We start from the raw sequence: 1,153,433 nt of genomic DNA, 5'->3' as shown, positions 1-1,153,433 counted from the left end.
GCTATTGGCTCTTCTGCCTGGATTTCTCTGCTGTTCCTTTTATGGGTGACAGAGTTCTGCATGGCTCACGGCTTATTTTGCCCTTAATTTAATTTGGTATATCAGGTCTAGTAGAAGACGTCATCCTATTGCAAGCACTGAGTGAGATTCCAGCTCATCTACAATACAAGACAGGATGGACATCAAACTGTTTCCTGTTTTAATCTTGGAGAAAACTGAGTCAGATGAAAGTTAACTAGTAGATTATATAAAGAAGGATATTATGATGTAACCTTAGAAAGAGGATAAAGTATAAATGTACTTATAACTGCTGTTCAGAAGATTTGAATCTTACTGCTTTTTTCTTTTCTCCCCTTTGTCTTTCTTTTCTCTTTATTTTGCTGTACATTATTTCCTTTTCACTTTCTTACTGCTTTTCCCTATTTATTTCTTTTAAATTTAGTGTCATTTAATAGTTCCAAAAACATGGTGCAAACTCTTCTTTTTAAAAAAAAAGTTTTATTGATTTTAACAACAAACGAAAACACATAAAGCATAAAACATAAAAACATCATCCTCCTTCATAGATTTACAAACAGTGTATCGGTTGGTTTACCACTTTTTTGTGCATCCATTTCCTAGTCGCCATTATAGTTATATTACATAATAACTCATATTATCAATCAACAATTGTATAACCTAGTATCATTACTGAACAATCATTTGACTATAATTTTGTTAATTCATACTTTAATGAGATAACTATAATTTACTTAATTTATTTTACAACAAATCATAAAATCATACCAAATCTATCTTAATAAAGTTTTATAAAAATAGTATCAAAGAAAAAAGAAAAAGAAAGTATACATTCATTATATCCTAAGTTTCTAAATATTCTATTATTATGTTTTATTATCTAACCATTGATAAAAAAGATCCCAAACTTCATAAAATTGTTTATCTTCTTGTTCTCTAATTTCAAATGTCAATCTACTCATTTCAGCACAATCCAATATTTTCTTAATAGTTTCTTCCTCTGATGGAGTTTTCTCACTCTTCCAGTTCTTAGCAAATACAATCCTAGCCGCTGTTAATACATTTACAATCAAATACTTCAAATTTTTATTATATGTATCAGGTAAAATTCCCAATAAAAAAAACTCTGGTTTCAAGTCTATATGTTTCTTTGTCATTTTTTCCAACCATATGCGAATTTTAGTCCAATATTTTCTAGCGTCCTCACAAGCCCACCACATATGGTAATATGAGCCAGGTATCTGATGACATTTCCAGCACTTTTCAGATTTATTCTTGAACATTCTTGCTATTCTTGTCGGGGGAAATGCCACCTGTAAAACATCTTATACAAATTTTCTTTATATGCTGTTGACATTGTCATTTTATAATTTTGAGACCACAATTTTTGCCATTTCTCTAAATCAATCCCATATCCAAAATTCTTCCCCCAAACAATCATCGTTTCTTTAACTTGTTCCCCCTCTAATTTAATTTCCAGCAAATAACTATATAATTTTTTAATCACTTTTTCATCAGTACCTGTCAAAATCCTATCTAAATCAGTCAATTTATCATAAAATCCCTCCGTTTTAGAATCTTTAAGATACCTTGAGTGTATTTGTGCATATGAAAACCAATTCATCCTTATACCTTGTTCTTCTAGCTTTTGCATCGTTTTAAGTCCACTCTTTTCATCCAATATTTCCCCATATCTAACTGTTTGTTCCTTCTTATATATTATAGGATAAGAAAAGGCTTCAATAGTTGATAACCAGGTGCAAACTCTTCTTATAGTAGGTGACCTTGTAGACAGCAATATGTTGAACCCTTGGCATGCTATTCCCAAGACAATATCCTCTTCTTCAAGACAATCCAGGGAGGCATTCCCAAACCCACACGAGGCATTCTGAACCTTTAACAAAAGCAGCACTTTAAAAAGTTTATTGGATAAGGTAGATGAATATTATTCTTTATGAGATGGGAAGGTATTAATTTATACACATAATAAAGATCTATCTTGGGCGCTTAGCATTAGTAGACTAATATGATTTAATAAGTATAGTGGAGTCCTGGTTTGATAGCACCTAGAACAGCTGTCAAAAGATACACTTTTTTCAGATGAAGAGAAAATGAGGAGGAATTACATTGTAGGCTAAAGCTATTGCTAATCAGAAATAATGGATGGAAACTGAACAAGGAGAGATTCCACCTGAAAATAAGGAGGAACTTTCTGTCAGTGAGAACAATCAACCAATGCAACAGCTTCCTCTCGGAAGTTGTGGGAGCGTCATCCCTTGAGACTTTCAAGAAGAGGTTGGACTGCCATTTGTCAGAAATGGTGTGGGGTCTCCTACTTACGTGGTTTGTTGGACTAGATGACCTACAAGGTCCTTTCCAACTCTGATTATCTGTATATCCAAATAAATGAACTTGGTGGCATCATAGAGGGCCTATTTTGTCTTCCAGTAATGAGCTGAAGATCATTCAAAGAGGAATTAAATTGAGTGATAGGAGATTTTAATTTGTTTCATTATTCTGAGGATTTTTTGGAAAACCAACTCTGCTAAGTAAGGCCTTCCCAGGAATTTCTTTACAGGTAGTCCTCATTTAGCAACTGCCTTGTTTGGCAAACATTTGAAGTCAGGACAGTGATTTAAGAGTAACTTTACAACCAATTCTCACATTTATGACCTTCACGGGTTGGTCAAGCAAAGGAAAGATGAAGTAAGATTGCAAGCAGTCATGTGTCAATTTGCAACCCCTTGAGTTGCAGGCAGTGGTGGGTTTGAGCCGATTCCTACCGGTTCACCCCAAACCGTTAGTTAATTGCTTGTGCAGTTCAGAGAACAGGTTGAAAATAAAGTGTAAGAGAGAGGTTTTATTTTATTTCTCTCTCCCTTCAGTTAATAGCTCTGGGAAGACAGCCAAGAATCACTTAACAATTGCAACTGGAATGCAGCTGACACAGGCCTTGAATAAAGCCAATACACAACAGAAACTGAGAGGATTAGGGCAGGGAAACACCCAGGAAACCCATCAATCAACCATCTAGGGATGGGATTAACCTCTTCCCTTCAGGAAGAAGGACAAGAGTACAAACATTTTTATTATAAAGAGTATTAAGTAACATTTCTGTGATCAGCTGATACTCCCTGGAGTTCCCCAACTCCTTTTATAGCTGCTGCAGTGTTGGCTACTTCTTGTTTCTTCCTGGGGGAAAAGATACAGGAGTGGACAATGATGCAGCTTGATCATACAGGCTGTGAATTTAATGCATGTGTGGTCCAGCAAGCTGTATTGCTTCTGCTGTGAAACACCTAATTTAGAACATACAGAACATAGAATAATAGAGTTGGAAGGGTTAATGGCTTTTTGGCAGCAGACCCAGGCTTTCAATTAGCATGAGTAGCTGCTTTTACTTTCCCTCTCAGCTGCTGCATTTGCTTTGGGGTTAACTTTTTTAAAAAGGGGGGAATGGCCGTTTTAGGTTTTCTGTAATTGGTTAGTTGTTCTTGGCACTGTCCTTTTGGGGTGTACTTCCCTCGCTCTTTTTGAAAGTCTCTAGTGATGGAGTACCCACAACTTCTGAATGCAAGCTGTTCCATTGGTTGCAGTGATGGTATTCTATCAGTTCAGCCCAGTTCTGCCGAGCCGGTAGTGCTGATGAGCAGTGGAGACCGAACCAATTCTCTCCACCACTCTGCTTTTGGGCCCACCCACCCGCCCGCCCAGGCTCCCATACTCACCTTTATTCCCTGTTTTTGAAGTGCAGCTGCTTTGTGTGGCACAGCAAAGTGCTGCGTGGCAGCTGCTGAAGCAACAGGGAGAGTGCAGGCTTGCAGGAGGTGAGTTGGAATGCCTCTGCGCCTGTGCAAACGCCCCTGGGCCTGTGCAAAGTTTGCATGCAAAGTGTGTGCATGCATACAAAGTGTGCCCACCAAGCCACGCCCAGCAAACCGGTGGTGAAAATCTTTGAATCCCACCACTGATTGGTTGATTGGTCTCACCCTTAGGAAATTCCTCCTTAGTCTTATGTTGCTTCTCTCTTTGCTTAGTTTCCCTCCATTGTTTCTTGTTGTGCCTTTTGGTGCTTTGGAAAATAGATTGACTCATTTTTGTAGGAGCCCCTCAAATTTCCTGACAGTTAGAACATTTAATCAGCGGAATTATTTGAATCCCATCACTGGTTCCAATTGTGATTGCTAAACAAGGCCTACCTATTTTGAATCTTGCTACAAATATCTCATTTAGAAAGTACGCAAAGGGGAGAGAGAATAAGCTATACTTGACATGATAGGGAAGTAACTAATAAAGAAATTAGAAATAGGAACATAATTCTTGATTTTCAGGGAAATTAAAGGCAATGTAGGGAAATGAACAATAAACCCACAGCAAGATTAAAGGAAATCCCATGGAAGATGAAGTTCGTTGGGAAAAGAGGTCTAAATTGGTGAGTGTTCCCAGGTGCATTTGCTGCTGGGCAAAATGCTGAGATGGTGGTTGACCAAGAAACTGAAACCCCACTGCTTTCTATGTGTAGATGTACAGAGAAGTGGGCTTGATCACACCCACCACCTTACCTTAGGCCTTTCCCTGTGGATGGCACCAGGAGCTCCTTGTAAACAACAATTCCAAGGAGATTAAAAATTTAAGGCAACAAAAAAACCAACAAACATGAAAGCAGTTGAGCTTTGCATAAGAGTATCTGCCATTCAAGCTAGAAGCTGACTCTTTCAGAGGGCTGAATTTAAGATAGATATGGGCCACCTGCACCAGCAAAGAGGAACTATGCCAGCAAACACATTAAAACAGGTGGGATCAACTTCTATGAAATCAGTCATTGTCTGTTCTTCCACAACAGCCTGAATGGATTAAGGAGGATATTTTATTATTTGCCAGTGATGAGCCAGCTAAAAGCCTTGCATGTAACCAGTTGCCTTCCTAGCTACTATCTGATTCTCTGAGAAGGCTGCAATTAAGGATTGTGGGACTGTGTACAGTAGTACCCCTGAAAGATATCATGTGAGAGCATGAGGGGTTTAACTTCATGCTTTGTCTTTTGGGACTGAGTGATGGGAATTCCAAACTCAGCATTTCCCAAGAAGGACATTTGTCTATGCATCGTTGCTTTGGTGAGAACTGAGTGAAATAATGGTTTAGATCAGTGGTTCCCAAACTTTTTCGGTCCACCTTCGGTCCACTTGGTGCTACAAACTCATCCTCGGTACCGCCCACCAGGGGTGGGATTCAGATTTAGGGCGTGGCCTAATCTGAGGGTGTGGCTTGCTGGTCACATGACTGGGTGGTTGTGGCTTGCTGGTCATGTGACTGGGTGGGCGTGGCCAGGTGACTGGCAAATGAAATACAAGTGGTCCTCACTTAATGGCCAGTTATTTAGCAAGTGTTCTAATTTATGACTGGCCTCCCCAGAGATACTTGTCCTGTTTTTGGAGTTTTGACAGCTTTAGATCAGGGGTCTAAATCCCACCCCTGCCTGTGTGTGTGAGAGAGAGGGAGAGAGAGAGGTTGGATCAGATCTCTCTCTCTCTCTCCCCCCCACCAACGCCAGAAAGCCACCGTCAGTCAAAATTCATATTAGTGGTCTCCGGGATTTAAAATTATGAGTTTGGTGGTCCCTGAGGTCCAAAAGTTTGGCAACCCCTGATCTAAAGGGGTGAGCCTGAGAGAGGGAAAGAGAGAGAGAAAAGAAAGAGAGAGAGGAAGAGAGGAAGAAAAGACAGAGAAAAGGGAAAGAAAGAAAAAGGGACAGACAAAGAAGGAGGGATGGAAGGAAGGGACAGAAAGAAAAAGAAATAAAGAAGGAGGGAGAGAGGGAGGAGAAAGATAATGAGATATCTATTCTAGTCCAATCACCTGCTCCAGCAGGGTTAGAAGGGTGTGTGTGTGTGTGTGTGTGTGTGTGTTCTTGTAATTTACCAGCACATTTTGGTTTTGCCTTCTTCAGAATTGGCAATGTAATACATTGGGGAAAAGTAATTTTTAGGGTGGACATCTGGTCCAATGGATCCTGTTTAAAACCTCAACAAACTGTGAGAGCTTCCTGATAGTCTTGACCATGTTTCGTCCACAAAACCTTTAATAGAAACCAGAGGTTTCAATGTGCTGGCAAAGATGTTTCAATGTGGAAAAGGGCCTCAGTCTAAACTAGGTATCATTCAATCTGATACATCAGGTCTCTCTCTCTTTCTTTCTCTCTCTCCCTCCCTCTCTCCTTCCCTCCCTCCCTCTCAGACCGGCTTTGCTCTACTTTCCCAAAGTGCCTGTGGGGCCGGCATTTCAAACATGGATGGATGGATGGATGGATGGATGGATGGATGGATGGAGAGAGAGAGGCAGGAAGGCAGACAGGCAAACAGACAGAACTTTTGGATGGATGGATGGATGGATGGACGGACAGACACGGACAGACACGGACAGACACAGATGGACAGACAGACAGACAGAATGCGACAGCGGTGGCACGTTGGGAAAGCGGTGGCAGCAGCTTTTCCCAATGTGCTGCCGCATTGGAGGCACCGGCTCTGGAGTGGTGCTAGTCAATGGGTGAAACTGCAGGGCCAGCCAGAACCTCGAATGCCCCCTGCCTCCTCTTAGCATCCCCAAGGGGGCTGGCAGAGGGGTGCTAAGAGGTGACGGGGGATGTTTGAGGCGCTGGCTGGCCCTGCAGGTTCACCCATTGACTAGCACCGCTCTGGAGCCGGTGCCTCAATGGATGAAACTACAGGGCTGGCTGGCACCTCGAACACCCCCCTGCCACCTCTTAGCACCCCTCTGACGGCCCCCTTGGGTACGCTAAGAGGTGGCAAGGGGGCGGCGCATTGAACGCAGCCGCAGCAGCACGTAACGTGCCACCACTTCTACACTGGAGGCTCCGGAGCAGTGCTACAGTCAATGAGTGAACCTGCAGGGTCGGTGCCTCGAAAGCCCCCTGCTACCTCTTAGCATCCTGCCAGCCCCCTTGCCTCTTAGTGCCCCCCTAAGGCATCCCCCCCAGTGGGCGGTACCTCCCACTTTAGGAACCATTAGTTTAGATGGCCTGGTTGCTGAGTGTGTATGGCATGTGTGGTGTTCCCTTTGATGAAGCTACTGCACCTATTCTTGATTGGCTACCAAACCAGGATCAGAGGTTTACCTATGACACTCAATGACCTGGGACTGGGACAGCCAGTAGATAATGAGAATTCTATGTGTGCCATTAACTTGGAATATTGACTTGTTATTTACTGTATGAGAAGGCCTTCTCGGGAATGGTGTTTTTGCTCTAGAATGCAATAGGTGAGTTTATTGGATTTTGTTTCCCCTAGATTTATTTTTCATTTTCTCTTAAATATTTTTTTATAGTTTTGAATTTATGTGTGCCTATTCAATCAACTAATTATCCCTTGAAAGAAAACACTGTACAAGGGTTATTGGTTAACGTTGCCAAGATGCACGGTTGCCAGGATCAAAGATCCCTGAAAATCTGCCTCAGAATGAAGGCCATATTTAGACACTTGTTTGGCAGCAGATGTGGGAGCATCTATTTATGCATCTACTCCACTAATATCTAAAAAAGGGAAGGAGTACAGTTTAGAATAAAATGTGTTCAAGGGAACATTCTGCCTTTCTGCTTACTTCCATCTGTTCTGTCACTTTTCTCCTGAGCCCAGATGACCTTTTGCCCTGGAGTTAGGATTGAACGAAAGAGTGCCAAGCAAGAGAATGAAGAACAGGAAGGATGCCTCTTGTGGAAGCCACAGTGGCATCAGATGGCCGTGATACCACTTTTCCTCCCTCTGCCACATATCCATGCCTCAAATGTAAATGGAGGCAAAAAGAGGAATCCTGAGAACAAGAGGCAAGATGGGAAAGTGTGGCATATAACTTTGTGGGAGATTATGACTGCCCTGTGGAATTTCTGTCTGAATTTTGGGGAAGCCTTATCTCATGGAGAGATGCATCAGGCATATACTCCTCAGCTGTATCAATTGAGTAAAGAACCTGCATCTATTGAATGTCTGCCTGGGCGTGTGCATCCTCAGCCCAAAGGCTGACATAAAAGAATATATACTTAGACTTCTAAGGCCATTATGGTATACGAAGTTGAGTGTGCGTGGAAGGGATATTAATCAATGGTGGGATTTGTTAAGTATGGCTGGTGGGTCCCAATGAGACACGAGGCTCGAGTAGTGAACAACAGCTCTTTATTACAGAGGCAAATTCTGAGACCGCAAACCCAGCCGTGGCAGCCCTTTATATAGAGCTGGCTGCGGCTAGGCAGCCTATGACAGTCTTTCAAGCTTGCCGCGCTTGGTTTCACCCAATCGCGGCAAGCCCTGTACGAGCCAATCAAAGATGTTCATATCGTCCAATCACGGCCCGGGTTTCCTGGACCAATCGGATTGCAGGTCTACAAGCCTGCTTAGTATGGAACAGGATTCAAAGAGTTTTACCACTGGTTCGGTGGATGTGGCTTGGTGGGAGTGCTTTGCACCCATGCACACACTTTGTGTGTATGCACCAAATATGCACTTTGCACAGGCGCAGAGGCATTTGCACAGGCGCAGAGGAGTTTCAACTCACCTCCTGCAAGCCTGCACTCTCCCGGTCACTTTAGCAGCTGCCGCGCGGCACTCTTCTGTGCTGTGCAAACCACCTGCACTTCAAAAGCAGGGGATAAAGGTGAGTATGGGAGCCCATGTGGGTGGGTGGGCCCAACAGCAGAGTGGCAGAGAGAACTGGTTCAGTCTCTGCTGCTTATCGGCACTACCGGCTCGGCAGAACCAGGCTGAACTGGTAAAATACCACCACTGATAATAATGAACATACTGGAAGTGAGAAGCATAATTTGAACATAAGCCATCTTATTTTATTTTTCATTAAAGAAGCAATAAAATAAGATAGAAAGTAAAAGAACTATTAAATTAATAGTTAAAATAAATAAGGAACCAAAGAAAAGAAGCAGGGAGAAGAAATGGAAATAATTGGAGCCTTGGAAGAAGTGACCCAAGTAGTAAAGAGATTCTTCATTTTAAGCAGAGGTGGTATTCAGCAGGTTCTGACCAGTTCTGGAGAACCGGTAGCAGAAATTTTGAGTAGCTCAGAGAAGCGGGCAAATCCCACCTCTGACTGGCCCCGCCCTCATCTATTCTCTGCCTCCCGAGTCCCAAATGATCTTCTTTTGTTGCCCTGCGCAGAACAGAAAGCAGGTTAATGGGGTGGGGAGGGAATGGGATTTTGAAGTAACCTTCCCCCAGGAGTGGAAAGGGAATGGAGATTTTGCAGTATCCTTCTCCTGCCACACCACCAAGCCATGTCACACCCACCAAGCCATGCCCACAGAACCAGTAGTAAATTTTTTTTGAATCCCACCACTGATTTTAAGGGAAACTAAAACTTAATAAAATGAAACAGGTATCTTAGACTTTAAAACAGAACATGCTAATAAAATCAGAGCAATGATCAGAAGAGATCCAGGAGGCAGAAGTAACTAAAAGAACCCCAGATAAATGAAGTTCCTGGGAGAATCTTTTCTTGGAATTTGAAGGGCTTTTTTGCCATTTCAAGTGAAGTTTTTTTTATACATACTCATTGCCCGCAGAACTTTTCCCTCCATAACATACAAATGAAATGCCATATTTAAATTTTATGTCAGAAGGAAATAAGCAATTTGTTCAATTTGTTGAAATGAAGAAAGGTGTCCTTTCATTGCATATCAACATGTTTGTTATTTCACTAAAGTTTCATCATCGTGAAAAATATAGGCACCATTTTTGTAAATCCGTAACTGTAATCTATAAGCATTTCAGAAATATACTTAAGAATAGATATTATCAGACAATAATTATAAAGCATGGGAAAGATGTTATATCTTTTAACAGTATTGTTTGGACCAGGAACATTTTTAGCTTGTGAGACACCTGAGTTACTAGAATAACTTGTTAAATCCTTTAAAACTAAAAAATAACTCCTACTGTTATTTTCTATAAATATTTGTTATCAATAAATAAGTTTAATACGGAGGTGTTAAGAAATGCATCAAAATAAAAAATTAAGATAAATCTAGACAATGACAGAGTGTTTTAACTTCTATAGCAAGAGTATCAGTGGGCCTCAAATTACACCTTATACAATAAAAATAGCCATGGCTTCTTGGCACGATGTGGCTCCCATTCAGACCCCAAGACAAGTGATTCTTCATGGCTTCTCTTGGGATGAGGCCTCTTTCCCTCATTTCTGGCCTTCCTGAAGCTTCTCTATCACATTTGGGGATTTTAATTGGTGGATTAACTTATTTTTTCCTTATATATAGGCCTTTTAGGCTTCCATTCTGCTTTTAATCCTGATGTCTCTTTTATACTTAACAAAGGCAATTTAGTCACTTTGGAATCTTTAAGGAAAATATGGACATACATATTTCAAATAAATAGAAGTCATTCTGCTAGTTCATTATTTACCCCATTTTATAAAACTTTATCTTGTTTTGTTAGTTGCACATAAGGATTGTCTAGCAAGTTTCACTGTAATCATCAATACTGAACATGCTCATGGCTATTAAACTGGAGAAAGAAGGAAACAGAGCTCTATTCAACCTAAAAAAGAAGCAGTGGTATCAACCCCTCCAGATATTTTCTATTAATCATACTGAAAATATGATGAAGTGTTCATGATTTGAAAGGAATACCTGGAATGGAAATGCCTGTGGGTTGGTATTTGGATCAGAAAAGAAGGTATTTGTTACTTGCAGGACTTTCCCATCCTTTCCCACCTGCTTAGTTTAGTAAAGAGCCACTCCTATCAATGAAGCTGAGTTATTTAAGGGGTCTTGGGTGGGGTTGTTGGTAAGGAATACAACTTTCAATTGTTGGTTGTTTCCCACTTTTAACAGCTTTTCCCTTAACTGCAGATCAAAGCTTGTAAAATTTCCAGAAAGCAAACAGACCAGTTAAGCTCGTTCAGTTAAACATATTTCAAGTAGATATGATTATAGGACATGTCAGATCAGTGTAGCAGTCCTGACTGAAAGACTCACTAAATTAAATTGGTCTGATTGTGAATTGTATGTGTTAGGGATCAGAAAACAAGTGAAAAGAACGATGTTTTTCTCATGGACAGAATGATGTTCTTCTTCTCATGGAAGAAAGGTTCAGTTTTAGGCTCAGTACCCTTCAATATCTCCATAAATTATTTAGATGAGGGAATAGAAGGAGGACTCATCAAATTTGCAGACAACACTAAATTGGCAGGAATAGTCAACAACCCAGAAGATAGGTTCAAGATCCAGATGGACCTTATCTAACAAAATGAAATTCAGTGGTGAGAAAAGTAAGTTTTTTACACTTAGGCAAAAAAAAAAATTCAAATGTCCAGGTACAGATTAGGTGAGACCTGGCTCAATAGCAGTAACTATGAGAGGTGAGCAGTGTTTGGCAGCAATCGAAACAGCCAGCATAATCCCAGGTTACATTAACAGAGGGATAAAATCAAGATGACATGAAGTATCAGTACCACTTTTTAAAGCCTTAGTAAGACCATACTTAGAATACTATGTCCAATTTTAGTCATCGTATTATAAAAAAGATGTAGCAACTCTGGAAAGAGCATAAAAGAGCAACAAAGATGAGTAGAAGATTGGAAGCTAACACATAAAAAGAACAGTTGCAGGAATTTGGTATGTCTAGTGAAAAGGAAGAGTTAAGGGTGACATGATAGCAGTGTTACAATATTTGAGAGGCTGCCACAAAGAAGAGGGCAGTCAATCTATTTGCCAAAGGACCATGTGGCAAGACAAGGAACAATGAATGGAAACTAATCAAGGAAAGAAGCAATCTAGAACTAAGAAGAAATTTCCAATTAACTAGTGCAATGGCTAGAGTCACTTTGTTTCAATTGGTGGTCCAATAGACCAATGAAATATATGAACAAATAAAAAAGATAAATATATTATATTACATATATTAACTGCTGCTAGGATCTCATATACACAGTCTTGGAAACAGGGAAATATACCATCAGAGGGAGCAGTCATAAAGAAAATATTAGACTGTGCAGAGATGGACAGGCTGACTCTAAAACTAAAAGATAAAGAGGAATCAACATACAATATAGTCTGGGACGCCTGGTATGCATGGCTTAAGAATAAAAAGAAATCAATGTAGTGATTAAGTAAAGAATAGGAAATTATATATATATATACTATATATATGTATGGTATTCAGCTTTGTTCGGGTATTGTCCCACATCATTATAGATGTGCTTTTAAAGTTGTAGCAATGTTTTGGCAGAATTTCATCTGCCATCATCAGGCTTCTGTATAGTGTTCGTCTGATGAACAGACGAAAATACCCGAACAAAGCTGAATAACTAACATACATACATACATACATACATACATACATACATACATTAGAGAAAATAGAAATTCATAATGAAAATATGTGATATAAATTTGTAATAAGAATAAGGAAAAGAACATGTAATTGTAATGTAATAAGAAAGTATGTATAGAAATAAGACAAGGAAATGTAAACAATGTCTTGACATTGACACAATTATGTATATCATTTTATTTTGTTTTTAAAACCTTTGAAAATTGAATAAAGTTTATATTTTTGATAAATTTGGGAAAAAAAGAAATAAATGAACAAATAAAATCTTATTTATAACATTGATGTCCATGTATCTCAAGAAGTCCTATGAAGTTCTGTGAAATCCACTGGAACTGTCCACAGTTCTGAATCTCATTATATTTTTCAAATTAAATTACAAATTTCTTTCTAGGCATCTTTGGAAATGGAAAAGGAAATTGGAGCTTATTACCTCATATTCCTTCCCTTTTTTTTTTTTTTTTTTGCATGTTTGGATGTTCAACCATATATGATGGACAGCAGTTAACAAACAAGGTCTGCTATTGGGGTCATGGGCCATGTCTGTAGGCATCAATTATGACATTATTAGTTGAATAAAACTATGTATTGAAACCTTTATTAACAACCATAGGTTTTAGCAAAATTCCTATATTCCTATCCATATCTCATATATATTATGTGGTAAGATGGGTGGTCAATAAATTTAAATAGTAGTAGTAGCAATAATAATAATAATAATAATAATAATAATAATAATAATAATAATAATAACAACAACAACAACAACAACAACAACAACAACAACAACAATAGTGAAGATCTTGTGGGACTTTTGAATACAGAGAGATCACTATTTGGAACACACACTAGATATTATGGTTGCCGAAGCATACAATTTATTGATATCGCTGTACCAGGAGACACCAGAGTCAAAGAAAAAGAACTGGAAAAAATCATGAAATATTGTGACCTGGCCATCAAAATTGCACAGTTATGGATGAAACATGTAACAGTGATACCCATTGTCATCAGGGCACTTGATACCATATCCAAGAATTTTGCAAAGCACATCAAGAAATTGCAGCTTCCTGCAATAATACCAGTGAAACTGCAAAAAATTGCACTGTTTAGAACATTGTATATTTTAAGAAGCTACTTGGTTGATGCCTAGGATGCTGGCAGCAACCTGTTAGCACTAGTTAGCACTAGTCACTGGTATTTGTGATACATTTTTAAATGTTCAGTTGACTGAGTTTCATGTTTAATGAATGAAAGAGTTAATAATAATAATAATAATAATAATAATAATAATAATAATAATAATAATAATACCAGCACCATTTGTCATGGTGTGCTTTAGTATCTTCCTTGCAGCCATTGCTTGTTTTGTTACATGTTCACCTTCATCAAACCATAGAAAATAGATTTTTCTTCTTCTAAACTATATTGATTCAACTAGATTAACAAGAGCATAATGAGTCTAGTTCTAAATTCCTGATAAAATTTACAATGTAATAAGTAATGGGTCAAATGTTCCAGCAATAAGTTATTATAAATTGATTTCAATAAAGCCTGTCGGTGTGGTATCTAACTTCTCTAGATTACATACTTCCCAAACATCAAAGAAGATATAAACATCCATGGGTGCATGAGCACTAAAATGACTTCCCAAGATGACATCAATGGCAGGGCTTGAATAGATCCAACTATTGAAATTAACCAAAACTAAAAGGAAAGAAAACCTGAATTAAAATTCAAGTCCATTCAGTATATTCCATCTTATTTCTGATATCTACCCACCTGTTTCCTGTGATGGTATTTGGATTAATTGCAAATGTGTGCGACTGTTATGCCCTATAAAAAGCTTGGGCCAGGTATCCTTCCAGCAAAAAAGGTACACATAGATTTTTGGCATATAAGATAGCAATGGGTATTATTGAATCAGGCAGTACATATTTACTGTATATAATCTACATATAAGCAACATTCAATATTCTTCAGTTGAAGAATATTGTTAATAAATAGCATAGCTAGAATTCACAAACAGCAGTCCAGATCATTTAACTTCCAATTTAGCTATTTGTATTCTAAGCACAAATTATTCTTTTCTACAAACAGTAGCCCAAATTAATTATATAATTAACTTTTGGTGAGTACTTAATTCCCTTTGATTTACCAAGCAATGTCTTAAATTTCTGCTTGTGCCAGGTGACTTAAGTGACAGCTCCCACTGCGAGGGCCCCTTCAAGACCTGGCTGCTCACCCAAGCATTAGTCTGGGGTGCTCTTATTGTTAGAGTTGATTGATACCTTTTGGGTTGATATTGTGCTCCGGATTTCTGTCTTATATTTGTGTTACTGTATCTCTATTCTATTTTACAGCCTGAGCTTCCCAGATTCAATCTGGAGTCCAAACAAACAAACAAACATTTATTACTAAATGGATGGCAGTAGATAAAGTGACCAAATTCATTGGGAAATAATGAGCACTGAATTATTTCAGATTATTATAAGGTACTTTGCACTTTCTAAAAATGCTAGTAAATAAACTCTTACCAGTGTTTCCCATCTTAACAATATGAGAATAATAACAGTGAAGCCAAGTCTACAAGATGTCTCAGCATATATTGCCAAAGTGTGACCAAACAATAACAAAACCAACATTCTGTAGCTTTTCTTAAGCTACCAGATCAGCCTCATAAAACTCTAGACAATTGCTAAATGCTGCCATTTTGTAATTATATGGATTTTTGCAACCCAGCTCTTGTTTTTCCTTTAATTGATTTTTAAGAAGATAAAAGCAATACAAATACTGGGGGGGGGACCCCAAGATGATGAAGAATGGTGAATAAGTAAGAAAGTAAGTAGAAAAAGATGATAAAAATGAAGTGCTTCCTATATTTTTGATACATAAAGCATTTATATTTTACCCCCTATACGGCTACATTGTAATTACCTTTTTCCATTAGCAACCTTTTCTAATCATTGCAATAAATCACACAAATCACAAGTTCATTTTTTCTTCTTCAAATTCAATCTTTTGTTGTTCAGTTTCAAATATCCTATTATCTAGCTTGACTTTCTCTTAGCTGCGTGTACAACCATTGAAAACAAATTCTTCTGAAGCCAATTATTCTTCCATTCCATCTTTTATTCTCCATATTCTTATTCTAACAATTCTTGGTAGGTTAACCATTCTCATTATCTGCTGTTTCTTTCAGGGGTGAGATTCAAAATTTTTAACAACCAGTTCTGTGGGCGTGGCTTAGGTGGTGGGCATGGCTTGGTGGTCATGTGACTGGCTGGGCATGGCCAACTCAATATCACTCACATCGAGGCATGCATCTCCTCGCCTGGCCTCTCATGACTGTGGGGATGCTGCAACAGTTGTAAGTGTGAAAAATGGTCATGTCACTTTTTTCAGTGCCATTGTAACTTTAAATGATCACTCCACACAAGCAAAGTACCACCAAAGGAGGGGAAAATAACTCCAGAGAAATTCCTGAGACAGGAAGTCTAGTCCTGCTAAGAATGTAATAAGGGTTAATGGAGAAGCAGTTTCTGTAAGCAACACCAGAATGTTTCCTTCCTGCCTTCCTTACAGGATTAGGTCAGTATTTCTTCTAACAACCGGTTCTCCAAACTGCTTAGAATGTTAACAGCTGGTTCCAGTGAATAGGTGTGAACTGGTAGAATCCCAGCCTTGGTTTCTTTCCTACAAAATCTGCTTGTGTTGAATTCTTTTAATTCTCAAGCAGCATCATTCTTTCATCCAACCCAAACAGCTGGCTTCAGTTTTAAATCATGCAATTGCAATTCTTCTCATTCCTTTCCATTTTGGAAGACTTTATATTTAACCCTTGGCTTTTTCCCTTGCTGTATAAGGCTAAGTATATCTTTGTGTCATTGTTTAAGGGTCCATCAATTGTCAAAATAGGTATTATTTAAAACAAAAGCATCATCCTTGGAAAAGCATTCATTTTATCACAGGAATTCTCCCCAACAATGAGAATTGTAATTTCACCCATCTTAACATGCCTTTAATTACATTCCGTGTCTTAACATAATTATTCTGATATAATATATAATTCTTATTAATCATAATGATACCCAGGTATTTCACTTTTTTCAGTCCTTAAACCAATTTTCTCTAACAGTTTCTTTTGCTTTTCCATTTTCATATTTTTGTTAACATCTTTCTTTAGCATCTCTAGATTTCTTGTTAGCACCTTTCTTCCAGAAATCTGTTCATCCATTAATATTTCTATTACTTCCAAATGGCCCTCCAAAATTATCACCAAACCTTCAGCAAATGCCCATAATTTATATATTTTCCTCCAACGCTCATTCCAGCAATTCTCTCATCTTGTCTTATGTCAATGCTTCCAAAGCTATTATGAATAATAGTGGTGATAAGGGACATCCTTTTCTTGTTACTTTCTATCTCACAATATTTTTTAATTCTCCATTTACAATTATCTATAACTTTTGTGAAGTATACATTGATTTTATTCATTTAAATTCTCACCAAAGTTCATATTATCCCAAAAAATTAAACAAGAAAGTCTAGTTCATATTGTCAAGAGACATTTTTTAATCTAGAAAGATCAATCCAACCTGTTTGTCATTCCAATCTTTGTTTTCTATAGAAAAAGCAGTCAAGATGATAGATCAGCAAAGATGTAACTCAGCCCACTGTCAGGTGCCAATCTTCGTTTTCTTTAAAGCTTGCTAGCAACTGCCATAACTGGGGGGAGGCGGGTATTTGAGAAGAGAAAAATGCTGGAGGCTGCTGACACTAACAGGAACCAGAGGTGCCAAACAGAGCATCTTCCTTCCTTCAAGGACACTGGCCCTGGGAAAGGAATTTACAGTGGCTGTCAGCTTTGGAATCCTTATTCATCACTGCCACATAGCTTGAGAAAGTGGGAGGGCCGTGATTTTTATTGAGTAGTTTTAAGTAGACAAAATAAAATTCTTTTGTTAGTTCAAGGTCATAGAGTGTGGCATAGGAAAAAAAAGGAAGTTACCTGGGATTTGTTCATGTAATGTGATGATGAGGAAAAAGGGGATGGTTTGCAGTTTGGGACATTGTGAGAAGTCCAGGAAACTTTTAGTTTCAAAATTCCACAGATGTGTCAGGTGCTATTCTAATAAAGGTACTTTTGAGATTATGCTTGTCTTGGAGTTACTGATTGGAATGGAGGTTCCCTGGAATGCTGACAGCAGCACCTGAGGCACCAGGTTCCCAAAATATCAGAACAGAACCTGATTGGACTACTCTCACAGGGGGGAGGATTTGGGCCTTTTTGATTGCTTTCAATATATGATTTTCACATGGTGTTTCTCCAGAGCTTGCCTCATTACCCTGCACTCGGCATCTCTACTAAAAAATATCTTTTCTCTATCACCTATGGAGTCAAGAGTCATTCTTTCCTACCATAGAGAGTAAGCTGTGGCCAGTCTGGTACCCACTGAATGAATTGTCAGATTCCTAGATATATATTACACCAATCTGAAGGCAAGGAAAGCAAATCAATATGAAATAAGAAGTCCATGGAGACAGCATGAATATTATATATCCAAAGAGGAGCATTGCTGCAAGAACATTTTAGGAAATGAAATGACTACCAAAACTTTAGCTTCTGGAGCAAACAGAGAAAAGACTTGTCTCCACTTTGTGACAGAAAGGCTCAAAAAATAGAGTGGGACTACCATCACTTGAGACCTTCAAGAAGAGATTGGTCTGCCATTTGTCAGAAATGGTGTAGGGTCTCCTGCTTGGGTGGGGGGCTTGGACTAGATGAACTATAAGGTCCCTTTCAACTCTGATTATTTGTCTGTTTGTTAGAAGGAGGGTTTTACAGGGTGTGAGATGAGTACATAAATACAGGAACAAATAGATCAGATCATGTGACCAAGATCAAATGTCTACAAATGCAAGGAAAGGCAGAAATGTTACTGCAGGAAGATGAACATGAGTTTGTAGACATTAGTCAAACCTGATGGGATGAAAGTCTTGACCAGAATACAAAGACTGAAGGGAAAAGACCAGACAAAAGGGCCCTATTTATTTAAAGGGAATGTACAGAGTTCCAAGAATTTGACATTTGGAAAATAATACAAGGAAGAGAAACAACAAAATTTCTCCTGAGTTATAGTCAAAGTTCTTCCTGGATCAGGTTAAAGAACTTCCAGGGGGGAGACCCATAAGAAGAATAGGAAACTTAAACTATCGGGTTATGTATTCAATAACCCTTATTCTTAGGATGAAATATGCTTGACCAACACTGAATTAAAATAATAAGGTGTTATTTTATTGCATTGAAGTTTGACTTTAACCTTTCATTCTATCTTGGTTCATTGGGAGCAAAATAAAGGCACAGGAGGAGATATTCTATGAGGCCAACAATTGTGGAATGGGATGCTTCTTATCTGCATGTAGCTCAGCAGAGAAAGAAGGAAAGAAAATGAGTCAACAAGAAGAAATATGCTCAACTGGCTTGTATAAATACATTTATGGTTGGTTATACAGTTATAGCCAGGGATGGGATTCAAAAATTTTAACAACCGGTTCTGTGGGCATGGCTTAGTTGGTGGGTGTGGCTTGGTGGTCATGTGACTGGGTGGACATGGCTTGGTGGTTATGTTTTTGGCTGGGTATGGCCAACTCATTATCACTCACATCAAGGCATGCATCTCCTCACTTGGCCTCTCATGACTGTGGGGATGCTACAACAGTTGTAAGTGTGAAAAATGGTCATAAGTCACTTTTTTCAGTGCCATTGTAACTTTAAATGGTCACTCCACACGAGCAAAGTACCAGCAAAGGAGGAGAAAATAACTCCAGAGAAGTTCCTGAGAAAGGAAGTCTAGTCCTGCCAGGAATGTAATAAGGGTTAATGGAGAGGCAGTTTCTGTAAGCAACCCCAGAATGTTTCCTTCCTGCCTTCCTTACAGGATTAGGCCAGTAATTTCTTCTAACAATCGGTTCTCCAAACTTCTTAGAATGTTAACAGCTGGTTCTAGCAAATAGGTGTGAACTGGTAGAATCCCACCCCTGGTTATAGCACAAATACAGTGCCACCTGCTGACCATAGAGGTAAATTATTCCTGTATAACTTACACTCACACTTGCAACTTACACTTGATTGGTCTCGCACCTAGGAAATTTCTCCTTAGTCCAACTCACAATAAAATAGCACTGTTCCAATATTTAGAATAGAATAACAGAGTTGGAAAGGACCTTGAATATCTTCTAGTCCAACCCCTTGCTTAGACAGGAAACCCTATACCACTTCAGACAAATGGTTATCCAATTTCTTCCTAAAAACTTCCAGAGCTGGAGCATTTACAGCTTCTGGAGGCAAATCAATCCACTAATTAAATGTTCTAACTGTTAAGAAATTTGAGGGGCTCCTACAAAAATGAGGGAATCAATCTATTTTCCAAAGCACCAAAAGGCACAACAAGGAACAATGGATGGAAACTAACCAAAGAGAGAAGCAACATAGGACTAAGGAGAAATTTCTTAAGGGTGAGACCAATCAACCAATGGAATAGCTTCTCTTCAGAAGTTGTGGGTCCTCCATCACCAAAGGCTTTCAAAAAAAGTGAGGGAAGTACACCCCAAAAGGACAGTGCCAGGAACCACTAAATCAATACAGAAAACCTAAAACAGCCATTCCCCCTTTAAAAAAAAGTCAACCCCAAAACAAATGTTTCAACTCTTAAGTGGTTCTTGGTGTCTGCCCAGAGCTATTAACTAAAGGGAGAGAGAAATAAAATAAAACCTCTCTCTTGCACTTTATTTTTAACCTGTTCTCCAAACTGCATAAGCAATTAACTAATAGTTTGGATGAACTGGTGAGAACCATCTGAATTCCACCACTGTTTCTGGTGCTGTGAGGTTTCTGGCACTGTCCTTTTGGGGTATACTTCTCACAATATGTTTGTGGATATATTGTATTATATGACTAGATGTAACACAAGACTATTTCTATCTTACAGACTGGATGAATCAACTGAATTATTCTCATTACATCCCTGTACTAAGGGAGAAAATGATAAACCAACAGAAAGTAAGTTAGTTCTCTGAAAGAATTCTGTTATCATTACAGACCAATAGATAAAATTACAAATAAAATGGACACAATTCAGTTAATTTTATTGTTTTCAACAGGTAGCTTTAATTTTTGCATTTCCAACAATAGGCCTTCATAATGTGAACTTTGGCTGGATGGCCTTAAAACTAGAAAAACACCATTCATCAGTATCCAAAGTGGAGATAAGATGAGCCTGGCTGTTACTGTATGTGGTCCCAGGCACAACAAAACAAGTTGACAAATAGAATTCATTGCCCCCAAAATGTGAGGCTGTTCTAGAGAATCCTTAATTATTGGGGGGAACCTTGGGGTAGGAACAAATTTTTTTGAAGGTAAGATTCTTCATATTGTAAGGCTATCAAACATTACATTTTAAAAATCCTGAATTTTTGGTCAACTTTACAACTGTATAATTATTTTTCATTATAATTTCATTTCTATCTTCAGCTGTTGATTAAACAAAATTAACTAAAGGAAACATATACTCACTAATGGCAATATAAATTTTAAAACATTTCTGAATTGCGAAAAAGCCTGAAACAATGCTATTAACATACTGACATCAGCTCAGATATAAAAGAATACTTTGGAGAATTCAGATCAACACATTTCTATTTCTGATTGTTGCAGGTTACCTGGACAAGAATGTACATGTCATAGATTCATTCCACATCTTTCTGCTTCACCAATTTACACATTTCTGAAACCAAGACTCTTAAAATGTTGGTCAAGAAGTTTGTAGAGTTTATCAAATGGATGTTGAGGTGAAAATGCATTTTCAACTCAATCAACTGAATGTACACAAATAAGATTATTTGCAAAATTGTTTTTAGCTAACTTGCAGCTATGATCACAGTCATAAAATTTAAACTGAATAATAGTTGTCAATAGAAATATTACTATTATCAGTGAATGGATTAAAAATTTTATTTGTTAAAGAAGAAAATTCAATTAAAACACTATGAAGTAAAAACCTGATTATTTCCACACTCCTACAAGAATATTTCACAGAAACAAGGTGGGTGAGTGGATGGAATCAGATTTCTGTAGCTGCCAGCAGAGCCACCAAAGACCAAATTGTGCTTTCTCCTTCTCTATTAGCTGGCTATCAGGCTATGAAAGTTGAGTTGGAAAATCAAGATAAATTTCTATACTAAATACAGTCCCATCATTTCTGTATTAATTTCTGTGACATACTATCTGAATTAAGACATTTAAGAAATCACAGCAAATGACAGCCCTTAGCTGACTTTGGCTGGTTTCAGAAAAGTTTAGCTTAGTTGGATCTGATTATTACTTGAAGAGAAAACAACCAGAACATCCAGAACTACAGGCTAAATTGGGAATCTGTAGGACTCTAAATTAGGAATCAGGAGCCTACTCCATGTAGCCACCAGGTATAGAACACAATTCAAGGTAACCTTATCTTTTATACTGCATCTACTTTGATATTAACCAAAAAAGGACAATTGTCTACTCTTGTTTTTCTGATAGTTAATGAAATGATGGTCCATTTATAAAGAAAAGCTTTCACAAGAAAGCATCATCAAGACCTGAGGTGGCATATTGGTTAGAATGCAGTACTGTAGGCTACTTCTGCTGATCACTGGCTGCCAGCAGTTAGGCAGTTCGGGCAGTGGTGGGATTCAACCGGTGTAACAACCGGTTTGGTAGGCACCTGCTTTGCAGTGCTTTTGAAAACAGAAGGAAAACTGACCTTTTACTGCAGCCCAGGTGACTAAAATATATTGGCAAAAAAACCCAGAAAATAAAATACAGGCTGAATAGTCAAGACCTTGTTGATGATCCAAACTCTGTCAAGGATCTTGGAGTACTCATCTCTAATGATCTAAGTACTAGAGCCCACTGTAACTACATAGCCAAAAAGGCATTGTTAATCTAATCTTACGTAGCTTTTTCTCTGGTAATATTACACTACTAACTGGAGCATACAAAACATTTGCTAGACTAATACTTGAATACAGCTCATCAGTCTGGAACCCACATTACGTATCTGATATTAACAAAGTTGAGAAAGTCCAGAAATATTTCACAAGAAGAGTTCTCTGCTCCTCTACTCGTTGCAGAATACCTTATGCCACCAGACTTGAAATTCTAGACCTAGAAAATCTAGAACTACGCCACCTTCGATCCAATCTAAGTATAGTATATAAACTCATACATTGCAATGTCCTACCTGTCAATGAATACTTCAGCTTCAACCATAACAATACAAGAGCAAACAATAGATACAAACTCAAGGTTAATCGCACCAAACTTGATTGCAGGAAATACGACTTCAGCAATAGAGTGGTCAATGTCTGGAATACTCTACCTGACTCTGTGATTTCTTCCCCAAACCCCAAAACCTTTAACCTTAGACTGTCTACTATTGACCTCACCCCTTTCCTAAGAGGTCTGTAAGGGGTGTGCATAAGCGCACCAACATGCCTACCGTCCATGTCCTATTCATTCTTTTATTTTTCTTATATGTATCCATGTATTCATAACTATGTTTTTACTTATACCTATTATCTTGTAAACAATTGGCAAGCCAAATAAAATAAAATAAAAACAATTAAAAAAAACAGTTGAGGCACGGCAATCCGGACTGCCGCGCCGATCAGCTGGGCTTCAAACAAAGGAAATATAGCACAGAATAGAGCAGGGATATGTGGGCGGGGCCAAATGATCGCCAGAACTACCAGTTCACCCAAATCGGTCCACACCAGCTGAATCCCACCCCTGAGCTTGGGTCTCACCAGCTCAAGATTGACTCAGCTTTCCATCCTTCCAAAGTCAGTAAAAGATTGTTGGAGGCAATTTGCTGACTGTAAATTATTTAGAAAGTGCTGTAAAGCACTATGAAGTAGCACATAAGTCTAAGTGCTAGTGCTATTACTATTTCCCAATTCCACAGATTTTATTCATTTGGGAAATTCCAAAAATGCTTAGTCACTTCTTCCTTTCATGAGATCTTGCCAGAACAAGTTTGCAAAATACTTGTTTGTCAACTATCTGGAGAAATCAAAGTTGGACAGAAAGCAGACTTCCAGCTCCCTATAATATTTTTTAGGAACTGCATTAATTCTTGACCTATATTAATTCTTTCTATCCAAAAACTAGTTAATTTTCACCCATCAATTATTCTTTTTAATTGTGGTTTTGAATAGTATTTTGGTATGTTAAAATACTATTCAAAATCACAACTAAGAAGAACAATCAATAATGTAAAAATTAACTAAATGTTGAGTGGAAAGCAATACATTTTGGAATGTTAAAATTTTGACAGAAATTGCAACAAAAGATATTGCAGAAAGTTTGGGTAAGAGCAAGGTAAAAAAGAGCATGAAGGCTTTTAGACCTGAATTAAAATAAATTCTAGTTTACCATTTCTGCTTGCAGAGAAACTATTAAGTGTCTTACATAGTTACCATGTTTTGGTATTATAATAAAGGTATTTTTTGTTTGTCATGTTCAGTCTCATCTCTTTGAGAAGCCAACCATCTGCCCCGGACATTAAATTCCATCATCAATATTTGAGCTGAGCCTAGAAACAGGGTGACAGGTAATATAGAAATAGTGTCATCATCACATTATTTTATTGGCTAATTCGATAGTAATTTGCAGCTATATTTGGAAGTTGGGTACCTCACCATATCTGGACCATCATAAACTATTTCTCATTGTGGAAGCTTTACTGCTAGAAAACTACAGAACTGTTCCCTATAATTTCTGAATTAATTTCTGAATTAATGTAGTCCAGAAGAAAAATGTATTATTACCATGTTTCCGGGAATATTTTATATGGATGTGCAACAATTGTCAGTTTTGCACAATCCTATCACAATGTCTTAAGGCCCTAGACACATTCTCAGAAAACAAAGTGATAAGCAACGGTCATCACTTCAAGGAAGGCCACATCAAGAGAGAAATACTACAAGTACTACTAGAACTCTGTGGTTGTAGGGTACAGTATTAGAATCTGAAACCCTGACAAAATTCCCTTCTGTCCCTCATACTAAAGAGAATCATACCTTCCCGTGACTGAATGGAAATTTACCTAGTGTTCTTGCATTCCTTTTTTCAAGGGTAGCTTCATTCTCCTTTATGCTGATTGCAGTTCAATGCTTTGTTTGATTTCTGCTACATTTCTGTTTTGACTATTGCTTTTCCTTCTGGTATATTGGTCACTCCCTCCTGGAAATCATTTTATGAAAGTGCTCATAACATGCTTTCAAAATGCTAATTGTGCTGACTGATCCAAAAAGGTTCAGGACCCCTTTTTTGTCTAACACATGGACAAAAAAAAAGATAACTGTGTTTGATATATTCAAATGAGAGGTTACCAGAGTGTATATAGAAAATTTATAGCTGGTCTTTTAGCCTAAGTTAATATGTTTTAACTAATCCAATGACAGTAATGCATCCAGGAACCAAATTAGCAACTTGATCTTTCAAAGCCAGAGAAACACCTTCCAGAATAACAGCACTCACTTGGGCAGCCACCATCTTGTCCCTATCAAGTTCCAATACAGGGCTTCATCCAATTAAATAACCAAACATTAGTTCAAAATATCTAATATTTTACCTAGATTAGAAGAAAAAGTAGAAGAAAAATTGACATAAACTGCATATTGATGACAACATGTCAGTTAACATTCCCAAATGATCTGCTTCATAGTTGTGTAAATATAAAGGATAAAATTGAGCTCTGAGCTAAGATATGCCTTTGTCAATTCACATTTTTGGTACAGAAAAACGTTTTATTTGGAATATTAAACAATTCAAAGTCTAAGAGAAGCAATAGAATTGTACTCAACAATCTTGGGGCAAAAATCACTGGGGTAACTAAATTTCTACCACAAACATAAAATTAAAACAGGATTGAAATGGGTCTGGAAGATTAACTTTATCTCAAATTGTTTGGTGCTGACCAAGAAGAAAGCATTAGTAACTGGCTTGGATCACCATAGCTGGATTCTGAATAGGATAACAGCATGGCTGGTAGATGCCCTCTGTTGACTAAATCTAACAAGCCAAAATAGGTAAAAACTGAGGATACACATGATTGATTGAACTTATCCAGTGACCTTATTTACCTCATTGGGCCTCAATAATTGAAATTTCTGCAAAACAATTAAAGATTGTCCTCAACCTATGACTGGAATGAATTCTTAAATTTTGGTTGTAAGTTGTGATGGTTCGTAAAGACCATGTGGTTACACCCAATTTTACAACCTTTTTGGGCAGAATTTATTAAATGAACACTGCAATCATAAAGCAAACCTATGGAGCTCTTTTTGCTGGAAACTGTAAGTAGTCCATGGGGCACTGCAAACAGCCATAAACATGGGCTGACTTGATCTTGATCTTGACATCAGAACCTCAAATCTGGGTTGTAAAATCTTTTTTCAGGGTCCATCATAACTTTGAACACTTGTTAAGCAACCAAGTTTATAAGTAAAGGACTACCGGTATACAGACAAGATTAGGACACCACTGCTAATACCGTGTTTCCCCCAAAATAAGACTGAGTCTTATATTTTTGAGCCACCAAAAAAGGCATCAGGTCTTATTTTTGGGGAGACCTTATCCCCACCCCATTTTCTCCCTGTATAGAGGGGAGCAAGCTTCCCCTCCTGCCTCTTGCCTCCTTGCCTAATGTGAAATAGCTATCTGAAGCCACTTTACAAGCTGTCTTGTCTAACATGAAATAGCTGGTCTGCGCCCGCTTTAGGAGCTGCCTTGCCTAACACAAAACAGCTGATTTGTAGGGGCGCTCCTGCCGCCAACTCCAAGAAGCATGGCTGCATTAGGCAAGGTGACTCCTAAAGCAGGCACGGACCAGCTGTTTCACATAAGGCAAGGAGGCTCCTAAAGCAGGTGCAGATCAGCTGTTTCACAGAGGCCTGTTAGGCAGTTCTTCATTCCTCCCCATTCCTGGGGAAAGGTTACTGCAAAATCCCATTTCCTTCCCACCCCACTAACCTGTTTTCCATCCCCGTTCTCTTGTGCAGAGCAACAAAAGAAGACCCAGACGATCAGCTGGGACTCGGGAGGCAGAGAATAGATGGGGCAGGGCCAGTCAGAGGTGGTATTTGCCGGTTCTCAGAACTTCTCAAAATTTCCGCTACCGGTTCTCCAGAACTGGTCAGAACCTGCTGAGTACCACCTCTGGATCATACCATCTGCAAATCCTCATTAAAAGCTATTAGATAGATGAAGATCATCCTTGTAATTACCTTTGCAGAAGGAATAAACTACAGAAAGTACAAATCTCAGTAAATAGATGTTATGCTGTGATAACCAAATACATCATTCCTAATCTTCTTTTGGATCCCCATTTCATCTATCAACTATTCTTAACCCAAATTTTGATAGTCATTGTCCCAGGCTACTTAAGGAAAGTGCATTGATCCATTCTGTCACCATCTTGAAGACACTAAACATTTGCAGATGTTCAGTCACAATAGTGGCCAATTGGATCAGAACTAATGTGTGTAAGTTTAATGTGTCAGTCAGACAACAGAGGCTCTTGCACTCTTACAGGGAGGAAATAGAAAATAGACGCAAACAGTACCATTTGCAATATGGAAGAAAACTGAAGCATAGCTTTGATGTTCTATAGACTTTTTTTTCTCTTAAGAATTTCCTGTTTTGTTACTAGGAATCCCATTAACTCATAAACCTCTTATAAACATTTAAAAGGTTACTATTAATATTACATTAATTATAGAATTAACTTAATGTTGGGAGATAGACAGCTTAAGGACATAAATTACAGCACTGTCAAGGCTGTCAAGTAATTAAGGTAAAACAATTCACACCCTGGTAATTACCAATTGGTTCACTTTTTATATGAATTCAGGGGATATGACTCATCCTTTAGTTTTTCAAGAAGATCTGCTTTCCACATTTAATGGCCCTATTCTATCTTTCAGGTATTGGCCTTAAGCAAGAGGAACGGCTCCATCAGTCAAGAGCTTCTCGGCTCCAGAAGAAACACTTTATGGAGTTTTCAGCAAAAGGCACTTTCTTCACACACATCCTACTAACCTTTCAATATTTCAGCTTTCCCACTAAGGCATTCTATTACAGTATATAAATATTGTGTATATTTGTAGTTATTACATTTCAGACTGGATAAAAAGTTAGGGGTTGTGCTATACAAACAGAAACGGTACATGGATGGATAGAAATTCACAAATCAGAGCATGGAAATTCTGTTAAGAGTGTTTAGGTAAGGATAGGAAAAACAAAACCAATTATCATTCCAGGAATTTATTATTGGAAAAAATGGATAGAGCCATTTCAACTGACCACATTATGCAAAGAAACTGGCCATAATGACAATGGGAGATTTCAACTAACTCTATAAAGTGTCAGAGGTAATAAATTCCTGTTGTCTCTTGCTGACAACTTCATTGGTCAAAAGATAGAAGAAGGAGCCAGGGAACCAATTATCAGAGATTGGTTGAGAAAATGAAGGTGACAGCACCTTAAAAAAAACCAAGCACCCTATTCTTGAGGAGGAATAAAGAAGAGTCAGATGTACCTCCTGGGTTTCACAAGAGCAGATTCCATAGAATTCAGTAGAAGATAAGTCAGTTACAAAGGCTTGAAATTCTGAAGGAGAAAAGTATCTGGGAAAGATGAGAGATCCTGAGAAATGAGGTGCTGAAAGTGTTATTCCTAACGATTTCTATTGAAAGGAAAAATGGAGGAAATCAAAAGAAACCAACATGGATATATGCAGAGATCTCTAAATTGTGGAAACAGATCATATATCAAAGGAAATACAGCTAATGAAGAATGCAAGGCAGTCACCAGAAGTACTTGGAACTCAATCAGAAAGGTTACGTTCAGAATGAGCTGAGTCTAAGGGAATGCCTAAAACACCAACAAACCAAAACGTTTTTCTTTTATATGTCAGAAACAGAAGGAAGGGCAAAATGGTTGTAAACACATTGCAAGAAGAAAAAAAGAAATTGGCAATGGATGATTTTGAGAAGGCAGAACATGTTAACTCAATTTTTACATCTTTTCTCAAAATGAAAAAGACTCTACTGTTTTGCCATTGGTGAAGGGAATTAGAGCTCAAGATAGACAAGGAAAGAGCAAAAGAAATGTAAATGAATTCAGGACTGTAGAGCCAGATGAATTACATCCTAAGATATAGAAGAAATTACAAGTAATCCTCAATGTCAATCATTATGTAGCCTGTCCTAAACAGTTTAAATCACACTGCAGTTGTTAAGGGAGGCGCACATGTGATTGCCTCACTCAACATCTTTTATCCTGGCCCTCACGGGTGCAGTTGGAAAGTGACTGTGCAGGTTATTAAATGGGCAGAGTGAAAAAGCTCCCTGGTGAAAGAATTCCTGTAGGTCTGAAAGGGACCCAGCATGCTGGTCCAGAGAAAGGAAGCTTGGATTCTGATGATCTGAGCTTCCCTTCTCCAACACAGTGCACAGGCTCCCTTCCCCGCCATGCACTAGAAAGTCTAACAAAAGATGGAGACTAGCATGCTGAGTTGGAGAAATGCTAGTATGCCCGATCCCCTCCCTGCCATGTGGTAAAAAGTTAGAAAGACTTTCTAACACACAGAGGAGAGTGAACTGGGCATTTTACTTTGAGAGCTTCCTTTCTTCAGCACAGCATGCCAGTTCCCTTCCTCTCCGTGCACTAGATAAGCGGTTGTCAACAGGTGGGCCGTGGCCCACTGGTGGCACGTGAGAAAATTTTGGTGGGCTGCAGAGAAATCTCACCCCCAGAGCACCTCCCCAAAGCAATTAATCCAGGCTGCGCAGAAACACAAGGCTGTGCCACCCACATGGCCCGTGGGAACCCATCCACTCACTCCTTACCCAGCAAACTTGCCTGCTAAATTGCTATTTTTTTCTTTTTCCCGACCATCAGGTGTTCTGCTGTGCTGGAAGATTTAGATTAGCTAGGAAGCAGGAAATGGTTGGATTTTTTTGCTTTCTACTAGTCTTTAGATCATCAGCTCTGCTTTTAAGCACAGCTGAACTTCCCTTAGGACTGAAGGTTGTATTATTCAGTGCAGACTCACAGCAAGCAAATTTGAGAGACTGAGCTAGCCGATGGCAGATAGATAGATCACTGAAGGATTCTGTGAGCAACTTAATCTGCCTGCCTGCTTTGCCTGATTTTGGGTAAAAGTTGCTCTTTTTAATAAAAAATTCAATATTTACATACATGGTGTGTTGTGAGTTAATTTTGTGAGTTTGCTTGCTAGCAAATTTTATGAATTTGCTTGCAAGCAAATTTTATATGACAGACTGAGCTAGCCAATGGCAGATAGATAGATTTCTGAATGAATCTGTGATTTTGTGAGCATCTCAATCTGCCTGCCTGCTTTGCCTGATTTCGGGTAAAAGTTGTTCTTTTTTATAAAAAGATCAATATTCATATAAATATTTATAATATTTACATACAAGCCATGCCCAGCCAGTCACATGACCATCAAGCCACACCCACAAATTAGGCCACACCCACAGAACCAGTTAGTGGTCCCTGGGATTTAAAATTATGAGTTTGGTGGTTCCTGAGGTCCAAAAGGTTGGCGACTCCTGCACTAGATGGTCTATTTATTTAGCGTATATTATGGAAAAGATCAGAATATTTCAGTATTCAGTATTTTCTTGAGCAGAAAACTGAACAAGCCATGAATATACATTGGGATCTGGAAAGAAAGAAAAAAAAATCCATATTTCTGCATATACATATATGTATGTTTGATTCCCTCAAATCATGACAAATATTGTAGAAAATGTATTTCGCCCTCTAAACTTCCACTCGCCTTTCCTTCTGCAAAAATAGCAGGACTATATTTCCCCCATTATATATACTACCCCCCCAAATTGGTATACAGTTACATGGATGCAGCTCATAGTTGTAGACATCAATAGAGATCAACAGTTTGGAAGACACGAACAAAAGAGCCACTCTTCCTAGATCCGTGATCAAATCTGATAAAGTGAGACAAGTGGGGAGATGCTCACTGTGCCCCATTCTAAGATGAATTGATAGTCTGATTAAAGAATAATCCATCTCCTGGCTGGCTAAGAAAGTACTGTAATCTCTACCTTGCAGGGAATCCAGCTCTTCCCTGTAAATTTTTGAGCACCCACAAGGAACACATACAGACTGGCATAGGAAAGAAAGCCCTAGTTTCTGCCCTGTTATTCTAAAATCAACACAACAGTTAATTACGAAAGCAAAGTAAGACTGTGGTACAGTTCCCACCCTACCCCCTACATACACACACCTTATTCAGCTTTCAACCAGGAAATAGGGCACAAATAAAATGGATACTGAAAATCCATTATATGCCTGAAGACAAGAGCTTGGAATAGAACAGGCTTTTCCTTTGCTTCCGCCCCAAGAAAAATCCAACCCAATGCTAGTAAATATTTACCTAAGGAAGATTGCATTTGATAACAGAGTTGGAAGCTTTTTCAGGTTGACCACAAAGGTAGGATTAAGGTTGTCTGGGTGGGATTGGCTAAACATGCGACTGTTACCATGGAAAGCTGGAATCCTGTTCTACTGGTGTGTTGGGCTGCCACACTGGAATCTTCTAATTGCAACAAAGGCCCATATCTTTGTAAATGTAATGAAACTAAATGTGAAAAGGAGGAGGGAAAAGACAGAAGGAACTATCTCTACCCCATCGCTCTGTGACAGAGAGCAAGCCCTGGAAGAAATACATTTTGGATTTAACCCTTTGGGTTTCACACATTATTGAGACTCCATGAAATGTAATAACAGCAGCTAATAAGACCAGATTGTAAAAAGCTTTCTTCAGGCTTAGATATTTTTTCCAGTTAAAATAAAAGGTCTGCTATTTGTTCAGTAGGTGGATTTAATCAAAACGACAGATTTCCATAACTTGGTTTAGATAGAAAGTTAAGAATTATTGAGCTAAATACTGCAGGAAATTATAATTACAAGTATATATTCTATCAAAATGTTTTATTAGATTTATTTTACACTGACACTGAGCCTGTAAACCAGGTGCATTACTTTAATAAGCCATCCTTCTCGCTAACAAAATATTTTTATTCATTAAAAAAAATAGTTTGGCGCTATCTTATTTGTCTTATATTATTAATATGTATCTTCTTGTTGTTCAACTGAGGAACTTTAATGAGTTTTAAGCTGCATTTCATCTACTGAGCTATTCTGTCCTTCTAATTGAAAATTTCATATCAAGATCTATGGATATGGAACAGGACTTTCTAAGCTCAGTTTTTGTATTGCTAAAATGGGTTCTGGCTTTTTTGTGTATCAAAGGTTGATAAAAATATTTGGAAGCGAAGATGTAATGGCTGTCCATAAAGACGCCTTCCTGGACCTGATACTGGCGGTTGGACTCCTCCTCCTTACACATGCTTCCCAAACATTATTTAGGAATTCTTAGAGTTCTGGGATTTTCCTGATTCTGCAAAAATTCAAATTCTGGTTAGGGAATAAAAATGCAGATTTGCATGATATCAGTTATACATTTACATGATCCCAACCAAATTTCAACATGGGAAATTGGAAACATGCAGAAATTTTAAAGTATGCAGAGGTACTCCAAGGGAAGTAGAGTTATGAGCCAGAGATCCTCCTGCTCTGAAGCAGAGGTGCAAACTATCACCATTCCTGGAGCTTCCTTCCTAGGGCTACCTTCCTCTCCTGCCTTCTATGAGGAAATTGTTTGACAATGCTTGCTGCTGTAAATTATGAAAAATAAAATTCTATAGAAGGAATGATGTAAAAAGTAACCTGTTCTGGCCTCCCTCTGTGATATAAGCCATAGGCAGACAATGTCCACTTTTGCAGCCCCATGCAGCTTTCAGCCTAATTTAAAAACTCTTTGCTAGCAATCCAGTCAGACTTCTGGCAAAACCAACATGCCATCCTCAGCCTGAAAGGGAAGTAGGAGGGGAGGGCACCTATATTTGGCTTTTCTATCACTCATTACTTGTGTCTAACTTGAATGTCTGATGCAGTTCCCCAAAGGTTATTCCTGAGAGTGTGGCCTTCAAGAGGAAACAAATTTTGCCCTCCTACTTCAGGCTTTCAGTGGGATGGGCATAATAATTTCCAAGTTGACATCTGCCTATACAAGTGACCAGAATTCAAAATCAACCAGTAAAGGTCCAGTTACAATCACAATTCAATAGAATCATTTCACTGCTAGAAATGGGAAGAAATTCATGTTGTCATTATTTGCAGTAAGGAAAAAACACTAGCATGAAGACCAGTTGCTCTACTTCAGAGGGATTTGGTTGTTTTGCATTTAAGCATGCTGAGTGACATATTCATATGCGGAAATGAACACTCCACGTTTTCTCAGCTCCACCTTGGTTAGAGAAGAAAATTTTGACAGAGAGCACTTCTAGTACTTAGTTTCTGAAAGAAAATATCAGTCAAAACACCAAGCTCCAGTTCCTTTGTACCCTACCTGAAACTACAGAACAAACAAATAGCAGAGCAGCAGGCTGACATTCATGGACTCAGGTACCATCTTGTTTCAACTTGTGTTTTGTCTTCTCATTTTTGGAAAAACAACAAAAGTCAAAGTCTATGCATATACACAACCAACTTGTTTTAGAATTTATAACTTCTTCATTCAGGAGGAATAGCAACTGACAGATTTAGGATAATACTAGGAACTTCATCACCCCACAAACAATCTTAGAAATAGTTGGGGTTGTCTACAGCCCAAAACTTTGTTTGAAAATATGTGCACAAGTTTAATGGGGGTGAAAACCCTGCTAAAGCTGAGCATTGGAATGTTTTAGAAAAGTTAGAAGATATTGTGGGTTGGCATCAACCCTAGAAAGAGGACATTAGCATCTGGATGGTAGTAATTTGGAAGCCAAAAATCTAAAGTGCTCTCTAATTCTTTCCAGATTTCTAACACACATCTTTCCTGTAAAGATGCATTTATCATATCCAGTAGAGATGCATTTACCGTACCCTGCACTTACTCTGTCAATCTTCTCTAACTAGACTGGAACAGCCAAGAAGAACTTAAGAATGCAGAGCTATAACCATTTTATCAATGCAGAGCTATAACCAACACCTTCAAGCTTCAAGAGATAATTTGATATCTCAGACTGGAACAAGTTTTTAATTTGGATTTACACCACATGTGGCATCATGGAGACAATAGACGTTATCCTTAAAATGTCTCTCAGATAGACTCTAATAAATTTTAAATGATTTCAAGCATACAAGTAAAATAAAACAGGGATGGCATTCAAAGTTATCTTTATTGTCATGTGCTCAGCCATGTGCTCTGGTATGTAGTTTCTCCTGGTCCATTCAATTGCCTACTGGTATTCCAAATATGAAAGGATATTCCAAGCTCTACAGTGAAGAAGATGGTACTGAGGGGCAATGATGCTAATGAATGTAGTCTCATTAGGGCCTTGGCAGAATCACAGGTTCTATCATATGGGGTGGTGGTGGTGGAATCCAGGATACTGTTTTAGGAATCCTTCAGTCTCTGGGGCCATCCTAAGAGACTTTCATTTCTACATGAAAGATATGTAACTATCAATCTAAATGTATTTTGGACATAATAGTGGCCTGAGAACAAATACCTCCATTTTATTTAAATCTTTGCACAAAGGACATTTATTCTGTGGTATCACATGTTCTAGTGTTTAAGATAGCTCAAGTTTCTTAGTTTATCTTTGTGATATAAGACACAATCTTCTTTTTTTTAGAAAAACAAGATTCACCCATTTTGTTTGCAAATATGCTTTAAAACCCATGAACAGTGTTCAAGAATTCCTGTGAAAAAAAATTAATGTCAAAAAATTTAAATTCAGTGCGTTTTGGGATATTCCATTCTCAAGAAATGCTTTTTAGACCTGTGGTATAGATCCAAAAAGCAATCCCATATATTGTTCTAAGCATTTTGAAGAAAAAAAAAGTCAACTCATAAAAATCATTGTAAAATATGCAGTTATACATATTACACCAAACAGTTGAATAGCTTAGTTAGATATTCATCTAAGAGAGGGTTGGCGGGGGGAGAAAGAGAGAAAATGTTATTTGGTCAACTTTGTTTCATGGAAATCGAATAAATATTATAAATATTCCAGCTTTGTGAGCAACTCAAATAATTGTGAAGTGTTGGAAAGAAAATCCATCTGGTTCAGTTCTAAGCTGGGGGAAAAATGCTGGAAACAACATGGAGGCTGATTGGAAAGAAAGTTTAATGATGAAGCAGAACCAACAGGGTTTGTGGTTCTGGTGTAGCTTATTAAAATGGTGAAATGAGTGGCTGGATCTTTATAGGTTTCTGTGACTTTGAATTTTAGACTGTTCTGGGGATGGTGCAATGAAGGGGTTTGTGTTCTGAAAGCGTTTTGGGGAATTCCTATTGTGGCTAATGGCTTTTGTCCTATGTTGGATCTTAGGTGAAGGGCTACTTTCTAATCCTACCATTCTGCCAAGGAGTTTTGAAATATCCTGTTTTGAATGGATTACCAAATCCACATTTCTAAAAGCTGGCCTCCTCAGTTTCTGCTTGGGGGCAGGGAGACTGGTGCTGGTTTCTGCCTTCCTTAAGATTTTTTTCCATCTCTCCTTTAGGGGAAATATTCTATTCTGCCTTTTTTAATATTTCCCAAAATATTTCATTCTTCTGGGGTGGCATAGGAGCTTACCATGGAAGCTTGATGAAGCTCAATTATGGCTAAAAAAATCTGGACAATCACTAGAAAGTATCAAAGATGCATAGATAAACACAAAAACTCTGTTGCCATCTAGTGGTTTCCAGATTTTTGCTGCCAGATATGTTGCTCCTAATATACCACACAGTGTACCTATAATATACAAAATATGCAATCCTGGAAGAAATCAATGGCAAATTACTTTGAAACAGTTACCAAGAAAGCTCCTATGGGCTGTCTGTGAAATCATCAGGAGTCAAGTTGCATTTGAAAAGACATTTTTTAAATGTGTTGGATTGCTCAATGTACCTTTTCCTTGTTTTTTTATTTTTGTTTTAAACCAAATTTAACCTGTTAAATACACATCCATTAATTAAAGTAATAAATTAATAGAGATCTTTTAAGGACTTAAAGGGCTTTACGTTTTTCCTGTTTCTTTGGCTTTATAAATGTTCTTTTTATGTCTATTGTACTTTATAATGGGATTCTAATAAATCAGAGTATGCTTTGTGTATGTTGAGTGGCAATGTGTGTGTTCAATAAAATAGTCCAAATACCATTCTGTTTCTTTTTATTTTGTTTCTCAATTACCTATGGAATCTTTTCAAGAGTAGGAGTTATATTTATAATGCTGAAGTTTCAGTGGTTTTCTTTTGAGACCTATTGCTTGAATGCAGGAGTCCCCAGCCCTGGGGCCATGGACCAGTATTAGTCCATGGCCTATTAGGAACTGGGCTGCAGAGCTAGAGGTGAGTGGTGGCAAGCAAATGAAACTAAAACCATTCCCATCCTGACTGGTCTGTGGAAAAAATTGTGTTCCACACAAGCCAAAAAGGTTGGAGGCCAAGTCAACTTCACATTGCATAAGCAATCCATTGATACATAATTATATCTCTAAATTATTTCTGGGAAAGCTAATAGGATGGAGGGATTCACTCCCTTAGGAAAATAGCCCTCCACAAACTACAGGGTCAGGTAATCTAAACATTTATAAATTCATTTATAATTTCTTCCCAGACCCAGTGATGGAATGGCATAAAAGAGTCAAATAAGTAAACTGCTACTGAATGCTTTGGTGATGGCAAATATCAGAGAGGGAGGGAAAAAAAGAGTGTGAAAACAATAAGGTCTATTGCTTGTTTAAGGCAGGAACTCTTAAGTAGGAGAGGCCCAGCAGTCATCGCAGGAGAATGGGACACATGACTGCCTTAATAAAATAGAAGGCAGGAAGGAAAAAAAGACAGTCAGAGAAGTGGATAAGGAAGAGAATAGGAGACATTAATTCACTCTGAGACTACCAGAGACCCACCCATGAAGTATCAGGTTGGTATTTTTTCTGAAAGGATTAACTGGACCTCACCCTTTTGGGAATTCTCAGCTCTGTTTTTGTTATCGTCACCCAACTAAGGTGTGGTGATAGAGGGTCACATGAAAGGTGAACAAGATGTTAACTGCTCCTGCTTGCCCCTATCAAGGAGAAAGGGAACAGTCAAATGAGGTGAAGTAAAAACAGGACTGGAGAGATTCATCAGCAGAAATCACTAATCCATAATAGGCCTTCCCTTGGCAGATTTCTCTTGCTTAGTCACCTCCATTGTTCAGTTGATACCTTGCTCCTAGGTCTTCACCCCTCCCCCACCTCATTTTGGGTTCTTTCATTTCCCTCTATTCTCCTAGGGTGTGAGCTTCACGGTCTTAATTTCAGGGATAAGAACCTTTAAACAGGCTGTGTGAAAAGCAAATTGGGGTTTGAATTAACTGAAAGGCTACACGTATCAGTTTCAAGAGTGCCTTTCATCACCAAGGAAGATATTAGGTGAGCTATAGAAGAAATGCTGTCCCCAGCAGTAGCAATCATAGGTGGTCCTCAAGAAGGAGAAGTATTGGAGAAACTAAGGCAATACCCTTAGCTTCTCTAATACCAGGGTACGACCTGGGATATGGGAAACCAAAACCTGTAGTTCCTGACTGAGCCAGCAGAGCTGCCAATAAAACTCCAGCAACCCTTCTCAGCCCCTGGAGGAGCAGGAGGAGGAAGAGGAGAAGGGAGTGGCTGAACTCAATCAACTCCAGAGCCTTTTGCTTTCTGTAAAGAGCTTTACTGACAGGCAGGCAAAGCACCTCAGGCCCCTTTTCTTTAGCCGAGAGAAAACAAAACAAACTGGAAAATGGGGCCTCCAAGAAAGGGGTGGAGTAAGAACAGGACATCAAGCAGATTTTATACCATTCTGCAGACTGGCTTACTATTATTTTAAGCATTCCTTTGGTTTTACAAACTGCAGACATTTTCTTTGTTGGTTTATTTTCTGCTGGAGGTTAGTTTCACCAACTGGACTGATATAAGAAGAATTGGAGAGTTTTAATTGCACAATTGAAAATCTGGAATTGTGTTTCTTGTATTTATCAGCTACAGTGTTACAAAGTGAGCTGAGCTGAAGAATTTTAAAGCAATGTTATAGCTCTTGATATTCACATCATACACATATATGTGAACCTTTGTTTCAAGGACTCTAGTGCCCAGCAGGCTTGAAAGAAAGGCTAAAGAATTCTAAATACTGTTTCACATTTCATCAAATGAACTTTTCTTGATGTTTATTTTTATTTCTTACTTAAACTCGAGAATTTCTTCTTTGGAGAGCACAGCAAAATTTAATTTTCTGACTATAGCTATATTTTAGAATATTTGTATTTAAAACTTTCTCTTTCTTCAGGATTTATAGAGCTAGGTTAATACTAATATTAATACTGGGAATTATTTTATGATACATGATTTCAGATTACAACAAAAAGTTCACATAATAGAGAGTCTCTTATACAAAAAAGAGGTCACATCCTTCACAGTTATTTTCTTGTCCTTGGCTGGCATTTTGGAGGCCTAAGTTAAATGAGAAGATGTAAGACCTGTTAGAAGACAGGAGCCTATTTTGGAAGCTGCTAGTGTGTCTCCATCTTGGTTCCTCTGTTTATTTATATACATTTTATTTTTTATTTTTTATTTTAATTTTATATATATTTTTGAGCTATTAAAATTATTGTTCGTATTCAACCTTTCTTATATGTCATAAATGTTTGATTTGAGATTTATTTTGCCATTCTTTCTTATGCCCATCTATTGCTCCCACCCCTCCATTTAGATTTTTTTTCCTTAGATTTCTTAGCTTTTGATATGTAATTTTTATTCTGATTTATCTTTTTTAAAGCTTTTTACCCCCTACACTTCATACTGGCCTTTAACTGTAATGAAGGTTTGATTTGATTCGGTCAACTTGCATGATGATTGCTTCAGAGCATGGATGGGATTCAAATTTTTTAACAGCTGGTTCTGTGGGCATGGCTAGATGGGCGTGGCCATGTGACTGGGTGGGCGTGGCTTCTTTTTAAGCCCCCCCCCCCAATTTTTTGCCTTCTGGGCCTCAGGGAAGCCTCCTGGCATTTTTGCTCCCAGAAGGCTTCCCTGGGGCCCAGAAAGGCAAAAAATGGAGCCGGGGGGGTGCACAGGCCCCCCCACTCCATTTTTGGGCCTTCTGGGGCTCAGGGAAGCCTCCTGGGCGAAGCAGTAAGACAGTGATGGGGATCCTGGCACAGTTGATCATCAGAACAGCTAATCATTGGGGGGGCAATAACTTAAGGAGTTACTGGGCGGGGGAGAATGCAGTCAGCGATGACAGGCTTTCACACAATGTCATGCATGCATGATAAAGACTGACTGGGTGGGGAGCGGGGAGGGGCAAAGCCAGCCAGTGCATGATTTGCCAGTTCTCTGAATTGCACAGAATCATAACAACCGGTTCTATAGAACCAGTCCAAACCAGTAGAATCCCACCCCTGCTTCAGAGACCTCAAAATGACTGAAGGAAATTACATCAATAACAGCACAGGAAGCAATAGGACTTGTTGCACAGCATAAACAAAATATGGGATTCCAAAGAAAAAATGTCATTCTCTTTAATGCCAATACACGTGCTAATTTGATTCTACCTCTCCGTTCTCAGGTTAAGATGCCACTATTGGAGGATCTCCACTTCAGTTCATCCCAGTGCTATTATTTTGCTTACAAGCTTTTTGTTCTGCCACAACAACTTTGTGAGGCATGTAGGACTGTGTGGGACTGTGCCCAGGTTTTCCTGGGAAAGTCATGACTGAAAGATGATTTGAGCCAGGTCTCTTCAGTCCCAATCCAACCCATCATGAGCAACAACCTCAAATGTAATTGTTGCTTTGTATTTGCTGCTTTCAAAGGAAAGTGTGCTAATTTTCTATGACACAAAAGCATCAAATAGAAGTACAATTTAAATGGAGCAAATGTCCATTTAGCTGGTGCTTGAGCAAGGATAATTTGAACTGCTTCCTGGCCGAATGCCCTTTTGAGTGAATAGCTGTTTTCTAACTATTTTCTGAGTCTGAAGTGTAATTTAGGTAGACCAAACCTGTCCCAGTATCTAGTTTGGGGGGGATTAAATGTTGGTCAGTCTCTGCCTTTTCCTTTTCGTGCCTTATTATTCCTCAAAGGGAGAAAAATGTGGATGATTAAAAGAAATGATTGTCTGTTAACAACGTACAAATTGATGAATGGATTTTCAAATTAGATAGATTGTTAATCTGTTTTCCCCTAAGCTTCCCATTTTTAAAATGGCCACTGGTGCACTGTTTTGTTACTTTCCAGTCCACATTTCTCCCTCAGATCCAGAATCACTCCAATGTAATCTTAAAAACCACAACAGTTCTCCAGGATTTTGGCAAAATAATTATTCATTTATAATGCAACTGTCAGGGAGTGGGAGTGTGGCTCTGGTGGCTGTGGAAGAAACTGGGGAAGGGCAAAGTCCAGGGGAGAGGTAGAGCAAGGCAGAGGGAATTCAGAGAAAGGTCCAGGCCCACCCCCTCTTCATCCTAGGACATGCAGGGAGGAACAGAGAAGGGAGCAACATGAATTGCATGGCTTATGGGGGAGGAAAGGGCCCTGATTCCCTTCATTAGCTGCAGCTGGGAATACAGTATTTAAAAAGGGAGGTTGCATACAGTAACTTGTGGGAAGCTAGTCATGAATTATCTTTTATGGTCGAGGCTTATCTAGGTTCCTGGAGTCTTCCCAACTGTGTGTGTTTGTTGGCCTTTGAAGTCTGCAATTCCTTATCCTGCCCTGTCCAGTTAATTGCTGCAGCGTGGTTTGTGTGGATTTTTTACTTACAGTTTATATGTAATTTGTTTTCGGACTGAATTTCTTTCATTTAAAGATTGTTCTTGGGAGAGAGTTTTTTCTCCAGCCAAAAGTAACTGGACATTGGTGGCAAAGTTGGAGGTATTAAAGGGACTTTTCTTACTTATGTGACTGTGTTGCCTTTGTGCCATGCCCCGGGTCATCACAGCAACATGCCTTTATAGTAAAGGTCATTCTAAAAGGAAGCTGTGGTGAGCCTTGACTCAGTGAATGGGATGTATTTGCCTCTGCAAATAAATCAAGGGGCCAACTTGCAACAACCTAAAGTGGACATTCCAAAATCTCACGAGCTTTGAAGCAACATAACACGGACAAGTGTTCTTCAGTAATGGAGCACAAAAATGCACCCCAAGGTTATTTTCTCATAGAAGTGGTGGATTAATAGAGGGAAATGTTATTTTGCAAGATCCAATCTGGATCAGTCACTGGAAGCAGAGGTTTAATCTTCTGAGCTTTCGGACTCATACTGGAGCCCAAATGTTATTCTGCCCACCTATTCATTACTGCAAGACAACTGATGATGTGGATAAGACTCCAGTCAATCTCTGAACTTCCTCAGTTCACTCCAAATTTATTATCAACTAGAGCTCAGCCCTAATAAGCTCAGTTGTGACGGGCATTAACATCCTGTTAAGATATTTAAAATTTAATAGCTGGAGCAGTGAAGGTTTGTACAATGAATAAGAACACAGAGTTATAGCTAATTATTTTTATTTTTTGTTTTAAATATGGTTTTACATTGTGTAAGTCACCTTGAGTCTCCATGGGTGAATAGGTGGCAATATTAAATAAATAAATGAATGAATGAATGAATGAATGAATAAATAAATAAATAAATGAACGAATAAATAAATAAATAATTGGTTGAAGAGAGCTGGCCACTACCTGAGCAATCTGAGCTGTGATTAGTTGCTGTAAGTAAAAAGGGGAGTTTCCGTGTTTCTCATCTTTTTTTCTCTGTGCTGTGTGTGCTTTCTAATTTACCTGATAATGTTCTGCTATGTTGATTTACTTGACGATGCTCCTGTTTGCCTATATCATTTACTTAGATATATTTATTTATATAAAACTGGTTCGTGTCAGCATCTCAAAATAAACTCTGGATAATGGCTGCACAATTCCCTGACAAATTTTCTCCCGGCTTTTAGAAAATCCATTATAACATGGCAATTTCACGTGTGGCTGGAATGTGATGAGGGTGTCAATGGTTTGACTAGCAAACCCAAGAAAAGTAGAAATTCTCAGCAACTTTGAAATCCCAAAAGCAAAATTTTATTGGAGACACCATTTCTGTACTGAAGAATCAAAACCGACTGGTTTTTGCCACGCAATGATTGTATAGTTAAACAATAGTTTTCCTTTCTCCCCATCCTTGGTTGGTCACATTGTCCAATTATGAATTGTCTTTTTGTTTTGAGAACAGTTCACTTTTCATTTGAACCCAGGGGGCGACTGAAGGCTGTTTTCCACTCATCTCCCTTCTTGATTCTTACTCAGTAATATGCTTCCCTCAAGTCCAGCTGAGGGAATCTGTCTCCTGCATTTGGGGGAAACAGTAATGAGGATGTAGAAGAAATATTGCTTCATGATTATCCAGGAGAGCAACTACATGAATGATGGAGAACTTCAGACAAAGTGACTTGGCAGAGATGTGATTACAAGACAAAATATCCAACAAAAAATAACACAAAAGAGCTCTGGGTAAAAAAGGAAGATATTGCACTGTGTATGTCCCACTTGCCTTTTCACGATATCTTTCTCTCAACACCTAGTGCACTAAATAGTAAGACAGTATTGTGAAATATGAAACAAGTCTTAATTCAGTTCTTCCAGTGCAACTTATTATGCCCAGTGGTGTCTACAGCAAATCAAGACAATGGCCAATGCAGTGACATCATTATGAATTTGCACCCTGTCATCAGTATCTAAATCATAGCATTTGCACATTGATATTGTCATGCACATTTCAATAATAATAATAACAATAACAATAACAATAACAATAATAATAATAATAATAATGTGTTAAACTTGAATGCCATCTGACTCTCAACAAAGAAGTTATAATAAAATAAAAATGAAAGATAAAGATAAAAGATGGCAAGTGTGATGAAGAAAGGGGTCTCCCCCTCCCTCATCAAAAGCCTGGCTCTACTAAACAATACCAGACTGGAGGGGCTATCTGGGGCAACCTTATTTCAGAGGGCAGTTTGTACATACTGTGACTTTTATATAAAAATATAAACACGAATTTGTGTCAAAGAAAATATATTAAATATGTTAATTATTGTTTTTTTAAAATTGTACTGCAAAAGTTGGGGATGCAAATGTTAAATAATAGTGTTTTGTATGTTAGTCTGAAAAATGTACAGATAAATCTGCATATGAATTAAATGAATTTCTTCACATTCCTAATTAAGATAGTTGAACAAAAAGGTAACTATCATCTCCTTGTGCTGCTTCCTCGAGACGCCTAGGTTCTTTCCTGCAACTTTTTCAAACTCAGCCACAAGGTCAACAGAAATAATTATATAGTATGTCCCAATATATCCTTAGTCACTACAGAATTGGAGCAGCATTTAAACCCCAGCATTTATACAGTACATGCATGCATACTGTCTAATGCTAGCGTGTTTGTGTTAATCAGCTTGTGCTTCCTAGCATTGCTTTGACCTTGATATAAATGCACCGGTCCTTGTGTTCAGAGCATCTTGAATTTTGGCTAAAAAAAGCAGGTCAAGTTGTACATTTCCTCCTTTTTGATCTGGATTAGTTATCAGTCTGAAAATGTACTATTTCAATTGGCACTTGTACTATCAAAACCACATATACAATCAAACTAGAATTTTTAAAAAAATACTAACTCTCTTCATCGAGAAAATCCTAATGAAATCTGAGTTCATTTATCAGAGCATATTGGTGACCTGGTGATGATGCAAACGAATGAGCCATCAGAAGTGTGCTGCTGAGATGGAATTTTCATCTGTGGTGTTTTAGTGGAGGTGGTTTATTTTGGCCTCGTTTTAAATAGAAGCAGGTGAATCACTTGATAGGATGGAATCTAAAGGAGATGGAAAAAACTAGACTTTCAGTTTGAAGTAAGGAGCAGTCCCTTACAACTGTTTGTTTAGTGACCGTCTAAAGTTACAACAGTAACTGAAATACTGAAAAAAGTGACATGACCATTTTTCATACTTATGACCCTTGCAGCATCCTTATAGTCATGTGATTTACATTTGGATACTTGACAACTGGTTCATATTTATAATATTTAAAGTATACTGGGGTCACATGATCCCTTTTTGTAACCTTCTGACAACCAATGTCAATGGGGAAGCCAGATTGACTTAACTATGTGGCTAACGTAACAACTGCAGTGATTCACTTAACAAATGTGGCACATACATAACTTTTGGGCACAATTTTGGTTGTAAGTCAAGGATAACTTGTAACTGATTTCTGTTGGGATTATTGAAAATGTCATATATAATTAGAATTCAGGAATGCACATCTGATTTAAAAGAAAAAATGTAGAGAAATGTTATTTATACTGAAGCTGAAAAATGGACACAGAATGCACATTTAAAAAAACTGATTTATATAATATGATTAAGGTGAACTTCCCACATTTATTGATTGCATGTTCTTAAAAAGACAAGCAGTAAGTTATACACCTGTCTTTCACTTTTTTATACACAGTTATATTACAGGTAGTCCTCAACTTATGACTGTTCATTTAACAATAGTCTGGAATTACTTCCATCCATTGCAAAATATTGCACCACTTCTCCTGTGCTCATGTCATCAAGATCTGAGCACTTAGCAACCAATTTGCCAAGCACCCCACAATCATGTGATTTCCACTTACAACCTTCTCGGCCTGCTTCTCCAGAAACTCAATGGGGAAGCCAGCAGGGAAGGTTGCAAGCTGCTGCCAATTGCCACGAGGATCCCTTTTTGACTATGTGGGCTGGCTGAAAGAGCTGCCTGCCAAGGGAAACTGAACTCCTTTGAAAGGGTGCAGAAACGGAATTGAAATCTTGATTTCAACTCTGTTCTTGCATCTCGCCAAAGGAGCTCCTCTCTGTGCATAAAAGGAGGAGGTTTTTCAGTCAGCCCCAGAGATGAGAGGGAGCCGAAATCCAAGCAGAAAGCAGAGAGATAGCACCATAAAGCAAGGAGTGCAGGGGTGACGCAGTTGGTTTGACGGGAGGCTCTGGAAGGCTCAATGCAGACTATGTGCCAATGTTTCTTTGCTCAGGGTCTAAAAATCCCGCTTGCATATCGGCAGGGAGGATTTCATTTCCTGAGAAGAGCCTAATGAGGTCTATTCCACTCCCTTGAGGCAACCTACACTCCTTACATGGGACTCGTTTAAAATCCATGAGATTGCCTAACAATCACAACCAGGAGTGCTAGGATTGCTTCTAGCTGCCATCCAAGCTCACTTAAGATTCTGTGTAAGTCAAACAACGTAGGAAACTGGCAGGGTGGGTTACATACCATCAAGTATTAGAGGTAGCTGGATGTCATTCAGGGGTGGTATTCAGCAGATTCTGGTCAGTTCTGGAGAACTGGTAGTGGAAATTTTGAGTAGTTCGGAGAACCAGTAGCGGAAATTTTGAGTAGTTCAGAGAACCAGCAAATACCACCTCGGACTGGCCCCGCCCCCATCTATTCTCTGCCTCCCGAGTCCCAGCTGATTGGCTGGGCCTTCTTTTGTTGCCCTGCACATGAGAACGGAGCTGGAAATCAGGTTAGTAGGCTAAGGAGGGAATGGGATTTTTCAGTAACCTTCCCCCAGGAGTGGGGAGGGAATGGAGATTTTACAGTATCCTTCCCCTGCCACAACCACCAAGCCATGCCCAAAGAGTAAAAGTAAAAATCGTTGAATCCCACCACTGGTGTCATTCGTGATGTATTGTACAAAAGGCTGGTTCAAAGTTACTGAGAATGATTCAGCCGGACCACATGGATGGGATCCTTGTTTGGCTGTAGTATGCCAAGAGGAGAGAGCTCAGATTTAGTTCATTCAATGTTGTCTTATTTTTCTCTGGTATAAGCTGACCCTCCTTACACAGAGATATAAATCAGCAGACATTCCCAGCTACAGATCAGCTTTCAGGCAATTTCCATGTGTTTTACCCTTCCCACTGAAGTCTTGAACTTTCCAACCTTGCACTGTTAAGTAAGTGGGTGCCACACCTGTCTGGACCATATTTCTTTTACACGTTTACTGTGCTGAATGCCAAAACAATAAATTACCAAATGTTTCATTCTTTCCTCTGGGGTTATAAAAAGTGAACAGGCAGGTTTTCCTCCTCTTTTAAATTAATGGCATAAGTTTGGAAGGTAAAAACAAAATACAAATGGTTCACATTCCTTCCTTACAGATATGAATAGATAGGAGCAGTATATGTTGCAAGGAATCTTGCATAATCTTCAAATTATATGATTATATTTTTGGCCTCTTGTATTTGTATGCATACATGTTTGTGTATATACACTGTGTGTTTATATGTACAAACATATGTAGTGTATTATATTGCTATTAGAAACCAAAGATTAATTAGTATGATAACAGAAGAGAAATTTACTCACAAACTTCCAATAGCAATTCTAGCACTTGGAGTGCTATTTCTGCTGTATTTTAATTATTTAGAAAAGAAGATTGAAAAAAATATGCTTTCATGAATAGCAATAGCAATAGTACTTAGACTTATATACAGGGGTGGGCTTCAAAGATTTTTAGCAACAGATTCTCTGCTCGGTTGCTGGGTGGGCGTGGCCATGTTGGCCTCCTGCACCTTGGCGGGAGGGGTTGCCCTCTCCAGGCTCCAGAGTCTTTCCTTGAGCTTCTGGGAGGGTGAAAATGGTCTCCCCGGGCTCTGGGGACTCTCTGGAAGCTGGAAACAGGTCACTTCCCAAATTTCTGGGAGGCCCATTTTTCACCCTCCCTGAACCTCTGCACGTGCCCTGCACTTAGCTGCATCCAAAACGGACTGTGTGGGGACTCCTGGGAGGGGTGGGTGGGCGGGGCCAGCCAGGAGTGGGATTTGGGGGGGCTCTCTGAATTGCACAGCTTCTTAGCTAGGGGCTCTTCTGAACCTCTGTGAACCCTCAGCAGCCTATCCCTGCTTATATACTGAATTCACAGTGCTTTACAGCCCTCTCTAAGCAGTGTACAGAGTCAGCATATTGCCCCCAACAATCTGGATCCTCATTTTACCCACCCAGGAAGGCTGAGTCAACCTTGAGCCTCATGGGATTCGAACTGCCAAATTGCAGTTTGCTATTTTAGTATAAATATTATTATATATAATTCAGTGAATGTAATTATTTTGGAATAATTTTATTTTTATTATGTTTTTGATTTGGTCAAGAACAGAAGGCTTAAAATAAAAACAATATAAAGCTTTAAAATGGCATATGTTTAAATCAATGAGAGCCTCAAGTCCATAGCTGTTGTAATACACAAGAAAGCAGACCCAGAATGCTACTTGGGTCTCTGGGAAGTGTATTCAGCAGGGCTGAGGAGCTCCTGTTTCTCAAAGTCTGAAATTCTTGGAAAAAAAATACTAACCTCCATGGACCAACAAGTCTAACCAGTTTAAAGTAGATTCTTAGCTTCAAGGGATGAAAGGGATACAACCCTGAAATGGACGGTTAACATAGCAAAGATTGTGGGGGAAAAACTGGGATTATACAGGTGTACTGGCATATAATGATTGTTCACAGTTACACTAGTGATGAAAAAATAACTTTGCAACCAGTCCTTGTATTTACAACCCTGGCAAGCCTATAAAACAAAGGAAAGCTGAAGTAAGACTGCAAGCAAAATTGCAATTTCACTTTTGCTCTTGCTTAATGACCACATTACTTGTCCACATTGTAGTCACTAAACAACTAAACTATGTGTATACACAACTTCAGTTCATCCTCTTCCTGATCCAACTTGTTTGTTTTGTTCTTCCAAACCCAAATCCTGCAACTGTTCTTCATATGGTTTAAACTCCAGGCTTTCAGGCCTCTATTTACTCTTTTCTGCACTTTTCCCAAAATCTTTTTTGTTATGTGGTGACAAAAACTGGATCTAGCATTCCACTTATGGTCTTACTAAGGTTTTATAAAGTGGTTGTCAGAAGTTGCCTGAACCTTGCTATCACTTGATGAGAGTCTGCCATGATCTCTGGGGTGAGTGAGTGAGTTGAGAGGAGGGAAGATACACTGTTCACCCTACCATTTGGAGAAACAACTACAAGGTCAGATGGTAGGGAATGGCATGCAGCTGCATACCAGCCAGCCCACTACTCAAGAGACTATTCCCAAAACATTGTATCTGAATATGATTGGACAATGGGACACCAGTGGTGAGAGGTGCTTCTGTGGGGAAAGTTATACTTGGGCAATTTGGTGCACAAATTTTAGTTCCGGCTTTGCTCTATTGCTTTCTGCTTGATCTTAGTAAACTATACCTTTCTCACTAAATGGAGTCAAGGATTGTTTTTACTTAAAAGTTCTCGCAAGGCAGGACTGACAACAGCACTAGTGATTTTGATTGTATGCTTCTGTTTTCTTTCTTTGCTTTTGCATATTTAGTTCTTTTTAATTTCTTTTTTCTTTTTACTCAATATTAGTTTCTATTAGATTTCATCTTAATTTTTCAATAAAAGTATACATACAGCTTAATGGAGATACTTTTCTTCTACAACAGTACAAAATTTGAGATTAGTTTAGTAGTGAAGGTACTGGCCTAGAAACCACCTGATGAGTTCCAATCCAGGTATGAAAGCTGATTGGATGCCTTTGAGCCAATCACTCTCTCTCAGCCCACTTACCTCACAGGACTGTTGTGGGGAAAATAGGAGGAGCAAGGAGTATTATGTTTATCACCTTGAGTCACTTATAAAACAATAAAAGCGAGATGAAAATCAAATATATAAACATCGTTTGTCAATTGCAGAAGGCAGCTTTACTTGGAACATCTTACTTCCTGTGACAATACCTTTAAATACCATGAAACAACATCTGCCTATCTCAGAAGGACTTGATAGGTGGACAAAATTGCCAATCTAAACTTTTGGCTGACTGTATAACTAACCATATAATAAATAATACCCTTCGTGATAGCTGGTCAGGCTGTTTACCACAAGGCTCTTAGCATAAATAGCACTTAATTGGAGCATTCAAAAATAGTAAGGAAAAAGGCGGGGAGGGTAAGTGGACTAAGGAGACCAGCCAGGACTGAATAAATGTAAAGCTGCTGATTGGATAGCTATTCAGACTTCTGAGAGGCTATCTAGCCTACTTTTTTGCCTCATGGCCCTTTCTTCTGTTTCAAGTGCTCCTGTGACAACATATTGCAAAGAAAGGCAATAAATAGTTGATAACTCCTTTACTTTCAGATATGTTTGTCTCATTGTGTCACTGAGGACCACCTAATACTCCTTAAACAGAATCCCATAATTCCCTGAAATACAATCTATGTAACATTAACAATAAATTAGAAGAAACTCCCAAATGTGCATGGAATCATTTGATCTGCTTGAATAAAAATAACATTATGAAACTGCAATATTAATGGCAGGACTTTTCCAATGTGGCAGGACATGAACATGGAGTGGTGGGGGGGATGCAATGTAATCCAATATAATAAACAAACATTACATTTCTTCAATGTCCATGGCCTGCCATTAGTGGGAAATTTGGAAGGTGTACTGGACAATAGTCATCTCTTGATTGTTCCATCAGGATGCCTTGCAAATGTGGGCTTAAACTATCCAGCTCCCAAACCCTTGAAGTCCAAGCTTGTTAAAAGTACGAGGGCCCCCTGATTTTTACATCTTGTAAAATGGCAAAAGTGGAAGATGTCTAGAGCAAACCGGACCCTTCTTTTCCAAAAATTGCTATAAAGTCCCCAGGCAACTGTGGCTTGATTGGAGAAAGACATGAAGTTGTCATGTTGGCATTTCTTTGGAAATTGGAGGCCAGAAAGAGAAGACTTTATCTAATTTTGTTTCGCCTTGGAAACAGTTTCAGAACGTTATGCTTGAAACTGAAAAAAACTGAAGCTTTGATTATAAGTTTTGAAAACTAGAATAATGTCGTTACAGAAATGACTTGAAATATTTAGGATAAGGGTGTCAAATTCACAGCCTGCAGGCTGGATGTATCACATGCTGGTCCTGCCCCTGCCCGGTTTAGTGAAGGGGAAAAAACTCCTGATATGTCACATGACGCTGCTGTGATGACACGAGTTTGACACCCCTGATTTAGAAAATGTAAAAGCTTGAGGTTGTAACTTGTTAGTATTCCATTGCACTGAAAAAAGTTGAGGTTGTAAAAAAAAGGAATTTGGAGGCCAGTATGGATCAGAGGTGGTATTCAGCAGGTTCTGACCAGTTCTGGAGAACCAGTAGCGGAAATTTTGAGTAGTTCAGAGAACCAGCAAATACCACCTCTGACTAGCCCCACCCCTATCTATTCTCCGCCTCCCGAGTCCCAGCTGAGCGGCTGGGTCTTCTTTTGTTGCCCTGCACAGGAGAACACAGATGGAAAGCAGGTTAGTAGACTGAGGAGGTAATGGGATTTTGCAGTATCCTTCCCCAAGGAGTGGAGTGGGAATGTATCTTTCCCTTGCCACACCCACCCAGCCATGCCATGCCCACAAGCCACGCCCAAACAACCGGTAGTAAAAAAAAATTGAATCCCACCACTGGTATGGATGGTCTAAGGAAGAGCAAAGGGTACTTGAGGGGACTGCAAAAGATCTCAGTGCAGGACAAATTGTCTTGTGGAAATGCTGTAGTTATCAACAAGTTGCAATGAATACAACTCTAATGATTTTGTTTTTAATGGTTGAAAAGAAAGTGTACAGAGATGCCACATGGCAGGTTCTGGGTGTCTTTTGCTGAGCTGTTGTATTAACCTGCCCTGCATTTGGCTTAGCACAGCTTTGCTGCAGGCAATGCTATTAGTTCTTCTCTATAATGAGCCAGATCCTTCCGCCAAGAATTAAACAGCATTTATACATGCAAAATATGAATCACAAACAAATGGAAAGCAATAAATAAAGATAGACATCTTGTGCTTTACATAACCAGGCAATGTTCTTATGCCCTGGGACCATGGGGATTATTAGTGTCTTGCTATCATGTGTGTTGTGGGAGAAAATTGCAGGTGCATTTCTCATGGCTAAAAACAATACAGTAACTACAATTAGCATAAGTTTCTAAGTAGGCCAATCATATATCCTGAGGGCAAGGAATATCCTTCTAAACTAATGACAAGTGAACATCAATAGCTCGATATGTGGGAGGAAGAGACCAAACAAAAAATAAATTAAAACAAAACAAAACAGAAAACATATATTCTTATTCTTCTAAATAAGTTTATTCTACCAGGATAATTCACCCCAGTTTAATTGGGAATTCCAACTAGATGATAGCACACCTATGATTAGGATTTATCAGATTGGTTTGGCTGAGTTCTTTCAATTATCAGCTCAAAGACAGCAGTTCTGGAGAAACTTGTGTATGTATCTTTAAGTCAGAGAAATGACACAACAGGAATACAGGAAACAGCATGAATCAGACTACTGGTTATCTAGTATAGTGGTGAGTGTGTGTATATATATATATATATATATATATATATATATATATATATATATATATATATATATATATATATATATATATATATAATGTATGTTATGACTCCCCTTCAGAATTCAAACGAACAAAACAGAAAGCAGCCGTTTCACAATTAAATCAAACAGAAAGAAGTCTTACAAGATAACGGCTGGCAGAAATCTCAACCACAGCATAAATCTTTACTCTGTCCGGCAAACCAGTCCTGGCAATAAATCTCCAGTCTCAGAGCTTCTTGATGTAACGTCCTCACTCAATAAGTCACTTCGTTCCTGGCAAATTGTACCAGCCCAGCTGTGTCCTTTTATACTCATTGAGGCAACGTGCTAATTTACTGACTCGCTCTCCTCCTTCGCTCCAGCTGATTTTGCCTTCTCAACTGTCTTCTGTTCCTTACATTTAACCACAAATTTTCCAAGTTCTCATCTCCACTAGAAGACTCTCTCAAAACTTCCCTGTCAGCCATTCCCAGCTGTTGATCAGATAAGGAACCAGAGGAGGTCAAAGGTCCTGACAATTCTAATACATCAGGTCTGTCTTCCTTGTCACATCCATCTCCTCATCCTGGTTACCAGTCCAATCACTGAGCCATGCCGGCTCATATTTTTCTGCCATGTCCTCCTCACTTGAACTCATATCAGTCACAGGAGCTGAATCCAAGCTCGGAGCCACAACATATATATATATATATATACTCACCACTATATATATATATATATATATATATATATATATATATATATATATATATATATATATATATATACATATATATATATATATATATATATATATATATATATTTGTTTTCTGAGGTTCTCGAGGTATTTGTATGTGGATCTTTGGTTGTTCGGGTTTTCTCCCACATAAGATTCAAAGTATCTAGGCAACGTTTCGATGAAGTCTCATTCATCATCTTCAGGCTTCTGTCTCCGGCTCTGTGCTTCTCAGAGTGATGTGAGATTGCAGCTGCTTCTTCCTTTTAACTGCTAGTGGGTGTGGGACTTGATTGGGTGGGGGCTTGGCTGTGTTCTGATTGGGTGGGGGTGTGTTCTCATTGGTAGGGGGTTTAGCTGTGTTCTGATTGGTTGGGGGATTGGCCGTGTTCTGATTGGTTGGAGGCGTGTTCTGTACAGGTGGGGGCTTGGTTGTGCTCAGGTTAGTCTTGGTTGCTGGGGGATTTGAGTTGGTGAGCTGTGATCTTGCTGTTTGGCTTCGAGTTCGTGGTCATGCTGCATCTTCATAGTGGGTGTCGGTTTGCTTCATGTATGGCTCGGAGGGGTTTGAAGTGGGTAGTGATGCAGCTGCAGTGCGGCTTCTGGTCCATGGTCGTGTCTCATCTTCTGAGTGGGTGTGAGTCTGTTTTCTACATGGAAGTGTGGTGGTGGCATCTTGTGTGGCTCTCATGGGTGTGGGTCTGGTGTCATTCTTCATGTTAGGTACTCGTCTGTTCATGAGGGCGGGTTTCCAAATGGCTGGAAGGCGGGAGGTGTCATCTCGTTTGTTCATGCTGTGTGGGCGTTTTTCTATCTCTATGGCTTCTCTGATTATTCTGCTGTTGAAGTGTTCGGTTTTGGCGATAGTTCTGGTATTTTTAAAGTCAATCTCATGTCCTGTGGCTTTGAGGTGTTGGACCGGGGAAGAGGTCGTTTCTTCTTTTTTGATTGAGTTCTTATGTTCTTTGATGCGTGCACTTATTCTTCTGTTAGTTTGTCCAATGTATGTGGTGGGGCAGGCAGTGCAGGGGATTTTGTATACTCCTTGGTTTTCTAATTCAAATTTGTCTTTGGGGTTTCTTAGGATGGTGGATATTTTTCTGTTTGTGCAGAATGCTGTTTTAATGTTGTGTTTTTGGAGGATCTTGCTGATTTTGTCTGTAGTGCCTTTTATATATGGGAGGAAGGCTTTGCCGTTTTCTTGTTCTCTGTCTTGGATTTTGGTTGGGGTTTCTTTTTGGATTAGGTGGGTAATCTTCTTTCTTTGGAATCCATTGGCTGCCAAAGAATTGACAGTATAGTGGTGTATAGTATAGTATAGTGGTAAGTGTATATATATATTCATATATATGTATCGCATTCAGCTTTGTTCAGGTATTTTCCCACGTCATTGTAGTTGTGCTTTTAAAGTTGTAGCAATGTTTCGGCAGAATCTCATCTGCCATCATCAGGCTTCTGTACAGTGTATATATATACAGTGTATATATATACACTCACCACTATACTAGATAACCAGTCGTCTGATTCCCACTCGCCATCTTCAGGCTGGTCCTTTCAGCTTCGTGCTTGTGCAAAAGAATAGAAATGAGGTGAAAGACTTGTACTATATATAGTAGTATAGGTGTCAAACAGGAATCTTTCTAGTTCTACCTGAAATTACTTTGACATGGAAAGTATAAGCTATGCAGAAGAGATAGATATGATTTGTATTTTGGATCAACTTTTAATATGAACTTATTTAACTACTATCTTCCAAACCAACATAGAAACTGGAATATGACTACTATATTCTCTAGTTTTTGAACTTATCAAACTCATTATATCACTATTATATCAATATTTGCTAATCAGTAATTTAAATTTGTGTACATAGGGAAATGACGTGTACATAAGATCACATCATTTATGGAAAACATGTATATTATGTAAATAGATATTTTATGGGCATAAAAGTGCATGTGAATTTTTATACAGATTTCCAAAATTAATTCGTAAATTTACATGGAGATGTTAACTTTTCCAGGTAGACAAGACAGGAAACAAGACCAGGTGAGCTAGTTCTAATTTATTATGTCTATATTAACAGAATCTTGCAAGTCTGAAATTTCCCGTTCTCTCTTTTTATATTCTGATGAGTTCAAAAGAATCTTTCCAGTTTTCTTTCTCTGCTTCCTATGGAGCGGTGGGCTCCCCCAACTTAACTGATTGTTCCATAACAAGCATCTCCTCCCCACATCTCCCAAGGTCTTGCCCATATACCATTACAGGGAATTATCCGAAACAAACCTACAAATGAAAAAAATATAGGAAAGCACTTGTTCCTTGTAAAAATTATGTCACATCCTTAAATATGTTAAGCATTAAATATTTTAACCCAGTTTTGAAATGCTCTTTCTTTAATTTTAAAAGCAATCATAAGCCTCCCAGATGGGTAATTGTTATTTAAAATGAACAATGTAGGAGATTCCTAATGACTTAATTCTCTTGCATGCAGCTTTGCCATCCAATATGCCAGCCAAATGGCTATTGCTAATCTAGTTTGTAACTGAACCAACATTGTGTTTTGAATCTACAGCACTATCATAATTTAAAGGTAATGAACTGATTTCATTTGATATCTAGTTCACTGGAGATAAAAAGCTTTTTTTTAAAAAAAAAGTTACATATGCTGTTGAAAACATAAATGAAATAATACAATTGAATGCTAGTATCAAATGTATAATATCAAAGCAAAATTATAAAGAGCCACTACCAGAGAAAAGTAATAAAACTAATTTCACACTCCACGCTACAATAAATTACCCATCAGCCATGGAGTGTCTAGATTTTAAAACCATGTTTTAAAAGACCAGAGTGAATGTAAGCATTTTCAGATTGTGCTTCAAAAACAATATTGGAAATGTAAACCATGGAATAGGCACTTTCTTAAGGAGCTGTCCACAGTTTTCTAGTAATTTGAGGAAAAGCATTTTGATGCAGATAAGTCTATCACATAACATCATGACCCACACTTCACCATTCCCCCAACCCTGTCCACTTAGTGGTATCTGTTTGAGCAAATGATTCTCACTGGTACATGAAAAGAGTAGAAATGATTGGAAGACTAGTGCTATCACTGTCCTCGGGATGGTGGGGAGACATCTTTCCCCAATGATCAACTTTCAGATTGCTAGTTGGGCAACATCCACACACTCCTTTGAAAGAGCAGTTGATTTGTCTTTCTATTGAGCACCAATCCCCAAGGCTGCAGATGGCAGCAGGAATGCAACTTTGCAATCTGATTTTGAAGTATACCTATCAGCAGCATTCTGCTGGTGCTTCAGGCTTTCTTTTTCTAATTTATTTCTATCTGTACATTCTAATACACAGCTATTTGGATCAACAACCAAGTAAGGCAATGGACATTAATGTCAAGTTCCTTGCAATGTGGTGCTACTCCCCTAATGCAAATATTGGCAATTTGGGACTGCTGTGTTTTCTTTCCTTAATCTTAATTAATTCCTTAAACGGGTTAGACTTTATCACCACCAAATGGATTCATAACTAGCTGACCAACCACACTCAATGTGTAGTCCTCTATGGAACTGTATCTACATGGAGGGACATATGCAGTGGGGTACTCCAAGGTTCTGTTTTAGGCCCAGTACTCTTCAACATCTTCATCAATGACTTGGACAAGGGGATAGACGGGGAACTCATCAAATTTTCAGATACCAAGCTGGCAGGAATAGCCAACACTCTAGAAGATAGGCTTAAGATACAGAAGGATCTTGACAGACTTGAACACTGGGCACTATCTAACAAAATGAAATTCAAGGGTGAAAAAAGTAAGGTTCTATATTTAGGCAAGAAAAATCAGATGCACAGGTACAATATATGTGGTACCTTGCTCAATAGTAGTACCTATGAGAGGGATCACAGAGTCCTAGTGGACAACCATTTAAATACGAGCCAGCAGTGTGCAGCAGCTGCCAAAAAAACCCAACACAGTTCTAGGCTGCATAAACAGGGGGTTAGAATCAAGATCACATGAAGTGTTAATAATGCTTTATAATGCCTTGGTAATGCCACACTGGGAATACTGCATCCAGTTTTAGTCACCATGATGTAAAAAAGATGTTGAGTGTCTAGAAAGAATGCAAAGAAGAACGACAAAGATGATTAGGGGACTGGAGACTAAACATAAAGAACTGTTGCTGGAACTGGTTATGTCTAGTCTGATGAAAAGTAAGATTGGGGTAACATCATAGCAGTGTTCCAATATTTCAGGAGTTGCCACAAAGAAGAGAGAGTCAAGCTATTCTCCAAAGCACCTGAGGGTAGGACAAGAAGCAATGAGTGGGAACTATTCAAGGAGAGAAGCAACTTAGAACTAAGGAGAAATTTCCTGACAGAACAATTAATCAGTGGAACAACTTGCCTCCAGAAGTTGTAAATGCTCCAACACTGGAAGTTTTAAAGAAGAGATTGGATAACCATTTGTCTGAAGTGGTGTAGGGTTTCCTGCCTAAGCAGGGGCTTAGACTAGAAGACCTCCAGGTCCCTTCCAGAAGCCCTTTCTATTCTAATCTAACACATTCCCTAAACTCAATCAGGTTGGCAACTTATTCTCTCAGGCTTCAGAATGTGGAATTTTGTGTTGAAGTTGCTTCACGAAGCAATGTGACCTTCATGCTTTTCCTGTTGGCAAGCCTCCCTTCTCCCTTCTCCAGCATTTGGAAAAACTGAAAGGGCTTCTTCACATATGCCAGCTTTCAAGAATGCTGGAGGATATGATGGGACAATGCTTTTCCCCTCACCCAAGGCCTGTGAAAAGGCAAATGATGGGGAAAGCACCCATGGGAAGGTTTCAGGGCAACCTGGGGTCCTTTAGCAAAATCAATCACATGGTCTTGATGAAAAGAATGGTGTTGCCTCTGTAGTGCAAAACATTTTATCAAGATGAACTTTTTATAGGTTATTCTTAACTGTGACCTTACAAAATTTTGCATTATTCAGAAGGAAATGAGACAAGGATGCCGGTTATCCCTATTTTTATTTATATTAGCACTAGAAGTTCTGAATAAGGATAGAAGAAAACAGGAAGGCAGTGATGGGATTCAAAATATTTTACTACCGGTTCTATGGGCGTGGCTTGGTGAGCGTGGCAGGGGAAGGATACTGTAAAATCTCCATTCCCTCCCCAATAACTTGATTTCCAGTTCCCTTCTCCTGGGCAGAGCAACAAAAGAAAATCCAGCCAATCAGCTGGGACTCAGGAGGCAGAGAATCGATGGGGGCAGGGCCAGTCAGAGCTGGTAATTGCCGGTTCTCTGAACTACTCAAAATTTCCACTACCAGTTCTCCAGAACTGGACAGAACCTGCTGAATACCACCTCTGCAGGAAGGGATAAGGATTTTAAACATTAAAAAGGAGGTATATCAATTAAGTGCATTTACCAACAGTGTCATATTAATACTGGAGGATCCATTGAAAGGGGTAGAATTACTAATGAAAAAAATCAAATAATTTGGTGCCATAGCTGGATTTAAGATTAAGAAATAAAAGACAAAGTTTTTAATAAAAAAAACAAAGGGCAAAATGACCAACTGGAATTGATAAATAAAACAGGCTTTAAGGTTGAGAAAAGGGTAACATATTTAGGAATTATCCTGAAGAATATGGAGTGTATGTTTTACCATATTACAGAAAGGAAATGAGGGTTGTACAAAAATGGTTAAAGTATGCAGATTTATTGGATTACTCCAGAGATTATATTAAATTAAAATCCAGAGAACACCTGGCATTAGGAGGTTTCAATTGTCAATGTTTTTTTTTAATTTGCAATTGACAGAAAGATTTAAAGCTAAGAAACTGTACAATTTTGAACATGATAAACTATGTTTGAAATGGAACTGGATACTGGGTACTGAGATTTTGATGCTCTCTTTGGGAGTAAGGGCCCTCATGGCCTTGTTGGACTCAGGGTGCACTCGATGCCTAATTACTCTTCAAACAGTGGAGAAACTAGCATTGAGGATGAGGACTTTAAGGCAGCCCATGGGGTTCTCCCAGTTACATGGTTTACTTACAGGAGGACTACCAGCAACTTGCCTAATGAAACCAGTGAGCCTCGGGGCTGGGGCTCATGTAGAGATTATTAACTTTATTGTGGCTCATGGAATGACTAAGACCATGGTCCTAGGACTAGCCTGGTTGAAGAAATGGAACTCCTCCGTAAAGTGGCGAATGAAGAAGAAAGCGGCTAGCCAGCAGGAGCTAGCAAAAATGTTGAATGCCAGGCATGGCACTTAAGAAAGTGAAAGTGGAGTCAGCGAATACACTGAAAGGAAGCAAGGAGTTAAAGTTGCTCATTTCCTTTGACTACCACAACCTAGCAGAGGCTTTCAGTGAAAGGGAATTGGATGTGCTCCCACCCCATCACCCCACAGACTGTGCTATTGAAATCTTGCCAGGGGCTAAATTACCCAAGCCAAAGATGTATTTTATGGTCCCAAGGGAGATGGAGGAACTTCAGAGGTTTATAGACAAGAACTTAGCCAAGAGATTTATCTAGTCAGCGAAGTCAAGGATGGCTGCCCGTGTACTTTTCAAAGGGAAGAAAGATTACAGGAATTTAAATTGCATCTGCGTGGAGAATATGTATCTTCGTTCCTTCATAAGGGACATGCTGGGCTACCTAGCCAAGGAGAAGATCTTTACTAAGCTGGACTTGAGGGAAGCCAATTATGAAGTGAGGATTAAAAAGGGGGATGAGCAATCCTGGAATGGGAGGCCGCTTGAACTAGGAAGCAGTTATAGAGCTTCCTTGGATTTGCAAACTTTTCACAGTAGTTCATCCCCACATTTGCCCAGATAGCCCTGCCCGTCACCAACTTTCTCAAGAGAGAAGGGGGAGGGAAGACTAAACTGAGTCAGCCACTAAATTGGTCCATTGAAAGCTAAATGTCCTTTGAAAAGCTCTTTGCTGCTGAAACAGTCTTGAAACACCCAAACCCAATGAGCCTTTCATGATCCAGGTGGATGCCAATCATGTGGCAGTAGGGGCGGTTTTACTCCAGAGGAACGAAAAGGGAAAGTTGCAACCACGTGTCTACACATCTCACAAGCTGTCTGATACTGAGAGGTGGGCCATCTGGGAGAAAGTGGCTTATGCAGTCCGATGGGCTTTTCTCACCTGAAGGCAGTTCTTAGAGGGCAGTAATATTCCATTCACAGTGTGATCAAACCACAAGAACCTGGAGGCATTAAAGGCCCTGAGGAAACTATCCTCTAAGCAGGTCTGATGGGCTCAGTATTTTAACCACTTCAGCTTCACCCTTCGCTACTTGCCAGGAGAAGAATTTCTTAGGGGATGCCCTCTCTCACATGCCCCAGGCCAGAAGTACTTGAGAGGAGGTAGTTAACTCTACTTATCCCATCCAGGCAGGAAGGGTATTTGAATAATTTCTTGCATGCACAACTCTTTTCAAATGACCCTTTTATATCAAGAGGGGATTTAGATCTGGACTTTGACTTGGCCTTCTCCATTTCTTTCTTTTTTCAGCCATTCTTTCATCAATGTACTGAATGTTTATGGTCATTGTCATTTCTGTATGTTGAAAAAAGTAAAAAAAAAACATCAATAGGGTGTACTTTTTTACATGATAGTATGTTTTGAAGGCAAGATACTTCAATATACAATACTGTATGCCATTTTTCACTATCAGTAGAGCTTCATAGCTCTTCTGAGTTCAAACAATATTGTGATCCTAAGATTCAACACTATGTGCTCTGGTGGCAGCTAAAAGTCACCTGGACTATCAGTATCGCCAAATCTGCAGAACTGAGTGTTTGAACGCTCCCTCGTCACTCCATTTTATAAATGCCTTCTTTGCACTCACAGACATTACCTTAAACACATGTCTGCTGAGACAATAACCTGAGGCATAAGATAGATTTGGGGTTGTGTTCTGTGCTTAAACAGGACTGGGATCCAAACAGCTTCTGACTGTGTCTGAGGCCTCAGGTATGCACAGTGATAGATCTTCCTTTTCTCTTTCAACAGAAGACTTGAGTGCCATGTGATGACTTCCATTTTTTTCTGAAGCAGTTTACAATGCAATATAATGAGAGGGAAGGAGCTGTAATTAAAGGCAAAGAGGGAGCTAATACAAATGAACAGATGACTTCGGTGAAGATAGAAATGGAAAAAAATGATTTTCTACAAGTAGTGGGTGTGGTGTCACACTACCATCTCATCATTTCATAGAGAAAGAGATACAAAAAAGATCTTAGGTTTTGGGAAGGCAGACTCCTGACATAAGGAAAATTTCCTAGGGGTAGAAAGGTGAGCTCTCCTTTGCTGAAGTCATTCAAGAAGCTGGATAGAAATTAATTAAGGATTCTTTAATTTGGATTTCTGCACCAAACAGTGAATTATAAGCAATGTTCTAAACTAGGTTTTTTTTTCTAATTATTTGTTGGTGATGATACAAAACTTCAAATTTATCACATAAGGTTATAACATAGGTGTTTGGTGTTTAATTTCACAATTAACAGAAGAAAACAGAAGATACATCCTAAGCAAAGAGCATGATGCAATATACATCTTTTGTGACTAAAATTCTATTAATCATAATTTGGAAATAAGCCCACAATGGTTAGACATGTGTATGGCTGTATGTGCATATATAATATTAGCTGTAGTTGTATATTGCAGACTTAACAAAAGTAATTTAGAGGAAGTAATACAAAAATCATTAGATCTAATCTAGTTTTTTCATTATTTTATCACCAGCCAAACTGGGATTGCATTTCTTACCAAACTCCTGTAAGCAGGAGAGCTGCTCTTTAGGGCTGTAAAAATATTATCGGCTACTAGATGACAGCAAAGAAAGATGCAGTCTAGTGATCATCTGGAGTTTTGTAGCCCAGATCTCGTAGTCTTATCCTCACACTTAAGGAGTAATGGTGAAGTTTTTGGTGTGCTGGGTGGATTTTAATACAATGTTTTGTACTGTATTGTAAAATTGGTTTCGTCCCCTCTTATTTTATTTACCTTATTTGGGAGATTTCTGCTCTGTTTTTCCTTGCAGAAAAAGATGGTGATCTATTGGTAAATGGTAATGAATCAAAAACATTCAAAAGCCAACCATCATTAAACAGAATTAAATTATTTCCAATACAAAATGCTTGTTTAAAAAGAAATACTGGTGAAATGCAAGACGATAATGACCTCTCTCTTGCTGCAGAGTTTTTGACATCACTGTGCTAGGGAGAAGAGGTCTTCCAACAGGTACATATCATACAACAATCTCTCTTTCTCTCTAAACCCATAGAGAGCAAAGCAACCAATTTGCCCCTTCCTCTACGTCGCCCTGCAACTGACAGAGCAGACACACATTTCTGGTCTGTATATGTCAGTTGTGTATATATATATACATCTATGCAGAAGCCTGATGATGGCAGATGAGATTCTCCCGAAACGTTGCTACAACTTTAAAAGCACAACTACAATGACGTGGGAAAATACCTGAACAAAGCTGAATGCCATACATGTAAGTACCCGCGAAAACTTAAGATAGATATATATATATATTTGTTTTCTGAGGTTCTCGCGGGTATTTGTATGTGGATCTTTGGTTGTTCGGGTTTTCTCCCGCGTAAGATTCAAAGTATCTAGGCAAACCCGAACAACCAAAGATATATATATATATATATATATATATATATATATATATATATATAATACATATATATATATATGTTTCTTCCAACCTAACAGTTCAAAAGCATGTAAAAATGCAAGTAGAAAAATAGGGACCACTTCAATGGGAAGGTAACAGCGTTCGGTGCGCCTTCAGCATTTAGTCATGCTGGCCACATGACCACAGAGATGTCTTCGGCCAGCGCTGGCTCTTCGGCTTTGTAACGGAGATGGGCACTGCCCCCTAGAGCTGGAAACAACTAGCACATATGTGCGAAGGGAACCTTTACCTGTATATGTATATGGAGATTCTCAATCATCCAGTTCTGGTTGTCCTTTAAGGCAGAAAAAGCACCTTTGGGATATCTTATATATATTTAACTATAGGTGCACCATATTTCTTAAAGAGTAGTTCACCTTCCAAACCATTCACCAAAGAAATATGAGATCCATTATTGACATGAGAAATTTCATAAAATGAACTCTTTCATTTGAGAAGTTTATTTTTATTGGTAAAATATTAAATAGTATACAGAATTAAAAACTGCACATACACATTTGAGAAATAGGTCTTGGACAAATTTTATGCTTGTTCCTGAGATTCCCTACATTTAATTCCAGTAGCTGTGCACAGTACAAACATCCATAATATAATTATTTTCACAAAGTATTACAAAGTTTCTGTAGCTCTGTCTTATATATAAGATGTGTGTGTGTGTGTGTGTGTGTGTGTATACACACAGACATACATACACACACACACACTCAAAACACTCTCTCATGCATTTGCATCACTCATATCCATGTACCTTGCACACATACATATGATATTCATTTGTATGTAAGAAAGGGGGAAAAGTCTAGTTCCAGCAAATAGCTAATGAGCAATTGAAGACTTTGATAGCAAACCAGGAGTCATTTGCTTTTGAATTTTCCCATTCAGCTTTAAGTATAGCACACCATTTCAAATGCCCCTAGAATTAGTTTCAGGTTATAAACTTCTGCAGTTGTGTATAAAAGCATAAGCCAGATCAATACCTCTCATCCATAAACACATCACTTCCATTCTTGAGAGTAAGATCATCTAGTTTGCCCATTTTCTACTTTGAATAAGAAATCCTTTTGGCTAAATCAATAGCAGACACTCCTTTCCCAGCAAGAGTGAGCAGAAAAGATTTCTCCCAACAATATGACAACAGGGGAGTACTTGCCCTATCTACCCAACAAGGCAGACAACATGGAATGTTCCAGAGTTTACCACAGAGACCATTCCAAGAGATTCTGATATAGATCTGATCCAAAGCTCTTTAAATCTGGTAGGAGTCACTCTAATATATTTTTTGACCTGGTCTCTAACATTTGGGTTCTAAATCATAGTCTCATTAGCTGAAAGTTAGGATGAGTGACCATAGATAGGAAGGGATGTACTTTATTATAATCATTACTAAATTATGTCTATTACATCAAATTCAATCATAATACAGCCAGACTGGAAATCTATAGAGTACCATTTTCTATTATTTGTAAACATTGGCTTGTTCATATTTTCCTCACCCCGCCTGCCAAGTCACTTCAAACACCTTTAAATAAAGCAAAGAATATTTGGGATGAAAATAAATAGAAATAATATGACTATTTTGTAAAGCATGATTTATACCCAATCTCAAAATTTAAGTTGGAGGAAAAACACTATTAGAGTTTGAAACTGATCAGCAAATGGCAAAAGTGGGGAAGATACTGAGAGATCGAAAACCGCCATACTCCTTGAAGGAGTATAATGGACACATTATGTCACTTAATCATGTTTTCTGCTCTATATAAGACAGAAATTTGGAAAGCCTAAGAATTGATGGCAAGTTGACACGTGTTCCTTAAAAGGAATCCAATTCCACACCATGACCTAAATATCAGAGAGATTGTTCTCATACAGCATAGCAGCACCCATCCCCTAGCAAGGTACCCACAAATCCTTTACCAAAAACAAGTGCTTCTGGGAAACAAAACACCAGGGGTCCATGGATTCCTTTTCCAGATCTCTCATTTGCAATAGATTCTGGAGAAGGAAGAAGCAGCAGGGGTATGTTCCAATTGATTCCAAGGATTCTGTTTCTCAGTCTCTCGATACAGAGGGGAAAAAAATCTCAAGCATGTCTACTCATAAGTAAGTATTTGCTCCCTATTTACTTGGTAAATTGTTTGTGGTTCTGTCTTAAATCCCACTGGGTGTGCCAGAAAACTGAAGGGAATGAACTGGAAGAAGAGATGGTGACCACAAATGTTGGCTTAGCTGGTGAGCTAGGCAATACTTGTGGACCTGCCTCCAGAAACAGTGTAACTCAATGCAAATCTTGATGAAGTGCTTCACTTCTTTAAATAAAAATATTTATTAAACTCTTGTTTTCTTTTGGCAAGTGCTTAAAATCTAAGGTTATTTTCCCCTATCTTGCACATACACATTCCCCAACCCCCAACCAGCAACCACTCAAAAGTGGCCTCGGTGTTCAGTAACAGCTTTCCCTACCAAATATTCACAAGGATTTTTATTCTGTATCTAAATACATATTTACAACATAGCAGTCTTCACCTATTTGAGTAATAGGTATTAAAATATTCTAGATATATAAATAAAGCATGACATATAAAATAAGCCCTACCATAATAGATAAGGCAAGAAGAATTAAAAATAAGCTTTCCTGGTGAAAAAATTGCCTCCATGCAGACAAAAATCCCACAGACATAAATGCCTAAAGTGAGAATTTGGAGTCTGACCCAAGGGTCTTCAATGCCAAGGACAGTTCCAGTGAGGATCAGCCCATTTGTGTTAAGTGCTTTACCCAATGAGATATATATATATATTCTATATATATATATATATATATATAGATATATAGATATATATATAGATATATATATATTCTGAAACAAAAGAGAAAACGAAAATGCTTAGCTTTAACAAGCAAACCACTAAGACCGCACCGATCAAAGGCACGTTATGGATAATAGCATTAAGAAGAAAGGGATCATCTATACCTATCAGTTACATCCCCACAGCTAAACTGCTACATTTAATTTTGCTACTTGTCTGTCAGCACAATCAAACAGGTAGTCCAGGGCAAGAGCAGCTTCAAACTATTTGTTCCATCCCTCTGAGCTGTTATTCTAGATCAGGGGTGTCCAAAGCTGGCTGAGGAATTCTGGGAGTTGAAGTCCACAAGTCTTAAAGTTGCCAAGTTTGGACACCCCTGTTCTAGATAAAGCAAAAGCAACAGCTAAAGCAGGGTGTTTGAGAGAATGAAACCCCAGTGTTTCTGAAAGGCAGCTTTCCTTTTCCTGCCATGGGCTGCTCCCTTGGTCCTGCTTCCAGCTCCAGTGAGTCAGTGATGAACAGAGCTGTACCCCATAAAAATTTACATGAGTACCATCAGGGCATGCCCAGGATTCACTGCAATGGGCCAGCAGTAAAAGTAACAAAGTGGATGGGGTTCCCTGAAGATTCGACTGTTAAAAAACAATGTAATAAAACACTGAACTTTTTCTGGGCAGCGGTTTGCTTCAAAATGTAATATCATTATTCAAACAATGTTCAATGCACTATAAAACTTTCAGAGAGATTATTGCACATAAATGGAACAATCGATCTTTCCTCTCTTAAACTAAACAATCTGGATAGTGGCTCCAAACTCGTTAAAAGCATGTTCTAATATTAAGATGCAAAAATACAACATTTTGGGTACAGAAATTTTTGCCTAGGAATAGAATAATCCCAAAACTTTTAAAGCATAGTCTTCCACTGGAAAAAAATAATGACACATTTTTACAGTTTAAATTTTGCTAAACAATTATGCATTAAACATTTCCAATCTGTCAAAAAGTCGTACATCTTAAGAAAAAAAAAGTACAACCAGAAAATAACATCAACATAAAGAAAGGCAACTTAGTATTACAGCTCCACAGCTCTGTCATCTCTAATGATCCTAAATTTAAAAGTGTTGGAAAGATTATTTAGCTATATTTACCAGATTGTTTTTTTTTTAATATAAAACTACACTCAAGTACAAAAATATGTAAACACACTGTACAACCGATGAACAGATAACAAATTAAATTTAGAAACAAGATCAAATTGTAGGCAACATGAGCTATGATAGAGTAAAACTGAAAATAAGAAAAATGGGCAGGAAAAGACCAAAACAAAGCAAAATAAAATTCCTACAAGTAACATAAAAAGTAAATATGATCAAGATTTGAGAGTGCTTGATAACAGGACAAATCTCTGATCACAGTTTCAAATTTTAATTATTACAAAATAACTAAACCTATTCTCTGTTAAACATGCGTATCTACTGATACAGTATAAAGTTGAAACAAATCTGAAAATCAAAGAACAGGATCCAGTGTTTGAATCTCATGGGAGAATTAAAAGATTATCTTCCAGTGAAATTTAATAGGAATTTAAACAATTGTAAATTTTGAGTGGGACATGTCCCTATTTTTTTTAACCTCAAATATCTGAATTTGGCAGACAAGAATCCAGAATAAAAACTTTGGTTTGAAAGATTTTTCAGAGCTCTGCAGCCAAGCATTTCCCACAGAAGCCCACACAAATCCATATCTCGCAGTCTCATGCAATTCCCTTCTGGAGTTCCAGCTCCTGATATAGAAATGGAACCTGTTCTGGAAGCCTGGGGGAGGGGGTAGGAAAGGAAACCCTCCAAAGCCCTCTGCAGGGGCTTCAGGCCCAAATCCTTCCAGAATGTCTTGAGAAATTAAGGGTGTAGATATTGAAAAATATCTTGAAAAATACAGTATATTGAAAAATACAAGATATTTTCCAATATCTTGAAAAATACAGCAGAGCTTTTGGCACCAAAATTTCACTTCCACTTTTTTGTTTGATACTATCAATTATAAATTGGTGGACTTATAAATCAAAACTTTATATAAATATATCACCATATAAAGCAAATAATCAGCACCCTTGCAGACTACTCATATGGATTCCTGTCTGTTTATATTTTTTGTAATAGTCCTCAAGGGTCGTATCTCAATCTAAGCAACAATCTCTTCTCAGAGTATTTTGGGTCAACAGCAACTTTTTAAGAGGTGCTTTGAAATCGTTCCACAGAAAAAACTGCAGAGTTTGATAAAGGCCATCTTTAATCAATTGAAGATCAGTAACCACAAACTCCCTCAAAAAATAGGGTGGCTCTTACTCTGAGCTATAGTATATTGGATGCATTCCAATTCCAAAAGGGCTCCTGGAGGCTCCTTAGTCTTGGTCTGGGCACACCATAAACTGTGTGAGCTCAGACTGTGCTCCAGGGAGATTTCTCTTTGCAGAGCATCCACACAGAAAAGATTCTCTGAAGCACAGAAGTCCCTACTTTGGGATCTACTATTAATTCCTACTCCTAAGCCCCAGGATTAGTAACTAGCCTAAAAGTTATTATAGCAAAACATATTTGACTCTCCTGACATCTGTGTAAATCCTTTAAGAAATCCATACTCAGATTTGCACTTATTAGAAGCTGGCATTTGACTTCCTTGTTCATAAGGAAAGAACAAGTCAAAGTCAACCTTTGGCGTTTTCCTAGGCATAGCCAGTAGTTTTCTGGGGGAGAATTTGGGAGCAGCTTTCTCTTCCCTTCTTCTAGGCTGTTTTTAGAATCTTTTAATTCCCAAATGGTCTCCTGTGAAAGTCTGGATGAGGCCTGGCAAGATTTGCAAGTGGAGCCCTGGCTCTTCTTGAATTGAGAACAGCCACATTAAATTTTAATCAAACCAAATCAAATTTACTTTCCTTATTTTAAATTGTTCTTTTTGTTTTTACTGTTGGAACAAAAGTGTATCCTATAAAAAAAACTAACAGGATTATTTTATAATGACAATCTTGGCAAACTACTTTGAAATATTTTCCTTTGTACAAGTAATCAAATTGTAAGTTGGGAAATTCCAATTTCTGAAAACCTTTAGAGGTTTTTAAGCTGAAAAGAAACTCCATAACATAAAATTGTTAATGATAAATCAAATTAAGAGTTCCTTTCCTGGTACCTCAACATTGATTATCTTTCATTTGGATTCCAATTAATTTCTGGATTCCAATTAATTTCTTTCAGCAAATTCATGTCCTCTCTTTAAAATCCAATATTAGATTTCATATGCAGCAAAATTTTAAATGTTAATCATGTCAAATATACACAGTATTTCAAACTTCAAACTGATGATCTTATATATCTCATCCTATTCATTTTGATCACAGTTCTTATGATAATACTTCACACTCTTCTAATAAACATACCACACAGTTTTATAAGAAACATTAAATATCATGACAGCCCTTACTGTAGACAGTATAGCATAAAATACTTTTGGGAGAGATTGTGTCTTTTCTTTTTTGTGATGAATGCAAAATGAATAAGAAATTCCTGAACCTGAAACAGAGAAGGTAACATATATAACTCCATTAACATTCTGCACACAGGCTAAATTTTATATTTTTCCATAGGAAATAATAAAGGAAAGGATTATTATTTTACTGAAGATGGGCGTCCCAAATACCATCTTTTTTGTGATGAGGCTGCAAGAGACCACATTCTTTTACTAACTGTCTAGGTATATATAATTTTAAACATGTAATAGATCACAGTGGCTTGTTTAACCTGTGTGTGAATTCATTTTCATGGTAATAACTTTTGAATAGCTTTTTGTTGACTCCTGCCAGGCATAAAATATTTCAGTTTTTACCATTTTAAATACCAGCTTTTTCTTAAAATTCCTCTTCCTTTATGATTGAGGCAGGAGCATAGAGGCACAGTGAAAATAATTTTGAAAAGTATTGTATAGGATCAGAGTGAAATATACTTATCTGTGGGTTCATGAACCTTTTAAACTTGTTTTAAAGACAAGTAATCAGTAGTGGGATTCAAATAATTTAACCAATTCACCAAGGGTCAGGTTGGCTGTCTTGAGAGACATAGCCCATCCCCCAGCTCCACCGCACATGCAAGATGGCCAACCTGACCCTGGGTGAACCAGTTGTTAAATTACCCTCCCCCCACTATCAAAGAGGATCCTGGGTGCTCTGCTGCAATGGAGAAATGGGCAATGGAGCGGCCGGCACAAGGGAAGGAGGAGTAGGGAGAAGAAAGAGGGAAAGCGGCCTTTTTCCCTTGCACCGGCTGCTCCATTGCCCGTTTCTCCATTGCAGCGCAGAGCAGCACCCAGGATCCATTTTGATAGCAGGGGTTGGGTAATTTAATAACCGGTTAACCTGAATTGGTGTGAACCAGCTGAATCCCACCATTGCAAGTGACCTTTCTAAACAGCTTTTAAGATAGAAAAGTAGGTCAGCAACTGGGTGCAAGAGATGTTCAGAAATGAGATAGGAGAAGCAAGAAATGCCTACAATCTACTTCTAATTCAAGATTCTCAAGTTCAATCTGGACTAGTTCAAGTGCTCAGAAAAACAACAGAATATTCATTTGAAATGTATTCATTCATAATCTTCAAATGGTAACCACTTTAATCTCCACCAAAAATAGGTGCAGGTCATTAATCAGATTGACTGACTGAGCCTCTGGATAAGATAGGGTTCCTGATTTAGCTTTGTTTCACATTGTACAAGTGACCATGCAAATCATAAAATGTCAATGGGTACCATCCAACATCCAGAAGGTCCTCAAACTTCCAGATAAACTTTTTGGGATTCATGGGGAATGGCAGAGGGAAGGGGAAACACTTCTGTTGGAGGGTAAAACATAACCCACAATTTCTGGCAAGCAACTGCGAATAGAACTGTTTGCTCTGGCACTTCCTGCCATGAAATTCTTATCTGATATTAATACTAGGTATGTAGTTTATAATTTTTGGCTTGTATTTATTTTGGAGAAATTTGTTACTTAAATCTTTATTGCTATTGCAAGAAGCAACAGTCTGGCTTCAGGAACCCTGTTTTGGACACCGAATGTACAAGCGAAACATGCTTTCTGAAGGAAATGTTAAAGCAAAATTACTTTAATTTCTATCATGTACTGGACTGCATAGGATGTTTGGCTGCCATTCCCATTTTGTAATGAAAAAGAATAACATACCTTTTAGTTTTTCAATTCCATTTTAGAAACCAATTCACTAACCCTCTTTATGCTTGAATGTGCTGAATGAAATACGTAAAATTAAAGACAGCAAATGGTTTGTTTCGAGAGGCAACCTGAGGCAGTAGCCTAGGGTGCTGAAGATATTTTTAACTGCAACTCCTAGCAACCCCTTCCCTTTGCTGTGCTGTAATTCAGCAATATCTGCAGGGTCACAAGATCCTTTACCAAAAAGTTCTAATCAGAAAAGGTATGGTTTTTAATCTATCCTCTTTGTAATTTTACAGCCAGATGTGCAAATATCTAAAAATGTAGAAAAATGTGAGGTAGTCACTGATTTTATTAAAAAAACCCAACTAGCCCAACTAACCAATATAGTTGAGGGGGAAAAGATTGATAAAATTGAATATTATAAATCCAGATCATATATTATATTCAGAGCTATATAATCAAGCCTTAATATTTCTAACCTAGTAATTCACTGTAGTCTTTATTTGTTAATATGATCAAGGGAGTAACTAAAACCTGAAATTATTTTTCAGGCAAGTAATCAGCCTGTGCATAATCTAAGGCTCCTGGTTCAATTCAGCTTCATTTGAAAAAAAAAGTTCTCCTATTTAGTAAGAAATCATTATTTATGACTATGATTACTTTGTGTGAGTATGTGTGTGTGTTTCTGCTTGCTGCAGTTTTAAAAATGTGCTGAGAGATATTTTTGCACAAAATATATATTTCTTTCCCTATGTGTGCGTAGAAAAGATGGCAATAATAAAGTAGCTCTAACAGTGTTTCCATATCCTTATATAATTAAATTAGGTATCAATTTGTAGGCTGCCTCAGTCATTAGGGCAGTCTAACTAGCTGTTTCAGGATACAGATCTCCTGACTGAAGAACTTACTTGGTTTCTTAATGCTTCATACCACAAAAAGTAAAAAGAAAAGAAAATATAAGTATTTCATAGTTCAAATGCATTTGTAATGAGCATATTTGAGATTCTAAAGCAGCAAAACCTGCTAGATAAATATTCATATCTGTATTTCTAAACTAAGAATATTTACTAGGAAATAAACTCCTTCTGAACCAGGTGAAGCTTATTTTTGAGTAAACATACCCAGACTCCAATTGTTAATCACCTAACAATTTTAAAAAAATACACAGACCTATAGGAAGCTGGGAAATGAGTGGCATAAAAGGATCCTAGCAATTTTCTTTCTTTTTTAAAAGTGCATATTGGGATAAGTAAAATAACATTTTATGTTTTCAGATTTCCTGGAGGATGTCACATCCCATGAAAAAATCAAATATCAGTTATGTAATTTAGTATTTAGATATAAATTCATTTACATTCAAGACAACCAATACCTTATAAGAACCTCACCTCAGGAAATAACATTCAAGCAAACCTTGTTATTTATTGGTGCTCCTAAATCTGTAGAACATATTTAGTCTTAAGTGAAACCTCTCCCTGCCCCTAAGCACACCCCTTTTGCTAGGATTTTTGCAAAATAAGAATTTCATCTCCCATCCTGAACAAAATTTTAGCTACATATTTAAAAGGGCTTTATTTTTTTGAAATTATTATTCTCTCCCCAAATGGCAATTTGCTAAGATGTCAGAGCACCTTGCTGAGTTCAGCATGTAAAAAACTATATGAAAATTGTGACAGAAATGAACTCCCTTTCACTTTCCACCATGAAAGGGCAACATCCATTTTCATAGCAAAAACAATAAGCCAAACTACTCTCTGGTCCCTCCTTTTCTTCCTTCTCACCTCACCACTGGTGGTAAGGTGAGACTGGATCGCCAAAACAGCAACAACAAAAACAACATTAATTAAAAATAGCTGCAAGGAAGAGAACCAATGAGAAGAGCTGTGTCAACATCTGAGGAAAAGTGGGCTTGCAAGTGCAGTATTTCTTCATGTGCAGTGTTTGTTTTTCTACTTCAGTGTCTCCTTTGGAAAAGAAGGCTTAGTGGAATGTATGTTCTCCTCGGACAATGTGGGAAGAGAACTCATATCGGTCCTGACTCCGGTATCCACAAATGTTGCATTCTAGGGGGTCCCGGTAGCCATGACACCCCATATGAATGGTGTACATGACATGGTCCAGGAAAAGAATTCGACAGTGTTCACACTTAAATGCCCTTATCTGCTCTCCTTCTCCATTGAAGACCTTATAGATATCCTTTAAAGAGCCCTTTGATGCTTTACTGACCTCCAAAGCCTTGGAATCATCCTTCATGTAAGCTGGACTTTGCTTTCGTTTGGGATTTAAGGCAAGGTTTCCTTGAAAGGACTGGTGGTCTTCGTGGCTGCTCTCTGAGTCAGAGGAATCGAGGCAGCTATTGCTAGGTGAAGCCTCTCTTTCTTGGGGATGACTCTTTGGTCTGATGAGGGAGAGTGGGCCATCCATGTTATTTTCATTGCTATCAGTGGTTCCTCTGCTTACTGGTCTTTCTATCCTGCTTGGATTATAGACCTGAGCATAAGATGAACTTATGACAGGTGCCACATCAGCAATTGTGCTTGGAGTGTGCTGCATCAATGGGTGAAGTCCCTCTGCCCCAAGGTAAGAGATCGCATTGTTGATTGCTTGATCCATCATGTGGGTTTGCATCAGCTCAGCATCTCTCTCATATGGTAAGCTTGGATCAAAATGAATATCTGGATAACCATATCTCATGAGCTTTTCACCTACATGAAAACAACAGTAAAGAAGAAGAAAAAAAACACTAATAAGATAAAAAATGATAGATCAACAATGCAAATTCATTGGCAGAAACTGACACATTAAAAAAAAATCCCAGGAACGTTTACTTAAAAAGAAATTATATTTCATGGGATTTACCAACCAGTAATTGTGCAAGGGACTTTTGGCAGAATTTGAAATATTTGCTAAATTAGCAGCAATGGAATATAAATATAAAAAAAACATTGTCTTCAGATTTTCATTTTTAAATTCCGTGATTTATTTAACTTTCATATTTTACAATTCTTAGGAGCTCCACAAAATGGAAAATTCCAATAATTTGTGTCAATTCAATTCAATTCATTGTGATGTGTTCTCACTTCAGATATATTAGAATAAAATACATGCTACTTTCCAAATGTCAAAAATATGATATTTTATTATTAGTTTCCATAATGCAGGGAACACAAAGTTCACATATGGAAAGAGATAAAATTAATGTATCTTTCTTTTAAAATATGTCAGGTGAAAATCTATGCAAGATATGGAATCCTCAAGCACTGAAGCAACTAAAATGAAGAAAAATGAGACATTCTACTATAATTTATAAAATCTGGGTTCAAATGTTGATCATTTGAGAACTAAACAACCATATAGAACAACATGGACATTATATGGGCACAGATGACAAAATTTATTAGAATCACCTATTTTTTCAAGAATATTATATATCAGAAATGAAAAATGTGTGGCACACAAATCATGCTTCTTCCCATGTTCAGTGCAGATTGTTAACATCCTTACATTGCCAATTTCAGAACTGAGCTCAGTCATTTTGGATCATTTGAATATGTCTGTATATGCCCAAATATCCTGGCTACTTGAGCAAATCAAGGAAGAACGGGAGGGGTGGAATTTGAAGTTTAGGACTAAAGAAGTCTTAAAGAAGGAGGTTAGAAAAGGGGAAAGAATGAGATAGTAAAAGGATTGCAACAACAGAGGAACTGGATGGTTATAACTTTTCCCTTTGTCCTATAAGTGACTTTTGGAGGGCATACTGACCTTCACTCTCATAATAATAGAATAACATTCAACCCTGATATGATATTGAATGAAGAAAACTTAATCAGGTATGTATGACTGAAGGAGGAGCAAAGTCTGATTCTGTACTATTCTGAAGAAATACTGAATGTAACAGCAGCATAAGTCTGAGAAGCAGGAGGACTTCAATCATTAAAAAAACACATTTAAAAGAATCCAAAACATGCATCACATGCATAAATACGCACATTTTTTCCTGGTAATTACTACAAGTTGTATATGGAATATAGAGGTTTATTGCTTACTCTCTACTTGTATCCTCATTTGTGATTGCAGAATCAATCTAGGATCGAAGATGGTAAGGGATTAAACATAGGGGATTTCAGTAACCTATGCTAACTAACTCTTTCAAGTCCAATTCAGGATATTATAATTATATTGATAACTGGGGACCATCTATATCAATTATAGAGCTAACATATATTACAGCAATTTGGATTTGGGGTTATTATGGACCGATGGAGAGAAGACCACTTATTTGTTACTGAGGGTTACGATCTAATAATATATGAGCTGGCAATGATTGGCACCTATTACAATTGTCTGCTTCCAGAGATTTATAAAATCCAAGGATTCTTGCTGGCCCTGGGTGATTTTCCAAGCAACTTAGCTGACAATTCCCTTAAGACTATGGTTACGTAACTGAGTGGTGAGAGAAGAGGGGCTACTGACTAAAATTACTACTTCAGAGCACTACTTCTGATTCTAAATTCCACTCTGAATACTCCTTAGTTTTTCATGCGTGCTGAACAATGAAACAAGACTGTATTCAGCTAAAATGGAGTCAAAGCAAATCTTATACTTCTGATTACAAATTACCTTCCTGTGTTGGTAGTGCTGTGAAAAGGGTATACATCTTGTTCAGCACTATATTTAAGTGATTATCCATTGGTTAATAAAACACCATGCTATAGTTGGAGAGTTAAAATGTTCATCACCCACGCCAGTTTAGATGCCATAGTTACTTCAGGAACTATAGAGATTATATTTGTCAGAATTTGTAACTGTCACCTACTGTAATTACTTATTTACATATCTTTGTATACCAGTCAGTTGTCAAGACTCTTGGTGAAATCTGTGAATCAGTTAAGTTGCTTGTAAGGGTTAGGGTGATTACTTGTTCTATAAATCTTTGCTTATTGTGACTGAAAGTACCTAGTGGGAAGTCTCATACTGTAATTAATTGGCCAGCTACAATAGAGGAAGTTTATTATTTAGACAAATTTCATTGATCAGTGCATCACTGATAAAAGCTTTAGTTGCCCTCATATTCTTTGCTAAGTGAAAGATGGGAGGAATATTACTGAAAATCCAGTATCTTGCTGGGCCAGCCCCATGATTAACAAACTGGAAGTGTGGTATTTCAGTAATTCAATTTCTATTTAAAGGATTGCTACCAGAAGTGGTATTAGGAAACTTTTACTCCAGATTCTCTCCTTCCTGTTGTTTAGATTCTACACAAGAAGATAGAGATTGCTTTTAACAAATAAAAAAGGAATGCTTTTCATGACAAACAAAATGATAAAAAAAACCTAATAAGATAAAAGAAGTTACTGTAGGCTATCAGCTGAAGATCTGAAGCTCACTGTTATTGATTGATTGATTCAATTTGTAAGGTTGCCTAATTGTACAAGTAATTAAAAAATAAAGTAAGAACAATGAAAAACAACAAAAATTGCATTGTGGAAATTTAAAAGATTTAAAACATTATGGTATTTAATATAACATACAAGTTGCTCTTGTTCAAGGCTGCTAGAAAATCCACATTTTAAAATCTTTTCTAAAGGGTTGGTCCCATTGGTGGATTGCTATTCCAGAGGGCAGGAGTCACCGTTCAGAATCAGAAAGAAGGCATGGGTCTCATATGATGACACTATTTTTAAGAGACTCAGAGCATATGAACAATGCAAATATTATAGAATGGTAAGAAATAGTTAGAAACATGCAGCCCTATAAAATCAAGCCCCTAAACCATAAATAGCTTTATAGATGACAATGAACACCTTGAATTGCACCTGGAGGCCAGCCTGTAATCAATGCAGGTTGTGAACGGATGTTTGCTATTTTGTTTTATGGTTTTACTCTGTAATATTACATAGTTCTGTTTTCATATGATTTCATAATCATACTCTGGAATTCTTTAATGTTGGGGGGAAAGGACATAAAACTTTTAAAATATTTATACAATAACATTTGCAGTCAATCACATAACAAATTACACAAGAACATTATCTTGCATATTTTCATATAAACTTGATTAAAGAGCATTTGGAATGGATTTGCCTGCTGACTTTTTCCAATGGTATACAATTCTACAAAGAATTATGGTGGTTTCATTAATTAGCAATTGCAACCTATTCAATAAATGAATGGTTTATAGTTTTAGATTATAGATGACTGCTCATTTCATCATTATGAACTGACATTCCATTGATGTAATGGAAAAACTGATTAATATTATTTTGAATGGTCAAGATTTAATTACATTTTCAAAAAAATCAATATATGCTGTGTGATTACATATGTATGATATGCCTTACCTGCCATATATTTTGTTTTGTTGTATGTATAAAAAGAAAAAAATATTTTAGAATATGTACACAGTATTCCCCTATTGATTTTGTATGATCTTATTTATTTATGACTACAAATTATATGCCCCTCCATTTGCAAAGACTTTCAGAAGTTTACAGTTTTTAGTTGGGCTAGCTTGATCTTACATATCTCAAAATACCTTTCTAAGGAGCTATGTTTCTACAGCTCTATGGAAGTACAATAAGGATCGTGTGGTCTGGATATCTGGGGACAAGATATTCCAAAGAGGTGTTATCACTAAGAAAGGTTGAATCTGAGATCCATGAAACCTTAACAAGCCCACTCTCCCAGATCTTATTGGAGAGGCTGATTCAACATAGAGAAAATGATCATGGTGACACCCAAAGCCTAAGCCATGCAGGGGTTGAATTGTATCCTGAGGCTAATTGGCAGCCACTGCAATTAAAGAGGTGAAGCTCAGGACACCTACCCATAACTCCCTGAACTACTGTGTAGTGCATTAATGAAGCTTTTGAACAATCTTCAGTGCCGCCCCATGTAGATTGTACTGCTGTGAAATGCCAAGGCCTTGAGTAATTTTAAGTAAAAGTCCCTGATTCAGGAAAGTCCACAACCACCTCACATGATATATAACTGTCAAAGGTTCTGATGGCCAAAATCTCCATTTGCTATTCAAACAGGATCCAGAAGTGCGGAACTCCCAAGCTGTGGGTCAAATATATGCCATCATTGGGCACAATCCACAGCCTTGGCAGGATTTAGTCTAACTCTATTTCTCTCTATCAACAGCTAAGGCACCAGGTCAGAAGCTCCATCATACATGCTATCCCAGACTGGAGACAGATAATTTAAAATGAATTTATAATTAAAACCTGATATATTACCAATATCTTACTGGTATTTTGGTAAGAAATATGCTTACATAGCTAATTCTTCATCTGCCTCTAAATGTTTAACTACAAAATATAAATATGGATAAAGCTATAGTTAATTTTAATACATGATCTGAAGAATTGTAAACAGTATTTATTCATTGGATGTGGTTACAGTAGTTATTATGACATTGAATAAAGAGTTATTTTATTTTCTCAGATTCTAGAGGATTATATTTTGAATCTAAGGATTTATTTTTATTTTTTTCAGCTTTTCTCTGAAGCAGGACATTTTTACTCCCTTCCCTGAAATTTCAACTGTAAGAATACAATACTGTTTTAGTTTAATTTGAGAGTAAAGTTCAGTCTCTAGATTAGGAAGACATAGCTTTTCAGTTTTCTCTATACTAGAGTATAATCCTTTTTTTATGAAAAGGTAAAATTATTGTCTTTTGTTGGGATCTTTGCTCAAATTATCATCCTATCCACACAGAATAGAATTAGCTTCCTTTACAAATGTTACACAATTTAATATGTGATTATGCATATATCAAAAAGATAAATATATTCTTGCATAATTTCTGAAAAAGGAAACACATATTTTCATAATTATTGTATTGTGCAAATATTTTAACTATTGCATATAAAACATCTTTGTTCTGTTATTTATTTTTTAAATATAAATTTCCATACTTCTCTAAGAAATAAGGATGGATTTTATCCTCATTTTTTGTGTTTCTGATCTTTCTGCTGGCACAGATGGGAATAGCTGAAGCTTCTACCAAGACAACTGAATCCAGAAAATACAACTCTAAACCATCATAATAGGTCAATTTATTTTTCAAAGTAAAGCTTTCATAAACAAGGAAGAATGAAGATTCATTAATTATGGGGATTACTGCCAATGTATTGATTTATTACATGTCATTCAGTGTTAGAATCAGATTCCAATATCATTTTAAAAAGAGGATCAGGCTGAATATGTTTAGATTTCTTATGAAATATAACTCTTTCTGCAAGGTAACCTTTTTTGTGAAAAGCAGCTAAATGGAACTGCCCTGCTTTTATTTATTTTACTGGTCACCCAGGAGCTCTTTTTGATCCAATATAAAGCCTTCTAGTGAATGCTAGGATTGCTTACAAGCTTCTATAACTCCTTAATTACCTTAGCTATGTCCAGGGTCTCAGGTGAGTTACTCAGGTGAGTAAACCCAGGGTCCAAGTGGAGAAACTCCAAGCTCTAAGCCTGCTGGGCCCTTCACAGCTGCAGCAACCTCGCCCAGGACTCTTCATCTGAGCTTTAGAGGGTTTTTGCTTGTTTTATTTTTTATTTATTTTTTGTCCTCTGAGAATTTAAAAATTCAGCTATCCTGTCAGTTTTCCATTTATTTATTTTTATTTATTTTCCAACATGCATGCAATTCATTCAGATGAATGTCCTTCTTGTTCCCTGACTGCTTGAAAACTCTCATAGGGCATACAAAATTATGAGCTGTACCTCATGTCTTGTCCATGTATTCACTTTCCACACTCTGATTTTGTAATGAGAGACCAATATTAACAAGGCAAGCTCAATAATACTTAGATTAGAATACTTCTATTGTGGTTTAGGTAGAATAAAGAAAAATATTCTTTCAACAGTATGTTTGTTTTAAATAGCATTGTATAACATAGCAGAGGGTAGAGTAAGAGTGTTAAATATTAATGCTAATTTAAAGAAATCTCTTCTAATATAATGTGAACAAATGTTCTACTCAGAACAATCTGTTATACTTTTTTTTACCACCAGATTTTCAAGCTTGCACCTATTCCTAGGATCTAAAACCATGCTTTTTTATTATTATTAAAAAGTGAATGATTGATATTCACCAGTTCCTGAGGGCTACAAATTATATCCCACAGTATTGGTGCTATGGCCATTTTAGGTTTCTAGACCTTCTTGGTTTACCTCATCTCCCCCTCCCCTAGCTGATTTATGCCCATACTGAAATTGCTAATGGGAGCATCCGAAAGTTTAGGATTTAATCATAGGCTGTCCTTTTTGCTACAAACAACAAAAGTGCTCATCTGAAGCTTACCCACAAACTTCTGTGGGGTGGAGCTTTTACGCTTTCCCATGTTGCTTGTCAGCTTCTCTATAACAGCAGGTCTTTCAAAAGGCACCAGAGTAACATTGTTGTCCATCCCAGCTTCTTGCTCCTTATAATCTTCCATAGTAGAGACTACATAAAACCAAAAAGCCAAATCAGAAAGATCTAACTACACTTCCAAGAAATGTTTAATTGATAAATAGATTGATCAACATGGTAAACTTTGCAAACTATAATTTATCAGCATGTGCCATAAAAAGCACGAGGGAGATTTAAGAGTCATTCAGTAATGATCTCTTTTGGTTGGGGACCCTCTGGGCTATGACTTTCCTTCCAGGGTCTGAAGGAAAAAATGTCAGGGTGGTGGGGAAAACACTGATTTCTCCTGGCAAAAAGACAGGGAAGAGGAAGATTTAGGAATGTTATTATCAGACGGTGATCACAGATACGAAGGTATGCTTCTCTAAGTAATTGCATAAGCCAAGAATCTGCAAGATCTTCAGATAAAAACATACATTATTCTCCAACATATTAACTCTCATGAATCAATAAAAAGTTAAGTAGCCCGATATGAAACACATTATAATGGCAATATTTCAAAATACTACTACCTTTATTACCAAAGAGAAACTTTAAAAAAAACTTAGCCTTCTTTGTTAGGGAATATGCTGATTTCCATGTTTTACTTCTAAACTGGCTCTGCTTTTCTCCTAATCAAGTGTGATGCCAAAGCATACACAATGTTGTTCTCTCCAACTAAGGAAAGCTGAGAGTCCTAAGGAATCCTATTCTTGAAGATTAATCAATGAAGGTTTACATCAAGACATGAAGGGAAGGGAGGTTATTGAAGGAGAAAAAAGAAAGACTGCGAGTATATCATTTTTTCTTCCCAGGGTAAAATGAAAATGTTTTCATCCCCATTCTCAAGACAGATCCAGAAGGAGTGAAAGGGGTGGATGTGGGGAGTTGATAATGGAAGCTTCTGCTCATCATACCATCCCTATATTTTCTGTTGAATACCTGCGTACAACATTTATTTTCTGCAAACACTATTTTTACAAACACTTTGCTCCTTCAGATAACACCTAAGAGATTTGGAAATTAACTGGATTGATGCTTAAATCTTACCAGGACAACAGCAGCAGGACAGACTGTCCATTCCACCTGAGGAAAGCAAGTGAGTTGTGGCTATCCTCCAGGAGCATAATGAAATGCTCAAGAGAATACTTGTGGGATCTGTCCCATAGCCTATCTTGAACTGTGTGGGGGGAACTCAGTTCTCAGATTGTCATTAAAATGTTTATTATCTCATTAAAACAATTCCACAGATTTGCAATGGGAAATGCTTTTTCTTTTTGGTGCCTGGCATTCCTACACTGCCCTGTCCTCTTCATTTATGAGAAAAGTTTTCTTTCCTGTTTTATTGTGTCATTGGCTTAGCCCCCCTGTTTTGGCTTCCAGAGGAAAATAGGCACAGGAAATAACTTGAACTCCATTACCTATATTAACTTGAGATCTTTTATTTATGAATATCTACGCTTGCATCGTCTATTGCTTATGCATTGTCTCTCCCACATTTATGAATGTATAAATATGAGAGCATCCCTTTGTTGGGTGGAATCTCTCTCGTTATTCTGTCGAGGAAGTCTCACCAGCACATGCTGTTTTATAAATACTGCAGTAAGCCTTGATTATTTGCTTTGGGTCCTGCATTTGATTCCACAACTGTTTCCTGAATAGTGTAGATTAAATCTGGATCTGATCATTCAACCATGGACCAATGTGATATGTTATATCATCTCACTGAGAAACATTATAACTTGCTTAAATGTATATTTTATGTTATTATGCATATTTGCCCCAGTGTTCACTTTTATATTAAGGAAATCACTGAGGTTTAACCCAGTCAGTATACTATCCTCCATTGGTTTATCCATTGTCCATTGGCTTATTTCTATTATTCAAAAAGGGAAACAGTAAGAAAAAGAAACTTCATGAATAAAGGCAAAAAGTAACTTCCCCCTTCATCCTCAGCATGTATACTCAACATTTTATCCCTGACTCTTAAAATACAATCAAGTACAACTTCATTCCATACTTCGCACCATTTCTACAAACTTATCTCTAAATCTTTAGCTCTCCTTATTAATTGGCAAAAAGGCAATAAAATAAACAAAAATACCTAATAATGTGTATATAAACTCCCTGTTCATTTAATCTAAATGCCCCTCATTTTAATTATCAAAATCTAATTCCACTAATTAAGCATTACTGTATAAAAAAATTAAAAACTATTAAACATTACCTGAAAAAACTCAGTGAAGGAAAGCCACACTTGCCCACATTCAAAGGCTGAACTTGCATGAAATGGACTATGAACATGCCCATTATATATCTGACGGGGATCAAATCTCCAAGCTCCAACTCTTAGTAGTTTAATTGTACTTGTGATTATCAAATTACTGATCTTCTATGAGATTAATTCTCCCAAACGTCTAAGAAGGTTGTAAAATTTATTAATAGCCAAGGGTTATTTCATGTAATTTTCTATAATTTTCTTTCTTTTTATTCACCATATATGTTGTATTTTACCTTTATGATTGGCTTTGGGCAATAAATAAACAAACAATCATAAGCCCAAAACATTAAAAGCAATATTATCTAATGATAATCAAGGTGGAAGTTATATGAATTTCTACTCCAGAAGATAGGAACCATAACAAGAAGCCAGTTGAAAAGTGCCCATAGTTATAAAATCATACAACATGGACAGAAACTAATTTTTTCTAACTCATCAACATCATTTTGATTTATTTATTTATTTATTTATTTTTGTCTTCTAGAATATTAGCTGTCCTAGACAAAATTTGGGTCATGTGCAAACTTGATATAGATTCCTTTCATTCTATCATCCAAGTCATTATTAAAAATGTTGAAGACTATCGGGCCACAGTATTTCCTTGAGTTTGATAACCACTGTCTGAGTACATGTATGAGGGTTTGGACAGATGAAAACCACATTCCTTCAGTTCTATAGATTATAATTTATTTGTTCTTGAAGACACAAACTTTTTCAAGGTAACTATGAAGACAACTTCATAGTTAAAAAAATTAATTTACAATCCTGCCTAGTCCAGTATTACTAAATGTAAAACATTATAAAAAGCATGGAGTAAATATCCAAGTTTAACTTAAAAGGTAAACAAATAATTAGAATGGCTGAATAGTATTCTAGTTTATTTTATGTTTTTGTTTTGAAAAGAAAAGCAACTAAGGAAGGCTTCAAATAGATATGGAAAATAGAAAGATTTAAATGTTAGATGCAGTTTTAACTTTGCCTTTCCTGTTTGCCTGACCTAGCCACTGTTCCATGAGAGAGAGAGAAAAAGGAACCATGATGCTTTCTGTATGACCTGATCCAATCAGGCTTAATTATATTTATGTAAGAAAAGTGGAATATATCATTGCACTTTAACAAAGGCAAAAAGTAGTTAGGATTGCTCAATTCTGAGTAGAAAAATAGTGATAAAGCAAAATTGGTTAACATACAGTATCTATCCCTACTCCCATCACTGTTCTGATTGAACAAACAACAACACAGTTGCTTTTTTGATTTTATACAATCTATTCATGAATAATAACTATTTTAATCTGACAATGGAATATTGTACTTCTTGGGGAGGAGGGTGCCTTCAAATCACTTCTTGTCTCATGGTGATTGCCTGAACTAGTCCCCGCAGCATTCTTGGGAAACAGTGGTTTGCCCTTGTCTCCTTCTTAGGGATGAATGTGAATGACTGGCCTGAGGTCACCCAGCTGGCTTCTCCCTACTGGGAGAACTCAGTCTCTACCACTTTAACAAAGTGGCTTTCCTAAATCAGACAGTTACTCATATTGAATTTAAGGGGCTAGAATTGTTAATTGTAAGCTTTGGGATGGATTAGTTAGGGAACTGAATTTGTTAGTATCCCAAATTCTTGGGCTAAGCCAGGAGTCTTCAAACTTGACAGCTTTAAGACTTGTGGACTTCAACTCTCAGAATTCCTCCTCCAGTCATGTTAGCTCAGGAATTCTGGGAGTTGAAGTCCACAAGTCTTAAACTTGCCAAGTTTGAAGACCCTTGGGCTAAGCCAATAGCAGCAGAAGCATGATTTGCACATAAAGTAATAGTATGGAAAATCATTTTAATTTATATTTAATTTTATGCACTCAAACAAATATATGTATGGATGGATGGATGGATAGATGGATGCATGGATGGATGGATGGTATTTGGCTTTGTTCGGGTATTTTCCCAAACTTTTATTTTTTTTTATTAAAAACTTTTTTTTATTATAGTTGTGCTTTTAAAGTTGTAGCAACGTTTCGGCAGAATCTCATCTGCCATCATCAGGCTTCTGTAGAAGCACAGAGAAGCACAGAGTCGAAGACACAAGCCTGAAGATGATGAATGAGACTTTATCGAAACGTTGCCTAGATACTTCTAATATTACATGGGAGAAAACCCGAATAACCATGATCCACATACAAATACCCGCGAGAACCTCAGATATATATATATATATATATATATATATATATATATATATATATATATATATATATTATAATTCTAAATGGAATTGGCTGAGTAAGAAATTAATCTTAAATCCCCACAACTCTTCTGCGTTTTCTCTTTCCCACCATGGCTCATAGATATGTAGTCATTAAGAGAAGTACTAGCAAGTCTCTGGCCAGTCTTCAATTCCTGTTGAAATACCTAGTATTTCAAGAATAATCAAGAATTCTAAACATTTTGGAAATTCTTTTTTAAAGAATGCCAACTGGACAGGACAAAAAGAGTGCAACTAACCAAGTTAATATGACTGTGGATCAGTCTGTATTCCACTGATTTTACTTTAGAGTGCCCAAATCTGGTTTTTTTTTAGCTCTAATCTGACAGCCCAGTCTAGTTTATTTCACAAACAGTAACCATTTCATAAGAGTAGAAAATTGCTGACTTCATTTTTATGATTTCAGCTATTCCACTATTAATAATCCAAATATCCAATAATACACAAATACTTGCACACGAGTGTAGGATTTGAAGCAAAGCCCCATTCCAAATATAAAAAATTAAAAATTAAATTATAGTCCCATCAATTTAAACCTAACCACTTTAACCGCTGTATCTTACCAACTAACTCAGCTTCACAACCAATTTCAGCCTAGAAAAGTCTAGATTGTACAATGCATGTTTCCTGAGTGGACTTGCCTTAAAAGAGACAAAAGGGTTCTGAAAGCAGACATAAGAGCAAAAAAAAGAGGGATGTCTCTAAAATACAATCTGCCTTCTGCAGGAACAACTCATCTTCCTGAGTTTCAATCATACATTTTCTATCCACATTTGCAAAGAGAAGGTGCTACATTCTTGCTATTTTCTTTTTAATGGAGTTTCTGCAATACTAAAGCAGATAGAAGATAGATAGGAAAATGGGGCAGAATACATCAGTCAATGCAATTTGGTACCTCCAACATATACAGGCAATGTTGACTTTATACTAAAATCATCATCCTGAGCACTGTAAGGTTAAGTGTACACTTTTTCTTCTGCTTCAACTATAAACTTCCAAGCTATTATCATACTCATTGGTGCTATCACATGTTTTCTCCGAAGAAGCATGAAAATGAATTAAACAGATGACCTGTCCCTGAGATGCTGCTGCCCATGTCAGCTCATTTTCTGCAGATATTTGCATATGATGGGGCATTCCATTATATGAATTGGATTATGGCCATATACTCTGTGTGGGGATGCCCTTGATTTTCAAATACCTGGAAACAGCTGCTGCTCTCAAATGTGACAGGACTGTCAGGAAGAATGAATAACGGTAAGCCTATTTTTCATAAGCCCAAGGAATGCCCATGTAACATCACTGCTTCATGAGCTGCACTGGTTACTAGTTAGCTATGCAGTGGTGGGATTCAAAAATGTTTATTACTGGTTCTGTGGGCGTGGCTTGGTGGGCATGGTATGGCTTGGTATGGCTTGGTGGGAGTGGCAGGGGAAGGATATTGTAAAATCTCCATTCCCTCCCCACTCCTGGGGGAGGGTTACCACCAGTTCCCTGAACTGCTCAAAATTTCCACTATTAGTTCTCTAGAACTGGTCAGAACCTGCTAAATGCCACCTCTGAACATATGCTATACAACCTACAACTTTCACGACAGGCAGCCTCATTATTTGAGGGACTGCCTATCTCCTACAATTTTTCTTCTCCCATAAAACCTGACAGAGAGCATAGTAGAACTCCTAATTCTCACCCCTCACAGACCCATTTTGCTTCCACCCTGATGATGGTCCAGAAGGTGCTGAAAAAAATTGGTTATTTTCCCAGGCCTGGGAGTACAGTGGCTGGTGAGCCCTGTAACATTTTGTTCTGTTTCTATGGTTTTTCTTTTTTCTGAAGGCATATCTCATTGAGCTCTCATTTTTTTTAAATCAAAATTTTATGAATGTCCTGCAATATATGTGACTGAAATATGCTGATTTAAGATAAACCTACAATATGTGTCTTGTAGCATGATGGTGATGGTGGCGGTGGTGTCCTCTTTAATAGTAAAACATTCTAGTAAAAACCTCCAGTTCATAGAAATGACACAACTGATAATTAATTTATATCTATTTTATAAATAAGCTACCAAGAAAGAAGATTTGCTATGTCAATTATTTCCTTGTTACCATTTGTTCAGGAATCTTTTTCTGAGACACACACAATAAATTTTCATTTTCTATGGGAATCCAACTGCTGGTAAATAGAAGCACAAACAAGAATTCATGTTTACTTTCAAAAGGACTGAAAAATGGGTGATAAAATATTGATTATAAATATTTGTCCTTGTAATCAAGAACTTTATGTCAAAACTATTGAGAAATCAACTACTATTTGATGTTTGTATAATTTTTTGTCTTCAAAATAATGACTTGAAAACAGGTACCCTATATTCAACAGGGCTTATGCTTGATAAAGAAAGTATCCATGGGACCTCCCTTTTAGCTTTTTAATTTTGCACCTATTCTTTGCAGATAACTTCCCACAATTCATATGCTATTTGTTGAGAAAGTTCTCTTAAAGAATAATTAAATAAAACAGTAAGACACAGAGAAAATAACATTATCACCCTAGCATGTAAGTATTTCAATAGTTTTTCACAATATGGGATCTACAGGTTATTTTAATCATAGGCTTTTCATCTGTTACAAAGACATACCATAGCTATGTTTGTCCAGAAAGAATTTTGAAATATTTGTCACACTTCACTCACTTACCCTGATCTCAGTATTTAAATTATCTCACTCAATAATTTCTTGGAATGGAGAGGACTGAATACTGCTCCAGTATCATAGTCCAAATCAAATTTGGGTCAGCCAACAGAGTAACTCAGGCAAGTATAACTGGAACAGAAATTTGAAGTGATGGGACACTGTTCCTGAGGATTATGTTGTTTTGTATTGTTTAAATATTTATTCAAATAAGCCTTGTTCTTTCATGCACCAAGCCTCCCCTCCAATGTTTAAAAATAACATAGAATAACCTTAAATAACTTTAAATAAGCAATTGAAGAAACATGTTACTTGTAATTGACATAAGAAATAGCCTAGAAAAAAATAGAAAACACATCCAGACCCAAGCCTTTTCAGAGAAGTAGTTATCTGAATAACTAAAAGCCACCATGAAAAGGGTTCGACTAGAAATCTTGGCAAGAGAGAAGCCAATAACTTGTCAGGCATTATACATCTAATGCCTCTGAGTTTGCCATAACCACCACAAAAATGGAACTATTTCTCATACATCAAAAACAAAAGAATAAAACTTTAAAAAATATGACTTCCAAATATATTTAATTTCTTGTTTTATAAATTAACTCTAGATGCAGGCACGTATTCTAGAAGCATAGAAGCCATACTCACAGGACTCTGAAACCCAGAAAATACAATACAGGAAGCAGAGTCAAATGCTAGGCAAAAAATATGTCTCCTGCTCATTCATCAAAATCAAAGTAGCATTATGATAAGCCCAGATGATCTAACTTGGTCAGTCATTGTATATCGGTCATTGACCAGCCCTGACCTAAGTCACTCATATTCCTGACTACATGTTCCTGGTCACAAATGGTTCCTATTCTTTTAGATAATCATGCAAAAAAAAAGAGGTGTGTGTGTGTGTGTGTGTGTGTGTGTGTGTGTGTGTGTGAGAGAGAGAGAGAGAGAGAGAGAGAGAGAGAGAGAGAGAGAGATTTTCTAACAATGCAGCGAACCAGTCACCTGCTTCCAAGTCTGCTGCATGACTGAAGAAGATCAAAAGGCAGAGAGAGTGGATTGATATGCTAAAACATTTACTGCAATGGCTCAGGTCAAAAATGAGGCTATAGTCTGGAAAAGCAACTGCAATCTTCATTCCCTCTTGCATGCAGATTTCGTCTTCCTTTCTTGCTTTTTGTTAACTGTACAGTTTTGTCGGGATGTCCAAATCGGCAAAGTACTGCCTTTCTCTTTTTCCTTATAATTTACAAAGACATTGACAAAGTTTGCCAAACTATATATCACAAAAAAGGTCTGAAATGATTCAGCGTTATGTTCAAATAGAGGCCATGAATGGTTCCTTCTAGTTTTCTCCCATACTAGGAAAAGGTCTTTCACCTTTTTAAAGCTTGTATGAATCAAGGAGAGAAGGTCTCTTTTTCCCTGGAGAGCCCTATAGCTCCAAAGAAAGGAAATACCTGTTTGAATAAAGTGTCAAGCAACAAGCAATATTTGAGACTTGAAAATGGCATTGATGAACTCATTGCTTCCTCTTATACAAGAGGAATATAGATTATACATCACTCTGAGCTTTACGGTAGTGTACTGGATATATAGATGGGAAAAAAATCTGCTGGGTAAGATACTTGTTCTTCAGATGGACTGCGTGGAACATGCAGCTAATAGCTGTATTTGGTCTCTATTTGCAACTCCCAAAACTGCATTTCCAAAGAAAATGGCTGGTTTTCTTCTATGGATTTTCTGTTTGGTGTTGTTGTTTTTCAGAATTAAGGATAAGAATAGGAGCAATGTGCCCTCTAAAAACCTCCTTTGCATTCTACGCCCTTATAAATGTGAAAGAAAAAGCCCCAAAATTGTAATTCTATGTCATACAATGACCTTCTGGAAAGTGAATTACCTATTCCTCTTTTAACGGATTACATATAGATAGACTAATGAGAATGTCCACAGAAGGCTTACTAAATTACATTATACTAAGCCAGCGGGGGTGAACCTTTTCGTGATGAAACGGGAGTGTGCATGCATGTGTGCGCATGCACCGGAAACTGGAAGAGCAGCTCCCTAGCATGCGCACTTGGGAGTGCTGGAAACTGGAAGGTTACCTTCTTGGCATGTGCATGCATGCTGGCCATCTGGTCTTCCAGTTTCTAACATGCATGTGCACGTGAAGACCAGCTGGCCAGCACACGCACCTGGAAGAGCAATGGGTAATGGCTGGCGTGCCCGGAGAGATGGCTCTGCATGCCACTACTGGCACACATGCCATAGGTTCGTCATCACGGTACAAGGCAGTGAAAATACATAGTTGTGAGTATCTCTTGTTTAAAATTTTACATTGAATGATATTTGTAATGATATTTTTAATTTGCTTTTAAAAATTGACCTGCATATGCTTCACTGCAGAATATTTTTCAATAACTGCCAACATCATTAATCTGATGCACTTTATAATGCTCCATCTGAATAGCATAGTGTCCCCACCATATCTGCTATAGCAATATCTTATTAAGAACTTGAAAAAACTGTATTTGTGGGAATTGATGGGAAAAAGCATACTATTGTAACAAATATCTGTTGTCATGTTTAACAATTGATGATACATAAATATTATGTGTACAAGATGATCCATTAATTAAAATAAAATCATATGCTAATATTCATTAATGCCATTTTACAGTCTTTCAAGTTAAGAAAATTAACAAAGTCATCCTTTTAACTAGCAGAAACTTTCCCATCTTGGAGATCAATCACTTGTGGCCAAATTCTTTGTATTCTCTTTTTTTTTCCTTAACGGAGTGGGTGTAGGGGGTAGGGAGAAAGCATGGGAGACCCCTGCCTGCTCCAAGTTAACAACAGAACTGGTGGCCAGTTTGTTTGCATATGGCTCAAAATTAAAAATCACCATTTGCTTCCTCCACCAAAACATTCTGAGGATGTTAGGCTATTCCTCTGTAAAAGTTGAGGGTTTATACAATTATATAAATTTAGGAAACTATAACTATAATTTTATAATGCAACATTATACATATTTGTTCCTTTCTTGTTATATTGCAAGTAGGAGCAAGAGCAACATCTGCAACATTTCCACTCACCATGATGACTTATCACTTGCCCCGTGGCCTCTATGGTGACATTTTGAAGGTAGTTGTGACAGCGTTCCTTGTGTTCCTCCAAAGAACTGCGCTGTTTGTAGCTTCGTCCACAGTAGTTACATTTATGAGGTTTACCTACTGTGGGTGGGGGGAAAAGTTTTTTGTTATTATGTTAAATCAGTACTGCTGACACCATTACCAATGGTCACTTAATATTATAACTAAAAGCAAACATATAAACCTATTCTCTTCTTTATCCATTTACCTTTTTTCTACTTCACTGCATTACTTCTTCAAAACATATGCATATGGATCCTGAAAATACTGTGTTCACATTATTTCTAAAATGGATTGCATTTATGAGGTAGACCCAGTGCTGTTGTGCAGCTTAAACACTTTTGGGGGGCAATAAAATAGAGAAGAGTTTGAGATTTCAACATACTGTAATCCAGAAAGATCTCCTGAGTGGATAATATTTTCTAAATATAAATGAATATTCCAAGCAAAAAATATTCATCTAACAATCCCTGTCATACAAAATACTCTACAATACTTGAGTAGATAAGGAATTTAAAAATCATAATCTCTGAAACTGTTTATATATTTTCCGCATCTGGAAAATCAGCAATTTCCCTTCTTAAGTCACCTAAGGTTGCATATTAGGACAAGACAACCTAGTTCTTTTGCATGCTTTTTGGTAATTTTTGGAGGAGAAGAGATATATCATATTTAAAGCAAAAAAGTGCACAGCCATTAGGTCCATAAAACTAAAGTTTTTTAGAGGACTTCCGGTTGACATCATGGTGCTATCAGATGTGAGGAGCAGATCTTGGAACTACCATGCCAAGTTCTCCCTATTAGTGGGCTCTGAAATGAACGAAAACCATCCTGTAGGGGTGGTGAAAAAAAAAAGGGGTGCCCTGCAGATCGCAGAGAGCAGCAACTCTCCTGCTGGACTCAGGGCTTCTTCCCTCTCATCCACAACAAGGAGAAGAGGCAGCCATCATCGAAATGTACAGGAGCGGTGTAAATGAACAGTGATTGGAGCTGGGTCAGAAGATTCCTTTTTATTTAGACCCTAACTTAAAGAAAGAAAGAAAGAAAGAAAGAAAGAAAGAAAGAAAGAAAGAAAGAAAGAAAGAAAGAAAGAGGGGAAAAGGGGACTCTTAGAACTATTTCTCAAAGTGGTCAACAACCATAGAGAGAACAATCCTAGACCCGAAAGAAAAGACCTAAGGGGAGAAAAACTAAAGACCTTTTAAAACATAGAAAATTGGGACTTTTAAATTGGGCAGGTGTTGTTTTGGAAAGGCATTATAAAATGCTGAAACTATCTACTTGAATCTACTTGAATAGCCTCCTTTGCCCCCATAAATTGAAATAAATTTGGATTAATCAAATCTATAAGACTTGAAACAACTGAAACCTAAGCTGAGGGTGCCCTCTAATGTTGAATGGAATATACCAGACCAAGTTTAGAAAAAATTTGGATAATAGAAATAAACAACATTCATCTGACGGACTGTGGTGACACTTACTGTTCTATAACTATTTACTTTATGATTGCTGGAGACTCTATTGTGAGAATAAGGAAAACTCTTAAGTAAAGTAAAGTGACTTTTGATTTGTGGAAGCTGACTGGACTACTTAAATGAAATTGATTAATAATCCTGAGATGTAAAGAACTATGATTATTGAACTTTCTGAGGAGTAACATTGGACTGGAATATATTGTTTTTGGATTTGAGTAAGAGCAGGACTTATTAAATTAAGACAAGATTTCATTTTGTCAGGGGGAAATGAGTGAGATTTCAAGAGAAATGGCATTGATGTTTCAAAACATTAGGGGTACTATGGAAAAGAATCACAGAGAGATAAAGAACCTAATGCAAGGCGTATATGGGAAAACAGTAAATATGTTATAACTGATAATGAATGAAGATCAAATAGTCCAGGAAAGAGAGGAGATAACAGAAAGATAGAACACACAAACCAGCAAACAAAGCAAGAAGATGAGAAGAAGACGATGAAGACAATAATGACTGATTAAATAAGCTAAAAGTACTTTAAGAGATTTTAAAATGGAATCAGATAACCTTGAAAATATTTTTTGAAAGAGAGATTGGGGTTTGGGTGGATACTCTGGAGACCTGGCAGCTTAGGAGGAGAGATGGGAGAAATATTCAATGTGAATGGTGAAGATACACATGTTGATAGAGACAAAGATCCAAGAGAGGAGTATGGGAGGAAAGCCAAAAAATGAATAAGAATTGAAGTATTAAAATAAACAAGAGATGATGGATAGAAAGTGTGTGTGTGTGTGTGTGTGTGTGTGTGTGTGTGTGTGTGTATGATATTCAGCTTTGTTTGGGTATTTTCCCACGTCATTATAGTTGTGTTTTTAAAGTTGTTAGCAACGTTTCAGCAGAATCTCATCTGCCATCATCAGGCTTCTGTGTTGTGTTCGTCTGTGGGTCAGACTTTCACAGCCGTTTCAGGCTAGCGCCAAATTTAAAACTGAAATGGCTGTGAAAGTCTGACTCACAGACGAACACAACACAGAAGCCTGATGATGGCAGATGAGATTCTGCCGAAACGTTGCTACGACTTTAAAAGCACAACTATAATGACGTGGGAAAATACCCGAACAAAGCTGAATACCATACATACATACTTCTTGAGTTCTTGTGGTGTTATTTCCTGAGTTTTCTGATGTGATATCCTGAGTGGGTGGCTGTGATGTAGCATTCTGGGTTTTAGTCTGGCTTCGAGTTTGAGGCCTGGATATGTGTTCATGGTGTGTGTCAAGTTTGCTTGGTTTGGGGGTCAGGGTGTGTGGCAGCTGGTGATGAAGCCATGGTCTGGTTTCTGGACGGTGGTTGTCTTTCATCTATGGGATGGGTTTGGGTCTGAGTCTGGTGAGGGAGAATGGTGGTGGTGTCATGTGTTGTTTTGGGTCTGGTGTTGGTTTTTGTGGCTAGGACTTGTTTGTTGATCAGGACTAGTTTCCAGATGTCTGGTAGGCGGGAGGCATTGTCCAGTTTATTCATGTTATGGGGGTGTTTCTCTATTTCGATAGCTTCCCTGATTATTCTCTTGTGGAAGTGTTCAGGAGGTTAATTTGGTTCCCTCAAAATGAATTTCATGTCCTGTGGTTTTAAGGTGCTAGAAAAGGGAGGAAGTATTTTCTTCTTTTCTGACTGCATTCTTGTGTTCTGCGATGCATGCATTTATTCTCTTGTTGGTTTGTCCAAGGTATGTGGCTGGGCAATTGTTGCATTGTATTTCATAAACTCCTTGGTTTTCTAGCTGGATCTTGTCTTTGGGGTTTCTTAGGATGTTGGCTATTTTTTGGTCAGTACCGAAGGCTGTCCTGATATTGTGTTTGTGGAGAAATTTGCTGATTTTATCTGTGGTGCCTTTGATGTAGGGGAGGAGGGCAATACCGTTGTCCTGTTCTGTGTCTCAGTTTCTGGGAGGTGTCTCCCTTAGGATTAGGTTGGTAATTGTGCTTCTTTGGAATCTGTTGGAAATTAATACGTTAGTGAGGGTGTGTAATTCTGTTCTCAGGTGGTCTTCATCGGCTAGGCATTTGGTTCTGGAGATGAGGGTCTTGGCTACAGAGTTGATCTGTGCAGGGTGGTGATGGGATTGTGTGTTTAAGTAGTGGTTGGTGTGTGTTTTCTTCCAGTGGATGGTGTGTCCTAGGGAGCCATTGTTTTTTTTGTAAATTAGGACATCCAGGAAGGGAAGTTGGTTGTTGGCTTCTTTTTCCAAGGTGAATTGTATTTTGGGGTGTAGGCTGTTGAGGTGTGTGAGGAAGTTGTCCAGTTTTTCTTTCCCATGTGGCCAAATTACAAAAGTGTCATCTATATATCTAAGCCAGAGTTTGGGTTTGTGTTCGGATTTGTCTAGAACATTGGTTTCAAAGTGTTCCATGTATAGGTTAGCGATGACTGGTGGGAGGGGTGATCCCATAGGTGCTCCTTCTATCTGTTTGTATCTTTGTCCATTGTAGATGAAGTATGTGTTGGTTAGGCAGTGGTTGATCAGATCTAGGATGTGCTTAGGGGGTTGTATTTGTTTTGGATGGCTGTCAAGGCTTCTTTAATAGGTACTTGGGTGAAGAGGGATATGACATCAAAGCTCATGAGTAGATTGCTGGGTTGTAGGTTTTGTTTCTTTATTGCTTCTATGAAGTGGAAAGTGTTTTGTACATGTGAGGTGATGGATTCTGTGTAGGGCTGGAGTTGTTTGGCGAGAAATTTGGCAAGATTCTGTAGAGGTGAGCCTATGGAGCTGACTATGGGTCTGAGTGGTGTTCCTTCTTTGTGTATGTTGGGGAGGCCATAGTGTTTAGGGCATCTGGATGATTTTTCTCTGGGGATGATTCTTTGCTGGATCTCTTCACTGATGGGAGACACTTTAATTTTGGATTTGGTGTTTTTTTCCAGGTAGGTGGTGGGGTCAGTATTTAGAGGTTTGTAAGCGGGGTCTTTGAGTAGGTTGGATAATTTGGATTGGTAGTCCAATGTGTTCATCACGACCGTGGCATTGCCTTTGTCTGCTGGGAGAATGATTATGTTGTTGTCTTTCCTGAAGTTGGTGAGTGCTTTTTGTTCTTCTCTGTGTAAGTTGCTTCTGGGTGGACTGCTGGAGCAGAGGACGTTGGTGACTTCAAGTCTAATTTTATTGGCTACATCTGGGTTGATTTTGGTTAGGCTAGCTTCAACTCCACATATAACGTTTTCGGTATGGATGCGTTTGGGGGCGACTGCAAAGTTGAATCCCTTGGAAAGAACATTGGTTTCTGCTCTGGTGAGGGTTCTGTCTGATATGTTGTGTACTATTTGTTTCATGCATTGTTGTGGGAGGGGGTGGGCGTCTGGTGTTTCTCTAGTCTGTGGAGTTTCTTGGTGTGTGTCTGTCTTGTGGGAGGTTTCTGTTTCAGTTCTCCAGAGGACTAGTTGTTTGGATTTGTCCCAGAGTGCTGGGTGGATTTTGTGCTGAGTTTGGGGTGGAGAATAAGTAGGTCCCTGTTGGTTTGGTCTAGTAGGAATCTTTTCCTGTGGAGTTCGTTTCTGATTAGGGCTAATTCTGTTCTTTTCAGGATCCTTTCAGTGGCTGAGGTTTTGGAATGGAATTTGAGTTGAAAGCATGTGGGGATCACTTTTTTGTCTTGGCAATTGCGTAGGAATGTGAGGTCACATTTGGACTTTGGACTTCGAGTTTCTCATAGGTCCTGGTCAGCTGGAAGGTTTCCTCCCCATGAGGTACAATATTTGTTTTCGTAGATTTTCACGGGTACAAGTATGCGGGTTTTGGCGTGTTTGGGTCTTTTTCCATGTAAGATTGAGAGTATCTTGGCAACATTTCAACAAGGTCCCACTTGCCATCTTCAGGCTGGTGCTTTCAGCTTTGTGCTTGTGCGAGCAAAGCGTGATCAGGGCTGCTGTCTCTCTATAAATACTGGCGGGGAGGTGTGGGTGTGCTGGCTCTGTTGTAAGCGGGCTGGTTGGCTGTGTTGTTATTTCTTGATTGGTTGATGGAGTTGATGTTTGCAGATTGGCTGGCTTTTTCATAAGAACATGTGTGGCTGAGGTATTGGCTGTATGTCTATCAGCCTCCTGTGTTGTAACAACCTGGGTAATGGGCTGTGTGATGACAGAACAACACAGGAGGCTGATAGATAGCGTTTTTTAAAAAGAGGATGTGAATTTGGAATTCAGCGGGTAAATTCTGAAAATAAAGAATCTCAGAAAGTCCATGAAAATTCATGAGTGGTACTAAAGAGATAAGTGAAAAAAGAAGCATCATAGATGGAACTTCATGCATCTTTTGATGTGTCTTTTTCACTTTGGAAATCAGAATGTAACACAATCATAAAAGGGCCATTTACGCTTTTGAGTGCCACCATTTGCTGGAATCCAAAGCAAAGTGCAGAAATCCGAAGCAAAGTGCAGGAATCCAAATCATTTTTGAGACTCTCGGTTGCTTAGCCTCAGCTTAGAACGTCCATCAAAGTCGAGTCTCCACCCTCCATAGTTCCACTATCAAACTGATCTTATTGTTAAGAAGTGTTATGTTACAGTCAGTTGGAATTAATCTTTCTGGAAGTGATCTTTTTTCATTTTCTGCAATCCTGTGCTTAAGATTGCACCTTGACCTTTATCTACGTATATCCTTTCAGTCAATTATTTCAAGATCTTTTCATAAACAAATCCTCATTTTAATTTGTTATCTGTCAGGATAGAACAGGGGTGTCAAACTCGCAGGTCATGGGCCAGATGCGGCACGTGCTGGCCCTGCCTCCACCTAGTTTAGCGAAGGGGAAAAACATCCTGATACGTCATATGATGGCATGGTGACGATGCGAGTTTGACACCCCTGGGATAGAACATCAATGTGCTTTTTATCTGCTATACATAAAAGAAAAGCATTAAAACAAATAATGTAAAAACATTTTATATTAAATATATCAAAAATGCTTTTAGTTAAAAGTACATCTATTTTACATACTATAAGTTGTTTTATAAGTGCAAAGAACTGAAATATAGAGTTGAAGTTATATGCAAATGAATAGAAACTAAATTAGTCATAATTAGGTTAAATACTTTCCCAATACATCTACTCTATATTTAATTAAGATTAGACCCAATCTGAACAACTTATTGTTTTTTCTTCATTTGTCAATGGAAATAGAGCAATTCCTGTTTCATATTCTTTTAGAGAGTTTTCTTCAAATACTGTAGTTTAAAAGATTGAAATGCATTTATTTGTTGCTTCCTAATAGAATTGACTGTGAAATCAAAGTACTGAGGGAATTCAGAGATTAAAGCTATACAAAAGAAAACAGTATGCAAATGTGATAAAACAAGTTTAAGGATCAAAGAAAATTTAAGATAAAAACTTTAAAAGCAAACATTCATAAATCTCATAATTTCCTATTATAATAAAATGGCCTCTTCATAGCTTCACTGTATCCCCAACTAGTTACATCATGAGAGATTTATGAAATATTCATATTATATAAAATAATAAGTTTAGAAATCTTCTAGTCCAACCCCCTTCTCAAGCAAGAGACAAATGGTCTAGTCTCTTTTTGAAAACCTCCAGTGATGGAGTACCCATAATTTTGGGAGGTAGGCCATTCCAATAATTAATTGTTCTGTCAGGAATTTTTTCCTTAATTCAAGGTCAGATCTCTCTTTAATAATGTTCCACCTGTTACTTCTTGTCCAGACCTCAGATGCTTTGAAGAATAGGCCAACCACCTCTCCTCTATGACAGACCCTCAGGTATTGGAAGACTCCTATTATGGCACTCTTAATCCTTCTCTTTGTTAGATTAGACATATCTAATTCCTCCAAACATTCATAATATGGTTTAACCTCCTCACTTCTTAACACCTTTGTTGCTCCTCTCTTCACTCTTTCTATGGTCCCAAGATCTTTCTTGTATCATGGTGACCAGAATTGGATGCAGTATTCCAAGTGTGATCTCACCAATGCAATATAAATTGGTACTATCACTTCATGTAATTTTGATGCTATCCCTTTGTAGATGCATCCTAGGACTGCATTGTATTTTTTGGCAATGCTAAATGCTGAATCTTACTTAAGTGATATTCTATTCAGTCTTCAACATTTCAAACAAACATTGACAATGATCACTAATTGTTCAATATAATACATATAAGGTTACCTTAGTCATATCAGTACCACAAGCACAAGCCACAAGCACATTGTTTGCTAACGGTAAAGATACAATATCAGTCATGTTTTCACCAGTATGCCAACATGCACCATTAAGCCCCAGTTTACCCCTCTCATATGCTCATGCTATTCTATGCAAGCTAGGAACTCTAATCAGGACAGTACATTACAAACCAAGGTACTCTGAACTGTATCTCACCAACCCAATGGTCCATGCACTGTGTGATGCACTGATAATACTTTAAAAACTTCGTAACAAAAACAGGAACTATGTGTTTTCAATTCTGAAACACTGAGAAGATATTGCAGGTCAGTTACCTTTTTAATCTTCAGAAAGACTTGAATATGAAGTATCTTTAAAACAAGGAAAATCAAGTAGAATTTGAGCAGAAATGGCATTTATATTAGCATCTTTGGATTGATAATACAATTGCAGTTCCCACCATGATTCATCTTCACCTTGCTTGTCTTAAGCAAACTAAATATGCCCAACTCTTTTAATTGTTCCTCAAAGGAGCAACTTCCATCTCTCTTATCACCTTGATATCTATTTATTACGTTTGAATCCAATGGAACGGTGCTAAATGTTTAAGAACCAGCGCCGCATTACTAATTCAATATCTCACCTACTACATTTCTCTGGATTACTCTTCTCTAAACCTATTTCAGCCTCTGCATGTTTATTTTAAGTATGGCACATAGAACTGGACATACATTTTTCAAAGGTGGATTAATGAGACTATGTGGAAGTATCATGATCTTCATGCTATGTTTCTGTCAATACAATCCAAGACTTCTCATTGTTTTTTTCGAGTGGCTGGGTTATATTACTTGGAGGAAAACCTGATCCTTCTCTGAAGCCATGCTTCCTTAAATCTATATTGTTCTTTAGAGTTTCCTACCTAGATGCAGGAGTTAACACTTTTCACAAATGGATATTATCCTGCTGAATTTGGTTCAGTGTTCCAGTCTGTCAAAATAATTTGGAATTATTATTTGATCTCAGTTATGAAATAGATTTCAATTCCAAATCTTGCACCATACAAAAATCTGTAAAACATTCATGTATTCCAGTCAGAAAAGACAACTGAGAGACTATGACAGAAAGTACTTCAAGTATTGGGAAGGGTGTCACTCAAAATCCATTTTCCCTGGTCCCCAGAGCAGGTCACACATCAGTGGATTTCAGTTTCAAGAAGGGAGATTCTCACAAAAAGTTTCTTAAGATCCCCAGTGGGAAAGATAGTCACCTTCCTTGGACTGGATGCTTTCAAGGAAAGGTTAGCCAGTTGTCTGTGCAGAGGTTCTAATTTGTATTCTTGCATTGAGCAAGAAATTGGATTCAGTGGCCTAAATAATTTCCTTCCACTCCAGGATGAAGTCCTTTCTCTTCCTTCTCCTTGTTGCCTGATCTTTTATTTGACATTTATTTATTCACTGAGATCAGCAGAGATGGATTAGAGGAATGATGGAACAACACTGCATGTCAGGACAAAAGGAGCCTCCCAAAACCTGGAGCTGGTGTAGAATGAGGTTTTCAAATCCATATAGCCATAATTCTATAGATCTTTGTTTACTGAAGAGCAAAAACTGAATAGACCTGTCTTTGTATACAAGTGATTTTGATTACATCATCATTTTCCTTGTGTTAAAAAGTAAGTTCTTTGCTTAACATCAAGGAATAGATGGGCAATTTGCCAAGGGCTCAAGGGCCACAATTTGAGTATAAATCTTAATTTGTTTGAATAATCCCTGCCAAGATGTTTGTTTGAACTTGTATTTTCCTTGAAAGTATTAAATTGCCTTCATCTTTCTAGCTATATGCAATAAGACTACATTATAGGTGACAAATGAAGTTGAGAAGTGAGACCATTAATAACCTAGACTAAGAAAGCTGTTGCCATCATAAAATATGGGGCCATAACTTTATCTGTTGTATAAAAAGCAATGGAAGCACCTGGACAAAGATTGTAATATGCCTTCAGGGGTGTTTTGTTTGTCATTTTAAATGAGAAATAGAATGGAGAATTTAAGAGTCTCCTTCCTACAAACCTTCAAGAATGTATTTGTGAAACAGGATATGTGACCGTTGCAAGATACAACTAATTTTGCAATACAAATGTAAATAACTACCTATATACAAACATTCAACATACAATTTAATGTACACATAGAGACAAGACAGTCATACCAACAAACAAATAAATAAAATTGTATGAAATATTGTTATGAGTATTTGTGAAACCCCTAGAATTTGTCAAAATAAATCAACTGACATTTGAAGATCTCTTTTCTTTTTTTTAACATATGTCATCATTTTGAAAAATAAGACTGAAATTTAGTTAATCTGTATTTTTCTCACTGCATCCATCCAATCACCTATAAAAAAAACTTGATCACTGTAACCATATTATGTAGATCTAATGGATCACAGCATCATCTATATAAGCAGAGTGTTTATTCCATGCTGGTAACATCTCTCTTTTTTAAAAAAAATTACAACCAAATCAATTTATTTAGCAATGCCTATCAATTAACCTTGCAGAAGACCTTCAATGTAATTAAGATGAATTTTGAAGGATAAAAACATTGATGGCTTTCTTCTTCACAGGTAATTGCATGCAGTATAGAATACAAACTAATTTCTGTCATGCAAATTCTCACAGAAAGACTCAATTCAGTGTTCCTTCTACCAATGGAAATGAGGAATTTGGCAAAAGGCAATTTCTGTTATAGATCCCAGAATACTGACATGTTTTCCTTAAGTCGGCTTATTGGATATAGCATTGATATTTTGTTCTCAACAGGTAGCACTTTTTAGGCATATATAAGATAAGTTACTATCACCGTTCCGAGTAACTAATTCCATAAAGTCAGGAGCCTGACATTTTGTTCAGGTTCAAGAGATCCTTTATTGAGTACATTATATCTGCACTTAAAAGGTGAAGCTAACTCTAAATTATTCCCACTCTTAGGGATAGTTAAAAGAATTAGACCTTCCCACCCCTCTTTGTCTCTCAGGTCACATGGGCCAATCAGTCCAGGTATAGGTTACCACTCAACTTCAACAGGTGTCCGTTGGCAGGATGTTATGCAGCTAGTTGATGATCTGCTAGCCAGCTGAGGCACCAAATTCCTGAGTCCCCCCCCCCACAATGCCCCTCCCCCTTGAATGGTAACCAAGAAACGAAGCAGAGGTTAGCATTGCTTCAACTGAAGTCATTTTTCAGGTTGACAGTTACATTTACTTCAATGGAAGCTATGTCAAATGTCAAAGTGAGACAATGAGGTCTGTCTCCACAACATGCTCTTTGAGTGAGGAGCCATTTGGGTGAGGAGAAGGCTTTCCTTGACTTTCTCCCCAGCACTGGTCAAAGTATATCCAGGCTTGGCAACAGTGATGCATACTATGGGATTTCCAGGCTGGTCAGCTATGAAGACTTCTGTAAAAGTGTGTTGTATTGAAACTCAAAAGTTTAAATGTTTTGTACTTTAAACAGATATATAGGAATATTCATATATCTGTTTTTCAACCCTTGAGTCCAATTTGAACTAATCAATTTCTGCAGACTCAGCTCTTTACAAAAGCTCTTTATTGACTTTAGGGATCCTCAGAAAATAGAGGAACAAATTCCTCTTGGCCCACCCATTAACTTTAGTATGTTCCATATTTTCCCATGATGTACACAAAAGCCTTGTTGTATAGACAATGAAACAAAAGTAAAAGTCTTCCTTATATCATCATGTTAACTGTTTCAAGTTATCTTAATTTAGTTCTCTGCTCTCATGTCCTTCAGTGTTTTCTGAAACCTACCTGTTCATTTGTCACTTCTTTATTCATGTATGGCTGAATTCTGCTTTGAAAGATTTTAATCAAGACTTTATTTGCATGAAAAATTAATGCAATGGCTCAACCATTTGCAGCAAATTTTAGATATTGCTTCTTTCATATAGATATGGACACTAATATTTTCAAAGGCCACCCAGTTTTGTTCCATATTTATTAATACAGTTAACTTTCTCTTCTGCAGGGGGTTTTTCATTTGTACCTTTTCATTTTTCTACTTAACAGCTGCTCAACTGCTGTTCATATTGCATTGTCTAATGGAGATAGTTCATAAACAGTTCTCTCTCTGCAAATCTTTCATCACTCTACAAGACTTTATACTGTATGAAAAAGGGTTAGGTGTAGTGTGCCTTCCTCCATTTTTATTTTTTGTTGACTTTCCTATGATTATCCTTCAATATTTCCATGTTATATCTTTTTCAGTGATTTTTGTCTTATTTAAAAAAACTCTCAGTCATCTTACACCTTTCTTGCTACTACAGTAGCTGATTCAGAAGGCTACCTCAATCTTATTTTTTTAAAAAAACAACCCCCCTTCAGTTATTACAAAGTCTCTTGCCTTTTTTTCATTGCTCCTCACAATCACTTTCACATTAAGTGTAATAAGCCTGTTTCTTTCACGGATGCTATATCCTGATCGTATATTCTACAGGTCAAAACTTGCTTTACAATGACACTTTTCAATTTCTAACTTCAACCTATATATTTGACACCAATTCAGGTAGAAATATCTAAGTATATCTCCATTCATATGCTTGAAGAGGTTGGCAAAAAGTTAATTGCTTTCATATAGAAACATGAATCATAGGGCTGGAGGGGACCCTGCAGGTCTTCTAATCCAACCCCATGCCCAAGGTGAGAGACCTTATACAATCCCAGACAAGTGAATGTCCGATTTTTTCTTGAAAACCTTCAACAATGGAGTACCCACAACTCTGGGAGGCAAACTGATTATTTTTCATTTTTATTTATTACATTTGTTTGGCACCCATCTTGCCACATGGTGATTCTTTTTCAATTGTGGTTAGGAAATTTTTTCCTTCGTTCCAGGTTGGATCTCTCTTTAACACACTTCTACTCATTGCTTCTCGTCTTGTACTCAGGAGCTTTGGGAGAATAAGCCAATCCCCTCTTCTTTGTGAAAGCCCCTTAAGTATTAGAAGAAAGCTATAATGTCACTTCTAATCCTTGTCTTCATTAGGCCAGACATAACCTTAACAGCAGAGGTGGGCTGCACTTTCCTTGACAAGGGGTTCACTGAACGTGAGCAGGTGCTTGTGATCTCAATGCTATCCTTCGCTTGATGTGGCATAGCATTGATTTTTTGGGCAATTGCATCACAATGCTGGCTCACACATAATTGGTGGTTCACTAGGATTCCTATGTCCCTTTCACAATTATTGAGCAAGTACTCTGTACCTATGCATTTGATTTTTCCTGCCTAAGTGCCAGATCTTACAGTTCTCACCACTGAGCTGAATCTTGTTAGATAGGGTCTTGAATCTTCCTTCCAAAGTGGTGGCCATTCCTCCCCACCCAGCTTTATGTCATCTGCAAATTTTAATGAGTTTTGATGAGTTACATCTATTCATTTAGATCATTTATGAACAGTATTGGGCTTAAGACAGAATGGCAAATGGCAATCTGGGTTCTTGGAAACCTGTTCATACTGACAATGGGTTGCTAAGTGCTCTGCAACCCATGATTACGTAATTGCCATTTTTAATCTTCACTGCTGGCTTCCCCAGAAAGTCGACAGCGAAGTCAGCAAAGAAAGTTGCAAGCCGCTGCCAGCTTGGCTTGTCCTTGGGGACTAGCTGAAAAAGGTCTGCCCCAAAATCTAAGCTTACATTTCTATTTAGATTTCAGGACCTTTTTCAGCCAGCCTAAAAGTGAAACAGCTGTTTGGCAGAGGGACTCCACCCCACACAGGACCAAATCTATCTGGCAGGCAGCTCTTTTGCTTTCTATTCTTTTTTTTTTTTCACTGACAATTTCAACTTTGCCTTGGTTCATGATTCTCCCATTCCAAGTTTCAGCTTTATGTGGTCTGGTAAAAGGGGCAACTCCTCTTTCAATATTGGCACTGACTTCCCTGTGGTTTTGGTCTGGGAGTGTCCAGTTCCATCTGTCAAATGTTAGTGTTGTTCTTCAGTATTTGGATAAGTGCCTTCCAACTTGGATGCCTCATCACGTGCCACCCATATTTTTCCAAAGTCACAATTTTTGTGGCAACAATATAGATACATACATTTATTACATTGTCTTCTTTTGGTTTTGATTGTAGAATTTCTCCATAAGATACTTGCAAAGCCCTATCTTATTTTCAGCTAAGCTACTGATCCCTCCCATCATATCAAGCAATAATCTCCTGAAAGGGAAACCAGAAGTACACTCATACATGCAAGCAGAATATTGTATTAGGAATCAGATAATAATCTCTTCCAAAATTAGTTATTGTTTATTTAATGACAACTTTATAAACCAGTTCTCTCGACCAAAGTATGACTCACTCAACTGGTATTAAATAATTAATATAGAAATAGCCTTTGCCTGACATACAAGGAAGTGTAAGAAAGTTCATGGAGAACAATATGGATATACCTTCAACCTTTAATCCCATTGGAAAATTGCACAACGCAGTTCAACAAGCACTCATAGCTCCTTAAAATATATGGTTGCCTTCCTGCTTTTATTGGGCAACTATTTCCACAATATTATCACTTTAAACTTTGATAGCAATGCAGTGCCAAGAATGATAGCATTACTAAAGAAAAACATGTATATCTAAAAGTTGGTGGCAGCTACAGACATTGTAAATGTAATTATCTGATCCCAGTGTGTAAGTACAGAGCAGCTTTCAGGTGAGAAAATTCTTCAGTTCTGATCCACAATAAGTGGAAAGTAGGAATGGTTTAGAGAAATCATTTGGAGGTCTCTGAATTTGTTTTACAGAAGTGAAAATTAAAAATGAAGCTGTCTGTAACAGTAGCTCTGGAAATTGTTGCACAATGTCACACTGGACTTACCACAAAGACTCATTTCCTACAGCAGAGAAAGTACACTCTGAGGTAGGAATCTCCTTCCTCCCAGTTGCTTCAGATGCACAGCAAAAAAAGGCTTCTGACATTCTGATATCTATAGGGGTAGATAGCTCCTTGTTTTGTCTTGGAAGGCCAAATCAGAAAGATTACTCAGGGAACTAGAACTTGAGAAAGAAGGAATACAAATGAGATGCATAAAACTCCATACAAGATGACAATACTGAAAGAGTCCCAGAGAATAATGGATCTCAGAATGTTTCTTGATTATTCTTTGATGGGTGATGACCTGAATCTATGGTAGAAAAATAATCTTCATAATAAGTCTTGTATATTCTTTTTCTACAGCTAAATCAGGATGCCAACTGGAAGATATTAGAGCTATTCCTGGGAGTAAATTGTATCTCTATCCCTTTCTATGAACTATGTTCTGTAGTATCTTCATGCTGAAAGATGCTTCAGATGAGGCATACGAGTTAATCTGATATTGCTTTATGAAAGAAAATATGAAAGATACATGGCAACTGTTGGCCATGCCCAGGATGGTATTAGTGTTAAGAAAGACCAGGATGGTTGTAGTTCTCATGGAATGAGTGACAATCCCCTGGGAAACAGGGTTATTCTGAGTCTTGCAGATTAATTTGATGCAGGTCAAAATTTGGAGATTATGATCTTAGTGACAGTGGGGTTCCTGAAAGGAAACTAGCAGATTTTCTGATACTCTGAATTCCTCTATTGTGTTCAGGAGGCCCTCCAGAGTTTTTGGTATTTTAGCCAAAAATGTTGAGATGATCCTGCTCAAAGTCCAGATACATAGTTGTAACCAGCTAACTGAATTCCCAAACCAGCAGGTTTAATGTTGCTGGAACACTTTATGGTGGGGATTTTGGCAGATGAACCATGTTCAGGTAATAGGACATCCTGGGCCAACTGCAGTCTATCCAGAAAATGGATCACATTCTTCTAGGGAAAGTTGTGGCCAGCAGAAGTGCATTGTCACATAACTGGAATCTGAATCTATTCTTCACTCCTGTTACTGGAAATGATTCTTAGAGGTATCCCTAGGTTGCTGCCCATTAGTTTGCAAGTCATTGGTTCTGCTGAAAAGTCAAAACAGGAAGGCTAAAGCCAGACAAAAAAGAAACAAATGCAAGGAAATAAATGCAGAACTCTTGACCATCAGAATGACAGGAAGAACTCACACCTGTACAGCTCATACTGAAACATGGCAGGGTTGGGACTATGAAAAGGAGACTCTCTTCCCAATATAAACTCATCAAAATCCTCTCTAGCCTCTTCCTCCACTCCAGAGTGAGGGAAAGAATGTAGGACTCAGCTATAGGAAAATTAAGAGCCATTTACAACTTGTTTACTGTAAATAAAATAAATAAAATAAAATACTGTAATATTTTATTACTTTATCTGTAAATAAAATACATATGATTGCCTTAACTATAGAAAATGGAACTCCTAATACTATAACTTATTAGGTCTTAAAGTAGGGAATATGTAAGAGTTATATGTGCATACAGAAGTAAGGATGACATGTTCAACAAGATTATAAAACAGAATGCGAAGAAAATTTGTATGAGTTATCCTTGAATTCTTAAATAGAAGATTTTAAAAGACAGTTAAAAGAATTCTTTCTATAGATGTCCCATACATTAACTAGTACCCTCAGAATTTATGAATTTCTAGACCATACTGGAAACAGTGTACTTAGTACAAATAAGGTTTCATGTCCATAGACTGTTATGTGAGTTTCTTATTGTGCTGTAGGGTAACATACTTCCCATTAATTACTCTCATAGAGTTCCTGAAGTTCATCTTTGTCTCTTTTGTAGCTCACATTTTCTGTAGAAAAAAAACTGCCTCAAGCTTGTCAAATTTCCACTTTGAAGAACCTGTCCTTCTTGCATCTGGCCTCATATGTAGAAATAGGAGCAGCAAAACTATATTCCTGGCAGAATTTCTTTATTTTAGAATACTTTAATTTCCATTAGGTACTTGAGAGAACCCCAATAATCTATAAATAGCTGATCAGAAATTTCATGATTTTTATCTCCTGGATAATATCAAGTTTATTTGATAGTTGCTTTATATTTCTGAGTTCTGCTACTTTAGTAATACATGTAATGTTTTTCTTATTCTACTTTCACATTACAAAGATTTTTTAAAAAAATGGTGGGTTAACAGCTGAGAAGTTTCTTCTAAAAAGTCAGTATATTAAGAGAGCTTGAAAGTACCTTGGGCTTTGGCATACTCATTTTCAAATCACTTCAGAGAATAGGTCTACCATGTAGCTACACTAAACAAGTATTCTAAAACTATGTTTCTTTGGAACTTTCAATGATGTTTGTTTTTCTTCAGTCAAAAACTCATGGATACATTTAGTTAATGTTTACATCCCAAAGTCCTTGAGAATTCTTTCCTTGCAATTTATATGTTTCCCACAGTATAGTTGTATTTTATTCTATTCCTTAAGTATGTCACTTCTTTTCATAAATAACTGCCTCTATTTATCTATAGACATATAGAAACCATACTACTTATAATATATCTTTTTTTCTTTTCAATCTAGGATAAAAAGCTTTTCTATTAATAACAATTTGAATGAGCTGCCATCATAAAGAAAGAAGGGACAAGGCCAGGGGTGGGATTCAATTTTTTTAACAACCAGTTCTGTGGGCGTGGCTTAGTTGGGTGTGGCTTGGTGGTCTTGTTATTGGCTGGGCATGGCCAACTCAATATCACTCACAGCGAGTCATGCATCTCCTCACCTGGCCTTTCATGACTGTGGGGATGCTGCAACAGTCATAAGTGCCATTGTATTTTTTCAGTGCCATTGTAACTTTGAATGGTCACTCCACACAAGCAAAGTACCAGCAAAGGAGGGGAAAAAAAACTCCAGAGACATTCCTGAGACAGGAAGTCCAGTCCTGCCAAGAATGTAATAAGGGTTAACAGAGAGACAGTTTCTGTAAGCAACACCAGAATGTTTCCTTCTTGCCTTCCTTACAGGATTAGGCCAGTAATTAATTGTCCGAACTGCTTCGAATGTTAAAACGGATTCTAGCGAATAGGTGTGAACTGGTAGAATCCCACCCCTGCTTAAGGCCCTGCATTAGAGGTGTCAAATGTTAGAAATCAAAAAGAAAGCACTCTTTGAAAGTAAGAAATCCACATGACAAAACATTGTTTTTTGTGCACAATAAAACCCGTGTTAATTATTTCTATACCAACCTTTATTATTTTTGTAAACAATTCAAGGTAGTGAACATATCTAACACTCTTCGCCTCCCCTTATCTTCCCCACAATAACAATCCTGTGAGGTGAGTTAGTCTGAGTTACAGAGACTTGTCCAAAATTACCTAGCAGGATTTCATGCCCAAGGCAGGACTAGAATTTAACCACTAGTCCAAACTGGCTATATGGTGCCAAAATCATATGACTCCTGGTAGCTTTAAGAGCATTATTAGGACAGATTCAGGATTGGTATTTTTCTTTTTTTAAATTTGATTACATTTAAGAACTTTAACTTACCAACGTTAAGCCTAGGGAACTTCGAAAAACTATGCTACCCCACCATACTTCTGTAGCATGGTATAACAAGAAACTGATTTTTTGAGATACATGTCAGGTACTGACAGGGCTGGGGCATGGCAAAATGTTTCTGATAAATAGACTTTACTGAAATTGGTGAAACCGAGATATATGCTTATAACAGAAAGAAGCAGAAACAGAATGCATTTTATACTTTTATGGATTGTAAACAGTTTGAGAGGTTATGTTTTGCTTTTTATTTTGTCTTTATTTCCCTTAACTATCTTGTATTTTAAGTTATTCTGGATCCATTTATTTTGTTCTAAACAATCAAGAGTGATTTACTTCAATTTGGTAACTTCAGTATGCAAATTTCATACCTGTTGCCCTAGTTCTCTTTTACTTGTTGAAAATAACATCAGTCAGAACTCTCTTAGAGCTTCCCAAATTTACTTGAAGTGTGCTAGTTTGGAAGCAAACGATGAACAAAATATTAACTTGAAATGGGTCTGTTGATGTAAGAACTTCTGAATGTTTAATCTATCAAAAAATAAACAATGAAAGCAATAGTATGAATCAACTCACTATGCCACTGAAGTGGCAAAAGGCAGCTTGCTTAGATTTACAGAATTCTGTTCAGATGGAGTAAAATTAATTGAGAGTATCTTGAAGATAGAGTAAATTCAAAATTCAAAGGCAGAGTCTCATCAGAACAGGATAGAATTTTCCTCAGACAGAGAAAGCAGAATTTATTCCAACTCCATTGCAAAGTATTGGAAGTACTTTCAGAGACGCAATTATCATGCAACCACTTTAATTCATTCACTGAATGTTACAAATGCTCCAGATAGTGTCATCAATTTGTAACCCTTCCATCTTTCTCAGAGCTATATCTTCTTTTTCCTTTTAAGGAGAAAAAAACTTTAAACATTGATAGACTGATAATTGCCCAACATTTTTGTTCCATATGCCAGCATGGAATATTTTGCAAAAAATAAAAGCAGAATTGTGGATCAGTTTCCAGCTCAAATGCTTTTTCAAAAATTGGCTAGTAATCATGGTTTACAAAGTTACATTATACAGAATTTTGGGAAAATTGAAATTAAAAAACAGCTTAATCTTTTATGATGTTTTATATTATCTTGGCCTAGAAAGTTGTTGTCATAACTGATTTATTTCTTATAATTAAAATATAATTCAATTATGAAAGTGCAAATATAAAAAGAGTAAAAGAAAGATATATCCTCATTGACAGCGCACTCATTGATAGTTCTTAGAATTTAGGGAAATCTATCATGGTTTTCCAGGTAATATTCTGAATTTTGAAGAATATTTAATTCCCAATTCAATTTTGATCCAATTTCATTTATAGTACCAGGGTACTGTAATTAGAAAATTAACCCTTTCTTTTCAGGTAGTAGTCAGCTTTAATGGAGCTCTGAGAGACACCAAGCTCAATGTTAGAGCACAAGGGTTGACAAGATTCAGTCTCTGACATTTGTGCCTAGAAACAAGTTCAGAGCATTGAGCTACAAATCACACTGCCCCAGAGTCTGCACATTCAATCCATGGAGACTTTATAGATCCAGATGGACTGACACATGGACTGGCTGATTGAAAGAACACTGCTATACAGAGTTGGCTCCAGTCTAGCATTAGTGCTGAAACCAAAAGTGCAAGAAACTCACCAGAGTGTGTCCTGAGGTGTCCTGTGAGAGCATCCCTTCTTCGGCAGGCATAACTACAAAAGGGACATTTGAATGGTTTTTCTCCGGAGTGTAATTTGATGTGCCTCAGTAGGTTCCCCTTCTGGGTGAAGGAAGCTCCACACTGGTTACAGTGAAAGGGACGCTCACCTATAGCAGATGAAAGAAGAGAAACAACACCTAAGAAACAGTGATTGAAAGATCATTAAAATCTAGACTGGATAAAAATCTTCCTCAACATATATTAAAACCATCTGAAAAATAAGAGACCAAGTCATAGCAGCTAGATTGGCCTTAGTTAAAGGCTCTTTCGTTCTTTTGTTTTCAAACCACATTATCTGATAATCAAATCCCATGACTTCATTATTCAGCTATTGCAGGCATCTAAAATTAAATGGGACAATTGCAATATTTGAAGCAGACAGGACCTATGCTAAGGAAAGACAAGTTATCAGCTGTAGAAAAGGAAAGCTCAGAAACAGCTAGGTGGACTAATGATCAAATTAAGTATGCTATGTTCATACAACCCTGCAGAATCCAAGAAAAGGCTACAAAATCATATTTTAATGAAGCATTAAATTATCTCCACAAAATTAAAACTGCAAATGTAAAAATTGTATACAGACATTTTAAGCTTCACCGATAATAACTTCTCTTTCATATTTCAAGCAGGCATTAGCATGGTCAAATACATTTCTCTACCTGCAGGTAAAGAACCACCTAAAACACAGCAGAGGGAATCCTCCATTTATAACTGTCAAAACATTATTCTGCAATGTGGTAACGTGATTGATAAAGTAATAAGTCAATTAACACTGCAACAAAGAAAGAACATTGTTTTTTATATTATTGTTCTTTTTAAATATTTTAGGTATATTGATGAGGGAGCCGTGAAGTAACTTCTAAGCAATCTGCAATCTGACATTGTACATTTTATAGGTTAGCAGACTAAATATAATTAATATTAATTAATACTAATCTAAAATAAAATAGTTTGTAGTTTCAGTTCTTGTGAATTCAAACTAGATTGTAAACTTAGATTTTAGAAAACAAATTACATTTCTAATTCAACCACCTGCTAAGCTTTTCATATGACTATTAACAGTCTTAATATGTCTACTTGCCATTCCTGAGATTCAAGCCTTTTCTGTTTTGACAGTTCAGACCCAGAGATTTATAGGAAGGTACCCATTTTTTGCACAAAGGGCTGTATGGTCAGAGGAAAAAAACATGTCATGCTGTTCTTTGACAAGATACAAAGCAGTTTCCCTAATTTATTTTAATTGTGAAACCCTTGATTAATTTAGCTTTGGAGGCTATATATATAAGATCTTATATATTTCAACCCCTCCCCCCAAAAGGGACTTGTAAGATACTAAAAGGTCACATTATGAAGAAAGAGTACAAGAAGTAGTCCAGGACTATACAGTCAGTCACAGGGAAGCAAAAATTAAAAAAAAAACAAATTAAAAGTTAGTGAAGGATGGTTAACAAAATCCACAGGAGCTTCTTTGAATGTGTTCAAAATAAAAGAAAAATGAAAGAATCAGAAGAATCAGCTGCTCATTGGAGACAGGTTAATGCTAATAGGTAACAAAGAAAAGCTGGAACTACTCAATTCAATCTATTGCATCAAAACAAGATACATTCTTTAAGATATTATAAAATAAGGCAAAGGGGCAACATTAAATTTGAAATAGAATCATAATCAAGGACTGTCTCTTTATTGAATGAATCTCACATACCAGAGGAACTGCATCCTAGCATATTGGCTGATACTAATGTACTAATGTACTTGGATATGAGATAGTACCATGGATGTTATGTAAGGAAAACAAATGCACTTTTAAGTTGCATCCACAGAAGTATAAATTCCAAATCCCAAGAAGTAATAAATCTATTTTTTTCTGAATTGGTTAAGTTCAAACTTGAATAACCAGGTCTCAATACATTTTTAAGAAGGATGAAAAAAAAATGGTAAATTTCATGAAAGGGCATCAAGTACAATCAGGGACAGGTTAGGTTGATAAAGAGAGATGGAACTAATTGGGTGTGTTTTCTCAAATACTTGAAAGAAAAAGGATATTCTGATTCAGCATGCAGGTCATAGAATAATAATAGGCAGACTGCATTCTAATTGATTATTACAAAAAACTTTCTAAGTGTAACAAGAGTTTGGCTGTGGAACCAACTGCTGAGAGAAAGAAGGGGTTCCTCTTCAATAGATCTGAATCAGGCAGGAAGGATATACGTTGCATGGCCAGAGGCCTTCTGTGGTTTTCTGCAACAGAAGCAGAAAAGATCCAAACACAGCCTGTTTTTTTGTCTCCTGAGCTGATTAATTCTTTGTCTCCACACCACACCCCCCCCCACCAAACTAGAGTTTATTTCAGATTTTTAAGGTATGATCATTTAATATCCTTAACTTAGGAAGAACTTCAAAATATTGAATATTTCTGGAAGATGACTCAAAATTACAGTTTGGCCATTCTGTTACTGAGAACGGTTTTAAGTAATTGACATAATATCCATGGCTATGCCCAAATCAATACCTATATATCAAATTTTATTTTTAGAATTTTGTATAAGTTTTAGAGTTTCACAAAAGACTAAAAATATTTCATGATGCATATTAATATCATGCCAGAGGACAGCAGCTCAGCAGCTAATTATATTTCATAACCACAATTACTGCCTACTTCTGTTTACACTGGAGGTGTTACATCACCACAAATTTAAAAAGAAAAGCTTCCAGGAGACCAGGCAAGGGATGTGTAATAAACTTATTTTATTTCTTCCAGGTTGATTCATATGCAAGCAACTATGACTAAAAAGAAAACTAGATATGTGTAGGCATGAAAGGTAATTAATATTTCTCCATATAGTTACACAATATTTTCATGTAGCATGTATGGGTGTTTGTATAAGTCTTTCTCTCTCTCTCTCTCTCTCTCTCTCTCTCTCTCTCTCTCTGTGTGTGTGTGTGTGTAATGTCAATTCTGAAATCCTTCAATCATATTTCAAAACAGCTCTCATGTGCTTATCTCAGAAGTAATTTACACTTGCAGCTTGATAGGGTAATAAGAGTTCCAAGACTCTGCCAGGCAGCAGTTAGAAGATAATCTAATTTGGCTAAAGTAAACAAGTTGGCAGATAAGATAGAATCTTAGCTATGGAATGAGTGAGGAAGAAGGTTCAATAGAGGAAAATAATTTGATCTAGCGGTTATCGCCCCAGGCTAGGAAATAGGAGACTGTGAGTTCTAGTCCTACCTTTGGCATGAAAGTCACCTGGGTAACTTTGGGCCAGTCACCCTCTCTCAGCCCAACCCATTTCACAAGATTGTTATTGTATAAAACATAGGAGGAGTTAGGAGAATTAGGTATGGTCACCACATTGAGTCATTGATAAAAAATAATAAAGATGAGATTTTTAAAAGTCTGCAACAATCCTGCCAGCCATCAGTTTGCTTGGCATTACCATACTATTAATAAAGTTTTACCTTTTCCTAGGAATAACTACTATTTTCTTTTTGAAATTAAACTAAAAGACTTAAACATGTAAACTACTTTTCCACAAAGGGAAAGTTTCATTTGATAAAACATCTAAGCAATGCCTGGGGTTAGCAAACAGAGAACAAAATTACATCAAAACAGAAATAATTTCTGTATGGTTGAGAACATCTGAATAGTCAATGCACTACTGCTTTATTCTGAAAAAGAACAAAAAAGTATTCCTCAATAGAGGAAATGTAATGGCTCTGAGAAGAGCACTGCTTATATAATCTTCATTTTTCTTTTTTTAAGATCATAATGTTACTTTAGAAAAATGCTGAAGTGCCTCAAGTATAAAATGTCCAAATTATGTCTGCCAGTAGAACACAACCTAACATTTGAAACAGCTTTAAAGTGAATTTCTATGTTTCATATCCAGGGTACATTAGTGACAATTACTTTATAACACTGCTCTCCACATGAAAACATCCAAACAATTAAATGTTTTCTTTAATGTATGAAACATTATTGTGAGATGAGGCATTAGAGCTGAGTATTAAGTTGAGCATTATGTGTTATAAATGGCACCAACTTTACAAACCCTCAGGAAGTGAGTTTTCTCTCACCATCTGGGATCCTTTTAAACAGAGATACCATAGATTGATTCCACAGTCTTCTATATACAGTACAAAGCATTTGATTTATATCTGAGCCATTCTTAACCTTTTCAAGAAAATATGCAGTCGTATTTTGCTCTAGACTGGATATTCCTCACTTCTCAGTTTTTCTCTCCTCTTTTTGCTTGTTAATCTTTACAGGCTTTGGGAATTTCTCTCCCCTTCCCCAGTTTATTTTTTATTTTTTAATCTGAATTTAACATCAGAAGATTAGAGAGTATTAGAGAAGATTAAAGAATAATAGAGGCCTAATATTAGAGGCAATAAGCAAATATCCCTTGCTTATCCTAATGATGACCCAATCACTTTTACTGATCTTTCCTCTGGAACTTGCCAGTCATAGAAAACTCAAGTTGATTCATGTATCTACCAAATGAAATTATTTATATTCTGACATATTGCGTATAACTGACCGGTGCATTTTGTAAACTTAGGTTTATGGTTTGATATGCTGTGTGAATCCAGCCAATAATGGGTTGTTCAGTAAATTGTGATTTGGTATGTTGCATGGAAACAGGCTTAATGTTGCATCTGCACAGTGTCTGCTACCATGATTTTTTCTTACAAACTTGATCTTCAAACTGTAATAGTCAGATCTAGGCTTCTTAATGTTGGATATAACACTGATCTTTTTGTGTGTTGTAGTTTCCTAGTAATTCAGTCCCTCACACAGGCAGGGGAAGCACTCCAGATTTTTATTTTCTGTGAACAGAATCAGTCATAACTAATATTTACAATACATAGAATAATTTTTCAGATGATTGCTGCCAATTAATGCTAAAAACAAGCCACTAATATGCTACTCCAGATCAGTACTGTCCTATATAACTGGAAAGATACTGAGAGTCAAGGAAAGAACCTTTCTCATTACAGCTGATAAAGGTGGGCAGGAAAATGTAGCCAGATGGGTGAGAAACAGTTAATGCCACTTTATGCAAGGAGCTGATATCCTAAAAGAGGCTGTGCTGCTAGAGCTGGATCCTATGATTTTTCTACAGCCCACTGAAATATGCCCACTTTTAGGGTAAGGTGACAGGCAAGGTGTTACTGGTCTGAAAGAAGCCAATTATTCTTGCTCAAAGACAATGACCTCTGAAAGTATTGAAAGACAGGGCATACCAACCATTAATACACTTTCTAGACTTCTCAGCAGCGTTTGATATTATTGAATGAGAAATATTGATAGATGTCTCAGTAATTTGGGGGCTGGGAGAAATCACAGGTTCCATTCCTATTTGCTAGACCAACACTAAAGAGTAACTTAAGAATTGATTATTGTTTATACGTAGGATGCCATCCTTTTGATTCTTGCTATTGAAGCACTGGAGGAAGAAATCTGGAATTTTAGTATGATTTCATCCATGCCATACAAAAATGATATACAACTTTATCTTCACCTGATTCAAGAAAGGTGCAGATGCTTGCAGTTTCTTAGAGGCTATGATTGATTATATACACCCTAACAAACAGAAGATGAATCTAAATAAGATGAAGGAGCAGTGGATAGTTGAGTCTCAGACTCGGGAATTAAGAAGATATTCTATTCTGGCTGAAAAAATAGGTCTATCACTTGGCTTTTATATAGCTGTGGAAGTTCCTTGATAAAAACTTCCTTGATTTAAACAGAAACATCCTTGATACAAACAGGGAACGTAATTACTCAGTGAAAAGAGATCATTATCTGGAAGATATTTTGTTATTGTAGAAATTTTCTGCTATTGAGCAATCCCAGTAAAAATTCATTTGAGTTTCCTATTGCAAGTATGCAGTCTTCTGTATTATTAAAATATTGAAAGAGGCTGATAGATCATTGAACATACATCTCATTTCCAAGGCAAGGCCATGTCACATGAGCTGCACACATATAAAAATACATCGATAATGAAATGTGTGGACTGAAGTGACCAGATGGATCCTGTTCCCTGCCAGACCAATCATCACATCCATAAAGTCAAATCTCCTACAGGTCTCTCACCCCCACAGCAGGTCTAAGAAACAGGTTTCAAAATAGAATTGAAAAGGCTATGGATTCTTTCAAACAGGGCACAGTTGCAAAAAAAGCAAATTGTCCCTCCAGTGATGGATGGGTCTTACGGTTCCACTTTACCCAAGCTTCTTCCTGTTGCAATCATAGGGTATGGTGCAAACAGGAAAGTTTCATTTTTAGCTGGGTTACACAGGAGTAAACTCATGGAGCAGTCTTGCCCATCATTTGAAGGGAGACTGGGCAAAACTGCCACAACAGACAGAATTTAGGTTAACACATAGCCATTCTAATCAGTAGCAATGCCAACTAAAACTGGTTTTAATACCCCAAATGTTTTATTTATTTTACAGATGAAGAAGGCTTTTTCAAGGCTGGGGAGAGGAGAGAGATAAGGCACTCTCTACTGGTCAAATGATTTCAAAGAGAAAATATTGGTTACTTGCTCTCTGCAAGTCTTAGGTGCCCACAAAAAAGCAAATCTGTCCATTCCAGTAGTGTCTATCTGTCCTTGAGTAGACAGAGCAACCCGCTCATGCTCTGCTTAACTTTCATTTTTCTTGGCTAAGACAAAGCCTGGCCATCTGCAAAGGCCTCAGGAAAACTTCCATCCTTCCCCTACAAAAAATCTTACTCTGGTTTCTTCTTCTTTCCTTGCAACATTTTCCTTTGACAACACAGACCTTTTGTTGTTGTTTTGTATCTCACCTTAATCAGCCTCCAGGGAACAAAACAAAGGGAGTTAGTCTTGTTCCCTTCTTTCTTGTGAGGGAAGGAAAAAAGAGACAGAAGGAGAAGCCAACTGTACTTGGAAGTGGGGAACGGAGAAAAGTTGAGAGAAAGATCATTCTCTCCTGTACAAGCAATTAATCAATGTATGAAGCAAATCTTCCTTGCTCTTCACACAACAGCTTGCTAAACAGAAATTATTTGGGAGAAATATATTTAAAGTGTGAAAGATAGAAGCTGTTCCTGCATTTCTGGAGGAAAGTGCTGGAGGAAGAGAGCAAAAGACATTGTCTGGGGAAAGCAGCTTACACTGGAAACGAAGGAAAAGCAGAATACAAGAAGTAAAGTAAACACGGTCCCTGCCAAATGGGTCTGGAAATATTTCTGTGAAAGGCAAGGAAAGAATGAAATCCTTGTAAATGCTATTCAGACAACACTGAGGAGATCAGTACTTTCAGGATCGGGTGATCAGATAAGTTATGGAGTTATTACTGGGCAACATGCATTATGAAATAAGTATATGTCAAACACATCTACATATAGAAAATTCCATAAACTTCCCTATGGTGTGCATTTATCAGTGTTTCCTCAGAGTAAAATACAGTCCTCTCACTCCACGGGCATATTAAACACTGAAATTGAAAAAATAAGTCCTGGTTTCTTGGTAGTAGAGTGACTATCTTAGTTAATCCAGGAACTACCAAGGAAGATACACTAGCAGCATCAGATGAAGATCGTATCTAGTTAAGCAGTGACAGGTTAGATCCTTCCTATAATATCTAACAAAACAAGGAGAAAAATCCAAGCAAGCTGATCTCAGAGTCTTTGGATAGGGATGTATTAGTCAGTCTGAGGCATGGCAGCTATTGGTATTTTTAAGGATGGAGGTTTTTTGTTTTGTTCTTTTGTAGACATGAATATAGTTTTCATTGTGGATATGCATCATACCAAAATTTTATTTCTGAGTCCAGCCTAACCATATGCCATTCTTTACAGTTCCCCAATAAATTCAGATTTCTCTAAAAATGGAGAGTGCTTTGCATATAGAGACTGATAGCTGGTAGGATTGTTTTCATGCTGAATCTGTCATTGGTCTCTGTGTCTTTCTTGTGAAGGTTGTTCTAATGTTAGTAAATATTTCAAATCACCAAGTGTCCTCTAGAAATAGTAGAAGGGGAGGATTTTGTAAAACCAATAAAAAGAGAGGTTCATATTAACAGACAGCCAATTTAGTATGTACGTCATAGTGAAGGAGACTTAATATGGAAATTATCATTCCTCAAACATTATTGCAAAAGAGATAAGAACATAAATGCATGTTTTTTAATATTTATTTCCTAGTAAGCAAAGTTTGAAAGGAAAATATTTCCCATTACTGCACATGATTATCAATGATGAATTGAGAAATGCTAGAGAATAGACGTAGGCAATATCAACATCAGATGCCAAAGGCAGTCATCACATTTTTTTTTCTTTTGGCTGCTTACCAGTGTGACTCCTTTTATGTACCATAAGCACATTGGGCCCAATGCAAACCATGCCACAGACGTCACATTTCAGTTTACCATTCGGAAGCCGGATTCCTCCCTCGCCTGACAGCTCCTGCATTTTTCTGTTCTCCCCAATCTCCTGGTTTTCAATCAGGGGCTCTTCCAAACTGCTCCCTTCATCCTGCCCAATGATCCCATCTTCCCGCTTTAGACGCTTTCTGTTAGAATCCTCATCATCGCTTTGCATTTCCCGCTTTATGGAATTTGCTGCAAAAGAAGAAGAAAAAGGAGGAGGAAGAGGAGAAGACAAATAATTCTGTTTCCCTTACATTCATTTGTTAAAATAATACACGAGTAAAATATTGCATTAATCTTAATCTCACTTTCAAACTATGGTTTATAAAGGATTGTCTTGTTTCTTTCAAACATGTAACTTTTTATGTAACTTACAAACTTGCTCTGCAGAGTACAGTACATTATGGGCTTATGGATAGGATCAAGCCAGGACATAACTACAGAATCAGGGAGCAGAACATAAATACTGGACCAGGAGCTGTTGCTATTTTTTATTACTTGTAAATATCATTTGTATCTTCAAAATAAAATATTGAAGTCAAAGAAGATCTGGTCTGCTCTAAGGGGATAAATTTAAACTGTTTCCCCATTCCTGGTTGCCATCTAGAGACTTTGGTATTCCAATTCAATTTGAAAGATACATTAATTTCCTGTAATTCTTTCTTTATTCCCTTAGACAGTCTTTCTCAAACTGGCACTGCCATGTGAGCGTACTGTAGCCAATGTTCTATATTATCACAGCTAGCAATTCTAAGAACATAACCAACGTATCTGATAAATCAAGCTGAGATAGTGGGCTTAGGACACTAGTCAAGTCTTTAGGAGCAAACTATATTGAGCCCAAGACAAATTACACCCTTATGACCAACCATGACACCAGTCCTTGCTCAACGTTAATTAAATAATATTTCTTTCAGCTAGAATATCATCCAATAGGAAAAGTTTAAAATAGAAGAGAGTATGTTCTTTTAAATTAGGAGAAAAAGGCTGTGGATATTACATATCTTTTGAAATAGGTATTATATTTGTCTTTGTATTTAAATAATAAGTCTGTGGCCATGCTTTAATGCTTAACACTTCACCCTAAGTGAAGGTTTTATTGTTATTAATAATACATGTTTAAGAACATGAAAAACAATTTTTGTGGCCATTTGCAAAAATATTTAATTTTGGAACTGGATTCAAATTTTGCCTTAGCTATACAATAATTAAAATATCGTGACTGCATTTCCTTTATCTTTAATATTTGATTCCATAGCAATCCACTTAAGAGTAATATGCTAATGAGCAGCAGTTTACAAGTTAAGAGGGTTGGGTGAATCATCCCAAATTCAGATCAGCTCTGCTAATTCGTGAACAGGTTTTGATGTATAGAAACATACAAGTTTCTTTATACTGAATCATGTTATATTTTGACCAACAACCCTACAGGCAAAGCAGACTCTTTCTATTCTAATATACCAAAAATCACTTTAATTGGGGGATTCAAAGGATTGATCTTGAGCCATTTCCCTTGCAACATGGGTGTTTACCCCTGCCAATAGAAATCTTAACAAAAATAACTAAACATTTTTCCAAAATCAATCCAAAATGTTGAAACACTTCATTGGTACACACTTTTCTCTATAGATAAAATATTTTTTTTGAACGCATGCAAAAAAATTAAATTGAGAAAATGCCTCTACTTAAAAATAAAGGAAATGAATATTTTACTAGCCAAGAAATAGACATTTATTTTCTTATTTTGTTTCTTAAGAACAAAGAGCTTGGGACATCAGAAACTTTCTTATATCTGTCCTTTGGAAAGGCCATAGTTGGTGGGGCCAACAAGATGTTGATTGTATACCTAAAATATTTATGAACACTATCTTCCTTAACCCATAATACTGATTTTTTTCTAGAAAAATGGCTAGAATACAGTAAGAAAAATCAATAAAACAAAAGAATTTCAGCTTTGAATTACACAGATGTTTAGGTCCAGTTCTTTCTCACATGCTACTTTATTTGTAGAAATTATTAAGTTCCATACTCCACAGAAAATAACTTCGGTCCCTAATCAAAGCTGTTTTCAGTATTAAAAAGATCCACTTGTCCTTTTCTTCTGTCCTTATATCACCAGAAACCTGCCATTAGCATTTGTTGCTGTGTGAACGTTTCCTCTGCTTCTGGGACTAAGAGAAAAAATTGCAGCTCTCCAAGGAGGGGAATGCTGCTACAGAAGGGATCACCCTGACTCTTTACAAATACTTATATAATTTTTTTCTGTGTAGTATAACTTGATAGGGTGCAGTTACAAGTTTAGTGGAGTTTTAACTAGGCCAATCTTTAAAAACAATGAAGAACTGGGAAATAAATCAGATTTCAATTTACTTGAAAATGTATCCATTTCTAAATTTGTTTTCTTAAATTTACTTATCTCATTTTTACACTCCCTGTATCACTGCTATCTCTAAATCTGTCCTATTTATTCCTGCATTAGAAAATGTTTATGCTGGTCCAAAATGTACTGTAAATTTCCTATGTTTAAAACATTGATATTTGTAAGGCATTTTTCCAAAAGTAATACAGTCAAATAAATAAACGTTCACATTTTTTGTCAAAACTAAACAACATTTTAAAATCAATTTTACTCAAGAGACTAAAAACTATTCAAGTCTTATCACTGCAATCCCTTAAGAATTCTTCAGGAGCGGATGGTTGTCCTGCACACAGATAAAATTACACAAGATCTCCGGGGATAAGGATAGAGTTCTTAACCTTACTCTGCCCAGAAAGCAAATGTAATAGAGAAGGAACAGTCTTGACCAAAATCTCTGGGAGCAAAAGAGGCCTGGAGTCTCTTCTCCCTCTCCCTCTAAAAAACTATGAGGTATTTTTTTAACCTAGATCTCCCAGACACCTTTTGATCAGTGGTCTCCAAACTTGGCAACTTCAAGACTTGTGGATTTCAACTTTCACAATTCCCTAGGCAGCACGGTTGGCTGTGGAATTTGTGAGTAGAAGTCTACAAGTCTTAAAGTTGCCAAGTTTGGAGACCCCACCTCTACTTTAGATGGTCACCAACTCACTCATAATAGCAGCAAATAAGCAGTCATCCTGTTCAAGACTGGAAAATATATAAAATATTTTCCCAACAGCATGAATAATGATGATGACGTTTGTGCTGAGGAAAAGGCACAGTAATTATGCTCATTGTGTGATCGCTTCCCCATCATGAACTGGTTTTAAAAATCTCAAAACAGGACTTTGACAAACTGCTGGGAGCAGGCATATACTGGGGGATAAAAGAGCCTGTGGATCCTATTTTGAAGCAGAATTGAAGACACAGATGCATTAGAGAAATTTTGTATAAACAGCTTGCTGCCTGGGGAATTCTGGGGTTGAAGTCCAAATATTTAAAGTTGCCAAGTTTTAGAAACACTGCATTAGAGGATGGACAGCTCACAAACCAGAGGCTACCCATATATTTATTTATTTTTATTTATTAATCAAATATATATACCACCCATCTCACTATTTAAATGACTCTGAACTGCATATTTATATATTCCACCTGTTATCTCACCTTTCATAAACATGTCTCATAGAGGGTCAAATAAAAAGCAAACAGTGGAATAAATCTGTTATGTCCTGAGGACTCAAGGAGTTCTCACTCAGGTCCACTCACTTGTGTGGGCGTTATTTCCCCCATTCCCATTGGTCAGTTCTCCCCAGCAGCCAGCTATAAAAGCAGGCTGCGGGGTCCAACTGGCCGCTGATTGCTGCGAGCCAGTTCCAGGCTTGGCAAGCACGGTCAGCCCTTTATTTGTAAATAAAGTACTGTTGCACTCATGCTCTGGTTCAGCCTCTCATTGCTCAAACTTAACACTGGCGACGAGGATGGGATGGCTACCAGAAGCACCTTGCAACCGCTGAGTCACTAGCCACCGATCTACAGCCCAGAGAGAGCGATCGGTTGGCAACAGGGGAAACGCTGATCCGCAGCCAGAGAGAGCGGTCAGCTAGCGAAACGAGCGATCAAAAAGAGCAAACGCAGATCCGCAGCCAGAGAAAGCGGTCTGAGTCAAATAGTTAGAAGCGTCTGTAGCCGCTTGTTAGCCTCGCTACGGGGAAAGTGAAGCGCTGCGAGCCGCAGCGCTCTGCATTTGGCGCGAAATTCAAACGGGTGTCATTTGAATTTCGGGCCAGTAGGAATCACAGCACAGCGCTGTAGAGAGTCACTAACGCCCACTTTTTTGGCGCGAATCAAGACACCTCCAACGGCTAGCAGCCAACGTGGTAACCCAGAGAGAGAGAAAGAGAGGGTAGCAAAAAACCTCTCCAGAGCTGATATCACTTGTAACTCACGAGCGTTCGTAGTCCCAGAGAGATTTCTCCCGCAGGTAGCCCAGCCGTTCCAGCACCATGAGTTCCAATCCAGTATTCCCGGCGTTTAAACCAGACGAAGAGAAGTGGGAATCGTATAAGAACCGTTTCAATCATTACATCGATGCGGTCGGCCTGTCGGATGCGGGAGAGCATCGGAAAAAATCCTATTTCCTAATCTACTGCGGAGCCACCGTTTACGATACCGCTGCAGCACTCGTGGCGCCGAGAGAATTAAAAAAACGTTCCGTGGTCCGAGTTGCTTGAGATCCTCACAAACCACTACGCTCCCAGACCTTCACAAATCGCCAGAAGGTTCACGTTCCGAATGAGGAAGCAATCAAGTAAGGAGACCATCAACCAATATATGGCCGCCCTCAGAACAGCAGCCCTGCACTGCGGGTTTGGAACATACCTAGAGGACATGCTCCTCGATCAATTGGTTTGTGGGGTCAAGGATCTCAACCTACAGAGGCGACTGCTAGCTAAGAAAGACCTCAACCTCGCGCAAGCGGTAGAGGAGGCCCTAGCAGCCGAGCTAGCTACGAACTCAATCACCGAAATTCAGGGCCCAAGCGCCAAGCTAGCAGCGTTCCCAGTCCATTCCGAAGAGGTGGAAGCGGAGGAAGGCCACAACGATGAGAACGATGTCCATCGCCTCACCAATGACAGACGGTCGCAGGTAGGGGCCAAACAAGAATACACCGGTCCACCCAAGCACATCACCCTGTGCCTAGCCTGTGGGGATCACATCAAAGGGCCACCTGCAAGTTTAAAGGAGCCGTTTGCAACAACTGCCATAAGAGGGGGCACATTGCGAGAGTCTGCCAAGCCCCCAAAGCGCTGCACAAAGACCCCGTCCTCGCACTCGGGACCACAGAGGCAAGTATTAAACTGTCGCACGCACCGCCTTGCCAGGCGTACTTGCCACTCTGTTAGTAAAATTTCTCTCTCCGTTTCCCTAGAAGGTAAACCGTGCCACATGGAGGTTGACACAGGGTCAGCGCTCTCAATAATCTCGTGGAACACCCTCAAGAGACTCCACCCCAGCCTATCTACTACCCGGCTTCAGAGATGCCAGTTCGGTCTGAAGGACTACCAGGGAAGGCCATTCCCGTGATCGGCAGAGGCAAGTTCTTTGTCAGTTTTAGAGCTTTTAAAGGCCACCTACCTCTAGTGGTAGTTAACGGCAACCTACCCACCTTATTGGGGCTCGATTGGTTTCCCCACCTCGGCCTAGGGTTAACAGGAGTCCATGCTGTCTCAACCTCAGACACTGACTCCTTATTCGCTGACTACGCGGATGTGTTCAGCGAGGAGCTGGGGTGTTATAATGGAACCCCCATCTCGTTCACTGTTGACCCCCAGGCAGCCCCAATCAGATTAAAACCACGTAGAGTTCCATTTGCTATTCGACCAAAACTAGACGCTGAATTGGATAAACTACTAAAACAAGGGGTCATTGAGCCAACAGATTTCGCCAAGTGGGAGACGCCCATTGTCACACCCCTAAAAAAGATGGTAGCCTGAGAATTTGCTCGGACTACAAGACAACAATCAATAAATATTTACAAGTTAGCGCCTATCCCGTGCCCGTCATTCAGCATTTATTGCATACATTCGAACCGGGCAGTATTTTTGCTAAATTGGACATGTCTCAAGCATATCAACAGTTCCCTGTTGATAACCAAACAGCGGAACTTCAGACCATCGTCACTCACAGGGTGCCTTCCGATGCAAGCGTCTCCAATTTGGCGTAAGTGTTGCCCGGGCATTTTCAATCCCTCATGGAGCGGATTTTACAGGGCCTCCCTGGTGTAGTACCCTACTTGACGACATCTTGGTCTCGGCCAGGGACAGACCCCAACTCTTCCAGAGAGTGCGAGCAGTGTTAGAGAGGTTCAGACAGCATGGCCTCAAGTTAAAAAAAGAAAAATGCGCCATTGCCACTAGACAGGTGGACTTTCTGGGTTATAAAATTGACGCCTCTGGCATTCACCCCCTGGAGTCCAAGGTCAGGGCGATCCACGAAGCTCCCACACCGACCTCCAAAACGGAGCTACAAGCTTTCTTGGGACTCCTAAACTTTTATGCATCCTTCTTGCCCCATAAAGCCTCAGTAGCCGAACCCCTACACAGATTACTAGACAAAAAGTCACCGTGGCACTGGGGGCACAAAGAAGACCAGGCGTTTAACGCCGTCAAATCACTACTTACGTCAGAGGCAGTGCTCATCCAATTCGACCCCAACCTTCCTTTAGTACTGGCAGCAGATGCATCCCCTTTTGGAATTGGGGCGGTCCTTAGTCACCGACTCGCCAATGGCGCCGAGGCCCCCATCGCCTTTTTCTCCAGGACGCTCTCGGCCACGGAGCGAAATTACAGCCAAATAGACAAGGAAGCCCTAGCAGCTGTTGCAGCCGTGAAAAAGTTTCACAAATTCCTTTTGGCCACTTCTTGAACTGGTCACCGACCATAAACCCCTCCTGGGCCTACTGGCCGGCGACAAACAGACACCTCAAGTCCTCTCCCCCCGGATGACACGGTGGACGCTTTTTCTAGCGGCCTACTCATACAAACTTATCCACCGCCCGGGCAAAACTCTATCCCACGCTGACGCACTCAGTCGCTGCCCCTTACCCGCTCCGGCTGAAGACCCAGCTCCTGTCAATGCCATTTTTGAAATCACCCAGTTGGACCTGCCCATCACCGCCCTTGACATCGCCGCCAAAACCAAGGCAGACCAAACGCTCGCCCAGGTGCTCGACTGGGTGAGGAGGGGTGGCCGGGAGGCAATGTTGATAACAAATTCGCACCCTTTAAGACTCGCATGCAGGAGCTGTCCAGTTTGCAGGGTTGTCTACTGTGGGGCACTCGAGTGATCATTCCGACCTCGCTGCGTACCCGAGTCCTGGAGGCGTTGCACGAGGGACACCCGGCATTGTGAGAATGAAGGCGTTGGCACGCAGCTACGTATGGTGGCCGGGTCTAGAGCGAGGACATTGTCAATTGGGTAAGTTCCTGCAGCATTTGCCAGGAATCCCGTCCTGCTCCCCCATCGCCACCCCTACCAGATGGGAGAGCGCCAGCGCCCTTGGTCTAGAATCCATATCGATCTGGCCGGCCCGTGCATGGAAAGATGTTCCTAGTGGTCGTGGACGCTTATTCCAAGTGGATAGACGTGGCGCAGCTATCCACGACAACCACACTAGCAATCACCAACGTGTTAACGCGCCTGTTCATTACCCATGGACTACCCGACTCCTTGGTCTCCGATAATGGCCCACAGTTCGCATCAGTAGAATTCAGCCGTTTTGCAGCCAACCTAGGCATTCGCCACATTTTAACAGCCCCATTCCACCCTGCGAGTAATGGGTTGGCCGAAAGGGCCGTCAGGACCACCAAAGAGGCCCTCGCTAGGTTTGGCAGAGATGACTGGCACCACAAACTCTCACGGTTCCTGATGAGCCAGCACTCAACCCCCTGTGCAGTCACCAATAAGTCCCCAGCGGAACTTCTGATGGGCCGACGCCTGAGGACTGTATTGGATAGACTGCACCCACAATACTGCCCTGACTCTCCCCTCGCTTCCACTTCGGGGGTTAGACATTTTATGTTACAGGAGCCGATATTCGCCAGGAATTTCGCTGGGGACCCACTTTGGATTCCGGGCGAAGTCATCGCCGTCACCGGGCCGAGATCATATAGAGTCAGGCTGGAGGACGGTCGCGTCTGGAGGAGACACATAGACCAACTCAGAAGGTGCCTCAGCAACCTCGCAAACAAGGATCCAGAGGCTCCAGTCGAAGGGGAACCGTCCCATCCGCCACCCAGCCACATCGCACCCAGTGACCAGTCTGCGCCAGCGGTCGTTCCGGTCAGCCCAAACCCGGACAACAGCGCCCAGAGAGTTGATCAACTGGATCCAACCCACGAGAGTTTGACTCCTGAAACCAACCCGGTGGTTTCCGAGGATGCCCAGTCCAGAGAGAGTGTTGGCGACACTATGCCAGCTCAACCGTCACAGACTGATGCCGAACAGTCAGACAATGTTCCCGAGTTGCGCCGCTCCGGGCGCCAACACAAACCCCCCATCTACCTCAAGGACTATGCGTGTTCGCATCTGGGGGGAAGGGGTGTTATGTCCTGAGGACTCAAGGAGTTCTCACTCAGGTCCACTCACTTGTGTGGGCGTTATTTCCCCCATTCCCATTGGTCAGTTCTCCCCAGCAGCCAGCTATAAAAGCAGGCTGCGGGGTCCAACTGGCCGCTGATTGCTGCGAGCCAGTTCCAGGCTTGGCAAGCACGGTCAGCCCTTTATTTGTAAATAAAGTACTGTTGCACTCATGCTCTGGTTCAGCCTCTCATTGCTCAAACTTAACAAAATCCTTTTTTCATTTGATCCAATTTGACTTTTATATTCTGAAAACAATATTAAATGTAAAGGCATTGTAGTGTAGATGCACATTTTAAGAGCTTTTTAAAAAAATCCATTGAACATCATGTATGCATATGGCCTGCCGGTATGTCATAGTGGGGTTTATTCTGTGCAGGTAGCTCTTGACCTATTCATTTAGTGACTGTTTGAAGTTAACAGCAGCACTAAAAAAAGTGTTCGTACATGCCGATCCACATGCCATGTGACCTGTCTGTTGCCTTAGCAATAAAAGCATTCAAAAAGTTTTACGCCTCATCCTCTTTTTATTTTATTGTGGCTGTGCAAATGATTGGAATCAAGTTTTCTTGATACTTTTATCGTAATTGAAGATTTTCCTTGAAATATGTACACAGCTCTATATTTCATCACTGAAACATTTGGTGAAATTAAAGCAATTTGGATTTGTATTCATATAAATATAATACTTATATAAGTAAAAGGAACACAGGGGTTCTGAAGTGTGAAGAAACAGCAAAAAAAAACCCTCCAGTTGCTGAAAAACCGAAGTATTGAGCAGTAGAACAAAATACAATATCTGTCTCATGTTTCTGCAGAGGATTCTAATCTATTCTATGCCCTAGAATTATTATTCAGTTTTGAAAATCTGCAAATAAATAATTGTCACCGGGGGGGGGGGCAGGGGTTTTGGCCCATCCAGGCTTACATTTATATTGTTCTGTCTGCAGCGACAGATGGCATTTCAAAATATATATAAACTAGTTCCGATTGTGAACTTTTCTTGTTTTTATCATTGCTCTTGGAATAAATAAATAGCCTTGTGGTATCTCATTAAATCCATACATCTGTGTATCAACTTGTTGTTTTTGCAGTGTTCATCCAACACCTTTGGCTTATGTTTATTTTCTCACAGAAGAGTTTTTAAATCACAAGAAAGACAAAAGGAAAAAGCACACAAAGTATTTTTGAATTGCTCATATGAAGTATTTGCCATTCATCTCCTCTGTTCATCAGCAATTATTCCTTCACTACTTTGAATGTTTACTTGAAAAAAAAAATTGAGAAATTCTAAGTACTTATAGTACATTGTCTGGATTTCTCTATCTGCCAACAGTTCAAAGTACTGATTATTGGACAAGCTGCATGGAGGAATTTCCAAAGTATACTTCCAGGCTGCTGAATACAGCAAGAAGCATGTTCTGTTGCTGGGTGCTAGGGAGCTTCCTGGCATAGTAAAGGCACTAAGGTGAGTGTTTGTTTGTTTGCTTGCTTGCTTGCTTACTTGCTTTCATTTCTGTTTTCTTTGCTGGTCAGGGAAAATTGAGGGACTACTTATTTAAATGTGTTAAACACATTTAAATCTAGAAGCCTTCTAGTCTGTAGCTACAGCAGTTCACTGTGTAGGATAATACTGCCAAAGTCAAACGATTCCCAGTCTAATTGTAAGTTCCCAAAAGCATATATAATTCCACCACTGAAACAGATACGTTAAATGTGTCTATGATTCTTGACAAATGTGCCCCTGATTCCATAAAGACTGAACCTTGACACACTAACACCGAGTAATAAAAATAAATAAATAAAGTATAACATTCCCTGGTTGTTTATGCCCCAGGTTCATAGTGAGGATATCATGAAGGTTAAATTTTTCCCACAAGATGGGTAGCTTTGATTCTGAACATCTAGCATAACTTTCACTCATTCTCAACAGCACATATGAACTATGAACTATGCCTGATAAAAACAAGATTGAAGGAATCATTTTAGCTATTCCCAAGGATATGTGAGGCCTCATATAATGCTTTTATATTATTGTTACAACACCATTGTTTTTGTTTAGTGCAATACGTAAAGTGCTCTGCTATGGTTTGTAAAACTGTTTCTGTTTTAGGATGGTGTCAGATATGTACCATCACAATTGTATCACATTAATACTGTATTTTGGATAAAGCATAATCCTAGACCAGTGTACCAAATTATAAATTCCTCCTAAGACACCTAATTTTCAAATGTAGCTTGTTATGCAGCAGGAGAGGCTATAATAAAAGAAATAATCCAAATCCCATTTGGATTTCTGAAAAGAGATATTAAGTTTTGATCGTAGTCATGAAAAGCAAGTTACTGACTTTTGCACAACATATTCAGCAATATAAATTCAGCAATATAATCTATTAATCCTGTAAAATAACTTGTTATTATCCAAAGATTCAGAATAGTTACTTGAATAGTTACTTCACAATACAGTGAACTCCAAATATGGATACAGAGGTAAGGCTTGCATTAAATTATATTTTAGTATTATTTCCTTTAGAGAACTGGGACCTCTTAATTAACTCAACTAATATAGGATATAAATAGTGCCATTTAAAACACAGTATTAGAAAATCCCATGAAAACCCCAAAAAGAAATAGATATAAATCCTGAGAAGTTCAACATTGCACAATGAGTTCTGCCATGCAGAAGGCATAAGATTTTTGCCTTTTTGTTAATTCCAAATGAATGCCAAATCTTCTATATATAAAAAAGTGAAATACCACTCACTCAGCATCACAAAATCTCCAGAACCATAAAGTCTACAAACTTGAAATTTGGCACCTATGTTCCTCTTGGTTTCTAGGTGCTCACTAAGAAAGGGTTTTTCGAAATGACCATCAGATCATTAGTATTTCTTAATACAGTAATTAACATACTCTGATGCTAAGGAGTTATACTCCCACTCCCCACCTGAAAAGAACTCTGTTGCAACTGCCAGTTGCCTCACATTCCATTACCTTAGTAACTCCACAGCCATTTGCACCACTCAGGTGACTCGAGAATACAGACAAATCTCCAAGTTCCCCCAAACTATACTTCCAAACAGAGAGCTACTTTGGCATCAAAGGTTGAAGTATTTTTATTACCCACCATCCAGTCAGAGCTGAAGAAACTCCTTGGATGAGAAGCAAAACATTTTCAAAGAAAATCCAGAAAATCCAGTTGTCTCCTGAAAAAAAAGCACCTTTGGGACAATTGTTGGAGGATTGTATTTTACAACACTTTTGCTGAACAGACAAGATAGATGATGGATAGATGGAAAGGAAAGGAAAGGAAAGGAAAGGAAAGGAAAGGAAAGGAGGAAGGGAAGGAAAAAGAAGGAAAGGAAGGAAGGAAAAGGAGGAAAGAAGGAAAGGAATGGAAAGGAGAAAAGAAAGGAAAGGAGGAAAGAAGGAAAGGAGGAAGGGAAAGGAATGGAAAGGGGAGAGGAAAGGGAAAGGGAACTTTTATCTTTACCTATATTTTGATTTTTTCTTAGTTTCTTGGTTTTTCTTAATTTCTGCAAACCCTAGAATATTTCAATCACCAACCACCACTGAACTAATGGATTGTGAACCGAATTTCTCTGCATAGCCCAATCACAAAGTTTTGTAACGAAGCATGGGTATCCAACGAGTGAATATATAATTAAAGACTGATATATTTTATCATATAAAATATAAAATATATTTACATAAATAAAATATAAATGTAATATAACATAAAGCTCAATGGCTAAATGTCGATTAGAAAGGTCGGCAGTTCAAATCCCTAGTACCATGTACCAGTGAGCTCCCATTACTTGTCCCAGCTTCTGCCAACCTAGCAGTTCAAAAGCATGTAAAAATGCAAGTAGAAAAATAGGACCACTTTGGTGGGAAGGTAACAGCCTTTGGCATTTAGTCATGTCAGCCACATGACCACAAAGATGTCTTCGGACAGTGCTGGCTCTTTGGCTTTGTAATGGAGATGAGCACCACCCACTAGAGCCGGAAATGACTAACACGTATGTGCAAGGAGAACCTTTACCTTTACCTATATTTTGATTTTTTCTTAGTTTCTTGGTTTTTCTTAATTTCTGCAAACTCAAGAATTACAAAGATTGTTTATTTATTTATTTGTCAATTGCTTACAAGATAATAGGTACAAATAAAAACATAGTTATGAATATATGGATACATATAAGAAAAATAAAAAAAATATAAAAGAAACAATAGGACAGGGACGGTAGGCACGTTGGTGCACTTATGCACACCCCCTACAGACCTCTTAGGAAAGGGGTGAGGTCAAAAGTAGACAGTCTAAGGTTAAAGTTTTTGGGGTTTGGGGAAGAAACCACAGAGCCAGGTAGAGTATTCCAGACAATCACCACTCTATTGCTGAAGTCGTATTTCCTGCAGTCAAGTTTGGTGCAATTAACCTTGAGTTTGTATCTATTGTTTGCTCTAGTGTTGCTATGGTTGAAGCTGAAGTATTCATTGACAGGTAGGACATTCATTGACAGGTAGGCCAAAGGCGGCATATTTCTAGGTTTTCTAGATCTAGAATTTTGGGTCTGGTGGCATATTCTGCAACGAGTAGAAGAGTGGCGAACTCTTCTTATGAAATATTTCTGGACTTTCTCAACTGTGTTAATATCAGATACATAATGTGGGTTCCAGACTGATGAGCTGTATTCGGGTATTGGTCTAGCAAATGTTTTGTATGCTCTAGCGATTCGTGTAATATTACCAGAGAAAAAGCTACGTAAGATTAGGTTAACAACTCTTAACGCCTTTTTCGCTATGTAGTTACAGTGGGCTCTAGCACTTAGGTCATTTGAGATGAGTACTCCAAGTTCCTTGACAGAGTTTGGATCATCAACAAGGTCTTGACTATTCAGCCTGTATTTTATTTTCTGATTTTTTTTGCCAATATGTAGGACAGAGCATTTATTTGTTGAGATTTGAAGTTGCCATTTGTTTGACCATTCTGATACATAGCCAAAGTCTTTTTGAAGGGTAGCAGTATTGTCTGTGGTGTTGAATAGCTTTACATCATCAGCGAAGAGAACACAGTTGCCCTTGATATGATCACAGAGGTCATTTATGTAGAGTATGAAAAGAGTTGGTCCTGGAACACTGCCTTGGGGGACACCGCTGTTGACAGGTACAGAATTTGATAGGACGGTCCCAATTTTGACCATTTGTTGTCTATTTGATAGGAATGCTTCTATCCAGTAATGCAGGTGTCCAGAGATACCATAAGATTTTAGTTTTAGGAGTAGTTTGTCATGTACCACTGAATCAAAGGCTTTACAGAAGTCTATGTAGATTGCGTCTATTGTTTTGCCCTGATCGAGTTGTGTAATCCATATATTTTTTCAGTGTAAGAGTTGCAGATTACATGATAGTTTTTTCCTAAAACCAAATTGTTTATTAGAGAATAGGTTGTTTGTTTCTAAGTGGAGGATCATGGATTGGTTAATAATTGATTCCATGACTTTACAGGTGAAGCAGCATAAGGAGATTGGTCTGTAATTTTCAACTAGGCTGGGCTCTCCCTTTTTGAAGATGGGGATGACCGTGGCTTGTGACCACAGTTTTGGCAAGGAGCTGGTCCCGAAAGATTTTTCAAAGATTATGCTTCGAGGTTCGGCTATGGCAATGGGTAGCTTTTTTAAGAAGTAGGCACATATTCCATCCGGTCCAATAGATAGGGATGGTTTCAGATTGTGCAGTGCTTTTTCAACAATGTCTTCTGTAAAATCGATATATATTAGATCATTGTATTTGTCTTTGGTTCGACTAGGAAATACTGGGCATGATCCATTGCTGTTTACAAATACTGAGCCAAAGAATGTGACCATATTATATTATATTATATAAAATAAAATATATATTATATAAAATATTATATTATATAAAAGAATTGTGACCATATTATGAATGAGAAGTTTCATTTCTCAATAGAAGACAATCCACAGCAGCCAAGATAAAGCAGATTATTTTCAATCTTCAGAATAGCATCTATCACTTTTTCAAGATTTATCAGCTTCAAAGGATTACCCAAGCAGGTCGGTTATAACAAAGTCAACCAAAGGAAGAATAGGAAGTGGTAGAAATTAGATATTTTATTTGACACTCAAACATTGCCTTATTGTTCTTTTCATGAAGATGCAAAAGTACATAGAAATCATACCATTTCATTTAGCTAATCCTGATATTCTATACTTATGACAAATATGAATATCTGATTACATATTTCAACATTAAAATTTTTGCCAATGTCCAGAGTTTGAGATTTTTTGCCCCAGCCCTGCTACCTGAGTTCCATTTATAAACTATAGATATCTTGAGACTAAACCTGGAACTTTCTCTATGCACCATGTTATCCACTTAAAAAGACACAGAAAAGAAATTGTATACTATTTATATTACATTCTTTTCTAATCTCTTTGAGAAAAAGGGAAGTCCCTCTAACAGAGAAAGGGTTATTTTTCAGGAATGTAGCTGTTTAGGAGTTGAGACTAGGAAAAATGTCATAGGAAACAAATATTCTACTGCCTGAAGTGTTGTGCAAAACATTTCTTAGAATTTCTTCAGCATTTTCCTGGTTAAAACCAGTTTGTCTGGGGATGATCCAGTTGAACTGCTGCTCGCTCTGAGACTTTTCCATTTTTCCAAATATCTTTAACTCCAAGCTGCAACTAGCAAGGTCCAACTAATACAAATAATCTTTGCACGTTCACAATTCTTGATATTCATTGGGAGAAGCAGAACATTATTTCTGAAATATATCTATGAATCTGTTTTAAAACTAAAAGTTCTTAGACACTAAAGTTATTCTAAATTTTATTTGTTAAACCAGGCAATATTTATTTATTTCCAATTAAAAACTTCTAGGACTATAAATCTCCCCAAAACTTAATTATGCAAAGTGTAAAAGAAAGACTTGTTAAGAAGATAAAATACATTAGAGGCAGTATGTATTTAGTGCCACAGTTGTGACCAGTCATTAAACAAAGCAGTTACAAAATGAAAAACCTCATGACCACAACTGTGCTCACAAATTTCCTTGCTTTACAAACTAAGAATATGACTGAAAACAGCTGATGAGTACAAACAGCAGAAGTTTCTGAGAAGGAGCCGAATAAACGGACAAATGTTATAGCCCTTCGTAATGATTGTCCAGATACTAGGATAATTAGCAAGAAAGAACTTAATGTCTGGATTTATATTCATTAGAGAGGAAGGGATTATAAGAGAGTAAGCAAGCACACAATGGGGCATACATATTGAAAGGAGTGCACTAACTCCAACTGATTGCCTGGTGCGCTCACCTCCAGCTGCTTAGGAAGCAAACCAAACTCTTCAGTGTGAAATTGGTTAGAGTCTTGTCAGTGTTGGGCAGACAGAGGGTTCTAAAGAACTAATTAAAGTAGCAGAGCTGAGCTTGCTAACTTCTAGTTAGCACTTTTTACAGACATACTATGGAGAAAAGCAGCTCAAAAGAGATAACCTTATTTAAGCAAACTCTCTGCTCTAAGAGGGAAAAAAGAAAAGGGTCTAAGTAAGGACTACTATAACTAACAACTACGCAAATTTCTTGAATATCTTCATAAATGACTTAGATGAGGGAATAGAAGAGGAATTAATTAAATTTGCAAATGACACTAAACTGGCAGGAATAGCCAACACTCCAGAAGACAAGCTCAAGATCCAAAAAGACCTTGACAAACCTGAACAATGGACTCTATCCAACAAAATGAATTTTAATGTGGATAAAAGGAAAGCTTTACATTTAGGTGGGAAAAATCAAAGGTATAAGTACAGATTAGGTGAGACGTGGATCAAAAACAGAAACTGTGAGAGGGACCTTGGAGTCCTAGTGGATGATCACTTGAATATGAGACAGCTGTGTGAGGCAGCAGCCAAAAAAGCTAATACAATCCAAGGTTGTATAAACAGAGGCATAGAATCAAGATCACCTGAAGTATTAGTGCCACTTTATAAAACCCTAGTAAAACCACACCTGGAATACAGCAACCAATTTTAGTCACTGCACTACAAAAAGTATGTTGAGACTTTGGGAAAAGTTCACAGAAGAGCAACTAAGATGATCAAAGGCCTGGAGACTAAAATATATGAAGAATGGCTACACAATTTGGGTTTGGCTAGTCTAAAGAAAAGAAGAATTAGAGATGACATGATAACAGCATTCCAATATTAGAGGAACTGCCACAAAGAAGAGAGGATCAAATTATTATCCAAAGCACCAGAAGGCAGGACAAGAAACAATGGTTGGAAACTAATCAAAGAGAGAAGCAACTTGGAATTAAGGACAAAACTTCCTAAGAGTGAGGACAATTAACCAGTGGAACAGCTTGCCTCCAGAAATCGTGAGTGCTCCATCACTGAAGGTTTTTAAGAAGAGACTAGACAGACACTTATCTGAATAGTATAGGTTTCTCCTGCTTGAGCAGGGGATCCCTTCCAGCTCTATTCTATTCTATTCTATTCTATTCTATTCTATTCTATTCTATTCTATTCTATTCTTCTTTAACATTGAATATCCTCGACTTATAACCATTTATTTAGTAGCCATTTGAAGATATTATGGAACTGAACAAATGGCTTATAACTAATCCTCACATATGCAGCTGTTCCAGCAATCCCCATAGTCACATGACCAAACTTGGGTACTTGGCAACTGGCATATATTTGCAAAGGTTGCAGTATCCCAGGTCATGGCATTGCAATTTGCAACCTTCCCAACTCACTTCTGACAAGCAAAATCAATAGGGGAAGCTGGATTCATTTTATGACTATATGATTCACTTAAGAACTACAGTGATTTGCTTAACAATTTACTTAAAAATCACCTTGCTTAGAAATGGAAATTCTGGTCCCAACTGAGATCATAACTCAAAGACTATTTGTATCTTCTCGTATACTGGTTATTAAATATATATACTGGTTATTAAATATTATATATATACTGGTTATCAAAATGTTAATAGTGACAAGGCTAGAAAATAAAATACTGCCTTGTGCCATTGGTCTATGTTAAAGCTCTGGGATTTGTTTGGTTGATCGATTTGTTATTAGATATAGTCTCAATGCTGCATTCTGGTGCATCACGAATTACGTTCCTTTTGATAGCTTCTCATTTTTTCCTCATTTATGGAAATAAAAAAGTCCTTTTTGAATCTTTAAAGCACATATTCAGAGTTTAGTTTGCAGATCAGGGCCTGATATTTTGTGATCAACAAGCATCATACAAACTCTGCATTCATGACTGACAATGATTGTGGTATATTTGTTCAATTGCTTTAAAAAAAAGTTGGCATATTCTAACAAACAATAAAAACCTACAGTAGTATTTTATGAAAAAAAAACACAATGCAAAGAATTGCAGCCATGAATGGTTACAATTCAGTGCTTGGGGGAGGATGAAGATTTATCAAATCACACACAGAGATACCACAACAGGAACTGAAAAAGGAAACAACTCTCCATAAAGAACAGAATCTAAAAAATGAGCTAGCCTGTGGACTAGAATAACAACCAGAAGCGAGAAGTGTAAAAGACATTTCATACTTCTGAGAACATAGAAACAGCTTTTGGACCTGGTCACCTTGCTGATGAAATAGGCATTGAGCCCTAAGAGAAAGAGAAATAGTGGAACAGGCAATAAAACACTGGATCCCAAAAGAGCAGAGTGGATCCTGCAATGCTCTGCAGGAATACAAGGGGAAGAATCAAGTTGCTGATGGCTACTGTTGTGGAAGAAGTTCTTTATTCGTTTATTACATGTATACGGCCACATAGCTTGCTGCTGTGATTCTGGGCACTTACAAATTAAAAAATTATACATACACACACAACCAAAAAATAATTGCAGAAGTCATTATAACCATGACAATTAAAATGGTTTAAAATAACTAAGATGTGAGTAAATTGGTGTGTGATTATAATAAAAATTATGAATTAATCTGTGGGTAAGGACTATTTATTTAGTATCTTGCTCAAAAACCTTGGTCGACATTGAACCATTAAATGTGCATTTTGTTTATTTCACACATATTTTATTTCCAGTATATACTGCTCTTATTCCCATCTGCAACAATCTTCAACATTATATCCACCAAAACATTTCATAATCAAAATTCATTAAATTTGTCACATGCTGTTCTAAATCAACAAACACAGTCATCTTCCTCTCTCAAACTCATATATTTCTCAATGATCTGCTGAAGAGCAAAGTTTTTAGCCTGCATACTCTTTCCCAACATGAAACAATTTTTCACTTTTCAAATTTTGCTCATTGTCACAATTCTAAACTTAATTGTTTATATATATTATTACAAGTAGGATTTGTTTAACAACCAGTATTTGGACTGGAAACTCAATTACTAAGTGACACGTCCGTAAGACATCACATGACAATGGACTTATAACCTTATTTCTGCCATATTATATTAATATTCATATTATTAATTTTAATGTTAATATAATATTAATATAATATTAATTAATATTAATATTATCATCACTAGTTTTTAAGCAAGGCATCACAAGACTGAGATCTGTGGTTTTACTGCAGGCTTTCCCATTGATTTTCTTTGTTGGAAGCCAGTTGTGAAGTGTGGCAATCACATGACTGCTGTTTTATATATCTTCAAAATATATTTCCTCTACTTCTTTTAATCTTAACTGTCCCTTTCTCCATTTGATTAGTTAGATTATTCACACTTTCTCTTCTTGTTGTGCTCATTATAAAATACATTTTTCCTATACTTTTCTTATATTCATATTTTTCATCAATCGCACATAGTATCATATGCAGTAAATCTATGTTAATAAATCCTATTATATTGACTTCCTGACATAATGGACAAAATTACTACCTCTTCTACTACTTAATGTGACTGGTTTGAACCTATTAGATAACTAACTATGATATTACATCTTCTGTTTCTAGTAGTGCTATAGAGCCCCACAGAAATTTAAACAGACATTCATTAATTGATTGTGCCAGAGAAGCATTTGACTTCAACAAACACCAATTTTTCCTATCAGTCCATTAAGTTGAGGATTTAGTGTGTGATTTCTTTTCTCATCCTCAGCCTCTTTCACCATCATTTCATCAAGCATATTTTTTCATACTTCCTACCAGCATAACTCCACACACTTCTGTAGTATTTTATAAAAGAACTCTTTTCACTCTGTTTTAAACAATTATTACACAATTTTCCTTCTGACCACATTGAAATCATTCTTTAGAAGCCTACTTTAGCTGATAACACCTTTTTTTATAGGACTCACACTTTTTTGTCCTACATTTATTCGATTTTCACTCTTGATTCTTTTCATTCATATCCATTTTGCCGAGATTCAGCTTGACACTAAAAAATAATGTTCTGAACTCAGAATTTCTTACTATATCCTTCATTAACTCTTCCCATTTTTCACTGTAAAGTCAAATTAACAATAGTAGATTCATTATCAAGTATATATTCATATATGTTTATATTTAAATCACCTACTTTAAAGAAGTGATTTCCTAAACAGATATGCCCCAAATAATCACCACTCATTAATTCTTGCATCTGAGTGGCAGGATTACTTTTTATGGACTCTCTCATTTCAGTTCCATCCATCCATTCATTTCTGTCACCTTACAAGATAATTCTGCAATCCCACCTAAATCACATTTGTGATATTGTACTATTTTTGCCAAAAACCATTCCTATTTTTTATTATAATTGTTGTTGTTGTTGTTGTTGTTGTTGTTGTTGTTGTTGTTATTATTATTATTATTATTATTATTATTATTATTATTATTACCTTCTGGGGTACAACAATCTGTGAATTTCTTCTTTTACAGCATCCTCGGTAAACTGCATTACATCAATTAAAGCTTTCTGAGATACATGTTAGTTTTTATTTAAATTTTATTTTATTTTGTTCCATATATGTACTTACCCACTCCACAAAATCAGACCATATTCATTCAGATGTATTACAACCTTAACTTTAGTTTCACAAACATGCAACATAATTATTTTCCTTTCTTTTATTTAATTAATTCATGAATTATTTTTGGATCTTGCCCACATTCCACAACTAGTAGAATAGGTTACAGACTTTACTGTCTATATACTAATGTTCAGAATAAAATAAATATTAATTCAATTTTTACAACAAAATAAATATGATTTAACAGTAAAATAGCAGTTGAAATATAAATTCAAGAGAAACAGAAGCAAGAGGAAAGAAGTAATGTTACCCCTATCTGCTCAGGAATCCAAATGACTTAATTTGGTGATGCAGTAGAGGTCATCTGGATTAAAACCAGAACTGGGGTAAATAAAAGCAATACTGTTATTGGTATCTAGTTTGATAGATGTGGAGAAGATGTCTTCCAAAAGCAAATTCCAGATTGTTCAAAGAAGCAGGAAATAAGAGTGATAAAGAACTTTATTTATCCAGAAAAGCTACATCAACCATGGTTTTCCTGGAAATTGGTAATTGTCAACTTATTTCTTCAGATAATGGATGAAGGAAGAATCAGTTGCTATGTGGAAAATAAGAGGAGGAAGAAGTGTTAGATACGTTTGCTACCTTAAGTTGCTTATAAAAATAATAAAGACAATAAATAAAATCCCCTGAGTATGTGCATTTAGCAAGTTGAAACAAAATCCCAAACCTTTTAAAAACTCTTCATATGTAAGGGTAGAAATTCAGCAGATATTTGTACGCATTGTTATTGATCATCATGATATCTGAGTAAATTTAAAGTAAAGATTTCCTTTCAGATGTCAATATAATGAAAATCAACTAGTTTCCTTAATTTTCCAAAATTGAAAAAGATGAGCTAAGAGTGGGTTAATTGGATACTCTGCAAAGCATAGGGGTTGGACAGCTTTAGCCAACAAATCCGATCCGTTCCACTTGTCATTAAAATATTAAATTTTAACTGTTTCAATAAGAAACTTTGGCTGCAAGATTGGTCACTTTTATTCACAAGAGATGGTGAATTAATGTTTTACCAGATCTCCCTCTGGAGCTCTTGGCTTTCTTTTGGCAATGGCTGTGATTATTAATCTAATCCCTCTAACTGTCATGGTTCCGACCTCCGGGTGCCTCCTTCCCACCAAATCGTCGGGCCCCATTTGACTAGCTAAAAGAAAGCCAAGAGCCCAGTATGACCGTGTCTGTCATTTTGGGGGCTATAATGAATCGAATTGCTTCCCATTGGTCCACTAGCTCTAGCCTCACTGGTTCAGTCAGATGGCTGGCATAGGCTCCCCACAATAGGGACCCACTGACCTGTTCAAATCTGATCGGATGGGCCAGTCTCTTCGCTCTAATCCCCAGTTTCAGGACCGTGGTTAGGTTAATCAAGCATCTAGCGCAGCCTGAGTCTCTTAGGACTTGAAAAGTGCCCTGGGTTTGGGGGGCTGTGAAGTATATAGGGAGGACGAAGGGGTGGATCGGTTCACTCACCATTGGGTCATTTTTACCATCATCCTCAATGTCATAGGGGTCTGGTGATTGATCGTCATAGGTTGGAGTTCCCCCCTCTTCTAGTGGGTTGGGCGGGATCTCTATGGCCTGGAGGGTTTTCAGGATGTGTTGGTGGCACGCCTGGGGCCTTGTTCCAGTCATGCCCTGGTTGGTGGCTCTGGCTTGGGTTTCAGAGCTGGGGTCACACATGCCGATGCAATATGGCCCATCCCTCCGTATCTGTAGCATTTTAACTGGCTTTGTAAGAAGATTAGTTTTGGGGCCAGCTATGCCTCCCTTTGGCTGAATGGTCTCTTTCCTTGCTATCTGGTTACTTCTGCATATTGTTGGCACACAATCCACAGTCAACCTTTATGGCCACTCAGAACCACTCAGAGAGTCAGTTTGGAATGTCCCAATAGGTGGTTACTTGGGCAATTTGCTTGTCCAGGCTTGTTCTGAAAAAGTGAACTAATAGCTGCTCCGGCAAAGGGGGTAGCTTCCCCATGACTCTCCTGAATTCACAGATGTGTCCCTTAATGGGTCGTTTCGGAGCTCATCTTCCATGTATGGATCCTCCTCCGCCTCCTCAAATTTGGCTTCTAGCTCTTGCAGGAAGTCATCAATGTCTTGCAGCTGGGAGTCTACTAGCCATTCCTTTGCTTCTCCCTCCAGCCCCCCAATGATGGTATTCACTATGGCTCTGTGTGATGGGTAGAGGTAGTCATAGCGCTCTAGGTGGACTCTAGCAGAGTCAAGGAATAGAGCAGTTGATCTGAGTCCCCATCGAATTTCCCCCTGACTTGGGGTGGTTCGTTCAGACCTGCTCCTCTCTCATCATGTTGGCCCCTGTATGCATGCACTTGGTGTATTTGGTGGTCTCTCTCAGTTCTAGTTCAAAGAGAGGGGGGATGGCCGCCTTGGGAGGCTTGCCTGTTGTGTGGAGGATCCACCAGCAGCAGCCTCGGGCTCATTCTCCCTCAGGTGGGTGGAGAAGGGTGGCTGCATTCCTTCTTGCCTCTCCTCACTTCAAACGGCTCAGTTGCAACCCCCATCACTTTGGGTGACATGACGGCCCCTCATCACGAAGGGTGGTTCAGTCAAATTTCTCCCTCAGCTGTTCTAAGGATCCCCCCCCCCAAGGGTTCCATCAGAGCTTTGGGGAATCTGGCCTGTTCCCAGTCCATCATCCATTCCAATTTTCCTAGCTTGCTCAGGGATTTCCGCCAGCCCTAAACTCTAGATAGGGGAGCTCAACCACAGCCATTTTAGGGATTTTTTTTTCCACCAATACTCATCCCTTCTCATTTTGGTCACTGAGACAGGCATCTCGGCTTTGATGTCAGGGAGGGCTGCAATTTGGTTCTGGTTGAGCTGCTAGTTCCGGGAGTTACCTGGGTGAGGGCAAGTTCTACCTTGCTCTCAGTTACCTGGAGCAGGCTATCTTCAGATAGTTCACCCTTTGCCATGGTAGCTTGAGTTTCTCTTCACTCACCCCAGGTGTCAGGGAGTGGATGGAGAGTCTGGGGCTCAGGATTCCCAGTTGTTTTTTCTATTAGTTTTGAGAGAGTTGGCTTGCTGTCAGGGTTCCGACCGATGCCCTAATTAAATCATTAGCCTCAGGCCAAGCTTCAAAAGAAATCCAGTTATTTATTAGGAGCTTCATGTTGGCATGGACCAAGTGAAGCCAACTCTGACCTTACTTAATTCGTGCTTTGGCTCTGGCCCTGTTTCCCCCTCCCCCCAAGATGTGTCAACAGTCATATTCCCCAACGAAGCAACTTTGTGGGTTGTAGAAGTCACTCCCTCTGGCAATTGTGGGTCTCCATGGAGATGACCTTGACGTTGCCAGCTGAAATGTGTTTTGTTTTGACTGAAATGCAAGTTCCTCGATGCAGCTGCGAAGCTCGATTTCCCCATCCCCCTTGCCTATGGCAACTCGAGAGCAGGTCAGAAATGCTTCATGAGTTGACGCTAACATTTATTTGAGATCCTAATAAGCTATAATGGGAATCACCATTCCAACTGAGCACAAATTCCTTTTTCTCCTGGCTACATTGAAAAACAAATTTCTATATTAATTAAGAAACCATGGTTAACAAAATTCAGAATTGCAAACTGTTAAACCAATGTCAAATAGCACAGTTTGTTCTGAAGTAGTTAACTGCTGATTTCCAGCTCAGAATAAATAGGAAACTATTGGTAATTGAAGATAATTGATTTGCTTGCTTTTTCACATGAAGGGAAGAATAAAAATTGTATAGGTACAGTCAAAATATTTTCTAGACATTTAAACTACTAAAGCAAAACAAGATTGAATGCAGCTGTAAAGACATAGCTGCATCAAAAACGTATTTCTTCTATAAAACCCAGTGTACACATATTATTAGAAAAAAAAGCTTATTTACATGTAAAATTAGTTGAGATACTAAGCCCATGAATTCATACAAAACATGTTCATTTTTGTAAAAGCAAACAATTATGCTTTTGATACTTAATCACTTTTAATTTTGAAGAGGAAACTTTATAAAATGTTGCATCTTTGGTCATCTTCTAATACTTGTTATGATCAAAACATAAAAACAGGAACGAAGGGCTAATATCCCAGATAAAAAGGGATTCTTCTCCCATTCTATGGAGAAGTTACCACATTCAGTAATATTCTTATGTCGCTTAGGATTCACAAATCCATGGGCTCCTCTCTAGTGCATAAATACGATTCATATTCAAACAGGGCCCAATTGCCTACATACACATGTTTAGCGCTCTCTCTCTCTCTCTCTCTCTCCTCCCCCACTCTTATACTAAAGGGAATCAAGACAGGACAATCTTCAGATTTTACCTCACTCCTTCCTGACTATGCAGACTAAGCTGATATTTGCATAGCAGTCTTGGAATTCGTTCTTCAAGGTGATCTCACTGTTCTTCTAAAGGCAGACTCGTTAAATCTCTTTCTTGCCATCTCAGGTCTCTGGCATTTCATAAGAAAAAGAACCAAATCTATAAATTTGCTCCTATTATGAAGTGGGTGGAACATTTTTCTCATCCACCTCCCCATGTTTCATCCACCTCTTTGCACAATTTTCCTGTTTTTCCACATTTTCTAGCCATCTAAAACAAAGAGCATACCTGCACGGACATCACAAGATATCATGAACTGTTGATTTCTCAGTTTATGTTTTATACAACGATGCATTTACTGAAATGGAAATTTCAATTAAATGTTAGGTAAAGTTTTTCCTTCCAAAATATTCTTTAGATATCATCCCTTGCTCCTAAATGAATGTGAATATCAAACATGTAGAAAAGATATTCTGAATACAGGATATTTTTTTAGGTTTCACACAGTTGATTATATACTGAAATGAAGAAACCCAAGTATGAAGCTAATAAAATCAATATGACACAGCTAAATAGGATTGAAACAAGCATCATATCATAGCAACATGAAGCCTTTATAAGCTTGTTCAGTTAATGAATGATAATTACAATTTTAGTAAACCTATTTTACAGCTTATGATAGACCATTCAGGCATTTTCTGGATCAAAATAGTGAGCAACTGTGATACTGAGATTTGCAACCAAGCTGCAAATATTGAACAATACAATCAGAGGAGGCACTGAAGGCATCCAAATAAATTATTAAATAGGCAAACAAACATATAAATAAACAGGGCTGCACTAGGCCAAGGGGCACTGGCCATTTTCTGCATGAAACTTGTAGCCAGGTTACATTATGGAGAAGAAGGGAGAAGCAAGTATAATAAGCAATCTAGACAAGGTAGTCTCTAATCCATTCAAGGATCTTTGCACCCAGTCTGGAACCATACAAGAGGATTCATGGGGCACAATGGAAAGTTTTTCTGAGGAAAGTTAGAGAGCAAGCTTAAATCTGACAACCATGGCATTTCCCCAGGTGCTGCCTCATTATTCTACCAGAACAGTCCAGATCCTTCCAGCTCTTAACTTCAGGTGCTCATTCTGCTTCTGCACCAGCAATTGTCTCTTGCTTTTTTGGACCCAGGGGAGACATGGATTTCAGCAGCTCCTCCTTTCCAGCTGTGTCCTGTTTAAGAGAAAAGTTTCCCTCAGGCTACTCCTGAACAGCTGGCAACAGCACCATCTCCCACAAGTCCCTATACAGATACCAAATCCTCCTCCCTAGCATGGATATGAAAAACACCAAAACCGATGGCTTGTCCAAATGCAACCTGGACACAACAGGGAAGCACCTTACCATCTTGAATGGTGGTTACATATCTGAACTATTCCTGCTGATTGGAAGATTTTTCTAACACTTTGGTTTTCTATAATTTAAGATGGTTATTCCATCACTGCCTTTCTTGAATAACATAACATAAAGTAGTCTTGTCTTCTGGTTGACATCATTTCAATTATTTGAAAGGTGCTATCATGCTCCCCCAGTCTCCTTTGCTCAAGGCTAAACAAGTCTAATTGTTTAATCTCTCCTTTCATCAGAGTTAATTACAAGTCCCCTTAACATTCTCACTGCCCATTCTAAACCTCTTCCAGTTTATCCCAAACTATGTTGAAGTTTGCTCCCTGAACTGGGTATAGTACCCAGTGTGGTCTGAGCAAACAGAATAAAAAAGAATAATTGCTTCCCATGATTTAAACTATGTTTCTATTGTTGCAGCCATGACATGCTCAGACTTCAGTCAACTATTATTCAAAGATCTTTTTTAGTAGTATTGTACAGTAACCATTTCTATATCTGTGTATTTGACTTTGGTTTCTTAAGAAAATGACCCACATTGATAACTAATTTATATTTTGGTCATAGATTAGCACGACAACCTTAAGTGTTAAAATTTACAATAATGTCATTATGACAGTCAGGCATATATAACCAAAACTTAGAATGTTATTATATACACACAAATGATAGGTAGGTAGGTAGATAGGTAGATAGGTAGGTAGGTAGGTAGATGATAGATAGATAGATAGATAGATAGATAGATAGATAGACAGACAGACAGACAGACAGACAGACAGACAGACAGATGAATACATTATCTTTTCTCATATAAAGAGTCAGTTTGGTCTAGTTGTGAAGGCAACCCTGAATTCTAGCCCTGCTTTAACCATGAAAGGGCAACCTTTCACCAGTCACCCTCTTTCATCCCAACCTGCTTCACCAGGATGTTATTGTGGGGAAAATAGGAGGAGAAAAGAGAATTAGGTATGTTCATCACCTTGTTATTTATAAATAAAGACAGGATAAAAATAAATAAAATTTTAATATATACTATGAACTAATGAACTATGAACTAGTAGATAAAAATGAAAACAGCTAACCTTCTTCACAACACTTATAAGTACAGTGTAGAAGATCAGAAGACTTCTTTTTCTATTTTCTATTTTCATCTTTTTCTATTTTCACCATTTTCTTTTTTTCTTTCATGGTTTTTACCATGGTTTTAAAATTCTCCAATAAAAATTTTAAAAATCACTATCACTAAAATCTACAAGAAAAATTATGATTAATATAAATTATGAAACTATTGACTCAGAAATACACTCACACAAACAATAGCAGTAAAACCCAAAAGTTAAATAGCTAGAAATAATCCAATCAAATACATATTCATGGGAACAGTCTTTACCAGTATGACAGTTCTAAATGCTGTGAATGAATTACTTTAGCATTGTCATGGTCTGCGAAATAACAAAATAAGCACCTAAACTTCATCATTGACTATTACCACCCATTTGTGGGCCAAATTTATTCATGAAGTAACAGAATTACTGTTAGTACTAAATAGTATAAGCAAAGTTTACTCCAGAAATTTGGATAAGAGAAGAATGTTAATCTGAAGATGGATGTCCCTAATAGCATGGGCAATAAAATAGGTGATTGGCCATGGTTTCTATGGCATCCCTGAGACAAGGACAAAACGAATGTGCTGCAATTATATATATATATATTTCCCTTCCAAAACTGCCATGGGGAACACATTAACATGGGCTAGAGCTCTTCTACATTTAGGGACTGAGATTTGATATAAATAGAAGGTTGGCTGTAATCTGTTTATAAATAAATCTCAGAGATGAACAGCAAATTATAATTGAGTTTCCATGTCTAAAATCCTTTGTTTTAAGGTTATGTTGACTTGATTTGGCCCAGGGGCAAAATATCATTATAGGAAAAACCATAAATATTCAGTTTTCTTGGGGTAGTTTTTTCCCATGACAACCTGAAATTATCTGCCAAAGTTACATCGGTCAGCCCAAGTGGCTTATGCAATATTGTTTGCTAATATATTAAAATATTCATTCAAAATCTATATTTAACCTTATTAATGCCACTTTCCACAAAAAGACTATGTCTGAAACACAAGTAATATGGGAAATCTTTCTTAGAAATTTGGTTTTGATTTGGTTTGTTCTCTTAATATAGCCATACTGAGCTCCTTACTGCAGCTATGCTTGAGTTGTAGTTTCAAGTAACTTAATTGCAGCAAGTATATAAACTGTGCAGTTCATGAAAAATATAAATTTGGGTAGCTAAGACTAATCTCTGTGTATTTTGAGAGACATAATCCAGATGAGCATTTTGGTTTCCAAGGGCTTGGAACACCCTTAAATATTTGCAGGTTTTAACCTGGTCAATTGTGCACTTACTTAACACTGGTTTCATTGATCCGGCCCTTTAGAAAAATGAAGATCTTGATTTTGTCAATATTATTATATTATTATTAATATTATTATAATATTCTTATTTTTTTCCTTGCAAAACTAAATAAGGGGTGGTTGCAAATTCTTTTAAGGCAATTAGAATTGCTACACTGTCTTTGGGCTAGTTAGGCCCAGTACTCTTCAACAACTTCATAAACGACTTAGAAGAGGGAATAGAAGGGTAATTTACCAAATTTGCAGATGATACTAAGCTGGTATAATAGCTAACACCCTAGATGTTAGGCTCAAGATCCAGATGGATCCTATCAACAAAATGAAATTCAACGTAGAAAAAAGTAAAGTCTTACACTTAGGCAAGAAAAACAAAAAGTACACATATAGACTGGGTGAAACCAGGCTTACTAGCAGTAACTATGAGAGGGATCTTGGAGTCTTAGTGGACAACCAGCTAAACAGGAACCAGCTGTGTGCAGCAGCAATCAAGAAAACAGTCGGTCCACTAAAGAGAGAGGATGGCAAGGAAGTAAAAGGCAACAGAGAGAAAGCATTCTTCAACATAGTGACTAAATTAATAGACCAGTGAAATACTGTGGACATAACATTCTTAGACTTCAGCAAGGCATTCAACAAAGTAGACCACAACCTACTTCTTGGTAAGTGAGATAAAAGTGGGATAGATAGCATCACCTTCAGATGGATTCACAAATGGCTGACAAACCATACTCAACAAGTAGTCCTGAATGGGTCTAAGTCTACATGGAGGGAAGTTAGTAGTAGGGTCCACAAGATTCCATATTAGGCCCAGTATTCTTCAATATCTTCATAAATGACTTTGATGAGGGAATAGAAGGAGAACTTATCAAATTTGCAGATGATACTAAGCTGGCACCCTAGAAGACACCCTAGAAGATAGGCTCAAGATCCAGATGGATCTTGACAGACTTGAATACTGGGCCCTATCGAACAAAAGGAAATTCAATGTAGAGAACAGTAAAGTCTTACATTTAGACAAGAAAAACCAAACGTACACATATAGATTGGGTGAAATCAGACTTAATAGCAGTAACTGTAAGAGGGATCTTGGAGGCTTAGTGGACAACCTGTTAAATATGAAACAGCAGTGTGCAGTGGCAGCCAAAAAAGCCAGTGCAATCCTAAATTGCATTAACAGAGGGATACAAGCAAGATCAAGTGAGGTACTAATACCACTCTATAAAGCCTTAGTAAGACTAGAGTACTGCATCCAGTTTTGGTCACCACATTATAAAAAAGATGTAGAGACTCTAGAAAAAGTGCAGAGAGGAGCAACCAGGATGATTAGGTGACTGAGACTAAAACTTATGAAGAACAGTTACAGGAATTGGGCTTGTCTAGTCTAGTGAAGAGAAGGACCAGGGGAAACATGACAGCAGTCTTCCAATATTTGAGGGGCTGCCACAGGGAGGAAGGGGTCAAGCTATTTTCCAAAGCACCTGTAGGCCAGACAAGGAATAATGGATGGAAACAGATCAAGAAGAGATTTAACCTGGGAATAAGGAGAAATTTTCTGACAGTGAGAACAATCAACCAATGGAACAGCTTGCCTTCAGAAGTTGTGGTAGTTTTATCACTTGAGACTTTCAAGAAGAGATTGAACTGCCATTTGTCTCCTGCTTGGGCAGGGGGTTGGATTAGATGACTTACAAGATCCCTTTCAACTCTGTTAATCTGTATCTGTATCTAGTTGAGGTGGATAGACAGCAAGACCACTTAGAGGGGGCATCAATGAATTTGTATAACATTTAAACCAAAGCCAATACATATGCTTGTTTAACTCCTCTCCTTATCATAATTTCTTTAATAATTTTCAATCTTGAATCATCATGAATATTTAATATTGAAAGCACCAATCTATTTATTGAAGAGTCTAAATTTTTGCCACAATTTAGTTTTGAATACTGTGTCAAATGTAAAATCAATGAAAGTTGTTTGGAAGCATGAGGCAGGTCTATAGGTATACTTTTCTGTCAGGTGCTGTAATGCCATAACATAACCTAATGTAGATTGACTTCCTTTAAAACAGGGCTGTCAAACTCCTGGCCCATGGTCCAAATGTGTCACATACTGGTCACGCCCACGCCTGGTTTAGCGAAGGAGGAAAAAAGTCCCGATACATCATGTGACTCTGGGGTTCAATCCTCACCGGCTCAAGGTTGACTCAGCCTTTCATCCTTACGAGGTCAGTAAAATGAGGACCCAGTTTGTTGGGGGCAATATACTGACTTTGTAAACCACTTAGAGAGGGCTGTAAAGCACGGTGAAGCAGTATATAAGTCTATGTGCTACTGCTATTCATATTAAGCAGAAAAACTATTTTCCCAGATAACAGTAGACATGTAAAAGAATAAATGGACTACCAACTTACAAAAGTTGCAGGGTTCTTTCATGGGTGCTCTCTCAGATACTGCCAGTATTCCCTAATTGCTTTTCTTTTTCCCTTACAAATCAACTGCTTATATTTTTCTTCAGCTTCAATAATTTAGAGATTGAACACAAAACAGGATTTTCTTTACATAGTTTGAAATATCAATTCAGCAGCTTCCTCTCATAATGGCATTCAAGATTTAACCACCCACAGGGCATATTGGTATGCTTCCTAGTAGTAGAGCCTTGTGAGGTGGTTAACATTGCTTGAAATAACTTAATTGTAGTTACCCAATGTGCCATCACATGATTTACCATACACACTATTTCTGACTCTGATATAGCCAATTTGCCAACTACAGCTTCTTGCTGAGGTGACAATTTAGCATGAGCAGAGCCAAAATAATCAGTCACAGTTGTACTATGACAAGACAGTAAGTGCAACCCATCAAATGTCCTCAGAAATAAAGCACTTGTGTTACATATGTCTCTGTTAAATTTCATTTTGCTACATCCAGCCCATTTTCATTTGACTTCTATAGCATTAGCTAACTCATCCAATTTTGTGTCATCTGTAAATTTGCTAAGCATCATTATGATTTGCTTTTCCCATCCAAGTCTTTAACTAAAGTGGCAAAGAATACAGATCTCTGAATTAAATAATGTAGCAACTCTTTCTTCCTCTATTTGTTGAAGAGCCATTAATAAGTACTTCAAGGCAAGGACATTGTACTTATCTATTTAATACAATGGTACAATATAAGTGATTGGTACAATGATCAACGAGCTTATTAATCTGGATGTTCTGAGTACTTTGTTAATATTTTTAATGAAATCATGTCATACTACTTCTACAGTATTCCGGCAAACTACTAATGATTAAAAATGAAATAAAATTAGCATGAATAACTTCTGATAATTACTGTATTATTTTCAACATATTTACAGCTTTGTGGTCTACTCTAGAATCTTCCCAGGTTTTGGTGTCAGACTGACTTGACTTCAATTCTTGATTCCCCTCCCCCCCGGCCTTTTATCCCACTTTCTTTCTTTCTTTTAAGATATGCAAAACATTTTCTTTCCTCTGATCATCTGGCACTTTATTCGGCGAGCTTCACCAAAATACTCAGTGAGATCATTCAACATGATCATCAGCAAGTTGCTTCAGTACCCCAGGATACAATTTACCTAATCCTGGAAATATAGACACAGCATATTCCTTGACTTTATTTTTTGTCAATCTCGGTCTTCAATATTGCTCCTTCAGAGGCACCTCATGGAAAATATAGACTCTTCACACAAAGGCTAAGCTAAGGTTAGAGCTGAATACTTGTATGCTTTCTGTGTTACTTATCAGCATTATCCATATTCATTGAGTACTTATTATACTCTCTGTTCTTCCTTTTATTATGGGCATATTTGAATAAGCTCTTTTCCTTATTCTTAGAATCATTAATTGTCCTCATTTTGAGTCTTTAGCATTATCTCTATAATTATAGGCAACCATTATGAATGTTCATAGGTCCCTCTTTCTACCTTCTTTCTCCTTCTCTTTTTTTAGAATTTTACTAATATGTGTCTGTGTGTGTGTGTGTGTGTGAGAGAGAGAGAGAGAGAGTCTGTGTGAACACATTGGACTTTTAGTTTGTTTGTTTCCTTCATTGAAACAATTTGTATTGTGGTTTTAGTAGCTTTTACTTACCAATTTCTGCCATCTTCAGCTATTTTTTACATTAATTATTCTTGCCATGAATTTACATATTAATTGTTTTGGGCTTTTAAAATCAACTTTCTCTGAATTTTAGATATATTGTTCAATTACGTGCACTTTTGGTTTCCCTTAAAATCAACAACAACAAAAATCATGGGGTCACTTTTTCCCAGGGACCCTACTACTTCCACTTCCTCAACTAAAATCTTAGTGCCAATTTGATTCATTCAATTTATATAGCTGCCAACATCAAATATGAGACTTTGGGAGGTTGACACCAGTAGTAATAAAAAAAACACCAAAATAATAAAAACTTTCACACACATTAAAACTATTAAAAACCATAAAAACATAAATCTACAGAAAAAATGTGATCCATCTTACAGCATTCTGCAGGCCCCACACTGCTACTGCCAGATTCCCCGGCACAGTGGCAAAGCATGACTTCAGGCCCTTCTAGAAAGCCAATAAGGCCAGGGCCCATTGAACCTCAGGGATGAGGATGTTCCAAAGAGCAGTATCCATAACAGAAAAAGCTCTCCTCCTGAGTTCTGTTAGTGGCCGGAACCTGTAACATCTCAAGGAACAAAGAAACCTGATGCGTTTCTGTCTTCCTCCAACTTTTGAAGGAGAAATATTCAAGCAAGATAACTCAGGATGTTACTGTACAGTTTGTTTCCCAACATGTGTCAAGCTAATTAAGGCTCCCCACTGACATCACAGTATGGCTGAATTCATTCACTTGAAATTCTGAACAGATGAAGATCGTTTTAACACAGAGTACCATCCCCTCTACTATTACTTCTGTTCCTTCTAACAAATCATATATTTCAATTGCTTGTACTGTAATTATGAGAGCAAATCCACCACCAGATCACCTGTTAAATCATGTCTGCTTTCCTGCATCAACAATTCAAGCCCCTTATTTATCTTCCAAATTCTGAGCATTACTTCATAAGAAAAGAAAGCTGTGACTTTTATGAGCCAACATTCTCCCCAAATTTATTTATTATATTTCTATACCAGCAAACTTAAAATTATTTCCAGCATTTTACATCATAAATCCAAGGGCCAATTAAAATATCATTGCTAGCTGTTTCTACTATACACAAGTTGTTACCAGAGATCTTTACTTCAAGGTTTTCTTCTATAATCTTTTGAAGATTAAATTTAAATCCCTCCTAAAGAAATTTCTTATGTTTTCAGTGAAACATATTTCATTTCTTATATAGAATAGAATAGAGCTGGAAGGGACCTTGGAGCTCTTCTAGTCCAGCCTCCTGCTCAAGCAGGAGAACCTAGACCATTTCAGACAAGTGACTGTCCAGTCTCTTCTTAAAAACCGCCAGTGATGGAGCGCCCATGATTTCTGAAGGCATTGTCCTGTTACGAAGTTTCTCCTTAATTCCAGGGTGCTTCTCTCTTTGCTTAGTTTCCAACCATTGTTTGATGTCCTGACCTAAACTCTGGTGCTTTGGAGAATAATTTGACCCCCCCCCCTTCTTTGTGGCAGTCCCTAAAATAGAATAGGAATTCTGCTATCATGTTCCCCCTAATTCTTCTTCTCTTTAGACTAGCCAAACCCAAATCTTGCAGCCATTCTTCATATGGTTTAGTCTCCAGGCCTTTGATCATTTTAGTTACTCTTCTCTGAACTTTTCCCAAGGTCTCAACATCTTTTTTGTGGTACAGTGACCAAAATCGGTTGCAGAATTCCAGGTGTGGTCTTACTAGGGTTTTATAAAGTGGCACTAATACTTCATGTGACCTTGATTCTATGCCTCTGTTTATACAACCCAGGATTGTATTAGCTTTTTTGACTGCTGCTGCACACTGCTGGCTTTGATTTTGATCATCCACTAGGACTCCAAGGTTACTGTATTTGAGCCAGGTCTCACCTAATTTATACTTTGATTTTTCTTGCTTAAATGTAAAACTTTGCTTTTCGCCACATTAAAATTCATTTTGTTGGATAGTTCCAAGTTTGTCAAGGTCTTTTTGGATCCTGAGCTTGTCTTCTGGGATGTTGGCTATTCCTGCCATTTAGGTATCATCTGCAAATTTGAAAAGTTCCCCTTCAATTCCTTCATCTAAGTCATTTATGAAAATACTGAAGTGTACTGGGCCTAAGATGGAGCCTTGTGTACCACCACTGCTTGCTTCTCTCCATGTGGATGTTGTATCATTAAGGACTACTTGTTGAATATGTTTTGTCAGCCAGCTACATATCAATCTGGTGGTGATGTTGTCTAATCCACATTTTTCTAGTTTACCAAGAAGTAAGCTGTGATCTACTTTGTCAAATGCCTTACTGAAATCTAAATATACTATGTCCACAGCATTTCTCTGGTCTACTAATTTAGTTGCCTTATCAAAGAATGAAATAAGATTGTTTGGCATGATATGTTTTTAACAAACCTGTGCTGGCTAGTATTTGCTTCTAGTTGTTCACAGATCTGTTTTTTTATTATCTTTTCCAGGATCTTCCCAGGTATTGATGTTAGACTGATTGGTCTATAGTTTCCTGGGTCTGTTTCCCTCCCGCCCATTTTTCCAAGATGGGAACCACATCAGCTCTTTTCCAGTCCTCAGGTACTTCCCCGGTGCTCCAGGATTTTTGAAAGTTAGGGTACAATGCAGCAGTGGGATCCTACCTGTTCCACTACTGGTTCGGTGATTGCATGTGCATGCGTGCACCAGTGGTGGGATTCAAAATGTTTACTACGGTTCTGTGGGCATGGCTTATTTGGTGGGCATGGCTTGGTGGTCATATGATTGGGTGGGCATGGCTTGGTGGTCATGTGACTGGGTGGACATGGCTTGGTGGTCATGTGACTGGGTAGGCGTGGCCAACTTGACATCACTCACGTCAAGGGGTGCCTTGCCTGGCCTCAAAGAGATACAATTTCTCTATTTATTTACTACTACTGAACATCCAAAATACACTATTTAATCCTATGTATATATGCCATATGTGCACATACATATTACATAGTATAGTGTGTGTATAGGCACACTATGATACATTATCGACTGTATATACTGTATGTGTATGTGTACACACACACACACACACACACACACAGAGCTCTTCTAAAACTATACACATTCAACCTCACTGTGTTTGGAAAAACACACCCATAGTCCATTTTCAGCCACACATTTAACTATAACGTCTGTACATTAGAACATTGCACATGCCTTCAGATTTACTTCCCTAGCCTGCACATGACCGTTAGACCCAGGAGATGTCATGGATTGAGTAAAATGTGGTGAAACTCACTTAACAATGCTCTTGCTTAGCAACCAAAATTTTGGGCACAATTGTGGTTGTAAGTGAAGGACTATCTCTGCCTTCCTCTGCATGGCAGCCTTGTTCTAGTAAACACTGCCAATTTTCCTCTCTGTTAGAGCCACCAAAATAATCCCGATTCCAGATGATATAAGGTCTCCTGCTAGAGCAGGGTGTTGGACTAGATGGCCTCCAAGGTTCCTTGTAACTGTTCTATTCTATTCTGTAAGGATCTCCTGCTGGAGCAGGGGGTTGGACTAGAACAGGGATCTTCAAACTTGACAGCTTTAAGACTTGTGGACTTCAAGTCCAAAATTCCTCCTCCAGTCATGTTAGCTAAGGAATTCTGGGAGTTGAAGTCCACAAGTCTTAAACTTGCCAAGTTTGAAGACCCTTGGACTAGAAGATGACCTCCAAGATCCCTTCCAGCCCTAGATTGTTGTGCTGTTTCAAAGAGTCTTCTGAAGCCAGGGTTTGTGTCCTTTCTTCCTCTCCTTTTTATCTCTCCCCCTCCCTCCCTCCCTCCTTCCATGTATCTATCCATCCATTCATCCATATATCTCATTCACTTTCTCCTCTCTCCCCCTTTTTTTTCTCTCCCTTCCTTCCATCCTGTCTTTGTCTATCCCTTTTCTTCCTTTCTCTCTCTTTTTCTTTCTTTCCCTTTTCTCTTTCTTTCTTCTTTCTTCTCTCTCTTCTCTTTCTCCCTCTTTCTCTATCTTTCTCTTTGTTTCCCTCTCTCTCTCTCTTTCCCTCTCTCTTTCCCTCTCTCTCTCTCTCTCTTTCCCTCTCTTTCTCTTTCTCTCCTTCCTCCTTCCCTCTCTCCTTCTAAAGCTAGGAAAGGAGACCCACCTGAAACAAACACACACACACACACACACATACACACACTTCCAAACACTCACCTACACACACACAGGCTTCCAAGCACCCATCTGAAACAAACACAGACACACTTCCAAGTACCCGGCAGCATCACTCATTACGGGGGTTCTTCCTGGCCAGTCTCCAGTCCTACATTGCCCGAAAAAGCCAGCAGGCAAGGGTTCCGGATCCAACAAAGGGGCCACAGGCAGGAGTTCCTCCCCTCCCACTTTTGGGGCTGCGAAATTCAAGCGAGGTGTGTGCTGCAGCCTCGCCCCCCCCACCTCTTTCGCAGCGCAAGAACCCTCCCCCTACTAGCCAGCTGCTCTCCTCCTCCTCAGCTATACAGAACAAACAGGCAGAGAAGGAGGAGAGCAACCAGCCAGTTGGGGGAGGCTTCTTGTGCTGAAAAAGGGGCAGCTGGACATGTGGCCACCTGCTGGCTGGCCAGGCCGGGCTGGAAGAGGTGCGTCCGCTGGGAGAAGGAAGAAAGCATGCTCCAGGAGGGTAGGCAGGCAGGCGGATGTCTCGGGACTGCTGCACACACACATTGCATGTGTAGCGGCTGCACATGCAGTGTGCATGTGCAGCAGCCACAGGAGATCTGCCCAGCTGCGCTGCAGCCACCATGTGGTAGGGAAAGCTAGGAGAGCGACTGGGGCAAGTGAGCAACCAGGCGACCAGGTCAGGGGTGTGGCCAGCCAGGGGTCGTCACCGGTTTGGCAACCCACGCCAAATCACCACTACCGGTTTGCCCAAACTGGTGCAAACTGGTTGAATACCATCTCTGGCATGCACCTAACAAGTGCACAAGCGCAGCTTTCTCCACACCAGCTGTGGCATGCAGTGCCAATCAGCTGAGAGGAGAAAGAAGAGAAAAGCACAGGGGCACGTGGGAGGGCCAATCCTGCACTTTTCTCTTCTTTCTCCTCTCAGCTGATCATCAGAGGCTTTTTTTACTACCTGTTTGGGCGAACCGGTCTGAACTGGTTGCATGCCACCACTGGTACAATGGTTCTGAGATAATATCTGCCAGCTCCTTCAGAACTTTCGGATGTAATCTGTCAGTTTCTTGTGATTTATATTTATCAAGGTCAGTAAGGTGTTCTCTTACCATTTTCTTGCTTATTTTATTTTATTTCTAGTTTGTCTTTTTGGGGAGGTGTGTACGTAGGGCTATAATTTCTTTTTGCATGAAGACTGAACAAAGAATGAGTTAAGCAGCTCTGCTTTCTTCCTGCTGCCAGTTACTTCCTTGCCAACTTATCTCTTTAGTGGACCTACTGATTCCCTGACTTTTTTCTTGTTATTAATACCTTTGACTTTTGTAGCAAGCCTTAATTCATTCTGAGCCTTTATTTTCCTGACTTCATCTTTCCATGTTCTGGCTATCTGCTGGTAATCTGCCTTAGTTACAAGTCCCTCTTTCCATTTTTTTGTGCTTGTCCTTTTTGTCTTTCAGTTTGTCAGAGATCTTTGTGCAGCCGTGCTGGTTTCTTCTTGAATTACTTGTTTTTCTTTTTCAGTGGTATTGTGCTGGACTGGGCTATTTTTCAGAGTTTCCCATTCTTCTTGAGTTATCATAGCCCACAGGCCAGATTTTTGCTTTTGGTAGATGGTATAGTGAGCCAAGAGCCCCACTTGGCACTCATTTGGGATCTACATATTGGTGAACTATCAAAATGTTTCTTCTCTTTCTCGTCTTCAAGAGTGATGCTGCAATCAATTTGCTCTTCAAATCTATCATCCTTTTTTGTTCTTTCACTCAGGAGTCAGAGCCTGAAGGCTATTTTGGATTCCCAGTAGTGCATAACACTTTTGTATCTCTTCTCTTTTCAACTTTCTCCTTTAACTATCTTACTTTATAATCATATTGTAGCTTTGGTTTAGTCTGATAAGCATACTTTGTCAGTGGAAGTGTGCATCCCTTCAAGCATGCTTCCAATTCCAGGGTATTTTCCAGCTGGGAGACAAACATCTCACAAGCATTGCAAGTTCTGAGTGAATAGTCTTGCAACATGCCTCATCATGTTTATATCATGTGGAAGGCTTTTTTTCTCTCATTCCCTTTTCTGGTTCTCAAGTTAGCCAAAACATACTATTATTTAGGGGCTGACCTCAATTATCCTTTAACTTCCTCTGTAAACTCCTAATAGCTTTCCCTGATCATTCCTTCAGTGAGCCTTCTCCATGAAAATTGATTACCTTATATTCTTTCTATAATGTTTACTTAGTAGAAAATAGTTAATTCATTCACACCCAATGAATGGTACTCAGGATATACCTCTTGTAATTGGTCACTATTCAGGAGATTATCTTTTCACTCCTGAACTAACTGAACTAAGGTTCCTGCCAAAACATTGGGGTTTTTTGTCACTCTTCTTTCTTCCTTTTGCTATAACATATGCAAATTAGAAACAGATATTTGTGTATATATCTTGAATCAAGAAACATAATTATTTGGTTGTATCATAGCATGCCTAGTTATAGAATGTGATATTATAGAAAATAATTTCCCGAACTATAGGCTTTTTAAAATCTATCAAACTGTCACTTTATTTTCTAAAACCTGCTAAAAATAACCAAAAGAAATGTCAATCAAGTTTTGTGCATATTTTTACAGTTGTTGCACCATGTACTCATTGGCTGTGCTGGTTTAGTGCTGCCTGGAGCTGCATAATGATTAGCAAAAACAAAATTGTCCTAGATTTTCTATTTTAATTGACTTATGAGGTAAGACAGAAAATAACTGACTACAATTCTAATCTAAACACTGTGATATGTACTGTATAATCTAAGTTTCCTGTTAAAATTCCATAGCTGTTAGTTAACTTTCAGGACAGCGGTAAAGTACTTTAGGAGAATCAATTTTGCCATACTTTACATTAAACCTGTACCTATTTCTTTTTCTGTGTCTTGACAACATCAACTAAATAAACAGTGGGCACAGGACATACTAGTCCAATGGATTATCCAGTGTTGTGGTATGAATGGGTCACACTATTCACAGTATCAAATTTAATTTGATTTTTCACTGCCTCACACAATTTCCAATATGACCTCTCACATGAAAAAGCTGCTGATACACATTCTCTCAATTGTTAACATCGAGTTAATCTCAATTATTTGTACTTTTCAAAAACAAAATGCAAAGGAAGATGATTCGTCCTAACAATCCAAAGGATGAATCCAATTCCATTATAAGGAAGAATCTACATAATTATTAAATTATGCTTATTTATTTCTCTTATTATTTTTATTTATATTGAAGACAGTTATATTTTCTTCATAGAATTTTAACCTTGATTCTTCACAGCACCATATCAGTATCTCCAGGTTGGGAATAACTAATAACAAACATGGTAGCAATTCCCACTACCACCCTGACATCCAATTCATGTTGACTAAATTAAGGTGAAGCAAATAGAATGTCCAGGATTTTCTTTTGTTCTTTTCTCCCTCATTTTTTTGGGAAAAAAATAGCAATATAAATTTGACTCGCTGAAACAGCACAGTGAGTGTTGTTTTATATAATAGTATGAAGATAAACCGAAAATACTTTGCTTTCTTCATTTCTTGGTTTACATGCAGAAAACTCTTCGCTATTTCAGCTTTTAGATTTATAGTATCCAGAATCCTTATGATTGCTAATGCAGTATTAAGAGAAAGTTATATTGAATGAAATAGACATTTTAAAAAATACACATTTAAAAAATAACCAGCAAAGCAAGATCTCTCTCATTCTTTACTTAGACCAGCAATGCAAGTCAGGGAAAGGAAGAAACTTCTACATTTCTTCTGTTCTGAGCAAATTCACATGGATTTTGTGCCAAATTCAGTCCAGCAAAAAACATGAATGCCCAACTTTAAACATTAGATAAATATTGAAACAATTAAATATTTATTGCTCTTACCAATCACCTGGTTTCTGTATTTGAAAAATGAGAAAAGAACATATATCCTAATCTTTACAACCTGTTCATTATGACATACTTGCATTCTGCTACACAACATTTTTTTTTTATTAAAGAATAAAGTAAGAAGAAACCCATGGTGTACTTTTAATATTTTATTTTATCCAAGTATGTTACAATTGCATTGTAGACTGTTTCTCAATATTTTATTGTCTCCCTCATATAAAGAATGTGTGTCTATGAATCTGTGCATTCATGTAAGTATGTGCTCACAAACAAACATACATACACAATATGAGACCAGAAGAAAAAGCATAATTAGCAACATAGTACCAGAAAACACATTAACAGCACCTTAAAAGCATTAGCCTCTATGGTTTTCTACTTCAAAGAAAACAATAGTCTGTAGACAGATCCATCAACTGCCCTACTTGCCATTCCTCTTTTTTACTGACAGGGAAAATGAAAAAAACAATGGCCCATGGCTGCATAGCAAAGGCAAATTTCTTTTGAGTATCAAGTCAGACTCATCCTCATCCTCACTCTCGCTCTCTTTCTCCTCAATGATCTCTGGATAAACGGTATCACTGTTTTGCAGAGAGATAGATCTCAACTTTCTTTTTCCATACAGATCCTCCCTTCTTGCCCAGTTGTATGAGGTAAACCTGAGTATACTCAGCATAAGATCATGCTGCATAAGAAACAAACTAGATAAAAGTGTGTTACATTCTTCGCTGAGCAGATTATAATATTACAGCATGGGGTAAAGACAGACCAGACCTGGGCATTCTGCAACCTGCGGGCCACATCTGGCCCTTTGGCTGTTCTTTCCAGCCTGTAGCAGTGGTTCTCCACCAGTTCAGCCCTCCACCACGGTCCCAGTTTCACATGTGGTCTTTTGGGGAAAATAATTGCCCACTCCTGAGACAGATTCTTATTTATAGATGGCCACTGGCCAATTTCAAATTGATTACCTACATTTTTTTAAATCTGCCCACCTGTATTAAAATCTAATCAATAATCTAGTATCTTTTAGTATCTTCAATATTCAGTTGGAAGAAACCAGCTTAATTCATGATATTCAGTAGGTTTCTCAGAGAATTCTATTCAAGGGAGATCTTGATTCTTGCACAGCATTTATTGTATCCTTAAATCACAACACATAATATACACTGAATTAATTAATATAAAACAATAATGGTTTTATCATTAGTAATGTTATTGTTTTTAGTTCTGTTATATGTTGCCCAGAGTTGCTTGTTTGTGAGATGGGTAGCTAAATAAATTAGTTTAATAAACAAAACATAAAATTTAGGGGTCATGAAGATGTTCTCTTGCTTTGCAAGCCTGACATATAAATAAATATATTATGCATAACAATTGCTAGGGGGCAGGGAAAGTGTGGATACAACACATCAATGAAGCCACTATTATTGTTAACAGTTATTATTTATAACAATAATACCAATGCCTTCAGATAGCATTTTTTAAAAAACCATCCTTATTAATATATCCTTTGCACAGGTTTTATATAGAAATTAAGCAAGAACATTTTTCCTATTAAGTTTCATATAGACGAAATTTAAGTGAATGTTTCATGAGGAGTGGGTGAGCGTCTTCTTGTCTCTGTATTTACTTCTCACAACCACTGTTTTAAAACTTAGAATAACAGACTTGGAAGGGACATTGTAGGTCATTTAGTCCAATCCTCTGCTGAAGCAGGAGACTCTATATCATTTCTGACAAGTGGCTGTCCAGACTTTTCTTGAAGAGTGATGAAGCATCCACAGCTTCTGAAGACAAGCTGTTCCTTTGGTTGATTGTTCTCACTGTCAGAAAATTTCTCCTTATTTCTAAATCTCTCTTTGATCAGTTTCCATCCATTGTTCCTTGTCTGGCCTTCAGGTGCTTTGGAAAATAGGTTGTCCCCCTCTTCTCTATTACAGCCCCTCAAACTTTGAAACACTGCTATCATGTCCAATGGATCATCTCTGGACTTTCTCTTCACTAGACTAGCCATGCCTAGTTCGTGTAAACGTTCTTCATAAGTTTTAGCCTCCAGTCCCCTAATCATCTTTGTTGATCTTTTCTGTACTTTTTCTAGAGCCTCAACATCTTTTTTATAGTGTGGTAACCAAAACTAGATGCAGTATTCTAGGTGTGGTCTTACTAAGGCTTTATAGAGTGGTACTAGTACCACATGTTTCACTTCGCTTTGTTAATATTTGTGGGAAAAAGATGTGACTGAATATACGTCAGTTAGCCTTTTATGTGAATTGGTAAATGGAATAAAATCTGAAGGTACTTAGCCTTCATTCTGTCATATTACTTAAGGCTAAAAAATAATAACTTGACTGATTCTTACAGTCTATCTTTGGAACATTTGTGATTGGCTATGCTCACTAAGGTAGTTGTTTTGTGAATGAGTAAACTGCACTTCCTATGTTTCTTATGGGTAATTGTTTTATAGCAACATATATAACATGTTATCTGAATTCCAAAGGTGTCAAAAAACTGGAAACAGTAAATTGCCTTTTCTTTATTCTTGTTTCTACATGAAAAGCTACTGTAATATTATGTCAGAGTTAAAAGGTAGCAATCCTAACATTGTTTTGTAAGACAATTTCACATATTACAACTGCAAAGTTTTTTTTTAAAAGAACTTTCTTAACAATATACAGGTTGTCCTCAACTTACAACCACAGTTTGGACCAGAATTACAGCTGCTGTAAACTGAGGGTCCTGCCAGTTTTTGGCACCTCCAGATAAAATTTAAAAACTGCTGCTTTGAAACTGTGAAAAGCAACTCCCAGTCTGTATATACAAAACTAGTTAGATGGACCAAAGGTTTGACTTTGCATCAGGAATCTCTTGAAGTTCCTTTGAATCTGAAAACCCTACCCGTGGTGAGACAGCTGAATAGTACTGATCATCCATCTTCTATCAAAGAACACTCCCCACTCTACTGTAAGACAAAAAATCAGCAACTATATATCATTTAAGAACTGAGTAAAAACAGCCTTCAAAAACTTTCCATTTATTTAGAGTTGATGTTCAACAACTAGTGGCTTCTACAGTGAGGTGATGTCAATACTCATTCTCCATCACAGTGCATAAGCATATTATCTCTCCACCCTGCCATGGACTCGGCCTAGAATTTACATTAAGAAAAATGTTTTTCAAAACTGAATTTGTGTTTCTAAGTTTAAAAATGCACTCCAGTCCCTCAAGCTAATGCTGTCTAATAGTAGCTCAAAATGCCAGGAAAAATTAAAGCACCGGAATATGAACAAGGGAAAGACAAAATATTGCCACTTACAGATTGAAAATTAACTTTTTTATAATTTAAAACATATATTTTCAAAAAACAATTTTGCTCTAGATTCACATGCACAAAATATTCAGAGTTTTACAGCACTGTGCTAACTTCCCTTATTTTTAGGATACATTTGGATTCCAACATAGAGATTTAATTTGTCAAACATACAGTATACAACAACATCCAGCTAGATATTTTCATTTCCTTTTTCACTTCATTTAACTCATTTAACTGCAAAGTTGATCTAACTGCTAAATACCTGTCATGCCCCTGTCGGAATCTGATTCCGAGAGAGAGGCCAAGTAGCTGACAGAGAGTGGGAGTGTGGCTCTGTTGGCTATGGAAGAAACTGGGGAAGGGCAAAGTCCGGCTGGGCAGAGCAGGGGAGAGGTAGAGCAAGGCAGAGGGAATTCAGAGGAAGATCCAGGCCACCTTCATCTTCATCCTAGAGCACGCAGGGAGGAACGGAGAAAGGAGCAATGTGAGTTGCATGGCTTATGTGGGGGGAAAGGGCCCTGATTTCCTTCATTAGCAAGCTGGGAACACAGTGTTTAAAAAGGGAGAATCGGCAAATCATGAGTTATCTGTTATTGTCGAGGCTTATCTGGGTTCCTGGTGTCTTGCCAACTGTGTGTGTTTTGCTGGCCTGTCAAGTCTGGAATTCCTTATCCTGCTCTATCAAGTTAATTACTGCAGTGTGGTTTGTGTGGATTTTTATTTACAGTTTACATGTACTTTATTTTTGGACTGAATTTCCTCCACTTAATGACTGTTCTTGAGAGTTTTCTCCAGATGAAGGTAACCTGGACATTGGAGGCAAAGTTGGAGGGATTAAAGGGACTCTTCTTACTTATGTGACTGTGTAGCCTTTGTGCCATGCCCTAGGTTATCACAATATCATTCCATAAATTCTCAAAAGGAACATAAATAAATAAAACATGTTACGGGAGTCTCTGTGGTTAAATTGGGAGAAGATCAAAAGACAATGTTATCTGAAAATTCCAGTTTGGTTATCAACTATTGAAGCATTGTCTTATCCTATAATATATAAGAAGGAACAAACAGTTAGATATGGGGAAATACTGGATGAAAAGGGTGAACTTAAATCGATGCAAAGCTTAGAGGAACAAGGTATAAAGATGAATTGGTTTTCATATGCGCAAATACACTCAAGGTATGATGAAGATTTTAAAACAGAGGGATTTTATGATAAATTGACTGATTTAGATAAGATTTTGACAGGTACTGATGAAAAGTTGATTAAAAAATTATACGGTTATTTACTGGAAATTAAACTAGAGGAAGAACAAGTTAAAGAAACTATGATTGCTTGGGGGAAGAATTTTGGATATGGGATCAATTTAGAGAAATGGCAAAAATTGTGGTCTCAAAATTATAAAATGACTATGTCAACAGCTTATAAAGAAAATTTGTATAAGATGTTTTACAGGTGGCACTTTTCCCGGACAAGAATAGCAAGAATGTTCAAGAATAAATCTGAAAAATGCTAGAAATGTCATCAGATACCTGGCTCATATTAGCATATGTGGTGGACTTGTGAGGACGCTAGAAAATACTGGACTAAAATTCGCATATGGTTGGAAAAAATGACAAGAAACACATAGACTTGAAACCAGAGATCTTTTTATTGGGAATCTTACCTGATACATATAGTAAAGATTTGAAATACCTGATTGTAAATGTATTAACAGTGGCTAGGATTGTATTTGCTAAAAACTGGAAAAATGAGAAAATACCACTGCAGGAAGAAATTATTAAGAAAATATTGGAATGTGCTGAAATGAGTAGATTGACATTTGAAATTAGAGAACAAGAGGATAAACAATTTTATAAACTTTGGGACCTTTTCTACCAATGATTAGATAATAAAATACAATAATAGAATATTTAGAATTTTAGAAAATAATGAATATATAAAGATTTATTTCTTTTCTTTTTTGATATTATATTTATAAAATGTTATCAAGATAGTTTTGGTATGATTATATGATTTGCTATTAAATAAACTAAGTAAATTATAGTTATCTCATAAAGAATGAATGAACAAAATCAGGGTCAAATGATTGTTTAATAGTGATACTAGGGCATATAATTTCTGATTGACAATATGAGATATTAATAGTAATTGTAATTGAACCCACGAAATGGATGCACAAAAAATTGGTAAACCAACCGATACACTGTTTGTATATTTATGAAAGTAAGTTGGATGTTTTTATGTTTTGTCTGTTTTGTTTGTTTTTAAAAATCAATAAAATTGTTTTCAACAAAAAAATAAATAAATAAATAAAACATGTAATTAATGAAACCTTCATCCTTACCAGATCAGCCTCTGGACTGAGATAGCCAAGAGGGGGTCTTGACAGCCATTTATGGCAGATGAAGGAAAAACGTAACAAGAGTGGAAGAAATCCTGCCACCCAAAAAGCTACAATCAAATGGGCCTGTAAAATGGGCAAAACAGGTCCAATATTTCCCCTTGGATAAATTCCAGATTTTTTAAAAAAATTAAAAAAACTGCTCTAGGCTTTCTAGAACCGATAATATGAAGCAATTAATTATTCAATGTCAAATATTGTTTTGACTATATTGTAAGAAAATATTTTCCTTCTTTTTCAGAACTCAAGACAATGAATAGTCCTAACAATGATTGACATGCACAATGACTGAGAATGGAAGGCAACAGATCATTTTCACAGAACAAAACTTTTTTTTCCTGATGGAAAGCAATTATTGTTTTTTCTTAAAATTAAGAAGTCTGGTACTTGGCTATCATGTAGGTGAAAGAGAAAAATGCAAACCAGAAAGCAGTTCTCATAATGCCAAACTATAATTTGGCAGAAAATTTAATCAACCCCATTGCCAACGGTTGAGCCTTTTTCAAGTATTTTCAAAACTTTTTAAAATGAAAAACTAATTGGTTTCTGTATTCATACTCACCAAAACTAGAATAGCATACACATACACATGTGTGTGTGTGTGTGTGTGTATGTATGTATGTATATATATATATATATATATATATATATATATTTGTTTTCTTAAGTTTTCGTGGGTTCTTACATGTATGGTATTCAGCTTTGTTCGGGTATTTTCCCACGTGATTATAGTTTTGCTTTTAAAGTTGTAGCAATGTCCAGAGGAGCACCATTACAAAACCTAGCTAAACACTTAGCAAAGCAGCTACAGCCCCATGCTGAAGCAGCAGCTTCACATGTTCAAAACTCATACCACCTCTTGGAAATGATCAAAGATCTACACGTGGAACAAGAAGATCTGCTTGTAAGTTTCAACCTGGTTTCACTATTCACTCGAGTCCCGATAAAAGAAACTCTTGAAATCATCAAAAATAAATACCAACCAGCTAAACACCTCGTGGAACTAGCAGAACACTGCTTAGCCAACACATATTTCATATACAAAGGACAAAGATACAAGCAAATTGAAGGAGCCCCTATGGGATCACCACTGTCACCCATCATTGCAAACCTGTTCATGGAAGAATTCGAATCCAGAGCCCTAGCTAATGCCACTCACAAACCCAAACTATGGTTAAGATACATCGATGACACATTTGTGATTTGGCCCCATGGAAAAGAAAACCTAAACAATTTCCTAACACTCCTAAACAGCATACACCCCAAAATCAAGTTCACCATGGAAACAGAAACAAACAAACAAACAACTACCATTCCTAGATGTACTAATCTACAAAAGAACAGATGGCACACTAGGACACACCATATACCAAAAGAAAACACACACCAACTGCTACCTCAATGCCCAATCCCACCACCACCCAGCACAGATAAACTCTGTGGCCAAAACAATAATCACCAGAACCAAATGCTTGGCAGACAAGACACACATAAAGACTGAACTATGCACCCTGACTAAAGTACTGACTGCTAACGGCTTCCACAAAAGCAAAATCACCGGCTTGATCCACAAAAACACACTGAGATATAATGGAGACCTAGAAGATGAACAGACCTATGGAACAGCTGTCCTGCCCTACATAAGAGGTACTACAGACAAAATCAGTAAGATACTATACAGGCATCACATCAAGACTGCCTTCAAAACAGACAGAAAAATAGCAGCCATCCTAAGAAACTCAAAAGGTAAAATTGACCTGGAAAACCAAGGCATATATGAAATCCCCTGTGCATCATGCCCTGCCACATACATTGGATAGACCAATAGAAGAATAAGTACCTGCTTGGATGAACACAAAAATGCAGTAAAAAAGCTGGAACACACTTCCTCACTAGTCCAACACATGGAAGCCACAGGTCATAGCATCGACTTCAATGGCACCAAAACCCTAGCCACTATAGAAAACCCCAGCTACAGAATTATCAGAGAAGCCATAGAGATTGAAAAAAGACCAGAAAGCATGAATAGAAGAGATGATTCCACCAGACTGTCAATCATTTGGAAGCCTGCACTCACAAACAAAAAAATCTCCACACCTCAAGCCAGGCAAACATCTGGGCACAAACAGATCCCCCCTGATACCTCCAGCTCAAACACACCCCAACCAGGCACCCAGATGAAACCTAGCTTCCTAACTAATGATAGCCGTCCATTTACCCGGAGCCAAGCTGCACTAAAGGCCTCCAATAAAGTAACAATGTTGCCAGCCAATCAAGATACAAAAAGAGCCAAAAAACAGACAGAAGATATTAGAAACACCAATCAAGCAGAACATAGCAAACTCCAAGACCAATAAACACAGACCAAGACTCCCAACCAATCAGGATGAAGAAAAAACCATTCTGGCACAGCAGTAGGCTAGCCTCAAATTTAAAACAGAAATGGCTGTGCAAGTCTGACTCACAGACGAACACAATACAGAAGCCCGATGATGGCAGATGAGATTCTGCCGAAACGTTGCTACAACTTTAAAAGCACAACTATAATGACGTGGGAAAATACCCAAACAAAGCTGAATACTATATATATATACTATATACTATAAATACTGTATGTATGTATGTATGTATGTATGTATGTATGTATGTATGTATGTACGTATGGCATTCAGCTTTGTTCGGGTATTTTCCCATGTCATTGTAGTTGTGCTTTTAAAGTTGTAGCAACATTTCAGCAGAATCTCATCTGCCATCATCGGGCTTCTGTATAATGTTCATCTGTGAGTGGGAAAATACCCGAACAAAGCTGAATGCCATACATGTAAGTACCCGCGAAAACTTAAGAAAACAAATATATATATATATATATATTTGTTTTCGTAGATTTTCACGGATACATGTATGTAGGTCTAGTGTGTTCGGGTCTTTTCCCATATAAGATTAAGAGTATCTTGGTGACGGCAGCTCCAATCACACACTGCTTGCACTGGCACGAAGCCGAAAGCACCAGCCTGAGGATGGTGAGTGGGACCTCGCCGAAACATCGCCAAGATACTCTTAATCTTACATGGGAAAAGACCCGAATACACCTGGACCTGTATGTATGTATGTATGTATGTATGTATGTATGTATGTATGTATGTATATATGTATGGTATTCAGCTTTGTTCGGGTCTTTTCCCACATCATTGTAGTTGTGCTTTTAAAGTTGTAGCAACGTTTCAGCAGCAGAAAATTTAAAAAAGAAACAGCTGTGAAAGTCTGACTCACAGATGAACACAATACAGAAGCCTGATGATGGCAGATGAGATTCTGCTGAAACATCGCTACAACTTTAAAAGCACAACTACTATGATGTGGGAAAATACCCGAGCAAAGCCGAATGCCATACATACATACATACATACATACATACATATATATTTTCTTAAGTTTTCGCGGGTACTTACATGTATGGCATTCGGCTTTGCTCGGGTATTTTCTCACGTCATGGTAGTTGTGCTTTTAAAGTTGTAGCGACGTTTCAGCAGAATCTCATCTGCCATCATCAGGCTTCTGTATAGTGTTCATCTGTGAGTCAGGCTTTTATAGTGGTTTCAGATTTAAATTTGGGGCAGCCTATTGCTGTGCCAGAATGGTTTTTTCTTCACCCTGATTGGTTGGGAGTCTTGGTCTGTGTTTATTGGTCTTGGAGTTCGCTGTGTTCTGCTTGATTAGTGTTTCTAATATCTCCTGTCTGTTTTTTTGGCTCTTTTTGTCTCTTGATTGGCTGGCAACATTGTGTTACTTTATTGGAGGCCTTTAGTGCAGCTTGGCTCCAGGTAAATGGACGGCTATCATTAGTTAGGAAGCTAGGTTTCATCTGGGTGCCTGGTTGGGGTGTGTTTGAGCTGGAGGTATCAGGGGGGATCTGTCTGTGCCCAGGTGTTTGCCTGGCTTGTGATGTGGAGATTTTTTTGTTTGTGAGTGCAGGCTTCCAAATGATTGATTCCACCAGACTGTGGATATATGGATCTTTGGTTATTCGGGTTTTCTCCTGCGTAAAATTGGAAGTATCTAGGCGACGTTTCGATGAAGTCTCATTCATCATCTTCAGGCTTGTGTCTTCGGCTTTGTGCTTCTCGGAGTAATGTGAGCTTGCAGCTGCTTCTTCCTTTTAACTGCTAGTGGGGGTGGGACTTGATTGGGTGGGGGCTTGGCTGTGTTCTGATTGGGTGGGGGTGTATTCTCATTGGTTGGGGGTTTGGCTGTGTTCTGATTGGTTGGGGGGTTGGCTGTGTTCTGATTGGCTGGGGGTGTGTTCTGTTCAGGTGGGGGCTTGGTTGTGCTCAGGTTAGTCTTAGTTGCTGGGGGATTTGAGCTGGTGAGCTGTGATCCTGCTGTTTGGCTTCATGTTCGTGGTCATGGCACATCTTCATGGTGGGCGTCAGTTCGCTTCATGTATGGGTCGGAGGGGTTTGAAGCGGGTAGTGATGCAGCTGCAGTACGGCTTCTGGTCCATGGTCGTGTCTCATCTTCTGTGTGGGTGTGAGTCTGCTTTCTACATGGAAGTGTGGTGGTAGCATCTTGTGTGGCCCTCATGCGTGTGGGTCTGGTGTCATTCTTCATGTTAGGTACTCGTTTGTTCATGAGGGCAGGTTTCCAAATGGCTGGTAGGCGGATGAACACAAAAATGCAGTCAAAAAGCTGGAACGCACTTCCTCACTAGTCCAACACATGGAAGCCACAGGTCATAGCATCAACTTCAATGGCACCAAAACCCTAGCCACCATAGAAAACCCCAGCCACAGAATCATCAGAGAAGCCATAGAGATTGAAAAAAGACCAGAAAGCATGAATAGAAGAGATGATTCCACCAGACTGTCAATCATTTGGAAGCCTGCACTCACAAACAAAAAAATCTCCACACCACTAGCCAGACAAGCACCTGGGCACAAACAGATCCCCCCGGATACCTCCAGCTCAAACACACCCCAACCAGGCACCCAGATGAAACCTAGCTTCCTAATAAATGATAGCCGTCCATTTACCTGGAGCCAAGCTGCACCAAAGGCCTCCAATAAAGTAACACAATGTTGCCAGCCAATCAAGATACAAAAAAGACCCACAAAACAGACAGAAGATATTAGAAACACCAATCAAGCAGAACACAGCAAACTCCAAGACCAATAAACACAGACCAAGACTCCCAACCAATCAGGATGAAGAAAAAACCATTCTGGCACAGCAATAGGCTGCCCCAAATTTAAATCTGAAACCACTGTAAAAGTCTGACTCACAGATGAACACTATACAGAAACCTGATGATGGCAGATGAGATTCTGCCGAAACGACGTTGCTACAACTTTAAAAGCACAACTACAATGACGTGGGAAAATAGCCGAACAAAGCTGAATTTTATATATATATATATATATATATATACACATACATACATACATACATACATACATACATATACACACACACACACACACACACACACACACACACACACGCAGACATATGCCACAGAATGAATTTTAGATTAACAATGATACAACAATGATACAATGATAGGTTGTTCAGCATAAACATTTCACCAAACAAAAGAATCAAACACTGGCACTAATGAAACATTCATCATTGTATCAAGTGTACTGTTGTTCATTTCATACTTAAGCTGGAACGCATATAGATGTAAGTTCATCCCCATGCGAAAGCAAATGGACCTGAACATTCATTTATGTATTGTTGATATGCAAAACATGTATAGTTGACAGATAGAACTGAAATGGCCTCTACCTAAATACAGAAATATTAAAAAGTATATGTAGTGTATGTAAGATATTGTTTTTAGTTGTTTAATAAAACAGCTGTGTCCTGCAAACTATCGGTATAGCATTTGGATGAAAATTGGTCTCATTTTCCCAAAGAAAAAGGCTGGTTGGGGTTCATACCACTGCAGTTATTGTGGATGCAGTGACAGTAGTGGCTAGAAGCAGGCTAAAGTCTAGTGGCAAAATAAAGAGAAGAAGCAACAGCATAAAGGTGCATGTACCTGCTTATTTTATTCAAAATTACTCCAATAAAATTACATAACTCCAGATTTCCCAGGGCTGAATCTAAGCACAGATCAGCTGCTTTAATGAGAAACCAATGCAAGCAGTAGGAATAAGTGAGCAGGAGTAGCATTTAAATTGTTTTTCTTTCTCAAGTAAAGTAACCTGAGTTCTCTGCCCACAACTTAGAGTTTTGCTTGTGAACTAGATCTCACTAAGAGTCTGACAATGAAATGTTCTAAATTAATAGATAATAATTACAGTTCTAGCCCCATGCATATGAAAATTTACTCCAGAAATCTGTAATATGTTATTAATATTAGTTCATTTAATCATTTGTAAAACGTTTTTATTTTAAGCTATATTTTATTAATTCAATATCAAGAAGTATTTTCAACAGGCATTGTTAACCCAATATAACGAGGCAGAAAATCTGAAGTTATATTTATTTTCCTAAGCTCAAAGGTTTACAGGAATGGTGACTGTAGTCATGAAAGAAACAGACACCTGCTACTTGGGAAGAAGATCATGGCAAATCATCAGATTGAAAAAAGGTACATATTATCAAGGCCATGATTTTCCCATTTGTAATTTATGATTATGAAAGCTGGACTAGTAGAAAGACTGAATGAAATGAAAATAATGTCTCTGAATTGTTGTACTAGAGAACATGGCTGAGATCCATAATTGCAAGAAGAAAATACTGAATACCCCCCCCAAAACCCTGCTGACTAGAAGTTTTAAAAATAGAGCTGAATGTCTGTTTAACCAATGTAAAACCAAGAATAAACCGAGAAGACCCTGATGCTTGGAAAATCAAAGGCAATCAAAACAGACCAAAAGAAGGCATGATATCAGCACTGATGGCACAAACATAATCTTACAAAAATTCAAAGAACAGTTATTGTTCTGAGCCAGTTTGGTCTAGCAGTTAAGGCACTAGGCTAGAAAGCAGACCATGAGTTCAAATCCCATCATAGCCATGAAAACCAGTGACTTTAGGAAAATCACTGTCTCTCAGACCAACCCCTCCCCCCAACCCATGTGGTGGTTATGGTGGAGAAAAGGAGAACAGTGTATTGGATATGTTCATGACCTTGTTATTTTTAAAAATCATAAAGGCGAGATAAAAATAAGATAAGATGAGATGAGTGATAGTAATTATGCCCTGAAAGAAAATATTTAATTAATAAATAAACACATTACTGGATTCACCAATCCTCCAAAACCAGTCATTATCCTAGGAATTCAGAAGACAAATAAAATATAAATTTAAAAAAACCTAAATGTAACTGGAAAACAAACTGTATTTCAGTATGAGATGATTATTGATTTTTTAATGGATTACGACTGTACAAAATTTACATTCTTGCCAAAAGCATCAATCTTGGGGTTATAATTATAACCCTCTCTGAACATGTTAAGCATCCGTGAGTGAAATAATAATAATAATAAAAAAACCCAAAACAGATTGTTATCTGTCGGGAAATGGCTCAATATTCTATTTCTTTGGCCTCAACCACATTACAGCAACACTTTAAAACATATGCTATTATAGATAAAAGCTGAAACATATAGCTTGAAAACAGTTACATTAAGATAATGGCCAAAGATTTTAGAAAGACAGCAAGGGTTAGGGAAGAACAGCACATCAAAAGGATTGTTCCTACTCTAACGTACTTTGTCTTACAAATGAACAATTTTCATCCTATAGTACTGGCTCTGAGTGCCACAGAGATGCCAAGTGCAAAGTTTTCCATTAATTTCAACTGGAATTGGCACCATTGTTCAGACAATACAACCAGCCAATCTAAATAATTCAGAACAGATCTTTATCAGTGTTATCACAGCACTCTATCGTTAATTATGTTTTATCACATGAAACCATTATTTGTATCTGAAACTGAATTATAAATATAAAGAGCAATTCAAATGACTTTTTATTTTTTTGAAAAGGGAAAATACTGATTTTGCAAACATATAGATATTTTATTCCAATTGGTTTATCACGAGTTAGAGAGATGTACTCTTGGAATTCCAATATCTAGGAGTGAGAAAATACATATACATCCAATATCTCTATCTCTTTTTATCAGACTGTCTGTCTGTCTGTCTGTCTGTCTGTCTGTCTGTCTATCCATCTATAACATTCCTCTGCTCTGCTGATTTCAGCCTCTGGACTGCTTGCTACAATGCTGCTAAGTTGATTTGGAAGCATATTTTCCAAATCATGGGAACATCCATTCATGATTTCTCAATGACTTATTAAAACAACCATATTTGTTTCCAAGATTTGTGGCTGGAAAACAGCTGATGTGTTCCTATGTACACTGATTAATAGCACTTTGCTCATTTTAAATGTAGCCTGCATTTTGAAACCTATAGCAAAATAGCTGACAAAAAGATATCAAGAGAATGTGGGATAGAAAGACATGAATTGAACCTATGCCCATAGACATTTTACTACAGCAGTTCCTTTATAACTGATGGTAGAGCATATGATCCTATCTTTACATATTCAGTAAAAATCAAACATGCTGTCAAAGATGCCATTTGATACAGTTACTGGAAAGAGATTCACTTAAGCTGTAAAATTTATTTGACCTATTTTACCTGCAAAGAAATATTCCCACACGAATTCCATACAATAGACTTTCATCCATTTAAACATTTATATATCAGCTAAACATTCTCTGTGGCACAATGTATACAGGTAATTCTTGACTTACAATCTTCCATTTAGTGACCTTACAAAGTTACAGCTGCATTGAAAAAAGTGGCTTATGACTGTTTTTCATACTTAAGCCTGTTGTAGCATCCCCATGGTCATGTGATCAAAATTTAGATGCTTGGTAGCTGATTCATATTTATGATGGTTGCAGTGTCCCAGGTCACGTAATCACCTTTTGAGACCTTTTAACAAGAAAAGTCAATGGGGAAGCCAGATTCACTTAACTAGGTTACTAACTTAACAATTGCAATTATTCACTTAACAACTGTAACAAGAAAGGTTGTAAAATAGGGCAAAACTCACTTAACAACCATCTCACTTAGCAACAAAAATTTTGTGACACAATTGTGGTCATAGGTTAAGTAGCACCTGTATGGAGGAGATGCATGCTTTAAAGCAGCATTGTATCTAGATCAATTTACAAACAATACATCTTGATGATCATTTACCTTATTAAGGTTCAGTATTATACTGCCAGCAGAGTTGGAAGTAAAATTTTGTAACATCCTATACGCCCGTGTAAAGAGAATAATATTGAAATACAAACTCATATTCAGTTGTATTCAAATTTCTATTAAAAAGTACAGTACATAAAGAGGTGCTAACAGCTCCTGTAACCTAATTTCTGGGACAGACTGAAAAAATGTTCAATTTTTACTGGCAGATATGGATGCCAAGGTACTTCTCGCATTGCAAAGTTTGTTTTCTTAGCTTGTGAAACTCATAGTAATAATTTGATGGCAGAAGAATCAGAATCAGGCCATATTCATCTCACAGCTCTAATTCTATACCATTATAGAGAAAATGGGCAGTTAAATAAATAAATAAATAAAAATCTAAGTAAAATTTACTTAAAATATGATTGGTTTCATTCTAATGATGATAATGTTACAATTTCATTGTAAATAATTTCATTACAATTTTCAAGATTACTTTTATTTTTGTTTAGTTACTCAGTCTTATTCCTCCCTTACCCAAATTCATATTTAGTTCCAGCCAGTTGAGCTATAAACTTCTGGATTTTGAAAATTTTATTGAATTATAAAACCTTATTGATCATGGCAATTCACAAAAATTGGGTGACAATTCCATAAGCTTCCATGTGAACAATTGTATTTGGAAATAATCAACAGAAAATATAGAAATAATTTGTAAAACAGAAAAAACGGAAAATTAACAGAAAATGTTTGGGCAGATTAAATACATTAGATTACAAAATCCATGCCTGATATTTTTGGCCTTTTGCTTTGGCAAAGAACAATGCACAGATTTACAAATTAAACTTACAGCCTCTTTACAATGATAGATTTACAGTGTTAGGAAACATGACAAAAGTTGTGACCACTGAAGGTACTTTAAGAAGGCAGCTTTGAAACCACCTAAATGTGAGGGTGACAGGCTTGGCTGATAAAATCCAATCACCTGTAAATAATGTATTCAACAGGGTGGCAATGGTAGGTGGTATGTTGGCAGGTTGATGATTACTGTTCTTAACAAGATGACAGTGTTTTGAAAAACTCAACATTCAGAGAAAAAAGCTCTTCATAAGATCACTTTCCTCACAATGGGTAATCCCTGAGTTTACTCAGCAACCATTCAAAGTAATGCTCAAACCCTTTTTGCCAGAATGAACACCTGATGGAGACTGGAAACTTCATCTGCAGGCAAATGGGGCACCTGAAAGCAGAGTGATTCAATATGTTTTCAAGCCCCACATAGGCACTCAACTGCTGGGACAGAGACTGAATGGAGACTGGAAGCTTCTGGGGGGCATGGCGTCACCCAACTTTTACAGTGAATTGATGCCTGAACTCCCACAAGATCAGGACAACCAAAAGGTTTGGGGGGAAAGTGTTTGCACACCAACAAGAGGCTTGAAGCAATACAAGTTTGCTGTCCCAAAGCTCCACTTCGCCATGTAAACACACTTCCCTGCCAAGCCTGGAAGCCTTTGGAGGAGACTCACCGAGGCTGCCTGCCACTCCAGAAGTGGCAGGCAGCCTTGGTGAATCAGAGAAGTCTAGCAGGGTGCACTTATCCTCCTCTCCCTCTGCTCTTATTGGGAGCAGGTGAAGAAACAGAGAAGCTGGAGAGGAGACAGCTCACTAGATCTTCAAAAGGTAAGTAAGTAAGGTAAGTGTGGTATGATGGGGGGGAAAGCAATTGCATGAGGTATCTGTGGATTGGGGGAGGCCATGAGTGCTCCGATGCAAGTAGCCTCTTCCATCACTAAGCCTTCCTCACACTGAGACCTCATGTGCAGTTAACAACCCATGCATTCAATTAGTGAATGTGTGGATGAAAGGAGGGAGTGATCACAGTCAAGTGATGTGATTCACTCCTATGAATCCCCGGATTACGAATATAGTTGGCAGTAGTGGTGGGATTCAAAAAGTTTGGTGGGCGTGATTTGGTGGACATGCTATGTGCACGTGCACACATTTTGCATGCGTGCGTGTGCCAAACATGCACTTTGTGCAGACGCAGAGGTGTTCCGACTCACCTCCTGCAAGCCTGCACTCTCCTGGTTGCTTCAGCAGCTGCCGTGCAGCACTCTGCTGTGCCGCACAAAGCAGCTGTGCTTCAAAAGCAGAAGATAAAGGTGAGTATGGGAGCCCAGGTGGGTGGGTGGGTGGGTGGGCCCAAAAGCAGAACGGCTGCTCATCGCCACTACCGGCTTGGCAGAATTGGGCTGAACCAGTAGAATACCGCCACTGGTTGGCAGACTCCATTACATTCATAACTTGAGAACTATCTGTATTAGCAGCTTTAACAGAGTTTTCAAATTGTAGTTATCTTAATATTTATTTGTGTTATATTCCTAGTTATTTAAGAAGACAAAACAACAGTAGCAGTTCATATAACAGACCAATTTTCAAAACAATGTTTGGCCACCCTATTCATGAGGACATATCTTACTCACCTTGTCATAGTAGTTAACTTAGATCTTAGTTTGACATTATTTAAGTTAACTTAAATAATGGACAACAGATTGTTTTTGGCTTATTGTGTTGGGAAATCCCAGCCTAGTAATTTATTTGAGTATAGCTAACATTCTTCATGAATAAAAATAAAAAGGAAAGTAATCACACAATTCTATGTATGCTTACTGCAAAGTAAGTCCGATGGTGTTTGCTTAATTCTTATTAAGAGATTACAATAGCTGCCTAAAAATCACAATAAACAGAACAAAATGTATGACAGCACTAAACTGTACAATAAAGCTTTTCCTTCAAGTGCAATTATGAAACAAGCAGCTCAAGCTTCACCACTTTTCAGAATAATTTGCTGAATGGTTTGTCTGACTCAAAATTTGTACGTTTACTCACAAAATGAATGAAGATCATGTAGACTGCATTCAGTGAACTTGAATATTTGCATTATGTCAGATTTCCCTCAAAAAACAAATGTACCATCAGAAGCTGTAAGATTTTTTGTTTGTTTTCTAAACATAAAAAATTGACTAATGTACTCAAACAACAAAAACTACATGCCAGTAAAATATCATAAAGACCAGACCAAAAAATTAAAGCCATATATAATATTTCTGCCGCAGAACATAGTTGTACAAATGTTATTTATTAGCAATTAGTTTGTTAATATATTTTAAGAATGGAGGGAAATTTGAATAAGCTAATTTTTAAATGCAAGATTTTTCAAGATTCTTTCCAATGCACTTTTAAATACTATTAATCCAAAGAATCATGTACTATAGTTACTTGGTGCTTTGCTGCAGTAAACCTGACAACTAACAAGAAAAAAAATGTATCCATTTCTTATATTACTTCAGTTTATAAATCTTGGAGAAATGGACAATGAAGCTACTCTAGAATCTTGCTGAGGTTTTTTTCTAATTTCCTCAAAAATAGTAAATCAAAATGAGTAATTAAATGCCTCTTGCCACCAGAGAGAGTAATATGTGTGAATTCTACTACAACCCTTTCTAAAATTCATGTAATGCAATTTTAAGGAGGTATAGTATCATCTGTGAATTATGTTTATAGTCAATACTTGAAGATACAACAAGATGGGTTTGAAAGGAATTTTACATCATAAAGAGTCCCAAGCTAACTCACTGAGTTCCAATCTGAAATTCTCTTTATATTTTTGTAAAGCTTCCAAAGCGGCCAAGAGTATTTGACAATAATTTAATGTTAAATTATGCTGGTGTTCTATCCCTATTAAAATGTTAATATTTCTCAGCTGGAAAGACCTCCTGAGTTTAAAAAGTTTTAAAATTATAAATAAATGATAATGTCAACAGATTCCTTTTACCAAGGTCCTGTCATTTGCAGCCTAGTCCTTGTTTTGTAGAGTAAATGCCATTTTAATGGCTCAGGACCTTATACTACACCACAATGCCACAAATGCCATAGCATTTCTCTGCTGGTTCACAACCAAAACAAAAAAAGGAAGTCCCCATGCTATAGCCAGAGGTGGTATTCAGCAGGTTCTGACCAATTTGGAGAACCGGTAGCAGAAATTTTGAGTAGTTCAGAGAACCAGCAAATACCACCTCTGACTGGTCCCGCCCCCATCTATTCTATGTCTCCCGAGTCCCAGCTGATCAACTGAGTTTTCTTTTGTTGCCCTGCACAGGAGAACAGAGCTGGAAAGCAGGTTAGTGGGGTGGGGAGCAGAGGTGGTATTCAACAGGTTTTGACCAGTTCTGGAGAACCAGTAGTGGAAATTTTGAGTGGTTCAGAGAACTGGCAAATACCACCTCTAACTGGAGATTTTACAGTATCCTTCCCCTGCCACGCCCACCAAGCCATACCCACAGAACCAGTAGTAAAAAATTTGAATCGCACCACTGGTGGTGACGGAATGGAGATTTTGCATTATCCTTCCCCTGCCACGTCCACCAAGCCATGCCTAGCAAGCCATGCCATGCCCACCAAGCCATGCCCACAGAACTAGTAGTAAAAATTGTTTAATCCCACCACTGGCTAAAGCTGATATAGCAAGTACATATTCCTCAATGTTTGTGCTTAATTTATGATTTGAAAGATACAGTATCACACAACAGAGGTAATGTAAGTATTCACTCTGTAAGCATCCATGAATTATATTTTTAAAGTATAGAGTATCATTTTTTAAAAAATCCTATAGAGTGGTAAGCATATTGTGTGTGTGGATATCTTCTCAGACTCACAATTCCTGCCCAATGAGGGGTTGCAGCAATGGTCAGGAAGGCCTTTGCACAACGTTATCTGCTCTTTCCTAGTCTGAGAGGCCCTTCAACAGACACTTATTCCCTGGTCTTTCACAACTAGAGTACTACACTGTGGGCTATATGGGGTTGTCCTTGAAGACCATTTGGAATCCACCACTAGTCCAGAATGTGATGGCACAGGCACTCATCCCATGTAACACTTCTTTTCTGCAAGCTGCACTAGTTGACAGTGCCAACTAGTGCAGCTTGCTTCTGGGTGCAATTCAATGTGTTGATCATTACCTACAAACTCCGTATACAATAAGGCTGGCTAGTTGAGGGACCGCCTATCTCTCTTCCTGGAATTTGGGAAGTATACAAATTGAATATAATTAAACAAACAAACAAAAAAATAAAAGCTAAATCTTCCTATTTTAGGTGTTGTGTGTCACTCATAATGTTTATTTTAATTAATCTATGGAATTTCTTACTCACACTCCATCATCAAAAATCTGCATGTTTTAAGACTGTAAAACACTGTATTATTTTATTGGGACATATCAGAGCATTGCTTTTTTATTTGTATATTCATTTTGCTAATATAGTTTGCTATTTTTTATATTAAGTTTATTAATTAATTATGCTTTGCTTTGTACAAAATAGCAACATTTAATACATTAATGAATAATCAAGCAATACAACCAATGTAGTGCTAACAAACTTTTGTTCTTTGCAGTCTTTATTCGTAATAATGAAAACTAACACAGTGATAAGGCTTAGCATTATAATAAAATAGCACAATATGAATATCAGTATAATAAAATATTTTGCAGAACATCGAAAAGCATGTCAAATTATATATTAGTATGGACAGGCATATGTTTTTGGCAGAGGCCCACTAAATGGTATGTGCCACAAACTTGTGATTTTTAGTAGTAAAACTCAGGTGATTCCAATGTTGCAAAAGGACATAATGGGAACTATTTGCAGCCTGCTAGTTGCCTATCTTAATATTAAAAAAGCAGTAAGCATATTTATGTACGTGTATAAGTTTGTGTACATATACAACACACTGTATAATTTCACATCTATTACTAGTAAGCTGTATTTAACAAGCATTACACCCAGTAATGAAATTTGACAAACTTATGGTGTGAGGGAAGAAATAGTCTCAAACAAGTTTTGCTGCATTGCTATACAATTACAGTATGCAAATTAAGAGGAATCATATCATATGCCAACAGATGAGTCATGTCTGGTATATTAATACTCCAAGGAAAGTAACTGCATATAACTGGATTTATCATGGAGAAGCTTTTCTTGTGGACCCCAATTTAAAGGGCTGAGGAGTAGGGACGAGAATTAAGTCCAATAAATTTACTTTCACTATCAGCATCTTAATCACTATTATCTGATAAATTGGCAAACATAGATAAATGTTGGAAATCTCGCTCATTTTTTGCACCAAGAAAAACATTACATGCCACTAAAGAACATACTACACTATATGTGCTCTCAAAATACACAAGCAAGAACCATACAGAGCAGTTCAGATTTTTGAATATTTCAGTAAAATGCCACCAAAAGGTTGGGGCAGAACAAAGAGAGAAGGAAGAAAAATCATCTCCCTTATGGGGATTGGAGTGTCACTGTTACCAATTCCAACTTTCCATTGTCTAACTTGAGGAATTTAGATTACCTAGACAAATCTAACAACAATCGTAGATGCTTACATTTATGATGAGTCTAAGTCAGCATTTCTAAAGACTACTAATTTGGGGAAAGACTGGGTTTGTCGTGAAATCCTTATTTATTTTTGCCAGAACAAATTTTCGGTCACCATTTGAAAAGCAAATGGTGGCTTGGAAGTTACAGCAATGCAGAATACATCAGAAAAAGAATTGAATAACATGTTGATTTATCAAGCAGTGATGTCTAACTTTTCAATTGTTGGATTCTCTTTCTTTCTTTCATGTGGGTACAGCACAGTATTTTCCCCCCTACAAAACTCTTGGGGCAGAACAGACAGCTGCTACTACTGAATATCCCAGATCAAAGCAAGGAACATTTTTTGAGCTCTGTCAAAACTGAGTCAAAAAGCACCCCTGTCCAGAGGAGAATAGATCAGAGCTCCTCCTGGCCAATCCATGCTACCCTGCACATCTAGTTATCCCTGGGGCAGAGATAAACCCCCCAGCTTTTATCCAAAACTGGATAGAATGCAATTCCAGCAACTGTGGTCTTTTTTTTATTTTATTTTGTGGGCTAAGAAAGGAAGCAAGCTTTGCAGAAATATACGTATGTACAGTGTGTGATAAAGTAAGACACATAATATGAATAGGTGTGCATAAGTTGTATGTCTCTATGTGTGTGTACTCTCCATCCCAACCATATCAATAGTATTTTTTTCCAAAACAAAAGGCAACATAATCCTTGTATCTTTCCTTTTTATATATTTTTGTCTTTTTTAAAAAAAATGGGGCTGCATTTGTTATCCTTTCCTAATAAGTTTCCAGAGTCACAAGGAGCCTCATAAAACTTTTTCAGACTAACAAAATGTATTGTTGCCGTCCTCACTCTCCCCCCGTCCCCACACCTGATCCCAGTTCAAATCCTACATCAGTCTAGTCATGCCATTGCATTGATGAAATTAGCTATGGCTACGAAAGCATAAGCCTTTTAATACAATTTGTTAGTTTGAAAAGGGAGGCATGGCATGCAAGGGCGATTTTATGACAACTGACAAGCAATGACCAGACCCAGCCACTAGACTGAAACAATTTCAAATTGCAGTGTGTCAGCCATTACGGAGAGTCCTAGACCTACAACACTTCATTTACAGACTATTCCAAGTTACAAAGGCACTTTACAAATGGTCACATTTTTCACAGTAATGACTTTTGCAGCATCCCCATGATCATTTGATCAAAATTCAGATACTTGGCAACTGGCTCATATTTATGACGTGTGATCCCAATGTCGTGGGATCACCTTTTGCAACCTTCTGACAAGCAAAGTCAATGGGAAAGCAAGATTCACTTAACAACCATGTTACTTATCAAATGCAGTGACTCAGTTAAAAACTGTGGCAAGAAAGATCATAAAATGGGGCAAAATTTACTTAACGAATGTCTGACTTAACAACAAAAATGTTGGGCTCAATTGTGGTCTTAAGTCAAGGACTACCTGTTCCAGCGGTCAAAGTATTCACATTTATGATGCAGGTACATTCATTAGCTCTATATCAAATTCAAATTCAATAAAGTGAGCCAGAGAATTAAGGTTACAACTAGGGTTGAGGAGACCCAGATTCAAATCATTCTGCCACATGGCAAATCTCTAGGTGACTTTGGATCAAGATGGGATATAAATCTAAACAAATAAATGAGAGTCTAGTGCTATTACAAAACAAAGAATGAATGGGGTTATTTTGATACCTTGATGCTTTTAATGTAAATGCAATGTAAGTAAGTAAAGATGGTTTAATTCATATTTTTTTCTTTATGCCGATTTAAAAAAAACATGTTGTATCTTGCAGTGAAAGCATCTAAACCATTCAGCAAGTTCTGACCAGTTCTGGAGAACCAGTAGCGGACATTTTGAGTAGTTCAGAGAACCAGCAAATACCACTTCTGACTGGAGATTTTACAGTATCCTTCCCCTGCCACGCCCACCAAGCCATGCCCAGAAAACTGGAAGTAAAAAAAATTGAATCCCATCACTGATCTAAACTGATATTAAGCTAGAATCATTCTTCCTTGCTTCTAATATTCCTATGATTTAGAACCACCCTTGTTTATTCAATGGAAATCTCTGCACAATTCTGATAAAGCTGTTTCCTGAATGGGAACTAAAACACACAACTCTTCTATTACAATCTTTTTTTTCCTGGACAGATCACCTCCTTGAGAAGCCATGTTGTATGTGCATGGCTGAATTAAAGCAAAGTTTGCTAATGAAGTACATTATCCAAAATGGAGAATCACATTGCTGATACTTTGTCTGTCATACTACTTTCATTGAAAAGTGAGTTATTTTTGTTTAGATTTCTACCCCATTTTCTTCAAGTTACTTGAGACAACATACTTTAAATTCTCTTTAGTTTTTGCAAACAACCCTGTAAGATAGGTCGCAAGTTCATTCCTCACCCCAAGTCACCTAGTAAACTTACTTGGTTAAGGATAGACTTTACCAGCGGTCTCCACAATCCTAATACAGGCCCTAAGCATTTAAATCACAAGAGCTATAGACATAAATAAATAAATGGGCCCTGTAATAAATAGTTGTAGTGCATTCTCTTTTTCACAGTAAAAAAGATTTCCTACTAAGTTGACTGAGCTAGCGAGCTTACAATAAAAGAATGGTCATGGATGAAGCTTCATTTTTGCCCCACCCCTCTCCTGGTACACCATAGTGCTAACCTGAAGAAAGCAGCAGCAGCAGCAGCAGCAGATGAAGGATATCAGGCCTAAAGGCCATCATTTTCTTTGGATCTTCAGGGCTGCCATGTTTAGTGCCTAGGCCCCTGCTGTGAGAAACTGGGAGGGGGGGTTGCACAAAGTGGGTAGAGATAGATAGTCACAACATTCCTTTCTCCGAGAGTCAAGGACATTCAGCCTGCACCTGGAGAGCCATGACTGGGAGGCATCTCCAGCTGGGACTGTGGACAGATTGGACCATGTGATGGACATGTGGGTGCAGGGGAAGGGACTTTGACTTTCCTTTGGGTAGGGAAAACCTGGGGGACTTTCAGATTAGGGTTTATCTTGGGAAAGACACAACACCCTCAGAACACCCAGGTGTTTACTTGTTCAATTTTTTATGTCTTTTATTGAAGGTAAGGATAGTAATATCTTGGTAGTGGGGGGTAGGTATGGCTTTTATCAGATCCATTTTTCAGGATTAAACATGGTCTTCCTTCCTGAATGATGGAATCTCTTAACCAGTTGAACATCTTCAGTTCTAAGCCTGTTTTGGGGATGGAAGACTTTTGCCATGCATGGCACAGGAGATTGGTGCCAGTTCCCAGTTTCAGCTTGTTAGATTAATTCCAAAGATACCTTAAAGTTGCAAGCACTCTTATTATACTTTAAAGTAAATCCAAAGTTTTTCTTCATCACTTTCTGGAAAAAGTGGAAAAATAACAACACACTTGTTCAATACTTTGTATGCCATAAGTTAATGAACCAGAGTGCAACACTTACAAAGAAATCACAAATAAAACCTTTGTATACAGGTAGTCCACAACTTATAACCCACACTTGAGCCCCAAATTTCTGTTGCTAAGTGAGACACTTGTTAAGTAAATTTTGCCCCATTTTACTATTTTTCTTGGAACTGTTGTTAACTGAGTCACTGCATTTGATAAGTAACACTGTTGTTAAGTGAAGCTGGCTTTCCCATTGACTCTGCCTTTGGGAAGGTCACAAAAGGTGATTGCATGACTCTGGGACACTGCAATCTTTATAAATACATGTCAAGTGTCAAACATCCAAATGTTGATTATATGATCATGGAGATACTGCAAGAACCGTAAGTGTGAAAAACGGTCATAAATCACTTTTTTCAGTGCTTTTATAACTTTGAATGGTCACTAAGTGAACTGTTGTACATTGAGGACTACCTGTATATAATGGATCTTTCAATAGCAGAAAGAGCACCATAATATTGTTGTTCAGTTGCTAAGTCTCTGTGACCCTACGGAGCACATCATGCCAGGATAGCCTGCCCTCCACCATCTCCGCGAGTTTGCCCAAATTCATGTTCACTGTGTCAATGACACTATCTAGCCACTTCACGGTCTTCTCCTTCTCTTTTTGCGTTCAGTCTTTCCCAACATCAGGATCATTTTTCAATGAGAGCACCAGAATAGGGACCAATTAAGCAGCAATTAAAGTTAAAAAGCCCTTATTGTACATTTTAGGAAAAATGTTCCTCAGTTAAAATAATCCAAACTGTTACTATAATTTACATTCGCAAAAGAAATGTGAACGTGAAAGAAGCTTATAAGTAAACCCTGTTAACAGCAGATAATAATTAATATAAGTTGTCGAAACTTCATTTCATTAGTTGGACATTTTTTAGATGCACGAATCAGAAAGCCAGACAATTGATTGGAAAAATGCTTTATTAAATCAAAGCAGACCTAGAGCAATAATCTCTTACATTTTCATGCAGTTAACCCAGTGTAACCCAATCTAATGCTTTTCAGATATGTTGGACACCAACTTCCCTAATTCCCAGCATTACTGAAACATTATGGGATTTGAAGATCTATACAGATAAGAATCACCAAATTTTAGAAGGCTGAGTTAACCAAATGAATCAGGCATCAGTTTAGACTTGAACTGAGCCATAGACTACTGACAGCACAGCAAAACCTTTCCAACATATTACAAATGATTGATGATATTAATACAAATCCCCATAAAGAGTATTCATACTTGAAGAACACCACTCCAAGTCCACACGTTCTTCTATGTAAAAATACATAGAAAGCAGACATAGAAGGACTGGTGTTCCAAATCCATTTTTTTTCTTTATGTGTAAGAATATAAGCCAATCATTGCTACGAAAGCGAAGACGCATATAGCAAAAACCAAAGGAACTGATACCTCCAAGAACAGAACTGGTGGGCCACAGCTAAGAACATAATTGGAAACATTTGTGCAAATCTAGACTGGTATTTACCACATGGCACTCCACCATGAGGAAGAACAAGAGGCAGATCCAAAAGAAGATAGAGACAACATCAAAGACACAATACAACATCAATTAACAATGGTTTAGGTTGCCAGAACAGCAAGAGCCAAAACTCTGCATCTTGCTCAACACCAGAAGTGGTAAAAGAGGAAGTGAAGAAGGCTCTACCACTGTTTAAGATATATAGTATCTATGTTGTCTGTAAAACAATACAAAGATTTTCAACACATACTAGAAAATCAGAGGGTGTTAAATTTTATCCGCTGCTGTATTTTTCTCTGTGCTGAAATGACTGAGATCACTAAATTACAGGGGTGTGCAAAACATTTTGTTTTGAACCATTTCAAGTGCAAACCTTCCCAAACCCCTTGCCTCTCCAACAGTTTGTTTTCAGCTTTTTAGAAATGTTTTGAGCATGAAACAGAGTGTAGATGTGTAAATGCCAAGAGCTACACATATCAGTGTGTTATGAACATCTCTTACAAACCTTTAACTACAGTTACTTCCTCCGACTGAGCAAGGGACTTATCACTTACAGGTGAAAACTCTCAGTAATCTTTTCTGCTTGATCAGACCAGGGCAAAGCCAACTCAGCTTTACAGGTAGACAGTGCAGCTACTTGGGACAGCAACAAGCAAGGTCAGAATAAAAATATCAAAAATAAGAAGTGTCCCCAATCCTTTGTATCATCAGTATCTTTTATTTTATTGATCAATTTATTGATCTGTTGGTTGATCATAATTGTTCAACCAATTATGGTCCAGAGTTTTCCTATCTGCTATAGCAAATGCTCATACAACTCATGCATTACAATTTCATTATACAATATGTATATAATGAATGTAATTTTTGTTCCATGACAGGCTATATCATCATTTGATACTGAAACAAAATTAGAGAGAAGTCCTGTTTCTTATTTATATTTCCCATCAATGTTCAATTACAAACCTGTCAATAAGGTACTCAAATTAATAATTCAAAGCACAGCATTTTTTCACTAAAGTATATGTAATACATTACAAGAACCAATCTAATGTAGAAGGTAGCATCCTCATTAAAAAGAGGAAAACTTGGCTTCATCTATAATCTATGTAAGTGTAATAATAGATGCAGTAATGAAAAGATGAAGCTGACATCTGTGAAATATGTGCCAAAAATTTTTGACCTGCAACCTTTTGGAAGGAAACATAAAAACATGCATAGTATAGCCAAGTCTTACTCACTTGGAATTGCCACAGGCTAATAAATATGAGGAAAAAACACTTCTCTCCAAAGCATGTAATTTTAATACAGTTGGGTGAGAATGGTTTGTTTCAAAAGCAGCTTTTTTTTCTTTCTTCTGTCTGGTACACACAATATTTACAGTATATAAAAAGCCAAGTCAGTTGCCTATTATGGGCTTCCTTCTTGTTTTAACGGGATACAAATAACTAAGATCATGTTAAGGGATGTAGTTCTCAATTGATCTTTTCAAAGGAGCCTCATGGTAAATTGTTCTATTATTTATTTGAAAGAATTAACTCCTGGAGGTGCAACAAGTTAAGACTAAATGACCAAAGTTTTCATTATTCAGATCTCAATTTTGGCCACCAAAAAATACACACTGTAGTAGATTAACTAGAATATATACATCAAATCTCCTGTCTCTTACATCAACTTATTTCTACATTTTATTATATTTTAGGAATATTTAACCAGATTAAACCCACTGAGAAAATATTGGTCCCTTATACACTCCACTCTTCCTAGTTTCATAAGAAACATAAATAATATCTAAACTTCTACTCCTCAGTTTAAATGTTATTTATGCTCCTCATGAGACTAATCCATAAAATTTAATCCAGGACACTAATAACATATCATTAGCAACAAGTAAATAACTGAGCGCTTTTTAATAATCTTGCAATTCACACACTCATAAAAACTATTTTTTTTCACTCATAATTTGCTAAAGGACAGAAAAAAATGACCGAGTGCTATAGCTCCCTCTCAGAAAGAGATGATAGAAAGATCATATTTAATTACTGCACATTTCTATTTGAAGCAGAATTTAATCTGGAATAATATATAACTATTTATTTACAGTCCCAAGTAAAAAAAAGATATAAAAAAGAATTTTAAAAGTACCTGTGAAATAACAAAAAATGGAGGAAATCACATAAAATATGTTGCTAAGAAAATTAGGCAGATGGAAGAGTTATAAAATAAAAATTTTCAGTTGTATAAACCAGAACAGATGAATATCTAACATTTCAAACAACAATGAAGCTATCTGGTAAATAAATGTCAATAGCCAAGGAAAATGTATATTTTATTTTTTAAGCATTTAAAGTGTTGCAAGCATCCAAAAACATAAAACTCATTTTGAAAAGTAAAGTAAAAAAGTAAAGTAAAAAGTAAAGGCAAGGGAGGTGGAATAAAGAACATTTTATGTGTGTTTTTTCAATCATTCAGTCCACCAAATATATTTTTGGAATACTTGAATACCTTGAAATATCTTTTGCTTGGAACTAATCTGTAGCCATGTATGCATTACAAAAGAACTTCTCACCCAACTTCCAACAAGTTTAAGTTTTCCTATCACGTTCAACTAAACATGATTAAACTCATTAGCAATTTAGGTGTCAGATATGGAATCCTAATTCATTGCTGCCATATAGCTTGAGAAAGTGGGAGGGGGGTGATATTAATCGGAATGGATATTCCCTGGAACGCTGATATTAGGAGTAATTCAGACTAACAATCACATTCAGGTATATATTAATATGAAGAACCAATCTGCCCTCTGTTCTTTGTATACAAACCAACCTCATAGACTGAACAAGATTAATTAATCTATTATGCAAAACACTTTAAAATATAACTTACTGCTTGTCAGGTGACTTGGTGAGGTATGTTGCCCATTGGGTGTGCTTGAAGTAAGGTCAATCGCCACATTGGAGTGTTCCCTTTCAGGTGAAAGGTCATGGTCACCTATTATATTTTTAAAAAGTGTCAGTTTTTATTTAGAAAAACTGTTATTTGCACCCAGGAGAAAACTGTTTCTGGTAATTTTGCTCCCAAGTTATTAGATTTTTCCATTCATTAAAGGCTAGGGTGTAGGTTACAACTGCTTACAAGGTATGGCAAAAAGGTCTGTTTATTGGCTTGCTCAACATTAACAACACTGGTTTAATATTATGGTCTTGGGACAAGGCCAAAGAAATGTCCACACCCCTTCAATTTCACACTCAGTTCCTTTGCATACAGTGTATGGTTTATTTAAAAAAGAAAAAAGAAACACAAAGAGGGAAAGATTATGTTCCATATAGGCTGCCTACCAACTGCCTTTCAAGACATCTATACAGTGTCACTGAAATGACCAAATTAACAAAAAATAAAATATGATAATAAAAAAATTATCTTCATCGCCCAATAAGGCAAAAGCCCAAACAACGACAGGAAAATTAAACTGATACTTACAGGGCAGGTATCCATCAGTAGCCTCCACTTCCATAATCAAAGTGCAGTGCTATAAAATAAAAAATAGACGGTCAAAGATGCCCTCACTCTGCCAACTCTTGAAAGATCTAGGTTTCTTAGTGAACTCTCCTTTTTGTCATAGCAGAAGGCTTTCTGCCTGGAATCTTTCTGAAAGTACCCAGTGATCAGAATAGGTTAATTTACTTTTTTCCCAAAATGAACCTTGTGGAGGTGGTGAGGGGGGAATCACACACTAAAATAATTACTAACCAGATTCTAAATAAATCTTATTTAGGTCAGGAATGTGTTAACTGACTTAACAATCAACAGCTACTTCTACACAAAGGCAGGAGCATATTTGTTAATAAATCCAACAGGGAATCTGAGTATCTCAAGTAGGAATTTTTGGACTGGTTTTTAAGTACTGTCAAATGTCAGTGCTACAAAGTTTCTTACCATTATGGTGTGAACAAAAAAATGCTGAACAAAAAATGGGAAATGTATGCTTCCATGACACTGATATAACATTTTTGCACAGGAACCAGTTTATTCTAGCTTAAGTTTTTAACCCTGGAGCAATTTTTAAAGTAGTTCCAGATTGCATGCATTACTGCAGTCTCAAAAGTTTTTTTGAAGCACTTTGCTAGCAAGGAGCACGCTATTACTTTCTAGAAATCAAATAACCATATTAGATGACACTCCGTCATCTACTGTATGTATAAAAATGAAATAAAATAAGGTAAATAATCAACATATTAAAGTGAAATTTAAAAGGAAAAAACCATGGCCGGCAAAAAAATTGCATTTTCCCTCCTAGTTTCCCGGCTCCCTTTTGCCTTTAGTTTCAAAACTCTTATTACATCAAGCAGTTAAATTATTCACAATGAACCATTTCTGTATTGATTGCTAAGTATATTTAGCTCCAGCTCCTGGAATTTCTCCATTACTTACTGGAAAACAGGCAGCTCCATTTCTTGTCTCCTAAACCACTTCCCTTTACCTCATCCCCCTCCTTAAGAAAGACTTCTCTGCTGCGTTCCTTTCTCTTTGGCATACAACATATCAAATTCCCAAGATACTCAGTATAATGCTTGGATTTCATCGGGCAACGCTGCCATCGTGTTGATGTTTACATGGCTTTAAGAATAATACTTGAGATCTAAATGTTTTAGCATAAGAGCAATCCCCTCATGCCTTTCCAAAATTACCTTATCTTCCACCTTCAGCAGGTAACATACACGGTAACAAGGGGGAAAAGTTCCTAAAGCCCACGGGGGGGAGAGAAATACTATCCCAGCCAATGAGGTGGATAGAAAGGTAAAAGGGGGGGGGGAGAGAGAAAGAAAAGTTCTGTGGTTTAAAAAAAAGTTTGTTCACCATTTCCAAATTCTGATGGCAGCTTCTACCCCTCCTCCCAACCAAAAACGAAGAGAAAGACGGAATTACAATACTCTGGAACTACAGCGAGATGGGGGCGCCTTTTGAAATAAGTCAGATCCCTTTTTTTTTTTCCCTCATTTCCCCCCTCCCTCCTCCAGGGTTCAAGGGAAGATGGAGAAAACTTACAGGTAGATCATTCAGAGCAAGCGGATCGGAAGGGAAACAAAGCAAAAATGAAGAAGGAAGCTTCTTCTCTCTCCTCCCACCCCCCTTCAGGATGGGCTTGTTGGGAATGGCACGTACTTTCAGGAAAGATGAAGAACAAAAAAAGGGAGAGAGAGGTCAGCCAAAGCTACAGCAGTGCGATTAACCAGATGAGAGAAAACTTGATCCACCGGTTCCTTAAGAACCGAGAGGGAAGGGGGGAAAATCTTGGAGGAAAGAAGAAAAAGAAAGGGGGGGAGTTGAAAGGAGTAGTAGATCGCGGACTTGAAGTAGAAGAAGAAGAAGAAGAAAAAAGAATCCAGAAACCTAGGCCACTATTTTTGGCCCTAGCCAAAATAAAACGAGCTCCTAATTTTACCGGCGTCTGTTTCTTTCCGCGCGCTGTCAATTAATTGAAACACTGCATTTTTGAAACAGAACGCGTGGCGTGGCGTGCCACGAAATATTGTGTTATCATTCGAGGAGATTTCGTCGGGGGGATCCTCGTGCATCGTGGACTGAAGACTCTTAACTGCAACTGACAAGCCCAGTTCAGTTAAGAAAACAAAAGCCCACCGTATTAAAAAAAAAAAAAAGTGGGGACGAATTAATCGATTAGCCTCCTAGAAATCAAAATTCTGTTGTTGTTCTTTTCGGCATTCTTTAATCCGCATTCACCGAAATGGCTCGGCCAACATGAAATGGTCGTTTTCCGAACAGAAATGCAAATCTAGCCCTTTCGCCTCCTTATGTTATTCTAAAGCTTTATTTGGGGATTAAAAAGCAACAAGTCCTGTTGACCCCGAGGTTAGAGATGCTCCATAATTGCGTGGTACTCAGTGACAGACCTTGTCCGCCTCCCTGCCCTTCTCAGCCACACACACACCCCTATTCAGCAACGCATCCCGACGACACTGAAGACAGAGCCCGGCAGGCAGCCTTTCCAGAGAGAAATCTTCTCCTTTCCATCCGCCACCAGCCGAGCCGAAGAAATAGCCCAACAAAGATTTACCTTAGCAATGCGCGTAGGGAAACAATTCCACCATCCTCCCGGTTTGTTTGTTTTGTTAATGAGTCTTTTCCTTTCTCGGTTTCTTTCCTAGGCTTAGCGATCGTGTGTTTGCGCCCCGCAGTTGGTTATGGAAACTAAGGCAGTGGATCTGTAGCTAAGGGTAATCCTGTTTTTTACTTCCTCCATCTTCAGAGAGCAGGGTTAGCCTGGGACAACTGGTCAAACCCCGAGAAACCGATCCGGCAACTCACACGCTCGCTCGCTCGCTCGCGCGCTCACTCACTCACTCACACACACACACACACACAGAGGCATCACAGTTGTCTCACCCAGACACTCTGAGCTGGAGAGAGCGATCTGGGAAGCGCGTTGCCTGGCTTGGCAGCGCTGCTCAGCTGACTCGGCAATCGATTACAGGACAAGTCCCCGAACACGCCCGCAGCCTCTTTGCTCCCGAGCTCAGGCGGCTCTTCCCAGGCGGAGGCGCTGGGTGCCTGGGTAGACCCCGCTCCGCCACGGGAGCAGGGGGAACGAGTCCCATCGCGACCCCGGGACAGCTGCCGGCACGGCATAAACTTTCGGGAGAGGGAGGGGGCCTTTTTACCGCTCCTTGCTGTAAAACTCTGCTGGTTGAGCACTGTAGTTCCAATGTTGCCTGTCTCAACATAATTGTAACACGGAAGCGAAATAGAATAAAAAGTGTGTGTGAGAGAGGGGGGGGGGAGAGATCGCACTGCAAAATAGTTTTAATATGGGCTTCAAACACACTAGGCTAACGCGATTGTGGTTCAGTACGTTGTGCCATCCTTGGCTGATCTCAAACATCTTAGCGTGATTGGATGCACCAAATACAGAGATGGGAGACCCCAGGAATTCGCAAAGCTGTACGCTAAAAATTGGGAAGGGTTTTTTTTTTGGTTTTTTTTTGCATATCTATAATGTATATCCCAGAAGGTGCCAAATTATTCCCATATAGATGCCAAGAAAAATAGATGGATGTGCCATAGTAGCCCTCAGCTTGGAAGGAGATTTTATCTTTATGTTATGTGAAACCCTGTAGCTACCCTCAGTTTATATTTTAGTGTTGCCAAATGCAAATATTGGGTTAATTTAGTAAAATATTAGTTAATACCTTCACCAGGGGAGGCTCATTCCAATTTCATTGTACACATGTTGTGCATTGACAATAAACATTTGATTTGATTTGATTTAATCCAAGGTTAAGCATATGGTCTTAAATCAGTTTTAGCCTTCAAACTTGAAATAAACCAAGATCTCTAATCCAAGTATAGTACAGTATTATAAGATGTCTCAGAGCCAGAGCTCTTCAGAAACATGTGATCTTGTTCTGTCCCAAGTTTCAAGTTTCCCCCATTTGGGAGTGAAGACTTCTGTGGCCAACTCAAGGAAGGGCATTTTCGATATATTCAGAAGGACCTTCCTGTTCACTGTTTCTTGTGCTTGGTTGCTGAGAACTTGAGATTATAACACAAATTCAAAGGCCTTTTTGTAATCTTACCCATGCTTGAATTAATGTCTTCCTTGAAATTTTCTTAACAAGAGGTTTGCCATTATCTCCTTATAGAATGGATTTTCAACTTCCCAGTTTAATTTATACCTGGTGATTTCCAGGTGGTTTCCCACCCAAGGGCTAACAAGGTTTATTTCTGCTTAAATTGTTCAAGATTAGTAAAGTGCTGCCACCTGCTGTGTGCAGTGCATGTCTACTCAAAAGTAAATTTCACTGACTGTTAAATTGATTTATAGGCTAAAATAGATTATAAGTATATTAATAATAAATATTGATGCTTATGCCAAACATTTTAAAAGATAAGCAGATTGCTTCTCATATCACTAGCCCAATTTTTTTCAGGAAATGGCCAGTGGATTCCTCCTCACCACCACAGCCCACCCCACCCCACCCCATTGATTTGTGTATAGTAGGGTTTAATTTTCTTTATTGTCATTGCACCCCGTACAACGAAATCAAACACCATCTTCAGTGTACATCATGACCATGAAAATAAACACAAACACACATCCTTCACACTCCACACGTTGAACTGAAAACCTCCAACACTGCACTATACAGTAGAATTCAAGAGAGCTACTGCCCTGGGGTAGAAGCTGTTTTTCAGCCTATATGTGCTTCTTTTTATTATTCTGTACCATCTGCCAGATAGTAATAGTTCAAAAAAAAGGATGCCCAGCATGAGATGGATCTTTGAGAATGTTTCGAACTTTCTTAAGGCAGCGGAGCTATAAAGCTCTTCCAAAGCGGGGAGAGGGCAGCCAATGATCTTCTGGGCAATGACGTTAACCCTCTGGAGTGCTTTCCTATCTGCCACTGTGCAATTGGCAAACCACACAGAGGTGCAGTATGGTGCAGCAGTAGAAGGTCACCAGCAGTTTCTCATTCAGTTTTTGTTCCTTGAGAAGTCTCAGGTGGTATAATCTCTGCTGGGCCCTTTTGACCAGGGCTGCAACGTGAGCACCCCAGGTCAGGTCCTCTTTTATGGTAACATCCAGAAACTTAAAACTAGAGGGTAAAGGGATTTTGTGAGTTTAAGACATTGTAGTTAGCTGAAAAGGCCCATCTGCAATTATTTTGTTTGCACAGAAGCTGGGCTTGACTTCCTTTCTCTTCCTAGCATATTATGGGCAATAGAAGAGAGTAAAGATGAATGCGCTGCCCAATTGTCTAAATGCTTGGAAGTGGAAGCTGCGCTGCATGGAGGGGCTTGTGGTGAATAAGGTTAAGGCAAAAATTGCACATCTTAAATACTTTCACAGGGATACATTAATATTCCATAACTGACCATTCATGAATAGATCTCCTTTAAATAATAAAATTGAATTCCAAACAACTCAGCCTCCTTTAATACCTATTACCTTTTTCTTATTTGCAGCAGAATAGAACTTAATTTTGGGATTCAACTGGTCACCATATTGGTTTCTGCCAATAATAAAGATAAACAGAACTTTTTGGAGGCAAGAAAAATTGATCACTCTTGTTTAATATCTCTCTTATTTCAATCCATCCCTGTCCCGTTCCACTGATGCATTTATATGACATATAGTTATTTAAAGACCAGTCTTTGAAGCTTGAGATGAAAATGTGTCAGGCAGAATGCCTCACATTACTTGAACCTTGGCTCTCTATATAATTTGGCCTTAGAAAAGAGAGTTGCTTTGATTTATCAATATAATGAAAAGTGAAGCATGCAGTATTAATCATTAGCATCAGATTTAATTAATACAGAAGGAATAACTCTTAAATCTGGAGTTTTCCCAAGATTTAGTTGTACTTTAACTCTGGTAAATATTGGTTTTTATTCTTAATAACCTTTTATTGACAATTGAAATAAAAGGAGTCAACAGCAAATGTATAATAACTGTCAAAATAATGTGCAATTGTAAATCAAATCTCAAAATCTCCACCTATTTCTTTCTACTTGTTTATTAATATCTCTTTTTCAGTTGCACATGGATATAGGATACTTACTTAGCACCAGGAGTTCTATATTTCTCATATTTCTATCCTTTAAATAAGTCATTATCAAAATAAAGGTTTACAGAGGTACCTTGACACTCAAGTGTTTTGAAACTCATTGAATTTGATACTCAATAAATTTTGCCATTAAAATTTTGTCCTGGTACTCATTGTTTGCTTGGTACTCAATGCACAAGCTAGACTTGTCAGTGTTGGTTGCCTTGTGACTCACCGTATTACTCCTTATCATGCCTCCCTGAACCAACTGATGATGAGTACTGAAGTATTTATATGGGATAGTGGATACAGTGTCATGATCAAAGCTCGCTCTCTTTTATATATGCACGTCAAATTACTGTACATGTAAAGTGAGCAAGTCCTTGATCACCATGCAAGACCTACCATTTTGCTGTTTGGAATACACACATACACACAAACAAACACACAAATGCACAAACAGAGACACACACAAAGAGCCTTCTTTAAGTGTGAAGAAAGTTAGCACCCACCCCTTTTAGAAGAATGAAATATTTTAGGAAATATTAAAAAGGCAGAATATTATATTTCCCTGGATGAGAAAATGAGAAACAGTTTTTTTAAAGACAAAGAGTAGCTTCCTGCAGCTTCCTGTCCCCAACAGATACTTGATGCACATTAAGACTAGGCCAGCCTATCTACAAAACAAAAGTCCTCAGCTCCAGGGTGATGGGATTAAGACATGACCCTCCAGGACGTAACAGGTTTATCTATCAGCAGAGCTCACAACATATCATAACCAAGCCCCTTCATTACATCACCCAGCAAGGTTCCACCAAACTTGATTCAGACAAACATGATTCCACATGGGAGTCTGACTGCAACTAATAAAATACATTCCTTGCCACAAGAATAGGAAATTCAAGTTCAAAGCCCAAGAGAGGGTATAAATAACACCCACACTCCACTTCATGGGTTCAGCTTCCCCAGAACATCAAACCCATGTGGTCCTGTTCATCAATAAGCCATCTTTCCAATCAGCCTCCATTTTTCCAGTGTCTTTCTCTCCACTTGGAACTGAACCTAGATGGATATTTCTTTCAACAGTTTGGCACCCCAGATGGGACTCCAAGCTAACCTGACCAACGGACCTGGCTTGGGTAACCCTCCCTTGCCAGCAGGGACCCATTGAGTCTGTCGGTGGGGTTTTCCCAGGCTTTGGCCATTTGGAACAAGGGTTTTAAAGGGGTTTTGAGTTTTGAGCTCAAAGGCTGCTTGGAAAGAAGGTGACTACCTCTAAATTTTAATTAATTGTATAGCCCAGAAAAGCATGAGAAATATGTGTATGCCTCTGTGTGTGAGTGAGAGGACCCTTTTCTTCAACAGCTGGATCTCTCTCTGCAATCTTTTCAGCTGCAAACAGGCTCACTGCTAGTCCGTCCATCCGTCCCCCCCAGGTCATGACTGGTGAGTTCTGGAAAGCAAGGGGATTGATTCGGAGCACAGGACCTTCTGTTAAAAAATGGAGAGAGTGCATGGGAAGGTGTTGAAAGGCAAGTGAGAGGAGAACTCTTGGAGAGTCACTGAGCAAAGCCCTGTGTTTGGAGGGATCTGTCCCTCTGGAAGCAAGCAGAGGTTCTCCTGGACTCTAGTGAGCCCAAAAACTGATGGCAGAGTAAAGCCAGTGGAAGGAGGTGCCCGTACTCACTGTTGGGAGCAGGGGAGTCCTTCTGGACCCCTTTTTGTCTGAAAACTGCCAGGCAGGGTGAGAGTTTCATAAAGAGACTCATTTTTCTCTGGGATTCAGTGGAGCTGAATTGAATCCCTGCATCAGAAAGGGAAACATGGGGTGCTCTAGTTCGAGGGTCAGGATAGGCTCCCCCATGGAAGACTTGCTTGATTCCTGGGACAAAAACAGGCAGTTGCCTGTCCAGGTGGGCATGAAAAAAGAAAAAAAATGTTGTGTAAGAAGTGGGCTTTGCTCAGGAATGAAACTGGAAAACAAATTTGGCTAAATAAAGGTACTTAAAAGAAAGGAGATATAAATAGGAATGTTGGGGTTTTTGTTTGTTTGTTTGTTTGTTTCTCTCTCTTCCTGTCTTCCATGCGACCATGTGATATATTTGTTAAGATTTGTGCCTTCCGTAATTTAACTGAGATTTATGGTGGGAATGACCAGTGTGTGTAAACCCGAGAGTTCTATTTTCCTCTTTTTCTCCTTATTTGTGTGTGTGTGCGTGTCAGTCTCTGTGTGCCCTTGAGGTAATTGTAATTGTAAAATGTCTCCAATCCAAAAGTCAAAAAATTTAAATTGCTACAAAAAAGTTAAAGCACTGAAAAGAAAAAGCCTTCATTGTGTTTTTCTGGCCCACAAAACAGGGGGAAGAGAAAAGTGTTCACTTTTTCATCCTTCCCTCTCTGTACCCTTAAGAACAGCCCAAGGTTATGAGGGAATGTTTAAATTCATTTGCAAAAAAAGTTTCATTCTTGCATTTACTGTATGTGTTTAAGTGATTTTATCTGTCCATTTTTTTTTCCTGAAGCATGTGAATCCAGCTCCTTTTTTCATCTGTGGTGTCCCCATTTTGTTTTAACTGGGTTATCTGTTTAATAACTGTAGTACTGATGCTTTTTTCCCCCTCGAATAAGCTATCTACCAACCCACTCCCAACTTACCTCCCCATGTCTTATCCTTCAACAATTTCCTGGAAGGATTACCCACAAAGGCGGCGGGGGGGGGGGAAGGTTCTTGCTCTCATGTCTTTCAGCCCTGCACAGATGACTCTGCAACATGTGGAAACAGAGCACACTGATCCAGATGCTGCCTCCAGAGGAGACCTTCCATTCATTGAGCCAGGAATTGGGTTTGGATCCAGCCCTCCATTAAAAAGTCATTACAGCAACCAGAGTGGAGCAGACCTTCCCAAGCCTGACTGACCTCCTGTCAGCCCCACATCCATCTTGGTTCAGATTTGGGGATGCCGCAAGGGAGGATGGGTAATTGTGGGAATGAGAGAGAAGTGAGAACGGAGGATAGCCACAACAACGTTCTTCTGCTAGAGCTCAAGATCGAATCGCTGGAATTTGGAGGGCAATGACTGAACTTGGCGGGAGTTCAGAATGGAGGTGGATTGGAGAGTGTGACTTGAAGGTCATCAGTAAGGGTTGGATGTGAGTTTAATTTAACAGGGAAAAACACGGGATTTCAGATTTGGGGTTTCCCAGATGTGCCAATATGACTTCTCTAATAAATTCTTACATGGATGGACTTGGTTTCTGAGTGCTGATTTGAGATGGAGAGTTTAGTTGCAATGCTGACATTTAATATATATTGCAAGTCCATGTATAATATGCTAAATAAATAAATAAATAAATAAATAAATAAACCATGCTCATCACACAATTGAGCTTCTTTATCATTTTTGGTGTTCTTCACTGTACACTTTCCAGGACTTCAACATTTTATTGTATTCTGGTGACAACTGGATACCGTATTCTGGATGTGGTCTCACCAGGACAGTGTAAAGCAATATCACTTCATGTTGTCTTGACACTATCACTCTGTTGATACAGGCTAGTTGTATTGGTATTTTGGCAATTGCAGCACATTGCTGGTCCATATCTAGATCCTTGTTTTTACCACATTTGGATCCAATACTCCATATGTTCCAATATGTTCCAGACTGTGGATCCATTGCAGCAATTATCTTGATTCTGTATTGTTTTAAAGTAGCATCCATCTGAAACCATTTGATAAGCCATCATAATTACGGATCCAGCAGTATTTGATGTGGACTGGTGAGAATTATTTTTCAAACTGATAATAAGGCTGATAGTTGTTAAAAGTAGTGAAGATAAGCAAACTGCTTTTCTTCACAAAACAGATAGGCTTCCAGGTCTCTGCAGATGTAACAGTAAAAAGTAAACAAGAATATTGTTGTCCTAGAGTTAGTTTATATGTACAGGTAGTCCTCAGCTTACAACCATTCATTTAGTGACTTTTCAAAGTTATAACAAAAGTGAAAAAAGTGACTATGACTGTTTTCCACACGTACAACCATTACAGCATCCCAGCATCCCCACACTTACAACCATTGCAGCATTGCAGTAGTCACATGATCAAAATTCAGAAGGTTGGCAACTGGCATGTATTTATGATGGTTGCAATCTCCCAAGGTCATGTGATCACCTTTTGCAATCTTCTGTCAAGCAAAGTCAATGAGAAAGCCAGATACATTTAACAACTGTATTATTACTCAGTAACTGATGTGATTCATAACAACTGTGGCAAGAAATGTCATAAAATGGGACAAAATCCACTTAATTGCTGTCTTGGTTAGCATCAGAAATTTTGGGCTCAATTGCAGTCATAAGTTAAGGATTACCTATATAGTATATAGGTGTCTCCTTTGAAAACAGAGCACTCATTGGAACTATTGCGTTATAACATTTACCTTTCTTCTCATAGACATTATTTAGCAAAAAAAAATATTCTTGTTCTTTGAATTTAGCTGCTTCCAATACAGTTTTCAAGGAAGAAAGTCTGATACCAACATGCTGCAAAAACTTAGAATTAAGACATGGATCCATGATAAAATCACCAACATGTTACAGATTTCACACTGTGTGTGTAATGTTATAGCAATTTAGCCATCCAGCATTTTTTCACATCAATAAAATACAAAAATGATCTTTATTATCCAAGAAATTTCTACACGGAATCCTCATGAAAGCATGATCAAATCAGAGATCATACTGATCTGCATGTAATAATTCATCATAATTTTGGCTCCCTTGTGATGCAATGTTTCTTGATTTTAATGATTCTTATGTGTGCACCAATTAAAATTGCCATAGTAGTTCATGTCTATTTACAAGAGTACAGTTGAAAAATCATACTCATTTCTGTGAATATTTGCAACATGGTAGAAAATTTATGTAAAGCACACATAGACACTCACAAATACAGTGAACATAAGAACGAATGGCAAGCCTTTCCCCTACTTGTATTATTATCTTAAATTTTCTTCCTGCTTTCTCAGTTAATAGGTTTCTACAGGTTTGCTTGGTAGTCTTGGATGGCTACAATTGTCAGGGCTGCCATTATGCTATGCTGCATCTTGCTTGCTGTTGGCAGCCTACCATAGAAATGGGGTAGGTGGGAACCGGGATGGAATGAAAGGGAGAGTTGCCAAGGGATACCATGAGGAAATGAAACCAAGTCTTGGACCGTCCCATGAGAAACACCAGCTGCTTCAAGGACAAGAAAGGAATGCCAGCTGCAGATACAGGGACTGTTTCCAAAACAATTTGTTAGTGCCTAATTGGATACTTCTTGAAAACCAGGGGGGTGGAGGGGGATACGGAAAGGTTTACCATATACTTTGGGCAGGAAACCCTCAAATCCAGCTTTGCTTCTGTAACCACTTGGCTTTCATAAAGTATACTTTTGGCCTAGGAGTCTTGCTTTCTAATTGGCCAAGTTGGGGCAGATGACATTAAGCTGGATCTACAATAGCAATCTACCTGAAGAGACCCATCTACTGTAGAGATTGTGTAGGAGAGAAGAAGATCAGCCTAAATGAAGAACCAGAAGCCTCAGGAACCCAGTACGGGGCCTAAGCCAACCCAATGGAGCTTGGCAACCGTACAAAGGGGGCAGGGTGAAATCCAGCGCTTTCCTCCGCAGCACCAGAGGAGCTGGGGAAGGATTCCCCCTGAGGAGCCAGGGGGCCATGGTTTTGGGGAGTTGGAAAGTCACCTGAGCTGGAAGAGCCTCCCTCCAGGTGTCAATGTCTTCCGAGGAAGCTGAGCTTGATGAGCTACAGAGTGGGACAACCCCAGACTGAGGCCAACTGGCTGCAGCACCTGAGCCGGGGATCAATCACCTGAAAGTGAGATTCCAGGAGTTGGGAGTGCATGACTGGCCAGCCCAGGATGAACCAGCCTCTGCACCTGGGATACCCACAGCAATGGTGGTAGCACTCATTGCCTCTGTGCCAGCATTGTCTGCCCAGCTTGCACCTGCAGCAGCACCAGTACCAGTGGCCCCACCAGTGCCAGCAACTCCCTCAATTTGGGGGGAGCACCAGCCTCCTCCCTGGCAGTGCAGTAAGATGGAAGCCCGAAATGATTGGACTACATCCTTCCCAGCGATAGTGAAGGAACTCTGACCAATAGTTTTAAGCCCCTCTTGGAGAGTGACAGTGGACGTGCAAATGATCCCATGGTAAATGGGACCATCATCCCTGTAACTGTGAGAACCAAAATTATGTTTCCATCCTATTAAGGGGCTATTAACTTCCCTGTTATACATGGGGTGCAGTGGTGCTTAATTAGCTTGGTTGTAATGCTTTGTTAGCTTGGCCTGGGGATATGTCTCCAGTGCCTAACATATCTGAAGCTTTCTCCCAAAAGGATGGGACCGTGGCACAGGGAGATCCCTGCCACACTGCTCACCAAGTCATTGATATTGAAACTGGGGCCCCACAAAGAGACTCTTAGCTTTATTGTGGGGGCATGCATGATCAAACCCAGGGTGTTATGACTGGCATGGTTTGAAAAGTGGGTCCTGAGGATTCACACCAGACACCCACAAGAGGAGGTCATGAGAAGCCTGCTGCCAATCAGCCATGCACCACCCACTAAGACACTGGAAAGTGAAAAGGTGGCAGTGCCCAGCCAAAGGAATGGGCCCAACCTGGCCATACCCAAGGAGTAATTGGAACCTCAATGAGGTCTTCAGTGAGTGCAAATCTGATGTCCTACACCCCATCAAGCCACAGACTGTGCTACTGAAATAGCGCCTGGGGTGAAACTACCCAAACCCAAATTTTACTTGATGATTTGACAGGAGCATTCTGGTGATTTAAGATGGTGAGGCTCCATTCAAAATCCTAGAAAGAAATCAGTAGACTCCACTGTTATAGAAAAAAGGACTTTTACTGGAAATCAGGTGGTAGCATCAAAAGAATCCAAGACCTGAGGCATTAGGCACAAAAATCACATATACAAAGTTATGGCAACGTTCCCACCCACAATAGTTCAAACTGGCCATCCAATCTGAGATGTGTATAATGTCATGTGGGGCATCTTCAGGTGGTGATTCAGACATCTGACCATTGACCTTGGCCTGGATAGATAAGATGCTGCAGCTATGCAGTAAGCAGGTAAGCATAAACAAGAAAGTTTTCCCAAGTTTTATATTTCAGAAACTCAAGCCTCCAGCATCTTCCTCCCCTGCAAAGCCCAATTTGTCCTCCCTCCTCCCAATACCATGGCAGCCAGAAAGACAAGCAGAAGAAAGATTCTTGAAGGCTGACACACATTTTCATCCATTGGGATCTCTTCACTTTTCCATTGTTGCACAAATACAATTCTAACTACAGTCAATACATGTAAAATCAAATATGCATTCCCTTTATTATATTTATCTGGTAATATCCCCAATAAAAATATCTCTGGTTTCAAATCAATATGCTGTGTTATCATTTTCTCCAGCCATGTATGTTGAGGTAATTCCCCGTTAGGAGAATGAGAGCATACAGGAAGACATATTTGAGAGTAGTGTTTGAATAATACACACACAGCACACAGATACACTGTACAGTAAATGTAAGTTTTTTACTTCCAGAAACGTTTAAGCAAAGTTCAAAATAGGCAGTCCAAAGTCATTCACAGGTAAGATCAGTCAGTTTTTAGTCCGGGGATAATCCAATAACAAAGTCCAGTGTCAAAAATAGTTCAGTATCAGACTTACATCAAATCCATGAATAACAGTCATTAGAAGTAACAGCAAAACTCTCCAATAGAAGGAAAAAGAGAGACTCACTCAGACACACTCTCTTCTGAGACTAAGACTAAACAACCCAGGTTTCTGGCTCCATCTTATGGCTGTTTGAGAAACCACACCCAATTACTCTTTTAGATTTTCTTAAAGAGACAGTATTAAAATGTCTATCCTGGTTTATATATTGTCAACCCAAATAGCTGTTAGGTGACTTACATTCCTAACAACGTATAGATTTTTGTCCAATATTTTTTCACTTTTTGACATGTTCACCACATATGATAGTACAAACCAGGTGTCTTGTGGCATTTCCAATATTTTGCAGACTTATCCTTAAACTTCTTGCTAACCTTGACGGCAGAAAATGCCATCTATAAAACGTTTTATAAATATTTTCTTTGTACACAGTAGGCATTGTTAATTTATAGTTTCTATCCCATAGTTTCTGACATTTATCTAACTCAATCGGATAACCGATTTTTTTAGCCCATGCTATTATTGTCTCTTTTACTTGTTCATCTTCCATCTTAACACTTATTAAATAGCCATATATTTTCTTTATTAATTTTTCATCTGTCCCTGTTAACAACTGATCTATTTTTGTTAGTTCTTTATACAAACCTTACATTTTAACATCCTTCTCATATCTAGATTGTATCTGCAGATATGACCACCATGTTATTTCAAAACCTTGATCACTTAGTTACTGTTTGGTTTTGAGTTCCCCCTTTTCATTCAAAATATCTTGATAATTGGCAATATTTTCTATATCAATAACATGGATAATCAATGCCTCCACTGTGGAGAGCCAACATTATTTTCAAATAATGTTGTTCTTTAATTTTCTCTCATATTAATAATAGTGCATTCCTAATATAATGTCTTTGGAAAAAGCTATGTATTTTATTTTTTCCATGCCATAAAAAAGCATACCAACTCAGTTGGAGATCATGTCAATAGTCTTTTATTCCTCAAGCCAATCCATTCTTTCACTCGAGTTAGTATTGAAGCCCAAGTACAATTCCCAATCTCATAGCCCAAGACGCCCTCTATTTTTAGAATCTTGCAACATTTTCAAATTTATCCTTGCTTTTTTCCCTTGCCAAATAAATTTTAATATTGTTTTGTTTAGTACTTCAGAGTATTTTTTCCCAACTTTATTGGTATTGTTTGAAATAGATATAGTAATTTTGGCAAGATATTCATTTTTATGGTGGCTATTCTTCCCATCAATTATAACTGCAGATTTTTTTTTCACTTTTCCAAATCTGTTTTAATTTGTTGTGCCAATTTATAATAATTATCTTCTTTAATCATTACAAACCTTGCCATTGAGTTCCTAAATATTTAACTTTCTTAACTATCTCATTAATTCTTTTTTCTATGTAACTGTAATATTTTAACTAATATCTTAGTTTTATTATTTATTTTCAAACCTGTAACTTCCCCATATTCTTCTATTTTTTTAAATTAATTTAAGTCCAGTTTCTAGATCCTCCAGAATAAAAACCAAATCATCTGCAAATGCCTGTAATTTATACTCCTTCCTTATCTCCATACCTTTGATTTCTTTATCTTGTCTAATATTTCTATTTAACATTTCCCTTCTAATGTTAATATAAACAGTAAAGGGGATAATGGACATCCTTGTCTTGTGCCTTTTTTATATTAAAATTCTCTGTCATATTTCCATTTGCCATCACCTTTGCCATTTGGTTATGATATATTGCCTTGAGTTTTTCATGGGCTGGGACAACAGTGCAGGACTTCTTTCATAATTTCGTAGTAATGCTACTATTACGGGCATGTTCAAAGTCTAGCCTGGGGGCCAATTCTGGTCCATTTTCAAATTTCGAGCGTCCCGCAGCCTCTTTTCCCCACTGCCTCAGCTTGTCACTCATCCCCGCCAGCTGGCATTTTTCCCTTCACCGCACAGCAGTTCCCCTGAATGGTCAGCCCCCACACATTTTCACCTCACCAAATCTGGCCCTCCTTGCAAAAAGTGTGGACATCCCTGTACTATTACTGCTAGAAAGAATACTTTCCTTTCTGAATACATTTGGAAAAATTCACCATCATCCCAATTTTTCTACCCTCAAATTTGGTGGAGAATAATAAAACATTTGCACCCATTTCAACTTGTGATAAGACAAAAATATCTAGTATTGGATTGAATGGAAATTAAGACATGTGAATATTTTATGGGTATTAGCTTCTCCTATACTCAGTGAAACCTAATCCAAATTAACTAAGATAATACAGGTAGTCCTCAACTTACAGCAGTTCATTTAGTGACTGTTTGAAGTTAGAATGGGACTGCAAAAAGGGACTTAGGACCGGTTTGCACACTTACAACTGTTGTAGCATCTCCTGATCAAAATTCAGATGCTTGGGAACTGACTCTCATTTATGACCATTGTAGTGTCCCAGGGTCATATGATCACCTTTTGTAATCTTCTGACAAGCAAAGATTACAAATGGGCAAACCAGATTAACAACCATGTTACTAATTTAACAATTGCAATGATTCACTTAACAACTGTGTCAAGAAAGGTTATAAAATGGATGAAAATTCACTTAACAAATGTCTCACTGAGCAACAAACATTTTGGGCTCAAGTGTGGTTGGTTAAGTCAAGATCTACCTCTAACAAACTTTGTAAGTCAAGGACTACCTGTACATTACAGCAGTGGCCCCCAACCTTTTTTGTGCTGTGGCCCGGTACCGGCATCACAAAATCATCCGCAGCCAGGTACCGGCATCAGCACGCATGGCAAGGCGAGCTGAGCAACCAGCCAGCCAGCAGTCCCCTGCTTCTCCCCGCCACCTTCAACTCCTCCTTTGTACCTGTGTCGATGGGCTTCGGGACGGCTTCGGGACAGTCGCTCGGCTCACCTTGCCATGCGTGCTGAAAGAATCCTCGCACCTTAGTTTTGTTCGAAGCCCCCTCGATGAAATTAAGGCATGAGGATTCTTTCAGCACCCAAATGCTGCTTTCTACCCAGAAAAGCTCACCGGAAGCACTTTTTCATCAAAACAAGATGGCGGCGCCCAGCAAACCGGCAGCCCAGTAGAAATTGTTCCACGGACCGGTACTGGTCCAGGGACTGGTGGTTGGGGACCCCTACATTACAGTACCTACAGCTGCTAGAAGTTCTGCAAATACAACCAGTCACAATAATTCAAGGTAAATTTGATTTGAAAGTTTTAATTCTACTTCTTTTTCTTGCAACAATATCACAGTATACAAGTGCCCCTGAAATGCAACCGCATTTTATGCCAGTACAGAAGTTCTAATTCTTTATTATAATGCCCCAGTCAAAAGAATAGAAAATCCTTTTAACATTTTCAAAAAAGATCATATGAAATAATGGAATATGAAGATAAGGAAGACAACTATAGATGTGCATCTTTCTAAAAACCATTGCTTTGCAACAGATCTGAGGATGGCATCATTTTAATTCTTGGTAAATTGCAGACACCTTTAATGAACAGTGGTACTGAACAAGAAGTAGAAATCATTATGTTTCTAACTTCATGCTGATTGCAGAACACAAACACCTCCAATTTTAAAGAGTGACGCATCGGGTCAAATATCATTTCTAGTTTACCCATCTTCAGGAGATCATAATAAATTTTCAAAAGTTGTCCATTCTGTTCACAGTAACCAATCCCTGTTGCAGTGATTCTCCCTTTTCTTTTAAACCAAGTAACATTAAGATTTTCTTAACTATTGAATATCAGTGAAGCAGTTTTATCAAATGCATTGCATAGTTAGGTATCCCTGAGAATATGCCTCCAGAACACTGAGAGAGGCAGACTGATACATCATCTGAATTCTCTAGCCTTCATTATTCAAAGATAAGAAAATCTTCATCAAAAAGTAATAGGAAGATTTCGGAATCCCTTTATTCATGTGATCTTCCAAGGTGATATAAAGAGCAAAGGGACAGGCGAAAAATGTGGGAAGGGCCGGTGGTATTACACTGAGGCAGATTTATCCGACGTTTCACCATTGGACTTGTGGCCCTTCATGCCCATGCTTTGCTTCTGCTCAATGGCGGTTGCATAAACTTTTAAAGCCCCTCTCCCTGTCAACCGGCAAAGTGACTTCAACTGAAGCCATGCTTACTTCTGCTTCGTTTCTTGGTTGCCATTCAAGGGGGAGGGGGGAAGAGCATGGGGCAGACTCAGGAATGTGGTGCCTCAGTTGGCTAGCCATAACATCCACCATCCGGTATGAGAATCAAGGTCATGTCAATGGACACCTGTTTAAGTTGAGTGGGAACTTACATCTGGACTGATTGTTCCATGTGACCTGAGAGACAAAGGTGGGGTGGGGAGGCCTCATTCTTTTTTTCTTTTTTTAAAAAAGTTTTTTATTTTAACAATAAAACAAAACCACATAAAACATACAACATAAAACATAAAAACATCATCCTTCTTCATAAATTTACAAACAGTGTATCAGTTGGTTTACCACTTTTTTTGTGCATCCGTTTCCTAAACGCTAATATAGTTATATCACATAATAACTCAGATTATCAATGAACAATTGTATAACCTAGTATCATTACTGAGAAATCATTTAACTATAATTTTGTTAATTCATACTTTAATGAGATAACTATAATTTACTTAATTTATTTTGCAATGAATCATAAGATCATACCAAATCTATCTTAATAAGATTTTATAAAAATAATATCAAAGAAAATTATATACTAAATCTAAATATTCTATTATTGTGTTTTATTATCTAACCATTGATAAAAAAGATCCCAAACTTCATAAAATTGTTTATCTTCTTTTTTTTTATAAAAAATTTTTTTATTTTAACAAGACAAACATAAACATACCACAAAAAACATAAAAATATCCTCCTTCTTCATAAATTTACATACAGTGCATCGATTGGTTTACCACTTTTTTTTGTGCATCCATTTCCTAGTCACTAATATAATTATATTACATAATAGCTCATATTATCAATCAATAATTGTATAACCTAATATCATCACAAAAAAAAATCATTTATCTATAATTTTGTTAATTCATATTTTAACGAGATAACTATAGTTTACTTAATTTATTTTGCAATAAATCATAAGATCATACCAAATCTATCTTGATAATGTTTTATAAAGATAGTATCAAGAAAAAAATTTTTTTATGCTAAATCTGAATATTCTATTCTTATGTTTTATTATCTAACCATTGATAAAAAAGATCCCAAACTTCATAAAATTGTTTATCTTCTTGTTCTCTGATTTCGAATGTCAATTTACTCATTTCAGCACAATCCAATATTTTCTTAATACTTCCTCTGATGGAGTTTTCTCACTCTTCCAGTTCTTAGCAAATACAATCCTAGCCGCTGTTAATATATTTACAATCAAATACTTCAAATTTTTATTATATATATCAGGTAAGATTCCCAATAAAAAAATCTCTGGTTTCAAGTCTATATGTGTCTTTGTCATTTTTTCCAACCATATGCGAATTTTAGTCCAATATTTTCTAGCGTCCTCACAAGTCCACCACATATGGTAGTATGAGCCAGGTATCTGATGATATTTCCAGCACTTTTCAGATTTGTTCTTAAACATTCTTGCAATTCTTGTCGGGGGAAAATGCCACCTGTAAAACATCTTATACAAGTTTTCTTTATAAGCTGTTGACATTGTCATTTTATAATTTTGAGACCACAATTTTTCCCATTTCTCCAAATCAATCCCATATCCAAAATTCTTCCCCCAAACAATCATCGTTTCTTTAACTTGTTCCTCCTCTAATAAAATTTCCAACAAATAAGTGTATAATTTTTTAATCACTTTTTCATCAGTACCTGTCAAGATCCTGTCTAAATCAGTCAATTTATCATAAAATCCCTCTGCTTTAGAATCTATAAGATACCTTGAATGCATTTGCGCATATGAAAACCAATTCATCTTTATGCCTTGTTCTTCTAGTTTTTGCATTGTTTTAAGTTCACTCTTTTCATCCAATATTTCCCCATATCTAACTGTTTGTTCCTTCTCATATATTATAGGATAAGAAAAAGCTTCAATAGTTGATAACCAGACTGGGATTTTCAAATAACATTTTCTCTTAATTTTCTCCCAATTCAACCATAAAGACTCTCTTATATAATGCCTTCTAAAATAGCCCTGCGATTTAGTTCCCTTATACCACAGAAAAGCATGCCATCCCAGTAATAAATCATGTCCTTCTAATGTCAACAACCTAGTCTTTCTTAATGTTATCCATTCTTTAACCCACATTAAATTTGCAGCTTGGTAGTACAACTCCCAGTTCGGAAGGCCAAATCCTCCTCTAATTCTAGCATCTTGTAGAAGTTTTAATTTTATTCAGAAGTTTTAATTTTATTCTCGCTTTCTTACCTTGCCATATAAACTTCAACACAATTTTATTTAATTCTTCAAAGTAGTCTTTACCAAGCCTAATTGGATGGTTTGAAACAAATATAAAATTCTGGGTAAAATATTCATCTTGAGTGTTGAAATTCTACCTATCAATGACAATTGTAAGTTTTCCCATTTCTTCAAATCAGATGCTATCTGTTGTTTAAGTTTAATATAGTTATTCTCTTTCAATGTGGTACATCTTGACGTCAAATGTATCCCCAAATATTTAACCTTATTCGTAACTTGAATTTTCAATAAGTCTGCCAATTCATCTCTTCGTTTTAATAGCATATTCTTTGTCAAAATCTTTGTTTTATCTTTATTTATTTTCAAACCCACCATCTCACCGTACATCTCTATCTTTTCCAATAGTTTTAAAGCTGTTTCTAGAGGATCTTCCAGAATAAAAACCAAATCATCTGCAAAGGCTTGCAATTTAAATTCCTCCTTCTTAACTTTCATTCCTTTTATATTTGGATCCTCTCTAATATTTCTATTCAGCACTTCCAAAGTCAACACAAATAACAAAGGTGATAATGGGCATCCTTGTCTTGTGCCTTTTCTTATATTAATAGAGTCTGTAAATTCTCCCTCTATCATTACTTTTGCCGTTTGCTTATCATATATGGCTTCTATTGCTTGAATAAATTTTCTAGCAAAGCCCATCTCTTCCAATAACAAAAACATGAATCTCCAATTCACATTATCAAATGCCTTTTGGGCATCTAAAAATATCAAAGCCATTTGTTTTTCAGGATGCGCCTCATAATATTCCAAAGTGTCCAGAATACCCTCATATTATCTTTAATTTGTCTCTTTGGCAGGAATCCATTCTGATCAGGATGAATAAAGTTATTTAAGTATCTTTTGAGCCTTTCTGCCAAGATTGAAGCAAAGATTTTATAGTCTGCATTCAGTAAAGAAATAGGTCTATAGTTCTTAATTTTTAATGGATCGGACCCTTCTTTTGGAATAAGTGTAATATAAGCTTCTGACCATGTTTTAGGTATTTTCTTATTTAACATAACTTCATTCATGACTTCTAACAGTGGAGTGCTCAACGATTCTTGTAGTGTTTTATAAAATTCTGCCGGGAGCCCATCTGAGCCTGGTGCTTTTCCATTATTCTGCCTATTGAATGCTTCAGTTAGTTCCATCATTGTTATAGTGCTTTCTAACATTTTTTCAGTCTCTTCAGATATCTTAGGTAGGTTAGCATTTTGTAAATAAAATTTAATTCTTTCCTCATCAAAATCCTCCTGTTTATATAATTGTCCATAAAAGTCTTGAATAATTACCTTTTTCTCCTTATTACCATAACACATTTGACCTTGATCATCTATTAGCTGTAATATTTTCCTAGGTTCTTTCTCCTTTCTCAATTTGTATGCTAGCCATCTACCTGGCTTATTTGCATCTTCAAAATAGTTCTGTTTAACACTTCTAATTTTTTGTGCCAGTTCTTCTTTCTCTGCCTGACCCATCTTATGTTTAATTATGTCCATTTTGAATTTAATATCTTTTTTCTGTGGCATATTCTGCAATTCTGTTTCCAGTTTTTTGTAATCATCTTCTAAAGCTTTAATAATTTGCCTCTTCCTAATATTCTTTTTCTTTGTATAGTCCATTATTAGTCCTCTCGCATATGCCTTCACTGTATCCCAAACATTCTGCATTAAAGTATCTTCTTTTTTATTTTCACTGAAAAAGAAAGCCAATTCTTTGCCCATCCATTGTGTAAAATCTTTTTCCTTTAAAATAGTATTGTTTAATGTCCATCTAGATCTTCTTTTTTGTCCTTTCCATTTAATTGTCTGCCCATATACTTGTTTCAATATTTATTTCTTGAATATTAGATATTAATTCTGATGAAGTCCAAATCATATCTATTCTGGACCATGATAAATGTCTATTTGAATAAAAAGTATATTGTTGAGTTTTGCCATTTCTTTCTCTCCATATATCTTTTAGATTTAATTCATCTATCATTTTGAAAAAGGATTTAGGGAGAGTCTTTCTGTTTTGTCTTGATGCTGTCGCTGTATAGTCCAGTTTATTATCTACAATTCCATTGAAATCTCCCATCATAACTATATTGATATAGTCCAGTCCAATTGTTTTCATATGTAACTTTTTATAAAATTCTTCTTGCTTATCGTTCGGAGCATAAATTGCAACCAGGAGTGTTTTTGTATTGTTATCCACTATTTCAACCATTAATACTCTTCCGTCTTCATCAGCATAAATCAATTTTGCTGCAATAGTTTCTTTAATGTACAAGACCACTCCTCTTTTCTTACAGTTAGTCAAGGAAGTAAAAATTTTCCCCAATTTTGGTCGTACCAATAATCGTTGATGTTGTTTTTTAATATGTACTTCTTGTAGGCAAATTATATCAAATTTTAACTTCTCTAATTTATGAAAGGTTTTTCTTCTTTTGATAGCTGAGTTCAATCCATTTATATTCATAGAAATCAATTTTTTTTCCTCCATGATTATGTTTTGTATTTAGGTCTAACAGCTCTCATAGATCTTACTTCACGTTGTTCTTTGGTCTCTATTTGTCCACCTGCCCCACCTTCTTCTTTTCCCATTCCCATTTGGTCTTCTTGGGGTTCAGTCGAGATAATCTCTTTTTCTGTCTCTATTTCTCTTCTTCCAAAAAATTCATTGTAGAATGTTTCTGCTTTCTCAATTGAGTCGATTCTGTGTCTCTGTTCTTGCCATATGAACATTAATCCTTCTGGGATCAACCATCTATAATTCACCTCTTTTTCCAATAACTTTTTGGTCAAGAATCGATATTCTCTTCTCATCTCTCTCACTCTTCTGGGCACTTGTTTTAAAACCACAATCTCTTTGTCTTTATATTTCAACGCCTTATCTCTTGCCACTTGTAGTATTTGTGTTTTAATAGTCTTTTTAGTAAATCTGACATGGACCTCTCTTGGTAGCTTATTCCTCATCGCATATCTTGTGAAGACACGGTATATCTCATCTACTCCATCCATCATCTTTTCCTCTGTTATCCCCAAAGCTCCAGCCAAGATTTCTATCATTACAGCCACCAAATCTTGTCCTTTTTCTTCCTCTATATTTTGAAATCTGAGATAAAATTCTGACCTATCCATCTCCCACTTCAACATCCCAGTTTTGTCTTGTTCAACCATTGTTAATTTGCTAACGATATTTCCAATTGTCTCATCTCTTTGTCTTTCTCTTCAATTTTTTGGAGTCTCTCCTCATATTTCGCCATCATTTGTTGAAAATTTTCAATTTTTTCATCAGTCTTCACAATTCTTTGTTCAATACTCTCTGTTCTTTGGTCAATACTCGTTTTAAGTTCTTGTATTCCTTGTATAATCGTTGCTAGGTCCATTTGTACTTTATCTTGCTTCGCCATTATTGATAGTCGTCCTCCAGTTGATGGAGAAGCAGGAGCAGAAGTTGAACTGCCGGAAGGTAAAGTTTTCTTACTCATTTGGATAACTCAGGATCTTTAAGCTCCTTTAATCCAATTGATAAGATAGCCAATTATAATCCAATTGGGAAGAAGAAAAACATAAAAAAGCCAATAAAAATAAAGAGTCCAGAATTAAAAAGAGAAGGAGAAAAAGAAGATTAAAAAGAAAAAGGAGGAAATTCTTCAGGTTCTTCTAAACCTTAATCCTACTGTGGGATAGTCAATTATAATTCAAAAATAAAAATTAAGAATAATAAAAAAAGAAAAAGAGAGTAAAACCCAATAATATTAAAAAGCAATAACAGAAAAAGAAGAAGAAGAAGAAAAGAATTCTTCAGGTTCTTCACACCTTAATCCAATTAAGAGGTCTCAAAAAATAAGAAAAATAACCATAGAAGTAAATAAAAAATGAAAATAGAAAAGGCAAAAATCCCAGTAAGCAAAAAGAAAAAAGAAAAGTATTCTGAGGCTTTCCCTTTAAGAGGAAAAATAAAAATAAAAATAAAGTCAAACAATAAAAAAAATAGATATACAAATATTACAAGGTACTGTGGGATTGAAGAGGAGGGATGGAACAGCTAAAAGAAGGTAAAAAAGAAAGCACACTGCATCTTATTTAGTTATCCAAGGGTCTTATTATGGCTTCTCCACAAATTCCAAAGCCAAGCTTCAAGTACTCAATTAATAATAGAAGTTCCAAAGAACACCCGTTAAAACATTCTCCAGTGTTCTTCCCTCTATCTTATCAAGTTCCAGTGTCCTTGAGAAAGGATTTTTTCACAGTCCTCTCAACTTCCAATAAAGTATTTTCAAGCCTCTAGTTGGCAGTGTTACAAAGTTTCTTTAATCCACTCCCCCTTCTTTCCCGGAAAAAGCCTAATAAAAAAAGGAAATACACGTGTGTGTGTGTGTGTGTGTGTGTATGTATGTGTGTATATATATATATATATATTTATTTATTTATTTAAGGGGAAAAAAATTACTAAAGGGAGCCTCTGTTCTAAAAAAAATTATTAACAGTCAAAAGGGAGAAAAAAAGAAAAAAAATTAGATAAATATAAGAGAAAAAACCAGTCTAGTTACAGTTACTAGATTGCAATAGAAGTTCAGTGAAAACAAAAGTAAAAATAAAAAGCCAAGCCTCGGTTTGACATTCTCTTTAAAAAATCACCGCTAAGTCAATTTTATCAGTTTTTGTCCAAAGTCTTACAGGGTTCTTCTCATTTTAGAGTGTCCTTAAGTCCCGAATAAAATTTAAAAAAAAGAAAGAAAACTCTCACCAGCCGATACACTTTCTCTTTCTGTCTCTTCCTTCCGGAGCCATCACAGCTTCAGCAGCTTAAAGGCTGCCTCTCCGCCGATGGTAAAAGGGCTTCTTCTGGATCAACCAGGGACTTTGCGATGTCCCTGGGATCAGCAGAATGCACCCCTTACTATCACCGTCTCTACGGTTCGGTTTAGGTCCGTTAGGACCGACCAGGGGCAAAGATATCAGCTGCAATCTCGGAGCCCTGAGATTGCAGCTGTATCACAGCGACGTGGCTCCGCCTTCTCCCTGGGAGGTCTCATTCTTTTAACTATCCCTAAGTGTGGGAATAATTTAGAGCTAGCTTCATCTTTCTAAGTGCCAATAAGATATACTCAATAAAGAGGCTTCCAGTTTGAACTTCTTCAGCGACGGACCAAAATCCGTGATTGTGCGTGGTTTTAATCCATGCTTGCCACCGGAGCGCCCCGAGCCAGCTGGATTCGGGGCTAAGCCATTACGTAGAGGTGGTGAAGAGGGGGAGACCACCAGCAGGGTCGAGGAGAGCTGCATTTCTCCTCCTCAGCTGGCCATTACTCCCTTTCCCCAAGGCAGTTGCAGCGGTGGTCAGAAATGGCCACCTCAAAGAAGAACTTGACTGGAAAAGAATGTCCAGGAGGAAGATAAGAAGAAAAAGTTTTGGTCGACCGGGTTAAACTGAAAAAGCAACAATGTAAGGTACCCTGGAATTTGAACTATAAAAAATAACATTGTTCACAAAGAAGACTTTGAAGCAGCGAAGGAGAGGGGGAAGGGAAAGGATTTGGCTTTTTTTTTCTTCCCTTCCTTATACTGACAGTTAAGAGATTTCCGTAAGAAATTGACAAAAATCCACTTTGACATCAATAGGCATTTAAGCTGAAAATAAAATGTCAAAGGGATAATAAAGACTTTTGGATACTCAAAAACCTTTAAAAGCAGGAAAGGAGAGAAAAGGAAAGAATAAAAGGGTGGGATCTGAAAAAATGGAGGAGACTGCCTGGAACTAAAAGGAACTTACAGTGAAACTTTAACAAGATTCCTAAAAGATACATTCTAACTTTGTAACAAAATAATAGAACCCCAGGAAGAGAAAGTGGAAAAAAGAAGCAAGAAGAAACAGCTTTGGATTATTTGGATTACATGGTGATTTTTGGATTTTTGGCTATTGGATTTAAATAACTAAAATCAATCAGGTGGTTGTTTAAAAATGTTTAAAATGGCATCACTTTTAGAAGAACTGAAAATGGAACTTAAAAAACAGAAAGAAGATGCACAAGAAGGAAAAGGTTCTTTTGGCTTCATATTTCAATTTTTAGAAATGATCTGGAACTATGAGAAACAACAAGAAACGCTTGTAGAACAAGAAGGTTGGGACAAAGAAGAAGCCATCTTTAATGATCAAGTAATTTTATGTGGGGAAAAAAAGGAAAAGGGGGAAAGAGAGTGAAAAGTTTAAGATTTTTTTAAAAAAAGAGAATAGTTTGAAAAATAATTACAATATTAGGAAGCAACAGAAGAGAGGATCACAGAAGATAGAATTAGAAGTAGAGAGAGACAAGGGGCAAAAAGGGGAGGGAGAAGAGGAGGAAGAAGGAAAGGAAAAGAAGTTATAAAAGACAGAAACAAGATATAGAGAAAGTGGGAAAATGTATAAGGATTGAAAGTATAAGCCTATTTAGAGATAATGGGTGAAAATTTAATTGAAAAACGGATTTTGCAAAGGTACATAAGATAGTATTGTTATATTAGAAATAGAAATAATTTTAGAAAATATGAAACAATGTATAATTAAAATGATGGATAAAATACTTATTGTAATGCAGTGGAATGTTTGTTAATAAGTAGATGAAATAAAGTGAATGAGAGAATGAAATTAGGAAAGGATGGGAACATTTTAATAATTATTAATGATTTATAAAAATATAAATGAAGAGAAATATGGGAAAAAAGGAATTAATTATGGAAAGTTTATAAGTGTTCACAAGGAAGTATGATATTCAATTGAAAAAAAATGTTAAAGATGTTAAGATTCATATATGTATGTATGTATGTATGTATGTATGTATGTATGTATGTATGTATGTATGGTATTCAGTTTTGTTCGGGTATTTTCCCACATCATTATAGTTGTGCTTTTAAAGTTATAGCAATGTTTCGGGAGAATCTCATCTGCCATCATCAGGCATCATCAGCACAACTATAATGACGTGGGAAAATACCCGAAGAAAGCTGAATACCATATATATAAATACCCGTGAAAACTTAAGAAAACAAGTATGTATGTATGTATGTATGTATGTATGTATGTATGGTATTTGTTTGGGTATTTTCCCACGTCATTGTAGTTGTGCTTTTAAAGTTGTGTGTGTGTGTGTGTGTGTGTGTGTGTGTGTGTGTATATATATATATATATTTAAAAACATAGTGTGTATTTTAAGAATGTACCAAGCAGAATTTAATTGGAAGTTATGTACTATTTTGAATGTTATAATTTTAAAGGCATAAATTGAAGTTTAAATAAGAGTTGAATGGATAAAATAAGAGTTGAATGGATAAAATAAGAGTTGAATGGATAAAATTAAAAGATACAAAGGTGTCATATTCCAATTAGTAACTACAGGGGAAAATTTGTTTAATGAGAAAAGATAATATGAAATTGAAACAGGACAGACAAAAGTATAAATATAATGATTGGAAAGACATTGCAACTTAGAAAAGTTTAAATTAGAGGAAGAACAAGTAAAAGAAACAATGATTGCGTGGGGGGGAAATTTTGGATATGGGATTGACCTAGATAATGGCAAAAATTGTGGTCTCAAAATTATAAAATGACAATGTCAACTGCATATAAAGAAAATTTGTATAAGATGTTTTCCAGGTGGCACTTACGAGAATTGCGAGAATGTTCAAGAATAAATCAGATAAATGTTGGAAATATCATCAGATACCTGGTTCATATTACCACATGTGGTGGACATGCTCGGATGCAAAAAGATATTGGACTATAATCCACTCATGGTTGGAAAAAATGATAAAACAACACATAGACTTTAAACCTGAGGTATTCTTATTGGGAATTATACTGGAAATATACAGTAAATAATTGAAATATTTGATTGAAAATGTTTTAACAGCAGCTAGAATTGTATTTGCTAAGAATTGGAAAAATGAAAAAATATCTATGCAGGAGGAAATTATTAAGAAAATCATGGATTGTGCCAAAATGAGTAAATTGACATTTGAAATTAGAGAACAAGACGATAAACAATTTTATATGATAAGGGATTTATTTTATCAATGGTTAGATAAAAAGACATGTTAAAGAAATAGATAGCAAGCTTTACAATAAACCTTAATAGATTGATATAGAATACAATATAAAATATATAACTACTGGATGAATGTATAAGATTAAATCATAATGAAATTTAGAATATCTTGTATAGAATGATGGAAAAATAGTTTAGTCAAACGAATGATTAATAATTGATATTACATAAGATTGATAAGGTTAATTACGATAAGATTGATTACGTTAGATTGATAAGGTGAGAATTTAAACAACTTGTGAGTAATGGTAAAAAAAAGGATAGCACAAAGATTGTAACTTACAAAGATTGTAACACACTGTATGTATATAATTTGAAAGATGGTTTTATGTTTTTATGTTTTGTCTGTATGTTGTAAAAAATAAAAACTTTACAAAAAAAAGAAAGAAACTTCGAAAAAGATATATAATTGGATTTAGATAGATAATTAAAAATGAAGTTGAGAAAACCAAGGGAGGGGAAAAATTATGGAAATGTTAAAAATGTTAAAATAGTAATAAGATATGTTAAAATAGTAATAAGATATGGAATAGAACACAAAGATCAATGTGAAATGGAGTTTGTGTCTGTATGAAGAAGTGATAACCGGGGATCATACTATTCTCAAAAAAAGATGTTTTATTTGTATTATGTTTTTGTGAAAACCCAAATAAAATTTATATTAAAAAAAAAAAAGATATACTCCATAAGAATCTCTTGAACCTGAACAAAGTGTCAGAATCCTGACTTCCTGGAGTTCATTACTTGGAATGGTGACACTTCCTGCCTTTCCTTTATTTTTTGTTGTGGCTTTGCAAAAGCTGGTTGAGCCACTCCAGGCAAAAAGCTTTCAGAGGTGGGGATAAATCTGGTTGACATAGTGACTCCATTCGTTTTTCTCTCTTGCTCGATGGTTATTTGGAGGCTCGGCATGATGGTGATGGCAGAGAAGCCACCTGCTTGGACTGGGGGCTGAGGTGGGGGCTCGAAGTGACCCCAGTGAGGAAGAGATCCATGAAGCATTGCCTTTTGGTCTTCCCCATGCAGAAACAACCTTCTCCAGCCTTCCAATGAACTGCAGCTACTGCCAGGCACTGCCAACCCCTGAATGCTTGCCACCTCCTGTGTGTACACCATGGGAGAGTGTCAGCCGGGCTGGAGTGGGCCAGGGCCGAGGTGGCAGAGGCTAGCCCCTCACCGTTTCCAGGGTAGCCCTGCAGGCCCCGTCTAACTACATTGTGGGCCAGATTTGGCTCACAGGCCTTGAGTTTACATGTCTGAGCTAAAGCATTGACCATGAGCAGTCCTTGACTGACGCTTTCAGAATAGCTGCATTTTACTTTCTGTGCTATACTAAATACTCTAAAACTAAATGAGTGTTAAACTTCACATTAATGTTTTTTTATTCTCTACAGTATCTTTTATAAACTATCCCTTTTCATGACTATATATAACAGTATCAATAAAAAAAAACTATAAAGAAAATAATGAGCTTCTTCAATAGCTGCAGGACCTGCTATATTAACAGGATGCTTTACATATCAGTTTTGTGCTATTTTTGTTTTGCATTAGCAGCCACTATTTTTGTTAAAATATAAATAGTTTCAAAAGTCATACTTATTAATGCAGAGATGTGAAGAGACCTTTATATTACTTTTTTTCAAATCAATTGATTTATGCCATGCATATTTATATATTTCTATCATGTTACTTTTAACTATATTTTTTCTAGAATACAAAGTCTCAAATATTGCAATTTTCCTTATAAGAAGCTTGCTTCAGATCCTCCTTTTTTCGTTTTTTTCTTTTTAATTTCTGTGTCTTTGACCTTTGAGAAACATTTTAGAACTCCTTACTGCTTTCCTCTTTTTAAAACTGCCATAAATAATTTGATTTTGCAACAGCAATTTTTACCACCTCATTATTCGCCTTACTCCATATCACTGCATATGTTATCCATAGTCAAATGCAGATATATGTTATGTAAGCTAATTGTAGCTCATTTATTCCTATTTATGTTCCTCAATGAGTTATCGATCCATACAAGAATATTTTCTATCCAGGAAGAAAACATTGGTAAGAGATCCTCTTCTCAAAGTTCAAATTTAAAAATTCTTGATCACATTCTTCTTATATACAATATGTTTATCAGAACATTTTAATACAAATGAAACAAGGCTTCTCTTTGATATAGAGCTATGAGATGTCGGTTGCAAAAATTTAGAAGATCTCTAGATGGTAGCAAAGTTTCTGCATATGGTTGTACAGTCATGAAGGAAAGCCAGAAGTGACTAGAGAGAAAAAAAAGTCATGTTCATAGCAGCAAAAAGCAGTCAATAAATTGAAAGATCCCAAACCTTAATCAATACCAGGCTCACTGCCAAAGTACCATACATCAAGCAGACAGAAAGATGCAAAACACTACTTCTATAAGGGGTTGGATAAACCCAATGTTAGTTGTCCTTGGGTCTGCACAGGGGACAAGAGAAAAGTTGCAGTGACCTAGTTAGCAAAGCATCCTGGAGCTGAAGTTCAGATTAAAGTTTGATTCTGTAAAAATAAAAATCCTTTTGTTACACACTTTTACCAAATTCAATTCATTTTGAATTTTCATTCTGCCTCAGCTTTTAGTTCAGTCTGCTCAGAGTTCTGTCTCTGACCTAAATGAAAGTACGCTGTGAACTGCTAGTTGTAGAGAGTCTTAAAAAGATCGTGGAATGGTTTTTATTGGAAACAGAGCATGTAGTGTCATGTGACAACAAAGAAGGGAAGTGTGATTTTAAGTTGTATCACCCGTTTAATTTCCCAATACTGGGAAGTATTTGTTCCATGCAATTCTCATTGAAGAGATCTCACCACAAGTACAATGTCTAGTTTTGAACAGCAACATTTAAGAAAAATTCAGAAAAACTTAACAGGTTCTGAGACTGCAAGATGATCATGAGTTAAGCCCACTGAAGTGAGACTGAAGGAGCAGTATAGCAACAATTTGGAGGAAAGTGATCATGGACTTAAATTGATTTTAATAAACTCAGGATGGATCCCATGGCAGGAGAAAGTAATAGGAGAAAGAACTCAAAATGGGTGGGATGTTTTAAGCAAACAATTCAAGTTTTTTTAAAAAATGGTTGGATAGCCAGCAATGCCAATGCAGCCAGCAAAAAGCTTATACATATAGGTTTATATTTGGAAGAGATCTTGGTTATTGTTTTGCTAAGTATCATGACTCTTTTTTCTCCTACATCTTGTCTGCCCTGAGTCTAATGCATGAGGCATGATTTCCTAAAAATGAATCTTCCTTGATTGCTGTATCAAATATTGATCTAGTGCTCCCTTGCTAGCTGACTGGTGGGCTGACAGGTAATTTGTTTGCCCTGACATGGAACTGTTTGCAAAAATACCATTGTCCACCATTCAGTTAACCCACATCAGAGCAACTGTGATCTGCTAACTACCTCAAAACCATTCCTGTTGCAACAGCTTTGTCTAATTTCCCCTTTCCTAAGAGGTCTGTAGGGGGCATGCATAAGCACACTAAAGTGCCTACCATCCCTGTCCTATTGCTTCTTTTATTTTTCTTATATGTACTCATTTCTTGTATTCATAACTATGTTTATCCTGATACCTATTATCTTGTAAGCGATTGACAAATCAAATAAATAAATAATCTACTGGTTTGCCAGTAACAAAAGGCTAAAAAGAAGCAACTTTCCCCTTCCCCCCATTCTCTTTTTTGAGCCAGTGAACTATGTATTTTATTATAGTATTCTTTTTATTTTGACTTTGTACAAATAAGTATTAGCTATTGTAGTTATATTATCATTACCGGTCTCATTTCACCATGAAATTCAAAATGCCTTGACTTGGAATTCTTAATATGTACCTGAAAGATGACTGCACTTTCAAAATGTGAATTGCTTTCATATTTAATCTGACACACAATCTTCTTTCATTGCACAAGAGCAATATTCCTGGAATAACTTTAGGCCAATGGCTACACACCATGTATTGATTTTGACACTTCAATGTTTAGTGTTTAGTGATGAGCTTATAAAAATATGTTACAGTATTTTGCAGGGTGTCTGCTATAATTATTTTAATGCTAAAAACAATTTTAATTATTATTAAGATTTTTTAATTTTTAATTAAGATATTAATTTTAATATGTCGGTATTTCCAAGATTTATCTTACAGTCATGAACTGTTTGTTAGAATACAAATAACTTCCAAACATCAAAATAGTACCTACTGTTTTTCTGTTTGTTTATTTTTGCTTAAGTGCAGAAGAGAAATTAAAATAGGATGTCCATTCTTACTTCTTTTGTTGATGTATGATTTCCATATTGCTGCAGTTTGAACTATTTTTTTAGAGAGATGCAGTAGCCACTGGCTGTTCCTTTTTCAATGTTTTGAAGACCAGCTAACATGTGATATTCTTGTAATTATATATATCAAGGAGTAAATGTATATAAAAACCTGGATTTCTCATGTATTCATTATCCAAGTTCTTTTCCTAAACATCTAAGATAAGATATTTTGGTTAACATTTATTTACTCTATTAATACCATGATTTCAGCAGAAATGTACTTAAACATGCTCATGCTAGAAATCAAAATATTAAGGAAAAAGTCTTCTCTTACAGGCAGAAATTGATTATTTCAATCAGAGGTATCAAACTTGCATTAGTTTTTATAAAGTTCCTCCTCCAGAAACTATAGAATTGGACAGAGCCCATAAGATGATTATGTTTGTGATTTTTTGTGGTTTTATCTTGGCTGCATATTACATATTATATTATACTAGCTGATAACCTGCGGTTGCCTGGGTATTTATTTATCCCAATCCTGCATTAGACAAGAAAATCCTGTAGTGGGGATTCACGCTGTTGTACTCTCTCTTGCGCAGCATCACAAGTCTTCTATTCCTCTCAGGAGTTTGTCTACTCTGGTGTTTCATTTTTTTGATTGCATTTGGCCAATCGCCTGGCGTTTCCTTGGAGAGCTGAGAGGGAGTCCCCTTGTGGAGTACTGTGAAGCTGTTACCATGGCAAGTCCACTGTGCTGTACAGTAGAAACCATTTTAAGGCACAAACCCCAAGGGGCGTTAGGGTTGTCTTACCTCCACAGTATTTGTTTCCAGAGGGTAAGTCATCTGTGTACCAAGTTTAGTTGAAATATATATATATATTTGTTTTCTGAGGTTTTCGTGGGTATTTGTATGTGGATCTTTGGTTATTCAGGTTTTCTCCCGCATAAAATTGGAAGTATTTTGGCAATGTTTCAATGAAGTCTCATTCATCATCTTCAGGCTTGTGTCTTCGGCTTTGTGCTTCTTGGGGTAATGTGAGCTTGCAGCTGCTTCTTCCTTTTAACTGCTAGTGGGGGTGTGACTTGATTGGGTGGGGCCTTGGCTCTGTTCTGATTGGGTTGGGGTGTAGGCGGGTGTTTGTCTGTAGTGCCTTTTATATATATTATATTTTACAGACAAAATCAGAAGATCCTCCAAAAACACAACATTATAACAACATTCTGGACAAACAGAAAAATATCCACCATCCTAAGAAACCCTAAAGACAAAATCAAGTTAGAAAACCAAGGAGTATACAAAATCCCTTGCACCGCCTGTCCCACCACATACATCGGACAAACTAACAGAAGAATAAGTGCACGCATTGGAGAACACAAGAACTCAGTCAAAAAAGAAGAACCGACCTCTTCCCTGGTCCAACACCTCAAAGCGACAGGACATGAGATTGACTTTAAAAATACCAGAACTATCGCCAAAACTGAACACTTCAACAACAGAATAATCAGAGAAGCCATAGAGATAGAAAAACGCCCATACAGCATGAATAAACGAGATGAAACCTCCCGCCTACCAGCCATTTGGAAACCCACCCTCATGAACAAACGAGTACCTAACATGAAGAATGACACCAGACCCACACCCACGAGGGCCACACAAGATGCTACCACCACACTTCCATGTAGAAAGCAGACTCACGCCACACAGAAGATGAGACACGACAACAGACCAGAAGCTGTACCGCAGCTGCATCACTACCTGCTTCAAACCCCTCCAACCCATACATGAAGGGAACTGACGCCCACCATGAAGATGTGGCATGACCACGAACGTGAAGCCAAACAACAGGATCACAGCTCACCAGCTCAAATCCCACAGCAACTAAGACTAACCTGAGCACAACCAAGCCCCCACCTGAACAGAACACACCCCCAGCCAATCAGAACACAGCCAACCCCCCCCACCAATCAGAACACAGCCAAACCCCCAACCAATGAGAACACCCCCCCACCCAATCAGAACACAGCCAAGCCCCCACCCAGTCAAGTCGCACTCCCACTGGCAGTTAAAAGGAAGAAGCAGCTGCAAGCTCACATTACTACAAGAAGCACAAAGCCGAAGACAGAAGCCTGAAGATGATGAATGAGACTTCATCAAAACATCATCTAGATACTTCCAATTTTACGCAGGAGAAAACCCGAATAACCAAAGATCCACATACAAATACCCGCGAAAACCTCAGAAAACAAATTATACACACACACACACACACACACACACACACACACACACACATATATATATATATACATACACATACACATACACATACATATACATATATGATTAGATTAGATTCATTCATTCATTTACAACATTTGTATAGCCGCTTATAACAAACTTTGGGCAGTTCCCAATCAAAAATTTAAATAACATAAAATCATATTAAAAACACATAAAAACAAAAGACTGGTGCCAAGTCTAGCTTCTGATGGCAGTCACGTCACCCTAAGCTAGTGCTTGGAGGGAAAGTGCTTTGTGGAAGGCTAGCAAGGAAAAGGCCTGCTGAACTTCAGGGGGGAAGGGCCTTCCATAGGGCATGGTTTGCTACAGAAAAGGCACACTTCCTAGCTGCCATCAGGTGACAATGTTTAAGGGAAGGGACTAGGATCATGCCTACCCTACCTAACCTGCTAGAATGGGTTGAGATCCTTTGACTGGCATTGTTTGCAATTTGTAACTATTGTTACCTTCCCAGAATCATGATAATAAGATGGTGATGATGTGAATTCAGACAAACAAAAAAGAAAATTCTGTCTTAACAGAGAAACAGACTGATTTGCAAGTCAATAATTGTTATATCTTATCCATTTAATAACAAAATATACGGCTAATGATGGGTGTCTTTACATTTCCTTTATTGATTAAAGCACTATATTAGATTCTACTACAAATATAAATATTTTGTGGAAGAAATTGCTAAAAACTAGTGTTTATTGAATATTCCTCTGTCTTATAAAGGCCCTTTAATACTGTACAAGTTTAATGGTGCAAACAAGTGTATATCATACTTTGAGAAATCCCTAGTGTTAAAGCAATATATTAGGGTTGCATATTAACTCCATTTATTTTCTAGGTTAATGATGTTGTGCATCCAGGATTTTCATTTACTAATGGTTTGGATATACAAGTAAGTATTTTTTTATAGGCCAATAGCATGGTTTTGTTATCCAGGACTCTGGTGGCGTTATAAAAATCATTAGGAATGTTTGATATGTTTTATTGGTGGGATGATTTTGTAATAATATGAAATAAAAATGATGTTTTGGGCAGGAAAAGGAAGTAGTATAAGAGATTTTATATAACAGTCTGGATTTTTTCCTTATTTTGCTATCGTTCTGCCTACATGGGGAAATCACTTTCCTTTTACAGTCTCAATCCCAGGTTGTGTTTTCTCCACAAAGTAATCATTCTCTCCACAGCAATGAAATCTCACTTCTCCATCTATCCATCTATCTCCATCTATCTCTCCTTACCTTTGTCCATGCAGAAAAATGCCACTGACATTTTCAGTTGTGGATGGGGTGTCCTGGATGGGGATGGGGTGTCCTTTTCCTTACTGGAGTGGGATGGTTTTTTTTCCCCTAATTCCTTCATCCAAACAAATTGTGGACTGGGATAGTGACTTCTCCACCCAGTGAAAGAAGAACTAATTATTTGGATAAAGGAATAAGCAGAAAAGCTACTTTTTTCCAGGAAAAAAAACTGCAAAAAATTGTATTATTCTGCATATGTACTGAATTTGCTGTAGAAGTTACTGTAATAGAATCTATCATCAAACCAAGTATTCGGGTATATTGGAATATTTTCATTATCCATCAAAACTTGGTCTATTAACTTAATTTTCATTAGGAAAAAAATACCTTGCTTTCAAATAAGCCAACATTTGGCTTCAGAGATTAAGCTACATACTTACTTAATGATTATACTGTGCTATAATGTCAACAGTTTAAGAGCATATGACAGCAACAGAAGTCTCTACCATCTGTGCTTCTCCAACTAGAAATGCAAATAAATATGCCTTTTACAGTATCATTAGTTACATTAACATTCACATGATGTATGCTTTTCTCATTTGAGAAATCTACCTGGATATGGATGGGATGGATGGATGGATGGATGGATGGATGGATATAAAAGTCTAAACAAATCTATTGGAAAAAATGCAGGGAAGATTTGGAAAAGATAATTAAGCAATGGATCTGTGAACCCCTAGAAACAAGCAAAGCTATTACCAGAAGCCAATATGGGTTTCTCAAAAACAGATCATGCCAGACAAGCGTTATTGCCTTCTTTAACTAAATTAGTGAAACAGGGAAATACTGTGGACATAGTTTACTTAGAGACACTTGACAAAGTAAAACAGAAAATAAAATAGATAATATAGTAAAATAGAAAAATGTGGGATAGATAACACAACCACCAGATGGAATCATAACTCTATGATCAATATGCAGCCCTCAATGGAACTACATATGCACAGAGGAAAGCATGCAGTGAAGTACCTCAAGGTTCTGTCTTCGGAACAGTACTCTTCAATAACTTCATAAATGATTTAGATGAGAGGATAAAAGTAGAATTCATCAAATTTGCAGACCATACTAAGCTGGCAGGAATAGCAAACACCTTAGAAGATTCAGAAGAATCTTGACAGACTTGAACATAGGTTCCTATCTACAAAATGCAATTAAATGGTAAGAAATGTAAGGTTGAAGGGAAGGGAAGGCAGGGAAGGCAGGCAAGCAGGCTGGGCTGCCGGGACTTGCATGGGAGGCTGCAGAGAAGGCACAGGCAAGTAGGCTGGGCTGCCAGGATCACATGGGAAGGTAGGCAAGCAGGCTGGGTCACGGGGACTGCATTGGAGGCAGCTGGGCGAGAAGCGAAGGAAGACGCACCAGGCAGAGATCAGGGCTGTGTGGTTGTGTGGTTGAGGTGAGCGAGGGAACCAGAGAATAGCAGCAACTATGCCTCAGGCATGACTCTAGGCATTGGCCAAGGCAGGCAAGGTGAGATAAGGAGTAAAAAGGAGGGGTGGGGTGAGCAGGGTCAGCCAATGTTGGCATTTACCGGTTCACCAAACTGCGCAGAATCTTAACAACCAGTACGCCCAAACCGGTGCAAACCGGCAGCAGCACCTTTGCACAACAGGATGTGCTAATCCATAGCAATCTGAAGGAGAAGAAGTTGAAGTAGTAATGATGAGTATTTGGGAGGAGAAGAGTGCTGGAGGCATGAAAAAATGTTGTGGGAAAGTGGGGAGTATGGACACTAACAGAAACCAGAGGTGCCAAACCAAGGTACCTTCCTGCCTTCAAGGACACTGGCCCTGGGAAAGGAATTTACCAAAACATCAGAACAGGACCTGATTGGACTATTCTCCCAAGGGGGAGGGGTTTTGGACATTGGGGATTGCTTTCAATATATGATTTTTGCACGGTTTTACCTCAGAGCTTGCCTCATCCACACTGCACTCAGCATTCTAGTAAAAGTATCTTTTCTCTAACACCTATGGAATCAAGGGTCACTAGAGAGCAGGCTGTGGCCAGCCTGACGGAGAATGTATATGACAAATCTTGCAAACTGTAGAGACAGTTCCACTGATAACAAGGCACATATTATTAAGGACATGTTTTTCTTAATTGCAACATATACATTACCTTTGATATTTCTTAGTAATTTTGTGATATATAAGAAAATATATGAACATTATGAACATTGCATTATTTTTAATGAATTTGTAAGTCCTCCATTGATCAAACACATCTTCCTTCCTTCTTTCCTTCCTTCCTTCCTCCCTGCCTGCCTGCCTGCCTGGTAGTGAAGTCAACAAACAGATAGCTATTGGAAATTGCAAACCAAACAGATGAATCTAAGCTGTGGCTTACAGTTCTGTGTAGGAGAGGTCTTCAGTATTGTATAATGGAACTTGCTGGAACTACTGTATATCAGTTTTCAACAAGCCGGAAAAGAGGAGTGAGATAGAGTAAACCAAATCTATCTCTCTTACTCATGGAGTAAACCAACACAAGCTTGCTTTGAAGTCCCTTTTGGGATGAAGAACTCAATGGAATTTCTTCTAGTGCAGTTTAAACTTACTTCATTGCACCTTTCATTTCAAAAATAGAACTAGAATCAAGTTTCCATATATAAAATGTCTTGTATCTTAGAATTTAAATATTAGTAAGAAGCATAATATACAAAATCATTCGTGTAATATATGAAGCCAAAAGCAAACCAACCATATTATAATTCAGTTTCTTATGTGGGAATTAGATTATTAAGCTAATTATTAAATAACTTCAGATATTTTTGTTTCTTTTCTCTCTATTTTTCTGTCTGTTGGGTTCTTGTAATTATAGTTTAACCCTGTTTATTTGGTACCTGTTCATTATTCACTAATTTTTACTAATCCTTCAAAACTTTGCATCCTTAGTACAAATTATTACAAAGGAGTTCAGATTTCCAGTTTTATGTTTGCATATAAGTATGGTATTTTTTATTTACTTCACTCTAATATAGTTCAAGAATCCATTTTATATTAGAAATCCATAAATGTGAGATGCTGCTTCTAAGCTAAAATCTGACTCCATAAAGCAAGTTACAACTGGTAAAACTCCTATTTCCTTTTCTGATGTCCTACAATTACTTCCGTACAAATGGACAATGCTTGACTTACAACTATATTAAGACTGAAAAATTCATTGTTTGATATGATTCTTAAGGAAGGACTACTTGCATATTTGAAGTGACTGTTTGTGAGACTAATGCATCACAAAATTGATAGAATAAAGACCACAAGAAGTGTTATGGAGATTCTCAGTCATCCAGGTCATGTTGTCCCAAAGGTGCTTTTTCAAGAAGCAACTGGACTTTCTGGACTACCAGGCTAATAGAAAGAAAAACCAGAAAGTCCAGTTGCCTCTTGAAAAAGCACCTTTGGGACAAGAAGTGTTAATACAGCTTCATATTGCACTGATGAGGTCACTCTTGAAATACTGCATCGAATTCTGGTCAACACAATAAAAAAATGCTGAGACTCTAGAAAGTGTGCAGAGAAGAGCAACTAAGATGACAAGGGATCTGTAAGCTAAACCATATGATAAATGATTTGAGAAAATGGGCGTTGGTAGAAGTTACCGTGAACGCTCTTCTTATCTATGCTGCAAGAGAGCCCAGGATGGGTTGACTCCTTCCTATGATGTCATAGCTGAGTCTGTACTAAGATATAAAAGCCAGCCCCCGGGAGAGACCCCAGCTTTGACGAAGATACTTGACAGACTGAAAGGTGTCTCTGAAAGCCCAAAATAAATACAGAAATATGTCTTACCCTCTCCGGACGAATCAAGGGAGGGGCTGGGCTCTCTCGCAGCATAGATAGAAAGGGCATTCAGGGTAACCTCTACCAATGCCCATTCTCCTCCATGCTGCATCAAGAGCCCAGGATGGGACATACCAAAGCTTGCATGTCCACGGGCGGGTCCTTGTCTGGCTCATCGCACCAACTATGGAACCACTCGTTGAAGCACCTGTCTGCCGAAGGCTGCAGTCGCCAAGGCAACAGCATCCAGACGGTAGTGTCTGATGAAAGGAGACGGGGATGTCCACATGGCCGCACGACAAATCTCCTCCAAGGATTCTTGGGTCGCCCAGGCAGCAGAAGTGGCTGCACTTCTGGTAGAGTGCGCCTTCAGACCTCGGGGAACTGGAAGGGCCGCAACTTTGCAGGCCTGCTCACCTACCTGCTAATAGTAGTAGAAGAGGCCTTGTGCCCCAGGTGAGAAGGGAAAAAGGAAACAAACATGGCTTCCGACTTCCTGAAGGAGGAAGTGCGCTTAATGTATATTCTAAGAGCCCTTCTTACGTCTAGCATCTGCCACTGCCACTCTAAGTCATGGTGCGGGAGAGGACAGAAGTCAGGCAAAACAATGTCCTGGGACCTTGGAAACCAGGTGTTAACCTTCAGAATAAATGAGGAGTCCAGACGAAGAACAACCCTATCATCATGAAAGGAACAAAGGTCCTGTCTGATGGAAAGAGCAGCAAGCTCAGAAACCCTCCTGGCAGAAGTGATGGCAACAAGGAACACTACCTTCAGAGTCAGGAAATGGAGAGACACTGTTCTAAGGGCTTCAAAGGGGGGCTTTGTAAGGGCACTAAGGACCAAATGAAGGTCCCAGGAAGGATACCTGTGAACCACTGGAGGGTGCAGGTTGGAAGCCCCTTTCAAAAACTTCCTGACTGAAGTGTGATGGGATAAGGAAGGAAGCGAACCCCGTGAAAGGACTGAGGAGAGGGCCGTAACCTGCCTGCGTAAGGTGTTGGGGGCCAAGCCTTTCTCCAGCCCATGCTGAAGGAAGCTAAGAACTTCTACCAGCTGGGCTGAAGCAGGAGAAAGACCCTCCCTGAGGCACCATTGGGAAAAAGCCTTCCAGGTGGCATCATATATGCACCTTGTAGAAGGTTTGCGAGATGCCAGGATAGTGAGGATGACCCTTTGTGGAAGATCAGCCTCCTCTAGCTGCTGCCGCTCAAGTGCCACACGGTCAGCTTGAACTACTGGGGCTCTGGGTGGAGCAGGGCCCCCTGGTGAAGGGAGATTAGATGGGCAGGGATCCTCCAAGGAGAAGCCACCGATAGGTTGACCAGGTCTGCAAACCAGGGCCTCCTTGGCCAATAGGGTGCCAGGAGGAGGAGCTCTGCATGTTCCTCCAACATCCTCTGAATTATTGCCCGAATGATGAGAAGCGGGAGAAAGGCGTAGAGGAGACCCTTGGGCCATCTGCACCAAAGAGCATTGGTCCCCTCCGCTCCCTGGCAAGGAAACCTGGTGAAGAATCTGGTGACTTGGGCATTTTGAGGAGTGGAGAAAAGATCCATCTCCAGTGTTCCGAATCTGAGGGAAAGATCCCTGAATAGAGATGGAGGAATGGACCATTCTGCCTGGTTGACTAGGCTCCTGCTGAGCCAGTTGGCCTGGGAGTTGTCGACCCCAGAGATGTGGTCCGTGGAGATCGATAACAAGTGTTTCTCTACCCATAACCCCAACCATAGAGCCTCTCTCATGAGGGCTTTGGACCTCGTCCCCCCTTGCCGGTTGACATGAGCCTCTGCAGCCATGTTGTCCGTAAGGACTAGAACATGAGAGCCAGTCACTGATTGCCTGAAATGCTTGAGAGCCAGAAAAATTACTCTGAGCTCTAGCCAATTTAAGGGAAGGGTCTGTTCCGATCTGGACCAAACGCCCTGAGCTATCTGGCCCTGCATATGGGAACCCCAACCCAGGAGGCTGGCATTGGTGGTTATCACTAGCCTGTCTGGGTCCCTGAACAGGAGTCCCCTCCAGATAGATGGGGAATGCCACCAATTGAGAGATCTCTGGATTTGTGACGGGAGTGGGACCTTGATGGATGAGTGGCTGGTTCCTGCTCATTGGTAGGGAAGCAGGAACCATTGGAGGGCTCGGGAGTGGAGCCGAGCCCATGGGACGATGCCAATACAGGAAACCATCTTCCCCAGAAGTTTGGACAGCAGTGACAGGGGGACAATTTGATGTTGCTGGATCTGGCTGATGATCTCTGCAAGGCTCTTTCCACGAGCTGGGGACAGGAAAACCTGGCACGACATGGTATCGATGACTGCTCCCAAGTGTTGCAATTTGGCTGTGGGAGAGAGATGGCTCTTTTTGGTGTTGATGGAAAATCCATGGCTCTGGAGACATGACAGGGTAATTTGCAGATCCTGATGGGCCTCAAGGATGGAAGAGGATAGAATCAAAATGTCATCCAAGTAGCATTGGATCCTCACTGGAATAGAATGCAGAGATACCATCAATGCTGCCAGAACCTTTGTGAAGACCCTTGGAGCTGATGAGAGGCCGAAGGGAAGTGCTTGATACTGGTAATGGGTATTCTGATAACAGAAACGGAGAAACTGGTGATGATGAGGCCAAATTGGGATGTGGAAGTAAGCCTTAGTGAGATCAATGGAAGAGAGGAGGTCACCCTCCTGAATTTTCTCTAAAATAGAATGCAGAGTCTGCATTTTAAATCGCCTGTATTTTACAAATTGGTTGAGAAATTTTAGATCAAGGATGGCTCGTCACCCCCCTGAGGCTTTGGGAACAATGAAAAGGCGAGAGTAAAGCCCACGTCCCCATTGAGAGGGGGGAACAGGTTGAATAGCCCTGATTTCAAGAAGGTGCTGAATGGCCTGATTCATGAGGGCTTGCCTGGAAATGTCCCGAGACACAGGACAGATCAAAAAAAAATTGGGGCCAGGGGGTTAGGAAGTCCAATTGTAACCCTGACCTAATAGTGCTGAGCACCCAGGCATCCGTCATTGACTCCTCCCATTTGGAGGCAAAGAAGGCTAGGCAACCTCAGATGGGTGGGGAGAATGAGGGATTACTTAGAGCGACGGAAGGAATGACCCCCTTCCCCCAAAAGGGCCGTTTACCAGTAGAAGGTTGTTGCCTGCCAGATGTTTCCACCCGTTGGTCTTGGCGTTGGGAGTATGGCCTGTGAGAGCAGGGGAAGCGAGATGAGGTCTCCGCTCGGAAGGCAGGAGAGCGATAAGGAGCAGGGTGATAGTCGGCTTTCTTCCCAGAGGAAGAAATTATTTTACATTTATCTCTGGTTTCGATAAGGTTCCAGAACATCGCCCAAAAGCTTATCGCCTATGAATGGAACTGAAGCCAGCTTCCATTTTCGGCGTGACTCCACCTGCCAATTTCAGAGCCATAAAAGTCTTCTTGCTGCTACAGAAGATGCCATGGCCTTGGATGCAAAATTTGGCATTTAAGAGTGTCATCTGCAGTGAATTCCACCGCTGCAATAACCTTATTAAGGTCTTGGTGAGACCAAAGGTCAGAAGCAGGCAATCTATTCTGGAGTTGGCGCAGCCACCGTATGGATGCCCTGGTGAAGAAGGATGCTGCTGTTGAAGCCCGAACAACCCAAGCAGGAGCCTGGTGGTTGCACTTGAAGGTCTGTTCGGAACGTTTATCATCCGGTTTCAGGATATCTTCTGGCTCCGTGGGAGTGCCAGAAGATGAGAACGAGGCCAGAACCGGAATGTCAACAGAAGGCACTGCCAGGCCATTGTCCAGAGCTGAGCTGACATTGTAGAAATGCTTATCCAGAGAAGATGGGAGAGGACCTGCCGAAGGAGAAGCGCACTGTTCCTTGACCATGTCCAGGAACAAAATGGAAGAAGGCAAAATCTCTGCATGCACTACAGGCTTGGAGAAGAGCGAATCCCCTTGGCTAGAGGGATTTCCTTGTGGCTTGGGAGCCACTTCCTCTGGCGACAGCTTGGCAGTGACCAAGGCCTTGCTGAGTAATGGTCTGAAGAGAGTAGGTTTGAAGACCAATGCAGAGGATGGGTGGATTCTCTGGGTGAGAATCCTCTTCCTCTGAAAGATTTTGATCAAAAATCTCACCCTCTTCACACTCTGAATGAGAAGAGTAACTGTGTTCAGATGGTGAAGGTCTTCCTTCCTCATCAACCTCCTCCCATTCTAGTAGAGAAGAATGGACCCTGAGGTCCTGAGGCCTGTGTAAATCAGGATAATAAGGCAAGGAACTTAGAGACTGAGAAGGGAGAAGGGCCTGAACCCTTTCCAGAGGTTGAAGAATTTGCTTGAAGCCTTCAGCCAATCTCTGCCTAATGGCTGATGAGACTACATCTTGGATATCCCTTGGTCTATGCTCAAAGGTAGAGGCAGAAGGCCGAAGGCCTGCTGCTGTGGTAGTGAAGGTGGCTTCAGGCCTAGATTGAGGAGTGGTTCGAGGCCTGGAGGGAGGGGGAGGAGCATAGGGCACAGAAGCCTGTTGGAAATAAGGCCCAGATCTGCTTAAATCCTGAGGATCTGACTGTACATCAAGAGCCTCAGGAGACCAGGATGGAGGATGGAAAGGCTCATAGATAACTTATCCTCCCCTGGGAGGGCTTGGTTGGGGCCCACGAGTATCACCTGAAACATGCTGTAGTTGCACTCCCTTCTGTTGAATAGTTCTGTTGAACTGCCTCTCTAGAGCTGCATGTCTGCGCTTCTCTGCCCTCAACTCAGCCTGAGTTGCCTTCTTAGGGGCTAGAGCCTTAGCTTTGATTTTAGCAGCCACCTCCCTCTGGACTGATTGGGTGCGTTGCCTACGTCTTTTTCTCCTATTGGGCTTAAGAGACTGTTCCACTGGGGGGGAAAGCTCTGCCTGAGCCTTATCTTGCTACATTTGTAAAATATAGGCTCTTGCATTGGAAAGAAGCTGTTTAGAAATTTTTCTATTAAGCCCCTTAGGGTATAAATGGCCCCCGGGCTTACAAAATGGCCGCTCACCTCGTGGTGGAAGGCTTGAATCCAGGATGGCCACTGACTACAGGAAAACAGGCTCCAAGATTGAAGAATCGCTCCTTAGGTTATACAGAGCCCCAAGCGAAGTCAGCAAGGGAAAAACACAGCAATCAGCTACACGATCAGCTGGCTGGAGCTCTTATCAGTTTGCCGATCGTGTTTATGATCGCTCCAAACTGTAGGCGTGGGGGAGGTCTGCAGATGCTGCCCGGCTTGCCTGCACAGAGCTCTGTGACGCTGCTCCCAACGCTGCAGGGCTCTCCTGAAAGAGCAGCTGCCCAGATCCCTGGGAGCTGCTTGAAGAGAGGAAAAAAGTACTGAAGATCGCTGGTGATTGCTATCTAACAGAACGCTTTCAGAGACACAGCTCCTGACTGAAAGGAGCTGAGTCAAAAGCTGGGGTCTCTCCCGGGAGCTGGTTTTTATATCTTAGTACAGACTCAGCTATGACATCATAGGAAGGAGTCAACCCATCCTGGGCTCTCGATGCAGCATGGAGGAGAACTACATATGTCTAGCAGTGGTGGTATTCAAATTTTTTTACTACCGGTTCTGTAGGTGTGGTTTGATGGGCGTGGCGGGGGAAGGATATGGTAAAATCCCCATTTCCACCCCATTCCAGGGGAAGGATACGGTAAAATATCCATTTCCACTCCACTCCAGGGGAAGGATATACTGCAAAATCTCCACTGCACCCCACTGCAGGGGAAGGTTACTATAAAATCCCCATTCCCTCCCCACCCCACTAACCTGCTTTCCAGCTCTGTTCTCCTGTGCAGGGCAACAAAAGAAGACACAGCCAATCAGCTGGAACTTGGGAGGAGCGAATAGATGGGGGCAGGGCCAATCAAAGCTGGTATTCACTGGTTCTCTGAACTACTCAAAATTTCTGCTACTGGTTCTCCAGAACTGGTCAGAACCGGCTGAATACCACTTCTGATGTCTAGTCTAATGAAGAGGAGGACTAGGAGTGATATGATAGCAGTCTTCCAATATCTGAGGGACTAACACAGAAAAAGAGGGGAGTCAATCTTATTCTGCACCTGAGGAGAGAATAAGAAGTAATGGGTGGAAGATGGGCAATCTATCAATTTTAATAAATAAACAAATAAACAAACAATATTATTAAAGAGCGCTTCAACCTAGAGTTAAGAAGAAATTTCCTGTCAGTGAGAATAATTCATCAATGGAAACGTTTACCTCCAGAAGTTGTGGATGCTCCATCATTGGAGATTTTCATGAAGGGGTTGAATAACCGTCTATCTGGAATGGTACGGTATTTTCTGCTTGATTAAGGGATTGGACCAAAAGGATCCTTCCAATCTGTTATTGTATGTTGTATGTGATAATCAGATTGTCAATTAAGAGCATCTGGGAAATTGGTAACGAGGAATAGTAGGGGCAGGGAACATCCGAGGTTTGGAGTTTTTTGGCTCAAATAATAATTGTTGTAACTTATATTTTCAATAATTTTTCTCTCTTGAACGTCTCAATTTGCCAACTCCACAATCCAATGTTTTAAATAGCTTGAGCTTTTCTTTATAGATAATTGTTTCATTCTTTCTCTTTCTTTTAGAAACTGTATTTAATCTTAACTTCAGAGGTCTTTCTAAACTGAAAAAGCTGTCTTTTTTTCAGTCAACAATAAAATAAACAATCCTGATATTCTGTTTTGTCGAAGAAATATTTATCTTTTACAATATAGATGCCCTTTGCTCTGTGAATCAGACAGTTGTTGTAGTGATAGGTTAAAAAGTATCAGACACCCCAATCTATATTCTTACATACTAAGATTAAGGGAAGATGCCAAGTGAGGAAAACAGGTCCTGGCAGCAGCAATTACCAAGCTGTTGACCAAAAGGAGAAGACATGTCTTTAGGGTGATGACCTGGAGGACTTCTGACAAAGGAGGATTGAGGCCTTCGGCCTGCTACCCTAAGGATCAGCCATTTTGCTATGTAAGGACTGGAGCAATTGAATCATAAACAGGGAAAAACAGTCGAGTTTGAGTACGCCTAGTCAGGGGTGGACAAGATTAGCCAGCATGTCACCTATAGCTCCAGTCTCTTTTTTGCAGTCTCTAGGAACACCAGGATTGTTCTGTTAAAAGAAGTGCTTTAAATAAGGTGGTGGTTTAAATAGGGTGACTTTAAATAAGACTCTGGTGGTTTGATTAAAGATTGTTGTAAAACTTTATAAATATTATTTATAAAGAAATATGTTCAACATACATTTTAACTCCCTAAACTTTAATTATTAGAAAAGGAGTGTCTTGTTGGACTAGCTAATTCTAATATGGTGGTCCTTTGATTAATATAATTTAAATGTTAATTATGCATTCTGTGGGATAGTATTTGCTCAGAACCAGACTGACTCATAGCTTGCTGGATTTTAGGAAGCCATTAAAAATTGCCTACATCAGCAGCAGTTGGTGATGGGAGATTGTAATATTGCTCCCTCTGGCATTGGAATGTTTGGATATATAACTAATGGTCTTGGATTTTGATGTCCAGCTATGTTTGTTTTTATTATTGTAATTTTGGTTTTAACCTGCTTTATGAATATCGGATTTTGTACACCACTTTAACCGAATCAGTTAAAATGACAACAGTATGTAAGCCGAGGAAATAAAGAAACATGCAAGCACATTTGTCATTGAAATGATAACTCATTCCTTTCCTCAAATTATTAACACTGCAGAAAGAGGACAAGTAACCCACGAGAGATATCTGTGCAGAACCAAACAGATCTTTTATATAATACTGTTCCCACAATCCGCTTAGTTTCTTATGACTAACATCTATTTGGATCCTTATAACTAGAGATATCCTGGTATATTTCTGGCTCATTCACCTATATATGGATGGACTGTATTTTTGCCTTCCTTGCTCTGAGTCATGCGTCACATCTTCACTCATACCAGGAAACAAAATACTAAAGTTATTTTGCTTTAGAAAAGTTTGTTTACTTAGTTTTTGTTTAGTTACAGCTTACACAGAAAAGACTAGAACCAAATTTTATAATTCTGAATTTCCTACATAATTGCTCCTATTCAAGAAAATTTAAAATAGCAGTCTTTATGGGAATTTACTCCAACATGCAAGCATAAAGAGACTTGATGGTCTACCATTCATTAAGATGAGGGCAGATGGAAAAATATATGAGCTAGGGTTTTTCATTGAAAAGAAAATTAAATGAGAAGTTGAATCAATTCCTGCTTCTTCCTATCATCCTTTTATTTATCAGAACCTTATATGCTCTTCCAAGTCCTCAATGGAACTACATCTACACAGAGGGAAACATGCAGTGGAGTACCTTAGGGTTCTGCCTTGGGGCCAGTATTCTTCAACATCTTCATAAATGGTTTAGATGAGGGAAACTCATGAAATTTCCAGATGACACCAAACTGGGTGGAATTACTCACTCTTTGGAAGATAAGTTCAAAATTCAGAAGGATTCTGCCTCAGCTTTCATATAAACTTCTGAAACATTTTGACTGATCTATTCATGCAGAAAATGATATTGTTTCCATTCCTATCCAGACATCTATGAGCAATTTGAATATACTTGAAATTAAAACTGAGTTGACTTTTTTTTTTTGAAAAATGAGTTCTAAATCAGCATTCTAATGGAACTATTGAATGACTAGGTCAAATAGTTGTTTCAATTATACACATTAAATTTGCGGCTAGTAGATACATTCTTCTGTCTCATGAAAATTCTTACCTGTTTCAATTTTCTGCACTTGATCAAAACTGATACTATATTCCCCCCCCCCCCCCCAAAAAAATGCTGCCTTTTGTTTCACCCAACCTGTTCCTCTTGTCAGCATATTTTTACTCACATGCATTCCATTCTATGCCCAACCCGTCCCTCTCTCTTTCTCACTCACTAACTTCAAACATTTTACACACACTCCCCCCAAGTGTCTTTAAACTTAATTTATGGACATTGTTTGAATATGAAGTCCATATTAGATTCACAATGTTATATACAAAACTAATTCACAAATGAAACCGTGTTATTATGGAAACCACTATCCATATATTAATTTGGGGATAGTTTTTAGATACATAGTGATTTTTAGTCCTTTTAGGAATTGGGAATGAACCACAATTGGCTTCTTTCATGTTGGTGAAATCCATTGCCCTGTTCCCTAAAACAGGTAATTCCTTGTTCATCTCACAAGCCTTAAAATTTGCTCTAGGAAGTGAACAGAAGGAGGACATCCCCTTATTGCATGAAGTTTGATTTCTTTGCTATCTTTCTACACCAGAGGTGTCAAACTCAATTTCATTGAGGGCTTCATCCTCATTATGGTTGCCTTCAAAGGGCCAGTTGCATGTAAGATTATGATGACTCACAGCAACCACGTGGGCTTGGCTGGGTAAGTTTGGTTGAATGGTCACTACCCACTCACCGTGACTAGTTGGGTGTGGCTGGGTGGGCGTGGTCATCTCAACACCGTTCACTGGGCATGGCTGACTTGGAACAGCGGGGTCAGGATGGAACAAGTTGCACCAGCTGACTCAACATGGGGACAATTTGGAGCCCCACAAGCACCTCGCCTCCCCAAATTTATGGCAGCTAAGTGCGTGCATGCACATTCTAAGTTTGGGGACTTTTATCCATAGAGGAAAGAGAGAGCCTTTTCCCCAAGCCCAGACATGATTGACAGTTTGCAAGCTTAGAATGGTGTGCTTGTTTGTGCATGAGTTTCTCTTCTCCCAATCCCAGACGTCCCTGACATTTCCTTGTCCAGTGCCCTCTCCAAGCAAAGCAGGAGGCAGAGGAAGATGCTGAATATAGAAGAGTGGAGCAGAAAGTTTGCAGGAAGCAGTTTCCTCCTGAGTCCAACTTCTGCCTTGACAGTTCTCTGGAGAGCAAGAGGAGGCGGCAGGATAGCAGGATGGCGAATGGGCAGCAGAGCTGATGATGACCAACTGCTAAGGCTGGACTTCCCTCAGACCCCTTTCTCTGTCTCATTTCAATCTCCCTCCTCCCTTCCTCCCTCCCCCCTTCCTTCCCTGCCTCCTTCTTTTCCTACCTCCCACCTTCTCCTTCCCATCACCTTCCTTCCTCCTTCACTCCCCCCTCCCTCCACAAGCAGACCGCATTCTGACCTGTGTGGCTGCCAAAAAGTTGTAGATCAGCATGTAGTAGATCTCTAGCAGCTGTGTCACGGCCACCACTAGGGACTTTGCCATCTCCATGGCCCACTTGTTGGCCCGGCTTCGCCCATTAGCCTAGCAGGCTGCAAACACTTCCCTTTTATCAGGGATGCCAGCCCGTACATGTCTGCCACTTGCGTGCATGCCCAAGAGAAGTGCCCAGCCAGGCTGAGGCGAGCTAGGGATGAGGCAGTGGGGGCCGACTTCTCACTGTCTCCAGGGTGGCCATGATCATGGTCAGATCATGGGCAATTGTGTAAAGGGATGTGAACTTGTTTGATATTTGATATCTTGTTATATCTGATATCTTGTTAGATACTACTTGTTGAGCCAAGGAAGATTTGTAAGTTATATACAATCTACAATCAGATCTGGGAGTGACCTTTGAGGTCTTCTAGTCAACCTCCTGCTTAAGCAGGAGATTTTATACCATTTCAGACAAGTGACTGTCCAGTCTCTTCTTAAAAACCTCCAATGATGAAGCACCTACAACTTCATTTTGGCAAGCTGTTCCACTGGTTAATTGTTTCCCACTATTAGGAAGTTTCTCTTTGATTCCAGGTTGTTTCTCTCCTTGATTAATTTCCATTGCCTGCTCTCTAGTGTTTTGAAAAATAAGTTGACCCCTTCCTCTTTGTAGCAAATACTGGAATATCCCCAGTCCTTCTTTTCTCTAGATTAGCCAAACCCAAATCCTGAAACCATTTTTCATATGCTTTTGTCTTCAGGCCTTTAATCCTCTTAGTTGCTTTTCTTTGTACTTTTTCCAAAGTCTCAACATCTTTGTGGTAATGTGGTACCACAAAACTGGTTGCAGTATTCCAGGCGTGGCCTTACTAAAGCTTTATAAAGCAGTACTAATACTTCACGTGATATTGATTCTATGCCTCTGTTTATACAACCAAGGGTTGTGTTAGACTTTTAGTCTGCTGCTGCACACTGCTGACTCATGCTTAAGTGATCATCCACTAGGACTCCAAGGTCCCTCTCACAGTTCTTGTTTTTGAGCCAGGTTTTGCCTAATCTGTACTTCTACCTTTGGTTTTCCTGCCCAGATGTAAAACTTTGCTTTTCTCCACATTAAATTTCATTTTGTTGGATAGGGCCCAGTGTTCAAGTCTCTCAAGATCTTTTTGGATCCTGAGCTTGTCTTCTGGGGTGTTGGCTATTCCTGCCAGCTTAGTGTCATCTGCAAATTTGATGAGTTCCCCTTCTATTACTCATCTAAGTCATTTATAAAGATACTGAAGAGTACTGAGCCTAGGATAGAACCTTGTAGTACGCCACTGCTTACTTCCCCCCATGTAGATGTAAAGACTCATTGAGTGTGGTTTGTCAGTCAGATAAAATTTTTGTCTATCCCACATTTTGGTAGGTTGGACCATAGTTTCTTTTTGCGTGAAGACTGATGCAAAGAATGAATTAAGCAGTTCTGCTTTCTCTTTGCTGCTTGTTATTTCCTTGCCATCTTCTCTCTTAAGTGGATCTACTATTTCCTTGACTGTTTTCTTGTTATGTTGAAAGAAACTTTTTTGGGGTTATCTTTGAATTTTGTTCAAAACAATATCCAGTTTTTGGTTTGGTTTCTTTATGTGCATTTTCATGTGAAATAAACTTTTGCTTTTTTATATTATGAATTCTTCTTACAAGAATTAATAAAAGCTATTTTTTCAGAAAACAAAGGGGTTTTATCTATACATAATGATATACTTTTCTATAATTACACTTATAGAGATGCAGAAGAGGAGGAGGAGGAAGAAGAGGAGGGACAGGAATAGGAAAGGGGTCTACAACAATTCACCATGGCCAATTCACTGCAGTCAAGTTGCTGTAGCCAACTTTCCACAGCCAACTCACTGTGGGACAACTTGCTGTGGGACAAGAGTTATAGTAATATCAAAGAAATAGTGGAATAGAATCATTAAAGAAACTATGCTAAGGAAGGGAACAAAATGAAATGTGAATGATTGAAATTTATTTGCAAGGAAAGAAGACAAGAATTAAGATAAAATGGTTGCAGGATACAAGAACAAGAGGAGGCTTTGGATTACCCAATTGGGAATTATATTAACATTATATTATCAATATTATTAAATTGATGTGGATAAAAGAATGGATTGTACTGAAAAATGTTAGACTGTTAACATTGGAAGGTCATGATTTGCAACTGGGGTGGCAGGCATTTTTATAGTATAGTAAAAGTAAGGCACATGGATATTTTCTGAGACATTATAACTGGGACGCTTTATTAACATATGGGAGAAAATGAGGGAGTATCATTATATGAAAATACCATAATGCAAATGCCTCTATTGTTATCAACAATAGAGGCATTTGCATATCGAAATGTTTTTAAAATGGAACATATTATTAGATATGAGGAAATTTTAAATGAAAAGGGTGAATTAGATGAACAAGGAATAAATATAGATTGGTATTCATATTTGCAAATACATTCAAGATATGAAAAAGATAGTAAGATGGAAGGGTTTTATGAAGAATTGACTGAATTAGATAAGATCTTAACAGGCACTGAAGAGAAGATGATAAAAAATTATATGGTTATTTACTGGGAGTGAAATTAGAAGAAGAGCAAGTTAAAGAAACAATGATTGCATGGGGGAAAATTTTTGGATATGGGATAGATATGGATAAATGGCAGAAACTGTGGACAAGAAATTATAAATTAACAATGTCAGCGGCTTATAAAGAGAATTAGTATAAGATGTTTTACAGGTGGCACCTACCCCCAGCAAGACTAGCAAAGATGTTCAAGGATAAATCAGCAAAACGTTGGAAATGTCATCAGATACTTGGATGTGGTGGACATGCATTGAAGCTAAAAGATACTGGACTAGAATACACACATGGTTGGGAAAAATGATAAAACAACACATAGATTTAAAACCAGAGATATTTTTACTGGGAATTATGCCTGAAGGTTCTAATAGAGAGATAACATATTTAATTATTGTTAATAATCTATCTATCTATATATAATAATCAGCTAGAATCGTATTTGCACAAAATTGGAAAACTGAAAAAATTCTGATGGAGGAGGAAATAATTAAGAAAATAATGGAATGTGCAGAAATGAGTAGATTAAGAACAGGAGGAAAAAGAGTATTATAAAATTTGGGGTTTATTTTATGAATGGTTAGACAGAAAAATAAGAAAGTGAAATATGTGGTAATAGTTATAACGTATTATAATTGACTAACCTTGAACGAGGTAGAGAATGAATATAACTTAGTAAGAATGAGATATGTTTTTTAAAAGCTAACAATTATAATGTCAATAATAATATAACATTTGTACAATATGATTGCTGATTAGAATGGTTTATAAAGTATAACAAGAAATGTATAACATTATTATGCGCACAAGATATATGCATCCAACCGACACACTGTAAAATTGAAAGATGGTTTTATTTGTTGTCTGTTGTTAAAATAAAAAAAAACTTTTTAAAAAATGAAATGTGAATGACAAAAATTAAAATATTTTTAAAATATTTTTAAATAGTTAAATTGAATTGTTGAATTGCCCTGCAGTGAGTTGTTCTGTGGCCAATTGGACATGGCAAGTTGACCATGGTAAGTTGGCCATAGTAGTGTTGTGGTTAGCCGGCAGCAGGTGCGGATGGTGGAGGAGAGCAAGGACTCGCATTAGGGGCCGGGATCACCAGGGAGTGGACTGCTGCCTTCAGGGATTGTGCGGGCTGGCAGCAGTGATGAGGAGGTTCCCGAGGAACCGTTAAATGCACGTGAGCACAGGATGATTCATAGAAGAGAACAGCTGAAGCAGCACAGGCGACTCGGGAGTAAAGATGCAATGTAATGGCCCCTCCCTCCAGAGAATATAAGCCTGGTTTCAAAAGGTTTTTGCCTCTGCAGAAGGCAAAAAATGCTCTAAGGACCCAGCATTGTGTGTAGAGACTCCAGCTTATCTGAAGAATTCTGTCAAGGCTTTTCTGGTTGGACTAATTGGCTGCAAGCCATCTTTTTCTTACAAAGAAATTTATTTGTAGATTAAAGCTGTGAAGATTTGAGTTGCTGCGTTTGTTTGAGATTTTCTTGCTGGTAACCGAGTTGGGTCAGAACAGGTAGGTTGGCTGTGGCGAGTTGGGAGAAAAGAGGTAGGGGTTCTTGGGTTTGTAAGGAGAGGAAAACAGGTTTCATAAGGTGGAAAAAGAAATAAAGAATGTTTTACAATCTTTAAAAAGTTAAAGAATAAATAGAAATTATTATTAAACATTAAGTAAAATATTTGAAAAATATTAGGAAAAAAATATGGGAAAAAATGTTAAAGAAATGGACAGACCAAAGATTGGACCCAGTATTTGAGAAGTGGTCTGATTAAATAAGAATAAAGTAGAATATTTTCTTTCCATGCTTTGAAAATCACACTTCTATTATACAACTTAAAGATACATTTGCATATTTGTAGCTTTTGATATTTAATATTTTAATCTTTCATGTGCAATCAACCATTATGGTAAAATCTGCTTCATGAATTCAATTATCAAGACTTAATCCTAAGTAAAAGGATGAAATGTTTGAGGGAATAGAATCTGGAGGAACTTTGGGGAAGAGTGACCATGTCATGCTAGAATTTGCCATAATTAAGCAAATGAATAACTGAGTAAAGTGAGACCATTATTTTAGACTTTAAGAGAAATGAGTTCAACAAACTATTAGAGAGACTAGGAAGGATTCTGTTGATGGAATTCCTAAAAGGAAAAATAGCTCAGACTGCATGGGAAGCTCTGAAGAATGAATTACTAAAGGCCCAAGCAAGAAAAACAAAAGACACTAGACAAGACTGACATGGTTGCACAAAGAATTCTCTGACAAACTGAGGGACAAGAAGGACAAGTAAAAAAAATAGAAATAATGGGAAAAGATAACAAGATGGTGACAGGCAGCAAGGAGAAAGTGGAGCTGACTAATTTCTTATTTGCATCGGTTTTCACGCAAAAAGAAAAAATAGCCCAATTCACCACAAGTAGCACAGTGGGTGACAGAACAGGAATACAGATCAAAATAGGTAAGAAATTGGTTAAAACACTAGCCATTCTAGGTAAGTTCAAATCATCAAGACCAGGTGGTTTATATCCCAAGGTTCTGAACAAAATATTTCAGAGCTCCTGGACTACCAGAGGATTGAAAAAAGACAATATAATACCAATCTTCTAGAAGGGAGAAAAATTGGATCCAGGACATTGTGGACCAGCAACTTGGCATCAATATCTGGGAAAATTCTAGAAAAGAATCAAGCAGCAGATTTCTGAGTACTTAGAAATGAACAAACCTTCCATTAAAATTCTAAAATCAACAACAATAATAACAGCTCTAAGATAATAGATCTTAACTAAATTTCCTTATGAGCAGCTGTATTTTCATTTTCCCCCCTAACAGTCCAGCATAGTGGAACCATCTGGAATTTGGAAGGAAGGTGGAGAAACATCATGAACTTGCTTTCTTCCTTGTACAGAGAAAGTGCCCTTATTAGTCCTACCTGAAGTTGTCACCTGGATTTGTAGGTGATGCCTATGGTGGATTCTGAAGCAACTAGTAGTTTCATAGACTTTGCAATTGCTGATGGTTATATTATCATTTTGTACCCTGGCAAACCTGTGGTGGTCAGACAAACCATCAGGTGGAGATGTTTCATTTCAGGACAAAGAAATAGTTGGGTTTCTATTCTCTTTTTTATAGGGAATAATAGCTATCATTCTTCAGTTTTGTCTGTTATCAAACTGAGGGTCTCAGGAATCATTTGATATAATCCAAATCCTTTGAACATGTGTTTTATAAACCAATTTAAGAATCACAGACCAATTAAAAAAAAACCTTATGCCAATGTATTTATTTTGCTTCCCTTCTAACAATGTTGTTAAATACTAGGTTTTGTTAAATGTAATTACAATGTTTTCCAATATTTGCCTCCTGATATATTTCTACAATTCATCATCAAAATGTTGACAGCTGTTAATAGATTTGAGGATAGAACTAAAATTATGCAATACAGAATCTAGAGTCTATTTTTCTTTTGGATGCTTACTCTCATGTTCTTTATTTTTAAGTGGTGATATAATTCAAGCATCTTAATAAAACAATAAAAGAAAAGAAAATGCTGTAGAAAATATCATCAAAATATGCACAATTGCAGATAATACTAAATTTTGAAGATAAAGCTACTGAAACCTCTTCATTATTGGATTGAGAATCAAATATTATTTTTATTATGTACTATATGAAGAGTGTTTTGTATATGGTAACTCCTGAATGCGGTAACCTCCAGTCATATTAATATAAGTGTCCGGGCATCTTATCATTCCTTTCCCTTTTTCAATGCTTTAAAAATGCTCTTATACTGAAAAAAATACAATAGGACTTATTATTATTTTTTCTAATTGAGATTAGTAGGTCCACAGCAATTTCAAATGAATATTAAAAGATAATTAACCCACATAGGATTATTAGCCTTGCTGAAGCTGAGATAATACGTATGGAAGCCTGCCAAAAATCTATTACGGACTGCATTAACAGACAGATAGCATCAAGAACATGAGAAGTGCTAATACCACTTAATATTGAACAATGAGGCCACACTTGGAATACTACATCCAGTTATGGTGACTATGATTAAAAAGAGGTGCTGAGACCCTAGAAAAAGTTCAGAGGAGAGCAACTAAGAAGATAAGAGATCTGCAGATAAATCATATGAAGAACATTTAAGGGAACTAAATATGTCTAGCCTAAACAAAAAAAAAAAGGATTGGGGTGACATAATAGCTGTTTTCTAGTACTTCAGGAGACTGTCACAGAGAAGAGGGGAGCGATTTATTTTCCAAAGCACCAGAGGGCAGGACAAGAAGCAATGGGTAGAAGCTTGTTAAAGAGAGATCTAACCTGGAACTAAGGAGAAACTTCCTGAGAAGAATTAATCAGTGGAACAGCTTGCCTCCTGAGTTTTGGATACAGAATCACTGGAAGTTTTCAAGAAAATTTTGGAGAGACATTTGTCCAGGATGTTATAAGATCTCCGGAATTGGGCAACATCTCCAATGTCACTTCTTGTCCAATTTTATGATTCTTCGAACATATCTATTTTGTTCTATATCAATTGCTTTGAAAACCTTTGTTGAAAAGTAAATGGCAATAATAATTATTAGTAAATGGCAATTATAATATGCCTTTTCCTGGATACAGCAGAATAGAAAAGAAAGAACTGGAGAAAATCACAAAATACAAGCAAAGATAATTCCAATAATTATAGGAAGTAGATAAAATGCCAAACCCAGTCAAAGCATCTGACTGACTATGCAATCAATGATAGTAATCTCCTCTGGGTGAGGGGCTTGCAATGCTCTGATGAGGTTGAGATTTATGTTGACAGAAGGGGCACCCATGTTAAGACACATTTAGTAAAAGAGCTAAATAAGTGGAAGTGTATCCTTCAAGCCAATGTGGCAAGAAAACAGAAAAAGAATCCTATGCTGGATTGGTTGTCACCAAGGTCAGCAAGGACCACGTCAGATGTTAAGAGTTTCTGGGCATCTGTCAACAAGTGGGCAATAGGACTTGGGAGCTATGACTGGGCAACCAGTGCTTAGCCCTCTAAGATTAGGGGAAAAACTACAGACAAAATATACTGCATTTGAAAATCATGCCATTATGGACTGCTACTATATATGAAGATCAAAAAAGCGAAGATACTTTAAGCAAATATTTGAATAGTACAGAAAATTATGGCACATACTAGTAGAAAGATAAAAACTGACAGCATTGAAAGTACTGTCCTCAAGACCTGGTACCTAGAATGAAGGATGTGAATAAGGTACTTGGAAGGATGAAAGTAACATTTATCAAACAGACCAATCAGCCTGCTTACAGTACAGCAAGGTTGGTTATAGAAAAACTGGGTATCAAAGTTAGAAAACCAAAAGTAAAATCATATTCAGTTCCCAAGATCAGACTGGAGGCCAAAATAAAGAAATCAAGATCAGATGCAAGTAATCTAAAGAACATGAAAGAGCAAAAATGGAAGAAAGTAAGGATCAAGACAAGGTGAAAGAAAAAATATTGGCTTAGTACTAGAAAAATTGAAGCAGCTTTGGAAATCATAAAGCAACAAATAACAGCAATACCAGGGAAAATTGAATGCTATGAGGTAGAAATCATCCAATTTAAGTAAAATCAGCTGTTTCAATCAAACTAGAGGCAATTCTACCAAAGTATATATGGTAATAGAAATTGTGAAAATGGAAAACCAAACAAAAAAGGCAACAATTCAGTTTTGGAACAATCTATGGGAAACTCAACAAGTGTAATAAAAATGCTGGATGTAAAAGAATTTGGAGATGAATTTAGTAAAACTCAAGTGTAAAGGTTAAAAATGGGACATCTAAAAATGTGCAATTGCATGGCTTTCAGCTCAAATATATGACTAGTTTACATCCAATTACAGTTAAACAGCATAATGAAGTATTGCATAAAGAAGATATCAGCAACTGGTTAATAACTGGTACAATGTATCTGATTCAAAAAGACTTTAGAATTTTTATGTGCTTATGATCCTTAGATATTTCAGCTATTTTGTCCACACTAAAAATGTGGCCTATTGAAATGCTAATTGAAAAAACCGAGTGATCAGCATACTGTATATGAAGTAAGAATATTTTTAAAATGTGCAACTTCTCATAACAAGTTATGAAGTTCTATCAAGTTGAGAGGGATCTTAGAGTCCTAGTAGACAATCACTTAAATATAGCAGTGTGCTGTGGCTGCCAAAAAGCTAGGCTGCATTAACAGAGGGATAGAATCAAGATCCCTTGAAGTGTTAGTATCACTTATAATGCCGTGGTAAGCTCTCACTTGCAATATTGCATTCAGTTTTAGTTGCCACAACATAAAAAAGATACTGAGACTCTAGCAAGAGTACAAAGAAGAGCAACAAAGATTAGGGGACTGGAGGCTGAAGCATATGAAGAACGGTTGCAAGAACTGGATATGTCTAGTTTAATGAAAAAAAGGTCTATGGGCGACATGGCAGCAGTGTTCCAATATCTGAGGTGCTTCCTCAAAGAGCGGGTCAATCTTTTCTTCAAAGCTCCAGAAGGGAGGACAAGAAACAATGAATGGAAATTAATCAAGGAGAGAAGCAATCTAGAACTAAGGAGAAATTTCCTGACAGTGGAATAAACCAGTGGAAGGCTTGCCTTCAGAAGTTGTGGGTGCTCCATCATTGGAGATTGGACAGCTATTTGTCTGAGATGGTATAGGGTCTCCTGCTTGATCAAGGGGTTAGACTAGAAGACCTCCAAGAGTCCTTCCCAGTCTCCTATTCTGTTATTCTGTAAGTCGGAATTGCTCTTAGTAAGCACACAGATAGATTTTCTCCCAATCTCTGTCCCAGCCTGGCTCTACAAACCTTCCAAGAAGGCAACCAATGGCTGCTGTAATTGAGTCCATTCACATTTGTTGATTGCTTCTTCTCTTTCCTTTTATGAAGATGCTGTCTCAAATATGCAAGCATGATTTTAATTTTATGTGTTCTTCATACATGCATGTCTTCACTGTACTGGTGTTTTATTTAAATTCACCTGTTTTTGCATTTTATGAGGGTGAGAATGAGGCCAATGGGGAAATACAGGAAAATATTTTTTCCTGATTTTTCCCCTTGAATGTATTCATTAATTTTGCAGATTCTTTTCAAAATACTAATTTGGTAATATTTCACAATCAAAATGAAAAGGGACAGAGCAGCTTTTTGAGATTTTAGAAGGAAAATAAGGGACTGAAGTTGAAATAGTGTAATTATTTTGAATCAATTTATGTCTGTTGCCACCTAGTGGCCAAAGGCTTTAACATTTTGAATAACAGGAATACAGTACTGTTAAATATGCCACTTGACGGCAAGTTAGCCCACTCCTATTTTAAACTTGATAGATTTATGTCTTTGTTAAGTGTAAATAAACTGTTGTTAGCTGACCTATTTTTTGATACAGCTTTCAAAATATTTCCAAGAGCGTACTGCATTAGTACTACGCAATGGCCCTCCTTTGCAGCACAGGGCCAATCTCTTCTCAATTCCAGTGTTTTAAAAATCAGAATATTTAAATATTAGACAATTAGAATATAGAATTTGCAAAATGCTTTCTTTTAGTTGTTGTTTGTTACATCAATGGGTACTGAGCATGATTCTTTTCATAGTGCATAAAGCCTTTTACAAAAATTGACTTTTTCACAATTCAAGTCAACTGTTACTGTAAGTAATGTTGTCTTTTAAATATTTTATGTTTATTTACATGTGTGTGTGTGTGTGTGTTGTAATCAAAAGACAGATGTAAAATTAATTAACTACAGTGGATTAATATATGACATACTGTACTGAAACCACAGGAAAATATTATCAAATCTGTGAAATACATTAACCTTTTTCAGAATAGTTTCCTTTCTTAAACAGGAGGTGTCACCATTTTCATTCCATCTGAAAATAAGGTTAGAAACATGTACAAAATATGAAATTTTATTAGAAAATGGCAGTGAGATCAGATGCCAATATTGGAAACACCTTAATAACTTCTAATGCATAAGTCATAGTCCATGCTAACTAAAGAATGATAGAATGTTTGTTTTATTTATACGTCACATATGAAAATATTTTTGTCTTTTTTGAAAGACAAAACAAAAAATAGATCACCCCGAACTTGTAACAATACAAAGTTAAAACGAAAAGCAACAGAAAACAAATGTAATATTTAAGAATACTAATTTACAGTAAATTTATGTATTTATGCATTTAATCTACCTTTCTAACTTTCTATCAATCTTGGGAAAATACAGAAGTACATTAAACATATCTACACTATCTCTGCTCAGAATAAGAAAGGCAATCTATGTTATTGACTTTTTAAACTTAACTAGCTAAAACAATATCACCAGGTTCAAGTGAGTCTGTTTTCATAGAATAGCAAATATGAACAGGCCACTTTGGCCATTGAGTACATCTGTTTCTTTTTTTAAATATAATTTAATTAAGGAGTACATTAACAAGTAAAATTAATGCAACATAGTACAAAAATATAAAAATATGTGTACTGGTGGGAATATGGGAATATAAAAGAAAAAACTGGGAATATGGGAAATTAAAAGAAAAATAAATATGGGAAATTAAAAGAAAAAACTACAGAAGAAAAAAACAAAAAGGAAAAAAGCAAAGAATAGAAGAGTAAATTTCTCTAAACACTCCAAGTTTAGGGAACAAACAGGATGAACTTGAAATACTATTATAAGAGGGCAAGTATGATATAGTTGCCATTACAGAAACTTGGATAGAAGGATGCAAACTATTCAAAATATGACCAGAATTCAATATAAAACAAACACAAACAACAGAACATAACGAAACCAGTGTCTTAGACTTTAAAAGTCTAGGCAAACCTTACTCAACGAGTAGTCCTTAATGGGTCTAAGTCTACATGGAGGGAAGTAAGCAGTGGAGTGCCACAAGGTTCTGTCTTAGACCCAGTACTCTTCATTATTCTTCATTAACAACTTAGATGAGAGAATAGAAGGGGAACTTACCAAATTTGCAGATCATACTAAGCTGGCAGGAATAACTAACACCCAAGAAGATAGGCTCAAGATCCAGATGGATCTTGACAGACTAGAACACTGGGCCATATCTAACAAAATGAAATTCAATGTAGAGAAAAGTAAAGACCTACACTTAGGCAAGAAAATCCCAGAGTACAAATATAGACTGGGTGAAACCAGGCTCAATAGCAGTAACTGTGAGAGGGATCTTGGAGTCTTAGTGGACAACCAGCTAAATATGAGCCAGAAGTGTGCAGCAGCAGCCAAAAAAGCTAATGCAATCCTAAATTGTATTAACAGAAGGATACAATCAAGGTCAAGGGAAGTATTAATACCACACTGTAAAGCCTTAGTAAGACCACACCTAGAGTACTGCATCCAGTTTTGTTCACCACATTATGAAAAAGATGTTGAGACTCTAGAAAAAGTACAGAGAAGAGCAACCAGGATGATTAGGGGACTCGAGGCTAAAACATACAATGAACGTTTGCAGAACCTAGGCTTGGCTAGTCTAGTGAAGAGAAGGACCAGGGGAGACATGATAGCAGTCTTCCAATATTTGAGGGGCTGCCACAGGGAGGAAGGGGTCAAGCTATTTTCTAAAGTGCCTGTAGGCCAGACAAGGAATAATGGATGGAAACTGAACAAGGAGAGATTTAACCTGGGAATAAGATGAAACTTTCTGACAATGAGAACAATCAACTAATGGAACAGCTTGCCCTTGGAAGTTGTAGGAGCACCATCACTTGAGACTTTCAAGAAGAGATTGGACTGCCATTTGTCAAAAATGGTGTAGGGTCTCCCGCTTGAGCGGGGGGTTGGACTAGATGACCTAAAAGGTCCCTTCCAACTCTGATGATCTGAATCTGAATCTGAATCTGAAAAAGAGCTGATTTTAACAAACTCAGAGTGAGCTTGGGAAGGATTTCATGGATGAAAACTTAAAGGGGAAATCAATTCGAGAAGCTTGGGAAACTTTGAAATACACAGTTAAAAAAGCCCGGTCAAGTTCAATACCACTGAAAAAAAGAAAAAACAGCATCGTTACACAAAGAACTCACAGACCAATCAAGAGAAAAAAGGATTAGTCCAAAAAAATGGAAAGAGGAACACAGAACTAAGGCAGGATACCAACAAAGAGCCTGAACCTGCAAAGATGAAGTTAGGAAAGTTAAGGCTTTGAACAAAGTAAGACTTCCAACAAATGTCAAAAACAATAAAAGAAGTTTCTTTCAACCCATAAAAAACATGAAAAGGGTTAAAGAAATTATCTGTCCACTAACAGGAGAAGATGGCAAAGAAGTAACAGGCAATAGAAAGAGCGCAGAACTATTTAATTTTTACTTTGCATCTGTCTTCACACAAAAAGAAAACACAACTCAATTTACCAAAAACAGAACTGTATATGACAGATTAGGAATGCAAATTTAAATATGCAATAATAAGGTAAAAGAACACCTGTCAGTTCTAGATGGATTCAAATAGTCAAATTCATGTAGTAGTCTAGTCTAGTCTAGTCTAATGTGGCAAGTTGTCCCATCCCAGTTTTGGTTGGATGGAGTCGATGAGATCATGAAAAAGAGAGACATGAGTATTTTATTTGACATACTGTTTCATGTTCCTTTTCTGTGCCCTGCATAATGGTGATTATTCTCAAAAGGAGCAAAATGATGCAGTATAAAGTGAAGTCATTTCCAACTATTATTTAAACATGAGGTTGATTTGATGTTTTCAAATAGACTGGGCAAACATTTGATTGGATCAGTTTAAGACTCCTGCCTTGAGTAGGGTGGTTGGACTAGAACAGTCATCAGCTCTATGATTCTATGAAGAAGTATAGATACTGTAACTAAAAAAAGCTCATCAAAGAAATTAATTCAGTGCTGGGATGCTATTAGAAAAAGTTTTTCTTACATTTCACCATTAAGTCTCTCCAGATTATTTTATGTACAGAACAAATTTTTCATAGTTCTAAAAGTTATTAGTATTTTGAATTGCCCTGCACTCGTGCAGTTTTCTCGGCAGCCATATAGAAGTAGATTTAGCTACTTTATTCAGGGAAGGTTTTTTTTTTTTGAAACCTTCACATGCTGTAACTAAATCATCACTTACAGAGCTAGTACTAGAAAAAAATAACCTTACATCTGAATGAACAAAAATATGAAAATAACCAAATGACAGCAACGATTGCATTCCAACAACTGGATATTTAGATTTATGGATTTTAGAAACAAGCTTTCCTAATTTTAAAAATAATAATTTTTATTTAGATATACTGTTTATGATGTAACAATATCCGGGTCGCAACCTTTCAATGCAAAGGAAAATGAACGTAGCTGAACAAGCTGCTGAAGTATTCCCCTACGCTACGGCAAAAAAACCACAAAAAAACAACTAATGAATTCAGGGTGAACACTTACGTATTGTATTTGGATGAGCATTAAAAACCTATTTGTTTTTTGATGGGGGGGCTTCAAACAGAGGAGCAACAGATAAGTGGTCTAGAGCCTCCTTGATAACTGATGGAGAGGTGACCGTATCAAACCGATCAAACCCACGTTTAACCTTTAAAATTGCACCCCAATGAAGTCTCCTGCAGGGTACTGACTACAGAGGTAGCGAGGATAGAGCGGCGCCGACTCAATCATCCCGTTAACGGAAGTTCTTGCTAGCCTGACAGCGCGAATGCCCGCAAAGGATGGCCGGGCGGTTCCCAGGGGCAACCCAAGAACGCGTCGGGGCGGAGCTGCTGTCGGGAACAACATGGAGGAAGCGACGACCATAGAAGGCACCTTCTGCTTACAGCGTATCCTTGGTTTTTTTCCTTCGCCCGTCCTGGAGGGGTCGGGGATGGTGGGGTGTTTCAGGAGGCTTGGAGAAGAGTTGGGTTCCCAAATCGCGCTCTTTGCCTGTAAATCTAACAAGACTCGAGACGTGATTTCCAATTAGAAGGATAACGCCTTGGGCTCCGTGATTACGCTTTGTACGCCAGCTTCTTGGGAGCGTATGCTCGTCCCGCTGCAGACAGGGAGATTCTGAGTAGAAACCTACTTGGATTGGGCTGTTTGTATCTTGAAACAATGTACGTCTTCTCTAAAGTGGTAAAAGAAGGGTAATATCCAAATACCTTACATATTAAAGATGATTTTTACAAAAAGGAAAATATGATCTTGCCTACATTAAATGAACAGATTTTAAAAGTAAACAATATAAATACTTCAGTATATGAATCTGGCACATTTTTTAAAATTACTCTTTTTGAAATGAACATCCAAGGTAGTTTATATAGTTACAGAGCTATATAAATCTGACAAACTTTTTTTTTCAACTTTCAAACTTCAACCAAACCTGTAAAACTATATGCTTTCCCTGTAGATTGTAGACCCTGTTGAAAGTGAATAGACAGAATGCACTATTTAGGATTTTTTTTAAAAAAAAAATCTCCATTTTCCAGATTGCTTTTTTATACAAAAGCTGAGAGAGGGCAGTAGTTTCTATGACAACTGTTAAAAGCATTTTATAGAATTGTGCAGTGCACTATGATGCAGGTTTACTTTTTTCCTTCTGCTGCTTTGGTGAAGTAATGGAGGAATAAAAGGATTCCACTGAAGCTTCAGGCATTTCCTTTGGGAAAAGTTGCCATGTATGATGAATACATGCTTTAGTTTTTCTGCATTAGTTTGTTATTCAAATTGCAAAGTCTGTTTTTCAGAAAATAACCCAGAATATTCACCAGATCTTTTGATTCTTTAAGAGGTGGGTAGGCTACATTAATGAACTTTATATCAGTTCAGATGAGCCAATATTTATCCAGTTTACCAGCCTTCTGATTCTGACAGAGAGATAGTAATGTTTCATCATAATATCCTCTTTATATTACAGGATCAAACCATGCACACATCTTCTGCAGTATATGTTGTGCAAGTGGTATGTGAAAATACCTAGATGTTGTCACGGTTGTCCAGGAGCGCACTCATAATATTGAAATCCTCAAGGAATATTTTTCTTACCTCCAGCAGTTCAAACAGAGGCTGAATGGCAAATAGGTAGATGGTAAATCAACTGAATCCTCGAACAGCTTGGTGGTCTTCTAGTCCAACCCCTCCCCATGGCACGGGTATATCCTATATCCATGATGGCAAACCTATGGCACGGGTGCCAGAGCCCTCTCTGTGGGCACGTGAGCTGTCTCCCCAGCTCAGCTCCGCCACACATGTACTTGCACCTACCACTGGCCAGCTGGTCTTTGGATCTCTGCTGTGCATGCGGGGCGCATGCACTGGGGGATGTGCATGTATTGCATTTTGGGGATGCGCGCGCGTTTTGGATATTCGGTGCTGAAAAGGTTAGCCTGCGCTGTTGTATACCATTCTGGATGTTCTTTGGACTTGATGGGGAGGGGGGGGGGATACATGTGATCATAGAAAGAATAACAGAAAAACATAACAGATTATTGATTATGGGGGAGGGGATGCTGGAGGTCTTCTAATCCAATTCCCCACGCAAGCAGGAGATCCTAAACCATTTCCAGACAACTGGCTGTCCAATCTCTTCTTAAAAACCTCCAGTGATTGAGCACCCACAAAAATCTGAAAATGGAAGTACAAAAATGTATATAGAAAAAGAAAAAAGGGAAACAAAAATGGAAAATGAAGTGGCTGCAAAAAAAAAGCCCAGTATGACCTATATGAAAAAAAATGAAGATAGATTAATTTAAAAAGATAATCAGTTGAAAGAAGATATAAGGAAGATAATGCAAATGGGCATTTTTTTTGTAAAAACCTGAAAAAAACCACAGAAACATATGAGGTACAATAACAGAAATCATGGCAACAGATGCTTGATAGAGTGATTAAATGAAAAGTTAACAGATAACAGATTGAGTTGGAAGAGACCTTGTAGGTCATCTAGTCCAATCCCCACCTAAGCAGGAGACCCTACACTATTTTTGATAGATGGCACTCTAGTCTCTGCTAGAAAGCTTCCAGTGATGAAGCTCCCACAACTTCAGAAGGCAAGCTGTTCCATTGGTTGATTGCTCTCGCTGTCATAAAATTCCTCCTTATTTCTAGGTTGAATCTCTTCTTGATCACTTTCCATCCATTATTCCTTGTCTGGCCTTCAGGTGCTCTGGAAAATAGCTTGACCCCGTCCTCTCTGTGGCAGCCCCTCAAATATTGGAAGACTGCTATCATGTCTCCCCTGGTCCTTCTCTTCACTAGACTAGCCATGCCCAGTTCCTGTAACTGTTCATCATGTTTTAGCCTCCAGGCCCCTAATCATCTTGGTTGCTCTTCTCTGCACTTTTTCTAGTGTCTCAACATCTTTTTTATGGTATGGTGACCGAAACTGGATGCAGTATTCTAGGCGTGGTCTTACTAAGGCTTCACTTGATCTTGATTGTATCTCTCTGTTAATACAATTTAGGATTACATTGGCTTTTTTGGCTGCTGCCATACACAGTTGGTTCATATTTCATTCGTTGTCCACTAAGACTCCAAGATCCCTCTCACAGTTACTGCTGTTGAGCCTGGTTTCACCCATTCTATATGTGTACTTTTGGGTTTTTTTGCCTAAGTGCAAGACTTTACTTTTCTCTACATTGAATTTCCTTTTGTTCGATAGGGCCCAGAGATTAAGTCTGTCAAGATCCATCTGGATCTTGAGCCTATCATCTAGAGTGTTGGCTATTCCAGCTTAGTATCATCTGCAAATTTGGTAACTTCCCCTTCTGCTCCCTCATCGTAAATCGTTTATGAAGATACTGAAGAGTACTGGGCCTAAGTTGGAACCTTGTGATACCTCACTGTTTACTTCCCATCACGTAGACTAGTACCATGAAGGACTACTCATTGATTACAGTTTGTCAGCCAGTTACAAAACCATCTTGTGGTGATGCTATCTATCCCATTTTTTTCTAGCTTACTAAGAAGTAGGCTGTGGTCTACTTTGTTGAATGCCTTGCTGAAGTCTAAGTATATTATGTCCACAGTATTTCACTGGTCCACTAATTTGTAAAAAAAACCAAATGTACATGATTGCTGCAATAATAAGGATGAAAGAAAGTTATTGCTTTATGGATACAATGAGAAAAAGATACTTTCAAATTATGAAATCAAATATATAAATAAATAGGATTCAAAGAGGCTGAGAAAATAAGAGATTTGGTTTACAGTATGGGAAACTATTACTTTTTTTTTACAGTGTAAGCTCTATTGCAAAATATAAATATGTGCAATGATACCCTAATAACAATCAAATTGATTTTGGGGACCAAACTGAAATTTACTTCAAACATTAAAATCATAATGTCTCCTTGAAAATCAGCAAAAATCTTGATATGTATTGTAACTGTAGAGTTATTTGGAGTGAACGAAGCAAAAAATAAAAAGGCTTCAACATCCAAATTTACCCACTGATAGCAGTGCCTTCTACTGATTTTGAACAAATGCTTATCATATCTCTAAGAAAGAAAGCTAGCGAATATCAGTGAAATTTCTGAAATTCTGCAATGTATTACTTCAAAATCTTTCTGCCAGAATATTGTGATTTAAGTACCTATTTCTATTTCCTCTTTAATCCTTTCTATCATGGCATTTTCCTACTTGAAATGTTTGGATAAAAATGTAATTATTCCTTCATTCCCGTATATCCATAAATGAATACTAGTGTTTTATATATATTTACATTTGGGCTTGGTCTGCTTTAAAAGAAAATACTTTTAAGATATTATTTGAATTGAACCCTAATTAGCCTAATTCAGTTCTGTTCAGGTTTTGAGCAAACCATATCTTTAAAGTTATGTAGAATTTCATTGGTACTATTTGTGCAGTTACTATCCATGTCCGTGGCTTGTGCAAAATAACTAATTAATGTGGTCATAGTGGTTGCTTTTGTTAACTTTACACGGTCAGGTATCATTATTTTCTGATCTGAATACATTTTTTTCCATTTATTCTGTTCCCAGCACTCTGAAAACTATTTGGAAATAAAAAGAAATATATCAAGTGTCTACTATTCAGGGAGAGGCATAGTGGGAGTCATGAATATACTACTAAAACTCTTGTCATGATCTTTAACTGAGAGAAATGGTCTATCACACGGCAACAGTTTTTGAACCCATATACCTCAAATGGCCTAAGATACAGAATGTGCTCAAAATCTGAGACTCATGGCTTCCAAATGAAATTTGGAAAAATTGTGATGCTTCCGTCCTACTGGCAGCTGCTCTGTTGCTGGACTGCTCCTTCAGTCACATGATCTTCATTTTCAATGTTCTGTGAAAGTTTTCCAGCCGTCTCACACTCACCTGTTCTCTCTCCCCCACCCAACAGCAGATACCTGTCTGCTGGGAAGGGAAGGGAAGGGGAAAAAGGAAGGAAAAGAGGGAAGAATAGTGAGGAAAAAACCCTTGTATAACCTTCCCAGCACATGCCACTCCCCTGTGCACTCCAATGATGTGTGATGTTCCCCGCTCCATGCAGCACCTCTTGCATGCCCCTATGCACTCTTCCCAGTCTGTGCTGCTCCACGTACACTATCCCTGACTCACATAACACCTCTTGTATACCCTCATGATCTTCATCAACATGCACTCCTCCAGTGTTCCTTTCCTGACCCATGTAAAACCTCTTGGGAACCCACACATACTCTTCTCAACCTATGCTAACCCTTTCACGCTGTCTATGACCTGCACAGTACCTCTCATACTGTCAGCTCTGCCTGGCTGATCTTGGGGGCGGGGGGGCTCACAGGCATCCTGCCATCAAAAGAAGAAGTGGGGGGAGAATAAAAGGAGGAAAAAGGGGAGGAAGGATGAAAGGGCAATAAAGCTTTGTGATAAGAAATCGGGAGGGGAGAATGACAAGTGATAAGGACCAGAGCAGCCAGATCCTGTTTAAACCAGCATCCCATGGTCGGGCACTCTGAGAAATATGCGGATGACTTCCAAACATCTCAGTTTTCAAAACATCTTGGCGAGCTCCAGTTGGCTGGAAATGGACTGGTCATGGGGGGAGGGATGGGCTAGGGGCAAACCTACACCTTATTTTTGTATCCAGCAAGCATGGTAATTTCAGAGCTGGCTTTACTTTATTGCAATCAACACTCTTAGCAAAAGAACAGGATCACATTGCTGCTGCTCTGACATGTGACCAATGTGACCTTGTAAATTTTTCTTGATTCATGTCACCCTCAGCACTCTTCTTGACCCAAGCTGACTCATTCCACACAGCACCTCTTGTACATCTCAGGAAGCCTTCCTGACCTATGCCGCCCTGTCTCCACAACACTCCCTGACTTACTTGAAATCTGGCACACACCCACAAACTTTTTCCAACTCATATGGCACTGCTTGTGCATCCCCATGTTGTAACATCCAGCCCCCTGCATCCTTACCCTTTCCTCCACCCAGCAGCAACCACTTACCTGCCTGTTGTCTTTGGATTTGCAATTTCCTGCTGGCTTCCCCATTGCCTTTCTCTTTACAAGTTTCCCACAAACGAAGCTACAGGAATTCTAAGGAGAGAGGGAGGAGGATGAATTGAGAATGGGAGGAAGGGAAGGAAGGGAGAGAGGGAATGTGACTGGAAGGGAAGGGAAGGAAGGGAGAAGGAGGCAGGAAAGGAAGGAAGGGCGAGGGAGAAAGGGAAGGCAGGAAAGAAGGAAGGAATTATGAAGAAAATCTTAACAAATACTAAAATTAACAATGGAAATATTTCATTAATTTTAAAAGTATGTTTTTTTAAAATCATGAAAAATAATTGCAGGAGCATGTAGTTGTTGAATAATTACAGATAAACCATGAGAGCTTAAAGCATAGTGGAGATGAGAATAGAATCTAATTTAGCATTTCTGGAGAAGATTTTAAATTTAAATGTTTGAAAAAATGAAGTTAGAACTGATTAGATTATGTTCATAAATTAGGGTTAGGATTTATTTTATTTTATTTATTTATTAAATTTCTTTGCCACCCATCTCACCAGAATGAGTGGCTAAATTAATTTTAGTATTAGTAGTCAAATATTTATACAAAATGAATACATTGCCTTAAAATAGCATTCTGAACACATATCAGATATAATATTAAATCATGTTGTAACCAATACAATTTCATATTGTAGACTTAACTAAACATGCAGAGGTTACAATAACTGAAAGTTCTGAAGATGACTATCAATATGAAGAGGTAAGAACATAAAGTAGCACTTTATGCATATGAAGCTTCAATCCACTCTCTGATCTTGCTAAATTAATCCTATCTTGATAAATTAATAGTAAATAGATCTCCCTCTCCATATAAAATTAGTGTTATGAAGTTGACATGTATTTCCTGTTCTAATTGGAAATGGCTTTTTAAGACTTTTTTATCAATGTGAACATTTTAGTAATCTTCAACCTTATACAGAAGGATAAGAAAGGGAAAAACATATCAGCAGTTGTTATGTGTATCTAAAGATGACCGCTGAGCATTTAATGTTTACATATGGAAAGGTAGTATCAGTGGGGAAATGGAATTTAATTGCTATTAAAATGTCATTATTGTCAATACTTTTGTTAATGTATTTGTTAATAAAATATAATAGTAAATTATTGAGAAATTTTAATTTGTGGCAAAAGATTAATTTGCTTATATGTGAAGATAAGCTGATGAGGATTCAACGATGCTAAATGCAAGCTGGGAAACAAATAGGTGGCTTGTCAATTCACCACCTTGAATCCTATTACCAAGCCACATTATCAAAATGAATATTTTAGTATCACTATCTAAATTAGAATTATTCAACTCTGAAACTGGAGGAGTTTAATATGAATGGGCAAGGAAAATAGACCATTTCACTAATGGAAAAACTAATTTATTTATTTATTTATTTTTATTTGTTAATTGCTTACAAGATAATAGGTATAAGTAAAAACATAGTTATGAATACATGGATACATATAAGAAAAATAAAAAAAATATATAAAAGAAACAATAGGACAGGGATGGTAGGCACATTGGTGTGCTTATGCATGCCCCCTTCTGGAATAATTCTGGAATAAAATTAGGGAGAGCATGAACCCTGAGGTTTTCCTGTTAGAATAGTAATTAAGCATGAGAATTTTGATTAGACTCATCAGATTTCAGAGCCCAGGACCAATATAAATTGGACAGGATTATTTCTTTTTACAGAATTCTATTTTTTTTTCACAGCAATTTGGCCTTCATAATGGAAGTCAAGCACTCACTTTGGTTTTGGTGTCTACAAATTAAAGAGTTCCAAAATTGGAATAAATAAGAATTTTTCAGTGTTTGCTCAACGGAAAGCTATTATTAATATGCCAATAATAAAAATATTGATTGATTAAATTATATGACAAGAAAGATGTTCAAGGGTAAATCTAATTTTATCAAATTAATGGGAAAACACGGTAGGAAGAAATTTCTCAATCTGTTAAAAATCAGTAAAAAATTTACTCGATGAAGAAAATAATGATAAGTAAGCAGAAAAATACAATTCTTCATGGTATTTTATGTTTGAATCATATCTACTCAACTGCAAAATTCAAATGCTGAGTATGTCAAGCTTGCAGAGCTCAGATTCTTCATATATTACAGATTTGTAATATACATTATTACAAATATATATTATTTGTAATGTCCAAATTTTTGTTGCATATACAAACAATTGTTGCATAGCTATTATGAATGCAGTTTGTAATATAGCATGGAAAAATCCAATTTCAACCTGTATGATCATTAATTTTAATAGATTCTAAAAGAACTCAAACCTCAAAATAATGTTGATCATGATTTTTTAGAAAAATCAAGGTTGACAGATCAAAAGGGGAGATTTATTTGTTTTGAGCTTTGAATCAAAAAGGCTTCCATCAGAATCCTTAATTAGAATATTCTACATTAGCCATGTTTCATACAAAACTGGAAAAAAATTCAAGTGGTTCTTTCCCCCCCATATGGAATAGTGTTTTTTATGTTCAAATTCAAGGAGTTTTAGATGTATTGGGAACATTAGGAACTCAAAACATTGGGAATTCCTACTTTCTTATTTTTCATCCTTAGGCTACAAATGGTGGGAAGCTATTGCATAGTCATTATTGCTTACCATCCAAACAGCAGACAACTTGGTCAGGACTTTTTCTTTTTAAAACAGCATGCAACCTGAAATCTGTCAGAAACAACATATCCAAAAAGAAAAGCAACATAGGATTTAACAAGCAGCTTAAATCCTCAACATCAGTAAAAGCATTCACAAATGGCAGACTCCAAAACTCATTCAATAAATAAAAATATATACATTCCACATGTTTTAGGTAACAGGCAGGTGGTAGCAAAGATGGTTTAGTTTTTTAATATCAAAATTAAAAAAACACTGAAACAAACTTAATGATCTTATGGAAAAAGAAGAAATGTTTACAAGAGTAAAATTACGTTTGATATGTTTGGTGGCATCACTTTTTTTAACTTATTAAAATTCTAGGCTACCCATCTTCCTTTCAAGGTGATTCTCTTTTCCTTCTTTGCTGTTTACATTATTTTTAAAACTTAAAACAAACTTCTCTCTTATTGATGGTGCAGTTCCAGGATTGGCATAATTTTGGAAATTTATTTTAGAGGTCTGAAGTTTCACTGGATTTCTTTTCTGGCAGGTTTTGGCTATTCATTATTTTTTCAGTGACAAAAACAGGCTGCACAAGTTGCCAAATGCAAACATCTTCTCTTTTACATAAATAAACTCTAAATATAATCTTCCCTGTTTAGAAATTGCTTTCCTGGATTCCAGACAAAGAATCTTTCCTAGATCAGACATTTATATCTTATTTGAGCAACATATTAGAGCAGGGGCATCAAACTCATGTCGTCATGGCAGCATCACGTGATGTAGCATAACTTTTCCCCCCTTTGTTAAGCTGGCCGTGGATGTGGCCAGTGCGTGATGCCTTTGGCCCGCGGGCCATGAGATTGACAGCCCTGTGCTAGAGCCTGAAGCTGAATTCTAACATTCACAGAATGATACCTTCTCTATGTGAGCCCTGTTATAGCTCTGTCTAAAAGAGTTTGTGATGCTGAAATATTTTCCCTCTTCTCAGTGAGCCTATTAATTTTGGATCTATTTATAATTTGACTTAGATTCCCACAGATGAAGATTTTAGTCTTCCGGAAGGCGATGAAGATCTGGCAAAAGCTTTACACACAATGCATGAACAGACTATTGATGCCCAAATTATGGTAAATATCTTATATATCATGATATATGCTATGCTAATTTGCATGAGTTCAAAATAAATAAAGTAATAAAATAATATGAAATATTTTTTTATAATTGACTTGAGAAAATAATCAGTTTGTATGAGTTCAACTATTAGACTGGGTCAGATTGCCTAAGACATTGGCATATGGATATTTGATATTGCCCCCTTTTTTCTTCAGATGTCTGAATTGAAGTCTCATTCATCATCTTCAGGCTTCTGTCTCCGGCTCTGTGCTTCTCAGAGTGATGTGAGATTGCAGCTGCTTCTTCCTTTTAACTGCTAGTGGGGTGGGACTTGATTGGGTGGGGGCTTGGCTGTGTTCTGATTGGGTGGGGTGTGTTCTCATTGGTAGGGGTTTGGCTGTGTTCTGATTGGTTGGGGGGTATCTAGGCAACGTTTCGATGAAGTCTCATTCATCATCTTCAGGCTTCTGTCTCCGGCTCTGTGCTTCTCAGAGTGATGTGTTCCCCCCCAACCAATCAGAACACAGCCAAACCCCCTACCAATGAGAACACACCCCCACCCAATCAGAACACAGCCAAGCCCCCACCCAATCAAGTCCCACCCCCACTAGCAGTTAAAAGGAAGAAGCAGCTGCAATCTCACATCACTCTGAGAAGCACAGAGCCGGAGACAGAAGCCTGAAGATGATGAATGAGACTTCATCGAAACGTTGCCTAGATACTTCGAATCTTACGCGGGAGAAAACCCGAACAACCAAAGATCCATATATATATATATATATATATACACACATACACACACACACATACATACATACATACATACACACATACATATTACAATGAAGTATGGTATTAGATTTGTATTCATCAAACCAACACAGACACTTCCTCCATACTCTTAAATAAGATCTACTCTGTCCCTTACAAGGCAATCAAAAAAGTAGGACTACTACATTTGGTCTGTTAACATTGTGATGGTAGGGAAAAAAAGCTATCTAATCTAATTCTTTGCTGCCATCTAGCTGTTCCCAGACTTGTAGGACAGCGTCATATAGGAGAGGAGTCAAAGGAATAAAAGGTGATCCTATTAGAAGGTGAACAAGGATGGAGAACAATATTTAAAATATTCATATCATAGTATCCAACATCATTCCTGATGTTTGGCTACTCTTTGACAAAGTTAATTTCCAGACTATTGCACATAGTTGTTAATCACAGTTCATTGAGATAGATTCATGACTACTGTATCTTTATGAAAGATGGTATGGTAAGAAATAAACTATCATTAGCCTATATATCTTTCTGTAATGTACAAAAAAGTAGTCTCTGATTTAAAAAAATATTTTTCTAAAACAAGGAAATGTCTGATGAGGCAGATAGTGTTTCTAAAATGTCTCCTGAATTTTTCTTTCTAGGCTCAACGGCCAGGCCAGATCACTAAACAATCTTTGTCTGAAACACCTGAAATTGTAGATGACTTTCTTTGCAATTTTTTAATCAGAATGGGAATGAACAGGACATTAGACTGCTTTCAGACTGAATGGTAAAACTTTCTTAATTAAATAGGAGATCTTGTATTTCAAATTACTGTTCTGTTTTGAAACTTGGAATGTTACTTTTTGTTTTTGTTTCTATAATTTCATATTGGGGATATTTTTCTCCTTGTAAGTTTTAAGTAGCCCATTAATTAGAAATCAATATTTTAAAATGTCAAGTCAATAAAAATATTTTTAAAGGTCAAACCATCATCCCTCCTGCTTAAAATTTAGTTCCATTCTTCCATATCCTAAGATGGATGGTTAATCTGGACTGTAAAGTCTAAAACAGTCCTAAGATAACCCTGTTCATCCATAAGTTTATGCAATGCAAAATAAAAAACTGGAACTAATAAAAGTGCTGCTTAGACTGGAGATTTTCTAAATTGCAGCACCAGTCTAATCCGTTTTAGCAGGAAAAATGGCCAGCTGTAATTGAGGGGATGTGAGATGTATGTACACTGTGCCTGTACATTGTGCCTGCCAAAGGGGAAGAAGGGTGGGTAGATTTGGAAATTAGGAGTTTCAAAAGAGCTTGATGCTAGCAGAAAAAGGATAGCAAAAAGAGGATTGGGAAGATTAAGAACAAAATATGAGTGGCTATAATGTTTGAAGACTTCAGAGAACTCTGTGGGAGAAAATTGTGTTTTCCTGCTAGAAAACAGGAGACCATGAGTTCTAGTCCTGCTTTAGCCATGAAATCCAGCTTGGTGATGTTGGGCCAGTCACTGTCTCTTAGCCCACCCCACCCTACAGGTTTGTTGTTCTGGAGAAAATAGGAAGGCGGAGGAATATTGATAATGTTCAGCACCTGGAATTATTTGTAAAAATAAAGATGGGATACTAAGAAGCGATACAACTATCTTGACAATTTTCTGTGCAACGGGAAGCCATGGATCAATAAATATGTATTATTCCAAAATATGTATTGGTCTTTATTTCCAATACATTGGAAATAAGATTAAACTGTAATCTTCCAATAAGATTACAGTATGTCTATTTTCTTCTTTTATAATCTGATAGATTACTGCATTCTGTAGATATTTGACTGGTACGTCCTATCCATGTTCTTTCTCTTGACCTCTCAAAAAATAATGAGAAGTAACAGTTGTTTCATTGTACTTAGGGTATTAAGTTAAGGCATGGAGTTCTGTTTTGGGGGGTAATTTCACTTACCATGAGAAATGTAGTTCTGAACTATAGGAGCTCCTATTTAAAGTAACCACAATCAAGAAAAAGAGTTTGTGCTGTTCTATGGATTCCTGCTTATGGTATATGTACTCCTTATAACCAAGAGGAGTGAAAAAAAAACTAAAGTTCAATTGTTTAATTTTAGGTATGAATTGATGCAGAGAGGTGTGCTTGAACCTAAAGATGTTGGATTTGTTCCAGATGCCTATACTTGCAATCAGCATTTGGAGAGGGAAAATATAAGTTTGAAGAAAGAAATGGAGAACTATAAATTTGCAGCTAAGTATGTTCTTGTCATTATTGGGTTACATTTCCTTAGGAATTTGAATGAAAAAAAATACTGATATCAGATTGTAGAAGGTATCAGTTTTGAATGGCAGTATTGTTGTTTGCAAGTCTGGTAAAGAATGGGTTAAATAGCTATTAATCCATCAATACCCAAGTTAATTTATTTCTGCAATGCTGCTCAGTTAAAAAGGCTCTGAGTAGCTTACAATAATGTAAAAGTGAACTACTGTAGATAGAATTAAAAGAAAAAACAAACATCAATCCCCAAAACAATAATTGCCTACTTCAGGGGGCGGGGGATACTATACAATGACCTCTCCAAGGACTTCTGGAACAACCAGGTCTCTTAGCTGTTGCTAGCGTGACCCCAGGTAGAGTGCTATTCTAAAGCAGAGAAGGTATGTGCCCTTTTTTTTCCTTCACAATAGCAGCCCTCAAGGATGAACCTCTAAGAGTATCTTCCCTACTCCTTTTTATTGGTTGACCAGAAGCTACTGGGAGATCAAGTGCTTGTAATATTTATTACATTATATACCCTTTATCTATCAACATTTTTGAAATGAAGATAAAATATCTGTATGCTGAAATGTGTTGAAAAAGTCAAACATTTCAAAGTGTTGTTTTTTCACCTGACTCTATGGTCTTTAATGTTCCCTTATCCTGCATTGTTTAGGATTCTATTGAACTTAAAAGTAGTGATAGGATACAGATACATTGCATTACTGGATATAAAAAGACATTGGTGTACTTTATTTTATACTGCATTGGTTTTAATGGAAATGTTTAGAATGTTCAGATTTTTTCCCCCTGAATTTTAAATTCTGTTAGTATTTGAAATGAAAATGTACATCTTCTATTTATATATTACTGTATGATTACAAAAACCTGATATAATTATTAAGTCAACACAGAGTAAAATAACCCTCTATAAAATATTAAACATTCATTTTATATCAGAGGCAAAATCCACAATGGCACTAAAGACAGTAGGAAGTAGAGATGCAATTATTTTGCATCTCTTGTTTTTATTCTTGAGGGTGGGGAACTTGCCTAGGGATATGGCAGCAGCAGCAATAATTTTCTGAAACTGATGGATACTGAAAGCCCAATAAATAATCTGCAAGAAGTTACTTAACTGAGGATACTAATTTTAGGTGCTGTGGTGGTGCAGTGGTTAGAATGCAGTATTTCAGGCTAACTCTGCTCACTGCCAGGAGTTTGATCCTGACCAGCTCAAGGTTGACTCAGCCTTCCATCATTCTGAGTTTTGTAAAATGAGGACCCAGATTGTTGGGAGCAATATGCTGACATTTGTAAACTGCTTAGAGAATGCTGTAAAGCACTATGGAGCAATATACAAGTTTAAGTGCTATTATTATTTCATTCATAATAAAAAGAATTACTTTAAACCAGTTTTTACATTTAATTCAAGCATGGAAAATTAGAATAGAATCTCGGCATAGAAAATTATTTCCTCTGAAGAATATTGTTAGGAGAGCCAGTTTAGTAGTTAGACTAGAAACTAGCAGACTGTGAGTTCTGGTTTCGCCTAAGACACAAAGCCAGGTGGTGATCTTGGGCCAGTCACTTTCTTTCAGTCCTTGGAAGGAAGCAATGGCAAATAATTTCTGAAAAACCTTGCCAAGAAAACTGCAGGGACTTGTCCAGTCAGTCTCCAAGAATCGGATGCAACTGAATGGAAGTAAACTTCTTTTTCTAGTACTCTATTAAGAACCTATGCATTGGGTTCTTGTTAAATTTCCCTGAATTTAATTCCAGATATGTGTAGGACTAACTCCCAAAGGAGCCACTGATGACTTTCTATCAAGTCTGCCCATCCCTGATTTTCAGTGAATTGTAGGGTGCACAGAGTTCACATGAATAGGAAAAGAACAAAGTTGTTAGGCAAAGGCAAGTTCACTCAGTCAAAGTTCAATCATGTCACAAATTTTTTGATAGTAAGAAAAGAAGGAAAATGCAGAGGCTAGCAACAAAATCCATGCAAAAATAACAGAGAACACGCCATATATCTACTGTAGAATATACCATTATATTGTTCTGACCCAACCGGGTTCCCAAAGAGCAAACACAGACAAAGGCAGCAGCCCCCATCTTTTAAGGTTTAATAGCGAATTCTGTTCTAAAGGCTGCTTTCCATTATTTAGCTCTGACAAGAAAGAGCCTTGCCAAGTTGTTTGTCAAGGCTGTCAAAAACCCAGAGATAAGAACTAATTTACAAAATACTCCAAACACGAACTAAGATGTCCACCAGTTGAGTTTAAGAGCTTCTTTGCTCACACTTCCGGGTTGTAAGGCTTCGTCGACGGCAGGAATCCGCTTCTCTGCGGGTCCCTGCTGTGCTCGCCGTCAAGGTACCCCCGATCCAACTGGATTTGGGGGTTGTCGCTACCCTGAAGGGGCAGCGGAAGACAGAGGAGATCCGAGCAGGGGTCTGGGGACATCGCACCCCCCCTCCCCAGCCGGCTAGACTCCTTTTTCCCGAGACGGATGAGCGGCTGTCTCGGCAGCCATGAAGGATTCTTCAACCGGACAAGTTTGTGCAGGAGGAAGACTTAGAAGGAGAAGTTTTCTTGGCTAAACCAGGACATGATGTTACTTTTAAAACACCCTGGAAACCTGACTTTGGATTGATACATTTGTTTCCAAAAGAATTTGTAACATCGGCAAAAGTGCTGAAGGAAAGCTCACTACCCCTCCCTACGGAGAAAGCAAAGGAGCACAGAAAAACCTGCTCTCTAAAGGTAAAAATAAGCTCTTTGTTATAAGTGGGAAGGGGAGGACTAAAAAAAAAAAAAAAAACTTTTTTTTCTAAACTTTGCTGGAGGAGACGCCTTGAAGATTTCAAGACCATTAATTAATGGAAATACGGCTTTTAAAATATATCTGGGATTTTGCCTCTGGAGAAAAAACTGTAAAGAGAAGAAGAGGAAAAAAGTTTTGCTTGTTTGGATTGTTTGATAACTCTGACATTTGGAAATTACTTCAAGATTGAAAGCATCTGGGTTGTTGTTGTTGTTTTTTTTTAAAAAAAGAACTTATAATGGTACCACCGGTTGATGAACTGAAAATGGAATATGAAAAATTAAAAGAAAGACAACAAAGTGGCAAGGATTCTTTGGGAGCTGCCTTCCACTTTTTAGAAATGGCGGTTTCTACGTACCAGCAAACACTGGAGGAAGGAGAAGGAGAAGAAGAAGAAGAAAAGGAAGAAGCCATCTTTAATGGACTAAAAGTTTGATTAAGAAAGAAAATGGGAAGGAAGGAAGGGAAAAGGAGAATTTAAGATTTAATAAAACAACCAAGAAAAAGAAAAATAGGATGAAAAGAAGGTACAATGTTAGAAAGCAACTGAAAATAGAATTACAACAGAGAGGAAACTTAAAAGGGGAGAGGAGAGGAGGGGCAAAAGACCAGATTGGAGAAGAAAGGGAGGGAAAAAGAAAAAAAAAGCCACGGGTTAGGACAAGATTTTTTTAAAAAAGTTTTTCTTTAGAGATGAAGGATGATAGATAGCTTATAATTAAAGAAGATTCTGCAAGAGTGCATAAGATAGTATTGTAGTATTTGTATTTGGAACAGTTTATTGGAATATTTAATGAAATATTAATGTTTAATAATGAGAACTAGAATTAGAATAGAAATTATATATTTAATTATACTATAAGTTTGTTATTCTTTCATTTTAAGATTTAATATGTAGAAGGTACTAAGCAGAATCAGAATGGAAATTATGTATTATTTTAAGTTTTATTTTAGGAGAAGGCGTCATACTTCAAAAGCGATTACAGGGAAATTTTTGGTTAAAGGGGAGAGATACATAGATGTTTACTAAAGAACGGACAAAAGACATAAGTATAATGACTTTGAAATAAGATGAAATAAATAAAATATAATTAAGAGAGTGAAAAGATGGGAGAAGTTATATAGAAAATACAAAATGGTTAATAAGATATGAAGGGTATATAAGATGGGCATGAATTTGATTTAGGTCTGTCAAAAAAGATGTAACCTGGGGCCAAGTCACTTTTCAAAGAAGTTTTATGTTTTACGTTTAGTGTGTGGATTATGTTTGATTCTAAATTAATAAAATCTTGGAGAAATGAAATTAAAGGGAGAGAAATTGGGAAAAGATATGTATAAATGATAACTAAGGAGGTTTTTTTTTTTTTCTCCAATGTTTTGCTTCAAGTGTGATAATGTGGAACCATGTTTTAAAGAATAATGCTTTGTTTGTCTTGTTGAAGTTTATGGGTAGTTCTTGGAAAGGAGGTTATATATGTTTTGTTTGTCTTGAAAAATCAATAAAACTTGTTTAAAAAAAAAAAAAAGAGCTTTGCTGTTTGCAAAGAACGCTTTTTCAAACCTGGCTTTTATCCTTTTGAGGGAGGGGCCATCACCTTGCAGCCTTACTCCCGAGTCGCCTGTGCTGCTGTAACTGTTCTTTTCTCCGAGCAATCCTTCGTGCACATGCACTTGGCACAGGCTCCTTGGGAATCTCCTCGTCACTGCTGCCAGCCCTCACAATCTCTGAAGGCAGCAGCCCACTCCCTGATAGTCCTGGCCCCTCATCAGAGTCATCGCTCTCCTCAGCCATCTGCACCTCCTGCCGGCTAACCACAACATATATGTACTGTTGACAGAAACAAATGAGGAATGCAAATAACAGGTTAAATGAAACCAGGACAAGCAATAGAGCCAGATCAAGTGCTAATGTGCTTCTTTTATTGGAGATTTTAAGAATATCTTTCTGATACAGGATGGCTAGTCCTCATGATAGATGCTTTACTTCCCTAAATCATAGATATATATTTAGAAATCATTTTTTTTTTGTTTCCATGCAGTAAAGCTAAAGATGCACTGCTAAAAATGCAAAGAGAGCGTGACTTCCATAGAATGCATCATAAAAGAGTAGTCCAGGAAAAGAACAGACTTATTAATGACATTAAAAGGTACATAAATACAAATCTATTTGATACTTGTTGCAACTGCTGCTTTTTGTATAGTTTCCTGATTTGATACAATTTATATAATAGATCTATATGGAATACTCCTAAACGTCTTGCTAAGGCATATGTTTTATCTACACTGATCAATAAATGGATGACGAAAGCTTCTTTCCATGATGTAGGGAATTCTTGATGCTTGGAATCTCGTTCAATACCTGAGTTAACAATTTAATTAAAATTTCTGGAAAAGTTATGCAATATATTCAGTAGATACTATAATGCCCTGGAACTTTGTTCTGTTTCTATTTTTTTAATGATATCTTTATTACAATTTTTTTAATCTATAAGCTTTATGAGTAGTATTGTATTCAAATGCTCTTTAATCTTTTCTGCACCAAATATTGTTCACTATGATCTTTAATAGTATATAACAAATTGCTGAATCATGTACATTGGTCTGCTCCATCCAAATAGAGGTAACAGTTATTTTGTCCTGCTCCTTTTGCGTTGGAAAGGCAACGATTTATCTGACCTTTTTCAAAATATTTCTGTTTAAAAAAATTCAACTTCTTATGGTTCTCATTTACTTCCATTAAATTGAGTTGATTATAAATTTCTTTCATTTTTTGTTTTAAAAATAGATGATTGTTTCATAATTCTAATTGCTTTAGTTTAATTGCTGTTTTTACATAGATTTCTTTCTGTTTTAAGGCAGAAAGATACACATCCTTTCATAAGTGCTTTGCTGGAGTGCTATACTGTAGATAAAAACACATTAGATTAAATTGGTTTGGAAGCTTTTTAATTCTTGTCATTTCAATTTCATATCCACTTGTACTAACACAAATTTGTTAAATTCCCACCTCTTCAATCTGGAGGTTTCTTTGTGTAATAATTGTGTAACAATTATTAAGATAATATTAGGTGTATGTAGCACTGCTACTATCACATGCATGCAGAGGTGGTATTCAGCAGGTTCTGACCAGTTCTGGAGAACTGGTAGCAGAAGTTTTGAAGAGTTCTGAGATCCAGCATATATCACCTCTGACTGGCCCCACCCCCATCTATTCTCTGCTTCCTGAGTCCCAGCTGATCGGCTGGGTGTTCTTTTGTTGCCCTGCACAGGAGAACGAAGCTGGAAAGCAGGTTAGTGGGGAGGGGAGGGAATGGGGATTTTGCAGTGTCCTTCCCCTGCCTGTGATGACCCATAGTCTCTCAAAATAACCCAAAACATACATTAAAGTCTGGTAATGCCTTCAACTTAATTTCACTGTTTTATTAGGCACAGTTTAAAGTCACAAAAGTAAATAATGAGGCAAAAAGAAAACCAAAACAAACCGCATTGACGAGAGTTCCGAAGCAAGCCAAGATAGTTAATCATACATTCCAGGAAGATAACTGAGGAGAGTCCATGGGAAGAACTCCAGCAAAGATAAACCTCTTTCAAAGTAAACACTAAACTTTGACTCCAGCAATTCTGACTATATAGTTACAAAATTATATACTTAGCTCCCAGCATAAATTGTATCAATTGGTTTTTTCTCAAATTCAGCCTTAAAATATATAAATTTCCCTGGTTCATCTTGATTTTGTTTTTCAAATTCCAAATTTAAATATTCAAATATATAGCTTATCCATTTCTTCTTATCTGCTTAAGACCACAAATATAAAAGTATTTTTATTCTGACAGCTTTATGGGAATCTTGAAGATCTATAATATATGCATTTTCCTTTTAGACTTTCAAAAAGTTATTTTTCTTTTTAAATTAGCTATTCATACTATTAATATTAGTTGAAAAATAATTTAACAAGAAATAACAGCTACTTTGTACAGCTTCGTTTTCTGTCTCTTCTCTGCCTTTACTACCTTACTCTCTCACAGCCAATGACTGGAGTATTCCATTGGCATCATTGGTGGAATATACAAAAGCTTTGCCATCAAACATAAAGACCTATACTGTAGATGAAAGACAATGGACCTCCATATCAGATTTTTTTTTTTGAGCCATTGTCAAAAAGCTGTCATTTTCCTTCTTTCTAAGAATATCTGGAGGTACTTTTGACAGAATCTCAATTATTCTGTTTCTGAATTCTAAGGGAGTATTTTTCCTTTTTATTCTAATACTGCTTCTTTTGTCTTGAAATATGTGAATTTAAGAAGGATGTAGCATTTTATTTTTTTGTTCTGTCTATGAATTTATTCTGAAAATCTCTTGTATTTCTAAAATTTGATCAATATTCACATCGGGTTTTGAGAAAATTTCCCACTTCTCTTTCAAAATAATATTTCCCATAATTCTTAAATATACCTCTGGATATGTTTAACTTTTTATGGGGTTGGGGGTTCTCTGAACTGAAAAGAACTTTTGGTGTCCATTAATTTCTTGTATTCATCATTAAAGTCACCCTTAAAACCACAAATGTATGATCAAATTTTTCTAAATCTTTTTTTGTTTTTTGTTTTAATTTATTGATAATATTATATTCCAGTATAATGCAATTAATCTGTGAGAATATATTTCACAATAAAGTAAAGCAGGTTGATTGTAATGAATGTGGGATCTCTTCTGTTTTTTAAAATTTTATTTCCTATAATGTCATCTCCTATTTAGAGTTGATAGCTAAAAAGCAATTTTACACCCAGAAACAAAAAATCAATAGACTCAATATTGTATATATAATATACAGTATTATATTGTATATAAGTGGCAGATAATACAAGAAAAAAAATATTGCAATGCAAAAGGTTAGCCTTAAACTCTTAAAAGAAAACATTCAACTATTCTTGAACTTTATACTAAACATCTAAGCAATTCCCCAGTCTAAATGTCTTAATCTATGTTTTGTTTCAAAGTTGAAAACCTTGAGTAGATATTCCTTATGTTGGACTTCCCTCTTGTGGATAGAAAAATCCAATAAAGGTCATTAAAAAGAGGAATGCGTTAAAGTCCCTGTAAACATATAAAATAAAGCTGTTTATAGAAATATAAATCCAGAATAATACAGATAGGATAATAGAATCAGAATCAATTATTTCAAGACATTGAATAATTATACTAAATAATGCAGTTTTTAAAACAAATCTTTTTGGGTTTTACACTAAGAGCTAAAATAATAGGTCACTACTTGCTGTAAAATCATAAATAATTATCAGAGAAACATGTAAATCTCCTACAAGATGTTGTAATTTTGTGGATTTGCCTATTTGGACTACCTCTCAGAAGAAAATTACTCTTCTCCCAGGTTCTTTACAATTAACAAACATTATGAATGTTTTTTTCTATAGTACAGAAAGGGGAAGCTTAAAATCCACCACTGCCTTCCTAATGAACTGCCATCTTGTTTCCACAACAACAAATTTGTGGTCATAGATAAAGATAAGATATTACATTCTATAAAGATAAAAGAATGACAACCAATAGTACTATTATTACTACTACTACTACTACTACTACTACTATTATTATTATTATTATTATTATTATTATTATTATTATTATTATTATTATAAATTCTGTGAGTAAAATCATAAAGGTGATACTAAATTCTAAGTCAAAAAGTATCGGGTGCAAGATACAGTAATATAAATGTTGATAATAATAATCAATTACATGTCCAAAGCCTAACAGAGATTCGCTTTAGCTCAATTTTTGAAAAGTGAACCTCAGTGAATTCTGAGTAATATCTCAGAATTTTCAGTTTTCGAATTCCTCCTCTTAATTTCAGTCATACCTTCCAAAAGCTGGATAAAGGCTTTCAAACCACCAGTAGGGTAAGCACATTTGAATCTCTGGGAGAACCTCATTCCTTTATCCCAGGGGTGTCAAGCTCGCATTGTCATGTTGTCATGTGATGTATCGTGACTCTTTCCCCCTTTGCTAAATTGGGGGTGGGCATGGCCAATGTGTGATGCATCCATGCCGCAGGCTGTGAATTTGAGTTTTACCCTATTCCAGAGGATAGCTGTTGCTACAGAGAAGGCATATTTCCAGGGTTCTGACAGATGACATTGTTTAATTGAAAGAACTTGGAGCATGCCAGCCTTGCCAGGTGCAGTCAGCAGGACAGATACTATGGAAGACAGGTGGTTCCTCAAGTAACCAGGTCTTGTGCCATGTAGGGCTTTAATAATGACCGGCATCTTGAATTGCACCAAGAAGCAAAATGACAACCAATGTAGCTTACAAAGCAGAGTGTTACATGGGCATACCAGTGGATATCCATCACTGTTGCATTCTGGACCAGTTGAAACTGCTGGGTAGTATTCCAGGATAGCCCCATGTAGAGAGCTTTGCATTACAGGTAGTCCTTGATTTATGATCACAATTAATACCAGAATTTTGGTTGACAAACAGTATGGTTGTTAAGTGAGTCATACCAATTTGGTTAATGTATAAATAAATTAATGTATCAAAGACCAGGTTATAGATATAGAAAATAAAGCAGAATATAGTGTACCGTATATTTTAAATCTATCATCATTGGTAGTATAATATAGAAATAAGAAGACCAGATAAATAGAATAAATATGTCAAAGTAGGTAGACTATTATGATATACGGGAAATAAAAACATATAAAATCTTATATCAGTGTGTTTTAATATTACATGTGTCATTATGAATTTATTTTACAGCTTCTCTCAGATTTTAATGTACAGTACAACTCTTACTCCATTAATTTTAATAAGTGTTGCTCTGATTGATATTTTTGTTGTATATCACTGAAGATGAATTATAAATGCAACATATGATTTCTTTTCATTTTTGTATCAGCTCACAAAATTACCAACAACATGTCCCTTTTGTAAATCCCATATAAAAAGGTTCTACAATCTACTCTTCTGGTCTATTATTCACATGTCCTTTTTAATTATTTAAACATCAGCCAGCTTCATTTGTCAGTTCAGTTTACTTTGTTCCATAACCTTCTTACAGCCTGTGATTTTTTAAATCCACATTTAAGCCAATTTCATTCTTGTCAATTGAAACTTGTTTCTTTTCCATAGTAACATCTAGTCTTTTAATAATGTCAGAAATCTTTAAAAGTATTTTCTGAATCATTTTTTCACATATGTCCTTGTGTAAAAAATATAAATATTCAGTTTCTCATTAGAAGAGATTTATAATTAATTTCAAATATTTATTCAAAATGTATCTGAACCCTTAATCCATGTTTAACTTTCTAAAAGCAATATTCTAAACACCATTTTTACTGTATTCCAAAAATATTGTTCCAAGTCCTTAAAATCATATTTAAAACTTTAATTGAGGCGATTCAGCCACTGATAACTGTAGAAACTTGCCAATCTGAAGGGTAAGAAACAAGGAATAAAGTTTTTGTTCTTAAAAGGCTGCAGTACGATTGAACTTAGATGGTATCCTGCAACTTTTAGTCATTCAATTCCTCAGCTGATTGTAAAACAGTTACTGCAGCCTACTCATGAGGAGCAGCTGTCTGGGAGTACATAAGGGTTGTCTCACAATCTCTCCTTTTTCTGGAGAGATTTCACTGTTAGGATCCAGGATCCAGGATCTCCATCATAAAGCCCATGCTGCCCATCCCTTATTGGCAGAACATCTACTGTAGCTTGCTATGATGCTCATTGATCACACCATTGACTAAAAAAATAAATAAATTAACCTCTTGCATTGGAATTGAATACTTTTTTTTAATTTTCTCATATTTGGTAACTATAAACAGTTTCTTGTCTATAGGCTAAAGACACACTATGCATTGTATGAGCCTATGTTAAGACAACTGAATGAAAAGTATGAGGTTCTCCTAAGAGAGAAAATGCTTACAAGTTTGGAACGAGACAGAGTTGTTGGGCAGGTAAAGCTTACAGCAATTTTAACTTACATTTTTATGGAAACCATTTAAAATATTATATTATTTAATTTAATGTTTTAGGTAAAGTTTTATTCTGTGCCATTCCTCATAATTCAAGGTGGGTCAAAGAAACAAACCAAAGTTAAACAAATGCACATCAAAGAGTTTGTTTGTTGAATGTGGCATTAAGTACACCAAGAAATATACATCTTTTTTCTAAAATAGTGAGGCTTTTTCTTTGTCTAAAAACAGTATGATTTGGGGAAGGAGAAGAAAACCAGTTGAAATACACTAATGGCCTTTTGTTTACAATTGTAGCCTCCCAGGCTTTTATTTCTGTGTGTGAAGTGAAATTTTATAATTTGACATTTTAAAGCAGAATTCTTATTAACGGTAATAATAATAAGAAATTATATTGCTTTCTTGGGTAGAACATACACATTTCTTTTCATCTTAGTTCTTAGCATCACAACTAGCTATCAACCTGTATTATTAGAATGTGCTTATGTGTGTATATATGTTTATGAAAACACATGAAAGTCATGGGTTGTTCATAGGGCAAATATTGTTTCCTATTACCACAGTTATGTTGAATGCAAAATCCATAAATCCAAATCCATAAATCCAGAGAAAAGCTGCTTCTAATTATCATTCTTTTCACTAAGCCTCTTCTATCATTCTTTTCCATTCCTTCCACTGAGGCTTCAGGAAGTTTTGATGAAGTGAATGAAGAATTCTATTCTTGAAGGAAAGTATTTTGAAACAAATTATGCTCTATTGTAAGCAGAGTATTATTTTAAACATTGAAGTAGAATTCACTGTTCTCTATTATGGTTTGATTGAGGTATAAACTAATTGAAATAACTTGAAATATATTAGGTATAAGTGGCATCATTTTGAGATATGATGTGAAGGAAGGGGTGAGGACATTAATATAATAGTACAGAATCATCAAGTTGGAAATGACTGTTTAGTCCATCAAGGCCAAAGCCTTTATTCAGTGCAGGAATCCAATTAAAACATCCTAGACAAGTGGTTAATTAGATTCTGCTTCAGTGTATTCAACGAATGGGAGCCTCTCACCACACTGATTAACTGTGATTACTGTTTCTAATTTTCAGTCAGAAATGGCTATCTTATAATGTAAACTGACTATTCCATGTTCTGCTTTCTGGAATTAGAACAAACAGGTATTTCTGATATTTGAAGAGCTGTTGAACATTTGCATCATCTTTTGCATCTTTGCATCTATAAGCCTATTTGACTGCTAAGACAAACTACCATGTTAATTTCTGGTAATTGCATATTTTTCATGGTGTAGATTCAGGCATATGGATTGCTTTATGATCTGGTCTAAAATGTTCTTAATATATCAATACCTTCTCAATATCAGAGAGGATTTTAGAATAGATCATAACCCAAATTACTGACTGATCTGTTTTTTGTTTGCTGCATCTTTTTCTTTTCCCATGTTGAAGGCAGAGACATTATTTGCTTCCACTCAGAAGTTCTTCAGTGTTCTTCAACATCTTCATAAATGATCTAGAGCAACCCAGACTGTTCCTGACTGGGCTGCGCAAGAGGTGAGCACCCTGTGCATTCAGTTCCACTTGCACGAGCAGCGGTTGATTGCCCTTGCATCACTCGCACAAATGGAGCTCTGCACATGTGTGTGGATGGGCCTGCCACTCACATAGAACCATCCCCTCTCCCCGCTGGAATGCCAAGCTGGAAAGGTTGGGGACCACTGACCTAGAGGAGGGGATTTACTGGACAATCATTTGTCTGGGATGGAATCAGGACTCCTGCCTTGGGCAGGCAGGTTTGACTAGAAGCTCCCAAGGGACCTTCCAGCCTGATGATTCTATTTCTATTCAGTCATGTGCACAATTCTCCAGTTTTCATAAGAGTTCGGTCACTATCACCTAGTTCCCTCAGTATCTTAAGATGCAGTTCAACTGGTTCAGTGAGTTAACATTTTAACTCTTTTCAAGGATGTCCTTAGACTCTTTAAGGGATGTCACATAGAAGATGCTCTTTATCATCTGAAAATTATGATATAGAATAATATATAGAATAAATCAACACAGATGTTTTGACTAAGTATTAGAAGAAGCTTCTAACAGAATCATTTGACAGTGAAGCCAATTACAGATGGAAGAGATGATCTCCTATTTGCTGAATATCCAACAAAGGTTGGACAACCATCTATTGTTAATTCTTTAAACTGGATTCCTGCAGTGGTCAAATGATTATACTTAATGACTAAACAGCCCCTTCGAACTCAACAATTTTGTAATTGTTTTTCCTAAACAGAATATGATCAGGCATAGTTCCAATGCAGTTGACATTGGGCAGGCAGAAATAATTTCTGCTCAACAAAGACAGGTCTCCAAGCTGCTCAGATGCATAAGCAAGGCAAAGTGGAAAGAATTATAGGTTCCAATGGCTTTTTGATTCCAGGAACTTTATCATATTTGATCACTGTGCATCTAAGGGTTCTGTTCAAGATGCAGGTTTGAGTGACAAATTCTTTTTGCATGAAAGGTGATGAGGAGAGGCAGAAATTGTTACCATGTCTTTCTTTCTATGCTACAGGACAATTTTTAATCTAGATGGATTTCCTGAAGTATTAAGATATTATATGCAATCTAATTAGTATTCTGAGATTCTCAACTATATTGAAATATTTTATACTTAATGTCATATATTATTTCTGATTTTCTAAAGGTTCTTGATAGCTTTTTCTTTCATTGTTCAGATGACTGGCTTGCAAGCGACTTTACAAAGCTTGGAATCTGGAAACAACATTCACATTCCAATGATGAAAGGTAAATATTTAGCTATGAACCAAAAGTAAAAGCTTAAGAGATAATGTTTGCTTCTCATGGTATTATGCACATTTCTAGAAATTTAATATTTCTCTACATATTAAATTTATACACTATTTAAATAATCTACAATGTACACAGACTTAAATGGTCTAAAACTAATGCTGTTTTATACTACATTATGCAGAAAATCTCAATGAATAACTAGGGCATTGGGATCCCCAGCATCTTTGTCTACATTTTTAGTAAAAGAAAAAAGAATTAATTAAATTGTTGAGAGCTGTGCCTGATTAGAGACCTGAACTCTATATCCATTAGACTATCACACAATATCTCTTATTTCAAATCTGCTGAGTTACCTTCAAAAGATATTGTTTTTGCTATATTGGTCTTAAGAAGAATGCATCTGAATTGTAGACATCCATCAATATTTAATAGCTTTTGACATCCACAGTAATGCCCTATGGATTGGTTAATTATTCTTGATTTTTTTCCAGATTTCCAACAATTTAGATAAATGTATAGCTATAGTAGGATGACATCCTGATTTTTTTTTACAGTAGTTCCATCCTTACAAGAAATTCACATCAGAAATGTATTTTTCCCCTCATACCCAGTTTTTTTTTTACTAAGTTGGAAAACTGCCTGTTGTAACCCAATAATCCAAATAATCCATGTAACCATTTGGGTTATTGGATCTCTGCAGAATAAGTATAGATGAATCCCATTAAGGTGCAGTATGTTTTCATGTGGTAAACAACTAAAATGTGAAAAATATACATTGTTCGGTGATTTACATTTTTTAATAAAAGACTCATCCATAATTTTGCAAAATGCACAAGACAGCTCAGTAAACTTCTGAAAAAGGGAACCAATTTAACTGATACCCTAAAGAGCAAGCCATCCTCCAGGATTTGAAGGATTTCTTTTAATCTCAGCTGTTACTTAGACATCTGGATTCTAGTTGCTCCTTTGTTGTGCAAATTGATGCCTTGACCTTTATTTGGAACTGTTTTCCCTCAGGCTTTGGCAAAGAGAGGAAGGACCTCTTGTCTTCTGCATTTTATTCTAATCTTTTCCCAACTGAAAGTAACAATAATTTCAACAGAGAATTGCTAGCTATAAAAGCAACACTGAATGATAGAGGCATTTCTCGGAGGGGCCAATGAATAAATACACAAACTTTATTGGGAGTTTGGGAGCATTGCAGAAGTGTGAACCCTAACTTCACATCAGATCAGTTTCCTGATTTTCTTTTTATATCTATACTTCCTAGTTCTCCCCAAATTTGTCAGATGCACTCTCATACAATCTTGAATACAATATTTTAAGACAACCCTCTTTCTTGAAAGAAACGAGAAGGTGTACCCCAGAAAGGACACTCCTGAGAAGACAGGGATGGGAAGACAGGCAATAGATCTTTTAAACTGGATTTGTTTGTAATAACAGTTGGATCTATGTGTCAGGGCTCAGAAGAATGATCTCCATTGAACCCAAAACTAGTTCCTTCAATACAGCAAAAGTTCTGCAAGTAGCTTCAGAAATGCACTTTGAAGCAGCTTGTGCAGCAAAAGCTGGGTGGTGGGGTTGAACTTAGGCAGAAAAAAATACAAATGCATAGGTGCAGAATAGGTGGTACCTGGCTCAACAGTAGTAACTGTGAGAGGGATCTAGGTGTACTAGAGCAGTGGTTCCCAATGTTTTTTTTGCCCCTAAAGAAATTTCACTTGAACCTCGCACCCCCTGAAATTTATATTTTGCTCAAGGATAAATTATGCGAATTCCAAATAATATTTTATCAAAAAAGATTGTTACTTTATTCTTTAATGTAATTACCTGGACTTTTCTTGCACCCCCTGGAATATCGTCTCGCACCCCCAGGGGATGCGAGCACCCCAGCTTGGGAACCCCTGCACTAGAGGGTGGGGCTGTAATCAGTTTCTGGTTGAAGAAGTAGCCATTCTGGAGTTTCTTTTTCAAATGGACAATAAGTTGTGCCTTTCATTTCTTAATTATTTTTAAGGACTACATGTTTCCCTGACAATGAGACCTGGTCCTGTATTTTTGGGTTTCCAGAATAAGCACAAGGGGGAATTTTGTGGGTAGGTTTTATTTTTGTTCATAGCTGCAATGGAGCAGGAGGCAAGGCGTGGAGGATAAAACGAGGCAGTGGAGGGTAGAGGATGAAGCTTTTTCTTCTTATTTACCACCTCAACGAAGCAGGAGGCTGTGCGATGCGTTGAGGCCAAAGCCGCAAAGTGAAGCGGAGATGTGCAGAGAAATGAGGCAGTAGGGGTAGAGGGTGAAGCTTCTTTTGCTCGCTGCCACAACAGAGTAGAATGCTGAGTGCTGTATACAAGAAGAAAAAAATATTCTATGAGGTTAATTTGGAGGGAGTTATCTAAGTTAATTGGAATTAGTTGGTATTTTATTGATCTGAAAGTGAATTTTAAAGTATGTATGCTAAGAGGAAGTTAAAAAAATAGAATATTTTAATTTTAGAAATTTTTTAAAGAAAGCTTAGTGTTTTAAAATGGACGAGAAAATTTTTTTTCCTTTAAGGTTAAAAAATCTGAAAGAATACAGTAAAGTTTGTTAATATAAATGGTGATAGTTTATAAAGATTATTAAGTGCAAATAGAAGTACATTATTTCAACAGCAAGGAAGATAAAACAATAATGGTTAAATTGATTGTTCTATTCAAAGAGAAAAATATATTTATGTTTTTTATTTGGATATCACTTCTGGATTTTGTGCTTTTGAGGAAAAATAATGAAACTTTGGCTGATTAAATGGGTATGTTGTAACAGAAATGGCTAGTTATATACTAATGTGTAAAAGTAAACAGTTGAGGTTGTAATGTTGCTATCTTGTGCCAAAAAGAGTTAGAAGTCAACGCCTTTTCCTTTCTTTCCTTGTACTCTTATCTTCCCCCTTTCTTTTTTTCTTCCCTTAATTTCCCATTTTTATTCGTATTTTATACATTGATAAAGCAATAAAAGTTATAAATAAAAAAAATTATAGCCCAACCTACCAAAAACATAACTGTAAAAGACAGACTAGAAATAAAAATAAGCAAAAACATGGTAAGAGAATACCTGTCTGATGTTGATGAATATAAATCACTGGGACCTGATGGATTACATCCCAGAATTTTGAAGGAGCTGGCAATGTTATCTCAGAACCATTGTACCATATCTTTAAAAATCCTGGAGTACTGGTGAAGTACTTGAGGATTGGAAAAGAACTGATGTGATTCCCATCTTCAAAAAAGGAAGGGGGGATAAAAACAGACACAGGAAACTATAGACCAATCAGCCTAACTTCAATAGCTGGGAAGATACTGGAAAAAAAATAATAAAAACCAATCTGTGAACATTTAGAAACAAATAAGTTAATAACTACTAGTCAGCACAGGTTTGTTAAAAATAAATCATGCCAAACCAGTCTTATTTCATTACTTGACAAAATGACTACATTAGTAGATCAACAAAATGCTGTAGACATAGTATATTTAGACTTCAACAAGGCATTTGACAAAGTAGACTACAGCCTACTTCTTGGTAAGCTAGAAAAATGTGGGATAGATGGCAATACCACCAGCAGATTTGTAACTGGCTGACAAACTGTACTCAATGAGTTGTCCTTAACGGTACTACATCTACACGGAGGGAAGTAAGCAGTGGGGTTCCACAAAGTTCTGACCTAGGGGCAGTACTCTTCAATATCTTCATAAATGACTTAGATAAAGGAATAGAAGGGGAAATCATATTTGCAGATGACACTAAGCTGGTGGGAACAATGGGCCCTATCCAACAACATGAAATTTAATGTGGAGAAAAGCAAGGTTTTACACTTAGGCAGGAAAAAGCAAAGGCATGACTACTGAGTCGGCGAAACCTGGCTCAAAAACAGTGGAAGGGATCTTGGAGTCCTAGTTAACGATCACTTAAACATGAGCCAGCAGTGTTGTGGCAGCAGGCAAAAACCTAATACAATGTTTTTGAGAAAACACTGGGTAGCCACTTATCTGAAATGGTATAAGGTCTCCTGCTTGAAAACGGGGTTGGACTAGAAGACCTCCAATGACCTTTCCAGCTCTATTCTGATTGATTGATTGATGACTTATATTCTATAATACATCTGGTGTAGAGTAAATATTGCCATGTTGTATGTACCTACCCATAATATATTTTGAGGTGGTTCCACTATTATTAATACCCCCTTGCCTAATATTTCTTCTTTTTAAGCTTTCCTTTTATAGCTTTTAATAATGAGTATTGCTTTATTATTTATTAATTATCTGTTCTTTAGCTTTATTGTATGACACCCAGAGTAACTTGATTGTGAGATGGAGAGCTACATAAAACTGACAAACAAACAAACAACAAACAAACAAATGAATGAATAAATAACCAATCTCCTTTTTCCTAGTTTGGTACTGAAATCAAGGTTAGATTATGTTCTGAATAATTGGATTTATAGTACCTATTTAGATCTCAATACAACTTGGATTTTTTTATAATTTGATAGAAAAGAAATTACAATTTCTATTGTGGTTTACCATTCTGGAAATAAAAAAAACAACGTTCTGTCTAAATGGGCAGTAGAAAAACAAGTTCTTAAATAATTGAAATAATGTTCTTTCTGTTAAATTTCTCTACTTCTCTGTAATAAATTGTTTGTGCCTTATAGTGGGTCATTGGTGTGATAGAGAGGCTGGATTAGAGGGACCTTCCCAAAGAGCACTTAGAGAAGCCAAGGAACAGAAAGGGCATTCTGCTGTTAATCCACATGATTCAGCCAAAGATCCAGCAAAACAGATGAGCAAGAAATATCCAAAGGTATGGATGTTCTTATTTATAAAATATAAATAAGTAAAATGTAAATAAATAAATATAAATTTATTTTACAAGTTTATAAAGCCACCGAATGAGTCCGGACAGGACATAATAAATACAATCCAATACAATTAAAGTAAAGAAAAAACCACCAAACACCATAAAAAGGTAACCATTAAAACGCACAGGATCCACCCATCCACTATAGCCCAAAGCCTAGGAAAAGAGGTGGTTTTCAGAGCTCTTTTAAACAATTGGAGCCAGATATATCAGGAGTGGTGGTGGTAGTGGTATTCCAGTAATAGATTTAGAATTTGAGCTATATTATTTACGATAGTAGAATCACAATCTTGGAATTGGAATAAGCCATTTAGACTACTACATGATTACTGGCTGCAACTGCTCACACAAATAGGTGTAGAATTACTAAATAAGTAGTATAGATATCTACAAATATTATACCAATAGGATTAACTATCTTTGAAGGTATAACACAGGGGTGTCATCATGGCAGTATCATGTGATGTATTGGGACTTTTCCCCCTTCGCTAAACTGGATGGGGGAGGGGCCAGCAGGTGACACATCCGGCCTGCGGGCCACGAGTTTCACATCCCTGGTCTAACAGGACCAAGAGGAATGCACTCCATCCATCTGAGATCAGATATATTCAATCCAGGCAATATTTATAAAAAAAGCCTATTGGACCAAAGGAGAGCTTCTTCTACATCTTTTAAAATAAACAGCGTAAAGCTTAAAGAAACACCAATAATTTCCCTGATCAAGCTACTCATATACCACCTAGTACCCTAAGAAACCAGGAAGGACATGGATCAAACCTATATGGAGGATCCTATTTTGCTCATTACAATGAATTGTATCCAACAGGAAAATATCTTTATTATTGGATGTGATTCAGTCCAACATTAGGCACACTAGTTTGTAACACAATTTCAGATAGCCTGCATATTTTAATAATTCCCTGTTAAAAGGTTTATGGGATGCTCAGATCCCACTGAATGGACTCAAGAACAGTCATACCATTAAATGAAATGAAGCAACCATTTCCTTAATGAGTACCTTAATGAGAGGGGTGATGAACTGGAAATGATGATGATGATGAATGGTGATGGTGATGATGATGATGATGATGGTGATCAACCCCTAACTGCTTATCCATCTTCACCACCCAATCTCTGAGATTCCTTTCAATTTTATGTGAATTACAGTGATTAAGGTATTTAATTAGGAATAGAGAGGCCCCAGTTCTAACCTTTCCTCAGCCTTGGAAGCTCACTGGATGACTTTGGGCTCATCATTTGCTGTCAGCCCAGCCTGCCTCCCAGGATTGTTCTTGTGAGGTATACACTATGTATTCCTGAGTTTCTTACAGATATTACCTTGCTTCCCAGGATGTAAGAAATATTTCAGTCCTCTTTGTTTACACAATAGATAGAAACAATTTTCATTATCACACTCAATGGAAAATTGAATATTAATATAATTCACAAAACGTATGTCATGCCATTCTAAGACTCCGTTGAGTAGAGACAATCAACAAACCAAACAACAGTAGAAAGCACTTTTTATAAACCTATGAATAAATATGTCTTAAAATCTGAATGAATACCATTAATTAATTTTAATTTTTCTTACTCTATTTGATTTAAGGATTCAGAATTTCCTGAAGGTGTCCAAGTAAATCCATACCTTGCTTGTGCAAAAAAATGTGTGCGGCCATTGAAGTCTGGAATATATAAATTGAGCAACACATTGAAAGTACATGATTTGGCAGTGACCTGGTAGGAGTTCTTAAACATTTCTTAATGATTTCATTTTATTTAGCATTATAAATATATATTTGCTTATTATTGGTTCTCTTAACAGTCAATACAATGATTTATATACATGATTTTTATAACAACGTTACATTAAGCAAAGTAACCTTGAAAAAATTATCAATTTATCAATCAATTTAAACAATAAAGCGGTATTCTTCCTTGCAGTTGAGAATATAGCAGGGGTGGGATTCTACTGGTTTGAGCCAGTTCGGGCAAACCGGATGTTAATTATACATCCGGTTTGGTGAACCGGTAGTTCCGAAGACCAGCTGGAGGTGACATTGAGTTGGTCACACTCACCCAGTCATGTGACCACCATGCCATGCCCACAAATTAAGCCATGCCCACAGAACGGGTTGTTAAGAAATATGAATCCCACCCCTGGAATATAGAGGATGAATGTTGGAACATAGGTCTTGGAAATAGGAGCCCTTTTGCTTCTTTTGCCAAAGATTCTATATTCTTTAAAATGTAAAGCAGCTGTCTATCAGTTATGACAATATTTGACATTTAATCACTCCTTATAAATTACAATTACTTTGTAATTTATCACAGCAGCTTTCTACAATTCAGATTAAGAGCAAGTTTAATAGAATTTTCTGCTTTTCTTTGCCTATTGACTCGCGGTTTGTTTCTTAATGCCATCAAAACCATTTGTACTTGAAGGAAAGAATAAAAAAATTAAGTGCTTGGAGAGAGTACTGTGCATGTTGCTGGAATTTCTGAATGAAAGACAGGATGAAAATCTTGTAAACAATATAAATGTGAATTTAAAAGAAAAGGCCTACGTAATATTATCATTTAATTATGTCAGCTTTTCACAACTATTTCATTTGGTCGCAGAACAACAATATGAAAGCAATGGCTGTCTTACCTGCCATTAAGGAATCCTAGGGAGAAAGGACAATTGACTATATTAGCTATCAAAACTAGGCTAAACAGATAGTAACTAGATCCTGTGGCAGTTGTTCTGATCAATCTGGTTGGTCTCAGTAATTTAGTAGTTTTTGTTATTTTTGTTCTTATGTTACTTTTGCTCTCTTCAGTATTCTATATATTTATTGTATTTTATTTTCTTGTTCCTTACTTTATATTCCTACAAAATGTAAGTCTCCCACATTCTCTTTGTGTGAAGTGGATGAATAAACCTGATAAACAAACCAATTCATTCATTGTTCACTCTTTTCTATCTCAGGACATATAATTTCATCTAAAGCTGTTTCTTCTGAATTTTTGTTTAATGTCCTTTTTATCAATTTTATCATAGCTGGACCAAAAACATGTTACCAAATTTGCATAATGCGTTCATTCTGAAGCTTACTTTTTTTTTCTAGGAAATGGTGATTATTGATCCATAAACCAAATTATTCAAATTAACATTCAAATGCATTTTTGGTGTGTGTGTGTGTGTGTGTGTATCTTTTGTGTTGTTAACATCCCCAATATCCTATTTTAAAAAAAACCTTTGGCTCTCTTGTGAGATATAGTAAAATTACCACTACAGTTCAGCTACCATTTTCAAGCAGGAAAACAATAATGCTACATCCATTGCAATCAAAATGACCAATCTGGGACATCTTGAAAACAATGAAATTATTGAAAGTCACTACAGATTTGTCAGGAGTTAACCATTCCAGATTAACATCATCTCATTTTCTAATTTAGTAATTTCTTCAACAGATTATGAGGAAGTTACAGACACAATGTAGCATATAATAACGGCACTGGTGATATTACCTAGTTGGGTAATGAAACTTCTGCAAGCATAGAACATAGAATAATAGAGTTGGAAGAGGACTTGGAGGTCTTCTAGTTCAATCTCGTCCTCAAGCTAGAGACCCTATACCATTTCAGACAAATGGCTGTCCAGTCTGTTCTTAAAAGCTTCTAGTGATGGGATACCCATAACTTCTGAAGGCAAACCATTTCACTAATTAATGGTTCTCACTGTTTGGAAATTTCTCCTTAGTTCTAGGTTGCTTTTCTCCTCAATTAGTTTTACTTTGAAAAATAGGTTGACCTACTCATCTTTGTGGCAGCCCCTCAAACATTGGAACACTGCTATCATGTCTCTCCTGGTCCTTCTTTCCACTAGACTAGATTCCTGCAACAATTCTTCATATCTTTTAGCTTCCAGTCACCTAATCATCCTTGTTGTTCTTCTCTGCACTCTTCCCAGAGTCTCATTTTTTTTAATGTTCTGATGACCAAAATTGAATGCAGTATTCCAAATGTGGTGTTACTAAGTCTTTATAAAGCTATCGTCAGCTCTGCTATTTTCAGCTTGGTGCCCCTTTCACAGTTAGTGCTACTGAGCTACTTTCACCTAGTCTGTATCTGTACAATTGGTTTTTCTTGCCTAAGTATAAAACTTTGATTTTATCTACATTAAATTTCATTTTATTAAATAGGGCCCAGTGTTCAAGTTTGTCAAGATCCGCCTGGATCTTGAGCTTATCTTCTGGGGTGTTAGCTATTCCTACCAGCTTAGTGTGGTCTCCAAATTCGATGAGTTTCTGTTTCTATTCCCTCCTTTAGATCATTTATAAAGCTATTGAGGAGAACTGGGTCTAGAATGGAACCTTGGGGTACCCCCACTGCTTTCTTCCCTCCATTTGGATGTGGTTTTGTTAAGGATGACACATTGAAAATGGTTTGTCAGCTAGTTACAAATCCATCTGGTGATGATGTTGTCTATCCCACATTTTCTAGCTTACCAAGAAGTAGGTTTTGGTTTATTTTTTAAAATGCCTTATTGAAATCTAAGTACGCTATATCTACAACATTTTTCTGATCTACTAATTTAGCCACTTTATTAAATAATGAAATTTATTTGACATGATCTGTTTTTGATGAACCTATCTTGGCTTCTGGTAATAACTTTATGAGCTGCAGTGGCACAGTGCAGTACTGCAGGCTACTTCTGCTGATTGTGTGAAGACAGATGCAAAGAATGAATTAAGCAGTTCTATTTTCTCTCTACTGCTTTTCCTCGAACTTCCAGAAGGGCAAAAATGGCTTCCCCGGGCTCCAGAGGGCAGAATCTAGCGCGTTTCTGGCTTTCCGGAACTTCCGGGAGGCCTGTTTTTTGCCCTCCTTGGCCTCTGGAGGCTTTCTTCCTTGAGCCCCCAGGAAGGTGAATGCAGCCTCTCCAGGCTCCAGAGGCCCTCTGCAGTACGGAAATGGGCCCGTTTCCAACCTTGCAAAGCCTCCGGGAGGCCATTTTTTTTGTCCTCCCCGAACCTCTGCGCGGGCCTTATACTTACCTGGGATCCAAAATGGGCCATGTGGGGACTCCTGGGAGGGGTGGGGTGGGCGGGGCGGGGCCAGCCAGGGCTGGGATTTGCTGGTTTGCTGAACTGGCCATAAAAAGGCCATAAAATTAGCTACAGGTTTACCCGAACTGGGGCGAACCAGTAGCAGCCCACCCCTGGATGGTTCTGATTTTTCATTTGGTTGTTGAAATGAACAAATTGGCTATTGGCTGTGGAAAATATGCCAGTTCTGAAGGTGGAAAATATATCTCTTGCTAACAGGGAGTCATTCTCAAAATTAGTTGAAAAAAGTGAAAAAGAGTTAAAATTACATTCTCAAGGACATGGTTCTTGGAGTAGCTTGTATAAATCAGTACAAATGTGTAGTGATCACTTAATATGCAAAGAGTTTTTTAACATTTTATGAATACCACAAAAATATGTTTTATAATTCTAATTGTTTTATTAAGTTTCCAATAGTCTTCTTGTTTTGCTAACTTATTTATATTTGCTTCTTGTTACTTTTTAAATGTGTTGAACTGAGCAGATATATAAATTAAACAAATATAAACAAACAAATATCTTTAAAGAGATAAAAGACAATTCTGCAGTGTAATCCATAAACTTTACGGCCATCAAAATATATTATTAGTTATTTTAGATGCAAACATTTCCTGGAAAAGGCGAGTGGAGTCTAGAATTCATTAGGGATTTTAGTTACATTATTAATTAAAAATTTTATGCTTCTCCTGAGTCCTCTTTTTGTGTTCCAGAAGAGAAAGCAAAGAAAAAGCTCATAAGAACAGTAGAGATATGAAGCATTGCTCCTCCCTTCATCTTTCCTCTGTTGATTCAAGGGGAAAAGGAGATTGTATTTCTGTTGGGAACTGAAATCTCTTTTAACCAAATGTATGCCCTTTCTTGGAGGAGAACCTAATTAGAGCTTAAATCTTGTGAAGGGTATGGATATGGTTGGGAATGACTGGGATGATATAGCACTTGTCAAATATCTGAAAGGATGTCACATAAAAGAAGACCAAAACTTGTTTCTCATTCTAAATAAGAGGACAGGGCATAATGAATTTAATTTTTTCTAGTACTCAAATTCTAGTTGAAACTTACTAGCAGTAAGAACAGTTTGGCAATGAAACCAGTTAGGCAGAAAAATGGTGAGTTCTGTTTCATTAAACACACTCAAGTGGAACTTTGAAAGCCATCTGTCTGGATTGTGTTCATAAGGTGTCCCTGCCTTGCAGAGACTATTGGATTGGATGGCTAAGTACCCCTGCCTAGAGTATGATTCTCATACTAAAAGCACAGTTTTAACAAAGTTTGCTGTTTGTTGATGTGCTGCAGAGAAGCCCAGATAAATGGCTCAGATAACTTCATGTTAAAAGGTATCCATAATAGGCTTTTTTATTTATTAATTATTTGTTTATTCCACCTTTATTACTTTATAAATAACCTAAGGAAAGAAATGTACATATTACTCCTTCCTCTTCTTATTTTCTCCTCAACAGCCCTGTGAGTTAAGTTAAGGTGTGAGAGAACGGAAAAAAGGAAAAAAAGTTTCTTTTTAACACATGGATGGAAACTAATCAAGAAGAGAAGCAACCTAGAATTAAGGAGAAACTTGCCTTCAGAAGTTGTAGGTGCTCACTGGAGGTTTTTAAGAAAAAACTGGACAGTCACCTGTCTAAAATGGTAAAAAGTCTCCTACTTGAACAGCAGGTTGGACTAGAAGACCTCCAAGATCTCTTCTAGCTCTGATTGATTGACAGAAAAAAACCAAGAAAAAAGTCAAGGTAACAATCGGTCCATTAATGAGAAAAGATGCCAAGAAAGTAATGGACAATAGAGAACTACATAATTCACTCTTTGCATCTGTCTTCATTCAAAAGGATAATACAGCTCAACCTTCCAAAAACATAACTATAAAATACAGATTAGGAATACAAATTAAAGTAAAGAAAAAATGGAAAGAGAATACCTGTCCACTCTAGATGAGTTCAAATCCTAGAGTTCCGAACAAACTGGCAGATGTTATCTCAGAACCATTGAACCATATTGTTTAAAAACCCTGAAGCACCAGGGAATTACCAGAGGACTGGAAAGAGCAGATGTTTTCCCATTAAAAAAATAGACCCAGGAAACTACAAACTAATCAGTCTGTAGTTATCAATACCTGGGAAGATCTTGGAAAAGATAGTCAAGCAACAGATCTGTGAACACCTAGAAGCAAGCAAAGTTATAACCAGAAGCCAACATGAGTTTATCAAAAAAAAAAAAAAAAAAAAAGCCAAATAAATCATATTTCATTATTTGACAAATTGACTAAATTAGTGGGATGCAATGAACATAGTATACTTTGGATTGGACAAATAGACCATAATCTACGTTTTGATAAGCTAGAAAAATGTGGAATGGAAGCATCATCACCAGATGTATTTGTAATTGGCTGTCAAATAGCATTAACATGTAGTCATCAATGGAACTACATCTACATGGAAGGAAGGAAGGAAGCCGTGGGGTACCGTAAGGTTCCATTTTCGACCCAGTTCTCTTTAATATCTTCAAAAACAATTTAGATGAAGGAACAGCAATAACAATAGCACTTAGACTTATATACCACTTCACAGTGCTTTACAGACCTCTTTAAATGGTTTACAGAGTCAGCATATTGGCCCCAACAATCTAGGTCCTCATTTTACCAATTTCGGAAGGATGGAACACTGAGTTAACTTTGAGCTGGTGAGAATTAAACTGTCAAAAAGCAGGCAGCTGTCAGACAACAGAAGTAGCCTGCAGTACTGCTTTCTAACCACTGCGCCCCACAGCTCAAAATAGAAGGGGAACTCATCAAATTTGTAGACAATGCTAAACTGACAGGAATAGCTGACACCCCGGATCTACCTCAACAGACTGGGCCCTATGTAACAAAATGAAATTCAAGAAAAGTAACGTTTTACACTTAGGCAAGAAAAATCAAATGTACAGGAACAGATTAGGTGAAAACTGGCTCAGGAGCAATAACTGTGAAAGGGATCTTGGAATCCTAGTGGACAATCACTTAAACATGAGCCAGTAGTGTGTGGCAGCAGCCAAAAAAGCCAATGCAATCCTAGGTTGGGATAGAATCAAGATCACGTGAAGTATTAGTACCGCTTTATAAAGTATTGGTAAGACCATACTTAGAATACTACATCTAGTTTTGGTCAGTTGTAAAGACTCTGGAAATAAAGCAGAAAAGAGCTAAAACATAAATGCTAAACCTTTTGAAGAACAGGTTAAAACACATGAAGAATAGTTGAAGGAATTGGGTTTGTCTAATCTAGTGAAAAGAGGGACCAGGGGTGACATGATAGCAGTGTTCCAATATTTGAGAGGCTGCTACTGAGAGGAAGGGGTCAAGCTATTTTCTAAAGCATCAGAAGGCAAGAAGCAAACAATGGAAACTAATCAAGGAGAGAAGCAACCTAGAATTAAGGAGAAATTTCCTAACAGTGAGAACAATTAACTAGGGGAATGGTTTACCTTCAGAAGTTGTGGGTGCTCTATCACTAGAGGCTTTTAAGGACTGGACAGCCACTTGTCTAGAATGGTATAGAGTCTCTTACTAGAGCAGATTTGGACTAGAAAGATTGGCTTAAAGACACCCAGCTGGCTTTCATATTTCAATTTTCAACGCCATTATGAATGCCTCAGGATCTCCAGCAAGTTTTATAGCTGAACAGTTTTAACTTGGCCATCTGGTATCCATGCTTTCTACAGAAAGTGGCTACCCTGAGCTATTAATATATTTCTCAAAATCTAGTTTTTGAATTTAAAAGAATATTTGTTTTTTTGAAACATATGATGCTAGCACAGTACTAGTAGAGGATATCTATCACATATGTTTAACTTTAAATCTAATTATATATATTTTATTGATTATTTATTTCACAATATTTATAGCCTATTCCATTTGTATTTTCACTTTATTATGCATATCCTTATCCTTGTACATGAGTTTAAAGAAGGAAAGTTCATTTTTAAAGACTTTACAAGATTATGAGCACTTGCTTTGGTTTGAATCTTCTTGATCACACAAGTTAATGGACTGCATCAAAGAAACCAGTTTCTTTATCTCTCCAGGCTGTTTGCAAGTAGGATTGCTATAATGCGGAAATAAAACCAGAATTGAAATGCATACTACTATGTGTTTTATCACTGTAAATTAGTTTATTGTACTCTAGCTTTAAAAGGCAGTTTAACTTAATTCTTTTCCAAGTCCCCCCCGCCCCTTGACTTATCAATTGCTGACTTTTCCACAGATTAAAGCAGTCCATATTGGGTGTTAGGTATGGGTTATATCTTGTTGGCTTTATATGAGTTGAAAGCCAGATTTGCAGTAAAAATGAAATAATGTTTGGAAGCATTATTTGAAAGACTGAATTAAAATTAAGATAAAATGAAAGGTAGATTGCTTGATGAGCTTTTTGCATTGGTGAGTGGAATTTCTAATAATTATTCTCCAGATATAAGAAATAGGCAACCTGGGGATGCCTCTGCACCACTTCGTATTCCAGGAAATTGTCAACATCCCAAGAATCCAAATAAATCGCCAGGTTCATTCTGTTTCTGAAAATCTTACTGTTTATTGAGTACACTGCATGGTAATGTCAAAGCAAAACTATGTCTGAGATTCCCAGACACTAGTTCATAGAATTAAACAATACCAAACCCCCAACATCTCACATAATCCATGTAAACAAGTTCACTTTATTATGGGAACTGTCTGCTCCAACTCCACACCTGCTACAATGTCCTTGAAAAGGTTTCAGGCTCTCATATTCTTCAGTGGAATCGTTGAGGTTTCATTTCTCCATAACCCATTCTAAAACAACACTTCCCCCTCCTTACTGTAATGGAAATTTGAAAAGAAGAGGCATGTAGCTGCCAAAATTTTCATACTTCCCAGAAACATCCTAGAAGTTACTAATCAATTAATTTAAAAATGGTATATTTTCCTGATGTAACTAATGAAAAATGTATGTCTTATAACCCCTTGAATTATGCTTCAAACTTTGGGTAAAAGGCAACTTTTTATCAAAGTGGTGTAGTGGTTCTCAATTTATGTTTGGTCACTTGGTGGCTGTTCAAAGTTATGATGGATCTACCTTGGGATTACTTATGACTTGCATTTAAGGTTCTAATGAATGCTCCCTGACAATGTGACCAAACTTTAGGCGCTTGACAACATAGCTGCATTTATGATCATTTGCAGTCATGCAACCATAGAGTAGAGTGGAGTGGAGTGGAATGGAATGGAATGGAAGACTGTGAATTTCATACTTGAGATCAGATTTTGAATATCAGATAGTGGATTTTAAATAACAAGCAGCTTTCTGGGTTTATTCATCCCTTCTTTTCAAATGCTGAGGAAATTCTGACTGAGGGAATGGCAGTTATCTGTCTTGGCACGACAGTTAGAAAGAGGCAGAGGAGAAACAAGAGAAGGAGAAGGAGGGGCAAGCGAGGAGGCATTTTACAAAAACTCAGAAAGCATGGAATAAGAAAATCTCCCCTCCCATCACCGTATTTAACTAATCTTTGCTCACTTGTAAATAAGATAAATGAACTCCTCCTTTTAAATAGGAATAACAGATGATACAGCAGTCATTGGTCAAATCCATTACCCAATGAAACCACAAGTCCAGTTTCTACCCATATTGCCGTAGGTTGAACAACTAAGAAAAGAAAGTATCAATTAAATATTTAGAGACTGAGAACCATTTTGGACACAAGTTGCAGATTTTTCATTTTAATAGAAATTAAATGTAAGTATAGTTGCACAGTTCACTTTATAAAAGTTAATGAAAAAAAAAATACAAAGCAAGAAGTTGGATTTCTTGACAGAAAAAAAAAAACAGTTGGAAAAAGCTCAAGACAGGAAGAAGTTCCTTTAAAAAGGCATCAACAATTCCAGTGCAGAAAAAAATTGAGAAAAGCTGAAGAAGCCACTGTGGTCACTGGGAAGATAAAGGTTGGATGGGTAGCTGGAGTATGCCAATCATCAGAGTGACTATAGGAAGGGAGGGAGGGAGGGAAAAAGAAAATGCTGAGATACACCAGTGTGGGTATCAGATCCCTAAAAGTGATACTGCCATTCAGTTGGAGGAAGGGGGGGGGGGCTTGGATGTGATTCATTAGTATTGCCTGTGACAACTGGTATTTTATAACTTGTATTTATAAAATACACGCCCTGAGATTTTCTCACCTCTTGGGGAGAGGAGGGCCATGTGGGATGTTTCACTTTAATAACCAGTGGAAGATGGCCATGGGAATGTATGCTTCTCTGTTTCTCAGAGCTACCGGTACAATAACATCTTCACACCTGGGGATTGGCTGAATCCACATCTGGCTAAAGGGACAGGTGTCTCCTTCTTTAATTCTACTTGTCTTGCCTGTGGGCATTGCTTTGAATGGCATGCTTTCACTTTTGCTTAGTAAAAGCTTTCTTTTGAAATACTTTGTTTCAAGAGTCTTCATTTTCTTAAGTTAGAAGGAGAGGCAATCCTTACAGTGTGTTGGCTAGCATGCAAGCCTTGCAGAGGACAGGAGAGAGGGATGAGACACAGCAGTCTTATCCTACTGCTGCCATAGGATCTCTCTAGAATGACCTCAACCAAAATCTGGAATAACCAAACAGTTTGAAACAGCCAAATGTGCTATCCACCTCCCTGAAATAGTTCCATTAAGTGTCCAGCCCACATTTGTTCAATGGATGGGTCAAAACACATTTTCTGTGTATACCTCAGTGTGTTACACTGTGTCTTCAAATGCTTTTCTATAGGCAAACTAAAATTCCAGGACTGGAATGTACAACAGGATTGTTGTCCCTGTATATTCATTGTTTAACTTTCTACTTTGGACAGTAGTAATTCCATTGAAACATGGATAGGAGGAAAGACACAAAATGGTATCTCATACATTCATCTCAGATATCAGCCATGTCAGTTACATTATAGTAAACTAATGTCATCCATGACAATAAAAAATATCAACTAGCAGGATTGAAGGAGACTATTTTTCTATCATCTTGTAGATATTTAAGTAGCACTTCACAAAATAGTTTTGCTCTGTGTGATTTGTTTATTGAAAGCTGCAAGTGAAATTACTGGTATAGAGAATATAGTTCCTTATCTGTTGTTTAGAAGCACCCAAGCTCTTAAACTCTAACATTCACAGAAGACAAGAAAATCACATTACCTTAGTAATTAGTGTGATCTGTCAGGTGCTTTGTTTGGTGAAACTCAGGAAGGTAGCCTTTTCTGTGGTATACCCAGCTTTTGGGGCATCCATAATTCCCTGATTGGCCCCCAATTCTGTCAACCTTCTGAAAGGATGTTTTGTTGAGCTTGGGGAAGCATGGAACCCATTAAATGGTTGCATTATAAGTTTAGATTGCATTCTCCCATTTTTTGTTACTATAGTTTTTAACAGTTTTAATTGCTTTTATAGCTATTAATTTGCATTTTATTTGTGTATGCCACCCAAAGACACATGCACTTCAGATGGGCAACTCAATAATTTAATAAATAAATAATGTTGGTAAAAACATAGTGGGTAGCATACGGTCTACTCTATTGCAAGGAATGAAAGTTAGAAGTGAAAATAGCTACATATGTATGCATAATTATATAGAAGTTAGGAATAGCTATGTCAAACCAAACATTTTAAAGTGCAATGGAAATGGGATATTTAAGTGTATGTGTGAGGACACAGAGTTAGGACTGAATGGATATTTAACAAATATGGACTTGAATGCCAGTGTGATTGATCAGTATGAAAAAATTTTTGACATATAAACATAACATATGAAATAAATATAAATCATCCTATAAAATTTAGACATTTGAATTATTACTTATAGTTAACTGAGAATAATTATTAAAATATAAACAGAAGAATAATTATTCAGATAAACCTGAGATCAGTTGTTTATGTGCATTCACTGTTGTACAAAATGTGCTACATTGTAAATCTTAGAATTTTTCTTACTTGAAAGAAAAAAGTCAACATAAAATAACTCAGACTAACCTGGAACATACCACAACAGTGGAAAGGTAAACCTTTCTTATATAGTGTATCAACATATAAAGGGTTCATATTCATTTTCACATAAAATGAATTCATTTGAATGGTTACCATAAATGGAGGTTTCACTAGGAAACCTCTTAAACTTCCCAGACAGGAATGCTGAGGACATGCAGTTAAATCTGGCCCCCCAAAGGAAACTTAATTGTGAAGAAGACATTAATTAATATAATTAACTGAGTTCCACCTGGATGGTTAAACCCAGGGGTGGGATACGACAGGGTTAACTACCGGTTTGGGATTTACGAGCTTCCCTGCCTGCTGTGAGCCACGTGCCTGTTAATTGTCATTAGCTCCGAGAAGCAGCCTTTGAAACAGCCCTCTTTTCTTGTTTTTTTAACTGCAGCTGTGCCTCATTTGGCAACTGAAGTTGAAAAATCAGGAAATAAAGATCAGGTACGAGCCCGGGCGGGCAAAAACATCAGCGGACATAGAACCGGTTCTATGTCTGCTGCTCTTCAGTGCTACCGGTTCTACAGAGGTGGACAGAACCGGTAGAACCCCACCCCTGGTTAAACCATGCAAAGATATATTTGGGGGATAAGATCTGATAACCAATGACATGATAGATTCAATAACTTGTAAAGATAAAAAAGGGAGGCCACAGGAAGAAAGATTTTAGAATTACTTCTGGTCATAACATTTGAAATTTAGCAGATAGAATGGATAGAATCAGTCTAACCTGGCAATAATAGCACTTAAATCAGTAATCTATATTTAGTTGCCAAGTTCTTAACCCTTGTTTGGCCAGTCTCAAGTATCAAAATTACCCTGGACACCCATCTTGGTACATGGAGCAGTGCTTGATAAACTTGGTTTGAACCTCTTCCATTGATCTAAATTTGGGCAGGGTCCTAGCTGGAAATCATAAAGCAACTGAACTAGAGATTTAGTTGTGAATAGTTTTAAAGCTGTAGGGATGAATTCTCTGCCTTTAGTGTGAGAAAACATTAAAATGGCTGAAGCATTTTGAGCCTACAATATCAAGTCAGTATGTGTACTCTGTGACCACCTTTTTTGAAAAAAATCATATTCAAGAATTTAAAAGCCCTTAGGTGTATCAATCTTTTGCCCTTCTATTACCTATCTGAGCTTCTTGAATGATTTAGCAAAGACCATTGCTTTGATGTTCTGATAGTTTATCAGAAGCTGGTGATTCTTACAGTAGAATGCAAGGTGTTAAAAGTGTACCTAAGACCAATTAGAGTTCTAGAAGTAACAGCTGCATCTTCTGCATAAAATAGTGAACCTTCATAATGGCAATTCTAGGAAATGATATTTTGGACCTGAAATTTCCTTAGCCAATGAGTTTATATATAAAATAATTAGGGAAAGAGCAAAAATATTGCTCTACCTAGCTAGCGCTTCCCAGTATGCTATTCTATGGGTCCTATGTATTGTCATGTATTCTAATCTGGAATAGAAACAATAATCAGGATTTTTAGACCAAAATTATACAGTTTGAAAAGATCATGGATAAAAGTTACTTGAAAATTTTGATTCTTCATTTTTATTTATCCCCCCCAAGGCAACATTTGATAAATCCTTTATCTACAATAAAGTTGTAGACTTTTAATTCCAATTTGGTGGTTAACAGCAATACTGTCTATGTACTCATGAGAAAATTATTGCATAGAATAACTCTTTCTTAATTTAAAAATAATTTAGTGAAGAAGCATCACTATAGTAATTATAGTCATCAAAGGCAAGAATTAGTCTATAATCATTGGATCAAGCTTTAGCAGAAGGGAGTTGAAAGGTGTTCAGTTATATGCTAATAAATGTGGAGGAGTTATAAATATCTGTCGGAATGCACCACGGAATTATTTAGGAACTAAACTAAGCACTATAGGATCTTAAAATGACTTCTAAATTATTTAGAAATTATAAACTAAATTAGAATTAGTTCTCTTTAGACTTGGGGGTGGGATTCTGTCCAGCCTATACCTGGTGTTATCTAATGGCCTTCCGTTTAAATTAGGTCTAATCATAGCATTTGAGCGTAATCATGGCCAACGAGATGTTGTCACCTTCTGAGGCAGTTTTTCATATAAATGATTATATTGCAACAAGAAGATCAAGTCCTGCCATTTTTTCAGTCTTATGTGTGGAAAATACACTCCTGTCTGCTTCTAAGGAAGGAACTTCTAAGGAAGGAACAGACCTTGGAGGTCAGTCTAGACCAACACCCTGCCCAAGGCAGGAGAACTTATCCCATCCTGGACCAGGGCTGTGCGATATTTTCTTGGAAACCTCCAACAATTGAGCACCCACAACTCTGGGAGGCACCTTTCCCATTGATTCATTCTAGGTTGGATCTCTTTTTGACAGGTTTTCACCCATTGCTTCTTATCCTGCCTACAGGTACTCTGGAGAATAAGTTCACACACTTTTCTCTGTAATTGGCCCTCAAGTACCAGAAGACAGCTATCATGTCACCCCAATCCTTCTGTTCATTGGACTAGACACATCTAGTTCTCCTAAATGTTCATTGTATGGTATTGTCTCCATATCCTTTATCATCTTTGTTGCTCTTCTCTGCATTCTTTCTAGGGCAGTGATGGCTAACCTTTTCGTCGTCGCATGCCGAAAATGTGTGTGTGTGCATGCGCACATGTGCCTGCACCCATAAAACAATGCATGTGCGATCCTCCTGTGCCCCTGCACATGCACGTGTGACCCACACACACTCCTCACACCCCCTGCGCATGCATGCATGATCCTCTCCACCTGTGCCCTGTGCCAGAGGTGTATTCAGCAGTTCTGACCAGTTCTGGAGAACCAGTAGTGGAAATTTTGAGTAGTTCAGAGAACCGGCAAACACCACCTCTGACTGGAGATTTTACAGTATCCTTCCCCTGCCACGCCCACCAAGCCATGCCCACAGAACCGGTAGTAAAAAAATGTGAATCCCACCACTGCCCTGCGCATTTACGCACGCCTCCTGCCCGCCCCCTGCCCCCCACCCCCGCGCATGAGCAGCAGATACCCGACAATCAGTTGGCTGGTGGCACACGCATGCACAGTGGACATGATCTGGGATGATGGCCATCACGGTTCTAGGGTCTCAGCAGCATTTTTTATCATAGTAACCAGACCTTGACACAGTATTCCAAGTGTGGCCTCACTAGTACAGTGTAAAGCAGTACCATAATGTCTCATAATCCTCTGTTGATGCAGTCTAGGACTCTATTGTTTTTTTCACAGCTGCAACACATTACTGATTCATACTTAAATGGTGGTCCACCAGGACACCAAGTTCCATCTCACAGTTACTACTGCGAGCCAGGTACTACCTATTCTATACCCATGCATTTGGTTTTTCCTGTCTAAGTGCAGATCTTTACTTTTTTCACCACTGAACTTAATCTTGTTGGATAAGGCCCAGTGCTCAACATTTATCAAAATACTTCTGAATCTTGAGTCCATCTTCCAAAGTGTTGGCCATTTGTGATTACTTCATCCCAAAGCTTCATACCTTTAAAGTGCACTGAAGCTCTGTGAGTAAGGTCAGTTATCAACTTATTTTGCTAATATTCATTAATGAGAGGACTAGTTGTATCTAATGGTTAATGGACTAGATTATGAATAAGAAACTGTTGCCTTAGCTGGGCAATTTTGACCAGACATTTTTCAACACTGAGAAGGCCAGAACAAACTGCTACTGAAAATGCCTAGATAATTTGTTGATATGGTTGCCTGGAATTGCTTCATAAAACAAAAAGCTGAAAAACAATTTCCAAGGAAGGTGTCACTAATTTGGTTGAGAGATGTGGAGGGGCTAGTGTTGTGACAAGAATACTAGTTGGTCCCTTCCTTGAAACAGTATCATCTAATGGAATGCAGAACACCCCACCCCACCTCCACCCCGAGATTAAAATGTTTTTGGTGTTTCAAAGAGATTTAAAAATGTAGTTCTTTTCCCAGGCATTGAGCTGAGTAAGCCTGGTTGTACAGTTGAAGGGTGTATGATTATTAGGCTCTTAGCTGCATTATATTAATAACATTACAATTACTTTTATTTGAAGAGGCATTGATTATTATGATTTTAATTGCTTTTAGATATCCAGCATTGTAGAAACAAGATGGGCAGCCATATAAATAATTTAAAGGAAACAAATACATTTATTTGGCAGCTACTCATATTATATTTCAGAAACAAAAGCTCTATTCTTTAGATTCTGTGAGCAATCTCTTTTACAAAGCGCAAACAGAATGGTAGACAAAGATGGAATACAAAGTAAACCTTTATCTCTCTTATGATCAGAAAGTTATGTCATGCTTAATTCATTGGATACTTACCTTCAACTTTGTGTATGATGCACTCTGTATGTGATACTATTGTCTTCAAGAAGCTGCCGTCCTGTTTTACAAAGCAATATGGATGTCAGACTACTATGGATAAAAAATAATAGCCATATTGCTTTATCTCATTTTTGATTCTTTTTCTGCAGTATCAACCTGTACTTTCAAGAGCTTTGAAGCAATTTCTTCTCTCCAAACCAGTTTCAGAAGCAGCCATACAAAAAACAAACCAGATTACAAGAGATTAGTTTGATTTGTTGACTAGAAACTACTTAGGGCTTAGCAAGTGCCCAGTTTTCTTAGTTTTCAAGATATTTTCTTTAGCTGGTTACCCTGGTGCAATTAGGATGAATATTCTTTATAATTAATTATAAAATATTGACACACGCCTCTATACATTGGTCATTTTTAAATTGTTCTCATCAGCTTTAATATCACATATTTAAAATGCTTGAAATTTTAATTTTTCAGATTCCTTTGTCAAGTCTGTATATACCAACTTGCATATAATTTTTTTCTAAGGATTTCTTTAATGTCAAAATAAGGTTTGTTTGATTGTAAATAGAAAGTGGAGTCTGCTTCTATCCTAAACTTAGTCTGCCAATATCTTTTACAATTGCCTAATGCTGTTCAGAAGTCTAAATTAATCCCAATCTCAATTGTTATCTAGTATTAAATTAATATTATTTTCCTGTAACTTCTCACATAAACACTCATCTAAACTCGTATCTTGTAAAGCTTTGGCTTGGTGATCCCTTAGAGCAGGGGTCTCCAACCACTGGTCCCCGGACCGGTACCGGTCCGTGGAACAATTTCTACCGGGCCACCGGTTTGCTGGGCGCTGCCATGTTGTTTTGATGAAAAAGTCTTCCGGTGAGCTTTTCCGGGTAGAAAGCGGCGTTTGGGTGCTGAAAGAATCCTCGCGCCTTAGTTTCATCGAGGGGGGGGGGCGGCTTCGAACAAAACTAAGGCACGAGGATTCTTTCAGCACGCATGGCAAGGCGAGCCGAGCAACCGTCCCAAAGCTGTCCCGAAGCCCATTGACACAGGTACAAAGGAGGAGATGAAGGTGGCGGAGAGAAGCAGGTGACGGCTGGCTGGCCGGTCGCTCAGCTCGCCTTGCCATGCGTGCTGATGCCGGTACCGGGCCACGGATCATTTTGTGATGCCAGTACCAGGCCGCGGCACAAAAAAAGGTTGGGGGCCACTGCTTTAGAGCAGGGGTGGGAAAACTACGGCCCGGGGACCACATCCGGCCCGTTGGTCTTTTTAATCCGGCCCGCCGAAGATTGGTACAGAATTAAGGTTTGATGTGAATGATTGCATTCATTTTATTTTGACTTGTAATGACAGGCATTTTGACACCAGGTGGCGGCCCGTCTGTCAAATTTTAAAAGTCAATGAGGCCCCCGAGCCAAAAAGTTTGCCCACCCCTGCCTTAGAGATATGCTAGGGAGGATGTGCTCTGCATTGTTTTTGCTTTTGTTGATGGTATGGCTTTTAAATAGTATGCAGTTAGGATTTATCTCTATATGTCTGTTATTGGTTGATTTGTTAGAATGCTAGACTCCCATAGATTCTCTAGTAATATTTTGGGATTTGGCTTGATCTAAAAATGTCAACAGTTTTCCAGTTGAAATTGGGGTTGAATTTGTCTCTATATTGAGAGATGAATTTTCTGACTGTCACTTTGTGAGTGTGTGCTGGCAATCTTCTACCTATCTGTCCTATAAAATGACAGAATAAAGATCCTTTACTTATTGAATCACAGGCAGTTACTTGGAGATTAGGAAAAATTCCATGGATGGAAATACTGGAGTTTCAGTTCAGTTCAGTTCAGTTCAACAATTCAAGATGCTTGATAAACTGCAAAATGAGTTCATAAAATCCCAATAAGACACAATACCATAGAGAAACAAAAAAGAGAGACCCCAGACAAAAGCAGCATTGCTGCCTAAAGAGCTCTCTGATAAACTAAGGGAGAAAGACCAAGTATAAAAAGGAAGGAAGGAAGGAGGGACACATAACTAGTACAGAGTATCAGCAAATACAGTAGCTTGAAATCTGCAAGGTTGGAGTCAGAAAAGCTAAGGCTCAGAGAGAAATAAGACAAATGCCAAAAATAAAAAAAAGCTTCTTTCATAAAGAGCAAGAAGAAAGTCAAAGAAATGGTCCACTAATGGGAAACAATGGCAAGATGGTGATAGAGAAATCAAAACTGCTTAATTCCTTCTTTGCATCTGTCACAAAAGGAAAAAAAATAGTCCAATCTTTCAAAAGGAGTATTGTGAGAGGCAGAACAGGAAAGCAGTTCAAAATAGGCAAGAAACTGGTAAGAGATCACTGATTCCCTTTAGAAGGTGTTTATAATTGATCTAGATGAAGGTACAGAAGGGGAACTCATCAAATTTGCAGCTGACACCAAGCTGGGTTACTAATACTTTGGAAGATAGATTCAAGATGATCTTGACAGATTTCAGCATTGGGTCCTTACCAACAAGATGCAGTTTAGTGGTGAGAAAAGTAAGGAAGGAAAAAAACAAACGCACAGCTATAGAATAAGCAGTACCTGGTTTAAAAGTAGCAACTGTGAGAAGAACGTTGGAATCCTGTTGATCCATCATTTAAGTATGAGGCAAAAGTGTGCTGCCAAAAAAGTCAAGGCAGTCCTGGGCTGCATCAACAGTATTAAGATCACGAGAAGTGATACTACAGCTTTATACTGCACTAGTGAGACCATACTTGGAATACTGTGTCCAGTTCTGGTCATTATGATACAGAAAAGATTCTGAGGCCCTAGAAAGAATGCAAAGAAAAGCAAGAAAGATGATAAATATAGGCTAAACCATATGATGAATATTAAGGGAACTAGGTATGTCAAGCCTAACAAAGAGAAGGCTTATGAGAAACATGATAGCTGTCTTCTAGTACTTGAGGGGCTCTCACAGAGAACAGGGTTTGAGTCTCCAAAGCAACTGAGGACAGGACAAGAAGCAAGAGATGGAAGCAATAGATCCTGTCTGGAACTAAGCAGAAATTTCCAGACAATGAGAACAATTAAACATTGGAACAGCTTATCTCCTGGAATCATGGGTGCTCCATCATTGGGGGTCTTTAAGACAAGATTGGACAACAATTTGTCTGGAATGCAATAAGGGGAAGGGCTTTGACTAGAAGATATCCGAGGTTCATTGCAGCTTTATGATTCTGTGATTAAGCTTGGCAAATGTTATGATAACCATTCACCCTGGACCAGGAACTGTTGCTTTGTGCTTTCTTAGCTTGATTTCTTACACCAAATATGCTTCAGAAATGAATACTCCTTTGATGGCCCCAGAACACTCTGATGGCCCTTACAGCTTGCCATGGCAATTGCATGTGGCAAGGTCACCATTGTTCTAATTACTATTACAATACTAATGATTAAAAAATCTATACTATATTTACTATTCAGATCTTTTATGATTCATGAACCATAGCTTATCTTTTTTTAAAGTACACATACATTTTTTGCTCCTCCTCTTATCCATTGAAGGAAAATTATTGATTCGTAATGCATTCTCCTGGGCAGGGAATCATGTCTATTTCATTTTGCTTTTCTGTATAGACCATTGTATTCTCTTATCTAGCTTGGCTAGTCCTGTAACCACTGGCAACAGCACATTCTACTAGTCTCTTGGAATGGTAGAGTTTTTAAAAATGTCTTCCATGCTAGTAGGCAGAGAAAACTACTTTTGACAAGATGCTCTTCATTTCATCATAATTATGATTAGTCATGGTGACCTAGCCAGAGCTAAACTTACTTCCTGAATAAAAGGTTTTGGATAGCTTGCAGCCTCACTTTGTTTAGGAATGCTTCCTGGCAGAAGAAGCTTACTTTCATGGCATGCTGATATTCCATTTTTTTTTGAGTGGGGGGGAGTTTTGTGCATTATCCTATATACAAGATTTCTCTATCTATACTAGGGAACATGGGATATTAATAATTTAAACCCTAATGTCAAATACGTCTTTGATTATGCCCTTACAACTATTTAAACTCTCCTCTATGTTTCGAGGTGCGGGTCACTTTTGTGAATGTATATCAGAAGCTATTGCAAGGAAGACAGTGGTTTTAATACGTACAACAGTTCTTTTAAATACAAAGTTGGAATGATGTTTGTGGTTCCTTTAAATATGAGCTAGCATTTATTATTAAGGAAATTAAACTTTCTCTATTTGGAGACTCCAGTGCATAATTAGCAGACTTGCTGATGGTTCACAAAATGCTTGTGCAAGCACCTACAGGAATTTCATCCTTCTTGGAGGTTAATTCTGCAGCATGACTGTGAATTTTAAAAGAAGCACTTAGGTAACTAAATATGGCTACTTAAACACTCTTCATTGAAATCTAAATGAAATCTAAATCTAATATGTTTCAGCTCAGTAATCCTGCATGGTAAAGGAAATCTAAATCCAATATGTTTCAGCTCAGTAATCCTGCGTGGTTAAAGCCACAGGAACAAGTTTGACTGGTGCAAAGAAGGCTGCCACATAGATCATGGGTCCAGGCTTCTGCAATATCAATTACAGATTAACAGAGTTGGAAGGAACCTTTTAGGTCATCTAGTCCAAACCCTCCCCGCCCATGCAGGCCAGGTATTTAGACCCAGGTTCACTGTTTGGAGGCCTTAGATCCTATTTCCCAGATATCTAGAATAAATATTAAAGTACTGTAACACTCATGTGCAAGATGTACAAGAAACTAATCAAGGAAAGAAGCAACCTAGAATTAAGGAAAAATTACCTAATAGTGAGAACAATTAACCAGTGGAACAGCTTGCCTTCAGAAGTTATGAGTGCTCCATCACTGGAGGCTTTCAAGAAGAGACTGGACAGTCACTTGTCTGGAATGGTGTAGGATCTCTTGCTTGAGAAGGGGGTTGGACTAGAAGACTTCAACTCTGTTCCTTCAACTCAGTTATTCTGTTTTTCATCATTTATTAGCTTAGAATAAATACAATGGGCGAGGAGTGCAAGTGGCTGCTGTTGTAAAGGATTGAGATTGGTATTAATTTGGAAGAGGCTACTGGTTTGGTTAATATTAACTGTTTTGTAACAATAAGCAGGCCTTTCTCTTTGTATTTTCCTTTTATGTTTATTTATCTCTTCCCCTGAAGAGATAAATCTTCTTTTACACAGTTTTAATCTGTATTTTGTCTTTTGCCTCATAATTGTTGATTTTAACAATTTTGTGATTTGTAATAATGAGATGTGGGGAATAGGTATTATGCCTGTGCAAAACCTCAAATGAATGCTCAAGTGAAATTTGTGCAGAGAATTTTTGTGAAACTATTTCAGAAAAGCAATGCATAGTTTCTCCACCCCAGCAACAGTGTGACTATAGTGCTTCACTTCTCCTTGCTTCTGAAAGTTCCAAAAGCCAGAGGAAATTTCTGTGCACATGCTGAACATGCATAGAAACCTTTTGCAACACTTCTGGTCAACTACTGGAAGTCCTGACAGAGGTTTCTACACATGTGCAATGCAGGCTTAAAACTAAACAACAATAACAACAACAAAAATCAAAGTTGCAAAGCTAAGTGTATTGTAACACATTACTCTGTATTGTACTGTATGGTACTGTACTATATGTGCTGCCCGCACATCAGGGTTTGTATAGAGGGCTTTACTCAGTCTGTTCCCTCAACTGTTCAATTTCAGGCTTTCAGCTAACCCCCAACTGCAAGCTTAGCACAGTAATTGACTTGCAACCAAGTAGATGATCAAAATCAAAACAAACTTACAACCAAACCAAAAACAATCTTGGAAATAAAGGTTTTGCCTGGGTAAGTTCCAAAAACAAACACCCCCAAATCCCCTCTAAGGTCAGGGGCCTCCACTGAGGTTTGTCAACAAATCAGGTAGTTTGAGTTTCAGGGCTTGCAAGGAGAAGTCACAGGAATAGTCCAAGCCAGGAGTTCAGGGGGTCATTTTCAGCGAAGCCAGCCATGAACCAGCTCCAAACTAACCTTCTAGGCAATGGCCAATTAGTCCACACAACAGATAACCAGCTGCTCCAAACAGAAACATAAACTCTCTCCACAACTGAATTAAATCCATAAGCTTCAGAGTTCCAGAAACACAAAAAGTCATCTGGCCACGATCCATTCACGTTGCTTCCAGCAGTGGCTCCCTCTGCCTTGTTGTGGGCCACCAGCTGCCAGCAGAGCTGGTGGCAGAATCGGACAATGAGGAGATTAGGGAGGAACTTGGGCCAGTTCTGGAGTCTGGGGAAGGCTCTGATGGATGCTTTGTGTCGGACACAGATAGAGCCAGGGCCGTCTGACATTTCCCAGCCACCAGAGAGGCAACTGCCTTTAGAGACTGATATGAGTTAGGAGGAAGAACAGCTGGGGCCTGTGACAGACACATGTATGTACAGAGCTGCTAGGAGAGGGGAACAACAGAGGTCAGGGAGTCGACTCAGGAAGCAAAGCACACGTGGACACTGGCTGGGAAAATAAATAGAAGGAAAGGGGAGTGGTTGTCGGAGGAGACAACAGTTCATTTTTATGAAGACTTTGCTCATTCTGTTTCGTGCCACAGAGACTGCTTGCCAGAACTTAATTTGCAGCCTTTTAGCTGGGAACTCATGGCCTTGTAATTATCTCAAGGAAATGATAAGGTCTGTTGCTGCTGTTAACTCTTTGAACGACTATTGCCTGGACTTTTCAGAGGGTGAATGCAATTATTTCACAAGAGGTAAAGAGGGGTTTTTCATGACAAGGAGTCTGTTTCTTGCTTCTGCTAAAGCTGGATCAGAACATGCTTGCCGTGCTAAATAGCCCCTCCCGATGCAGCCCATTAAGAGAGGCAGGGCCTTTTCTCCATCAATCTGGCAGATCTCCACCTCTCTGCTCTGTGCTCTCTAGCAACTACCAAGGCCAGTAGCTCCTCCGCTCTTCCTCATTGGCCTGCGAGCTCTCCCCAGCTGAGGCATGTTCTGCCGCAGTTCAGAGTCAGTACTATCAGACATGCCAGGAATGCTCTCATACTCCCATGAGGCCTTTGAGGAAGTTGTGGAGGAGCCATCGTCCACAGGCGACATCACACTATATTATACTGTACTATCTTATTGCCTAAATAAGACAAAGTGCATCAGTGTGAATTGTCTTACTAAGCAGACTCACAGCCACATCACCCATCCTTAATAAATGTATTTAATAATAATGTCAGGAGAATTTGGCTAACCTGTGTATTTTGATATTAAATATCAATTTAATATTTTTTGCTAATTGCTTTTTTAAAGTCATGCTTGAAGAGAATTAAATTTTTCATTTCATTATAAATGCACAGGTAAATGTAAAAGTGACCTCTGAATAGTTGCTTCATGATAAGAATCAGTTTTATGCTCAAGAAAGGTAGAAAGTACCTGGCTTGGTTGGCGTGGCAGGGGAAGGATACTGCTTATATAACCTGAAATACACCATGTCAAAGTACTTTCATTTGAGCCTACAAAACCATGTATTTTGAATCATTAGTAGAGTTGTGCTTATTTTGAAAACTATTCATTAAAAAAACTATCTTTTGGTGTACATTAAAGAAGACCTTGTTTCAGGCTTCTCTGCTGACTAAAAAAAAACCTGTTGCTGGTTTAAGAAGTCCATTTATTAAAGTTAATGCGGTTTTTAAAGAAAAAGCACCAGCAAAGTGTTTTCATGATCAAGTGAAAATTTGAAAAAAATACTTATTTAATGAATTACAGAGAGTTGCTGCACTTAAGTGATGCCTGAAGTATTTCATGCAAAGCTTGCAAAGCCGTAAGAAAACTCTGTCTAAAGATGAAATTAAGCTTTTTAACAATGTTAAATAAAACATCAAATTAATGTTACATGCTTAGTACTTCTTGGGGAATTAATGTGATCCAGAGGTGGTATTCAGCAGGTTCTGACCAGTTCTGGAGAACCGGTAGCAGAAATTTTGAGTAGTTCGGAGAACCAGCAAATGCCACCTCCGACTGGAGATTTTACAGTATCCTTCCCCTGCCACGCCAACCAAGCCAGGCCCACAGAACCGGTAATAAAAATTTTTAAATCCAACCACAGATGTAATCTCTTATTTCAAGAGGCAACTTTAGCATACTTATGTCACTTCCTCACCCCCCAGCTACTAATTAAGTAGTATTTGCTTCTAGTTGTACAATTTTTGAGCAACTTTAACATTCCTAATGAATAAGGAATAACTTTAGCATTCCTAAGGAATAAAGAATAAGGGCGTGCATAAGCTCACCAACGTGCCTACCGTCCCTGTCCTATTGTTTCTTTTATTTTGTTTTTATTTTTCTTATATGTATCCATGTATTCATAACTATGTTTTTATTTATACCTATTATCTTGCAAGCAATTGACAAACCAAATAAATAAAATAAATAAATAAATAACTTTTATTAGACTAAAGAGAAGAGAGGAGCAATAAGGGGACTGGATTAGGGGGCTGGAGACTAAAACATATGAAGAACGGTTACAGGAACCGGGCTTGGCTAGTCTAGTGAAGAGAAGGACCAGGGGAGACAGGGGAGCAGTCTTCCAATATTTGAGGGGCTGCCACAGAGAGGAAAGAGTCAAGCTATTTTCTAAAATGCCTGAAGGCTAGATAAGGAATAATGGATTGAAACTGAACAAGGAGAGATTTAACCTGGAAATAAGGAGAAATTTTCTGACAGTCCGAACAATCAACCAGTGGAACAGCTTGCCCTCAGAAGTTGTGGGAGCTTCATCATTGGAGGCTTTCAAGAAGAGATTAAACTGCCATTTGTCAGAAATGGTATAGGGTCTCCTGCTTGGGTGGGGGTTGGACTAGATGACCTACAAGATCCCTTCCAACTCTGTGAATCTGTAATCTCTAAGAATTGCACATCCTACATTATATTCTAATAGCAAGTGATTATTTTGTCTGATATATTTTACTTGCAATTTTCAACCATCCAACTTGGTAAACATTATAAGCTTTTAAGGAAGAAATTCTACTTTTTTAATGAAAAAATAAGGTTTTTAAGTATAAAGAATGACAGCATTCATTGTTTGGGAAGTGAAGTATATTTGGGGTATTGTTTTAAATACTGTATACAATGTATTCTAAACATTTTAAATATGATATGGTTAAATCTTAAACTTGTATATAATTATATGTTTCACATTAAGAATTTGAGCATTAGAAAAAAGCGAAACATGAGAGAAAATATTTTAATTCATTTATTAAAATTCTAGAGACAACTTAGGCAGCTTACAAACAAAATACCATGTGATGTTAAAATTCTTGTTTTTAATGAAAACTAAATCTAAGTGTAATAAAATAACCTGGAACAAGCAGGTATCTGGAGTTATAGATATAATGTCAGAAAAAGTAAAGCTCAGATTGAACAGAGGTTGGCAAAGAATAACAAGAAAGTGCAGATTATGTTTAAAAATTTAAGAAAGAAACAAGAATTCATGTAGCAACTGCTCAGAGAAGATGAGAAAATAGGTAAAAAAAATAAGAAAGATCTTATACAGTTGCTGGTTGCAAATTTGTGGGAGATCAGGCAACCAATATCCTCTCTCTCTCTTTTCTTGTGCTGCACTAACTGCAACTACAATTATTCAGTTACGTCTGCCACTTAAAGCCAATGATAACTTCTGTGGGCACCACTGTAGAGAGCTAGACAATTTTTATTTTTCCTCAGTCTTCTCCATGAAAAGAGAATCCTTTACCAGGCAATCTTGAAGATTAGGTTTGAAGTTTGAGATTGAAAGAAATATACTCATGGAATAGATAGATAGACATATATACATACGTGTGTGTGTGTGTGTTTGTGTGTGTGTGTATTTGAATGAGCTTTGTTTGTTTTACTCTGAAAGAGTATAAATCTTCAGGTGGATCCTGAAGGATGGTTTTTGAGAAATATATAATCTTTTAAAAATTATGCAAAACTGGTGATTACAGATTAACAGAGTTGGAAAGGACCTTGTAGGTCACATAGTCCAATCCTCCACCCAAGCAGGAAACCCTACACCATTTCTGACAAATGGCAGTCCAATCTCTTCTTGAAAGTCTCAAGTGATGAAGTTCCCTCAATTTCCAAGGGCAAGCTATTCCATTGGTTGATTGTTCTCACTTTCAGAAAATTTCTCCTTATTTCCAGGTTAAATCTCTCCTTGTTCAGTTTCCATCCATTATTCCTTGTCTGGCCTACAGGGGCTTTAGAAAATAGCTCTTAGCTATTCAGCCGAATTCCAGAAAGAAAAGGAAACAAAGCTCTCATAGCAACTATAAAATGAGTCTTTGTTCGTCCATATACTGCTCCGGATTCGGGTAACAACCAGCATCTAGATGATAGTAAAGTCAGCTCTGGCGCACCTCGCAGCCAGAGCTGTATTTATACACCAGATAATAATGTAATGAATTTATCCACTGTCTGGTGAACAGTACTGCTTAATTTCTGGTCACTATGTAACCCCCAGATACTGTGCATTCGTCCGTTAATTATCCACCCTCCTTTACCATACCCTCGCCACGTTATACTCTCCATAGCCCATCAATCCCCCTGTGCCCGCCCAGTGAATATCCATCCACTGATGTCATTATTTTAATGGTCAGCATGTTCATTGTTCTCCTATAGTCGCCCACGACTTGTAATAGTTCAGTGTCTGACATCATCAGGGCTCGTTGTCAATCTCCATTGGCAATTCCGAACCCCGTGTCGGTTGGCTAGCAGGTACTTCCTAACACGATAGAATATTCAGACGCAGTGGAACGCTCGGTGTCACGGCTCCAGCATGCCGTGGGGACATGACAATAGCAGGACCCCTTCCTCTCTGTGGCAGCCCCTCAAATATTGGAACACTGCTATTATGTCTCCCCTGGTCCTTCTCTTCTCTAGACTAGCCAGACCCAGTTCCTGTAACCGTTTTTCATATGTTTTAGTCTCCAGTCCCCTAATCATCCTGGTTGCCCTTCTCTGCACTTTTTCAAGAGCCTCAACATCTTTTTTTATTGTGTGGTGACCAAAACTGGATGCAGTATTCTAGGTGTGGTCTTACCAAGGCTTTATAAAGTGGTATTAGTACCTCACTTGATCTTGATTGTATCCCTCTGTTAATGCAATTTAGGATTGCATTGGCTTTTTGGCTGCTGCTGCACACTGCTGGTTCATATTTAACAGGTTGTCCACTGAGCCTCCAAGATCCCTCTTACTGTTACTGCTATTAAGTCTGATTTCATCCAATCTATATGTGTATTTTGGTTTTTCTTGTCTAAGTGTAAGACTTTACTGTTCTCTACATTGAATTTCCTTTTGTTGGATAGGGCCCAGTATTCAAGTCTGTCAAGATCCATCTGGATCTTGAGCCTATCTTCTAGGGTGTTAGTTATTCCTGCCAGCTTAGTATCATCTGCAAATTTGGTAAGTTCTCCTTCTATTCCCTCATCAAAGTCATTTATGAAGATATTGAAGAATACTGGGCCTAAGATGGAACCTTGTGGCACCCTACTACTTACATCCCTCCATGTAGATTTAGACCCATTAAGGACTACTTGTTGAGTATGGTTTGTCAGCCATTTGCGAATCCATCTGAAGGTGATGCTATCTATCTCACTTTTTTGTAGCTTACCAAGAAGTAGGTTGTGGTCTACTTTGTCAAATGCCTTGCTGAAGTCTAAGTATATTATGCCCACAGTATTTCGCTGGTCTACTAATTTAGTCACTATGTTGAAGAATGCTTTCTCTCTGTTGCCTGTTACTTCCTTGCCCTCTTCTCTCTTTAGTGGACTGACCGTTTTCTTGATTTTTTTCTTGTTACTTATATATTGGAAGAAACTTTTTAAAATTATCTTTGACTTTTGTTGTAAGTCTTTGTTCGTTCTGAGCCTTTGCTTTTCTGACTTCGTCTTTGCAGATTCTGGCTGTCTGCTGATATTCTGCCTTAGTTTTGTGTCCCTCTTTCCATTTTTTGTACTTGTCCTTTTTGTCTTTCAATTTGTCAGAGAGATCTTTGTCCAGTCATGCTGGTTCCATATTGGATTTCTTGTTTTTCTTTTTCAGTGGTATTGTGCTGATCTGGGCTTTTATGATTGTACTTTTCAGAGTTTCCCAAGCTTCTTGAGTCATTTTCATCTTTAGGATTTTAATCCAAGCAATCTTTCCCAAGTTCTCTCTGAGTTTATTAAAATCAGCTCTTTTAAAATCTAAGACTCTGGTGTCATTATGTTCTATTGCTTGTGTTTGTGTTATGTTGAATTCTAGTATGACATGCTCACTCTCACCCAAGGTTCCTGCAGGTTCAACTCCCTCTATCACTTCTTCTCTGTTTGTAAGAATTAAGTCTAGTATGGGTATCCCTCTAGTTCCCTCCTCTATCTTTTGGATAACAAAGTTGTCAACTAGCTTGCTTAGGAATCTACTTGATTTCTCACTTGGTGCAGAATTAGTTTTCCAATTAATTGTAGTGTGTTTCCTGCATGTTGTATAGTAATCCAAATGCCTTTATTGATCATTTCATGTTATCTCCTGAAGCACATATGTTATTACATTAAGAGCAACAGTTTTCTGTTTACTGTTCTGACAAAATTGTGATAATTTTCCCCTTTTGCTATTTTTGTTACAGGGAAGTTACATGTATATTTCTATGTGTAACAGTGCGTGAAAAGAAAATATTAATTTTATAAAAGGGCTACTTTTATAATGTATGTCTGTGCATATATCTGCCAAAAACAGATTCCAATAAACAGTAGGACCAAGAAAAAAAAGGAACTGGTATTAGTTTTTGTTCTCTGAATAAAAAATGATAATAGTTAAAAAACTGGAGTGAAAGAGCTCAGAAACTAACATTACTTAGGTTCTGTTTCCGATTCTTTGCTGAGTTAACTTCTGCTCTCAAAAAGGCTTTTTCTAGCATGACATATCATAATATGGGAACAAAGCTAGAAATAAGATCAACACAGAAGATCTTTAGATGTAAAAAGCCCAACCCCATCTTCACTTTCTCAAATTAGCAACCTTTGGAGCAAACTATTGTATTTACCAGAAAGAAACATGACCCTGAATTCCAAACTACACCCAAATCAATATGCTCCTTTTTGTTCAGTTTTAATCTTCACTTTCTCTCTTTACTCCTTACAGCTTGGCTTTGCATCCAAGAAAAGATATTGTTGTCACTGGAAGTGATGATCGCTTATGGAAAATGTGGGCCTTTCCTAATGGGAACATTATCCTGAAGGGTGAAGGTCACACAGATTGGCTTTCTGGATGCTGCTTTCATCCAAGGTAAGTAAAAATAGTGCTGGAAACCAGCATTGATTCTTTTGGGTCTTAACCTGTTAAAAGTGATTACTTTCAGTACATTGTAAATTTTAGTCCACATGCTTCTATATCAGATTTCCAGGTCTCATCTAATTTAATCTTTTAGTTTTTAGATACATGTGGATGTCCATTTTATTTTAATGTCAATTTTATTTTTGTCATTGGTATTTTCTCTAGATTCTTAAATAAGCACAGACACCAGAACAAATTTACACAATTTAGATTTCAGTCCATAAATAAAATATTCTCTGTACTGCAGCAAATCTCTCTGATCCTAGCTTGCTGTCCAAATTCACTAAACGTCTGTCTGGTTGCTATCAGCTGGAACTTTCCTATTATCTAGCCTTCAAGGAGGAAAACATAAATGCACTGTGATAAATATAAAATTAAGACTGTTTCCCCCTTTTATAAAGACCTCCTGAGAGGGGAAAATCTACTTTCCTGGTTGTCCTCTTAGCATTTTATTTTCCTGGGCTTCAGATTTTCTATTCCTCATTATAGGCCAGCTACTTTCCATTAATGTTTTCAATGCCTGAATTGCCTGAAATGGAAATTTCTCTACTTTTTCCTTTAACTTAAAAAAAGTATAGTTCTCCAACTTAGCATGTTGTTGGCATCATGTTGTGGAAGTCATTTGTGTACTTCTAGAAAGTTTTTCAACTTTCCACAGGGCTATGGTCCTAAAACTCTCTAGTAGGCTTTAATGCAATTGTGGACTTAGTGTGGATACCAGTGTGGATACCAACCAGGTTGCATACGAAAATAATAGAATTGAAGTACCAAAGTATATGTATTATAGGAGACTTTAATGCAGTTGTAGACTCAAAACTGGATTATAAAACTAGAAAAACAAATAAGAATGCTAGGAAAATACTTCCAAAAGCCCTCTTTAAAATGGTGGAAGAACTAAATATTCAAGATGTTTGGAGAGAGACTTATCCCAAGAAAGAATAATATTCATTTTATTCAAATAGAAGTTCATGGAGATAACAGATTAAGTGATGACGATCCCACAACTTCCAAGGGCAAGCTTTTCCATTGGTTGATTGTCAAGTTTCTCCTTATTTCCAGGTTAAATCTCTCCTTGTTCAGTTTCCATCCGTTATTCCTTGTCTGGCCTACAGGTGCCTTGGAAAATAGCTTGACCTATTCCTCTCTGTGGCTGCCCCTCAAATATTGAAACACTGCTATCATGTCTCCCCTAGTCCTTCTCTTCACTAAACTAGCCATGCCCAGTTCCTGTAACCGTTCTTCATATGTTTTAGTCTCCAGTCCCCAAATCATCCTGGTTGCTCTTCTCTGTACTTTTTCTAGAGTCTCAACATCTTTTTTATAATGTGGTGACCAAAACTGGATGCAGTACTCTAGGTGTGGTCTTACTAAGGCTTTATAGAGTAGTATTAGGACCTCACTTGATCTCAATTGTGGCAGGATTGAAAATAAACAGAGAAAAAAACCAAAATTTTAGTAAAGAATATCACAGATAAGCAGAAAAAAGAGTTAATGAAGAGATTAGATATTCAGATTACCAAGAAGGTAAAATACATAGGGATCCAATTGACAGCTAAATGTGTAACAATTAAAGAAGATAATTATTATAAATTGATACAAAAAATTAAGGTGGATTTGGAAAAATGGAAAGGTCTGCAACTATCGCTAATGGGAAGGATAGCTACAATTAAAATGAATATATTACAGAGATTATTGTATTTGTTGCAAACAGTCCCAATAAAGCTGGAAAATATATTTTGAGGATCTTAACAAAATAATATTAAAATATATATGGCAAAGGAAAAAAGCAGGAATTAATTTAAAAATATTACAGGATACAAGAACAAGTGGAGGTTTTAGACTGCCAAACTGGGAATTATACTACCAGGCCACGGTGTTAACATGGATGAAAGAATTGATTGCACTGAGGAATACAAGATTATTGACTCTGAAGGGACATGATTTGCAATTGGGTTGGCATGCCTTCCCATGGTATGGAAAAAACAAGATACATGGTTAGTTTCAAAGACGTATAAGAAATGCTTTATTGTTAGTATGGGAGAAAATCAGAGAACAGCACTATTTGAAAATACCAGTTTGGCTTTTGACAATGGAAGAGCACTTATTATTCCAAACATTTTCAATATGGGAAATATCATTAGATATAAAGATATTTTGAATGAAAAGGGTGAGCTTAAAACTAAATAAGAATTGGGTGAGCAAGGGATCGATGTGGTTTGGTATTCACACATGCAAATACAATCTAGATATGAAAAAGATGCTAAATTATATGGTTTCTATAGAGAACTGACAGAATTGAATAAGATACTAACAGGACAGAAGAAGATTGATAAAAATATATTTGTTTGTATATTTATTTGTTGGGTATTAAATTAAAAGAGGAACAAGTGAAGGAGAAAATGAAAGCATGGGCAAAAAACTTTGGCTATACAATAGAACTAGATAAATGGCAGAAATTATGGGATAGAAATTATAAGTTAACAATGTCAACTGCATATAAAGAAAACTTGTATAAAGTGTTTTATAGATGGCATTTAGCCCGGCGAGGTTGGCAAGGATGTTTAAAGATAAATCAGCCAAATGTTGGAAATGCCACCAGACACCTGGGTCATATTATCATATGTCGTGGACATGTGTAGGATATTGGACAAAAATACGAAGAAAGATTACAAGAATTGGGTATGTCTAGTATAATGTAAAGAAGGTCTAGATAGCACTGTTCCAATATTGAAAGGCTTCTAAAAATAGCAACCGTTCATTGTATATTTTAGCCTCCACTCATCTAATCATTTTTGTCGCTCTTCTCTGCAATCTTTCCAAAGCTTCAACATCTTTTTTTATATTGTAGTGACCAGAATTCGATGTAGTATTGCAAGGTTGATCTTATTAAGGCTTTGTAAAGGGGTACTAGAAGTTCATATCATTTTGGTTCTATTCCTTTATGCCAGTAACTGTCAATAACTGCGAGAGGGAACTTGGAGTGCTAGTGGACAATCACTTAAATATGAGTCAACAATGTGAGGCAGCAGCCAAAAAATCTAATGCAATACTGGGCTGCATCAATAGAGAGATAGAATCAGCAACAAAAATGATGAAGTATAAAGAACGGTTGCAGAATTTGGGTATGTCTAGTAATGAAAAGAAGGACTAGGGACAACATGATAGTACTGTTCCAATATTTAAGCGGGTCAAACTATTTTCCAAAGCACCAAAAGGCAACACAAGAAACAATGGTTGGAAATTAATCAAGGAGAGAAGCAACCTAGAACTAAGGAGAAATTTCCTAATGGTGAGAGCAATTAACCAATGGAATAACTTGCCTTCAGAAGTTGTGGGTGCTCCATCACTGAAGGCTTTCAAAAAGAGACTGGAAAACCATTTGTCTGAAATGATATAGGATCTCCTGCTCAAGCAGGGGGTTGGGCTAGAAGACCACTAAGATCCCTTCCAACTCTATTATTCTATGTTCTATCTTCTATAAATGGTTAAAACAACAACCAAAACTTCACATGATCTTGATACTATTTCTCTCTTGATGCAACCAAGGATGGTATTGACATTTTTGGCAGCTGCAGCATACTGCTGGTTCTCATACTTAAAAATTATTGTTAACATTTGTTGCAGCTCTTAGTTCATTTTGAGCCTTAGCTTTCCTGATTTCATCATTGCAGATTCAGGCTATGTACTGGGATTCTGCTTTAGTTATGTGTCCCTCTTTCCATTTTTATACTAATCCTTTTTTTTTCTTTTAATTTATCGGAGAAATCTTTATGCAACCATGGTGGGTTCTTCTTGGATCTCTTGTCTTTCTCTTTTAATATAATCATCCATCCAAATCAATCCCCTACAAGATAAAGGACTCTTTATTGAAGATCGTGGACTGTACTCTACCATTCTGTCCAATAGGATGAAAGGATGAACTACATACCTAGATTAGGTCTGAGAAAGAATAATTGGCCCAATCTCATCCAGCTGTCATTTTTGCCTATGAGAAGACCAAAACCTGATCTCTCTCTACTTCCTGTCCGGTACTTTTAACCATTGTATCACATTGGATTTCATATCTATCGATAACACTACATATCTATTTATGATATTTGTCCATTTCCGTCATTTTTAAGAACACGCACATAATTCTTATAATGCCTTGAGAGTAACACTTTAAGAATAATAGTTAATAAATGGAATAAAGGGAAAATAGTTACCTAAGAGATAGAGCTGTAGAGTATGGTGATACAGGAGTAGTTTGAAGTAGTTGCAGGAACAAGTGAGTTCTTGTATATCGTTTGAGGCAGAGCATGTTGACCCACTTGGTGACTGGTATTAACTTGTTTATCAAAATAGCCTCTGTTATGTGGGAATTGCACTGATTGCCAGTAAGCCTTGAGGACCAATTTAAAAGGTCAGAATTATTTTCTCAATGCTTACTTACATGATATCATAGGAAGATCATAAAAGAAAGCAGGGCGATTGAGACCTAAATATCTGAACAATTTCTCTTCCATCCTGACCAACATTTAGGTATGCCCCTATGTGGCAATGTTTCAGATGATGATTAAAACAGTCCTCTTTCAGAGAGCATATTGATTGATTGATTGATTGATTGAATTGTCATTAGAATGCTTAATTACATTTAAGTCAACAATGGACTTATTTGTTGTTTTTAATGTTTACTTATTATTTGTTCTATGAATGGATTTTATTATTTTTATTATTTATTTATTATTTTATTGGCATTTTATATATATTGTAAACTACCTGGAGTCAGGTGGCATGTAAAGAGAATAAATGCATTCTTTTTAAATCAGACATTTGATTAAACTTCTTTTTAAATCAGATTTTTATTAAACTCCTATATGAATTATCTTATGTAACAATAGTAATTCATGCAGATTTTCATTTTTTCTTTATTTTTCCAATTTGTTAAACAAATAATTTTCAGAAAAGTGCTGATGTTTTAAGAATGTAATACTATAATGGAAATAATTTTTAAACATTAAAAGTTATGCGTATATGTGCTTGGTTTAAACTATTACACATTTTCAGTAGAAAAAAAACTCTCCTTCTTGAAAGCCTATCTTTTAAAAATGGAAACAGTCTTCTATTTATTACTGGGATATGTAAGCTGAATTCCTCTTCCATCCTCTTCCGTTTGCCCCTTACTCTGCTTTGTCTTTAATGTAGTACTTAAACAAGATTAGGCAACCTTTCCCACAGCTTCCAATCAACAGTATACTCCATTACAGAAATATAATACTTTATATTTCTACTTTATAGTAGAAATATAAAGTATTACATTTCTTCGAGCATTTGAAAATAATAGTAGTAATAGTAGTAGTAGTAGTAGTAGTAGTAGTAGTAGTATGAAAAATGGAGATTTTCATCATATTGACTTGGGAAATTTAATTAAGCAGCTGTGTAAGAACTTTCTTAAAGTTCTAAATCAGATTTATGTTTTTTAATTACAGTGGATCCAAACTTGTTACTTCAAGTGGAGACAAAACAGTTCGTTTATGGGACTTCACGAAGGGTGGGTGCATTCTGAAACTAGAAGGTCATAGCTATGCAGTGTTGGATTGTTCTTGGCATTCATGTGGTGATTTTGTTGCATCTGCCTCTATGGATGAAACAAGTAAAGTCTGGGACCTGAACAGGTACGTGGCTGTTTATAATCTGTTTATTTTTTTATATGTGTAAATTTAAATGGGGAGAAAAGGTATTTTTAGACAAAATAAACAATAATGTAGAGAACAGCTTTACTGTAATGGTTAAGGCATTAGGTTAGAAATCAGAAAAACATGACTTCTAGTCAGTGGTGGGATTCAAATTTTTTTACTACTGGTTCTGTGGCTTGGTGGGCGTGGCAGGGGAAGGATACTGTAAAATCTCCAGTCAGAGGTAGTATTTGCCGGTTTTCCGAACTACTCATAATTTCTGCCACCGATTCTCCAGAACTGGTCAGAACCTGCTGAATACCACCTCTGCTTCTAGTCCTGCCTTAGGCATAAATTCAGCTGGCTGATCTTAGGCCAATCATTTATAGGCAGTGGCAAATCACTTCTGAAGTAAATGCAGAACAGAGCAAGAATGGATCAGAATTCAGACTCTTTATCCAATACCCCTGTCTGGCCTTGATTCCCCAATTACATAGCAGGCAGAGATTAGTTTGAGAGAAGTCAGAACTACTTGATTGTGAAAGGAATTAGAACTCAAGAGTGTAGGTTGCTGTACATCACCCATCCACAATTTATTGTATCATATTGCTTTATAAAAACCATTACTTTGCAAAGGGCATTTTGATTGTCATGAAAGATTACTGCCCATTTAATGAACTCAGTATTCTATGCAGAACAATACTGTGTAAGGTACCTTAATTCCTCCTGATTTTCTCTAGTGTAAATTGCTTTTGATATATTTGAGAAATAGAGCCTTTTGTAAGTATCTCATGTCCTTTTACACCTTGTGTTTCACTTTAGTAATATACTTTAAAATACCATAATTTTCCATGTTTTTTGTTGTTTTAGTTTGAACTACCATATGTAAATAATGGCACTCATTTGGTTGTGCAGATATGAAACTTTAGGTTGGCTTATAATGATGGTTTACAGCCCTAGATGGTGAAGCTAAGAATAATTGTAGTGATCTATCCTGCTTCTTTATTTGCCCCGAAATAACTTATATGACTGACTCTTAAAAACATGTTTCATTTTTTAAGCAGATTGATCCCTTGCATACTTTTCCTATGATCAGAAGGAAGGCTTCTTAATTTTCATAGAATGTAATTGGTTTGATCTCTGACTGTAAATTAATGATGAATAATAGTATTAATAACACATGGTTAATAATAAGTAATTAAGTAAGTTGTGTACTTTGACCTGGAATACAGGACAAAGAATTTAAGATTGTTTTGTTTATTCATACTTTTGATGAAATATTCCAAGAGGTGATATAAGATGGGACTTTGTTTAACTAATTTTATGTAACTGAATGCATTTATCTAAAAGAAAGAATGTGGTTTCCCCCCTAAAATGTTATTTTTTAAAAAAAAATCTGTTGAGACTATAGTAATAGAGGCAAATATTGTAATTTCAGTCTAATCTTTTTTTGAGAGACATTGTTTTATATTCCAGGATATTTACTTTTTAAAAGCTTTATTGCTTCAATAATGTTTTTGAACATTAGTGGAATTAGAGAAACGTATCTAAATCCCACCCTCATGGGTACAGTGCGTTCAGGTATAATGTGACCCTATGTTTTGCAATTAGAAGTTTGGGAGTCTACAGTATGTACCATGAATAGGGGCTCTTATCCTTCTCCTCTGCAACGTTTCCTGGTTCCTAGTTCCTAGGATTGTCACTTGCAAAGTATCTTGCCCATATCCAGACAACTACCTGTTTTAGATACCCCCTTTGAATGCACACCTCCTGTACTTTATTGTAAAGTAACTTACCCTTCCCATATTAGAATCCAAAAGTGGGCTTCCTTTCTTTCTTTTTTTAATACTAAGGCTATGTCCATTTCCAAAGAGGCACTTTGTTTAGTTGGATATTCAAACAAATTTCCTGTTCAGAACTTTGCCACAAAACATGACAATGTCCCATTTCAACAAGATGAATAGCTTGCCATTTGGCTTCACTCATTTATCAATAGCAGGATAGCCACAGTTAGCAAGATTGATTTTATCAAAAAGCAATGTGCCCCCACAAGGTATTTCCCTGTTGAAAGTCTGCCACATTTAAGCAGATTACCTATGAACTATGAACTATAGTCAAACATATGTGTTGTGACTCGGAGGTCTGAGCCTGCCTTGTTAGAAGATACAGACTTAAGCAATGAGGAAGAGAGGGATTTGGCCTCGAGGTTTGAGCCTGCTTTGCTGGAGGACACAGACTTGAGCCAGGAGGAAGAGGAGGATTTGCCTCTGAGGTTTGAGCCTGCTTTGCTGGAGGATTCGGAATCATCTTCCTCCCCAGGACCTTCCTCCCTAGTTGTGCCTCAGGTGTCGGCAGATAATCAGGAGAGCGTAGCGGAGCCTCTGGCTGAGGATCAAACTGAGGAATGTTGGTTTGATGCAAGGCAAAGACGTAGACATAGACGTGAAATGCAACGTAAAAGGAAATGTCAAATCGGGGACTGAGATGAGAAACTGACACGCCCCTCGGGAAGAAAAAGGGGGCGTGTTAGCTCTGAATCCTCATTCGGGACAACTTGTTTATTTGGGATAGAAGCTTTGACAAATTCTCTGTGCGGTGTTTGCCTTTGATTTATGGTCTTGTTTTGTTATCGGACTTGGCAGGCAGCTTTTGGAAGACTGCCAAGGACTTCTCCAGCCAAAGGAATTTAACTCTGTCATTCCTCGTCCTGTCTGTTTATTTATATTCCTTTGGAAATTTGGACTCTCACCTCGTGGTCACCGGTGAGACAGAACACATATGTATAAGCCTTGCACATAGCCCACTTGCTCTACTACATCAGCTAGAACTGTCAATTGAAACTGTAGCTACAGGTATTCCTGAATATTTTTTTTATCTCAGCAGATGTATGGATGTGACACACTTCTACATGTGGATGTATACATGCAGAGACTACACTCACCCACCAACACACAAAAGAAGCAGAACAAAAATTATAGAAACGTTAATTGAATTAAAGAGTACTGATTGAAATTACTTGCCTTGCTGGTAAAATAAGGCATATCATTTGTAAAACACATTGGTCCTCTATTTGAATGCAGAGGAGCTTCCATCATGACAACAGTGTGACACGACTCTTATCATTTTGATGAAATCAGTAGCTCCTGTGTATCCCCTGGTTCATATGATTGGGAGCAGTGGTGGGATTCAAAATCTTTTACTACCGGTTCTGATGGGCATGGCTTGGTGGGTGTGACCATGTGACTGGGTGGGCGTGGCTTTTTTTTGCAGCCCCCACCCATTTTGGGGAGCTTCTTAGCCACAGAGGAGCCTCGGAGGGGGGTGTTTTTGCTCCCCTAAGGCTCCTCTGGGTCTCAGGAAGAAAAGGAACAGAGCATGGGAGAGGCACACAGCACCCCTCCAAGCTCCACTTTGGGAGCTTCCTAGCCTCAGAGAAGCCTCTGGGGGGACGTTTTTGCTCCCCTAAGGCTCCTCTGGGGCTCTGGAAGGCAAAAAATGGAGGGGGGGGGCTGAGCTCCTCACTCCATTTTTTGCCTTCCTGGGCCTCAGCAAGGGAAATCCTGGCACAGCTGATCTTATCTACAGCTGATTATCGGGAGGGAAAAAAAGAAAGAAATACCTTAGGCGATGTCAGCCAGGCGGGCGGGGTGAGCGAGCATTGGGTGGGAGAGCGGCCAGCCAGAACGTACTACCGGTTCGGTGACCCATGCCAAATTCTTGCTACTGGTTCGCCCGATTCGGTGCGAACCGGCTGAATACCACCACTGAAACAGCCTTATTCTGGTGTTTTTGTGCTGTTCTAAATGCTCAGTTATTTTTTTCTTTCAATTCTTTTACTTCTTTAGTTAGAACTTTGTTCTTCATGAGGCAGAGGAGTGGGTTCCTGGTTTCCAAATGAAAACAATTGTATATCTCTGCTGGACTCCTCTACTACCAACTCCTCCTGATTTGCTTCTCTATTCTGAGTTACTTCTGACAAGTTTTTGATTTTTTTTTGCCCTGGATGAACCTTTGCAGTTGTTCTAATTCTGCATCTGTGAATACTTTATTTTGTATTATAAATTGATGTTGATCTGCTAACCTCTGTTCTTTTATTTCTGATTCTGATGTTGTTCTTTCCAGAACTGGTGCATTCATTTCAAATATCCTCTTCTTGCTTTGTATTAGCAGATCATTATTTCTTTGATTTCAATCTGCTAAAGACCTTTTCTTCCAGTAATTCTGTAGCTGCTGGCCCTGGTTGCTCAGTTGAGACATGTAGCCCATTTTTTTACCAGATATCCAGGAACTCCAACATCTAGTGTGGACCTTGGTTGACATCTGAGCCAATATGGCTTTCTGAAATTTATATCTCACCATATTTTTCATGGGAGTGACACTCTGAATCTGACTTCTCTGATGAGACCTGTCTAGTATGGTTGAACCTCTGGCATGGCTCTCATCTTCCTCAGAGCACACAAGCCCCACAACCACTTCAAGGTAGTGCCTCACTGGGAGATTATTATTGTTGTTGTTATTTGCAGTCAGCCATATGTTCAGACTGGGTTTGGCATTTTTGGCTGTTTATCGAGTCCTTTCAATATTTATTTTAACATTATATAACATTACACATTAAAGTATATCAAGAAAAAACAGGAAGTACCTGTTGTAATTAAGATAGATTGTTTATTAGAGCAAAAGATAGGTGTGCAGGAGAAGATCACCAGGCCTGAGCCTCAGCCAAGTTCCTAGGATGAGAGTAGGAGTTGAGTGTCCTGGGCAAAAGTTGCCTTCTTGGTGGCAGACTAGTGCCACCCAATTACTGCCATATTCTTTGGCCTGCAAACCTGCCAATTGTGCTTGCAGAAACCGAGGAGGGCCATGCTCTATCCCTTTAAAGAGTTTGCTGACCCCTAATAATAGAATCCAACCATAAACCTCAGTCCAATAATTAGGGCAGAAATTTTTATTTGTTCCAGAGATGGCAGTGGCAGAGTGTGGCATAGTGGATATAAAAGGAAACAAAGCCCTTCATTTCCATTTTTAAAGATTTCAGGATTGTTTTCAGAATAGGTTTCAGGTTTCAGGATTCTTAGCTATATATTGTATGATTTTAAAAATAAATTAAAAATACTTGGGGAGAATTGAATCCCTGCAATAATGTTCAGAAATGATTGGCTATCTTTCTGTATTGGAGGTGTAATATGTCAGTCCTATATTCTAGACTGCAGTAGTCACAGGACTGGCCCTTTGGTCATCCCAAAGTAGCTGCTTCTCCACCCTGGTGCACTGGCCTGCCATGGACTGGAGGAGCTGCTCTGGGATGACCAAAGGATCAATCTGGTGACTATTGCAGCTCTGGAATATGAGACTGACTTTACCACCAACGTCAGCAAGACACTCCGGGGCAGATTTCCCTACCCCACCATTGGTCTTACCTTCCAGTTCCAGCTTGCATGGCTCTACTCAAGGTAAGATTTACGCTCAGTCGAAGGGTGAGGCCAGTGGATGGTCGGGCCATGTGGGCGGTGCAGACTTGCATTCCTCTGCAGCCTGGATTAATTGCTTTGGGGGAGTGTTTGGGGGGGCATTTCTCTGCGGACCACCAACATTTTCTCGAGACCACCAGTGGTCTCCAGCCCACTGGTTGGTGACCACTGATATGGACGGAACTTTAGTGCATTAAGCATTTCCTTATTAGTTAGATATCTTGGATTGCAATTGTGCATTCCTGGAAGGATGTAGCAAAATTAATTAAACTAAGCCTTTAAATGCTTGCTGTCTACTCAAGAAGAGAAAAAAATCAAATAATATGATTCCTAATTTAAAAGTGTAGAATGGCAGCAGAACTTTGAATATAGTACCTTCATTGTTTTTTCCTGTATTTCCTTTTTGTCTTTGTTTTAGTTTTTGTCTGCTTATTCACCTTTCTCTTGGTTTGTTTCCATGCCATGCTAATTTGCTTTGAATTTTCTTATTTTACATTTGTTCTTTTTAAGAACATAGTTTATATCAATTTATCATATATATTAGCTCAGTGGTAGGATCCATCTAATTTAACAACCGGTTCTAATGACTGGGTGGGCATGGCTGGGAGGAGGGCATGTGACTGAGTGGGCATGACCAATTTGATGTCACTCATGGCAAGGTGGGGCGGCGCAGGCAGACCAAAGTAGCAGTGGCTGGAGCATTGGACTTAGCTTTGTGCAGCAACAGCAACAGTGATTCTCTGACACCTCATCTCTTGCTGAGTCTCACTGCCTGACAGGGGTTTAAAAAATATTTTTGCAGCAGGAAACGGTGGGCGGCTACTTCCGGCCTTCGTTGGTGCAGCTGGGCACAACTCCACCCTGAGACACTGGCCTGCTTCCGCTACCTCTTTTCCAGCGCGAGGGGCCTCCAGCCACTGCTCTTTTCCAGCGCCTAAGTTCAGGCCAGCAAAGAGATAGTGGCTGGAGGCTCCACACACTAGCTAAGAAGCAGCAGCTGCTGCCTTGGTTCAGGCCAGCAAAGAAATGGAGGCTGGCAGCTGCTTACACCAGCAAAGTCTCACTGCTGGAGGCTGCTTGTACTGGCAAAGAGATGGTGGCTGGAGACCCCTTGTGCTGGCAAAGAGGTGGCGGCTAGAGACACTTTCCAATGGCAAAGAGGCAATGGTTGCCACCTTGGTTCAGGCCAGCAAAGAGGCAGTGGCTTCTGCCTCGGTTCAGGCTGGCAAAGAGGCCGGGCAAAGGCAGGCAAGTGGGCTGGGCCGCAGGGACCATATGGCCAAGGCAAGTGAACTAGCGAGCAAGGGTGCCAGAGAGCAGCAGCTGCTATGATGCCAAGGCAGGCGAGGCAAGTTAAGGGGTGACTGGGAGGGTCGGGGGGGGGGCAGCCAATGGTGCAATTAGCCGATTCTCTGAACTGTGCAAAATCTTAACCAGTTTGCCTGAACCAGTCCGAACCAGCTGAATCCCACTTCTGTATTAGCTGCTACATTATTAATATGTAATGTCTTTCAAGAACTTTTAACCATGATGTTTCTAACATTTAATAAATAATTGAATATAAATATTGGGGAGAAATTTATTGTCCATTTGAGCTTTGTTGATGCCAACTCACATTGTCCTTTGATTTTGTTAATTCATTTCACAATTGCTCAAGATATTTAAATGCATTACTTTACAGTGAACGATGCAGGTATACCTTGCGTGGCCACAAGGATTCAGTAAACAGCATCGAGTTCTTTCCTTTCTCCAATATTATTCTCACCAGCTCTGCAGACAAGACTTTATCTCTGTGGGATGCCAGAACGGTAAGTAGGCTTTGGGATGTATTACTAATTCATGTAAACTGGACAAGTTCAATGGTTGCTTAATGGGCAAAAATTAAATCTGTTTCTATAACAAATCAGGTTCTGGACAGAAATTGTGTGATTACAGAGATGTATTTGGGTTCTACTGAGTGTTACATGGATCATAATTTTATAGGATATATTATTTCCAAACATTTAGTTTGAATTGTTGTAATTTATGGTAAGCTAGTCCAGGGGTCTCCAACCTTGGCAACTTTAAGCCTGGAGGACTTCAACTCCCATGAAGTCCTTCAGGCTTAAAGTTGCCAAGGTTGGAGACCCCTGGGCTAGATCATATATTTTTGTGATGTCTTGAAATGCTCATTTCTGTTAGTCTTTAACATCTTTGCAAGGTAAATAGTGAATGGTGACATCCAATTTGAAAAAAGCTAATTATCTAAATCTAAAATGGCCTAACATCAATACCCAGGAAGATACTGGAAAAGATAACAATAAAAAAAACAGATCGCCAACATCTAGAAACGAGTAAAGTCATAACTAGAAGTCAGCGTGGGTTTGTTAAAAACAGATCATGTCAAACCAAACTTATTTCATTCTTCAACATAATGACTAAATTAGTAGACCAGCAAAATACTGTGGGCATAATATTACTTAGACAGCAGGCATTCAACAAAGTATACCACAACCTACTTCTTGGTAAGCTAGCTAAAAGTGAGATAGCTAGCATCTCCACCAGATGGATTCGTAACTGGCTGACAAACCATACTCAACGAGTAGTCCTTAATGGAGGAAAGTAAGCAGTGGGATACCACAAGGTTCTGTCTTAGGCCCAGTATTCTTCAATATCTTCATAAACGACTTAGATGAGGGAAGAGATGGAGAACTTAACAAATTTGCAAATGATACTAACCTGGTAGGAATACCCAACACCCTAGATGATAGGCTCAAGATCCAGATGGATCTTGACAGATATGAACACTGAGCCCTATCTAACAAAATTAAATTCAATGTAGAGAAAAGTAAAGTCTTAACACGTAGGCAAGAAAAGCTACAAGTACACATATAGACTTGGTGAAACCAGACTTAATAGTAGTAACTTTGAGAGGTATCTTGGAGTCTTAGTAGACAACCAGCTAAATATGAGCTAGCAGTGTGCAGTGGCAGCCAAAAAAGCCAATGCAATTGGCTAAGCTGCATTAACAGAGGGATACAATCAAGATCAAGTGAGATACTAATACCATTCTATAAAACTTTGATAAGAGCATGCTTGGAATACTGCATCCAGTTTTGGTCACCACACTATAAAAAAGATGTTAATACTCTAGAAAAAGTACAGAGAAGATCAAACAGGATGATTAGGGGACTAAAGACTAAAACATATGAAAAACGGTTTCAGGAAGTGGGCATAGCTAGTCTAGTGAAGAAAAGGACCAGGGAGGCATAATAGCAGTGTTCCGTTATCTGAGGAGCTGCCACAGAGAGAGGAGGAGGTCAAGCTATTTTCAAGGCACCTGAAGGCCAAACAAGGAATAATGGATGGAAACTAATTACGGAGAGAGTCAACTTAGAAATAAGGAGAAATTTTCTGAAAGTGAGAACAATCAACCAATGGAACAAATTGCCTTTGGAAGTTGTGGAAGTTTCATCACTGAAGGCTTTCAAGCAGAGATTGGACTGCCATTTGTTAGAAATGGTGTAGGATCTCCTGCTTGGGTGGTGCGGGGGTTGGATAAGATGACGTACAAGGTTCCTTCCAACTCTGTTAATGTGTAAATGTGTTTCAGTTTGGCTTGAGTATTAAAGACATCTTGGTTGCGCTGATGGTTGAACTTTACTATGAGACAAGGTGAGTTCTACATTGTGATTCTGCTGGAACTTTCCAAGAACTTTGACATTATTGGTCATGATGTAATATTACTGCAACAATTTGATGATTCAGGTGTGTTTTTGTTGTTCCATTACAACCTGTAGGATCACCACCAGAGAGTGATTTTGAGAGCTTTCTGTTCAATCGCATGGCACAGTCTAAAAGGGCTCAGATCTTTCTCCCTTATTTTTCAATATCTGAATTGAGCTCTTGGAGCAGTTGTCAAGAAATTTGGAATTGAATGAGAGTATTTCCTTTTTTCCATCTTTATCAAGAGGGGCTGGGCAGGTAGTTGGCAGTTCTTTGAAGGAAATTATGAAAGGCAATAGAGTGAAACTGAATAAAATTATGATTCCATGCACAGCTGGTTATTTAAGTTAGCAGAGGTCTCCCTTTGATTTCAGTCTATTATTAAAAGAACAGTTTGGAAGAAACATCTGTGGGTAAGTTCCAGCTGGTGCATCAGCTATTATTCTACTGGAACTGGAATAACCACGCCTAAGTGAATTCTAATAACGCTCATGTCTGGATGATTGTCATATTGTCAACAGAATAGGGGAAAGTCTTGAAAGAAAGGAGGAAGAGTCACTAGCAAGCAATAGTAAATAAAGAGGGACTTGAGTCCAATCCAGAAAATTGGTTTGAGTAAATATCTCATAGAAGCCTCTTCCTAATTCACATGAAGATAAAGTGAGGGGGAAACATATTCAAACACATTCAAACTTGCAAAATTCTGTTAGTATAACCATTACAATAAAAGCAATCCTGACCTTGATTTCTTAATCTCATTTACCTTGTTGGGCTGACATATGTGCTACTACAGTACATTCTTTGTGAATTACACCTGAAGATAATGTGGAAAGTGCAAAATCTAATTGTTAAGTGGTCACAAGGCCTTTGTTGTCCATGAGCTACGTGGCCCTATCTACAGTAATAGTATTAGTCTATAAAGCTATAGACAACATATATCCTGATTTTAGCATATACTTTAACAAAGTATCAGCTAACTTTCTGGTTAGCAAGTGACTTGACAATCACATTCAAAGAGAGTTCATTATTTCTAAAGTACCTGAAAAAGATGACTAGTAAACTTCCTCCAGCCAAGACCTGCTTCGTATCATTCTATAGTTATGCACACAATACTATATTTTTATGCATATAATACTGTATTTAAATTACAAGAAAAGTTAGATGTCTACAGAAATTCTCAGTCATCCAGGTCATGATTTTCCCAAAGGTGCTTTTGCAAGACGCAACTGGACTTTCTTTCTTTTTTCTTTGAAGACATTTTGCTTCTCATCCAAGAGGCTTCTTTAGACATACAAAAACACAACTGTGCCATAGGTTTACCTATGTTCCCCAGATGGTGTCAGGACAGCCTATTTGTAGGTGTGGGGAAGTTTGACTGAACAGGTTCTTTGCTTAATTACTGTTGCTGAGGTTCTTGGTTTGGTACTCGGTTTTGCTATTATCAGTTGATAGCTTAGCAGAGGTACAGTTTCACAATCTATAGTTATAATGTATTTCCCATAGATTTCAGTCTCAGTAAATCATGGATTTGTATCAATGGATAAGGGATAGCTGAGATAGAGAAATAGTTGTTTGGAATAAAGAATCTCCTATTATAATTATGAAAATAAAATATGTTCCACACTTGTTACATTCCAGAGTTTCGAAACAAATAGAACATAGTTAATAACTTTCTTAATATTGCCTGTCTGCTTAATTATGTTTATATGATAATATGTAGTTTTAGTACAAAACACTTGTCTATAAAAATTTAGCAAACCATACCAGAAGAGACTTATTCTTTCTCAGAATAAGTTGACTATTCAAAGCTCAGAGTTGACATATCTATGATGCTCTGAATAACTGGGTTCTAACTGAAATTTTTTATTTATTCACTCCTTAAGGCTCAATATAAAATCAAAAATAAAAATGGAGCAATTGTAAGTAATTTCCACTTTTGAAACAAAAATATGTATTAATACTTCTGCATTTGCAAAGAAACATAAATGACAATAATAAAGCATTACACTTGGAGGACAGTAAAGAACTTTGAAGTGGTATATAAGTCTAAGTGCTATTGCTATTACTAAATAGATTATTAGTTGTTCAAAATATAGAGTTTTCTCTACATACTTTATGAAACCAAGCACAGAAATCCCTGCTGATGAATCCTAACCTTATACAATATATCTGACTTTATAGATCCACTAAACTAAACTCTCATTTTCTAAATTGTTCCTGCTCTAAGTTCTCCATCACATTGCATTGTATGCAGCATTAATAGTTCCTCACTTTTAAGAACATAAGCATAGAAGGTAATATATTTAGTACAGAACAGTTTTAAAGAAAAATGGGGAAGAGCATACTATTTATTTGGCCAAAGCTGTTAAAATGGAAACCTATCTGCAGCCTTTATATTAGTGATGGATTTATGATCTGTGGTATACTGCCCTTATCTACCATCTATTCAGACTTCCAGCTGGGGCTTCTCTAGAGAAACCCCTGAGGCTATTTGAATTGTGCAGAAATGTTCTTCCTAGTTGAAAAGGGAATTTGTAATCAATTTTCTCTATACTAGGCAAAATGCTTTTTCCTGTCCACATTTACTCTTTAGTTTTCTTCTGCACAAAGTCTCTGGAAGCACCAGGGGGACAGAACACAATGATAATAGGGTTTATAAATCAATCTTTTTGTTGTTGTTAGAGCTGGGAGCTGAATGTCAATGATAGCCCGAAAAAGACTTTGTAGAAGATGAAAGCCTTACTTAAAAACTAGAAGGGAAAAAAATTCTCAAGATTTTTTTTCCAAAGTGCATTGATGTTTCAGTGCTGTTGGGCTTTCAGTCCTGAAGGACTCTTTCAGGGCTTACAAGTTATAACTGAGTTCTGTGCAGAAAGTTGGTCAATCGGGAAAGTAAGATCAATGTGACATTTTATAGGAACAAACTAATTGGAAACTATACTACTGCATGTAGAACAGTTTCCTTCTCATGTATAAGTGTGACATAAGACATTATGTCTGCATAAGATATGGATGCATAAGACAATTTCAGAACAAATTTTAAGTTAGTGTGAAACTGTGCACCAGAGAAACACAAAGCAACTAGGAGAAGAGTATTATTGTAAGGTTATATTTGCACAATACGTTTAACCAGAATGTGGGGCTGGTGTCTCATGCACATTTTCAAAACCAATCTAATTGATTCCAACCAAAGGAACCCAGAGAAAGTTAACTAATTCAATCAGTCATTCAGATTTCTTGTGTCATGCAGATTATTTACCTATCTACCAAAAATAATGTGTCAGGTAAGTAAATTATCTATCAAAAATATACCTAACCATAGAAGACAGACTAGGAATGTAAATTAAAATAAATAAGAAAATAGTAAGAGAACAGCTGTCCACTCTAGATGAGTTCAAATCACCAGGACTAGATGGATTATATCACAGAGTTCTGAAGGAGCTGGCAGATTTGATCTTGGAACCATTGAACCATAGCTTTCATAGATCCTGGAGTACTGGAGAACTACAAAAGACTGGAAAAGAGCTGATGTGGCTCCCATTTTCAAAGAAGTGGGCGGGAACAGATCCAGGAAATTACAGACCAATCGGACCAATATTGTCTGACAACAATAACCGGAAAGATCCTGGAAAAGATAATCAAGTAACAGATCTGCAAGCACCTAGAAGCAAGCAAAGTTATAACCAGAAGCCAACATGGTGGGTTTGTCGAAAGCAGATCATGCCGAACAAGCCTAATTTCATTCTTTGACAAAGTGACTTAATTAGTGGATCAGTAAAATGCTGTGGACATAATATACTCGGATTTCAGTAAAGTAAACCACAACCTGCTTCTTGGTAAGCTAAAAAAAGTGGGATAAACAGCATCACCACCAGATGGATTTGTAACTAGCTGACAAACCACACTAAATGTGTACTCCTTAATGGAACTACATTTACATGAAGAGGAGTAAGTAGTGGGATACTCCAATGTTCTGTTTTAGGCCCAGTACTCTTCAACATCTTCATGAGTGATAGAATAGAATAGAGTAGAGTAGAGTAGAGTAGAGTAGAGTAGAATAGAATAGAATAGAATAGAATAGAATAGAATAGAATAGAATAGAATAGAATAGAATAGAATAGAATTTAATCAAATTTGCAGATATACATTAAACTGGCAGGAATAGCCAACATTCCAGAAGATAGGCTCAAGATCCCGAAGGATGTTGACAAACTTGGGCTCTATCTACAAAATGAAATTAAATGAAGAGAAAAGTAAGATTTTACACTTAAGCAAGAAAAATAAAATGTACAAGTAAAGATTAGGTGAAACCAAGCTCAAAAGTAGTAATTGTGAAAAGGATCTTGGCGTTCTAGTAGACAATTGTTTAAATATGATCCAGAAGTGTGTGGCAGCAGCCAAAATAGTCAACAGAATCCTAGACTCAAGATCATGGGAAGTATTAGTACTGCTTTATACAGGTGAAACTCAAAAAAATAGAATATCATGCAAAAGTTCATTTATTTCAGTAATGCAATTTAAAAGGTGAAACTAATATATGAGATAGACTCATTACATGCAAAGCAAGATAGTTCAAGTCGGGATTTGCCATAATTGTGATGATGATGGCTTACAACTCATGAAAACCCCAAATCCACAATCTCAGAAAATTAGAATATTGTGAAAAGAGTCAATATTCTAGGCTCAAAGTGTCCCACTCTAATCAGCTAATTAAGCCATAACACCTGCAAAGGGTTCCTGAGCCTTTACATGGTCTCTCAGTCTGGTTCAGTAGGAATCACAATCATGGGAAAGACTGCTGACCTGACAGTTGTGCAGAAAACCATAATTGACACCCTCCATAAGGAGGGAAAGCCTCAAAAGGTAATTGCAAAAGAAGTTGGATGTTCCCAAAGTGCTGTATCAAAGCACATTAATAGAAAGTTATGTGGAAGGGGAAAGTGTGGAAGAAAAAGGTGCACAAGCAGCAGGGATGACCCCAGCCTGGAGAGGATTGTCAGGAAAAGGTCACTCAAAAGTGTTGGGGACCTTCACAAGGAGTGGACTGAGGTTGGAGTCACTGCATCAAGAGCCACCACACACAGACGGATCCTGAACATGGGCTTCAAATGTTGTATTCCTCTTGTCAAGCCACTCCTGAACAACAAACAATGTCAGAAGCGTCTTACCTGGACTAAAGAAAAACAGACCTGGTCTGTTGCTCAGTGGTCCAAAGTCCTCTTTTCTGATGAAAGCAACTTTTGCATCTCATTTGGAAACCAAGGACCCAGAGTCTGGAGGAAGAATGGAGAGGCACACACTGCAAGATGCTTGAAGTCCAGTGTGAAGTTTCCAGTCTGTAATGATTTGGGGAGCCATGTCATCTGCTGGTGTTGGTTCACTGTGCTTCATTAAGTCCAGGGTTAACGCAGCCATCTACCAGGAGATTTTGGAGCACTTCATGTTTCCTTCGGCAGACAACTTTTATTGGGATGCTGATATCATTTTCCAGCAGGATCAATGGTTCAATGACCGTGGGATTACTGTGCTTGATTGGCCAGCAAACTCGCCTGATCTGAACCCCATAGGGAATCTATGGGGCATTGCCAAGAGAAAGATGAGAGACATGAGACTGAACAATGCAGAAGAGCTGAAGGCCGCTATTGAAGCATCGTGGTCTTCCATAACACCTCAGCAGTGCCACAGGCTAATAGTTTCCATGCCACACCATGTTGAGGCAGTAATTGCTGCAAAAGAGACCCAAACCAAGTACTGAGTACATATGCGTGCTTATACTTTTCAGAGGTCTGATATTGTTCTATGTACAATCCTTGTTTTATTGATTGCATGTAATATTTTAATTTTCTGAGATTGTGGATTTGGGGTTTTCATGAAGTGTAAGCCATAATCATCACAATTATGACAAATCATGGCTTGAACTATCTTGCTTTGCATGTAATTAGTCTATCTCATATATTAGGTTTACCTTTTGAGTTGCATTACTGAAATAAATGAACTTTTGCACGATATTCTAATTTTTCAAGTTTCATCTATAAGACCACACTTAGAATACTGCATCCAGTTTGGTCACCATATTATAAAAAGTGCAGAAAAAGAGTGCAGAAAACAGCAAGCAAAGATAATTAGAGGGCTGGAGGCTAAAACATATGAAGAATGGTTGCAGGAATTGGGTATGTCTAATGAAAAGAAGGTTGAGGGGTGACACAGTAGTGGTGTTCCAATATTTGAGAGGCTGCCATAAAGAAGAGGGAAGGCATCCTATTTTCCAAAGCACCAGAAGGCCAGACAAAAAGAATGGATGGAAAATATACAAGAGAGAAGCATCAAGAACTAAGGAGAAATTGGATTAGAAGACCTCCAAGATTTCTTCCAACTCTGCTATTCTGTTACTTACTGATAATTAACTGAACATTTTGATGTCCATTTCTGAGATAATCCCAGGGAGGTCTCACATGTCATGTTTTCAACCATCCTTCCAATCCAGTGAAGATGTGAAAGAGAAAGAATATCTGAAGTAAATGATTGCCTATTGAATATTTATGATAAAGCTGCTTTTTTTCAAATTATGGCCTGAATTATTTATAGTGCTGGCCCAAGATGGATGACACCTCAAAGAAACATATAGAAATGGATTTGCTAAAGGACAATAAGTGTCAGATCCAGCAGCTTTGGCTTGGCACCTTGCCAGCCTTCTGCAATCAATTGTGGAAGACAGGTAGGAACAAATGGGCAATAAAGCTGTATATTTTTATTTTGGGAAATTTGTGTGTGTGTAATTGACAGTTGAGGAAGACCAGAGCGTTTTGGAATCTGGTTTGTGCTGGTGTGCTGGCATCTTCAAGGATGTTTGACCTGAGAATGGAACTTCACCAACCCAAACATCTCAGTGTTTTCCAAAACATCTTGGCAGTGCTAGATTGGCTCCACAAAGACAGACCATTGGGAGAGGAGAAATCAGGTTTAATTCTGTATTGGAGCGCAGGTATTTTAGATTCTGCTTGACTTTACTGCAATCAGCATCTCTTGACTTTATTGCAATCAGCATGCCTTTTCACTTCAGCAAAATGGAGTCGAGAGTTTTATTTCCCTAAGGGATCAAACTGGGGCAGATCTGACAATAAGCTTGCTCTAGGATGCATTAAACTGAATTCTTGTAAAGATAAAAAGCAAAAATCCTGAATGAAGGAACTCAGATGATGAGGTAAGCACTGCAGAAGGCAAACTTTAAAGGGAGGTATTAAACCACTTTGTTTGTTTGTTTGTTTCCCACCTTTATACGCAAAGCAGTAAGCATATCCAGCACACCTTCGTCCTCCTGTTTTTCCCACAACAATGATGTGAGGTGGATTGGGCTGGAAAAAGTGACTGGCCCAAGGTCACCCCGCTAGTGTCACTGACTAAAGCAGGACTTGAACTCACAGTCTCCTCCTTGAAGGATACAATTTGATCAGAAGGAATAGGACATAGAGAACAAGGACAAGTTGCAGTCTATGTTAAAAATAACTAATTTTGCTTAGAAATCCAAATGAATAAATTTAGCAATGTTGAAGGGAGCATCTGAGTTAATATAAGTGGAATCATATGTAGCTGATGTCTGTTATTGTCTTCTCTTGCCTGGATAAGTTTTGGATGATGTCTTCCAAAAACAAATTGCAGATATTTTAATAAAGACACAAAATAGAAGTGGTGGGAGGCTTTGAAGACACCAAATTTTGCCTAGAAAAAGCCTGACTCTCTTTCATCTAAGGTGTATAAACAAAATATGGTTGGCCATCTGTTAGAATTTGTACTTGTAGAGTCTTACAGTTGGACCAGATGAACTGCAAGATTTCTTCCAAGCCTTATGTTCTATAATTCTATTCTAATTCTGTGAGTAGAAGCTTCTAAAAGAGAGCTAATTGGTTATTGTTAATGCAGCCCAAGATTGCCCAGGCATTCGTGAATTTGATTTTTTTTTTCCAGCCCAAATACAAGACATTATACTTGACCCCACTGAATACTCAAATCCATCTGGATTTGACCCAGTGTTCAAATATGTCAGAGTCACTTGAATTATACTTTTGCCCTGTAAGGCACTAATCAATTTTCCTAGCTGGGTTAGGAAATTTGAGGCTAGAAGGCTAACTGATCATAACATTTTTAATTTGTATTTGTGAGCTAAGCTGGGGTTGACTCCATGGCCTTAACAGCTCCTTCCATCTCAATGGTTTTATGATCCTATCTAATGTTGTGACAAAGAGGGAAAAAATAAGGTAGAAAAATAGTACTGGTATTTCAATGGGATACAATAGCATGCTAAAGTAGCTATATTATTAAACACATTTAAGAAGAACTGGTGAAAAGAACAGAAGGAGGCAGGCCTTAGTAGAGTAAATTGTTAATTGCCATAGATAAGATGAAAAAAGTTTGAATAAAATCTGTTGATCCTCAGTTAGAATGCCTGTACAAATGAAGTAAATACTTAAAAATTTAAGGTGATATATAGTAATGTAGAGTTCATTCAAGTATTTGTCAAAGGATATTTATATGAGGAGCTTTTGAAAGCAAGAAAAGACTATAAAGTTTTCTTATCAGGGTCCTTATATAATTTATTCATTAGCACTATGTTATATGATCACTTAAATGGTAATATGGAGATTGTCCATATATTCTAAAGAAAGAACTTTCAGATTGGGCCCTGACATTAAGTGTATACAGGGGTAGGATTCTACTGGTTGGACCGGTTTTATAGAACTGGTTCTTATGGTTCTGCGCAGTTCAGAGAACTGGCAAATTGTGCCCCTGGCTGGCCCCGCCCCTTTTCACCCACCCACCCCTCCCCTCCCAGTCAGTCCTTATCATGCATGTGCAACATTGCATGCATGCCCAACATCGCTGACTGCATTCTTCCCTGCCCAGTCACTCCTTAAGGTATTTCTTTTTTCCCCCTCCTAACGACCAGCTGTTCCTGTGATCAGCTGTGCCAGGATTCCCTCGCTTACTTATTGCTTTGCCCAGTCTTCTCTGAGGCCCAGGAAGGGAAAAAATGGAGGGGAGGGCATAGCACACACACCTGCCCCCCCTTCATTTTTTTCCCTTCCTGAGCTCCGGGGAAGCCTTCTGGGGTCAAAAATGCCACCCCAGGAGGCTTCCCTGAGACCCAGAAGGCCCCCAAAAGGGGGGGTTGCTGCCAAAAAAGGCCATGCCCACCTAGTCACATGGCCATGCCTACCTGGCCATGCCCACAGAACTGTCTGTTACAAAATTTGAATCTCACCCCTGAGTGTATATCCACTACTCCTAAAGCATTGGGGTTCAAGAGTCTCAATTTTGAAAAACTCGCCAAGATTGCAGCTTCTGTGGTTGTTACCAAGCTAACAGGTGGATTCCTCTCTCTCCCCACTTCTCTCCCTCCCTCTCCCCTCTCATTTACTCTCTATTTTTTAATTAATTATTAAAAACCAATGGAAATATAGCGAGATAAAAAATAATCAAAATGAAAAATTAACCTATTAGGAGACAGAAATTGTAGCAAATAGCAACCTTCTATTACTAACATAGGTAACTGCCAGTCAAACTACCTGATTCAAACTCAGCATCTTCTGATAACCAACTTAATATAATTTTGCAACTTTCATTGAAATTCAGAAGAGTGATCTGCTAGTAGAAGGCACAAGACTTTACTTCAAGCCAACCTGTACATTTAATAATAAGAGCCAATATTAACTGAGAGAACTAAAGTTAATGTGTGTGATTGTCTCAATGACATCTTCTAAGTCTCTAAGCATAGATAGAGTCTTATTGAATATGGAATGTTCTCCTTCAACTCTTTGAGAGGAAGGCCTTACATTTCAAGTTGTAAATGCCCTTTTATTCAAGATGGAGAATATCTTTTAAAAATAGTTGCTAATGCAGAAAATCCATTACTGAAGCCCAGTAACAATTCTTTTTTGGCCAAGATCTTTATTGACTTTATTATAGCTCTTTTTCTAAGAAAATAAATAAATTTGTCAGCAAGAATTCATTCCAACCAGATTTTTAGCCCTTCTAAATTTTGTTCAATAATATAAGAACTATTTCTTCTTGGTGCGAGCTGTTTCAATTTCCAAATACCCCAAATTGTTGTGGAAACAATTCCACAATGGTGGAATGACTCACTAGGTCTTTCAATAGTTTTAGAATCTTAATTAATTAATTAATCTTAATTAATTTTTTACTTTAGCTAAATTTAAAATATCAGCTATACCACCTTGATGTTTAAAATGTGGAAATTTCTGGTGCCTTTCCAAATTTACCCTAATCATGATCTATGCTACTTAACAAAAAGCACAGGTATAGTTTCAAATTACAATTCCCAACCTACTGGATAAAGCAATCTTGAAGAGATAGAAAAGTATTACACTGCTCAAAAAAATAAACGGAACACTTAAACAACACAATGTAACTCCAAGTCAATCACACTTCTGTGAAATCAAACTGTCCACTTAGTAGCAACACTGATTGACAATCAGTTTCACATGCTGTTGTGCAAATGGAATAGACAACAGGTGGAAAACATAGGCAGTAAGCAAGACATCCCCAATAAAGGAGTGGTTCTGCAGGTGGTGACCACAGACCACTTCTCAGTTCCTATGCTTTCTGGCTGATGGTTTGTCACTTTTGAATGCTGGCGGTGCTTTCACTTTAGTGGTAGCATGAGACGGAGTCTACAACCCACACAAGTGGCTCAGGTAGTGCAGCTCATCCAGGATGGAGCTGTGGCAAGAAGGTTTGCTGTGTCTGTCAGTGTAGTGTCTAGAGCATGGTAGCGCTACCAGGAGACAGACCAGTACATCAGGAGACGTGGAGGGGGCCATAGAAGGGCAACAACCCAATATCAGGACCGCTACCTCCACCTTTGTGCAAGGAGGGACAGGAGGAGCACTGCCAGAGCCCTGCAAAATGACCTCCAAGTGGGCCACAAATGTGCATGTGGCTGCTCAAACGGTCAGAAACACACTCCATGAGGGTGGTATGAGAGCCCGACGTCCACAGGTGGGGGTTGTACTTACAACCCAACACCGTGCAGGATGTTTGGCATTTGCCGGAGAACACCAAGATTGTCAAATTCGCCACTGGTGCCCTGCTCTTCACAGATGAAAGCAGGTTCACACTGAACACATGTGACAGACATGACAGGGTCTGGAGACGCCCTGGAGAACGTTCTGCTGCCTGCAACATCCTCCAGCATGACTGGTTTGGCAGTGGGTCAGTAATGGTGGGGGGTGGCATTTCTTTAGGGGACCACACAGCCCTCCATGTGCTTGCCAGAGGTAGCCTGACTGCCATTAGGTACCGAGATGAGATCCTCAGATCCCTTGTGAGACCATATGCTGGTGCGGTTGGCCCTGGGTTCCTAGTAATGCATGACAGTGCTAGACCTCATGTGACTGGAGTGTGTCAGCAGTTCCTGCAAGATGAAGGCATTGATGCTATGGACTGGCCCTCCCGTTCCCCAGACCTGAATCCATTTGAGCACATCTGGGACATCATGTCTCGCTCCATCCACCAACGCCACGTTGCACCACAGACTATCCAGGAGTTGGGGGATGCTTTAGTACAGGTGTGGGAGGAGATCCCTCAGGAGACCATCCGCCACCTCATCAGGAGCATGCCCACGCATTGTAGGGAGGTCATACAGGCAGGTGGAGGCCACACACACTACTGAGCCTCATTTTGACTAGTTTTAAGGACATTACATCAAAGTTGGATCAGCCTGTAGTGTTTTTTTCCATTTTAATTTTGAGTGTAACTCCAAATCCAGACCTCAATGGGTTGCTAAATTTGATTTCCATTGATAATTTTTGTGTGATTTTGTTGTCAGCACATTCAACTATGTAATGAACAAAGTATTTAATAAGAATATTTCATTCATTCAGATCTAGGATGTCTTATTTTTGTGTTCCCCCCCTTTTTTTTTTGAGCAGTGTATTTGGGGAACATTTAACTATCATCCCCAGATGTTCTCCTAGTGAAAATTTTAATAAATAATACTTTCACTAAGTTGCCAAAGGACTAAACTAGCATGGTCCAGAGATTACATTATGTACATTACATACATCACATGTAGTCCTCTTGAAATCAGTTTCAACATCAGTTCACAAAACTCTAATTCTGAAAAGTGAATTCAACATCCTAGCCTATCAAAATCAGATCCTATAAATTTCTGTAATGTGAAGACAATTCTACCTTATCTTTTTTCTATTCAGGTCCTTAACTACTATCATCTATTATTCAACTATTTCAGAGATTTAACTGAAAGATTTTTTTATAAAGTTAAAAGATGTACAGAAATGTACAGCAATGAAAATAATTGTGATTTCATGTCACTGATCTACTATACAATCCAAGTGCAGTTTAATCCCTGGAGAATATTTTATTCATCAGAGGTCTCAACCAAAAGCATCTAATTGGAGTACTAAATCATATGAGAATACTGTAATAATGATCAGTAGGTGATCAGCCTATATGCCTCAAATTACATCAAATCATTTTTTATTACAGTCAAAGACTAACAAAAGGAGAGCAAGTAGAAGGATTTTTTTTTTAAAAAAATACAAAATACAAAAATAAAATTACAAAAAAACCTCGTAAAATATAAAAACGATAAATAGACATAAAAACTTGGTAAACCATATATAATACAAATAATATAGATATTGTACAAAACACTATAATCATGATAATTGATGTGTGGCACAGGTGATCTTCTGACATTTGAAGTGCTGCAGGGCAGAACCAGGCACATTGCATATTGTAGCATGGTTAGTATCTGAAAACAGTAGGGAAGTATAGAATTGTCCTGTGGCCTCTAGGTATTGATGCAATATTGTTGAAAAGAGGCTAATAAAAATGTTTCTGCAGTATAGGCACTAAAGAAATACATGTGTGAAGCACCAGAAAAATCAGGCGATCCAGGAAGTTCAAATGAGTATAAAGATTTATTGCAAACCAATAAAAATCTAATAAAACTTGGGGGAAAAAGATTTATTGCAAGTTTAAGCTCTCTACAAGAATCTGATCAACTGGCATTCAAATGAAATGCTCAGGAGATAAGACAGACATTCAAGGTGGATTGGGCTTAGATCTCTTGCAGGCACACAGAGTCTCATAATTTATGAAGATTTGACCCCTCCCTCAGCCTGCTCATCTCCAACAACACGTTCTGTTATTTCCAGGGCATTGTCTCTCTCTGAATAGGGAATCCTCCATTATCAGCCTTCAAAGGCAGTGAGAGGAGGGTATGACACTGTGCCATAATAACTGCCCTACAGTGGTTAGGTACTTTAAGATTTGTTAAGTATGTCATAGGAGAGGTAGAGTACCTGCTGGTAATAAAGGTTGGACCTACCTGGCTAGGTCCAATTAGCACTCAGTTTAATGAGAACTTTCACCTGAATATATCCTATGCTGACCTGGAGAGAATTTCATTAACACAGTCCTTGTCAAACTATGGCATGGAGTGGTGCTGTTGTTGCTTCAGGGGTGCACTATTGCAACAAGGTAGATGTTGGTGGAGCTCTTGGTTGAGAGAGTTACAATAGTCTGAAGTTAACCTTGGAGTTAATCTGTGCTGATTTGAGTGCTGATTACTGGTGGAGAGGTGTTGGAGTCTTTGTTTTTTTTCTTTGAGGCTGGTTGCAGCACTCAGATCAGCATAGATTAAGGTTAATATTGGACCAACAATCAAGTAAGCAATATCCCTATCAAGAAACTTCCAAAGAGCCATTAGTAAACAGCCCAATCAAAGAATCTCTAAGACAGCCCCACTCACAGACAGGCAAGACACAAGTATGTAAACTGATGGCAAACTGCCCACCTTAGTAGCACTGATGATGTTATCTAGTTAGGGTAATGAAATATTTGCAAGAAAACAAGCTCACAGAGCACCAAAGATCCCTCATTTCAACCCTAGGTTACAAATATTCCTCTTTATTTAATTTAAAGACTGTTTGAGCCTGGCAAAGGCCTGTAAAGTTTGATTTTGGAACCTTTGAGAAGAAATCTGTTGTCTTCACAGCTGGGAGCAAGGCATTTGTGCTTTGCATAAAGGTTGTCATTGGGGCCCAATCAACCCTAACCCCAGCAGCATAGGTTTTTATTTCAGTTCTCAAGACTGAGCTGAGGTTTCTGTCTCACTAGAGGTATTATAAGCATTCATTATAAACAGGTCACCATGACTGAATTGGATTAACTAATACAGAACCTTGGGGCACCCCACTATTTACTTCCCTCCATGTAGATGTAGTTCCATTAAAAACTATATGTTGAAGAATAAATCAATCCTCTCTTCTCTGTGACTCTGTTCTCTGCACATTTTCCATGGTTTCAACATCTTTTTTGTGTCACGGTGACCAGAACTGGCTGCAGTATTCCAAGGGTAGTCTCATCAATGTGGTATAAAGTAGTACTATCTTGTGTTCTTGATGCTATCCCTCTATTGATGCAGCCATGACTTCATTGGCTTTTTTGGCAGATGCATCACATTACTGGCTCATATTTAAGTGGTGGTTAATTAGGACACCTTGATCTCTCACAATTACGCTCACATAGTTACAGATTCATACTGTTATAAACAATATTATTAAAAATATATTTAGATGAATGAAAGAATATCTATATGCCTATCTTCCACCTAATCTTTACACCTTAAAAATTCCAAAAAAGGAATCAAAACATTTAAAATTCTATGCTGGGTGCATTAATCTTGATTTATGTAGTAATTTTTTTGTCTGGGTCCTGTGGCAACTTCCTCTGAAAGAAAACACGTTGGATTAAATGTGGTAAATTGTCCTGCCAAAAACTTCTAAACCTGCTCATACAGATTGAGCAACATTGGCTAACAGAGCTAGATTAAAGGGAGGGTGTCATCCTCTTATTATTACTTTCTGCAATATAATTAGCTGCATCTCCAGGAATAGTGTCTGTTCAGGAATTAATGGATTAATGAGTAAGATTCTTATTTTCTAAAAGTTCACAGCCCTGAGGCGGTACATGATGAAGCAACACAAATAAACCTAGAGCTCTTTTATTTTGTATTGTTTTAGCTATGATGTTACCAAGTAGAATGTTGGTTGGAATAAAAACAGTTTTAAAGAGAAAAAAATATAATTCTCTTAAATAGCCTGGAGCTAGCCTTAAAAGTAGTAGCCAGTCCTTTATATTTTGCCAGTGGAATACCTTACACATGGATGCCAGCTGGGTTCTTTGCATTTTTCCAAAATCCAACCTGGCTGCTGGATTTTGTACCAGCTGAAATTTCTGGGTCAGATGTACAGACAACTACACATAAATAACATCACTGTAATAAAGCCTAAAGGTCAGCAGTCTTTAAAGCATGCTTTTAAGAGACTTTATACAAGAATGGGGTTGTTTAAGGATGTCAAATGAGCTGATAAAAATTTAAAAAATTAGATTTGGATCCCAAAGTATCCTGTGGAGATGAGCAATGGCACCTACTGTCTTCTCCTGTCCTAGTCTGGAGTTTATGGTATTTTTTATTAACTTCCAGGCATCTGTCATGAGTTAAGCTAAGAAAGCACAGCCAGGAGACTTTTGGTTTGCCCCAGTCCCTTTTTCCACCATCTAACACCTGTACAGCTGTTGTTTCTCAAAGCTTACTTTGACACTGCCAACTCCTCTCCTGCTTTTTTCTTCTTCTCTATTTTCTTTGGCAGGATAATTTAAAACAGGAGATCCAAGCCCCGAGCCATCCTCCGTTACCAGGTCAAGGCCTTTTTGGAACCAGGCTATGTGTGTGGCAGGCTGGTGCACATGCACATGTGTGCAGCTCAACTTACATGAGTGATGTGCTGGCATGCACGTGCATGTATGCATCCCAACTCACACAAGTGGGACTGGCTTCCCTCTCGCCAGGCCACCAAACCGCAAAGGTTGGAGACCACTGATTTAAAACATCCCTGAAAGAATTAATCATTGGATTACTGTTGCTGTGTACTGGATTTTACAATAGGAATCACTTTCCTATACTGAATTTTACAAACACAACTATTTTGACTCCTTTTCCCAATGGTTCGATGCCTGAGTACAGGGATAATAGATAGAGAAAGGAATTGGTCTCATGTAAAGAGTAAGGAAGATAATGGTAGGACTGATCTATTACCAAATGACAAGGGGGAAAGCATAGTTTAAGTCCAAAACAAGAAGAAGATATACACAAGTAATTCAGGCAGGCACCTTCCTAATTCACATGATGTTTGTGGTTGGGGGAGAAGTAACTCATAGTTAGACTTACATGATTGGTGTTAGTCTCACTTATGTAGATCAAATCAAGAAATCAACTCCACAAGAAGACTAAAACTATCAGTAATTTTGGCTATAGTACCAGAACCCTGCAAGTTTGACTTTGCTTTATTCCCCCTTCCCTCTGCTCCTTATGCTCATACTCACTGCTCAGGATAAGGAGCTTTCTGGTTAAAAAAAAAAGGTATTGGAAATAAAGACAATGGGAAACTAAGTATGGCTGCAGCTTTAAATTAATACCAAATCACAATTAAAATGGAAAAAAACCCAACATTAATCATATCTAATGTAACTTGATTTACCAAGCAAAAGTACAATTTTAGCAAATTGTTTGTTTACAGGAGATATACATAAAATGAGATCATGTCAATCTGTTATAAAAAGAATAAGTTAAATCAAGCTATTATGCATAGAAGCTATACAATGTATAGCATATGGAAAAAGAAAAAACTGGAATAGCAATTTATCTTAAATCACCTTCCTGGGAATTATTAGAACAGCTTAAGACCACTTTAACAACTTGACCAGAACTTCTACAGAACTAAAACTACTAAGCCAACCTTAATATAATGGCAAACCATCTGGTGCATCTCCCGTCATAGAAAATAACAAACATTAAATATACATTATTGAGAAATAGAATTATTCTTATTTTTATTTGAAATAAGTAAATATTTATTTTACCTTATTTTAGCATGCATAACTTTTGTCTCCTGTTAACACTTCTGTATAAATATATACTTGTAATAGTACATGTTATATAAGTATAGACTTCACTGAAACTTATTTTTGAATAAGTACAATATATATAGTATCCTAAGTTTTCTTATAAGTATGTATGTATCTCTATAAATATGGGAACTACTATATTAAAAGGTGTACCATTTCATTTTAAAAAAAGATCATATTTCACTGAGGTGCTTTTTTCTTCAGGATAGTATCTAATTGTTCTCTTTCCCAGTCACTTGGTTTCCCAGACAGAACTATTGTATTCATATGATGTTTTGCAGCTTGTTCAATTTCTGATTTTATGATCTTTCTTGCTTTTTCCCACTAGGGACTTTGTGCTCAAACATTCTATGGTCACTTACATTCCTGCAACCATGCCACGTTCAACATGAAGGTAAGCTAAAAACAGTAAATAATTATGGTTTAAATAGAATATACATACATATATACACACGTATACATATACACATACAGACAGTGTCTGTATATATATGTGTGTGTGTGTGCATATGTATATATATATGTATGTATATATGTTTGTGTATATATGTATATATACACATATATATTACAGTGGCTTAGCACATTAAAGACGTTGAACTTGTTAACTGGAAAGCTGGTAACTTGGGTACAAGACCCGATGCTGCATTACAGGGTGAGCTCCTGTTAACTTGCCCCCGTTTCTGCCTGCCTAGGAGCTCGAAAGCATACAAATTCAAGTAGATAAATAGGTATCACTTTGTTGGAAAGCTAACAGTGTTCCATGCACCTCGGTGTATGGTCATGTTCACCATATGACCATGGAAAAGTCTTGGGACAATTCTGGCTCCGTCAGCTAAGAAACAGAGATGAGCACTGCCTCCTAGAGTCAGATATGACTGAACATGGGAAACCTTTACCTTTACTTTACATACATGCAGACACTCATTTATTCATACATACATATAAAATCTGTATGTCAAGTAATTTTGCTGCTGGATATATAATCTGCTGGAGTTTTTAGCTTCCTGAAATCATTATTTTCCAACAATAATTCCAGAAAACACTATTCTCCCTATTGAATGGAAAAAAAAATCTATTCATTTTCTGTTTGGTTATTGTGTCATTAATCATGTTCATGTATATACTTTATATACATGAACATACTGTCTGTATATATATACATACATAAATACATACATACATACATACACACACACACACACACACACACACACACACAATAAAATAGTTTAGAGTTCTTTAGAGGACTTATGTTTCTCATAGGTTCAATTTTAACCAATTACAATGGTGCAATTTGTTGCTGAATTGTCTTATCCCTACTATTTTGATGGAATTGAATTTAGATACCTGGATGATTATCAGGGCAATATTTTTGTTAAACTTTGGGAGAATTTCAGATTGTACTCAACAACTCATTAAATATTTAAAGAAACCCTCCAAAGATGGAATAAGAAAACAAAACATTTCTATGTTTTTTAACAAGAGGGTTATACTGGCAGCATGACTTATTTCTGGAAAGGATGCTTTATGCTGACATCAGGATATGTCAGTTACTGCAAACAATTTTGGTCATCATACTACAAAAAAGATGTTAAGACTGGGAAAAATTCAGAGAAGAACAACTAAGATGATCAAAGGCCTGGAGACTAAAGCATATGAAAAATGGCTGCAGGATTTCGGGATGGCTCATCTAAAGAAAAGAAGAATTAGGTATGACATGATAACACTATTCCAATATTTGAAGGGCTGCCACAAAGAAGAGAGGGTCAAATTATTCTCCAAAGTACCAAAGGGCAGAACAAGAAACAATGGATGGAAACTAATCAAAGAGAGAAGCAACCTGGAATTCAGGAGAAACTTCCTAACAGTGAGGACAATTAACCAGTGGAACAACTTGCCTCCAGAAATTGTGGACAATCCATCACAGGAAGTTTTTAAAAAGAAACTGGACAGCCACTTATCTGAAATAGTATAGGTTCTCCTGCTTGAGCAGGGGGCTGGACTAGAAGACCTCGAAAGTTCCTTCCAGCTCTATTCTGTTTTAACAGTCTAGCATTGTATTCTCCTGCAGTGTCCTTCATAATGTTAAACAATTAAGCACAAACATTTTTACATTGATAATTTTATAGATTAACATTTATTTTGATTAGGAGTGTTACATCTGGCACAAAACACTATGCTAGAATTGCTGATTGACATCATTTGTAACTTAATTAGAAAAGTTAAAAACTGTCAGTAGAAGGCTGATTAAACAGAACAAGGGGTGCAATTTTAGAAGCTATAATTACAGACCCAGAAATTAATTGTAGTTCTGTAGAACTCAAGCAGCTGAACTGTAGGTGTTCATGCTGAATATGTAACTATCAAACTATTCGAATTGCTTTTCATTCTGAAAACTAGAGTGCTCAAGTGTGTTCTCATACAAAAATATTCATAGCTATCGGAAAGTAAGTATTTTTTTAAAAGAATTTTTATTTTAGACAAACATACAGGGACAAAACATAAAACATAAAACCATCTTCCAGTTACGTACATACAGTGTGTCGGTTGGTTACAAATCTTTTGTGCATCCTCTCCATAGTCCTCACTTAACAGTTTTTATAAATTCTCATATTATCAATCTAGTATATATGTATACATTATTATCATTGTTAATCATTTATTTGACTATAACTCTTTTTCCATCATTTTATACAAGATATTCAAAATTTTAAATTAATTTATATTATAACATTCATTACATCATCTTAAATCCATCCAATAGTAGTATATCTTTATGTTATATTCTGTATATTCTATTATCCTTATATTGTAAAATTCTCTAACATATTTCATTTCCATATTTTTTGTCTAACCATTGATAAAATAAATTCCCATATCTTATAATATTGTTTATCTTCTTGTTCTCTAATTTCAAATGTCAATTTGCTCATTTCGGCATATTCCATTATTTTCTTAATAACTTCCTCCTGCATTGATATTTTCTCATTTTTCCAATTTTTAGCAAATACAATTCTAGCCTCTGTTAATACATTTACAATCAAGTATTTCAATTCTCTTCTGTATATTTCTGGTAAAATCCCCAGTAAAAATATCTCTACTTTAAAGTCTATATGTTTTTCTGTCATTTTTTCCAACCATGTGTGGATTTTAGTCCACTATCTTTTAGCTTCTGCACACGTTCACCACATATGGTAATATGAACCTGATATCTGATGACATTTCCAACATATTTTGAATTTATTTATAAACATTCTTGCTATTCTCATCGGGGTAAGTACCTCCTGTAAAACATCTTATACAAATTTTCTTTATATGCTGTTGACATTGTCATTTTGTACTTTTGAGACCATAATTTTTGCCATTTCTCTAAATCAGGGGTCACCAACCTTTTGGACCTCAGGAACCACCAAACTCATAGATCCCAAGGACCACTAACCAGTTCTGTGGGCGTGGCTTAATTTGTGGGCGTGGCTTAATTTGTGGGTGTGGCTTGGTGGTCATGTGACTGGCTGGGCATGGCTTGTATGTAAATATAAATATTTATATAAATATTGATTTTTTTATTAAAAAAGAGCAACTTTTACCCAAAATCAGGCAAAGCAGGCAGATTGAGTTGCTCACATTCATTCAGAGATCTATCTATCTGCCATTGGCTAGCTCAGCCTGTCACATAAAATTTGCTAGCAAGCAAACTCACAAAATTAACTCACAATATACCATGCATGTAAATATTGATTTTTTATTAAAAAATAGCAACTTTTACCCAAAATCAGGCAAAGCAGGCAGATTGAGTTGCTCACAGAATCATTCAGTGATCTATCTATCTGCCATTGGCTAGCTCAGTCTCTCAAATTTTCTTGCCGTGAGTCTGCACTGAATTTACTTGCAAGCAAACCTTCAGTCCTAAGGGAGGTTTGGCTGTGCTGAGCTGAAGATCTAAAGACTAGCTAGAAAGCAAGAAATCCAACATTTCCTGCTTCCTAGCTAATCTAAATCTTCTGGCACAGCAGAACAGATGATAGTCAGAAAAAGGAAAAATAGCAATTTAGCAGGCAAGTTTGCCGGGTAAGGAGTGAGTGGGTGGGGAGGGTTCCCACAGGCCATGTGGGCAGCGCAGCCTAGTGTTTCTGCGCAGCCTGGATTAATTGCTTTGTGGGGGTGCTCTGGGGGTGAGATTTCTCTGCGGCCCACCAAAATTTTCTCACGGCCCACCGGTTGGCAACCGCTGCTCTAAATCAATCCCATATCCAAAAGTTTTCCCCCAAGCAATAATCAGTTCTTTAACTTGCTCTTCTTCTAGTTTAACCTCTAATAAATATCTGCTTCAGGCCAGTAATGTGGAATGGGATTTTAAAAGCCAGCTGAAGTGCTTTCAATTGGCTGCTTTTAGGATTGCCCACAGGGTATGTCAGAATCATTCAGTCTGGAAAGCAGTTTGGCAAGCACTGTGTCATTTGTTGCTGCTTGGCATTCACCACATCTTAGAATAACACTGTCAACGCACTGTCTGCCCCATCCAAACTGCTTGGTAGCAGTACTTCTTCCACAGCATTGGAGAAAGGGTTTGGGAGGAGGCATCTGGTCTGGATGAAGCTTCAGGTTGAGTGATTTTAGCATACAGTGTAGGGTTTTGTAGAATGTTCAACAAAGCTGCAGAGCCTGGAAAACCTTCATGACTCATTGGACAATTTAGCATATGTCGCACGTGTACGTAGTCCTTCTGCCTAGAAATGCTTCAGCCAACAACAGGGAGAAGCTTCTTCTCAGCTTTTACCTATAGCATGAGTTCTGTAGGAAAAGGCTGAGAGGTGCTTCACTGAGGTAGAATAAGGCAAAATGATAGGATTGTTTTACTTCACTTTTCACTCTTAAAGGGCAGGGGACTACTTTGCTTCCTGAAGCAACTTCAAAGGAATGCTTCCTAGTAGGCTTTGCTGAAACCCCTGTGAATAATCACACAGCTGTACTACACAACTGAAATCCTGCTTGGCTTTTCAAGATCAGCTCAGTACTGTCACCTACTGAAATTATTTTGCTATAATTTAGCATCTGGTCAGATTGCTGTAGAGGCACACATTTTATTCTGAATGTGCTGATATGTTACTAACAATAATAGTGGACATACTTGACCCTGAAGACCATTTATGACATGCTTCAAAGATTTAGCATATATTTGTTGACAGATGTCAAATAATAAGACTCAAGAGAAGCAGTATGTACAGGCAAGCTCTGATCCTTTTGGAATGCCACCAAATTGTTTTTGCCTCCCATTTTGGACACCCACTGTAACGTATACATTTTGTTGCCAGTTATGAATTGTGATGAATTTAATAAAATAAGAATAAAATAAGTCTTCTCATTGAGCAGAATTAGTGATAAGCATTTTTAAATTAAATTTGCCACCCAACTCATTTCTAATGATATTAGACGTTATTAAGGTCTGGTTTGGTAGAATACAATCGATGCATTTCTTTGGATTTGGAGCTAAAATGATGAAGAACCAAATAAGAGAAAAACCATCAAATATTATTGAAATCTATTTTTAATACCTCACCTTTTTAAAACTTAATTATCTTTCTGTCCAGTTATGCTACTTTCCAATAAACCAATTATCTTCTGATGTAGTTCTTTTAGCAGACTATGAACAATTCATATGTAGATTCTAAATGCTGTGTCCCCATCTCCACAAATTAATTTATGAAAAAAGTCCCCATTCTGTCTGTCCTTTAACTTACTTCTGCTTGAACTGCTTGGGCTCCATCATTGTTTGTCCTCCTGTGAATTCATGTAATAAATGTGATTTTTAAGAAGGAGAAAGATAAAATGTAACTTACAACTCAGAAGAAATTTATTAAGCATAATCTCCCTAAAAGATAATATAGTAGACTAGCTGGATACCCATGGTTCACTATGAAACTATGTGGTTGGGCTTAGTTTTGGGGGAGGAAAATAAGGAGGAGAAAAAAAATTTTTGCCTCTGCCTACCAGCATCCATCGGTATTAGAGACCTCTTAGGAATGGAGTGAGGTCCATGGTAGACAGTTTAAGGTTAAAGTTTTGGGGGTTTGAGGATGTAATAATAGAGTCAGGTAGTGAGTCCACTCTGTTGCTGAAGTCATATTTTCTTCAATCAAGTTTGGAGCAGTTTACTTTGAATTTGTATCTATTGTTTGCCCATGTGTTATTGTGGTTGAAGCTGAAGTCATTGACAGGTAGGACTTTGTAGCAGACAATTTTGTGTACTAAGTTTAGGTCAGACCATAGGTGGTGTAGTTATAAGTTGTCTAGATCCAATATTTCAAGCCTGGTGGCATAAGGTATTCTATTGTGAGCGAAGGAGTGGAGTACTCTTCTTGTGAAATACCTCTAGACTCGCTCAATTGTATTAATGTCATTATACAGGGCAGATTCCAGGCAGATGAGCTGTATTCAAGAATTGGTCTGGCGGAGGTTTTGTATGCCTGGTTTGGAGTTCAATGTTACCAGAGAAGAAGTTACGCAAAATTAGATTAACAACTCTTAATGCCTTTTTGGCAATGCTGTTACAGTGAGCTCTAGGGCTTAGATATTTTGAAATGAGTATTCCTAGGTCCTTGATCTGCCCAGTTTGTATTTAGTGTTCTGATTTTTGTTGCCAGTTTGTAAGACAGAGCATTTGTTGGTTGAGATTTGAAGTTGCCAGTTGTTTGACCATTCTGACACATAATCGCTTTGTAGGGCAGCAGTATTGTCAGTGGTGTTAAATAGTTTTGTTCTGGCCAAGGCTTCCAAGACTGTAATTACGCACACTTATTTTTTAAAAAAAGTCTTGTTTTATTGCAACGCTGGGAATTATTTTCATTCCCAGCTGGTAATGAATCTCAAACAGTCAATCAAGATAAGCACCCACCTTTCATTCCTGTGAAGTGCTGCCAATAACAAGTGTCAAATGAACTAGAAAAGAAACCAACTGAAGTACAAAGAGCTTCAAGAATGAATCTAAACCGAACGAACGACTTTGCTTCCTGCAAAGGTTTTGTCATCTTTGCCTGTCCTTTATACCTTATGGGAGGGGCAATCACCTCCCAGCCTTACTTCCGAGTCGCTCCTTTTGTTTCAGCTGCCCTCGCCTTCTAGCAGCTCTGCGCACACAGGCACTGGGAACAGTTTCCCCTGGGTCTTCTGCCTCGCTGCTGCCAGACTCCGAAGGCTATGGAGGCAGCACCTCACTCCCAGTTGGTCCTGGCCCCATCTCTGCATCGAACGCAGGACCCTCGTCCGAGTCCTCTCCAGACTTCTGGATTGATCCCCTTTCTTCCCCACTGTCTGATTCCGCTGCTGTCTGTACAGGCTGCTGGCAAACCACAACAAGTTTTACGTCATCAGCAAAGAGGACTCAGTTGCTTCTCATAAGATTGCAAAGGTCATTTATGTAAATTAGAAAGAAAGTGGGTCCTAGAACGCTGCCTTGGACGACACCGCTTTTAATTGGTGCAGGGTTTAATAGGGCAATACTTTTTTATAGGACAAGGTTTTTTTTACCAAGAGTATAAAGTTGCCTGCACAACTGAAATCCTTCCCTTTTTTTTTTACATGCATCATGAGTATGAAACTTACTTCAAAAGAGACCATGTTTTGATTACACTGTGTCACTATTATCATGATTCCAGCTGGTGAGATCTCTTTGTGAATGAAAGAAGCACTAGACTATATTTCAAAATTAATATGGAGTATGCAGTTGGAGAAGTTAAGATGACAAAGCACGATAAGGCTTTGTAGTTCTTCCCAATTTAAAATACATACCCCTAAAACTAGAAAATAGATTTTTTCTTTTTCTTTGGAAGCAGAATTGAAACTTATATATGAATATACTCTATCTATCTATCTATCTATCTATCTATCTATCTATCTATCTATCTATCTATCATCTATCATCTATTTGGAAACTGGATTGGAAGATGATTTTAAACCAGGAGGAAGAAACATCAATAACCTTTGTAATGGCTTCCGGTTTGGGCTTCTTTGGCAACGGACCGAAATCCACGATCGTGTGTGGTTTCGATTCATGCTCACCGCCGGAGCACCCTGATCTTCTGGATTTGGGGCTGAAGCCACCCTGTAGAGGCGGCGAAGAGGGGGGAGACCGCCAGCTGAGTTGAGGGGAGTTGCATCTCTCCTCCTCAGCCTGGCATTACTCCCTTTTCTGAAGGTGGATGCAGCAGTGGTCAGAAATGGCTACCTCAAAGAGGAACCCGACCAGACAAGATGGTGAAGGAGTGAAGACAAAGGAAAGAGCTTGACAGACTGGGCTAAACAGAGGTAACATCTATGAAAGGTACCCTGAACTAAAATTATTAAGAATGTTATTCCTAAAAGAAGAGTTTTAAAGCAGCAGAGAAGGGAGGGGAAAAGGGAAAAAAAAAATTTTTCTTTCCCATATTGACAGTTGCAATCGACTTTGAATGCTAAAAAGAAGAGATTCAAGTAAGAAATTTGTGCTAATTTACTTTGACACTAATAGACAAATTTTAAGCTGAAAGTAAAGTGTCAACGGGAAAATAAAGATTGGACACTTTAAAGCCCTCAAAAGGAGGAAAGTGGAAGGAAAAAAAGAAGGGATGGAACCTGGAAATAAAAATAATTAATTGTGAAACTTTAAAAAGATTTCCGAAGGATATACTGTAACTGAAATTTTGCTATAATATAACAGTGCCTCCAGAAAGGAAAAGTGGAAGAAGCAAGAAGAAACAATTTTGGATTACTTGGTGATCTTTGGAATTTTGGTGTTGGATTTTTTGTGCTTTGAATTAAAATCAATTGGGTGATTGTTTAAAAGTGTTTAAAATGTCAGTACTACTTGTGGAATTAAAAATGGAACTTTAAAAAAATGAAAGAAGAGTTGCAAGAGAGAAGAGAATCCTTTGGCTTTGCACTTCAATTCCTAGAAATGGAGATTTTAAACTATGAAAAACAACAAGAAATGCTTGAAGAACAAGAAGGGCTGGACAAAGAAGAAGCCATCTTTAATTATCAAACAATGCAATGTGGGGTAAAATGGAAAAAGGGAGAAAAAGGAGTTAATAACACAAGATTTGAGGCAACAACTAAAAAAAGAATAGTTTGAAAAGTAAACATAACATTAAGAAGAAACAGAAGAGAGGATTACAGAAGGGAGAATTAGAGAGAGGGGGAAAAATGGTGGTAAAGAAAAGAGGGGAAAGATAAAAAGGAAAAGAAGTTATAAGGGACAGAAACAGAAAATAAAGAAATGGGAAACGTACAAGGATTAAAGGTATTAACCTATTTAAAAGACAATTAAAAGAGGGGATTCTGCAAGGGTACAAGAGATAGTGTTGTTATATTAGAAATAGTAACGAGGTGGAAAATAGGAAATACAGGTGATTAAAATGAAAGATAAAACTGTTATTGTTACATAATGAAATGCTTGCTAACAATTTAATGAAATAAAGAGAGAAAGGGCATAAAAGTGAAAGAAGAGGAATGAATGAAAATACTTTAATTGTTTTTAATTATTTATAAAATACAATTGAAAAGAGATGTGACAGATTTATAATGAAATTAATATCAGTTGTTAGGATGAATTTGAAAAGAATAACCATTTTACTCATCATTTTTATATACTTTTTCTTTTCTTAGAATTTGGTGTATATTTTAAGGGAAAGTACCAAGTGGAATTCGGTTGATAAAAGTTATATGATATAAAATAGATATTAGAAGCTGAATGTTATAATTGTATAATGTATAAATTAAATGTTTTATGAGATTTGAAAGGATAACAATTATAAGATATAATGGTGACACACTCCACTTGGTAATCACAGGGGACATTTTTAATGCCTGGAAGGGGAGGGAATTTTCTTTTTTCTTTTCCCTTTTGGAATGATGATGGAAAAAGAATGTATGAAATTGAAACAGGACAGACAAAAGTACAAGTATAATGACTAGAAAGCAGTGGTGGGATTCAAATTTTTTTACTACTGGTTCTGTGGGCATGGCTTGGTGGGCGTGGCAGGGGAAAGATACTGTAAAATCTCCAGTCAGAAATGGTATTTGCTGTTCTCCAAACTACTCAAAATTTCTGCTACCGGTTCTCCAGAACTGGTTAGAACCTGCTGAATACCACCTCTGCTAGAAAGATAAAGAAATTTAGAAAAAGATCTGTAATTGAATTAGAAGGGAATGAGAAAATTATAAAATAAGGTTGAGGAAAGTTAGGGAAGGGAAAAAATATTGTGAAATTGATAAAATTGTGACAAGATATGAAATTGAATACAAAGTTGAATATGTAACTGAGATTATATCTGTTTGGAAATGTGATAACCTGGAATCATGCTGTTCTCTAAAAAAGATGTCTATTTTTGTTATGTTTCATGAAAACCCAAATAAAACTTTTACAAAAAAAACCCCTTTGTAACAACAATTACAAAGTAATAATAAACCTAAAGGAATACTAACAAGTAAAAGATAATTAATAGAATATCTAACAATATCTAATCAAATAGCGGTGTGAATTCCAGGTTAATTATTCCAACAGTAGATCCACTGGTTGCGGTGGCCTCCTATAGCCCTCTGCCAATGAAAATGGGTTTTGCTGGCAGAGAGCTGCAGGCGGCCGTCATGGCTGCAAATGGAGCCTCCTGAGCTCTGTTTTTGTTGGCAGAGGCACCGTGGTCCGGTCCTTCATTGTTTTCAGGTTGGCCCTGTGAACCTGACCTAAGAACGTCAAGGGCCGAATTCAGTCTGCAGGCTTTGAGTTTGACAGTAAAGCCTGAAGTAGAGCAATGTACTTCAACAAAATAGTACAAAATAATAATTGTGTCTATATTACTTGCTTTAGATGTTTAAAAACAATCAGGAAATTTTATTTATTTATTTGTATCTCACTATTATTTTTACAAATAACTCAAGGCAGTAAACATATCCAGCACACCTTCCTCCTCTTATTTTTTCACAACAGCCCTATTAGGTGGGATGGGCTCAGAGGGCTCAGAGAGAGTGACTGTCCCAAAGCCACTTCTCTGGCTTTCATGGCCAAGATGGGAGAAAAATCATAATTTCTTGTTTTCTAAAATGGATTGTTCTTTGCAATAAATAAGATTCACAGTACCCTCCTTGAGCATACTGGTAAGTGAGAAAGAATTATTGTATCCTCAGGGTATAGAAGTTATTCTACTTCCCTTTGTTTATTTTTTAAGCAAAAGACAGTCAATTTTAATTAAATACACTATCATCTAATTGATGTTAAAGTTAAATAATGGATGTGGCTCCTGAGTAACTGTTTTGTGTTCTCATACATCAAAATAACTCAAAAAATAACTGATCTTCTCACAAAGACCTGCTAGCTATAAACATAGATAGCAAATTGATGAGAATGTTAACTCCTGGGCTATCTCCTAGGGAAGGCCAGTTGAACTTCCCCACCAACCTTGAGAAATTCTACTATTGGTCCAGCTACAGGGAGCAGCATAAGCAAGGGAAGCTGCCACCCAACAATGAGGCTGTTAAAGCAATAGCAATCCCAGTTGATGTCTATGGCTCAGTCTCACAAATAGAGTATCACACCTGGCTATCTGAGACATACTGCTTCGAACACCTTCAAGTTCTTCTGAATGACCATAGTCATTCCTCCTCCCATGGCCTGGGCATACTCAGAATCCAGCTGGGCATATGTTTTTGAGAGGGGACCTTTTCCACCTTCCTATCCATCTAGGTCTTCGTGATTCATGCCAGAGCCGCCATCTTATCCAAGACTTATCCAAGGCTGTTGTGGAAAAATAGGAAGAGGAAGGTGTATCAGATACGTTCGCTGCCTTGAGTTATTCATAAAAATAATAAAGGTTGGATACTAATTAATTAATTAAGTAAATACATAAAATAAATGGAAGAACAAATAAAAACAGTACAATTGTGGGTATCTACTATTATCATCCAATCTAGAAAATGTGACTTTAATGAAGATCTTTAAAAAAAATTGAAATGGTGATGTGGGACTGTAATTACCTAGACTTCTATATATGTACATAGCCATCATGTTACTTCCTTTCAAAGTAGCAGTAGTTTGCAAAGTGCAGAAAAGGAGTTAAAAACAGTAATTCAAAGAAATTAAAAGCACAAGAAAAACAAACAAATACAACTAGTGTGCACCAACACCATTTGGCATAGCTTTCTATTACCTTCCCATCTCCCCTTACACTGTATCCATACACCACTTCATACATTGCCTTTTGTTCTTTACACTTTCACCTCTCTCTTTCAGAATTTCATCATTTCCAGTCACACTTTGGCAATCTTCCTCTATTGCTTGACTTATTCTATCTTAATGGATTGTTCTTAAAGTTTGATCTTCATTCATTCTCTCTCCATGACTAAGTCATCTCAAAGTACTTTTTCAAAAAGTCTGAAGTTTACATCCTGTTTGCTGTCCAGCCAGTGTATGGGAATTGGATAGTTAGGTAGCAATTGTGAGCTGTTCCCTTAAGGGAATGCATCATGGTAAATGTAGTTAAGGTATCCTGGGAAATGTAGTCCATGCCGTGTGACCACATCTGTAATCCTAATTGGTCACTAAATTGACCCTCGATGGGTTGGGGGAGTTTTCCTCACTCTTGGCTGAACTCATGGACTCGTGGTAACTGTTTTACTTCTATCATTACAATATGGGAGAAAAAGGATAGGAGATAAACCATCTTTTTACCTCCAAGACAGATATACAAAGAATTGGTCATTAAAGAAGAACTTCATCACAAATGTGAGTTATGAGAATACCTGATTGTTGTGGCCCTGATTCCCGAGACTATGCTGTCAGAGGAAGAGGACCTGGAAGATGAGGAGGAGGAACTGGGAATGCCTTCCTCCCCAGGACTTTCCTCTCTGGCAATGCCTTCCTCCCCAGGACCTTCCTCTCTGGCAATGCCTTCCTCCCCAGGATCTTCCTCCCTGATAATACCTCAGGTTCCATCAGACAACTGAGAGGAACAGCCTGAGATTAATCAGGAGGAAGGCATCGAAGCAGCCCCTGACAGGGAGTAAAGAGGAAGAGTGTTGGCTCGATCCTAAGCAGCGTCGTAAGGAGAAATGTGAGCAGCAACGTAGGAGGCATGGGAGGATCAGAGAGTGAGCTGAGTCATTGAGCCACACCCCACAGGGGATAAAAGTGGGTGTGTTTTCTCCTGAAACTTTGTACGGGACAAAGTTTAACCTTACTTCAGATTTTTTTTGTGGACTGCCTTGTGATTTTCTGTAAGTAAAATTTTATTTACTATCAGTTCGGACTTGGCAGGCAGGACGTGTTGGAATGCCAAGAATATTATCAGTTCCAAAGAATTAACTCTGTGAAGTCTGAGCCAGCTTGCCTGCCAGTGTTTGTGTGAGTTTGTACTCTTTCATCTTTTGAGAAAGAGGAAAGGTGAGACAGAACACCTGATGAATCAATAAATGTACTTTGTTATGGACGTCTTGTTGAGTTTATCTATCTGCTTCTGTACAGAAGACAAATCCACCACTGTACAGAATACAGAACAGTAAAAAGATGATTTAATTTGAAGTCCTGAAGCCCAACAGTATAAAGACAGTTAATTTGGATTTGTGATAAAGCAAAGTAATATTGAAGCCAGGAGTGAATATGCAATGTTAATCTAAGCCTGCATTTCTCATCATCATCATCATCTCTCTCTCTCTCTCTCTCTCTCTCTGAGCATCGGAACTCTTTACATGCTGTCTGGATGGTGGGAGGGGCTGGAATTCCCCCACATGCTAGAAACAAAGAAAACTTTCTAACTGCAGAGTTGAAAAACAGTAACCTACCCACCCACCCCTCATCTCTGCTCAGTTTATCTTCCTGCTATCTCAAAGATTCAATTTGCATAACAAGAGAGTCAGATAATTCCCAGCTCTCAAAGGAAAATCAAACCTCTGTCTTGAAACCTTCTACAAATGCAGTGAGAGACTCTGAGAAATCATGCCTGTATGTTTGTCGGCAAAACAAAAGCTGATCTTCCTCTGCTCATCTGGAAGGCAGGCAAAGCAATAAAATATTTTATTTTATTTATTTTTATTTGTCAATTGCTTACAAGATAATAGGTATAAGTAAAAACATAGTTATGAATATATGGATACATATAAGAAAAATAAAAAAATATAAAATGCTCTAGTTTTTTTCAATGTATGTTTATCTTGCTATTTTCTCTTCATTTTCCCTGTTAAACACCACTTCTGTCTTTGATGCATTAATTTTCAGATTCATAGATCTCTTTTCCACATTGAGTATCTAACATCACTACAAATCATTCAGCTCTTCAGCCAACATGTGGCATAATCTAAATACAGAAGTACAGAGTAGTAACACTCCCAACATTTAATGTTATCACAAGTTAACACATAACAATCCAAAAGGATATCACCCATCCTTGTCTTATTCCAGGCTCAATGCTGAACAATTTGCTAAGAATTCTGTCTACTGTATTTGCATGAATATTTTATGTACATTGTGTTTTACATTCAGCAGTCAACTTTCAATTCATATTTGCACAAAAAATATGTAATTCAGTCCTTTTCACTTTATTATACAGGCTATATAAATTATTATGCAATAAATCTACCTTCTCACAGACATTTCTTCCTTTTTTAAAGTTGTATTTGTTTTATTAATATAATATATAAAAATTCCAATTGTTTTTAGGCAATCATAATCAAAGTGTTTACAATAACGTTAATACTGTAGTATTTTGTTTGACCATTTAAATATTTATCCTTTTTATGTCCCTTTTTTCCTAACTCCTTTTTTATTGTCTAGCCATCAGTAAAATTAGTCCCATGTAAAAAAGTATTTAGTTTCTTCTTTGTCCTTAACAGTAAACGTTAATCTATCCATCTCTGCACATTCTAGTATTTTCTTAATTACATTCTCATCTGTCGGGATCTCATCACACTTCCATTGTTGGCATATACAGTTCTAGCTGCAGTTAGTACATGTAAAATCATATTTTTTCAATAATTCATTTTGTATTTTATTAAGTCCATTTGATTTTTTAGTTTCTTTTTTTGTGGTTCTTTCTGTAATTCTGTTTCTAATCTTTTGTATTCTTCCTCTAGCATTTTCTTATTTTGTTTTTTCTTGTTTTTCTTCCCCATATAAGTTATAACTAATCCCTGAATGTACGCTTTAATAGTATCCCATACAATTTGCAGTGAAATCTCTCCTTTCCTGTTCTCTTTGATGAAAAAGTCCAATTCTTTTTCCATATTTTGTATAAATTCTTTATCTTGCAATATCATTTGATTCAACTCAATTTTCAGTTTTTTCCCCTTTCCGTATAACTTTTATCGGACTGTGATCTGCCCATATATTAGTTTCTATTTCTATCTCTTGTACACATGTTTTTAATTCTGAGGATATCCATGCCATATCTATTCTAGACTAGGAACAGAATAGAATAGAATAGAATTCTTTATTGGCCAAGTGTAATTGGACACACAAGGAATTTGTCTTGGTGCAAATTCTCTCAGTGTACATAAAAGAAAATATACATTCATCAAGAGTCAAGAATTATAAGGTACAACACTTAATAATAGTCATAGGGTACAAATAAGCAATCAAATCAGACTAGGAAACAGTCAATATAAATCGTAAGGATACAAGCGACAAAGTTACAGGCATACAGTCACAAGTGGGAGGGGATGGGTGATAAGGAGTGATGAGAAGATTAACAGTAATTAGCAGTGCAGACTTTATAAATAGTTGGACAGTGTTGAGGGAATTATTTGTTTAGCAGAGAGATGGCGTTCGGGAAAAAACTGTCCTTGTGTCTAGTTGTTCTGGTGTGCAGTGCTCTATAGCGTCGTTTTGAGGGTAGGAGTTGAAACAGTTTATGTCCGGGATGTGAGGGGTGTGTAAATATTTTCACAGCCCTCTTTTTGACTCGTGCATTATACAGGTCCTCGATTGAAAGCAGGTTGGTGGTTGTTTTTTCTGCAGTCCTAGTTATCCTCTGAAGTCTGTGTCTGTCCTCTTGGGTTGCAGAACCAAACCAGACAGTTATAGAAGTGTGGATGACAGACTCAATAATTCCTCTTTAGGATTTATGCCTATTTGAATAGAATGAATACTGATTTTTCTTTGGATGCACTTCTCTCCATACATCTTGAATTCCTATTTCTTCTGTCATTTTAAAGAAGGATTTAGGGAGTGTTTTCCTAACCGTTTTACCTGTTTTACTACTCTTATAATCAAGTTCTGTATCTACATTTGCATTAAAATCCCCTACCATACAAATATTTTCATATTCCAGTTCTATAATTTTCTTATGAAGTTTCCCATAAAACTCATCTTGTTTGTTATTAGATGCATATATTGCTATTAACAATATCTGTTTTTGGTTCATTATTACCCCCACTATCAATATTCTGCCATCTTCATCTGCAAAGATTTGACTAGCCTTTATTGTTTCTTTAATGTATAAGACCACCCACTCCCCACTTTTCTTTTGCCACGCTAATAAAAATATAGTTTCCCAATTCTGGGGCACTCTAATAGTTTTCTATATTGTTTTTTAATATGATCCTATTGGAGACAAATTAGACCTAATTTCAATTTTTCTAATTTATTAAAAATCATTTTCCTTTAAGTTAATTGATAATAGTTTTGTTTCTTCTTCCATTATTTACTTGTAGATAGGTTTTGTGGTTCTAATTGATCTTATTTCTCTCTGTTCTTTCTGTCTTGCTCCTTCTTGTTCCCTTCTGTCTTTTGGCTCTGCTTCACTTTCTTCTTGTTGTGTGCTTCCCTCTGCTCTCACTTCCTCTTGTTTTTGCCATCTATTTTTTCTCTTCTTCCTCATATACTGCAAAGTACCAATAATAAAATTGTTCTGCTTTGTCTATTTTGTTTAATCTATATCTTTTTTCCATCGGTCATCAATATTCCCTCTGGTATTAGCCATCTGAAGTTTATATGGTTTTTTATTAGTTGTCTTGTCAAAAATTGATACTGTTTCCTTGTATCTCTTATTCTTCTTGGTATTTGTTTCAGAACTGCTATTTGTCTCCCTTTGTATTTCAGTGGTGCATCTCTTGCTCTTTGAAGTATTTTCACTCTTATTGCCTTCTTTGTAAATCTCACATATACCTGTCTAGGAAGTTTATTCCTTCTCACATAACTTGTATATATTCTAAACATTTCATCAATTCCAGAGAGGACTTCCTGCTTGCTCTTTTCCAACACATCTGCCAACAATTCTGCCATTTTTTTCAGTGAGATCTTCCCCCTTTTCCTCTTCAATATTCTGAAATCTCAGGAAGTATTCAGCTTTATCCATTTCCAGCATAATTATAGACTACTCAAGCTCCTTATCTACCTTGGTCAATCTGTAATCCATGTCTTCTACTTTCTTATCTGTTTGCTCTGTCTTCTCTTCCATTTTCTGAATCTGTTGTTCATTTTTAATAATTATTTTGCTGGATGTTGTCTTTTTTATCCTCCATCCTTCATTCTATCTTTTGCAGCCTATCTGCCAGATCATCATGGTTCTTAGCCATGGCTTTTTGTAACAGTGGAAACATGGTTTTCATCTCTGATTGAAAATTATTGAATTTTTTTGTTCTGCAACATAACATCAATAGAGTGTTGACTTGCAGGGTTCGATGCTGCTGCTGCTTATTGGTGCAGATGAAGTATTTTTTTCCTCTGTTTTACTTAAATTTATATTGTTTGTCATTTTAATAAATTTAGGTAATTGAATATTTTAAGTAATTATTTGACAAAGGCAGCCAATCAATATTCAAGCAATCAGTAATAACTCAAACAACACAATACTCCATAATGCCCAACTTAAAGAATACATCTGAAGCAGTCCAACAATTTCCTTTCTTATTCCCAGTTCTTCTTTTCAGACCTCGAATCACTTCACTCTTTTAGCTGTTGTATTTCACAAGGCCAAAATATCTATATTGAAAATCTTCAAAAAGATTTTCTTTTTTAATATATTATAATCCACAAAGGGCCACCAAACCCCAGTTTGTATCAAACAAATTATAAATCACCAAAAAGGAGAGAAGGATAAAAGTCTTCACTTGCGTTATAAACAATTTCTGTTATGTTCCAGTTACTCAGTTTATAAAATCCATATCCAAATAGAGAGTTACAATGCTTAAAATTTAAACTGTTTCCACTCTCTTTCTTTGCAATTTTCTCTATAAACAGTCTCAGGTGCAGGCAATTTATCTATGTCTTATAACACTGCCCAAGGTCAAATGTTACTCTCACTTTCTTTTCTTCACTTTCACTATATTGGTTTTTTCCTGGCCAGCAGGTGTCACTGTTGCACTATTTCTCTTCTGCTCCTCTCCTTTAACTTCCTTTAACTTAAGCTGAATCTTTTCCTTTTTAGGGGTTCCAGAGCCCAAATTTATATTCCAAAAGAAAGTTTTCATTCTGTAATAGTCCAAGTAATGATTTCCTTAAAATAACCAGTCCAATTTTCCTCTTTTAACACTTATTTCTCTCAAGTATCTCAAATAGTTCAAATTTCTTGTCTGGATCTATTTCAGCTTTGTGCTTGTTTGTTGCTATTCTTGGGGGATGGCAAATAAACAAATCTACTCCTTCTTTTACAGTCCCACTGTCACTTAGGCCAGTTTTAAAAGGGGCAAATTCCTCAACAGAAGTTAGAAAATTCTCACCCAGTCACCACACTGTTCCTCCTCAATCTTCACTCATTCTTCTTCAGTCGGACTGTCACAGCTTCAGTTGGTCACGCAATGGCTGTCTTTTCTTCCTGTCAGATTTGAGCTTTCCTCCACATCAAACAAGGAGTTCGCAATCTCCTTGTGATCTATGGAGTGTCCTCTCTTCTTCACCACCCCTTCAGGGTGGCTTAGGTCCATCGGGACCCTCTGGCAGAAGGAACTCAACAAACCTCCATAGAGCCTTATGGAGAGTATACCATATGGACGCGACATCAGCCCTCACAGACATGACTTGCTACAAATTTGATCTACAGATTCCTGCCTGGCATAAAGGTACATTGACCTTCCCAAATTTGCCCACTGTCAATAATGGAAGGGCCACCTTCAGGAAGTATTCAAGTCACCTTTTCAGGAAAATTTCAGTCCTTTAGTTGTTTTGCAAAAACAGGACAAAATAGCAATAAGATAGAAGGGCATATATAATCTTATTTATTTTCTTAACTTATTTTCCTAGGGAACACTTCACTGAAGGCACATGCTTTTCAAAAAGTTTTGAGTGGTGACTGGAATAGAAGGTTGAAAAGATACCTCTTACTATTTTTATATTGTTTCTATGTTGTGAGCTGCCCAGTCATATATTAAATAACATTAGCAATAGCATTTATATACCACTTCACAGTGCTTTACAGTCCTCTCTAAGCAGTCTATACAGAATTAGCATCATTAACATATTGCCCCAACAGTCTGGCTTCTCATTTTACCAACCTCGGAAGGATGGAAGGCTGAGTCAGCCTTGAGCTGGTCAGGATCTAACTCCGGGCAGAGTCAGTCCGCAATATTGCATTCTAACCACTGTACCGCCATGGCTATTTAAATTTGATTGATAAATAAACAAATATTTAATACCCAACTTTGTTAGATTGCTGTGGGTAGGAGTAAGCCCTACATATATTCCTTAACAGATTGTTTGCAGCTTTCTGCCTAAGCTTATCATACCCACGAACGAGCAACATTTATTTACATTTATGATATGTGAATTTAAATACACTTCTTTTATCAACTGTTGCCTGTATGCTAAAAAAGGTTGAAACATAAACTTATTGAGATATTTTTCATGTATTAAAGTGAGAGGTTTTTCAGTGATCCCTCTTTTATTTCAAGCATTGTAGTAAGAAGCGGAAGCAAAATGTCCTCCATTCATAAGTGCATCTCTAGATTACAGCTGCATACCTTATGGGAAAAAAAGGTTTCTCTTGCTTGTTTTTTAAAGTTAGGTGGGAGAAAAACTGCATCCAGTACCTTAGCATCGATTAGCAGTAGGGCTGAATATATTTTAAATTAGCCCAAGATCAGAAACCTTCTCAAATCATTTCATTTAATCAGAACATGAGGAGAATGTCCAAAAAGAAGAGGTCTCAGAGTAAGGAAAGGGAGAACTAGCTGCAGCTGAACGTGAGAGGCTCAAATGTTGATAGCTAGGCAGCCATCAGGGCCCCATTATATATTTTTTAATTTATTGAACCAATATCTGTGCCACATTTCTTCTAAAACAAAAAATAAAGCCAGCAGCAGATTCAAATATGTCCTCTATCCTAAATCAAATAGAATAATCCATATGCAAATAAAAATCAGAATGAAAATGCATAAATTTCAGCTGCAGATGGTTTATGCATATACAATAGAATCAAATAATTTTTTTTCTTTAACGTCTTCCATTAGGGGATGCAATGGCTCAGCAGTTAAAGACATTGAACTTGTCAGCTGGAAAGCTGACAGCCCGGATTTAAGACCCGAGAGCTGTGCAACAGGGTGAGCCACAGCTCTTGCCCACCCAGCAGTTCAAAAGGTGCAACTACAAGTAGATTAATTCCACTTCAATGGGAAGGAAGCAACATTCTGTACACCTTTGGTGTATAGCCATGCTGGCCATATGACCATGGAAAATGTCTTCAGACAACGCTGGTCCTTGAGATGAGCGCTGCACCTTAGAGTCGGACATGACTGGACAGGGAAATGTTTACTTTTTAGTCTTCCATTAATAGATAATGATTTTGAATTTATAGTTTTCTTAAGCTATGGGGATATTTTTCTATTAAAACTATTTTTTAACATCATAACCTCTCCTCTTTCTTGGACCCCTTGCTCAAACCAGCAACAATACATTTCAAGTCAGTCAAAGAACAAAATAATGCCAGACACATCTTATACCAATTTTGTTTGTCTCTTCAATAGTCTAAATTGATGTTGGTTACCTGCTGAAAGTATTTGGGTCCTCATTTAACTGACTTCAGAAGGATGGAAGGCTGAGTCAACCTTGAGCCAGTGAGAATTGAACTGCTGGCAATGGGCAGAATTAGCCCACTAACTCTGTATAAAGATAGCAGTCAATTCAGAACATTCTTTTAAAAACTATAGGAATTTATCCTTCCTCTGATTTGACTGCCCAATCCTTGATAATGCATGGCATTCCTTTGATGATAAAAAGAATAATATGTTGATCAGCCTATATCCTTTTTTGAAAAGGGTAGACCTGATGAAACTGCTATATGAAATGCTTTGTCAGCTTTATACACCAAGAATCCTACAGGGTATGCAGTAATCTTGAGCTTGCTATATAAAATAATGGAAAATATTTGCAAGCCCAGCATGTATTTTTTCATCTCAAACACTGAGAATTATACAACAGAAAATTGTTCAAAACTGGAAAGTGGGAATGAAGAAAACATAAAGTGGTTTAAAATAAACTAGAGTAATTCAATAGGAAAATATCCTTCAAGTCAAACACAACTTCATGGTGACTACCCAGACGCATAACAATAATACAGAATGCTTTGCCACTGCTTTCTTCTAGAATGTGTTAAACTTCACATTCTAGCCTATTGTTCTTGGTTTCCCTGGTGGTCTTCCACCCAAATGCTAATGAGATCTTTTTCTAGATCAGCTAAATCAGTTAGATACTGATCCAACATCACACAATAGCTTGAAAAGAACCAGGGGACAGGCCAGAGACTTGGTCAGAAGCACATCAAAAGGAAGTAGCAGTCAAGACCAAGAATATACAAAGCCAGATACTCAAATTGTTTTCAGCAATGGAAGACAGACTCTGAGTTTTTTATATCCTCTCCCCCCACTTAATGTGCAGACTAGAGATATTGAGCTTGCTTGTATAGGCAGCATCTTGACACTTGCCCATGAGGTGGGTACTTTGCCAGGCTATAAGCTCCTCAGCAGTGGTGGGATTCAAAATTTTTTACTACCGGTTCTGTGGGCGTGGCTTGGGCATGGCATAGCTTGGTGAGCATGGCAGGGGAAGGATACTGTAAAATCCCCATTCCCTCCCCACCCCATTAACCTTCTTTCCAGCTCTGTTCTCCTGTGCAGGGCAACAAAAGAAGACCCAGCCAATCAGTGGAGACTCAGGAGGCAGAGAATAGATGGGGGGCGAGGCCAGTCAGAGGTGGTATTTGTTGGTTCTCCGAACCACTCAAAATTTCTGCTACCGGTTCTCCAGAACTGGTCAGAACCTTCTGAATGCCACCTCTGCTCCTCAGGCTGAGGGGCTTTGTCCTGCTACCTGGAACCTGGCTCTGAGGCCAAACTATTAAACAGTTACAGTTTCTGCAGTGAATGAAATATTTGGTGCCTCAAGGAGTGGTGCTCACCTCCTCTAGAGTAGCCACCACATACTTTTTACAACTGATGCTGGCTAATCTGTCACTTAGTACATGGGCTAGATCTGCCCATTGGCTATCAGCATATGATTTTCCATGCTCAACTCTCCTTCACAGCAGAAGAGGTAATAAAGAAATCTGTTTACGATTGTGCAATTCAATTAGCTATTAGTGCCCTGGTGAGTAATAAGGTGCTTCCCCTTAATTAAAAGTTCTCATTGCTGTGACAAATATCAATTTTCCAGTGAGAACAGCTTTAACTCAATAGCGAATACAGCTGATACCACCTGTTATTCTGAGAAAACAAAGCCCCCACCCACCCACCCCCATTCATGCCTTTATCCATATGTAACAAATATGACTGAATATCAATTCTGGTCTATTTCTGTGTGATTCTGGGTAACAGAATCACATCTTTCTTTCACCTGTCTTGCAGAACAAAATGTATTGGCCAAATCATTTATAAACTCATTTTTCTTCCGTATTCTACTAATGTTTAGCAAATATGCAAGATTTGCAGCTTTTCGTAGGAAGAAATTTATTTGCTCTGGTGCTTGCAAATACAGTTTCAAGTTTGCTTATATTTCAATACTGTCTTGTCTGGTTTTGTCCTCTTTGTTTTCCTTGTTTTTTTTTACTTTTGTTAACTGACTGGCTTGCACAACTAAAATGAAAACTCATATTTTTCATTTATAGCAAATGGCTTAAATGGAAGCAATCCAGCTCCATCAGATTCTGAGTATTCTTTCTTTTGGTTTGCCAGAGTTCTTTCCCACTGATTTTCCCAGGTAGTTTATTCATTTTTTCCTGCCCTGGTCAAGGAACATTCAAAGCCCTCATTTATCTTGTCTGAAGCTAATAAGACTCACTAGTAGTGCAAGTGAGCAGTAATTGGTCTGCAGCTAAATTTATGTGGGAGGGAGGGAGCTCAAAAAAGAAGCCAGGCAATTTACAAACAGCCCTACTTATTGCACCCTAATTACAGAACTGCATATCAATCAATCATGTCAACATCTATTATGCACAGAATATAAAGCACATAGTTCAGGGCATATTTTTAAAATTTTTCTACTGTTTCTTTTTATAAGGAACATTCCTACGGGAAAAGTCTTTGAATTAAAATGAGGATAAATGTGAGGTAACCATATCTTTCTCATAAGAAAATATAGTAAAGCTTCTCTCAGATGTCGGCTGGTTCCTGTTCAGTGTGGGGACATGAAAGGGTACAGTGGCTTTAAAAATGTTCCTTATCTAAATTTCTGTCTGATTACAGCAGGCTCTGAATTCCTTGCTGTTGGTTGAAATCTGATGTTATCATAGAGCACAGGACATAGAATCATTGAAGGGATCTTGGAGATCTTCGAATCTAATGACCTGTTCAGGGCAGGAGACCTTATACCAACCACACAGTTAACATACAATACACCAGTTGATCAGTGTATTGAAAACTTTTAGCAATGGAACATCCACAGCCCCAGGAAGCAAACTATTCTACTCATTAATTATTCTCACTGTCAGGAAATTTCTCCTTAGTTTCAGGCTGGATCTCTCTAATGAATTTCTACTCATTGGTTCTTGTCCTACCCACTGCTGCAGTGGAAAATAAGTGGACCTCTTTGACAGCCTCTTAAACACTGGAAGATAGCTATCGTCATCCTAATCCTTCTCTTTGATAAGCTAAATATATCTATCTCCCTAAACCATTCATCATACGATTTAGTCTCCAGGTTCCTTATTGCTCTTTCTTGCTCTTTTCTGCACTCTTTCTAGGGTTTCAACATGTTGTTTGCATCATGCTGATCAGAATTGAACACAATATTCCAAATGTGGCCTCACTATGGTGGTATAAAGTATCATAATTTTTCATGATCTTTTTTTTAAAAAATACAGTATCAGAATATAAGTTACAGAAGTACAAAGAAAAGTGAAAATAAAGGAGGAAAATAGAGAGAAAAGTGTAAGGGAAAAGAAAAAGAAAAGGACTGACTTCTGACTCATTTTGGTGTAGTAGAATAAGATATTCAGTATCTAATCAGCAAAACCCAAAATCAAGGTTTCATTTTTTTCTGCCTCAAGCATAAAGTCCAAAAGTGGTTTCTAACTAGAAGCAAAACTAATTGTATTCTTTTCTTTAACCAAAGTGATAAATTTAGCCATCTCTGCTCACTCCATCAACTTTTGCAGCCGTTCATCCATTGTGGGAATCAAAGTATCCTTCTATTTTTGTATTCTTGCTGCTGTCAACAATGTATGACATCAAAGATCCATTTTTTTCAAGCTTTTTAGCTATTAAACCTAAAAGAAAAGTCTCTAGCTTTATCTTTATATTTACTTTAAGAATTTCTGTATTAAGATGTGTATCCTACTCCAGTATTTCTTTGCTTTGTCATTTGTCTACCATAAATGATAAAAAACTTCCTTCTTTACATTTACATTTCCAATATTCATTTGAAATGCCTTTATATATTCTTGACAATTTGTCCAGTGTTTGATACCAATAGTACATCATCTTATAAATGATAATTTAATATGAATTTTAGACCTTTTGTCCACATATTTTCCCATTACTCACGCATATTATAACCAAAGTTCTTTGCCCACTGAATCATATGCTTTACATACTTATTCCCCAAGTTCAATTTCAATAACAATTTATAAACCTTAGCAATAATATGTTCATCATTATTCTAATTCATTTTTTACCAAATCAATTTCATAACTCTGTCTAGTTTAAATCTTTCAAATGTAAATAAGTAAACCAATGGCAAACATGGACTTCTGGTGAAAGTGTCAACTTGACAGTAACACCCCACCCCCACCCCCATTTTCGGTTTGATATCGATTCTCTACAATTTTATACTTAGAGCTGATTTCTAAGTCTCAAGAAAGTTCCTGAGGGAAGGGAAAGCTCTGGAAATCAACGCTTTTGATCCCCCAGATAGCTGGGTGCTCTCAGGGAGCTTCTTGAAAGAGTAATTGGGTGAGTCTCTGACTGGGAGGCAGGACAACCAAGAAGCAAGTTCACTGTGGAAGAATCAGCCTCTGTTCCTTAGAAGGTTATTTTTATATATTTACCTTCTGCTTTAACAGAGGCTCCTCTTGGCTGCAATTTGCTTTTTCCTTTTTGTTGAAACATCATCGTTTGTGAAGCTGTGTGATTTTAAGATGATGAGGAGAGGAGAGGGGATGGTTCTGAGCCACATAAGTGGTGGGCACACTCACACAAACGGAGCTTTGTGCACAAGTGCAAGCATCTTCCACTTGTGGAAGTAGAGCTGCACACATGATTACGCTCAGCTGCTGCTTGTGCAGCCCGGATGCAAATAGCCCAAGGCCCCGGCGGTTGGGGACCCCTGTTCTAGAAGGTTTTATTGCTTCTATGCTGATTCTGCTGAACTTTTTTGGTTTTAGATCAAAGACTGCTTAAATGATGCTTTGAGTCTGTTGTGACCATCTGATTAGCGAAGCTATCTGACTGTAATGAGACACTTGATTACATGAAGAGGCACAAAATCTGAACTTTATTTGCAGCCTATATTGTAGTGATGCTCTTTTCACTACATGAGAGAGTCAAAGACCATAGTATCATTAACATCATCACATTAAACAGAGTTAATGTTATTTATCTTAATTATATCTTGGGATAATGGCTACACAGAAAAGGATGGAGAGAACATCAGGAAAACTTGAACCCCCTAGGAGCTATTTTGGAAGAATATACAACTAAAACACATGAAACAATCCAAGCAATAGGAGCAAATTAAATTAAAATTAATTTAATAGAATCCATTTTCAAAGGAACTCCGCAAGGAGATATATCACTTACACTTATCCTCAAATCTAAGGAGGAGTTGGAATCACTTCTCATCACCTTAATGCTATCCCTTTGTTAATGGAACTAGCTCTGCATTGGCTTTTTTGGCAGCTTCAGCACACTACTGGTTCATACTTACAGTAAATGGTGGTCCACTCGGATATGTCCACTAGGACATATAAATCCCCCTCTTAGTAACTGCTGTTGAACCAAGTATCACCTATTCTATACCTCTGTGTTTGATTTTTCCTGCCTAAGTGAGGACCTTACTTTTCTCACCACTAAATTGCAGCGTTTTTTGGCTAGGGACCAAATGCTTAAGTCTGTCAAAATCCTTCTGAATCTTGAGTCTATCTTGTGTTAGCAATTCCCCCTACTTTGATGTCATCTACAAATTTGATGCAAATTCCTCTTCTATCACCTCATTATCAGTTTACCATCCTTCTGTAAACACTTCAGCAAAGTTTCCAGGCATTTTTATTTTTATTTTAAACAGTATCCATTTGTGACATGCTATCTTGAAATCATTACAAAACTATACTGATATTAATCATGCTTAAGTTATGTATTATTTATGCTAAACAATAGCTTAGGAAAGAAGGCTTTTCCTTGTAGAAGCTGGAATGGTATTATCAAAAATATTTCATACGATATTAACCTTCTTTTAAAGTACATAAAGTAATTGTGACAATTGATCATGGGAAAGTGGTGTGCATAATGCATTTTAACTTCAACAAAGCATTTGATAAAGACTCTCATGAGAGCCTAATAGAAGAATAAGCCTAGACAATGGTATCAGGTTAGGATTAAGATAAGATGATCCTCCTAATTCAACACATAACCCCTAGAGCCACCACAAATTGAAGCCAGCAGAATTGCTAATGGGCCACTAACTCAGGTCACAAGTAGACAGGCTACATCCAAATTACAATGCAGAGGGACCCACTGATTCGACTAGTCAGCACTGGTCATTTTACATAGGGGACTTAGTGTATGCCCACAACTATACCGGGAGGACTGCCTGGGTCCCTGCCAAAATAATCACAATTACAGGCCCTCGTTCTTACTAGGAGGAATTAGAAGACAGTAAGATATGGAAGAGGCATATTGACCAACTCCAGGGCCAAGTAGGACACTCTGTCCTAAGACAACCAGAAGGGGAGCTGGCCCTAACAACTAAGATCCCTATACACTCCGAACAACAAACTGAAACTCCATCTACAATTAGCTCAAATCCGAATCAGCAATGCATACACATACCTGAAGAACCAAGAATCCAGTGAAGAGTTCTCAGGGAACCGATTCCGGCAGAGCCAGTCATGCCCCAAGAAAACTTCCAGGCATTTCCATTGGCTGACTCCAGAGCAGCAGCAGAACTGACTGTTCAGGCTGCCGCCGCTGCTCCAATTGAATTGCGCAGATCAAGTAGAGCCTACCATCACCCCACCTACCTGTATGACTATGTCAGTTAAACATTGCTGATTGGATAATGCTCTTTCCTAAAGGGGAGGGATGTTGAATGTGCTAATGAGGGAAACCAAGGGATGAAGATTTCTCTCCAGTCCACCTTTCCAGTGGGAAAATAATGGTTTAAAATCATTGTTCTGCCATGCTGGCAGGAAATTGGATGAACCTCATTGGTTGGGCTGCCTGAAAGCTCCCTTTAAAAGAGGGAGCTGCCAGACAGCCACTTTGCTTCATTGTACTGGTCACCTAATAAAGAGTTGTAGTCACTACCCTGAGCGTCCTGCCTCTTCAATCAGCCCCAACTTAACATAAGCAGTGTGGACAAAAGCCAGGAAAAGCTTCCTCAGGGAAAGGTAAAAAAGAACCAAGTTGTTAAGGAAACAATGGAAAAAATGTCATCTGAAACAGACAAAAGAAGTTGGGCCAGAACAAACGGGGAGCCCCTCCCCAAGTCTCACCAGAACAAAGCAAGGACTTTGTGGGATAAAAGAGGTCCTGGAACCCACCCACTCTTTGAGTTGTCTTTGGACCCAGACTTGGCAGCTTCTGTCCTTCTGACTAGTGCCTGCCAGCCTAGTTGAGTATGTGGGTAAGTGTGGATGTGGATGTGTTTGTGTTTGTGTGAAAGAACAAATAGATTGTAACTAGTAAAGTTTGCCATGACTTTAAATTCGTGTATTCTGAAAAACTGTGCCTCAGTGTTCAGTTGAAAGTGATTTGAGTGTGGCAATTTTCCAGGGCTGTGATTGTGTGAGTGAGTGACCATAAATTGAATCTGGGAGCACATGTGTAACAACTGCCTGGGCTAGTCCTTGCAGTATTCTTGGCAAGATTCTTCAGAAGTATCTTGCCATTGCTTGCTTACTTGGGCTGAGAGAGAATAACTGGCCCAAGGTTATCCGGCTTTGTGCTCAAGGTGGGACTAAAATTCCCACTGTCCAGCCTGATACCTAAATCACCACACCAAACTGGGTTGCATCATTTGCATAAGGAATTTGTATGAGAATCAGGCGGTGCAACATATTGTGCAGGCAAAAAAGAACTAGATGAACAGTGTGATGCAGCAGGGGGAAAAAGAAAATGTAACGTCAGGGTGCATCAATAAAGTATAGTGTCAAGATCAAAAGAAGTCTGCATTTCTGTTCCTCTCTATCTTCTCTATTGTTCAGTTTGCATTTGAAGTCAACTTGAAGAGATAGATTTCAGATGTACATCAGGAAAAGCTGTATAAAAGTAAAAATCTTTCTCTGGCTTTAGAGATAGTGAGTTCTCTTTGGCTGGACCTCATTAACTGTATAGCTGTGTTTGAGGGGATACAGTAGATTTCCAGCTATGAATAAACAAGTTGATGAAGAAATTTACTGAATTCCAATATTGGTTAAGCTTAGCAATATACATAGTCAGTCTAAATCAAAATGTATCTACACATCCATGCTCAAACTTTTTAGATAGTTTAGAAAGTTACAGTCATACAGTCACAAGTGGGACTGTAAAGGTTCTCACAGCCCTCCTTTTGACTCATGCAGTATACAGGTCCTCGATTGAAGGCAGGTTGGTAGTAATTGTTTTTTCAATTTGTCCTTATAGGAGTCAATCACTTATTGCCTGCATACCAATACCAAATAAACTTTGACCTTCCTCACCAGCATTGGTCAATTTTGAACAGGATCCGTGCCCAATATGATGTCTGCCAGGAGTCCTTTTTTAAGTGGGGTCATATCTCTACCCCTCAATGTGACTGTGGTGCTCCTTGACAAAATAACCATCACATTGTGTCCGAATGTCCATCAAGAGTTTACACTGGCCCAATGTCTGATTTTTTTCAACATAGACCACCCTGTCCTTGAATGGCTGGGTGGACTGGATGTTTGAAGCACTATAAGTCCATGTATTTGCCATACACCATATATGTATATGTATATCTACAAAGCTGAATACCATGTGTGTGTGTGTGTGTGTGTGTGTGTGTGTGTGTGTGTGTGTTTTCTCAAGTTTTCGTGGGTACTTACATCTATGGCATTCAGCTTTGTTCAGGTATTTTCCCACGTCATTGTAGTTGTGCTTTTAAAGTTGTAGCAACGTTTCGGCAGAATCTCATCTGCCATCATCAGGCTTCTGTATTGTGTTCTTCTGTGAGTCAGACTTTCACAGCCGTTTCTATTTTAAATTTGGGGCTAGCCTACTGCTGTGCCAGAATGGTTTTTTTCTTCATCCTTTGTCAAAGTACTGACAGCTAACGGCTTCCACAAAAGCAAAATCACCGGCTTGATCCACAAAAACACACTGAGACATAATGGAGACATAGAAGATCAACAGACCTATGGAACAGCTGTCCTGCCCTACATAAGAGGTACTACAGACAAAATCAATAAGATACTACACAGGCATCACATCAAGACTGCCTTCAAAACAGACAGAAAAATAGCAGCCATCCTTAGAAACCCCAAAGATAAAATTGACCTGGAAAACCAAGGCATATATGAAGTCCCCTGGCTAATGTCACCCACAAACCCAAACTATGGTTAAGATACATCGATGACACATTTGTGATTTGGCCCCATGGAAAAGAAAACCTAACAATTTCCTAACATACCTAAACAGCATACACCCCAAAATCAAGTTCACCATGGAAATGGAAACCAACAAACAACTACCATTCCTAGATGTACTAATCTACAAAAAAACAGATGGCACCCTAGGACACATCATATACCAGAAGAAAACACACACCAACCGCTACCTCAACGCCCAATACCACCATGGCCCAAACACTAATTGTTAGAACCAAACGCCTGGCAGACAAGACATACATAAAGACTGAACTATGCACCCTGATTAAAGTACTGACAGCCAACAGCTTCCACAAAAGCAAAATCACCAGTTTGATCCACAAAAACACACTGAGATATAATGGAGACCTAGAAGATGAACAGACCTATGGAACAGCTGTCCTGCCCTACATGAGGTACTACAGGCAAAATCAGTAAGATACTACACAGGCATCACATCAAGACTGCCTTCAAAACAGACCAAAAAATAGCAGCCATCCTTAGAAACCCCAAAGATAAAATTGACCTGGAAAACCAAGGCATATATGAAGTGCCCTGTGCATCATGCCCGGCCACATACATTGGACAGACCAATACAAGAATAAGTACCCGCCCAGATGAACACAAAAATGCAGTCAAAAAGCTGGAACAGAATTATCAGAGAAGCCATAGAGATTGAAAGACCTGAAAGCATGAATAGAAGAAATGATTCCACCAGACTGTCAATTATTTGGAAGCCTGCACTCACAAACAAAAAAATTTCCACACCACAAGCCAGGCAAACACCTGGGCACAAACAGATCCCCCCTGATACCTCCAGCTCAAACACACCCCAACCAGGCACCCAGATGAAACCTAGCTTCCTAACAAATGATAGCCGTCCATTTACTCAGAGCCAAGCTGCACTAAAAGCCTCCAGTACAGGAACACAATGTTGCCAGCCAATCAAGACACACAAAAAAGCCACAAAACAGACAGAAGATATTAGAAACACCAATCAAGCAGAACACAGCAAACTCCAAGACCAATAAACACAGACTAAGTCTCCCAACCAATCAGGATGAAGAAAAAACCATTCTGGCACAGCAGTAGGCTAGCCCCAAATTTAAAACTGAAACAACTGTAAAAGTCTGACTCACAGACAAACACAACACAGAAGCCTGATGATGGCAGATGAGATTCTGCCGAAACGTTGCTACAACTTTAAAAGCACAACTATAATGACGTGGGAAAATACCCGAACAAAGCTAAATACCATACATGTAAGAAGTACCCGTGAAAACTTAAGAAATATACACACACACACACAAACACACACACCAAATAAATTAAACACACACACACACACACACACACACACACCAAATAAATTAAACACATACACACACACACACACCACCCAAATAAATTAATTGTGCTCTGCAGCTGGAAGGAATTTTTGTATTATTGGTTACAGTTCAGTTGCTCATAATTTCAATAGTGCATGAAAGGAAAAGATCATGGAAGTATAGGTTTCCTTAGATTAGTTATTGAATTTATGAGAAATGGCAATTTTTTGCAGTTGACATTTCTCTGTTTCAATATAACCCATAAGAGCAATAATTCAGAACAAGTCTTATGTTATTTGAATCTGAGCTGAATAACATTTTACATTCATTCTTTTACAGCTAAGAAAATCACAGAGTTCTTTCTTAGCAATAAGTTATATCCCTGCATGGAACTGATTTTGCTATATGGCAAGTAACAATTGAACATAGTAAAGAGAAGGGCAGGGTGCCTTGCAAAATAATAACAATTATAGAAGGATTGAAAACTTCCTTATGCTTCCCTCTAATTTCCCTAGAATTAATTTAAACATTCGGGGGAGGCATAGTCAAAAATCCCATGTATTATCAGTGCCTTAAAACATCAATCCTGAAAACAAAATATACTGTTAAGAAGTCTTATTTTCTCAGTGATATTTCAGTTTATTTCAAGATCAAATTTATAGATTTTAAGGATATTGTATAAGAGACAGAATGGCTAGGATCCAAAGAACTTCCCAACTGATTTAATCTAAAACTATTTTGATCTTTTCTTTATATATACATTTCCCCGTTTCCTGCATCTCAATAGAATTGTTAACAACTGTTCAAAGGAGTTCTCCAAAAGGAGATGTTGATATGGTTGTTTTATTAGTAAACTCTCAAACAAACAAAAAACAGAATAATGATGATGTCAACATGTAAAGGAGCAATAAATGCAACTTTATTTCATTACTATTCAAATATTGCCAAACCATGTATTGTGAAAGCAGAGCAAATACCTCAATAATTCAAAAATAAAAGAATGAATAAAATCTAAGCCTGTTTATGTAGATTAGTAGCAAAACATAGGAAATTCAAACCCTGAACAAGGGATACCCATTTTGGTATAATGGTTAAGTACTGTCTGACCATCCATTCTGCTCTTCCCTTACACATGAAAGATGGGTGACTTTGATCCAGTTTTGGTACCTAAAATTCTTAGCTTATCTGCAAGTATATATAGTATATGCAAATTAGGATCTTGGTTTTGATTATACTATGGCATGATCACCATCGTTTCTTTGTATTGTTAGTCTTACAAATAGAAAAGAATATTTGTAGCTCAGAGTTGAACTGTGAGTTCATTGATGCTCTCTGAGCTTGGCTCTTTTCTTGCAGACATTTCATTACCCAACTCAGTAACATCATCTGTGCTAGAAAGGAGCAGGACCCCTTCTTTTGTTTCTGGTAATGTATCTGTATCTGGATATGTATTTCTGCCTGGAAGTTTAGTGGTGAATTAAGCCTGCAGTATTTGCCTTTCTCCATTGTCTCAATTAGCTTCTTAACCCTGATTTACATAATCAGATACTTGCACTTTCATCTGACATCAAGAATCCCATTCTGACAGAGAATTTAGACTACCAGCTTTTCATCCATTCTACTAACAGCAGAAAAACTAAGAAAACCACAAATGTTCTCTTGCTCTTGAGCAGAGAGAAATTTGTTCTGAATGAATAGATAGTGACAAGGAAAGAAATTAGATGAACTTGTACAAAACTACTCTTGCTTGCTATTGTGTAAAAAACAAAGATTGAATTTTCACAGAGAACATTACAGTATAGTTTAATATTCCACAAGTACAGGTTAATTTGTTCAGTAATTATGGGATACATATTGTTATTGTATTAGTCTTATTAGATTATAAAACAATCTATCAATTTACCCAAAAAAAGGATATTCAAGCTCAATATTTCAAAGGTTAGTGCTGTCAATGTTGAAAATTCCAATAAAGAAACAAAGGATAGCAACAAAAAGAATAATTCTTACTTTAAGATTCAGAGGTTTATTTCCTGAGCAATTTGGAACATAAACAACCATCATAACAACACAATATCACAACATTACTTACATTAATAACCCATTGTAATGACGTCCAGTGACATAACTGAGCCCAGCAAGGAGTAGCTATGGCCAGTAGCACCGAACTCATCCCAAGACTTTCTTTTTATACTTTTCTGCACACATTTCACACTTTCTTACTGACAGTCTCCACATATACCCCTGTATATCTCAAATCTCTATCCTTGTTTTTCATCCTCAGCAGGTTTACAAATAGTTCTGATCCACTTTGAAATCTTTCTATCTAAAACTTTGGTTCATGTAGCTTTTCAGGACCTTCTTTTTCCACTTAGGCCTTATCGATTCTAATAGATCAATAGGCTATGTTTTCATTTCCCACAATGCTCATATCAGGTACACATTATTAGGTTGATTTTCTAATAAAGAGTCATGGAGAAAATCTATCTATGTGGTTGCTAAGTGTCAATGACAACTTTATGACATAATCTAACACAGAGAGAGAAGAGAAGAGAGCTGGAAGAGACCTTGGAGATCTTCTAATCCAGTTCCCTGCGCAAGCAGGAGACTCTATACCATTTCAGTCCAGTCTCTTCTTAAAAGCCTTCAGTGATGAAGCTCCCACAAAGTCTGAAGGCAAGCTGTTCCAGTAGTTAACTGTCCCCACTGTTAGGAAGTTTCTCCTTATTTCCAGGTTGCTTCTCTCCTTGATTAGTTTCCATCCATTGTTTCTTGTCCTTCCCTCCAGTGCTTTGGAAAATAAATTGACCCCCTCCTCTTTGTGGCAGCCCCTCAAATACTGGAATAATACTATCATATCACCCCTTATTCTTCTTTTCTTTAGATTAGCCAGACCCAAAATCTGCAGCCATTCTTCATATGGTTTAGCCTCCAAACCTCTTAGTTGTTCTTCTCTGAACTTTTTCCAAACTCTCAATCTCTAAGGTACTTAACAGATCAGGTATTAGTTTAGGAATACTAGATAATAAATTTCCATGCCTTAACAAATAAGGAATTTTAGATGCGTCAATAGGATTAACATAAAACAAACCAGATAGCCAATGCTTAGCTTGAATAAAGTGTCAATTAGGGAAAAGTTCCATTTTCCCACTCAAAGTACAGTTTTTCAGAGAACATGCAGGTTAAGGGATTATAATTATGAACCACTATTTTCTATATGAATGTTACATGGCAAAGAATACAAAATTGATCCTCAAAGAAGCAAGGGTTGCAATTCTTACCAGTGTTACAGAGGATTGAAATGACTCTCAAGTTGAACCAAGAGACGGCTCACTTCTGCATTTTCTGAGTTTTATTATTCCAATCCATAGTAAAAATTAACATGAACTATAGGTGGACAATGTGGAAAATTGTTTCAAGAAAATAATTGAAGAATAGGTTATTTACAAATAATCAATAGTTTATTTGTATTTATTTATATGCATCTATAGATGTATAAGATGATTTACTAGTGAACTCATGAAGCTATTTTGAAATAAATAATATGAAGCAATGCAAGTAGAAATATCTCTTAAATTATATAAACCAATTTCTGAGATAAATTCATTTCAGCACATTTGTCAAAATACTAAAACTTGGTTCCTGTTTTGAGCTTCCCCAAAGATGGACCACTGACCGCGATCGTGCACAGCTTTGGTTTGTGCTTTGGTGTCAGAGAGCCCCAATCCTTTGGATTTGGGGCAGAAGCTACCTCGTAGGGGTGGCGGAGGAAGAGGAGACTGTCAGCTGGGTAGAGGGGAGTCAGAAATCCCCTCCCCAGCTTGGCAATTGCTCCCTCCTGAAGACGCGGTGGACTAAAATGGCCACCCTGAAGGGGAAGATTAGACTGGAATAAGATTGTGCAGGAGAGAGAGAAAGAAGCGAACAGCAGGAGGAATGGGATGATATAATCAAATGGAAGATACCCCCAAGATTAACATTTCAAAGAATCTTTAAGAAAGGATCTAAGTGGCGAAGAGAAAGAGAAAAAAAAAGATGTGAATTGCTTTTGATAGCATCGGGGCTTCGAAACCGCAAAAAGTAGAAGCTGGAGAAGGAACTATAGAGAAGAAAAAAGAAAAGAGGGGGTGAAGATTTAGCATAATAAAGAGTACCATCTCAGTTAAACTCAACTTGTTTTTCTTTTAAAAAACTCTTGTTTCTTGAAATTGCATGGAAATTGATACAATAAAGGAAGAACTTTGAAAAATTGAAACATTGTAAAAAAGAAAGAATTAGGAAGATTCTGCCTTTGGATTAGTTGCTGATTCTGACATGAATTTGGCACTGGATTAGCGGAGACTTAAAAACTTGAGAGGAAGAAAAGTTGACTGTTGGAAATAAACTTTAAAGATACTATTTGGATTAAATTGCAAATCAGAAAGTTGTAAAATGGCAATTTCTCTTCTGGCATTAAAAATGGAACTCAGAAAAATGAAAGAAACACTACAAGAACGAGGTGAATTGCTGGGTTTTGCTTTAAAATTTATTGAAAATGCGACAGCAGAATATGAACAACAAAGACAAAAATCAGAATAGGAGGTGGAGCAAATCATAGAAGAGACTATCTTTAGTGATCATCGAGAACCAAGAACTCTTGAAAGAAAGAAGAAAAGAGTTGGAAATAAATACAGGAGATTTAAGAAATTAAATAAAAAGGGGAATATCCAAAAAATTAAAAAAGGGAAAAAGAGTCAGCAGAAATTCAAAGGGCGAAAGGAAGCTATAAATAGAGAGAGGGATAAAAACTGGAGTGAAAGAACAAAGGAGAAAAGACGGGGAAAGAAGGACAAGAAACAGGTTTTGGAAACAAAGAAATATGGGAATTGTAAAAAAAATGGGGAAATCCTTAATTGGACAAGGAGATAATGGGTGATTATTATATAGAAAGGGGATTCTGCAAGGTACTGAGGGGTAATATAAATAAATTTATAGTTATGAAATAGGGACATATAGACTGACAAGATGGAAAAACAGAATTGTTATTTTTTGGATAATGGAATCTAATGCTCTTCCTCTTTATGTAGAGAGATAATTGTAACAAATAATGAAATAAGTATATTAGATATAGTGATATATTTTTAAGATTGGAATGTTGGCTTTTTTGGTTTAAATATGAATGGAATAATTAATGGAATATGTGTATTAAATATGTGGAAATAAAGGAAATGATATAGGAGGAGAGCTGAAATGGAATTAACTTTAGGGTTTAGGATTGTTTTACTGTTTGAATGAGTAGATTAATAAGTCCTTTTGGGGGGGGGGGGAATTTAATGAAATTTAAAAGGAGAAAAATCATGCAGAATCTGATTTATATATGCTATGTAGTTTTAAAGGGATTATTAAGTTTAATGTTTTAGGTAATGTTAAATGTTTTAACAAGATTTAAAAGGGGTGAAAATGAATTTATAACTTAGAGGTGGCACACTTATATTGAGATTTCAGGGGCAAACCAATTTATAGAAGAAGTGTCTTTTTTAAATTAGAATTTAAGATGAAATATACAAATGTGACAGTTAAAAGTACTAAAGTATAATGATTATGAAGTTATCATAAGTGAATTAAATAATGAGATAAATATTTGGAATAATACAATAAAATAGAAAATGTATTAAAAGCACTGTTAAGGAATTGGATATAAAAATTGAATATTTAACCATGGTCATATTTGTATGTATAAGTGAAACCTGTAATCATGCTGTTCACTAAAAAAGAGATGTTAAAATATGGAAAACTGAATAAAACTTGTTTAAAAAAAATACTAAAACTTACTGGTGTGGTGCCAAAATAGAAGATAAGTTTACAAGATAAATTAAAATATCTGGGTACAGTCTAAGGCTCCAAATTATAAACATAGTAGGTTTATTACTGAATGAGATCTACATTAGATCGGATTTATTCTAATTTATAGAGAAATCAAATATGATACCAAAATCTTCTATCAAAGAAATGTTGTAATGGAAAATGTTTCTTACATAACTACAAAACATGCATGGGTACCAATATGTCAGCTACTATAAAAGAAAAGACAGAATTTTCAGAATTTTTAATAGCAAGAGTAAGGTTTATAATTACATTAAAAAGAAAAAGTGCTGAAGAATGTTCTTTGCTCTTGACACATGTGATCTCAGCTCCTTTGAGTCTAGGTACTCTCCATGGTTAACATTGGTTTCATTTCAAAATTCAAAGTTGGGTTGTGCATGCTTAATACTTGGATGGAAGACTATCAAGAAATCCTAGAACAGTTGGGTATCCTAGGAATTCAAGAAAACAGTGGAAGAAATAAAATTAATTTGCTTTGTGGTATATGTGCATGAAATCACCAACAGTTTGTCTCAAAAAGATTTTATTTTTGACTGAAGGGATTAAGTCATAAACTGTTACAATTATTGAAAATAGCAACAGCACTTAGACATATATGCTGCTTGATAGTGTTTTACAGCCCTCTCTAAGCAGTTTTACAGAGTCAGCATATTGCCAACAATCTGGGCCCTTGTTTTACTGACCTTGGAAGGATGGAAGGCTGAGTCAACCCTAAGCCTGGTGATATTCGAACTGCCAAATTGCAGGCAGCTGGCAGGTAGCAGAAATAGCCTGCAGTACTGCATTCTAACCACTGTGCCATTGTGGCTCCATGTAGAGGAGAATAAAAAATTGGGGCAAAAAAAAAAACCCTCTTCCAAATTTATAGTAAACTAAAAGTGAGTTGTAAACCAAAGACAGAAAAACAAATTTTGTGAGATGTCTAACTATTGTCTTGCTTTTACTATAACCTTCTACCAATCTATTTGTTTATTGGACATATGCTCCCTATTTCAAATATATAACTCTGGGCAATATTACAGAATTAATATTTTAATACATTAAAAGGATAATATATATAAAAAGATGAAACCCATCCAGCAAACACAGCAATCAATAGTCAACATAACCATTCACTCACACACAGGGGGCAGGATGTGGGTGCTATCTCCTTTTAGATAAGAAGCAAAATAAAATGGTTGTATATGAACCTATATGTGGAGATAGCCAGAAGAAGTTTATGAAGCAACCATGTAAGCCTGGCAGAAAAGGCAGATTTACTGATTAATAGACAAGTACTTTGAACAGTTTCTTGTGTGTTGCAAGTATTTCTTTCAAAAGATTTACATAGCCATACAGTGACATTCAGAATGAAATATTTAGGGAAATGATTCCTATATTTTCTCTTAGAGACATTTGAAGTTTTAACATGTCCACCTTTATATTATAATCAAGTTTTTTCCCTCTTCTCCCCTCCCCTCCCTGTGCTTTACAGGGAGATACAATTGTTTCCTGTGATTCTTATGGTGTATTGAAACTGTGGGATGTTCGGAGGGGAGTTCCAATGCTCTCCATTGATGCTGGTCCACACCCTGGCAATCAGGTGGCTTTTGATCCTTCCGGTAAGATCCTTCTTGACACAGGAGATATAAGGGACAAAGATTTTACCAAGGCCGTTTGTCTGCAGTGCTGGATTTATTAAGAGTTTTAGAAACCTAATTAGATGTAATTCAACCATTGTCTTGTACATACGTAGAACAGACTTCAGAGGTGAAAAAGAAACAAACATAAAATGTTGCTTTCATTGAAATTAATGAAATCAACAGAAACAAACCCATAGAAGAAATATGAAGGCTGCATAATATTTTTTTCTGTGAATCCAAAACTTATACAAGTATTCCTAATAAACAGTAGACTTTATTCATGCCATAACAAATAGCCTTAGATTTATAAGGAAATTAAATATATATGAACCCATGTAAATGGGTTAGTTTCACAATGCTTCCCAGGGCAGAAAGTGCATCTGTCATCAAGTTGTGCTTTTTGTCCCTTAATATTAAAATAAGCACTCGCTAAAAACATCCAAGGTTTTTTTTATTATTTAAAATTTCCTAGCTGGAATAATTGCATTTTTGTACTGTCACAGTTAGATTCCTTTCACAAATACCCAAAACTATTTCAAAAGAAAGTTTCCCATAAACTTGCATAGACTCACTTACACACCTAAGCCTAATTCAGAAGACTCAGACAGTTGTCTTCTAGCTATTCAAATCAATTAATCTAGAGGTAAATAGAAGAGAATGAATATATGTAGCTCATGCTTGAATTGTGGAGTTAGTGGTGTTCTTTGAACTTGGTTCAAGTAGATAGCACCTGGTTAGATAATAAACCGTAAAGAATTCCACAATTTAAATATCTTATTGTTTCAGGTATTGACCCATTCATAATGAAATTCTTAGCCATCCCCACTAAAAATTATACATAGATACTATTCCTGAAGTATCAGACAGCCATTAGAACTGATAACCTGATGTCCCATAAATTTAGTCAGTCCATTTTTAAAACCATAAATACTGTATATGCATTATCACATTTGATAGCTGCAAATTCTGTGGCTGAATTGTGCCTTATGAAAAAAAAAGGCTTTCTTTTATTGATCCTGAATCTTCTCATTTAATTTGAATGAATTATTCTAACATTGTGAGAACTAATAGTAATTGCTGTATTTATTTTGAATTTATAACTAACTGCATAACTGCAGTAGACTAAAACAATTGAAAGAATAATTTAATAAAATGCCCAGGACATATAATAATCTCCACAGATTCAAAATGGTTGGTAAAAGTTATTTCTTTATGATTTGTGGGTGAGCATTTTAAGCAAATAACATTTTTAATGCTTTTAGAACAGGGGGGGGATGGCATTTTTCATCTCATGCAGCCTCTCTTTGAAGCAAGCAAAAATAATTGGTCTTCTTCCTAAAGAGCTGTTTTATTTCCCTTTTTTTAAATTGAATGAATCTTATCCTTAAAAATAAGATTATTTTCTTCCTTCCTTTCTTCAAGCAAATATTCCCTTTACAAACGAAGTACTGTACTTCCTTCTTATAATAATTGCATTCAGCTTAGTTTCATAAAAGGATTACCCTGATTTATACAGGCCCTTGGCTTTTCTGCTTATTAGCTGTCCCTGAGCCAGCTGCTCTGTTGTGAACTCACTCTGATAGACTACTACATGCAGAGTGGCTGCCAGCAAGAATGCAATGTATGAAAATTCTCCTATTGTTCAAGCAACCCATAATACCCTCCATGCTTTTCAGAATGAAGCCCTTTCTGAGCACCTTCTCAATATTTCCAATAAGGGTTTTTTGTTCAGAAAAAGTGTACCCACTCCTGAAATAGCATCACCAAATGGGAACTGTTGCTTTAAATCTAGGCTGCAACAGCTCTCACATTGCTAAACCTGAGGCTGTTGCAAGTGAACTGACCCTGAGAAGGCAAAGAAGCAATATACAAACTGTGTTACCCACAGCTGTAGGAACTGCTGAGGATGTGCCAGAGGAAACATTGATTGACTTATTCAGTGCATTGTCAGAACCTGAGCAAGTTAACATCATTCAAAGATTGGATGACCTAAAAGAGGCATTGACAACACTACAGCAAAGCCTCTATTTAATTTGGCTCCACTAACCACGCAATCTTGTGACAATGTATTTAATCAACAAACTGCCTCTACTTTAACAGTAAAAGAAGGTACTGTCATACAGGCTGACTGTGGGGTAACTTCACTGACTGACCCAACCTCTGAGAAACAACTGAAAGACAAAGGGCTTCATCACACAGTGTCCCCTAAACTGACAAACACTAAGGAGATAATCTAGCTTCCATCTTCAATTGATTTAGAAGCTCCCATAACAGCTTTTCACAAGATGAATCAGCTATGCCACTCCAAAAATGGACATAAATCTACATTTATAGATTTAAACCAGAGTACCTGCCCATTGGGAAAAAATCATTCTTGGAGCAAGAGCAAAGGCAACCGAGATATAGAGGAGCAACAACAAGTTCTGCAACCCATGAAGAGAAATATCGAACCTCACAACAATTGTGTTTATATGGGAAGCTTAGATGATATTGATCTGGCTCCATGTCAAGTTGACATCTGACATCTTTACCATCCAGCCAATTAACCAAGCCAGATCATCTTGCTTCTGAGAACCCCATACAGTTGGTGACCTGGAACATAGTGGTCTGGAAAGGGATAGTTGATAGTGGACTAATGAGCTTTTTCTCTAGATTTGACGTAATAGCCCTTCAAGAAACTTGGCGAACCGAAGTGGACGAACCAGTACAACTGCCAGGCTTTCAGGGATGGGCCTCCCCAGCCCAAAAAACAAAGAACAAAAGGGAGACTCTCTGGTGGACTATGCATTCTTATAAAGCAAGAATTGCAATGGCAGGGAGAGAAATTATATAATGAAGATAAGTATCTGTACTTTCTAGCTGTCAAATTTGAATATGACCAGTTTGAGTTAATATTGGTAAATGTGTATATTCCCCCAAGCACATCCCAGCACTATAATTCTGAATAATGGATGTGCCTGGAAGTTATCCTAGAAGATATAGCAATACTGTATCCTCAGTCCATAGTGGTTTTATTAGGAGATCTGAACACTAGACTGGGTCCCTCTTTGTATGAGCTTGCCTAGAAGAAGGGAATCAAAGAGTTCTTTGAAAACCATCCTCAGTGGCTCTCGAGAGATTGTAAAAGTAATGCCGCTGGTTTGCTTCTAGTCTCCTTAATTTTTAAGGGTAATCTCCAAATTTTGGGAGGTAAGGATAAGAATTACACATACCCTTATACATACCACTCAACTAATTCAAGCAGTGTACTGGATCTCTTTTGTGTGTCTAGAGATAAGGCTGACCTCTTCTTGGAGGTCATAGTACACCTTAGCGACAATAGCGATCATCAGCCTATAAGTGTGACATTGCGAGGCCATTCAGTTTTAAGACCATATAACATGGCTGACAGATGGCTTATTAGAATAAGGCTAGAAAGTAGAATTTGTATTTCATCAATCGGCCTTCAGCCATCAAATCATCAGCTGGAGCTGATGTTGAATAATAATGCAATGCTTGGTTTCAAATACTCCAAAATACACACTATTTCATGCAGCTCAGAGAAGCAAAATCACAAAAATCATTAAAAACTATGCATTTTATTCATCATGTCATTGGGGGTAATCATTCTGTTTTCCAAAGTCCTAGGGTTTGCAGGAGTTACATCGGCCTACTGAGCAATATTTTACTAGCCCTGTCTTGAGCCAACAATGTGCAGTAGCAGCCCAAAAAGCTAATATAATCCTGGGTTGTATAAACAAAGGCATAGAATCAAGATCACATGAAGTACCACTGTATAAAACCACAGTAAGATTCTGAAACCAATTTTAGTCATCATACTACAAAAAAAGATGTTGAGACTTTGGAAAAAGTTCAGAGAAGAGTAACTAAGATGATCAATGGCCTGGAGACTAAAACATATGAAGAACGGCTGCAGGATTTGGATTTGGTTAGTCTAAAGAAAAGAAGAATTAGAGGTGACGTGATAGTAGTATTCCAGTATTTGAGGGGCTATATTTGAGTATTTGAATATTTGAGGGTCTAGTATTGTAAGAGGTGGTAGCATGGGAAGGTTTCTTTTAAACTCAACCACCATTTCTACAGTTTTGAGTGTGTTCAGTTCCAGATTGTTCCGGTTATACCACGAGGCAAGTTATACAACTTCCTGTCTGTATAATGATTCAGATGAGACCAATCACTGTTGTATCATCTGCAAACTTCAGTATTTTAACAGATGGATCATTTGAGATGCAGTCATTGGTATATAAGAAGAGAAGAGGAGAAAGCACACAGCTGGGGGGGGTGGGTGGGGGCTTGTACAGGTATCAGATGTGATTCTGCTTAGCTTCACTTGCTGCTTCCTGTTTGTTAGGAAGCTTATGATTATGAAATATAGATGAAAAAGCATTTTCCATCTGTACTTTTACTCTTAGAGCTTATGTGAACGTATACTTGATAATTAATTTAAATCCTTACTTCTAAATATCAAACTCATTTGAAACGTAACTGTTTTTCAGATAATATAGATTATATTTATTTTTGCCAAATGTTTACCTAATTTTTCTTATCTATGGATTCTCAATTTATTTGATTTTATCAATTTATCAATAGGAATTATAAAATGCTCTATTCAAACAGAAAAAAAATAAGAGAAACCGGATTTGAGGAGATACTGTTTTTATTGCTTATTACTACTGCCTACCTTCTAAAAGCTAGATATTGCTAGCCAGATTAAAGCTAGATAACTGCAAGTATCTTTTCATAGTCTGAGATCTTTTCAAAGCCTGAGATGCTTTGAATTGCAATTATCAGCATGACAATGATAGGTAATGGGCTCTCTAGTTATACAGGCAGTAGAAGTCTCCAGGTTGGAAAGGCTACTATAAAAATTCTATCTAGAATAGAACAAAGCAAACAAATGTATCAACTTCAGTATGTTGCTGTTTAGAGGACTGGATTTATCTATTGTAATGACATCTGGAACAAAGGCTAGTACAATGGATACAAGATCTTCCTGTGCATACAAGGCATTCAGATTTGGAAAGGCTATTCATATGATAAATTAGTAGATTTAAATCCATCTGACAAACTGCCTGTCCTGATATTTGTTTCCTGTATTTTATCCTGCAATTTCAATACTTTGCATTAATGTTGCCACTATTTTTCTACAGTCTTTTGCTGCTAATTCCCAAACCCAATTAAAATGCAAACAGAAGAATATAAAAGGCAGCAAAATAAGCTTTGATAAAAGGTTTGATAAAAGCTTTGATAAAAGGTAGAAAAATAAGTAAACCATTGGAGAGGATTGATACATGATTATAATGTGCACATATTACCCGAAATATTTAGATTATTAAAAATCTGACTCAGAATCTATAAGGTTCACCTCTCTTGAGCCATTAAATCAATAAATGTTGTGTCTTGCAATTTCATAAGAACTTTTCCGTAATGAGTGTTGAGTTTCAGATTAAAATAGGTTATTGTAATTTTAGTTCAAAGCTATTACAATTCCTCTATTAATAGCTGATAAAAGGAAGGTTAGTGCAGTAACAAAATGATTTACATAGAATCAAAATTAGTATGATCTGAAATATTGCACATATTTGATAGATTTGTCTTATGGAAGGTTCACAAGTAGAGGTAGATTTCATGCAGAATATTTCTTAAGATGATCCAATCTACAATGAATGTTGCATGTCTCAGTGGCAAAGGCTTTTTAGAAAGACATCAAAAGGGAACGAAAGGGGGAAATGTAGATAGTGTGAGGTGTTTAATCATAACAACATTATTTTCCCTGGGAGCCAAGGATATCCAGCTTGCACCTGGGAAGGCATGATAGAAGATAGCTGAATTTGGGGTATTTATTTGATTGGACCATGTGATGCAGAGATGGATGCAAGAAGACAAACTCAAACACCAAATAGAAGACATAAGAAACATACCCAGAGTCAGACTTAAAGATCTCAAATATACAAATTGACAAAGTTTGGGGAACAAATAGGGTGAACTTGAATTATTAATGTATGAAGGTAGATGTCAGGCTACTGAACTTTTCCCATTTTAATCAACAAGAATGAACTTCTGAAATCTAGGTGTTTCAAAAGAAATCCTTTATTGAGATGAGACAATTCAAGTAGGGATTCAAAAGCAGCATCTAACGTCTCCTAGGCATGCAGTGATAGATAAGGGAGTTTAGGACCCCTCCCCTTATCTTGATGTGTATTTCGTAAAACAAAGAATCAACCGTGTTAATTCCCCCTCCCCTCTTCTGAGAATGATCTTCTGGAGGGCTTCTCAGGAAACATCTCCTGGCTGGAATTTTTATGGTCCCTTCTCTTTTGCTGTCTCTTCCAGAGGTGGCAGGTTTCTGGGGCATCTGGTTTCAGTCTCTCAGTTGTATATCAAGTGTAGGTTATACAAATTCAGTGTAAGATTTAATATATTCAAGTTACATCAAAAAAGGATTTGTTTTACCAACTTCCCTCCCCGCTTCTTCTTCCATTGAAGAATGGCAGATACACGGATCTGACAGTAGACATGGTATAGTTTGAATCATTGAAACTTGGCGGGGAGAAACCCATGACTGAAACATACTGATAGAAGAATACAAACTGTTCAAAAAAAACAGACCCCATAAAAGAAGAGGTGGAGTTGCACTGTATGTAAAGGACCAATATATTGCTATAGAAATGCACAAAACCAAAGACAAAAAACTTCTAGAATGTATATGGGTAAAGAAAAAAAGAATGACATGGGCATAGGTGTATACTACAGATCACCCAACCAAGCAGAAAAAAATAGGTGTACTTTTTGCTAACCAATTAACAAATATGTTTAAGAAACATAGTACAGTAGTAATGGGGGGACTTCAATTACCCTGACATCAACTGGAAGACTTATTCTGCACCAAATAAGAAATCAAATAGGTTCCTGACTTACCTAGCTGACAACTTTGTTGTCCAAAAGATAGAGGAGAGAACTAGAGGGACAGCCATACCGGACTGAATTCTTATGAACAGAGAAGAAGTGATAGAGGGAGTTGAAACTGCAGGAGCCTTGGATGAGAGTGACAATGTCATACTGGAATTCAACATAATGGAAACACAAGCAATAGAACACAATCATATCAGACTCTTAGATTTTAAAAGAGCTAATTTTAACAAACATAGAAAGAACTTGGGAAAGATTCCTTCAGTGAAAATCCTAAAGGGGAAAACAACACAAGAAGCTTGGGAAACTGAAAAAATATGATCATAAAAGCCCAGCCCAGTATAATTCCACTGAAAAAGAAAAACAAAGAACCAACACAAAGATTTCTCTGATAAACTAAAGGACAAAACTGCTGTGGTTAGCCGGCAGCAGGTGCAGATGGCTGAGGAGAGCGAGGACTCTGATGAAGGGCCAGGACCATAAGAGAGTGGACTGCTGCCTTCAGAGATTGTGGGGGCTGGCAGCAGTGATGAGGAGGTTCCCCAGGCGCCTGTGCCAAGTGCACGTGCACGAAAGATTGCTCGGAGAAAAGAACAATTACAGTAGCACAGGCGACTTGGGAGTAAGGCTGCAAGGTAATGGCCCCTCCCTCAAGAGGATAAAAGCCAGATTTGGAAAAGTGTTCTTTGTAGACAGCAAAGAAGCTCTTAAACTCAACTGGTGGACATCTTAGTTCGTGTTTGGAGAAATTTGTAAATTAGTTCTTATCTCTGGGTTTTTGACAGCCTTGACAAACAACTTGGCAAGGCTCTTTCTTGTCAGAGCTAAATAATGGAAAGCAGCCTTCAGAACAGAATTCATTATTAAACCTTAAAAGGTGGGGGCTGCTGCCTTTGTCTGTGTTTGTTCTTTGGGACAAAAAAGGATAAGTACAAAAAATGGAAAGAGGCAGTATATCAGCAGATAGCCAGAATCTGCAAAGACGAAGTCAGGAAAGCAAAAGCTCAGAATGAACAAAGACTTGCAACGAAAATCAAAGATAACAAAAAAAGTTTAAACAAATAAAATACAAGAAAAAAATCAAGGAAAGAGTCAGTCTACTAAGAGAGAAAACAGCAAGGAAATAACAGGCAGCAGAGAGAAAGCAGAGCTGCTTAATTCATTTTTTCATCAACCTTCACACAAAAAGAAACTATAACCCAACCAGTGGTGGGATTCAATTTTTTTTACTACTGATTCTGTGGGCATGGTTTGGTGGGCATGGCAGGAGAAGAATACTGTAAAATCTCCAGTCAGAGGTAGTATTTGCTGATTCTCCAAACTACTCAAAATTTCCACTACCGGTTCTCCAGAACTGATCAGAACCTGCTGAATACCACCTCTGAACCCAACATATCAAAAACACAACTGAAAAGACAGACTAGAAATAAAAATTAAAATAAGCAAAAAAAAAATTGGTAAGAGAACACCTGTCTGATCTTGATGAATATAAATCACCGGGACCTGACAGATTATATCCCAGAGCTCTAAAGGAGTTGGCAGATGTAATCTCAGAATCACTGTACCATATCTTTCAAAAATCCTGGAGCCTCGGGGAACTACCCAAGGACTGGAAAAGACCTGTTGTAGTTCTCATCTTCAAAAAAAGGAGGGGAAAAATAGATCCAGGAAACTACAGACCAAACAGCCTAACATCAATACCAGGAAAGATACTGGAAAAAATAATAAAAAACAGATCTGTGAACATCTATAAACGAGTAAAGTAATATATAGAAGTCAGCACGGGCTTGTTAAAAACAGATCATGCCAAACTAATCTTATTTCATTCTTTGACATAAAGTCTATATTACTAGACCAGTGAAATACTGTGAACATAGTATACTTAGACCTCAGCAAGGCATTTAACAGGGTAGACCACAACCTACTTCTTGGTAGTTCCTTCAGAACTCTGGAATATATAAATAGAATTAGAAATAGACCTTGCAGTTATTCTAGTCAAACCCCCTGCTTAGGCAGGAAACCCTATACCATTTCAGACAAATGTCTTCTTAAAAACGTCCAGTGTTGGATCATTTACAACTTCTGGAGGCAATTTGTTCCACTGTTCCATTGTTCTGTCAGGAAATTTCTTCTTAGAACTAGGTTGCTTCTCTTCTATAATAGTTTTTATCCATTGCTTCTTGTCCTGCCCCCAGGTGCTTTGGAGAATAGCTCGACTCTCTTCTTCTTTGTGGCAACCCCCATGACTGCTATTATGTCACCCTAGATGCTGTTTCATTAATGGGATCCTTCCCAAGCTCTTTCTGAGTTTGTTAAAATAAGCTCTTTTAAAGTCTAAAACATTGGTTCGATTATGTTCTGTGCCCGTGTCTGTTTTATATTGAATTCTAATATGACATGGTCACTCTCCCCTAAAGTTCCTGCAACCTCAATCCTTTCTATCACTTCTTCTCTGTTGATAAGAATACAGTCCAAAATAGTTGTCTCTCTAGTTGCCACCTCTACCTTTTGGGAAATGAAGTTGTCAGCTAGGTTGGTCAGGAATCTGTTTGATCTCGCACTTGTGCAGAGTTTATCTCCCAGATGATGTCAGGGGATTTAAAGTCCCCCATTATTGCTATGGTGTGTTTCCTACATACATTGGTTAGTTGATTAGCAAAAATTTCATTTATTTCTTCTGCTACTACTTAAATGGAACTGGTTGATTAATTATGGATCACAAAAAATTATGATCAGTGTATTTTTTGAAGAACAATTTTAGGCCTGAATATACAGTTCTTGGACTATTGGATAAAAGTGGGACTTATTAAAACAAGACAAGATGCTCCATCAGGGGGAAATAAGTAGAACTTTGGAAGAGATGGCATTGATGTTTCAAAGCATAAAAGACATTATGGAAAAAAATATAAGGAGATTATGAAACTAATGCATGGCATAGAGGGAAAACTGGAAAATATAGAAGGAACAATGAGCAAAGATCAAAACACCCAGGAAAGGGAGAAGCTAACATTCATTCACTCATTCATTCATAACTTCATTCACTCTCTTAATTCTATTTTATTCATTTCATCTCAGTTTAAATAATTATACTTGCATCTTTTGTCCATTCTCTTTCAATTATCTATTTTTCTTTTCTTTCTAGTACAATATTTCTCCTGTAATCACTGGTTGAAGTATGACAACTTTTTATCTTTCCCCTAAATTTAACACTTAAAATACATACTTTCCATGCTGATTCTGCTTAGTACATTCTAAGTATCACATTTTAGAATAATGAAAAAAGAAAAAAAGAGAATTAAGTTTATAAAATAGTAAAGACAATATTCCATAGAAAGTTAAACTCTATTGTTAAATCTTAAACATTTTTATACGTTCCCTTTAATGCATTATTAACTCATATAATATTTCAGTTTTCTAACTCAATTTCAAATACTAATATCTACAATACAATCTTACGTACTTTTGCAGAATCATTTTTTAAATTATTGTTTACCCTTTATCTCTGAAAAAAAACTGTTTTATAACATCTTGTTTTAAACCTTTATGACTTCTCTTTCCTTTTTCCCTTCCTTTCTTATCAATTCTAGCCTTTTTACCACCCCCATCTCTCAAACTCCATCCTCTTAATCTCCCCTCTCTGTTGTATTTCTCTTTTCTGTTGCTTTCTGACATTGTATCGATTTTTCATCTTATTTTTCCCTTTCTTGGTTGCTTTTTTAAGTTCTGAGTTCTCCGTTTTCTTTCCCCCTTTCTCTTTTCTTCTTCAAGTGAGATTGTCTGTCCATTAAAGATGGCTTCTTCTCCTTCATCCCAGCCTTCTTGTTGTTGTATTTCTTGATAGGTAGAAATCGCCATTTCTAAAAAGTGAAAAATAGATCCAGAAGAGCCCTTGCCTTCTTGTTCCTCTTCTTTTAGCTTTTGAAATTCCATTTGCAATTCTTCAACCAATAGCGCCATTTTTTTCCCCTTAAGCACAACCCAAATGTTTTTAATCCCTCAAGAAATAGTCCCCCAAAATCCAAAAGTCACAAAGTAATCCAAATCAGAACAAATTGTTTCATTTAGCACTTTCTTTTTATATTTTCTCTTCCTGGGGTAGAGTCCCAAAGTAATTTTTAGAAGTCTTATTGTCATTTATTTCTAATCTTGTAAACTGCAAGCAGTCTCCTTCAATACAATCTTAAAATAAATTATTTACCTCTTCCCTCCCACTTATAACAAAAAAAGGTTTTAGTTTTTGATTCCATTGTTCAGAAATCTTTTATCCTCTTGGCTTTAAGTTTGAAATTTAATTACCTTCTATGCCCAAGCAGGTTTTTCCAATTTCCACCAGCTATTTCCATGGGGAGGGAGAGTGAGAAAAAAATAACTTTCCCTTTCACTTTTCTTCCGCCGCTTTCCAATCTTCTTAGGAAACAATGTATCATTCAAGCAATTAAGATTCCAGGGTATTTAAAAGTTCCTTGTTATCCTGGTTCAGCCAAAAAAACTTTCACTTTCTCTAACTTCCTCCTGCACAATCTTACCCGGCTTCAGGCTTCTTTGTGGTGGCCATTGCTGACCGCCGCTCCACCACCTTGGGAAAAAGGAGTTTAGCTGACTGAGGAGGGGGTTTGCGATACTCTTAAGCCTCTACCCGGATCTCCTCTCTCTTCGGTTGCCTCTACAGGGCAACCATATCCTCTAGATCCAGCTGGATCGGAGGCACTTTGGCAGCGAGCGCAGCAGGAACCGTGCACGATCGCGGATTCCTGCTGCCGCCAAAGCCTTGCAAATCGGAAGCCACATCATCAGCATATTAATGATACCCTGGCCCATGGTGATGGATGATCTCACCCAATGGCTTCATATAAATGTTGAACAGGAGTGAAAAGAGTACCTGTGGAACCCCACAAAGTAGTGAGCAAGGGCTGGATCTCTCCCCTCCTATCAATACTGAGAGTGGCTACAGAGGAAGGAAATGAACCAAAGCCTCCAACTCCCCCGAAGCTGGGTTATGGGAGATTCAATTCTAGGGAAACAGAACCAATCATCTGTAGATGGAATACCCAATCTAGAGAGGAATGTTGTCTCCCCGGAGCAAAAATCAAAGATGTGGCTGAGAACCTTACTAAAATAATCAATCCCACAGATGACCTGGAATTACTAGACCATTGTCTGCATTACCTATATTTATACCTAAAATGAGTGAGGAGGGTAACCAATCTATAGGATCTTTAGGGCTTGGGGCTTGATTCCAAGCATAAAACCCCAAGACACGCAAAACGTAAATCACCGATCCAGGGGTGGGATTCAAATTTTTTAACAACTGGTTCTGTGGGCATGGCTTAGTTGGTGGACCTGGTTTGGTGGTCATATTATTGGCTGGGCGTGGCCAACACAATATCATCGAGGTATGCATCTCTTCACTTGGTCTCTCTCTTATGACTGTGGGGATACTGCAACAGTCATAAGTGTGAAAAATGGTCATAAGTCACTTTTTTCAGTGCCATTGTAACTTTGAATGGTCACTCCACACAAGCAAAGTACCAGCAAAGGCTGGAAAAAAAAACCCTCCAGAGAAGTTCCTGAGACAGGAAGTCTAGTGCTGCCAAGAATGTAATAAGGGTTAACGGAGAAGCAGTTTCTGTAAGCAACAATAGAATGTTTCCTTCCTGCCTTCCTTACAGGATTAGGCCAGTAATTTCTTCTAACAAACAGTTCTCTGAACTGCTTAGAATGTTAACAACTGGTTCTAGCAAATATGTGTGAACTGGTAGAATCCCATCCCTGCACCGAACTGATAATTATATACCGGTCGGATCCCACCCCTGGAGACAAACTCTGCATCAAGTGAAGATGGAACAGTTCCTGATCAACCTAGCTGATAACTTTGTTATACAAAAGGTAGAGGAGGGAACTGGATCTAATTTTTACTAACAGAGAAGAAATGATATAAGGGGTTAAAGTTGCAGGAACCTTGGGAGAGAGTGACCAAGTCATATTAGAATTCAATATAATACAGACATAGCAATAGAACATAATCAAAGCAGATTTTAAAAGAGCTGATTTCAACAAACTTAGAGAGAGCTTTGGAAGGACATCATGGACCAGAATCTTAAAAGGGAAAACAACTCAAGAAGCTTGGGAAACTCTAAAGAATATTATTATAAAAGCCAGTCCACCACAATACCACTGAAGAAGAAAAATAAGAAATCCAAGAAAAAACCAGCATGGCTAGACAAAGAACTTTCTGACAAACTGAAAGACAAAAAAAAAAAATTAAGTACAAAAAAATGGAAAGAGGGACACATAACTAATGCAGAATACAACAAATAGCCCGAATTTGCAAAGATGAAGTCAGGAAAGCTAATGCTTGGAATGAATTAAAATTTGCAACAAATATCAAAAACAATTTTACAAAGTTTCTTTCAACATATTAAAAAAAATTCAAGGAAACAATTGGTCCACGAATGGAAAATGATGGCAAAGAAGTAATGGGCAAGTAGAGAAAAGCAGAGCTGCTTAATTCATTCTTTGCGTCAATCTTCATGCAAAAAGAAAATATAGCCTAACCTACCAAATTGAAAATAATAAAAGGCAGTCTAGAAATAAAAAACTAAAATAACCAAGAAAAAGATGAGAGAACACCCTTCTAATCTAGATGAATTCAAATCACTGAGACCTGATGGATTACATCCTAGAGTTCTAAAGGAGCTGGCAGATTTATCTCAGAACCATTGTATCATAATCTTTCAAAGATCTTGGAGAACCAGGGAACTACCAGAGGACTGGAAAAGAGCTGAAGTGGTCCCCTTTTTAAAAAAGGGAGAAAAATAATTCAGGAAACTACAGACCAATTAACCCGACATCAATACCTGGAAAGATTCTGGAAAAAATAATCAACAGATTTGCAAGCAACTAGAAACAAAGTTATAATGAGAAGCCAACATGAGTTTGTCAAAAACAGATCATGCCAAAAAAATCTTATTTCATCCTTTGACAAGGTGACTAAACTAGTGGATGAGTGAAATGCTGTGGACATAGATTTCAGTAAGGCATTTGACAAAGTAGATCACAGTCTATTTCTTAGTAAATTTGAAACATGTGAGATAGACAGCATCACCACCAGATGGATTTGTAAATGGTTGGCAAACATTTAGTCCTTAATGGGCTACATCTACATGGAAGGAGGGGAGCACTGAGGTGCACATGGTTCTGTTTTATGCTCAGTATTCTTTAATATCTGCATAAATGATTTAGATAAAGGAATAGGAGGAAAACTCATGACATTTGCAGATGACACCAAACTAGCAAGAATAGCCAAGACCCCAGAATATAGGTTTAAGATTCAGATGGACCTCAATAGACTTGAACACTAGACCCTAACAAACAAAATGAAATTTAATGTAGAAAAAGTAAGGTTTTACACTTAAGAAAGAAAGAAGAAAAGAAAAGGAAGAAAAACCAAATATACAGGTTCAGACTAGGGGAAAGTTGGCTCAACAGCAGTAACTATGAGAAGAATCTTGGAATCCTAGTCAACAACCTCTTAAAAATGAGCCAGCAATGTGCTGTAGCTCTGAAAAAAGCCAATGCAATCATAGGCAGCATTAACACAGGGATAGAATCAAGATTGTCAGAAGAGGTACTGTTGCTTTATGGTAAGATCTTGGTAAGATCACACTTGGAATACCACCTCCAGTTTTGGTCACCACAAATGGAAAGATGCAGAGAAGAAGTACAAAAATGATTGGGGGATTAAAGGTTAAAACATGAAGAACAGTTGCAGGAACTGGGTATGGCTAGTCTAGTGAAAGGAAGAACTAGGGATGATATGATAGCAGTCTTTTATTATTTGAGGAGCTGCCACAAAGAAGAGGGGTCAACCTATTTTTCAAAGCACCAGAAGCCAAGACAAGAAGCAATGGATGGAAATTAATCAAGAAGAGAAGCAACTTAGGGGAAGAAGGTGGAGCCTCCTCGCTGACGGACCCTAGATCATGACTCTCTGTGGCTATGGTCCGTGCTCTTTTGTTCGATTATTACAATTAGGGGCTGAAGCTGCCTTGGAGAGGCGGTGGAGTAAGAGAAGCCACAAGCCAGGTTGAGGGGAGCCACATCTCCCCTCCTGGGCTTGGTCTTTTTTCCCCCGAAGATGACTGCAACGGTGGTTTAAAATGGCCACCCCGAAGAAGAGGACTCAGCTGGATTAAGATTTGTGCAGGAGGGAAGAAAGAGATGGATAACATCTGAACCGGTACAACTGGGCAATACAATTATACAAAAGTGCCCCGGGATTAAGATAACATGAAATTTTTAAGAAAAGAAAAGTGAGCAAAATTACAAAAAAGACAGGAAAAAAAATAAGAAAATATTTTTGACAGCTAAGCGGGGCTTTGAACCAGGAAAGGAAGAAGTCGGAACTAAAGATTTAACTAAATTGGACTAAAATATTTTGGTAATAAACAGGCATAAAATAAAGCTGGACTTAAGATTGTCAAAAAATAATAATAATAAAGTTTACAAATTGGAGACTGGACTGTCCTGGAATATTGAGGTTCGAAAAACCCTAAACAAAAAAGTAGGGGAAAAAGGTGAAGACTTTGTATAATGGAGAGTGCCACCTTTTGACAAGGTGACCATTTTTTCTAACATAGAGCAAAGTGATTCGCCTCTTTCCTGTAGTAATTCTCTCATATTTTTAAGTTCCATTTTTAATTTCTGAAGAGATATCATCATTACACACTCTTATATTTTATGATCGTTAAAGTCCACAAAAAAAAAAAAAACACTTTCCTTCTTTCTTCTTTCAATTTTCTAAAGTTCTCAATTTTTCCAGCCCAGGGTCTATATCAAAAACATCAATCAATCCCACAGTCAGTCTTTCCTTGCTTTTTTCTTTATTCTGGTTCTGCTTTCACTTTCTAAGATTCTTACTTTGTTTCAATATTTCTTTAATGTTATATCCACACAAGTTCATTCAGAAAGAGGATGCTTTCCCTTTTGTTTGTTTTTAATGTAAAAAACTGAATAAAATTTGTTTTTAAAAAAAGAAGAGAAGCAACTTAGAACTAAGGGAGAAATTTCCTGATACTAAGAACAATCAACCAGTGGAACAACTTGCCTTCAGAAGTTGTGGGTGCTCCAACACTGGAGGCTTTTAAGAAGAGACTGGACAGCCATTTGTCAGAAATGGTTTCGGGTCTCTTGCTTGAACAGGGTGTTGAACCTCCAAGGTCCCTTCAAACTCCGTTATTCTGTTCCATTCTGCTCATTCTGTAGCTTTGCTAAGATAATTCACTTTAATTCTGACAAGGAATGAATCTTTTTAAAACATTGTGCAACTCCTCCCTTTCTTTCTTTCTTTCTTTCTTTCTTTCTTTCTTTCTTTCTTTCTTTCTTTCTTTCTTTCTTTCTTTCTTTCTTTCTTTCTTTCTTTCTTTCTTTATAGGACTGAATGTATTTGAAACTCTTATCTTTCAACTGAATATAAATGTAAACCATGCCATTAGTTTCACCAAATTTTAGAAGGGACTGACTGTAAACTACATGAATTCAGTGATGTGTTGTTTTGCCCTTTAATAAAAGCTATAACTATGATCATGATTATAGTGATAATGTCAGTATCTTATTTATAGGATTTAAATTGTGTGAACCAAGGGAAGCTAAATTGCATAGGCTAAGTACAATAATATATAAATGCACAGAGCATGCCAGAAATGAAGGCGTTACTGCTATAGGTCGTCATACTAATTTTTTATCATTTCTGAACAAGAAACAGTAAATGCAAAAATGATGTTAAGTTCATCCTTCTTGATGTTTTCATGAGACAGTGCAGAACAAGAGTGGAATCGGTATATAGAGTTCAGTGAATAACAAGTGAGAACTCTTAAGAAAAGATCATTTTAGAAGGTATCTGCTCAGGATTCCAGCAACTTCATTCCATTTCCACTCACTCTCTTGCTTGGTTTTCTCTGTCTTTCCTCCCTCCCCACCCCCACCCCAAATCAGCCACTTACCTTTATCATCATTAAGAGGTTTAAATAATTTTGAAAGTAATGTTCACCAGAGCAAAATCAACATGTTAACAGAAGCTGAAGAATTTAATTATACAAATTTCAGGCTTCAGAAGTGAGGGAAATTAGCCAGAAATAGCCAGGGAGGCACTGAGTTAAGCAGGGGAGGGAGAAAGCAGGAAAGTCTTTTCACTGATCCTACATGGGATACCCAGGATCAGTCACTCCAAATGAACTGCCTTGGCCTGTGCCTGGGCTTCTGTTTCAAAGCCACTAGAAGAAAAGATTCATAGCCTGACTTCTAAAGCACAAGAAATTCTATCTGGATAAGTATATAAAAGAGACTTTTGCTAAACTAAGAATGTTTTAAGACCTCTCTATTTGCACTTGGAAGCATTTAAAGACTGTGATCAATCATTGAGCATCCATTTATGCAGTTATCCACAAACTAAAATAGGAAAGTAACACGCCCCCCCCCCTTTACTAATTGATTTCATATATTGAGTGTGGACTTTGAAGTTAAAGCAGAAGATTTCTAAACAAGAATTCACTGAGCAATTGGCATATCGTCAAAATGATGACTCTCACTTTGAGAGAGAAAAAAAAACCACGAATGAAGGCAAATATATGTTTCCCAGAATAATATTGCAGGATCCAATCTGGGACCAGAGATTTAATTTTCTGAGCTTTCAGACTTGTGCTGGAGCCCATCCTCAGGGAAGCACAGACTCTGTGGAAGACTGGAAATATTATTATAAAGAGATATTAAGTACTTAATAATTACAATTTGCCAAATCCTACTCCTTACATTTTTTATAATCCTATATATATAATTTTATCATATAAGTTTTTCCCCATTTTATTACATATTTTGCTTTTACATTTTGTTTTTTCCTATTTTGCTACTTGTAAATAATTGTATGTACAATTTCAGAAATTATATAAGATAAAAATATTTGAAGTAAATACAATAAGCATGTGTGATGATTATCATAGAAATCTGTCATTTAACTTTAATGTCTACAAACACAGTTAAGCAAGTATGGGTGATTATTTATTTTAAATTAGGAAAAACCAATATCTGTATCCATAGATTAAATAAGAGTAAAATTTTACTGAAAAATTCCTGAATCAGAAGCCAATTCTTAAATACAGATTGTTCCCATTTTAGAGAATTGTAATATCACAAAATTATGTTGATGCAGGGGAGAACTTATCTCAAATGTAGATACTATAGCTTTTATTTTGAGGTCAATTTATACTCTTCTTGATAGATACATGTTTTTTATAATGAATTAATTATTTTCTTGGGGCATCAGCGTCCTGGAAATTCATAATAAATGTTTTTTTAAGAGCTGTGAAAAGCTTCAAAGAATGCTTCAGTTTGATGAACCTTCAGTTATCATTCATGACTTTTATCAAAGGAGAGTTATGAATCTGACCTGCTTTGAAGAAATGAATTGAATCAGGTAGTTCCCAAATGCTTTGTAGTCTTTTGAAGGGCTCTGCAATTTTGATGGCTTATATATATATATATATATATTTATGAAGTTATTACCAATAATATACCATGTTTAATATAAAGAAAATGAGTAGGAGTAGTTGGACAATATAAAAAATGAACAGAAACTAACAAAAACTTTCAGCATTGACATTAAAAATGTGTCAATGAGTTTTATTATCTTATTAAAGTCTCCACTTTAATTCTTTTGGAGCAGTGAGGCAAATATTGCTTTGAATCGCATACACTTCGTCATCTCTCAGATGAGCATTGTACTAATGGTTGTTACCATTTGGAACTGTTCTCTGTTATTCTTCCAACCTTACTGTGTGTTCAAAGCAACTTTCATTATTCTGCAAATGAACTTAAGGCTGATGAGTCTAAAATGCAGTCTAGAGTCAAACCTTGCTTTTAAATTCTGTATGACTGGACAGATTTGTGTCTTTTACCCATGAGTAAGTGAAGGGCAAGTAAAACCTACAAGCTGTAATCTAAATATTAATTTCTTGCCAGCATAGAAAACCCAGTGATCAAGGGCAGCAACATACACCTTTATTCAAGTTAAATAAGTGGTATTCTTCCAAGAACTTCCCAGAAAAGGCCAAGCTTTACTAACATACATTGACCAAATGGCACCTACTGCTTTTGTGGTAATGGAGTTAGCTGTGGTCATTCTCCAGTGCCATGCCAATCCTGGCATCTCAGAACAGCAAGCAAAAAAGAGAGCCTTTCATTTTAAAGAAGCTTTGCTCTGTTTTATTTTGAACCTGAATAAATTAATATCTATATTGAATCAATCCAGTATAGGCCTTTTGCTGAACAATTTGAAAGTTGCTTTGCAATCCTTTCATCATTTCAGCTATCTCTACCTTAAAAGAATATTTCATGGTGAATGTTTCATTAATTATTAGAAGATTCTTAAATGATTCTAGCTTAAATTTGGCAATGTTAAGATTATTTAAAGGATTACTATCCCAGCTATTTTCATTTTATCTTTCCAAAAAACCAAACAGCTGCAAGCATTTGGATGATTTCTTATTATAGTCTATGAGAAATTTAGTATTTTTTTTAGTATTTGATTTGTCAATCACTTACAAGATACAGGTATAAGAATAAATATAGTTGTGAATACATGAGATAGATACTTATAAGAAAAGAAAAAAAACAATAGGACAGGGACGGTAGGCACAATTGGTGCGCTTATGTTTTAATTTATTTAAAGTTGCTTTAATCAGATAAATTTGCCTCCAGATTGCAAACTCAGATTGGAGACATTCTCCCTTTGAATTTTGAATCTCTAATAAAATGTAATACAATCTCTCAAACCTAGTAAATATATCATCATTCCTAGTTAAAGCAAACAGCATGTTTAAACCCTACATTGATCTCAATACATGAGAAGACTTGAAATGTATTTTATGCATCAAAAGTAGCAGGTAAACATCAGAAGAATTTATGTAACACTATTTCCCTTGCCAAGTAGCAATCACTCCTTGAACACAGTTCTTGTCTTTAACTTGTTCATTTCAGTGATTCAACCTGATGGAAATAAAACTTCAAGTGACAAAGCATTCCACACAGCAAGGGAAATAAGAGGAAGGAAAAAGACAGTTCAGTTTTTCATATTGTAATACAATCCTGTTCCTCTATGTGCAGAGATAAATATGCAGCTCTAGAGTTTGTTCCCATACAGAAGGGAAATTTAAGTTTTAGCATGTTTGAAGCAATTAAAAAACTTACAAGTGGCTGTGAATTTATAAGAAAACTAATTTGCTTGAAGAAAAAAAATATTAAAGAAGAAATTAAAGACAACTTTACTGCTCAAAATTAGTTTCAATGAGTGAGGGAGAATTATTTACCTCTGATATCTGTGAGAATAATCTGTTTTAATTTTTTTGCCTATGAATCCAGAAGTCTTAATAAATGGTTCTATAAAGGGTACTATGAATTCTCTAATTGTACACGTATCAATATGTTTCTTTGCTAACCTAGTTGCTCCACTCTGTTCAAATGAAAATTCCTTCTGACTTACCCTTTTCTCCCAGGATTTCTCTCAGAGTCATACCCAAATATACTAGCCAGATGTGATAGAAGGAATTTTGAACTTTTCAAGAGAAAATTTAATGCTTGCTGTACTATGCTCAGTGTGGATATTTTTCCTTTTTTTCCCTATCCTGTTTTTAAAAGTAGTCTAAGGTCTACTGATATCAACATACATTTCAAAGAATATATTTATCTCTTCTAGTCTTCATTTATTTTGTATAACTAAATCTGGAGGAGAAATTTGACCCCCCACAAATGTCTTTTTTTCATATTTATTCCTTCCATTTAAATTTACATTTTAATCACTGCTGCTGCGGGGAAAAGGGAATATTTTAGCTTTTTCCTCCCCAAGAATGAGCCTACTTGAAAATATGTTCTAATCCTCATGGGTATTTACCGAAACTTTATCCCAAAGTGCATAGCTGCCAAATGAATTGCAATTCTATATTTAGCATGATAAATCAACATTATTTCAAACACCCCTTGAAATTATATTATAAACAGAATATTTCCCCCAATGTGACTAAATTGCTCAGCAAGCTACTTTCTTGTGAAATACGTTAATTCACATATATTACTATACATATTAAAAACCTGTTCATCTAATCGGGTATAGATTTTTCTTCCCAATGTAATTCTTTAAAGCATTAGAAGGTAGATGAGTTTCCCAACAGAATTAGTGGGAAGTGAACTTAGGAAAGAGAATGTAGAAGCTGCTTGGAACAAAGTGAAAAGACTTTGGGTCTTTGGGTCACCATGTGTGAGTAGGCAGCAATATAATTTTTTTAAATAAAATCAATAAAATAGGTATTGCCTGAAACAATACACCATCTTTTAAAATAATTATGTATTTTGTGATTATGATATGTGGGATAAGTAATTGATTCCACTGTGCATTAGGTCAATGCAAGTAACATTTCTCTGCCTAAAAATATATTGTCTAAGTCAAATTTTTCTGCTGGGACATCACTATAACAATCTCCCAAAAGGGAGCCCCTGACTTCTTCTGTGGGTCCATCAGACTGTTCTCAAAAGCTGGTGGCACCAAGTGCTGGAGCAAACTAATTGCCCTGCTAAAACATTGAAAGAACAGTATTGGAGCTGTCAAAGCAGCGAATATTACACTTCTCTGAGTAGTGACAGTAATAAGCATGTTTTTTCCAAGAACATGCCTAATAGAGAGACCATTGTTAACAACTCCAGGCACGTTAGCGTCACCCTCTTCTGTTCAGAAATGAAAAGATTAGTAAATCTGAAATTTTCACTGCTGTACCAAGCACCTTTTCAGGGCTGTTGTTGTTGTTGTTGTTTTGGAGCAGAAGATGTAACTTAGTAGTTTGTTTCTCCTAGCTTCTGAAGCCTAATATTATTTATTATTGCAATCTACAGCACTGTTGCATTGGATGACCCGATCTGAAATCAGGGCTCAGTTGTATACAGTATTTTATGAGTACAGAGTTGACAATTTAAATAGAGGAGACATGGAAAAATTATTAAGGACACTTTCAAGCCAAGGATTGAATCAAGGCCAAAGAGCAGAGTCTTAGAAGGGTGTGTTAAAAGAATGCCTGTGCTCAGTTGCACATTATTTGGAGGAAGCAGAGAAGTGGAGAAAGTTGTCTTGGGTCACAGGTAGAATATAAAGAGGGGACCTATGCAGTAGTGTTTATAACAAATTATTGAATTGAAATAAGTAGTATCTAGTCTGGCTACAATTTACAAGCTTGCCAAAGAGCTAGGCATTCTTACAAAATCTTCACATAATCACTTTTAGGTATGGCTTGCCTTCAGAAATTGTGGTGCTCCATCACGGGAGGCTTTCCAAAAAAGACTGGGCAGCCATTTGTTTGAAATGGTACAGATTGTCCTCGATTTACGAACACAATGGAACCCAACATTTCTGTTGTTAAGTGAGTTTTGCCTCACCTTATTACATTCCTTGCCACAGTTAAGTAAATCACTGCAGTTGATTAGTAACCTGGTTGTTACGTGAATCTGGTTACCCCGGTGATTTTGCTTATCAGAGGATCACAAAAGATGATCATGTGTCCTTAGGACAGAACAACCATCATAAATACGAACCTGTTGCCAAGCATCCAAATTTTAATCACATGATCACGGCAATGCTGCAAAAGTCATAATTGTGAAAAAAATGGTCACAAGTCACTTTTTTCAGAGTCATTGTAACTTTGAACGGTCACTAAACAAACTGTTGTAAGTTGAGGACTACCTGTATAAGGTTTCCTGGTTGAGCAGGGGGGTGGACTAGAAGACTTCCAAGGTCCCTTCCAACTCTGTTGTTCTGTGTTCTATTTACTATTTTTTCACATCTATACAAAAGTTACATTGCACCCACTTTTCATTTAAACCAGAGCTCCCTGGTTGGTAGGATTTTTGATGTGCATAATATTTATTAATTTTCCTATAGCAACAGCACTCAGAGTGACCTATAAAAATCCTTGCTACTGTCAACTCATAAAGCATTCCTATGCCTGTTTTAGAGTTGCCATAAACAACGAGGGGGAGGAAGTCTGAAGGAGCAGTGCAGCAGTTTAAAACCAGAACTATATTCCAACATTTATCTTACAAATATTGTAGCTAAGCTACCAGATCTTCTGCCTGTGAAAATCCTTAACTGGAGAACGTGATTGATGACACCCAGCCTGTGAATGTGCTTCATTGGAGAATCTGATTTATGACACACTGAGGGGGGAGGGGGGATACAGGGTCACAGGTGACTGTAAATTACATATGCCAGAGTTGTCTTCATTTAGGTTAATGCCAGCATGCTGCTCCTAATATATCTTTTGAATTTTTTTGAAGCTTGGCTCAAGGCTCATGATTTAATTAGGGCAATTGCCAGAACCTTGATACCTACTATATAACAATATACAATAAGCAGCCTAATAAATGAAATAAGTTTGTTTTGTCTGTTTATTAAAAGTGTCAGATCATCACTATTAAAATAAGGCATATTATGTGACAAAAAATTTAAAATATAAATACAAGATTAAAATATGTACAAATTAAGCAGATCTTGCCCAGAAACTAGCAATATTAATTGCATTCTGTTGCGCTACATGAGGTCCTCAAAGGGTATGTATATGCAGTATATCTGCCGCTGTCTGCGTGTCACCACAATCTGTAAGGACTTGCCTCTCCTCTCTGCTCAAGAAAGTAGAACTCTTGAAACACTTAGCATTTCAAAAGGAAGCTTTTATTGAAAGGAAAGTGATAGCAAGACAAAGAAAGCAGCATCTGAGAATTCCCATGCAATTCCGTTAGATTAAAAGAGTTGAGAGTCTCAGTTGAACCTCAGTCCAACATTGAATAAGATAATCCACAGGTGCAAAGATGTTCACAGAATCACAGGCTGAGAAGTTGATAAGTGGTTCTCAGGCATCACTTGCTGGTGGGGGCTCCAGAGCTGAGACCAAACATTCCCATGAAGGTAAATCAAAGCACAGGGTGGAAAGGCATCAGGAAAAAAAGTCATAAACTGAAGGATGCCTCCAGGTCCCTTCCCCACCAGAATGGCAGTGTCCCGATAGGGATCTATGGGACCTGACACAATTGCAAAAAACAGAAATCACTGCCTCCATTTGTTCAGCATGTCTCTGGATCTTCTTGTATCCATGTGCAGTTTATTCAGTGATTTCCATACTTCCCAGCTTTTTCAGACACGGGTGCCAGCTTTCTCCATTGGTTCTATCCAGTGTTGGTTTTTTGTAGCTTTCCATAGATCCACTCTGCTTGCAAATTCTTCAAAGTCTTCCGTTGACCTTTTCCTGGATTTTAGTCTCTGTTGAGGTAGTTGTAGGCTGCGGCACACACAGACCTCTCTGTGGACATGTGAGCCTTTGCCCCAGTTCAGCTCCACCATGCATTAAAATTGCTACAACCTTTTGCCAGATATATTGTTTAACACATTCATTAAAATTTCTAGTAGCTATTGCCTTGCTTTTTCTCTAAATTGCTTTATCTGTTTAATAAGGATTTCATCTAAACCAGCAGCTTTGCATGGTTACTCTTCTATGCTTCTCTCAGTTCTTCCATAATGAAGGGGACGATAAATTAGTCATTTCATCCTCCTTATTTCTGTTGATCATAATCTTGTGTTTTGGTGGCCTTTGATCTGGGCTGCCATTTTTAAGAAACTGACTATTTGGTCTGCAGTCATGCTGGCATGATTTTTAGGATGAGTTGTATCATTATTCAGATGCCTCAACAATTTCCACATTTTGTGGCCACTTGTGCTCATGTCCAGTTCCTCTATTGTTTTAATCCAGCTTTCTCTCTTAGCTTCAGCCTTATAAGTGTTTAACTGCTGTCCTGCATTCACAGCATCTTTTGTCATAGGATAAGCCTCAAAAAGACTCAAATACTTCCGCAATGTGTCCTTTGTTTCTGTTGTAAGGCCTTGGATATAGTTGGTTTTGCAACCCCATGGGATTGACAATCAAAAACATTTTTTTAACAGCTTCCACAAATTTGTTGTAATAACTTGGTTTAGGTATTAATTGAGTAATAGCACTGTCTAATAGTCTCTGAAACTTAGGACAATCAGCTTTTTAAAAGTTATATCTACATTTTTAATTTGTCAGGACAGTTTGCGCTGGCTACATTTTTGTGTCCACTCCTCTGACCCACTTTTATTGAAAGGAAAGTGATAGCAAGACAAAGAAAGCAGGATCTGAGAATTCCCATGCAATTCCGTTAGATTAAAAGAGTTGAGACCCTGGCCCCCACCCAGCTCACCCACCACTGGCATTTATACCTCCCTCCCCTATACCAGCATTCCCTCCCCAGCAACGGTCCACCGGTGCTTCTGCCGCATCCCCTTCTCCCAGCTAATTCAACGAGAGAAGCTTGTCATGGGTGTTTTACTGCATGCTTAAATATACAAGGTTTGCTTGCACATTTAACCATGAAGGTTACTTAACATTTTTATTTTATTTTTATTTTTTTCCATACCTAGTCATTTTATCTTCTCACACCATATAGTCTCATTTTATTTATTCTTTTTAGCAAGTCCTTCCTCTCCAGGGACTAATGAGGTATGTGCGGGGTCTCCTGGCAGGGGAGGGGCTGCCTGCATGCACTCTCCCTGCAGGGCTGCTGAGGCTCTGATTTTGGCTGGGACTCACGCTCCCCTTTCAGCCCCTGCTGAGCAGGACACAGGCCAGTAGATGCCAGTGAGGCTGGAGCCCCTTTTCAGCTGGGACACAGCTATAAATGTAACCTGGCTATGTCAGGAGCAACCATTGTCAGGCTGCTGCTGCTGCTGCCACCACTGTTGCTTAGCAGGGGGCGTGCCAGGAGCCCATCCCATCCGGTCACCAGGAGGTGCATTTTAAGTGTCCCATGCAGTTCAAGACCCAGGGACAAGAGTCCATTGGTGAATCGGACAGGAGAAGGGGGTGGGAAAGGACCATGGGCAAATCCTTGTTGGGGAAAGAGTGCTGGTGGAGGGCCTGCCAAGCCCTCCACTGTGGGTCGACTGCGGCCTACGGAGAAGTGGGCATAAAAACATGGCCGGTGCAAATTGTCCCATTCTGAAAGGAAATATTGTGAGGTACTATGGTAACCTGACACATAACTGCCTGGACTGGGAATTTGGGATAGATGGGCGGATTTCTTTGATACATTGCTGGAACATATGGTCGCTTACAAAAGTCAAGTCTGGTTTATATCCCCTTCCACTGTTAAATGAAATTGGTATTTCATTGTCATGTAAAAGAGCCTGGTATTCAAATCTAACAGCCTCCCCATTTAAAATAATAAAAGGAGTTTAAACATTACATTGCAATGAACATGCATGAAATTAAAAAGTAAAAAGCCTTTGGCAAATACACAGGTCTGGGCCTGGTGCTGAAAAGACAGTAAATGATATGTAAGAAATTGATGAGCCTCTATGGAAGTCAGCTGGGAAAGTGAAATTACTTGGAGCAGAGCTTCTAAAGTGCTCAGATGGGATTGTAAAGCAGAAGCATTCCTTTTTGTTCTGTAGTTCCAATTAAAGCAATGCTTACAACCTAGAACAAGCACTTTGAATTTGGCCTTTGAAACATATCCACTTTATGATTATGTTGAGTTAGACCTTTCTTATGAAATGCACACAGAAAGAACTGGGAATGGCAACTTAGTTGTTAAAAAGAACAGTCCCTAGGTACTGTGTTTACAATCGTGCTTTAGTTTTCCTTTGCTTTACAGGTCTGTGAAAGCAGTACATGTGAGATTTGGTCACAAAGTTACTTTTCATACCGATTTAGCTGCAACAGTCACAAGAAGTTGCTATATAAGGTTTACCTGTATCTTCAAAATTCAAAATTCAAACCCAGGCTTAAAGAAATTCAGGAAGCAAAACTGGCATGTATCTTCTCAAGGAAACGATCACTTCATCAGTTCATCATTTTGTAGCCTGAATTGCCCAAAGAACTGATTCTACACACACACAAACACCCTTTCCTTTATTATGGTTACAAAACTAAATTAAGTAGCCCAACACATCATTTCTACTACTTTCTTTAAAAGTTAAAGAAAGAAATAAGAATTGTTCTTAGTCTCCCACTCAGAGATTATCCTTGTGCCAACTAATTCTTCAATTCTAAATTGATAAATTAGAAGGTATTTGTGGTTAAAACCAAAAGGCCAGTGCATTTCTAAGCTACATCAACAGAGGGATAGCATCAAGATCATGATCTATAGTGCACTAGTGAGGCCACCTTTGGAATACTGCATCCAATTCTGGCCACCACAATACAAAAAGGATGCCGAGACCCTAGAAAGAGTGCAGAGAAAAGCAACAAAGAAGACAAGCAGTATAATGAATGATTAAAAAAACTAGCTGTGCTTAACCTAATGAAGAGAAGGTTTAGGGATGACATGATAGCTGTCTTCCAGTACTTGAGGAGCAATAATAAAGAAAAGGGGGTCAACTTATTCTCCAAAGTACCTTAGGGCACAACAAGAAACGGGTAGAAACTCATTAAGGAAAGATCCAACTTGGAACGAAGGAAAAACTTCCTTGCAGTATTTAATCAGCTCTAGTGAAACCAAGAATATTAATCGCATAAACATGAAAGTTTAACACCTGAAAAAACTTTAGTAAACAATCTATAGGCAGAAACATTTTCTCATTATCTTTTATCATGCATCATTCCTGTCATTTTTCCTTCAGCTGAGGCTTTTTTTAAAAAAATTAATATATTTTGATTTCTTAAGTGCAAGCATTTGTTAAAACCTTTCAGTTTTGTAATTTTCTGGACAAATAATAGAAATCTTTCCACACGTGTTTCAGAAATCAATTGATGTGTTCAATACCTCCATCCACAGTTAATAAAAATGCCAAGCAGTATTTCTGTTTGTATTGATCCTACAGAATCACTTTAGTTCTGATGGGCATAAAAATGACTTTCTGATCAAAAATTTTTAATCTTCCCCAGAATATGTTGTTATATATCTTCTGACACATAATTGAAAATAGCTTCATTAAAGTTGGTAACAAAAAATATGTAACAGAATAGGAATTTGTAAAAACGACTTCTAATTCCTCCAGTTCTAGAATGTTTTACTTTCACATTTAAAAAAACCCTGAAAAATATTTTTGATTTATTTTCATTGGGAATGTAATAGTTTCTTTAGTAGTTATTTGATGTTGCTGGAAAAAAGCTTCCACTCTGGCAACTAACATTCACAATTAGCGTACATCTTTGTTTGAAGTTTGAGGTACAAACTTCAAACAAAGCAGTCCAGAAATCTACAGTGTTATGTTTGGTATTGAAGTTAAAAAAGCTACTCTTCCATCATTGACAGTATGTGTTAATGTAATTAAATACAGAAAATGAGACTAATTATATCTTTATTATTTGTACTAATATCTCAATCATTTTGACAGGTGACAGCCTCTAGCCAAAGTTGACTGGTTTTGGAAACTAAACAGAATCTGACTTGGTTACTGCTAGAATGAGGTCTTACCAGGGTTGCTGAGTAGGCTGAGAAGTTAAAAAAACATAATTCCTGAAAAAGCCACTGACAAACCACTTCTCTAACGCTGCCATGGATGAAGTCATCATGTCATGAGTTTAACTCAAGGGCATCTTTACCTTTACCTTTCATCTCAATCAAATGTTATATTGTGTGTGTGTGTGGTGTATCTCTTTCAAATGTACTTTGACCGCAAATGAATGATATACATTTGAACCATAATTCCTTAAAATGAAACATAACAGAACAGAGTTGGAAGGACCATGGTGAACTTCTAGTCAAACCTCCTACCCAAGCAGGAGACCCTATACCATTTCAAATAAATGGCTGTCCAGTCTCTTTTTAAAAGCCTCCAGTGATGGAGCACTCACAACTTCTGAAAGCAAGCCATTTTCACTGTCAGGAAATTTCTCCTTAGTCCTAGATTGAATCTTTCCTTCATAAGTTTCCATCCATTTCTTGCCTTCTGGTGCTTTGAAAAATTGTTGACTCCCTCTTCTTTGTTGTGCGCTTCAAATATTGGAACACTGCTATCATGTCTTTCTTTTCACTAGACTAGTGGCATACCCAATTGCAGAAACTGTTCTTTATATGTTTTAGCTCTTACCTCCCTAATCATCTTTGTCGCTTTTCTCTGCACTCTTTCCAGAATCTCAACATCTTTTTCATATTGTGGCGACCAAAACTGGATGCAGTATTTCAAGTGTGGTCTTACCAAGGTTTATAGAGCAGTACTAACACTTCACATGATTTTGATTCTATCCCTCTGTTAATGCAGCCTAGCTTTTTGGTTGCTGTAGCAAACTGCTGGCTCATATTTAAATGTTTATTCATTAGGACTTCAAGATTTGTCACATAGTTATTACTATTGAAACAAGTTTCATCTAATTTGTTATCTTTGATAGTCATTAATTATTTTGTATAGGCAATATACAGTACCTGTATATGTTATTCCTGGGAAAATAAATTTCTGATTCATATGTTTGAAACAAAGAGAATAATAAACGTAGAAGAGAACAAAAGAGTGCAAAACTAAATCCCACCCCAGCCACTTGAGATAATTATTAGAATTTGCCTCAGCAACCTTTTAAAATCAAGGATTTAGCTATTGGAGCTAATACTTTTCACTTGAAATTTCAGCTGTGTTCTGGGTATGCAGGGGAATAGAGTGACTATATGGATGCAGTGAGCATTAGTTTATGGAGACTCAGGCAGACAATGGAGGATGGGGGGGGGGCTGTCATGTTATAGTCCATGGAGTCATGAAGAGTCGGACATGACCTAGCAACTGAACAACAACATATCACATAACAATGTCATAGGCAAACCAATAGGTTATTTCAGTTGAAAATCTTCCAAGAAACATTCAGTCATAAAGTGTTAATTAGAGAGACTTTTAAATGAGTATTTAAAAGTAACACTGGGGAAAATGTTAATTTGTGTCAAGATGTATTCCTTCTATTATAGGCAATTTGGATTCATAAATGCCACACATTAGATTAGGTGGGTCCTTTTAAGGAATCATTCATATAGAAGGTTTTAATTACATTGTTTCAAAATGAGAAAATTACCTTGAGTAGTCTACCTCAGATTGTAAGTGAAAACTGTAATATATTTGTCCTTATCTTTCAGAAATTATTCATATTTTAGGCACTTTTTTTACAAAACATTAGATTGATCTGTTTCCTAACGTTTGAAGGATTTTTATTTTTACTGCATTTTACAGTCTAGCAACAGTAACAAACTATTATGGGTTGTTTAGTTTTCACTTAATAAATTGTATGAACCCAGCCAACTGTGACACATGATTTAGACAAAAGTTGAAGACTAAAAAGTGTCTTTATAGCTGAGAAAAATAGATAGACAACACTGGATTAAAAATTTAGAGAGAAGAATATGAACAGTTGGTCTTCCGTCATCATGGATGATTTTCCCTTAAAGGGTAGCCTGTAATATAGAAGGCCTTTGTCCTGTCCTTGCTGCAGGTTTCTTGTGGGTTGCCCTCTGCATAGTCTGTAGACTATGAAAGAGTTGAAATGTATTCCTTACAAGACAATTCAGGCCCAAAGTGAACACTTATTCAGGTAACACATTTCATAAAGGTATTATTTTTAGGAACATTGAAATGGACTTTCAGTAAATATACTTTATATTATTTTGAAAGTTGGGGAAGGAGTGATAATTTTGAAAAGATTTTAAGACAACAATACTGTCCCATTTTGTTCCCCCTCCCTTCAACACAAAAATCTTCAAGAGGAAAGAAAAGATGGAATTTACATTATAAAAAACAAATTATAAAGAGCAGTTGACCCCCATTGACATAAAAATAATGGGAAAGAGAAATTTCCATTCTGAGGCTTTCCATTTTCCTGTTCTTCCTTCCCTATTGACATTTCTGTTGCTGTTCAAAGAACTATTTATGTTTTTCAATTCATGGACGGAAAACATTGTGGCTTAGCAAACAAATTACAGTAAGAATATGGTTCCCTCTCTGGGTGGACATACAACCTCCTGCCTTCTGCAGGGGTTTGGACTAGAAAACCTCCAAGATCCCTTCCCACCTTATAATTCTCTAGAGAGGCAGCAAACTCTTGGCTCATTCCCAAAACTTCTAAATTCTAATTTAAATTCTAATTTAACCATATCTTTGTACATAGCTGCTATATTTTGATTTAACTTACAAATATTACATGTATTCTGCAGAAAAAGACTTATAACTTATTGGATCTCAAGTTTCTCTTAATGACTAAAATTAACCTCAGATATTAATTAAACTTTTGGTAGGTATTTTTACAAGAAGCTTTCTTCCGTACTTTTTATTTTATTTCTTTCTTTAATTTTTATTTTGCCTTTCATTACTTTGTAAGTATCTCAAGGTGATGAGCCCAATTCCTATTACTCCTTCCTCCCCCTATTTTCCCCACAGCAACAATCCTGTGAGGTGGGTTGAACTGAGAGTGTTCATTTAAGCTTTCAGGCAGAGACATCTTTGCAGAAAAAATTGCTTTAATTTTAAATTGAATACAGCATGTTCAGATGTATGCAGACAAATGAATGGATGTAATGGTAATTGCACATTTATTTGACAGAATTTCTATCATTTTACCCAGTTAAATGCATTTGTCCAAAAATCTATGAAATATACAATTAACTGTATAATTAATTTCTTGTGATGGCTTCAGTTGCTTAGAAGGTAGATAGAAGTGAAATCTTAGTTGTTTCAGTGTATAGGGTCCAAAGACCAAAATATGCCATGACACACATGGTTTGTGAATATAGCAACATCTGCCTGCAAAACAGCTGTCTTTTCCTTTTGCTGCAGAATCCTGGGAGGAAATCTTCATAGTCTACATCAGGGGTATCAAACTCACGGCATTAGGAGGGCATCACGTGATGTATCAGGACTTTTTTCCCCTTCACTAAACCATGCGGGGGTGAGGCCAGCACATGAAGCATCTGGCCCGTGGGCCGTGAGTTTGACACCCCCTGGTCTACATAGACCAAAACACCGTTTTGCCTTTGAATACAAAGCACCATCCAGCCCTAACAAATAATATTTCTGTTAACAAAGAGAAGCTAATATTCACAGTTAATTGAACATCTTGATCATCACAGAGTGTCCCCAAATCAGTCATTCTAGGTGAAGTGACCTATGTACTATAAAAAAGTTCTCAAGGAAGCAATATTTATCAGGCTCCTCTAACTTTTACAAATATCCCTATTCTTCATTCTAAGATTTGCAGATTTTGTAACTACTTCTGAAAGTATTTAAGCTCCTGCAAAATTAAATTCTAAATTAAATGTCCTTGCCCCTTTCTTATTCTGTAGGCATTGTCATCGTTATTCAGTTTACTTGATTATTTTTCCAACTGCAAAAATATATAATTGAATGTTAACATTGTATTATTTAAGAATATAATGATTCTACCTCCTTTTTCAGTTTTTATAGTACTAATCAGGAGAAAATAAAATAAATCCTTTGGATAAAAATGTTAAAATAGGGAAGACCCTAAACAGAATATCAGTGTCATTATTGAAGTCAATATACAAAATAAATATAATAAAAGTTTATTGATTTCACTTGGAACAAAACATACATTACACTGAAGTTAATTGCAACCCACAATCTGTTTAGTATGTTTAATCAGGTGACAGATTCTCCAGCAATAATCCTAATGGCTCATCCAATGATAATCTTGTAATCTCTTTCATTATTTTGATCCTTTGCTCTCTCTGATACATTCCCCTTTTACTTCCTTTAAGCTTGATAATCACTTTGCTAGTCCAATATTCACTCAAATTTTAGACCTAAGTGTGTGAATTTATGTTTGCTGATCAGTGCTCCAAAGGAGCAGACAGGACTGATGGATTTATTTTTCTTGCTATTGTTACTATTTGCCTTCAAATTTATAATTCAAAGGCATTAACCTTTTCTTGTTCTATCTCAGAATCCTGCTTTCATAGCCATATGAAAGACCATTGCTTAAACTATTCTAATATTTATTGCCATTGAAAAAGCCTTATTCGTATGGTGCTGCCTAAGTTTTTAATTCCCTTTCACTCTAGATAATTAATCTCCCTTTTATTTCTCATATACATTGCCTATCTTTATTAGTTCTTTATTTGCCATTAGTTGTAAACATATAGGTTAGTATTACCTTTTACTCTCTAACATTAAATCCAAAGTTTCTATTTTTACTTTGACAAAGAGTGTTCTTTGTTATTGGCTAAGAAAAGTCATGCCATCGGTGTATCTCAAATTGTCAGTGTTTTGACTTCTGATTTTGACTCCAGCTTTGACATTGTAATATTCACTGTATAATTTAAACAACTTGAGGAACGGTATGCATCCTTGTTTCACAGCATTCCAAGTGATGAACCACTTTGAACTGTGTCCAAATTCAGTTTTTATATTAGCTTCTTGTTCATTGTCATGATTCCTGAAAAAAATAATGTCATTAACCTATTTCTTTCCACTCCTTGCAAATAGCTACAAATATCTATTCATGTTAGGTATTAATTTTATGAATATATAGTTGTTGTTTTTTTAAATGCCAAGAGACAATATCAACAAGAAAACTAAACCAGAAAGGCCTTTTTATTAAAAAAAAAAAAACTAATATTGATTTAAAATGAATTTTACTCCAGGCATTAACATTTTATAAAGTATTTAAACAAATGGGGCCATTTTAATTTGGCACTGAAGAGAGTATGGAATTGACATCACCTATCAGCACATCATTTCAAAGTTACAATTCTATCACAAAATGGGTTTCATAACATTCTGATTAGCAAGCAAACTGTATGAATGGGCTGAACAGCAAAACAATTAAGTGGATATATGTCTGACTGAAAAAACACTGCTGAATAGAGTATCACAATCTTGAGTATCCATGTTCACTTGAATGAAAAGTTAGAGGAAATGATTATGAAGTTTGCACAAAAATGGATACCTAATTCCCCAGAAGATAGAAATAATATTTAAATTTGCATTGTAGATTTCAACAGTTGGAAAGAGAATAGTGGGATAGATTCAATAAATGAGTGCAAAAATTGTGCAAAACAGAATCACACCCCTGATTATTGGAATATAAATCATGTGTAGAATATGATATACCTGGCTTGGCAAAATACTTGTGAAGCAGACTATGGAAGTCATTGCTTGAAAATAGGATTATGGATAGGCATCAGTGTGGTATGTCTATAAATAAGATGAATACAGCTGGAGGCTGCATCACCAGAGTGTAAGTTGTAATCCATAGGCGTGTGATTCTGCTTTATTCCATTTTGCCCAGGCTTCAGTTCAAGAATTGTGTTAAATTCTGAGCATCATATTGGAAGAGGAGGTTCTTTTTCAAACCTTTTTCAAGGTTTTTCACATCAGAAAAGGTTTAAAGAAGGCAGAAAGAATAATCAGGAGATTAAAAACTAAGTTATATGAAAAGAGATGGAAGAACTGGGAATATTTAATATTAAGGAAAGTGAGGGCAAAACAAGGAGCCAACAGAAGGACTGATACCTCAAAATTCCTCTCCAGACAAAGAGATGGGCCTGTTGTCACCCACAAGCATTCCATACATCCATTCCAGACTGTATCCAGCAGCTTTAGAGCTTTGGGAGCCAAGGAAAAACATGCTTTGCCCAAGTCATGATTTGGATCCTTCTAATAGTCATTGTGTCTGCCCATTTCCTTTCTTAATCACTTCAGAAAATTGCTTATTAAAGGCTTTTGGGGTATTAAGAAACTAAAGAACAAGAAGTTTCATCATACTGGTTGATTTTCCTTCAATCCTTAGCAAAAGAAGTTTCAGCAAGTTTAAGAACTTTTTTTTTAAGCCGACATAAACAATAAATGATTGATTAAAATGTTGATTTTGAAAAGTTATAAATGGACCAGAGAGTTTGGGGTGGGGGAATGAAATTTATTATAAGAATCCTCCCTGTAGGTTATTTAAAATCCTGTTAAAATATATGAAGATTTTGAATTTAAGAAATTTTCCCATTAGAAAATATTGTGGACTAAAGAAAAACATAAGAAGAATTTTTGAAGACTGAATACTGGGAGCAATCAGAAAGAACTAAATATTATAATTAAAGGGATGAGAAATGGGGGATGAATGGAGGATGGACAAAAGTATTTTAACTTTCCAATTCAAATTTGAAGGATATTTGGGAACAATGCAATAAGAAATTTCTATCAAGATTGTTTGCTACCATAAAAGAGGAGATAGAAGAGGACACAACTGAGAATACGTGTTTTGGATTTGGATTTAAAAATGACAAGCTACAAAAATCATATGGGAAAAGATTCTACATTGGATTTAGAAATGAAATTGGCTAATTTCTTATGAAACAAACAAAATGTAAAAAAGTTATGATATTTATGTAGTGTACTTACCAAGCACATCTAAATTATAACCAAAATATCTTTATAATACACAAGACATATCATGCCTTTTGAGCACCCCTAATATTTGGAAATTGAAAATTGTAAATTTTGACATGCCCTAGTACACATGAAAAATGTTAGGGTTATTTTATCAAAGCTAGATTTGATGAATCTCACTTGAACATTTTTGTAACTCAGAGAATTGCTTTCTGATGATAGTTTATGATTGCATGGATTATTTTTTGCTTAGCTAGCTAAGATTTACGTGGAAAAAAAACTTTAATTTTTGTAGCACAAGGTGTAATTTTGAGAACATAAAGTTAACAGTATTTGAGTTACAAGAGACTTTTGTGGGGCATATGGTCAGATGTGGATTAATCATACCAAGTTAAATGTTGTGCAGTTGGAAAAATAACAGCAGTTTTGAATTCTTGGTGTAAAAACACATATTTTAGAACCCGTCACTGAAAAAAAGCAAAATTAAGTTTCACCCCATTAAATGACATGCCCTAATTGTCTTAATAACTAAAAGAGATGCATACTTAATAAATTAGGGGAATGGATTTTTAAAAACAAAAAGAAGGAATATAAAGTTGGCTTATTTGATCAAGGTTAAAATATATATGATGTTTTTAATGGGTTTCTAAGAACAACCAGGACTAGACTTTAAAGATTTATTGTAGATATGACATGACTTTTTTGTTGTATTTTTAGAGAAAGTGGTTAGCTGTGGTGTTAGAAATAAAAGGAATGGTTACAAAATTAGTTTATTTGATTAAGGTTAAAATATGTTATTTTTTATATTTTTAAATTGGTAAATAAATTTCTGAGGTGAAACAAAGGAAATGATAATAAATTAACTTGTGAGTCACTATTTGAAGGAATTAATGATTAATCCCTTGACTACATCAAAATGTCAAGGCTTTTAAGATTTGTTTATAGATAAGAGATAAGATATGGGAAGAGAATTTTTTTATTGTACTTCTAAAGAAAATTATAAATTACTGTTTTAAAAAGAAAGAAATATAAAACTGATCTGTTTGATTAAGGTTGAAATGTTCTTGATATTTCTAGTTACTCTTAGGCATTACAATTTGTTTATAAATAAAAAATGGAATACGTGAAGAAGAGATATTTTGCTGAAATGTTAGAGCAGGTAATACAGGTAGTCCTTGGCTTACAGCAGTTCATTTAGTGACTGTTTGAAGTAATAATGGCACTGAAAAAGTGTCTCATGACCATTTTTCACACTTATAACCATTGCAGCATCCCTGTGGTCACATGACCAAAATTCAGATGCTTGGTAACTGATTCATATTTAAGATGGTTGCAATGTCCTGGGAGTGTGTGATCACCTTTTGCAATTTCTGACAAGCAAAGTCAGTGGAGAAACCAGATGTACTTAAGAACTATATCATTGAACTTCTGGTTGCAAGGCTTCGGCGGCGGCAGGAATCCGCTTCTCTGCGGGTCCCTGCTGCACTCGCCATCGAGGTACCCCCGATCCAACTGGATTTGGGGGTTGTCGCTGCCCTGAAGGGGCAGCGGAAGACAGAGGAGATCCGGGCAGGGGTCTGGGAATATCGCACCCCCCTTCCCCAGCCGGCTAGACTCCTTTTTCCTGAGGCTGTGGAGCGGCTGTCAGTAATGGCAGCCACAAAGAAATCTTCAACCGGATAAGATTGCGCAGGAGGAAGAGTCAGAAGGAGTTTTCTTGGCTGAACCGGGACATTAAGTTACTTTTAAAACACCCTGGAAACCTGACTTTGGATTGATACATTTGTTTCCAAAAGAATTTGTTACATCGGCAAAAGTGCTGAAGTAAAGCTCACTCCCCTTCCTTACGGAGAAAGCAAAGGAGCACAGAAAACCTGCTTTTTAAAGGTAAAAATAAGCTCTTTGTTACAAGTGGGAAGGAGAGGACTAAAAAATTTTTAAAAAAACTTTGTTGGAGGAGACGCCTTGAAGATTACAAGACCATCAATTAATTGTAATACGGCTTTTAAAATACATTTGGGATTTTGCCCCTGGAGGAAAAACTGTAAAGAGAAGAAGAGGAAATAATTTTTGTTTGTTTGGATTTTTTGATAACTCTGACATTTGGAAATTACTTTAAGATTGAAAGCATCTGGGTTGTTTTTAAAAACCTATAATGGTACCATCTGTTGATGAACTGAAAATGGAATATGAAAAATTAAAAGAAAGACAACAAAATGGCAAGGATTCCTTGGGAGCTGCCTTCCATTTTTTAGAAATTTTTTTAGAAATTTCTACGTACCAGCAAATACTGGAGGAAGGAGAAGAAGAAGAAGAAGAAGAAAAGGAAGAAGCCATCTTTAATGGACTAAAAAGTTCGACTAAGAAAGAAAATGGGAAGAGAGGAAGGAAAAATGAGAATTTAAGATTTAATAAAACAACCAAGAAAAAGAAAAATAGGGTGAAAAGAAGGTACAATGTTAGAAAGCAATGGAAAAGAGAATTACAACAGAGAGGGGAAGTTAAAAAGGGGGAGGCTAGGAGAGGGGGGGGCAAAAAGACCAGATTGGAGAAGAAAGGGAGGGAAAAAGAAAAAAAAAGCCACGGGCTAGAACAAGATTTTAAAAAGGAATTTTTTTTTAGAGACGAAGGATGATGGATAGTGCATAATTAAAGAAGATTCTGCAAGAGTGCATAAGATAGTATTGTAGTATTTGCATTTGAAATAGTTTATTGGAATATTTAATAAAATATTAATGTTTAATAATGATAAATGTTGATATTTAATAAAATATTAGGAGAATGTGTAAAATGATTAATGCTTAGTTATAGTTTAATTTGTTATTGTTTTAATGTTATTATAAACTTAGTATTTTATTTTCTTATTCTAAAACAATGTACTTATCAGAATTAGAATTAGAATAGAAATTATACATTTAACTATACTATAAGTTTACTATTCTTTTATTTTAAGATTTAATATGTAGAATGTACTAAGCAGAATCAGGATGGAAATTATGTATTATTTTAAGTTTTATTTTAGGGGAAGGCGTCATACTTTAAAAGTGATTACAGGGGAAATTTTTTGTTAAAGAGAAGAGATAAATAGATGTTTGGTAAAGAACGGACAAAAGATATAAGTATAATGACTTTGAAATAAGATGAAATAAATAAAACATAATTAGGAGAGTGAAAAGATGGGAGAAGTTATATAGAAAATATAAAATGGTTAATAAGATATGAAGGGTATATAAGGTGGGCATGAATTTGATTTAGGTCTGCCAAAAAAGATGTAACCTGGGGCTAAGTCACTTTTCAAAAGAAGTTCTATGTTTTATGTTTTGTGTGTTGATTATTTATGTTTGATTGTAAATTAATAAAATCTTGGAGAAATGAAATCAAAGGGAGAGAAATTGGGAAAAGATATGTATAAATGATAACTAAGGAGGTTTTTTTTTAATGTTTTGCTTTAGGTTATGTATTTTGTGTGCTTATGACTGATTGAGAATTACTAAAACTTTGATAGAAAGAAATATAATTGAACAAAAGTGAAGGGAGAAATAATGAGAAATTTGGAAAAGATATATATGTGTAAATGGAAATGTGATAATGTGGAACTATGTTTTAAAAAAATAATGCTTTATTTGCCTTGTTAAAATTTATAAGTAATTCTTAGAAAGGAGGTTTTATACTTTTATGTGTTATGTTTTGTTTGTCTTCAAAAATCAATAAAACTTGTTCTTAAAAAAAAAGAACTATATCATTAACTTAACAACAATAGTGATTCAGTTAACAACTATGGCAAGAAAAGTCATAAAATGGAGCAAAACTCACTTAACAAATGTTTAACTTAACAAATTCTGGCCTCAGTTGTGGTCATAATTTGGGGAATACATGTAGCTGCTGAAATTGTTTTACTTTCTTAATGAAGGGGAAGTGCTTTCTTTATATATATATATATATTTAAATATATATATATATTTCTTTTCCCCTGCACTTTTTCTCTTTTTCCTATTTTTCTTAGTTATTTTAACTTTGTATTTTTAAATGTTAATAAAAATCATTATTAAAAAAAGAATTAGGAATATATAATATTAAAAGACAAAACTGTCTGATAGTATACTTCAAATACTTCAAAAATTATGCATAGAAGACAGCCAAATCCTATTCTTTCTTTATTACTCCCAAGTGCAGGACAGGTTACAGAACAGCAGATTCTGATTGACTGTTAGAAGGAATTTCTTAAGAGGAAGAGCAAATTGATTGTGTTGGTGATACCTTGAAGTAGAATTATTTATTTAGAGTGCCTCCATCTTGTCCAAGTTTATCTTCATTTTGTTGACCTTCATCAATCCTGTTACAACTCCAGACAGTTGTTCACCATTTTTGTAAATAGTGTTTCAACACATTCTAGATTATTCCAAGAAATAAAGATAAGCATAATCAGCATACAAATGATATGTATTTCAAATACAATTTACTGCTTTTGTTTAACTGGTACGGGGACATGAGGATTCAGATAGAACTTTTCAGAACTAACTCATAGTGTGAAATTCATGCAATAAAGCAGAAGATCCTCATTATTATTGTCTGAAACTAACTTTTAAGAGAAATGGAGAATCATTACATCATTAGTGCTCATCAAATAAAATATTAAGGCAGATTTTAACAAAATCACTCAAAATATCAGCAAAGTACTTTCCAGGCGGAATTCCTCCCCCAGTCTCCCCTAATACTGGTTTGACTTGCCTTTTTTAAAAATAAAGCACAGAGTTACCTGAGATCATCATTATATACAGAAAGTTGCAAATTAAGATTTTTGTTTTATTTCGAGCACTTCACTGACAGAGTTGCTTTTCCATTTTTAAAACCTTTTTACTTTATATTACAGGTCATATTGTAGCTGTTGCAAGCAATGATGGAACCGTTAAGACTTTGGAACTCAAATCAGGACATCTTGCCAGCTTATTGGGCCATGAAGATAAAGTTCAGAGTGTAATATTTGATCATATGGCAGAACATTTAATTTCAGGTGGTTCTGATGGCACTATTCGTATTTGGAATTGAGACCACTATTAGAGAAATATAGCACTGAGGGTGGCTTATAATGCCCTCATCTGAAATAAACATCTGAAATAAACAATTACATTTTACATTAAATAAAATATCTATATTTTTACTTAAATGAAAACAATATTCCAAACTTTATTGTTCTTGTATCTTTCTTCATGGCTTTAAATATGTATTAAAATATATACAATTTGCCATTTTTCTGAAGAAATAGCTTTATATTGACATCTAATGACAGAAAACATGAACTGCAGAGAGCCCCTACCCCACCCCTTTTCAAGTTATTATAGTGAAAACTACAACTGACTGTCTCATTTTGTGAAAATAATAAAATATATAACTTACTACAGTTTCTGCGAATAATTTTTTGGGGAGGTGGGTAGGAGCTTAATATTTCTCCATATAACATTTTAAAAATATGCATGCATATTCAAACACACTGAGACTCATGTAGCAAATGTGGTAATTTTTTTGGGGGGGGGAGAGAATTCTGCATTAACAAGGCAATAATCAGACCAATGCCTTGGTTGTTACCTTTGCCAAATCATTCAGTAAATGCAGAAAGCTTCAGTCTACCTACTTCCACTTCCTGTAACGTAGTCCTGCAGTCTGATTCCTAGTGCCTTGAAAATAAGCAGATTTTTTTCAATGAAGGTGATCATCAGATGTAGATAACATTTAGGAGGCATTTTATAAAATACCTTTTCCTTAAGAAAAGTGCCTAAGGACAAATCTAATGCCAGTGAGCAAATGCATCGGACTGGGGTGAAAAGGCGGGGGGGGGAGTTTGCTGCTCAGAGGAGCGGCACGTTCTGCCTGCATGATGCAAAATGAGAGTCACAGGCTGCTGTCTGTGGTGCTGAAGATTTCCAACTGCTTGATGGAATGCCCTCCGGAGGAATAGATGCTGGGCTGCTGCTATCCAGGATACTGAATCTTGCTGAAAGTTGTTATTGTGATTAAGAGCCACAAGAACCCCACTGCTTATTTGGGGAAGAGCCTCTAGAAAGCAGCATAGCATGATGGTGCTGCTGACTGCATTTCAGTCTGGATTGGCTCTGAGCTCTAGCATGCTGGTGCTGTTTCTGGGACTGGAAGCATAGCATATTCTCCACCCTTGTGTGCCTTTTTGCTGATATATATAGTGATTTAGTGGGATTTTTTAAATTTTATTTTTGATGGACCTGAAGACTGCAACCAAGGAAATAGATTTTGTAAAATCCTGGAACGATGATTCTTTTATTTTTTGTTTTTATTGTTTTGTTTTGGACTCTTATTTTGTATAAAGCAGTCTCATCTTTGGACCCTTTTATGACTGATTGCTTTGAATTTTGAACAGTTGGCTAAAGCTTACATCTCTTGGGGATCTGCTGAGGTTCTTCTATGACATGGGAGGCTTTAGAAAAAAAAATTTTTTCATAATACTCCCGCACAAATATAATTAAGAAGAGTTTTTTTCCCTACTATATTGCTGAAGTACAAATCCATTGTGGTTTGTGACTCTTCCTACCATTCACTCTGAGTAGGTAAGTACCCATTTTTAAGAGAAAATGATGTTGATTTCCCAAATATTTAATAGTACCTTAATATCTCCTTTCAAAAACCAAATAAATGTAAATAATATATGTTTTGGGTTTGATTTTTAATCAAGGAACTTCATTATCATCCCATTTTTCTCTGCATCAAAATAAATATGTATAAATTGTAAGCAAAATATTTAGGATGATCAATTACTGCAGTGAAACCTTGTACCACTTTCTGAAATGGATTTTGCCTTTGCCCAGATGTCTGACAAAATTGATTGAATCCTGCTGTCCTTATAATAAATAGCTTCTTTTGAATTCACTAAAAAATGTAAGTTTCCTCAGCTTTAAGTATGGCAGACTAAAGCCTACCTGTAGAATGCAAGTGACTGTCTATTCAGAGCTGAAAGGCAAGCTAAACATTTTTATATCATCCAGAAATAAAATACTGTGATTGTAAGAAAGGCTCCCATAATTGCAGTAAAATTTTCCATTGTAGTAAAATCATGTCCTAGAGCATAAGCAATGAGACAGCAAGCTTTTGAAATGCATAGTCCTTCTTTATAGAAGCATTTTAAGAGCCTACTTTGTTAACCAAATTATTTTACTAGTTCTGTAATATACAAAGATTGCCTATTCTCTGAGTCATTTCTGTTGGGCAGTGAAATAATATATAAATCAACATAAATATATAAAATAATATATATACATTTTGCATTTATTTGTATGAAAACCATAATTCTATTGCTATTGGAATCTGCACACTGGTATAATATTAATTACTAATCCATTTGATCCCATAGTATCAGACAAGCAGAATAGGCTAGGCTATTGTTTAATTTGCAGTTGCATGTTTCATATGCAATGAATCAAAACATCACTTGACAATAGAGCATTTTATTATAAATTTTGTTAGAAATTATTTCATCATAAGATATTTTACTGTCCAAATTCATAAAAAAGAGGGAATCCTACCATATCAATCTTCAAATCTTTGGTTAGAGAACCTGTACCAGAGTCAGAGTAATGTACCAATGTGAGGGGTACATTATTGACTATAATCAACAGGAAAACAGGAGAATAGAAGTAATGTTTAACAAAGCAACAAGGCTTTCTGCAATTTCAAATGAAACATGTGGTGTGAATTATTGGTTCTCCATGCACATATGGATGTATAAGAAAATGAAGTGACATGGCCTACCGAGAAATCCTATTCACCTACTGGCTTTGAACTGCATATGGTGAGTAAGGTATCACATTTGTAATAATTTGATGAAATGCCATTTCTGAAACCTAAAAAAGAGACCGAAAATGTAAAAGCAGGAGAAAAACAGCTGGTAGCTACAAGTATAAGCACAGATATGGGCAACTACTACTGGATCTTGATGTGACGTCAATCTTCAGGAGAGCACAATGGAGGTCTTACTAAGAAGAGGCCAGGATGAACCTGTTTTAAGGACAGATTACAATATACAGTATAAAGATTCAGCAATCTTAAGTAATTAAAACTCCTAGTATCTTAAATATAATTTGGTTGTAAAGGATCTTTAAAATGCAAATGCTCTTTTCATTTTATTTTTCATGAAAATACATATTTTGAATGGTGTTGGACACTTAACCTGGGTTGGAAGCAATATCTTTGCTTTGTCCCATTCTTAAAAGTATCATTTACAGCAATTTAGTAAAAGCAAAAAGAACTATGTCTGTACTGATAAATGTGCAAGCTATCCAATAAAATAAGTTTGATTTGCAATTGTTTACAATATAAATATTCAACTTGGTAATTAGATAAAATGTAAAGATGTAAAAATGTAAAGATGCAGCATCTTATTTTCATCTTTTTTAACTAACAGGCAAAATGACCAAATGTGAATAACATTTTCTCATACTTTTCTATTTATAACAATGTATCATATGAAGAAAAGCTTGAATCAAAAACATGGCAAGGAAATGTTTTGCATTATTTCTTTAATTTAGTGAGAATATTGTTCTATTTTACTTTTAAACTAAAATATTGAAATGCACAGAGCATATGCCATTGAAATCAAGATGAATTAAGATTTCCTTGCAACAGAAAAGAGCCTGTGCAACTTGAAGACTATTCAGGTTACATGCATGTTTTCCTGTTTGTTATTACTAGAGTCAGGATGGAAATATGGACTGGTTTACTTTGCTATTTTAAGAATTGATAGAAGACAGGATTTCTAATGAGCTAAAGCCTGGTAGATGGAAGGCACAAAGGAGTAGGGGGAAATGCATTTTTTGAGGGGGGAAAAACATGTTTCAATTTCTTTTTTATATATATGTTTTCAGTGTATCACATTGGCCTCTCCATGGAAGCATCCATACATATCTGATATAAGCACCATACTCAGAAGCTCAGGAGGGGGAATGGCTCTTCATATTCATGAAGCCTACATATTTCTGTTGCTAATTCCTTCTTTGGTCACTCCAGCTGCTTTCAATCATGAAGACTACCCTGCTGATGAAGGTGACCAGATTTCAAATAATGATAATAATCTGATTTTTGATGACTATCGGGGGAAAGGATGTGTAGATGACAGTGGTTTTGTATACAAACTTGGGGAGCGTTTTTTCCCTGGGCATTCCAACTGTCCATGTATTTGTACCGAGGATGGGCCTATTTGTGACCAACCAGAATGCCCCAAAATCCACCCAAAGTGTACTAAAGTAGAACACAATGGATGTTGTCCAGAATGCAAAGAAGTGAAGAACTTTTGTGAATACCATGGGAAAAGTTACAAAATCCTAGAGGAGTTTAAGGTAAGACCAAAAAATGTTTATTGATGTAATCACTTGGTTGATTATGTACAGTTGACTATGTACAGACAGTGTTCAATGCTGGATTAATCAGGTTTTACATAGACTCCCCCCAACCTCATTATAACATTAGTTGTAATTTCTGTAAATAGTTGGTGATCTGCCATACTAGTTAATGGATAGGTCAGAGAAAAATAGGATATGAAAAGGAAACACAATTACCAATCTTACTTCATAGGTATACGGTTGTAGGGTTTCCATTTAAACTAATGTTTAAGTGTATACTTTTCTGTTCAAAATCCTTGGATGAAATAAAGCCCAGAGCTATGAATTAACTCAAAGAAGTATGTCAGTCCAAATATTTCTTCTAAAAATATATATATTAGACTTCTTGTTTATAATATAGACACCACTTTAGCTGTTTGGCTTACCGAAACTTAGTGAGAGAAATGCAAACTTGTTCAATGAAGCAAACAAAATATATAATGTGCAACAAGGGATGTCTGGTCTAGTAATAATATTTCTGAAAATATTTGATTAATAATAAGCTAAGTGTCTGCAATGTGACATTGCTTCAAAAAAGGCAAATGTAATATTAGACTACATATTGTAACAGAAATATAGTTTTAAAATTATGAAAGAAAGTTGCTCCATTTTATTTTCATTAACCAGATCCCAAATACTATCTTAAGTTATAGACACTAGGCTTTTGGAAGAATTCAGGCAACATGGAATATGCTTAGAAATAACCAAGGAATATGATCAAGGGGTTAGCTGTCAAGTCCCATGAGAAGAGTTTGAAGGAATTAGAATGTTTAGTCTAAAGAACACTCGGGGAGAATGTGACACTGTGACAGTATACTTCAAATATCCGAATGGATGTCACATGAGGAAAGTGAAATGATTCTCTGTCATGTCAGAGTAGCAATAAGGGATTAATTGATAGGAAAACAAATTTGCCTTCACTGAAGTATTCAAACAAAATGGACAGTCATCTGTCATGTATGCTTTCATCCGAATTCCTGCCCAAAATGATTTTTGCTCAAGGGTTCTTTAAGTATAGTTCTCCAAGATTTCCATTCCAAAGCTTGAATGAAATTTTTTAGTAATGCTACCAATGTGGCCCTAACATTCATCACTTTGTTCTCTATGTAAAGACATACTTTAGATTTAATGACTCTTGGTATTTACTATCAATTATATATTATTTTAAAGATTATTTGTTATGGCTCTTTGCTCCTTCCATCAGGATAATACAGAAGAAAACTGCTATTTTACTCATGTCATTGCAGAAAAATATTCATAATCAGTAATTTGCACATTGTGGGCACAATCTAGGCAAATTTAGTTAAGAGACTAGAAAGATTGTAAGAGAAATTATAATTCCAAGGCATTCTTATTCCAGATTGCTTTGTTCCCCTGTTGTTCCTTGTCAGTAGAATCACTGGTGAAGGGTGATTTTGTCTTCTTCATTTCTTAAGCAAGCTTACTCCAAGTTGCTGCAGCTCTTACTAACATGGTTCTGTCATTGAGAAATGTGAAAAGTACTTCCAAAGCACAGTGCATTGCAAACCATGTACTACTACTGTATGAAATCCAAAAAAACCATTTCAGGGGGATGAAAATAATTTAATAAATAAAAAAAAATATTTTGATAAAATAAAATTTTAGTAAGACAGCTAAACATATTTTATTACAATAAATGAAAATTGGAAAAGAACCATATTTTCTCTTTCTCACACAGGTCATAATATGGAATAACTGGGAATTCTTATGTGTATGAAAAAATTATCTGCTTTAGGATATTTCAAATACCTTCTTCAAATTTCCAGTCTGCTCTGATGGTCAGTTCTAGTGGAAATTGTTCACCCCTTCCCATTATTATTAGAGAATTACTAAACACTATTGGTTGGATTGTTGTGAACATTGCTATGAAGATCTTGTCATGAAAGTTTGAATGTGTGAACTCTTATATGCTATTTGCATAACTGTAGCTCCATAAAAGCATGGCTGAATACTGTTGTTTTGATGTTGCAATTTGTTCACATGAAATGGTTCTCCATATAGGATAAGTAATCACCTTTCAAAATAATAAATCCACTTCAGTTTGCAATTTAAGATACTACAGCACAAATTGCCTGAGCTATATAAAGAATCCTTCCAGTAATGATATGTGGGAATGGCCTTGAGAGACAGGACAAAAGGGACACAACTAAAGGAGTAACTGAGAAATTCTTGCAGTGGAAGGAGCTCAGAAGAGACCCTCCCTAGTTTGGGGGTTGCAAAGAGGGTGGGGAGACCCAGGTATGCTCAGATCTGCAAGATTCGATTAAGGCAACCTTGTAATAAAGTAGAATTAGCTCTCTGATCATGTTTTCTGTCTACCTTGTAAGACTGACACTTCCTCACAAAGAAACTTGCATATGAATTAAGCTGAAATATCAGTGGACAAAAACTCATCAGACTAAGTAATCAGTGGAAATTGACATTCTACATCTGGGAGAAATGAACTGAGTTGTTGATTAGTGAAATTATTTATCCAGTAAAATAACATTTTGAAATAAATCTTTCCACATATGACAGGTTCTGAGTTGCATGCTTATTAAGAATATTTCCGTGAAAACATTCCAATTATGGACAAAAATCTACTTATAAATAGATTCCAAAATAAAATAATCCAAAGAAAAGTATCTTATAGACCAGGGGTCGCCAACCTTTTTGACCTCAGGGACCACCAAACTCATACTTTTAAATCCCAAGGACCACTAATATGATTTTTTTTAAAAAAAGATAATATAAAAAAAATATTTTATATTAAATATAAATTTAATATTTTAAAAAATAATTATATATATATATATATATATAATAAAAATGCTTATTTAATTATAACAAAATCATAAATGTTTAATCATAACTATGGACAGAGCGAAGGGAAAGGACGGGCCTCTCTCATTCTTGGGGGCAGGGGGGGAACAGGGAGGATTTAAGAGCCACATGGTGCCTGGAAGCTTGGAAGATCTGGATGGGGAGGAACTGGCTCCCCCTCAAATGGAAGAAAAGCATGTTCTCCCCCATGTCAGTAGAAACCTCTCCCTCGTTCGCCAGGTGTGGCTGCCTGGAGTTGGGGGAGGGAAGGAGGGCCGGGCTGGAAGTGCCGACGAAGATGGGCTCCTAATAACTAGGCAACACCCTCCCTTTGGCCTCCACACAAGAGGACTTCCCGAGGCTAAGCTCCTGGTTTCTCCTACCGCTTCCAAGCAGAGAAGGATCCCTCCCTGTGTGGAGGCAGAAGGCAGGGTGTTGAGCCCAGAAAAGCTGGAGCTCTCGCCTGCACAAACAGGCTAGTTATTAGGAACCCATCTTCCTCGGCACTCTTTTGGTCTGTGCATTTAGTCTCTTCTCTCCCCCCGCACCCCATGCCAAAGGAAAGCCAGCTGGGCTTCTCCTTCCCTCGTACCCTTCCCCCTGCTCCCTTCCCATCACTCAATCCAACTTCAGGGCAGAGGAGAGCCCGCTGGAAATGTGTGTTGGCATTTCCAAACACCTTCCTCCGGTGCTCGCCCTCAATTCTTTGCATTCCTCCAGGCCTGGCTTGCTGAGGCGGGGGAGAGCAGCCCTGATGTCTCTGCTGCCCTCCCACTTCCAGGAAAAGAAAGCGAGCAGAAATAGCTCCTGCTGGGGGAAAGAGCGGAGATCGGAAGGCACAGACAACAGAAAATGGCACTTTTCAAAGGCGGCAGCTTCTGTCTTCTCTTGCCTGTGCCTTCTTCGATCTGAGTTCTTTTGCCTCAGTGAGAGCTATGCTTCTGCTCGCTTTTCCTGTGCTTTCCCCAGGCAGCAATGGCTGGGGCCATGGGGGGGGCAGCAGAGCAGAGCGCCGACAGGGACGAGAAAACTGATGCTGATGCCCCATTCCGGACCTGTGAATTGGATGGTGAGCACAGACTTGCCCACTCCCACCCTCACCAGCCAGTACTTTTCCTGCCCTGGGCCGTCCCTACAGTCCATGGCCATAGAGGAAGAGCCCAGGCCAGGAGAGGCAAACTGGAAGGTGTGAGAGTGCTGCACAAATGCAAGTAGTCTGGCACTCCTGCACTTTCCAGCCATCTCCATTGCCGCTTCAGCATGCCTGTGCCGCCAGCCTCCTCTTGCTGCAACAGCACCATTACTTCGTCCTGGCCGGTGAAGGCTGTGCTGATTTTTGCAGGTTTGCGCTCAGCCAAAGGGTGGGAGCCAGCGGGTGGATTAAGCCTGGATTAATTGCTTTGGGGGGTGTTTTGTGGGGACATTTCTTTGTGGGGACATTTCTCTGTGGGCCACCAAAATTTTCTCATGGACCACTGTTATAGACTTACATGAGCTTATAACTTGCATTGGGAAAAGTTTGAGGGTTGCTTCATGCTAACTACCCTCCTAGATTTTCACAAAGAGGTCAACCTCTGCACCTCTGGTCATTTTAGTTGGAGGAGTGGACAAGAGGAAATTTTATGTCAGACAGAGGGATGGGTTGGCTCAAAGAAGCCCAGTCATAAAGCAATAATTGAGTCTCCGGTATTTCTAGGCAATAATAAAATAAGAAAAAAGGGACAAATGTTATACATTTCAAAGATATGTTTTTAGCATGACACACCAAAGTGGCAACTGAATTTACAATTTCTCTTTTCATTTTATAGTTCTGGCAACACAGAGCAAGATTCTACAATATAAATTAAGAATACTGTAATAGGATTGCCCAATCTGTGAAGGAAACTAATAACTTTCTACAAATATGAGGAACAAACTGAAAAATTAGTTTAGTTCATGGCCAATGTATGCACAATTATTTACCTAAGGAAAAAGGAGTAGTTGAACAGAGATTGGTAGTAATCAAACAACTGTATTCAACTGGAAAAAATGCTTTGAGAACTACAATGGTATCTCAGTACTCATCATAAATTGGTTCTAGGAAGTGCAATGAGTACCAAACAAATTTTTCTCCTAAGGAATAATGTAGTGAGTCATAAGGAACCCTGATAAGTTCTAGCTTGTGCATTGAGTACCAAACGTATGATGAGAACCAGGAAAAAATGTTTACAAAATGCATTGAATATCAAATTTAAAGAGTTTCAAAACAGTTGAGTACCAAGGTATCACTGTACTAGAATTCCTTCAGCTAGAACATAGACAATTAGCACATTTGGAATTTGGATGGCTTGTTAGGGTGTCCTCACAAAAGAGCCTCCATCATGGATGTGTTTGAAACAGTCAGAACAGTAGTAGCATGGAGAGGTGGAATCTCAATACACACCCACAGTGATCATGCTCTTTAATATCCAATCTCATTCTTATGTTTCTGGTGCTCAGAAACATTTGTAAATGAAGTTGATACCACAGTTTGGTTCTTGATTTTGGAATATGATTTTGGCCCATTCAGCTATTTTTCAAACATCTTGAAGAAAAAAAAGTTTGGTAGGTTGGAGAGCCCAATAAACCCCCTGGAAGTAGCTGCAGAGCACTATTAGTCATGGGCATATATACTTCAGATGTGCCATCAGAATGCTGTGGGTGCTTCATCACAGAAAATTTTAAAGAAAAAAATTGAACAGCCACTTGTCTGAAATGAATCTAGGGTCTCCTGTTTGAGCAGGGGGTTGGACTAGAAGAACTCCAAGAACCCTTCCAACCCTATTCTGATTTTCTTCTCTTACTCAGTGAGCTGTTTAATAAAATATAATATCCCCCATTCGGCTTCATTTCTCCGACAATAGAGGAGGAAATGAAACAGACAATCCAGAGTGCCCAATACTCTCAGGTGTAGTGTCAATTGTTTTTGGAAGATGGTTAAAGTGAACTAATATAACTTTCAGTGGGAATCTATTCCAGAGGACCAGGACTTGCCACAGAAACGCAGCACCTACCAGGCTCAGTACCCACCTCACCTCACCTCCCATAGTCAGGGAACTGGCACTGCTTTTCCCAGCAAGATTAAGTACTTTTGCAAAATTAGTCAGTAGGATGAATAGGGTTGTTTGATCTCAGCTTTTGTTTTAAAACAAAACTCTTTTAACAACATGTTTTCTCCCAGTCCAAAGTTTGAGTTATCAATAATGAGATTAAAGTTAAACTAATTAGAATGAGTTTGTAATTTTGTGGAAATAGCCACAACATGATTCCATTGGTAGTAATAACGGTGGGAATTGTATTCAAATGGCTTCTTGGCATTCTTTTTTATTCATATCCGCTTGCTGATCAAGTCAAAAATGTAATCTCTAGGTTTATATTCTAACCAGAATTGTCATGGCGAGGCTTATCAGAAAAATGGCTCCTGTCATCATATACAGGCTGCTGGCATAAGGCAAGCATTTCAGTGCTCAGAAGAAGAAATCTTAACTAAATATTCTGCCATAAAGTTACCCAAACATGAATATGCAATTTTAAACAGGACTTGATCAATGCAGTCTACCTAAGAGAGAATGTCTGAAGGGATGCAGTTTATTTTCAAGTGCAGCTAAGCAGGATAGACACATTCTGATTTCTATGTTTACATATACATCCCTGCTTTTTCATCTTAAGTTTGAAAACAGAAAGAAAAATAACAACTTCCAGATTTTTTTCAACCAAAAGCAGTTGTAAGCTGCATATATCTTTTGTTGCTAGCTATTTCCATGTAGTAATCAAAGACACATCTTGTGGTGGTCAACACATTCTAATTTTGTGTGGTTTAGTATCATTCATATAATTTATATCCTCACTGTCTACCTGCTGAAACATAATTTACTCAACTTACAGATAGTGCATAAATAAGTCATATTTATTATTCTGAAATGAAATAGACAAATAGCCAGTATAAACTACATAACTAAGCATTTTGAATCAAAATCAAAAATAAATTAACAAAATATTTCATAAGTTTTGATATAACATGGAAAAAATATAGATTAGCTTTCAGTACGAAAAATGCCCATCCTACCTGTAGTGTGACAAATGGAACATCTGTATGTTTTATTGTGTTTAGTATGAAGAGCTGTTGTTTTCAGATGAGTATAATAAAATCTAGTTTTGATTGTTGCAACAAACTCTCCCATCTTCTAGCTAATAGCTGTCTTAATAACCTTGTCAAACACTAATGACCAATTAATTATGAGAACATTTGTTTTAGAAATATCAAACATCTGCTCCCTTGCTAAGTCTCCATTAAAAGGTTTCAGTCAATTATATTAACAAATGTTTGTGCTATAAGTATAATGCTTTTCATGTAAGTGTGTATTTTCCCAGGCAATTTAAGACTGTAAGCAGCCACTAACATATAGCAAAACTTTGGCAAAACATTATAATCAATTCTGTTTCCAAGGCTGAAATGTATCATTGGCAATTGGTCTTTTTAAAATCTGCAGCATACTTTAAGTTCAGAACTCCAATGTATTGCACTTGATAGCCTGGCTGACTGTCTCTCCATTCTCTTTTGAAAAATCCTGGAGAACAGATAAAGTAGTTGAAGGATAATCTTGTCCCTAACAGAGGAAAAAGGAGATTGACTAGTTTGCACTGAAGTTTTGGAAGAGTCTAAAGCAAATGGTCAAAGTAAACAATATGTAAGCACCATTGTAAATCTATTAGGGGAGGCTAGCATCGAATTGTCAGGAATAAATCTTGGCAGGCTAATTGCATCTTCTTTATGGATTAGGGAGAACCTGACGTAGATTGCCAGAATACTACAGACATAATATGTCTTTACTTCAGCAAATCAAAGGATGAAATTTCCTATAACATTTGGATTATCAAGTATGAGCCAGTGATTAAGTGATAACTGTCTCAAAAATCACAATTAAAAGAATTCTCTTCTCTTTTAGGAATGTATTGAGGAATGTATTGAATTGGGAAGGCATATTGTTTGGTTTTGCCCCCAACACTGTAGAACATTTTTTAGGAATGCCATGTATGGAATAAAGAGAATACTTATTAAATGACAAACAGTACGTCATATTTTCAAAGATGAAAAGAAAATTTAAATCATCTTGCTAGGTAAGAAAAGTAGGCTGAAAGCAGTTTCTAACCCCTTTCAGCATCTTGCTGGCTGAGATAACTGGGAATTGTTGCAGTCTTGATGATATAGATGATCAAATACATAGATTGATTTGTATTCATTTTGTTTGCAAGTATAATAAACAGGACTACTGCTAAAATATCGGAGTCAAATAGCAGAAAAGAGGTTTCTTTCTTCCCAAATCTATGACAATCCTAACCTAAATCTATTTAATATGCCTTAGCAAGAGAAAAAAAAATGAAAGGAATGATAAGATTTTATCCCTCTCCATAAATGGGAAGGCATACACAGCATCCCCCAATTTGCTTTCCCTTAAGAAGTGCTCTGCTGAAAGTGTTACATAAACATCCTAAAACTGTTTGGCATTGAAGCTACTCCGTCATAATGAGCTGCTCAATTTTTACAAAAAACAGGTTCTTAATTAATGTGGACATGCACACATGCGCACACACATATCCCAGTTTTCAAAAGAACCTTATCCTCCCCCTAAAAGCAGTGAGTAGTAGCATCCCATGTAGCAACTGGATTAGTGGTGGTTTTCTGAAAAATAAAGAGTTCTGTAATTTCTAACATTCTGTACATAACTTGAATATATGGGCAGATGAAAGTATTTTAGTAACGCACCTTCTTCTCTGCAAACCTGCTAGCTTACAGTACAACACCCAGCTTCTGAAGCCAGACAAGAGAAACTGAACATGTCAAATGGAAGCACATGATTTTTAGCTCCCTCTTGACAGAACTGTGGTGACACAGGGCCCATGCAAGAGTATCTGAAATTGCTATATTTCTGTCATGGCTGATAAAAGCAATGCATATTCAAGAAGGGCATGTCAGACAATGAACTGTAATAACTGTAATAATACCTATATTAAAAGTAAATTATTTAGTAGCTGTCATTATCACAGTCAACTGCCTGTCTATGTACTTCTCTGATGTTCCTCTGAAAAGAAGCACTGCTATCAGGCATTCAACAGAAAGGTTGCAGTTGGTTAACAAGAAAAACAAAACAAATCAAGTCTGAAGGCCGTATCTAACAAGCCAGGATGTTGGAATGCTGTGCAGGATCGCTGGCTGATTCACAGCCCACCAGACAAAGCAACAATGTGTGAAGTTGAGGTGTGCTGCTGCCCAATCGATCAGAATGTCAGGAGGGAGGGAAGTAAGCAGACAGAGAACACCCCCACCCCCCACTCCTCCTGCCTACAGGCCAAGGAAATGCATAGGTATTCCTGTATCTGTAAAACCTGAGATTGTGGTGAGAATTTGGGGAGGGGGGCACTATACACAGCATTATTTTTTTTAATCCCCTGACTTTGTGTTAAGTGTAGTTTTACCTTGAGTCACTTTGAGAAACTGCAGACATAAATCAAATGTCCAACCAAGAGCATGGGTTACAGTGGTGGGATTCAATTTTTTTTACTACCGGTTCTGGGGGCGTGGCTTGGTGGGCATGGCAGGGGAAGGATACTGTAAAATCTCCAATCAGAGGTGGGACTTGCTGGTTCTTTGAACTACTCAACATTTCCGCTACCGGTTCTCCAGAACTGGTCAGAACCTGCTGAATACCATCTCTGATGGGTTGTGCTTTGCTTTCAGCAGAATGTACTGAATTGTTAAACCCTTCCTCAGATATAGCTTAACAGAATTGAAAGAGACCTTGTAGGTCATCTAGTCCAACCCCCACCCAAGCAGGAGATCCCACATCATTTCTGACAAATGACAGTCCAATCTCTTTTTGAAAGTCTCAAGTAATGAAGCTCCCACAACTTCCAAAGGCAAGCTGTTCCATTGGTTGATTATTCTCATTGTCAGAAAAATTACCCTTATTTCTAGGCTGAATCTCTCCTTGATCAGTTTCTATCCTTATTCCTTGTCTGGCCTACAGGTGCCTTAAAAATAGCTTGACCCCCTCCTCTCTGTGGCAGCCCCTCAAATATTGGAAGACCACCATCATGTCTCCCCTGGTCCTTCTCTTCACTAGACTAGCCAGGCCCAGTTCCTGTAACCGTTCTTCATATGTTTTAATCTGCAGTCCCCTAATCATTCTGGTTGCCATGTTCTTCTCAACATCTTTTTATAGTGTGGTGACCAAATCTGGATGCAGTTCTCTAGGTGTGGTCTTGTTAAAGTTTTATAGAGTGATATTAGTACCTCACTTGATCTTGACTGTATCCCTCTGTTAATGCAACTTACGATTGCATTGGCTTTTTTGGCTGCCGCTGAACACTGCTGGTTCATATTTAGCTGGTTGTCCACTAAGATTCAAGATCCCTCTCACAGTTTACTGCTATTAAGCCTGTTTTCACCCAGTCTATATGTGTACTTTTCATTTTTTTCCCCTAAGTGTAGGACTTTACTTTTCTCTACACTGAATTTCCTTTTGTTAGATAGGACCCAGTGTTCCATCTGGATCTTGTGTCTATCATTAGGGTGTTAGCTATTCCTAGATGAAGATATTGAAGATATTGGTTTATGAAGATATTGAAGAGTGCTGGGCCTAGGAGGGAATCTTGTGGTACCCCACTGCTTACTTCCTTCCATGTAGATGTAGTACCATTAAGGACTACTCATTGAATATGGTTCGTCAGCCAGTTGCAAATCCACCTGGAGATGATTCTATCTATCCACTTTTTTCTAGCTTACCGAGAAATAGGTTGTGGTCTACTTTGTCAAATGCCTTGCTGAAGTTTAAGTATATTATGTCCACAGTATTTCTCTGGTCTACTAATTTAATCACTATGTTGAAGAATGAAATAAGATTGGTTTGGCATGATCTATTTTTAACAAGTCATGTTGACTTCTAGTTATTACTTTACTCATTTCTAGATGTTGGCAGATCTGTGGGGTTTTTTTAATTATCTTTTTCCAGTATCTTCCCAGGTATTGATGGTAGACTGATTGATCTGTAGTTTCCTGGGTCTGTTTTTTTCCCCCTTTTTTGAAGATGGGAACCACATCAGTTCTTTTCCAGTCCTCTGGTAGTTCCCCAGTGCTCCAGGAGTTTGGGAAGATGTGGTACAGTAGTTCTGAGATAAATCTGCCAGCTCCTTTAGATCTCTGGGATATAATCTGTCAGTTCCTGGTGATTCATCAAGATCAGACAGGTGTTCGCTTACCATTTTTTTGCTTATTTTAATTTTTATTTCTAGTTTTCCTTTTACAGATATATTTTTAGTAGATTGGACAATTGTTTCTTTTTGCATGAAGACCACCATGAAGAATGAGTTAAGCAACTCTGCTTTCTCTTCACTGCCTGTTACTTCCTTGCCATTTTCTCTCTTTAGTGGTGTCAGAGTTTGCCCTAATCCAACCAGCACACAAGTAAATAATTTAGTAGCAGGATGCATTTATAGAAGAAACTTGTTTATATACAATAATATAAAACATGATGCATATATATAATACCCGAAATATTTCTCTTTTTACATTTACATTTCCCTCAGGCTTCCTAAGGGACATTCCTCTAACATTCCACATTCCAATTTGATATAACTTTGTACAGCATAGATGACCTCTTCTGTCATGGGCACCATACATTGTTGGGTTTTCCAAAGACTTTCCTCCAACGTCATCATAAATCCCTAATTACTAAAAGCTAGTCATTGTTCTTCTCCAGTAGCTTGCAGGCTACCCTCCAGCCTGGAGGGTCCACTGTTGGTATCCATATCTGAGTCATGTTAATTTATTGCCATTAAGTGTTCTGGTGATTTTTTTACAGGATAGTTCGCCAGTGCTTTCCCTAACCTTCCCCATTTATTCAGGTTTGGGACTGGAATATGGTTGATACATCAACCATGGGCTGGGTTGTTTCTTTTGACAAGTTGGACAATTTTTTCCTTTGTGTAAAAACAGATGCAAATCATGAAATAAGCAGTTCCACTTTCTCCCCATTATCTTTCATCTCCTTGCCATTAGAATCTGTATCTTTCCTTGACTATTTTGTTTTTTACATGTTGAAACTTATTGCTCTTTTTTTTTTTTACATTTGTTGCATACCGTAGTTCACTCTGAACCATAGCTTTCCTGACTTTGACTTTGCAGATTTCAGCTATTTGCTTAGTTAACTATTTGTTTTAGTTATGTTCCCCTCTTTCCATTTTTTATACTTGTTCTTTCTCTCTCTTGACTTATCAGAGAGCTCTTTCTGCAACCAGGCTGATTTCATCTGGAGTCTCTTATTTTTCTTTCTCAGTGGTATTGCTCCAGACTGGGCTTTTATAATCTCATTTTTTTAGTGTTCCCAAGCTTCCTGAGTTGTTTCTCCTTTCAGATTTCCATTGATGGAATCCTTCCTAATCATTTTCTAAGTTGTTTGAAATAAGCTCTCTTAAAGTCTAAGAAACTTATTTGATTTTGTTCTATTATTTGTGCCTGTGTTATATGGAATTCCAATATGACATAATCACTCTCCTCCAAAGTGCCCACATCTTGAACCCCCTCTATCTTTTTATCCCTATTAGTAAAACCGAAGTCCAGTATAGCTGACCGTCTGCTTCCCAAAGGGGAAGGGGTCTCCTAGGTTTGTCAGGAATCTGTTTGATCTCCCACTTTGTGTAGCATTTCCCTGTTGAGGTCAGTGTAATTAAAACTGCACACCTGCACACCTTAGTTAACTAATTAGCAAAAAGTTAATCTATTTTCTCTGTTTGGTTGGGTGGTTTATAATATATACTCATGGCAACGTTTTTTTCCCCTTTTATATTAACTCAAATGCATCCAAGATTTTCATATTTCATTTTCTACATTTCTGTAGAGGCGTGCTTATTTTTTATATAAAAGAACTCCATCTCCTTTTTGTTAGGTCTGTTTCTATTGAACAAATTCATTGAGTGTGGTTGGTCAGCCAGTTACGATTCCATCTGGGTTAGACAAAATCAGAACCAGATAGATTTATAACTGGCTGACCAACTGCACCCAATGAGTAGTCCTCAATGGAACTGCACTTACACGGAGGGAAGTATGCAGTGGGGATCCCAAGGCTCTGTTTTAGGCCCAGTACTCTTCAACATCTTCACCAATGATTTAATGAGGGGATAGATGGGGAACTCATCAAATTTGCAGATGACATCAAGCTGTCAGGAATAGCCAACACTCCAGAAGATAGGCTTAAGATTCAGAAGGATCTTGACAGACTTGAACACTGGGTGCTATCTAATAAAATGAAACTCATTGGTGAAAAAAGTAAGATTCTACATTTAGGCAAGAAAAACCAAATGCACAGATACAGTATAGGTGGTACCTCACTCAATAGTAGTAACTGTGAGAGAGATCTTGGAGTCCTAGTGGATAATCACTTAAATACGAGCCAGCAATGTGCTACACCTGCCAAAAACACCAACACAGTTCTAGGCTGCATTAACAGAGGAATAGAATCAAGATCATATGAAGTTTAACTTTATAATGCCTTGGTAAGGCCACACTTGCAATACTGCACCCAATTTTGGTCGCCATGGTGTAAAAAAGATGTTAAGACTCTAGAAAAAGTGCAGAGAAGAACAACAAAGATGATTAGGGGGCTGGAGACTAAAATATATAAAGAACAGTTGCTGGAATTGGGTATGTCTAGTTTAATGAAAAGAAGGACTAGGGGTGACATGATAGCAGTGTTGTCATATCTCAGGGGCTGCCACAAAGGAGAGGGAGTCAAGCTATTCTCCAGAACACTTGAGGGCAGGACAAGAAACTAATCGAAGAGAGAAGCAATCTAGAACTAAGAAGAAATTTCCTGACAGTTAGAACAATCAACTAGTGGAACAATTTGCCTCCAGAAGTTGTGAATTCTCCAACACTGGAAATTTTGAAGAAGAGATTGGGCAACCATTTGTCTGAAATGGTATAGGGTTTCCTGCCTCAGCAGGGGTCTGGACTAGAAGGCCTCCAAGGTCCCTTCCAACTCTATTATTCTAATTTAAATCCTGCTAGCACTACATTCCAGTCATGGAGTTCATGCCACCAGGTTTTTGTAAAGGTAACAGTGTTGTATGTGCCCACACTTGGACTTCAGGTTTGCCCTGTTTATTCCTCATGCTGTGTTAGTGTATAGGTATCTGTGTCCTTTTTGACTGATCCTGCATTTGGTTCCTACATCTCCTATTTTGTATATGAGTTACCCTTCTTTCTCATCATTAATGATTGCCTTGAGATTTATGTTTGAGGTTAGGTTCTAAAAACTGGTCTCCCTCCCTCTCCAATTCAAGTTTAAAGTCCTTCAGAAAAGCCGAGCCACTTGCTTTCCAAAAATGTTCTTTCCAATTCTTGTAAGGTGTAGCCCATCCCCTGCCAGAGGCCATTCATGTAGGTATTGTAGATCATGGTCTAGGAATCTAGAATTCTTTTGACAGTACCATTCCTTGAACTAGCAGTTTACTTCTTGAATCCTCCATCCCTCTTTGGATGTTTCCTCCCATTGCTTTGGCTTTCATGGCTAGCTGCTCATAATCTCCTGATGTTTTCAAAATCTTTGATTTTTGCTTCTGGGAGAAAACATACTCATTAGAACAGTGGTCGCCAACCGGTGGACCATGAGAAAATTTTGGTGGGCCGCAGAGAAATCTCACCCCCAGAGCACCCCCACAAAGCAATTAATCCACGCTGCGCAGAAACACAAGGCTGTGCAACTGACATGGCCCACGGGAACCCTCCCCGCCCTCTCACTCCTTAACCAGAAAACTTGCCTGCTAAATTGCTATTTTCCCTTTTTTTCCTGACCATCAGCTGTTCTGCTGTGCTGGGAGATTTAGATTAGCTAGGAAGCAGGAAATGGTTGGATTTTTTGCTTTCTAGCTAGTCTTTAGATCTTCAGCTCTGCTGAAGAACCTTCCTGTGGAACCTCCCTTAGGATTGAAGGTTCTATTATTCAGCGCAGACTCACAGCAAGCAAATTTTATGTGACAGACTGAGCTAGCCAATGGCAGACAGATAAATCACTGAATGATTCTGTGAGCAACTAAATCTGCCTGCCTGCTTTGCCTGATTTGGGGTAAAAGTTGCTCTTTTTTTATAAAAAATTCAATATTTATATAAATATTTATAATATTTACATACAAGCCATGCCCAGCCAGTCACATGACTGCCAAGCCACACCCACAAATTTGGCCATACCCACAGGACTGGTTAGTGGTCCCTGGGATTTAAAATTATGAGGTCCAAAAGGTTGGCAACCCCTGCTCTAGAAATATTGTCCGATCTACAAATTGCTAATTTTGTTCTTTTGAGTAGTAAATCTCCTATCCCCAACACATCCCTTTTTTTCTTGGGGAAGTCTGCTCTACTTTTCTTCATATCACTGGTACACTTGATGATGTCTCTTCACCAGATGTTTGCATGCTTTCTTCCAAGGGGAGGCTATGAAATTGATTGTTTAGTTCCAAAGGGGCTTGACTGGACTTGACTGGGTTGGACTGCATGGACAATGTTCTTACTTTTTTTTTCTTCTATGTTGCCATTGGTCTATCTTAAAGATTCATTTTCTCTGGTAGTTAATTGTTCCTTACTGTGTTCAGTTTGTTTACAGTCTTCTTCCTTAAGTTGGGGTTTCTCATTTTGTTGTTTGTGTCTCAGGGTGGCTAGACTTTTCTCTAAATCCTTTACTTCTTCCTTTGGACCCTTAACTTTTTCCTCAAGTCTTTCAATTGGTTTACATTTGATACAGATATACTTTGGATCTCCTATGAGTATGGATATATGTATGGCACATATTTTGCAAATCACAACACTGTTAGAATTTTTTCCATGACTATGTTATTCTTCTTGTAAATTCTGTTGTGAATGCTTCCAGTAGACCCACTGCAGGGCCTCTTCTTTCATTTAAAATTCAGTTTAATGTAGGGTCTTATTTTTATATAGTATGATTTTATATTATATAATGTCTTCTGGTAGAAACTAAAGATAAAACTGCATTGAGTTTGCATGTGCAACGGACTTATGCCCATGATACTTTTTCTTATTGATTTATAATTTCACTTCTTGGTGCTCAGTTTCTAGAACTTTCATTAAATGTGTGTGGGTGTTTATTTTATGTTTTTGCATGAGACTTAATTCCTGGCAACTATCTAGAGTGGTCCCATGGCAGTTTCCTTGGCAAGATTTTTGGAAGTGGTTTTCCTTGACTTTTTTCTAGAGCTAAGAGAGAGTGACTGGCCCAAGGTCACTTAACTGGTTTCTAACTTGGTGCCTTAAACTGGTTTGCTGCAGTAAAAATCAATCAAGATCTAGTTCACATCTGAAATCAATGTTCAATAAATAATTGAAGAATCACAATCATTTGAGCTGTGGTAATGCAGTGGTTACAATGCATTATTGCAGCCTTCCCACCCTTCTGAAGTTGGTAAAATGAGGACCTAGATTGTTGGGAGTAATATGTTGACTCTGTAAACCACTTAGAGAGAGCTGTAAAGTAATATGAAATCTAAGTACTATTGCTATTGCTATTAAAAACATAAAATCAAATTGATGTAAATTAAAATTTTAATTTGAGAAATTGTGCATATACATGCAGAGAAGTTATTCAGAACAATTCAAAAGTAACTTACACCATCGAAACTTTAGATTCTAAAGAATTAAATTTTCATTCAAAAAGTTGCACGATTTTCCATAAAATGCATTACTGTTTCTTCTACCATAGCCATTCAATACAGCATAGTATCCAAGAATCATCACTCTGTGATAATCATCACCCTATAATCATCACTAGCAAGATCGATGATAGATTAAATGATACAGTGAGGACCATAAGCAGTTGCATAAAATCCACTCCTACTTGTTGGCTCCCTGTCTTGAGCCACATTTCGCCACTAGCTGTATGAAGGCAGGAAGCCTTAGTGAAGGAGTACCACAAAATTATGAGAAACCCACTTCTTTCTCCTCTATCAATTGGCAGGCATCCAGGAAGCCCTCTCTGGCACTTGCTCAACAGCTGCCTAATCATTTTGACATCAACACACAGTGGAAAGCCAAATGGGCTGCTGAACACCCAGATACAGGCAGTTACATAGATGACCCTACACTAAAGGTGTCAGGTTTTGACCTTCCTCGCCAGCTTTGGTCAAACTCTGAACAGGATTCGTACCCAACATGGCATCTGCCGGGACTCATTTTTTAAGTGGGGTCTTGTCTCTACCCTTCAGTGTGATTGTGGTGCTCCTTGACAAAATATCCATGACATTGTGTCAGAATGTCCATCAAGATCTTATACTGGCCGAATGTCTGATTTTTTTCAACATAGACCACCCTGTCCTCCCCATCTTTCCCTCCCTCTCTCTCTCTCTCTTTCTCTCTTGCTCTCGCTCTGTCTCTCTCATCTGTTTATCTCTATCTATGTAGCATCTATCTACCTATCTGCCATCTATCTATCTATCATCATGTATCTCTATGTCTATCTATTCTTACTTTTTATTTCTTGTGTTAATTTAGACTTTTACCCATTCACTCCACTTATATCCCAAACTACAGTCTTCTGTATGCTCTGATCATCACCCAGATGGGTCTATAATATTTTACCTATACTATCCATTTGTGACTTTCTTCAATTGAGATTTTTTGCATAAGGCTTCTTTTGTAACTTAGAGAATATGTAAACTGTATCATCAATCTTACTTATACACAAGGCATTCCCCGTGCATAGTAAGAACATGAGTGATCAGTTTTGACACCTTTTGGACCATAAATGTCAGCCCCGGATCCATCTTGGGACAGATTTTCAGGGCTGCCATAGCAGGGGTGAGAATGGGAGAGCAGTGAAGGAAGTTTAGCCATAACAACATTCTTTCACAAGAAATCAAGGGCATGCTGCTGGCACCTGAAGGGGAGTGACTGAAATTTGGTGGCAGCTGAGACAAGAGATGATTGGGCCATGTGATGTGAAGATCACTAAATGGGGCAGGGTGTGAGCATTAGTATGGAGGGGGGGAAATGCAGGAATTCAGATTCGGGTTTTCCCCAGATGTGCCAACATGACTTCTCTAATAAATTCTTACTTTGATGGACTTTGTCTCGGAGTTCTGAATTGCATTGAGGGTTTATTTGGAATGCTGACATTAACCCGAATCTCCAATTAAGAAAATTCCAGCGGCTTCTCGCAAAGTGGTCTCGCTGTTCAGGGTGTTGAGCCCCAAACACACCCTGGAGTAACAGGGAGTGCAAAGACTGAGGGAAAATGGAGCAGAGAATGGTGACCCCTGAGGGAGCTACTGCATCTATTTTGGAGGATGTTTGTGGAACTATATGCTATCCATTGGCTATTGCGGTAACAGAAGCAGACGCAGTAGAGGCCATACTCTGGAGTGGTGCCCAACCCAAGGAGCCGGTCCTGTGGCAGGAACAATCAACTGGGTAGTCTAGCGACACTGGGAAATTATACAATTCATAGTCACCCTGAAAATAACTAAGGCACTCACCCTCAGCTTAGCCTGGCTAGACAAATGGGCCCCACAATTACATGGGAAGATGGCTATCATAAAATAAAGATAGGCTGCTACCCCTCCTTTTGCAAACTAAGAACTGGCCATCTGAGTACAACCAGAAGGAGGGAGTGGCCTCCACCACAGAGGTACTGCCCAGTTGCCCAAGGATACCCAAAGAATACTAAGATTTAGTAGGCGTTTTTAGTGAAGATGAGTGCAATATGCTACCCCCATATCGACCCACTGATTGCACAAAGTCAAAAATGTATTTGATGATCCCTAAAGAGATGGATGAACCGAGGAAGTACATTGATGCCAACATAGCAAGAGGGTTCATCCAGCCTGCAAAATCTAAGGTCACAGCCCTTGTACTGTTTAAAGCAGGGGTGTCCAACCTTTCACCTTCCCTGGGCCACATTAGAAGATGAAAATTTGGTTTGGGCCGCACATAAAATAAAATAACAGTAACGATACCCGATCATCCCCAAAAACCATAGAAAACATAGTTAACATATTAAATTTATTTGGAAATGAAGTTAGTGAGATGTTTTTATTATTTATTATTTATTAAAAATTATTTATTTTTTATCACTTTTTTTATCACAGTTTTTTTATCACAGTTTATTTTCGGCCAAATTTTGCGGGGGGGGGGGAGAAAGCTCGCCCGCCTCACGCCTACCTCTCCTCCTGCAAATGGCCCGGCTGGATGAAGCAGGACTGGAAGGCAGAAGCAGCAGCAGTGGCGGGGGAAGAAGCGGCGGGGGTGGCGGCGGGGGCAGAAGCAGCGGCGGGGGCAGAAGCAGCAGCGGCGGGGGCGGCAACAGCAGGAGGTGGCGCTCTGATGGCGCCCGCCTTTTCTCTTGCTGCTTGGCCTGGCGCCCGCCTCGCGCCTGCCTCTCCTCCTCCTCCTCGCTGGCTCTGGCACGAAGGTTGGGGTGGGCACTGGACCGCATTATGAGGCGACCTGGGCCGCATGCGGCCCGTGGGCCGCGGGTTGGACAAGCCTGGTTTAAAGAGAAAAAAGATGGGGGAGTTGAGGCTCTCCATTGATTTTCATGGAATAAACGCAGTATGCATAGAAAACATCTACCCTCTTCCCCTCATGAAGGACATGCTCTACTACCTGGTGTGGGGAAAGGTGTTTACAAAACTAAACCTCTAAGGAAGCCGACTACTATGTACAGATAAAAGAGGGTGATGAATGGAAAACAGCATTCAACTGCCCATTAGGCAGCTTCCAGTTTAAGGCCATGCCATTTGGGCCACTGGGAGCCCCAACCATGTTTATGCAACTCATTAACAAGATGCTGTATGAGCACTTATACAAGGGTTTTTGTTAAAGACAAAGGGGACAAACCCCAAACCCAAGCCCAACCAACCTCTAAACTGGACACTTGAATGTCAACAAGCATTCGAAGAGTTAAAAGGATTGTTTTCCAGGGAGCCAATCCTGTGATATCCTGACCCCAAGCAACCATTTTCTGTGATGTCCAGGGGAGACATGATAGCAGTGTTCCAATATTTGAGTGGCTGCCACAGAGAGGAAGGGGTCAAGCTATTTTCCAAGGCACCTGAAGGCCAGACAAGGAATAATGGTTGGAAACTGATGGTTGGAAACTGATCAATGAGAGATTCAACCTAGAAATAAGGAGAAATTTTCTGACAGTGAGAACAATCAACCAATGGAACAGCTTGCCTTCTGAAGTTGTGGAAGCTTCATCACTTGAGACTTTCAAGAAGAGATTGGACTGCCATTTGTCAGAAATGGTGTAGGATCTCTTGTTTGGGCAGAGGGGGAGGTTGGACTACAAGGTTCCTTCCAACTCTGTTAATCTGATCTAATCCTGTTTGTAAAAGGAGGGTTAATTTTTCAGAGGGTTAATATGAAAGCACTTCAGCTCTTGAAATACAGATAAAAATACTCTGTGCTTAGACTCCATAATTAATTACTATTGGGTTATGCATTATTCAGTGCTCAATGAGAAATGAATTTTGATCGCCCTCTCAATCAACCAGCAGCACCTTAACATTGAAAGTTGTGTAATGGGAACCAAGTCAGTGGTAGGAAATCTTGAAAACCATTAGTAGGCTGCTTCATGATCCCCTATAATAAGTTACTAGCTAATAGCAGAATCTTCAAGGTCTCAGTAGTTAGATAAAACCAGTGTAGCTATATCTACACAACTACTACAGAATCTGAAAATCCAGCTTGGTGTGTGAGAGGGGGTATATTGTGTATGTCATCCTTTGGGGTTTAAATCCTACCATTCTTTTCCTGATAACAGACCTTTTGTGCTCTTTGTTTAGATAGGGATATGGAGGGCGAGAGTACTTGCACTCTGTTTACCTAAAAGTTCTTTCTGCTCTTTGCCAGCCTCTTTGTCTGTTTCAGGACAAGTAATCAATACTTCCTGCTGATGTCGCAATGACACCAGAAACAGAGAAACAGAGTTCTCCATTCCTGCACTGGCTTCTCATTGTTTGTGGGCTCTGGAAGGAATCAAAAACCTCTTTGGAGGGGCAGTGAAGCTAAGGAGGAGTGCTCTGTGAGGTCCCAGGAGAGAATGGAACTCTCCTGTGGAACTCCGGAGCCTTTTCCCTCTACGCCACAATGGAGAGAAGAGGGTGGTCAAAACAACCACCAGTAGGGACAGCTGTGAACACCTAAGTATTGTGCTGGAGTGGAGATAGTGAACGGTGTTTGGATCTGGGTGAGAAGAATCTGCTTTACCTAAAACTTAACCCCAAAAGACTTTCCAGGGGGAAAAGGAACTCACTGTTATTTTCAAAGGGACAATTCAAGTCTTTTGAGAAGAACTTTAAAGGGAGAAGGCAAATTTTTTGAAAATATAGAAAATTGAAACTTTAAATTGGACAGATATTGTACTAAATACGCATTTTAAAATGCTGGAACCATATAGCTTAGAAATAAATATTATCTTATTATTTTGAATTGTCATTTTTAAAATTGGAGAAAGCCGGTTAAAATTGGAATGGGACTTAAGAGCGCCATCTGCTTAAACAACATATTCCCAAAAATCCAGAGATATTATTAAAGTGACTTTGAAGATTTTAATATAAGATTGAATTTATAGAGGAATACCGATTAATTTGGAGATATAAAGATACAAGAACTTTAAATTTTGCAAGAAGTGACTTTGGACCCCAGAAATCTACACTATAAAACTTAACTGGTGGAGAAATTTATGAATATATTACCCTTGGATTGCTTAAAAGAAATAGATTGATTAACTTTGGGACTTAAAAACTCCTGGATGTTACACTTATAGCTTGAAAAAGGAGGCTTGGTTTATTGTTGGACAATTGAAATAAGAAAAGAAATAAACAAGAACAAAGATGAGTGGAATATGTAGAGAAATTGTGTTGGAACTACAAGCTATAAAAGACATTATGAATAGAGGATTTGAGGACATTTTGAACAAAATACAGGGCATAGTAGAAAAGGTGGAAATGGGGATGCAAGCAGCAGAGACACAAGCAATCTACATAGACTTCTGTAAAGCCTTTGATTCAGTGGTACACGACAAACTACTCCTAAAACTAAAATTTTACGGTATCTCTGGACACCTACATAACTGAGTAGAAGCATTCCTGTCAAAATTGGGAGCATCCTATCAAGTTCTGTACCTGTCAACAGTGGTGTCAAGGCAGTGTTCTAGGACCAACTCTCTTCATACTCTACATAAATGACCTCTGTGATCATATTAAGAGCAACTGCATTCTCTTGGCTGAAGATGTAAAACTATTCAACACCATAGACAATATTGCTACCCTTCAAAAAGACCTCAACTATGTATCAGAATGGTCAAACAAATGGCAAATTCAAATCTCAAAAATAAATGCTCTGTCTTACATATTGGCAAAAAAAGTGGAAAATGAAATACAAGCTGAATAGTCAAGACCTTGTTGATGATCCAAATTCTGCCAAGGACCTTGTAGTAATCATCTCTGATGATCTAAGTGCTAGAGCCCACTGTAACCACATAGCAAAAAAGGTGTTAAGAGTTGTTAACCTAATCTTACATAGCTTTTTCTCTGGTAATAACACTAATAACTAGAGCATACAAAACATTTGCTAGACCAATACTCAAATACAGCTCATCAGTCTGGAACCCACATTACGTATCTGATATTAACACAGTTGAGAAAGTCCAGAAATATTTCACAAGAAGGGTTCTCCGCTTCTCTACTCTTTGCAGAAAACCTTATGCCACCAGACTCATAATTCTAGACCTAGAAAACCTAGAACTACGCCGCCTTCGGTCCAATTTAAGTATGGTATATAAAATCATACATTGCAATGTCCTACCTGTCAATGAATACTTTAGCTTCAACCATAACAATACAAGAGCAAACAATAGATACAAACTCAAGGTTAATCGCACCAAACTTGATTGCAGGAAATATGACTTCAGCAACAGAGTGGTCAGTCTCTGGAACACTCTATCTGACTCTGGGGTTTCTTCCACCAACCCCCAAAACTTTAACCTTAGACTGTCTACTATTGACCTCACCCTTTTCCTAAGAGGTCTGTAGGGGGCATGCATAAGCACACCAACGTGCCTACTGTCCCTGTTCTATTGTTTCTTTTATTTTTTAATTTTTTCTTATATGTATCCATGTATTCATGGATGGTTTTACTTATACCTATTATCTTGTAAGCAATTGACAAACCAAATAAATAAATAAAATAAAAATAAACAACAGAAAGAAAATAAGAAATCCAGGAAGAGGAGGAGTTAACTGGAATTATAACCAGAGAAACAAAACAGAGGGAACAACAAATGAAACAAAAAGACAACAAGGAAATAAAGTTTAATATGATAATGATTGATGCAATAAAACAAGGGGGGAACGTTTTAAGGGAAAAACAACAGGAAATGGAATCTCAGAGAAAATATATTGAGAGGATAGGGGTAAAATTAGATATTTGAAAAAGAAACAATGGAATTTAAAAGAGAAGGGAGGAGTGATTAAGAGGAAACGTAAAAAATAATAGAAAATGGGAGACAAGCTAGGAAGTGACAAATTAATGCTTTAATAAGAATAAGAGATATAAGGAATCCACATGATTGTGTGAATTATTACTTAAGATGTATAACTGTTAATTGTAATAAACATGAAATTAATATGTTATTAGAGGATTAGCATTAAAGATATGTAATTGCTAATTGTAATAAACATGAAATTTAATATGGTAATTGTAATAAAAATGGAATTAATGTTTTAATATAGGATTATTATTAAAGATATATAATTGTTAACTGTAACAGATATGAAATTAATATTGTAAGGTAAGAAAAGAAATAAAATGTGGAACCTGAGAGATTTAAAAATAAGAGTAAAATATGCTAACATATAAAGGGGAGTATAGTATTACTAGAATGGTATAACACATTAAATGTTAATAGATGAATATTGTTTGTTTTATTACAACTGGGAATAGGAAGAAACTTAATTTTAAGTGTAATGATGGCACAATCAAGAACTAAAAAGGGGATAAATAATAGAAAATACAAATTAATATGAATTTATGAATGGCTATTTGAATTTTATAATGTGTTAAAGACTGCAAATATGACTACTAATATAGAATTTATAATAAAAGAAGTGATAAGTGTTAAGAATATAGACTGACACAAAATAGTACATGAGAATATTGAATAATTAAGATCAATAATATGTATTAATATCAAATTGTGTAGGAAAGTTAATAATATTAATGTGAAGCTATTGTCATGTTTGTTTTAAAATGTAAAATGATGTGGAACCACACTGTTCACACAATGGTGTGTATATAGAAACAAAAAAATAAAAAATTTTATTTCCAGAGGATACATAATCAATAGAACATACAGTAGAATCTCTGGTCACAAATGCCTCTGACCATGACCGAATGAGGTTGCGACCAAAAAATTCACAATTTTTTTTTCATGGCCGATTTCCTCTTCCACACCATTTTTTTTTTGTAAGTGCCAAATTTCCAAAATTAGGTTGGGTCATGACCAAATTGGGTTGAAACCAAAGTTATGGAATGAATTAAGGTTGTGACCAGAGGTTCTACTGTATATTTCTAAGGTGATTTAGTGTGCAGTCTTAATGGTTCTTGCTTATGTATATGGCATATAAAAGCTTTTGAGGGAGGCATTCTCCTGCCTTAATGGTTCTGGAAGGATTTGCACTATTTTTTCACAAAAGGCAAAAATATGTTAGCAATGGTTGATAGGAAATTATTTCATAATAAAGAAAAATTAGTTTGTGGGAAAAGAAGCACTTGTGATTTATAGCCCACAGGTTCCTACCTCTGAATATAATGGGATAAACATAATGTGTTTTCTAAGATCTCGAAGCTGATCTTTGAAATTTAAAAAGTTCCTTAAAAGTTAGAATGGTATGATTTTTTTTCTGATCTTGACAATTGCTTTCAATATCATAGAACATCATTTTTCTCTTCTAAGTTATTTTCAGATATCATACTGCAGAACCAAAAAACCTCCATATCTGTCATGTCTCATTTACTCAGAGCAAAGTCATTTGGTGTCATTGTTTCTGTTTGATGTTTTTCTATATGCAATATATAACAACTAGGCCATAGCCTTACTGGAAAGGAGTGGTACATCTCCTGATATTGTCAAAAAATAGGTGTTATATGAGGATGAAAAACAGATCCCATGGGACATGCAAATAAGCAAAATCTCTTGCATTATAAAACAATAACTAACTTAACATTTTGAGGGACACAGTCAACGAACTGTGTAATGAAAGTAATTCTTTTGTCAATTCTTTAACAAAATATTATTTTTGCTTCTGTAAAAATCAATTGTTATTATAGTCATAAACCAGCTTATTACTTCCTTATCATTCCAAGCAAAAACAAATAAATGAATTAAAAAGCTTCATGAAGATGGAATGAAAACTGAGTAAATGCATAGAATTTGCTTTTAAGATAAGGACAACAAATATTTACCTTGACTGCAAAAGTTACATAGAAAGTAAGTGAAAATAAGGATTGCAAGCTGCTAACAATGAGAAGAAGTTGGAGAAGCTTTAAATACTGCAGCTAATTTTAGAGTTGACATGAGGTTTTAGGGAACCAATTCATGAGAAACTGAGAGCATTTCTGAAATGAATTGCAAGTCTTTTTGCTTGCACGAATTCAGGATTAGTTTGTAAAACCATTCAGAATTCGTAATGAAAAATATATGTCTTCTCCTGAGTGCTAACACAGAAGAATAATGATTAGCCAACCACTATCAAAAGGAAAAGTTGAGACTTGGTCTTTGGAAATAGCCTACTTGCACAATTAGCAATCAACAAACAGAACAAAGCCACTCTTTCAAAAATTGAGATATTTAATTCCAGGGTTCATTGTTTTGGAAAGCATTCCTTCAAACTGGTTGTATGAATTACCTAGTGCAATTTGGAGACTTGCTTGGTTGTTTTTATTCAAGGGAATTCAGATAGTAATCCCAGCTTTTTATTCCAAAGTAAAGTAAAGCAATTATGTTGGCTGCTATACTATGAAATACAAAAATGGCTACCCAGTTAAAATATTTCAAAACATTCTTTTAGAAAAATCTTTAATGTTCCTGGGGCAATCCTGCCATACACCATTTCCTCTTCTTTTTTTTTTTAACAGAGACATGACATGACATTACATGCCATGCCTTTGGTATATCTTGAAGACAGGGGTCACCAAGTTTCTATAAAACAGAGTGGGATTTACCTGTTATGGAAAAGAAAAACACTTGAAGGGCAGGGGGACTTATATGCCTGGGCTTTGGATACAGCAGAGTCACCATTTCCCTCCAATAGGATTGTGTATATAATGGTGTTTTCTTTCAATAGCTATAACAACCCATTGCAACGTTCAAGTAATAATAACTGTCTTGTGGTTGCTCCTAAAACCTGTGTGGACAAACATACACTGCAAAGTGATTCCAAATCCATATTAGTAGAAGACTGTACAAATGTACAAACAAAAGATACAGTGTAAGCTGTCATTTCCCTAAAAAGGAAAGAACAGAATTTGAATTTTAACATAAGGAAGAAAGACATTCTTATTACTTTGCTGTCAACCCATTGTCTTTATTTCTCCTCTCCTTTGTTAATATTCATGAGCAGAAATACAATTATCCCTTCAATATTTAGACTTCACAACATATGAAGAAATATAGATTTAGACTTCATGGAGTGTAGCTTTTTTTAACACCACCCGATTTTAAACCTTGGAGTAATGAAATATGTTTCCTCCACCTATTGTAGCTTGTATCATACCCACATGGATTAAAATCTAATATTTTCCATCAGATCATGGTTTAATCTTGAGGTTTATTTTTTTACATATGTTGTGCTTTTTGCTTTCACCTTTGTATACTTCTTTCCATTATAATTCATTTTTTTCCTTTTTTTTCCTTTCTGTCAGCTGGTGCTCCGTTCAAAATCCAAGAAAGAAATATTTAAACTCTTGTAATTAGAGAAAAGATATCTTTTACTGGAAGTTAGTGGTAGCAACGAGAAAATTCTGAATCTGGGGAAATAGGCACGTACATCACATATATCAAAGGAGTGAAATGTTCCCACCCCCAATAGTTCAAATAGTTCTTCCAATTAAAAGTTGTGAACTTCAGCATGTGGACATCTCCAGGTGGTGATGATTAGTTGACCTTGGCTTACTCAGATAAAGGTTTGCACTTGTGCAGAAAAGAGAAAGCTAAGCAGGAATGGGAAACCCTCCCCAGTTTATACAATATAAGTTATTAACACTTTCAACACTTTCCATCCCCCATTACTCATGGCAGCCAGAAAGAAGCAAAGGAGGAAGATCTTGAAGGCTGACATTTCGCCCTCCTAGAAAAAAGACATTAGTCCTGTAAAAGAGGGAAAGATAAAAGGCACAACTAACCAGTTAACATAAAAGAGACACGTATCTAGGGTTTATCAGGATAATTAGAACGAAATGCTCTGACAAGCTTAGGGGCTCTAACATCTTTTTTGTTGACCCATTCAGCCTGGGACAAAGGAAAATGCTTCCAAGCAACCAAATATTGGAGCTGACCCCTTTGTCGTTGAGAGTCTAGAATCTCTTTAACTTCAAAATGTTGTTCGCCGTCAATAAGCAATGGTACAGGAGGGTCGGTCTGGGTTGGTCTCAGATCGGAAGTATGTTCAGGTTTTAGCAAACTAATGTGGAAAACCGGGTGAATTCGTCAAAGGCTTTTAGGCGATTTCAATTGGACTGTCACAGGGTTAACAATTTGTTCAATTGAGAAAGGACCAACATACTTAGGACCAAGTTTCTTTGACTTTTGAGTGGTTTGTAGAAATCTGGTGGACAAAAAGACTTTATCGCCCACTTGATATGGGTTTTGTGGAGTCCTCTTTTTATCTGCAAATTTCTTATGAGCCCGATGTGCATCATCCAATGCTTTACGAACTACTGGCCAATTAAGCTGGAGTTGTGTTATCCATTCATCCAATGACTGAATACTAGGCCTCTCACGAGGGAGTTCAAGTATGGGTACAAAGTCTTGTCCTGACGCCACCTTGAAGGGGGTAAATCCAGTACTACTATGGATAGAATTGTTATATGCCACTTCAGCGAATGGCAATAGGTCAGTCCAATTATCTTGCTGATAATTTATGTAACATCTAAGGTATTGCTCCAATACCACGTTAGTTCTCTCACAGGCCCCATTGGTTTGGGGATGGTGGGTGGAGCTTAATCCCTGGGCAGAGCCTAATAACTTCAGGAACTCCTTCCAAAAGTTCGAGGTAAATTGAACACCTTTGTCAGAGATTATGGGTTCAGGAACCCCATGTAATCTATAGATATGCAATATAAATAGTTTAGCCAACGTTTTTGTAGATACCTTTGAACAAGGTATGAAATGCACTTGCTTGGAAAACAAATCAGTTACCACCCAAATAACTGTGTTTCCCCCACTTTCGGGTAATTCCACTATAAAGTCCATAGAAATTTCCTTCCATGGAGCCGTTGGTCTAGCCACATTTTGTAACAACCCTGCTGACTTACCAAGAGGTCTCTTGGCTGATGCACAAATAGAACAGCTAGCTACAAAGGTTTCAATGTCCTTCTTCAAAGTAGGCCACCAAAATTGCCGCTTAACTAGGTGTAAGGTTTTCACGAACCCAAAGTGACCAGCTGCTTTAGAATCATGAGCCTGTTGTAAGATTTGGCTCCTTGGTTTCTCTGGCACATATAACTTGGCTCCCACCCAGGTCAGTCCATCTCTAACTGTACAGTTATTCGAATGAGCCAGGAACCAATTATCGAGTTTTAGAGCATCCTTTAATTGCACAGACAAATCATTCGATAGATCCACTTCCTGCTTCTTCTTTTGGGCTCTAGTAACTACTGGAGCTGCCAACTGTTCGATTGGGACAATCGGCTGTACTACTTCCTGGCGAGCACTATTATATTGAGGTAGTCTAGATAGAGCATCCGCCATGAAGTTCCTTCCCCCTGGAATGTACTTCAATGAAAAATTAAACCGTTTAAAGTACTGAGCCCAGCAAACTTGTTTGGGGGACAGCTTCCAAGGTCTTTTCAAGGCCTCCAAATTCTTATGGTCGGTCCACACCTCAAACGGGTGTTTTGCTCCTTCCAAGAAATGTCTCCAAGTGAGTAGGGCCCAACGAACTGCAAAAGCCTCTTTTTCCCACACTGCCCACCTTCTTTCGGTTTCAGATAATTTATGGGACGTATATGCACAGGGTTATAAAATCCCCTTCTCATTGATTTGCAGCAATGCCGCTCCAACCGCCACACTAGCTTCACATGTTCATCCCAGGTCTCTGTGTAGATAAGGATATCATCAAGGTAGACCAAAAACCCCTTATATAAATGTTCATGTAAAACCTGATTAATCATCTGCATAAATAGTGCTGGAGCCCCCTGTAGGCCAAATGGAAGAACACGGAACTGGAAACAACCTATTGGGCAGTTTTCCATTCGTCCCCTTCCTTAATTCGAACCCAGTAGTACACTTCTCACAAGTCGAGCTTCATAAAAATCTTCCCCTTGGCCAGGTGGGCCAGCATGTCCTTCATCAGGGGGAGGGAGTACATGTTTTCTATGGAAATGGCGTTCAGGTTTCTATAATCAACACATAAGCGAAAGGAGCCATCTTTCTTTTCACGGAACAGTACTGGGGCCGCTACCTGGGGTCTAGCGGGCTGGATGAAACCATGTTTCAAATTTTTATCGATAAATGACCACAGTTCTTCCAATTCTCGCGGTGTCATTGAGTACAGCTTAGGTTTCAGGAGTTTCACCCCAGGTAAAAATTCAATACTATAATCTGTTGAACGATGAGGGGGAAGTTCATCTGAGGCCTTTTCACTGAATACTTCTTTTAAGTCCCAATATTCCTTCAGAATTTTCTCCCCCCCCCCCTTCAATTCCTCGGTGCCCGTGGAAGCTAGGTCAACAGGATTCTGGAGTTTTGGTTGAGAACGCCCCTCCCCTTCTGGGCGCTGGTCGGTACATATACGTAATGACCCTCTTCTCCAATTGATATGGGGGTTCCATTTCTGGAGCCAGGGAAATCCCAGTATTAGTGGCTGTTCCATCCCAGGGGCCACAATAAAACACAGAGTCTTGCTATGCTTCCCCATTGTCATTTCTATGGGTTCCATTATGAAATGTGCAGGACCGCCCCCCACCACTGATCCATCTAATTGGCAAAAGGCTATGGGCATTTTTAAAGGTTTTAGTCTTAAGCCCATCTTCTGTACTACTTCCGGGCTGATCACACATCTTGTGCACCCAGAGTCTAGCAAGGCTGGCATTTCCTCCTTGGCCCCTGATATGGGTACTGTTAACTGCACTGGAATGGTCATAGGGCCCTTGTTTGGACTTACCAATGAGTCGTCTTCTGAATCGATGTCACTCTCTTCAGAGAAGGTCGGAGTTCCCAGCCTGTCTCCCTTCGGATGGTCGACCTCTACAACCTCCCTCATCTTAAGCCATTTCACGATCCTTCACTGAGGGTTTTCCAGGTTTTTTTTTCCTCTTGGCACCCCCTTCGGTTCCAACTTGGCCCAACAGTCTGCAGCCCGGTGACCTTCCTTCCCACATCGGAAGCAGACAGTAGTCTTGAGTCTTGCTGCCATCCCTCCCTTTTGGGGTTTGAAGGCTTCTTGAGGACATGCGGGGGAGAGCTTGCTCCAACCAGAGCCCCCCCCGACGTCTGTTTCAGGTTAAATCAATTTCCACCTCTGCTGCCATCATGTACCACATCTGCAGATCATTGGGGTCTCTTCTGGCAATGCAGTTCTGGTATATATCTTCATTTAACCCATCTTTGAATGCTTCTATCAGGGCTACTTGGGACCAGCCTCGAATATGACACGCCAGCTCTCTAAATTCCTGGGTGTAGTTGGCCACTGATCTCCACCCCTGATTTATGGTCTTCATCTTAATCCTGGCCTTACGTTCCGCCAGTGGGTCCTCAAACCTTGCCCTCAGAGCAGTCATGAACAGGTTATAATTCAACAGCTGGGGAGCATTATCATTATGCAAAGTCACCATCCATTTTGCAGCTGTTCCCTCCAGAGCCCTGGTAACACATCTAACCTTGGCTGCTTCTGAGGAAAAATCCCCTCCGTATTCCTCCATAGAGCTCCAAACTTGTGCTAGGAAAAATCCTAACTCCTTGGGATCCCCCCCATATTTTAATTCCAACGGAGGCAACTTTGGAGTTCTACGTCTTCTGGCAATTACTCCTTCCCCTGAGGGCCCCAGGGCTGCTGCTTGCTGTTGCGCTAGCCCAGGTTGATTTATGGGGATGGCTGCTCGGCTTCTTCTGGCTGGGGCTGCCTCCCACTCCTCTCCCTCATACCTTTGTTCAGTGTGAGGCTCTCCGAGAGCTTCATCTATGAGGCGACTGGCTTGATTTAGTAAAAAATCTTTTCTTTCCCTCTCTTGCCTTGGCTCCTCTCTTCCACGCCGACGAGTAATGATGACTCCTGGGGCGGGGGGGCGCTCCTCAGGATCCTTCCAACCTACTCCCAATGACCATTTGGGTTTTACAGCTGGTTTTTCCTCAATGTTGAGCTCTGCTAACAAGTCAGCTTCTCTTACTTCCTCTAGCAGGAGCGAGTCTTGCCCTCCTTGGTCACTGGCTGGAGTTGACATGATGTTCAAGACCCGCTCGGAAGAAATTGCGTTATCTCTCTGGGTGGGCTGGTAGAGTGAGATTCAGAATAATGTCAGTTGGTGCTCCGTTGAAAATCCAAGAAAGAAATACTTAGACTCTTGTAATTAGAGAAAAGATATCTGTTACTGGAAGTTAGTGGTAGCAATGAGAAAGTTCTGAATCTAGGGAAATAGGCACATACGTCACATATATCAAGGGAGTGAAATGTTCCCACCCCCAATAGTTCAAACGGTTCTTCCAATTAAAAGTTGTGAACTTCAGCATGTGGACATCTCCAGGTGGTGATGATTAGTTGATCTTGGCTTACTCAGATAAAGGTTTGCAATTGCGCAGAGAAGAGAAAGCTAAGCAGGAATGAGAAACCCTCCCCAGTTTATACAATATCAGTTATTAACACTTTCAACACTTTCCACCCCCCGTTACTCATGGCAGCCCAAAAGAAACAAAGGAAAGGAGGAAGATCTTGAAGGCTGACATTTTCTATATATTAGAGCAATGAAGTTATAAAGAATTTATCCCTTTATGATCTTGTATTCCTGCAAGCTTAAACTGATTGATTTCACATTCATAACAAAAAAAAACCCAAAGTCATTGATGTTCTCTAAAGAATTCCCCCTTTACAGCATTCAGATTCATGAAACTGCTAAATTAAATCCACTTTTCAAAAGAAATAAATTAATTAGAACTGTGTGCTGGAAGTCAGCAAAATTACATGGACTTTAGAAACCAAGTTTTTAAAGAAATATATTTGGACAACTGCAGCACAAGTTTCTAAGAAATGTATTATGCTACTTCCTTTAAAAGATGTAATTATTAATAATAATTAATACACAGCTTAAACCATTTTTTTTACTGAAAAGTTTGCAATTGCCATTTTTAAAGCCTTTGTACTGATTTTGGTGAAAGCAGCCTTCTTTCTGCACTTATAAAACCGTAGTTCCAATGAAAAAGCGCTTCCACTCTGAGAAGTCCTTGTGACTTTGGAGGGATCAGAGCTGGGAAGTTATTTACAGAATTACAGAGCTCCTTGAAGTAGATCCTGTGGACTTTCTATACCATCTTAGACATGATCAAAGTGTATATAATCACACATGGGGTGAAGAAAGCGGGCGGAGAGAAGTTTTGCTTCCTCTCTCAGAATGCTGGGTCCAAAACTCTTCCTTCAAAGATTTCGAACAGACCAAAATACTTCTTCATACAGCACACAATTAGCCAGTGAAATTAATTCCTGAAAGATGTGCTGGCAGCCACAAATGGAGGGATTTGATAATTGTATAAATCTGAGAGTAATATTTTGAAACTCAATGTCACCTCTAGTTGAGGGCAGCATGGCATTCCTGCCAATTGCAGGGCACTAGTGGTAGTTCTCAGGTGTTAAAACACAAGCAATAAAAGCAAGTTTGATGTCACATAATGTGAACTCTTAAGCCTTTAACTAGTCAGAAGCTTCCATGACCACAAAAGGCAGCAGGATCAAAGTTTGCTATGGAGCTTTATGATATATCTTTAATAAGTTAGTGTTAAACCCCAAAAAGTTATCTATAAAATGAAGGCCATTTTATAACATTATATAGTATATATACACTGTATTATCCAAATATGAACAAAGAATAAGTTAAGTGAAATGTATAAGTCAAGATTAGAGTGTCTTTGTTTACTGAACTACCAGAAGGGTTGAAATGGGCTAATTTGAGCTTTGTTCCCAGCCCTCGCCATGTGAATGGTGCCGTTGTGAGCCCAGCAATGAAGTTCACTGTGTTGTAGCAGATTGTGCCGTCCCTGAATGTGTCAACCCAGTCTATGAGCCAGAACAGTGTTGTCCAGTCTGCAAAAATGGTAAGCTTTCAATACATAAAAAGAAATATGTTATCCAATTTTTAAAGCTTTTGACAACGCTTAGAAATGTAGCTTCATTAGGAAAGGCTATTATTTGTAAACTCACAAAGAGTATGTGAATGATGGGCAACCTTCTTCATTGGCATACGCACCGAGATGTCTGGTACCTATAAAGTTTATTAATTTGGGGATTAGAAAACTGGATGGGTAACTGTAATAGAGACAAGTCACAATTTATGATACAGAAGATGAGCAGTCCCTTGAAATTTAACTCAGACAACCTAAAGACTATGAGAATAGGATTTTTAAATTATGATTTTCCTTAGCCAAAAAACTATTTTCAGTTAGTAGAATTATAATGCAAAAAAAAATAAAGGTATGATAAGCACTCACAGGTTTATATCATAACTGGATTAATCAAAAATTAATATTTCATATATCATTCCAATAATGTATATTCCAAATGTTGCAGTGTCTCCAGTTGACCTCAACTATATCCAATGATATTCCCAGAAACCTGAAAGAGCGCAACTCCTCCCCATTACTGCTCCTTGACATCTATCAAACATATTTAGGAAAATTGTGTTTCCAATTGTCCTTAATCCTTTAATTAGTTTATCATCATAGCAGGATAAAAGGCTGTATATTAGCAGAATGGGGAAACAAAGCTGAATCATATTCCACCGGGTTGCTTATGAAAATCCAGTGATGCGATCACTGTTGCAGCTTGAAGCTATACCCTAAATGGGGCTTCATTATAAAAATTATATCACATTGTGGCTTTGTTAAATGTCATGTCACATAAGCTTAGAGCAAAGCTGCCCTGACACAGCAAGCCATATACAGAACTTCAGGGATTTGGGGCTTTCCTAGCTGTTACAAAATCCAGTTACATCTGTGCTAAGTAATCTGGTTAGTAAAAATCCTGTTTCTAAAAATATTTAAATCATATACTTACATGCTCTTCAATTGCAGTAATTTAAATGATGCTGATGATGTATTAAAGATTTTCAAATTGAAATGATGTTTGAATGCATCTCTAGTTCATCAATATTTTTTATTATTCCAAAGAATCTCCATGACATACAGACTTTGCAAAAAAATTAGAATCAGCCAAAGATAATATTCCACTTCCATAAGTACTTTATCTTAAACATTTCTCCTAAAATTGTAGACTGTATATAATGTCAGAAACATTATTTTATTTATTTTATTATCAAATTTTGAAATCACCCATCTCCCTCACAGGTGGGTTGTATAAATGAAATCACACAAATGTGACTTCTAAGAGGGAAACAACTTGCTTATATTAATACATATTAAAATGTAGAGTACTTGGAGGTCTCCATAGGAAAACTGCCCCTTATTTTTCCTCTAATGTGCTTATATTATGATGTTATATTCTCTGTCTGTGCAAATCCATTATTATATGAAGTAATATTTATAATTGATGTTACATGAATAAAACATTTTTAATTGGAACCACAATTACACAGAAAGTAGCTCCCATAGAGTGAAATGCATGAACAATCTGGACAAAGACCATCTAATCCTTAATTCTATCAGAGCCCAAAGAGAAAATTAGATGGTTCTTAACTTCCACTTCCCTCTGTCTAAATAATCCTGTCATCCATTTCTATGTTGCTTCTCCAAAACTTGGGTTCAAGCTAACAGGATAGCTACTGTGATAAAATAAAAAAGTTAAGGTCACAAATGCCAGATATAATACTGGTTGTCCATTGTTTTTTTAAGCTACTCTAGGATGTGGACAAAGTTGGGAAACAACTGGGTTATTCATACTATAATTTTTCTCATCCCAAGTGGGATACATAGCATCATCTATGTTATTCTGATCCCTAACCTTCCATGAAACTTTAGTTGTGATTTGTTTCTCTGCAGCTCTAGTTTGCCACAAATGGTATGTTGAGCAAGGCTGTTAATTGCTGATCTAAAATACCACAGTGAGACAGGGAGAGAGAAACACAGGGGTGTCTGCAATGTGTAGTTAAAAACAATCAAGATAATAGTCACAGCAGTGCAATAATGTGTGGCAAATGCTGTTAATTGATTAAATTTCTGGCTCAGTACCCAAAAATCAACTTTATAACATCTATGAAGAAACATTTGTCATTTCTTTTCCTGATTTCCTCACTTTGGATCATAAAATAATTTTCTCGGGGGCTGCCTTTGTTGCAAATTTTATCACATTCTGTTCTAAAACATCATATTTTCTAGGGATCTCACTTTCTCTAGTGCAGTGTTTCCCAGCCTCAGTAATTTCGCAGGTTTGTGGGCTTCATCTCTCAGAATTCTCATCAATGACCATATTGGCAGTGGAATTCTGGGATTTGAAGCTTACAAACCTGGGAAACTACGCCTGGAATTCCCACTGATAGGAAACATTGCAAGTCTAGTGAATTGTGTAGTAAGTTTGTTTCACGCAAACCAATGCTCTATGTAAAGGGTCCTTTCCAGGGGTGGGATTCAAACTTTTTAACAACCGGTTCTGTGGGTGTGGCTTAGGTGGTGGGTGTGGCTTGATGGTCATGTGACTGGGTGGACATGGCTTAGTGGTCCTGTTATTGGCTGGGTGTGGCCAACTCATTAGCACTCACATCGAGGCATGCATCTCCTTGCCTGGCCTCTCATGACTGTAGGGATGCTGCAACAGTCATAAGTGTGCAAAAATGGTCATAAGTCACATTTTTCAGTGCCATTGTAACTTTGAATGGTCACTCCACACAAGCAAAGTACAGCAAAGGAGGGGAAAAAAACTCCAGAGAAGTTCCTGAGACAGGAAGTCTAGTCCTGCCAAGAATGTAATAAGGGTTAACGGAGAGGCAGTTTCTGTAAGCAACCCCAGAATGTTTCCCTCCTGCCTTCCTTAAAGGATTAGGCCAGTAATTTCTTCTAACAACCAGTTCTCCGAACTTCTTAGCGGTTCTAGCGAATAGGTACGAACTGGTAGAATCCCAACCCTGGTCCTTTCAACTAAAAGTTGAAATAAAAAGTTTCCATGTTGGAAAAAATGATGCTAGTTTGATTTTGTCTCCATGAGAAAATTTACTGACTCAAGGGGAAAAACTATTTTCCTCTAGAGTGAACTTTTCTTGGACTTGGCTGGGAACATAAATGACCTCTGTGATCATATTAAGAGCAACTGCATTCTTTTCGCTGATGTAAAGCTGTTCAATACCACAGACAATACTGCTACCCTTCAAAAAGATCTTGACTATGTATCAGAATGATCAAACAAATGGCAACTTCAAATCTCAACAAATAAATGCTGTCTTACATATTGGCAAAAAAAACCCAGAAAATAAAATACAAGGTGAATAGTCAAGACCTTGTTGATGATCCAAGCTCTGTAAAGGACTTTGGAATACTCATCTCTAATCATCTAAGTGCTTGAGCCCTCTGTAACTACATAGCCAAAAAGGCATTAAGAGTTGTTAACCTAATCCTACGTAGCTTTTTCTCTGGTAATATCACACTACTAACTAGAGCATACAAAACATTTGCTAGACCAATACTCAAATACAGCTCATCAGTCTGGAACCCACATTACGTATCTGATATTAGCACAGTTGAGAAAGTCCAGAAATATTTCACAAGAAGAGTTCTCCACTCCTCTACTCGTTGTAGAATACCTTATGCCACCAAACTTGAAATTCTAGACCTAGAAAACCTTGAATTACGCCATCTTCGGTCTGATCTAAGTATGGTATGTAAAATCATACATTGCAATGACTTACCTGTCAATGAATACTTCAGCTTCAACCATAACAACACAAGAGCACACAATAGATATAAACTCAAGGTTAACCGCACCAAACTTGATTGCAGGAAATATAACTTCAGCAACAGAGTGTTCAATGTCTGGAATACTCTACCTGACTCTGGTTTCTTCCCCAAAGCCCAAAAACTTTAACCTTAGACTGTTTCCTATTCACCTCACCCCTTTCCTAAGAGGTCTGTAGGGGGCGTGCATAAGTGCACCAATGTGCCTACCGTACCTTGTCCTATTGTTTCTTTTATTTTTCTTATATGTACCCATTTCATGTATTCATAACTATGTATATACTTGTACCTATTATCTTGTAAGCGATTGACAAATCAAAATAAATAAATAAAAATAAAATAAAAATAAAACATGAGAATTGAAAAGCATTCTGGCAAAAAAAAAAAAATCCTTAAAAGAATACAAATGCCAACATCACATGTTGCTCTATCCTGGATTAATGTAGCAGAAACAGCATCCAGCATATGCATGAGACTGTGGCTAGCTTTCTCTGATTGGTTTAAAAGTTTAGAAAAGTTCATTTTCAATAGGTCCTTATCCTTGGGGTACAATTGCCATGAATAATCTGCAATCCAAATTAATACATGATTCCTGATTCAGAGAGAACTTATCATTTTAACTGCAATCTGATTAAAGAAACCTTTAAAACAATATATTAAAAAGCACCATAGTTCCTAGATCTTAGTCATTACTCAGCAGCTTGCGATGCTTCTGGTCCTTTCCAACATTGAAATGGGGTTTGCTATATCTTTATCTAGAATTTCAAACATTATGTCATAATATATGTACAAAGAAGCAAACAAAGTCTTCTTTACAAGTACAAACTAAATTTTCTAATCATTAACATTATCTAAAGAACACAGATCAGGATCTACCCTGGATCCTCTTTCCTGTATTGGCATACGGTTCAACATTGTACCAAAGGCTAGTACAAAATCCAGTGTTTAGAACAGGACCATGTTAAGTACATCCTGAAACTATTGAACTAAGGAGAAATTTCCTGACAATGAGAACAATAAACCAGTGGAATGGCTTGCCTTCAGAAGTTGTGGATGCTCCATCACTGGACTGGAGGCTTAAAAAGAAAGAGCCTGGGGTCTCCTGCTTGAGGAGAGGATTGGACTAGAACAGGGGTCACCAACCTTTCTGACTTTGTGGACCAGCAGAGGGGTGAGAGGGGATGGATCCATGTGAGTGGCAGGCAAGTGTGCATGTACGCAAGTGACAGGCATGTGCAATGACCCGGGCGTGACACAAAAATAACCAAGTCACAAAAATAGAAGAAAGTCCCTTTAATACCTCCAACTTGGCCCCAGTGTCCAATTATCCTCGGCTGGATATCAAACTCTTAAAGAAAACAGTTTACGGAGGGAGTAAATGCAGTCCACACCCAAAGTAAAGTTAATTCAAAATAAAAAACCCAACACAAACCACACTGAAGGAATTACTACGGCAGACAAGGATAATTAATTGCAGACTTCTACCAGATAATGCAGCAACCACAGCTGGGAGGAAGCCAAAACACAGATAAGCTCAGATAAGAATGCACGCTTTGCTTCCAGCATCTTTGCCATGCGCAGTTTGTCCTTTTAAACAACCCTCCAAGCTGCAGCCCATGAAGGGGATCAGGACTCCTTCCTTCCGGTTAGACCTAGCCATTCACGTTTCTCCCTTATCTGCTCCTCCCTGCATGCCCTAGGATGAAGAGGGGATGGGTCTGGGTCTTCCTCTGAATGCCCATCCAGCCTGTGCCCTTCCACAGTTTCCTCCACAACCACCCGAGCCACACTCCCACTCCTTGTCAGCTGTTCCTCCTCTCCTTTGGAGTCAGACTCCAACAGGGGTATGACACCTGTCTGCCTCTTGTGCAAATACATTTGACTGCTGTTCCTGCAAATGGGGATGTACATACACACTCGCCCCCCACTTCCATAGCCCAATTTGAATGGCTCAAGGCCAAGGAGTAGGCCACCATCTGAGGGTTAGGGACCCCTGGATTATAAGATTCTCCAACTCTGTTATTCTGTATTCTGAAGTCAGCATTTCTAGACACCCCTTGTGTCTTTGGTTGGCCAGTAAAGTTCAAACTGCAAGTCAGAACTGCAGTTGTATTTGTATTTAATTCACTGTTCTGTTTGCTGAAGTGCCTGAGTTTGAACAGCTGTTGCTTTGTTTCAGAATATTTAATGTTATCTTGTTTTTAAATGAAAAGAAACATTTATTTTCTATTCTCCAAGGTTTATAACAGGAATTCCTAAATATTTTGCCATCACAACTTCTTTTAGTGTAATATTAATGTACAGAAACTTTCCTTAAAAATCCAACAGCAAAATATACACACATGAACAATGAAAGCAATACAATGAAACTTTTGGAGCGAAATGTATTTATTGTAAAAATGTAACTAAAGTTTTCATACCTCCCCTGGATTCTGCCTACACCTGCCCAAAGGAGTTGCACCTCACAGACTCCTTACAACTTCTGATCCATAGAGATCAGGATGCTCATGTTTTTTCCATTATGTTCTTAAGGTTTTGCCATTTCTTTAGTAAATTTTCCAGTTGAAGAATATGATTTAGTTTAATCAATTTCTCCTAATTCAAAAAATAAAATGGAACGAAACCTCACTTTCCCATCGGATTTAAATTTATAAAGGGAGCCTGGGATTTTTCTGAGCAGCATCCCTAAGTAAACTAGCAAACATTTACAAAAATATTGGAAGACAACCTATTCAGCAGTGCACAGATGGTATAATTTCCCAAAAGATTCATTACAAAAACTATCAGGAAACAAACCTGACTTTTTAGAAGATAATAGTGAGGAAAATGGACCGGAGCATGTGTTGCATGATTCATGAGTAATGCAGTCATCATACTGACAGGTTATAAACATCCTTGAAGATTTGTCCCACATGAGCTAAACTGCTGTTTATGATTTTATCTGCTCACTTGATTAGGGAATCTTCCTGAATTTTATATTTTACTTGTTATAAAAGCCCTGGGACTCTAGCTGGTCCTTTGTAAAAAAAATTAGATACAAGCTTTTCCTTCTGGTGGATAATCCTTAGATGCAGAATATTAGATTTCAAAAGAACAGTTGACAGACAACTTTAAAGAAACAATAATAAAATCATTAACCATGAGAGAAAAACAATATAAAATCCAAATTCATTAGATCAACCATTATTTTACAAAATTCACTGCAAGTTCCTGAACACCAGTATTTTTTTTTGTCAAGCAAGTTGCTTAGAGGGAGAAGGAGCTGGGAAGTAAAAACCACACTGCAACTGATTGTGCTTTATTTTTTTATTTTCATACATAATTTATGAATTAAGTCCCATCCAATTCTACAGGCTCCAGCCAAAAGCCTGGTAAAATAATTACAATCCGTTAAGACAAGGCTGTCAAACCCACAGTCCACAGGCCAGATGTGCCAAGTGCTGGGGAAAAAGTCAGGATAAGTCACGTGATACCGCCATGATGACACGAGTTTGACACCTCTGAGTTAAGACATCTGAAAGAAAAGCCACAAAAGATAGTCTGTTCAAGTTCCCCAAATCCATGGAGCAACTATTCCTCTTAAAATTATATGGACCACAAGGGCAGAGGGTTGCAAAGTGACCATGTTGCCTCTGCCAAAGCCTGTCCTGAACCCCCACCCTCAACATCCTGAGAGAAGGCACCTAGCGTAGCTGATGATACAGGATGAACAAACTCTGTTTGGTCTCATGGGAATCTTGGACTCTCAATAAATCAAGAGCAGCTCTTTGAATTGTATTCAGAAGCATAGTGACAACAAATGCAGCATGAACATAGATGCATCTCTGCTGAAACAGCTCTCACCTGCCATCTTGCAAGCTGGACCAGTTGCAGTTTTTGGCTTTTTTTCAAAGTCAGTCCCAAACAATAGTCTAGTTTTGAATCATGAAGATCATTGCTGCCAGTACCTCCCATTTCAAAACATGCTACAATTGGTATGCTAACCAAAACTGGGCATAGTTTTCTCTGGCCACATCTTTCACCTGCTGTTCAAACAGAAGCCATGAGCCCAGTAAAGATCCTAAATTGGGGCTTGCTTTTCCAGGGGAAGCGGATCTCAGTCCAGAGTCAAGATAGGAGTTGTGACTAACCCTGACAGCTTTAGGAGAAAAGCTCCATTATGTTGAAATTCAACTTTGTTGTCCTATATGGTCTATTTCTGCCTCCAGACATTTACCTGATCTCCTATCTGGTCCACAATTAAGATATAATTATGTATCCTCAGCATATTGATGGGTCAATATCATGCTTTATACAGGAAAAAAATTGACTGGAATTACCTATGCAGGAAGGAATGGAACTACTGCAAAATAGTGTGTGTGTGTCCCCTCCACAACTCTCACAAAATACCTTGGTTGATAATATAAGATGCTAATGAGAGATTGAGTAGGATCAAATAATTGCACTCCCAGCATCAAAATACCCTCTCATTGATCTTCCCAATGATTGACTGCAATCATTTCAGTCCCTTTCCTGGGACTGAAACATGATTGAAAGGAAACTAGATAAGCCACTCCTCCAAGATTCATAGCAGCTGCAGTCCCACCACCACCTCCAAAACCATCCATCAATTTCTTCCTGCAGGCTGGATTTGAGATTATTATAGAAGCACACATCCAGAAACCCGTGATAAGCAATTCGTTATTGAAAAACTAAGAAGGCATCACAAAACAATCCCAGCAACTCATGGATAGTAAATGCAAATTCTATTGATCAATGTTCAAATTTCTAGAGTAATGTCCTTTCTTCACCCAATTTAAAAGGCCAAGACCTAATATTTGGAGTAGGCAGCAAAACATCATGTGATATCAGGTTCAGTGGTGGGTTTCAAATAAACCCACCACCGGTTCACTAAAAATGCAAGCGCATGCAAAGTTTCTATGCATGCGCATTATTTTTACATTTAAGAGTTCTCTGCAATTAAAAAAAACCACTAATATATTACTGTATTCAGGCTGAGGGAGAGGTTTATTGAAGTGGTGACAGTGACAGCAGCTTCAACTTCCTGATTAAGCAAAGCCAACAAGTGACGAATCAGGGACATCTAATGTGAGCTGATGGAGTTCATTGGAAAAGTTTAATGGAAAGGTCATATGGGAAAATCTAAATATAAGTAGCTAATCTGAGAGCTTGAAAAGAAAAAAGGAAATATGAGCCTTCCTATTACTATAGCTACACCTCACGAGAAAAAACGCTTTTGCTAAAACATGGAGAGTTTGATTAGGATGACTACCCTGTTCTTTGAGAGTGGCTGAGTAAAAGCAAGCTAAGGAACTCAGATAATGACTTGTGAACTGCAAAATGAAATGCGAGTCAGAAAGAAAGAATACGAGATTATGACATTCATAACCTTAATTTTCTATTTGCTGATGCTCACGTTATAGAAAATAATATGATCTTAAATTCTTATCCTAAGAAGGCAAGTACTACAGAGATCTGATGTGATCAGTCTCATGAGCAGTAAAAAAGGGAATAGCAATTGCACTGTTCAATAAAGTTGAAAATAACATCTGGGTTACAATAAGTAGAAGAAGATACAAAACAGAGGTGGTATTCAGCAGGTTCTGACCAGTTTTGGAGAACCGGTAGTGGAAATTTTGAGTAGTTTGGAGAACCGACAAATACCAGCTCTGACTGGAGATTTTGCAGTATCCTTCCCTTGCCACGCCCACCAAGCCATGCCCACAGAATCAGTAGTAAACATTTTTGAATCCCATCATTGATACAAAAGCAATATGAGTGACAGTAAATGTTAAAACCCAACCAACCAAGACAACTGAACAATTAATTCCAAAAGCAATTTGCAGAAGCATGATCCTTGGAATATTTAAATTAAACATGGTCTTTCCAGGAAATATCCGGCTCATCTTGTAGGCAACATTTTTTTTAGGTGGGAAGAGAAAGGGGGAGAAATGATCAGGTATATTTGACTAGAAGCTAACCAACAAGGAAGATTTAGTCAAGTAAATCCCATAATTTTTAGGACCATTTGGAGAAAGAGAACATGACCACATGGAATATTGGAGCTTTTAATTTTAAAAAGGACTTAAAGTTAAACATAAATCATTACAAATAGAATGTTTATTAATGACTACAAATGAAAGCTGAGTGAGATATCAAGGTAGGTGCCACAGAGATAGATCCTGGGCTCTTCCCCACTTTTATGATTTGATTTAAAAGCTGAATGGAATCTAAATCTATGGTATTCTTTATTGTTGAAAATTTAAAAAGTGCTAAAATGGATATTAGTTACTTGTAACAACTCTGGCATAAAACATTGAAATATTTCCATATTAATAAGTCACTAGCTAAAGTTCTTGAAGAATGTTTCTTATGATCTTAAGATGAGTCTTATTTAATGAAAGATTTTTCCTAATATTTTCCAAACTACATAGACAATGTTTTAAAGGAGCTGGTTAACTTCATTGTATTGGGAATATAAATGGGTAAAGAGAAAGCTGAATCTACTATTTTATTGGATTGTTGTATGATGCTCAGAATCACTTTCCATGAGATGGGTGGCCAGATAAATGTTATTAATAAAATAGATAAATAAAATATGTTCTCCCTCTATTGCATGATGTAGGTTGAATATCCATGAATATATTAAAATTATATGACCGTGATCACTGTAGTTTAAAAATGTGAATGGACTCGATTTGCATTCCAGTAAATTGAAATGAATGACTGTATGAAGAATGATGGATCTGAATGAGAGGGAAGGACACACAACCCACAATGTACAATACTTAATTACTATTTCTATGTTCATGTTCTGTTTGATTTCTTCCTGTGGAATGAACCAGTAACTCTGGAAGGGGCTTCCACCTGTACATTGTACAGTCAGGGAAGCGGCTTCCTGTAGTCACTGGAAGAGCTACAGGAGGTTTCTGCTCCGGTTTAGTGTAACAGGAAGTGAAGCAATATGAGATTCTCACTTTCCTCTTTAGAAGAAGGAGGCTGGGCAACACTGCTCTGCAAAGCACCTTTTAAAGGGCAGCTTGGTTGGAAGCTTTGTGGAAGCTTTGCACAGTCCTAGTAAAAAGCCATTTCTCTCTCCTCTCCTCTCCAGCTTTCTTTTAGAAATGGCTGCAGGGCATTTGCAGGTAGGTACTTTTACATTCTGGGTTTTCTAAAACAAAGAAAAGGAGATTATATTTTAGGGTTTTTTTAGATAGTTTTAGATGAACATATGAAGGAACAGTCCATCCTTTTGTGGGAACAAAGCATTTGAATTTCCTGACAAATCTATGGTGTTTTGGGGTATAAGATTTTTCTATACAAATCTGTGGTTAATACTCTCACACACATACACATATACCTGCCTCCAGCAACTAATACAAGCTGCCAATATGTTAGTGGTACTATTTGGGGAAAAACCTGACAGAACAATACTTCGTGTGTGTGTAATTTTCATAGTATTTAATGGTACCTGTTGGGAAGAGTATTGTTTCAACTAGCATTTCATTGTGAATATGGTTCCTAAAAAGAGGAACCGTAAATTTAATCCATTTTGACCTGGAGATGAGCTATAAAATAGGGCCCTTAAAATTGTAGTATAGTGCAATGAACATTCATAGTTATTTTTCCCAGTATATCTCTCTTCATATCCTTCCTCTTTGAAGAGATCCTGGACCTTGCTCCCTATTGTTTCAGAAAAGACATTATAATCATTCCACTTCATTGTTTGGTCAAGACGTAGAATAGCCTGCTTTAGCTGTTGGATAGCACAAATCTCTGCAGGGGTAGAAGATTTATTAAAATAGTTCAGTCTCATTGTTTGATGAAAGTGGGTAGCTTCTGAATGGGTCTGGAGGTCTTCCCAGCATATGAAGATATTGTTAAACCTTGACTAATCTGAAGAATGTAGCAACAGTCTAACTTTGTTAACTTCATAAATAAATTAATGTCCCTTTTTTTCTAACAGAACCAAATCAATTATTTGGTTTAACAGGGAGTTGAAATTGGCGAAACATTTAAGCAGGGGTGGGATTCAAAATTTTTAACAACTGGTTCTGTAGGCATGGCTAGATGAACATGGCTATGTGGGTGTGACTATGTGGGCAATGGACATGTGACTGGGTGGGGGTGGCTTCTTTTTTTTGCAGGCCTCCCCCCATTTTTTTGCCTCCTGGGCCTCAGGGAAGCCTCTTGGGGGGCGTTTTTGCTCCCAGAAGGCTTCCCTGGGGCCCAGGAAGGCAAAAAATGGAGCCTTGGGGGGGGCGTGCAGCTCCCCCCATGCTCCCCTGCAGTCCTTTTTGCCTCCTTCATACATCCAGATCAAAATGGATTCCTACCTAAGAGACAAATAAAGGATAATATGAGAATAATTTTAAATACTTTGGAATATTATGAAGCACATCCTGAAAAACAAATGGATTTGGTATTTCTAGATGCACAGAAGGCTTTTGATAACATGAACTGGCAATTTATTCTCACACAAATGGAAGAAATGGGATTTGGGGAAAGGTTTATCACCATGATTAAGACAATATATTACAAACCAAAAGTAATGGTTAATGGAGAACTGACAGAAAAAAAATCATATTGAGAAAGGAACAAGGCAAGGGTATCCTCTATCACCATTGTTTTTTGTATTAACTTTACAAGTATTAAACAGAGCTATCAGGAAAGACAAGGAGACAAAAGGGATGGAAATAAGAAAAGAGTATAGATTACAGGCATTTGCAGATGATCTAGTTTTCATGTTAGAAGAACCTCTAGGAAGAGGACTTAAGCTGATAAATAAAAATAGAGGACTATGGGAAAATCGCTGGTTTAAAAATAAATAAAGGTAAAACTAAGATATTGGTGAAAAATATGACAGAGAAACAAAAAAAAGAAATGACAAAGAGTATAGATATACAGATTGTAAAGAAAGTTAAATACTTAGGAATTCAGTTGATGGCAAGATGAGGGGCAATTAAAGAAGATAATTATTATAAACAAACAACAAATTAAGACAGAGTTAGGAAAATGGGGTAATATGCAGTTATTAACAGGAAGAATTGTGTCAATTAAGATGAATGTTTTACCCAAAGTGTTGTATTTGTTTCAAACAGTTCCGATAAAATTAGAAAAAAATATTTTGAAGATATCAATAAATAGTATTGAAATATATATGGCAAGGGAAGAAAACAAGAATTAATGTAAAAATGTTAAAGGATGCTAGAATTAGAGGAGAGTTTGGATTACCTAATTGAGAGATATATTATCAGGCCATGGCATTAACCTGGATGAAAGAATGGATAACATTGTGGAATAAAAGGTTATTAATGTTGGAAGGACATGATTTTTAATTGTTTGAAATTTTGTCATTTTTGTTTGTTTGTTTTGTTTTGTGGTATGGGAGAAGCAAAGTATATGGGTATTTTCAAAGGTATATGGTCAGGAATGCCTTGTTATGTGTATGGGGGAAAAAACAGAGAACAACATTATATGAAGATACCAGTCTGACTGTTAACAATGGGAATACTTATACATCCAAATGTCTGTAAAATAGGAATTGTTGTCAGATATAAAGATATTTTAAATGAAAAGGGTGACCTCAAAACAAAACAAGAACTGAATGAACAAGGATTAGAAATGCATTGGTATTCATATACACAAATACAATCAAGATATGAAAAAGATATCAAAGCTGAAGGGATTAATAAGGAGTTGACAGAATTGGATAAAATACTAACAGGAACCGAAGATAAGCTGATTAAAAGACTATATTGTTATTTATTAGGTATTAAATTAGAAGAACAAGTTAAAGAAACAGTGATAGCATGGGCAAAGTTTTTTGGATATGTCGTAGAATTAGATAAATGGCAGAAGCTTTGGGACAGAAACTAGAAATTAACAATATCGACAGCATACAAAGAATATTTGTATAAGATGTTTTATAGATGGCACTTAGCACCAGTAAAATTAGCTAAAATGTTTAAAGATAAATCAGCCAAATGTTGGAAGTGCCATCAAACACCAGGAACATACTACATATGTGGTGGTCTTGTATAGAAGCTAAAAGATATTGGACAAAAATACACACATGGTTGGAAAAAATGATAAAATAACATAGAAACTTGAAACCTGAAATAATTGTATTTGCTCAGAATTGGAAAAGCAATAAGATACCGATAGAGCGAAAAGTAATTGAGAAAATATTTGAATGTGCAGAAATGAATAGATTAAAATTGGTAATTAAAGAGAAAGAAGAAACAGAATATTATATGGTATGGGGTTTATTTTATCAATTGTTAGAAAATAAAACAAATTAAAATGGATTAGATGAATATACAGTATAAAGCAATAAGGTAAGATTGTTAAAAAATAGACATATTAGATAATACTTATAAGAAAATGTGATTCTTGTTATATTGATAAGAAAAGTATTAATTATAATTGTAAGCACAAGAAATATGTACCTAATCAACACACAGTTGAAATGGAATGGAATTATTGTATATATAAAATAAAAAACCTTTTTGAAAAAAAAGGAGATACAGGATCTAATGAATAACATAGATGGGAAGTTAGAAAATGTTCAACAAGGGATAATGAACAATTATGAAAAAGCCCAGGAAATAGAGGAGATAATAGAAAGACTAGATAAAACAGATAAACCAAACAAGAAGATAAAAAGGAGAAGGCATTAAAGACTTATAAAATAATTCAGAGAAAATACATACTAAAAGACCAAATAATGGTATTGGATAAACAGAATGATATTCTTGAAAAGAAGATAAGGCAGACCCTCTGGAGGCTTGGTAGCAGAAGATAGTAGAGATGGAAGGAATTTTTAGATTAAACAGGAAAGATGTAGATAGTGATAAAGACCCAAGGGAGAAGTTTGGGAGGCAAGTCAAAAAATGAATAAAAATTAAAATATCTAAATGGACAAGAGATGGTAGATAGAGGAAATGTTTTGTAACACAAGATTGACTCTATTAGGAGCTAGAACATAGGCAGAAACAAGAAATACGGGGAATATTATTGTGATATTTTTATATAATATATTAAAAGCAATAGGTAGATATGAAGATTAGATGTTGAAAGATGGGGTCACTATGTATGTTTTAATGATATTGTTATTGTCATTCGAATGGCATACTAAAATACTGAACAAATAATAAAGGCCTATATTCTAACAAATATGTATAATAAAATTACAAATACATAAGTATGATTAAAGTAACAAATATTGTTAATATTACCATTACTACTTGTATCCAAATGAAAGGTACATAGATGCCTCACTGTTCATGTATTCATATTGATGTATATTCAAAAATTTAATATTTTTTTAAAAAAACATGTTCTATGTATACCTTTATGCCTATAGAAGACCCAGGCTAAGTTTTTGTCTATGAACCTCGGAAATTCCTCCATCTCCCTTGGCGTCATGGAATACATCTTCATGGAATACGTCAGGGAATTCATCTTAGTCCCTGGCAAGATTTCAATAGTACAGTCTGTGGGGCGATGGGGTAGGAGTATCTCCGATTCCCTTTTGCTGAATGTCGCTGCTAGGTTGTGGTACTCCTTGCTTCCTTTCAGTGTATTCGCTGACTCCACTTTCACTTTCCTAACTGCTGGCTCATGCCTGGCATTCAGCATTTTCACTGGCTCCTGCTGCCTAGCCATTTTCTTCCTCATTGGCCATTTGTTGCTCTCCCAATTTACTGAGGGGTTCCATTTCTTCAACCACACTAGTCTTAGGACTATGGTCTCAGTCATTCCAGGAGCCACAATAAAGCAAACAGTCTCTACATGGGTCCCATCCCCAAGGCTCACTGGCTTCATTAGGCAAGTTATTAGTGCCCCTCCTATAAATGAGTCATGTAGCTGGGAGACCCCCCATGAGCTGCCTTAATTTCCTCAGCCTCAATCCTAGTTTCTCCACTGCCTGAAGGCTAATAGGCACCGAGTGCACCCTGAGTCCACAAAGGCTGAGAGGATGGCACCAAAATCTCCATCGTGTCATCATAGGGGTAATGGTGCCACTTATCATCGCCTCGTCTTCCCCTTTGCTGTCACTTTTGTAGAAAACCAAACTGCATTTTCTGTGGATCGGAGTTCCCTCCCCTGCTCTGGATTAAGGAGAAACCTCCATGACCTGTTGAGCCACCTGTGTTTTTTCCTTTGGCTTCAGGGGTGGTTTTTTTGGCTTTGGTTGGGGAAGGGTTCATGGTGCAGATGCTGACCATGAAAGAAAGTAATTGTCTGTCTAGTGGCCTTAAGAGATTAACAGAATTGGAAATGACCTTGTAGGTCATCTAGTCCAACCCCCGCCCAAGCAAGAGACCCTACACCATTTCTGACAAATGGCAGTCCAATCTCTTCTTGAAAGTCTCAAGTGATGAAGCTCCCACAACTTCCAAAGGCAAGCTGTTCCATTGGTTGGTTGTTCTAATTGTCAGAAAATGTCTCCTTATTTCTAGGTTAAATCTCTCCTTCATAAGTTTCCATCCTTTAGTTCTTATCTGACCTTCAGTTGCCTTGGAAAATAGCTTGATCCCCTCCTCTCTGTGGCAGCCCCTCAAATATTATCATCTCTCCCCTTCTCTTCACTAGACTAGCCATGCCCAGTTCCTGCAACCATTTTCATATGTTTCAGTCTCCAGTCCCCTATTCATTTTAGTTGTTGCTCTTTTGTGCACTTTTTTTAGAGTCTCAACATCTTTTTTATAGTGTGGTGATCAAATCTTAATGCAGTATTCTAGGTGTGGTCTTACTAAGGCTTTATAGAGTGTATTAGTACCTCACTTGATATTGATTGTATCCTTCTGTTAATGCAATTTAGGATTGCATTGGCTTTTTTGGCTGCTGCTGCACACTGCTGGCTCATATTTAGCTGGTTGTCCACTAAGACTCCAAGATCCCTCTCACAGTTACTGCTAGTAAGCGTGGTTTCACCCAGTCTTTATGTGTACTTTTGGTTTTTCTTGCCTAAATGTAGGACTTTACTTTTCTCTACAATGAATTTCATTTTGTTAGATAGGGTCCAGTGTTCAAGTCTGTCAAGATCCATCTGGATCTTGAGCCTATCTTCTAGGGTGGGGGTTGTCAACCTATGGCTTCAGAGCTGCATGTGGCACTTGACCCCTCTCTTATGGCTCCCTGTTGGACAATCCCACTACTGGATTACTCACTCTCTCCTCGCCTGGCCCAAGAAAGTAAGGGCGACAGTAGATGGTGACTCGTTCTGTATTCCAGGGTGGGAACGAAGTGCCCATCTACTTGAGTCTTCTTCAGGCCCTTCTTGGTGCTGTGCGCACCTCAGGAGCTAGGGGAGACACACGACTTTCTCCACAGTGAGACACTGGCCCAGCCTGGCTGCAGCCAATGCTTCATGTTGTAATGGGCTCCAGGAGGAGGAGTGGATGCCATCTCCCCCCAGACAAGGTGAGAGCAATCCTAGAATGGAAGGCCCCTTGAACAGGAGGCAGTTCCAAATCTTCCTAGGATTTACAAACTTTTGCCAGCAGTTCATTCCCACATTTGCCCAGATAGCCCTGCCCATCACCAACTTGCTCAAGATGAGAGGAGGAGTGAAGCTCAAACTTAGTCAGGTATTAAATTGGTCCATCGAAAGCCAAATGCCCTTTGAAAAACTGAAGCAGCTCTTTGCTGCTGAGGCAGCCTTGAAACAAAAAAGGAAAGTTGCAACCATGTTGCCCACACATCTCACAAGTTGTCTGATACTGAGAGGAGGTGGGCCATCTGGGAGAAGGAGGCTTATATGGTCTCACTGGACGCAGTTCTTAGTGGGCAATAAGATTCAATTTGAAGTGTGGATGAGCCACAAGAACCTGGAGGCATTAAAGCCCCAAGGAAGCTATCCCCTAAGCAGGTCTGGTGGGCTCATTATTTTAACTGTTCAGTTTCACCATTTGCTACTTGCTGGGTAGGAAAACTTTCTTCGCTGATGCCCTCTCTCACATGCCCCAGGACAGAAGTACCCAAGAGAAGGTAGTTAACTCCATCATCCCATCTAGGCAGCTCGCAGTATCAGCCACCAGTGCTCACAAAGCAGCAGAGAAAAGTCTCCCCTCAGCTGTCAATGACCTGTTCTCAAAGCATGTCCAAATATTCCTTTTGCTTGGGGCCTAGCCAAGATGTTTTTGCAACACTTCTATAGAGTACATGGGTCCCGAAGCACATTATCTGGGACAGAGGGGTGCAATTCACCACAACATTTTAGCAGATTTTTTAAAAAATGATAGGCTCCTCCTAGGGACTTAGCTTCACCTACCATCCAAGTACCAAAGGGGCTGCTGAATGTGCCAACTCATTAATAGAGCAATACCTGCATTGTTATGTAAATTATCAGCAGATAATTGGGCCGAGCTCTTGCTTTTCACAGAAGTAGCATACAACATCTCTGTGCATAGCAGCACAGATTTTAACCCTTTCAAAGTGGCCATGGAGACTGAATTTTTGCCCATGCCAGAGATCCCACAGGAAGCTCCATCCTCGGTGTCAATAGTCGATTGGATGGATATTCTGAAAGCCATGTGGCCCACTGTGCATGAAGCACTAAATAAAGCTAGGGGAAGCAAAAAAAAAAAAGGCAAGCATATCAGAAAAGGGCTCTCCAAAGGGTATTTAGAGTAGGGGATAAAGTGTATTTGTCTACCCAGTATCTAAACCTGAGACACCCTTGTAAAAAGTTAGGTCCCAAATACATAGGGCCTTTCCAAATCATCCAGATTGTGAATCCAGTGATAGTGGAGCTGAAATTGTTAAGAAACCTCAGGCAAGTTCATCCAGTATTTCATTGCAGTCTTTTAAAAACCCGTTTAGGGATCTGGCTTGAGGCCAGTCAAAGAACCATCTCCTCCTCCCATCCTAGTTAAGGGAGAGGAACACTATGATATCAAAAGGATTCTCGACTCCAGTACTAGTGCTGTAAGTACTAAAAGGCTACCCATTAGCAGAGGCTGAATGGGCAGCTACTCCAGCTTTTATGGCAATGAGGTTTGTTAAGAAATTTCACACTAGGTACCCTCAATGGACCCAATAAGGAATGCAGTAGTAGTTGGGTTGTAAATAATAATGTGTATGTATGTTTATTGTTGTTTCAGGTCTACCCTTTTTCCAGGGGGTCAGCATGTCAAGACAGACTTGAACTTTCACCTATATTCCACTTTGCTTGCAGCTTGACAAAGACTAGGGTAGTGGTGGATTGGAATGTAAGGGTGGGGGAGAATAGCATCCAAGCCTTGTTGATTCCTGTGAGACATTGTGTTTCCTCAAGGACACCCCAAGCAGATGTCCCAATGGGGCTGGCCAGTTCTCATAATAAAATGAACAGAAGTGATTGGTAGATGTAATAGACTGTGGGTAGTCCATGGGGAAAAGGGTAAACGAACTATGCGTGCTTTTGCATGGGAAGCCCAGAGCTGGTTTTGCTTCTTCTGTGCCAATGTGTATTTATTCAATTAAGTTTGTACTCTTGGTAAAATAATGTCCCAGGAGTTTCTTTTTTTGGATTTGCCAATTGGACAGTTGACAGGCTCTTTTTTAATTTCCTTCCATATGAGGAGAGGACTTGAGATCACCCATAAGTGCTCCAGACAGCCATTCTTTGAAAGGAGACTGTAAAACAGTGGTCTTGGGTGGTTTTAGAACTCTGGAAAATAGCCATTTTGTCAACCATATTCAGCGCCTTCAATCAAACACTGGATTTTACATTTTTTTTCTTATCACTTTCAGAAATTGCTTGTTAATTGCTTTTCATCTATTAAGAGCCTTTGGATTGACAAAACTGAAAATACTGAGTAACGTTACCTTTAGTCCTTAAAAGAAGCAAGTTTAAATACAAGTTTAAGGACTTCAAAACATTGAGGTAGGTGTGCTTTTGCCTTTAATTCTTTTAGAAAAAACATTATAGGATGGGACTTCGAAAGTTGGACATTAGAAGGAACTAAAGGTTACAATTGAAATAGAACATTTAAATTTCACTTATATAATACATAAGGGAGCAAAATTCTTTAGCACTGGACATGTTGAAGAATATTTTTGAACAATGGACCCAGAAGTTAATTTCAAGAATCTACCTGTTTAAAGATATTAATGAAAGAGAAACAAGTTACCGAACAAGACTGAGATTGACCCGAAAGTGGATTTAAAGACTATGAGACTGATATGGAAAAACATGCTACACTGGAAAAGAAATTGGCTGATGTCTTAATAGTTAAATGGACTATATGAACACAAACCAAGAGAGTGATCTGAATAATTTTCTTATATTGAATTTACAAATGACGCCTATTAAAACCTTGAAGAATTGAAGAATTTTGTGAGAAGGGACAAAGAAAACACGAAAAGAAAAAATGTTCTGGGACCTAAGATCAGCATTATTAAAAGCAAATGAAGGAATATAAAATTGGTGTATTTGATAAAATTAAAAGAGATGTGTTATTTTTGGGCTTTTACTGATCAGGGTGGAAATTTTAAGGATTTATTTATGGCTAAGAGATGAGATAGGGGAAGAAGAGATCATTTCTTGTATTTTAAGATGCTGGTGATAAGGTGATAAATTATAAAATTGTTTATATGGGCAGTCCTTGAGTTACAATAAAAATTGAGCAGACCGCTCGTCTCTGCTGCTTCCCAGAGTTTCTCGCTGCTTCCTCCTCTGTCTGGGAGGTAGGCCACTCATCCCAGCTGCTTTCTGCTTGCCTCTGAATGCTGGCTGAATATTCTCCTCCCAGGCCTCTTGCTCATGGCTTCCCAGCACTTCTTCTCCTTGTAGCACTGAGCTGCTTGGCTTTTGAAATCCAGTGCCGCTTCTCTGGCTGCCAAACCCAAGCACTCTTGAAATCCAAGATTTCCAAAGCCAAGCAGCTCAGTGCTACAAGGAGAAGAAGAGCCAGGAAGCCATCGGTCAGATACTTTGCTGGAGGTGAACGGCTGGTCTGTTGCTGGCCCAGGAAGACTCCCAGGACTGCAGCTTCATCTTCTATTTTTCAGTGCAGAAAGGTAGAGCTGTGAGCCGAAATCCCAAACATAGAGCTGAGACGCTACTGCAGCACAGAGTGGGATGATCTTTTTTGTCATTATAGCAGAAAGGTAAGTCTAGCAAAAAGATGGTAACAATGTGTATTTTTAATGAAGTTAATAAAGCCTCTGAGTAGTTAAGGCAAATGGTTTTGATCACCAAGCATGGAGAAATCATAATCATCATCATAATAATAACAACAACAACAGCAACAACTTAACAGATCCTAGATCCTTGGTTAGGACTTGAGCTATTTAGCTACCAACCAGCCCCAAAGGCTGTGAATCTCACCAAAGATTAACTACTGGTACTATTACTACTACTACTACTAATAATAATAATAACAATAATAATAATAGTATACCACTTGACTCCAGCAATTCAGGTAAATCTGTTTCATCTAAGGTTCTCAATAGCTTCAGATTTTGTGTATATAAAGTGCATGTTCTTATACAGTATAAGTTCTTTTGTATCTAGAATGGGAAGGTAGCCCTGTGCATGTATTCTTCCTGATTGTGTTCAAAAGTTTAAATTGATTCAGAAAAATCAATACAATTTAATGAACATGTTTGTGTCCACTTTGTAGACAAAGCAAAAGTCCACATCTGTGGAAAATATCAGGATTAGTCCAAAACAATTAGAATCCAAAAATCATGGCAAGAATTAAACTGGTCAAAATAAACTCAAGGCAAAAGAGTTGTAAAACCTATACATAGAAAAGTGGGAAAAATACTTTATTGCTTGCCAGTTTTGAAGGCCAGCTCCAAACCTAGCTACCCTCCTCCTATTGACTGACTTTCTGGAAAAAAAACATCATTTATTGCTGGCTAGGTAAGCTCCAATTTCCTCCAGAGTAACTGGTAACGCAATACACAATTAAGAAGTGTTATTTGAAATAGGTGCTTTGCAAACTTATCTGTGGTGAGTCTTCCCAGCCACTGTTTTGCAAAAGCATTCACAACAATAAATATGCATCAGAATCCAAATATAGGGTTCCAACTTTAGGTGACATTTATGGCTGCTTATTTTGTCTCTACTACTAGTAAAGAAATGAATGAGAAATTATCATTTTTATAATGATTCCTGAAGTGGTGTGTGTGTGTGTGTAAAAGGCAGCACTGATCACTGATCATAACAGCACAAGAACAGCACTAAACACCAGATCCATAGAAGCAGGGATTTACCACACTAGATAGTACCTAAGGGCTAGATCAGTGTCTCTCAGCTGAAAAATGTATGGACTTTAACTGCCAGAATTCCTCAGCCAGACATCAAGGAGTTTCCACAGAAGATTGTGGAGAATAATAGAGCTAAGAATCTGTGGGAATTCCAGATCCAAAAGGACAGGCAGGCATTAGATAATGAACAAGACACTGTGGTAGTAGACAGATTAATAGAAAAAGACCAGAAGAGCTTGGGAGGCCAGGCAAGCGGGGCATGGCAAGGTGCCCCTCGACACAAAGTTGGCCATGTCCACCCAGTTACATGACCACTGAGCCACACCCACCCAGGCACATGACCACCCAGCCATACACATCAAGCCACTACCATCAACCCTTGCCCACAGAACCAGTAGTAAAAAATCCCACCACTCATTGCCTTTTTGAAATGAGAATCTGCTTGTGCTGAAAGCAAAGCATCCAATCTGTGATGCCCCTTGGTATAGTGCCGCTAAAGGCCCTAGTGGCTCATTTGAAGCACCTGCTCCAATTTTGATTGGTTCCTTACCCTCCTCCTTTCCTGTATAATCATTGTCTGGCCACAGGGTTTCATACTCTGGAAAACCTCAGGATTTCTGTAATGCAATGTAATTTCTGTGAATATATGTTAAATATAAAGCTGTTTTTGAAAACAGTTTGGATACTTTACTTAGTACAGTATTTGGCAGCTGGAATTCTGGTTTATTTTTTACCAATCTGGCATGTTGTATTGGGGCTGTAACCTCCAAATGTATCAACTGATATATAAATGTATCAACTGATATATAAGTATTCAGTTATATGTCACTGTTCCTAAAAGTTATTTAATAACCTACTGGTTTCAATTTATTGTGTCTATTGTCCAGAAGATGTTGCCTTTATTGTCAATAAATAATCACATAAAGAATTTTAATCACTACAGTTTTAAAACTTTCTTCGCTGAATAAAAAAAGATGAAATAATTTTATATAGGGATGTTCACATTGATAGAATAATGCATCCTGTCATTCTAATACTTAAGTATTTCATTACAAAATAGATAGAAAAAAGAAATTTATACAGATTAACAAAGTTGAAAAAAAACTTGTAGGTCATCTAGTACAACACACACACACCCCACCCAAGCAGACCCTATACCATTTTTGACAGATGGCAGTCCAGTCTTATCTTGAAAGCTTCCAATGATAAAGCTCCACAACTTCTGAAGAAATTTCTCAGAGATTTCAAGCAGAGGGCCAGGATCCACCACATCTCCTGCTTGACTCAAGATGGACATGTATAACTGGTATGAACAGCATATTGGTGATCTCTCACTCCAAGCTGAATGATGAGCTCTCCTATCAGCTTCCAGTAGATGTTAAAAAACAGAGGACTAAATCCTAAGGCCCCCACACAGGGTGCCTAAGGATTGACCTAAGAATTGAAAGACTTTTCCCTACCATCACACATTGAAATCTTGCTCAGAAAGGAATAGAACCACTGCAAAATAGTGTCCCTAAAATTGTTCAGCTATGATATCACTGAGTAAGTAATCTAACAGAACCAAGGCAACAACACCATATTCATTATCTTCTTCAATAGGTCATCTGTAAGAACAATCAGTTAACCAAGGATCTGAATATTATATCATCCGACAAGTCACTGGATTTCATATGTATTTCAAATGAATTTCACATCAGATGAACAGATTAACAGAGTTGGAAGTGACTTTGTGGGTCATCTCGTCCAACCCCATCCAAGCAGGAGACCTTACACCATTTCTGACAGATGGCAGTTCAGTCCCTTCTTGAAACTTCCAGTGATGGAGCTCCCACAACTTCTGTTCCATTGGTTGATTGCTCTCACTGTCAGAAAATTTCTCCTTATTTCCAGGTTGAATCTCTCCTTGATCAGTTTCCATCCCTTATTCCTTGTTTGGCCTTTGGGGGCTTTGGAAAATAGCTTGACCCCCTCCTCTCTGTGGCAGCCCCTCAATATTGGAACATCAAATAAGATTTGAAAACATTTAAACCAGAGTCGTAGCTGGATATAGTGGTAAGCATATGCTGAAAATGGTGATAGAGCTATTTTGCTGTAAAGTTAAGCTGTCAATAGATGTAAGATTTTTAATTGTATAAGTACCTGTATAAGTGTAATTTTTATTGTGGTTGTAATTACAGGCAAGAGTGTGTTTGGGGGGACGAGGAAGGGAGGGGTGCCTCTTGGAGTCTTTGCAAAGACAGCTTGGCTTGCAAGTCTGTCAGCTACAATAAAAGTGGGGAAGAGGAATAAAGACAGCGCGGCTTGTGGCATTGCAGGGGGGCCATGGGCACAACAGGCGAATGGAGGTGGCACACGATTGGGGCAGCCAAACTGCCAGGCGTCATGCCAGATTGGCAATGATGAGCCCCTCCCAAGCCATTACCTTAGTTATAATTTCAGGTACATTGAGTGAAAGAAGGATTCCTCCCCTTTTACAAAAGCATTTAGGTACTAACAAGTATTCCAAATGACAACTATAAATCACTTTTTTGCAAAATGTTCCTTGTTAATCGTTAGCCTGGCAGACGATAAAAAGCAGGGAGCAAATCACCGTTTGCCTGCCATGCCCCCCGCCTCCCTGTGCCAGAAGCCACGTGCCACTGCTGTTTGCCTGATGTGCCCCCCATATTCCCGCAACACCAGAAGCCATGTGTCACCACTGTTCACTTGTTGCACCCCCAGTGGTTGATTTAATTTTTTTTACTACTGGTTTGGTGGGCTTGGCAGGGGAAGGATACTGTAAAATCTCCAGTCACAACTACTCAAAATTTCTGCTACCGGTTCTCCAGAACTGGTCAGAACCTGCTGAATACCACCTCTGCACACCCCCATCCCACCCCCCGCAATACCAGAAGCTGCACATCACCTTTGTTTGCCTGCCATACTACCACTCCCCCTCCCGTCCGGTTCTGGTGACAGATCTGCAAAATTAATTTTTTTTCCAATTTTCACTCTGACTTTCTTGCTTACTTTCTAATGTAAATTTATCCCAGAGTAGAAAGGCGTGGTGGTTCAGTGGCTTAATGACACTGGAGATGGTCTCTGCTCCAGTGGTTTGAGTGCTAGCATTGCTTGTTGGGGTGAGCTCCTGTCACTCACCTCAGCTTCTGCCCACCCAACAGTTCAAAAGCATGTTCTACATGAATAGAAAAACAGGTGCCACTTGAGTGGGGAGGCTAGTTGGTGCTCTTTGCAGGCAGTCAGATTACTTGTGACTCTGAATCTTCCTGGTTATGGCACCCATTTATGAGATGGCTCAGGAAGGGAGAGGTCCTAGGATGAGGCTGCAGGAAGAACTGCTTTTCTTTCTTTTAGAGCGAAACCAGCTCACCCTCTCCTAGCATCTTGGGAAGTCCATGAGTATGTTCTACAACAGAGCTGTACGTAAATTGGCAGCCAAACTAATATTCTGCAATAGCATTGTGGTCTCCTGGTTTATATAACAAAGCCACGTCCTAAGTAATAATAACAACAACATCAACAACAAAATGATGGTGGTGGTGATGATGATGATGATGATGATGATGGTATTGCAATACCAGATGATGCATGAATTGAAGAGAAACAGCCAGGAAAAAACAAAATTGCAAATGGAAGTTGAGTGACTATGGAGGAAGAAATCAATGGTTGTACCAATAGTATTAGGAGCCTCTCGGAGCAATACCCAAAGGGTTGCCTAGATACAGGGAAATTTTGAACTTATCATGCCTGAATATTCTGACTTTGCAAAAAAACACCTTACTCGGAACTGCCTGTATTCTCAATCATTAGCTTGACAGCGCTTAGGTCCTTGGTTAGGACTTGAACTGTTAAGTTTTTACCAGTCCCAAACTGTGAATTGAGTTGAAGATTAAATCAATAACAACAACAACAATAACAACTCCACAGAAGAAGACTTCTTTCCTTCCTACCTGAAGGCAACAGACCTGCTTTAGCAGCCCTAGCAGCACTTTGGCTGCCTAGTAGATCACGAACAAATGGCCCCCACCCGAATGCATTAATAGTTTACAGACCCATGGCAGAAACAGACAAATTATTCTAACTGAAGTCTAATGTGAGGAGGTTTTTAATCTAAGTAAATATGAATTTCATATTTCACCATCACCTCCTCATCTAGCTAATAGTTTAAAAAGCATTTTAAAAGATTGCAAGCAGGTAGAACCAAATCATGTGCTACTATTATTTTCTCATGAGTATTTCATCTGCTTTATTTGGGTCTGGCTGCATAATTGTGCCTTTAATAATATAGGTATTATTGAAATAAATGTAAACAAATTAGCATCAAGAAGACAATAAACTGAAGCTACTGTAGAACAATCTGGAAATTCTGAAAAAGTCAGGACTTCCTTCGTTTAAGAAAAGCTTACTTTTTAAAAGCTTCTTGGTTAAATAACTATTCCTGTTCTTCCCCTAATATCTTTGGAAGGTATATTCCTGATTCAAGAAGTGATAGTCTAGAAGAGTCTTTACAAACTGAGTGGGTAAACAAAATATGAAAGCAGAAAATTAGTTGTTAAGCAATAACAAATCCAGGATCCATTGCTGCTTAGGTGTTATTTGTAGCTGTCTCAAAGTTTCCATGTACTTAAAATTGGAATGGCTTCTGAAGTCCCTTGCAATTTTATGATTCTGTGTAGAAAATCCTGTGAATTTCAAACCAGAATGTGGCAATAGTAAGGAAAATTAAATTCTGTAAATTCTGTTTCAACTCCTAATTTTAGAGTACAACTCGGTATGCATATGAAAGATAAGCATTATTTACACTCACCTTTGGGCATGACCTAGAACTCTTTCTGATAGCCACTCAAAGGAATAGAAAACTTCCAAGGTCCCTTCCTACTCTGTTATTCTGTATGCTCTGTCGTAGACTGCCCCTACATGTTTCTACTACTACTGTACTTCAACAAAGAGTTTGGGTGTGTTACTATCCTTACAATCATTAATGGATAATTAAATAGGTAAATGGGTGATTTGGGAGTAATAGTTGGTGAAATCTCGATCATCTTTTCCCCTTCCATCTAGTGTTCCCTATTGATGAGAAAATGAGCATTGACTGCTTTCCTAAATGTGATGGGACTGGATTTGGAAGTTCAAGGCTTAAATTATTAACTGTAGTATGTACCCTCTAAGATTGGGCAATTTATTTCCCAAGAAATTGGCTGTTTCATAGATGTTGCCATCTAGAATCAGCAAGATTATTCCAAAGTGTCTAGATCAGATCTATACACAAATACTAGTCTCTGGATTGGAATGGGTGATTTCTAGGCCAAGCACGGCTGGTCTAGGATATTTTCAAAGCATCAGCAGCATTCACATCAGGGGATGTCCTAATTGGAAGGGTGACAAATGGAGTGTAGCAATGCAAGCCCCACCACCATTAATCATGGGTTCAACTACACACAGGGAGCTTCCATCACAGGGCTCCTGCCAATTTTGATTCTCCCCTCAAACTGATGCAGCAAGCATTAGGGAAGAAACATATGCACATATTTATACTTCTATTAATATATCTTCTAATATAGTATCAAAGCATTTGGTCAAATAGCTATTTATATGTTACTGTCTATCAATATTTTTAAAAAAGCACTATAAAGGCTAGGTTAGAAAAAGTATATGACTGCTTTCCTATTTCAAGTTGACAGCTGTCATATGTTACTGAACATATCTGAAAAGAGACATCACTGATCTCTGGGCCCTCAGATATTCAGGTGTGGGTAAGCCATAAAAACTGTTGTAACAATTTTTATTCCAATGTGCATATCAGTATATTATGGTTGATCACACAGTCGGTTTAGGCTGAGTTTGGTATTTTTATCTATCTATTGAGTCCTTCCCAAGGATCTGAAATAGGTATGTTATTGTTGTTGCATTATTATTATTATTTTCCCCATCTTTTTTATACACATGTATAACTCAAGGCAGTGAACATACTTAATTCTCCTGCCTTCTATTTTTCACACAATAACAATAATTCTGTGAGGTGGGTTGAGCTGGAAAAATGAGACTGTCCCCAGGTCAACCTTTCTTGCCTAAGATAGGCCTAAAACTCAGCCTCTTCCTAGACCAGCACTATTATCAAACTGGCTCTTGTATTTGCCATCACAACCATTTTATGATATCAGCTTGAATTATTACTACTAGAAAAGAGAGGGAGGGAGGGAGAGAGAGAGAGAGAGAGAGAGAGATTAGCCCCTGAAAGGGTAGAGGATGCTTATTTGTGTTTCATTGAGTTAAAAAATGGCTATGTGCTTGCTCTCATGGCTGAAGTTGCATTTCTCTATCTCCACATCTCCACCTAAATCACAGGCAGCAGCATCACAGTCTCTGTGGAGATAGTGAGCAGTCTTAGTCAAGAGCACATGATAAATGAATTATGCCATTTTTGAGATCACGGGTATAGCATTGTGCTGCAAATATTCAAATCCAATCCAACTTGCTCTTTCATAGTTCTTCAATGCTTTTTCATTTCCATTTCCATTTCCATTCCATAATTATTTAAGTGATGGTTGACAAGAGCATTAAGTCAACAAAAATTTTAAATCATTGAAGAATGAAAAAAATTTTTTATCTTCCTTTTGATTGTATACAACTGTTGCAGGATAAAGAAGACACAGAAACTTTGAGAGTAGAACAGATGACTGAACACTTCAAATTCATTTATCTGGATCTCCAAGAAAATCCACATAGAAACAAACAACATCAACACCTACTTTTTAAGGAGAAAAAGTGAAAATATTTTATGGATGAATTATTCAGAAATCATATTTTGGGATTTCCATTTTTTCCAGAAATACATTACTTATAGTTCTTATATAGTTTTCATTTCAAATTTACTTAATAGTATCCTTTTTGGATTTTTCTAGTGAAAAAAGGTAATTAATTTTGATCTCACATCTTAAGATTTGTCATATAATAAAATAACAGAATAAGAGAGTTGGAAGGGATCTTGGAGGTCTTTTAGTCCAACCACCTGCTCAAGCAAAAAAAAAACAAACCCTATACCATTCCACACAAGTGGATGTCCAATTTCTTCTTGAAAACCTCCAATGATGGCAATCCACAACTTCTGGGGGCAAACATACCCTAGATCCCTCTCACAGTTACTGCTATTGAGCAGGTACCACCTCTTCTGTATCTGTAGATTTGCTTTTTCCTGCCTGAATGTAAAACCTTACTTTTCTAACCCTGAATTGTATTTTGTTGAATAGGGTACAGTATTAGGGTCTGTGAAGATCTTTCTGTATCTTAAGTCTATCTTAGGTTATTCCCCCAGCTTGGTGGTATCTGCAAAATTGTTGAGTTCCCCTTCTATCTCCTCGTTTAAATAATTTATGAAGACGTTGAAAAGTACTGGGCCTAAGACCAAGCCTTGAAGTACCCTACTGCATGCTTCCCTCCATGTAATTCTATTGAGGGTTATACATTGTGTGATTGACTGGTCAGCTGGTTATGAATCCACCTGGTGGTGGTGATGTCTATCCTACTTATTTCTATCTTATCAACAAGTAGGCTGTCTTCTACTTTGTCAGATGCCTTACAGTCCACAGTATTTCTCTGATCCATTAATTTTATTGCTTTGTCAAAAATGAGATAAGATTTGTCTCGCACCATCCATGTTTGAAAATCCATGTTAGCTTCTAGTAATAGCTTTTACTGGTGCCTGCATTATGCTGAATTCCAATATGTCATGGTCACTCTCCCCCAAAGTTCCTGCAACTTCAACCCCCTCTCTGATTTGATCACTGTTAGGAAGAATTCAGTCCAGTGTAGCTAGCCCCCTGCTCTCCTCCTCTACCCTCCTCTAAAATTGTCTGCTAGGTTTGTCAGGAATCTGACAAACTCCCACTTGATGAAGAGTTTGTTTCCCAATTGATGTCAGGTAGTTAAAAATCCAGTCACTATTGTAATGTACTTACTGCATACTGATTAGCAGAAATTTCATTTATTTCCTCTGGTTGGTTGGTTGGTTGGTCTGTAGTATGCACTCATGGCATTGTCATTTCTTTTTCCTTTTATATTAACCCAAATGCATTCAAGATTTTCATACTTGGTTTTATGCATTTCTGTAAAAAGACAGTTATTTCTTCCATATAATGAAATTCCACCTCTTCTTTTTTCCCCACTCTTTTTTATTATCAAACAAAAAATTCAATGTCTACATAAGTGTGTTGTCTGGGTACAGTTAATTTTGAGAAATAATAATGATAATTACAATGATATCCATTACATTAATAATGATCACATAATAATTATAGTATTATTAGTATATAATAATAATAATAGTATGCTTATCCATTTTAGTAAACCTTCCTTATATAATTAATCATTCTCTTATGCTTTTAAATTTCTAATTTCTGTTTCTGTTAGTTAGCCGTTGGTAAAACAAATCCCATGTTAAAAAATATTCAGTTTCTTCCTTCTCCTTAATTTTAAGTATTAAACTATCCATTTCTGCACATTCTAATTTTTTTTATTACACTTTCATCTGCAGGGATCCCTTTGTTTTTCCACTATTGTGCAAACAAAATTCTAGATGCTGTTAACACATGTAAAATTAAATATGTATTTCCTTTATTATATTTTTTCTGGTAGGAGGCCCTACAAAAATACAGTATTTCTGGTTTTATATCTATATGTTGCTTTATCATTTTTTTCTAACCATGTATTTTTGTCCAATATTTTTTTTTGCCTTTGTGCATGTCCACATATATGATAATATGAACCCAGTATCTGATTACATTTCCAACATTTAGCAGACATGTTCTTAAATATCTTTGCCAGTCTTGCTGGTGAAAATGCCATCTTTAAAACATTTTATATAAATTTTCTGTATATGCAGTTGACATTGTTAATTTATAGTTCCTATCCCACCCACAATTTCTGTCTTTTATCTAAATCTATAGTATAACCAAAATTTTAACCCATACTATCATTTTAATTTTAATGCTCAGTAAATAGCTATAGATTTTTTAAATTAGTTTTTCATCTGTCCTGTCAGTATCTGATCTAGTTCTATTGGTTCTTTACAGAAACAATACATTTTAGCATCTTTCTCATATCTTGATTGTATTTGTACATGTGGCCACCATGCTAAATCCATCCCTTGACTTTTCAATTCTTGCTTAGTGTATTTTTAATAAATTTGTTTATTCAATGTTTCAACAATTAAAAACATAATTCCACATTTTGCAACATTACTATAACAGTGAATCATTCTAAGCATTTATTACTGTGTTATATACTCTATATTAAGATCTTCATTCTTCATCATTCTAAGCATTTTATACATATATACATTTATATATATATACATTTATTTACACATGAGCCTTATTACTTTATTATTTCTCATACATTATCATTTGGTGCCTTTGCATCTTTTCCTTATCCATTCCGACCAAATATCCTATATCTTATAGTATTCTCCTTTTCCTTATTTTTCAATATCTTCATCAATCTATCCTCGGCGCATTCGTATATCTTATTAATTATTGTGGTTTCTGGGGGGATCATAGCCTGTTTCCAATTTTGGGCAAAGGAAATTCTAGCAGCAGTTATAATATGGAGCATTAAATATTGGTGTTTTTTATTCAGATTAGGCTCTAACATACCTAACAGGAAGATTTCTGGTTTAAGTTTGATTCCCTGTTCCATTAACTCCTCTAACCAGGATTTAATTTTTAAGCCAGTATTTCCGTACTTGAGGACACATCCACCACATGTGAAAATAAGTTCCCTGACCATGGTTACATCTCCAGCATTTGGCTATCATATTTGGGAACATTTTAGCTATTCTCACTGGGGGGAGGTGCTAACGGTAAAACATTTTATATAAGCTCTTTATAGGAGACCATCAATGTTAGCTTATAATTTACCTGCCAAATACGTTCCCACTGTTCCAAATCAATGCCGTGGCCCAAATTTTTAGCCCAGGTTATCATATTTTCTTTAACAGTTTCCTCTTCCATTTTGTAATCCAATAGGTAATCATATATTTTACTAATCATTTTTTTTTTCAACCCCTTGTAATATTTTATCTAATTCTTGCTGTGTTGTACTGAAACCAAATTGATCCTTATCTTTTTTATAACATGTTTGGACCTGAAAGTAAGGCCACCATCCTATTCCAATTCCCTGTAGTTTTAACTGGTTTTGCGTTTTTAGTTCCCCGTTTTCATTTAGAAGAATTTTATATTTTATCATTTTGTTTAGATCTAAAGTGTTAGGGTATATTAGTGCTTCCATTGTTGATAGCCATAGTGGTATTTTCACATAGTGGTTCTTTTTTAATTTCTCCCAAAGCGATAATACAGTGTCTCTTGCGTAGTTTTAAGTTCCCCTTTTTCATTCAGAATGTCTTTATATCTTGTAATTTTTTCCATGTTAACAATGTTCAGATGCCTCCATTGTGGAGAGCCAGACTGGTATTTTCATACAATGTTTTCCTTTAATTTTTGCCCATACGAACAATAATACATTTTTAACATAATGTCTTTGAAAATATCTATGTATTTTTTCCCCACACCATAAGAAGGTGTGCCACCCAAGTTGGAGATCATGCCCTCCAAAATCTATAATCGAGATGCCTCACATTTATCCATTATTTCACCTATGTAAGTACAGAGGCCTGGTAGTACAGCTCCTGCCTGGCAACCCAAAAAACCCTTTGTTTTTAGAATCTTGTAACATTCTCAAATTTATTCTTGCTTATTTTCCTTGCCAGATATATTCTAAACATTTTCTCTCTTTCATATCTGTCAGTAGCTCAAGGTCTTAATCACCACTATTCCTAAGGGGTAAGAAAAAAACTCCATTTCCTCCTCTCTTGAGTCCCACTTTCAACAAAGAATATTTCTGGGGAAAGTTCCTCAAAATAAGTTGGAAAAATCCCACCCAAATCAGCCACACTGTTATTGGATTTTTTTCTTCATTTCTCCTTCGGTCTGGCTGTCACAGCCTTAGTCTGGCTGTAATGGCTGCCTTTTTCTCCCAGCAGTTTGAGGAGTTTTTCTGGATCAAACAAAAAGATTGCTGTCTCAGTGGAGTATCCCCTCTATCTTTGTCACCCCTCTGGGGTGACTTTGCCCCCATAGGATCACCCGCCGGGCAGAATTCAGGAGGATTTCACAGAGCCCTGTGAATTCATTTTGCCGTGACATCATCCTTGCTTCCCCACTTCTTCTTTTGTTAAGTTTGTTTCTTTTGAACAATGTAAATCCTTCTAGTAGTACATTCCAATCATGGGTTTCATTCCACCAAGTTTTGGTAAAGGCAATAATGTCATATCTCCCCTCATGTACTAGAATTAAAGCTAATGTTTGTTCCTCATACTTTGAACATTAGTATATAACAACTGGAGTCCTTTTTGACTGACCCTATGTTTGCTTTCTATGTCTCCTGTTTTGTATTTCCTGTTCCCCTTCTATCACACCATTTGGTTGATTTCCTTGAGGTTTATACTTGAGATTAGGTTCTAAAAATTGGTCTCCCCCAGCCTTCTAGTTTTAGTTTAAAGTCCTTCAGATAAGCTGATCCAGTTTCAAAAAATTTCTTACTGATTCTTATGATGTGTAGCCCAATCCCTGCTAGAAGCCCTTCATGTTGTATTGTAAACCATGGTATAGGAATCCAAAGTTCTCTTGACTGCACCATCCTTTAAGAAAGTGGTTTTACTTCAGAAATTCTCTATTCCCTCACAGGATGTTTACCTTCCATTGGAAATACAGATGAAAACACCACCAGTGCTCCCATGTCTTTGGCTTTCATTTCTAGTTGCTCATAGTTTCTTGATATTGTTTTCAGGCTCTTTGCTGTATCATTCATCTCCACATCAAAGAGGAGAAGGGAATAATGATCTGTTACAAGAGAAGACAGAGAGTTGGACTCAATGTATTTAATGGCCCTTTCCAAATCTTTCTGAACCAGACCTGTTGAATTGGAGTAACAGTAGATGTTTCTACAAGCAGTATGGAAATGATGAACTTGAAATTCTTACAAAGCTAAACAGAGTGGATTTGTTAGTTTTGTCCATAATCAATTATTTTTGCTTTCTGTTGTTTCTTTTTGTACTATTTTGAACTTTTGATTACTCTATTACAGGAATTAATGTTTGAAACATTCAAATTCAGCAGTTTCTACAGGTTAAATTATGTTCCAAGACATCTTTTTTTAACCCTATCATATATATTTATCTTCCAACTTCCATATTTCTTTTGCCTGTTTTCTTGAGATATAGTTTTCCATATTATTTTTTACTGTCATATTGGTAATATGTGACTAGTTTGGGGAAAACCTCTGGGTGTAAATTATATGTGGTAGGCAGAGCCTCTTCAATTATGATCTAACTAATATGCTATTTCTTTAAAAAAAAAAAGCTTTAATCATATTCCAAAATAATCCTCAGATACTAACCTTGCTGCCTATGTTTTTTTAGGCAGGGTAAGTGCAGGAATATTCTTGCATACACAAAAAGCTCCTCAAAGAGCATTACACAATTCACACAAATGGAGATTATCTAGTTGAGTAATGCAGCAAATCCCAGAATAGGCTCAAGACTATTGGTAATTGCAGATGTCTTTTCTTTGCAAATAAAACCAGGACAACCAATGTCACATAATAATGAAAGAATTTTGTTTAAGTCTCTGCATTTAATTTGCATATCTCCTGTGTTCTCATAAAAGTTGCAGGCAAAGGAAATGGGCTTGGGAAATAATGTTTGATTACCATTCAAGTGATCTCTGTGCATAAAAGAAACGTGCAGGAAATGTAGAATAGAAATTATTTTAACAAGTGAAAGAAGGTATGATTAAAAACAAATATTTGTTATCAGGAGGCTACTATTTTAACTTTTTTTTTTAAACAAATTTTATTAATTTTAAAAAACAATACAACAACAAACAAAACGTAGAATAATAACATAGGACATCTTTTCTAAAAAACAAAAACAAATAGAACATCTTATTTAAAGACAGGATAATTCCAAATTATCACATTTCCATACCAACACAGTTTAATATGCATATTCATCTTATCTGTACAACTTCATATCTTTTCCCAACTTCTCTTTATTTCTCCCTTTCCTTCTATTCAATTATATTTCTCTTGCCTTAAATTGTATATATTCATTATATCCATCTGTCTTATTTAAAATTTCATTATTCTCTTCCAACATTCTTCTAACGTTTTGATAAACAAACAAAACACAAAACATAAATACATAAAACTTCTTTTTGGAAAGTGGCTTACCCCGGGTAACATCTTTTTATACAGACATAAATCAAGTTCATGCTCACTTAGTATACTATTTCATATCTTATTTAACATTCTATATTTTCTATATATTTTCTCTCTTCATTCACTCTCTTAATTCTATTTTATTTATTTCATCTCAGTTTAAATAATTATACTTGCATCTTTTGTCCGTTCTCTTTCAATTATCTATTTTCCTTTTCTTTCTAGTACAATATTTCTCCTGTAATCACTAGTTGAAGTATGACAACTTTTTATCTTTCCCCTAAATTTAACGCTTAAAATAATACATACTTTCCATACTGATTCTGCTTAGTACATTCTAAGTGTCACATTTTAGAATAATAAAACAAACAAAAAACAAAAAAAGAGAATTAGGTTTATAAAATAGTAAAGACAATATTCCATAAAAAATTAAACTCCATTGTTAAATCTTAAACATTTTTATACGTTCCCTTTAATGCATTATTAACTCATATAATATTTCCATTTTCTAACTCAATTTCAAATACTAATATCTACAATACAATCTTATGTACTTTTGCAGAACCATTTTTTAAATTATTGTTTACCCTTTATTTCTGAAAAAAAACTGTTTGATAACATCTTGTTTTAAACCTTTATGACTTCTCTTTCCTTTTTCCCTTCCTTTCTTATCAATTCTAGCCTCTTTACCCCCCTTCTCTCAAATTCCATTCTCTTAATCTTCCCTCTCTGCTGTATTTCTCTTTTCTGTTGCTTTCTGACATTGTATCGATTTTTCATCTTATTTTTCCCTTTCTTGGTTGCTTTTTTAAGTTCTGAATTCTCCGTTTTCTTTCCCTCATTTCTCTTTTCTTCTTCAAGTGAGATAGTCTGTCCATTAAAGATGGCTTCTTCTCCTTCATCCCAGCCTTCTTGTTATTGTATTTCTTGGTAGGTAGAAATTGCCATTTCTAAAAAGTGAAAAATAGATCCAGAAGAGCCCTTGCCTTCTTGTTCCTCTTCTTTTAACTTTTGAAATTCCATTTGTAATTCTTCAACCGATAGTGCCATTTTTTTTCCTTAAACACAACCCAAATGTTTTTAATCCTTCAAGAAATAGTTCCCCAAAATCCAAAAGTCATAAAGCAATCCAAATCAGAACAAATTGTTTCATTTAGCATTTTCTTCTTTTTGTATTTTCTCTTCCTGGGGTAGAGTTCAATTACACAGTCCCAAAGTAATTTTTAGAAGTCTTATTGTCATTTATTTCTAATCTTATAAGCTTAAAGCAGTCTCCTTCAATACAATCTTAAAATAAATTCTTTACCTCTTCCCTCCCACTTATAGCAAAAAAAAAGTTTTTGTTTTTAATTCCAATGTTCAGAAATCTTTTATCCTCTTGGCTTTAAGTTTAAAATTTAATTACCTTCTATGCCCAAGCAGGTTTTTCCGATTTCCATCAGCTATTTTCATAGGGAGGAAGAGTGAGAAAAAATAACTTTCACTTTCACTTTTCTTCCGCCACTTTCCAATCTTCTTAGGAAACAATGTATCATTCAAGCAATTAAGATTCCAGGGTTTTTAAAAGTTCCTTGTTGTCCCGGTTCAGCCAAAAAACTTTCACTTTCTCCAACTTCCTCTTGCACAATCTTATCCGGCTGCAGACTTCTTGCTGACCACCGCTCCAGCGCCTAGGGAAAAAGGAGTTTAGCCGGCTGAGGAGGGGGTTTGCGATACTCCCAAGCCCCTGCCCGGATCTCCTCTCTCTTCGGTTGCCTCTATGGGGCAACCATATCCTCCAGATCCGGCTGGATCGGAGGCACTTCAGCAGCGAGCGCAGCAGGAACCGCGCACAGTCGTGGTTTCCTGCCGCCGCCGAAGCCTGCAAACCGGAAATCCCCTATTTTAACTTTTTTTAAAACCAGTTGCCTTTTTTCTAAATTGTTTTTATATTAGAATAGTAAGCAGTGTTTTTTCCCCTTGACTGACTCACTGAGCAATTTGTTTTTCATTTTCCATCCACTCTCTAAACTGGAACAGAGAAGTGTCAAATTCAAGAGCAACTTTCATGTGTCCTCAAATGGGTTGGAGTAATGTCCTGCAGTTCCTGATCCAGCCTCCAGAGGTACTCCAAATGTTTTGTCAATCTCCTCACTCAACCACCAGATATGTGACTCTCTGGGGGAGAACAACTGAGGGAAACAGCATTACATACTCCAAAGGCAGCTTGCCTCTCACACAGTACCCTCACTTTTACTCTGAAATTGGCAGCTCTTTCTGAAAGTGTTGTGAAAACTATTGTGGGACACTAATGCTATGAGTTGTGGATACAATGCATACTAGCCACAATTGCTTGGCTATGGCTTTCCTAGCCTGAGATCTCTAGATGCATTGAATTGTATTAACCATATTGGTTAAAGGAAGTATAGTATAATTTCTCCAGTCTGTAAAAGATGCTCAAAGAATTTGCTGCTATGTTTAAAGTATAATATTTGGTAATTGACAATAAATAAATAAATAAATAAATGAATGAATGAATGAATGAATACCGGGAGTAACTGGGAAATTAACAAAAGCATTGAATTGCATAGAAAAAAATTTGTTTTGATCTAATTTTCCTTCATAATCTTGATTCGAGTACCAAAAGCACTTTTACACAAAAGTAAAAGCTAAGAGCATAATCCATTTTAAATTAAACACTATATTAAGTCCCAGTAAAATGCTTTTAACTAGGGTAATTTAATCTTGCTTAATATTATTCATCTAAATCACTGGAAGTAACATTTTTGGCTAAATTTTTTCCTAAACTTCTCAATATAAATAGTGGAAATTATGATTGATCAAACCATGTGAATAAAGATTGAGTATAGCAGATTAGGACTTGGTGCCTATTAACCTTTCATTTAGATTAAGAATTAAATACTGCCAAAAACAGCTGGAGATGGGACCTCAGTGCTACTTCCCCTAGCTTACATAAAATCTGTTTTATACATGCCACATCAGATTACATATATTTATATTCAGCTATAGAACTATTGAGAATTACTTTTTGCTTGATAGCAAAAAAGTAGCAGGTAAAACAGTACTAATTCAGCATATGCTGCAAGAAAAAGAAAAGAAAAAAGAGGCAATTTACTTTGGGAAATCAGATTTATAAATAATAGAATTGCTGACTCTAATTTATCAACTTTTTATCAACTTTATCAATTGGGCTGCTCAGAGCTTTTTGAGCACAGCTCTGATTAATTTTACATGGTGCCATGGTTTCGGTATAGATTAAAATGTCATTCAGTTAGACCCAAACCCCTTTGTACAGTTGTTCATACAGCACTTCATTTATCAATTGCATAATTACAGCAGGGGCACCCTACCGTCTGTAGGGGAGAACTCAGAATTGGACACACCCAAGGGGCAATTAAAAGCCATTTTCCACTCATCGCCTTCCTTAAACCTAACTTGGTAATATACCTCCCTCAAATCCAGCTTGGTAACCCGCCCCACCTTGGCCAAATGGGCTAGCATGTCCTTCATCAGGGGCAGTGGGTAGATGTTTTCAATGCAAACAGCACTTAGCTCGTGATAGTCAATGCATAGATGAAAAGACCCATCCTTCTTTGAAAAGCACCGGAGCAGCCACTGTCTTTTTTTTATCAATTTTTTAATCAATTGATAAAGTCTGGCGGGTGATATGAAGCCATGCTTCAATTTTTTGTCTATGAACCCTTGCAGTTCCTCTAATTCTCTAGGGCTCATTGAGTACAGTTTGAGTTTGGGCAATTTAGCCCCAGTATGATCTCTATGGAGCAGTCAGTTGGCTGGTAGAGTGGAAGCATGTCTGAGCCTCTTTCACTAAAAACACCCCATAGGTCCCAATATTCTTTAGGGATCCAGGAGTTGCTTTTGGGGCACTTCTTCATTGCAGTCCCTACCTCCCTTCTTGGCTTTGCCCACAGCAACTTAGGAGCAGGGAGTTCAAGTTTCCTTTTCATTTCCCCTTTTGGGCTGGCCCACCAAAACTTTAACATCCTCCTCCTCCAGTTACATAGGGAGTTACATCCAGCTCCACTTCAGTAGCCCATATCAAGCCTAGTATGAGGGATCTCTCCATCCCAGGTGCCATAATAAAGCTCAAGGTTTCTGTGTGTGCCCCCTTTCTCATTTCTATTGACTCAGTAGTGAACATTGTCTCCCCTCCCCTGGTACTGAGCCATCCAGCTGGGGAAAAAAAACCCATAGGAACTTTAAGCTGCTTGAGTCTTAGACCTAGTTTCTCAATTAGGGCAGAGTTGATCAGACATCTGGTCCAACATGAATTTAGAAGGGCTACTAGGTTTCCCTTGCACCCCAGGGATGGAAGCAACAGAGGATAGTTGCTGGGATCACTGGGCAACTTATCAAGGGGCTGTCATCAGAGTCAATATTACTCTCCATCAGACCTTCAGCTGAAATGGTTGGAATTCTCTCATCACCTTGGGGGATGGGGTGAACCCAACAACTTCCATTTCTTCCTCCAGAGCCTTCTGTTGAGTTCTTTGAGCCAGCTTTGCTAGCTTCTTGATGGGTCCCAAGTGTGTCCCCTGGGCTGGGTATGTAGCTTGATATTCAGCTTAGTATCTCTCCTTCCTGCACTTGAAACAGCCAGTGGAGCATCAGCGCCAGCTCTGTTCATGGGCCTAATGTCAGACCTGCCTCAGTGGGGGTTCCTTAGGAAAGAAAGACCTTTAACTCTATTTGGGTGAAGTGATAAGTTCTTTTACTAAAGGCTGCTTGCTGCAGTAAAGTCAGGCTAGAACTAAATTTTCCATGTGAAATTTTTTTCCCCTCATCCCAACCCTACCCCTATGATCAATTTGTTTTCAGCCAATGAAGAGCCATATACAATTGTGCTCATAAGTTTACATACCCTGGCAGAATTTATGATTTCTTGGCCATTTTTCAGAGAATATGAATAATACAAAACCTTTTCTTTCACTCATGGTTACTGTTATGTCCTGAGGACTCAAGGAGTTCTCACTCAGGTCCACTCACTTTGTGTGGGCGATATTCCCCCATTCCCATTGGTTGATAACTAGCCACCGATCCGCAGCCCAGAGAGAGCGATCGGCTGGCGATAAGGGAAACGCTGATCCGCAGCCAGAGAGAGCGGTCAGCTAACAAAACGAGCGATCAAAAAAGAGCAAACGCAGATCCGCAGCCAGAGAAAGCGGTCTGAGTCAAAAAGTTAGAAGCGTCTGTAGCCGCTTGTTAGCCCCGCTATGGGGAAAGTGAAGCGCTGCGAGCCGCAGCCGCTCTGCATTTGGCGCGAAATTCAAACGGGTGTCATTTGAATTTCGAGCCAGTAGGAATCACAGCACAGCGCTGTAGAGAGTCACTAACGCCCACTTTTTTTGGCGCAAATCTAGACACCTCCAACGGCTAGCAGCCAACGTGGTAACCCAGAGAGAGAAAGAGAGGTTAGCAAAAAACCTCTCCAGAGCTGATTTCACTAGTTACTCACGAGCGCTCGTAGTCCCAGAGAGATTTTTTCCGCAGGTAGCCCAGCCGTTCCAGCACCATGAGTTCCAACCCAGTATTCCCCGCGTTTAAACCAGACGAAGAGAAGTGGGAATCGTATAAGAACCGTTTCAATCATTACATCGATGCGGTCGGCCTGGCGGATGCGGGAGAGCATCGGAAAAAATCCTATTTCCTAATCTACTGCGGAGCCACCGTTTACGATACCGCCGCAGCACTCGTAGCGCCGAGAGAATTAAAAAACGTTCCGTGGTCCGAGTTGCTTGAGATCCTCACTAACCACTACGCTCCCAGACCTTCACAAATCGCCAGGAGGTTCACGTTCCGTATGAGGAAGCAATCAAGTAAGGAGACCATTAATCAATATATGGCCGCCCTCAGAACAGCAGCCCTGCACTGCGGGTTTGGAACATACCTGGAGGACATGCTCCTCGATCAATTAGTTTGTGGGGTCAAGGATCTCAACCTACAGAGGCGACTGCTAGCTAAAAAAGACCTCAACCTTGCGCAAGCGGTAGAGGAGGCCCTAGCAGCCGAGCTAGCAACGAACTCAGCCACCGAAATTCAGGGCCCAAGTGCCAAGCTAGCATCGTTCCCAGTCCATTCCGAAGAGGTGGAAGCGGAGGAAGCCCAAAACGATGAGAACGATGTCCATCGCCTCACCAATGACAGACGGTCGCAGGTAGGGGCCAAACAAGAATACACCGGTCTACCCAAGCACATCACGCTGTGCCTAGCCTGTGGGGGATCACATCAAAGGGCCACCTGCAAGTTTAAAGGAGCCGTTTGCAACAACTGCCATAAGAGGGGGCACATTGCGAGAGTCTGCCAAGCCCCCAAAGCGCTGCACACAGACCCCCGTCCTCGCACTCGGGACCACAGAGGCAAGTATTAAACTGTCGCACGCACCACCTTGCCAGGCGTACTGGCCACACTGTTAGTAAAATTTCTCTCTCCGTTTCCCTAGAAGGTAAACCGTGCCACATGGAGGTTGACACAGGGTCAGCGCTCTCAATAATCTCGTGGAACACCCTCAAGAGACTCCACCCCAGCCTATCAACTACCCGGCTTCAGAGATGCCAGTTCGGTCTGAAGGACTACCAGGGGAAGGCCATTCCCGTGATCGGCAGAGGCAAGTTCTTTGTCAGTTTTAGAGCTTTTAAAGGCCACCTACCTCTAGTGGTAGTTAACGGCAATCTACCCACCTTATTGGGGCTCGATTGGTTTCCCACCTCGGCCTAGGGTTAACAGGAGTCCATGCTGTCTCAACCTCAGACACTGACTCCTTATTCGCTGACTACGCAGATGTGTTCAGCGAAGAGCTGGGGTGTTATAATGGAACCCCATCTCGCTCACCGTTGACCCCCAGGCAGTCCCAATCAGATTAAAACCACGTAGAGTTCCATTTGCTATTCGACCAAAACTAGACGCTGAATTGGATAAACTACTAAAACAAGGGGTCATTGAGCCAACAGATTTCGCCAAGTGGGAGACGCCCATTGTCACAACCCTCAAAAAAGATGGTAGCCTGAGAATTTGCTCGGACTACAAGACAACAATCAATAAATATTTACAAGTTAGCGCCTACCCTGTGCCCGTCATTCAGCACTTATTGCACACATTCGAACCGGGCAGTATTTTTGCTAAATTGGACATGTCTCAAGCATATCAACAGTTCCCTGTTGATAACCAAACAGCGGAACTTCAGACCATCATCACTCACAGGGGTGCCTTCCGATGCAAGCGTCTCCAATTTGGCGTAAGTGTTGCCCCGGGTATTTTTCAGTCCCTCATGGAGCGGATTTTACAGGGCCTCCTGGTGTAGTACCCTACTTGACGACATCTTGGTCTCGGCCAGGGACAGACCCCAACTCTTCCAGAGAGTGCGAGCAGTGTTAGAGAGGTTCAGACAGCATGGCCTCAAGTTAAAAAAAGAAAAATGCGCCATTGCCACTAGACAGGTGGACTTTCTGGGTTATAAAATTGACGCCTCTGGCATTCATCCCCTGGAGTCCAAGGTTAGGGCGATCCACGAAGCTCCCACACCGACCTCCAAAACGGAGCTACAAGCTTTCTTGGGGCTCCTAAACTTTTATGCATCCTTCTTGCCCCATAAAGCCTCAGTAGCCGAACCCCTACACAGATTACTAGACAAAAAGTCACCGTGGCACTGGGGGCACAAAGAAGACCAGGCGTTTAACGCCGTCAAATCACTACTTACGTCAGAGGCAGTGCTCATCCAATTCGACCCCCACCTTCCTTTAGTACTGGCAGCAGACGCATCCCCTTTTGGAATTGGGGCGGTCCTTAGTCACCGACTCTCCAATGGCACCGAGGCCCCCATCGCTTTTTCTCCAGGACGCTCTCGCCACGGAGCGAAATTACAGCCAAATCGACAAGGAAGCCCTAGCAGCTGTTGCAGCCGTGAAAAAGTTTCACGAATTCCTTTTTGGCCACTTCTTCGAACTGGTCACCGACCATAAGCCCCTTCTGGGCCTACTGGCTGGCGACAAACAGACACCTCAAGTCCTCTCCCCTCGGATGACACGGTGGACACTTTTCCTAGCGGCCTACTCATACAAACTTATCCACCGCCCGGCAAAACTCTATCCCACGCTGACGCGCTCAGTCGCTGCCCCTTACCCGCTCCGGCTGAAGACCCAGCTCCTGTCAATGCCATTTTTGAAATCACACAGTTGGACCTGCCCATCACCGCCCTTGACATCGCCGCCAAAACCAAGGCAGACCAAACGCTCGCCCAGGTGCTCGACTGGGTGAGGAGGGGGTGGCCGGGAGGCAACGTTAATAACAAATTCGCACCCTTTAAGACTCGCATGCAGGAGCTGTCCAGTTTGCAGGGTTGTCTTCTGTGGGGCACTCGAGTGGTCATTCTGACCTCGCCACGCACCCGAGTCCTGGAGGCGTGCACCAGGGACACCCCGGCATTGTGAGAATGAAGGCGTTGGCACGCAGCTACGTGTGGTGGCCGGGTCTAGACGAGGACATTGTCAATTGGGTAAGTTCCTGCAGCATTTGCCAGGAATCCCGTCCTGCTCCCCCCATCGCCACCCCTACCAGATGGGAGAGCGCCAGCGCCCTTGGTCTAGAATCCATATCGATCTGGCTGGCCCCGTGCATGGAAAGATGTTCCTAGTGGTCGTGGACGCTTATTCCAAGTGGATAGACGTGGCACAGCTATCCACGACCACCACACTAGCAATCACCAACGTGTTAACGCGCCTGTTCGTTACACATGGACTACCCGACTCCTTGGTCTCCGATAATGGCCCACAGTTCGCATCAGTAGAATTCAGCCGCTTTGCAGCCAACCTTGGCATTCGCCACATTTTCACAGCCCCATTTCACCCTGCAAGTAATGGGTTGGCTGAAAGGGCCGTCAGGACCACCAAAGAGGCCCTCGCTAGGTTTGGCAGAGATGACTGGCACCACAAACTCTCACGGTTCCTGATGAGCCAGCACTCAACCCCCTGTGCAGTCACCAATAAGTCCCCAGCGGAACTTCTGATGGGCGGCGCCTGAGGACTGTATTAGATAGACTGCACCCACAATACTGCCCTGACTCTCCCCTCGCTTCCACTTCGGGGTTAGACATTTTATGTTACAGGAGCCGGTATTCGCAAGGAATTTCGCTGGGGACCCGCTTTGGATTCCGGGCGAGGTCATCGCCGCCACCGGGCCAAGATCGTATAGAGTCAGGCTGGAGGATGGTCGCGCCTGGAGGAGGCACATAGACCAACTCAGAAGGCGCCTCAGCAACCCGCAAACAAGAATCCAGAGCCTCCAATCGAAGGGGAACCGCCTCATCCGCCGCCCAGCCACACCGCACCCAGCGACCAGTCTGCGCCAGCGGTCGCCCGGTCAGCCCAAATTCGGACAACAGCGCCCAGAGAGTTGACCAACCTGATCCAACCCACGAGAGCTCGACCCCAGAAACCAACCCGGTGGTTCCCGAGGATGCCCAGTCCAGAGACAGTGTTGGCGACACTACGCCAGCTCAACCGTCACAGACTGATACCGAACAGACAGACAATGTTCCCGAGTTGCGCCGCTCCGGGTGCCAACACAAACCCCCCGTCTACCTCAAGGACTATGCGTGTTCGCATCTGGGGGGAAGGGGTGTTATGTCCTGAGGACTCAAGGAGTTCTCACTCAGGTCCACTCACTTTGTGTGGGCGATATTCCCCCATTCCCATTGGTTGGTTCTCCCCAGCAGCCAGCTATAAAAGCAGGCTGCGGGGTCCAACTGGTCGCTGATTGCTGCGAGCCAGTTCCAGGCTTGGCAAGCACGGTCAGCCCTTTATTTGTAAAATAAAGTACTGTTGCACTCATGCTCTGGTTCAGCCTCTCATTGCTCAAACTTAACAGTTACTGGTTGGTTGAAGCCATTTATTATCAGTCAACTGTGTTTACTCTTTTTAAATCATAATGACAACAGAAACTATCCAAATGACCCTGATCAAAAGTTTACATACCCCAGTTCTTAACACGGCGTATTGCATCCTTTAACATCAATGACAGATTGAAGTCTTTTGTGGTATGTACGCATGAGGCTCTTTATCTTCTCAGATGGTAAAGCTGCCTATTCTTCCTGGCAAAAATCCTCCAGTTCCTGTAAATTCTTGGGCTGTCTTGCATGAACTGCATGTTTGAGATCTCCCCAGAGTGGCTCAATGATATTGAGGTCAGGAGACTGAGATGGCCACTCCAGAACCTTCATTTTAGTCTTCTGTAGCCAATGACAGGTCGACTTGGCCTTGTGTTTAGGATCATTGTCATGTTGGAATGTCCAAGTATGTCCCATGCGCAGCTTCCAGGCTGATGAATGCAAATTTTCCTCCAGTATCTTTTGATAACATATTGCATTCATCTTGCCACCAATTCTGACCAAATTTCCTGTGCCTTTATAGCTCACATATCCCCAAAACATCAGCGATCCACCTCCATGTTTCACAGTAGGAATGGTGTACTTTTCATCATAGGCCTTGTTGACTCCTCTCCAAATGCAGCATTTATGGTAGTGGCCAAAAAGCTCAGTTTTGATCTCATCACTCCAAATGACTTTGTGCCAGAAGGTTTGAGGCTTGTCTCTGTGCTGTTTGGCTATTGTAAGCGGAATACTTTGTGGCATTTGCATAGTAATGGCTTTCTTCTGGTGACTTGACCATGCAGCCCATCTTTCTTCCAGTGCCTCCTTATTGTGCATCTTGAAACAGCCACACCACATGTTTTCAGAGAGTCCTGTATTTCACCTGAAGTTATTTGTGGATTTTTCTTTGCATCCCGAACAATTTTCCTGGCAGGTGTGGCTGAATAGTTTAGTTGGTCTACCTGACCATTTTCCACTTCTTGATTAGTGTTTGAACACTGCTGATTGGCATCCTCAATTCCTTGGATATCTTTTTATATCCCTTTCCTCAAGGGTGAGATTTAATTTTTTTAACAACCAGTTCTGTGGGTGTGGCTTAGTTGGTAGATGTGATCATATGACTGGGTGGGCTTGGTGGTCATGTGACTGGATGGGCCTGGCCAAATCAACATCACTCACATCAAGGGGTGTGTCTCCTCGCCTGGCCTCTCATGACAGTGGGGATGCTGCAACGGTTATAAGTGTGAAAAACAGTCATAAGTCACTTTTTTCAATGCCATTGTAACTTTGAATGGTCACTAAATGAATTGTTGTAAGTCAAGGATTACCTGTGCAAAAATACAAAAAGCTTTTTTGCTTGGAAAGAGCTGCCCTAAATACCAATCATTAGATTAAAAATACCTGCAAGCCAGAGTTACAAATCAGGCAAGGTGCCAGAGCACCTTGAGGAATTAAAATAGTTAAAATGCAATGATAAAAAGCCAAATCTTGCTCATAAAGCGAAACCCTTTAGCAGAGAGGTCATTTATGCTCTCCAGAAAGAGCACACCCAGGAGAAGCAATCCTTAGATCCATCTGTACCACCTAAAGATACCAGCTGATCTCACTCATCTCACAAGATACCCTAAGGAAACCATTTTTAAGGAAAGGTCAGATTTAAGGAAAGGTCACATGCCCCCCCGAAAGGCAGTAAAAAAATCAGTGCCAAGCTTGCATCCTGCCTCTTGGAAGTATATCCCAAAAAGACAGTGCCAGATACCAACTAAAGGCAGTGAAGGAAGACTCCCTCTCCAGATAGATAAAGAAACCATGAGGCAGGAAAAAATTCAAACACAATACAAATAATTAAATCACAACAATAGCTGTTGCTTGTTAAACCAATTACCAGAACAAATAGACACAGGAACTAGCAGATTTCTCAAACCAGTTTCTTTTCAGGAACAGAGATTTATCTTTTTCCTTCCAAACAAAACTGAATAGGGAAAATTATCCCATCAATAAACACAGGATTAAACATCACCAAGCACAAAATAAACTTCACCAAAAGCCAGTTTTAGACCAAAACTCAGAAAGGGTATGTAAACTCATGTTTGAATGTCCATCTTTCTAGCTAGCCAAAAAGAAGTATTTGCAGGGGAGTATTTCCTCCCAACAGCAGCGTAAAAAGCTTAAAACAACCCTTCCCCTTTAAGAAAAAAAAAACCCACCTTCGGAGACAGTAGGTCTAGGCAGTCTGCCAAGAATGTAATAAGGGTGGAAAAAAACAAAAGGAGATTTCTTCTAACTACTGGTTCTCTGAACTGCTTAGAAAGTTAACAAGGGGTTCTATAGAACTGGTCAGAACCGGTAGAATCCCACCCCTGCCTTTCCTGTTTTATACAGTTCAACTACCTTTTCCCAAAGATCCTTTGATAATTCTTTTGCTTTCCCCATGACTCAGAAGCCAGAAATGTCAGTGCAGCACTAGATGCAAGAGTTGTCAGAAGTCCAGGAACTCATTGACCTTTTTATACACACACACACACTAATTACAAGCAAACAGATCACAAGTGAGGATGCTTATCTTTAATAGCCATTCAAACCCCTTTGTGCCAACCTTTGTGCATGTTATCAGGCCAAAATCACCAGGGTATGTAAACTTTGACCAGGGTCATTTGGGTAGTTTCTGTTGCCATTATGTTTTAAAAAGAGTAAACACAGTTGATTGATAATAAATGGCTTCAACCAACCAGTAACCATGAGTGAAAGAAAAGTGTTTGTGCTATCATTCATATTCTCTGAAAAATGGCCTAGAAACCATAAATTCTGCCAGGATATGTAAACTTACGAGCACAACTGTAGGTGTTTTGAGAATGCTGAGATGTTTGGGGTAGTTCACATTCCAATTTCAGGGTGTGTAGCCTTAAGCACTGGCACAAAAAGGTTCTATGCTTCCCTAGGTTTTGTCAAACTGTCACACACACACCCTCTGTACTTTGATAGGAGGCTGTCAGCAAGATGCCAAGCCAAAGATGATAGACCTGACAGTATCATTATCCTCAAATGATCTTTTGCAATCTGAAAAAAGTCAATGCTGTCAATGTTTGGATGTCTTTGTCATACCTCTGAGACAAAATAATGGTCATCTCGAAATACAGAGGCTCCAATCATTCTGTAATAGCCTTGGATATCCACCCAAAAGGTTCTGCATTTTCCTCCCTAAATCTATAACCACTAGCAGCAATGTGTTGTCCAAAACTGGAAGTATTTACCTTGCCAGTCTGGTTTATGCAACCATTATTCTTCCTCTGAAGAAAAAAAATTAACTAAATTTAACTGAAAATCATCAATGTTTCCCAAGTCCAGAGCAGCAATTCCACCTTGATGCATGACTTCCTGCTCTATTAAGCATCCTAATCTCCACTTTATGTCTCTCACAACTTTCCATTTTCATTTTTGCCACTCAGACTTTGCAATCTCATGAAGGATCCCCCTCCATCTGTCCTGACACAACTTTATATGTATCTATATCAACATTTTTTCAAAAGAGCAGTTTATATGAAACCTTCAGAAGTCAACTCCCATTTCATACTGTCATCTCTTTAGCCAATTCATTGTGGTCACTGGATTTTCAAACACTGAGGTCCTCCAGACATTAAATTTTCCTTGGCAATAACATTTCCAATTTATATTGCACATTGTTCTCCCTCTCCAATATGATTGACACCAGTGACAGGACACCATTGCAATTATTTCTCAGCAAAACTAAGCATTTCAAATTGCAGTTCTAGCAACCAGACTCTGAATCTTTTGTAACTTCTTGCTCACAAATCTCTCACAAACACATCATGTATATAAATGCATCCAGTGCACTTTGTCAGATATGTAGCACTTGCACAGAGTGGCAAACACTGACCTTAGCAACATGATTCTAGGGCACCTTAGTTTATCCTTGTTAGATGCGAAGGCTGAACTAATTATCAAAATGCTTAGTATTCTAGATGCTCCTGACCCAATCTACAAACGATGTTAGTTACTGATTTTCCCCACCTTAGAAAATTCAATATGTGTTCGCTATTCCTCAGAGAAGTTGTTTTATATATTCTGCATTAACTGCAGATTACTCCACTATTCAAAATCTCACTATTTTAATTAAGTTGCTTTGCCAAGAAGTATCCAGAATTGGCACAGGGCAGTGCGTATTTGCAAATTAGGTAATGTATAATTCATGTATATGAGATTTGGCCTAGATCCTCTCCTCAAATATGACTTGATTTATTCCCCTCCATCCCTCCTCAAGTCAGTCTTAACAAGTTATACCATTTCCTTGGAAAGGTTTTGCAGAAGTATTTTGCCATTGCTTGCTTCTTAGAGCTGAGACAGAATGAGTGGCCCAAGAGCACCCAGCTGAGTTTTACACCTAAACCAGGCTAGAATTTGGTCCCCCCATGCCTGTGACAACACCTCAGCACTAACTTGTTCTATCTAAATGAATCTTTATAAACATCCTGAAAGTGGATTTGTTCTGCAAGTCTGTTGTAGGACCACTCTTACATTATCAATTTCTAAGAAAAAACAAAAAACCTACAACTCAAAAACATTATATCATTTACACATGTTTGGAATTAAAAGTTACATATGCCCCTACAACTTGAGTCTTTCTGCAGAAGTCACTGCTCCTGCTAGGTTTATCAGAACTCCATATTTCTCAATGCAACAAACATTGTGAACTTCTTTAATAAACTTTGGAAAACACTTAATGAAAAATATATTTTGAACACTGGTTCCTATACTTATGCAACAATTTGGGAGCAGGAAGCAAGGGGTATGCCACAGCTGTCTTCCCAACCATGCATGCAGCCAAAATTATCTAGGTGCTGCAAACTATATGCTGTAGGCTGTTTGGTTTTGAGCATGATGGTTTCAGTCAAATAGCCAGCTAGAAATATGTTTGGAAATTTTGTAATTAATGCATTGATTTGTCCAGTTTTGGCACAGGATGATTTCACTGTACAATCTTATATTATCCCAAATTTAATATCCTCTATTTAATTGTCTTTAGATACTAAATATAGGAGAGCATAAAAGTATAGATTATGTTTATCAATTGTTCATGCCAGCAGTTTTCTTCGATAAATAGCCAAACCCCTGACAATTTCTGTTTCTATTGCATAGATTGTAGCGAGTGTTATCTTTCCCTAAGATTGGGAAATACTTAGCAGTATAATCAGGTCTTTCTACACTGTTTAATTAGCCATTATAAAAGGCTTTTGCACAAAGAACAGGGTTCTCAGAACCTATTTTTCTGTTAAGATGCCAATTAAGTAATTAATTGGTACAGAAAAACATCAATCTGTTAAAGTGAAGCATTAAAACCTAGTTTTGAAAAATAATTTCATAAGAGTTTGTACTATTGGAATGTTTTACCCAACACAAGGCAGGATACCAACATTTGTCCTACAAAAACATAAAACTACAGTTATGAGAGAAAACTACAGTTTAAAGAGTTTTCTTTAAAAGGCAAAAGATAAAGACAATGTTATTGGAAACTGTCTAACAGTATAAACATTGTTCACTTTTGTTTTACAAGAAGGAAGGGATTTTGGTGCAAAACAAGCTCTGATTGGTTCACAGTTCTTTGTCCATAGTTGTTGACAGAGGAAGATGATTTTTACCTGTGGAATCAACAGTTTCAGACATATAAATATGTCTAATCTGCCCAATCCTTATTGCAGTTTAATTGTGCCCTCCAAAGACACAATTGTAAGGTTGTACTTGTAAGGTTGATTCTCTGGAAATGGCCTCTGACTGAAATATAGGCTTGCATTTTTGTATACAGAAATAAACTTTAGTTATATAGAAATAAGCCAATCTATCCAGCCTAAGCTAGCCAATTGCTGATCGTACTGAAAGATTCTTCAGTATCTCAAGCCAATTCACTTTATTTGCTAAATGTATTATTTCCTTGGTAGCATATATAATATGCCCTCCTCCTGTCTTTCCCTACAGCAATGTGAGTTCTGAGTTTCCCTACAGTCCTGTGAGACAACTGAGGATGATAGGTAATGATTGACTCAAATCATTATGTGATCAGATTGATATCAGTGAAGTGCATGCCAAATTGGCCATTGATTATAATTAAGCTTAGGGGGTGTTTGTTTGTTTTTTAAAGGAAGGACATTGTGATAGCTACAACTTTGAGGACCAGTTGTAAGTACCACTTGTTCAACACCATCCCAAGTTCAAATAATTGTGGAATGAGTTGTCAATAAGCAAAGACTACCTGTAATGTAAAATATATGTGTATCACATCTGATCATAATGTTAAAGGAGATAAAATTCTTTGTGTTCACTTGGCTAATAAAGTATTCTGTTTCATTCCATTCCATTCCGTTCAGACTGGCCACAGCCTGCTCCCTAGGAAAGAACAACCCTTGACTCCATAGGTATTAGAAAAAAGGTACTTTTACTAAAGACACTGAGTGAGCATGAGCAAAGCAAGCTCTGGAAAAAAAAACCACACAAAAATCATATAGTGAAATCATCCCCAATGTCCAAACCCCTCCCCCCGTGAGAGTAGTCCAATCGGGTCCTGTCCCAAAGTTTTGGGAACCAGTGCCTTGAGCTGTTGTAAGTTCCTTTCCCAGGGCTGGAATCCTTGAAGGCAGTAAGATGTCTCAGTTTGCCACCTCTGGTTTCTGTTACTGTCCATACTCCCCAGTTTTCCCACAATATTCTTGTAGGTAGGCAGCTGACATTCAGCCCTCCTTTTCAAACATGTTAGCCCTTGGGGTGGGAAAAGGAAGATTTAAGTAAGCTCTCAAACAGGATTGGGCAATTAGGGTTTGGTGGAAAAAACACAGCAGTTTGGCAACTCAAAAATGGTGTCCATCAACTCACTCAGATTGTGAGATGGGAAATGTTTCCACACAATTAAGTACTGTACTTTGCCTTTGTGTTTTCAGGAATCCAAAATCTCTTTGATCTCAAAGTGTTGCTCCCATTCTATAAAAATGGGAAGGCGTGGTGTGGAAGGATGAAGAAGGGGGATGTGATTTCTGGTTTTAGCAAACTACAGTGTAACACAGGGTGGATTCTTTTCAGGTTCTTTGGCAGTTCTAGTTGAACTGTGATTGGGTTGATAATTTTGCTGATAGGGAATGGACTATGTACTTAGGGCCCAATTTTTTTGTTGGGGGGATTGTTGGGTAGACTGTATGTATTTTGTAGAAAAGTATACTCTGTCGCCCACTTTAAATTTCATTGCCTTGCTTTTTACCAGTCTAATGTTCGTAAGCTTCTGGCCACGTGTTTTGCAATGGTTGGATCCACTCTAGTAACAATGGATTTTGGGGGTTTCCAAGGGTAGCTTGGAGATTGCAACCAAGTCCTGACCCAAGGCTACCTTAAAAGGAGTAAAACCAGTGGTGATATGCACCAAGTTTTTATATGCCACCTCTAAAAATGGCAAAAGATCAGTCAAGTTATCCTATTGGCAATTTTAAAAAATTATGCCAAAATCACAAAGTGAATCTCCAGTCTGAGATGATATGATCAGGGATATCATGAAGCATCCAGAAATTGTCCATTGTAATCAATAACTCTGAGACAGGCATAATCTCTAATTGATTTATTAGGAAGAACACTGGTTACGTCTATTAATTTCCAAAACTGAAATTCATTCCCAGAGCATCTCACAACTTCCAGCCTATCTCCTCCCACTTACTACACTTCATTAACCACGAGAACCAATTACTTGCAGTTGAAATTTCTAATGTGGCATACTAAATAACCTTGAACTCTCAACCCCCTCACCCCCTTCATTCTTCACACACCATTCCTTTGGCAGCTGTGAAATCCCAGAGCTGACAGAAGCCTATAATCATGTTGTACAAATAGTTTGGCCATGGTGAGGGCCAATGGGCTCTTTGGGCATGGAATGAAATGGATTTGTTCTGAGAATATGTCTGTAAACACCCAAATCATGGTGTTCTCTACACTCTCAGGTAGTTCCACTATAAAGTCCATAGAGCTCTCCTTCCAAGGTGCATGAGGGTTTGCTATTGATTGTAGTAGCCCCATAGGTTTCACTGGCCATCTTTTGTCTGAAGCACAGACTGGGATAGCTTTCAATGCCATTTTTGAGGGACTAAATGTAGGGTTTTTGCAAAGCTGAAATGCCTTGCTACTTTTGAATTGTAGCAATTTTGTAGGATCATAGGTCATTGTGAGGGGGCAGGACAAATAACTTTGTCCCTATGCAGGCCAGTCCATCCCTGATGGTGAACTGTTCTTTATGGGCCATCTGCTATTCGTCATCTTTTAAGGAGGCTTTCAGTTTGTCTAGCATTTCACCAGGAATGTCTTGTTCAGCTCCCCCGTGACCCCTCATGATTACTGCTGCTGCCAATTGGTTTGACAGAATGACTGGTTTGATTATTTTGGGTCTGGCATTGTTGTATTGAGGTAGTCTGGATATGGCATCCACTAGAAAAAATTTCCCTTCTGGGGAAAACCCCCTAAGGGGGAAAAAAAAACCTAAGGCTTACTTAGGAATAACTTCCACAGAATTTGTAAGGCTTCTTGTGCTCTGTTAAGACTTCAAATGAGTGTTTAGACCCCTTCAGAAAATGCCATCAGATTAGTAACGCCCACCAAACTCTCCCAGACTGCCCACCCCTGGTCTGTATCAGTTAATTTTTTTAGAGGTGTAGGAACACGGGTGGGGGATGTTCTTGTAACAATACAGCCCCTACAGCTATGTCACTAGCATCCACTTATCCAATAGCATCCACCAGCATCCAATATAGCCCGTACAGCTATGTCACTAGCATCCACAAATGGGGCATCTCGGTTTGGGTGTCTTAGCACAGGTATTACTGTGAACAGCCACTTAAATTTCTCAAATGCTGCCTGGTATTCCATAATCCATCTCAAGGGTTGGCTAGGTTTGGGCTTTCCCTCCCTTTTCATCTTTAGTAAATTCATGATAGATAGGGCAATTTGTGCAAAAGAGGTAATAAACTGCCAGTAAAAGTTTGCAAACCCCAGGAAGCTTTGAAACTGTTTTCTTGTGTCAGGGGGGAACATTCTAGTATCCCCTTAATCTTTTCTGGGTCTATTTCTACACCCTTGTGTGAGATCTGGTATCCTAAGTATTTGATTTTTGTCCTGATCACATTTTGAGAATTTAGCATACAGCTGAGCCACCCACAATTCTTTAGCACTGCTCGCATGAGCTTAACATGTTTGTCTCTTGTTTTGGTGTAGATCAGAATGTCATTTAAATACACCAGCACCCCCTTGTATAGCAATTCATGCAGGATTTCATTTATCAGCTGCATGAACACAGCAGAGGCCCCTTGTAATCCAAAAGGAAGCACTCTGAACTGGAAGCACCGCAGAGGACAGTTGAAGGCCATTTTCTACTCATCCTCTTCCTTAATCCTGACATGGTAATATGATTTGCACAAGTCCACTTTCATAAAAATATTTCCCTTGGTTATGTGGGCTAACATGTCCTTCCTAAATGGCAAGAGATACATATTTTCCAAACAGACTGCATTAAGCCTGTGGTAATCCACAGACAAACAGGGACAGCTATCTTTTTTCTCTGGTAATAACACTGGGGTGGCTACCTGGGGCCTGGCTGGCTGGATGAACCTGCATTGCAGATTCTTGTCTATGAATGCACAAGTTCTTCCAGCTCCCAGGGGGTCATAGAGTACAGTTTAGGTTTTGGTAGCTCAGTTCCAAGGATGGATCTCAATGGTGCAGTCTGTTGACCAGTGTGGCAAGAACACATCGATCCCTTTTCACTAAACATGTGCCCTAGGTCCCAATATTCTTTGGGGAATTTTGGGTCCTGATTTGGTTGGTTTTGTGCCACTACAGCCAGTTTCATTACACTGCAAGTGGCTTTGCTGCTAGCCTTCTGTGGAAAAGCTTTTCCTCTATCAGGCTCCCACCGCTGGATTTTTAACAGTCTCTTTCACCAGTTAACATAGGGGTTCAATTTCTGAAGCCATGCCAGTTCCAAGAGGGTCCTATAAGGTCCTCCTAGAGATGTTGCCATTCTAGGGGGGGGGGGCAGTTTGTTGGCAGGGACAGAGGGGTGGGTTTGATGCAGCACTGATTAGCTGTTCTAGGTGGCAGGGATTTCCACCTCCTATCACCACTGCTGCTGCCCATTCACCGGCAATTGGTGGCGAACAGACAACAGTGAACAGGTGATGGCAAACAGGTGGCGAACAGGCCACAGTGAATGTGCTATGGCAAACCGTCCATGGCAAATAGGCCACAGCAAATGGGCTGCAACAAACGGGCCATGTTGAATGAGCCATGGTGATCTCTGCCACCTAGAACAGCTGATCTGCAGTATCCTGGGAGGCAAATCCAATCATCAATCAGCTGCTCGGCAGCGAAGGCTCCGGTGTTCCCTGGTGGCAGCAGCAGCTCAGCTCAGCTGACCGACCAGTGGTGGGTGCAGTGGAGGGGAGCCCTGACAAGCCATGTACTGGGGCTGCAATAATGTGCTGAAGCTGACCAGGCTATTTGCTGTTTGCTGCAAGGACACTAGCCAGATGAATACCAGATGGATGCTGGGAAGCAGAGGTAGATATTTTTTTTTCCTCCTCTAAAGCATCTTATAGTCCAGAGAGTCTTATAGTCCAAAAAATATGCTTTTTGTAGTAAAGAATTCTGAACCAGATTTATCATTGTTTCCTTCAGAAGTTTTACAATCTTTTTCTGAATATATAATTGCAGGAGGATAACATATTTTGTAGCAATGTCATCTATGGTGGGGATTAATTGGAAATCTTTTGTGATTATTTTTATTAATGTGTAAACTAGGCTATTGTATCTTGCAAATACTGGCACTGCTTTTATAGACATAATCTTTCTTTTTCAGTTCAACAGTAAGTCTGATTCATAAACATTTGAGTTAAAAAATTCCAATAATTATTTAGCAGATTCTATTACATTTTGACAGATGCATTAATGCAGAATCACATGATGCTAAATATTCTGTCATGAATCTGAATTAGAAAAGTGTATTCAAATAAAGATTCGGGTTTTTGAGCCCAAAGCAAACTAGGATGGTTATTTTCAAATGTTCTATTTTCACGAACTCTTTTCGGCATCCATTTTAAAGACTTGACCAATTCTTGAAGGAGCTAGTTACATGGCATGTTACATAGAGAAACTGAAAGTTTCATAGGAACATTTGTTCTTAAGTGTTCTGGCAAGGACAAGCCAGACTGCTTTCTATAGTCCCTCATTTTGGCTGAGAGTTGAACCCTTCACAACCCTTGCCTGGATTTATGGTTGCTAATCTTTTTAAGGAAGCTTTACTCATGAGATTTTGAGACATTTCAGGATTTAACAGGATTAGTAATAGTTTTCAGATGGCTATTATAGAAATTTCTGTATATGCTATTAATGTGTGTTTGTGTGTGTGTGTGTCTCCATCAGTGGTGGGATTTAAAAATTTTTACTACCAGTTCTGTGGGCATGGCTTGGTGGGCATGGCAAGGGAAGGATACTGTAAAATCTCCAGTCAGAGGTGGTATTTGCTGGTTCTCCAAACTACTCAAAACTTCTGCTACCGGTTCTCCAGAACTGGTCAGAACCTGCTGAATACCACCTCTGAACTCCACCCTTGATCCGTAGGTAATTTTCTAAGGCATATTTTAGTTTGAATCAGTTATTTTGAATGTCATTAATGTTGCTTTAGATGCCAGTTTGATGTAGTGGTCAGGGCATCAGGTTAGAAACCAGGCGATGGTGGGCTCTGGTTTAGGCACAAAGTCAATTGGAAAGGTTTAATGGCAAACTGCTCCCAAAAAAGGTAGCACATAGAGCCATTTGTGCAGGCATGCAAGCACCAGACAAACTTATCTGCATTGCGCATGCATTTTCAGTCCTCTGAAGGCTGAAAAATGAGCCTTCTGGAAATACCAGAAGTGCCGAAATGGGCCCATTTTCAGGCTCCAGGGGCTTCACTCGAGCCTCTGGGAGAGTGAAAATGGCCTCCCCCGGACTCCAGAGATCCTCCATAGGCTGAAAACGGGCACTTCCGGTATTTCCGGAAGGCCCATTTTTCAGCCTCCCGAGGCTGCAGAAGCTTCCAGGAGGATGAAAACAGCCTCAAACGGGCCAAAACTCAGCTGGGAGGTGTATGCATGCACAGTGCAGGTAAGGGGGTGGGGTGGGGGTATTGCGCATGCATGTGCAGGATGGTGGGGCGCATTGCATTGTGGGTGCCAGCATGCATGTGCGCTTTCGGCACACAACAACAAAAAGATTTGCCATCACTGGTTTAGGCGGTTTCTAAGCATTGGACACAATTGAATGGAAGAAGAAAAAAAAATGTTGCTTTGTAGTCATTCAAAACTGATCATAGTAATTGTATGATAAATATAAATAAGTTCAAATTTAAACAATACTTTCCTTTCCTGAATTTTTCAGATAAAGCATGTAAATTTTGTAATATATAGATGTCAAATATAATGTATGCTATGTAATTATTGATAGAAAAACACTCCCCGGTAGTGATTATATTGCACAAAGGCCACTATATTGCAGATTGAATCACTCATTGTTGGATCGTTCTTTAATTAAACTTTTCTAATATATATTTTAGCTGTTAGAATCACTCTGATCCTCAAGGCAGTCTCTGCCGATTATATGATGTGACATCTTGCTAATGTATCGGCAAAATTTTAAGGCATTTAATGAAAAAGAAAGGTCTAGACCAGGGCTGTCAAACTCACAGTCTGCAGGCTGAATGTGTCACATGCTGGCCACAGCTACGCCCAGTGTAGTAAAGAGGAAAAAAGCCATGATACGTCACATGATGATGCTGTGACAACCTGAGTTTGACAGCCCTGGTCTAGTCTTAAGGGGACCCTACAAAATTATATGCATATTAGCCTAGAAAGATAGTGTGCACTAATACAGACTTTTTGTCAGGTTTACCCCAGCTTGGGCATTTAGGAAAGAAACACACCCCACTCCATTTGTAGCGAAAGGTATACTTTTACTAAAACCAAGTGGTTACAGTGTAAGGAAAGAGAGATCTGAGGATTGCCATGCAAACTCAGTAATTTACCCTTCTTCCAGGCCCTCCCTCCTTGGTCATCTTGGTAGTATCCAATTAGGTTCAGATTAGGTGTTTTGATAACAATTCTGAGATTTAGCACCTCTTTGGCATGCATTTGCGTTCTGTTCTCAGGCCAGTGTCCTTGGATGATTCAACCATTATTTCTGGTTGGCACTTCTGGTCCCTGACATCACCCCTCCCTATATCCTCCCATCCCCGCTCCCATGCTTTATGGCAGGCTGCCATCAAAGCAAAGCAGGGCTGAAGCAGTATGATTACAGATCTGACACTCTTGGTGGTGTTTCCCTTAATGAAGTATATACAGAATTGTGGAGATGCTTTTAAAACGAGGACTTTAAATAAGAGCAACTTGTAAACAGCTCCTATTATAGTTAGTATTGAAGCAGGAAGCTAATAGTACTGCTTCATTCATGTATTTATTTTCTGAAAGCTTCAGTGATTAGTTACAAAGGTTCTGAAAGCAACATTTATGACCAATATCCATCCACATTTGCAACCTTTGATACATCCGGTCATGTGATCACCATTACCGCCAGTACACATTATCTGCTTGACTTTTTGTTCCCCCCTCCCCTGCTTGCAGTGCAAAAAGATTGGAGAGGAAGGAATTAGAAGAGGTGAGCAGGCACACAATGAGGAAAAAACTGGACTGTTTGTCCAATGCATTCACTGCTGCAGTGACAAGGGCATTGCTTTTTATGCGTTCCCCAGTGTAGTGCTTACTTACTGTCTTATAATCCCTTCCTCTTCAATAAATGCAAATACAAACACTAATTCTTGCTAATTATCCCAGCACTGGGATGGCCATTTGGGAGAATGGTTAGGAAGCAAACAAAACAGTGGTGAGATTCAATTTTTTTTACTACTGGTTCTGTGGGCGTGGCTTGGTGGGCGTGGCAGGGGAAGGATACTGTAAGATCTCCAGTCAGAGGTGGGATTTGCCGGTTCTCCGAACTACTCAAAATTTCCGCTACCAATTCTCCAGAACTGGTCAGAACCTGCTGAATACCACCATTGTAACAAAAGCAGGAGATGAGAAACTGATTAGACATATCAGTTTCAAGGTGGCTATTCCAGCCCTGCCATGAACATTTCAAAAAGTGATGGAATGGGGAAAAGAAAAATATAATTTTTCTATTTCTCCCCTAGCAATCACTTGTTTGATGACAAGTTGCCAGTCCCAAGTGTGGTTGCTAAACAATGACTATCTGCATTATCAAACAAAAAATAGAATGTTTTGTTTTTCTAAGAAAAGAAAATTTAAATTATCCTAGAGAAAGAAATTACATTTCTCATTCCCCCTCCCTGCCTCTAACTAACAAGGTTATTTCCCACAAAAGAAAGTATTTAAAATAATGCAAATAGGTCTTTGAAAAATAAACTATGTGGATTGTCTAAATTAAGACATTTCTTGTTTGTTCTATGGCCATGAATCCTTGGAAAAATCAACATAACAATAAAAGACCTAGCAAGTGATTAGCATTTTGGATGGCAGCTGGAACAGCATAAAAACCTGCCTAAGGCCCTGCAAATTTACATGAACAATATTTTCTTTATTCAAATTGTAGGGCTTTTTAAAAAAAACCCAAAAACATTAAAATGATGCAGAATATGTTACTATATATAGTATAGCCATGGTAGCACAGTGGTTAGAATGCAATACTGCCGGCTAACACTGTTCACTCCAGGAGTTTGATTCTGAGCGACTCAAGGTTGAGTCAGCCTTCCAGCTTAGGGCTGCAAAGCACTATGAAACAGTATATAAGTCTAAGTGCTATTGCTATCTGTATTGATGTTAGAACTTCTGAATACAAAATTAATAGTGATGTTACTTTCAAATCCAAACAGTGGTGATTGTGCTGTCCAGCCAGTGTATGGGAATTGGATAGTTAGGTAGCAATTATGAGCTGTGCCCTTAAGGGAATGCATCATGGTAAATGTAGTTAAGGTATCCTGGGAAATGTAGTCCATATCACATGACCACATCTGTAATCCTGATTGGTCTCTAAATTAACCCTCGAGGGGTTGGGGGGGTTTCCTCACTCTTGGCTGAACTCATGGACTCGTGGTAACTCTTCTACTTCTATTGCTACAACATGAGGGAAAAAGGATAGAAGATAAATCATCTTTTTACCTACAAGACAGATATGCAAAGGATTGGTTATTAAAGAAGAACTTCATCATAAATGTGAGATGAGGATACCTGATGAACCAATAAAAGTACTTTGTTATGGATGTTTTGTAAAAAAATGATTTATCTTCTATCCTTTTTCCCTCATGTTGTAGCGATAGAAGTAGAAGAGTTACCACAAGTCTATGAATTCAGCCAAGAGTGAGGAAAACCTCCCCCAACCCCTCGAGGGTCAATTTAGAGACCAAACAGGATTACAGATGTGGTCACATGATATGGACTACATTTCCCAGGATACCTTAACTACATTTACCATGATGGGGTAAGGGGACAGCTCACAATTGCTACCTAACTATCCAATTCCCATACACTGGCTGGACAGCACAGTGATGTTAATACTCAATCCGAAAATTAATAGTGATGAAAATAATAAAGCAGCTTCTGTCCCAGGGCAATAGCTCTTTTGAATTCTGCTGTATAGTGCAGCATTGGTGTGGTGTCGGGGGTTTTCTGGGTCAATGTGTGGAGGGTGAAAGATGTGTGTTTGTGTTTATTTTCATGGTCATGGTCATGATGTGCACTGAAGATGCTGTTTGATTTCATTGTACAAGGTGCAATGACAGTAAAGTAAAGTAGTTTATCCTAGGAGTCTCTGTGGCACAAGAGTTAAAGTGCAGTATTTCAAGCTACTTCTGCAGCCAGCTGCCTACAATTTGGCAGTTCAAATCCCACCAGGCTCAAGGTTGACTCAGCTTTCCATCCTTCTGAGGTGGGTAAAATGAGGACCCAAATTGTTGGGGCAATATGCTGACTCTGTAAACTACTGTAAAGCATGATAAAGCAGTATATAAGTCTAAGTGCTATTGCTATGAACCAAATTCATCCTTGGATTGCTAATTTTGAATTGTAAATTGTACTTTCTCAGTTAAAATGCCTATTTTTGTTTCCTGTCTGTCCAGTTTCTTTTATACTGCTGTGTTTACTCAACCATTTTCAATTTTCAGCTTTTTTTCCCAGTTCTACCTCTCTTTTACAATGTGCAACAGAATCAAAATCAGAATAGAGCTGGAAGGGACCTTGGAAGTCTTCTAGTCTATCCCCTGCTCAAATAGGAGATCCTATGCCATTTCAGACAAATGACTGCCCAATCTCTTCTTAAAAACTTCCAGTAATGAAGCATACACAACTTTTGAAGACAAGCTTGATATTCATATTAAGAGCAACTGTGTTCTCTTCACTGATGATGTAAAGCTATTCAACACCACAGACAATACTGCTACCCTCCAAAAAGACCTTGACTATGCATCAGAATGGTCAAACAAATGACAACTTCTAATCTCAACAAATAAATGCCTTGTCTTACATATTGGCAAAAAAAATATCAGAAAATAAAATATAAGCTGAAGAGTCAAGACCTTGTTGATGATCCAAACTCCGTCAAGGACCTTGGAGTTCTCATCTCTAATGATCTAAGTGCTAGAGCCCACTGTAACTACATAGCCAAAAAGGCATTAAGAGTTGTTAACCTAATCCTACATAGTTTTTTCTCTGGTAATATCACACTACTAACTAGAGCATACAAAGACCAATACTCGAATACAGCTCATCAGTCTGGAACCCACATTATGTATCTGATATTAACACAGCTGAGAAAGTCCAGAAATATTTCACAAGAAAAGTTCTCCGCTCCTCTAATCGTTGCAGAACACCTTATGCCACTAGACTTGAAATTCTAGACCTAGAAAACCTGGAACTATGCCACCTTCGGTCTGATCTAAGTATAGTGTATAAAATCATACATTGCAATGACCTACCTGCAGATGAATACTTCAGCTTCAATCATAACAATACAAGAGCACACAATAGATACAAATGCAAGATAAACCGCACCAAACTTGATTGCAGGAAATACAACTTCAGCAACAGAGTGGTCAATGTTTGGAATACTCTACTTGTCTCTGTGGTTTCTTCCCCAAACCTCAAAAACTTTAATCTTAGACTGTCTACGATACACCTCACCCCTTTCCTAAGAGGTCTGTAGAGGGCTTGCATAAGCACACCAATCGTACCTACCGTCCCTTGTCCTATTCTTTCTTTTATTTTTCTTGTAAGTATCCATTTCATGTATTCATAACCATGTTTATACTTATACCTATTATCTTATAATTGCTTGACAAAATAAATAAATAAATAAATAAAGCCGTTTCACTCTTTAATTGTCCTCACTGTTAGGAAGTTTCTCCTTAATTCCACGTTGCTTTTCTCCTTGGGTAGTTTCCAGCCATTGTTTCCCTTCCTGCACTTTGGTGCTTTGGAAAATCAGTTGACACCCCCGCTTTGTGGCAGCCTCTCAAATTCGATCTATTTGTCCATCTATCTGCTATCATGCCCCCTCCCCCATCCTTTTCTCTAGACTAGCCAAACCCAAATCCTGCAACCATTTTTCATATATTTTAGTCTGCGGGACTTTCATCATCTTAGTTGCTTTTCTTTGCACTTTTTCCAAAGTCTCAGCATCTTTTTTGTAATATAACAAAACTGGATTCAGTATTCCAAGTGTAGTCCTACCAAAGCTTCATAAAGCAATACTAATACTTCATGTGATTTTGATTTTATGCTTCTGTTTATACATCCAAGGATTGTATTAGTTTTTTGGCTTCTGCTGCACACTGCTGGCTTGTGTTTCAGTGATCGTTCACTAGGACTCCAAGGTCCCTCTCATTGTTACAGTTTTTGAGCCATGTTTCATCTAATCATACCTGTATCTTTGGTTTTTTCCACAAAATATTTAAAAGTATTAGAAATTTTAAAATATTGTACATTTTTTGCAGTCTCTGTCTATTTGTAATCCACAAAAGAAGGTAGAATGATAATTGCAGTTCAGGCAATTTACAAACTAGATAATAAAAATTTTCAATCCGGTTTTAAAATTTTATAATAGTCGTAAACATTTTAAAATGTTCACTCGGTTGTCTCAGGATCATTCAATATATTTTTTAAAACCATATTCAATTCATTCATGATTATTTAGTTGGTAAAGACTTGGAATTCTTATAAATCCTTATAAATATGGAGTAAGAAAAAAGAAAGGAAGAAAAACGCCCTTGCAAAGAGAATTGCACTTCATTCATTAGAGAAAGGAAAAGAAAAGAACATTCATGCAATCAGATCTGTATGTAATTCATTTTGTAATTATGTCTGTGTAAGTATACTCTGTTAATGGTAAAAAGAACTATGCAGTCAGCTGAAAAAAAAGTTCAGCCTATGTAACGAAAATTTTCTCAATGCTGAAAAACTTTCAGTGCTGGTATTTTCTCAATGTCATCAGGTGAACAAGATCTGCAGTTTGATTACCCTATAAGCAGAACTCACCAGAATCAATCGCCTCTCTGCTCAAGAAAGGAGAACTCTTGAAACAATTAGCATTTCAAAAAGAGCCTGTTATTGAAGGAAAGAGATTGCAAGACAAAAGGAAGCAGGATCTGAGGATTCCTGTGCAATTCAGTTAACAGGTTATGGCAGTTAGAAACACCTCCCCTCAATCTGGTGTTGAATAAGCCAATCCACAGGTATGAAGTTGTTTTGGGAATTGCTGGCTGAGAAGGTGATAAGAAGCTGTTCTTAGTCATCTCTTGCTGGAGGCTCTGGAGCTGAGACAAAACAGATGGCCCTCTCCCCTTACATTCCCAGGAAGGTAAATCAAAGTACAGCAGTGGCCCCCAACCTTTTTTGTGCCACGGCCCGGTACCAGCATCATAAAATGATCCGCGGCCCGGTACCGGCATCAGCACGCATGACAAGGCAAGGTGAGCCGAGCGACTGGCCAGCCAGCCGTCCCCCGCTTCTCCCCGCCACCTTCAACTCCTCCTTTGTACCTTTGTCAATGGGCTTCGCTTCGGGATGGCTTCAAGACGGTCGCTCAGCTCGCCTTGCCTTGGGTGTTGAAAGAATCCTTGCGCCTTAGTTTCGTTTGAAGCCTCCCCCTTCGATGAAACTAAGGCATGAGGATTCCTTCAGGACCCAAACGCCGCTTTCCAACCGGAAAAGTTCACCCGGAAGCACTTTCTCATCAAACAAGATGGCGGCGCCCAGCAAACCGGTAGTCTGGTAGGAAATGTTCCATGGACCGGTACCGGTCCACGGCCTGGTCGTTGGGGACCCCTGAAGTACAGGATAGATAGGGACCAGGAAGGAGGTTATAAACTAAAGAATTCACCCAGGCTCCCTCCCACCAAAGTAGCAGCATCCCAATAAGGATCTATGGGACCTGACAGGAGGATAACCATATGAGTTATGTACTCTACCTATTCTTTCAATCCATGGAATTGATTAGGTGCTAATTAGAAAATTATGTTCTGAGAACTTCTTGACTGTCCATTGCGGGAAACTGAATTATTTCTTCCTGAAAAGCAAGCAGCTGATACTTAAGTATAAGTCATATAAGAAAAGCCACAGAGTCAGACAGTAAGTTATCTTGGCTGTTAACAGGAGTTTGGCAGCCAGTTTTGCAAAGATCAAGAGAAAAGTTCCTAATAAATTTTCTTTTTACTGGACAGTGCATCCATACATACATGTATTACACGGTAAGACATATATCTGCAGTTCTAACAACACAAGGCTTATGACAAGTTTGCTTTCCTGTTGATGAAAACCTGGCATTTATTTACAACAATTGCAAACTGACAATGGTCACTGAAGAGTAACAGAACCGGCTATTGGCTATTCTTGGCCAGAGAAAGGTAATAAGACAGAAAGAACCTTGCTGATGATGAGCAAGAGAACCACGCTGAGCAAGAGATGAGAGACTTAATGATCATAGGGGATACAACTGCTTTCTGGAATAGGACAAAAGGAAAAGTTGTAGCAAATAGATGCATCCTATAGTTAGGAACAGCATACTGGTCAGAACCAATGTGTTGTGAAATATGGTACCCTTCAGAATAGGAATGTGACAGAATAGCAATGCAGACAATTGTTTGTTCCTGTTCACTCCTGTGGAGATTTATGATTTTGCCAGTTTGTACAGCAAAAGACTAAAAAAGAACTTCAAGAACCAGAAGAGGTGCTGCCAAGTGGTATTTTCATTTTTCATCTATTCCATGACAAAGGATCAGGATGGGGGCAAAAAATATTGCAGAGGAAAATTCTACAGGCTACAGAGGAGATATTCCTGTAATACTTGGTTCCTGAGACCAAAAATGCATTTTCTGAATTTTTTTTTCTGAGCAGGTGCATGTTGTGCTCCTTCAACATGAAGGACAACATTGTGATGGGATAAAAAGGACAGAGCAGGAGCACAAAGAAAGGAAAAAATTCAGCCTCCATTCATATTGTGTGCGCAGAAGTCAGAGTTATTCTTTAAATATCTTATTGTTCCTAAAGTGTCCATGTCCACGACATTATGCATAATAAATTATCAGCCAAATATAGCATCCAAAAAGACTGAAAAGGGCTATGGTGGAGTTCCACAGAACTCTGGCACTCCCTGTGGACATTGTCTTATGCAGGCTGCAGAGCTTTCCATCCCATGTTCCCTCAGGTGACAGGTCAGTGATGGCTAACCTTTTTGGGGTCCTGTGCAAAAAATTGTGCGTGCTCTTGCACACTCACACTCACGTGCCAGCATCCAGAAGGCAATGTGTGCCCCTCCATGCCCCATGCCCCATGCCCCATGCGTATGCGTGCGCAATCCCCACTCACCCTCCCACGGCTGCCCCCTTACCTGCACTGTGCCTCGCAGCTGATTTTTGGCAGGTTTGAGGCCTTGTTCGGCCTCCCAAAGGCTTGAGGAAGGCTTCTGCAGGCTTTGCAGGCCAAAAACTAGCCCCGTTTCATCACTTCCGGTATTTTTGGAAAAACTGGAAGTGATGAAACAAGGGCTAGTTTTCGGCCTGCAAAGCCTGCAGAAGCCTACAGAAGCCTTCCTCAAGCCTTTGGGAAGCTGAAAAAGGCCTCAGACCCACTGAAAATCAGCTGTGAGGCTTGCACATGCGCAGTGAGGTAAGTTTGCCTGCAGCTCAAGTGCTGGCACAAATGGCTCTGTGTGCCACCTGTGGCACATGTGCCATAGGTTCACCATCACTGTTAAGTTTGAGCAATGAGAGGCTGACCAGAGCATGAGTGCAACAGTACTTTATTTAACAAATAAAGGGCTGACCGTGCTTGCCACGCCTGGAACTGGCTCGCAGCAATCAGCAACCAGTTGGACCCCGCAGCCTGCTTTTATAGCTGGCTGCTGGGGAGAACCAACCAATGGGAATGGGGGAATATCGCCCACACAAAGTGAGTGGACCTGAGTGAGAACTCCTTGAGTCCTCACGACATAACACCCCTTCCCCCCAGATGCGAACACACATAGTCCTTGAGGTAGACGGGGGGTTTGTGTTGGCGCCCGGAGCGGCGCAACTCGGGAACATTGTCTGTCTGTTCGGTATCAGACTGTGACGGTTGAGCTGGCATAGTGTCGCCAACACTCTCTCTGGACTGGGCATCCTCGGGAACCACCGGGTTGGTTTCTGGGGTCGAACTCTCGTGGGTTGGATCAGGTTGGTCAACTCTCTGGGCGCTGTTGTCCGAATTTGGGCTGACCGGAACGACCGCTGGCGCAGACTGGTCGCTGGGTGCGGTGTGGCTGGGCGGCGGATGAGACGGTTCCCCTTCGATTGGAGGCTCTGGATTCTTGTTTGCGAGGTTGCTGAGGCGCCTTCTGAGTTGGTCTATGTGCCTCCTCCAGACGCGACCATCCTCCAGCCTGACTCTATACGATCTTGGCCCGGTGACGGCGATGACCTCGCCCGGAATCCAAAGCGGGTCCCCAGCGAAATTCCTTGCGAATACCGGCTCCTGTAACATAAAATGTCTAACCCCCGAAGTGGAAGCGAGGGGAGAGTCAGGGCAGTATTGTGGGTGCAGTCTATCTAATACAGTCCTCAGGCGCCGGCCCATCAGAAGTTCCGCTGGGGACTTATTGGTGACTGCACAGGGGGTTGAGTGCTGGCTCATCAGGAACCGTGAGAGTTTGTGGTGCCAGTCATCTCTGCCAAACCTAGCGAGGGCCTCTTTGGTGGTCCTGACGGCCCTTTCAGCCAACCCATTACTCGCAGGGTGAATGGGGCTGTGAAAATGTGGCGAATGCCAAGGTTGGCTGCAAAGCGGCTGAATTCTACTGATGCGAACTGTGGGCCATTATCGGAGACCAAGGAATCGGGTAGTCCATGTGTAACGAACAGGCGCGTTAACACGTTGGTGATTGCTAGTGTGGTGGTCGTGGATAGCTGTGCCACGTCTATCCACTTGGAATAAGCGTCCACGACCACTAGGAACATCTTTCCATGCACGGGCCAGCCAGATCGATATGGATTCTAGACCAAGGGGCGCTGGCGCTCTCCCATCTGGTAGGGGTGGCGATGGGGGGAGCAGGACGGGATTCCTGGCAAATGCTGCAGGAACTTACCCAATTGACAATGTCCTCGTCTAGACCCGGCCACCACACGTAGCTGCGTGCCAACGCCTTCATTCTCACAATGCCGGGTGTCCCTCGTGCAACACCTCCAGGACTCGGGGCACGCAGCGAGGTCGGAATGACCACTCGAGTGCCCCACAGAAGACAACCCTGCAAACTGGACAGCTCCTGCATGCGAGTCTTAAAGGGTGCGAATTTGTTATTAACGTTGCCTCCCGGCCACCCCCTCCTCACCCAGTCGAGCACCTGGGCGAGCGTTTGGTCTGCCTTGGTTTTGGCGGCGATGTCAAGGGCGGTGATGGGCAGGTCCAACTGGGTGATTTCAAAAATGGCATTGACAGGAGCTGGGTCTTCAGCTGGAGCGGGTAAGGGGCAGTGACTGAGCGCGTCAGCGTGGGATAGAGTTTTGCCCGGGCGGTGGATAAGTTTGTATGAGTAGGCCGCTAGGAAAAGTGTCCACCGTGTCATCCGAGGGGAGAGGACTTGAGGTGTCTGTTTGTCGCCGGCCAGTAGGCCCAGAAGGGGCTTATGGTCGGTGACCAGTTCAAGAAGTGGCCAAAAGGAATTCGTGAAACTTTTTCACGGCTGCAACAGCTGCTAGGGCTTCCTTGTCGATTTGGCTGTAATTTCGCTCCGTGGCCGAGAGCGTCCTGGAGAAAAAGGCGATGGGGGCCTCGGCGCCATTGGCGAGTCGGTGACTAAGGACCGCCCCAATTCCAAAAGGGGATGCGTCTGCTGCCAGTACTAAAGGAAGGTGGGGGTCGAATTGGATGAGCACTGCCTCTGACGTAAGTAGTGATTTGACGGCGTTAAACGCCTGGTCTTCTTTTGTGCCCCCAGTGCCACGGTGACTTTTTGTCTAGTAATCTGTGTAGGGGTTCGGCTACTGAGGCTTTATGGGGCAAGAAGGATGCATAAAAGTTTAGGAGCCCCAAGAAAGCTTGTAGCTCCGTTTTGGAGGTCGGTGTGGGAGCTTCGTGGATCGCCCTAACCTTGGACTCCAGGGGTGAATGCCAGAGGCGTCAATTTTATAACCCAGAAAGTCCACCTGTCTAGTGGCAATGGCGCATTTTTCTTTTTTTAACTTGAGGCCATGCTGTCTGAACCTCTCTAACACTGCTCGCACTCTCTGGAAGAGTTGGGGTCTGTCCCTGGCCGAGACCAAGATGTCGTCGAAGTAGGGTACTACACCAGGGAGGCCCTGTAAAATCCGCTCCATGAGGGACTGAAAAATACCCGGGCAACACTTACGCCAAATTGGAGACGCTTGCATCGGAAGGCACCCCTGTGAGTGACGATGGTCTGAAGTTCCGCTGTTTGGTTATCAACAGGGAACTGTTGATATGCTTGAGACATGTCCAATTTAGCAAAAATACTGCCCGGTTCGAATGTGTGCAATAAGTGCTGAATGACGGGCACAGGGTAGGCGCTAACTTGTAAATATTTATTGATTGTTGTCTTGTAGTCCGAGCAAATTCTCAGGCTACCATCTTTTTGAGGGTGTGACAATGGGCGTCTCCCACTTGGCGAAATCTGTTGGCTCAATGACCCCTTGTTTTAGTAGTTTATCCAATTCAGCGTCTAGTTTTGGTCGAATAGCAAATGGAACTCTACGTGGTTTTAATCTGATTGGGACTGCCTGGGGTCAACGGTGAACGAGATGGGGGTTCCATTATAACACCCCAGCTCTTCGCTGAACACATCTGCGTAGTCAGCGAATAAGGAGTCAGTGTCTGAGGTTGAGACAGCATGGACTCCTGTTAACCCTAGGCCGAGGTGGGGAAACCAATCGAGCCCCAATAAGGTGGGTAGATTGCCGTTAACTACCACTAGAGGTAGGTGGCCTTTAAAAGCTCTAAAACTGACAAAGAACTTGCCTCTGCCGATCACGGGAATGGCCTTCCCCTGGTAGTCCTTCAGACCGAACTGGCATCTCTGAAGCCGGGTAGTTGATAGGCTGGGGTGGAGTCTCTTGAGGGTGTTCCACGAGATTATTGAGAGCGCTGACCCTGTGTCAACCTCCATGTGGCACGGTTTACCTTCTAGGGAAACGGAGAGAGAAATTTTACTAACAGTGTGGCCAGTACGCCTGGCAAGGTGGTGCGTGCGACAGTTTAATACTTGCCTCTGTGGTCCGAGTGCGAGGACGGGGGTCTGTGTGCAGCGCTTTGGGGGCTTGGCAGACTCTCGCAATGTGCCCCCTCTTATGGCAGTTGTTGCAAACGGCTCCTTTAAACTTGCAGGTGGCCCTTTGATGTGATCCCCACAGGCTAGGCACAGCGTGATGTGCTTGGGTGGACCGGTGTATTCTTGTTTGGCCCTTACCTGCGACCGTCTGTCATTGGTGAGGCGATGGACATCGTTCTCATCGTTGTGGGCTTCCTCCGCTTCCACCTCTTCGGAATGGACTGGGAACGATGCTGGCTTGGCACTTGGGCCCTGAATTTCGGTGGCTGAGTTCGTTGCTAGCTCGGCTGCTAGGGCCTCCTCTACCGCTTGCGCAAGGTTGAGGTCTTTTTTAGCTAGCAGTCGCCTCTGTAGGTTGAGATCCTTGACCCCACAAACTAATTGATCGAGGAGCATGTCCTCCAGGTATGTTCCAAACCCGCAGTGCAGGGCTGCTGTTCTGAGGGCGGCCATATATTGATTGATGGTCTCCTTACTTGATTGCTTCCTCATACGGAACGTGAACCTCCTGGAGATTTGTGAAGGTCTGGGAGCATAGTGGTTAGTGAGGATCTCAAGCAACTCGGACCACGGAACGTTTTTTAATTCTCTCGGCGCTACGAGTGCTGCGGCGGTATCGTACACGGTGGCTCCGCAGTAGATTAGGAAATAGGATTTTTTCCGATGCTCTCCCGCATCCGCCAGGCCGACCGCATCGATGTAATGATTGAAACGGTTCTTATACGATTCCCACTTCTCTTCGTTTGGTTTAAACGCGGGAATACTGGGTTGGAACTCATGGTGCTGGAACGGCTGGGCTACCTGCGGAAAAATCTCTCTGGGACTACGAGCGCCGTGAGTAACTAGTGAAATCAGCTCTGGAGAGGTTTTTTGCTAACCTCTCTTTCTCTCTCTGGGTTACCACGTTGGCTGCTAGCCGTTGGAGGTGTCTAGATTTGCGCCAAAAAAAGTGGGCGTTAGTGACTCTCTACAGCGCTGTGCTGTGATTCCTACTGGCTCGAAATTCAAATGACACCCGTTTGAATTTCGCGCCAAATGCAGAGCGGCTGCGGCTCGCAGCGCTTCACTTTCCCCGTAGCGGGGCTAACAAGCGGCTACAGACGCTTCTAACTTTTGACTCAGACCGCTTTCTCTGGCTGCGGATCTGCGTTTGCTCTTTTTGATCGCTCGTTTTGTTAGCTGACCGCTCTCTCTGGCTGCGGATCAGCGTTTCCCTTATCGCCAGCCGATCGCTCTCTCTGGGCTGTAGATCGGAGGCTAGTGACTCAGCGGTTGCAAGGTGCATCTGGTAGCCATCCCATCCTCGTCGCCAGTGTTAAGTTTGAGCAATGAGAGGCTGACCAGAGCATGAGTGCAACAGTACTTTATTTAACAAATAAAGGGCTGACCGTGCTTGCCACGCCTGGAACTGGCTCGCAGCAATCAGCAACCAGTTGGACCCCGCAGCCTGCTTTTATAGCTGGCTGCTGGGGAGAACCAACCAATGGGAATGGGGGAATATCGCCCACACAAAGTGAGTGGACCTGAGTGAGAACTCCTTGAGTCCTCAGGACATAACAATCACAATGATAGGTGCTCCCTGTCATGTAAAGATAATCCTGGTCCCTCTGCTAGGAATAGAGAAAAAGTGGGGCATTTTACAACTTCAGGCAGGATTTGTAGAAAAGCTGCACCTTCAGGCTGGAAAGTGCCAGATCCCCTTCAGCCTCTGCTAGAGGTTTGGAATTTCCAAGAAACTGAGCACTTGAGCAAAAGTAAAGCAAAGAAACAGAAACTGAAGAAATAAGTAAGGAATTTCAAAGGAATTTTGGTTCTTTTTCCGCTGTGCTGTTCAGTATTGTTATATTTATTTTCCTCTATGAATTATATAAATAGGTATTTACCTTCAACTTGGATTCCTACTTCAGGTTGTGTTCCAGACTTTTTTTCTCTGTAGAAATCCTCTATTGATTTATAATGCTAATTAGGATCTCCTACAGAATAACAGAATTGGAAGGGACCTTGGATGTCTTCTAATCCAGCTCCCTGATCAAACAGGAGATCATATGTCATTTTCTTCTTTTTAGTGGAGACTTTAAGAAAAAGTACCCTCTATTTATATTAAATATAAATATTTATATTTATAGGGACTCAGTGGCTAAGACACTGAGCTTATTGATCAGAAAGGTCGGCCGTTCGGCGGTTTGAATCCCTAGCACCGCATAACGGAGTGAGCTCCCATTACTTGTCCCAGCTTCTGCCAACCTAGCAGTTCAAAAGCATGTAAAAATGCAAGTAGAAAAATAGGGACCACTTTGGTGGGAAGGTAACAGTATTCCGTGTATCTTCAGTGTTTAGTCATGCCAGCCACATAACCATGGGGACGTCTTTGGACAGAGCTGGCTCTTCAGCTTTGTAATGTAGATGAGCACTGCCCCCTAGAGCTGGAAACAACTAGCATGTATTTGTGAGGGGAACCTTTACTTTTTTACCCTCTATTTGTGACCCCAAAGTTGCTTTTTCAAGAAGCAAATGGACTGTCTTGTTTTTTTTAAAAGATATTTTGCTTCTCAACCACGAAGCTTCTTCAGCTCTGACTGGGTGGTAGGTAATGGAAGGATTTATATTTGTTGCAGACAGTTGGTCATTTGCATTCTTTTAGAGAGTTGTTTAGGCCACTTGGAGAATTATCTGTGTTTTCAGGGTCACCTGAGTAGTGCAAATGTGTGTGGAACTTTCTTGGAACTGCTGAAAGGATTGTGTTGTAGGCTGGAGATAGAAGATCTCATATCCCTCTCCCACTGTTGAGAGAGAGCTGTTCAATTTTTACATAATGGCCTCTTTGGCCCCTCTTTCAAACCAGTGGTCCTCTCTGTTCAAAATGTGGACTTTGCTGTCTTCAAAAGAGTGGCATTTGTTTTTTAAATGCAGATGGGCTGCTAAATCTTGTCCTGATGGGTTTATGTTGTGCCAAGCATTTTGTTTCCCCAATGTACAGCTCTGCACATGGCTCACTGCATTGTACTGCATATACAATGTTGCTCAGTTTGTGTTTGGGTGATTTATCTTTGGGGTGGAAAAGCTTCTGCCTTAGTGTATTCTTGGATTTAAAGTGTGCATGTATGTTGCGTTGTCTGAAGATCTTCCTGAGCTTTTTTAGAGGCCAGAATTGAACAGCCCTCTCTCAACAGAGAGGGAGGGATATGACATCATCTTTCTCCAATCTAGAACACAGTCCTTTCAGCAGTTCCAAGAAAGCTCTACACCCACTTGTACTACTCAGGTGACCCTGAGGACACAGATAATGACCTCAACGACTCTCAAGAAAGTCCATTTGCCTCTTTAAAAAACACTTTTGGCACAACCATAACTTGGATGACTGAGAATCTCCATAGACTCTATATGTGGCCTTGCTGAAGTCAGTCTTTCCTTCCTTTCTCCATAATAGAGATATTATAATATTTAAAGTTTTTAAAAGGGTTGTATTTAAACATTCTTCCTAAAATACCATTAATACTGTAATTATCTTTTATTAGATTGGTCTGTCTCCAATAGGGAAAGCTAAACCATTTAGCTACATACTTCTACTGTATAAGACACTTATGAAGCACTGTTGAAATTATTTCATGTTGTATTTTGCAGAACTTAGCTGCTAGAAAGATAATAGAAAGATGGTTGTGGGACCTCCATCACTTGCATACTAAGATAAGAGGGAGGATGCCAGGTGAAAACAGCTGAGGCTAGTGGAAGTTAAACAGGCACAGCCCTAATGGAGGGGCTGGGTCAAAGTGTGGAGAAATTTGCTACATCTAGTCTTTCTCCTTTTCAAAATGGCAGCCATTTTGCCATAAAGAATACCATATGACTTACTTTTCTTTTTTTTCTTTTTCTTTTTTTTGTTTTTGTTTTGTTTTATTTATATAACATATAAACATTCAATTTCAATCAAACAGTGTGTTGTCTGGATACAATTGTTTTTCGGCAATCATAATCAAAATGTTTGCAATAGTATTGATCACAATTTTATAATAACAATAATATTTAAGTTATTTACTTTAACAAATCTCTGTTTTAAATATGTTCCCATATTTCTAACATATTTCTATGTTCCCATATTTCTAACTTCTGTTTTTATTATCTAATCATTTTAAAATGATATGTAATGGGGTCACCTTCATACTTGCTTTTGAGTTTCCAGAGATATCATATCAGTACTTTTTATGCAAGATAATCATTCTGAAATATGCCTTTGGGCTGATTTAGCCTAAGCGGTTTTTGTGTCCTGTGCTTGGTTTGGAAATCTGCTTTGCAATATTATGCTAAATGTCAAAGAATTTCCATTTTTAGAATGATATATGTGCACTATCTTGGTTTTGTTTAGCATAGGAGATGCACATTTCAAACAGTGACTTAAACAATAATGACAGAATTGGTCATGGTTACTTTTCCATTCTTGAAAAGGTTATATGAAAACATTTCTGCAATATTTCAAAAGCGAAAGTTGATGGAACATAACTTTTTGAATTATATATTCTTCCCAGCTTTGTATTCACAAGTCACAACTGGGTCATGGTAAGCTGTTGGGAGGATCTCAGTAAGCAACATATTAAAATGAGTGTTTTGAGATAATATTAAAGTATTTCTGCTATTATTTTCTTAAAATACTATGCATTGCCTACATTTTTAATATTTTTTCAGAATCATATTATTCTGAAGTTAGCTATCATACAAATAATGGTATCACATAACAAGAATTGCAGAAGTTTCCTTTCTTCCAGTAACCACATCAAAACAGCATAAGGCTTAGATCATAATATTACTTATTAATACTCCAAAGAAATTCATAGTGTTCCATTCACAGCCTTTAATCTATTACTATACTCAGTACTAAGGATAATCTTCCTGCTTTCTCTTGGTGGTTTCTCTGGGATTTGCTTTATGTGCTGAATTCTTAATGGAGGTCTCTGGCTAGTAGAGTGAGTCCCAAGATAACAAAATCATATTTAATCTCTGTTGAGTTTTGGAACTGCTATGGCATCTGATGTGCAACTCTTTAAATGTGCATAATACTAGCAATCTGCCATATGCTCTAAAACAATTAAGCCACATGCTTTTTGCTTCCAATTTGCTTTCACACATATTTTTTTCCAAGATGCCACAGCAATCTGGTGTTTTACTTTGAAAAAGAATGGCTGTTTATCATAATTGTTCTCAGCTGTGGAACTTATCCCAATGTTATTTTAGCAACTGCAGAGCTTTTACCACCAGCAGTCCTTGGAAGAACTGGGTTCTTACTGCGGTAACCAAAAGAGGTGCCAGTATCAGGAAGCATTGTCTTCACTTGCTTTATTCCTTAGCATTTTTATACTGGTTGGTATTTGGCATTTGACTGTTCAAAAAAGAGTAGGATAAGCAAGGATAAATTACAGTCTAGAACGAGGTATTATTAGTGTCAAGCAAGCAGGTGAGGGTAAAACTGTGGTTGCCAAATCATTCCAATGATGTTGTAAATTACTCAGGATGAAAAGCTGTGGCAGCACAGCCATTCTAATTTCATATAGTTAGTGATTTGCTGCAAATATCTTCCTGCAGGTTATGTGTTACCGCAGCACAGAATTAAATATTTTAACTGCAGGAGCATTTGTGCTTACTCTAGTACGTTCCATTTCATACTGGGGGAAGAGTTGGACAAAAGTGTGTAGAGTGGTGTGTGTGTGTACAAATCAATCCATTAAAGAAGGAATCTTCTCTTTTAAAGGTTATGGGTCGCAATCTACCACCCAAATCCAGTGTGGATTGTTTGATGGCTGTTGTTTGATTTCCCAGTCTTGGCTTAGAAAAGATTGGGTCTGAAAGCATAAATTATAACAGAATCACCTTATTATAGGGAGATGGGTGGCACAAACATTTAATAAACAAAATAAATAATTTAAACAACAGATCAATGCATGCTCCTTCAGTCACTTCATCTTCTCTCCAGGTGTAATGCCAATGCCAATTCATTAATTAAAACACTAAATAATAGCTAAAATGCCAAGATGCATCATTCCCTTTTATGGCAATCTTGTGTAGTGGGCCTAAGTAGAATACTGGCCCTCTTTCTTCCCTCCACTCTCCACTGCTTCTTAGCTACAGGACTCTTGAGGCCCTGCATGTGATGCCAGTTTTGTTGAAGGAAGGTGGGCCCAGTGCCCCAGGATAGATTCTTCCCTTTCCGTAACTGTTTCTAGGACTCCTCAAGGTTAAGTCATCTGAAAGTTTGAACACCAATGTAGGTAAACACTGCTGGAGGAGAGAAAAAATGCATTTTAAATGTATTACCCAAAGATGTAATAATCTTTACATATAATTATATACTGAGATGACTAGACAATTCAGTTTAGTGTATACATCAAAATACTATAGGAATAATAAACACGCTGCCATTAAACGTCATCCAACTTATGATCTCTCATTTCTCCAGGCATTAAGTATTTTAGTACTGTTTGCATCTGTCTGTGTTACCTGGTGATACTTTACTGATTCTTCTGCTGCTTTAGATCTTATTCTCAGATTTACATTTCTGCAGTTTATTCTTTTAATAAAACAACAGAGAATGCAAAGTATGAGTAAACGTGAAGTAAAGCTTGTTATTAATTTTCATTCATTTGTATATTTATTGTCAATCAGTAGTTTCCAAGAATTCCAATTGAACACTGCAGAAACAAAACAAAACTCTGGAATTTAATGCTTGGAAAGTCTTCTCTGAAATGGAGGTGCTTCGAGTAATGTCAAACATTTCCTCTTCCCTACTGCACTCTTGTGTTGTGAGAAGTATGATTCTTTTTTCAGCAGCTCAAGGCAGCATTCATAGCATTTTCTTTTGAGAAAACAATTGGCCCAAAAATCACTCAGGGATCTTCTATCAGCCAAAGATATATTCAGATGTCCCTTTCTCATAGACAATGCGCTTCTGTCTCTGATAAAAGCAGAAACCTTGGAACAGAGTCAGAATTTTTTTTCTGTAAAGGGCCAGGTTGTAAACATTTTAGACTTAGCAGGCTGAAAAGTAAAATCAAGCATATTATGTAGGAAATATCTACATATTTTTATTAACAAAATTTCCTTCCTATGCTTCCTTTGTGCTTTGCTGCAGCAGCTCATAATTTCTACATTAAAATTAATGGTTGTTTAGGCTTTTACAGTTCTGTTGTGATTGTCCAGACAGTTTAATATCTGTAATTGCAATGAGCAGCAAGAATGAAGTTGTTGCTCCTGCTGTTGCTGGTGATCTTATTTCTGGATGGTTTAGGAAGGTGTATCTGGAATCTAGGAGGTTTTCCCCAAAACCAGGATATATTTTTGCTGATTACACATTTTTTCAGGATATTAGGACAAAACCCAAGCTTAGGTCTTGTGACAGATTTTACTCATAGAATGGGTGGTTCCAGTGATGATATCTCCATGAAGCACTAGCTACCATTTATCAATTCAAGAGGTGAGACTACAATTGCATGGTAGGTAGATGGGAAGTGCAGCAGTGCAAAAGAGAAAACTAGCAGTGCTTTCATCAAGTGCTAACGGAAGATTTTGCAATAGTTTGACAAACAGAAGCAAAGCATGACCAAGATATTTTTCTTGAGTTAACGGGTTACAATTCCAACTCAATGATATTGGAATTACTCTTGTCTGAATAGGTGACCGGAAAGATGTCAGGGTGAGTCTTAAAAGGGAGATATTTCTTGTCTTCCTTTACAGAAACCACAAGTCTTTACATGCTGTGGAGACTTGTAACTAGACTAGTACCCTGAATGTTGTGGGGGCAGATTGGATTCTTTGGCCAAGGTTGCCTACACAGAATCCCTCTGGAGTTGTTCTGAGTTGACTGATCAGGCCACAGGGATAAAGTGGGATCTGATATCAACCCAATAATTAGGCAATGGCCATTTTCTCAACTGTAAGGAATTAATTGGAACAGCAATAGATAAATATGGCCAAAACCTATGTTATTAGCTACATAGAGCCCCTTGGTGACTGGAGAGAGCCACATAAATTGAATAAATTTGAACTGAATTTATTAAATTGAACAAAAATTGAATAAAATAAAATGAAGGAAGTTGCTCCATTTTGGACAGAAATTGCTTATACAGAACCTGTGTATCATAGTGAAAGGTTTGTCCTTAGCATTCTAGTTTGCTGAACACAGAGAATTTTATGTACAGAAATGTTTAGCTTTACAATCACCCAGAGTGTTTTGTGATTCAGGCCAGAAAAAAATTATAGAAACTTACTGAGAAATAGCCAGGATCTTGGACCATTAATCAAATTTGTTGTTAGATCTTGTCAGTGAGAAGTGAAATTTAGGTAGTGGCACATCACCATTTTGGACAGCTGTTGGTCCTTTGGCTGCTGCTGCTTGCTTTTTACAGAAATGATTATTAGCTAGGGTACAAAGCCTAAACTGAATTTCATCATCTTGGCTGCAAAATCAAACAGAACACAGAAAATAGTTTGTGACAAAGAGTCTACTTACATAGATACCAAAATGTCATGCATGCAAAATTAATCACTTTTCTGGTCAGTGCTGCAAGGGCAAAACTATCAAATACTGAACATTTTAAAAAATGATCTTAAAGCCCAAATGTGGAAGCTCCCTCACATTGCATTCATTTTGCAGGACAGAAATAGACAATGTGCAGCCATTCAAAGGTTGTTGAATGTTAACTCTGTTAAATTTAGAGGTGTTGTCAGAGGTGGTATTCAGCAGGTTTTGACCAGTTCTGGAGAACTGGTAGTGGAAATTTTGAGTAGTTTGGAGAACCGGCAAATGCCAGCTCTGACTGGCCTTGCCAATCCCATCTATTCTCTGCCTCCTGGGTCTCAGCTGATCGGCTGGGTCTTCTTTTATTGCCCTGCACAGGAGAATGGAGCTGGAAAGGAAGTTACTGGGGTGGGGAGGGAATGGGGATTTTGCAGTAACCTTCCCCAGGAGTGGGGAGGGAATGGAAATTTTACAGTATCCTTCCCCTGCCACGCCCACCGAGCCACACCCACAGAACTGGTAGAATTTTTTTTTGAATCCCACCACTGGGTGTTGCTGATATTGAGAGAGTACCCCACAGTCACCATCCAGTATGAGTGGGTTATATGGATGGTGGATGATAATTTCCACCTAAAAATGAATAGAATTCGTATAAAAGGAGTTTCATTCAGAAGTGAGCCAAACATGTATTTTATTCTAGTGGATTGTAGTATTTGAACAAAGAGGGTCAGTTCCTGTATTGTACCATTTATTTTATCTCACAAAAACTCAGTAAGAGCCATGGAGAATTCAGCAGTCACTGTCTGCTCAGCTTTACCTTAACCTTTACTTAATAATTAATCTAGAAGGGACAAAAGCCTATTGGATGTATCAAAAGATGCACATGAATAGTAAGATGATGAAAAGGGTTATTTAAAAGCCTTGAAAATGCATCCTTTGCAGGGGTGGGATTCTACCAGTTCATACCTATTCGCTAGAACCAGTTTTGTTAACTTTGTAAGCAGTTCGGAGAACCGGTTGTTAGAAGAAATTACTGGCCTTATCCTGTAAGGAAGGCAGGAAGGGAACATTCTGGTGTTGCTTACAGAAACTGTCTCTCCATTAACCCTCATTACGTTCTTGGCAGGACTAGAGTTCCTGTCTCTGGAACTTCTCTGGAGTTTTTTTTTTCCTCCTTTACTGGTACTTTGCTTGTGTGAAGTGACCATTCAAAGTTACAATGGCACTGAAAAAAAGTGACTAATGACCATTTTTCACACTTAAGACTGTTGCAGCATCCCCTCAGTCATGGCGAGGAGATGCGTGCCTCGATGTGAGTGATATTGAGTTGGTAACACCCAGCCAATAACATGACCACCAAGCCACACCCACCAACTAAGCCATGCCCATAGAAATGGATATTAAAAAAATTGAATCCCACCCCTGATCCTTTGTATCAGTTGTTTGTCATGGTGACAGACCATGATTAAACTGAATTTTATAATTGGAGAACAATAAAACCTTTGGCATTTTTTGACAAAAACATTTGGCACTTTGAAACCTGGATTTTGAATGATCTTGTTATCAATTCACATATGTCAGAAAAATCTAAGCCATTGAGTACTGCTTGAGACACAGTTAGAAATAAACAAAGATTCTATTCAATGTAAGAGACATGATTATGACCGTGACAGCCACCTAATGGTTAGGAATTATTTAGGGTTTAAAATTGCAGTGGTTAAATAAATCAGAAACATTATCCCTCATGGGAATGACATTAGGAGCGATCTCTTAGACTACTTTCCAGGAAGAAAAACGCCAAACTCTCTGAAAAGCTCAGAGAAATCATCAAACGGCAGCTGCAAAAAGAACCAATGGAGTTTGGGGCTACATCAACATAGGTATCTTGTCAAGATCATGGAAATGACACTATTGGTCTCAAAAAGGATACTTAGGAACTGGAAGGATGTCTGAGAGATACAGAGAGAAACAGGCTTGGAGGCTAAATCCTCCAAAGAATAGTTAAAGGAACATCTCTAGTCTAAAGAGGAGAAGCCTAAATGGAGACATGACAGTCTAGAAGGGCTGTCATAGATGATGGGAAGAGTCATTCTCCAGAACACAGAAAGATACCACTTTATAATTCCTTGGTAAGACCACACTTAGATAACTGCATCCAGTTTGGCTGCCACCATATCAAAAAGATATTGAAACTCTGGAAAGAGTGCAGAGAAAAGTAACAGAAGTGATTAGGGGGGCTGGAGGCTAAAATATATGAAGAACAATTATTGTCTAGTGAAAAGATGGACTAGGGGTGATATGACAGCAGTGTTCCAACATTTGCGGGGCTGCCACAAAGAAGAGGGGGTCAGCATATTCCCCAAAGCACCAGAAGAGAAGACTAGAAGCAATTGATATAAACTAATCAAGGAGAGAATAAACCTAAAACTAAGGAGAAATTTCCTAATGGTGAGAACAATTAACCAATGGAATGGCGTGCACTCAGAAGTTGTTGGTGTTCCATCACTGAAGGTTTTTAAAAAGAGATTGGAACTGAAGTGGTATGGGGGTCTCTTGCTTGAGCAGAGGGGTTGACTAGAAGACCTCCAGGATCTCCAAGAAACATGGTGTGGATTGTTTATAGCATGGAAGCAAAATTCCTGCTGATTTAGAAATGATTGAAATCCTGCTGATTTCATTTTTTTCCCCCCATGAATAACTGAAGGGGAGAGAAAGATAAACTCATAAGGAATCTAATTCATAAATAACACTAGTGATAAAGGTGTATAAATAAATAAGTTTTGCCATACAAAAATTCATTGCTAAATCACCAACTTGGGACTTCAAAAATAAAAACCTGGAGATGCTTCCAGCTAGTATTTATCTGTGGTGGTCTTTGCAGCTATACAAAGATTTCAGGAGAAATCACTTTGTTGCTCTTAAGAACGGAGCTCTGGACTGCTCCTACCCTTTTGTTTTTCCACCCAACTGTTAAAAACCTGGTTGTTCTCCCAGGCCTTGAGTTAGATGCTGGTTCATCCTCTTTGGTTTTGGGTTCTACCTCCTATTATCTATAAGGTAGTCCTCAATTTCCAACCACGGGAGCAGAATTCTGTTGCTAAGTGTTTAAGTAAGTTGTGCCTGATTTTACAATGCCACGATTGTTAAGCAAATCACTCCTGTGAAGGGTATTTGGTTTCTCCCATTGATTTTGTATGTTCCCAGAAATTGGCTGGGAAGATTGCAAATGATGATCACAGAACCCCAGGACACTGCAACCCTCTTAAGTACATGTCAATTGCTAAATGTCCATGCTGCAACAGTTATAAGTGCAAGAATGGTTTGCATTTTGCTGCTGTTGTATCTTTGAAGGTCACTAAATGAATAGGTGAGGTTGAATTGACTATCTGTATTCTTTCTCTTTGATATAGAATTTTTTTTAAACTGTTAGCTATTCAGAGACATTGTGTCTTGGAACAGAAATAATTAAACATCTGCCTAAGATTGTAATAATAGCTATTTGCCAGGATATAACATATATTGAGAACCAGATCAATTTAGTGGCTCAGATTCTAGCCTAGAAACTGAGCAAGAGTGGGTTCTAGTCTCCTCTTAGAACAGGGGTCTTCAAACTTGACAGCTTTAAGACTTGTGGACTTCAACTCCCAGAATTCCTCCTCTAGTCATGTTAGCTCAGGAATTCTGGGAGTTGAAGTCCACAAGTCTAAAAGCTGTCAAGTTTGAAGACCCTTGCCTTAGACCAGTGATGGCTAACCTTTTCGTCGTCGCATGCCAAAAGTACGTGGGTGCGTGCATGCACACACATGTGCCTGCACCCATAATGCCTCTGCACATGCACATCTCCCGCATGACTCCCACCCCCTGCACATGCGCAGCATATACCTGACAATCAGCTGCACAGTGCACCTGATCTGGAGGGACAGCTTGCATGCCGGCAGAAATGGCTCTGTGTGCCACTTCTGGCACATGTGCCATAGATTTGCCATCATGGCCTTAGACACTCAGTTGACTGAGTGACTTTGAGCCAGTCACTCTCTCTTAGCTCAACCCACTTCAGAGATTAAGGAAAAAGAAAGAATATTGGTTTTCTCTGCCTTAAGTTACTTATAAAGAAATAAAGGCATGATAAAATTCTAATAAATAATAAATTCTAATATACATTAGTAGACATTATCTTAACATTACAGAAATATAATTCAAAGTAAGATCAAACATAGGCATTCCTTATTGTGAATCAGAATTCTGCCAACAGAGTCAACATTCTGCCATCAGAATTAATGAGCAAGTAGAAAAGTACTACATACGTTTTACCTGAAATCATTGGTTGGAAATATACACAAATTTTGCTTATTTAGGCAATTCTTACGTGTATAGGGTGAGCATGTCCAGAAAATGGATGAACTCGTGCATGGGCTGAATACATCTACTGAAATATGTACATCATTATTTGATTGACATAGCATAAATGGAGCCATTTGTTTTCCACCCTGCGCCTAAATAAACCATGGGTTATCACTATCCTCATTTGGATCAGTTGGGTTCTTTCAAAGACAATCTGCCTCAGATTCCTTAGTTAGGAATAAAATTTAGGGAGATCATTGTCAGAAAACAGGCAAGATAAATATGCAATAGCAGTAGTTAATTCATTGATTAGTCTTGCAACTTCATCATTAAAAAAATGAAATATAGCACATAGCCTAATTTGAGAAAAAGATAGGAAAAAATGATAAAATACTACATATGTGATAATACAAAGAGTCTATAACCAGATAAATGAATCTCCTTTACAAGGCACTCCAATATATTCAATATCAGATTCTTAGAGTCATAGCCTTAGCAGTTCTGCGTACAATATGTACATTTAAGTCCAAGAAAATGTGTAGTTTGGATCCCAGTGGGCTGTTTTTTCCAATAGGGATGATAAGTATTAAAGCTTAATGGGGGCATATAATTTACAGTCAAACAAAATATGAGAAATATTTTCAATGATTGGAATACCACATATGCAGGTTCTCTCATAATATGGGAAATAGTGGAAATGCCCATATTTCACCATAGAGTCCAACAATTCCAATCTTGCTTTTAAACAGGCTCTTTTTAAAATTTGTGTCAGACTTAACGAAATGCATTTTTCAGATTGAAAAATAGTTTTATTCTTAGCCAGCCAACCGAGGGATATATTTTTAGCCAATAATCCCATATCAGTTTTAGCACTAATAACTAGGATTCTTTGTTTAAAAATTTCCCTTGCCTGGAAGGTCATTGACAGTAGATGCTAGATAGAAAACCCATGTTGTGAAATAATTTTGGAAAGTTGTCTGGTTCAGGAGTTGAGCTGGGCCATGCTTATCTATTCTGTTATGCCTATTTTGGGGAGGCTGTCAGGGTCCATTGAATGGATTCTCTGCCAATATGAGAAAAAAAAATTATTAAATGACTATGAAAGGAATGGATATCTATATCTGCTCTGACCATCATTTCCCAGTATGCTGCTTAAAAATAGGTCTGAACTTGGGGATTGACCTATTTTCCAAAGCATCTGAAGTCAACACAAGTAATGGGTAGAAGATCATTAAAAAGAGATCTAACAGAACCAAGAAGAAATTTTCTGACAATGAGAACAATTAATCATTGAAATGTGGGTGCTCCATTACTGAAGGTTTTCAAGAAAAGATTGGACAGTCATTTGACCCAAGTAGTATAGGGTCCCTTCCAACTTGGTTATTCTATATTCTGTGTTCTAATAGTTCCCCATTTATCTGCCAATTACATTTTCACTAAATACCATCATTAAATTTGAAATTTATTGAAGCTTAACAAATTAAGTATACAGTAGATATTTAGCCTTTGCAGCGGTCTTCTCAAGCCTATTTAGGAATACACCATTAGTATCTTGAGCCATGGTGGCAGTGGTTAGAATGCAGGACTGCAAGCTACTTCTGCTGACTGCTGGCTACAGTTCAGCAGTTCAATTCTCAATGGCTCAAGGTTGACTTAGCCTTTCATCCTTCCATGGTGGGTAACATGAGGTCCCAGATTGTTGGGGGCAATAGGCTGACTCTGTAAACTGCTTAGAGAGGGCTGTAAAGCACTGTGAAGCGGTATATAAGTCTAACTGCTATAACTATCATGTCATCAGCACATAAAAAGATATTAATAAATTCATCTGGATCTTCGGCATATGAATGTCTGTAGCATATAAGAATCCTGGTAAATCATTGGCATGGAAATTAACAAGCATTGGGGTTAGGATACAATCCCGTCTAACACCATGTTATATGTGGGTACACAACCATTTATACCCATATGGACTTTCAAATGGGTGTTTGAGTAGAAGGCCTTAATAAAGAATAAGTATCCTGGTTTCATATTTAAGATGGCCAATTTCACACACATAATATTTCTATTTATAGAATCAAAAGCCTAGGATCTATAAATGCCATAGTTTCTTGCTATTGGTAATTGCTTTGTTATGAGATGTTTTAAAGTAAAACTATTACCGGTATCTGAGTACAGCTTGTTCACTAAGAGGTTTCTTTCCATTACCCAGTCTCTTGTTTTTCATTCATTTTAGCCACAATTTTATTAATAAGGTTTTATTGCTCTATAGTTTGGGGTCACCTTTGTCACCCTATTTTATATAGGGGGCGTATAATGGTAACTTCCCATCCAATTATAATACAGCCTGTGTTATTTATATGGGTGAACAGCCCTGATTTCTAATAGAGGCCAGTGATTGGGGGAAGATTTTGAACAGCTAAAGTATTGAACATCTGTTTGTGTGAGAGGCCCTGGTTAGGATCAGGAAATAGATCTGCATTAAAATCTTCCTAAATTGAGACTGAAATAAGAATATCAAATTGAAATGTATGTTCCTTTAATAAACTTGATACCATACTCCAGAAGAAGTCCCTTTCACTGAAACTTCCAGATCTGACCATGTTTTAACTTTAATAGGAGGCATTTTGAAAGGCTATGCATTTTTTGTAGTTATGCTGGATTTTTTAGCATTTTTTTCTAAGGCCTGGCACATTTGCTGCCCTCAATAACTTTCATCTACATAATCAGAATCAAACCAATCTGAATTTATTTGCTGATGATTTCTAGTAGGAAGTTTGTCTATTAATTTTTTTCACAGTGAACAACAAAGATTGCATATTGGTGGTCAAGATTTTACCTGAATCTTGAGTATGGGAGGAAATTGAGTTTTCTCCAAGTCTGGGCCTGTATATGCAATGCCATGATACCAATCTTGACCCGATTAAGCTTTCTGTTGTACATCACTTCTAATAAGAGGTTAGCTAATAACCTCTTATCATGGGGCATGTATAACCTAGTATCAGATCTGCCTTAAAAATGGACTTTGATGATGGTCGTTATCCTCCCTCACATGGGCTTGGATGTGTAACACATGTAATCTAAAACGCTGGTGGAGTTTCCTGAATGGTATGTAAAAGAATATATAAAATCAGTTCTTTACTACCTAAAATATGGAGACTATATTAACAAATCAAGGAGACCAATTGTGAACCTGTGGTGTTTCTTTTGGTGCCTCTAGCAAGCCAGGAGGGATCATTAATTAGACAATCTTCCGTAATAACACCCATGAGTAAAATGTTGGAAGGAAGCCCCCACTCTGGCATTTAAGTCTCCTGTGAGAATTACAGTGGTTTTAGAGTGAGTTTATCACTGTCTTTTCTAGATTTTCCCACATATTAGGAGAAAAGTGAGGAGATGTGTGCAGTGGAAGATAAAGTAGAACTATTTCAGAGAATTTATAAGAAAATTTGACAACTAGATGGGAAAGTTTGAGTTCCTGTTCTTGCCAGCCCTTGGCAAGAGTAGTAGTCCTCCTGATGCCTCCCCTTAGTCTTAAATTTCTTTGCAGGAATAATCCAGGAACTAAAGCCTGGTAATTGAATCTTCTCTTCATTTGTAATCAACCGTAACTGCGAAAGGGACCTTGGAGTCTTAGTGGATGATCACTTGAAATATGAGCCAGCAGTGTGCAGCAGTAGCCAAAAATGCTAATACAATCCTTGGTTGTATAAACAGAAGCATAGATTCAAGATCATGTGAAGTATTAGTGCCATTTTATAAATATCTAGTAAGTCCACACCTGGAATACTGCAACCAATTTTGGTTATCATATTACGAAAAAGATGTTCAGGCTTTGGAAAAAGTTCAGAGAAGAGCAACTAAGATGATCAAATGCCTGGAGACTAAAACATATGAAGAATGGCTGCAGGATTTGGGTTTGGTTAATCTAAAGAAAAGAAAAATTAGGGATGACATGACAGCAGTATACCAGTACTTGAGGTGCTGCCACAAAGAAGAGGGGGTCAAATTATTCTCCAAAGCACCAGAGGGCAGGGCAAGAAACAATAGTTGGAAACTGATTAGTAAGAGAGAAGCAATCTGGAATTAAGGAGAAACTTCCTAACAGTGAGGACAATTAACCAGTGGAAGAGCTTGCCTCCAGAAATCATGGGTGCTCCAATACTGGGTGTTTTTAAGAAGAGTCTAGACAGCCACCTATCTGAAATGGTACAGGACTAGAAACCTCCAAGATCCCTTCCAGCTTCTATTCTATTCTATTCTATTCTATTCTATTCTATTCTATTCTATTCTATTCTATTCTATTCTATTCTATTCTATTCTATTCTACTCTACTCTATTCTACTCTATTCTATTCTATTCTATTCTCTGTTCTAAAATAGTATATATTCATTCATTCAATCAATCAATCATTCATTCAAGACTCTTGCTATAAAGTCAAAATTGGAGAGAATCTCCATCAAGTCCCCATCTGTTGCTCTATTCTGCCAGCCAACCATGTTCCAAGTCAGTAGTTGGTTGGAACCTTTGTGCTTAAAGTTAGTGGGATGGTTCAAAGGGATTGGAATTTTGGGTTGAAGCCCAGGAGTTTTCAGTCATTCCACTGAAGCAGAGGTGGTATTCAGCAGGTTCTGACCAGTAGCAGAAATTTTGAGTAGTTCAGAGAACCGGCAAATGCCACATCTGACTGGAGATTTTACAGTATCCTTCTCCTGCCATGCCCACCAAGCCATGTCCACAGAACCAGTAGTAAAAAAATTGGAATCCTACCACTGCACTGAAGGGATATTCTCCAAAATTATTTCAGTGTCAAAAAACAACACATTGGTATGACACTTGTCCACTTTACCACAGCCTTGCTGTTTGTTGCATGAGCTCCAGAGAATTTTGAGGGAGGTGGTGACAATTTGAATGAGGTGATTTTGCTGGTTGGCAACTCAGAATAGTACCAATGCTCAGAGGGGGAGCTTATCTCTGGTTAAAAGCATTGAGCTAGGGCCTTGTAATTCAACAGGATTTTGGCTACAGTTTGCTTCCTCTTGTCTGGAACAGGAACAATAAGATCACTTTTATTTCTTTTCCTTGCACTTTCTATAGCGAATGATTTTATCAAGCAATAAAGGAGTAAGGTGGAAATTAATCCCACTGCCTCTTTTCCCATGGCAGAAATGATAAAAATACAGTCTCCAGTAAAAACAATAAAATTGCCAGTCTCCAGCAGGAGGGTAAAGCAGATGAAATATAGAGTAAAATGGGATAAAATAAAAGAGCTTGTGAAAAAATTGAAACAAGAAAGGCTTCAGAGGTTGCTCCTTACAACAGATGCTGCCTCGTATGCCATCTTTTCTTCTCCCTATATGCAATAAATATATTTGTGTTTTCATCTGCAAACATAAAAGTAGACAGGGAAAAAAGATATTCAAATAACTAAAAGCTCACCAAAGCCCATCATACTCTAGGCCCGTGATGGTGAACCTATGGCATACGTGCCAGTGGTGGCACATAGAGCCCTCTCTCTGGGCACGTGAGCTGTTGCCCCAGCTCAACTCTGCTGCGCATGCGCACGTCACCTCCCACCAGCCAGCTAGTCTTTGGGTCTCTGCCGCACATACGCGGGGGCAGGGTGCATGCACAGGGTCACACGGGCATGTGCAGGGGATGCAAGGGGTCATATGTGCATGTGCTGGGTGAGGGGGGTTGTGCATGCATCCGTGGAGGCGGGGCACAAGTGGAGGGCGCACGCGTGCTTTGGGCACTAGGTACCGAAAAGGTTAGTCATCACTGGGCATTAAAGTACTTAGGTGAGTGTCTGTTAGGTACTAAGAATACCAAAATGGAGGATGAAAAAGGATTGCTGTTTGAATCATCTATATATATGAAACAGCTTTGAAAATATCATATGTTGATTTTTCTGTTTTTCCCATTTTTATTAAGACATTGGTCTTTGTACATGGAATGAAATTATTATTTTTCTCTGTATGTTACATCATGAATACAGTATTTACTGAGAGTATTTCTATTCTCAGTAAAAGAGCACAAAGTTCGTGGACAATAACATTATAAGTAAAGCCATTTTAAATCTGGGTTTCAATCTTTGTGATGGCTGCAGTGGAATTAAAAATGTTAAGTTTGGATGGACTATGCCCAATGTAATCAAGACCATGTTCTCCAATCTGGTTAATCATTTAATCTACTTATGTATATACATTTGCAGGTCCAAACTGCTTTGCAGGAACCACCATCATTCCGGCTGGCATCGAAGTCAAAGTGGATGAGTGTAACATCTGTCACTGCCATCACGGGGACTGGTGGAAACCTGCCCAGTGCTCCAAACGTGAATGTCAAGGCAAGCCGACTGCATAGGGCAAAGCTCCCAGCAATGATATTTGCGTACCCATTGTGACAGTTTTCCAAGCTGAATCTGCCAGCTGCAGTTGGTTCACCAGCAAAATCTTTTAGGGTTAAATAAGACAATTTTAACTGTGAGCTTGTTCTCTTCCTCTCTTTTCCTCTCTGAAAAAAAATATATGTAGCTTGACATTAGAGCAAGCAACACAGGTTGGTAAGTTAGCTTAGGAATGGAATGTTTTACAGAGCTTCTTCTGGTGATTGTTTATGTTTTCTCCACCACGTGGAGATAATTGAAAAGAAAAATGTATGCTATAATTTCGAAAGAAAACAAGCTAAAGCCAACCAGTGTGAGCAGTCAATATTCATGAAAGAGATTATACAACCTAAGAAAACCAAACTCTTAAGATCATCACTCAACAACACATACCCGTGTCAATCTGTTACATTATCATTTTTCCCACCTCTTTGGTCCTAGGCAAGGAGGAAAAAAACTGCAGCTTCCTAGAGATTTGCCTTTCCCTAATCCATCAGACTAAATATGCCTATTCGGGTTAATTTTAGTGACAATTACTGCCCTCTTTGCTCTCTCGCCATCTTTGAATAATCTCAGCATGAATGTAGAAATCAACTGGTTCTTAAGAGATAATATGTGCATCTCTACTGGAAGAAATCATCTGACACAGAGTTGCAATTCATGACTATCCAAGTGTTAACTATCAGCACAAATATATTTTAAAACATTTAATGCTGAATAACATTCCTATAAATCTGATGGGGTGGAGGAAATCACACAAAAGATTCATTTGACCAGGTTGTCTGGAAATCAAAATATAATGTAATCCTGTTTTTTTTTTTTTTTTTTGGCTCAAGAGTCCAAAGAAAATTAACTGTGCAAGTTTCCTGAATTAAATTTGTGTTTTTCATTTTTCTTTTCAGTGTTTATTTCTAATTCCAATGAAGAAGTCCTCCTTGCTTGAGCTTAAAAGTGCATATATTTGGGGCTAAATTAAGAGGGAGAAGTTTTTTGTCCATTGCTCCATTTCTTCTTAGGTAAAATATATTATGAAAGAAACATCATGTTCCAAATCTATTTTTAATTTTGCAGTTTCTTGGATAAGATTGAAATCATTTCCTACACAATCTTTTTAGACATTAGTATAAATATGTTCCATGGAAGAACATTGTGTTAACTGGAAAATGACTGAAACACCAAGGTCCCAGAAATATGTATTATGTATGGAAAATTTGCACCTACCATCAACCATTTTATTGGGTAGGCAAAATGAGTTATTCCCCGTTTCTGCAAGATTTCCCAAGATTTGGGTTCTATTTGTATCAGTCAGAATTTATTAAGGAACCTAATAATTAGCACTATCGTTGGCCTTTCTCTTCAGTCCATTCTTTCCTTGCTTCCTTGGCCTTCTTTTAGTCTGGCCCTCCTAATATTGATAAATTAGCTCTGCTTTTGTCCCCGAGCTCCCTCTCTCAGAGGAATGAAAGTCATGCAGTTTTGACATTTCTCCTATTGGAGGAAAAGGCAGCTTTTGGCTTTGGATGGCTCATCAGCTACATTTTTTTTCCAAATTCTTCTATTCTCCTCCAAGAAGCATCTAGAACTTTCTATCACCTTCTGGGATCTACTTACCTTTTTCACAGTAAGGTGATCCCGTGAAATGATGTAGCTGCTTGAAAGAGTTGTCAACAGGTTTTATGAGACCATCTCTGTGTGCACCAAAGCACTTTCCCCCCTTCAAATCTGAAGCCCTGCACAACCCTGGGTTTTTTTTTTCTTCTGTTACTTTGCAAACCAATCTGAACAATTTAAAAAACTATCAGTCTTATTTTTTAAAAAAATCCTGTGGTAAATGCACCAGCTCTGAATGCTAGTGTAAATAACACTGATTAAATGCTTTATGAAGTAAACAAAAAAACCATGTCAGTTCAGATTGACTTCTATCAGATTGACTTCTATCCTTTTTATCACATTTTATATATTGCAAGTTTTGCTTAATATGGGGAAAGCCTTTTACCTTTCTAATCTCACCTCAATGGATTTGTCTAGAGAAGTTATGCTGCATTATTTACTTACTTGTTTGTTTATTTTCTGTGTATTGAATTTTAAGGATATCATTCATTACATTTGGAAAACATGGATAATCGCACTTTCTTTTATGTCCTATATGAAAGCCAAATATGCTAATATTTTCCCTACATTTAGAGTTCATTAATTAAAATAAGTTGGTTTTATTAAAAGTCTTGTGCTGTGCTCTTAAGGGTTAGGGTTATTCTCTTTTTTTCCATGTTCTTGGGATCAGTTTGGAAGGTGTAGTGAGCTACTAAGAATTAACAGATTAACAGTTGGAAGGGACCTTGTAGGTCATCTAGTCCAACCCCCCCAAATATTACTCTTCATTTCCAGTTCTTTTACACTACAAATAATGGATAGACTGTGTTGTTCAAACTGCTATGAATAATAGCTATGTCATATGTCTGTACATAAATGTCTTGCTTGATAGAAAAAAATTACTCATGGCTGACTCTCAAGCATAGAGAGCATAGTTGCAACTAATCAAAAAGGTATGCTGCAGTTTACAAATGTTGGTCAAGTATACTGATTATTCTGACATAGTTTATATATATTTTTTTCCTCATTATGCTTCTCTGGCATGGAAATGAAGGTGACCTCAAGTGTTCTCCCATTCAGTTACTGACCAGACACTATCCGCACAGTTCCAGCACAGACACTCCAGCATGAGCCTTCAGATCATACCCTGAATGAAAAGGCACAAAGAAAATTCAACAGGTAACCTGTTAGAATGGATGGAGAAGCTGACGGTCATTTTGCACTGCTTCTTTTAGCTACAGTCCTTTGGGTACTCTGGACTACAAATTCCTATCCTCCTAAACCATTGGTCACTAATAAGAGCTTGCTAGAATACTAGAAGGACTGAATAAACATTGCTTACTACAAGTTCTGGAGCTCAGGAAGTTTCCCAAGCACGTGCATCTGAAAATTGTACCTGTTCCATAGAGGTCAATCCTATGCATAATGAGGCTCCAGAAATTTGTATATACATATACATGACATAGCATAGGGCCAGATCATTATGTTGATATAATTTGATCTACCTGTTTTAAATAAAGCTGTGCTGTACCCTACTTGCTTGGAGATCAGATTAAGTACTTCAACTGCTAAAGAAACAGGGGGAACTGTGTTCTTCATAAAGAGAATATCTGTCAGATTTTTTACACCTCTAAACAATAGTGTGCCTGAAAACTAGTGAAAACAAAACACGCTACTGTAAAAAAAAAGACTCTAGAAAACAAATTTGAAAAATATATTATTAAAAATATTTTGTTAAATATAAAATACTATCCAGCAAATGTCTCCTGTGTTCTCCTTTGCACTACACCAGCAGGCTTCCCTTTTCAATTTCAAATATGTTCTGTGGGAAAAACCCTCACTTAAGTAAAGAACCAAAACATTTGGAGATAGTGGCAACACAATGCATTATATTAGTATGCACAACTATAGTAATCCCTGGACCTTCATCAAAAGAATGTGAAGAGCCGCAATCCCACCCCCGCCATCAAGGTTACAGGTTATACCCACTTAAGAAAAAGTACATGGGGTTTACAAGATCAACATAAGTTATATAGCAACCTTTATTGTAGGAAAGTCGGATCTGATGAACATGGAATGACCTTGGAAAGAAGAATTAAATGGCAACCTGCCAACAGTGGAGAGAACATTTCTTTGGCTAGACAGAAAATTCACCTGCCATAATTTTGCTATGTTTAGTAGCATTCACAGTATGCTTTCTGAGAGTGTCAGAAATAATTTGATTGGATGGTGCGGGACTCCAGGGGAAATACTGTAGGTGGTCCATTACTGTTTATCTTCTTCAAACCCCAGTGTATTATACTTGAAGTATTCTTTTATTTGGACAGCAATCACCAAATATTTATTTCCAGGCTTTATTAGTGTAATCATACAATATGCTTTATGTCAGGCTGTTTATGAGTATAAAATCTGCTGCAGGTGGGACTCTGAAGTAAGAGTATATAAAGTGATACCAATGCCTGATTTCTGCAAAGATTTTATGTCTATTAAGTTTTCATTTTAGAAAATGGTAAGCTAAAATGTTTCAAGACATTTCTAGAACAGTATTCACAAAACATGCCTCTATTTCCACACACACACACATACCTGGATTTTTGTAAATAAAAATGGTGGGTGGTTGCAACTAAGTACTTGCCTGGCACATGTGACCTGTTTATTTGTTCACAAAAGCAAACATGATAATGATCTGGAGTGGCAGGGCGTAGTAAGGGGCAGAAGGCAAGTTTCTGAAATTGGCTTAGATCTCTGACTCTTTGATGGCCATTCTGTGAAAGTAGCTTTGATATGCTCTCAAAATTCTAACTGTGCCATCATTCATCATTCAGGTCAGTGAAGGACTCCATCCAAAATATTTTATTATTTGAATATATATTCCAATTGGTCTTTTTTTAAGCTAGAATGAATGATTTTGGTCCCTCCACACATTGCTTTTGCAGAACTGAGGGTCCTACTCTATGAACCACAAATTAAATCACATGTTACCCATAGTCATCTCTTCCATCTAGTTTGGCCTGGTTGAAATGAGACTTTTGAATCAGTTTTCCATTCAGCTAAATTTCTAGAAAGACAGTGTTTCAAAATCTCATAAACCTGCTTCCAAAGGTATTTGAAAATGGGAACCAACCCCCTCACTTCTATGTGAGTGTAGTGCTTTAGCAGAGCAAAACTAATTGTAGTTGCTTGGTAAGGTGCTAATCACCATTAGACAGCTTTTAGGAAGAAGTCAAATACTACAAAGTTGATCCAAACTTCTGTACCTGCTTATATTCAGCTGAGCTACAGGGGAACAATACCATGAACAACCCCTCTCAAGGACACTCAATAGGGTATTCAAATAAATAACCTAGCTTAAAACAAAACTTCCTTAAGACTTTAAAAAGCCTTTTCAGCTTTCTTAACTCATATGCTTTGGCCCAAGTCTAAAAACATTACTGCAATAATTTTTGATGTGAATTAGCTGGAGCTTCCTTCCCAAAACCAATGCAAAGTGTTGATTCTTACATGGAGTGGCCTAAACCTTGAGCCCTAGTAACCTATGTATATTTTCTATAGTATATAGACCCTCATTCTTTCTACTGAACAATTACAGATCCTCATGTTGGAAGAAATTTCCTGTGTTCGTTTCCTAGCTGGGAAGCAGTAACTGATGCTCAGTGGTGGGATTCAAACATTTTTACTACCAGCTCTGTGGGCGTGGTGTGGCTTGGTGGGCATGGCAGGAGAAGGATACTGCAAAATCTCATTCTTTCCCTACCCCCACTAACCTGCTTTCCAGCTCCGTTCTCCTTTGCAGGGCAACAAAACAAGACCCAGCCTATCAGGTGGGACTCGGGAGGCAGAGAATCGATGGGGGAGGGGTCAGTCAGAGGTGCGATATGCGGATCTCCAAACTACTCAAAATTTCTGCTACCGGTTCTCCAGAACTTGTCAGAACCTGCTGAATACCACCTCTGCTAATGCTGAGAAGAAATAGACATAGAAGCCACCTGCCAGAAAAGGGATCTTTTAATTTAGGAAGGCAAGAAAAGTAGTGACACAGCTAGAGTTTCTAGTTTCTATTCTCTGATTCTCTATTCTCTTCTGATTCTCCTTATCTTAATGGCTGTACTTAAGTGTTTATATTGTCAACTCTGTTAGTAGGGCTGCTCTAAGTTTTTTCTTTCAGCTGGTGATTCTTGGTTTTCTTAAAGGGGGAAGGGCTGGCTTAAGTTTCTTGGCACTGTTTTCTGAGGTTTTTGGTGCTGTGATGTTTCTGGCACTGTCCTTTTGGTGTACTTCCTGCACCCATAAATGAAAATAAGAAAAGGAAAGCAAGATTTAATAACATCAAATCATTCGGCTTTGTACTGTATATCTTCAACAGAGAGCAAAACAAGCAGTATCTTTTTATCCCAGTTGTAAAATATTGTGAATATGTTCTTTTCTCTGGCCATGTATATAGCTGCTTTTCTGCCTTGACACTTGGCTGTTCTAATGGTATGTGGTGTGGGGTGAACAATACACAACTATGCTATCCAACTAAATTAAAGCTATGAAAATTGGCTGGCTTTGCCTTCTGGTGAAGACTTGGCCAGCAGCAGACACATCCAGAGAATCTCCTCTCTCTGGACTGTCGTTTTTCCAATTTAACAGAAGAAACAGGTTCCCTTTTGTTTATTTGACTCTCTGGGATTAAGGAGAGTCTCAGAATCATCCTTCAAGATCCTCTGATAACAGCAACATCCTGCAAGCTGTTTTAGAAGTCAAGCTTTGAAGATAACTGGTGAGCTGAAGCTGGGAAGCTTAATTCGATTATTACCTTTTTCATTCCAACTTTTACAGAAGAAAAAAACCAAACAAATTAATCCTGGTCTCTGATATTGGTCTCAATCTAAACATCTTCTCATTTCATTTCAATTATTGCAAATATATTTCTTAAACATTAATATTTCTTTTAAAAATTGGAATAACAATATGCACTCACCTAATAAAAATTATCAATGTCCCTCCTTCCTCTCAATAATCTATATAACCTTATTAACTGACTAATTTATTATTACAAATACTTTTATTGTTACCTTTTCCAAAATACTCTTTTCTCATTTAAATAGTTCTTTTATCTGTCAGATTTGCAATTTCATTGCATATTCTTTCCATAAATTCTAAATTAATACAAGCTTTAACACAAGAGAAAAAAAAACATGTCCCCTCCCCTCCACTTTTACTAATTTGAGTGTATCGCCTCAGTGGTTAAAATATACCTTAATTCCCTCATCTTAATTCCCAATAAACATTTACTTTTAACTAATTATAATAGTCATTCCCTAAAAAAACCCTACATAACGTTATGTATGTTTTTAGTCAGATTCCGCAATGTATTTTTCCCCTTTAATTTCATAGAATTTATTTATAGTTTCAAAACCAAGATAAGAAAAAAAAAATAGTCCATTAAACTAATCTTGGTCACTGATATTAATCTCATTTTTAAACATCCTCATAGTTCATTTCAATTATTTGAATTTATTTAATAAACATTAACATTTCTTTTAAAGATAAAAATAAAAATATACATTCACCTAGTAAAGAATATCAGTGTCCATCCCTCCTTTGATAATCTATATTTCCCTATTTTCTAAATATTTTGTAATTGCAAATGTATTATTACCCCTCATCTCCATGTGGATACAATTCCCATATTTATTTCCTACTCCTGTTTCTCACTACCTCTCTTCCCCTTCATTTTCCCATCTTTTCTTTCAGTGTGTCCCTCTCCCTCTTTGTCTTCCTTTCCCCGTTTCTGCTGTTCCTTTCTACCTTTCCTAATTTCACAGGTACTCCCCTTTTTAGTTACCTTCTTGAATCTCAAATTTTTAACCCCCCTTTTCCCTCTTCTTTGTGGTGTTGTGTTAATTCTGTTTTAAGATGGCTTCTCCTTGAACTAACTCCTCCTTCTCTGAAGTTCTTTCTTCATGTTCTTCAATCACAATTTCCATAGCTTTTAAAACAAAGCCAAGTGCTTCACCTTTTTCCTGTAGTAAGTTTTTCATATTTTTAAGTTCCTGGAGAGATATCGTTGAACACTCTTATATTTTATAATCATTAAAATCCACAAAAACTTTTATTTTCCTTCTTTCTTCTTCAGGCCTCCTAGAGTCACAATTATTCCAACACTGGGTCTATACCAAAATCACCAATTGGTCCTGCAGTCAATCTTTTCTTACTTCTTTTATTCTAGTTCAACTTTCACTTTCTAGGGTTCTCGTTTTGTTTCAATATTTCTTTAACATTGTATCAACTCAAGTTCATAAAAAAACTGGATCTTTTCCCTTTTATTTTTAAATTTGAATTTTTGTCAACAAGATGGCACTCTCCGTTGTGCAAAAATTTTCACCTTTTTCCCCCTGCTTTATTATTCAGGGCTTTTTGAGCCTCAATATTCCAAAACAATCAAATCTCCAGTTTGTATATTTGCCCCCCCCGCACCTTGTTTTTTTTTTTGACACTCTTATGTCCAGCTTTAATTTATGCCTGTTTGTTGCCAAACTATTTTAATCCAATTCAGTTAAGTATCTTATTCCAACTTCTTCCTTTCCCAGTTCAAAGCCCTGTTTAGCTGTCAGTTATTTTTCTTTTTTTCCCTTTGTAATTCCGCTGCTTTTTTTTTCTTTTTTAGAAATTCATTGTTACATTAATCTCGGGATACCTTTTATTTGGTTGTTGAGCCCAATTGTCCCGGCTCACATGCTATCCACCTCTTTCTTCACTCCTGCACAAACTTAGTGCAGCTGAGTCCTCCTCTTCGGGGTGGCCATTTTAGACCACCGCTTCAGTCATCTTCGGGGTTAAAAATTGCCAAACCCAGAGAGGGAGATGCGGCTCCCTCAACCTGGCTGGTGGTTTCCCCTTTCTCCACTGCCCCTCCAAGGCAGCTTCAGCCCCTAATCACAATGATTGGGGCTCTCCGACAAAAAAGCACGGGCTGTAGCCACGGATGATCACGACCTACAGTCCGTCAGCGAGGAGGACTCAACCCAGAAGTGCATTTGAGTATATTGATCTTCCATGGTTGATAACTAGATCAGAATTTTGTCATGATGATTATTTTAATCTTTTCCCAAATTAATAGCAATGCATTTCTTATTTGGTGTCTTTGGAAGTAACTATGCATCTTGTTTTTCCCATCCCATAAAAATGCATGCCACCCTAATTGTAAGTCATGCTCTTCAATTGTCAATACTCTTTTATTTTTCAACATTACCCAATCTTTGATCCCTGTAAGGACTACTGCCGTATAATATAGTTCCTAATCTGAGCAAAACCCTCTCTTTCTGCAGGACAGCAGAAATTTTATTATAGCCTTCCCCAGATCTGCGCCTTACAATAATCCTGTCTCTGAGCTCTGCAAGCAGTTCCTTTGACCTCATGGTTTTTGCTCTGCTATGGTATGTATTGTCAGCTATGACTTCTACAGAGGCGTGTACCTCTCTACAGAAGTCACAGCTTCAAAATCATGTCCAATCAATTTAATTTACCACAGGTAGACTCCAATCAAGGTGTGGAAACATCAGCAACAATCAAAAGAACTGGGAGGCTGAACTAAATATAAAGTGTTTTTGCAAAGGATCTGAATACTATGCCAATGGGCTATTTCAGTTTTTTCTTTTTAATACATTTACAGACATCTCTAAAATTCTGTTCTCACTCTGTCATTATAGGGTACTGAATGTAGATTAATGAGAAAAAAATGAATTTCAACAATTGTAGAAAGACTGCAACATAACAAAATTGACAATTGAAATGGGTCTGAATACTTTCTGAATGCACTGTAATTGGAAAAGTACACTTTTAAAATTCTCAAAGTGATTTTATAAGGCCCCAATAAAGTAAAAAAAAAACATAGCAGAGTCAGCTTTCCTTCATTGTTTCTGCCTGAGGCAGAGGTACAGTATTTCTCTACTCTTCTTCTTGCCATTGCATTTTTCCTGCAATTTTTGATGAATGTATTATAACAGGTAATTTAGCATAAGTGGTATTATTGTGCTGGAGAGGAGATGCTTTCCTTCTGCTAAAAGGCAGCTGGACAGAAGAAAAGTGAAGAGTTAGTAGTTAGAATAAGAGGCAACATGTAACTAGTCCAAGATAACTGTGTCTAGCATTTACTCTTATTCATCTCCCTAAACAATTAAAAAATACAGTTCTTTCATTTAAGTCAGAAGATGAGAGAGTGGAAATACAGTGTAGAATTTATGAAATAGAATGTTATTGTTTCAAAGCATTGTCCATACTGCCCGGGGCTGGAAGAAATCCAATATCTGTAAGGCTACAGGTTCTTTATAGAAATATTGATTCTTGTGCCTTGTAAGATGACATACATGTCCAGAGAATGTCAATGCTTCAATTAAAGATTAAAAGAGGGAAAGGTAACAGAATGTGAAGTTGAACTATAACTTGCATTAGTCTCCATTAATATCTGGATGGCTGCAAATTGCCCCCCTGGTGAGAAAACTGACTCCTATCTTTTCAAGTTGTAAAACCATTTGATTCAATTCAACCCTGGCCTATAATTGAAAGGACTCTACTGATTGCTGAAAATTGATTATAGTGCAAGCTCTTTACTGGTTGTGAGGTTTTGTTATATTGAGTACTTTCTTTCCCTCTTTCTCACACATAAATGAAGCTTATATTTAAATAAAGGTCTTTCATGCTAATGCTTAAGAACGTGATTTATTTGTGATATAGAAAACATTAAAGGGAAACAAATCTCTCAGCAGAACATAATCATGATTATAGATATAAGTAATCTCTTTAAACAAATTGTGACAATTTCACCATATAAAGAATGAAAAAAAAATCTGGGCATGTTGAGGCTCATATTATGATCACAGTAACCAGTAACCAAGCTTTCTGAGATTTTGTAAGATTTCAGTGCAGAATTATTATAATTTCAGTATATACAATAATAATTAATATAATTTGTAGAACACAAACAAAAAAAAAGGAAAGCTCCCCTAATATCAGCATGCAATAAATTTTGGGAATCTGAATCTTCAGTTATTATTTTTTAAAAAAATATACATTTTAAGATTTGAAGAGTGACTCAATTTTATACAACCTTTCTACACAGAAGTTTTTGTTTCAGTACATAATTTCAGTATCTTTTAATAAAATTTATGTAAAATTTAAATCTCAACTTTTATGTCACCATAATGCTAGGAAAATCATTTCTTAACAGGCAACAGTTGAAATGACATCACACAGTCAATAAGCCACCTGGAGGGCACTTCCCAAACCTTTCCTTGACGAACATTTTGTGGTTTGTAGTTAGAAGAGGCATCATAGATTATATATTGTGTACAGAAACTCTGGTCAGAAGTAATCTCAGCATGATAGGCTACTGTATTGATTGTCTGAGTCACATCATTATCTGATTTAGGCTTCCTTAGGAGAATCTGTCCCCCTCCAGCTTTCACCAGTTCTTTGAGGTCATCTTTCTTGTGCTCTTTAAATATTCCCAGGAAATAGAAGTAGCAGCCATCAAAAAGCTTTGGAAGCTGAAATAAAGAATAGATTATTCTCATCTATGCAGCTGACAATTCCAAGATAAAGCCATAATTTCTTATTTAATAATCTGTTGATCTGTGAGTTACAGTGCAACTAATAATACATTTTTTTCAACTAGCAACAAATTAAGGAGTAGAAGCTGCTGAAAAAAAATGGGTGAAGATAGAAACAGGAGCCCAGAATTGACAAAATGGGACAGAACAGAACAACAAACAAGAGATATGGTTTCAAAGAAGGAAAACAGACATATGCCCTATTCTCAGCAATAGAAAAGGAGTGAACAGCCCTGTGGATAGAAGAAATGGAATGAGAGAGAAAAAGGAAACAAAAAGGTCTTGTGAAAAAAAATTCACATTAGTTATGTTGTGGAAATGAGGTATAGCAAATGAACAAAAAAATGTGGAGCTTTTCAACAGAAGAAACTAGTAGGAACAGGTAGAGATAACTTCATATATTGATTAAAAATAATCTGAACTTGGTGTGCATGTGTTTATTCTTAATTAAGAAATGATTACAAAATATTTCTAGATGTGGGAGGAGAAACAAATTTAAGGTTCAGTAGAACATACTAACTACAATATTCATGTTTGCATAACAACATACACAGGGGAAGGAGGCTACCAAACAGTTTTTGCTAACCAAAATTACTGATGTACTAAAATTTATCAAAGGTGAATCCATTCTACTTCAGGTAATAGCTCTAAACATTTTTCCAAAACTTAAACCCTCAATATTTAGGAACATTTATTCACAATAAAAATCAATTTATAGTTTTAAATTATATTTCTAATTTAATTTAGCTATTTCTCAAACATTTTCTTCTTCCCTTGTCTGGAAAAAAAAAGACTCAGACACTGATAAAGTCCTCACAAGCTGTTCTGTGTTCAGGCGGCCTTGTCGAGGACCACCATCTACTTCATATTTCTCTTCTGGTTCGAAAGTGCCACTCCTCAAGCTGGCTTCTACCCCTGTAAGTTGGACAAGAAAGTTTAAAAAAAGAAAATGTTATTTTCTGCAAATCCAGAAGTGGATTTCGGGAGGGGAAATTGAAGGATTAGGAAAAAATATCATGAACAGATGGACAGATGATTGGCTAGAACATGTGCCAGGCAAAGAGAAAGGCTCAATACCATATGAGAGTTAAGTAATCAAATTAGTCAATCAATCAGAGCTGGAAGGGACCCTGGAGGTCTTCTAGTCCAGCCTTTTCTTTAAAACTTTAAGAACATTGTGGCACCCCACTACTTTCTTCCCTCCCTGTAGATGTAGTACCATCAAGGACTACTTGTTGAATACATTTTGTCAGGCAGTTTACAAATCCATCTGGTGGTGACATATCCCACATTTTTTTAGTTTACTAAGAAGTAGGTTGTGGTCTACTTTGCCAAATGCCTTGCTGAAGTCTAAGTGTACTATGTCCACAGCATTTAGCTGGTCTCCTAATTTAGTCACTTTGTCAAAAAATGAAATAAGATTGGCTTGATATGATCCGTTTAAAAAAAAATCTGTGCTGGCTACTAGTTATAACTTTGTTTCTAGATGTTCACAGATCTGTGTTTTTTTTAATTATTTTTTCCAGTAACTTCCCAAATATTGATGTTAGGATGACTGGTCTATAGTTTCCTGGGTCTGTGCCCTCCCCCCCACACACACTTTTTTTTTTTTTTGAAGATGGGAATCACATCAGCTCTTTTCCAATTATCTGGTAGTTCCCTAGTGCTTCAGGATTTTTGAAAGATATGGTACAATGATTCTGAGATAACATCTGTCAGCTCCTTCAGAACTCTGGGATGCAATCGATCAGGTCCAGTGATTTATATTCATCAAGGTCAGACAGGTGTTCCCTTACCATTTTTTGTTTAATTTTTATTTCTAGTCTGTCTTTTACAGTTATGTTTTTGACAGGTTGGGCTATAGTTTCTTCTGCGTAAAGACTAATGCAAAGAATGTGTTAAGCAGCTCTGCTTTTTCTCTACTGCCTGTTACTTTCTTGCCATCTTCTCTCTTTAGTGGACTGACTGTTTCTTTGACTGTTTCCTTGACTTTTTAAATTATTATTTATATGTTGAAAGAAACTTTAAAATTATCTTCAACTTTTGTTGCAAATCCTTGTTCATTCTGAGCAGATTCAGGCTAACTGCTCATATTCTGACTTAGGTAAGTGTCCCTCTTTCCATTTTTTTGTACTTATCCTTTTTATCTTTCTGTTAAATACAAATTTAAATATTAATACAATATTAATTTGCCTTTTAGTTATCAGGGATATTTTTCATAAATCTAAAAAGAACATATCATTATACAAAGAAGTACAGAATGCAGTTGGCAGAAGATGCTATAATAAAAGGAATGCTACATATTATATGGCAAAAATACCAAACAATGTGAGCCAATTTTCTACTCTTGAAGTATGTTCCTGGAATTTGTTTTTGCAAGTAGCCTTTATCTCTCCTGGGTGAAGAGTCAGATCTTCATAGATTTTCTAAACAGCAGCAGAGTGGAGTCATAACAATTCTCTAAGATAAATTTGAATTATCCAATTGTGAATAGGTATTTACTCTTTCAAATGGCACACACATTTAATTTTCATAATACTGTTAATCTACCATGGGAAAATCAGCATATTATGAATCTTGTTTACTGCTATCTTGTAAGCATTTTTGATAATCAGTTATAATAACTACACGTTTTATACCGCTCTCAAAACAAAATGGTTGAATACACTTTATCCTGCCATGAACTTGGAATAACTGTTGTATGCTTGGAAATGTTCAAAATATTTTGCACAATTTTAGGATTATTGCTTCTGAGAAGTGTTGAAGCATGTTGAAAAATAGGCACATTCCTGTTATCTTTGTGCCATCACCTCAAACATGTTTTTCTTAAATACCCCCCAAATTGAATTACTTACACATAAATGTCAAGATCCAACATCCAGATAAAAGTGCCAGCATGCACTTCATAGTAGTTCGCACAGGATTTGCAGGAATAACAACATGTGTCACTAAAATGAGAGTTTGTTAAAATGTATAAACTGCAGGATGAATTCTTCCCTGTGTAAACAAACCACAACTGATCTGATCCTTCACATTCAGAGAATAATTCAGTTTTACAGCCACTAGCCAACAATACAGGCAGAATAGTTCCCACAAAAGGAAGAGAAGCATTATATTGTTTGAAAAGCTTCTTATACCCCACGGGCTCAGAGGTTCCTTGAATGGGTGAGGAGTGATTTAAGAAGATAGGGAAATGGAAAACTGCCAAATATCAGCAGAAAAGTATAGAACTCTATCACCATTATTTTAAAGTTTTCAATCTCTGAGAAATAGTTACTGGAACAGAAAACCATGCGAATTGAGAAAATTAATTATGTATATTTTTAGGTATCCCTCTTATCTATATGTTACAGTTATCATTATATCATAATCTACTCCATAATCTGATAGATAAAATTCTGTGGTCAAAGAGTTCCAAAATATTTGCATTAATTACAGGGAAGTAGAAATAAATTGGACATTAGGCAAAAATTCTGAACATTAAGAGCTTTCAATATAACAAGAACTGTCTCAAGAGAGGATGGATTCTCATTTTCTGGACTTGTTTACACAAAAGCTGAATGGTCTGTCAAGGATGCTATAATAGTAGATTCCTATACTGGAATATATAACCCTCAAGTTTACAATAATAAAAGAAACCAAAATAATAAATGTTAGTAGCAAATAGCACAGGAAATTTAAAATATATTCTTCCACTTTAGATCAGGCATTTAAAATCAAATTAAAAGCAATGTTTATGGAAATGCTGAGGGGGAAATTCTGGAGCTGAAAACACATTAGCATTTTCTTCTGTTTCTTGCTTTATATATTGCTCCATTTGATATGGCCACTCAAGTAAGGCAGAATACATTCTGTGAAAGTCTCTGGCTTCAAGAATTCAAGTCTCTAAAAGTCAGCATAAAAACCTTGAATTGTACCCAAAATGAGGATGGAAGACAGTAGAACCACAAAACATTATCCTAATAAGATCATATTATGCAATCCAGTTCATTTATTTGAAACTGATTGAAACTTCCAAACTAACATAAAAAATCATGTTACATGCAAAGCTGCAACAGTGACAGATTCAAGAGTATGCCTTTTTCAAAGGCAGTAATGTTCTTTGTGAAAGAAAGCCCTGGCCAGCAGCCAAAAGAAGGGTCCACCTAGTAATGTGTGGTGCAGCGGGCACAGCAGTGGGCAGAGTTGGTGGCAGATGATGAAAAGGGCTGATCTGGTGGGTGGGTGGAACTAAAGTGGAGGCAGTCCTTTACTTTCTTCCAAAAATGGCTTGGATACAAGAGGGTCCTTGCTCAATGATCACCTGAGATTTGTTCAACAACAGTACCTGGGCTGCTAGAATTGCCATAGCTAAGCAGTATGTTTACATGAATTTTGCTTAACAACTATGTCACGTAATAACAGACTTGCCAATCTCAATGGGGGTCATTAAGAGGTTAAATGAAAACTATCCATAAATCTCAATTAGAGAACTCCTGGATTGTATAACCTACAAACTATATTAGGAGTTGTGATTACCCTATTTCTTGGGCTACTCAGCAAAACAAGCCAGAAAGATTGCTACACAAAAAAAAATTGCATATAGAAGCTAAGAGAAATATAGCTACCCTCAGTAAGGCTGGCACATTAAAATGGGTGAGCTGCTATAAATGCACCTTAAATATAATTTGTAAAATGATTAAATACAGAAATGGTTGGGAATCTTGGCGGGGAGATACTTACTCAAGCAAGATTTGAGTAACTGAACATAATTGTTAAATATGGAAGGTTTAACCAAGTTCCTCATGATAAATGTACATGTATTGGTGGAATTCCAGATGCAGAAGACATAGTTCATACATTATTTGAATGCCAATTGTGTAAAAAAGATAGAGATCAATATCTTAGATCACATTTTAAACAAATGGCCTATTGAGATCTAAACATTAATACAATATACTTAATGTGTATTCAGAACCCATATATGCATAATTTGGCTCTTTATGTGAACAAAACAGTACATTCCCCAAATTATGAGAGGTGATCCAGAAATACAATTTGTATTTCCTTTTAGTTTTGCCTTTTACTGTATTTTGCTATCCTTGTCTTATTATATAATTCTGTATCTTGTATAGCCTTATGGCTAAACAATAAAGTATTATTATATTAAATAAATCTAACAACTTACCAGAGTTGTTAAAATCTGTACATACTGTAACCTTCAAAATTGTGGCCAATTTGCTTAACAGCAGCTGTTGATCTGGATCAAGACCACTCCCAAGGAGAACAACAGGTCCTTTTTTACAGTAATTTAGGTTTTTGCACTAAAGACAAAAGAGAGAGCTATTAAATTCCCAACAGCCTATATTTCTTTCTTCCTTTTAAAAAAATAGTAAACTCAAATTTACTCAACATTTCTATTACATAATAAAGAACTATTTCAAAATAAGCATAATTTTTGACATAATTAAAAGTAGATGAAATGTATTTGAGTTTGTCAGCTAGACAGCTGGCAGCCTGGGCTCAAGACTGAACCTCCACATTACTTGCCCCAGTACTAATAAAGGAGAATATCTGTACCTCTGGGTTGGCATGAGGGGTCATTGGTGCTCTCTGAGCTTGCTTGTTTTCTTGCTGATGTTTTATTACATAAACTAGATAACATCATCAGTGATAGGCGGTGTTCTGTCCTAGGCTTCCCCCAAAAGCACTAGGCAGACTCTTTGTCCTGACCAAACACCTTTTATTAAACAAATGTGAATTTCTTGCATTCACATTCAGCCAATGGCCTGGCAAACAGTCTCTCAAGGGTATAATTAGGAGCTCAAACCTTATCTATCTTGGAAAGCTTAGGGCTTAGCACAGAGTCTCCAGAATGCACAGACAGATCTTCACAATTATGGAACGAACAAACAAATTGTTTCCTGCAAAAGCCCCCCTCCCCTTTTGCTCCTCTTTTAATCCTTATGAGAGGGGCCATTCATCATCCACCTGTGGCCTTACTCCCACATCGACCCTAAGTTCGTAATTGTTCTTTCCTTTTGGCAGCTCTGTGCATGCGCAGGCTGGGAACCAGTTCCAGCTGCTCCCCTGCCTCACTGCTGTCTGAGCCCAAAGGCAGCTGATGACTGCCAACCTGCCCTGGCCCCATCTCTGCCTCTGACACAGATCCCTCGTCTGAGTCTCCTCAGTCTCCAGGACTGGCCCAGGTTCCTCCCCGACCTCCTCGTTGTCCAACTCTGCTGCCAGCTGCCAGCTGCCCACAATAGGTGGGCAGGAATGTGTCCCAGTTCATGCCCACCTGACAGTTTGAAAGCATGCAAAATGTGAGTAGATTAATAGGTACCACTTTCGTGGGAAGGAAACAGTGTTCTGTGCACCTTTGGCATATAGCCATGCTGGCCACATGACTATGGAAATCGTCTTCGGACAACATTGCCTCCCTTGACCAAGAAAGGTAGATGAGCTCTGTGCTCTAGAGCCAGACACAAAATGCTTCTGGCCTATTAAAAGGTAAAGGTTTCCCTTTATCTTTTAATAGGACCAGAAGCCCTTTGTGATTATCAAAGCCATTTATGTTTATATCAATATATAACTTTTTATTATGGATTTTAACAATAAAATACAAATTGGGAGAAAAAATAGAAAAAAGAAAAGAAAATGTGCAAAGAAAGTTTTTAAAAAGCATTATTTAAAGAAATGAATTCCAATATCCATCACATGTATAACAAATGTAACATTTTTCCACCTTCCACGAAAGTTACATACATGGATCACTTCTTCCCATAACCATCCCTTGCCCATTCATAAATTCATGAACAGTTAATATTTCAGTTCAGATGTCTGCAAGAAGTTTGTAAAAGGTTCTCAGAATTTTATAAAAATATGTCTTATTTTAATCCAATTAAACAAATCGATTTTGCAGTTTACTTAAGATTCTGTATCTTAGTCCTTTAATTCATTCAGAAACTTGTAGGATTTGATCTCCCTTCAATTGTATCTTTTTTTTCTTTCATCTCAAAGGTTTCTTCAAGTTTTTTTTTTATCAACCCTCATTTGTAAATCCAATAATAAAGTTACGTCTGTCATCTCTGTCTTATAATTCAGAATTTATTTTTCAGTGTATCTGCATCAGGTAATATTTGTTTACCTCTTTTATCTTGTCAGTCTTACAAAATACTCTCTTTCATGTCTTCCATTTCTTCTTTAAAATCTTTTGTTAAATAATACATCCTTAAAAGCAAGCATTGCTGCTGATATTGTGGTTTCTGAACCGATTCCTTTAAAATCTCCCAAAATCTTTCAAAATGTTATAGCATTGTGTGTCATTTTGTAGATTCCACAAAATATAGGTTTCTCTCCCCTTCTTTTACTGTCTAGTGCTTAATGTTTCATTTCTAAAATTGGAAAATCTCAAATTCCTATTACAGACTAAACAGTTTACATACCCATAAAGGTACTGTTTGGTTTAATTATTTCCCAAAACAGTTAGCAAAAGTTGTTTGGTTAATTCACCTGTAACTTTTTTAGATTAAATTGCTATTTACCTCAATTTAAAAAAATATTTAAGCTGTTGGTTCATTTTACTTTTGTACTGAAAGAAAGGTTAATTCACAAGGTAGCTTTTTAAACTCATTATTTGAAAAGCTCTTTCAATTTTACATTTCAAATCAGTGGTGGTATTCAGCCGGTTCGCACCTCATCCAGTGAACCAGTAGCAAGGATTTGGCATGGATCGCCGAACCGGTAGTAAGTTCTGGCTGGCCATGCCCCCAACCCGGTCTCCCGGTCTCCGCTGGCTCACTTGCCCTGCCTGCCCGATGCTTGCTCACCCTGCCCGCCTGATGCTTGCCCTTAAGGTATTTCTTTCTTTTTTCCCCCCTCCCAACAATCAGCTGTTCATACGATCAGCTGTGCCAGGATTCCCCTTGCTGAGGCCCAGGAAGGCAAAAAATGGAGAGAGGGGTTCAGCCCCCCCCTCCATTTTTTCCCTTCCTAAGCCCCAGAGGAGCCTTCTAGGAACAAAAACGCCCCTCCTGGAGGCTCTTCTGAGACAAGGAAGATCCCAAAACGGAGCATGGAGGGGTGCTGCGTGCCCCTACCATGCTCTGTTTTTTTTCTTCCTGAGTCCGAGAGGAGCCTTCTGGGAGCAAAACCACCCTACAGAGGGTCTTCTGAGGCCAGGAAGGTCCCAAAACGAAGCTGGGGGATTCTGTGTGCACCCTCCAGACTCCATTTTTTTTCTTCCTGAGCCCGAGGAGCCTTCTGGGAGCAAAAACAACCTCCCCCCAGAGGCTCCTCTGAGGCCCAGAAGGCCTCAAAACCGGGTGGGGGAGTGGCTGCCAAAAAAGCCACACCCATCCAATCACATGACCACACCCACCTAACTACGCCCACCAAGCTACGCCCACAGAACCGGTAGTTAAAAAAAAATTAATCCCATCACTGTTTCAAATGTATTGTTTACAATGTGAGGTTCAACAAACCTACTGCCCATAAAGCCCATACCACAGTTGAGAACTTGATGGCTTTCCTTATCTCTTGGCACTAATTCCAAGGGAAATTGCTATTCTGCAGTCTCCTCATGAGGAGCTGCTATCCAGAACACAAGTAACTCATCTGCTTCTTTATCTGGAGAAGTTCCTTTTGACTGAGCTCATTGCTGGTCTGTCAGAGCGTCTCTTCTACTTCTTTGGAGACATCTAGTTCACAATTTCCTTACTCAGAAACTTGCACTCTTAATTCTTATGACCAAAGCCATTTTTTGTTGCTTAGGACATCTTCAATAGCTATATAGAGTAATTTTTCCATGAGATTCTGAAAAACCGATTATTCCCACAGCAATTCAACTGGTAGATAATATAGCCAATTAGGGTACAGCTTTATTGTATCTTCAGAAAAACAAAACATCTTCAAACAGTTGAAATGATGCATCTTTAGTTTTAGTACTTATTATGCATAATATTAAGGATTATGTTATTCACAATGTAATTTTTTTTCATACTATTACGTAAATATTTTATCTGAATGTACACAGTAACATTTCTGCATCTGACAAGACATCAGTAGGTGACGTCTCAAATTAATAATTGAATTACATACTGACATTTCAGCTAGAGTAATAATAGTCCCACAAGGGTCCTTGTAAGATCCTATTTATTTGGAGAAAGGAGTCACACAAGGCTGTCTCATTTTAGGCCTCCTCCAGAGCACCCCCACTCCTTATCTAAGGCTGAAGAAAAGACTACCTTCCATCATTGCTAGAATGGATCTTGTGTGGTTAAGACATTATAAGAAATTAGAAACTTTCCAGAATCCCACTTTGCCAAACTCTGTTTGCTTCATTACACAGTTGGAATCAGTGGACTAAACCTTTGTCATCCATCCTAAATGTATTCCCTACCACCTACTCATCTCTTGGAACTGAGAAAATATTAGAGTGAGGCTTTCCAAAAGAAATGCCAATAAAGATATCACTACAGTAGAGTCATCCAAATTTTAATTTTGGTAACATCACCATAAAAGACATAGAAACTTCTCTTAGTACCTGATTAATATTATCAGTTTCTCACTGAAAGTCTTCTACATCCCTTCGCCCACAAATCATGACCTTAGACTATCTCAAAGGGAGATCTTTTTAAATACCGTTATATCATGTCTCTCTCCTTGTGGGGTTGGTCAATTGCCAGACATTACGGTGTTTATTATTATTTCCACTGCCTCATTGATAGATCCAGGCCAAATTATTGATGGTAGGTAAACTCAAGGCCTCATGCCTTGAACTGAACTAATTTTTCAAAGTTGTGTTTCCAAATGTTAGTCGGATTGCTACTTTGCTCTCTTGTAAACTTAGAAAAATACTTAAGTTCTTAGTTGTAAATCTAGCTTTATCTTGCCTAACTTTCTTATGCCTAACACTCTTTTTGTTACTTCATTTTATAATATTATTATTGCATTTTTGCTACATTATTTTGTTATGCTCTGCTTATTTACTTGCATGGGAGAGCCAAAATTAATTAGTTTCTTTGATCAGGCAATGGCTCTCTATGATTTAATGGTTACATAACATCACATAAAAGAAAAGTTGAGAACCTCTGGTTTATAACTTTTTCTTAACTTATAATTCATTTCTTATGACTTAGGTACTTTGATAAAATAGTGAGAAGTATTACAAATAATATTGTTGAGAATTATAAATTGCCCTCACTTAACAAGGCTAGCTTTATATTATTTCAAACTATAGTTAAACAAAGAAAAGGATACATACTTCTGCATACTGTATAATTGAAGAAGAATCATTCTTTCCTGGTTGCATTAGAAACGATTTCATTTCTTCTGTTTCAGCATAATCCACAGGTTTGTGACCAAATATATTACTAGTAAAAGGAAAGGTAGATTTTAAGTAAACAAGGAATGAGACTAGGTTACCAATCATCTAATTATAACTGCACTACAGGATTTTTATGGTCTTCAAATGTATTTACAAGAAAAATTGCATAAAAAAACCAATTAAACCACTAACACTTATGACAGATGGATAAAGAACAGCAAAGAAATATAAAAAAGGAGGCAACACATTGAAACTGCTCACTTTTAATTAAGCAGGTCCTTTTAGTGATCTCATATTATGCACTGACCAGAATTTTCAACATGCTGTACAGATAGTCTTCGACTTATAACCATTTGTTTAGTGACCATTCAAAATTACAAAAAGTGACTTATGACCATTTTTCATAGTAACAATCATTGAAGCATCCCCGAGGTCGCATGATTAAAATTCAGGTGCTGGGCAACTGGCACGTGTCCCAGGGTCGCTTCTTGTGACCTTCTGAGAAGCAATGGGAAACCCAGAGTCATTTAACAACTGTGTTACTAACTTGACAACTGCAGAGATTCACTAACAATTGAGCCAAGAAAAGTCATAAAATGGGGCAAAACTCACTTAACTGTCTTGGTTAGCAAGAGATTTGAGGCTTGATTGTGGTTGTAAGTCAAGGACTACCAGTAATGCCCAAATCAGTGCAACTGATTAGTTAAGAATGTTATAATGAATTGAAGTATTTCTTTCCTCTTATCATGGCCATGCCTGCTTTTTTTTGCATGTATTTTTGCAGCTTATTTACAAGAAAATATTTGTTTACAAAGTTTCCATCAAACACAGTGTTGTCCCTTCATTTTCTTAACTCACATTTGCTCAGTAGATTGAAAATAATAGAATAAAGTTCAATATTTTTAATACAGGTTAGATTAACAGAGTTGGAAGGGACCTTGTAGGTCATCTAGTCCAAACCCCTGCCCAAACAGAAGACCCTACACCATTTCTGACAAATGGCTTCTCTTCTTGAAAGCCTCCAGTGATGAAGCTTCCACAACTTCCAAAGGAAAGTTGGTTGATTGTTCTCACTGTCAGAAAATTTCTCCTTATTTCTAGGTTGAATCTCTCCTTGATCAGTTTATCCTTGTCTGGCTTACAGGTGCTTTAGAAAATTGCTGGACCCCTTCCTCTCTATGGCAGTCCCTCAAATATTGGAAGACTGCTATCATGTCTCCCCTGGTCCTTCTCTTCACTAGACTAGCCATGCCCAGTTCCTGTATCCATTCTTCGTATGTTTTAGTGTCCAGACCCCTAATCATCATAGTTGCTCTTCTCTGTACTTTTTCTAGAGCAGGTGTCGGCAACCCGCAGCTCCGGAGCTGCATGTGGCTCTTTCACCCCTCTGCTGTGGCTCCCTGTGGCCCTGTTGCAGCAGAGGGATGAAAGAACTGTCGCCCTGTCATGGCAGGGAGGAACCTGCTTAGTGTAGGAGGGAGGAACCCTTGTATTTGCCTTTGCATGGCAGCAGCATTCCGCTTTCGTCGTACATTTGCTGTTGCCATCAGAAAAGAGGGCTGGGAGAGAATGGCGGGGGCAGATCTTCTGGGGTGGGGGCCATCCCCCAAGCCTGGCCTTTCTCCCTCATTGGCGGGGCCAAGAGAAAGAAGGGGCAGTGTGGGGAAGCGCTGCTCTCCCCCAGCCAAGCACTGAGAACAAAAGCCCAGTGGCGGGGGTGTGTGGCTTGTCTAACAGAAGCACCCCCATTGGCGAGTCAGACGGTGGAGAGGTCTGGCTCGGCTCTCGCAGCTGTCCCACTGTTCGGCACCTCCAGACACAAGCTGCTGGCTTTGAAACGCACGCCTTTGAGGAAGCCGGGCAGTGATGGCTAGGGCCATGGGGGGAGGGGGCAGCAGAGGCATCAGGACTGCCCCCCCCCCCGCTCCTCAGCAAGCCGGGCCTGGAGGGGCATGGAGAGTTGTGGGCTGAGCATCAGAGGGTCAGAAGGTATGCTCTGACATCATCCTGAACACGCATTTCCAGTGCACGCTCCTCTGTCCTGAAGTGGGATTGAGTGTGGGGTAGGGGGAAGGGAACAGTAATTACTCACACTACGTCTCGAGAAGCTCCATGCAGAAGCAGCAGTTCCACTATTTCTATATGTCCATTTTTGACAGCATCGTGAAGTGGCATATCATTCTCATACCCAGTCACATCCAGCAGCGCCCCATGTCTTATCAATAATTCAACTATCTGCTTATGTCCATGATTACAGGCTTCATGCTAAATGTTGAATGGGGGAAAACCAATATAGAAGTGACAGAATAAGAATTGGCTCAATTAAAAACTGAAGCTTAATAAAGCAGGAAAATGAATTTTATTTATTGCAACCAAGACTGACTCTGAAATAGCTTACAGGATCTTCACTATGAGCAAAGGAAAAAGCTTATGTTAACTTAACAGTATCTGGCAGGAAAAAATGAACACAAAATAACTATCTATAATGTATTTTACCATTTTCCAGATTCTGTTTAGACTTTTAAAATCCGTTTCTCTTGCATCTGAAAATGCAATAGAAATTCACCTGAAGAAAGAAACTATCTTTATTCAGAAACAATATAACAGGAAAAGCAAGAGAAAGAGGATCTCAAAAGTATTTGAGCTTATTAAAACAAAAGAAGTTTTTTTTTTCCTTTTTCAGGGCAAGCTGAGAAAGAGTTCATCTAAATCACCCCCTGTATCACATAGTCTCTACAAGAGTGAGATAAAGAACAAAGGAAGAATGGAAGGAATGAAGCATTTAAATTACCAGTGGTGTCCAACCAGCATAGTCTTTAATGTTGGGATCAGCTCCTTTTTTCAACAAGCATTCAACAGCAGAAAGATTACCCTAGAAAAGGGAAATGAAAAAACATTAAAGTTTATTAAACTTTAACAAACAATTTAAGTTTATTGAAGATCTATAAACCCAAAATAAAAAAATAGGAAGATCAGTAAGGTAAGAGGGAATCAAATATCCAACAGAATAAAATAAAACATGGAAGTTTTTTAGAAATACAAATTTTTAAAAATCACCCTTTATATTAAATGATAAATATATATTATAGTTAATTGATATTCTGATTTTATTTATTTCCCTCATCTAGAGAACTATACAATTGTTACAGCCCCTTCTTACTCCTCTTTTAAAATTAATTTCTTCTTCATTATGAAAAATGCCTGAAATATTCTATGAATTTTAAAAAATGACAGTAAAAGAATGCAAGTTTAGGATAAAAATTGTGTACCATAAAATGATAAAAATATGATTACCCAAATTAACTGTAATCATGCTAACAGACCTGTGGCAGAACTAACCCATTCAACTGGTGTTGATTTTCAACCATAGGACTGCCTCCACTCGGAATTCAGTCTACCTGGTAACAGTTACTTGTCCTCTCCCAAAACAAGACTAGCAATTATTAAAGCAAATATATCCATTACACTCTTGATAAATTATATCTTATTTATTATTATGCTTATTTCTATCCTGACCCCTCATTAAGCTCAGAAACATTTATTAAATGGGTGCAATTGATATGCACTTCACAAAGTAAAATATCTGGGTATTATCAAGATTAATATGGATGATGATAAATGTACGTTATTTCGAAATAGCTATGTGAAAGTATGAAGTGAAATGAAGGACAGGTAAAGAGGGGAACACTATGATTATCATTATTGGGGAGAATTTCTATGGTAAAAATGAATGTACAGGTAGTCCTAAACTTACAACCACAATTAATCCCAAAATGTTTGCTAAGTGAGACATTTGTTAAATGAATTTTGCCCAATTTTATGACCTCTCTTGCCACAAATAAGTGAACCAACTGCAGTTAAATTAGTAACACATTTTAAGTGAATCTGACTTTCTCATTCACTTTGCTTGTCAGGTCACAAAAGATGATCACATGACCCTGGGACACTGCAGCCTTCATAAATACGAGTCAGTTACCAAGTGTCTGAATTTTGATCATGTGACCATAGGGATGCTGCAATAGTTGTAAATGTGAAAAATGGTCATAAGTCACTTTTTTGCAGTGCTGTTGTAACTTTGACAATCACTAAAATTAGTTATTTACTTTGTCATTGCACCTCGCATAACTATAAAAATACAACACAAACACACATCCTTCATATTCTATACAATTGAATTGAAAATCCAATATTGCAATGTTAACAACTGTTAACATTGGGATAGAAGCTGTTTTTCAGCTATTTGTCCTTGTTTTTATTATCCTGTACTGTCTGCCAGATGGTAATAGTCAAACAAAGGGTACCCAAGTTGAGATGGATCTTTAAGAATGTTTTGAACTTTCTTAAGGCAGCGGGAACTATAAAGCTTTCAAAGCGGGGAGAGGGCAACCAATGATCCTCTGGAATGCTGTCCTATCTGCCACTGTGCAATTGGCAAATCATACACTGGTGCAGTAAGTTAAAATACGCTCAATGGTGCAGCGGTATAAGGTCACCAGCAGTTTCTTATTCAGTTGTTGTTTCCTGAGAAGTCTCAGGTAGTATGATCTCCGCTGGGCCCTGTTGACCAGTGCTGCAATGTGAGCACCCCAGGTCAGGTCCTCTTTTATGATAACACTCAGAAGCTTAAAGCTGGACACTTGCTCCACTCGGTCTCCATTGATAAGCAAGGGCTGGATGTCTGATCTATTCCTTCTATAGTCCACTATAAGCTCCTTGGTCTTATTGGTGTTAAGGACCAAATTATTGTCTCCACAGCACGAAAGCAACCAGTCCACCACATTAAATGAGCTATTATAAGACACCCAGCCTTTGTGAATCGTTATAAAGAAGCCTGAAATTGAAAAGCAAAATGATCAATCATTTTGCAAAAGCTGTTTAATACTTTTTTTAATTTGTAAATCAACAAGTCTAGTTAAACATGTTAGCAGTAACTTTATCCATATGATCTTTTGTTTTGCCTGGTTTTAGAATATTTTACAGCTAACTTTTGGTACGGTTGCCCCATGATCCCATTCAAGGTATCCATATGAAAAATAAGCTTTGTATGCATTTATGTACACTTACACAAAGTAGAGGAATTTTTTGCAGAAAATCAGGAGTGCATGACATGTTTGCAAGAACAGAGATTTTGGCTTTCATTTTACTTTTAATGAGTAATAAAAAAACATGGATTCCAGTTAACCAAACAAATGGTTACATTTGTTTCAATTTATTAATGCAGTTCAAGTGTAAAGTCATCGAACTTTGGAATCATTTTTCAGAACCAAAGTGCTTTTAGGATATTTACTATGAGTGTCAAAGTTGTAAAATAGGAAAGACAACCCTGCAATTTCAGTTTAGATTGATCTGAAATACACCGACATATTTAATTTTAAATGCTTTTAACGGACTCTCTTAAACAATCCAAAAGTTGAACTCATTTAATTTTCATTAAGTTTGGTGTATTAAGCCCTACATAGTAATGAAAACAGTATAGATTTATCCGATAATTAATGAAGTCCCAGAAGAATTAAATGTAATTTCCATTTACTCTCCCATGAGATTGTTTCTATTACACTGACAAGTTTAATTGGATACGAAATTCAGAAAATAGCTGCAGCTATTTAATAGTGCAATCCAAATAGAACAATCCATGGCTGGGTGGGGAATAGGACGAAACAGGAAACGTTTCCTTTTATCTAATTCCAGACTTTTCAAGACAGTGACTTTCTCTAAAAGTTTTTTTTTCTTTTTATTAAGTCTGTGTCTACTTGCGTTTTTAGACTTTAGTTTGTATACTGCCTACAATTACTAGGGTGGGATATATAGGTTGATAGAAATCATCACCATCATCTTCCCTCATAAAAGAGTTTATTGTGCTTTAAAATTAGTCTCTGGCATGTTTTCTTTTTCATTTTCACAAGTAAAAGGTTATTTTTTAAAAATTAAGAAATTAATCAGGAGTCACACATGGTAAAAAGGTGAACATTAATAAAATCTTACTTAAATTTATTGTGGTCATTAACCAGCACAGGAGAATTAGTATTCAAATATTCAAAATTAAATTGACAATATCAGTTCATGAAGACAAAAAATGTTGGCAATCTTCAATCAAAAGAGGCTAAAAGGCTTACAAAGACATATACCACAAAAAGAAATTAAAATCAGCAATCTGGATCATATAAAGCTGGAATAGCTGCATAAAATGGTCTTCCGGAAGGGTCTTAAAATCTGGCTCTGCCAAGTGGCTTGGGGCCCTGATGGGGGTGCTCTGTGCTAGAGGTGCTTGATAGGATACGAAAGAAAATTCCATTCCCATTATTGTCTGTCTCCTTAGCTTTTAGCTTCTATTTAATCCTTACTAATTTTAACTTTTATGTTTATCTTTTTACCATTTTTAAGTAGTCCAGAGTTGCTCCAACAAATGAGATGGGTGGCATATTAAATGTAATAAATAAAATACAAATACTATACAAATATGTACTATATACTTATACCCATTTTTGTTTCCATTTTCACAAAGAAAAGGTTATTTTAAAAAATTAAGGAATTAACAAGGGGTCTTCTTCTCTACTTTCTCTTTTGCTGCTTCAGGTGCTAAGGGAGATACAAAGTTCTGGTTCTTGGCTCTTCTGGCAGCCTCAACAATTGTTAATTGATGTTATTGTCATGTGTCTAACAAAAAGTCACACATAGTAAAATCTGATAATAAAATCAATTATACAAAAAGAAACTACATGCCAATTTCACCAGTGATATGCTAGCAGAAATTCTTGATCAGTCTATCGGCAAGGACAGGCTAACAAGGGAATCCAGAAAAGACTAAAGAGAGAAGAATGAATTCCTATCACATTTAAACTCCCTTCAGACAAGATACTTAGACTAAGGGCAGCTGTAATTAATTTCCAACAAATATCCAGTGGGAAGTAGACGCAAAGAAACAAAAATCCTAAGAACTCCCCATCTGAAGGCAAGATTCACCAGCCTATCAATTTAGCTGGACTCATTTTGGCTGATTTAAGATTAGGGCTATTAAAATCTTCAAAATTGCTAAAGAAATCATGTCTATTTCCAGATGCTGGTCCCATCTGGTTTATACATGTGCAGACAGAACCCCTTTAATTCGCTTATTTAGGCTAGTATAACAGTCTTGGAATTTTTAACTTGGTTTGGCAATATCTGCATGACTGAGAAAAGGATTTATAGGAGGCGCAACCACAGCTTTATTTGGAGTCACCCCAATCCCTTTTTGGAAAGAAGTAGGAGGAAGGAATTTCATTTCATTGTGCAACTGGTCTCCAGAAAACACCTTGCAATTTGAGGAAATTGGTTCCTTGAATTTCACTTCTAAAAATCCCATGAGAAAGGGCTTTAAAATTCCAAAGAATCAAGTTACCTGCGCAAAACAAAACTGAAGGTGCACTGTTTGTATTCCTATCGAAGAGGGATTCAAATTACACCTGCACCTGGTGTAAACTGATCAGATTCTGGAGGAGAAAGTTCTAGCCACTATGAGTCTCATCTATGAAAGTGAGGAATACCTTGGAAAGGCAGAAATCTGTTTTCAAACTAAATGCAGCAAGCAAAAAACAACTACAAAGAAAAATAAAGCCCAATAGGAAGATTGATGGCAACGTGTCATTCAGAAGATTAAAAAAAACAAGATGATTGTCCCTGCCATTGGAGTTGAACAATTGATTTCATATCCTCCCCCTGGAAGAAAACACATAGGCATCTGAAGTAGGATCTCCATCAAGTGTTCCAGTGACAGGAAGAAAAGTAGCTCAGACAGACAGAAGAGTCCACTAGGTACCTTGAAGAAACAAATTTGTATGGTGGTGATTATCGATGGAGATTCTCAGTCTTCCAGGTCTTGTTCTCCCAAAAGTGCTTTTCCAAAAGGCAAGCTTCTTGGATAAGAAGCGAAACATTTTCAGGGAAAAACCAAGAAAGTTCAGTTGCCTTTTGGGAAAGCACCTTTGGGACATCCCAGAGTTGTGGATACTTCATTGCTGGAGGTTTTCAAGAAAAGATTGGGCAGAAATGGAAACGTTATGTATAACAAAGGAAAATGTATAATAAAAATATTTTTTTAAAAATACCAGTAAAATCAGTTATGCTATAGCAAGCTATACAGAGGTGGTATTCAGCAGGTTCTGACCAGTTCTAGAGAACCGGTAGCGGAAATTTTGAGTAGTTCGGAGAACTGGCAAATGCCACCTCTGCCTGGAGATTTTACAGTATCTTTCCCCTGCCACGCCCACCAAGCTATGTCCACAGAACCGGTAGTAAAAAAAAAAGGAATCCCACCACTGAAGCTATACCAGATGCAGCATTTAAGGGACCAACAATATTTTCATACCCTGAGCACAACTGCACAATTTTACTTAAAATTTCATAAAATAGCAAATATGGCAATATTTTGTAAGGTTTGATAATCTTGAAAATGCTCCATTTTTATTTTTTCAAATTGAGGCAACTGATATACAATTTGGCATTCTCCCGGACTTATAATGCTTATTGGAACAACAGCCAAGGGAGAACAAAAGACATCCTTTTCATTAATATTTTGGTATCATGTACTCCCTGAGGACAGATTAGTCCCCAATCTTCTGCCTTCAGGAATTTGAACATTTTAATTAGGGTTGCTTCTATATACACTCACCCAAGATTATACACATTTTTACAACACACAGGAATAATAAGCATCTCTCTTCTAATGACTGAAACATTCTTACATGCATTCCCAATGTTGAAGAGCATTTCTTTTCATGACTACAATATCCACAAAACAGCAAAAGAAAGCACATACACTATAATGCGGTATCTCTGGAAAACAGAAGATGTAGACTATTATATGAACTTAATGGTTTAGAAATATTTTACTCTTCTACACTTACTCTATAGGGAAATAGAAAAATTGTTATATTACTGAGAAAAAAATATTACAGGGGTTAGTTTACCTCAATAGAAGCAGTATGGAGTAAAGATTCCCCTTTATGGTTTCTCTTGGCTGATAAGTTTTTGGGAAATTTCTTGAGGAATACCTCCTTTTCAGCACAATTTCTAGACACTTTTGGAAGTTCTGGGTCACTGGCACATACAAAGTCTTCCAAATTCCTTAGTGGTGATGTGATTCCAGGCAATGGCAGAGATGGGGAAGAAACTGCACAGTCCCTAAGGGGAAAGGCCACCACAGAATTCCCAGGCAACTGCTCTGAGGCCTTTTTCAGCAATTGTGACTTCTGTTGGATAGTCCCCTTTTTCGTTTTGTGACGTGACTTCTGTTGGATAGTCCCCTTTTTCGTTTTGTGACACTTGGGCAAAGAAATGGGAGAGCCAGCAAACTGCCTGTCACACTTTAACTTTGTTGTTTCCTTTGCCAAAGAAAGCCACTCTTCAGAAGTCAGATCTCCCCCAAAAACATTAGGCATAAGAGAAAAGTTGCAATTGCTACTTTTCTCTTTAGGTTTCACAAGTCTAACATTGCTTGTTGAGAGTTCACCTGCATTCTCTGTAAGCTCTGTCCCGGTTATCAGCCTCAGCACTGGGGTATTTTTTGAGCCAGAACTGGGGATTGGATCTTTGCTTTCATTTAGGCCTACTTTATACCTTTCACTGGAGTTTTCCTGTTGGCCCCTGAACGTATCCCCCTGTTTGCTGAAGTCTTTTAAAGTATTTTTTCTTAGCTTCTTCTTATATTCCTGCTGATGTGTTTGTTCCTCTCTGAAAGGCTTCTCATGAGGAGGTGAAGAAACAAAGTCATAGATGGAGGTTAAGTTACAAGACCCGCTGTCCTTGACTGATTCCTTCAGCTGCTCTAATTTCTTTGGGCTTGTCTTCAGGGTGAATTTCAACTTCCTACTGTGAGGACTGAAACACATCTTGATTTCTTTCTTTTTAGTTTCTGCCTCTTTGACTTTCTTTCCCAAAGCAGACAAGTTATTTTCAGGATCTGACAAGGAAACAGAAGGGAGGAAAAATATTTAGTTTTATGTACACTATAACAATATTACCTCTTACTGGTGGTATTATTTGTATCTGCAGTTTCACTTAAGGCTGCAGTCATGATGAAATGCTTTTTCCATTCCAAAAATCTGTCAGGCTTTTTGTATATAAACATTTTCTTCTAATTTCTCCAGAGTTTCTTCTCATGTTTGAGTATAATATCTGATCAAAAATTCTACAAAAAAAGTCAGAAGAGTTCCACATATATAGAGTGGTAGTTTCCATGCAAACTTATATCACAATTCAACATTATAGAGATGAGTATTATGGTTACTCATAGTACAGTACATCCTGTTCTTCTTCCTCCTGAAAATTACTTTCAGATTTGCAGAAATCATGTTGCCATTATGTTAAACTAAGATTTGCCTCAAAACAAAGATCAAAGCAGCATAGAGTTGTTCAGTGGTAGAAACATTCTTTACCTACAGAAAATGAGTTCTATCCAAGCAGGTCTAAAGAAAACATCTCGCTACACCTGTATAGCCGCAGTCATCTGATGAGCTGTAAAGACCACTGCTTTAACTGTGAATGCACCCATTAAGCATTTCAGTAGAGGACTCCTATATAGAATATGTTATACTATACTCTGTTCAGTTGTAACTCACCATATTATGCAATTCTTCCAGGGATATTCTGTAGCTTTATGCATCTCATATGCTATCAGTCACTTCTTTCACTCAATTTGCCCAAAATTATAAATGCAATAGCCCCCATGATATCTACAATAGTATGCATGTCTGTCTCAATGTCACTTTTCATAATACATGTTCTCTCTATCTAGTTTTAGGACTTGTGTGGAGAACAGATCACATCTTAGGTCTTCTTTGTGTAGAAATACTAAAAAGTCAAATGGATTTACAAACAATGCATCCATTGCTATAAATTATAGAAGTTCAAACACTATATAAAGTATCTTGCCTAATGCAAAGCTTTTTAAAAAGTGAAAGACAAGGACATTATACTATGGAAAGTTTTAGTTACTTAGCATACTGGGACATGGTATGCAAATTGAAATATGCAATTATTTTAAAAATTTGAATCCATTGAGACTAACTGAATTTCACATTACTTACACCACTCTGCATTAAAATCCCAGTTATATATTTTTAGGATATTTTATTAACAAGTTAATCTATAACCAAAGGAATAAATGTATAAACATTCAATTTAAAAGAAAGTTCAAAATCACTATAATCAAATTACAATGGCCCTTGGCTTCTCTTAATGAATTTGTACTCAACAACTTTTATTAAAATCTTATTTTCTATTGTAGGTATTTTATTTTAATGGGTGAAAATATCTGTGATTTGTGTCTCAAGGGCAGTATGTGCAACTAAATTTGCAGAGTAAATTAATAGAACATAGGGCATCAAGTAGTAACTTTCATAACATCCTACATAAAATGTAATATATTAGACTTAATGCAAATGTCATATTTCTTGATAAAGCAAGTTGCAAGGATAAGTTATTAATATAGCCTAAGGCAATAATGACCAATTAATGTTGAAAAATTTCATTGGTACTTTTAGTTAGGCCTATGAAAGAACTGGCTGGAAGTTATGGGTAGAACAAAACAGAAACAGAACAAGATTGTTGTATCACTAAAAAAAGTTTAAGTAACCTTCCATTGTAGCAACACAATCTGTGAAGCCAGGTTGCCAACAAGCTTAGAAACAAACACTGTACAGGTGACATTTACTCCTCATATTATTTATTTACCCTCATCAAAATTACTGCAATTCCAAATTTTTACCTGGATATAAATATTCATATCCAGAAAATAGGAAGGGGGACACTGTCAACTTTATTTTTAACTGCCTGTATAGTGAACCTGTATATTAAATATATATTAAATATATGAATAACCTGTAACCTGTATATAACCTGTAATAACCTGTATATTAAATATATTAATAACACTGCATGATGCTATTCAAACACCATAATAATCTTTGACTAGAGGAACTAGGCTGCAATTTTCCCCTTATCAAGAGAGAAAAAAGATTTTTTTAAGGATAAACTTTGTGCTAATGGATTCAATTTTATTGCCTGAAGTGACAAATTACAGTATATTTAGTTATTAAGCTGTTGCACAATGCAAATGGAAAGAAGTTTTGAAGATTGAGGTCTAATTTTTTGTATCTATTATAATAATACACATTTAGATCCATAAAGTATTATATCAAGAATGGTTTGATCTGTCTCAGGAGAATCTTTTGGAGTTAACTGTTCAGAAGCAGCCAAGAATATGGAATATTTCTTTCTCGATGTCTTTGAATTAAGCCTTTTTGGAATACATGCTTAAAACCAAAGTTCAAGGTCCAGGATGATAATTAAGGCTAATAGAAAATGAGAGGCTCTACTTTTTTTTCAAACATGATTTCCATTAAGTTTTTGTTACTGCCCCACATTCTGTTCTTCTTAGCATCTTATCATGCAACACTGTGTTCTCTGTCCTCTCCAGATCTATTATTCACCTTGTAGCTCTTATTGCACTAACTGGTATGAGCTGGATGATGAAAAGTAGAGAAAACAATACAGGTAATCATAGTGGAGTCTCCCCATTGTGGGCGAATGTTGGGGGGTGGGTGTTAAGTGATCTGCTTCACTTGTGTCCCTATCTCTGTTTTCTATGTATTCGTTAAATGTTAAGTGGAATATGGGATGCCTCAGGGGTGGGGGAGACCCTAATGCAGACACAACTCTCTCTAGCCTCCCAATGCCTCCCCTCCCCTCACTGAGAAACCAATCCCATGCTCTACTTCCCATCTTTTTGGATCCTAATGCTTTGGGCTTTGTACCCACCCCTGCCACTGATTGTTAATTTACCTTTCAGACATTCTCCAGAACTCAAGTTGAACAAAAAGAGGAACAGGCCGTTCCATTACTGGGCCACATGACGGAATTCCACAAGCGTATTGCAGCTATCACTGGGGAAATGAAGGCACTAGCAAGAAGAAATCCTGGTGGCTTTTCTTCCCTGCCTAGTCACTAGCCTTGCCTCTCCCAACATTAGAAGCCAAATGATAATATGCTAATGGTAGGAGAGGGAAGGCTAGGGCTAGCAAGGAAAGGAAAGCCAAAAGGGCTTCTTACGGCTGCAAATGCTAATTAGGGGAGGGAAGGCTAGCGACTATCGAGAAAAGAAAAAACAAGAGCTTTGCCAATGCCTCTTGTGGAATTCTGCCACGAGTCCCCACAATGAGGCAGTCTGTCCTAATCATTGCTAAGCAACCTATTGTAAATCAAGGACTCCCTATATTCCAAAATGCACATTGGACTCAAAAAACTGCATTCACCATTTTATTCTAGACACAAATCAAACAATATATTTGAACATATACCTATTTCCATAATGTTTAGTCTGCTTTACCTAAGCAGCATGTTTTTTCTATGAAAGTTAGCTCTTGAAAAATAAGTTTTACTAAATATAACAACAATTTTTTGAACAATTGTTGGTACTCATGATCATGATCAATATGACAACATTAGCACAGGATTTACAGATAGTCCTGGACTTACAACTGGTCATTTAATGACCACAATCAAGATGATTTTGGAATAGGTGCTTTAATTCGGGCCTTTGTAAAACATCATGATGGGGACTCCCCTAGTCACATAACCTTTGGGCACTTGGCAATCTGTTCATATTTATGACTAGGTGCCAAGTGTCCAGTGATTATGATTGCCATATGCAATCTTCTGATAGCTTATGAGCCACGGTGGCGCAGTGGTTAGTGTGCAGTACAGGCTACTTCTGCTGACTGCCAGCTGCCTGCAATTTGGCAGTTCAAGTCTCACCAGGCTCAACATTGACTCAGCCTTCCATCCTTCTTCCTTTTTTGTAATAAACTTCATTAAAAATTACTGTTAAAATATACAAACAACACACACACAGATTGAGAAAGGAAAGAAAAACAAAAAAGGGTAAACAATTAAAAATGATTACATCATCAACAGTTTGTGGTTTCTTATTTATCTCATTATTTTGTACCATATTTGCAATTAATCTTTAGTGAGAATATCTAATTACTACTATTGTCACTCCTCCTCATTTACAGTTTATTATTATTATAATTATATGGTCTATCTTCGGTCTATCCACTCATACCAACAGTTCCAACTCATATAGTACTCCGATAGTTCTTTATTTTTTAGTGCTAGAGTTAGTTTATCCATTTCTGCACAGCTTGATATTTTCTGAATAATCATTTCCTCTGGTGGAGTATAGGATTGTTTCCAGCATTGTGCGAAGGCCAATCTAGCTGCCGTCAATATATGTAGTATTCTATATTTAACTTTTTTGGGGAATTGTCTGTTGAGAATCCCTAATAGGAAGAATTCTGGTTTAAATTCAATCTGCTCAATCGTAATTTCCTCCATCCATTTTTTTATTCTCAGCCAATATCTGTACACGACCACCACATATGGTAAAATGTTCCTTCTTTTTTTTTTACACTTCCAGCATTTAGGACTCATGTTGGGAAACATCTTCGCTAATCTAGAAGGGGGTAGGTGCCATCTATAGAACATTTTGTAAGCATTTTCTTTATATGATGCCGATTTTGTAATTTTATTGTTTCTGTTCCAGATCTTCTCCCATTTTGATAAAGTAATGCTACGGCTATATTACTACTCCAAGCTATCATATTACCTTTAACTATTTCTTCCTCTAATTCTAATAAATAGTTATAAAATGTTGTTATTTTTTTTTTTATCTGGGCCTAATAAAATTTTATCTAATTTCTGTGGTTTATTATAGATTCTGAAATCTTTCATGTCCTGTCTATATCTATTCTGGACTTGAAGATATGCTCACCGGTCAATTCGTAACCCTTGTTCCTGAAGGTCTTGCCATAATTTCAAATTTCCTTGTATATACAATGAATCTCTATGCTTTAACATCTTATTAATATCCAAGTGGTTCAGGTGAATTATCGCCTCCATTGTTGAGAGCCAGATAGGGATCTTTAAATAATGTTTTTCCTTATTTTATTCCAATTGGCCAATAGAGAATCTTTAATTAAATGTCTATGAAAATATCTTTGTTTGGTTTCCATCCTAAGGAATTAACAAGGGGTCTTCTTCTCTACTTCCTCTTTTACTGCTTCAGGTGCATCCTTCTTATGTAGGTAAAATGAGGACCCAGATTGTTGGGGGCAATATGCTGACTTAGAGAGGGCTGTAAAACACTTCAAAGTGGTATATAAGTCTAAGAGCTATTGCTATTATCCCAAAAGTCAATGTGGAAGCCAACAGGAAAGGTTGCAAGCAAAAGGATGTTGGATTTGAGGTCTGTTTCCCCAGTGCACCAAGGGATTTTCCCTCACCTCTGTACAGGGAGGGGAAATCCTTCCACACATTAGAGGAACAACCCCAAATCTGGCAAAAATGCCAATGAACACCAACATTCTGAGCCTTTCAGAATGCTGGTGTTTATTAGGTTTTTCCCATCTCTAGGGGTCAAAATCCTACTGAATGCCAGTGTTTCTGCCACTTCAGAAGGGAAATGTTAACAAATATCAGTCCAGTAAGATTCTAGTTAGATAAAATAAGATGAAAATATAAAATTTGTTATTCACCTGTATGTACAATAACACATATTAAAATGAAATTCTGATGCCTTGCTCTCAAAAGGAATGCCATCCACTGAATAATGTCACCATCCGAAGGATAACAATAATAGCAGCAGCAGCACCAAAAATGTCAAGTTATACAAAAATGACACCAAAATGTAATTACAGTCCATTTTAAATGTATAGTGGAAAAGAGTCTTGAAAGATGGTTTTGTTCTTTCAAGCTACATAATTTCAGGTTTCAAAAAGTATTATTACCTGAGAAGTTCTTGTCCTGCAAAGTTTGCAATTTGCTGTAGAGTTTGATGATGAGGTCTAGTTTGCTGTTTATTTTCACATATTGTTTCATGATTGGTACCTGACATATTGGGCAAGCTGTGCCTACACAAGTTCTGAAAAATATAAACATGGTTTCATGAGAAAAACTACATCTGGATAACAAACAATAATTTCTAACACATGGTTAAATAAGTCTTTATCTTAGAAATTAAAATACATAAGAACAAGACAATTGTTTATAATGCACTTAAAATGGTAAAGTTTTCACTGATAGCTTATATAAGTTAATAGTTTGATACAAACTCTATGTTCATACGTCACACCAAAGTGTAATTTAGAACAAAATGCACAAGTAAGAAAAATTACAGAGAAGGACAGTGGCATTAACTTTTGCATGCTCCCTCTTTCTGGATTATAAATTTTACCTTTCTGATGTTGCCAGGATTAACTGAGGCTATGTATAACCAAAAATTTCAAAAAAGCTAGCTTCATACTTGCTTATGTTTATATGAATCAGTTTATTTACTTAACTGGTTTGCTTAGAGAATGATCTCTTTACAGTCATCTTTTTAATTGTTCTGATATTTATATCATATATTTAAAAACACAATTTATTTTAAAAGGAAAGAGAGAGGAAAAATATTACAAATATTACATGAAAAGGTTTACAAAATAATGTAAGATAAAATTAAAATAAATTACAACTATTTCAACCGAACAAGTAATTATACTTGTCTAATTTAATCTGGGAAATCTACTCCAAATGAAACTTACATGTAGTAGAAACAGCATCATATGCAATATGAAGTACTATTTCTAAAGACATGCAAAAAATAATCCAAGTCGTCATTTAGATAAGCAGGCACAATAGGGAATATACATTGAAAGCAACATGACAAAAAACGGTCAGGCATAAGAGATTGCTTGGGGTTGTTTTTCCTCCCAACCTTCCCCCACTTTCACAGAGCAGAGACTGGAGAAGAAGACATTACAAGACAGTAAACAGGGACAGAATAAGTAATATACTTGACTGTTTGCATAATGTACTTCAACATTCCAATCCAGAATGTGCCAAGGACTGGCAACACAGACCTTTGATATGTATTTCCATTGTGTGCCTATTTATTCTCTTATAATTCCTTAACAACAGGCAAAGGATAACGTATATTGATTGTAATGGCAATCAGATGACTGAGCTATGCTGCAAAGGTTGAAAATGCAGCATTAGTTATAATTATTTTTTTAGCACTGTCATAACTTTGAAGGTTCGCTGAACGAGGAATAGGTAAGCAAAGACTACTTGTAGTTTGTATATATAGGTTCTGAGTATTTCTAGAATATTATACTGATAGGATGATGTGTGTGTTTGTGTGGAGTGGAAGGCATTTAAATGCATAATAAATATGTCAAACCTAACAGAGGCTTAAATTATTTAATCTTTATTTCATCTACAATGATAAAAAGGAAAAAAAACATTACAACAAATAAGTGCTTTCTTGAGACATACATGTATGGTTACATAAGAAGATATAATCATACTAGCAGCCACAAATAGAAAGCAATAACACATATTTACTTCAGACTAAAAATATGATCAAAATAGGCAAGCTTGGGAAAAGCTATATAACAATTTTTATTTATTTTTCACATTTTTTAACTATTCATCTCCCATAAAGTTATGTCATGACTCACAGACAGAAGACATGCTCACAAGTTCCTAGGTCCACAGGTTTCTTCAGAATGTTAGTACTGTCAAGAAGAGAATAAATGGAATTGAGTTATTTCTGTCCTAACTATTAGAATGGACACATTTTCATTCCATCCCCAAGATAAATAATATCAAGATAAATAAGCTAGGTAAACACTGTTTTCCCCTACATTAACATAAAAAACTGGATACTACGAAAAAAATGTGTTCATCTTTTGTACTCAAATAATATCTCTCTAGGCAGCTGCCTCTTGGGACAAGTTTTACCTGTGAAGAATTCCACCTCCAATACAGAAAAACATGGCTAGCAATGTGGTGTCAAGGACAGGCTGCAAATACATGGGTGTGTTTTTAGAATCTGGAGGACAGTTTAAGCTTCCCTCTAAAGCAGACGCATGTAGGTTTACAGTAATTAAAGCTTTGTTTGGTTGCATCAAGGCTCATCAAATTCATTATATTTCTCAACTGTTTGAAAAAGATCAGGGATCCTAATCTTTTTAGCATGGGAGCACATCTAAAATTTTGAAATCATGCTATGGAAGAGGTGGGATTCAGCTAGGTCAGACAGATTTGGGGGAACCAGTTGTTACAATTCTGCAGAGTTTGGCAAACCGCCTAATCTCACCACTGGCTGGCCCCACCCTTGCCTGTTTTTTGGGGCATTTTTGGCTGTTTTTCAGGCAAAAAATGCCCCCCAAAGTCAAAAAATGGCTGTTTTGGCCATTTTCAGGCCTTTTTTTCTGGCAGTTTTCAGCCATTTTTTAGGCAAAAAAGGTCCAAAAAATGGCTGTTTGGGGGCTGTTTTTCAACCCATTTTTCAGCCATTTTCAGGCTGTTTTCAGGCAAAAAGCAGGAAGGAAGGAAGGAAGGAAGGAAGGAAGGAAGGAAGGAAGGGAGGCAGGGGTTAATCCAGCTTTAGCTTAGTTTCTTTCATAATTGCCTGCACAGAAGTATTGTCAATCCTTCTCCTTCTGTTATTTATTTATTATTTTGGGGTGCAAACGGGCTTTAGTTGTAAATTGCTTCTGAGGAGTCAATGGGATTTATTGCCTCTGCCACCTCAGGTGTGAAATGTTGACTGTTATGACACAATATATTGCTTTATAATAAGCTCAGCCTCCAATGTCTTACTTTCCTTGGAGATGGGAGCAGAATGCTTTGCTGGTCTCTTCCCATCCTTTCACTCAGGGGAGGGAGCATTTGCACCAGGAAATAGAGTTGGTTAACCCTTTCATTTCTGGAGGTGTTGCATATAGGCCCAAGTCCTGGGGAAAGGGAGAGTGGCCGGGAGGCGGGGTTGGGTGTGATGAGTGACGTCGAGCTGGCCACACCCATACACATGACCACCCAACCACACTTACCCAGCCAGTCATTAGTATAGAGAACCGGTTGTTAAATTATTTGAATCCCACCACTGTGCTATGGACTCCCTCATCCAATTGCTACACAAAACATCCATTTGGTAGCGGCAAAGCAGCTAAATTGTTTGCTGCTACTCCTTTTAACCTCCCACCACTATTGAGCAGATGGGCACATTGCCACCACCACCTCCAGCCCTTTTTCTTTAATAAACAATACCTTGTTATTTTTAACAAAGTATTGCTTATTTTTCAAAACCCCTCAAGGGAATATACAGAATTTAAAAGCACTGCTGAAAATAAAGATTGGTGCACTGCAGCATATTGGCTTCCTAATTATTAATTAAAATAATTTTATAAATAAAATTGGGTGAGGCACAGAGCTGAATAGAAACAGAGGAGTCCACAAAATTCATAGTAAAGACCCAGAAAATAAAGAATCTTCTATCTGCGTTTTCACAATCAATAATTAATTACAGCATTGTTCAAGTTATTTCTCATGGTATTTCTTTTGGTAAATTTCAACAGTGTTATACAAATATCAAAGGGTCTTCTGCACAGAGGGAGGCAGACATTAATAGGATGATTACTTCCCTAGCTGCTACTTATTCCAGTGTCTTATAGCATGAGCAAAAACTGTCTATATGTGCTGATAAGAAGCTACAGGCTATTTTTGTATGTCTGTTTCTGGAAGAGATGGGTTGCAACCAAAATAGCAAGATCCATGGACATTCAGGGCAACTTCAATAACAAGGTTTTAATAGCATGCTACCTTCAACTGTGCAAACCAGTGTTGAAACCCTTTATTTATTCTGCAATATTAGTGTGATTTTGCCACTGAAATATCAGAACCCAAACACAAATGAAATAGAGTATACCCTAAAGTAACGTTCCTTGCCAAAGTCAGTCTTTATAACCTGGCAGCCTAGTTACTGAGACTGCAATTCCTAATTCATTTGACCCATTCTACACTGAGGAAGGATAGCCAGTGCCAACAACGTAATTAACTGTTATCTAGGAAATCTGTAAGATAGGGAATCACAACACTGTACATTCTTCCAAAGAAAACAATCCTCTGAATATAAGTGGAAATGTCTATATTTAAGGAATTAATCCCATCTACAATTGCAAACTCCCATTTCAAGGAGAACCACATCTAAAAGTAAAAATTAAAATAATTTTGCTTGCAAAATTTGAGAGCTAATCTGCTGTGGTGGCTGAGACATTGGGCTAGAAACAGGGGAGAGAGCATGACTTCTACTTCATTTTATGCTTGGGCTCAAGGGCAAAGCACTTCTAAAAACCCTTGCCATGAAAACTGCAAGGGCTTGTACATGCTTGAAAAACAAACAAAAAGCAAATGAACAAAAACATCCCTCACTAATGGTCAGATATATTCTCTGCCATATGATTTTGTTAAAAATGCCACTTGCCGAACATTTTATATGGAACCAGAAAAGGCTGGAGTAGATCAATATGTATGATGTTATCTCAAATCATTAATTTCCCTAGCTTTTTCTTATTGACAAGTTTTACGCAACTCACCCCTTTCCTAAGAGGTCTGCATAAGCACACCAACGTGCCTACCGTCCCTGTCCTATTGTTTCTTTTATTTTTCTTATATGTATCCATGTATTCATAACTATGCTTTTACTTATACCTATTATCTTGTAAGCAATTGACAAAAATAAATAAATAAAAATAACTCATTAAACTGGGAGGGGGGGGAGGGGGGTCTCCAACCACGGGAGTTGAAGTCCACCAGTCTTAAAGTTTGTTTATGTTATTTGTTTGTTTATTTTGTCAAGCATGCCTTTGATAATATATATAAGTATAAACATAATTATTAATACATGAAATAGATATGAATAAAAGGGAACATTAAGACAGGAGCGGTAGGCACGTTGGTGCGCTATGCGCAAGTTGCCAAGGTTGGAACTCCCTGCTCTATAAACAATGTGGTCTGTTGGATCAGTTCTGGACTGGAAGCATCCGCAGGACCACTGATAACAGCAAAGATGACTTAATTTCCAAATCCCTTTTCCCCATCCAAAGCCTCTGCGCCATCCCTTCCGCCCTCCTTTTGCTTAGGCATAACCGGTTACCAAAGGGAGCACTTCAGGCACTCCGCCAAGCTTCTCAAAGCCAGCCGCGTTTCTTTCCACGGGCTTCCGGACTGCGGGTGCTGCTGCTGCGCCATGTGGCCGGCGGGTTCATTACCGGAACGGCTCCGAAATATACCGGGTCGCATAATTCTTCCCTTCCCGCTAAATACAGGCCAAAAGGCAAACAAACCCAGCCCCGAAGAATCGGTTCAAACTGCGCGCTTTGCGATTTATGCAACAACCGCCGAGGGCGCATGCGTGAGGTTGTAGCGAGGGCTGAGACTCGGTTTCATAGCCCCGCTTGAAACTTCGTTTAATTGGCCCCTGCAAATAATAGGGGCGCGGGAAACCCCGGCGATTTCATCCTTATGGAATTCTAATCCCCGCTTAGTTAACGGAAGAAAGAGTCAAGGACTCGCGTGAAGTAGCTCTATGATGCATTAGGCACGAAGCATTTCGAACGAGCCTTCAGCATCGCGGCGAAAAGCCCGACGATGGGAAAGTTTCCGGGTCTGAGGAAAATTTTGCGTGTATGCGCATGCGTATGCCGCTACCGTCTCGCGCCTCTGATTGATCGTTTCGTTCGCTGGGTGGAACTTTTGATACGAGCTCTGCGATCTTTTGCCCCTTGTTCACATAGAGGTTTTTTCGGGAAGGAGGTTTGTTAAATGAAGTGAGCACGTACGTCAAGGGTCTTCAAACTTGGCGAGTTTAAGACTTGTGGACTTCAACTCCCAGAATTCCTGAGCTAAGATGACTGGAGGAAGAATTCTGGGAGTTGAAGTCCACAAGTCTTAAAGCTGTCAAGTTTGAAGACCCCTGATGTATTGCAAACAGGTGGCTTCCCCCCCCCCTATAATTTCGTTTATTGTTTTGAAGCTGAGTGTAGCAGTAGTATCATATTTTAACAGATTAACAGAGTTGGAAAGGATCTTTTAGGTCATCTAGTCCAACCCCCTGCCCAAGCAGAAGACCCTACACCATTGATTGATTGATTGATTTGATTTGTCAATTGCTTACAAGATAATAGATATAAGTATAAACATGAGTAAGAATACAAGAAATAGGTACAAATAAATGGGGACAATAGGACAGGGACAGTAGGCACAATGGTGCACTTATGCACGCCCCTTACAGGCCTCTTAGGAATGGGGTGGGGTCAATAGTGGTTAGTTTGAGGTTAAAGGAGTGGGGGTTAGAGGAAGTAACAACAGAGTCAGGTAGTGCATTCCAGGCATTGACCACTCTGTTGCTGAAGTCGTACTTTCTGCAATTGGGTTTGAAGCGGTTTACATTGAGTTTGTATCTGTTGTGTGCTCTTGTATTGTTGTGGTTGAAGCTGAAGTAGTCATTGACTGGTAGGACATTGTAGGAGATAATTTTGTGTGCTACATTTCTGACAGATGGCAGTCCAAATCTCTTCTTGAAAGCCTCCAGTGATGAAGCTCCCACAACTTACAAAGGCAAGCTGTTCCATTGGTTGATTGCTCTTGCCGTCAGAAACTGTCTTCTTATTTCTAGGTTGAGTCTCTCCTTGTTCACTTTCCACACATTATTCCTTGTCTGGCCTTTGGGTACTATGGGAAATAGCTTGACCTCCTCCTCTCTGTGGCAGCCCCTCAAATATTGGAACACTGCTTCAGGTCTCCCCTGCAGGGGTGGGATTCAACTGGTGTTACTACCAGTTCGGTGACTACTGTTCAGCTTTGCTGGCTGAGGAATTCTGGGAGTTGAAGTCAACAAGTCTTAAAGTTGCTAAGGTTGGACACCCCTGCTGTAAATGGAGAGCTCAGCTAACTGATCGGAGGCCATTTAGTTCCTCCTTCCTTTGGCTATACCGAAAACAGCTGATTATAAGTGGGAAGTAAGTCAGATCTTTGTTTAATGAGCCATTTGATTCAATTAATGTATTTGATTTTAAAAATTTGTAAAATTGAGTCTGATTCATTTGATGATTTTTTTTTACTTATGAACCTAATGGGCAGGCTCCATTAGTTCCTACCTTGAGGACTACCTGTATTCCTTTCTCTGCCTTTGTTTGAAGTAGTTGGAAATCCCAGCATGGAATTATAGATTGTGCAATGTTTTCCCAACCAACAGCTTATGCTTTTAGGAAACCTATGGACATTGAAAATAGATATCTGACAACATGACCCCCATCTTTATATATAATGGCAGAATGGTAGGTATATTATGAGACATGAAAGCCAGCTGAGTGATTTTGGAGGGTTGTTCTCTCTTAAGCCCAACTCAACTAACGAGGTTATTGTGGAAGAAAATAGGTGAGAGCATCGTGTACACAGTTTTAAATTGTACAAAATAACAAAATCCAATAATATGGTTGTGCTATATAATGTGACAAAAGTTATGTAATACTGGCTACCTTTTGCTGATTACAACTGATCATCATTTTGATTGAGTTTATTAATTTGAGTTATGTCATTGTTTATCTTGCCATTCTAAAAATATGAAAACTCAGAACAAAAAACCCTTCAAAAAGAACTCTCTCTCTCTCTCTCTCTCTGTGTGTGTGTGTGTGTGTGTGTGTGTGTGTGTGTGTGTGTGTGTGTGTGTGTGTGTGTGTATCCTACAATGACAGTAGAGGCCCAGTTCCAATGCAGAAAAAATGACTACAATGTATTGGTTTTGAATGATTGTAACTTTCTAGTTCCCATGCCTGGAAACACATACCAATCTTTAGTGATTGGTGTTCCAAAGGGGATTATAAAACCAGTGCATGGTGCATTCTTTTTATTCAATGTGTCCACTAAGCACCAGTTGTATTTGGAAAAGCACTGCCACACAGCTATGCACATTGCAGAATAGATATTACATGATCACAGAAAACATCACCATTCTCCAAACCAATATCAGAAGAATCAATTTTATAAATGGAAGAAAGACAATGAAAATATTTCTTCAATTCCAGTTGCTGGAGAAAAATGTTTGAAATTAAATTTAATATCTGAATAAGTTCTAAGAGTTAAACATTTTAAGTGTTTTATCCACTAATATGGCTAACATTAATTTTCTCTATTATCTAACATCCGGTGTCTTTTGCTTCTCACAGAACCAAAGTAATCTTGCTGCTACTTTGGGGCTTTCTACGTGTTTTACATTTGAGCATCCAAACAGGAGCAAGAGTTGGTAAAATAAACTGTATAGATCATCCAAGTTTAAGCAAAATTTAAACTTGAATATTAATCCACATAATTTCCTTTTTGGATAAAAGGGACAAAAATTGTGTAGAAAATAAAATCTGTTTCCTATACCCATACTTGGTGCTTGAAAAATCTTTATTAACATATATTTTTTTCTCTCTCTCTCATTTATCAAATTATTTGGCACATTATTTTTCTTCAGTAACATTTCATGGTTCAGCCCATCCTATTTTTTCTTTACTGAATATGTTTTTTAAAGCTACCTATGCAGAAACCTGCATGCACAAACCTCTTCCATATATTTGTAATTATTGAAGCATACAAAGCACTTAAAGGAGAATTTATCACTTTCGGATAGAAATACTCTAAGCCCAACAAAAGATAGAATGTGGATGCCAAAAGCAATTTATAACAGGTTCACTGACATTTGTGTTACAAAATCCTATCTGAAGTCATAAATCTGTTATTCAAAAGATATTTAGAGCAGGCAAGTTACTTCTTATGGGGAACTTCATCATAAGAATTTTGTGAGGCAGAGCAGTAAGAGTTAGTTGACAATATTCCTTAAATAACTGTCAGAATATAACAAACAGCTCCCATTACATGAGCAACAGTGACTTGTATCATTGTGTTATGAAATTGTGGGAAACCCCCCACCCACCCAGGAATATTTTGGGGGTATTAAGAGGCAGAATATTATATTTCCCCAAAGGGAGAAATGGAGAAACATGATCTTAAAGAGAAAAGGCAGACTCAGTGTTAATAGCCCCCAGCAGATATTTTGTGCCCATTAAGAAAGATTGTGCCAGCTATTCACAAGACAAAAGAACTTCAGATGATGGGATTAAGGACAGGATATGAAACAATACCTGTCCATTAAAAAAGGCAGGCAAGAGGCAATAAAATGCAGGATAAAAATCAATTACACATGCCTGACAGGATTAGGTTCAGGAAGCTGATAATTAAGATCCATCATGAGTTTATGTGAAACAAGTAAAACCAATCAAATAATAAAAACCCACACAAAGCAAGCCTCCAGATTACAAAATGCTGTAAAAAACTGTATAAAAGGCCATGTAAAACCAAACCGATTGGTCAGCTGCCCCAGAACCACAGGGTGTTTCTGCTCTTCAATAAACGTTCTTTCTGGGAGGACAGAGCTGACGTCGCAGCAATACGATGAGCTTTTCCTGAGCTCCAGGGGGAGCATCAAAATCCCAGCTCCAAGGAGGTCCAGTTGGACCTAAATCGTCCAGAAGGGATGATAATTGAAGAAGGCATACTCTGTCAATCCCAGGGAAACTGCAAATTCCCTGGTTGATCCGGAGAAAGCCTTTAAAGCCAACGACATGGAAAAATGTCCATTGCAAGCCACTATGAAGCTGGGACAGCTACCAGAAGAAAGAGAAACTGGAAAGAAGGTGTGATCGTGCTGGGTGAGAAATGTAAATTAAAATTAACTACTGGAGAAAGAGCCCCACTGGGAAAGTGGGGTGAAGGAGAGGTTAAAAGAGAAATGTGGAAGTGGGTTTCTTTCCACCCCACCCCTGTAAGCGGCGAGAAAAGTTTCTTTTAATCAGCCAATTGAAAAAGGAAGCAATTAATCATGGACTTCCTGGAAGAAATTTGGTATTGAAGCTGGACTGGACATGTTGGAATAACTAAAAATATTGGATAGTGTTAAAACTGAGAATTAGATTTTTGTTTTTCTCTTGTTTTCAACTATAAAATACAAAAAGATAAAGAACTATACCTCATATTGGAATAATACAAGGAAGAGAAAAGAGAAAGCAGAGCAACAGAGCCGCCTGCAGGTTGAAATGAAAATAGAAGACTGAAAAAAGAAAAGGGAAAATATATGACCTTGGTTACATGGGAATAGAAAGATAACAGGGTTATTTTGTCCGAAGGTGAAAGATAAAGAGTGGATCACGGACTTTTGTTTTGAACAGTGTAGCTCTTGGAACTTAATTAAAATGAATCAGACAACTGAGAACTGAACACTAAAAGGATTCCCTTTCTCTTGGACTACTTTTTTTTCTGGTGCCTTTGAGCTTGCTCTGTGAAATTTTTTCTTTCTGGAAATACAATAGTAGAGGATTGAATGCTGACAGTTGGTGGGCCAATCTGGATTACAACTTGTTATTTTTTTAAAAAAATCCTTCCTCTTTTCTCTTGTTTCTCTCTTGGTCACGTTTCATATTTACTATTCTTAATAAAATTTGGATTAAGGTAAAAAGAACCTTAAGAAAAAGAACTCTGGATGTGAATGAAAACAGATATTTTTACCCCTTTCTTGGATTGCAGTTGAATTTCCTTTTTTTTCTGGTTGGAAATATAATAATCGAGGATTGAATACTGAGGTGGGCTAATTTGGATTACAATTTGCTACTTTCCCTTTTTTCTTTTCTCCCTTTTCTTCCTCTTTTTTCTATTACTAATAAAAAAATTGGATTAAGGTAAGAGGAACCTGAAGAAAAAGAACTTTGGATGAGAACTGACATTTTTCGCCCTTTCTTGGATTGCAGTTGAATTTTCCTTCCTCTCTCTCCCCCTGAGAACGGAGCTGGACACAGTATCCTGTGATCCCAAATAAAGAATGATCGACCAGTAGGAAAATGTGTTGCAGAATTTTCCTGCAGACTTTTTGGGGGATTTTCCCAGGGTCTATGTCCACAGGATTTAAAATTATGAGCTTGGTGGTCCCTGAGATCCAACAGGTTGGCGACCCCTGCCCTAATAGACTCAAGCTGCACCCATTGGCTAATTAGCCTACCAATGGCAGTAAGACTAAGGATCTGAATGCTCCAAGCCATGAGGTTCCAGCAGGTCGACAGATCACTAATAGGGTCCCTCATGACACATCCACCCAATGAGGTTAGAGAAGAGTTGGGAGATTATCCACTTCGTGATAGTCCCAAAAATGATTGAGGCTGTAATTCTTGTCCCTGCTAGAGAAGTGGGGCCCAACGATATGGTGGGAAGGGAGAGAGAGAAAAATGAGACTAGGAAAAGGCCTGCTCCCCCCTCAAAACAGCCCTGAGAAAGGAGCTGCTCCACAGAGGGCAGAACTTAAGGAGAACGAGTGCTTGAAAACTGCGAAGGAGCAGATGCCGAGGACCCATCCCACCCCCAAAGAGTACTGGGCTCTAGCAGAGGTGTTCAGTGAGAAGGAATGCGATTGATGCCCCCGATTGTGCAATTTAAATCCTGCCAGTGGCAAAACTTCCTAAACCAAAGATTTATTCCATGGCCCCAAAGGAGATGAAGGAGTTAACAGAGTACATCAACAAAAACCTAGCCAGGAGTTTCATCCAACCAGTTAAATCTTGCATGGCAACCCCCATACTATTCAAAGAAAAGAAGGATGGGATGATGAGATTATGCATTTATTTTAGGGGAATAAACAGTGTGTGTGTGTGTGTGTGTGTGTGTGTGTGTGTGTGTGTGTGTAGAAAATGTACTCTTTCCCTTAATGAAGGACATGCTGGCCTACCTGGCAAAGAGAAAGGTCTTCACCAAGTTGGACCTGAGAGAGGCATATTATAAAGCAGGCTTGTCCAACCCGCGGCCCAGGTCGCCTCGTAATGCGGCCCAGTGCCCACCCCAACCTTCGTGCCAGAGCCAGTGAGGAGGAGGAGGGGAGGCAGGTGCGAGGCGGGGTGAGGCGAGCGCCAGGCCAAGCAGCAACAGAAAAGGCGGGCGCCGTCAGAGCGCCACCTCCTGCTGTTGCTGCCGCCGCTTCTGCCCCCGCCGCTGCTGCTGCTTCTGCCCCCGCCCCCGCTGCTGCTTCTGCCTTCCAGTCCTGCCTCATCCAGCCGGGCCATTTGCAAGAAGAGAGGTAGGCGCGAGGCGGGCAAGCTTTCTTCCCCCCGCAAAATTTGGCCAGAAAATAAACCGTGATAAAAAAACCGTGATAAAAAATAAACATCTCACTAACTTCATTTCCAAATAAATTTAATATGTTAACTATGTTTTCTACGGTTTTTGTGGATGATCAGGTATCGTTACTGTTATTTTATTTTATGTGCGGCCCAAACCAAATTTTCATCTTCTAATGTGGCCCAGGGAAGGTGAAAGGTTGGACACCCCTGTTATAAAGTGAGAATCAAAGAGGGGGATGAGTAGAAGACTACATTTAATTGCCCGCTGGGGAGTTTCCAGTTCAAGATGATGCCATTCAGGCTCCAAGGGGGTCCTGCCATATTCATGCAGCTGATTAACAAGGTACTGCATAATCACTTGTATAAGGGAGTCCAAGTTTATTTAGACAACATTCTCATCTTCACTAAAACAATGGAGGAGCATATCAAGCTGGTTTGCCAGGTGCTCAATAAACAACTGGATGCAAACCTGTATGCCAAGCTGTCTAAATGTGAGTTCCACAAGACCCACCTTGACTACCTAGGGTACCAAGTATCAAGAAAAGGAGTAGAGATGGAAAAGTGAAAAGCATTCTGGAATGGCAATCCCCTCGGACAGCAAACAACTGTTTCCTGGGGTTTGCAAACTTTTACCAACAGTTCATTCCCTCCTTCGCCAAGATAGCCTTGCCAATCACCAAACTGCTGAAGACAGAAAAACGGTTGTGTGTGTCAAGCCTCAGCCTGGCCAGCTTCTAGAGTGGACTATGGAATGCCAGGGGCCATTCAAGAAGCTCAAGCAGATGTTTGCAGATGAACTGGTGGCCCAGTGGTTAGAGTGCAATACTGCAGGCTACTTCTGCTGACCGCCAGCTGATTGCAATTTGACAGTTTGAATCTCACCAGACTCAAGGTTGACTCAGTCTTCCATCCTTCCAAGGTGGGTAAAATGAGGACCCAAATTGTTGGGGGCAATATGCTGACTCTGTAAACTGCTTAGAGGGGGCTGTAAAGCACTGTGAAGCGGTATATAAATCTAAATGCCATTGCTATTCTAACCCCAAGGAGCCTTTTGTTATCCAGGCTGATGCTAGTGATGTATCCCTAGGCACATTTCTCCTCCAGAAGAACAGAGGGGGAAATCTGAAATCATGCATATACACCTCCAGAAAACTCACCAACCCTGAAAGATGCTGTGTGGTGTGGGAGAAGGAGGATTTTTGCCATCTGTTGGGCACTATTAACTTTCTAGAGGGGAGCAAAGTGCCATTTAAAGTATGGACTGATCACAAGAATCTGAAAGCACTTAGGACCCCTTTGAAGCTCTCTGTCAACTTTAAAACAAACCTGGAAATTGTTCCTCAGTTGCCACATGGGGGGGGAGGGAGGGAGGAGGTTGGAATGCCTTACTAGACACTACAGAGAGCTTTCTCGTGAGAATTAAGGTCATCTCTGCTGGCATCGTAAGGTTGCGGAAGGAGTGCCTGGAGAGCCCACCAATTAACCCAATTGGTCAATGTGACCTGTGACACTTGGGGATGGGTTTATTTCCTATTTTAATTATACTGAAACCATAGGAAAGATTTAGAGTTGGTTTTCCTTTGAAGTAGTGCCGATATGATGTACCCAACAAAGTCCTTTGAGGAAGATTCTAGTCTCAGAGTTCTAATTTGCTTGGGTTCATTAGTCGGAACCTTGGCATTAAACCAACTCTCCTGTATCTACCCCAGTGTCCTGAGCCCTGGCCACCGACCCTATTGGGTGGACAGAAAAGACTCGGAAAAGATCGGAGATGGAGAAGACAGGGAAAGCAGCTGCTAACCCTAGCACTGCCTTTGCTGGGACTGTGCAGCCAGCAGGTCAGACCAGAGAGGCGATCCTACCACTGGGACCAGGCTGAAAGTCCATTTGGAAAGGCCCAAAAGGCCAGCAATGTGAGAGGATGCCCTAATTACTGAGGACCTCTACCGAACGGGCAGGGAGACCTGGTGCAGCGTTGTGTGAAGGCCGCTGAAGCAGAGTTCCCCTGAGGTCCCCTCAATCATCAGCTTCCTTCATCCCAAGATGAAAGGTAAAGAGGACTGCTGAGTGGGACAAGCACAGGGAATAGAAGTACCTAAACGCACTTCAGAGCCCATTGGTTGAGTGGCTGACAGGGAGATGCGATCATGTGGAAATCTGAGTGGAGCTGATGTGCCAACCCGGGCTGTCTGTTGAGACAGCAGCTTGGGCAGCTCAGCTGCTTCTAACCTGCCAGAATCCGAGCCCAACCATGGTGGCCCGTGTTGCCAGCCTCCTCCCCAGCCAGCCATGGCAGAAGCCCCCATAGCAGCAGCAAATGGCGAGTTCAGTGGAGCAACCTCAGGCTCCCCCTAGATGGCACGGGCACCCGCTGTGGCCTTACTGTCTGTGGCCTTGACCGTGGGCACCCCCATTCCTCCGCTGCTAGTAAACCTGCCACCAATGAAAACATTTGATGGGGACCTGGAGAAGTTGGCATTCTTCCCCAACCAGGTGTGGGCTCATCTAGACTGCTATGCCCTAGCTAACCCACATGACATGGTGATAGTGAACACAATGGCCACCAATCTAGAGAGGAAACTATAGAGTGGGTGATGAGACTCCATAATGACAATGCACCAGAACTGGGGAACAGCAACACCTTCCTGGAGGAACAGAGTGTCAGATCAAAGACAAATCCCGAGCCCTGCAGACTGAAGCAGAAATCCATTTGTGGGGTGTATATAAACACATGTCTCTGACTTATGATTCTGATGACCCTGACGCTAAGGAAAAATTCTGAAAGTTTTTCAAATTTGATTCAACTTGTAGATTTTTTATATAGATTCTGCCAAAAAAGGTTAGGAGATATTCTACTCCATTAATATTAATATCTCTATTTCTATCTTTCTGGTTTGCACATAAAGTGAGCAAAGATGATATTCTAAACAGTATAGTAAACTATTACAAGCTTCACATACTTCTGATGTCTAAAACTTAAACGTTTGTTCCATTATTAAACTTCCTACCAAGTGACAGATTTGACAGTTACTAAATCCCATCCATTCTCCCATTCCCTCCCCATTATGCAATGCTATATTTCTAATCTCTGAAATCACTCTTATGTGAACCAGGCTATTGAAACACATATTGACCGTATAGTCCAACCATCCAAATTAAAGGTTGGATGGTAGGATCATGCTTGCTTTGTTAAGTATATATCTTACACATAGAGGGGGAAAGGAAGTAAATTATCTCCCTAAATTTTGTCTCTGCGATGCAGCCATTTACTTTCTCTTATAATTACTAAATAGATATAAGTGACTGTTAACAAAAGTGTTTGAAGTTTTGAACAAAGTAAGCTTGTGTTTTTACTTAATTAAATTGGCTTGGGGTGATATCTTCTAAAAGCTGGGAATGTTTGTAGTTTATATCTAGAAACTAGAATGTAAGAGGGTGGGAATCATGATCATTAGTGAGTAAGGAATTGGCAACTAATGGATTGATGCAAATGCAAAGTGAAGTGTTTTGGAAATTATTATTTTAACAAAGAATCAAAAGAAATACAGGCATAGAGGAAAAGAAAAACTGATCAAAGGGAATTGAACCCATTATTTTCAATGTTCCATGCTAATGCATAAAATATGAATAACAAACAGGTTGAGCTGGATTTTGTGGAGCATAAGGGTATGATTTATATACTAGGGATTATGGAAACATGTTGGGATAACCCACCTATGGAATATTGGGCTTGTTGGATACACCTTTATTTCAATGGAATGGGCAATACAAGGGAGGAGGCTGTGAGTATCAGGAATTAATTTGCTTGCAGGCAATCCTCTGGATTGATGGTCCAGTGTTGGAGTGTTGAAGCAACTGGATTAAATAAAAAAGAACAAGTTAGCAGATGGTAAGTCTTGCTTTGAATCTGCTACAAATTACCAGCATAGAAGATGTACAAAATCAGGCATCTGAAGCCTTAAAAAATATGACATAGGAGTAATCGAGGATTTATCTACCCAGGCTTTTATTAAAAGACTGTTTCTATTAAAATGTCTTATATGTTCTTGGCATGTGTTGGAAATAATTTTCTTTTTCCAAAGGCTGAGGTGGGCAGTGAGGAAAACCACGTGTTGTTTAATAAAAACTTGATTTAAAACATTAATAAAAGGGTTGTTTTAATAAGTGAAACTGACGTAGTAAGAATATGCCAGCAGTTAGTGAAAAAAGTCTTTTGAATGCCTTTGAGTCCATAGGCCTTGATGAAATTCACCTTAGATTACTGAAGCTGCTGATTGAAAGCAATCAGGAGTTTTGTCAACTACCTTTGAGGAATCCTACAACATTTTTAACGTTCAGATAGAATCAGCTTTTGCAATGGTGGGACTCAAAAATGTTTACTATCAGTTCTGTGAGTATGGCTTGGTGGGCGTGGTTTGCTGAGCATGCTAGGGGAAGGATACTGCAAAACCCCATTCCTGCCCCACCCCACTAACCTGCTTTCCAGCTCTGTTCTCCCATGCAGGGCAACAAAAGAAGACCCAGCCGATTAGCTGGAATTCGAGAAGCAGAGAATAGATGGGATTGGTGAGGCCAGTCAGGGGTGGTATTTGCCGGTTCTCTGAACTACTCAAAATTTCTGCTACCGTTTCTCCAGAACTGGTCGGAACCTGCTGAATACCACCTCTGAGCTTTTGTATAAAAACACTAGTTTGACACCTCTGTTGTAGAACAATAGAAAAAGGGTTGTGATATTCTTCTCGTGACTGTCAACCCGGAAGCTGTCCTCACCGAAGCCATTTGGTCTGTTTCAGTGTTGCCACAATGGAGCTGAGGGTCAGGGAGTGGGGATTTGAGATAGAGGGTTTTTTGTAGCCCAAACAAAATACTTTCTCTTCGGAACCAAGAACATTCTCACACCTGGTCGGAAGAAGGTGGAGTGATGCCACCCAGTTGTCGGTAATTGGACCATGTGACTGACTGTTTTGAGAAAGTAGAAAATCTTTTAATAAGGTGAAAACCGCGAGAGTTTTCAGAGTTGGTATTCACCTGATATGTGCCAATATGATAATTCCAATAAAATAAATATTTGAGGAACTCAATTGCCTCGAAGCCTTGCTTGTGATGGATTTATTACTTGGCACTCTGGCAGTAGCATCCTTTCAAGTATTTCAAGAGTGCAGTACTGTCCAAGTCTTCTCTTCTAAAGGCTGAACATGGTCAACTCCTTTTGTCTCTTTGTATAGTATTTTCTTTCTAATCCCCAGATCATCCTTGTAACCTTCACTGAACTAGTTCCAATTTCTCTAAATTTCTTGAAATGCTGAGTCTAGAAATAGACTTAGCACTTGAGTTGGGTCCTGACAAATGCAGAGTAAAGTGAAAGACTTAGAATAACTTTATTGTCACCTTGAATGTACACAAATTGGCATACATTAAAATGAAATTTTGTTGCATACAGCTCTCAAAGTGTATATCTCCAATACATAAACATAACCAAATAGATAAATTAAAAATGATGCATATACCCACATATATTGTATGACATGGAGAAACAATACAGTCTAGTATTGTACATGGCAAGAGAAACAAATTATGCAAGGTTATCAGATGGATGGCATAGGGTACAAAACTATTACAGAATCTGGCAGTTTTGCTATAAATACTTTAAAACCTCCTCCCAGAGGAGAGCAACAGAAACAGGCCGTGAAGTGGGTGTTTGGGGTCTCTAACAATGCTTTCAGCTCTAGCCTGTATCCTGAATAACAGGATTCTCGGCTGTCCTTACCACTCTCTGAATGGACTTTCTTTCTGAAGTACTGCAGCCACCAGTGATGCAGTTTATTAAAATGCTCTTAATCGTGCCTTTGTAAAAAGTGGCCAGGACAGAAAGAGAAAGATGTGATCTCTTCATCCGATGCAGGAAATGCAGACACTGGTTTGTACACTTCACTAAGGATGACATGTGGAGAGACCAGTTCAGATTATTACTTACTTATCCGCACCCACAGATACTTAATACCGTTAACCACCTCTACAGCTGCATCCTTGATACTGTGTGGAATGTGATCATGCTGGCTCTAAAAACTACAATGATTTCCTTAGTTTTATTAACATTTAGAACCGGGTTACTTTTATTGCTCCAGTCCACCAGACCCTTCACCTCTTCCCTATAAGCATCTTCATTGTCGTCCCAGATAAGAGCCACCACTGCCATGCCATATGCATACTTCACAATATGATTTGTAACAGATTTGGCATAGCATTCGTGGGCCTTCAAGGTGAATAGTAGCAGACTCAAGACATAGCTCTGTGGGGAACTTGTACTCAAGGAGATGGAGTTGGAAACTTTTCTTCCAACTCGCACAAATTGGGGCCTATCAATAAGGAAATCCAGTATACAATTACATAAAAGAGTATTAAAACCTAATAGGGCCAGTTTGTTCACCAAATGCTGAGGAATGATTGTGTTGAACGCTGAGCTAAAATCAACAAATAGCATTTGCACTTGAGTATTCTCCTCCAGGTGTGCCAAACTAAGATGAAGCCCATAGGAAAATGCATCATCTATAGAGCAGTTCTTCGGATAGGCAAACTAATGAGTCAAATGTAGGGGAAAGGCATGAAACCAATCTCTCAAAACACTTCATCGTAATGGAAGTGAGTGTAACTGGACGGTAATCATTAAGGCTTTTGATGATAGTTTTGGGGGGCACTATTACAATGATGGCAGTCTTAAAACATGATGGAACCATGGCTGGATGCAACAAGAGGTTGAAGATGTCTGTGAGAACAGTGGCCAGCTAGCTGGTCAGCACACTCCTTAAGTATTTGCCCAGGGATATTAACAGGACCAGCAGTTTTGTGAGTATTGACTTTCTGCAGGACCTTCTGAAAAGCAATTGTATCAGACCTGAGTGCCTGCTCACCAGGGAGGGGAACTATAAAGCCTCAGGTACAGTACTGGAAATTATACGATGAATTTAGATTAATTTAAACAACATGAAATTGAGGGAACACTCATTTTAGTTTTATTCTCCATTCAGGATATAAGATCTGGAACTGAACAGAAAAATCTTATTCTCAAGGGGTGATCTTGATAAGATCCAAAAATCTTCTTACATGATACCTTCTGCTTATTGCCAGGCTTCAATGCATACATAAATTTTAAAAACTGTTACTGAAATTAGAAATGGTAACAAATTTCATAATGCTACCCCATATTCCAGTGTCTTCTGTAATGAAACTTATCCCAGGATAGAAAGATAGAATCATAGGGCTGGAAGGGACCTTGGAGATCTTCTAGTCCAACCCACAGCCAAGCCAGGAGACCTTACACTATAAATGATTTCATATAAGTGATAATGTAATGCTAAAGTTTGTTAACCTATTTCAATAGATTTTTTGTCAAAAGATGGCTTTCTCATTTTACCCCACTCAAACAAATATAAAATATCACAGGACAGATCAGAATGAAGAAGCATCCTCTACTACTCAGCATTATGCCACTGGCATCATAAAGAGAAGTGCTGCCTGGAATTAGAGATTGGTTTCAAAGCATTAGCATTCAGTCCCTAAATTCTTTGCAGCTACAGCAATTCTATCATTAAAGAAACGGGTAATTTGATGCTTTGTGTCACGCAGTCAAATGCAAGAGGGGAACACAGCAGTTATATTGAAAAACAGAAAAAGAGCTAGGAAGCACTCGGAAATGCATTACGTTGTTTTCCGTGGCTTGTTGTAATTCTGGTCACATTGTTTATAGGGCTATAATGATTCAGTCCTCTGCAGAATTTGAGGAACTGAATGTAGTTTCATAATGTTTTTGTTTGGTGTTTTGTTTCAGCATAACAAAATAATAAGATTTAAAATAAAATAGCATTTGGGAGAAACAACATGAGCACAAGCAGTTTTTAAAAAGCAAATATTTTGGATAAAAAAATTGAAGCACTAAAGTAGTTTAGAAAATACAGTTCTTTACAAGAAAGAACTTGAGGGCAACAAGTAAGCAGTTTTGGAATTTAAACAAATGAAGATAAAATATTTCATTGGTTGTTAAGTTGATGATTTTCCAGCAGCCACTTAAATCTCAAGAGTATTGTGCTTTCTCATGATGCTTTCAAATGAACCATGATGGCGCCATGGTTAGAGTGCAAGTACTGCAGGCTGATTAGGCTGCCTGCTGGCTGCCTGTAATTTGGCAGATTAAATCTCACGAGGTTGACTCAGCCTTCCATTCTTCCAAGGTGGATAAAATGAGGAGCCAGATTGTTGGGGGCAATGTGCTGACTCTGTAAACCGCTTAGAGAGGGCTGTAAAGCACTGTAAATTGGCATATAAGTCTAAGTGCTGTTGCTATTTAGCCCCTTCTAAAAGAGACGGGGGAAACTCGCATTGCAGGAAAAGGGAAGAGCAAAGGTGGGTATTTCTTTAACAAACATTGTAAAACTTTTTAGAAGTTCTAAAGATAACCTCTAAAAGACTTCTAATTTTTTAAAGAGATTTTTTTTAAAGAGTTTCAAAACATCAAAAAGTAATAACGCACTTTTATTGTGCTTAGAGTCTGTTGACTGTCTGCAGAGTGTCTCTTCATTTTTTTACATGTTGCAAAAAACCATGGCAATATTTCGTCTGTCTCCACAAGCTACGCAGGGAGGGAGCAAAAAGAGATTTTCCAAGCTACAAAAGGCAGGCAGAAATGGGCTACCAAGGCAGTATCATACTTCGACTAGGTCAAAACATGGAAGAGGCATAAACCTAGGCAAAATCAGGTCGAAGCCACAGCAACATCCAAAGATTCAGGGCAGGATTGCTAGATGTTCCTAACACTGTGTCACCCCTAAGTATTAAGATTCATAGTGCAGTTTCCAAGTATTCATCCACCTGATCTTTGTAGTTGTATTGTATTTGCCGAAGAGACTATCTGGTTTACTTAAGGAGCATTGACTTTTCCCCTACAGTCTTGGGCTTTTCTTCCTCTCAGCCTTCAGATTCTCAACCCAATGTCACCATGGATTTGAGGTGGTGCTTTGAGGAGTCCACACTAGAATCTTGGGTATCCTATTAACAGATGCCACTCCTAATGGATCAGAATTCGTGATTCTGGTTGGATTCCTCCTCCTTCCTGGTGACTTATGTTCTTCTTTTTTCTTCTTTTTTCTTTTGGAGAGAGGAATTAGAAAACACATACACTTGACACACTCTCTCTCCTCTTATTGCTATTCTTGTCTATCAGTCACCTATATCATGGCAAGTGAATGGATGCTGACTGTACAATTTTAAGATGCATTACAGAATGATGGCATATTTATATGTGTACTACATCTATATAAGTTGTTCATTAGTTGTAACCCAGTTGGTGTTGTCTGGACTCAGAAGCTCAACATCAACACACCTAGTTTTAGAAGTCAAAAACATCCCAGAAGACAATCACTAACTTGTTTTATCTTCTTAGCAAGATAATTGCATGGACATGATTTTGGAGTCATTAGGAATCAAGCATGAAGATATTTGACTAAATGCAATTGTAACTTTTAGGGCAATTCTACTCTACATTTCCCCTCCATTGCTCCATTGATTGATTTTATTGGCTGCCCATCTTACCACAGGGTAACTCTAAATTAAGCAGTGATTTCTGACTGCTTTCCCTTCCATTGATGTTGAAATATGCAAAAAAGACAAAGACCATTTTGAGCAAATCACTACCCTCTCTCCAGCTCACCAATAGAATGTGCAATGTAATTCACAATTCCCTGTCTTGTGAAACTTCTTGCAAATCCTGTTGCAATAAAAGTCCTCTTATTCTCCACTGATGCACAGGAAGTAAAACAAATTATTAATATTCATGTATGTTTACAGAGTATAATGTATGCTTTCGTTTATTTCCAAAGGAAAAAAGTTCTTACTACAAAGAGACATGTATGAAATAGTGAGGCCACAATTAATATAATACAATGTTGCCCAAATTTCCAATTAGAATATGTTATAGGTAGCCAAATTTTGGGCATTGTGACAGAAATATCATTTGCCACACTTTCACAAACCCATACCCATCATGTTGCTATTCCCTTCTGGTAAGCAACATTATGCAAAGATAAGGAGCAACAAAAAGATATTTAAAACAATTAAAGGAAAGAAAATATTCCTAAAACTAGTTTTTATCCACATTATTTGCTATATATCTCCATACTTTTCTATCTTTACAAACATTTCCTTTTGCCAAGAACTAAACAAAGATGAGAAATTAACAGATTATGCAGTCAATTTATTTTATTTTTATTTAACATTGTCATAATCTCTCTCTATAGCAATCTTTTGGTTTATATTCCTTAACACAAAGCAGCTCTTCTTTTCACTGAGAATATATTTCTTGGAACTGGAGCATGGAAAGAATTTCATAAATACATGATGAGAAATATATTTGTATCTGCTATGTATTGTTTACGTATAAAAAAAAACTTGAGAAAGAAGTAAAGACCAATCTGATATAAAGGGAAGGGCCTAGATTCATGGTCTAGAGTACAATATGGATAAAATAACTTGCAAAGAAAATCTTTAATACAGTAGTCAAGAGGTTTTGGCATAAAGCTTTAGTATAGCAGTTAAATGTTCCCTTAAGCTTCTGGACTTGTACAGGTGATTGCATCTGAAATATCAGGGCTAGCTTGAGCTTTAGCAAAGTTGATGAAAACCTAAAATGAAAAAAAAAACATATTACATGAAATTAAACACATTCTGTTTTTCAGAGAGTTTCTAAATGGACTTCTTATACCTACAATAAGTGTGAAATTCATGTTACGGTTGTGAAAGTAAAACAGAGGCTTATCAAGAATGAAGAAATCTGCAGGTACTGTTAAGACACCTCTTATATGTCAGCTCTTATTTTACCAAATTTGTAACATTCAACCTAAATGAATTTTAGACATTGGGTGGAAGGAATTTCAGACAAAGCCAATTAACTCATTTGTCTCTTGTTAGTATTAATAGCTGATTCCTATGTTAGGGGCCAAGGGCTGTATTACACCCAGAGAGATGGAGTGCAAATGAAGTTGTATTTCAGCTCTTCCTCCAAATGACTTTGGAGATTAAGAGGAGGGTGCTTTTATTCGGAATTATTTCCCCAGAGATCAAGAGTGTTATTTACTAGGCTTATGGCTAAGATCTATCTTTTCTTCCAAGTCCATGTTCATTAGCAATACTGAATATATTAATATTCAGGTTGTAATGTTTAAAAGTTAATAAGTGTTTTATCTTGTAATAGCAATTTATTAAGATATTGCTATTTTGAAGATTCACTAAAGTGAGACAGAATACTTTAAAAGAAAAACAAATTAATTTGCTTTTTTATAAATTTTCAAGAAAATTTAGAAATGGACTTATAAGGCAGGAAACTTTGTTATGTTACCATCAGTGTGTGAAATTTGGCATAAAATGCCCAGGAAATCTATAGAATGTCAAAAATGGGATGTCAAAGTATGAAATGCTTAATATTTCACACATTTCCTAGGTATTCTATGTAGTACCAAAAGGCACACTGGCCAAGTATAAAATACTCCCGCTAAAATGCCAATCTATCCTTCCTTGTTACAACAAGTAGGCTGGAATGGAATGGAATGGAATAGAATAGAATAGAATAGAATAGAATAGAATAGAATAGAATAGAATAGAATAGAATAGAATAGAATAGAATAGAATAGGAAGGGACCTTGGAGGTCTTCTAGTCCAGCCTCCTGCTCAAGCAGGAGACCCTATACCATTTCAGATAGGTGGCTGTCTAGTCTTTTCTTAAAACCTCCAGTGATGAAGCACCCACAACTTCTGATGACTAGTTGTTCCACTGATTAATTGTTCTCACTGTTAGGAAGTTTCTCCTTAATTCCAGGTTGCTTCACTCCTTGATTAGTTTCCAACCATTGTTTCTTGTCCTGCCTTCTGGTGCTTTGGAGAATAATTCTCTTCTTTGGGGCAGCCCCTCAAATATTGGAATATTGCTATCATGTCACCCCACTTTTCTCTAGACTAGCCAAATACAAATCCTGGAACCATTCTTCATACATTTTAATCTCCAGGTCTTTGATCATCTTAGTTGCTCCTTTTTGAACTTTTTCAAAGCCTCAACATCTTTTTTGTAGTGTGGTGGCCAAAATTGGTTGCAGTATTCCAGGCATGGCCTTACTAAGACTTTATAAAGTGGTACTAATACTTCATGTGATTTTGATTCTATGCCCCTCTTTATATAACCAAGGATTGTCTTAGCTTTTTTACCTGCGACCATACACTGCTGGCTCACATTCAGTGATCATCCACTTTGACTCCAAGGTTCCTCTCACACTTAACTGTTTTTGAGCCAGATCTCACCGAATATGTATCTTTGATTTTTTTTCCTCCCTAAATGTAAAACTTTTGCTTTCTCTCTATTAAAATTTATTTTTTTAGACAGGGCCCATAGTTCAAGGTTGTCAAGATCTTTTTGGATCCTGAGCTTGTCTTCTGGGGAGTTGGCTATTCCTGCCAGCTTAGTGTCATCTGCAAATTGGATGCGTTCCCCTTCTATTCTCTCATCTAAGTTATTTACGAAGATATTGAAAAGTATGGGGCCTAAGACAGAATCTTGTGGTGCCCTGCTGCTTACTTCCCTCCGTGTACATGTAGTACCACTAAGGACTACTCGTTGAGTACAGTTTGTCAGCTTACTAAGAAGTAGGCTGTGGTCTACTTTGTCAAATGCCTTACTAAAATCCAAGTATACTATGTCCACAGTTTTTGCTGGTCTGCTAATTTAGTTGCCTTATCAATGAAATAAGATTAGTTTGGCATGATCTGTTTTTAACAAACCTGTGCTGACTACTAGTTATAACTTTATTTCCTTCTAGTTGTTCGCAGAACTGTTTTTGGATTATCTTTTCCAGGATTTTTCCAGGTATTGATGTAGATTGATTGGTCTCTAGGTTCTTAACTCAGCTTTTTCTTTCTTTCTTGAAGATGGGAACCACATCAGCTCTTTTTCAATCCTCAGGTGTTTCCCTGGTGCTCCAGGATTTTTGAAAGATGTGGTACAATGGTTCTGAGATAGCACTCACCAGCTCCTTCAGAACTCTGGGATGTAATCTATCAGGTCCCAGTGATTTATATTTGTCAAGATCACATAGGTATCTCTTACCATTTTCTTGCTTATTTTAATTTTTATTTTCTACTCTGTCTTTTACAGTAGTCTTTTATTTTTTTGGTAGGTTTGGCTATAGTTTCTTTTTGCATGAAGACTGATGAAAAGAATGAATTAAGCAGTTCTGCTTTCTCCCTACTGCCTGTTACTTCCTTGCCATCTTCTCTCTTTAGTGGACCAACTGTTTCCTGACTTTTTTCTTATTTTTAATATGTTGAAAGAAACTTTTTAAAATTGTCTTTGGCTTTTGTTGCAAGTTTTTGTTCATTCTGAGCCTTTCTTGACTCCATCTTTACAGGTTCTGGCTATCTGCTGATATTCTGCCTTAGCTGTGTGTCCCTCTTTCCACTTTTTTGTACTTGTCCTTTTTGTCTTTCAGTTTATCAGAGAGATCTTTGTGCAGCCATGCTGGTTTCTTCTTGAATTTCTTATTTTTCTTTTTCAGTTGTATTGTGCTAGACAGGGCTTTTATGATCACATTTTTCAGAGTTTCTCACACTTCTTGAGTTGTTTTTCCCTTTAGAATTTTCATCTATGGAATCTTTCCTAGGCTTTTTCTGAGTACTTTGGTCCTATGTTTTTTTCAGTAAGAAAGTTGTATACTTCAGTTTGCTTTTCTTTTTTCATTTTCATATACATGTTTTCAATAAAGAGTTAGGGTTAGGCTAATTCTAACCCTGACTCTTTTCATGATTCTCTTTTCATATTTTACCTAAATAGGTCTTAACATTCTGCATAATGCCTAGGTATTATATATAATGCCAAAGAAAGCATATAACATATTAAAATAATACAGGCATTTCATACTTTGCCTAAAAATATCACACTCTATAGATTCATAGGCATTCTATACAAGTCATGCTTTTCACATATTGCTGGTAACAGTTATAAGTTATCTTGCCTCAAACTAGAAAAAAAGATCCAATGTCCAAGGAGTTGCAATCCAGAAACATGTGTTTCTTACAGTTTATTTCTATTGCATCAACAAAAAATGAGACAAATTTATTGCTTACCTCTTCCAGAGTTGTTTGACTCACAGAGAAGTGTTTAATTTCAAAAACTGCTTTGTTCATTTCTAGAAGTTGAAATATGTTTGCTACACCTCCGGCAGACACTGGGATATGATATTCCACCATGTTCAGTTGATGGTCCTGTATGAATAAGATTTAATGCAGACAAATGCAGATTTTTAAATCAAATACTGATGTCCATCTGACAACATATTTCCAATTTCCCCCAAAAACCTATAAAACACACTGTGTACTTTAATTTTATAGAACAAATGTGATAACATTTGGCTGATAATATTACCTTGTGAATGCTACAGTTAATTCAGGATGCTATAATTTCTATCAGAGCATTAATCAAGAATAATTTGGTCTCTTTTTAGTTTGTGGCTAGACAATAGGCACTCACATTATTATATTCTCTTCTATGAAAATATTCATTGCACTTTTTTGCACTTTAGCTTAGCCTTAATGATATAGCAATAGCACTTAGACTTATATACTGCTTTATAGTGCTTTACAGCCCTCTCTAAGTGGTTTACAGAGTCAGAATATTGCCACCAAGAATCTGGGTCCTCGAATTCTGCTGATTTAAGCGCATGAAAGAAAATTTCATCATGTTAGAAATCTCCCTGCAGCCCAAAGAAATGTAACCAGATTTCTAAGTTGTTAATGTGACATTCAGGCATTTCACAGTATAGATATGTAAAAATATGTACCCTTAAATATGTATTTGGAAAGTTTGTTTGTAAAAATAGAGTCAGCTTCTCAATGTTGTCTGCACTGTTATTCAAATGCATCTTCACAGTGAATCCTTTTCCAAATCTAGAGGAAAATATGAAAAGTATAATTTATTAGATTCAAAGTGTAATAAAAATTCTAGTAATCCCAAGCAGTACTTCTAGAAAACCAAATGAAGCATAATTTCTAGTACAACCAAACACACATTAAGGATCTGGGTCAGCTTCAAATTTCAGAAGGTTAGAATGTTCTAAATGCTGCAGCATCAGTGGTTTGTATAGGTAGAGTTCCTATCTATGCTATGTCTTATGCTCATCCTTTGATATTTGAATGTGACAAATCTTGTTCTGAATATCTACGTTATGATAAAAAGATGTTATAGAATGCAATAACTTCATTATATCACCTTGGTTCATTTATCCACAAAGCTAAAACATTACTTGTTTGGCAATTTTTGTACCATTTCCTCCCTTAGAGCAAAAATTGCTCTAATACACTTTACTGCTTGCTCAATTAGGTGGCAAAGTAAAAGTTGTCACAAAAGAAATATTTTACCAACCTGCTTTTTATGTGCTGCAATGAACCCAAGCACTGGAAATGTCCATTTACCATGATAGCCAGGCGTGTGCAGAGAGCCTCACATTCTTCCATGCTGAAAACCAAAAGGAATTGCATTTTCAATTCCATTTCAACTAGAATGCCTGATGATTAGAACACATCTTGTTGTTTGCAATCTTCTCAAAAAATTCCCAACTTATATATTGATCAATAACCAGCAAGATGGGACTGACAAGTTTGCAAGATAGGTATACAATCCAGTTATGAGAAGCATTATTTTCTCATGGAGAAGATAGTAAGAATCACATTCCACAAGGTTTGGAAGAAGTATTGGAACTATTTGATAGGCTAATAAAATATTAAAAGGGAAATTCTCTTAGGATGAAAATACCAGAACTGGGTAGATGTTTACCTATAGATGTTTTCTATTAATTTAAAAGCAATTACTCAAAATTAGTGGTCTTACTAGTCAATAATGGAACCTATTGTCAACCATCCCACTGCATTAAAGAGCAACAGAAACTCACATGACATTTTTTTTCTCCAAGAGTATAACTTTGTTGAAAAGTCATTATGGCTACAGAAGTAGAAAAGCCAGTTGTGACATTTTCATATGCAAACATCATAGGAAATTTTTTTCCCTCCCCCTGCCACTTGGACCTCCCACTGTCCATTGTCCACCAATCAGTTGCACTTGCTTTATTTTGGAAACAGCCTGTCTGTCTTGGATGTTCCTTGTGGTTTGGGTCTGTCTCATGCCTCCAGGTGGCACACTTGCATTCCAGAGGTCCCTCCCAAATCTCCCATACATTCCAATGCCTTCCCTCCACTATTCTGTTACTGTTGTCTGTTTGTGAGCAGGGATGTGTAGCGAGTCAACCATGACACCTCTTTTCAAGGTAGGTTCCCCTGCCAGATGTGTTTAAGTACAGTCTAAACAGCTATCTGTCTGGGATCATTTTGGATTCTTGCATAAATTGGGAGTTGGATTCAACTACATGGTTCATTCTCTGTGATTCTAGTCTCATGCTGCAACTGTTTTTTGAACTTGGCACATTTGGTTTATCGTAGTTTTGCCAGGTAGAGTCCATTAAGAGCAAGGGTACCATACATCTATATTGCACTTGGCCAGACAATGACTCTGCTGTGCATCAGTTATATGGATCTAGGAATGGAGTTGAATGGATTTTAAAGAAAAGAATAGTCTTCCCATCTTCTATTGTGATGAAGATCAATTAGCTAGATCAGATAATGAATTCTTTCTAGCCAAAGGCATTAAACAACAAAATATACAACTTTATGATAAAGCTTTTTTGAAGACAATGGGGCTATTCATCCATTAACTAATGTTAATCTACCACATAGGTTCAATCATATTTTTTTTACCTTTTTTTTGCATGCAATTTTATAAAGACTGTGTCTCTTCTTTCTGAGGATCCATAGGATCCATTGGATTTCGAAGTTGGAAAGTTCAATTTATTTGGTAGAGACCAGTGGTGGCTTGGTGGGCGTGGCAGGGGAAGGATACTGTAAAATCTCCAGTCAGAGGTGGTATTTGCCGGTTCTCTGAACTACTCAAAATTTTTGCTACCGGTTCTCCAGAATTGATCAGAACCTGTTGAATACCACCTCTGGTAGAGACATTCTGAGTTCAATTTATTTAGTAGAGACATTCACTCAGAAGAACTGCAGAGTGGGACAGCCAAGCCTTCCTTCACTTCAGCCTAGCCTTTTGCTTATCCCAGAAAGAAACTTCGTTAAAGCATTTGAGGTCAAGGACTTCAGTCCATTCAATGTTCTGTGATCCCAAGTATGCAGAGGCCTATCAAAATTCTCTGAGTTAGACTTGCCATTACAACTGTAAGGAATTGATGGATTTTAAAGAAGCTGAACTAATATCCTCAAACACATTGCCTTCTTTGAACTTTTGTACCATAACCTTAAATTGCTTAATTCCCACTTGGAAATGAAGACAGTTGAAGACATTCCTTTCCAGATTTTATTACTTTCTCCACTTTGGCTGCAGTATTCAATGAGTAGTCCTTAATGGTACTACATCAGGGGTGGGATGCTACCAGTTCTGCCCCACAGCTTACCCTCCATGTAGATATAGTACAGGGTGGGATTCAATCAGTGTTTCTACTGGTTCAGTGACTACGTTTTGCTGCACGTGCATGTAAAAAATCTTAACTTGTGCCGCCTGGAAAGCTGAAAAGCACTGTGCGCAGGTGCGCAACATTTGAAAAGCCTCTTTTTTCCTGCTTTTTCAACCTCAGCTGTGCCGCACAAAGCAGCTGAGGTTGAAAAAGCAGGAAATAAAGGACAGGTAAGAGCCCGGACGGGCGGACCATACAGCAGCAAACACAGAACTGGTTCAATGTCTGCTGCTCTTCAGAGCTACCGGTTCTATAGAGCTAGGCAGAACTGGTAGCATTCCACCCCTGATGTAGTAATTTTGTTGTGACTTTCCTTGGATATTATTTTTCATAGTAGATATACACATTAAATGTTAAAGAAAGTAGAAATTATTCTAAATATAAACCATAATATTTATATTGAACTGGGTAATCAGGCATCAAGAAGAGAACGTTAGCTATTTCATAGGCTATTTATCAAAAGTATACATTTTAAATCTGTTTTCTTGGTAGTCATAGCTTTAAATCATAGCTTTAAATGAGATTTAAAACTATGTATAGCTTTAATGCCATAATCACTAACACTTAATAACATATTTGCGTCTCAGACTTGGCACAAATATGTAAGCTGAAATTGCACAGAAGTTATATTTACTGCAGAATACAGGAGTCAAATTCTAAATATATGTTAATCTCAGGTTTTAAATCCTAGGCTTTCCTCCTGCCTTTTAAAGTCAATAGCTCTTTGTCCATTGTTTTCCCAGTCTTGAGAGTTAGAGGTGTCTCATTGAGAAATCCTTGAGGTTGAGAAATCCTTGAGAAAAAGAGAAGCTTATAATTACTTGACAAACATTCCAGAGCAGATATGGCATTCAGCAGGTTCTGACCATTCTGGAGAATAGTAGCAGAAATTTTGAGTAGTTCAGAGAACCAGCAAAGATTTTACAGTATCCTTCCCCTGCCACACCCACCAAGCCACGCCCACAGAACTGGTAGTAAAAAAAAAAAATGAATCCCACCACTGGCCTCTACCAAATAAATTGAACCTTCCAACTTTGAAATCCAATGGATCCTATGGATCTTCAAAAGGAACAAAGAGACAGTCTTTATAAAATTGCATGCAAAAAAAAAAAGGCGATGAGTATATTTGAGAATATCCATGTTAAGAGAAACTTAAAAAAAAGATGTATTAATTTAAAGAAATATTTGGAGTTTTTAAAAGGATGTATATAAGAAGAAAAAAATTATTCTATGAGGATAATTTGGAGGGAGTAATCTAAATTTAATGGTGAACTTTATGCAATGTTAAGAGGAAGTTTTAAAAAGATGTTTTCGAAAGTTTTGATTAAAGAAAGGTTTTAAAGAAAGGTTTAGTGCTTTAAAATGGATGAAAAAAGTATTTTTTCCTTTAAGGTTAAAGAATCTGAAAGAATACAGTGAATTTTGTTAATATAAATGGTGATAGTTTACAAAGATTATTAAGTACAAATAAAAATACATATTATTTCCACAGCAAGGAAGTTAAAGCAGAAATGGTTAAACTGATTGTTTTATTCAAAGAATATATTTAATAATGTCATTTGAATATCACTTCCGGATTTTTTGCTTGTGATGAAAAAAAAAGGAAACTCTGACCTTATTTTTGCTGATTTGATAGTTTTGTTGTTATGGTTACTTATATGCTAATGGGTAAAAGTAAAAAGTTAAGGCTGGAATATTGTTATCTTGTACCATACTAAAAAGAGTCAGAAGTCAATTGCTTTTTTTCTTTCTTCCCTTGTAACTCATATTTTCTTTCCCCCTCTCTTTTTCCTTCCCTTAATTTCCTATTTTAATTTTTAGCTGTATTTTATATATTGACCTTAAAGTCATTAAATGAGAGAGTTGGTGTTATTGTTAAGTGCTATTGCTATTATGCCTCAAATAACATATTATACCTGTGTGAAGTAAGTATCACTGAACACTGGTTCTGCACTTCCTCGGTGATGATTTTCCATAAATGCCTCTTTGCATTAGGATCCATACCAGAACTCGGCTCATCCTAAAATCAAACCGTTTGACAACAAATATTACAAGTTAAGAAAAACATTTTTTTAACATTTGTAAAAGCACGACTAGCTTTCCTGTTAGCTCCTCCCACATTTTTACTGAACATGATTTTAAAGGTTTACAGCATAATTCTCACTATACTATGGTAAACAGTGAAATTCTTCACTTGCTTGTGAATAAGGCCATCTTAGGAAGGCTTCCTATTGAGTAAAGCTTCATTGTTAAGCAACAAAAATGATATTGCACAAAATAAATAAATAAATAACAGATCTTAGCTAGGAAAGGTGAGCTTCTGATTTAATTATGGATGAGCTGAATCCGTTATATCTGAAATATAACTGGTTATTTTTATATTTTTCTTTATATTGATTGAAAACAAAGAAAATAAGAATGAAGTTTCCTCCTTTTCTGAATTCTCCTCAAAAACTCAGGAACCTGTCATTACCCTATTGTAGTTTCAAATACACGTATGGTGCTGTGAGGATAGAGATCATACCATATATACAAGCACTTGTTTTTTATGGGAGTATGTTATAGATATTGTAGTATAACATAAATATAAAAGATAGCAACCAAAGTTGATACTATACTAATATAGACGAACACCATATAGAAGCCTGATGATGGCAGATGAGATTCTGCCGAAACGTTGCTACAACTTTAAAAGCACAACTATAATGATGTGGGAAAATACCCGAACAAAGCTGAATACCATACATATACTAATATACTATATATATACACACACACACACACACACACACACACACACACACACACACACCTTTTTATACTAATCCCTCTGAATATGCTTTGAAAGTTCTCCCCACACACCAGAACAGGTGTGGGAAATGGGCAGCATACCAAAGAGAGAAGGAATCCATTATGCCAATAAGCTTATCCGCTGCCTAACAAGTAATAGGATGAAAAATATGTCATGTGCATATTTCTCTTTTATCACTCAGTGTGATGTATTCCCTATTTAAATATACAGACTGAAAGGAAACAACGTATACTATTAAAATGCAGAATTACTGGATAAAAAATGTTTGTGTGATTTCAGTATTGCTGCAGGCATGGAATACCTATGAGTAAGGTGAGTGATATAGAAAGCCATTTCAAGATACAGATCTTGAGATTTTTGTTATATTTTTGCACTTAGTTTACATTGCCTATCTATTATTAATGCACCAATGTTTGCTAATCTAAGCAAATACTGTGGTTGTCCATAACTTTGATGTACTCAGGAGAGGGGACTGAAACAACCTGGATGAATGTAGGAGTTTCTAGGAAGGGGTGGGATCCACAATTTCATCTAAATAAGAGCAATCCCTGGAAATTTAACATAGATCTTTGTATTAACCTTGGGTAGTATAGAAGATTCAGGGTTTATATCAAAAACAGCAGTACAATAATGATGTCAAAAAACCTTAATGGCAAACCTGAAGTCAATGCTAATCATATGAAATTAATATTGCACTTAATATTATAAATGAGATCAGGCTTGAAAGTAAATAGTAATACAAATACATAAAAATGGAAAGCTGTGATAGATATAAAATATTTGCTGATAGTTTTCAAATAGAGAAATTATGGTCTGATAGCCAGAAAGTAGGCTAAATGCTCCCTAGGAAAGCAATTGTTCCCTAATTCATTACAGAAGCTTTCCCCACTGACACTTGGTTCAGGTCCTTTTCTAATTACTGTTCTACTATTATATGGCACCCCTTTCTCATTAATTTATTTACAATATGTTTTTTGACTGTGGTAAGTGCTCATTTCCACATTGTTGTCTTGTATGCCAACATAAAACATAGAGTTGCTTTGTGAGATGAGCAATCTCTAAATTTGATAAATAAATAAATAAAAAAACATTGACAGCATAATTTTGTTTTATTGGCTCAAACTGAGATAGGTAGCATATACATTTGATAAATAAAACTGTACTGCTCCCATTACCAGTCTGTATCCTATCTGTATTGCCTCTTTTATAATCCTACTGAATCAAGTTGTCCTGATTGGTGAGCATGCATGCCCTTCCTTATAAGTAGTGTGATTGGCTTTATTCTCTGGTTTTGCTCCCATTTTACTATTGGGGACAATAAATTAATATGAGCTCAAGAAACAGGAATAAAACATGGCAGAAATAGCATCAGAGTACAGAGAGGTCCTATTCTATCCTTGTGGAACTACCTAGATTCAATATATTAGAATAACTGTACAAGTAGTTCAGTAGCTAATGGGTCACCGTGTGATCTGGCTTTGGGAGAATGGGGAGAAGTGACTGAAACCAATCAACAAACAAATGGTCTTCTTCTACTTGGAGGTCTTCCATTATTATCCAGACCTTGCAATGAGAAAAAGTGAGGCTGCTTATTTGAAGGCTGAAGAGAAACTAGTTTCAAAAATGCTGAGTGAAGGAGTGAAGGTGATAGTTATGGGAAGAACTTGATAACCCTTTTGACAAGGGTCAAAAATGAAGGGAGTAAAGTAACCCACCACAAGTAGGTTCATAATCTACTTGCCTCCAAAATCATGGGTAGCAAAATGTTACAGATTATACACATGTTGCAGTTGTGGTGGAAAATATAAGCTTAATAGTTTATTCTGTAAAACTGCTAAGCAAATGTGGCAATATGTTTATTCAAACTTGTGCAACCAAAAGGAAAAGATGGTATTGTCAGAACATATGGACTAGATCCATATCTCTCTCAACTATGAAAAGAAAATTTAAAATTAAATCAGAAGCATGGAAATCATGGAAGCATGATTTAATTTAAATGAAATGAATTAAATTAAACAAAAGGAAACTGAATACTTGCTTATCCCTATAACCTTTGAGTATTAAATAGAGGATACTTTAGAAAATAAAGTAAAAAAGAAAAGAAAACTGTGTTGTAAAGCAAGACTACTTTGCAAGACTATGAGACAGAGAATATGAAAAAGCATAATTATTCCTCACAAAGTTTGTATTTCATACCAATAGCAAAACTGATGGTTTCCCCAGAAGGGCTAGAGCAGTCGATAACTTTCTGTTGGTGCCATAGCTGCACATAGAAGCAATTCTACATCGGTAAGGCATGAGATTAAGTCGATAAAGAAGGTGAAATACAATCTGTGGGGAAAAGAGATTCAGAAAAATGATCATTCTTCAACATGAATTTATACATTCAGATCAAAATGGTTTCCTGCCTAAGAGACAAATTGAGAATGATCTTAATATCTTGGAATATTATGAAGCACATCCTGGAAAACAAATGGCATTGATTTTTCTGGATGTGCAGAAAGCATTTGACAATGTAAACGGGCAATTTATGTTGTTACAATGAAAATTTATGGATTTTAGGGAGAGATTTATTAACATGATTAAGGCAATATATAACAAGCAAATGGCAAAGGTTAAGTTTAGGGTTAGGGCCTCCGTGGGGCTCTTTGCTACTCCTTTTAGTTATTCTTTTTGGAAATCCGGGCTGGCTGAAGAACGAGAGCCAGCTGTGGCGGAGGTTTTCCTTTGGGTGACCCTCCTCCTCCTTCCCCTCCTTCACCTCTTGTGACCCCCTGGCTGGCTGTGGTGGGGGTGGGAGGGTGTGTGTACACATGGGGAGATGCTCCTCAAGCTGCATTTTGGGACTCTCCAGAGCCTTAGTGCAGGAACAAAATGGCACTTTACCTGCCTTCTTGCCATATTGCGCATAAGGCAGCCTTCACTGCCTGCTGCTTCGAGTTGGAGCTTGCGCCCTCCGCGCTCGGCTGAAGAGCTGCGGAGAGGGGACATGGCAAGGCGTTGGCTGGAGCTTTAGTGCAGGAGCAAAGCAGCCTTGTACCTGCCTTCACGAAGGAGAAGGAAGGGGAGGAGGGTCAGCCTGGATTTCCAAAAAGAAATAAAAGAAATAGCAAAGAGCCCCAGGGAGAGCTTGCTGGCTTGGCGCAGCCACAGCTTTTAGAGAGAAAGAAAGAGAGAGAGAGAGAGACCAAGTGCGAGAGAGAGAGAGAGACAGTGAGAGAGAGAAAGAGACATACACACTCTGAGACATAGAGAGAGAGAGAGGCACAGAGACAGAGATACAGAGAGGGGAGAGAGAGACATAGAGATACACACACAGAGAGTGATACACAGAGAGAGGGAGAGAGAGGGGAAGATAGGGAGAGGAAGAGAGAGAGATACAAAGAGGGGGGAGAGATGAGAGGGGGAGAGAGAGGATAAGAGAGGGAGAGAGACAGAGAGGGGGAGAGATAGAGAGGGAGAGGGGGGAAGAAAGGGGGAGGGGGAGAGAGATATACAGAGAGAGGGGAAGAGAGAGGGAGAGGGACACAGCAGTACAGAGAGGTATAGAGAGAGATACAGAGAAGTGGGAGAGAAAGAGACAGAGAGAGAGAAGGGTTTTGTGGCTGGGTAGATGTGGCTAGGGGATCTGGGTGGGAGTGAGTGACATCAAGTTGGCCACGCCCACCCAGGTTTTGTGGCTCCTGGTGTGTTTTTTTTCTATGAGAAACTGGTCCAAATGGCTCTTTGAGTATTTAAAGTTGCAGCCCCCCGGGCTAGCTGTAAAAACAGGAGCTAGATACAGGGAAATAGATGGATAGGATCAGTGATATAAGAAGGTATGATGAATTTGTTACGTAAATATTATTATTATCATTGATACTACTATAATTAACATCAATGTAATGAATATTATTGTAAATATTTTGATTATTATATACTAAAAATATTTGTACCCAGATAACACACTGTTCAACTGAAATTGGAATGCTATAAAAATAAAAACTTGAAATGAAAAAAGAAGGATTTGACTTTCACATAACCTAGAACAGGGATGTCAAACTTGATTTCATTGAGGGCCACTTCAGGGTTGTATTTGACCTCAGGTGGGCCCAGATGGGCATGGCCAGCATGGCATCACTCATGTCGGGGGCACCTGTGGTGGCCAAGTGCCCACCCAGCAAAAATGGGCCCCCGAGCACCGTTTTTGGCTGCAACAGCCTCCTGCAACCCACTGTCAGCGAAAATTTTCACTGGCAGAGGCACTGTGGGCCGGTCCTTCACTGTTTCCAGGGTGTCCCCGTGGGGCAGATCTAAGCATCCCGTGGGGCAGATCCAGCCCCCAGGCCTTGAGTTTGATATCCCTGACCTATTATAAGTTACATAGTGTAGAATAAGTTAGAAGTGGTGAAGAGAGCCCTAATGTTAATTTTGTCAATGCTGATCATTTCCATGAAAAATGAAATTTATCCTCCACGATGATGGGAGTAGGCCCTTTGGAAAAAAAATGATAGTCAAAGATTAAGCATAAGCAGCCAAATTCTAGCCTCTGCTTCCATCAAACCAGCTTCCAAATGCAGCTGAAACCTGATATGTTCTTAAAAATTCATCCTGAACAAACCCTAATAATCAAAACGAAGAAAGAGACAAATTGAACCCATTGAGAAGTTGCATTAAGTAGTCAGAAAGCTTTCAGTCCAAAATATGTATTTATTCAGTTTTAAACTATCTTAAAAGCAAAACTCCCGCATTACTTGGTAGTTTCCCAGCAAACTTCTGATATTTCTACTTAATCTTAATTTTACATACCCCTTTAATATCTTCCTCTGGGATGCCATGTAATCGTGCATAGTAATACATGTGTTCTTCAACGGTCAGCAAATCATCAAGAGCATCTTCTTGAGGACAGTATCCAAATTGTGAACGGCGTGTATCATCAATTTCATTTAAGGATCTGAGTTGCAAAAATTATTTTTGTTAAGTCTAGAAAGATTCTTAAAAGTGCTTAAAAGTTAATATAGCAAGAAGCCATGTGAAATACTTGTACAAACATGTGTAGTAGAAACAGAAAATGTCCCTGACATTGTTGTCTCATTGTATCTGTCTTCTATGCATCTGAGATTGCATTTGGATAAAGCCACATTTATGGATAATCTATTGACAAGACTTACTGTATAAAGCATGAATTTATGTTGGCTTCAATCAACTTATTGCATGAGTTTTGATCATTTTAATCACAGTCTGTAAAATGCCAGTCTTCTTACTGGGTTTTATTGGGGTGGTGGTCTAAGGCCACATTTTGATGTCTGCTTAGCATTTCCATTTAAGGCCTCATTCTCAAGAGTGGCATAAGAACACCAGGGAAGTCACTTGCAGCTAAGCATTTCTCACATAATTATTCAGCTGAGGTAGGAGACAGGCAACTGTGATTTGTAGTTCTTGTGAATTTATTAAATTTATTAAAAACAATATTGTTGAATGAATTACTTAGAAATGCTATAATTTAACAAAACTTTGATTTAAGCTTCACATGGCCTCAATCACTTATACTATGGCTAAAAATGCATTACAGAAATGAGTGTCACTAAAGTAATAGAAAATTCTATTTGGATTTCTTTTTAACATAAATTATTTTGTTCCATTTTGGATTTATTTTCTCGGCTAAGTTGCTCCACTTTTTTGTGGAGAATGAACCCATCCTCCATACCCAGTTTCATCTTGCATCAGTAGCCTTCCATCAGTTGGACCAATGTCGCCTGTCAACATTTTAAAAATGGTGGTTTTCCCAGCCCCATTCACACCAAGCAAGCCAAAGCACTGGAGGAAAAAAGATCACATGATTTTTAATCCATTTGTAGCTTCCTTGACTTAAAATAGATTCAAAAAACAAATATTCTTTCATATTATCCATAATGTTTGCAATTTTAATAAAAGAAGATGTTTAAAACAAACAAAATAGAAAGCCCAGGAGATATCGAAAACAGCATGTTTATATGCATTCATAACTTAAATAGTTAGCAAAATATCAGTTTCAAAGTGGGGGGGGGGGGGCAGCAGAACCATTCAGATGAATGTTTCATCTTTTTTGCAATCCTCCCATCTAATCTCTGAAATGATTGAGTTCTATACTGGATCAGCCTCCCTGATACAGAGTAAGATGTATGCCTTATGCAGCAGATTTTGATTCACATGAAACATGTGCAAAGTATTATTTAAATGGTTACATTTATATATTTTTGCTACTGCTAACATAAGGAGGGCAAAAAGAGAAATGAGCAGGCGGTATATGCCTGATATGTCCAGATTAATGCCTGAAGATGCCTCTTAAACTGTGCACATTTTTTTGTAAGTAACTACAGACATACTAAGAGAGTTTACCTCTGATAATTTCCACTTTCTACTTTTGGTTTAACAACTTACCTCTCCTGCTGGGATTCCAATGTTGACATTTCTTACTGCTACAATCCTTCTGTAGGGAAGATGGTAGATTTTGGAAAGATTCTGGAGCTGCAACACATCACAATCTGACAAGCCCAGTGTCACTCGCTCTCTTTCTGCTCGGACATCTTTGTCTTCCTCCCCAACAATGTCTTCAAGGTAGAGTGGAGACTTACCATGCAATTTATTAAATAAGAATCTGTCAAAAATTAAAATCAATCATATTAGTATTATCTTATTTTTAAATGTTGTTTTATGAAATATTTTTGTGGATACAATGAGCTTTTTGCAGAAGCTTTTTAAAAATTCAATTATTCAGCACCAATCAATATACAGAATGGAATGGAATGAAAATACAAATACAAATAACAGACTAGACTAGACTAGAATATTTTTATTGGCCAAGGGTGAGTGGACACACAAGCAATTTGTCTCTGGTGTTTCATAAGCTCTCAGTATACATAGAAGCAACAAAGCTACAAAGCACAAATCATAAGATACAATCATAAATATAAGATACAACAAACAAAGTGATAGTCAAATCAATAGGAGTAGATAATAGGAAAGATGAGAAGGATAATAGTAATACAGTCCTACTACATGCTTAGTTATCCTTAGGCAGTGCTATGGGAATTATGTGTTTAGCAGAATGATGAGATGGGGGGAACAACAGTCTTTGTGTCTAGTTGTTTTGTCATGCAATGCCCTATAGTGGTGTCCTGAAGTGAAAAGTTGAAACAGTTTATACCCAGGATGTAAGGAGTCTGTAAATATTTTCTCAGCCCTCTTTCTGGCTCGTGCAGTATAAAGATCTTCAATGGAAGGCAGGCTGGTCGCAGTTGTTTTTTCTGCAGTCCTAACTATCTGTTGAAGTCTGTACCTGTCTTGTTTAGTTGCTGTACCAAACCAGACAGCTATAGAAAGTACAAAATACAGACTCAATAATTTCTGTGTAGAATTGTGTCAGCAGCTCCTTGAGCAATCTGAGCTTTCTGAGTTGGCACAGAAAGAACATTCTTTGTTGTGCCTTTTTAATGACGGTTCTAATGTCAGGTGTCCATTTCAAGTCCTGGGAGATTATAGAACCCAGAAACTTGAAGGTCTCTAGTGTTGATACTGTGTTGTTTAATATTGGAAGAGGTGGTAGAATAGGAGAGCTCCTTCTAAAATCTAATATCATTTCTACAGTTTTAAGTGTGTTCAGTTACAAATTGTTCTGGCTGCACCCCAGGGCCAGTTGTTCAACCTCCTGTCTCTATGAAGATTCATCATCATCTTGAATTAGACCAATGATTGTTGTATCATCTACCAATTTCAGTACTTTAACAGACGGATCCTTTGAGATGCAGCCGTGGGTATAGAGACAAAAGAGTAACGGAGAGACCACACAGCCCTGGGGGACAGCTATGCTAATTGAACAGGTATTCGATGTGATTTACCTAGCTTCACCTGCTGCTTCCTATCTGTTAGAAAGTTTATCATCCATAAATGTTATGGATTTTATTATTACGTATTTCAGGAAGTTTCTCAATTCTGAAGCAGTTTGGTGTAGCAGTTAAAGCAGGGGTATCAACAACTTGCATTGTCACAGTGACAACTTGCATTGTCACAGTGCTGTCATGTGACATATTGCAACTTTTTCCCCCTTTCACTAAACCAGCACATAACACATCCAGCCTGCCGGCTGCGAGTTTTTAAAAGCCCTGAGTTAAAGTATCAGGCTAGAAACCAGGACACCATGAGTTCTAGTCCTACGCTAGGCATGAGGTTGGGTGACCTCTGCATTACTTTCTCTCAGCCCTAGGAAGGAAACAAGGGCAAACCACATCTGAAAAAAATCTTCCCAAGAAAACTGCAGAGATTTCTCCTAGCAGTCTCAAAGAACTGGACACATGCAAATGGAAGACAAAAAGACTATTGCAATTATAGACATAGTTCAATCAAAATAATTCTGTTGATTTAAGTGGGAAACCCAGGCTTCTCTTTTGAAAATTATGAGAGCCAGTTTGATCTGGTGCGGGAGACCCTGAATTCAAGTTCTGCCTTAACCTTGAAAGCCAGCAGGGTGATTTTAGGCCAGTCACTTTATTGCAGCCTTGGAATTCCCCTGTAATTTCCCATCCTAATAATCTGACCGTTTATAGTATCTGAGTTCAAGTGAGAGAAATCAGATGCTTCCATCTATTGCTGAAACTTGGTAGGGCCTATGCTTAGACTGAATATTATGAGGATTATTCTAATCTGCACTCAGATGAGATTAAATCAAAACACAACAACTATTTGTTTAAACTGCTTTGTGGATCAAGAGCTGTGATGAATTTCTCTCTTATTTCTGGCATTTTAGCACTGTAATAAAGCAACTCCTTAATCACATATATTTGATGCAGAAAGGAGAGATTGTAGCCCCTTCATTGCAAAATAGGCCAACATAAACTTGACAGTTCCTGTTACTACATAATCTTAACTTAATAAAAAGCCTAACCAGTTTAATTTAAAAAGCTTTTTATAAAATCCTGTTAAAACAATAAATTACAGCAAGTTTATATTTTGCAACTTACTTTTTGTCAATTCGTTGTTTTATTTGCAATTTTAAAATTTCCACATAATTTATGGTTACTTACTGTAATATTTTATGCCATATTTTCTGAATTGTTCCATCATCAAGCAAGAGGCGGACTGTGAAAAACAGAGTTCCTTGAATGAACATCCCAAGCAGTTTGGATGTTGTCCTGTCCAATTCAAATGTTTTATCAGGGTAAACTACTCCATAGGCTTTCAAAAAACCCATCAGGGCATGATACTGAGATAATTCGATTAACCCATAACCAAAACAGAATTGTGGGAATATCAGGAAAATATGTCTCAATGTTTCAGCAAGATCATGCAGGGCCTGAAAGAAATAAGAATTCTTTGGTCATTGTACTTTTGTAGTTACAAAATTACCTTATCATTAAAAAAAAACCTTCATAACAGATTGTGTTATAGCATATTGCTGACTCATATTTATCCTTTTCATGTAAATCATTAGCAAGTCACATATAGGGTATACCTGGTCATCTCTGTCAGTTCCATTTAGTCTGATGTTTCTTAAAGATTGAAACAAAAGACATTACTTAAGAAGGAATCTGACCAAGATAGAACTGTTGGTTCCTTGGATTTTTAAACTTTATTTTTCTTGATATACCTCAAATAGAGTTTGTTTTCATTGCAAATCACATTGCAATATATATTTATTTATTTAATTTAATATTGCTGCCTATTCATCCATGGCGATTCGAGGTGGCTTACACAATGTAAAACCATATTTAAAACAAAAAATAAAAATAAAAAGTAAGAAACAATAAAAACTAACAAAAAGAATCAAATAAATTAATAAAGTACAATAGAACAAAATCTGGGCGGGAGGGAGAAATCACCCCCCAACTTCCACCCCCCACCCCGACGACAGCAGATCACACTACCCATTTGATGGGCTCCATTCCACTCTGGGTTCACCAGGCCCACTGGCAAAACCAGGTGTTCCCATATTCATATGTGAAGATATATTTATCTAAAACCGTTTTCATGCAAATCATTATCAAACTAAATAAGGAGTAACTTTTATTTCTGTCCTCTGGGATATTACTATTGGTATTCTACGCTATTTTATATAATCTGGAACATTAATGAAAAATCTGATTACATGTTGGTGACATGTTTTCAAGCTTATTACCTTATCAGTAGCTTTTTCTTGGGAAAGTAAAAAAACAACTGAATGGGAGATGATTGTGTTGACACCAAAGAATAAATTGATGCAGACATAAACAATAAAGGCCATCCCAGTTTCCTTGAAGATTCCAGCCAGCAAGTACATCCAGGAAAATGTTGAATATCTGCAGATCATTAAAAACCACAGGCAGAATAAAGCAAGCAATCCAGATAGCAAAGTATTTAATTGGCTTCTAGTCCAATTTGTCTGTGAACTATTTTATTTTGGAGCTAATTTAATTGCCAAGGATCTACATTAATTCTGACAACCATAATATATTATTTTATTCATTTATTTGTACCTTCCTACTCCTTCCTACTCAGATACACATGCAAGGCAATGTATACTTTTTATTCAAGACAAAAACTAAACATTTGCTACTCTCTCTATAATTTCCTTTGAACTTGTGACTTCTTTGGTATTCCTATACCTTTTCTTGATCACAATATTAACAAGGATTGTCAGCATATTTTTTTCAACATCCAAGTTTAGCTTTCAGCTGTTATATTTCTCAGTGATCTCCCATCCAGTAATATACATTCTGAACCAATCAGAATAGTGCTGGAAGGGACCTTGGAGGTCTTCTAGTCTAACCCCCTGTTCAAGCAAGAGACACTATACAAGGGGTGTCAAACTCAATTTCAATTTCATTGGGGCTATGGTTGACCTCAGAGGGCCAGAAGAGCATGGCTGAATGTGTAGGTGTGGCCAATTGGGTAGGTGTGGCCAGCTTGATGCCACTCACTGGGCATGGCCGACCGGGTGGCCGCGGCCAGATTGATGCCACTCCCCAAACTGCTGGCATATTTTCTTTTTGCAATGGGTAGACCAGGCTGAAGCCACATTGACCCGATGTTTCCTCTTTGCATTGGGTAGATTGGGCCAAAGCCATGCTGCTCCAATGTTTCCTCTTTGCATTGGGTAGACCAAGCCGAAGCAATGTGGGCTGGCCTCTTGCATTTTCCAGGATGGCTCCATGGGCCAGATCCGATCACATTGTGTTTGAAACCCCTGCACTATATCATTTCAGATAGCTGGCTGTCCAGTCTTTTCTTTTGTCTATTAAGTCCATAGTTTGTAATTTTTTTATTCTTTGTTTGTTTTGCATCCATTTTATTATGAAACTTTTTATTTGTTCCATCTCCATGTTCTATCTGAGCAACAGTGTATACAGTTGCCTTAGTATGCCATCTTGATTCTGTACAAGCATTTCAAATCCTGACATTTTTCTTAGAGGCCCTCCATTATTTCTGAGATTAGTTTTATTCTTCCAGCAATGCATAGGTACATCAACCATGGTATGTTCTGGCCTTTTGAAGAAGTTGTTGCTGTGTCTTTAATCTATTTATGGGGTGTAAATGGATCATATCTGCATATGTCCGTGATGGCGAACCTATGGCACATGTGCCGGAAGTAGCATGCAGAGCCATTTCTGCTAGCATGCAAGCCGTCGCCCGGAACAGACCCACGGCACATGTGCACGAGCCCCCCCCCCCCACCAGCCAGCTGATTGTTGGGTATCTGCTGTGCATGTGCAGGGGGAGATGCACGTACAGGAGATGCATGAGCATGTTCAGGGGGTGGGGGGTTCACAGGGGGCTCACACACACATGCGCAGAGGCACGCAGCATGGGGAGGTCGTGTGTGCATGTGCAGAGGCGCACAGTGTGCTCACAGGGGGTCACGTACACATGCACAGGGGGCCAGGGGGGCCATGCAAACATTGCTTATGGGTGCAGGCACATGTGCATGCGCAACACTTTCGGCACGCAACGAGGAAAAATTTAGCCATCAATGGCATATGTAATCATACTTTTCCTATATAGTTATTTCTGACATGAGAAGCATTTAAAGAAGAGCTAGTGGTGAGCTTGTTGAATTTATTTTTTTCATAGTCTTCCATATTTTATCATTTTTTTTCTTGCAACACAGCCTTTCCATTTTTGGTGTTCTTTCATAATCCTATATCATTAAGTATCTTTGAAGCCCATTAGATAGATTGGCTTTTTTTAAATGTACCTACATTATTTCTAGAGTTGGTTGATTAATTTTTATTTATCCTCTTTTATGCTTTGTTTATGACTAATTACTTTAAAAAACTGATTTTTTAAAATTACTGTTAAAAATAAGTAATTCAAATAGCTCTCTTCAAAACTAGAATTGGAGATTCAATTCAAAATGAATCAAACTATACAAATCCTTACCCAAATAAAAAAAGAAGCAGGAATACAGCCAACAGGTTATTGTCATTGAAGAAAGCTGGTATCTGAAACGCTGAAATAACGCCCACTGAGAGTATAACAGGCACCAGAAAATAAACCTGTAGAATGTTCATAAATACAACTGATTATCACAGACCAAATGCTAAGCCTGTTTATTATAGTATCATATATATAAAACATATGGACCGAATGTGGCTTTAAATGCATGAGAAAAAAACTTCCCTTCATAGGATATAAATACAGAAACATCAATTTTTTACTTTAAGAATAATTACCACTCCCCATTATTTGCTCAGTCATTATCATGCAATTGAATTACTACTTCATTGGATTGATTTGGATTGAAACAACTGGATTTTCTTCTAACTATGGAAAAGTTAGCAACAAAGGAAGCAAGCATTATTTACAGAGGTCCTAGAAAGTAATGGCTATAGAAAGCTTTAATCTGGAGACAAACAATATTTCTAACATAGCTCAAAGTGATTTGAAAGAAGTAATGTATTTCAGAAAGTTGAAGGCTATTTGGGTCTTCTAGTTGAATTTATTTTGAAATAGTATAAAAATCTGCCAACCAGAAAGAAAAATGTATTAACATAAACCATGGTCCCTTCTCAAGTGTTTTTTTAATTATTCATACATTATTGATGTGTCAGCATTTCCATAATAATTATTTTGTTATTAATTATTTTTACACGTCCAGTCTAGGAAAATGTACAATAATATAAAATACATTTTAAATTGTAGAGCTGGATATCATTTTATAAAGTCAGTTAGGTGTGAAATGGTAGCAATAATGGGAAGAGAGAAAAGGTGTGTGAGAAGATTATTATAAACAATTAAGTTTACATTTAAAAATGATGGCACTGTGGTACTTACAGAAAGGCTAAATTTTCTGTGTGACGTGTTTTACAACCATTTTCCCCCAATTCTAGGAATCTGATTTCCTGAAATAAACTGCCTCTTAGGTGTGCCTAGGTTAGTAGCTTTAAATTTTAATTAGGTTAGGAAAACCTAATATTTGGGACACATTAACCCTTGAGATTCATGCACATCATTTTCCTTTATTTTGGGCATATACCAATTATGAAGGGCAGCATGCATATTGGTATTGTCAACCTGCAAAACAACTTCAGCTGAAGCCATACTTATTTCTGCTTTGTTTCTTGGTTGCCAGGTGGGGAGACCATTGGGAGGGGAGAACTCAGGAATGTGGTGCCTCAGCCGGATAGCCATAACATCTACCAGTAAGCGTGTAAACCAAGATCATTCAACGGACACCTGTTGAAGTTGAACAGGAACCTACATCTGGACTGATTGGCCTAGGTGACCTGAGAGACAGAAGGGGGATGGGGAGGTCTCATTCTTTTAACTATCCCTAAGCATGGGAATAATTTAGAGCTAGCTTCACTTTCCTAAGTGCCAATATGATGTACTCAATAAAGGATCTCTTGAATCTGAACGAAGTGTCAGAATCGTGACTTCTCTGAGTTCATTACTCACAATGATGACAGGTATTATTACATATAGTTCCTATTCTAGTTTCTAATTAGCAGGATTCACAAGATTTTCCAGTTCCTCTCCTAGTAAGAGGATTTTTTAGTAGCAAGAATTCGGGGAAAGGTATCAAGTAACAGCATATCACTAACATCAGTTTCAGTCTCTTAAATGCTGGCTTCGGTTAGCTCATATGGGATGCTATCCAACAGAAAATGCATAAATCTGCCATTTCAAACCAAGGGGCCAAAACATGAAAGAGGCATACCTACTTATTATAATGAGTTTAAATTCAGAAAATTGTGCTTGGCTCTAAGTATCTCTATGCAACCTATCTGAACTATACAGGCCTCTTAGGAATGTTTTATGACAATTCCCATGAGAAAATATTCCATATTTATTCAATAATTTGGAAGTAGGTGGTCATGTTTTTAAACAACAAAATGGCCAAGTTCACATGTTCTTAGCCATAGTTTGTAGTGCTGTGTCAAAAGCCATATTTCTCATGCATGATTCCAAACTACCTATGTTATTATGATATATGAAATAGACAAAAAGCATACAATATATTGTGAAAAGTTTTTTATCCAAATACATTTTATTATTTATATTGTTTCCATCTTCCCTTAAAATATTAACAGAATCCACAATAGTCTGAGAATCAGTGTCTCCACTTGATAATTGATAGTCAAGATGAAACTAAGTTAATCAACTAAAATTAGCAAACTTCCTCCCAGACCCAATCCGCTTATCGAGGATGTCTGCAAACACAGAGTTACCGTATTTATCGGCGTATAACACGCACTTTTTCCCCCTGAAAATAGGGGGCAAATGATGTATGCGTGTTATACGCCGATGTCCAGGGAGCGGAATCCTCTTTAGGGATCCCGTTCCCAATAGTGCCTAGCGGCGGCGCAGCGGCCGTGACGTGATGTCAGCGCTGCGCCCGCCGCATATTTTTTCCTGAAATTTCCCTCTTAAAGGGAATGCGTGTTATACGCCTGTGCGTGTTATACGCCGATAAATACGGTAATTAAATTAGGTCTCCCAGAGCAATTGCATGTTCACAAGAATAAATACACTACACACACACACACACACCCCTCAAGTGTCATCCTAGAATCAGCATGTGACACACCATACAAGTTCCCCTTATAAAAACCTGTATCCTACTTCTCTGCTGCTTGACCTTAAAGGCAAACTGTTTTGCTTTAAGTATCTTTTTTCCTCACAGCTGTCTGGATCTCATTTTTATTTATTCTTGTGCAACCCTACCTCAAATTGGAACTCCAAATTATTCTTCTGACAATATATAAATGCTACCCTGAGATCTCAGGACTATGCTTTGCCTAGTGCCAACTTTGCATATTTCAGTACTTGCTTCTTGATAATATTCATGTTAAAAGATATTTTATTTTTTATCAGAATCACTGAGTACTGCTGTATTCAAAATTTGAGGATAAACTATACATAAACATGAAATATGCTCCAAAGATTTTATTGTTTTTAAACTAATATACAAAAAGGCCTATAAGGTGATCTGAAAACAAGCAGTGATTTTTTTTTTCTCCATGACTAAGTTCATAACAAAAGCTTCCTACCAGTTATTTTTCCATCTCTTGTAAAAAAGAGAAAAGTTATTTTCCTCTGAAGAAAGGAAAACCATTTTTATAGGATCAGTAAGACGAATTTTGGTTTGGAGGATAAAGAAGATTAGCTAGCTTCTAATATCACATCAAATTACACTATTTTTAACAATAGTAATTAAGACATCAAAATTAAATGTTCATATAATAATAGGTAACTCAGAGTTCCAAATAAAAGATCTATTAGGGGATGCCAATTAACTCTCCCTTTTTGCCATATTTTTCATAATTTAACCTGAGAACAACTTTATTAATTTCTAGTTAAATATAAATGAACTTCTGATCTTAGTAGTAGATTGGGCTATTATAAAGTTCTGAGTTTTATACATATAGTGTGGCAGCAACAGCAAAAAGAGGATGGGGTCCATGTATTATTAAGCATGGTGCAACAGCTTAATTCTATGTTTTAAGATTTTAAAAACTGAATATAGCATGGAGTTTTATGAGTAAGTGAATCCTGCATTTTTAATAGGTCTTTTTTTTTTGCTTCATTTCATCATGTGGTATTTTCCATATTATATTTAAGAGATAAGCTACTCACCATGTCATAAATGAAGTTAGTCACCCAGTAGCTGGTCACACCGAGGCCAGAGATATGTTGTAGCTGTTTTGCCTTTGTTTGATGTTCCTTGACCACGTAAAGCACAAAACTAGCTGTTGTGATGGAGTATCCAATCAAGACTGACATGGACACGATGATATCCAGTAAACTACTAAGCCTGAGGAGATGAAAATGTAATGAAAACATTTTAAAAGATGAATAGGCCAGCCATAGCCAGCTCCAGCTTTTAGGATGTTTTATACCAGGGGTGTCAAACTTGATTTCATTGAGGGCTGCATCAAGATTGTGTTTGACCTCAGGGAGCCAGTGTGGGCATGGCCAGCATGACATCACTTGTGTTGGGGGCACCTGTGGTGGCCTGAGCACTCTGCCAGTGAAAGCAAGCTCCTGAGCTCTGTTTTTGGCTGCAGTGGCTTCTTCAACCCTCTGCCAGAGAAAACAGAACTCCATTTTCACCAGCAGAGGCACTGTGGGCCGGTTCTTTGCTGTTTCCAGGGCAGCCCAGCAGGCCAGATCTAAGCACCCTACAGGCTGGATCTGGCCCCTGGCCCTTGAGTTTGACACCACAAAGAATCTTCCAATGGGCCTGACTTTTGCTGGAGTTCTCTGGAGGATTGGCTTAATTTTTTGCATTGTCCAGAGTAAAGTTAAGTTGGAAGCATTGTAAGAAATTCAAAATCGTCTGAGGTAAGTGTCTAAGAAAGTTGATCAGGAAATAAAAAAGGAAGGAAGTTAAGCATTGACCATGAGCCCCAGATGATAATGAACAGCATGCAGATATGTTTTATTTCAAAGATGTAAAATAATAAAATATAAACATTTATTTTTATTCCATAATCTTTTTTCATAACTGAACTGGCAATTGCTGTCAAAAATAATTCACGATCAATGAATATGTTAGAACAATTATAACTAAATATGACAACTTCTAAGATTAGTAAGTCTGAAATAATTAATGTCATATGATTTGGTGCCAAAACATTCCTTCCACATTCCTAAATATCTCAGAGAAGTGTTCTCTTTGGAGAACCTGCAACCTGAAAGGCTACAGCCCAGAAATAAATTGGAAAGCTAGGCAAACAAGGGTTTTTATACATGGTACTACTTCCACTCCTAGTCCTTCCAACAAATTTTGATGGCAGCTGTGTCCTTTCCCCTCCCTGAAACTTTGAAATGCAGGGAAAGGGTGCTTTCATCAGTGCTTTCTCTAGTTGACCAGTAAATGGGTATTAAAAATCTTTACCCCCAAGTGCCACAGGTCCTAAAGAAACTAAAATCTTCTTGTTCCTCCATTCATTGCAAAAGGAAATAAATCATTTGCTATCCCTCTCCTATTTATGCTAGTGTGTGCCTATCTGCAAAAAAAAGAAAGAACAAACCCAACCCCAAACACTAAGCTATTGCTCTAAAAGTGCAGATGTAAAGCTGTGAATGTGGAGAATAAGATATTAGAATAACAAATTTCCTTTACTACTCACACTCCAGACAAAAGGCGAAGAAAAGACGATCCGATCAATCTATTCCCCACCCCACCCCACTTCTGTGAGAAAGTCTGGTGCTTTTAAAGTACCAAAGAGAAGAACAATGAGAATTCTGGTTCAGTTTTATTCCTGTTTGGGCTATGAAGGTTATTGCTAGAGCTGAATATAGCAGCTAGATTCCTACCCAAACATTACTTAGAAAAAATATTATATACAAAGGCTAGAAATACACTTGTTTTATATATATATATATAATCATTAGTAGTGATGAGGTTTAAACATTTACATAGTTGGAGACAGATTATTTGAGGGCACATATCTCTTGGGTATCCCTCTTGATATACCTCTGCCCACCCAAATACTAAGGTCTGCTGATAGGGTGTCTTTTAACAATATTCCATCAATTCTCATTGTTTGTGGATTCTAGATTTGTGAATTTACCTTGTGAATTTTCAAGTGTATTTGTAACCACAAAGTCAGTCCTCATGCTCATTCATAGATATGTAGAGCAATTTAAAAAAATGAGTTGCCTGATATACAGGTTTCCAGCTGAGATTTCATTATTGCTAATTCAGTGTTTGTGGATGGCTGCTGCTACATTCATGTGGAAAGCACCTACCAAGATGCTTCCAGATTGAAAGGATTAGCCGGTGACATCACTGTTGCCCAGGGGACACCTACAAGGGCTCTTGATGTGTCCCTATTATTGGCTTACTGAATGGTACCTATTTATCTACTTGCATTTGCATACTTTCAAACTGCTAGGTGGACAGGAGTTAAGACAAAATGATGGGAGCTCACTCTGTCATGCAGCTCATTGGGTTTTGAACTGCCGAGTTGTCGACCTCTCAATGGTCTTCTAACTCAGGACTGACCTCTCAATGGTCTTCTGATTCAGCATCCTAACCACATGAGCCACTGTGTGCTCAGTGTAAAATAAAGTTGCTTATACATGGAAATGGGCTTTCATTCCCTAGAGGCTACTAACTAAAGTCCGGTTAACAAACTGCTTGTAATAACTCAGTTTCTACTCTATTTTTAATCAAGTCATTTTACTTACTTTTTGTTGAATTGTTTATCTTGATTTTAATGAATAGATAATAGATATAATGGATAGATAATAAAATTACAGAACTTTATAAATATTTAAATATATACATGTTCTCCAAAGCTATGTAATTTCTTGTTCTACTATTTGGGATAATATTTATGATAAATTCAAAACATACTGTATAAAACATAATCAGTCCCTATTCACAATGACTGACATGCATATAATATAATCTAGATCAGGAGCATCAAACTCGTGTCATAACAGGAGTGTCATGTGACATATTGCAACTTTTTCCCCCTTCGCTAAACTGGGCCTAGGTATGGCTGCAAGTTGGACACCCCGATCTAGATTATATTTCAAAATAACTGTATTGAAAAAAAGATCAGACTGTTTTTCTTACAATTATATTAAGGAGAAAATTGATAAAATTAATGTCTTACATAGCTTGCTCCTGACTCTCTCCACCAGGATAAGGATGAGCAACAACAGAAATGCCTGCAATAATAATGAAACACATTTAGGGATTTATTTCATTATTGAATATAGGTGCTAGATCAACAACTGAAAGATTTAACAGTTTTATATTTCTGCCATTAATTAAGGTAAAATACAACTAAAATGATCAAATGCTGAGAGAAAGAATATTTGAGAATCTGGTTTAGAAAAAAAAACAAATGAATGGAATCAAGATGTATAAAATCATCTTGGTTGTGAAAGAGCGGAGGGGAATGTTTTTTTTCCCAAGTATCGAATGATCAGGGTTATCCAATTCAGTTAATTAGAGAAAGATTTAGAACAGAATAAGGAAAGTTATTCATATATTGTATAATTAATCCATGCAAAATGTTTCTCCAACCCTTTTGAGTCAAAGGACATTCTTTTCTCAGTTTTGAGAGCTGAAGACGCCTGTTTTATGTTTATGTAGTGACTTGGTGTAGCTTGAGAACTATTGATTTCCATCTCATTAACCTGAGTGGTGGAGCAGCATTCCTCCAAATATCAGTTACAGTGGAAAAGTACATCTCCATCTAAGCATATACTCATAATGCCACAATTATGTGCAAACTATTTCTGAATTTTATCTCTGCCTAATGAAAATTCACTGGCAATTTTACATAAATCAGTCTGAACTTCCAAAGGCATAGGTAAATGCAGTATTAAACATATTTATTAATTTGTCAGATAAATGCCTCCAGATGTTGTGAATGCTTCATCACTGCGGGGTTTTAAGAAGAAATTGGACAATCATTTATCTGCAATGGTATAGGTATAGGCTTGCAGGAGGTGAGTTAGAATGCCTCTGCGCCTGCGCAAATGCCTCTGCATCTGTGCAAAGTGAGTATGTGGTGTGCACGTGCACGCAAAGCACGCCCACAAAGCCATGCCCACCAAACTGGTGGCAACAATACTTGAATCCCACCACTGGATCTAACCACCTCACAGACTGGATCTGTTCCGCGGGCCTTGAGCTTGATACCCCTGACCTAGAGAGTGGCAAACAATTGGAAGAAGACCTGTCCTCTCTCATTCTAGAGTGTGGAGCATGATGGACTGAAGTTACAGAAAGGCAAATTCTGGTGGAATGTTAGAGTTACAGTAAGATCAAATATATAAAAGCTCAGGAAGAAGTAAAAATCCAGAGAGCAGTAGAGTTAAAATGGAAGCAATGTAAGCATCTCTCTGGGGTGCAAATTGTTTTAATATTTGTGCTTTTATTATAGCAATGTTTTGGCAGAATCTCATCTGCCATCCTCAAAACACAAGCCTGAGGATGGCAGATAAGATTCAGCCAAAATGTCGCTAAAATAAAAGCAGAAATATTAAGACGTGGGAAAATACCTGAAGAAACCTAAATACCATACATATAAATACCCACGAAAAAATAAGAGCGCATATATATATATATATATATATCATTCAGCTTTGTTTGGGTATTTTCCCACGTCATTGTAGTTGTGCTTTTAAAGTTGTAGCAACGTTTCGGCAGAATCTCATCTGCCATCATCAGGCTTCTCACAGATGAACACAACACAGAAGCCTGATGATGGCAGATGAGACGTTGCTACAACTTTAAAAGCACAACTATAATGACGTGGGAAAATACCCGAACAAAGCTGAATGCCATACATGTAAGTACCCGCGAAAACTTAAGAAATATATATATATATACACACATACACACACACACACACACACACACACACACACATACACATACACATACACATACATATATATTTGTTTTCTTAATATATATATGGTATTCAGCTTTGTTCAGGTATTTTCCCACGTCATTATAGTTGTGCTTTTAAAGTTGTAGCAACGTTTTGGCAGAATCACATCTGCCATCATCAGGCTTCTGTACTGTGTTCATCTGTAAGTCAGACTTTCACAGACGAACACTATACAGACTCTCATAGACGAACACTATACAGAAGCCTGATGATGGCAGATGAGATTCTGCCGAAACATTGCTACAACTTTAAAAGCACAACTACAATGACGTGGGAAAGTACCCGAACAAAGCTGAATGCCATACATGTAAATACCCGCGAAAACATAAGAAAACATATATGTATGTATGTATGTATGTATGTATGTATATGAATATGCATATGCATATGCATATATGTGTGTGTGTGTATGTGTGTATGTATGTATATGTATATGTATATATGTATATATATATACATATACATATACATACATACACACATACACACATACATATATGTATTAGGTGTTAAAGATGTTAAGACATCTGATTTCACAATTTAGTGATAAAGCATACTGGGCAGTTACCAACCTCATCTTGCCTTATATCTCATTGCAATTGTTGGAAGATTAAAAACAAGTGAAAAAGACATAGAAAAGCAATAATTGCATTTTTCAGTTTAGGACTTTTTATAATTAGTTATTCAAAATGCCTAAATGGTTTTTCACAAACCTATCTTTTACTTCCAGTCAAAATTATCCCTGCTGAGGCTAAAATACCATCTAGGGAAGCTTATCAAACATTTTAAAAATCCATTTTTGATACAAAATGTTACATAAAACCTACTATCAGTAAAATAGATTTTACCTGGAAAAAATCTGGAAAATTACCCAAGATCATTTACTACATTACTCAGATTTAATTAGAATCCAACAATAGAGCAGTATGGCAGATACTGACATCGTTCATTGCATTCAAAAATGGAAGTTTGAAAATGAATGAAATTAATCAAAAATAGTAAAAATAATATTTGGACATTGTTCTATTTTTTATATTCTATTTATGGCTACTGAGCTTCTAGCTACCATTGCCCCTTTTCTTTATTAGTTGGTTCAATAGTAAAGGCCTTCAAGAATGATACTATATTACATTGGTGCCATGTTAAGAATTAGTATTCATTAGTATTCATTTTGTTTGATTGAGGAGCCGTGGTGGCATAGTGGTTAGAATGCAGAATTGCATCTAACTCTGCCCACAATCAAGAGTTTATTCTGCAATTTTGCAGGTTCAATTTTAGAAGGGATGAACAGTAACATAATACTTCAGATGTCACAGTGTATTTAAAGATAGGTGGGGAAACAAAAGCTTTCATCTTGAAATAGAAAACTATGTGGCAAGTGGATACCTACCATATCCAGAGGTGTTTCCATGTGGTAAGTAAGCATGGAGAATGAAGTTATTCAAGCTGTTAAGGTAAACTGGGAGGCTATGATATCCTTCTGGATTATACCAGACCTATATTTAAATTTCAGACACAAAAATAACAGGCAATTTGTATGTATTTGTAATTTTGTGAATAAATTTGTAACCAGTGAAGCTTAGAACTCAAGAGAACAATGAGACAAAATATACCTGCAGGCCCATTTCAGAAAACAACATTAAGAATATTAAAGTAAAGTATCTGTTTGTTTGTTTATTCATGTCAAAGGGGATTTTGAAAATCTGCAGGCCTCTAGATTGTGAATCAGCGGTGGTATTCAGCAGGTTCTGACCAGTTCTGGAGAACAGGTAGCAGAAACTTTGAATAGTTTGGAGAACTGGCAAATACCACTTCTGACTGGAGATTTTACAGTATCCTTCCCCTGCCACGCTCACCAAGCCAGGCCCACAGAAACGGTAGTAAAAATTTTTAAATGCCATCACTGTTGTGAATCCTTGGAGAACTAAAGAGAGCAGTGACTTTTCTAAGTTCAGTTAGTTAAGTTCATAAGTTGTGTGATAATAGTTCCAACCTACAGTTCCAATGTTAGGATCTATTTGTTTTTGTAGAAGCAAAATAAAATTTATATTGGCCAAAAAAAAAATTGCAAAATCGAAACATAGTTTTTCTCAAAACTCAAAGAAGCAAGAAAGCAAGTCCTCAAAGTGCCACTCCAGTTTTAGTAGAACTAGAGCTTTTATCCACGGTATCTGAGGAAAGAAAATACATTTAAAAATAACTCTGCTGAGAAAGCTCAGATAAGAGTCAATGTCCAGTTCCACTAGAAGCAATTACTGTCAGATGAATTTTCCAGCCTTGACAGGCTTTCTCAGCACATTAGGAACTGAAAAACAAAAGTTCCTTTACTAAATAAATGCTGATAGGACCCCACATTAGATATTCCTGATACAGCAGCATGTTCCTTGAAAATTATTAGAACAATGCTATAGAAAAAAAAAACAGATCTGCAGCTGACACATCTGCTAGAATGGTCCCTCCTAATACGGACAGTTATTTCCTTGACCACAGAGTTAAGGGGAACATTTTACGCATAAGCTATACAGATGTAAAATATAACCTATTAATACAAAATTACAGCAGAGCTGATAAAATATAGTTATTGTGAATCTGAGTTATAAATATGAAGTTGTTTCCATCTCATGCTTTTCAAGAACTTGACAAGTTGCCTTAATAGAGCCCATTTCTCCAAGTCTCAATTTTTCTGTCTCTAACACTTAAATAATAATACTGACTTACTTGAAAAATCTGCAATAAGACCCTAGTTTTTAATGTAATTAAATAGTGAAATTTAACAAGATATTTCACGGGTATTTATATGTATGGTATTCAGCTTTGTTCGGGTATTTTCCCACATCATTATAGTTGTGCTTTTAAAGTTGTGGTAACGTTTTGGCAGAATCTCATCTGCCATCATTAGGTGTTTGTCTGTGAGTCAGGTTTTCACGGCCGTTTCTGTTTGATGCTAGCCTACTGCTGTGCCAGAATGGTTTTTTCTTCATGCTGATTGGTTAGGAGTCTTGGTCTGTGTTTATTGGTCTTGGAATTTGCTGTGTTCTGCTTGATTGGTGTTTCTAATATCTTCTGTCTGTTTTGTAGCTTTTTTTTGTCTTGATTGGCTGGCAACATTGTCTTTCCTGTATTGGGGGCTTTTAGTGCAGCTTGGCTTGGGGTAAACGGACGGCTATCGTTTATTAGGAAGCTACAGACCCCCACCCCCAAACCTCCAGCTTAAACACACCCCAACCAGGCACCCAGATGAAACCTAGCTTCCTAATAAATGATAGCCGTCCGTTTACTCGATGCCAAGCCGCACTAAAAGATGAACACAATACAGAAGCCTGATGATAGCAGATGAGATTCTGCCGAAATGTTGCTACAACTTTAAAAGCACAACTACAATGACATGGAAAAATATGTCTCACCTTCACAAGATAGATGAGAAGTCCAAAACTCTGACCAAATACAAGCAGGCAAGAAGATTCGGTATTTACTGAGTTAATTCCTTTGAGCTTGCTATGTTCTTGGCAGTATCACACACGCTGACTGCCAAGTCCAACAAGATAACAGAAACATTAATCACTAGGCTTTCAAGAAACAGGATACACCGAAGCTCTACAGAAAAATTCACACTTTTTCCTGCGACGCTGCCTAGCATCAAGCCAGCATTTATCTACTCGATTCTCTGTCAAAGGCTGCTCTGATATGCCCTCCTCCTCTTCCTGATTAGCCTCAGGCTGTCCCTCTCGGTTATCTGCCGAAACCTGAGGCATTGCCGAAGAGGAAGGTCCTGGGGAGGAAGGCATTCTCAATTCTACCTCCTCCTCATCTTCCAAATCCTCTTCCTCTAAGAATGCAGACTCAGGATTTGGAGCCACAACGTATGTATGTATGTATGTATGTATGTATGTATGCATGCATGTATGTATGTATGGTATTCAGCTTTGTTCAGGTATTTTCCCACGTCATTATAGTTGTGCTTTTAAAGTTGTAGCAACGTTTCAGCAGAATCTCACCTGCCATCATCAGGCTTGTGTATTGTGTTCGTCTGTGAGTCAGACTTTTACAGGCTAGCACCAAATTTAAAACAGAGATGGCTGTGAAAGCCTGACTCACAGACAAACACAATACACAAGCCTGATGATACAGGCTTCTGTACTGTGTTCATCTGTGAAGCCTGATGATGGCAGATGAGATTCCGCCGAAACATTGCTACAACTTTAAAAGTACAACTACAATGACATGGGAAAATACCCGAACAAAGCTGAATACCATACATGTAAGTACCCGCGAAAACTTAAGAATATATATATATATATATATATATATATAAAATTTAAGAAATCACTTATTGGTTTGCTCTGTTTCATGACAACTAAATGCCCATAGTTTACCTTAGTTACTGTTCTGTTAGCAGGTACAGGGTTTATATCAAATCGGAGATTACTAGGCAAGGGCAGCCCAAAACTCCATCCACCATATCTAGATGTGGGAGGGGGGAAAACCATATTAGAAATAAAGTTTTCATGTTTTAAACATCTTAAATTTCACATGGAAATTATATCTTAAATTCCATGGAAGTTATATAAAACATAAAGTGTACATCACTTCTTCTTTTTTTAAAAAAAATTGTTTTTTATATACAGCAAATCCATTCCATTTCACTCGTGTGTCAGTTAGATACATATTTCAATTATTTGACCATTATAAATGATGTTTTTCTTATCAAATCTAACAATACAACAATAATCACATTCCCAAATATATAATAGTATCGCATGTGTCTATTATATTAATTTCTGTAATTACACTCTAAATATATCAAATCTCTTTTAATTTGTTTTGTTCTCTATCCATTGATAGAACAGATTCTATACCAAGTAATATTCAGTTTCTTCTTTTTCTTTAATTTTTAGTGTCAATCCATTTATGCACATTCAAATGTTTTTTCAATTACTTTCCTTTTTGTCACTCTTCCAATTTTGGGCAAATACAATTGTAGCCACTGTTAAAACATGTATAATTAAATAAATAAATCTTTTCTTTACTATAGCCTTCTGGTACCATTCCTAATAGGAATATTTCAGGTTTCAAATCTATACGTTGTTTAATCATTTTTTCCAACCATGTGTGTATTTTAGTCCAATATCGTTTAGCCTCTGTGCAAGCCCACCACATATGGTAATATGTTCCTGGTGTTTGATGACATTTCCAACATTTCATTGATTTATCTTTAAACATTTTCGCTAGTCTTTCTGGCACAAGTGCCATCTCTAAAACATCTTATACAAATTCTCCTTATACATGTCGATATTGTCAATTTATAATTCCTATCCCATAATTTCTGCCATTTATCCAGTTCTCTAAGATGTCCAAAGTTTTTTGCCCATGCAATCATCATTTCTTTAGCTTGTTCTTCTTCCAGCTTGACACCCAACAAATAACTATATAATCTTTTAATCAATTTGTCCTCTGCTCCTGTTAATATTTTATCCAATTCTGTCAACTCCTTTCCAATCCCTTCATCTTTCATATCTTTCTCATATCTTGTTTGTATCTGTATATATGAGTACCATTCTATATCTCTCTAATCCTTGTTCATTTAATTATTGTTTGGTTTTGAGCTCACCCTTTTCATTTAAAATATTTAGTAACATTCTGAAGTGTACATCATTTCTGACAGCTTGACGTATTTGGGCAATGATTGATGGCACCATCAAGTTTTCTTTCTTTAAGCAAGTTTTCTATGTTCTTGGACCATATGGGTATGCTAATCTCATACATCTCATCCCCATCCTATTCATGTTGGAGGCACTTCTGGGTTGAAAGGATTAGCCCATGATATCATCGGTGCCCGGTGGATGCCCAAAGGGCTTCTTTCATATCCTGTCAAGGAGGCTGAGGTGAGTGATGGGAGCCCATCCCACTGCACAGCAGCACTTGGGTCTCAAACATAGGCTTGCTAAACTCCAACCCAGCATCCTAACCATGTGAGTCACCATGCTCCTAATACGCCCCTTAAGGACTTCTTATACAGAGAAGAGAAGACGAAGAAGCTGACAAGAGAGCTGCAGACTCAGGATTCAAATAAAAATAACAAAACCAGGCAATTCCCAGGTCCTATGAAAATAAGGTGTACCAACATGTTCTTTTCCACATACTGAAAGAGCTACCAGGAACTGTATAATCTCAAGAGTTTAATTAAAATTAATGTATGTTTTCATTATCATCTTTCAAGATTTATGGACTAAAATTTAAAAAAAGAAGAAAAGCAAAATAATTTTAGAATCATAATTTGTTAGTGGTGCCTCCTGACTTTTTAAAATCAAAATTAAAGATTATAGCCACAAACATAATCTAAACAATCTAAATCCCCTTTTTTCAGTGAATTGGTGACTAAGAAATTATGAAAAAGTCCCACCATATGTAGCGCCTGCTATCCCATCCTCTCCCTGAACTGGTACCAGAGAGATGGTGATAACCAGAGGCATCAGGAGAGGTGGTGGTGATCTCAATGGGACCACAATGAAATTAGTGTTACATTGTTGCAACACAAGTTCTGCCCTTCTATAGAGTCATCATGACATTGTGTATGTGGGTGTGTATGTGTGTGTCTATCAAGATTTACATATCAATGGTACAATGCTGCTTTGGCAATAACACTTTCAGTAGAGGCTTTCTGTTAAAGTTAAATAGAGCAAGCAAGGGACAGCAATAAGATAAATGGAATACCTCTTTTGAACAAAATCTCTGGCAGTAACTAGAAGATAAGTTTCTACATCATGTCCAGTAAGGTTATATATTGTTCGGGAAGAGAATGTTCTCTTGTGAGGGGGTGAAAAGTTCAGCTTTGGACAAGTCTACAAAGAAAATAAATTTATGAACATGAAAGATTTTTACAACTAAAATTATTTATTTTGACAAACAATATTAATATAAAATATTATTTAGTGTCCCTATACAATATTATTTTAGCAAATAAAACTTGACGCAAATGAAACAAGGGAAAAGTTTTTAAATTAGAATTTAATAAAAAAATAAAACCATGTATACAAACTAATTTTCAGCTGGGCAGATATACTTTCTATACTGTAGGGCAGGGGTGTAAAACTCAATTTCATTGAGGGCCACATCAGGATTGTGGTTGACTTGGGGGGGGGGGCTGTGGTGGGCATGGCTGTGATAGGTGTGGCCGTGGAGAGCATGGCCAGCTCCCACTGCTGCTTTCGCTCTCCTTGGCCAGATTGTTCATGTTGTGTGCAGGAGGGCAAAGCATGTAGGTCAGAGGGAGGCCCACTTCATCTTCTTATGAGGTGACCTGGCTTTGTAACCAATCCTATCATTGAAAGGATGGCAGACCACCAGGAGAGGTCAGGAGAAGGGGACAAGGCAGTAGGGCTGCTAGTGGCCAAATGCTAATGCTGGATGCTCACTCTCTCTCATTATAACTAGTATAATGGTATTCTACCGGTTTGGGCCTGTTCTGGTGTACCAGTAGTGCCGAAGATCAACTGGCAGAGAACTGGTTCGCTCTGAGGCTCTCCAGGGCTCTGCAGTTGGGCCCACCTTTTCACCCTTGCTCCTAGGCTGGGCTCCTTGAGCGAAGGCAGAATGCTGATGCTGCACAAATGCAAGTAGTGTGGCACTCCCACACCTTCCAGCCATCTCCATCACTTCGGCCCACCTGTGCCACCCGCCCCCCTCTTGCCGCAACAGCACCATTACCTCATCCTGGCTGGCAAGGGCTGCGCTGCTTTTTGCATGTTGTACCACCTGCAAATTTGCACATTACACGTGCCAACCTACGGTGGCACGTATTTTCAACATCAGCAAGCCACCGTCAGTCAAAATTCATATTAGTGGTCCGTGTGATTAAAATTATGAGTTTGGTGATCCCCAAGGTCCAAAAGGTTGGCGACCCCCATTTTATGGATTGTTTCCTCCTTCCTAGTCCCTGTCCTAGTCACCCCCATTCTCCTCTAACATTAAAACAGACTCTTCTTGGTTATCATTTTTTCCCTTATAGTTCTATTGTTGTGATGCTTCAGTAATAAAAAAAACCAGAACAGCTTGTTCTTTTATTCATTTGTTCCTCTGTAGCTCAAGGAAAAATTGTAGAAAGGAAGAACTGATAATTTGCTTCTCTGAACTTGTTTTCTTACAAATATTTCATTACCCAACTAGGTAACATCATCAGTGCTAGATAATAATAATTAACATCATATTTAGTTTTGCCTCCAAGACTGGCATTGTAGTTTTCATGTTTGAGAAAGTGAAGGAAAATTCTACTGGAAGCAAGTTATAACCATAAATTACTATACCATTCATATTGTTAAGTAGTATTATTAAATAAAAATACTGTCAAATTGGCAACTTGGGAAATTAGCTTTTATAAATACAGTTGTTAAAAGATATCTGTTTTTCTTAAACTTGGGGCTTAGTTTTTTTGAGGGGGGGGGAGATCCACTTATTTAGTCTTTATTGGAACCTCCAGTCTTTTTTTTATTTCTATCTTATAGTGACCTTATGGCATGAGATTCTAATTTGAATTTACCTCTCCACTGAGTGTGCAATTGCAGGCAGTATACTGATCACTCTTATTTCCACTGAATATCCACTTTTCAGCCACATCTTCCTTGAAACATGTTCTGAAAGTAAACAGATTTAATATTGATATTGCCTATAAATTTGTATACAGCATAGTGGGAATGTCCTAGCTAATGCAGAACACTAGGCAGGAATACCTCATTATTTATTAATTTCCTAAAGCTTTTCCAATGGAAGCTAAATTTGATCAGCTTTGCTTAGTTCTTACTGGTTTAACTATTCTTCTGTTCATCTATTTTTATTCAATACTAAAATTTGAGAAGGAAAGTTTTAATAAGACCATTTTAAAAACCAAAACATATCTACAGTAACATGAAATAAATATATATTTTCATATATATATGTATCGTATTCAGCTTTGTTCGGGTATTTTCCCATGTCATTATAGTTGTGCTTTTAAAGCTGTAGCAACGTTTTGGCAGAATCTCATCTGCCATCATCAGGCTTCTGTATTGTGTTCGTCTGTGAGTCAGACTTTTACAGTTGTAAAACTCACAGCTGAATAACATATATGAAAGTACCCGCGAAAACTTAAGAATATATATATATATATATCTTGTCCCGGAGAGATTGCCTAACTCTAATATAATGCTTACCCATAAAATCGTGTGATACTGTATACTGTATGTATAGCCCATGGCACAATTATTTTAATGAAAAATAAAAAAAATAGTTACATGTACAAATAAATAATAAAAGAGCTAACATATCATTTTTTTGTAGTTTTTGTAAGTCCCGTCCAACAGCAGCTGAAAATTAGAGGCCTAATTTTTGCCATTTTGTGTGGTGGAAAACAGACAAACACTATAGTGTGTGCTTTTCAAAATAAATTAACAATAAACAAAGCCTGATTCAATCCATTTTGCATCCTTGCCTGCACTCTTCCCCAAATGTCAAGAACTACAGAGGCACACAAAGGTGGTCCATTTATGCTCCATTCAAAAGCTCTCTCAAACAGTAATTGTGGCAACTTATTAAGACACTGGATGCCATTGTGTGATGTAAAATAATAAAGAAGACACTGAGAACTGTCTTCTTCCCCTGCCACCTTAGTGCCCCCCTGCCACCCCCCTTGCCTCTTAGCGCCCCCCTAAGGCATCCCACCATCCACAGGGGGCGGTACCACCCACTTTGGGAACCACTGTTCTAGATAATAATAATTTATATTGCGTTACTGCTGAACCCCCAGATTTAGTAACAACAAAAAAATCTAAAATATCTTAATTTTGAGAACACTGAACATCACTGAGAATTATAAATCTAGATTTGATATTTTGGTGAAGAATATTGCACATTTAATATTGGATATTTAACTGCACCAAATTTGATATAAATCACTGATTGTTGCTAGAATATTTTCTGATGTTGGCAGCTTGGTATAATAGCTGAGCAGATTACCCTGATGACTCATAATTTTCAGTCATTTGTCTTCTTAGAAGAGGAGTTATTAAAAGTAGGAAGAAGATTATTATTCTGTTATTATGAGAGTTACTTAAAAATGAAGAAGAGCTACTTACAAATTACTTCTGTTTAGGCAGATATTATCTATTCCAGGAAAAGAGAACAATGAAGCAACCAAAATATCTGTGGTTTGATTGAAATTCCTAAACACACAAACAAACCAAATGGTTAACTGCAATTTCAAGGCAAGTATAAGTAATCAACAGGATAGTCGACATTCTTTTGAATCCCTGAATATCCCATGTTAAAACTGAATGACAATGGAAACTGAAGAAAACTATCTTGTGTCAGAATACTAATATCTACACACACACTATTTAAATATTTCATGTGATTTATTTTTATTTTTTATTTTATTTTGATGTTCCTTGTTTTTGAAGGGATTATTTTGGATTGGTTGATTGGTTGGTTGATTTGCTGCCTATAGGGTAACTCTGGGTGGCTTACAGTTACATATACAATTAAAACATTAAAAGTTAATATCAGACATTAAAACCAAGGAGACGTGGGGAGGGTGGGAGCAGAGTGGAGGAGGTGGAATCTGTTACGATATTACTCAATCAACTACTTCCATTGCACTGTTCTCACACTGGAGCTCCAAGCTGACTGGCAGAGCCACATCTTTAGGCCCTTATGAAAGGCTAGAAGGATTGGTGCCAACCTCACACCTCACATAGAAGGGGGCAAGATGTTCCAGAGGGCAGGAGCAACAGCAGAGAAGGCCTTCCTCCTAGACCTCACCAGCCAGAAAAATCAGGTTGATGGAACCTGCAATATGCCTCTCTGCTGGCATGAGTGATATGGCTAATCTCAGTAGTAGGTCTTAATAGCAGATCTAAGTCAAGTCTGGTCAGAGTCATCCCTTGTCTTCCTCCAGCGATATTCTAGGCATTTCTTGGCTCTTTTCAGAATCCATAGCTCCTGTGTAACCCATGGGGAGGGTCTGGAAGGATGAGTCAAGAGAGGCTGCATGACGTGATCCTGTCCAAAGTTGCGGCCACCCTTAAATTCCAGCTGCTGCCACGCCTTTAGCAGGACTGTGCAGCAACAACTCCAAGATATCCCCAGTTCCATCTGGGACCCATCAGGATCCATCCATCACCAGGGGTGGACCATATGAATGGGTCCAGCCTCCCTCTGGAGAGGAGCAGCATACAAGAGCCTCAATTTATTTTTTGTTTTCTTTTTTCCCCCTTAGGTAATTTAACAAAGTTTTTTTTAAATGAGGGCCATTGAAATATTTATCTTGAAACAAAATTTCCAATTTTAGATAATTATAAGATATTTAATATGCTCAAAATTCTTAGTAAAACTCCAGTTCACAAATGATTCCATGAACATATAAGAGGTAGTAGTTCCTTTGCGATCCAAGGATCAGCATTTCAGAAGAATTTCCTTACCAAACAGTCATCCCTTTGCATCCCTGTGCACTCTTCCTGATCCATGTCACACCCTGCATACTTCCATCCCAAACCAGGGGTCATGTTTCATGCACCCCACACACCATCCCTGAATTGTGCAGCACTTCTTCTGTGTGAGGTTATGGTGTGGATTAGGAAGGTATGCAGGATATGTGAGAGGTTCTGTGCAGATCAGGAAGGACACAGTGTGGGTTGGGAAGGGTTCATGGTATGCACAAGAGCCACAACGTAAGTCAGGGAGGCTACCTGGGGATGAGGTAGAGGTTGGGAAAGGTGCACAGGACTATGCAAGTGGCTGATGTGATATAAGCGCACAAGCCTAGAGAAGTTGTATGGTTGAGCAACTTGCAACCATCCCTGGTGGCTTCCTCATTGTTGACACTCCCTTCCAGTTTGCTTGTGGGAAGCTGGCAAGGAGTCTCAACAGTCACAATAAAATGTATACTTCCTCCTGGCTTCCCCACTGACTTGTGGAAAGCTATCAGGGAATATTTGACATGGCAAACATATGATAAATTTCTCGTATTTCATTCCCATAGGAATAATGTGTTCTGGCGTTCTGTAAATTAAATTCAAAATGTAATGTTTGGTTAAATTCAAAATGTAATGTTTGGTTCAAAAATGGTTGCCCCATGGGACACTGTTTCACCCAACTGAAGGTTAAAAATGAATAAACACTTGGAGAATTTTAGCAGCACATGGTGGCAAATATGAGATTTGCTCAAATTAATTGAATACCCTGAAAGCTTACTGAATTGTTGGGCTATATTGATAAGCCTTATAAAAATGCAATAGAATGTATGAATGACATTGGGGAACAAGAGGAAAAGATGCTGCCTAGGGAACAATTAGTCAAGACAACCAGAGAACCCCCAGTGGCATAACCCCAGTGGAATTTCAAGAAGTTCCCTCCCTGATGGATCAAGCAGTCAAACGTGGCACTGGGAACTTTGTACTTTTACAATATTTTTTTAAGATAGCCTTGGGTGGGGGGGGAGAATTAATTCATCTAGTCAATGTTTCTTGTCTGGTTTATCTGGGAGAGCTGACATAAACTTATAATTTGCTTTACTTTTAAAACTCTAGAAAGTATGATACTGCTGAAGTTAACAAAAAGTATTTTTTTTCTGTCTCTTATCCTTCATTTTCTTAGCATATCTCATACATACAAGGAACTATAATGATTCTAGTCACACTGGTGACGATTTGGTCACCCCTCTTACTCCGCGTGCATCACATTCCATTAAGCCAACTGAATTACTAAAAATGAATAGTTACCCAAAGAAGTCTGACTGGCCGGAAGAACCATACAAGGCTGGTGAGAGATGGAGAGCTGGGTATTCTGCCACCTTGGTTCTCAAGGTGCCCAGGCCCATAGCAGCTGTCACAAAGAGCACAGGAAGGATAACTTGAGCAATAAAGCCTTTCACATCGCGTCGAGTGTGATGGAAACGTTTAATGAACAATGCTGTGGCCTTCCTCAGCAGGAGAGAAAGATTGTTTGGCTTTCCTGACTTAATCAGGACTTCATCTATTCATCAAAAAGAAAAGGAAAAGAAATACATAAGGATTTAATTCTGTTTCCTTATTATACTTAGTTTTACCCAATTCATCCCACCAGTACACATAAACCATACAAAAATATTATTTCTCTTTTAAAATCCTAGACCAGGGGTGTCCAACCTTTCACCTTCCCTGGGCCACATTAGAAGATGAAAATTTGGTTTGGGCCGCACATAAAATAAAATAACAGTAACGATACCTGATCATCCAAAAAAAAACATAGAAAACATAGTTAACATATTAAATTTATTTGGAAATGAAGTTAGTGAGATGTTTTTATTATTAATTATTTATTAAAAATTATTTATTTTTTATCACAGTTTTTTTATCACGTTTTTTTTATCATGGTTTATTTTCAGGCCAAATTTTGCAGGGGTGGGGGAGAAAGCTCGCCTGCCTCGCGCCTACCTCTCCTCCTGCAAATGGCCCGGCTGGATGAGGCAGGACTAGAAGGCAGAAGCAGCAGCAGCGGCGGGGGCAGAAGCAGCAGCGGTGGCGGGGGCAGAAGCGGAGGCGGCGGGGGCAGAAGCGGCAGCGACAGCAGGGGCAGAAGTGGCAGTGGGGGCAGAAGCGGCGGGGGCAGAAGCGGCGGCGATGGCGGTGGTGGCAACAGCAGGAGGTGGTGCTCTGAGGGCACCTGCTTTTTCTGTTGCTGCTTGGACTGGCGCTCGCCTCGCCCTGCCTCGCGCCTGCTTCTCCTCCTCCTCCTCGCTGGCTCTGGCACGAAGGTTGGGGTGGGCACTGGGCCGCATTACAAGGTGACCTGGGCCGCATGCGGCCCTTGGGCCGCAGGTTGGACGAGCCTGTCCTAGACAATCCTAAATTCTGGCTGCTGCCTTATTAGCAGGATTGACGTTAGGACTCACACTATGTTTCTTCTTTTCCAAATGCACTTCTGGAAATGGCTGTGTTTTGCTTTTGGTAAGGCAACCTATCTAACCCCCCTCATCCTGGGTCATCAACATTCTCCCCTCAGGCCTATATTGTGCTTATAATGGAAAGAATGAAAAGCTACATGATCAGTAGATTAAACAGTCTGAGAGAACATGGTGTTTCAGTAAGGTTGTTCCTAGGCCTATAAGGAGGTAAGGTGCTACTGCCAGATATACAGGTAATTGAATATCTTCTCCACAGCCAGGGAGCTCTAGCATTAAAGGTCTGATTTCCTGAATTAGTTATGGTTGTTTGCATCTTTGACAAAAACAAGATCTATGAAGTTAGTGATAGTCCCAGTCATTCATTGTTCTTGTTTCATATGATAACTGGGGTGGGGGGGTGGGGGAGTGATTTTGGAGTTTGTGGATTGCTGCTGAGTAGCAGCCTTGTACTTAATTATAACTCAGCCTATGTCTCAATAACTGAATAATATTTAAGGAGCCATTGCAATTATTAAGTAATTATATAAAATTTAAGTGGCAAGTGAATTATTCCTTAGCCTAGGCATAGGGTCCTATTAGATTATGTCACCATTTCCCACCTTCTCACTAAAGTCTGAGATGGAAGTAGTTTTTCTTGGTAAACTAATTTCTGAGGGACAAAACAGATCAAGGATGAAATGGCACAGAATAACTCCTCATTATATTTCTAGTCATGAACAGTGTTTGATTTCAGGTTAAGAGATACTGGAGTTCCCACAAAGCTATCTTATCTCTAATTGTAGCCTGAAATTGCTCCATCACCAGCCATACTTAGTGATTTTGTCCTGTCCACCCAATTTATTATCAATCCAGCTTACGTTTTTGTGAAGTTAACCTGATATTTCACAATCTTGCTAAAAATGCCATCTTGCTGTAATTCACTGTACACTGTTCTAGATACTACAAGCTTTTCCTTTGATAAAAACTTCAGCCAGTGAAAAATTACACTATTTTCATACCATCTGGTTCAAAGACATTGTTAGAGTTCATGGACAAGCCATCATTATCCACATTAAAACTGGGTCCCTCTTGAGATAACTCTGCCTCAGTTTGTTCATCGTTTGCAAAATCTTTGGTCAAATTAAGAAATACCTGCAAAACAGTAATATTAAAAATATTTTAATTTCAGTTCTCACAATTCCTAAACCAAATATTTTTGATCTTGATCTATTAAAAATTTCTACCTGCACTCAAGATTGAAAACACATGCAATTTCACATATGCTCTATGTTTAAGTTAGACTGATTGTTTCCAGTTTGTGTGCAGAATCTTATGTCAGTTCATAGTTCTGTAAATAACTTTTATTCATACAGTTTCTACTTTGTAAATGACCATCCTCATAAGAAGCCATTGCATAGATATAACATGTAAACATAATGGAAAGAGAATATTAATTTCCTCTATGGTCTTTCACACTGACTGACAAAAATGCACTACTAGACAAAGAACCCCCTACAATTAGAGAAAGGTGTCATTCAGAGGTGGTATTCAGCAGATTTTGACCAGTTCTGGAGAACTGGTAGAAGAAATTTTGAGTAGTTCGGAGAACCAGCAAATATCAGCTCTGACTGGAGATTTTACAGTATCCTTCCCCTGCCACACCCACCAAGCCATGCCCATAGAAATGGTAGTAAAAAAATTTGAATCCCATCACTGGTGTCATTGCTGTTTCCCATCTTCAGTTTATTTTTTTCATTTCCTGATCCAGATCAGTTTGCAACTTTTTAAAAAAAGTTCATATAAACTTGAGTTTGCATTTGGTGCAACTCTAAACGTATATTTTTTTCAAATGGTTTTGCATATAATCTTAATATATTGTTTTACTGAATCCTGTGATGCAAACTAAGTGCAATTTTAAATACCTATTTTAGTATACAAATTATATATGAGTTCCACATACATTTGAGACACATTAAAATGAAGTCTCAACAAATTTTCCTATCTTTACATATAATTAAATATTCAGTGAATAATAATAACTGCAAATATAACAAGCATCACTTGAATACCATCAGCATTCATAAAACCACCACTAGTCAATTGCAAGAGGCAGCTTTACTTGGAACAACTTACTTTTTTGTGATAATAATTTTAACACAATAAAAGAACATCTGCCTATCCCAGGTCCTTAAGGGAAGATCTTAATAGATGGGGGGAAGACAAATCCAGTTTAAACATTTGGCTCACAGTGCAACAAAATAATACAATTTTATAAAATATTAATAAATCTGATTGTTTAAAGCCGCTAGATCAGAGGTGGTATTCAGCAGGTTCTGACCAGTTCTAGAGAACCGGTAGCAGAAATTTTGAGTAGTCTGGAGAACCAGAAAATACCACCTCTGACTGGAGATTTTACAGTATCCTTCCCCTGCCACGCCCACCAAGCCATGCCCAAAGAACCGGTAGTAAAAAAAATGTGCTAGATGCTTACTTCTTCTACAGTGCTATCTGAAATTCCATAGCAGCCAATATGTAGATCACTTAAATTACTATCCAGGTTTCTCAGAAGAGACTGATAGGATAAAGAAACTTTATTGTTAAATGGAGGAAGTACATAGATAAGTTCTCCACCAATATCTTCTTTGAGATATGCTTCTGGAAGATGAGCCTGTATTGTGGCTGTCACAGTAGAGGTATTGCATTCTCCTACATTCAGAACTGAGCTCTGGGGAAACATAAGGGGATAATAAAGCACCACACAGCAAAATTTTAATGATCATAATATACCATAAAACATGATACAAGAGAAGGAAATTAAGTTTGAAACAACTGAATAAAATTATATTCAGGTATCCTGAGTACATCAGTAAACTGTATCTGCTAGTTGATGGATATAGACAGCAGGAAATTGGCTTGCAATTTAAGTGTCTAGATTAGATATCCTAATTTGCATAAGCTTTGGCCCAAAACATTCAACATGGGAAATAAGTTAGCTTCTTTATGGAGGACTTTTGGTTATGGAGTATAGCAGCAAAGAAGCAGATAGCCTTAAACTATATTTTCTCATGATGAGCCTTTGAAAAACAGCCTTGGTTAAAGATTTTAGCAATTTGCTTTGGGCAACATATAAATATGAATAGTCAAAAAAAGTCCAAAATTTAATAGATATCCAATGAAATTCTTTTAAAATATGCAAGATATGTACAAACCTGGTCATGCCAAATTTGATATATTTGATAATTTTGATAAAGTTTTCCATTAATTGTCTGTTTTAAAAGGCCATGCAATGCACATATTTAAATACATGGACTTTCTTTTAAATGCATATTTAAAAGAAACTCTAATACCGTGATGGCGGACCTATGTCACAGGTCCCAGAAGTGGCATGCAGAGCCATCTCTTCGGGCACGCCAGCTGTTGCCTGTCGCTCTTCTGGGTTCCGGCACCTGCATGTGCGCCCACCAGCTGGTCTTCGCACGCATATACACGTTAGAAACCAGAAGACCAGGTGGCTGGCACACATTCTCCCAGTGCTGAAAAGGTTAACCACCACGGTTCTCATAAATTTAATTTGCACCAGAACATTTGGAAAAGCAAAAAGTTTGGTGGATATTTAAATTCCTATCCACAGAGCTGAAGTGAACAGAGAATAGCCAGCGAGAGCAGACTGCAGAAGCGCGGCTCTCCTGAATAATCTAATTAAAAGCCTAAAAAAAAAATGTAACCACAAGGAAAAAAAGGTGAATGGAGGAAAAGACTGGACTGGAAGAGAAGAGAAATCTTGGAAATCAAACATTTATTGGGATGCAACGTTTATTTTGCTGGGTTTTGCTGTGTAGTATGGTCTGTCTACAGTTTCCTTTGTTCTGCTGATGACAAAACACAGCACAGCATCCCAGCATTGAGAAAATTTTATTTATATAGTGAACTGCTTTTCTTCAATATTGACTGCATCGTCCTTTTTACCATCAACCGAACATACTTATATTGACATAATTGTAAAATGAATTAGGCATAGATCTGTTTGCATGAGTGTTCTCCCTCCCCCCTCCCCCGTCTACTGAATTAAGTGTGTTTGCAAGGATATTTTTTTCTTTTTCTTTCTGCATATTTATAAGGATTTATAAAGATTATGCCTTTACTAGCTAAATAATCATGAATGAATTAAATATGATTTATATATACATATTGAATAATCCAGGGAAAACTGAATTAACCTTTCAAAAAGTTGTTTACAACTATTGTAAAGTTTTACTGCTGGTTCGCAAATATTTATTGTCTGGATGGTAAGCTTTTATTGCCTTGAGTTGCCGTTATCATTCTACCTTGGTTTGTAGATTACAAATAATCAGACAGTGCATTTTTTTATAATGTTTTAAACACTTTTAAATATTTTTGTGGACTACCTTTGTATTATCTTTACACACACACACACACACACACACCAGTGCTGGAATTCAATTTTTTTTACTACCAGTTCTGTGAGTGTGGCTTGGTGGGCCTGGCAGGGGAAGGAGACTGTAAAATCTCCAGTCAGAGGTGGTATTTGCCGGTTCACCAAACTACTCAAAATTTCTGCTACCGGTTCTCCAGTACTGGTCAGAACCTGAATGCCACCTCCCTCCCTCTCCCTCCTCTCTCTCTCTCTCTCTCTCTCTCCCTCCCTCCCTCCCTCCTCTCTCTCTCTCTCTCTCTCTCTCTCTCTCTCACACACACACACACACACACACACACACACTGAGATTCAGCCAGGTCCCACCTATTCGGGAGAACCGTTTGTTAACTTTCTGAGCAGTTCGGAGAACCGGTTGTTGGAAGAAATGTCTTTTTGTTTTGTTTTTTCTACTTTACAGAGCTAGTCCTGTAAGGAAGGTAGGAAGGAAATATTCTGGTGTTGTTTCTAGCCTATTTTTTATTGCCCTGCTTAAATAAACAGCCTCTTGGTTAAACCTGATTACATTGTAACAGCTAAACTGCTAAAGGTTCCTGGCAGTACGCCCAGACTTACTGTTGCCTGAGCTTCTCCAGGGTTTGTTTTTTCTTTGCTGGTACTTTGCTTTGCTTTATTAGGGGCTTGAATTTCTTAAAGGGGAAGGGTTGTTTTAAGCTTTTTACATTGCTTTAGTGGTTCCTGGCACTGTCCTTTTGGAATGTACTTCCAAGAGGCAGGATGCAAGCTTGGCACTGATTTTTTTTACTGCCTTTCTGCAGCCATGTGATCTTTCCTTAAATCTGGATGATTTCCTTAGGATATCTTATGTGGTGAGTGAGACCAGCTGGTATCTTTAAGTGTTTCAAATGGCTCTAAGAATTGTTTCTCCTGGGTGTGAAAGGTGCTTTGTCAGCTCCCTGAGCACAGGAGTCTGTTGTCTATGGGGATTTTTCAGTCTTCCAGTCATGGTTGTCCCAAAGACGCTTTTTTCAAGAGGCATCTGGACTTTCTTGGTTTCCAGAAAGTCCAGTTGCCTCTTGAAAGAGCACTTTTGGTGCTTTTGCATTGCTTTGGAGTGGCCAAGACACATGATTGCTCACTGAAAGTAAGAGTTTAAAAAAAGGAGGTAGAGGTGCAGATCCTCCAATTCATTTTAGTTTTCTCTCATGATAATAAGGCTTAGTAATATGGCACCCAGCTTGAAGTTTAGAGAAATTTCATTTACAATATTAAGGAAACACAAGGAATATTTTCTCTGACAGATTTTCTGAAACAAAGTAATATTTCCTTTCTCTGGGATAAGCTGGAAGGGGCTATCTTTTAAAATCAATGGTATAGACTAAACTCAGTCCTTAAAGCACAAGACTTTTTGGAAAAACACAGATCGAAACTACACTATTTTTCAGAAGATAAAGATTAGAAACAAAAAGATAAAAAGAGGTCTGATGCTTATCAAGGACAGCCTGTGAAGATGGGAGCCTCAGCTCGATTCCCTGAAACTTCCTCTTCATAACAGATGGTTTGCAAGACATGAAATGTAAATGGGGCAAATTCCCCACAAAACTGAAAAAAGTTTCTTTCGTTATTTTAAAAAAGTGAACCATGATACAATGTATTTGCAAGAAACTCATATTAAAGGGACTGAGAAAAAGTAGTTAACAAATAACACTGTGGGTCTGGAATTTATTTCTGCTAATTCAAAGAAAAAAACTAACGGGGTAGTTTTGTTTATAAAACCCCAATTACATCCATATTTATTTTTTGCTGATGATCAAGGCATGTATGTAATTGTGCAAATTGAATTACAGGGAATAAAATGAATTATGGTGCGATTATACACCCCACACCAAGAAAAAGCCAGGTTTTTTAAAAACATCTGTCTGGACACTTCTTTTCAATATTTGTCTGTAATTGAAGACTACAATGGGGTAGGTAACCCCACAATTGGACAGATCAGCTGATAAAGGAATCAAAGAAACACAGGGGGAACTGCCCCAAACTTTTTTCAAGCTGATACTTTAAATTTGATCAATATTTGGAGGTATAAAAATGGACTAACAAAAGACATTACCATTTTTTCAGACACACATAAATCCTTTTCTACAATTGATATGATTTAGATTACAAAAAGTCTACTTCAACAAAACAACTATTTATAATTAATTCATAATTAATTTATAATTTTTATTATTCTTCCAAAATATTTTCTGACCATAATCCAATGACTTTGCATCTTAAATTTGGTTCTTTTAAATGGAGATTAAATGCATCTATTTTGCAGAAACCACAGATTGTTAAATAATGCAAACAGATATTTAAGACTATTTTAACAATAATTTAGGTAAGGGAGTCAATTTGACAACAGCTTGGGATACTTGTAAGGCTGTGATATGAGGACATTTTATATAATACAATACAGCAATTAAGAGAAAGATGGATGAAAAAATCCAAAATGTGTTACAAGAAATTAAACTGAAGGAGAGGGAACTCCAGAATTCACAAGAAGATTGTAATAAGTATATTGTATATTACAAGAAGATTGTATATTACAATCTCCTGGTGAATTCTGGAGTACCCTCTCCTTCAGTTTAGTTTCTTGTAACACATTTTGGATTTTGGATTGAAACAACAAATATCTTTGCTGACTGTTTCAAATATTGAAAACAAACCTAAAAATATGAAACAACACTTTTCTGAACAGGCAAATAAACCAAATTGGTATATGCACTAAGAAAACAGAAAAGAAGATGATAACCAAGCTTCAAGAGGGAATAAGATTGACATGGACAACAAAAACATTCAAATACTTTTTTAGAATTATTATACCAATTTATATAAAGAACAAGAAATCTCTTTAGATACTATGGAGTACATAATGACTAAAAATTTTCCTAAACTATTGGGAAATTGTAAGCAAATTTTGAACAAACCAATAACAACTTTTGAAATAATCGTAATTAAAAGAGTAATTCATCAACTAACAATATTTATCATTACTGTACCATATCCATAGTCTTGTATTTACAATAATATTAGCCAAGTTCAGTCCTGTCTTAAATCATTAAATCAATTTTTACTGATGGCTTGGAGAATGTCAGAACATTCTACATGCTCCTCAAAACTTGTTCAAAAATTTACAGAATACCATGAGAAGTAAGATTATACTCTCTGTCTCTGGATTTGATCTCATCTGTCACTGAAACCTATAAATTGATTAAAGCCATTTTATCAAATTTTAGTAATAATTTGTTTCTGGAACTTTTCACTTTGATAAGGCCCAAGGGCTAATCAATCACTCAATCAATAAAGAATACAGTATCATTTTCATTAAGATACTTTTTTTCCACCAGAGCTTACTTTGATTTTGAAATTACTATTAGAATTTCCTACTTTTTATTAAATACTGAGAGTAATTATTGCTCCAAACCTTTTCTTTAGTAAGTGTCAGGTGGTATCCACTACCATAAGTTTCCTTGAGGTAGAATGGGGACCCACAGCATTTGAGACCTCCATGTTCCAAGAATGCAATCCTATCACTTAAGACCTCTGCTTCATCCAAGTGATGTGTAGAAAGGATGATTGTTCTGCCTGAAAAGAATATATAAAGGGGACAATTACACTACAATTTCCATACAGATTCTTGTGGCAGGAGAAAAATTGTCAAGTGAAAAATGAATTGCTCAAACTCAGGAGCTCATTGGGTACAGAGGCCAGAAAAGGATTCAAAACAATGGGAAGAATGAAATAAACACTGGCAGTTTTCTTTCTTTTCTCCTGGGGAAGAACCAGTCAGCATAAACAATTTTCTTTCTTTTTTTAGAACAATTCAGGAATGCTGGAGACTGTTTATCAATAATCCCAATTTGAGATTTCCAGCACATTTTATCACATATCTACAAGTCAGAGGTGGTATTCAACAGGTTCTGACCAGTTCTGGAGAACCGGTAGCAGAAATTTTGAGTAGTTTGGAGAACCGGCAAATACCACCTCTGACTGATGGAGATTTTGCAGTATCCTTCCCCTGCCACACCCACCAAGCCATACCCACAGAACCGGTAGTAAAAAATTTGAATCCCAGCACTGCTACAAGTCAATTTATCACCCACAACTGGCATCCAATCTTACAGTCACCAAGAGCCATGAGCTGCTGGTTCTCCATCTATGGCAGTAGGTGGTCTTTTCACCCAGGACAAAGAGCTCCTGGTGCTTGGGTAAAGTTGGCCTTTTCTGCAATGATGTCTCTCCTGCTAGAACTCAACCAGCCATGGAGCAAGAAGAGGCAAAGTCTGCAGGTATTCTTGGCTTTTCCTACTGCTATTTTGCAGGAGAGCAGCTGCACAGGCCTCTCTTCTTATCAAAGAGAAAGTTTAACATTTGAAAACTTTTCTTTAATGTATGTTTGTTGTTCCATAACTGTGACTATATTTGTAATAGTCATTCAAGCTTAACCTATTATTATGTTAATATTGTAGTAATACTTGTTGCTCTAAAAAGCTAAAATCACAATAACCTGCCCGTATTACCTTTTCTGTTCTTTGATATGATTTCCCAAATGCCTCTCCTAGAACAGGGATCAACTCCAGTGGTTGGTTCATCCAAAATTACAACCTTTGAACCTCCCAGTAGAGCAATTGAAATAGATAGCTTCCTCTTCATCCCTCCTGATAAAGAGCCTGTCAACTTGTGACGATGGTTGTATAATCCAGTTTCCTTCAAAATCCTTCAAAACAGCACCCAGAAAGAACATTATTTTGTAAATACGCAGAAGAAAGAATGATAATTTTAGTTTTAAAAAATCAGAAAAAGTAACAATTAAATTACAAGGACTTGGATTTTGAAAGCACACCAGGAAATCTTAATAGTAGAGTTCAATGATTCAACAAAGGTATTACATTAACAGTTTACTTGTTAATGTTGTTATTGTTAACTCTCCTTCCTTGGAGATATTTGAAGAAAATTCGGACAGGCACTTGTCAGGATGCTGTAGGATTGTGCAGGAGGTTTAACTAGATGATCTTCAATATTTTTATCATCCTGAACATCCTGATGATTCTTTAAAATCGGGGGGTGGGGGGGGAACGGGACGTTTGCATAAGGCACCACATGATTCAGTCATAACAGAGTAACATAACATGGAGAATAAAGCAAAACAGAGCTCCTGAAATAAACCTTAAACTACAAGCACTTTCCTTTGTTTATTACAATCTTTTTTAAATGACAGCTTAGTTTCAGCATAAAACTTCCCAATCACAGAAGACATGGAAAATATTATGCATGATTTAGCACCCTGCTGGTTTTTAATGAGAATCAGCCAAGTATTATCAAATATTTCATTAAGACGCATTATTAAAAATTGGCAGCAATAAAGGACTTCAATGCCCATTTGTGCAGTGGACAAATGCTAGCAAACTCATCATGATATGAGAACTTTGTAAGGCTTCCATCAAGTGTTTTCCAACTAACTATAAGCTCGATTTTGGTCAACAGAGCAAGAATGTTATATAGAAAGTATATTCCTTGTAAGAAAAGGTTGTTCTACTTTTGTTGTCATTTCATGGAATATCATATGTGATTGTAGGTGAATAAAGATAAAGGGGGGTTGCAAACATTCACATTCACATTCGTCAATATATTATTAATTATTGACTTGAATATGGAGGTAAAGGCATTGCTTATCAAATCTGCAGAGTGTGAAAAATAGGATGTAATAGCTAGCATGATAGAAAAAAAAATCAAAGCAATCTTGAAGAATTTCCATGCCTTGGGAACTTCCAGATGCATGGACCTCTTGGATTATCAGCAATGGCCATGCTAATGGGGAAACTCTGGGACTGAAGACCAGAATTTGTTAAGGCTGAGTTAGATAAATGCACAGCAAGAAATGAGGATAAGAAAAAGATATTGTATAATATGTAGAAAAGGGAAACAAATGGATGGGACTTGGAAAAAAAAGAATGACCTGTACAGAAGATATGTGTTGATTTTGGTCATACAGAAAGACTGAATGAGATTTGAACAGCAAAACAAATATATGAAGGAACAGTGAATGTGTTGAAAGGAAATTAAGACTGTGACACTTATAAGAAAGTTGTAAGACAATAGAATTGATGAGATCCTTAAAAAGAGAAAGATTAGATTAAAGAATAAAAAGGAATGTATGAAGTTGTGCCTGCAGATAGTAAAAGTAAGAATGGTTTGCAGAAATGAAAGTTAGGAGAGAGAGTGCATAGTGAATGGGGTTAGTGTAGACTAGACTTAATTTATTTTACTTTATTCTTATGGCTTTGATTTCTTTTCTTTATAAGAAGAAGTCTTATATAATAAGTCATTGCTTCCTTTCAGTACATTCACTGTTCCTTCATCTAAATAAATAAATATCACTGAGGACTGAATTTGGGGGAAATGCTTATATACATACCTATGTATATACAATACCTGTCATGCTAAGCCCTTTTGGGATAAACACAGTGTGTTTTTTATACTACTTATCCTAAAAGGGCTTACCATGATAGGTGTGTATGTATGTATGCATGCATGCATGCATGCATGCATGCATGCATGTATGTATGTATGTATGTAAGCATTCTCCCCAAATTTATTTTCCACAGAGTGATGTTAGTGCTACTAAATAATTGCACTCTTACATAGTTTTTTGCAAAAGGAAAAAGAGAAATATTTAACAAACATAAAAGGAAGACTGTTTTATGCTGTTAAAAATTCTATGACATACCGGTCTATTTCTTCCTGTAACTCTTCTTTGCTCCATTGGGGCACCTTGATATAGCCATATAAAAGCAGATGCTCCTTTGTGGTGAGGTAATCAAATAATACATTGTGCTGCATGCAAATTCCCATATTTTTCCTGATGAAATCTTGATCAGTTCTGATATCTTTGCCATAAACAAATATAGTGCCAGATGAAGCAGGAAACAAACCTGTCAGTATAGATCTATATGGGGGAAAGGGAAGAAAAGTTGAGAAAAAATATCAACCTTTTATTCAATAGAAGTTAGTAGTTACATTGGTATAAAAACTGAAGGGGAAAAAAGTGGACCAATTCTACGTTGGATGAGGGTAAAGATGAGACTGCCATTAATTCTTTGTATTCACAAATCACTCACTGCCAGTGACAGCATGAGAGTCGAACCCTGGGACTGGGATATATAATCTGGCTACCTGGAATGACCATCTAGTGCAGGAGTCTTCAAACCTGACGGCTTTAAGACTTGTGGACTTCAACTCCCAGAATTCCTCCTCCAGTCATGTTAGCTCAGGAATTCTTGGAGTTTAAGTCCACAAGTCTTAAACTTGCCAAGTTTGAAGAGCCTTGATCTAGTGGGATAGGGCATTTTTGCCCCTAGCAAATTGAAAAACAGTTCTTCCCAGCAGTTCTTTGGAGTCAGAAAAGACTGAAATGTGATCAGTACCAAAACATGCATCTAAAATGGCACTTCTTCTGAGTTCTCTAGGAGTGGGGAAAGAAATGAGGAAAGTCCAGAAATAAGACCAAAAGCTTATCTATCATCATGGAGATTGTAGACTGGTTAGGTTACAGAATTCAGAAATAAGGGGGGAGGGGACAATTGATTCTTGCCATTCTCAACCCAGCTCTGAAAACAAAAAGATCCTCGATCCAGGAAATGTACCAGATCCCAACCTGGCAGATAACAGGACTCAAGAAACATTACATTAGTGTGGTAATGTAATGTAATAAAATGAAATGTTATTCTCAATGTAATGTTATACTCAATAAACTTTGTTAGTTATTCTGAGACATTTTTCTTCTAACAGAACTTACATTGTGGTAGTTTTTCCAGCTCCATTATGACCCAGCAATGAGGTGATATTTCCTTCATAAAAATTCAGATTGAGATTCTGAACAGCAGCTTTGGATTCATAAATCTTTGTTATTCCTTGGAGAGAAACTCCCACTTCGAGATGAGTGGGTTCAGGTTCAATGTTAGAGGGTGAAGCACTGTGAACATCTAAAAAAGAGAAAGATGTAAAATTTATAAAGAACCCTATATAGCATCTTCCCCTTATTCACGTCTCTTTCTCCTACTTAACTCAGTTCAGGGAGTCTTGTCAGAATTTGTAGAGATTTTGAAAGTGCAAGAAGTTGTGTCAATACTATGCACATTTCTCTATATCTGATTGAATTGAACTGAACTAGTTTATGTTGATTTAGTACAATGCAAGCTTTCCTGCAGTTAAATCAGTATGTCCAAATAAGACCCATGGCTCCATTGATAATACCACTCTATAAAGCCTTAGTAAGAACACACCTAAAATACTGCATCCAGTTTTGGTCATCACACTATAAAAAAGATGCTGAGACTCTAGAAAGAGTCTAGAAGAGAACCAAAATGATTAGGGGACCGAAGGCTAAAACATACAATGAACAGTTACAGGAACTGGGCATGGCTAATCTAATGAAGAGAAGGACCAGGGGAGATATGATAGCAGTCTTCCAATATTTGAAGGGCTGCCGGAGAGGAGGGGGTCAAGCTATTTTCCACGGCACCTGAAGGCCAGACAATGAATAATGGATGGAAACTGAACAAGGAGAGATTCAACCTGGAAATAAGAAGAAATTTTCTGACAGTGCTTGCCTTCAGAAGTTATAGGAGCTTCATCACTGGAAGCTTTAAAGAAAAGCCTGGACTTCCATCTGTCAGAAATGGTGTAGGTCTCCTGCTTGGGCGGGGGTTGGAGTAGTTGACCTCCAAGGTCCCTTCAAACTCTGTTGATTTTAACATTTTAACTCCTTTCCCTACCTGCTGTCATTTCCTCTCCCCTTTAACTCAATTTTTATAAAATATGTGTGGATTGAGTGGCAAGAAGGAAGAATGCTACTTTTGAACTATGTTTGAAGTTTGAACCATGTCTATCTTTTGATTCCAGACTTTTTCTGATAAACTCAATTTGAAAGGATCATGGTCTTGTTCTGTACCTGCTGTGCCTTTTTCTTTCTTTCCTTCCTTCCTTCCGCCTGCCTGGTTGTCTTACTGTTAGAATTTGCTGCATTGTGCAAGAACAATGTGCAGGAATCTCTCAGAAGAGAGATTCTGAACAGGGAAAATTTTATGTAGATGTTTTACATAAATTAATACGAATACTAGAATAACTCTGGCTTTAATAAGTACCATATTTAACAGCAAATCCAAGAATTTTTTTAACCATAGAAAGATATAGTTACATATAAAAGTTTAAATGTGAACAATGGCTTTTCCAAAGTCTGTGAGAATGCCTCCCCACCCCCCAACCAGAGTTCAGATTTAAATTGACTTTTACATCCTGATGAAATTAGTCAATATATTTGTGAAGTAGAATAATGTACAAATGTAAGCAATCTTGTGTTAAATACAAGCTGTTTTAGAATAGAATAGAATAGAATAGAATAGAATAGAATAGAATAGAATAGAATAGAATAGAATAGAATAGAATACCAGAGTTGGAAGGAACCTTGGAAGCCTTCTAGTCAAACCCCCTGCTTAGGCAGGAAACCCTATACCATTTCAGACAAATGGTTGTCCAATCTCTTCTTAAAAACATCCAGTGTTGAAACATTCACAACTTCTGGAAACAAGTTGTTCTACTGATTAATTGTTCCAACTGTCAGGAAATTACTTCTTAGTTCTAAGTTGCTTCTCCCCTTGATCAGTCTCCATCCATTGCTTCTTTTGCAGCCCTCAGGTGCTTTGGAGAATAGCTCAACTCCCTCTTCTTTGTGGGATATCGGAATGCTGCTATCATGTCACCCCCTAGTCCTTCTTTTCATTAAACTAGACATAGCCAATTTTTGTAGAATAAGAATTACAATTTACTCTTAAAGTTTATTCTTCCATCTCCTCATTCTTGAAAGGTTTTGAGTTGTAACTAATATCTTCCCCCTTTTTAAAAGCAAGTTTGCTAACCCTATCATCCAAAAAATCATGCATTGTCAAAGAAGGCTGTTTTATACTAAATTAATCAGCTCTCCCACAACCTCTCATCAAAGTAATTACTATTATTAGGTTGAGATAGGGCACAAGAAGTAACCAAACTGGATCTGGCATACGGAGTCACAGAATAACTTAAGATGAATGTCAAAGACTGGCAGATATACCGGGGAATCCAGTAGCCTATTTATTTCCACTCATCTCTCCCAAGAGAACTAATCTGATACCATAGTTAACACGCACAGGGCTAAAAAAATGGAAGACAGTGAATTCTAGTCCTGCCTTAGGCAGAAAGCCAGCTGGGTGATCTTAGGCCAATCACTCTCTCTAGCCCTAGGAAGGAGGCAATGGCAAACTACAGAAATCTTGCCAAGAAAACTGCAAGAATTCAACCAGTCAAAAAAGACACTCAAAGGCACATGTGCATAGACATATGCATAGACTATCTCAAGTATCAATGGTTATTTTCTAGAGTTCCTCTTAGTGTTATTTTGCTCTTAAGGGTTGCTCTTAATGTCTCCTTTCTCACGTGAGTGCTTTTGGCTCCACTTGTATGAGCAGCGCAGGTGCTCTCAGCCCCGCCCCCCACAGCATGAGCAGAGAATGCTCACGTGCGCATGCTCCTACCCTCCCATCTTACTATAACCTCATGGTAACATGGGTGGCCAATAAATTTTATAAATAAATAAATAATTTATTTATTTATTCCATCATTTCAGCAATTAGATTCAATCCAGCTCCTTCAAATCCACGATCACTATCGACTGTAGGTCTCAAAATTGGAAAAGCACGTTGTTGTCAATTCAATATTATGACTAGCAAAAGTTCTTGAAAATAAAGTTTTTTGGGAAGATATTGTGATTATAAAAAACACAATGCTGGAAAAGGTAATTTCATGTGCTTATAGTCCTAAGTACATTTTATAGCTTTTCACTCTGATTTTTATAATGGATGCCAAACAGTCAGGGTGTTTTCCTCCTTTTCTCCCCATTTGGCCTCCTTTCCAATTGTCTGTGTCTTCTTTTGCCTGTTCAGATATCTGATAGTTATATCCTATAGACTCTATCTGCATAAATCAAGGGACACTGAGATAATTGCATAGGTTCCTCACTGTGGAAATTTTTATCCTGACCCTTGGGCAAAGGCAAAACCAACCATTGTAAATAAATTTTCCAGACCATCCAGATAAATTTTACATTCAATATCTATTCAGAGACAAAGAGGTCAAAAGTTACATATTCCTTTGCAAAATGCTGACATAAGGCCTTGTAACCTTCGGGCTGAAATAACTTTGTAAATAATTTAGGACAAATTTTTAAAAGTTTAAATATATAGTTTTCTTATTATTTTCTACTGGTTCTATCTTTTAATTTTTGGTTTATGCTTATTATAGTTTAGCTGCTCTCTCATCTAAGACAGTAATAACATTTTCATTATCCAATCTATCAAAAGATTTTCTTTATACTTAAGAGGAAACATACACATCTTTTCCGGGAAAGCAGGTTGTTTTCTTAAGAAGAAATTGGTGAAAAGATAGCCTGTTAACTTCTCACTCAACAAAGGAAAATAACCATAGCGCTCAGTCCAGTAAGATGGAAGGAATGGAAAATACCATGGAGCTGCCATCCCGTATTTCCCTGAAATGAGAATAGTGACAAAAATGGGAGAGAGGTTGAAAAGCTCTGTAGTAACATTTTGATATTATCTCAACAATATCAGACCTAAAGAAAACAATAGATGAGTTTTGTGTGCTTTCAATCATCTCAAAGTATGAGAATACTGTTCTCTTCCCAAACAACAAACAGCCACATTATTTCAACTGCACATTTGACTGCTAAATATTCATGCGAAATCGTAGGCAGGCATTTCTGAATTTATCTGAAATGAAATCTATGAAAACAGAGCAGGAAACAGTGTGCTACAGAATTCATTTGAACTTTTTCCTGTGTGAGATCATGGACACTTCCGCATAGCAGTTGTTACAACAAGAAGCACTCTGCTCTGAAGAATTAATTCCTTCTATTTCTGTTGTAAAAGCCTCTGCTAATTATGAAGCTAAAAGAATAGCATGGTAGCATTTTTGCAGCTAGGCTGCTGTAGTCAAATCTTTACAAGTGGGGAAATGGATGGGATGGAGAATAACAGTTCATTTGTTTTCCTGGGATTCTTGGAAATAATCAGAAGAATTGAAGCAGTGGTGGGATTCAATATTTACCACCACCGGTTCTGTGGCCATGGCTTGGTGGTCATGTGACTGGGTGGGCATGGCTAACTCAATGTCACTCACAGCAAGGTGGGGTGGCACCTTCCTGTGAATGACGTTGAGTTGGCCACGCCCACTCAGTTACATGACCAATGCTGCAGAGATAAGGAGATTGCCTATGTATGTACCCCAATCAAAATTTTCCCTATTTCTCATTGTCACCAGTCATTATTCTATATATAAGTAGTAATACAATGATGTTACCTTAAACTCCATTAAAAATCTATCCTTTTCCAGTGGATGGTTTTAGTGATTTCCCAGAAATAAAGATAGCATAGATATTATAGGATAATTTGTCCTAACTTTACATTTTTAATTGTCAAATAGCATCCTTCAAAATACAGTATTTTTAATAATCACTATTGCATACCTGGAAAAACGTTCCTGATGTACCAGCCCAGAATGAAATAAATAAAAGAATCTATCAGAATTAACCAGCACATCCAGCTAAAATTAGTATTGTCTCCTGATATTGGTGACACATTTATATTATCCCATTGCAGACCTATAAAAAAGAAGAGAGGGGATACACAGAATAACCTGCATTAGCAAATGAACACACAGTATTTAATTTGGACTATTAAGATATATTTTTCTTATAAAAATGTATAGGTATAGATAGATACCAATGCCTTGTTCTTCGTAACGGGCAATATACTGACTTCCATAGCTGAATGCAGTTGGAGATAAAAGGCTCTGGAAAAAAACAGGAAGAAAGGTAATTAACAGAGATATTTCCAAACACACACATGCAGAGAGACAGAGAGATAGAGATTCATCTGTATCTGTATCTCTATCTATCTATCTATCTATCTATCTATCTATCTATCTATCTATCTATCTATCTGGTAGTCTTGAACAATAGCGTGTTTCTCCAACAATACAGCCTCCCCCAATAGGAAGACCCAGCATGTTTTCTAGGGATAAAATGAAATTAAGCCCCTCCCCCCAAATTTAGGCCTATTTTAAAACATGCAAAATGGGGGGAAGGGCCATTAGGAGCGCCCCGTGGGTAGCCATGCCTTGCCACCAGCTGCTCCTAATGGGTGACCATGGCGTAGCACAGAGAGCTCCCTACTCCTGCCAAGCACATTTCCTGCAGACCCGAGACCTTCAGTGCTTGCCGCTGTTGATTTCCCTTCTGCCCATACCGCCACCACGTTTGGAGCTGCCACTTCTACATTTGGAGCACCGCTGCCGTTTGGAGCTGCCACTTCTGCATTTGGAGCTGCTACTGCGTTTGGAGCACTGCCACTGCATTTGGAGCTGCTGCTTCCATGTTTGGAGCGCCACCGCTGTTTGGAGCACCGCTGCTGCTCCAAACGGCGGCAGAGCTCCAAACGCAGCGGCAGCTCCAAATGCGGAAGCGGCAGCTCCAAACATGGTGGTGCTCCAAACATGGAAGCGGCAGCTCCAAACGCAGTGGGGGCATGGGCAGAAGGGAAATCAACAGCGGCGGGCACCAAAGGTCTCAGGTCTGCAGCAAAGGTATTTGGCGGGAATAGGGAGCTCTCTGCGCTCTGCCATGATCACCTGTTAGGAGCGGCTGGTGGTGAGGCTGCCCACAGGGTGCTCTAGACGAGGATGCAAGGGGGGGAATTAAGTCACCCCCGAAAACACAGCCTAGCCATTTTTTTAGGGCTCAAAAAAATGTAAGACTCGGCCTTATTTTATGAGAAACACTACCGTACATAGCTGTAACATAGAAAGAACACAAGGATGATTTGGCTCTAGTTGTGATGGATTAGTAGTTATGGATTTTAATTTAGCTCACATCTTTCCAACAAGAATCATGTTCACAACTATTCTTTAGGTAATTGAATTAAAGGCTTACCGTACTTTTAGCTTTTGTTATTTCATCTTATTTATTTTTATTTTAACTTATTCTAATAAGCTTCATCATCCAGCCCAGATTTAACCAGGACAAGGTATCCAAACTTAAAACATTATTATTCTAATGTATGTTTAGAAAATAAACCTTTGTTGTAAACCAAATTTTAATTTCATTTAGAGCAGTTGCATTCAATATTCAGTTCAAGCAATTTGTAGAAGGAATGCTAATACTTTATTCAGAACTCTCACAAAATAGCTTCCCTATTCACAAAATTGTTGTCTGGCTGATAATACAAAATTGAGAAGATATCATTCCCATCATTTCTATGTGTTGAAGACTTTTTTTTTAAAAAAAGAAAAATCTCCAAGGGCTGGAAGGGACCTTGAAGATCTTCTAGTCCAACCCCTGCCCATGGCAGGAGTCCTTGTTTCATCCTGGACATATATGAAGAGGGTTTGGCAGGGACTTTGTTGATAATGTACTATCACTTTCTTTTTAATTTGATGGCTATGTCTTTCTTTTCTTTTTACTACTCTCAAAACCAGTACTAAAAGCAAAAAACAAAAATAACAATCTTATTTTCTTGATCTGTGAAATAATTTTTTAAACATTTCCATATTACAGTAGGTGCCCAATGACTAAGGATTACAGTTGTGATGGGGCAGCACCGTCACAGAAGGTATGTTTTGTGCAGTAAAGGACCCAGATTCAGTACTTGGCAAGTCAAATGGACGCTTCAGGCATCCTAACAATTTCCATCTCAAGCAGTGAAGCACTGTATTTAATTTAAATGGATGGGGCATTACTTGACATAACAAAAGACAGTGTCCAATGTTCATGCTACTATTGTCTGTGGCTGCAAGACAAAGCAAATCCAAATCTATAAGTAGATTGCTTCAGGGGTGAGATTCAAATTTTTAACCGGTTCTGTGGGCATGGCTTAGTTGGTGGGTGTGGCTTGGTGGTCATATAACTGGGTGGACGTGGCTTGGTGGTCATGTTATTGGCTGGGTGTGGCCAATTCAATATCACTCACATCAAGGCACGCATCTCCTCGCCTGGCCTCTCATGACTGTGGGGATGTTTCAACAGTCATAAGTGTGAAAAAGGGTCATAAGTCACTTTTTTCAGTGCCATTGTAACTTTGAATGGTGACTCCACACAAGCAAAGTACCAGCAAAGGAGGGGAAAAAAAACTCCAGAGAAGTTCCTGAGACAGGAAGTCTAGTCCTGCCAAGAATGTAATAAGGGTTAACGGAGAGGCAGTTTCTGTAAGCAATACCAGAATGTTTCCTTTCTGCCTTCCTTACAGGATTAGGCCAGTAATTTCTTCTAACAACCGGTTCTCCGAACTGCTTAGAATGTTAACAACAGGTTCTAGCAAATAGGTGCGAACTGGTAGAATCCCACCCCTGGATTGCTTCCCCCACAAAAGTCCAGTTGTAAATTCCCCATTTTTTTCTAGAAAATGTATACAAGGACAGATTTACCAGTAGGCTCTTGATGGTGAGGCTCATCTGATTCTCAACAACTAGTAGGACAATGAAGGGGAAAAAGGCCAGGATGTAGACCAGGCAGCCAACCAAAGCAGCAATGTTTGTATTGTTGAAGAAAACACTAATGAGATAGCACATGGCTATGATGGAGAAACTGTAGTCCAGAACGTACAGGAACAAGATCGTAACATTTATTTTTGGAAGGATATTCCCAAATTTGAGAATAAAAATAAGAAATATGTTAGTAAGCAGGAGAAATATGATGCATTCAATGAACCAAGCAAAGAAATGGCTGCTGGAATTTACACCCATCATCTTCATATACTATGGAAAAGAAAAAATTGAAAACTTGTTAATGAGTAAAATGCATACTCTATAGTTCAGTTATAATCCTTAAATACCAAGTCATTAAGATACATTTTATCAACTTCTCTTCAAAAACAGAAAGGTTCAATAGTAGCATGCATTATTAGTTTCACCTCTATAGCCTTGGAAATGCTAGTCAATAGGTCACATGCAAATGTCAACCCAATACAGCTCATGCTTCATGAATTGTGGATCAAATCCTTTTCCATCCCCAGTTTCTATTGTTGATTCTCAGACCAAGAGGTGCTAGAACACCTCTTATCTGCTTGTTTTACATGCCTGATCAAATATGCAGATCAATGGATAGCTCCTGGTTTACCATACGCTCTCCACACAGAGATTGTTGAAATGCATTAGTTATCATTCTGCCAATTTGGCAGAATGTCCTTTTTCCTCCACTAAATTTTAATAAACAGAGAAGTGGGAGTCTCTAGCTTGTAATGGACTATTTTAAAAACTCAGCCAAATAATTAAATAGCAAATAGTTTACCTCCTCTCTCAAAAAACAAAAAACAAAAAAAGCCAGTCCCTCATTCTAGTGGAAGCCAATCCATTGAACAAATCACACAGTTCTTTCTGAAATATGGCCAACTTAAAATCCTAGGTTGTTTTTTTTCTTCTCTATTGCAAACATTCATAAAATAATTGTTAGTTGATTGATAGTCTTAATCTGAGAAGATTTAATGGATTTCAGTGCTGCCAGTTAGTAAAAAGTACTTTGCCCTGGTTACTTAAAACACTGCCTTGTTTTATTTAAGTACAAAAAATCTAAGAACCAGCTTTTTCTCTCATGCTGTATTTATAGTGCAGAGTACTCACTCTCTTACAGAATAATCTAATTCTCTTACATTTAATACAAAATAATATAAGAAATCCTGAGAATGAAGCTTAAGGGCTGCCATAACATTACATTACATTATGAAAATGACCCTAACTGGGAAGATATTAGGTTTTGTTTTTTTTAAATCCCTACTCTAGTAGAAAATAGGGCTGCCCTTGAAGACCACTCAGAAACTACAATGTCCAAAATGCAGAAGCTCAGCAAGTTACGTATGAGAATCAATTTAACCACATAGCACAACTACTCTGAGAGCTACACTGGTTACCAGTTTGCTTTTGGGTATACAAGTAGCTCTTGAAAAATGGCAGGCCACTTAACAAATACTCAAAATTATGACAAATGGGGAGGCGTTATGACAGCAGTAGTACTTCCACAGTTATTCACTTTGTGACAGACCAGAGGATGCTGCAGAGCCCCCCTCCCACACACACACACACCTCTCTTCCTCCCTCCATCCTGCCCATCCTGCCCCACAGCACTTAGGCTTGCTCCCCATGCCACCCAGAAGCAGTCAGTATTTTCAGGGCCTTGATAATTCCTTGCAGAAATGGTGGCTACTTTCAGAGTTTTCTGCCCCAATCAGTTGACCACCCTTGGGAGGCTGCAAAGCTTTGGGAAGCCTAGCAACAGCCAGCCTACATACAAAGGTGGAAGCTTCAGGACAACCTTCCTAATACTTTTCCCTTGCTTAACTCCTCTCCCCCCGCCCCCACCCAGAAGCCCAATTTTTTCAATAAACAAAACAAAAAAGCTGTGAGCGATAGACAACTTTCTCCCCTCCTTCCCCCTGAAGCTAACACCTTTGCATGCACACGTGGCTTCCCAAAGGCTAGCAACAGTCAGGAGAGTTTTGCAGCTGCTTGATGGCCAGCTGATCAGCAGCCGGAAAGCTCTAAAAGGTTAGGGAACTGGTTCTTCTTCTTTTGCCACCAAAAGCAGGGCACCTGGATAGGAGGGAAAGCAGGAGAAGAAACAGGAAAGGCAGGCAGGCATTCACCGTGTTTTCCTTTCCCATTGTTTCTCGCTGCCAAGACAGTCAGCTGTGTGATGGGCTGACTCTCAGGGTGAGCGGGGCCTTGGGAGGCCTGAGAAATGTGGGTCTGCACTTGGCCTCCCAGTATCTCCCCCACGTCTGAACTCCACTTAATGACCTGTGTATTCATTTAAGAAATGCACCAGGGAGAGCAGGGATGACTGGTCATTACTTGAGGCGTTAACATTTGTTGTGATTTCCAACGTCATGGGCAGGCTCCACTAGGGTCATAATTTGAGGACTATCTGTAATTCATAATGCTGACATCCCCTTTAAAACTCTTCATCGCTTACGGCTTATGTATCTTTACAATTATCTATTCCTAGTAGTTTCTGCCCATCTATTAAACCCAGAAAGAGAGGAGTTTATACAAATCCTCTTCTCTGACATAGTGACATCTGCTGGATCTGTGGAGGATAGACTTCTATGTTGCTTCCCCTGATCTCGGGAACAAGGTTCCCCCAAATATTTGATCAATGGTTATGCTCGTAAGTTGTTTTTTTTAAAGTTCTATCCATCTCTGTCTCTTTCTTAGTTCTCTGTGTCCCTGGAAGAGTGTCTTTGGAACTTGGTACTATACGTTATAGAATCATAGAATTATAAGGATGGAAGGGACCTTGAAGGTCTTCTAATCAGACCTTCCTCCCAAAGCAGACAACCTTGTATCCTTCTGGAAAAATGATTCTACAATCTCTTCTTTAAAATGTCCAGTGATAGAGCATCCACAAGGCAAGCTATTCCATTGATTAATTGTTTTGTCAGGAAATTTCTCCTTAGTTCCAGTTTATATTTCTCTTTAATGAGCTTCCACAAATTGCTTCTTGTTCTATTCTCAGGTGCTTTGAAAATAAATCTACCTCCTCTTCTCTGTGACAGCCTCTTAAGTACTGGATAACAGACAGCTGTCATGTCACCCCCAATCCATCTCCTCACTAGGCTAGACATTAACCATTCATCATAGTTTAGTTTATCCAGAACCTTTATCATTTTTGTTGCTCTTCTGTGCCTCTAGGGCTTCAGCATTTAATTATTTATTTGTTACATTGTGGTGACCAGAACTGGACTCAGTATTGCAAGCATGGATTCACTAGTGCAGTGTAGAATGGTAGTATCACTTCTCATGATCTATTGATGCTAACCCTCTGTCGATTCTAGTCTAGGATGGCATTGGCTTTTGGGGAAGTTGCAACACACTGCTGCTTATACTTAAGTGGTGATCTCAGACTTAAGTGGTAGGATGTTAACATCCCACTCACAGTTACAATAGTTGAGCCAGGTATCACCTATGCTATACATTAGCACTTGGCTTTTCCTGCCAAGTGCAGGACCTTACTGTTCTCACCATTGAACTGCATCTTTTGGATATTTTATTCCTCTTTGCAGCAAATAAATTGTACATGAATTGTTCGCTAACCATGCCTGGAGTATCTATATATTAATCCAATACATTAATCCCTATGTATTGTTTGACTGCTGTATTAATATATATTGCTCAGACTCTACTATAATTGGAACAATCTGTAAGCCAAGTAATAACTAAGGCATATCCGTCAGGTAAGATATGTGCTAAATGTGCATATCCAATATCAAAGAAGCATTGAGAGAGAAAGTCCAAGTGTACTAGTCATCAACTAGCAACACAATATTCACACATATGTGCCTCTCTGCATTTGTAGAAGACTAGCTCTGTTATCCCCATATTGAAACTCCATGAGCAGTCTAGTTAAGCAGTATGTATTTAATGTTCTCAGGACAATATCTAGCCCACAGCCATGGGAATTGCTAATAGCAATTCCCAGTGAATTTGCTTGCATTGTTTGGAGAGAAGATTGGATTTTTATTATCCTGTGAACAAGTCAAGAGGAAAATATTATGGTTGGATTCCCTTTGCATGCAGGCAATCTAATTTTGCAGGATTAATATGCAAGTAAAGTTCAGGATCTGGCAAGTATTCAAAGCTCAGCCTACCTCATAAAGTCTCAGGTCTTTTTCTTGAACAAGCTTTTTCACAAAAGATGCAATGAAAAGTATCCAAGCAGCCATTAATGTAAATGGAAGAGAGTAGGTCACACTAGTCAGAAACCTGTAAAAGCAAAGTAATTACTTAGGTAAATACAAAGTAGTTTCCCTTTGTGAATTATAATTAAGATAATTTTCAAAATACCATAAAAGCCTTTGAACAGTAAAAATGTTTTCTCTCACACAGCCTATAATTAAAAAGTGTTTGATCATTTTAAGAACAGAATATATTTTGCTGTATGCAACTTCATCCTTCTTTGACAAATATCTCATCTTTCCTCATTCTCTAATCACACTGGTACAGAGATATGAACTTTTGTACTGCAAAACATTGCACAATACAATATGTATGGCTACTTGGCATGATTCCTGATCGTTGATTTGATTTTTCTACAGCGCCGCAAAATCTTAGAAATAGCTGAAGTAATATGGTCCAGAAAAGCCAAAGACTATTGTTTTGTATTTCAATACTCCCCCTAAAATTCAATATCTAGTTATATGTTCAAAACATTGAAGTGATTAAGAAAATAATGGAATGTGCAGAAATCAACAGATTAACATTAGCAATTAGAGAGCAAGAAGAAAAAGAATATTATAAAATATGGGATTTATTCTGTCAATGGCTAAATAGAAAAGTAGGAAATTAAAGTATAATATAATAATAATAATATGCTGATTATCTTTGAATGAAATATAATACAAATAAAAATTAGTAAGAATTGGGATGTGCTCTAAAGGAAAATATGAAATTGAAATTAAAGTCTAATGATTATATAGTAACAATATAATATCATACGGAAAGTTAATTAGTGGAATATGAATGTAAATTTAAGAGGAAAAGACTATAGATATTGTGCACAAGACATATGTACCAACCGACACACTATACAATTGAAGTTTTAGTTTTATTTGTTGTTTTATGTATTATGTTTTGTGTTTATGTTTGTTGTTAAAAATAAAAAACTTCATAGATATATAAAAAACATCAGCATATTAATGCTCACATAGCACTTTACAACTTTGCATTTCATTAAAGATTCTGTCAGATCCATGTATCTGTCATTTCTTCAGTGGAAGAAGAAAAGGGGGAGGAGACTGATAAAGAAATCCTTTCTTGATGTAACTTGAATACATTCAATCTTATATTGAATTTTTATAACCCACACATGATACAATGGAGAGAGGAATCCCAGATGGCTGGAACCTAATACCTCTGAGTGGCACAGCCAGGAGATGAGAAGACCATAAAAATTCCAGTGAGATGTTTGCTTGGGAAACTGTGAAAAAGATTGTTCCTTTAGAAGGGGTGGGGGTGGAATAAACATACTGGCTTTTGTTTCACAAAATACACATTGAGAGAAGGGGAGGGTTTCTAAACTCCCTTATCTATCCCAGTATGCCTGAGAGACATTAGAAGCTGCTTTTAACCCCTACAGGAATTGTCTCATCTCAATAAAGGATTCCTTTTTGATACGTTTCCAGAAGTTCATTCTAGTTGATTGAATGGGAAAAGTTCTGTAGCCTGACATAAAGCAGCGTCTGCAATAGAGGTCAGCTCAAAGAGGATTTTTCTTTTTTAGAAAAAACCTTCACTCTACCAAGGAGATCCTGCAAGAAAGGAAAATGTCTGAGTACAGCAAGGACCAAGGGGAAGCCAAATGCTGGAGAGAAATGTCGACAGTTACCCAGCCAGATACTGACTCGGTGCACCCCATCGAAGATAGCAAAGCTGCCTACAAGACCTTCACAAAGCCCCAGTGGTCTATAGGCGTAGGAAAGAGAGAAAGCTGGAACAGAAGAACCAGGGGAGTAACCCTCACCTGGGACTATTGTAAACCCAGGAGGCCCTATCGGAAGAATGGGACAAGGAGCTACCAGCCGACGACTGACTGAGACAGTACATAAATCACCTCGTGAGGGAAGCCCTGGAGAACCTCAAGGTAAGGGATGCACCAGGACGCCAACACAGGAGAGCGAGGGAACCAAAAAATGAAAGAACCCGAGCCGCCACCCCGGATTCAGCTGAGAATGATCAGGCAGTGGGACAAGCTGAAGAACCAGCAACCATACCAGGTACCTGACCCCTAAATGCCCCAGAACAGGGGATTAACCCTGGCCAACCCAGAGACATACAACTGCAGAGGAAGGTCCCACCCCTGGGAGTAAAATTTGATGGGGACCCCCAGAAACTGGGATTTTTCCTGATGCAAGTCTTCACATCTGGTTGCTTTAAGTGTGGAAAGGAGGGACACTGCACAGCAGAATGCTGTTCGAAAACCTCTGTCAGAAAGCCAGACCATCCATCAGGGGGGAAACCTGGAACATCCAGCCCTCGAGGAAAGGAGACTGGCCTGAGGAGCCAACTAGCTGTGGGATTCCGATCCCCCAACCCAGAGGAAGAGCCCCCAATGCTCTGAGGAGACCTGAGCCCAAAAGTGATCCAAAAGATGACCCACTAGTAAGCAACCCAATTGAACCAATCACTCTACCCCTAAGACTGTTTATCCCCAGCCAAGGGAAGGGGGAGGAAGTTGGAGCATTGCTGGGTTCGGGATGCACCCGATGCCTAAAAATCCCTCCCTTGCAGAGAAATTGGGGATCCAACTGAAAGAAATGGGAAATCCCATCGCTTTCTGCCAATTAGATGGAACTATAGCGGGGGGAACCAGCCAGGTTTACCACAGAACCATTGAAAATAAGATTAGGGAACCATAGCAAGATGCTCACATTCATTGTAGCCCCCAGGAATGGAAGAGCCGCTAGTCCTAGGTCTCACATGGCTGCGGAAATGGAATAAAAAAATAAATTGGAGGAGAGGAACCATACAATTCCAGAGAGACGTAGTATTTGCAAATAGCTCAGAGGAAAGGATAAACAAAGGAAGAGTCAGTCATGACCGGACAGTCAGCTGAACCCATTAACATCCCCAATGAGTACCAGGATCTGGCCCAAGTATTTAGCGAGGAAGCTTGTGGTGAATTCCCACCCCATCACGCCACAGACTGCGCTATCAAAATCCTACCAGGGGCTAAATTCCCAAAACCACAAATGTACTGCATGTCTCCCACAGAACTAAAAGAACTCAGAGCATTGATTGACAAATATTTAAAAAGGGGTTTCATCGAACCCGCCTGACCAAAAATAGGTGCTCCAGTGTTATTCCACGAAAAGAAAGATGGCTCAGTACGTTTGTATGTACATAACAAAAAATTAAACACGATTTGCATAGAGAATATGTATCCATTCCCCCTCATGAAGGATACGTTAGCCCACCTCTCAAAAGGAAAAAAATGTTAGACCTACGAGAGGCATATTATTGCATAAGAATAAAGGAAGGGGATGAGTGGAGGACAGCTTTTAACACATCATTGGGATGCAACCAATTTAAAGTGCTCCCCTTTGGACTGCAAGGAGCGCCTGCCATGTTTATGCAATTGATCAATGAAACCCTTCATGATTTTTTCTATAAAGGGGTTCTAGTGTATCTTGATGATATTTTAATCTACACGGAAACGATGGAAGAACACATCAAGCTACTCTGTGCAGTCCTCACAAAACTCTTAGACACTATATGCAAAACTCTCTAAATGCGAATTCCACCAAGAAAAAATTGACTATTTGGGTATAGAATATCCCACGAGGGAATAGAGATGGACCCACAGAAAGTAAAAGCTGTATCGGACTGGGACCCACTGCACACCCACAAACAACTGCAAAGCTTCTTGGGGTTTGCAAACTTTTATCGCCAATTCATTCCAGCTTTTGCAAACATCGCCCTCCCTATTACAAACTTGCTAAAAATGAAGGGGGGGGGGAGAAACCCAAACCAAGGCAACCCCTTATCTGGACAATGAAGTGCCATACGGCATTCGAGAAACTCAAACATCTATTCTCAGCAGAACTGGTCCTTAAGCACCAAGATCCCAAACAACCTTTTGTCATCCAAGCAGACGCTACTGATGTTGCAGATGGAGCAGTCCTCCTCCAAAAGAATGGAAGTGGACAATTGCAACCATGTGCTTATACATCCAAGAAACTGACAGAAACCGAGCAAAGATGGGCCATATGGGAGAAAGAGGTATATGCTGTGCGGTGGGCAATGATTACATGGAGACATTTCCTGGAAGGAAACCAAATCCCCTTTGAAGTATGGACTAATCACAAAAATCTGGAAGCCTTGAGAAATCCACGGAAACTCTGAAAAACAAGCAAGGTGGGCTCAATATTTTGAATGATTTAATTTCACTCTCAAATATTTTCCTGGGAGAAAGAACTTCTTAGCAGATGCACTGTCCAGAAAACCCCAATACAACAGCAAAAAGATTGAGGTTATAAAACCGATGATCCAACCGACATAACTAGTAGACAAAGTAGTCACCCGGGCACAAGAGAGAAAAAAAATCATCCCTGACTGAAGACACAACGACGTCAATATTTAAAGAGGCACTACTCAAAGACGACTGGCTCCAGGCTAACAAAAACACTTGTTTACTCAAAGATGGACTGGCTTGGGTAGAAAACAAACTTTATGTCCCTGCAAGCCAGAGAATAGACCTCATGAAATGCTGCCATGACTCCAAAATAGCGGGACACTTTGGGTTTGTAAAAACCCTGCACCTCATCAAAAGACAATTTTGGTGGCTGTCCCTCAAAAAGGACATTGAAAACTATGTTGCGAGCTGCCCCACCTGTGCAGTTGCAAAGAGAAGACAAGGAAAATATCCTGGACTTTTACAAACAGTAGCAGACCCTTCTGCACCTTTCTGCATCTCTATGGACTTTATAGTGGAGCTTCCCGAAAGTGCTGGGAATACTGTCATTTGGATTGTAACTGATCCTTTTTCCAAACAGGTTCACTTTATTCCATGCCAAAAGATCCCAACTGCTAAGGCATTGGCAAAGATATTCCTAATACACATCTCCAGCGGATTATCTCAGATAGGGGTGTTCAGTTCACATCCAAATTTTGGCGGGCATTTTTAAACCTATTAGGCTCCACCCAGGGGTTGTTGTCATCAAGTCACCTCCAAACTGACAGATCAACAGAGAGAGTGAACAGCCTATTAGAACAATATTTAAGATGCTTTATTAATTACCAACAGGACAATTGGACTGACCTTCCTTTTTCAGAGGTAGCATACAATAACTCAGTCCATAGTAGCACGGGGTTCACCCCATTCCAAGTAGCCACAGGCCAAGAATTTAACCCCATGCCGGAACTACCCACCAAAGAACCTGAAATCCCTTCCCTTAAGGAGTGGATGGATAACTTACAAGCCATGTAAATTACATGTAAATTGTCTTTACAGGAAGCTAGAACAGTCGTCAAAGCTCAAGCAGACAAAAAACGCTGTGACCCTAAATCTTTCAAGATTGGGGACCAGGTAAATTTGTCCACAAAATTCTTAAAATCATTACAACCCTCTAAGAAATTAGGACTAAAATTTATTGGCCCATTTCCAATCTCCAGAATTATTAACCCCATGATGGTAGAGCTTTGACTTCCAAAAACACTTGGGCAGATTCATCTAGTATTTCACTGTAGCTTGCTCAAACCGGAGATCACTTCAAACCTCAGACCCCCCCACCTTCCCACACCTTCAACCCCCATCATGGTACATGGGGAACAACATTTTGAAATTAAAGATATCCTTGATTCACACACTCACAGTGGATCCACACAATATTTAGTAGCTTGGAAACATCTTCCTTCCTCAGAAAATGAGGGGTAGCCAAACGACATGTAAAAGCACCCACATTACTATGAAAGTTCCACCTAAAATACTCTGATAAACCATTCTGAATTGTTCATGTAATGCATGATTTTTGTTTTTTCCAGGTAGACCTATCTGTTTTTTAAGGAGGGCAGGATGTCAGATCCATGTATCTGTCATTTCTTCAGTGGAAGAAGAAAAGGGCGGGGGAGACTGATAAAGAGATCCTTTCTTGATGTAACTTGAATACATTCAATCTTATATCGAATTTGTATAACCCACACATGATACAATGGAGAGAGGAATCCCAGATGGCCGGAACCTAACACCTCTGAGCGGCACAGCCAGGAGATGAGAAGACCATAAAAATTCCAGTGAGATGTTTGCTTGGGAAACTGTGAAAAAGATTGTTCCTTTAGAAGGGGTGGGGGTGGAATAAACATACTGGTTTTTGTTTCACAAAATACACATTGAGAGAAAGGGGCGGGGTCTAAACTCCCTTATCTATCCCTGTATGCCTGAGAGACATTAGACGCTGTTTTTAACCCCTACGTGAATTGTCTCATCTCAATAAAGGATTACTTTTTTATATGTTTTGATATGTTTCCAGAAGTTCATTCTAGTTGATTGAATGGGAAAAGTTCTGTAGCCTGACAGATTCCAGAGCAGTGCACAATGAAATCATCAAGCTACAATGATATAATATAGTAATATACAGTAAATTCAATCAAGAAAAAACATTAAATCTAGGTCAAATCAATGATTATTACATATAGCTGGCACTGATGGAATGATGGAAATAACCAGATAAAATTCTTTCATTTTTAGCTGAATCACTTCACCTTGTAATATTTTTCATCATAACGGAGAGTTCATTCCATATGCTGGGTTTTTGAAACAACACATGTTCTCATATACTTATATAAAGCATCCTATGCAGAACATAATGATTTAATAGATCTCAAATGAAAGACAAGTGAGGAGGCATATGATAACACTCTGCAAATAAAGAAGTCCCTCACAAAAAATGCTATATCCTGCTCTCTATCATCACAAACTGCAGGGCATGGAATAGTGGGTTTAAATTAGAAAAAGGCAGAAAAAAAATAAAAGTAAAGATTAATTTTAACAGTAGAGACAATTATTAAACAGGTGATGAGCTGTATTCAATCAAGCAGAAGCTAGATGAACATCTGTCAAAAATTCATGCAACTAACCATGAGGTCACATTCATAGGCCTAAACACACTGGAGAGTAAAAATAATTCATCATAATCGCTGTTAATGAAACATAAAAAACTTTATCCCAACTCTCATTTGATACTTTCTTATGCACTATTGCACATCACTGTTCGGAAATCTCGCTTATTCATAATTTGCAAGTTCAGCTGTAATAGAGTTTTGATTAAAAAAACCAAATCAACATGTATACTGTTACTGGAATCTCATACAATTAATAAGTTTTAGCTACTTTCCCCCACTAACTTATTAAATATCCTGCCAATTCTCATGACTTACATGTCTTTATTATAACAAGGATATGGTGTAGCCTGAACTTGGACAGCTATGTCTTCTGCACTTTTCCCAGTCTGTAGTTCAATTATTGCTCTATCAATGCTATCTTGGATGTAGACAAATGCTCGACTGTAGATTTGGCTTTGCGAGGCTGAATTATGTGGTCCCCCTGTCCAAACTTTTTCTCGTATTCTTTTCGTTGTTTGGGAAATTTTGCTGCTCATTCGGATGGTATAATTGACTAATGGTGGAAGGGAAAGTCCACTAGGTGTTACGTGTTTTCTTGTCTCATTTGAAGGTAATTTGAAAATGACACCTTTAAAAAAGGAAGAGAAAGATTTGCAATTACCAAATAACTACCAGTAGTATATGATAAAATGCATGTTTATATCTGAGCCCAACAAAGGCTGCACCTACCTTGATGATTCATCAGTTGGGAAAATAATAAAATAAAAATGAATGTCAGTTATATTGGTGTAATTTACACCTGACTTCTGTAATTACTGCTAAGGTTTCATTCAATCCAATTCCTTTACATGATCTTATGAAACAGAAGTATTTCCAGAGGACTGCAGTGAAATGCTATAGTCTGCTGGTTTATGCCCATATGCATTCCAGGATAGTTTATTTATTGATAAAATAATTTAATTTGTTGAAAATGAAAAACATGTCACATGTGCATTAGTTTGATCATATGAATACTTTGAAATTATGGGCATGGCAGTTTAGCTCAAAATAATATGTCTAATCTTGATATTTCTTAAAAGTTCCAGTGGGAAAAAATCCATATAACTTTACTTACTTGCAAAAAGTTCATTTCTCAGAAACAGATCTTTTGCCATCATCTCCATTTCCTCTACAGTTTTGCCTGGCTGAATGCGATCAAGCAGCACACATGAAGAAATATTTACTGATAGTCTTGCTAAAATAATAAGTTGATTTATTATATCAGTGCTATTCTGTAGTTCCAAACGTATATCATCTGAAATAAAAGAAATCAAACAAGAAAACTTTAATCTTCAAATTATCATGTCTTACCGACTTAAAAAATTCACAAAAGCCCCCAAATTATCACAAATTAGTTTAATAAATTTAGTTATGAAATTTCTAAAGCTTTAAACACTCTTTGGCGATAGACTTGTTCTCATAGGATGTTATTACTATTAATAATAAGAAATGATATGTAAGGTGGCTGCAGATGTGATCTGTCTCAGATTGTAGATAAGGAATTTTCTGTAGATGTTCATCCCATCCTTTCTACCAATATGCATTTTTTTTTCTTCACTCTGGTTTCTACAGATATGTATTCAATATATATACATGTATATTTATAAGAGCCTTGGTGGTGCAGTGGTTAGAGTGCAGTAATTGCAGGCTACTTCTGCTTACAAGTCAGCTGCCTGCAATTTGGCAGATCGAATCTCACTAGGCTCAGGGTTGACTCAGCCTTTCATCCTTCCGAGGTGGATAAAATGAGGACCCAAATTGTTGGGGGCAATATGCTGATTCTGTAAACTGCTCAGAAAGGGCTGTGAAGCACTATAAAGTGGTATATAAGTCTAAGTCAGAGGTAGTATTCAGCAGGTTCTGACCAGTTCTGGAGAACCGGTAGTGGAAATTTTGAGTAATTCGGAGAACCGGCAAATACCACCTCTGACGGGAGATTTTACAGTATCCTTCCCTGCCAAGCCTACCAAGCCACACCCATAGAACCAGTAGTAAAAAAATTTGAATCCCACCACTGGTCTAAGTGCTATTGCTATTGCTATATACACACTCACACAAACACACACATAAATATACACTGCATATATGCAGATACTAATATAGCAGGTGTAGTTTTGTTCAGAACTACTTTACTGCAAAATAAGGAGTTGCAGGCCAAGATTTATAAGAAAGGTTTTTTGCCACAATAGTTGGTTGTCCTCTAAAATGGGATGTAGCTTGTAGTTCATTTTTAATTTATATGATAGAATAATGCAATTAAACCATTCCCAGAATTCTGTGCAATACAGTGACTGTTAAACTATTCCTGTTAAACAAATCTTGAACAATTTTCTGGAATAGAGTGCTAGTGAAACTAATCAAAGCCTCTTTTTCACACATTGGTATACTGGCCACATGTCCTTTATTATAAAGGGCAGTCCTTTATTCAAAAAACAAGATTTATTTATTTTATTTTTCATTTTGGTCATTTAACTTTTATCATACAAATGGAAACGTTTCACATTCATGTGAAAAATGTGTAAATTATTTTTTAAAATTTATTTACATACTGTATATTGTACTGCTTGATTTAAGACATTTTATTAGAATATATGTTTTTGTTAAGTTTCTTGGTTTTGCTCTTGAATTTTCCTTTCTAAATTTAAGTTATAAACAATTTTTTTAATCCTTGTGAACCCTTTTCAGATGTGCTCCTTTTCCGGTTTCTCTTTTATTTTTTTCAAAAAAAATATGATCACCATAGACATACTGTAGGTCTACCTAAAGAACAGCCTTCATTATCTAAATACTATGTGTCACAGAGAACAGTGGTGAAAAATTACCTTGCAATAATCCCTCAGGCAGAGGGTTCAAAGGGATGGCAATATGTTGTAAGCTTCTCCAGAGACAGCCTGCTGGGTTCTCTTTGTAAGGAGAGGGTTATTTAATATGGGGGGCAATTGAAGGAATACTTTTCCTTGTAGATGAATGCCAAATGTCCACTTATGTAAAAATAATAAACACATAATCAAGGGCTAAAAGTACCCTCTGCTTCTGGTTATCTCTGTTTCTAGGCAGGAACAAGTCTGACCTATTCTGCAATTGAAGTTTAGTCACAAGGCACTATAGAAGAACATTGGAGTTGTGTTGCAATAGTGCCCATTACAAAACAACAATGAAACTAAGATTGAGTATTGGCTGATAAGGTATATGGCCCTCACTGTCCACCCAAACTCCAAGTAGGAAAAACACAAGAAAATTGGACTCCTAGTATATGAAGTCAAATATAATTTACCAGATATAATGGAGACCAGGTGGGCTGGATCATGTGACTGGCATACACAAAAGATATAATTTGTTCAAAAGAAACAGAACAGAATGGGAGAAAAGGTTGTAGATAATCCATTCCTACTCAGATATTGGAATAAATGGAGTTGGTAAGAGTGGAAGAATTTGGGATTATTTTTTAAAAAAAAACTGCAAATTTTTAAAGACCTTGATACTTACTGGGAAATAAATTCTGCCCATGTTCCTTCCAATTAATTTTTACTTGCACTATTGACTCCAAACCATTAGCTTGACCATTGATTTTATATTAACCAAAATAGAAAACTGAGAGGAGCAGGTACATTGGGAGAAAGTGGTAGTATAGATTTAAAATTATAGGAAAAGAAAGAAATTCGTATGCTGTTCAGCGAATAGGGCAAAATAAGGGATTGCTTAATGTCTGTTTTCTACTTTATTCAACTAGAGTATATGCATTAATAGATGATAATATTTGTAGCCAAAGGTTGAACTGTGGGGTCCTTGATGCTAGCTGAGTGTGGCTGTTTTCTTGCAGATGTCATTACCTAACATTACCTAATGTCATCAGTGCATAATGCATATGCATTCCATAGAATTGTGAATATTTATTTATTTTTAATTAGATAATTTCCTTATTAAAGCATGGGTATATTGTAGATATATTATGATTTCAGTAGAAATTTGAAAACCATTACATAACATTTGTATTAAGTATATATAGGCTGATTGACATTAAAGTTAAAAAGGTAGGTACAGGGGTGGGATTCTACCGGTTCTATCCGGTTCTATAGAACCCCTTGTTAACTTTCTAAGCAGTTCGGAGAACCAGTAGTTAGAAGCAATCTCCTTTTGTTTTTTTCCACCCTTATTACATTCTTGGCAGACAGCCTAGACTTACTGTCTCCGGAGCTTCGGGGGCTTGGCTTGCTTAAAGGGGAAGGGTTGTTTTAAGATTTTAACACTGCTGTTGGGAGGAAATATTTCCCTGGACAATCAGCACTTTGAAGAAATCATTGAATAATGAAGCAAAGCTTTTAGTGACAGGGAACCAAGATGAGTGACATTCAGCAAGGTTTCTTGGCTAGCTAGAAAGACTGACATTCAAATGTGAGTTTACATACTCTTTCTGGGTTTTGGTCTAAAACTGTTTTTTGGTGAAAGTTAATTCTATGCTTGGTGAAGTTTAATCCTGTGTTTATTGACGGGATAATTTTCCCTATTCAGCTTCAACAAGCGACAGCTACTGTTGTGGTTTATCTGTATTGTGTTTGAATTTGTTCCTGCCTCATAGTTTCTTTTTCTATCTGGGGAGGGGGGGTCTTCCTTCACTGCTTTAATACTATCTGGCACTGTCCTTTTGGGGTATACTTCCAAGAGGCAGGATGCAAGCTTGGCACTGATTTTTTTTACTGCCTTTCTGGGGGGCATGTGACCTTTCCTTAAACAGTTCATTTAGTGACCATTCAAAGTTACAATGGCACTGAAAAAAGTGACTTATGACCATTTTTCACACTTACAACTGTTGTAGCATCCCCACAGTCATAAGAGGCCAGGCAAGGAGATGCGTGCCTCGATGTGAGTGATGTTGAGTTGGCCACACCCAGCCAGTCACATGACCACCAAGCCACTCCCACCAACTAAGCCACCCCAATAGAACCGGTTGTTAAAAAAAACCTGAATCCCACCCCTGAATAGATAGCATTAAAAAAGAAAGAGAAAGCCACTTTGTGTAGTGCTTAAGATATCAGAAGAGCAGGAGACAGTGCGTTCTAGTCCTGCCTTAGGCACAAAGCCATCTGAGTGACCTTGGACCAGTCATATTCTTTTAGCCATAGGAAGGAGGCAATGGCAAAGCACTTCTGAAAAACCTTGCTAAGAAAACTGCAGGGACAAGCTCAGGCAGTTGCCAGAAGACAGTGTTGACTCAAAGATTAGATTAGACTAAATTTCATAATTCCTCATCAAATCAGAGAGTATATTGTCTGAGGTTCATGGGATATAGTCTTCTTCAACATCATGAATAGGATGAGGAACATTTTGGAAAAAATGATAAGCATTCTCTCCATCTCCTCATGGGAACTTCAATATTCTAGAAGATTGAGATACTGTTTCAAAAAATTGGTTACAAAAAATGACTGAAATAACAGAATGAAATTTAATGGAGAGAAGCTCAGTGCTTAGAATCCCCAGATTAGTCATTTAAGAAAAACCCCTCTGCTCATTTGTCCTAAATTTATTTTCAATCTTTCAAGTTTTATGAATAATACATCTTATATGCTCACACTCCTCATGTTCTTATTTTTTTCACTTTCATAATATGCTACAACGCCATCACTAGTCAGTCAAGAACCTATATTGTACCTTATTAGTAAAATGAAGAACTCACCCAGTTCATTAATTTGGTTTAACAATTCAACAGCATCCAGCTTTACCATAAGTTTGATGAAAACCTGTACAAAAGGATTCTGCAATGTGTTCTGCCAAATGACATAATGAGTATTTAATATTCAACTTCAAATACATTAAGCTATTTTTAAAAATTGTGATTGAAATTATTCCCCTCAAATAAATTGTGATTGAAATTATTCCCCTCAAATTAAAAAAATGACATTTCCCAATAAAGCATCCTTTCAATCTGAGAATCAGGGACCAAACTTTAAGAATTAAAATTATAGTTGTCTGTAGAGTCAGCCAGATGTTTAGGTGAGAGGCACTTGCTAAATGAGGACTGCCTGTATTTCTGACACAAAATTTCCTCATAAGATTTGTTTCACTATACAGTTAGTTATGCAGGTGTTAATAACAGCGGAATCAGGTGCACTCACATAAATAAGACTCTCTGCATAAATTAGTTTTTAATTATGTGCAAATATGATATATGGAATGAGATATTTTATGATATCTAATATCTATCTAAACCAGGGTGAAGTCCACAGAAATGCTACCATGAAAAAGTTATAAAAATAATTTATTTCAAAAACAAGAAGGAAATCACTTTCCTAATACAAATGAAGAGCTCTGTTCCTAATAGCTTCATAAGCAATAGTTCTTAATGAACTTTTCTAAGAGACATGTTTGGAACAAAAACATTAGTATGATTTCATTCAGCCATAAAAATGACACTTCTCACAATCCTAAAACATAAAAGAAGATTATCTATTAGCCTTATTATATTGAATGTGCTTTATTGATTTTCGGGAATTTCATCCGCTGCTTTTTTATGAACAAAGATAGCAAGATCAATTGCAAATTAATTGTAAATATGATGAGGAACTCCCCCACCCCCAAAAAAGAAACCATAGCTATATTTTTGGGATTAAACACTGATTTATATATTTTTTAAAAATTCTGAACTTTACATTTTGAATTCAGATATATTGTGATTTATAATACACAAATTATCCAATTCTCTTATTTCTCATATCATAGTGCTGTTTCTGTAGTTCAGCAAAAGGTTTGTAATTTATGGAGGAAATTGCACTTTAGACTGCACTCTGGTTGTCCAATTTTAAAATTTTCAGTGTTGAGTGGGTTTAAGTGCAAGGTTTGTTCTTAACCTGTCCTGGAATGTTCTGTAATTATCCCTTTCCTCCCTTCCTTCTTATGATCCTTTCCCTCTTTGCCTTCTTGTGGTCTTAATTTATCTCTGACTTTGCATGTTCCATACTTGCTATTGTCTACTCGCCTTTGGGGTTTTTTTTGCCTTGTGTCCTGTGTTGTCTATCCCCTCTTCCTACTTGCTTTTCTCCTGCCACTACCGAGTAGTCAGCTCTCCCTGCTTTTCTCAGTTCATGGCATTCCCCCCCACCCTTGTCTGTTGCTCTGCCACGCTGTTCTGTTGCCATTTTCAGTCACTGGTCCACTGTGCTGCAACGCTCCACCACCACCGACAGCCTCCAGTCCCACTGATGCTCTACCATCACTTTCCACACTGCTCTCTGTGATGCTGTCAGGATATGCTTCGCTATGTTGCCCTTTGCTGCTGGCTCTCCTTTATTTTGTGCTGCCTCTGCTCTTTGCTCCTCAGCCACGTGGCTCCTGTTTGTGCTGCTTCTCCCAGCAAACAGGACTGTCTGGATGGCCTACAATAAGTTCGCCTCTTGTCTTCTCTCCACAGCCAGCTCTCCTTTTGCCCTCAGTTAGCTCACCTCTCTGCCACATGGATGCTCCACAGCTAGCCCCACTCGCTCACTGGCTCACCTCCTTGTTCTTCGCTAGTTTGTTTTGCCTCTCCACTCATGTCACTTCAATGGATCTCGGGGCTCTTGGGTAGGCCTCTCGGGGGCAGCTGGGCTTCTCTCAGCAGGCCAAGGTTGCTGTGAGTTGCTGTCCTTGGTGGCATTTTCCTCCTAGAAAGATTGTTCTTTCTTCTCCTTTTCCATTTGCCACTTTTTTTTCTTTTTCTATGATTTATCTTTCCCTCTCCACCTCTCCTCTTATAGTTTAAATCTTAATTTAATAGCAACTTTTCTCCCTGTGATGTAACTATGCTTCCTCCGTTGCCGCCCTTCGCTTGGAAAAATTCCCACCTTCCCTACGCAAAGTATTGCCCCAACCAAAAAAAACCAGTGCAACATCTTAGTCATCATTCTGTTGATACCCTGGATCTGGGGCAGGGTATTTATTTTGATAATTATGCAATAGGATCTCAGTAATGCATCATCTTAGATTCCAAATTTGTTTCTTTTGCTTAATCACCCTGCACCTTCCTCCATCTATCTTTCTATCTAGCTGTATACATATAATACACACACAATTGTAAAAATAAAAGCTCATTTGTTTACTATAAGTTATTTTTGGCTCATTTTCACCCATGAGTGTAATACTGGAAGTAAAGATAATATTCTCTGTTATCTACAATTATTATTATGAAAAGTTTTCACATTTAGATACCTGGACAATAATGGTTTCTCTCTGTCTGAAGAGATAATTATTTTCATGTACCTCAATGTTTCAGCATATAATTTACTGTAGTTTCTGGATATGATCTGCATACTTGAATATGTAGAATAATTATTAAACCAAATTATTGTTATAAAAAAGAGAGTAACAAGTTGGATAGTCAATATATGAAATGATGTTTCATACCTTCAACATTGGAAGAGTGTCATTTAATATAGTTAGTGAATCCATGAGCAATGGTGAACGGTCCAACCACTCCTGGGCTTTTTGTGTTAAATCAGCCATCAGTTTCAATGTTGAATTGGACTTAAAGAATTGGAACAAATAAATTAAACATTAATCTATTCTGTAGACAGGCAAAGAAATGATTTTAAAGATTAATGTTTTTAGCACAAAGTTGGCTTTCATGCTTTCATAAAAGCAAGGAATATAGCTAATCAGGTAACAATAAAGGTGCTAGTATAAATGTTCAGAATTTGAAATTTACAAAATTTAGTTTATTCCCCATTTAAGTTCCTATCTCAATTTATCTATCTATCTTAATTTAAAAGGAATATCTGAGTTGCTGCTTTTGTAAACCCCACCAAATTACATATTCTAGAAACTTACTAATAGATTTTTTTCATGAATCAAGTCTTCAAATTCAGTTTCTGCTGATTTATCAAGAATATTTTAATAATCCCCTTCATGGATTACTGTCTTGTCGTGGCAAAGGGGCTTTCGTAACTCAATGAAGCTATGAGCTATGCCGTGCAGGGCCACCCAAGACAGACAGGTCACAGCAGAGAGTTCTGGCAAAACGTGATCCACTGGAGAAGGAAATGGCAACCCATTCCAGTATCTTTGCCATGAAAACCTCATGGACAGTACCAAAAGGCCAAATGATATGATGCTGGAAGATGCACCCCTGAAGTTAGAAGGTGTCCAATATGCTACTTGGGAAGAGAAAAGGGCTAGTATTAGTCACGCCAGAAAGAATGAAGCAACTGGTTCAAAGCCAAAAGGACATTCAGCTATGGATGTATCTAGTGGTGAAAGGAAAGTCCGAAGCTGTAAAGATCTATACTCCATAGGAACCTGGAATGAAAGATCTATGAATCAAGGGAAGCTGGACGTGGTCAGACAAGAGATGACAAGACTGAACATCGACATCTTAGGAATCAGCGAACTAAAGTGGACAGGAATGGGTGAATTTAATTCAGATGACCAGGTATACTACTGCAGGCAAGAATTCCTCAGAAGAAATGGAGTAGCCTTCATAGTCAATAAAAAGTAGGAAAAGCAATACTGGGATACAATCCCCAAAATGACAGAATGATCTCAGTTCGAACCCAAGGCAAACCATTCAACATCACAGTAGTCCAAATCTATGCCCCAACCATTGGTGCTGAAGAGGCTGAAGTTGACTGGTTCTATAAAGCCCTACAACACCTTCTAAAATTAACACCAAAAAATTATTTCCTTATCATCATGGGGGATTGGAATGCTAAAGTAGGAAGCCAAAAGATAACCAGAATAACAGGGAAATAAAGATTGAGTTAAATATGAAAGATGTAGCTAAGGACCCAAGGGAGGAGTATGGGAGGAAAGCTAAAAAGAGAAGAAGTGGAGCTTGTAAGAGAATGAGAAATGATGGATAGGAGGGATTAAAAAAAAAGAAAGAAAGAAAAAAATGAGATTGGTCTAAAACTAGAATAGATGGAAAATTTAGAAATAGGGAGAATACTGTTATACGTGCTTTACTTAATACAATACTTAAAGAGAATATTAGAGGTCAAAATTAGAATTTGAAAAAGGGTGTTATTAGGTATGCTCAGAAATAATGCTATTACTATTAAAAGGATGTAGCAAATATTGAATAATTGAAAAATGAAGGCTCATGTGCTAATATAGTTATGTATAACAACATAAGATTAATGTAGCAATTCTTAAGTGTGGCTGTATTACAAATTAGAACAGACAAAAAATTTAGAAATGGGGGAATACCTTTATACATATCTTAATAAAACTAAACTGAATATTAGAGGTCAAAATCAGAGTTTGAAAAATGATGTTATTAGGTATGCTCAAAGAAAATGCTATTACTATTAAAAGGATGTAGCAAATATTTATAATTGAAAATGATGGATTGTGTTTTGATATAGTTATGTATAACATTAGATTACGTAAATTGGATTAATTTAGAAATGCTTATTGTATTATCATTGCTTTTGTATCAAAATGATTAACACTCAGACACCACACTGTCCATGAAATGATATTAATGTATGTTTTAAAAAATAAAAAAAAACAGTCCTAGAGGAGATCAATCCTGGCTGCTCTTTAGAAAGCCAGATCCTGAAGATGAAACTCAAATACTTTGGCCACCTAATGAGAAGGAAGAACTCACAGGAGAAGAGCCTAATGCCAGGAATGATTGAGGACAATAGAAGAAGGGGCTGGCAGAGAATGAGGTGGCTGGATGGAGTCACTGAAGCAGTCGGCATGAACTTCAATGGACTCCAGGGGATGGTAGAGGAAAGAAGACCTGGAGAAACGTTGTCCATGGGGTCGTGATGGATTGGACCAGTGGTGGGATTCACAAGTTCCACCACCGGTTCTATGGGCATGGCTTGGTGGGTATGGCTGCAGGGGTGGGATTGCGCAACGTGCAATCATGTGCTTTATGCATGCATCAAGACAGTAAAAATTAAGCTACTGCGCCTCTCAGCTGTTTAGCACAGCAATCCACTCTGCTGTGCCAAACAGCTGAAAGGTTCAAAAGGACCTAGGAGCAGGAGCGCGTGGGTGGGCCCAACTGCAGAGTGTAGGAGAGTCTAGGAGTGAACCAGTTCTCTGCCAGTTGATCTTCAGTGCTACCGGTACGCCAAAACCAGGCCGAACCAGTAGAATACCACCACTGGATTGGACATGACTTCATAACCAAGAACAACAACAACAATTCTAATAATAGTGAATTGTTATTTTTAAAAAAATATGTCATTACCTTTTCCATGATCGCACGTGTTTCAGGAGTATCTGGAGAATACAGAATCCGTCCACGCACCATTGGCTTTAAGAAAGACCAAATTAAAGCTCCAGAAGGTGTCTTAACCAAGTCCAGAAACAATGATATGCAGAAAGGTGCTACAGAAGAGACAAGAAAAATATTGGACCAACCAAATGAAGCACAGCAAATTCAGTCAAATATGTTGGTCTGTTAGAATCCTGATGGATCCTCTCATAACCTTTTGATCACATACTAAGGTAATACTTTTGACAAAACTACCCTCCCCAAAGATTTCCATTTGCTTAACTAGACCAGAAAGACTTATGTTTAAGAAAAGTCTTAAGATAAACTTGGAAGGATTACCTGCCAGTACATTGCCAGTTGTCCTTGTATCTATAGAGGATTTTGCTATGCCAAAGACTGCTCTCACAGTCATGCAAAACTATCACAATGAGTGAGACTATTAGCCCATCAGATAGGCCAGTGTCTGACAGCAAAGCTCTCTATGGCGGCAGTGATAGATTTAATTCTGCTTCCTACTTGAAGCCCTTTTCCATTCCACTTGAGATATCCAAGTAGGAGTAAGCCACAAAACAAGGGCTATTTTTTTATTTCAGTGTTCTGAGTGAAGTCTTGTCCACATTTCTTTAAAGCACAATTTCAATATTGAATATGAAGTTAGAATAAGATTTGAACTGAGATTTGTCATCCCACATTGTAGGAGTTTAAAAAATGGTACGGTGTTAAAAAGTTTTTGTAAGTTAATTATACTGAACAAAAGGATCCCCTGGTGTCTTTGCTGTACAGGCAGTCCTCGACTTACAACAGTTCTGTCAGAGTATATTCATGAACTGGAAATAGAGCTTGGTAACAAGGTCAGCCAATGAATAGGCACAGCAACTAAGTCAGCCAATGAGGACTGTTTTTGGAAACTGAAACTAGAAGTAGCCTAGGCTGGAAACTGAAACGAAAAGTAGCCTAGGCATGGTTCTATGTGTTAAGCTCTTCAACTCTGCAGCTATGTTGAGCTCTGAGTCTGCGTATTGAAGATGAAACTAACTTGCTTGCTTGCTGAAGTCTGGAGCTCTGCTCTGAACTTGCAACATGTTTCTGTTTGAGTTTGCTCCATGTTAGAGAAATCTATAACTGGTTTGTAAAATCTACTTATGTTTATAAAGATGTTAAATGAAGCATCAGCCATCTGTGTTTATTTTTCTGGTGCTGAATTATCGCTGCAAAACTCTCAATAAGTTCATTTAGTCACCTTTCAAAATTACAACAGTCCTGAAAAAAGTGACTTATGACCATTTTTTAACAGTTACAACCTTTGCAGCATCCCCATGATCATGTGATCAAAATTGGCACCTGATTTGTATTTATGACGGTTGCATTGTCTTGAGATCATGTGATCACCTTTTGCAACCTTCTGACAAGCAAAGTCAATGGGAAAGCCAGATCCACTTAACAACTTTTAGCAACTGCAGTGATTCACTTAACAAATGTGGCAAGAAAAGTCATAAAACGGAGAAAACTCACAACGAATTTCTGACTCAGCAACATAAATTTTGGGCTCAATTGCAGTCATAAGTTGAGGACTACCTGTACTTTACAGGCTATACATAGATTTCTGCAATCCACAGAATGGCCAGATCCCATAAATAAGAACAGAACTTTGTATAATTTTAATTGTGCTGATTATATTATACTGTTGAAAACAATATAATGAAATAAAAAATAATTATCCCACACTTTCACTAACTTTATTTCTGCTTGGTTGTGCTGAAAGGATCACATTAGATGTTGTTCCAACTGCCAAACTTACTAGTGTCAGATGGGATACTATATTTCTTCATAATATGATGAACTTGTTCATCTTCATCTGTAGAAGAATGATGAACATTCTGTTCCTCAAAATCAGGTAACAGAGATTCAAAAAACAAGGGAGTGATGTCATGGTTGCAGAAAGTTTTTGATAGAGTTTCCAACACTCTGTTATTTATTGTTAGATTGCCAGCCTCAAATAAAGCCTGTAAAAATAAACAGAAGACACAATGACAAAAAAGAAAGTAAATCAAAGAAGGTAATTAATGAACCCTTGGAATGGGTTTCTCACTGAGATCCAGAGAGCTCCCACTCTAACATCATTCAGGAAGGCCTTACAATCTGGCTGTTTTTCCCAGGTTCCTTAAAGTAGGATGGATGGAATCCCTTGTTATACACGTGTATTATATGTTCGTATTTTGATGCTAGTGGTACTGATTTTCCATTTATTTCTTTTATTGTATTTTTTAATTTCATTTCATTTAATCTATTTGTATTTGTCATTTACATCAAGAGTCAAGTGCCAAGGTAAAGATAAATGGAGACATTAAAATTTACTTAGAATACAATACTTATATGGTACCATTTAACATTAGAAGCCAAAATGGGTTGAAAGTTGTTAGTACTAGGCTATATCTGTCTCTGGATCATGAAATTTACATCTTAATCTATTATACAAAAGATATTTATGGATAAAAAAATACAAGAATAACATGAAAGATTCTATAAATAAGCAATAGATAAATTCTTAATGAATGTGATCAAGACAGGATAAAAAATGTCAGTGAAAATGCACTAACTATAACTGTGGGCCAGAAATAACAAAATGAAATTTTAGAGATAAATGCCAAGCTCATAAATTAAGTAACATAAGCCACAGGTAAAATATAAGAGATGCTTAGAGGGCAAGAGAACCTGTGCAAAATATCTTGAAATTATTGATCATTACAAAACTTTGATATGATGAAACTGAAGTTGCATTATGATGTGACTTCAGAAAAGGCAACTACAGATTTATACTTCACGAGAAGAATCTACCTATATATACTATTAAAATTCTTGTATCTGTAACCATTCAGTGGATGAAACAGTGTCTAACAAAATTAACAGACTTGGAAGGGACCTTGTAGGTCATCTAATTCAATCTCCCACCTAAGCAGGAGACCCTACACCATTTCTGACAAATGGCAGTCCAATCTCTTCTTCAAAGCCTCCAGTGATGAAGCTTCCACGACTTCCAAAGGAAAGCTGTTCCATTGGTTGATTGTTCTCACTGTCAGAAAATTTCTCCTTATTTCTAGGTTGAATCTCTTCTTGATCAGTTTCCACCCATTATTCCTCGTCTGGCTTTTGAGTCTTGGAATATAGCTTGACCTCTTCCTCTCTGTGGGAGCCCCTCAAATATTGGAAGACTGCTATCATGTCTCCCCTGGTCCTTCTCTTCACTAGACTAGCCAGGCCCAGTTCCTGTAACTGTTCTTCATATGTTTTTGTCTCCAGTCCCCTAATCATCCTGGTTGGTCTTCTCTGCACTTTTCGTTTGTTCTCCTTCAATGTGACATTGTGGCTTCTAGTCTCATAATAAGAATCCTTCCCATAATATGTTGGAACTGATTATTTGACTTCTATGCAAATTAAACATTTTCTAGATTTCTGATATTTTTCATCAGTTTTTTGTAATTCCAGCTTCTAAAAACTAACACATATTAAAAACAAACCTTAGAAAGTGGTGCATGTCTTGCCATCCTCAGCTTTTTCAGGGAATGAATTGCATCTAAGAGCGGATGAACATCTGATACAAGCTGCCTCCTCAAGTGATCCAAGTCTCTCAGAACTTCTAATGCCTTATCCACAGGAATTTGAAATTCCTTAGGGAAAAGCATCTAGAGAAGCCACAAAAAGCAACATCATAAACAGTAACTTTAGATTTTGCACTGAGATTTAGGGGGGTTAATTTGAGCATTGCATACTGCTAGATAAATAAAATCTCTACTTGAATATTAAATTTAAATATTCATATAATTCCAAATATTTCAATGAATTTTATAGAATCACACATTTAAATATCTGCTACAAAGGAGTACGTATACAGTTCAGCTATAGTCTTGGAAGCACCGCAAAAATTAATAGTGGCAATAGTAACACAGAGACTTTGAGTAAAATCATAAACTAAATTTATTTAAGGTATTGTTTTTAAATGATTGGAACAATTACAAGTGTAATTGTTTTTCAAAATACATTATAGTTGTTTCTTTCTATTATTCTTATTTCACTGGAAGGTTTAAAAAATGTCAGAATAAAACCACCTCCATAGAATCTCAGTTCATTCGTTCAGGGATTGTTTCAGAGAGGAAGTGAAGAGATATGATCCCTCCATCCACTACCAAAGCAATCACTGAAGAGAAATAGGCTTGAAGGCAGCACCTCAAACTACTATGTCCCCATCTTTTAAAATCTTCAATGATAAAATGTAGTTAACCATCTGCTGCACACCTCTGCTCAGCTAGATGAAGGAAGATCAGTGCCAGCATATATCCCAATAGGGGAATTAAGCACAGTCCTCCTTAGTCAAACCCAGCTCCTGGTAACTACAAGGACATGCCCATTCAATTTTTTAAGCAAAAATATGGAAATGATTCACCTCTGCCTCCTCCAACAAGTTTTTTCAACTTCCCAGTCTAGCTAATAGCTCTGAGATTTCCCAATGACCTTTCAGGGAAGTTTTAACCAGATTTAAATCAGTTTAGCTTTTTTGTGATTAGTCAAAGTCCACTAGGTGTTGCCACCTGCAATTATATAAGGGGAAAAATCAGGCTTAAATCTAATTAAATCCCTTTTAAAGCAAAATGCATTTGTATGTGTGTAGGAGTGTGACATTGAACCCACTTTATGTATTTCATAAATACAGAATAAATAGCCTGTTTTCTTCCTTCTGCTACTGTATATGAAACATACTTATTTTGCTAATAAATGCTACTATTTATTAACACCTTACTTTCACTTTAGCAGTTTATATGATGCTACTGGTGCTCCATAATTGTGTCTGGCATCTATGTATAGGAAAGTATCCTCGTCTACGCCAATTCCTTCCTTCCAAATAAAGCTGCTAAAGAGTCATCATTAATTATAGAGTAAGGGGCGTGCATAAGTGCACCAAGTGCCTACTGTCCCTGTCCTATTGTTTCTTTTTATTTTTCTTATATGTATCCATTTCAGGTACTCAGAATTATGTTTATACTTATACCTATTATCTTATAAGCGATTGACAAATCAAATAAATAAAAAATAAATAAAATAAATTATACTCATAGTATTTTATTTTCAATCATGTTGGACCACAGAGTTGCTTAAATTACATCTGGTCCCATTAAATTGATATATCCACCATCCATTAAAATTCCAATGTTGATCTTGTGGATCTCTTTCCCATTGTGCATAGAATGGCAAAGAAAACCAAACTCATGAAACAAACCTTGTAGATGAATTTGTAGACATCTAAGTAACGCAGAAATGTGATCCCCAAAAGATAAGACTTGTAAGCCCTTTCTGTAATGGAGAAGTTGCAGAATTGTTTTGCTATAATTTCCAGCTTAGCATCACCAATATCAGTATTACAGGACTCTAGCTTCAGTATTTGAAATATCAGCTGTATTGGCATGAAAAAAGCAGAATGGTAAATACTAGGCTCTCTCTAACAAGGTTAAATTAAGCAGCTCTCTTTAAAATCACAGACCTAGATCACTTAACAAAGCATCAGATAGATTCCAGTTGTTACAACAGGCAGCTTCTTAGCATCTTGTAAGCAAAATCAGGAATCAAAGCACTCAGGTTCGTGGGGCTTTAACTATTAATATAGTAATTTTTGTATCTTGCTATTTTATGATCAAGAACAATAACTTATTGATGAAGTGCAAACATATGCTATATTCATGTTTCCAATATTGTTGCCTGGCCTAACACTTCCTTAGTTCAGTATGACACTTCCTCTTGTGAATACATCTATTTTTATTGCATGGTGAAATAGATTATATGTGTTTACCAATGCAAAAACTTGCCCTGTATTTTTTCCAAAAATAAAATCAGAAACATACAGCATGATCTATTATTCAACCCACATTTAATGTTGTGTAGCTTTTTATAAACCTTTTTTAAACAGATTGATAAAAAATGTGAAAAGCAGAATTAAACCTTCTGGAAGGCCTCTGCTTTTTTTTTTTAATGTGTAGCTTTCATTGGGGATATTATCTGACATTCAGCCAGTTTATTTTAAATGACTGTTTCAATAATGATCTTTATATCAATAGCACTGGGATTTAAATATTTTTTTCATCTATGTATCAGCATCACTTTTTTGCCTGCTGAATAGAATAGAATGCCAGACTACCATAGCTGAAATACTATGTTATGATTTAGAAGAGAACTTACATTATTAAACAGATACATCAGTGAAAAAGATGAGTTATCCACTGTTATCAATCAGTCACACCTGATTTTTTTTACACAAATAAGCGTGTATGATATAATCTATGAAAAGTCATCTAAGCATATAGTTATTATTCCCAAGATACTTACCTTTGTTTTGTTTTCTGAAAGAGGCATTTCTGTGAAAGCACTGATACTTTTGGTAGACAATCCTACAATATTTTTGAGATCATTCTTGAGGCCATCAGTATTTCGGAAGAGATCTATGACCATATCTTTAAAACATCACGGGACAAAAGTTTAAAATTAAAAAGTTTGTTTTCCTCCAGTTTTCATAAAATACTATAAACAGAACACTTAAAAGATGATTTGCAAAAGAAAAGTAACTTATGCTAGAAAGTAATAAAGTGAATAAGAAAATATTCAAAACGTTTATTCCCCTATTTAAAATTAATTTGTATTTTTATCTCAAAGAGAAGCTTGAGCCACATACATTTTCTATTATTTGGTACTCACATTTAGGTAGTATTTTATTAAAATAAAAAAAATCTGATTATATAAAAACAACTATTTTCATACTTCTTCAATTTCATCTGACTCTTTCATTTCAGAAGCCTAAGAAATACATTCTTAAAATGAAATTAAATTCCCTTCTTGGTTAAATCTAATCAACTTAAATTAAAATTCAAAAACTGTTATTTTGTCATCAGCAAGTTGAGAAATCCCTATTAATTCAGACAGTATTAGTTAGTCAGTAACTGTATTTTCTGAATAGATATGGACAGCTCATTCAAATCTCTTTAGAACAGCAATTTATTTCCCTTTGGGATTTGTGGTGGAGATAGGTTGCCCTCAAGTCAGCCTTGACTCCTAATGAACAAGTCCATGAAGATTTTTTGGCAATGTTAAAGGAAATAGGCAGAAAACTGTAATAAAAATATATATCCATACATAATTGCTGAAAGCAAAGATTACCTTGTTTTCTGGAATGTGGTGTAAACTTAGTGATATTCATTACTGAAGTCAAAGAAGAAATATACTTCAAGTTATCACGGAAATATTTAAGTTGAGGGACATTTTCTTGTAACCTTTTTGAAGAAAAGAAAAGGAGTAAGTATTGGCCCTTTCAAATAGATACTTGCTACAGATTATATGCAAAGAATCTTACCACTTAATGTGTTGCTGAAGCTTTTGGGGATTCCCAACAATTATTTCCTGAAATTCTTGGAAGAGTCTTCTGTGGCTAATTAAATTGGACAGTGCACTATCACTTTGGTTTCTACTATGAAGAAGCTTCTTGTGGAATTCACTTTGACTGCACAACTCAGCAAAACTAACATCAGCAAGCTGGCATGTTTGCTGCAACCATCTAATGCTCTCGAAATCACAAAGGAGTGATGTTAGGTTTTGCAGATGGGCTAGCTTTAAACAATCAAAACAGAGACAAAATTAATCACAAATAAATAATAGAAAGCAATGAAAAGAACCTACCCAATATTGAACGGAAATACTCTTTCATGACAATGATGGAAGTTTTTGCCAATCAGGATTGGTTTCTAGGTCTAAGCAAGTAAGGCAGTTGCCCAGAGTTCCAGATTTTAGGGGACACTAAAATTGAAAAGACTTCCAAAATACATAATATGAGTATAAAATATAATAAGCTTTCCTTCTTGCTTTAGAACTTTTTCTTTCTACACTTTTTGATATACTTATTCACAAAGTCACCAGAATGATGGTGAGCAGTACACTAACCAAATGTTGAAGAAAATATATTATAGCTATGGACCTCAGAAACCTGATAATATTACTGGAGCAAGACAAAGGTCTGCCAGGAAAATCCAGAGCTGAAAATCATAACAGTAAAGCTTAAAAAAAAATCAAAGGAAAAAAAGGAACACGAGGATGCTTTTTAAAATTCCTAACAAAATTGGAACATGAACCAAAAAGGAGCGGGTATTAGAATATGATTTTATCTAGCACCTAATGACTAGAGCTGGTTCTGATATAATATAGGGTGAAAAACTGGTTTCTTCTAGCTCCAAAAAGCAAGTTCAGACCCTTTTCAATTCTGCTCCAAACTGCACTCAGTGCAGGACTTCAGAGGCATAGCTGAAGAAACAAGGAGGGAAAATTTGGAGTGGAGAAGCAGATGGAAGGGTACACTTCTCTGTCCATTTCCCTAGCAATGCTGCTCTACAAAAAACAGCTAGCTAAGCTTCAAAAACTTGTTAATATTAATTTCATATTATCACTGGTATTTTTCACATCCATACCATACTTACTTTTAACATCAGAATCTCTGGAACTGTGGCAAAAGGACTTCGAGAATTAAAAAGAACTTCTTTTAGCTCTCTTATTTTTGGAGGAAGAGTACCATTTCCTGTAAGAAACAACACCTTCTTGTCTTTTGTAATACATTTTATAGATTTCCACAATCTCTGCAGGTATTTTGAAAACCATTGAAACTTAAAGCAATGTTGTTCCAGCAAGTGTTTGTCTTCTAGAATAATTTATTGAATGGAAATGGAGATATATTTGATTTCTATAGTTTAAAATAGTTGTAAGTGAAAGAATTCTACCCAGAATTCAGGGGGAAATTATATTTAACCATCATGAGCTGAATCCAGCCTTAAAAGAAGGATGTCGGAATCATGCCCACTAAACTGCAGACCACTCTTTTCTTTATTACTCCATTTCATGTTTCAGCTCTTTTCAGGCACAAATAAAAACAATGTTTGTATTGACCATTCATTCCAAAGAACATTCTAAGGTTCATCCAGGGAGTAAACTTTCAAACCAGTACTCCATGAAATGTTTGTATCAACTTTAGGATGTTATTTGTTTCATCAAATAGCTTTTCCTTTGAATGAACATCAGAACATATTTTATTTTTTTAGGTTTAAGCTAGAATCACTCTCACAAAATAAAATGCCTGAATGTAAAGCATTTCAAATCCATCTGTGTTAACTAAAATAAAGAATGTTTCTCTTTGCAAGTTTTCAGTTCATCATCCTAGGTATCAACCAAGTATCTTCTTTAAATCTATGATGTTCTGAATAGTGCAGTCTTTGGCAGCTCAGCTGGTGCCACAGCAGGAAGCTGCAACTTCTTGATGTATTTTGCAAAATTCCTGGACATGGTGCCAAGTGCTCTGATGACAATGCATATCATTGTTCCATGTTGTTGTTGCTGTTGTTGTTATTGTTGTTATTTGATCTATCACTATTGTTGTATGTATACTGAGAGCTTATGAACTGGAGACAAATTCCTTGTGTGTCTAATCACACTTGGCCAATAAAGAATTCTGATTCTAATTCTAATATACTAGTTACATTAAGCCTTGTGCTACTATTGATTTTAATGAAGTGTAAACAGCTGTCAGCTATGGAATTCATCGCTGCCACACAGTTGAAGAATGTGAGAGGGGGTGATGTAAATTGAGTAGCTCTTAGTAGACAAAATATATTATTTTGATAGTTTAAGGTTACAGAGTGAGGCGCAGAGAAGAATAAAACTTACTGTGGGATTGGTGCACATGATCTGGTGATGAGGGAAAAAAAGTGGGGGGTTGTAGCTTGGGACTGGGTGGGGAAGTCGGGAAAAAATCGGTTCCGGACTTCCCCAGTATGTGCCAGGTACTGTTCCAATAAAAGTGTTTTGAGATGGCATGTGTCTTGGAGTTACTGGAAGGAATGGATTTTCTCTGGAACGCTGACAACAGCGGGTGCATGTTCATTAAATGCTGGGGGAACAGACCCAGTAGGATTCTTCTTGATCAGGCTTCCTGGCTTTTATCTGGGTATGAATTGCCATCAGTATCACCACAGAGCCCCTAGTTGCTATTAAACTCTTCCACAAGGTGAAGATTTAAAAACAAATATATTGCATGCTATTATGGAAGTATGTGTTACCTGATAATTCATCGTCTGGCCCTTGAAACACATTCATTATGCAAATGAAATATGATGAGAAGTTACTATTATGAGATGTTTTTAGGAAGACATTTTCAAATTCTGAAAACAGAAACCTGGGACAAAACAGAACAAAAAAGTCTCATGTAAAGTCACACACATTAAAGAATGGTTTGCAATTAAAAGAAAGTCTTCAATTTACCTAGAGCAGCACTAAGCCAATTTAATTCAGAAAATGTACCCAAATGTTCCTTTATAGGAGTTAACAGATCCTAAATAAGAAGAGTTCTACTTCTGTCGGTTGACTTATATCACTGAATACTTTAGATATAATTAACAAAATACCAAGATGATCTATCATTTTTTTAATTTCAAACTAGATTTGGGCTAAAAAAAATCCCACCAATCAATAAGATTTTCCCAAGTCTTTCCAAATGAATAACTTAAGCTTTAGTTTAAAATCCCCCCCCCCAATTTTAATAACAAACCAAATGAACAGATCTGAAAATCCACTGAGAGATTGGTTCTATAGATTAGATTTTCTTCAGAGTGAGAAACTTGATTTTAACTTTAAAATTGCAGATTAATCCTGAAGTTATTGAGTTTTGTTTAATAAATCTTTAAGACTGGATCATTGCAATTATTTTAATTGGAATTAAGAAAATTAATTACTTTAATTAATTAATTTAATTTTAATTGAAACTAAGATGCCCGATGTCTGTCATGAAGAGGTCTTAGGATGACACTGGGACTGCTGTGGCAGGTGCTTGGTAGCATAGGCTATGCAGATGCGCTTTTTAGTGCAAGGGTCAGAGGGGCCTGCCATTGCCATGAAGCAAGAGCAGAAGTAGGCAACTGAGGACTACAAACAGTGCTGCTGTTGGTGGCAGAGGGCATGTGGGGCCAGCCGTATGCTGGTCTGCCCCACTTAGGCCATGTGTTTGTCTTTGCCCTGCACAGAACTCACCTGCACGGTCCAGAACCCCAAGAAGCTAAACACACTGGAGGAGCTGGAGGTGGTGAGCAAGAGCTATGGAGCTGAGATTGGGTCAGGAGTGCCTAATTACCATCCAGTTCATGACCATCATGCCCCACTGCTCAATGGGCTACACTCATCAATCTGGGTTTGAGAATGAAACTTCAGAGTGGTTTACTTTTCAAGCACATGCTGGAAATCTATATATTAGAGGGGGCACATCCTACTGAGGAACACATCAACGAACAAATCAGTAATAAAGTCAAAGTTGCAGCAATAATGGAGAATCCCAGTTTGCGGGAGCCTGTACACCAAGGTGGACTGGAGCCCAAAAGACTTGGACTATATCTGGCACCTTTGTATCAACTTCTTTATAGCATTATCTTGAATTTAACAGTAAAAAATATTCATATCACTTAACATTTTTAAAGCAGAGGTGGGGAATGATGGCCCCTTTATAACTTATGGACTTCAACTCCAAGAATTTCTGAACCAGCATGGCTGGCCCAGGAATTCTGGGAGTTGAAGTCTGTAAGTCATAAAAAGCCCACTGTTTCCCACCCTTGTTTTAAAGAATTATTTTGAAAGCATCCAATAAAACATAGAAAGAGTGGCTACAGGAATTGGATATACCTAGTCTAGTCTAATGAAAAGAAGGACTAGAGGAGACATGATGGCAATGTTCTAATATTTGAGGGGCTCCTACAAAGACGAGGTATGTCTAGTCTAGTAAAGAGAAAATTAGGAGTGACATGATAGTAGCCTTCCAATACTTGCGGGATTGTCACAGAGAAGACAGGGTCAACTATTTTCAAAAGCAGTTGAAGGCAGGACAAGAAGTAGTGGGTAGAAGATCCTTAAAGGGAGATTCAACTTAGAAGTAAGGAGAAATTTTCTGATGGTGAGAACAATGAATCAGGGGAAGGGCTTGCCTTCAGAAATTGTGAGTGTTCCATCACTAGAAGTTCTCAAAAAGAGATTGGACAACAACTTAGCCAGAAGGGTATACAGTCTCCTGCTTGAGCAGTATTGGATTAGCTAAATATGAACCAGCAGTGTTCAGCGGCAGCCAAAAATGCCAATACAATCCTAAATTGCATTAACAGAGGGATACAATCAAGATCAAGTGAGGTACTAATGCTACTCTATAAAGTCTTAACATGACCACATCTAGAATACTGCAACCAGTTTTGGTCACCACACTATAAAAAAGATGTTGACTCTAGAAAAAGTGCAGAGAAGACCAACCAGGATGATTAGGGGACTGCAGACTAAAACATGAAGAATGGTTACAGGAACTGGGCCTGGCTAGTCTAGTGAAGAGAAGGACCAGGGGAGACATGATAGCAGTCTTCCAATATTTGAGGGGCTGCCACAGAGAGGAAGGGGTCAAGCTATTTTCCAAGGCATTCAAAAGCCAGACAAGGAATAATGGGTGGAAACTGATCAAGAAGAGATTCAACCTACAAATAAGGAGAAATTTTCTGACAGTGAGAACAATCAACCAATGGAACAACTTGCCTTCAGAAGTTGTGGGAGCTTCACCACTGGATGCTTTGAAGAAGAGATTGGATTGTTGTTTTTGTCAGAAATGGTGTAGGGTCTCCTGTTTGGGCAGGGGTTGGACTAGATGACCTCCAAAGTCCCTTCCAACTCTGTTAATCTGACAACATTTTAACTCTCCTTTCTCTACCTGTAATCATTTCCTCTCCCCTTTAACTCAATTTTTATAAAATGTGTGCAGATTGAGTGGCAAGGAGGGAGAATGCTACCTTTGGACTAGATGACCTCCAAGGTTCCTTCCAACTCTGTTATTCTATGATCTAACTCAAAACAAAGAGGAAATAGAACAATTTCTATTTGATCAGAAAATGAATTTTGACAATCATGTGAGATACTCAAGTGTACCAGTATATATGAACACTCTCTGCTCTGTAGTAAAGTCATCCTGTCAATAATGCATAAATATACATTTTTAAAAAGAATTATGAACCAGACATCAATAATTCTGCCCTGCCAGAATCCTGACATCTGCATCATTCTGAACATTTTATACAATATTATTTCTCATGTCAACTTCATCTCAAAAATGTTTCTTTTCTGCTGAAAAGAAGAGAATGAATTTCTCTTCATTCAACTAATTATGAAACACATTACTTACCGTGCAATCAAATTGCTTGGAGATTGCGCTTGTTCCCATTCCTTCCAAAATGTCTTGTTTAGAACTGTTTCTGCAATCATCAGAAAAGGGTGCCTAATACGATCAAATTTATATTGCAGCTTAGTTCTTTTTGACAGAAAATTTGGATCTGGATTTGCTTTAAACTCCTTTAGCAAATCCAAATGATTTAAAATAGAAATACTGACATTAAATATTTCTGGAACTGATTTGTTGTTATCCAGAACTTTCTCCATCATTTCAAAGCCATATCTTGCATTCTCAGTTTCTGTATGGTACCATTTGGACAACATAGCCCAAATCTGTGAAAAATTGCTTTTAGATGGAATAGAGATTTCATCTTCATTTTTTTGTGTGGCTTCATTCAGAGGAATGTTCAAATATGTACAATCTTGAAGCTGCTTAAAGAGTATTGCTAACTCATTCCAGTCTATTAATTTGTCAATGAAATTTTGTATATAATATTGTGTTTCATAACCTGAAAACAGCAAGGGAATTTTTGAAGGGTTATAAGTAACATCATTTATACCATCAAGAACTGGGATGAAACAAGTTGAATTAATTAATGGTAATTGTTTGGAAATTTTTGCTAAAGTTGCATACATCTCCTGTATCCAAGGATGTTGGAAATCAAAGAGTATATTCATTTTCAAAAGCAAGCCAGAAGAAAATTGTAGTGATTTGATGATGCATAATAAATCATTTGAAAAATGCACATTATTTTTTTGGTAAAGATTTGTTAATTTTGTCTGCTGGAAATTTTTTATGGAGAAAAGGAAGAAGTCAATAAATGTTTGATTTGTTCTCTTTTCAAAATCCATAGAAGAGAAAAGCAGTTCACAATGGTTTGGGTTATGTACTTCAGAGAGAGTGGTATTTCTAAACAGCATTTGAAAAATTATGTGAATTATATCTTGAGCATTGCAATTATGTGGCTCTCCCATTTTGTTGGTCCAACTATGTAATAATGGACTTAGAATTAAATATAAGATATCCACTGTTTTTGTTTCATTTCTATCCCCTAAGAAAGATTCACTGAACTCCTTTTGAAACAGAAATTGTGAAAAACCATACAAGGTGGCAATTTTTCCTTTCTCAGTTTCTTCCAATTTGCTGTCAGAAAGTATCATTGCTCCTTGATTCAATATGTCATAAATATTTTCAAAGATTTTGTGGCTATTATTAGCCAATGGGAGGATGGTTTCTAATTGACTGATGATAAATTGATGCACAAACCTTTGCTGAAATAACAGCTTCCTAACAGCAATATTAATTTGTTCTGAAGTGTTAATATGTGGGTTTTCTTCATTATATTTTGGTAGTACGTAGGGTAAAAGTTGAGCTAATCCTTGCAGTTCTGAGTTAAAATGAAGGTCAGAAGCATTATTCAGTAAAGAAAAATGTTTATATAATGTACTTAAAAAAAGTGAGCTATACATTACAGGCCGTAGTTCTCTATGAATATTTACAAAGGCCTTCAACTCATTTGACCAGGATTTTTTAGCGGTATTTTGGATTCTTTGCACTAATTGTGAAAGATAAGTAATCAGATTTACATTTGTTTTACTATGATAGTTATTCTGAGGGGTGAGGAATGGTTTCAGAATGTCTTTTATTACTGAAGATTTAAGAAAAAAGTCTGAAGATGTCAAAGGAATTTCTTCTTTTGAATTAAAAGCCCATGGTATTTCCACTGGAAATTGGGTAGTTGCTATAGATATTATCTTGTGGATAGTTTTCCATATCATTGTAAATTTTAAGTTGATCCAATTTAAAAACAATTCATTCAACATTCTTGTAGTTTTGTTTAATATGTGTTTGATTTGTTCTGGAGGATTATTGTAGAAAAGTCTTTGAAAAAGAGCATCGTTAGGTGATAAAAAAGTATTCATATTTTTTCTAAAATAAGTTTTATAATCTATGCCAGAACTGGAATTTAGGAACAATCTGAACATATCTAATACCTCTTCTAAAGAAGAAACTTTCATGCCCCAGCTTAAAGTTTCAAGAAGCTTGTATGTTTCTTTTTCCTTGTTGGCTAATCCAATGCCAACAAGAATTACTGCTTTTCTGGACATTTCTAGCAGTTGAATATACTGCTTTGTATTTGTCACATTCTGTTTCGAGTGCAATATTTCTACGGTCTCGCTCAAGATCTCTGAAAAATTACTCCATTTCGATTGATGAACACTTTTGCTCATTTGTAAAATCTTTGCTACAATCTTTTGATGTTTATTATGTAGCAAAAAAAAAGGCACGAATGTTTGATTCCAAAATGATGGGCTATCCAGGATATTTTTAATATCTGCTACTGTTTCTTTAAAAATAAAAGGACTCTGAATGTATAAAGCAGAAATTTTGTCAATTATATTGCTAAGCAATGGTTCTCTGCAAGTCAGATTATGTTGAGACAGATCAAGAGGAAAGGCATTTAGATTTTTATCAATCTTTTCTATCCAGGAATTCTGGTATTTATGGAGTCCAATTAATTTAGACAGAAAACTGGATGAAACTTCTGATAATCTGATGAGACACTGAAATTCACCTGCGAAGTGTTTCCTTTTGTTTCCCTGGATTATTTCAAAAAGTGATGCTGGTTTGAGACTTTTTGTTGTAAGCTGAAACAATTGGGTAAACATATAATGATAGGTTGTTTGGTTTTCAAAATCCAGAGAAGAGAAACGAAAATTACATTTTCTTTTACTTAAGGCTTCCTTTAGTGTGGCATTATTGAAAAACACTTCAATTGTAATGAGGTGGAAATCTTTGACAGTGCAGTCTGAGAGGCTGTTGTCAGCCTGAATGTTTTCCATTTGAAGAAGGCTTGGTGCTAAATACAAGAGTTGCAACATTTTTGCTTGTATTGAAGAATTATGCCACACTGGAGTCATATATAAATCCAGTAAAGATAATGCTTGTGAAAATCTGAGAAGGGAATCTGTTTTGTTAATATTAAATGCTTCTATCTGACTGGGATCAGAAAGTATCTCTATACCCTTCATAATTAACTGAAATAATTTCTGTACAGTTTCGTTGTTGGTATTCATTAGTGGATTAACAATAAAGAATTCGCTGATGTACTTTTTCTCCAGGTCCTCTAACACTTGTAAACTTTTCAAAATAGTATTTAAAACCATTGAAACATTTGTTCCCTTGATGCTCCCTGCATCATATTTTTTCAATAAGTGATTTACAAATTTAATCATTTGCTCTAGTTCTTTCTTCAAAGGAAGTCCAAAATTATCATGGTTGACATACAGATTGTCATGTAATGTATCTAAAATCTGTCTATATATAAGGATGTCTGTATCACTCCATTTTGCAGACCTCAGTTTTTCAACAATGTGCCAATAAATGTTGAATTCATTCCACTGAGATTCATTAATGGAATTTTGGATTTTCTGCATCAGGTTGGTCAGGGAAGAGATCAATAGGTAGTTATGATTAGTCCTGCTATTTGTTATGACACTAAAGATTTTCTGAAGTTCCAAAAGCTTCTCAGGAAAATTGTCAGTTGTTGCAGGCTTAAGCAGAAAGTTTACTAATGATGGCACTTCTTCCACTGAAGTTAAGTATTTTCTATATTTTTCAGGCAGGAAAAAGAATTTGAGGACAGTACCCATTTTAACAGTTTGCCATGCCTTTCTGGCTTTAAAAATAATATTATTTAAAAATGTGATATCCCTGATGTTCCTGTTTAAATTGTGGATATTTTGAGTTTCTTTTAAATCAAATAATGGCATTTTCTTCAAGCTATTCTGAGATTTTGTATTTCTTTTGAAATCCTTTAAAAAATGGCCAGTCTTAAGTTCTTCATCAGCAAAATCAAGACCTAAAAGATTCCTGTAATAAAAAGATACAGAGTGCATCATTTATAACAGAACAAAGCAAATGAAAATGCCATGAAATGCCATGAAATTTATTTCCCCTTTCCAATAGTGTTTTTATAACTTGTCTTCCCAACAACCTCTTCCATACACCTTGTTTGCTTCTATTTTTAACAAATCATATTTTGCTATTAAAGATAAGGCTTATGCTTATGACTGATTTTAAATAAGATTCCAATGAAACATGAAGAATTCCAGATATGGTTTTTCATGGTTTCTGACCCAGTTTTTTGTCTTCTTCCAAGGCACTCCCGCCTTTTTAGTTCCCAAATTCCTCTTTTCTAGCCAAACCTCTCTTTAAACTATAAAAAATTTAAAACTCTGTTAATAGCTTTTATTAATGTCAGTGGATGTTTCTTAAATGCTTACAGTACTGTACTGCAAAAGATATGATTGCTGATCTATAGGAGAGAGTTAATCTGTTTCTTCCTACTGCTTCAATCAGGGTGAAAACAGTAGCTCACATGGGAGCATTTTCAGCAGCTCCACATTCAATTGAAACATGGCAGTTCAAATTTCATGCATATTCTGTTGAAATATATTTTATAAAGTGTATTATCATATGCTAAAGTCATACATGAATTTAGTTTATAAATAAAAAAGTACATTAAAAATAATGGCACTCATTTTTTGATAGACACGTATAGTTCTTCTGTTGATCTTGTGTGAACACTGGCTTTTACATGTGTATATAGGCCAGTGGTTTTTACTACCGGTTCTGTAGGTGTGGCTTGGTAGGCGTGGGAGGGGAAGGATACCGTAAAATCTCCAGTCAAAGGTGGTATTTGCCGGTTCAACAAACTACTCAAAATTTCCACTACCGGTTCTCCAGAACTGGTCAGAACCTGCTGAATATCACCTCTGATACAGGTAATCCTCAAAGTACAATAGATCATTTATTGTCCGTTCAAAGTTACAACAGACCCACCCACCACCACCAAAAAAAACCCCTATACACAACAACCCTGTTTCAAAGTTCCAAATTCTATAGGACCAACCTGAATATTCACCTTACGAATGATTGGGTTCTATATAATTCTTAACCTTGCAGAGACACTGCAGCACATCCAACATATCTAGTTCCTTCTCCATCCTGCCTTAACAGGTTTTCAAACAAAGACACTTTGTTTCCCCACCAAATTCCAAATGGCTCTCTTCCACCCCTCACAATCCCACACTTAGCTTCTGAAGATTAGCACAACTCAGGAGGCTGCGAAGGAGGAAGTCACATGGGAGGATTCCAGCAGCCTCCTTTTCAGCCTGTTGTGAAATCTACACAACACCCAAAGTAGCTGCATTGTTCTCAGCCAAATAAGGTTACAAAATGCACTCTTTTCTATCCAGCATGAGGAGGAAATGTTCGTGCTTTGTGGAATATTTCAGCAAAGCAACTTCTTTCTTTCAAAGGGGTAGAATGTTACACTGGTGTTCAGGGAGCTAAAGAATTCTAGGAATCCCTAGCTCCCTAAACAACAGTGTTCTTCTCTACTCCAACTTCCTGAATTCTGGATATCTTTAAAAGGTAAGTGTGCATTAGTGCTGAGGTGGAGTATGGAGGAGGCCCTTAGGGTTTTGGGGAACCCAGGATACAAGGGGATAATGTGGGAAATCTCAGAGGGTGGGGGAGGCCTCCTTGGTGTGCTTGTGCCTGGACTAAGCCTCCCATTGTTTGCCCCATCCCTGAGTCACATTATGCTCTACCTAATGGCCTGTGCATTAATTAAACAAATGCTTTAGGAAAGCAGGGACAGGGAGGTGGTTAATTATGTACTTCATTTAATGTAATACTTGATTTATCATCGGGCTCCAGCTACCAGCCCTGGACGACATGTTCGCATCTCGCTGTTTGAGGAAGTTGCACAACCTTCTCAGAGACTTTTCCCATCCTGCTTACAATTTTATAAACTGTTGCCTTCTGGCAGAAGAGACAGAACAATTAAAACTCGGACCACACGTTTTCTGAATAGGTTTTATCCTATAATTGCACTTAACAATGAACTTAAGGACCACCATCAGTGAACTGTTGGACAGTATTACTTGGTCTGTTGTGTGGATGCTTGTGTGTTTTTAGGAGGCGGGGAATTTTTGGCAGGTGGGGTGGTGGTTGGGGATTGTCATGTGTGTGTGCATGTTGGGTCTGGTCTCTGGGTGTTATGTGAATTTCGTTGTATGTATACTGTGTATATATGTACAATGGCAATAAAGAATTCAATGATTTCCAATATGAATGGTCAGGCTCCATTATTATCGTAAGTTGAGGATTATCTGTATTTCAGTCAAATACTGATATATATTTTATACCTGCTTTCTTAACAATATAAGAGGAACTAGAGAAATACTCAAATGATTGGAAGAAAACAGAGTAGTTTCTCCATTCCTTTTGAAGTAACACTTTATAGCAACAGAAAGAATAACTTTGCATAACTCAGAACTCACCTTAAAACTACTTTCATTCTGTCAAATAAAATCAGAATCTTTTTCGAGAAATCAGGTTGTTCACAAATGTAATTTACTGCCAAATTATTTTTATCTACAAAAACAAGCCAACAAATAAATGAATTAAATTACCAATTTTAATTATTATCTTTCAATTGTGAGAGGGTACTATTATTTTGTTACATCCCTGAGTCACATTATGCTCTCTGCCTGTAAAATAATAGCATTGAAAAAAACCTATAAATGCCTCTCTGAGGTTTTTTTTATGGTTTTCCAGAGAGTACAAAGCATGTATTCCACCTTAAGCTGATTTATATTTGTCTTCAGGGTTGTTTCAGATCATTATGAGGTATCTGTTTGCCTATTTAGAAATCTAGATAGATAAATTGGGACTGACACATCACTGCCAGTGTTCATCAGGAAGAATGAATGAAGGGAACTGTTTTCAAATTTAACAGAGTAATATTTAAAATTAGAATCTTATACATTGGCTGCAATATTTAGAGCAATGTCAGCATTTCTTTTGCTGAATAATGTTTTGGGGAAGTTTTTGGGAAGAACCATATTCAATTAACTATGTAAGAGACCTGAAGCAAGAACATTTAGTAATACAAGGATTTGGATCTACCTACAGGAGTTTCCATTTCATTTCACTGACTCATCCCACCTACATAAGCAGGGAAGGTATGTTGTGGATCCCGTCACTTGAAGAAATTCAACTGGTGGAGTCTTAAGAAGAGACCCTTCTCTGCCAGTGTTTCCTGCCCTGTGGAACACTTTGTCCCAGAGACCAGATAGGTCTCCACTCTCCTAGCCTTTTGGAAGAGCTTCAAGGTTTGGCTCTGCCAATTGGCATGAGGGTCTATCATGCAAGCACGAGGGGGAAGGGTTGGTGGGTTGAAGGTACTTCCTCCATCTAGTAACATTTCAATAGTTCCATTTAACTCTTTTCAATTTGGTTTTTAATTTTGTTCTTAAGTATTTATTTTATGGCTTTTATATAATTTTGTTTTACTTGCAAACCATCCAGAGTCAACCAAGTGTGATGGGTGATATGGAAATTTGATAACTAAAATAAATGAATAAATGACCTAAGTAACTTAGGTCTCTGATAAGGTACAATAAATGGACTGGTCTCACCTTGTTCTGAACAGTTCAAAGTAGATAGCCAGCTGGTCATATTTAAAATCATTTGGTGACTCTTATCCCTCTTCATAAATAGCCTTTAAAACAAGAAAAGAAAAGTCTGATGATGCAATGAAATCAGGAATGAGCCCATTCTGGCTCATAGCACAGTTTTCCATGTAAGGGACATGCTCAACTCTTTTATGATATGCACTTTTTAAAAGTGTTTGAACAATGTCTCCGAAAAAAATCCTGAAAGAACTAGAATTCATAGCCGCAGGGAAAAAACCTCCACTCACATTAAATTTATAACCAGTCCCATGCTCCATTTTTAACCTTTTCCAGCTATAAATAAAATGTTACTGTATCATGAAAGACCCAGAAGGGACTGGTTTAAAAGCAGCTTTCTCACCAGTGGCATATAATGCAACACCAGTGAAATTGTATGTGAAAAGGCTTTTGGGGAAATGTTGCAGAATATATTAATTTGTTTCTCATATTTATTTCAGTGATTCTCTTCCACATGCTTCTTTCTTATTTTCAACACTGTGGGTGTGGTGGGGGCGGTTCTTCAGGCAGTTGAGGAGTCAGTACTGACTTGAACACACACACACACACACACACACACACACACAATAAAAAGAATTTGACAGTATGGGAGCTATCAAAGAAATGAATTTCTTCTAACCATTACCTAAGGCATTTTAGGAAAAGAAAATGGCAGCTGCTAGGAGATAGCCGCTAGAGAAACCATGCCACCAAAAGCTAACAGCCTCCATTTAAAAAAAAAAAGGGGGGGGGGGATAATGAAAACAAGGACAACTGCAATCATTTGATTCAATGTTCCATTCATTATAAAGTGGAGGCATATTTCTTCATAAATATAATAACGCAGGCCTTTTTTGCTGCCAAATTTAATTTCGCCATACATTAAAAAATCATAATGGTGGTCTATAAATTTACTACAAAATGATCAAATTTTTCCACCTTACTTTAATTTCATATGGAAGTAATCACCATCCATTGTGGAATAATTGGACACAAATTGATGTTTAGAAGGGGGAAAAAAGCCCTTAAATTATCTCAGTTCATCAAAACTGGCTTCATTTGTGTAACAGTCAAAAAGTACTGTTAGTGAAATGCTGTGTACAACAGTTTCTAGCTTCCATCTGTTTTACCTTTTCCTGCTGTGAAGAGTATCAGCCATGTCTCTCACTGCGGTGGCACCATGAATTATATCTGGAGTCATCAGGAAGAGGTTCCATATAGAAGTTTCATTCTGTACTTGGGAGATTAGTGATAAAAATGATCCAGCTTCCTGGACAAAACCCATCTGGTAAGAAGGATCCTTCTGTAACTAGAAAGAGAAGCAAAAGAACATCTTTTAAAATACAGTATGAGTATAGGTAGTCCTGAAGTTATGACTGGTCACTTAATGACTGATGGACCTCCCCCTCAGCAGAGCTACTTATGATGTTTTTGGACTTATGACAACTGCACAACCCCATCACATGATCACTCTTTGGGCATTTGGTAAATGGTTCACCTTTACAATGATCTGTACATCCCGTGGTCACCTGACTGCAGTTTCTTACATTTTTTGATAAGAGTCTGGTGTAGATTTCTATAGGGACATTGTCATTCAGGTGGCAGGTGGGAGGCTTGGGGAAGGGTCTCTGTATGGGGTTTCTGTTTCTATTCCTTGCTTTGCCTTGATGTAACTTTCAGGATCTTGGGAGGGGGGAACGGAATGTGCCTCAAGCCATCTGTCTCATCTCATCTCTGGAGAAGAGCGGCAGCATTGCCTTGGGAACTGGAGATTATCACTTTCTCAACCTGAGTTTCTCATAACGTCTTTATACCTCAGGATTGGCTCGATGATGGACTAGGCTTTGGGAGGGGCTCTGTTTGCAATGGTTTAATCTAACATTTTGAATGGGAAATCTTAGTTCCTGACTACATCTTCTTGCTTTCACAATCTTCCAATAAAATTCCTTTTGAAATGGCTTTTGTTTCAAGAATTCTGTTTTCTTGAGAAGACTGGCGAGGCAGGACTTTACACCCCTTCCAGCTGCCTTGATTCTATTATTTTGACTAAGCTCATATTGATTATCATAAATCAACTGAATTTCAGATAAGCTAATCGTAGGAAAAGGAGAGCTTAGTATCTCTTATTTATGTAATTTGCTAGCTAATATAGTGGGCTCCACACTCACACCCGTTTTTTCTCGATGACAGAGCAGACCAATATTTAAATATCCATATCTATCATCACATGGGCAGGTTTCTATTTAACAACTTCTTCCAATATTTTTCATCATCTGCCTTTATCCTTGAGCTGAAAGAAATTCTGTTCCTTCTTTTCAGATGCATAATTGCGACTCTTTCATCCATAACTATTAGTTTTTTTTTTTCTTTTACAAAATAACCAGCTTAAAGTTTGTACATGCATTGTAACCAAATAGATAGAGTGTGGAAAAACTGATAAATTTTTTTAAAAATGGATTAAGGGAGCTCTTTTCTAAGCAGTTTATGAAAGTTATATGTAGTAAATTACACTGCTCAAAAAAATAAAGGGAACACAAAAATAAGACATCCTAGATCTGAATGAATGAAAACTTCTTATTAAATACTTTGTTCATTACATAGTTGAATGTGCTGACAACAAAATCACACAAAAATTATCAATGGAAATCAAATTTAGTGACCCATGGAGGTCTGGATTTGGAGTTACACTCAAAATTAAACACTACAGGCTGATCCAACTTTGATGTAATGTCCTTAAAACAAGTCAAAATGAGCCTCAGTAGTGTGTGTGGCCTCCACGAGCCTGTATGACCTCCCTACAACACCTGGGCATGCTCCTGATGAGGTGGCAGATGGTCTCCTGAGGGATCTCCTCTCACACCTGGACTAAAGCATCCCCCAACTCCTGGACAGTCTGTGGTGCAATGTGGTGTTGGTGGATGGAGCGAGACATGATGTCCCAGATGTGCTCAACTGGATTCAGGTTTGGGGAATGGGAGGGCCAGTCCATAGCATCAATGCTTTCGTCTTGCAGGAACTAGTGACACACTCCAGCCACATGAGGTCTAGCATTGTCTTTCATTAGGAGGAACCCATGGCTAACTGCACCAGCATATGGTCTCACAAGGGGTCTGAGGATCTCATCGCGGTACCTAATGGCAGTCAGGTTACCTCTGGCGAGCACATGGAGGGCTGTGCGGCCCCCTAAAGAAATGCCACCCCATACCATTATTGACCCACTGCCAAACCGGTCGTGCTGGAGGAAGTTGCAGGCAGCAGAACGTTCTCCACAGTGTCTCCAGACCCTGTCATGTCTGTCACATGTGCTCAGTATGAACCTGCTTTCATCTGCGAAGAGCACAGGGTGCCAGTGGTGAAAATGCCAAACGTCCTGCACGGTGTTGGGCTGTAAGCACAACCCCCCCTGTGGACATCAGGCCCCCATACCACCCTCATGGAATCTGTTTCTGACCATTTGAGCAGCCACATGCACATTTGTGGCCCGCTGGAGGTCATTTGGCAGGGCTCTGGCAGTGCTCCTTCTGTCCTCCTTGCACAAAGGCAAAGGTAGCGGTCCTGATGCTGGGTTGTTGCCCTCCTATGACCTCCCCCACATCTCCTGATGTACTGGCCTGTCTCCTGGTAGCGCCTCCATGCTCTGGACACTACGCTGTCAGACTCAGCAAACCTTCTTGCCACAACTCGCATTGATGTGCCATCCTGGATGAGCTGCACTACTTGAGCCATTTGTGTGGGTTGTAGATTCCGTCTCATGCTACCACTACAGTGAAAGCACTGTCAGCATTCAAAAGTGACCAAACCATCAGCCAGAAAGCATAGGAACTGAGAGATGGTCTATGGTCACCACCTGCAGAACCACTCCTTTATTGGGGATGTCTTGCTTACTGTCTATGCTTTCCCCCTGTTGTCTATTCCATTTGCACAACAGCATGTGAAATTGATTGTCAATCGGTGTTGCTACTAAGTGGACAGTTTGATTTCACAGAAGTGTGATTGACTTGGAGTTACATTGTGTTGTTTAAGTGTTCCCTTTATTTTTTTGAGCAGTGTATATTCTCCTCAAAGGGAGAGGAAGGGAAAAAGAAAAGGAATGAGAGATGAATGGATACTTACTTTTGAAATATGAGTTCTGAGTTCTTGAAAAAATGACTCCAGAAGAGACATGTTGTTGAGGCACAATGGCTGATAGATGTTTGTTCCAAGAGTTTCCAAAAGGAGACTTTGCAAAGATGCATTCACTGATAGAACCTCACAGACAGCAACTTTAAGGTTTGATTGTGAAGAGTTTTGTTTCTGCATCCAAATTAGTAAAATTGCATATAAAAGTAATGAAATAAAATTATTTTGTTCAGTATGACTAGATACAGTTTTTCTAAAATGAGTTGATCAAATGTTTGGAAGAACATGATACAAGAACTCCTTGACTTACAACAGTTTATTTAGTGACCACTCAAATTTACAACAGCACCAAAAAAAATGACTTACGACTGTTCTTCATACTTATGATCATTGCAGCATCCCCGTGGTCACATGATCAAAATTAAAATATCTGACAACTGACTTTTTATGATGGTTGCAGTGTCCCAGGGTTATGTGATCACTTTTGTGACCTTCTGATGAGGAAAGTCAATGGGGAAGCCAGGTTCACTTAACCATGTCACTAACTGTTTCTTTTTCCAAAATGGAAAATAATTCAGTGTCCCTCAAACTCACCAGGTCTGTGAATGAGGTTTTCTACATCCCATTTTATGAAAATGAAGGAAGCTAGTTACTAGAATCCTTCCCACAACCCCAAAAGTCCACTAACACTCCATGTGCTTGTTTACATGTAGTTATGCATATTTGTCTCAGTCTGTGTGCAAGGAAAGCTCATTTGAACAAAGTAAAAATACTGTATTTAGAAGTCTCAAAAGTCTTAGAATCACTACTTCTGTGCCTGCCTCTGATAACCATAAAATTTCATAAAATAACTAGAATTTCATCCAGTGGAAAACTTTCATCCAGTCCAAACTTTGCAACTTGGAATTTTTTTCTAAAATAACAACTACTTGACATTGGAATGGTCCTTTGCTAAAAAAAACAATATTTTTTTTTAAAGCAAGGATCTATTGGGTTGTAACTTCAACAATGCTGGAAAGATATGGAAACTTAAAGCAAAGATGGAGCACTATATAATGCTGCCATGAGCTTCTTACAAAAGGTTGGTTATAAATCCAATCCAATCAATCGTTTCTATTATTTGAAGAGAGGGAGGTAATAAATAGCTCTACAAATGGGATGGCTGTTGCATTACCGATAAACCAGCAGATGGTGGGCTTTCCTGGTGGATGAACACAATTGATTCTTCTACTGTATAGAATACTTCGTTCAGTCATCTACTATTTCAGGTAGCTTCCAGATGCATATAGCCTTTTAGCAATATACACTTTTTTCTCTTATTTTATGTTTCACTTGAAAACCAGCATGAAGTTTGAATCTACTAGAAGATTAGATGTCCTAGCTTTCTTCAGGATGGTTAAGGTTTCAGTTATTTTAAGTTTAAATACAAATAAATTTGTTTCATGCTGTACTATTTACACCACTAATATAAATTATTTTGTTTTTATTTGATGATCAGAATTATCATTTTTGCATTATCTATATTCAGTACACATGGGAGTATAAACAAATGACATTTGGGTGCTTTTTAAAGCTAAAATATTTATTTTATTTCTTCATAAAAACATTAAAATGTATATACCTACATTAACTTTAGGTAAAAGGGGGCATTTAAAGATGACAATATATAGACAATTACCTCTGCTAAAGTGAGAATATCATTAAGCAAGTATATTTTGTCATAGCTGGTTGGTGATGAAATATTTTCAATAAAAACTTTCAGATTGAATGTTGAATCAAGTATCCCTGTAAGTGAAAGAAGAAAATGCTTTACTTCATCATTACAATATAAAGCCTGGGATAAATTATAAAGAATCATAAAGAGGAAGAACCCAAATTCCCAAAGAGTACTGGGACCTAGCAGGGGTATTCAGTGAGAAACAAGGCAACATGCTACCTCCTATCCTCTATGCCCATGAGTTTCTGCTGGGAGCTAAACTTCCCAAACCAAAGATGTACTCCATCACCCCAAGGGAGATGACTTCATTGACAAAAAAAAAAACTTTCTAGGGGTTTCATCCAGCTGGCAAAGTCCCTCATGGTGGCCCCAGTACTGTTCAAAGAAAAGAAAGATGGGACAATGAGTTTGTGCGTTGCTTTTAAGGGGATAAATGTGTGTGGATAACATGTACCCCCTTCTCCCTAATGAAGGACATGCTAGCCCTTCTGGCCTAGGGGAAAATCTTCACTAAGCCAGACCTGAGGGAGGCATACTAAAGAGTGAGTATTAAAAGCGGGGGGCAAGTGGAAAATGTCTACATTGTCTAAATGTCACAATTGCCTAAATTGTATGCCAAATTGTCTAAATGTGAATTCCATAAGACCCACCTTGACTACCTAGGATATCAAGTATCAAGCATTGAGGAGACAGGGGGAGAGATGAACCCAGGAAAGGTAAAAGCCATCCTGGAATGGCAACCCCCTTGAACCCGCAAACAACTACAAAGCTTTCTGGAAAGTTCACAAACTTCTACTGGCAGTTCATTCCCTCCTTTGCCAAGACAACCTTGCCAATCACTGAACTACTAAAGACAGGGAAAGCAGGGGCCAGGCCAACCACTAGAGTGGGCTATGAAATGCTGTTCTGACCAAGGCTTCCACACCATAATTACGCACACACATCTTTTAAAAACAAGACTTATTTTAATGCAACATTGGGAATTGTTTGCATTCCCAGCTGGAATTAATTTCAAACAGTCCCCTGAGATAAGCACACACGGTTCAGTTCTGTGAAGTGCTGCCAAAAACACATATCAAATGAACTGGAAAAGAAACCAAATGAAGTACAAAAAAAAAAAAACCAACCAAAGCATGAAGAGCTTCCAAAATGACTCTGAACCGATCGAACTACTTTGCTTCCTGTAGAGGTATTGTCATCTTGGCCTGACCTTTATACCTAATGGAAGGGGCAATCACCTCCCAGCTTTACTCCCGAGTCGCCCCTTTTGTTTCAGCTGCTCTCAACTTCTAGCAGCTTTCTGCACACGCACACTGGGAACAAGCTCCCCTGGGTCCTCTGCCTCACTGCTACCAGACTCTGAGAAGGATCTGAAGGCAGCATTCCACTCCCAGATGGTCCTGGCCCCATCTCTGCATCAAATGCAGGACCCTCATCCAAGTCCTCTCCAGACTCCCTGACTGGTCACCGTTCTTCCCCACTGTCTGATTCCGCTGCTGTCTGCACCAGCTGTCAGCGAACCACAACACTATCCCTCACTGCAGGGTCCTTCCCCTGGGTCTGATGGTCCTGATGTGGCTGTGATGGGAATTGGGTGTGGAATGCATCCAGCAAAGCAAGGGCATGTACAGAAGTCACATCTTCCCATGTGAAATCCTCCAGTCCATAACCCTTCCACTCAATGAGGTACTGGAACTGCCTTTTCAGCCAACCGAGAGTCCCAAATGCTGATGACCTCATACTTAGGCAGTTCATCTCCATCACATGGTGCTGGCTGGGGACAGTCAGGCTGGTGGAGCGGACAGGCTGGCTGTTTAGGAACCAGGAGGTATTTATGGAGAATGGAATGGACACATAGTAGTGAGTGAGGCAAGATCAGGCAGTAGGCGACCAGGTTGATAACTGCCTCCACAGGGAATGGGCCAAAGTACTGATGGTTGACCTTCTTGTCTCTCCAGTGTCGGCAAGGGCTGGAGCAGTCCTGGGGGAGCCCCCGTCACTGACTTGACCTGCCAGCATAGCATACAGAACATGACATTGGATTGGATGTCGTGTCGTAGTCGAGGCCACCAGAAAGTCTGAGGCACGAGATGTAAAGTTTTGAAGAGGCCAAAGTGCCCCGCCGCAGGATTATCATGGCACTGCAACAAGATAAGTACCCGGAGTGGCCCAACTGGTACATAGAACCTGTTGCAGTACTACAAGAGTTCCTCAGTGAACAACCATGGAGAGTTGGGCCCCATCTCTTGCTTCCATTGATCCACCCAAGGATCATGCCACTGTGCCTCCTGTATCTGAGCCTGTAGGTCCACTGGTTCCTGAACTGCAGAGAAAGACTCTACGGGCAGAACCATCCAGAGTGGGAGTTGATCCTCAGTACCTGAGTATTTGGGTTTCCACAAGAGTGCATCTGCCCTGATCTTCCAGTTTGTAAGGCTTCAGCAGTGGCAGGAATCTGTGATCGTGCGTGGTTTCTGCTGCGCTCGCCCCTGGAGTGCCCCCGATCCAGCCGGATTTGGGGGCTAATAGTTATCCCGTAGAGATAACTGAAGATAGGGGAGATCCAGCAGGGGTCTGGGAAAATCGCAACCCCCTTCCTCAGCTGGCTTTAACTCCCTTTTCCAAAGGCAGTGGAGCAGTGGTCAGCAATGGCCGCCACAAAGAAGCTTTGTATCTGGACAAGAATGTGCAGGAGGAAGCTGAAAAAGTGAAAGTTCTGGCTGACCGGGATAATAAGTAGCATTTAAATACCCTGGAATTTCAATTTTGTTAAAGATACATCATTTCCTAAGAAGATTGGGAAAAGCGGCGGAGGAAAGTTAAAAGGGAAAGGTTTTTTTTTTTTCACTCTCCTTCCTTACGGTGATAGCAGATGGAAATTGGAAAAACCCTGTTCTGGCACCAGCAGGTAATTAAATTTGAAAGTAAAAGCCAAGGGGACATTAAAGATTTCTGAACATTGAAAAAAAAAATCTTTTTGTTACTCTTTGCTATAAGAGGGAAGGGAGAGGAAAAGAATTAACCATTAAGATTTTTGCTGGAGGAGGCTGCTTGGAACTTATCAAGATTAGAGTTAAATTGTAACAAGACTTCTAAAAGATACCTTTTTGAACTTTGCAATTGAACTGTACCCCAGGAAAGGAAAGTATAAAAAGAAGAAAGTGCTAAATGAAACAGACTGTGTGTATTTGGACTGCTTTGTGACTTTGGGACTTTTGGAAATTATTACTTGAAAGACTAAAAACTTTTGGGTTGTTTTAAAAACTTTTTCACTATGGCATTACTTGTTGATGAACTGAAAATGGAATTTAAAAAGCTGAAAGAAGAGGAACAAGAAGGGAAGGGCTCTTTTGTCTTTCATTTTTTAGAAATGGCGATTTCTACCTATCAGCAATTACAAGAACAAGAAGGCTGGGATGAAGAAGCCATCTTTAATGAACAAACAACTTTAGTTGGGGAAGAAAAGGGAAAGAGGGGAAAGAGAATGGAGAATTTAAGACTTAAAAAAACAACCAAAAAAGGGAAAAATAAGGTGAAAAATCGATACAATGTCAGAAAGCAACAGAAAAGAGGAATACAGAGGAGGATGGAGATTAAGAGGGTGGAGATCAAGAGACGGTGGGGGGTAAAAAGGCTAGATTAGAGAAGGAAGGAGGGGGGGAAAAGGAAGAGAAGTTACAAAGGTTTGAAATAAGATGTAAAGAAACAGGATTTATTCAGAGATAATGGGTAAAAATATAATTTTAAAAGAGATTCTGCAAAAGTACATAAGACTATATTGTTGTATTTGTATTTGAAATAAGCTTAGAAAACTGGAACATTATATGATTATAAGAATGTGTAAAATGCTTAAGATTTAATGATAGAGTTTAATTTGCTATGGATTATTGTTTTAACTATATTATAAAATTATCATTTTTTTCTATTTTAAAATATAGTATGTAGCTTTAGAATGTACTAAGCAGAATCAGAATGAAAACTATATATTATTTTAAGTGTTAAATTTAGGGGAAAGATATAAAGGCGTCATACTTCAATCAGTGATTACAGGAGAAATTTTGTGTTAATGAGAAAAGATAATAGATAATTGAAATAGAACAGATAAATCATACAAGCATAATGATTTAAATTGAGATGAAATAAATAAGATAGAATTAAGAGAGTAAAAAGAGGAGAGAAGCTATATAGAAAATGTAGAATGATAAATAAGATATGAAATGGTATACAATGTGAGCATGAATTTGATTTATGTCTGTATAAAAAGATGTAACCCGGGACTAAGCCGCTTTCCAAAAAGAAGTTTTATGTTTACATGTTTTGTGTTTTGTTTGTGTATGTTTGTTTATTGAAAATTAATAAAAAATTTATATTAAAAAAAAAGAGTGCATCTGCCCTTCGGTTGCAACCACTCGGGTTATAAGTGACATGGAAATTAAACTGGGCAAAGAAGAGGGACCACTGGATCTACTGTTGATTCAGTTTCCAGTTGGCCTTCAACAACTCCAAGTTTTTGTGATCTGTCCAGACTTCAACTTGATGTCGCATCCCTCCAAATGATGCCTCCAGACCACAAACACCACCTTAATGGCCAGTAGCTCCTTTTCCCAGATGGTATAATTGTGCTTGAAAGAACTGAGCTTCCGCAAATAATACACGCAAGGGAAGAGGGTACCACCGGATGCATGAGCCTGGAGTAACACCACTCCGAGTGCTACATTGGACGCATCTGCTTCCACCACGAACGGACGGTGTGGATCAGCATGTTTCAAGATAGGGTCTTTCATGAAGGCCTGTTTCAAGGCCTGGAACGCTTGTTGCTCAGGAGCACTTCACCGGAACTGGACCTTTTTCTGGAGGAGCTGAGTGAGGGGTATGGTCAGGGAAGTGAAGCCAGGGATGAAGGTCTGATAATAGTTGGCAAACCCGAGAATCGCTGGACATCCTTCACTCACTGTGGAGCTTGTCAACCACGCAGCAACTCGACCTTGCTCGGCTCCATTGAAATACCATTGGGAGAGATACGATGCCCCAGGAACTCAATGGTGAACTGGAAGAACTGGCACTTCTCCAGTTTTATGTAGAAGCGGTTCTCCCAGAGCCACTGCAGAACCAGGTGCAGGTGGTGCAGGTGACTCTCCCTCGAGTTTGAATAGATCAAAATGTCGTCAAGGTAAACCAGAACAAATTGATCTAAGAGGTCCTGAAAAATGTCATTCATAAAATGTTGGAAGACAGCAGGAGCATTGGTCAACCCAAACGGCACGACTGTGTGTTCAAAATGCCCGTACCTGGTACTGAATGCCATCTTCCACTCATCTCCGGGCCAGATCCACACCAAATTATATGCTCTGCACAGGTCCAACTTGGTGAACACTGTAGCCTCTTGGAGGCTCTCCATCAGTTCAGGAACCAAGGGCAGAGGATACCGATTGCGCACCGTGATGGCGTTTAATTTGTAGTAATTGCAACAAAGCCTCAAGTCACCAGTCTTCTTTTTAACAAACAGAACTGGGGCAGACGTAGTGATGATAAGGGCTGGATAAAACCCCAAGTGAGATTCTTGTCCAAAAAGTCCTTCAATGCAGCCAACTCCTGGTCCGATATTGAATACAAACGACCCACGAGGAAGGGCGTGTCTGGCGAAAAATCAATGGGACAGTTATAGGAATGGTGTGCGGGCAATTGGTCTACCTCCTGCTCATTGAACACATCCACAGTCCACTAGTTCAGAAGGCATGGACACTCCAGGTGGACTCAGCAACTGTCCTGCGCAGACTTGGCAGGTGTGGTCCATGCATTGCAGGCTCAGGAACATAATCAAGTTCTGGGACCAGTAGATCTGGGGATCATGCATCCTGAGCCATGCCAAGCCCAAGACCATGGGGAAATGCAGACCGGAAATAATGTAGAACTGAATGTCCTCCTCATGCAAGCTGATGGTCAGGCGCAAGGGTTGCGTGGCGGCCTTGATAGGCCCAGACAAAAGCACCCAGCCATTGATGGCACTGAGGGACTGTATTCTGGGCTGCAAACACTGCATCCATGAAGCTTGTGGTGGCACCAGAATCAACCAGGGTGTGCGCCGGAATCCCCTGTGGGCTACCAGCCAGAAAAACTTGTGCTGCCAGGATCAAATACTGAGGGGGTCCAGAATCCATGTCCGCTGGGCGTGACTCGAGGCTGGTGCATGCCTGGCCCAGGGTCTCCCCTAGCTCAGGCTCCAGGTGTTTTGTGACAGGGTTTTCTTTGGCTAGGGACCAGGCACAGGGGCTGATGCCCCTCAATGCTTCTTGGGGCATGAAGCAGCCATGTGCCCAGGTTCTCCACTATACAAACACAACGCCCCTGCACACCATCTGTTGTACTCCATCACCGACAGGTGGGGCCTGGAGGCACCTAGGTCCATGGGCTCCTCCCATGGAGCCGGGTTCTCACGTACAGCAGGTACCACAGAAGTCTCCTGGGAGGCATGATGACTGTTCCATCTCTGCAAGCGGGCATCGATCCTGAGGCACAGATGAACAAGCGCATTGAGGGTTGTTGGACAATCCACCCGAACCAGCTCATCTTGCAACCCATCCTGGAACACGTCCATGAGGGCAGCCTCGCTCCAGGCTGAATCCTGGCTAAGCCACCGGAACTCACTGACATTCCTTCAGGGGTTGCTGGCCCTGCTGCAGTTCCTTCAGATGACAGGCAGCAGTCTGTGTTTTTATGGGGTCCTCATACAACAAATGGAGGTGATCACAAAACCCCCTAAAGTCATCCAACAAAGGACAACCCTGGACCAACAAAGGTGTGGCCCAGTGAACTGCAGAGCCAGAGAGCAGGCTAATTATAAACCCCACTTTATCCCAGTCAGTGGGGAAGTCCTCTGCTGTTAAGCTAATAAATAGCTAGCACTGTCCCCAAAACACTGGAAATATAGCCTGGTTGCTATCAAACTTATCAGGCACAGCCACCGGGCATTTCCTTCTAGGAGGAGGTGGAGCAGCATGAACTTGAAGCTGGCCTAATTGGTTTGCCTGCAAAGCCAGCTGCTGTTGAAGCTAAGCGTTCTCCGCATGAAGCTGTTCCATGTCTCATTAAAGGTTTGTTTCATTTAGGCAGGAAGCAAACTGTTCTGACCAAGGCTTCCAAACCGTAATTACGCACACACATCTTTTAAAAACAAGACTTATTTTATTGCACCATTGGGAACTGAACCGATCAAACTACTTTGCTTCCTGTAAAGGTATCAGCATCTTGGCCTGACTTTTATACCTTATGGGAGGGGCAATTACCTCCCAGCCTTACTCCCGAGGTGCCCCTTTGTTTCAGCTGCTCTCGTCTTCTAGCAGCTCTGTGTACACATGCACTGGGAACAGGCTCCCCTGGGTCCTCTGCCTCGCTGCTGCCAGACTCCGAAGGCTCCAAAGGCAGCACCCTATCCCCAGATGGTCTTGGCCCCATCTCTGCATCGGACGCAGGACCCTCGTCCGAATCTTCTCCAGACTCCCTGACTGGTCCCCGTTCTTACCCACTGCCCGATTCTACTGCCGTCTGCACCGGCTGCTGGCAAACCACAACAAATGCTAGGGGGCATTCAATAAGCTCAAGTGGCTATTTGGGAAGGAGCTGATCCTAAAACTCCCTAACTCAGAGAAGTTGTTTATCATCCAGGCTAATGCCAGTGATGTAGCTATGAGTGCAGATCTCCTCCAGAGAAATAAAGAGGAAAACCTGTAACCATGTGCATACACCTCCAGAAAGCTCACTGACCTCGAAAGGAGATGGGCAATGTGGGAAAAAAAGGCTTTTGCCATCTGTTGGTGGATGGAATGCATTGCTAGACACAAAAAAGAGTTTTCTTGTGAGAACCAAAGTCATTTCCACAGGTGACGGATAAAATCAAAGAGGAGTGCCTGGAGAATCTCCCACTTAACCTAATTGGCCAACATGACCTGTGACAATTGGGGAGGAAGTTATTTCCTATTTTAATTATACTGAAACCATGGGAAAGATTTAGAATTGGTTTTACATTTGACCATGCCAATATGATATATCCAATAAAGAAGTCATTTGAGAAGATTCCAGTCTCAGGGTTCTGATTTGCTTGGATTCGTTAGTCAGAACCTTGACATTTGGTTTGCCACCCTCCTCGTCACATCACTCTGTCTCCTTGGATTTCTTGTTGCTAAATTATCATTTATTAAATGAAGTGTTTACACATGATCCAATCTATTATTGTGCTGATATAATTATTAAAACCAACTGCTCTTGTTTTATTACAGAGGCTTACAAAATTTTACCTACACAGAACTCTTTGTCCATTATTATTTATTAATGATAGTGAATTAAATAACTTACCCAATGGATGATTCCTATTTTGGAGGACATCAGCACTCTGGGATGATGGGCTTCTCTCCTCTGCCTGGCTAGCAGAACTTCTCTGTCTTCTGTTAAGAAAAGAAGCAAGAAGAGGCTTCTTCTACTTTGTATTTAATTTCCTACTGCTTTTATATATAAATTAAGCATATTAATAACAAACTCAGTTTGTCAGAAATGAATGTTTATTGAAATACAAACTATATTGATCAGATGATAGATAGGTAGATAGATAATGTGCCGTCAAATTAGTGTTGACTCTTAGTGACCACATCGACATTTATTTAGGCTCTTTCCGTTGTCTGCAAGAATTATTTTAGCAATCTCAATAGAATTAAGAATATGCAAATGTGCATATTCTACAATATTTTCTAATATTTCATATAATGATAAGCTTTAGGTAAAAAATAGCATTCAACATAGTATATTGCTATAAGGAAAATGAATGTGTCAAGGGTGAGATGCCTGTTGGTAAAAATGATATCCAGCTCTATTATCAAATGAGAAGTAAACAGAGGAAGCAAATCTGGGATACAGCGAGATCTCATTTTGGAAGTCCTGAATTCATTTTCCTGAGATAGACCAAGAGAGACACATCCAACATTATTCCATATTTCACTACTTGGGGAAAGTGGTCCATACTAACATATTTCAAATTTCAACCAAGTTTTAAAGAGATCAAGTCCTTAGTGGGATTCCCTTTTGGTTTTGATCCTGCCTGGTTTCAAGCTGCTCTGTGCTTTCAAGAGAATGTAGACCTCAAAAATCTTGGTCCAGATTTCTTTGCTAGAGGCCAATTCTGAAAGAGCTCGTGTACCTGATTGCTCCTCCAGGAAGTGAATTTCTCCTCTTAGAAAAGAGCATGTGAATCTGAGGTTAAACATCCAAGAGGTGATGATTCTCTCTGTGGGGATTAGGCCAGTGGTCTCCATGTTTCATCATTTTAATTAGCATGATCATATACAATATAGCGCACACATAGGAAGCCACGCAACTTTTTTTACCTGCTTTTGAGTGAAATATTCAATTTGGGCAAAAGATCTTCAGGAGTATATGGTACACTTTTGCATGTGGCATCAGAACTGCAAAGCACAGTTTGGAGAAATGGCAAGAAACCTGTGCTGGGAAGATTCCGAGGGGCCAGGTAACCTGAAAAGAATGAAATAAAATGATACACCTATGGGAATTAGTGAAAAAATATTTATCTGTTTTTTTAAAAAAAATATGGAAAGGTTTCTGGCAAAAAAAAAATAGAACCATACACAAAAAGAAATGGTACAAATGAAGAACACTTTTTAAAAACAAGCAAAGACTTGTTCAGTGTAGAAATTTACAAGAAAACTGGCCTGCTGGTGCAAAGGTACTTCTCATCTTGGATTCTTGCTACAAATAATTCTAGTGAAAATATGGACTATAGGTGCACATAAATAATTGACAATGCTATTACTTTACAATAATTAAATTAATTAAATTAAAATTAATCCAACTTCATTCAAATCCAAAGGTTGCCTCCAGTATTTACAATGGATCTACTGAAATATAAAGGACCAGTAACTCAGTTGTTAATAAAGTGGTTGTTAAATGAAACTGCCACTGTGCTTATGATCTGAATTTATGAATATAAATATGAGGATTGATTGAAAAGTTACATTTTCTTCGCTGTTGTAACTGTGAACAGTCAGTAAACAAGGCAGTGGCTAAATGAGTACTGCCTGCAACTGGGCTAAGCTAGATATGATTAATGAAGCCTTGTTTACTTCAGTGAATCTACTCTAAAACCAGAGTCCTCTTACCACTATTATTAAGCATTTTTTGATCTGAAACAGACATATGTCAAGGATTTGGTGCTCGCCCTGGTCTCGCCTTCCTCCACTGGAGACAATGGATCTCCCCAGCCCCACCTGGGCTACCAGAGGCACCCAAAGACATGAGCAACATCGAGCTGGCTATGCCCCCCGGCTGTGACACACACACACACTCCCGGTTGCTACCCCCAGCTAGGGCTCCCCCAAGGTCAACCAGAACCTTGATGCAGCCCTCCATGATCTTGAGTTTGACACTCCTGGTCTAGTATATCAAAGAGTAGGATTGGGGGGGACATGATAACTGTCTTCCCAGTACTTGAGGGACTGTCACAGAGATAAAGAGAAAATTGACATATTCTCCAAAGCACAGAAAATAGGACAAGAGGTAATGGGTTGAAGCTTGTTAAAAAGAAAACCAACCTAGAAATAAGGGAAAAAATTCTGATGGTAAGAGCAACTAATCAATGGAATGATTTGCTTACAAAGTTGTGAATGCCTGATCACTGTGTAATGACCTGGGCATGGCATGAAAGCAACACAGTCAGAGATCAGGTCTAACTCCCCTTTATTGCTCCAACTTTTTCCCCAAACTTCCCCACGTTTACTACAAGTCCTGGAGCAAAGCTCTCACAGTGCATCTTCAGCAGCCTGTGGCCGTGAGCAGTCCAGCAAGCCCGGTTACCCAAACAGTAACCAGGGCCAGCAATCCAGTAAGCCAGGTTAGCCAAACTGTAACCAGGGCCAGGAGTTCAGCAAATCAGGCAAACCGGACAAGCCCCGCAAGACAGAGCTGTGGCCACCTGGTTTGAGCAGGTGGCCACAGTAATCACCAAGTGTCGGCAAGTACAGACAAGGCTCCACAGGTTCAATGCTTGTCCCTGACAAATGCCCCTCCCATTGGCACTTCCTTACATCTTCGTCCCCAGCAGGTGCGCCTTAGTCCCCAGGTGCGCCTTGTGAAGGGGTATTCTCCTTCCTCAAAGCCAGCTCAGTCTGTGTTGATCTCGCCTTCCGTCTTCTCTCCGTGCTCTAGGATCAGGAGGGGATGGTCCCTGCTTGTCATCTGAGCTCTGTCTCCTGCTCCTCCCTGTCTGCAAGCCTTTCTAATCCTGACAAGCTCTGGCCAGACTGGCTCTGCCCTTCCCCAGTTTCCTCCAAAGCCAACGGAGCTGCCCTCTTGATCTCTCTTGGCTCTTGTTCCAGCTCATCTTCCCCTGCAGATTCAGACTCCGAAGGGGGCCTGACACACTGGAGGTGTTCAAAAACTGTTTCACCATTTGATTGGGATGGGTAAGACTCCTGCCTTGAACAAGGGGTTGAACCCCAGCACTATTATTCTATGTTCCTGTTCTGACCTGTAAGATTCCTGAGAACCATGGAGAAAGTGGGGCATCTTCCCATTCACTCAAACCAGGTGGCCACAGCATCTTTCCATGTTCTTGCTAGAATGTTTTACTCTGTCACCTTGAAATCAGATAAATGATTGGTCAGAGAGGAAATTCTCTGAAGGATCTGGCAGGTATGTGTCATATGTTTGTAAAGGACTACCATGCTAATATCTGCCATAATGGAATTCCATATTACATCTCATCTAGATAGAAGATATAATTCTTTATTGGCCAAGTGTGATTGGACAAACAAGGAATTTGCCTTGGTGCAAATGCTCTCAGTATACATAAAAGAGTCAAGAGTCAAGAATCATAAGTACAACACTTAATGATAGTCATAGGGTACAATAAGCAATCAAATGCCATCATTACTTTCAAAATTTAAAGATGGATAGTAATTAAGAAAAATGTGCCTCATCTGAGGACTCCCTTTCCATGGGCTCATACTTTGGCATTTACAAAACCAGAGCAAATATTTGTTAAAATATGCAAAGAATAAAAAGAATAGATTCATCCTTATAATGCCTATCAACAATTACTTACAGTTTGATTGGGCTTCTGGAGGAAATTGTATTCGAATGACAGCCATAAGAATGAATGAAAATACAGGCAAAGAAATTAATGTGAAAGACCAAAGCTGTGAAAAAAGAACAAATTATATTCAAGTTTGATATATTTGGAACATTTTAACAATAATAATCATACAAAAAGAACACCTGAAAGGCAGGAAAAATGAACAACTAATGTCAATTTTCATTTTAGCATAAAGAACAAACTTTGTTATAGAAAGTCCCAACTTCTGCTAATTAGGAAATATTGGTATTGAAAACTCTGCCAGAGAAGGCAGATTCATACCGTAAGTTATTCTGGGGCAATGATCTTACGGCATGGTTAGAGAAGCAAGGATGGACAGTTGCTTCCTTGTTTGCTTCCTTGGAAAAGGTTTATTTTTATGGCTTATACATGCTTTAAGAACTTTGAAGGCTTTTGTTTTATTTGACAATTAAAAGTATCTGAAAATCAGCGACATTATTAGGTGATTTGTTACAGGATTTCAAAGATATGGCCTTAGGTAGCTCTTTTGGGCTAGAAGACTATGTGAAAAGACATCAATTATTTTTTAAAAAATGTAAATACTCTGTAGTCTTGCTAAACAACCTGGATATGCTTTCAATTTAATTTACTGTATATCACTGCATTACAATTCTCCAACGAGTGCTAATATTTGATCCTGCTTTCTACCCACAAAAAAGTAGTAATATATATGAATATATATATATATATATATATATATATATATATACATATACATATACACATACATATACACATATACACATATATTACATACATATACATACATATACATACACACACACACACACACACATATATATATATATATATATATATATATATATATATATATATATATATATATATATATATATAAATTTTATATAAATAAATAAATAAATAAATAAAACCGAACACTTCAACAACAGAATAATCAGAGAAGCCATAGAGATAGAAAAACGCCCACACAGCATGAATAAATGAGATTATACCTCCTGCCTACCAGCCATTTGGAAACCCGCCCTCATGAACAGATGAGTACCTAACATGAAGAATGACACCAGACCCACACCCACGAGGGCCACACTAGATGCTACCACCACACTTCCACGTAGAAAGAAGACTCACACCCACACAGAAGATGAGACACGACCATGGACCAGAAGCCGCACCACAGCTGCATCACTACTCGCTTCAAACCCCTCCAACCCATACATGAAGCGAACTGACGCCCACCATGAAGATGTGGCATGAACATGAAGCCAAACAGCAGGATCACAGCTCACCAGCTCAAATCCCCCAGCAACTAAGACTAACCTGAACACAACCAAGCCCTCACCTGAACAGAACACACCCCCAACCAATCAGAGCACAGCCAGGACCCCAACCAATGAGAACACACCCCCACCCAATCAGAATACAGCCAAGCAACCACCCAATCAAGTCACACCCTCACTAGCAGTTAAAAGGAAGAAGCAGCTGCAAGCTCACATTACTCTGAGAAGCACAAAGCCGAAGACACAAGCCTGAAGATGATGAATGAGACTTCATCAAAACGTTGCCTAGATACTTCCAATTTTATGCGGGAGAAAACCTGAATAACCAAAGATATATCTCTATCTATCTATCTATCTATCTATCTATCTATCTATCTATCTATCTATCTATCTATCTATCTAGATATATATATATATACATGTATGTATGTTATATATATATATATATATATATATATATATATATATATATATATATATATTTATTTAGCCCTTGGTTAAAGAACTTTCGCATGCAGTGAGCCGTTTGCCTTTGAGATTGGTCTAGGTGAGATGGACGACATACAAGTCAAATAAATACAAACAAATAAATATGTCTCTGGCTATACTGATTGGGATTTCTTGGAGTTCTTAAAAAGATTGTAGCATAGGGCCTCATACTGCCTTTTGAGGCTTGACAGAATTTGCTTATCGTAGGGCCATCCATAAAGATGATTTGGACCAGTTTAGGAGGAACTAGCCCAAGTAGTTATGAACACAACCAGGTCTCCCCATATAATAACACTGCTACTATGAGAGCTGCATTGGCTAATTATTAACATTTGGACACAATTCATAGTGTTGATGTCACACCTGCCCCAACCAGGATCCCAGGAAAGAAAGACCCTCGACTCCATTTTTGTGAAAGATATACTTTTATTAAATATTAAGTGGGTAGAGGAAAGCCAAAACTGAAGTTTAACCATGAAGATTCCCTAGTTAATTTTCCCTTTTACCCATTCTTTCCCCTTGTAATATGTCTATTGTCCAGTTACATTCAAAGGATTTGTTTTGGTGGCTAGGTAGTGAGACGAGGCCAGCAGCAGCATGGGTAGCTGCTTAGCCACTTTAGGACTTGTCAATTTCAGCGCAGAATTCCCCATAGCCCACCAACCCCCATCTTTGGGATATGCATCTGTGCTGGGCTTAAGGAAAGAACGATCAGCAGGAAAATGGTGGGGGCATTTTCCTGCTGATTGTCCTTTCCTTGGGAGCCCTGCACAGACGCATATCCCAAAAATGCTCTGTCTGAAGCCTTCAGCCTTGCAATCCTGTGCAAGGAAGGTGGAGGTTTGCTCTGAAACTGCTGCAGAGCATTGCACCGGGAGGCCTCCATGAATAATATTGAGTTGTGTGTCTTGGTCCAGTGAAAGGTGTACAGTCCAGGGGCTCAGCAGCCAGGTAAGATAGGGTTTTAAGATGAAAAAAAGGAATGGGTGATGTCCCCCCGTTCATTCTGTTGCATGGTTGCCACGGAGCTCACACAAGGCAGCATGACCGCTGGCGAAGGGGGACCTGGCAAGCTGGTGATGTGGGAGGTGCTCTGGTGAACTGGGCCAAGTTTTCCCACACCAGGCAGGAGCAGCCCAGCAGGGCTGCTGAGAGTAGAATAGAATAGAATAGAATAGAATAGAATAGAATAGAATAGAATAGAATAGAATAGAATTCTTTATTGGCCAAGTGTGATTGGACACACAAGGAATTTGTCTTGGTGTAAATACTCTCAGTATACATAAAGAAAAGGTACATTCGTTAAGAATCAAGAATCATAACGTACAACACTTAATGATAGTCATAGGGTACAATCAACAATCAAATCATACTAGGAAACATTCAAGTGGGAGGGGATGGGTGAGAAGGAGAGGTGAGAAGTTTAACAGTAATAGTAGTAGTGTACACTTTGTAAATAGTTGAACAGTGTTAAGGGAATTATTTGTTTAGCAGAGTGATGGCTTTTGGGAAAAAACTATTCTTGTGTCTAGTTGTTCTGGTGTGCAGTGCTCCATAGCATCATTTTGAGGAAAGGAGTTTAAACAGTTTATGTGAGGGGGTCTGTAAATATTTTCACAGCCCTCTTTTTGACTCGTGCAGTATACAGGTTTTCAGTTGAAGGCAGGTGGGTTGGAATTGTTTTTTCTGCAGTCCTAATTATCCTCTGAAGTCTGTGTCTGTCCTGTTGGGTTGCAGAACCAAACCAGACAGTTATAGAGGTGCAGATAATAGACTCAATAATTCCTCTGTAGAACTGTATCAGAAGCTCCTTGGGCAGTTTGAGCTTTCTGAGTTGGCACAGAAAGAACATTCTTTGTTGTGCTTTTTTAATGATTTTTTTGATGTTAGGTGTCCATTTTAGGTCATGTGATATAGTAGAACCTAGAAATTTGAAGGTCTCTACTGTTGATACTGTGTTGTCTAGTATTGTAAGAGGTGGTAGTATGGGAGGGTTTCTTCTAAAGTCTACCACCATTTCTACGGTTTTGAGTGTGTTCAGTTCCAGATTGTTCCAGTTACACCATGAGGCAAGTTGTATAACCTCCTGTCTGTATGCAGATTCATCATTGTCTCGAATGAGACCAATCACTGTTGTGTCATCAGCAAACTTCAGTATTTTAACAGAAGGATCATTTGAGATGCAGTCATTGGTATATAGGGAGAAGAGAAGTGGAGATAGCACACAGCCATGGGCGGGCCCTGTGCTGATTGTACAGGTATCCAACGTGATTCTGCCTAGCTTCACCTGCTGTTTCCTGTCTGTTAGGTCAGCCAGGAGGGCAATGAGACCCTGCGAGGCCAATAGCAGCAGGTGCAGCAGGCCCAGCAGCCAGGCAGAGGTGGGGGGAGCCAATTCCAATGTTCCTCACAGCTTTGTGCCTCATTGTAGCCGCAGTCTGAGCAAGACCCGAATTCTAGGACTAGCAGAGCACAAACTGTGGTCATTGCCTGCTCCAGAGTCACAAGGTGAGTTGCAGAAGAGAGAGGCCCTTGTCTGCGAGGTTGCCTTGCACCTGGGCAGGCCTGCGACTGGCAAGAGTGCACCGGCCATACCTCCAGGTGTTCTTACATACTAAAAGACACTAAACTATAGAAGAGAGCCAAAAAGGCACAATAATGTCTTCTTTCTGCTGAAGAGTAAGACCGTTTGTCAGGATCACAAATGTCAGCTTGGCACCTTGCTGGCATCCTGCCATCAAAGGGGAAGGGAGGGAGAGGCATTTGGTGCAATTCACACCTGTGTATCTAATGGTGGGAAATGGGGAGGAGGAACTGACATGTGAAGAAACCAGAGCTGTTTGTACTGGTTATGCCAAGTATCTTCAAGGCCGCTTGCTCTGGATGTGAAATTCCAGCGCCCTAAACAACCCAGAGTTTCCCACAACATCCCAGTGATCCCAGATTGGCTGGAAACAGACTGGACATTGGGGGGGGGGATGGGGAACATTGGGTTTGGCTCTTTGTATCAGTGAGCAGGAACTTCACATTCCACCTCACCTTCCTGCAACCAACATCTTTAGTAAAAATTCTTTTCACTTCCATTGGAGTTGAGAGTCTGCTTTCCTAAATGATTGTTTTGGGCCAGGTCTGCCATTAAGTGATATCTGCAATTTTGGTTAACCCAGGGAGGATATTACTTCTACTGTGGGGATTGTGCATACAACGTTGACTGAAGGGAGAGATCATCCATGAGTCCCCCTTTCAGGAGCACTGGATCAGTCTGAGTGGCTGTGGGAGGGTGGCCTGCCAAGACCCTGATGGTCCCTAAGGTTAGGAAGAAAAAAGGACTGGAAAGAGAAATCCCAGAGGGTGACATTCGTTCATGGGGACAGGGGCAACCACCTGGAAGGCTGGAGGAGCTGAAGGAAGAAGGTTATGAGTGTAGAGAGAGCAATCAAGCAGACTGAATGACGGACCAGGATATAAAGTTCATGCCTTCAAGAACCTCAAAGTGCACAAAACCCTGGCTTGAATGGAGCAATCTGATATGCATCTGTTCCCACCACAGCCGGCAATGGAACATCCACCTCTGCTGCAACAGTTGGCGCCTCAGCCAGCCCAACAATGATAGCTGCCACCACCCCAGTGCCAGAAGTGGTTGCCCAGTAGGGAGCCCCTGCAGGAGCATCTCCAAGAGGAAGGAGAGCCTGTAACACACACACACACACACACACACACACACACACACACACACAGAGGGATACGAAGTTTAATGGAGACATCCAGCAACTGGGATTCTTCCTGACCCAGGTCTGGACCTACATGGTGGAGTACAGCCTAGAAATACCCCCAGAAGGAGCCAAGATGAGATGTATTACCATGGCCCTGGAGGAGCCAGTTGCCCAGTGGATGGTAACCCTCTACAATGACGATGCCCCAGAGCTGAGAAATCTCAACTGCTTCATGACTTCCTCCACAAGTGATCTGAAGATCCCTTCAAAGATCACAAAGCCAGGGACCACATCAAAACCAAGGGAGGAGGGATGTGGCCGAATACACCCAAGAATTTCACAGCCTGGCATGTTGACTAACTGACTGGCCACAAGACATCAGGTGCTTCAAGGATGGGCTGAGTGATAAAATCTATAACACCTGCATCTCCAGGGGCTCTCCATGGATGATATGTCTTGGAGGAGGACGTGACGGTTGACCTGGCCCAGAACAAACACCAACCAGGACATGGGTGGTGAATATCCCTCCCTGAGAAGCAGGATGCCCCCAAACCACTGACAAGTACCCAAGGCCCACAGCAGCACTCAACTGCTTGCTTCAAGTGTAGAAGGGAGGGCCACTGCCAGCTGAGTGCAGAGCCAACCACCCAGTAAAAAAACCTGATCCCTGGGCCCATAAAGAAACCCACCAAGTCACTCCCACAGATCCAGGAAACATCCTTGAGGGAGTACAAGTTGTAGAGTTCTCTCCTCCCCAGGGGTGGCGATAGAAGTCTACTCAATTCAGCTGAGGGCCCTGTGGAAACCAATACCAACTCTGACTACACCTCCCCCCATCTTCCCCTGGTAAGTGGCCTCATCACCCTGGTGACCATCCCCATAGAACTAGTGGTCCAATCCTCAGGAAGCAAAGCAAATTTGCCGGCCCTTCTGGACTCAGGTCACACCAGATGCCTGGACAACCCTGCCTAGTTGAGAAGCTAAGGATCAGACTCAAGCAGCTTAAGGTGCCAGTGGCCTTCTGTCAGTTGGATGGCTTGTAGCAGGGGGGATCCCAGCAATATTCATCACTGAACCAGTGGAGTTGCGGATGGGGGCACATACCAAGACTCTGAGCTTTGGTAGCCTTATGTGAATTGGGGGAAGGGGCTGTTAAAAATATGATGGATCAACCCAGGAAAAAAATCAGAGGAAAGACCAGGGCATGCAGCATCCCAGACAAGAACAGAAGAAGGCAAATCCTTGAATCCCTGAAGACTATCAAGACCTGCAGGATGTAATCAGAGAAAAGGGGTTGGATGCACTTCCACCCCACCAGCTCACTAGCTGTTCCATAGAAATCCTGCAAAATGCTTTCCTGGAATCATTACTGAAATCTGGTAATAGTAATACCAAGATTGAGCACCCTGTCACTCCCCATTAATGCCTGTTGCAGAACATTAATCATCCTGGTGAATTTTAAGACACACTGGATAAAAAGCAAAACAGGTAGATGCCAGCTAAAAAAAGTCTTTATAAATAGAGGAATGATATTTAAGATAAAAGCTAATACTTTATGGCTAAATTGGATACTACTTTCCCAAGTTCTATTTTCACAAAATGGGGGGTGAGGTGAGTGGAGAGAAATAGCGTCTTTGAAATAATGGCAAGAATGGGCATTTACAAACTTCTAAATACTAAATTCTAAAAAATGTTAAAATTATTTTCACGCATATAGTAATAATTCTTCAATAGTTTTGTCATATTTTTGAGATGCAAAGAGAAATCTTGCCTATACCAAACTCAAGTGTAAAATGTTGATCTCCTCAACTTAAAATGAAGTATAATTTGTCAACTGAATGCATCTGCTGTGGTCCCATCTCACCATGAATGAATTATATGTTTAACATATTAAAATAGTATCAGTAAAACCTTGGGCTTCACTTCCATAAATGTGATACCCTGGAGAAATAAACTTGTAGAAAAATTATAATAAAAGTATATTAATAAATGCACGATTAGATGAACAATACTTAACAGAGCAAATGGACTTTAAAAATCTTCAAAATTTTCTACTTTGGTGGCAAGCCACGAAAGCAGCTATGTTAACAAAAGTTTGTCACCATTTCTTCACTCAGTCCCCCTGTTGCTCCTGTTTGGCCTTCACTGCGACTATTGCTTATTTTATTTAGTTAATTAGTTATATTATTATTATTATTATTATTAAAAAATCTCAAGTTGGTGAACACACAATATGTTTCCTCCTCCTATTTTTCCCACAACAATAATCCTGTGCAGGAGGTTGGGCTGAGACAGAGTGACTCGCCCAAAGTCATCCAGCCAGCTTTCATGCCAAAGGCAGGGCTAAAACTCAGAGTCTCCTGATTTTTAGGACAACACCTTCATCCCTATACCAACCTGTTCCTCTCCTTTCCCTCTCTGTCAGTACTGTTATGGTCAGAAGCTGCTATGTTGAGTGAAGCTGCTTTATTTTATGATGCATTGTTCATATGCCATTTCCCAATTTGGCTTATTGCACTTTAGCACTTAACAAAACTGAAAATGCATTGCTAAAGACAAGGGGGTAAATGCCCCCTTATCTTTAGAGAAAGTAACTTACAAAGGGGAGCAAAACCATTAGTAGAGCAGCAGAATAAATAATCCATTCTGAATGAGACTTCCAATACTTCTGTGCTGTTAATAGAAAGAGAACGAGCAGGAAATATTTGGGGAAAGACTCTACACTGGCTCAGCACATTCATCCTTACTTCAGCCTAGCTTTATTTATGTGGTTGAAAGCTAAGTGAAATTGTTACAAATACTGCCATCTCCTATCAGCAATTATCATGTGATTGTTTAAAATGGGGGGAGGGGAGAAACCCTTCAAAACTCCATATATGGAAAATACAAAGAATCAGCCTCGATGAGATATAGAACAAAAAATACACTAGTTAAAAATAATTAATGAAAGGCTCTTAGATGAAGAATTGGCATCACAAAAGAGAGAGAATCCAGCACAGAGAAGGTTAAAAAACAAATGACTAAATCCATCAGCATTTCTGCTACGGTACATAAAATGTAATATATACAATTAAAGGCTGCTACCTTTAATAAGTTACTTGTTGCATAACTGCTTCCTTGTGCAGATTCTAATTTAATCTAAACCAGCCTTCCCCAAGTTAGTGCTGTGACTAAAACTTTTAGAATTTCCAGCCAGCATAGCATTTTTTTTACTAGTCATATTGATGTAGTTTCTTTGTTTTCTTTTTCCTTGTTTTATTGTTCTATTATTTTTACTTTGTTTAAATTTCCTTTCTATTTCTTTTTTAATGGTTGTGAGTTGCCTACAATAGTCCATGGCAAAATAGGCGGCAAATAAATGTAATAATAATATAATCCACATCTACCTATCCCAGACCCTTGAAATGACTAGGTAGAAAAATGTCAAATCCAGTGTGAATATCTGGCTGACTGTGCAATGAACCTTAATAGATGAGCATCATCTAATTAATGAAATAGCAAAATACTTCCTGCTGTAAGTTGCCAACTCTTGAGATGCCTAAAGATATAAGCAGCTCAGTAAAAATACTATAATGCAATAATACTTAGAGTACAAGGACATGTTTATTTCCTACTCCATTAAAACAAAAATTGAAAAAAATTCTTTTCCCTTTCGGGATGATGATGGAAAAAGAATGTATGAAATTGTAAACAGGACAGACAAAAGTACAATTATAATGAATAGAAAGATATAGAAATTTAGAAAAAGATATGTAATTGAATTAGAAAGGAATGAGATAATTATAAATAAGGTTGAGGAAAGTAAGGGAAAGGAAAAATTATTGAGAAATTGATAAAATAGTGACAAGATATGAAATTGAATACAAAGATGAATATGTGACTGAGATGATATCTGTATGGAGATGTGATAACCTGGAATCATGCTGCTCTCAAAAAAGATATTTTATTTGTATTATGTTTTGTGAAAACCCAAATAAAACTTTTACCAAAAAAAAAAAAAATGGAAAAAATTAGCAATGAAGAAAAGACTCTAACCCAAACATTGCTTGCCAAGTAAGAATTCATAGATACATGTATATATAAAATATACAGTTATGACACTTATTTATTGATCAGACATGGAAGAGCACAACATTTGCAATCAAATTTTACTAAAGAAAATATTGTTCACACTCATCATTTTGAAAAAGTGTATTACTACCTTTCCTTAAATAATATTTTCTCCCAGATTCCCCGGGACTTAAAATTATCTTGCTTTTTAATTTCTATACTTACCGGTTGCCTTTTGACACTCAGCCAGTTCTTCCATAGCAACACCCACAGGTGTTGGAAGAGGGAAGCCATCCTCAGAAGAGCTTCGGCAAAAGAAGAAATTTCTTGTCTTCTCTATGACCCCTAGGTTAGCCTTAGGTTGCCAAAAATGTATGCTGTGATGAAGATTGTATTGCTTTGCCTATGCTCTTTTTCTGTACAACCCAGATGGCCAGTTCATCCCTTTGTCTCTGCTCTGTGCACCTCATTGACTTTCCTGTTGCACATGCAACAGGTTGACTCATCCAATGAGAATCAAAGAGTGCTTAATTATGATACTAAACTACTCTCTCAGCTTTCTTCAGTCCTGGTGTGATAAGGCTGGTGTCATTCCAAGAAGATGCTTCTGCTGAAATTAAAGAAGTGTACCTTTTCTCCCATAAGGAACTCCCTACCACCTACATATATAGCCTACAGAAGAACTGACAAAAGAAGCAAGCAACCAAGTGGGTTGCGAAGCCAGTAAGACCTGTTTTATTTCTTTTTCCTGATTTAATGCACACAAATTGACTGGGAGTAATAGAAAGTAGGTACATTACAGACATTTGTTATACTCCATTTAAATAAAATTAATGTTAATGTTTGTCTAAAGCAAAAGACAGGACGTTATTTTCCATGAGAGCATTAAAAAATTATAGACCATATATGAGTTCATGGTAAATGGTTTAGATTGATGCATAATGCGTAAATTAACATTATGCCACACATTGGGTCTTTTCTCATTGTAAGCTTACTTATATTCCACCCTTGAGCAGACAACTTACAACTATCACTTTGTTGGTTATATCTTATGACTTATGATTATATTTTATGATTTATCACTTCGTTGTTTGTATGTATACTGAGAGCTTATGCACTGGAGACAAATTCCTTGTGTGTCTAATCACACTTGGCCAATAAAGAATATTCTATTCTATTCTATTCTATTCTATTCTATTCTATTCTATTCATCTGGAGCCTGCCTTTAGATATTGTCAGAAAATATTGCGCTAAGGACAAGCTTAATCCAGTCTCTTTCATGAGCTGGGGATGAGGTAAAGGCAGAAACAATAGAGGGTTGTGTTCTGTGGTTAGATGCCACTAAGGAAAAGTGTTTGTTCATGATGACTTTGTTCTGTTGTTAGATGTAATTGAGGAAAGACCTACAATTAGGTCTTTAATCAAATTAATTGTGATCCTGTCAGAGATAATAAAGTTCTGAGGAGATAATTACCTCCTAATATAATGGAAAATTGAACATAACATGAAACCTTTCCTCAAAACTATGCCCATCAGCACACAATATTGTTATGAATTAGCTGGGACAGTTACATGAGTATCTTCTTTATGAGAAAAAGCTAGTGGGAAACCTCAGTGTAGCAGTGAGAATCAAGATGGTCTATGAGTTTAGTGGAAGTGAGGAATGGAAGTATGTGCAAAAAGGTATAACACATATCATTTGTGGGCTCAAAAATAGAACTTCCTCACCTGTTTGAATAGTTGGGAGGATATATATAAATATACTGTGTGTGTATGTATGTATGTATGTATGTATGTACGGTATTCAGCTTTGTTCGGGTATTTTCCCACGTCATTATAGTTGTGCTTTTAAAGTTGTAGCAACGTTTCGGCAGAATCTCATCTGCCATCACCAGGCTTCTGTATTGTGTTCGTCTGTGACTTTCACAGCCGTTTCTGTTTTAAATTTGGGGCTAATCTACTGCTGTGCCAGAATGGTTTTTTCTTCATCCTGATTGGAGGTATCAGCTGGAGGTATCAGGGGGAGTCTGTTTGTGTCCAGGTGTTTGCCTGGCTTGTGGTGTGGAGATTTTTTTTGTTTGAGAGTACAGGCTTCCAGATAATTGACAGTCTGGTGGAGTCATCTTTTCTATTCTTCTATTCCTCTATCCAGCTCAAACACACCCCAATCAGGCACCCAGATGAAACCTAGCTTCCTAATAAATGATAGCCGTCCGTTTACTTGGAGCCAAGCCGCACTAAAAGCCTCCTATACAGGAAACACAATGTTGCCAGCAAGACAGACAGAAGATATTAGAAACACCAATCAAGCAGAACACAGCAAACTCCAAGACCAATAAAAACAGACCAAGACTCCTAACCAATCAGGACGAAGAAAAAACCATTCTGGCACAGCAATAGGCTGCCCCAAATTTAAATCTGAAACCACTGTAAAAGCCTGACTCACAGATGAACACTATACAGAAGCCTGATGATGGCAGATGAGATTCTGCCGAAACGACGTTACTACAACTTTAAAAGCACAACTACAATGACGTGGGAAAATACCCGAACAAAGCGGAATACTATACTGATATGTATGTATGTATGTATGTATGTATGTATGTATGTATGTATGTATAAATGCTGGCCACAGGGCTTCAAAAGACAAACAGATTTTTGGAATATAAGTAATCCTTAACAAATGTTCCCTCTAAATAAGTAGTGTGCACTTGCTAACCTGTGGAATTTAGAAACTATAACAAGAATTAAGACATCACTCTAACATTACAAATAGCAAGGGCCTTCAACAATAATTTGCAATGCAGTGAAGCCTGTTTGGCTTTTATGCAAGAATATCACCTGACATGCACTTGCAAATGCAAAGTTCTACTAATTTTTAAAGGAAAAGTCAAATGATTGGGCCACACCACAGCTGGGCCAAGATTTATCAGATCAAAGGAAGAATGCTCTGAAACATGTCCTGACATGGGAAGCAACTCTCCATAAGGAAGATGATCAAAGAAGCAGACCCAGTAGTAGTAACCAGAAGCAAGACTCATAGAAAATATTTTGTACCACATATTTCAATTGGCTTCAATTGTCCCTGAAGAAGAATCTGGTTCTGAATCTTCAAAAAGATTAAGAGAGCCACTATGAAATAAAAGACAAGACACAGCATGCAATTACATCCTGTGTGAAAACAAAAAGAAGAGTCAGTGGTTCACTTCTCTGAGCAATCTCAGAGAATAAATAAAAAATAAAAAATAAATAAATAAATAAATAAATGCATAACCACAATAAAAAATAGGCTACTAAGAATAAAACAAACAAGTGGGTCACTGAACAAGACAATGTAGTTGAGGCCCAAAGTACAGACTCAATTTTTTTGTACTTTGGACACATTTTTTTGTCCTCAATTCGGGTCTGAGCCTTGTGCCGAGGCTGATTAAGCATGCCAGACATGAGGTGCAGATTTTGATTTCCTTTTTATTGGAGTGCTTTTTATTGAAAGCTTCATACATTTTCACTGAAGCAGAAGGCGGGATAAGGCAGGAAAATAAGAAATATCATCTAATAAACATTTTAGTAATGATCTAACAATTTGTTCTATTGGTCTCTAGCTGTCCCTATTCCTAAGCCTTGGCTAATGAATGCTCCAGGAGTTATCTAATACACATTCTATTTGCTCCAGGCCATCCCTATTCCTAACTTTTAGCTGAGCTATGCAGGATGTCTAATTCTTTGTTACTGTTATCAGTCCTCTAACCACCGAGAATTGCTACAGGTATTACACATGCATATTCTCTGTGAATAAGCATTCTTTGTTGTTGCCAGAAAGACCCCACAATTACAGGCTTCCCAGTCTCCTTTCAAGTGTATGCCATAACCTTGCTTTGTTTTAACAGTCAGCCCAGGGGTGGGATTCAACCAGTGTAACAACTGGTTCAGTGAGCGTGCCAAATGCACACATTGCGCCCGTGCCCAGCATTTACAACTCACCTTCTGCTGCAAGCCCTGTGTGTAAAACAGTTGACGTGCGGCAATCCGCTGTGCTGCGCAAATCCACTGAGCTGGAAAACCCAGAAATAAAGCACGGATTAGAGCCGGGGCAGGCGGGTAGGCCCAACAGCTGATCGTTGGAGTAAATCCATTCACTCACAACTGACCTTCGGAGCTACCGGTTCACCCAAACCAGGCCAAACAGGTAGAATCCCACCCCTGAGCCAGCCCCTCAGTCCCCCAGCCTTTGAATCTGAAAATGATTACACATTTATCCTCCATTCAAACTGCTTGCATAAAAAAAATGCCATGTACAAATATTGCCTTTCATACTTTCTCCAGGAAAACCAATCATTATTATCATTATTTTAGACAGCTTTTCACAAGCCATTGAGCTCCATTTTTCCAAATTCTTTTTTTTAAATAATAATAATAATAATAATGCCTTTTTGTTTATTATTAGAGGGTCTTGCTTCTCTCCCAAGACATATATATTTATTTTATTTATTTATTTGATTTGTCAATCGCTTACAAGATAATAGGTATAAGTATATACATAGTTCTGAATACATGAAATGGGTACATATAAGAAAAATAAAAGAAACAATAGGACAGGGACGGTAGGCACGTTGATGCGCTTATGCACGCCCCCTACAGACCTCTTAGGAAAGGGGTGAGGTCAATAGTAGACAGTCTAAGGTTAAAGTTTTTGGGGTTTGGGGAAGAAACCACAGAGTCAGGTGGAGTATTCCAGACATTGACCACTCTGTTACTGAAGTCGTATTTCCTGCAATCAAGTTTGGTGAGATTAACCTTGAGTTTATATCTATTGTTTGCTCTAGTGTTGTTATGGTTGAAGCTGAAGTATTCATTGACAGGTAGGACATTGCAATGTATGATTTTATATACTATACTTAGATCGGACCAAAGGTGGTGTAGTTCTAGGTTTTCTAGGTCTAGCATTTTGAGTCTGGTGGCCTAAGGTATTCTGCAACAAGTAGAGGAGAACTCTTCTTGTGAACTATTTCTGGACTTTCTCAACTGTGTTAATATCAGATGCGTAACGTGGGTTCCAGACTGATGAGCTGTATTCAAGTATAGATCTAGCAAATGTTTTGTATGCTCTAGTTAGTAGATTGATATTACCAGAGAAAAAGCTACATAGGATTAGGTTAACAACTCTTAATGCCTTTTTGGTTATGTAGTTACAGTGGGCTCTAGCATTTAGATCATTAGAGATGAGTATTCCAAGGTCCTTGACAGAGCTTGGATCATCAACAAGGTCTTGACTATTCAGCTTGTATTTTATTTTCTGATTTTTTTTAATGTAAGATAGAGCATTTATTTGTTGAGATTTGAAGTTGCCATTTGTTTGACCATTCTGATACATAGTCGAAGTCTTTTTGAAGAGTAGCAGTATTGTTGGTGGTGTTGAATAGCTTTACATCATCAGCAAAAAGAACACAGTTGCTCTTAATATGATCACAGAGGTTATGTAGAATATGAAGAGAGTTGGTCCTAGAACACTGCCTTAGGGGACCCCACTGTTGACAGGTACAGAGTTTGATAAGATGCTCCCAATTTTGACCACTTGTTGTCTGTTTGACAGGAATCCTTCTATCCATTTAGACTGGTGTCCAGAAATACCATAAGATTTTAGTTTTAGGAGTAGTTTGTCGTGTACCACTGAATCAAAGGCTTTACAGAAGTCTATGTAAATTGTGTTTATTGCTTTGCCCTGATTGAGTTGTGTAGTCCATATGTTTTTGCAGTGTAAGAGTTGCAGATTACAAGATAGTTATTTCTGAAACCAAATTGTTTATTAGAGAATAGGTGGTTAGTCTCTAAGTGGAGGATAATGGATTGGTTAATAATTGATTCCATGACTTTACAGGTGAAGCAGTATAAAGAGATTGGTCTGTAATTTTCAACTAGGCTGGGGTCTCCCTTTTTGAAGATGGGGATGACCGTGGCTTGTGACCATAGATTTGGCAAGGAGCTGGTCCTGAAAGATTTTTCAAAGATTATGTTTAGAGGTTCGGCTATGGCAGTGGATATATTTTTTAAGAAGTAGGCACATATTCCGTCTGGTCCAATTGATAGAGATGGTTTTAGATCGCGTAGTGCTTTTTCAACATTGTCTTCTGTAAAATCAATATGTATTAGATCATTGTAGCTGTCTGTGGTTCGACTAGGAAATACTATGCATGATCCATTGCTGTTTACAAATACTGAGCCAAAGAATGTGTTAAAGAGGTTGGCTTTAATGGTGTCATCGTTGCAGTCTTTACCATTAGGTCCTATTGGGTGGGATGGACCTTGAGTCTTTTACTTTGTTGTTTACAAAATTGTAGAAAGCGTGCGTGGAATTAGTGCGTAGAAGATTTTCATGATACAGTTCTACAGAGGAATTATTGAGTCTATTATCTGCACCTCTATAACTGTCTGGTTTGGTTCTGCAACCAAACAGGACAGACACAGACTTCAGAGGATAATTAGGACTGCAGAAAAAACAATTACTACCAACCTGCCTTCGATTGAGGACCTGTATACTGCACGAGTCAAAAAGACGGCTGGGAAAAGATTTACAGACCCCTCACATCCCAGACATAAACTGTTTCAACTCCTTCACTCAAAACAACGCTATAGAGCACTGCACACCAGAACAACTAGACACAAGAACAGTTTTTTCCCTGAAGGCCATCACTCTGCTAAACAAATAATTCCCTCAACACTGTTCAACTATTTATAAAGTGTACACTACTATTACTGTTAATCTTCCCACCACTTCTTATCACCCATCCCCTCCCACTTGACTGTTTCCTAGTATGATTTGATTGTTGATTGTACCCTATGACTATCATTAAATGTTGTACGTTATGATTCTTGATTCTTAATGAATGTACCTTTTCTTTATGTATACTGAGAGTATTTACACCAAGACAAATTCCTCTTGTGTCCAATCACACTTGGCCAATAAAGAATTCTATTCTATTCTATTCTATTCTATTCTATTCTATTCTATTCTATTCTATTCTATTCTATTCTATTCTATTCTATTCCTCTTGTTTAATGTGATAATTGGTGTATTCAGTATATAAAGAGAAGTAATGTACACATCCTCATCCATAAGAATTCAAATGTCAGGGTCAGACCATTCTTCTTTCTGGAATACTCTACCTGACTCTGTGGTTTTTCTTCCCCAAACCTCAAAAACTTTAACCTTAGACTGTCTACTATTGACCTCACCCCTTTCCTAAGAGGTCTGTAGGGGGCGTGCATAAGTGCACCAACGTGCCTACCATCCCTGTCCTATTGTTTCTTTTCTTTTTTCTTTTTCCTTTGTTTCCGGAAATAAAATGGAGCTCTTGTTTTCTGGGCTTTTGTTGCCTGCCCCAAAACTCCAATAGTTTCTTCCTGTCCTCAAAAGAAAAAGTAGGTCAGTTGGAAGCTGCTCTGGGGAGAAGTGTGAAATTGAGGATAGCTGCAGCCAAGAGGAGAAGAGCAGGGAAGGCAAAGGATCCCAATCTCTCTAGTTTTTCCCCCTCCCCAGCAGGCCTCTGTGCTCACTGGTGAGGAAAAACTATGAAGGCAGAGATTGGTTGGAGAAAGCAGTAGTAAGGTTACCAGTAGGCGTAGCCACCTATAAAATACCTTCCACAAGGTATTATGTGAGACTTAAAAAGAAAACAGAAGAAGAAAGAAAATTTTGGTTGATAGAGAACTTCTATTCTGGCAGAAGTGACCTCAGAGGCAAAGAGCCAGATGAGTGAAAAGTCCCATTGCAAGTTGCAACCAGGCTTTTCTCTATGAATCAGGATGTTCACACAGAAGATGGTATTGCAATTTGCTGCAGGGCTGCAATTGACCAAAACTCCACTATTTTGCAAGATCACATGACTAGAGCCTGCCCCAGCATGTCTCCACAAATTATTAGGATAGGATTGCTTCTGTCATAAGCTTTTTTCTTCTAATCTTTGCTCAGGCCAGTCACATACTCATTCATACTGCCTACACACTTTCCTTCCAACGTCATGCTCTAGAATGGGAAAATGGGATCTGCTTTGCATAAGGCATCTGCTTAGCTCAAAATTATGTTTTTAAATTACTGAATTGCATCATAGAGAAATTCAATTTCACAGGATCCAGTTCTGTGTTGGTCCCCAGAACCAGAGGTTTATTTTTCCAAATTTTCAGGTTCATGCTGGAGTCCATCCTCAGGGAATTTGCCAATCTTCAGGATGTGACTGAATCCAGGTGACCAACTGAGATTGGATTCTGCAGCATTATCATGGATATGAATATTTGCCTTCATTTGCAAGTTCAGTTTCACTTAGATTTTGGAAAGCCTCCCTCCCATACGAAACTTTAACTCGGGTATGGTCACTCCATAACTCTCTATGCATTACTTAATATTTATTCTTTCTTATATACCTGCCTTAATATATTTCACAGTATTACTTGGATAATGCAACATTGCTCTGATTATTCTTTCCAAGATAATTCATTGTCAATCAATTCAGTTTCACACGAATACACTTCTATATTTCTTGACCTTTCTTTGGCTACTTTCCATTTTCTTTTATGCCTGATGTTACAAGTTGATATTATTTTTAAAAAATAAATACTGGTTTATTATTAATCTGCACAACCTGAAAATAGATTGCAGGTGAAACACTGCATATTTTCACTGCTCCCCTGAAAAAACTGGGAGTGGAGAGCAGTTGCAAGACCTGAAGGAGAACAGGACAAAGAGCAACCAAGATGATGAGGGGACTGGAGGCTAAATCATGAAGAATATTTGCAAGTACTCAGTATAGCTAGTGAAGAGAAGGATCCGGGAGACATGATAGCAGTCTTCCAATATTTGAGGGGCTGCCACAGAGAGGAAGAGGTCAAGCTATTTTCCAAGACACATGAAGGCCAGACAAGGAATAATGGATGGAAACTGATCAAGGAGAGATTCAACCGGGAAATAAGGAGAAATTTTCTGACCGCGAGAACAGCAGAAGCAACCCAGCAGGGCTGCTGAGAGCAGTGCAGCCAGGAGGGCAATGAGGCCCCGCGAGGCCAGCAGCAGCAGGCCCAGCAGGCCCGGGCAGAGGTGGGGATGAGCCAATTCTGATGTGCCACATGGCTTTCTGCCTCATTGTAACAACAGCCTGAGCAAGATCCAAGATCCAGGCCTGTCGGAGTGCAAACTGTGGTTGCTGCCTGCTCCAGAGCTTGTGGAAGAGAGGGGGCCTTGGCTGCAAAGTTGCCTGGTGCTTTGGACAGGGCTGGGGCCGGCAAGAGTGTACCGGAAACACCTCCAGGCACCCAGAAAGACAGAATGAGAAGCAACTCCAGCCCTCACTGGTTCAGCTGATCCGCAGGCCATGATTAAGGGGCCGAGCCTCCATGAGGTGACTGGGGAAGGGAAGGGCTGCCTCCTCGGCTGCCCATGCCCAGCCCCTTCACTAGGGCTTATTTTTGGGTAGGGCTTATATCAGGCCATCCCAAAAATCAGGCTAGGGCTTATTTTCAGGGTAGTGATGTAGTTCTGGGGACAGTTCTCAAGAAAAACCAAGAATGGAAGCTGCAACTGTGTGCCTACACACCTGTGTGCCTACACTGTGTGCCTACACATCACCAAAATGGAGACACGTTGGGCAGTGTGGGAGAAGGAAGCCTTCACCATCTGATGGGTGCTGTTAACATGGTGTCAATTCCTTGAAAGGAGCAAAGTGCTGCTTGAGGTGTAGATTGATCATAAAAACTTGGCAGTGCTTTGGACTCCCAAAAAACTCTCATCCAAGTAAGTTTGGTGGGCGCAATACTTCAACCAATTTGATTTCTAGCTTAAGTACATCCGGTGGAGGGTAGTATTTCCTGGCGGACGTCCGATACCATCTGCTGAGAATTACATAAAAAGCTGTGTTATGTGCGCAACAATGAAAAAAAGACCAGGGAAGAGCCCAGGACTGTTGCAGCAGATAGCTGACCCAACTCGGCCATGGGAGGAGATAGCAATGGAATTTATAGTGGAACTCCCAGAGAACAGGGGGAACACAGTAATCTGGACTGTAATAGACCTTTTCTCAAAGCAAGCACACTTTGTTGTTGTCTGCTCGAGTCTCCCATCCGCCCAAAGATTGGCCAAGATGTTGTTGCAGCACATCTGTCGGCTGCAAGGCATGCCACAAAGGATTATCTTGGACTGGGGGGGGAGGTCCAGTTCACTGCTAAGTTTTGGAGGGAGTTTATTAAGTTGATAGTGTCATCCCAAGGACTTAGCTCTGCCTTTTATCTGAGTACAAACAGAGCCACAAAACAAGCTGATGCAATGATAGAACAATATTTGAGATGCTAAGTTAACTAGCAGCAATCTAACTGGGCAGGTCTCCTGCCATTTGCTGAGGTTGCCTACAATACTGCCAAGGATAGTAGCATGGGACTCATCCCCTTTAAAATAGCCAAGGGGTGGAATTTGTCCCCATGCCAGAATACTCTTGGAAACCCCACTCCTCAGTGAGCCTAATGGAAAGAGTGGAATGTAAAATGGGCACTATCTAAAGCAACAGAAATGTAGAAGGCACAGGGAGATAAGAGACCGTCACCCCAGAGGCCGTTTCACATTGGGGAGAAGGGCTATCTCTCCACAAAATACCTGAAATTGAAACTACCCTATAAAAAGCTGGTTCCAAAGTTCATAGGACTTTTCCTGATAGTAAAAATGATAAGCCTATTGACAGTAGATTTGAGACATGTGTGCTTATTAGGGAAAGTGCACCCAGTGTTCCATTGTAGTCTGCTCCAGCTGGTGGAAGGGTGGAAACTAAGGCCACTAGCAAGGTCAGCCCCAGCTCCGATAGTCATGGAGGAGGAAACCCACTAGAAAGTCAAGAAGGTCCTGGATCCCAGGCTATGAAAACTTCCATACTAGGTCCAGTGGAAAGGGTATCCACTAGCAGAGGGATGATGGCAGGGGTGGGATCCAACAGGGTTAACTACCAGTTTGGTCATTTACGAGGTTCGGTGATTTACGATGTGCTTCCCTGAACACTGCCAGCATGCGCCTGTAAATCGTCATCAGCATGCTGTGTGCAAAGAAGCAGCCTTTCAAAAAGCCTGTTTTTCCTGCTTTTTTAACTGCAGCTGTGCCTCACATGGCAGCTGAAGTTGAAAAAAATCAGAAAATAAAGGTCAGGTAAGAGCCCAGGTAGGCGGGTGGGCAAAGACATCAGCAGACATAGAACCGGTTCTATGTCTGCTGCTCTTCAGAGCTACTGGTTCTACAGAGGTGGACAGAACCAGTAGAAACCCATCCCTGGGTGATGGCAAGGGATATTAAAGCAGACCACTTAATAAAAAAGTTTCATGAGAATTACCCCCCAAAACTGGAAGGTCCTCCCCCAAGTCAGGGAGGGCCCAGCCACCACTAATGTGTGTGTGTGATTATTGTTTTTCAAGACTTCTCATTCTTTAGGGGGATCCAACAACTTCGAAATGGATTGAGCCCATTGCAGCCATTTTTCTCCGTTTGTCAACACTTTGTGACCTAGGTTACTGTATCTCAAATGAAGGAGTGGAAATGGACCCAGAAAAGTTAATGACAGTGTTAGAGTGACCCCTTCCTTGCACTAGGAGGCAATTGCAAAGCTTCCTGGGTTTTGCCAATTTCTATTGGCAGTTCATACCCTCATTTGCAAAGATCGCATTGCTAATCACCAACCTTTTAAAAACTAAAAGTGAGGGGAAGCTGAAGCCAGGTCAGCCACTTAAGTGGACCATGAAGTGCCAAGCAGCATTTGAAAAACTCAAACTGTTCATGGCAGAACCTGTGCTGAAGCACCCTGACTCAGACTTTCCATTTGTAATTCAGGCTGACGCAAGCACTGTAGCCGTGGGGGTGGTGTTATTGCAAGAGAATGCCCAGGGATTGTTACAGCCATGCATATGGACCTTTAAGAAACTCACTGAGACTGAACAGAGGTGGGCAATATGGGAGAAGGAGGTGTATGTAGTGCGGTGGGCCCTATTACTTGGTGGCATTTCCTGGAAGAGGCAAGGGCCCTGTTCGAGGTATGGACCTACCATAAAAATTTGGAAGCCCTGAAAACTCTGTTCAGGCTCAATACTTAAATCGATTAAGCTGGGCTCAATACTTAAATCGTTTCAACTTCATCCTGCGTTATGGTATCTCTGGACAACTGCATAAGCATTCCTGTCAAACAGACAACAAATGGTCAAAATTGGGAGTGTCCTATCAAATTCTGTACCTGTCAATAGTGGTGTCCCCCAAAGCAGTATTTTAGGACCAACTCTCTTCATACTCTACATAAATGACCTCTGTGATCATATTAAGAGCAACTGTGTTCTCTTCGCTGATGATGTAAAGCTGTTCAATACCACAGACAATACTGCTACCCTTCAAAAAAATCTTGACTATGTATCAGAATGGTCAAACAAACCCGCATTACGTATCTGATATTAACACAGTTGAGAAAGTCCAGAAATAGTTCACAAGAAGAGTTCTCCACTCCTCTACTTGTTGCAGAATACCTTATGCCACCAGACTTGAAATTCTAGACCTAGAAAACCTAGAACTACGCCACCTTTGGCCTGATCTGAGTATAGTAAAGAAAATTATATATTTCAATGTCCTACCTGTCAATGAATACTTCAGCTTCAACCATAACAACACAAGAGCACACAATAGACATAAACTCAAGATAAACCGCACCAAACTTGATTGCAGGAAATACGACTTCAGCAACAGAGTGGTCAATGTCTGGAATACTCTACCTAACTCTGTGGTTTCTTCCCCAAACCCCAAAAACTTAGACTGTCTACTATTCACCTCACCCCTTTCCTAAGAGGTCTGTAGGGGGCGTGCATAAGCGCACCAACGTGCCTATCATCCCTGTCCTATTGTTTCTTTTTATTCTTCTTATATGTATCTATTTTATATATTCATAACTATGTTTATACTTACACCTGTTACCTTATAATTGCTTGACAAAATAAATAAAAAATAAATAAATAAATAAATATGGCCGTCCTTTGTGGTTTGTAGGTTGTTGAATAGTGTGTCAGTGAAATAATACTTGCGAGAGGACGGAGCTGGCATCACGACGATACAACATGCGATCTTGGAGGTCTGAGATCGCTGCCTATATCTTTGCTCCTGGACGATCCAAACAGATCTAAACTGTCCTGAAGACAAGGTGAATGTAAAGAGCACATCCTGTTGATCCCAGGGACACCACAAAGTCCCTGGTAGATCTTTTTGCCAGCGGCAAAGAGGCAGCCATCAAAGCTGCTGAAGTTGGGACAGCTCCGAAATGAAAGAAAACGGAAAGAGAAAGTGTGCCGGTTTGGTGAGAATTTTTTCTTTACTTTAAGATTTGAAAGGACACCCTAAGGAAAAGAAAGAATCTGTAAAAGTTTTGACAGAAGTGATTAAGCAGCAATTTAAAACAGGAATGTCAAAGTAATATATGTATGTATGTATGTATGTATGTATGTATGTATGTATGTATGTATGTATGTGTATATATTTCTCATTGCTGGATTTTCTACACATGATTTTATATCTTGAAACTGGACTGGTTTTTTTTCCACCTATCCTTTTTGACTTTATAATATTCTAGGCTAGAGACTCCCTTCTAGTCATCTTTTTAAATATCTTTTTCCCTTTTTAATTAATTTTTATTATACCTTGTTTGGAAAAGGAAGGGGAAAGTGAAAGCAGAAGAAACTTTGTAACACTGCCAACTAGAGACTTGGAAATATTATATCTCTTTTTTTTCTTGACCAGACAAAGCTGAGAAAGAACTGAGACTTCTTTTCAAGGATATTGCCTGTTTGATAAGATAGAGGGAAGAGCATGGGAGAATATTATTGCAGGTGCTCTTCTGGGTTTCTATCAATAGCTGAAGTCTGGTGTTGAAGTTTATAGGAAAAAAAAGGTGATAAGACTCTGGAGAAGAGAATTATAAATTTTAACAAAAGCCTTGAATAACCAAACAAGGTGCAGTGTGCTCGTTTTACTTTTTTTAAGCTGGGCTATTTCTTACTTTAACAAACCCCCTCCTTACTAGCTTATTTTTGTAATAGCTATTTGGATTTTTGGCCTTTTGGAACTTGTTTTTGTCTTTCTTTTTGTTTTTGAAGTCTAATTTTTACGTTTGCATTTTATTTTAAAGGAAAAGCTTTAGTATTAATGATTTCCTTCCTTTTTTTTTCTTTTTAAGGGAGTAGTCTCTTTTCTTTTTTCTCTCTCCCTCCCTTGTATTTTTTTTTTCTATTTACCTTCCATATTGGGATTTTTTTTGTGGCTTTCTTTTTCTTCTTATGCATCCTTTTATACCTGAGACTTTTTAATTGGATTAAGGTGTTGAAGAAACTGAAGAACTTTTCTTTTCTCTTCTTTATTTTTTTATTTTCTACTTTTCCGCCTTTTCCAGGATTTAACAATTTTTTATTTTTTGTGTATCTTTATGGTCTTTTCTTCTATTTTTGAGTTTTTACTGCTATCTAACCAATTGATTGGATTAAGGTATACAAGAAACTGAAGATTTTTTTAAAATTATTATTATTGTTGTTATTATTTGGCTTCTTTTTTCCCACTATTTTTACTTGGAATTACAATTGGTTATTTCACAAGTGGATTAAGGTCTAGAAGAACCTGAAGATTTTGAATTGTCCGAAATGAGTAGGAAACTAACAGCCCCTGGTTCCACAACTTCTACTTCTCCCTCTTCACCATCTGGAGGACAACGCTCGATACAGACGATGTTACAGCAAGGAAAAAGAACAGGAAAAAGTGATGCTGTAGATGATTATGCAAGGAATTCAAAATATACAAATAAGAACAGAGAATATTGAAAAGAGAACAGAGAACATTGAACAAAGAACAGGGAAAACTAATGAAAAGGTGGAGAACATTCAACAAATGATGATGAAGTATGATGAGAGATTCCAAAAAATTGAAGCAGATAAACAAAGAGATAAGAAGATTGGAGATACTGATAGCAGATTAACTGTGGTTGAACAAGATAAAAATGGGATGTTGAGATGGGAGATGGAGAGATCAGAATTTTATCTCAGATTCCAAAACATAGAGGAAGAAAAGGGACAAAACCTAGTTGAGACAATGATAGAAATTTTGCCTGAAGCTTTGGAAATAACTAAAGAGAAGATGATGGATGGAATAGATGAGGTTTATTGAGTCTTCACAAGATATGCAATGAGAAATAGCTTACCAAGAGAAGTTGACATCAGATTTACAAAGAAAGCCATTAAAACGCAAATATTGCAAGTGGCAAGAGAGAAAACATTGAAATATAAAGACAAGGAGATTGTGGTCTTGAAACAAGTACCCAGAAGAGTGAGAGAGATGAGAATACTGATTTCTGACTAAAATTCTACTTTAAAAAGAGGTGAATTATAGATGGCTGATTCCAGAAGGTTTAATGTTCACATGGCAAGAACAGAGGCATAGAATTGACTCAACTGAGAGAGCTGAATTATTTTACACAGAATACTTTGGGGGGAAAGAGGAGGAGGCAGAAAAAGAAATGTCACTAATTGAATTCCAAGAGGACTGCCAAATAGTGACTGAAAAAGAAGAAGGTGCAGTAGGCGGAAAGGTGGAAGTCAAAGAACAACGTGAACCAAGATCTACAAAACTTTCCATAAATTAGAGAAATTAAAATTTGATATAATCTGCCTACAAGAAGTACATATTAAAAAGCAACATGAACAATTGCTGATACAGCCAAAATTAGGGAAAATATTTACTTCTTTGACACAATGCAAGAAAAGAGGAGTGGTTTTATACATTAAAGATATTATCTCAGCAAAATTGATCTGTACCGATGACGATGGAAGATTACTAATGGTGGAAATAATGGACAATAATATGAAAACACTCCTGATTGCAATCTATGCCCCAAATGACAATCAAGAAGAATTTTATAAAAAATTACATATGAAAATAATTGAACTGGACTATGCTAATATAGTTATGATGGGAGGCTTTAATGGGATTGTAGATAATAAATTGGACTATACAGCACAGAAAACAACAAAGCAAAACAAAAAGACTCTCCTAAATCTTTTTTTAAAATGCTAGATGAAATAAATTTAAAAGATACATGGAGAGAAAGAAACGCTAAGACTAAACAATACACCTTCTATTCAAATAGACATTTATCATGATCCAGAATAGATATGATATGGATGTCAACATAATTGTTAGCTAATATTCAAGAAATAAATATTGAAACAAGTACTTGGGCAGATCACAATCCAATGACAATTAAATGGAAGGGACAAAGACGACGATCTAGATGGATGTTAAATAATACTATATTAAAGGAAAGAGATTTCACACAGTGGATGGAGAAAGAACTGGTTTTCTTCTTTAGAGAAAACAAAAAAGAAGATACATCAATGCAGAACGTATGGGATACAATGAAGGCATATGCCAGAGGCTAGATAATAGACTATACAAGGAAAAAAATACCATGAAAAGACTAGCCTCTCTAAGGCATTAGAGGATGAGTATAAAGAACCTGAAAAAGAGCTACAGAAAATGCCACAGAAAAAGGACATTAAGTTAAAAATGGATATAATTAAACATAAAATGGGACTAATAGAAAAAGAATAAGTAGCACAGAAAATCAGAGGTGCGAAACAGAACTACTTTGAAGATGCAAATAAACCAGGTAGATGGTTAGCATATAAAAGGAGAAAGGAGAAAGAATCAAGGAAAATATTGCAATTAATAGATGACCAAGGTCAAGTTTGCTATGTAGTAAAGAGAAGAAGGAAATTATACGAGACTGTTATGGGAAACTATACACACAAGAGAATATTGATGAGGAAAGAGTTAAACAGTACTTACAGAATGCTTATCTAGCCCAGATACCTAAAGAGATTGAAACAATGTTAGAAAGCAATATAACAATGATGGAGTTAACTGAAGCACTTAAGAAGCAAAACAATGGAAAGGCACCAGGCCCAGATGGACTTCTGGCAGAATTTTATAAAACACTACAAGAATCGTTGAACCTTCCATTGCTAGAAATTATGAATGAAGTTATGTTAAAGAAGAAGATACCCAAATCATGGTCAGAAGCTTATATTACACTTGTCCCAAAAGAGGAGGCCCATCCATTACAAATCAAGAATTATAGACCTATTTCCTTACTAAACCCAGATTATAAAATTTTTGCTTCAATATTTGCAGAAAGACTTAAAAAATACTTAAACAATTTTATCCATCCTGATCAAAATGGATTTCTGCCAAAGAGACAAATTAAAGACAATATGAGAGTAATCTTGGACACTTTGGAATCTAAAAGGCACACCCTGAAAAACAAATGGCTTTGATATTTTTAGATGCACAGAAAGCATTTGATAATGTGAATTGGTGATTCATGTTATTACAGCTGGAACAGATGGGCTTTGGTAAAAAAAATTATTCAAGCAAGCTATATATCATAATTAAACGGCAAAGGTAATGACAGAGGGAGAACTGACAGATTCTATTGATTCTTTGGTCTGCCATTTCTTGTCCCATTACTAATATTTAGTTGCTACCTGTATTATGTAAGCTCCCCCTTCTTGGTTTACTGGGTCAAAAAAATAACATCTCTCAAAAGCACAATAAGTGATAGTGTCATTTTGACAAAGAACAAAGAGAAATGGTCAGTCAAGCTACAGATGAGCTATTTATACTGCTGGATAATATTAAGTCCTTTGATCATTTGATCATGTAATGAAGCATTTTTCTGATTGTTGCATATTGGTCACAATATTTTACCTTTGCTAGAAGTCACATTTATAAATGTCTTCCTTTTTGTTTAAGATTGTTTTATGGCAATCTTAAACATAAAACAATCTTAAGTTATGATTCTTATGATTCTTGATGAATGTATCTTTTCTTTTATGTACACTGACAGCATTAGCACCAAGACAAATTCCTTGTGTGTCCAATTACACTTGGCCAATAAAGAGTTCTATTCTAATTCTATTCTATTTTATTCTATTTCTATTCTATTCTACTCTAAACAAATTCATTGTAAACTAAATTAAGGAGAAATGTTGTGACAGTGAAGAACAATTCATCAGAGGAACAGTTTGCCTCCAGAAGTTGCTGGTGCTTCATCAATGGAAGTTTTCAAGAAGAGACAACAATTTGTCCTGAATGCTATAAGCTCTCCTGCTCGAGCAAGGAACTAGAAAACCTCTAAGATCCTATCCAACTCTGTTATTCTATGTTCCATTCCAATAATATTTTTTCAAATGCATTTATACAAAAATAAATACAAAAATCAAATATCGACAATTTTATTCATTGAAGAAAAAAAGAAAGTCAATAGGCAGGCTAAAATGCCTGGTTCTAAACACAGTGAAACTGAAGCGGATTCAGAGAGGAACTACTAGGATATAAGAAGTCTGGAAACTAAGTCCTACAAGCAACAATTAAAAGATGTAGGCAAGTTTAACTTGTAAAAGAGAATACTGAGGGAGCTATGGTTATCGTCTACAAATACTCAAAAAGTTGTCATGTGCAAGTGAGACAAATCTGTTCTGCACTAAAACTGAAGACAACAAAGAGACTAACATGTTGAAATTTAAAAAAAAAAGGATTCAGAAAATTCAGTTACTCCAGACAGTAAGATCTGTTTAATTTGTTGAATAGTTTTATATTTTAGAATAGGATAGATTCCCTCTTGCTGGTGGGGTCCAAACAGAAGTGGATGGCCACTTGGTTTAGATGTTCCCTTCCAATTCTTACATTATATGGATTCCTAAATAATTTTTATTGCATAATCTCAGTACGCATGTCCCCAAGAAGATATTGTATTTCTATAGATATTGCCTCAGAATAGGACTCAATTATATAAGCCTTGCTACAAAACCAGTTTTCTAAGTAATTTTACACTGTATACATGTCCCCTAAATCTCTAATGTCCCCAAGTCTCGTCTTTCATTACTTTCTTGTTAAACTAACAAGAGGATATGAGAAAGCGACAGAATTTCATGAGGGCCACACATGTAGATATGCAATACATGTAGGATCCTTTTTCCTAGCTGCAGTACTCAGATGAAGTAATACACATCTGAGTTCCCTTTGTAAAGTGTATTAGTGATAGTGTATTGTGCCACCAAAATTAACCAAGCTTCCAGCTGAACTTGTTGGAAATCTCTCATTCTTGTCCAGCAGTTAATACAATTAGACAAAAAGTATATTAATAACAGAATAACAGAGTCGGGAGGGCTCTTGAAGGTCTTCTAGTCCAATCCACTGCTCAAGCAGAAACCCTATACCATTCCAGACAAATGGCTGTTCAATCACTTCTTAAAAACCTCCAGTGTTGTAGCATCCACAATTTCTGTTGCATTGGTTAACTGTTCTCATACTCAGAAAATTTTCCTCAGTTCTAGATTGGTTCTCTCCTTGATTAGTTTCCATCCATTGCTTCTTGTCCTGCCTTCAGGGGCTTTGGAAAATAGGTTAACCTCCTTTTTTGTGGTAGCCCCTCAAATACAAAACATTGCTATCCTATCATAAATTCAGAAAACGTCTTAGGATTTGGAAGCAAAACAAGGCATTAGAAGCATAAAGGAGCAGGAGAAATTTACAATTAATTGCAAAAAAAACCATTCTCCATCCTGTATATATCAAGGTGGGAGAGGGTTGTGAGGTATAATCCTTGTCTCCTGCTGGCTTCGTGGATATGTTTTGGTTGTTTTCTTAGCCAAAAGCAGAAGCAGTTTGCCAGTTTTTCCCAAATACTTTACGTATTTGTTCGATTCTCTGATGTGACACATTTAGTTTTCTGAGGTTGGCAGAGGGCAATTCTATGCTGCCATCTGCAATAGGCTGACTCAACCCTGTCAATACACCATGAGGAAATTATCTGGATCTTGTATATGGCATTATTTATTGATTTGATTTGGATCTGATTTTATTTTTATTCGGCCTCAAATCTCGGAAAGTTACAACACAGTAAAAACCTCCATGGAATTAAGGCAACATATGACCCAAATTGTAAACAGAACCAAAGGTGGAGAGAAAAATGACAATAAGAGAACAGATGATGTCTTCTGCTGGAAGTCCTCATTATTGAATTTAGTTTATTGAGAATATTTTATATTCTCAATTAACTAAATCTTTATATTTATTTTAATATTTTATTAAAATAAATATATATTTTAATATTTAATAATTTAGAATACTGCCTGTCTCATCACAGCTCTATTGCCCAAATCAGCTGTATATTCATCATGACTAATGGTTGTCAGCACACAGCTGCTCATGTAATATGACTGAGTGGGAAGGCTTCCCTGACAGGTCTGTTAAGGCTGTTTCCCTGCCAGGTTATTTCGTTGCAAAACAACCATGTTTGTTGAGTAACAGGAGACAGGAAATGCAATCTTCCTGTCAAAGCAAAGGGAGAGATTTGAACGCATTGTATAATTGATGTTGCATCTAATTTACATTCTTAAACACTGTATTCCAAGCTTCCTCTTTGGAGTTTTAATAGTGGGAATGAAATACATTGTACTGTAAGAGGAGGTCCATATTAGTCTATGGGGTAAAAAAGTAGGAGTCCAGCAAACAGCCTTTCCAACTAACACATTTAATTAACATTAATATGCTTTTGTGAACTGAAGCGAGCTCAGAAAGGTTTATACCTTTTAATAAAATAAGTTCCTGTGTTTTTTTTTTATTATGAAAGAACTAACTTAACATTTCTTAGTATCTCCATCGGTCAAGTGTGTCTCAAATGGCTCAACTAGGCAAATTTCAAACAGTGTGTGAAAAATGTGAAACACTCTTGTTAAGTAGCAATAATTTTTCCAATAAAGTGTGATAAATGAGATCTGAATGAATCTTTGAAGATTTGCTTGGAGCCTGAATGATAGTAGGAATGCATAAGGATTGCCCTAACCTGCTTTGTAGCTGAATCCTGGCTCTGAAAGGAGCTAAACTGGCTTTGTGTCAATCTGAGGAGCAGCTCCAATTTCTAGAACATGAATGGGAAGAAAAAGTACCCGGCCCTCTTATTATCAAGCTTGGGAAACACATGGCAAAGAAAATAATATTACAGAATGAAATTGTAATAATAGAGAAATGTAGTAATGCTGGTTGAATTTTTTTTTTGTTAACACACTGCAAGTCGATAAAGTGTTCCAAATTATATATACTGTAGATCATACAGCACAGCCCCTGTATGATCTACAGTATATGTAGATCTTTTTAAAATGCCTATAAACATTGTTTAATAGCAAAATAGAAAAAAGTAGGGTTCCATTTAAAATAATAAAGTAAAATAGTAGTGGGCATTAAGGAGTGTCTTATAAATGTCACACAAATCAAATCAATCAGTTTGAGACTTTCTGTATAAGCTAGGAAAGAATTCAGTGCTTTGGTAGAGGAATAGAAGAATTTATTTATTTATCTATTAAATTTATAGTCCTCCCATCTTGCTATCAAGTGGTTCTTATATAAATTATAATATGATAAATTATAACATGATTGTAATTTAATAGATCACCCTAACTTTATAGGTGGCTTTCCTAAGAAATTCTTAGACTCTATGTTGATCCTTATTTAATTATTTTAATTCTTGGAAATATAGAGAAAAATAAAAATTTGTCTACATGTAACAAAAAAAAAAATCCTAATTCAAACCAATGTACAGGGATCTACAACAAGGTGCACGTACAGTAGCTCCTCTCTCCAAAAGTGCTCACCATATACCTCCAGCAAATAAAGACTTCTTAGCTAAGACTCGAGCCCAGCTCCCAGCATAGTTGGACCCCTGTAGGTCATTCATTCCCTTGGAAAGCGTTCAGTTTAAATTTCTGAGAACCAGTTTTCAAGTACTTCCCTGTGTTTCAAACATGGTCCTTCATCATGAACCTGGCCTTCTCAAAATTGAAACATCTGCCTGGATTTACCCCTACTCCTACCAGGTTAAGAGCCTATTTCTTCCAGTCAGGCTTAATGGAGGAGCCAGGGAATACAAGTCAAATTACAACTCTATGGCTATTCATGGCCAACTATCACATCGACTAACTACGAACATGCTCTAACTGATCTTAAGCAGCAGGCCATTGATTTAGAGCTGCAGATTCAGCCCTACCCTGAAACATCCTTCTTGAGCCACCCCGGACACCCTCTCTAACCAGCCAGATATCTCAACTGCATAACTATCCCACATTCAGAACAGCCCTTTCTTCAGCCACATTCAATATCCTTCAGGAGCCATTACTGAAGGAGAATACACAAAAAATTCTATTTGAACAAAAACTCCGCCTGTGCAGCAGTGGAATAATTGAATTGATGGCACACACTATGATCTTTATGCAGGAGCACACCAAGAGTTATTATTTCCACTGTTTATTAAATAGTCTGGTTATTCTGGTTTATCTTAAAATGCTAGTATTACAACAATCTAACTCCATCTCTGTCAAGTATTGCTCTGTAATCTTCATTTTACTCTCTAAGATTGTGTCAGACCTGCCCCAATCCAATCCCTTAGGAAAGAAAAGCAAATGGTTCTTTTACTAAGAGTGTTGGTTGCAGTAAAGTCAAGCCAGCTCTGAAAGTATCTCACTTCGTGGATACAAAAATAAGACATAGGTTTGCCCCCAGCCCATCCCTTTCCCCATGATCAGTCTATTTCCAACCAACCAGAGTTCGCCAAGATGTTTTGAGAACTGTGAAATGTTTGGGGGTATTTCGCATATTTCCTAGGTTGACCAGCTGCGGGATACTGGTACAAACAGGATCTGGGTGCTCTGGTCCTTCTCACCTGTCATTTCCCCTTCTCTATTTCCTATCACTTATACACAAAAATATATTGCCTTTTCATCTTTCACTTCTTCTTTCTCCTTTCATCTCCCCCCTTCTTCTGGCAGGATGCCTCTGAGGCCCCCCAGTCCAGGTGTCAGCAACCCATGACTCTGGAGCCGCATGCAGCTCTTTGGGCCCTCTGCTGTGGTTCCCTGTTGGGTGATCCCACCCCTGGTTGGCCCCGCCCCTCGCCCTCCACTGCCAGTCACTCCTCATCTAGGCTGAGAAGGGTGACGGCAGGAAATTGAGAAGTGATCAGGGCTGATTCTCCAGCGCTTCACTCTTGCTGGAGCTTCTTCCGGCCCTTGTTGGTGCTGGACGTGCCTCTGTCACTTGGGGTGATGCAACCTGCTCTCTGCCCCAAGACACTGGCCCGACCCAGTCACGACTGACGCCAGCCTCACTAACACTAGGGCTGGCAGGATAGGAATGGGATCCGGGAGGAGGGGATGGGCCTGCAGCAACCAGCCATGGGTTTAAGAAGCTCAGGGAGCGGGAAAAGGGAGCTGGCCCTGCTGAACCTCGTATGCTCACCCCTAGTGTCAGGCTCGGAGAAAGCCAGACTGCATCACCAAAGACGCTCACCCATCAGCCAGTCTGCCCCCCCGCTCTCTCTTTGTGTCTGTATCTCTCTCTCTCTCTTTTTTCTCTCTCTTGGAAAGCTGAGGCTGGGCCAAGCTGGCAAGCTCTCCTTGGAGCTCTTCAGTTCTCATTTTCTTTCTTCTTGGCAGCTTCTTGCCTGGATGAGAAATCAGCGTGAGTTGTGACAGAGGCTTCCCTTTGGGCAACACTCCTCCTTCTCTCGCGACTCCCTAGCCAGCTGTGGCAGGGCCGGGAGGGTGCGCATGAGCAGGGAGACCCTCCTCAAGCGAGCAACTGCCCACTCTGTATATAGCTTTGCCGCGCTTTGGCCAAGCCTGGCTTTTGAGGAGGGTGTCCCCACTCGTGCGCACCCTCCCGCTTAGCAATGGAGATTTGGGGAAGCCAGATCATGTGACCTGCAACAAATGTGGTAAGAGAAGGAACAAATTTGCTTCACAAATTGTTCACAAATTAACAATGTAAAGCTTGGTCTCAATTTTTCGTCATAAATGAAGGACTAACCTGTGTGGAAAGGCTGAATTGGACCGATTTGGGATCTGGTCAAGCAGCCATTCAAAGCATGTGGCATAAATGGAATTAATCCCATCTGATCAAGACTGGACATCTGTCCAACCGAATTAGAGAACCCAGTACATGCTCAGAGGGCGGGGAAGAGACACAGACCACAGCATCAGGTGGAAAATCTCCTTTTGTTATTAAACTGTTGAGTTTTTGAGAGAGTGGAAAAGGCAGAAGGACAGGCAGCCATCCAACAGGATGCCAATATGGCATTTGGACTGAACAGAGGGCGTCCTCAGACTTATGACTGACATTGAAAGCAGTCGTAGCAATCCTTTTCCCTGGATTGTATCTCAGATTTGGCCCATTGATTAGGAAATTAGACTTCAGTACAGCTGGTTCTTGACTTATGACCACAGTGGAGGCCCAAATTTATTGTGCTAAAGGGTTTTCTGGGGTACAATTTTATTTCTTTTCTAAGTACGGTAGTCCTTGACTTACGATCACAATTGAGCCCCTGTTGCTAAGCGAGATATTACTTGAGTTTTACCTCCTTTGACGAGCTTTCTTGCCACTGTTGTTAAGCGAATCAATGTAATTGTTAAATTAGAGCAGGGGTGTTAAGCAAATCCAGATTACCCATTGACTTTCCTTGGCAGAAGTTCACAAAAGGAGATCCTGTGACCCTGGGACACTGCAACCAACGTTAAATATGAGTCAGTCGCCAAATGTCTGAATTGTGATCACGTGACCATAGGGATGATGCGACGGTCATAAGTGTGAAAACCAGTTTTAAGTCACTTTCTTCATTGTACGTTTCAATGGTCACTAAATGAACTGAATGGATAGTCCCCGACTTACAACCATTCACTTAGTGATCATTGGAACTTAAAACAGTACAAAAAAAAGGGACTTAGGACTCTGTTTCACACTTACCACTGTCGCAGCAAAATCAGACGCTTGAAACCTGATTCATATTTATGACGGTCGCTGTGTCCTGAGGTCTCGGGATCTCCTTTTAAGCAGGAAGCCAGTGTTCACTTAACAAGCATGTCACTAAGTTAATACCAGCAGGGATTCGCTTAATGATGGGAGCAAGAAAGGTCATAACATGGGGCCAAACTCATTTAATAAGTGTCTTGCTTAGAGACAGAAATGTTGGGCTTAATTGTGGTCGTAAGTTGAGGAGCATTTGTAAAAGAAATACATTTTCTGCTCAGAAGACCCTTTAGCAACATAAATTTGGGGTTCGGTTGTGGTTGTAAGTTGAGGACTAGCTGAAATGTCTTCCAAGTAGTTATACTTGGATCCCACATAAACAGACATTTTCATCGCGGCTTAGCACAGATTAATCTGGGAGGCTCCCTCCTCCCTCTCCCTTTTGCCTCTGGGACTTAGGTGTTGGGCCAGTGGAGACAAACCATTATTGTCAGGCTTGTGGGGAGGAATTAACCAACTGCATTCCACAGCCCGGACAAGCCTACGTGTCATGCCTCGAGTTTGAAAGGCAACCTTGTGCCAGATTGCAAGTTACTTGCAAACAAGCTTTCAGCTGAACCCAGGGCCAAAGGAAGGGGGGGGGTTTAGCATCCTCAGAGCAAATCAAGATTTGCATTTAAACAATTAATCTTGGCTTGTAACAAACTTTTGGATCAGCCTGCAATTCCTGCAAATTTCACAACCAGCAACAGGGAAATCACTGCAGTTGTGAATGTTGTTGCTAGTTAAGTGAATTTGTCTCTATCTTTCTGGCCTCTGTTGTTAAGTGTAGTTGTGAAGGTTGTTGGTTGTTATGTCAGTATTGTCCTATTGTACGATATTACAGCCACAGTTAAGTGAATTGCTGGAATTCTGAAGGTTGCTGGTTGTCAAGTGAGTTTTGCAATCGCTGCAGTTGTGAATGTTGTTGGTTGTTAAGTGTGTTTTGCCCCATTTTACGACTTTTCTGGCCACCATCATTAAGTGAATCGCTGCATCTGTTCAGTGAATCGCTGACTTTGGCTTCCCCATTGACTTTGCTCATCAGAAGGCTGCAAAAACCTGACCCCGGGACACTGCAACCATTATAAATAAGAGTCAGTTGCCAAGCATTCAAATTTTGATCATGTGTCCATGGGGATGCTGCAACGGTTGTTAAGTGTGAAAAACAGTCCTAAGTCCCTTTTTTCAGTAGCGTTGTAACTTTGAATGGCCACTAAATGTATGGTTGTAAATCAAGGACTACATGTATTCCAAGACCAGCGATGTCATATATCTCCCCAGGGATCAAAAGTAAAGAAGAATGATGCTAGTCCCTAAAAATTAGAAGACATCTTTCAAAATATTTTTTGATGCTTTGGTACAGCTTAGGTGGACTCACACATCAAGCCAAACCATTATTGGCTTCATCACGGTTACTAAACCAACCACAATGACTGGGTTCAGAGAGCAGGCTAAGACATAATTAAACAAGGCGCTTCTACTTTGTTGGAAAACATTCTTAGGTTTGAACAGAAGAAAATCTTTGTAGAGAGGGTTGAACTGTGGGGTTCTTGGTGTTCTGGGAATTGGGTGGTTTTTTTCACAGATGTCATGAGCCTCTGCTGTTCGGCTGCCACGCCCCCTCAACGCCAGAAGCCCTGAGCCTCTCTCCCCCATGTCAGAAGCTGCTTTCCCCTGCGCCTGAGGCTGTGAGGCTCTGCTCTTTGGCTGCTGCACCTCCCCCATAGCCGCACAGTCCTTGCGATCGCCTATTGTCCATCGCACACTGGCAGGCAGAAGCACCATGGCTTTTGCCTGTCACCTAATTGGGTGGCGGCTAATTGTCCCGTGCAGCCAAAGGCCCAGGACAATGTCTTGGCAGATGGGCCAGGCCGAATGGCGCAGGGCAGAGGGCCAGAGGCCCATTGGCCAGGGCGAATGGCCGGGGAGGAAAACTGGCTGTAAATGGCTGAGGCAGGAGGTGAGGCCAAAGGCGGGAACCTGTAGGTCCCATTCCACAAAGAAGAGGAGGTCAACCTATTTTCCAAAGCACCAGAAGACAAGACAAGAAACAATGGATGTAAACCACTCAAGGAGAGAAGCAACCTGGAATTAGGGAGAAACTTCCTAATAGTGAGAACAATTAACCAGTGGAACAGCTTGCCTTCAAAAATTCTAGGTGCTTCATCACTGGAGGTTTTTAAGACAAAACTGGACAACCACCTGTGTGAAATGGTATAAGGGCTCCTGTTTGAGCAAGAGGTTGGACTAGAAGACCTCCAAGGTCCCTTCCAGCTCTATTCTGATTGATCCCTACAGTAGCCCAAAGTGACAAATGGGAGCTAGAGGCTTCCCAGCTCTGACTCTGTCACAGTCAATTAAACTGGGTGAGCAGATAGCTGGACTAGAAGACCTCCAAAGTCCCTTCCAGCTCTGTTATAATTCTGATTCATGTTTGTGCATTCAGAGCTGCTTATGATCTTGTTTAGCTGTTGGAAGACTTGAACTGTTTTTAGACTGATTGATTTAATTAATATAAACGTAGAGGCTTGTATAGTAAATAAAGTCTTGAATAAATGATCATCAAGTTTTCTCAGATCATTCAATATATATAAAAATTCATGGTTCATTCAGGATTATTTAGGGCATATAAAATATAAAGTACAGTTCAGATGTTATCCTTATAAATCCTTACAAATATGCAGCACTTGTGGCTAGAGAAAAAAAAAAACACCTTTGCAAAGAGAGTTGCACCTAATTCATTTTTCAATTATATACTGGTATATGAAAGTATGCACAATTAATGATAAAAAAAGATGTATTTAAAATTCAAAAATTAAAAAGGGTAGTTTATATAAAGAACAGATGAAAAATGCTGAATTGCTATGATTTGTCTCCTCTCTCTTTTCAGCAGAAGGCCTCTTTTCTTCCCAAGAGAGTGCCAACAACCACACTACTCAACTGAACTCACCAGAGTAAACTTTGCATCCAAGTAAAACTTCATTTTCCATAAACTCTTCTCTTCTCTCCAAGTCTAGTCTTTTCTCTATCCATTCATGGATACAATTCTGTGCTTGTTTATGGGTTTTTTGAGGCTTTTGATGAGTTTACTTTTTGGTCATTGATGAGGAGGTTCTTATACCTCTACTCCCCATGCTTGCAGGAAGATCCCCTGACAATTTAACATTTTGCAACCTGAAAGTTCAGTAACTATTAATACATGCAGTTCATAATTCTGAATTTACAAAATTCAATAATGTAGTATTATCTAAATGATCTGTTGATTTCAGAAGAGACAGGGCAACCACTTGTCGGAAATCGTATAGGGTTTACTGCCTGAGCAGGGGATTGGACTAGAAGACCTCCAAGGGTCCCTTCCAACTCTGATATTCTATTCATCTATTTAGCATTAGCATCCTGAAAAGTTAGGCACCTGCTATATACTGTAATACATATCGGCAGTCTGCCTACTGGTAGCTGTTCTTCTACTGAGAGACTGCCACCTTCAGGTGGCAGAAAAGATCAGGAACCCCAATGACAGGAGAGTAACACACACCCAGTAAATTTGAAAGGGTAAAGGCAAAACTGTGACTAATTTACAGTGAGGAGTTGAGCCAGCTGGGACTGGGTAGGCAAGAAGGACACCAATCCACCTAAGAAAAAAATTTATTGAATTAAAAACCATAAAGAAACAATTGAAAACAACTTCTGTATTATTGCCAAGAAAACTCATACATTGGGATCGAATCAATTGAGAGAACTTTTAGTGCAGATGAAAGAGATGTAATTTACCAGGAAGTACATTGAGTGCATTGGAAGATGATGATGTGGCTAGACAAAAGCAGCAAGGAATTTCAGTCATCAAAGATGCCAATATTAACAGAGAAATTCCTTATTTTAAAACATACACTCTGAAAAGGATGAGCCAAGGGAGAACCAATAGTTAAAGCAGAAATAAAAATATGCCAAATTAAATGTCCTAGGACAAAGTGAATGTAAGTGAGCCTAAATGGGCAATTTAGATCAGATGACTCCACATTTAGACCAGTAAAAATGATTGTGATATTAAAAAAGAACCTATCATATTTTTCGGAATATAAGATGCACCAGACTGTAAGACACACCTCCATGTGTCCCGTTTTTGCCTTACCCGGCATCCAGAGGCGCTCTGCGTGCCAACACTTTTGGTCTGCAGAGTGCCTCGGGATGCCAGGAGGGCAAAAACAGGATGCACGGAGGCTTTGGGAGGCCAAAAATGGGCCCATTTTCGCTGTATAAGACACACAGCCATTTCCACCCACTTTTTTGGTGGGAGATGCATCTTATACTCCGAAAAATACAGTATTTGTTCAACTATAATCCAATAAGCAGAAATTATACCTATTAAAATTAATGGATATTTAGTAAACATCTGTATTAATGTAAGTATACACATTATTGTAAGACATCATGGAGGAAGATGCTAAGAATTTTTATGATAATTTGCAAGATGTGTTAGTTACATCATGGACATAATAGTATTCATTGGTGACAGGAGTGCAAACTATTAGAGAAATTTAAGCGCCCAGAATTACAGAAAGAGCTAGATTTACTAGGTTCGAGGTTGCAGTATATAACTTAATACAGCTTGTGAATAGAATTCTTTGTTCAATGCCAACAATTGGTTGAAGAAACATAAGCACAATTTTTCAACAAGGATGTTAGCAGTTGGTTATCTCAATTAAATATATAATAAAGTAAAGACGTATAATCAATTCAACTAGAATGCACACCTAAAAGATCATGAATTATTAGAATAAATTTGACTTAGAACTGTAAAATATGACAACATTGATAACAGATAACATATTTAGCATATTTTAACTTTTATAGAAGTGAACCTGAAGAGACCCAGGAAGACACTGTGAAAACTGAAGTTTAAAAAACCCTCAAATTTCATAACACAAAAGATCCAAATAGGTTTGGGTTCAAAAAGGTCTAAAATCATGAAAAGCAAAGAGAAAATGGTGGAGCACTACACAGATGTACAATGACTGAACAGACTTCTAAGGAAGAAGAGATAGCTAGACCAAGCATGTCAACAAATAACAAAGGAAAGAAAATGAGAAATATTTTAAGATCAAACAGATCATGGGAGGATTTCTAGCTAGGGCAGAAAGACTGAACAATTATCACAGTCTTCTGATAGAGACACATGATGTTAAAGATGGAAGGGCTATGCCAAAAGTCTTTAAAATGGCCTTATAGAATAAAAGAAGCATTTGTTGAGAACTAATATATTCAGGAACTAATGCCATTAGAAAAATAAGGCATGTCAGGCAACAGACCATCAAACAGGAAAACACACAGATGAAAGGACCACAGAATTATTTAAAGCTGCAGATGAGGCAGTTCAAGTTTTAAGAGCTCTATGTGAACAGTTATGTAAAGAAACATTATTCTAAAAAAGTTTGAAGGGAGATATAAAAGAATATGCAAGTTAGTGAATCATTGCACTAATTATTCATACCATCTAAGTTTTTCTTAAGAACTTATAGAAAAGAATAAACTCAAACTTGGAGAGCAATTTTTCATGGCTGCTTTGATGTGTATTCCTTCCCCCCACCCACTCGGAGGGAAAAGAAAACAATTGTTGTTAATAATTTATAATGGGGCAGAATTGGAGAGCTCTAGGCACTCCTTCCTGGAGATCAATAGATCTGTGTCAACAGCAAAAGATTTTTAAAAATCTGATCTGTCAGTTGGAATGGAGTTGACATGCAGACAAACAGTTCCTTCCATCTTTATTCTGGTCCTCGGCATATGCCCCACCAATCAGTCAGATATTTTTTTTTTTGCCATTATATTAATCTGAGGTATAGCAATACAAATTAGCATCATACTGACCGGCAAATCTATTCTGTACAAGCCAGCTGTCCAGTTTCTCTTTCAGCCCAAGTCAAAATAACTTTGAAGATAATGCCAGGTGCTCAATGTTAATTCTAAAAAAGAAAAATTAAAATGTCAGTTTCCCATGAAATCAATAGACAATGTTTCATCGTTGTTTTTAAATCTTTATTTGTCAATCATTGGCTTTTCACATGAGTTTATTGATCTAATGAAATATTCATTTGCAAAGTGCCAGGAAGAAGATATTTCCATGTCAAAAACAATAACAAGGCTGTGCAAACCAGAGGCATAGTCTCTCTTGCAGTGCATAGAAGGCAATGCTGATAAAATCCAGTGACCAGACTGAGAAGGGACATGCTATGGGAACTGGGTAGTTGTAGACTGTATGGAGATACGTATTGGCAAAAGGAAAATACCATTTCAATACAGAGATTTCAAGCTCACTCCTTATTGGGCTGAGACAGAGGCAATTTCATGTGCATATGTCCCTTAAAACTGAATTATCAAAGCATTTTTATGCTGTGGTAAGTAGGAGGTGAGAATAATGTCTGAGAAAAATGCCAAATCTAACAGATAGATTTTAGAAATAGCAAAGGAACACGTGTTCATAAGTATAATGAAGAGACAAAGAAAATACAAGAAAGAGGTTTGTCTTGTTAAATTAGTGACAACATGGCTTTTGACTAGTTCATGCCAAAATGTAAGGTCAATGAATGTGCCAATCCATTTGTTTATTACATGTATGTGTTTGTGTGTAACTACCTACACCGAGGGCACCTTAGTTATGTGTCTTATTTACAAAATACTCAGCTCTTTGGTCAGGCCAATTCAGGCATGGTATGTCAGGGCTGGTTGGGCAAATATGCTTATAAATTGCCGTTATTGCACTGATGGCTCTAGATTTGCACCATTCATGCTTATTGTGCTCTTAAGGTGTGCCTTATTTTGTAAGCTTGATAATCTGTGCCAGGTAAAGTGATTTTGTGCCAGGATTTCCCAGGTGATCATGTCTATGTCAAGTGACTTAACAAAGGCCTGTGTCTGTGTAATATTTGTTCTGCCCTCCATGGAAATGCTTCCCAAAGAGTTCCCTGAAAAGGAGCTGCTTGAGTATGAATTCGTCAACATATGGATGAATGACCTTTGGGTCTGTGCTCTCTTCAGTAGGTGTGGTCTGATAGTAGCTTTGCTCTAGAGAGAACTTTAGTGTCTAGTTTATTACTTGCTACTCTCTGAGCTTGGTTGTTGTCAATGTGAATCGAGGATTCCCTTTACTTCAAAGTGATGTTTGCCTTCAACTAATTCAGAGGGAGAGGGAGCTTCTGCAGGTGGCTTTAATGGAGAGGTTTTGGCTGGTTTAAGCAGACTATAGTGGGACACAGGATGTTCTCTTTTTAAGGTTCTTTGGTAGCTTTAGCTCAACAGTTACTGGATTAATAACTCTTGCTAATGGGAAAGGGCCTTTATATTTCAACCCCCTCCCCCCTTCCTTTGAAGGTTGCCTAGATTTTAGGTACCTGATGGAAAGATACACTTCCTGTCCAACGTTGTAATTATTCTGTGGAGACCTTTTTTTTATCGGCATATTTTTTGTATGTGCCCCTAGCACTTTCCATACTACAGGCTAAGTAGATTGCAATTGTTTTACCTACTCAGCCAGACACACACATTGGGATGACTGTTGCGGGAATTGTGACATAGCAACAAAATCCCGGCCGGGGGTGACACGCAAAGTGGCAAAGCTAGTACTGCTTTGTATAGAATTGTTGTAAGCTACTTCTGCAAAGGGAAGGAAGTCTAACCAATTGCCCTAATGGTAATTAATGTAACATCTGAGATATTGTTCCAAGACATTTTTTTGTACATTCACAGGAACCAGTCCTTGTGTGGTCTCTAGTAACTTTAGGAACTCCTGCCAGAACCAGGAAGTGAATTGCATCCCTGGGTCGAAGATAATTCATTCGGGCACCCAATGGATGTTATAGATGTGTTGAACAGAGTTTTGCAAATGTTCATGCAGAAGGGATCTTGGGCCATGTCACAAAGTGTACCTGTTTGGAAAGCAAGTTGGTGGTGACCCATATCACAGTGTTTCCCAAGCTCTTAGATAGTTCAACAATGAAGTCCACAAAGATCTCCTTTCACAGGCTGTGGGGCTAGCAACCAGTTGCAAAAGTCCCAGTGGATTTCTGGGGTGCCTTTTGCCCGACACACACATGGAGCAACTAGCCATGTATCCTTCTATGTCTTTTTTCATGCTTGGCAATCAAAATTGCCACCCAAGGACATGCAGGGTTTTTACAAAGTCAAAATGCCCCATGATTTTTTGGGGAGTTGTGGCTATGTTGTAGAATTAGGGGTCTCTGACTCACAGGCACATAAAGTTTCTTTCCTACCCAAATAAGGCTATCACATAAGGAGACATCATTTTTGTGACTAGTGAACCACTTACCCTTGAACAGGGCCACTCTCAATGCCTGGGTTACATCATTAGCCAAATTGGACTTGGCTCTCCTTTGTGCTCTGGTTGTGGCTGTTGCTGCTATCTGGTTGGAGGGGATGATAGAGATCCTCCCTGGTGCTGTTATATTGGGGTAATCTGATGAGGGTATCAACAGGTAGGTACCATAGCATGAAATTAAACCAATTTAAGAGTTTTTAGCATATCAGGGTTCTTATGATCAGTCAAAAGGCCCTTTACTACATTCTAGGAAATGTCTCCATGTGAGTAACACCCATCTCATTGGGATTCAGGAATAAAAATGGATAGTATGAGGGATCCTAGCTCCCTCCAGCTTGGTTGACGTTCATGTTAGAGCTTGATACTGATTATGTTACATAGTTTAGGTAATGAAACATCTACTAGAAAACATCCCAACTCAGAGAGCATCAAGGGCACCACATATTAACCCTGAGCTACAGATATTCTCCTTTATGGGAAACTACATCCCCTCTCCATAATCGGTTTCCTCTGTTACTTTCTGGGAGGAGGCTTTGCAGTATTTTAAGTGGAGCTGCACGCCCCTCCCATGCTGTTTTTTTCCTTCCTGAGCCTCAGAAGAACTTTAGGGGAGCAAAAATGCCCCCCCACGAGGCTCCTCTGAGGCTAGGAAGCTCCCAAAAATGGGTGGGGATGGCAAAAAAAGCCACACCCACCCAGTCACATGGCCACACCCACCAAGCCACGCCCACAGAACCGGTAGTAAAAAAATTTGAATCCCACCACTGGTGTACATGTCTGCACTACTATTACTGTTAAATCTTGTCATCACTCCTTATCACCCATCCCCTCCCACTTGTGACTGTATGACTGTAACTTGTATACTTACAATTTAGATCGACTGTTTCCTAGTTTGATTGATTGCTTATTGTACCTTATGACTATCATTAAGTATCGGATCTTATGATTCTTAACTCCTGACAAATGTATCTTTTCTTTTATGTATACTGAGAGTATTTATACTAAGACAAATTCCTTGTGTGTCCAATCACACTTGGCCAATAAAGAATTGAATTCTATTCTATTCTATTCTATTCTATTCTATTCTATTCTATTCTATTCTATTCACACACACACACACATATAATGTATGGTATTTATGTTTCTTCAGGTATTTTCCCACGTCTTAATATTTGTGCTTTTATTGTAGCGACGTTTCGGCAGAATCACATCTGCCATCTTCAGGCTTGTGTATTGGGTTCTTTTTAATCTTGTGTGTCAGGCTTGGCACACACAGGGGTCAGCAATCTGTGGCTCTAGAGCTGCATGTGGCTCTTTCATTCTTCTGCTATGGCTCTGTTGCTCAAAATATGCATCACAACTACCAACGTGCAACACCCGCTGGCCTATGATTTGTTGAGTTTTTCGACCCCCGGTAGGCCAACCATGAATAAATCCAAGAAATGAAAAGTTTCAGAAGGGAACAGAACATATAATTCAACTACATATGGTAGCCTTGTGGCTGTTCACTAAATAGTCTGGCATGGGAAGGTTTTGTGGCTCCCGCTATTTTCTTTTCTGTGAGAAACAGGTGCAAATGGCTCTTTGAAGGTTTAAGGTTGCCGACCCCTGGCCTAGCCCATTAAAGAGAAGGATTAAAGGTGGTATGATAGTCTTCCAATATTTGAGGGGTTGGACAGGAAAGAAGAGGCCAACCTATTCTCCAAAGCACTTGTGGACAGGTCAACAAATAATGGGTGGAAGCTTATAGGAGAGATCCAATTTCCTATCAGTAGAAAATTAGTCAGTGGAATGATTTGCTTCCAGAAGTGGGTGCTCTATCACTGGAGGTTTTTAAGAAAAGACTGGACAGTCATTTATCCAGAATGGTATAGGGTCTCCTGCATGAACTGGAGGTTGGGTTAGAAGACTCCCAAGGTCCCTTCCAACCCTGCTATTCTGTAATTCTGTATTTTTGGACTTTGGATTTTCATAAAGGAGGTGGAAATAGGAAAAGGAGCTCAGGACGAATGGTGGTTTCTACAAAAGGACGTATTAAAAGCACGACTGCAAATAATTCCAATGAGGGGGGAAACAGAAGCTAATAGCAGAAAAAGTCAATGTGGCTACCTAAACAATTTTGGTGAAATCTAAACCATAAAAAGAAGACATATGGGAAATGAATTGGAGATTGGGTTATCAACAAAGAGTACATGCCAAACAAGAATACTTTAAAACTATAATGACAGTATCAGGAATGAACTGAAGATGGCAAATATTACTAAGAAAATCAAAGATGACTTATGTAAAATGAAAACCAAAGGAATAATCAGCTGCTCAGTGAAAGTTAAAGACTATGACATAGTATAATAAAGAAAAGGCACTCCAATTCCTATCTTGGTTCTGTATTTTCCAATAAGAAAATATTTTGCAGTATTGAAACTGTAAAGAGCAGGACTGGTCAGGCAAGTGTTTCTCCGAATGAGTTTTACTTTCTAGTATCATCTGGATCAGTGGTCACCAATCCAGTGGGCCGGGGACCACTGGTGGTCCGTGAGAAAATTTTGGTGGTCCACAGAGAAATGTCACCCCCAAAGCATCCCCCCAAAGCAATTAATCCAGGCTGCACGGGAACACAAGGCTACGCCACCCACATGGCCCGTGGGAACACAAGGCTTGCGTCGCTTGCATTGCGAACAACATGAGATAGTGAAGGAAGGGAGGAAAGGACAGAGGGGGAGAACTTGCCCCACTCGTCCCATGCACCTGGCCTGGCCACCAGGCTGCTTCTTTCAGCTTCTTTCTTCTGCTTTTGGCTGCACATAAGGAAAGCAGCAGCAGTCTTTCTTTCTCTCCCCCAAACTCCACCAGAAATGAATCTTTGGAACCTGCTTCAAGGCATCCTGCTCCAAGAGGCTGCCCGGCAAAGACTCATTTCTGGTGGAGTTTGGGGGTGAGAAAGAAAGACTGCTGCTGCTTCTACTGCTTTTCTTGCATGAAGCTAAAAGTCTCTCTCTTTCTATCTCCCCCTGAGAAAGGAGCTGGAGACGGTATCCTATGATCCCAAATAAAGAATAATCAATCAGTAGGAAAACAGAGTAGGGAATTTTCCTGCAGACTTTTCTGGGGATTTTCCCAGGAACTCTGATCCGTGGGATTTAAAATTATGAGTTTGGTGGTCCCTGAGGTCCAAAAGGCTGGCTAACTCTGATCTGAATTACATCTGAAGCAATTAGCTGAACCTTTATGTATATTTAAGAAATTCCAGAGAATTAGTGCAGGTGTTTGAAGGGCCAACTAATTTGGATCAATAGCTGCAAAGACTTTAGAATAGATTTTCAGATTCTCCACAAAAAACCACACCATAGTAACTCAAAATCCACATAGATTTGTCAAGAACAAGTCTTAGAGTAACTATAAAGCATTTCTGCAGTCCTGTGTAAGCTGGGTAATGCAACAGTTAGGGTAACATGGGTAATGCAACAGTTTTTTACTTCATTTGGTTTCACAGCTAGAGGTATTTGTTATAACAATACTAACTATACGTCCTTTTTTCATCTGATAACTTTCCTAATAGATTTCATAATGAAATACCATCAATGGTTTTCTGTCAAATTGGAGAGAGATATTGGGTGCAAAAGGTACAATATTGCCCTCTCTATTCCTCAATTATTTTATTAATGATTTCAATGAAACAGGTGATACTAAACCATAAATTTGCAGATGACCTAAAACTGGAATTACTAATATGCTAGAAGAAATTTTATTCAAAATAACCTTGATAAGTTTGAAAACTGAACTGAAATTTAATAGGAACAAAGATACAAGAGACCAAATGCACAGCTGATTGCAAATCTCATTTATGTAAAGTAATTTGCAAATTGCATTAAGTACTTGATCTACTCCTTTGCTTTAGAGAGAATGACCTCAATATTGCATCCAGTTCTGGGCACCACCCTTGGGAACAGTTTGAAAAGGCAAACAAGAGTAATTAAGTCTCAAGGCTAAATCCCATAAAGAAAGATTGAAGGTGCTGGGTATGTTTTGTCTTGAAAAGATTAGATTTACTTAGTACTTAAAAAAGAATATCACAGCCAGGTAGCATCAAGACCTGTTCAGTGATATTTTACACCAGCAGCCCCCAATCTTTTGAGCACCAGGAACTGTTTCCAGGGAGAAAGGTTTCTCTGCTTGTGTGTGTGTGTGTGTGTGTGTGTGTGTGTGTGTGTGTGTGTGTTGCCTGCATGCCATGGATGGAGCTTTACTTGTTTGCACAGTCTGGCTACTGGCACGCCATGGACTGGGGCCAGTCCGTGGACCGGGAGTTGGGACCCCTGTTTTACACTAACGTAAAGCTGGGTTTAAATTAAAGGTATTTAATTTTATTCTATTATTCTAGATATATTCTATTTATGCAAGATACAAATAGTCCTTGACTTACAACCGTTCATTTAGTCACCAAAGTTACAATAGCACTGAAAAAAGTGACTTATGACCATGTTTCACTTACCATTGTAGCATCTCCATAGTCACATGATCATCTTTTTGACCTGACAAGCAAAGTCAATAGGGAAACCAGATTCACTTAACAACCAGGGTTACTAACTTCACTGCAGTGATTAACCAAGTTGGCAAGAAGGATCATAAAATGGGACAAAACTCACTCAACAAATGTTTTGCTTAGCAACAAAAATTCACGGGGGGGGGGGTCAATTGTGGTCCTAGGTTGACGACTACCTATACAAACAACAGTATTCCGTTTATAATATTTGAAGTTTACACATTTATATTAATATTTACGTACATGTATATTTTATTCAGTTATTCAATAATGTTCTGCACAGTGGTGGGATTGTTGTTTTTTTACTACCAGTTCTGTGGGTGTGGCTTGGTGGGCGTGGCAGGGGAAGAATACTGTAAAATCTCCAGTCAGAGGTGGTATTTGCTGGTTCTCCAAACTACTCAAAATTTCCAGTACCAGTTCTCCAGAACTGGTCAGAACCTGCTGAATACCACCTCTGGTTCTGCGGGAAGTCACCCTCCCTCCTAGAAGAATGAAACATTTTGAGAAATATTAAAAAGGCCGAATATTATATTTCTCTAAATGAGAAATGAAGAAACATATTTTTAGAGGCAGGAAGCAGGCTCAGTCTTTCTTAATAGCCCCCAGCAAATATTTTGTGCCCATTAAGAAAGATTGGGCCATCTTATCTACAAACGATTTTCATCTCCAGGATGGGATTAAAAACAGGGCATGACCCTTCAGGACATAATAACATTTAGCAGAAGACTCAGAGCTCACTACACTGCAATCTCCTAAGGGCATTTCAAACATTGGCCAATCCCCGCTAACGACATCTCTGAAATTAAAAAAAAAAAAAATCCATGTACTCATCAAACCAATTTGTCAGTTACACCAGAACCATAAACGCTGATGGTTCTGTTCATCATTAAACCATCTTTCCAATCAGCCTCCCTGTTTCCAGTGTCTTTCTCCCAACTTTGGAATCTAAAAATAATTGCTCTATCACCCATATTGCTGAAACATGCAAAACTACCTACATGACTAAAGAAAAGCTTAATGCAGGGAACAATCGTATACCATTGTTGCAGATTGTGCAGAACTATGGAATTTTGCATGGTACAAACGAGGTAGAAGATACTGGTACTGCAACAAAGGCATTTAGTCTGAGGTGACCAGTGAATAGTTTCAGCTTTTACACTGTCCCTTGACTTAGAATACAGCGGGTCTAATTCAGGGACCACTCCACTTATTGTTCTGCACTAGGAGAACTGCCCAAGGAGCTACTGATACAGTTCTACAGAGGAATTATTGAGTCTATCATCTGCACCTCTATAACTGTCTGGTTTGGTTCTGCAAACCAACAGGACAGACACAGACTTCAGAAGGACTGCAGAAAAAACAATTACTACCAACCTGCCTTCCATCGAGGACCTGTATACTGCACGAGTCAAAAAGACGGCTGGGAAAATATTTACAGACCCCTCACATCCCGGACATAAACTGTTTCAACTCCTTCCCTCAAAACGATGCTATAGAGCACTTGCACACCAGAACAAGTAGACACAAGGACAGTTTTTTCTCAAAAGCCATCACTCTGCTAAACAAATAATTTCCTCAGCACTGTTCAACTACTACGAAGTCTGCACTACTATTACTATTAACCTTCTCATCACTCCTTACCCATCACCTCCCACTTGTGACTGTATGACTGTAACTTTGCCACTTACGATTTATATTGACTGTTTCCTAATATGATTTGATTGCTTATTGTAACCTATGACTATCATTAAGTGTTGTACCATGATTCTTGACGAATGTATCTTTTCTTTTATGTATACTGAGAGTATTTGCACCAAGCCAAATTCCTTGTGTGTCCAACCACACTTGGCCAACAAAGAATTCTATTCTGTTCTATTCTATTCTATTCTATTCAGCAAGGCCTAAATCCCCCTCACTTCTTTCTATTGCTGTATCGAAGCCTCAGGCGATTCAGTTCTTTCCCCGCCTTCCCAGCATGCAATCGTAACCCCACCCCCTTCCTTCGACCACCACCTCCTTATTTATATCCGCCCGCGAGGGGCAGGCTTTCTTTCTCGCTGCTTGTTATTTTCCCGGAGTGTTTTCTTGCCGAGGGTCTACAAACATGGCTTCGAGGCAGCAGTTGGGTGAGTTTCGATTGCCACGCCTGGCATCTCGACCCTGCGGGGTTCACTGCACTGCAAAAGTTTTGCTCGTTTACTTTCTCAGCAGCAAAACACACCCCTCTCTGAAAGGAGAAGGAAGCATCGCCCGTTGGTTTTTTGGCTTAATGGAGAGCTCTGCCCAGTTTGGTGATTGACTTACGGGAGGGCTTGGGCGAAGGGTTGGACTAGATGACCTTTAAGGTCCTTCCAACTCTGGTAATTGTAAAAAGAAAAAAAGTGGGCAGGACTCCTCTTCTGCCTTGTGTACGCTCTGTTCTGAAGTTCGTCCGATCTTAACCCGTGTTATTCAGAAGCAAGCCTCGTGACCTGCATTGACGCTTTTCCCCAAATGATTAAATTGAAGGGGAACCGTTGCACAAAAGCTACAAACAGAATATCTGCATGGACTATTAGGTGATTGCGTATTAAAAAAATCAGTGTGTATAGTTAATCAGTGCCCTGATAGGTTAAAAGTTTTAACCCCGCCCCGTCCAAGTTGGAAGTTAAGGCCCTTCAGGAGAAGTGAGTGGAGTTTCGTTCTTGGGTTGAATCCTTTTATCTATTAGTTGCTTTTCTCAATGTATCTTCTTTGGCTCCGGATGAATGTAATCCGTAACTTTTCTCCCGGGTTTGCTCCCTTCTTTTTAGCATATTTTTTAAAGAGGAGCTTGCAAATACGTAGGGACAATTTGCAGTGTAAAACGTAAAGTGCAATGCGATCTTAGCTATTTGATTCTCATGATTGCGATGCAGTTTCGCAAACTTCGAATTAAATGGAATCCTCCAAATCCTATTGAAGGACAGAGTACAAACATTCTGAAGAACAGAGGAGCTCTTATCCCATTGAAAGGCATCTAGGATACCTGCTTAAAATGGCATGAAGGTGAGAAATAAAGCAGACAGCCCTGCCTAATTACATTTCTGTCCACATGTGATGAAAAGATTTTCATCTTGCAGTGGATTCATTCAGGATAATAGAAATATGAATATACGGACTTATTTTTGAAGACACACTTTAAATCAAGGAAAAAAGATGAAAAGAGTTAGCCTTTATCATCCTAGGAGAATAAAACAATGTTGAAAGCCCCATGTTACATTTCAGTTTATATTTTTCATTCTGTTATATTCACATTTACAGTGCACTTTGCCTTCTTATTTGTGGCCAATACATTTTTCTCTGTGTAATTCCTGGGAAACATATGAAATAATTTGAGGGGTAAATTAACAAAAGGAACAGCAGCTGCCCTATTTTCAGTTATCCCAAGCATTACATCAGTTGGGAGGCAGAAGAAAATTGGAAAATGTTTTTGTAAAAGACATTTTGTAAAAACTGCAAGATTGTTATACAAGCCCTCTTAGTTCGATTAAATTTATTCTGGGCAAGCTCCCTCCACCAGTAATGCCTTCCTGGTGTGAATTACAATGTTAGCAACACTGAAGATAATTGACCCTGTAATTTCAACATCTATTGGAGATGCTGAATTATAGGTTATTGTAGAATTATGCTGAGAAGTTGCAATGTTTCCATTTAGTCGTAACAGGAAAGGCAATGTGTGACTGAAACCTACTTGGTAGATCAGTTTGTAAAAACAATCTCCTTTTTCATTGATGATTACCAGTTCTTACAATAGAACTATAGTGAATTTAGTTGTATAACTGACCCCGTATGATTGTGGGGTTTTGCTATATATCAATATTCTCTCATTAAAGAATTTGTTTTTCTTTTGTTTCAGCTTTATTTAGTGTCTCAGATAAAACTGGCCTGGTGGAATTTGCAAAATGTCTGAATTCTTTGGGTTTGACTTTGGTTGCCTCAGGAGGAACAGCAAAAGTTCTTCGGGATGCAGGTTTGAATGTCAGGTAAAATAAAAGATTGGACTTGATTGGATATTACTGTGTTATCTTCTGGCTTGGCCTGACAACTGCTATGACATAGCCTCACTTTGCTTCTTCCATTATATCACAAATAGAGCTTTCTGAAATCCCTTCTGGGAAATGTTATTGTATAACTCAGAATTCTGCTGTGTTAAAATTTGCAAGATGTTCTGATAAACTGCTCATAATGCTTCCATTGTTAATTGTTTAATTTTCATCTAGTGGAATATTTAGTTTGAAAGGTAATGAGGTCCTAATAGTAGTAGGTTCCCAGCTGTGCAAGGTTTGGATGAAGCAGATTATCTAGACCCTTTTCAGTCAGGCCAGGCTACATAATACACAACATTGATTATGTTGGTCATTGACCTTTGGAGGGCTCAGGGTGAGGGTGGCCAGTCTTTTCTGGCCCTCCTAGATCTCTTAGTGGTTTTTGATACCATTGCTTGGTATTTTGCTGGACCAGCTCCAGGGATTGAGAGTGAGAGGTGCTATTTTGCAGTAGTTTTCCTTTTTTCCCTTTGTGGCTGATACCAGTCAGTTATGGTGGAAGAGAAGTCCATTATCCTGTTATGTTGGGTTACTCAGCTCAAGCCTCTCTTCTCTTTAACATCTATATGAAGTCTCTGGGAGTTCATCATCATCATTATCCCATTATACATATCCCATTATACATCTCTACTAGACGAATTATGCTATTCAGCTACTAGCTTATTGCATGGAGACTGAAAAGATCTAATGAGAGAGAAACTCAACCTTAGCAAGATGGAGTGGTTGTGGATCATTTTTCCCCTGGAGTTAGGAGAGTTGACATATCTGTTTGTCTTTCTGTAACACTTCCCCTGACTGATCTGGTATGCAGTTTGAGGTTCTCCTTACACATGTGTCTTCTGATGGAAGTGTCATTTATCCTTATTTTTATCAGTTATTGGGAACTGCCTAGAATCATGTGAGATAGGTGAGTACAAAGTCCAGAACATAAATGTATTCTCACTGGTGTCTTTCAGCAATATTTGTTTAATTTAGGTTTGATTTATGTTTTAGACCGGGGGTGTCAAACTGGATTTCTTGGAGGGCTGGATGACCATTGTAGTTCTCTGCAGGTCAGGCTGGGGCCGGGGGGAGATGGGACAGACTCCTGCAGCACCCTGCAGGCCAAACAGGGTGTAGAGGAGAGTGCGAGGCCCCCCGCATCCCGTTTTTGGCCTGGATGGTGGCCTGCAGCACCTTGCTAGCCAAAATGGGGTGTGGGGGTATGTGCAAGACTCTGTTCCCCATTTTTGGCTTGAACGGCCTCTGGCAGCACCCTGCTGGCGAAAATGGGATATGGGAAAGCTGCCCGCACCCTATTTTGGCCAGCAGGGTGCTGCAGGAGGCCATCCAGGCTGAAAACAGGGAACAGTCGGGGGCTCACATGCCCCCTGCTCCCTGTTTTGGCTGCCAGAGGCACCGTGGGCAAGTCCTTTGCTATTTCCAGGCCGGCCCCGTGGGCCAGATTTAAGCACCCCCATAGGCTGGATGCAGGCCGCAGCCTTGAGTTTGATACCCCTGTTATAATGGGTTGGAATTGACTGGAGTCATCTTAATGGCTGACCCTTATTGGAAAACCCTAATAAAGTCTTGGATGTAGTCATTACAGGACTTGAGCAGGATACCATCAGTATGTTGATGATACTGAGTATTATCATGACAACTCTTTTTAGAGGTGCTTATATCAGCTGCAAGTGTTTCTAAGACCCGACTAAAGCAAAAACTTGATCTGGAAATGCTATATCAATTATTGTAGGTTCCATGTGCTAAAAGTTCTTCAAATGCCACCAAACTTGGCTGCTTATATTACATAAGAAAGCTGTGAGCAATCCAAGATCAGGTCACATCAAATTATGTCTTCCTTTGTTCTAACCACCTGGTCAGCTGCCCTCTTCGAGGAAAGCTCTGCTATTGTCCCACAGGTTGGAGGTTTTGTTTGTGTTACAGATGTCCTTACAACCAATAAAAAATAAATTGACCAAAATAAACCAATAAACCAGGAAATGGTATTTGGTTATGACATGTCATGTCTGTACTCCCTGTCTGAAAACAGTTCAGCATATATTTGCAACAAGTCTAAGCTCACAATTGTGGTTGTACAAAACGTAAAAAAAAAATGAAAGCCATGAGTGGCCATACTTAAACTGATGTGATCAAATTAAAGAATGAAGATCCTCTGGTAAGAAGAAAATCAAAGGATACAAAAACAATGGATGAGAAAGAACCAGAAACAAGTGGTAAAAAAGACACTTTGTACCACTGGAATTCAGAAATTGCTTGTAGTTATTTTCAAAAAAAAAATGTGGGTTCAGAATTTTTAGGAGCAGAAAAGGGATTCTGTTGAAGAAAAGGTAGGATGATTGATCCCTGAAAAATAGAGAAGCAGCTGCATCTAGCAAGAGGACAGAAAGACTTGTACTTGTTGGCAGTCTACTACTAGGAAAACAGAAGTTGTTAGCTACTGCATATATTTATGAACACACACACACACACACACACACACACACACACACACACACGGAGTTTGTTAGTGATATATCATTTGTATATCTGTAATTGAATGACCTCTGCAAATTCCATACACTGAACAATAAATAAATAGAATCATAGTGCTGGAAGAGACTCGGAGGTCTTATAGTCCAACTTTATACTCAAGGCAGGAGCCTTAATACCATTCCGGTGAAATAGTTGTCCAGTCTATTTTTGAAATCCTACAACGATGGAGCATCCGCAACCCCAGAAGGCAACCTGTTCCATTTATTAATTGCTCTCACAGAAAATTTGTCATTTCTCTGTTGGATCTTTCTTTGGCAAACTTCCATTCATTATTTCTTGTTCTGGTCTATGATACCTTAGAGAATGTCAGTCCTTTTCTGTCAACTATCATGTCCTCTCAGTTCTTCTGTTCGATAAGGTAGACATATTTAACTCTCAACTGTTCATCATGACAATTTACCCTCCAGGCCCTTTATCATCTTAGTTGCTGTTCTCTGGACACTTTCTAGGGTCTCAACATCTTTTTTGTATTTTGGTAACCAGAACTGGACACAGTATTTCAAATTTGGTCTCACCCTCATGGTGTAAAACAGTATTATCACTTCTCATTGTCTTGATGGTATCCCTTTATCTGATGCTATCTGATTTGTAGTTTAGTTCTATAAGTTGGTCATCCTCCCCTACCAAATTTAGTTCAAATTCTTCAAAAGAGCTGAGCAAGTTATTTCCAGACACGTACTTCTTTATCCTTGTGAGGTGCGATCTATCTCTTACTGGAAGCCCTTCCTGTAGACAGTGAATCCATGGTCAAGAAAGCCAAAGTTCTCATGATGGCACCATCTTTTGAGCCAGCAATTTATTTTTAAAATCCTCTGTTCCATCATTGGATATTGACCTTCTGTTGTATAGATGAGATGACCACCTGTGGTCATCTTCTTTGGCTACCCTGCCTAGTTGCTCATAGTCCATTAAAATTGCTTCCAGGGTCTTAGTAGTATTATTTATCCCAATATGAAACAGGAGAAAGGGCTGGATTATTTTGATGAGCCTCTCTATCTTATCTTTAATATTTGCACTTGGAAGACAACACATTTCCCTTAAGAATTTGTCTAGTCTACAGATTGTTGTTTCTGTTCCTTTAAAAAATGAATCTCTGATCACCAACACGTGCCTTTTTTTTTTCTTTAAGAAAGTCTGAGCTACTTTATATTTTGTCACTGGTATATTTGGCAAAGTCAACAGTGTCCACATGTTTTTTTTCTGGGGGAGAATATGAATATTTCATCAAACAATTTTTGTTAATAAAGGACATTATAAAAAATCTGTTTAAATATGCCAATTTCTAGACCCACGAATAGACAAAAGACAATTGCTTAGTAAAGGAAGGAATCTATCATGGTTAACGTATTTCCAAATAGCTGAAAAATCTTAGGCAATCTTGGAGAAGGATGAGAAATCCTAAGAAAAATGACAGAATTTGAAATATTAATACGGAATCAAAATAATTTATTAAGGTGTATTTACAAATTATTTAAATATAACATGGAGACAGTAAATAAAAATTGATAAAACAGATGCAAAATTTCAAAGGAAAAAAACTGGAACAGCTATGGAGCAAATCAATAAAATTTACATCAAGCTACAATCTGAACGAAAACTGGTACAAAATATCCTACAGGTGGATATTGACCCCTCCACTTTTTCTCAAGTATCCCAATTTGACATGGAATAAGTTGACACAAGTAAATTGTATCCACCATTCTTTATTCCATAGAGCAGACACTTTTGATGCATGACTTAATATTTTCTTGTAAATAAGAAAACAGTCTAGGGGCAGCAAAACTGAAGTCTAGATGTTAACCCTTGTGTTATACGAATGCTGTAGATGCTACATAATGTTTTTTATTCCTTCTCTTTTGGAACAGAGATGTTTCCGATCTTACTGGCTTTCCAGAAATGCTTGGAGGACGTGTGAAAACTCTTCATCCTGCAGTGCATGCAGGTATGTTACTCTGTTGTAAATGAATTAGTACTTTATTATGGTCCTAGAACAGCTAATAATAAAAAACAGATTCTCTTACATAAAACTGATCCTGTAATTTGCATGGCATCTGCAAAAAGATGGATTGATTGGAGTTTCAATTAATCTATAGCAGCCTTTCTCAACCTGTTGCCCTTAGCATCTTATCATTTCAGTCAAAGTGGGGATGATGAAGGGATTCAGGATTGAAGTCCAGGGCATTTCAAGAATAGCCAGCTGGAGAAGGCTGATCTAAAACTATTGTTATTCAGACAGCTAACTTGTGTCCCAGCTGTATCTATTCAGACTGCAAGCTGGGAACTTGTCATAAAGGATTCTTCCATATGAATGCATTTTTCAGCACAATAGATGTGAGTGACAGGAAAAGTCATTTTATCTCATACCTTATTTCACACATCAAAGGCTGAAAGTCTTCTATAATAAAACTTAAAATAATATGCATTGTAGATATTGTTTCTCCGGTAACATTTTTTATATACAACTTCTTGGTGTGTTTCAAGCAACAGTAGGGTGGCTAAGGTTAAAAGAAAAGAAGCCAGTTTACTTTCAAGAGTAAAACCTTTACAAGAGAATGTGATGGTACTCTCTTTTCTTTATACACCAACTGTTTTATATTATTGTCTTAGTGTAGGTAAGGTACTACTATTCCCCATTGGCCATTTTTAACAAGGGCTTGAAGGGACTGGATTGTCTTACATTTTCTGAGCCTCTCTTTTTCCTCATACAAAAACTAGGCATCCTGGCTCGTGATATTCCACAAGATAAAGCTGACATGGAAAAATTGGATTTCAGCCTTGTAAGGTAAGAAGGGTAGTTGGGGGTTAATAAATAATTATGAAGTCAACCTTTGATATCAATTGATGGAAGTTAACTTGCATAGAGATTAAAGGTTTTTCACTATAAAAACCTTTGTGAAGGTCTCTTTGTGAATGCGCATTTTCAGAATTGATGGGTATTTTTGGTGAAACTGGGAAGGATTTTTGTAATTGTGCAAGAGATTGTCAAATCTTGACTTCTCATTATTTACTTTGAAGCATTGGCAAATATACCCTTTTGAGATTTACCTAGCTTTATTTGAATTTCAACATGTAAATCAATTTCAAACGTAAGAGGACAAAGTGTCAGGGCCAGTCTTTGATGCTGAGATTTTGGTCTTCCACTGTCCTTAGTCTGCCACTACATAACTTTTGCCCCTTTCTTTAATCAAATATTGAAAGAAAAAAAATATAGTTGGTGGATTCAGTATTGGAGTCATAAGTATTCCAAGAAAGATACACAAATAAAATGTTTGGTTTTATTCATTTATTAAATGTTTATGTACCCATCTTACTAATACAGCAACTCTGGCTGGTTTTTGATATAATAAAAAATAAAAAAGGTAAAGAATGCAATTAAAATTAGGAGAGTTAAATAGAAAAACAAAAAAAACAAGATGATGGGTAGCTTCAGGCCAGAGATCTTCTCTACCTTGTTAGCTACCCCCAATATAGTATGCAAGAGCCTAGCTTTCAGGCCCTTCCAGAAGGCCAGGAGTATGGAGATTATAACTCAAGGCAGTCATGGTGAAAGTAAAAGTTAGAGTATGACTTTTCTAACCTTTTAATATAGTCAATATTCTGAAAAACCTTTTTCAACATTTAAAGTTCATTTGCAATCAAAAGATTCAAAAGGTTTTTCAATAGGATTAAGTTCCTTCACGCTGGTGGATGAATAGCATCCTATTGGAAGTGCACTGTAATTAAGTGCACTGTAAGTACACAGAAATTATCATTGCTGAGAGTATTCCCTTTATATTTTCCATAGTTCACAAATATTCTAGAAACAGCATATAATGGAGGCAGTCTGTTGGTATGATGTAGGCGAGTTCCAAAACATCCCATTAATGAAATCTGAAGGATGTAATAATGTTGGCAATGTGTATTAGCCAGCAGGAAACCTATAATCACAGAAGTGTGCTTTTAGCTTGGTTTATTGCAGTGCTCTTCTTTTAGCCATAGTTAATAGAAAATGTAGGAAGATTCCCCATCACCAGAGCACCAATGTCTTGAACTGCCTTAACACAATTCTCATCTGATGATTCAGAAAATTTTAACAAGCATAAGACTCTTCATCGGCCACAGCAGGGATAAAATTACAGTTGCATTACATTGAGATATGGTAAAGAATTCACTTCTGTCTTTTGAATTTAATTTAAAGTTACTCCATGCTTCTTTTTTCTAGAATTGTAGTTTGCAATCTCTACCCATTTGTCAAAACAGTGGCCTCCCCAAATGTTACTATACAAGAAGCTGTTGAACAGATTGATATTGGTAAGTCAATATGGACTATATATTGCAAACACATTGCTTGCTTTGTGTCAGTACTTTGTGGATACCATCACCTATTAAGCGAAAACAGTGTTCATATAATACTTTCTTCCATTGACCTTCCCATTTTGTTGCATGATACTCTGCTAAGGAAAGCTTTGGAATTATTAAGTTGGAAGGGGCCATGTAGGTCACTGAGTCTAGTCTCTGTTCATTGATGCTTTGCTCAAATCAGAGCATCCCCAATACATGGCTTCATTAAGAGAAAATGGTTCTGCTATTGAACTACTTTTGCTGTTAGAATTGTTTTCTAGCATTGGAATCTACCTTCTTGGAATTTAAATCATAATTTTGCATCCTGTACTGTGGAGCAGAATGTTGGTCTTACTCAAGTATTTGACGAGCATTGTCATGTCCCTCTTCGGCCTTCTCTTCTCAAGGCTAAACATTCCTGGTTCCTCCAGTTTGTCCTTATTAGCTCTCTTGAGTCTTTTTTTCTCCATTTGATAATAGGAGATTTAAATTCATTCAGAGTCAAAAGGTAGTCAGTGGTTATATGTCAGTCCTACTATTCCACCTTTCTCTTTCCCTGGTGAAATGGATAGAAGTGAACAAAAGTAAAATTAAAAAGTGCTAACTTTTCTTCATTACCTGAAATATTTTGCCATATTCAGCTCCTTTCTTCATTAACTTCTGTCTACTTATTATTCTTGAAATACACTTTGTTAATATCCAAGATAACCTATTTACATTCAGTTTTCCTTGAAATTTGAATGAAGATTTCATTCAAGAACTAAGCATTAAATGATCTGTCTCACCAATATTCTTCCTCCTGGCACTTTCCTTAATGGTCAGTAAGGACTTAAGGATAGCTAAACTTTTTGTGCCTTCCATCTTATGAAAGAGAAAGTTACCAGCAACTTTCCTGAAAGAAACACATATTGTAGTTTGTCTTCCAAAATACGTTGTGGAAATTAAAATCATTACTACTTTGTACCATAATTCAAATATATGCTGATAGTAAAGTATTGTAACAACAATTTGAATTCCAGTGGTGCAAAATACCTTCTGTATCTCAATTTTGGTTTTAATTTTTAATCATTTGCTTGGGTATCAGAGAGAGTTGTTTTTTCTTTCTTTCTTTGATCTGATAAATTCTCTTTCACTAGCTGAAGTGTGACCATTCCTTTGACTTTTTCAATAACTTCTACAAGCTTGCACATGCTACAAATGTATGCCAGGTTGTTTCATGCAGAAACTGTCCCACAAGCATTGTAGGCATGATACCAGATTCCCCTATCTTCACATTTGTTATTTCAGATTCCACTAGTAGAAGGATTTTGTTTGTTCTATTCCCATATCAGGCTAGCCAAGTGCATATAATTAAATTAGAGGAAAATACCTTCAAGGATTTTGTTAAACTGCAGTTAGTGCACCCCCAGTTTACTTGGTAAGTTATTGTTGTATGGAGAAATACAAAAAATAAATATATACATTGATCTGATTTGCATTTAATAGTATTAAAATGTCTGTGAAGACTTTTGATTGTGGCAGATAACTTGATATGAAATGTGTGGAATCTCTGTTTTTACTGGATCAGAATTTTGTGAGATTGATTTGTTTTTAAAGGGATACTTTTGAAATACTTCCTTACAAATGAATACTTAGTCTCAGAAAACTCAGACTTTGGAATTGGATTTGTCTGAAATCTTTCCAAAGTCTGAGTTTTCTGAGATGAAGTATTCATTTGTATGTTTTTCGTATATTAATACAGTTGTCACAGTTCCCATAATAACATGGTTTAGGTATCAGTCAATGAGTAATACTGTGTTCCAATAGTATTCTTTCCTCTCTTCATCTTCTTACTGACATGTTTAGGCTTCAGTTCCACTGAGAGCTTGTGATTGGTATATGTGCATAGACTACAAGTGGAAGTTAATGTGTAAGTAATCCTTCCCTATTATATGTGCACATCTTTTGCAAATCAGAAATTTAATGAAAACATTTAAGCATGACTTCATAGTACTGCACAAACATTGATGAACATTTTAGTGGGAGGCAGGAGAAAACTTTACCACACTTTTTCTTCGTTAGAGCAAGGAGGCAGTCACAACTTTCCTCCCTTGTGCTTCAGTTTGACAGAAAGGGGTTCAAACGTATTTTTATAGTTGTTTGTCCTGTTTCCTCCACTCAGCCTTGGATTAGTCAATCCTGCCAGCTTTGTGTTCTTTTTCAACCTTCTATAAATGCTGGGGTCTTATGGTCCTTAATAGCTCGACACAGTTCCGGTCTAGTAGCTTAGCTGTTAGCTTTCTTTCTCTTCTGTCATTCTTCCTGGGACATCCTGTGATAGCTGCATCTTAGTCAGAATCTGGCATTGATACAGTTTGCTTTCGAAATGCTGCCTTCTCTTAGGAGGGGAAGGCATACTTCCTTGATCCCCATGAATGAAAGTATAACACAGACAAAATGATTCCTCTGGAAACCACGAAACAAATATTCACAGTAGACTTTTTACAAAAGTTATTAGCATTATTTTGAAAAGACAATTCAAGAAATGGTGACAGATATATTGTGTGGGTTCTACTAGTAATGCATTCTTCTGAATTATTGAGAGGCTGACTGCAATACAGGTAGTCCTCATTTTATGTTTAATGATTGTTCAAAATTACAACAGTCTCAAGAGAGGATGTTTTATGGCCTGTAAAGCACTTCTGGCCATCTTAAAATGTTATACTAGCCACTCCACAACCACATGGACACATTTTTGGTGTTTGATAACCTGGCTCCCAAGCACCCCATTATCATGTACTTACCATTTTCAAGCTTCTCTAGAAAATCAATGAGGAACTGGCAGAGAAGGTTGCAAGCCGCTGCCACCTGCCAAGAGAACTGCTCAACCTCTCCATTGAGCTGCAGAAAAGGGGCTTGAATCCTGAAAATCTGAGCATGGCAGAGGCATAATCTTCCATACACAGAGGAGTGTTCAGGCCCTCTGAAGCTTCCTAGCCTTCTTTCCAGTGAATACTATTGTTCTCAAAGCTAGAAAGATTTGTAGATTTCAGAAAGATGACATTCTCTAGCTTTTTGGGGAAGACTAGAAAGCTAGGATTACTAGCCTTTAGAATGATTGTCTTTGCTAGTTTTCTAGACTTGCTAGAAAATCTAGTTTTGAGGCCCCTTCTCCAAATCACACATTTGTAAAAGGAGCCTTCCAGAGTGGGGCTTGGCTGCAGAAAAAGACAAAAGGTAAATTGTCCTAGCATGTTGGGGTGGGGAGAGGACCCGGTCCTCCCAGACGTGGTAGAGCAGGCAGAGGGCCCTCTCCCTGGTGTTCAGCTTAGCAGTTGGTGCAATTGCTTAATACTGCAAATGGGAGAGCCTGGATTGCAGCTGTTGAGTGAAGTGGTTATGTGTCGTTTCACTTAATTGCTTCCCACAATGTCTGAGATTCTTATCCTGTTGTGGACGAAAGTGGAGAGAGATCTGTACTTGAGCTATGAGTTGTAGATGTGAAAGGTAGTGAGCTATAAATGCTGAATATGATGTTTTCTTCGCTTCCATTTTTTTCACAGGAGGTGTTGCTTTACTGAGAGCTGCAGCAAAAAATCATGCCCGGGTGACAGTTGTTTGTGATCCTGGGGATTATACTGATATAGCAAAAGAAATGAAAAACCATTCTGATAATGATACCAGTTTGGAAATTCGGCGTCAGTTGGCTTTAAAGGTAAAGTTTACTTATGATAACCTATATGATGTGCCTGTGACACAGAGAATGTTCATATTTTCATTACTTTGATGACAGCTGCATCTCTCTCACACTTCTTGTAGGCCTTTACTCACACTGCTCAATATGATACAGCAATTTCTGACTACTTTAGAAAAGAGTACAGCAAAGGAGTATCTCAACTTCCACTGAGATATGGCATGAATCCCCATCAAACTCCCGCTCAACTCTATACTTCAAGGCCTCAACTTCCTCTCTCAGGTAGGAGGCACTCAAAATCCACTTTGAAGGTACTCCAGCAGAACCATTAGTAAATAGCAATATTGTTCAAAATATTATGCTGCTGTAGTTGTAACAGTAATTTTGTCAGGTAGGTCAAACCTACTATTGTCATTTTCCTAATAGCTTAAGCTTAAAACTGCCTATGTTTTTGAATTTAAATCTCTAGCACTTGGTGAGTAAATTCAAAAACAGGCAGTGTTAAGCTTAAAATAGAACATGTGCCCAGAGAACCCCCATTTTAGCTCTGCATTTAACACAATATTTCCATGTAGACTAGTGTCTAAACTTATGGATCTTGGAGTTTCTTATTGAATCTGCCTTTGGATTATGAATTTCCTGTCTGGCCGAGGGTCAAATTAGGTAATCATACTTCTTCAGTCCTTATTCTTAACACTGGTACATCACAGGGTTGCATGTTACTATATACTCTTTATGTGCATTCCTACTCATGCTAGTAATACTAATACTAAATTTGCAGATGATACAACAGTGGGACTCATCTCTGGAGGGGATGAGTCTGCCTATTGAGATGAAGTGGACTGGTTGCTTTCGTGGTATGGAGACAATAAATTGATCCTTAACACAAAAATACCAAGGAGTTTATAGTGGACTATAGAAGGAATAGATCAGATATCCAGCCATTGCTTATCAATGGAGACCAAGTGGAAGAAGTGTTCAGTTTTAAGTTTCTGGGTGTTAGCCTATGAATGTGCATCAGGTTTTTACACCCATGAGATCACCAGAAGGACAAAAGGCAGTGGGGTGTAAATGGGTATATTTAAAAAAGTGTTGCACAACAATGAACTGCAGTATAAGGCATGGTTAATTTGCGCAGGGATTTACGCAAAGGAAAAATGTTCATTATGGCAATGTTTGCATCAACAATAAGAAGGGAGACTATAAGTCTAGCGTTGGCTTTAGCAGCTGCATGCAGGTATACCATATATCACTTCAATATTTATACTGCATATTTAAATGAAGAATTAGAATAAATATATATAGCTCAAGCTCCAGGTTATGAAATGGAGAATCCTGGATATGTATATAAATTAAATAAGGCCATATATGGATTAAAACAGTCAGCAAGGAAATGGAATCAGTGCTTAGATGCTGCTCTCAGATTTCGGAGGAAGCAAAGCAAATCCATGTTTATACATGGCACAGTATGAGGGAGCAGAGGGTTTGCTGTTAGTTTATGTGGATGACATATGTTTTATTGTTAAACATTGCTCACAGGCTTACTCCTTTGCCAGGCAGCTTGAAAAGGAATTTAAATTAAAAAGCCTGGGAGAAATTAAGAATTACCTAGGTGTGGAGATAAGGAAACCAGAACAGAGAGGATATATGCTAAGCTAAAGAAAGAAAATAAAACAACTAGAAAAATATGATATACTAGAAAGTAAGTGTATCAAATCCTATGACATTAAGCTTCCAGAACAATGTAGAAACAGAAAATGACACAGAATATGATAAAGTGGTGTACCAATAGGCTATAGGTAGTTTACTATATTTATCCCAGTGGTCAAGGACTAATATAACCAATGCAGTTAGCATTTTAAGTCAGCATACATCGGCACCAAAACAACACTGGTTAGGAAACAAGAGGATATTGCAATATCTAAAAGGGACAATGAAACTAGGACTATGGATAAAGCCATCTGGTGAATTATTGTTACAATGCTATGTAGATAGTGACTGAGCAAACGATGTATAGGACAGAAAATCAAACTCAGGGTTTGTAGTATTGTTTGCTGGCACTGTAATTGGATGGAGATCCAAAAAACAGCTTTCAGAAGCACTTTCCATTGCTGAAGCTGAATTCATAGCATTGTCTGAGGCATGTTCTAAAATAACCTGATATGTACAATTACTAAAAGATGTAAATGTTAATGTAAAGAGAGCTGTACCAGTATTTGAAGAGAGTGTTGCGTGTATAAAAATGGCAACAGGAGAACCAGAAGCTAGGAGTAAACATGTAGATGTAAAGTACTGTAATGTCAGGGAGGCTGTAAAGGATAAACTGATATGATTGCAGCAATATTCCAATGAACATAATATAGGCAATACGTTAACAAAGCCTTTAAATGTAGACAAACGTCAAGAGTATGTCAAAACATTTCGATTGCCAACTGTTCAGCTTTAAATGGGAGGAGTGTCAGGGTAGTGATTTAAGAGCTGACTAGCTGATGCAATGACATAATGATGGGAATGAGTCAGCAAGGTTTTTGGCTGTTATCCCTTTAAGAGTAGTGGTGTGCTGCTGCCAGTTCAGACCGACTTGCCCGTATTGGTAGTTCCGACTGCTGGCTGGGTGCTATCCCGTCGTATATGGCTTTCTTACTCCACCCACGCTACCCAGCTGATTATCATGCCTCGCCCAAACTACTCACTGGCTGCCGTGCACAAGAAATCTTGTTTTTGCAGCTGTGCGCAAGTGCGGATGGCGCACATGTGCACACGCACTCACATTTTCGGTTTTGCATTAGGTGAACTGGTTGTTAACAGTCTGTGCAGTCCATCTCTGTTTAAGAGCCTGTTTAATTAAAAAAGACCCTGTTAGAGCATCTCCCTCCCTCCCTCCCTCCCTCCCTTCCTATGGCGTGTGTATGTATAATATAAAGTATGTTCTTTTGTAGGTAAAACCACTATTTATTACAAACTTCTGTTTGCTATTACTGCTCCTGGGTTGTCTCAGGTAGTAAAGGTGTGCACGCTCTGACAATATTCTTCTGCTATAGTTCTTTTGATTTGATTGTAAATTCTCCTTATAATTTTCCCACAAGTCCTGATATGTCAACCATTTATCTTTATAAATGGTTCTGTTTACAATATGGTTCTTGAACTGGGATCCATAAAGGGGGTTTTGGGCACAGTGTGAATTTATAGCTATTCACAACTGGTGTTCTGAGTCTGAATTGTTGGCAAATATATTCTACACATGCATGTGGTGCCATCTTGCAGAATGGCTTTTATAGCTGAATGAGTCTTTTCATCTCTTCACAGTTCTGAACGGTTCCCCAGGGTTTATAAATCTATGTGATGCTCTGAATGCCTGGCAGTTGGTCAGGGAATTGAAGCAAGCATTGGGCATTTCCGCTGCCTCTTCATTCAAGCACGTCAGTCCAGCAGGTAATTCTCAACTTCCAAGTTCTTGCTTACTGGTGTATTTTATTCAGAGAGCATGTTGGCTCACATTTTAAGAAATGCTCCATTTCTGAGATGGTCTTGTAAAAAATCCCATGGTTTTAATTAAACAAATTGATTTTCTTAACAAAGTTGTGTATAATAACGTAATGAAAAATAATGATGAGCATTATTTAAGTGGAATAGAAACAATCATTGTGGGTCTCAGAACAACATGTGAAATAACGTTACACCTTTGTAACTTGAGAAGTCACCTTCAGACCTCTGAAAAGCGGCTCTTACTGTCTTTCACTTCCTAGGTGCCGCTGTTGGTGTGCCCCTCAGTGAGGAAGAAGCTCAGGTCTGCATGGTGCGTGACTTGTACCCCACTCTAACACCCTTGGCAACCGCATATGCCAGAGCAAGAGGTGAGTGGGGTCTCAAAAGAAGACCATATCTTCATTTAACATTCTGATTAGAATTGCTGCTCTGTCTGTATAATGGTGGTGGACAATGGCACTGGCCAAACCGTTTAAGGCATTTTCTCACATCTGTCTTACAGAAATGACTGACAACTTCAGTTACTTTATAAATGCCTTATAAGGAATAGTTGAAAGATACCTGATTTGTCAAGTAGCAAATAAAGGAAAAACGTCTACATATTTTAAAGCTCTACAATGAGTGGATCCAGCCTGGGGCAGGTTCCATCCAGTTGCTCTGTTCTTTCTTCTATATATAACATGGGTCTTACTCAATGAGAGTGTCTCAGTTTGAAAACATTACTTTTTTCCAGGTGCTGATAGGATGTCATCTTTTGGGGATTTCATTGCTTTATCTGATATCTGTGATGTTCCTACAGCTAAGATCATTTCAAGAGAGGTCAGTAATTACCATTTTCTCCTACAGTCTTAATTGCAGTTGAAAATAACTATATCAATGTATGACTGGCCAGAGTCACCTTGTCAATTAATAAAGTAAACAAATAATGGTAATGCGTTCATGGGTCAAAAGGGTATCTTAAGCTTTGTGATACATTAAGAGATTGATTTCCTCCCCCTCAGTCCCTCAAATAAGGCTAGTTTTTGTCCATACCCCCAACAATCAAAACACAAACTTGTAAACTTACAGGAGATCAGAATGTCATGATTACATACCCTGTAGCTCTAATAATGATCTTAGCCATAGTAATTATATGCTCCTGCACTAGAGGATTGATTTTATCCTGCTTCTAGTGTTTATAACAAAGTGGAAATTGGGAAAGGAGTGCTTTCAAATATGGAATTGAAAAAGGATTTTATGAAAGTGAAAAGGAACTCATAAAATGCTGAGAAGTTTACTTCTGCAGTGCTGGTTAAGGGCTCCCAGAATAGGCAACCCAGTATGGGTTGAGGGAACATCTAATCTCTTTCTGACTGGATGACTCCAGTACAAACTGCAAGAAGTGCACAGCACACTTAAACAAATAAACAGATTAACAAGAGTTGGAAGGGACCTTGCAGGTCATCTAGTCCAACCCCCTGCCCAATCAGGAGACCCTATATCATTTCTGACAGATGTCAGTCCAGTCTCTTCTTGAAAGCTTCCAGGGATGAACCTACCACAACTTCTGAAGGCAAGCTGTTCCATTGGTTGATTGCTCTCACTGTCAGAAAATTTCTTAGAAGACAAGAAATCTATAGCCAGTGCTCACAGAACCTCTAGGCTGAATAGCTGCAATGTAGGTTGTGAGGAACCCCATGGTGTATGCTAAGATGGGACATTTGTGTAGAATATAGCTACTGAGCCACAGAACATCTTTTCCCCCTGCCCCCAATTTTTGAAGTAAATTGGGTAACATCTCTAGTTGCCTCCATTGTTCAAACTACTGTGACGAAGTGAACCTGGGCCATACATTTAAGCAAAATGTTGCCTGATAAGATGGTCAGAGTACCAGTCAGTCAAATCTCCAGATTCTTCATTCCATTTCCCATCCTCTGATTTTTCTCTCCCTCTCTTCCCAAATTCAGTCCTTACTGGTTCTTTTGTGTTCCTCCTTATTATTGGTAGTATAATTCCAGCTGTTCTTTTGTATTGTACATAAATACTGCGGTTTCTGCAATGTACAAATCAGCACTCAAACTTTGTCTTCTTGTTCCACTTGATGGTTTAACCATTATTAGGTGTCTGATGGGATTGTGGCTCCAGGCTTTGAAGAAGAAGCCCTCAAAATACTATCCAAAAAGAAAAATGGCAGTTACTGTGTACTCCAGGTCAGTGTTTTATTCTTGAGAATAAATGATTTAAATACGTGTCTTATTTCCATTGTGGTTCTCAGCCTAAAATCTGATTTCTTGATTTGCCTGTTCCAAATGTGTTCATACAAACTAAAGTAAAAAAAAAAAAGAACTCTCATTCTTAAACCTCTTTAAACTGCTTGCAAGGGTTTTTATACTAGAACATCAAATGTTTTTTTTTTTACTGTTAGTATATTTGAATGTCTTATCAGTCCTGATTGATCATCTTTGGCTGCATGTTCTTTCCCCCAATACCTCACATAAACTCCCTAAAGCCCCATCTCTCTAGCCTCCTCCCTGTCCACATAGTTGAGTCTCAGGCCTTTTGGCAAATCTAAATTACACCTCCGCCCTCAAGCTGGCAAATTTTTTCTTTTTCCCCTTTTTGGGGGTGGGTGGGGTTTAAAGGGAAAAATAGGTGCTTTAGCCTTCTGTATAAAGAAAAAATTGGGGCTGAAAATTTCAGTCTCATCCATTCTGAGGTCCAAGTGAAGCCACAAAACAAAACAAAACTGCCTATCATGCTTGCAGATCAGAATGAACTCTTATAAATGCCTTGTCTCTGGAATAAGGTACACTGCTAAGATCCAGATGAGTCCCACTGTTGTTATTTGGAGGAGCTGTGGAGACCTGACTTTCCACAAAAACATTTAGTGAAAGAGAGTGAGATCCCTTGTGTTATTCTGATTGGTCAGTGGATTTTGCCATTTTTAAAAATCTTTACTCTATTTTATTATAATTTCTTTAGTTGTGAGCTACCCAAAGTCATTGGAAGTTAGATAGCATGCAGCTTAAAACGTACGGTTGGTCGCACAGTCAAAACTTTAGACTTCATTTGACATTTCTATCTACCTATGGAATCCTTCCCAAGGATCTGGGAATAGACAGTAGTTGTTTTGTGTTTTTTATTATTATTGTTGTTATTGTTGTTACATTTAATAATGAAATAAGAATACTTGATGTGTAATAAATTAATATTATTACATAAGATTAATTATTGAAGTTTTTGAAAGGAACAGTAACTAAAGTTAATCCTGGTGATTAGAAATTTAACAATTTGGGGGTGACCAAGTGAGTTTGGTTTCCAATTGCTCTCAAAAGAATAAAGTATAGCTGTAGTTGTTACATATATACATCTTCAGAGATGGGATCCTACCAGTTCCATCTGGTTCTATAGAACTCGTGGCTCTGAAGAGCAGCTGTCACCGAACTGATTCGCTGGGATGAGGTTCTGGTCTGTTGTTTGTTCCTCCTGCCCTCTCGGGCTCTAGGCTGTTCTTTAGTGGCTGTATTTTCCTCCTCACCTGCTTTGTGCGGCACAGCTGAGTGCTAATTGTCAGCTGGAGAAGGTAAATGCTTGCTGGAGCCAGTAGTGCACGCGCATTTGACATGCATGCGTGCGCTCCCCAAACCGGTTGTTATGCCAGTCGAATCCCACCCCTGTACATCTTCCCACTATTGCAAATTCGAGCAGAGCAGTCCAATTCACCTTTACTCAGAATGATTTCTTTTGCATTCACAAGGTTACAATTCTAAACATTCTGAACACCAAACGAATGCCATTTCAGTATTTTGAACTGTATCTTGTTATTGTAAGGACCACAATTTCTTGGCAATCTTTTAACTTAATGGTAGTTAGATATTTTAGTAACTCTCTCACCAATACTAAACTCATGGACTATGATATTGCTACTGCATAAAGATATTCCAATACATAAAGTACCATATTAGACACTCTAATTCTCACCAGGCTTAAGTATAGCAAATTAATTTGGAATAACATACCAAAGTCTTACAATCTAGATGAAGAATGGCAATTAAGATGGGCAATTTTTAATAACTACAACCAAACAGATCACACAGATCCAACAAAACTACTTCCAGGAATGCAGTTTCCCTGAAAAATATGGAGCCACCTGAATAGAAGCAGGATAGAACGTGTCAGAACGTGTCAGAACTAAGGCAAAGCTCTTTAAATGGGGAAGTCAGGAATGCAACTGTGATGTACCCAAACAAACTATAACACATATAATTCAAGAATGTACCCTCAGGAAATTTGAAGGCACCTGGGATGATCTCACTGCAGCCACACCAGAAGCGGTTAGATGGTTAGCTTCCTTTGATGTTGAATCATAACATCCATCACATTGCAATTCTGTGGCTGCATGGTTTTACCTTTATATATCTCCTATGTATTGTCCACATATCTTTTTATTATGTGTGTGTGTGTTTTCGTAGATTTTCACGGGTACAGGTATGCAGGTCTTGGCGTGTTCGGGTCTTTTCCCGTGTAAGGTTGAGAGCATCTTGGCAACGTTTCGACGAGGTCCCAGTCGCCATCTTCAGGCTGGTGCTTTCGGCTTCATGCTTGTGAGAGCAAAGCATGATTTGGAGCTGCCGTCTCCCTTTATATACTGGTGGGGAGGTTGGCTGTGTTGTCATTTCTTGATTGGTTGATGGAGTTGATGTTTGCTGATTGGCTGGCTTTTTTGTAAGAACATGTGTGGCCGAGGTATTGGCTGTGTGTCTATCAGCCTCCTGTGTTGTAACGACCTAGATAATGGGCTGTGTGATGACCTTCTGAGTTCTATTGTTTTGACATTCTGGGTCTTGTGCTGTAATCTCCTGGGTCATAATGATGTATGTATATATGATGTATGCATATGTATATATATTTGCTGACACTTTATTTTGCCATATGTTAAATAATAAGTAATTGATACCAAATAATGAGTCAAAGATGTGCAATCTTTTTCTGATTTTAGATAGATCCAACTTTTGAACCAGAGGAAAATGAAGTCCGTACTCTCTTTGGATTGCATCTAATGCAGAAAAGGAATGATGGTGTGATTGATCGATCACTATTCAAAAACATTGTTACTAAAAACAAAAACGTAAGTAGGAAAAAGGCATGTTTTGAAATTGGGTATCTGTAAATTAGGTATCTAATAGGTATGTCATCTTGAATGAAAATGGGATTAATTCCAATAGTAATGCTTAGTCCTATTGCAACTGCTGTTAAAAGGATCTCTATCAACCAAGCTGTTAATCACTTTTGAAAACTTGGAGAAAGATTGCTTATGAACCAGATGGTGAAAATTGCTCTTACTGTATAGTCAGAAAGTGCGGAGAAGAAAAGAGGGTTGGAGATAATTAGATGCTAAATTCATTTTGTGTCTGAACTAGACTGTGATTATCAGAGAGGAAGTGGAGTTCTTTCTTTAAAGAACCAGTCCCAGAAAAATGTAGCTTAGCAGACTTTGCTCTAAAGTCTCTCTAGAACTCACACTGACAAATCTGTTGTTACTACAGATTTGGAAGGTTCAAGTAACAGTTTTTGAAAAATGTTGGATTTTCTGCTTTATTACCGTGTTTCCCCCAAAATAAGACCCTGTCTTATTTTATTTTTTTTGCCACCAAAAAGGGCACCAGATCTTATTTTCAGGGGATGTCATCCATGATGAACCTCATTTGCGCGCATCGTCCCTGGCCTCCTTTTTGCTGTCAGAGGCCTTCAGGAATTTCTTCTTTTGTGGCCAGCGAGGCTTTCCTGAAGGCCTCTACAGCCGATAGCAGAGCTCCGGATTGATCTGGAGCTTTGTTATCAGCTACAGAGGCCTTCAGGAAAACCTTGCCGGCTGCAGAAGAAGTGGGCTGGCGAGGCAGATGTCAGGGTGTGCAAGGCCTGGCTACAACTATCCAAAAATAAGTAGGAGGGCAGCTCCCCCCTCCATCCCCACCCTAGCTTAATTTTTACCAGTGTACTCTGGAGTGGGTGGGGTCTTAATTAAGGCTTATTTGGGGGGGTAGGGCTTCTATTGGGTGCACATGTAAAAAATCAAGCTAGGACTTACTTTCAGGGTAGGTTGTATTTTGGGGGAAATGGTAAACTGGATTAGGAAAAGGGAAGGGGTTTATGGTAAGTTTGATTTAGTCTTTATGCTGCTGTTTTGGGGCACTTTCTGCTTGCTTCAGAATAACCAAAAACTATACTGCAAAATTGAATTTGGGTTGGGCACTGGAACCAGATATTTACTATTCTGAGCTTTTGAAGACCAACTTCAGGGAATTTCTCTACTAGAATATGTGCTTTGGGCTGTTCACTAGTCATGTTTATGTGGTGCCTTCCTATTGGCTGATGGGTGTGCTGATGGCTTGTCAATTGTGCTGACAAGGAAGGCGCCACATAAATAAACACAACTCTGAAAACTGCCCAAAGCACGTATTCCATCCCTAAAGATGGGCTCCATCATGAGTCCAAAAGCTCGGAAGAGTACATCTCTGGTTCCAGTGACTGACCCAAATTTGATTAAACATCATTATCCTGGGACATGTATATTTGCCTTCATTCATGAAAAACTATCCTACTGAGTTCCTACACTGATTATAGGTGGAGGATCTTAGACCATTAGCAGTGAGAATGATTTATGAAACAGTTTACTCTTTCTGACACAAGCCAGATGTTTAACCAAACTCTAAAAGTTAATTAATACTCCTTATTTTGCCCTTTGAATCTCAAATTTTGCCTTTTCTGGTGATCAAGGTCCAGTTGCAACAACAGCAACTTTGGGTTGGTTAGGTGTAAGGCAAGATGCCTTAAAGAACTGCAAAAACGTTTAACACTGATTACAGCTAGGAAGCAACCTTCCTATTTACCTCAATACTGGCAAATGTCAGCTATGGAATTCATTGCTGCCACATAGTTGAAGAAAGTGGGAGGGGGTGATGTTAACTGAATAGCTCTTAGTAGAAAAAATATATTATTTTGATAGTTCAAGGTTACAGAGCGTGGTGCAGAGAAGAATTCAAACTTACTTTGGGATTGGTGTATGTGATCTGGTGATGAAGGAAAAGGGGATGGGTTGTAGCTTGGGACTTTGTGGGGAAGCCGGGAAAATTTAGTTCTGGATTTCCCCAGTATGTGCCAAGTACTGTTCTAATAAAAGTACTTTGAGATGGCGTGTGAGTTACTGACAGGAATGGATTTTCCCTGGAACGCTGACAGCAAATTTTATTCAAAATATCTTTTTAGGATTTCTTTGGTAGCCATGATTGGAGACACCAGGTTTGACACCAGTTTGAACTGGGATTATCTGCAAACAGAGGGTCTAGGCACCTGTGGAGCTACGTCAGATGTTTAAACTCAGTTGGCACTCAACAGAATCACCTAATCACACTTTTGCAGCTCCACCTGACTAAAATACATGCCATGTAGACGATGAATATTAGGAAACTGGATATGAAAAGTGTATTGGTGAAACATACAACAAATAAAGAGCCAAAGGTGCTTTTCCAAAAGGCAATTGGACTTTCTTGGGGATTTTTTCCTTTAAAATGTTTCGCTTCTCATCAGTTTTGGAAAACCTTGGATGAGGTGCGAAATATTTTCAAGGAAAAAACCAAGAAAATCCAGTTGCCTATTGGAAAAAGCACCTTTGGGATAACCATGACCTGCATGACTTATTTATTTGATAGACATCCAAGAAAGATATTGGTAAGCTTTTTAAACTGGAATTCATCTCTGACATTTTAAGAAATTGCCTTCCATTAAAAAAACATTTTTATTGTAATTCAACCGTCCAACTTTTTGTACAAGTAATCCCCAGGTTACCAGCGTTCCCTTAGTAAAATGTTTGAAGTATGCAATAAGCGCCCCCTAGTGTTTGCAAACAAGTCCTGAAACGATGAATGTTTCAGCACCACGGCAGCAGTAGTTTGCCCGTAGGAACAACTGCAGAGGCTCTACAACATTCATCCTGTGCGTTTTGGCCTGCCCCTCTGAGCCTCAGTTTTGGCATGTGCAAGCCTTGCTCGGCAGTTTGCCAGCCAAAATGGAGCTTTGGAAGTCCGCCCCTCTGAAACTCCATTTTGGACAGCAGAGTGCCGGGCGAGGCCTGCGGAGGCCAAAATGGAGCTGTAGAGGGGCCCACATGGCTGAAAAGCTAAAGAGGAGATAGCTTGCTAGATCTTCACATGGTAAATGGGGATGGGGGATTTTTTGATGGCAGGAAATGCTTCATGGCTGTAATAAACCACTTTTCCAAGGCCATTGTAACTTAATTGTTAACTGATTAATTGTAAGTCTTGACTATCTGTAACCAGGTAATGTTTTCATTTCCCTTTAAAGACCCAAGATGCCATTGTAATAATCTTTCTTTGTTTCAGTTGTCTGATTCAGCTATCAGAGATCTCATTGTTGCCACCATTGCTGTTAAATATACTCAGTCTAATTCTGTTTGTTATGCCAAGAATGGACAGGTATGTACACGGGGCATTTAGAGGAGTATTTTATTGTTCTTCCTGATTTAATATTCAATTTTAAACATGATTGCTATCAAAACAGATCTTATTGTTATAAAATTGTTCCTAACATTTCCGACATAAATTGTTATCCTGGACAATATCAGTTTTCATCTTGTTGTGTGAGATGGTCTTCAAGAATATGAAGAGTGATATGAAGATATCAAGCAGTGATAAGGGCTTTTACAGATTCTATAAAAGCTCATAATCTAAGTAAATGTAATCCATGCAGGTTCTAACTAACATGATCTATAGTCAGTTGTTGAGTGTTCAGCAACATCTCACCAACATCAGATTCTCAACATCAGATTTAAACATTTTAAAATGTTAAATGCTAAATATTGTACAAAAGTGCAATGCTGAGTTTCTATTATAAGGCTTCGTTCATATTTTGAATTACTGAATCATCAGATCCTACCCAGTCTATACATTCTGATGTTGTGGACTTCCAGGCTTTCAGTAGCTCAGATCAGAATGCTAGCTGCACTCATTTAATCTTTGTCTTCTCACCATCTTTATATAGTGATCTTGGGTCATTAACTAGGAGAATGAAAGTTTAGTTTTATCTGTCCCAAAAGCTAAAGATGATAGCACTTTCTGTTTGGAAAATGCATTTGTACACATCATGGAAGATTATGTGAAGTTAAGCTATTCTTTTTTAAAGAGTAATTTCATGAATATATCCAAATAATTGGGGAGGTAATTGGCTTGCCTCCTTTATTGAAATGAAAATAAAATTATTCTTAAGAATGGCTGAAGTGCCAAATTGCAAAGCAGGGGAAAGGAGGGTCTGAGGAACTACGGATTTCTGGCATTATCTAGGAAGATTCTAAGTCAGGTTATGTAGGGGTTCATGATGTACAAGCCCCTTAAATACAGTAATTACTACTAGACAGCAAAGATGTCACAAGAATAAGATTTAGAGTAGAATCGTATTCATTTTTTTTAATAAGAAAACTTATGTAATAAATAGTGTGTATGTCAGGAAAAATGATTGACAAAATAACCTGCAGTTCTTTAATTGGCAAGCTGATTAAGCACTGAATTGAATGGATGTCAATCAAAAAGGTACATAATTGGTTTGAAAATAATATTCATATACAAAAAGTATGTCTTTCAAATTAGAAAAGAATATTAAGTCGCTAACGGTAGGTCCAAAAATTAAGTATGCAATATGGAATATTGTGCTTGACATTTGTGAAAAGGATCTTAAAATACTAGCTGATTGCATATTGAATAGTATACATGTCTGAAAAACAACACAAATGCAGTTTTAAAGTGCATTAAGTACAGTGTATAGAATGTAATCAGTTCAGTTTTTCTGCTTGATCGAACCCCAGCTTGAGTACTGAGTCCAGTTTGTGGGAAGGCAGATCTTGATTGAAAGGAAATATTTCTTAATATGAGCATTTTGACCATAAAGTCAACTACTAAGAAAGGTGGTGATTCTTCCCTATACCAGGTGTATTCAATCAGCAGAAAACAGTCATCTGTCAGGGTTGCTTAATTTGAAATAATTTAGATATTTAGTAGTTTGGATTGCATGGGATAAATAGCTCTTTCCACCTGATTCAATTAAAGGAAAATTGAAGAATTCCAAATATTTTAAAAGAAAGTAGAAAAGCAAGTTTTCATAACTATAAAGTTTGATCCTTTTTGTGCTTACTTGAATATAAATGGCAAGATTGCATGATGGGACTTTCTCTCAAATGAAGGCATCAAATGGCATTTTACTGTTTGTATTTATTTTTAAAGAAGCCATGTGGGTAGCTCTTAATCTCTCTTTGTCATGCCAAGCTCATGTTCTTCATGAGCTTTAATAAAACTTGACTTCTACAAACTCATTCAAGCATTTTCATTTTTTCACCTTAATGTGTTCTCTGCAAGAGCCCCTTGGGGTCTTTGTAGAAATAATGCCATCATAAGGGAATTTGCAGCTGTGATTTGGCAAAAGGTAGACTCTAGTCAAATTAAAATAAAAGCAAGCATTATCTGGCAAATAACACATATGTCCATTCTGTTTTAGCACAGCAAGTTTATGACTTGAAGAAGCTTAATCCCTGTTGCTGATACTATATTTATTCAGAGTTATAGAGTCTACCTTTTTATTTCAAAACAAAGATTATTTTTATGCCAATATTTTCAAACTTGTTAAAAAAAACATGCATATTTTTCCTCAACCAAGAACTTTTCAATTCATTGAATCCTATGATTTTTTTTATGATTTGTTTTAAAGGGTTTTTCAGGAGCTGGGGGGATAGGTAATGTACATCTAGGAATATGTTGCCTTTGCCTTTTTAGTTTATTGGCATCAGGGTAAATGCTGCCCTCGTAGTACTTAATAAAAATGTACTAAGGAAATCATCCAGAACAGGCTAAGATCTGTTGCTGATGTACACACTTTCAGTTTGAAATGATAGATCTCAAGTGAGTATTCCAGACACTCATATACTTGACTCATGTACTCATATATTTGAGTTCTATACATGTTTACTTAGCTAATTTCTTGTGTTGTCTGCCTAGTTCAGCAAACTTTTAATGGTTTTATACATAGGCAACAATTTGCTTGAATTCAAGAGTGATGATAGTTAATGGGCACAAACATATTTACAAAATGATCACAGCTTAAAAGTAATATTATGTGTTTAGTGATAGTGGATGGTGTGCCTAAAAGCAGACATAGATTTGGCTTGTTAAAGAGGAATGGATCAAAGTTGCAAGAACTACAGAGATATATGACAAATGAGGTCACCAAGGGATAGGACTGAGTATCTTAAAGCTTTTTCAATTAAGACAGTAGTGTCAAACTTGCATCATCATGGCATCGTCACATGACATATCAGGACTTTTTTCCCCTTTCCCATGGAGGTGGGGCCAGCATGTGACGCATCCGGCTTGCGGGCTGTGAGTTTGACACCCCTGAATTAAAAGTTTGATTTGTATTTTATTTCAATTTTTGACACATTTTAGTCCTTTAAAACAGAGATAGAAACATACATACACATCTCTGTCTTTTAAAAAATGTGAACTAGGTGGACTTAGGGGCACATGGGGTTTGTATGCTTGGGTTTTTTTTTAATCTTCTTTAAAACATTCACATAACCACATATCTCTTCTACAGTTTATTGCTCTCTGTCTTTCCACTTAATGGTCTCATTAAGTTTAGTGTTCCTTCATATATTTTCCAGCCCATCCAGCTAAATGTGTATAGTTTCCAATAAAGTTCAGCCTTCAGATTTGGTGTCCTTACGGCATAGTAGTCCCTGATATATTATAGCATCTTCATTTTGCTTTATCATTGTCTTGCAATGAGTCAGTTCCTTTAAGAATTCATAGTCCTGAGATCGTGAAATGCTTAACTTAATGAATAGGGATTCCAGGAATCCTAGACAATTTCATATGTTTGCGTATCTCAGATAGCTCTAAATTTATATCAGGGTTTCTGAAGTCTGTATTTTTGCAGTTCTCAGTTTAAATGGATTCTTTTGCATGGTATAAATAAGCAGCTTTGGTTTAGAAGGCCCTAATTCTGATTGAGTCTAACTTGGGCACCCTTCAAATGCTTTTATGGGTAGTCCTTGACTTAAGACCACAATTGAGCTCAAAATTTCTGCTACTTACCAGGAGAGTTGTTAAGTGAATTTTGACCCATTTTACAACTTTTCTTGCTACAGTTGTTAAGTAAATAACTGTAGTTTTTAAGTTAATAACATGGTTAAGTGAATCTGGTTTCTGCACTGACTTTACTTGTCAGAAGAGCATAAAAGGTAAATCACAGGATCTCAGGTCATAAATATCAGCCAGTTGGAAAGCGTCTGAATTTTGATCATGTGATTCTGGGGATGCTGCAATGCAGTAGAATAGGCTGTTAACACAGTAACATATTCCTCAGTGCTCTCTGCATTACTTAATCCTGAGTTTACAAAGATTTCTAAAATATCACTTTTTTCCCCCTTGAGTTGGAGAAAGTAACTCCTGAAGAAGGATTCACAAAGCTTTTGCCTATTTCTATCTCCCTGTCTCCAACTGACTTTGACAATAATTTTGTTTTCCTAATATAATTAAGTAATTAGTCATTCCCATTAAACTCTTCCATAATTCCTGGTTCAATAAAAGACCACAGAAGCTCTAAATTGAAAAAACTGCTATTGTTCCTCCCAAAGAAGCAAGCTTCCAACTTGTATTTGATCTATATTGTTATAAGCATGCAGTGGGGTTTTGATAAGTATTCTTCAACTTTTATTGGAATCCCCTTTTTAATCATTGTTCTTACAGATTACAGATAGGGCTTGAAAGTGCATTGAACTAAATGTACAAGCTAAGAGGGAAATTTTGCAGCAGATTTCAACAAGAACTCTGATCAGTTTGTAGTCTAAGGGATTAGGTATGAGGTGAAGAAGTATCTGTGAATTTCCTTTTCATTGCAAGAGGAGAATCCTGAGACGGTTTGCATTGTGAATAATTGATTGCTTCCTGTTGAATCTCTTGCAGTGCCTATAGAACGAGTAAAAGGCAGTTTCCAAAGAGTCAGTTAAGGTGACGTCAGTGGAAAAGCTTAGGTAGGAGCTCCCTAACAAATGTTCCCTTTAAGTGGAATTGTAGTATTTGTTTATTCTAAAAGGCCTGACAGAGGTTTGGAAAGTGAGATAACTGAACGATTATTTTCTGCTGAAAAAGCAGAGGCTGCTGTTGCAAACACTGGAAGAGACATATACTTTATCGGAAATAAGATAACTTTACAAATACAAGAACTGAGCTAACAAAAGTTGAGTAGTGAAAAGGCTCTAAGTCACGGGTTTCAAACTCGCAGCATCACACTGCTGTCGCATGATGTTTCACTATGTTTTTCTCCTTTGTGTAGTGGGGGTGGCCTGCATGTGATGCATCCAGCCCACAGGCCACCAGTTTGACACCCCTGCCCTAAGTTAACAGTTTGTACTATTAACTTGAAAACCTGTGATTTGAAATAATAAAATTCTTGTCTACTGGCAATGCTGTAAGGAAAACAAAATAAATGAATATGACTCTAATGTCATGGCTTTTAGTGATAATGACATAATAAATACATACAAAGCTTTTCATATGCCTTTTAATTATATTGTTCCATGTGTTTTAGGTGATTGGAATTGGGGCAGGGCAGCAATCCCGTATCCACTGTACCCGTCTGGCTGGAGACAAGGCAAATTTCTGGTGGCTCAGACATCACCCACGAGTGCTTTCCATGAAGTTCAAAACTGGAGTAAAAAGAGCAGAGATCTCCAATGCTATTGATCAATATGTTACTGGGACCATTGGTGAGGTAAAGCAATCAGACGCATAAATAGAAGCAACTCTTAAAATCATACATGGACTTCAACTCCCAAAATTTCCAGCCAGAAGTGTGAGAAGCTTGGCTCTAATTCTGGGAGTTGAAGTCCACTCATCAAAGCTGCCAAATTTGAAAAACACTGATGCATATTGCCATTTGAATAATAACGAAGCATGTTTCAAAACAAGAGTTTCCACCATTGAAATTTATCCTTTCTTTATTCAAAAATATCTTACGCACATCCAAAACAAGCTTAGGGATCCATCATCCCTAATGGTTGTGGTAGATTAGGATCAAATGGGAATGAGTACTTTTGAAGTTAGTCTGTTTTTTTCAAAGGTTTGAGACAATATTGGATATTACCTTTTTCTACACTGAGGGAGAGTCTGGAATAGAACAGAAGGTGATTATTTTCTGCTGGTTCTGATCATTCATAGCAGCTAAATTCCAGAAGTGATGGGTAACTTTGGTAACTTTTTTCATATCTTCCTGGAAAACTTTATTCATGGGTTGTTTTTTAATTTAACATATCTTTGGAAGGATCACTAGAAGAGAATAATATTGGGAACACCAGTTTCATAGTTTTTCCATATCAACCCATAAAGGCTGTTGATATTGCTAATTGCTGAGATTTTGTCTGGACTACATAAAAAGGTGTCCACTTTTCAAAAATGATGATTGAGAACATTCTAAGTATTGGTAGTCCTCAAGGTACAATAGTAATGAAGCCTACCCATTACGATCATAACATTAACTGAATCACATTAAATAAATGAACTCCGCCCTTCCCCAATTCATATGTTAATCAAACGAATGGGTAGTTAACTGCACATGTGGTCCCTCAGGGGTAGCAAAAACATGGTCTCCAGCATCTCCCCACCCACCAAGATATATGATGGTCGCTTCCCACCCCATGGGATCTCCACAGCTGCTTGTGCCTTCTCCACACCACCATCCCTATTAGCAATCACCTTCTCCAAAGCTCCAGAACAGGCTGAGCCCTGCAGTAGGTGACTTTTTCTCAGATGCTGGCAAAGCTGTATTTTCCCCTCACATCTTGTGTTCTTACACACATTCATTTTTGCACAGATAGAATCGTCTGTAAGAAGATCTATCATGTCCCTGTAGGCCACCTTTGGTTCCAGCCTGAGCAATGCAACAGGCACCCTCTAGGTGCTGCTGGGTAACTGATTTAAATGAGCCGCTTTGGGGATTGCAGTTCAAAAGCTAATTTGAACCGGAGGAGGCGGGACACAGGTGGTTGGGCAGCCAGCTAGAATGGCAGCAGAAGAATCGAGTCCCTCGCAGCAGTGCTGTTGCCAGGGATGGCTGAACCTCTCACAGAGAGCCAGGTCAGAGCAGCCACCAAGTGCCATGCCTGGAAGCCCTGTACCTGCCCTTGGTTGCTCACCTCTGGTGCCTTGGATGCTGGAGTCCCTGGCATCTGCAGGAGGGCACCCCCACAGCTGCCTGCATTCCCATGAGAGTCCTCTCCCTCAGGGAGACCCCTGTAGATGCTTCCCTGTCTACTCAATCCTTACTGCGGCCTGCAAAGCAGGCCCAACAAGAGCAACAAGCTCTCCATTTCTCTGTCTCTGTGGTGGTATAATTGGCAAGGTTTGAGCAAAAGAAATGGAGAGCTTGGTGCTCTAGTTCTGTCTGCCGCGTGTAGTGCAAAAACAAGTGTGTAAGAATGTGAGGTTTAAGAAACACCACCACCCCAGCTTTGACAGCATCTGAGAAAAAAAAATGGCTGCTTTTCTGCTGTGTGGCCCAGCATGTTCTAAAGCTCTACAGATCTTCAAAAGGTAAGAGTGATTGGTGACAGGATGCAGAGGAATGTGTGGAAACCCAATAGGATAGAAAAACAGGCCCAGTGCTTTTGGAGACCCAGCAGGGCAGGATGGGGGGGGGGGGTTATATTCAGGGATCATGTTGCAGCTTCTAACATACATAACTTTGGGACCAGGAAGTACCTTTGGCAAGGATGTCGTAACTTTGAACCATCGCTAAGTGAACTATCATAACTAATTAAATTTCATTTGAGAAGGGGAACCCTTTTGTAGAGTCATCACTAATGATTGAAGACCAAAGCATTCTGCCCGAATTAGCCTTAGACCAATGAAGATGCCTATTTATGTGAAATCTAACTTGACTGTAGCAGATGCAAATTATTGTAAGACACATATTTGTGGGACTCTTTTGAAAAATATTTGGGATATCTTTTGCACCAATGTCTTGTGATTTCCCCATTAGTACCCACTACTATACCCCCCCTCCCCTCCTTACTAGCCCTGTCCTCAGGAGCCAGGTGCAGAATCCTCAAGAATATTGTGCTTCCTGGAGTGTACATGAACCTTAGGGCTTTCCGAATATATTCTCCTCCGAAGAAGGCATGGGGGTACCTGGCATGGCGTATGGAATAGCAATTCATTCTTAAGGACTCAACAGAGTGCTCCATCAGAAAGAGCCATGTCTTCATTTTTAGGAATCCTGTAAGGCAGTGGCACATCAGATCACCAAAGATGACAGCTCGACTCCCTACTTAATATTGTAGAACCAATAGTAACAGGACTATTCACCTATTTGCGCTCTCTTTACCAGAAAAGTTTATGTTGATAGAGGGAACACTAAAGCACAGTAAATTTTATTGTTTTCTGCAGAAATGAGTATGGAATATATGGAGTATGGAATATGTGGAGTATGGAGTAACCAAACGTTCTTATCTTTATCTGAAAAATAACTCATATTAAATGAAATTCATAAGAAAACAAGTCAACTAGATTGTTGATTTCTTGAGGCAGTTGGGAGCTCATGAAAATTAAAAACCAGCTTATGACATTTGGCTTAAAATACCATACATTCCAGCCATAAAAACTGATGCTGCAGTTCTTAGTTCTGTTTCAAATTATGAGGCTAGGAAAAAGGTGGATAAAACAAACTGCCACTGTATTTGCCATGTTTATATGAATGAGATTTGCTCCATCTAGCAGATGATTAAAAATACATTTTTACAGGGTGAAGATTTTGCAAAGTGGAAGGCACAATTTGAGGAGGTCCCCAGTTTGCTTACTGAAGCAGAAAAAAAAGCCTGGATTGGAAAATTAAATGGTGTCTCACTAAGCTCTGATGCATTTTTCCCTTTTAGGGATAATGTGGATAGAGCAAACCAGGTAAGTTGACATTGTGATCTTTTGTTCAAGTCACATAATAGAAGATGTTCTTGTTTAATCAGCTACCCATACTCTAATGGAAATGTTTGGCTCTTTGGAACATACTTAAAGCAGCAAGCAAGCTAGATTACCACACTGAGATGATTGTGGACAAGTGTTAGAGAATGATCAGCAACATGGATCTCAGACTGATACCTACATTGCTTCCTGCAATTCCAAATCAGACTTTTGGCAATTTAGCACTAACACAAAATGCAAACTTCATTTCATCTTCCGAATTTCCAAATTCACAGTTCCTTGATTAATTAACTTAAGACATTAGTGAATTTTTTTTAAAAACCCTCATGTTACCAACTTGGACTGTACCCCTCAAAGGAGATGAAAGAAAAAGTAAAAGTAACAGAAATGTATCACAGATAACACCCTGAACTTAGATTTTGTGTGATGACCCGGGGCGTGACACAAAGGCAACACCGTCAGATAATCAGTAGGAGTCCCTTTATTAGCTCCAACTTTGCCCCCAATGTCCTGGTTGCCTTCTGGCTAGAGAAAAACACATTCCGGAACAGACTTTGGCTGCAGAGAATCAAGTCCAAAACATGGTCAACAAAAACTGTAACTATAAATCCATCAAGGCAAAATGAGGTAATTAGTCCGGCAGGGCAGGAGCAAGAATTCCAGACATGAAAGCATGCCAGTAACCCAACACAGTTGGGAGGATACCAGGAACACATAACCAAAGACAACAAGATAAACTCATGGTGGTTCTCAGCAGCTGCCGTACTCCAGCATGCATTTCTTTTAAACTTTCTTTCCAGCTGTGTCTAATGAAGGGAATCGGGGTCCTTTCCTCCTCCAGAAGCCATGCAACCCACATTGCTCTCTTCTCCATTGCCCTAGGATGAAGAGTGGGTGGGCCTGGGTCTTCCTCTGAACTCGTTCTGCCCAGCCGGACTTTGCTCTTCCCCAGTTTCCTCCACAGCCAACAAAGCCACACTCCCACTCCATGTCAGCTGTTTGTCTTCCTCCTTGAATTCAGACTCGGACAGGGGCATGACATTTTGCCTCAGGTGTTGGGATAGGATGTAATTAGGATTGAAATCACTCATCTGTAATGTTTCTACCATTTTGGGGTGAAATATGCAGGACAACACATTAAAATATTTTTTCCTCTGAAATTATGGGATGCAGTGGGATGTTATGGGCAATTGACATGATTGCTGCCAGTGCCCTTCACCAATGCTGAGATTTTTGCTAATACTGCAATCAGAAAAGCAAAGAGGTTAGTGTCCAGAATGCTACTGAGGTTGAATGAAATATTAGGTTATTGCACCTGCTCTATTACAATGAAGGTGGTAAAAAGGACTTTCTTGAGGCTTCATTGCATTCTCAAGTAACAAATCTACAGAGCTTTTAAGTTACATGCAGATTAGTATTATACCCATGAAAGGCCCACTATGTCATGTGATACACAGAGATTTGCGAGACATACCAAAGTAAAATAATCCATAATTAGTTAAGTTGTTTCAGATCCAAATGGAGTATCTGAAGCAGACACTCCATTTTTCTAGTTTTGAAGGAACAGTTTTGCAAGCTGAAGATCCAGACTTGTTGACTCTTGCCCAATAATATGGTCATCTTGGCCAATTGAGCAATCTCAAAGAAGGAGGTTGAATGCTTTATTGCATTAGCAATAGCACTTAGACTTACATACCGCTTTACAGTGCTTTACAACCTCCTCTAAGCGGTTTACAGAATCAGCATATTGCCCCCAACAACCTGGGTCCTCATTTTACCCACCTCGGAAGGATGGAAGGCTGAGTCAACCTTGAGCCCAATGAGATTCGTACTGCCAAATTACAGGCAGCTGACAGCAGAAGCAGCCTGAAGTGCTGCATTCTAACCACGGCTCTTAAGAGGTGGTTCTTCTTTGCATAAAGAGGCAGTGCTTTGACTACTCTTTTCAGGAGATTGATTGTTCTGGATCAAAAAGGCAAAAATATCTTTTTCTGGGTAAGGGAATCCAGAGGAGGGTGGTGATCCAACTGAAAGCATACTTAAGAGACAAATAATCCTGTAAAGCCATGACTGTTTCATCTGGATTATGTGAAAAAAATGGGCCTTGAGTTAGTTGACTTTTATAGGAGAGAAATAATCCATGTGATTCTCAGTTGGTTTTCCACTGGCTTTTGAGTCAGTTGACAGAATTGATCAGTTGTATGAATTGGGCGGCACATTTGTGTAATATTTATGCTTTTAACAGTATGTTCCCAAGATTTGTACTAAGATTGGGTTGGAGTCTGGAGTCTTACTATGCCATGCCCCAGGATACTGTCTGTCTTTGATAGTATCCAATGTTTATAAGAAACTAGGGGGTTGCAGTCATTAGGGAATATGGGTTGAAATGTAATTGGTATACTGATCCTACATGCCTGTTTCTCTATGTTGTCTGAAGGGGGAGAGAAGTGTATCACTTAACTGGGCCCTTGAGTTGAGTACAGGTAGTCTTCAACTTACAACAGTTTGGTTAGTGACCATTTGAAGTTATAATGGCATTGAAAAAAGTAACATGACCATTTTTTACGCTTAAAACTGTTCTACCATCTCCATAGTCATCTGATCAAAATTCAGACACTTAGCAACTGACTCAGTATTATGTGATTTCCCTTTTGAGATATGACAAACAAAGTCAACGGGGAAGCCAGATTCACTTAAGAACCATAATTATTATTAACATAATAATTGAAGTGATTCACTTAACAACTGTTTTCCTTTCTCAGAGTGGAGTCCAGTTCATTGTTTCCCCGTCTGGTTCTGCTGCTGACCAAGTTGTGATTGAAGCTTGTGATGAACTGGGAATAACTCTTATTCATACCAACCTTCGCCTGTTTCACCACTGATATTTAAAAATCAGTATTTTTGAAGCATCTTCTTTACACAATCTACTAAAATCTACACATGTTGAGAGGACTAAAATAAGAGAAAAAGTATGAAAATTTCTTGAAAAATAAAAGTGCAAAACTATCAATAGTGAATCTGAATTCTTTAAGAACTTGGCATGGGTGTGGTTTTCATCGGCACAAAATCACTCACTGCTTTTTATCATTCTCAGATAAGGATTGTACATATTGGAAATGTGTTCTTTTAAATTAGTGAACCTGATTAAGATGTTCATTAACAGTAGGGCGGCAGTTTCTCCTGAAATTGATTCCTTGTGGAAATAGGATGATTTCTGGATGGAACAATTGTGCAGAGAAACTAGTGTAAGAAATGGGGAAGGAGGATGTTGGCATCACTTTAGTATTATTTGTAGATGTATCCATCTCATCTGAAATTGGTGCCAGAAAACTACATAGATTTGTCAAAGCAGTCCCAAGAGTCAAGACTGACCTGAAGGCACACACACGAACGCAAAAAAACCTTCTATTAAGCGGAGCTGTAAGATGGGAGCCTTTTTGTGTATGTGTCACCATACAAACTTACATTACTTTTAAAGGATTGTTTGTATGTTGTATTAATTTCCTTGTCTTACTTTGAAAATCTCCATTGTGTATTCTTGTCCTTTGAAACAAAGGATTTAATAAATGTTTTAATGAATAGCTAATACTTTGGAAGATGGACTCAAGATCCAGAAGCACCTTGACAGAGTTGAATACAGGGCCTTAAGTAATAAGATGCAGTTCAGTGGTAAGAAAAGTACGTTCCTGTTCTTAGGCAGGAAAACCCAGAGGCATAGTTACAGAATAGGTAAGTGGTGGCTAACCTTTTTGGGCTCCTGTGCCAAAAATTGTGCGCGCGCGCGCTTGTGCGCTTGCACCCAGAAGGCAACGTGCCCTCCCATGCACCCTGCACATGCACGCACAATTGCCCCTACCGCCGCCCGCTTACCTGCACTGCACCTTGTAGCTGATTTTTGGCTGGTTTGAGGCCTTTATTGGCCTCCAGAGGCTTGAAAAAGGCTTTGCAGGACAAATAATAGGTCCATTTCGTCACTTCCGATATTACAGGAAGTGACAAAACAGGCCTATTATTCATCCTGCAAAGCCTGCAGAGGCTTTTTTCAAGCTGCTGGGAGGCCGGAAAAGGCCTCAAACCAGCCGAAAAATCAGCTGTGAGGCGCACACATGTGCAGTGAGGTAAGTTTGCCTGCAGCTTGCGTGCTGGCACAAATGGCTCTGCATTCCACTTGTGGCATGTGTGCCACAGGTTCGCCATCATAGGAATAGGTACCTGGCTCAACAGTAGTAACTTTCAGGGATGTATCCTAGTGCAGGGGTCTCCAATCTTGGGCAACTTGAAGACTTGTGGACTTCAACTCCCAGAGTTCCTCAGCCAGCAAAGCTGTGCTGGCTGAGGAACTCTGGGAGTTGAAGTCCCTAAGTTTTAAAGTTGCCAAGGTTGAAGACTAGTGAACCACTAAGTACCGGTATGTATAAGCCAGCAGTGTACTGCAACTTCCCTAAAAGCCAGCATAGTCCTAAACTGCATCAAGATCACAAAAAGTGATAGTACTTCTTTGTACCGCATCAATGCTGCTTTACTGTTTTATATTGCGCTAATGAGGGCACACTTGGAATACAATACAAAAACAGTGTTGAGATCCTGGAAAAAGTGCAGAAAAGAGCAACAAACTTGATAAAAGATCTGGAGCTAAACCATGTGATGAATGGTGGAGGAAGTTGGATATGTTTAACCTATCGAAGGGGGACATGGGGGGACATAATTCTCTTCCAGCATTCGAGGGGCTGTCACCAATAAAAGGGGACTTATTCTTTAAGGCACTGGAGGGCAGGATAAAAAGTAACGAGTGGAAGCTTTTTAAAGAAAGATTCAACCTAGACATGAGAAATTTTCTGACAGTGAGATCAATGGAAAACAAATCCCTCCTGGATTGTGGGTACTCCCATCACTGGAGGTTTGGCAACCATTTGACTGGGATGTTATAAGGCTTCTAAGCCTTCAAACCTAAGGCCCCTTCCAGCCCTATTATTCTGAATGTTAAAGTTGGAATCTTTGCTTGGTTTTGGAATTCTTAAATGTTCTCTCAAAACTTCTTCCTAATACAAAGACCATGAGTTTATTGGAACATCACTCCATCTGCTTTCTCAACTCCAGCTATTGGATTATCACCAGAGGTGTGTTGTATACTTCGGCCTCTCATCTCACACTTCTGCTTTCCCAGTGATTTACTCAGAAGAAACTTGGGGTGGAGCCCTAAAATTCATTCTCTTTCCCCGTCACAATCTGATCTGTAAAGATAGTCCTTGAGTTATGATAGTTGGGACCAGAATTTCTGGTGCTAAGCAAGATGGGTGTTAAGTGTGTGATGCCCACTTTTATGACCTTTTTTCCACAATCAAGTGAATCACTGCATTTAAATGAGTCGTGCAATTGTTTAGTGAATTCAGCTTCTTCCATTGACTGTAAAAAGCTGGCCGGGAAGGTCTACTGGTGAACACATGAGCATTGCAGCTGTTCTAAATACATGCTGGATGCCCCTCGAAGGAGGGGGTCAAATGTATCATGAGTCTCAAGTCACCTCAAAAGAGAGCCAACCTTGAATTCCATTAACTTTTATCTACTGCCAATTTGCTTTGACAGTAATTCAGATTCTTGTTGAGAGCTTAAGTTTGCAATTAATATTTATTTGAACTGCCTGATTTTCCTGATTTCTCACGCTTGACACCTGTGTAGACCAGTGAGATACAGCTATATACTATACATTGGGTAGGATATTTGTACATGAATCACAAAATCTCAAGTCTCTACTCTCAAGTTGATCAAACCTTGTAGCCTGACCTGCTAAAATGCCAGCGGATGTTGAGTCCAGAAAATGTTTTGACTCCCTCACCTTACAAGGAAATGGGAAAGTTTACTGAAATATAAGGTGGAAGGCAACTTCTCCAATTTGGTATATTGGAGTATATTGAGTATATATTGTTCCAAAGGATGTGAAGCACCTTCAAACTGAGAAGGTGCTTTGGACTGAGCATTGACACGTACACTGCTCCTGTCAAGGTCTCCCTTAAAGAGACCTGTGTGTTTGCCTTCATAACTGCACAATAGTCTCAAGCTCTTGAAGGCTGCTTACAGCCAAGAAAGGTTGTCACAGTCACATCTAGTGCAAGGAAAAGGGCTAGATTCCAGAATCTTGGGCACTGAATAGGCATACTTTATCTCTCATTTATAGGTGAATATAATAGCGCTATCCCTCTATGATTCCAGAAGTCTTAATAATTCCTAATAATTGATTCGCAGAAATTTATTTTTCCATTCTGGTTCCTATGTGGATGGACCAAAATGTGCACGTTTAAAAAGACAGTTAAAACTTCCACTCAGGTAGACAGCTCACTGGGAAATAATGGGGCAATAATCTGTTATCAATCTAATTTCCTTTGGAGCTTTATTTTGAGGGGAAAAATAGGGAATTAAAGAATTTAGCAAACTTTCTATGGCTACCGTATTTCCCCATGTATAAGCACCCCCTTTGTATAAGCCACCCCCCCAATTTTTGGACTGTGAAGTTTTGAAAAAAATATTTTATTAGAGAAACAAGTTATGAAGAAAGAAAATTTACAAAGAAACAAAATTCGACGTCTAGATCTACAACTTCGGTCATGACGCCGAAAGCGGTGCGGGCGACGCTAGCAATCTACGCATCGGAACGAGAGTAGGAACGAAGCATTCAGGCCGATGCCTAGAGTATGCATTTCTATCGCGTACTCGCACTCGTAATCGTATCATCACGTACAATTTTTACAAAAAAGTATAGCATACTGCTGGAAAACCAGTTTATTCCTACTTTATTATTTTATGCATTTTTCACGTATAAAAAGTGTACCTGCTTTGTATATGCCACCCCCCTACTTTTTGGGCTTGAAAATTTTGGAAAAAAGGGGTGGCTTATACATGGGGAAATACGGTAACTAGAATACCTAATATTGGTTCTCTTTAGTTTCATTCTGTTTCTGTGGACTGCTAAGTATAACAGTGCTGTCAGAAATGATTACAGATTGCTGAGCTCAGATTAATTAGAAAAAACCAGGCAATACTTGGAACAGTTTGGTGAAACCTTTTATTAAAAGAATTGTCTCTCAGCAGAAAGCTTTGGCACTTACAGTATAAAAAATAATCACTGACCATCATTATATCAAATTTTTCTGTCAACAGTATACTAAATGTCTTTAATGTATTTTCTTGTAGAAAAATATAAAGACATTTAGAGATGAAGGGGGGAGGTATAGAAGGAAATTGATGTTGATAAATAACAGTACGAGTTACATATATATACCGCTAGGGGGAAAAATTAGGATAATTTATAAAGATTAAGGCTGTGCATATTATAAATACCACAGTAATAGGATATGTAGTTCCTATTGATGCCTGCATGTTAGCAGAACATATTTCTCTTTTGGATTTTCATTTGAGTATTCAGTATTTTCTCTCCAATTTTTTATGGGCCCGAGGGTGCTTACAAATTGCTGAGCATTATTAGCAATAGTTGCTTTAAGGAAAATATGAAACAATATTGAAGGACTTTGAGAAAAGAATGGACAGCATATCTGCTTCCTTGCTGAAAAGAAGATTTGAAATGCACCAGGATTAGTCTCCTTTGGACAAGCTGTGAACTGAGCAAAAGTGGAGAAGTGCAGCTGTTCTAAGGCTATCAGTCAGGCCTGGGATAGGAAAATCCAGATGACCACCAGAGGACAGAAAAGAATCTAAAGTGTTTTGTATCTCTTTGCTAACAAACCTGTGGTCATCCAGATTTTATGAAGCCCAAATAAGATAGCTGAATGCTTTCATTACCACAAGATAATATAGATCTGCTTTCTCTCAGCAGCATTTATAGTGATAGTCTTGGCTGCGACCTCTTTTTGCTTGATGTTAAAATCTTGATAATTAATCTCCACGTTGGATCTGTGCATCTGAGTGTATATGTAAGGGATAGAAGCACTCAATTGGACAATGGATATTCTGGAGGAAACATGAATAAATATAATTAGTAGTCATAATGTTAAAAGACAGCAAGTATCTTATTGAAAGTATGGATAATCCGAACAACATTTATACTATAGGTTCTTCATGAAAAATCTTTATATGACCATTCGATTTTAGAAGAAAAATTCACTGCGCCTCACCATCTGCAGCAACCTGAGATTAGATCGAAATACATGTGACATTATAGGATGTAAATTCTGTCTTTCTGTACTTAGATCGTAATGTTTGGCCCAAATACATAATCACAGACTTTGCTTTTTTGTGCACATTTTATCACTTGACACCTACAGACACCTATGTTAATGTAATTGTTGCTTAGGCCTCCATGGAAAAGTGTTTTGTATTTGTGTATACTTTGTTTAAGTCTTATCTTTTCTAGTTTATATTACTGTAATTCTATCACGTAGAATGCAAACAGACCCATATAATTTACCAAAGAAAGTGAAATTATTTGAAATTTAATATACCTATTTTTTTCCTAATATTTTCCCACAACTGCAGTGACCATTTCTTTAAATAAATCAAGTGTTGATTCACTAGCTGGGACAGGAGTTGACCTACCTATGACTTTGCCCAAAGTTGCCCAGCTGGCTTTCATTTTTAAGGCTGGATTAGAACTCACAGTCTCCTTGTTTCTAGCCTGGTTCCTTAAACACTAGACTAAACTGCTTCTAGTTGAATTCTAATGCAACTATCTTTCAAGTATCCATCTCCTGCTCCAAGTAAAAAATCTTGAAATCTTAAATATAGTGGAAAGGCTGCCAAATTATACAACAGTTTACTTATTGATGTGTACTTCCTATAACTAATGTTAGGAAGCTGTGAAATTTATTTTAGAATATATGCTCCAGTATTTTGGTCAATGGATAAGGCAAAGGGACTCTGAGCACCAAAGGCAGAATTGCATATTTATTCTTATACAGTAGAACACTCTGCAGAATCATAACACCCAATTAGTGGAAAAATATTTTATTCTTAGTATTGATTAAAATTTAAGAACCACATATGAACCTATAGAACCTATAGACAAATGTCCACTTACAGTGTTTGGGCTTTGTTGCTCTCTCTGTGAATAGGTTTGACTAGGAGAACCTTCAGATGCACCAGGTCTACGGCAATTGTCACAACGCCAGCCCTGTGTAAATTTAAAAAAAAAAATCCAATCCTGAATGTTTGAGGGTATTTTCAAATATTGTTGGACTTCACCTCCTTCTTGACCTGGCTCTTTGGGATGGGGGCTTGGTAAAGATTCCAAAAGCATTTGAGGAACAGAAAGAAACCTGCTTTCATGTCCAGATTTAAAGGAGGTGGCTATACAGTGGATTAAGGAAATAATATAATTTCAACAACTCCAAGAGAAGCAGATTTAATTTAAAGTTTTTATAGCTGCCCACTCAAATATGTCTTATAAGCTGTTCTTATTAAACATTGCTGCAAATAACAATTTATGAAAATAATGGAGGTTTTATGTATATACATATCATATAAAAATAACTTTTTAATTTTCCATCATCACTTTTGATAATTTTATCTGATTTACCATTTCTCATAAGGTCTGTTTTGAAGATACAGTCAATCCTGTGAATATGAATATTTATATGTACCAGATCAACTTAATTACTTGACTGGTTTCTACTACTACTACTACTACTACTACACACACACACACACACACAGAGTCAAATATATCTAAAATTTTAAATTGACATCTTTTAAATTGATTCAGAGCAGTCGTTTTAAGTGCTTTCAGCAGGAGCATGAGATTATAAAAATTGACTGGTAAAATAAACAAAAAACACGACATAGAATGGAAATGCCTACCTGTTGTCCTCCGAAACAAGTACATGAGCAGATGGCCCCAAGATATTCTTTCTGCCACTGCTCTCCTACGTGATACATCTTGCCATCATCATAACAAGTTGCTTCATCTGCAATCAATTAACGAATTTTTCAAAAATTGGAGGACTATCAGTGCTTTGTTACCTGATGCATACATTGTCATTATCTTCAACATGAGTTTCATCCTAAAACACTGCCAAATTACCGTGTTTCCCCCAAAATGTGACCTCCCCCAAAAGTGAGTCCTCCCCTTATTTGGGGGGGCTAATGTAAGCCCCACCCCCAAAATAAGCCCTAATGAAGTGGGTGGGCATGGCCAGCCCAGGAGGCAGCCCTTCCCTTCCCTGTCATCTTGGCTTCTTAACCCCGGCCCGCGGTGATCCAGGAGGGCCGGGAGTTATGTGTCTCTGGGTGCCTGGAGATGTTCCCCACCTCTACCCGGCTATTGCTGCTTGAGAAAAGGATGAAAAGGCAGGCAATTCTGAAAGATTGTGGGAACCATGTGCTTACGGTCGTAGCAAAGTGCAGCCTATCCCTTTCAAGCAATCAAATGTCAGTGTGTGTGTTTGTGTGTGTGTGTGTGTGTATGAGAGAGAGAGAGGGAGGGAGGGGGAGGGAGAGAGAAATGATGGAGGGGAGTAACAAGAATTGCAGGCGAGGCTGTTTGAAAGGGGTTCCCCTCCACCGTTTCTCTTTCTGTCTCTGTTTCTGTCTCTCTCTCTCTCACACACACACAGACATTTGTTGAGAAACAGCAGAGGGCAGGCAACCGGGTAAGGGGACTGAGCCTCCCCCGCCTCTACTTGGCATCTCTTCAGAGTGGAGCCCAGAGGCCCAGCACCTGTGTGGGTGACCCCCACCTGGCCAATGCGACAAATGGGCTCCCTCATAGTGCCTCCTCTCCCATGTGAAGCAGCAGCTGGTGCAGGCTCCATCTGTGTGGCCATGAAGCGGAATCGTCATGGCTGGTTCTTGCCCACAGTGTTGGCGGCCAGAATCAGGTCAGAGCCGCCACCAGCCAAGATCAGCAGGCCACACTCAGTGAGCTGCAGGTGCCGCGCAGGCGCAGCCACTGCCTGGGAGGAGAAGAGTGTGCCGGAGGCCAAACGCTGAGCCTTGCTAGCCTTGGAAACCAGGGATCTTGCAGGCATACTGGCCATGTAAAGGCCGCCCAAATCCCCGGGTTATTTGCAACTCAACCAAGTCACACAGCCGTCCACCCCAAACCAAGCAGTGGGGAGGCTCTGGGATGATGCTCGGGACTGCTGAAAAGGCTCCCCCTACAAGCTTTCAGTGTATCCCAGGATTGCAACGTTGAAGGCTCAGCAGGAAAATGGGGAGGGTTTTTTTTCCACCTGACCTTTTCTCATTCTGTGCTGAGCTTAAGTAAAGGCTGAAGACTTGGGTGGGAGCCTTTTTGGTGATCGGCAGGAAAATTGCGAGGGGGATTTTCCTTCCTGTCCTGTTTTTCCTGCCTGTACTCCTGAAGCCGCCCCACTGCTTGGTTTGGGGCGGATGGCTGTGCGGCTTGCTCAAGTTACAAAAAAGACTCCATCCTGAGAGCCTTCAGCGTTGCAATCCTGGAATACCCCTAACCTTCCCAGTACTGCTCTGGGGCTTGCACAGCTCTGGGGGTAGGGCGGCCATTGGAGAAGCCCTGCGTGGATCCTGCCTGCTTCTGCTTCACCTTTGCCAGGATGCACTAGAAGGGTGCTGTCCTCGGTTGGGCAGTCCCGAGTGTCATCCCAAAGCCTCCCCGCCACTCGGTTTGGGGCGGATGGCTGTGCAGCTCGGTTGAGTTGCAAACAACTTGGGGATTTGGGCAGCCTTTATGTGGTCAGTATGCCTGCGAGATCCCTGGTTTCCGAGGCTGGCAAGGCTCAACGTTTGGGCTCCTTTCTCGCCACCAAACCACTTGGGGATTGTGTCCCTGTAGGCTTCGGCAGCCCTTTGCAAAAAGCCTTTGCCGGAAGGAACGGAGCTTTGGAGCAGCACACCCATTTTTCCCAAGCTCCACTGGTGTCAACAAAGGCTTTTTGCAAAGGGCTGCCAAAGCCTACAGGGATGCAATCTCCCAGCAGGCTACAGCAAGGAAACGGCAAATGGAGGGAAGGCCTGAAGGACGAAAGCCTTCCCTCTGTTTGCAAATGTCCAGGCCTCAATACACAGAGAATAGAGGCCTATAGTGCAAGATCATGCAAGATCAGGAGCGTGAAATCTCACATGATCTCACAGAATGTTAGGCCTCTGTTCTCTGCAAATGCACTAAAACCCTGAAGCAACGATGTGAGAACAATGTGACAGAGAAGACAACTTAGAAAGATGAGGCTCCACAGGCGGGGCGGGTGGGGGAATAGACAGAGCGAATGTTGAAGAGCCTCTGTGGTCATTTGTAAGGGCGAACAACTGCCGTGATGCTGCAACATTCATAATTTTGGGACTTGTTCATAAGCGCTAGGGGGTGCTTATTGCGTAACTTCAAATGTTCGCTAAGGGAACGCTCAGGTATTACCTGTACAACATAAATCAGAGACACTGTTCATGAAAAATACATACGAGGGTCACACTTGAATTCTCCTTTTCCATTTCCAAGGCAAGTGCAGCTCATCACCTGGCCATTCTCTCCATGCCTATCCCACTTCTCACCGATCTTATAGTTCATCCCATTGTCATGACACCACTCTGAATGAAACAAAATAAAAGGTGGAAGTTGAATGATCTGCCATTGCAGCAGCTTTTAATACAAGTTGATTATTGTACTGGCTGTCATCTGAAACTGATATATTGATGATAGGAAACTACACAAAGCAACATCTTAGTTGAGAAAGCTCTGCTCCAAGGCCATTGAAATGAAATGACAACTTAAACATAATTGGACATCTTAAGAAAGTCTGACCAGCTCAAAGTTGACTCAGCCTTCCATTCTTCTGAGGTTGGTAAAATGAGGACCCAGAATGTTAGGAGCAATATGCCTACTCTGTAAACCACTTAGATTTAGAGAGTGTTGTAAAGCACTATGAAGCAGGATACAAGTCTATTGCTATTTATTATCAACATTTCAGACATTTTCTACCTTTGCAAATGTGAATACTTGATCTTAGGTCAAGGCAACTTAGTAGTTGTGTTGAAGGACCCTGATTCAGTGACCAATGTCTTTGGGTGCACAATGCCGAGAAAATCCCTGTTTGAGCTCCAGAACAGCTCCTTCCAGTGAACTCAGTGACCCAATGTGGGTAAGATTCCCACTATGACCTCTACTCAAATGTGTAGCAATTTACATATCCATATCCCGGGGTCAGCAAAAATTTCTTCCTAAAATTTCATCTCAATACCTTATTTATTATTGGAACATAAAATGCATCATATGTAATAGATAATTCAAGATTATTGTTGTTTTAACAAGCTTTTTGACTCCACAGGGTTGAAAATATAGGAGAATAACTGCTCAGCTATAATCCACAGTATGGATAAATCAATCAATTAAGGTTTCAAGTTGGATTCTAATAATGTCTGCAAATGCTTACAGTTTGCATTGTGTGATTGTCTGAATAGAGTGATGGATTACCTTAGAGGAGGGTCCTACGTTGAGACTAAATCATAATTAGACAGAGGTAATTTTCTGGTTAGGACCATAGTACTCTCAAGAGACGCAACATAATCTGAGAGTTCTGATAAAATCATTATGTTGATGGAATTGCATGTGACAGATGTGAATGGATAGGTTGAGTGACAGGACAATGATTGGCTCAAAATTTACCCAATGAAGGATTAGAACCTTGAGTCATTCTCCCTATCCCAAGCTCTATATCTTTAAAAAGTCATAATCCTGATATTCAGCATGCAAGTTGAACCATGTTTGTACATTCTCTGTTCCTGGATTCATGATTATTCCTGAATAATCTGAGCTTTATTTTCCATATTTCTGATTAACTGCTACATGCCAACCAAGAACCATGCTTTCAAAATAACTCTTGTTAATCGCCAGGAATAATGAGTCACTAATAAGACCAAATACAGGAATACAAATTTGTAACGAAGTAATTTCAAGTTAAATGACAAAGTAGACTACAAAAAAGGGGGAACTTATGAACATTACAATATGGGCATTACTCTGGTGTAGAAAGATTTAAATTAATACTTAAGAATTCAGTATGTCTTAACTATTAGAAAAAGAGATGTACAAGAAGGTACTCACTTGAAGAATCACATCTGAAATGTCCACTACCAAGACCTAAACACTGACACCACAATTTGAATCCTGTTTCAGACATCCTTTCCCACTCATCCCCAATGGAATAAAAAGAACCAGTGAAGGTATCATAACATGCATCATCAGTGGGTAATCTTCCAGAAACTGGAAAGCAAAGTAAATAAAACATTGTTAAATCTTAAGTTCTTCCTTCCCTACATTCTGCAGGTAATGATGAATCCTCTCTACACTCCTTATAACAGATGCCTCATCATAATTACATGGCATGGAATTCTCATTCAATTTCCCTTATTATTTCCAAAAGAAATCAGTACTTCCCACTGTAAAAGGCAGCATATTTAAAGAGCTGAAATGTACATTCATGGATTAGGTTCAGATTGTAACACAGAAAGGGGAACTGAACTGGCCAAAGGACTAACCGTTCCCTTCAAATAGTCTAGCAAGCCAGCTATCAGTAGCTCAGCTTCCCTATCTTTGCACAATCCCAGCTCTGTGTAGAGGGAAAAAGAGAGATCATCAACCTGCATCTCAGAAAAAAAAATGCCTTCTTCTATAGAGGGACATGGGAAAAGGAGAACACGGAGACCTGCCCTAAACTGAATGTTCATTATTCTTGCTTGTATCCAAGACTCCCCAATGGAGACATCATTTCTTAACTGACTGTACATGCTCTCATTGTATGCAGTTATATTCCCTAATGCTAACTCTTACGGTGTCTCATATGGAAAGTTTCTATGACCCTTGCAATTCTTAAAGAGAATCCATGGAAAGAAGCAGAATTCAAGTCCCACATGCCAAGGCTACAGGAAGAAAAGCACCCATAGTCAGTGTGGATTCCTGTACATGCAAAATATTCCAGCCTTCTAGATTGAGATCAAATCAAACTGGATTTCTTTGAGGGCCGGATCAACATTGTAGTTCTCCTCTGCAGGCTGGGCCAGGGGTAGGGATGGAGGTGGGGAAACAGGACAGAGGTCCTCCTGCAGCACTCTGCCAGCCAAAATGGGGCACAGGGGGCCACGCACAACCCCACATGGCCTGTTCACAGTCTACACAACCTCCTGCAGCACTTTGCGGGGCATGCCCCATTTTCGCTGGCAGAGTGCTGCAGGAGGCCCCCTGCACCCCGTTTTGGTCAGCAAAATGCTGCAGGAGGCTGTCCAGGCTGAAAACAGGCCATGCAAGGGCCACACAGCCCCCCCCCCCGGTGGGGCTGCCAGAGGCACCACGGGCCAGTCCTTTTTATTTCCAGGATGGCCAGATTTAAGCACCCCACAGGCCGGATCTGGCCTGCGGGCCTTGAGTTTAACACCCCTGTTCTAGATTAAGACTCCCTTAGGAAACTGCTGTTAACTAAGGCAAATGCCAAGAGGAGCATTCAGTGTTATAGGAAGAATTTAGACTGTGGATTTCTGCCTTTTTTAGATACTCAGACCAGCTATGAAGAGGTTGTAGTGTTCAGTATCATCATTTCAGACTGGGGATAAGGATCCTTCTTATCATTAAGACTTTTCCCTTTAAATACATTGTTTTTCTTAATGAGCTTTTTTTAACGGAGAAAAAATTTCAGTTGTGTGAGCACTCCCATCTGCAAATGAAACAGCAACCACAAATATTGGCTGGTAATCAAGGAAAAATAAAGTATTCTGAACAGTTTGTTTTAACTAGCCTAGTGGAGAACTGAAGAACTATGTGGTGATTAGGATCCTGGAGTAAGACAAGCAGCATTCCCGTTTTCCCCCCTCAGACTAGATTCCCTTTATGGAGCTGCTGTACAAGTAAACAAGACTATGTGTGTGTATATAAGGCCAAAAAAAAAAAAAAGAGGGCTCATGTGTGCTCTCTCTAAAGGACTATGAAGATAACATGAAATTAGTGCAATCATCAGCTAGTAAAAGATTTAAAAAAGGAGTCCCTGCAGGTTTCATTCTGCTAATCGTAGCTGACTTTAGGGGCCAGTGCACATTTCCATTTCCAGGCCAGGGTGTGGCAAAACATGAAGCATTGTTACCTTCCCACCAAAGTGGTACCTGCTTATCTACTTGCATTTATATGTTTTCAAACTGCTAGACTGGCAAGTGCTGGGGCAAGTGACAAGAGTTCACTCTGTCACACGGTGGTAGGACTTGAACTGTTGGAACAGACCTTCTCTGGCATCTTTTAAGCCACTGAGCCACCGCACCTCTCTATCAACTAGTAAACAGTCAAAAAAATACCATTGTGAAATAAAATTAGCATAAACATAAAAGTCATAAAAGTAGAATGTTCTCATTTTCACTCACCATCATTGCCCACGGTGACCATCTCTTCAAGAACTCTGTGTCTTCTCTGATTTTTAACTGCTTCTACTATGATGTTGTAGGTTGCCCCCCGAGTAAGACCCGTAAGCGTAGCACTAGAATACACGCCAGGAACTTTGATCTGTGGTTTGAGAAAATGTTGTTTAAAACAGTTTTTAAAACTTTCATGCTTTCTAGCAATATAAAAAACTGGTTCTTACACTTTTTTCGGGTACTGAGCCATTTAGCCAAAAAAAAAAAAAATACCCAGGAGAAAGGATTTATATTATAACCTTTAACTAACTTTCTTATTACCTTTAGTGTGAGCAATACTCTATTTCCCTACCTCTATATGCCTTTTTAGACAACAGAAATCTAGTCTGGAATATAACTTTAGCCTTCTTTATTCACAGCTCTTGTTAATTTTAGTAGGATTTCCTTCAATGTAACCATGCTTTGACTGGCAGCTTATTGTTTTGCACCTAAAAGTATTTACTCAGATACAAGCTCTACTGAGGTGGCAGCACTCAGCAGACTTTGGCTGAATTCAGAAGGGCAGTCCTAGTTATACATACTGTATATAGGAGACTATCAGGTGATACATATCTCCAAATTAAACTGAGAAATTTAACAAACTTCAGAGGAAGCTACTTTGACATTTTTTTGCTAAGAAAATTACATAGTCCTGTTTATGTAGCCACCAGAGCTCAATCTTAAACAAATTTTATGCTAATCTTGCTCTTATCGGCTACTTTTATATTTAAAGCCTATTCTCTCTAATATTAGTAATTATTTTTCACTTATGTTCAATTAATTAGCTCATTGTATTGCTTTATTGTTTGACCATATATTCTTCTTTATGTTACATTTTAATCTTTTAATCCAGTTATTGTTAGTCAGCATGGTGACAGAACAAATGCTATTATTTAGAGGACAGATTTACAACAGGAAGTGCAAAGGCCCTAAAGGTGACCCCTGGAGCTTCTGCAAAAGTGGTCAGCAAATTGTAATTGTCACTGTCTCAGCAGGAAGACAATTAAACAGATGGGGAATAATTCTCTTACCTGTGCTGTGCAAATGCAGCGATCAACTCACTTCCTTTTGATGTATACACTGCCTATTTCTAACTCTTTCCATTCTAGCCTCTAAAATACTGATTTCTGACCAGATTTATGTGGCTTTCTTATTCATCTCTCTTCCAAACTCTGCTGTGAATATAGTTTCCATGTGAAGTTGTTCTATAAAAATCCCTATTTCAGATTTTTTTGGGGGGTCTGCTTCTATTCTTAGAGGTATTGGTCTTCCAATCTAGCCATTTCTGGTCTCCTAAAGACCCACAACCCACACTGGATTGTGATTTCTTAGACTTAGTACTCTCTCCTTAAGAGACACTTTAATCTTCAACCATAGGCAGCACTACTGCTTTTCTTCTTAAATCCTCATTCTTAAATGATAACTTCAACATACACAAATTTCATTGTTGCCCTAAGTGGACACAAAGCAACACAATTGGTTCAGCTTATTTAGTAGATCTTATACAGAAACTATTATTAAAGTAAAAGCAATATGGGCACACTGTTTCATCACTAACAATTTATCTAAGTTACCTCAGTAGGTTCTTCTTCAGCACTAACAGGCTGGCAAGAAATAATGTATTCAGAGCTATCTGTATAAGGTGTCCATGAAATAGTTGTCTGAGAAAGTGCTTCCTGGGGCCTTGTGTAATTATCCTTGGATAGAAGGGTATGATGATAAGAAGGTTTGTCAACATCAGGAACTTGAATGGGATGATGGATCACCACCACTGGCTGTTCTTCGTTTGGTTTAGCCCCTCCTGGAGTGGCTGGAGTTGTGGGGGTTCGAGACCCAAATTCTTCCACAATGACTTGTTGACCTGGGTTGCTCAGGATGGATTGCTGACCAGAAGAACCTGGAATTGGGATACCATTTCCATTGTCATAGGGGTTGTTTGTGAGGTAAGGTACATTCTCCAGAACAGAAGGCACATCCAATATCTCTGTCACCCTTTCACCAGGATGCGGTGGAGTTACCAGCCGGGGAAGCTCATCTAGCCAAAGAAAGGTTAGAAGCAATGAAAGCCAGGTGCTGAAGGCTCCAGCAAGGGTTCCATTTGAGATGGAGGAAATCTGCCCCATAATATCTTAATTCAAGCAATTAAATGTTAGCAATCTTCTCAAAAAAGCAATATTATTCTGCAGAGCCTCGTTAAATTACTCCCATAGCACTTGAATCAAAAGGTGAAAGAAAGCATTGTAATTTGGAACTAAAGCCAAGTTAGAATGACAACCAAAGAACTTCTTGAAAGATCCATAAAAAGCAAACGTCCCATTTGCCAAACTACTAATTACTGCTATATTTATAAATAAATGAAATTAACACCTTAACTACCTTTACTGCTATATTGTTTTCAAAAAAAAATCTTAAGGGAGAAATATTATATATTGCATTACACATATTTACATACTTACAAAATCAGTTCTCCTAAAATGTCAACCCTTGGATTCCCATCTATGCTTCAACATTGAATCTACAGTTTCAACTGGAGAGCCAACAAATTATTCATAAGACTTTTATGGATCTACTTTCTGCCCTTTAGTTATGAGATCATAGGTAAAACGGCAGTTTTCTTTCACCAATAAATGCATAGTTTCATTTGTTGTTTGTTATAAATCACTATTTTTCATAAAATATAGCTGATTTAGATCTAACGAAAGCACTAAAATAATGAAACAGAGAGAGCAAGAGAGAGTTTTAACCCACTGGAAGCAATAATTCAAACCAAATTATCCCCTTTTACTGAGTCGATGGAAATAAGGAAGTATTAAACTGTAGCTGAAATCTAATTCAATACTACAATATAAAATTATCTGTTTACTTGGAATTAAATGCTCTTGAGCAGAGAGAATTTTCATTCTGAATAAATTAGTAGAGCAGAAGTGGTCAATTTTTTAAATATTGGAATGGTTTTTTAAATAAAAAATAAAAATCATTTTCAGGGGATTTGATGTCATAGTAAGAAAGGCTGACTTTGCAGGCAATTTGGGGTGCAAGTAGTAAGTTTTTGAGATGTTAGCAATCAAAAAAATCCTTCATCTTGCATGATAATGATAGAGAAAGTTATTCAACTGGATGTGGACATCTGAAGTGAACTAGAACAGTTTATCTGGAATACTTCTGCCAAATTCAGAGGCTAAACAGTACTTTAATTTAATCATTGTCAAAGAAAATTCAGCAGAAAGAAAGGTTAACTTTATCATTCATGAAATGATAGTAAGTTAGAATTCTATTGCATAAATCAACATTAAGTAATGAGAGGTCATAAACAATGTTTATGTAAGTTACAAAAGTAGACTCACTTATCTTCAAATATATAACTGACTGTGGCCAATGAAATAGTAACAATTAACTGCCTTATATTAACATTATCAAAAATTCAAAAGTAAGTACTTTTTAGCTTTTCTTTTGAGATTGATTTGACCATGCAATGCTACGTATGTTTACTCAAGAAATATTTCTCACTGAATTGCATAGGATTTATATGAAGGCACAGGAATGAAATCTAAGCTAAAGTTACCTGTTTTTTTCCTTCCAATCAATGGTTCACTCTTCTGATTGTTCTTCACAGCAGTTATATAAATGATATATTCTGTCCCTGGTTCCAGACCTGATGGAAGAAAAATTTAAAAGGACACTGCAGCCAGTTCAGGATTTAGGATGTTCAGAAAGGCAAAGCCTACTCAGTTTTTAATATCTAAACTATAAGTTTATGAGGATTTTATCTGTTTCTGTGGCTTTATTGCTTTATCTTTTATTACTTTTGTGTAATAAATGTTTCATTTTTCAAAAGCATTTTATGTTGGTGGTATACAATGTTATAGCATTATAAGTGACATCAAGCATTACAAATCATTTTTAAAAAACACCAAATTATCATCTGCCTTCAATCTCTGTGATAGCTTATGATGCATGTGGACTATTCTACTTCAGATTTAAGACAAGAAGGATCAGTTATAAAACATGTTAGGATGGGATCAAAATCTACACTTGCCTTCAAAAATCATTAAGTCACTAGGTAGAGAACACATCCTACTTTTGAAAAGCAATGCTTTACTTCATGTCCCAATAATGTATTGTTACTACACAATACACCAGTTCCAATTTGATGAGACTTTTTTAAAAAGCTTCACAATATTTAGAAGCAAAAAGATTCCGAGTTCAATCCTCACAATCTTAAAGCGCAGCTGAAAAAAACTTTGCCTGTAAACCCATTGCTATTCCTTGTATTCCAGAAGTTAATAGCAGTTCCAAAGGCTCATTGGTTTTTTTAAAAAATAAATTTTATTGAATAAATATTAAAAATGGTGCAACTTTCCTGGCCATCATTTTGGCCATACAAGCTATAGAATAGAGATACACATACCAGTTAATTTCCTTTTTCCCTTATGTTATTAGTATAGTGCTAGCTGCATATTATTATACTATATTGCCCTCGGAAGTTGTGGGAGCATCATCACTTGAGACTTTCAATAAGAGATTGGACTGCCATTTGTCAGAAATGGTGTAGGGTCTCCCACTTGGGCGGGGGGCTGGACTAGATCACCTACAAGATCCCTTCCACTCTGATTATCTGTTATTTCTATTTACATTTATATATAATTATATACATATTTACAACCATCTTTTATACTCATGCATTCATATAATCTCATATTTGTCCATTATATTCCATTCTCTTTGGTTTACAAAACTTTAACTTTCATTCCTATAAAGCATCAACCCTTTCTTTCTTTTTCCTTCACTCTAGCCATTGATACATTTTACTCCAGACTTCATAATACTCTGTCTCACCCTTATCTTTGATTTCTAAAGTTAGTCTGTCCATCTCTGCACAGACTAATATTTTCCTTATTATTTCACTTTCTGAAGCGGTATCTTCATTCTTCCACTTTTGGGTACGCACCAATCTTGCAGCTGTTATTATATGTATCATTAAATATATTGCTCCTTTACTGTATTTCTCATTAATAATTCCCAGTAAGAACGTTTCTGGTCTGAACTCTACTTTCTGGTTAACCATCTCTTCTATCCAAACCTTTATTTTCCACCAGTATTTTTTTGCTTTTATACATTTCCACCACATATGATAATAGGTCCCTATCTCCATGTTACATTTCCAACAATGTGGTGATATACTTTTACTAATTTTGGCCAATCTAGTTGGAGGAAGATACCATCTGTAAAACATTTTATATTGGTTCTCCTTATATGAAGTTAGCAACGTTAATTTTCTATTTCTTTCCCATAACTTTTGCCAATTGTCTAACACAATATTATAACTGAAATTTCAAACTCATTGTTATTCCCTACAACTGCAGAGATTCTAAATGCTGCCAAATTATCTTTCCTCAATACTGTTTGATGTTCCAGTGCAGCGTCAATGAGTTTCATTATGAAAAGTTCATACCTGTGATAGTGGCCTCAGTAATACCAGGACGAGGACGAGGAAATAACTCCCGGGTTGGGCCACCAACTTGCTCATATTTGATTATGTAGCCTGTTATTTTGGCCCGTGGTGGCTGCCAACTGATCAACAAGGAGTTGCTTGTAGTTGTGAGGAAGCGCAGATTGGAAGGTGCATCAATGGCTAAGGAGCAAAAGCATTTAAATAAATATTAGTTATTACAATTTCCATGTATTTTAGTCACTGTCATGTTTTTTATCCCATTCTCAGGTTAGTGGAGACAGAAACTAGTCACAGAGAATTGTAAAGAACAAAGATCAAAGAACAAAGCCCTATATTCAGCTCATGGGGATTTTTACTCAGTATCATTACCAGTGGAAGCATCAAGCTCTGCCGGGGAGCTGCGAGCATTCTCATTCAGTGCATAGATAAAAATCTTGTAATCAGTGCCAGGTTGCAAGCCTGTAAATCAAAACAAAGTATTAAAAAGAAATTATTGGAGCTTATAGAATGTTCTGGTTGGAGGAAGCCTACATGCTAACATTTATTAAAAATAGGTAGCAAAGGAGCTAAAGAAATTCAGTTCACAAGCCCTAGAGTAGAAAAACTGAGGTAACTGTTGCTTTCTTTTGACTGTATTAGAGGTATCTGTCTTCCAAATCCCTGCACAATTCTGAAATCATTCTGCAAACAATGAAGAAACAATAACTAAGGGCACTAAGGAAACTGAAGAAATCAAAAATCGAACCAGATTATAATGATCACCTGGGGGCCCAGGACAGAAGATATGATGGCAAGAAAGAAATGAACAGGCAGGGAAGTTCTAAAACCTGAATTTCCACAATCACAAAAGACAAGAGATCCCAAAGGGGAGCCAAACTGTTTGGATCTTTAGAAGTTGCACAGAAAAGAAAATCCCGCCAATGATTGCTTTTCTCCTACTTATTGCATGGTTATTTGATGGGGGAAATTAATTTATTAAACACACATATAGGAAATGTGACTTAATATTTGCAACTCAGAAGGACAGGGAGCTCTGAAAAAATGAGCTCTGAAAAATTATAACCCTAACCCTAACCATGCAAAACTTGGTCCTTCAGCTGTAGCAAAATCAATGTTTTCTGAATTCTCCCTGGAGCTGCCCAGCTGCTTATAGTGTTCTAAACAGGGTAATAAAAAATGGACAAAATACCCTAGTTAAGGTTTAAGTGCTAGAAAGTTAACGGAGTTTGATTTAGTTTTATTCTGCATGATAGCCTTAAACAATACATTTCTCTTCCTTCCTGCAAAGTTATCATCATTGAACTTTTCAGGGTATAGAAATGATGCTCACATACCAGTAATGGTGTAGGTTCTAGCATCAGGACCAATTGTTCTTTGAATTGGATTCTGACCACCTGCAGGGATGGCATCTATCTGGAAACCTGTGATTGCTTCTGTCTTGGTGCGCCAGGTAATTGTGATGGTTCGCTCCGTGACATCTGTGACACGAGCCCTACGGGGAGCACTAACATCTACCAAAAAGATACAATGTCCATCATTAATATAATGGTCACAATGAGCTTAGAAGTTTCAGAGAAAAATATATTAAAATAAATTGCAGTCTACAGTCCATTGACTGATTTTATATAACTGCCAATCTCAATTAATAGATTCAATATTCAATAGATAGAATCTATGTTCTATGTTCAATCCAATCGATTCTGGATGACAAACCATCCTCCACCATGCTGACAATCAGCACCTTGAATTGCATCTGGAAATACAACGGAGTAGCTCCCAAAGTAGAGCTGTTACATGTATTGTGTAATAGCCATCATTAACTGTGCAGCCAGATTTTGTAACAACCTCAAATGTTTTTCAATGGCAGCCCCATGAAGAGCTCATCACAATAATCCAAATGAGAGGTAACAATGGCATGAGTGATGAACAAAGCCCCCCAGATCAGGAATAGGGCACAACTGACACACAATCTGAAGATGTGCAAAGGCCCTCCTCTCAAAGCTGCCATTTGCTTTTCAAGCAGAAGCCACAAGTCTGAGAGGATCCCCAGATTGCGTGCAAAGACTGTCTAAGGCAGTTCTACCTCATTCAGTAGCACAGATGGAAGAACCTTGTTCCCAGGAGAACTAAATAACCAAAGCCAGTCTGTCTTGCTTGGAATGAGTCGGAGCCCATTGCATCTCATCCAGCCCCCTATAGCCTCCAGATAGTATAGGATATCCACAGCATCATTCAATGTGTCTGGGTGGAGATCTATAGCTAGGTATCATCTGTATATTGATTATACCTCATCCCAAATGATTGGATCATCTCAGCCAGTAGCTTCACATAGATGTTAAACAGGAGAAGAGAGAACCCATCCCACACAACAGGAGTTGAGGGCTGGATCTCTCCTCTCCTATTCACAGTGACTGAAATTGCCCAAGAAGGAAAGAGGAAACCAGGATAGCAATTCAGGAATATTAGGAACATTTTTTTCTTGGCAATTTCACAAGCAACAGTAATCTTATTGGATTACCGAAAGTCTAGCTCCTTGTCCACTATCTCATAGTGCATAACAAAATGACTACATAGAAGCCTGTAGAAGAATATGAGAAAAATAGTCATATCACACTAAGAACCCTACATGACTATATTTCAGTGTCTCTGAATATCAAGGTAGTGCACAGCCAACCTCCTTAGCCATTGATAAACACATAGAGACCTCATTTATTTGTCGAATCCCCTTTCAACATCTTCAAAGCCAATCATACCACATCTTGTAGAAATGTAGTTATGTGCTGTGTTAAGTGGCATTTCCTTTATCTGTCTTGAATTTTAACTTTACTGAATGACATACAATTTTGTTATGTCAAAGATGGAAAACGACCGTATGTATTTTGACAATGGTCCTTTCTTTGTACTTCTGGCCTAAAAAGCCACACAGTGTTTAGCCTTTCAACTCAGTGATTTATGACAATTTTGATTATGTGGGATCACTTACTTTCCAGAGTATTAACTACACCTTGGGTAGGTCTGCTGGTCAAAGAGTCCTTCAGAGCATAGACACTAACTTCATATTTAGTTGCCACCTAGACATTAAAAAAAAAAACATGTGAAGTTAGGAAATTTGCATCCTTCAGAGAACACACAAGCCATTTTAGTAAAGAACCCCAGTTCCTAACATGACTGTGTATCTGCTGTATTCATGTCTAAAGGGGCTGGTGGTGAGGATTCCCCCGCCCCCACAAACACACAACCAAGTGGTTCTCTTCTTTTGCTCCAACAGCCCAAACATTAATACCCAAGCCTAACATGGATATGGCTTCTATTAATGGACTAGGAGGGGAGAAAACTGTATCTCCTACTGCAATCTCTTGGTCTTCAAAAATTGCTTCAAATATTTTAAAGTTATGGGAAAGGCCTGAAATGGAGAAGAACAGGAAAAGGAACTCCTATTTCACCATACTGGTACCCATCCTTGTTTCTCCTTCTGTATCTTAGATGCTTTACAAAGAGAAAAAAGCCTCAGGCTTGGATAATTACCCTATACAACTTGCTACATATGTAAATGTCTTTATACAACTCTTAAAAGATGGGTAATTTTTTCTTAAAAGATTAATTTTAATTATGAAGAGAAACAAGGAGGAAAAATGTTCATGTTTAATGTATGTCTTCTAAATAATTATCTTCAAGTCCAATTGATTTTATAAATACTAAATAAAACTGTACATAAGTTATATTTTTCTCCCACTATATTTTAAATTGCTGCAAAACAAGTATATCAAATCAACAACAATAATAAAAAAGTATTACCATTAGTCCAGAGATAACAGCAGATGTGCTATCTGGAGAAAGATTAATTTCTTTCATTGGGCCATTCTTTTCCTTGGGATTTATTCTCACTCGATATCCAGTAAGCTTCACATCTGGTGCAGTCCAAGTTAGTGTGAGACTTGTTGGAGCAACCTGAATAAATTTCAGATTCGTAGGAGGTGGGATTGCTGTTAAATTTAGAATTACAAATTGAGATTACATGGAAAGAACTCAATAATACAAAAAGCCATCTAAGACTTTCAACTGCTATCAATTCAGTATTTTCATCTTATTGTTACAATTACAACAGCTTTTTGAAAGTTTTCATGCATTGTAAATGAAAGCTAGAAAATTAGTCTAAACCATCTTTCCTATTGAACATAGGTCAGTAAACTTCAAAAATACGCTTATCTCTTTTGAAATTAAAAAGATATTGTCCCACAATGCAAAATAACAAATGAGCCATGACATCATAACTTAATCTGGACATGGACATATACATGCTGCAAAAATGACAAGGTAAATTGATATAGTAGAGGTAATAGACTAAAGGTGAAGGTACAAAGAAACCCACCCATTTTCTTGAATGTTTTGAGACTGGTCACAGTCACCATATTATCAATGTCACAATTAAATAAAATTCACAGTGATAGCCATTTTGAGAGAAAACAGCAAAAATGTTTTCAAAATTCCAAACTATTTCTAAAACAACTGTATAGTTCTGTTCTATAACATTTGGTTTTAGAAAAGGGAATATAAAGAATCCTTTCTCAATTATTGTGATCAGGATTTGAGCCAGAGGAAATTCCTACTTAAAAAATTAAAACAAAATGTTCACGCAAATGTCATAAATCCAGATCTAATCCTTGTTGCGCCACCTATGGCCCCTCAAATCTATACTACAGCTGAAATATATTATATATACACACATATTACATATAGATATATAATATCTGAGTTATTATATCAGCTGCAGAAAAAGGGAAGCTGTGCAAAGTTAGAGAATTTTGTATGTGTTTCCATATCCCCAATGTTGCACAGTATGTTTTGCTTCTATTAATCCTCCTTATAATTACTCACTTATGTTGCTCCAATCCCATACCTCAGCACTGCATACCCCAAGTACTTCATAGATAATTAGTTGCAATTGGATTCCTTCACAAGAAGGAACAGCTATCATGGCCACCAGGTGACATTATTTCATGTATACCTGTGGTCTGGGTCCCAATCAAAGGTAGGCTTTCCAAGTCATTGTGCAAGGCAACAATGTAAACAGTATACTCAGAACCCGGCCTGAGGCCATGCAGCTCCGCAGTGTCGTCTTCACCATCAGGAGCAGGGAATAATTCCTGGATTCCATCCTCAGGGGTTGAATAGGTCACCCTGTATCCGGTGACTTGCCCCTGTGGGCTTTCCCAAGCAATTTTGATGGAATCGACATCCACTGCAGTGAATGCCAGTCCTTTAGGACGATCAATGTCTGTTAGGCAAATTAATGGTGAAAGGTTAAGCAGAGGAGGACGCAAAGCAGATTTGGGGTAGCACAAAGCGCTCTTGTATAAGCATGCAAAGCATTCTTGTTTTTACACATCAAGAAATAGAATTCATTTTTCTCCTTCCTGAAGTATCACATAAAGACTCTTATAACATCACAGCTAATTGATTACAGGTTGATCTTACTGCTACCTTGAAAAGAAGTTTCCTTTTGTTCAGTGGACTTACTTCCAGTTAAATGAGAGTAAGACTGCAGCCTATTACTACTGCTCATATACCTATTTATTTGTGGGATGACGGCTTCAGTGTGAGTAGCAATAAATCCCAAACAGGTTATTTGATTTGATTTTGTGTCAAACAAAGGCAAATTTTGGTTAAAAAAATTATTTTAAATCCTGAATTTAAATTTCTTCATATTTTCTAATGCAAAGGCCTCTTTTATTACTTATTTGCTGCTCACAAGTTCCTGAGAGGAATAAAAAAGTTAGATATATGACCTATATATCTATACCCAAAGTAGTATTTTGTTTTGTAATATGCCCAGTCTATTGGAGTGGGCAACTATATTAAATTTGACAAATAAAAAAATAAAAAATGTTGCATTGTAAATAAATAGTACATAAAGAAGAATTGATTTTCTTCAGTTAGATTATCTTTTCCAAATTATTTACCAATTAATGTTTCTGAGACTTATAATTTTAGTTTTTAGTGTAAGCAGTTTGTAGGTAAAAATGTAGTAAAACAGGTTTTTCATGACATAACTATGAGAAAAGTATAGTTTTTCCCATTTTCTCAAAATTTTGATAATAAACATAATGTCCCGAGATATTCAGGTATGTGCAGACATTGTTCTTCTACTATGTGGGAAATGTGAATTTACATACTTGTAACAACTTTCTCAACCAAAGGCTGGCTTTCTCCATTTGGCCCTTGGGCATAGACGCTAACCACATACTCAATTGTAGGTTGTAGTTCATCAATTGTGATTTTGGTTTGTTCTGCAATACATAAAAATATATTTATAAATGGTCTCAGTTATTCAGTTGCCCATCAAGAAGAAAGATAACTAGTTCTAAATAATCCTAGGATAGGATTATTTTGCATAGAAACTGTTTCAGAGCAAAGGAAACAATTTTAACAGATTTCACATGTCACAAATATTTTGACAATGTAAATGCAGAAATACTTTTCTCTAGAAATAGTCCATGGTATCTGTTAGGAATATGAGTCACCTAACAGCTATTTGGGTTAGAAATATATAAACCAGGATAGACTTTTAATACTGTATCTTTAAGAAAATGCAAAAAAAAGTGTAATTGGGTGTGGTTTCTCAAACAGCCATAAGATGGAGCCAGAAACCTGGGTTGTTTTAGTCTTAGTGGAATCTCAGTGAGTCTGTTTCCTTCTGTTGGAGAGTTTTGCCGTTCTTTCTAATTGACTGATATTCATGGATTTGATGTAAGTCTGATACTGGACTGTTTTTTGACACTGGACTGTTATTGGATTATCCCTGGACTGAAAACTGACTGACTTACCTGTGAATGACTTTGAACTGCTTGTTTTTGAACTTTGCCTAAAACCTTTATTGAAAGTAAAAAAACCTACATTTACCGTACAGTGTATCTGTGTGCTGTGAGTGTATTATTCAAAACACTACTCTCAATACGTCTCTCTGTATGCGCTCATTCTCCTAACGGGGAATTACCTCAACAGTATCCATTGTGTTTCAGTGTTTTTAAAAACAGATCGTCATCAGATTAAACGTCATCGTTTAATCACATGTAAATCACATGATTAATAAGACCTACATTTTTGGCAAGCATTCTTTTAGCAGGTGTTGGAACAACTATTCCTATTTTAGAACAACATCTCAAAATATGCCCAATGTAGAGAAGTTTGCTTATATATAATACATGACTCCAGTCTTATATAGTAGCAACTGCTGGTATTCCAAGTTTCAAATATAGTTAAGGCATTTTTTTTTCCTTTAAAGAATGGGTCCCCGTGCCTAACATAAATTGCTTTTAAAATCTTCTAGAAAGAGACTCAAAAATTATTTGTTACTTGTGATACAGTCTTCATACTAAGCAATTTATTGATTTATTGAATCAACTACATCTGCTTGATTTTCCATAATATACTAAGTCAAAACCACCACAATTTGTATACTAAAACTGGATAGGCAAAATGCATTGCTTTCTCAAATGCTGGTCAATGTGACTGTGTATCATCAAAGGCTATGAGTTCAAACAAACCAAACAGCTATCATCATTTCCAAAAATGCAAAGTAGAATGATTATGACATAATTAATAACACAATTAACATCTTTACAAAATATTCAAAATGTCTGTATAAAGAGATACTCATTTCTTCTAACACTGGGGGCAGTGATAACTCAAGAATTCTGCCACGTTTTATATTCCACAGGAGACATGCTAAGATTACAGTGGGTGGCTGTCAAGCTATTTATCTTCTCCAAAGCATTATTATATAGGATTTCATATTTACAGTGCCATGTAGCAACTACATTTTATTGTTTTACCAGTTCTCCTTTTTAATGTTCTTTAATATCTTAATCAAATCAAATCTTTTATGGCCATAGACCAATGTAAGTAATGTTTTAGTAATATTATATTCTACAGTAAATTTTGGTCTCTAGGTAGGTATAAAAACAGTACTTTTAAAGTACAGGAACTGACTTGCAGATCTTGCTATCTTGAGAAGCAAGGAGAGAAATCAGCCACTTAAACAATTAAGTATCAGATGCTTTGGGTTTTTAAAGGTTAAACTCAGCACCTTCAATTGCACTATGAAAAAAATGGGCAGAGTAGATATTTTTCAGCAAAGCACTGTAATCTTTTGTCTAACGCTCTGTTTATCTATCTGGTTCCCACATTCGTCATCAATGGAAGTTTTTAGACATTCTTAAAAAATAGTCCAACATAGATCATATTATATCATCTAATTACATTGACTGCATTGTAATCAGACCAGCTCAGGAGCAAACTATAATATGCAAGCATGTTCCTTACTACTGTCACAATTCAGAAATCTAACCCAATTTTCTAATGATCAATTGCACATCTCTCGTCTCAGGGCATAATTCTAGCTTATTCATACTCATCCATTCCATTATCAAACATAAGCAACTATCCAAGGAATTAAATACTTCCATAGCATTTCACATTAAACAGAAGTGGATCAGGGGGCTTTGGAATATAGTGGAACATAAGGGATAAAATGGGACTCTGTGGAAAGCCAATAGTAATCCCTCAGCAACATTATCAGGATGTTGCCCAACACTGCAAAACAGCCCTCCCAAGCAAAGCTACTAATTCACCACTTCATCAAGATAGCAAAAAAAAAAATATTGTTGAAGTACAATCACAAGTACCTTCACCAGAAATGAAATATTTAATATTGGCTATGGCTTTCTAATTCTTGGCTCTCTCTCTTAAGCAGGAGAAGGTCATATCTCTCACAAGAAATCCTTGTTCACTTCCCAGAAGCCCATGTTATGGCTGATTTAATTGAGAATTGAGTGAACAATTTCATATTTGCATTTTCTCAAAACTTTACAAACTGTAAAGAACCCAAAATTAAAAGCAGTTGCTAAGGCTGTATTCTATGGCCTAACTCAAGATAAACCAAAGAACAGGTCTGAAAAGAATCATGTAAATTCCCCTAGCAAGCCTTTCCTTGAAAAGAGATTCCACAAACAATAACAAAAAAATCTGGTCTATTCTATGACCAGAAGGCAGAGAAGTAAATGTTCTTCATTAATCCATGGCCATGGAATAAAATTCCACGGTAGTAACACACCCTTGATCCCTTTTTGACTTGAAATTTCTTCCATTTGTCATCCCTCTTAATTTATTGCTCTTAGTTCCCCATGAAAACAAATCTGGCTCAACTCTGCAAAGAAAACAATGTGCTTAGAAGTGACAGGTTTCCAAAGTGGTGGCTTCTGTATTCTACAGACTAGCCAGAGTTCTGACAATCACTCTAACTAGTAAAGCAGAAAGATCTCCAAGCTTACTGAGATTCAATCTCAACATTTCTTAGGTGGACCATGTGGTATTAATGGTATGATTCCAGTTTTTCCATAGATCTCAGCATCATCTTTCCAGTCTTCACAATTTCCTTCTCTTCTGCAAAACCTCCCAAAGACATAATAGACAATCATAATCCCCCATTATACTTGCAAACGAGTCAAATTAAAATTAGTTTCCTTACTTTCATTGAAATACTCAGATTGCATCCTGCTTCCTGTGATTTCTTTGTGCTTACCTGCAGAGAGAACTCTAGTTTTTGTGGGGCTACGGTTATCCTTGGGGGAAGCTGTCACTCTATAACCAGTCACTGGGGAAGAAGAAGGCTGCCACTGCACAGTAAGGCTGTTGTCTTGAACATCAGTAACTTCTAGCTGCGATGGTGTATCAACCTCTGCGCATGAAAATTTAACTTTCAATGTTAGATTTTGTCCTTCAGGCTCCAATTTTCTGAAATCCTAACATCATATTGTTATTATTGTTATTACCACCACTATCACCAGAACCTTTGGTCAGGATGCCTCTTGGCGAAGCACAAAAAAAGATTAAGAATCACAATTTCAATATAACAAGAAATCAGTGAAGCATAAAATTAAGTTTATTAAAAATTATGCAAGACTGCAATTTCAAAACTGAGAACTAGAAGTCAAAACTATTACTGCAATTATTCAATAAAACTGGCAACCAAAGGAATACATAGCACCTTGTTACTTTGTATTAATTCCTGGTTGTATCAATTGAATATTCCTACCATATTAAAACACTTAGGATGCCCGACTATGAGAGATTATGCAGGAAGCTAACATAGAGAACGAATGTTCTTCATACAGTTCTTTTTCAGATCCATTATGGCAGTTCTGTAAAGGTTGAGGTTCCATCCTAAGATCTATTGTTACTATTAAACATTGTTTTAAAAATATTAAGGTTAACATACTAATTTTTCTTTTGTTTTAGTTAATGCTTTCTTTGTACATTTTTACAGTTTATTTCAGTTACACCTAACATTGCTCTCATTCTGCTTAGAATAATGTGGTAGCAATTATTGGAGATCTTTCATCATTCTAAATTGAATGGTGTTAGTTTCCTTTTACCTACTCCTTCTTACGGAAGTCTCTCCTTATGAAGAACCAGGAATATGTGTTAGATCTTGTTGATCCTAATTCCAGATACTAAAAAAAATCAACAAGGGAATGCTGATGCTCTGATTTACAAGTTTTTTAAAATTTGGTTTATAGTGTTTCCTTACTCATTACCTTTCTTGGCAACTGGTTCTGCTAAAGTTTACCATTAGGAACCCTTATCATCCTTGTTGCTTTTTCTACTTTGTCTGTATCTCTCTTAGGTGCCTGTTTCAATCTCTTTGTATCCTTTCAAATGATAGCTAAACTTTTAAGAATTAAAACAACTGTTAACCATTCTCATCTAATCCAAAAGACTCAGAAATAAAAAACATGTTTCCTTTTACTGTTGCAAAACATTTCAGTACACCATAAAAGCAAAATGTAAATATTTTCAATGTTGCAAATGATCAGAGCAAATAGAAAACGTTCTGAGCATACAACAGATTAAATGAAGGCAATCGACTGTTTCTTTATCTATCTAATCCAAAAAGAAAACAGGTTTACCTATTCGGTAATTTATGCTGACAGGTTTGCTACTGGCAGGACTGTCCCCTCGCCCAGTGACAGCATACACAGTGATGGTATAATCTACTCCAGGCTTAAGACCAGGAATCGTAGCAGTGGAGACATGACCAGGAACAGTAAACTCTTGAACAGGCCCACTGCCACCTGAGGGTAATAGTGCAAAACAATTAGAGATTAGTCCTCCACCTCCTCTTCACCATCATCATCATCATGAACTGCTTTCCAATTTTTCCCCTTCTGTTCAATTCTCTGACATTGCTTGGACAAGTCCCTCCACTTTTCTTGACAATGTTTTTTCAGAAATGTCTTGCCATTATGCCATTATGAAATCCTAGTATTAATATACGTTTGTTTTAAAGTAGTTATTCAAAATTTCAGTGTTCCATTTTAATGCCATCTTTCAACATCTAATCTTTCCCTCTAGTAGTCTAGTTATTGCTTTTATTCTATTATATAAAAATGTGTGCTAATATTCCCCCTATTTCTTATTTCTACCTCTATTCTGACTTCTAGTCTGGCCACCATTACTAATCCTAGTGTTAATACACATGCTTATATTAAGATATAGTCCTTTATTATTTAATTATTCAGTGTTTCAATGTGCCATTCTAGTGCCAATCACCATATTATTTAAACATACTTAATAATACCATCTTTCAATCTCTAATTTTTCCATCTAGTTATTACTTTATATAAGTGTGTGTATTCTTATTTCTACCTCTATTCTAGTTTTTAATCAGGCCATCATATTTAAAAAAAAGAAAGAAAAAAATATTTCCTTTCTATCCATCATCTCTTGTCCATTTTTATACTGTCCATTTTAATACTTATCCATCATCTCTTGTCCATTTTAATTCTTATTCATTTTTTAGCTTGCCTCCCATACTCATCTCTTGGATCGTTGTCTCTATCTACATCTGTATCTTAACTGTTCAGTCTAAACATTTCTCCCATCTCTATCCTCCTTTGCTGCCAGGTCTCCATAGTATCTACCCAAACCCCTATCTCCCTTTCAAAAGTATCTTCCTGCTTATCCAATTCTATTTTTAAATCTCTTAAAGTACTTTCCCCTTGGTTTATTTCATCAGTCATTATTATTTTTATCTTCTCATCTTCTTGCTTTATTTGCTGGTTTGTCTGTTCTATCTTTTCCTCCGTTTTTTCTGTTGTCTCCTCTCTTTCCTGGAATTGTTGGTCTTCATTATCAGTTGCAGGGTATTTTCTATTTTCCAATTTATGCCATGCAATAAGTTCTTTATCTCCCTGTAATTCTTTGTGTCCTTAATGCTTTGCAATATCAATGCCATTTCTTTTGAAATTTCACTTATCTCCCTCTGATGGAGCATCTTGTCTTATTTTAGTAAGTCCCGCTCTTACTCAACAGTCCAAAAACAATATATTCAAGCCTAATGTTGCTCCTCAGAAAGCACACTCATAGTTCTTTATATTCCAGGATAATTCAATCAGTTCCATTTAGATAGTCCAAGAAGCTTTCCAAAAATCAGAAGTCACTTTACTTTACTTGAGAGTCTTCCTTATCCCCACAGTTGAGTCTCCAGTAATCATAAAGTAGATAATTATAGAACAGTAGGTATCACCACAGTCCTCCAGATGAATATTGTTTATTTCTCTTATCAGAAACTTTCTCAGGCTTGTAGGGGTATGGTATATTTTCCATTCATCAGCAGGTGACACCCTCAGTTTAGGTTTCAGCGTTGTTTCAAATGTAACAAGTTATTTAATCCAATTTTAATTCAATTTATAGAAGGAAAGTCAATTATTCAAGTAGATCCTTCCAGCACTTTAAAATGCCTTTCCAAAACAATGCCTACCCAGTTTGAAAGTCCAATTTTCTATGTTTTAAAAAGTCTTTAGCTTTTTTCCCCTCAGTTCCTTTCTTTCGGGTCTAGGATTTTTCTCTGTATAATTGTTCGCTGCTTTAAGAAACAGTTCTAAGAGTCTCTTTTCATAGATTTTCTCTTTTTTTCTTTTAAAGTTAGGGTCTAAATAAAAAAGGAATCTTCTCACCCAGCTCCAGTCACTGTCATCTACACAGCTCCTGCACTTTCTTTGTTGCCTCAGCTGTCCCAGTTTCACAGCAGCCATAATGGCTGCCTCTTCTCCTCGTCCTGGATGAGAGGCAAGAAGCCCGGAGCCGAGCAGAAGAGTTGCGGCTCTCCGCAACCTGCAGGGTGCCCCTCTTCACCTCATCACCCCTACAAGGTGGCTTTAACTCTTTTCGGAGCCCTCTAACAGGGAGAACTTGGTCGGGAGCACAGAGACCCGCTCCTCTCATCCAATCTCACTGTCATATCAGCCAGAAGTCCCAAAAAATATATATACTGTTATGACCAGCCACAGCAATTAATGGTTTAGTAGCATCTTCTAACTTAACTATAAAAATATCTGAAAAACCAGAATAGATAATTTAACCTAGTTCTTGACTGTTGTAAAATAACTTGCATCAAAGATATCTCCAAAAGTTATTTCAAACGTTTTCTCAAAACTCCAAGAATGCAGCTCTAAAGGTGCATTTAAACTAATAGTCTGCCTTCCTTAGTTATTGAAACCCTTTATCCATGGACTATACCCAGCAGATATTCTAAATAATTGCTGCTATTTTCTAACACCGAAGAGCCATTTCTGGCTGAAGGAAAGGAGCCCTTCTATGAGGAGTAAAGAGACATTCCAGCTTGGAATTGGTTCAAGAAAAGAACTGTCTGAAGTTAAACCTTTGAGTTTCCATCTGCCATTTCCCAAGAGAGGTAGATATTTTGGTGAGATTCTAGTTAATATCGGTGATCAACAATTAAGTATTTATTTGGGTCTGTTCATGAATGATTCTTGGTTGCATGGACCTGACATCTACAGTTTAAAATATAATGCATGAAGTCATCCATTAAGTGCTTCTATATTTGTATTACATTATGATCAAACAATATAAATCTGCATATTACAATTATGCTAAGACTGTGAGTCATAATTTCAAATCTCATTGGATTCAGATCTGCTATGTGCTACTGATTTTTTTTTTTAAAGTGGGAAGGACATTTTTTTAGGAACACCCTTTATCACCTTTCTAACTCATATTCCATTATCAGGTATCATTGATTTTTATGCATTGCTGTTACCATCCCCCTATTTTTTTCAGTTGAAGGCTAATCTTTTCTTACAAATATCAGCATTCAATAGTGCTCACCTGTTTCTCCATATGTGATCCTGTAGTATCGAACTGTAACAGCAGGTGCATCCCAAGAAATGACTAGACTAGTGGGGCCAGTAGCAGTCACATGTAGATCTCTTGGAACATCAGAAACTAGGAATATTTTTAACAGCAATGTTTAATATTTATCTCATTAATCTTTTAATTGTTATAATATATATTATATATATATCCATTTTTGCAGACTTTAAAGTTTCCCAAATCACGCTGCCAAAATACAGTGACAAAGGGGTAATTTTCAGATATGGGATTCCTCCTCTTTGTAAAGCAATTAAGACAGAAATAAGTATGGGTAGGCTTTGCATACCTAGTTGAGGAAGCCCACATGGGCTGAATTTTCAATTCTGCCAACTTCAAGATACTTCATTGCTTCTTAGTGCCTTTGGGGCCCAATTTACCCCAACCCTCCAAAATAGTACAATTGCTTTGTCCTGCCCAAACCTGTACCACATAATGACCACTAAAGTCTTACTGCAGAGATTATTAGGGAATGCATGCTTTAAAATTATTAATGAAATGATCCAGCAGCCAAGTGTCTGACAAGCATCAAAACAGAAGCCCCAGCCCTTTTCCAAGTGCAATACAAGGTTGCACACATGCCCATAGAGTCTGAATGGGAGCTGGCAGCACCTCTCAACTTTCATATTCTCATCTCACTCGCAGCACCTCTCTACTTTGGATTAAGGAGTCTGAAAAAAACACTGCAACATTAACAGCAGAGAGGTCCTGTATTCACAAGGTCCAAAACACTTCATCTGAATAATTTTCAATATCTGCACAGTCTCAATATTTTAAACTGGTATTCCACAAACAGATTCAGAGGTTCCTTATCTTATTCACACTCTTCATAACCACCTAAAGCAGGGGTCCCCAACCACCGGGCCGCGGACCGGTACTGGTCCGTGGAACATTTTCTACCGGGCAGCCGGTTTGCTGGGTGCCGCCATCTTGTTTTGATGAGAAAGTGCTTCCGGTGAGCTTTTCCGGTTGGAAAGCGGCGTATGGGTCCTGAAGAATCCTCACGCCTTAGTTTCATCAAAGTGGGGGGCGGCTTCGAACAAATCTAAGGCACAAGGATTCTTTTAGCACCCAAGGCAAGCCGAGCGACCATCCCGAAGCCGTCCCGAAGCCCATCGACCAAGGTACAAGGAGGAGTTGAAGGTGGCGGGGAGAAGCGGGGGACGGCTGGCTGGCCGGTCGCTCGGCTTGCCATGCGTGCTGATGCCAGTACCGGGCCGCGGATCATTTTGTGATGCCGGTACCGGGCCGTGGCACAAAAAAGGTTGGGGGCCACTGACCTAAAGCACCTTCTTATTATTATTGTATTTAATGTCAGTAGAGTATATTCCAAGTTTCCCTGGCTCATGGGCTGCAAATACTGTCACATTTTTCATCTTTATGTTGAAAAGAGAGCAAGCAGAGATATAGGGTTGGATCTCTGCATATAGTAATAATAAATACAGAACAAAATGTGTAGGAATTTTTGTCCCTATATAAATTAAGTTGCTGCAATGCATCTTTTCATTTTTCAAAAAGTTGCTTTTAAACATTTAGGTTCTTGTGTTTATATACCACACCAAACGCATTAAAATGAAGTTTCTGACTCAATTGCTAAATTCAGTTTTTGGAAAGAGTTTTTTTTTTCCAAAAGTGAAATCTGATTCAGGAGGCAAAGATACTAATAATTTGAAATTATTTTTTTTATTCAGCTCTTACCTGTACTTTGCTGTCCAATTAAGGGCAAACTCTCTTCTTTGCCATAGAAGGCAGATACACTAACCACATACTCTGACCCTGGAATCAGATCCGTGAGAGTGATGAAGTTGCGAGATGGTGCAACACGGACTTCTTTGGGTCTACTTCCACCTTGCTCAAGGTGATGGCGTATTTTATAGCCAGAAATGGGGGCACGAGGAGCAATCCAATGGACAATGAAAGAATGGGCTGTTATCTCTGAGAAATCCAGTCCAGTAGGGGAATCAAGGCCTATTTCACAAGAAAATACAATAGAAACCCAAACTTCAATGGCTGGTTAATGTCTTTTTGCAAAAAGAAAACTACATACATAAACCTACAGATGTGAATTAATTTAATCCACGCTAGATTGCTGAAACATTGAAATCATGTTTGTTTTGGAAAAGAACTTTTTTTTCTGTAAATCTAATTGTCTGAAGGACCCTGCTTGGTCTCCAGCTGAAACCTGGCTAATCATGGTCTAAATCTCATATTTTACAATCTTTACAATATCAACATTGTGTGTGTGTGTGTGTGTGTGCTTGCGCTTATTCTAGCTCAAATGATGGTACAATCATAAAAGGGAGATATATAATCAATGGTTTTATTTCCATGCAAAAATTAAAGAAATACTTATTTTATACCTGTTGTTTCACATACCTGTTTTCTGCTCTCCACTCAGAGGTTTACTCTCATGTTGCTCATATACACTGTAAACCTTGATCAAATATGCTGTACCGGGAAGGAGATCTGAAAGATTACAACCACATTGATATCTGAGTATTAGCGAAGATCATTTTCATTCCCAACCCCAAATCTCTCCATACACCTCTGCTCCTTGGGATTATGATACCCAGCCTTTGCCTGAAGCCCGTGATGGTGAACCTATGGCATGCATGCTGGAAGTGGCATGCAGAGCCATCTCTGCGGGCACATGAGCCGTCGCCCCAGCTCAGTTCCACTGCGCATGCACACATACCTCCCGCCAGCCAGCTGATTTTCGGGTATCTGCAGTGCATGCGTGGGGGGCGGGATGCATGCGAGAGATTCGTGCACATGCACAGGGGGAGTGGGGAGCACAGGTGAGGTGTAGCATGCACACTGCACTATGGGAGCAGGCACGTGACAAAAAGGTTAGCCATCATTGCCTCAAGCCATTGTCTTTATAAGAATTTCCTTAAAATCAACTGAATTTGAACAAAAATTATAATTATTTCCATCATTCATTTAATACTGCATAAAATACATAGCAGTTAAATTATAAAAAGATTCAAACATTGTTTTTTGAACTTACTAGGATCTGCAATGATGGAAATTTAAACACATCATAACTCAGCTGCCAGCCTACCACTTCTCTATTGTTTTAAACATAAAATACGGATTATGAAATGTGATTTGTATTGCATTGTGAAGGCTTTGTATTCTTTGCCATTTTTATGAAAGGGTTCTGAGAGTTAAAAATAATTTTATTGCAGGGTCAAAAGGTTAAAAAAGGCAGTAACCTCTGAGTTAATTAATGAAAAATGCTACCATAAGCTAATTATCAACGGCAAGTCAGTAACTCAATAAACTGAATTTAAGTGGAAATTTTTCAATTATTCTTATTCTATCATATCAACTAAAAGAAGAAAGCAAAAAATAGTCAACTGCTGGCTTTCCAGATTTTTCTGAATTATATGGCCAGTCATGAAGAAAGATGATGCCTGATAAACCAATTTCTCTACTTTGAAGGAAAAAAGATATTTGAAGGCTAGATTAATTCCAATAGGGATTAATATATGCATATATATATATATATATATATATATATATATGTATATGTATATGTATATGTATATGTATATGTATATGTATATGTATATGTATATGTATATGTATGTATATATGTTACTTTATAATTCAATATTTTATCTCCTCTAATTTATAGTGCCATATGTTCTCTCAGGTACTTCAACTATTTTTATAGAATGTTATAGCTGTTTATAAAAAGTGGAAAAAAATCCATTGTAGCTAAAAGCTCAGGCACCTAACCTTTCATATATCTCCCAAGAGATCAGCATTACGCGATCAAGTGTTTTCAATTGGAAGAAATGCCTTACTTGTTAAAACCACGGCATTGTCTGAAGGTGAAATGGAAAGTTCTGCAATATCCTCCTTGTTCTTCATGGGTGAGAAGCGAATCAAGAAGCTGGTCAATTCAATAGATGCTGGTGGAGTCCAGGTTACTCTCATAGTGTCAGGTCCCACATTGGTGAAACGAAGATCCGTTGGTGGAGGAACAGCTGAATTTAAATAATAATGATTTACATATTTTCAGAAGAAGCAGAGAGTTTCAATAATGATTCAAAAATATGCAAGCTCATGCACAAAGAAAACCCACTACTGAGCCAAACACATGCAAATAACTTTCTAACTGTCTATTTTTAATTCCACTTAAACCAAAGCATGTTGTAAAGCATCTTTAACCTCTCAGTTCAACCTTTGTGGATTCTAATTATCTCTTATATTATTATTATTGTTTTGCTTTTCTTCAGACAGGCACTGAGATCCTTTACAACTATGTAACACAATTTTGGGGATTATGAAATGAGAGGCTAAGTTTACTTTGCAGCAGCACAATGAAGGAAACAGTACATACCTTTTTTTATAACATTTGACACACATGCAGGAGAGGAGGCTAAACAACTTTTCTGAAGTCTCTAGTAGGACTCTACTGTACAATGACTTCATCAAAGTAGCCATTCAAGTAGAATAAACACTAGCCTGTCATGCATAATGAATTCTCAGGTCATGTTTGGTACATGCACTACCGAGAATCTTCCCATACTGCCATAGTTGTCACTAGCATGAGTTGGAGGAAGTTTTTTTTTCTCCATGTCATTTTGGGGATTTATTTCAACATTTGGGCCACTATCATATATAAATACTATGTGAGGATCATATATGCTAAAACTTTGCACATCTCAAACTGATGTGGCAAAGAATATTGCATTGTATAGTTGTTCCCTCTCTGATAGGGAAATTATGAGAATAAATGTTACATGTTTCCACCAAATGTTAGAGTTTAAGAAAATACGATCTGACGAAAATAGAGACTTCCAACTGCAGATTCACAAGTTAAATAAGCCAAATGCAGATGACTGCAAATGGGTGGTAATGCACGGGCTTCCAATTTTCATTTACTATCTAAAAATTTTTTTAAAAAATAGCTACTGGTCATCCCCACTGCGAAATAGTGGTAAAGGGGCTATTTCTACTTGTCGTCCAAGCAGCTAGTGACATCATGAAACAGCACTTTAATTCAGTAGTTTTTCACTAATCACCCGTTTGTTGAATCAGCGTAGTAGGGGCACTCTCTCCGCCATTAATGAGTGTGATTACACTGATTTCATAATCAATGCCCGGCTCCAAGCCTGTAACCATGTAGTATCCTACTGATGAATCCACAAAATCTTCAAAAATGGGGACAGTTTCTCCTGTGGCAATTACTTTGATGCGGTAGCCAATAATGGCAGAAGTATTTATTGGGGTCCACTTTAAGCCGATGCTTGTATCACTTACATCAACAAAGTTTAAGTCAGTAAGCTGGGGCACCTCTATTGAGTTAGACAGCAAAATATGGAGGTAATAACAAACAGACGCAAAACAGGACAAAGAACAAGAGAAAAAAAACGGAATGATCATCAAGTTACTTCAACTAAAAATGAAACAAAGAGTAAAGAACCTATAATGATATTGTAATATTGTTATAGTAATAACACCACAATTTACAATAACTAGTATTTAGCGAAGTATCTTACTCTTCTTCCAATTTTCAAAACTGTTTTATGTATCATAAGGAAATAAGATTTAGAGTTCAATCTAACAAAAACGCTGCCAAAAAAATAAGCAAAGATAAAGAAAGGACCATCATGGGACTTCTCAGAAATCTCCCAGAAAAATTACCAACTTGGCCACACTGTTGGAAGCACTCTCAAGATGGAGGAGTGAAGGTGTTGCATCTGGACCAGACTGAGGAGAACCAATGTTATCTAGCTTTACTGGGTGATTTTAGCCCAGCCTGCCTCACAGGATTGTAGGAAAAATCTGTAGAGAGGAACACTATATATTCCACCTTGAACTTCTAAAGAAAAAGCAGAATATAAATTTTAAAAAATAATATTTCATTCTCTTGTTTTGCTATTGCATTCTTCAACTGCAGCACATATGCTTTGCCAGTATCAAGTTTGCTTTGTAAAAGCCATCAGTAATCTCTGATAGTTGATTTCTTCTCCATATAAAAAAGAGAAGACAACAAAAGAGATGCAACAAAGGCTCAAAGATATTTTACCAGAAGGTACAATATTCTCCCCTAAGCTCTGATATTTTCTCCGATGGTCTGTAGGATTGTTTCTTCATCTGGCTATTACAATCTTCTTACAATTCTTGTGTTAAATACAATTGGTCTTCTAGGAATTAAGTGACAGTAACTGTGTGTGTGAGAGGGAGAGGGGGAGCGAGAGGGAGGAGAGAGGAAGGGAGAAAAAGAGAGAGAGAGAGGGAGAGCAACTGTAATTTACCAGATTTATTGCTCATTTTTTAATTTACCTTGTGTAATGGTTTCAGAGATGGGCAAACTCTCTTGATTATCTTTGAGTGTGTAAACACTGACATTGTATTCCAGACCAGGACTCAAATTTTCAAAAATGCAGGATGTAACTTCTGCTTGCACTTGCTCCTCCAGAGTGTAGCCTTCTTGCCCATTTGTAGGGATTGTTGTAATTCTGTATCCAGTGATATCTAATACAAAATGACAAAGAGCCAACACATAATGCAATCTTTAAAATATAGGAATCAGTATAGTTATTTTAAAATATTCAATTATTTTAACACTCAAGATCAAGCAGCTGTAATTGTCTATATACCTTTCAAATATTGATTTAGGACCATCTGATATTTACTATCCTTATTCTGGTCAACGCTGAAGTAATATTTAATTATTAGACCATAGATTAAGAGGATTATTTCTATATCAGAGTATGATTTTTCTTGCTATCAAACATCAAATTTTATTCTACCACATGCTATGTTATTTTTCATTAATTTTAAATGCCTGAAGCTCAAAACTCAGCAGAGTAACTCAAAATGTGAAAAATACTCTAGAAAATGGAGCCACTTCCTGTTAGGAAAACTACCTGCTAGACTCTATCACATACCAATAACCTGATTACCAACATAGAAATATCAATTCAGTTGGCATAAGCCTCAGGTGAGCTATTCCAGAGAGCTGGAGTACTCTAGTCAAAAGGAGATTCATGGGTAAGGATAAGGTACCTGGAGTCGTGCTTTTCCCCCAAGAAACAGTAAGGATTCCAGTGTCAGGGTTAGAATCAAGATGCAAGTTTGTTGGAGGAGATGGTGCTGAGAAAAAAAAGCAACATTTGTCATTTCTCGTGCTTTAAAGACACAAAATCAAACCTCAGGAGAAGGGTTTAACAATTGCTCTTTCCATCTGCAATATTTTTTATGTCACAGATATGGTAAAATTACTGTCTAAACTCAGTTCTAGAAACGTATTGATAGCTTAGTGGTACTTTTTCCAACAGCAGCTGATCTCTGAGAGTTGATCTATAGGACAGGATAAGCAACTATAGCCCCAGGGTTCCTTCTAAATTGATAAGACCAATCTTCATTTAGATAATGCACATTTTGTCATTATTTTAAACACCATTTACAAATATGTTATAAAAATATAGTTATGAAATCACATCATTACTCCTACCTTTCTTATCTCAAATTATATTAAGATATTTTCTGAAAATGTTTTATTAAGAAAATCATTTGACTCCAAATATTTCCACTGAAGTTAGTGGGGACACACTTAGAGACTAAGTAGCTTTGGTGTCTTTGCTTCACCATATAATGAGATAATTAAATGACCCATACGTGTGATTACTGTCTTGACGATAGGTGTCGTTTTTTCTTGACCATCCTTAATAACATTAATGCTGTAGGTATATTCTACACCAGGAGTTAGGCCAGATATAACAATGCTTCCAGATTCTGAGATGACTTCCCTTGGAGCTTCTCCACCTTGGCTTGGTCTCACTCCTAGCTGTAATAGGAAAAGAATAAACAATCTTTCGCTGGTAATAATATATTAGTTTCTGTCCAATGCTAGGACAAGAATGATGAACCTCAACTTTCTGAGAATCTGGTCAATTTTCAGGAAATATAAGTTAGAAATGCAGATGGAATTAAAGCTGCCAATGTAAGAGTTAATATGGATAGGTGAAGGAATAAGATATTTTATGGTTTTAATAATATCTTAAAAAAATAACTTAAATAATTTTAGACAGCAGGAATCTAGTAGTTTTCAACCTTACCAATTTTAAGAATGTGTGGACTTCGAGTCCCAAAATTTCCCCAGTCAGCATGGTGCACTCCCACTTCTCTTATACTCAACTTTAACAGAGAAAAATCTCAAAATTTGGACAATTTTGCTATGCAAAATTGTTACTAACATTCCTTTTCATCAAGCTGAAAATTGTTCCATAGGTTATGTGTTAAAGCTTAGAACAAATTTCTGTCCTCTTGTATATTTTTGGGGGGTGGGAAGGGCTGTTCTTTATCTTATTTCTTACTTTTTCTCTTGTCTTGGGAACTCCAAAAGACTAATACAAAGCTCTTAAATATCAACAATTACAGTTTTTCATTTTTGTTAAATATTATTGTAGAATTGTTCACTCCAGATCCAGAATGACTTTTCCTGGAATACCATCCGGATTTTTATTATTTGCAAATTAAAACATTTCTAGAGTAGTCCTTATCTAGAAAGCAGTGTGGCATTTTTATTTAAAAAAGTTAATTAGGATGGCTATTAAAAATTCATCAGGACAACAAGCTGAGATCTTTATAAACATTATTGTCTTCCTTTATCACATTAGAATTTACATATATGTATAGTTTGGATCAATTTATCAAAAACTACCACACGTTGTTAAACAATTACTAGCAATGTGTAATTATATACTAAAAAGACCCAAAAAAACCTTCCCAAACAAAGTTATCGACAATTGCTGTGACCCAACAATTCATGAACAGTAGGGTAGAGACAGTAAGAGCCTAATTTCTTACCTTAAAACCAAGTCTAGGTGCAGGTATCCAGGTAACAACAATAGATGTCTCTGTCACTTCCGTGTTATAGGGAGGAACTGAGCCTGTGGATTGCACTGTCAAATCAAATACAAAGCGAAGCTTAGAGATAGCAGTTTATATATGTATTATTTATTAATAGCCTGCTTTCATACTTAAAAAGCATGTCAAAGTGGCTGGCAAGATAATTTAAAATTAAACAGAATTAAATTGTAACTAAAATTTAAAATCACAGATTTACAAAATATTTACAATAGTTATGTTAATCTTGTCAGGTGCAAAAACTCTTAAGAATAGTTCAAGAACAGAGCTCTAAGAATGGTTCAAATAGATGTCTTTATTGTTGATCACCAGTTTAAAAGAATCTTGCTATACTGACTACCTTTACTTATGAAATTGCAGAGTCTGACCTCAAATGCTTCCTCCCTCAATGGACTTTAACCTGGAATATCTTTTACCCTTTGCTATTGGAGCCTCCTCTCCTTCAGCTGGTGGTTCCATCATAGTCCTGTGATAACCAGAGGTCATCAATTCCAATACAACATTTTAAATCTAGGAGTAAACCTAATATACCTTGTCTTAGTTATTTCACATTTGTAAACGGTTTTCATTATTTATTTCAACCCAGTTGAAGAAATTGAGCTAAACAGTGGCTTAGGAATCAAAAATTACTTTTAAAAAATCTCTACATAGCCATAGCTACTATGTAGCAATTGTGATTAAAAAATATTTTAAAGTTCCTTCAGGTTTTATTTTGAATATTTGATACCACATATGAATCACAGCCTAGAATGACCTTGGAATATAACTGGGCATGCATCTTAGGTCTTAGTCACCAGGAACATTTAATTTGGAACATATACAAGCCAGAAAACAACCAGTAGCAGATTCAGCCAAGTCTGATACGAACTAACCTTTCTAAATTAGAAAATGTTTACATCTATCAGCCAAACACAGCTTGTACACAATAGCTAATTCATTGATTTAGCCATACTGTTGATCAACTGTCTGCAGTTAACTAGTCTACTTAGGTCAGTAGAAAAAAAAACAGTTTGTCAGGCAGAAAGTCTGACACCCATCTGGATGGCAAAAGTAGATTTTCTAAGTTTCTGAAAGGCTGCTATTCATAATAATGTGCCATGGTCAGTTTATTAAGTTAACCGTTATGCAGCAATCTATGTTTTCACTCAAAGCAATATCAATTAAGCATGGATATGACCTCAAGTAGGTCATTTAAGTTGTATTTCATTAAAGAAAATGGCTTCACTGGAAAAATACAAGAACTGTAAGGTCTGACTGAAGACATTCAAGTGATTTTTATACAATAAGAAATAAACAATTGTTTCTGGTACAATGGAATTATAGTCCTTTTTATGCCATCCTGATGGCTTTTAAGTTTTGCTGAACTAAAAATATGTTTTTAATAAGGTACATGATTAAGAGACATGCCATAAAACTTACTATTTTCTTTAAATAAAACTAATAATAAATATTTTACAGGTATATTAGGCAGGAAATGTGCTGATATTAGGGGTTCCAGAGGAAAACTGATCCATTTTTTTCCCCATAGCCTGAAGCTATTCTTCATTTCATAGGCTCTGGGAGGGAGAGTGCTAACATTAAAGCAGGGGTTCCAACCCCCAGTCTGTGGACCGGCACCGGGCCATGGCATGCCAGGAACGGTCCATGCAAACAAGCGAAGCCCATCCGCGAGATGCAGGCAGCATACAAAACCACACCCCCTCCAGTCCACGGAAAAACATTTCTCCACGGAACCAGTCCCTGGCGCCCAAAAGGTTGGGGACCGCTGCATTAAAGGAAGTCAAATAAGAAACCTGTGGTTTTCTTTAAAGACTTTGCAATCTTATGACTCCCAAACTAAGTCCTGGGCATTGATAAATTTCCCAATTTAAGAAATCCATTGATGGTACAATGTTAGATTTAATCTGAACACCTTGCTAATGAAATTTCAAATGTCCAGTAGGGTCATTTTTTTTTCTTTATTAAGCTATTAAGTAGTTCTGAGAATCATTTTTGGGAGGTGGTAAACAAAGACTACTTCACACTTACATGTTGTGAAGGTTCCCTTTTCTGGATTGCTCTTTTGGTTATCCTTGACAGCCACTAGAGACACAGTATACTCAGAGCCAGGTTGCAAATTCCTCAGCAGATATTTGGTGGCTGATGGCCCCACAGTGTATTGTTTTGGATGACCATCTGGGACAGGCTGGACAGTAAGTTGGTATCCTGTAAGACGAGCTCGCGGGGACTTCCATGTGACTAGTGCAGTAGAGGGTGTCTCACTGACAAGCCGCAAGTTGGTTGGACCATCAAGTTCTAGAAAGGTAAGTCAAAAGATTTTTTTTATAATATAATAAAATATAAATTTATTATTTATAGTATATAGACATCCATCTACCCAAAAAATTCTAGCCAATGAACAAGAGGTTCTATTAAGCCACAATTAAATTACATACATACTATTAATATTAAGAATGATTAGTAATACTAATACCACGTTGCCCCCAAAATAAGACCCAGTCTTATTTTCTTTTGAGCCCCAAAATAAGCACTTGGGCTTATTTGGGGGAAGGTCTTTTTTTTTCATCACAAGACCCCCCGTGCCCCCACACACATGCATAGGAGGCAGCAACCACACATAGGCCAACTGCAGGAGGTAGAGGGAGGCAAAGCGCCCGAAGGGCATAGGCCTGCACACCTTGGATCAGCTGCAGGCCACCGTGGAGATCATGGCTGTTTCCGCTGCCATGAGGTGGGGTGATAGAGCAAGAGAATGATCTAATCAAACCTCTGTGTGTGTGTGTGTGTGTGTGTGTGTGTGTGAGAGAGAGAGAGAGAGAGAGAGAGAGGGGAGGGAGGGAGGGAGGGAGAGAGAGCGAGAGAGCACACCACCGCCAACTCTCCTATACCTCTTCGAGGTTGGATTGAATTTCTCTCTCTCTCTCTGTCTCTCTCTCTCTCACACACACACACAACTTGTAGTGCACCTCTACACCTTGTACAACCAGAAGGTAGGCAGGCTTAACTGGGTCTTATTTTGGGGAGTAGCGCTTATTTTAGGCACAGGTGTGAAAAGCAGGCTAGGGCTTGTTTTGGGGGTAGGTCATCTTTTTGGGGAAACATGGTAATAGGAACCTGACACTGACTTTTTACAACCTCTAAATTATGTATATTGTTAAATGGGTTTTACAAAATTTTGTATGTCCAATCTTTTCATTCTGGTTATTTCCTATCACTCTTGACTTTGTCCACATCTAGGAAAGTGGGCTCTGGAATAAAATAGCTTGCTACATCATTGCATGACGTATGCCATTAGGTTTTCAACCTAGTCAAAATGCTGCATATTGGGTATATAGAAGAATATTGTACAGGGCTATTTTCATTCATAAAGTATGAATGAATAAAATTATAGTCGAATGATTTTCTAATAGTGATACTAGGATATATAAGTTTGGATTGATAATATGAGTTATTGTATAATGTAACTGTAATTGAGACTACGAAATGAATGCACAAAACTGATGAACCAACCGACACACTGTTTGTATGTATGTATGGAAGAGAGCTGATGTTTTTATGTTTTGTTTGTTTTGTTTCTTTTTAAAAAATCAATAAAATTGTTTTCAAAAAAAAAAAAAAAGAATACTGTACAGGGCTATTTTTCACTGAGGTATAAACATGCACCTGAGGTGAACTACACTACAATCTAGAGTTTAAATTGCAGCCGTATTCAGCCATACAAATCATAAAAAAATGTCAATTAATTTTGGGGGGATATGGAGGGGGAGATAAAAACAGAAAACTATTGAATACATGGGGCATGATTATATGAAGACTAGTGTACTGGATGAATTAATTCCCAATTCCCCTCCCCCCCCCCGTTTCTTTGTGTGTGTGTGTTCTTGCCTATCAGCATATCACCCAATGTACTATTTTTAAGGGAAGTTCCTCAAAAACCAAATGCACCCCTCTGATTTATCAGACAGAATGCCAGCTACAAACAGGATTTCTCAATCTTTGTTCTATGAAACACCGGCATTTTCTAAATATCTTAAGCTACTCCGTAAGCTGATTCCAAGATAAGTTTTGTTGTCATTGTTTATATCTTCAGTTTTGCTTGTCAAACAAGTAACCTATTAATGAATGAATGAAGTTGGCATTCTCTCTTCAGAAGACCACTCTACAATTTAGAAAAAAAAAATCACTAACAGTTAGATGATAGTTCAACATACAAATATGAACTTCCAGATGTAAAGATGGAGAAGGTCCTTTTAGCATTCATTACAAACAAAATCAGCATGCTTGAATGTAAAGGTGATTTTTTAAGAGTATCTTTAAAAAAATTTCTGGTATTGATGAACTTATACATTTGATTAAGATAGAGACAGAAACAAACATTGCTTGGTATTCTGTGATATTAAATTTTAAGGAGGTACTGCTAAAGAAAAACAATTAATTTAGTCTAATCTGATTTGTAAATAAAGGCTACACAGATGTCCTGCACACCAAACAATTCAAAACATGCAAACACTAATAGTTACATAAACATTAATAGATAAATTAATCCTATTAATAGATAAAATAAATGAATTAATAGGTGCCATTTCAGTAGGAAGGTAATACAGTTCCATACATCTTTGGCATATAGCCATGCTGGTCACATGACTATGGAAAATGTCTTCGGACAACATTGACTCTCTTAGCCAAGAAACAGAGATGAACACCACATCCTAGTGGTACAATTGCACAGGGAAACCTATACAGATGTCTACTGCTTCAGGGAAAAATAGATTCTAAAGCTATTGTTCCAAATGACACAAGTCACGAGTTAAATTTAAATTAGTCTATGATCCTTATTTTAATAAACTGATAATTCAAACTAAATGAGCATAACATACTTATCTCTAAGTCTTTTTAAACCTCTGGGATATTCCTTATAGCAATGGTGGTGAACTTTTTCGACACACGCATACCAAAACGGAGCGCGTGCATGTACATGCCAGAAATCAGAAGAGCAGCTCTCTGGCGCATGCTCATGAGAGCACCAGAAACCGGGAGCTTAGCTTCCCAGTGCATGCATGCGTGCTGACCACTTCCGGTTTTTAACGTGCATGTGCATGCAAAGACCAGCTGGCCGGCACATGCATGCATGTTGGGGAGCTGCTCTTTCAGTTTCTGGTGCTCCTGCATATGTGAAGTCCAGCCAGCCGGCATGCATGCAGAACCCAGAAGAGCAACGAGCGATGGCTGGTCTGCCCAGAGATTACTCTGCATACCACTTCTGACATGCGTGGCATAGGTTCGCCATTGCAGCCTTACAGTAATACACGTTCACTTGTATACTGTTCCCTCATGCACAATATTTTAATTATTCTAAGCCATGCTGTTTATAAGATTATCAATTGAAAATGATCAAGTATATTGGCAGTGGAAGTACAGGGAAACCTATGCAGATTTCACAAACAAAATTTTAAATGTTTGAAGAATGATTTTTTTTTCAGGATTGAACAGTCTGGCTTCCTCACAGGAAAAAAGTGATAAAAGAATAATTGATCTCTTTTTCGCAGTACTAATAGGAGCTAGACTGAAATTTAATGTAGAGAAAACTAAGGTTTTACACGTAAAGCAGAAAAAATCAAAAGTATAGATTAGGTGAAATCTAGTTTAAAAGCAGCAACTGTGATAAGGATCTTGGAATCCTAGTGGATGATCACTTAAATATGAGCCAACAGTATGCAGCTGCCACCAAAAAAGCTAATGCAACCTTTGGTTGCATAAACAGAGGCATAGAATCAATAAAGGAGAATATTTGCAAGCTCAGGGTTGAAATGAGAGATCCTTGGTGCTTTCTTTTTGTTTTCTTGCAGACTTTTCATTACCCAAACTAGGGAATATCATCAGTGCTATAAGGAGTGCTGTTTGTTATCAGTTTATATTATGGTGGCTTGCCCTGTCAGAGTTGGTGTCAGTCCCATCCATCTTGAATTGGATTTGGGGCTGCCACAAGGGAGGATGCCTAATCAGCCCCCAGCTGGTTCAGAAATTAGGGTTAAAAGCGATCACCCTGAGCCATCCTATCCATTTGAACAAATAGACAGTTCCCTGATCGGTGGTGTATATGTGTGTGGGGTGGGGAAGGGGGGATGTGCAACTTCAGTCACTGAGTCCATAAGGCTGGAGATAGGATGACATTGGGAAATGATACGATTTGTGGTTATTACAAAAAAGACAGTGTCTCGGGTTGGGTTGAGTTGACAAATGGGCTCCTACCATCACTTGGAAAGATGGCTACTGTAAAATAAGAATAGGAATAGGATCTGAACCTCCCCCCTTGAGTCCAAAAGCAAATGGCCTTTAGGACCCAGGGGCGACAAAGAAGAGAGAAAGTGGCTTCCCCGAAAGAAGCACCCCCAGGTTGCCCACACATACCCAAAGAGTATCAAGAGTTGGCAGAAGTGTTCATTAAGGAGGAATGCAACATACTCCCTCCTCATCGACCCACAGACTGCGCCATTGAATTCATCCCTGGGGCAAAACTACCTAAACCAAAGATGCATTCAATGTCCCCAAGGGAGATGGATGAACTGAGAAAATACATAGACTCCAATTTAGCCAGAGGGTTCACTGAACCATCAAATTCATGAGTCACTGCCCCAGCGTGTGTGTGTGAGAGACTTTGCATTGATTTTCGAGGGATAAACGCAGTCTGTGTGCAAAATACCTTCCCCCTCCCCCTAATGAAAGACCTACTAAACCATTGCCGAAAGGCAAGATATTTACCAAACTAGATCTATGAGAGGCGTACTACAGAGTCTGAATAAGAGAAGGTGATGAATGGAAAATGGCATTAAATTGTCCGCTTGGCAGTTTTCAGTTCAAAGTGATGCCTTTTGGGCTTCAGGAAGCACCCCCCACCAACAACCCGGTGTTTATGCAACTGATAAATGAAGTACTACATGAGCATCTCTATAAAGGGGTCCTAGTTTACCTAGATGACATTCTCATCTTCACTGAGACCATGGAAGAGCATGTAAAACTGGTGTGGCAAATGTTGAAATAACTCCTTGATGTCAAACATTATGTCAAACTTTCAAAATGCAAATTCCATGAAAACTCATTGGACTATCTAAGCCAGTGGTGGCTAACCTTTTTTGTTGCCGTGCTGATAATTGTATGCGCGAATGCACTCACGCGTTCGCATGCCAGCACCCAGAAGGCAATGTGTGCTGGGCAGCGGCGGCACACGCACAGAGGGGGTCTTCCAGGCGAGCTCTCATGTGCCGGCAGAAGGGGCTCTGCATGTCACTTCCGGCACGCATGCCATAGGCTCGCCAACATGGATCTAGGCTATTGAGTATCCAATGAAGAGATTGAAAGGGACCCATCCAAAATCAAAGTGGTGCTTGATTGGCAACCCCCTTGCACCTGAAAACAACTACAAAGTTTTTTGGGTTTGCAAACTTCTAGCATCAATTTATTCCCACTTTTGCTGAAATAACACTGTCATTAACTAAGCTGTTGAAAACAAAAGGGGCTGACCTCAAATCAAAACCCAACTAACTGCTGAGCTGGACCCTCAAATGCCAGTGAGTGTTCAAGAAACTAAAAGAACTTTCCCCTAAAGAGCCAATCCTATTGCACTCTGATCCAAATTTATAATGCAGGTGGACACCAGTGATGACGCCGTCACTGCTAACCTCCTTTCAGAGGGTCAACTGCAGCCTTGCGCCTATGTATCCAAAAAACTGACAGATGCAGAACAGCATTGAGCCATATGGGAAAAGGAGGCTTTCGTGGTTTGTTGGGCCCTCCTCTCATGGAGGCACTTTTTGGAAGGGGGGAAGGAGCCTTTTGAAGTCTGGACTGACCACAAGAACTTATGAGGCACTAAAAATCCCTCAAAAACTGTCCTCAAAACAAATCTGCTGGGCACAGTATTTCAAACACTTCAATTTTGAACTGAAGCATATCCCAGATGAAAAGAACAAATTAGCTGATGCATTATCAAGAAAACCTCAGTTTAACAGTAAACAAGGGGAAGTGATACATGAGGTGGTGCCTCACAACCAGCAGCGCAAGTCTAGGTAAGCTAGATGTCAGGGAGAACCCACAACCAATCCAATCTCAGCAGAATTGAAGGCGGCTATCACTGCAGACCAATGGTTGAAGGATAACCCCAATCTCCTGACAATGAGGGATGGTTTAGCCTGGAAGGGTCCCAAATTGTACGTCCCTGCCAGCCTAAGACTGAAAGTGCTAAGACACTGCCATGACTAGAGGCTGGTGGACACTTTGGGTTCCTAAAAACCCTCCACTTGACACAGTGTCAATTCTGGTGGCCAAAGATGAAAGCCGATATAGAAGATTATGTCACAAACTTGTGCATTATATAAAAAGAAAAAAGTGGCTTTAGAGAACTATCTAGATGCTGGAAATGCTTGGAAGTTCATCCCTCTCGCTGACTCGTTTAGGAAAACTTTGCTGAGGGGAAGGCTTGGGCTACAGGATAGTGGACCTCTCACTGCTTAGCAAAGCCAATGGATTCATCGTACTAAATTCTTTGTGGCTTTGTGAAATGATGGAACATCTTCAGGATGAATTTATGGAAAATCTATACACTGAATTAAGAGAAAACAGACTTACTTGTTGTTTGTTCTCCAGTTAATGGTTCACTCTCCGTGTTTTGTCCAATAGCGTAGATCTTGAAAAGGTACGTTGTTCCAGGCAAAAGTTCTGTGACCTCAGCAAATGTATATCTGCTAATGGGTAACCTCTGACCATGTTCTCCAGGGCGGTTAACTGGAATGACCTCTACACGGTAGCCAATCACTGCACTATCAGGGGGGCTCCACATGATGGTGATTTTGTCACTGGCAACTTCCAGAAATTGAAGTTGCTGGGGAGGATGAATGTCATCTAGCCAAATAGATGTACAAGAGAAAATGTTTGATGAATGGTAAGACTGTATGCGGGGAAACAAAAATTTTAACAATGTATCATTGCCACTACTTTCTTCCTTCCGTCCTACTTCAAAATTAATCTCTCAGCAAAAGCTGCCTCTGATACTTTTTTCAATGTTCCTTGAAATCCCATAGACAGTCCATGAAAAGGGTTCTTACTGAAGACAAAACCAGCATATAGCTTTCTATCTTGCCAAATATCATCATCACCGAGAAGCAGACAGTAATATAAAACAGTGGAAAACTTAAGTTGCAGTGTTCCTTTACACAGCTCTATTCTCCAAAATTGACTACCGGATAGCAATAGCACTTACACTTACATACCGCTTCACAGTGCTTTACAGCCCTCTCTAAGCGGTTTAGAGTCAGCATATTGCCTCCAACAATCTGGGTCCTCATTTTACCAACATAAGAAGGATGGAAGGCTGAGTCAACCTTGAGCCAGGTGAGACCCGAACTGCCAAACTGCTGGCAGCTGGCAGTCAGCAGAAATGGCCTGCATTCTAACCACTGTGCCACTGCGACTCAGATAAAAAGTAAAAGCAAATATATCTCATTTTCTAAATCACTCACAATTAGAAAAGCAAACAATTGGTACAACAAAAACTAGAAATTATTGTTTTTTTTAATCAATTCAATTTTAATTTTTGAAAGCCAGTTTGTTTTAGTGGTTAAGGCACAGGCTACAAACAGGAGATTGTGAGTTCTAGTCTTACTTTAGGCATGAAAAGCTGGCTGGCTGGGTGACCTTGAGCCAGCCACTCTTTCAGCCCACAAACTCAGGCTTAGATCAAGCCAATCATACAGTTCCTGTCGCAACCAAATGAATAAACACTCAATTGATCCAAAAAAAGTGGACCTTGCATTTACAAGAAAACACTAGGAAAAATAACAATCTGTTCTTGTAATCTATGTGGCTTTTTAAAGCTGATTCCATCATTGTTAATATTTACTTTCCCCTGTACCTAGTAGTTTGTATTTTTAATTATAGGTTATTTTATATTTTAATATGGATTGTTTTTAAATATTTGTTGCCTTATTAGATCATTGTTCATTGTCAAGAATCACTTTTTGCAAATGGGCAGCTATATAAATAGTTAAATAAAATGAATAGATTAATGCAATAAATAAATACTGCCCTCAAGAGAACAATTCTGGAATCCAAGAAGGAAAAAGGAGAACTTACAAAAAAATCACAAAATTACATAAATACATTAATACCTGCCACTGGCACTCCTGTAGTTTTCTGCTGAATGAAAATAGGACTGCTTTCCTGGTTCTCTTCCACAGCATAAATGCTGATATTGTACTGAACACCAGGCATCAAGTCACTGAGTGTCACAGATGTAGCAGATTCAGGGAGATTGAGTTCTGTACTGCTACCTTCCAGCGAAGGAGTATAGATGACCCGGTAACCTTGTATAGCAAACATGCAGTCAGCCAACAGCATAGTCAAAAAAGATTTGGTGTTCTTCCATATGCTAAGTTACCCATCTTTGTTCAGACCATCTTTTTTGGTAAACCATAGTTTTGTGATGTAGTGAGTCTACATCAAGTACAATTTATAAACAAAAAAAAGGTTGCTTTGTAAAACAAATTCAATCAAACAGACAGTAAAGGCTAGTTAAGTACATTTTCTTTGGCTGTTAAGATATGCTTAACACACTTTCCTATCTTACAAATGGAAGGAATCCACCAGCCCCCCGTTCCAAAACAGATATAGGCTGACACTTCAGACCTGTGATTGGAGCTTTGGGTCTTCTCCAACTGACAATTATTGAAGTATCATCAACATTTTCTACAGTATGATCAGGAGGAGCATCAGGTGCTGTGTAAAGAGATAACAATTAAGAAAGCTGATTGAACAACTTTCAGTTTTCAGAGAGAAAATGCTCATATTCATCTGTTCCTGTCTGATAGCAAACATACCTGTTGTCTGTGTTGTTGAAAGAATTAGATCTTGTTCTCCTTCCTCGGAAATTTGATAGACTTTGATAATGTAGTTACGACCCGGAAGCAAGTTGGGAATGCTAACCGAATTGACTGTGTTCGGAAGATCTTTAAGAAGAAAATAGAATAGTCGGGCATAGGTTACATTCTTTAGTGAAAATGAATACATTCAATTCATAAACTTACAGTAACAAAAAATTGAATCGCATTAAAATTTTCTTTCTCTCACAAAATTTTAGTTCAGAATACTCTCATAAACTCATATGAATTTCTTCAGAATGTCTTATTTTGAAGAACCATGGTGAGAGAAGATCTGAAAGTAACAACTGCCCAAAATTGCCCAGCTGAAGCCCCTTTATTGTTCACATGTAAAGGGATGTGTCCCTTCGAGGAACAATCCGGAATGGGGCTCTTCCTTGGGGAAGCCAAGCAGTTGATCTTTATGTATGAGCATCAGGAGATAAATAGAAAAGAGTGTTCATTTGTAAGCTTTATTCAACTATTGACATCAATTTTTATTGTAAGATGTGCCATATGTACCGTGGACAGGGATTACAATGTTGGGGCTGGTCATAGGTAGATAACTTTGACATTGCTCCTTCTGAACTTACTGTATCCATTTTTTGCAGACAGTATATCTCAGGAAGTGGAAGAGGGCTACTGCCTGTTTCTCAACCTTTGCTTCTTCTGGCTGATTAAACTGGCCAGTAGCCCCATATTAAAGAGAGCTTAATTAATGTTTCTTTGGACATGCAACACATTTCCACTTCCTTAAAGGTTGCAACATTTAAAAGGATTCCATTTAAATAAACTCTCCCTTGGCCTAGATTTCTTTAATTATGGGGGAGTCTGTACTGTTCCATTCTTATGTAAGGTGATTGAGAACATAGTGGCCTTGAAGCTCCAGATCTATTTTGCTGACACTGTATGGATTCACTTTAATTAATCTTTTCCCTGGGTTATGATATTGAGACTTCTTTGGGGAATATGTATGTTGTACGTTTGGTCAGTCTTGTTTAGTTGCTTCCATTACACGCATGGAGTATCTTTGAAAGCAGACACACAGCAATAGCACTTAGACTTCTATACTACTCCACAATGCTTTACAACACTGAGTGGTTTACAATGTCAGCATATTGCCCCCAACAATCTGGGTCTTCATTTTACTGACATCGGAAGAACAGAAGGCTGATCAACCTTGAGCCCCATCAGAATCAAACTCCCAAGCTGATAAATGCAATTTATCCAATCTTTGTAAATACTGTTTAATATCCCTCCAAAGAGGAATATAGTTATTTTGAAACAATTTTATGTTTGTATTTGTCAATATAACCCCTAAGTATTTCACTTTTTTTTCAGCCCCAAAAATCATCTTTTTATTCACTATATCACTATCCTGAGAAGATATATTCTTAATCAACATTGTTGTTTTCTGTTTATTTATCTTGAAACCTGCCAAGGTAGAATCTCTGTAATCAAGATGAATATTTTACCAAAGATGTTTTTTTTATTTCAGATGTTACCAATACTCAGAACTGACAATCCATTTAAACAATGGCAGAAGGATTATCTCTAAGTTCATATGGCAAGGGGGAAAAAAAAGAATTAGATATAAGCTATTGCAAGATGCTAAGGAAACAGGGGTGGGTGGGAGTTGAGCCTACCAGATATGAAATTGTACTTTGATGCATGCTGTCTGACCTGGGAAAAAGAATGGGTTAATCTCCAGAATGAGAGGCTACTCAAATTAGAGGGCCATGAATTAAGGTTTGGATGGCACAGCTACTTATGGTATGATAATAGTAAAGTTAATGTTTATTTTAATAACCATTTTATTAGACGTGCCATACTAAGAGTTTGGAATAAATATAAAACAAGGCTCTCTATGAAGCTGCCCCTTTGGGTGTCAACACAGGAAGCTTTTTTTTTAGAAAAGAAATAGTGGCAAAGCCAGATTGGCTGACGTATGGTAAAATTTTGTCTTTTCATTCTGGTGACCCAATATTAACGCTGAGGGAAGAACCTGAATCAGAAGGTTACGTTTGCCATTGCTTTACTTATCAGCAACTGAAAAAAAGGTTCAAATTGGATAAAAAGTGTTATGGATTTGACTTTGTTAAAAATGAATTGGAAATTTCATTATGTGGCAACGATGAACATATTATTGCTAAGATTAATAACATGTTATTGAAATTGAATTTGGAAAATGAACATAAAAAAAACATTTTATGATTCAGTGGGCAAGGAACTTTGGATATAACATGTTCAGTGATGCCTGAACAATGGAAAATATGTGGAGGGGTTTAAAATTTACATTAAATTATAATCTAAAAGAAAATTTGTATAAGATGATGTATCTTTGGTGTTTAACACCAGATAAATTATCTAAGATATATAAAGGTATGTCAATTGAATATTGGAAGTATAAAAGTAAAGAAGGGACTTTGTAATCATTTATGGTGGACATGTGGTAAAGCAGAAAAAAATGGAATATGATTCATATTTTAATACAGAAAATTCTGAAAATGGAGATAAAAATAAAACCAGAACTTTTCCTTTTGGGACTAATGGAAAAAGAATTGGAAAACAAATTTGGAACTTTGTTACTATATATCAACATATCAACAGCATCGAGACTATTGTATGTATAAAAATGGAAGGACACCTCAGTTCCTACTGTGGAAGATGGTTGCAGAAGTTGATGGAGTTGGCTGAAATGGCAAAACAGATTACTTCGATTAAAGAAAAGAACATAAGAATTTTTGTTTCCACATGGAGACCGCTTCTGAACTTGGTGCTTGATGTGAAAAAAAATGAAACTCTGACTTTGGGTTTTACAGATTAGACTAACAGATCTTTATAGAAACGACTTGTTCATACTATTATGGAAAAGCAAAAAGTTGTGATTTGATGTTAATGCCTTATTTTACTGTAACAGAGAGAACTGGAAGTCAATGCTCTTTCTTTTTCCTATTTTTCCTCACTTCTCTTCCCCCTTTCTCCTCCCCCCTTCACTGCTCTTCTATTTACTTTTGCATTTCATAATACTCTATAACTCAGTAAAAATGTTTTTTAAAAAAGAATCAAACTCCAAGCTGTAGGCTAGGTTTGCCTGCAGGACTGCATTCTAACCACTGCAATACATGAGCATTGAAAACCCTTTCTATGATTTAGAAAGAGATGCATTAATTGTGGATTTACATATTCTGAAGCACTGCTTTTGAAGGAATTTTTCAATAGAGATTTGCCTGATTGCAGGCTATAAATGTATTTGAATATAACATTCAAGAAGTTCTATGGACCTTCAGATTCACGCTTATGGGATTTGGAGTAGATTTGGAATAGTAGATACTATCCAGGCTAGTTATAGAAGATAAGAATTTTAAGATGTGAGAGATTAACTTTATTTATGCCCGCTGATTCTGTGACTCATTAGATTGGCTATCTTCCTTACCAAGATATTTAGGTTCATCACCATCTTCACTCAGTTCATATTCCACGCGAAATCCTGACACAGTGTCTGAGGCAGAAACCCAAGAGACCACAAAGCTATTGGCTGTGATTTCTGTGACAGATTCAGAAATAGAGACGACAGAGGGAAGGGCTGTTGTTTCTCCCGTCACACGACTAGCTGCAAAGCAAAGATCAAAGTATAAAATGGCAGTACTTTTCATGGAGACTTGGCTCCTTGGTTCTGTTTCTGTTGATGAAAAAATAAATTTAAGTATGATTTCTGTAACTTTTTAATCGATAAAATAAACTGTACAGTTAAACTGATAGTAAAAAATAACAAGTTCAAAGACAAAGAGATATTTTCATCCATGATTGGATGGACAGAAATTAACAGAGTAACCACGTATATAGTAGGCAACTCTGGCTTTCAGACGCAAACAAGTAATTAATATCTGCAGATATGGGGATATTCAGCTGATAATATATTGTGAAAAAACATTAAGTAAGCTAAAAAATGCAGATTTATGCTCAATACTACAATTGCTGTAGGTAGTACTATAATATTGGTATTAATTCAGGATTAGCACCAATGACACATGCCTATATCATCCATTATAATAAATTCTTAGCTGAATCATGTTCTTTAGGAAGAGGGAAATTATTGTGGTTTGCCGGCAGCAGGTGCGGACAGCTGAGGAGAGTGAGGAGTCAGATGAGGAGTCAGGACAACTAGGGAGTGGACTGCTGCTTTCAGAGATTGTGGGGACTGGCAGCAGTGATGAGGAGGTTCCCGAGGAGCCTGTGCCAAGTGCGCATGCGTGCAGGATTGCTCTGGTGACTCGGGAGTAAGACTGCAAAGTAATGGCCCCTCCTTCAAGAAGATAAAAGCCATCTGTGAACGAACATACTTTGCAGAAGACAAAGACGTTTTAAAACTCCAGCCTCATGGACATTCCAGTATCCTGAGTTTGTATTTGAAGATTCTTGTATTGCAAATTATTTCTTGTCTGCTATCTTTTGGCAACTCTTGCACAGTTTGGCAAGGCTTGTGCTTATCATAGCTAATTATTTTGCAAAAAAGCATTACAAGGTTTTTGTTCTATTTGGATTGTGTTTGATTTGTTGGAAAAGGGCGTGGTTCAGAACAGAGATAATGGGGAATTATTAAGGGCAATGGAGGTTAAAACAACTCCCACAGTATTAGTATTTCATTTAGAACAGCAGAATTTATATTGTGGTTTCAAAGCATGAATAATCTTGGTTGAAAACAGTAACACAGAGAAAGTGCTAGAAGTAACATAATTACAAAAGCAGTAAATTATGTCTTTATTCTGTCTTCGAGCCAGAAGGGATAGAAACTAAACAGAGCTGAAAAACTTAACAAAGTACATTGCTTTACTCCGCAGATTCACATTCACTTTCAAAATCTTATTTAGTTATGTCAAAATTTAACTTCTATACTACAGTAAGTGTGTAAACTCCATATGTCAAATCCAGTGCTTGCATTAACATATACAGTTGAAACAATATAAAAGGTAGTCCTGAACTTATAATTCATTTAGTGACCAAAATTATAATTATACTGAAAAAAGGTGACTTATGACCATTTTTCACACAATGTTGCAGCATCCCCCCATGGTCATCCCCCCATGGTCAAATTCAGATGGTTGGCAACAGACTAATATTTATGCTAGTTGCAATGTACTGGGGTCATGTGATCATCTTTTGCAACCTTCTGACAAGTAAAATCAATGGGGAAGCCAAATTCATTTAACAGCTGTATCGCTAACAACTGCAGTGATTCACTTAACAACTATGGCAAGAAAGATCATAAAATGGGGCAAAATTCACTGAACAACTGTCTCGCTTAGCAACAGAACTTTTGGTTTAAGTCAATTGTAGCCCTAAGTCGAGGACTAGCTGTAATGTAAATAAACAGTCCAGGGTAATAAAATGCAATAAAGACAAATCCAAACACTTACATGAAATAGCTGTTGTACTTGAGGTAGTGAATTCAAAACGGGTGATTTCTCTCTGACCATAATGCTGCACACTTATAAGTTGTCCCTCATAAAGGACACCAGGTTTTAGACTTGAGATTGTATAGGAATTTAAATAGCCTGGAATTGTAACTTCTTTCCATTGCACTCGAGAATTTTTCTAATGGAATTAAACATAATGGATATCAGCATGAGAAATACTCAGTAGAATTTTGCAATGTTTCTTTCTAATGTTGTTATTGCTACTAGCTTTAACTTCTATCAGATTATTTTAGCAACAATGTTTGGAAAAGAACAAAAAATAATCTGCAAAAACACAAATACTAATTATTGTCTTCAAACTCTGCATGCATTTCACTGGAAGTAGGGGGGAACTTGATTTCTGGGACTGCAATGTGAATTATTTGGAAGATGGACAAGTTGGTGGAAACTCACAAAGATTGGTAAAAAAGGGTTTGGCCAGAGATAACAAAATTGTGCAGGAAAGCTTTCAATTGAATCCTGGGAGTAGTGAAACAGCCCTAAAATCTGACTGCAGACAAGTGTTCTTCTAGCCTAAAATACAGGAATGTGACTGAAATAGAACTTATTAAACCACCCAATGAAAAGACAGTGAAGAATTCATTCACACCTTCATTAACAGTAAAAAATGATGAAATAAATAAAATGAATTTATACTCTTTGTTCAGGATGGTAAATGTGACAATAGTTGAAAATGAGATCTGATGAGATAATTTCTCAATTAGAATATAATACACAATTTTCTCAAAAGAAAAACAAGTAAAGAAAGGGAAGGTATATATATGCTCTAAGATAAAAATATGCACAGCTCAAATACCAAAATATTAAAAATCCAGGAGAGGCAAAGATAAACATAACACCCAATCCTGACGCAATTAAACATAGCATCTATTACCATTCCAGCCAAGTGGCTTTGTTGAAAATAAATTATGTATTTTATTTTATTACATACAATGTCAGGGAAATTTATCCTTGGCACACCAGAGGGTAAACTAGCTTATACCTAGCTAAGTAGCAACACTCACTTGGGTTGTTGGCTTTTCTAGGCGTCTCTGCCAGTCTCACTTCGCCTCGTTCTGCATTGCCTCGCATCCAGCCAGGTTCAGTGTGCCACTTCCGCTCTCCACACACATGAACGTAATTAGTTTTTCCCACCAAAGTGTTATCCTTTTATCTCCTTACAATATTGTATGCTTTTGAACTGCTAGGTGGGCAGAAGCCAGCGAGAGTGGTGGGAGTTCACTGTGTCTTGGACTCTGCCAGCAATTTCAGCATCTTTAAGCCCTTGCACCACAGTGTCCCCACTATAAATAATGTAAGCTGTGCTTTATGAATTCTGTTACTTGCTTCAAGAACCAACCTTCTAAACAGAACAGATAGAAGTCCAGAAAGAGAGATGGTTCTTTTAAGGCATCTGTCATTCAATCCTGACACACTGCCCAATCTCTTGCAGCACAGAGTATATCCTTAGCCAAGTTAGAAAGCACTGCCAAGTATTAACATAAACCTAAACTTAGAAATACAATGTTTTTTTATGATCTAGTTGAATTGCAAATATAAATCTGTAAGAAATTCTGAATGCCTGAATTAAGAAAAATTGATCACTATATGACAAAAAGGCTTACCGGTTTCCAGCGAAGAATATAATTGGAAATGTGAGAGGACTCAGGTACAATCCACTGGATAGGATGAGAATCAGGTTGAATTGGAACATCTGTGATAATCACCTGAACAGGGTGACCAGGGGAACCTAAAATTAAGATTATCCTTATTAGTTTAGTGAGTCAGTTTGCTACCTCTTAATGGTGCTTCCAATTTGGGCTAGATAGAATATCCTCATTTTCATAAACTAGTTTTCACAAATTGTTTCACTTTTAGTTACCTTTGCAATGAGATCTGTAGCCAAACTGATCAAGGGAGGGGTGCAAATAAAAGGTGTATCATCTTTCCTGTCAGTGAGTCTAGGCAAATTAGAACTTTATATGTGGGACTTTTAAATATCACTTTCCTCTTGTTTTAGGAATTCGTACCCTAGACAACTGACAGGAAAGTGGTACAAAAGGAAAACAGATGTTTACTTAAACTATGTAGTAACATTTGTTTAAAACTTCCTAAGGATAGGAGGGAAGCTGTACTTGAGTATAAATACTAAGAACTGGCAGCCAGTTGAGAGCTGCTGCCACATAAGAATAAGTAAATGCTTTTCAAAGCCACTGTTTTTTTTTTATAAATTAATAATCAGAATAGAGCTTTATTAACGTTGGGGCTTACAGATTTGGATTGTAAAAAAATAAGGATGGTGAGATGGTAGCACTTTTCTGTATCTCTTTGCTGCCATCTGCAAACCCTGTAGCCTTATTTGTGCAGCTTTCTGTAATATATTTATTTATTTGGATCACACCTTTACAATTTTTACAAAATAACTCAAGATGGCAAACTTATTCCTCCTGTTTTCCCCCACAACTATCCTATGAGATGAGTTGGGCTGAGAGACAAGAGACTGACCCAAAGTCACCCAGCTGGCTTTCATGGCTAAAATGGGAATAGAAGTCATGATCTTTCTCAGGGGTGGGATTCAATTTTTTTAACAACCGGTTCTGTGGGTGTGTCTTAGTTGGTGGGCATGGCTTGGTGGTCATGTGACTGGCTGGGTGTGGCCAACTCAACATCACTCACATCGAGGCACGCATCTCCTTGTCTGGCCTCTTATGACTGTGGGGATGCTACAACAGTTGTAAGTGTTAAAAATGGTCATAAGTCACTTTTTTTCAGTGCCATTGTAACTTTGTAACTCCACACAAGCAAAGTACCAGCAAAGGAGGGGGAAAAAACTCCAGAGACGTTCCTGAGACAGGAAGTCTAGTCCTACCAAGAATGTAATAAGAGTTAATGGAGAGGCAGTTTCTGTAAGCAACAATAGAATGTTTCCTTCCTGCCTTCCTTACAGGATTAGGCCAGTAATTTCTTCTAACAACCGGTTCTCCGAACTGCTTAGAATGTTAACAACCAGTTCTAGCGAATAGGTGCGAACCTGTAGAATCCCACTCCTGATCTTTCTCATTCTATCCTGGTGCTTAAACCTTTCTTGAAAGGTTTCTGGGTTTCTATTTTATGTTCCTTACATCCAGGTGAAAAAATTAGACTGAATCTACTTTTATGTTATATTCATGTGAGAGATCAGCAGCTATACCTAGGGTTTTTCATAGTGAAGTGATGCTTCATTGCAATTCCCACCAAAGTCAATCCCCCACATGCAGCCTTAAGCACTGGGAAAAATACCCCCTATGAATGGGAAAGGAGGTGAAAAGTAGAAGATTGGGAAGGAAAGTCCCAATCAAATCCCTCTCTTCCATTTTTTTAAAACCTAAAAACCCCATCCTAGTTGCCATTTGCTGTAGAATATAAACCTCTGTGTTTACACCACATGGTTCTCTCTGGTCTATTGATTTGTTTATAGTATTTGTATGGCCACGGTGGGTTACAATAAGCTAAAAGACAGAGAACAGAATAAGACCCTTGCAATTAGGGACTCTCATGCCCTCCCCAAGGAGGGACCATTTGACCTTCCTCTCAAAATAATTCAAATGTGGCCATTTGCTTTTCAAAATTTATTTTTCTAAAAAATATTGCATTATCTCCCTTTTAGGAGCTCTTATTTTGTTTTCATATGTTATCTTTTTATTTTCAGCAGAATACGGTCCTCAAAGACTGGGCATAGCCAGTGGAATTCTAAGATGAACTCTATTAAAAATTGTAGTTTGGTCAATTAGCTTAATTTCCTGGGTTTTCATGATACAAAATACTATATTCTAATTACATGCTTAATTTAAAAATGTCTGCCTACTCTGCAATTCAACACCTTTACTGATTAGCTGACATCACTCAAAAGTAGTCAAGGTTATTAAATTCCCAGTTCCTTTTTAGTTTACTTACTTTTTATAATCACCTGCATAAATTTCCCAGTTAAATGTTGATTAATTTAGTTACTGAATACGCCTACAGAATTTTGTGAACAAGACAGAAATTCCCTTAGTACATCACCAAAACAACTTACTCTGCAAAAAACATCTGTTATTTTAGCAATTAAAGTTCCCCATTTTATGTATTAGTTTGGATAAGTAGATAACACAGATACCTGTGGAATGTTCCATAAAAACAACCCCCGTTTCAAAAAAATATCCCAAATCCCAAAGCAAACCTTGGTTATGTATATATATTTTTCATCAAACAAGTTATATGTAAGGAAAGGCATTGACCACTACTTTGAGAGTACATACTTCACATAACTGCATTAGAAGTTTATTTTAACAGTTGGATAAGACTTCCTGGGGCTCATTTCAAAAGTCAATGAAAGGAATCTAAGAGTTTAATTTATGCTGTTTCACTTCAACATTCACCAGAATGTGCTATTCATCTCAACATACAGTTATAAGTGGCTGCACATATAATATCTCAGCACAGATGCAAAACCACACTGAAGCAATGAGAAACTGTTTACTCACAAGTAACCCCTACTATTTATTTCGCAGCCAGGGAGGGGCTGGCTAGCATTTATGTTGTCTTTTCCCTGAGAGCCAGTTTATGCTTTTCTCGCCTCTCTACGCATATGCACATCTGAGAAGGGCCCCATCTGTTCCTCACCCTCACCCCTTCCATACTACCATCTTCTACAGTTCTACAGAGGAATTATTGAGTCTGTCATCTGGATCTCTATAACTGTCTGGTTTGATTCTGCAACCCAACAGGACAGACACAGACTTCAGAGGATAATTAGAACTGCAGAAAAAACAATTGCTACCAACCTGCCTTCCACTGAGGACCTATATACTGCATGAGTCAACAAAAGGACTGAGAAAATATGTACAGACCCTTCACATCCTGGACATAAACTGTTTCAACTCCTACCCTCAAAACAACACTATAAAGCAGTGGTGGCTAACCTTTGTGGGCTCCTGGGCCAAAAATTGTACACGTATTAGCACACGCGCACTCGCATGCCAGCACCCAGAATGCAATGTGTGCCCCCTGCGCATGCATGCATAATCCCCCCCTCACGCCACCCCCTTACCTGCGCTGCACCTCACAGCTGATTTTTAGGCTGGTTTGAGGCCTTTTTCAGACTCCCAGAGGCTTGGAAAAAGCATCTGCAAGGCCTTTCAGGACAAATAATATGCCGGTATTACAGGAAGTGACAAAACGGGCCTATTTGTCCTGAAAAGCCTTGCAGATGTTTTTTCCAAGCCTCTGGGAGGCCAAAAAAGGCCTGAAATTGGCAGAAAAAATCACTATGTGGCGCGCACATGTGCAGTGAGGTAAATTTGCCTGCGGCTCGCATGCCGGCACAAATGGCTCTGCATGCCACTTGTGGCACATGTGCCATAGGTTCGCCATCATAGCTATAGAAGAACAACACCAGAACAACTAAACATAAGAACAGTTTTTTTCCTGAATGCCATCACTCTGCTAAACAAATAATTCCCTCAACACTGTCCAACTATTTACTAAGTCTGCATTACTATTAATCTTCTTATCACTCCTTATCACCCATCCCCTCCCACTTGTGACTGTATGACTATAACTTTGTTGCTTGTATCCTTACGATTTATATTGACTGTTTCCTAAGATGATTTGATTGCTTATTTGTATCCATGACTATCATTAAGTGTTGTACCTTATGATTCTTGATGAATGTATCTTTTCTTTTTATGTATACTGACAGCACATGCACCAAGACAAATTTCTTGGCCAATAAAGAACTCATTCATTCATTTATTATGTACATGTGTAAGTATGTGTATGCAATTTTTTTAAAAAAATCCTTCTTCTATAGTTGCATATTAAGTCCCAGTCAATGGTGATATTGGAAGGTCAATTAGAGAGATGTTCTGGCAAAAATTCAGTATTCTAGTGAATGTATTAAAGATTAAAAGAAAACTTCTTGTTAGGTAACAAGGATGGATGGGTGAGAATGAGATGAGAGAGTATAGAAAAACTGATTGGGCTGTTTGGCAACCGAAGAATGAATTAGAATGGCAACTGTTGAGCAACTGCTTCAAAAACAGTCTGCTTTTTTCAGGTGCGCGGCTTAAGCATACGTTTATTAACATAGACATACAGAAAAGGGGTGATTGATTGTTTATGATGAAAGACTGAGAGAATTTCTGAGAGTAACAAGTCAGGAGAAATTCTGAATGTAAGATAGGCCAGTATTTTTGAAGTGAGTGAAAAGGCTTCAAAACAAGGTACTTCGAACAGAGAGAACTGAATAAATGCGATAGTATTTGGCACGAGATTATTAAAAAAATATTTTAAAGATTTGTGGGGAAGTATAAAATATGTCACAAGAAGCCAAACTGAAGTGAATTCTATGTTAATCTCCAAGATAAATCTGATGAAAAGTCATAAATGATGAGGAAATCTTTGAAAATGATGAAGCTGCAGGCATGAAACTGGTGCATGTCAATTATGAGTGAAGTTTATTCATTGACTGGTTGTGCAACTAATGTGTATGAAGGTTGCATCTGTACCTACGGATCAGAAGAATGTCATTACTGTTCCTCTTTCTGCAAACAAAAAGTTAGAAAAATTAATGTAAAAACTACAGGGGATTGGCTTGTTAAATGTGCATGGGAAGATATCTGGCAGAATTGTGACCAAAAGAATATGAGATGTGATAACCTAGCAACACTAGGGAAGTACAGATTTGAGTTTTGCTTTTCAGATCACTGAGAAATGTATTGACTGTGCAAAACAGAATGTACATTTTACATTTGTTAATTCAGAGAAAGCATATGATAGGTTGAATATGAAGTCAAAGGTTGATTGCTAAATCTAATTAAAACAATATAGGAGGGAAGTAAAGCAAGTGTGAAAAGTTCAACACTGATTCAAAATTGATCAGGAAGTGAAACAAGAACATATGATGTCCACTTGTTTAATATATTTATGGATGAACACGGTAGTGCTGTTGATGCTATGCTATTGTTGGCTGGGAACCTAAATGATTGGCAGAAAATGTTAGATGTAATAAGGAAGATGGTCTGAAAATTAATCTATCAAAAGGTCAAAGCAGTTGTGTCTGATAAGAAACAACTGCAAGTTAATCAAGATGGGGGAATGGATGGAAAAATTTACAAATGATGCTAAAAAGTATTAGTTGTAATACGTTTGTAGAAAGAAGTGGAAATGATTGCATGAGTATGTTTCTGCCCATTTAGATAAATAGAAGTAAAAGTTTTATGTGCCAGAAGAGAAATAGTTCAGTGTGAATGGCATCAGTGTGTATAAATGCCTGGAAAATAATCAAGAAAGATAAATTTAATTGAATTAATTCAATAATTAATTCTAGAATGCTGAATGAATGTGGACTAAGTACAAAAGAGAATGACCATATGTTACATTGAGCTGGTTAAGCCACATAGGGAGAATGAAAAAGAGGCTCAAATGGCAAAACAAATATTTGAAGTACAGTTAATATGTCAAAAGGGAAGAGAGGAAAAAAATATAGACTTCATCAAAAACAAAAGCATGAGAATTTTAAAGAACACAGCGCAATGGATAGTTACATAGATACAGTGAAAACATCAAGATCTTTCAAAATTTCTTTTTATTTCTTTTCTGTACTTTGTATATAATGTTACTTATTTCAAAAGGAGTTGTCATGTGTCTGATTAGCACAGCCAATGGTGTAATTATAGGATCTTTATGATTCATAATATAGGATCTTTATGTTCAATGACTTCTGAATTTTTTTCTCTCCCTCTTCTTAAAATGGTGATTTAAAAGTCATTATAATGCACTCAGAAAGCATACCATAAGTCATGTGAAAACAAGTTATGTCGTCTCCCTCATTCATAGATTTGGGTTCTTACCTGTGTTCAAAGGCTGGCAGTGCCATTCTCCAATACCCCGGCCATAACAGTAGCACTGATATCTCACTCCATGAGCATGCTTCTCCCATGAATCCCCAATCTGGTAAAAGGTCTGGCTTTCTGAATCTTGACACTGGTCTAAAAACAGAACACCGAATGGTTATTTCAGCCCTATTACAAGGGTGGAGTTCTGCTGCCTTAGAGAATAAGCAGGTCTTTGGATGGCTGCTGAAATTTCCATACAAATTTGATCCCAATCAGTTACCTTTGAACTGACTGAAATAAAATATTGTGGGAGTTACTCTATTTTCTGACTTTCTGACTTTGCTCTGACTGAGCAAATGAATATTTATTCATCAAAAAAACCATATTTATATGATAGTTTCAATGTGATTCTTTGCTCCAGGTTTATATATAGAAGGATAATGGGGGGGGAGTGTCAACTAGCCTGCTGCTTGATGCCATGGAAAAGGGAGGAGGGGTCAGTGGAGATTTTTTCATTGCCCCTTTACAAATAAGACTTTGCTTATCTCTCCAAGGTCATTTATTCTAGCTTTGGTATGCAGCAGCCCCTCTGCTTGCCTAGCTACAAGGGAGTTGGGCTCTACAGTTTGTTTCAATTTGCTGCTTTGCCCACTTTTGCCTCAGATCTTGCCTGAAACTTGTTGCATTCAGTTCGCTCCTAGTAAATGTAACTTTTCTTGGAGTCTATGTAGCCAAAGGTCCCCCACCCCCACCCCAGGAAATGAAAAGAAGCAAACCTGACATTAGGTAAGATCTGCTTTAATCCTCAACCCTGAGACAATCATCTACCATGGGGATTGAACATCCAATATCCAACCACAAGAGTGAGCTGGAAGAAACTGAAGTTATGGCCAGCTCCCCCACTAGACCACACAGTGCTCGAGACAAGGCAGAATAGCGAGATGAGCTGGACTTCAATGAGAAGTCTATCAGGCTCAGATGGGAAAGGGGCATGGGGCAGAGGGAAGATACCCCCCCTCCAGAGGGAAACGCAGAGGAAACCATGCTGAACAAGGTCCTGTTCCTGATAAACAGGTTAGGGGGAGTCAAAGAGCCTGAGAAACTCTCACACTGACGGCTACCCAAGGTTCCTGGGTCACCGCAGGCCAGGCCATGGATGGAGCTATTACTGTGGAGGTCACACCTGCTCTCCCTGAACTGGCACCAGTGCAAGCGATGCCACACCATGCAGCGGCTGCTGTGTAAGCCTGCAGGGACTGCTCCTGAGAGGCACCAGTCCCAAAGGGGGTGAAATATGGGGAAGACCGTGAGCAACTGAAGTTCTTCCTGGTGTAAATCTGGAAGTACATGCAGGAGTATGGGGCTGAACTGGAGACGGGAGAAGCCTGAATAAAATGGGTCACCGTGGCTCTGGAGGATGCAATGGTTGAGTTTTCCCTCCATAACAACCTCCTCTAACTATGGGACTATGACCACTTTATGGCAGCCCTTCACCAATGGTTTGAGGACCCAGTGGCAGAGCACAAGGCTCAGACCCGGATGAAGACCATCACCCAAGGGCGACAGTTGGTGGCCGCATACACCCAGGAGTTCTGAGAGTTGGCATGCCAGCTAGCCACATGGCCCAAAGATGTCCTCATCAACTGCTTCAAAGATGGCCTCAACAACATCTACCACAATTGCATCTCACATGAGGCCCCACACATCCTAAAACACTGGTATGTGTTGGCAGATGAAATGGAGATCGACCTTGCCCGGGACCAATGCCAATGGATGGGGCAAGTCCTTCCCTCCTGCACATAAAGAGTACTCCAGGATCACAAAAAGTGATGCCAAACCTAGACTGAGTAGTCCTTAATGGTACTACATCCACATGGAGGGAAGTAAGCAGTGGGGTACTACAAGATTCTGTCTTAGGCCCAGAAGCAATATCTTCATAAATGACTTAAATAAGGGAATAGAAGGGGAACTCATCAAATTTGCTTATGACACTAAACTGGCAGGAACTGCCAATGCCCCAGAAGACAAGCTCAGGATCCAAAAAGATCTTGACAGACTTAAACAATGGGCCCTATCCAACAAAATGAAATTTAATGTGGAGAAAAGCAAAGTTTTACACCAGGGCAGAAAAAAAACCAAAGGTACAAGTACGTTTTAGGCGAAACTTGGCTCTAGGACAGTTACTGTGAGAGGGACCTTGGAGTCCTAGTGGATGATCACTTAAACATGAGTCAGCAGTGTGCAGCGGCACCAAAAAAGCTAATACAATCCTAGGTTTTATAAACAGAGGCATAGAATCAAAATCATGTGAAGTATTAGTACCACTTTATCAAGCCTTGGTAAGACAACTCCTGGAATACTGCATCCAGTTTTGATCACCACATTACAAAAAAGTTGTAAGGAAGAGCAACTAAGATTGTTGCTGACTAAAGATGAAAAAAGGTCTGGAGGCTAAAACATATGAAGAACGGTTGGAGAATTTGGGTTTGGCTAGTCTAGAGAAAAGAAGGACTAGGGGAGACACGATAGCAGTATTCCAATATTTGAGGGCTGTCACAAAAAAGAGGAGGGGGTCAATTTATTTTCCAAAGCACCAGAGGGCAGGGCAGGAAACAACGGATGGAAACTAATCAAGGAGAGAAGCAACCTGGAATTGAAGAGAAACTTCCAAACAGTGAGATCAATTAACCAATGGAATAGCTTGCCTTCAACATTGTGGTTGCTTCATCACTGGAGGTTTTTAAGAAGAGACTGGACAGTCACCTGTCTGAAATGTATAGAATGTCCTGCTTAAACAAGAGGCTGGACTAGAAGATCTCCATGGTACCTTCCAGCTCTATTCTGATTCTGATTCTGAAATAAGCTGACCAAAAACGTGTGAACCCAAAAGATTTTAAAGTAGGTGATAAGAGTTTACCTTGCTACAAAGTACTTACAGTTCACAAAAGGAATATATCCCATTGCCCAAGGAAATATTGTGTTAAACAATATCACCTGATGTACAAGCCCCATACGTGCAGTCTGATGTATTTTGGATATAATTCTCAACCAAAGGCACTGCAGAACATATTTGTGTGGAACAGCTCATAAAATCATATAAATGATTCTAATTTAGACAAAATACCACACCAGAACAAAATATACAATTATGAACGTAGAGGTTGAACATGCTTCCATTATTTGCAATGCTAAAATAAAATCTGATGCCCTGGATGTGGTGCATCAATCTTGTGCACTAAACACAGAAATCCTCTTTGGAAAAGAACAGAAAAACTCACAAAAAAACATAAACTCATCTTCCTGTTATGTATGTTTTTGCAACCCAGATCTGTTTTCCATAAAAACTGTTGCTGTTATAAATCATTGTTTCCATTTTAGTGCAATGGATCAAACAAACTATTGTGGCTCGCTCAATGAATGGTTAAACTAACCACAAATGAGTAGGTGAACCAAATAATCTAATCAACAGCAGATGGAAGGACCCTCAGAAAGTAACTCCATAATTTTAAAAATGCCCTGCTCTGGAAAGTCAGTATGCAGCTAGAGCAAAGGCAACAGGGCTTAGTGTGCTTATTTTCAACAGTACAGCCATTGGCAGAGCAAAAGTTGCTTGCAATTCCCCACCCTCGGACTGACCTTGACAGCAGCTGGGAGAGAAGGAAGGCACTGCATTCCAGAGACTTTTATCAGTTCAACAAGCAGTTGAACAGCTTTGAGGTACTGGGAAAGAGGGAGGAATAGGCTAAAAAAGCCTGGATTTATGAACCTTCTTGACATTCCTTCCTGTAATTAAGAGAAACTATTTCTTTTGCTCCTCTAACAGGGAGGCAATAAGCTTTGCCAAGAAACAGACTCATACTTTGCAGAAGCAATAGCTAAAACAACACTTTTCAGGAACAGACATTCTCCTTATAGTAACATCCTCTTTTTCTCTCTGCTGCCTTTACGCTGTTATAGTCTTTGATAGGAAGAAAGATGCACAAGATGGAAAAATAATTGTTTACATATGTTTTAAGTCTAAATAATGCCTTACACAGACTCACTTGATATGGTTCTAACTGGAGTTGTACCTGTTCAGTGTGAAGCAAATTGACTGTGTAGTTAAACACTGACCTATTTAAAGTTTCCTGCATTAGCTAACCTAATGAAATCTGGATCTTTTTAAATCACAGAGAAACTCCGCCCCCCCTAAAGATAAACAGCTTCAAGGAGACCATTCAGACATGTTTAATCTTAATTTTCAGCCTAAAATTATATTTTGAAACCAGGGAAGGATTCAAACCTTCCTCAAAATTACAAGCCAATTGCTCTTCTCTGTACAAACTTTTATAAAGACTTGTGTCAAGCAGAATAGCCCTAGCAATTGAATCTGTAATCCAAGTAGAACAAACTGGATTTTGCCCCAAGCATGATTGTAGCAATCAAGTCCTTGTACTAACTTCCTATCTGGATAATGGATTCCAAAGGAACATGAAAAATATCTGTTTTTCTTGACCTCTTGGCAGCCTACAATACTATCTGGGGAGAAGGGCTTCTCTAACTAATAAAGGTAAATACCTTGTTGTAATACCATTGCCTTGTTGACTAATGAGTAATTTCACATTTTTACAGAATTTAATAGAAGCAGATATTATAAGTTGAATAATGGACTACCACAAGGATCAGTGCTATGGGCTGCGCTTTTTACACTTGACCTGCATGAAACTGTTTTTAAGAAGAGATTGAACAACCATTTGTCTGAAATAATATAGTGCAGTGGTGGTTAACCTTTTCGGCACAGAGTGCCGAAACGGGAGCATGCGCGCACCCAAAATGCGCTGAGTGCCAAAACGCACTTGTATATATGCATGCACACTGGAAATTGGAAGAACAACTAACATGCATGCATGCAATGGCCAGTTAGACTTCATGCACGCATGCACATTAGATACCAGAAGACCTGGTGGCCGGCATGCCTGCATGCACTGGGAGCTGCTCTTTTGGTTTCTGGCACTCCAGCGCACACAAAAACCAGTTAGTTCCAGAAGAGAAATGGGCGATGGCTAGCATGCCCGGAGAGATGGCTCTGCGTGCCACTTTCGGCCCACGTGGCAAAGGTTTGGCATCACAGGTATAGGGTCCCCTGCTTGAGTGGAGGGTTGGACTGGAGGGCTTCTGGCATCCCAACTCTATTGGTTTGTTCCATTATTCTTTCTATGATCATGTGTATTCATCCCATCAAGCCCAAAGAAAGTATGGAATGGTAAAGGATCTCTGCCATGGCCGGGGGTTGGACTAGAAGACCTCCAAGGTCCCTTCCAACCCTATTATTCTATGTTCTATGTTTCTCAGAAATGCATCTGTGTTGATGCTATCAATCAAGATCTCCAGAAGTTCAATGTCGACAAATAAAAATGTGGTTCCAAGCACACCCTAACAAAACAGATAGTCACATTCCACCTCAGCATTAGGTATGCAAATTACCAACCTTCAGTGAACTTCCAGAATTGTATTTTACAATGTAATAACTTTACGAAGTACACTGGACAGATCATTAATTTTCTGAAACACCTGGGAAAAGCAGGTGCAAAACTGAAAAGCCACAAAAAATTACTGAACAGACTGGCTGGAACATCTTGGAGTGCTGATCCTAATATCCCATGGACAACAGCCTTGACTTGGTTTATTCCAAGTTGAATATTGTACCCACACCCAAATGGTCAATGTCCAACTCCACCAGACAATGTGGTGTTCATATGCAAAGTATTATACATACTGTGCAAGATTGCCCACAACATGCATTCCCTGGTTCTATAAAAGATCTGCATGAAGCAAAGCCAGAGGTGATTGCCTGGATAGCTGAACTGGACATCCAGTTATGAGGCCACTGCCATATCCCCATAGAGGTTTTGTGTATAATTATGTGAATTATGTGTATATCTTTACTTCTCATCTGTCAGCTTCTTATAATACACTAAATATTAATATGTGATGTTGGGATAAATATTGTATGTGATGATTCTTGATGAATATTTTCTTTTATGTGCACCGAGGGCATTTACATCAAGACAAATTCCTTGTGTGTTCAATCACATGGCCAATAAAGAATTCGATTCGATTCGATTCTTCATTAGAATAGAAGCAAGAGGTTGGAGGTGCTGGTAAGGATGTAGATAAGCATTAACTCATAGAGGTTCCTTTGTAGACCAATTCTTACTGTTACTGATAGTTTGCAGCAGCCTAAAAGTACTGGCATAGTCATGGTGGTAACTCCTTATAGTATATTGCTCTAAGCATGAAAGGTAAGGATGCTAAACATGGTTAGGATGCTGAGTTGATGATCAACAAACTCAACTTCGAGACCCAAGGCCTGCTACATGACACAGTGAGCTTCGGTCATTCACTCCAGTTCCTGCCAACCTAGAAGTTATAAAGTGTGCAATAGCAAAGTAGACATATAGATACCACTTCAGTGGGCACATTAATGGAGATATGAAAGGCGCCCCCACTGGGCATTCTTCTGGGCAACAGTGATATCATCAGCTAACCCTTTCAACCCTGAAGAGCCTTAGTGCTTCCGACACGAACACAAGCATGAAAGGAATCAACTTACCAATAGGATCACATTTCCATCTCCCCCGACCTTGGCCAAAACAAGTACAGTTCAGCATGTGTCCTTCTTCGTGACGTTTGTGAAAAGTCTGATTAACATCATACGTGATCCCATCAACTATACACTGATCTATTTCAAGAGAGAACATATTTGTATCATTGATTACTTTGAACAAATAATGGCTGTAACTTTGCACAGCTGCATATTGTTCTCCACTCAGTTTACCAATATCTCTCATGAATGAAATAGTTTGTTTTTTCCATGTTCAAAAAGCTTCCAGTAAAATAAAAAGCAAGAATGTCATATAAAGTATTTAAAAAGTAAATTATGATGTGCATTTTCTATAAATTTTTGCATTCTTTATAATCGTTTAATAGATCTTGAGTCACTAATATGTTATTTCTTCCTCAGAGTTGTAATGACTAGTTACTCCAAGAATCACAGGCTACAAACAACAATGATTCTGTTCACATACTGTATCTCGTTATGTCCTTTATATTGGTTTTGGCTCTGTTTGTGCATAATTTCCATGACATGTGAACCTAGTCTGAGATTTACACTCAATAAATAAGATTTGTGTATGGTATGCTGTCACAAAGGCTTTGCATATGATTCTCTGAGATTTCAAGGAATTGACATTTTCACATGTACTAAAATTATAGTATATTCCTCATATATTTTTTTTGCTATAGGTCCTAGAAAACAAAATTCTGTGAATGATTACTCATTGTTGGCTGTATATGAAACCAGTTTAATAGTTAAATGAAACTGATCCTATACCACAGTCTCCTTTCCCAAATGTCTTCTAATTCAGGAGAGATAATATGTGCCCCTTCAGAGACAGCTCTTAGCTTTCCTCACTATTGGCCATGCTACTCGAGCATAAGTAACCATTTGGAAAACCAAGACTTTCTCAATTCTAGCACATTACCTACTGTACTAATTCTTAACTAGCTATATCACATTATGAATAACAAACCAAACCAAAAATACCTCTGAGCTGGGAATATGCAATGCAGGTCCATTCTCCACGTCCATTTCCCACACAAGTGCATCTCATCATATGGCCCATATCATGCTGTTTGTCCCACTGATCTCCAACACGATACATAACACCATCATTTGTCGTACAAATTTCTTCATGAGCTAGTAAATGTATAAAAAACAAATTAGGCTTATTTTGATTATTACATGCTTCCTGTTCATGAAAGTAACAAGGCTGACTCTTAGGAATGTTATTTCTTCTGTACTTATTTTATATCAGTGCTAATAATATTCATTTTCTTCTGACCACTTCAAATATGAATCTCCATTTGAACCCTGTATTCTCAATGTGTGTTAAATAGCTTTTCACAAATGTTATTCTCATAATAAAATTGCAAAATCAGTTTTACTGAGGCTAATCTTTATATGCAACAACTAACTATATATACAAGATGAATGAATATTTATATCAAATCATATTTTTCATAATTCCCAAGAATTAAGGAATAACATTGAGTCCCAACATACATATGTGCAATATACCTGCCATGGGACAAAATCCAAACTTTTGATCAACATCATAGTTTGAGGTAGTTCCGCACCACTTCATATTATCTCTTCGTCCTTCAGAAGTACAGTCAGTATAATTCCGATTATTATAAAGGAAAGGAAAGTGACATAGGGCACCATTGGAATTTCCACCACGTGTCTGAACCAACACTGCAAGAAAGCAATTGTTATTCAAATAAATACTGTAGCCAATTACTTTACTATCTGTTGTCCAGCATACCACACTCACGAAAATTATTTCTGGAAACTTTATTGCAACCATTTTTCTTCCATTAGGAAGTCATTTTTCTTTTCTTTTTTCTTTTGACAAATGGGAAATCACCATTTAAAGAAAATATAATAAACGTTACGAATTAAGAAATTGAGAAATGAGAAAAAGAAACAACAAAGAATGGCAATCTTTGTCATTTTTATGTGAACTACTGAGAACATAAAATGAGGAAAAGACAGGTTTTTTTAACTGATCAACTATCCAGTAAAAATGAGTATCTTTCCAGGTTTTTGACTATAAATGTAAGCTGGAAACATCTGTATAAACAAGTTCCAAACCACTTAAGAAACATATCAGAGTCAGGTCAGCTTGCAACTTCCATCAGCTCAAGTGCTGCACCAACCTTTGCATGTCAAGGACTGCATTCTTAAGTGGTCACAAACAGGCCCCATTTGGTTAGAGGGCCTTCAGGAAAGTTGAAATGGGTTTTAAGTATCTATAAGGCTTAAAACATCCATTTTATTTCTGCTCATTCCTTCTCACCGTGGAGAAAAGAGGCTGAATGCTTTGCTCTATCCACTTTGGGAGACTTAGCCTCTCACTCTTCTGTCTTGGTTCTAAAATGCATGAAAGCATCTGCAAGTCAATAGCTAGTCTATACAGTAGCTCTCTGCCAAAAATTCAAACTAGCTTTGTTCTACCAAGTCTAAATCAATCCCGTGAAAAATTTCAGAATTGAAGAAATCTACTATCTAGAAAGTGTGGACAACAAAAGAGAGCTTCGGAATGATGGTGTCATAGTGACAACAGTACTGGCCTGGAACCAAAAGACAATGAGTTCTTAGGCAGGAAAGCCAGCTGGGTGACTTTGGGCCAGTCCTCCTCTCTGAGCCAAATCTACCCCTCACAGGATGGTTGTAGTAGGAGATCAAATTATATACAGGAAGCAGAATTATTAGATATGTTTACCACATATCTAGTCATGTTTCATTTTACCAAAATATATAAAAGGCAGAATAAACATCTAATAACAATAATGGTAAAGAACAATCACCTCCAATAAGCTCAAAAATCACAAGCTCTCTGAAAATCTTATTAAAAAGATAGAAACCTCTGGGACAGATTTTTTTTTTTTGAGAAATCACGAGGCAGAATTTAACTGTATTTTCAGATTATACACCCAGTTCTCTGCAAGAACTTCCATGTATATGGCAATAGCAGAATTATATTATCCCCACCCTCTAAGATCAAAAATTAAATAAGGCAAATAGTCAAAGCTTTTGGTATGTTTCTTTTATATAATGGGTAACTGTAAAAATCTTAAAATTATTTGGCAATTTCTTTTTTAATAAAATAATATTGAATTATTAAACTATACAAATGAATCCCAGTTTTAAGGCATGCGTTCCTCCAGATCTCTCAGGGTAAAAAGCCACAGTAGCCCCTTCCTAGTTCTTAGGGCTGCCATATATGGCAACCTGGCTGAGAATTCCAGCTTGGCTTGGCGTGACATCAGAGCATCAGATTCAAAAGACCTCTTTCCTTCTACCCTAATATAGAGATTGGGCTTCTATCTTAAAAAAAGAAGAAATGCCAGCCAAACACAGGCAGAAAACCAAAGATACAGACTGCTAGCTTTATTTCTATTTAATTCACTTCCTTCTCACAAACATAGGACACCCAAGTGAGCAAAATGGCACAAACTTATTATCTTTGAACATGTCTGCATACTATATACATTTTATTGGATTAGTTAATGGGATAATAACAAAACAACTGTTAGCAAACACCTAACACTGATTAGCCTCAGTTACTCCTCATGGCAAGATTTCTTAGCTAAAAGCTAATTGCAAAACTGATTCCAACCCATTGTTGCCCAGTTTCACTTCAGCATGGAACAAAAAACAAAGATAATTTCAGACTTTTGGAAAGACTTAAACAAAAGGAGCAATCACTTAGAATAGGAGCAGAAAACTCCTTTTATACGGAAGGCCAAACTGAGTATTTATGGTATGTTAAAAGCCATACTCCAAAAGTGGGCATGCCCAGAATAAAGATGGACAGCAGCAGAAGAGAAACAGTGGATAATTACATTTTACAAAGAAAGAAATAACTAAAATAAATATTCTGCCTCAGGCAATAGTCAAATACATCCTTTTCAAGACATCTAGGGAAAGCTTGCAATCTAGTATACTATTACTGCTTTTCATTTTATCTGATAAGACTTCTGTAGAGAAATACTATCCATTGCTATCTAATTATGCTGTGATAGCCTCATGATATAAACCAGGGGTGTCCAACCTTGGCAACTTTAAGACTTGTGGACTTCAACTCCCAGAATTCCTCAGCAAAGCTGGCTGAGGAATTCTGGGAGTTGAAGTCCACAAGTCTTAAAGTTGCCAAGGTTGGACACCCCTGATATAAACCTAGCTTTCTTATGCTAAACCTATTTCGTATCAGTCTTTCTGATAGACTTATGTTTGACTTCTGTATTCCATCTTACACTTTCCTAGTTCTCAAGACTTTCCTTGTATCCTTTATCCAGTGCAGATCACCTCTCCTATTCTCAGCCCAGCCCTTTTAAAAGGTATGTTAATCATACTCAGTGAAAGAATACTAAATTATGATTAATTCTGTACTTCCATGACCACACTTTCCCAATGGATGCTAAAATCTGCAACCCATTTCTCCCCAAGAGATTTTTTTTTTTCAAAAAAAAGTTTACCATTTTGCTCTGTACAAAAGGAGTAGCTCTTATCCTGGTCAAAGTTGGAGGTTGTACTACACCAGAGATTCCCATCATGACGTCCTTCGGAAGTGCATGAATAGAAAGTCCTTCCATTATATGTGAATGGGAAAACACAAGGATCTCCATTGGAATTGCCACCGTAGGTTTGGGTCACAGCTTTAAAACATAAAATACCATTATAATTATACAAGAATTTGGTGTTATTTGGTTTCAGTAAAATATTTAATATTTAGCATTTATATAAAAATACATATTATAGGGAAACTTCAGTTTTTCAAACAAGTGGGATCATAGTTCCTGTCTTTGAAAACTTTAAGCATGTATGTCATTTCAGTAACTGACACAGATTGAATGATGTCGTAACACAAATGATACAAATTATATTACTTGCATCAATTTACATCATTTGTATGATAATCTCATTACACAAATAAAACCAAGTGGAAATTGTTGTAATCCAGAACTTCTGGTTTGGCGCTGCAGCAAAGACAGCCGTAGCTAGTGGGGCTCTGTGAATCCCGGCTGATCCTCCCTTGTTAGGAAGCTCTATGGGGCTAAAGTCACCCTGGAGGGGTGATGAAGAAAGAAGGGACCTCTCGTTGATCATGGGAAGGCAGCAGCCTCCCTGCTGAATCCAAGAACACCCTTCCAGCTAATGGAGAAGAGAGACGGCCATTATGGTTGACTGAAACTGGGACAACCAAAAAAGAAGAAACACTAATTAGCTGATCGTGAACAGTGTACTGGATCTGGGTGAGATTTCTTCTAATTTCTATGCTAGAGACTTGTCCCCAAATAAAACAGTTTTTTAAAATCAACTCTCCGAAGTGTAAAAAGTGATGAGCTGTTTTGCAAGGAGACAGATATGGGAAAGAGATGGAATATTTAAGAGAATTAGTATAAAAGCAAAGAGAAGACCTAACTGGAATTTATAATCGACTAATATATAACTATATATTTTCTTTATTAGCTTTTCATCCATACCTAATAGTATCTGATCGAGTATTGTTGGCTCTTTATAGAAACCATATATCTTTACATCTTTTTCATATCTTGATTATATTTGCAGATGTGGCCACCATGCAAGGTCCACCCCTTGATTGTGCAATTCCTGTTTAGTTTTAAATTCCTCTTTCTCATTTAAAATATTTTTATACATTTTATATATATATATATTTGCAAATTTACCACATTTGGATGTATCAGAGCTTCCACTATAGAAAGCCAGACTGGTATTTTCATGTAATTTTTTGCTTTAACTTTTTCCCATATTAGGAGTAGAACATTCCTTACATAATGTTTTTGAAAATATCTATGTATTTTATTTTTATCATTCAACAGAAAGGCATGCCATCCCATTTGAAGATAATGTCCCTCCAACAATAACATTCTTCTATTTCTAAGATTTATCCATTCTTTCACCCAGGTTAATGCTGAGGCCTGATAGTAAGGCTCCCAATTGGCAGACCAAAGCCCCCATTGTTTTTGGATTCTTGCAACATTTTCAGTCTTATCCTTGCTCTTTTTCCTTGCCTTATGAATTTCAACATTACTGCATTTAATTCTTCGAAATATTTTTTCTCTAGCTTTATAGGAATCATTTGGAACAAAAACAATAACTTCGGCAGTATATTCATTTTTATAGTTGCCATTCTTCCTACCATTGATAACTGCAGATTTTTCAATTTCTCCAAATCCACTTTTATTTGTTGTGCTAACCCTGTATAATTATCTTCTTTGATTGTTACATATCTAACTGTTAAGTAAATTCCCAAGTATTTTACTTTCTTGACTACCTGAAGGTATGTTTTAAACATAAGGGATACAGAAGACAGAATATTTTTTAACATGGGACTTGTTTTACCAATGGTTAGATAATAAAAGTAGAAATTAGAAGTGGGGAAAATATTATATACAAGTAAAGAATATTGTATGTATGTATGTTTGTTTGTTTGTTTGTTTGTTTGTATGTATGTATGTATGTATGTATGTATGTAAAATGACCCAGACAATACACTATTCATTGAATACTTATGTATGTTAAATAAAAATGTATTTTTTTTTAAAGTATGTTGTAGTCCAAAAAGTTTTCAAGATTTCACTCTGTGTGTGTGTATGTGGGTGGGTATAGCTGTAGCTGTAGAGGGGGGTTGTATATAAGAAAAAGTCACAGTTCTGGATTATAGGCATAACTGTATGAAGGCCAGATTGCCAGACTGATCACATGACCTTGTATAAATGATGATAATCATTTGTTTTTCACAGTGACCTTTAGCCCAGTTTATGCTAATCAGTTAGGAACAGGCATTATCATAGGCTAATGATTGAAGCATCTTTTATATGCCAATAAATATTTAAAACAATGTCCTACCTGTTTCCTGGCAGCTGATTCCATTGCCCAGACAAGTACAAAGCATATGCTGGCTTCCCTGTGCTTTAAGCCACTGCATTCCCAAAATATACATCATACCACTGTCAGTTACACAATGACCATAAGGAGCAGGTTGGGGCTGTGGTTGGTAGAGTGCAGTTCGTACATCTGTGATGGTTGCAGATGCACTGCCTGCATATAAAAAAACAATGTTTTGCAACTGTCAGTAAGAAATTATATACATATATATATTTGTTTTTGTAGATTTTCACAGGTACAGGCGTGTAGGTCTAGGTTATATATATATAAAACCTTGGGTACTTACATGTATGGCATTCAGCTTTGTTCGGGTATTTTCCCACGTCATTGTAGTTGTGCTTTTAAAGTTGTAGCAACGTTTCAGCAGAATCTCATCTGCCATCATCAGGCTGTAAAAGTCTGACTCACAGATGAACACAATACAGAAGCCTGATGATGGCAGATGAGATTCTGCCGAAACGTTGCTACAACTTTAAAAGCACAACTACAATGATGTGGGAAAATACCCGAACGAAGCTGAATAACACACACACACACACACACACACACACATATATATATTAAGATTGGTTACAATTACTTTTACTCTGGTTTTAATCACAGCAGCCACCCTGTCAGGAATTTGAAATGGGCAGCTATGGAACTTTGGAACTTTGAAATTTCCAACATTAATACATTTTTTTACCATTTTGACTGGAACCAAAATTATCAACCAAACTGTCCTCTCAACATCCTAACAAAACTGAATTTCTACTGGGAATGCAACAATACTTTTGATCAGTTTGCTGTAAGATTATCAGAAGGTAAGCACCAGTTAGCGTATCTTCCAACGCACTGCCCAGTGAAAGAGTCCAATTTTACATATCTCCTGGAAGATCCAGTCTCTGCTTATACACAGGTAGCAAAGGAAGGAAGGTATTCCGGGTCTCTATCAGTAACTGGTTCCACTGCCAAATTACTTTTATAGTTAGGATATTTTTCAGAACATTCCACTGGAATCTGCTTTCTTATAACCTAAATTTATATTAAGAAAAAGCCTTTTTCTCTGTAGCTGATTTCTGGGAAGGGAATTTTTTTAAAAATCAGAAGGAAACCTTTGGATTTTAAATACATTTAGATTTATGAACATTCTTTTTCACTGAAAAGCCCATTAAACTGTTCTACTGGATTATATTTATCACTTATCTATTTTGCAGTTCATTAAAACTGATTCCACATTGTTGCCAAAATGCCTCCCCTGTTACTGATACTTTAACTAGCACATTCCATTCTGTGGATAACTGAATCTGTACTTTCAGTCTTTGGTTATGCTCTCATCATTCCAAAGGACTAAATCAAGTCAACCCTGCCAAAGAGGAAGAGGCCCTGTGATGCTAGCAACTTTAGATGCAGGGATTTTTTGCCAGAGTTCATTAGTTGGCAAGAATGTTTTTTAATTATATTGGCTTTGTAGTTAGTTTTATTATCTTCAGATTCTAACACAGTTTGAATACTTTGAATTTTAATGTATGATATCCCAGGGTAATTTTTATAAAGAGGAATAAAGAAAGAATAAACATCCAACTTGATCCAGATATATTGCTTACCTACGCCTGTGGCTTGCAAAGAGGAATGCCTTTCACATTTCCATTCTCCTCTGCCATTCCCTGTGCAGATGCATTGAAGCAGATTTCCTCTGTTATCCTTCTTGCTCCAGGTTTCTCCAATTCGATAAGATTTCTTGGTATCTTGATCGTTGCATCTATCTATAGAAAAGAAGAGTCCACACATCTGTGCTATTTCAACCCTAACCCTAACCCTAACCCTAATCTGCACCCATTCATGAAGGTTGATACTCTTGGACTGATACTAAATATTTGAATATAGTCAATATTTCCATCTAATCTCATTCAAAACTACCATTGGGATATTTTAACTGCTTCAATTAAAAATGGATTTTTTTTCAGTACATTTGTGTGAGAAACAGTCCTTTTCTAATCTGGTATCTAAGGAAAGACAGGTCAAAATTTTTATTGAAACTCTTAAAACTCTCAAACAACTCCCCAATACTAAAATGTCTGCAAATTTTGATTCCAGTCATTCCAGAGGAACTCTGAGGCCACAAAAAGGATGCTGGGGCTGCATGTACAAATAACATGACACAATAATTGAGTTTAGGCAGCATGCTAAGCCAAATCAAACAAATCACATGATGTTTTTGTGCAGTGTTTCATACCAGATATTACTGTTTGGTGCCTTCCCCTAAAACTCATATTCTTTGGGTCAATTTTAGGTCCTTCTGGACCCGCTCAAAGGGAAAGTGGCAGTTATGCCTAGGAAGGGCTCTGCACAAGTTTGCTTTGTGCATCAGGTGCACCTGCTTCAGGATCAGGTGGTCATATTCATTGTCATTCACACCCTAGGCTGCATGCGGGTCTTTGGGCCCTCTCCTGTGGCTCCCTGTTGATGATCCCACCACTGGCTGGCTCCACCCGTCACTTTCCCCTCCCATTCACTCCTCGCCTGCCCTGAGAAGGGCGACAGTGGTAGATGGAGACTCACTCCATATTCCAGACCGGGAATGAAGCACCCCTCTACTTGCCTCTTTTTCTGGCCTTTGTTGCTGCTATGCCCACCTCGGCCGCTGGGGGAGATGCGTGACATTTCTCCACCCCGAGACACTGGCTGGGCCAGCTGCAACCAATACTCCATATCGTAATGGGCTCCAGTAGGAGGAGGAGCGGACTCATCACCCCCATTGTGAAGTGCACTAAGTTTAAGTGTGCTGTGCAAGGCACTGCAAGAGCAGCAAGCGGCCATGGAGGCAGCGAGAGTGGCATCAGCCACAGCCGGCACTGCCAGTATCTCGGGGTGGAGAAAAAGTCACACATCTCACCATATTCCTCTTGCTGCCTCCATAGCTGCTTGCTGCTCTTGCAGCGTCTTGCGTAGCACGCTTAAATTTAGTGTGCTTCACAATGGAGAAGACGGTGTCCCCTCCTCCCCCTCTTGGAACCCATTATGACATGGAGCATCGGCTGCAGCCAGCCCAGCCAGTGTCTCGGGGCAGTGAGAAAGTCACAGAACCAAGAAGGACTGGAAGTAGAAGGAAGTAGAGGGGCACTTTGCTTTCTCTCTGGAATATGGAGTGAGTCTCTGTTGCCCTTCCCTTCTCAGAGCAAGTGAGGAGCGAGTGGGAGGGGAGGGTGAGGTATGGGGCCAACCAGTGGTGGGATCGTCAGACAGGGAGCCACAGAAGGGAGACAAAAGAACTTCATTTATCTGGGAACCTGAAATGACTCTTGATCTAAATCATATGGTAAAAATCACCCAAAGAAGAAGAAAGAACATCATCAGCAAAAATAAAACCAAGAGGGAACACACCCACACATTTGTTATTACACAATTCTGGAAAGAAAATTGCTATGTCATTACAATCATTCAGCTGCCAAGTTTCAAAAAATGAACATGAGGAAAATGTTTAAGACACGAAGTCAGATTGCTGGGAATATGTGAGTTTGCCAAGAAATTGGTCTGTGGCTTCAGCTATATGAATGGACATATTTTTTAAAATATTCAAAGCTGGGAACCAGCTGGATGGTTAAGAGTTGACAATACTTACAAGGGGATATCCACCATTTCAGTAATTATATACTTCAATAAAACGAAATGCAAAATGCAAATAATGTTGTGGTAAACTTTCTAATGCAAACTTAAACACATTTACTCTGAACAGCATTAAGCTCAAAGTTCTTAATCTCAACTAGATATATTTAGAAACTGAGTGTTAATCTGGGAGTACAAAGAACTATTACAAACTTCGGGAAAATGGAAACGAAACAAATAGAAGATACCTGAGAGGTATGATAAAACAATCCAAAACATTGAAGAAAGTTTCAGAGTCTGTTTCAAATTTACATGATCCTACACATTTCACACTATGTTAAGAAATTATGGTACTGATCAACACTATTACAAAATTCAAGAGAAAGTGCTGCACACAGACATGCAATCTGTCCAAATTCACATCATTAATAAATGATGGCTTACTCTATTCAATGATTTTCCGGTTACAGGTAATGAATCATTCAATGTGTGTGCTGGGATAATGCTATAAAATGTTTGTATTTTGAATAAATAGTAATGTTGTACAAAGCCAAGTATTTTAGTTTCAAACAGTACAAATGATTAATATTAAGAAAATAAGAATTCCTATTGAATCCAGCAAAGGATTTATGGGACATATACTGTATTATAACATACTGTTAATGTGATTCATTTGATCATGCTTTTCCTGGCAATTGAAAACATTCCATCCTTGTATCTTTCCCATTTTGACACTAAGACACACATTTTCCTCCACAAGTTACCAGTCCAGACTAAATAAAAGTGTTGCTTTAACAGTTTTAAATTTTATTTTCAAACTGAGGATTTACTTTATATAATTGACTTTATGCTAAGCAAAGTTGTTATCCTCAATTAAAAGCTAAATATCATCTCAAAAGCCAACACAAAAAAGTTCTAAAAGACCATGTGTGTCCCAAAACAGCTTTAGTATGGCTTATACTTAACCAATGACTCTTCTTTTAAATATTTGCTATGCATGTCAGTGATTATCTTGCATACAACTGGATCCAAGTTGTAGTAATTTTTCATCACAAGCTAACATCATCATAGAAGAAAGAACATTTCAAAGATTCATTTTAGGTTCTTTCATGTTTAATATGTCAATCTTATTTATAATGGATTAGAATTTAAGAAAATTCACCAAAGGAAAAATTTCTAATTTTTCCATTGCCATGCAGTCATTTGCCACTCAAAAAAGCTGGGAGACTCATCTGAATAATGTAGAAAGGGCTCCTGAGAAAGAGTAACTAAATAAGTGTATTTGTTAATTAATGATAACTTAACTATGGAATTAAAGTTTCATACTCTTTATTCCTAAGTACTTCCACATTGTTTAGTGGAACTTTCTCAATGTCTTCAAAGATAGTCTGAAGAAATAATGAAAACTTTCATAAATTTATCTTGGAATCTAAGCTAGCTCTTCAGGATAACACCAAGACGTACTGTACTTTCTACCAATATCCAGTAGGTACAATAAATGTTAGCCTGGAATTGAAGAGGATTGATTGACCTCTCTAAAATTCAAAGACATATCTCTATATTCTCCAAAATAAAAATCTTTAGCTTTTTAAATAATTGTCATATTTTCATGACTGCTAGACAATCTAAGGTACTATTCCTAGCACAAAGTTCAGGATAGAGAAAACAAGATATTCTATAATTTTATGGACATACATAAGAGAAAAAAATATCAACAAGAAACAGCAAGGTTAAGACAGATCAAAGACTGAAATAAAATTTATCTTCTTGAAGGTATATAAATATCACTTATGCAGAATCTGTGGGTACTTATTTATTTAGGGATGAGATCCACTGGAAATAAAAGTACAGTACTTTCTTTTAACATAAACTTGAGTCAATTGATATAACTCAATCATATATATATATATGTGTGTGTGTGTGTGTGTGTGTGTGTGTGTGTGTGTGTGTATAGGTATAGGTATATATGTATGTATGTATTTATATATATATAACTTATTTTTATAAATATATATATATATATATATTACTTATTCTGAATTTAGCAGTTGTGTTCATACAAAACATTAATCAGGTGCAGCAATATTTTATTTGCTTTTTGGAGGGTAGCATCTACATCTTGTAATGGAAAGGGAAATGATACGATTATATATCACATATAGTTTGGAAGATTATTAGGAGACTGTTGATCTCTCAGATTACTGTAAATTGTTAAGATGCAATTATTATTTCCAGGTAATTCAAAGCAGAATTTCTTTAAAACTTAACTTTTTCATTAGTATGTCCCCCAAACATTACATTAAATGCTTAGCTTCTTTTTGCAACCTAATCGCACCCCCATTGTTTTGTCACAATTCGACCTCCTCCCTGGTGATGTCTTTGCGCAGTTGTCATGTCCCTTGTGGCTTTACCATACTGAAGAAATGAGAAAGGCCAGTACCCTTGATTTAAGGAAAATACTGACAAGTAATATTTTAGCCATAATACTTGAATAGAGGAGGTAGCAGCAATCAAATTGCTAATTTACTATGTTAATAATTTACTGTAGCTTCATGGATAGCGTGAATACAATCAGCGAAACAGTTTGTGCAGAACATTCCAGACTTTGGGCCCACCCTCAAAATAATGGGGGAAATGAAAAAAACCACGAGCGTCACTAATACTCTGCATGAGCTGCTCTGCCACAAACCCATACTTACTTCTGGAAGTGCAAGTAATCCTCCCACTGCCTTCTCCAAGGCAAGTGCAATCCACCATCATCCAGCCCTGATATGGCTTTTCCCAAACTTCTCCAACAACGTATGATGTCCCAGCTGTGTTATCATAGCACCGCTCAGCTAAGGGAAATTAATTCCCAAAGGTAAAAAAGAAAAAATAAACTCACTGCATTGTTTTCTTTACAATTTCATCAAGGAAAGAATTAAATTTCTTAATTAGGAAGGAAAGAAAATGCTTCCATAATTTTTGCATTTGAATAAAAAAAACAGCATGCAGAAAGCTGGCAATTCAAAGAAATAGAGGTTTCTAAGTGTTTGCAACACTGGTGTTGCTGATAGCTTTGTTTTATTTTATGCTCCTTTTGAAGGTATAGCTATATTTGGGTATATAACTATATATAGGATTATATTTTGAAATGATATGGATAATTTTCTGTTATGTCAATAAAACACATCAAACTTTGGAGCATGACTCTCTTAACCAAGTATGCCCTTCCTTATCAAAAATTCTAGAGACTGGACAGCAGGGAATATATTAACCGAGGCATCTTCTCTATGGCATACTTATATTCTAGGTGAATTTGTTTATTGTCTATAGAGGGATATTCAGAAGCACTACCTGCAGATCAAAAGTCTAGGTAAAACTTGCTCATGTATGCATGTTGAGTATTTATATATATCAACTGAGACAAAAATTTTAAAAATGTTATCACAAAGAATCAAAAGTTTGCTTATAATAATTATTGCAAACAGCTCTATTCGCAACTGAAATACTTTTGATCTCTGAAATGCATAAAAGAAAACAAAATCATACCAACTGGTTTGCAAGTCCATTCACCCTTTCCGTTGCCAAGACACACACATTCTAACATGTAGCCTCCTGTCTCATGAGGCCTGCGCCAGGTATCACCAATCTTGTAGGACTCGCCACCTTCATGACATCTATCTGAAAAACAAAGCATAGGAAGCTGTTTTTCCAAGTTATATCATTAATGTATCTACTTCAATGTTGTCTATTCGTTCAGCAACTCTAAGATTGTCCCAGTTTTTTTTTATAATAAAGCCTTAGATCCCTTCATCCATTTCAGTGCTGGACAATCCTTCATAATGTGCTCAGCTTTGAAAAGCAGCTAGTTTCTTTTCCAATATGAAAGTCCCTACAGTCTAATAACTATAACATTAGAATTAGAATTCTTCATTGGCCAAGTGTGATTGGACACACAAGGAATTTGTCTTGGTGCAAATGCTCTCAGTATACATTAAAGAAGAGTCAAGAATCGTAAGGTACAAGTCATAGGGTACAATAAGTAATCAAATCATACTAGGAAACAGTCAATATAAATCGTAAGGATACAAGCGACAAAGTTACAGTCACACAGTCACAAGTTGGAGGGGATGGGTGATAAGGAATGATGAGAAAATAGTAATAGTAGTGCAGACTTTGTAAATAGTTGGACAGTGTTGAGGGAATTATTTGTTTAGCAGAGTGATGGCCTTCAGGGAAAAACTGCCCTTGTGTCTAGTTGTTCTGGTGTGCAGTGCTCTATAGAGTCGTTCTGAGGGAAGGAGTTGAAACAGTTCATGTCCAGGAAGTGAGGGGGTCATGCCACTTTCCTGTCTTATCATAAGACTCCATAATTAATAAGGGATGTAAGGGATGTAATAAGGAACCATTACACCCCACCCACCCCCAGCATTTTCAGGGCTGCCACAGCGAAGTGAGTCAAGCCGGTGGGAACAGGAGCGGGGAGGAAGAGATTGCTAGAGGATTGTAGCCATAATAAAATTATTTCTTTTGAGAACCAAGAACTTTCCCACCAGGTACAAGGAAACGGGATCTGCGACCAGGCGACCCTTGGACTGTGGCCTGATTGTATCATGTGATGAACTCCATGGGTAGGGGAAATAAATTCTACTTTTAACTAGGGAGAAAACCTGAGGGGGGCTTAGAGTCGGCTTTCCCCAGATGTGCCAATATGACATGCCTAATAAATCTATAATTTGAGGAGTGTTGATTGCACTGGGTGTGTTACTTGGAACCCTGACAGGATGTTAAAAACATCTGGATTATAAAACTGTAAGAAGAGAAGTTAAATGTTGAACTGCACTTCTCTTCATGTCTCATACTTACTATACTAATTAGGACTGCTAGAAATTGCATTTAGATATTTGGAGTCATCTGCAGAACACTTTCATCCTTGCTTTACAATGAAGTCAAAGTTCTGACATATAGTAAGGAAAAATAATCTTTCAAGATAAAACATTCATGGAGCAGCTCCACAAAGGCTCTGGTAGCTACATAGATACAGGCTCCAGTTTATGTACAATATATCAGAGTTGAGAACTGAAGTCCAGCTTCAAGTCATGAGATGTGGAGTGGGAAATCAAGCACTTCCTTGAATCCTGTTTATTTCAGTCTTCTTCCATTCTCCTTTTCTTCATGCAGGAGAAAATCTCAGGTATAACCTACACACTTATTCACAATGTCAACATACAGCAAATATCAGTGGTCTCATTTTACAGTTCTCCCTCTCCCTCCCTCCCTCCCTCCAACTTTGTCACAAATTCCTTACAATTATGCAACATTACATGTAGTACCTACTTCTTCCTACTGTGAAAACCACTAGATTTTGTGACATTCCAGCAATGTCAGTCTATGGATTAACACATAATCTTGGCAGACTTCATCTAAACATCTCACTGAAATATTTAATACATACTTGCGATAGTGCAACTGATTCTTCCACGCCCAGCCCCAATACAAGTACAGTCCCAGATCATGGAATCCTTTGGGCGTTCATAGGTTTCCCCTACTCGATAAGTAGTCCCAGTGTATTTATCAAAACAGGTTTCTTCCGCTGTATAGGAAGAAGAAGAAGAAAAAAGAATCAATACAGATAAACCTACACGTGCAGCTTCTGATCTCCTTTCCCTACCTCATTCATAGAGGTATACACACAAAAAATAATTGTGGCATTGACTGCTATTGTTTTGCTAGTGACAAGCAGAAGGCTTTTTGGATGGTAGTGATGTAGCTAAAGACAAAGAATAGGAGAGGTGCTTGGACCAATAAAAGAAGAAAGAAAGCTAAAAAAAATCCACATTAACAGTAGAAGGGAGTTTCCAGGCAATTTGTATGAAAGTACTTTTTTTAAAAAAAAATGGAGAAAACAATAAAGAAAAATGCATTTGACCAAGAGATATAGAACAGACATTTGGAAAACCAAAGTTCAAATATTTGGTCAAATATTTAATCCCTTACTAGATTAGATTATAGAAACCAAGTAAATGCCTTGTTATCCAAAGGACTGTCACACAAGTCTTGTTAAGCTTCAAGTCTGTCAAGATGAACTGAAACTGGAGGCAGTTGTCATTATCCTACTGTCATGGTTAGACAATTTCTCAATGAAGTTTCCTTATTTGCCTACATATAAGGAAAGCGAGACTAGTAACAGCACATTTTGACAGAGCACATTATCAAGAAGACAAGATAAGTAAACTATGTAGCAGTAAAGGAATAAAAACTATTTTCTGCTGCTGCCACTGCAATCTCAGGCAGCCATCAGGAAAAATATTTTTGTCAGGGGGAAAAATGCTTTTATAAGACTGTACTGGAACCTACAGAGACACTGTGTGATATATTTGCAAAGTAGGTTAATAGATAAGACATTACTTATTGCTATGCAAGTCTGTTATCTGATGTCTGATTAATCTGGTTCTATGGGATTAGTTTCAATTTAATGGGGAAGCAATAAACACCAGCTATGTTAAAAGACGTGATAGTACAGTTTCAAGAAACCCAAATGAGATGTTGAGTTCTTAAAAGCAACTAATCTGTTGCTAATATCCCCTTAGGAACTATTTGGGCAGACATTTCTGGAAGAAATAGACTCTCTGGACCTATTCTAGTCTGGGCAAAAGCCCAGATATATGGTCCAAACAAACTTGGTCTCCTTAATGAGTCAGCCATGAAGATTGGGAATTCCAGGCAGAATGCTACAGTGACTCAGTTCCTGATGACAAGACTGGCACTTCTAAGGAAGGGGTTCAAAGCAGACAAGGTGACAATTGCAATTTCATTATCCAAGATCTACCCTTTATTCATATGAACAATATGTACACATGAATACATACAAAAGGTAAATCTTGGGATTTCACTTCTAAATTACCATCCTTCATGTTTTGACACCGATAACCTCAGATATTTAGATGATATTATACATCTCTTGCAGGACAATTAAGTACTGTACTGAAGTGCAATTCTGCTAAATACAATGTTACAGAAAGAATGTGAGAGATGATGCCCATGGAGGGGGAGATGGTATGAAGGACTAACTATAGGCAGCAGTTCAAAGGGTGCAGACTCCAGAAAGGGGGGAAAGATAAGAGTAGCACACAGCCTGCCTCTAAGCACAAGGGAGCACGAATATATTACATTTATTTGGACAGCTTCCTATTATCACAATGTTTTGGTGGTGACATGCAAAATGTTTGTAATCTGTTGTAATTTCCAATCATTATCTCACTCTATAATTATATATAGTTTTATTATTCTATCGTATCTCCGAGATGGCATTACTTTTTTAACACGGGGACATGAGAATTTATAAATAATTAATAAATTTAATCTGTTTAATAGCTTCTTTCGGTAGCATGAGTAAAAAAATTTCTTGGTCTTGACAATTTTTGGAAGGATACTTTTTCCTTTGCTTCAAAAAGTTCTCCATACCAAATCCGATCTGTCAGCTTTTTGTTTTTCTCCTCTAGTTTTATTGCAGCATTTTCTGTAACATCCTATCTTCCGTAATGGCGAACCTATGGCACGCAAGCCAGAGGTGGCACGCAGAGCCCTCTCATTGGGCATGCGCACCGTTGCCAGCTGCTCTTCTGGTTTCTGGCATGCACATGTGCACTGCCCAGCTGGTCTTCGCGGGAGCCAGAGTGCCAGAAAACAACATAAAAATGGCCCCCAAATGGCCAAAAAAACAGGCAATTTTTCAGGCCATTTGCAGGCCAAAAACAGCCCGGAAAATGGCCCTCAAAATGTCCAAAAAACAGGCATGCATGCACTGGCCAGCTGGTCTTTGGGTTTCCAGCACTTTGGCATGAGCGCATGCACACACCTGCATGCATGTTCCAGTTTGGCCACTTGGTGCAGAAAGGTTCACCATCACTGTCCTATCTTATGTGGGGGTGGGATCCTTCCATACATTGTTATCTGCAGAGCATTAGCACTGTGACTTCTTTCTGACAAGGCCAAATCAAACCTTTTCAAAAAGCCAAACGGAAGAGCTTAGGGGGCCAATGAATCCTCTTCAGAGTAGATAGCCTCTGAAGGTTCCTTTTAAAGTTATATAAAGGAAGGAGTCCAGGGACAAAACTTTCTTAAGAGACAACTTACCTATTGCTACTTAGCTGTAGTGGGTAGAAAGACCTTAAAGAACAGGAGGAAGAGCAGCTACTAACAGTCAGCTAAAAGGACCCTGAGTCCAGATTGGAAGGCGAGAAAACACCTCTGACAAGACTCTCACTAGTTCTCATGAAGGGCGGGGGGGAGGTACATTTAGACTTGTAAGATTCTGTTTTTATAATCCTATCATAAGATTAGCCTTAATATAAGACTTTGGTTTCCTAATCTGCTCTACCTCTACATTGTCGATATCTGCCTGTCCAATGATAAGGATGCACCAAGCAATTCAACCCCGTCTGAATTTACCTGATTAAAAACAAGGGCACTAGAGAAGCTTGATATAAATTATCAGGGGTCACATAATTTTTTCTACAATATTTGGGAGCACCCAGTTGCAACCACAAAGACTTTCTGACAGATTAATCCATACTAGCAATTCTTGAATCTAATTAGTGTGAAAACTACAGTAGGAATAATCTGTTGCATAAAATAATGCAAGGTTTGTTCAGAACATTCCCAATCTGCAGTAGATAGGAACAGCCAGAAATTGACAGGCTTGGGGACTGAACTGTAAAAAGTACATATCTACAGATAATCAGAGTTGGAAGGGACCTTGTAGGTCATCTAATCCAACCCGCCCCCCCACCTAAGCAGGAGACCCTACACCATTTCTGACAAATGGCAGTCCAATCTCTTCTTGAAAGTCTCAAGTGATGAAGCTCCCACAACTTCCAAAGGCAAGCTGTTCCATTGGTTGATTGCTCTCACTGTCAGAAAATGTCTCCTTATTTCCAGGTTGAACCTCTCCTTGTTCAGTTTCCATCCATTATTCCGTGTCTGGCCTATAAGCTCTTTAGAAAATAGCTTGACCCCTTCCTCTCTGTGGCAGCCCCTCAACTATTGGAAGACTGCTATCATGTCTCCCCGGTCCTTCTCTTCACTAGACTAGCCAAGCCCAGTTCCTGTAACCGTTCTTCATGTTTTAGTCTCCAGTAACAATAATTGTCTCAGAAGAAGAGGAGATGTTAAATGTGGATGCTGCCTTTTCCAAGATCTAAAAAAACCAGGATATTTCTATACATGTAAATATCTACTTTTTTATTTTAGAAAAAAAAAAAGATGTTCTTGGCCAGAAGTTTGTCAAAAGATGCATTCCACTTACGCTCAGGTTTGCTCTCACAGTTGAATCCTCGACTGCCTCCATAGCAAGTACAGACTAGAGTGTTCCCCAAGTAAATGCGCTCCCACTGCTGGTTTATCTGATAATGTTGTCCATTGTCATAGCATCCCTCTGAGAAAGAAACAGCACTGTTTAATTACATCCTATCACCCAGACCAAGTGTGATTCTCCTGGTAAGGAGAAAGAATGTGGAGAAGAGAGCAGTGTCAGCCCCTAACATGCATGGAATAGACATTAACTCCTGGCCAGACATTCCTTGTACATCTTGAAACCACTGTGTAATTTGATATTAGATGCAGGCAACTCAAGACTGGAGTTAAACTCAAAACAGTTCCATCCGTCTCTTGTTTAACCATGTTTTAAATGTACAGGATAAAACCACTAGAGAGTTCACATTCTGGAGCAGCATGTTAACAGCTGGAAAAGATTGCTCAACTGGGAGGCTTAATCCAATGTTTCATGAAAGCCTATGGAAAGACCCCAAAAGATTTGAAACTTTGGCTCTCTTCCCTAAGCAGGTTTATTCTTGCCAAGTAGAACTAGTCTCCTTTTTTTTAAAATTTCCAAATATTTTTTCCAACTTACATTTAGTCTTATCATTTCCTGAGATGACTGCTTTAAGGAAAAATCATACTTTCTAAACAATTTAAAAGTGTTATCTCAGCATCTTTTTTCTTAATTTTAAAATGAAAAAGAATGTTCTATTCTTTTCTAAATTAATTCAAACACCTTAACTTTAAAGTCCGTTTTTACAGCATGAAAAGATGGCCTTCCACTTTTTTACTTTCAAGTCAATATAATTAATAAATTTTTGCTTCCAGTCCTCCTGTAAGAAAAGAGAACAAATAGAAATCTATCCTTTCTAGATTTTCTCATTTGTCTCTTTAGCTGGTATAACTGCAGTGAAAAAATGCAATGCTAACTACACCCTTTTTGAGAAATGTCTGGATTTCAGGAAAATTAATTTACCCTCAACGAGCAGATGTGTGTGAAAGAGAAATAGTCCCAGACAAGAATCCCTTTTCTCAGCAATGAAGAATATAAAAGACCAGGAAACTTATAAAAAATCAATATATATATACAAATAAGGTTTCCACCAGCAGGCCCTAAAATATGGAATTTAACCACTAAGAGTCCATCTCCAATTGGATTAAAAAACAAAAACAAAAAAAGTTGTTCTCGCAACATCTTCACAAATTTGCCAAATCTGATGAGATAGTTTTGCTTCTCACTGGTGTCAATGAGAAAAATAAAAATTAAGAATTTCCACCCTGCCAGAGCAAATTGGCAAAGCTTGGGAAGCGGCAAACCTTTTTTTTAACCAGATGTCCCCAAGAGTAGGGTGCCCAATCTAATCAGGAGGCCTTCAGTATTCAGACATAATTATCTTTGGCCTCAATGCAATATATAAATCTTAATTAGGCTTGAGTCTCAAGGGAAACCCAAGCTTGAATTCCTTGGCAGAAAAATTGGATATAATAACCAAGAGGATTCCCCCTCTCAACAACAGGGTTCAGTTTAACTAATCTGCAAAATTCCTGGACAAAGCTGTTTCATGATTTAACCATCTTGTGCACCAGAAATGTTCTAGCTGTCCAGTGTGTCTTCACATCCAAAAGTCCATTATGGATTATCAAACTGCAATCGTGGATAGGTTGCAAAGCTAACTGGAGACATAAGACCACAAGGGAAGTAACTCTGGCACCATTAAAAGGTTGTCCTAAATTGCTGTACCGCTCTGTAAGACACTTGGACAGGCATTGCTAAATCCCTACGTAAAGTTAAGTTCAAAAATACTACTCCCCATCATCGGTTTTGTTTTCTGAAAAATTTTCCTCATCTCAATCTGAGGACCTGAGTAGACTCAAGAAAGAGCTATTAACACATTCATACTGTAAATTTTACTCCCCTTTCATAACCATCCAAAGTTTCAATTTTCGGTATGCTCCTTAAGCTTGATTTCGGTTTTATCAAAGCGTCCAGGATCCGACCGTTTCCACTCCCTTGAAAAAGCCGCTACTGCTCATCCCAGAATTACTCACGTCTGTTCTGGCCGACCGGCAGAGAGGGCTGAACGATATGCTGCTGCGTTTCCCTTTTGCCTTTTCCCCCGCGGGGTTGAGAACCCCAGACCCCTGCCCCTGAACAAAGGGTCAATACCAAAAGAATCGCTCGCTTTGATCGGCTGTCCGGCATCTTGGAAAGCTGTCGGGAAAATAAACGGATCGTGTTTGAAACTGGAGGCAAAAACCAATTTGATCGGGTTGATAAAGTGGGATGGGGGGGAAACTTGCAAATTCTCTTACCTCCTTTCAGTCCTCGCTTCTCTCGTCTGGCGCAACCCTTACAGGCTGCGAGAAGGGCAGATCCCTGGGTCACATTGGATTTATATAGAGTTCCTAGCCACAGGGACCCCCACGAGGCATTACAGGGGAGAACAGGAGAAGGAGGAGGGCCTCGCCGGAGACACGCCTTTCGGACGGCAATGCCTTTCCAAGTGGCCCAAGCGGAGTGGTAGCGTCACGGCCCGGGAGTTGCGTTACAGAGCAAACAAAGGTCTCTCTTCCAAAAGCTTTGAACGGGGCTAAATTTTAGAGGGTCTCTGGGGAGTGAGAGCGGGGGCTGCTGCAGTTCTTGCTGCAGCTCAGCGAATCCCGCCAGCCGGTCATATTTGGTCCCTACGGGATCAGCCAGTCACGGGAACTTTCCAGTGTCCGAAGAGGTTCGAGTTTTAGGAGAACTGACGACTTTAGCTTCTCTTGCGGTGTCGAAACATAATTGGGACCCGTGAGGAAGGGGCCACAGGAACAATAACTTCTCCCTTAAATCTCAGTTAAATCCTATACACGTGCACTAAGGTGTAATGATTCATCACGGGTAGGAACATAACTAATAGCTTTAATAGACTTAGTTTAAACTGGGATAATATTCCCACTACCACTGCCTCCATTATGGCAATTTATTCACTCAAGTCTCAGTTCATGGCCTTCAAGGCCTATTTGTATAAGTTCCCAGTTCTATTTCTCTTTCTCCCCCCTTTTCCATTCCTCTCTCCATGGGATTCCTTTTCCTTTGGGGAAGGTTTTTATCTGTCAATTTTTATTAGTTTGGTGCTGAGAAAGTGGAAGCATGAGTGGATGTATAAAAGAAATAAAAGATAAAAGGAATAAATAATAATACCCTACACCATTAAACTCCAATGCTGAGGAAAAGATGGGGTATTCAAAACACACTAACTTACACTTGCTTCTAAAGCCTGGTTTATCCCCAACATCATTTCAATGGCCTTCATTTATTCTTAAGTCAGCTGAAAACAATCCGCTTGTCTCCATTACTGAGGTTCCAATCACTAACAAGCTCAATTCCTCTGATTGAAAACAGGACATGTATGTTTTTGTATCTTATGATTTATTTGCTTTTATTTATCCTATGATTATCACTGAGTATTGTCACTTATGATTTATGATTGTATTTTATGATTATGATTTATCACTTGTTGCTTATATGTAGACTGAGAGCTTATGCATTGGAGACAATTTCCTTTTGTGTCCAATCACACTTGTCCAATAAAGAATTCTATGTATAGGAAATGGGAGGTAGGAAACATAATTGAAGAAGAATTATGGAACGGTCTAACTCAGAGTGAGTTAAGGCTTATATTGAAAACAATAAAAAAGGACTAAGACCTCTAAAGTACCTTCCAACTTTATAAATCTGCTCATCTATTATGTTATTAGATTTGTATACCAAAGCTAAAAATCATTAGGCTATAAATTGGCTGGGCAAACAAAGAGATGGTGGGACAAAGAACAGTTGCCAAATTAGAGGTACTCTACTGAGGAAGACAGCATTGGAAAGAAAGAAAAAAGATTCCCAATGTTTTCTTTGCCAACCCTGTTGCACTTTACTATTAGACACTGTAATATTAGCTACAGACATGTTTTACACACAGGTCCCATTGATTTTAGAAAAGTATGTTTAGGACTGCATTCTTGATATATTTAGATTTCAGGTCAATGTCAAATTTAGATATTCACACCCATCTTACATCAACACAACTTTCCCAGAGATAATCTATGATGTTAACTATTACTTTGTATCAAAAGCAATAATTAGAAGAAGAATGCTGTGGGTTGGCATTAGTTTTTCCTTTTTCCTATTTCAGGAGGTTTTTGGTGTCTGCTTTGGGGTTCTTCCCAGCATAAACTATGATTAATTACCCTTTTGTACCAGTGAGGCTACAGAGTAGCCATGACCTGCATTTTGGTGGTATGTTTAGGTTGATGAATAATCTAAATATTTGACTGTTTTTTAGTGGTTATCTCCTAACCATTCATGGAAATCATTCCTTTTTGTTTAGTTAAGAATTCTTAGGCTTGAGGTAGACAACCAGATTCATCTTTAAAAAATGTTCTCTTCGTCCTTTAGAACCCTTGTTTGTTCTAGAAACCACCCCGGGCATATTTAAGATGTTCTCCTGATGTTGCCTTGCCCAATATGATCAGCTGCCAGCAAAACTCTCACACAGTAGAATACATTCTCCACTCTTGCTCACAGTGGGCAGTCTTATTTGCTCATGTGGGTGACTGGGAGAACAATTTGTTCCATTGATTAAACTAGGTCTGCATTGATGCCAGTCAATATTCTGGACTAATATAAGTGACCTACTATTTACATAGTTTTCTTTAGTAATAATCTCACTCTTTCCTCAGGGAAATTATTTAATTTTGTTTCATCCGCTGTTCTCTTTCATGCTTGTCATTGGAAAACATTTCCTCTTTCCTTTGCTTCTCAATAAAAAGAGAGTATAAATAAATACAGTAATAAGAACAGGGGTGAGAGATTTATCGAAGTAATTTAGAAAGATTCTCTAGAACAGGGGGCGTCAAACTCAATGCCCTTGGGCCAGATCTGGCCTACAACGTGGTTGGATCCGACCCCTGTGGCCATACTAGAAATTGTAATGGGATGGCCCGCATCGCCTCAACCAGGCCCACACTATCCTGGCATGTGCATGTGCATGTGCGTGCAGGAGGAGACAGGCGCATGCACACCCATGCCCAGCCTACCTTATCCCAGCGTGTGCGTGTGTGCAGAGGAGGCAGTGGGCCAGTGTTGCCTCATCTATCACTTATCCCTCGGATGCCACCGCCATTGCCTCCTCCTCGCAGATGGGGAACGCAGCCACAGTCTCTGCCACTGCCATTAGCCACCCACTCTCCCCAGGAGGCAGCAGCCCCATGGCCACCCCCACCATGCCAGGCCTCCACTTGGGTGGCTGGCCTGCCTCTCCTGCCACTGCCCCACAATTCTCATGCTCCCCTATCTGCTCTGTGCCCAGCAGCCCCCTGCTTGGGGAGAGGGAGAGGTGGGACACTGTGGCCACTGAGGAGTCTCGAGGCTGTGGCTGGACTGGGTGAGAAACAGGCCTGGAGTGGGTGAGGAGCAGTCCGGGGAGCACGAAAATCTTGGGGCAGAGGCCAGAGAGGTGAGCCAGCCAGGTGGAGGCCTGGCACAATGGGGGTGAGGGGAGTCCAGAGGCTGTGGTTGGAGTGGGCATGGACCAGGCGGGGGGCACAAGAATTGTTGGGCAGTGGCCAGAGAAGCAGGCTGGCCAGGTAGAAGGCTGGCATGATTGGGACAGCCACCAGGGAGCCCCAAGGCTGTGGCTGGAGTGAGCGCAGAGTAGGCCGGGGAGCGCAAGAATCATGGGGAAGCAGCTGGAGAGGCAAGCCGGCCACCCAGGTGGAGGGCTGGTATGGTGGGCATGGTTAGGGGGCAGCCACCAGGGAGCCCTGAGGCTGTGGCTGGAGCGGCCGCACTCGGCCTGGCTGGAGAACAAGGGGCAGATGAGCTTCAGGAGGGCTGTGCAGTCTCCCCCTGCTCTGCTCTCCCTTTCCTGTCAGCTTGCCCACAACAGTAGTGTCTGCCTGGCTCCCACCTGCCACCTGCCACCTTGTCAATCACAGGGCTGCGCAGAGGCAACACTTGGAGGACTCAAAGCCCCACTTCCCACAGTAAGTCCTTCTTCCTCCAGGCTTGGGATGGGTGCCACTTTCTACCCCGCCACCCACTGCATTTCGGGGAAGCCCAGCCAGGTGCCACGTGTTGGGTCTGGTAGTGGGCAGGGAAGGGCTGCACCTTCCCCCTCGTCCTGCTGGGCCTGCTGTTGCGAAGCTCTGCTGTTGTGCACCTGATGCACCTTGGCACTGCCGCTTTTCTAGCTGGCCATCTGAGGGGCAGTCAGGCTAAGGCTACTGCCAGAAACCATTTACCACCACCCACATTCAAAGGGCAGCAAGCAGGCAGTGGCCTATCCAGTGATTTCTGGCTGTATCTGCCCTGCCTCCCTTTCATACCTCACCTCATACTGTGGGACATTCCCTCCCTAACCCAACCCAACCCCATAGGCACCACCCATGTGAGCAACGTCAAGCTGGCCATGCCCCGGCTACCCCCAGTCAGCTGCGACCACCCCGGCCATGTCCCTCCACCCCTCCCGCCCCAGGAGGACAGCCACAATGCTGATCTGGCCCTCAATGAAATCAAGTTTGACACCCCTGCTCTAGAAGATCCAGTGAAGATTTCTGCATAGTTTGCTAAAAAATCTAGTTTCAGAAGGTAACAGGAATGAAAAGGAGTAGAATTTAAACTTGATTATTGGATTCTTCATATTAGACAGGATTCTTCCAAACCAAACCAGTTGAATATGCAATTGGCAGACCAATCACACCCAGTGTGTAGTTCTTAAGGGAACTACATCTCCATGGAGGAAAGCATGCAGTGCTCTGTCTTAAGCCTAGTGTTCTTCAATATCTTCATAAATGAGTTAAATGAGAAGGGGAGCTCATTAAATTTGCAGATGACACCAAGCTGGGGGAAATTGTTAAAACTTTGGAGATAGATTAAAAATTCAGAAGGATCTTGAAAGACTTGAGCATTAGGATTTATCCAAAACATGCAGTTCAATAATGAGAAAAGTAAGATCCTGGATTTAGGCAGGAAAAACCAAATGCATAAGTATAAAATAACTGGTACCGGGCTGAACAGTAATAACTGAGAAAGGGTTATAGTGGACCACTACTTAATATGAACCAGCAGTGTACTGCTCCTGGGCTGCATCAAGAACATGAGAAGTGACAATACCACTTTATAGTGCATTAGTCAAGCTGTACTTGGAATACTGTGTACAGTTCTGGTCAGTGTGATACAAAAAAGATGTTGAGACCTGGAAAGTATACAGAGAAGAGCAAGAAAGATGATAAAGTTTTCAACAATTGAAGGAGCTTGGTATGCTCTAGCCCAGGGGTGTCAAATATGTGGCCTTCAGGCCAAATTTGGTCCACAATGGACCCAGAGTTGACCCAAGGGGCCATCTTGGAGACAGCGAGGGCCTGGCCCATGCTGCTCTGGCCCTGGCCCACCCTGGCTCCACTCACCTAGTTGGCTGTGACAACCAGGCCTCACCCACCCCAGCCCCCCAAAGGCAAACAAAATCCTGATTACAGCCCGTGATGGGATCAAGTTTGACACCCCTGCTCTAGCCTATCAAAAGAGAAGGATTGGGGGAACATGACAACTGTCTTCTAGTACTCAAGGGGCTGTCATAGAGAAGAGGGGGTTGGTTATTCTCCAAAGCACCAAAGGCAAAAAGTAATGGTTGGAAGCTTGTGAAAAAGAAATACAACCTAGAAATCAGGGGTAAGAAATTTTCTGACAGAACAATTAGTCAACTGAATAACTTGTCTCAGGGAGTTATGGGTGCTCCATCATTGCAGGTTTTCAAAAAACAAAACAAAACTGGACAACCATTTGGCCGTGATATTAAAAAGTCTCCTGCCTTGAGCAGGAGGTTGGAGTAGAAAATCTCCAAGTACCCTTCCATCCCTACGGTTCTATGTTCAATTACATGATTTCAATTTCATTAAAAGTTGCTGAGAAGCAAGTCTGCTTTAAAAGGAAAAATTCATTGGTAACATACTAAAATAAATAAAAACAAAGATTCATTGGTAACATAACATACATTTTGAAACTGCATTATCTTTGCCTTCTGTTTATTTAACTCATTACAATATTTTGTTACCATAGAGAAATTTTAATTGAGAATCGGAAACTTTATGCCTCAGGAAAACCACAGGAAATATTGTAAAAGAGGCAATGTTTGTGTAATCACTATTTTATCTGACATCTCTGTCTTCTCCACCACATGATAATCCCATTAAAGAGTTTTTTCTTCTTAATAGCATGGTATGACATCTAGAAATTATGCAGAGTTCTGAGATGTTGTGCAAGAGGCACTGTTGAGAGCTGGAAGCGAAACTCTGCATGACATTTGTTGTAGTTGATATTTCATCATTGTTGGACCCTGAAAAAGTTGAATTGGAGCTGATTCTCCAAGCCTAGACTATTGATCCATCTAGCCCTCTCCTGTATGCTCTGCCTGGCAACATTGCTTCTATGATCTCCATCAGAAGACTTAGAATCATAGGCCTGGAAGGGAACTTGGAGGTTTTGTAGTCCAACACCTACCCAAGGCATTGCCTTTATATCATTCCAGACAAATGGCTGTCCAATCTCTTCTTGAAAACCTCCCACAACTTCTGCATGGAAGCTGTTCCATTGGCAAGACATTTCTCCTTAATATTAGGTTGGCTCTCTCTTTGATGATCTTCTAGCCATTATTTCTTCTCCCGCCCTCACATGCCTTGGAGAACAGGTCAACCCTTTATTTTCTGTGACAGTATCTCAAGTACAGTAGAACCTCTGGTCACAACCATAATTTGTTCCATAACTTTGGTCGCAACCCGAATTGGTCATGACCTAAACCTAATTTTGAAAATTAGGCACCTACCCCCCAAAAAATGGTGCAGAAGGGAAAATTGGCCACTGGAAAAACAATTGTGAATTTTTTGGTCGTGGTCAGAGCATTCATGACCAGAGGTTGTACTGTATTGGGAGACTGCTATCATGTCAACCCTAGTCCTACTCTTCATTAGAATAGACATACCTAGTTCCCTTAACCATTGATTGTGCGATTTAGCCTCCAGACCCCGTTATTGTCTTTGTTGCTCTTTCCTACATCTTTCAAGGGAGCTTTTCAGCTCCTTCCTGAGAACCCATCCAGTGGAGATCTTGGAAAAGAACTGAGGGACATTGCTTCCAAGCACTTATGTTTCCATTGAGCTATGATTGATTACTTTCTCATTTTGTTTTGTTGAATTTAAATGTTGTTCCTCAACTAATATCAGCAGATTATATGTTTTTCTGGAACTAGCATATAAATATAATGTGAGAATCCTCAAAAGAAATTTATTGTTTCTGCAACTAAATATTGCAAAGAACATTGGGAAAAGTATCAGCCTTCTGAAAAATTCTCTGTCTGCCTTGGAAAATGTACTTTGTTCTTAATCTTGTTCTTTGCCACCCAGAGTCACTTGATTGTGAGATAGCAGCTATATAAATATGATTTATAAATAATAAATAAAATACAGCATCTAATAAAACCTACTCCACAATTATGATTATAATGTATCCAGTTTAGATAAAGAATCAGTTGTGGCAGCATTTACAGTAGAATGCAATATAATATGGTCATTTCAGGGAGAGATTTTGTATGGGGATTGAATGTTTTGCCCCATTTCATTAGTGATAAAAGAGAAGTAACAGTAACATTTTCTGTAACATTTTCACATGTTCAACTCACTTCACATGAATTTTACTGTCATAACATTTATAACAATAGGGTTATACACATATTTAAGTTGAGGACCTGAACCAAATATCACGTCTAAGATAACCTATTATGTCCATAGGAAAAAATAGATTTGAAGCAGTTCATAGCTCAGTCTTTGATCCACTGTATTATATCGGCTTTCTGGAGATTGCCTTTAATGGTCAGACTTGATATCCAGGATACCTCTAAATTGGGAAGAATCAACATCTTCAGCCAGGCATTAGAGTGGTATAAGGAACTGGCTAAAGCTCTATGTCTTAACTTTTGCCCTCCAAATACAAGCAAAAACTTTGGTTGCATCCCATCCAATGGCATTTGGAACAATCCTTCTGATTGCTGGAGAACAGAGAAACTGCTCCACCCCCGCATTAAGCCATGGGTTTCGTTGACTTTTGGCTTAGCATTGTATGAACTCAGCACACATTTGTGTTTGGGATATTCTGGTTTATTATGCCTTGCACTCTTTTTATTAGTCTACAGCACTTTTGTACTGCTTATTCAGAAGATATTGGGTGGTGAACTGTACAATAAAAAGTTATAAAAAAACTGCCCTCAAAGCCATTTTAATAAGTTTATGTTATTAAAGCATACTTTTAGGACAAAATTTTAATTACATTTTGAAAACCAGATGCTTTTATTATCTGATGTTTTTTATTATATAATAAAAGAATATTTCTTTTGATATTTAAAATAGTACTTTTAAACTGTACTTTTGATTTGCAAAAAATAATATTTAATTAGTAATATTTCTATTCTTAGAGAGAGCCAGTGGTTTGGTGTAGTGGTTAGTCCCTCTTTCTCAGCCATAGGAAGCAAGCAAGGGTAAACCAATTCGGAAAAACCAAGAAAACTTCAGGGACTAGTCCAGGCAGTTGCCAGGAATCAATACTGAGGCTGACTGGATGAGAATCAAAATAGAGCTGGAAGGGACCTTGAAGGTCTTCTAGTCCAACCCCTTGCTCAAGCAAAAGGCCCTATACCATTTCAGACAAGTGGCTGTCCAGTCTGTCCTTAAAAACCTCCAGTGATGAAGCACCCACAACTTCTGAAGACAAACTGTTCCACTGGTTAATTGTTCTCACTCTTGGAAAGTTTTTCCTTAATTCCAGTTTGTTCTCTTTCAGTAGTTTCCATCCATTGTGTCTTGCTTGCCTTCTGGTGCTTTGAACAAAAAGTTGACCGTCTGGTCTTTGTGGCAGCCCCTCAAACACTGGAATACTGCTATCAGGCACATTCACATCATGTAGTTGGGTCACCCACCTTGCTGCCTCCCCTGTCAGATTGTCAGTTATAGCCGCACGATTGCTTGGTCACTGGGGTAGTCAACCCCATACTGATCAATGTGGTCCCACACCCGGTTCAAATAAAATGCCAGGTTGTTCGGGTCTCCATCAAAGGTAGCTCTGAACTGGGGGGAGCTACAGGCTGGGGCAGCGGGGTCAGGGGTCCACTGGGCTTAGACCCAGCCATGCTGGGGATGGTAAGCCCAGACAGGTGGCACCTGCCAATTTGGTGGAGGCTGGGGTTGCCCAGGTGGGCCAGCTGCCCCCTGTTGCCTCGGTAGACTCCACTGTAGGCTGAGCTTGACTGCGCCAGAGGAAACGGCAGAGGGCTGGTTTCCTGGGACATTGCAGCAGTAAGATCGGTCCCTCTGGAGGGGAAATGCTCCTGCGCTAGAAAAACCTTCCGTTACTTTCTATGAAGATGTAATACCATTAAGGACTAATTTTGGGATAAAGTTTGTCAGCCAGTTACAAATCCAGTCTGGGACAGTTGTTTTGTCCCAGTTTAGACTACCTCACAGGATTGTTGTAAATAGATAAGTAAATACTGAACAAAGAGGGATCTCCTTATAAAATATCTTGAGTTCATGAAAAATAGGTGAACTATAAATAAAATAAATTCATTCATTTGAAACATTTCTCAACTGGAATTCCAAGAGAGGTTGCTAAGGCAACAAGAGAATATGAGTGAAAAAAATCAATATTGTTTTTTGTCTAGGCCTATTATTTGACAAAAAATAATTATGTTGGCATGAGTTTTTAAAATGCATGAAGGGGAAACAAAAAGGTTAATTTCAAGAAATGTAAGCTAAATGTAACTTTTTTAAAAAAAGAAGTTTCTTTTTTTTGTTTGCAGGGCTTCAGCAGCAGGCAGGAATCCGCGATCGTGCCCGGTTTCTGCCTGGGCTTGCCGCTGGACCGCCCCGAGCCAGCAGGCCTCGGGGCTAAGCCACCCCGTAGAGGTGGTGAAGATGGGGAGACCCAGCAGGGTCAAGGGGAGCCGCACCTCTCCTCCTCAGCTGGCTAAACTCCCTTTCCCGAAGGTGGTAAGTGCGGCGGTCAGAAATGGCCGCCTCAAAGAAGCACTCAGCCAGAAAAGAAAGTGTAGGAGGAAGTTAAGAAGTGAAAGTTTTTGGCTGACCGGGACAAAAAGTAACAACTAAGGTATCCTGGAATTTAAATTTTGCAAAAGATACATCGTTCCCAAAGAAGAGTCAGAAGCAGTGAACAAAAGTGAAAAGGGAAAGTTTTTCTTTTCTTCACTCTCCTTCCTCACGCTGACAACAAGAAGATCTGAATAAAGAAATCGGAAAAATCCACTTTGGCATCAACAGGTAATTAAACTGGAAATATAATTAAATGCCAAAGAGACAATAAAGATTTCCGAACACTAAAAAATCCTTTTTTTGCTATAAGTAGAAAGGGAGAGGAAAAGAATAAGGGCAGGACTTGGAAGGAGGAGACTGCTTGGAATTCAAAAGAATTTAAAGTTAAATCTTAACAAGACTTCTAAAGGATATATTTTAACTGGAACTTTGCAACTAAATAGTAACCCCAAGAAGAAGAAGTGAAAAAAGAAGAAAGTGTCAAAAGAAACAGCTTGTGTGTATTCGGATTGTTTGGTAACTTTGGGACTTTTGGAAATCACCTTTGAATGACTAAAAACAATTGGGTGGTTTTTTTAAAAAAAAAACTCTACAATGGCATCACCTCTGGATGAACTGGATGAACTGGATGAACTGAAAATTGAATTTAAAAAATATAAAGAAGTGGAACAAGAAGGGAAGGGCTCTTTTGGCTCTACTTTTCAATTCTTAGAAATGGCGATCGGTGTTTACAAGAAACAACAAGAAAAGACTGCGCAACAAGAAGATTGGGACAAAGAAACCATTTTTAATGAACAAGTAATTCTATCTGGGGAAGAAAAGGGGGAAAGAGAATGGAGAATTTAAGACCTTAAAAACAGCCAAAAAAGGGAAAAATAATGTGAAAAGGGGATATAATGTTCGAAAGCATCAGAAAAGGGGAATACAGAAGAGGGAAATAGAGGTGGAGAGACAGGGGTAAAAAGGGGAGATAGAAGAAAGGGAAGAAGGAAGGGAAGAGAAGTTACAAAGGTCTGGAGCAAGATGTAAAGAAACAGGATTTATTCAGAGATAATGGGTGAAAATTTAACTGAAAAGGAGATTCTGTAAAGGTACATAAGATTGTATTGTTATATTTGTAATAGAAATAATGTTTGAAAATTGGAAACAACATATGATTAAAAAGTGGAATAAAATAGTTAGTGTAATTTAGTGAAACTTTTGTGAACAAAATAAATGAAATGAAATAAATGAGAGAATTGAATTAGGAAGGAATGGGAACATTTTAACTACTCAACATTTTATAAAATATAAGTGAAGTGGGAGGGAAGTAATTATGGAAAGTTTATAAGTGTTTCCATAGAAGTATGATACTTATTCGAAAAGTAATGTGTAAAATGTTCAATATTTAAATGAATATTAATATTAATGATAGAATTGAATTGGTATGGATTGTTGTTTTAATTATGTTATATATTTATAATTTTTTCTTTTTTTAAAATACATTGTATAGTTTTAAAATGTACCAAGCAGAATCCGAATGGAAGTGATGTATTTTATTAAGTGTTATAATTTTAGGGGAAAGATATAAAGGCGTCATACTCCAATCAGTGATCATAGGAGAAATTTTGCTTAATGAGAAAAGATAATAGACAGCTGAAACAGGACAGACAAAAGAATATAAGTATGATGATTTGAATTGAGATGAAATAAATAAAATAACATTAAGAAAGTTGAAAGAGGAGAGAAGTTATATAGAAAATGTAGAATGGTAATAAGATATGGAATGGAATATAAAAATGAGCATGAATTTGAATTTGTGTCTCCATGAAGAGATGTAACCTGGGATCAGACTGCTTTCAAAAAAGATGTATTTTATGTTCTATGTTTTGTTTGTTTATGTTTGTTTTTAAAAATCAATAAAATTTTCAAAAAACAGAAGAAGAAGAAGCTGGGGGACAAAAAGTCATTTTTAATTTTAAATAGGCAGGAAATGTATGTATGCAGATACCATTCCTCATTAGTATCTTATAGAATAGAAATTTGTGATAAGACTTTTAGGCCTATTGGGATAAGATAAAAAAAATAAGAAGGAAATCTTTTTAAGAAGGTTTTCCCTACCCGGCTTATATTATAGTATATGTCCTTTGCAAGGGAGGAGGAATCCAACAAAAGAGTTTAATGTGGGCCAAAATAAACAAATCCACAGAAAAATAACATTCTTTCCTTAAAAGAGGACAATATTAGATAATCATAAACACAAACTTATCGATCATGCTAGTGCACTGTGAACTGTGTATGTAACAGTTTTTATATGCCTGAAGGAGAGAATTCCCCAAGACCTGAACATTATTTCAAGATTCTTCCAAGATAAAAAGGTTGGAAAAGGCTAGTTAAAATCAATTTGGCTTCTGCTGTCAACCTGAATAGGAGATAGATTTCTCTATAAAACCCAAAATGTACTAAAACTAAAAACTAAAAAACTAAAACTAAAAGACTCAAGGTCCATCCCACCCCTGAAAAGACCTAATGGCAAAGACTGCAACGATGACACCATCAAAGCAAACCTCTTTAACACATTCTTTGGCTCAATATTTGTAAACAGCAATGGATCAAGCCCAGTGCTTCCTAGTCGAACCACAGACAACTACAATCATCTAATACATATCGATTTTACAGAAGACATTGTTGAAAAAGCACTGCACAATCTAAAACCATCCCTATCTATTGGACCGGACGGAATATGTGCCTACTACTTAAAAAAGCTATCCACTGCCATAGCTGAACCTCTAAGCATAATCTTTGAAAAATCTTTCAGAACCAGCTCCTTGCCAAAACTATGGACACAAGCCACGGTCATCCCCATCTTCAAAAAGGGAAACCCCAGCCTAGTTGAAAATTACAGACCAATCTCCTTATGCTGCGTCATCTGTAAAGTCATGGAAACAATTATTAACCAATCCATTATCCTCCATTTAGAGACAAACAACCTACTCTCTAATAAACTGGTTTCAGAAAAAAAACTACCCTGTAATCTGCAACTCTTACACTGCAAAAACATATGGACTACACAACTCGATCAGGGTAAAGCAATAGACGCAATCTACATAGACTTCTGTAAAGCCTTTGATTCAGTGGTACATGATAGACTACTAATAAAACTAAAATCTTACGGTATCTCTGGACACCTACATAACTGGATAGAAGCATTCCTGTAAAACAGACAACAAATGGTCAAAATTGGGAGCGTCCTATCAAATTCTGTACCTGTCAACAGTGGTGTCCCCCAAGGCAGTGTTTTAGGACCAACTCTCTTCATACTCTACATAAATGACCTCTGTGATCATATTAAGAGCAACTGTGTTCTCTTCACTGATGATGTAAAGCTATTCAACACCACAGGCAATACTACTACCCTCCAAAAAGACCTTGACTATGTATCAGAATGGTCAATCAAAGGGTAACTTCAAATCTCAACAGATAAATGCTCTGTCTTACATATTGGCGAAAAAAAAATCAGAAAATAAAATACAAGCTGAATAGTCAAGACCTTGTTGAGGATCCAAACTCTATCAAAGACCTTGGAATACTCATCTCTAATGATCGAAGTACTAGAGCCCATTGTAACTACATAGCCAAAAAAGCATTAAGAGTTGTTAATCTAATCCTATGTAGCTTCTTCTCTGGTAATATCACACTACTGACTAGAACATACAAAACATTTGCTAGACCTATACTTGAATACAGCTCATCAGTCTGGAACCCATATCATGTATCGGATATTAACATAATTGAAAATGTCCAGAAATATTTCACAAGAAGAGTTCTCCACTCCTCTACTCATTGCAGAATACCTTATGCCACCAGACTTGAAATTCTAGACCTAGAAAACCTAGAACTACACCGCCTTTGGTTCGATCTAAATATAGTATATAATATCATACATTGCAATGTCCTACCTGTCAATGAATACTTCAGTTTCAATCATAACAATACAAGAGCACACAATAGATACAAACTCAAGGTTAACTGCACCAAACTTGATTGCAGAAAATACAACTTCAGCAACAGAGCAGTCAATGTCTGGAATACTCTACCTGACTCTGTGATTTCTTCCCCAAACCCCAAAAACTTTAACCTTAAACTGTCTACTATTGACCTCACCCCCATAAGAGGCCTGTGGGGTGCATAAGCGCACCAATTGTACCTACCGTCCCTGTCCTATTGTTTCTTTTTATTTTTCTTATAAGTATCCATCTCATGTGTTCAAAACTATGTTTATTCTTATACCTGTATCTTGTAAGCGATTGACAAATCAAATAAATAAATAAAAATAAATATATAATGTACTATTTGATCAAATAGTAATGTACTATTTGATCAAAAGGCACTGTTTCCCATTGAATTCTTCTTACTTAGCCTCTAATCATTGATCAAACTATATACACTACTATATTTAAATAAAAGCAGCTCACCCAATGTCTCAATCAACAAAGTGATGATGCTACTGCTACATTAAATCTGAGTAGTTCAACTAAACAAATAATTTAGAAACAAAATGTTAAGGGTTTTAGAGTAGTACTTGAAAAATTTAGAAGCTGAAATGATCCAGGAATTGTGAAAGCCATGTTATCTATTAAACCCAACTCAGCTGCATTCCAGCCATTACCAACCAAACCAATCATCTTTTAACTATCACTGCTAGAACTAGTTGAACTAACATATTGTATGTGTGTATTATTGTCTGACTATTCAAAGGGAGGGATAGACTAAGACGTATATGCACAATCATACACACAGAAGTTCTAAGCAGGCCTATTGTACTATAAGTATAAATCAATATATGAATTGAATTTTGAATATACCTGCAGAGAGCTATAACAAGCCCTAAAACAATCAATGTTAAAAAGTTGTATGTTGTATCTGAGAACACACATATACAGTGCATTCAGAAAGTATTCAGACCCCTTTCACTTTTGTCAATTTTGTTATGCTGCAGCCTGATTTAACAGTGGCTGAAATTCATTTTTTTCTCATTAATCCCATAGTGACAAAGTAACAAAGTGAAAATAGAACTTTAGAAACATCTGTAAATTTATTAAAAAGAAAAAACTGAAATATCACATTGGTATAAGTATTTGGATCCTTTGCAACAACACTTGAAATTTAGTTCCAGTGCCTCCCGTTTCTCTGGATCGCTGACATGTTTCTACATCTTGATTGGAATCGACCTGTGGTAAATTAAGTCGATTGGACATGATTTGGAAAAGCACACACCTCTCTATAGAAGTCGCAGCTGACAATGCATACTGTACTGTAGTAAAGCAAAAACCACAAGGTCAAAGGAACTGCCTATGAGCTCAGAGAGAGGTTTATTGCAAGACAAGATCTGGGGAAGGCTACAATAAAATTACTGCTGCACTAAAGGTTCCTAAGAGCACTATGACCTCCATAATTCTCAAATGGAAGAAGTTTGGCACAACCAAGAGCTGGTTACCCAGTCAAATTGAGCAATCCGGGGAGAAGAGCCTTAATAAGAGAGGTGACCAAGAACCCAATGGTCATTCACACTTAGCTCCAGAGATCCTATGTGGTGATGTGATGGAAAAGAGGAGGTGGAGTTGCATTATATGTGAGAGATCACTACATATATATAGAAATGCACATGTTCAAATATAAAACCTCTCCAGAATGTATATGGGTCAATATAAAGGAAAAAAACTGACATTGCCATATTACAGGCTACCCAACCAATCAGAAGAAATAGACGAACTCTTTGCCAACCAGTTAACAAATGTATGCAGGAAGCATACCACCGTAATAATGGAAGACTTTTAACTATCCAGATATTAACTGGGAGACCAACTCTGTGGTGAGTGGAATATCAGACAGATTCCTAACCAACCTAGCTGATAATTTTATCATCCAAAAGGAAAAGGGGGGAATTAGAAATAAAGCTATACTGGACCTAATTCTTACTAATAGAGAAGAAGTGATAGAGGGAGGTGAGGTTGCTGGACCTTTGGATGAAAGTGACCATGTCATACTGGAATTCAATATAATGCAAACACAAGCAATAGAAAATAATCCAACCAGTGCCTTAAACTTTAAAAGAGCTAATTTGAACAAACTCCTAGAGAGCATAGGAAAGATTCCATGGATGAAAATCCTAAAGGGGAAAACAACTAAAAATCATGCGAAACTCTGAATAACGAGATAATATGAGCCCAGTCCAGCACAATACCACTGAAAAGAAAAGAAATTCAAGAAGAAACCATCATGGCTGTACAAAGATCTCTCTGACAAATTGAAAGACAAAAAGGACAAGCACAAAAAATGGAAAGAAGGACACATAATTAAGGCTGATTATCAACAGAGAGCCAGAACATGCAAAGATGAAGTCAGGAAAGCCAAGGCTCAGAATGAACTAAGACTTGCTACAAAAGTCAAGGATAATAAAAAGATGTTTCTTTCAATATATTAATTACAAGAAAAATGTCAAGGAAACAGTAGGTTCACTAAAGAGAGAAGATGGCAAGGAAGTAACAGACAGTAGGGAGAAAGCAGAGCTGCTTAACTCATTCTTTGTATCAGTCTTCATGCAAAAAGAAATTATAGCCCAACATACTGTGGGGAAGTATACCCCAAAAGGACAGTGCCAGAAACATCATAGCACCAGAAACCTCAGAAAACAGTGCCAAGAGACTCAAGTCAACCCTTTTCCCTTTAAGAAAACCAAGAATCAGCAGCTGAAAGAAAAACTCAGAGCAGCCCTGCTAACAGAGCTGATACTAGAAAAATTTAAATAGAGTCATTAAGATGAGGAGAATCAGGCTAAAAATAATTTACCTGGAACTTTCTTTTTCCTATTTCCTGGCAGAATTAACCCCCAAGATGGGAAAGAAAGCCCCAGGAACAGGATTAACCCATTAAGGCAGGAAGACAGAATTCAAAGCAATCATCTTAACTAAAGGCACACACAAAATCTCATCAAACCACACAAACTTCAAAGGGAAAACGGGTATAAAAATCCATAAACTTATCATGCCACTCTGCTTGCAAGGCAGGGACACTGTGTGACTATTTTCTTGCCTTCCTGAATTAAAGGATCCTTTTCTGGCAGCTGGCTTCCATGTCTATTTCTTCTCAGCATTGATGACTGCTTCCCAGCTGGGAAACAAACTCAGAAAATTTCTTCCAACAGTACCAAAACTGCTACTGTAAAAGACAAACCAGAAATTAAAATTAAAATAAGCAAGAAAATGGTAAGAGAACACCTATCTGACCTTGATAAATATAAATCGCTATAAACCTGTCAGATTACATCCCAGAGTTTTGAAGGAGCTGGCAAATGTTGTCTCAGAAACATTGTACCATATCTTTCAAAAATTCTGGAGCACAGGGAAAGCACCTGAAGATTGGAAAAGGGCTGATGTGGATCCCATCTTCAAGAAAGGGAAAAATAAAGAGACCCAGGAAACTACAGACTAATACCTGGGAAGATTCTGGAAAAGATAATAATAATTTTTAAAAACCAGATCTGCAAACAACTAGAAGCAAGTATAGTTATAACTAGTAGACAGCACAGGTTTGTTAAAAACAGATCACGATAAACCAATCTTATTTCATTCTTTGATAAATTCACTAAATTAGTAGACCAGCAAAATGCTATGGACATAGTATACTTAGATTTCAGTAAGGCATTTGACAAAGTAGATCACAATCTAGTTCTAGGTAAGTTAGAAAAATGTAGAAAAGACAACATCAGATGGATTTGTAGCTGGTTGACAAACTGTACTCTAAGAATAGTCCTTAATGGTACATCCACATGGAGAAGTAAATAGTGGGGTATCACAAGGCTCTGTCTTAGGCCCAGTACTCCTCAATATCTTTATAAATGACTTAGATGAGGAAATATATGGGGACCTCATCAAATTTGCAAATGATACTAAACTGGCAGGAATAGACAGCACCCCTGAAGACAAACTCAGGATCCAGAAAGATCTTGACAAACTTGAACAAACTTTGTTGGGTCCTGGAGAAAAGCAAAGCTTTACATTTAGGCAAGAAAAATCAAAGATTAGGCTAGATCTGGCTCAAAAACAGTAACTATGAGAGAGACCTTGGAGTCCTAGTGGGCGATCACTTAAATATGAGCCAGCAATGTGCAGCAGCAGCCCAAAATGCTAATACAATCCTGGATTGTATAAACAGAGGCCTAGAATCAAGATCACATGAAATATTAGTATAGCTTTATAAAACTCTAGTAAGACCAATGCGAACTTGCAAAGCATCTCTGGCCTGCTCTCGAGTTACCATAGGCAATTACATCTGGAATACTGCAACCTGGAATTAAGGAGAAACTTCCTAAGAGTGAGAAAAATTCACCAATAGAACAGCTTGCCTCCAGAAATTGTGGGTGCTCCATCACTGAAAGTTTTTAAGAAGAGACTGGACAGTCACTTGCCTGAGATGCTGAGGTTCTCCTGCTTCAGCCGGGGACTTGACTATAAGACCTCCAAGATCCCTTCCAACTCTATTCTATTCTACATTCAGAGTTCCAGAAGGACAATCATCACTGCAGCCCGCCACCAATCTGGGCTTTATGGCTGATTGGCTAGACGATAGACTCTTCTCAGTGCAAAACACATGAAAGCCCTCCTGGAGTTTGCAAAAAAGCACCTGAAGGATTCTCATACTGTGAGGAACAAGATTATTTGGTCTGATGAAACCAAGATTGAACTGTTTGCCCTCAATTCTAAACATTATATATGGAGGAAACCAGACACAGCTAATCACCTGACCAATACCATTCCAACAGTGAAATATGGTGGTGGCAGCATCATGCTGTTGGTGAGTTTTTCAGCAGCAGGGACTGGGAAACTAGTCAGGATTGAGGGAAAGCTGAATGGAGTAAAGTACAAGGATATCCACAATGAAAACCTGTTTCACAGTGCTCAGGACTTCAGACTGGGCTGAAGGTTCACTTTCCAACATGTCAATGATCCTAAGCACACAGCTAAGACAACACAGGAATGGCTTAGGGACAATTCTGTGAAATTTCTGGCGTAGCCCAACCAGACCCCTGACTTGAACCCCAGAGAACATCTCTGGAGGGACCTGGAAATGGTTGTACACCTACGGTGACCGTCCAATCTGACTGAGCTTGAGAGGATTTGCAAGGAAGAATGGCAGAAAATCCCCCAATCCAGATGTGCATAGCTTATCCTGTCATACTCAAAAAGACTTGAGGCTGTAATTGCTGCCAACAAATTACTGAGTGAAAGGTCTGAATACTTATGCCAATGTGATATTTCAGTTCTTCCTTTTTAATACATTTACAGACATTTCTAAAATTCTGTTTTCGCCTTGTCATTAGTGTAGATTAATGAGAAAAAAAAGAATTTCAACAACTGTAGAATCAGTTTGCAGCATAACCCAAATCGATAAAAATGAAGGGGATCTGAATACTTTCTGAATGCAATGTATATTGCATGCAAGCTTGCAGTCTTCAAATGCAGAGTTGCTGAATTTCAGCAGGTAAGAAGATTGAAGGTATGAGTCAATCACTCAAAATGTTTATATTTGGATGATAGCAAAGAAAATGGGCGAATGTGGACTTTTGCATTTAGGGACACAGGTCATAATTCTAAGACCCTATTTAAGTTTCCAAAAAGCAAGAGTCATTGGTTGACTTTTTCATTACAAATCATTTTTGGAACTGAAGCAATTTGATCAGTGTCTACCTTCACACATCATGTTACAGAGACCACATCTTGAATTTTGACTAAGCTTCATGTTCTTTTTACAGTTAGAAATATTGCTTCCAGAGTTAAAAAAAAGAAAAGAAAATAGTCTCTATTTTGAGTCATACGTTTTAAATACTTATTATTATTTAGACATTGCAATCCAGAGGAAAGTTGGGATAAGAGCTGGCCATCTGAGATCCATCTAAAAAAAAGCAAAGTTATTTATTTTAAACAAACATGAATATAATAAAGTTATAAAGTTATAAAGTTAGTCTGTTAATATAATCACATCAAAGTTAAACCCTTTTAAATTCCATACATTGTATTGGAGAATTGTAAATGCAGATTCTCTTATTCAAATACAGATAGCCCTTGACGTACAACAGTTCATTCCGTGATCGTTCGAAGTTACATCACTGAAAAAAGTGACTGATGACCATTTTTCACACTTATGACTGCTGCAGAATCCCTATGGTCATGTGATTTACATTTGGATGCTTGACAACTGGTTCATATTTACAACAGTTGCAGTGTCTTGGGATCATGTGATCATCTTTTGCAAACTTCTGATAAGCAAAGTCAATGGGGAAGCCGGACTCACTTAACAACCATGTTACTAATTTAACAACTGCAGTGATTCACTTAACAAACGTGGCAAGTAAAGTTGTAAACTGGGGCAAAACTCACTTAACAAATGTTCCACTTAGCAACATAAATTTGGGCTCAATTTTGGTCATGAGTGGAGGACTACCTGTAGATGAGTCAAAAGGCTTAGCTTGGCTCTAGATATCTGCTGGCTCCAGGTTTGTTCATTCAGGTTTCTTTTTACCAACATTCACTCCTCAGAAGCAAAAACAAAGGGGTTACAGTACTCTATAACAGCATTATCCTAGTTGTGATTGGTACATTGATTCTAAACATTTTAAGTAAGTTTAAACATTCCAAATCAGGGTGTTAAACTCAAGCCTCGAGGGCCAGATTCAGCTCACAATATGGTCAGATCCAGCCCCTGCGGCTGTCCTAGAAATTGTTAGGGGCTGGCCTGCATCACTTTGGCCTGGCCCATGCTATTCCAGCCTGCACACAGGAGGCGGTATGCCAGCATTGCCTTATCAATTGCTCAACCCTCGGCCACCGCCACCACACGTCCTCCTCCTCACAGATCAGAGATGTAGCCACTGCCACTACCGCTGCTGCTGCAATCAGGCACTCCATCCTCACCACCCCTACCATGCCAGCCCTTCTCCAGACTCCAGGACTGGCCCATGTTTCTCCCCAACCTCCTCACTGTCTGAATCTGCTGCCAGCTCCACTGGCTGCTGGCAGGCCATAATGTGTGTGTTGCGTCTAATAGCGGGCGGAGAAGTGCTGTACCTTTTCACACTTCCTGCTGGGCCTGCTGGTGAAGGGCCGCTCTTGTACACCTGATGCACCTTGGCACCACAGCCTTTCTAGCTGATCAGCTGAAGGGCCAGCAGGCTGTAGCAACACCCGGAAACCTTTCACCACCAGTTTCTGGCTGTAGCTGCCCTTCCCCCTACCTTGCCTAACCTCATACTGCAGGACATTCCCTCCCTAACCCCGCCCAGATCCCATAGGCACCACCCACGTGAGCAATGGCAAGCTGGCCATGCCCCCAGGCCACCCTCGACCATGTCCCTCCCTCTCTTCCAGCCCCTGGAGGACAACCACTATGCTGATCCGGCCCTCAACAAACTAAGATCATACCACTAAAAGTATATTTCTAGTTGCAAATTTGTAACAGCTAATTCCACACTCACAACGTTCAGACAGTTTTAAAAAGATATTTGGTTTACTTCTTGAAGTACAAAGGTATTTTGAAATCATGAAGTGTTCCATAAATGGTTGTAAATAACAGTGTACAGTTTTTCCGTGAAGGGAATGTAATGATTAGCTCTAGCACAAACATAGCATTTTATTCAGTTCCTACATTTCTTTTGGAAGGCAGAGTTAGGTTTTTTTAACCCTGATAATTCAAGAGCAAGCATGAATGTAGAGAGACTTAACAGCCTCTTTCTCATAAATAGAAATGAAGCAATAGGACTGCATATTTTGACCACTGCACCTCTGATAGGAAGATATGCATACAAGTTTCTCTGCAAGTTTTCTTTCCAAATGATTTTCTGGTTTCAGAAGAAATGGACGTTCCTGGCTTTTGCTGGATTGGGATGCCATCTTCTGAAAAGATATTGGATCTTAACATTGATGGGGAGCAGTTTGTAAATCCTAGAGGCTCTTTGGACCTCCATTAGTTGCCCTGCAAGACTCCTGTCAATATGGGGAGCTCTCCATTACCAATGGAAATGGAAAGGGCAGAATGGCCATCTTTCAAAGGCATTTGCCTACTGAGCTCCTATGACTCCCCGGGGCTCCTGTAAACTGTTGGATAGTGATTACATAATTAGCCATCTACCTGGCGAGTTGTTAGTCCCAATTTAAACCAAATCAAAGTTCAATAAACAAACCAGGGAGTTGGTTCATTTGAATGCTGATGAAACTAGAAGTTGCAAAGCAGGTAAACAGGATATTGTGGATGACCCTTTAGTGTTTACACTTCCCCCCACAACAAGTCTCTGCCTTCTGTCAGAACTAGGGATTTCTCACTTGTAAGGTAAAGCAATTAAATATGACTTTTGCTAAGCCAGAGTTTTTATCTTTTTTGTAGCATTAGATTAAAATAATAGTGAAAAAAGGAACAACATTAAAGTTGCAGCCAAGTGAAAAAAGTGAAAAAACATACTTTACTCTACTTATCAAAAGAGTTGAATAACTTATGCTAATAACCAAGAGGTTACAATTCTTTTTAAGATTTTGTTTCTTTGTTCTTTTTTGCATTATTGTAGATAGTAAGATAAGGTGTCTTTTGAAGAAAGAACATCAGAGCAGATCATTTCTTCAGTGAAAACATGGGTTAAGTGTAAACGTATATCATGGTATTATTGTCTGGAGTTGTCTTTTAGCCTGCATGTAAGATATATCCCTAATTTGAATGCCAAAAACTGGACCAAAAAAATGGAGAATTAAAGTTTCCTTAATGATGAATTCTTAGATGTAGAAAGCAATGCAATTGTGTTTGTCGCCTTTCTTCATTTGAAATGACATATTTCCCTAATTATGGCTTTTACTGATAATTATAAGATATTCTGCAATTCTTCAGCATAATGTCTCTCTCAAGTATTGTACAGGGTTCTGATCAATGTGTTGGACCAGGATTTGGGTGAACTAGATTTGAGTCTCTGCTTGCTTCCATACAACAAAGACTTCTACCCAAGTTATTATTATTTCTTGCAACAAGAATTTCTTCCTTATAACTAATCATATAACATCCAATGCCTTTCTCACGGTCTTTCCATATCTTAACATCCCTCCATTCATTTTCCTATCTTTAGCAAACATTTTATCAAGGTTTGCAAATTAAATATAGTTATTCTAATTATAATCCCAGTGTTTTCCTATAATATATCATTCACATTTTGTTCCATAATGCATTCATTTTTAAATCCATGCTCCTTTGCATAATAAATCTAACATTTGCTACAAATCATTGTTTTTTGGCCAACAGCAGAGCATCATTGGCATACAAATGTCCACATCCATTTATGTCCCCAACCAACATATCTCTATTCTCATTGCAAGCATTCCCTATGCACAAATCCATAAATACATTAAACAACCATGGGGGAATTATAGATACCAATATTGAATCTTCAATATGAAGGTGGTCCCTATTGATTGCCTATTAAATATTTAAAAAGCTGAACATTGGTAAATCGTTCAGTTCAGCAATTCTGTTAACTTCTACTCTGAATTTTTTTTTGATGACTGCTTATGGACAGACACAGATATTTAATCCATATTGCTGAGAAGCATAGAACTGCAGGAAATACAAAATGCAAAGTTTATATTTCTTCCTCATTCCTGGTGAGAGCTTAACAGCCATCCACACTTGGTAAACACAATCCAGGCAGTTATGGGAGTTGGAAAAACTCACAGGATAATCCAGTATTTCCTCTATTTTGGTTATTTCTGAAAGTTCTTTGGAACAAAGAACAGAAAAAGAAAACATTTACGCAGTCTCCAAAGTTTTGTTCAGTGGGTAAAGAATCCACAACTTGACTGTTAAACTGCACTTTAGCGTTCTTTGCCAGAAGTGATGTTAAAATTAGAGAGCTAAAAGCTTCCAATCCTTTAGCAAGGCTAAAGTTTAGTATTATTATCAGCATTCTTTAAAATAAAAGTAAGAAAGGGGTCTTTTTCTTCTTTTTAGAAAAGGTATCACCTCAGGTCAAGCAGTTTTGCACTCTGGATAGGGAACAAAGTGCATCCTGTTTACAAAGCTTCCTTAGCTGATGTAAACAGCTGCTCACACTTATGTGTTAGAGGCTTTTTCATGACTATTCTTGCCCCTAGCACCCCTCACACTCCCTGCTGCACTTCCTATGTCCCAGACAAACAAAGATACAAGTATTTCCCTTATTAGTTTCCACTAGTGGAAAATGCTGTTGGATTTAAATTGATGCTAAATAAATACTATGCTCTCTCTAAATGTAGCCGATCATCATGTAAAATATGTACTTATAAAAATGTATAAATAAAGAAGAAAAGGGAAATGGTTATTTCTTATTTTTCTGATTGCTTTTTAAAACATGCAAATAGAAAAGTTTTTGATTTTGAACCATCTCTCATTTTATGGTATATGTAGCTTATATGCAATATCATGTTGCTATCTATAATATAAATACAAATTTTTGTTTCTCCCATATGGAAAAATGTTGTGTTCACTAGCAATCATTGGACAATGAAAGCATCACTGTAAAGATAACTTAAACGCAAAAGACAAAATTTAATATGGCATAAAACATAACAATACATTTGTAGTGGGTATTTAATTCTCTGAGAATTAACTCAGAGAAACTCTCTACCACATTGTCCCATAATTCTGTAACTAAATTAACTGAACCCAGGAACATATGAAGTAATTCCACACTGTTAAGTATTTATGTTCATCTGCTCTGAAAGCAGATGTCCCATTGTAAGAAAACTGGTTGAAATTCATTTTCTTTCTTTTTTTCCCTTTTCCTCCTTTCTTTCTTCCTTTCTACCCCCGCCCCCTTCTGTCTTTATTCTATTGCTGTCTTGTATCTTCTAACAAAATAGCACTCAAATGCAAAAGTTTCAGTGCCAGGAAAGTATATATAAAGTACCCACTATAGTTTGCACATCTCCTCTCTGAGCCTCAGATAGAAAAAAACACTGTACAGTAAATATTTTGCCAATTGTGCACACTTATTATGCAAATGCAAGATCTTTGCAATTTCAAATCACATGGGTCATAATCCATTTTATTTGGTCTTTATCTCTTTTTGATAAAGGTTCAGAGGTTTTGGGTATGATAATCATCAGAGGACTGTAAAAGAGTTGATATGTTCCAATCTTCAAAACAGGGTAAAAAAAACAGACTCAGGAAACTACAGACTGGTCAGTCTGACGGCGATTACTGTGAAGATCCTGGAAATGATAATGAAGCAACAGATGGAAACACCTAGAAGCATGCAACGTTATAACCAGAAGTCAACATGAGTTTGTCAAAAACAGAACATGACAAATAAATCTTATTTCGTTCTTAGACAAAGTGACTAAATTAATGGACCAATGAAATGCTGTGGACATAGTATACTTCAATTTCAGCAGGGCATTTGACAAAATACACCACAACCTACTTCTTGGTAAGCTAGAAAAATGTGGGACAGACAACATTATCATCAGATGGATTTATAACTGGCTAACAAACTACACTCAACATATAGTTCTTAATGGAACTACATCTACATGGAGGGAAGTAAGCAGTGGAGTACCCCAAGGTTCTAATTTAGGCCCAGCACTCTTCAATATCTTCATTAATTATTTGGCTGAGGGAAAAGAAGGGGAACTTATCAACTTTGCAGATGACACCAAGCTGGCAGGAATAGCCAACACCCAGAAGATAGGCTTAAGATCCAGATGGATCTTGACAGACTTGAACACAGTCTCTGTGTAACAAAATAACATTCAATGTAGACAAACAAGGTTTTATACACTTATACAAGAAAAACCAAATGTACAAGTATAGATTAGGTGAAATGTAGCTCCATAACAGTAACTGCAAGAGGGATTTGGAGTCCTAGTGGATAATCACTTAAATATTAGCCAACAGTATGCTACAGCCACTAAAAAAAGTGAATGCAATCATAGGCTGCATTAACAGAGGGATAGACTCAAGAACCGATTAGTACCACTTTATAAGGCCTTGGTAGACCATACTTAGAATACTGCATCCAGTCTTGGTCACCATGATATTAAAAAGATGTTGACACTAGACTGTATAGAAGAGCAACAAAAATGATTAGAGAGATGTAGATTAGAATATAGAATAATTGCAGGAATTAGGTATGTCTAGACTAGTGAAAAGAGTGACTAGGGGTGACACGATCATAGTGTTCCAATATTTGAGGGGTTGCCACAAAAAAGAGGGGTCAACCTATTTTCCCAAGCACCAGAAGGTAAGACAAGAAGCAATGGATGGAAACTAACCAAGAAAAGAAGCAACCTGGAACTGAGAAGAGATTTCCTGAGAGTGTCTTTTATGTTATCATTCTTAGTCCATGCTGCCATCTTACCAAGATTTTTTTTATTATTTTTCTTATATTCTAGAAAAGCTACTCTAATCAGTTTTGTGCCATCAACAAATTTGCCTCATGCAACAGAATGTACTTCATTTTGAAGAACAGTTTTACATTAGTTTACATTAGTTTTCTAGCCGCTTTGGACCCATATCATAGTTATGTTAGTTGGCCCACACTTAACTATCCAGAATGCCTGCAGGACCTTGTACCTAATAATTGTCTTATGATCAGATATATTTTGTCAATAACATGACAACAGTCTGTTAAATATGAAACAGTGAGAAGTAATAATGTTTATTTGGCAGTTGTTGCTCTTAACAAACTTATGCTGACTTCAATTGCTGCACTGTTTCCAAGTATGGAGGACATTTCTGAGGTTCCTAGATATGTTAGTCAGTTGGTGACTCACTCTGAATCCCTCTTTCCCCTTTCCAGGAAAAGCATTTACCTTCTTTCAGTTAATTTGTACTTTACCCTTTCACAATGCTCTCTTAGAGAGATAATGGATTAAATTTTATTAGGACTCTCAGCATTGCTAGCACAATGATGCAATTTATATATTTGAATATGAATACAGAAGATTTTAACTCAATAGGAGCTCCCTGTGTAACAGTCACTTTCTAGCTTCCATCCTGATCCTTTAACACGCTGGGTATTTTTTTCTTCAAAAAAACATCCATATCCCTGATGGAAATTTATGAGCCTCAACAGGATCTAACTGATTTGCTTTTTTCTTCCATCTTCATACATTAGGTAGGATTAAAAAAAAAAAATCCCAAGTTTTTGATGTGGCTGATGAAAATGACACAGTGACTTTACTAAGGATTGTAAGGAAATTAGGTTCCACCACAAGATAATTTCTGATTATTTGGTTATTCAAAGAACAAAGCAGGGGTCAATCTCCCCAAAGGGGGTGACTTTTATTTATCTTCCACGTATATAGCTGAAGATAGTGCTCAAAGGAGAGAGGGTGAGAAGAAGGAAAAGAAGGAAAGCCAAATGGGAGGCCCAGAGTGTCCCTTTCCAATGAACTTTGAACAGTGTGTTGTTGTTCAAGAGCTTATTCAAACAATTAATAAGTAACTAGCTTAGCTAAGGGGGCTATATTGATTTTATTGTGTTTGGTTGCTGCCTTTTACTTCATTTTCCCCTTTTTTCATTTTCTCAGTAAGCTCCTTTTTATACCTAGAGTTTTAGCTTCATTATTTTCAAAAAGGGAAATTCTCAATAACATCCATGGGGAGCGATGTATTAACCATTAAGCAGACTAAACACATGCTTAGGGCACTAGGCCCAAAGGGGCACCACAAAAACTTTTATGTAGCCTAAGCTTGGTTTCGCTTGCACAGTATGTACAACGGGGGCACCAAGATTTGTCAGTGCTTAGGGCTCCAGTGAGATCTGCCACTGTCCATGGGCAAGAGTACAAAATATAAACTATCCAGAAATATATTTCTTAATAGTGGTGATTAAATATTGTAATAATCATATTGCATTTATTCATTTCTTCCGGGTTTTAAGAACTAGTTGACTGGAGTCCCCTTTCAGTTGTTTCATGTTGGTGCTTGGTTGCCATTTTAATTTTTTTAATTTATTATATTTCTATATTGCCCATCAGATTTGCTTACCTCTGAGTGGTTTATAAATAAAACAGTAAAATTATATAAAAGCTACAGTTTAAAACAAAATTAAAAACCAAACTAAAACAAAGTTTAAAAGAACAAATGTAGAGTTAAAGGGCAGAGGAAGCGCTGTCAGCCCATCAACCATCCCAAGGGTTGGATGGCACTCTTGAATCCCAGACAGTTGGCAGATCTTAACACTCTTCTGGAAGGCCAGGAGAAGGAGGACTTGCCTCACCTTCAGGGCATGATGTTCCATAGGGAGGGGTTGACAACAGGGAAGACTCTCTCCCTAGACCCAACCAGTTGAAATTATCTAACCCAAAGTATTTACAATGTGTCTTTCTTACCTGCCTGGTTTCATGCCATAAAGGTAATGAGCAACACCTTAAGTTGGACACAGAAGCAAATGGGCACCCAATGCATCCCACATAGCAGAAGTGTTTCATATGCAATCCTAGGGACATCAAAAACTGCTCATGCCAAGTTTGCACCCAAGTCTGCACCAGCTGCAGCTTCCAGATACTCTTCAAAGATAGCCCCACATAGAGCACATTGCTGTTGTCAATACAGGAGATGACCAGAGCAAGGGTGACGGAAAGGGCATCTTGATCTAGGAAGGGGTGTAACTGCACAAAATTGAGCAAGGCCCTCCTAGCCATGACTGGCACATGTTCCTCAAGTCTGAAAGGGCTCAGACTCAGCTGAAACAGCTAAGGCAATCTGGCCCAGAGTGTCTCAACTTGGCAGAGCAAACAAGAGAAGAGGCCCTAGATGCAGCCAAGGCAACAGCCCAGCTGAGTGGACAAATTAACAAAGTGACAGTCTGAACCAGCTTGGCTCAGAACAGCAACCAGCCACCTATCTCAGCAACTCAGTGGCGCAACCTGAGAGGCAATATGAAATAGTATAGACTCTTCTGGCTGTGCAGGAAGTTGAACTAGATGACCTCCAAGTGCTCTTCCAATCTGTTATGCTATGTTCTAAATAGGAATTGTGAGCCCAGGAAGACTCCCAGGTTATGCACTGGGTCTGGAATAGTACTACTTCCTCCAGAACCAAGGAAGATGTAAGGACTTGCCTCTCCTCTCTGCTCAAGAAAGTAGAACTCTTGAAACAATTGGCATTTCAAAAGGAAACTTTTATTGAGAGAAAGTGATAGCAAGACAAATAAAGCAGGATCTGAAGTATCCCAGGTAATTCCGTTAGGTTAAAACAGTTAGAGACCCCTCTCCTCACTCTGGTGTTGAATAAGCCAATCCACAGGTGCAAAGATATTTTGAGAATTGCAGGCTGAGAAGGTGATAAGAAGGTGTTCTCAGGCGTCACTTACTGGAGGCTCTGGAGGTGAGACAAAACTGATGGCCCTTCCCCCTTACATTCCCAGGAAGGTAAATCAAAGTACAGCATAGATGGGCATCAGGAACAAGATTATAAATTTAAAAATGCCTCCAGGGCCCCCTTCCCACCAGAATGGCACCATCCCAATAGGGATCTATGGGACCTGACATGCTGCCTCCCTAGGAGAAGGAGAAATCCACCTGGGAAGGAAACAAAAGGAAAGAGTCAGAACAATTGTTTAGTGAGGTTTATCAGGCTATTGCATGTGAAGTTTCTTCAATAACTCAGAGGCCCTAACATGTCTTCTAGCTACCCATTTATTTTCACAGGGGGGCAAGTGCTTCTAGGACACAAAATATTGTGTGGCACCATGGTGTGTGTGTGAGATAAGGATCTACTTAATTTCAAATTGTTGCTCCCCATCAACCATGATAGGAAGAGGTGGTGTTTTTTCAGGTGGTCTAAGTGGGGAGGTAATTTCCGGTTTCAGTATGCTGCAATAAAATATGGGGTGCATCTTTCTGAGGGTTTTTGGCAGTAGTAACTTGACCATCACAGGATTTATAATCTGAATGATGGGGAAAGGCACTATATATTTTTGTCCTAATATTTTGGAGGGTTGTAAGAATTGTAGAAACTTGGTGGACAGGTATACTCTATCCCCAACTTTGAAAGGTTTGGTCTCTGCTCATTTCTTATCTGCCTGTGCTTTAAAAGCAGCTGTAGTATCACTGAGTGCTTTTCTTACTACCGGCCAGGTATTTTGCAGTTGATGTATCCACTCCTAAGGGAGGATATTGTGGGTTCTTCTATGGGTAGTTCTGGCATTGGGTTGAAGTCCTGACCAGTGCCTGATACAGTGTAACCTATTTGGCCTTTAGAGTGTCCATTCACTCAGTTAGCAAGCCTGATGATGAGCTTTTATTGAAAGCCTTGTGATAGCAAGAGTCCTAGGTGGGAACTAAATTTTCCCACTTCAAAACAGCAATTTGAAGCAGTGCAAACAAAACCCCTCCCACAGTACAGCAATGCAAGAAACAGAAACTTCAAATAAAGATCTTTCCAATCCTCCCCCCTCCCAACCAGAATGCCAGCATCTCAATAGAAATATATGGGACCTGGCATACTGCCTCCCTAGAAAAACGGGAAGACCACCTGAAAGAAAACAAAAAGAGGGAAGGGGAGATGAAGAAAACATAAAATCCATGAGGTTTATCAGGGTACAATTGATGAAATATACTAATATTAATTTAGGGACATGCACATGTTTTTTGTGAACCATTCATTGAGTGAGACAGGGAAGTGTTTCCAAACTACCATGTACTGAGTGGCTCCATGGAATTTCCAAGTAGAGTCTAGAATTTTTTGAACCTCAAAATGTTGTTTACCCACTACCATAATAGGGGGTGGAACGGGGTATTAGTCAGATGAAGGTCAGAGGTAACTTCAGGTTTCAGCAATCTACAATGGAAAACAGAGTGGACTTGCCGTAATGATCTTGGAAATTGCAATTACACCATGACAGGGTTAATAATATGAACGTTTAACTCCAGACCCAGATTATGCACTGGGTCTGGAGTTACACTGAAACACCTACTTTTTCATTGTTTTTATACAATTTTATACTTTTCTCTCTCAAATAGATGGAACTTTGGCCAAGACCACTCATGACTTTTTTTCCACTGATGAGAATATTGAGAGTTTATGCAAGCATATTGTGCTTTCCAGTGGTGGGATTCAAATTTTTTTCTACCGGTTCTGTGGCTGTGGCTTGGTGGGCATGGCAGGGGAAGGAAACTGTAAAATTTCCAGTCAGAGGTGGTATTTGCCAGTTCTCTGAACTACTCAAAATTTCCGCGACTGGTTCTCCAGAACTGGTCAGAACCTGCTGAATACCACTTCTGGTGCTTTCCAAACTTAATTTAGTCATGATAAAGCAAAAGTCAAGAATGAAAAGTTTTTGTTTCAGTACTTCATTTCTGTCCTAAGGTTTTAAAAAATCTTTTATGTATCTGCAATTATATACACAGTGTGAATACACAAGGAGATAGAATAGAACCACCAGCCTTGCCACCTTTTTTTGAGGAGAGGGTTGATGCAAATATTTGAATTGAAGAAGATATTATTAAAATGGGTAAGATGTGAAAATAATGAGAGCAAGTCAACGAAATGGAGGCAGAAATGGAGAGAATCCTTTTGCATCATTCTAACTGAAGTATTATGTTAGCCTACCTTCCTCCATGTGCAAAGAGTGCATGTATGTAATAGAGACTTTATCTCTGAAGGTTGTTTGTGCAAATAGGAATTGTTGAGGTAATTCCCCATTAGGAGAATGAGTGCACACAGGGAGACGTAATGAGAGTGGTGTGGAATAACACACGACCAACACATAGATACACTGAACAGTAAAATGTAGGTTTTACTTCCAGTAAACGATTAAGCAAAGTCCAACAAGAAGTCCAAGTCATACATGTTTAAAGCAGTCAGTATTCAGTCCAGGGATAATCCAAAATCAAAGTCCAGTATCATAAACAGTTCAGTAAATAGACTCACATCAAATCCAAGAAGAACGATGATCAGTAACAGTCAATAGGGAAAAATGTAGGAACCAAAAACATCCAACAAGCAACTATCAACAACAGAACATAACAACCCAGGTTTCTGGCTCCATCTTATGGACGTTTGAGGAACCACACCCAACTACAATTTTAGCATTTCCCTTAAAGATACAATATTAAACGTCTATCCTGGTTTATATATTTCCAACCCAACTGTTAGGTGACTATCAATTCCTAACAGGAATGCAAAAAAAATCAAGGTTCTCAATTGTCCACTGCAGCTACAGATTCTCCAAACCTGAAAGAAAACAGGAGAACAAAAGCATATTTACATCTGAGTAAGATCTGGACAACTCATTGGGACTTTCTGTAGCGCGTGTTTGGCTTCTTTATATTTGCAGCCAAAGGCATCACACTGTTTCCTTTTAAAGACCATAGAATAAAGAAAGGACCTTGGAAATCAACTAGTCCAAATGATATGAGAATCTAATATACCCCTTCGATGGAGATCTTCATGCAGAGGTTGAAAATGCTTAACAGATCCTGCACTGAGCAAGGGAATTGGCTAGGATTACCTGGGATATCATCTCCATATCTGATTTTATTATGTTTCTAAGGGCTACAAAATAAGTTATTTGTATATTCGAGTTAAATTTCCATGTTGTTACTGAATTTTATTAAACCTTGTTTAATAAAATTAAACATAACAATTAATTTTATTAAACCACTTATTCCTTCAAAATATACCCAACTGCCTCAAGGATATACAGCAACCTTTTTTAGAAGAAATGTTTGATTTCCTCACTAAAAGAATGGCTAGGTGTGAGGATATGCTTTCACATCTAGATTAATTTTGTATTTTAAAGTAAAAAGTAAAATTCACGTATAAAATTCAAACTTTCCTTGACTATAACTTAATCCCTGGATTTGTAATCATGTTGGAAAATTGGATTTCTCAATAAATAGAATCTACATTTCAATTTTACAAGTTATCCAAATCAGAGCAAATTCTTAGTAACATGGATTAAAATCTTATTTACCTTGTTTGGCGATTTATACTGTTGAGTATGGTTCTTGCTATTCATGGTTAGTTTAGAGCTTAATAGCAATTTTAAATTGATTATAATATATTCAGTTGGTCATAATGAGTTAGTGATATACTAGAGAACTATAATCTCTGCAAATCTTTAATCCCTTTATTTATTTCTACTTGATTTACCTTTAGTTTCATTTTTTATCTCTGATTATATAATCTGCTTTAAAATATCTAATTAAAAAGTAATTTGGGGCTGCAGGAAACCCCAATTCACTCCATCTTAAATGTGCTATATAAGTAACATAGAAGATTATTTCTTTTTAATACTGTCAATACCCAGTTAACTAGCCTCTATTTAACAGACTTTAGATACAAGGGATAGAATCTGAGCCTAAAATAATGGACAAGGCTCTAAGCAAGATTCTACTTTTTTGGGGGGGGTGGAGTTTATGGAAAATCGGGGGAGGTGTGGTGGACAGCCTAAAGGTACTAGGAGGATCAGGAAGGCGCTAGGAAAAGGATCTTCTGGGCAATGACGTGAACCCTCTGGAGTGCTTTCCTATCTGCCACTGGGCAATTGGCAAACCATACAGAGATGCAGTATGTTAAAATGCTCTCTATGGTGCGACTACTTCCCATCACCTTCCTGCAGCTGATACATACCCCTCCCAAGTTTTCTTTATTCCTAAGGAAAACTGAAAAAAAAAACACCCAATCTCATTTGACACTAGGTTCAAAATAATTGTCATAACAAATAGGACCAAAAGTAGATGACAATAACTGCTTCATCTATTTCCCACCTATCAGGTTTTGAGAAATTATCTTTTTACAGTGAAACCCATTACAAGGTTTATCTTGAATAGTATAAGCAGATATCCCATTCTATTCTCCTTTTCCTATTCCTTTCTTTTCTTTTCTTTTCTTTTCCTCTTCACTAATCCGTCTAAACAATATATTATTATACTTATACACCAATCCTTAGATCTGCCTACCAATTCTTAGATCTTTCCCTATAATTTTCTGTTTATTTTTAGCAAACACACAAAAATTCAAATCCATCAAAATAGCCACCAGAACAGTTTGTGCCTTAACACCTTTTCTGGACTTTCTGGATGCTTTTTTGGGGATGCTTTTATCATACTATAGAAGTCAGGTGAAATTCCAGATGATGGCTGTCACTTTGAGGATCTATATGGTTCGTATGTGTTTATCTAAGAGGCTGCCTTCTGCTGTTTTGACTGTCCTACTGTATCTAACCAGAACAATGTATGTTTTTTATAAGACGTTTGTTATTGCCTTTTTTGTTAGCTGCCAAAACTCAGTTTGTGGTTGTAAGACAGGATACAAGTTTAATAATAATATAGATTTTTATTCAGCTTTTTACATAAATAATTCAACATATCTAACGTTCCTTCTCCTATTATCCCATAATAATCCTATGAAGTGGGCTGGTCTGAGAGACAGGACTACTGGCTCAAGGTCACCTTCCATAAATACATCAATAAATAACTCTCTTCTTTCCAAGTCCTTCCCCTGCAACACACGTAAAAAAGATAGCTCTAATTCCCTTGCACAAGTACTTCAGGCATTTGTTAGTCTCTTAGCTGACCAATAGCAGAGTGGTCAATTTTTTTGAGATTTCAATGATTATAAATTAACAAAAGACCTTCAACACCTCAGGCAAAATGAAATAAATGTACTTATTTATTTCCCTCTCCCAAATGATCCTGGCTGTTGTCATTTGTCCACAAAATCTTTGGAGAGGCTCCTAAATTGTCAGAAATGGTGTAGGGTCTCCTGTTTGGGGTGGGGAGGTTGGACTAGATGACCTACAAGGTCCCTTTCAACTCTGTTCATCTAAATCTAAATGGAGGAGCCAGTTAATTACTGAAAAGCCCCTAAGCAGACTCCCCTGAATTTAGCAGCCCTATCTGCACAGACAAAGAAGCCTAAAGGCTAGGGGGAGGCAGGGAAGAAAATCACACGCAACCTCCTCCCCAAAAAACAATAGGATAGAACAAAATGGGGCTTATTTCATCTGTGAGGAAAAAGGACCCTTTCCACAGAGGGGAACTTCATCATCATAGTGCTGACCAAATAGCAACATTTTAATTTAATATTACATTTTTAAAATGCAAAGATAAAATACCCTTATAATTTCTTTCAACTGATACCAGAGATCTGTATCCACAGTGTTCTTTATGCATGATAGTAGTAGTCCAGTATTTGAGAGACTGCCATAAGGAGGAGGAGGTCAACTTATTTTCCAAAGCACCATTAGGCAAGACAAGAAACAATGGATGGAAACTAATCAGGGAGAGAAGCAACTTGGAATTAAGGAGAAACTTCCTATCAGTGAGGACAATTAACCAGCTTTCAAAAGTTGTGGGTGCTTGATCACTGGAGGTTTTAAAGAAAAAACTGGACAGTCACACGTCTGAAATTGTACAAGATCTCCTGCTTGACCAGGGGGTGGTAGACTAGAAGACCTCCAAGGTCCCTTCCAGCTCCATTCTGATTCAGCTAACTTTCTGAATTAATAATTGGATATTTCCTATTGTAAGCCATGATTTTTTTTAAAAAACCAGAAGTTATCCTGATAGCAACATTATAAAGCATTCAGAAAAGAAAAAGTATAAGGAGAAAGAAGTTGAAGTTTGATGGAAAAGCTTCAGTAAATTCTCCATACCTAAGTAAAGATGACCTGGGGAGTTATTAAAATAATCTCTTCTGCAGAATACTAAAAGAAGAAGAAGAAGAAGTACTTTAATGGAAGAATTTGAATCCAGTCAGTGAATGTGAGACGAGAGAGAGAGAGAGAGAGAGAGAGAGAGAGAGAGAGAGAGAGAGAGAGAGAGATCAAAGGAAGTAGTGATGGGTGGTTGCTATTGAGACTAGCAGAGCAGATAACAGACTAATAGTGGGAACAGTCAAGAGGTCTCTACCGAGACATAAAAGGCACAATCTGCAATCCACCTTCATTTTTTTCCAAGACATAAAAGGCACAACACAGCAGATGCTTATTTATTATTTTCCTGTCTTTTCCCAAAGAAACTCAATACAATGCATAAATGAAAAAATAGGAACGGGTTAAATTATGAAAAACAGATTAAAGCATTGTATCTTGGCTCTGATATATTCTGATTCCAGCTGAATGGCAATATCCTGTGGGTCAAGCTGGGCAAAATGATTGGTTGATTCCTCCAGCTTGTTTCCTTCCCTTTCTCAAATAATGTTAGCCAACAGTAATGCAAGAATCAGGAAGGAATCTCCAGCAATGTGTAGATGGTTATCTCTTTATTCGGAAGTAATTTCATGGTCTTCAAAAAAACCTCCAACATGACATGTACTTTACTGCAAAAAATCATGAAATCACTAGATTTTGGATTTGGAATTCTCAAATTGATTCTGTTCCTTCCTTCCATATACCTGATCAACATATTTTTCAGAAAATGTCTTTTTTATAGTAATCATATGAAATCAATCCTTTCAAAGAAAGAAATAACAAGGATCAGGCAAAATGAATAAGCTATTAATGCTTGTTTGTGCTAGTTATTGCAAACTCCAAACCTTTGAAATATGCTCAGACATGCCTGCAAATTATTTAAATGCATTTTCCCAGTACCCATCACTAATCTGCTTGTTCAACATTTCTATTTTTCCTTAAGTAACCCTTTAAAATCCAGAAGTTCATCTTCCTGTCCAAAAAATTCTTCGGTCCTCTTCTTTTCTATGAAGAATAAATCTCTTATCCATCTGTCTATGTCTATACATATACGCCGTATATAAAGATTGTACATATCTGGCAACTGCTCCTGGGTGCAACTGGCTTAAATTAACATCAATACAGCGAAGGCTGTTGCTCATAGGTTGGGACAAAATATGGGCATTCTCATGGATAGAGCACCTGCCTTTCAAAACAGGCTGAATGCCTCTCCAAGGATCTAGTTTATGATTGAACATTGCACTTATAGATTTAATTGCAGCTTGTTCATTTCCATCCAGCCAGTGGTGGGAATCAAAATATTCTACTACTGGCTCTGTGGCATGGCTTGGTGGGCATGGCATTCCCTCCCCACTCCAGGGGAAAGTTACTGCAAAATCTCCATTCCCTCCCCACCCCACTAACCTGCTTTCCAGCTCCGTTCTCCTGTGCAGGGCAACCAAAGAAGACCCAGCCAACCAGCTGGGACTCGGGAGGCAGAGAATAGATGGGGACATGGCCAGTCAGAGGTGGTATTTGCCGGTTCTCCGAACTACTCAAAATTTCCACTACTGATTCTCCAGAACTGGTCAGAACCTGCTGAATACCACCTCTGCATCCAGCCTATTATTGAATCCAGGGACCAGTCAAACAATTGAATGGCAAGGAATAGTAACATTTTTAAATGGCATTCTGGTAGCACTCAAAGGTTGCCGGAGGTTTTGTAGCTACTGAATGAGTAGGGAACAAAATGGCATTCCCTAGCCACCTAGCCAATGATGTTTTTCATGAAGAGTAATCTGTCACCACTACATTCTGGGTAGAGAAAAGACTATATTAAGGTCCCCAAAGCCAAGCCCTAAAAGTATATAAAACTTGCTGATATCAAAAGTTATGATGTGGTCCAAGTGCACTTGCTGAATTAATTTTCCTTCATCCAGTTCCTAATGTAGCTTATCTATCAAGATAACCAAAACAGCACCAGTCCCATTTCATCTGAAAAGCTAAGTGATAATCAATGTTTTCTAATTGTCTTTGGAGTCATAAAACACGTCTTCTATCAGCTTATCTCAAAATAATATATTTATTTAAACATTTTATTAGGTTATATATAGAGGTGGTATTCATCAGGTTCTGACCAGTTCTGGAGAACCGGTAGCGGACATTTTGAGTAGTTCAGAGAACCGGCAAATACCACCTCTGACTGGAGATTTCACAGTATCCTTCCCCTGCCAGGCCCACCAAGCCACGCGCACAGGGGGGAAAAAATTGAATCCCATCACAAGTTATATAGTATTATAAAAAGCAAAATCCAAAAGTAAATAAAAGAGCAGTGAAAAGGGAGGGGAAGGGGGAGAGAGAAGTGAGGAAAGTTAGAGAAAAGAAAAGAAAAAGAAGCGTGGACTTCCATATCTCTCTCTCTATGTTGTGGTAAAATAGGGCATTAACATCAAATAACAGCTTTTTGTTTTTCTATAATAATAAAATCATATATCTGAGACAAGCAATTCTAGGTCAAGATGTTGACTATTTTATTGTAGTAAAAATAATAATATTTCCTTGGGAAAAGGAAATATTAAGAGGAATATACTCTTCTTTCAAAAAAAAATATATATTATTTTTTCCTCCAACCATAGGCCAATAGTTCCTTGGCCAAATAAATCATCCAAGTGGGGCAAAAGCTGTGTAAACAGCTCCAGATATCTTGTTCATCTCTTGAAGATCCACATGTTGAAACAATCCAAAGCAGCAGGACCAATAATTACCAAGTTACATCACTGCACTCTGCCATGTGTTCCAGTCTACATCAAGATAGATCTGTGTGACTTTAGCTACAAAGAATGTTACAAACTGCTCACAGTGAGCCACAGATTGCTGAGGCTTCCCCCTCCCCAAAACAGCCTGCTGGAGGATAAACTGCATAGTGTGCAAAAGCAAAAGCTTTTCTGTATGGAAGCACTGGAGGCAGAGAATTAAGCATTCTTTGCTTCGTTTGGCATTACTATTGTTCCAGATGGATCTTAGTTGGTGTGGGATCCAATTCATGCTGAGTACCTCCATTTGGCAAATCAGTTAATTGAGCTAACTCTTATGGATCGGTGAAGACTATGCTCAGTCAGTGAGGAATGTTATGCTGGCTGATTTATGAAGAGGAATCATGCAGAGGTCACAGGGAAGAGGAAATAAAACTTGCTACCTTGGAGAACAGCCTAGTTGGCCGATTGAAATACAGAATGTTGCGACTCTCCTCAAGAATTCTAAGGAAATACAACAAAGTGAGGGAGGGAAACACTTCATTAGAAAGTCGTGAAACAATAACAACTAAAACTAGGAAGACAGGCAAGCCACTTATTATATGCCGGAAATACAGGGGACTTTTTATTTTCCTTGAGAAACAGCAAAACATCAATTGAATTGACTTTTCTCTTTTCCTCAGCAGGACTACATTGTTGTGGAAAGACATATGGAGGCAAATTAGTATCAATATGAAGTGCAAGTCCACACAGTCCCCTGGCCCTAACACAGCAACAGCCATGTTTCCAGAGGATCTGCTCACCTGCCGTTGCCTAGATCTCATTCAGGGATGGGCTGCTATGGGTTCGCCCAGGTTCGGGAGAACCCATAGCTAATGTTATGGCTGGTTTGGAGAACCGCCAAATCCCACATGGCCCATTTTGGAAGTGAGGTAAGTGCTGGGCCTGTGTGGAGGCTCGGGGAGGGGGGGAAACAGACCTCCCGGAGGCTCTGGGGGGCCTCTGGAGCCCAGGGGAGGCCATTTCCCCCCCCCCCCAGAGTCTCAAGGAAAGCCTCAGGAGCCTGGGGAGGGCCAAAAAACACCCCCCCCATGATGCAGGAGGCTGACTAGGCCATGCCCACCATGGCCGTGCCCAACCAGCAATTGGGTAGAGAACCGGTTGCTGAAATTTTTGAAGCCCACCCCTGATCTCATCATATAATTGCAGTGGAGACAGCCTGAGGACAGCTTTAAGTGCTTCACTCTGGAAGTAATAGCATCAGTGGTGGGATACAATTTTTTTTACTACCAGTTCTGTGGGCGTGGCTTGGTGGGCGTGGCAGGGGAAGGATACTGTAAAATCTCCAGTCAGAGGTGGTATTTGCCGGTTCTCCGAACTACTCAAAATTTCCGTTACAGGTTCTCCAGAACTGGTCAGAACCTGCTGAATACCACCTCTGAGTAGCATCCCTCTTATTCGGTTTCCAGATACTTCGTGAGGGCAGTGCTGAGGGCATTGAAGTACATAGTGAGACAATCTGAAATTACCAAGTTTGTATTGACAAATAGGTTATTGCCATGAATTCTGCCGTTTCCTCCTTGATAGAAGGAGAGACAAGTCCCTGATCTGTTCTCCAGCCTCTCAAGTCTCCATTTGCTATGGAAGTCCTGGAATTCAGCTTCCAGAACTACTTTTTCTTCTTGTTTTACACAGTTGGTCAACCAGTCTAAAGAGTGCAAACCCTTAAATTGCCTAGCTCAATGCATGAAATCAAAATGACTTATTTTTTGCTAATGCTGGTCTAAGACAATAAAGATTTGATTTATCTTTCAGACTTCTATAATCTGTCTGGAAGGGAATTCTCTCCCGAGTGGCCATTAATCCCACAGAAGCTTTGGCTTTCTCTCGTGATATTGTTATTTAGAATTTACAGCTGACCCATACTGATTTGCATAGCTAAATTCCTTTACCAAACTCTAGCTCTTCAATAGTGTTCATTCAGTGGCTGCATAAATCTGGATGACCATTTAATGGCAGTGAAGGCATGAAAATCCCAATCTTTTGCAGCCAATAGTGGTCATTGGGCCAAACTACTATTCAACTCATAATAGTGAGAAATATCTGTAGCTCAGGTGTACAATAAGTTATGTAAGTTATGTTTTCTGAGCTTGTGGGTTGGTTTCTGAACATTTTGATACTAGGCCAGGTAACACCTTCAATGGAATATCGGGATGTCAGTGTTCTTCTGTTTATAAAGGCTTCAGGTGTGGGTGTGTCAAGTGAGGGTCTTGTGATGGGTCAGGTATGAGTCATCAGTGAGTCTTGTGCGAGTCTTTTGATAAGGCGGTTATATCACGTCAGGTTCATTGGAAGGTGAATTGTTTGTGGGGAGGTTGCATGGGTTGGTTGAGGGTTGGTGCTGTCTCTGGTTGGCTATGTGGTTGATTTGGATTCTGAGGGGTCATAGGCTGATTGGAAGTCAATGTGTCTGTTGGTGGAATTGCTTACGGAGTGCCAAATTTCGATGAACTCATCAGTGTGGTGGGTGGCAGCATGGTTGATAATTTTTGTGTTGCTCCAATTGAACTTGTGCTGTTAGGTGCCAGTGCAGGTAAAGGATTTGGGATCGTGGTGTTTGATAGCCGGTATTCATGGATCCTGGTTTTTAATTGACATGATGTTTATCCCACATAAAAGTGGTTGTAATGGTTACAGTTGATTTTGTAAATTACATTGTTTCTTTCATCCTTCTGTATCTTTGGTTCTGGATAATTCCAGGCAGAGTGGGGCTGTAGGTTTGTGGGCTATTGCTATTCCTAAGGGTTGGAGGATTCTGGCTGTCATTTATAATATCCCTTTTGTGCATGATAGGGTTAGTTTTTGCAGGGTGGTGTTCTGACAAAGACTTATTGAGACACTAACAAACACACATTAGTCCCCAAACCCTTTTTCCTTTATTTCAATGGCTGTGAATTTTAGTCTTTCATAGCCCATAATGAGTCTCAAACAGTTTGTAATAGTCCCATGGAAATCTGGAAGTCCTTCAGGATAAGTCTGATAAGCATGCACCTTTATCTTCCTTGAAATGCTGCCAATGGCTAAATTTCCAATTAGTTATACAAGGCCAACTGGAGCACAAATTTAACACAGAGCTTCAGGTTTCAAAGCAACCAGTACGAACAAAGTTGCTTCCTGCAAAGGTTTCTGTCCCTTTGCTCCTCCTTTATGTCTTATGGGAGGGCCAATCACCTCCAAGACTTACTCCTGAGTCACCCCTTTTGTCTTAACTGTTCTTGCCTTCTGGCAGCTCTGCGCACCGCATGCACTGGGAACAGGCTTCCCTTGTTCCTCTGCCTCACTGCTGTCAGATTCTAGAGGCTCTGGAGTCAGCACATAACTCCCAGATGGCCCTGACCCCATCTCTGTATCAGACACAGGACCCTCGTCTGAGTCCTCCCCAGACTGGTCCATGTTCCTCCCTACTGTCTGACTCTGCTGCCATCTCTGCAGGCTGCTGGCAGACCACATCAGGTGGTTGGCTGTATAGTATATTGTGGTTTGGGTGTTGTGTGTTGGAATATGAAGGTTTTTCAATATCTGTTATGGAGAAAGACCATTAGAATAGCTGTTATGGAGAAAGTTAAGCAACTGTTTCTCTTCCACTTTTCTTAGTGTTGTGGTGCTGCAGTGCATCCTGGCCTTTCTGAACAGGTCTGGATACAGCTTCTGACCTCCACACTATCATCACCAGCAGTTCACCTCCCAATGATCTTGATCTGATGTAACCTCCCTATCACAAAATCCATCACAAGATTCTTACTGATGACCCATACCAGACCCCTCACAAGACCGTCACTTGATGCATCCACACATGAAGCCTTTATAAAAAGAAGAATACTGACACCGATATCCCCTAAAGTCCACTGTTACCTAGCCTGATAACAAAATGTTCAGAAACCAACCCACAAGCTCAGAAAGCAAACCTTCACACTCATTCTCTACCTGAACTACAAATATTTGCCACTATTGCAAACCTACATGGGTGTGCAATGCTTAAACTTGCCCGCCACTGGGAGACTTTTGCTGTGAGATGATTGTAAACCTGAGAAAGTTAAACTTCCTCCATGAATGCCACTGCAAACAAACAAACCCAAAAAGCAAATGCTACCAACCACCAATCAACCACCCACAAGTATGGATACTGGCCTTCCAAAATGGGTGCAAAATGCTTTGATTCATGATCACTGATGCCCACAACTACCTGAAAAATTACCAACACATCATCAGTGAACAAAAAAACCATGCCTCATCTCCATCGGACAAGATCTGACAGACACCTTAGAATGCACGATCCACAGGAATGCCAACAAAATCCAAATCCAAAAACACAACTAACTCACCTCAAAATCACAATATGACCACTCAGAATTATAGATTAGAAATCTATACAGCAGACCTCCATCTGATGACAAAACAATTGTCCTCACACACAGCCTCAATTTCAACTACAAAGATGCTGACCCCATTGAATTCCTTGTCAATCTTGAATCCATTCTAAAAACACACCACCAGGACCAAGAAACACAAGAAGACATCAGACAAAGAATGATCCCCAACATGCAATGCAACAGACAATATGAAACACTCAGTCAAAAGGACAAAAGAACAGTAAGATATTGGAACAAGATGAAAGCATTGTCATCCTACCAGCAGACAAAGGCAGACTGGAGATAGTAATGGACAAAACTGACAACATCAGCAAAGCTAAAAACTATCTCACTGACACCAACACCTATCAAATAAGCTATAATGATTCAACAAAACAGCTAGAAAACAAAATAAAAGACACCCTAAGAAAAATGGAAAAAGAAAAAGCTAACACCACTGGAGAGAAAGCCTATGCAACCACACAGGTGCTTGCATGATCCGGACTGTTCCCATAACAAAAGAAGCAGATTTAATTGGACAACGCAATGAAGTGAGTGGGATGGCCAAGGGAAGAAAAAGTTTATGTGGGCTTTTGTGTGGGAAATCCAGAGGTGGTTTCACTTTCTCTATGCCAATGTAGTATATTCAATAAAGTTTTACTTTTGGAAAGCAAAATGTCCCAGGAGTTTTATCAACCAAATCTCAAGCATGGTTTTCTGAAGCTTGCTTGTTCTCAGCTGCCATAGAAACAAAGGGGGGGCCCTTGGGCATTTGGGTTGGGGAAGCGATCTGGTGCATAGTGATCCCATGAGAACTGGAAGGGAGGTTTGCATTCATAAATTATGGTGCTGAGTGGAGTTGTTTATAGTCTATCAAGGCCAACCATCCTGCTACTCCAGATGCGAGAAATACCTGAAGATGAGTTCTCCCATATCACCATAGTAGATGTTGATTGGACTCTCAGTGCTGGACTCTGGGGTGGGTGGGATTTGGGGTGACTTTCAACGTGTAACCTTTATGTTGTGACTCGGAGGTCTGAACCTGCCTTGTTAGAAGATACAGACTTAAGTAATGAGGGAGAGAGGGATTTGGCTTCAAGATTTGAGCCTGCCTTGCTGGAAGACACAGACTTGAGCCAGGAGGAAGAGGAGGACTTGGCTCTGAGGTTTGAGCCTGCGTTGCTGGAGGATTCGGGACCTTCCTCCCTGGTTGTGCCTCAGGTGTTGGCAGATAATCAGGAGAGCGTCCTGGAGTCCTTGGCTGAGGATCAAGCCGAGGAATGTTGGTTTGATGCAAGGCAAAGATGCAGGCAGAAGCAGGAAATGCAACGTAAAAGGAAAGGTCAAATCAGGAACTGACTTGAGAGACTGACACGCCCCTCAGGAAATAAAAGAGGGCGTGTTAGCTCGGAATACTCATTCGGGACAATTTGTTTATTCGTGATAGCAGCTTGGACAAATTCTCCGTGTGGCATTTGCTTTTTGATTTATGGTCTTGTTTGTTATCGGACTTGGCAGGCAGCTTTTGGAAGACTGCCAAGGATTCCTCCAGTCAAAGGAATTTAACTCTGTCGTTCCTGGTCCTGTCTGTTTATTTATATTCCTTTGAAAACTTGGACTCTCACCTCGTGGTCACAGGTGAGACAGAACACGTTTACATGCTTTGGTTCAGATCTTGTTTCGCTTTCTCTGCTATCAATTCAAACTTAGTAACAGTACCTCTTCTCTAAACCAATGGAGTTGGAGGTTTTCTTTCTTAGGTTTTGAATGGAGGCAGACCTGAGATTAGGCGAAATCTGCTTTATCAGCCAACCCAGAGACCCTAGTCAACCCATAGAGTGACCAGGAGAAATCTGGAGTCCTGGGAGCAACCCCTTTTCAGCCATGCCAGGGTCAAGATGAGACAGAGTGGCTGGAGCAGCTGGAACTTGAACAGGAGCTGGCCCAAGCCAGATGGTTGCTAGGTGTAGGACAGCTGGAGGACCCTGAGGAACACCCACAAGGGTGACTTTCACCAGAGGGCATTGAGGAACCCACAGAGCAGAGGCATGAGAAAGAGAATGTGGCAAAAAAAAAAAAAAAAAACCCTGACCCTGACCAAGAAGACCTCATGCTGAGCCATGCATTGTATTTTCTGCAAGAGTCAATCGAGAATTGGAGAGGCCAGGAAATGCTTGCCCGGTTGTTTGTCCAGCAACTGCATGGAGAAAGCAGCCAGGCAACAGGGAGACCTGCCACTTCCACAGCTGTCGTTCCACAGAGGCAGCTCCAGCTGCAGCAACTCAGCCAGCAACCTCTGCAGTGGCTCCAGTTCCCCAGAGGGGTGGGGGGAAGGCACACCCCAAAAGTGTTGAATTCTTAAAGATCCTCCACTGGGAGTAAAATACAGGGGGGATCCCAAAGCTTTGGGATTCTTCTTAGGCCAAGTGTGGAATTACATACAAGAAGATGGGGGCAAATTGGGATCTGAGACTGCCAGAGTGAGATGTGTTCCCATGGCCCTGGAAGGAGCTGCAGCAGAAAAGTTAGGGAGCATTGTCACAACAACAATGCCCCCCAACAATGGAACCATGATCAATTTATGGCAGCACTTGATGGTTTGAGGACTCCCGAGCCAAATGCAAGGCTAGAACCCAAATGAAGGCCATTACTAAGGGGCAGCAGTCGGTGGCAGAATACACCCAGGAATTCCATGAGATGGCCTGCCATCTGGCCACCTAGCCCGAAGAAATCCTGATGTTTCAAGGATGGGCTTAACCACGAAGTCTATCGCACCCGCATCTCCCAAGGGGCCCCTCGAGGCCTCCGGTGTTGGTATGTGTTGGCAGACCAGGTGGAAATAGACCTGGCCAGAGACCAGCACCATGGCAACAGCAGCTGGAACAAGCCTTCCCCTCCTACTCATAAAGATCCCCCAAAAGCTGCCAAAGGTGGGCCAGCGCCCACATCAAGATCCACAGTATGCTTCAAATGTGGGAAGGAGGGACACTGAGCAGCAGATTGCTATTCTGCTAAACTTAGCCCCAAATCTGCAGCTGCTGGGGGCAAGAAGCTTGAGAATCAGCTTAACTGCGGGCCTAATAGCAGAAGCAGTCATCAATGACTCAAATCCTTAGCTCTACCCACCCTCCAACCAAAATTCTGGACATGCTACACCGATGACACCTTCGTCATCATCAAACGTTCCCAAATTGAAGAAACACACCACCTAGTAAATAACATATTCCCTGGGATCAAATTCACATGCAAAGAGACAACAGGCTCCCATTCTTCGACATTGACATAAGGAGACTAGACAACAGAGAAATGGAAAGCCATGTCTACTGCAAATCCATGCACACAGACCAGATCCTTAGTTTCACAAGCAACCACCCTGCTGCACACAAAAGAACCTGTGTCCAGACCCTGTTAAGAAGGGCCAGAATGTACTGCAGCACCACAACACTAAGAAAATACTTGAGGGGCTGTCCCAGAGAGGAGGGGGTCAACCTAATTTCCAAAGTACCTGTAGGCCAGACAAGGAATAATGGATGAAAATTGAACAAGGAGAGACTTAACCTGGAAATAAGGAGAAATTTTCTGACAGTTAGAGCAATCAACCAATAGAACAGCTTCCTTCTGAACTTGTGGGAGCTTCATCACTGGAAGCTTTCAAGAAGAGATTGTATTGCCATCTGTCAGAAATGGTGTAGGGTCTCCTGCTTGGGTGGGGGGGTTGGACTAATTGACCTACAACAAGGGTGTTAAACTCGATTTAATTGAGGGCTGCATCAGAGTTGTGCATCTGGTTGACCTCAATGGGGCCAAGGCATGGACGTGGCCAGGCTAGATATGGCTGGGGTGAGCATGATTGGGGTGGGCACGGCCAGCTTCCCTGCCTCCCACCTTCTCCTACCGATCTCCCTCCCTCCTTCCTTCCTCCCACCCTCCCTCCCTCCCTCTCTCCTCATTCCCATCTCCTTCCTTCCTCCCTCCCTCCCCTCTCATCCCCTTCCTCCTTCCCTCCTTCTCATTCCCATCTCTCTCCTTCCTCCCTCCCCTCTCTCCTTCTTTCCTCCTTATTCCTAACTCTCTCCTCCCTCCATCCCTCTCTCCTTCCTTCTCTCCTTCTTATTCCATCTCTTTCCTTCCTCCCTTCCCCTTCCTCCTTCTTATTCCCACCCCTTCCTTCCTTCCTTCTTCCCCCTCCCTTCCCTGAAGGAGAAGGCGAATCCCCCCCACTTTTAAATGTGGGCCTTATTAAGAGCCAGGGATACCCACTCAGAAATCTGCTGCTTGTTTTTTCCCAAAAGAAAAAGAGAAATGGCTGGCCCAGGGTCGGCATCATAATTTTTGAAGGATTTTAAAAGCCAGTCTTTTAATTTGGGGGTCTCGCTTTTGGGGGACAACCCCACCCCTCCTCCACACGCTTCCTTTGTTTCCAAGAAAAAAAGAAATTGGAAGAAGAGAGAAGAGGGGGAGAAAAAAGCCACACACAAACATACAGGGCAGACAAATCCAAAGTCAGAGAAAGGACCCTTACAAGCCCAAGTCACTTCCTCCTCCACTCCCACCGCTTTTTCTTCCAAAGAAACGATGCTCCCAGCCCAGAAATGATGCTCCCAGAGCTGACAGCCATGCTGCAAAGCAAGGAAAAAGAGGAAGAAAAAACTCACAACTTTAAAAACCCAGGGAGGAAAACTCCCCCCCCCACCGCAAGTCTCCCCCTCCCCCCACATGGCTGCTTCTGAACTAAAGGAGGTGAGTAATCAAAGGAAGCCAGAGAGGGAGAGATCAACTGCCAGCCAGAGCAATGTCAGCCTCGGGGATTTAGCTTTCGGTTCCCCATTTTCTTTCTTCTTTTCCTGTGAGTGGCAGGAACTTTGCTTGGTTTACAGAATCTGAGGCTTGCTTGCCCTTTCTGCCTTTGCTGCTTCCCAGACAAGGAATGCTGCTCTCTCCACACAAAAAAAATCACTTTCTTTCTCTTTCCTTCCTCCTAATCTTCCTTCCTTCCCTCCCCCACCCTTCCTTCCCCGCCTCCCTCCTCTCATTCCCATCTCATCCCTTCCTCCATGCACAGAAAGAGACGAGGTAAGTGGGAGCGATTGGCAGCGCTGCCAGTGGCCGTGCTTACCACGGCTGTGGCTTTCTCACACAGGGCGGGGTGGGGGTGATCCCAATGAAAGGGAAGCCTCATGGGCTGCAAGGCCAGGCCAGTGAGCAGGCCACGGAGATGCTGATGGTGGCCACGGCCCTGATCTACAACTGGATGGTGGGCATCTGGCCTGGAACACAATGAGCCTTAGATCCACTGGGCAGACCTGGAGCCAGATAGGTGCCACCCCTTCTGCCACAACCTCTCCCCCTGTGGGTTCACACAGGAGGTGGTGAGCGCCCAGGGGGCGGGGCTGAGGCAGCAGGGTGGTTCCTCATCTGCGCCAACAACCAAGCCATTCCCAAAACATCTGGTCAGCATGCTGTTGGACACTGATGAACTAGATAAAGGGGGAGGTCCATGGATCTAGTCTTTCTTTCACTGCAACCATGTAATCTTAGTAAAATAAATTATCACTTCAACAAAATGTAGTTGAGGGACTTTCTTTCTTAAGGACCTGACTGAGGTAGGGCTGACATTAGGCTAGATCTGCAACAAAGGTCAACCCGGAGATGCACCTCTACTCTAGGGACCGTGCAAGAAATGTTGCCTCATGACAGTGACCAGGAGGAAATTGAAACCTGTGGAGAGGCTGCAGCAAGACCCCATGGTGGAAGGGATCCCCCTGAGTGGCTGGGAGAGGCAGAAGTCTGCGATGACCAGCCAAGATCCAGATGGTCAGTAGGGCTCAGAAAGAAAAATGAGTGGGAGGAAAAGCCCTGTGGAGTAAGCTTGATGCAGGGAAGCTGAGGGAGCTGCCAGAGAGAACCACATACGGAGAAAGAAGATGGAGCAACTCTGGGTGAGATGGAATGCAACAGAACGCTGGTAGAACAAGCCATCAAATTTCGGAGAGGTGCCTTCAACAACCCCACAGCATGTGAAGCCCTAGCTCAGATGGCTCGACCAATCACCTGACTGGCACAGGACCTGGTGGACAAAGGCATGGCTGTACCTGCCACTGCAGCACCCATCCCCTTGGCAGTGGCACCAGCTCCAGCACAGCAGCCAGTACTCTCCCTAGTAACCCAGCCACCAGCAGCAGCACCTGGGCTGCATCACAGAGAAGGAGAAACTGCAGGCTGCCAGCTCTGGAGGTGAAGTTCAGCAGAGACATGAAGCAGTTGGGATTCTTCCTAGCCCAAGTCTGGACCTACAGGCAGGAGTAGGGGGCTGATCTGCCAGCTGAAAGAACCCAGGGTGCGGTGGGTGACCATGGAGCTGGAGGGGACTGCTATGGAGTGCATAGTGCAGCCCCAGAGCTATGCATCTTCAACCACTTCATGACAGAAAACAGTCTATCTAAATGAAATTCAATGTAGATAAAAGTAAGGTTTTACACTTAGGAAAGAAAAATCAACTGCACAAGTACAGACTAGGCCAAGCTTGGCTCAGTGCCAGTAACAGTGGGAGGGATCTTAGAGTCCTAGTGAACAATCATTTAACTATGAGCCAACAGTGTGCAGCAGCGGCCAAGAAAGCTAATACAATCCTTGGTTGTATAAAAACAGAGGGATAGAAGTGCTTTATGAAACTTTAGTAAGATCACATCTGGAATACTGCATTCAGTTTTGATCATCACATTTCAAAAAAAGATGTTGAGACTTTGAAAAAAAAAGTGCAGAGAACAGCAGCTAGGGTGATTAAAGACCTGGATACTAAAATATATGAAGAACAGTTGCAGGAACTGGGTATGGCTACTATAGAGAAAAGAAGGACTAGGGAAGTCATGATAGCAGTATTCCAGTATTTGAGGGGCTGCCACAAAGAAAGAGTCAATTTATTTTCCAAAGCACCAGAAATCAAGACAAGAAACAGCGGATGGAAACTAATCAAGGAGAGAAGCAACCTGGAATTAAGGAGAAACTTTCTAACAGTGAGAACAAGTAACCAGTGAAGCAGCTTGTTTTCAGAAGTTGTGGGTGCTTCATCGCTGGAATTTTTGTAAAGAAGAGACTGGATAGCTCTTGTGTCAACTGCTTGATCAGGAGGCTGGACTAGAAGACCTCCAAGATCCCTTCCAGCTCTATTTTTATTGATTGATTGAACATCTACATGAAGATACTATGTGAATTCATCCACCACCGTAGTCTGAGGTGTCATCACTATGCAGATAATACCCATGCTCTTACAATGCTTGGAGGCTGTGGGGGCCTGGATGAAGAGCCACAGGCTTCAACTGGACCAGGCTAAGATGGAGTGGCTGGAGTGTGGTCTCTTCTGTATCTGGGAATTTATCATCTGTCAGGTCCCCTAGATCCCTATTGGGATGGTGCCATTCTGGTGGGGAAGGGGGCCTGGAGGCATTTCTCAGTTTATAATCTTGTTCCTGATGCCCAGGTTCTGCTTTATTTGTCTTGCTATCACATTCTCTCAATAAAAGTTTCCTTTTGAAATGCCAATTGTTTCAAGAGTTCTACTTTCTTGAGCAGAGAGGAGAGGCAAGTCCTTACATAAAGCAGGATCTTCAAAGTGGTCAACCCAGAGAAGCTTACACTCTACCAAGGGGACCAGGGGTGGGATTCAACCGGTGTTACTACTGGTTCGGTGATTACATTTTGCACGCACTTGTGTGCCAGATGCATTCACATGTAATACACCTAAAGCTGTGCTGCCCAGGCAGCTGATAAGTGCTGCACGCGGGTGTGCAGCATTTGAAATGCCTCTTTTTTCCTGCTTTTTCAACTTCAGCTGTGCCGTGCAAAGCAGCTGAGATTGAAAAAGCAGGAAATAGAGGTTAGGTAACAGCCCAGGCGGGCGGGTGGGCCAAACAGCAGCAGACACAGAACTGGTTCTGTGTCTGCTGCTCTTCAGAGCTACCGGTTCTATAGAGTTGGGCAAAACCGGTAGCATCCCACCCCTGAAGGGGACCCTGCAAACCAAGTTCAAGCAAAACGGCGAGAACAAAGACGGAGAGTGCTGGGGCAAAACCTCTACCACCACTCAGCCGAATGCAATCTCTGAGTGACCTGTCAAAGATGAGACCGCCTTGGAATATCCCACAAAGCCAAGATGGTTGATTGGAGTAGGGAAGAAGGACAACTGGGATGGAAGGACCAAAAGTGTCACCCTCACCCAGTGCAGTTGGCAGCATGGAAGCATCAGCTGGAAGCCCCATGGGACCAAGAGGACGTGGCCAAAGAAATAGCCAGGGATGAGCAACTCAAAAGCATGTCATGTGCTTTGTGATGGAGGCTTTTGAGAACCTGAGAGTTTGGGGAGAACTGGACTACTGGAAGGAGGAGGCAAAGCAGCCACAGCTGCTAATGGAGCCAGACCTGCCACCCTTGGTTCAGCAGCCACAGACTTTCCAGATGGAGCAATAGGACCGGCAGCCACCTTGGCGAATCTGCCATACACAGCACCAATTTCACAAAATGCCCTTGGGTGGGCAAGAGCCCCACAGTTGCAATGGAAGACACTCCCTTGGGCATGAAGTACAATGGTAACCCGCAGCAATTGAGATTTTTCTTGGTGCATTTCCTCACTTAGATGCAGGAATGCGGGTGAGACTTCCAAACCCAGGGCACTTGGGTCAGAGTCATCACCCTAGCCCCGGAAGGGGCAGCAGCCAGATGGATGGTGACCCTCCACAATGCAGACACCCTGGAGCTGCAGAACCTCGACTGCTTCATCATGGTACTGCACCAAGCCCTCGGATCACCAGATTTGTTGGCAAATCTCAGCGGAGGCCCCTAACCTTAGAGGGGAATTGAGGCTGTTTGTTTTTGGAACCAACCCCGGCAAAACCTTTATTTCCAAGACTGTTTTTGGTTTGGCTGTAAGTTTGTTTTGCATTTGGTTATCTACTTGGTTGCAAGTCAATTACTGTGCTAAGCTTGCAGTTGGGGGTTAGCTGAACACTTGAAATAGAACTGTTGAGGGAACAGACTGAATAAAGCCCTACACCAACCCTGATGTTTGGGTGAGTGGGGGCAGCACAGCTGCAAAGCTTTACACAAAACTTTCAAAATGTGAATTCCACAAGGAAAAGATAGACTACCTAGGATACAGAATCTCCCATGAAGGTGTAAAAATGGACCCTGGAAAAGTGCAAGGGGTGGTTGAATGGGCTTCTCCCCACGCACACAAAAAGCTTGGGTTTTGCCAACTTCTTCTTTCTTGGGGTTTGCCAACTTCTACTGACAATTCATCCTGGCATTCACACAAATTGCGTTCCCAATAACCAATCTGCTAAAGACTAAAGGGGGAACAAACCCAGCCACTAAATTGGATGATGGAATGTTAGGCAGCATTTGAAAAGCTAAAGCAGCTGTTTTCAGCAGAATCAGTGCTGAAGCACCCAGACCCAGAAAAACCCTTTGTCATCCAGGCAGATGCCAACGATGTTGCACTCAGGGCCATCGTCCTCCAAGAGAATGAGCAAGGCCAGCTATATACACCTCCAAAAAAACTTACAGAACAGAGATAGGCTGTTTGGGAGAAAGAGACATATGCTGTTCAATGGGCTCTTCTTATATGGAGACATTTTCTGGAAAGGAATAAGATCTCCTTCCCATCTGGACTGACCACAAAAAGCTGGAGGCCCTTAAGACCCCATGGAAACTATTCCCAAAACAAGTATGCTGGGCCCAGTATTTCAAGCATTTTGATTTCACTTTCAAATACCTCCCTGGGTGAAAGAACTTCTTAGCCAGTACACTATCCAGAATGCCCCAATACAACAGCAACAAATGAGAGATAGTCAAACCCCTGCTCCCAGCTTCCCCATTGGCAGCCAAAATAATGACCAGAGTGCAAACAAAATAAAATCTCCCAACTGACCATGACACCACCCAAGCATTCAAACAAGCTCTCCTCACAGACGACTGGTTCCAGGCTCATAGGAATACTTGTTTGCAAAAAGATAGTCTGGCTTGGATGGGAGAGAAACGGAATGTCCCAGCTAGTCAGAGACTTAGTCTCATTAAAACCTGCCACAATTCAAAGCTCAACTGGCCACTCCAGATTCCTGAAAACATTGCACTTGATAAAAAGACAATTCTTGTGGCCATACCTAAAGAAAGATATAAAAAGCTATGAGGCTAGTTGTCCTACCTATGCAGCCGCAAAGAGAAGGCAGGGGAAAATCCCAAGTTACCAAAACGTCAGCACCACGGAGAGAGATCTCTATGGATTTCCTTGTATAACTGCAAGACAGTGCCGGAAACACTGTCATTTGGGTAGTAGCAGACCTATTTTCAAAACAGGTCCACTTCATACCTTGCCAGAAGATCCTCACTGCCAAAGATGTTCTTGGCCAAGATGTTCTTACACCACAGTATACACCACATATACTGACTGCATGCCCCCCCGCAAAGGATTATATCTGATTGGGGCAAGGTGTCCACATCAAAGCTCCGGTGAGCCTTACTGAACCTTCTGGGTACCAATCAGGGCCTGAGTTCTAGTCATCTTCCTCAAACTAATGGGAGGATGGAATAAATTAATGGGGTTCTGGAACAGTACCTAAGGTGCTTCATCAACTACCAACAGGACAATTGGATGAATCTCTTGCCTTCCAAAGAGGTTGCTTATAATAATACAGTGCATTCTAGCACTGGCCTCCACCAAGAGTCATAATAAGAAATATCTTTACCTCTTGCAGTATTAAATTTTGGGACAATCAATTGAAGCTAAACACTTGAGATTCATGACCAATAAAAAGGTTTTTAAATATAAAAACAGATTTGGGAATTTATTTCATTGTTTAGAAGGCAGATGGTCTTAAATTGGTATTATAAAAATTCCTGTAGGATAAGAGGTTGAGTCTTGATGACTCTTAAATAAAATGCCAATTGTTAGGAAACAGACCTCATTGGCCATTCCTCATCTGTGGAAAGTTCTCTTTCAGAGAAGAGTAAAAATCCAGCACTCATACTGACTTAAGATGCTTTGCCAGGGGTGCATCAGACTGTAGGTCATTGAGTTTGAGCTGAACATTGCTGGGTGTATTATCAACATTGCAGGTAAAGGGAGGAAAAATCTTGTGCATTTCACTCTCTCAACTGTTCTGAAGTCTTGGAATCACCTTGAAAACTCACCATGCTATGCATCTAACATGGCTGAGTACCACCGGAGGTGATCAGCTGATGGTGTGGCTTCATTTAGTGTTGACAAGTGGGAGAGAATGTTGTTCTACATTTGGTTGAAGGAAATTGTACATTTCATGTGTGTCTAATAGGCGACTTTAACACAGTAGTTGATAGCAAAAAGGACTATAGAAGTGATAAAATAAATAAAGAAGAATACTTCCAAATACATTCTTTGAGATGATAAAAAGAATTAAATTTACAGGACACATGGAGGAAATTAAATGAAAAGAATAATCAATATACTTTCTATTCAAATGTACATCAATCATCATCATAAATTGATAGGGCAAGGATGACACCTGGATTGAGAAAAGTAATCGAAGAAGTAGATATAATGGCAAATAACTGGGTGGACCATAACCCAATAAAAGTGATATGGAGAAGTCAGAAGAAGAGAAGGAGATGGACAATGAACCAAAGTATCTTGAAGGATAAAGAGTATGTACAAATGATTGAAAAAGAAACTCTTTCTTAAGGAAAATAGGAAAGAAGGAACAACAGTACAAAATTTGTGGGACACGACAAAAGCGTATATATAAGGATTAACTATAGCATATGTGGCAAGGAAAAATAGAAAAAAGAAAAAGCAACAAGAAGCACTACAGGATGAACTTTTAAAATTGGAATTAGAATTACAGAAAGAACCTCAAAAAAATAAAAGAAAAGAAAAAAGAGTTCTTTTAAAACATAGACTAAATTTGATGATACAAGAAGAAATAGCATAAAAAGTTAAAATGGAGAAACAATTTTTTTTGAACATGCAAATAAACCAGGGAGATGGCTAGCATACAAACTAAAAAGAGAGAGAGAGAAGAAAATAATACATCAACTGCAGGATGAGGGAGGAAATATATATTATCAAATTGAAGATAAAAAGAAAATAATCGAAGATTTTTTCAGGAATTTGTATAGTTAAGAAAGCATAGTAGAAGATGATGTCCAAAAAGTACCTAGATAAGATGGACTTAACTAAAATAGCAGAGACAAAAAGAATGATGTTAAATGGAAAAATAACCATGATGGAAATGATAGAGGCAGTAAAAAAAAAACCAAAAAAACAAAATGCCATCCCCAGACAGACTACCTGTAGAATTATACAAAATTATACAAGACCCATTAGAGGCAATAATGATAGAGATGTATAACAAAGCTCTTGCAGAGTCTAAACTACCTAAATCTTGGTTGGAAGCGTATTTTGCATTAATCCCAAAAGAAGATACAAATTACCAACAGATAAAGAATTATAGATCTATTTTATTACTAAACACTGATTATAAAATATTCATATCTATAATCATGGAAAGATTTTAAAAAGTGCTAAATGTGCTGATACACCCATATCAAAATTGATTCTTACCGAAAAGACAGATGAAAAATAATTTGAGAATGATCATGAATGTATTAGAATATTATGAAACACATTCTGGGAGACAATTAGCATTGATTTTTCTCAATGCACAAAAGGCATTCAATAATTTGAATTGACAGTTTATTATCTTACAACTAAAAAATATGAACTTTGGCGAGAACTTTGTAAAAATGGTGCAAACAATATACTTTTGCAAATGGCAAAAGTAATAATAAATGGAGATACAACAGAGCAATTTCAAATATTGAAGGGCGCAAGACCCATTACCACCATTGCTATTCATCGTAACTTTGGAAGTGCTACTTGGACAGATTAGAGGAGAACAAGAGATAAAAGGCCTTAAAATAAAAAAGAGGAATATAACGTAGATGATTTCTTCTATATTTATTCTAGAGGAATCATTGGAAACAGGACCCAAAGTAGTTCAGAAAATAGAAGAATTTGGTAAAATGGCAGGTCTTAAAATAAATAAGAGTAAAACAAAGATTATAACAAAACACCTCACTAACAGAGAAAAGAACTGGAGGAAAAAATAGAAATGCAGATGACCAAAAAAGTCAAATATTTAGGAATATGGCTAACAGCTAAATGTGCATCGATTAAAGAAGATAACTGCAATAAATTGATAAAACAAATAAAAAGAGATCTGGAGAATTGGAAAAAATTACAACTTTCATTTACAGGACAAATTGCCGCAATCAAAATGAATGTATTATCATCAATGCTATTCTTGTTTCAGGTAGTACCAATAAAATTAGGAAAGAAATTTTTGAGGATTTAAATAAATTAATAACAAATTTTACTTGGCTGGGGAAAAAAAACCACGAATAAAACTAAAATTATTACAGGAAAGTAGACAGAGGGAGTTTTGCTCTGCCAGACTGGGAGCTGTATTACTATGCTCTTACATGGATTAAAGACTGGATAATGTTAAAAAACCAAAGAATCTTGACACTAGAAGGACATGACCTACAATTGGGCTGGCACACATTCATATGGGATGGCAAAAATAAAACGCATAGTTACTTTCAAAGACATCAAATAAGAAATGTGTTATTACTTATTTGGGAAAAGATTAAAAGGAATCATTACAATAAAATACCGGTTATCAACCATGGAAGCATTAATATAGCCCAATGGGCTGGATTTAGATAAAATAGCGAGATATCAGGACATCCTAAATGATCAAGAAAAATTAAAAACAAAACAAGAGTTAAAAAATCAGGGAATAGATCTAGATTGGTGGCCCTATATGCAAATCCAGGCAAGATACAAGAAAGATGCAGAAACGTATGGGTTCTATAAGGAAACATTGGAACTTGGATAAGATATTACAAGGTCCAGAGGAAAAATTGATAAAAAAATATGCAGCTACCTTTTGGGATACAAAATGGAAGAAGAGACAGTAAAGGAAATGATGATAACATGGGCACAAAAATTTGGCTATATGATAGAAGTAGAAAAGTGGGGAAAATTGTGGGGAAAAACCTATAAGTTGACAATGTCAGCAGCACATAGAGAAAACCTATATAAAATGTTCTACAGATGGCACTTACCCCCAGCTAGATTAGCAAAAATGTTTCCAAATAGAACAACAGAATGTTGGAAATGTAAACAAAAGCAAGGAACATATTATCATATGTGGTGGGCATGCCCAGTAGCAAAAAAAAATTGGGTAAGGATAAGAAAATGGATAGAGGAAATAACTAAGCAACAAATAGAGTTAAACCGGAGATATTCTTACTAGATATAATAACAGGAAAATATGACAAAAAATACAATATCTAATGCTACATTGAATAATAGCAGCTAGAATCATTTATGCGCAAAACTGGAAGCATGATATTATGCTGGTGGAAGAAAGTGTGATACAGAAAGTATTAGAGTGCGGCAAGATGGACAAGCTGACAATGGAAATAAAAGACAGAGAAGAAACTGAATATTATTTGATTTGGAATGCATGGTATAATTGGTTAAATAGCAGATGAATAAAGAATATGAAATATTATAGTATGATGATAAGAAATATATATGGTAGATATTATAGTGGAACAAAATATATAAAGGAATATATATAAATGTACATATAGTTAAAATCTATGTAAAAAGTATATACATGGATACCGAAGCATTGCAATGAATGGAAACTGTGTTGTAAAATGAGAAAAACTGTTTAATAAAAAATTATTTTTTAAAAAAGCTGTACATTTCGTGTACAAAAAGGCATTGCAGCTTGGTATTTAGTTCATTCATTAATACAGTCACATCAAAGCAAATCCAAAATCTACTATGCAGTCTGCTTTTCTCCACACTGAATTTCAATTTGTTGGAATCCTTTCCAAGTCTCAAATTAATTACAGAATACTCTTATAATTACTTTATAAAAGAAATGATAGAAAAAAAGAAAATAAATGATAAAAGGGTTGAGGTTGCAGAAACTTTTGGAGAAGAGACTGTGTTATATTAGAATTTAACATAAAGCAGACCCAAGCAACCAAACATAATCAAATGAGTGTCTTAGACTTTAAAAGAGCTGATTTCCACAAAATCACAAAGAGCTTGGGGAGGAGTCCACTGATGAAAATCTTAAAGGGAAAACAACTCTAGCAGTTTGGGAAACCCTGAAAACTATGATTAAGCACAGTCCAGCACAATACCACTGAAAAAGAAAAATAAGAAATCCAAAAAGAAGTGATCATGATTGCACAAGGAACTCTCTGAAAAACAGAAATTGTGAGTATAAAAAATGGAAAGAGGGACACATAACTAAGACAGAATACCAGCATATAGCCAGAATCTGCAACTATGAAGTCAGGAAAACTAAGGCTCAGAATAAACTAAAACTTGCAACAAATGTCAAAAACAATAAAAAATATTTCAATATATAAAAAATAAGAAAAAAGCCAAAGGAGCAACCAGTCCATTAATGGGAGAAAGCGGCAAGGAATTGACATGAAGCATGGTGAAAGCAGAACTGCTTAATTCTTTCTTTACCTTTGTTGTCCCAGAAAAAGAAAAAATAGCCCTACTTAGCAAAAAGAGGAGAGGGTCATCCTATTTTCCAAAGCACCAGAAGGCAAGACAAGAAGCAATAGATGGAAATTAAACAAGGAGGGAAGCAACCTAGAACTAAAGAGAAATTTCCTAATAGTGAGAAAACAATGAACCAGTGACCAATAACAATGACTTGCCTTCAAGGTTGTGAGTGCTCATCACTGGAGGCTTTGAAGAAGAGACTGGACAACCATTTGTTTGAAATTGCCTTATGGTGCACTGCTACTGTTTTGCCCAGTTAAAAGTTACAGAAATGAGAGTTTTAATAATACATATATGTGCTGTAGGTGTAGGTTTGAAACTCAGTGTCTGAAAAAGTAAATGATGAGATTATATACTTGACTAGAGTGCAGAATTCTGAAATATACATTCATTCAAATATACTTGCACTATGTTTATTCATACAAAAAAGAATTGAATTATACAGGGAGCCCTCAACTTATGATTTGTTGGAAGAAATGTCCATCTGGGTTCAGTTCCAAATGGGAAGAAAGACACTAGAAACATGAAGGCTGTTTGAAAAGATGGTTTAATGTCGCAGCCCCTGTATTCTTTAAAGAAAAGAAAAATGGGGGATGAGACTCTGCATTGATTTTTGCAGAATAAATGCTGTCTGCGTACAAAATACCTTCCCCCTCCCTCTTACGAAGAACCTGCTCAACCATTTGGCAAAAGTCAATTTACCAAACTAGACCTATGGGAAGCATATTATCAGGTTCACATAAGAGAGGGTGGTGGATGGATGACGGCATTCAATTGCCTACTAGGCAGTTTCCAATTCAAAGTGATGCCTTTTGGACTCCAAGGAGCCCCCGCGGTATTTATGCAACTTATTAACAAGGTGCTACATGAGCACCTATACCAGGGGGGTCTTAGTTTACTTAGATGACATTCTCATCTTCCGTGAGACCATAGAGGAGCACGTTAAACTAGTACGGCAGGTGCTGAAAAACTCCTAGATGCCAAGCTTTATGCCAAGCTGTCAAAATGTGAATTCCATAAGATCTCCTTAGACTACCTAGGTTACCAAGTATCGAGCAAAGGGATAGAGAGGGACCCAGCCAAGGTCAAAGCGGTGCTTGACTGGCAGCCCCCTTGCACCCGGAAACAGTTTCAAAGTTTCTTGGGGTTCACAAACTTCTACTGGCAATTCATTCCCACATTTGCTGAGATAGCATTACCCCTGACTGAACTGTTAAAAACCAAGGGAACCAACCTAATGCCAAAACCCAACCGGCCATTGAACCAGCCTTGAGTGTCAGTGAACATTTGAGGAGTTGAAGGGACTGTTCTTGAGGGAACCAATCCTGCTGCACCCTGACCCAGATAAGCCATTTGTGGTGCAAGTGGACAATGTTGCTGCCACCACAGTGCTCCTACAGAAAAATTCCCTGGGTCAGTTGCAGCCTTGCGCTTATGTGTCCAAAAAGCTGACTGATGCCGAGAGATGATGGGCCATATGGGAAAAAGAGGCTTTCACGGTCAGGTGGACCCTCCTCTCCTGGAGGCATTTCTTGGAGCGGGGAGGAAGCTTTTTGATGTCTGGACTGGTATAAGAAGAGGCTCTAAAAACTCCTAGAAAACTGTCCCCAAAACAAGTCCATTGGGTGCAGTGCTTCAAATATTTCAATTTTGAGCTGAAGCATATCCCAGGTGAGAAGAATACGTTAGCTGATGCGCTATCAAGAAAACCTGAATTTAACAGCAAGTGGGAGGAAGTAGTACATGCGGTCATACCCTAGTCTCAGCCAGCTGCTAAAGTCACCACCTGAAGCCAAGCTAGGAGTAGGGATAACCACATGACCAACCCAATCACCACAAAGATGAAATCTGCGACCAGTGGTCAAAAGACAACCCCAATTTTCTCACAATGCCAGATGGGTTAGCCTGGAAGGGACCTAAGTTGTACATTCCTGCCAGCCTAAGGCTGAAAGTACTACAATGATGCCACGACTCAAGGTTGGCTGGACATTTTGGATTCCTTAAGACCCTCCACTTGACCAGATGGCAGTTCTGGTGGCCAAAGATGAAAGGCAATGTTGAGGACTACATAAAGAGCTGCTCCACTGCACAGCAATGAAAATGCAACCAGGGAAGCTGCCTGGTCTACTCCAGCCAGTAACTGATCCCAGCCACCCATGGGAGGAAATAGCAATGGACTTTATAGTTGAACTCCCAGAAAGTGGCAGAAACATCAGTTGGACAGTGGTTGATCTATTCTCTAAGCAAGCACATTTCACTGTGTATCCTGGATTACCATCAACTAAGAAATTAGTTAAAATGTTCATTAAACAGATTTATAGGCTCCATGGTGTGCTGCAGTGGATCATCTCAGATTGGGGAATGCAGTTTACTGCAAAGTTCTGGAATAAGTTCCTATGGTCCATTGAATCCTTTCAGGGGCTGAGCTCTGCATTTCATCTGAGCACAAATGGGGCCATGGAATGAACAAACATGATGGTAGAACAATACCAGAGGTGCTGCATAGACTATCAACAGGAAAATTGGACCAATCTGCTGCCTTTTGCGGAAGTAGCCTATAACAATGCCGTCCATAGTAGCACTGGCTTAATTCCTTTCCAAGTCACCAGCAGAATGGACTTCATGCCTATGTCTGAACTGCCTAGAAAGCTTCCCACCTCAATGTCCTTGGCTGAGTGGATGGACTCCCTAAGAGAAGGGTGGGAAAATACCAAGTAGGCTCTTGGCCAAGCAGCTGAGAAGTACAACCATCAAGCAGATAAACACCAGTCTACACAAACCCCTTTCAAACTGGGCAACCAGGTCTACCTGTCCACTAAATGTCTTTAGGCTAAGGCTGCCCACAAAGAAGCTAGGTCCAAAATTCATGGGGCTGTTTCAGATAGTGAAAGTGATAAATCCCGTAACTGTGCAACTAAGTTTCCCTTGCTTATTGAGGAAAGTGCAATTCATAGCAGCTTATTGAAATCGGCTGTTACATTTCAATTAAGACTGAGAGATTAGCCATCTCCCAAATCAATAGTGATCCAGGGTGAAGAGCATTATGAAGTGAAGAAAATCCTTTAAAACCCTTGTTCCAAATGGCCAAGGTCCAGGAAAACTCACCCGCAGACTCAATGGGTCTGCTGCCAGCAAGGGAGGCTTACCTGGGCTAGGTTCATTGATCAAGTTAGCTTGGAGTCCCATCTTTCGAAGAAATGTCCATTCTGGATTCAGTTCCAAGTGGGAAGAAAGGCACCAGAAACATGGAGGGTGTTTGGAAAGATGGTTTAATGATGGACAGGAACACATGGTTTGAGGTCCTGGGCAATTGAGCACATGGGTGTGTATGAGAGAGAGATTTATACCTTCTCTTGGGCTTTGAGTTTGCTTCCTGTTCCTGTGAAAGAAATGTATTCTGATTGGTTGTCAGACTCACATGAGGCAATGCATGAGGCAATTTATTCCTAAATTCCCACTACTTGAGAATGAACTTTGTAGGTTGTCTTGAGTCCCAGGTTTGGTTGAATCTTGCTGCGTGATGTAATCTTCCCAGGAGCCATGTGGTGAGATGGGTAGAGGGCTAATCCTATTATGTCCTGAGGGTGAAGGTTTTTTGTGTTGTAGATAAGCTGGCCCAGCCTTTTGTCTTGTAGATAGGATGGCCCAATTTTTCTGGGGCTATTATCAAAGGTGGAGGCTGCTTTCCAAGAACATGTATCTTCTTTTCTTATCCAGGGAGGTATAATATCCCGCCTTTTTAATATTTCCTAGAATATTTCATTCTTCTAGGAGAAGAGTGGGTGCTAACTTTCTACAGATTATAATTCAGCCCAGAATTACAGTCATAAATTGTGGTGGTCATTAAGCAGGTCACCATGTGACCATACCCAATTTTACAAGCTTTTTTGCAGTGATCGTTAAGTGAATGTCACGGTCATTGAAGAAGTCCATTTTACCTAATGGATATTCTTTGTTGGAAACCAGAAGTAAAGACCAGTTTCCAGGAAGAAATGCTGAAAACCGCAGTCATGTGACCGCAGGACAATGTGAACAGGCATAAAACAGGCTGGTTGCCAAAGCCCAAAATTTGATTATGTGATTGATGGGAGGGGTGGGGGAAAAAATGGCTGTTGGAACTTCAAAATTGTATCATATGGGAGTTCTGTTGTAATTCCGAACAGTTCTAAGCCACCACTTGTAAGTGGAGGACTACATGTACATTTTGACTGAGAGAATGAGGGTCATATTGACCCTCTCTTCTCCTTCTCCTTCTTTTCTTCTTCTCCTTCTCCTTCTTCTCCTTTTCTTTCCCCTTCCCTTCCCCTTCCCCTCCTCCTCCTCCTCTTCCTTTTCCTCTCCATGTGGATGAACATACAAAGTTCTGGTTCTTGATTTTCTGGCAATCTCAAACATTGTTAATTTATGTTGTTGTACTTGGATGTTATCTCCTTTGATCTTCTCCTCTTTTTGTATATGCCTTGTATAGTATGTAATTCCAAGACATCCTCTCCAGGTGAGCAAACCACTTAACTTGCTGTTTTTGTATGTAGCTTAGAATTGATTCTATGCCAATTGTTTCCTTATGGTCTCATTTCTGATTTTATCTCTTCTGGTTACTCCATCAGATTTATATACTTGACTACCCAACTTAAATAGTGTGGGTGGTATACAAAAGGACAAAACATTTACAATGAATGCAAAGGAAAACAACACTTTCAGACAAATGTCTGTTCAATCCCTTCTTAGCCATTCCATTAGTTAATTGTTCTCGCAGTCAGGAAATTTCTCCTTAGTTCTAGGTTGCTTCTCTCCTTGATTAATTTCCATCCATTGCTTTTTGTCTAACCCTCTGGTGCTTTGGAAAACAGGTTGATCCCCTCTTCTTTGTGCAGCCCCTCAAACATTGGAATAGTACTATCGTGTCACACCAGTCCTTCTTTTCACTAGATTAGACATATCTAATTCCTCCAAGTGTCTATCATATTAGATTCATCTAGTTTCAATAAAACAGTTGTTAACAAAATGTGCGCCTACATAAATGTTTTAAATAAAATAAAATTTATGTTAGTATTTTGCAATCTTTAGTGAGTAACTGCAAATATCAATTCTGTTTTCTACTTTTATTTACCTTTTATGTACAGTATGGCCAAAATAGCCCTTCGTCAACTTCAATTCATTCTGATTTTAGCTCTACAGTTCCAGGCTGATTACCTGTGCAGGTAGTCTTTGACTTACAACCACAAATGAGCCCAAAATTTCTGTTGTTAAGTGAGACATTTGTTAAGTGAGTTTTGCCCCATTTTACAACATTTCCTGACATAGTTGTTAACTGAATCACTTAGTTGTTAAGTTAGTAACCCGGTTGTTAAGTTAATCTGGCTTCCCCATTGACTTTGCTTATCAGAAGACCATTAAAGGTGATTACATGACACTTGGACACATCAACTGTCAAAAATATAAACCAATTGCTCACATCTGAATTTTGATCACATGACCATGGGGATGCTGCAAAGGTCATAACTGTGAAAAACAGTTGTAAGTCACATTTTTCAGTGCCGTTGTAACTTTGAATGGTTACTAAGTGAACTGTTACAAGTCAAGGACTATCTGTATTCTTACTTCATGGACTGGTCCTCTTACAATCTTCTATTTTTGTTTCTTTTTGTTTGCTTTCACATCTTCAGAGTTTTTTGAACAGGCACATTGGCTTTTTCTCCCTGAAACTGTTTGCAGCTGTACTTTTTTCTTCAACTTTTCTTATTAAGTTATTTTGTCAAGTTATGCTACTTATTATTGCTCTGGCTTTATTAAAATCTACTCTTTTGACATTCAGGTCATATGTTGCTTATAGTTGTGTCTTACAATATTGTTTATTTGTTCAGTTTTTGCAGCATATATTATTCCTGCCTGCTTTCTGTGGCTATGGGAAATAGTTCTTTACCTTCTTTCCTGTAGTTTTTCCTTTATATTCCTAAATTCCCACTACTTGAGAATGAAATACCTTGCTCAGCTCTGGAAGTGAGGACAGGTTGCACAAATGGGCTAAGTCTCACACTGACTTTAGTAAGTAAATATATTCTCTAAAAATACAATAATTTCAAGTACTGAACAACTGCAAGACTGAATTTGAAAAGTTTGCAGGAAAGGAAGGAAACAAGCCAGTCCTCTCATCTGACCGTAAAATTGAAACAACCTTGGAAATTAGACTATATTTTCTGGGCTTGCTAATGTGTCATCTCTGCCTCAGAAAAAAAAGGAAGCTAGACTCCAGGTCTCTTATTTATCTGACTCAGCTGACCAATTTTCTGCCTATATTGCAGGCTAAGCTCTTGCTACATATCTGTTAAAAAATCCTCAGAGTTTTTGCTCAATCACTATACTTATTTGGAATTATTTTAACCTTTTCTAGAATGTGTTTAAAAATCTGCTTGTTTTTACAGTGTGGGTTTACAATCAAGGTTCTTCTATATTTGGGGTGTTGATACAAACCAGAAAATATTACTAATCCTTCACCAGAAACTGGCAGGCTTCTACGTCCTGTTCCAGTCATGTTACAGGAATCTGTGGTTCTATTCCCACCACATAGGTGATCCAAATGCTATTTTGGTCAAAGCTCACAATTTTAAGAATATTGACTAGTAGTAAATAGTTATTTCAATCTTTGGAGGGGAAAGTGCTTTGGATCTAATTTCAGTCCTTTATTGACAAGTCAGTAGCCAGATAGACAACAGGAAAGGCAATGCTTCATTCCCCAATTTACACAAAAATGTGCAATTCTCATTCATCCTGAACTCTATGACCTTTTCTCTTTACCAGTTCCTGCCTAACATCCCCAAACCAAGAGCAGACAGCTAAGGTAAAGCTGTCAGAAGGAACCTCAAGAGTTTCCCAACTCACTTTTCTGCTGAGCAATGAAGGTAGCAGCCATGGAGGTGAGGGAGAAGATCTCCTTTGCTATATATGCCAAACGTGATCATATACCTGTTTTCAAATGGATCTCTGAAAATAGCTTATATTTGTTGGCTATGAACAGAACTCTGCTGTAGTAAAGCCATGGCAGTGGTTTAATACCAAGTGTGTTCCAGTCATGTGGATCTATGAAGTCCTGCTATAGCAGGAGTCTCCAACCTTGAAACTTTAAGCCTGGCGGACTTCAACTCCCAGAATTCCCCTGAGACTCCTGTGCTCTCTGTCTAGGTATCAGAGAAGAGCAGGGGTGGGATTCAGGTGGGATTCAACCGATTCTGTGGGCATGGCTTAGTTGGTGGATGTGGGTTGGTGGTCATGTGACTGGGTGGGTGTGGCCAACTTGACATCACTCATGTCAAGAGGCGCTTCTCCTTGCCTGGCCTCTCATGACAGTGGGGATGCTGCAACGGTCATAAGTGTGAAAATAGTCATAAGTCACTTTTTTCAGTGCCATTGTAACTTTGAATGGTCACTAAATGAACTGTTGTAAGTCAAGGATTACCTGTACAAAAATACAAAAAACTTCTTTGCTTGCAAAATAGCTGCCCTAAATACCAATCATTAGATTAAAAATACCTGCAAGCCAGAGTTACAAATCAGGCAGGGTGCCAGAGCAACTTGAGGAATGAAAATAATTAAAATGTAGTGATAACTATCAAGCAGCCAACTCTTGCTCATAAAGTGAAACCCTTTAGCAGAGAGGTTATTTAAGCTCTCCAGAAAAAGCACATCCAGGAAAAGCAATCCTTAGATCCATTTGCACTACTTAATGATCTCACCATTAAGTGAGCTGGTCTCACTCACCTAAGGAAATTATCCAGATTTAAGGAAAGGTCACATGCCCCCCAGAAAGCCAGCCTCAGAAGCCCCAGAGACAGGAAGTCTAGGCTTTCTGCCAAGAATGTAATAAGGGTGGGGAAAAAAACAAAAGGAGATTGCTTTTAACTACTGGTTCTCCGAACTGCTTAGAAAGTTAACAAGGGGTTCTATAGAACCGGATAGAACCGGTAGAATCCCACCCCTGAAGAAGGGTATCATCACCACATAAACCAACTAAAGTCCTACAAAAGATTTGTCAACTGTCCCATTGGCATATACAACAAAAGAAACTCCTGGGACATTTTTTATTTTACCAAGAGTATAACTTTATTGACAGATCCATATAGATACAGAAGAAGCAAAGCCAGGTCTAAGGTGGCATGAAGCACAATATACTACCATAAAAACCCGTTTCTTTCTTCCCCGGGCCACCTAGTGTTCACTGTCCACAAATCCAGGTTAAGCATTTTATATTGGGAAAACAATCTGCATCTTTCAGAAGTCTTCAGCGTCTCTCGACAATAAAAACAGAAATTGGAAAAGAAAAGGGACATAAAAAGGATAAATGTTAAAATGGAAATTTGTTAAAATGTACAAACAAAATATTATTATTACAGTATTAATGTTATTGTGATAAATATTATTGTAAACACCTTGATTATGATCGTCTAAAAACAATTGTCCCCAGACAACACAGTGTTCGATTGAAATGGAATTTCTATACGTTATACTAATAAAGCAAATAACACTTTAAAAAAAAGTCTTCAGTGTCTGACCTTGGGGTTGCAAGATTTTCTCTGGCTGCAAAACAGCTCAAGTAAATTCCTTTTCTCCTTCCCAGCTCCCCACACATTCCAATCATACCCATCTTCCAGGGGAAGGATTCAAATTTTTTAACAACTGGTTCTGTGGGCGTGGCTTAGGTGGTGGGCATTGCTTGGTGGACATGTTATTGGCTGGGAATGACCAACTCACTATCACTCACATCGAGGCACGCCTAGCCTCTCATGACTGTGGGGATGCTGCAACAGTCATAAGTGTGAAAAACGGTCATAAGTCACTTTTTTCAGTGCCATTGTAACTTTGAATGGTCACTCCACACAAGCAAAGTACCAGCAAAGGGAGGAAAAAAAACTCCAGAGAAATTCCTGAGACAGAAAGTCTAGTCCTGCCAAGAATGTAATAAGGGTTAACGGAGAGGCAGTTTCTGTAAGCAACATCAGAATGTTTCCTTCCTGCCTTCCTTACAGGATTAGGCCAGTAATTTCTTCTAACAACCAGTTCTCCGAACTGCTTAGAATGTTAACAACCGGTTCTAGCGAATAGGTGCAAACTGGTAGAATCCCACCCCTGCCATCTTCCCTCAGATTTTTCTCAAGTTGTGAGCAGAAAGAAGCGTCTTTCGGGTCAACTTTGTCATGCCAACCTCCAAAAGAAAAATAGGCCTAGGAAAGAAAACATACACAAATTTACATAACATATAAGCCCCTAACTCACACTCTATCTGGGTGGTTCAGGTATTTAGCATGGAACCTGCAGACAAGTCTAGATGGCTTAACATCTTTTGCCATTACCCATTTAATATCTGATAGGGCAGTGGTGGCTAAACTTTTTGGGCTCCCGTGCCAAAAATTGTGTGCTCGCTTGCATGCCAGCATCCAGAAGGCAATGCGCATGGGGCCCCCCACACCCCCTGCACATGCACACCTGATTCCCCCTTGCACCTGCTGTGCATCTCTGCGCATGCATGCACGTCTCCCGTGCACCCCTGCCCCAGTGGTGGGATTCGATTTTTTGTACTACCGGTTCTGTAGGCGTGGCTTGGTGGGCATGGCAGGGGAAGGATACTGTAAAATCTCCAGTCGGAAGTGGTATTTGCTGGTTCTCTGAACTGAAAATTTCCACTACTGGTTCTCCAGAACTGGTCAGAATCCACTGAATACCATCTCTGCCCTGCCCCCTGCACATGCACGGCAGATATTTGACAATCAGCTGTTGGGCGGGCGGCGCACACGCATGTGCAGTGGGCTCTTCCGAGCAACCTCTCTCGTGCCAGCAGAAGTGGCTCTGCGTGCCACTTCCAGCACCCGTGCCATAGGTTCGCCATCACAGTGCTAGGAGATAACCCTTCTATACAAGTAGATACTGCAAGTTCCCATTATGCCTCCTTGAGTTCAGGATTTCCTGAATTTCAAAATGCTCCTCTCCACTCACTTAGATGGGAGAAGGAGAAGTCTCTGTAGCTGGCCTTAAAGCCAAGCTGCTAGAAGGCTTTAACAGACTGCAGTGAATGTGTCTGAGGCTTTTGACAATTTCAGCTCCATTGTCACTGGTTTAACATCTGGGTAATTGAGAAAGGTCTGATATAGGGCCCAATATTTTACATAACTGACTCAGATTCCAGAACTTGGTAGACATACCCTGTTCCCTACCCTGAACTCCCTCTGGGGTGCCCTTTTAGTTTAGTTTAGTTTACTTTTATTTTCATTGCACCTCGTACAACAAAATCAAACACCATCTTCACCATCTTCAGACACACATCCTTCACACTCCGCACATTGAACTGAAAACCCCCAGCACTGCACCAACACTGCACTATACAGCAGAATTCAACAGAGCTACTGCCCTGGGATAGAAGATGTTTTTCAGCCTAACTTTTCTTGTTAGCCTGGCTCTCGTGGGCCTCCCTTGCTTTCTCCAGTGCCTGATACAGTGTGACCCATGTAGCCTTTAGAATGTCCATTCACTCAGTTAGCAAAGCTGATGATGGCTTCTCCTGAGAAAGTTCTGGAATCAGTGCAAATTCCATCCCAGTGGCCACTTTAAATGGGGTAAACCTGATGTTACTTATGCATGGAATTATTATATGCATTTCTGTGAAGAGCAGAAGTTCAGTCCAAATTGGTCTGTTGGTAGTTTACATAACACCTCAGGTATTGTAGAATTGAGTTTCAATGTTCACATGCTCCATTTGTGTAAAGATGATGGGTGGAGCTAAGCCTCTGAGAAGACCCTATTAGCGATAAAAACAGAATTTCAAAGTGAACTAGACTCCCCAGTCCGAGATAATGTAACCCCATGCAACCTGTAGATATGCTGCACGAATAACTTAGCCAAAGTCCGAGCTGAAGGGATCTTGGAACATACCACAAAGTGGGCTTGCTTGGAGAACAAATTACAACATTCCCAGCACTTTCTGGCAATTCTGTTATAAAGTCCATAAAGATTTTCTCCCATGGGCTTGTGGGGTTGGCTGTCGCAATCCCAGGGTCTTCCCAGGCAATTGCTTCTTTGAAGCACACATGGGGCAGCTAGCCACATATGCCTCTATGTCCTCCTTTGTTTTGGCCACTGAAATTGCCTTTTCACCAGATGGAGAGTCTTTACAAACCCAAAATGCCCCGCTGTCCTCACATTGTGGCTCCACTTTAGAATTAGAATCCTATGGCTAGCTGTGACATAGATTTTGCTCCCTTTCCATGCCAGACCTTCTCTTGATGCTCACAGCTCATCTCTGTGATGCTGGTACTAGTTGGCAGCCTCCAGGGCCTCCCTCAGGGCTGTATCAGGTTGCTCTCTGCTGCCTTGTAACCGTGGGTGCTACAAACTGGTTGGATGGGATGATGGAGCTGATCATGTCCTCTTGGGTACTGTTGTACTATGGCATGCAGCAGAGAGACTCTGCCAAAATAATTCCCGGTAGGTATCAGAGGGTGACATTGAAGCAGTTGAAATATTGAGTCCACCAGACTGCTTAGGAGATAGCTTTAGCACTTTAAAACTCCAGGTTCTCTGGTCAGTCACTACGTCAAAGGGGATTTTCCTGCCATTCAAGAACTGCTTCCAGGTTAAGAGACAGCACCAGACCATGTAGGCTTCCTTCTCCTGGATGGCCCAGTGCGCCTCGGTCTCAGAAAGTTTATAGGACATATAAGCACGGGATTGCAGCTCCCACTTAGCATTTTTCTGGAGTAAGACCACCCCCACAGCCACATCACTGGCATCTGCCTATATCACAAATGGTTTGTCTGAAACACCCTGACCCAGAAGAGGTGCTTTAACTTCTTGAACACAGCTTGGCATTCGAGGGACCAATCCAGAGATTGCCCAGGCTTGGGTTTCTCACCCTTCCCTGTCCTAAGCAAGTTAATGATTGGCAAGGCTACCTGGGTGAAATTGGGGATGAATTGGCAATAGAAGTTCACAAAACCAAGGAAGCTTTGCAGCTGCCTCCTGGTTTGAAGGGCCTCCCGCTCCAGTACTGCCATCACCTTGCTGGGGTCCATCTCCGCGTTCTTCTTCAAGATTCAGTAATGTAAGCTGGTTTTATGAAAGTTGCATTTAGATAGCTTCACATAGAGCTGGACCTGTTGTAATTTTTGAATACAGTCCTTACCAGCTTCATATGCTCCTCTGGGGTCTTGGTGTAAATTTATTGTCCAGGTACACCAAGACCCCTTTGTACAGGTGCTCATGAAAGAAAATGACAAGAGGCCAGACCAGCGAATAGGTCCCAATAGGAAGGGAGGGAAGACTCCCCCGTAGAGAATAAAAATAAACACAAGACAGAAAATAAAAGACAAATAAATAGGCAAATAATAACAATAAGACTGGAACATTATAAATGAAAGAAGAATAGGATTAATAAAGATCAATCAAATAAATAAGGCAAATATTAAAGAATAAGGTAGGGAGGAACTGGAGCTCAAAAACTTTAAAATATATAGGGAAGAAAAAGATAAATAAAACTTACATAACAGTAAGTAAGTTGCATAAATAACAAGGTAGAGAAACAAGCACATAGACAGAAAAACAGATAGAAAAAAAATAGGCATAATTGCCTAAAACAGAAGAGGTACAAACAAGGCTAAGAACAAAGCACATCCACCAACCAAAAAGGGATTTTCAAATTAAAAATTTTTTAAACTGAAAACTTTTAATGAACTATTACATTTTTAAACTATTAACTTCAATTTTTCTTCTGGAAAACTCTTGCACAATCTTCCACATTCTTAAATGAGCAATAAAAATGAAACATTTTCAAAGTATTTTTAATATCTTTTTTTCAAATATATATTGAGATAAAATCTCCTACTTTTACATACCAGGGGGTGAGGCAGACATGGTGGGCTGGCCTCTCAAGTCAGATCTAAGGCTGACCCTATTCCAGCATGGATGGCCTCCACCAGAATAGATCAGCACCATGTCCACACCAGAGTCTCCAGGCCTTGGGGAGGCCAGTCCCATTCCATGCCCCACACATTGGCCTGGCCTTGGGGTCTGTGAGGCTTCCCTGTCACTGGGAGCACTCCCCATTGGAAAGCCATGACCAGGCTTCTTGGCTGCAGACCCCAACCCAGGTGAAGCAAGCAAAGGGATGCTCTGCATGTGCCCAGAGGCTCCCTCACCAGACACCCAGGCTGCAGTCTTACTCCGATCCACCCACCCAGGTGTCGGGCCAGGGCACAAACCCTGCAGCTCAGCCTAAATACCTCCCCCCATGGTGCCCTCCAGATGTGATGGCTCGCAGCCTTGCCTCTGGCCAAGCCCCATTCACGAGCACCACCTCGGAGAGCAGAGTATGGGACAAAGTTCCAGCAGCCTTTCCTCCACCCACAGATCAGGAAACCTGGACCAACTTTGCCAGTGGAGCTCCTGCCTGGTGGGTTCAAAGGACGTGGGAGCCTGGGGGTGCCAGGGGCAGGCACTGGACGTGAGTTTTCCAATGGAGTGAGGGCTATCCCAGTAAAAAGGAAGCACTGCCATCTCTCCCCCTCCCCTCATTCCTTTCTGAGCCTGGCCTCACAGCCCACGAGGCTTCACTTTCACTGGGACTGCTGCAGTCCCCGCATGGAAAAGCCACAGCCAGAGGTGGCATAGCCACTGGCAGCTGCCAAACTCTCCCCCTTGCCCATGGGGCCATCCTGGAAACAGTGTAGGACCAGCCTGCATCACCTCAGCTCAGCCCAGGCTGACAGGCACTGATCTACAAGTTGTAGTGTCCACCCAGGCCTGAATACAATCAGCCTCAGATCCGTACAGCTGCCCTGGAGCCAGCGAGACACTGCCCCATTGCCTCGACCCCACACCCTGGGTGCGCGCACAGGATGTGGTGAGTTCTGGTGTCCTGAGTGAAAAACACAGAACGTAGTCAGCTGGCAAGACAAGATGGTCTGCAGGAATGCCAGGCCCTTTGTATGCTCACCACCTCCGGTGTGTGTGCCCAGCGGGCAGGTTGGGAGTGGGGGAAGGCAGGCCAGAGGTGGCTCCTCACTGCACAAGCCAGCCTTGTGGATCTAAGACTGACACATTCTGGCCCGGATGACCGTTGCTAGGTTGTAGATCGGCACCCAGTTGGCCTGGGCCAGGCCAAGGTGCTGCAAGCTGGTCCTTTGCTGTTTCCAGGGCAGCTCCACTATCTAGCCCATGGGCCTTGAGTTTGACATCCCTGGACTAGACAGTCACTTTTCTGAAATGGTATAGGTTTTCCTGCTTGAGCAGGGGGATGGACTAGAAGATCTCCAAGGTCCCTTCCAGATTTGATTTGATTTGATTTGATTCGATTCGATTCATGTAGAGTTTCATTGATTAACTGCATTAACACAGCCAGCAGTCGCTGCAGGCCAAACAGCATCACTCTGAATGGTAGCAGCCCAAGGGACAATTAAACGCTGTCTTCCACTTGTCTTCCTCCATGATCCTAACTCTGTAATATGTCTCCCTAAGGTCCAGTTTTTTTAAGATCCTCCCCTTTGCTAGGTAGCCTAGCACACATCCCTCATTAGCTGGAGGGGGTACATGTTCTCTACACTGATATAGTTCAGACCTCAATAATCCATGCTCAGTCTAAGGGACCCATCTTCTTTTCCTTAAACAATACTGGAGACATCATCCTTGACTTTGCCAGCTAAATAAAACTCCTAGCTAGGTTCTTGCCTACCCTCGGAGTTCCTCCATCTCCTTGGGTGTCATCGAATATATTTTCGGCTTAGGCAATTTGGCTCCTAGCATGAACTCAATTGCACAAGGGCAGTGAGAGGGGATCGTGTCTGATTCCTTTTTGCTAAGGGTCTCCACGAGGTCATTTTCTGGAATCAGAAGTTCTGACTCACCAGTTCCCTTCAGTGTATTTGCAGTTTCCTCATTCACTTTTCTGACTGCAGGCATGTGGCTGGTTGCCAGTGTTTCCACTAACCTCTGTTGGGCTCCCACAGTCATTTGTACCCACCACTGGGTTTCATCCCAATCAGGCTCCACTTTTTCCATCACACCAACCCTAGAACCATGAGTTTGCATCCCTAGGGTCACGGTGAATCAGACAGTCTTTAGGCGGGCCCCAACTTTGATCTTTCCTGGCTCAGTGAAGCAAGTTGCTGGCACCTTGCCTGTTATTGAGCCATCTAGTTGGGAAAAGGTCATGGACTACTTCAGTTTCCTCAGATTCACACCACTTAGGGGCTGCTCAGACATCTTGCACACTTCGAGTCCAATAGGGCTATGAGAATCCCCCTTACTCCTGAGCAAGGTACTAGAACCTCTACCCTAGCTATCATAGAGGCAATGGTATCACTTATCACTGTGGTGTCCTCCCCTCCACTCTCACTCTTGTAGAAGGTGGGATCCTTTTTGGTGGGAGTCAGAGTTCATTCCTCCTCACTAGATTGAGGGGAGAACTATATGACCTGCTGTAACACCCATGTCTTTATTTTTGGTTTAATGGGGGTCTTCTTCTTGGGCTGGCTTGAGGGTGGAGGAGAAGACGCTGATCTTGGCACAAGGCACTCTGCTGCCCAGTGCCCCTCTTTCCTGCAGTGGAAGCAGGCCCCTGTGACTTGATGAGGCCTCCCACCAGTGGCCGGGGCACACCTCCTTTTCCTCCCCTGTGGGTTGGTCACTTCTTGGGTGCCTGGCGAGATCAACTCTCCAGTGTGGTGTGCTCGTGGTACTCCATCAAATTGATCTCCACCTCGGTAGCCTCTCAGTACCATGCCTGCAGGTTATGGGGTAGGCAGCTGTGATATAGCTCCAGCATGCACTAAGCATGCACTCAGGCCAATCCCTGAGGTTGCTAGCCAGGCTGCAGAAGTCTTGAATATATTCCAACAATGAGCTGCTTGCTTTAGGTTTTGGATGTGGGTCTCTGTGTGCCGAGTGGCCATCGGGTTTTCAAACCACTCCCACAGGATCTGCATGAAGGCATCCAGGTTGACCAGCTCTGGAGCCTCAGCATTGTGGAGGGATACTGTGGCCACTCTTCCTAAACTAGGACATATCCCGGCAGCAGCCCAACCATGGCCACTGATGCCTGTGCAGGGACTCCTGCAGCTTCCAGAGCCACTGGGATCATTTGCTGCCATGCCAGCAGTAGGGTGGCAGGTCCTGCCATGACTGACCCTTGGGCCAGCATCCCAGTCGCATTTCCTGGGGTTGGGATTGGCTGCTGAAGAGGGGGAGATGGGGTGACAGATGCTGCAAGTGACTTTGCTCATCCTGATTGCCACTACTGCAGTCCCTGGTGATGTGGCCATCCAAATTTGCAAACCACCAAATTTCTCCCTCAGCTGCTCCATCGATGGGCTGTGGACCGCAACTGGAAACTTCCACTCAGTGGGCTTCTCCCACTTGACTGGTCACCTCATCTTCCACTTGCTCCTTCGGACCACTTTGATGCCCAAGGACACTAAGAGGTCTTCAGCCTCCACTGCCTTGCCCATGTTTGTCACCTGTCAGGTCTTTGGCTCCTGGTAAGGGGCATATCTTACTCTCTCACACACGCCAGCTGGCAGCTGCTCCAACCTCTCAGCTTTCTGTGTGAGGTGCATGCTGGCCTGCTGTGCCCCGGTTCCAGTCTGCAGTGTCACTGGAGGCTCTCAGACCAGGGCCTCTCCCAGCTTCTTCCCCACCTCCAGCTCTTTGTTGATTACCAACACTCTCGAGCTGCTGTTGGGCTCCTAATGGGATCCAGGTAGGTTAAGAAAGTGGTTTAATGTCAACCGTCCCATTGGCATGTACAGCAAAAGAAATTCCTGGGACATTTTTTATTTTACCAAGAGTATAACTTTATTGACACATCCATATAGATACAAAAGAAGCAAAGCCAGTTCTAAGGTGGCATGAAGCACAGCATACTACCATAAAAACCCCTTTTTTCTTCCCTGGGCCAAACAGTGTTCACTGTCCACCAATCTAGGTTAAGCATTTTATTTTGAGAATAAAATGCACCTTTCAGAAGTCTTCAACATCTGACCTTGTGGTTGCAAGATTTTCTCAGGCTGAAAATGGCTCATGTAAATTCCTTTTCTTTCTCCAGCTCCCCACACATTCCAATCATACCCATCCCCCTCCCGTAGCTTCTTTGTCAAGTTGTGAGTGGAAAGAAGTGCCTTGCGAGTCAACCTTCACAACATCTTAATAAATCAAAAGACCCAGTAGCCCAAGAAGAAAATAATGGAGTAATCTAGAACTTACAGTATAGCATAAGGATTGTAATAGCCACTATGTAGGACAGAGAGTCAGAAGACTAGCAAGGCACAGCCATAAACATCAACCAACAGTCAGACAATATGATGAAAACTCCTTCAGCTAACAATATATGGATAGACCCAACTGTTTCAACCAACAGGAGACACAGAGAGACACAGAGAGATAAACCACATTTACACACCATTTAAAAGAATAATAGAATGGAATGGATTTTGGACATCTTCTAGTCCAACCCTCTGTTCAAGGCAAGAGTCATTATACCATACCAAATAAATAGTTATCTAATCTTTTCTTGAAAATGTCCAGGATAGAGCACAACTCCAGAAAACAAGCGATTCCATTGAGTAATTGTTTTCACTGTCAAATAATTCCTCCATATTTGCAGGTTGGATCTCTCTTTGATGAGTTTCCCACCCCCCATTGTTTTTTGTCCTTCCCTTAGATGCTGCGAAGAATAAATATATACCATCTTCCATATGACAGCCTTTCGAGTATTGGGAGACTGCTTTCATGCCTCCCCAAGCCTTTATTTCTATAGGCTAAACATATCTAATTCCCATTCATCATACTATTTAGCCTCCAGACCTTTATCATCTTTGTTGCTCTTCTCTACACTTTTTCTGGACTCCCAGAATATTTTTGCCTTGTGCTGACTAAAATTGGTTGCAATACAGTGGAATCTCGGGTCACGAACACTCCTGTTCGCTACTAGATGAAGTCGTGAACAAAATTGGTACAGAAAGATTCCCTTTCTGTGCTGATTTCCCCTTCAGCACCATTTTTTTTGACTGTGTGCATGCGCAGTTGGTCATGCTTCTGGACACAACCAAATCTGGTCACGACCGGAATCTAGGAAGGGATTATGGTCATGACCCGAGGCTCCATTGTATTTCAAATGCGGCCTCACTACTATTGTATAAAGCGGTACTATCACATCTTGTGATCTTGATATTGTCAGGCACTACTGTTGAGGCAGGTACTGCCTATCCTATATCTGCACATTTGGTTTTTCCTGCCTAAGTGCAGGACCTTACTTTTTTCATCAAGAGAAAACAACAAAGCTAAAAAGGGAACAAAAAGACCAGAACACATCCTCTCCAGCAGCCAACACATATGTAAGTAAGGATTAAAAACCAGGCAAATAACCAAGCAAAAAATGGTTACCCTAATCAAGGAACTACCAAAGGAAAAATACCACATCTCCACCAACACTGGCAGGGTAAACTATGAGCAGGAACAGGAAGCAAATCCCAAACTCTGTAGCACAGATGATATTACCTCGTTAGGTAATGAAACTTCTGCAAGCAAACAACCAAGCTCAAAAAGCATCAAGGACTCCACAGTTCAACCCTGAGCTACACATATTCTATTCTACAAGTACTATGTCTTCTACCAGGAAATTATGAAGAATAGGGTGAAGGATGAGGGTTAACAATAAGGTTAATGATAGAAATATGGTAAGGGGATGCCTGCTATTTTTGAGAAATCCTGAAGAAATGGCAAAGTGTCAAATGACTGGAGGAGAATGTATGTTGTCTCTGTTTTCAAAAACAGGAAAAAGGAGGATCTGAGGAACTGCAAATGAATCATTCCACGGTTGATCCTTGAATCACAGTTCCCAATCTCTGGGGAAGAGTCTAAAACAGATCATGAACAAATAAAACTGTATGTGTTGAAAATAATGTGGTAATTCACAGAAACCATAATGGACTTGCCAAATTAACCTCATCTAAATGTTTTTGTGTTGTGGGAATGTTGTAGATGTGTATTATTTGATTTATTCTCATATTTTCATTATGCAAAACAGAACAAAAAATGTAGAATAAGCATAAGCTTAAATAAGCGAAAACAAAACAAAGTCCTGATCAGTTGCATAAGAACAATGCCCAATCATCTCTAGTTATGAGCTGTTTCTCCAAAATATATCCTCTTGGCTACTAGCAGTTTGCCTACTATAGTGCCTCCCTTTAAATTCTGCTGACTATGATAAACATGGCAGGCTAGCATAAGGAAAATGGTGAAGAAAGGTCTCATCCTCAACTGAATGCAAAATGCTCTGCCATTAATGTCATATAATAAGCATACGATAATTAACACTAATACTTTATAATGGTGTCAAGAAATTGTAACTATGCCATGATATTCCACTTATGCTCCCTTTTATTTTGCTGGCAACTGATGACCCTCCAAAAATGCTGATCAAGAAAGCTTATCCTCCTACTTTTGAACAGCCCCCTTATCCTTTGCAAGGCAGCATGACTATAGCCAAAATAGAAGGCAGCCCTTTAATAAACAAACAAAATTGTCTGCAGTAGTCACCATGAAGACAGCATTGAAAAGGAATGCAGACAGATGACTCACTAGAAGACTTGAGGCAGTGAGACTGGAAGTCGTCTACAAAATGTCCAAATCTGTATGTACAGCAACATGAAAGACACATCATTGATAGCACACTGCTCTTCTGGACTCTGTTTTGTGCTGTTATGACTCTGGCTAATAATTCCTCTCCCACTATCTTTCATCATCCCCGGGGCTTCATTGCTCTCCTCTTCTTAAGGCTGAATGGGTGGGTGTAGCCATTTAGCTTCAAACATCTACCCTGGTAAAGAGACTCATGCACTAACAGTATCTTTCTATAGACATTTATTTAAAAATAAGGCTCACTGTACTCACTATGATTTATAATTAGAGAAATGCATACAGTTGAGTACAGTATGGATTAATTTATCTCTGCCATGAATTCTTGGAAAGGGTTATCCGTCTCTCCTCATTTTGATTATGTTGATCATTATATTCTATATTATTTATGTAGTCTCGTTATCATTGCATGAATTACAAGTGAAAAGTGTAAGAAGCAGTGATAAAAATACTGTCTGTTCACTCAAAACCACAAAATCTCAGCCCTCATCAGGGTCTCATTTTCTTTCTCACGCCGGAAATCTAGGTGATCTGGTACATTCAGTAGGTCTTCCTTGAGCAACCCTCCCACCAATGCTTCTCTTGTCCTCCATTCGGTAAGAGTGGGCTGTACTTCATGCTTGCCTCAACATGAGAATGAACCACCTATCATTTTAGCAGATCAAAAACTGCTGGTGTCAATCCCAGCCTACCTTTGTCTGTGGGAAGGTAACCTACACCTAAACTTTTCCTTGCTTCACTTCCAACTAGCATATCCTTCTCTGTGGACTCACACTGGGCAGGTCAGTTTCTGCTTTTTCTTTCACAAATGTTGCCTTTCCAAATGGCCAATGTGTGCTCAGACAATATCTCTCCCCTGTGTCCCCACATTCTACCCATGATATCATTTTATACAAAGCTACTGAATAGCTAGGCCATTGTTGTTTTTCCTGGTCTAATAGTGACAAAGTGGTGCAATGAAATGCAGGCCAATTCTTTGTTCTTTTCGAAAAGAAAAAAAAATCTTGCAAATATCTCCTTGTAGGCCAGAAAACTGGAAGAACCACAGAACTGTGTCATGAAAGGAAGATCTTTTGTGTGAGGTTTTAATTAGGTAAAAATGGTTCTGCCATGTTTTCCCTTTCAGTTGTGTTGGAAAGAATATCCATCTGGTTCAGTCCCAAGATGGGAGAAAGAAGCTGGAAACAACATGGAGGCTGACTGGAAAGTTGAACCCCGCTGACAGTTTTTGAATCAAAAAGACCTACTATCCCCTATGCAGATGAGTACGGGCACCTCCTAACACAGCCATTAGTCTTCAGACCCTCGAGGGTCTGGGAGGACCTGCTGCTTTTCCTAAGAAGAGAAGTACAGGCACTTCCTAACACAGGTCTGGAGGAACCCATCCAGAGATACAATGGGTCTGCTACTGCCAAGGTGGAGACTTACTCATGCCAGGTCCGTTGGTCAGGTTAGCTTGGAGTCTATTTCTCCTTTAGGGAAATATAATATCCTGCCTCTTTAATGTTCCTCAAAATATTTCATTCTTCTCGGGGTGGGGTGGGGTGGGAGGACTTCCCACAATACTTTGATTTCCCCCTTACTCACTATTATTTTGAAACAATGTTTCAAAATAACAGTGGTATTTGTAACAGAAATTGCAGCATGATTGTTCATTTGTTTGTTTATTTATCACAGCTCAGATACTGCTTCAGTCCAGCATGACTTTCAGCAGCATAATGTACAAATACTGGATTTAAAAAGTGAGTTTTATTCTGCTGTTGAAAATGTATCTATCTGAATTTCTTGATAGATATTTTTTGGCTTTCTTTGATTCTGATACTGAAGGAGCAGTTGAAGTTATTTCCTGATGAAAGAATTTTGGCTCGTCTCCAGCCTCCAGAGAGCCTCTGGAACCAGGGGAGGGCAAAAACACCCCCCCCCAGCCCATTTTCGCTCCCAGGCCACGGTGGTGCAGGAGGCTGACGAGGCCACACCTGCCATGGCCAAGCCCACCCAGCAACCGGGCAGAGACGCAGTTGCTAAACTTTTTGAAACCTACCCCTGGACCAAAGGCTTTTCTAATTTCCCACTCCTTGTTTGGCTCCTTCAGGCAATGTTGAGCCTGCTCCGGAGCCAATATTCTAACCAAAATTCTAACCAAATTAACCAAGTTAATTTAATTTTTTCCTTGAGCCTCTGTGGGGGGGCAAAATGGCCTCCCCAGGCTCTGGAGGCTCTCTGGAGGATAGAAATGGGCCTGTTTCCAGCCTTCTGGAACTTCCAGGAGGCCCGTTTTTCACTCTCCCCAAGCCTCTGCATGGGCCCTGCACTTACCCATGATCCAAAACAGGCCACACGGGGACTCCTGGGAGGGCAGGCGCTTGGTGGGCGGGGCCAGACAGGGGTGGGATTTGCTGGTTTGCTGAACTGGTGATAAAATTAACAACCGGTTTGCTTGAACCAGTGTGAACCGGTAGCAGCCCACCCCTTCTTTACTCCCAGTGACTGACCCAGATTGGATTCTGAAAAATTATCCTGGAACATATATATTTGCCTTCATTTGTGAGTTAGAGAAGAGCCCTCCAGACAAAGGCTCCTCCATTGCTGGGAATTCAATTTTCTTTTGTATTTTTGCACAGAGTGCATTTTATCAGCTGTCATTTGCCATTTCAAAAGTGAAAGATTATTGGTTCCTCTCCCCCCCCCACCGCCTGCCCATGGAGCACAGAATGCCACTGTTGCAACTGGGACAGCTCAACAAGCCATGATTTCTCTTGCTAGTGGAAGATTGGCATTGGTATCACAATTCCAATCCCAGAAGATTGAAGGCCAATCCCAGAAGTCTTCCTTTTCCTGGGTTTTAAACTATTTTATCTGTACAAGAATTCCACTATTATTGCAAAACTTCAGTTTGGCTGTGGCTGTAGTCTTGCAGTTCTCCATTTTTTATTCTCTGTGAGTGAAGGTTGGTATTATGTCACTTGCTTTACTGTATCATCATCATCATTATCCTATTTTTTTTTTGTATGTAATTTTGCCATTGTTTCATTATTTGCATAGATCACTTCAATTTTTATCGCTAGTTTGATCAAACAAGTTTTAATTGCAGATGTTTTCAGAACAGACAATGACCTTTATTAGGCTCATGAAACATCAATCTTCGAAAAGCATGGGTAGGACAATTAACTAGCAGATGTGCAACATTCAGTTGCTAATCCCTCGGTTCTCATAATCCCTTGAATTGTAGGCTTTTCTGCATGCAGGCTTCAAATGGTTGTCTCTTAGTCTTAAAGGCAGTCTGATAAATTTTATTCTGGATATCAATCGCTTCCTCCACTCTAGCCTCAGTAATGGCTTGGTGTTCTGTCTGGACTGTGGTTAATACTACTTCTTTTTCCCTCCCACTCTTGCCAGCAAAGCACATACCAAATTCTTTTCCTTCTGTTCTCATGTCTTTTGAGGACTGGTGGAAAAACAACAAAAGCTTTGGAAGAAGCCCCCCACTCCTAGAAAAATGAAGTATTTTGGGAAATATTAAAAGGCAGAATATCATATTTCCCTAAAGGAGAAATGGAGAAACGTGTTCTTAAAGACAGAAAGCAACCCCCAATAGCCCACGGCCCTTCTTTTTTTATTGGTTTTTAAAACAAACAAAACATAAAAAACATCAAGCCATCTTCCATATATATATATATATATATATATATATATATATATATATATATATATACATATATACACACACATGTATATACACACACATACAGTGTGCCGGTTGTATATAATTGTCCTACCCATGCTTTTCGAAGATTGATGTATCATGAGCCTAATAAAGGTCATTGTCTGCTCTTATTCATTCATGCTTTACAAAATAGTCATATTTTACTTAATTTGGTTTATGACAGTTCATATTATCATCTCAAATCTATCCTAGAATCATTTTGTAGATATAATAAGAAAAAAATACATCTTTATATATTTATTATTTTCTAAGAATCTATGTAATTCATTACTATATTTTATTGTCTAACCATTGATAGAATAGATCCCAAATTTTATAAAATTGTTTATCATCTTGTTCTCTAATTTCAAATGTCAATCTACTCATTTCAGCACATTCCAATATTTTCTTAATGATTTCCTCCTGTGATGGTATTTTCTCATTTTTCCAATTTTTAGCAAATACAATCCTAGCCACTGTTAATACATTTACAATCAGGTATTTCAGTTCTTTACTATGTATTTCAGGTAAAATTCCCAATAAAAATATCTCTGGTTTCAAATCTATATGCTTTTTTGTCATTTTTTCCAACCACATGTGGATTTTAGACCAATATTTTTTAGCATCCGTACATATCCACCACATATGGTAATATGAGCCAGGTGTCTGATGGCATTTCCAACATTTTTCGGATTTATTCTTGCTATTCTTGTCGGGGAGAATGCCACCTGTAAAACATCTTATACAAATTTTCTTTATATGCTGTTGACATTGTCATTTTATAATTTTGAGACCACAATTTTTGCCATTTCACTAGATCAATCCCATATCCAAAATTCTTCCTCAAAGCAATCATAGTTTCTTTAACTTGTTCTTCTTCTAGTTTAATTTCTAACAAATATCCATACAATTTTTTAATCACCTTTTCATCAGTACCTGTCAAAATCTTATCTAAGTCAGTCAATTTATCATAAAAATCTTCTGTTTTAGAGTCTTTATCATACTTTGAATGTATTTGCGCATATGAAAACCAATTCATCTTTATACCTTGTTCCTCTAATTTTTGTATAGATTTAAGTTCACCCTTTTCATTCAATATTTCACCATATCTAACTGTTCGTTCCTTTTTGTATATTATAGGATAAGAAAATGCTTCAATAGTCAATAGCCAGACTGGAATTTTCAAATAACATTGTCTTTTAATCTTCTCCCAGTTTAACCACAGAGACTCCCATATATAATGTCTTCTAAAATACCCCTGTGTTTTAGTTCCTTTATACCATAGACAAGCATGCCACCCCAACAAGAAGATCATGTCCTTCTAATGTCAACAATTTAGTATTTCTTAATGTTATCCATTCCTTAACCCACATCAAATTTGTAGCTTGGTAATACAACTCCCAATTAGGCAAACCAAATCCTCCTCTTATTCTAGCATCTTGCAAAAGTTTTAACTTTATTCTCGCTTTCTTACCTTGCCATATATATTTTAACACAATTTTATTTAAATCTTCAAAGTAATCTTTTCCAAGCCTAATTGGAATTGTTTGAAACAAATAAAATTCTGGGTAATATATTCATCTTGATTGTTGATATTCTCCCTATTAATGACAGTTGGAAATTTTCCCATTTTGCCAAATCTAGCGCTATCTGCTGCTAAAGTTTGATATAATTATTCTCTTTTGTAATGTTAAAGAAGAGGATACCTATATCATAGTCAGAAGCTTATATTACACTTGTCCCAAAAGAGGAGGCCGATCCATTACAAATCAAGAACTATATACCTATTTCCTTACTAAACGCAGATTATAAAATTTTTGCTTCAATATTGGCAGAAAGACTTAAAAAATACTTAAATAATTTTATCCATTCTGATCAAAATGGATTTCTGCCAAAGAAACAAATTAAAGACAATATGAGAGTAATCTTGGACACTTTGGAATACTATGAGGCACATCCTGAAAAACAAATGGCTTTGATATTTCTAGGTGCACAGAAGGCATTTGATAATGTGAATTGGCGATTCATGTTATTACAGCTGGAACAGATGGGCTTTGCAAAAAAATTTATTCAAGCAATAGAAGCTATATATCATAAGCAAACAGCAAAGGTAATGATAGAGGGAGAACTGACAGACTCTACTGATATAAGAAAAGGAACAAGACAAGGGTGCCCACTATCACCTCTGTTGTTTGTGTTAACCTTGGAAGTGCTAAACAGAAATATTAGAGACGAAAAGAATATAAAAGGGATGAAAATTAAAAAGGAAGAATTTAAGTTGCAATTATTCTTGTAATGTTTTATAAGATTCTGCCGGAAGTCCATCTGGGCCTGGTGCCTTTCCATTATTTTGCTTCTTGAGTGCTTCAGTTAACTCCATCATCATTATATTGCCTTCTAACATTGTCCCATGCTCTTCCCCCTATCTTATCAAATAGCAACATCCTTGAAAAGAAGTCTCAGTTCTTTCTCAGCTTTGTCTGGTCAAGAAAAAGAAATAGAATATTTCCAAGCCTCTAGTTGGCAGTGTTACAAAGTTTCTTTTGTTTTCACTTTCCCCCTCCTTTTCCAAGCAAAATATAATAAGAATTAATTTAAAAAGGAAAAGATATTTAAAAAAAATAACTAAAAGGGAGTCTCTAGCTTAGAATATTACAAAGTCAAAAAGGAGAGAAAGAGTAGATGAAAAAAGAGAAAAAACCAGTTCAGTTTCAAACTGTAAGATCATGTGTAGAAAATCCAGCAATGAGAAAAAAAATAAAAATATTACTTTGACATTCCTGTTTAAAATTGCCGCTTAATCACTTCTGTCAAAACTTGTACAGATTCTTTCTTTTCCTTAGGATGTCCTTTCAAATCTTAAAATAAAGAAAAAGTTCTCACCAAACCGGCACACTCTCTCTTTCCGTTCTCTTTTCGTTTCGGAGCTATCCCAACTTCAGCAGCTTTAATGGCTGCCTGTTTGCCGCTGGCAAAAAGAGCTTCTCCTGGATCTACCAGGGACTTTGCAGTATCCCTGGGATCGACAGGATGTGCTCTTTACTTTCACCATCTCTTCGGGATGGTTTAGATCCGATTGGACCGTCCAGGAGCAAAGATATCAGCAGTGATCTCAGACCTCCAAGATCGCATGCCGTATCATCGCGACGCCAGCTCCGCCCTCTCCGCCCACAGCCCTTCTTAATAGCCCACAGCAGATGCCAACGCTTAAGAGATAAAGAGCTTATTGAAAGAGGAAGACAAGTATCTAGTAGCTCTATTCATAAGCAAATACTAGAGGCAGAAATCCATTCAAGACAGGATATTTTGAAACTCCTTGCAGCACAGCTAACAAAGGCAGAATGATAGGATTAGAAAGCAGCCCCTCACCCAAGATCCAACACAGGACAAAAGCCATTAGCCACAATAGGAGTTCCCCAACATCTTTTCAGAACACAAGCCCCCTTCATTGCACAATCCCCAGAACAGTTAAAATTTCAAACTCAGAGAAACCTACAAAGATCCATCCACTTATTCAACCATTTGTTTAGCTGACCTGGAAATGCACACTGTCTTTGTGGTTCTGTTCAATAAACCAACTTTCTAATCAGCCTCCATGTTGTTTCCAGCTTCTTTCTCCCAGCTTGGAACTGAAACAGATGGATATCCCTACCAACCATTTGGCACCCAAGATGGGACTCCAAGCTAACCTGACCAATGGACCAGGCCCGGGTAAGCCCACACCTTGCTGGTAGCAGATCCGTTGTGTCTGTGGGTGGATTTCCCTGGACCTTTGCCCATTTGGAGCAAGGATAATAAAGGGAGTTTTGAGTTTTGAGCTCAAAGGATGCTTAGAAAGAAGGTGAGTACCTCTAAAATTTAACTTTAAAAGCCCAGGAGGTGAAACAGTGTATGTGTCTGTGTATGTGAATGCACTTGAGGAAAAATCCTTTCTCTGCTACAGCTGGACCCTGCTCCCTCTGTGTCTTTCCTAATTATAGAAAGATCTATTCTACCAATGGAGCCTAGAAAGTATGGGGGCCAGGCAGTGGTGGGATTCAAAACTTTTTACTACTGGTTCTGTGGGCATGGCTTGGTGGATGTGGCTTGGTGGACATAGCCATGTGACTGGGTGGATGTGGCTTCTTCTTTTTTTTGCAGCCACCCCCCACCCATTTTTGGGGCCTCCTGGCCCTCAGGCAAGCCTCCTGGGGGGCATTTTTGCTCCCAGAAGGCTCCCTTGGGGCTGAGAAAGGCAAAAAATGGAGCCTGGAGGGGGCCCCAGGAGAAGCACTAAGCACCCCCCCTTGCTCCATTTTGGGGCCTTCTGGGCCTCAGGGGAGCCTCCTGGGGGGCGTTTTTGCTCCCAGAAGGCGCCTTCCTGGCCTCAGGGAATCCTCCTGGGCAAAGCAGTAAGACAGCTAGGGGAATCCCAGCACAGCCGATTGTATGAACAGCTGATTGTTGGGAGGGGGAAAAAAACCTTAAGGGGTGTGTTATGTCCGTGGAACTGGTGGGGGTTCCCAACCAGGTCCGCTGTTTGAGCGGGAGCACCAGCCGCTCCCATTGGTTGGCTCCGTTTGACAGTTGGCTATATAAGCCGGCTGTCGGGCAGAGCCAGCCCGTTGTCGCCCGCTAGTCTGCAAGTTAGCAAGCAGACGCAACGACCCTTTATTCCCCGCAATAAAGCCTTGTTAGTTGTACGCTCTGGTCTCATGCCTCTTCCTTACCATCGCTCTACAACACTGGCGACGAAGGTGGGATGGTCGAAGGCTAGCCAGACGCGTCTATGCAAAGAGCTGTAAATCACTGAGAGTGAAGTCACGAGCGCTGTAGCCGCAGCCGCGCAACACTCACAAAGAGCGCGAAATTCAAACCACCATTACTCGAGCCGCAGTCACTGAAACGAGCCGCCGGCACCGTAGCCGCGGCCGCCAACGCTCACCAAGAGCGTGAAATTCAAAAAGAGCTACGTAACCCAGAGAGACAGTCACAGCCTGTGCTCTTTTAAGAGCGCGATTTCAAAGACGATTGAAGAGACGAACCCGACACTTCCCACGATGAATGCTAATCCACCATTCCCGCCATTCAAGCCAAACGAGGAAACGTGGGACTCCTACAAGAATCGCTTCAGCCATTTCCTCGATGCCATCGGGTTAGCTGACGCTGCGGAACATAGAAAGAAGTCTTATTTCCTCAGCTATTGTGGGGCGCCGTTTTTGACACCGCTACAGCGTTAGTCGCACCACGCGCCATCAGAAGCGTCCCATGGGACGAATTACAAGAAATACTCTCCAATCACTACGCGCCAAAACCATCCCAGATCGCTAGAAGGTATGCCTTCAGAATCAGGAAGCAGGCAGTGGGGGAGTTGATCAACGAATACATGGCTGCCCTGAGGACAGCTGCCTTACAGTGCGGTTTCAAAGAATATCTGGAAGACATGCTGCTGGACCAGATCGTCTGTGGGGTTAGAGACCTGAGACTCCAAAGACGTTTGCTGGCAAAAAAGGACTTGAATCTGGCCCTAGCCATGGAGGAAGCCCTGGCTGCTGAGCTCTCTGCCCAGTCAGCAGCTGAGATTCAGGGCACTCCATTAAAGCCCAGCAGCCCAACCGTCCATTCTGAAGAAGTGCTCAGTGAAGAAGACCCCACAGACTCGTCAGACATCAACCACCTTAAGCATCAGAAGCCTTCACAGGTAGGAGCGGGACAGACAAACAACTTCAAACAACCGCCCTTGTGCCTAACCTGTGGAGGCTCCCACTCTAGGGCATCCTGCAGGTTTAGAAACGCCATCTGCCTGAACTGCCAAAAGAAGGGTCACCTCGCTAGAGTATGCCAAGCAGGGCGCTCCTTGCCTCAAAGACCTCCACCACCTTCTATTTCCCAAAGGCAAGTGGAGGACTGCTATACCTGCTACCACGCTAACCATACTTCCCAAACCCCCGATAAAATTAAAATTTCTGTTTTCCTAGAAGGTAAACCCTGCAGGATGGAGGTAGACACGGGATCTGCGCTCTCAATCATCTCCTGGGACACTCTGAAGAAGATCCAGCCCAGACTGTCAAGGAAACAGCTCCAAAGATGCCACCTGACACTGCGGGACTACCAGGGCAAGAACATTCCTGTCCTCGGGAAAGGCAAGTTCCTCGTTCAATTCCAAGCCTTTAAAGGCCATTTGCCTTTAGTGGTTGTTAACGGTGCCCTCCCCAGCCTGTTGGGACTTGATTGGTTTCCTTCCCTTGGCCTTAGTGTAACTGGGATTCATGCTGTCTCAACTTCTGACGTAGATACATTATTTTCTGAATTTTCTGACGTATTTAGCAGCGAGCTGGGTTGCTATTCGGGCACCCCCATCTCGTTTTCCGTAGATCCCCAGGCAATTCCTCTCCGCCTTAAGCCACGCAGGGTGCCTTTCGCCATCCGTCCTAAATTGGATGCAGAATTAGACAAACTACTTAAACAAGGGGTGTTAGAACCTACTGATTTCGCCAAATGGGAGACCCCCATAGTCACCCCACTCAAGAAGGATGGCAGTTTAAGAATCTGCGCAGACTATAAAACCACGCTCAACCGTTATTTACAGGTCAGCGCATACCCTGTCCCTGTTATTCAGCACCTGTTACACACATTAGAACCCGGCACCATTTTCGCCAAGTTAGATATGTCCCAGGCATACCAACAGTTCCCTGTTGATGATCAGACAGCTGAATTACAAACCATAGTCACACATAGAGGGGCATTCAAATGTAAGCGCCTCCAATTCGGGGTCAGTGTGGCCCCAGGTATTTTCCAATCACTCATGGAACGGATTCTCCAAGGTCTCCCAGGAGTTGTTCCATATTTCGATGACATCTTAGTCTCAGCTACGAGCCAACCTCAACTCATTCAGAGGGTCAGGACAGTGCTAGAGAAGTTTAGGCAGCATGGCCTCAAACTTAAAAGGGAGAAGTGCGCCATCGCCACTAGGCAGGTGGACTTTCTGGGTTATAGGATAGACGCCTCCGGCATCCACCCAATTGAGTCCAAGGTGAAGGCCATCCACGAGGCACCCACACCAACCAACAAGACTGAACTACAAACCTTTCTGGGGCTTCTAAACTTTTACGCCTCATTCCTCCCGCACAAAGCATCAGTCGCTGAATCCCTACATAGACTGTTAGATAAAGACTCATCCTGGCATTGGGGGCCCAAGGAAGCCCACGCTTTCAAATCAGTCAAATCATTACTCACATCGGAAGCGGTTTTAGTCCAGTTCGATCAACGCCTTCCTCTGGTCCTGGCTGCTGACGCATCCCCTTTTGGGATTGGGGCTGTCCTAAGCCACAGACTTCCCAACGGCTCCGAGGCACCAATTGCCTTCTTTTCTAGGACCTTCTCCACGGCAGAAAGGAACTACAGCCAAATCGATAAAGAGGCCCTGGCTGCGGTTGCTGCAGTTAAAAAGTTCCACGAATTCTTATTTGGCCACCATTTTGAACTTGTGACTGACCACAAACCTCTCCTAGGACTTTTATCTGGTGATAAGCAAACCCCGCAGGTACTTTCACCCAGAATGACCAGATGGACTTTGTTTCTGGCTGCCTACTCATTCAAGTTGGTGCATCATCCTGGCAAGAACTTGAGTCATGCCGATGCCCTCAGTCGCTGCCCACTGCCAGTCCCAGTCGAGGACCCTGCACCAATTCATGCCATCTTTGAGGTCAACGAACTCAAACTTCCAGTGACAGCCGAAGACATCGCGGCGCACTCCCAAAAAGACAAAATAATCGCCCAGGTTCTGGACTGGGTGGGAAGGGGGTGGCCGGAAACTCAATGTACAGTTGACTTTGTTCCCTTTAAAACCCGCCAGCAGGAACTGTCGAGGCTGCAGGGATGTCTATTGTGGGGCACAAGAGTAGTCATCCCAGCCACCCTTCGAGTACCCATCCTGAAGGTGCTTCACGAGGGCCATCCGGGCATCGTAAGGATGAAGGCGTTGGCCCGCAGCTACGTTTGGTGGCCCGGCATGGACGCTCAAATCGCCAACTGGGTAAGCTCTTGCCAACCCTGCCAAGAAACCAGGGCTGCCCCGCCCGCCGCCACGCCCACCAGGTGGGAAAGTGCTAGTGCCCCTTGGTCTCGCCTGCACATCGACCTGGCTGGACCAGTGCATGGCAAGACTTTCTTGGTGGTCGTGGATTACTACTCCAAGTGGATTGACGTGGCCTTGCTTCCCACGACCACCACCCAAGCAGTAGTCAAAGCCCTGACCCGTTTGTTTGTCACCCATGGACTTCCAGACACGCTGGTGTCTGACAGTGGCCCGCAGTTCACATCACGTGGGTTCAGTATGTACGTGGCTAATTTGGGCATCAGACATGTCCTTACAGCTCCCTTTCACCCCGCTAGCAACGGGATGGCAGAGAGAGCGGTAAGGTCAGCCAAGGAGGCACTCGCCAGGTTTGGCCAGGTAGACTGGCACTCTAAGCTGTCTTGTTTCCTGCTTTGCCAACATACGACGCCTTGCACCACTACTAACAAATCTCCCGCCGAACTTTTAATGGGGAGACGACTTAGAACCACCCTGGACAGGCTACACCCCCACTACTGCCCAGACACCCCTTTAGGGTCTGACAGCCTGGTCCGAGACTTTGCCTTGCAAGACCTGGTGTACGCCAGGAACTACGCAGGGGATCCTTTGTGGGTACCAGGTCAAATCGTGTCAGTCACAGGTCCAAGGTCCTACAGGATCCTCCTGGAAGATGGACACTTGTGGCGAAGGCACGTGGACCAACTCAGAAGGCGACGTGCAGCTGATACCAACCCAACCTGACCTGCCAGCGCCAACGTCTCCCTGCCGGTGCCAGACGGAAGCTCCCTGTGGAACCCGGTTTTCCCCGACGAACAGGAAGGTCTACTGGAGAACCCGAGTTTCCGGCCAGGGTCACCGACTCAGCAGCCGAGCGTTCCAGTTTGCCAACCGGACCATGAGACTCGCTCGGGTCAGCCCGAGCAAAGGGACTCGCCAACGTCGCAGAACACCGCGCCAGAGCAAGCCCCTGCCCCGACGACCGTCGAGGCACGTCCCGAGGGCCTGGACTTGTCACCAGCCAGCAGTTCACCCGAACTGCGACGCTCTGGTCGCCAGCGCAGGCAGCCGGCCTACCTGCAGGACTACGCATGTTCCCAGCTGGGGGAAAGGAGTGTTATGTCCGTGGAACTGGTGGGGGTTCCCAACCAGGTCCGCTGTTTGAGCGGGAGCACCAGCCATTCCCATTGGTTGGCTCCGTTTGACAGTCGGCTATATAAGCCAGCTGTCGGGCAGAGCCAGCCCATTGTCGCCCGCTAGTCTGCAAGTTAGCAAGCAGACGCGACAACCCTTTATTCCCCGCAATAAAGCCTTGTTAGTTGTACGCTCTGGTCTCATGCCTCTTCCTTACCATCGCTCTACAACAGGGTGAGTGTCAGGTGGGTGGGGTAAGCGAGCCAGCAGCGACCAGGTTGGGGGGATGGCCAGCAAACCGGCTGAATACCACCACTGGGGCCAGGCCAGAGTGCAGGACCTTGTGTTAGGCAAAAGAGAGAGGCTGTGTGAAAATGGAATGGAAAAGTGAATGATACAGTTGAACTTGGGCAATCAACTGGGAAGTCACTGAGCAAAGCCCTGTGTTAGGAGGTCCTTGTACTCATCTCAGGAATGAAGCTGGAAAACCAACTTGGCTAAAAAAAGGTACTTAAAAAGAAAAGAGAAATATATAAATAGGAACACTGATTCCTCCCCGCACTCTTCCAATCTGTCTTCTATGCAACCATTTAATATGTTTGTTAAGATTTGTGCCTTCCCTAATTTGAGTTAACGGAGATTTATGGTGGGAATGGCCAAGGAGAGTTCTGCTGTTCTTTTCTTTCTCTTTCCCTTCTTTTGTGCATGTGTGTGTCAAAGCGTTGTGTGCCCTGAAAGTAATTGCAATTGTTAAATGTCTCTGATCCCTTAATAATAATAGCAATAACAGCAATATTAGCAATAATAGCAACAACAATAATAGCACCAATAGCAACAATAATAGCAACAACAACAACAACAACAACAACAACAATAATAATAATAATAATAATAATAATAATAATAATAATAATAAATTGTTAGAAAATAATGTTACGTTAAACAATGAAAAAGAAAATACCTTCACCCTTGTTTGCCTGGACAGCAAAACAGGGTGAAGAGAACTGTGTTCACTTTTTTCCCTTCCCTCTCTGTGCCTTTAAGAACAGTCCAAGGTTATGAGGGAATGTTTTAAGTTCATTTACAGGAAAAGTTTCATTCTTGAATTTACTTTATGTGTTTAAGTGGTTTATTTGTCCATCCTTTTTCTGAAGCATGGGAATCCAGTTTCTTTTTCCTCAACTGTGGTGTCCCCATTTTTTTGTGACTGGTTTATCTGTTTAACAACTGCTGTACTGATTTTTTTTTTCTCATACTCTGTCTGCAAGGTATCTATCTGCCCCCCACTCCACCTCCCCATCTCTTATCCTCCAACAATGCTTTTTCTTAGTCACCTACTAAGGGCGGGTAGGGGTGGAGGGGCCCTGATCTCATATCTTTCAGCCCTGCACAGACGATTCCACAAAGCAGATCGCATTAATCCAGATGCCGACTCCAGAAGATCATCACAGAAACCAGAATGGAGCAGACTTTACGACCGGCCTTACCACCATGCCAAGTCTAACGCCACCCAGCATACATGAAAGAGAGGACCCTGGGATGGACCAGTGAAGACTAAATACTTTCTTCAAACCACAGGAGACAGCTCGAAAGACTATGGAGGAAGGGTGGAAACTCACTGTAAGGTTTTCTTTCTTTGCCTCATTCACATTGTAACTGCTGATACAGTTCTACAGAGGAATTATTGAGTCTGTCATCTGGATTTCTATAACTGCCTGGTTTGGTTCTGCAACCCAACAAGACTCACACAGATTCCAGAGAGTAATTGGGACTGCAGAAAAAACAATTACTACCAATCTGCCTTCAATCGAGGACCTGTATTCTGCACAAGTCAAAAAGAGGGCTGTGAAAACCTTTACAGACCCCTCACATCCTGAACATAAACTGTTTCAACCTCTTCCCTCAAAATTACTCTATAGAGAACTGCACACCAGAACAACTAGACACAAGGACAGCTTTTTCCTGAACACCATCACTCAGCTAAACAAATAATTCCCTCAACACTGTCCAACTATTTACTAAATCTGCATTACTATTAGTATTAATCTTCTTATCACTCCTTATCACCCATCCCCTCCCACTTGTGACTGTATGACTGTAACTTTGTCGCTTGTATCCTTACAATTTATATTGACTGTTTCCTAGTATGATTTGATTGCTTATTCTATCCTACGACTATCGTTAAGTATTGTACCTTATAATTCTTGACTCTTGACTCTTTTCTTTTATGTACATTGAGAACATATGCACCAAGACAAATTCCTTGTGTGTCCAATTAAGGCAGGACATAAAAATATATTAATTTTAGAGAAATAATGATACAAGTTTTATAGATAGTGAAATATGTGGTATTAGCAAGAGAAAGAACAAGAGTTAGCCCTTGTTAGGGGTAACCCTAACCCTAACCCTATCCCTAACCCTAACCACAAGGATCATCTATCGGTCACAAACTCAGATTTGCCAAGAAACTTTGTCTCGCTTGTAACAAAACCACAAGCTAGGGAGCTTAGCAAGATGGGCTTGTGACATCCAGCCATCCTAGCCTAGCAACAGGGGAGGGGGAAAGCTGCGTTTCAAGTAACCAATGAATGACTGACAAGTTATATTTCTGTGTTTTTCCCCTTCTGAAGAAGTATATAGGAATGTGCTGTTCCATAAGAAATTTGTTCAGAAGTGACTGTCACTAAAATGCTCTGAACCTGTTTGCGCAAATAAAACCAACTTATTTTTGGATTTCAAGGTCTGAGTCTTGTAATTTCCTGCAACACAATCACATTTGGCATTTGGGAATGGTTGGCGCAGCAAGTCCTCAAACCTCTGTCTGGTGGGAGGGAAATTTGTCCAGGATGTTTGTATTGTCTGTCATGTAGAAGTAGCTACACACACACACACACACACACACACACACACCTCCACACAAAGCTTCTCCTAGGCTGGTTTTATCTCATACAGCAATATCTCCCTGCCATTTCTATGGGGGACGGGGCATGCCCCTCAGGGAATTTCCTCACTGAAGAGGTAGCAGAAAAGATCCTGGCTGCTTCATGGGTTGAAAGCTCTCCTTTTGGGAGTCACTGAAGGGATACATTTCCACTGCCTCTATCAATGCCTTCCTCTGTGCATCTACAGTTTAATCAATTTTTAATCTTTTGCAGGTAAAAGTGTCTGTGTTACCGACACTTATGGCAAAAAGGGGGATATTGTGGGAAGCCCCCTCTCCTAGAAGAATTGAATATTTTGAGGAATATTAAAGAGACAGGATATATTTCTCTAAAAGAGAAATGGAGAAACATGCTCTTAAGGGAGGCAGAAATCAGCCCCAGTTTCCCTTCCCCAAAGCAAAATCTGAGGAGGCCAGTTTTTAGAAATGCAGATTTGATAATCCATTCAAGGCAGGTTAAATCAGAGAAACACCTAGAATTTGCATTTCCACTTTTGCCTACAGAGCCAGTTATGACCCGTACATAACCTCTGTATGACCCCATAGGAATCTGACAACAGCCAATAGAATATTAGAGGACATTTTCTTGTATAGTAGCAGGAAGCTCAAATACAAAGCCCAAGGAAGGTATAAAAACCCACTGATTCTCAACTTCATTTTGTCAGCTGCCCAGAATCACATGTAGGTCTGCTTCATCAATAAACCTCTCTTTCCAATCAGCCTCCATGTTCGCAATATCTTTCTCCCAGTTTGGGACTGAACCAGATGGATATTTCTTCCAATAGTACTATAAATGTATAAAGCCACAGGGGACAAGCTTGGCTCATTACATCACATTTTCTTAAACAGAAATGTTTTTATATTCCCCAACAGTATCGCAAACCAAATTCTCAGAAGTAACATTAGGTCAATAAGATTTCCATTCAAAAGCTATTATTTAAGGTTGCAAATCAAATTTAAATTCAATGTTTGGCTTTAGTCCACTGTACATTTTTTAAAAATTATGTTCTGTTTATTTTATTCTTAGCTTTAATAGTCATGACATACTTCTAGACATGTTGGGTTTCTGGAATCTATTGAATATGCATATAACAGTACTAGGGAAATGGAGAAAAATGCTGTGAGGGGTGTCCATGACAAACCAGAATTACTTTAAAATATAGATACCCGTTGACTTACAGCCAATTCTTTAGTAAGCATCTGAAGTTATAACAGCACTGAAAAAAGTGACTTATGATTATTTTTCACACTTACAACCCTTGCAGCATCCATGGTCACATGATCAAAATCCAGATGCTTGGTAACTGGCCTATATTTATAAAGGTTGCAGTCTCTGGATCACGTGATCACTTTTAATGACCTTTGAGAAGCAAAGTCAATGTGGAAGCAAGAATCACTTAATGACTATTACTAACTTTACAACTGCAATCATTCACTTTAAAATTGTGACAAGAAAGTTTGCAAAATGGGCTCACTTAACAACTGTCTTCCTTACCAATAGAAATTCCGGGCTCAGTTGAGGATGTAAATCGAGGACAACCTGTAATAACAAGCACATAATCATGTCATCAAAATGGCATAATAACGTACTTGTGTCACAATCCTAGACACAATACAAAAAGGGCAGTGTTTGTGGGATGATGTCATCATTTGTTCCTCTTCTGTGGCCTGCCTGGGTTGCGCCTTGAAAATTGCCTTGAAAAAATAGTGTGGAATAAATACAGTTAAAAATAGGGGTGGGATGCTACCGGTTCTGCCTGGCTCTATAGAACCAGTAGCTCTGAAGAGCAGCAGACACCAAACTGGTTCTGTGTTTACTGCTGTTTGGCCCACCTGCCCCCGCCCCCCTTACGTGTCTTACGTGTCCTTTATTTCCTGCTTTTTCAACCTCAGCTGCTTTGCGCGGCACAGCTGAGGTTGAAAAAGCAGGAAAAAAGAGGCTTTTCAAATGCTGCGCACCTGTGCGCTGTGCTTTTCAGCTCTCCGGGCGGCACAGCTTAAGGTTTTTTTACACACGCATGCAGCACACGTCTGGCGTGCATGTGGGTGAATTGCGCATGCGCATGCAAAACATAATCACCGAACCGGTAGTAACACCGGTTGAATCCCACCCCTGGTTAAAAATGGTTTAAATAACTGAACCAATGCAAAGGCCTGGAGCAAGGAGATTCTGGAGACTTGGGAGAGAGGAATACGAAGAGCAATGAGAAGCATGGAGGCAAATATTAAAAAAGAAAAGTGAGTGAGAGTCCACTATATACTGAGAGGATGAGATTTGTTGATACATAATGGTTTCTGCCTTTGGTCTTCTAAAGATCCAGAATTCCCTGGGATTCAGACAGCAAACTGGAAAAGAAGGATTTGTAAATTGCAGATCAAAATGGAGGGAACCAGTTGCTGGAATCTATTCTTGAAAAAAAGTTCCCTTAATATCTGGTTTTGGTCATCTCAAATTACACCATCTCTAGCCCAATCACTACTCTAATTTCTTCTGCTTCATGTCTTCTTCTGTGAAGTTTCAGATAAACAACTCCCCAAGCTCATGTTTTATATTTCGTTTGCAGAAAACCATGGATACCCCTTGTGGCTGTGCAGCAAACAGATGTGAACTGAAAAATCCATTTGGTATATTTGAATTACTGAGCAATGGAACCTATCCTTAGACTATTTCTGGCTACATTCTAAGGGTTTATTGTAACCAACAGTTATTTTAAGTGGAACCTGAATGTTCAGAATCCAAATTTACCATCCTGAGTCAAAATGCAATACTTTCATGCCCAAAAGCAACTTCTAACTTTTAACTAACATTACCTCTTCCTATTTAAGCAAACAAGAACATTTGTGATGAATGAAGGCTATCTTCAGAAGTGGATTCCCCTGTGCTAGATTTAACAAACTTTAGGGTTCTTCCTTGTTAAAGATCTGTGTTCCTTTCATCCTTATGAGGCATACTCTAGCCAAAGTGAAGAAAGTTGAAGTCAGTTTAATTTCAGTGCAACAGATTTCAGAGGTATTTACTCTCCCGCAAAAATAATGGGATTCAGAAGAACTTTATGATTTAAACCACGTTCTTACACAATGTCAGCCTATGCCTAAAATCAAAAGAGCATAGAGGAGTGTGTGTGTGTGTGTGTGTGTGTGTGTGTGCTTATTCTTGATGAAATGTTGTTTTCATTATGTTTTTTGAGAATAGTGTTTAGTGCATTGTTGTAGAAACACATATGCACTAGATTTCAGCTCTATGTCCTAAGGCTCTAGGCATTAAATAACAGTGTCTCTGTGCTTGGATGCATAGAAGCACAATATTTATATCACTTTTTCCCTGTCACTCTTATAATAAGCTCAGGAGCAGGAGATCATGATTATATAATTTCAATTCTGAAAAGTTTCAGAAGGGATTAAATTTTTTTGGTAGTAAAATGAGGAGTTTTTCATTCTGAAACTATCCAAGACACACTTCTTGAACTGATGAGGAAACAAAACCATGAGGGATCTGTTATGTCTGTGGAACTGGTTGGAGTTCCCAACCAGGTCTGCTGTTTGAGCGGGAGCACCAGCAGCTCCCATTGGTTGGCTCCGTTTGACAGCCGGCTATATAAGCCGGCTGTCGGGCAGAGCCAGCCTGTTGTCGCCCGCTGGTCTGCGAGTTAGCTAGCAGACGCGACAACCCTTTATTCATTGCCATAAAGCCTGTTAGTTGTACGCTCTGGTCTCATGCCTCTTCCTTACCATCGCTCTACAACACTGGCGACGAGGATGGGATGGTCGAAGGCTAACCAGACGCGTTATTTCAGAGAGCTGTAGTCACAGAGAGAGAAACCAAGGGTGCTGTAGCCGCAGCCGCCCTGCGCTCGCAAAGAGCACGAAATTCAAACTGATACTGTTTGAGCTGATCCGCTGAAATGAGCCACAGGCACAGCAGCCGAGGCTGCCCACACTCACCAAGAGCGCGATTTTCAAAAAGAGCTAAGCAGCCCAGAGAGACAACCGCAGCCGCGTTCTTTTAAGAGCGCAAATTCAAATAGCGATTTGAAGCAGACGAACCTGTTTTCTTTCCACGATGAGCGCGAATACAGCATTCCCTCCATTCAAACCAAACGAGGAAACATGGGACTCCTACAAAAATCGATTCAGCCATTTTCTTGACGCAATCGGTCTAGCCGACGCTGCGGAGCATAGGAAGAAGTCCTATTTCCTGAGTTACTGCGGAGCCACCGTCTTCGACACTGCCACAGCATTAGTCGCGCCCCACGCCATCAGAAGCGTCCCATGGGACGAGCTACAGGAAATACTTTCAAATCACTATTCGCCCAAACCGTCCCAAATAGCCAGGAGATATGCCTTCAGAGTCAGGAAGCAAGCAGAGGGGGAGTTGATCAACGAATACATGGCCGCCCTGAGAACAGCCGCTTTGCAGTGCGGATTCAAAGAATATTTGGAAGACATGCTGCTGGATCAGATCGTCTGTGGAGTAAGAGATCTGAGACTCCAAAGGCGTTTGCTGGGGAAAAAAGACTTGACTCTAGCCTTAGCCATGGAGGAAGCCCTGGCTTCTGAGCTCTCGGCCCAGTCAGCAGCTGAGATTCAGGGAAATCAATCTAAACCCAGCACGCACACTGTCCATTCCGAAGAGGTAATCAGCAAAGATGACCCCACAGACACGTCTGACATTAACCGCCTAAATCATCAGAAGCCTTCACAGGTAGGAGTGGGGCAGAGAGGCAACTTCACCCCCAAACAACCTCCCATGTGCCTAACCTGTGGAGGCTCCCACCCTAGGGCATCCTGCAGGTTCAGAAACGCCATCTGCCTGAACTGCCAAAAGAAGGGTCACATCGCTAGAGTCTGCCAAGCAGGGCGATCCTTACCTCAAAGACCTCCACCACCTTCTAACTCCCAAAGGCAAGTGGTAGACTGCTATACCTGCTACCACGCTAACCATACTTCCCAAACCCCTGATAAAATTAAAATTTCTGTTTTCCTAGAAGGTAAACCCTGCAGGATGGAGGTGGACACAGGATCCAAGGCTCTCAATCATCTCTGAAGAGGATCCAGCCCAGGCTGTCAAGGAAACAGCTACAAAGATGCCACCTGACGCTACGAGACTACCAGGGCAAGAACATTCCTGTCCTCGGGAAAGGCAAGTTCCTTGTTCAATTCCGAACCTTTAAAGGCCATCTGCCCCAGTGGTTGTTAATGGTACCCTCCCTAGTCTATTGGGACTTGATTGGTTTCCTTCTCTCGGCCTTAGTGTAACCGGGATCCATGCTGTCTCAACTTCTGATGTAGATACACTATTTTCAGATTTTTCCGATGTATTTAGCAATGAGCTGGGTTGCTATTCGGGCACCCCATATCATTTTCAGTAGACCCCCAGGCAATCCCTCTTCGTTTAAAACCCCGGAGGGTGCCTTTTGCCATCCGTCCGAAATTGGACGCAGAACTAGACAAACTACTTAAGCAAGGGGTGCTAGAACCCACTGATTTCGCTAAATGGGAGACCCCCATAGTCACCCCACTCAAGAAAGATGGCAGTTTGAGAATCTGCGTGGATTACAAAACCACGCTCAACCGCTATCTGCAGGTCAGCGCTTACCCTGTGCCCGTTATTCAGCATCTGTTACACACTTTCGAACCCGGCACCATTTTCGCCAAGTTAGACATGTCCCAAGCATACCAACAGTTCCCTGTCAATGAGCAGACAGCGGAGTTACAAACAATAGTCACGCACAGGGGGGCATTCAAATGTAAGCGCCTACAATTCGGGGTCAGCGTAGCCCCAGGCATTTTCCAGTCACTCATGGAGAAGATTCTCCAGGGTCTCCCAGGAGTGGTCCCCTACTTCGATGACATTTTAGTCTCAGCCACGAACAGACCCCAGCTCATTCAGAGAGTCAGGACAGTGCTAGAGAGGTTCAGGCAGCATGGCCTCAAACTTAAGAGGGAGAAGTGTGCCATCGCCACTAGGCAGGTGGACTTTCTGGGTTATAAAATAGACGCCTCTGGCATCCACCCCATTGAATCCAAGGTGAAGGCCATCCATGAGGCACCCACACCTACCAACAAGACTGAACTACAAGCCTTCCTGGGACTCTTGAATTTTTACGCCTCATTCCTCCCACACAAGGCATCTGTAGCTGAACCATTACATAGGCTACTAGATAAAGACTCACCCTGGCACTGGGGACCCAAGGAAACCCATGCCTTCAAATCAGTCAAATCCTTACTCACATCAGAAGCGGTCCTAGTTCAATTCGATCAACGTCTTCCCTTGGTCCTGGCCGCTGAAGCATCCCCTTTTGGCATTGGGGCTGTCCTGAGCCACAGACTCCCCAACGGCTCCGAGGCACCAATTGCCTTCTTTTCCAGGACTCTTTCTCCTACCGAGAGGAACTATAGCCAGATCGATAAAGAGGCCCTGGCCGCAGTGGCTGCAGTTAAGAAGTTCCACGAGTTCTTGTTTGGCCACCACTTTGAGTTAGTGACTGATCACAAACCTCTTTTAGGACTTCTGTCTGGAGATAAGCAAACTCCACAGGTACTTTCACCCAGAATGACCAGATGGACTTTGTTTCTGGCCGCTTACTCATTCAAGTTAGTGCATCATCCTGGCAAGACCCTGAGCCACGCTGATGCCCTTAGTCGCTGCCCCCTGCCAGTCCCAGTCGAAGACCCAGCGCCCATCCATGCCATTTTCGAGGTCAACGAACTCAAGCTTCCAGTGACAGCCGAGGACATCGCGGCGCACTCGAAAAAGGACAAAATCATCGCCCAGGTTCTGGACTGGGTGGGAAGGAGGTGGCCGGAAACTCAATGTACAACTGATTTTGTCCCCTTTAAAACCCGCCAGCAGGAGCTGTCAAAATTACAAGGTTGTCTACTGTGGGGAACAAGAGTGGTCATCCCTGCATCCCTGCAAGTACCCATCCTGAAAGTGCTGCACGAGGGACATCCGGGCATCGTAAGAATGAAGGCCCTGGCCCGCAGCTACGTCTGGTGGCCCAGTATGGACGCTCAAATCGCCAACTGGGTAAGCTCTTGCCAACCTTGCCAACAAAGCAGGGCCACCCCTCCAGCTGCCACGCCCACCAGATGGGAGAGTGCTAACGCCCCCTGGTCCCGCCTGCACGTCGACCTGGCTGGGCCTGTGCATGGCAGGACCTTCTTGGTGGTTGTGGATTCATACTCCAAGTGGATTGATGTAGCCTTACTTCCCACCACCACCACTCAGGCAATAGTGAAAGCCCTAACTCGCTTATTTGTCACCCACGGGCTTCCAGACACCCTGGTTTCAGACAATGGCCCACAGTTCACATCATGTGAATTCAGCATGTACACTGCCAACTTGGGCGTCAGGCACGTCCTTACAGCACCATTCCATCCCGCTAGCAACGGGATGGCAGAGAGAGCAGTTAGGTCAACCAAGGAGGCACTCACCAGGTTTGGCCAGGAGGATTGGCACTCTAAACTGTCTCGTTTCCTACTCAGCCAGCACACAACACCCTGCACTACCACCAACAAATCTCCTGCCGAACTTTTAATGGGGAGACGCCTCAGAACCACCCTAGACAGGCTACACCCCCACTATTGCACAGACACCCCTTTAGGGTCCGATAGTCTGGTCAGAGACTTCGCCCCACAAGACCTGGTATACGCCAGGAACTACGCGGAGACCCGTTGTGGGTGCCAGGACAAATCATGTCGGTCACCGGCCCCAGATCCTACCGGGTCCTCCTGGAGGATGGTCGTCTGTGGCGGAGGCACGTGGATCAACTCAGAAGGCGATGGACGGGCGCGACAGATGCCAACCCGTGCCAACCTGCCAGCACCAACGACGCCTCACCCACGCCGGATGCAGATCCCCTGCGGAACCTGGTTTTCCCTGACGAGCGAGAGGGCTGGATGGAGAACCCGAGTCTACAACCGGAGTCACCGATCCAACCACCGAGCAACCCAGCTGACCAGCTGGACTTCGAGACTCAGTCGGACCATCCAGAGCAGGGGGTTTCACCAGCACCGCCGGACACCACACCAGGGCAAGCCTACGCACCAACAACCGCTGGGGCACGTCCCGAGAGTCAGGACTTGACACCGGCCGGCAGTTCACCCGAATTGCGACGCTCTGGTCGCCAGCGAAGACAACCCACATATCTACAAGACTATGCATGTTCCCAGCTGGGGGAAAGGAGTGTTATGTCTGTGGAACTGGTTGGAGTTCCCAACCAGGTCCGCTGTTTGAGCGGGAGCACCAGCAGCTCCCATTGGTTGGCTCCGTTTGACAGCCGGCTATATAAGCCGGCTGTCGGGCAGAGCCAGCCTGTTGTCGCCCGCTGGTCTGCGAGTTAGCTAGCAGACGCGACAACCCTTTATTCATTGCAATAAAGCCTGTTAGTTATACGCTCTGGTCTCATGCCTCTTCCTTACCATCGCTCTACAACAGGATCCTTGGTGCTCTCTGAGCTTCCTTGTTTACTTGCAGATGTTTCAATACCCAAACTATAGTTGGTAACATCATCAGTGGAGCTCTGTGCCTAGTTTGGGTAACAAAACATCTGCAAGAAAATAGGTGAGCTCAGAGAGCACTAAGGACCCCTTATGTCAACCCTGAGTTACAAATATTCTCCTTTACTAAACAAAAACATGGATATTTTTAATATTTGAACTTTTCTGGATTTTCCAATATTTTTTTTAACTTGCCTGCAAAATAAGCAATTATAGACTAGATCAAAGGTTTATATTATTGAAATATTTTACAAAAATAAAAACATTAGGCAAAGTGCAAAATATTGAAAGGCAAAAAAGTTACATATAGATGTGAAAGATGAAAATTTACACCTGTGTGAGAGAGAGGACAGCAAGTGACGACCACTATAGAAGCCCCTTATCAATTATTCCAGCTTCCAGGGCTGTTATCACCATCTGCTTTGTAGCAGGATCATAGCTTCTTAAGACTTATTGTATTTTATTTATGATTCTCTTATTAAGTGTAAATCATTTCAGGAAGTCATTGAAAGGTAAAATATAAATAACTAGCTCAATAACAATGCTTCACTACAAAACTATGTGGTCAGGCTTAGTTTGGGGGGAGGAAAATAAGGGGAAAGAAATCTGCCTCTGCCTACCAGCATCCATCAGTATTCTTCTGCCTAGCATCCTGTCAGTGTATGAGAATTGAGGGCTATTTTGAAAGTAAAACAGTATTTGCTACTTGTGAGCAAGAAGAGACAGCAAGGAGTCTGGGCGTGGCTTAGTTCAACTGTTCTGTACTAAAGCTGCTTGGTGCTGTGAAACTAAAACTGAAATTGAAACTCCTCTCCTCTGCTTGTGTTTTGCATTTGGAACAGATTTTTTTTCAGGTGGGGAGGGGGAGTATAATTCCTTAGCATCAGAGCGTGTTAATAATAATATAGGAAATACCAATGCTCTGATGGTCATTTCAAAAAATCCTTTCTTAGTGAGCACCTAGAAGCCAAGAGAAACGTACGTGTCAAATTTCAAGTTTGTAGGCTTTACAGTTCTGGAGATTTTGTGATGATGCGTGAGTGGTATTATAGATATAGATTGATATGAATAAATAAAATATTTTAAAATCACAAATTGGTATAGAACTAGGGTAAAATTGTTTTAAGCATAATGTGAAATGGAGAGAAATTAAAATGAAATAATGAGAAACTAACAGTAATTAAAATAAGGAAGGAAGGAGGAAGAAAGGAAGGAAGAAAGGAAGGCCTACTGCAGTTAACATAGTAAGCTATAACATAATAGTTATAAATTTGAATATATATGAATTGTCCTGCATGACAAATAATATAGAATGCTGATCTGTATGTATTGCTAGAGTATTATATGTGCATTCTCCTGTAGCTGACTCTCATTGCTACTTGTGTTGTCTTGTAGCAATTAGGCCAACATTGTTATTATCTTTTTATGACATCTGAAAGTATTCCAGTGACTAAGCTAGGAAGCTGGCAATGTTATTTTTGTTGGTATGTGCAACCTGGAAGCAATTTAAGAGACAAAATAATATAATCATATTCAGTTGTGAGAAAGAAAATAAATATTGAGGCTTTATCACTAAATTCTTCCCTGTAGATATATTCTCAAGATGAATTAAACAGCAGTTTCCTATCCACTGTCAATTCTTAATTAAAAATAAAATTCTGATTATTTTATTGTCTGGAATAATAACAATCATGAAGACTTGAGTAGAATATAAGAGCCATGGTGGCACAGTGGTTAGAATGCAGTACTTTAGACTACTTCTGCTGACCGCCAGCTGCCTGCAATTTGGCAGTTCAAATCTCACCAGCCTTCCAGCTTCCAAGGTCAGTAAAATGAAGACTAGATTGTTGGGGACAACATGCTGACCCTGTAAACCGCTTAGAGAGAGCTGTAAAAGCACCGTTAAATGGTATATAAGTCTAAGTGCTATTGCTATAAGTAACCAGTTAATTTCTCGTTACTGAGTTGATAGGAATTATATTTCAGAACAAATTAAGAAACATACTCATTTCCTTATTAATGGATTTTTCTGCTAATTATTTGATCTTAAAATAATATCCAACTTATAACATGTATATACGTGCCATACATTTTGTAATAACAAATATACATTATAAAATAATATAAACTAATGAGGTTTTCCAGTTTGGGGGGAGGTACCTTTGAGTCAGGATCTGATTCCTGGCCTAGTACCCACATTTTTCTTAATAAGATCTCAGAATAGATTTGCTTGCTTTCTACTTTCTTCCTTGAGCTGCAAGAGAATGACTGGCCCAAGATCACCTAGCTGGATTTGTTCATAAGGCAGGACTAAAATACACAATTCCTTGGTTCAGATTGCTTCCATCATCATATGTAGAATGGGAAAAAAAGAAGTATATTATTATTATTAATAGGGTGAAATTTACAGGGTAGTTTTAAAATTACGTGTGAAAGAAGAATGCCGGATTTTATAGAAATTGGTACAAAGGACTTTAAGTGACATGTCTTTAAGAATACCTTTAAAGTGCCTATAATAGTTTTGTCTTTTACAGAAAATGATTAAAGATTTAAATTTCCAGAAAAGCTAGATCACTATAAAGAGATGAACATCTGCATTTCTAAAAGCTGGGCTCTTCAGTTTCTGCTTGAGGCAGGGAGACTGGGGCTGATCTCTGCTTCCCTTAAGATTTTCCCCCATTTCTCCTTTAGGGGAAATATTTTTTTTCCTCCTTTAGGGGAAATATTCTATCCTGCCTTTTTAATATCTCCTAAAATATTTCATTCTGTAGGAGGGTAGGTGAGTGCTGACTTTCTACAGCGGAAATTTTTAGACTTCTTTATTTGGAGAAGGAATTTATTTTCAGAAAAAAAAATAGCCGAGGTTTTAAAGGCTGCATAGTTTTAAGTAATTGTTTTGCCCCTAAAATTCATCAACCTCTCCAGAAAGAAAAACAGAAACATAGTCCATGCATTTTAGACACCTTAAGTATTGTGCTGGAACTTGCAGCTAGAGTTGGGGAAGCTGAATATGGCCCACAGACTGCAGCTTTTCTGCCTTTGTCATAGAAAAAGAGGGGCTGATTTCACTGAGATGGTTTAGTTACCTCTGATCTTGCTCATCATGTGTGCATGGTTTCAGAGCAAAATGAAAAGGTGCTCCCCCCAAGACATTCTAAAAGTATTACCCTCAGGAAGCTGTGGAGAAAACCTCACAATCCTTAAACCATAATACGTACCAGAGCCATTAAGGTCCATGGTTCATGGCTGAGGTAGAGAACTTGATTTCCTTGGTGTAATGCAGTCCTTCATGCTCTCCAGAATCCTTTTAATCAGACACAGTTTTATTATTAGTTCACTAGCTATTTATTATTTCATCTTCAGATTTTTAAATATATAAATAATATTCTTGGTCCAAATCTTAATCTAAAATACAGGGTTGCTTTATGCTTAAGAAACTGAGACAGAATTGCTCATAACTTTAGAAAAGACAAAGGAAAAATAAAATTAATGCATCATAAACAGTATTTAAATTCTTTCATTACTTATTGTTAATTCTAATTCTTTACCATTTTAACTGCTGCAGGAAACATAGTAGAAATCTCTGAAGTAATGCATAAATCAAAGTAGTTTTCTTTTCCAAATTGATGATGTAATAAGCCTTAAAAGCACTTTTAAGGCTACCTTCAGTGTCTTTATGAACAGTAGAATAAAGTTTCCCTGAATTTGTGGGCAGATTTTTGAATAAAATTCAATAAAATATCCATTTACTTTCTACAATAATTTTCCATTAGCCCAGCTCTTTTAATTACAGCCGATAAGGAAGGGGATTTTTTTTAAACTTTATTTTAGGAAAATATAAATAGGAAAAAAAGAAATAAGTACAAAACAGGGGTAAGATGTACCCAGGGTTATTTATTGTCTTTTTATCCATCAAAAGAAGTTATGGAGCTTCTTTTGTCCCCAATTCAGGTCTGAGCTTAGCGCCAAAACCAATGAAGAACACCAGGCATGAGGTTCAAGTTTTGTTTCCTTTTATCGAAGTGCGTCAGTAAAAGGGGTCCCAGCCAGCAAAATGCCAGAACCCAGAGCAAAGGATTAAGAGAGCTTTATACAATTTGACTAAAGCAGAAGGCAGAATAAGATGGGATATATAAAGCAAATCATCTAATAAACTTTTTGGTAATGATCTAACAATTGTCCTATTAGTTTCTAGCCTTGGCTAATGAATGTACCATTAGCATTATCTAATACACATTCTATTTTCTCCAGGCCATCCCTATTCCTAATTTCTAGCTGTGGTGTGCAAGATGCCTAACTCTTTGTTACTTTTATCAGCTTTCTAACCACCCAGAATTGTTATAAGTTTTACACATGCATATTCCCTATGAATAAGCATTCTTTGTTCTTGACAGACAGACTCCACAATTACAGGCCACCCAGTTTTCTTTCAAGTGTATGCCATAACCTAGCTTTATTTTAGCAGACAGCCCATAATAATATACATAAAATATTTTTTTCATAAAAACTGTTTTAGTTTTGATATTTCCTCTTTCTTATTCCTCATGAAACAAAAAAAAAGTTATTTTCTGAAATAACTTCAGAACCTCAGTTTCTACATTCTTCATAAAGATGGATCAAAAGGAATATCTGTAGAACACAGCAGGTCACCAACCTCTGCCACAGTAATTTCTCCACAATTGCTTCAATTTGGGGAACAAACATTTTCCCACCAATGGTACAGCCTCATAGTATGTCATTATCTTTTTGGTTGACTTAGACCAATTATTCTTCTATTCCTGTTACTCAGACCCTCTACCAAAATGTATTAATATATTTAGCAACTGCCCTATAGATAGATACTGTTCAGGGGTGGGATTCTACTGGTTTGGACTGGTTCGGGTGAACTGGATATTAAATTTGCATCTGGTTCACCAAACCAGTATTTGAATTGACCGGCTGGCCCCGCCTATCCTGGCCCTCCCCTCCCAGGAGTTTCCAGGCAGCCCATTTTCGATGCACGTAAGTGCTGTGTCCATGTGGAGGTTCTGGGAGGGGGGAGGAAATGGGCCTTTCAGAAGTACCAGAAGTCCGGAAACGGACCTTGTTTCTGGCTTCCCGAGGGCCTCCAGAGTCCAGGGAAGGCTATTTTTGCCCTCCCAGAGGCCCGAGGGAAGCCTCTGGACCCTTGGGAAGGTGAAAAATGGCTCTCTCAGAAGTTCCAGTACATGATTATGAAAATAAACAATACAACATTCAACATAGCCATTGCATAGTGTTATAGCTGTATTCATTTTTGACTCCTGCCATTCTTTCCATTCACAAAACGCCCACCGGCACCAGAGGTTTAGTGTAAGGACTTGCCTCTCCTCCCTTCTCAAGAAAGCAGAATTTTTGAAACCAGCATCATTTCAAAATGAACTTTTATTTGGAGATAGTGATAGCAAGAAAAGCAAGACAGGATCTGAAATTCCCACTCAAAATCATTAGGTTAAAGGTTGTAGAAACCTCTCCCCTCTGTCCAGTCCAAAGGTGAGCCAATCCACAGGTGCAAGTTTGTTATGGGAATAAAATAAGAAGCTATTCTCAGGCAGCGTTTACTCGTTCCCTCGGAGCTGAGACAAAACAGATTGCCCCAGGTTATTCCCTCCCTGCTCCCATTCCCAGGAAGGTACATCAAAGTAAAAGCAAGACCAGAGCAAGGAAAGGTTGTAAACTGGCATCTAGGCCCTCTCTGCAGGAATGGCAGCATCCTAATAGGGATCTTCCAAGCTTTTGGACTCACGCTGGAGCCCATCCTCAGGGAACTTTTCTCTCTCACCAGAATGTGAGAGATACTTTCTTTTTTCTTACTTATTCTATTTTAGTTTGTATTTGTACCCTTGTTTTTAAAACTTTAAATAAAATATTAATTTTTCTACATAATAAAAATGTTATTGTTTATTAGTTCTATGGAAATTTAAAATTATTTTCTATTTTTCTTTATTTTGCCTTTAAAACAAAGTAAAAGAAAATAACAAAAGTACCAGTTTCAGGGCAATGTAATCTAAATTAATAAGGTGATAACAAATACAATTTATATCTCTTAAAAATAATACATTCTGAAATATATTACTATACACAATACAATTGAAAAAGAATATGACCTGGTATGATTTATTCTTCTAACTTTACAGTATAATTACCTGAGGTATTTCTTTATAGGCAACATATCTATTAAGGTGGTACAGCCTTTGAGATTTGAAGACAAATAAATATTTTGGAGCATGCAATGCAGAGGTGGTATTCAGCAGGTTCTGACCAGTTCTGGAGAACTGGCAGAGGAAATTTTGAGTAGTTTGGAGAACCGGCAAATACTACCTCTGACTGGCCCTGCCCCCACCTATTCTCTGCCTCCCAAGTCCCAGCCTCTTTTATTGCTCTGCACAGGAAAACAGAGCTGGAAAGCAGGTTAGTGGGGTGGGGAGGGAATGGAGATTTTGCAGTATCCTTCCCCTGCCATGCCCACCAAGCCACACCATGCCCACCAAGCTATGTCCGCAGAACCAGTAGTATTTTTTTTTTTTAATCCCACAACTGATGCAATGATATCCATGTAACAACTTGTTCAATCAAAGACCAGCCTGAAGAATCTGGGGAAAGTTAAGGTGCTATCTGGGAGGCTTTCCCAAGGTCTGCCAGAGTAGAGCAAATTAGAAAAGCCCAAAGAAAATAAGCAGGTTTCTTCAATGAACCAGGTTATAAAGACTGAAATGCTGGGCTTGCCTTGAGCCAAAGAAACTCTATGAAGCCCACTGGATGACATCGATCTTTTACCATCCCACCTATTTCACAAGGCTACAGTTATGAGGATTAACATTCTGAATGTGTATCTCCTTGAGATCTCAGGGGAGAAAATCAGAATATAGTAACACAGATGAGTAGCATTCTTCCTTCTTTAATACTTACGATTATTGAGTTAACCTCCCCCTTGCCTGAAAATATATATTATATCCAAATTACAAGTGTATATTTCATTGATCTGTTATAAGCTACTTTTAGAAACTTTTCAACTTAAGAACGATTTTATATCAAATATTGTGTTTGGCTATTTTTCCACAGTCACAGCTGTTATTTTAAAACATTTCATTCTAATATCAACATGCAGTCTACAGTGGTCAACAGTGCTACTTTGCTATCCAAAGTTCACTGAAATCCCAAAGAGATTTGCTTTTATCTCTTTTTCCCATGATCATTGTTTAAGTTACCCAATGCCCTCTTCTGCTTTTCAAAAGACAGACAAAATTCCATTTCCTTGTTTTTCTACATGGAATCTAAACAGATCAAAATTAAGCTCATTTAACTCTTTCAAGATTTTCTTCAAATTCAGTCCACCAATGTAGCAAGTCATATATGCAATTCAGAGGTGGTATTCAACAGGTTCTGACCAGTTCTGGAGAACCGATAGTGGAAATTTTGAGTAGTTCGGAGAACTGGCAAATACCACCTTTGACTGGTCCCTTCCTCATCTATTCTCAGCCTCCTGAGTCCCAGCTGATTGGCTGGGTCTTCTTTTGTTACCCGGCACAGGAGAACGGAGCTGGAAAGCGGGTTAGTGGGGTGGAGTGGGAATGGAATTTTGCAGTATCCTTCCCCCAGGAGTGGGGAGGGAATGGAAATTTTACAGTATATTTCCCCTGGAGTGGAGTGGGAATGGAGATTTTGCAGTATCCTTCCCCTGCCACGTCCACCAAGCCACGCCCACAGAACCGGTAGTAAAAAAATTTGAATTCCACCACTGATACAATTGGTACCAAGCATACTTGTGTTATGTCAGACTAGTGGCTAGATTAGCCAGTGACTGAAATCATAACTCCTATGTTTCCATGGCTTGGAGCAACACATCTGAAAAGCACCACATTGGGAGACCTTTTAAATCTGCGGATAACAAGGCCCATAAGACAGGTGTATGTTTTCTAAGATGTCTGTAAAGAAAGTTTGAAGTCAGAGATTCTGTCTAATACTGATTAGACAGCTGCTAAATTAATCAGCTGCTAAAATCACACTGTGCCCAGCTTGAGTACTCAAAGTTTTGTAGGCTCCAGAGCTCCTCCAAAATTTGGTGGATTTAGTATTAAATACTTGAGGAGCAATAATCTTAAATTAATGTCAATTAATTTAAATGAAATTATTTTTCAGTTGCATTTACACTACAGCACTTGCCTTGACTTTTCTTGTTTTTGGGGACACCGACTTCAAAAGGCTTTAGCTTAAAAAGTAGCTACATCCAACTTAAATGTGTGTGGGAGATTAACAAATGTATAATGACAAGTTGATATGCAAATCTTCTCAAGCACAAATGAAAATTTCAGTGTTTTATTTGAGAAATTATTTTTGCCCTGTATTAATTGCACAATGGTTTCACTGTTATTAAATAGGTTCACTGTTTTTAAATTTTAATTTTAGAGTATTTTTTTTAAAAAATGGGGTACAAACAACAAGCTTAATATAGTAATACATTCTGTAAAATGAATGTACACCAATTAATTCTAACAATGTTTTATCATCCTTGCTTCTTTCTGATTTTTTAAATTTCATATACTGTTTTTGTATTTTAATACTTCATGGCAGGTAGGGACCATCCTGACCAAAGGGCCAATAGGATGTGAATGGTGTATGATTGACAAATAACTATGACAGGCCACTGGGTCCTATGCAAGTGTGGTAGCCCAGCACTGCAGTTTTGTTCTTCCATTAGAAAGATGGCCAGAAATGGGCAAAGTGTCTGAGAAAAAAGAACAAAGAGAACATGGATGAGCATGATTGCAATCTTTGATTTCAATCTTTTTTCATTCTTTGAAAGATTGAAATGGATGAGTGGCTGTGGGATGTTGATGTAACCATAAGCACTTATGCCAACACAAGCATTTGAGCCTGACCACCTTTCTGTAAATAAGGAAGGCTTCTACATTGGCCTGTGGTCCAGTATAGCATTTATCATTTATAATGTGTATGGCCTTCTCCTTTCCTCTGATTGGTGTTGTCTTGCTTACAATAGGAATCCTTGGCAATTATGCTCTCCTTGTATGATACTTATTCAGCTCTTTATCTCTCTCTCTAAAACCATCTCTTCCATGGTGGGATTCAAAAGTTCCCACCACTGGTTCTATGGGTGTGGCTTGTTGGGCATGGCTGCAGAGATGCGATCGCGCGACTTGCACAATTGTGTGCGCATGCCATTCTAATCTCTACCCAAAATCCTTGCAATATCCCCATCTTACTCATCCAGAAAAAGCCTTCTGGCATATTGAAATTCATGCAAGATTTGTGCAAGGTAAAACACGTGGTTATTCCCTTCTATCCTACTGTCCTCAATCCCACTACCATTCTTTTTTCCATCCCCAGTATGGCCCGCTACTTCATCATAGTGGACCTGTCCTTGTTGTGGCCTGACAGCAGCCAGAAGAGCTGGCAGCAGATTCAAACAATGAGGAGGTTGGGGGGGAACATGGGCCGATCTTGGAGTCTGGGGAAGGCTCTAACGAGTGCTCTGCATCGGAGGCAAAGATGAGGCCAGGGCTGTCTGACAGTTATCTGCTACCTTCAGAGTCGAACCTCAGTGAGAAAGAAGAACAGCTAGAGCCTGTTTCCAATGTGCACATGCACAGAGTTGCCAGAAGAAGGGAACAACTGAGGAGCAAGGGCCAACTTGGGAGTAAAGCCACAGGTGTCTGGTGAATGGCCCCTCCCCTAGAGTATAAAAGAAGAGTGAAAGGGGAGTGAGACTTTGCAAGAGACAATTAGTTCATTCTGGCATGTTTGCCAAGTATTGCAGCATCTGAAAGATATCAGCCTGACCATGCTCCAAGCCTGATAAAGGTCTGTAATTGGGAACTGTCTTGAAAGACTGTTGGCTGGGACTTTGTTGGAGAGGAAATTTATTGTAAATTAAATAAAAGGGGTTTATTGGGATGAGGACTCAGCTTCGTGCTGTTGGGGAAGCCTAGGTCAGAACAGGCCTCTGCTTTCTTTTCTATCCCTATTACCTGACTTTCAATTTTTGTTTGCTTTTCAGTATGAGGGCCTGCAACTAACTTGGCGTTGTCTCCCTCAAGGTTACTGGGAAACCCCCTATTTTTCTCAAATCCTGGAACATGAAAGGCTGATATTGCCTTCCCCATGAAGTCTGTCCTCATAGAATACATGGATGATCTTCTGCTCGCTTCTGATACACTGGATGCTAGCTTAACTGATTCCTTAGTCTTGCTTCAAAGCCTTAGTCAAAATTACAGCTCTACCTTTCCCATGTTACTTATTTAGGGGTGATCCTCTCCCATGGCTCCCGCTCTATACTACCTTCTCATGTTCAGCCATTCTTCAATGCCCTAGGCCTACTACTCAGAGGGCCATGTGTTCTTTCCTTGGCATGGCTGGCTTCTATTTCCAATGGATTCCTGCCTATGCTCTCCTTGCTCGCCTTCTCTATGACTTTACCCTCCATGATGTTCCTGAGCCCCTTCCTTGGTCTTCCACTGCTGAATCATCTTTCCAGCAGTTTAAGTATGTCCTGACCTGTGCCCCAGCACTAGGCCTCCCTGATTATTTGAAGCCATTTATTATTTACTGTCATGAGAGAGCATCCTTTGCCCTTGGCATTCTCACTCAACTTTATTGCTCTGCACAAAGGCCTATTGCCTATTTCTCTACTTCTTTAGACCCCATTGCTTCTGACCTCCCTCCTTGTTTGCATGCTGTTGCTGCCCCTGCTTTCCTTGTAGAATGGTCAGCTGACCTGGTCCTTGGCCATACTTTGGTGGTTGCTGTCCCCCACTCGTTTTCTGCCTTATTGTCCGTATCAGGACCAAATTTCTATCTGCCTCCCACTTCACTAAATATGAGGTTTTGCTTCTTTCATCCCTGCATATTTTGTTGCGGCACTATCCTTCATCCAATCCTGCCTCACTACTCCCATCCGATGGATAACCTCATGATTGTGAGTTCCTTTGCTCTCTGCTTTCTAAACCTTGCCAGGACCTTACTGACATTCCCTTATTTAACTCTGATTTGCTTCTGTTTACTGACAGCTCCTGCTATGTGTTCCCCTTTTGCACTCCTATTGTCAGGTCCCCTGTCTGGGGTTCATTCCCACAAGTTGCGGAATTGGGGAGGATGGCGGAGCTGGCATCGCGGCAGTAGGACGGGCGATCTTGATCCTCCAAGATTGCCATCGATATCTCAGCTGCTGGTCGGTCCCCACGGACCTAAACAGTCCTGTAGAGACGGTGATTGACAAGGGCACATCCTGTTGATCCTGTTGATCGCAAAGTCCCTGGTTGATCCAGGGAAAGCCCTTTTTGCTGGCGGCGGAGAGGCAGGCTTCCAAGCTGCTGAAGTTGGGACAGCTCCAGAATGGAAGAGATTGGAAGAAAGTGTGTCAGTTTGGTGAGATGAACTTTTACTTATTATTTCTTGGAGCGAACACCCTGAAAAAAAATAAAGTGGACTAAAAGTGAAGAGAAAAAAATTTAAGCGGCATGATTAATTGTCAAAGTGAAAGGTGTTTTTTTTCTTTTTTCCCCTTTTTATTAGAATTTTGAACTTGACAAAGCTGTTTAAGCTGGACTGGTACTTTTTAATCTTTTTATTTCTATTTGTATTTCTTTCTCCTATTTTTAAGAATCCTTTTGAAAATTCTTTGTTGATTAAGACTCTTCTGCTTGATTTAAGATTTATTTTTCTCCCTTTAAAAATAGTGGGGGGGAGATTTTACTTTTTTTCTTTTAGTTCCTGGCTGTAGATTGAGGAGGGGGAAGTGAAAGTGAAGGAAAGTAAGTAGCACTGCCGCCCAGAGGCTTGGTTACATTGTTTCTTTTTTCTTTCACTAGTTTGTGTTACAATCAAGGCCTCTGAGCTTTGTATTGGAAAAGATAGAGATAAGCATGGCAGTTTGTTTATTCAGGTGCTCATTTGTGAACAGATAGCTGGAGTCTGGAATTGAAGTTGAAAGAAAGAAGATTGAAGTGACCTTGAAAAACTCCAATCTGATTTATCAAAGAGCCTTGGATATTTGGCGGCAGAGGCTTGTTTTATATTAGAATTGCCTTTTACCTTTTGCCTCCCTTTTTTGCCCCCCCCCCACCCACTAGTTGGGCTTTTTTTTCTCTTTAATTGGATTTTGACTTTTTAAACGAGGAACCAGAATGTAAATCTTTTATTTTTGTTTTCTTTTTGTTCATTAAGAGGAACATATAGAATATTTCTCTTTCTCTTTTTTCCCTTTTTTATCGTTGATTTTTTACTTTTTACATTTACCATTGTAACTAATTGGATTAAGGTATACAAGTGTCTGAAGACTTTCTTTTTCCTTTTTTCCTTGGGAGTGGCAACTGTTTGCCTTCATCTTTCCCCCCCTTTTTTTCTTTTTTCCTCTTTTTTTCTTTCTCTCTCTCTCTCTTTCCTTACAGATAAGCATTATAAGATGAGTAGAAAGACAAGCTCCAGCTTCTTCAATACCAAGCCCTCACCATCTGGAGGACAATGATCTATACTGACAATATTACAACAGGACAAAGAGAAAGAGAAGGAAGTGACATTACAGATGATTATGCAAGGAATGCAGAAGATTGAGCAAAAAATTGAAAAGACAGATGAAAAAGTGGAAAATATGCAACAGTTGATGATGAAATATGAAGACAGATTTTTAAAAATTGAGGAAGAAGATATACAAAGAGATAAGAAAATTGGAGACATTGATATTTGGTTGAGCGATGTTGAGAAGGACAGATGTGAACCATTAGGATGGGAAATAGATTAATCAGAATTTTATCTAAGATTCCAAAATATAGAAGAAGGAAAAGGTGAAAACCTTGCTGAAATAATGGCAGAAATATTGGCAGAAGCACTGGAAATAACCAAAGAAAAGATGATGGATGGGATGAAGTGTTTCGTGTCTATACAAGATATGCAACAAGGAATAGACTACGAAGAGAAGTTCACATTAGATTTACTAAGAAGATTATTAAGACACAGATACTCCAGGTGGTGAGAGAGAAAACACTAAAACATAAAGACAAAGAAATTGTGGTACTGAAACAGATACCAAGAAGAGTAAGAGAGATGAGAAGAGAATATTTATTCTTGACTAAAGAGTTACTTAAAAGAGGAGTAAACTACAGACGGTTGATGCCAGAAGGCCTCTTGTTCACCTGGCAGGAACAAAGACACAAAACTGACACAGCTGAGCTATTCTACTTAGAATACTTTAGAGGAAAGGAGGAAGAAGAAAGAAAGGAAGAGTCACTAATTGAATTTCAAGAGGAGTGTATAGCAGTAATTGAAAAAGAAATAGAAGAAGATGCAGTAGGCAGTGAACCCAGAGAACGAGAATTGAGATCTATTAGAGCAATAAAACCCTCTTATAAAGTTTAACATGGATGAAAGAAAATTGATTTCAATTAACATAAATGGACTTAATTTGGCTACTCAAAGAAGTAAAGTATTTCACAAATTAGAAAAATTAAAATTTGACATAATCTGCTTACAAGAGGTACATATTAAAAAACAACATGAATATATACTAAAACAAGGAAAACTAGGGAAATTATTTATGTCTCTGGCACAATCCAAAAAAAGAGGTGTGGTATTATATATTAAAGAAACAATTTTGGCAGAATTAATCTACACAGATGATGATGGAAGGATTCTGATGATGGAACGGATAACAGCGTTAAAACACTTCTAATTGCAATTTATGCCCCAAATGATAAACAAGAAGAATTCTACAGAAAATTACATATGAAAATAATTGAATTGGACTATGTTAATATTTGTATGAAGGGAGATTTTAATGGAATAATTAATAACCGGTTGGATTATAAAACACAGAAAACAACAAAGAAAGTTAGAAAGATATGACCAAAATCCTTCCTTCGAATAATAGAAAAATTTAATTTAAAAGATGCATGGAGAGAGAGAAATGCGGAAAGTAAGCAATATACCTTTTTATTCAAACAGGCATACATCCTGGTCTAGAGTAGACATGATATGGATGTCAGCAGAATTATTGACTAATGTACGACAGATTGAAATAGAAACAAACATTTGGGCAGATCATAATCCAGTGTCAGTTATTTGGAAAGGATACAAGAGGAGATCTAGATGGACTTTAAATAATATGATATTAAAAGAAAAAGACTTTAAACAGAAAATAGAGAAAGAACTTGTTTTCTTCTTCAAAGAAAATACAGAATCTCTAGGACATGATGAAGGCCTACACAAGAGGCTTGATAATAGATTATACTAGGAGAAGAAACAGAAAACAGAAAAAGACATTTAAGACATTACAGGATGACTGTAAAAGATTCGAAAAAGTTTTACAGAAGTCCCCACAAAAAAAGATATTAAAAATAAAATGGATATAATTAAATATAAAATGGGACTAATGAAAAAAGAGGAATTAGCATAAAAAATTAAAAATGCCAAACAGAATTACTTTGAAGATACAAACAAACCAGGCAGATGGCTAGCTTATAAACTGAGAAAGGAAAGAGAAGCAACAAGGATTAGTCAATTAATAAATAAAGAAGGACAGGTTTGCTATGGAAATGAGAAGAAAAAAATTATACAAGACTACTACGGAAAACTGTACTTTCAAGAGAATATTCAAGAAGAAAAAATTAAGCAATATCTACAGAAAGTGAACCTACCTCAGATACCTAAAAATATTGAAACAATGTGAGAAGGAAATATAACAATGATAGAATTAACAGAAGCCTTTAAAAAACAGAATGTTGGGAAAGCACCAGGTCCAGTTGGTTTGCCAGCGGAATTTTACAAGACTTTTCAGGAAATATTGAATCTTCATCTTTTAGAAGTTATAAATGAAGTTTTGTTGAAGAAAAGAATACCAAAAACATGGTCAGAAGCATACATTACATTTATACCAAAGGAAGGTATAGACCTGCAGCAAGTTAAAAATTATAGACCTATATCTTTATTGAACTCAGACTATAAAATATTTGCTTCAATTTTGGCAAAAAGACTAAAAAGATATTAAATAATTTTATTCATACTGATCAAAATGGATTTCTGCCGAAGAGACAAATCAAAGACAATGTGAGAATTATTTTGGATACTCTGGGATATTATGAAGCGCACCCTGAGAAGCAAATGGCCTTGATGTTTCTAGATGCACAAAAAGCCTTTGACAATGTGAGTTGGTGATTTATTTTACTGCAATTGATACAAATGGGCTTTGGTAAAAAATTTATCTAAACCATTGAAACAATATACCATGAACAAACTGCAAAGGTGATGGTGAATGGACAATTAACAGAATCCATAGATATAAGCAAAGTGACAAGGCAAGGCTGTCCATTGTCGCTTCTGCTATTTGTGTTAACATTGGAAGTGTTGAACAGGAATATTAGAGAAGAAAAAGAAATAAAAGAAATGAAAATTAAAAAAGAGGAATATAAATTGCAAGTTTTTGCAGATGACCTGGTATTTATATTAGAAGACCCACTGGAAACAGCACCAAATTAATAGAAAAAATAGAAGAATATAGAAAAGTAGCAGGTTTGAGAATAAATAAAGACAAAACAAAGATATTAACAAAGAATATGTTAGCAAGACGAAAGAAAGAGTTGGAAGACAACTCCTATTCAATTAGGGAAAGAGTTTTTTGAAGATTTAAATAGAATTGTGTTGAAATATATTTGGCAGGGTAAAAAAGCAAGAATAAAATTAAAACTGTTACAAGATGCAAGAATAAGAGGAGCATTTGCCTTGCCCAATTGGGAGTTATATTACCAGGCATCAAGTTTGATGTGGGTAAAGGAATGGATAACACTAAGGAACGGTAGATTATTGACTTTAGAAGGCCATGACTTGCTGTTGGGATGGCATGCCTTTCTCTGGTATAAGGGAACTAAAACACAGGGGTATTTTAGAAGACATTATATTCTAGAGGCATTGTTTTTGAACTGGGAGAAAATAAAAAGACAATATTACTTAAAAATTCCAACATGGATATCAACTATTGAAGCTTTTTCTTATCCAATAATATATAAAAAGGAACTAACAGTTAGATATGGTGAGATATTGAATGAAAAGGGTGAACTTAAATCTATGCAAGCATTGGAACAAGGTGTAAAAATGAATTGGTTTTCATATTTGCAAATACAATCTAGGTTTGATAAAGACTCTAAAGCAGAAGGCATGTATGATAAGTTGACTGATTTAGATGAAATTTTGATGGGTACCGATGAAAAGGTAATTAAAAAACTTTTTGGACATCTATTAGAATTTAACATTGGAGGAGGAACAAGTCAAAGAAACAATGATTGCTTGGGGGGGAATTTTGGATATGGGATTGATTTAGAAAAATGGCAAAAATTGTGGTCTCAAAATTATAAAATGACAATGTCAACTGCATATAAAGAAAATTTGTATAAGATGTTTTACAGGTGGCACCTACCCCCGACGAGACTTGTGAGAATGTTTAAGGATAAATTGGATAAATGCTAGAAATGTCATCAGATACCTGGTTCATATTACCATATGTGGTGGACATGTTTGGATGCAAAGAAATATTGGACTAAAATCCACACATGGTTGGAAAAAATAATAAAACAACATATAGACTTTAAACCAGAGATCTTTTTATTGGAGTCATATCAGACATATACAATAAAGAATTGAAATATTTGATTGTAAATGTTTTAACAGCAGCTAGTATTGTATTTGCGAAGAACTGGAAAAATGACAAAATACCCATGCAGGAGGAAGTTATTAAAAAAAAAAGGACTGTGCTGAAATGAGTAAACTGACATTTGAAATTAGAGAACAAGAAGACAAGCAATTTTATATGATATGGGATTTGTTTTATCAATGGTTGGATAAAAAGACATGGTAAGGTAACAGAATAGACAATTTTGTTATAGAAGTTTAATAGACTGATACAAAATATAATGTAGACATATATAACCATTGGATGACAGCATAATATAATATTGATGGAATAAATAGCAGGATAATTAATAATTGATAAATAGATAAGCATATGTTAGTTTGACAGTGTGAGATTGATATAAATTGTGAACAATGATTATGAAAGGATTGCACAAAAGATTCTAAACCAACTGAACACTGTATGTACAAAATGGAAGATGGTTTTATGTTTTTTTATGTATTGTCTGTGTATGTTTGTCTTAAAATAAAAAAAAATTATATATAAAAAAAGTTGCGGAATTGGTTGCTCTTACTAAAACATTACAGTTGGCAAAAGGTCAGTCTGCCACCATTTACACCAACAGTCATTACACTTTTGGAGTGGTAGATGACTTTGGTCAGCTTTGGCATCTTCGTGGCTTCCTTACTGCCCAAGGATCTCCCATCAAGAATACTGAGAATGTTAAGGGCCTGATGGATGCTCTGCAGTTGCTTTCTCAGTTTGTCATCATGAAGTGCCTTGCCCACCAGTCCTCCTCTGATGAGATCTCCCTTGGAAATTCCTTAGTTGATGCTATGGCCAAACAGGCTGCTCTTTTCCCTCTGCCTCCCTCTATGCTTAATTGTGTTCTGGACTCTTCTCCTCATGACTCTACCTCCCTTGGCCATCTCGTCTCAACACAGATGTCCACCCCAATTGCTGAACACCAAGTATGGTGCAACGCCGCTTGCACTCCCAACTCCATCAGGGTGTGGCAACACCTGGATGGTCACCCTGTTTGTCATCTCTCCCTCTTACCATATCTTCGCCTCCAACATGGACCAGCCCATCCTGACCAGGAAAGAGTGTCAGCTGCCATCAACAAAGAGTGGTTTGTCCCAGGGGTACATGCCTTAGCCAGACACTTTTGTTCCAACTGAATAATTTGTCAACAACTCAATGTTAGTCCTTCTACCCCTACTCAACCTGGCTACCATCCCCCTCCTTGGGGCCCTTTTGTTCACATCCAGATGGACTTTATTCAGATGCTCAAATGTTGTTCATTTGAATATGTGCTTGTTCAGGATCGAGTCCTGAAATGAGACAAGTGACAGGAGGTTAAGGATCAGTGGCTAATGCTCTCTAACCACCTCTTTTGCACACACACACCCCGTGGCTCCTTTGGCTTATCAGGGAACTTATTGTGAAACTGCTTCACCAACCCATCTGCTTTTACATCCCAGCTTTTCACCCAAATAGCCTCAGACAAAGGGTACCCCTTCCAATGGATTAGGTATTGTAAGTGACCCCTATGCAATCTAGAGTCTAATATTTTCTTTACTTCAAAATGTGTCTTCCCTTGTACTATTGGCTTGGGAAGGCTGATCTCTTGGTTTTATCTGTGAGCTAGTAGCCAGTTTCAATAGGCTGTGATGGAACACTGGATACACTTTCCCTAACAAGCAAGGTAGACTTAGTTGCACCGTTACTGGGTTTATTACTTTCGCTATGGGAGACAGTCCTAGGAATTTGGGACCCAGTTTCTTTGTGGGCAACTTTAGTCTAATGTATTTAGTGGCCAGGTAGACCCAATCTCCCCCTTTAAAAGGGGTTTGAGGAGATCAGTGCTTGTCTGCCTGATGTTTGCATTTTTCTGCAGCTTGGGTGAGGGCACATTTGGTATTTTCCCGCCCCTGTTTTAATGAGTCCATCCATTCAGCTAGGGACATTGAGGATGGAAGTGCTCTGGATAACTCAGGCAAGGGCACTAAGTCCATTCCACTAGTGATTTGGAAGGCAGTTATTACGGTGCTGCTGTGCACTGCATTCTTGTATGCAACTTCTGTGAACTGTGGCAGTTCTGAAAATCCGTCCCAAGATAGATCCAGGGATGATACTTTATTTGCTAGATCCTTGTCCCAAAATTGGAATGAGCAACCATGGTCCATTCATGGAACTAGCAAATGACTACCGTCCCTGTCCTATTGTTTCTTTTATATATTTTTTTAATTTTTTATTTATTTTTTATTTTTCTTATATGTATCCATGTGTTCATAACTATGTTTTTACTTATACCTACTATCTTGTAAGCAATTGACAAATAAAAAATAAATAAAATAAATAAATAAATAAAATAAATATTTCCCCTTGCATGATACTGAAGTGGGAGGAGTGTGTGTTGAGTCCTATATAGCCAATTTATCCACAATGCCAAAACAGGCACTAGTAGGGCATGGTGAATGTAATGAGACAGTGATAATTACTGCAGTAGAGACAAAATATGATGGAAACCCACACCTCAGACCATGCTCTTACACCGAGGGAACGACGATGAATATTGTGAGGCCCTCACTGATGATGATTTCTCCTTTGATCCATGCAGCAAGTATCCATATTTGGATCACAAGTGTTCAGCCGCAAAGGCCAGAAGCCCTGAGTTCAAGAATTCACCCCTTCCCCTAAAGGAGCAATTATTCTCCAACTAACAGTTTGTTATCAAACAAGGAAATCTAAACAGTGCACTTTTCATCTCTGTGCCAGTATAGTAAAAATGGGAATGCTTTTTCCCCTACCTTATCTTAGGCCTATAAATGCAGAATCAAGAGCAATGGCTCTGGATCTGTTTGTCTAGGACCTGGCCAGGTGGCTTCATGGTGTTGTAGCCCCTGATGGGGTTTATTTTATATGCGGTAAGAAAGCATATCACACGTTGTCCCGTGGCAGGGATGTTGCTACCTCTGGAGTGATTTTTCCAGGCTACTGCCCCTGGAGAAACCTGTGAGTTTGCAAAATCCAATTAAAAGTCATGGGCGGAAAAGAACAGTTTTTTCCAGTATGCTCCTTCCCCAGTTGGGTATCAATATGCTGTGGGACCAATGCAAACAGTTTTCCACCCTCTATGAGTCATTAGCAAATATTACAGCCCATGGACTGGAAGTGATTGGCGAAGAATTGACAACCATTCAGCCAAAAGGTTTTACAAAACAGAGTTGTCCTTGATTATGTGTTGGCCAAAGAGAGTGGGATGTGCAAACTAATAGGTGATTCATGCTGTGTATTCATACCTGACGGGAATCAGAGCCTGTTCAAAGACGTCTCAAAAAATAAGCAGGCTGTAGCCAGTTCCGAAACGGTCCCAATAAACCCTATGGGCCCTTCAGTGGAACTGGATTCTGGAATCTCTTATCTGGCCTAGATGGAAAAATCTTAGTATTATGCTCTGGGCTGATCATCCTCTTATTGTTGTGTGTTGCTATTGTACTGATAAAAAAATGTTGTGCCTTGACATCCCCTACAGTGCCTTTAATGTTGGCCCAAACTAACAATATGCCCAACAGCATTAGCCTCAATATCTCTGAAAGTACACCTGCTTCCAGAGTATCTTACACAGACACCGACAGTATCTAGACAGCCTTCTTTAGCATCCTTCTTGCTTTGCCTAGATGGAAGTTTCAGCATAAGAGAACCCACTTATGTCTCTATATGACAGGTATCTAGTGACCCCGTGTATGCTACCATGAAGCACAAGCCTCCTAAACTCGAGAAGTGTCAACTTCTATGGCCAACTTGTAGTGTGCCAATGCCCATATGCTAATCTTCCCCTTTGGGCTCTTGTGAATCCTATGCCCTTTATAGAGGATGTCTCTCTTAAGTGTTATCGGCATTTTTACTTTTTACTACAGACCCTATTTTTTAGCTCTGTTGCTAATATTACTATGCTAGAACACAATTATGATTTAAGTAGTGATCCTCCTTCCTCTTACAGAATGGATGTTTTATATTTAACCTCGTGATTATGCAATAATAAGTGCTCATGCAATGCAGTACTTGTTGGGAAACCAAAAGAACCAAAAGAAAATTTAGGAACTGGGTATAGCAAGTGCAGAAAGGTTTCAGAAGTATTTGGACACATGTTGAAACCTTATGGTCAGCAAGAGAACAGGGAAGTGAAATTATGAAATGAAGGTGGACATTGGAAGAAAAGTATAAAAGGTATGGATAAACTTTAGAGCGGGGCCCTTTGGCCATAGCTGTCTTTTTGGACCTGCTATGTCTTTTGGACCCCATTGCAATGGTTCATTGATGTAAGTACACTATTACTGATATACTCTTACTTATTTCTTATATTTTCTCTGGGCTAAATTGTTAGAATTAATAAACTTATGATTCCAAAGCAAGAAATGCAATAGGTACTTTTAGCTGCCTCAAGCAGATCCCCAATTTCTCAGCCAGGGTTCGATTAACCAGGCGCCTGATGCAGCCTAACAGGACCCATAAGGTTGCTTTTAACCCTAAAACTTGGAAACTTCACATCAATGGGTGGGGCCTTTCAGTGCTTTGCTCTCTCTTGGCCAGCTTCCACCAAGGAGGCAGCCCCCTTTGGCACAGCACCTGTTCATCAGTAGGTCAGCCTAGTTGGATTCTCTACCTTCCTCCTCCTTGTCCTCAAGCTCTTCCAGCTCTGGTTGCCTTTCTTGCCATCTGCCACCTTGGCTGCCTTGAACGATGGTTACCCCTCTGGTTCTTCCTTCCCAGTCTTCCTTCTTTCTGATTCCAATGGATCACCTGGATCTCAGTAAGCCTCCCAGGCTTCTGACTTCTTCTATCCATTCAGAGAGGCCCAGCCTAGGGGGAGATCTGGATGATGCTTCCGTCCAGCACCCAGCGTTCTCCTGGTCCCTGCCTTGGGCTGACATCATGTGCACAGTCCCCACAGTAGGGCAGTGTGCCCGTCTGGGTTGACTGACTTTGCAGATTCTGCCTAATGTAAGGACCTGCCCCAGCTGGTCCCTCAAGAAAGCAAAACTCTTGACTCCATTATGTTGAATCAAAAGAACTTTTACTGAGAAAAACTAGTTGCAGTAAAGTCAGGAAGAATCTGAAAAACCCATGCAAAGTATAAAGCAATTATTTTGCTTATCCACCCTACCTTCCTTGACCAGTCCACCTGCAGCCAATGTGATGCTGCAAGGTTGTTTTGAGAATGCTGAGGTACTAGGCAGATAACAATTCACTCTCAGGGCATGATGATCTTGGAACCATGTGGGAGGCAGTCTGGTCCATCTCTGAAGACAATCCCCCCATTTCCCTAATTCCCAAGCAGTAACAGCAAAAGTGAAAGCATGCAAAAAATGCCAGCAAATCATCCTCTCCCCTTCCAACAGAATGGCATGACACGATAGTGGACCTGACATATATATTATACCAGTTTGGTGAAATTTCATGCAAATGCAGCATTGCCTTTATATTTTTTAACTTTTTTCTTTTTTTAAAAATGTATTTTATTCTTTACATGAACTTAGCTTTATTTCCTTCTCAACTCAGAAAGAATGGAGGGGAAAGTAAATTAGTTATTCAAAAAGAAAAAAGAATTTTAAAAAGCAAAAAATAATTCCTAAAAGCAAAAGCTAAAATCACAAATTATACTGTGAGTGAAATCAGTTGACTGTTAAAATGGAAGCTAAAGGTAAAGGATTAAAGATTTTAGACAGACACATTAACTATGGTCTTTTAAGTTCATGGTTAAATAAATAATCTCCTTGTTCAAAACAAATATGCAATACAAAAGTAGGTAGAAGTTTTGAACCACAGAATTCAGAGCATATAACGTTTCGGCAGAATCTCATCTGCCATCATCAGGCTTCTGTATTGTGTTGGTCTGTGAGTCAGACTTTCACAGCCGTTTCAGTTTTAAATTTGGGGCTAGCCTACTGCTGTGCCAGAATGGTTTTTTCTTCATCCTGATTGGTTAGGAGTCTTGGTCTGTTTTTATTGCTCTTGGAGTTTGCTGTGTTCTGCTTGATTGGTGTTTCTAATATCTTCTGTCTGTTTTGTGGCTTTTTTTTTGGTTTTTATTGGCTGGCAACATTGTGTTCCTGTATTGGAGGCTTTTAGTGCAGCTTGGTTCCAAGTAAATGGATGGCTATCCTTTATTAGGAAGCTAGGTTTTGTCTGGGTGCCTGGTTGGGGTGTGTTTGAGCTGGAGGTATCAGGGGGAATCTGTTTGTGCCCAGGTGTTTGCCTGGCTTGTGGTATGGAGATTTTTTTGTTTGTGAGTGCAGGCTTCCAAATAATTGACAGTCTGGTGGAATCATCTCTTCTATTCATGCTTTCAGGTCTTTTTTCAATCTCTATGGCTTCTCTGATAATTCTGTGGCTGGGGTTTTCTATAGTGGTTAGGGTTTTGGTGCCATTGAAGTTGATGCTATGACCTGTGGCTTTCATGTGTTGGACTAGTGAGGAAGTGTGTTCCAGCTTTTTTACTGCATCATCCAGGCAGGTACTTATTCTTCTATTGGTCTGTCCAATGTATGTGGCCGGGCATGATGCATAGGGGACTTCATATATGCCTTGGTTTTCCAGGTCAATTTTATCTTTGGGGTTTCTAAGGATGGCTGCTGTTTTTCTGTCTGTTTTGAAGGCAGTCTTGATGTGATGCCTGTGTAGTATCTTACTGATTTTGTCTGTAGTACCTCTTATGTAGGGCAGGACAGCTGTTCCATAGGTCTGTTCATCTTCTAGGTCTCCATTATGTCTCAGTGTGTTTTTGTGGATCAAGCTGATGATTTTGCTTTTGTGGAAGCTGTTAGCTGTCAGTACTTTAGTCAGGGTGCATAGTTCAGTCTTTATGTGTGTCTTGTCTGCCAGGTGTTTGGTTCTGGCGATTAGTGTTTTGGCCATGGAGTTTATCTGTGCTGGGTGGTGGTGGGTAGCAGTAGGTGTGTGTTTTCTTCTGGTATATGGTGTGTCCTAGTGTGCCATCTGTTTTTTGTAGATTAGGACATCTAGGAATGGTAGTTGTTTGTTTGTTTCCGTTTCCATGGTGAACTTGATTTTGGGGTGTGTGCTGTTTAGGAAATTGATTAGGAAATTGTTTAGGAAAGTGTTAGGAAATTATTTAGATTTTCTTTTCCATGTGGCCAAATCACAAATGTGTCATCGATGTATCTTAACCATAGTTTGGGTTTGTGGATGGCATTAGCCAGGGCTCTGGATTCGAATTCTTCCATGAACAGATTTGCAATGACGGGTGACAGGATCAATTAGTAACTAACAACACTAGATTCAATAACTGCCTCGACTTTATCTTCTGCAACAGCTCAAACTCAATATATCGCCTACAAATACAAGAACACTTTTCAAACAGTGACCACAGTATGATTGACTTTTGTCTCAATTTATGCCCTCACAAAGAGGATCATGATAGATTCCCAAAATACTTCAAAAAAGCCAACTATGATCTCATAGATGCTGACCTATCATCTTTTGATTGACACATTCTGTTCTCTAGCTATAATATTACAGAAGACCATTATAATGCATTCTTGTTTGAACTTGAAAGAGTCATTAAACTATATGTACCATTAGTAACCCCCAAAAACAAAAATAACAAATTACCCATACCAATAAGGAAACTTCAATCAAAAAAAAGATCGCTATGGCATAAAAACAAAACTAGCTACGTAGCAAACTTTAAAAACCAATACAGTAGAGAAAACAATTATAATAAAACCATATTTTGTGACTGTCTGTAAGGTCTTTTCTTCTTCCAAACTATCGTCGGCAGTGCTTTTCTTTATCTCTGCCTCGGAGGCCTCGGCCTTAGTTTTCTTAGAGGTGATCTATCTTTGATTAAGCCAAATGTACAAAGGATTCCAATTGCTATAATAGGTTGAAGATTCTTTATTTTTTAATGCTTGGGTTAGTTTGTTCATTTCGGCGCATTGTAAAATTTTCTGAATAACCATAAGTTCAGTGGGGATAGAGGGTAGTTTCCAGCACTGGGCAAATGCCAGTCTGGCGCGGTTAAGATATGGATTGTAATATACTTCGATTTTTGGATATTTGTTTATCAAAAATTCCTAGAAGAAAGGACTCTGGTTTGTACTCAATTTGTTCCATGGTTATTTCCTCTAGCCAGTGCCTAATTTTTGCCAGTACTTCTGGGTTTCCTTGCATGACCACCACATGTGGAAGAAGGTACCTTCTGTGTATTGACACTTCCAACACTTGGGGCTCGTGTGGGGTGCATCTTCGCCAATCTCGAAGGGGGCAGGTGCCATCTATAAAACATTTTATATAAGTTTTCTTTATAAGCTGCTGATTTCGTGATCTTAATGTTCCTGTTCCAGATCTTTTCCCATTCTGCTAGGGTAATGCTCCTACCCACATTTCTGCTCCACGCAATCATATTTCCTTGACAATTTCTTGTTCTAGTTCTGTTTCTAATAAATATTTGTAAAATTTAGATATATTTTTTTTACTTGGTCCTAGTAGAATTTTGTCTAGAGTCTGTAATTTATTGTAGATTCCAAATTCCTTAATGTCTTGTTTGTATTTACTATGAATTTGAAGGTACACCCACTGATCAATTATAAATCCTCGCTCTTGTAGTTCTTGTCGTGTTTTCAACTTTCCTTGTGGATCTAATAAATTTTCGTACTTAATCATTTTGGTTATATCCAGATTATTAGGGTGTACTATCGCTTCCATTGGAGATAGCCAAATCGGTATTTTTAGATAAAGTTTTTACGTACTTTTTTTCCAATTAGTTAATAAAGAGTCCCTGATAAGATGCCTATGGAAATATGATTGCCTGGGTTTCACAGATTCCCACAGAAAGGCATGCCATCCTTTCTGCATATCGTGGCCTTCTAATACTAGTGTTCTTTTGTTGGTTAGGTTTACCCAATCCTTTATCCATAGTAGGGTGGCTGCCGTATGATATATTTCCCAGTTTGGCAAGGCTAACCCTCCTCTGCTTTTCAGATCTTGTAGGGCTTTTACGTTAATCCTAGCTTTTTCCCCTGCCAAATGAAATTCAATGTTATCTTGTTTAGTTCCATAAAAAAATTTTATTTAATTTGATTGGAATTGTCTGGAATAAATATAGAAATTTTGGCAGAGAATATTCATCTTAATCAAAGCAATCCTGCCCAATAAGGAAAGTTGTAAATTGCTCCAGAAATCTAAGTCTTTCTTAGATTGTTGGAGAAGTTTGTCATAATTGTTTTCTTTTAACGATTTGCTTTGTGGAGTTAGCCAAATTCCTAAGTATTTAATTTTTTTGTCACTTGTATTCCCATTGTTGTCTCTAGCTCTTTATTCTGGTCTCCTGTTAAATTTTTAGTCATTAATTTTGTTTTTCCCCTGTTTATTTTAAATCCCGCGACTTCTCCAAATCGTTCTAGTTCTTCTAATAAGTTGTGTCCTTTTTCTATGGGCTCCTCCAGAAAAAAAACCAAATCATCAGCGAAAGCCTGTACTTTATATTCTTCTGATTTGATCTTCAAACCTCTAATTCTCAAATTTTGCCTAATGTACGTCAGAAGAGATTCTAGGCGAATATGAAAAGCAGAGGGGAGAGAGGGCAACCCTGTCTTACCCTTTTTCTATTTTTATCGGGCCAGTTTGTTCCCCATTTATTAGAATGTTTGCCTGTTGAGCGTGGTAAATTGTAGTGATGACATTTTCAAATCTGGTGCCAAGATTCATATTATATATTTTTTGAATTAAGAAATGCCAATTTAAATTAAGAACATCAATGCAAATTGTTTTTCCGGGTGGGCTTCATAGTATTCTGAAATGTCTATCACTGTTCTTAAATTATTCTTAATTTGTCGAAATGGGAGAAATCCGTTTTGATCTTCATGGATATAAGTGTTTAAAACCTGTTTTAATCTATTGGCTATTATAGAAGAGAATAATTTGTAATCTGCATTCAGGAGCGAAATTGGTCTATAATTATTAATAAGTCTGTGGTCTAGGTCCTCCTTGGGATCAGCGAAATTAAGGCTCCCCTCCACGAGTCCGGCATCTTGGCTGCTAAGAGTACCTCATTAAATACATCCAGCATCAGTGGTCCAATTTGTTCTATGATAATTTTGTAAAGTTCTAACGGTATCCCGTCCGGTCCTGGTGCTTTATTGTTACTTTGCTTCTCTATTGCTGACTTCAGTTAGGACCATGTTATATTTTGGTTCAATAATTCTATCTCTTCCTCTCCAATTGCTTTATCATTCGCTTCCTCCAGGTATTTCATTATTTTATCTTCAGAGACTTCTTTTTTGTATAATTTCCCAAAGTAATTAAAAGTGATCTCTTTTTCTTCTCTATCTCCTCATGCATATTGCCCCTCGTCCATTAATTGGTGTATCAATCTTTTTTCTTTTCGCTTTCTTAAGTTTGTGGGCTAACCATCTCCTGGCTTGTTTGCATGCTCAAAGTAGATTTGTTTAGTCATTTTCAGACTAATCTCCAATTTTTCTTGTTCCAGTAAATTAAGTTTGTGTTTAGTTGTTATTAACTGGTTCTGTATTCTTTGGTTTTGGGGTTCTTTTGTAATTGGGTTTCTAAATCCTTAATTTCTTGTTGTAGGTTACTTTGTTGGGCATACTTTCTTTTATTTCTCATAGCATTGTATGAGATTGTTATTCCTCTTATAAATGCCTTTAATGTGTCCCATATATTTTGTTTTAGAAGTTAGATCATTATTATTTTCCCTTTAAGAAGAAGTTCAGTTCTTCTTTCAGTTTATTAGTATATTCTTCTTCTTTTATTAAATGAGTGTTAAAGTCCATCTTTTCTTTGGTTTTCTTCTACCCCTCCAGGTTATTTGAATTGGGTTGTGGTCAGCCCAGTCATTTGGTAAGATTTCACTATCTTTGATTTCATTAATTAATTCACCGTTTATCCAAGCCATATCTATTCTTGTCCAAATTTTGTGTGGGTTAGAATAATAAGTAAACTGTTCTTTTTGGGATTTAATTTTCTCCAGATATCTACCAGATTCATTTCATTCAACATATCCTTACATGGCTTAGAGAATTCTCTATTTCCTTTTTTGTTCTTACTTCTATTACTATGATCCTTCCGGTAGTCAGCAATAGAGTTAAAATCGCCAATCAGAATAATATTACCATTTTCAAATTCTGTTATTTTTTGATGGAGATGTTTAAAAAATTTACCTTGATCATCATTTGAGGCATAGATTACTACCAGTAAGAGTGTAATGCCATTAATCGAGATTTGTACCACCAGAGTTCTTCCTACAGGGTCCGCCCAGATTAACTCCGCTTTTAAGTCATCTCTCACATAGATTGCAATACCTTTCTTTTTGTGTTTATCTGCTGGTGCTGTAAATAATTTTCCCAGTTTCGGACAATCTAGGAATTTCTCCTCACTTTTCCTAATGTGTGTTTCTTGTATGCAAATTATATCAACATTTTGTTTTATTAGTTTGGTTAGAATCCTTTTCCTTTTAGCTCTTGAATTTAGGCCATTTATATTAATGGAAAGAATTTTCCTTCCTTCGTCCATTTACTTAAGTCTGCCTCGCTTTTTGTCTCGTAACTCTACGGCTCTCTTCTTGTGGTTGATATGGAGTTGTTTCTTCTCTTTCTCGTTGTAAGTTGTCTTTCCCTTGAATTTGGACAGATCTTTCTTCTTTGTTCCTGTGGCGGTTACGATCTTCCTGCATATTCCCCACTTCCCCCCCCTTCCCCTCCCTTCCCCTCTTTCCTCTCTCAAGCTTTCCTCTCTTTCCCTCTTGGCCTATGCCAAGACCTGTTCGTCTTTTTGTTGTATATAATTTGTAGCTGTGTTGTTGTTTTTTAAAAAGTAAAACTAATAAAGTTTATTTAAAAAAAATAAAAATAAAAACCAATACAACACCCTATGCCAACAGATAAAGGCAGAATGCACAAATTACCACTGCAAGCAAGAGGAAAACCTCCTACATACAAAATCCACCCGCACCTTCTACAATTTCGTTAACCTCAAACTCACACCACCCCTAAAAGGACCAAATGGGAAGGACTGCAACAATGAAGCTCTCAAGGCCAATTTCTTCAACACATTCTTCAGTTCAGTCTTTGTAAACAGCAATAGTTCATGCCCCACATTTCCTAGTCGTACCACAACTAACTGTAATGACCTACTACATATTGACTTTACAGAAGATAACATAGAAAAGGCACTACATAACCTAAAACCATCCCTATCTATTGGTCCTGATGGATTATGTGCATACTTCTTAAAAAAGTTCTCCTCTGCCATAGCAGAACCTGTAAGCATTATATACGAGATATCATTCAGAACCAGCTCCTTACCAAATCTATGGTCCTTAGCTATGGTCATCCCTATCTTCAAAAAAGGTGCCCCCCAACTTGGTTGAAAACTACAGACCAATCTCATTACATTGTGTCATGTGCAAAGTCATGGAATCAATCATTAACCAATTCATCACTCTCCACTTAGAGTCAAACAACCTACTCTCCAAAAACCAATTTGGTTTCAGGAAAAAATTATCCTGCAATCTTCAACTCCAATCTGCAATCTTCAACTTCAAACTGCAAAAACATATGGACTACTTGACTAGGGTAAAGCTATAGACACAATTTATACAGACTTTTGCAAAGCCTTTGATTCAGTGGTACTTGACAAACTACTGTTAAAACTAAACTCTTACAGCATTTCTAGATCCCTTCATAAGTGGATTATTGTGTTCCTGTCAAACAGGCAACAAATAGTAAAAATAGGGAGTGCTATATCAAACCCTGCTCCAGTTAACAGCGGTGTCCCCAATGCAGCATTCTAGGACCCACACTCTTTATACTCTATATAAATGACCTTTGTGATCACCTTATAAGCAACTGCGTCCTCTTTGCGGATGATGTAAAACTATTCAACACCACCAACAATGCTACTATCCTTCTAAGTGACCTTGATTATGTCTCTGAATGGTGAAACATCTGGCAACTCCAAATCTCAACCAACAAATGCTCTGTCCTACACATTGGTAAAAAAAATCAGTACACCAAATACAAACTAGGCAGATATGACCTTGTTGATGATCCTCACTCTGTCAAGGACTTTGGAGTTCTCATATCAAATGACCTAAGCACTAGAGCTCACTGTAACAGCATTGCCAAAAGGCATTAAAACTTGTAAATCTAATCTTACGAAGCTTCTCCTCTGGAAATATCGAATTGCTAACTAGAGCATACAAAACTTTTGCCATACCAATACTCGAATACAGCTCATCAGTCTGGAATCCGCACTGCATATTGGACATTAATACAATCGAGCGAGTCCAGAAGTATTTCACGAGAAGAGCACTACACTCCTCTGCTCGCAACAGAATACCCTATATCACCAGGCTTGAAAAAATAGAATATATCTTATCAAGAAATACTTTAAAATGGTTTACTTGCTTGGAGATGATGGCTTAAGCAGTGCCATATTATGATGTTTGGAAAATCTTTTGCTATCCTAGTGCTTACCCTAGATTTTCTCCCAAGCATAACACTGGCACCATTGGAGCAAAATCCTACTAATTTTTTCTCTAGATAGTTCTTAGTAAACCCAACATTATTTAAACTTTCCATAACTGAAGAAAATATTGTCTCTGCATCTTGTTTTTCCAATTCGACTAGCTCAAGGAAAATTGTTGGTGAGAAAACTGAATCCTCAACTTTTAAGTAAGGTATAAGAACTGGTTTGAAAGATATTGTTGAGGCTTCACCAATAATCAAATATATTTTGCAAGTTTTTTCAATAATTTTAGTAAATAAATGTTTTCTAATGTCTTTTGCAATGAAATCAGCTATTTTCACTGCAGTTTTATGTGAATGCAATCCTATTCCCAGATCTAATCTATTTTTTATTTGCAATTCTATCTCATCTATATCTGAAAATGGTTTGCACCTTTGTGAATAAAAAACAAAACAGACACTAAAAAAAAATTGTTGAAAGGGATTTTGGAGGTCTTCTGGTCCAAACTCCTGCTCAGACCAAAACCTGAGTGGAGGGCCTGGGAAAGGTGTCAGAATAACAATAACACTTAGAAGGGACATTGAGGGGGACCCTATACCATTTCAGACAAATGGCTGCCTAGTCTTTTCTTTAAAACCTCCAGTGATCAAGCACCCAGAATTTCTGGAGACTGGTTAATTGTTCTCACTGTCAGGCAGTTTCTCCTTAGTTTTAGGTTGCTTCTCTCTTTGTTCAATTTCCATCCATTGCTTCTTGTTTTGCCTTCTGCTGCTTTGGAAAATACATTGTCCCCCCCCCCCTTCTTTGTGGCAGCCCCTCAAAAGCCTGTTTTGTGACCTGCCTATCACACTCTTGAGCAAAGCATGTGAGCCATTTCTTCCTTTCAGTGGTCCATGAAAGTGCATCTATAGTATGCAGATGCAGATAATAAAGTCAAAAAATGGTGAACAACATTTTTACAAAACTATAGATAAGATGAGGCCTTTGAGCAAAGCGGCTAGGAGGTGAGCAAGGCTGGGCATGACGAGTGGCCGAGAGGGGAGGGGCATGGCGAGGCGATGAGATGCACCCCTCAGCATGAGTGATGTTGAGTTGGTCACACCCACCCAGTCACATGGTCACCCAGCCACGCCTAACCAGCTGGTCATTAGGGCAGAGAACCAGTTGTAAAATTATTTGAATCCCACCACTGGTTGTAAGTTGAGTACCTGTAATCTGAATATCTCCTTCTCCAATTGAAGGCCCAGCAATACCACTGAAAAAGAGTAAGAGAAAGAAGGAGCTTTAGAGATTATATATTAAAATAAAATAAAAAATAAACATTGTTTAGTATTCTGTGGTTTTGAAAATTTTCTGCCATGAAATCCTAGTTAATTTTTTTTCCCCTTGGCTTCCTCATCCTTTTTCAATACAAAATTAGGTGGAAAAATTACAATAGAAATTTTGTTCTGGGTGCAGGAATACTTCAGATAGTTGATTATTTGTGTAGCTCTGCTAGCTATGAAGAATTATTTTCTTCTTTTTGCCCATCAGCAAAAAAAAAATCAGATCTGTTTCCAGTTATATGTGTTAAATAAGCAAGATACTACTCAATATAGCATTCTTTATGCTCTAAATCATATACAGCAATTAGAAACAGATGCTTGGTTTTTTGTTACCTATTATTTGATATTTCTTATGGAGGAACAGAGTAAAAACTAGCAAACCAATGGAAGTCTCAAAGGTGCTTTTTATTTCAAAAGGCAATTGGAGTGGTTTTTCCTTGAGGAAGCAGAAAATGTTTCGCTTCTTCTCCAAGTAGCTTCATCAGTTCTGATGGCAGGGTGTGGGGTCGGGGGAATGGAAGGATTTTATCTTTGTGCAGTCATTTGGTTGTTAGCACTCTCTAAGAACTGTTGAGGTCACTTGGGATTTATCTGTGTCCTCAAGATGACCTGAATCAGGGTACAATTGGTTGTGGAATTTTCTCGGAACTGCTGCAAGGGCTGTGTTGTAAACTGGAGGTAGGTGGTGTCTTATTCCTCTCATTCTGTTGAGGGATGGGTGTTCAGTTCTAACATAGATGGATCCTTTTACCCATCTTTCAAGCTAACGGTCTGCTCTATCCAAAATGTGCCCTTCTTATTACAAACATATGCACTTGTGCCAATAAAAGAATATTTGTAGCTCAAAGTTGCAATGAGAGGTCCTTGGTACTCCCTGATCTTGCTTGTTTTCTTGCAGACATTTCATTATCCTAATTCAGTAATATCATCAGTGCTAGCAAGGAATGCTGTTTGCTGTCAGTTTATATTCTGGTGACTTGCTTGTCTGTATGAGTGGTCTTAGAAATTCTTTGGTTAAGCTGTTTATTGATTGCTCTTTGACAATTTCTTGATTGGGGTATTGTTTACTTGATTTTGGTCTGAAGTTAACCCTGGAATTAATCTATGCTAATCCGGGTTCTGATTATTGATGGAGAGATCTTTTGAACTTTTTGTTCCCTTTTGGGCTGCTTGATTGTCTCTTTTACATAGTCCAGGGGTTTTCAAACTTGACAGCTTTAAGACTTGTGGACTTCAACTCCCAAAATTCCTCCTCCTGTCATGTTATCTCAGGAATTCTGGGAGTTGAAGTCCACAAGTCTTAAACCAGAGGTGGTAGTCAGCAGGTTCTGACCAGTTCTGGAGAACCGGTAGCGGAAATTTTGAGTAGTTCAGAGAACCAGTGTAACCTTCCCCCAGGAGCCGGGTGGGAATGGAAATTTTGCAGTATTCTTCTCTCAGGAGTGGGGTGGATATGGAGATTTAACAGTATCCTTCCCCTGCCACGCCCACCAAGCCCACCCACCAAGCCACGTCCACAGAACCGGTAGCGAAATTTTTTGAATCCCATCTCTGTTTTAAACGTGGCAAGTTTGAAGACCCTTGGCATGGTCTATCATGTTGTTAACATGATGTTGTGCCTGTTGATGACTGATTTGTCAGAATGCCAAGCTTCTAGATATTCCCTGGCATAGTTTCATTTGGGAAAATATGACAGTCCTAGATCAGGCCAAATCCAAAAATGCCAGGGAATTTCTAGAATTGGGGGGAAAGGCAAGGTAGCAATTGGTAAAAGAGACAGCCACTTTCATATCAATACAGCTCTCTGTTGATTCAAACACAAATAAAAGTATAGTACCAGGGTTGCATCAATAGAGAAGCATTATCAAGATATGAGAAATGATAATGCTGCTTTGTATTGGAGTAGTGAGGCCACATTGGAATACTGCATATAATTCTGATACTGATAGAAAGTATGCAGAGGAGAGTAACAAAGATGGAGACTAAATGTTCTGGAGACTAAATAGTATGATGAACAGTTGAGGGAGCTAGGTATGTCTAGCCTATCTCATGATAACTGTCTTCCAGCACTTGAGGGGCTGTCACAGAGAAGAACGGATTGATTTATTCTTCTTCAGAAGGCACACAAGAAGTAACAGGTGGAAGTTTGTTAAAGTGAGATCCAACCTAGAAGTAAAGAGCAATTTTGTGACAGAACAATTGATCAATAGAATAGCTTGTCTCCTGTAGTTGTGGGTATTTCACCACTGAAGATTTTAAAAAATAGACTGGACAACCATTTGACCTCTATGGTATAATATCTCTTGCCCTGAGCAGGGGATTCAACTAGAAGACATCTGAGGTCACTTCCGCTCTATTATACATCTTATCTGATTGAGTCCTAAAATTTAGATAAGTAAGAACTGAAGCGGCACTTAAAGGTTAGAAATGCACAGGAGTGTTCCAAGGTTAACCAACTGCAGGTGAATGTAATGAGAGAAGAGAGCATATCACACTTATTTGGAAACCTGAGCCAGGGATTGTTGCTCCTGTTGTTTATATTTTTTTAAGCAAATTTTATTGATTTTAACAACAAACAAACAAAACAAACATCATTAAACATTAAAAACATAAAACCTCTTTCCATTATAAATCTTTACAAGGCAGGTAACACATTATTTTATATCACATTCTTCTAATTTATCCCATTTCCATATAGACACGTAGATTCCCTTTAACAAATTTCACATTATTTCTCTTTACTCTTATTCAATCACATTTCTTTTCTAGTTTATCTGCTATTCAATCATCACATTTATATTTTCCTCTGGCTTGTTTACAGTTGTTCTCATCTGGCCTTCCTCCGAGATTTTATTAATTCTCAATTAAACACACACACATAAACATAAAACTTCCTTTTAGAAAGTAACTTGGCCTCAGATTACCTCTTTTTGTATGGACTTCAATTGAATTCATGCTCTTCTTATATACCATTATCTATCTTGTTTACCATTCTATATCTTCTATATAACTCCTCCCCACTTATATATTTCATCATACTTTAAGACAATATTTTTATATCTTTTGTCCATTTTTCCATTTACATCTACCTCATTCCCAATATAGAAAAAGAATAATTTCTCCTGAAATCACTAATCAGAGTATGATGCCTTTCTATCATACCCCTAAATTGAAATTTGAAATAACACCTAAGTCCCAATCTGATTCTGCTTAGTACATTCTACTATTTCAAAAACAAATACTACAATAATAAATCTATAATAATCAACACATTAGCCCATTAAACTCTATAATTAAACTAATATTTTAAACATTTCCTTTAATATTTTATTAAAACTTAAAATCATTCATTATTAAACATTTTAACATTGTACCTTAATATTTTAATCTTTTATTAAATCTTATAAAATTCTAATTTTCTATTTTTAATACAAATACAACTGCTACAATATTATCATGTGTACTATGCAGACCCCCCCCCTTTTTAAAGAATCATACATTACCCTTTGTCCCTAAAAAAGATTTTCTTTTTCCCACCTTGTTTTATACCTTTATAACTTTTTCCTCCCTTTTCCCTTTCTTTCTTGGCCCACCTAGACTTTTTACCCACTCCTCTCCAAACCTCTGACTTCTTGGCTTCCCCTTTCTGTTGCATTCTTCTTTCCTTTTGCTTTCTGGCATTATATTGTTTTTGCATCTTATTTTTCTCTTTCATAGATATTTTTTATGTCTTAAGCCCTTCCTTTCCCCCCCTCTCTTTCTCCTTTCTTTCTTAATCACACTATTTAATTCATTAAAAATGGCTTCTTCTTCCTCCGCTTCTTCCAGCTGTTGTTGAATTTGCTGACACATAGCAAGCGCCATATCTAGAAAACAAAGGGCTTCTCCCATAGCGTCCTTGCCTTCTTTCCTTATTTTTAGATATTGTTTTTTTAATTCATCGAGAGGTAGAGCCATTATAAACTTTTTCTTCTTCTTTTTCTGTATCCTCTTCTTGTTATTAAGCCAATCAAATATTTCCAAACTTAAAACAATTCCCCAAAATCCCAAAGTCCCAAAGTCATCAAACAGTCCAGGCAAAGCACAAACTTCTTCCTTTTGCAGTTTCTCTTCCTGGGGTAAAGACAGTTAGGGAAAAAAAAACCCAATCTGTATTTTAAAACTTTTTTGCAATTAGCTTCTAATCTCTTTATCTTCAAAGCATCTCCTCCAACAAAGTCTTGGAATAATTTTTTTTTTCCAAGCCTCTCCCTTCCCACTTGTAACAAAGGGCTTTAAATTTTTACCTTCTGTTAGAGAGCAGATTTTCCATGTCCATTTGTTAGTTCCATAAGGGAGGGAGAGTAACTTTATCTTTCAACACTTTCCTTCGCCGCTGAAAACCTCCATTAGAAACATTGTAGCATCCAAAAAGAATAGTAATTTTCCAGGTATTAGATATGTCCTTAAAGTCCTGGTTCAGCCAAGAAAAACTTTCATTTTAAAACTTCCTTCTTCTTTCTCCTGCACATTCTTAATCCAGTTGCCAGCTTCTTCGTGGTGGCCATTAAGACTGCCGCTCCACCGCCTTGAGAAAAGGGGGTTATTGCTGGCTGGGGAGGGGGTCTGCGATACCCCTCAACCCCTGTCCAGATCCCCCCTATCTTCAGCTACCCCAACAGGGCAGCCTTATCCTCCAGATCCGTCAGGATCAGAGGCACCAAGACGGCTAGCACAGCAGGGATCACAGAGAAAGCGAATCCCTGCTGTCACCGAAGCCTGGCAAACTGGAAGCCCCGTTGTTTATATCTTATTAAAGGCATACTTAGAATTAGATGTAGAGCTTTAAAGGAAAAAAAAATGCTTTTAAAAGCAGTGCTGTAAGCAGTGATGAAAGGGAAAGATCCATTTTGAGCTACGAATCTGTCCTCCTGCTTTGTCCTGGCAGTCCCCTGCTCCATCAATCTGTCACAGGTTTAGCATTCTTCCAGAAGAGAAATAGTCCAAGTAACAGGTCACTAGTGTAGTAGTGGAGTTGCAAAGAACATCTCTCTTCCCTTTCAACATATAACCTCTGCTAGACTTACTAGACTGGCTAAAAGAGTAAAAAATCATAGCCAGCATCACATAGTATAGAAATAGCCCGTAAGGTTGCATAGGAATAAAGTATGTGTGTACCGAATAAAGATATGAGAAAAGCATAAAGTCACACAATGGTCACATATACAGTATATATGTGAGTGTACCTGGCTCAGTGATATTCTGGGTGGGAAGCATTCCTATAAGAAATTAAATAAGGCTATGTCCAGATCAATGAGATATACTGTTTAGGAAACAAACAAGAGAAGGGGGACCTTCCAAGGGCTTAAAGGTCAGAAGAAGAAATTTCAGAAGGATGTGTCCTAATTGATTAGACAGGTGGGAAATGTGTACCTTCAGACTTGCAACATTCTGTCAATGTAATGTTATAATAAAGTCGAATTAATTTACTTAGTTGTGTTTCTTAGTTGTGTTTCCTAACCCAAGAAGGGTAACAGTGCAGAGGTTATGGTAAATCAGGGACTTATTTCTATTGTTCTGCATTCATATATAAACTGATGCTTTTTCTGTTGTTTTAAACAGTGTTTTGTTTATTTATTTAAAACATTCATATAGCTGCCCATCTTATTTTAAACTCTAGGGGCTCCCAGTCAGCAATTAAAACAATATTAATAATAAAGTAATGTAATACTAAAACCATAAATATTAAAATTTGGCACCAATATTACATTTCTGACATATAATTTGAGGAAAAAGCCAGACCTTCAATGTTTTTTGGATGGTTAGGAAATAGAGGCCTGGCAAACCTCAAGGGGAAAGATATTCCAAAGGGCAAGGTTACTATGGAAAAGGCACACCTCCTAGATTCTAAAAGAGGGCATTGTTTAAGGCAGTGGTCATCAACCAGTGGACCAGGGACCACTGGTGGTCTGCAAGAAAATTTTGGTGGCTCACAGAGAAATGTCACCCCCAAAGCACCACCACCCACAAGCAATTAATCCAGGCTGCATAGGAACACAAGGCTGCACTGCCCACATGACCGGTAGAAACACAAGGCTTGCGTCCCTGGCATTGCGAACAACATGAGGTAGTGAGGGGGGGCAGCATGGGGGAACTTGCCCCACTTGCCTGGCCTAGCCACTGGGTTGCTTCTTTCCACTTCTTCTGCTTTTGGCTGCATGCAAGGAAAGCAGCAAAAGTCTTTCTTTCTCTTCCCCAAACTCCACCAGAAATGAATCTTAGGGACCCTGCAAGGCATCCTGCTCCAAGGGGCTGCGCCGGCAAAGACTCATTTCTGGCAGAGTTTGGGGGAGAGAAAGAAAGACTTCTGCTGCTTCTGCTGCTTTCCTTGCATGAGACCAAAACTCTCTCTCTCTCTCCCCGCCTGAGAACGGAGCTGGATATGTTATCCTGCAATCCCAAATAAAGAATGATTGATAGGTAGGAAAACAGGATGGGGAATTTTCCGGCAGATGTTTTTGGGGATTTTCCCAGGGTCTCTTGTCCATGGGATTTAAAATTATGAGTTTGGTGATCCCTGAGGTCCAAAAGATTGGTGACCCTGGTTTAAGGGAAGGGGGTAGGAGCATGCCTGCCCTATCTGAGCTGATAGAATGGGTAGTAGGTGGAGATAGTCCCATAGATAATCTGGTCCTGGTCATATAGAGCTTGTAAGCAACCTAGAATTGCACCCAGAAGAAAATTGGGAGCCAGTGCAGATTGTGCAACAGGGATGTTACATGGGTAAACTAGGGGCACACATTACTGTGGGGGGGACCACATTCTGGACTAATTGTAGCCTCTAGGTCAGGGGTGTCAAACTCAAGGTACGCAGGCTGGATCCTGCCCATGAGGTGCTTAGAACTGGCCCACAGGGCCGGCCTGGAAATAACAAAGGACTGGCCACAGTGCCTCTGCCAGCTAAAATGGTGCACGGCTCATTTTCAGTCTGTACAGCTTCCTGCAGCACATCCAAAATGAGACATGGGGGGCCTTGCACGCTCCCCCCATGCCCTGTTTTTGGCCTGAATGGCCTCCTGCAGCACTCTGCCAGCAAAACAGGGCACGGAGGGCCTCTATGTGTCTTTAATCTCTACATTACCAGTTCATTTATGCTCTGCTCCTACACAAAAGAGTCAGGTTCCATAGCACCTGGAGACTCTACATGTCTTTAATCTTTACATTATGGAATTGAGACTATTTGAGCCAGAAAATAAATCCCCCTTTATTTTGAATGCAATCTTGACCCTGTGTCAAACGCCCACCATGGCCACGCCCACCCCCTGCCACACCCCATCCCTGGCCCTCCAAGATTAAACATAACCCTGATGCAGCCCTCAATGAAATCGAGTTTGACACCCCTGCTCTAGGTGGTCTTCAAGAGCATTCCCGTGTAACTTATACATCCAAATATTATTAATGTGGGAAATATTCTTAGATACAAAGATATTTTGAATGAAAAGGGTGAGCCCAGAACTAAACAAGAATTAAAAGAGCAAGGGATTGATATGGTTTGGTATTCATATGTGCAAATACAGTCTAGATATGAAAAAGATACTAAATTAGATGGTTTCTATAAAGAATTGATAGAACTGAATAAGTTACTAACAGTAACAGAAGAAACACTGATAAAAAAATTGTATAATTACTTATTGGGAATTAAAATGGAAGAAGAACAAGTGAAAGAGACAATGATAACTTAGGCAAAAAAAATTGGTTATTCCATAGAATTAGGCAAATGGCAGAAACTGTGGGAGAGAAATTACAAATTAACAATGTCAACTGCTTTTAAAGAAAATATATATAAGATGTTCTATAGATGACACCTTGTGCCAGCAAGACTGGCAAGGATGTTTAAAGATAATTCAGCTAAATGCTGGAAATGTCATCAGACACCTGGATCATATTACCATATGTGGTGGTCATGCATAGAAGCTAAAAGATATTGGACAAAAATACACACATGGTTGGAAAAGATGATACAGCTACATATTTCTTTTTTTTTTCAATTTTTTTTTATTTCAATCTACATATAACAACAATACATTAACAGTGTGGCATCAATATGTCATACATTTCTCATTGCATTATATTCATATTAATTCATACTTCTTCAATATTTATTTTCAACCTTACTCTGTCCAAATGCCTATCACCATATCAGTTAAACATACTTAATAATTCCATTATTCGATTTTCTCTCTGTTTTCATTTTATTTTTTAAAATGAAAAATTTTCATTTGGCAAGCAGTGTGGTTCCAGGTTTCACATCTCAATATAAACATGACCATAGTTGCCTATTCATTTTATTTGTTTAATTTCATATTGCATCATCCTTGTCATTATTAAATATTAAGCTTATCCAATCCCAATTCATGTTCTCATATCTTATTTTACAATATTATCTAAAATTCTCATCACAATTCTATGTTCATTTATTCAATTCCAAATCCTAATATATCTCCTTCTATTTTTCTTAGTATATTCTCATATCTTATTTTACAATGTTATCTAAAATTCTCATCTCCTTTCTATTATCATTTCTCATATTATTATTATTATTTCTGTCACATTTGTCATTTTATCAATCCTTATCTGTAAATATAGTTGTCCCCTCTAGTTAATAATTCGAGCTAACCACCTTCATTCTTCCTTAATGTCAATCTCCCTATCTTGTATAAAACACAAATATATATATTTTTCTCAGATTCCGCATTATATTTTCTCTATGTATCATCTATACATTTTAAAATACTATTTTCAATATATTCTTAGACATCCCAACCTATTACCTTGCGGAATCCCCTTCTTTATCCCTTTTTTTTCACCCATTATCTCTCACTCTTTGAACAATGTGCCTTCTTTTCATCCTTGTTTGTTTCCGGTTCCTTTTTATTTTCTGGTTCTTTCACTTAATTCCCTTTTTCCCCATTCTTATTCCCCTCCTTTTCTCATTCCAGTTATTAAACTTTTCTGTCTCCCTCTTTTGATTTTTCCTTTGCACTTCCTTTTTCTGCTTTTTCCTTCTCTCTTTAACCATTTTCCAAACTATTCTCCCTTTTATCATCCCATCAGACCACTAATTTTAAATTTTAATTCCTTCCCACCCACCCCCCGCTTGAATAATTGTTGTTCATTTTGTTTTTCTAAGTTGGCTTCTTCTTTATAGAACCTCCCCGTCTGGTTTATTGTGTTCTTGTGTATGCTGAGTCACCATTTCTAATTTCTGTAATACATAATTACACATTTCAAGTTCAATTTTTATCATGTCCCTTGTATCTTGCATATCCGATCTTATGTCTTGTAACTCCAGTCTTATATCAACAAGTAGCTCCTCCATTATATCTTTCCTTTTTTCTTTTTCTTTCCTCTTTCTTAATAGTTGAAATCCTCTTCTTTGATAGATATATTCAATCCAGAGTCCAGTATCTTATTTCAGCCAATATCTTTCGAGTTTATTTTCAACAATTCATACTCTTGAATTTTTATTCCAAATCTTCTAATTGGCCTCCCAACTGTTTCCCAAATTACCGGGTGGTTCTATGACAATAATAAAGTTCCTTTTATTTTCTTTCAAGTTCCAAGATCCAAAGTCTCAAAAAGATGAGACGCTTGTTTTAAAACATATTAAAGTTTTCCTGTACCATCAGGTTGTGCTCTTGAGTCTTTTTCTTTTTAACTTTCTTTGTTGAATATGATGTTTTTATTAAGTTCGCTAATTTCAATCATTAGCTATTCTTTTCAACACACTCAATTCCAGCATTTAGTTATGCCCTTTAAGTGCCCACAATTCAATATCCGTCCAGTTTAATTTTTAAACCTTTATTGTGTTAATGTATTTTCCTTTGAATTTCTCCTCCAGATTAGTCCAGTAAAATAATCAAATCCAAATTTAAAAACCCATTTTCTTTCTCACTTTCTCTGGTCGCTGCTTCCACACACTTTCTTCCAAAATAGCCCTATAAATTGATACCAGGGTACCTCCTTTGCCTGGTTCACACTCTGTCTGCTACTTCTCTCTTGAGCACAATGCTTAGTTTCCCGGAATGGTCTTCATCTTTGTGGTGGCCATTTTAAAACCACAGCTGCCTTTGGGAGGGATTTTTCTGTCAGGGATGGGAGTTGCGGCTCCCCTCAACCCTCCAGGTGATTTTCCCTTCTTCACCACCCCACCAGGGTGGTTCTGGTCCTGATTGGGAGCCTCCAGCAAGAGCGCTCAGGAGAAACTGCGCACAATCACAGATTCTGCACCGACACCGACGAGGAACAAACCAAAAGTCCCGATACAGCTACATATTTCTGTTGGGGATTATACCTGAAATATATAGTAAGGAAAAACTACACTTAATCATTCATGTATTGATTGCAGCTAGAATTGTATTTGCACAAAATTGGAAAAATGAAAAGATCCCGAGAGATGAGGATGTAATCAGAAAATATTAGAATATGTAGAAATGAACAGTTTAAGACTTGCAGTTAAAGAAAAGGAACAAACTGAATATTATATGGTATGGGAATCATTTTATCAATGGCTGGAGAATAAAAATGGAAATTAGAAAATCTAACAAGACTAGCAAAAATTAGTAAACATGAGAATAAGAAATTAAATATGCTAAGAATTGTTATTGTAATTAGATATATCATATGTAGTAGTATGAAGTAAAAATAATAATATGATAGTAATGAATATGTACTAATTGTAATGGTTATTGCACAAGACATTTGTACCCAGATGACACACTGTTTAAATGAGTGGTTGCCAACTAGTGGGCTGGGGACCACTGGTGGTCTGTGAGAAAATTTTGGTGGTCCGCAGAGAAATGTCACCCTCAAAACACCCCCAAAGCAATTAATCCAGGCTTTGCGGGAACACAAGGCTGTGCTACCTACATGGCCCACAAGAACACAAGGCTTGCATTCCTTGCATTGCAAACAACACAAGGTAATGAGGGGGGGAAGGGTGGAGGGGGGAACTTGCCCCACTCACCCCACATGCCTTGCCTGGGCACCAGGCTGCTTTTTTCCGCTTCTTTCTTCTTCTGCTTTTGGCTGCACACAAGGAAAACAGCAAGTCTTTCTTTCTCTCCCCCAAACTCAGCCAGAAATGAATCTTTGGAACCTGCTCCAAGGCATCCTGCTTCAAGAGGCTGCGCCGGCAAAGACTCATTTCTGGCAGAGTTTGGGGGAGAGAAAGAAAGACTTCTGCTGCTTCTGCTGCTTTCCTTGCATGAAGCCAAAAGTCCCTCTCTTTCCTCACTCCTGAGAATGGAGCTGGAGATGGTGTCCTGCGATCCTAAATAAAGAATGATTGATCAGTAGGAAAATGAGGTGGGGAATTTTCCTGCAGATTTTTTGGGGGGATTTTCCAAGGGTCTCTGGTCTGTGGGATTTAAAATTATGAGTTTGGTGGTCCCTGAGGTCCAAATGTTTGGCAACCCCTGCTCCGAAGCATCAGATAACAGATAACAGATAATCAGAGTTGGAGGGGACCTTTTAGGTCATCTAGTCCAACCGAAGAAGTAATGGGTGGAAGTTGGTCCTAGATCCAATCTAGGAGAAACTTTCTGACAGTGAGCACAATTAACCAATGGAATAGCTTGCCTCCTGGAGTCATGGGTACTCCATCGCTGCAGGTTTTCAAAATTAGAATGAGTAATTATTTGACAGGGATAGTGTAAGTTCTCTGCCTTGAGCAGGGAGTTAGCCTAGAAGACCTCCAAGATCCCTCCCAGTCCTCAGATTCTATGTTCTATGTGTAACAGTTTTGTGAAAAACCCCAACCACCCTTTTAACCTCACTGGGTCAATCAGGTGCCCTATATACTCTCTATATATTAATATCTCCCAAATCTAAATCATGACACCATTGCCTGAGGGCAAATACCAGATCCGATGTGATCCCATATATGAGTAGGGCCATGAATAAATTGGACCAGGTCCATGACTACCATGGCAGCATGAACTCCTGCCTTACCTTCATGTCTGGTCCCCCAAATGGCAGATTGAAGTTGCCCCCCCAAAAAACCATAAGCCTGAGAAATTCACTCCAGATACAGAATCCAGGAGCACAGGCAGGAATGCTGCTACACTGCAGATAAGAAGGTAAATGAGCAATAATCTCCACTAGTACAACTTTACAAAAAATGGAAGAAAAATCTGGTCCGGTTCCAAGCTGGGAGAAAGACACAGGAGCCAATGAATTTGGAGGTAAGTTTCAGGAAAGGAGGTTTCCATTTATTTCGGAATCAGAAGTGAAGTGACATAGCAATCGGTTCTGAGACAGCTGAAAGCTTGGCATGGGGTATAGAGTGTTTTTTATATCCTTTTGGACCTTTGAGATTGAGATACCTGGTGGGGTTATTTGATTAGATCAATAATGTGGCTTTCTACATTCTAATTGTCTCTATTTGCTTTCCTGGGCGATGGTCAGGGTCAAGGCTAGCCTAGGGGAAAGGTAAATAATGTAAATTCTGTGCAGCTTTGTGTTTTCTGACTTAATCCTGTCAATTCAGCCTGTCTCAGTCTTCTAACCAGAGTTACTTGAGGTCATTTGGCTGGGAGGTAGGGATTGCTTCAGCTTCTGTGGATGGTTTTACTTTGCCTTCTCTGGAGAAATAAAAGGAGTGCGGGTCTTATGATTCTTCCTATAATGATAAATCAGAATTTTCATACAAAATTAAGTCATGGATGAGGGAATTTTTGTTATGTATCTATTTATTTATATCCTGCCTTTATTTTGTATATTTAACTCAAGATGATAAACATACCAGGACTTCCAGTTTGAAGGGCTTTGGTGACAGACAAGAATCCGCGATCATGCACGGTTTCTGCCTGGGCTCACCGCTGGAGCGCCCCTGAGCTGGCCGGTTTCGGGGCTAAGCAACCCCGTAGAAGTGGTGAAGAGGGGGGAGACCACCAGCAGGGTCGAGGAGAGCTGCATCTCTCCTCCTCAGCTGGCCATTACTTCCTTTCCCAAAGGTGGTAGGAGTGGTGGTCAGAAATGGCCACCTCAAAGAAGAACTCAACCGGAAAAGAACATGCAGGAGGAAGATAAGAAGTGAAAGTTTTGGCTGACCGGGCTAAGTTGAAAAAGCAACAACTAAGGTACCCTGGAATTTAAAATTTACAAGAAATAACATTGCTCCCAAAGAAGAGTCAGAAGCAGCGAAAGAAAGTGAAAGGGGAAAGGTTTGGCTTTTTTTTCTTCTTCTCTCTCCTTCCTTATATTGACAACTAAGAATAAGAAATTGGAAAAATCTGCTTTGGCATCAATAGGCAATTAAGCTGAAAATATAACTAAATGCCAAAGGGACAATAAAGATTTCTGGACATTAAAAACTTTTTCTTCTATAAGCAGGAAGGGAGAGAAAAAGAATAAGGACAGGATCTGGAAGAGGGAGGAGACTGCCTGGACTTTAAAAGAATCTAAAGTAAAATTTCAATAAGACTTCTAAAAGATACATTTTAACTGAAACTTTGCAACTAAATAGTAACCCCAGGAAGAGAAAGTGGGAAAAAAAGAAACAGCTTGTGTGTATTTGGATTACTTGGTGACTTTTGGATTTTTGGTTATTATATTTGAATGACTAAAATCAATCAGGTGGTTGTTTAAAAATTTCTACAATGGCATCACTTTTGGAAGAATTGAAAATAGAATTTAAAAAGTACAAAGAAGATGCACAAGAAGGGAAGGGTTCTTTTGGCTTCGTTTTTCAATTCTTAGAAATGGAGATCTGGAACAAGAAAAGAACAACAAGAAAAGACTGCAAAACAAGAAGACTGGAACAAAGGAGAAGCCATCTTTAATAAACAAGTAATTCTATGTGGGGAAGAAAAAGGAAAGCGGGGAAAGAGGATGGAGAATTTAAGACTTAAAAGAACAACCAAAGAAAAGAAAATAATTCAAAAAATAAGTATAATACTGGAAAGCAACAGAAAAGGGGAATACAGAAGAGGGAAATAAAGGTAGAGAGGCAAATGGGTAAAAAAGGGGAGAGAAAAGAAGAGAGGGAAGAAGGAAAGGAAAAGAAGTTACAAAGGTCCGGAGCAAGATATAAAGAAACAGGACCTATTTAGAGATAATGGGTGAAAATCTAACTGAAAAAGGGATTCTGTAAAGGTACATAAGATTGTACTGTTATATTTGTAATAGAAATAACTTTAGAAAATTGGAAACAACATATGATTAAAATGAGGGATAAAATAGTTAGTGTAATTTAGTGAAATGTTTGTGAATAAAGTAAATGAAATAAAATAAATGAGAAAATTGAATTAGGAAGGAATGGGAACATTTTAATTAGTCAATGTTTTATAAAATATAAGTGAAGAAGATGATAAACATACCTAATGGTCTTTAGCACCAAGGTCACCTTCCCTACTTTAGGAAACATCAGAAATATCTCATTCTATTCTTTTTATCTTATAGCCTTTTCCTAGTTGCAGAGTTGGAACTTTTGTAAACTGTACATAATGACAAATACTGCACATCTTATATCAGGGGAATTGCTGCTACTAGACAATTCAATAGTTTAAGTGGGAAAGTGGTGTTAAGCTCAAAACGGAATTGAGAAATATTGGAAGATGTTATTTTTCATACAATAACTGCAATCTATTTATTCAAGTAAGTTTAATATTAATCAGCTGGTCACTGAATTGTGTTCTCTATAGCAGGACAAACTTGTCTGAGGTGTGCTTTGAAGGATTTGCTCCATGTCCAATGTATTATCAGAATTCTTCTAAATAATTCCCTGTTTGCTTTGGCTCAAGAACACAAATAGACAAGTTTGCCTAAAGCATCAAGGCCTTTTGCAGAGCAAAACAGCAAAGAAATTTATTGGAAATGATGTTTGGAGACAAAATTGGAGGAAAATACTGAGTAATTGGTTTAGCAACTGAAGGGAGGCAGTTAATATTGTTTGCGTAATTGCAGACAGTTCTAGTGTATTACTTCTAGCCTACAAAAAGCAGGTCAATAATGATCCTTCATTCATTCATAAAAAGCAACATATCCACTTTCTAAAGTGCTGCTATTGAAACACAGATAGAAGTCATATTCTGTTTTGTTTCATTGTTGAAATGTTGCAACTTTAAAAGAACTCTGAGCAATATATTCAATAGAAGAATATAGTATAATAGTATTCTGCTCACTGTCTCAAACTGATAATAAAGAATAATTTTCTTTCTACTATACTTGCTTTGGCTTTTGATTGAAAACAGGATATTCTAAGGATAAATCTGCAGAAACTAGTAAACAGTAAGGTGTTTTTACTGAACTGGATCGATATTTTGAAAGAACTTTCTAAGAGAGTAGATGGGATCTTATATTAATAAAAAGTTCCTTCTGGAAGCAAGAAGGGTGACATCATAAGAAGAGAAATGTTGCCAAATGTTGTGGACCTGGATCCTGGATATGGCTCCTTAAAAACATTACAGCCCACAGCCATGCTTGTTATTTGTATGGATTACAGAGTTGGATTATACATTTAAGCATCTGGCTTGCAGTCTTATTTTTTTATTAGCAGCAGTGTTTGATTTTCCAGCATAATTCTTCCTTTTCTTTGCTTTGGACACATCTACGTCTGGCTCTCACTAGGTTGTGTCTGACACGAATCATACATCTGAGAAAGAGAGAAGAGACCTAAAACAGTTATTTCTGTTTTACAGACAATGTAAAGGATGTACCAAGTGTTTTAAAATAGTTCTTGTGACACTGAAAATGGAGAATTTGTGGGAAGTCATGAAAAGTCCATTTTAAGTTGGCTGACGGAGGGAAAATGTGAAAAGACAAATACTTATTTTGCAGACGTGAGAAAAATATTTTGGATTTAGCTTGCTATTTTTTCTTTTTGTTTTTCTTTCTTTCTTTTTTTGCTTTTTTCTCTTGTTGCTTTATTCCCTTTTTGCCCTTTTCATTTTTTTTTTTCATGTGGACTGACCCTAGAAACTATTGGAATAGTAAAAAGCCAAGACTGGGGTTACAGCAGGCCCTATGGATTACAAACTTAATTAACTTTAATTCTGGCATTGTTATTTTTTTTCCTTTTTCCCTTTTTTTTCCTCTTGAACATTGGAGTATCAAGGACTGGGGATACAGCGGGCCCTGTGGATTATACAAATTAACTGACAGAATATAAAAGACATTTCCAAGGACAAATAATTATCCTCCTTCCTTTTTTATCTCTTGCTTTTTGCTTTTCTCCTTTTTTGTTGTTTTTTTGTTTGTGGACTGACCCTATAAACTATTGAAATAGTAAAGAGCCAAGACTGGGGTTACAGTGGGCCCTATGGATTACAAACTTAATGGATTTTGATCTTGGCATTGAAATATTGAGACATTGAGACACTGAGACATTGAAGATTGACTGAACCTGAATTGGAGGGAGCTGAAGTTGTAATATGGTTTCCTTCTTCTGATATGTGGGTTATTTCTACTGGACATGTGTGGCATTAAAGCATTGGGTTATCATAGGGGGCTACCTTTTGGTAGGTTTATTCTTGGTTGTTAGTAGGAATACTAGAAATACCCATTGTTAGCTTATAAATAGAGGAAAGAAAGAAAGAAGAAATCAACATTAGCTATTGAGATGTCAACTTCAAACATAACTAGAATAGGGAAAGGCATCTTCCACACCATCACCAGCTTCCTCAAGTCCATCCAATCAGAGATCAATTGAGAGTATGTTACAATTGGAAAAAGCCAATAGTTCTCAAAAAGAGGTTTTGGTGACGCTCCAGGAGCTACAAGAGTCCATGACAAAAAATCATAGTCAGGTAAGGAAAGACACAGGGGAAATGAGAAATGATACAGGAGAGATGAAAGAAAATATCCAAAAGATGGATGAGAAACTTGAGAATTTCCAACAAATGATAACAAAAAATGAGCAAAGGGTCCAGAAAATGGAGGAAATATCAGAACAAGTAGACAAAAAAGTGGATGACATAAATTATAAACTGATACAAGCAAATAAAGAGCTAGAAAACTCTGTGATAATGTTGGAAAGAGAAAAATGCACTTATTATCTGAGATTTGAGAATACAGAAGAGGAGAAGGGGGAGGACCTGCCAGAGATAATGGAAGAATTGCTGGCAAAGGCATTAGGAATAGATAAGCAGGAAATGGAAATCGATGAAATCTTCAGAATACACACAAATTATGTGAAAAGATATAAGCTTCCAAGAGAGGTGTATGTACGATTTGTGAAAAAAATGATAAGAGACGAGATCCTCAACAAGGCAAGACACAAACCATTGCAATACAAGGGGAAGCAATTGGTAATCTTGAAACAGAATCCTAGGAGAGTAAGGGACCTTCAAAAGCAATACCATTTTTTGACCACAGTGTTGATCAAATACAATGTAAACTTCAGATGGTTGATACCTGAAGGAATATTAGTCTCCTGGCAGGAAAAAAGATACAGACTAGACTCATTGGAGAAAGCAGTGGAATTCTATGATTGCCATTTTAACATGGAAGAGGAAAAGGAAATGAGGAGAAACAGTGCATAAAGGCCAAGAAGTACCTATGATGGAAGAGAAGTAACTACAACAAGATGAGAGTGAAAAGGAAAAAATAGAACAAGCAGAGCGAGAAGGAGCAACTGCAAAAGAATCCAGAGAAAAAAGAGTACCAGAAGTATAAGACCTATATACTCTATAAGTAAAACAATGCAAGAAGAAACAAAGATGTTATCAGTCACTATAAATGGACTGAACTCTCCTATGAAAAGGAAAAAATATTTTTAAAATTACAAAGACTAAAATTGGACATAATATCACTCCAAGAAGTACATATAAAAAAATCACCATTATAAACTATTGGATAATTCTAAATTGGGAAAATTATTTTACCTGCTAAATTGGGAAAATTATTTTACCCGCTATCACAACAAAAAAGAACAGGGATGGTACTATACGTTAAAGAAACAATAAATGCTAAACAAATCTTCAAAGATGAAAAAGGGAGAATCCTGATGGTGGAAGTGATTTTAAATCAAAACCAGATACTTTTGGTTGCCATATATGCACCAAATAATGGACAAGAAGAATTCTACAAAAAAAAATCCTTATGAAGATGAGATAAAAATATTTGTCTTATAGGAGATTTCAGTGCAATATTTGATACAAAACTTGACTACAAAAGCAGCAAAATAAGTAAAAAAACAAGAAGGACTTTATCCAGAACTTTTGTTAAAATGACAGAAGAGCTATCGATACAAGATATGTGGAGAGATATGAATCCGGGGGAAAATCAGTATACATTTATTCTAATATGCACCAATCTTGGTCAAGAATAGATTTGGATGATTCCGCAACTGAGTGTAAATGTGCAAGAGATAGAAATAGAAGCAAACCTATGGGCCTATCATAATCCAGTCAAAAATAGTTGGAAAGGACAAAAGAAAAGAGTAAGATGGACTTTAAGCCAATCTATAATAAAAGACAAAAATTTATACAGATGATGAAAAGAGAAATGGGATTTTTTTTTAGAAGAGAACAAGAAAGAAGAGACTTCATTACAAAATGTGTGGGACACAGCGAAAGCATATATCAGAGGATTAGCCATAACTTATATAGCAAAGAAAAATAAGAAAAGGAAACAATATCAAAAGACTTTGGAAGAAGATTATAAAAGACTTGAAACAGAGCTACAAAAAGAACCACAAAAGATATGCTTAAAAAACCAAATGGAGATGATTAAGCATAAGTTAAATATAATGGAAAAAGATTGAACTGGCACAATAAATAAAGAGCAAAACATTTTTTAAAATGCTAATAAACCTGGAAGATGGCTAGTTTATAATCTGAAGAAGGAGAAAGAGAAGAAATGGATAAGTAAACTGCAAGATGGGGAAGGTACACTACACTATCAAATGGAAAAGAAAAAAGATATAATACAGGAGTTTTATAAGAAGCTATATGACTATGAAAAAGTACCAGAGGAAAAAATAATACAATACTTGGAAAAAGCTAATTTACCAAAAGTTTAGGAAACGGTGAAGGATATATCAAATGAAATAATAACAATGGCAGAATTAGTAGATCAAAAGAAAAAAACAATAAAACACCAGGCCCAGATGGCCTATCAGCAGAAATTTATAAAAATTTACAAGATACACTGAGCTTGTCAATGTTAGAAATGTCCAATGAGGTCTTATTAGAAGTCAAGATACCAGATACATGGACAGAAGCTAACATTACTTTGATCCAGTGGTGGGATTCAAAAGTTGCTGCCACCAGTAATGTGGGCGTGGCTTGATGGGCATGGCTGCAGGGATGGAATCGCGTGACTTGCGCAATTGCAGGATCATGCATGTGCGCACGCCAAATACGTGCCTTGCGCATGGGTTAAAACAGTAAAAACTAAGCTACTGTGCCTCTCAGCTGTTTAGTACAGCAATCCGCTCTGCCATGCCAAACAGCTGAGAGGTTAAAAAGGACCTAGGAGCAGAGGCAGGCAGGTGGACCCAACTGCAGAGTGTCGGAGAGGCTTGGAGAGAACTGGTTCTCTGCCAGCTGATCCTCGGCACTACCAATACGCTAGAACCGGGCCAAACCAATAGAATACCATCACTGCCTTGATCCCAAAAGAAAGTGCAGACTTAACACAAATAAAGAATTATAGGCCAATATCCCTATTAAATGCAGACTATAAAATATTCGCTTCAATAATTGCTGAAAGATTAAAAAGATTCCTAAATGTGTTCGTACACTCTGACCAAAATGGGTTTTTACTTAAGAGGCAAATTAGAAACAATGTTAGAATAATTTTAGATACAATGGAGTACTATGAGGTACATAGTGAAAAACAATTAGCATTAATCTTTTTGGATGCCCAGAAAGCATTCGATAATGTAAATTGGCAATTTATATTGCAACAATTAAAATGCATGGACTCTGGTGAAAAGTCTATAAATATGATAAAGGCAATTTACACACACCAGAGAGCTAAAGTGATGGTCAATGGAGATGTGACAGAAAATTTCTGTATAAAAAAAGGCACGAGATAAGGCTGTCCACTATCCTCATTATTATTCATATTAACACTAGAAGTTTTGAATAGAAATATTAAGACAAGATCCAGAAATAAAAGGAATGGAGATTAAAAAAGAAAAATATAAACTACAAGCATTTGCTGATGATCTAGTCTTTATATTAGAAGAACCATTAGAAAATCATCCTAAATTATAGGGAAAATTGAGGAATATGGAGAAGTGGCAGGGTTGAAAATAAATAAAGAAAAAACTAAAACAATAATTAAAAACCTTACAGATAAACAGAAAAAAGAATTAACAGAGAAAATATATCTTCAGATAGTAAAGAAAATTAAATATTTAGGTATCCAGCTATCAGCAAGATGTGCAACAATCAAAGATAACTATACAAAACTAATGCAGCAAATTAAGTTGGACTTGGAGAAATGGAAGAATCCACAACTATCGTTGATAGAGAGAATAGCCATTATAAAAATGAATACACTACCAAAACTACTTTTTTATTCCAAACGATACAGATAAGAATAGAGAAAAAATATTCCGAAGAACTAAATAGAACAATCTTGAAGTATATTTGGCAAGGTAAAAAAGCAGGAATAAAATTGAAAATGTTACAGGAATCTAAAAGCAATGGGGGTTTTGAATTACCAGATTGGGAGCTATACTATCAGGCATCTGTACTTACATGGGTATAAAAGAATGGATAAACTTGAAACACAGAAGATTATTACTATTGGAGGGACATGATCTTCAATGAGGATGGCATGCATTTTTATGGTATGGCAAGAGTATGATACATAGATATTTTCAAAGATATTATGTGAGGAACACTACTATATATATAGAACTATTTATTACGTTATAAAATGGAAGCGGAACAAGTCAAAGAAGCAATGATTGTAGGGGCAAAAAACTTTGGTTATACTATAGAATTAGATAAATGGCAAAAACTTTGGGAGAGGAACTATAAACTGACAATGGCTACTGCATATAAGGAAAACCTCTCTAAAATGTTTTATAGGTGGCATTTGCCACCTGCAAGATTGGCAAAAATGTTTAGCAATATGTCCACCAAATATTGGAAGTGTAATCAGACCCTAGGTACCTATTATCATATGTAGTGGACTTGTACAAAAGCAAGGAAATATTGGACAAAAATACATACATAGTTGGAAAAGCTGATTAAGCAACATATATGTCGCAATCTGTCAGGCACTGGACACCTTTTCCCATAAACCAAGCAGTGAACCACAGTGACAAGATTTAATGTAGGATTTCCAGATGACAAGCAGTAGTAACAGTAACAGAGTTCTGTTCAAAGTCAGCATAGAGAGCAACCGCCTCTCCATGCTGACTTTATACTCTCCTCCCAATTAACACATAATAACAGCACTGCACCCATTAATTACACCCATACACCGCTGCCCCGTGCCTAAACGATCCAGCCAACCCCTCCCTCTGCCCTTCCAGCATCATATCCGCAATTAAAGTAAAAACACACAACAGTTCCTTGAATAGCCTTGCATTGAATAGCCAATGCAACCATGAACCACCGCTCCTTCCAACAGCTGACTACCAGGGCGGATTGCAGCCCAAACGCCAAAACGCTGCCTCCCTTCCATTCAGCAGGATGACTCAAATGAGGCAGCCCAAACGTCACTGACCCTCCACTTAGGCAGACCCTCCATTAAAGCAGCAGGAAGGAACAGACGTCAGCTGGAATAGAGCACTGCTGGAACAGAGCACTGTCACTACCAAGTATTAACTCGTTGTCAGGTCAAAAAGCCGGAACGGACCCAACAATATAGATCTGAAACCAGAAATATTTTTGTTGGGTATATTGCCAGAGGGTTATGACAAAGGGACTATATACAGTATTTAGTTTTGCATGTATTGACAGCAGCAAGGATTTTATTTGCACAATATTGGAAAAATAAGAATACCCCATTAGAGGAGGACATAATTCAGAAAATATTAGACTGTGCAGAGATGGATAGATTGACATTAAAAATAAAGGACAAAGAGGACACAGAATATTACTTAACATGGAATAGATTTTACGAGTAGTTAGTGATAAGAGGTGGAAATTAGGTGAAGAAAGATTACTGCTATGTATGAATTAGATATAAAAAGGATTTATAATTATAGAAATGCTAATACAATCAGCAGAACTGGGGATGGGATTCAAATAATTTAACAATCGGTTCTCTGCCCTAATGACCAGCTGGGTAGGCATAGCTGGGTGGGCATGTGACTGGGTGGGCATGGCCAACTTGATGTCACTCACGTCAAGGGGTGCTTCTCCTCGCCTGGCCTCTTGTAACCGTGGAGATGCTGCAATAGTCGTAAGTGTGAAAAACTGTCAAAAGTCACTTTTTTCAGTGCCATTGTAACTTTGAATGGTTACTAAATGAACTGGGATTACCTGTACAAAAGTATAAAAAGTTTATTTGCTTGCAAATAGCTGCCCTAAATACCAATCATTAAATTAAAAATACCTGCAAGCCGGAATTACAAATCAGGCAGGGTGCCAGAGCACCTTGAGGAAATAAAATAGTTAAAATGCATTGATAACTGTCAACAGCCAACTCTTGCTCATAAAGTGAAACCCTTTAGCAGAGAGGTCATTTAAGCTCTCCAGAAAGAGCACACTCAGGAGAAGCAATCCTTAGATCCATTTGCACCACTTAAAGATACCAGCTGGTCTCACTCACCTCACAAGATATCCGAAGGAAATCATCCAGATTTAAGGAAAGATCACATGCCCCCCCGCAGTGGTGAGATTCACATTTCTTTACTACTGGTTCTGTGGGCATAGTTTGGTGGGCGTGGCAGGAGAAGGACACTGAAAAATCTCCAGTCAGAAGTGGTATTTGCCGGTTCTCCGAACTACTCAAAATTTCCGCTACCAGTTCTCCAGAACTGGTCAGACCCGCTGAATACCACCTCTGTCCCCCAGAAAGGCAGTAAAAAGATCAGTGCCAAGCTTGCATCCTGCCTCTTGGAAGTACACCCCAAAAGGAGATTACCAGGAACCACTAAAGTAGTGAAGGAAGACCCCCTTCCCAGATAGAAAAAGAAACCATGAGACAGGAAAAAATTCAAACACAATACAAATAATTAAATCACAACAATAGCTGTTGCTTGTTAAACCAATTACCAGAACAAATAGACACAGGAACTAGCCAGATTTCTCAACCCAGTTTCTTTCCAGAAACAGAGATTAACTCTTTTCCTGCCAAACAAAGCTGAATAGGGAAAATTATCCCATCAATAAACACAGGATTAAACTTCACTAAGCACAGAATAAAACTTCACCAAAAACCAATTTTAGACCAAAACTCAGAAAATCACATTTGAATGTCAATCTTTCTAGATGAGTGTCACTCATCTTGGCTCCTTGTTATTTAAAGCTTCTTTCCACCAGTTCTGTTTCATTATTCAATTATTTCTTCAAAGTCTGATTGTTGCATTGTAGCAAGAAGGTTTTCCAGGGGAGTATTTCCTCCCAACAGCAGTGTAAAAAGCATAAAACAACCCTTCCCCTTTAAGAAAGTCAAGCCCCAGAAGCTCCAGAGACAGGAAGTCTAGGTGTACTACCAAGAATTTAATAAGTGTTAATGAAGAGGCAGTTTCTGTAAGCAGGGCAATAAAGATTAGGCTAGAAACAACACCACAATGTTTCCTTCCTGCCTTCCTTACAGGATTAGTCCTGTAAAGTGAAAAAAAAGGAGATTTTTTCTAACAATCTGTTCTCTGAACTGCTTAAAAGGTTAACAGGTTCTAGCAAATAGGTGCAAACCGGTAAAATCCCACCCCTGAGCAGAACTACAAAAAAGCTAATACAAAGACAAATCTAGTCAAAACTATTCTGTTATACTATTAGTATTGTTATCAGTATACATGTTAATATCTCTGTATGTTTTTACTTTGTCTTTCTGTAAATGATATGCCCTGAGAATACACTATGTTCAAAATGTTTATGAATTAAAAAAAAACATATACTGAAAAAAGGAGACATGGTGTACAAATGTAAAAGCCGCTCCTTCCAAGTCAGAAGCAGCACCTGGGCTGTGGCAATGGGTCCTCTTCATTCTCTCCCCAGGAGTGTCTTGCCAGCATCCCCTTGATGGTCCTTCCCCTCCCTCCCCACATAGTTCCCAGGAAGGGAGAGGGGGCAAGAGAGAGAGAGGAGGATGGAACAAATGGAAAGAGTCCCCGAACTCATGGTGCGTTGTTTTGATTTGCATGTTGTGTCTCCTGAGAGGCCATGTGGAGAGGCGGGTGAGCCCATCATCCTTAGCTGCTGGATGGAGGGCTAGGCTGGGCTGAAACAGAGGAGAAAGAGTGGAGGGTTTTGTAAAAGAGAAGGTGCAGTAGCTCTTGCCCATGTAGCTCTTGCCCATGTAGCTCTTGCCCATGGGGCTTGCACTGAGGTGGTAAGAGACTGTAGGACTTATTTTTATCTCCCTTCCAAAGCATGCTGGGACATCATTTGAATAAGACCCAGTTTGACCTGCTATTGAGATGCCTCCTGGCTCTTTCCCAAAGGCAAGGTGGCTCTTATCTATATATCATTGCCTTACACAGTGCAAGGGGCAGTGGGTGAGTCCTGCTTTTCACTTTTGACATGCTCGCCATTCACTTGCAGCAAATGGCACAAGCAACTGCCTATGCTGCTGCTCGCCTTGCGGGGGCTTCTCACCCTCCTGGAAGTGCTGCTCTCAGCAGCCTTGCTGGGCTGCTCCTTCCTGGTGTGGGGCGAGTCCAGGGTGGGATTCTACCAGTTTGCACCTATTCACTACAACCGGTTGTTAACATTCTAAGCAGTTCGGAGAACCGGTTGTTAGAAGAAATTACTGGTCTAATCCTTCAAGGAAGGCAGGAAGGAAACATTCTGATGTTGCTTACAGAAACTGCCTCTCTGTTAACCCTTATTACATTCATGGCAGGACTAGACTTCCTGTCTCAGGAACTTCTCTGGAGTTTTTTTTCCCCCTCCTTTGCTAGTACTTTGCTTGTGTGGAGTGACCATTCAAAGTTACAATGGCACTGAAAAAAGTGACTTAGGACCATTTTTCACACTTACGACTGTTGCAGCATCCCCACAGTCATGAGAGTCCAGGCGAGGAGATGCGTGCCTTGATGTGAGTGATATTGAGTTGGCCACACCCAGCCAATAACATGACCACCAAGCCATGTCCACCCAGTCACATGACCACCAAACCATGCCCACCACCTAAGCTACGCCCACAGAAACGGTTGTTAAAAATTTTGAACCCCACCCCTGGGTGAGTCAGCCCAGATCTACCACCTCTGGAGTGCTTTCCTTGCCGCTGGGCTACCAGGGCCCCTTCGCCAGTGGCCACAGCTGGAGCCACGTCACCTCACCCATCGCTGCCTTTGGGCTACTGAGCAATGGCCTGCATGCACACTCAGTGCTTCAGGCACAGGGCTATGGATTGAACCCAGTGCTCTTTGGACCCTGGTCCTAGGTGGGCACTGCAGCTCTCATTCTGGCTGGATGAAGCAACGCAGGCTCTGCAGAGGTAGTATCATAGATCAGGCAGGAGCAGCCCAGCAGGGTGGCTGAGAGTAGCACTGCCGGGAGGCCAAAGGACTCCCACAAGGCCAGCAGCAGCACAGGCAGTGGCCAAGAAGTGTCCCAGCAGGAAAAGGGCCAGCAGGCAGGGTGGGAGGAAGCCAAGGTATGCTGAGAGCTTGGTCTATTGTGGCTGCAAGCAAGCAGATGATGGGACAGAGAGGGTGGGGCCAGCGACAGCAGTACTCCCACTCCCATCGGCCCCCATGTTCACCACCGTTACATGAAAAAAATAGGACATCCTCACAAAATAAGCCCTAATGCCTTTTTTGGAGGCAAAAAATATAAGACCAGGTCTTGTTTTCAGGTAAATGTGTTAGGGTTTTGTTTTTTTACCAGAATGCTCCAGGGTGTAGTTATGTAATAACTCATCATTTTAAAATAGAAATATAGAAACCTTATAAAACTTCAAAAGCATTATGCCACATACATATAAGTATACATACATATAACTAGTTTGGAAAAGAAAGAATGTATAAAATCAGCAAAATATCCACATATGTATTAGAGAATGAGACAATGTCACCACCTACTGATCAAAATATTTTTCCTGCCTGTTTTACATACTTGCATAAATACTTATATATTTAATTTTTTTACTAGAAGACTACTATAAACTAGTTCATAACTCTCCTTATAGGTAGCTGTTTTTTAATTTAAAGTATCTGGATAATAGTACATAAAAGTAGCATTTTATTGATTGATTGATTGCAGTTCCATATTTTATAATAAAATGTTGTTTTTAGTGAATAAATACTGGCATCTTTCTGTTGAAAAGATCCAAAGGAATTAGCATAAAGTGCAAATGGATGAGATCAAATGCTGCAAAGTGGGTCTTGCAAATTAGTCTGAAGGTTAATTTCATCAGCAGGGACTATTTGCCTGGTGAATGTAACCATGTTGTAACATCACAATGACTCTTTGTTCTCTTCCCCCTCCTTTCTTATCCATTTAATTCTTCCCCCTAGTAAAGCATATTGCTAATGTGAGCACTTTATAATAGTAATGCCTTGCCAGAGTATAACAGAGAAAATAATGGCATTGCAATGCCCGTGCCAGTTTATAAAACTGCCTTGGCAGTTTACAAAAGGAGAAAAGTTATTTACAAAATATTGCGAGGTATACACATCTGCTATGAATTGCTTGATCCATTAGGATGGGTCTTTCCTGAATTTCTTTCTCTGATGTTAAACCACTGGGAGCTCCTCCTTCTCTAGTCTGATTGCTTCCTAGGCAACTTTTCTTTCTATCTTTTCTGAATCCTAGAGGGATGCATCTTTTAGCTGAAGACAGTCCTCACAAATCTATGGTAATGTTGACTTGATGGGATCCATTGTATGATACTGTCAAGGCTTTTGGCAAATTCTGGCCATTTGGTTTTATGAAATACAACTTTCTACCTCATTACCTATATCAATGATTAGATAATCAATTTCTACAAAATAATTTATTAATAGTTTAATTGATTTATTGTTTTAATTGATTAGTGTGATTAGACTGTTTAGTGCAAATGGTGTGATTACTGATTAGTTTAAAAGATCAAGATTCATGTAATTTAATTGATTAGTAAAATTAGTGATTTAGTGAATTTAATTGAACAGTGTGATTAATGATTAGTGTAATTAATTGATTAGCAATTAGTGAAATTAATTGATTAGGCTGATTGTTGCTTAGCAAAATTATTTGACTAGAGAGATTATTGAAATTGATTGATTGGTGTGATATTGCCTATATTGATTATCCAAAATTGTTTCATTAAGTAATTTAATCAACATACCATCTTAACAAACCTACCATGCCAAGAAAAAAAATCCAATGCCAAACCACAACCTAAAGAGAAAGTAATCCCCACCAATGAACCACAAGACTCCTGCACATGCCTTAAATGCTATAAAACTCTAAAGGATAATGAAAATTCCATCAAATGTTCTCTATGTAATAAATACCCTCATCATGACTGCTTGGGATTACCCGAGCAAATGATTCAATACCTAGAATCATCCAATGAGTTTCCATATCTCTGCAAATCATGCAGACCCAAACTGGATCTGTTTGAAAGAGTTGATACCATAGAAACACGAATAACATCCCTTGACACCATAGTTGCATCCCTGGATGCTTTAAAAGAAAGATTATCCAACCTTGAAAAAAAAGACACAACGCAAAAACCTGAACATCCAATAGCTACAAACCACATCTCTACCCATCAACCACAACCCAATCCACAATCCAATCCACAACAAAACATAAATCAGACAAATAATGATATCCCAATCCTCATCAGAGAAGCTGTTGAGTGTGAACGGAAATGTCCAAATGCCATTTTATTTGGTCTAGAGCACATCAATGACAATGATGACATCACAACTGTCCGAAACATCATCAGTGATTATCAAGCATCAACCATCTCCCCTGATGAAATACTTGACATTTCCCGCATTGGACGAGAGCTCAAAAACAGAGACGGCTCTGTGGGCCCACACTTCTGCAGGGTCATTTGCAAAAATGAATCAAGCAAACGTAAATTTGTTTATACTATAAATTCACTTGCCAAAAGCAACACCAACCATAAGAACCTCCATTCTTGCCCTGACCTAACCATACAGCAATGTGCCTGCTCCCGTGTACTCCACACAGAGCTCAAAAAACATCTAGACAATGGAGAGAAGGACCTGTACATTGACTACCGTGCTGACTGTATCAAAAGTAAGTCACACAACCTGCAACTCAGCTTTAACCTTCAACCACAATCCTACTTCAACCAATCCACCATCACCCAAGACAAGGCACTCACACCCCTAACTACCTCAATTCCAACTACAGCTGGCCTTAAATGCAAGCTACTCAGTGCAAGAAGCCTTGTGAATAAAATACCTGAATTTCTCCTCTTACTAAATATGGCTAAATTTGACATATTTGTCTGTGAAACATGGCTCAACGCATCTCTTCCTGACTCCATTACCACAGTAAGAGACTATCATGTTTACCGATCAGATCGTGAAATTCGTAGAGAAGGTGGTGTTGCTATCTTCTGTAAAAAGTCCTTACATCTAAAAAATATCCAAGTTACCCAGGAGCTTCCTCTTCCTGAGACCATCATCCTTAAATATCACATTTCGATTCTTACTATGTTACAGAGCACCTGATTATGACATCAAACATGTAAACAAGCTAAATTCACTACTAACATGGGCAACATCCTGCCCACACGCTTTTATCTTTCTTGGTGACTTCAATCTACCTCATATTAACTGAACCCTAAATGAATGTACATGCAACCTTCTACAATGCTGTTACCAATCTGGGACTGGAACAACTAGTAACCAACAATGCTAGATTTAACAACTGCTTTGATCTCATCTTCTGCAATAGTTTGAATTTAATTTATGGAATACAAACTAAAGAACCCTTTTCCAACAGTGATCACAATATGATTGACTTTTGTCTCAACCTAAGCCCACACAAAAATAATCACAATGATGTAATCCCCAATTATAACTTCAAAAAAGGCAACTATGATCTTATAGACAATGATCTCTCATCCTCTGATTGGCAATCTCTATTCACTAGATGCAATACTGTTGAAGACCATTACAACATATTTTTACTTGAAGTCAAGAGTCATCAAACTAAATGTACCAATAACAACTCCCAAAACAAAACAAAAAAACAGATTACCCATAACAATAAGGAAACTTCAATCCAAAAAGATATCACTCTGGCGGAAAAACAAATCTGGTCATGTTGCCAACTTCAAAAGCCAACACAAAAATTTATGCCACCAGATAGACTGAATGCACCAATTATCACATTAAACAAAAGGAAAACCTTCTATGCACCAATTCCACCCGTGCTTTTTACAATTTTGTAAACAACAAACTAACAGACTCAAGGTCCATCCCACCCCTGATAGGACCTAATGGTAAAGACTGCAACGATGGCACCATTAAAGCCAACATCTTTAACACATTCTTTGGCTCAGTATTTGTAAACAGCAATGGATCATGCCCAGTATTTCCTAACTGAACCACAGAAAACTACAATGATCTAATACATATCGATTTTACAGAAGACACTGTTGAAAAAGCACACGCAATCTAAAACCATCTCTATCTATTGGACCGGACGGAATATGTGCCTACTTCTTAAAAAAACTATCCACTGCCATAGCAGAACCTCTGAGCGTAACCTTTGAAAAATCTTTCAGGACCAGCTCCTTGCCTAACAAGCCACAAGCCACGGTCACAAGCCACGGTCACAAGCCACGGTCATCCCCATCTTCAAAAAGGGAGACCCCAGCCTAGTTGAAAATTACAGGCCAATCTCTTTATGCTGCATCACCTGTAAAGTCATGGAATCAATTATTAACCAATCCATTATCCTCCACTTAGAGACTAACAACCTATTCTCTAATAAACAATTTGGTTTCAGAAAAAAACTATCCTGTAATCTGCAACTCTTACACTGCAAAAACATATGGACTACACAACTCGATCAGGGCAAAACAATAGACGCAATCTACATAGACTTCTGTAAAGCCTTTAATTCAGTGGTACATGACAAATTACTCCAAAAACTAAAATCTTACAGTATCTCTGGACACCTGCATTACTGGATAGAAGCATTCCTGTCAAACAGGCAACAAATGGTCAAAATTGGGACCGTCCTATCAAATTCTATACCTGTCAACAGTGGTGTTCCCCAAGGCAGTGTTCTAGGACCAACTCTTTTCATACTCTACATAAATGACCTCTGTGATCATATTAAGAGCAACTGCGTTCTCTTTGCTGACTATGTGAAGCTATTCAACGCCACAGACAATATGTATCAGAATGGTCAAGCAAATGGCAACTTCAAATCTCAACAAATAAATGCTCTGTCTTATATATTGGCAAAAAAATTCAGAAAATAAAATACAAGCTGAATAGTCAAGACCTTGTTGATGATCCAAGCTCTGTAAAGGACCTTGGAATACTCATCTCTAATGATCTAAGTGCTAGAGCCCACTGTAACTACATAGCCAAAAAGGCATTAAGAGTTGTTTTTACATAGCCTTTTCTCTGGTAATATCACACTACTAACTAGAGCATACAAAACATTTGCTAGACCAGTGGTTCCCAAAGTGGGTGGTACCGCTCCCTGGGGGTGGTGGGATGCCTTGGGGGGGCACTAAGAGGCAAGAGGGCCAGCAGGGGATGCTAAGAGGCACCAGGGGGGCACTGCAGGCGGCCCCTTCGCAGGGTGCAATCCAGGGGTGGGATTTTACCATTCATTATCATTCCGGTAATTGGAGAACTGGTAAAACGAGCCCCTGCCTGGCCCTGCTCCTCTCTGCCCACTCCTCCGTTCCCTGGCCAGTCACTCCTTATTGTACATATGCGACATCATGCGCATGCACAACAATCCCTGACAGCCATAGCGGCATGTTGGAGAAGCAGAACAAGCAAAGTTGAAGGTTGGTAATTTTTGCTCCAAAAAGCATCCAGACGCTGTGTGTTTTTTCGGTGCAGCTGGAGTCCAGCCACACCGAAAGAAACATGTGGCGGCTGGAGGTTTTTTGCAGGCACAGGGAATCAGCGCAGCGCTGCAGGTGGGATTCACCCTTCCCATCCCGGAAGTGCTGCCTGCACCGAGCCGCAACAGGTCCCCACCTGGGCTGAGTCAAGCCAGCTGCAAGGAAATCTCCTGACGGCTGATGGGATATACCCACGGTGGGGCGGTTCTCCCGGCCTGCTGCTGCCTCCAGCTCACCCAGAAAGCTAAATAAGTGATGCCCAGATCCCTGATGGAATGAGAGAGATGGAAAGCCAGACTTCTTCCCCGGTGCCACCCAGAGCCCTCTGGCAGCAGCCAGAGACAAAGCCTCCTCTGCAGGTGGGCAAAGGGGGTTCTCTCGGGGGGCAGTGGTGGGGTGTGAGGAAGGCAAGACATATGCGCTCCCCCTCAATATGCCAAGATTTCCAGGAAAAAGGCAGGCAGGTTTTGAAAAGCAAAGGAAAACCTCTGGCTTTCACGCTAAATCATGGTTAAAAAAGCCAGCCCCTGGAAGAGACCCCAGCTTTGGTGAAGATACTTGGCAGACTGAAAGGTGTCTCTGAAAGCACAAATGAATACAGAAATATGTCTTACCCTCTCTGGACGAATCAAGGGAGGGGCTGGGCTCTCTCGCAGCATAGATAGAAAGGGCGTTCAGGGTAACCTCTGCCAACGCCCATTCTCCTCCATGCTGCATCGAGACCCCAGGATGGGACATACCAAAGCTTGCATGACCACAGGCGGGTCCTCGTCCGGCTCATCACACCAACTGTTGAACCACTCATTGAAGCACCCATCTGCCGAAGTTGCAGTTGCCGAGGCAAAGACATCCAGACGGTACTATCTGATGAAAGGAGATGGAGATGTCCACGTGGCTGCATGACAGATCTCCTCCAAGGGTTCTTGGGTCACCCAGGCAGCTGAAGTGGCCGTGTTTGTGGTAGAGTGTGCTGTCAGACCTCGAGGAACTGGAAGGGCCGTAGCTTTGTATGCCTGCTCAATGCAAGATCTGACCTACCTGCTAATAGTAGGAGAAGAGGCCTTGTGCCCCAAGTGAGAAGGGAAAAGGAAACAAAATGGCTTCTGACTTCCTGAAGGAGGAAGTGCACTTAATGGATATTCTAAGAGCCCTAACTACGTCTAGCGTGTGCCACCGCTGCTCTAAGTCATGGTGTGGGAGGGGGCAGAAGCCAGGCAACATAATGTCCTGGGACCTGTGGAACAGGTGTTAACCCTTGGAATAAATGAGGGGTCCAGACTGAGGACAACCCTATCATCATGAAAGAAACAAAGGTCCTGTCTGATGGAAAGAGCAGCGAACTCGGATACCTGCCTGGCTGAAGTGATGGAAATGGGGAACACTACTTCAGAGATAGGAAACGGAGAGACAATGTTCTAAGGGGTTCAAAGGGGGGCTTTGTAAGGGCATTAAGGACCACATGAAGATCCCAGGAAGGATCCCTGTGAACCACAGGTGGGTGCAGGTTGGAAGCCCCTTTCAAAAACCTCTTGACTGAAGGGTGATGGGATAAGGAAGGAAGCAAACCCCATGAAAGAACTGAGGAGAGGGCCTTAACCTGCCTGCATAAGGTTTTGGGGGCCAAACCTTTCTCCAGATCATGCTGAAGGAATCTAAGAACCTCTGCCAACTGGGCTAAAGCAGGAGAGAGAGACCCTCCCTAAGGCACCATCAGGAAAGGGCCTTCCAGGTGGCATCATAGATGCGCCTTGTGGAAGGTTTGCAGATGCCAGGATAGTGATGATGACCCTTTCAGGAAGATCAGCCACCTCTAGCTGCTGCCGCTCAAGTGCCACATGGTCAGCTTCAGCCACTGGGGCTCCGGGTTGAGCAGAATCCCCTGATGAAGGGAGATTAGATGGGCTGGGATCCTCCAAGGAGAAGCCACCGATAGGTTGACCAGGTCCCACAAACCAGGGCGTCCTTGGCCAATAGGGTGCCAGGAGGAGGAGCTCCACTCATTCCTCCAACATCTTCCGAATTACTGCCGGAATGATGGGGAGTGGGGGAAAGGCATAGAGGAGACTTTTGGGCCATCTGCACCGAAGAGCATTGGTCTCCTCCACTCCCTGGCAAGGAAACCTGGTGAAGAATCTGGTGATCTGGGTGATTTGAGGAGTGGAGAAGAGATCCACCTCCAGCGTTCCAAATCTGAGGGAAAGGACCTGAATAGAGACAGAGGAACGGACCATTCTGCCTGGTCGACTAGGCTCCTGCTGAGCCAGTCGGCCTGGGAGTTGTTGATCCCGGAGAAGTGGTCCGCCGAGATCAACAACAGGAGTTTCTCTGCCCATAACCATAACCGTAGAGCCTCTCCCATGAGGGCTCTGGACCTCGTCCCCCCTTGCCGGTTGACATGAGCCATGGCAGCCATATTGTCCATAAGGACTAGAACATGAGAGCCGGTCACCGAGTGCCTGAAATGCTTGAGAGCTAGAAAAATGGCTCTGAGCTCTAGCCAATTTATGGGAAGGGCCTGTTCTGATCTGGACCAAACGCCCTGAGCTATATGGCCCTGCATATGGGAACCCCAACCCAGGAGGCTGGCATCGGTGGTTATCACTAGCCTGTCTGGGTCCCTGAACAGGAGTCCCCTCCAGATAGATGGGGAATGCCACCAATTGAGAGATCTCCGGATTTGTGGTGGGAGTGGAACCTTGATGAATGAGTGGCTGGTTCCTGCTCGTTGGTAGGGAAGCAGGAACCATTGGAGGGCTCGGGAGTGGAGCCGGCCCCTGGGACGATGCCAATACAGGAAACCATCTTCCCCAGAAGTTTGGACAGCAGTGACAGGGGGACAATTTGATGTTGCTGGATCTGGCTGATGATCTCTGCAAGGCTCTTTTCATGAGCTGGGGACAGGAAAACCTGGCACGACATGGTATTGATGACTGCTCCCAAGTGTTGCAATTTGGCTGTGGGAGAAAGATGGCTCTTTTTGGTGTTGATGGAAAATCCATGGCTCTGGAGACATGACAGGGTAATTTGCAGATCCTGATGGGCCACAAGGATGGAAGAGGAAAGAATCAAAATGTTGTCCAAGTAGCATTGGATCCTCACTGGAATAGAATGCAGAGATACCATCAATGCTGCCAGAACCTTTGTGAAGACCCTTGGAGCCGATGAGAGGCCAAAGGGAAGTGCTCGATACTGGTAATGGGTATTCTGATAACAGAAATGGAGAAACTGGCGATGATGAGGCCAAATTGGGATGTAGAAGTAAGCCTCAGTGAGATCAATGGAAGAGAGGAGGTCGCCCTCCCGAATGCTCTCTAAAATAGAATGCAGAGTCTGCATTTTAAATCGCCTGTATTTTACAAATTGGTTGAGAAATTTTAGATCAAGGATGGCTCGCCACCCCCTGAGGCTTTGGGAATGATGAAAAGGCGAGAGTAAAGCCCACGTCCCCGTTGAGAGGAGGGAACAGGTTGAATAGCCCTGATTTCAAGAAGGTGCTGAATGGCCTGATTCATGAGGGCTTGCCTGGAAATGTCTCGAGACACAGGACAGATCAAAAAAATTGGGGTGGGGTGGGGTTAGGAAGTCCAATTGTAACCCTGACCTAATAGTGCTGAGCACGCAGGCATCTGCCGTGATTCCTCCCATTTGGAGGCAAAGAAAGTTAGGCGACTTCCAATGGGTGGGAAGAATGAGGGATTACTTAAAGTGACGGAAGGAACTACCCCCAACCTCCCGAAAGGAGGTTGTTTACTAGTATAAGGAGCTGGGTGATAGTCGGCTCTCTTCCCCGAGGAAGAGAGAATTTTATGTTTATCTCTGGTTTCGATGAGATATGGTTCCAGAGCATCGCCAAAAAGCTTATCGCCCACGAATGGAACTGAAGCCAGCTTCCATTTATGGTGTGACTCCACCTGCCAATTTCTGAGCCATAACAGTCTTCTTGCTGCTACTGAAGATGCCATGGCCCTATATGCAAATTTGGCAGAATTGAGAGTGGCATCTGCAGTGAATTCCGCTGCTGCAATAATCTTATTAAGGTCTTGGTGAGACCGAAGGTCAGATGTAGGCAATCTAATCTGGCGTTGGTGCAGCCACCGTATGGATGCCCACGTAAGAGTGCCAGTAGATGAGAGCGAAGCCAGAACCGGAATGTTAACAGAAGGCACTGCCAGGGTATTGTCCAGGGTTGCGCTGACGTTGTAGAAATGCTTAGAGAAGATGGACGAGGACCTGCCGAAGGGGAAGCGCACTGTTCCTTGACCATGTCCAGGAACAAAGTGGGAGAAGGCAAAACCCCTGCATGTACTACAGGCTTGGAGAAGAGCGAACCCCCTTGGCTAGAGGGATTTCCTTGTGGCTCGGGAGCCACTTCCTCTGGCGACAGCTTGGCAGTGACCAAGGCCTTGCTGAGTATTGGCCTGAAGAGAGAAGGATTGAAGACCAATGCAGAGGATGTCTGCTCTGGGCGAGAGTCCTTTCCCTCTGAAAGATTTTGGTCAAAGGTCTCGCCCTCTTCATGTTCTGAATGAGAGGAGTAACTGTGTTCAGATGGTGAAGCCCTTCCCTCCTCATCAACCTCCTCCCATTCTGGTAGAGAAGAATGGACCCTGAGGTCCTGGGGCCTGTGTAAATCAGGGTGATGAGGCAAGGAACTTATAGATTGAGAAAGGAGAAGGGCCTGAACTCTTTCCAGAGGTTGAAGGATTTGCTTGAAGCCTTCAGCCAATCCCTGCCTAATGGCCAAAGAGACAACATCTTGGATATCCCCTGGTCTATGCTCAAAGGTAGAGGCAGAAGGCCGCTGCTGTGGGAGTGAAGGTGGCTTCAGGCCTAGATTGAGAAGAGGTTAGAGGCCTGGAGGGAGGGGGAGGAGCATAGGGCCCAGAAGCCTGCTGGAAATAAGGCCCAGATCTGCTTAGATCCTGAGGATCATACTGTACTGCAAAGGCCTCAGGAGACCCGGATGGAGGATGGAAAGGCTCATAGATAACTTCTCCTCCCCTGGGAGGGCTTGGCTGGGGCCCATGGGTATCACCTGAAACCTGCTGTAGTTGCACTCCCTTCTGTTGAATAGTTCTGTTGAACTGCCTCTCTAGGGCTGCATGTCTGTGCTTTTCTGCCCTCAACTCAGCCTGAGTTGCCTTCTTAGGGGCTAGAGCCTTAGCTCTCATTTTAGCAGCCACCTCCCTCTGGACTGATTGGGTGTGTTGCCTATGACTTTTTCTCTTATTGGGTTTAAGAGACTGTTCCACTGAGGGGGGAAATTCTGCCTGACCCTTATCTTGCTCCATTTGAAGAATAAAGGCTCTTACAATGGAAAGAAACTGTTTGTAATTTTTTTGTATTAAGCGCCTTAGGGTATAAATTGGCTCCCGGGCTTACAAAATGGCCGCTCACCTCGTGGTGGAAGGCTTGAATCCAAGATGGCCACTGACTACAGGAAAACAGGCTCCAAGATTGAAGAATCGCTCCTTAGGCTATAAAGACCCCCGAGTGAAGTCAGCAAAGGAAAGGGCAGTCGCTGGCCACATGATCAGCTGGCTGGTATCGGTTTGCCAATCGCTTTTTACGACCACTCAAACCGCAGGCGTAGGGGAGGTCTACAGACACTGCCCAACTTGCCTGAACAGCACTCTGGCGATGCTGCTCCCAACGCTGCAGGAGAGAGAGCCTGCTCTCCTGGAAGAGCAGCTGCCCAGATCCTGGGAGCTGCTGAAGTGAGGAAAAAAGGTACTGAAGATTGCTAGTGAGTGCTATCTACAGAACTTCAGCTGGCTGAAGCTGTAGGGTGCATGCATAAGCGCACAATGTGCCTACCATCCCTGTCCTATTGTTTCTTTTATTTTTCTTATATGTACCCATTTCATGTATTCATAACTATGTATATACATATACCTATTATCTTGTAAGCAATTGACAAATCAACATAAATAAAATAAAATAAATAAATAAAATTCCATCTGAGTCTAGGTGTACAGTGAATTAGGAGAATCTGAATTCTGATTTCAAGCAAAACAGGACAATGTTGACTATGAGGAAATTTGTCCAGAACTTTCCTGGTTATTGGAAGTGGCTACATGTTTGAGCCTTCTGAGAAAAAACACAAATCTGGTTTAGTTACACATTTCCAGGTAGCAGATTGGAAAGTACCCTTGTCTTTGGCATCAAAAATCAAATAGACTTTATTTGCAACAGCCCAGTCATAAAGCTGATCCCCATTTTCATCAGAAGAGTGATAGTTCTAATTTACATGATGGCTGTTAAAATCACCTGTGTAAATTGCAGGGTGAGGTTTGATGTCCAAAACATGCTGTGGCCAGGATATCTGAGGTGGCTTGTAAATGTTGACTATTGTGAAATCACCTAATTTTGAAACAACTTTATGTATATTATTGTTTGTGGAGGTTGAGAGTAGAAAAGCATTCTCTATATTCCTTCTGACATACGTAGCTGTTCTGTAACTGTAGTGGTACGTGGCCCCCAGTAGACCAGATCTTTGGATTTTACCTCTATTATATTGCTGATCATCGTTCTCTACAGGTGTTTCTTGAAGGATGGTCATATCTATATTCCTTTCAAATAAAAGTTTGGAAATGTATTGGCTCTTAGATTTGCTGAGCCCTTCAATATTAATTTGGCATATTCTAACCAATCTGTCTTCTCATATGGGCCTGAAAAGGCCCGTTTTGTTTATTCATTGCCATGTATTTAGAGAGCCAGGAGTTCTACAAAGATGTCTGACTGCCAACTGTCATTAACTGCCAATCCTTCAATGTAGTCTGACTGCCAATTGTTGCTAGTTCTTTGGTTCACACTACTGTGCTATCCAGAACAAAAGCCAGGAAAAGCACCAGGCCCAGACAAGTAACTCCTTCTTGCTTAAAAGCTTGTGCTGACCAACTGCCCCCCATCTTCATCCAAATGTTTAATAAATCACTAGAGATGTGCTATGTTCCTTCTTGCTTCAAACACTTTACTATAATCCCAGTGCCGAAGAAACCTTTCATCAAAGAACTGAATGATTTCAGACTGGGTGCTCTAACATCTGTAGTTATGAATACCTTTGAAAGGCTAGTCCTGAAAACCATCATGGATCCACTGTTAGACTCCTTGCAATTTCCCTACAGCGCAAATAGATCAACACATGATGCTATTAATATGACTCTGCACTACATCGTACAACATCTTGAATTTCCAAAGACCTACACAAAGGCCCTCTATGTAGACTTCAGCGCAGCATTCAATACTATCATTCCAAATATTCTTCTAACTAAACTAAATCAGCTAGCTGTATCTGACTACACTTGTAAATGGATCATAAGCTTCCTAACAGACAGGAAGCAACAGGTTAGGCTAGGTGAAATCACATCAGACACGTGGGCTGTGTGCTCTGTCCTCTTCTCTCTCTATACCAATGACTGCATCTCAAAAGATCCTTCTGTTAAAGTATTGGAGTCTGCAGATGATACAACATCATTCAAGACAACGATAAATCTGCATACAGATGGGAGGTTGAACAACTAGCCTTGTGGTGCAACCGGAACAATCTTAAACTAAACACACTCAAAACCATAGAAATGGTGGTAGATTTTAGGAGAAACCCTCCTATACAATCACCTCTTACAATACTAGAGAACACAGTATCAACAGTAGAGACCTTCACATTTCTAGGTTCTATCATATCTCAAGACTTAAAATGGACACCTAACATAAAAAAACATCATCAAAAAAACACAACAAAGAATGTACTTTCTGTGCCAACTCAGAAAGCTCAGACTGCCCAAAGAGCTGTTGATACAGTTCTACAGAGGAATTATTGAGTCTGTCATCTTCACCTCTATAACTGTCTGGTTTGGTTCTGCAACCAAACAAGACAGACACCAGCTTCAATGGATAATTAGAACTGCAGAAAAAAACAATTGCTACCAACCTGCCTTCCATTGAGATCCTGTATACTCACGAGTCAGAAAGAGGTCTGTGAAAATATCTACAGACCCCTCACATTCTGGACATAAATTGTTTCAACTTCTACCCTCAAAACAACGCTATAGGCCACTGCACACCAGAACAACAGACACAAGGAAAGTTTTTTCCCTGAATGCCATCACTCTGCTGAACAACTAATTCAGATTACAGACCAGTGGCACTCACTCCTATCATCATGAAGTGCTTTGAGAAATTGGTCTCCCGGCACATCATTTCTTGTCTTGCGCATACATTTGATAAACACCAGTTTGCCTACAGAAGAAATAGATCTACAGAGGATGCTATAGCCATCACTCTTCACACTGCTCTGACTCATCTAGAACAGCGGAGGAGCTATGTGAGGATGCTTTTTGTAGATTTTAGTTCTGCATTTAACACAATTTTTCCACGTAGACTAGTGTCTAAACTTCTGGACCTTGGACTTTCTTATTCACTTTGCCTTTGGATTATGGATTTCCTGTCTGTTGTATCTTATGATTCTTGATGAATGTATTTTATTTTTTCTTTATGTACACTGAGAGCGTATGCACCAAAGAAAAATTCCTTGTGTGTCCAATCACACTTGGCCAATAAAGAATTCTATTCTACTCTATGTAATCAGGGGCAGAGATAATGTATTCACTTTAGATGCTTTGGATAGGTTGTGACAGCATGAGAACTATGCTAATGAAGAAAAGATGGGAGGTAAATTTGTAAAGGCAATAGAGAATATAAGACAAACATATTGATGATTTAGTGGGTGTCCACTGTACCTGCATCTTTGTGGTTCACCCTCTTTGCAAAGTGAAGAATAAAATTACCACTGTTTTCTCTTGGAAGTTTTATCTGGTGATTGTTTTATTTCAAAACTAGACAATGAATCCCACAGTCCCTATATAAATTCAATAAGCATTCAATAAACAATTCTTTGATCATCATACACAATTCAATACAATTTTTCTTACTAGGATTTCCTTGTTAGTTTTTGCAGTAAATCTGCCACTGCAGCGGCTGCATTGAATTCTTGTAAACTTAAAAGATCAACTAGCTCACACAATGTTAAATTATAAGATTGACATAAACAAGAAGAGAAAAGATACTTGTGAGCAATAAATTATTTATTATGGATTTCCCAATACAAGTCCTAGCCTTCTTCACTCATTGGGTTTTTTTTTCACTTGCAACAGCCTGTTGATTTCAGTTTTCAGCTTTAGGAAATAAACATCTTATATTTCACCAATTTTTGCTGCCTTTTCTGATTACCACGTGAATGTGATGCATTCCCTACCAGTACTAAATGCAGAAAAATCCAGTCCTAAACTTTCATTTCCACAACTAGTGCATCTAGTAGATTCAAAAACTATGGATCTGCAGATGAATCATGGGAAAATCCATGCTTTTTTTTTTTTGCAAAAAAAGGCACTCAAAACTGTAGGATTTTTTAGTACAGTGTATCTTGATGCACGAGGACAAAAATAATATTTGATTTAATTATGGCTTTTTTGTAAAAAAAACACCCTTTGAATTATTTTAGTCAGTTTCTGAAGGGACAAGCATCAGAACTAATAACCGAAGGAATGTATTAACATCAGTTGATGTTTCTCTTGATGTGAGCTCATGAGTTATACGGGTAGTTCTTGACTTACAATCATTTGTTTAGTGATCTTTTGAAGTTACAACGGCACTGAGAAAACTGGTTGTGGCCATTTTTCACACTTTTCACACGCTCAGACTTCTGTCGCTTGGCAACATCCATGTATTTATGACAGTTGCAGTGTCCTGGGCCATATGATCACCTTTTGCCACCTTCTAACAAAGTCAATGGGGAAGCCAGATTCACTTAATAAACGTGTTATTAACTTAACTGCTGTGATTCACTTAATAACTGTGGCAAGACCAAAGCGAGCTATTCCAAAACTCCACTTTTGAGGTTCTAAATAACTCCATATTCCAACGAGCTTTGCGGTGAGTCAATGAGTCGAGAATGAACGTCCTTTCCTTTTAAATATGGTCCCTGAGAGCAAGTGGGCGAAAAAAATAGGAAACCAACGATAAACTCGTTTTTCTCGCGGGATAGCTTACTCTCGCGAGATCCTTCCTAGCTCTTCTGTCAACAAGTCCCTCTGAGGGAACGCATGCGCAAATCCATTTTCCTCCTTGACCCTTTTCGAGCCTCAATAAAGTTTGCGTTCTCGTGGTTTATTTTGTTTCTTCTCGTTTTTGTTTCCAAGAGCCCCGCCTGTTCCTTGCACTTCCGGTTCAGTCGGTGTGTGGGGGGGTTGGCCCGTCTGGGATGGTCCTGACGGCGACAGCGGCTGTCCTTGGCGTGGGAGCGGCGACTTGATGGTCTTTCCAGGTAAGCGGTGTTGGCAGTGGTCGGTCCCTCCCTGAGGGCCCTGCCGCCAGCTTATCCCTCTGCAGGGGCTGGTCGTCGCCCACCGGCCTTTGTCTGAAGGGTTCTGGTTCTTACCGTCGGAGTCCGAGCTCTTACTATGGGAGCCAGGCTGTTGGGAGGCCCAATGGATTGGGTGCTGGGTTAAGAGGGTTTTTGACCTTATCTGTAAGAATTCACTTGTTTAGCCTTTCTTCTCTCCTTCCAAGAACCTTATCGGATCTGTTCAGGCAGTTTAATGCGGCATCCTGCTTCCAAGAGTGCCCATATAGCTAGAATATGAAAATGACCCCAGGATCCCGGCCATTTATCCATTTATATTTTATAGAAACGTAGCTGATGAATTTGCATTTTTAAAAATCGATGGCAGGACTTTTTTTCGTTGTATTGTATATATCTGCTTCCATATGCACATGGTAATTGTTTCATATTTGCAGTAAAACAGTTAATCTCTGAGTAGCAGAGTATGCCATCCTATTGTAAAATTAACAATTCCTGCTAATTCTGCTTCTCCAAGTGAGTCCTCCCTGCTGGTTGGAAAAAATATGCCTCCCATCAAATGTTTTGAAATAAAAGTATCCTACTATGGTTCTTTAGTTCTCTGGTTTGTTTTTAGCTAACAGAGGTTTCAGTATAAGAACAATCCTGCTAGATCAGATCAAGCCCACCTTAGTCCATTTTGTTTCTTATAAGCATCCAGATGCAGGGAGGAATAATAAAATGCAAAAATTAAGTTTGTTCATTTGGATTTCTGAGGAAAAATTGATATTTTAAAAACACTGCAACTTCTCTTCCTATTGTTTTCATTTTGAACCAATTGTTTCCTTCAGTGGGACTTACTTCTAAGTAGATTTACATAGGATTACACTGTTATATTCTGGTTTCTCCTCTCTCATTTTAAGTTATTAATTCCTCAGAAGCTAATCTACATGTGAGGCTATATATTCAATATTCCATGTAAGGTATTTGGGGGGTGACCCCAGAATGAGCTATATAAGGATTATTTTGTGCATTTATGAAGTTATCAAGTTCTGAAAAATTCTAAACTTACTATTTTGGACAATTCACCTTTTCAAAAAAACAAAATAGCTATAGAATGCATGATTCTGAATGAAAATTGGAATGTTCTGAATTTGGATTTCACAGAGAAAAAATGTTACCCATCAGTAATGTATATTCTGTAAATTATCTTGATCAATTCTGTAAATTATCCATGTAAACGTTGAAATACAGGACAGTGGTGAAGTGGAAAATCTTACATTTAATTTCAAAAGCTATATTTTATACTTCTTGTTAATGTTAATATTGATTTGATTGCTGTGGTCACAGATTAATGCTGTTTGTAGAAATGATTGTGGCTCGTTGTTAACGGCCTGAAAAAAAAACCCCTCAGGACTATAAAACACTTCCATCTGATAATTCTAGCTGAATTATATATTGTTAGTCTAAATTATTGGTGTACAAACTTTTGGCTTGCCTGGGCTGCATTAACCGAAGAGGAATTGTCTTGGGCTGCATATAAAATATATAGTTAAAGGTATTTTAATCACATAATGTTAAAAGTTTACGATCTTGTGGGTTTGAGAAGCCTGGTCTAAACAGACCATTGGTTTGACTTAACATAAAAGTGTATATGTTTTGAAACAGGAAAAAATTAATTTCCATGGACTGAGCTATTTGTGAATATGTTTATATAATAAAATATTGCCTTTGAAAGAAGAGTAAAATTGGGGTAAAATAACTATTTTTTTATTTTAGTACTTATATTTTAGATTGAAGCTAGCACTAATGCTAACATTGGCAAGCAAACTGAAACGGGATGATGGTGTCAAGGGCTCCCGTACTTCCAACTCCACTTCTGATTCTACTAGAAGAGTGTCAATTAGAGATAAATTGCTTGTTAAAGGTAATGCGCTTTCCTATTTAAATATATTTTGTCCATTTTTTAAAAAATTCAGTGTAATGTCACACAATTATCGGAGGGGTCCCTGGTGCTCTCTGAGCTTGCTTGTTTTCTTGCAGATGTTTTATTGTCCAAACTCAATAATATCAGTAAGGAGTGCAGTGTGCTATCAATTGATATTCTAGTAGCTTGCCTCTCAGTGTTGGTGGGGGTAATCTTAGATATTCTTTGCTTGGGCTGTTTTCTGTTGGCATCTTTGGCAGTTGCTTGATTGGGATATTATTTACTTGATTGTTTGTAATTTTTAACATATTTCTTGATTTATATTGTTACTTCATTTGGAGATAGTGTATTAAAAAGTAAATAGGTTTGAATATTGTAATGGAATGTTTCCTACAAATGTGTAGTTTAAGTTTTTATTAATTTTTACATTTGTACCCCACTGTAATCACTATAACTCTGGACAGTTGTTTGGTTGATTTCTAAATGTTGTAATAGAATAGAATAAAATTCTTTACTGGCCAAGAGTGATCGGGCACACAAGGAATTTGTCTTTGGGGCAAAAGCTCTCAGTGTACTTAAAGTGATATAAGTGATAAGTCATGATCATAGTCATCATAAAAATACATTCATCATATCATAAGATATAACAATTAATCATAGTCATAGGATACTAAATAAAACTATAAATCATAAAGATACAAGCAACAAAGTTATACCCTTTTCCCTGACAATAAGACCTATCCTGAAAATAAGCCCTAGCACATTTTAATGTGTGCGCCTAATCTCTTATCCCCAAAATAAGCTTACTTAAGAGCCTGCGTAGCCCCGTTGTGGCCATGAGCAAGCAGAAGAAGTGGGTCGGTGGTCATGGGTCCTGGATGGGGCTGCTGGTGCCATGGCCGTGGAGCAAGGCAGGTATCAGGGGCATCAGTGACCTGGCTGCCAAGGCCCTGAGGTAAATTGATGTGGGACAGCTCCATCCCCTCCTGCCTCATGGTGGCAGCACTGGCATGCAGTGTGGCTTCTACCCCATTGTGAGCAAGCAAAAGTGGGCACCCTGTACATGAAAAGAAAAATAAGATTACCCCCAGAAAATAAGCCCTAGTGCTTATTTTGGGACCCAAAAGAAAATAAGTCCCAGTCTTAATTTTGGGGAAAACACGGGTAGTCATAAATCAAAAGGAGATAGATAATAAGCAGGATGAGAAGAATAGTAATACAGCCTTACTAATTAGTTTGACTGTGCTGTGGGAATTCGGTGTTTAGCAGAGTGATGGCATGGGGGGCGGAACTGTCCTTGTGTCTAGTTGTTCTGGTGTGCAGTGGCCTATAGCATCATTTTGAAGGTAGAAGTTGACACAATTTATGTCCAGAATGGGAGGGGTCTGTAGATATTTTCACAGCCCTCTTTTTGACTTGTACAGGTCCTCAGTGGAAGGCAGGTTGGTAGCAATTGATCTTTCTGCACTTCTAATTATCCATTGAAGTCGGTGTCTGTCTTGCTGTTGCAGAGCCAAACCAGATAGTTACTGAGGTACAGATGACAGACTCAATAATTCCTCTGTAGAACTATATCAGCAGCTCTTTGGGCAGTCTGAGCTTTCTGAGTTGGCGCAGAAAGAACATTCATTGTTTTTTTGATGATGTTTTTTTATGTTAGGTGTCCATTTTAAATCTTGAGATATGATAGAACCTAGAAACGTGAAGGTCTCTACTTTGATACTGTATTGTCTAGTATTGTAAGAGGTGATTGTATAGGAGGGTTTCTCCTAAAATCTACCACCATTTCTATCATTTTGAATGTGTTCAGTTCAAGATTGTTCCGGTTGCACCGCAAGGCTAGTTATTCAACCTCCTGTCTGTATGCAGATTCATCGTCTTGAATGAGACCAATCACTGTATCATCTGCAAAATTCAGTACTTTAACAGAGGGATCTTTTGAGATGCAGTCATTGGTATAGAGAGAAGAGAAGTGGAGAGAGCACACAGCCCTTGAGGGCCCCCTCTGCTAATTGTACAGGTATCTGATGTGATTTTGCTTAGCTTCACCTGCTGATTCCTGTCTGTTAGAAAGCTTATGATCTATTTACAAGTGTGGTCAGGTTCTATTTGCTCTGTAGGCAGATTGCAAGGAGTCTAATAGTGTATCCAGCTGTTTTCAGGTGGGCCAGCACTAACCTTTCAAAAGTTTTCATAACTGCAGATGTCAGAGCAACTGGTCTGAAGTCATTAAATTCCTTGATGGAGGGTTTCTTCAGCACTGGGATTATAGTAAAGCATTTGAAGCAAGAAGGAACATAGCACATCTCTAGTGATTTATTAAAGAAGTGGGTGAAGATGGGGGCCAGTTGGTCAGCACAAGCTTTTAAGCAAGGAGTTATCTTGTCTGGACCTGGTGCTTTTCCTGGCTTTTGTCTATAAAATAGACCTTGCAGATTATTTTCTGTAATCACCAGAGGTGGGGGGCCCAAGGCAGTCTGTTAATAGGAGACTTTGCTGCTGTTGGTGTGTCTGAGATAGGGTTTGTGGAGATAGGTAGCAGTAGTTTTCTCTCAAACCTACAGTAAAACACATTCAAGTCATCTGCCAGTTGTCGATTTTCATCAGCATGGAAAGGAGATTTGCTGTAACTGGTGATACTTTTAAGAGTTTTCAAATGTTTACTAGTTCATTTGTTGAGAACTGATTCCCTAGCTTTTCAGAGTAGCTTGTTTTTGCTGCTCTGATCTCCCTTGTTAATACGTTTCTGGCCTGATTGTGCAGCATTCTATCGCCTTTTCTGTAGGCTTCCTCTTTGGCACGACGCAGCTGCTTAAGTTTAGTTGTGAACCAAGGCTTGTTGTTACTGTATATTCACAGGTTTTGGTTGGCACACATAGATCTTCACAAAAACTGACATATGATGTTACAATATCTGTGAGTTCATCCAACTCTGCAGAAGTATCTTCGAAAATGTTCCAATCAGTGCAGTCAAGATTTCATTGTTGGTTTTATGCTTTAAATCTTTGTCTATAAACAGGTACAAGGTGAATCATGCAATGATCAGTGTCCCACAGCTGCTTGTGATAAAGACCGATAAGCATCTTTTAATGTTGTGTAGCAATGGTCTAAAGTATTCTTGCCCCAGTTGAGACAGTTGACATGCTGAAAATAATTTGTAGCAAGTATAAGAGCAATATATTATGTAAGAAAAATGTGTGAAATAAGTGGAATAGTTTAACACTGAATAGAGAATAAAACGAAGGATATGTGCTCTCTTTCATGATAAAAATGACAACAAAAGTTGTAAGAGTTGGAAAATGAGATCTGGTCCATATGAGAATATCTGGTTTGGAGCTGGTGCCTTGCAGGGCAGGGTGAGGCTCCTCTCTCCCTGCTGAGCAGCCCCAGTGAAGGAGGTGCGTGATTGGGGGTCTCTACCCCTGGCAGCATGTGCACGCCGTAACCCAGAAGAGCAAAGGTTGATGGCTGGTGTGCCCAAAGTGGCTGTGTGCCACTTCTGGCATGCATGCCTTAGGTTCGCCATCACGACATTAAATGATTTAATCTCCAGACCCTTCATTATTTTTGTACACTTTCTAGGGTGTTAAAATATTTTTTGTATCATGGTGACCAGAAACTGGACATATTTCCAGTATGGTCTTACCAGTACGATAGAAAGTAATACCATATTTTCTTGTAATCTTGATACTATCCCTCCCTCTATTGATGCAGCTTAGGACTGCTTTGACTTTTTTGGCAGCCACAGCACACTGCTGGCTCATACTTATTAGTTGTCCTCCAATCTCTCTCAGTCACTGCTGTTGAGCCAGGTATCACATTTGTTTTTTCTTGTCTAACTCTACAATCTTGCTTTTCTCACCAGTGGCATTCATTTTGTTCAATGGGGCACATACAGTATTCAAATTTGTTAAGATCATTCTGTACCTTGAGTCTGTCTATTAAAATGTTGGCTGTTCTCCCCAGCTTGTTGTTGTCTGCAAATTTGATGAGTTCCCATTGGATCCCCTTATCTAAATAATTTGTGAATGAATTGATTTCTATTACTGTTTTTAGGCTGTGAGGTTTGAAAATAGTTTTGATTTTTACTCTTCTGAAATTCTTTTTGGACTCTGATAATAGAAGCCATGTGCATATAATGTAGTAAATAAATTCTATACAGAAAATATATTCTGTTCTCAAAGTAAACAGTGGCAATTATATTTTACCTTGTATGATATGCTACTTTAATTATTTTAATGTTTTATTTTGTGTAATACTGTTATGACTTACCATACTGATTTGCTGTTTGATTAAAATTATTTTGTTCTTGCTTACTTTTTAAATTAAATCTTTAATGAATTGTTTTATATTGTGTAGTAGTTTGATTGTTTTTTGTTAATAGTTTACTATGCATTATAATGTAGCTGAGATATCTTTATCAAAATGGTAAATAAAATTGACATTGACTGATATTTTTATTTTGTTTTTAATAGAAGTTGCAGAACTTGAAATAAATTTACCTTGTAAGTATGGTTTTAGCATATTTTTAAGGATTATTCAGATCCTAATTTTTCATTCTTATGTCACACATTTAAGATAATTGAGGAATATTTACATAAGCCCTTCTGGAATTGTCATTTGTTGTGGATGGTAATTAAGGGAGGTTACAGGTAGATATTACAATTCTTTTATCCTCAGCTCTTTTGGGGGGAAATTGTTCTGTTTCCTTTTTTGCATCTTCCTCCTTTCTTGGGGTATCTTGGGAAAAGCTTAACATTTGACATTCTGATTCATCAGATATCAAACATTTCAATTTTTTAACTAAAGGTTTAAACAAATGATTAAATATTATTGAAATGAGTTATTGGCTTTAATCATGCCTAATGTTTCAGGATGTGAAATTTGTGTTGCATATTTTACTCTTTGAAATATCTGTGTATATTCACTCATAAGTAATATATGAAAGCAGTTTATGGCATTTGTAAATAAAAGAGTACTCAGGTTCCTAAAGGTGACGAAGGGGATTGTTTATATTTTACCAGAAAACTAATGCTATGATTACAGGTTATAACCACAGCTATGACTAGAATTTCTGTTACTAAGCAAAGGTAGTTGTTAAGTGACTTGTGCCTGATTTTACAACCTTTTTGTCATGGGTTTTAATTGAATTGCTACAGTTGTTAAACAGCCAGTTTACCCCCATTGACTTCGCCTGCATGAAGCTGGCTGGCAAGGTCACAAATGGCTATCATAACCCAAGGATTCTGCAACTGTCATGTTGGTTGCCAAATGCCCAAATTTTGATCATGTGGCCATGGGAATGCTGTGATGGTCATAAGTCATTTTTTTCAATGCTGTTGTAACTTTGCACTGTTGCTAAATGAATGTTTGTAAGTCAAGGTCTACTATATTTTAGACCAAAATTTTGGTAGTAACTGTAAAAGCATAAAGCACTTTGAGGATTGTTTTCTGAGTTCCTTAATATACTCAAATGGATGCAGGATACAGAAACCTAAGTGAAGATCTTTTTCTGGTTGAGCAGGGCTCGCTATAGAAAAGTATGATTGAGTTTGAGAATTATTGTAAGAGGTAGTTTTTATTTGTATAGGCCTTTAAAATATTACGTTTAATGCTCATTAGTCCGCATTATCGCTTACAATCTTCACATTTTGTTTTGTTTCTATATTTTCTTTTCTCATCCTGATCATAAACATTACAAATTGTCAATTATTTCAGATTTTTATGTTTATTTTCAGGTACATGTGAAGTGAACTATCCTGACCCAAATAAACTCCATTTCTTTCTTCTAATTATAAACCCAGGTAATTAAAGTGTGTGTGTATGTGTGTGTGTATGTGTATTAAAAACTCTGATAACTTTAATTGGTCCTAAGCACAGAATATATTCAAATATTCACCTGCTAAGTTGTTTAGGTAATTCTAGGACTTTATTCTGTGTGGCATGAGCAAACTCCACTTTATACTGTGCGGAACTTCCTTCATACTCTCTTCCCCACTATATATCAAATCTCCTTTAGAGGTTAGTTTTTCCTCTGAGCAGATTTGATGGGTAAGCTGGGTGGGCTGGAACAGGGAAAAGGAATCTGTTCCACTGATGATATTCTGTGTTTATAAAGATAACAGTGGTGACACTGGGTGCAACTTCTAAGGTAAAGGTATAACACTGAAATAGTAAAATACATTTATGAGGTAGAATATATTCACAGTACACCCCATTGAAATATTTGATAGTTTTAAAATATTTCAACAAAAAGGAATTTGATCTTCTACTCATTCAACAGAAGATATAATATCTTACGACTTACATTTTACACTCGTATGTAGTTGAAATAAACATAATGCAATTTTTTCATGTGGAAAAAGCAAGTACATATTTATATTGATTACTACTTCAAATATCAAAAATTACAATCGTATATACTAGATTAGAACATTACAGAGCTTCTGAAAAGAAACTGTCTTATTAAAACCTCAGGCATTTATGTTGCTTTAAATTGGAAGTGTGTGCCTATATCAAAAGACCTCTCTGAGGTCTTCAGAAAGAAGGATATACCTAATTAATTAATTTTGCTGTCCATTTCACTGTAGGACTACTCTGGGCAGCTTGCAACAATAAAATGGGGGAAATGATAAAATATGTAAATATAACAATAACAAAGGAATAAAACAATGGAAATAAACAATGGAAGTACAGTAACATGAAATTAAAAAGATGGGTGGAGGAGAGCAGGAAGCACAGCGGGGATGTGGTGTCAGCAAATTTATCTAGTAGCCACCTCCAGTAATATACTGCCCTATTGGGTCTCCAGGCCAACTGGCACAGCCAGTTCTTCAGGCCCTTGAAGAAGGATAGGAAGGGGGGCGAACCTCACCCCAGAGAACGTTCTAGCAGAGAAGGCTCTTCTGCATTCCATCAGTCAGAGTTCCTTGACCGATGGGATCCTCAGCAGGCTGCCTCTGCCAGCATAAGTAGGGTGAGACTTCATGCAGAAGATCAAACCTTGGGACTGAGTCACTAGTATAAATCAGAGGATTCTGGGAGAGCAAAAAGATGCACTGAGCTGCATAGAATTGGGACTCTGTTCCAACTAAAAACCTAAAGCAGGAAGCCTACAAGAGAATATCAATTTGCATCTACACAAATCCTGAAAAGCCGTGGAGAAATAGGGTAGCACCATTGTGACCTGAAAGTTGTATGTTATCTTTATAATACTGCCAATGGAGGACATAAATTGTACAAGTGCAAACTGATCAGGTTCCTAGAGGAGAAAGTTTAGAAGCTTATCTACCCACTCTTGAGCCTCATTCATGAAAATGAATACCTCAGAAAGGCAACATCCATATTCAAACTAAATGCAGCAAGGAAGAAACTACAAGGAAAAATGAAGCCCTAGAGGAAGACTGATTGCAACATGTCACTCAGAGGAAAAAAAAACAACCCTCAAGATTGTCCCTGCCACAGGAGTTGAACAATTGATTTCATATCCTCCTGCTGGAAAGAAACACACAGACAGGAGTAGGAGTGTGACAGGAAGAAACGTAACTCAGATTGTCACAAAGAGGAAGAGTTTGCTGTCCAAAAAAGAAAAAGGCATTTGGTGATGACTCACTGCTCGGAGGAATAAAATCTCCAGTTTGCAGACCAGCCAATCTACCAAGGGTGGGTGTTATCTCCCAGGTGCAAAGATCAAAGAAGAGAAGCTTACCCAAATGATTAAGCCCACTAATTATTATTCCTTTCTCTTTCATGTTGGGATGAACGATACAACAAAACAATATCATGAATGGATAAGGGAACTTGGTATGTTTAGCCTAATGAAGAGAAGGTTCAGGGGAGACATAGCAGAAGTCCTCTAATACTTGAAAGACTATCATAGGGAAGAACGCATTGATTTATTCTCTATAGCACATGAAGGCAAGACAAGCAATGGATGGAAGCTCATGAGAAATAAGGAATTTCCTAATAATAAGAACACTAAATCGATCGAACAACTCGTTTCCCTGAGTTGTGGGTGCTCCATTGCTGGAGATTTTTGAGAAAATATTGGAAAACCTTTTGACTAGAATGGTATAAGGACACCTGCCGTGAGCAAGGGATTGGACTAGAAGACCTCCAAGTTCCCTTCCAGCACTAGAATTCTATGATTCTAGTTTTGTTCTGGTCCTGAGTGTGCACCTCTGTTACTATATTTGGGAATATCAGTGGAGGCAATGGAGCTTTCTGGATGTTGTAGAAATGGGCAGACCAAATAGTTACTAATGAAATGACTAATTTGAAAATATCTGAACTGTGATCTATGAAATTTCGCAAGATGCATCCCCTTAGAATATTATGACTATTATAATCTACCTTGTCTTGGTTAAAGAAAAAAATCCAAAAGTTATTGGTTACCAAAAAGACCTTAGGATGGTAGAATACCAATTTATCTTAAAAGTGAGTGAATTGAAAAGTGAAAATATTTTCGTACTTTAAAATGGAAATTGTAAAAGAGCACATTTTACAGGTAATCCTCGACTTAAATCATTTCATTTAGCAATTGTGTGAAGTTGCAACTGCACTGAAAAAGTGATTTACACCAGTAGCACTTGCATTTAGACTTTTACAGCATTTCATAGTGCTTTACAGCCCTCTAAGTAGTTTACAGCATATTGCCCCCCAACAGTCTGGGTCCTCATTTTACTGACCTTGAAAGGATGGAAGGCTGAATCAACCTTGAGCCAGTGAGAATCAAAATGCTGTCAGTCAACAGAATTAGCCTGCAATATTGTATTCAAACCACTGCGCCACCACAGCTCTTATGACCATTTTTCAAACAGCCATTTTAGCATCCCCATGGTCACATGATCAAAATTCAAATGCTTGTCAACTAGCTCAGATTTATGACAGTTGCAGTATCCCAGAGTCATGTGATCACCTTTTGCAACCTTCTGTCAAGGAAAGTCAGTGGGGAATAGCAATAGACTTATATACCGCTTTACAGTGCTTTACAACCCTCTCTAAGCAGTTTTTACAGAGTTAGCGTATTGCCCCCAATAATCTGGGTCCTCATTTTACCCACCTCAGAAGGATGAAAGGCTGAGTCAACCTTGAGCCTGGTGGGATTTGAACTGCTAAACTGTAAGCAGCCAATAGTCAGGAGAAGTGGCCTGCAGTACAGCACTCTGACCACTGTGCCACTGAAGCCAGATTATTCACTTAATAACTGTGTTACAAATGTAACTGCTGTGGTTCACTTAACAACTGTGGCAAGAAAGATTGTAAAATGGGGGAAAGCTTGCTTAACTGTCTTGGTTAGCAACAGAAATTTTGGATTCAATTCTGGTCATAAATCGAGAACTACTTGTATTACGGTGGAATCGGGTGTGCAGGTACCCTTGCAGGGAACAATCAGATATACAGTGTTACCTCAATACTTGAGCACTTCAAAACTCTTCAAATTTGGTATTCAATGCATTTTGATGTGAAAATGTCCCAATACTCTTGCAACATTCAGTACTCCTGGAACCAATTAATAATGAGTATCAAAGTACCACTGTACTCAACTTCAACAGCAAACACTAGCATCGTCATAGTCCTATCACAGGTCCCTCAGATGTCCAATCCTGTATAAGATGACTAAAAATTGCAGTCAGATCCAGAATAACTTGTGCATTGCTAGAACCCATGTTGCTTCATTCTTATTCATCACTCCCTCAGACAAGCCAAACCTGTCCAGCTTTTTTAATGTTCCTCCTAGAACTTCGTTTCTAGACTCCTTATCCTGGTAGCTATCCTTTGAAATGAGTCCAGGTTTCAGACTGCAGTAGCTAATGCAGTAACTAATTATATTGGCAGTGTAACATCTAAATGGAGTGTTTCTATTCAATGTGGCTCATGATTGCAATGGAGCTTTTGCCTGTAATATTGTATTTTTTTTTTATTCAGTGGTCCACTTATAATAGTTTTACATGCGCTGTGAACAAGTCAGACCTTCCCATGTTCAAATAACCATTCAATTTTTTTCTGCCAGGGTTTAAGACTTTACACATAACAGAATAACAGAATTGGAAGGGGCCTTGGAGGTCTTCTAGTCTAACCCCCTGCTAAAGCAGGAAACCCTACACCATTCTGGAAAAATGGCCATCCAACCTCTTAAAAACGTCTAGTGATGGAGCACCACAACTTCTAGAGGCAAGCCATTTCCTTGATTAATTGTTCTCACTGTCAGGAAATTTCTCCTTAATTCCAGATTGGCTTTGATAAGCTCCCATCTGTTGCTTATTGTCCTGCCCTTGGGTGCTTTGGAGAATAGATCAATCCCCTTTTCTCTGTGACAACCCCTCAAATATTGGAAGGCTGTTAACATGTCACCCCTTGTCCTTTGTCAGACTAGGCATACTTGGTTCCCGCAACTGTTCATCATACAGTTTAGCCTCCAGTCACCTAATCATCTTTGTTGCTATTCTCTACACTATTTCTAAAGTCTCAACATTATTTTAATGTCATGGTGATCAAAACTGGATGCAGTATTCCAAGTGTGGTCTTACCAGAGTAGTATAAAATGGCACTAACATTTCTTGTGATCTTGATATTGTTCTCACTGTTGATGCAGCTTAGGACTGCATTGGCTTTATTGGCTATCTTCTAAAGCAGAGGTGTCAAACTCAATTTCATTGAGGGCCGCATCAGGGCTGTGGTTAATCTTGGGGGGTTGGGTGGGCATGGCCAACCAGGTGGCATGACCAAATTGATGCCACTCTCCAAACTGCTGGCATGTTTCCTCTTCGAATTGGGTAGACCAGGCCGAAGCTATGTTGGCCTGATCTTTCCTCTTCATACTGGGTAGCCTGGGCCAATGCTACACTGGACTGCTCTTTGCATTGGGTAGACCAGGCTGAACCTATGCTGGCTTGATCTTTAATGTTCACATTGGGTAGACCAGGGCCCAGTGGGCCAGATCTGGCCACATCGTGGGCCAGATGCGACCCATGGGCCCTGAGTTTGACACCCCTGTTCTAAAGCATTAGTATTGCCCCCTACTTGTTATCATCTGCAAATTTGATGAGTTTACCTTCCATCCTTTTATCTAAATCGTTGTGAAGATGTTGAAGAATATTAGGTTTGAAATAAAACCTTGGGGTACCATACTGCATTTGAATCTTGATTACCCCACTTATTGAATATCTTCTTACTGCATTTTACTCAGAATTCAAGTCTATTGAGATAATATTGAATTGTACAATCCCTGTTAAGATCATGTGCAAATTTGGTAAAGATCTCCTATCTTTCATTAGGTCATTTATAATTGTTTTGGGCTAATGATTTTTCTTTTGGAGCTCTTCAAAAGAAGGAGACTACATAAAAAGAGACGTTGCTTATATGGTTCTCGCTGAACCCCATTTTGTCCAAAAGGATACCCATAAGCATCAGATGGAAATTCAGAGCAGAATAAAAAGAATTTCAATGGCTATAAGCAGTGTCCAGAGTTGACAGTAGTAACTTCTTCATTTTCCATTTTTTAATTATACATCTCCTATTACTTTGCAACCTCACCTTCCATCAACATGGCTTAACAAAGAATTTTCCTTAATGTATCTTCTCTTAGAATTTAAGTGAAAGTTAGGAAAGCTCAATAAGTAGATGATCGCTGAAGTGATAAGTATGCAAGACACGGCTATGACCCTCTAGCCATCACATAACCTAGGCATCCAATGTGATTCTCCCCCCCCACACACACACACAAATAATGCAGAACCATTTATATCAACTCTTTTAGTGCAATCACTTGCAAATCAGTTAGATCACAATATTTTCTAGCCCACATTATCCAACTTGTCCATAAGCATCTTATGACGTTGCCAAATGCTTTAATGGGATAAATGAACTTGGTCTATTAAACTAATTGCTCTATCATAAAGTAATAAGACTTCAAACTGTGACTTTATTTGAAAACACAACGCTTGAAGCATCAGAAATATAGTGTATATTTTAAAAAATAGACTGCTTAGAGCTTTCCTTATATAGTGCTTTGTTATTGTACTTCCATCTTATTCCTACCTTCCAAATTGAAAGAAATACTCTAATTGCAGATCAGTAGCTGTAGAAGCTAACAAAATAAGCAGCTGCTTCTGTTATCTTAGACTTAATAATGTCCAGAGTCTAGTTATAACAACATTAATGATAGTGCTTATAATAAATACATCCAAGTAACTGTCTGCATTTAAATAACTATATACTTCAAATAGATGAATAATTAACTGGCAGGGATAGTCAACACCCCAGAAGACAAGCTCATGATCCAAAAAGATCTTGACAAACGTGAACAATGGGCCCTATCCAACAAAATGAATTTCGATATGGAGAAAAGCAAAGTTTTATATTTAGTCAGGAAAAAAATCAAAGATATAAGTATAGATTAGGCGAGGCCTCACTCAAAACAGTAACTATCAAGGGAAGATTGTGAAGCTTTAAAATAAAGAACTGGGCTGGAACAGTTAGCAGTTGAAAAGGATTTAATTTGTGGATAATATTGTTTCATCATTGGAATAATTCGTCCAAAGAAAGAGGAATTTCACTTTTCATTTTTCCTATCCCCCCACCCCCCCACACAAGTTTTGTGGTATTTAAAGCTGGATTTACAGCGGGGACATCATCTACTGGTTCAACAAATATTATATTAGTGTTTTGTGGGAATAACCTTAGACTAAAATTTTTCTTTATATAATACAAGAATAATAAAGAGGAGTAATGAAAGACAAACCATACCTGGAAAGCCTTTTTATTTTGGTTCCAAATCAACTGGAGTTTTGGTTGCTGGAAGTATTAGGGAGCTGTTGAAGATCTTTAAAGCAAGGTGGATTACAATTAACAAGAAACATCTTTGAAACTGCATATCTGACTTTGTCATTAAAGGCATTTGGGGAAATTTGGTGGGCCATTTTGGAATACTAAGAAGAAAGAAGAAAAATAAGGCTTAAAATTTGGAAAATTCGGAGGGTACAAATTAGAAAAATTTAAAGACTATACATTTAGGGAAGTTTGAGGAACAGCTCCAGGACCATGTAAATTTTATTAATATTAGTGTGTTTGGTGTTTCTGGACAATTGGGATATTGTAGTATATCAGCACAAAACGTCTCAGCAGGAGAAAACAAATGCAGTCTATAAAGAAATAATGTTGTTGCTTCAATGTATTAAGGAAGCTGTAACAAGAAATCATAAGGAGATGATGGAATTGATGCAAGATACAATGAAATTAGGAAAGTCCCAGCAAATAACAATAAAAAACAAACAAAAAATTCAGAAAATAGAGGAGAAACCAGGAAATGTTGAGGAAAAAATAGCAAGAGACAGATGCTGTGGCAGCGGAAATATTTAGATTAAGCAAAAATGACAAGGAGTTACAAGATAACAGAACAGAAGCAGGACAGATTCACCAAAAAGTTAATAAGAGTTGAAATTCTAAAAAAGGCAAGAGATGATGGATAGACATAGAATACTCTTTAATATGGTTAGAAAAAAGAAGTAGAAAGTAGAAATTGAGAAAATAATATGATTACTGTATACACAAATGTTAGAAGTTGAAAAAGTATGATTATGTATATCTAAATGGTAATATCACTATCAGAAATATATGCAAAATATTTTGACCCAGATAATAAACTGTTCACAAAGCACTTATGGATGTTAAAGAAAAAAATATAAATAAAATTATATTTTAAAAAAAAACAGTAACTGTGAGAGGGACCTTGGAGTCCTAGTGGATGATCATTTGAATATGAGCCAGCAGTGTGCAGCAGAAGTCAAAAAAGGTAATACAATCCTGGGTTGTATAAACAGTGGCATAGAATCAAGGTCATGTGAAGTACTAGTACCACTTTATAAAACCGTAGTAAGACCACACCTGGAATACTGCAACCAATTTTGGTCACCATACTATAAAAAGACTTTTGAGGCTTTGGAAAAAGTTCAGAGAAGAGCAACTAAGATGTTCAAAGGCCTGGAGACTAAAACGAAGAATGGTTGCAGGATTTGGGTTTGGCTAGTCTAAAGAAAAGAAGAATTAGGGAAGACAAGATAGCAGTATTCCAGTATTTGAGGGGCTGCCACAAAGAAGAGAGGGTCAAATTATTCTCCAAAGCACCAGAGGGCAGGACAAGAAACAATAGTTGGAAACTGATTAGTAAGAGAGAAGCAATCTGGAATTAAGGAGAAACTTCCTAACAGTGAGGACAATTAACCAGTGGAAGAGCTTGCCTCCAGAAATCATGGGTGCTCCAATACTGGGTGTTTTTAAGAAGATAGTCACTTATCTAAAAAGGTATAGGGTCTCCTGCTTGAGCAGGGAGCTGGATTAGAAGACCTCGAAAGTCCCTTCCAGTTCATTCTATTCTATACTAAATATGAAACAAGGTATAGTGATTAGTTATTGAAACAGTAATTCATAAACAATGAACTCAGTTCATTGTAATTGTATTTTAGTACTGGTGTTGCATAATAAAGCATTGTGGTAGTAGGGCTCCAAGTTCTTGATGATCTCAGTTTCTTTTCTTACTGAATTGTCTGCTTTTGATTGTACAGTTCCCAAAATAGGGACTTGATTTGAAAATGACTGGTCATCACTGCATTGTCATTATTTATGCTTGCCTTAGTATCTCGGGTCCTTCCCTCATTTGGTTTTATAAGAGTTTATCCAGACCATGAGCAGGGTCCTGTTTTCAGCCTTGAATCAATTCCCCACTATTTTCTTGCTAGTTTTAGCAACAAGACACTAGGGATCTCCAAGGAGGACTGTTCAAAATGTCTTGGGGAAAAAAAGGGATTTAAATGTGTGACAATCAAAGTATCTATTAAGGCTGAATTGTTTGGCCATGATGTTAAAAAGATTATAAAAGGTATGAATATGTTTAAAGTTAGTAATAAACACTTAACCCTTTGTACTTAAGGATATTTCTTATATAGTTTTTTAAGCATATACCAATATATTTCTGCAAGATACAAACATGGAATCCAATATTCCAATATGAACCCAATATTGTCAGATCTGCCATTCTCTTCAGCTTTGCTTTGCATTGATGTCATCCTGCCATAAAAAGGGAGAGGGGGGAAATGGGGAGGAAACACTGAGAAGGGAATGACAACAAGAGATCCAAGGACATAATTGTTGAGATTGTTACCAAAACATCTAATTTGAATGCTATTGGACGCTGACCAGATGACCAAGAGGGGAAGGCCCGGGAGGATCTGGGACAGAGGAAAAAAACACAGGGCTTATACAGGAATATTCAGATCTTGCTTTATACATTGTAACCGTTTGGCTTTAGTAAAAGCATATCTTTTTTCTATAAATGGAGTCAAGGGTTTTTCTTTCCTAAATGCCCAAGCTGGGACAGGCCTGACCCACATCTAGATTTTCTGTTATCTTCTGTGGATTTGTAGTGTCCAGCACTATAAGGCCATGATCTTGTAGTGATACTTAATGTAAGTTTACAAAACTATTATGTTTTGTGTCTTCGTCAAATTTTAAGCTTACAAATTATCCAAATATGCTGGTAATAGATAAAGTTTTTAATGCAGAAATAATGTTTTAACATTATTATTAACTGAATATCTTTATTAAATATGTTGTCCCTCAAAGTTCAACTATTCAAAGTATTTACAACCTCTTTATTTCCCTTTTATATTCCCTGCAATTCCTCTCAACTAAAATGTACTATAGCAAATCTTCTATTCACTGACTATTTTGTACCTTTCATTGTACCCCAAAATAATTGCTTTTTAATATATTTAATATACATTTTCTAAACTCAAGACAACCTATCCTAGTTGCATTATCAAATTGAAGTTATATTGTATACAATAACTGCAGTTATTTTAGCTAGGCACTTCCAATTTTAATGTTATTTATTGTTTCCAGTATTACTTCCATAGGCATAACAATAATAATATTTATATAATTTTTATTCTGTAAAATTCAATAACCTTCATGGTCCATTTTAATATTCTACTTTGATAAAACAAAGCAGGTGTTTTCAGTTTTTGTTGACTAAACGTAACCCATGCTAGTTATCAAAATTAGAATTATTTCTGTTTATAAAATGTAAACTAATATTTCTATAGAATCTCATATTGTTTGTTTTTCTTAACAGATGAAGGCTATTATCGAAATGGAACATTTCAGTTTGAAATAGAGGTTCCTGATGCCTATAATATGGTTGTAAGTAATTAAGATTGTTTAATTTGTGCAAGGTTATTAATTTTAAAAAGGTAGTACTTCATTAGTTTTTCTCAAATACATGCTCCATCACTGGAGGTTTTCAAGAAAAGATTGGACAGCCTTGGATGGTATAGCTCTCCTGCCTTGGGCAAGGAGTTGAACTAGGAGACCTCAAAGGTCCCTTCTAGCCCTATAATTCTGTTTCTGTGTGTCTCAGAGAGTTCATAGGAATGACAAAGGTACTTAATACTAGCATAATACACGTTTTTCTGATGTATGTTCCAATCCTTTTAAATGTCCTCTGTTTAGTTGCTTTCTGCCGTAAAAAATAAAATTTATAAAAGAAAAGTCATGTTCTTAGACAAACTTCAGTGCATAGAGTGCTATTGTAAATCAAATCTTGTAAGATTTAAATATAATTTTCTAATTAACACTATTTGGTGTTAAATCTGCATGTATTCTTTAAAGAAAATTTTGTTAATGTTCATAATATATGTACATTTTATACATCTTATAATACTGTATTGTATGGAAGTAGAATTCCCACTACCTTATGATCTGGCACTTTTAATATTTATCTAGCATTGCTATTTAAATAGAAAAACAGCATTTCAATTTTTTTCATCAGTTCTTAATTACAAATTCAGAGACAGAAAATTAATATGTAAAAATACCTTAAAATGGAATGTGATTAAAACAGCTAAGATGGATTTTGAGAGACTTGGATCCTTACATTAAGTTGTAATTTCAAAAGGGGGTGGGGAGATAGTGCTGTTTCAGTGAGTTTGCTGCATATTTTAATTTAGCTTTTATGTGTTGTCATTTGTTTAATGCAAATTCTTTAAAGGAGTTTGTGTGAAACATGCAGGGACTAATTGGGTAAATGTGCTTGAAATTGCAAACCTCTATTGAAATATCACAATAAGTGAGTTGTAACCAAATTTAGGCATGGGTCTTCTGCCATGTAGACTAGATTGAAAACCAGAGGCTGTAATAATTGATACTATAGAAGAAGATGGCTAAAAAACAAGAATATTCATGTAATGAAATATTAATTAGGATTATTCATAGCTCAAGCCAACAATGACAAGACACTGAAAAACTGCAAGTGTGACTCTTTGAAGCCATATATGTTCTAAGCACTTAAAAAATCCAGTCCTTTTATCCATAACTCTTGAAATACATTTTCCACCTTGGAATACGAACTTATCCTAAAACATGTAGACACAGCCCAATTTTGAATTATTTTACCATATTGTTCCCAGATTAACTTAATGAACAGAGTGGTTGGTCTCAGTGGAGCTCTTGAACACCTAAACTTTGACCAATTAGAATTAGAATTAGAATAACTTTATTGTCATTGTACAAGTACAACAAAACCGTGGATGCACCCCAGCAACTGTTCGCAATACAATAAAACCAAAGCACTTAATAATGAAGATAAGAAAGATAGAGTACCCCTGTCTCCATTTGCAATTTGAGAGTACAATATCTACAAATATGTCTTTTTAAAATAATAACAATATTCTTTTCTGTACCTCTAACTGCTTTGTTTTTGTTGGCTTTGTTCTTTCACAATTTTTCATAAATGCCCCCTAACATAATAGGCTGTTATGTCTTGGAGCAGATTGCAACTATAGACTTCAAATATAGAAAGACTTTCTTTTGATCTCCAACTGATCAGTTTAGCAACAGTTACTGAAGGGTCCCAAAGATCACATGGGGAGCCTGTTGGCTGCTCTTTATATCCTGGCTTCAATCCACAGATAATCTGATTGATGCTGTATCAGTAAACAGAGAAATGCTGTTCCTGACTGTCTGTACAAAAGCTTAACCAGGTCAGAAGACAAATGTGAGCCCAAAGGCCGTGTTTTAATCCCTCCTTACGTAGGGCTGGGAACTATATGCCTCAGAATGCAAACAGAGGTAATAGACAGGAACACAGAGGAGATATCCCCAGATAGCAAAAGAACAAGTTGCCAAGCCAAAAATAGCTTCTACATTTCCAAATTAGAATTTCCAATGAAGGAGACTTATTTCAAGCAGGAATTCTTCGAGTCATGTTTCTTTTACGTGTTCCTCAGAGATTTATCTTATCTATTTTCAGAAATATAATCTTCAAAAAAGAGAAGATTAAGATAAAGCCTGTAAGATTTCCAGAAAGAAACTTAAAATAGAAGAACGGGGAAAAAAGCTGGGAGTCCCAAGACGTCCCACTCTAGGAGGTGACTCCGATTTCACTCAGTTGGAAAGGAAGGCTTTGGAAATTGCCTTTTCATTTACATTCATCATCAATACTGTAATCTGTACCTTTATTTTTCAAACAAATGATTTGTATTTACCACGATTAGCCAATATGATAAAGTATTCAGGGCAGTGGTAACATTGGAGAGGGGCTTGTTGACTAACAACATGCAAAGGAAATAGAACTACGGATTGGATCAAAGTTTCTTGCAGTTTTATAAATGGAGGGTTGGACTAAGACAGCTATCCTGACCAATTACAGCTGATGAAAGTTTTGTCATTGATTTTAATCCAAGTTGGATTATATATTAACTCCATATGTTTTATGTCTTAGAAAACAACAAGTTACTGAATCTACTTCAAGTCTTGTAACCTCATCCTAAAAATTAATCTGCAAGGTAAATAGAGAAGGTACTTAGACAATTAAATACACAAAATAGATATGGATTTCTAGGTGACAGAATATAAAGATGCAGTGACAGGTGTATTTCTGCTTTGAAGTTAGTCTTCTATGGAAAAACTAATTTTAAAAAACCCATACCTTGGACAAAGTCATCAGAGTCCTTTTAGGGGCTCAGTGCCCTCATTAGCGCTTTATCTAACTAGACGGCCTGTTAATTTCCCTGATAATGTCACCCTGGAAAGGAGAAGCTTTCATGGCGCAGGTTTGGAGAACTATAAATGGTGTGCAATAAAGTCAGTTGAGAAGAGGAAAAAGAAGTATCAACCTGCAAACGTGTGTGTGTGTGTGAGAGAGAGAGAGAGAGAAAAGGAAGGAAGGAAGGAAGGAAAGGAAGGAAGGAAGGAAGGAAGAAAGAAAGAAAGAAAGAAAGAAAGAAAGAAAGAAAGAAAGAAAGAAAGAAAGAAAGAAAGAAAGAAAGAAAGACAGCCCCCTACTTAAGATGATTCCTCTGTTACTGATTCCAGAAAGTTTGGAGAGTCCTCGCACCTAAGCTGCTAGGCAAAGGGTGGAGAGCATTTTAGATCTATTCTTGCGCCCGGCTTGGTTGGCTTTAGTTTAAAGGCCACAGAGTTTTTCCCAACGAGAGCCTTAAGGGGATTGGGAGTGCGAACATTTGGGGTGAGGGTTTCTTTTCCACTTGGAAGTTGAATTAAAACCAGACGTATTCTGGAAAACACAGATTTATTCTTAATCGGTTCACCAAAGTCAATAAAAAAATTAGGTATCAGTTCTGCCAAATCGGTACAAATTGGCTGAATCACACCACTGGATAGGACCCAATGTCCAAGTCTAGCAAGACCCTTGTTGATCTTGAGATTCTACAAGAGTTCTTGTCTTCTTTCAGGTGAAGTCTAAAAGAGAAGAGAGTTGTCTAAAAATCTTTTTAAAGCATATTTTCTCTCTTTTTAATATTTTTAATGAAAATGTTTACTTCAAAGAAAAATAAGAAATATATAAAAGACAGAAAAGAAGAAAAGAAAGTAAAAGGAAAAAGGAAACAATTAAGGAAAAAGGAAAAAAGGAAAAAAAGACTATGACTTCTAACTTTCATTACAGCAATTACAATCAAAGTTATTTTTTCTTGTAAACATAACCAGGAACCCTTTGTCATTGTCTTCAACACTTTTTCAATCATGCAGTCTAAAATTATTATTTTAGCTCTTTCCATTTTCATTATTAGCACTAGCAATACCACTTAGACATATATACCGCTTCACAGTACTTTTACAGCCCTTTCTAAGTGGTGTACAGAGTCAAAGATTCAAAGATACAGATTGTTAGTTGTTGCCCCTAACAATCTGGGTCACAGATTGGAAGGATGGAAGGTTGAGTCAACCTTGAGCTAGTGGGACTTGAACTGCTCAAGTGCTGGCAATCAACAGTCAACAGAAGTAGCCTGCAGTGCTGCACACTGTGCTACCACAGCTCTTAAATCATTAAAGGTTCAGTATTCCACAAACATACTTGTTATTTCATTGTCTGTGTGGGTACTGTATATTTCTTCATCTTATACACATAAAATAATCTTGCTGGCTAATGAAATAATACCCAGTTTTGCACATTCATTTGTCATAACCAAATATATTATTCTGGAATGGCCCAAAAATCCTCTCCTTCCTCCTATAACTTTCACTCCTTTTATAGCAATAACTTTTTCTTTATTTCAAATTTGTAATAATAAAAGGAGTAACAAAACAAAAGGTTTTTTAAAATGTCCATAATGTTTTAGTCCCTTTCAATTACTCCAATACTCCATATTTCCATAACCACATGAAGTTCCCAGAAGTTCTTGTTTCCCTTCTTTTTATTTCTTATTTATTTGTTTACCACAGTCAGCCAGTCAGCTTCCATGACAGATTTAAATATTCTTCTTTCCCATGCAGAGATACATTATCTATTTAATTTAAAAAAATACTTTAAATAAGACAGTATTCCAAATTTAACTGTCCCTTTAGTCCATCTTTTTAACTTTCTTATTCATGGTAAGCATGGTAAGCATTTTGCTTTTAATTCTTTATCTTTTCATAAATGTCATTAAAAGTTTTACACAGAACATAAACATTAATGAAATTTGAAACATTAAGCTAATGAAAAAATGCAGAAAAGAGAACAAGAAAGAAAAAAGTTCAGAAAAGAAGAAAAGAGACTTCCAATTTTCTTTGCAATAAATATACTGAAAGTACAATTATAAAATTGTTGACAAAAATTATCTCTTACTCTAATTAGAAAAAAGCTTATTATTTTATATTATGCAGATTTTTTCTAATCATTAAAACCACAAATCATAAGCACATTTTTCCATGAAAAAAGTCTATAAGGAATTTCCAGTTGCTTTGTCTTTCAGTAAAGAAGTTAATTTAGCCATTTTGCAATTCCATCATTTTTACCATACTCCCGTTGTAGGTATTATTGAATTTCTCCACTTTTCAACATATTGTAGTCTTGCTGAAATTCTTTTACATACTTGGTTCATTCATTTCGACTTTGTTCTTTCCTGGATCAAAGATACAGCCATTCATATGGTCCTAAGTGCTCTACTTCTCTGAAAGTCATTTTATACTTTAAATTTACTCCATTTAAGTTGCTTTACAAATTGGATCACATAGATCCATGTCCTTTCAACAGGCTTCATTCAGGGTTTTGAACATAGTGTCTTCTTCTGGGCCTTGTAGTGCTCTACTTTAGATTCTGCAGGCTTCCTCACTTCCCTGGAGCTCATGTGAACTTGTTCAGAGAAGCTCTGTTAGTTTATTTATATTGCCGTAATGTTGGCCTTTCCTTTCCTCCCTGTTTTGCAGAGATATGATAGGTTTGCCATATGTCCACTCGGAAGACTTGAAGCAGGGGTCCCCGACCCCTGGGCCATGGGCTGGCACCAATCCGTGGCAAGTCATGAACAAGTGCAAGTGAGTGAAGCCCCATCTGCACACGCGCAAGATCCAGGCAGCAAGTGAAACCACACACCCCAAGCCATGGAAAAAGCACCCTCCACAGAACCTTCCCCTGGTGCCCAATAGGAAAATTCCTTCTGAATTTAAAGGGCATTCATATTTTGAAACCAATAAAAAGCTATAGATACAGCAGGATCAAATCACTTAAGCAATGACATCTGAGCCTTTTCACATGCCATTTGAATTTTAAAAAGCTATAGATACAGCAGGATCAAATCACTTAAGCAATGAAATCTGAGCCTTTTCACATGCCATTTGACACATCCCGGAATGAATGATTTATTATTCAAATTCACAGGTATCTGACTCAATAGTAGGAACTGTGAGAAAGAACTAGGTGTCCTAATGGACAACCACTGTATGAGTCTGCAATGTGCCACTGCGGCCAAAAAGGCCAATTTAGTCCTAAACTGCATCAATTGAGAGATAGTTTCAAGATCACATGAAGTGATAGTATCTCTTCATACTCAAGTGAGACCACACTTGAAATACTGTCAAGTTCTGGTCCCCACAACATCAAAAAGACTTTGAAGCTCTAGAGCAGGAGTGTCAAACTTGATTTCATTGAGGGCCGCATCAGGGTTGTGCTTGACCTTGCGGAGCTGGGTGGGTGAGGCCAGAGTGGGCGTAGCCAGCTCAACATCACTCATGTCAGGGGTGCCTGTAATTGCCCAAGCGCTCTGCCAGTGAAAATGGGCCTCAGGAGGGCCGCCCTCCCAAGCTCTGTTTTTGGTGGCATGAAGCACCACAGACTGGTCTGTCACTGTTACCAGGATGGCCCTGTGGCCCAGATCTAAGCACCCTGCAGGCCAGATGCAGCCCATGGGCTTTGAGTTTGATACCCTGCTCTAGAGTGTAGAGAAGAGCAACAAATATGATAAGAGGTCTGGAGGCTAAACTATACGATGAATGATTTGTGGGAACTAGATACGTCCAGTCTAACAAAGAGAAAGTCTAGAGATGATATGATAGCAGTCTTCCAATTGAGGGTATGTCACAGAGAGGAGGCGATTTACCTATTCTTCAAAGGACCCGAGGACAGGAGAAAGAGTAAGAGAAGTTTACTAAAGATATCCAATCTAGGATTAAGGAGAAATTTCCTGACAGTGACAACAATTTATCAGTGGAACGGTTTGCCTCCAGAAATGGTGGATGCGCCATCATTTGAAAATCTCCAGAAGAGGTTGAACAACAATTTATCTACAATTGTAAGGGGTTTCTTGCTTGAGCTGAGGGTTGGACTAGAAGATCTCCAAAGATCCTTTCAACCCTGTTATTTTATATTAGTGAGAAAGAAAGTGACTGGGAAGATATAGGAGAGATTAGTTTGATTTTTTCAATATAATTAAATATAATTCAGATTCAAAATAAATAGCATAGCAGTATAAACATTTAATAACAAAGCAAATCCTTAGGGATAAGGGGGGTTCAAAATAAAAAAAATTGGGAATATCACAGTCTGACTTAAAATTTAAAACAACATTCCTCACAAGAGAGAAGTTATAATATTTCTCCCTATGACTAAAAAAAGTAGTCACATTTTAAATCTCTTTCTAAAAGCCAAGGACAAAGTTCCGTTCAGGTGGCTGGGACCATCTGAAAAGATATTCATTTTCTAAACCATGAAGGGCTTTAAACCAGCACCTTGAATTTCACTCAAAAAGGAGCCAGTACAGTTTTCAAATTAAAGTGTTACATGGGTGTACTGAAGCATTCCTATAACTAATTGGGTTGCTGCATTCTGGATCAGTAATAGCTTCCACATGCTAATCAGAGACACTTCTATGTAGAGTAAAACAAGAGGTAGCTAAGTCATGACTGACGGTTCAGTGCCTCCCATTATAATTTTTGTACAAGATACCCCTTAGCCAGAGTTGCCATTTGTTCATCAAGCACATACTGTACCTCAGGAGGACCCCCCAAGTTACACAACAATTTTACATGGGGGAATATTTTTTTGTTTAGAACTGAAGATAAGATCTGTTCTAAGTTGGATGGCTTATGAACTCTGAACCTCTGTGCCTTATAAGTATTAAGCCTCAACATGTACCTCTGGTATATCAGCCTTAAGGTATCTTGACAGCACTTGGACACCATCACTTCATTCACTCAAGGTCAGAGTAGAAAGTTGGTTGTCAGGGGTGGACAGGTGATACCTGACCCTGATGGATGACTTCACCTGGTGACTTCATGTAGATGTTGAATAAAAATGAAATAAATGTTGATTGCTGTGGTATCCTAGAGCTGAGAGTTTAAAGTATTGTTGTTCTATAAACATTTTCATAAACCTTTCCTATTCAAACTTGTTTATCTTTGTAAAAAAACCCACAGATCATATTGCTTTGTTGGGTTACCTTTAAACTTTTTGTTAAAAAAACAGAATTTCAGGGTAAAACTAAAAAGCAATAAAACCAAAGCCAAAGGAAAAGGAAAAGTAAGTGAGAAAAGGAGAAAAATAATTCCAGCGGTGGAGGAATGGATAGTGAAGAGGTCAGAATTTATAGAAATGGCAAAAGTGATTTAGTCAGAGAAAAATCAACAGTTTTTTTCCTGAATGTCTGGAAACCTTGCTAAAAAAATAATAAAATGATCTTCAAAAATATGAGTTTCACCAAAAAGTAAGATCTTCAAGGTTCCTTCCAACCCTATTCTAGATTCTATGATTTATGGATCTGAAGATTGAGAAAAATGTGGATTAAATGAGAAGCTGAAGATACGTGTATTGCATCTCTAGGGGAATAGGGAAAATAAAATTATAATTATCTGTTGAAAAGAAGCTTGGAAACCATTTAAAATATTTCATTTTTCCCCTCATTTAATTTTTTTTCCACACTTTCCTTTTTTCTTTTGGTTTTTCTTCTATGGGAAAACATTATAAAAAGAGTTGGGAAGAAAAATCATAAAATTATTTGTATTATATTTTAATACAGTATTAATACTTTTGGGATTTTTAAAGAGAAATACAAACATTTAAAACACATTTTAGCATAGAATGACATTTGTACAAACTTTATTATGAAAAAAGTATCATGAATTAATTGTGATCATAATTCAATAAATTTATCTTTCATTGTAAGGTTTTCCAAAATCTTATGTTAATTTTTCAAACAAAACAGCAGGAATTGAATTAATTCCTTTAAATCAATTGAATTAGTTTCTTCTGTTGTATCAATTTATGCATGTTAAGAAATATAGACATTAAGCCAATAGTAGGATTTGTGCAAATGAGCTGGTCAGAAATTACATCTTAATATCAAGAGAGTCAAGTACTTTCATTCCTTCAACAATCTATATTTGGTTCCTTAAGCCCATTAAAACTTATGAAAAATTATATTCATCTATTTTATTTATTTGCAATTGCAATCAAGGCTTCTGTTTTGTAACCTTAAGCCCCTTTGGAAAATAATTTGGGTTTCTTATTGTGTTGCAGCACAAAATACTGATGAATCTTATGAAAATCCCTCAATAGTGCCTCGGATTAAAACACAATATGTAACTTCTGTATCTTCCCATTCCTTATATTAAACAGATCTATCCTTCACTTTAAAAAAGGATGATTGAGGAATGAAGGTACAGAAGAAAAGTAAACAGCCAAAGAATATGTCAATTTTTTCCAAATTTCTAAAATAAGTTTTAACTAAGCTTATTAGGAAATAGATACTATGTTTAAAGAAGTCAGAAATCACATCACCCCAACCAGAAATGAGCCCTATGCTAACTTGATTTGTATCCATCAAATAACCTAAAGTTTTCTAATATTATGAGTTGGCTTAAGTTAGGAGTGTCAAAGTTGATTTCATTGAGGGCCGCATGAGGGTTGTGTTTAACCTCAGGGTGGGCGAAGTTACTCGTGTCGGGAGCACCTGTGGTGGCCAAGTGCTAAGACCCTCCCTCACAGCTCTCATTATAATCTTCCTAACTTCCTTATCTTCTTTTTCCTTCCCTCTTCATTCATTCTTCTTCCTTCCCCTCTTTCCTTATTTTTCCTTCCTTGCTCTTTTCCCATCTTTCTTTTTCTTTGTCTTTCCCTGTCTCCTTTCCTTCCTTGCATGCTCAAATGCAAAAGGGGAAACATTATCCTTTTGTTTTGTTTTTAGTTTGTTTTACTAGCCCTCTGCCAGCAAAAGCAGAGCTCGGGGGAGCAGGTGCGCCCACCCCCAACCTGTTTTCACTGGCAGAGGGCTGCAGGAGGCGTGCACAGCCCTCCCGAGCTCAGTTTTCGCTGACAGAAGCACCATGGGCTGGTCCTTTGCTGTTTACAGGGCGGCCCCACAGGCCAGATCTAAGCATCTCATGGGCTGGATCCAGCCACGAGCCTTGAGTTTGATACCCCTGGCTTAAATGAAAGACATTAAAATATTTCTAATTTGATATATGTAAACCTTTGTCATGGTTTTGTTAATAATGCATGGTTTACCCAATACTTGATTTTTATAGCTAAGAAGAAAGCTAAGAAAAAATATGTTAGAAAGGGCAGGGATAGGAATTTTCTGTCTTTTCTGTGTCTTCATGGAGCTGAGATACACACTGCATAGAAGGTAGAGAGATAGAAAAGGAGCAATTTGCCTTTCATATATAACAAATTGTAATCTCTGTTTTATTCTTTGACAGCCTCCAAAGGTAAAATGTTTGACAAGAATCTGGCATCCAAATATAACTGAGACAGGGGAAATCTGTTTGAGGTAATTCATTATTTAAATAGTTCAGTTTTCTTTTATTACTATTTTATCAAATATGTACATAAAAGGGGTGGGTGGGTAAAGAGCATATAAGTTTAAAAAGAAAATGGAATGCCTAATACTTCTAAATAGAGGATTTTCTTGTTGCTTCAGTCTGTTTGATCAAGAGTTGAGCAGTTAATTAGCAGCTAATTCAGTGGACAAAAATTATGCAAAAGATATATTAAATATAAAGATAACCATCTACCTGCTTCTATACTCTAGTAATTGTAATTTTTATAAACTAAAACATTGGCATTATCTGATCTTAAATCTATTAATTATTAAATATGCCCCTCTGAAATGGTAAATTACTTTCATCATTTTAAAGAAAGAACAACATCAACTGTGTACATTCTTATAAAGAAAATAGGACAGAATTTTATGAAAATTAAAGCGGTTGAAGAGAGCTGAATGACAGAAAGGAAGTTAAAATAAAGGGAAGGAATGGAGTCACTACATAGCTTTTAAAAAAGAAAGCTCAGATATAAATTTAACAAACGAAAGGAAAGAAAGTGTAACATGGTATACTGTCTTCCTCTATGACTAGGAGAGGAATGTTATAATCATCTTTTGCTTTAACAAAGTGAAATAAAAGTGATAGCTTATAAAATAGACAACCAATATTTTCCATGAATGAAGGCGAATATACATGTCCCAGGATAATGTTGCAGGAACTAATCTGGGTTGACCACCAGGGCTAGAGGTTTAGTCTTCCAAGCTTTCAGACTCGTTTCTGGAGTCCATCTTCAGGGGACTTCTCTCGAGCAGAGTGTATGTTTTGGGCTATTATGTGGGTGGTATTTATGTGGTACCTCTGTTGTATGTGGCTTTTTAGATGTTGATTGGGCTATTGGTGGCTGGCTATTAAGTCATTTGCTGTTGTTTCCTTGTGTTGCCAAGCCCTCGCCTCTAAGTACTTGATAAGATGGTGATAAAAAAGCACTCTTGTTCACTGACCAGGTGTCCATTTCCCTGGCTTCAATCATTTCTCTGGTTGTTTTTGTTCCTGCTCATCGAACAATCTTAGTAGCTGCAAAATTAAATGTATGTTGTCGTTCATTGCAGTGTGAGGTCTCCTCGTCTGATTGCTCACTTGTGTTCTTGCAGTCTGGTCGTTAACTTCTTCCCCATCTGTCCTACATAGTCATGGGCAATCCATGCAGGGGATCCAGTAGATTACATTGGAAGTATCTCCCACCTCCAAGTAATCTTTACAATGCATAATTTGTCCTCATATGGTAGCCTCTGGGTAGTATGCAGTGCCCACTTGCAAATCTTGTTGTGTTCTACAGCTTCCAAAATGTTGTATGGCAAGATGTGCCATGTGGTTGGTCTTGTACCTTGTTTCTTCCTTTCTTTCCCCACCACAGACATCTTGTAGCAGATGTTTGTAGGTACCCATTCTTCCTGAATTGTCATGTATGTACCTGCTCTCCAGCTGTTCGGCTTGCTGGGTACTATAGTGGGTTCTCACCCTGCCATATAGTGTTCTGATGCATCTCTTTTTGTGTGGCAGTAGATGGTTGCTGTTGAAATTCAGAATGCATGGAATATTGGTAGCCTGGTGATAAACTGTGTTTTCTAGGCTTCCATCTTCTTGTCTGTTGACAAGCACATCTAAAATTCCTTTGTCCCCTGAAAATTTGATTTTTTTAAAAAAATTCTGTTTTAACTTGCTTTAGTGAGCTTGGTAATCTAAGTCCCTGTATAATAACTCATTTTCTTCCTTTTATTTTTATTTTCTTTCTGTCACTCACCTCCTCTCTTCAATCTCTCTCTAATTTTCATAGAATTTTGTAAGATTAAACCAGTCCATTAACAGAAAGAAATATAAATTAAGGCAAGGCGGAATTGTTAAGGAGAAGCTTACCAATTCCAGCTTACCTGGGGACTGATGGATCAAATTGCCTTCCCCAAGAAAGTTCACTCTTTGCGGGTGCTCGAACTGCAGATTGCAACTGTTACAAGGATTAAGTTTGGACAACTATAGCTTTTCTACTAGTTGCAACCCTTCTTGATTCAGGGAGCTCTAGGAAAAGTTATCCACACATTAATTACAACTAATCTTGGCACCTGCAAAATGCTTTACTTGGAGCTACCCTTGATAAATGACTCAATCTGAATACAGGTAATCCTCAACTTGCAATCATTCACTTACCTATCACTCAAAGTTACAATGGCACTTAAATTCATAGAATCATAGACTAACAGATTTGGAAGAGACCTTGAAGTTCTTTAGTCCAACCCCCTATTGGAGCAAAAGACCCTATACCTTTCCAGACAAATGGTTATCCAGTCTCTTCTTGAAAACTTTTAGGCATGAAGCACCCACAACCTCTGGATGCAAGTCACTCCACTGATTAATTAACATGACTTACAACTAGTGCTTGCACATGTGACTGTTGTAGCATCCCCACAGTCATATGATCAAAATTCGAGCACTTGACAACTGGCATGATGGACATTGGCCATTTGCAACCTTCCTAGATGGCTTCCAATAAGCAGAGTCAATGTGTGGTGTGGGGGAATCGGATGCATTTAATTACTCTGTTAGTCACTTAACAACTGTAGCAAAATAGTCCAAAAATTGGGTGTGACTAACTTGTCTTGCTAAGTAACGGAAATTCTGATCCCAATTGTGGGTGTAAGCCAGGGACTATCTGTTTTTGAGGTTGAACTTTAAAGCCATAAATGGCTTTAGGTCTGATTATTGTGGGACTGCTTCACATGCTATAAACTTGTGCACTTATTTGGATCAGCAGGAAAGAACTTTGAAAAAATAGCCCTACCTTGCAGAAGTTCATATGAGGTACCTTCATCTCTATAATTCCTAGTCTACAGAATGCATTCTCTAAGGAGGTAAATTTGGCCTTCTCTTTCCCAGCATTTAGGAAAATGCATTTATGTCTTCTCCAGTTAAGGACTAGGTCTCTAGATATTAGTCCTAAGTGGAGAAGACAAAAGAAATGCATTAGTGGAACTCAATAGTTTTAAAAATGATGTTATAACTTTTTTCAGACAGATAAGCACAAATGAATTCTTCCTAAAGAACTTTAGAAATATCCTTTGAGCACAACATATTCTTATTCAAGAGTCTGAAATGGGGCACACTGATTATTGATCTTGATTTGTGTCAGAAGTACCTTCAAATTATAGATAATAAACCTTCAATATTGAGCAAGTAAAATAGGTCATAAAAGTGTAACACATGTAAATAGTATACAAAATAAGTAGGATTAAAACTAAATGATATTCACCCAGTATCAGGCTGTATTGGCAGCATGAGTCTTCCTCCGTACATGTTGAAGAACATAATATGCACCATAGCATATGGGAGATGAATTTTTCTCCACATTCACACAGAGTATCTTCTATAGGGAAGTCCCATTTTCTTAGATTGTACTTTGATCTTCTTATCATGGCACATAGTCTATATAGTGATTTCCATACAGGCCAAAATTGTACTTGACCAGGTGACAGTAGTTCCAGGAAACTATGGAGGGGCAGATGTTTTGAGGAAGTTTGTTTATCAAATTGATAATTGAAATAATTGGTCCTTAGTTAATGAGGAGCATTATTACTTTTCACACTGGACCACTTTATTTCTGAAATAATGGATGAATAACTGGAAAAACTGATGGAACTAGCAGATATGGCTAAATTAACTTCTCTGATCAAAGAAAAGAATACATTCAATTTTGCTTCTGCTTGGAAACTGCTTGTGGATTTTGTGCTTCCGATGGGGAAAAATGAAATTTTACTTTGGGTTTCGCTGATTTTAGATAAGTTTGTTGTTATAGAAATAGCTAGTACGTATTACATATGCAAAAGTAAAAAGTTTAAGCTATAATGTATTCTACTGCACTAAAAAGAGTTTGAAGTCAATGCTTTTCGTTTTCTTTTCCCCGTTACCCTACAGTTTTTCCTTTCCCCTTTCACTCCTCCGTTTTCCCACTATTTTCATAACTTGTATTTATACTTTGATATTATTAATAAAATTATAATTAAAAAATGAAACTGGCGTCAAATGTTGATTTTATTTGTTCATTCAGATGCCCCACATGAAACTTAATTAAGATTTAGAGAGAGAAATAAGGAAAAATTCATAACATCTGCAAGGGGGTAAATATTACTGCACAGACTATAGGTTTATTCCATGACAAATAGATCAAGCAAATGAAATATTAAGAGATGTTGCTCCCCCAGTTAAATCTGGACATCACATAATATTTCCATAATTTATGCACTGGCCAAACTTTTCTGAAATATTATAATATTATAAATATTATTTCTGCAATATTGAAATGAGGTTGCTAACGAAGAAAATTAATTAGAAATTTGAATAGGAATGAACAGAAATAGAAATAGAATTCTTCATTGGCCAAGCGTGACTAATAGAATAGAATTCTTTATTGGCCAAGTGAACACACAAAGAATTCGTCTCTGGTGTATAAGTTTTCAATCAAACAACAAAGTGATAGTTCATAGATCACAAATCATATAATCATAGATCACTAATCATAGATCACAAATCATTAATCATAACATATAAACAAGTGATAAAGAATGATACCAATAGGAGAAGTTAGTAGGAAAGAAGAGAAGATGAGAAAGAATGAGAAATGAGAATGTTAATAGCAATACAACCTACTGTATGGGTAAATATCCTTAGGCCTGAAACAGTGCTATGGGAATTAGGTGTTCAGCAGAGAGGTGGCATGGGGGGACGTATGTACGGGGGACTGTCCTTGTGTCTAGTTTGGCATGCAACACAAAGCAAAAACAGAATTTTTAGAAATGTTTGTAAATTTATTAAAAAGGAAGAACTGAAATATCACGTTGGCATAAGTATTCAGACTCTTTGCAGCAACATGCAAAATTTAACTCTTGGTGCTTCTCATTTCTGTTGATCATTGCTGACATGTTTCTACACTTTGATTGGACACCTGTGGTAAATTAAATTGATTGGAAATGATTTGGAAAGGCACATACCTCTCTACAGAAGGCGTCACAGCTGACAATGCCATGAAGGACCTGCCTGCAGAGCTCAGAGTCAGGATTATTGCAAGGCACAGATCTGGGGAAGGCTACAATAAAATTTCTGATGTACTGAAGGTTCCCAAGAGCTAGTGGCCTCCAATAATTCTCAAATGGAGGAAGTTTGGCATAACTAGGACTCTTCCAAGAACTGGTCGCCCAGTCAAACTGAGCAATTGGAAAGAACGGCCTTAGTAAGAGAGGTGTCCAAAGGCCCAATGGTCACTCTGACTGAGCTCAGCCATTGTGTGTGGAAATGGGACAGAGTTCCAGAAGGACAACCATCAATGCAGCCCTCCACCGATCTGGGCTTTATGTCAGAATGGCTAGACAAAAGCCTCTCCTCAGTGCAAAACATATGAAAGCCTGCTTGGTGTTTGCATTATGCTGTTTTTCATCAGCAGGAACTTGGTGACTGGTCAGGGTTGAAGAAAAGTTAAACAAAGTACAAGGATATCCTCAATGAAAACCTGTTCCACAGCACTCGGGACATCAGACTGGGCCAAAAGTTCACTTTCCAACATGACAGTGATCCTAAGTACACAGCCAAGGTAGCGCAAGCTTAGGGGCAACAGTGAATGTCCTAGAGTGGCCCAGACAGACTTGAAACCTATTGAACATCATTGGAGGGACCTGAAAATGGCTGTCCAACCATGATCGCCATCCAACCTGACTGAGCTTGAGAGAATTGCAAGGAAGTATGGCAGAAAATCCCCCAATCCAGGTGTGCAAAGCTTGTCGCGTCATACCCAAAAAGACTCGAGGTTGTAATTGCTGCCAAAGGTGCTTCAACAAATTATTGAGTGAAAGGTCTGAATGCTTATGCCAATATGATAGGCCAGTTTTCTTCTTTTTAATAAATTTAAAGGCATTTCTAATTTTTTTTCACTTTATCATTATGGGGTACTGAGTGTAGATTAATGAAAAAAATAAACTTCAACAACTTTAGAATCAGGCTCCAGCATAACAAAATTGGCAAAAGTGAAAGGGGTCTGAATACTTTCTGAATGCACTGTAGGTCTTTAGGGATTCAAAATGTTAAGATGTAGTGCAGTACCATGTTGACAGCATCATCTGCCAACCTATTTGCACAGTAGGTAAATTGCAAGGGTTCTAGCAGTGAATCTTTGATAGCTTTTGGGTGGGCCAGCACTAACCTTTCGAAGGTTTTCATAACTATGGATGTCAGAGCAACTGGTCTGTAATCATTCAACTCCTTGATGGAAGGTTTCTTGAGCACCAGAATGATAGTAGGGCATTTGAAACAAGAAGGGACATAACACATCTCCAGTGATTTAATAAAGATGCAGGTGAAGATTGGGGCCAGTTGATCAGCACAGACTTTCAAGCAAAAGGAATTACCCTGTGTGGGCCTGGTGCTTTTCCAGCCTGATTCTACAGTTGTCTGTGAAACAGATCTCACACATCTTTTTCTGTGATCACAAGAGGTGGTGGGCCCAGAGGGATGGAGTTGACTTGGCTGTTGTTGGTGGTGTATCTGAGATGGAAAAGGCAACAATCATTGACAGAAGTCTCCTCTCAAATCTACAGGAGAACACATTCAGGTCATTGGCCAGTTCCAGATTGTAGGCATCTTTTAATGTAGAGTAGCACTGGTGAATTTCTCTTGTGAGACAGTTGACATGTTGAATGTATCTTGGCAGCTCTTGCCTTAGGTTAGCTCTGTTAAAATACCATCATACCAATGGTGGTATTCTACCAGTTTGGCCCGGTACTGGTGTACCGGTAGCGCCAAAGAGCAGCAGAGACCAAACCGGTTCTCTGAGGAGCTGTTGGAGTTGGTGTTGGGCCCACCTGCCCACCTGGGCTTCCCTATTGACCTTTATTCCCTGCTTGTGAAGTGCAGCTGCTTTGAGCGGCACAGCAGATTGCCACACATCAGCTGCTGAAGCGACAGAGTACAGGATTGCAGGAGGTGAGTTGGAAAGCCTCTGCCCCTGCACAAAGTGTGCATTTGCACACACACAAAGCACGCCCACCAAGCCACGCCCACCAAACCGGTGGTAAACTTTTTTGAAACGCACCACTGCATCATAATGATAAGTAGGGAGTCTGGATATCTCCACAGGATTTGGTCAGTTAAGGTTTGCAATGCCTTGTTTATGCAAACTTGGAGTGGTATGTAGATCTCAACTAGGATGAATGAAGAAAATTCTTGGGGAACATAATAGGGTATACAAATAATGAATAATGTCTCTAAGTCCACATCACAACATTTCTTTAATATAGTGACATTTTTATATCATCAGTTGTTAATATAAAAGCAGATACCACCTCCCTTCTTTTTACCAGATGTTTCTGCAATTCTATTTGCTCTTTGAATCTGAAATTCTGACCATTTGCAAGCAACTATCATTAATTTAATCATTTAGCCATATTTGAATGAAGAAGAGGGCTGCTGAATTGGAAAAGTCTGAGTTGTTCCTATTTAAAAGGAGTATTTCATCAGTCTTATTTTCAACTAAGCAAAGATTAGTTAAATACAGCAAGGGGGGCGAATTTCTTGCCCCATGCTTCATGAGTCTTTGTAAAATGCCTTCTTGCTTGCCCCTTCTTGCCTTGTTTCTCTTCTGCTTCTTTCTAACTGCCATGCTGAAAGAGATAACCGTCATTCCCTCAGTCAGAATTTCCTCAGCATTGAAAAGGGACAAATAGTCCCAGAAAGCTGCATGTTATTTAAAGTCCACTGTCTGATATTCAAAATCTTATCTCTTGAGTATGAAATTCGCAGAGCCACAGAAAATAATAAAAACATCAGAACTACTAGAGACCATTTTATTGAGGCTGCCATCAGGAGATGATAGATTAAATCTTATTAAAATAGATTAAGGAAAATAGTTACGTTCAGTTTTAAGAAGGCTAGTGGTAGCTAGTGTTCAAATAACTGAAGCTGACATAAAAAAAGAGAATCTTTATCAAGCCAATGATAATAGACTAACAGTCATGTTTAACAGAATAATAGTCAAGAAGGTAGATGAGGGATATGAAGAAAAAAAACCTAGCAATATTAATAATTTTAATAGTTCTCATTATCTGAAGAAATAACTTCTTCAGAAATAGGTATAATTCCATATCTTTTTAAAACTAAAGGTATATGTTTACATACATAATTGTTGTAAGTCAAGTTATTCTTGACTTTCGACCACAATTCAGCCCAAATTTTATGTTGCTAAGCAAGACAGTTATTAAGTGAGTCATGTGACTGGGGTTGCTACAACTGTCACAAGTGTGAGAAACAGTCATAATTTCCTTTTTTCATGCTTTTGTAACTTTGAACGGTCACTAAACAAATGGTTGTAAGTCGAGGAATACCTATATTTGATATAAATATGATACTTTCAGAACTTTTTATAATGTAAATATACTTTGGCAATACTTGTAAAATATTACTCTACAGTATTCATTAAGTGAATGTGCATGTTCTGTTACATTGATTACATTTCTAAAACCTAGTGTATTTAAAAATGTGAATTGTAAGATAATATTTTCTTACCTCTTTCAGTTTATTAAGAGAACATTCTATTGATGGTACTGGCTGGGCTCCCACTAGAACCTTAAAGGTGAGTTATATATAAATATTTCTTTGGTTTTACCTTGTATATGAGAAACATTTCAGAAAACAAATGCTTAAGGTACAACCAACCCATGTAATATTGATTTCAGTGGGAGTTTAAGCTCTTGTCCTCTAAAATAGCTGAGACTTAATTTTTTTTATTTAGAAATTTACATGGCTGCCTGTTTTGTAAAAGATAACTAGGCAGTTAACCATAAATATGAAAGATTTTCAGAGTACCCAAAGAATGATGGGAAATCTGACTTCCAGTTCTACTTCAATCAGAATAGAGCTGGAAGGGATCGTGGAGATCTTCTAGTCCAACCCTCTGCTCAAGCAGGAGACCCTACACCATTTCAGACAGGTGGTTGTGCAGTCTTTTCTTTAAAAACCTCCAGTGATGAAGCACTTAACTGAAAGCAAGCTGTACTACTGGTTAATTGTCCTCACTTTTAGGAAATTTCTCTTTAATTCCAGATTGCTTCTCTCCTTTATTAGTTTCCATCTATTGCTTCTTGTCTTGCCTTCTGATGCTTTGGAAAATAAATTGATCTCCTTTGTGAAAGCCCCTCAAATACTGGAATGTTGCTATCATGTCATCCCTAGTCCTTCTTTTCTCTAGATTGGCCTGCAATTCTTCATCTGTTTTTGTCTCCAGACCCTTAGTCATCTTAGTTGCTCTTCCTTGCACTTTTTTCAAAGTATCATCTTTTTTTTAATGTGGTGACCAAAACTGGATGCAATATTCCAAGTGTGGTCTTACTATAGGTTTATAAAGCAGTACTAATACTTCATGTAATTTTGATTCTATGCCTTTGTTTATACAATGGAGGATTGTATTAGCTTACTTGGCTGCTGCCATACACTATACTAGTTCGTGTTCAAATGATCGTCCACTTGGATTCCCGCTCACAGTTACTGTTTTTGAGCCAGGTTTCACCTAATATCTACATGTATCTTTAGTTTTTCCTGCTTAGGTGTAAAACATAACTTTTCTGTACATTAAATTTTATGTTGGATAGGGACCATTGTTCAAGTCTGTCAACATCTTTTTGGATCCTGAGCTTGTCTTCTGGTGTGTTGGCTATTCCTGCCAGCTTAGTGTCATCTGCAAATTTGATGAGTTCTCCTTCTATTCCCTCATCTAAGTCATTTATGAAGATATTGAGGAGTACTGGGCCTAAGACGGAACCTTATGGTATCCTACTGCTTACTTACTTCCCCTCCGTGTAGATGTACTACTATTAAGGACTGCTTGTTGTGTACTTAGTTTGTCAGCCAGTTATAAATCCATCTGGTGGTGATGCTGTTTATCCCTCATTTTTCTAGTTTACCAAGAAGTAGGCTGTGGTCTACTTTGTTGAATACCTTGCTAAAGTCTAAGTATACTATACCCACAGCATTTTGCTGGTTTGCTAACTTAGTCACTTTGTCAAAGAATGAAATAAAATTGGTTTGGCATGATCTATTTTTAAGAAACCCATGCTGGCTCCTAGTTATAACTTTATTTATTTCCACATGTTCAGAGATCTGGTTTTTGATTATCTTTTCCAGTATCTTCCCAGATATTGAAGTTTGGCTGACTGCTATGTCGTTTCCTAGATCTGTTTTTTTTCCCTCCCCTTTTGAAGATGGGAATTACATCAGCTCTTTTCCAATCCTCTAGTAGTTCCCCAGTGCTCCAGGATTTTTGAAAGATGTGGTACAATGGTTCTGAGATTACATCTGTCAGTTCCTTCAGAACTCTGGGATGTAATCTGTGAGGTCGCAATGATTTATATTCATCAAGATAAGACAGGTTGTGAAGGTTTCCGATCTTCGAGCCCAAGCAAATCAGAACTCTGCGACTCAGATCTTTCTCAAAGAACTTCTTGATTGGGCACATCATATTGGCATGATTAAATGTAAAACCAACTCCGAATATTTCCTGCAGTTTCAGTATAGTTAAAATAGTTAATAATTCTCTCTCCAAATGTCACAGATCACATTGTCCAGTTAGGTTCACTGGTGGCTCCCTTGGCACTCTTCTCCGTTCTCATCCAACACGAGAAAGGGACATTGTGTCTGGCAGTTCATTCCAGCCTCCTTCTCCCCACCTCACCCCCATACTGTGTGGCAATTGAGAATCAACAAAATGGCTTCTGCCAGTTTCGGTTTGAAGTTGATACTCTTACCACTTTCTTTCTTATTTTAATTTTAATTTTTTATTTCTAGTCTGTCTTTTACAGTTACGTTTTTGGTAGGTTGGGCTATAGTTTCTTTTTGCATGAAGACTGATGCAAAAAATGAGTTTTAAGCAGCTCTGCTTTCTCTCTACTGCCTGTTACTTCCTTGCCATCTTCTCTCTTTAGGGGATCAACTGTTTCCTTCACCTTTTTCTTGTTATTTATTTGTTGAAAGAAACTTTATTGAAAGTACTATGAGATAAAGGAGGGGTTGGTAGGTTATCTCCTTTATTAAATATTCTGCTTGTTCATTGTATTTCTGGTGATCAGGTCCGTATCTATTAACTTTAGTACCTCAGTTGAATATTGTGATGGTGAACACAGAAAAGATTCAATTCTGTTCAGGATATATATCTGATCCTTCTGTTTTTTTTCTCTCTGCCCTCCCTTGTTATCTATATTTGACATCTATCATTCCTTAGTTTCCTCATTCTGGAGAGAATGAAGTATTTTTAGAAGATTAATTGAATCATCATAGCAACTCTTTAATATTTAAGGTGTAACTGTTAATGAAATTAATGCAGATTTATTTAAATTAGTAGGAAATGCACATTACTCAGCAAATTAATACAACCTGAATCTTTAATATACATACTTTAAAACAATGTAAAATTACCATTTGGGTTGCGTCTCTGCAGATTTAGAAAATCTGTAAAAATGCATCTTTCTCTATAGGCTGTTTAATCTTTATGTTGTTAACTTTTTGTATTTTTCATTAAAAAATGTTAGTCACAGAATGGTTAAGTCTATTAACCAGTAGATAAAAGTTTGCCCAGTCTTGTTTTCAGTCTTAATTTCACCAGCCTCACAGTAGAGAACTACACTGGAAAAACAGTATGGAGCTTGAAAAACGTTTTACAGGAATTTAGACTGCCACACTTTCCAAATTCTGAGTAACTGCTGCACACCATACACGAATTGGGAGTTACCTTGCCAGAGAACATATTTAGGGCCATAAGAATTAAAAGAGATTACCCATTAGTTAACAAATATCTAATTGTTCCAAAGCTGAATTTTAAGCATTCTAAGTACATAGTCCACATGAGCACTTCTCTGCCAGAGGTTTGAAAAAGATCCTAAAGTATTTTCTTTGATTTCCTAACCATTTAGTTGCTACCTGTGGATTTTAAGAAGTTTAGGAAAAATGAATTTGTCTTTGCATACTTGATTACTCATTACAGTGATTAACCGTGGCAAGTGATATTAAGGCACATTTTAATTCCCTGAAGATCTAAGCAGGATGATTACCGTGTTTCCCCGAAAATAAGACCCACCCAGAAAATAAACCCTAGCATAATTTTTCAGGATGCTCATAGTGTAAGTGCTACCACCAAAATAAACCCCAGTTAAGATGGGTGTGGCCAGTTCAATGTAGCTCGTGTCAGGGGGTGCCTGTGGGGGGAGCAGAGGAACAAGGAAGATAGAGGAGTCCCGACTGCCTCTTGGGGACGAGGGTGCCCCACACTTCCTGTTTGCCGGGGCATCGCAGGTGCTATGGTGGGCGGGAGGCTTGTCCCACATGTGCGGGAGAGTTGGAGGACGAGGTTGGATGGCGGGGGCAAAAAATAATATAAGACCCGGTCTTACTTTTGGGAAAACATGGTATATTATTGGCTTATGGAAGCAACAACCTATGAGGTAATTTGCAGGATAAGAAGTCAGGAATTGTTTTGATAGACAACCAAATAATTTATATCCAGGTAGTCCTTGACTTATAACCCTAATGGAGCTTGGAATTTCTGTTGTATATCATGACAGTTATAAATTGAGGCACCCATGTGACTGACCTGATTTTATGATTTTTTTGCAATTGTAAAGCAAATGCCACAATTGTGAAGTGAACTGATTGTCCATAATAGGTGTTTTTTTTGCCAGAAATTGGAAGTAAAAGCCAGTAAAGGTAGTCCTCAACTTATGATCACAAATGAGCTCAAAATTTAGGTTTTTAAATGAGACATTTGCTTAGTGCATTTGCCTCATTTTATGACCTCTGTTACCATAGTTAAGTGAATCACAGGAGATACATTAAATCCTGAACCGGTAGTTAACCCTGTTGTATCCCACCCCTGGTCATAAGTCACTTTCAGTGCTGTTTAATTTTGAATGGTCACTAAACGAACTGTTGTAAGTAGAGGACTACCTGTACTGGCAAAAGAAACTTTGTAAATTGTGGTCACATGATCATGAAATGCTGCAAACAGCCATAAATCTGCAGCCCTCCTCCTTCTGGTCATTGGCACTTTGATGCTGGGTCATAAGTATCTTTTTGGAGTCCATCATAACTTTGAATGGTGCTAAGCAACCACTCGGAAGTCAAATACTAACTCTAAATATTAAGTAATAATGACTCTGGTAACAATATTCAACTCTGTTTAATTCACCCTGTCAAAATGATTGCTTGAAATTAAATGAAGGGAGAAGAGAAGCCTGGAATATCACTGGAGGAAAAGCCATTTCAAGTTTGACTGGGCATTAATAAGAGTGGCTGGTTTGAGCCTACACATTGGCAATACAAGTAGCAAAAAACTAAATATTTTGTGTTCTTATTGAATCTGCTCAGTGCTGCTTACTAGAACCTTTAAAGGTGACTTTTAGGGAACCATTCTAATTTTAGGCAATATTTCTTTTTAGGGAATAATCTCCATGAACATCTGAATAAAGAATATTTGCAGTCATTTTAAAAGCTGTCCAGAGTCACTGCAACAGGGAGTGGGCAGCATATAAATTTAAATAAATTAACTAGGTAAAACTGCTTAAACTTGAGCAAAGCTTGTTAGTATGTGGACAGCGACAGTGCAGATGACTGGAGCTAAATCTTGTGAAATAATCTGAGATCATTGTGAATCTGTGAGACTTGAGGAAGTATATGCAACAAATGTTAATGTTATTTTTCCTACTTCTCAACTGAATTTTATCTCATCATAAGGCCTCAGTAATACTATATAATGGAAACCGAGAAACAGCCATTTTCAATCACTAGACTAGATTTTAAAATGATTTTTAAAAACTTATTTGTATGCGTTTTTTAATGTACCTACACTTATGGGGACTGGACTAGAAGACCACCAAAGCCCCTTCCAACTCTGTTATTCTTTTATTCCTAGTGGTAGGCTTTCTCTTTTTCTTTAGAAAAATTTAATCTTATTAAGTGATAATGAATTTTATTTTTTAATCTACAGTTTTATGTATAGAAGTGCCAGAGAATCATTATCAATCAATTTCATGGTCCTTTTTACAATCTATATTACATTTCTATTTTTAACTCTGAGACCAGGAATGTCATGTCCAAATAAATAATAAAAAAAAACTTAAACTTGGAATTCTGACTCCCATATATCCCGATCAATTCAGTGTCTGTTAAAGTACTACAGGTATACTGTTAAGAGCAAAGAATAGTTTATTTCAGGTGCCATATTATCCACTGATACTTTTTTCATTTTCAGAGGAAGACTTACATTTAAAACGGATTTTTGTGTATAGTGATATAATTATTAAAGCAAATAAAGTCAAATAAGATTTTAGATAATGAATGATACAGTATGCTTATATTTGCTGTTTATTTCCATTGTGGAAACTTTGTGGAAACAAAACCAAGAAGCTACAAGTAGCAGAAAATAAATTGTATTTTTTGGCTAATTGACACTGGGTTAAATCCAGTTAGTATAATTCCATTAACAGAATACTCTTTGATCCTTGAAAGATTATATCAGTGGAGTAGGGTAGAAGTTGTTAGCAGTTCTCCCCTGCAGTGCTTATAAACAATACTACACTGTTTCAAAGAGTCCCTTCAACTCACTAAATTGAGAAATAGTAAGAAAGGGAGTAGAATTGACAAGAGGAAATTGCCAAAAATAATTTCTTTAAACCATTGTTAATCACTAAAGTGATATAATTAGTCAGGCAGCCAGCTAAACAGCATATTTTATTTTCATAAGCTGAGTATCATTAAGCTTGGAAAGTCCGAGAATATGTCAGAATGTAATAGAGCAGGCATGTCCAGCCTTTTTGGGTTGCCTGCGCTACACTGATTGAAGAGGAATTGTCTTTGGCTGCATATAAACTGTATAATATAGTTAATATATATAGCACACAATAATGTTAAACATTTATGATCAAGGGCTGTATGCACTCTGCTGGACATGCCTGCTGTATAGCTTTAAGATGAACATACCTGATAACAGGGAGATAATAATCAGGAACTAGGGCATTTAAATTTAAATGGTTGCATAATTTCAAAGATTTGCATTTGTTTTTAATAATTTGCAAATCAGGTTCTTTAAAAATTATGAAATTCATAAGGATGTTTCAGTAGTTTCATGATCTTTCTGATTGTCTGCATATCTATTTATTTATCTATCTGTTTTTATATATAATGCATTTGAGATATTTAATTTTGGTTGAATCCTTTTTTTTCCCTTTTCAGGATGTTGTTTGGGGATTAAACTCTTTATTTACTGTAAGTAACAACCTCACTGAATGAGTGCATATTTTGATTAACCTGCTAATATAATAAATCAGCCTTAATAGAACAGATTAGTCCTCACAATTTCCACAACTTGTATTAGTTTATTGATCTAAAATCTACACGCTTCTTGTAACTTTCAAAAACTAACACATTTATTATGGTGTAAATATCTTTGGACTGGAGCTGCACAAAACAATTTCCACACATGGCAGAAAGGGGAAAATTAGAAATAAGAAAACATTATCCAGGAGAAGCAGAAATTGAATTTTAACCGGGTCCCATGGATGCTTTGCTATTCCTCACTTTCAGCTTTATGATTACTTTTGCTTCTGTGTTCGTTTTGAATTACTCCTGTGTTACATCCAAACTTAACTTAGCTATAAATAGAATTCCCTATCTTAGTACCCTTTTTAAACTTCCCAACCATGCAACATTTGTTATTATTAGACAAATATTATTTGACTCACCAGCTTTAATCCTTTCTTTTCCATATACTGTATACTGGTGAAATTATTGTCCATGGACTGTATAGGTAAACTAATGACATGCATAGAATTTGTTTCTACTGATGTTGCTTATTGAAACTCAACTAAATCCTTGTAGAAGTATTTTTAGGGCTCTGAAAGTCCATACCAAACAACAATTAGACTGCAGACTTAATCAGTGAGAAATCAAGCTTTAACAGATTAACAGAGTTGGAAGGGACCTTGTAGGTCATCTGGTCCAACCTCCCCCCTCCCCCAGCAGGAGACCCTACACCATTTCTGACAAATGGCAGTCCAATCTCTTCTTGAAAGCTCCCACAACTTCGGAAGGCAAGCTGTTCCATTGGATGATTGTTCTCTAATTGATATTTTCATAATAGCCAAATGGAGATTGTTATTATCTGAAAGAAACCTGTGCATACATATTTTGGATGCTTTAGAATATAAGTGCTTTGTTTTAGTTAGTAGAAATGCTGGATCTATATGTATTATAGATATTACACATATATTTCAAGCATTGAGTCATTTGGCTTTAAAAGATTCCTTTCTTTCCTCAGTTTGCATTCTTACTCATTGCAACCAAAGTTTATTTCTTTGCTTTTTGATCCCTGATTTTTTGCAAGGATAAGCTATAGACTTTTATTCCTTCTATAGGCAAGTTCTCAGCCACTTGTTTAACAATCATTCAAACTTAAAGTGGTTCTGAACAAATAGCTATAGTTATGGACTGGTCCTTGGAGTTATGGACATCGGTGTCCCTGTGGTCACATGATTGCAGTGAGCCACAGTCAAATGACTTTCTGACATTCCCTGCTGGCTTCTCACAATGAAGTCGATGGGGAAGGCGTAAGTCACAATCACACCAAATCTTCAATAAATGATCTATGTGATCCCTAACTGTGACTTCAGTTAGCGACAGCAATTCCAGTCCCAATTTCTGTCATAACCTGATATGACAACTGGAGCCTACAGGGACCCAATCTCTCACTCCTGCAGGCTTCAGCAAGGAAACAGCAAACAGAGGGAGGGCCTGAAGCACCAAAGCCTTCCCTCTGTTTGCAAAGCCTTTTGCCGCAGATCTTGTCCAGGCCTCAATTAGTAGAGAGCAGAGGCCTAAAGTGTGGGATCTCGCCCTACTGATCTTGTGGTACTTTAGACCTGTGTTCTCTGTGAATGCACCAAAGGCCTGAAGTAACGAAGCAGGCAAAGAAACTGCGGCAGAGAGGAGACAGTTTGCTAGATCTTTGCAAGGTAAGTGAGTCTCTACAGGCCCAGTGCCTGTGGACACCCATATTGGGGTGGGGGTGGGGGGAATAGGCAGTGTGAATGTTGCAGTGCTTCTGTGATCATAAGGGTGAACGACCGTTGTGATGATGCAACATTCATAACCTCAGGACTGTGTCGTAAGTACTTGGGGGGGGGGATGTTGCTAAATGAACTGTTGTAACTCAAGGATTAACTGTACTTCCATTACTGGAAGGGATAGAATAGCCATGAGATTCCCTGTGATGGGAAAGTCAGGGCCTGCCAGGTTACAAGGGAAGATATGTCAGGAGATTAGCAAGCATATTATATTCCACAGGTACCACATTGCAAACTCCCAAACTAAAATCTCTTTTAGATCTCAGTCATTTGAGTTGTATTTGTCACATTTTTCCATTATTTTTCTGCTTATCCACTTACTGTAGAGCTTGTGAGAGTGAAATTGATTCAGTTGCCCTGCTTCCATTCACTCAGCTTTATTAGCTAACAAAGAACTCTAGAGGTACATGTTTTGTCCTTTTTCTTTATACTAACATTTTACTAGGCAAATGAAGGTGAATAATTATTGCAGTTTGTCCTTGACTTAGTAGCCATTCATTTAATCACCATTTATATTTACAGTGGCCCTGAAAAAGTTACTCAGAACCAGTTGTCACATTTACAACCATTGCCGCATCCCTACAGTCATGTAATCAAACTTCTGATGCTCGGCAACTGGTAAATAACAATGGTTGAAGGATCCCAGAGTCCTGGGATTATCATTTGCAACTTTCCTAAAGAGCTTCTGACAAACAAAGTCAATGGGAGAAGCCAGAATCCCTTAATGACCTCATGATTCACTTAACAACTGTGGCAAAAAGGTTGCAAAATGGGACATGACTCACATAATAACTGTCTTGTTTAGCAGTGGAAAAGTTGGGGTCGATTGTGAGGTAAGGACTACCTAGATTCAGCTCAAACAGCACACGAGGAGTCATGGAGAAATAAAAACTATGATAATTTGATTGTAGAATGTGGTACTGTTAAACCAAGCCTTTATTTATCCATTCATGCCATCTTTCCCCCAGGAGCTGAAAGGCAGCATACATTGCACTCCGTCTTCCCACTTTTCCACACTGGCAATTTATGGAGCAGCCCCAAATTACTATGTGACCTTCTATAGCCCTTAAATATATTTAGGGATTAAATATGTATTTAGTGTCATTCAGTATATTTTATTCATACATAGAACATTTAAACTCATCAATGAGCTAATTTTGACAACCCAACAAAATGTATTTTCCAAGGATATTTGATACCATGACAGTTTGAAATTGGGCTGCTATTCAAGAAATAGAGACCAAAACAATCATAATTTATAACAAGCCTTTTTAAAACATCACTTATTTTGTGTTTTTTAGGATCTCTTGAATTTTGATGATCCTTTAAATATTGAAGCTGCGGAACATCATTTACGTGACAAGGTGAGTAGCAGTATATTGAAAATTACAATTCTGCTGCTCATTTCTTAAATATTAATTTGGTAGTTTTCAAAAGGAAAATACATAAATTAATATTTTCAAGGTATCACTGGATCTAAAATGGATTTAAGATTAGATATAAAGGAGATACAGCAGTCTGACAGATTATTGTATACCAAGAATATCAAGCCAACAGATAGCCATCATATTACATGCTTATGCTTATGAAGAAAATTATTGCTTAAAGGAATTTTAAAAATGGCCCAAAGGGAATTTCTATTTCTTGAGTTGGCTTGAGTAGCTATGTTGAAGGAGTTATGGCTATAAGATTTTGTACTTTTAGACTAATTTTCTGCAGAATTGTCAAAAAGACGATTAAGAAGTAGCAATGTGCAACAAAAACACCAATATTTTTTGAGAACTAGAGCAAACTGATTATCTGAAATTAGGAGGGCCATTTTTGGATTGGGAGCCCCAAATTCAAACTCAAAGTTGCCAATTGGAACAAGATTATTTATTTAAATTTATATTGGTGCCTATTCACACATGACGACTCAAGGCGGCTTACATGGATATAAAAACACTGTATAAAAGAAATAAAAAGAATAAAATAATAATAAAATTATAACACACACACACCCATCCCCGGCGACAATACACATTCATACAAGCTATTTAATAGGCCCCATGCCGCTCTGGATTTCCCAGGCCCCCTGGCAGAACCATGTGTTCAGCACCTTCCAAAAGAGTGTTAGAATGGGGGCCAGTCTAATCTCTGGGGGGGATGATGTTCCAGAGAGAGGGAGCCCTCACAGAGAAGGCCCTTCTTCTGGGTCCTGCTAGATGTATCCCCCTAGGGGCGGGACCCACAACATTCCTTGCCTCCCTACCCTAGTGGGTTGGGTAGATGTGATTGGCAAGAGACGGTCCCTCAGATAAACTGATCCCAAGCCATGAAGGGCTATAAAGGTGACAACCAGCACTTTGAATTGCACCCAGGAGCAAATTGGCAACCAATGCAGTTTTCACAGGAGCAGTGATACATGTAGACACTGAGGTCTTCACAAAACCATGTGGGCCACTGCATTTTGCACAACGGGGGCTTCCGGATGCGCTTCAGGGGCAGCCCCATGTAGAGCAAGTTGCAATAATCAAGATGGGAAATGACATGGGCATGAGGAGGGATTGCTGGTCCATGAATGGTGCACAACTCGCAGTTGCACAAAGACCCTCCTGACCTTGACTCCGAGCAGGAATTGCAAGTTCAGGAGAACCCCCAGATTATGCACAGGGTCTGTTTGGGGCAGTGCCACCCCATCCAAGACCAAAGGTTGCAATTCTCCATGGCTAAAGAACCCCAAAACCAGAATCTCTTGGTCTTTCCAGGGTTCAGTTTCAACTCGTTGCTCCCCATCCAGCACCTAACAGCCTCCAGGCACTCTGAGAGGGAGGTCACAGCATTGCTTAACTCACTGCAGACTGAGACATACAGCTGAGTATCATCAGCATATTGGTGATATCTCAGTCCATGGTGATGAATGATCTCCCCCAACGGCTTCATATAAATGTTGAATACAAGTTGAGAGAGTACCGAGCTGTTACGATGTAGAGTTGGTGCACAAGCAACACATGCTATGAAAAAGCTTGTCAGCATTTATTCAACCACCATCCACCAAAATCCCCACAATCCAGCAATTCCCAGTCCGTTCCCCAAAGTCTCTGCCCACAGGGCACACCTGCAGTCCAAGAGCAAGGCTCAAACCCCATGTTCCTTTGTGCAGCCTCCTGGCAGTGGAAGTCCACCAATGTCAAGGCAAAGAATCAAACCTCAGTCAACAGCAGAAAGGATTCTAGAGCAATGTTTTTCTAAAAGCTGCGGAGAGTGTTACAGCGAAATATAATTGTTCCCAACGAGAACCCCTTCCCACAGCTTATCCTTAAATGCTACTCCCCAGTTGATCCTTGTGAGGAGCGGAGCACTCTCCCCCTGAGTAGTTGGGTCACCCTGCGCTGATTCTGCTTTCTCTCCATTCTCTGTATGTAGGGATTGGGCAGAGGAAGCATTTGCTTGTCTCCAGAGCTCCGCTGCTCCTCTGCTCCACTACCTGCCCTTTCCATCTCCTCCCCCCTTCCTCAGTCTGCCTACCTCTTCCTTCCTGCCTATTCTTTCAAAGCCTGAGGGACCCAGGATTGCCTCATTCTTGACCCCAGGTCGTACCTCATAGCCCATAGGGGCTATGCCCACCCCCTCCATTGGCTCCATCTCCCATCTCCTCCTCCTCAGACCCAGGTTCCGACAGGGCCATGACACGAACCCTGCGGGATCCCTTAAAGCAGTGGGTAAGGGCTGGATTTCTCATCTACTAACTGACTGAGAGGCCACAGATGAAGGAAGTGGAACAGGGTACCACAGCCCCCCCCACTCCCAAAGCCCCTGCAGAAGGATACTATGGTTGAGGGTATCAAAGCCACCAAGAGGTCAAGTAGAGCAAGGATGGAAGCATTTCCCCCGTCCTGCTCCCACAAAAGATCATAAAAAATGCGACCATTGCTGTTTTTGTCCTATATCCAGGCCTGAATCCTGACTGGTAGGGGTCTAGATAATCCGTTTCATCCAGAAACCTATGGAGCTGCCATATAACCAGCCTTTCAACCACCTTCCCCAAGTCCTTATTAAAAATATTGGACTACACAGGACTGATATTTGTGACATCCTACTTGGTATCTGTCTCCAGTTTGTTGGGAAGCTATAAGTGGGCACTCTGAGTATGATTGAGAAACAGCTACACTATATAGAGTGCATTCAGAAAGTATTCAGACTCCTTTCACTTTTGTCAATTTTGTTCTGCTGCAGCCTATTTTTACAGTTGTTGAAATTCATTTTTTTCTCATTAATCTACACTTGTTACTCCATAATGTGTTGAATGCCAAGCTAAAGTTTACAAAAAGAATGCTTACATACAGTGCATTCAGAAAGTTTCGGACCCCCTTTACTTTTGTCAATTTTGTTATGCTGCAGCTGTCAACATTCCAAGTAATGCACCCATAGAAAGCAGAACTCTGAGGCAGGCAAATTCCCCAAAGAACAATGTATTGGATACATCATATGGGTGCATCATATTGATTCCTTGGAGCCAAATGGCATTGCTTTAAATTGGAAGCTCTCTAGGGGACAATTGAATGCCATTTCCCATTCATCTCATTCCCTAATCTTCACTTGGTATTATGCCTCTCATAGGTCTAACTTAATGAACACCTTTCCTTTTGCAAGGTGGGCTATCAGGACCTTCATTAGGGGGAGTGGATATATGTTTTCCATGCAGATGGCATTAATTCCCCTAAAATCTACTCATAGCCTCATTGACACATCCTTTTTGTCTTTGAATAGAACCAGGATGGCGACCCTTGATTTTGCTGGTTGTATGAACCCCCCCGCTAGGTTCATGTCGATGTACTCCCTTAGCTCTCTCATTTCTTTTGGGGTCATGGAATATATTTTTGGCTTTGGTAGTTTCGCCCCAGGGACAAATTTGATGATACAGGCGGTGAGAGTGGGGGTTAGAGTGTTGCATTCTTCTTCACTGAAGATGCCTGCTAGGTCCCAGTACTCTGGGAATTTGGGGCATCCCTAGGGGCTGCTCAGATGTGGTCTTTGTTTTGTCATTTCACTTAATGACATTTAGCTGTTGGGCAGTTTCTTCCATAGCGGTGCCAGGAAGAGGGAGGGGGCCTACTTCCAGTCTTAGTTTTCAGTCGCCCCCTTCCCATCAGATGGTGAGGCCCCATTTGCCTAGCCATGCCAGTCTCAGAATCACCGCTTCCACCATTTTTTGTGCCACTATGAAGCAGATGAGTTCTCAGTGCCAGCCCATCTCTAGTCTGACGGGTTTGGTAAGGAGTGTGGCAGGGGCTCCCCCTATCAGTGATCCATCCACTTGCTCGAATTGTATGAGTCGGGTCATCATTTTCGTCATGATCTGTAGCTTTAGGACCATGGGCAGGCTGATCAAGCAGTCGGTGCAGCCCGTGTCTACAATGGCTTCCATTTCCCCTTTTGCCTCTGTCTTGGACACTATCAATTTTGATGGGATGGTGAAGAGCTGGATGGCTTCACTTACCATTGGGTCATCTTTGCCCTCATTGTTGCTGTCGTAGGCCATGGGCAGTCGGGGTCCCTTTTAGACCCTGTGCAACAACACAATGCATACTGTAGGAGAGCAAATGCCACGATATTGAAGGAGCTGCCTGCAGAGCTCAGAGACAGGATTATTGCAAGGCAAGAACTGTGGAAGGCTACAATAAAATTTGTACTGAAGGTTCCCAAGAGCAGAGTGGCCTCTAATAATTCTCAAATGGAAGAAGTTTGGCACAACTAGGACTCTTCCAAGAGCTGGTTGCCCAGTCAAACTGAGCAATTGGAGAAAAGGGCCTTAGTAAGAGAGGTGTCCAAGGGCCCAATGGTCACTCTGACCGAGCTCCAGAGATTGTGTTTGGAAGTGGGATAGAGTTTCAGAAGGACAGCCATCAGTGCAGCCCTCCACTGATCTGGGCTTTATGGCAGAGTGGCTAGGCAGCAGTCTCTCCTCAGTGCAAAACACATGAAAGCCTGCTTGGTTTTTGCATTATGCTGTGGGTGTGTTTTTCAGCAGCAGGGACTTGGAGATTGGTCAGGGTTGAAGAAAAGTTAAACAAAGTACAAGGATATCCTCAATGAAAACCTGCTCCACAGCACTCAGGACCTCAGACTGGGCCGAAAGTTCACTTTCCAACATGACAGCGATCCTAAGTACACAGCCAAGATAGCGCAAGCTTAGGTACAACTGTGAATGTCCTAGAGTGGCCCAGACAGAGCCCTGACTTGAAACCTATTGAACATCATTGGAGGGACTTGAAAATGGCTGTCCAACCACGATCGCCATCCAACCTGACTGAGCTTGAGAGGATTTGCAAGGAAGAGTGGCAGAAAATCCCCCAATCCAGGTGTGCAAAGCTTGTTGCGTCATACCCAAAAAGACTCGAGGCTGTAATTGCTGCCAAAGGTGCTTCCAACAAATTACTGAATGAAAGGTCTGAATATTTATGCCAATATATGTCAGGGGTATTTTTCTTTTTAATAAATTTAAAGACATTTCTAAAATTCTGTTTATTGTTATGTGGTACTAAGTGTAAGTTAATTGGGGAGGGGGGAGAAAAATCAAGCTGCAGCATAACAAAATTGAAGAGGATCTGAATAATTTCTGAATGCATTGTATGTACTCAATTTTCACATCCTCCAGACATTACCTTACCAAGTTATTTACCAGCACCTCACCATATATTTATTGAATTTGCTGAAGTGCAAATTAGCCACTATGTCCTTTCCACAAACTGTTAAGGAAGCTATCCAAGCAAAAATGAGGTAATGTTAGTCTGAAAAGATTTCCACATAATCAATTCATGATAAATTCTATTTTATTATTTTACAGTTTTCAGTGTTTTAACTAAATGATCTCTTTATCAATCCTTCTAGTGTCAGAATCAGACTGACTGGTTTCTGGTTTGCACATTTCACAAAGATTGGTCTAGAGATGGAAACTTTTGTTTAGATTTTGTTATATTAATGAGTTACAACTATCTTGGCTATCTTTTTACATCTCCTCTCTTCCTTTGAATGCGCATTCCAAGTTCAAGAGCATGAAAACTGTTTCTGAGTTAACTGTTTCTAGGTTTCAGCAATACAAAAAGGTGCTCAACTAGGCCTTTTTTGCTTCCTTATTTATAAGAGCAGGTTATCCGTGGGACCATTTCTCCCAAAGTACAGCTACCCTTCCTACCAGATGAGATAGGGTGGGTGTGTTCGTACTGCTTTTTTTAAACAATTCCACCCTTAGGAGAACTAGGAAGTGTGCCTTTCCTATAGCATGTTTAGTCCTTTTGATATGGAGAATGTTCAAAAGCAGATTCAAGCAGTTTGTATTAACTGGGTAGATTCTTCTCCAGCATCATCACTGAGGCCTCATAAACTCCTTGTGTAAGGAGAAGAGAGAGAAAGGATCAATTTAATAGCAAAAAACTTCCAACTGTCTCCATAGAGGCTGAGGTAGAGACAGAGGTGCCATCATTAAACCATTAAGATACCTTCCTGTGATGGTAAGTAGAATGTGAAGATGGATCTTAGCCCAGGAGAAAAAAAGGTTATTTTCTATTGGCAAACATCTAGTACAAGCAGCAGCTAATTTCAGAGACACTCCTTTTTGTGGTAGCAAGATCCATAGCTGTCAAACTGAGAGCTGTATATGGCCTGGGCAGGCCATGCCCAGCCCAGCTCCGCAAAGGCAAAAAACATCCAGATGTCACGATGCAGCCCATGATGCGATTGGGTTTGACACCCCTGCCCTACAGATTCCTTTTCTTTCAACAGCTTTTCTCCTCAGGAAAAATAAGGTCTCTCTCGAGATTCAGGGAGAAAATCGTCATGCAGTAAGACTTACTCTGTCTGGAATGAAAACTATGTATTGGAATTTTAATGGCGACACATAAGTATAGGGCTATTATTGTTTCTATAAACATATTTATTTTTCAACTGCATACAGGAGGACTTCCGAACTAAAGTTGAAGATTACATTAAGCGCTATGCAAGATGATGATGGGAGATGGGTAGCAAGGCCATGAACCGCACCTTGATGTTTTCCTAAAACCACCACCACCAAAAAAGAGGGTTTTTTGTCTTGTGTTCATGTTATTTTGATAAAGAAAACAATCCTCTTTGTTAAATGAAAAGATTGTCCATACAGCAAGAAAATGATCTATGTTGGCTACAAAAAATTGTTTAATTTTCAACAGTCTCCTTTTGAAATTGTACCATATATTCAGAAGTGAGATCTTGATAGTAAAGAGAAAGCCCTGTTAAGATCATTTCTTCATTTCAAATTTTTCTTAATAGCTAGTACGGAATATTTAAGTATGGCAATAAATAAATGTGGGCCAAAATTGAAATAACATGTCATGCATTATATTGAGTGCATATGTTAGCTCTGCCTACTGTTGCTGTTAAATTTGAAATTGCTGATACTGGTTCATTTTTTATCTACTGTGTTAAATTTGCATTTACTGTGCAAAGCACTTATTGAAACCAAGGCTGAGTCTGAACACATATAAATACAGTGTATTTCTTTTGAAAAATAACTATTTAACATGCAAATGTAATGAAAGGTATAATACTTTTAAAATACCTTTAGTTTCTGGTGTGGAGAATTGATAGTTCAGATTATTATAATTTTAATTTTCTGGTACCAAAGCTTTAGTAAAAAGCTAATCCTTGAGATCAAATTAATGCTGACTGTAACTTAATTGCAACACTGTAAGAAGTCAAATTTTTCAGGATAAACATGGCATAAAAAACTTTGAATATAACTCTGGTAGCTCTATCTCATGTAAAGTATGTTTGAATTGCAAAACCATTTGGGTTGAGTGTATACTGTGCAGGTATATTTAAAAGCAGATGCTACATACAATATGTACTTCATATTTTATCTTAACTCTTTTTTGACACAATGGTCATTCAAAACAGTGAGAATCATATCCCTCAAATAATTTAAAACTAAATTATTGCCAAAGTAGACACAAATAAATGTTTGTTTAGTTTCATACACATTGTGTGCATAATATTTCTGCCTCAACTTTTTTCATATAGTAGAAGAATCTTATAAGGTCTTTCTGTAATTTCCCAAACCTTCAATTTAATGGTGTCATTGGGAGAAAGAGGTGTGTATAAAAGCAGGATGTCTGCTGATTCTGAATAGAATTTTACCTATGCATATTTTATGCATTTTTTAAAAAAAAAACGTAAAATTGGAATGAGATTTTATGCATGTTTGGAATGGTGAATGGGATTTTATGCATGTCCAGATTTTAATCATTGCATCTGAAATCTGAAAGTGTATTAAATCAAATGTTTACTATATCATACTTCTTTAAACTTTTGATAATCAATTTATTATAATTATGCATCAGTAAATATTATCAATCTCGAATGAAGGAGAATATACATGTCCAGGATAATGTTGTAGGATCCAATCCGAGTCAGTCACTGGGACCAGAGGTTTTGTCTTCTGAGTTTTTGGACTTGTGCTGGAGCCCATCTTCAGGGAACTTCTTCTAACAGAGTGTGTGGTGTTCTGTGTATGGTATTTATATGGTGCCTGTTGTATGTGGCTTTTAGATGCTGATTGGGGGCTGTTGATGGCTGGCTATCAACCATTAAGCCAGCCATCAACGCACTCCAATCAACATCTAAAAAGCCACATGCAACAGGCACCATATAAATATCACATACACAACACACATTCTGCTAAAGAGAAGTTCCCTGATAATGGGCACCAACATGAGTCCGAAAACTCAGAGGACAAAACCTTTGGTCCCAGTGACTGATCTAGATTGGATCTATCATCGGTGTAATGATATTCAAAACAAGGCACTGCAAGGTTCAGTTGGAATGAGAATTAAATACATGGATTAAATGTTCATTGCAATTAATGGTTCTTAGAAAATGCTTAATTTGTTCAAATAGAAGTTTCAAAATAAAAAGTATTTCTTTGAAATTTGAGTTGCTCGGAGGTTCTGAGAAAATTATCTCTTGTCTGTCTTTGGGAAATTGTTTACAAAAGTTCTGAGACAATAATATAGTGGACAGATAGAGCTTGTTTCTAGTAGGACAGTTTTCACAAAAATATTGTTTGCATTTTGAAGAAATATAACCAAAATTACAAAATGAGTATTGTAAGTTGACACACAATTAAAATTAAACACAGTTTTTCTCCATGAACAATGCAAAATTCTTAATACATATAGCCATATTTTCATTTTCCAAAAAATTATCGAGCAATAAACTGCTGTATAGAAAACTGTGTCTAGAGAGAATAGCCGGATAATAACAGGATACAGAAAACAATTGGCATAGCTAACACAAAAGAGAATTAGGAGCCGTTGTTTTATGCTCACAATACTAAAGGTAGTAGAGATCCTTGGGAGATTGGAACACCTGGGAGATGTTGGTTTCATGCAACATATGCATGAAGCTGGGAGGATTGACTGGAGCACAGTTGGCCTTTGGAAAACTGGTGGCCAATGCAGCTCAGAGAAACTGATGGACATTGAAAGATATTAAAAGGGCCCTTCCAATTGACTCAAAGTTCTCTGAAAGAATTATTTGGATTGTGGTTCTGTGTCAACTCTGAAGTGAACCTGGCTGAAGCATCTTGTGTTGCCACGAAGCCTGAGAAAGGGAAGGGAGGGGGGAAGTAGGTAGCCCAGTCAGCAGTCAAAACAAAGTTTTCCTGTGGGAACCAAGGACATTGTAACAGGTGGCTGGTGAAGGAGAAGAAGCTGCCAGGACACTGGCGACACCTAGGAGGGGGGTACTTTTACTCCTTTAATTAGGTGAAAACCACGGGAGCCTTTAGAGTTGGTTTTCACTGGCTGTGCCGATATGACGTCTCCAATAAACATGTTCTTTGAGGAATCTACCTGCCTCAGAGTTATGCTTTTCTATTTTTTCTATTTTTTTGTTTTATTTATATACTCAATTTCAATTAAACTCTGTGTTGTCTGGGTGCAATTATTTTTAGGAAATCATAATCAAAATGTTTTTAATAATCATCACATTGATGCTAATTTAATAATAATATTTGACTTATCTACTTCAACAAATCTCCTTTATAACGTTAATCACTTTTGTATCCCCATGTTTCTAACTTCTGTTTTTATTATCAAACCATTGGTAAAATAAGTCCCATGTCAAGAACTATTCAGTTCCTTCCTTTTCCTTAGTTGTAAGCGTTAATCTATACATTTCTGCACATTCTAATATTTTTTTAATTACACTCTCATCTGTCGGGATCTCTTCGCTTTTCCATTGTTGTGCAAATACAATTCTGGCTGCAGTTAGTACATGTAAAATCAAATATATATTCCCTTTATCATATTTTTCCAGTAGGATGCCCAACAAAAATATTCCTGGTTTCAAATCAATATGTTGCTTTATCATTTTTTCCAACCAAGTATGTATTTCTGTCCAATTTTTTTTGCCTTTGGGCATGTCCACCACATATGATAATACAAACCAAGTGTCTGGTTACACTTTCAACGTTTAGCGGATATGTCTTTAAACATCTTTGCCAATCTTGGTGAAAAATGCCATCTATAAAATATTTTATACAAGTTTTCTTTATATGCAGTTGACATAGTTTAACATTCCTATTCCACAATTTCTGCCATTTATCCAGTTCTATTGTATACCCAAAGTTTTAAGCCCAAATTATCATTGTCTCCTTTACTTGCTCACTTTCCAATTTGATGCTTAATAAATAGCTATGTATTTTCTTTATTAATTTTTCATCCATCCCAATTAATATCTGGTCTAATTCTGCTACTTCTTTATTAAAACCATACACTTTATCATCTTTCTCATATTGAGATTGTATCTGCACTTGTGGTCACTGTGCTATATCCATCCCTTGACTACTCTCTTGCTTAGTTTTTAATTTCCCCTTTTCATTCAAAATATCTTTATATCTTATATTTTTTTTCCAAATTGATAACATTAGGATGTATCAGTGCTTCCATTGTGGAAAGCCAGACTGATATTTTCAAATAGTGCTGTTCTTTAATTTTTACCCATACTGATAGTAGTGCATTTCTAATATGTCTTTGAACATAGTTATGTATCTTATTTTTCCCATGCTGTAATCATGTCCCTCTAAGGTGAATAGTTCTTTTATGCCTCAAATTAATCAATTCTTTCACCCATGTAAGTATTGAGGCCTGATAATACAATTCCCAATCTGGCAACCCAAAGCCCCCTCTTTTTTTGGAATCTTGCAACATTTTCAGGCTTATTCTTGTTTTTTTCCCTAGCCAAATATATCTTAGTATTATTTTGTTTAGTTCTTCAAAATATTTTCTCATTTTTATTGGAATTGTTTGAAATAAGTATAATAATAGTCTTAGCAAAATATTCATTTTATAGTAGCTATTCTTCCTGTCAACAATTGCAAGTTTTTCCATTTCTCCAAATCTGATTTGATTTGATGCATCAGCTCAGTATAATTGTCCTCTTTAATCATTGCACATTTTGCTGTTAGTTGTATCCCTATGTACTTTATTTTCTTGACTATCTGTATGTCAGTTCTTTTCAATAGCTCTCTTTTCTGTGTATCTGTAAGATTTTTAACTAGTATTTTAGTCTTTTTGTTTATTTTCAGTCCTGCAACTTCACCATTTTATTTTATTTTATTTTTTAAATTAACTTAGGTCCAGTTTCTTGTGGATCTTCTAAGATAAAAACCAAATTGTCTGCAAATGCCTGTAACTTGTATTTCTCTCTTTTTTAGTAACTTTTATTTCTTTGATCTGTCTAATATTTCTAGGTAGCACTTCCAAAGTCAGTACAAATAGTAAAGGGGATAATGGACATCCTTGTGCCTTTTATATTAAAAATCTCAGTCATGTCCCCATTTACCATCACCTTAGCTGTTTGTTTATGATAAATTGCCTTAATCATATTAATAAATCTCTCCCCCAAGATGGCCCAAGATTCTTTCCCTCCTCCCAATATCCCAAAGGTACATCAAAGTTGAGAAAAGGAACAAAGAAAAACCCCATGAAAACGTAACACAACTCCTCCCCGCTCCCACCAGAATGGCAAAGTCCCGATAGAGATCTATAGGACCTGACATGCTGCCCCCCCCTAAGAAAAGGAGTGGTGTCACTCATCACACCCAGCCTTGCCTCCCAGCCATTTGCCTCAAAGGAAGAGGTAGGATTCAGCCGGTTGGGGCTAATCCCACCACTGGCTGGCCCCGCCCCCACCCATTTTTCAGCCTGTTTTGGGGCTGTTTTCAGGCAGTTTTTCAGGCCATTTTTGGCCCAAAAAGCTGCCTGAAACAGCCTGAAAAATGGCCCAAAAACAGGCCAAAAAATGGGCTGGGGCAGGGCCAGCCAGTGGTGGGATTTGATAGTTCACTGAACTGCATCTAATCTTAACTATTGGTTTGCCAGAACCAGTGAGAATTAGCAGCAGCCCACCTCTGCATAAGAGTTTTCCTCCCACCCATGGTAGTCTGTCTTTCATGGAGCAAGTTAGTGATAGGGTGATTTGGGTGAATGACAGAATGAATTGCCTAT

The 1,153,433-nt window shown here is 38.4% G+C and overlaps 8 protein-coding genes, 1 long non-coding RNA gene and 1 pseudogene across 22 annotated transcripts; 4 read left to right on the top strand and 6 right to left on the bottom strand.

Moving 5' to 3' along the window:
• Positions 1 to 55,327: 55,327 nt before the first annotated feature.
• Positions 55,328 to 57,715, bottom strand: LOC148127899 (uncharacterized; annotated as a pseudogene).
• Positions 57,716 to 61,940: 4,225 nt separating this feature from the next.
• IKZF2 (IKAROS family zinc finger 2) lies at positions 61,941 to 191,394 on the bottom strand. Of its 7 annotated transcripts, XR_015740692.1 has the most exons (9): positions 190,850 to 191,390; positions 188,254 to 188,302; positions 187,660 to 187,764; positions 117,475 to 117,744; positions 109,086 to 109,253; positions 89,251 to 89,388; positions 78,844 to 78,987; positions 66,306 to 72,241; positions 61,941 to 66,247 (listed from the first exon to the last, which is right to left on the bottom strand). XR_015740692.1 is itself a non-coding variant. In XM_026707592.2 (8 exons), exons 2-8 carry the CDS (start codon positions 188,285 to 188,287, stop codon positions 71,517 to 71,519), a joined length of 1,506 nt encoding a protein of 501 aa, XP_026563377.1. In that variant the 5' UTR covers positions 188,288 to 188,302; positions 190,850 to 191,392; the 3' UTR covers positions 61,941 to 71,516. The 7 variants fall into 7 exon arrangements, 6 of the variants coding, with proteins under 6 accessions (XP_026563377.1, XP_026563374.1, XP_026563380.1 ...); XM_026707592.2 differs by having other exon boundaries at positions 61,941 to 72,241; positions 117,553 to 117,744; positions 190,850 to 191,392; XM_026707589.2 differs by having other exon boundaries at positions 61,941 to 72,241.
• A 61,295-nt stretch (positions 191,395 to 252,689) lies between these two features.
• SPAG16 (sperm associated antigen 16) lies at positions 252,690 to 426,207 on the top strand. 3 transcript variants are annotated; one of them, XM_087919613.1, is made up of 16 exons: positions 252,691 to 252,892; positions 259,227 to 259,273; positions 262,214 to 262,312; positions 263,717 to 263,844; positions 265,173 to 265,310; positions 270,178 to 270,285; positions 275,998 to 276,115; positions 278,874 to 278,943; positions 283,640 to 283,788; positions 285,455 to 285,585; positions 314,461 to 314,604; positions 320,121 to 320,306; positions 327,456 to 327,582; positions 346,818 to 346,883; positions 385,339 to 385,465; positions 425,680 to 426,207. In XM_087919613.1, the coding sequence occupies exons 1-16, from the start codon at positions 252,772 to 252,774 to the stop codon at positions 425,853 to 425,855; spliced, it is 1,935 nt and encodes a 644-aa protein (XP_087775739.1). In that variant the 5' UTR covers positions 252,691 to 252,771; the 3' UTR covers positions 425,856 to 426,207. The 3 variants fall into 3 exon arrangements, with proteins under 3 accessions (XP_087775740.1, XP_087775739.1, XP_087775741.1); XM_087919615.1 differs by having other exon boundaries at positions 252,843 to 253,168; positions 259,209 to 259,273; XM_087919614.1 differs by lacking the exon at positions 270,178 to 270,285 and having other exon boundaries at positions 252,690 to 252,892.
• A 198-nt stretch (positions 426,208 to 426,405) lies between these two features.
• VWC2L (von Willebrand factor C domain containing 2 like) lies at positions 426,406 to 556,945 on the top strand. 3 transcript variants are annotated; one of them, XR_015740693.1, is made up of 5 exons: positions 426,410 to 427,384; positions 429,695 to 430,165; positions 463,500 to 463,629; positions 552,733 to 553,919; positions 555,548 to 556,945. XR_015740693.1 is itself a non-coding variant. In XM_026707823.2 (4 exons), the coding sequence occupies exons 2-4, from the start codon at positions 429,773 to 429,775 to the stop codon at positions 552,879 to 552,881; spliced, it is 672 nt and encodes a 223-aa protein (XP_026563608.1). In that variant the 5' UTR covers positions 426,410 to 427,384; positions 429,695 to 429,772; the 3' UTR covers positions 552,882 to 554,713. The 3 variants fall into 3 exon arrangements, 2 of the variants coding, with proteins under 2 accessions (XP_087775744.1, XP_026563608.1); XM_026707823.2 differs by lacking the exon at positions 555,548 to 556,945 and having other exon boundaries at positions 552,733 to 554,713; XM_087919618.1 differs by lacking the exons at positions 463,500 to 463,629; positions 555,548 to 556,945 and having other exon boundaries at positions 426,406 to 427,384; positions 552,733 to 554,713.
• A 6,232-nt stretch (positions 556,946 to 563,177) lies between these two features.
• BARD1 (BRCA1 associated RING domain 1) lies at positions 563,178 to 595,926 on the bottom strand. The gene is made up of 11 exons (XM_026707779.2): positions 595,409 to 595,926; positions 591,930 to 591,986; positions 590,217 to 590,350; positions 583,338 to 584,329; positions 577,187 to 577,267; positions 576,488 to 576,660; positions 574,333 to 574,441; positions 569,254 to 569,389; positions 566,942 to 567,034; positions 564,904 to 565,001; positions 563,178 to 564,023 (listed from the first exon to the last, which is right to left on the bottom strand). The coding sequence occupies exons 1-11, from the start codon at positions 595,552 to 595,554 to the stop codon at positions 563,691 to 563,693; spliced, it is 2,352 nt and encodes a 783-aa protein (XP_026563564.1). The 5' UTR covers positions 595,555 to 595,926; the 3' UTR covers positions 563,178 to 563,690.
• A 15,670-nt stretch (positions 595,927 to 611,596) lies between these two features.
• ABCA12 (ATP binding cassette subfamily A member 12) lies at positions 611,597 to 748,950 on the bottom strand. The gene is made up of 54 exons (XM_026707730.2): positions 748,502 to 748,950; positions 738,715 to 738,808; positions 735,983 to 736,127; positions 734,961 to 735,049; positions 726,573 to 726,679; positions 724,889 to 725,068; positions 721,906 to 722,084; positions 720,743 to 720,825; positions 719,603 to 719,696; positions 713,262 to 717,122; positions 710,125 to 710,240; positions 708,496 to 708,593; positions 707,382 to 707,635; positions 707,189 to 707,301; positions 706,364 to 706,488; positions 705,264 to 705,437; positions 703,510 to 703,674; positions 701,793 to 701,997; positions 699,968 to 700,107; positions 697,168 to 697,287; positions 694,466 to 694,556; positions 689,870 to 690,049; positions 689,071 to 689,383; positions 681,789 to 681,903; positions 677,575 to 677,904; positions 674,877 to 674,946; positions 674,621 to 674,755; positions 673,469 to 673,624; positions 669,845 to 670,031; positions 668,777 to 668,995; positions 666,570 to 666,766; positions 665,474 to 665,634; positions 660,106 to 660,339; positions 658,634 to 658,766; positions 656,473 to 656,725; positions 653,830 to 653,916; positions 652,260 to 652,353; positions 650,438 to 650,565; positions 648,100 to 648,187; positions 645,117 to 645,222; positions 641,933 to 641,987; positions 638,937 to 639,114; positions 635,238 to 635,353; positions 632,998 to 633,157; positions 631,907 to 632,175; positions 629,268 to 629,484; positions 628,555 to 628,664; positions 627,657 to 627,801; positions 625,065 to 625,199; positions 621,973 to 622,076; positions 617,902 to 617,994; positions 617,321 to 617,426; positions 616,608 to 616,745; positions 611,597 to 613,123 (listed from the first exon to the last, which is right to left on the bottom strand). Exons 1-54 carry the CDS (start codon positions 748,568 to 748,570, stop codon positions 613,046 to 613,048), a joined length of 11,592 nt encoding a protein of 3,863 aa, XP_026563515.2. The 5' UTR covers positions 748,571 to 748,950; the 3' UTR covers positions 611,597 to 613,045.
• Positions 748,951 to 788,125: 39,175 nt separating this feature from the next.
• On the top strand, positions 788,126 to 824,179 carry ATIC (5-aminoimidazole-4-carboxamide ribonucleotide formyltransferase/IMP cyclohydrolase). The gene is made up of 16 exons (XM_026707705.2): positions 788,126 to 788,202; positions 789,954 to 790,080; positions 794,544 to 794,620; positions 795,394 to 795,460; positions 796,880 to 796,968; positions 800,541 to 800,692; positions 800,797 to 800,953; positions 803,978 to 804,103; positions 804,418 to 804,525; positions 804,891 to 804,976; positions 806,257 to 806,346; positions 809,136 to 809,264; positions 812,536 to 812,628; positions 817,787 to 817,969; positions 820,996 to 821,151; positions 823,932 to 824,179. The coding sequence occupies exons 1-16, from the start codon at positions 788,181 to 788,183 to the stop codon at positions 824,049 to 824,051; spliced, it is 1,782 nt and encodes a 593-aa protein (XP_026563490.1). The 5' UTR covers positions 788,126 to 788,180; the 3' UTR covers positions 824,052 to 824,179.
• A 4,033-nt stretch (positions 824,180 to 828,212) lies between these two features.
• On the bottom strand, positions 828,213 to 919,077 carry FN1 (fibronectin 1). 3 transcript variants are annotated; one of them, XM_087919612.1, is made up of 46 exons: positions 919,020 to 919,077; positions 918,756 to 918,918; positions 916,696 to 916,824; positions 912,844 to 912,981; positions 910,938 to 911,069; positions 910,106 to 910,243; positions 905,408 to 905,566; positions 903,783 to 903,974; positions 901,388 to 901,567; positions 898,425 to 898,601; positions 897,891 to 898,043; positions 896,898 to 897,026; positions 890,321 to 890,458; positions 884,075 to 884,199; positions 882,411 to 882,588; positions 880,430 to 880,606; positions 876,955 to 877,083; positions 876,764 to 876,853; positions 876,247 to 876,441; positions 874,709 to 874,981; positions 868,115 to 868,381; positions 866,027 to 866,121; positions 864,836 to 865,004; positions 864,224 to 864,310; positions 863,498 to 863,689; positions 861,010 to 861,192; positions 859,571 to 859,660; positions 858,893 to 859,162; positions 857,153 to 857,269; positions 853,933 to 854,097; positions 852,546 to 852,701; positions 849,139 to 849,252; positions 847,971 to 848,240; positions 846,761 to 846,948; positions 845,949 to 846,036; positions 844,300 to 844,476; positions 843,335 to 843,424; positions 842,966 to 843,145; positions 841,076 to 841,165; positions 839,088 to 839,548; positions 837,484 to 837,622; positions 835,187 to 835,345; positions 833,548 to 833,673; positions 830,974 to 831,080; positions 830,195 to 830,287; positions 828,216 to 829,128 (listed from the first exon to the last, which is right to left on the bottom strand). In XM_087919612.1, the coding sequence occupies exons 2-46, from the start codon at positions 918,907 to 918,909 to the stop codon at positions 829,054 to 829,056; spliced, it is 7,134 nt and encodes a 2,377-aa protein (XP_087775738.1). In that variant the 5' UTR covers positions 918,910 to 918,918; positions 919,020 to 919,077; the 3' UTR covers positions 828,216 to 829,053. The 3 variants fall into 3 exon arrangements, with proteins under 3 accessions (XP_026563487.2, XP_026563488.2, XP_087775738.1); XM_026707702.2 differs by lacking the exon at positions 847,971 to 848,240 and having other exon boundaries at positions 828,213 to 829,128; XM_026707703.2 differs by lacking the exon at positions 847,971 to 848,240 and having other exon boundaries at positions 828,213 to 829,128; positions 839,088 to 839,410.
• Positions 919,078 to 1,061,758: 142,681 nt separating this feature from the next.
• On the bottom strand, positions 1,061,759 to 1,065,016 carry LOC148127898 (uncharacterized). The gene is made up of 2 exons (XR_015741199.1): positions 1,064,790 to 1,065,016; positions 1,061,759 to 1,063,131 (listed from the first exon to the last, which is right to left on the bottom strand). It is a non-coding gene; the product is annotated as an uncharacterized LOC148127898 (long non-coding RNA).
• Positions 1,065,017 to 1,094,008: 28,992 nt separating this feature from the next.
• On the top strand, positions 1,094,009 to 1,149,865 carry UBE2F (ubiquitin conjugating enzyme E2 F (putative)). 2 transcript variants are annotated; one of them, XM_026707609.2, is made up of 10 exons: positions 1,094,009 to 1,094,244; positions 1,096,039 to 1,096,186; positions 1,100,662 to 1,100,691; positions 1,101,925 to 1,101,990; positions 1,112,316 to 1,112,383; positions 1,122,653 to 1,122,723; positions 1,131,323 to 1,131,380; positions 1,138,022 to 1,138,054; positions 1,141,212 to 1,141,274; positions 1,147,844 to 1,149,865. In XM_026707609.2, the coding sequence occupies exons 2-10, from the start codon at positions 1,096,069 to 1,096,071 to the stop codon at positions 1,147,892 to 1,147,894; spliced, it is 558 nt and encodes a 185-aa protein (XP_026563394.1). In that variant the 5' UTR covers positions 1,094,009 to 1,094,244; positions 1,096,039 to 1,096,068; the 3' UTR covers positions 1,147,895 to 1,149,865. The 2 variants fall into 2 exon arrangements, with proteins under 2 accessions (XP_026563394.1, XP_026563395.1); XM_026707610.2 differs by lacking the exon at positions 1,138,022 to 1,138,054.
• The last annotated feature ends 3,568 nt before the right edge of the window (positions 1,149,866 to 1,153,433 follow it).

The sequence above is a fragment of the Pseudonaja textilis genome, chromosome 1, assembly GCF_049901715.1.
Source record: "Pseudonaja textilis isolate UNSWEBS1 chromosome 1, rPseTex1.2, whole genome shotgun sequence".
NCBI lineage: Eukaryota > Metazoa > Chordata > Lepidosauria > Squamata > Elapidae > Pseudonaja > Pseudonaja textilis.
The sequence above is the reverse complement of the archived record's forward strand: the minus strand, read 5'-3'. Positions and strand labels throughout refer to the sequence as shown.

Bases quoted from the DNA above. Each gene is read 5' to 3' on its own strand.
- IKZF2 (XM_026707589.2), bottom strand. From the start codon at position 188,287: ATGGAAGTGGAGGCTACTGATGGATACCTGCCCT. The intron at 117,745-187,659 runs GTAAGTTATATT...CTTCTTTTGCAG, and splicing joins ACCAAGTCACCTGACAAGCA to CAAATTCCATAAAGCGGGAA. The intron at 72,242-78,843 runs GTAAGCTTCAGA...GTTTTCATGTAG, and splicing joins CACCCCACAGAAGTTTGTGG to GTGAAAAGCTCATGAGATAT.
- SPAG16 (XM_087919613.1), top strand. From the start codon at position 252,772: ATGCCCGCAAAGGATGGCCGGGCGGTTCCCAGGGGCAACCCAAGAACG. The intron at 259,274-262,213 runs GTAAGAACATAA...AATTTGACTTAG, and splicing joins ATGACTATCAATATGAAGAG to ATTCCCACAGATGAAGATTT. The intron at 327,583-346,817 runs GTAAGTAGGCTT...TTTTCCCACTAG, and splicing joins CTCTGTGGGATGCCAGAACG to GGACTTTGTGCTCAAACATT.
- VWC2L (XM_026707823.2), top strand. From the start codon at position 429,773: ATGGCTCTTCATATTCATGAAGCCTACATATTTCTGTTGCTAATTCCT. The intron at 430,166-463,499 runs GTAAGACCAAAA...CTTTGTTCCCAG, and splicing joins AAATCCTAGAGGAGTTTAAG to CCCTCGCCATGTGAATGGTG. The intron at 463,630-552,732 runs GTAAGCTTTCAA...ATACATTTGCAG, and splicing joins TTGTCCAGTCTGCAAAAATG to GTCCAAACTGCTTTGCAGGA.
- BARD1 (XM_026707779.2), bottom strand. From the start codon at position 595,554: ATGCGACCCGGTATATTTCGGAGCCGTTCCGGTAATGAACCCGCCGGC. The intron at 574,442-576,487 runs GTGAGTAATTAC...TCCTTTTACTAG, and splicing joins GGAGCTTCTCGAGACGTAGT to TAATATATTTGGTCACAAAC. The intron at 564,024-564,903 runs GTGAGGACTTTA...TCTTTATTTCAG, and splicing joins GCCTGAACACAGAACAGCTT to CTTCCAAAGCTTTTTGATGG.
- ABCA12 (XM_026707730.2), bottom strand. From the start codon at position 748,570: ATGGCTTCCCTCTTCCAACACCTGTGGGTGTTGCTATGGAAGAACTGG. The intron at 648,188-650,437 runs GTATTCCATTTA...TCCCACATCTAG, and splicing joins AGAGATTTTGTTCAAAAGAG to ATATGGTGGATGGAGTTTTG. The intron at 629,485-631,906 runs GTAAGTAACCAT...AATTTTTGACAG, and splicing joins ATATGGCATAAAATATTACA to ATTCTTATTTAATAAATTGC.
- ATIC (XM_026707705.2), top strand. From the start codon at position 788,181: ATGGCTTCGAGGCAGCAGTTGG. The intron at 790,081-794,543 runs GTAAAATAAAAG...CTTTTGGAACAG, and splicing joins GATGCAGGTTTGAATGTCAG to AGATGTTTCCGATCTTACTG. The intron at 794,621-795,393 runs GTATGTTACTCT...TACAAAAACTAG, and splicing joins TCATCCTGCAGTGCATGCAG to GCATCCTGGCTCGTGATATT.
- FN1 (XM_087919612.1), bottom strand. From the start codon at position 918,909: ATGCCGGACAGCCGATCAAAGCGAGCGATTCTTTTGGTATTGACCCTT. The intron at 916,825-918,755 runs GTGAGTAATTCT...TTTCTTTCTCAG, and splicing joins GCCGGTCGGCCAGAACAGAC to AGGGATGCTATGACAATGGA. The intron at 846,037-846,760 runs GTAATACTTTTT...TTTAATGTCTAG, and splicing joins CTGTTATCTCTGGACTAATG to GTGGCAACTAAATATGAAGT.
- UBE2F (XM_026707609.2), top strand. From the start codon at position 1,096,069: ATGCTAACATTGGCAAGCAAACTGAAACGGGATGATGGTGTCAAGGGC. The intron at 1,096,187-1,100,661 runs GTAATGCGCTTT...TGTTTTTAATAG, and splicing joins AGATAAATTGCTTGTTAAAG to AAGTTGCAGAACTTGAAATA. The intron at 1,138,055-1,141,211 runs GTAAGTAACAAC...TGTGTTTTTTAG, and splicing joins GATTAAACTCTTTATTTACT to GATCTCTTGAATTTTGATGA.